The sequence below is a fragment of the Schistocerca piceifrons genome, chromosome 2, assembly GCF_021461385.2.
Source record: "Schistocerca piceifrons isolate TAMUIC-IGC-003096 chromosome 2, iqSchPice1.1, whole genome shotgun sequence".
Classification (NCBI taxonomy): domain Eukaryota; kingdom Metazoa; phylum Arthropoda; class Insecta; order Orthoptera; family Acrididae; genus Schistocerca; species Schistocerca piceifrons.
In genome coordinates this window covers 628,249,532-629,312,806 of record NC_060139.1, presented here as the reverse complement: position 1 = coordinate 629,312,806, position 1,063,275 = coordinate 628,249,532, and the positions used below count along the sequence as shown (strand labels likewise).

At 40.4% G+C, this 1,063,275-nt stretch overlaps 4 protein-coding genes and 1 non-coding gene across 7 annotated transcripts; 1 reads left to right on the top strand and 4 right to left on the bottom strand.

The window, feature by feature from the left end:
* The first annotated feature begins 119,850 nt into the window (after positions 1-119,850).
* LOC124776894 (putative ATP-dependent RNA helicase TDRD12) lies at positions 119,851-571,028 on the top strand. The gene is made up of 29 exons (XM_047252081.1): positions 119,851-120,176; positions 128,368-128,587; positions 135,375-135,631; positions 171,691-171,902; positions 209,973-210,061; positions 246,529-247,610; positions 307,508-307,691; positions 330,219-330,389; positions 353,781-353,933; positions 371,766-371,918; positions 374,325-374,565; positions 395,570-395,716; positions 395,854-396,056; positions 415,908-416,036; positions 417,103-417,248; positions 417,340-417,504; positions 437,547-437,712; positions 439,399-439,587; positions 443,142-443,346; positions 452,481-452,625; positions 458,628-458,735; positions 468,078-468,216; positions 472,836-472,964; positions 509,346-509,828; positions 532,529-532,827; positions 543,060-543,181; positions 553,018-553,128; positions 556,676-556,756; positions 570,769-571,028. Exons 2-29 carry the CDS (start codon positions 128,375-128,377, stop codon positions 570,894-570,896), a joined length of 5,850 nt encoding a protein of 1,949 aa, XP_047108037.1. The 5' UTR covers positions 119,851-120,176; positions 128,368-128,374; the 3' UTR covers positions 570,897-571,028.
* Positions 570,936-657,266, bottom strand: LOC124776895 (geranylgeranyl transferase type-2 subunit alpha). 2 transcript variants are annotated; one of them, XM_047252082.1, is made up of 10 exons: positions 657,090-657,266; positions 656,902-657,012; positions 642,470-642,594; positions 615,191-615,378; positions 599,555-599,752; positions 582,220-582,473; positions 575,302-575,542; positions 575,065-575,193; positions 571,369-571,571; positions 570,936-571,285 (listed from the first exon to the last, which is right to left on the bottom strand). In XM_047252082.1, exons 1-10 carry the CDS (start codon positions 657,090-657,092, stop codon positions 571,034-571,036), a joined length of 1,704 nt encoding a protein of 567 aa, XP_047108038.1. In that variant the 5' UTR covers positions 657,093-657,266; the 3' UTR covers positions 570,936-571,033. The 2 variants fall into 2 exon arrangements, with proteins under 2 accessions (XP_047108038.1, XP_047108039.1); XM_047252083.1 differs by lacking the exons at positions 656,902-657,012; positions 657,090-657,266 and having other exon boundaries at positions 642,463-642,588.
* Positions 657,267-739,002: 81,736 nt separating this feature from the next.
* On the bottom strand, positions 739,003-863,537 carry LOC124776874 (conserved oligomeric Golgi complex subunit 4). 2 transcript variants are annotated; one of them, XM_047252055.1, is made up of 12 exons: positions 863,284-863,537; positions 834,966-835,163; positions 818,965-819,142; positions 818,665-818,861; positions 817,988-818,144; positions 802,366-802,646; positions 798,249-798,496; positions 795,637-795,859; positions 773,774-774,037; positions 757,370-757,555; positions 743,971-744,191; positions 739,003-739,134 (listed from the first exon to the last, which is right to left on the bottom strand). In XM_047252055.1, the coding sequence occupies exons 1-12, from the start codon at positions 863,368-863,370 to the stop codon at positions 739,092-739,094; spliced, it is 2,283 nt and encodes a 760-aa protein (XP_047108011.1). In that variant the 5' UTR covers positions 863,371-863,537; the 3' UTR covers positions 739,003-739,091. The 2 variants fall into 2 exon arrangements, with proteins under 2 accessions (XP_047108011.1, XP_047108012.1); XM_047252056.1 differs by lacking the exon at positions 739,003-739,134 and adding an exon at positions 739,220-740,717.
* Positions 863,538-922,632: 59,095 nt separating this feature from the next.
* Positions 922,633-1,052,519, bottom strand: LOC124777251 (clavesin-2-like). The gene is made up of 9 exons (XM_047252577.1): positions 1,052,480-1,052,519; positions 1,044,680-1,044,783; positions 967,625-967,763; positions 942,582-942,673; positions 938,900-939,050; positions 936,965-937,158; positions 936,742-936,852; positions 936,452-936,596; positions 922,633-923,003 (listed from the first exon to the last, which is right to left on the bottom strand). The coding sequence occupies exons 3-9, from the start codon at positions 967,740-967,742 to the stop codon at positions 922,939-922,941; spliced, it is 876 nt and encodes a 291-aa protein (XP_047108533.1). The 5' UTR covers positions 967,743-967,763; positions 1,044,680-1,044,783; positions 1,052,480-1,052,519; the 3' UTR covers positions 922,633-922,938.
* Trnas-uga lies at positions 1,038,345-1,038,419 on the bottom strand. The gene has a single exon. It is a non-coding gene; the product is annotated as a tRNA-Ser (tRNA).
* Positions 1,052,520-1,063,275: the final 10,756 nt, after the last annotated feature.

The following is a 1,063,275-nucleotide window of genomic DNA, read 5'->3' as shown; positions in this document are numbered from 1 at the left end:
GACCTTAAAAAATAATTAAGTTTTTCGTGTATTCTGAAAAGTATGATAAACTGTTACAATGATCTCAAAGTTTTCACCAAGTGGTGATATAATCTCGTTATTTAGGAGTGCTGTATTTTGACAAACCACTAAGAAGCAATCATGATCCAGTCTCCCTTCACTCTCTAAGGTCATTTCATGCTCTTCCTCTTTCAGTATGGGTATGAGATGAGGAAGTGCTCAGCAATGGACAAGCGCTGATCTTTCGGGGGACAGTTATTATTACCAACATGACTTTTGGAATAAGGAGATCTCGGTTCGACAAAGAAGCTACAACAATTTTTGGTGGTGAAAGTACAAAAGATCCATAATTATTTAACCTTACACTGTCCCAGATTTCCTCATTGAAGTATGCATTTGTCACTTCTTGCAATGTAAGACAGATTGTTTTTTGTATTAAAAAATGCCCTGCCAGACAAATGCATGAGCCTAAATTAGTAGAATTTTGATTATTGTTTATTTATCATATGGCTTTTAGTGCCAGGATACTCCGAAGGGATGCTCAACAACCTCCAGTGCAGCTCTTTTCATTTAAGCTAAGGGGCTGCATCTTGAAGGAAACTAGAATCTTTCCAGAAAGAATGTTATCCAGAAGGAATAGGCTGTGGCCAACAATAAGGGAGGAACTTCGCCATTTGCCTATATTGAAAACAGGAAATCACAGAAAACCATTTTCAAGGGTGCCACCAGATGGATTCAATCCACTTTGCCCCCAAGTCTAGGGATTGCTAGAGAGAGTTATGCCAAGTCAGCAGAGAATTTGGAAAAAGTGGTTATTGTATATGGTTTAAAGTAAAATAAAATGCATCACAACAGGAGATTGAATTCTATCTAAATTAAAGGTTGAGGGAAGAGAAAAGAAAAGAAAGGAAAGGGAAGGAACTCATGATGTCAGCTGCATCAGCACTGTCTACAGTGTCAATGGCATGGATTGACAATATGTGCTGGAGTGGGATTCAAACCTGAGATCTCTTGCTTACTAGGCAGTTTCATTAACCACTGTGCCATTTGAACACAGTGTTTATCGCAGTTGTAGGGGCCACATTGGTACGCTCCTCAGCCAACCCACATTCTGTTCCAGCACTACAGGTCCACAGCTCTCATTCATGTCCTCCATGCTCGCTACTTTGAGTTTCCTGCAGGAGGTCGAATGTGATTGTTCCAATCGCACTGAAGGTGGTAGATACCCATTGAGTCGACTCAGTTATATGACTGCACAGTGTCTGTTCTTTTGAACGTGTCTGAAAGAACGGACAGCATGGATTCACATACGATTGAATTTTAACATTGAATATTTTTCCTTTAATTGTGCATGTTCAGTCATTTGAGAGTTCATAAATGCATGCATATTTTAAGATTCAGTTGTGCATGGAATCACTGACTTCAGTTATTATAGTATTACAAGAATGTAAATAGATTTTGGGTGAAACAGGGAGGAAGTAATGCAAAGAAGAGTCAACTTAGACGAATTCAAGCAGCCCGCCGAAAAAAATCTTTTAGAAATGGATAAACTATAGAATGTGCTGTCGTCACATATGCTTTCCACCACCCATGAATCCCTCCACATCTTTTTGTCTTGTTACTGGTTTTCATAACAGTACCTCCCAGGTGAACAGATTGGGCAATATTGTGCATTTTGGCAGCGATTTTAATTTAGTGTTATTTGTAATGACACTAACCACTCATGTGCCTTGTGAAATACTGCAATGCCAAAGTTCTACCAGCCTCAAAACAACAAATCCAGTGCTAATATTAAACTGCTGGTAAACCTTTCGGGATGTGAGGTCGGGGGCCAAGCAACTCTTCTGTTCCTTGCCAACTCAGTAAGACTCAATGGAGGAGCACCTCTGAGGATGTCCAGTGCATTCCTGGACAAAACATCAGGAACAGAAGAGTTTCTTGGACCACGACCTCACATCGCAAAAGGTTTACCAGCAGCTATGTCGTCCAGTCGTGAAAGCCTTAATTCTATGACCTAAAATTAAACAGCTGTAGAAAGGTAATTAGGCTATTGTAGTCAGGCATACATATTTTTAACTTGCCATAAAGCAATCAAGCGAATCAAAATCAGTTTTCCTCTTCTTTCTTGTTACAAGTGCATCCATGTTGACAACAGCACCAAAATAAATAAATAAATAAATGAATAAATGATAGCATTTACATTAAATTCAACTGAAAGTTAGAACTGAACTGATTAAAAAAAAAACAACTGAGCTCAAGCAAGGCCAACAATAGCCTTGGCTAAAATACCCGATAGCTGATCGTATTACAGATTTATAGGTAGTTTAAATCCATTGCTGGTCTTCTTGACCATCGATAGTGCATGTCCCTTTTTTATCGTGTGATTGAAAATCAAAATATCTTTCAATTTCAGTACATGGCAGTTACCTTGTGTGAAATTTCATTTAGGTGATAGTGGGGGTCTGCACCCCTTGGACCCCCCATTTGGCTACAGTCTTGTGGGTGCTAATGGAGACAGAGCTGTCATACTTTTCACTTGCCATTATAAAAGCATAGGTGTAGAAGACAGTGTTCACCTAGTAATATTTTTGTGTGGATTCAATTCGGCACTACATTTTCCCAAGGAACTCGTGCATGTGATGTCCATGAGTTACACAACACATATTTTAGCCCTGGTCGTATGCTGCAGCAGTACCAAGTGCTGAATAAAAAGAATAATTAGGCCATTTGTGAGTACAAGAAAATGTAAGCTAGTCACTGAATGTGCTTCATTCAATGGCTACAAATATGCACCTTACATGGATCGGATAGTTTACTGAATTTGATACCAATGTATCAAGAAATTAATTTTTTTGCAGGAACATTACAATTCAATACCAAAAAGACTGCAGTGCACTGCATGAATTTCATGCAGTGCTATTGTGTGATGATAGGTAAGTAGCAGATTTATCCTCAGTCACTAACACAGAACCAGGAAACATGTTTTAAAACATTAATGCATTCGTGGATATACTTATTCATATGAAAGACAACTTGGAATGAAGTAATTGATCACTGCAATAACAGCATAACAAATTTTTATTTCAATGTTTCTAGAAGCTTAAATTTGGGGAATGACTGTGTGTTAATTGGTTGCACCCTCTCACAAATGTAAAGAGATGAAGATAAAAATATGGCACCAGAAAAATATTATTTCCAATTTTTTATTATTAAATTAATTAAACTTATAAAAAGAAACCAGCAAATATTGGTTTACTAATCTAAAGGTCTGGGATTGAGTGTCAAACAATGCTATGATTATTTAATTTTTTTATTTTTATTTTTTAATTTGTCTCTTCTTTATCCTCTGTTTCTATTTCTTAATGTGAAAAATGCCAAGTCCACATTAAAGTGGAAAAGATCTTCTTAGTCCTAATCGTCATGTAAATATACAAAGATGAGGCACTGCAATTGGTCATTCTTTGAACATGCCACACATGAATGAGTTACCAATTAATATCAACCAGCTGTTTGAATGCCACTGAAATGTGAAATCATGCCACATGAGCTGCCATGTCTTGGAGAGGGGCAGTTGATTGTCATGCATCAATCTATAACCATTAAAAAAACTAGATTAAAATTTGTTAAACTTGTTTTGGAATATATTTCTGGAGGAATCATAGATTATATGTTAAGGAAGTGGTCAGCCTAAATTAGCAGCTGGCGAAAAAAACTTCATTAAAAGGTTAAAAGCACAAGTTTTTATATTTGGGGACATCATTAATCAGTTCATATTTCCTTTTACAGAAATTTCCCTCTTCCCATCTCCCTTTCTGCTGTGTTCTAAATAGAGCTTGTTTTCTTGAAAATATACATTTTAATGTTCTGATCATTTTGATTAAAATTTTACCGTACAATCTGTAATGTAATTTAACCATACCAGCACACATATCTAAGTGAATGGGAAAGTGTTCTTCCCATTGTAGCACTTTTTAATGTTCCTTCAAGTTCGATTCACATGCAGAGCATGGGCAGAACGAAGAATGCTTAAATGCCTTGGTGCATCTCATAGTGTAATCTTGTCTTTGCGAACAGTACACAGAAGATAGCAACATATATTAGATTCTTCCCTTATCTTCAAGTGTTTGACTCTTCAGTATTTCTGTGACACTCTCACATGAATCAAACAAACAAGTGGTCTTTTTTGCTGACTTTTGTTTATGTTTAATATTTTCTGTTAGAATTATTCGGCATGGACCCCACATTTGAGCAGTATTCTAGGATGAATCACGTGAGTGCTTTATAAGGAATTTCCTTAACAGGCTGACTGCATTTTTCCAGTATCCCACAAATGAAATTACATCTGCTGCATGCTTTACCTACAGCTGAGTCTATGTGATCATTCCATATTATATGCCCACAAGTTTTTGTACATGTATGTATGTGTCAACTGACATCAATTGTGACTTATACGGGCTGTTTGGAAATTCCAGTTAAAAACTTCAAAGACTTGTAGAGGGGATCGAGTACATAATATTTTGAACAAGAACTCATGTCTGGAAATGTACTGTTTCCATTATACTACAGTTTCAATAGAGATATATAAAGGGTCCATGTCTGCTGAGGGGAAGAGAAAAGACTGAACTGCATATCCTGGTTTGCAATAGCATAGGCAGGATGATGTGTACTAGCTGAGCTGGTCATATGATGTCACTTAATGTCTGCCTTGCTGTGAGATCTTTTCAATGCCTGTGTACCTCTAATACAATAAACATGGTTTGGTACACGTTTTCAGAATACACAAACGTGATCCTAGTTTATAGCAAAGCTTGAGGTAAGAGAGGAACTGCTAGTCAGCAGTAATATTAACATTTTCTGCAATGTAGCAAACCATCACACAAACTTTTTGCTCAAGTTACACACAGCTCTGAGAAACAGGTGCCTTCGCCATGAGGAGGCAGGACTGTAGTGTTCCATAGCAACACCACAAACTAGAATATGAAGATGATCTAGTGCATTATATTGAAGAGAATCTGTCAACAAGTACACGCCACAAGTGATAGTCACAGTATCATATGGGATGTTCTGCAATGACAATAATTACATCCATACCACTTACGAAGGGTACACCAGCATATAGTTCCTGCACAACTGCATCAACACACCACTGTTTCCATGTCGAGTTCTGTTCACATATTAAACGTAAGTTCAATGGGAACTGTGTTCTGAATTCACAAAACAGCCATGTCTGAGCACATGAAAACCCTCATGCCACACATGTTCATGGATTTCAGCATTGGTTTGGTATTAGTGTGTGGGCAGGTATTCGGGATGGTCATGTAGTTGGGGCATACCTTGCTTCCCTTGGTCCTGCATACTTGATCTTCCTAGAAAACCTAATGGACCTGTTCTTGGAGGTGGTGCCACTGAATGTCCATCAAAAAATGTGATTTTACTATGATGGTGCACCATCTCACTTCTCATATGCGGTTCCAGTGTCATCTCAACAGACAATGTGGTGAAAGATGGATAGGCCTAGGTGGTCCATCCATGTGGCTGCCATGATCACCAGATTTAACTCCTATAGACTACTTCTTGCTGGGTTGAATGCAAAGTTTATTTTACGAGACTTCTGTGGAGACAGAGGAAGATCTGCTGGAATGAGCTCTGGCCACTGCACTAGAAATTGAAGAGAAAGCAGTTGGGATGCAGAGAGTGTACCACAACATGGTTCACAGGTACAATGTCTCTAACACAATTGGTGGTAATCACATTGGGCTGCTGTTGTAATGCATCAGTGGTGTTCTGCACATATAGTATGGTCACATAGAAGAAGATGTAATTAGATGAATGATGAACACTAACTTCACTTAACGAAGGTTTATTCAGCACTTGCACATACAAGAGTGAGGAACAAACAGCCTCCGGACAGAACACATATGGTATATATACAGTTACAGAACATTCCATTACAATGATTCTGGACATTTGTGGATACTTCTACAATGTACTCAAACGGAATATAGAAATTAAAATTTTGCAGTTCAGGTGAGTTTTGAACTTACGATCCTAGTGCAACAGTCTAGTATCATAAACACTATACCATGGTGACGGTGCTTCTCAGCTTCTTCTGCCACATTGCTCCCTCAGTGGTACGTCCTCCAAGTCCGGGAACAAGTCAGTGGTCCTGCATACTCTGACTCCCGATGACTGATGTTCGCCCTGGAGGTGCTCTTATCAGAACTTTCTTTGCCACTACGCTCTTCGTCACCTTTCTGCTTGTTGTCTGTCGCTGGAGCTTCGAATTTACCCTGGGTTGCATGATCCTTATAGGGCTTCATTTGAAGGATGTGGACCATATCTCTAATCTTTTGTAGTCTTGTGACAGGGTTGAAATCTTCAACTTCATTAGTAACATCAGACAAATGTCTTAAAACCTTATAAGGTCCAAAGTAGAGCCTGAAGAGCTTCTCAGAAAGACCAACCTTCTGAACAGGAGTGAAGACCAGGCTGATAGACAATAGGGCGGTGGTTAGCGTCATACCTTCGGCAATCATTTTCCTGAGCCTGCAGTGTGCAGAGTCGAGCTAACTGCTGAGCTTCCTCAGCTCTGGTTAACACCTGGCCGATGTAGTCATCATCCATATCATCAGGATGTCATGGAAACACAGTATCCATCATCGTAGTTGCCTGTCGCTTGAGCTTCGAATTTACCCTCAGTTGCAGGATCCTTATAGGGCTTCATTCGAAGGACGTGGACTTTATTTCTGATATTACGTCGTCTTATGTTGGGGTCGAAATCTTCAACTTCATAAATAACATCAGACAACTGTCTTACAACCTTATAAAGTTCAAAGTAGAGCCTGAGGAGCTTCTCAGGGAGACCAACCTTCCGAATAGGAGTGAAGATCCAGACGAACTCACCGGCTGGTAGACAACAGGGCGGTGTCTCACGTCATACCTTTAGCGATCGTTTTCTTGAGCCTGCAGCTTGCAGAGTCGAGCTAACTGCCGAGCTTCCTTAACTCTGGTTAATGCCTGGCCAATGTAGTCTTCGTCCATGTCATCAGGATGTAATGGAAACTCAGTGTCCATCGTCGTAGTTGCCTCATGCCTATGCACCAGGAAAAATGGTGCCTCATCCCAGTTTCTCTGCTCAACATTGATGAACATTGATAGCAGGTCGGTCAAGGTCTTATTAAGGCATTCAGTAAGCCCGTTAGTTTGCAAATGCAGGCAGTCATCATGTTATGAGTAATGTTGCACCGACAGTTTATCTCTGTCACAAGATTCGATCGAAAAACTTTCCCTCGATCCGTAATTAACAACCTTGGGACACCGTGTTTTAATACAATGTCTTCCACGATGAATTTAACTGTCTCGGATGCTTTTCACAGCTTTTGCAATGGCATATCATGTTAGAATTATCAGTGCAAACAATAATCCACCTATTGCCACCAGCAGACGTTGGATATCGTCCGAGGAGTTCAATTCCAATATGCTGGAAAGGCGTTTCGGCTGGTGGAATTGGTATGAGTCGGCCAGGTGGTTTCTGAGGAACTGCCTTTCTCCCCTGGCACTCTCGACAGTGTGACACATAGTGTCGGACACACCTAAATAAGCCTGACCAGAAGAATCTCTTTCGGATTCTATCGTACGTCTTAATAAATCCTAAAGGCCCAGCCTCAGGTGTGTCATATAATTTCTGTAGAACATTTAAGTGGATGTGTTTAGGAATCATTGGTAGCCACCTCTTTCCAAACTGATCAGATTTTTTCTTGCAAAGTAATCCATTAACTACCTTAAATTGTCCTTTCACATCCTTAATTTGAGATATCTTGGCGTCCTTCTTCAGGTCAGCTGAGAGATCCTGTAGTGCAGTGAGACAGTCACTATCTTCATCAAAGTCTTGATGGTCTTGCACAGGTTTTCTTGAGAGACAGTCGGCATCTTGGTGTTTTCTTCCACTTTTGTGCACTATGGTAATGTCATGCTCTTGAAGACATAGTGCCCACCTGGCGAGTCATCCTGTTGAATCCTTAACACCTGTCAACCAACAAAGTGAGTGATGGTCTGTAACAACTGTGAATGGCCTTCCATAGAGATACTGTCGAAATCTGCACATGGCCCAGGTCACAGCAAGACATTCTCTTTCTGTAATTGACTAGTTTCTCTCGGCTTTTGTAAGTGTCCTAGAAGCATAGGCTATAACCTTCTCTTTTCCATCAGAAATTTGTACCAGAACAGCACTGATCCCATACCAACTGGCATCTGTGTGTAGTTCTCTCTCACCATACAGTCCAAGTACAGGGTCAGTCGTCAGAGCTTTTCACAGCACATTGAAAGAATTTTGTTGAGCACTGCCCCAGATAAATTCAGCATCGGATTTTAACAACTCTTGGAGTGGCCTGGCTTTTATACAAAAGTCTTTGATAAAGCGATGGTAATAACAACATAATCCAAGGAAGCTTCTCACATCTCTAATACTTTTAAGAATAGGAAATCCTGTTATACATCTCACCTTTTCTGGGTCTGGCCACACTCCTTCGTTTGAGCAAGGTGTCCAAGTATTTTGTTTTCTTTTGCTCCAAAGAGACACTTTCTTGGATTAAGTTTCAGTCTGTCTTGTTGGAGACACTTATAATGCCCCTCAGTCTTTTTATATGTTCATCAAATGTCTCTGAGAACACTATAATGTCATCTAAATAACAAAGACACATTGTCCACTTAAGGTGACTTAGAAGATTATCCATCATCTTTCAAAAGTTGCTGGTGCATTACACAAACCAAACGGCATTATCTTAAACTCATACAGGCCCTCAGGGGTGACGAGTGCAGTTTTCTCATGATCAGCCTCATCTACTTCGATTTGCCAGTATCCTGAGTACATGTCTATGGTTGAGAAAAACTTAGCCTCCTTCCGACAATCTAGTGGATCATCAATTTGTGGAAGAGGATAAATATCCTTTTTAGTAATCTTGTTAAGCTTCTTGTAAGCAACACAAAAGCGTCAACTGCCATCCTTCTTCCTGATGAGGACCACTGGTGATGACCATGGGCTCTGCGACAGCTGAATGATGTCATTCTTCATCATTTTCCCTGCCTCGATGCGGATTATTCGACTTTCCATTTCTGACACGGTATGCTCTCTTGCTTATTGGTTGATGGCCTCCAGTGCTAATCCAGTGCTTCACCGTCGATTTGTCTAACTTGCTCTTCACCTGTGGATTGAAGCATTCAGAGAACTCTCGAAGAATGGCAAGTAGCTTCTTCTGTTGCTCCTTAGTGAGATCTGGTGATAGTCGAGCTAGAAGATCTTGTCTCTTAGTGGTAGCGCTAATTTCGCCCACAGACTAGGCATGGGAGGTTTCTATGATGCTGAGCTGTTCTTCTATTAACTGCTCAGCATTTGCTATGCACATGCATCTTGGAAGGATCTGCAGTTCTCGGCGACAGTTAACTATCCACAATTCACCGAATCCGTTCTTAAACGAGACGACAGAGGCTGGGATGACCAAGTTATTCTTGAGTGGTATGCTTCTCTTACATTCCACTACAAGGTCCATGGGTTGATGTATGGCATGACACGTGACAGTTACCTTTCTAGTGCCGACTGCAAGAATGATCACTTCATCCAGCAAACATAGTCTGCACACACTCGGATGCGCATCTTCCTGTCCACAGTATCTTATCTCGTCTAGCATAATCTTCCAATGACCACAATCTATAATTGCCTGAGAAGCTTTCAAAAATTCCCATCCGAGAATGATGTCATGATTACACTCTAGTAAGACAATGAATTCTAAGGGCTGTGTATGGCCACTTATACCCACACAAATGGTACATCTTCCTGTAGGTTTTACATATTTCCCATTAGCACCTTCATCAGAGATGTTTTGTTCTTGATGGATACGGTTTTCTGCAACTGGCGACTGTACTTCTCCGAAATGACTGAAGCTCCAGAGTCCACAAGAGCTTGGGTTGGTCGGATATCCATGAGGATGGTGATGAAGAGCGTAGCGGCAAAAGAAGTTCTAAGAAGATCACCATCAGTTCTAGCTTCAGTCAGTCAGAAGAAGCTGAGGAGCAGCAAAAGAGGTTCTAAGAAGATCACTGCAAGGGCATGCATCAGTCATCAGGAGTCAGAGTATGCAAGACCAATGACTCGTTCCTGGAAAAGGACGACGTAACACCAAGACGCTGTTCACTTAAGGAAGGAGCAATGTCGCAGAAGAAGCTGAGTAGCACCATGGTGTAGAGGTTATGATAATAAACTGTTGCCTGGAGGGTCGTGATTTCAAAACTCACCTGGACTGTATGATTTTAATTTCCATATTCCGTTCGAGTATGTTCTAGAAGTATCCACAAATGTCAAGAATCATTGTACTGCAATGTTCTGTAGCTGCATATATACTGTATGTGTTCTGGCCGGAGGCAGTTCGCTCTGTGCTCTTATATGAGCAAGTGCTGAATAAACCTTTGTTAAGTGAAGTTAGTGTTCGTCATTCATCTAATTACACCTTCCTCTTCATGGCAGTATGGTAGGCTTGATTTTGTTTTGAAATAATAAGTAATGTTTGAGTATTAATACAAACAAGTGTGCTTAAATGATAAATTAATGTTTTTTTATATATCCTTTTGAATTTTTACCTAATAACTGCACTGTCACACCTAATTCATTTTGTCAAGCAGAAGTGGACGAGTTAAACATCTAAACTGAAAGCAGACATGGGTTCCTGTTCAAAATATTATGTACTCAGTCCCCTCTACAAGTCCTAGAATTTTGTAACAGGGATTTCTGATCACCCTATAGGTATTGTATTGACTAGATACTACCTTTTTGAATTTTCTGAAGTGAAGTGCGCAATGAACATTTAAAGTGAGTTGCCAATATGCATACCACTCTGAACTCTCATAAATATCATACTGAACATTTGTACTGCTTTTTTCAGACAATACTTTATTACAGATAACTGTATCATATGCAACAGTTGTGATGTTACTATTAATATTGTCTGCTGGATCATTAACATACAACATGAACCGCAAGGGCCCCAACATACTTTCCTGGAGCACACGAATTTACTTTGACATGTGTTGTTTACACTTTACTGCAGTAGCAGATTTTATTATGTTTAAGTATATTAATTACAGTTATTTGCACTTGAGTGTGGAATTAGCAAATTAATAATAATAATAATAATAATAAAAGAAATTAAATGTGCCAGCTGCAAGAATGTAAATAGATTACATTACATCATTTATTTTTACAAAAGGCATCTGGACCATAGTCCCAGAAGTCCCAGAAGGAAGATCCTGCACACTGGTCCTCCCATCTACTGTATCTTTCGAGATTGGATACTCACTGGAGACTGGGTACTTCAATATTATAAGACTCAGGAGCACAACCACTCCAGCCTCCATTTTGCTTGGTTGTCCTTTGGACCAATGGTTGCAGCCAGATGACCCTGTCACAAACATGCTCTACACTTTGTGCTTGCTGCCTTGAGTCAGATTACAATTTGCATTTTCATTACCTTTAGCAGAAAATAGTAATGTCAGTCATTTATAGCTATCACAGTTTTTACACAGCATGCATGACTATGATATGCTGTCACTATTAGACATCTTCCACCATATGGTAAGAAATCATTGCAACCTCCCTAACCACCCTTCTTCCCCTGTGAATCACTTTGTTGTCTTGATTGTTATCTCACTGGTTCAGCTCTGAGCATGTTAGGATTCCCATATGCACTCAACTCTCTCCAGCAGGTTAGTAGGGCAGGTGTTGCACAGATAACTTTGTAATTTCATTTGTTAATTCCTGTATTTATTGATAAGCATGTGCTACCTAATATGTTCCAAAATGCCACACTTATAACAGGATTCTTCCGGGGCTCATACTTCAGGTTTTATTGGTGATAAAAATGTAGGGTCGAGTGCTTTGGATAGCCTCTGGGCTAGGTGCCATTTGTACAGTCAAACTTCAATATATTGAACCTTGATATATCAAAGACTTGTCTGTATTGAGCTTTTCTTCATTCCTTTCCCTCAGAAGCCTAAAACCTTGATATTTCAAAGAAATCTCACTGTTTTATCAAAGTTTTGGAAGGCTAAAGAAGTTAGGTTTGACCTCTGTACAGGGTGATTTTTTCCACTGTGCACAAACTCCATGGATTGATTGATGAGAGGATACAGAAAAAAGGTGTAATGAAGTTATGACCAAAAATGCATGTTTTTCACACTAGAGACCACTTATTCAGTCATACATCGTTACAGAGACTGCAGTCTAACATGTGCTGTACCATACAGCCACAGTACGTGCTGAAAATTGTTTCCATGAGCCTCAACACATGCATGTAAGCGCCACAACACGTTCTGTCTCACATGTTCACTTCAGCCAGGCTGCATGTGAACAGTGTCAAATGCAGCATGAATACACTGCTCCAGTGTATCCACATCTGGAATGTGCACTGCATACACAATACTTTTGAGATTGCCCCATAAACAGAAATCGCATGGGTTGAGATCTGGTGAATGAGCAGGCCATACAACTGGACCGACTAGTCCGATCCATCATCTGGGGAAGACCCAACTGAGATGCGTCTGGACATTAACAGTAAAGTGGGCTGGAGCATGAATAGGTTTGTGGGAATGGAAATCAATCAATTTCCATTCCCACAATTGCTTGAATAATTGGAGAAACTGATTGAAAAGAATAGTTGAAAGAAATTAGAAGGTAATTTATAAATCTGTGCACAATCTGGGGTGAACTTTAACTGATACCAGTATCAACAAACCTTTAATATCAATATGTTCAAGGTCAATAAATGTAATTTTCATTACGTACTGCTTCATGTTAAGTCCATTGTGTTTAGTCTTGATTTTGACAATGTCATTGCAGGAACGCTCCTCTGGATAACGTGTAAATTCATCTTGTCTACACTGAACCACCTTTTGATGTAGGATCTTGGTTGCGAGTGAAGTGATGAACAGGTAGGAGATGACCTCTTAACATTGGTTTTCCAATAATCTTTTATAACACTTTTAATTAACAGTACAATGGATCCAAGCATATGTCCGTGCACTACCTTTTCTCGAAACAAAAGGGTGAAGATACAGGAATTAATAAACTGAAGAGCGTATTTCTTATTTTGTTTCATACAGTTAGTTAACAACGTATCAAAACATTACCTTTGCTACAAAACAACTCGTTATATACCTTTGGTGATGTCTATAACTCATTCAGTTTGTATATAGCTTATATATAAGAAAAGAAAAGAATGAGAAAACAATATGATTTAATACAAGAACCATCATGTAGCAGCCACATAACCCTTCGAATCATCAATGGCACTTCTTCCAGAGGAGGTATAGTGACCTGCAGAAAACGTCGGTTAGGTTACATGGAAGGAAGATTGGTCTCAAAATATGGTCACCAATTATACCAGCCCACATATTCTGGTTGCACCAGTGCTGATGATTCACTGTCAGTATACCACGGGGTTCTGCATACTATCCCACAGATGACTGTTATGAAAGCTGAAGATACCACTCCGTGTAAAGTGGCCTCATATGTGAATAACATGGATGACACAAATCCTGGAATGATGGTTGCCTGGTTAAGAAACCAGTGACTAAATTGCTCCTGATGTGGAAAGTCTGTCCCTAGTAAACTCTGCACATCCTATAAGTGATAAGGGTAGTAATAATTGTCATGGAGAATGTCCCACACAGTCGTATGGCATACCCTGTACTGTTGGGCCAACTGCCTGGTACAGATGCAGCGAATGCCTTCCACAGTGTTAATCACATTTTCCTCCAAGTATGGTGTCCGAACATTTCGGGTACATCTTTCATGATTTCCTGGTTCCTGAAACAACCCTGTCTCAGGCAAGTGGCGAAACACTTTTGCAAACATTGAATGCTGTGGTGGTTGTCGATGGGGATAGGTCTCCTGATGCAACCTTGCTGCCCGCCACCCATTGCCATTTGCCTTTCCATAAGTAAACACCATATCGCAGCAAGCTCTCGATTCGAATATGGAACTGTTGTGTACAACACTGTATCCCATCCACTACAAGGTGAGTCAGCAAGAGAAGTGAATCAGACACAACATTACCGATTCCCATGGCAGGAGTGGGCCATAGGGCATGACGTGTGAGGAACAATGCCACTCTCTAGGAGGAAAACATGCACACTATAACTGTGGCTGCATGGTACAGTATTTATTAGACCGCACCCTCTGTAACAAAGTGTGATGCATGGAAACCATGCATTTCCAGACATAAGCTGATTAGACCTTTTTTGTTCCATATCCTCTCATTGATTAATCACTCAAGTTTGTACACAGTGGAAAAAATCGCCCTGTATATCTGAGTTTAGTAGACAAAAATTTTTTATATCAAGGTTACCTCTATATATCGAAGTCTTTCATATGCTATCTCTGTATATCAAGTGCACACAAATAGGGAAATCTCAGTTCCTCTCCTCCTTGCGTCAGTGAGATTTGTGTTGTGTTACAGTTCCCACGCCCTTTCTGCAGGTGCGATTTTACGCAGTGTTTGTTTTGATTGTGAGCTGTAAGTGCCATGAATGGGTTGTAAGCGGGAATATCTGACAATCGCTGAAAAGCTAAAGGTAATTGACGAAGGAAAAGCAGGAATGAAGACAAAGACTTACCAGCAAAGTCTGGGATTTTGGCAAACACTGTCGACAATAATCAAGAATAAAGACCGCGTGATTATCACAGGTGAAGTGACAGACCGGAATCAACGAAGCGCGACTTCCAAATTTAGAAGAGTGTTCAGTGCAATTTTTCCAATAACAGAGGAACATTTATGTGAACATTACTGGACGTATTTTGAAAGAAAACGCAGATTATTTCACAGCAGCGTTGGGATACGACACGTTTCGTGCGAGTAATGCGTGATTAGACAATTTCAAGAAAAGACACGGTACTGTTTTCCGAAAAGCGAGCAGAGAAAGCGCTAGTGTACATAACAAAATTTGTGATGAGTGAAAGTTAGAATTGCAGAAGATCCTTCGAGATTACAAACCCAATGAGGTTTTTAATGAAGACAAATTTGGACATTTTTATAGATTTCTTTCAGGCAAGCTTTTGAGTTTCCGATGAGAAAAATATCACAGAGGCAAGCTAAGCAAAGGTTGCATTACCATTCTGTTACCAGCAAATATGACCGGCACACAAAAAATCACGCCAGTTATGATCGAAAAACCTAAGAAACCGCGATGTTTTCCACGTGTAAGTTATTTCCTGTGGAGTACATTGCGGACAAGAAAGCATCTGTGAACAAGAAAGCATGGATGACTGCAGAAGTGTTTTCCAACAGGTTAAAGGATTTTGATAGGAAAATTACTCTTGAAAATCGAAAAGTTGCGTTGTTTGTGGAAAACTACAGTGCGCACAACGCTATCCTTCCGTTAAAATCCGTGACAGTACCGTTTTAACTACCTAACACTTAGTCGAAATTGCAGCCCTTAGATCAAGGAATATGAAAAATTCCAAAGAAACCTACAGGTAGGAAGTGGTCCGAAGGACAACACTTACAACTATCAGCATTTTAGATGTTATGAGAAAGCTGGATAAGGCGTGGAGAAACGTGAAGGAGCAAACTAGAGATGGGTCGTTCGCGAACTAACGGGTCCAAATGAACGGTTCACCAATATGAACGGAAGGAGAGAGGAACGTACTCTAAGGAACAGTCTTTCATAGTTCACTTCGGTCGCGGCTTTCTACTTATAGTTCCCGTGAACGGGAAACAGTCGGTCTCGGCACGTTGGCCGGTCTCGTTCCCAGCCTCGGTCACGTTCCCGTCTGTCTCGGTCTCCCTCGGCCAGACTCGTCCTTCTTCGTGTGGCCGCTCGTCGCAGTTCCACTGCCGACTGCTCCTGGTTAGTTCAGCATCGAGTTGTTGTTCGCTTCGTTCGCTGCGCACGCCCATTCTAGATCTGTTTCAAACCTTTTTTTAACTCTGGACTTCTGGTTTTATTTTCGTATTCTATTCAGCGTTCACGACCGGTAGTTAAAAATGTATTTTATAATTACGTAAATTACATAAAAATTACGTGGTATGTAATACATTCATCTTTTCAGGTAATAGAAGGGAAAAATCAGCTTACTTCACTATTTAGATAAACAGCAAAAGATATACTTATAAAAAGGCAAGGTTTTTTGTTATTACACACGAGTGGCCATTTTTCGTCTTTTTTTGATCCAAGGTAAAACAGCATGTTCATTGTTATGAAAGGCAGACCGACTTATAACCGAATGAAGACCGCGCTCCGTAATCGAGTGCCTGGTGTCACGTTTTGCAAAGAGAATGTGATAACTTCTTCAATATTATTTCAGTGGTATAGGGTGGCGCACAAAAAATCGGGCCCGAGTACTAAACTGCTCATTGTCGCCCACCGATCATCATCCGCTGTTTCGAAGTTGTTGTTTGCATTAACTTATTTGTTATTTCTTTACTGCCTAATTATTACATGTTTATCAATTCTGCTCGTAGCGGTCAACCAATCGTGAGTAACTGGCGAGCAGTCTGTACTCGGGGCCGGCTTTTCGTACGCCAGCTTATCAAGAAGAATATAATATCTCCAATCCCAAAGAAGCAGGTGTTGACAGATGTGAAAATTACCGAACTATCATTTTAATAAGTCACAGCTGCAAAATACTAACGCGAATTCTTTACGGACGAATGGAAAAACTGGTGGAAGCCGACCTCAGCGAAGATCAGTTTGGATTCCGCAGAAATGTTGGAACACGTGAGGCAATACTGACCCTACGACTTATCTTAGAAAATAAATTAAGGAAAGGCAAACCTACATTTCTAGCATTTGTACACTTAGAGAAAGCTTTTGACAATGTTGTTGGAATACTCTCTTTCAAATTCTAAAGGTGGCAGGGGTAAAATACAGGGAGCGAAACGCTATTTACAATTTGTACAGAAACCAGATGGCAGTTATAAGAGTCGAGGGGCATGAAAGGGAAGCAGCGGTTGGGAAGGGAGTGAGAAAGGGTTGTAGCCTGTCCCCGATGTTATTCAATCTGTGTATTGAGCAAGCAGTGAAGGAAACAAAAGAAAAATTCGGAGTAGGTATTAAAGTCCATGGAGAAGAAATAAAAACTTTGAGGTTCGCCGATGACATTGTAATTCTGTCAGAGACAGCAAAGGACTTGGAAGAGCAGTTGAACGGAATGGGCAGTGTCTTGAAAGGAGGATATAAGATGAACATCAACAAAAGCAAAACGAGGATAATGGAATGTAGTAGAATCAAGTCGGGTGATGCTGAGGGAGTTAGATTAGGAAATGAGACACTTAAAGTAGTAAAGGAGTTTTGCTATTTGGGGAGCAAAATAACGGATGATGGTCGAAGTAGAGAGGATATAAAATGTAGACTGGCAATGGCAAGGAAAGCGTTTCTGAAGAAGAGAAATTTGTTAACGTCGAGTATAGATTTAAGTGTCAGGAAGTCGTTTCTGAAAGTATTTGTATGGAGTGTAGCCATGTATGGAAGTGAAACCTGGATGATAAATAGTTTGGACAAGAAGAGAATAGAAGCTTTCGAAATTTGGTGCTACAGAAGAATGCTGAAGATTAGATGGGTAGATCACATAACTAATGAGGAGGTATTGAATAGGATTGGGGAGAAGAAGAGTTTGTGGCACAACTTGACAAGAAGGGACCGGTTGGTAGTACATGTTCTGAGGCATCAAGGGATTTAGCATTGGAGGGCAGCGTGGAGGGTAAAAATCGTAGAGGGAGACCAAGAGATGAATACACTAAGCAGATTCAGAAAGATGTAGGTTGCAGTAAGTACTGGGAGATGAAGAAGCTTGCACAGGATAGAGTAGCATGGAGAGCTGCATCAAACTAGTCTCAGGACTGAAGACAACAACAACAGCGATCAGCCACATAACGCTACAGTTGACTAAACAAGAGGTTTTGCTGAATCACAAAAATTACTTCTGCAAGTGTGTGAAAATTTGTAATGAATAAAAACTCTGCACCCAAGGGGCGAGGCAAGTACCCCGTCTTGGCGCCTATGCTATTAATTTTCTGTTTTTCATAAGAACCATGTACCCTGTACAAATGAACGACGAACGAGTAAAAATGAACGTTTCCCAAAAAAGAGCGGTCACCAGTGAACTAGTTCCCAAGGACAAACGAGTTTGCCCATCTCTAGAGCAAACGATCATCAGTTGTTTCAGAACAAGTGGACTTTTGACGTAGGCCTAAGATGAAAATGAGCAGCTGGTGTATTTAATATTTAAGCATGTAAAATTGTTGTTTGAATCCGATACTGGTTTATGGGAATTTTGATTGAAGTTTTTATGGATCATGGATGTTGCCGTTGGTGGGGAGGCTTGCGTGCCGGGGAAGTAGAGATAGCTGTACCGTAGGTGCAACCACAATGGAGGGATAGCTGTTGACAGGCCAGGCAAACTTGTGGTTCCTGAAGAGGGGCAGAAGACTTTTCAGTAGTTCCAGAGACAACAGTCTGGATGATTGACTGATCTGGCATTGTAACATCAACCAAAACGGCCTTGCTGTGCTAATACTGTGAACGGCTGAAAGCAAGGGGAAACTGCACCCGTAATTTTTCCTGAGGGCATACACATTTACTGTATGGTTAAATGATGATGGCATCATTTTGGTTAAATATTCCAGAGGTAAAATAGTCCCCATTTCGGATCTCCGGGCAGGGACTAGTCATGAGAACACTGTTATTAGGAGAAACAAAACTGCCGTTCTACGGGTCAGAGTGTGGAATGTTAGATAACTTAATTTGGCAGGTAGGTTAGAAAATTTAAAAAGGGAAATGGATAGGGTAAAGTTAGATATAGTGGGAATCAGTGGAGTCTGGTGGCAGGAGGAACAAGACTTGTGATCAGCTGAATACGGGGTTATAAATGCAAAATCAAATAACAATAATGCAGAAGTAGGTTTAATTATGAATAAAAAATAGGAACACAGATAAGCTACTACAAACAGCATAGCGAATGCATCATTGTAGCCAACATAGACTTGCGGCCCACACCTACCACAGTAGTACAAGTTTATATGCCACCTACCTCTGCAGATGATGAAGAGATTGAAGAAATGTATGATGCAATAAAATAAATTACTCCGATAGTTAAGGAAGACGACCACTTAATAGTCATGGGTGACTGGAATTCGATTGTAGGAAAACAAAGAGAAGGAAAAGTACTAGGTGAATATGGACTGGGAGTAAGGAATGAAAGAGGAATCCGCCTGATAGAATTTAGCACTAAGCATAACTTAACGGGAGCCAGAATGATGAAAATGATAAAATTTACGTTTTTTGGTTTTTTCATTATAAAATTATTTGGAGTTTTCTGAATAAAACAAAGTTTCGGCCTTCTAAGTGAATTCTAAGTTCTAATTCAAAGTTTACGTGCCAGATAAACGGTTGCAGCGACTTGCGTGTGTCACCTCTGATGGCGCCGCTCGCTGGCTGCAAGCAGGGTATCTTTGAGGAATTAGACAGTGTTTTGTTTACAAACGTTGTATGGCTTTATCTCTGTGACAAGTGTCTGTTCATATCGGTAGACATTAACGCTATACCGTGTATGTTGACTTGTGGAGTTTGCTTTATGTTGTTTAGCTGTTCAATTTAGCATATTTGACGAATTTTGCTCGTACCTGTTTTACGTATTTGGTTTGTGGATATCAGTATGCCCCTTTTCAGCAATTGAGTTTTTTAAGAAAAGGCACAATGAGTGGAAGAAGAAATCTTTTGTTGTTTCGAAGGGAGATGGCGCTCAGACTGCTTCACTGACTACTCCAAATGAATGTCATAGAACTTCTTCCAGCAAGAAACTTTGTGACGGCAAAGAAAAAATTGATAACTATGAAAGTGACAGTAATTACATGAATGAAAAAAATTAACATTTCCTTGCTCTTTAATATTTTGAAACATAACGTATTATGCCAAGTTTGCAAAGAAAGAGGACTGGAATTGAAAATAACTTCGCACACTAGTTTGGCATGTAAAATGTTATTGAAGTGTAACAAATGTGCTGCAGAAGCTTCGTTTTCTAATTCTAATAGTATTCCTTGTAGTGGTAACAGTGGAAAGAAGGCGTATGATGTAAATGTTAGGCTAGTGTATGGCTTGCATCACATTGGCAAGGGCAGAGCTGCAGGGACAATGTTATGTGGAATTATGAACTTACCAAAACCACCAACCAAGTTTGGATTTTATAATGAATTGGTGGGATCTTCTGTTGAAGGAAGCAGTTGAAGAAGCTGTGACAGATAATGGGAATTGTAGAGATTTAACTGTTGCTTTAGATGGATCACGGCAACATAGAGGTCATAAATCTCTAAATGGAGTTGTGATAGCTACCAGTGGAGACAGTTGCAAAGTAATTGATGTTGCTATTCTCTCATAACATTGTAGAGGTAAGGGCAATACCAAGGACGAACATAGTGAAAGTTGTGAAGCCAATTTTCATGACACGAGTGGAGCAAAGGAAGTAGAGGGAGTGAAAGCAATTTTTTCCAGATCACAAGGGTGGTATAATGTACGATACACTAATTATCTAGGAGATGGTGATTCTAAGGGATATAAAGCTGTAGAGGAACTCAAACCTTATGGCAATGAAATTCACATTAAAAAACAGGAGTGCATTAGACATGTGCAGAAGTGCATGGGGGCTCACTTGCACAAACTAAAGCAGACATTAGGATCCCAGAAGTTTAGTGATGGTATAGACCCTTGGGGGAAGAGTAAGATTGAGAGATGAAGCAATTGATAGATTGCAGAGGTATTATGGGTGTGCAATTAGGCAAAATACAAGAAGCATTGAGCATTTAAGGAGAGCAGTATGGGCATTATTTTTTTCATACTGCATCAACAAATGAGCAACCACAACATGCACTGTGCCCCACAGGCGATGATTCATGGTGTAAATACCAATCAGAAAGGAATGTACCCGTAAAACAGTTTGGCAAATGCTGTAATTGATGTAATTGAGCCCATATTCAGAGATTTATCACAGGCAAGTTTATTGTAAAAGTGTTTAAATGGGAAAACACAAAATCCAAATGAAATTGTAAATAATTTAATTTGGATTAGGATTCCCAAAAGAGTATTTGTACAGATAAAAACATTGCATTTTGGAGTGTATGATGCAGTGGCAACAAACAACGAAGGAAAAATTATCAAATGTGATATGCTGAAACGTTTAGGTTTCCAACCAGGACACAACACCATTTCCACAATGTGGTTAATTGATGAAGAAAGACTAAGAGTTGCAGGAAGAAGAAACAAAAGTCTACAACATGCAGCAAAAGGGAAGAAAAGACCAGTGAAAAGGAAACTAACACTGGAAAAAGAAGAGGACGCTTATAATCGATCATATGGGGCAGGAAAAAACTTTGAAAGCCATTTTACGTAACTTTAAAATTTTCATCTTCGAGGAACATTTTCTCAATAACTGCTAACAGTATATCAAAGAAATTTATGCACAATATTGTTTACTTCTTTTCATTCATTTTTATAACAAATTGTAAAAAAATTCTATAATTCAAGGGTTATAGAAGAAAAAGTACAAAATTTTAGAGAAAAAAATAAGCATATGTCTAAAAAATTGTAAAACAAAAACCAATAAATATTTATTAACATGGCATTATAACTTCGTAGAGAAATATTCACTGAACATGTAGTCCAAATTTCAGAGCAATATGTATAATGGTTTTAGAAAAAGTGTTCCTTCTATTTGCTAAAATTAACATGGAGGAGATGGATCGTTCTGGCTCCCCTTAATCATAGCTAATAGTTGGTTTAAGAATCATGAAAGAAGGTTATATATGTGGAAGAGGCCTAGAGACACTGCAAGGTTTCAGATTGATTATATAATAGTAAGACAGAGATTTAGGAACCAGCTTTTAAATTGCAAGGCATTTCCAGGGGCAGACGTGGACTCTGACCACAATTTATTGGTTATGAACTGTAGATTAAAACTGAAGAAACTGCAGAAAGGTAGAAATTTAAGGAGATATGACCTGGGTAAACTGAAAGAACCAGAGATTGTAGAAAGTTCCAGAGAGAGCATTAGGGAACGGTTGACAAGAACAGGGGAAAGAAATGCAGTGGAAGAAGAATGTGTAGCTTTGAGAGATGAAATACTGAAGGCAGCAGAGGATCAAGTAGGTAAAACCACGAGGGCTAGTAGAAATCCTTGTGTAACAGAAGAGATACTGAATTTAATTGACGAAAGAAGAAAATTTAAAAATGCAGTAAATGAAGCAGGCAAAAAAGAACACAAACGTTTCAAAAATGAGATTGACAGCAAGTACAAACTGGCTAAGCAGGAATGGCTAGAGGACAAATGTAAGGATGTAGAAGCATATATCACTAGGGGTAAGATAGATACTGCCTACAGCCGGCCGGTGTGGCCGAGCGGTTCTAGGTGCTTCAGTCTGGAACCGCGCGACCGCTACGGTCGCAGGTTCGAATCCTGCCTCGGGCATGGATGTGTGTGATGTCCTTAGGTTGGTTAGGTTTAAGTAGTTCTCAGTTCTAGGGGACTGATGACCTCAGATGTTAAGTCCCATAGTGCTCAGAGCCATTTGAACCATTTAATACTGCCAACAGGACAATTAAAGAGATCTTTGGAGAAAAGAGAACCACCTGAATGAATATCAAGTGCTCAGATGGAAAACCAGTCCTAAGCAAAGAAGGGAAAGCAGAAAGGTGGAAGGAGTACATAGAGGGTCTAAACAAGGGTGATGTACTTGACGGCAATATTATAGAAATCTAAGAGGACATAGATGAAGATGGAACGGGAGATATGATACTGCGTGAAGAATTTGACAGAGCACTGAAAGACGTAAGTCGAAACAAGGTCCCGGGAGTAGGCAACGTTCCATTAGAACTACTGATTTCCTTGGGAGAGCCAGCCATGACAAAACTCTTCCACCTGGTGAGCAAAATATATGAGACAGGAGAAATACCTTCCAACTTCAAGAAGGATATAATAATTCCAATCCCATACAAAGCAGGCGTTGACAGGTGTGAAAATTACTGAACTATCAGTTTAATAAATCATGGTTGCACGATACTGACACAAATTCTTTACAGACGAATGGAAAAACTGGTTGAAACTTCTGCGAAGTTTGGAAGGTAGTAGACGAGGTACTGGCGGAATTAAAGCTGTGAGGAGGGGGCGTGAGTCGTGCTTGGGTAGCTCAGTTGGTAGAGCACTTGCCTGCGAAAGACAAAGGAGTTCGAGTCTCGGTCCGGCACACAGTTTTAATCTGCCAGGAAGTATCACAATACTTAGACTCCCCGAGCCCGAATGGACGAAAAGTGGTGACTCACTTTAACACCGCTCACGTTCATTTTAAAGATAACATGGATATGGATAACATCGTCGCAGTAGCAGGAGCACTAAGAGAAGCCGAGATTGTTGACTCTATGAAGACAGCGAACGGAAAAAAGAGGCTGAAGCAGTGACAAAGATAAATGGGTGAAGTGGAGGAGGGGGAGGTCGAAGAAGCACCGCCATTGATTACGAAGCAGGCCAAAGCGGCTCTCGACAAAACCAGAGCGTACATGAAGTCTGAGGGAGTAGTGGATAATGTATTCCGACCCATCGTAATCACAGACAAAAAAACTGACTCACGGATGACCAGAAGTTTAAAGCAAGCCAAAATTATGGGTCACTTTTAAAGCCAATGATTCCTGGAAATTTTTAATGTAGATGTAGGATGTTTGGTACTCGGGATAGTAGTTATGTGTGAGGGGAATTGTGCTCCATCCCTAATAGCAACGCTGCCGACGAGACGTTAAACTCTGGTCTTCCTCTTTCTTTATGAAGGTGGGAGTGGGGGGTGTTGCTAGGTCGATTGAGACATTATGTGAAGGCGTGGTGTCTGTTCTTTCGGATGTGTCGTTTCTCCCTCTTCCACCTTCAGTTTACATAATATAATGTATGTATCACTGCTGTGGATTCCAAGTGGTGTGTTCTTTCATCTGGTCTGGCACACATTTTCATACATCAGCGTTGATTCTGCATAAAGTTCCAATGCAGCTGACTTCAACAGTTCCTTACCTTTCTTCCCCTCCGATTTCAGTTTACATAACACGACTTATACATGCCTGTGTAAGGTACACCTTTTGTAATGGTGCTTCTTTTTAACACTACAGCGGCTAGTTAGCACATGGAAGGTCTTTTCTGTGCACAATGTTACGCAAGTGGATTACTGTACAAAAAATCATAAAAATTAAACTCGAAAGAAATGGTGCTGCACTAGTTGAAGTTCTCAGTTCTCGGTTATGTATTCAATTCCTTTTTGCTCTCGAGAACAGAGGTCTCAGTTCCTGTAAGTTTTCGTCATTTCGATGTCTTTTTGAAAATATTCCAAAGAACGTCGAATTCGGAGTTAATGACATGGAGCAAATTAGCGATTTGCACCATATGATTTCCACTATTTTTCATCGGGTTTCCTTTATTCCTTTTTTCTCCCTTTTACGCAATTAGGCAATAATGTGCAATACTTTAACGTATTTATTTGGCGCCTTTTTGCACAAGTGTTTGCTGCATTATAGTAATATTGTGTGTAAAAAATACGAGTAGAATAAATGTTCAAAAACACCAATTAACATTAAAAAATATTTCATTCTACTGCATAGACACTCTCACACAGAAATAACGATTGCACAAACTTCTTACATCTCAGTTAGGCGTAGAGGGAAAAGAGACATTGACGAAGGTGGTTGATGGCATCTCAGGGCCCCACACACAAGCGACGAATAGCAGCAAGTTCTCGCTAGATCGCAAGACCTTTCTTCAACCGCACGATTGTGGACAAATCACAGTGATGCATCAGTGATTGCTTGTAATAGCCAAGCGACTAATCGCTCGTGTAAGCCAATATAGTTGGCCTCTGGCGACATATTTGTACAGGGTGTTTATAAATGAATATCAGGGTTTTAATGTTCTTCAAATGTGTGTGACATCTTATGGGACTTAAATGCTAAGGTCATCAGTCCCTAAGCTTACACACTACTTAACCTAAATTATCCTAAGGACAAACACACACACCCATGCCCGAGGGAGGACTCGAACCTCCACCAGGATCAGCCGCACAGTCCACGACTGCAGTGCCCTAGGTCGCTCGGCTAATCCCGCGCGGCGGGGTTTTAATGTTTTGTAATATTTATTACACTGAACTCACTGTTATAAATGATATGTCAAATGAAAGAGCAACTCAAACAGTTGTGTTTGACACCAGTGCGCATGCGCAACGCGCCATGTTTCCGCCGCAATCCGCTAGACTTCACTGTACCCAAGCGCTGGATAGGCCGCAAGGGGCCCAATGACAGGGCTTGCTTTGCATGGCCTCCACGTTCACCCGACCTAACGCCACGCGATTTTTTCCTTTGCGGCTTCATCAAGGAACATGTGTACGTGCCTCCGATACCAGCAGACCTCCCTGAATTAAGAAACCAGATTGAAGCAGCTTATCAACATTTGGGAAGAACTCGGCTATAGACTTGATGTGTGCCGTGTGACAAATGGTGCTCACATTGAACATTTATAAGGCTCTTGGCAAAACTGTTTGAGTTCCTCTTTCATTTGACATATCATTTATGATTGTAAGTTTAGTATAATAAATATTATAAAACCTTAAAAACCCGATATCCATTTATAAACACCCTGTATAATTGTTAAGAGTGGTTGTGTTATTTTTTGCGTTTCGCTATGGATACGTCGAGTAAGGGCTATCCATTAGAATTAATAGTTATTCACAGAGCATAAACCACTGTGAAATAAAAGGAGGAGATGTTACTTATACATGATGGACCTGAATTTCACCAGCAAAATTTCGAAGATGCTCAGGGGTATTTACTCATTTTCTTTAAAAATAATTTCAAAACAGTGAAAAATCTGTAATATGCAATGACACAGAGGAAACTTGTACTCAGCCATCGCAACACAGCGTCATTGTGCCGCTCTTTCATTGTATTCATTGAGCCCATACGTGAGGTGTGTACAGGCAACTCGTTACCAGCAAACCTACCAATACTGCAGTGCACAACTGTTAACGTGCAACTAACATAGCCAGAAAAACAAATCCAAGACAAAACCGAGCGCAGTACTGATCTCAAGCTTAAGGGCGAAGAGCGGAGTGGACAAAACTGTTGTGAACAGCAAGTATCCTGAGTGAATGGAACAACTTTGCTTCCGTATTATCTTCAATTGTACAGTTGCACAAATATTTCAATGCAATACAAATACAAAGATAAATGAGGTTGAAAAATCAAATGAAATGCAATTGCTGTGTAATGAGTTAACGAAGACCATGGGTCCCTTGCATCAAAATAATCAGAAATTATCCCTGGACAAGTACTGAAATTTTGTCGCTGGAGTTTTGGTTCACCCTTTATCCCTTTCAGACGATGTGGTTCCGTTTGAAGCCACCTAGAATTTTCTCATTCCGTGGCATATGCATAGTAGCTATCTATATCTGTAGCCACCCTTTATGTCTCCAATAGTGTTGCCCTCTAGAAGGTGCAGCTTGAACTACTTCAAGTTAATGTAGAAGCCATTTTTGCATGCGGCACCCGATTGCCTTTGTTTTCAAATTATGATTGAATTTTTCTGTACAAGGCATTATTTGGGCATGGATTAGGTACAGAGAATTGTCCTGTACAAATTTATACTCTGTGTAATGCGATAACAATTAAATTTATGTACTGTTAATTATTTTCTTAATTATTGTTGTGGTTCCTTCTGAAACCACTGTGGCTCTTAAGGGAAACATCATTAGCAGTGACAGTCAGCCATATTTCCAGTTTCTCACGACGTACTCTCGCAGAATAAAGGAAAAGGAAATTCTTGCCTGCCTTTTGGAAGGGATTTCTTCTGATGCCGACTCAGAGATTGACAGCAGCAGCGGAAGTGGAGACGATGTGTTAGCTGAACACAGTGATCTCGATTTGGGGATAGTATGCTGCAACAAATAATTTTCCAGATTAATCGGGAAGTCCTGGACGTTGAAGTACAGCATCAGAACCATTAGCAAAAATAATGTAAAACTCTTTGAGTTGGAAAGCGTACAACAGAGGCAAAGCGTCTACCACTGCGCGACACCTCAAGGCACTGTGCGGTATGGGATCCTTACCATACTGGATTAATGGTGTATATCGAAAAAGTTCAAAGAACTGCAGCACACTTTGTATGACCGCGAAACGGAGGAGAGAGAGTGTCATGGACATGAAACAGGATTCGGGATGGAAATCACTAAAACAAAGGCTTTTCTTGTTGCGGCAGGACCTTCTCACGAAAATTTCAAGCACCAACTTTCTCCTCCAAATGCGAAAATATTTTGCTAACGCCGAGAAACAATCATCACAACAAAATAAGGGAAATCAGAGCCCAAACAGAAAGATACAGAATAGGTGTACGTTTTCTCCACAAGCTATTCGACAGTGGAATAACAGAGAACTATTGTGAAGGTGGTTCGATGAATCCTCTGTCAGGCATTTACTTGCTTGTGATCTGCAGAGTACCATGTAGATGTAGCTGTAGACGTACATTGTACCACAAAGAAGGAACCTCACAGAATCAGATGGAAGTGTGCTCTCTGTCAAGAAGCCAGATACCTATCTCCAGTAAGGAACTGCATTGCCACCTACATTAACGACATTTCATGCGCAGTAGCTCCATTTGAAACCATACTAATGTATGTTACACTTGTTTTTCATGTTATTCTGTCTTAATCTGTCTAAAATCTAATAAAAAAAGAAAATCCAAAAAAATCTAATTTTCGGTATTTCGAGTCTGAAACTGTTAGTATTAAGAAGGAGTGCGAACATAAAAAATTGTGTCCTCTTATATCATGCAATGATCAGCATTTTATAGCCATGGAAAAGCATGGAAAGTTATTAGTCATGATATACAGGGTTTCAGCTGGAGATTTTGGCTTCTTCACGAAACAACTTGATGTGGCATTAAACTTTTGAGTAATTAGGTAATAGTGAACTGTGATTTAAATTTAATTTTTAAGGGTACACCCATTCTAGAGCTACACTTCAGTCAGTCCCTTGCCATTTCATATAATTTCATACAAATTCCATTAGTTATGGAAGCAGTGCTAGTACAGTTGATAATATTTTTATAGGTACATCAGAACTGCAAAGCTATAGTGTGTAGTTGATCAAACACTGGATAAATATGTGCCTAGTAGAGAATTAGTGACACGAAACACCTTTCATGGTATAAAGCATCTGTTAAGAAACTTCTAAAGAAACAATGACTACTCCACAAAAAATGGTTCAAATGACTCTGAGCACTATGGGACTCAACTGCTGTGGTCATCGGTCCCCTAGAACTTAGAACTACTTAAACCTAACTAACCTAAGGACATCACACACATCCATGCCCGAGGCAGGATTCGAACCTGCGACCGTAGCGGTCTCGTGGTTCCAGACTGTAGCGCCTAGAACCGCACGGCCACTCCAGCCGGGGACTACTCCACAGTGGGTGTAAAACAAAGCATATACATCCATACCCCGCAAACCTCTTTGAAGTACGTGGCAGAGAGTATGTTTCAGTGTACCACTTATTAGGGTCCTTTCCCAATCCATTCACATGTGGAGCGTGGGAAGAATGACTGAATGCCACTATGCACATTGTAATTTATCTAATCGTGTCTTCGCGATCCATATTGGTGCGATATATAGAGGGTTGTGATATATTTCTAGAATCATCTCTTAAAGTTTGTTTTAAAAACTTTTTAAGTAGATTTTCATGGAATAGTTTGTCTCTGTCTTCAAGCGTCTGTCTGCCGGTTCAGTTTTTTCAGCATCTTCGCGAAACTTTGCCAGTGGTTGAAGAAACATGTGACAATTCATGCTTCCCTTCTTTGTACCCGTTCAATATCCCGTTACACCTATTTGGTATGGGCCACACTTACTGGAGCAATATTCTAGGATGGCTTGCTTGAGTGTTTCGTCAGCAGTCTCTGTCGTAGATTGAGAGCATTTCCCTAGTTTTTAATCAGTGAACTGCGGTCTGTCGCCTGATTTATCTACAACTGAGACTATGTGATTGTTCGATTTCATGTCCCTTCAAATTGTTACACCCAGGTAAGAAGCATCAGCGGAAAGTATATAGTTTTGGAAAGAAACTCATAAAAACATTTTTCGTTTTTTTCAAATCAAAACTTATTTTTACAATGTCGTAGGAGGAAAACAATGTTTCTATACTCTCTACATAGGAAGATGCCGCCACTGCTTTTTTATTGTATTTTATTTTTTATTTTTTTAACATTTCCTTGTATTGTCGTCGCTGTCAAATCGCCTGCCTCCAAAATCAAGTTTCAAGTTCAAGAACAAGTGATTGAAGGTGGAGATCGGGGCTGTACGACAGGTGATCAAACTGCTCGCAACCAAATTACTGAATAAGGTTTCGAGTGGCACCAGCAGAATGAGTAATGCAGCATCACGGTGCCTTGACTCAGCATTCCACACTTTCTGTTTTGAATTACACGCCGAAGTTTTCTCAGTGTTTCACAGTATCGTACTATATTGATGCTCTGACCTATGGGAAGAGACCCAACACAGTGGACATCTGTAAACATTTTCGGGATCCAACTGGAACACAATTTAGGAAAATTTAAGTGAAAACCTGTTGTAAAACAGTTTTTGAAATTTATGGAAACTCATCGCAAAGCATTATCATTGTGAACTGTCTCTTTTCATGAATTTTCCCATTCACTTTCTCAACCAGACCAGAGTAGACAACTGAAGACCGCCTGTTCCGTGCTTCATCATCAACTTTGGTTCATCTATCACTGAACTGTCTCACCCGCTTTCTCTCCATTCCATCGGTCACCACATTTTCTTCATAAAATCTACGAGTTGACGATGAATTTCATCTGGCTTAACATTCTTTGCATTCAAAAATTGTACTGCAGAACGCACTTCACAGTCGGCAGGTTCAGGGATGGTCTTCAACATTTTGAACGGTCCCTAACAACCGTAAACATAACATAATCCGGTGCAATGACGTTAGTGGGAAGACAGTGAACCAGAGAGACGAGATGGAATGTGCGGAACTGCGACACTAGAGTTGCAATGGCGGTAGAACAAAACAATACTCTTTCTGGACATGCTTTGTATTTGCATGGTTGACCGATTCCAGCTATGACTCACTGATATTACAGTCATAGTGTAGAGCTGTTTTCGTTTTGTGAAGTGCACAATTTCACATTTCTGAGCATTTAAAGCAAGTTTCCAGTCTCGGCTTCATTTAGAAATGCCATCAAATTCTGGCTGAATATTTGTGCAGATTCTTTCAGATTCTGCTTCATTATAGATAACTGTATCGTCTTCGAAAAGTCTGAGTTACTGTTAATACTGTCCATAAGGTCATTAACATAATTATGTGATCAAAAGTATCCGGACACCTGGCTGAAAATGAATTACAAGTCCGTGGCGCCTTCCATCGGTAACGGTGGAATTCAGTATAGTGTTGGCCCACCCTTAGCCTTGATGAAAGCTTCCACTCTCGCAGGCATACGTTCAGTCAAGTGCTGGAAGATGTAACGTATTAATATCTGTACGGCGTTTTTCATTGAGCCATATACGTTATCTTGCATTTCTAGCTGCTTCTCTCACACAAATAATGATAAAAATTCAGAAATTCAGGGGCGCTACCAGCCCAAGCCCTTGCTAACCATTAAAAAAACGGAGCTGGAAAATTATTAGTTTAATTACTTTCATAATTTAATTACAAGTATGCAGATTTCTTTAAGGAGCCAGATAAATAGCATGAAGCAACTTGATTAATTCAGGATTGGAAATCGGAGTAAGTGGGTAAGATCAACACCACAGAATTTATCTTTCACGTAGATTATTTATTGTATCTAAGTATTTGGCTGCACATCCTAACTACACATAACTGGAGCCTGACTAGAAATATTTAAATAAGAATTACGTGAGAATGTAACAGAGCACAATTTAACTACAGCAAGAAGAAACACAGGAAACGGGGGTGGGAGACAATGATACTATCATCTCCTTTGCGTTAATACCATAAGTGAGATTCGCATTACGATTCTATGCATGCACTATTCTGGACAGAGGTTTAACCAATGCACGAGGTTGTGCGATAATTATTCAACATACTGACTGCGTCTGCTGCTTGCAAACGGCCGAACTAGAGCACGTGGTGCATTCCGAATCAAACTGTTGTGCTGCTTTGTAGATAGCGCACTAAAGAACAGATATTCTTGCAGAAATTATAGCTCATTAAACAAGCAAACTGTTAAAATAAAACCTATTGCGGTGCCGTCGTGGATCAGACGGGTTACTGATTACCAAACACGTGGCACAAAATCGACACACAAAGACAAAAGCAACTTCCATAAAATATAAGATTAAAAATCATTAAAAATCATACTCGTTTCGACACAGTATTACACTCACGTTCTGTTGAAGTGACCCTAACCAGCTTTCCCTAATCAGATTTACCTTTTGTAATTTTACTTCGTCGTTGTGCAAAATGAACAAAATAACTTCCACACTTTTACCTCAAACACCCAAAAAACGCCTATTTAAAGCAATATAATTATGGCACATTCGGAAAAATAACTCCCTTCACACGCTTCAGTTAAGCTGAAGTTCTTAAGTATTTCAACAGTTAAACATAACGAAGTCCTAACTCAACGTCCCATAGTGCTCAGAGCCAATCCCAATCCTAACGCAACCTGCTTCCTATCACCTGAAACCCCCTTAAAGAGCTACAATCCGTACGCACCAAGCGGTCTCCGAAGAGTGCCGCTTTGTCTTTCGAGATTACCTATCTCCCCGTGCTTTACCTAGCTCCCCGTGCAGCGGAAGCTACCAGAGGCGTAGCCCTCCGTCACCAGCCTCACATACAATAATAGCCGTCGACACAGCCTTCGACTAAGATGGGTAAACCTCTCTGTTCAGGTACTGGAAACCTAAGTTGGTCATCCTGTGCTCTACTTCGAACGAGAAGCAACATCGTCTGTTCCCAGCAGACGATGACCAACTCAGCGTTTGCCACAAAACAAAACCGAAACCACACATTAAAACACACATATAATATTCAATAGGCCTTATTTGAGTGCTCAGTCTTTCTGGAAGAGTTCATGAATTGAGCCAAAATCAGGTAGTAAAGCGAATAAGTTTTACCGAATTCGACAAGCATCTTATGAAACGACTCACAGAGACGTTTCATCACACCGATCCCCCCCCCCCCCCCCTCCCTCAAAAAAAAGACTGTGCCGGGAACGTTATTGTCATGCTATGATGTTACCCAACAGGCTTATCATCTCTTAAATTTCATAAACAAAAACTTATGATTTCAGGCAACCAGTAATTCCGAAACTTAAGGATAATTACAAGTTTATGCTAAAATCATTATATTGTGAATTAACTTGTGGTACTAATTTACTGAATTAACTATTGACCTCATTCGGTTGGTAATGAAACAAGCAGTTATAGACAAAGTACCATAGCAAAAATGGTGTGTGGGAGTGACCCAAGACAGTGTACACGACAGGACATCTTATCAAGTATTATATTTACTTAATAAAGAATTTTAAAATTTATACTGAAAGTTACTCGTGGTACTAATTTGCTGAATTTACTGTTGACCCCATTCGGTTGTCAATGAAACAAGCAGTTATAGGCAAAGTACCACAACCAAAATAGGAAAAGAAATTTTAAAATTTATACTGAAAGGTACTTGTGGTACCAATTTCCTTAATTTTCTGTTGACCTCGTTTGGTCGGTAATGAAAGAAGCAGTTATAGGCAAGGTACCACAACAATTGATAATAAGCATTATTAAAATATGAATTATACACATAATGTTACCTAGTATACGAATTAAAACAACTATAGTACTAGACAAACCCACTACATAGGTACAATGTTACACAATATACAAAATAATAATAAAGAAAAATAGTTCATGAAAACACGTTACATGGTACATGGATGTAATCTTGTATAACGTATGATAGTCATAATAACAAAAATATATATACATATTTTGACATAATATTACATAGTATACAAATAACGGAAACAGTAGACCATGAAAATAAGGATCTAATGTGTTAGTAAACTGTGAGTGTATCATCATAAAATTTAAGAAACATGTGTCTTTGTAAAATACATTATTTGAAACCTTGGTTCCTTAAAAAGGAAACTCCTAAAACTGTTCAAGTAATAATTTGTGAAAGTACTTTGTCTTTCTTTAATTAGGACGATGGATGTGACAGAAAATGCTAAAAAAATTGCACACTTGTTTTTAAATATCACTTGTCATACGGATATTTGCACTGCACAATCACATTTCTTTGTGTTTACATAGAGATGGAGGCAACCTGTCGAGCTAACTCGCAGTGGTGTGTCCAACTGTCTCTTATTCCGACGACTTTAATTGTTCTCCTTACTCAGTAACATGCGTGAGAATTCGCACAGCTTCTATCGTCTCCGAGAAACGTCAAGTGGTAATTTGTTGTCGCAGCTTCCACTTGTGACGATCATACAGTCCTCAGTATTGGCAATTTTAGATAATTTTCTTGTGGCTACAGCTGGTTTTTGTCTTGTGGATGCTCTGACACGAGAGCGACACCGATTGGCTCTTGTTTGTACCACCCTTTGCAGCACAGAGCATCGACCAGTATGTTATGCCACGAAAGTCTAGGAGCGGCTACTCCCGAACTATCAGGTGACATTGTGGTGGGTAAGATGTCCTCACGCAAGGATGGCGCTAAATTGCTCTTATGCGCGCCATGCTAGGCAGCAGAGGACACCGGCTATTTTGCACCTTCCCCATCTTTCCACAGCGCCTGTCATCTACTATTTGTGTGTACGCCGCCGGACCGGCTGCATTGGTCCCGCTATGCGGCTGGCGCACACACGGACTGCGTCTGGTTGATTCACCGGCCGCGGTGAGCGGAAGGAGGGGAAGATAGGGGGTAGCTGCCCCTCTTCCTTCTGCAGCGCCGGGCCGCCAGCTGACCGGAGTGAAAGCATTCTGCGGGCCCCGCTGTCTTCCGTTGCCGGGCTCCCACTGTCACTTTCCGTGCCACTCGTCCGGGTGCTCCACCCAAACAATTCTGCACTGACAAATATTTGGGCAAACAGTAAGATGTTTATACAATAACGTCCGTCTCGAAACTCCATCATTTCACATTGTTCCTTACAAACACCATTAAAATCTGAAACTTGACTGGTCCAGTAGGACTTCATATTGTAACATTTATCAAGTTACTACTCCAATAATGTCTTGACCCCTGATTGTCAATATTGTCGGTAATATAAATAAAATGATATAGGATTCTAATGTTCTAGAAGTTTAATGTTTACTTGTACCAAGTGCAAAAAAATCTTCAAACAGGTCTACAGTTTATCACATTACAACAATTTTTTTAACCAATTATTCAGTGGTCCCACTAAAGAAATTTTGTCAAGTGTGTAATGCACTGACTTGCTTAAACACAAGTACCTCATCAGAGATAAGTGAATTATACAATGTGAATTACACATGAGCTTGTGCTCACACATCAATTGAAACTTAATTGACTAATTCAGTAAATATACACTATTCTAAACAAAAAAATCTAAAAGAGAAATATTTGAGCTCTGTCAATATGGTGGTGATCACCTTTTTTTTCGTGGGGGTACAGACAACACAAGGAAATTGATTAGTGATATTCCAACACCTACTAGCTACTTTTAACTACCATCCACATCACTTTTAACTACTATCTACATCAAATCGCAATCAAAATCTACTTGTTATTACACAGAATACTTCTGCTAATCTACTCCATTTGCGCTACATGCATGATGCTGAATACCACCAGTATCCAGGCTCGTGGTGTGCCCTTTCCCTATGGGCGTGGTGACACTGGTTCCTGGTATCGAGTGACATTGTTGATTTTCGCTCCTTCAAGCATACATATAAGTCTTACATTATTTCACTGGTAAACCTTATATGAAAAACTTCCTGTTAAAAAAAAAAATTGTTATTACCACATGTCATTATTTTAACTCAATAATATATTCTCTAAAGCTACTACATTCATTTACTCATTAGCAATAAACTGTTGACTGGCATAGTAATAAAACAAAATAAGTTTAAATTTGTTACTCGCTGTCATCATGATTAGCAGTCTCCTGTCCTCTCTTCTCATTACTTGCTGTATCACTTGGTGCCTCGACAGCCTGCTTGTAGGAAAGCTACCTTTAACATAAGTTTTAGATAGAAAAAACAATTACCCATAAGTTACATTTTTATATACAACATTTCTTCATTACCTTACAATGATTCATTATCGTTGACTTTTATTCCACAAATGGTTTCACATTGGATATGTGACGTAACCCTTTTGGTTTTTTGTTTCGCAGTCCTTCTACTTCCACAACATGTGGATGTGGAGTACGCGTCACACAGAATGGTCCGTTGAACAGGTTGAAGAACTTTTTACATACACCTTTCCGTTTATTTGACAATTTGTGAGTCCTTACAAGTACTTTCTGCCCTACTGTGAATTTGATCTCTGGTTCTTTTTTTATACGCCCTCGCTCTGGCATCCGCCGCCTTTTTAATATTCTCTAGTGCGACGTTCACTACGGCGCTGTGCCGTAAGCTTGGTTCTGTTGGCCACGACACAGTCTCCTTGATCTTATTCCGTGCCTCGGTGTTTTTCAGTACGAGGACCGGTGGTAGCTTTGACGAATCATTTGGTAATTCATTTAGGAGGTCTTGGAAAGTACTCAAGTGTGCATCCCACGACCGATGGTTGCGACTACAATATAATCTACAATGGTGTCAAGCACACGAACTTCGAGATGAGTTCTACTGCTACTAGTACATACGCATACCCTCTCTGTGAACGAACGAGGGGCCCTAGGAGGTCGACAACCGCAAGTTCCCTAAATGTTCTAGGTACAATAGGATGTAGTGGTGCAGCATATGACTCAATGGGCGGTTTTGCTCGTTGACAGGGTCTACAAACTTTAATAACATGATGAATACGCTTCAGCATGTTATTGAAGTAGCAGGTCTCCCGCAACTTTTCAAACCACTTCCGTGCACCAAAGTGACCGTAGCTTAAGTACACATACCATACCAGTTTGTTCACTAGTTCTTCGGGAATGGCTAATAGCCATCAATTGTCGGATTCCTCGTTTCTTAAATTGGATCCCGTTCCGTACTAGGTAATGCTCCCGGAGTGCGGCATTGCTCTTGTCATGCCATTTCGCTTTGATATCACGCAACAAGTCATATTTATTTTGCTCGTGACTAATGTCACTCAGCGAGGCATTGATATAGTTCTCAAATGCGACCTCTTTTTATATACATAATGCTGAAATTATTCTCTTCTAGGTCACCTTCATTAGTATCTCTGAGCCCTATCGGTACACCTGACAGTGCATCCGCTATGACATTCGTCTCACCAGCAATGTACTCTATACTGAAATGGTATTCTTGTAGCAAAAGGGTCCACCTACTTAGCCTTCCCTGCCCAATTTTTGCACTCATTAAAAATTGTAGGGCCCGGTGGTCAGTAAAAACTCGCGTCGTTCGGCCGAACGAATTGTAGTTAAACTTTTTGAAAGCCCACACGATCGCCAGCGTCTCAAGCTCCGTTACCGAGTAATTTCGCTCGCAGCGAGTGAGTACACGGCTGGCGAACGAGAATTGTCTTCCATTCCATGGGATCGTCTTTTCCGCCTGTTTGGAACACGACCGCCCCAAGGCCATTTATTGAGCTGCCCGTGATCTAGCAAAATTCTTGGCTTAAGTCGGGATGTGAAAGCAGAGGTGCAGTGCTTAGCGCTTTCTTTAAACTACTGAACTCATTGTCTGCCTGCTGGTCCCATATCCAGACTGTATTTTTGCTCGTCAATAAACATAGACGCGGCGTGGACGATAGTCCCACGTTAACAAATCGTTTGTAAAAGTTACACAGACCTAGAAATGCCCTTAGTTGCCTTTTTGTCGTGGGGGTCGCACATTCGGCTATAGCCGTGATTTTATCTTGGTCGCGGCGGATCCCGTTGGCAGAGAAAATATGACCTAAAAACTTTATGTCTTTCCGTCCGAACTGAGATTTCTCCACATTGACGGTCACCCCAGCCTCTGTAAAGACGTCCAGAAGTCTTTCCAGTACCCAATTATGATCATCCCATGATTTTTCGGCAATTAAAATATCATCTACACATACCGTAACAAGTTCTTTCAGGTCATCGGGTAGTATACTGTTTAATCCTCTGTTGAACGCGGCAGAAGATACGTTTAACCCGAACGGAAGGCAACGGAACTGGTAACACTTCCCGTAACATAGGAAAGCAGTATATTGTCTACAGGACTGATCGAGAGCTATTTGTCAAAAACTCGATCGGAGGTCCAGGGAGGTTCATATGGCTCTAAGCACTACGGGACTTAACTTCTGAGGTCATCAGTCCCCTAGACTTAGAACTACTTAAACCTAACTAACCTAAGGACATCACACACATCCATGCCCGAGGCAGGATTCGAACCTGCGGCCGTAGCAGCAGCGCGGTTCCGGACTGAAGCACCTAGAACCGCTCGACCACAGGGGCTGGCGGTCCAGGGAGGATAATACTTTAACACCACGGAAGCGTTGGAGTAACTCGTCCAGGCTTTCTGGTCTGTCTGTTTCCGGCGTTATTACCGTATTTATCTAAAGGCAATCTAATACTAAACGGACAGACTTATCCCGCTTTGGCACCACGAGTAAAGGCGAATTGTAAGAGCTTCTTGCCGTTTCAATAATTCCTTGCTCTAGCATCTTACTTAATTCTTTTGCCACATTTGCCTTGTACGTCAGTGGGATGGGGTATGGTTTAACAAAAAAACGGTTTGTGTTCACGTACTCTGAACCTATAATTGAAACCCTTTATTGTCCCTGGTGTTTCAACAAATACACTTGCGTGGTTTGATACAATCCGATGCAACGCTTCGCGGTCCCCATCCGCATTTTCGGAACAGGAGATTCGTCCAGAATGTTGCCAAAACTATCATCTTGACACTGCTCAGAGAACATCGAAACTGGTCCATCCACCAGGTTAACGTTGAACTCGAGTTCGGGTTGCGATTCGGTACAAACGGAAAATCTCAGGCAGCTCGTCTCACTCTCACTGCGCAGCACGCGCTCATCAAAATTTAAACTGACGGGCTTACCATGAACCTCCACCGTCATAAATCCACCACTAACGTTAATTCTTGCATCATGTGCACTCCTAAAATCGGTCCCCAGAATGACCGCCACCCACATCAGGGGTACAATTTAAAAATTAAATTCAAACTCGTAACCTTGGCATGTGAAGTTAATCCGAACTGGCCGTTTGATTTCTACGCTTTTCCCGTGAATCGCTCCCCTTACTCTCGTCCCTCGCACCGGAAGAATAGGCCAATTTCCCCTCTCCTCGCACTGCCTGAATGTGTCTTCGCCAATAATTGAATATGGGCTACCTGTGTCCAGAATGCATTTTAATTTCAATTCACCAATTGAAATCGTTACAACGGGCGTAATTACCGCCACTTCTCTGCCTGGAGCCTCCCGTAATAAATCCTCCCATATTTCTTCGTTCCCTAAGTACAAAATGCTTGTGTCCGTCCTATTTGCAATTTCGCTCCGTTCCGCACCGGTCTGGAGTCAAAGTTCTTGCCTCTCATTTTCAATTCGGTGACGGCCTAATTTCCACCCCTGGTGGTACTCGCGCATCCCCATTCCTATTCGCATCGCGTTCTCTGGCTGGTTGGTTTCTGGATTCTTGCTCACGACTTCCACCGTTTCCGGGGTTCGTAACATGATTTCCGTATACTCTTCATTGCCAAATTGTCGGTTCCTATTGAACCCATTGTTCCTCTTATCTCCACAGTTTTGCCACCCGTTATTATTGTTTCTATTCAGTCGATCATCATTCCGTAATCGTTTCCGTTCGCGCCCCCTATTCGACTCTTCTACTTGCGCACTACGGGGTTCGCCTGCGAAATTAGATGTATACGCTTCCGAGTCGTCCTCAAGTTCCTGTAGAATTCCTTTGAAGGCCTCCACATCATCTTTGCATCTCGCAACAAGGACGATGTGGCGCATATGTGCCGGCAGTTTAGTTAAACAAATTCGGATCAGATCTGCTGGTCCGAACGGTTCATACAGATACTGATTCGCCTGCAGCATATGATCAAAAGCCGAGCTGCGCTCGTGAAACCTGAGTTTCTTAGGAAAGGTATCATGAATATTTTATGTTTTATCCTGTCCTGTGTGGCTTCTGACCAGTAGGCCTAAAGGAAAGATGCCTTGAATCCGCATACCGTGCCACAACTACGCGCCATTGTTCTCATTCTTGCGGCGGGTTCCCTTGCTAGAAAACTGCACATAAATTCCCTTTTGTGCGTGCTGGGCCACGACGGAGGTAGCGCAAACTCAAATTGCTGCATCCAAGCAACGGGGTGGATCCCATCACTTGCGTTGCTGAACACATGGAACTTTCTCAGCGAAAGAAAGTGTTTGAAATCCACATGCTCCCTTTCTCTTGGCGGAGAACGTGCGCGTAAATTCATTCCTCGCCCCAATGAGTTTCCTGCCCACTCGTTTTCGCTACTGTTCCATCCGTCCCCGTGTCCAGTGTCTTTCTCCGCACTTTCGTGTGTTTTATTACGTCCGGGCACCTTTCGACTATGTTCAACGGGTTTTTCAAGGTCCCCTATACGTTCAACTAAATCACGGGTTACTCTCACTTGTTGTTGGTTTATTAAATATTGTCCATTCTGGAACTTCAGCAAGGATCCCACCTCTTCCGTGTTTTCGCTAGTACCAGCCGCCGAACAGTTCCCTACTATTTCTGCAGCCTTCGCGAGCTTATTTCTTATATCCTCGGTTTCAGAAGCGTTTCCCTGTTTGCTTCGCTCCAACTCGTCTTGGAGAGCACTAACCGCGCTGCTATTGAGGTCCACTTGGATCTTAAAAAATGGCCTCCGGACACTGCGCGCCCGCTACCTGCATCTTACACAATAGCTCCGTGCGGTCCCTTTCCGCCTGAATTCCCAAAACCTGGAATTTCTCCGTTATGATTCGCGCCTGCTGTTCGACCACGTTATTCAGTCTTAGCTGTTCATTTTCCACGTGCCCGGTATGTTGCTCCACAACACTGACCGCTTTCCCTATCTCTGTGGCTATTTCTTTACACGATGTAGTATGAAATTCCTTCAGATCATTCACAACATTATTTTCAAGTTTCTCAAATCGTTTCTGATTCGCCTCCAATCGCTTTTGTGTCTGTTGATAAGCCTCTATCGTAGATTCATAAATCTCGTCGATCTTGCCTGATTGCCCCATGATATTTTGTAAGAGCGCCCCCATGTCTACTCTCATACTATTAAACTGGTTATTGGTGGGTTCATTACCTTCCTTCTCTGTACTTGATTTATTCTAATTGCTATTTAGATCCTCCATGTCTTGTACTTGGTGACAATCTGGATTGACACGACTTTTTACTGCTTCCGTTTGTTCGACTGAGTTCAGCATCGTGTTTTCCATGTATTCTACGGGCTCATCATTCGCATTCATCCTTTGCTACTGTCGTCCTGATTATCCCGACTACTTTTTACACGGCTCCGCGTATCCGTAGTTTTATAGTTCAAGAAAAAAAATCCACAAAATACAAAAAATAATATACGCGTCCCCTAATCACGAGAGCACACGATTATGTGACTGAATAAGAACGCAAATTGGACGTGGCCGGTACTTAATTTCGTCACAAGAAAACCAATAACATGTTAACAAATCCCACAATTCCCAAAAAAAGAAAACACATATTAAATGCAATAAACAACAACCAACACCCTTTACAACTTCGAAAGAAATACTCTCTCTCAAGCAACACTGAAGTTGTCTGAGCGCTGTGAAAAAAAAATTGCATATATTAATTCACTTTTAAATCTAACTTAATCTTTCAGAAGTTCGCAAGTCTAGCGCATCCTAGGCCAGGGTCGGCCATGTGTAACGTATTACTATCTTTACGACGTTTCTCATCGAGCCATATACGTTATCTCGCATTTCTAGCTGCTTCTCTCACACAAATAATGATAAAAATTCAGAAATTCAGGGGCGCTACCAGCCCAAGCCCTTGCTAACCATTAAAAAAACGGAGCTGGAAAATTATTAGTTCAATTACTTTAATAATTTAATTACAAGTATGCAAATTTCTTTAAGAAGCCAGATAAATAGCACTCCATGTCGTGCATGAAGCAACTTGATTAATTCAGGATTGGAAATCGGAGTAAGTGGGTAAGATCAACACCACAGAATTTATCTTTCACGTAGATTATTTATTATATCTAAGTATTTGGTTACACATCCTAACTACACATAACTGGAGCCTGACTAGAAATATTTAAGAATTACGTGAGAATGTAACAGAGCACAATTTAACTACAGCAAGAAGAAACACAGGAAACGGGGGTGGGAGACAATGATACTATCATCTCCTTTGCGTTAATACCATAAGTGAGATTCGCATTACGATTCTATGCATGCACTATTCTGGACAGAGGTTTAATCAATGCACGAGGTTGTGCGATAATTATTCAACATACTGACTGCGTCTGCTGCTTGCAAACGGCCGAACTAGAGCACGTGGTGCATTCCGAATCAAACTGTTGTGCTGCTTTGTAGATAGCGCACTAAAGAACAGATATTCTTGCAGAAATTATAGCTCATTAAACAAGCAAACTGTTAAAATAAAGCCTATTGCGGTGCCGTCGTGGATCAGACGGGTTACTGATTACCAAACACGTGGCACAAAATCGACACACAAAGACAAAAGCAACTTCCATAAAATATAAGATTAAAAATCATTAAAAATCATACTCGTTTCGACACAGTATTACACTCACGTTCTGTTGAAGTGACCCTAACCAGCTTTTCCTAATCAGATTTACCTTTTGAAATTCTACTTCATCGTTGTTCAAAATGAACAAAGTAACTTCCACACTTTTAACTCAAACACCCAAAAAACGCCTACTTAAAGCAATATAATTATGGCACATTCGGAAAAATAACTCGCTTCACACGCTTCAGTTAAGCTGAAGTTCGTAAGTATTTCAACACCTAAAACCCCCTTAAAGAGCTACAATCCGTACGCACCAAGCGGTCTCCGAAGAGTGCCGCTTTGTCTTTCGAGATTACCTATCTCCCTGTTCTTTACCTAGCTCCCCGTGCAGAGGAATCTATCAGAAGGGTAGCGCTCCGTCACCAGCTTCACACACAAAAACAGCCTTCGACACAGCCTTCGACAAAGATGGGTAAACCTCTCTGTTCAGATACTGGAAACCTATGACCAACTCTGTGTTTGCCACAAAACAAAACCGAAACCCCACATTAAAACACACATATAATATTCAATAGGCCTTATTTGAGTGCTCAGTCTTTCTGGAAGAGTTCATGAATTGAGCTAAAATCAGGTAGTAACGTGAATAAGTTTTACCGAATTCGACAAGCGTCTTATGAAACGACTTCACAGAGACGTTTCAAAGGTTTCTTGGGGCATGGCAGCCCATTCTTCACGGAGTGCTGCACTCAGGAGAGACATCGATGTCGGTCGGTGAGGCCTGGTACGAAGTCGGCGTTCCAAAACATTCCAAAGGTGTTCTATAGGATTCAGGTCAGGACTCTGCGCAGGCAAGCCCATTACAGGGATTTTATTGTCGTGTAACTACTCCGCCACAGGCCGTGCATTATGAACAAGGGCTCGACCGTGTTGTAAGATGCAATCGCCGTCCCTGAATTGCTCTTCAATAGTGGGGAGCAAGAATGTGCTTAAAACATCAATGTAGGCCTGTGCTGTGACAGTGCCACGCAAAACAACAAGGGGTGCAAGCCCTTTCCGTGAAAAACACGACCACACCATAACAACACCGCCTCCAAATTTTACTGTTGGCACTACCCACGTTGGCAAATGATGTTCAATGGGCATTCACCATACCCACACCCTGCCAACGGATCGCCACATTGTGTACCGTGATTCGTCGCTCCACACAACGTTTTTCCACTGTGCAGTCGTCCAATGTTTACGCTCCTTACACCAAGCGAGGCGTCGTTTTGGCATGTACCGGAATGATGTGCGGCTTATGAGCAGCCGCTCGACCATGAAATCCATGTTTTCTCACCTACCACCTAACTGTCATAGTACTTGCAGTGGATCCTGATGCAGTTTGAATTCCTGTGTGATGGTCTGGATAGATGTCTGTCTATTACACGTTACGACCCTCTTCAACTACCGGCAGTACCTGTCAGTCAACAGACGAGATCGGCCTGTACGCTTTTGTGCTATAAGTGTCCCTTGACATTTCCATTTCACTATCATATCGTAAACAGTGGACCTAGGAATGTTTATGAGTGTGAAAACCTCGCGTACAGACGTCTGACACAAGTGACACCCAATCAACTGACCACATTCGAAGTCCTTGAGTTTCACGGAGTGCCCTATTCTGCTCTCTCATGATGTCTAATGACTATTGAGGTCGCTGATATGGAGTACCTGGCAGTAGGTGGCAGCAAAATGCACCCAATATGAGAAACGTATGTTTTTTGGGGGTGCCTGGATACATTTGATCGCGTAGTGTATGGGGCGATTCCGTAACGATTGAGAATGGTGAATGTATCAATCTGAGGTAAGGGACCCCGCTCCAGAAACGACCGTGTCGAAAGGTATAAGCGAAAATCTACACATGTTCCGCCTTAGCCTTGTGCAGCACTCAAACTAAGGGCACCAAATTCTGAACCCTGATCATGCCGTACAGAATTCCCCCTGAATGAGCAACAATACCCTCAGATAATTTCCCCTTTGATGAACTAGTAACGACGCATGTAAATCGACGTCAGAGGGACCGAAAATCTTAAGTTGTACAGTAATAATGAATTTCATTTACTTGCACAGTTTCACAAGCTCTACATTTACAATAGTTGTTCAAAATGATGTCCCCTGACAGTGCAAGCATACCATCGTCGCACAAAGTTCTGTCGTATCTGTCGTAAAACCCCTCTGTCTTGTGAACACAGTCACAGGCAGCAGGAATTCTTGCCAGGAGATCCTATTCAGTCTCGACAGGCGCCTTCTTCACAAGACTTTTCACTTGGCCTCACAAGAAGAAACCAAGTGGGGTGAGATCAGGTGAACGTGCTGATCACGAAGCAGGACCTCCTCTGCCTGTCTAGGTTTCAGGGAATGTCCGATCCCCGTGTTCAGGAACCCTCAGTTCAAAGTGAGGGTGGAGGGGGGGGGGGGGCTCCATCATGTTAAATCCGCAACCGTTGACGAATAACAAGTGGGCCAGGAACTGCCTACTCTTCAGTGTTAGCAATAACAGTACCGGTACACGTACTGTTGGAGGCATCAGGACATTTTCGCTTATATCTTTCGGCTCGGACGTTTCTGGACCGGAGTCCCTGACCTCAGATTGATACATTTATCATTCTCCATCATCCACGGCAGTCTGTGACATCATCCAGGAATCACCCTGGACAACAAGAACAGGAAGGGTCCCAGCACACTTACCTGGGCACACCTGAAGTTACGTGTATAACTGTCGACAACTTTCCATCCAAGATAACATGCTGCCTCCTCCCTACCAAAAGGTCCACAATGCAGACAGAAATTTCGCTTGATACCCCATATAATCGTACTTTCATAATAGGCGTAGATGTAGTATGGGGTCAAATGCCTTTCGGAAAAGGAGAGACACTGCCTCTACCTGATTGCCTTGCTCTACAACTTTAAGTATTTCATGTGAGAAAAATGCGAGTTAGGTTTCACATGATCGTTGTTTTCGGAACCGAAGCTGTTTGGCATGGAGGAGGTCAATGTGTATGAGATACCTCATTATGTTTAAGCTAAAACTATGTAATGAGATTCTACAACAAATGGATGTCAAGTATCTTGGACGGTAGTTTTGTATATTACTTTTGTCACCCTTTTTGTAGAGGAGTGTAACTTGTGCTATCTTCCAATTATGTGGCACAGTTTTTCCGTTGTAGAATCTATGGTAGGTTATATATTAAAAGAGAGGATCACAGCCACAAATTCAGTATAGAATCTGACAGAGATTCCGCCAGGCTCTGAAACTTTAATCAGTTTTAACGATTTCAGCTGTTTCTCAACACTACTGAAACCTGTATCTATTTCACTTATCTTTTCAGTGGTATGGGAATTAAACTGGGCTGCACTTCTGGCTTTTTCTTTTCAAAGGAACATTTGAAAACGTAATTATATATTTTTTGTTTTAGCTTCAATACCCTCAAATCAGTTCATGTCTCATCCACGGGACACTAACAACCTTTATGTACGACCGGAATTTCTTCGGGTTTCGTGAAAGATCTGTCGAAGAATTTCCTCTGCAGTGGTCATTGAAGGCTTCACGCATTGCTCTCTTGACAGCCAAATGCATTTCACTAAGTGTCTCTATGTTTACAGCTCCCTGCTTTCTTTTACACCTATTACGCTGGAGTCTGTTTCTTTAAAAGTTTCTGTACTGGGACTGTATACCAAGGACGATCCCTCCCACATTGAACTGTTCTAGTAGGTACCCATCTGTCCGGTGCATAGTCGACTCTTCTTTTAAACTTGGCCCATAGTTCCTCTACATGCTTCTATGCTGGGCTAAAAGTTTCAGCTTCTTCACTGAGATATGACACTACTGCTTCTTTATCTATTTTAGAGAACATGTAAATCTTTCTACTTATTTTAACTGCCTTTTGTACTTTGATAGTCATTGTTGATACAACTGCCTCACTATCATTGATACCAATTTCGATGTCGACATCCTCAGAGAGGTCAACTCTGTTTGTTGCCAATACATCTAATACACACATCAAAAAAAGTTTTGCATCATCTCGGTTCCAAGAGTTCCCAAACCTGTACAGAAAATTGGAATAGAGACCAACATAAACATCATTTCCACCCTTTTTACTGCTCATGAAAACCGCACATTGCATTTTGTACCACCATACAACGAGACATTCAGTGATGGTGGTCCAGACTGCTGTATATACCGATTCCTGTAATAACCAGTAGCACGTTCTCTTGCATTGATACATGCCTCTATTCGTCATGGCAAACTATTCACAAGTTCATCAAGGCGCTGTTGATCCAGATTGTCCCACTCCTCAACGGCGATTCGGCGTAGATCCCTCAGTCGGTTGGTGGGTCACGTCATCCATAAACAGCTCTTTTCAATCAATCCCGGGCATGTCCGATAGGGTTCATGTCTGGAGAACATACTGGCCACTCTAGTCGAGCTGTGGCGCTATCCTGAAGGAAGTCATTCACAAGATGTACACGATGGGGGCGCGAATTGTCGTCCATGAAGACGAGTGCCTCGCCAATATGCTGCCGATATGGTTGCATTATCGGTTGGAGGATGGCATTCACATATCGAACAGCCATTACGGCGCCTTCCATGACCACCTGTGGCGTACATCGGCCCGACATACTGCCACCCCAAAACAGCAGGAAACCCAACCTTGCTTCACTCGCTGGACAGTGTGTTTAATGCGTTCAGCCTGACCTGGTTGCCTCCAATCATGTCTCCAACAATTATCTGGTTGAAAGGATATGCGACACTCATCGGTGAAGCGAACTTGATGCCAATTCTGAGTGGTCCATTCGGCATATTGTTGGGCCCATCTGTACCATGATGCATGGTGTCGTGGTTTGCAAAGATGGACCTCGCCATGGACATCAGGAGTGAAGTTGCACATCATGCAGCCTATTGCGCACAGGTTGAGTCGTTACACAACGTCCTGTGGCTACACGAAAAGCATTATTCAACATGGTGGCGTTGCTGTCAGGGTTCCTTCGAGCCATAATCCATAGGTAACGGTCATCCACTGCAGTAGTAGCTCTTGGGCGGCCTGAGCGAGGCATGTCATCGACAGTTGCTGTCTCTCTGTATCTCCTCCATGTCCGAACAACATCACTTTGGTTCACTCTGAGACACCTGGACACTTCACTTGTTGGGAGACCTTCCTGGCACAAAGTAACAATACCGACAAGATCGAACCGCGGTATTGACCATCTAGGCATAGTTGAACTACAGATACCACGAGCCATGTACCTCCTTCCTGGTGTAATGACTGGAACTGATCAGCTGTCGGACCACCCTCCATCTAATAGGCGCTGCTCATGCATGGTTGTTTACACCTTTGGACTGGTTTAGTGACATCTCTGAACAGTCAAAGGGACTGTGTCTGTGATACAATATCCACAGTCGATCTTCAGGATTTCTGGGAACTGCGGTGATGCAAAACTTCTTTTGATGTGTACATTTACATCATGAATAGGATTCTGAACCACCTGTTCTAGATGGTTTTCAGTGTGTTTCACAGGATCTGTTGTCATGTTCACCAGTAACAAAACTGTAACAGTCCAAATTGATTGTCAGATGAACTTACACTGATATAACCATTTACACAACAGCTGTTTTTATCTGGATTGGCTGGAGAGTCGCCTAATTTAAATAAACCTTGTGAAAGTCCAACACAAAATCAGCTCCCTGGGTGGACATTCCATTTCGGAAATCGTTAGGGAATTCAATGTTCAGAGATCTACAGTGTCAACAGTGTACCAAGAATACTAAATTTTAGGCATTACCTCTCACCAAGGACAATGCAGTGGCCAATGGCCTTCCCTTAACCACCGAGTGCAGCTGTGATTGCATCGTGTTGTCAGTGCTAACAGACAAGCAACACTGTGTGAAATAACTACAGAAATCAATGTGTGGTGTACAATGAACGAATCCGTTAGGACAGTGCAGCTAAATCTGGCGTTAATGGGCTACGGCAGCAGATGACCGACACAAGTGCCTTTGCGAACAGCATGATGTCGCCTGAGACATGTCGTAAAAACTCAGTATATCACGGTACACAGGGGTATTGACAGTATCAGTGAAAGATTATGCGAAGATGACAGGAACGGTAGAATAGTGGTACCTAGAATTTCGAATCGGACCTACCTGGCACACATTAGTATTGGGACAAGACCTCTTCTACATCACTCTCCATTGTTGTCAGATGGATCCAAGATAGTGGTGATGACGTCACCAAAGATAGAGGTGTGTAGACCTGGCAACAACCCATGACATCCTCGAAGATGGCGAATTTGGTGGGAAGTTTGAATGTTGATGGGAAGATAGGTCAATTGGGCTACCTCCCCTAACCTAACCACCTCCCCCACAAAATGGCAGGAAGTTCAAATTACATCAGGATAATGCAGCCTCTACTAACGTAAGAAAAATGGCGGGAAAGAAAGGGCAGTTGGGCTACCTCCACTAACCTAAGTCTCCCAACCGCCACCTCATCCTAGGAAACAGCTGGGACAGGACTCAGCTTGTGCTGGGCTGCTGGAGAGAGGAAGGAGTGTATTTTATTTATTTTTGGAACAATTTACTTAGGGATGGATTTTGAAAGATAGTATATTTATCACAGTGATACACAACGCACATTCTGAGACGCTTGGGGTCATGCCACAAAGCCTACAGACATGCAAACCGACACGTAAATAATGCAATACATTTATATTCAGAGAGCCAAACAACTCGTAAATTGTCATAATAATAATACATCTAAAAGACTCTGGAAACATGCATGCTAATTGTCAACTGTCGAAATCATGCAAGAGCCTTTATTTAAACAATTTGAGGCACTACCACCATCCAGTGCGTTCGCCACGAGCTTCAGAGTCCAACTGACCTAGTACACAGTACCACCACCAGAGAGCGTTATCGTCCATTCTGTGATGTAACCCAAGACTGTGGGGGAAAATGGCGGGAAATGGTGTTGTTACCATGAGGTCTGAGCCTAGTACACCATAGGGTGATGCTGTCTGTTCCAAGACATAACCCAAGATGACTGCCAGGAGGGGAAAATGACTCAGCCTCTGCTGGTCTGTTGGAGAGAAGGAGTGCACTTTTTTTATTATGGAACAATTTATTTAGGGATGGATTTTTCAAGATCGTATACTTATCACACTGCTACAAAGCGCACACTATGACATGCTTGGGGTCACACCACACAGCCCACGGACCTGTAAACTACTTCTAAATAACGCTCTAAAGACACACAAATAACTCCTAAATCACCCAAAATAATTTCAGTTCAGACATGCAAAGTCCTCCTAAATAATGTAGTACACTGATGTGAAGACACAAAACCAACTCGTAAACTGTCCAAATAACGCGTAGCACAGCCTACAGACCTGCTCGCAAAACAGTGCAACAGACACGCAAACAATGTGCGCATGCACTGCCCACTGCCCCCTCTCCACTGGACTGCACAGGAGACTACCGCACATGCTCCCAGAAGTCGAGATGCACCAGCAGCTGTCAAACCATGCACAGGTGCCTGCACCATGAGGTGGCGACATCCCTTTCATACTTGACACCTGAGAAATTCCTCTCAAAGTACGTGATCATCTAGGCACCGTTGCTGACACGACCAGACGGGAGCGAAGACCTATTTGCAGAGCACAGACGCTCCAAGGGTGCGAGCCACCAATGTATGCAAGCCAGTGCGAGCCATCAACCTCACGCCACTGTCAACGGCATGTGAAAGTTTATCGAGAGTTATACTGACGTGACATGTCTATCTAAATAAGTGACAAATCATTCTCTGGACTGCGTGAGTGTGTTTGTGCTGCCGACATCATTCCCCTCTGGGGTCCATCGAAGACCTATTTGCGGAGCGACTCATCCTCGCAAACGCTGTAGAAAACTGTTCCACCACTCGCGTTTCCTAATGGAATTTGTGTTACGCGAGTACTCAAGTCGCAGATCGTGCTATAGAAAAACTGTTTCAATGATCCTGACATGTGTGTGATGTGCATACTGACCTCACAGATCGTGCTCTAGAAAAACTGTTCCACTGCTCGTGACATATGCAATACACATACTGACACATCGCTGTGCATAGCTACAAACCATCATAAGTGCAACTAACAAGGTTCTCAATCTTATACTGATATCACATCGCTATATAAAATAAACACAGAGTCGACCTCTCGGAAATTGTATAGTGTCCAAGAAATAGTTAATGCTCGCTTTCTTGATGTCTCAGCTTGTATGCACAGGTATTCTTTCCCTAACAGAATTTGTTTACAAAAATAACTCAGAATAACCTCAAATGCGTCCTTCCTCATGGTCCCGACGTAGAGCCCCGTCCATCACATGTTACCCTTCCTGCTTTCAACATACGCAAACGTTCTCACCGCTATGTAGAGGATCCTATATCCCAGCACAAAGGATGCTGTGTGAATGAATCGATCATTATGATTGGCTCTTATCGAATATACCCTGCGAATTATTGATGTAGCCGGTGTGGAAGCTCCGTTCGCCTTTTCTTTTTTTCTGCAGACGAGACTTCCAGAGATAGAAAAAGCTATTTTACACAGACCGCTGTATTGCACTGTTATACATAATTTTTCTAAGGGGACGTTTTAACATGTCTTTCACCTGATAGATGCCCACACCACAATCGACGCTCCCTCAACTAAATAAAGGCGCGAAATTTTCACCTGCTATATGCACACACCACAATCCGTGTTCCCTCAACTAAATTACTACTATTACTACTAAGTATAATACTTGGCCAATAAATGATTCCAGACGATACAAAACAATACTCAGAGAAAACCAACAACGGGTGGACATGTCTCATAAGTTTCTCTTGCGAGTGATACCACTGTGTCTTAGAAAGAGAGGCGTAATCGTCTTACAAACCGCCAGATGTTACAAACCCGATCGCAACAACTGCTGTATGTTACTGTCACAAGCGCTCTTGGTTCTACAGGTACACACAAGTATCCATATTAAAAGCTATACTTGCTTTATAAATCGAGGTATGGCATTACCTCAAATGAATTTGTTTTTTTTCCAGAGAAATACCGAGATGGTGATCGTAGGAGTGTATACTATCAGACCAGCAGTCCAGTTAAACGTAGCCCATGATGTAACCTCGTGATAAAATCGCTGAATTTAGAGAGTGATTCGGCTAAGGAACGTGGTATATAAGCAGTATACGCGACTCCCTCACGCCCCTCGATATTTCTACAGTATTTGTAACATATTCTGTCTCGATACCATGTCATAGGTTCTGCGATATATCCACTGAGTTACAGGCGATGACTGATTGAGAAGGATCACAAACAGTAGTAGTAGATGGTGTGCTGACTGAGGTTGTAAGAAAATGTACACTAGCTTTTCAGATCTCCAGTGTTGCACTATCCGCTAGAAATGATGTCTGTGATTTGGAATCACATCTTTCCATTCAAGCACATACCTTCGTTGGCTCCTATTGAACTCTCATATCTCGAAACGAGTCACCTTTCTCGAACCCATCTGTTAGAGTAAAATTGCAACGCGTTTTCAGTCAGTCCCTCGACGTGTTGTAACTGCTCCCATTTCTACAGCTTTGCGCATGTGATCGTTCCAATTTAAGTCAGAACTGAGCAGAAATCCATATCCACCATCTTCTGCAACCCGTGTAGAAACAGAACGACCTGAGGTATTGTAGCAGGACCATGTTTCGACCATTGAGTGGAAATGCACGCATTGTGGTGCGTCTCCAAGCCAGATACAGATACTACAGTCCAAATCAGATCTGCGTCCATTCACATCTATCAACCCAACATGCTATCATCATTATTCTGTACCATCCAACAGAGAAAAATTACGAACTATAAAAGCTCCACTAACTTCATCCGATATAGAACACACCTAGGCACCGATGCTGATACTATGGTACATAGCTGCCGCAGAGTCCATTGTGGAGAGAGAAATGTCGCAATGCTTCCCAGAATAACACAGGGTGCATTCCTCCTAGCAATCCTAATGGGGCAGCCCGCCTATCAGTGAATTCACCCGTCAAACTGCTGCTACTGCTGCTGCCGGTATGGGATGATCCTATTAAATATACAGGTACTGATCCAATGCAGAGGCCAGTTTAAAGTTTCATCACCTGTGCTGTAGGAGGATGATCATATCCCGTGGACTATACTGTAAATCGCAAGAGACGCTCTTTGTGGCCCTGTCTCGTTGTTTGAAACATTATTTTTTTCTGCTGTAACACGCTTTGTAGACTGCCATACATTTTGTTTTTCTGCCACGACTTCGAGGTCTGTGTCAGGTTCTAAACTGACATTAAGACCCTCTGATCCACGGGCTCTTGTAGAAAACTAGACGTCACACAGTGTAAATCATATTATTACTGCAGCTTCCATAACACACCACACACTGGATGATTTTAAATAAAAGACAGTTACAACATCAGTAAACTGGAAGAGTTTGGTCACGTCGTGGAGAGTTTCCAAACTACAATCCGAAGGTGATCCATAAGCTCTATGTTTAAACTCACCTGTAATAGTGACGGAATAGCTGATGATTCTACATACCATTTCAACTGATTCATCATATTGCTGTCATGTACGCGATCACTGTCTCGGTGCTATCCACCCCAGAAGGTGCTGTCCCTCTTCCAAAACTCTTTCTCCAACTCAAACAGACGAAGTCAGGTAATCATTATTTCGTAACCAACAGTGTGGCAGTGGATGGATGGGATGGAAGGACGATGTATGTCATGCGCTTGAAATATATTTCTTACATTGGAATATTAACAGGGCTACATTCCATATGACTGATAGGTCGTAAACGAAAGCGATCTAACATTATAGCCCGTTTTAATTGCAGAACGTTGTAGCCTTAGGAGTGTTTGTGTTTATGTTCTCTCTTACCAATACCTTCCAGGTACTGATCCTAGAATCTGGAATAATACTTTAAAATTGATAGCTTGGTTCATTTACGTGAAAATGCTTTGAACTCCATCCGTCTGGAGCCACATTGCGCACAAAAATTATCCATTTCTCGTTCTTCTTATCCGTCTGCTATTACATCTCAACACTTTCAAATCTGAAGTTAAAATCTTCTGGGTTATCAGGCCGCGTCATGACGCGGCCTAATAACCCAGAAGATTTTAACTTCAGTGACAATGGCCACGAAAGCCTGCAGACGTACATACTTTCAAATTTGTTACTATACATCGATGAGGAGTGCTAAACTCCTCGACATGGGTGCACCTCGAGAAATCTTGTGCACCCCTTGGATGGGTGAGTACTCGGCAAGCTCTATTCATTCACAAGACGTTGAATATAGCAGTCCTCTCCTGGTCGGCTGTAGATTAAATCGGTAAAAGTGCTACAGGGCGGGTTGGTCAGTGACAGTGTGAGAGGGGTCTTTCACTCTCTAATTTTACCCTAAGACAGCGAGAATGCTCTGTGACTCCCAAACACAGAGAGATAGATCATAAATTAAGTACTATGCTCGAGGTTTAGAAATTTGTAGAGCGCTTTCTGATATACTTTGATGCTGTATGTGTTCGAGAATTCACAATGAATGGACCTACTACACAGTCATCTATCGAAATTCGCAATGATACTCGCAAAGTGGAGAAGGGATGGTTTAGCTATGATACTGAAATTGGGAAAAATGGTGTCACAACATTGGTGAGTGTTGAAATTACTGTAAAATTGCTAAAATTGTTCACACTATCAACTGTGGTGCTTATTATTAGATTACATCGATGATGTCTTTTGCATTCCGTCCATCCACTGGCAAGCGGTTGATTGCGAAATAATAACTGACTGACTTTGTTTGTTTGAGTTGGAGAAAGAGTTTTTGTGGAGGGACAGCACCTTCTGGGGTGCATAGCACCGAAACAGTGATCGCGTACATGACTGATGATGAATCAGTCGAAATGGAATGTAGAGTCATCAGCTATTCCATCACTATGAGAGATGTGTTTAAACGTAGAGCTTGTGGATCACCTTCGGATTGTAGTTTGGAAACTCTCCACGACGTGACCAAACTCTTCCAGTTTACTGATGTTGTAACTGTCTTTTATTTAAAATCATCCAGTGTGTGGTGTGTTATGGAAGCTGCAGTAATAATATGATTTACACTGTGTGACGTCTAGTTTTCTACAAGAGCCCGTGGATCAGAGGGTCTTAATGTCAGTTTAGAACCTGACACAGACCTCGAAGTCGTGGCAGAAAAACAAAATGTATGGCAGTCTACAAAGCGTGTTACAGCAGAAAAAAATAATGTTTCAAACAACGAGACAGGGCCACAGAGAGCGTCTCTTGCGATTTACAGTATAGTCCACGGGATATGATCATCCTCCTACAGCACAGGTGATGAAACTTTAAACTGGCCTCTGCATTGGATCAGTACCTGTATATTTAATAGGATCATCCCATACCGGCAGCAGCAGCAGCAGCAGTTTGACGGGTGAATTCACTGATAGGCGGGCTGCCCCATTAGGATTGCTAGGAGGAATGCACCCTGTGTTATTCTGGGAAGCATTGCGACATTTCTCTCTCCACACTGGACTCTGCGGCAGCTATGTACCATAGTATCAGCATCGGTGCCTAGGTGTGTTCTATATCGGATGAAGTTAGTGGAGCTTTTATAGTTCGTAATTTTTCTCTGTTGGATGGTACAGAATAATGATGATAGCATGTTGGGTTGATAGATGTGAATGGACGCAGATCTGATTTGGACTGTAGTATCTGTATCTGGCTTGGAGACGCACCACAATGCGTGCATTTCCACTCAATGGTCGAAACATGGTCCTGCTACAATACCTCAGGTCGTTCTGTTTCTACACGGGTTGCAGAAGATGGTGGATATGGATTTCTGCTCAGTTCTGACTTAAATTGGAACGATCACATGCGCAAAGCTGTAGAAATGGGAGCAGTTACAACACGTCGAGGGACTGACTGAAAACGCGTTGCAATTTTACTCTAACAGATGGGTTCGAGAAAGGTGACTCGTTTCGAGATATGAGAGTTCAATAGGAGCCAACGAAGGTATGTGCTTGAATGGAAAGATGTGATTCCAAATCACAGACATCATTTCTAGCGGATAGTGCAACACTGGAGATCTGAAAAGCTAGTGTACATTTTCTTACAACCTCAGTCAGCACACCATCTACTACTACTGCTTGTGATCCTTCTCAATCAGTCATCGCCTGTAACTCAGTGGATATATCGTAGAACCTATGACATGGTATCGAGACAGAATATGTTACAAATACTGTAGAAATATCTAGCAGCGTGAAGGAGTCGCAAATACTGCTTATATACCACGTTCCTTAGCCGAATCACTTTCTAAATTCAGCGATTTTATCACGAGGTTACATCGTGGGCTAGGTGTAACTGGACTGCTGGTCTGATAATATACACTCCTACGATCACCATCTCGGTATTTCTCTGGAAAAAAAAAAAAAAAACAAATTCATTTGAGGTAATGCCATACCTCGATTTATAAAGCAAGTATAGCTTTTAATATGGATACTTGTGTGTACCTGTAGAACCAAGAGCGCTTGTGACAGTAACATACAGCAGTTGTTGCGATCGGGTTTGTAACATCTGGCGGTTTGTAAGACGATTACGCCTCTCTTTCTAAGACACGGTGGTATCACTCGCAAGAGAAACTTATGAGACAAGTCCACCCGTTGTTGATCTTCACTGAGTATTGTTTTGTATCGTCTGGAATCATTTATTGGCCAAGTATTATACTTAGTAGTAGTAGGGGATGCGTGATAGGTTCACCCTGAGCATCAGGCTTATTAAGTATGTGTTTGTGTTCTGACTTGTGCAATGGAAATGACTATGTCCAGTCGTAAGGAAGGTGTGGATTTGACGTGGAGTACTGTGATAGCAAAGGGAAGAGTATGTCAAGTCATAAGAATGGCACCGATATTTTTATTTCCAGTCCCACAGCCCTCAGCATGGTGTATTTCCAATAGTTTGGTCACTGTCGGATGTCATTCAACTGAAACGGATATCCTAACATTTAATTGTAAGGATAACAATCAAATATATATGTGACCGATTTCTTAGGATGATTCCGTCTATGTGTGGCCTGTGGTGAGAATGATTCACATTTCCAGTTAACAGCAGGAGCCGTCCGAATGCAAAGGTTTGTTGGAATGCAGGAATGTACCTGAGTTAACTGTGTCGTCCTCTAGAAGGCACAATAGCGAACTAATACTTGGTATGTGTTGTGGAGCCTTCGTGATCGCATGGAAATTTGAGAAGATTGAATAGGGATGTGTGTTTGCGCTGGACCGTTATTCCCTCCCATTTAGATTCTTCGGTTGGCTGCTTGTGCACATTTAGCGCCTTTATTTAGTTGAGAGAACACGGATTGTGGTGTGTGCATCTAGCAGGTAAAAATTTCGCGTCTTTATGTAGTTGGGGGTACGTCGATTGTGGTGTGTGCATCTATCAGGTGACAGACATGTTAAAACGTCCCCTTAGAAAAATTATGAATGACAGTGCTGGAAAAACTCTTACGTTATTTGATACAGAAACAGCTGAGTAAAACTAAACGTACTGAGACTGTTTTCTCTTTGCGTATTCTGATCATCACTAAGTTGACACACAATATTTTTAGCGCAACGCAATCTGACTTTCAATAATCCCTACAAAAGGATGACACTGATTAACAATAACCACTACCTTTCATGAATCACTTACCTCATAAAAATCTTCGTTACTCGAACTACTGGAATACAGCGAGCGCCAATACTGCCAGCTAAATAAAAGATTCTAACTACTGAAGGCATTAACTACTGATAGGCATAGTTAGCAAATGAAATATTTTGATAGAGAACAAACAATGTATTTACCTTAACAGCGTTCAAAAGACATAATAAATATATATAATTTTGTGACATCCAATTAAACAAATTTCCTTTTGCTGACAGACACATGTCCAGGTCGTACGCTCAAAACTCTGGCATCCCTCTCCCCACATCCACCACTGCTGTCGGCTCACCTCCAGAACTGCCCAACGCTACGCACTGCTCACATCCAACTGTCCAACACTACACAAGCGAACATTCCAACAATAAGTCCTACCAGCCACAGAATGCACACAGCGCAGTCAGCGATTTTCATACTCTACGTGGCGTTACCAACATAAAACCCTAAACAGCCTACTTACAACATTTGCCGGTTCTCTGGACATGAGAAATATCTTGGTTGTGTTTGTAAATTATTGGGATGATTTGGAATCTGTTACATCACCAACATAGGTATTCCCGAGTGGAACTATCATTATCCTCTATTTGTTTCGAGTTCTCACGTAAAGGTATTCACAGATGGGACAAGTTTCTAGTTACTTAGTGGTCTAGAGCACTCTCCACCTCGCTAAAGTTTGGGGTTTGTAGAGAAATAATTTCCAGTCTATATTTTGGGAATTATGTCTCGCGAACGTTCGGTAGGATGCTGCCGTGTGCTTGATATCGAGAAGTACCGCAAAAATGGTATAATATTATGGCAAACCATGTGAAAATACATGTGTTCTTATAATCCCCGAGTCTGGGGATGGGTGTAGAAAAGTGAGCAAGCAAACAGGTCCGCATCAGAAACAGTAACGCGTCTGTGGCGAGGGGAAACGAGCCCAAATTTGTAGAACAGTTCTGAGAATGACTTCGGACCGCTGAGGACGCTCTGGTCACCTGTTGGGGGTGGATGACCGACGACCTCGCAGAGAAATATCTAGTGCTGTGGGGACTATATACGGTGCTGTCTGTCTTTGCGGTATATATACGAATGATGTAAAAGGGATCATTTTGTATGGCACAGGATAGCAAATGATTGTTTACTACATCGACACGGTATGCAGTGATATATTTCTGGGTTGTAGATAGGTTTCATGCTATAATATTCAAGCTCCTGTCCTTAATGGGAGACCAGTGTAATTGAGTTAGTCTTCCCATCTTTGACGATATGTAGGTGCACATTGCAGGGTTTAATTGTCGGTGCAATATGGCGATCTGTGTAAAATAGTTTTTTCTGCCGCTGAAAGTCTCATCTGCAGAAAGAAAGAAAAGTGGACAGAGCTTCCACACCAGCTGCATCAGTAATTTGGAGGATAAATTCGATAAGAGCCAATCATAATGCTCGATTCATTCACATGGCATCCTTTGTGCTAGGATATAGGAGTCTCTACATAGCGGTGAGAACGTTTGCGTATGTTGAAAGCAGGAAGGGTAACATGTGATGGACGGGGTGCTACGTTAGGACCTTGAGGAAGAATGCATTTGAGGTTATTCTGAGCTATTTTTGTAAACATGTTCTGTTAGGGAAAGAATTTCTGTGCATACAAGTTGAGACATCAAGAAAGCGAGCATTAACTATTTCTTGGACACTACACAATTTCTGAGAGGTCGTCTCTGTTGTTATTTTACATAACCATGTGATATCAGTATAAGATTGTGAACCTTGTTAGATGTGCTTGCGATGGTTTGTAGCTACATGCAGCGATGCGTCAGTATGTGCATCACGCATGTCACTAGAGGTGCAATGGTATTTCTAGAGCACGATCTGTGACGTCAGTATGTGCATCACACACATGTCACGAGCAGTGGAACAGTTTTTCTACAGTATGATCTGCGACTTGAATAAGTGTGTAACATATTTTTCGTTAGAAATCGCGAATGTTGGAACAGTTTTCTATAGCATTTGTGAGAGTGAGTCGCTCTGCAATTCTGCAGAGGGGGATGACGTCGGCAGCAGTGAACACACATGTGCATGACCCGGAGGATGACATGGCACTTACTTAGTCAGACATCTGACTTCAGTATAACTCTTGAAGAACTTTCATTTGCTGTCAGCAGTGGTGTGAGGGTGATGGCTCGTGCACTCCTGTGTCCGGCGGTGGCTCTCGCTCTTGGAGCATCTGCACTCTGCAAATATGTCTTTGCTCCCATCCGGTTGCGTCAGCAATGGTGCCTCGCTGATCATGTGTTTTGAGAGGAATTTCTCAGGTGTCAAGTATGAAAGGAATGTCGCCACCTCATGCTTGTGGGTACCTGTGCGTGGTTAGACACCCGCTGGTGCATCTCGACTTCTGGGAGCATCTGCGGTAGTCTCCAGTGCAGTCCACTGGAGAGAGAGGGGTGGTGGGCAGTGCATGCACATGTTGTTTGCATGTCTGTTGCATTATTTTGCAAGCAGGTCTGTAGGCTGTGCTATGTGGAATTTGGACGGTTTACCAGTTGGTTTCATGTCTGCACATCACTGTACTGCATTATTTAGGAGGACTTTGCATGTCTGTCCTGAAATTATTTCAGTGATTTAGGAGTTGTTTGCGTGTCTGCAGAGCGTTTTTTAGGAGTAGTTTACATGTCTGTGGGCTGTGTGGTGTGACCCCAACAATGTCAGAGTGTGTGTTTTGTATTAGTATGATAAATATACTATCTTGCAAAATCCATCCCTAAATAAATTGTTCCAAAATAAAAAAAAAACTACATGCCTTCCTCTCTCGAACATCCAGTGCAGACTGAGTAATTTTTCCCTCCAGACAGTCATCCTGGTTTATGTCACGGAACAGACGACAGCGCCCTCTGGTGACAGTATGATGTACTAGGTTCAAACCTTGTGGCGACCACAATGTTTCCCACCATTTCCCCCGATCGTCTTGGGTTACATCACGGAATGGACGACAGCACACTCTGGTGGTGGTACTGTGTACTAGGTCAGTAGGACTCTGGACCTCATGGTGAACATATTGGATGGTGGTAGTGCCTCAAATTGTTTAAATAAATACTGGTGCATGATTTCAACAGTTGATGATTAGCAAGTGTGTATGCAGAGTCTTTCCAATGTATTATTATTATGACAATTTACGAGTTGTTTGGATCTCTGGACATAAATGTATTGCATTATTTAGAAGTGATTTGTATGTCTGTAGCCTGTTTGGCATGATCCCAAGCATGTCAGCGTGTGTGTTCTGTATCACTGTGATAAACATAGTATCTTTCAAAATCCATCTCTAAATAAATTGTTCCAAAATAAATAAAGTACACTCCTTCCTCTCTCCAGAAGCCCAGCTCAAGCTGAGTCCTCTCCCTGCCATTTCCTAGGACAAGGTGACAGTCGGGTGACTTGGGTTAGTGGAGGTATCCAAACTGCCCTTTCGTTCCCGCCATTTTTCTTACATTAGTAGAGGCAGCATTATCCTAATGGAATTTGAACTTCCTGCCATTTTCTGGGGGAGGGTGTTAGGTTAGTGGAGGTAGCCCAATTGACCTATCTTCTCACCAAAATTCAAACTTCCTTTCAAAATCCGCCATCTTGAACGACGTCATGACCGTCACCTTGGGTGACATCATGCGATGTTGCCAATTCTACAAGCCGCTATCTTGAATGACTTGATCCCTGCCATCTTGGATGCATCTGGCAACAATGGAGAATGGAGTAGAAATGGCTTTGTCCCAATACTCACATATACTCCCATAAAGGGAAATTCGGAAGTCGGCTTATATATGTAAAGAAACGTTCAAATTACTCTGATGTTTTACTTACTAAGCTTCCATTGAGCTGTTAATCACGATTTTGATGTGCCATATGGGGAAATGGTCCAATCCAACATGTTGAAACTTACCCTTAAATTTTTCGCACAGGAAGAATACACCGAAACAAATGCAAGTATTTTTTTTAACTGTTAAAGTTATTAATTTTTGCCCCACAAAAAACCTCTTATAAAAGCCATCTGTGTAGCACTAGCGCACGTGTCGACGAATGAGTGATCACAGCCGTGACAAAGAGGGTGTAGCGCCACGTCCAAAGTGCACGCACATCAATTTTAAGCACTTGAACCTTACTAAAAAGTCTCAAATCATGAATTTTTTGAATAGCTTTCAGGTCATATCGACAGATGAACTGTAGTAGACACCATTTTTACACAAGTGGATAGAAAAGGAAATAAAATCAATGCATTGTATGATGTTGCATCACAGACGACTTCCATCAATCCAGAATCTAATTTGTTCACATTAAATATTTTATAACTATTCCTGTAGCACAGTTCCTATGATAAATTTTGAATAATGTTTATTTTGATAACAATGAAACAGCTCCTTGTTTATTCGCTGTTGCCGGCCGCGGTGGTCTCGCGGTTAAGGCGCTCAGTCCGGAACCGCGTGACTGCTACGGTCGCAGGTTCGAATCCTGCCTTGGGCATGGATGTGTGTGATGTCCTTAGGTTAGTTAGATTTAAGTAGTTCTAAGTTCTATGGGGCTAATGACCACAGAAGTTAAGTCCCATAGTGCTCAGAGCCATTTTATTCGCTGTTGTAGTCACAAAAATGCAAAGTGTCTATTGGACGACAAAAACAAACAGTTTCCTTACACAAGAGACACCTCATAAAGGAAAAATTAATGAATTCTGGCATTTCACAGAAATTACTAGTTTTATTTAGACAGAACTACACTACTGGCCATGAAAATTGCTACACAAAGAAGAAATGCAGATGATAAACAGGTATTCATTGGACAAATATATTATACTAGAACTGACATGTGATTACATTTTCACGCAATTTGGGTGCATAGATCCTGAGAAATCAGTACCCAGAATAACCACCTCTGGCCGTAATAACGGCCTTGATATGCCTTGGCATTGAGTCAAACAGAGCTTGGATGGTGTGTACAGGTACAGCTGCCCACGCAGCTTCAACACGATACCACAGTTCATCAAGAGCAGTGACTGACGTATTGTGACGAGCCAGTTGCTCGGTCACCATTGACCAGACGTTTTCAGTTGGTGAGAGATCTGGAGAATGCGCTGGCCAGGGCAGCAGTCGAACATTTTCTGCATCCAGAAAGGTCCGTACAGGACCTGCAACATGCGGTCGTGCATTATCCTGCTGAAATGTAGGGTTTCACAGGGATCGAATGAAGGGTAGAGCCACGGGTCGTAACACATATGAAATGTAACGTCCAGCGTTCAATGTGCCGTCAGTGCGAACAAGAGGTTACTGAGACGTGCAACCAATGGCACCCCATACCATCACGCTAGGTGATACACCAGTATGGGGATGGCGAATACACGCTTCCAATGTGCGCTCACCGCGATGTCGCCAAACACGGATGCGACCATCATGATGCTGTAAACAGAACCTGGATTCATCCGAAAAAATGACGTTTTGCCATACGTGCACCCAGATTCGTCGTTGAGTGCACCATCAGAGGCGCTCCTGTCCGTGACGCAGCGTCAAGGGAAACGGCAGCCATGGTCTCCGAGCTGATAGTCCATGCTGCCGCAAACGTCGTCGAACTGTTCGTGCAGATGGTTGTTGTCTTGCAAACGTCCCCATCTGTTGACTCAGGGATCGAGACGTGGCTACACGATCCGTTACAGCCATGTGGATAAGATGCTTGTCATCTCGACTGCTAGTGATACGAGGACGTTGGGATCCAGCAACGCGTCCCGTATTACCCTCCTGAATCCACCGATTCCATATTCTGCTAACAGTAATTGGATCTCGACCAAAGCGAGCAGCAATGCCGCGATACGATAAACCGCAATCCTTGATGGGCTATAATCCGACCTTTATCAAAGTCGGAAACGTGATGGTACGCATTTCTCCTCCTTACACGAGGCATCACAACAACGTTTCATCAGGCAACACCGGTCAACTGCTTTTTGTGTATGAGAAATCGGTTGGAAACTCATGTCAGCATGTTATAGGTGTCGCCACCGGCGCCAACCTCGTGTGAATGCTCTGAAAAGCTAATAATTTGCATATGACAGCATCTTCTTCCTGTCGGTTAAATTTCGCGTCTGTAGCACGTCATCTTCGTGGTGTAGCAGTTATAATGGCCAGTAGTGTAGAATGGAGTAAGAAATGATAGTGGTCGTTGTTCTGCATATTGTGCTGCATACCAGGTATACTTGATAAAGTTCGTAAAACGTGATGATGCAAATTGACGATGCAGGAATGAATGAAGTTTAACAGTGATCCGCTTATAAACCTGAAATGACAAAGAGCTATCGGAAATTATATTTTCCTACTATTTTCTGCACTGTTGAATTACTTTTACTGATAGGCTGAACCACACTGTTAGTTCCGGATGATTTTCGTATTATATTAATAGTCCTTTCGTTGTCCTCCTAAAGAGGTGTCGTTTTGTCCAGGCCATGAGTCCAACAAAAGCAATGGATTATTTTCTGCAGATGGTAAGAAGACGTAACACTGAAAATTGTTCTCTCCTATATTTGCAGATTTTGCTACACTGATTACAATACTTTTGCAGGTTCCTGTTGATGTTCCTGAAGATATTGATAAAGCTGTGGAAACAATAATCCACTGACAAGAATCACTGGCATTGTTGTATTTGATTATGTCATAGCATTCATTAGCTGCAACATTTGTCTCCGTATGTTTTTCGCTCGAAATGATCAACTGCGTTTTTCACTAAACCTGACTGACTGGCTTGATACACAGCTTTTATGGGACCACAAGAAGCTTCGTCGTAACGTCAGCTGCAAATTTCTCTACAGTACAGCCTGTTAATGACATCTCAACCCGTTTGCTTGAGGTAAACTTTGTAATTTTTCGACCTCCTTTTCTGTATCATTTCCTGAATTTGTTTAATCAGGTTGAAGAAGCCAAGGTATCAATAATGTTCACCTCCCTTGGAATGGAGAGCTCCCAGTCTCGTAGATTTCCCTCTCTAATGGTGATCTGACTCTCATGAGCAGTTCTAAATTTTTCGAAAAGTTTCCCTTTTTAACTTTCGCTTGTTTAATTTTTGCGCACGTTTCGTACTTCGTGCAAACCTTTCTTCTTTTATACAATTCATATTTAGATTTTACGAAACGAAACCGGCTTTGCACACTGGTTGTTTAAGCGTTTTCTCCCTAGGTCGTTTCATCAAAAAATTTACAGCCTTTTCTTTCTGACTGAAAGCTAATACTGTACGTTTTCTTCGGGCTTGGAAGATATTCTGTTTCTATTGTGGACTTTAATTAGTACAACAATCATCGCCGGCCCGTGCGGCCGTGCAGTTCTAGGCGCTTCAGTCTGGAACCGTGTGACCGCTACGGTCGCAGGTTCGAATCCTGCCTCGGGCATGGATGTGTGTGATGTCCTTAGGTTAGTTAGGTTTAAGTAGTTTTAAGTTCCAGGGGACTGATGACCACAGATGTTAAGTACCATAGTACTCAGAGCCATTTGAACCATTACAACACTCATCGTTCGAACCGCAGTGCAGGGAATCGTCCGAGATATTTCTTGTTATGTTTGCACGATATCATTAGAATGAATGTCCAAGAAATCAACTAATTAGTAACATATGCGTAGCTTTTCAGGAGAAGTAGGTGATTTCGATTGTATACCACGTTCACCGTTTTTCATCTTTTCAAGTGAAAATATTAATTTTATTCCACAGAAACAGATTATGCATGTCAGGATTTGGCTGAGGTGGACGTGGGGTCTAAAAAAGAACAAGTGTTAATTTTTCAACTCCGGTCGGCAAACTGCCTCACGTTTATTGAGAAAACATTTACTGATTGACCTAGCCAGGGTACATTATGAGAGTTTAGCGGCCCTAAGGCGCAAACAGATTGAGCCGGGGCTCGAAAACTGCACGGAGGCAACCAGCCAATGCGTCTGATCTCGTCGGGGGCCTGTCAGTGAAAGAGAGCGATCCACACGCCTCGTCCGCGCAGCTCGGCGCGGTGGGCGCTCACACGTGATCTCCTGGACCTTTCTGATTGGCTGCTGTAGGAGCTCTGCCTAGGCAAGCGACGCTTCCCTAAGCGTCACCCCGTCAGCAGAAAGGTTGTTTGTTCGTCGAGCATGTGAACAAGCCGTGGGATAGTGGCACATACTACAAAAATCTGATGTGTCGCCAACCCACGGCCTTATGAAGATCCATTGCCATCCATAGCTCACGCATTAAAAAAAAAATTTTCCCTTTTATTGAAAATAAAGGACTCCAGTACTCAATCTGTCAGCACCTGTACATCTCCTTCCCCTTCCGCGGGAGCGAGGTTTTATGGTGAAAATTAGTTGTTGCTCGTTGATAAAAGAAAACAATTTGCTCCCTTGGTCAGGTGTGCTAATATTTGCAAAAATGGGGGTGGGGTGGATCTAAGTTTTACAAAAACATCTATGTATACTGGAGTCGTTGTACAACAACATAAAAAGAAAGTCCCTTTTTTTTAAAAAAATAAAACGATATTATACAGGAAGATTGTTGTGAGTTTGGTGGTCAAAATCATAAAACATTTAGAGACATTGAGCTTATCACACATAATTCAATGCGATAATTTCCCATAATCATTACTGTATCAGAATGCAAATATTAGCACAAAAAGTTAAAAGTATGTCAAAAGTTTCATAACATTGGTATGAAGTATTACAGATTCTGTTAATCATATATACTTGCAACGTTAAACTTGGTGCAGCAGAAGTGTACATGCTGGCTGAACTGAATCAGCGCTGATCTTTTGAAGGTTACAGGTGCCTCTAGAAATGTGTAATTGTTTGTGTTGTTTGGCAAACGTTAAACTCGTTGCTGCATAGTGGAATCAGATTCAGAATATAAACTAAAATATGAAAGTAGTAATTGTAACAAATTAATTAACTCCACAAAATAAAAGTATTCAATTGACAAACATAGTCAACATAAACAGAATATGAAGATAGTAAATAATTAGATAAAACACTGAAATTCTCAAACTGAGAGGTAGTTTCTATGGTCAATAGGTTCAAAATAATAATTAAAGACTTATTGAAACAACCTAAAAAATTGCTTCATATACAGATAATAGAAAGGTAAAACATGTTCATAATGTAACATAAAAGGCATTTGTTTCTGTGTAGGGACACTGATTGCAGTTGGTTAAACACAATAGAGTTAAAGTTCTAACTGTTGATGGTATATCTTCCACATATAATATAGACAATCATTGAAAAATAAACAGAGTGAGAATCTTTGGGTCAGATGCAGTGCTGTGATGGGGTGGTCCATCTGCCACTAGCGGAGAGCGAGGCAGCACAGGGCGCCGCGCAGTGTTGGATACACTGTCGTTTCCTTAGGTGGGGACGGCGGGAAGGAGGGACATGGTGGCAGCTGTTTATTGTGTAGGCAGGTACTGAAACACTCCCTCAGCGATTGTATCAGTAAAGTTTGCAGGGGTGGGCTTCAGTAGCAAATAAACTAAGGTTTCCTACATTCAGTAGTCATCTCTAGTATCTTTACCCAAAATATTAGACCCCAAAAGATAATTACACTACTCCCTGATAACAATGCTAGAACAGTAGCTATATTTCCCAACAGTTTACATGATTAGATACATTGATACATGATAACAATAATAGTAAATGAACATTAGACAATACAAACTTTATTTCAGTTAAAGAGTGTATTTCACTATGGTAGACCATGCCTGTCATTACTCTTGTCGAAATTCACCCTCGGGCTGTGCCTCAGGGACAGTTGGTTGTGTTGGCTTATGTGTTTACAATATCCTTTCTTATACAGGCACCAGAGAACGGCTCCTGCGACAATCAGGGTTGGAACAGTCAGGGCACTAGGCAGAGTAACCGTATACAATTGTTTCTGTGTCCGCCAGGTAGCTATGTGAGCAAATGCTCGATCCAGGGCCATTTGGCCCTTTTCGTGAGCTAGTAATTCGTCAATTGACTGCAGTAATCGAGCATCGGACTCGTTGGGTAGCCTGGGTACACTATCGGGTGATGGTAGTACCATGGGTACCTCAGGTAAATAAAGTAAAAGGGGTCCGAGGCTCAAATTTTTCACTTGTGTTAGGTGTGCTGACAGTTTGACAGTAGGTGTTATTAAATCACAGGTGAACATGTTGAACAGTAATCCACTGTTTTCTAGTGCGAAACGATACGTCTGAGACACTAAAACATGGTCATAGCATATTAAAGCAATTGCAGATGTTTGAGGTACAAAATATAATAAACTTTCCCCTACTGGTTTAAACCAAGGCTCACGCCAAGGTCGATAGCATACGAGGACGGGGGGGGGGGGGGGGGGGGGGGGTGTTTCCTCTAAAAACAAGGCCACCACAGTCAGTTCCAGTATGAAGCGATAAGTTTGAACACATATAGTAATTAGTGTGAAGGCACTGATGGAGGTCAGTCAGCTGCATGACAATGTCTTTGGCGATCTCTGCTAATAGGTAAGATATCATTAGTTTGCCAAGTAACTTGTTTTCGTAGGGCAATCCAAGTAACCGGAAAGGTGTGTAATCGGTAGCATTCAAACTCGCAGTTGGCGCATGTGATGGTTAGAGAAATCTGTGCGCACAGTCCTTGAGAAGTTCGCACAAGATGTACTGTAGCTGCCGCATAATAATGGGTTAGCGAAGATTCCCAAACGGGGTAAAGCATTTACATTGGCGATGCCAGATGAAACGAAACATTAGCCAGAGTTTGCAGGAACATTTCTGCAGGCATTAACGTAGGGCTAAGCTTATGCTGTAGTCCTAGCAGAGTAATAGTATGGAAGGTGTTAATATGTAACTGAATGACATGGGTGTTGTGTAGTAAGATCTGTAACGCTCTCGTTATCTCCAAAGTGTAGGTCACATTAGTTATGGTATGATGTAAAAACTCAAGGTCCCGTTGGATAACATTCCTGAATGTTTCGTACTGGTGTACAAGGTCAGTTTCCACGACACGAATTTGCATAGTAGCAGCTAATAAACTGTCTTCAATATGGGTGAGGCGTAATTGCTGGTGGACCAGTACGTCTCGATTTTGGTTAGTAGTAAAAGTTACTTGGCGAAGGGTTTGGTCCCAGCGGTTAGCGTCAGCATGGTCGGGGGTACCAAAGATAGTTTTGAGTATCGCACCTCTGGCATTGAACCAGGCTCTCTTAACCTGAGTTAGGGGCACAGTGTCGAAGATGCTTCGTAGTTGTTCTTGAGTGTTTAGCAGTGCTTGTTTTAAATCCCACAGAGTGTGTAAGGTGGAAATCTGCCCTGATTGTTCAAGTAAAGGTTCAAACGCCAATAGGCGATTGATAAGTTGTAAAGCTAGCTCTTCTTCCTTAATGGAGGTTAGTTGTATATCGGCACGTATTACCGCTTGATGGGGGGTATATAGCAAGTTATTCAAAAGTTCAAACATGATACCTGACGATGACGGATGATTACTAAAGGGTGGGAGACTGACAGCTCCAGTCAAAAGAATCAATAAAGCACAGCATCTCATGGTGTAATGTCTGGTCGCTATTCTCCTGGTAGTTATTCAACAACTCCAATAGATTATGAGTGACACCGCCGAAGTGGCCAATGAAAGGACAGAGTGTAGTAGTGTCCTGCATTCAGAAGAGAGAGAAGGCGTGAGAATATCTCTATGCGACTGTATATAATAATGACGACAAAATATATCACAGCAGTCCGTGATAATGTTTGGTTAATATTTACCGTGCAACGGAGTCGGAGAGTAGTATGTTCCGATGAGGCGGATGCAACTTCACTGTGTAACGTCCCCTTAGAAAAATTAATGAATTACTGTGCTGATAAACCTCTTACATTATTTTCTTTTCAAACAGCTGAGTAGAACTGAACGTACTCAGACATTTCTCACTTTACTTATTCTGATCATCACTAAATTGACACACAAAATTTTTAGCGCAACGCAATCTGACTTTTAATAATCCCTATAAAAAAAATTTTTTAAAAGAAAATAGCCTACTTACATAGTCCCCATGCTCTCCACAAAAAATTTTACAAATAGTTTTGGGCAGTGGCCAATACAGATTTGAAAAAATTTTTCATAATTACAATAACAAAGAAATCAAATGCACACACTTATTGATACAATGTTGGTCAAAAGCTAAAATTTTCTCACAGTCCATAAAGACAGTCCTGATCATTCATCACAGTAAAATTGCAATTTTTTTCCAAAGTCTGAGCAGTAAAAGAAAATGCACATGGAAGTAGTGGAGTTCCATGCTGTCTTGAAGAAGTAGTGTTGTCCTTCCAACGGAAAGACAGTGCTGACTCTTGACATTCAGACAGGTAATGGGCCACAACAGAGCAAACCCACAGCAGAGTCAGTCGAAGTTTTGAAGAATATTGGTAGGTAGGTCATCAAAGAGCAGACCCACTGTAGTCATGGTAGAGATTACGGTCTTGGTGGGCCACCAGAGGTGCAGACCCACTGCAGTCCTTGTAGAAATAATGGTATTGGTGAGTCATCAAAGGTGTAGACCCACTGTAGCCCTTGTAGAGATGGCTAGCAGCCATCCATTGCGACTGTGCACGTGCACAATCACCAGAGCAGAGTCTTGTTGACAATATAGCAAGTCCATGAACCACCACTTGTGCACTCACAAAGTTTTTCGAGTTGTCCTTAGAACCAGCAATGCTGTTAACCAGTCCCTTGCTGAATTATTAACACACGTGCAAACACTAAAACTCCACTTTTTTTTCTCGCATATTCTGTGTATACTATGACCAACAGAAATGTGTGCAGTGAAATGAATGCTTACAAGTAACTTAATTTGATGAACTGTTGTCAATTACAATTTTAAATTTACGACATGAGAATACAATTACAAAGGTACAAAATACATCATTAAAGACATAATAATACAGATAACATTTGTAGTAATATAGGCTTGACAAAAGAATAGAGACAAACAGTGTTACAGGAATTATGACATAAGTAAATATATAAAATAATGAGAATAGTTTTCGAAACATTAATTTCACATATGAGCATTGGAACAGAACAGAATAAATAATGTCTAAACATCTCTACAAAGTAAATAACATATCAGAAAACTTCTACAACGTAAATCTTATTAACTAAACACATAAAGATGGAAGAAGACATATACACAAGAGTACACAAACACATAGCAGAATAACACAGGAGGAAAGGACAGGGTTTGTTTTCAGTGTAACATTTGGTACTGCAGTCCAACCCAAAACTTCATTCCATAGATCTTTCGTTTATTTCAACATTTGTTTCCACCAAAAAAATCCTATCCAAGCATTCTTTCTGTATTTATATGTTCACATATTTCTTACCTCATTATTTATTTTCCATTATCTTACCTCATCATTTATTTCCAAGAAAATCCTACCTAAACCTGTTGTCCCTAAACCCTACTTTTTTGTTCATATCCTCTTTCAAAAATACTTTTTTTGGCCAAACCATTTTCTTATAGCTTCTCAGTGCATTTCTTCCAATTCATCATAGTTAGTTTCTTATATAGTCTACCCCTCTCTTAAGGTAACTTAAATCTACTGAGCTCAGATACCAAGGGACGAGGCAATGCAGCAGCACATAACAAATCAACACAAACAGCAATGACAAAAAAATGGAAATTGGCAAAGCAAGCAGCAGTATATGTAAATTAGCAAAGCAACTGCAATATTACAACTAATATGAGGCAATGAGCAGCAACAAGAAAAATAAATCAGTAGTAAAACTAGCTTAATACACTGTAAAATTCAGTAGAACTATGCCTGGCAAACAGCAGCAGCAAATACAATAACTTATACCTAAACATGACAAAGTTCAAGCAGAAATAATATTACAGTAAAGATGGCCATGTCAAATACCTATGTCACATCTTAACACTAGAGTGATGCATCACCTTAACTTAACACAACTAAAAAGTTACCAGTCATTGACAAAAATTATGTATGCAATTCCTGTGAGGGGAAATGTCTTTTTGTGCTCCCTCGTTTTTTTGAAGTAGATCATAAATTTATTATTTACTGGATCTGTAGGCATAAAATATCTATATTAGTACATCTATTAAATTTTATTGTAACCAATGCTGCAGTGCAGCTAGAAACTAGATATTAAACAAAATAGGCAAATGTATATATAAAGCAACATATGAAACGTCATTAACTAGGCAAATGGCATCTCGCAAGGCAAAAAAAAATCTCTCAACTAGAAAGACAATAGATGTAAAATGTTTCTCATCATTTCATTAGGCATTTTAGTAAATATCATAAATTAAGAGCTCCACAGAGTAATCATATGTTTTCAAGTTTGAGCGTGTCGTATTTGCGATGCTTTCGACAAGGAAATGTCAATAGCGAGGATAATGGCCTCTTTTTTTCTCCACCTAATGGCTTTCTTTTGTCAGACGACTATCTCTCAGCTGGGCGCCCAAAACTCATTACGTCAAGATCACTTACCTTTCTTACCGAAATATTTATGACAGCAGTTTCCGCTACAGTGACAGTCTCATAAAAATTTCACAGGTCGCGAATTTGCGTTACAAATGTGTAGAAACAAAATCCTATAAATACAACAGTGCCCAAAAAATTTTCGTCGGCATTGTGATACATTCACCCATTTACACACATTCCATAACTCTTAAAGTACTATTCTTGGTTTCCAACATCCTTTTTCACAAGTCAGAGTCCCTAACCACTACTCATTATTCCTTACCTTATTACACATATACATATTCGTCGACACTTCTTCAATATTTCATCATAATAAATACGTAGCATAATCAAATTCCTCATATAGCATCAGCTTATTGATCATAAACATACCTCAACAGCATAATACACATCGTCGTCGTAATAATAACACCTCAGTCAAATCTCAGAATCGTCGTAGCTTCCTCCAATAATTTCAAAACTTAAAAAGAATTTTCTGCTCATTTCAATAGTGTCATCTACCTCAAATGTACTTTAAAAATCATGATCCCATACCAAATACATCATTCAAAACTCTCATAGTATCACAATGGTTCCGAAAAATATATGAACAGTTCACAAAGTACATACAAAATACAATTTCATAAGTGTGAAGTTATCTAACTATGTAATTAAGTAAACATCGGTCACTCATGTAGTAAAATAAATGTTTGTCTCTCTCAGTTAAATGATCAGATAGCTGTGTAATTTATGTGTTAGAGAAATATGGTACCGATGTGTAAAGTTGTATAAGCAAATACCATATTAGCTAGGGCTCCTTGTGCTTGCCAAACACATGGTACACAAAGTAAGCGTGTATACCTCCCTAAGGATTTATCATGGACTGCTATATATATATATATATATATATATATATATATATATATTACTACTTTTGAACACTATTAAGTGTTGGGCAGCTGGATGTGAACAGCGCATAGCGTTGCGCAGTTGGAGGTGAGCCGCAAGCAGTGGTGGATGTGGGGAGAGAGATGGCGGAATTTTGAGAGCGGACGATCTGGACGTGTGTCCATCAGAAAGACTAAATTTGTAATATTGGATATCATGGACTTATATATATAATGACTTTTGAACACTATTAAGGTAAATACATTGTTTGTCCTTTATCAAAATCTTTCATTTGCTAACTATGCCTATCAGTAGTTAGTGATTTCAGTAGTTAGAATCTTTTATTTAGCTGGCAGTATTGGTGCTCTCTGTATTGCAGTAGTTTGAGCAACGAAGATTTTTGTGAGGTAAGTGATTGACGAAAGGTATAGGTTATTGTCAGTCAGGGCCATTCTTTTGTAGGGATTATTAAAAGTCAGATTGCGTTGCGCTAAAAATATTGTGTGTCAATTTAGTGATGATCAGAATAAGTAAAGTCAGCGATCACGTGTAGAAGACTGACACGACAATTTCACAATCTGACTGAGTGAATTAGTCAGCAGAATAAGCCCACGGCTATGTAAGAAGGGGATCAGCAGCGCCTACGTGTTATTTGTGTGTGTTTTTGTTTTATATATAGATATGTATGGGTCCCCCCCCCCCATGAACCATGGACCTTGACGTTGGTGGGGAGGCTTGCATGCCTCAGCGATACAGATAGCCGTACCGTACGTACAACCACAACGGAGGGGTATCTGTTGAGAGGCCAGACAAACGTGTGGTTCCTGAAGAGGGGCAGCAGCCTTTTCAGTAGTTGCAGGGGCAACAGTCTGGATGATTGACTGATCTGGCCTTGTAACAATAACCAAAACGGCCTTGCTGTGCTGGTACTGCGAACGGCTGAAAGCAAGGGGAAACTACGGCCGTAATTTTTCCCGAGGGCATGCAGCTTTACTGTATGATTACATGATGATGGCGTCCTCTTAGGTAAAATATTCCGGAGGTAAAATAGTCCCCCATTCGGATCTCTGGGCGGGGACTACTCAAGAGGATGTCGTTATCAGGAGAAAGAAAACTGGCGTTCTACGGATCGGAGCGTGGAATGTCAGGTCCCTTAATTGGGCAGGTAGATTAGAAAATTTGAAAAGGGAAATGGATAGGTTAAAGTTAGATATAGTGGGAATTAGTGAAGTTCGGTGGCAGGAGGAACAAGACTTCAGGTCAGGTGACTACAGGGTTATAAACACAAAGTCAAATAGGGGTAATGCAGGAGTAGGTTTAATAATGAATAGGAAAATAGGAATGCGGGTAAGCTACTACAAACAGCTTAGTGAACGCATTATTGTGGCCAAGATAGATACGAAGCCCACACCTACTACAGTAGTACAAGTTTATATGCCAACTAGCTCTGCAGATGACGAAGAAATTGAAGAAATGTATGATGAAATAAAAGAAATTATTCAGATAGTGAAGGGAGACGAAAATTTAATAGTCATGGGTGACTGGAATTCGAGTGTAGGAAAAGGGAGAGAAGGAAACGTAGTAGGTGAATATGGATTAGGGCTAAGAAATGAAAGAGGAAGCCGCCTGGTAGAATTTTGCACAGAGCACAACTTAATCATAGCTAACACTTGGTTTAACAATCATGATAGAAGGTTGTATACATGGAAGAATCCTGGAGATACTAAAAGGTATCAGATAGATTATATAATGGTAAGACAGAGATTTAGGAACCAGGTTTTAAATTGTAAGACATTTCCAGGGGCAGATGTGGACTCTGACCACAATCTATTGGTTATGAACTGTAGATTAAAACTGAAGAAACTGCAAAAAGGTGGGAATTTAAGGAGATGGGACCTGGATAAACTGACTAAACCAGAGGTTGTACAGAGTTTCAGGGAGAGCGTAAGGGAACAAATGGCAGGAATGGGGGAAAGAAATACAGTAGAAGAAGAATGGGTAGCTTTGAGGGATGAAGTAGTGAAGGCAGCAGAGGATCAAGTAGGTAAAAAGACGAGGGCTAGTAGAAATCCTTGGGTAACAGAAGAAATATTGAATTTAATTGTTGAAAGGAGAAAATATAAAAATGCAGTAAATGAAGCAGGCAAAAAGGAATACAAACGTCTCAAAAATGAGATCGACAGGAAGTGCAAAATGGCTAAGCAGGGATGGCTAGAGGACAAATGTAAGGATGTAGAGGCTTATCTCACTAGGGGTAAGATAGATACTGCCTACAGGAAAATTAAAGAGAGCTTTGGAGATAAGAGAACCACTTGTATGAACATCAAGAGCTCAGATGGAAACCCAGTTCTAAGCAAAGAAGGGAAAGCAGAAAGGTGGAAGGAGTATATAGAGGGTCTATACAAGGGCGATGTACTTGAGGACAATATTATGGAAATGGAAGAGGATATAGACGAAGATGAAATGGGAGATACGATACTGCGTGAAGAGTTTGACAGAGCACTGAAAGACCTGAGTCGAAACAAGGCCCCCGGAGTAGACAACATTCCATTGGAACTACTGACGGCCTTGGGAGAGCCAGTCCTGACAAAACTGTACCATCTGGTGAGCAAGATGTATGAAACAGGCGAAATACCCTCAGACTTCAAGAAGAATATAATAATTCCAATCCCAAAGAAAGCAGGTGTTGACAGATGTGAGAATTACCGAACAATCAGTTTAATAAGCCACAGCTGCAAAATACTAACACGAATTCTTTACAGACGAATGGAAAAACTAGTAGAAGCCGACCTCGGGGAAGATCAGTTTGGATTCCGTAGAAATACTGGAACACGTGAGGCAATACTGACACTACGACTTATCTTAGAAGAAAGATTAAGGAAAGGCAAACCTACGTTTCTAGCATTTGTAGACTTAGAGAAAGCTTTTGACAATGTTGACTGGAATACTCTCTTTCAAATTCTAAAGGTGGCAGCGGTAAAATAAAGGGAGCGAAAGGCTATTTACAATTTGTACAGAAACCAGATGGCAGTTATAAGAGTCGTGGGACATGAAAGGGAAGCAGTGGTTGGGAAAGGAGTAAGACAGGGTTGTAGCCTCTCCCCGATGTTATTCAATCTGTATATTGAGCAAGCAGTAAAGGAAACATAAGAAAAATTCGGAGTAGGAATTAAAATCCATGGAGAAGAAATAAAAACTTTGAGGTTCGCTGATGACATTGTAATTCTGTCGGAGACAGCGAAGGACTTGGAAGAGCAGTTGAACGGAATGGATGGTGTCTTGAAGGGAGGATATAAGATGAACATCAACAAAAGCAAAACGAGGATAATGGAATGTAGTCGAATTAAATCGGGTGATGTTGAGGGAATTAGATTAGGAAATGAGACACTTAAAGTAGTAACGGAGTTTTGCTATTTGGGGAGCAAAATAACTGATGGTGGTCGAAGTAGAGAGGATATAAAATGTAGACTGGCAATGGCAAGGAAAGCGTTTCTGAAGAAGAGAGATTTGTTAACATCGAGTATAGATTTAAGTGTCAGGAAGTCATTTCTGAAAGTATTTGTATGGAGTGTAGGCCTGTGTGGAAGTGAAACATGGACGGTAAATAGTTTGGACAAGAAGAGAATAGAAGCTTTCGAAATGTGGTGCTACAGAAGAATGCTGAAGATTAGATGGGTAGATCACATAACTAATGAGGAAGTACTGAATAGGATTGGGGAGAAGAGGAGTTTGTGGCACAACTTGACCAGAAGAAGGGATCGATTGGTAGGACATGTTCTGAGGCATCAAGGGATCACCAATTTAGTATTGGAGGGCAGCGTGGAGGGTAAAAATCGTAGAGGGAGACCAAGAGATGAATACACTAAGCAGATTCAGAAGGATGTAGGTTGCAGTAGGTACTGGGAGATGAAGAAGCTTGCACAGGATAGAGTAGCATGGAGAGCTGCATCAAACCAGTCTCAGGACTGGAGACCACAACAACAACAACATGTATGGGTCTTCACCCAGAATATTGGTGCGATATCAATGAGAGTCAATCTGTTGAGGTGGAAGGTTTCTTAGCCGCTAGATGCAGATAAACGGTTAAGCGTGTTGATGGAAGCACTTAACCATGCGATAAAGTACAGGACTGCTTGTTTCCTTTACAGAGAAGGTTACACACATGTAGAGAATGGCGTTAATTACATTTTGTAAGTGATAACAATTTTCAGAAAATTCCGTAGGCCCTTTATCTACGGAGTTTTTATTTCAGGGGTGACTTCAGATCGCTGCAACTACTCTAGACAACACATTGCGCACTATGTTGAAAAGCGTTTTCTGCGCGAATTGTAACAGGTTTTCCCGGTGAGAAGTATTTAACGAATAATTCCCTCCAAATAAAGTGAGTAGATGCAAAAGCGATAACCAGATAGAGGGTTTAACCGCCAGAAAAGCAAACAAAACAAGTGCAGCTGAACCCTTTTAATACATCACCTGTAGTAGAGTTTATACTCACCCTTTCAGGGTGGGGTGAGTATGACTGTGTATACGTATCATGTGGATGAGGTGTCTGTGAATGTGTAAGGAACGTTGTGCGGGTGTTCATGAAGCAATAACGTGTAGTTCATACACTATGTCTGACAATATGTGGCTATTCTTCGCTATGGGTTGCCAAAGCGAGATGGGACTTCATCATCATAGACGCAACAGAGGTAATGAGAGGAGAAACCGATGATAGCGGCCGTGAAAGAGATTCTGGTGTACAAGGTTGCGATTGCCAGATGGGCTGAATAGTAACTAACTTGAAGAAGGACTTGCTACTGCTGTTATTGAGTGATCGAGATTCGTGGATTAAGCAAACCAGTGCATATTTACGAGGATAACAAAATGTTTCTCGGCATCAGGTAAAAGTAAGGCAGAGCATGGCAGAAAGGGATGAAACAGCAAGCATTTGCGGAGAGATGGTTACGTGAGGAGCAATGGCAACAACCAAGGACCATGACATCAAGGCATTAAGCAATTAACAGCACGACTGAAGTGGTTACTACACCCCGATCGCTTCAGGCAAATTGGGAACAGCAACTTAACAAGACAGATACTTCGGCTCTTTACTCCTATGAAAACTCGAGATTCGCTGACGTGATTGTTGGAGAAGAAATGTGCCAACACCTGGCATAATACTCGGGTTCTAAGAAGGCAGCGAAATAATGCAGTATGTAATGACTGTAATACAAGAAAGGCGGATCAACATTGTAATAATGCATAGCATTTTAAAGCTCAGAGTGACTTACTGCCCATTCTGTGGATAAAGATTCTGAGAGGTGAAGCGTAGCTGAACAGTAAAGTTTACCCGTTACAATACGCACGCGCGTGGGTGCGAAAAACCTCACCAGGCCCGGACACCAGAAGGACTGACCGGTTGACAGCTCTTTCTTGATTCGGTGGGTGGTGGTGCAAGACCGTTCTTAGCTTGCTAACTAGTCGCGTGACATCCTTCCTACTGTACTTTTCTTCTTAGAGGGTCAGGCGGCTTCTAGCCGCACGAGATTGAGCAATAACAGGTCTGTGATGCCCCTAGATGTTCTGGGCCGCACGCGCGCTACACTGAAGGAATCAGCGCGTCTTCCTAGGCCGAAAGGTCGGGGTAACCCGCTGAACCTCCTTCGTGCTAGGGACTGGGGCATGCAATTGTTCCCCATGAACGAGGAATTCCCAGTAAGCGCGAGTCATAAGCTCGCGTTGATTACGTCCCTGCCCTTTGCACACACCGCCCGTCGTTACTACGACGTTATGTGATACGCGTGTCTGCTGATCAGGCAGCTCGTCCCCGCACGCCCACGTGTGTTGCGCGCTGCACTGCTTCACAGTAGTACGCGCGGGGAATAAAACTTCCCTCTTACACGACCGAGTATGGGCGTACTTAGTTTAGCGAGTTACGCTGAGAGATAATTTATGTTGGCACTAAGAACTGTGTGGTGGCTCTTCCAAGTACGTATCGTTGCTACGACGCAAATTACGCGTCGCACTTGTGTTTAGTGTCACGAAAAGTCACGAACAGCAAGGAAAAGTGAAAATGCGAACACGATGATTGTATTTATGTACTTTAAGGGAGGGACAAAGCTCTCCTTAGGAACAACCAAGTAATGCCCATGGTTACGTCTTTAAAAATTTCCAACGCAGGTTTTCGCCTACTGTTGAAGGACACTGATTCTTCGCTTAGCTAGATAGAGACACGATTCTCACTTTACAATAGATCGTCGGAGAATAGCTTAAACATGGACACTGCAACAAGGGAGGAGCGATACCTCGATGAGAAAAATGGCTGGAAAGACGGATAGGACCGGTATTGTTGGAGTAATTTACAGTACCACTGCATACTCATCAACAAAAGAAGACAGGATAGATCCGAGGGCTCGGCAGTAGAGTAAGTAATAAAAGGGGAGGGCTTCAAAAATTAACTGCAATCACAGGCGACTGCAGGTATCCACCGATTCGGCAGCACGGATACCAGCATGTCGTGTGTTGTCAGCGTGAAAAAACCGAGCCAACGAAATAGTTGTCCCTATTAATCGTTGTCCATTGTGAGTGCGAATCTGCCTCTCGCTGAACTAACCAATTGTGATTCAGGCCAACTCAGCAGGCGTTCCTTTACCCTTGGCCAATTACTACGTAGCGCTTGGGCCCATTTCTGAGTAGTTTCCGTAATTTACTGAGTCCAACCTATCAATCTTGACACGTCAGTGACTGTGTCAGATAGTCTTCCATCGCTGCGGTGGCAGCGAAACATTCCCACAGACAAACAGGTGTATTAGTTTTTATCGCGGAGCCGCTCCTTGTTATGCAAGGTAGCAGAATAACCGGCATGGCTTAGGTGCTATTTGATTCATAAAGGAAAGATAATAGTAAGTAACTATCCCTTAATACAGAGAGGGGAGGGGGAGGGGGAGGGTTGAGACATGGCCCCGTGTTCCCTGCGTATGCAAACTGAAGGTATACAACATAAAATGACAAAAAAATGCACACATACAACATAATAAACTGACATGAGGCATAATGCAATTAGCAGCACAATAAAATAATACAAAACAATAAAATGAAACACACAGCATAAATTAGCCTATGACTTAGATCAGTGAGCAAGCACTGCAAAGCGACTGGAAGGCAGTATAGTCGTCTCAGGACTCATAGATGTGCAATCTGCTACGAGTTGGCACTAAGACATTTAATTCCGGACGAATTACGTCACTTGAAAGGAGACTGTCATGATCCATGGCTATGAATACTAAGGACATCCATTACTGGGTATGTGAAAACATTACTTGTAATGCAAGGTGGTGTGATCGGCACAAAGTGCGTAAATGACGGTAACAGCAAATAGGAGCGAGTGGGACTGTGGTGATGTGAGTCAAATGTAATTCATTGAGGTGTTAAATTGTAATAAAATCGTGGCAGTGAAATGATGAGATTCTCTCACTTGTTTTGTACCACCCATAACCGCTGCCACACTCTCTAATAAATGGTTCTTTCTTTAAATCCACTTACTCTGTTATGGTAAAGTATGCATATTTTATCTATAGTTATGCTATTCCATGCTGAATAACGACGGCTGTGAGGATACGTGAGGGTCTCGTCATTTAATTAGTGACGCGCATGAATGGATTGACGAGATCCTCGCTTCCTATCCACTATCTAGCGGGACCACTGCCAAAGGAACAGACTGGAAAACGTTAGTGAAGAAAGAATACCCTATTGAGCTTGACTCGAAGTATAGACTTGCATGAGTAATTATGCTGACCAGCTGTCATTAACTCTGCCTCTATTTTGTCAGTAGGTGTGTGTGTCATGCCCTATCCTCTTTCTATCATGTATCTCCCTAATCCTGTAGACTTACCTGAGCACGTACTGTAGCACCACGGCGACATCTCGACGACCCATGACTTACCTGTGGCGTCTGCTCGGTGGGCCGCTGTTGCGATCAGTAAGACATAATTTTATAGGTGTGTCGTATGTAAAACAGTGAATAATTCTCTGAGTTAGCCTTCTATAATGATCACTTGCATGAAAGCTAATAGTGTTCTATTCTTCATTAGCTAAGGAAAATGATTATCTGCATTGTAGAAGACGGCAAATGTGTATATGTTAGACGTATTTACACTAGTAGTGCAGAAGCCGTTTCATGGCGTATCACGACAGTTGTGTATTCTGTAATTCTCATACGCGCTTGTTGAACGCCATAGGTTGCATTTCAGACAGCATAAGAGTGTGAATTAGTTGCCAGGCTGTAGATAAGGTAGGACTAATTTCGTTTTATGTAATTTGCGTTTGGTTAGGTATAAGATACTTCGTGTAGTAGTGTAATTCATCAATTAGGACGAAAGTGGTTCATTAGATGACGTAACAAATAACAAAATGTGGCGCAGTGATTCATTCGACGTAGTGTGTACTGGTGTGTGGGTGTGCGTGCGGCTGCGTATCTAACGGAATGCACTGCTCCGGCGTCTCCAGCAAGGACGCTCTATCAGGCAACCGTGCGCTCCTTCGTACGCTTAGTTATGTTTTGTTTTTGTCTGCGATGGTGTGGCCTGTTATTTGTCACTATGTGGGTGAATGACTTTAGTACACTAGTGTTTGACTATGCCGAACTAGTGAAGTTGCGACCCTCAATACTTCAACTCTAACTAGGATTCTGATTCTGTTCTTCTTAAAGTAGTGCTCTCTATCGGACGATTCCAAGTCCAGCTCCTTTCCGTACATAGCCAGGTTGGATACAGAAATGCACATCGTAGTGGCCGGCTACACTAAGTTATGTGTATCCGCCAATTCCTGAATGTGTATGGCGAAGGAGCACGCCCGAAGACGCCCAAGAGCGGCACTACTTCCTTTAAATTGCAACCGCGAATACCAATAGTCTCTTTAAAGGTGGAACACAAAAACTTTTAATCCCTGTGTTCCAAGACAGCGGAAAAATATTATTGGGCGCTACACGAACTGAGATGCATTACATTAGAAATGATTGTGTCCTCTACCAATTACGTAGTAGGGCCAGTATACGTCAGCGCATAGACAACGATCTTTCTATGTGAACTTTGGCTAAATAAGTTACTTTTTCATCACATAGTATTGAAGAAATTACATTGAATATTCACTTGGTTTGTAACCTGGGAAAAGTTTTCACTAGCTTCTGCTAGGCAATCAATAAAAGTTGTTCTTAAAAGATAGCAATTTGTGTTGTGTATGTTGGCAGACATCATTATGAAAAGGTGTACTTTATTTGAAGATTAGACAAAATGATTTGTGGTTAATAGCTATTGCAGCGATATTCAAAAGGGAAATTACCAGTACTGTCGTATGGAAGATGAATGGCATAAATACTACAAGTGTAGTTCCCATAACCAGGTACCATAACACAGATCACTCCTCTTCACAGAACACTTACCTTTCAACGTTCTTTGTCATTCTCTCCAGCAGGGGACTGATGACCATAGATGTTAAGTCCCAAAGTGCTCAGAGCCATTTGAACCATTTCTCTCCAGCATTTCAGTGCAGGCATATGACGCGATAAAACTTCGGTGCAGCTACCAGCTCTCTTTCGTTACAGTGGCACTAGTAGGTGTATTTTGTTACTGATAGTCATACGTACTTTGCATAGGTATGCTGTGTAGATGGACAGTGCAACGTGTGAAAAGAAATATCATTAAAATTGCTGTGTCCTTCCAGGATGAATGTTAGGTTTGTATGTATTGTGTAATTATTTCTTTCGATAATAAATGATTCCAAAACCACACTATTCTCGTCCTGTTACCTTATTGATATATAGATTAAACTGTGGGGTTAACTCCATAGTTCAAGCGTGGATTTGTACTATCAGGGTGGGAAACAGAGCGAGAGAGATGTAGTGTGATATTTACAACGAGGCAGATGAAGCTAGTATGAGAGTGACCCAGCGATTACAAGCATTGGGTCTGATATCCTCTGGTGTGATACACAGGAACTGCAGAAAATGTGGACAGTTGTAATCGTTCCGTTATCTTAAGCTCTGGAGAACTTAATTACATGGAAGATACAAACAGTGGCTATAACTGATCTAATATCCCAGAATTGATTTTTAAACTCGTGTTAGTGTAGGATCATGATAGTCTCGTATTATTTGTCAATTACTTTTTCCATTCAGGAAGTGGTTAGGAGCCCTCGCAACAACTTATCGTACTATTTGAGCAGATATCTCTTCATAGAATATAATTATGCTGCCGTTTCAGCCCATACTTCCAGCACTTTACTTGCTCGCTACTTACTCTACACTTTGCACTTACATATTAGTAAGCTACACTTAAGGCTGCAGCAGCGCATGCAACTGAACAAGTATTACATGAAACTTCAAATGAATATGAGTTAACAGCTACGCTTGATACACTACAAAACAAGATACAAACTTAGTCTCTTGACCTCAATGCATAAGGATGCTTGTTCCTTAAGGAATATCTAGGTCTGGCAGGTAAAGGTTTTACCTTCTTTTTCTTTACTTTAGTCACTGTAGGTCCTGGCATAGTTGGTATACTACTAGGCGATGGATTAGGCAAAAGTGTCGGAATATAAGGTGCTTTTCCATAAAAGGGTTTCAGACGATCAAAATGTACTATCACTAACCGATCTGGCAACTGGATTTCAGCATTTACTGGAGAGGTTAACCGAATGATAGGGTATGGTCCATATTGAGGTGCAAACTTCTTTGTTCTTCCTCGTCTTACTGTTGGGTTATGCAACAAGATTAAATCTCCAGGCTTGTAAAGGGGCATTACTGCATTCTCATTACTCCGCTGTAATTGTTTTTTGGTGGCTTTGGCATTATTGGCTTGAACTTGTTTCCAAAGTGACTTGAAATGGCGAGCTAACCTCTTGACTTCAGTTACGTCCACACCTGAGGGCAATTGGTCCAATTCAAAAGGTGAGTTCATAGGTTTGCCAAAAACTCTCTCATAAGGACTATAGCCTGTTGACTCATGGACACGGCTATTATAGCCTGAAGCGACTATATTGATATAACGGTCCCAATCTGAATGCGTTCTGTTTACATAGTAACTTAACATTTTCTTAATTGTCCTGTGGACACGTTCCAGGCAGCCATTTGCCTTTGGATGAAAGGGGGTGGTTCTCCACTTTTTGATTCCTAGAAGCTTGCACACTTGAACGAATAAAGCTGACATAAAGTTCGTCCCTTGGTCTGTTAGAACAGCGTCAGGTCTGCCGAAAGGCAAAACTAAGTGATTGACAAATTCTCTAGCAACTGTCTCTGCTGTCATATCAGCGAAAGGTACCAAAACAAGGTACCGAGAAAAGTGGTCCATAATGGACAGGATATATTTATTGTTTTGATTGCTTTGTGGAAAAGGACCAACGATATCCAGGGAAATATTCTGGAATGTTCTCGTCGCCTCTGGAAGGCTTTGTAAAGGTATTTTGGTCCTAGGAGGGGGTGCTCTTTGAGCACAAGGTAAACAATTTTGAATATACTTTTGAACATCTTTCTTTCTGTTTTTCCACCAATACCGTGCAGCTATCCTTGCATTTGTTGCTCTTCGCCCATTATGGCATGCTTGCAAACTATCATGACATTGAGCTATTATTCTGGACTGCAATTCCATAGTAATTACAACTCTATTACCACCTGGAGTCTTTCGATATAAAATACCATCTTCAGTAATGAAATCTACACTGGTAACATACCTATGACATTCAACATCTCGGCTTTGCGCCTCTTTCAGTTCCTCAATCAAAACATCATTTGTTTGAACTACCCTTACTTTACGACTCAGGGAGTCAGCATTAGAATGCAATCTACCAGGTTTATGCTTAACCTCGTTGTCATATTCGGCAAGTTTTAAAGCCCATCTAGTTAAACGACTGCTAGGATTTTTCAGATTCAACATCCAAGTTAATGCCGCGTGATCTGTTATTACGGTGAACTTTCTACCATACAAATAACATTTAAAATAGTTTTCCCCGAACATAAGTGCAAGCAATTCCTTTTCAGTAGTACTATAATATATTTCAGCCTGATTCATCTGGTGGGAGGCATACCCAACAGGTCTTTCCCCTCCGTTATATTCTTGGCTAAGGTCTGCACCCAGAGCAAAATCTGAGGCATCGGTTGCAAGAATAAAAGGTTTTTCAAAATCTGGATAGACTAACAGAGGTGAGCGTGTTAGTACTTCTTTAATCTTCTTTACAGCTACTTCACATTCTTCTGACCACTCGAAAACTGCACCTTTTTTCAACAACTTGGTTAATGGCTTAGCTATGGTGGCATAATCTTTCACAAACCGGCGATAGTAATTATATAGGCCAAGCAGTGACTGTAACTCTTTTACATTGGTTGGGGTGGGAAAATCTCTCACAGCCTCAGTCAACCGAGGATCTGGTTTAACACCTTCAGCTCTAACGACATGTCCCAAGTATTGGACTTCTGACTGTGCAAATGAACATTTTTCTATCTTCAGACTTAAATGGACACTCTGCAAACGTGACAAAACACACCTCAACATTTCTGCATGTTCTTCAATAGTTCTAGAAAATACCATAATATCGTCTAAATAAACTAAACATGTGGTGGGCTTTAAACCGCGTAACAATAAATCAGCAAATCTTTGAAAGGTTGCAGGAACATTCCTGAGACCAAATGGCATGCGTAAAAACTCATACAAACCCAAAGGGACAATAAAGGCGGTTTAAGGTCTGTCCTTGGGAGCTATAGGAATCTGATGATACCCTGCTCGCATATCTAAAGTGGTGAAATACTTGCAGTTTCCTAATTGATCTAGGGTTTCGTCAATACGAGGCAAAGGATAAGTATCAGGTGTTGTTACTTTACTCACCGCGCTCATATCAACACAGAGCCTATAACTCTTCTCGCCACTGATTGATTTCTTACGAACCAGAACGATTGGGGACACCAGGGGCTGGCAGAGGGTTGAATAATCCCTGCTGCTAGCTGCTGCTGAACTGTGTCTTCCACTATTTGTTGTAAATGATAAGGGATCCTATATGCCTTTTGAGATATAGGTCTAGCATCCCCGGTGGGAATCTCGTGCTGTATGTCAGTAGCAGGCAAATATTGCCTTTCCTCAAACAACCACGCAAATTCTTCCAATATGGGCCATATTAGCCTCTGCTCTGCTTTACTCAAATGCTCTAACTTTTCATTAAATTGCTTTTGCTAAGAGGGTATCAGGGTACGCACACTAATAGGGAACTGCTTCCTATTTTGACTCTTACCTTCATTTACCACTGAAAAATCATCATCTCCTATTTCCTGACCACTTGCTAAAACTGTTCCACGTGGAATCTCTATCTTTCTCGAACCAAAATTATCGACACATACCGGTACACAAAACTTCTTCCCTTTTCTCTCTACAGCATATAAACCTCTCTTCACATGAACTTGTAACCTGTCCAACATATCGTTTTGACGGAGCGGATCCATCAAAACGATTGAACTAGTAGGCAATGGAGCTTTGATATCAATCCATAGAACCTTGCCTGTCCCACTCTCAATGGTAACTGGGCGTAACGATTTAATGGGCCATGTACGCGGTTCTGTCGGATCCTGTGAGAGTGGCCGTCCCTCACAGTTTCCTCGCGCGCTTTCGGTCCGAACGCCGCCGAAAAAGTGAGTTTCCTCACCAAACTGGGCGGTGTGCGTCCTATAATCGATTACCCCTTGGTACTCGATGAGGAAATCATTGCCTAGAATGATATCAAAGTCCCTCCTACGTTTCCGTACAACATCCATATTAAAACCATATGTTTTTTTACTTAACTGAAAACTAACGAAAGATGACCTGGCAGGAATGATCAGTCCCTCACCCAATCCAGCAATGTGATAGCGGGGCGGTTTCAATCTCCGCTTATCGTGATAGGGGACAAACAGCACGCTAAGTTGTGCTCCCGTATCTACTAACACTCTAATTGTTCTACCCCTGAGTTTACCCTCTAGCAAAACATTTGCCACCTCATCTTTCCGCTGTTTTTTATACACCGGTTTCATTACTTTTATCGGGGGCGAGGGTCGGTGGCTGAGCCTGCCCCCCAACCATTTCCCTGTTGGTAACTACCCCGTTGCCTGTTTGTCTGTGGAACATTTTGCTGCCTTTGTCTGGTTACATTGTTTTGGGGGCATATGGCATTAGTATGCCCGATCTTGTGGCATCTGCCACAACACGGTGCACGGCAGCGCGCGGCAGTATGATTAAACTTCCCGCAGCGCTGACATTTTGCATCATTAAGAAACACACGCCGCGACTCGTTACTTCGCGGTGGGTTAGAAACAAATCTCCCTGCTTCCTCACGTAGCAGTGCAATTCGCACAGCTTCGTGCCATATAGTAGGGGAAGCCATTTTCACTTCTGTCCCGGTTTGCGGGTTAATCTCTCGAATGAAATCGTCTATAGCCCTTGCTTTTGCTTCCTCTATTAAAATCTCATTACGGGCCTGGCAGTTGCTAAGCACATTAGTGTGACACGATACCGTGCGGATTCAATCAGCAAATACTTCTAAATCTTAATTGGTTTTCTGTCGTAAGGTAGATAGCAAATCCCGATAATAACTGACACCTCTCTTATCGGAATAGCACTCTGCTAATCCTTTAGCCAAGCCTTCAAAAGTGATAGCATCTAGCAGAGCATCGACTGACTCAACATATGTTCGAGCGTCTCCTGCTAGTTTCAGCTTCAGCACACTCAAAAGGAAGCTATCAGGCCAGCCACAAGTCCTACCTACATTTTTGACACACTGCAAAAATGTCGTTACATTTTCGTTAGTTTTACCCGCGAAATCCGGAATGAAATTTGCGGCAGGGAAACTGCCAACAAGAGTGGACATAGGCGCAACTGGGCTAACTGTAGAGGCGCTTGCAGCTGCTTGTTCAATTGTAACTTTTTTGTTGCTTTCCGCCGCAAGCGCATTGCACTGCTCTTGCAATTCAGTCTTTTGCACAGTTAACTGCCTTATCTGTTCTTCTAACATAATGACAGGGTCTGCGCCAGGAATTTCGGCAGCAGCTCCTGCTTGCTTATTTGAACGGGTGTCAGGCATGTTTACAAAATGATTTCACAAACAACTCAAGGAATTGCTACAAGGATAGCGAGGCCAGGCTACTGCAATTGCTCGCGACTTACACTACTTCATTATGCTGGAGGCGGCGACGTTGGCGGCGGCGGCAAAGGCGGCGTAGGCAGACGAAGCAGCAGCCGGGCGTTGACTGCAGGCTGCGCAGTGACACTACAACGGCGGTGAGAAGTGCTACCCCGGCAGCATCTGATGCAGTGGCATCCGGCTGACTGCGGCTCGGCTGGCGGGTCAGATCCCACTCCTGACACCAGTTGTGTATGTCAGGATGTGGCTGAGGTGGAAGTGGGGTCTAAAAAAGAACAAGTGTTAATTTTTCAACTCCGGCCGGCAAACTGCCCCCCGTTTATTGAGAAAACATTTACTGATTGACCTAGCCAGGGTACATTATGTGAGTTTAGCGGCCCTAAGGCGCAAACAGATTGAGCCGGGGCTCGAAAACTGCACGGAGGCAACCAGCCAATGCGTCTGATCTCGTCGGGGGCCTGTCAGTGAAAGAGAGCGATCCACACGCCTCGTCCGCGCAGCTCGGCGCGGTGGGCGCTCACACGTGATCTCCTGGACCTTTCTGATTGGCTGCTGTGGGAGCTCTGCCTAGGCAAGCGACGCTTCCCTAAGCGTCACCCCGTCAGCAGAAAGGCTGTTTGTTTATAGAGCACGTGAACAAGCCGTGGGATAGCGGCACATACTGGAAAAATCTGATGTGTCGCCAACCCAGGGCCCGTGCTCGGTTTTGTGAAGATCCATTGCCATCCATAGCTCACGCATTTAAAAAAAAAATTCCCTTTTCTTTTATTGAAAATAAAGGACTCCCGTACTCAATCTGTCAGCACCTGTACAAGATGCTATTAGGAAGCACATACCAAGAAATCATAAAGAAAATTAATTAGGTAACTGCTAATTATTATGGGTATTAAATGAGCTGCAGATTCGATGGAATAATAGCTGTGAACATTTGTGCCAGAGAAACTGTCAACGAAAACTGAAATTCGCGTTACAAGTAACGATCGTGTTGCGCCATGTTATCTGTTTATCGATGTGCCAAGAACATGAGCAGGTAAAATTTTGACATGTTGTTTCTCTCGGTGTATTTTTCCTATACAAAAAAATTTCAGGGCAGGTTTCGACATGTCGGAATGGACTGGTCCCTTTTTAGATATTTTGTAGAGGGACCTGTCCTCAGTACCTGTCTAGTGGCACTTCATGCGACGGCCCCTGGTGCCCGAGAAATTCGATGGTGAATTTTTATGCATGAGTGTTACGCTTCACGTGAGTAGCGTAGTGCAGGGGCACGGTTACAACGCTGCCGGCACCGATTCACGTCCTGTTTCTTTCTTTTCTTCAGTTTCATCGAACACATTGTCATTGAAATAAATAAAGTACATGTCACGGGAAACTAAAATGCTCATTTTTGCTCTAGTAATTTCAGTAATAAATGAATCCTTACACCACACTTTCTTCAAATGTGTATCCAGTTTGCGGTTCGTAGCTAAAATCTAAAAATTTGGACTGTTCCAAAGAGTTCTCAACGATGAACGAAGTATTAGCAGCTGCAGAATGACTCTTTATACCGATGCAAGTACTGATCCACAATTTTGTCCTAGATTATGTAATTAATACCGATCAAAACAGCTGCCAGTACCAATCGACATTCAATAGATCCTTTGAGGTACAAGGAGTGAAAAGCAATTTGAACGGGATTAGTCATTCCTTCAACGCACAGTATAACTCCGCCAGGAAAGAAATAGCCTTACGTTTTCTTACGTAGGCAAGAATCATCTGGAAAATTTGGTCGGAATGTAAATAAAAAACAAGAATTGACGGGTTGATACATAAATTAAAAAAGACGCAATTGTGACCCGCACGAAATCAGGGAAGTTCACGAAAGTGCTGCTCGAATAGTTTTTAAAATCTTCTGACATTCTTCCATACGTGAGACAAGGAACATTTCTTTACATTATTTACTTGTGGGAAGGGCATGCTGATGTCACTTACGAGCAAATTTTTGTAGGCGACAGGCAAGCCTTTACCTGCACAGTAGAAATTACTCCACACAAATGAACTCCACTCTGCGAAATCTGTTATGCTTATCTTTATAAGCAGGTCAAAATTTTCACCCAAAAATCAAAATGTTCCAGCCTTACTAAGGACTAACAGAGAAATCGCTTCAGAAGAATATTTCATAAAAATACGTTCTTTAATTCTAAATCAAGTAAAGCTTAAGATTCCACTGAAATGAAAAGTAATGATCGCGTCGAAGTTGAGCGAAGGAATTTTTGTGCCGTCATTTTTAGTGGACACGCGTACAGCTGCAGCCCTAGGCACGGCGCGTACTACGACCCGGTTGAAGAATAGCGGCGCAGGGCAGCGCAGCGAAGGTAATATCGGGAGGCAGTTTCCATTGTTGTGTCCACCACGCGAGAGCAAGTGGTTTGTATGCAGGCTGCCAGCTGCGTGGCGCTGGCGCAGTAGTGTGTAAAGATCTGTATAAGCTCTGTATATTATACAGAGCTTTAATCTGTGTGCTGGTCACTTCGCGACTCAAGCTGCTCTGCCCTGGTCTTCACTGTCCTGTGTCTCAATTTTGCGCTGTTGCATTTACACACGTGAATTTTAATATTTCTGGCTTATTCAGCCATCATATTAGGCTCATGCGGGGACATGCGGGGACCAAGCAGCAATCGGTATTGTAATTGTAAACTGTCGAAGCTGCATTGGTAAAGTACCGGAACTTCAAGCGCTGATAGAAAGCACCGAAGCTGAAATCGTTATAGGTACCGAAAGCTGGCTGAAGCCAGAGATAAATTCTGCCGAAATTTTTACGAAGGCACAGAGGGTGTTTAGAAAGGATATATTGCATGCAACCGGTGGTGACGTGTTTGTCGCTGTTAGTAGTAGTTTATCCTGTAGTGAAGTAGAAGTGGATAGTTCCTGTGAATTATTATGGGTGGAGGTTACACTCAACAACCGAGCTAGGTTAATAGTTGGCTTCTTTTACCGACCTCCCGACTCAGCAGCATTAGTGGAAGAACAACTGAGAGAAAATTTGGAATACATTTCACATAAATTTTCTCAGCATGTATAGTCTTAGGTGGAGATTTCAATTTACCGAAAATTACCTCGAGCAATTAAACAGAGAACCGAATCGTGGAGATAACATCTTGGACCTACTGATAACGAACAGACCCGAACTTTTCGACTCTATAAGTACAGAAAAGGGAATCAGTGATCATAAGGCCGTTGCAGCATCCCTGAATATGGAAGTTAATAGGAATATAAGAAAAGGGAGGAAGGTTTATCTGTTTAGCAAGGGTAATAGAAGGAAGATTTCAGACTACCTAGCAGATCAAAACGAAATTTCTGTTCCGGCACTGACAATGTTGAGTGTTTATGGAAAAAGTTCAAGGCAATCGTAAAATGCGTTTTAGACAGGTACGTGCCGAGTAAAACTGTGGGGGACGGGAAAAACCCACCGTGGTTCAACAATAAAGTTAGGAAACTACTGCGAAAGCAAAGAGAGCTTCACTGCAAGCTTAAAAGCAGCCAAAACCTCTCAGACAAACATAAGCTAAACGATGTCAAAGTTAGTCTAAGGAGGGCTATGCGTGAAGCGTTCAGTGAATTCGAAAGTAAAACTCTATGTACCGACTTGACAGAAAATCCTAGGAAATTCTGGTCTTACGTTAAATCAGTAAGTGGCTCGAAACAGCATATCCAGACACTCCGGGATAATGATAGCATTGAAACAGAGGATGACACGCGTAAAGCTGAAATACTAAACACCTTTTTCCAAAGCTGTTTCACAGAGGAAGACCGCACTGCAGTTCCTTCTTTAAATCCTCGCACAAACGAAAAAATGGCTGACATCGAAATAAATGTCCAAGGAATAGAAAAGCAACTGGAATCACTCAACAGAGGAAAGTCCACTGGACCTGGCGGGATACCAATTCGATTATACACAGAGTACGCGAAAGAACTTGCCCCCCTTCTAACAGCCGTGTACCGCAAGTCTCTAGAGGAACGGAAGGTTCCAAATGATTGGAAAAGAGCACAGGTAGTCCCAGTCTTCAAGAAGGGTCGTCGAGCAGATGCGCAAAACTATAGACCTATATCTCTGACGTCGATCTGTTGTAGAATTTTAGAACATGTTTTTTGCTCGCGTATCATGTCATTTTTGGAAACCCAGAATGTACTCTGTAGGAATCAACATGGATTCCGGAAACAGCGATCGTGTGAGACGCAACTCGCTTTATTTGTTCATGAGACTCAGAAAATATTAGATACAGGCTCCCAGGTAGATGCTATTTTTCTTGACTTCCGGAAGGCGTTCGACACAGTTCCGCACTGTCGCCTGATAAACAAAGTAAGAGCCTACGGAATATCAGACCAGCTGTGTGGTTGGATTGAAGAGTTTTTAGCAAACAGAACACAGCATGTTGTTATCAATGGAGAGACGTCTACAGACGTTAAGGCAACCCCTGGCGTGCCACAGGGGAGTGTTATGGGACCATTGATTTTCACAATATATATAAATGACCTAGTAGATAGTGTCAGAAGTTCCATGCGTCTTTTCGCGGATGGTGCTGTAGTATACAGAGAAGTTGCAGCATTAGAAAATTGTAGCAAAATGCAGGAAGATCTGCAGCGGATAGGCACTTGGTGCAGGGAGTGGCAACTGACCCTTAACATAGATAAATGTAATGTATTGCGAATACATAGAAAGAAGAATCCTTTATTGTATGATTATATGATAGCGGAACAAACACTGGTAGCAGTTACTTCTGTAAAATATCTGGGAGTATACGTGCGGAACGATTTGAAGTGGACTGATCACATAAAATTAATTGTTGGTAAGGCGGGTACCAGGTTGAGATTCATTGGGAGAGTCCTTAGAAAATGTAGTCCATTAACAAAGGAGGTGGCTTACAAAACACTCGTTCGACCTATACTTGACTATTGCTCATCAGTGTGGGATCCGTACCAGATCGGGTTGACGGAGGAGATAGAGAAGATCCAAAGGAGAGCGGCGCGTTTCGTCACAGGGTTATTTGGTAACCGTGATAGCGTTACGGAGATGTTTAGCAAACTCAAGTGGCAGACTCTGCAAGAGAGGCGCTCTGCATCGCGATGTAGCTTGCTCGCCATGTTTCGAGAGGGTGCGTTTCTGGATGAGGTATCGAATATATTGCGTCCCCCTACTCATACCTCCCGCGGAGATCACGAATGTAAAATTAGAGAGATTCGAGCGCGCACGGAGGTTTTCAGACAGTCGTTCTTCCCGCGAACCACACGCGACTGGAACAGAAAAGGGAGGTAATGACAGTGGCACGTAAAGTGCCCTCCGCCACACACCGTTGGGTGGCTTGCGGAGTATAAATGTAGATGTAGATGTAGGCTCAAGGGAGCTATTCCCAGGGCAGTGGAGATGCAAGAAGCATAGAGATGACGCAATGTGGGTTGAGGTACCGATGGCAGATGTTAGATTCGGTACCATTCCCGTGAGAAAGATCGCCTGCATGATGCTGCTGCTCTGTGATTGGCTGCGGTGTTCGGAGGTAGGGCGCCAAAACGTTAAACTCTCCAGTTCTGACCGTTCCAGTAGACAGACATTTTGTCTGTTATAGCAGTATTTGTTTCATGCAATTTTATTTACTACAGTTCCGACCGTCGCTAGGTACATACATGTTGTCTGTAATAGTAGTATTTGATTCACGTAATTTTATTCTCCAGTTATGACGGTTCCAGTAGACAGACATGTTGTCTGTGGCAGGATGTATTTCATGTTATTTTAGCCAGATATAATGACTGTGGAAAGATATGTTCAATACGTTGTGATCAAGAATAGTTCCTCGTGTCTATATCAATAAATACGCGAGTGGCATCGCAAATGAGTTATAGTTTATTCGTAGCAGCAGTTCCTTGCGAAGTTAATTTCAGCCTCAAGAAAAGGAATCCACGGCCTACGTGCTGTTTTCTGCGCTGGGGACATCATCATGATGAAGACAGCAGGTTAGTGAAGTGTACAAGAACTTACGTATTCTACACAGGGCAGTGGAAACAACTAGGCACCTCACGTGTACTGCATGCACAGTACAAATGTGGTCAGTGACACGTCATCTGCAGTAATGCAGAGGAGGTAAAGAAGGATGAAAGTATTAACACTATCTCACTTTCATTCCTTTTTCTTGCCGTAGAGTCACATAAAAACTTGTGCTGTGATGCCCTGTCCTTCGTCGCCTGTGTCCCAATATGCGCCTGGCCAGACACTTTTGTGCGTCTGCACTGCTGTGTACTATGTGCTGTCGTCGTTTAGTTTAGAAAAATCAGTAAGAGGACTGCCTTTCTTGGGTTTATTTTTGCCCCTGCCGCCTGTTCGAAGTTCTGCAGAGTTTCTCGTATCCTGTTAAGGTCTTCCTTCTCGCATGCAAAGAATTCTACGTCATCTTCTTACACTTTACATTTTATGGTCGCGCCACGCAGCGTGATTCCACTGATGCTGCTGTGTATCTGGCGCAGTTTTAGGCCCAGTGCAATGGCAAATAGAGTCATAGAGAGTGAGCATACCAGCACAGAATGCCAGCACGACAGAATGTGTTTTTGAATGTCTCGAGCCGCTCTTTCTGTCTAAATTTAACACTGTAGTGGTGCTTGGTTGGTGAAGCTACCCAGTGTTATCTCACTGTGCCTTGCTAAGTATCACATCGGTGCTTGAGTCTCTTTCCGCCCTGTTCCGACGCTTTGCGCATCAGCAGTATGACATGTTGACATGACGTTTGGCGCACCAGCCCAGCAGTAACTTACTCTGTTCCGAGCAACCCTGGGAGAGCTTCAACAAAATTTAAAGCCTCCACAAGAAAACTGTTCTGCTGCGCAACACTGCGTGTTACACATACGTGTTCCAGTCACTATGCTGGTGTTAACATAGTAACTCAACATTTTAGGGGTGGTCCTGTGAGCTCGTTCTGTTCTTCCATTAGTTTGTGGATGGAACAGGCCTGTCCGTTACTTCCAGATACAAAGTACGTGACAACTGCTTTATCAAGTCTGGTACAAAATTCGTGTCCTGAGCCGTAACTAAGATATCAGGTACACCACAGTTAAATATTCAGCTGTTAATCAAAGTCTGTGCTACTATGCTAGTCTGCTGAGTAGGAATTGCCACCATTGCTAAGAACCTTGAAAAAATGATCCATAATTGACAGTACGTATTTATTTCCAGTGGATGTCCTGTAAGTGGTAATAAAATATCGAACCCAACTCTTCGAAAGGGTTTCAGTGAGTCTGGTAGTCTTTGCAAAGCGATTTTTTGGTCCTAAGATCAGCTCTTTGTGTGCAGGGTATGCAGTCCTTAAGATGTTACTCGACATCACTTTCACTTGTTTGCCTCCAGAACCTTTCCGCTACCTGTCTGTCCACTTTTTGGTGTCCTCTGTCACCTGACAGCACATGGTCATGCACTTGGTGCAACACTTTGTCCTTGATCGCTGCCGGAACCACTGCGCACAGGCCGCATTTCGTCGTTCTGCAGGGCAAGCTCTCATGTGCAATCTGAATCTCTGTCGACCCCTTGTGCTCTCTGTCACTCCGATACACTTCTATCTAGCGCGTTCAGCACTGCGACCTTGCTACTGAATGTGTCTGCATTTTTGTACCTCTTACCTGGTTTATCGATCACCTCATAATTCAATTCGCTGAGTTTGAGTACCCTTCTCGTTAACCTACTTGATGGGTCTTTCAGCCCAAACAGCCATTTTATTAATATGTGGGCTGTGACGACCTTAAACTTCAGTCCATATAAATAATAACGAAGTATGCTATTTCATATATCGCCACCAGCATTACCTTTTCTGTACTGAATTAGTTACGCTCTGCTTTGTTTAGTTGCATTAGCATGCACTGCTGGATGTTTCTGCCCACTGATGTCTACGCTAAGCGTCAGATGTGCAGATCGCACATTGCTAAGTACGTCTTCCAAGTGTTTCACATGCTGCGCCGTTGTTGTTGTGGTCTTCAGTTCGAATACTGGTTGATGCAGCTCTTCATGCTAATCCATTCTGTGTGAGCCTCTTCATCTCCAAATAACTGCTGCAACCTACATCCTTCTCAATTTGCTTATTGTATTCATCTCTTCGTCTCCCTCCACGAATTTAACCCGCACACTTCGATCCAATGCTAAATTTGTGATCCCTTGGTGTCTCAGAAAGTGTTTTTGCACTGCATTATTTTCGGCTGTTTAAGTGTTTTGAGTGTATTTGCAGAGTGTTATACATGCATTATGTTTTGACACTTTTACTCGTAGTGAACGTGTCTGTGCATCAGTGTACTGCATTATTTTGTGAACATGTCTGCAGGCTGTGCAGTATATTATTTCGACAGTTTATAATTAGTGAGAGTGTTTGCAGAGTGTTATACATGCATTATTTTGACAATTTACGAGTTGTTTGCGTGTCTGTACATCAGTGTACTGCATTATTTCGGTAATTTGCGAGCATTTGGAGATATGTGGACTATGTATTGTAACCCCAAGGATATCAGTGCGAATGTTTTGTATCAGCATAATAAATAAACTATGTAAAATCCATCTCTAAATAAATTGTTCCAAATTCCCACTGAAAATAAATAAATTACACTCCTTCCTCTCCAGTAGCTGGACACAGACTGCATCCTTTTCCTGCCAGTTCCTAGGAAGAAGTGGTGATTCGATGAATAGGTTAGTGGATGTAGCCCAAGTGACTTTTCTTCCTGCCATTTTTCCCACAAAAATTTTCCCGCCATTTTCTTTGGGACTGAAGGGCTGAGGGGAGGTGAGGGGAGGTGAGAGGAGGGTTTAGGTTAGTGGAAGTAGCTCAATCGACCTATTTTCCCGCCAAAATTTGAACTTCCCGCCATGACCTCATTTCACTGTTGCGACATCTATCTCCGCCATTATGGATCCGCCATCTCGAGTAAATGTGGCAACAACGCAGGGTCCTTCATACAGTTCATATTTGTCACTTTTCTCCTAATTTTACTAGCCATAATTTTATGATCCTTGTTACATTTTATTGCAACGTGATCGACTTGGGCCTGTACTTAAGTCAAGACAGCACTTAACTGTTCACCTAGCTGTTTTCTGCCTTCAGAAACTTGCTTAATATGGTTAGTCAGTTCACCGTTTACTGTTACAGTATCCTTCTTACATTCGTGTTTTGCGTAGCGAAATTATCCTTTCTCACTTTCGTTAGGCTGCAATATCTAATTTTTTACAGAATCACTTAAACCTGAAATCTGTGATCTATTTCTTCCTGAATTTCCTCTTAAAAATTTGTCAGTTTATCATCAAACTGTGCTGACTGTTTTACAAACCCCTGCTTAATTTCACAGACTAATCCACTTATTTTACTATCCATTTCATTATCCATTCCACTTATTTTATTATTAATACCTCCCATCTGTTTCATAATGTCTTGGAACATGGCTGCAATGCAAAGATTCTAGCTCTACTTTCACTTCAGTTGCAGTAAATGGTACTAATTTAACATTAGGACCAGGTGTCTGTTCCCGACTGATTTCTTGAACAGGAGTACTTATATTTTTCTCTTCAACTTCAAGACATGACACCCTTTTCATTTTCTTCACAAGACCGGATGCCACCTTAACATTAGTTTCCACCGTGTTTTGCTTATTAATTGACCTATAAGTATCACACACTGAATTTGGATAACCACTGTCATTAATTTGAGACACATCAAAACAAAAATTTTCTCTCATACCATCATCTGCAAGTACTCTGTCATCAAAACCCACATCTTCCTTCCTTTCAATTATTCAGGCTTATCACTTTTGTCCATGTTGACAAATTTTCTTTCCTTACCCACACACCATAGATGCAAAACACTACTTCGCTTTTGCTCCACGTTGACAACATGGCGAGATGCTACTGCGAGTCCGTCCGGCAAAGGCTGCCAGCTCCGCTCGTTTCTGGGATCCCACAGCACCGTCCACAGGTGCCAACTGCTCCTGCTGCCGATCTGCTGCGAACGCTGCTCCCATCTGCCAACGTCGGCGTCGTGAAATTCGATGACCTTTTCGCCTGCTGTGTCCCGAACCTCCGCAAATACTGTTCACAGTTCTGCACTGGATTTAAGTCCTTCTTCTATCGCTTCAGTTCACAAGTTTATCTGCACACGTGTGGGTCTTTCTGCCATGGGCTTTACACTGCTACTTTTGAAGATCATTCCACACTGAACTTTACTTTTCTCGGCCGCTAAATGCACCAAATGCGGCGGGGCCGGTTGATCTCTCAATATCCTTTAACCAATCTGTCCATCTACCTGTATAGGCTTCAGGTTGTCTGCCCCTTCACTCTGCAATGGTAGATATTGGTTTAGCCGACAAAAGCAGCGTTGATGAAAATTCGACTGCATACCTACCACGCAAAGGCCACATAACACTAGTCTATGGGTAGTAGCCGAAAGTTAACTATCGAGCGTTGCACGAGCCGTTTTAAAAAATGTGAAAAATGTCCCTTTAGTTGCTTTATTGTCTTTAAAACAAGGAAAATTGCTACCAAATCCGTATTTGATATCCAGACATCAACTGTCTCTCTAACAAGTTCACACCCCAAAACAGCCAGAAGATATTTAGTCCGAAATGATATTTTAAACATCCTAAACAGTCACTGATCCACAACTATTGGCGAGTTCATTCATTCAGTTGTCTTCTTGTACAGAAGCGCTCGCCATAATGTCTCGTAATTTGCACGAAACACACCTCGCGGAGTTTGTGTAAGGCTTGAAATATTCACAGGCAAAATCATCTAAAATAAATAATTCACAAAGTTCAAAGTTTCTCAGAATATTGAAAACTGAAGTCGCTTTTCATCAGCTACACAAAAACCAATCAAACGGGCAGATTTCTTCATTTGATCAGCGTGATTTAACACTGGTGTTTACCAGAAGACGGCTTCCTGGCGATTTTTCAACTCATAGATCTGAGGCATCAAACCCTACTTAAAAGCGCGAGTAATATTGAATTCCTATTGGCCAGGATGTTAAACAACCAATCAGATCAACTCGAGCATTTCTATATTCGCGGTATTTCTAATGTCAGCCAATCATATTACCACACGTAATTTAGTCTAGAAATCTCTTAATTCCGAAGCTAGATAAAATTTAATGAAAACAAGATACGATTCCTTTCCACAAAATATATTACTAATACATTTAATACTCAACACCCCGTCTGGCTCCCCTTTACAAAGTCAAGCTCACTCAGACATAAGTCACAAATTCCCCTATTACACAACAACTTTCCCACATAAACATTTACGTAGTCCTCTATTCACTCTCACAGTCTCTCCGAAACACTCACACAATCAAAATACAATGAAATAATAATTTTCCAGTGTACTGTTAATTGCATTACAAATCGGTGGTAATGAAACTAAAGAAAATTCCAGAATATTATACACACATCAAAAAAAGTTTTGCATCACTTCGGTTTCCTAGAGTTCCGGAACCTGTACAGAAAATTGGAATAGAGATAATCATAAACACCATTTCCACGCTTTTTATTGCTTATGAAAACCACACACTGCATATTGTACCTCCATACGGCGAGACCTTCAGAGGTGGTGGTCCAGATTGCTGTACCTCTAATACCCAGTAGTATGTCCTCTTGCATTGATGCATGCCCGTATTCGTCGTGGCATACTATCCATAAGTTCAGCAAGGCACTGTTGGTCCAGATTGTCCCACTCCTCAACAGCGATTCGGCGTAGATCCCTCAGAGAGGCTGGTGGGTCACGTCATCCATAAACAGCTTTTTTCAGTCTATCCCAGGCTTGTTCAGTAGGGGTCATGTCTGGAGAACATGCTGGCCACTCTAGTCGAGCGATGTCATTATCCTGAAGGAAGTCATTCACAAGATGTGCACGATGGGGCCGCGAATTGTCGTCCATGAAGACGAATACCTCGCCAATATGCTGCCGATATGGTTGCACTATCGGTCGGAGGATGGCATTCACGTATCGTACAACCGTTACAGCGCCTTCCATAACCACCAGCGGCGTACGTCGTCCCCACATAATGTCACCCCAAAACAGCAGGGAACCACCACCTTGCTGCACTCGCTGGACAGTGTGTCTAAGGTGTTCAACCTGAGTGGCGTGCCTCCGAAGACGTCTCCGACGATTGTCTGGTTGAAGGCATATGCGACACTCATCGGTAAAGAGAACGTGATGCCAATTCTGAGCGGTCCTTTCGGGATTTTGTTGGGCCCATTTGTAACGTGCTGCATGGTGTCGTGGTTGCAAAGATGAACTGTATGGAGAGGCACTACAGATATCTTGAGCTGCCTTTACTTTTACAGTAATAAAAATAATCAAGGCACATGCAAATTTTAAGAAAGTTTTATTTAAACGGATTATACACATATACAAAACAATGCCGTCTTATGATATAAAAAAATACAATTGTGGTTCTCTTCCCTAAATGATGAATTCAATGCGCCTATTCTTCCTGCCAAATTGGTTAATTGCATCGCCAAATAGGACAATCAATGCCAGGGTGAGTGTTCAACAGAGCTAAGCCATTAAGTCGGTCCTCCTTCATCTACATATACCGGTATACTCCGCTAGCCACCAAACGGTGTGTGACGGAAGGCACTATTCACGCCACAGTACGAGCTCTAATTTCCATTATCTTTGAATGGTGATCATTGCGCAATTTGAAAGTTGGTGGTAATAATACGTGCCCTACATCCTCGGCGAAGATCGGATTTTGGAATTTAGTGAGCAGCCCCTTTCCTTTAGCGCGTCGTCTATCTGCAAGTGTGTCCCACCTCAAACTTCCTATGAGATTTGTAACGCTCTCGCGATGACTAAATGTACCAGTCACGAATCTTGCCACTCTTCTTTGGATCTTCTCAATCTCTTGAATCAGACCCAACTCGTAAGGGTCCCATACAGGCGAACAATACTCTTTAAGACTGGACTACTAACGTATTGTAAGCAAGTTCGTTTGTTGAAGGACTGCATCGCTTCAGGATTCTACCAATAAACCACAATCTAGAGTTCGACTTGCTCGTTACTTGTGTGATCTGATCGTTCCATTTGCGATCATTTTGAATATTCACATTCAGATACTTGACGGATGTTACCGCTTCCAAAGACTGGGCATTTATTTTGTACTCGTACATTAATGGGGATTTTCGCTTTGTTATACGCAGAAGATTACACTTACTGATATTGAGAGACAATTGCCAGTCCTTACACCACGCATTTATTTTCTGCAAATCCTCATTTTTGACACTACTTTCCTGTAGAAAACAGCTTCAGTGTCGACCTCAGCCATGTCTTTGTACACCGAAATGTTGAAACACTTCTTTCTACTCTAGCAATAGATGCAGGCAGACAAGCAAATATTTTGTACAGCATTAGTCTCTTTTTAATCACTAAGACTGATTCTTCTTCAAAGAACGGTAGTTCAGTTAAGCACTAATTCAATTTATCTGATCATTACCGTCATGTTTCAGGAGGTGTGAGGGGAAAGTATGTTGAATTTTAAATGATAAATATTTTCTTCAGCAAAACGTTCTCTCGTGTCAGTCTAGTGTTGGAATAAAAACAGTTCTTTTCCAATATGTCATAGCATCAACATTACGATCGCAGTTTTCACTGTGTCTTTGTCTGTCTGTAACACGAGGAACACTCATCTCCACGTCTAACTTTTCCATAACTGCCTTCGCCTCTTCAACAATACGAGCAAATTGGCTATCAGCATTAGCTCTCATGCCGACGTACACCTTAAGCGTCGAATCTAATTTTGCTTTTACCATCGCGACGTCCAAGCTACGGTCTTGTAAGAGTTTGCTGACTGGATATGTTATGCTCATAAGGTCACTCATTCTAAGAAGAGTGATAATAAAATCGCAATTACACTACTGGACATTAAAATTGCTCCACCAAGAAGAAATGCAGATGATAAACGGGTATTCATTGGACGAATATATTATACTAGAACTGACATGTGATTACGTTTTCACGCAAGTTGGGTGGATAGATCCTGAGAAATCAGTACCCAGAACAACCACATCTGGTCGTAATAACGGCCTTGATACGCCTGGGCATTGAGTCAAACAGAGCTTGGATCGCGTGTACAGGTACAGCTGCCCACGCAGCTTCAACACGATACCATAGTTCATCAAGAGTAGTGACGCGTATTGTGACGAACCAGTTGCTGGACCACCATTGACCAGACGTTTTCAGTTGGTGAGAGATCTGGAAAATGTGCTGGCCAGGGCAGCAGTCGAACATTTTCTGTATCCAGAAAGGCCCGTACAGGACCTGCAACATGCGGTCATGCATTATCCTGCTGAAATGTAGGGTCTCGCGGTTTCGCAGGGATCGAATGAGGGGTAGAGCCACGGGTCGTAACACATCTGAAATGTAACGTCCACTGTTCAAAGTGCCGTCAGTGCGAACAAGAGGTGACCGAGACGTGTAACCAATGGCACCCCATACCATCACGCCGGGTGGTACGCCAGTATGGCGATGGCGAATACACGCTTTCAATGTGCGCTCACCGCGATGTCGCCAGACACGGATGCGACCATCATGATGCTGTAAACAGGACCTGGATTCATCCGAAAAAATGACGTTTTGCCATACGTGCACCCAGATTCGTCGTTGAGTACACCATCGCAGGCGCTCCTGTCTGTGATGCAGCGTCAAGGGTAACCGCAGCCATGGACTCAGAGCTGATAGTCCATGCTGCCGCAAACGTCGTCGAACTGTTCGTGCAGATGGTTGTTGTCTTGCAAACGTCCCTATCTGTTGACTCAGGGATCGAGACGTGGCTACACGATCCTTTACAGCCATGCGGATAAGATGCCTGTCATCTCGACTGCTAGTGATACGAGGCCGTTGGGATCCAGCACGGCGTTCCGTATTACCCTCCTGAACCCACCGATTTCAAATTCTGCTATCAGTCATTGGATCGCGAGCAGCAAAGTCGCGATACGATAAACCGCAAACGCGATAGGCCACAATCCGACCTTTATCAAAGTCGGAAACGTGATGGTACGCATTTCTCCTCCTTACACGAGGCATCACAACAACTTTTCACCAGGCAACGCCGGTCAACTGCTGTTTGTGTATGAGAAATCGGTTGGAAACTTTCCTAATGTCACCACGTTGTAGGTGTCGCCACCGGCGCCAACCTTGTGTGAATGCTCTGAAAAGGTAATGATTTGCATGTCACAGCATCTTCTTCCTATCGGTTAGATTTCGCGTCTGTAGCACGTCATCTTCGTGGTGTAGCAATTTTAATGGCCAGTAGTGTAGAGAGAGCTCGAAGGAGAATATTGGCTTTGGCAGCCGTTGTTCTATCACTCCAACACTATTTCTTTAAGAACTATGCAAACGGTTCCGAGATCAGCTGCGAATTGAATAACAGCATCATGTCGCTCAACCCATCTCATTTGACAATGTGACTGCAGCGAGTATTTTAGGTGACTCTTCAATGTTGCGAACCGCTTGCTAGACGCTCTAAAGAACGCTACTACTTCTTCAATAGTAACAGGTTGAGTTTCTCACACGTGTAACTTTGCAACTGTGAGAGACAGCGAGGTTGAGCTGATGACTTCGACATGGTGCTACTTGCGCGCTGATAGCTTTTCTTTTTTATTGTAGCCACAGCTCCTCTCAATTCTGATATATTAACTGAGCAACCATCACAGCCTATACTCACACAGTTCTCCAGTGACAGAGAAGGATTTTCCTGTATCCTTAGAATTGTAGTATAATACTATGCTCTTCATTGTGACTCTCTTGAGGTTCATCGTCAATGTTTCCACTACAATCATTCTCTTTATGGATGTCAACGAAACACAAAAATCTTTCGTGTAATTTGCCGTCACCTTCAACATAATTATCTTGTAGCTAAACTCAGTTGGGCTATGTCCGTAGTCTCATAGTATATTATGCTGTAATAACGAAAATCTTTGATTTCTTCCAGTATTCTCGATAAGATCACTGTTTTACAGCATGAAATATGTTCGTTACACGTTATTTAGCTTACGTAAGTGACATCGCTTAAGTGGTCTCAAGCTGATGTTTTAGTTGCAAGTCTCCGACATCAATTCTAAATCTTAGAAGAGCTCTGAAGTTTCCCTCGTTACTCAGTATACTTTGACGATCATTTTCGTTTTCTAATAGAATCCCATCATCTCTATGCCCCCACAGAGGAATACTTTACTTTCCATGAATATGATTGCTTATATTATAGGTACAAGACGGTCTCTGTTTTCCCTAATGCTTTCCATTCTCTGTCTTGACAATTGATTTATGACCTAAAGTTCGCGGTTGTCTCGTGTTGCCAAAAATAGTTTTGCATCTGTTGACGCTGGTTCTCAAGGTCACCATCTTTATCAATAAGTTTTGCAAACTTTGTTAGTGGTTCAGTCACAAGTTTCTTGGTGATAATGGATTTCTTTCCTGCAACCATTTTATTATTCACAAAAACTGAACAGTTAATGCAAAGAAGTCCATTTTTAACTTGTGAGAACACCAGCCATAGATACTGTTCAAAGTGATAATCGTGCGCTTCTCTGCATTCAACCCGTCTCCTCTTGTTGTGCTCGGAAGTAGGAAAGATATAACCTGTTTCCTTGGAGCTGCGAAAAGCTTGCGTTTTATATCGTCACTAGTATTTCCTGACACTAATATATCCAAATAATTGCCAATATCCGCGGGATTAAAGGAATCAGTCGATAAACTTTATTGTGGAAGTTTCGACTAAGTGCTGCGCTCTGCCTGTACATCTGGTGGTGTTTTTGCGGCCGAATGGTGACCGAAATCTTGAGATATTTCTACTGTTCTTTTTCTTATTACATAATGATCTATTTTATTATATTATTACGACACAGGTAAATTGGATGCCAATTATTCTCGAATAAACACTTTATTCGCACTGAAAAATGCAACACTAGTACTCTTAGCACTAAAACACACAGTCACACTCCGCATATTTCTAATATCACGAAGCACAGCACTTACCGAAGTCCGTAGCAATAGCAAATAATGGCAGTTGTTCACCTTTCATAACTTCCAAGTTAGGGCGACGATTGTAGCTTTCAAACTGACTTCCTGGCAGCGACTCTGCTTCCCTTATATATGTGGCTCGGCTGATTCGAGAACATTCGCTGCCAGAATGTTCGCTTTGAGACTTTTCTGGAGTGTGAACAAATACCTACTGTAAAAGCAACAAGCCAATATATACTTTACGACGTATAATATAAGGGCGAGTTTCCAATGATTACGTCATCCGGCAATTTATGTGTGTGGAACTTTTATTGTCAATTCCGTTCCTTTCTAGTGCATTCGATAGAGGGCCTATATAGTACCAATGCGTTTTAGGAATATTCTCCCAAGTCACTATTACCGGAGATATATTGTAATATGAGTTAGGTATGAAAAACTATTGTTACGTTATTAGTAAAAATATTGCTACGAGTCTCGTAACAATATTTTTACTGAGAAATTACTATGAATTACTATTATTAATACTTCACAATCAACTCATCACTCTCACTCTTGCACTTGCTACCACTAGAACTTTTTACTTATTCATTCTTCAGTCTTAATATTTCTGCTTCTGAATGTAAACTAGCTTCCTATTCGGTAAATAGCCAGCATTTATAAAGCTGTATATCGACACTTCTCCGTACAATAAAACAATAGAATATTCGCGACTTTTCCCGAACAAATGCCAGATCGAGATCACTAGAATGGCCGCAATTTTTCTCGTAGGTATGTGTTAGCTATCTATGTGCCAGACCGAAACGTATAAAATACGATGACGCGGACGCGCGTGCTTCATAGGAAAGTACAACTAGTCGATAACTCGACTCAGTCGACTGACGAAAGAAACGAACAGCGTGCGGGCTGACTGGCAAGGGCGACGCGGTTGGCAATGCGGCCGACCCCGCCAGGGAAGGGGCGCGCGCCCGCTATATGTATCGGCCACTGTATGGAACCGGACGTAAACCTCGAACAAACATCTAGAAAAGTACTGAACTGCGGGCGGCTCCACGTTCTTTGAGAATGTTCTTTTGCTCTAAGTATCAACTCTGGAGAATGTTCCCGTTTTTATTCATACAACCGAATATGTATCCGCCACTGGTCTGCCTTGATCCAAAGCTATGAGTATGTGATGTGAGAAAAGTGCGAGTTGGGTATCGCATATCAACGTTTTTGGAACCCATGCGGCTTGGCATTGAAGGAGTCAATCTGTTCGGGATACTTCATTATATTTGATCTCAAAATATATACTAAGGTTCTACAACAAATCGGTGTCAGGGATATTAGATAGTAGTTTTGTGGATCACTTATTCTACCTTCTTGTAGTTGGGTGTGACCTGTGATTTTTCCCAAGAACTGGGCAAGGTTTTTTGTTCGAGAAATCTACAGTAGATGATACAGGTTGGTGCAAATAAAACTGACCCAGACGAGCGGATACTATTGGACATGAATGCATGCAAATAAACACACCTCGTGAAGCGCACGTTATAATCCGTTCATCATAAAAGTAAACCTAATGTAAACATTGCACTATGTATTCTTCCGCGTTTGCTGGAACCTCATTGGATTTCCGTTTCACATGGGGTTGCAGCCAAGCTGTCTCGAGTACTGTCAAGTACGACAGTAGGGTACTTTTTGTGCTGTGCTTTACGCGCACATCGACTTAGCGATAATTCGGGACAACAGCTTTACCGGCGCATTTAACTTGGACAGCACTGGCCGGTCAGCTGGTACAGCTAGACTGCACTGACGTGGCCAGCTGCAGTTCACACGTAAAATGAGACGAGCAGAGAAGAAATACAGCTCCGAATGTCATGTAATTTTTAAGCAGAATGAAATAATACATTGCAAATCTCCCACAATACGCTCCTTAGACGACTAGTCGAAAACCGCAACACGTTATCGTTTTTAGCTAACGTACTATTGCAATTAAAAGCAAGAACGCTGAAAACTCTTGACTTAACCTCAGGTTAATTTTTCTGCATAAGCTGTGTGTAACGTAAGAGAATATTGAAGGATTTCACTGTATAGTTAAATATTGAAGCCACTGAAGGTATTACTTACAGTCAGTCGTCTGGTAATCTCTTAGCTACTTCCTTATCCGAATCCGAGAAATACATTTCAGTTCCAGAAGTGTCACCGCTGCTACGTTGATAACGAGCCTATCAACAACAGAATCCACGAATCCAACCAGGCGCAGCATTTTTCTCTACTTCTTTCATGACGAGTCGTTCTGTATCCCGCCAGCGTTCGTCAGTGACGTGTGAAAAAGCTGCGTGCCAGTACCTCTGGCAGCTTAACATTCTTGTTACTTCTCTGGCCAAATCCCGCAGCTTGGCTCCAGATCAGTCAGGTTGGGCTCGTATTGTAATGGTACAGTAACATACGTAAAATGCAGCATTTGTATGTGCTCGATGCTGTGAAAATGATTTTTTTCATCTTTCTACGATACTTATCTACCTCTGTGGTATGAAACGATGGACAAAGTACAAATAAAGAGGACTTGGTTTTTCATTTTTGCCTTAAAAAATTAAATTATTATGTTTTCTTACTTTAAACAACATCGATGAATAAGAATTTGTATTTGAAATGCAAACAGGAATTTCGCGCCCAGTACTTAATTAGAAACAAGAAGACGTGCATTATTCATAAAAAATGATGATGAGTTTTATAATTACGAGATGTAGGTATTTAAAACTGAAAGAGGAGAAAAAGTAACAGTAGAGAGATTTGAACTGTGCACAAATAATAGCACTTGTTTTGTATCATATTACGCTACTAACTGCGCTACACATTGAATGTTCAAATTGTCTAACAACTACAGTATATACAATACTGGGAAAACTTTGAAAGCCGATTGCCTACGTAAATGTATGAAAAACATTAAAAACAGCCTATTTCTCGGCACTTTTTAACCGTGTTCCACACGCGTGCCTTCCTACGGAGCAGAAAGCTGCCTCAGCCATTTTCATACTGCGCATTAACAGCGCGACAACGCTGCAGAGGCTGTGACTAAACACGATTTTTGAAATAAAAACCACGGATCTAAAGCGTGATTAAGTAAAACGTAGATGGCCGTTAATATATTTGAACATCTTAAAGTTTCATGTAACGTAACTTATTAATAAGATACCTAATACATAAGTAGGATCTACTTCAAGAGCGTAAAAACACCAGTGTTCATGTGCTACGGCTTCTGAATAATCATCGCGTTTGTGTTTGTTTACATCAGGTTTATTCTTATGATGAATGATTTATAGTGATCCATGTGATCCACACTAGTTCAGAGTGTAATGTGGCCTGTTTTAGTGTGAGTGGAGCAGTGTAAAGGGGACGATGGTACTTACAGTGGAGCAGTGGATGTTCGTTGTGAAAAGTTATGTGACAACAAAGTCGTGGAAACAGTGTGATCAGTTGTTTGCTAATAAGTTTAATGGTGTCAAAGTGCAAGGAAAGAGTGCCATGCAATGCTTAGTCTGAAAATGGCGTTATACAGGATCTGTTTTGCACAAGGAAAAAAAGACGAAATGCGGCTGCACACCTGCAAATGTGGCTGCAGTTTACCAAAAAATGCTTCCGAGTCCTACCAAATCGGCCCAAGCTTATCACAACAGACAGGCATATCACGTCAATCATGCAGAAGAATACTCGATCTGCACGTGCATCCCTACTCAGTTCATGTATTAAAATCAGGAAATGCTCCTCAGCGCCTCCAGTTTTGTGAGTGGCTGTTCACTGAAATAACAGTGGATGACTTGGACAGAATGTGTTCTTTACATCTAATGAAGCCTGGCTTCGCCTAAGTGATTATGTCAACTCACAGAATCACAGGTTCTGGGCAGTGGAGAATTTCATAACTTCCAAAAAATACCTTTGCATGTTCAGGGGGTTGGGGTTTCGTGTGGAGGGTGTGCACACCACATAATTGGTCCCATCTTCTTTCACCATACGCTAACTTCATTGTGTTAAATTGCCAACATTTTGAAATCATTTGTGGCAGCATTAATGGAGGAGGAAAAGACCTGCAGTTACTTCCAACAGTATGGAGCAATTGCCCATACAGCTGGCTGAACATTGGACCACATTCACAAAATCTTCACGTCTTTCAGAGTTGTTAGCAGAGATGTGGCCAACCAGGTCACCTGACCTGCATTGTGCGATTACTTCGTGTGGAGAGCTGTCAGGTCTAAGGTGCTTTGCAACAACCCTCATAGTCTACAAAAACTGCACAGAACATTTCTAATAAGACTGCAGTAATCCCAGCAGTCCGGCTTTATCTGCTTTCAGTAATTTGCTGGTCATGGCCCAAAAATTCCAAGAGGTGAATGGTGATCACTTTCAACGTCTGCTGTAGTCACGTTAGTACTGTATTTTCTTTCCTCTGTTGTGTTTCTATGTACCCACGAACTCTGTTCTCTGAGACACTTTTATTTGCCCCACCCTGTAGAAAGAGTATGGGCTAACTCTGCCACAAATTCAGTACAGAATCTGACAGGGACTCCATCGGGCTCTGGAACTTTGTTCAGTTTTATCGATTTCAGCTGTTGCTTAGTACCACTGACACTAATAATTGTTACATTCATATTTTTAGTGGCATGAGGATTAAATGGGGGCAATTCTCATGGGTTTTCCTTTGTAAAGGAACGTTAGAAAATGGAGTTAAGCATTTCAGCTTTTGCTTTGCTAATATCAGTTTCAGTTCCTCCCACAATACTAGTGTTGTCTGCAAAAAGAACTAATTCTGCTTGTTGTATATTATATGGAAGATCGGTTAGATAAATGAAGAACAGTAGTGGACGTAAGGTTGAACTTTGGGACACCCATCACATGAATTCACCCCAGTCAGAATTATGTCCCTGGACTATATTATTTGAATTACTAAGTACAACTTTCTGGGTTCTTCTTGTTACATATGACATTGGTGGCTATACCACCAGTCCTATGAAATGTCAGGTTACCTAGAAGAATACTGTGATTCACACCGTCAAATGCATTAGAGAGCTTGCAGAAAATATGAGCTGGCACTGTTTTATTATTTAATACTTGTAAAATCTGGTGAGTGAACGTGTAAATGGAATTGTCAGTAGCGCAACCGTTTTGAAACCCAGATGTGATTTTCTAAGGATACTATTGTTGCTAAGGTGAGATACTGTTCTAGAATATGTACCTTCGTTTGTACAATGATGTCAGCACTGAAATAGGTCAATAACTATTGCACATCTCTCTTACCACCTTTCTTAAACAGAGGCTTAACAACAGTATATGTCAGTCTCTCTGGAAAAATGCCTTGAGTTAGTGATGCATTACAGATTTCGGATAAGACTGTGCTAATTACATGGGAACAAATCTTTAGTAATCTATTGAAAACACCATCAAAACGAGATGAGGTTTTATTTTTGAGAGGTTGTATAATTTTCTTAATTTCAGAAGGAGAAGTTGACACATTCACAAGAAGGAGTTTTGAGAGTTACATTTTCAGTATACTGCTGTGGGTTTGCCCTTGAACTGTTCGTTTCTATGCTTTCTACTATACTTAAGAAATCATTATAAAATGTATTTTCTCACATCGAAAAACGTTTTGCATCACTTCGTCTCCGAGAGTTCCGGAACCTGTACAGAAAATTGGAAGAGAGATCAACATAAACACCATTACCGCCCTTTTTATTGCTCATGAAAACCACACTTTCCATGTTGCATCACCATACAGCGAGACCTTTAGAGGTGGTGGTCCAGATTGCTGTACACACTGGTACCTCTAATACTCAGTAGCACGTCCTCTTGCGTTGATGCATGCCTGTATTCATTGTGACATACTATTCACAAGTTCAGCAAGGCACTGTTGGTCCAGGTTGTCCCACTCCTCAACAGCGATTTGGTGTAGATCCCTCAGAGAGGCTGGTGGGTCACGTCATCCATAAACAGCTCTTTTCAGTCTATCCCAGGCTTGTTCAATAGGAGTCATGTCTGGAGAACATGCTGGCCACTCTAGTCGAGCGATGTCATTATCTTGAAGGAAGTCATTCACAAGATGTGCACGATGGTGCAGCGAATTGTCGTCCATGAAGACGAATGCCTCGCCAGTATGCTGCCAATATGGTTGCACTATCGGCTGGAGGATGTCATTCACGTATCGTACACCCATTACAGCTCCTTCCATGACCACCAGCGGCGTACGTCGGCACCACATGATGCCATCCCAAAACAGCAGGGAACCTCCACCTTGCTGCACTCGCTGGACAGTGTGTCTAAGGCGTTCAGCCTGACTGGGGTGCCTCCAAAGACGTCTCCGACGATTGTCTGATTGAAGGAATATGTGACACTCATCAGTGAAGAGAACATGATGCCAATCCTGAGTGGTCCATTCGGCATGGTGTTGGGCCCATCTGTACTGCACTGTATGGTGTCGTGGTTGTAAAGATGGACCTCGCCATGGACGTCAGGAGAGAAGTTGCGCATCTTGCAGCCTATTGCGCACAGTTCGAGGCGTAACACCATGTCATATGGCTGCACGAAAAGTATTATTCAACATGATGGCGCTACAGTCAGGGTTCCTCCGAGCCATAATCGGTAGGTAGCCGTCATCCACTGCAGCAGTAGCCCTTGGGCGGTGTGAGCGAGGCATGTCATCGACAACTCCTGTCTCTCTGTATTTCCACAATGTCTAAACAACCTCGCTTTGGTTCACTCCAAGACGCCTGGACGCTTCCCTTGTTGAGAGCTCTTCCTGACACAAAGTAACAATGCGGACGCGATCGAACCGCGTTATTGACCGTCTAGGTATGGTTGAACTACAAACAGCATGAGCTGTGTACTTCCTTCCTGGTCGAATGACTGGAACTAATCGGCTGTTGGGCTCCCTCCGTCTGATAGGTACTGCTCGTTCGTGGTTATTTACATCTTTGGATGGGTTTAGTGGTATCCCTGAACAGTCAAAGGGGCTGTGTCTGTGATACAATATACACAGTCAACGTCTATCTTCAGGAGTTCTGGAAACCGGGGTGATGCAAAACTTTCTTTGAATGTGTGAATTTTTTGTGACTCATCATTTATAGCGCTTCCGGTCAGTTCAGTGGTGACGTTGTCTTGTTCTGTGGCTCATTGCCCTGTTTCTCATTTCAGTGCATTCCATGTAGCTTTAAGTGTATTGTCTAAAGTACTGATTTCTGACATTATGTGCATGTTCCTTGCATTTTTAATAACCTTTCTTAATAATTCTGAGTAGTTTTTGTAGTGTGTAACTACCACAGGATCCCTATTCGTTCTCGTCAAAAGATATTTTTCACTTTTCCTTTCCTAGGTGCTTTAATCCTTCTACTGATTCACGTTTTTTTACATGGCTCTTTAGTGTCCTTCCTCATTAGCGTATATGAAGAGCTATTTTCAGATAAACCTGGTGTGTAGGAATTACAAAGTCATGTTTGTATATTAAAAAAAAACATATAGCCATATTTACAAATTAATTTGTGATATGAATATGATCTGAGGAACATGAAACTAACTAACAAACTTGTTATACTGCAATATCCTACCAACAGAGCTCTTATAGGAAATTGCAAGATAATTGGTTTTCTGATTTCAGTCTAAAAGACTGAAGATATTACGTGCATCTCAAAAGCACCAAACTACATGAACAGAAAACATGGCACAACGAATCTAGTCTAAAGATGTCAGTACCTTGGAGAACTGATTCGAAAAAATAATGTTGAAAATATAGCCAATCAAATAGGATGCATAGAAAAAAGAGAACTGCATTTCGTGATGCTCAAAGTACCTACAGTAATGCTAGCCAATCAAGAAGTCAAACAGTATGCTATACAGATCATTAGAAAACTCGAATTACGTTTTATGGCGCTATTAAAGAATTTGACAAGACAATTACGACACTTTTATGAAACTGCAGTAAAGTAAAATCAGAGACCATGAAATGACTTGGCAAAATAAAAAAAATTGCTGTGATTGCACAAGAAGGTCCTGTTGATGGTATTGGTAGGTGGGACATCACAAGACTTGTTCTGCACCTCAATAGAAAAGGGAAGGGTAAACTGGCTGGGATGATAGAAAAATATTTACTCATGGGGTTACCTCTTTTTTAGGCTAAGATCAGTGACCAATGATTCAACATTGAATGAAATTAAGCATATGAGAAGCTCAGATAGCAAGGTACTAGAGATGCTAAAATATCACAATATTTGCATAAAAGTACAATGAAAAATAATCTTAGTATGTTACAAGGTCATCATATAAGCACAGTGAAAAGTAATATTACTGTATTGCATCAGAATATCAGGGGATTAAAAAACAAAGTAGATAACGTTCTTGTTTGTTTATAAGATTTAAAAACTGAGGGTGGAACAGACATTCAATGCCTGTTTGAACATAATATAGCCACAGATATGGAAAAGGTAAATGTAGGTGGATATAAGCTTTCAGCACATGTAAGTAGAGACATTACGGAGAGAGGAGAAGTTGCCATATATGTTAAAATCTGTCATAGTGTGAAAAATTTAGAAACTAAAAAAGTTTGTGTAAAGCAATATATAGAAGCATGTACATGTGAGCTTAAACTAAATAAAAGTACTTTTATAATCGTAGATGTGTGTAGGTCCCCCTTGGGAAATTTTCAGCTATTTCTGAAAAACTTGGATTCCTTGTTGTGCTGTCTGTCAGACAGAATGAAGCAAATTATTGTTTGTGGGGATTTCAATGTAGATTTTCTGAAAGGATCTTATAGAAAGCTTGACCTTGAAATATTACTTTGTTATTTCTATTTGATGTCAGTTACTGATATTCCTACTTGAGTGGTACAGGAAAGCATGACACTGATATACAATGTTTTTACAGACCAAGATAAACTTAAACAAATAAAAATTTTTCCTGTGAGAATGGTCTTTCTGATCATGATGCACAGCTAGTTACAGTATATGACGTAGCTCTATGCAGTAATGCAAAATAGTCCTACAAAATAATGCGTTCAATTAATGATTTAACAATTGAAAATTTTAGGGAAAGCTTGAAACGGCTAGACTGGGATGAGGTGTACAGGGAACCTGATGCTCATTTAAAATTTAATCTATTTCATGATACGTTTGGGAGTGTATTTGAAATCAGTTTCCCTAAGAAAGCAGTGAAATATAATTGTAAGAAACCACCTATAAAGCCATGGCTTACTAAAGAGACAAAAATATCTTGTAAACAGACAAGGGAAACGTATGTTATAGCTAGGAGGTGTAATGAACCAGAAACAGTGAAACTTTATAAAAACTATTGCACTGTATTAAAAAAGTTATTAAAAATCCAGAAGTATGTGCCTTATATCTGACACCCGTTATTGATTTTCCTACTCGGGTGGTAAAGAATAGCAGCTCACTGATAGATAACTTCTTTATAGACCAAGATAAGTTTAACCAGATAAATGCTCAGCCTGTTGAGAATGGTCTTTCTGATCATGGTGCACAGCTAGTTACAATATATGACATAGCTCCATTCAGCAATACTAAACAGTCCTCCAAAGTAGTACGTTCAGTCAACGATTTAACAATTGCAAATTTCAGGGAACGTCTACAGCAGTTAGACTGGGATGAGGCGTACCGTGAACCTGATGCCAATTTAAAATATAATTTATTTCATGACATTTTTGTAAATGCATTTGAAAAATGCTTCCCCAAGAAAATAGTTAAATATACTCGTAAGAAACCTTGTAACAAACCATGGCTTACTAAAGGTATAAAAATATCTTGTAACCGGAAAAGGGAAATGTATCTGACAGCAAGAAAGAGTAGTGACCCAGAAACTATCAAAAATTATAAAAACTACTGTGTTATATTAAGAAAAGTTATTAAAAAATCCAGGAGTATGTGTATCATGTCTGAAATCAGCAACTCTGATAATAAAATTAAAACAATTTGGAATATTATTAAAAGACAAACAGGTCAACCAAGAGTAGAGGAAGACAGTATTACAATCAAATTGAATGAAAACTTTACGAACAAAAAGTCAAAAGTTGAAAATATTTTTAATAATCATTTTCTAAATGTTGTGGATATAGTAGGATCCAGGTGTTCATTAGAAGATGCTAGGCTGTTAATGGAAGAGGCCATACCTATGCAATTTGATATAATTGAAATCTCACCCACTTCTCCCTCTGTAATTAGGAAAATAATAAACTTGCTTAAAAGCAAAAACTCACATGGAATTGATGGCATTTCCAGCAAAATACTAAAAGCTTGTTCTCAACAGATAAGTAAGATTCTCAGCCACCTGTGTAATAGCTCTCTGGAACAGGGCATTTTCCCTGATAGACTGAAATATGCTATTGTTATACCTTTGCATAAAAAGGGGGATAGATCTGATGTCAACAATTACCGTCCAATCTCCCTTCTAACAGCTTTATCCAAAATTTTTGAGAAAGTAATGTATTCAAGAGTAGCTTCACATATCTGTAAAAATGAAGTACTAACAAAATGTCAGTTTGGTTTCCAGAAAGGTTTTTCAACAGAAAATGCCATATATGCTTTCACCAGTCAAATTTTGAATGATCTGAATAACCGAACACCTCCCATTGGGATTTTTTGTGATCTCTCAAAGGCTTTTGATTGTGTAAATCATGAAATTCTGCTAGACAAGCTCAAGTATTGTGGCATGAGTGGGACAGTGCACAAATGGTTTAATTCGTACCTAACTGGAAGAGTGCAGAAAGTTGAAATAAGTAGTTCTCGTAACATGCAAAGATCAGCACATTCATCAAACTGGGGAACTATCAAGAATGGGGTTCCACAAGGGCCAGTCTTGGGTCCTTTGTTGTTCTTATTATATATTAATGACTTGCCATTCTATATTCATGAAGAGGCAAAGTTAGTTCTCTTTGCTGATGATACATGTATAGTAATCACACCTGAGAAACAAGAATTAACTGATGAAATTGTCAATACTGTCTTTCAGAAAATTACTAAGTGGTTCCTTGTAAACGGACTCTCACTGAATTTTGATAAGACACAGTACATACAGTTCCATACAGTGAATGGTATGACGCCATTAATAAATATAGACCTTAATCAGAAGCATATAGATAAGGTAGAATATTCCAAATTTTTAGGTATGTCCATTGATGAAAGATTAAATTGGAAGAAACGCATTGATGATCTGCTGAAACGTTTGAGTTCAGCTACTTATGCAATAAGGGTCATTGCAAATTTTGGTGATAAACATTTTAGTACATTAGCTTACTACGCCTATTTTCACTCATTGCTTTCATATGGCATCATATTTTGGGGTAATTCATCACTGAGGAATAAAGTATTTATTGCACAGAAGCGTGTAATCAGAATAATAGCTGGAGTCCACCCAAGATCATCCTGCAGACATTTATTTAAGGATCTAGGGATATTCACAGTAGCTTCTCAGTATATATACTCTCTTATGAAATTTGTTATTAACAACCAAACCCAATTCAAAAGTAATAGCAGTGTGCATAACTACAATACTAGGAGAAAGGATGATCTTCACTATTCAAGATTAAATCTAACTTTGGCACAGAAAGGGGTGAATTATACTGGCACTAAAGTCTTTGGTCACTTACCAAATAGTATCAAAAGTCTGACAGATAACCAACAAATATTTAAGAAGAAATTAAAAGAATTTCTGAATGACAACTCCTTCTACTCCATAGAGGAATTTTTAGATATAAATTAGGAAAAAAAAATTTAAAAAAATAAAAAATAAAAAAATAAAAATAAAAAAACACAAAAAAATAAAGTTGTTATATTAACTTAAGTATGTTGTTAAATTAACCTAATTATGTCATGTATTGGAAAATTCGACTCGTTCCACATCATTACGAAATATCGTATTCATGATCCATGGAACTAGTATTAATCTAATCTAATCTAATCTAATCTCTAAACATAAATATCACAGAGATTGACACATCTGATAACAAAATTAAAACAATTTGAAATATTGTTAAAAGGGAAACAGGGTGACTGAGAGCACAGGAAGACTGTATTTCTATCAAACTCAGTGAAAAGTTTATTAACGAAAAGTCAAAAATAGGAAACATTTTTAATAATAATTTTTTAAGTGTCAAAGAGAAAATAGGATCCAGTTATTCATTAGAAAATGAAACACAGAATATGGAAGAGGCAGTACCTATGCAACTGGATAAAACTGAAATTCAACCCATCTCTCCTACTGAAATTAGGAAAATAATAAATTCCATCAAAAGTAAAAGCTCATATGGAGTTGATAGCTTTTCCAACAGAGTACTAAAAGCTTGTTCCCAACAGATAAGTGGGATTCTCTTCCATATACGTAGTAGCTCACTGAAGCAGGGCATTTTTTCAGATAGACTGAAATACACTATTGTTAAACCATCGCATAAAAAAGGGGATTGGTCTGATGCTAACTACTTCCCAGTCTCACTTCTGACAACTTGATACAAAATTCTTGAAAAAGTAATGTATTCAAGAGTAGCATCACATATCTGTAACAATGAAGTATTAACGACATGTCAGTTTGGTTTTCAGAAAGGCTTTCCAACAGAAAATGCTATATATGTTTTCACTGATCAAATATTAAATGTTTTGAATGACTGAACATCACCCATTGGGATATTTTGTGATCTCTCACAGGCTTCTCATTGTGTGAATCATGAAATTCTTCTAGATAAGCTTAAGTATTGCGGTATGAGTGGGACAGTGCACAAATGGGTTAATTCATATTTAACTGGAAGAATGGAGAAGATTGAAATAAATACTACAGATATTTCCAAAAATCAGCAGAGTCCGGAGGTATCAGGAATGGTGTCCTACAGGTTGCAATGTAGGGTCTCTATTGCCCTTAATATACACTCCTGGAAATGGAAAAAAGAACACATTGACACCGGTGTGTCAGACCCACCATACTTGCTCCGGACACTGCGAGAGGGCTGTACAAGCAATGATCACACGCACGGCACAGCGGACACACCAGGAACCGCGGTGTTGGCCGTTGAATGGCGCTAGCTGCACAGCATTTGTGCACCGCCGCCGTCAGTGTCAGCCAGTTTGCCGTGGCATACAGAGCTCCATCGCAGTCTTTAACACTGGTAGCATGCCACGACAGCGTGGACGTGAACCGTATGTGCAGTTGACGGAATTTGAGCGAGGGCGTATAGTGGGCATGCGGGAGGCCGGGTGGACGTACCGCCGAATTGCTCAACACGTGGGGCGTGAGGTCTCCACAGTACATCGATGTTGTCGCCAGTGGTCGGCGGAAGGTGCACGTGCCCATCGACCTGGGACCGGACCGCAGCGACGCACGGATGCACGCCAAGACCGTAGGATCCTACGCAGTGCCGTAGGGGACCGCACCGCCACTTCCCAGCAAATTAGGGACACTGTTGCTCCTGGGGTATCGGCGAGGACCATTCGCAACCGTCTCCATGAAGCTGGGCTATGGTCCCGCACACCGTTAGGCCGTCTTCCGCTCACGCCCCAACATCGTGCAGCCCGCCTCCAGTGGTGTCGCGACAGGCGTGAATGGAGGGACGAATGGAGACGTGTCGTCTTCAGCGATGAGAGTCGCTTCTGCCTTGGTGCCAATGGTGGTCGTATGCGTGTTTGGCGCCGTGCAGGTGAGCGCTACAATCAGGACTGCATACGACCGAGGCACACAGGGCCAACACCCGGCATCATGGTGTGGGGAGCGATCTCCTACACTGGCTGTACACCACTGGTGATCGTCGAGGGGACACTGAATAGTGCACGGTACATCCAAACCGTCATCGAACCCATCGTTCTACCATTCCTAGACCGGCAAGGGAACTTGCTGTTCCAACAGGACAATGCACGTCCGCATGTATCCCGTGCCACCCAACGTGCTCTAGAAGGTGTACGTCAACTACCCTGGCCAGCAAGATCTCCGGATCTGTCCCCCACTGAGCATGTTTGGGACTGGATGAAGCGTCGTCTCACGCGGTCTGCACATCCAGCACGAACGCTGGTCCAACTGAGGCCAGGTGGAAATGGCATGGCAAGCCGTTCCACAGGACTACATCCAGCATCTCTACGATCGTCTCCATGGGAGAATAGCAGCCTGCATTGCTGCGAAAGGTGGATATACACTGTACTAGTGCCGACATTGTGCATGCTCTGTTGCCTGTGTCTATGTGCCTGTGATTCTGTCAGTGTGATCATGTGATGTATCTGACCCCAGGAATGTGTCAATAAAGTTTCCCCTTCCTGGGACAATGAATTCACGGTGTTCTTATTTCAATTTCCAGGAGTGTATATTAATGATATGCCACTCTATTTTCATGAAGATGCAAAGGTAGTTCTTTTTGCTGATGAGACAAATATAGGAATCACACCCAACAGACAAGAATCAGCTGTGGAAATTGTAATTAATGTCTCTCAGATACTTATAAAGTGGTTCTCTGCAAATGGACTCTGACTAAATTTTGAGAAAACACAGTGTATACAATTCTGCACAGTAAATGGCGTAACATCATTGGTAAATATAGACTATGAGCAGAAGTGTATTGCTAAGGCAGAATATTCAAAATTTCTAGGTTTGTGCATTGATGAGAAAATGAACTGGAAGAAAACATTTATGATATGCTGAAATGGTTAGGTTCAGCTACTTATGCTATTAGGGTTATTGCAAATTTTGGTGTTAAACGTATCAGGAAATTAGCCTACTCAGCCTATTTTCATTCACTGCTTTCATATGGCACAATATTTTGGGGTAATTCATCATTACGAGAAAAAGTTTTAATTGCAACAAAAGAATAATAGCTGGAGCCCACCAAAGATCACCTTGCAGACATTTATTTAAAGAACCTGGGATATTCTCAGTACTATATATTCGCTTGTGAAATTTGTTATCAATAACCCATCCCAATTCAAATATAGCAGTGAAGACAACACTAGAAGAATGGGCAATCTTCACTATTCTGGGTTAAATCTGACTTTGGTACAGAAAGGGGTGAATAATGTTGCCACAAAAATCTTTGATCATTTGCCAAATAGCTTTAAATGTGTGACAGATAGCCAATGAGCATTTGGAAACAAATTAAAAGAATTTGTAAATGACATCTCCTTCTACACAATAGATGAATTTTTGTAAAGGAAGTGGCAACTGTAAAATAATAATAACAATTATTCTTATTATACTGCTAAAGAAAACTTATGTTAAAGTGACATGTTCCACATAATTACGAAATATCGTATTCAGGATCTATGGAAGAACTATTAATGTAGTGTAATGATATCCAGAACAAAACTGACTTGACGTTATGGACAATGTGAATACACCTTGACGTGACATCGCCGTGACGGACAGTGTGAACTGGCCTTGACTTTAAGATCTAATGTTCAATTATGGCAAACTGACAAGAGGAAAAGCTGACAAGGAAGTCTGAGACAAGTTGGTCTGAAGTGAGAAAACAGGTTTATATCAAAAGAATTACAGAAATATGGGCACACAGGGAAGACAATCAAGGTTTTAATTATTTTGAGCAGTCTGAAATAGCGCAATTCGAATAAATATAATAATAAAGTTATGTTTGTGCGCATTCTTTTTAAGATCTGGCTTTCTGTGTCAGTAAAAATTCCTGCAAAAGCTTTTTCCTTTTGTAAGAACCTTATATTATTGTTGGTAAAAAATTTGCGGGAAATTACGAGCTCTAGCTTAATGCATATCTTTCGTGGATGATGTTTGGTAGCACATTGCGGCCGGCGTGTTGCATGTGTGGTGTTGGTGGTAAATATGAAAGTTGGGTGGGTACGTTCTGGCGTTTGAAATGTATCACGGTTGGTGGAACAGCGATCGTAGTACTTGTGTTCGTTCACATATAATGAACAAATAACGGGCAACGTCTTTTCAGTTTATGTCAGTTGTACTCTTGTAGTTTGCTTTCTGTAATAGTGCTGTGTTAAGAGCGAAAAATATTGAAATCTAATACTTAACATTTCCACAAAACCTGACTGTTACCTGCGGTGACCTCGAATAGAGACAGAATATCTGTTTTATAGAGGGACCTTTTTATCGACTAAAACTTGCTGAGGTAATACACATCCCTTGCATGTTATAGTATGTATACATATTTTTGTTGTTATAGTTCACATAAATTTATCATTTTGTAATATTAAACTGTAAACAGTTTATGTAAAAGAAGCAAACAATTAAAAGCTTGAATATTACTGGTAATTTTCGCAGTAGCTGCGTGACATTTGTTAGTAAACAGCAGCATTTTAATTTTGTGCTTAATTTTTACTTATACATAACGACTAGTGAACTATCTCTTGATATTTATATGGTACATGCACAGGGAAAAAAGTTACCATTTGCAATTTACTGTTAAGGTGTTCTTCATATTTACATGGATGTATGGATGCACAGTGGACAGGTTGCTGCTGATACATAAAAATAATCAACCATTTAAGTACGAAGATGTATTATAATAAGCACATAAGAACAAGAATTTAGTAGTAGTAGTAGTAGTAGTAGTAGTAGTAGTAGTAGATTATTAATCGAGGAATCACTGTGTGACAATAGAGTAACCGTGAGTTTAACATAAGGAAAATATATCAATATTTGTTGCTAGTGCTGTGTTATTTACCTGTTAGGATTGGATGAACTGTTGCAGTATTACATTTGAATAAAACAACAGTGAAATAAGTTGGGTAATAGTAATTATTCTGCCACTAGAAAGAATTGATCCACAATCACTCAATACTTATTGCTTTAAATAGCTCCACTGGTAGAGGCTGAACACTGGTAGTGCACTACAGATTTTCATGGGCAGTATCAGCAAAATGTGACTGTTGAATAGTGTCTCAGACTGATCAGTGGTGCAGAACAGGACAAGGATGTGTATTCAGGTTGAAGGCCAATGCAGGGGTAATAGTCTTCTTCCTAAATTAAGAATTAGTTAAAAGGTGCTTTACGTAAGGCACCCCAGTATGACGATAAATTATTTATTTATTGAGATTTTCTTCTGTGGAGAGGTTTTTCTGCAACATAACAAATAAACAGAAATTATTACATGTTACATTGTTGTTGTTGTTGTTGTTGTTGTTGTGGTCTTCAGTCCTGAGACTGGTTTGATGCAGCTGTCCATGCTACTCTATCCTGTGCAAGCTTCTTCATCTCCCAGTACCTACTGGAACCTACATCCTTCTGAATCTGCTTAGTGTATTCATATCTTGGTCTCCCTCTATGATTTTTACCCTCCACGCTGCCCTCCAATGCTAAATTGGTGATCCCTTGATGCCTCAGAACATGTCCTACCAACCGATCCCTTCTTCTAGTCAAGTTGTGCCACACTCTCCTCCTCTCCCCAATCCTATTCAGTACCTCCTCATTAGTTATGTGATCTACTCATCTAATCTTCAGCATTCTTCTGTAGCACCACATTTCGAAAGCTTCTATTCTCTTGTTGTCCAAACTATTTATCGTCCATGTTTCACTTCCATACATGGCTACACTCCATACAAATACTTTCAGAAATGATTTCCTGACACTTAAATCTATACTCGATGTTAACAAATTTCTCTTCTTCAGAAACTCTTTCCTTGCCATTGCCAGTCTACATTTTATATCCTCTCTACTTCGACCATCATCAGTTATTTTGCTCCCCAAATAGCAAAACTCCTTTACTACTTTAAGTGTCTCATTTCCTAATCTAATACCCTCAGCATCATCTGACTTAATTTGACTACATTCCATTATCCTTGTTTTGCTTTTGTTGATGTTCATCGTATATCCTCCTTTCAAGACACTATCAATTCCATTCAACTGCTGCCTCTGCTGTCTCTGACAGAATTACAATGTCATCGGCGAACCTCAAAGTTTTTATTTCTTCTCCATGGACTTTAATACCTACTCCGAATTTTTCTTTTGTTTCCTTCACTGCTTGCTCAATATACAGACTGAATAACATCGGGGAGAGGCTACAACCCTGTCTCACTCCCTTCCCAACCACTGCTTCCCTTTCGTGTCCCTCGACTCTTATAACTGCCATCTGGTTTCTGTACAAATTGTAAATAGCCTTTCGCTCCCTTTATTTTACCCCTGCCACCTTCAGAATTTGAAAGAGAGTATTCCAGTCAACATTGTCAAAAGCTTTCTCTAAGTCTACAAATGCTAGAAATGTAGGTTTGCCTTCCCTTAATCTTTCTTCTAAGATAAGTCGTAGGGTCAGTATTGCCTCACGTGTTCCAACATTTCTACGGAATCCAAACTGATCATCCCCGAGGTCGGCTTCTACCAGTTCTTCCATTCGTCTGTAAAGAATTCGTGTTAGTATTTTGCAGCTGTGACTTATTAAACTGATAGTTCGGTAATTTTCACATCTGTCGACACCTGATTTCTTTGGGATTGGAATTATTATATTATTCTTGAAGTCTGAGGGTATTTCACCTGTCTCATACATCTTGCTCACCAGATGGTAGAGTTTTGTCAGGACTGGCTCTCCCAAGGCTGCCAGTAGTTCTAATGGAATGTTGTCTACTCCCGGGGCCTTGTTTTGATTTAGGTTTTTCAGTGCTCTGTCAAACTCTTCACGCAGTATCATACCTCCCATTTCATCTTCATCTACATCCTCTTCCATTTCCATAATATTGTCCACAAAAACATCTCCCCTGTATAGACCCTCTATATACTCCTTCCACCTTTCTGCTTTCCCTTCTTTGCTTAGTACTGGGTTTCCATCTGAGCTCTTGATATTCATGCAAGTGGTTCTCTTTTCTCCAAAGGTCTCTTTAATTTTCCTGTAGGCAGTATCTATCTTAACCCTCGTGAGATAAGCCTCTACATCCTTACATTTGTCCTCTAGTCATGTCTGCTTAGCCATTTTGCACTTCCTGTCGATCTCATTTTTGAGACGTTTGTATTCCTTTTTGCCTGCTTCACTTACTGCATATTTGTATTTTCTACTTTCATCAATTAAATTCAGTATCTCTTCTGCTACCCAACGATTTCCACTAGCCCTTGTCTTTTTACCTACTTGATCCTCTGCTGCCTTCACTATTTCATTCCTCAAAGCTACCCATTCTTCTTCTACTGTATTTCTTTCCCCCATTCCTGTCAATTGTTCCCTTATGCTCTCCCACTCTCCCTGAAACTCTGTACAACCTCTGGTTCTTTCAGTTTATCCAGGTCCCATCTCCGTAAATTCCCACCTTTTTGTAGTTTCTTCAGTTTTAATCTACAGTTCATAACCAATAGATTGTGGTCAGAGTCCACATGTGCCCCTGGAAACATCTTACAATTTAAAACCTGGTTCCTTAATCTCTGTCTTACCATTATATAATCTATCTGAAACATTCTAGTATTTCCAGGGTTCTTTCATGTATACAACCTTCTTTCATGATTCTTGAACCAAGTGTTAGCTATGATTAAGTTATGCTCTGTGCCAAATTCTACCAGGCGGCTTCCTCTTTCATTTCTTAGCCCCAATCCATATTCACCTACTATGTTTCCTTCTCTTCCTTTTCCTACTGTCGAATTCCAGTCACCCATGACTATTAAATTTTTGTCTCCCTTCACTACCTGAATAATTTCTTTTCTCTCTTCATACATTTCATCAATTTCTTCGTCATCTGCAGAGCTAGTTAGCATATAAACTTGTACTACTGTAGTAGGCATGAGCTTCGTGTCTATCTTGGCCACAATAATGCATTAACTATGCTGTTTGTAGTAGCTTACCTGCACTCCTATTTTTTTTATTCATTATTAAACCTACTCCTGCATTACCCCTATTTGATTTTGTATTTATAACCCTGTATTCACCTGACCAAAAGTCTTGTTCCTCCTGCCACCGAACTTCACTAATTCCCACTATATCTAACTTTAACCTATCCATTTCCCTTTTTAAATTTTCTAACCTACCTGCCCGATTAAGGGATCTGACATTCCACGCTCCGATCCGTAGAATGCCAGTTTCTTTTATCCTGATAACGACATCCTCCTGGGTAGTCCCCACCCGGAGATCCGAATGGGGGACTATTTTACCTCCGGAATATTTTACCCAAGAGGACGCCATCATCATTTATCCATACAGTTAAGCTGCATGCCCTCGAGAAAAATTATGGCCGTAGTTTCCCCTCGGTTTCAGCCATTCTCAGTACCAGCACAGCAAGGCCGTTTTGGTTAGTGTTACAAGGCCAGATCAGTCAATCATCCAGACTGTTGCCCCTGCATCTACTGAAAAGGCTGCTGCCCCTCTTCAGGAACCACATGTTTGTCTGGCCTCTCAACAGATACCCCTCCGTTGTTGTTGCACCTACGGTACGGCTATCTGTGTCGTTGAGGCACTCAAGCCTCCCCACCAGCGGCAAGGTCCATGGTTCGTGGTTCTTATGTGTTACATAAGATCTTAATTTATCTCCTTACAATTTCTTTCCAGGTGTTTGTGTTGTAACTCTTGCTCCTCTGCCTCAGGTCTTCTCATTGTTAATTGTACATTTTGGAACAAGGTGGTCATAGGTTGACCTCCTCTTTTCTTTCCCTCTGGATCCCATTCCAGGATCATTTTTGGTATTCTGGTTTCCTCCGTTCTTCTTACATGGCCATACCATTGTAACTTCCTTCTATCCATCGTGTCATGTATTCTTTCTCTTACTTCCATTGTCTTTATTTTTTTGGTGTGTCCTTTGTTTCTCACCTTCATCAGAAGTCTATTTCTACTGCTTGCAGTTTTCTTACATGTTTCAGATTATTATCCAAGTGTCCACTCCGTACATATCTATGCTCTCTAGTATCGATTTTTATGCGATTTTTTGGTTCAGTGTATTACATTTCCGCTTCAAGATTGAGCTGAACATCCCAATGACCTTACTTCCACTGTTCTATCTCTGATTTTACCTCCAGCTCTAAAGTGGATCCCAAATAGCGGGAAGTAGTGACCTTCTTAATTTTCTCACCCTCTATGTAAAAGTCATCTGGATCATTAGTGAGGTATTCTGTTTTCTGGTACCGTAATTAATCTTCAATCACCAGTTTCTGTATTCCATTGCTAACTGGTTATATCTCTGTTTTCTGCTATAACTGCTAGATTACAGCAAACAGTACATGATGTGAAGAAACTCCATCTCTGATTTCTAACCACATCTGTTGCATTTACAAGGCCACCTCTTAAGACTTATGCCTATAGAGATTTTAAATAATGTTGGTGAAATGGGCCAGCCTTGTAACAGACTCTTGCTTGTTCTAAATTTCTGTGGATGTGTACTACCAATTTTCCCTTGACATATGTTATCTTTATATATTTTGTGTGTTATTTTAATTAAAGAACCCTTTATGTTTGATGTATGTAACACTCTCCAAAGTAGTTTTCTCAGGACAGTATCATTTGCTTTTTTTATATCTACAAAAATTAATCTTTTGTTTTTTGATTTTTCCCTATGTTTCTCTAAGATCTGCTGTAATGTGAAAATATGGTCTACGCTTGATCTACCAGCTGTGAAACCACATTGTTCTTCCTGGGTTTTAAAATTTATTTCTAGCTTATTTTAATCATTTTCCCAAAAATTCTCATTAACATGTTTATAACACAGATTCCTTGATAGTTTGAGCAACTTTTTAAATCTCCTTTGTTAAATATAGTATTAATATAGCCCATCTTCATTTCCTTGGATACTGAATCTCCATGTAACATTTTATTTAAGAACCATCTTATTAATTTCACAATTTTGTCACCACCATATTTTAAGAACCCAGACTGATACCGCCTGTTCCAGGTGATATGCCACTCTTCCCTGTTGTTAATACCTTGCTCATTTCACTTTCTAAAGTTTGGATCTCCTCCTCTTTCTGTTCCTTTTCTTCTACTGTTCCTTCCTCCATATACTCTATCCTCATGTAATAATTTCCAGAAATATTCTTCCCATTCTTTTGGTGTTATTAGTTGAAGATTGGTTTAGGTTTTTGTCTCCTGTCGTTTTAATACTGACCACTGAGTGCACTTCTTTCGCTCTCCCAAATCCCAGTTTGTTCTCGACACTGGCACATATCCTTTCCCATGCTTCATTTTTTGCTATCATTATTTTTTTAATCACTTTATCCAATTTATCGTTCAATGACTGGTTAAATGCAGTCCTCTTTTCTGTAACTGACACCTCGATTTCCTCTGACAACCGTTCTACTGTACATCTGTGGTTGTTTCTTCTTATTCCCAGCACCTCTGTTGTTATATTTAGAACACTGGATTTTATGTATTAATATATTTCCTGTGTACTTCCTTGAAATGTTTCTCCCAATCTTATTTCCATTCTGGCAGCAAAGAATGTTCATATGCTTTCATTTTGTAGGCTGTCAGTATTGAAGTGTATGTTTTGAGCTTTCTGAGCACAGTTCGTTTTAATGTTTTTAGAATAATTCTTTGCATTCTTCCATGGCCAAAAGCTCTTCGTTTTTACTAGATAACTGTGTGATACACACTGGGCTCCCATATAAGATCTAGCATCTGCTGCCTTGAATCTACTTGTCTGACTAATGATAGTATGATCTATTATAGAGCAAAGTTCTCTAGTATTCTGTTGCCAAGTATATTTATGGATAGCCTTGTATTTAAAAAATGTGTTGGTAATTTTCAGTCCAAACTGTTCACAAATTTCAATCAATCGTTCTCCATTGTCATTACATTCTGTCCCTCCATCTTTCTCCACTGTTGGACATGATTATCTAATTCCTACTCTTCCATTCATATACCCTATGACAGTCAGTTCTTTCCTCCTTGGTATTTTTTCTTTAGTTTCCGGTCTATTGCTTCATTCGTGGGTGCATATACACCAATAATTATAACTTCCCAGGCAAATAGGAATTTCTACCACAATAGTACATTCATCAATAAATTTCCAATTGGTGATTCTCCTTTTCTGTTCTTTCTTTGTCATAATGGAGACTCCTGCTTTGACTGTTACCACTTTGGATGCCCCATTCCAAGTATGTTCATAATTACCAAGTTCCTCTTCTTCACCTTTCCTCTTGGTCTCACAGACTATGACAACGTCCATTTTGAACCTGTAAAGTTCTGTTGGTAATATATTCAGTTTTGTGTAGATATCTTGCACATTCTAGCATCCAAATGTCATTTCCTTTGTTTCTTCTTCAGTTTGTCATTCAAGATTTCATTTTTTTCTGAGGCATAGTATTAGGTTTTTTTACATTTTAATTTTTTGACACAACTGCCAACCTTGGGGACCAGGTAATTTATTTTCAAGGTTTTCTTCCTTTAGCCTTTAATAAGCCAATATCAAGCTACAAGGCAGCAGCCATTAGTTTTGGTCCATCTCAGCATTTTATTTCCGGGATATCCACCGTATCTGGTGAGCATTCCCCTATCCGCCATCTAGGTAGGCGCCCAATGGGAGACCAGCAACGCCACAAGGGATAAGGATAAATGCAAATCGTAGAAGTAACTGATGCGTAAGAAGAGTTATGTTACAATGTTTGCAGCTTATAATGAGAATTAATCACTTGAGGAGAGGGATATCAATCAATACTGGCATCAGCAGATAGTGTGCCTTTGTTTTCAATGCTAATTATAGAAAAGGATCCTGGGTTGTAGGAAGTTTTTAGAACTTTTAGTATCATTGTTCTGAAGCAATGCAAAAATAATTTGTCAGTGCTGCTTGCTACCTTGTACATTATGTCCTCACTCATCCACTGGAACTGGCATGCTTATTATTTTGTAGTCCTCTAGTTCTCTTTGTTAATTTGTAAGAAGAGAGTTACTTTATTGTGGAAAACTTGAAAGTACTGAAACTAAAATTTCAGTGAGAGATTGATGCTAATTTAACCATGGTTTATTACTAGTTTGTAACTTAATTTAACTCCTGGCTCAGGTATCTGAGCAACTTACTTTTTGTTCTTTTCTTTTCACTTCATTTTCCTTTAAAATAAGTGCTATTTTAAATGAACACTTTGTATCCTTTTTTGTTTCACATTCCAGTATTTCTTCATGGGGTTCTTTTGCTGCCAGTGGTATTAAAATGTTGTCAAGTTTGTCTGGAAGCAATGTGGAAATAATGAACTAACAATTTGACCTATGTCTGCACCATCTTTCTTCTACATTTTGTGGGCCAGTTGTCTTCCCCTCCCTTTTCTTTTCATACTACTGTGTTTAAATGTGGAAAACTGAAGTAACCTATATGTAGCTCGGATACACTGTAAAGCTTCTGCATGTTATACATTTTTATGTAAGCTGAAAATAATTGTGTGTTTGAGGACTAATTGTAACAATATTGTTTCAGAGTTAACATGGAGAAGCATAATATCATTGCTGAATTGCCATCGGATGCTAAGAAAGTAGTATTAGGTGACATGATTAGCAGTTCAGCATTTTGGGTCATGGACCCTAACGACATAAACATGTCTGAGCAGCGTAAAGAATTCCTTGTGAAGGAAGAAATACTGTCAATCCGCTGCAGTCAGGCAAAAGCATCTGATCATTTCCTACCAAAAGAAGCAGAGGTATGATTTGCTAAGATGTGTTAGAAAATTGTAATATGCTTTATGCTTGATCTGACTTACATGTTAGGTATTTTCTTGCACTCCATAAAAAAAGTCTAATTTGAGGTAAATCCTGACTCCTAGTTTCTCTATAAATGTCCGACTTTCAATACAGATCTTTTTATCTTTGTAGACCAGTAAACATCTCATTATGTAAAAGTAAACTCTAGTGTGATATATAGGAACTGATACTTTTGTAAGAAAGGCTTAGGGAGGAGGGCGGTGACTGAAAGAAGACATTTTAGGCACATTTACCTTAACTAGTCTGTACAGTATGGAGTGTAATATTACAACCTTCTTGTTAATCAATGGGAAAGAGCATTCTGTAGATACTGAAACAGAGCAAAAGGTTACAAAATTTGATCACAAAGTTGTGAATAAATTGTAGAAAGCAGCAATTAGATGACTTACCAATTTGCCTCAAATTCATACATTTTGGGAAAGCCTTTGATCCAGTTTCAACAAAATTTGTACTATACATATAGTAGGGAGCTACGAAAGTGGCAGCTGGAAGGGTAAGTGGAGAAGGCACCCCCTCCACCTTTCATGCATGTTTCACCCACTTGTTTTCTCACTGCACACCTCAGTTGCCACGAGTTGGCAGCCTTTGGCCCACATGTCTAGCCGATCTAAGCGAACTATGCTGTCAGATAATGCTGTCTGTATGCTCAGTGCATTACAAGGCATTCATTTGCAAATGAAGCCTGAAATCGCTAGGTAGCACATTTCAAGAATTTTATAATCAGAAGCTGTCAGTGACTTATTTTGAACACTTCATTATGGTATCAAATCCATACACCAAGAAAATGCTTTGAAAACACTGTAGTGAGATAGCAGCCCCTTCATATTAATGTATTCTTGTGTGTTTAGAAGGTATATTACAGCCATATACATCATTAATGTTCATCTGTTAAATTATAAAACTATTTCAGTTTTGATTATGTGATCATTCAAGCATTCCCTGAGGTTGCACATTAATTTTAACATCGCTACAAGACAAAAGACGCAAGTCTTCTGCAGGGGCGATTCTAGAAGTTGGTCAAGGGGGGAGGGGTTTTGGGAGAACGGGGGAATGGAATATGGCTTAACAAAAGGAGAGTTGGGGTCCTCTACCAACAAATTGGTAAAATTTGGTGTTGCTTAATGTAGTTTTTGGTAACTGTTTTAGAGTTCAGGGTAAAAAAAATGTGCATTAATAAATAACAAGATGCCTGTTTCAAGTTAAATGATATTTATTGGTTTAGGCAGTAAGCTATTTGACGCTCTTATTCTTTTGTTATAATGTGTTTGGAATACATTGCAACCTATATTGCTATATAATTATATAAAAAATGATTGATTCTATTGGAATAATATATTCACTGATTTCTGAAGTCATTTTATCCAGTGTAATTTGATACTCTGTGTGTGTGTGTGTGTGTGTGTGTGTGTGTGTGTGTGTGTGTGTGTGGGGGGGGGGGGGGGGGGGTAGGTATAGCCGCCCCCCCCCCCCCTCCCTTGCCACTGCCCCTGGTCTTCTGGTCCCCACAAGTAACACTGAAGAACATGACAGCACAGTCATGTTTGGCGGCTGTTCTGCTTTGTACTGATAATTGGGGAGGGGGAGGAAAGAGAAGAGGACAGCAAAGGGAAGGGATGGGATTTATTGCTCTGAATACTGACTTACAGAGGAGTCATTTGAAGTAATGACAATACCTTCAGTGCACTTTCGTTGGATGCCTGCCTTCAGAAATTCTTTTTTTTTTTTTAACTAGAATTTCAGCATGGTGTAAATTGTTAATCCAGTGGTACATTGTGACATCATCAATTGCTTCCTCATGTAGATTCTTCACATCTTTCAGTCTTGATGTAACCTTTCTTTTTACTAGTGTCCATATATTTTCTATGGGTTTGTATTAGTAAACTTACAATGTCATGGCCCATTTCTGCTGTTAGGCCGTGAAATTCTATTGATTATTCATATTTTGGTGCCTGAATTCCACCACCATCTCTGCTTTTGTATAGTGACCTGAAATGGAAATACTTTTCTCTTCTAGCCACTGTGTGATTTCTTCCTTCTCTGTGCTTCAGCTAGGAATTTTTTCTGTTGTTCTCAAACGATAACTGGAATTATCCATGACAATCACAGAACCCTCTTCTAAACCACATAATAAACGCAAAAACGTAGTCTTTACCTATGTCACTATTCATTTCTTGAAGATAATCGGTGTATTTGCAGTAAAAATATTAGCTTTGCACCTTTGATAAAGCCGTAATTGGATGACCCTGCATGACAGACCATACATAAGCATGTTTCTTTTGCCAGTTGGCACTTTCAGCTGGCCATTCGCTTGCAGGTCCCACCAGATGTGCTTTCTTGCGTGATTTTGATCCAGCCAAGTTGCTGTGAGGTGAATAAGAAGGCAACAATGATTTTCTTTCCTGATGCTGTGCATTCTTCACAGAAAATTAGCTCTAGCTGCTACTGTATCTACGTATACATCATACTCCACAAGCCACCTAATAGTGAGCAATGGAGGACACTTATGGTTGTGTCCCCCCCCCCCCCCCCTCCTCCTCAACCCCCTCCCCTGTTCCAGTCATGAAAGGCACATGGGGAAGAATGATTGTCAGTAAGCCTATTTATTGGCTCTAATTTCTTGAATTTTTTCATTGTGGTCATTACATGAGATATATGTGGGAGGAAGCAATATGTTGCTCAGCTCTTCCAAGAAAGTGCTCCCTCAAAATTTCATTTGGTGCAGTTTGAACATTGTTTGAATGTCGAGGCATGGGTCTCGTATTACTAAAATGAACCACCACGCCGCTGCAGCATTCATTCCACAGTCCACGGGACAACAGAAGAGGCAACCTGTCTCTTGATGGAGTGCTCAATGCCGCTCTGCAATCAGGACCAGGCATGCGGCTCTGTGTAGGTTCAAGTGTCGACCAATTGCAGAGAATCTTGCAGCCTTTCAGGTGGCGAGTGCAAAGAGTCGTCGAATTATTCGAGAGAGTAAGAGGAGGTCATGGCAACAGTTCCTGAACACCATTAATCATTCCACCAAAAGTTCCGTCGTTTGGGAGACCATCAGGAGTATTTCTGGGAGAGAAGGCAGATGCTCCATGGCTGCTGTAATGGGGAATGGCACTCTCCAAACCAATCCATGAGACATTGGCGAGACTATGCCAGCATATTTTGCCACAGTTACTGCAACAGCCTCTCAGGATCCAGGTTTGCAGTGCCATAGAGGTTTAGTTTGGACTTCCGGTCCACCTCTGATGAAGATTACAATTGCCCATTTTCCATGTGGGAGCTGGATCCTGCAGTGTCTGCAGCTCAGACACATCCCCTGGTTATGACAGACTGCATTACAGTATGCTGTGGCACCTTACAAGGCAAAACAAAGATATATTCCTCACACTTTTTAATGCCATCTGGGTGTCAGGTCACTTTCCCGACTCGTGGTATGAGGCAATTTTAGTTCCCCTTTTAAAGCCTGGGACAGACCGTACATGCCCAAGTAGTTACTGTAGTGTTGCCCTCACTAGCTGCATGGGGAAGACCTTGGAGTGGATGGTCAACTGCTGCCTTGTCTGGGTCTTAGAAGCCAGGCAACTCCTTAGTCACTTTTAGTGTGGGTTCAGGAGGTATCACTCCACCTTCGATAACCTTATCCTCCTGGAGACGGCTAAACAATAGTCTTTCCTATGCCGGCATCACCTTCGAGGTATATTTTTTGACATCGAGAAGGCCTGTAATAGTACTTGGAGGCAACTTATCCTGGGGCAGCTTCACAAATGGGGTTTTTGTGGTTGTCTTCCCATTTTTATTCAGTACTTCCTCTCACCACGATACTTTAGATACAGAGTTGGTGACGTCCTGTCTGATCACTTTGAGCAGGAGAACAGTGTCCCTCAAGGTAGAATATTAAGTGTGACTGTCTTTACATCCATAGTGAAAATTCCTGTCCAGTGTTCCTTGTTTGTCGAAGATTTCTCTGTGTTTTCTTCTTCTTCTTCAAGCCTCGCAATGACAACACATCAGTTACAACTAACGCTTTGACATTTGCATGAATGGGCGCAGAAGAGTGGTTTTGAGTTTTCCACCGAGAAGTCTGTATGTGTTCTTTTTAATTGTTCTTATTTCATTTTAAACTTTCCTGAGTTGAGGACGAGGGACACTATTTTTACTTCTAAAGACACAGTGAGGTTTCTGGGCCTCATATTTGACTCTTAAGGTTACATGGTTGCCACATCTCAAGGACCTGAAAAAATGGTTACTTAAGACTTTCAGTATTTTAAAATGTCTTAGCCACAGTACGTGGGGAGCAGACAGGACATGTGTGCTCCAGTTTTACAGGGCATTTGGTGTTTGGGTCTGCGAGACCATTTTATTTAAAGATGGTGGATGTAATGCACCGTGAAGGGATTCGGTTGGCCACTGGGGCATTCAGAACAAGCCCTGTACCAAGCTTCTGTGCGAAGGCTGGTGAACTGCCACCTCATGTCAGGCAATGGCTACTTATGGTGCGTCAGGCGTATGAAACTCTGTTCACACCATACACACTCACCTATCATACTATTGCTCAGCCTCCACTGGAAAGGCTTTTTCGTAAGTGGCAACATGCAACGAGGCGCTATGGGATTCGTGCACAGGATTGCCTTCTAAAGATGGGTGTGGCCAGTCTTCATGTTTTACATCGTTGTGGAAGCAGATTTCTACCTCGGCTTCACCAGAGGCCCAGATGTACTTTAGACTTGACAAATTTTAAGAAAGATGATACGTCAGATTTTACATTTCAGTCTCTGTATTTTAACATTTTAGCTATACATCATGGTTTCACAGTAAACAAGAGCATTCCCTTGGCTGCTCTGTTGTGTTCCCTGACCAGGATTCACCTTCCTCACGAGTATACCATTTTCTCAGTGGAGCTCCACGTGATCCTGGAGACACTGAAGTAGATGCATCATACTCGGGGCAAACAGTTTCTCATTTTCCAATTCCTTAGTGCCTTGCAATAATTACAGAACCTGTACCCAGCTGAGGAGTGGTCTGGCTGATATATGACTAACTGTACTTGCTCCAATGGCAGGGTAAGCAGGTGTCATTCTGCTGGGTGCCAGGTAATGTAGAGATATGGGGAAATGAAGAGGCCGATCAGTCTGCCAAGGAGGCCTGCAGAGGGCAGGATGTGGCTCAGTGTCGTATTCCCTTTCGGGCTGTTGTTTCTGCACTATACAGGAAGTGCATACAGTTGTGGGATGAGGAATGGCTGGCGGTGACAGCCAATAAGCTGCGGTTGGTGAAGTCAACAACCCAACCATGGCGTTTCCTCCTGCCAGTTGCTCGGGCAGCATGAAGTGACCCTCATGCGTCTTAGAATTGGGAACTGCCCTCTCACACATAGCTTTTTACTATGGCGAGAGAATCCTCCACTTTGTGATGCTTTGGTGTGCACATCTCTATCAGCCATATCTTTATGGAGTGTGGTGCAAGGGCAGAAGCAAATATTGGTGGGGATCTGCCCTCTATTTCAGCTGATGATGAGACAAGTCTGACTAAGGTTTTAAAGTTTTGTGATGTGTCTGTACTCTGGCCTAAACTTGTAGGCTGGATGTTTTGGGGTGTCAAGAGTGGCTGGCTTCTCCTTGTTTTATTCTTGAGGTCAGCCAGCCATGTCATCTGCTATATTGTTTTAGCTCCTTATAGCACTTTTTTCCTATGTCGGTAATGTTTTACTCCTGACACAATACTTCCTTCCGTGGTTCTGTGCGGGTACGCACATAGTTTTCCAACTTTTGTTACCTATGTTGTACGTGCTGTTTTATTTTCCTGTTTTGTGTATTTTATCAACACTCATTGCAATCTGTTTTTGCGCAGGTGCTAAAGATCTTGCTATCGTGTGCCCATACAAATATATCCATGTCTGTGTCCATGCCCATAGAAAGTAATTGATTTTTAGAATACTTAAGTTTGGATGTAGACTGATTAGGTCCTGCTTTTGTATGATTACATTAATTAATGACAGAACAGGTAAACTTCATTATTGATCTCAAATATGTGACGAAACTTATCACTGATTAAGAAATACTGTATGCTGGCGAAGTACAATTGTGATCAACAACTTGTACTCGAACAAAACTAGAACTACATTGACTTGACAGACACATGATATAAATAAACCCAGAACAATACCAGTTTACAAAGCTTTATTAAAATGTTGACATAAAAAGTTTTAATTATTATCCTTCACAAAATACGAAAATTTTTGGACAGATCTTTGCCCAAAATTAGTTTTCTCTATAAAATTTAACATAATTCCAGTCTGTTGACAGTTAGTTACAAAGAACTTTAGATAACTTTTTGACTGCATTAATATTTTAATTGATAATCTTTTCATGTGATCTCGTACAGAGGCTAAATAATTTAGGGTAGTTGGTTTTTCTTGACTGAGGAACTGATGACCTTGTTGTTTGGTCCTGTAACACCCCATCTCCAACCAACCATCTATCCCTAATAGTTAAAGGAAACAAATCTCCATCCTCTCTAACACTTTGCACATCTTCTGTTTACTTCTGCTGTTAACTGGTTGCCTGCTTATCTCATTGAATATACTGCATAAAACATTGGAAAGCTATTAGTAGAAGCCTGGTTTTTCATTTTTGTGTATGTAAACTTTACTCTTGGCATTACTCTTATTTCAGCAGTGTTTATTTTCATATTTGACTGCAACATTCTCTAGGATTTTTATATATTCTGTCACAGATGGTCGCAGTGCAGCACCCACTAACCTGCAGATGGCACAGAGGAACTGTGCTTAGACTCTCGAAGCTGGACCGAGGCTACATTTATCGTGTTTTTCTAGTAGATTATGGTATCTCTATAGATGTCAGAAATGGAGCAATTAAGGAACTTCCACGTGAAATGATGAGGTTAAAACCTCAGGCCTATCAAATTGAGTTGTATGGTGTTGTACCTACAACTGTGGATTTAGATTATAATGTGATGAAAATGAAGCGAATGTAAGTATAATGTCACTATTTGATATATAACTTATATCTGAAAGGTTTCTGAAGTAAACTGTATGTCAATAAGAAAAACAAAACTTATATTAGACATAGAGACACACACAATGTGGGTGACTACATTTTGGAACATTAAATCTTGCTCATTAAACAACATTTACATTATCTGAGGTGAAGTGGTAGTGAGCTAGGAGATGAGGTGCTGAGAGATGGAACACGTTGGCCAGACAATAACCTTGTTTCATAGTGGGCATTAAGTGCAGAAGTCCTAGGAAACAGAGAGAGAACACAGTGGCATGTTAATTAAAGTCCAACAGATCATTTTTCTGATCAGAGACACGAGGAACGAGGGAGGAGGAGTGAGAGAAAATCACTATGTGGACATAAGCAAGATAAGAAACTGGAAGAGGCACATGGCAATGTCCATGACTCAAGTGGAAACAGATAAGTAAAGGGCAAGACGATAAATAATTGATAGCTGTAGAGAAGAGTGAATAGAAAGTATTAGAATCAAACTGAGAACCAAGCTAGCATGTGGCAACTAACAATAGTGATATTAATCACTTACTGCACATCAGATACAGGGTTATTACAAATGATTGAAGCGATTTCACAGCTCTACAATAACTTTATTATTTGAGATATTTTCACAATGCTTTGCACACACATACAAAAACTCAAAAAGTTTTTTTAGGCATTCACAAATGTTCAATATGTGCCCCTTTAATGATTCGGCAGACATCAAGCTGATAATCAAGTTCCTCCCACACTCGGTGCAGCATGTCCCCATCAATGAGTTCGAAAGCATTGTTGATGCGAGCTCGCAGTTCTGGCACGTTTCTTGGTAGAGGAGGTTTAAACACTGAATCTTTCACATTACCCCACAGAAAGAAATCGCATGGGGTTAAGTCGGGAGAGCGTGGAGGCCATGACATGAATTGCTGATCATGATCTCCACCACGACCGATCCATCGGTTTTCCAATCTCCTGTTTAAGAAATGCCGAACATCATGATGGAAGTGCGGTGGAGCACCATCCTGTTGAAAGATGAAGTCGACGCTGTCGGTCCTCAGTTGTGGCATGAGCCAATTTTCCAACATGTCCAGATACACGTGTCCTGTAACGTTTTTTTCGCAGAAGAAAAAGGGGCCGTAAACTTTAAACCGTGAGATTGCACAAAACACGTTAACTTTTGGTGAATTGCGAATTTACTGCACGAATGCGCGAGGATTCTCTACCGCCCAGATTCGCACATTGTGTCTGTTCACTTCACCATTAAGAAAAAATGTTGCTTCATCACTGAAAACAAGTTTCGCACTGAATGCATCCTCTTCCATGAGCTGTTGCAACCGCGCCGAAAATTCAAAGCGTTTTACTTTGTCATCGGGTGTCAGGGCTTGTAGCAATTGTAAACGGTAAGGCTTCTGCTTTAGCCTTTTCCGCAAGATTTTCCAAACCGTCGGCTGTGGTACATTTAGCTCCCTGCTTGCTTTATTCGTCGACTTCCGCGGGCTACGCGTGAAACTTGCCCGCACGTGTTCAACCGTTTCTTCGCTCACTGCAGGCCGACCCGTCAATTTCCCCTTACAGAGGCATCCAGAAGCTTTAAACTGCGCATACCATCGCCGAATGGAGTTAGCAGTTGGTGGATCTTTGTTGAACTTCGTCCTGAAGTGTTGTTGCACTGTTATGTCTGACTGATGTGAGTGCATTTCAAGCACGACATACGCTTTCTCAGCTCCTGTCGCCATTTTGTCTCACTGCACTCTCGAGCGCTCTGGCGGCAGAAACCTGAAGTGCGGCTTCAGCCGAACAAAACTTTATGAGTTTTTCTACGTATCTGTAGTGTATCATGAGCATATGTCAATGAATGGAGCTACAGTGAATTTATGAAATCGCTTCAATCATTTGTAATAGCCCTGTACTTCCCCTTGTAGCTAACTCTAGGGGGCTCACAGCTCTTTTGTGAGTACGGGATTGCGTATCACAGGGCCCTAACTTTTGCAGCATTACTTCCTTTCTGTGCTGCAAGCTTATATTTCCACTATACATCTCCTGTCTGCCTCTCCATCTGATGGTTTTCTTGGTGCAAACCCTGCTTGGACCTGGTTTACAATATGGTACTCGTTTTTAAACTTTCGGCCTTTTCTAAAAATGTTCGTTAAGTAAACACATGGTCTCCATTGTTGGGTTTGATCTAACCACCAGTTTTCAAAATTCTCCAGAAGTGCAGATCATACAGGGAAGGTCACCTGGTGCAGTGTATGCTCCACCTGTGTGCCTTTCCATCTTTGCACCCTTCCCTTTAATGAAGTAATACATCCAAAACCCAGCACCGTAGCCATCGTGTTGTGGGGGAGGGGGGGGGTTGTCAAATACCTCAACGATGGTAGTCACTGACTACGCAGGGGTCACACTGCTGGTGCCTGAGCTGAAACGTATGTGTCTTCATGACAGGCATGGGGCCTCTAAGAGATGGATTACTGGCCTGGTAGCCATTGCTGAGGCTGGGTGGTGCCCATGGGGAGAGCCCCCATTTGGAGTGGCTGGCACCATGGTGGATGAGCCGCAAATGAAGCAGATGAAGTTATCTCTCGCTGGTAGCCATACATCACCAGCAGTCTCTGTGAAAGGAAAATCCTCTTTTAATGCAGAGTTAAGACCCTAAAATGTTCCCTTCCCTAGCTATGTCATGGGAGGAATGTAGGGCTAAGCAGCAAGTAGAGAAGTACTCCGCACAACACTTACTTTGCACAAGGACTGATGGTGATTCCTTCATGCCCACAAAGCTCTAATTCTCTGTGAAGAATTTAAGACAAATTTATGGAAGTGGCAGCCATTTGTAAAATGAAAAGTGGGTCAGTTTTGATCAAAACAGTGTCCCCTGCCCAGTCATGGTCACTGCATGCTTGTGACATGCTGGGTAACGTATTGGTGACTGTCGCTCTCCATAACAGTTTAAATATGGTTCAGGGCATCATTTTCCACTGAGACTTGCTCTTGCAATCTGAAGATGAGATATATGCAAACGTGGAGTGACTGGATGTAAACTTCGGCCATCGTGTACACAGGGGGCCAAAGGATAATAGGATCACTACTGGTGCCTTGTCTCATTGTTTGAGGGCAATTCATTGCCTGAAAAGGTAAATGTGATGGTATACCGATGTGATCTGAAATTATATGTTCACCCCCCACCCCACCCCACCCCACCCCACTCCACTCCACCCTACCCAACCCCTTCCCTTTTGGTGCTTCAAGTGTTTGAAATTCGGGCACATGTCTTTGCATTGAAAACCGCATCTGCAGGGATTATGGACGAGCATTGCATGTGAACACTCGTACCCCTCCGCTGTGGAAAATACCATTCTCCCTGCTCATGAGATTGTACTGTTTTCCAGAGAAAAGAGAAAATAAAGAATACAAGACTCTGGACAAACTAACTTACAAGAGGCCAAGAAGAAATACAAGCAGCTGCACCCAACATGTCGAACTGCATCATATACTACAGCTATGATGACTTCACCCCCTATGGTGATTGGTGATGGTACTTCCGCCCATTACACCTGCTACAGTGGGCCCACAGTACTGCTTAAACCCCCCCCCCCCCCCCCCCCATGAATGGGAGCTCCCCTCTTGCTGCTTCTCCCACACCTACTTTGGGATCAGTGGGTTCCCACCCACCAGGGACATTGGTCCTCACCTTGCTTCACCTGCTCTTGCCAGGAAGGAATCCTTCGGAACACTTCCTTCCAAGGTTTCCACTGGTCTACAACCAGACACCAATCAGTGACTAAAGGAGCTGCAGGCTACTGGTCGCAGGGCTTCACAGTCATCATCTTTAGGTGAAAATGATTCAGAGAAGCCCTCACAGTCATCAAATTTCTCTAAGAAGAGGAAAGAAAAGAAAAAGTTCTCCAAGAAGAATATTCCGGTGGCGCCCACACCACCAGATCTTACCGAGGTAGAGAGTCTGCCCCCCCAGGGGGCTCACGGTTGTTTCGTGCATACGTGTGTGGCAAGCAAGGGGCCCAGAGCTATTGCAGCCTTCCTTCTTTCCAGGGCTGCATTTCCTTGCCCTTTCCCTCCTTTCCTCTTCTTGCTCCTTCCCCTTCGCCCTCTCCTCTCTCTGTCTTGGTGTCCTTGCTTATGTTGGCCCCGCTATCCTCCTGGTTATGTTGGTTTTGCAATTTAGTTTTGTTGCATAATCACCTCATCCTTTTGGCATTCCCTAGTCCCCCTCTGGGGTTTGACCTCCATTACTAAATTCCATAGTGTGAGCCATTTGGGGAAGAGCACCTTACCTAGTGTCTCCGACGTGTGCCCTCCTAATTCATTCCACCTTTTCTTTCACGTGTGGTGGGGTCGCTATGTACCCTTTTGGTTGAGCCCCCTGAACCCACAGGGATCACACTTCTGACACATGAGCTGTGACCACCTCATGTAAGCCTAGGAGTGGTTGCTTGTCATCCTGGAGCATCGGAACACCCGGCAATGGCCGCCATGCCAGATGGCCCTTGCTGTGGCTGGGTGGCACCTGTGAGGAGAGCCCCTGATTGGAGTGGGTGGTATCAGGGCGGACGCTATGCAAATGAAACACATACGGGTCCAGAACTCTGGCCATTCTTCTGCAGCTGTCTCTCTGCCTGGCACTGATTCTTTTAGTACTGCTTCTCCTGCCCCTTCGGCCTTCCCTTCCATGACTACCCCTGGGAGGAAGGTCAGGCCCATCGGCTAGGGGCGAAACCTTTCCCCTGCTATCTGGTTTGCATCAGGACTGATGGGGATACTTTCACCAATACCAAACCTTTATTCTTTGTGGAACACATTGAAGAAAAGTTCGGTGAAGTGGACTCCCTGAGCAAGTTGCAGTCAGGTTCGTTGTTGATCAAAACTGCTTCAGCTGCCCAGTTTGCGGCTCTTCGTGCCTGTAACCATCTTGGCACAATTCCTGTGTCCATTACCCCCCACCTGTCTCTAAATATGGTTCAAGGTGTGATTTTTCACAGGGACCTCATCCTTCAAACTTATGAGGAACTTCGGGACAATCTCGGACGGAGGTGTGTTCACTTTGTTCAGCGTGTTCAGAAGGGTCCAAAGGACAATCACATTGATACTGGTGCCTTTATCCTGACCTTTGAAGGGGTACCCTTCCTGAGAAAGTAAAGATTATGGTTTATTGTTGTGATGTGAAGCCATACATCCCACCTCCTCTGAGGTGTTTTAATTGCTTGCGTTTTGGACACATGTCTTTCCGCTGTTCGCAGGCCCCTCTCTGTGGTGTCTGTGGACGTCCACTCCATGAGGGTCCCGCGTCCGGCCATCCTGATTTAGGTTTTCCGTGATTTCCCTAAATCACTCCAGGCAAATGCCGGGATGGTTCCTCTGAAAGGGCACGGCCAACTTCCTTCCCCATCCTTCCCTAATCCGATGAGACCGATGACCACGCTGTCTGGTCTCCTTCCCCAAAACCAACCAACCAACCAACTCCATGAGGGGAGTTCCTGTGTTCCCCCTCCTGCATGTGTTAATTGTCATGGCAATCATTCTCCACGTTCACCAGATTGCCCAGTATATAAGAAGAAAAAGAAGATACAGGAGTATAAGTCCCTTGATCGTTTAACCTACACTGAGGCGCGTAAGAAGTATGCACGTCTTCACCCTGTGTCCATGACATCTAGTTATGCTTCACCCTTTCCCCCCCAGACCCCTCTCCTCCCCCCCTCCCCTGTGGCTCCCACACCTTCTCCTCCAGGCGCTGCTCCCCCTCCCCAGCTGGAGAAGTGTCCCACTTCTTCGGCGTCTGCCGATCAAGGGCGTCCCTTCCTGGCACCTTCCAGGCCAAAGGTTTGCTGCCACGCGACGACCGCGAGTACCACGGTCTGTCGGCCCCCAGGTCGCCCGATCTTGTTGCAGCTGTCTCCTTTATGCCACACAGCCCTCCTCGATCTCAAACAGAAAAGAAGAAGAAACATAAGTCCTGGGGCAAGGAGCCTCTGGTGTCACCAGAGGTCCCATCCCTGGCTTCCCAACCCCCTCCTTGTCGGTGACGGGTGGTGACCCGGCAGCATGACTGGCTTTAGCCTGTTCAACCCCCATTTGAATCATTGTTCAGTGGTTATCCAATGGAATTGTAATGGATATTACCGTCACCTTCCGGAGTTGAAATCCCTTATTTCGTCTTACTCTGCAGCTTGTGTGGTTCTACATTTTACTGATCATCACTCACCGACCCTCTGTGGGTTCCGTGTTTTCTGTCGAAATCGGGTCGGCCCCCTGTGGGCTTCTGGTGGCATTTGTACGTTGGTCTGTACAGACGTTGCTAGCATGTGGATTCCTCTTCAAACTACATTGGAAGTGGTTGCTGTTAGGGTCCACCTGGACTCTGAGGTCACGGTTAGCAGTCTTTATCTCCCTCCTGACGGGACTCTTACGCCTGCTGCCTTAACTGCCCTTCTTCAGCAACTTCCTCCTCCCTTCCTCCTTCTCGGGGATTTTAATGCTCATCATCCCTTATGGGGCAGTGCATTTCCATCTAGATGAGGTCTTCTCATAGACCAGTTTATTGCAGACCACGACTTGTGCCTTCTTAATGATAGCTCCCCTACTCATTTCAGTGCCGGTCAAGGTACCTTTTCTGCCCATTGATCTTTCTCTTTCTTCTCCCTCTCTCCTCCCTTTATTACACTGGTCGCCACATGACGACATTTGTGATAGTGACCATTTCCCGTTGATTCTCTCGCTCCCTTCCCGCTCCCCAATGGACTGGTGACCTTGTTGGTCTATCCAATGCGCCGATTGGCCCCTATACACTGCACAGGTCATGTTTTCTCCCTCTTTGTTGGGTTGTATTGATGACATCCTACGTGACGTGTCTGATGCGATTGTTCGCGCTGCTAGCCTTACTGTACCGCTCTCATCTGGACCATTTCGCCGCCAGCAAGTCCCATTGTGGAGTACGGCCATTGCCATAGCCATCCGTGATCGCCGTCGAGCTTTGCAACACCTTAAGAGGCACCCATCCGTTGCCAACCTTATTACCTTTAAACGCCTTTGCGCTAAAGCCCGTTATTTAATCAAACAGAGCATACGGATATGTTGGGAACGCTATGTTTCTTCCCTCGGTTCTACTGTCCCTATGTCATGGGTATAGGCTACACTTTGCTCTCTCCAAGGGTGCCATTGGCAGTCCGCCCTCCCGGCCTTCACCTTCCAGATTGCCTTTGTACGGACCTATTGATTCTTGCAGAACATCTTGCGACCCATTTTGCAACGGCATCAGCATCAGCGTCCTATCCGGCTGCTTTCCTTCACCGGAAACAGCGGGCCGAAGCTTCCGCCTTATGTTTTACCCCATGTCAGTCAGAATCTTACAATGAACCTTTTACTGAATGAGAATTTCTTTCCGCACTTTCTTCTTCTCATGATATGGCACCTGGTCTAGACTCCATTCATAACCAACTGCTTCAACATCTCAGTGCTCCACAACAGTAACATCTTCTCCGGGTGTTCAACCGTATTTGGCTCCAGGGTGGAGGGATAGCATTGTGGTACCTGCGCTTAGGCCTGGTATGAACCCCCTATTTGTTGAAAGCTATTGGCCAATTAGTCTGACAAATGTTGTTTGCAAGTTATTTGAATGGGTGGTAGCCCATAGGCTCAATTGGGTCCTCGAATCTCGGGATCTATTGTCCCCTTACCACTGTGGCTTCCGAGAGGGACGGTCTCCGATCGATCGTTTGCTTCGCTTGGGATCCACAGTTCGGCAGGCTTTTTTCCAGCGTCACCATTCGGTTGCAGTATTTTTCGACCTTCGCAAGGCCTATGTCACGGCTTGGCACCATCACGTCTTACTTACACTTCATCAGTGGGGTCTTCGGGGCCCACTCCCGGTTTTTATCTTCCAGTTCCTGTTCCATCGGTCGTTCAGGGTTCAGGTTGGTACTGTTTTTAGTTCTCCACGGATCCAGGAGACTGGCACCCTACAGGGTTCTGTATTGAGTTTATTTCTTTTCCTCATTGCTATTGATTTGACTAGTGGCATCTGTCGGTCCTTTGGTCGCCCCTGCTCTGTATGTGGATGATTTCTGCATTTGGGTTAGTTCCTCTTCGATGGCCTCTGCAGAGCGGCAGCGCCATGGAGCTATATGACGTGCCTCTGTGTGGACCCTCTCACACGGGTTTCAATTCTCTCCTTTAAAATCGCGGGTGGTCCACTTCTGTCGCCGTACTATGATCCACCCCGATCCAGAGCTCTATCTCGATGCACGACGATTGCCTATGGTCCCACAGTTTCATCTCCTGGGTCTTCTTATCAACAACAAGCTCACTTGGCTGCCCCATATCCGACTTCTAAAGGTAGGATGTTTCTGTAAACTTAATGTTCTTCGCATCCTTGCCCACACCTCTTGGGATGCGAACTGCTCCATCCTTCTCCGCCTTTATCGTGCTTTAGTTCTGTCTCGCTTGGACTATGGTTGTCAAGTTTATGGTTCGGCTGCTCCTTCCACACTGCACTTTCTGGATCCAGTCCACCATCGTGGTATCTGTTTGGCCACCGGTGCCTTCCCTACTAGCTCTGTTGATGGTCTCCTGGTTGAAGCTGGGATCACCCCCCTTTCTGTTCGGTGGACCCAGCTTCTGGTGTCTTATGCAATCGCTGTCTGTTCCTCTCCCACTCATCCTTCCTATTCTATCCTGTTCCCAGACCATGGATGTCGCCCACCTGATTCCCGCTCTCAGGCGGGTTTACCTGTTGGGCTCCGCCTTTCGTCTCTTCGCTGTGATTTTCAGCTTCCTTCTTTGTCCTGTCTTCCACGCTCCCTCCGCACCACCTCCCCTTGGTTAGTTCCTCGTCCCCAAATTCGAATGGATCTCCACCGAGGTCCGAAAGATTCCATCCCCCCCCCGAAGGTGTTCCATTCCTTTTTCTGCCGAATTTTATGGGAGTTTCGGGATGCTGTTGTTTTTTACACCAATGGCTCTAAACCTGGTGATCGTGTCGGATATGCCTTCACATCCTCTATTGGCACAGAAAATCATCTGCTGCGATCTACATGTGGGGTTTTTACTGCGGAATTGATGGCAATTTCCCAGGCCCTTGCCATTATTAAACAGTCCCAACACAACTTCCTTATGTTATGTATGGACTCAATGAGTGGCCTTCTGGCTATTGACTGGTGTCTTTTGCACCATTGCTTGGTCTTGGCCATCCATGACCATCTCGCCGATTTTCACCGTGCTGCTTGTTCCGTCGACTTCCTTTGGGTCCCTGGCCATGTGGGTATCCCAGGCAATGAAATGAGCTTGCTGATCGTTTGGCTGGGGGAGCAGTCACTCTCCCCCCCATCCCCTCCGTTCTCTGTAACCCCACCTGCAGCGGATTTACGGCTTCACATCAAATCCCACTTTGCCAATCATGGGCCAACTCTTGGGAGCCTACCTACCTGTCTAATAAACTTCGTGTGATTAAGGTGACACCAGGCCCGTGGTGTTCTTCCTTTCACCTCTCCCGAAAGGACTCGACCACACTGTCGTCTCCGCATCAGCCATACCAGGCTGACCTATGGTTTTCTTTTGCATAATGAGCCACCCCCACTTTGTGGTTGTGGAGCCTTCCAGTCAGTAGCCCACATTTTGGTGGAATGCCCCCTTCTTTTGGCTCTGCATACTAAGTACAGACTCCTCCGCACTTTACCTTTAATGTTGGTTGACGATTCCCGGATAGTCGAACAGGTTCTTAGTTTCCTCCGGGAAAGTGGTTTCTATTCTCAGTTTTAAGGTTTTTAGTCTCACTCTGGTGTTGGGGCAGGGCGGTGAGCGTTGGGGTATCTCCCACTGTAAGCTGTTTTTGGAGGTTCCCGACTCCCCTCCCTGGCCAAGATCCTCTTTTCTTCCTCTTTTACTCTGTTTGTATCACTTTTTAGTATTGGTTAGTCTCCTTTTCCCATAAGCACTTCTACATTCTAGCGGTTGAACACTTTTAAGTCGCAAGTGGTCTTGCCTCTACTGCTTCAGAGGTGGGATATTTTCTGCCTCTAGCATAGCGTTGGGGTTGCTCTCTTGCTGTCTTACCTCATTTTGTTTTTACCATTGACAACATGACTGCACTTTTAGCCTTTTCCCTTTTATCGTTCTGACTTTTCTGAGATGTCACACTATCTGAATGGACCACATTTGCAACAAGGGACTGATGACCTTGCTGTTTGGTCCCTTCAACCCCAATCAACCAACCAATCAGAGATTCCGGCGGCCCCTGAGGCTCCAGTGTGCACCACACAACAGAACCCGAAACCTATGTGTAGTAATGCAATAACCCCTCAGCTAGCAGCAGCTGGTGACACCGGGCCATAACCTGTCTCCTTAGGCCCTTTACAACCTGACAGAATGTCAACAACATTATTCTCCAATTTAATTGTAATAGGTTTAGTCCACGACTTGGCTGAACTATGACATCTTGTAAGCAGTTCCCCTGCCTTCTACATTGCCGTTCAGGAGACTTGGTTTCCAGCAATGCAAACCCTGGACCTTTGTGGGTACAGGGGATATTATAAGAATCATGCTACCTGTGACAGGGTGTCGGATGGAGTTTGCAAATATGTTCTGGACACTCTGTATAGTGAACTTGTGCCTCTGAATATACCTTAGGAGGAGGCTGTGGCTGTTCAGATAAGGGCATTTCAAGATATTACCATCTGCAGTGTTTACTTCTCTCCTGATGGTGAAGTCTCTATGAACAAATTGTTTGCATTGGTATCTCAGCTACCCTCACCTTTCCTAATCTTGGGTTATTTCAATGCTCATAATCTTTTTTGGACTAGTATTTGGGAGGAAGATGATTCAAACCCACATCTGCCCACCCTAATTTAGGTTTTCCGTGATTTCTGTAAATCGCTTCAGGCAAATGCCAGTATGGTTCCTTTGAAAGGGCATGGTTGACTTCCTTCCTAATCTGATGGGACCAGTGACCTCACTGGTTGGTCCCCTTCCCCAAATCAACCAACCAACCAATCCTTTTTGGGGTGGAACTATGATCACTGGCTGCAATTAAAGGACTTGAAAACTTACTGGCACAACCTAGCCTTTGCCTCTGGAATACTGGTGCCCTAACACACTTCAGTGTGGTGCACAGAAATTTCTCTGTCATTTACCTTTCCATCTGCAGCCTTTGTCTTTGCCCATCCATACACTGGAGAGTCTACAATGACCTGTGTGTCTGTGACCAGTTCCTGATTGTCCTTTCCCTCCCTCAATGTTGCTCCCCGCGATGCGAGAGATGGACTCTCAACAGTGCTGACTGTGGTGCTTTCGCCTTGGGTATCGCCCTTGCAGGGTGTATATGTGGACAAGGAAAAAAAACTTCCCGGATTTCCCGTTTAAAAATACACTTTCTCCCAGATGAAAATACATTTTTTCCGTGTTAAGTAACAGTATACTTTTCCTCAGAACTGTAAAACTTATCAATCCTTTATATGGTTGTGGTTTTATACACCCGCTTAGAATTTCCTGGCACTTTAGAAAACGAAACTCAGGGGAAAAACACGTTTTGGAAAGATGTCTGATATGTAGCAAAATGTACACTGCATATTTTTGTATTACGAAAGTATAAATTCAAATTCCACCAAACACCACATGTTACTTTCTGAAGGATTGAAATCGAGATTGCAATGCGCTTTTGTAAGCCAGTCGTAGCTCATGTCAAGCGATCTCTTCAGCCAATGACAGCGGATATTCAGAGCATAGGATATGTGATGTTGTCAGCTAATAGCAACATCACTGTTAAGTAGTGAGACCACACAAATAGGAAAAGGTAATGGTTTAAATTACTATACATAGTGTTGCTACAAGAAAAGAAAAGCTTTCACGTATAATAATGGTCTCTAAGATTAATAAGCCGCAAGAGAAGCTAAGCTTTCAGACATAATGTTGATCTTTTTCGCGCGTGTTACACTTTAAGATACATCACACAAATGTGCCAGTAAAATTTTTAAAAACGACATAGATGTTTGATGTGGGCTCGAAAATATTCTAAATGGTCTTCCTCAAAGATTTGATTTTTGAATGAGAGTCAAACATTCTGTGATTTAAGAAATTCATTAGACAGTCACATACAGAGTTCATCTTGTGTAAAAGGAAATTTACTTTACTTGAAAATAACGCTTTTGGAACAACCATTCAGAATATTTTCCCGCAACCTGTTACAAATGGATTTGTTTCAGCAGTTGCACCAGATGACAGGCGTCGCCGCACTTGGGCAGCTACGATGATGCAGGAAGCCCGTATGTTTGTACGTGTAAACATTAAAAGATCTTACATTATGTCATAAAAGAAACAAGACATTAGAGGATACTCCAAGAGCATGGGAATTTTGTGAACCATACTAAAATGCATAATTCGGCTTAAAGTGCACATTCGTATGTCCAGAATCAGATGCCAATTTTCTTGGAGTACCAGTACCATCTCATGTTTGGTTCTTTATTATGGCATAATACCATATGTGCTAGAAGGTGAAAACGTGAACTTGAAATGCAGCGAACAGGTGAAACTAGCCAATAGTGTGGAATTAAACACTTCGTTTCAATTAAATTGGCCTCAGCAGAAGAGATTAACAAAAGTCAAATTTCTTTAACAAACCGACAAAAATAACTTCATTGTTCTGCAAGGCGATTATCGCTTGACTGTCAGAAAGGTGGAAACAAAATAAAATCTGAAACTAATAATATATTTTAGCCTTCTGTAATTATGTGAATGTATTTTAATTCACTTGATAGCTCCCGGCCACAGAAATCCATTTTGTTTTCATCGTACATGAGAGCAATAAACGAAGAGGAAACAACAAAATCACTTCACATAAACACAGGTCACGTGGAGACTACCAGCTCCCCACTACAACTCAGACTGCTCTGTGCATCATGTCCGGATCTATGATATTTCCGAACTGGGACAATATTAGATAGTGGCGCTCCCCCTCCCTCGAGCGTTTGAGATAGGACGCCAAAAATTTAAAAAATCGACTTTTCAAAAATATCTTCATTTTGTAGCGCATATCTTTCTGAACCCCCCATGAACCATGGACCTTGCCGTTGGTGGGGAGGCTTGCGTGCCTCAGCGATACAGATAGCCGTACCGTAGGTGCAACCACAACGGAGGGATATCTGTTGAGAGACCAGACAAACGTGTGGTTCCTGAAGAGGGGCAGCAGCCTTTTCAGTAGTTGCAAGGGCAACAGTCTGGATGATTGACTGATCTGGCCTTGTAACAATAACCAAAACGGCCTTGCTGTGCTGGTACTGCGAACGGCTGAAAGCAAGGGGAAACTACAGTCGTAATTTTTCCCGAGGGCATGCAGCTTTACTGTATGATTACATGATGATGGCGTCCTCTTGGGTAAAATATTCCGGAGGTAAAATAGTCCCCCATTCGGATCTCCGGGCGGGGACTACTCAAGAGGATGTCGTTATCAGGAGAAAGAAAACTGGCGTTCTACGGATCGGAGCGTGGAATGTCAGATCCCTTAATCGGGCAGGTAGGTTAGAAAATTTAAAAAGGGAAATGGATAGGTTGAAGTTAGATATAGTGGGAATTAGTGAAGTTCGGTGGCAGGAGGAACAAGACTTCTGGTCAGGTGACTAGAGGGTTATAAACACAAAATCAAATAGGGGTAATGCAGGAGTAGGTTTAATAATGAATAGGAAAATAGGAATGCGGGTAAGCTACTACAAACAGCATAGTGAACGCATTATTGTGGCCAAGATAGATACGAAGCCCACACCTACTACAGTAGTACAAGTTTATATGCCAACTAGCTCTGCAGATGACGAAGAAATTGAAGAAATGTATGATGAAATAAAAGAAATTATTCAGATTGTGAAGGGAGACGAAAATTTAATAGTCATGGGTGACTGGAATTCGAGTGTAGGAAGAGGGAGAGAAGGAAACATAGTAGGTGAATATGGATTGGGGCTAAGAAATGAAAGAGGAAGCCGCCTGGTAGAATTTTGCACAGAGCACAACATAATCATAACTAACACTTGGTTTAAGAATCATGAAAGAAGGTTGTATACATGGAAGAACCCTGGAGATACTAAAAGGTATCAGATAGATTATATAATGGTAAGACAGAGATTTAGGAACCAGGTTTTAAATTGTAAGACATTTCTAGGGGCAGATGTGGACTCTGACCACAATCTATTGGTTATGACCTGTAGATTAAAACTGAAGAAACTGCAAAAAGGTGGGAATTTAAGGAGATGGGACCTGGATAAACTAAAAGAACCAGAGGTTGTACAGAGATTCAGGGAGAGCATAAGGGAGCAATTGACAGGAATGGGGGAAATAAATACAGTAGAAGAAGAATGGGTAGCTTTGAGGGATGAAGTAGTGAAGGCAGCAGAGGATCAAGTAGGTAAAAAGACGAGGGCTAGTAGAAATCCTTGGGTAACAGAAGAAATATTGAATTTAATTGATGAAAGGAGAAAATATAAAAATGCAGTAAGTGAAACAGGCAAAAAGGAATACAAACGTCTCAAAAATGAGATCGACAGGAAGTGCAAAATGGCTAAGCAGGGATGGCTAGAGGACAAATGTAAGGATGTAGAGGTCTATCTCACTAGGGGTAAGATAGATACCGCCTACAGGAAAATTAAAGAGACCTTTGGAGATAAGAGAACGACTTGTATGAATATCAAGAGCTTAGATGGAAACCCAGTTCTAAGCAAAGAAGGGAAAGCAGAAAGGTGGAAGGAGTATATAGAGGGTCTATACAAGGGCAATGTACTTGAGGACAATATTATGGAAATGGAAGAGGATTTAGATGAAGATGAAATGGGAGATTTGATACTGCGTGAAGAGTTTGACAGAGCACTGAAAGACCTGAGTCGAAACAAGGCCCCCGGAGTAGACAATGTTCCATTGGAACTACTGACGGCCGTGGGAGAGCCAGTCCTGACAAAACTCTACCATCTGGTGAGCAAGATGTATGAAACAGGCGAAATACCGTCAGACTTCAAGAAGAATATAATAATTCCAATCCCAAAGAAAGCAGGTGTTGACAGATGTGAAAATTACCGAACTATCAGCTTAATAAGTCACAGCTGCAAAATACTAACACGAATTCGTTACAGACGAATGGAAAAACTAGTAGAAGCCAATCTCGGGGAAGATCAGTTTGGATTCCGTAAAAACACTGGAACACGTGAGGCAATACTGACCTTACGACTTATCTTAGAAGAAAGATTAAGGAAAGGCAAACCTACGTTTCTAGCATTTGTAGACTTAGAGAAAGCTTTTGACAATGTTGACTGGAATACTCTCTTTCAAATTCTAAAGGTGGCAGGGGTAAAATACAGGGAGCGAAGGCTATTTACAATTTGTACAGAAACCAGATGGCAGTGATAAGAGTCGAGGGACATGAAAGGGAAGCAGTGGTTGGGAAGGGAGTAAGACAGGGTTGTTGCCTCTCCCCGATGTTGTTCACTCTGTATATTGACCAAGCAGTAAAGGAAGCAAAAGAAAAATTCGGAGTAGATATTAAAATTCATGGAGAAGAAATAAAAACTTTGAGGTTCGCCGATGACATTGTAATTCTGTCAGAGACAGCAAAGGACTTGGAAGAGCAGTTGAATGGAATGGACAGTGTCTTGAAAGGAGGATATAAGATGAACATCAACAAAAGCAAAACAAGGATAATGGAATGTAGTCTAATTAAGTCGGGTGATGCTGAGGGAATTAGATTAGGAAATGAGGCACTTAAAGTAGTAAAGGAGTTTTGCTATTTGGGGAGCAAAGTAACTGATGATGGTCGAAGTAGAGAGGATATAAAATGTAGGCTGGCAATGGCAAGGAAAGCGTTTCTGAAGAAGAGAAATTTGTTAACATCCAGTATTGATTTAAGTGTCAGGAAGTCATTTCTGAAAGTATTCGTATGGAGTGTAGCCATGTATGGAAGTGAAACATGGACGATAAATAGTTTGGACAAGAAGAGAATAGAAGCTTTTGAAATGTGGTGCTACAGAAGAATGCTGAAGATTAGATGGGTAGATCACATAACTAATGAGAAAGTATTGAATAGGATTGGGGAGAAGAGAAGTTTGTGGCACAACTTGACCAGAAGAAGGGATCGGTTGGTAGGACATGTTCTGAGGCATCAAGGGATCACCAATTTAGTATTGGAGGGCAGCGTGGAGGGTAAAAATCGTAGAGGGAGACCAAGAGATGAATACACTAAGCAGATTCAGAAGGATGTAGGTTGCAGTAGGTACTGGGAGATGAAAAAGCTTGCACAGGATAGAGTAGCATGGAGAGCTGCATCAAACCAGTCTCAGGACTGAAGACCACAACAACAACAACAACAACATCTTTCTGAAGAGTCATACATAAAACATATATGTTTGAGGGAACGTAAGACATGTTATTTGGCCTTAAAGTGTGCCGGAATGCAGTGTCAAGCCTCTTCACACAGCATTCTTCCATCGGACGTCTCAGCATATCGCTCTGTGGAATTCTAACGTGTAGTATTTTGTAACGGGTGCAATCGACCTATATTCCGGTCAGTGGAAATTAAAATGTCCTGTGGTGCCTCTCCTACTCCCAGTTGGTCGGTTTGACATCCTGCCCCTCTTAAAAAAATCTCTCAATTAATACTAGATGGGATTATTCGTAACCGGCAGAACAAGAACTCTTCAGAAAATTTGCAGTCTTTACTGCCCATTAGCTAATAACTTGTTGTTTTGTGTGGCATAAAATTAAATATATGATACATAAAATGAGCAAAGACAAGAGAGAAGCAAGACAGTACACATTTCTTCAGCCCAAAAGGCCTAGCTTTTTTTTCTCTCTAATCTTGCCACAGCTTTATATGGCGTACTTTCCTTTCTGGGAAAGAATCTATTACCTTATCAAAGTTTGTCAACGTTTTGCTATATGAAAAAACGAAATGTCGTTGTCTAATACTAGAAAAGCTGTTAATACAAATAAGTACCTAAGACTGGTGTGGTTTCTCGATCTGATTACCTGTATTTTGTCACTGTCTGTATCAAATGCCTATTAGGCCTACTATAAGCAAAAAGTTTTATGTTAGGAAATAGTTTCATATGTCTTTCATACTCTCTAGCTTCTGAAGCATGAGATCGAAAAGTGGTAGTACGAAATTTTTATATAAATTTGGAATCGTCATATTCTTCTGTAACTTGTGTGAGTCGGCATTTCTTCTCATTCCTCGTTCTAACAATCTTGTCATCTCTAATTCTGTAACTATTCCTGCCAGTGTCAACATTTATTCTCTGGTTAACTTCACTAACCCTGCCACAATCGCCGGTGTAGTTATTCCGCATTTATTCTCCGGTTAGGCGTTATTACTTGTACGTACAACGTGTTTCCCGCGCTACTCCGAGAATAGAACTTCAGCGGCTGCCACCCTTCCAGCTTTATTCGCTCAGCTTGTATAGACCCGTCCCCTTTTGTCTGCCGGAAAGCTTATTTCTAGATGTGACGGGGATTCCTCTGGCAGAGACACCACATACACTATGCACGCATTCAAAAATCAATTTACGATTCATTCAGAAATCAACTTAGAATTTGATCAAAAATATTCAAAAATCAACAGCAATGTGTTCAAAATCATGAGAGTAATCGATAGACCAACTTGCACTGGATGCTTGGTGCTTTGTGAACAGCACTCACATCTATTTGGGACATTCTTCCACCTACTCAGTTATAGTTGCCTATCACTATCAGTTAATATCCTTTAACTGAACAACACACCAGATTAATCTCAGGCTGTTCTGTCAATTAGGCACATAAAATAGCATGTCAAACAACATTTTGTTTGTGGTGATAATCTGGATATCATGTGAGAGACATGTTGCGCTGTCTTGAATGTATACAAATTTCAAAAACAGATTTGAAAATATTTTAAGAAACGCGAGGAAAGGCACCTGATGACAAGAGAAAAATATTTGGATGGAAAGGCTAGTAGTGAAGAGGAATGGAAAGGAAAGAGGATGGTGTCAGGATGGGAAAAGAAATGAAATTAAACATAAAATGGAGATTGCTTTGTTGTAAAGCATGTAGTTAAAACAGACAGAAAAAAATGTATAAATGGATTGGGAAATGGCTAAATTTTCATTATGGATTAATACGAGGGTGGTTTGAAAAGTTCTTGGAATCACCAGAGAGGTCAGCACTAGTGCAATGAGTTGTTCACATGATATTCATTGGACTGTTGCCTGTACACATGTGCCACATCAGTGCTCTTTGAAGAGAGGTGTGGCGGTGACGTGGCTCTGTTTTTGTTCCCACATAGTGATTTGCAAAGATGGAGAAAATCGAGATTCGAGCAGTGATTAAGTACTTTGTAAAGAAAGGAATGAAAGCAAAGGACATTCATGCCGATTTCCAGAATACACTGGGGTACTCTGCTCCTTCATATTCAACTGTTGCCAAGTGGGCAAATGAATTTAAATTTGGTCGGGAGAACTTAAATGATGACTCACGCAGTGGTCGGCCAAGATGTGTCATTACTCCAGAAATCATTGCAAAAGTGCACAAAATGGTCACGGACGATTGCCGATTGAAAGTGCATGAAATTGCTCACACTTGCCAGATGTCATCTGAAGGGATATATTACATTTTAACTGAGGAATTAAAAATGAAAAAAATTATCTGCAAGGTGGGTGCTGCGACTCTTGAAGCTGGATCAAAAACGCATGACAATGGACATATCAGAACAATGTTTGGCCCGTTTTAGGAGAAACGAAAAAGATTGTTTGTTCCGGTTTGTGACCACAGATGAAACTTGGGTGCACTACTATACCCTAGAAACAAAACAACAGTCAAATCAGTGGAAACATGCTGATTCCCCGCCATTAAAGAAAGCAAGGACAATTCCTTTGGCGGGAAAGGTCATGGCATCAGTGTTCTGGGATGTGAAGGGGATTTTATTTGTAGATTATCTCCCCACTGGGCAAATAATTACTGGAGAGTACTATGCTAACCTCCTGGACATATTGCAACAGAAGAGGCAAAAAAAGGGCAGGTTTAGAAGGAAGAAAGTCATCTTCCGTCAAGACAATGGGTTCCCACACACGTGTTGTCGCCATGGCAGAATTACATGAACTAAGTATGAATTGGTGCCACACCTGCGTTATTCCCCTGATGTGGCTCCGTCAGACTTCCATCTCTTGCCAAAACTGAAAATTTTTCTTGGTGAACGAAGATTCGCTTCAAATGAAGAATTGATAGCCAGAGTTTACAGCTATTTTGCAAGCCTGGAGGAAACCTTTTTGAGATGGGATCAAGGCACTGGAACATCATTGGACCAATGCATTAATCTACAAGAAGACTACATTGAAAAATAAAAAAAATTTCAGTTATGTAAGTACTTTTTTTCTACTCCGTTTCAAGAACTTTTCAATCCACTCTCATATTATAGGGAGCTGAAAGAGATGGATTGATACTGAAGAATGACATTTTCAGTTCATGAATCAGAACTCTGATGGTATTGTCATACAATTATTATTTCTTTCTGTTAGCCTGCCCTCTTCCTTATGTTGACCTCATAGTGAACGTGTGTCTTTGTCTATGAAACACTATTGCAGACAGCAGCACCTGCATTTGTTTTCAGCATTTGTGTAAAATGCTCCAGTCTACCCTTTATTTATGTGGCAGATGACTTCTTCTGTCATAAAATATATCCACAGATTATACACCTTAACAAGTGCTCTACCTCATTCAGTTTATACCTAGTGTACAATGTTAAGATGGAGAATAGTTACACACCACTCATTACATTTCCCATCACTTGTCACTGTGTGTGCGTTACATTCTCTACCTTCCCTTCAGCATTTTTGAGAAACCGAGTTTGCCTTATTTCGTATTGAGTGAGATGTTGAGCTCAGAAAGAAAGTGATACGTTGGTATTACGCAGTACAGATTTTGGGCATATGATTTCTCTGTAAAAAAAAAAGTATAAGGCTGTGAAATTTGTTATTACGTGATGGGTGTTTAGTCGTGATTTATCTTTTGCTAACCTCTAATTTTAGTTTTCTAGGTAATCTTTGTATACACAGACTATATTTTATACAAAATTACTTTGGGATTGACCCTTGGTAGGAGCACGTGGAAGTCCAGAATAGAGTTGCTATGTCCCGCAAACAGGCAAATGGTTCATTTTATAAATATGGAAATTACATTAAAGTGTTCTGGAAGGGTTACATTAAATTTTGATCTTAGTCGTATCTGGGGAAATAAATTATTATTATGATATACGAACAGTTTACGAAAATGCATTTTCTCACGACATTATTGAATTTTCGACATGCCATGCAGGGAAACTTTTTTTTTTATTGAAGTTAGGGGAATACATTATGGGAATCAAATCTTAAGAGTACGTCATATTTTCTTATGTTTGAAACCAGAACTTTGTCGGAGATCTCTGTTGTGAGATAATTTGAGTTAAATATGACACACAAGGATCTGTCTGCTCCGTCAGCTACTAATTGGGTGCCCATACGGTTTCAACACGAGAAGTGAATTGTTACAGGTTTGTAATGAAACTGTTATTAAGTTTTCTGATCTGTCTACTTAGAGTTCTAACACAACAAAAAATAAGATTAAGGCTGTTTATCACAGTGTGAAAATGTGTATTAAATAGACCAATTTCTGTTGTTTAGAAAGAACAAATGCAATACAAATAACAGGGTCTCTTTTTTTTACAGTAGTTACATTGTAAACAGTGATATTTATTTTGTGTGGTACAGATTGAATTCGAGAGATGAACTTGCTGTGGAATTAGTTGCCATTAAGACCATCTTATTCAAATTTCAAAACTTCTTCCAATCTGCAGAGGTGATATGCCTGACAGCTTCTCTTGTGAGTGCTTTGACTGCAGAGAGGGTAAATTTATTATTATTTCTGCCAATGTAAACTTTAATTTGGGCCCATATTAACTGTGTTGGGTTGAAATGGCAGTGGTAAGGTGGTAGCCTAATGACTTTATGTCTATGTTTCTTTGTCAGTTCATCGAATTCGTATAGAGAGAACTGTGGCTTAGAGGGAGATTTTTCCCCCCATAAGTGCCACCTTTTTAAGGTCATCACTTACATCGACATTCTGGCACTGAAACCAGTTAATGATTTCCTTCTTCTGTTTTGCCATGGTAGGTGCATTGTCAACCTCAACTGAATGGTAAGGAGCATTACCTAGAACTATTGTTGATGGTTTTTCAAGATTTGGTATTAGTGGATCTTTGAATAATTTTGTAAATGTAAAGTGGTTTGTTTCTTCTTGAGAATATCTGGTTTTCTTTGATTTAAAAAGCAGGGGGCTATTTGTGAGAAAACCTGGCAACATGAAGAAGAATAAGTCTGCCCCTCTTGCTGGAAAGCAATCTGATTGTTTCTTTAGTTGTGTTGTCTGTCCAGCCCTCCTTCACAATGTGACCAGAACTGACCCATGTTTCGTCAAGTCACACTACATTGTTGATGTTTATGCTATGAGTATCACTTAAAAATCGAAATTGCCATGCAGCTATATTATCTCCCTCCATCAGTAGCTTGCGGTCACAGAAATCTCCATAGTAAAAGCATAGGTTGTGCAAAACTGTGGATGAGGGTATAACACTGCTTTGAAAAGCTTTGTTTCTTTAAGTGTCACCAGTAACTTCCTGAGTGTTGGATGTTCCTTCCTGCTCTAATCATCATAAACATGATGATGAATCACATCCCCTGCAAATGAGTCGATGTTAGTAATACATCCATACAACATTTTTTCCCCCAGGAGTGTTAAGTTTTGATGATTTTTCAGTTTCTTTTTATTTGTTGAACATTTCCTTCCCAATCTTCACAGTGGTGTTTTTGTTTGTATTCAGAGCTGCAGCAGTTCTGTTGATTACTTTGCTAACACAGAGCAGTGGACCCCCATAAGCTTCTCACTCCCAAAGCAAGCATGTAAAACTCAAACCATTTCTCTCAACTGCTCTCCTATGGCAATTCCTTGGCGAAGAGAATGACATCGAATTTTTTCATTTGCAATTTTCGACAAACTTCCCAATGATGTTGTTGAGTACCATACAATGAATGACTTTAACAACCAGTAACAGTAACAACCAGTAACAGTAACAACCAGTAACAGTAACAACCAGTAACAGTAACAACCAGTAACAGTAACAACCAGTAACAGTAACAACCAGTAACAGTAACAACCAGTAACAGTAACAACCAGTAACAGTAACAACCAGTAACAGTAACAATGAATAATAGTAAGAACAAATAAAAGAAAATAACTCTTACAACTGTAAAAATGAACACACAGTAAATCACACAGTAAATCACACAGTATGGTTGCCGGAAGGTCTCATCCATGATGTGGAAGAGGCCCTGCCGGTAGCTATTGAGTGCACTGGATGTAACTGGCTGCATATAGTGGCGCATGTCGGCATGAATGACACCTGCCGCTTGTTTTCTGAGGTCATCCTCGTCTCCTTTCAGTGGATGGCTGATTTGGTGAAGGCAACTAGCGTCACACACAGGGTGCAGGCTAAGCTGTCTTATTTGTAACATCATATCCAGGGTTGATCACAGTCCTGTGGTTTGGAGCATAGTGGAATGTCTAAAGCAGAGGCCCAGATGGCTCTGCAACTGTATTGGATGCGAATTTGTCAATCTCCACTATCAGGTACAGATTTGTAGGGTTCCACTTGATAGGTCGGGCGTGCATTACACACAGGCAGGAGCTACTAATGTAGGGAAGTACATGAGGTGTGCACATGGGCCTTTTTAAGTTAAAGTCTCCCTTGTGATCAAAGACGATTTGTCTGATAAATTGGACACAGTGCCCTCAGAGAATGTTTGTGTTGTTGCAAACCAGAGATAGGAAAGGTTAATATGATTTTAGTAAACTGCAAGGAAAGGTCCCAGAATTAGCACTGCTTATTGAAAGTAAGACAGTATTGGGAACAGGAAGTTCGTTAAAACTGGGCTTAAATGACAATGAAATCCTGAATTCAGATTGGAATATTTATCATAAGGATTGCTTAGTTTCCAGTAGTGGCGGCTTGTTTATTACAGTAAAGAATTCGATAAAATCTGGTGAGGTTGTCACGGATTCCGATTGTGACTTTATCTGGGTGATGTTAAGCATCAAAAATCAGTCAAAAATGGCAATTGGATGCTTATATATACTGATTGGATCAGGAGCTCTAGTGGTAGAGAGCCTCAGGCATAACTTGCAGAATATCGTTAATAAGTTTCCTGATCACGCCGTTGTAATTGGGGGGTGACTTCAACTTGCCAGGTATAGATTGGGAGTGTCATGCTATCAAAACTGGTGCCAGAGACAGGGACATTGTTCTGGATTTCTTGTTCAAAAATGACTTTGCGCAGATAGTTAGACAACCAAATTGTGGGGGTAACATCATAGACCTCCTGGCAACAGACCTGAATGTACCAAATCGATTACTGCGGAGGAAAGTATCAGTGATCGTAAAATTGTGATAGCTTGTATGACAACGGGTCTGCCAAAGAATGTTAAGAGAAGTAGGAAGATAATTTCAGAGTATAAGCATAAAATATTTGGTGATGAGGATGAAGATGTGGAGAAAAAATGGAAAAAAATCAAAGGAATCATGCAGTATGCCCTAGGCAAGTATGTTCCAAGTAAAGTCTTAAGGGGTAGGAAAGACCCACCATGCTTCAATAGCCGTGTAAACAATGAAAACTTCATCTCAGATTCAAGAGAAGTAAAACTATAGCTGACAAACAAAAGCTGAATGAAGTGAAAATGAGTGTTTAGAGAGGAATGAGAGAAGCATTTGATGACTTTGAAAGTAAAACTTTGTCAACTGATCTGAGTAAAAACCCTAAGAGTTTTTGGTTGTTTGTAAAATCAGTAAGGGGATCAAAATCATCTATTCATTCGCTCAGTGAGCATACTGGCACCGAAATGGAAGATGACAGAGAGAAGGCTGAAATACTGAATTCATCTTCCAAAATTGTGTCACCATGGAAGATCGAAACACGGTCCCTCCTTTCAATCATCGTACAAACGTCAAATAGGCAGACATTGAGATAACTGATCGTGGAAGAGAAAAACCCTACTGTCACTGAGTGGTGGAAAAGCATCCGGACCAGGTGAGATACCTATAAGATTCTACAAAGATTATGCAAAAGAACTTGCTCCTTTTCTAGCAGTAATTTATCGTAGGTTACTTGAGCAATGAAAGTATCTAGTGACTGGAAGAAAGTACAAGTCATTCCCGATTTAAAAAGGGCCGTAGTACACATGCACACAATTATAGACCTGTATTGTTAATGTCTGTCTGTCTGTAGAATTATGGAACATGTTCTGTGCTCAAGAATCATGACGTTTTTGGAAAATGAAAATCTCCTCTAAAAAAATCAACATGGATTCTGCAGACAGAGATTGTGCAAAACTCGGCTTGCTCTGTTCCTCCATGACATCCACAGTGCCATAGACAATGATGCTCAGGTTGATGCTGTGTTCCTAGACTTCAGAAAGGCATTTGACACCATCCCGCACTGCTGTTCAGTGAAAAAAAAAAAAAAAAAAAAAATGAGCTTATCGAGTATCGGAGCAGGACTGGATTCAAACTTCCTTGCAGACAGAACTCAACATGTCGCTCCTAACGGAACAAAATCGACAGATGTAGAGGTAACTTCTGGAGTACCCCAAGGAAGCATGATAGGAACGTTACTGTGTACAGTATATATAAATGATCTAGTAGAAAGTGTGAGATGTTCTCTAAGACTGTTTGCAGATGATGCGGTTGTCTATAACTAAGTAGCAATGCCAGAAGACAGTAACGATTTGCAGATGACCTCTAGAGAATTGATGAATGGTGCAGACTCTGGCAGTTGACTCTGAATGTAAATACATATTGTGCATACATAGGAAATGAAATCTATTACTGTATAACACTATTGATCTACATCTACATCTACATAAATACTCTGCAAGTCACCGTATGGTGAGCGGCGAGCGGTACCCTGTCATTTCCTTTCCTGTTCCACTCGCAAATAGTGAGGGAAAAACGACTATCATTGTGCCTCCATGTGAGTTCTAATTTCTTGTATCTTATCTTTGTGGTCCTCATACACAATGTATGTTGGTGGCAATAGAACTGTTCGGCAGTCAGGTTCAGATGTCGGTTCTCTAAATTTTCTCGATAGTGTTTCTCGAAAAGAAAGTTGTCTTCCCTCCAGGGACTCCCATTTGAGTTCCCAAAGCATTTCTGTAACTCTTGCGTGTTTCTCGAACCTACCGGTAACAATTCTAGCTGCCCATCTCTGAATTGCTTCAATGTCTTCTTTCAATCTGACTTGGTACAGCTTCCAAACCCTCCAGCAGTACTCAAGAATAAGTGGCACAAGTGTCCTGTATTTGGCCTCCTTTACAGGTGAACCACTCTTTCCTAAAATTCACCCATAAACCAAAGTCGACCATTCGCCTTCCCTTCCACAGTTCTCATATGCTCGTTCCACCTTATATCGCTTTGCAACATTATGCTCAGATATTTAAACGACTTGACTGTCAAGCAGGACATTAGTAATACTGTATCTGAACATTGCAGGTTTGATCTTCCTACTCAAACACATTATCTTACATTTTTCCACATTTAGGGCTAACTGCCATTCATCACACCAGCTGGAAATTTTGTCCATGTCATCCTGTATTTTCCTACAGTCACTCAACTTCGACGCCTTACTGTACACCACGGCGTCATCAGAAAACAAGCGCTGCCCAACCTGTGAGCCAAATCATTTACGTATATAGAGAAAAACTGCGGTCCTATCACACCTCCCTGTGGCACTCCTGATGATACCTTTGTCAACATTGAGGATAACATACTGGGTTCTATTATTTAAGAAGTCTTCGAGCCACTCACATATCGGTGAACATATTCCATATACTTGTACCTTCATTAAAAGCCTGCAATGGGGCACCATGCCAAATGCTTTCTGGAAATCTAGAAATATGGAATCTGCCTGTTGCTCTTCAACTATATTTCTCAGTATATCATGTGAGAAAAGGGCAAGCTGAGTTTCGGACAAGCGATGCTTTCAAAACCATGCTGATTCGTGGGCATAAGCTTCTCAGTCCCAAAAGGGTTTATTATATTCATATTGAGAATATGTTCAAGGATTCTGCAGCAAACTGAAGTTAGCTGCAATTTTGTGGGTCCATCCTTTTACCTTTCTTGTATATTGAAGTGACCTGCACATTTTTCCAGTTGCTTAGGACTTTCCACTGGGCGAAAGATTCATGATAAATGCAAGCTAAGTAGGGGCCAATGATGTCGAGTACTCTTTATAAAATTAAACTGGGATTCCATCTGCACTTGTGATTTATTTGCTTTCAAATCTTTCAGTTGTTTCTCTACACAAGGTATGCTTATTACTGTGTCGTCCATACGGGAGTCTGCCTTATGGTCAAATGACAGGATGTTTGTATGATTCTCCTGTGTGAACGACTTCTTGTATGTGAAATTTAAAACTTTGCTATCTTCATCTGCCACACCAGACTGGTCAATGAGGGACTGAATGGAAACCTTAGACCCACTTAATGAATTTGCATAGGACCAGAATTTTCTTGGGTTCTATGACAGATCTTTTGCTGCATTGTGATGGTAGTAGTTGATGTATGCTTTGCGCACAAATCTTTTCATATACACCAATGTCTACTAATCTTTGTCGTAATTTATGCATTCCCTTTTGAACCAAGAGTGCAACATCCTCTGCTTCCTCAGCATCCACCGAATTTTGTTATTGAACCATGGTGGGTCTTTTCCACCCCTCATCCACTGACTAGGCACATAACTCCCCAGACCACGATTTACAATCTACTTAAACTTTTCTCCATAATTCCTGTACATCCATCATACTGGAACCAAGTGATGCCAATTCACTGTCTAAATGAGATGTTAATAACTGCTTATCTGCTCTATCTACCGGAAACACTCTCCTAGCCTTCTTGACTGATTTCAACTTTTGTAATCATAGTTTCTATAATGACATCATGATAGCTAATCCCTGTTTCTATACTGACATTATTGATAAAAGTCCAGCCTATTTGTAGCTACAAAGTCTAAGATATTTCCATTGCATGTGGGGTGCCGAGCTTGCTGCTCAAGACAATTTTCAGAAAACTTTTGTTTTTTGTATGTCTGTATCTCCCCAATGAATTCGTAGACATCCTAGTCAATACTTGGCAGGTTAAAGTCACCTCCAACCATTATTGCATGATCTCGGTATTTACGCGCTGTTGACTGTAGATTTTCTTTGACCGATTGTAGAACTGTCACAGAAGAATAGGGTAGCCAGTAAAAATATCCAAAAATTAACTTGATTTCACCTACACCTGTTATATGCAACCAGATGACTTCACTGTCACATTCAACCTTGACCTCATTTGCATCAACTGCAATGAACACTCCCCATCCTATGACCTCTAATCTGTCTCTCTGATATATGTTTCATGACTTGCTAAGTATGCCTTTGGGTTTCAGCCAGCTCTCAGTCACAAGAACAATTTGAACGTGAGAACTTTCCTGGAGGGCAGTAAATTCAGGAACTTTATTATGAATACTTCGACAGTTTACTGTTAAAATTGTGACCGTCTATTGTGAATGCCGTTTGACTTCCCTTGCTGAATATCGACTGGTGAGTGTTCTTCATAGTAGCTCGAACTAATGCATAGCCTAAAAAATCCTCATGTGCACTCCACAAGTACTCTGCTACACAAGTAGCTTCTTCCGAACAACTTTGGGAATGATGCTGCAAATGGCGATCTCTGCTTGTACCCCATGTGCGAGGCCAGCAGCCTTCACCACCATACCAGCAGCCTGGACAAACTGAGGATTGCCTCAGAACGTATGTGACAGGCATCGTTGGTACTGACGTTAGTCACAACAATCAGATGACTGCACCGTGCAAAATCGATAGCCACAAGCCAGGCCACTTCCACATCTCGGATGAGGTGTCCCCCCCCCCCCCCCCCCCCCCCAGACATACCGAGCGCACATTGGCTTTCTGTCCAGCCCTGAATGCTATGTGCCTAACATTGGAGCTCCCAATGACTAGTAACCACCCCCCTCCCGTGCCTGTTCGGACCCTGCTGAAGGAGCCACCTGTCCACTCACAGGGTGAATGAGCAAGACCAGGCGATCAGTCTCCACATTGGCCCCCCCCCTCAAGTGATGCGAACACATTACCAGCCACCACTGACCCTTCTGGAGGGTGGACCCACCACATTGGGTGCTGTAGGAGGTGCCTCAGAAGCAGAGACTGTGGGCAAAACAAGTGACACATGAGGTGTCCCATGTGACGCGCTAGATTCTCCACAGCCGTTACACCCACAGGCAGCAGCCTGAACGTGACTGACTGTAGCCAAAAGTGCATTCAGCTAACACGAACTGCGGCCAGTTGGTCTTGCATTCGCAAACAGCATGCACACATCCTAACCATCGTAGCAAGACTAGCTGAAGAAGTGAACTATGAAAGAAGACAATCCTAGATATGCAACTTTTTGCCCTCCTGATGTGTCACCAGTGGGTGCTGATGCGTTAATGAGCTATGTAGGTGGTTGTTCAGTGAGCAACTATTGTGCTACAGACTGAATGAATTTACACTTACAAAAACATGAGATTAAACCTCTTAAACAGGAATTTAATAAATATACTAAGTGAAAAACACAAGAAAAGATAAACACTTGACTTGCTGTGATGCAGATGTATATCACCTGAGAGCTAATGACAAACCGCTGGATACAATATATGCCATAAAATATCTAGGAGTAACTATCCAGAGCGACCTTAAGTGGAATGACCACATAACACAAATAGTAGGGAAAACAGATGCCAGATTCAGATTGATAGGAAGAATCTTAGAGAAATGTAACTCATTCATAAAGGAAGTGGCTTATATGCCACTAATTTGACTGATTCTTGAATATTGCTCATCTGTGTAGGATCCCTACCAGATAGGGCTGGCAGAAGACATAGAGTATAGGTCCAATGAAGAGCAGCACATTTTATCATGGGATCGTTTAGTCGGCATGAGAGCATTACGGAGTTGCTCAATAAAATCCATTGGCAGACAACAAACTCCATTGTCTGACATCAAAAGAGAGGCATTATGGACCACAGAGAGATTTACTATTGAAATTTCAAGATAGCCTTTCCAAGAACAGTCAGACAACATATTACTTTCTCTCACATGCATCTTGCATAATGACCATGAAGAGAAAATTCGAGAAATTAGAGCCAATACTGACGGTTACCGACAATCATTCTTCCCACGCACTATTTGCGATTGGAACAGGGTTGGAGGGCTCAGATAGTGGTACAAAAAGTACCCTCTGCCACACACTATTAGGTGGCTTGTGGAGTATGGTGTAGATATAGATGTAGATCACACAGGACAGCAAACTGTCTGCAGTTGAAAATCAGTGCAAGCAAGAAGTGTTGTGGTGTGGAATGAAGGTTTGACAGTTCATGGGTTTGCTGCAGGTAGTGTGGTATTGCCAGAAAGTGGCCTGAGTCTGTTGCATAGAATTCTATTGTAATACTATTCTTTATAATAAGCCCAACTACCCGTTTTAGTGTTATTCTTACAGCTCATTTCTGTAAATTGAAAATTGTCCATGTTTTGTGCATTTGTGCAAGTAATCCCTTAGCTTTGAATTGAGTGTACATATAACAGTGTATCACCACAATTTACTGCCTGTTAAATATTGATAATTAATAGGACCCTAAGGATGTAACATGCTATGAAAGGCATAACATACTGAGGACATTCTCTTTGGTAGTATCTTTGTTGATTCCATGTCAGTTGATAACCAATATTCATCCCTAAAATATTTGTATTTACTATACAGTCTATAGATTTATCATTTATATGTAATGTGACAGAATTGCTTCCCTTTTTGAGTCAATGTTTGTGCTGTTTGTTTTCTGTATGTTTAGTTGTAGTTTACTATATTCTGCTCAATGGTTAATATCCTTAAAAATTTAATTTACCTTCTCTACTACGAGACGAGTTGTGGTGTTTTATTAAAGTTACTATAATATTGGTGTCATCACAAAAATGCATTATTCTCCATGCACCATATTTTCTGCAAAGTCACAGTTATTTATTAACATTATAATTTGTCTTAATAAACTACCTGAAGGAATACCTATGTTAATATGTGCAGGGTATGGTAATTGTTTCACTAACATAAAGGATTACCAGATTATAAATCATGTATTGTGCACAAAAAGTTTACATGTCATAACAACTGATAACGTATGTGATCACAGACAAGTACATTAGATTTACTTGTTAAAAGAACAGTTCATTTGGTAACTGAGCCACGTTTTTATTTTAATAAATGTTTAAAGTATGGAGTTTTTCCAGATTTGCTCAAAATTTCAAAAGTTATCCCCATATACAAGAGGGGTGATGAACTACTACTCCAGAACTATCGACCAGTTTCTATTGTCACTATTCTCAAAAATATTTGAATCATTCTTGTACATTCAATTAAGTAATTACTTCGAAAAATATGCCATTTTGCACAACAGTGAGTATGAGTATGGATTTCAGCCAGGTAAAAACATCACTGCAGCTGCTCTAGAAATTGTTGACCAGACTTTAACTGCTTTCGAAATTAAGATGATGGTGTCACCTGTATTATGTGATTTAAGTAAATCTTTCAACTGCATTCCTTTTAACATATTACTAACAAAATCGGAGTATTATGGTCTACAGAAATCTACATTGGGAGTAATCTCTTCCTACCTGACTAACAAGAGACAGTTTGTCTCAATTAAAAATAGACTTTCCCCCTTAGTAGAAGTTAGCACAGGTGTACCACAGGGCTCGGTCCTTGGCCCCTTCTTTTTCACTGTGGCTATCAATGAGCTGCCCCATTGTGTATCATAGTCTGTAATCTGCTAAGGTGATGATACAATTTTACTTTCTTCACATCATAATGTCCCAAGCCTTAATAAGATCTCGCAAGAAACTGTCGACTCTGCATTGAACTGGTTTGCAGCCAGTAAACTTGTCTGTGATCCATATTAAACTCAAAAGCATATGTTAGGATTGATTAAGGATATAGAAAATAAATGTGTCAAACTTTTAGGAATAAATATTGATGCCAAACCCAGTTGGGAAGAACATATCAATCAAATATGTAAAAAGATCTCACGAGTGTCCTCCTCATATGGAAACTGAGAGATATGGTTTGTAATAATCATCTCCGTATGGCATATTTTGGACTCTCTCTGTCTCTCATCTCATATGGCCTTCTCTTATGAGGACATTCTCCTCATATCAGCAACATTTTAAAAGTCCAAAAAAAAGTTTTCTGCATATTATGCAAGGCTGGTTCTAAAGAGCACTGTCACCTCTTTTTAACAGGCTTAAGCTGCTAACAGTTGTGAAGCTGTACATCTATGCGTCTGCACTCTGTCAAGAACAGCATTAAAGAATGTGTTTAAGGAAAACAATACACCAACATGACACCAGAAATAAGGCAAACATTGACATTCCAAGACACAGGCTAGCTATAACAGGAAACTCTCATAAAATAAATACCCTCAAAATTTTTAACAAGCTGCCTCTTACTGCTCAATCCCTGCCATTCAAAAAATTCAAAACAAAATTGTATGACTTGCTGACAAAAAACCGATATTACAAAATGAAAGAGCCCTGCGAAATGGGCACTATTGACATTAATATTCAGGATTATAGCTGTATATAGGGTAGTTAATCTGTACGTGGATTGTAAAGGTTAATTGTAATAATTTAAGTTCATCTCTAACTCAATATTATTAAGATATTACCTAATATTATTAAGGAAGCCTATTTTACTGTATGTGGTCAATGACAATGAAAGATTCTGACGTATGATTACTGACCAGCACATTAGATTTATGTGAAGTCTTTTACATTGCCATTTCAAATGTTATTTTGCAAAGAATAAACAATTCAGTTTTTTTTTAACTGAATAATTAATGCAAGGTTTTATGACAATGAGATGGGGATGTCCCTGTGTGTTTCGGCTGTTGAGGACAGCTCAGTGTCAGATGGCTTCACACTACTATGCATTATCTGTTCGTGGAGCAGAATTTAACTGCAGACTGGACTGAAACTTTGAGTCCACACTTTTCATATACACTGCTGGACATTGCTGAGATATTACTTACGGATATTTACAATCTGCGTAGAAAGTAACTTCTTATAACACATGTAACAACAACATGCTTACTGCTTGTTAGCCAGATTCTGAAACAAAATCTTTCAGCTGAATGAATTATAATACTCTTAATGCATTTTAGTGCTTAGTGTGAGACAGAAACTGTAAACTGTATAAGCATTTTTCAACGGAGAAATTGCTGAAGTAGGCATGTTGAAGTAGAAGAAAAGTGATAGAGCATAGAAATAAAACTGGGAAAATAGGAAGTGGAAATGAAATAAATTAAGGCTCAGCTTCCTCTTTTTAACAGTTGATGTATGCACAGAAAATCTGTCTAACCTGTTAAATACTCTGTAAGATGGAAACAGAAGAGGACAATATGAAGATGAGAAGTGAGATATGATACTGCGTGAAGAATTTGACAAAGCAGTGAAAGACTTATGTGGAAACAAGGCCCCAGGAGAAGACAACATTCCATTAGAGCTCCTGAAAGCCTTGGGAAAGCCAACCATGACAAAAGTCTTCCATCTGATGAGCAAGATGTATGAGGCAGGTGAAGTACCGTCAGACTTGAAGAAGAATATGCAAGCTGTACAACCTTGCTTCCCCCATTTTTTCCCCAGCAATTGTGTCTTTAATGAAACTAATTGGGTACACAGCTATCATTCAAAGTATTTTCCATCCCTGGCCACTACTTTCTCTCATCTTTCAGGCAGTGTAAGAATCCCGCATCAAAAAAATTGTTCATCTTTTGAAGTGATCCATGGATTGATCCAATTTGTGACTTCTTCATGAGATTGGAAGTGTTGGTCAGCCAGGCCATGCGCCATTGATCTAAACAGGTGATAGTCAGAGGTAGCAATGTCAGGAGAATATGGCGGGTGGGGTAGGACTTCCCATTTTAACATTTTCAAGTACATGTTGACCCCTTTTGCAACGTGGGGTCGAGCGTTGTCGTGCTGCAAAATCACTTTATCTTGCCTCTCGATTTATTGTGTCCATTTGCCTTTTAATGCTCTACTCAGACGCTTGCGTTTGATAATGAGCACCTGTGATTGTTTAACTTGGTTTTAACACCTCATAGTAAAAGACGCCGAGCTGGTCCCACTAAATGCAGAGCATGGTCTTACAGCCGTGAATATTCGGTTTGGCCGTTGACGTGGAAGCATGTCCGGGATATCTCCATTGATTTTTTGCGTTTAGGGTCATTGTAATGAACCCATTTTTTGTCCCCGGTCACAATGCAATGCAAAAATCCCTTTCATTCTTGCCTCTGAAGCAACTGTTCACAAATGCTGTTCAACTTCTCTTGGTTTCAGCTCACACAGGAACCAAGTTCCTTCTTTCTGAATCATGCCCATGGTCTTGAGACATTTTGAAATGGCTTGCTGTGTCACTCCTACTAATTGTGCCAATTCTTCTTGAATTTGACGCGAGTCTTCACTCAGCATTGTCTCCAATTCTGCATATTCGGAAACATTCTCTCTTCCACCACTATGCCGGTCTACGGCGTTAAAAATCACCATTGTTGAAGCGTTGAAACCACTCACTGCACATTATTTAACTAATAGCGTCCTTACCAAATGTACTTGAGAGAATTTGATGAGACTCGGCCGCTGTTTTCTTCATATTGAAACAAAACAGTAACACCTCCAGCAAATGAAGAGAATTAGGCTCGTAAACTGACGTTTTCAATCAAGAACAACACTATGATGCTGACACAAATCGACTAATGTTTGAATGAGGTTATGTTGACTGAGGTCCAAACTAACTGTCTGATGTATGCGATCTGTTTCTTTCGACCGCTACTTACTGTTGTCGCTACCTATCAGCAAATGGCAGAAGCAAAGTTGTACAACTTGTAATAATTGCAGTTTCATAGAAGCAGGTGCTGACAGTGTGAAAATTACCGAACTATCAGTTTAATAAGTCATGGTTGCAAAATACTAATACAAATCCTTTACAGAAGAATGGAAAAACTGATAGAAGCAGACCTCGGGGAAGATCAGTTTGGATTCTGGAGAAATGTAGGAACAAGTGGAGCAATACTGACAGTACAACTTCTAATAGAAGATAGGTTAAGGAAAGGCAAAAAGGCAAACCTACTTTTACAGCATTTGTAGACTTAGAGAAAGCTTTTTACAGTGTTGATTGGAATACTCTCTTTCAAATTTTAAAGATGGCAGGAGTAAAATATAGGGAGGGAAAGGCTATTAACAATTTGTACAGAAACAAGATGGCAGTTATGAGTCAAGGAGCATAAAAGGGAAGCAATGGTTGAGAAGGGAGTGAGACAGCATTGTAGCCTATCTGCAATGTTATTCAATCTGTATATTGAGCAGACGGTAAAGGAAACAAAAGGAAATTTGGAGTAGGAATTGAAGTGCAGGGAGAAGAAACAAAAGCTTTGATGTTTGTCAACGGCATTGTAATTTTCTCAAAGACAGCAAAGGACTTGGAAGAGCAGTTTAATGGAATGCAGAGAAACTGTAAAGAGGATATAAGATGAATATCAACAAAAGTGAAATGAGGATGATGATATGTAGTTAAATTAAATCAGGCATTGCTGAGGAAATTAGATTAGGAAATGAGACACTTAAAGTAGAAGATTAGTTTTGCTATTTGGGAGGCAAAATAACTGATGATAGTCGAAGTAGGGAGGATATAAAATGTAGAATGCAATGGAAAGAAAAGAGTTTCTGAAGAAGAGAAATTTGTTAACATCTAGTATAGATCTAAGTGTCAGGAAGTCTATTCTGAAAGTATATGTATGGAGTGTAGCCATGTATGAAAATGAAACATGGGTGATGAACAGTTTAGACAAGAAGAGAATAGAAGCTTTCGAAATGTGGTGCTACAGAAGAATGCTGAAGATTAGATGGGTAGATCATGTAACTAATGAGGAGGTACTGAATAGAATCGAGAAGAGAAATTTGTTGTACAGCCTGACTAGAAGAAGGGATCAGTTGGTAGGACACATTCTGAGGCATCAAGGGATCATCAAATTATTACTGTAGGGAATTATGGGAGGTAAAAATCATAGGAGGAGACCAAGTAACGAATACAGTAAGCAGATTCAGAAGGGTGTAGGTTGCAGTAGTTACTCAGAGATGAAGAGAGCTGCACAGGATAGAGTTGCATGGAGAGCTGCACCAAACCAATCTTTGGACTGAGGACCACAATAAAAACAACAAGCAACTTCTAACCATTCACCCATTCTCATTATAAGAAGTCAGTGGAGCTGCACCACTTTATCACAGAAGCAGCTACATAATACAACAACATTTTCCAGTTCATAGTGTAGGGAAATTATATATACTCAAATTCTTCAGAGATTGTCATTTCTTAACTAATTTGGCAATTGCCACTTTATAATGTGTGCCTTCAATTAATAACACACTGGAGCACTTTTCCTTCTGTCATGATTTAGTTTATATTTAACCATTGTGTCAACTGCTCTATCACAAAACATTCTTGGGTGTTTTTTTGCATGGGAAGAGCCAACACATCTGTGCTGGTGCCATGTTACTTTGCACAAGCTCTACCTTCTCATCACACTATTTCCATTCCTTTTCTACGTATTCCCATTATTGCTACAAATGTGTGTGTGTGTGTGTGTGGGGGGGGGGGGGTTCATACAATTCTTTGCTATTAATGTTCAGTTTACGATGTGTGTTTTCATATACATAAAAATAATGGATTTCAGAAACTGTCATTAATCAGCAAACAGGTTTGTAATCCAACATAGTATGTCAAAACAATGCAAAATCTCTTTCATTCACAAATACTGTTTTAATTTTAAGCAGGCTGTATAGGATTTTTATTACGTTGTATGCTCTTATATGTTGCAATTATTTTTTCAGAATATCTGAAATGTGGTGTCCTGCATCTGCAATATTTGTGAGACATGTTCTGAGACAAAGTTCTGGGAGTTACATTGTACAAAAACAACAAAGCAAAAGTCGGAAGAGGCTGTATGTTGACCTCTACCTATCTGTTGATGAGGGTTTTATTAATCTTGGTGAAGAGCTTTGTGATAAGGAATATGCAGTATTTGAGACACAGATTTTCGAAGGTATGTGTTAATGTAAATAACAAAAAATAAAATCTTTTAGTAACATGTTTACACTTCCTAAGAAATAATATTTAATGCTACACTTATTTTATCTACAGGAGACCAACCTACACTGATTCAACAATACATAACTTATCACACCATCCATGCATGCATAAGTTTGCTGCACTCACATATGTGCTACATAGGGCACACAGACACTCCTGTTAAGCCAGAAACTGTACATACAAGAAATTAATACTGTAGCAGAAGTTGCAGTGAATACTGGATAATTGGCAGACTCAGCTGACAGATTCTCCAACAGAATGAAATCCAGTACTTGTAATACAGACACCACAGAAAGGCAAAAAACACCTCACAGACTTGCACAATTTATGGGACATTAAAAAAATTGGCAAACAATTTAAGAATATTAATGTAAAATTATCCTTCTCCACAAACAACAAATTTGGTTATCATTTAGCTCGCACAGTGAGCACCGAAATGTCATGGTTTTAATTAATAGTTCTAGTATGGCTCCACATTGGGCACCATTGAAAGATAATGATTTTTTGTTAGTTAGGCCACATGCTGAGACAATTGTAGTGACCTACTACGAGCAGATTAGTAGACATACATGTATTTTTAAGCAGTTGCCAATTATGTGCTAGTTATGAACCAAGTGTCAGATTCATTGGAATGGCTTGAATAAGCTGATCCTTCCTGGGCACACACTTGCACGCATCCAAAATAGTAATGAAGGATAAATTGCTGTGGCAACAGTGATGTGCATACTCTGCTTGGGAAAGGAAAAATGGTGCATCAGCTTTCTGAGTTTTCTCTAATTAATGTCCCATAAATTGTGAGACTGTATTGCTGGCCAGTACATACCTTCAGAAGGTGAAATATGTAGTATTGCTGATCAGTGCATATAAAAATGACATACTATCCTAGCTTTCTAAAGTATGAGTTCCTTCCTCGGGGAGGGGAGAGGGATAGATTAGAGAAACTCAGTCTTTGTCATTCTGTTTCCTCTAGTTCTCTCTTGAAATATATTCTTGCCTGCCTTGCTCTGATTCTTAAGGATTGTAGGTTGGGACTCCAAGGAATTTTAGACCTCTTTGCTTACTAACAAATGTTGGAAATGCCTTGTCTTGCACAATCTGCAATGCTTGCACCAATTTGTCGGCTTTGCGTAAACATTAACTTTGCACAGATTGTATTATAGTGCGTAAGTCATTATCTGCTTCTGTAATTGTAAAATAAATGAAATTATGGGCACTTGGTTCAAGTCAATCACAGACCCTGCACTTTGCAATGCCAACACTGACTTGAGAGTTTGCAAGGGTGATATCTATATTTGTTGCCTTACCTGTGAGATATTGGAAAGTAGGTGGGTTTAGAGTACTGTTCGTGACATGAAGGCCAAGTTCTTGTATAGTGTCCAGAAGACAGCGTTCTTTCATCAGTTTTCATGGACTCCATCTGAACTTTACCTGTGATGTACAAGCAGTGTTTGGAGGTAGTACCTGGCTGACACTTGCTGTTGTATGGGGCAATCAAGCAGATTATGGTGGCCTTGAAGCATTTCCATATGCTAACATTTTGGCTTGGAAGACGTGGAGTATTGCTGAGACTACAGGACTGTTGGCTAAACAGCCTTATGGTACTCTTGTTCCAAGCATGCCATTTGTTTTGACTACGAGAAGGAAGAAGAAGTTAAATGCTGATGAGTACCTCTTTTTATGGGCGAAAGTTGGCAATGGCAACATGGGCCCTAGTATTACTAGGCCCGTGTTGCATAATAATTGACTTCCGGTCTGGCTGATAAGGCGCGCTGTCACTGCGCGAGCACGTGGCGACCGGAAGTTTTGGTTGCGATAAGCGCTACTGGGGTCCAGCTGCGCCGCAGCACGGAGCGTCATTCACTCTGCGAACGTCGAGGAGTGCGGACGCATAGCTCTGGATGTCTCGCTGGGCGTTGGCTTGCTACGTTCACTTTTGTTAACTTGCCACAGCAATGCCTCTGCGATGTGGTTACCGTCATCGCTGGCGGCACAGTGTACCTGTGTATCGCAGTTTGAAGGCGATTGATATTGACTTGGCTGGGCAGTTTAATAAACAGAAATTGATTGGAGGTCCAAATGTTTTTCGTTGACTCCATCTGAACTTTACCTGTGATGTACAAACAGTGTTTGTAGGTAGTACCTGGCTGACACTTGCTGTTGTATGGGGCAATCAAGTCGCCTAGTGTGCAACCAAGAGCGGCACGGCCACCAAAACAAAAAGTGAATACATTTTTTGAATAAAAAAAAGGGAGGGAGATAAGGAAAAGAGATAAGGAAAGGTGAGGGTGAGGGCAGTACACTACACCTACCTACAGGTGGATCCCTCTCATCCTGGGATTGAGTTACCTGCACTTGGGAGGTCTACTTGCACCATTTTGTCCTTCATTGCAAGGCTAGTTGAATAACTGACTTCATTGTCAGAATAATTGAATTGTTGGCATTCTGGCCCAAGCTACCAGGGATGTTGGTCATGTGTGCGTGAGGTGTGCTTGCTTGTGTGAATGAATGTGTGTGTGTATGTGTTAGTGTTTCTCTTTCTTTTTTCTGACGAAGCCTATGGTCGGAAACTAATGTGTAATTGTCTTTTAATTGTGCCTTTCTGCAGTTTAACATGCCATCTTTATGGTAAATAGCATTCTATCTTTCCTCATGTTGTTAATTGTTAGAATACTGTCCTACTATTTGTAAGAAATTGTATGAAGTGTGCAGACATTACAACAACGCTCTAAACTACATTATGTGATCAAAGGTATCAGGACTCCCCAAAAACATACGTTTTTCATATTAGGTGCACTGTGCTGCCAGGTATTCCATATCAGCGACCTCAGTAGTCATTAGACATTGTCATTAGACATCGTGAGAGAGCAGAATGGGGCTCAATGCGGAAAACACAAACTTTGAATGTGGTCAGGTGATTGGGTGTCACTTGTGTCATACGTCTGTACGTGAGATTTCCACACTCCTAAACATCACTAGGTCCACTGTTTCTGATGTCATAGTGAAGTGGAAACTTGAAGGGACATGTACAGCACAAAAGTGTACAGGCCAACTTCGTCTGTTGACTGACAGAGACTGCCGGCAGTTGAAGAGGCTCGTAATGTGTAATAGGCAGACATCTATCCAGACAATCACTCAGGAATTCCAAACTGCATCAGGATCCACTGCAAGTACTATGACAGTTTGGTGGGAGATGAGAAAACTTGGATTTCATGGTCGAGCGGCTGCTCATAAGCCACACATCACGCCGGTAAATGACAAACGACACCTTGCTTGGTGTAAGGAGCATAAACATTGGATGATTGAACAGTGGAAAAACGTTGTGTGGAGTGACGAATCATGGTACACAATGTGGTGATTTGATGGCAGGGTGTGGGTATGGCAAATGCCCGATGAACGTCATCTGCCAGCGTATGTAGTTTCAGCAGTAAAATTTGGATACGGTGGTGTTGTGGTGTGGTCATTTTTCTCATGGAGGGGGCTTGCACCCCTTGTGTTTTGCGTGGTACTATCACAGCACAGGCTTACATTGATGTTTTAGGCACCTTCTTGCTTCCCACTGTTGAAGAGCAATTTGGGGATGGCGATTGCATCCTTCAACGCGGTCAAGCCCCTGTTTATAATGCACGACCTGTGGCGGAGTGGTTACACGACAATAACATCCCTGTAATGGACTGGCCTGCACAGAGTCCTGACATGAATCCTATAGAATACCTTTGGGATGTTTTGGAACACCTAATTCGTGTCAGGCCTCACAGCCGACCTCGATACCTCTCCTCAGTGCAGCACTCTGTGAAGAATGGGCTGCATTTCCCCCAAGAAACCTTCCAGAACCTGATTGAACGTATGCCTGCGTGAGTGGAAGCTGTCATCAAGACCAAGGGTGGGCCAACACTGTACTGAATTCCAGCATTACCGATAGAGGGCGCCACAAACTTGTAAGTCATTTTCAGGTAGGTGTCTGGATACTTTTGATCACATAGTGTAAGTAGTTGAGTTTTTCTGGTATTGGGGTTTTCTGTCTGACAGCTGTGGTCGCCAAACCCATACGATGGTGACTTGGTTCAAGTTGAGTGTGTTGAGCAACTTAACCAAACATGTGTAGCAGAACAAGCAGTTCTACAAGAACGACTTTTCATGTAACATTGTGGCACATCTGTTATATCTCAACCTGTGACATTATCTCACATCTAGTACCAGATAAGGCAGTCAGTGCAAAGGAATGGAGCCATCTGATCCAGCATTAACTAATGTTCCAAAAATCACCGAAGCTCGTGAAATAACATTATGTATGATGGTAAAAGTAGTGTTGAATAGCTGTCGTGTTCATCAGTCAACAAATGATAGTAGTGTAGAATTTTTTACTAGTAGTCTTTTTTTGTCCATCAATCAGCTTATGAGTCAGCATCATCACTGAACACACTTTCATTCGCTGGTCTATAGAAGGGGGATACAGTGCTTAGAAAAGTAGTTGGCGATTCACTGTCCTCGTCATTTGTATATGTGCACAGCAAAAAACACTTATCAACCATTGTCCGCTCATTCAGTGAGCAAAAGTTCACAGAACAATTTGCTGCATGACTTTGCCCACAAATCTAAGGAAAGCTATCATGAATAATATATATATGTGATTGCGCCACCAGGCATGAAAAACATTATTACTCATTCCTTGAAGTCATATTTTGTATGCAAAAAGCTGGGGCACATAGCATGTATCTGCCATAGGGCACATATTGAGTAAAAGAACAGCCCTACTGGATTGTGTGGATGCAGTAAATAACAGTCCTGAAGAAGAACTTAAGAGTTGGACTACTTCTACAGGAAAGTTAATTATTACAAGATGTGTACAGCACAGGTTGCCCCAATCTCATACCTGAGCAATGAACTAAGAAATGGTAAAATTCCTATGATTACAGGTATGAGAGGTAAACCTTTTTAAAGTGAAGTACTTCATTCAGATAAGCTGCTTCAAAAGGTGTCCAGATAAATGGAGGTTCTACGCAAAAGAAACTGAATAATCTTTGGAATGATAGAGGACTATAAAATCGAAGAGTGGAAAGTACAGGTTGGAATGTCAACAGTATTATGAATAGGATAGATTTATGCTCACTGTAAGATGGCATTTTGAGTTACAGACAGGCACAGTGAAAAAGACTGTTACATATAAGTTTCCATTCACACATGACCACTAACTGCAGCCACTCAGGCTGGACTGCAACAAATACACATCGAACAGGAGCAACAATCCAGAGGGGGTCCGGAAACGGGGAGGTATAGCAGGATATTGGTGGGGGAAGAGGAAGTAATGCTGCCTGGTAGAGCATTCAGGGACTAGAGGTGACAGACAGGGCTGCCAGGCACAGTATCGGGAAGCTGTGGTGGTGGGAGAAGGGGAAAGATGAGAAGTGGGAAGGAGAGAAGCAGAGAAGGGGAAAAGACCATTGGGTGCACCAGCGGAGAGCAGAGCACAATGGGACTGAGGGAAGTGAATTGTAAGGTGGTTTCAGGGTGGGTTAAGGTTTAGGAACAGTAGATTACTGTAGTTTCAGGCAGGGAAGACTTCGAGAGTGGAGAATGTGTTGTAAAGATAATCCCTGTCTGCCTAGTTCAGAAAAGCTGGTGGTGGATGGGAGGATCCATATGGCTCAGGTTGTGAAGCAACCATTGAAATCAAGCATATTAAGTTCTGTCCTGCCACCACTAGTCTCTGCACACACTACCAGGCAGTACTGATTCCTCTTCCCTCACGTAGATCCTGCTACCCCTGCCCCTTCTCCACCCCACGCCGAGTTTTGTCTCCTTTGATGCGTTTCAGCTGCATTCTGACCAGAGTGGCCAGAGATAATGGTCACTTGGGTGTGTGAGGTGAGCTTGCTTGTGTGAAAGGTGTGTGCATTTTTCTTTTCTGATGAAGGCATTGGTTGATATCTTTATGGGTAGCAGTGTTTTCATTGTGTCTGCCTTCTACTCAGCGTGTCATTTTTATGTTGAGTATCTATCTATCCTTTTCATATTATCATTGTTATTCCTACCTGGTCTTTCCATTGTATGAAGCACAGCTAGCCATACAGAATAACTTAACTAATTACAGTGTAGAGGTATCGTGGGAAACAGATTAATTAATGAACAGGCAGCAGGAAGCTGGCTGGAGGGATATGTATAATGCAAAAGACGGCAATTCCAAATGGAATGTATTTGTAGGTGGGCTTTTATCAATCTTTAACAGCCGCTTTCCCAAGAAAATGTAAAGTATGACACTAATAAGATATCAGGAAATGCTGGTTTACAAAAGGAACAAAAAATTTATGTGCAAGGAAAAAAGAATTTTTTGGAAATTGTTAGGAGAAACAGAAGTAGGACTGATTACATATTAAAAGAAGTATTGTTTCTTTCTTAAGAAAAAGATTACAAGTTTAAAATAAACATTGTATAATGTCTGACATTAGTGGTTCATATAGTAAAATTAAATCTGTATGGGCAGTAACTGAAAGAGACTCTTAGGAAACTAGTTAAGGATTGTAAGGACTTTACTGGTAAATAAAACAGCCACATAATAAGTGATAGCAGTCAGGTAGCCTATGTATTTAATTATCACTTCCTTGCAGTTCGGTAATGCAAAAGACTGGTATGGACAATTCAAGGATTAAAATGATGGAATAAATGCAAGAAGCAATGTCACATATGTGCAGGAAAATCACAGTTATTCCTATTTCTGCAAAAGAAATTAAGAATTCAGCGAACTCTCTCAGAAGCATAGACTATCGTGGAGTTACAACATCTCAAGTAAAGTACTAAAATCCTGTCCTTCAGAAGCACAGATGAGCCAAACATTATGACCATTGCCCACTGCGGGATTGTTTGCAGCGTGGTGGTGTTCTGGACACAAACACAATAAAGAAAGTACATAAGCAGAGCAGAGACAAATGGGAAATGACGATTCGGAATACAAATGGGAAATGCACTGATATAAAAAGACTTTTACAAAGTGTTATTATATTATATATTATAGTTACACTCCTGGGAACAAGTGTCTTGTAAGTGGGTTGAAACTGGTCAGTTGTTCATGTGCTGCTGCCATGAGCATCTGTGGAAAGAGATTGAAGGAAGATGAAACCATGAATTCGCTACAAGGTCTTTGCCATTAATTCGTTTTCTCAGAATTTGGAAATCAAATGCTTACCCACTTTGTAAAGCAGGATAGCTGATGATCTGTGGCAGATATGATGACAGAGTTCAGTGCTGGTGCAGACACAAGTTTTACCAAGTACAACTTTCAGCACACATTGTTGAAGGTGGAGCTCACGACAGATGATCTCTATGCGTTGCCATGTTGTCACAACAACACTGTCAGTTAAGACCGTAGTAGGCATAAGATCATTAGGTTTGGTCCATGGATCATTGAACTTTTTTGTTACATCAGGTCAATAGTCATGTCCAGATACTTAGTCATCCAGGTGAACAGTTGTGTGGAACATGCACCACACCACAGATGCAAGCCAACGGGGACAGTATTATGAATGGAGCACATTCACCTAGGCTTCCACAGGACCTGTGGTAGTAATTGAAGGCACGATGACATCTTTGGACTATGTGAACATTATTGTGAATCACCTACATCCCTTCACGCTTGGTGTCTCTGCAGACAGCAATGGCATCTTCCAGCAGGATAACTGTTAATGTCACAAGGCCATACTCGTGGTACTTGTGCAGCGTGTGATGTCTTAGCCACCAAATTTGCCTGATCTGAAGCCAGGGGAAGACAGCTGAGATGCTATTGGGTACCAAATCTGCACCCACAAATCACCAACCCATAATTTGCAAGAATTTTGTGAACTGTGTGTAGACAACTTTTCCCACATACCTCCAGAAACTTATCAAGGGTTTATCAAAGCCATGCCATGCATAATCTCTGCTGTGTTGCATTCTGTAGGTAAACCAACACACTGTAAAGTAGATGGTGATAATGTTTTGGGTCATCGATTTATGTACAGTGTTTTCAACCACATATGAAAAATATCACTGTCACAGAGGATATTGCCAGACGGACCAAAATATGCCACTGTAAAGGACAGATAATAATAATTAGTGACTGCTCTCACTATCTGCCTCTTTGTCAAAGTTACTGGAAAAAATATGTATGCAACAACCAGAACACACCTCTCACAAAATAAGATACTCAGTCTCAGTTTGATTTTCACAAGTGCCTCTTTACAGAACATACTATTTTTCAATTCACAAATGACTATACAAAATTTAAATGTCAGTATGTTGTCAACTGGTATTTTATGTGACTTGGTAGATGCAATTTATTTTATAGTTCACAGCACTGTCTTAGTAGCTCAAATATTATGGCATCAGAGACATTGCTAGTGACTGGTTCTCATCCTGACTAACCCAAAGGAAACAGTATGTAGCACTCAGGGAGTGCTCACAGTGAAATAGCATCTTCATACTGGGGAATAAGCACTGCAGGTGTGCCATAGGGATCAATAATGCACCTGCTTTTGTTCTTGTTACATATTAATGATCTTCCATCATGTTTTTAAGAAGCAGAAATGGTTCTCTTTGCTGATGATGCAAGTATTACCATAATATCTTATGATTAACTTTTAACACTTGAAAATATAGTATTTAAGCACTTTGCTTTCCGTGTAGACCAAACCAAGGAAAAAATGTTCAATATACATGGACTCTGAAATGCATACCTTCACAACTATTAGCACTTTTTCACCTTCATTACTGTGAAACATGTCTCTTCTATTAAACAAGTGCTCATAGCTCTTAAGGTATGCATTTTAGAGTCCATGCTTACTAGACTTTTTTGCTTTGAATGATCATTCCTGCCATATCCCCGAATATTGACCATTGTTCTTAGCATATCCTGTATAATGCTAAAGAGAGAAAAGATTTACATCATCAATTAGTTGTACTGTGGCACAGGAAGGAATGAGGCATAAAAATCTTTGACAACCTACCCATCGATGTAAAGAATTTAATAGAAAATAAAATTAACTGTGTGTACTTGTGGCTGTGAGGCATTGAGAAGGGAGTGGGTGTAGTAAGGGTGGGGGAGGGGGGGGGCAGAGAGAGAGAGAGAGAGAGAGAGAGAGAGAGAGAGAGAGAGAGAGAGAGAGAGAGATATTGAACATAGTTAACTATAAATCACTATATGTGTTTGGCAACAAAAATGTAGCTTAAGAAATCATATAAATGGTCAACATGTTGCATTAATTTTTATTGAGGTAGTGTACTGTAATTGTAAAGATGACAAATTCAACATCATAATGAGAGGCCCCAATTATTATCATTCAAACATGCCAGTAATTAACTAGCTGAAAAGGGGCTTAAATTTGGGTGCATGGAAGAATACCAGAAACCACTCATGCAACATAAAAAATGCATTAAAACAGCCCCCCATCTACTAATGTGTCAGATTTTGGCTTCGGAGCACTATTGTATCGCAATATGCAGTCAACATGGAATAACCTATTGGATTCATGTGGAAAACGTTAAAGGTGGTGTAAGGCAACTACTTGAAAATTGGGGAAGAGTAATTGGCAATCATATTTGAGTCAAGAATTTTCACATTTATTGTAACGGGACAAATTTCATTTGATTACCAGTGTTACACACATGATTTCATTGTTTGACCTCCACCCTGAGTTCCCTGATAAAAGAGCGAAACAGCAGCAAAAGTGGTCATTGAATTCTGAAGTGGAGCAGTTGGTCAAGACTTATAAACCATATCTATGAGAAGTTACGACTCCAACTAATTCTAGAAAAGCACTCACTAGATTTCTTGCAACATAAAGGTCTGGCCTTGTAAACTGACTTAGTCTGGCCAAGATATTACATGTATGCAGTCTACATACTGTCTTGGACATGCTGTAACAGTCCCAGCATGACCACTACCCACACAGACAGCCGTGTTATTAAATGGGCTCCTGTGTACAACAGATAGTCACAAAGTGATTATTACCTCTAAAAAAATAATGTTATGTTGTTAATTTGTTGTTTGTTTGCAGATACATGTCTGTAGTCCTGGTACTCATAGAAATCCCTGTGTCACAGTTCTCTAGCATGTGTGCAGAGGAATCAGATGAAAATGGTGCAGCCTATGGATAAAATGAAGTACTGTGCAAAGGCAATGGAAACCAATGCATTAAATTAAGGTGTAGCCACAGAAAATGTGGGTTTTTAATTGAAAGGGTGTCTGATGATCTCTCCATTGGCAAGAAATCCCCCATTTGGATCTCTGGGAGGAGACTACCAAGGGGTTGGGGGTTGACCATGAGAAAAAGGTTAACCATCCAGTGGAAGGGTAACAATTTGTGAATTGTTGCATGGAATGTCAGGAGCTTCAGTGTGGTAGGAAAGCTAGAAAATCTGAACCGGGAAATGGAAAGCCTCAGTCTAGATGTAGTCGGACTCAGTCAAGGGAACTGAAAAGAAGACGAGGATTTCTGGTCAGATGACTATAGAATAATATCAACAGCAGCAGAAAATGGTATAATTGGAATAAGATTTGTTATGAGTAGGAAGGTAGAACAGAAAGTGAGTTACATTGAGCAATTTAGTGCTAGGACTATTCTCATCAGAATCAACAGCCAACCAGTGCCAACAATAATAGTCGAAGAGTACATGCAGACATGTAATATTCATCTGCTAATAGAAATATACTGTTCAGAAATCACATGAGGGGGAGGTATATTTGGAAAAGGCTTGGGGATATGGAAAGATGGATTATATCATGGTCAGCCAGAGATTCTGAAATCAGATATTGGATTGTAGGGCCTACCCAGGAGCAATTATTGACTCAGATCACAGTTTAGGATTAATGGAAAGTAGGTTGAAGTTTAAGAGAATCCCCTAGAAGAAGCTATGTGGAAAGGGGTGATATTGAAGTACTGTGGAATGATGATGTACATTTGAATTTCTCTAAGGCTGCTAAACAGGGATGGTGAAAAACTTGGCTCTTGTGTTGTACTTGTACATGTATGCAGATCTCCCTTGCCCGAATGCGCACTTTCCCCTGTACCATGCCACACTGAGGGGGCGTGAGGGAAGAATCTGTTTAAGTGCTGCATGTGGCTTTGTTTCATATTTCTCAACAACATAGATCACAGACAAAACATTTTTAAAATTACTTCTGGAATGCTAAAGACATAACAAATTTATGTGGGTGCAAATTTGTCACTTTACAAAAAAACAGACGCAGACAGTTTCACAGAGTGTCGTCACTCAGGCGGCTATGTAATCATGACTTATTTGGTTTTATAATAGAAAAAAAAAGTATTTCATGCTCACATGTTGATCAAAACATTGGTATCATGTTTGCAACCTCATTGTGAAAATGTGGAAGATCTTCCTGAGACAAGCAGCATAGGACACCTGGATGGTTTTAACATAAATAAATTTGTCTTTTAAATGGGAATTACATCTGGAGACACATAGAGACCCTTTCAACTGAAATGTCATCCTGAAACATCTAGACAGCTATGCTTTAATTCCTTTAACACCACAGTGAATTGTTTTAAATTCACATTTTCATTAATGCTAGTGAGCTTAGGGAAGTGTACAACACTCGTTGTCAGAAGTTGTCCCTTCAGCAATGTGATTTTCTTTTTAGGTACATCCACTTTCATTGTGAAAGCAAAGATAAGTTGCTTTATCACCTTGCAATATCTTGCTGAGGGCAGTCTGCAGTCAACTGTATTTAACATGTAAGGTTTGCAATCCATTCTTGATCTTATTATTTTTGTTCTTGTTTTCCTTTTGTCTTTAATAATTCAACAATAACCAATCTTAAATTGGAAACTTGTTTCAGGCATATCCTTTGACATAATCAACATACTTGCAGAAATGTATAATGTCTCTAAGCTCTTCATTCAATTCCATCAAAAGCTCTTGCAGCTAATGATGTAATAATGCATGCAACTTCAGAAAATTTTGCTATGTACACTACCGATTGCATCACATGATCCATGTCATGTTATTTAACACAAAGGGCTTCTTTATGTACAGAACAATGAATCCCATACAAATCGTCTGTCAAACATTATTTTTAGCTCTTTCAGCTTCACATAAATCTTTATATTATTCCTGCATGGTGTTGTAATGCAATTTCAGACCAAATTTCCAATTTCCATCAATTATGCAGCTATATAATAGGTATTGAGAGATCTCGTCCCTCGCTTCTGTGATTTTCATTCATTTGAACACTTTGGAGATCAAACCTGAGCATGGCTCAGGCCACAACTTTGTGTTAAAAAGACCGCACCAAAGTATAGCTCAGGCCAAGATTTTCTTGACATGTGAGCCAAGTATCACTCAAAAACTGGACTAATTTTGTGTGAGAACAGTGTAGAGATATCTCGCTACCTGTCTCTTGACAGGTGCTGCCTTCAGTTGTCAATTTCTAGAATTATTTCGAAAGAGAAATTAGTGAACATAACAGCTGCTGTTCCAAATGTCTCAGCAAATATGTGATCACATTAACATGATTTTATGCATGTTCTCATTAGTTCTTGCAGTTTGTTATAATTCTGCTACAAATATGTCATTTTTGTTGAGTGAGCAAGAAATTTTGGAAGCTCAAGAGGAATAAATTGCTCATAAGTCACCTCACACTTTTTTGGGGGAAGATAATTATACTTTCTGTCATCATTTTAAAATTCATAAACTGTCAAAGAGCTAAAGAACATGTGAAAAATATATTTCGAATCTTGGTCCTTTTTTTAGTATGTGATATATCAATAACATATGTGCCAGCAACACTTTAAATAATGGTATAAATGGCCAGTTTCCTAGGCCTGATATTCTTCTAAGGGACTGGTCTGCAAAGCGTTAAATGATTGTGAAGATAGATTGCTAGACTGCCATTTTCTGGAAGGGAATAGTGCCGAGACAGGCTGGGCCTCGACCTGCATATGAGCATCACATTGTCCATGTGTGAAGGTTTGCATTCTGTGGCTGACCCTGCTGTGGACACTGTGATAGTGAATACCACAGTGGGCAGTTTAGTTGAAGGGGAGTGGAAATCCCTAAAAAGGGCAAACACAGAAACTGGACAGACAAACAGAAGATAACTATGGAGAAACTTTGGGTAATGGCAGAAACATGGAAACTGGTCAACAAAAGAATGATGTACAAAAATGCTTAGGAAAAGGCTGGAATACAGCAGTATAATTTACTTAGGAAATGAAATAAATAGGAAGTGCAGGGAAGCTAATAGGGAAGCAAATATGAAATGGCCACAGGAAAAATGTGAAGAAATATAAAGGGAAATGATTGTTGAAAGGACTGATTCATTATATAGAAAAATCAAAACAGCCTTTGGTTAGATTTAAAGCAAAGGTCTCATCATTAACAGTACAAGATGAAATCCACTGTTAACGCGAAGAAGGGAGGTGATACATAGAAAGACCACATTGGAGACCTCTGTGTGCAGAGGAACTGTTTGATGCTGTGATAGAAGAATATAGATGTCATAGGTGATCCAGTATTACTGTTCAAAGATAGCAAAGGAAGCTAAATGTGAAAATATTATAAAATCAGCTTAACAGCTCACACATCAAAGTTGCTGACAAGAATAATACACAGAATTTAAAATCCAGGGTGGTAGGAATCAGTTATAAAATTCACTGATGACATTGCTATCTTCAGTGAAAGTGAATTGTGGGAATACTAACAAAATGAACCATCTACTGAGAGCAGAATATAGACTGAGAGTAAAATTGAAAAAAGATGGAGATGATGAGGAGTAGTAGAAATGAGATAAGTGAGCATACAATGGAAAATCTAGAATGGAATGTAACAGTGTTATGAAAATGGTAGTTGCTACTCACCATATAACAGCGACACTGAGTCGTAGAAAGGCACAACAAAAAGACTGTTGGAAAGTTAGCTTTCAGCCAACAAGGTCACACACACACACACACACACACACACACACACACACACACACACACACACACACACACCCCTCATGCACACATGACCACAGTATCTGGCAGCTGGAGCAGGTGTGTGTGTGTGTGTGTGTGTGTGTGTGTGTTTTCGACAAAGGCCTTTTTGGCTGAAAGCTAACTTCCCAACCGTCTGTTTGTTGTGCCTTTCTGAGACTCAGCGCCTCTGCTATATGTGCTATATGGTGAGTATCAACTATCCTTTTTATAATATTGTTATAACCAATAAAATTAACATAAAAACTGGGGACCAAGAAGTAGATCAAGGAAATGAATTCTGGTACCTTTTAAGTGAAAGAACTTGTGATGGATATACCAAGGAGCACTCAAAGAGCAGATTAGCTCAGGCAAAGAGAGCATTCCTAACCAAAAGAATTCTGCTAGTATCAAATCTTGGCTGTAATTTGAGGAGGAAATTTCTGAGGAAATTCGTCTGTTGTACCATGTTTTGTGGAAGGGAATCATGAACTGTGCGAGGAAGCTGAGAAGAAGAGAATTGAAGCATTTGAGACATGATACCAATAGAACAATGCGGAAAATTAGGTGAACTGATAAAAAATGAAGAGGTTCTCCACAGAATTGATGAGGATAAAAATATATGGGAAACATTGACAGTAAGAAGGGACAGGATGATAAGACACGTGTTAAGACAACAAGGTGTAACTTCCATGTACTAGAGGTCAGCATAGAGGATAAAAACTGTAGGGGAAGACCAAGATTGGAATATACCTAACAAATGATTGAGGTCATTGATTATAAGTGCTAATCTGAGATGAAGAGGTTGGCACAGGAGAGGAAGTCAGGCAGTCTGATTCTGGTTAGTGTGATGACTGATGGAAAGGGGGGAAAAATATTTTTTTCCAATTGTAACATTTCTGCTGCTGCTGAAAATATTTACAGCATGATACTCCACTTTATCAATGAGCTGCACCATTTGGTTTTGGCTCCATTTGTGGTGAGCTACATTGTTGTGGTGAGACAGTTTGAATGTGTACCAAGACTCCAGACATACCTGCTAACAAACAAAAATAGAATTATGTATTTTTTTTTTTATTTATTGGGCCCACATTAATTAACAGAATCTCAGATGGGCCCCAAGGCATCATTGTCAACCGGAGGAGGTGGCAGCCTTGGCATTGTGGCTGTGACCATAAGCATCTGGTCTGACCTGAGAACCAGCTGCAGTGGCGACCTGAGAACCAGCCAAGTTGTGACAGTCCACAATGTGCTGACATGGACCCAAAACACAAACATGAGCTTGCTCACCATCCTGTCAAAAGAGGTGAAACCACTGCCTCTCCCTGCACCACTTCTTTCACCCGCCACCACCACCGACTTCCTCCACATGAGAAAAGGCAGCAGAAGTAAAGCATTAAGACAGTGAAGCATAGTTGAAGGCAGAACTGCTGCCACTCTGTGAACAAGTCTTGGCACCTACTCTCCTACAGACGAGCTCAAGCAGCACTCCAGAGGCGTATGACTGACTCATGGCATCACATTGATAATGGAACTGACATTATGGCACAGACATGTCATAGGACGTTTTGGTGGATGTTCTTGTGTGTGTGTGTGTGTGTGTGTGTGTGTGTGTGTGTGTGTGGGGGGGGGGGGGGGGCAATACTGATGATAAATACTATGGCTGGAGGTGGCCCATGTGGCCTAATGTAATCCACAAAGCCTCAGTTATTGTGGCATATGGATATTCAGTGTTTGATCTTGCTTGTTTACATTTCTCAATTTGGATTGCACTCTGGACACGTTTATCGTGTTCAAACGGTTTAACAGAGTAGAACCTGGTGACATCTTTGACAACTTCCAGAATTTTGACAGATGAACACCCCATCATTTTCTAGGTACAAATGCAGTGAGAGAGTTCTATGAAGCAAATTTTTAACCTTCAGTATCCAGGGCTGTGCTGACCAAGAACCGAAATATGGCATATGCAGAAAGCCCCATCTGCTGAGAGGCTTTCCATGCACAGCACTCTCTTGTTATATTTGTCTCTTGAAAATAATGTAGTGTTTGCCTGTCAAGATATTGGTGGTTGTCAAAGACGTTACGGCACTGCATTCCCATAAGTTGTTTGAACCTTTTATATGTGTGGAGAAACTAAAGTTTCTTAGCATTTATCATGATTTGATAACCTGTGCTGTATTCTGTACTTTACCCCATGTCAGCCGTTACCATTTGAAACCTCTTGCTAGTGACCGTATGGAACTGCCTAGTTCAGGGCTTCACAACATACTTGCTTGTGGAGCAAGCTGTGAGCAGCAAGGCGTGAGCACAGAGCAGCGCGAGCACGCTACCCCCACTACCGGACCAGAGTGGAGAGTGGGGAGAGTCACGTGGGGCACACAACAGCTGCCGCCAGTCAATGTAAATCCGCGGCCACCTGCAGGGATATCACTCACGAATTATTACTGCGACAAATGAAACAAATAAAGGAGAATGTACACATGCCACATAATTTTATTAGCTTAGTGTATGCCTCTACATTTGTATTAATTTGTGAACTGTTACACAATAAAAGGTGTCACTGAAGTGTGGGATTCTCGGTTATCTTGTACTTTTTTCCCTTTACAATTGCGTCTATGTTCGGAGTAATTGTTCTTGTGCATTGTAGGCGCAGCGTGCAGTTTAAATTTCGATCAGACAATGCGTTTCTCAGGTGCGTCTTGTTTCATTTCATTGCAGAGAACAGTTGTTCACAAACATACGTGGAACTGAACATTGATATTATTGTAGCTTCCAGTTTGTGCAAACGAGGAAATCTATCCTGAGGGAAGTGTCTGTAGAATTCCAAAATTTTTTTCTTGTTCTGAAATTTGTCTCTGTATTCTCTGTCACACTGCAGGCCAATAATTTCTAGTTGCAGCTCAGGACGAATCTCTTCAAAATTCGCTGAATATGGAGAGGAGAACAGATCAAAATCACTGTCTAATGCTGTCAGGTCTTGAAAGCGTCGACCAAATTCTCCCTTAAGGGCAACTAAACTATGTGAATAACGTTCACAGTCTTTGTGAACATCATGCATGGATGATAATTTAGGAAAATGAGCTAGATTTCCTGTTTCCAGCTAGTGACCATATGGAACTGCCTAGTAACTAGGCCCTAGTTGGCCCACTGGCCCCCTAGTGTTCATCTGTACAAGTGATCATGAACTTAGTTTCTGCTTTTCTCAAGTAAAATAGAAAACTATTGGTCTTCAAGCAAACTCTTGAACAGTATAGCTGAAAGTCAGTTATAAAACCAGAAATAATGATTGTAGCATAACCATCTGCATTCTGTTAAAAGCACCTGTTAAAATGCTTCTACTGTGTAGTTTACTGCACATCACATTGAGCTGAATAATTCAGTAGGAGGTAACCCCTGAGACACTTGCCATATACCAGATGTATTTGGCTTGCTCTGGTGCTAGGGTCTTTGTCTGAATAAAGTGCTGTTTCTGTGGACCATCGTGGAATCTGACTTATTACTTTCAACACACCTAGCAACTTTGGTGGATCATCAGTGACTAAATATCCAACCAACAAAGAGAATGTGAATGGTGAGCCTTTCTGAGAAACTTGAAGTAGAAAGAACAAGTATGAAAAGTGACATAATGTGTACTGCTTGGTATAATGCATTTATAATTGTCCAAAATGTGGAAAGTAGTTCCAAGATGATGTCACCTTTCTACGTCTAGAAAGCAGTGGAAGTAACCGTCTCTAATTAGAACCAGTGAAGCACTTACAAAGTGGGCTTTGCTTTGTTGGATGATAGTGTGTGTTATGAAATCACACAGTACATTGAACTTAAGCAAAAATGTTACTTTTCTGTGAGGTTATAATGGAACTATAATGTAGATTGTACAGAGAGTGGTAGGGAAGGGGGCAGGGGGGGAGGAGGAGGAGGAGGAGAAGGAGGCGGCGGCAGCGGCAACACTTCATCCACATTACTAACCCTTGTATTGTGTTGCTGCATATAACAAGGAATGAACCTGAATAACCCCCGAAGTAGGGTCACAGCACAGTCTGGAATAGGACAGTTATTGCTGTCCAGTGCTTCCAGTGCCCCTTGTGGCAAGGCATGTAGCGTGAAATTAAATAACGTCGACCGCTGCAGTTCAGTATCTCACCAGCCCATCCAGGTGTTGGTTTTTCATGTTGTTGTTGTTGTTGTGGTTTTCAGTCCTGAGACTGGTTTGATGCAGCTCTCCATGCTGCTCTATCCTGTGCAAGCTTCTTCATCTCCCAGTACGTACTGCAGCCTACATCCTTCTGAATCTGCTTAGTGTACTCATCTCTTGGTCTCCCTCTACGATTTTTACCATCCACGCTGCCCTCCAATACTAAATTGGTGATCCCTTGATGCCTAAGAACATGTCCTACCAACCAATCCCTTCTTCTAGTCAAGTTGTGCCACACACTCCTCCTCTCACCAATCCTGTTCAGTGCCTCCTCATTAGTTATGTGATCTACCCATCTAATCTACAGCATTCTTCTGTAGCACCACATTTCGAAAGCTGCTCTTCTCTTCTTGTCCAAACTATTTATCGTCCATGTTTCACTTCCATACATGGCTACACTCCATACAAATAGTTTCAGAAACAACTTCCTGACACTTAAATCTATACTCAATGTTAACAAATTTTGTCTTCTTCAGAAACGCTTTCCTTGCCATTGCCAGTCTACATTTTATATCCTCTCTACTTCGACCATCATCAGTTACTTTGCTCCCCAAATAGCAAAACTCCTTTACTACTTTAAGTGTCTCATTTCCTAATCTAATTCCCTCAGCAGCACCCGACTTAATTGAACTACATTCCATTATCCTCGTTTTGCTTTTGTTGATGTTCATCTTATATCCTCCTTTCAAGACACTGTCCAATCCGTTCAACTGCTCTTCCAAGTTCTTTGCTGTCTCTGACAGAATTACAATGTCATCGGTGAACCTTAAAGTTTTTATTTCTTCTCCATGGATTTTAATACCTACTCCAAATTTTTCTTTTGTTTCCTTTACTGCTTGGTCAATATACAGACTGAATAACATCGGGGAGAGGGTACAACCCTGTCTCACTCCCTTCCCAACCACTGCTTCCCTTTCATGTCCCACGACTCTTATAACTGCCATCTGGTTTCTGTACAAATTGTAAATAGCCTTTCGCTCCCTGTATTTTACCCCTGCCACCTTCAGAATTTGAAAGAGAGTATTCCAGTGAACATTGTCAAAAGCTTTCTCTAAGTCTACAAATGCTAGAAACGTAGGTTTGCCTTTTCTTAATCTAGCTTCTAAAATAAGTTGTAGGGTCAGTATTGCCTCACGTGTTCCCATATTTCTACAGAATCCAAACTGATCTTCCCCAAGGTCGGCTTCTACCAGTTTTTCCATTCGTCTGTAAAGAATTCACATTAGTATTTTGCAGCCGTGACTTATTAAACTGATAGTTTAGTGATTTTCACATCTGTCAACACCTACTTTCTTTGGGATTGGAATTATTATATTTTTTTTTTGAAGTCTGAGGGTATTTCGCCTGTCTCTTACATTTTGCTAACCAGATGGTAGAGTTTTGTCAGGACTGGCTCTCCCAAGGCTGCCAGTAGTTCTAATGGAATGTTGTCTACTCCCAGGGCCTTGTTTCGACTTAGGTCTTTCAGTGCTCTGTCAAACTCTTCACGCAGTATCGTATCTCCCATTTCATCTTCATCTACATCCTCTTCCATTTCTATAACATTGCCCTCAAGTACATTGCCCTTGTATAGACCCTCTATATATCCTTCCACCTTTCTGCTTTCCCTTCTTTGCTTAGAACTGGATTTCCATCTGAGCTCTTGATATTCTTACAAGTGGTTCTATTTTCTCCAAAGGTCTCTTTAATTTTCCTGTAGGCAGTATCTATCTTACCCCTAGTGAGATAAACCTCTACATCAATCATTTGTCCTCTAGCCATGCCTGCTTAGCCATTTTGCACTTCCTGTCGATTTCATTTTTGAAACATTTGTATTCCTTTTTGCCTGCTTCATTTACTGCATTTTTTATATTTTCTCCTTTCGTTAATTAAATTCAATATTTCTTCTGTCACCCAAGGATTTCTACTAGCCCTCATCTTTTTACGTACTTGATCCTCTGCTGCCTTCACTACTTCATCCTCAAAGCTACTCATTCTTCTTCTACTGTATTTCTTTCCCCCATTCTTGTCAATTGTTCCCTTATGCTCTCCCTGAATCTCTGTACAACCTCTGGTGTAGTCAGTTTTTCCAGGTCCCATCTCCTCAAATTCCCACTTTTTTGCAGTTACTTCAGTTTTAATCTACAGTTCATAACCAATAGATTGTGGTCAGAGTCCACATGTGCCCCTGGAAATGTCTTACAATTTAAAACCTGGTTACTAAATCTCTGTCTTACCATTATATAATCTAGAATGAGATTTTCACTCTGCAGCGGAGTGTGCGCTGATATGAAACTTCCTGGCAGATTAAAACTGTGTGCCCGACCGAGACTCGAACTCGGGACCTTTGCCTTTCGCGGGCAAGTGCTCTACCAACTGAGCTACCGAAGCACGACTCACGCCCGGTACTCACAGCTTTACTTCTACCAGTACCTCGTCTCCTACCTTCCAAACTTTACAGAAGCTCTCCTGCGAACCTTGCAGAACTAGCACTCCTGAAAGAAAGGATATTGCGGAGACATGGCTTAGCCACAGCCTGGGGGATGTTTCCAGAATGAGATTTTCACTCTGCAGCGGAGTGTGCGCTGATATGAAACTTCCTGGCAGATTAAAACTGTGTGCCCGACCGAGACTCGAACTCGGGACCTTTGCCTTTCGCGGGCAAGTGCTCTACCAACTGAGCTACCGAAGCAGGAGAGCTTCTGTAAAGTTTGGAAGGTAGGAGACGAGGTACTGGTAGAAGTAAAGCTGTGAGTACCGGGCGTGAGTCGTGCTTTGGTAGCTCAGTTGGTAGAGCACTTGCCCGCGAAAGGCAAAGGTCCCGAGTTCGAGTCTCGGTCGGGCACACAGTTTTAATCTGCCAGGAAGTTTCATTATATAATCTGTCTGAAACCTGTCAGTATCTTCAGGGTTCTTCCATGTATACAACCTTCTTTTATGATTCTTGAACCAAGTTTTGCTCTGTGCAAAATTCCACCAGGCAGCTTCCTCATTCATTTCTTATCCCCAATCCACATTCACCTACTACGTTTCCTTCTCTTCCTTTTCCTACTATCGAATTCCAGTCACCCATGACTATTAAATTTTCGTCTCCCTTCACTATCTGAGTAATTTCTTTTATCTCATCATATGTTTCTTCAATTTCTTCGCCATCTGCAGAGCTGGTTGGTATATACACTTGTACTACTGTCGTAGGCGTGGGCTTCATGTCTACCTTGGCCACAACAATGCATTCGCTGTGCTGTTTGTAGTAGCTTACCTGCATTCCTATTGTTTTATTCATTATTAAACCTACTCCTGCATTACCCCTATTTGATTTTGTGTTTATAACCCTGTATTCACCTGACCAAAAGTCTTGTTCCTCCTGCCACTGAACTTCACTAATTCCCACTACATCCAATTTTAACCTATCCATTTCCCTTTTTAAATTTTCTAACCTACCTGCTCGATTAAGGGATCTGACATTCCACGCTCTGATCTGTAGAACACCAGTTTTCTGTCTCCTAATAATGACGTCGTCCTGAGTAATCCCCGCTTGGAGATCCGAATGGGGACTATTTTACCTCCAGAATATTTTACTCAATAGGACGCCATCATCATTTATCCATACAGTAAAGCTGCATGCCCTCAGGAAAAATTATGGGTGTAGTTTCCCCATGCTTTCAGCCGTTCGCAGTACCAGCACAGCAAGGCCGTTTTGGTTAGTGTTACAAGGCCAGATCAGTCAATCATCCAGACTTTTGCCCCTGCAACTACTGAAAAGGCTGCTGCCCCTCTTCAGGAACCATAAGTTTGTGTGGCCTCTCAACAGATACCCCTCCGTTGTGGTTGCACCTATGGTACGGCTATCTGTATCACTGAGGCACACAAGCCTCCCCACCAACGGCATGGTCTATGGTTCATGGGGGGGAGGTGGTTTACCATGGTTTCCTTAAATTGTTTAATAGAATGCTTGATTTATGGCTGAATGTGTTCCTGATTCCTTTCCCAATCCAAAATCATACTCTATCTCTAAATACTCTGTCGATTGGATATTAGATCCAAATTTTCATTCTTCAGTTTCTCATTGACCACCCTTGATCAGTAGATGTACAGAATAATTCAAACTAGCCTTTTTTTGATGTGACATGCACTTTAAGTACAACAAAGCTGTACTGCAATGGGAAAAATATACTGATACCATAGTCAGAAGACATATGGAAAGTATGATCCACAAGTTACGACAGCAGCCTTCATTTTAACATACAGCACTGCAATGCCAAGAGCATGGAACTTCAGGATTCATCAGCTTTAACTTCAGGCTGTTTATACCAAACTCGAAATGCTACTTAAAATGGCAGCAAGGTGGTTACCCAACATCACCATGCAAAGGGTGAGAATTAAACCAAAACTCTTCGTGAAGTACTGATTGCCCATCGCTCCTTTGTATTTTAGTTGCTCTGGTAATCGTCCTATCTGAAGTAACATGTGCCCTGCAAACATTCAAGAAGAAAAAATAGTAGTATTTCAAAGTCACCCGCTGAGATTCATGTACTGAAGTGAAAGATAGCTACAAGGCACAATAATTTTCTACAGTTCAGAAATTTGAGGGCTTGGCTTAGGCTCAGATAAGCAGGGTAAGGTGAACCTGTCTATGTTAAAGTACAGTTGCAGTGCTGAAATTGCAGTAAAACTTGCTGTCCTTCACAACTGTAAGTAAATTTTAAAGATACAAAATACGTGTGGCTTGCCATTGTATCTCATCATGCAGACATACAGGGTGGCGATTTTTTTCTGGAAAAAATTCTCAGAAAATTACATTTTACCTGGAAAAATTAGGGAATTCTCAGGGAATTTCAGGAATTTCACAAGATCTCAAGGAATTTTTAATCTAGGATTGAAATAGAGTTTTATTGAGTTTTATGAATCACAAATTTTAAAATACTTAATATTTAGAAGTCAAACAATGAAAATCCAGGATGGAATGTAACATGTTATGAAAAGGATAGTTGCTACTCCCCATATATAGCAAGCATGCTGAGTAGAAGTAAAAAGACTGGGAGCATTGGTGGATTAGTTACATTTCTATAACCCTCCTGGCCTCAACCTTTGTCAGTCATTATCCTCACTCATCTAGACCCTTCCCTGTTCCCGTTCCAGCACTACCCAGCCCTCCATTCCACCAACACGCCCAGTCTTTTTACATCTCTCTTTTTCCGCTAGCTCCCCCCCCCCCCCCCGCCCCCCCCCCCCCCCCCAAGCCCTCTGTCTAACCTCCCAACTGCACATAGCTACGCTACCCTCTCCCCACCTTGGCCGTGCATGCTCCCCAGCAGCACATCACAGTCCCCCACCCCTACCCTGCTATCCCTCCCCCTCCCTGCCCAGCCTCTTCACCCCACCCAGTTGTGTCACCCATCATGCACTGCTGCTGCTGTGTGTAGTGTAGCTTCAGCTGCCAGAGACTGTGGTCGTGTGTGTGTGTGTGTGTGTGTGTGTGTGTGTGTGTGTGTGTGTGTGTGTGTGCCCTATTTTTGACAAAGGCCTTGTTGGCTAAGAGGCTATTTTGTGACAGTCTTTATGTTGTGCCTATCTGCGAGTCAGCAGCCATACGGTGAATAGCAACTATCCTTTTCACAGCGTTTTAATTATGTGAATATTATTCCACACAAATTATTGATGTTCAAAAACTGTGGTTAAACTGCTGCTTATGGCTGGTTTATAGCTCAGCTAGGAGGAAAGAAAAGCCATTATTGTGGTATGCTGCTCCCTCCACTCACAATTAAGTTCCATTAATTTATCAGGAGCTTCTTGACACCATCTTCCTCCTCACACATGGGTTTCTAAGGGAATTTTTTTTCCAAGTTTGAGTATTCACCCTGACCTAATAACAATACCGCGCTGAATATTCAGTTCTGCGACAAGTCAGCAATCACTGTAACTTAGTTTGTGTAGCAGTTCCAATGAAGATTGTGCTTCAGAATTATAGAGACAATGTATGGCTGAGGAAACTTGCCCATTATGTAATAATACTGATGTGTTTAAGGACCTTTAAACTAACTGTGTCACAGAATGATTTGTTAGTACTAATAAGCTCTCTATGTTTTACTTCCCTTTTAATTGCCAGTGAATGTGTTGACTCAGCTATAAAATGTGTCTCCACTGCAAGATGGGAGATGATTGCTTAATTACACCTTTGTGAGGTTTAATGGTCTCAGCCACACTAGATTTCGATCTCTAGATATTCGTTATGTTCTGTTCTTTGTACCCAAGGTTAACAATCTTGATGGATCCCTTATGTGATGGATGGACTGCTCAGCAACTAGCACTGTAGACAGCATGGTGACTGAAAATGTGGAACCATCTGATCTATATTATTATGGGTCAAACAATGATTGATTCAGCAGTAAATGACAACATGTCAATGAGATCCCTGTTGGCAGGTGATGATAATGTTAACTGGTTGTGTTGATACCAGTCTTTTCAATTTAGAAGCACTCGGGCCCAGGCTGAGATTATGGATGTTATAGTTCTGCTGAGGTTTAACACTGGTCATGTGACTCAACTCTTAGACAATTGTAACATTGGTAGAGTAGTCAGAAGAAATTCTGCCATGTGTGAATTCCTGTCTTTTTGGTATTCCAGCCTGGGTGAACAAATATTTGTAGTAGTGGGCTGAGGGAACTTAAGCAACTGCTTTAGGCCAAAAGACCCAACCAGCTACTTCTTTGCCCTTACTGTGCTCCATGAAATTTTCTTACACAGATAGTGCTTCTCTGCCCATATCTTGCTAAATGAAATTTGTTTAAATAGATGCTGCCTTAGGAAACTAATTGCTTCTGCTCCCTTTTATTTAGGCACAGTAAGTTGATTATCTGTAGGATCTGAAGATAGGTTAGTGGCTTTGCAACCGAAATTAACTATAACGGTGTTATCAGCAGTGTGACAAATAGACTGTACAGAATTAAAATCATGACGTATGTTTCATTACAGAGAAATTGACCTGGGAGGAAATTCAGGTGGAGGTTTTAAAAATCTGCGAAAGAAACTTTGGGAAATCATCAAGTTTGTATACCAACATGTTCATAATCTGTCCTGATTTACAAAAAAGAAAAATTACAGAAAATCTCACTATGTAATGGTGATGAGGGATTTTAATGCCAAACTGGAACAAAACTTAATAATGATTCTTCAGTGGAAGACTTGTGGTATGGTACCAGCAATACTAAGTACACTGCTGGTGCCGGTGATGAATTGCTGTGGTCACAGTTTCAGTTAATTTCATTTTTTCAAAGATTTTCATTTATGTTTTCTTCCAAAATGAGTGCATCATCTTCTACATAAACGCCAATTAAGAGACAAGGAATAATTTGTTCTTCTTGGACGGAAAGGCGCGAGTCCAGTTTCCACAATTTAACAGCAGACACGAATGTACTTATGCTTGAAGATTGAATGTTGACTTAACCTTCGAGCATATGTGAGAGTTTTACTAATTCTAATCTCTCATTTTTTGCTGTTTTTGAACTTACACTTTTCGCCCAAAGAATAGTTAATTTCTATCGACAAAAATTTTTACACATATTAAAAAAAAGGTTTTTATGTGATTTTCAAATTATTCGGCTTGAAATAAATTTACTCATGGCTGACAAATTATTGTAATATAGGCTAGTATTCCAATTGCTAAAAGATTGCATAGGAGATCATATGCAGCTGAACAACTATGTACAACGAAACGTTGAACAATCCTCTGTAATAAATTTGTGGCACTGAACTATGAACTATTCAAGTATCATGTAAGGCTAAGAGACAAGGGGAGGAATACATGCCAAAATACTTACTTTGTTCTAGTTCGGGCGAAGATTCCTTTTTGGCCACAAAGCCATTATTCTTTGTTGAACCCACTGAGGACAGGTTTGGGGGATTAGCAGCAATTTCATAAATGAAAAGTGGTTTGGTTCTGATTAAAACAGCATCCTCTGCTCAGTTGTGGGTACTACTTGCCTGTTACAAGTTGAGGACATTACTGTAGCTATTGCCCTTACCTTCCGTAACAGTCCCAACATGGTATAGGATATCACCTTCCGCTGCAACCTCCTTTTACAGACCAATGAAAAGTGCAAGTTTGTAGTGACAGGGTGTGCATTTTGTCCATCATATCCAGTAGGGCACAAAGGACAATAGGGTTGGTACGGGGCCCATCACCTTGCTCTTGAAGACTGTATGTATCCCTCCCTTGTGGTGTTCCAAATGCATGAGATTTGGGCACATCTCTTCCCAGTGTAACACGAGCTCTGTCTGTAGGGATTGTGGATGTCATTTGTGCTGGGATGCTCCATGTTCCCCTGCTCCATCTGTGACAGCTGTGTGAAGCACCTTTCATATAAGATTTGTGACCAACTCATGTATCAGGAGGCAAAGAAGAAATATCATCGTCTGCATCCTGTGTGTATGATGATGACATTTGCTATGGCTACAAAGACATCGTCCTCTCTAGTAACAGTACCCTCACCCATTGTGCCTTCCAGGTCGAACCCTCAGGGCTGCTTTACTACACCCACTGCCCTGTTGGTTTGGGGCCCCCCTCCTACTGTTTCCCACCCCCTGGACACATTGATTTCCATCCCCACGCCAGGGAAGCAACACCCTCCTCGTGTCTCTCACCAGGAATATGACCCTTCGGACGCTTCCCTCCTAGTATTCTGCTGACCTGCAACTGGGTACCAGCCAGTGGCTGAAGGAAAGGCAGGTATGCGAGGAGAAGATGGACTCTGCATGTTCTGCCTCTGTATACAAGGTGGAGTTCCTAGTGGTCCCTGTGCCACTAACCCCACACACAACCAGCTTCAGAACTGATGTGTATTGATTCTGCATCCTCACAACTGGTGGCAGCAGGTGATGCTAGTGTATGGCCTTCCTCCTTGGTCCCTTCACGCCACCACAGGATACCGATAGCAGGATCCTCCAGTGGAACTGTACTGGTTTTTTCCACCATGTGGCTGAGCTATGATATCTGTTCTTACATTTCCCCTTTTTCTGCATTGCCCTCAGGAAACTTGGTTCACAGCATTGCAAACCTCCACCCTCTGCAGCATTTAGGACTGTTTTAAGAATTGAGCTGACTATGATAGGGTGTTGTGCAGAGTATATACGTACATTCATAACTCTGTGTACAGCAAACACATACCACACGATACCTTGAGTCTCAGCATCTTTTGGCTATGTCCCAGTGCTATGGTCCTCCAGTGGAACTGTACTGGTTTTTTCCACCATGTGGCTGAGCTATGATATCTGTTCTTACATTTCCCCTTTTTCTGCATTGCCCTCAGGAAACTTGGTTCGCAGCATTGCAAACCTCCACCCTCTGCAGCATTTAGGACTATTTTAAGAATTGAGCTGACTATGATAGGGTGTTGTGCAGAATATATACGTACATTCATAACTCTTGTGTACAGCAAACACATACCACATGATACCTTGAGTCCCAGCATCTTTTGGCTATGTCCCAGGGTGGTATCGGCCAAGGCTGTTCTGTTGCTGACAGTTTTGTCTGCTTGGAGCCTGCTATCCAGTCATCTTTGGCCAATGTCAACACCTCATTGCTGTCTTTTTCAACTTTCAAAAGCCTTATGACACTACATGGCATCATTACATCTTCATTATCCTACATGAGTGGGGTCTCTGGGGCCTGCTCCTGATTTTTGTCTGGAACTTCACATTACACCGTACTTTCTGGGTTCAAATTGATGCCCCCCCCCCCCCCCCCCCCCTGCAGGGCTCTGTATTAAGTGTCTTCTTTTTCTGGTGGCTATCAATGATATAACTCTACAGTGTCACCCTCCCTGTATGCTGATGACTTTTACATTTAATATTGCTCCTGCTCTGTGGGTGTTGCTGAATGCCAACTGCAGGGTACCATACGAAAGTGCCAGTAATGACCTCTCACCATGGCTTCCAGTTATCAGCCACCAAGACATGGGTCATGCACTTCTGTTGCCATCCTACTGTCCATCCACAATCAGAACTCCATCACAACAACAAGTTGCCCAAAGTGGTGAAGTCTTACTGCTTTCTGGGACAGACTTTTGTTGCCCAATTGATGTGGCTTCCTCATCTTCGCCAGCTCAAGTGAACATTCTGATCAACCCTTAATACACTTCTCTGGAGCACAGACCACTCTACACATCTGCGTCTTTAAAAAGCTCTGATCCTGTCCTGTCTTGATTATGGGAGTCTGGTATAGGGCTCAGCTTCAACATGAGCATTGCAGATGCTGGACCCAATACTCCATTGTGGAGTCCGACTTGCAACAGGTGCATTTTGGACCAGCCATATGAACAGCCTACTTGTGGTGGCTGGATCCCTCCACTGCAGAAGAGATGCCAACTATTACTCAACTATGCGATACACATTCACTGCTATCCTGAGAATCCAAACTACCGTGTCCTTTTTCCTGTTAGGGAGGTCCATTTCCCACAACAGCGACCCTGGACTGGAGTAGCAATCACAGTTTGCGTACTGTGTGAATACTCTGAACTCCAACTTGTCTCACTGTAGCCTCTTGTCAGGGAGCAATCGACTTTTCCCTCCATGATGTATACCCTGTCCTTGGATTGGTTTCAAGCTATCATTTGGACCAAAACACTCTGTTGACCCTGTGATTTTTTTTTTTTTTTTTTGCCACCTTTTCTTGGACTCCTTGATGCGTTTGTGGGTTCAGAAGTGATATACATCGATGGATCTAGTCTACAGACAAATTGTTTTTGCATACACACATGCAAGGTGCAGTGAACTGTGCTCATTGCCAAATGGATGCTGTGTATTCACTGCAGAATTGATGGCCATTGCTTGAGTTCTCAGTAACCTTCATAAGCAGTGACTCCCTGAGTAGTCTTCTGGCTGTCAACCAGTGCTACTCTCACCACTCATCCAAGTTCTCCTTTCTGACCTTCATCAAGCTGGATGGTCAGTTGTCTTTGCCTGGGCCAGAGGTCACATTGGGGTCCAAGGGAACAAACATGCTGATCGGTTGGCCAAGTTGTCTATCAGGATGTAGACTTTGGAGATGTGGGTATTGGAAATGGATATTTGGTCAACTTTAGGCCCAAGCAATAAATGAGTCCATGACCATGTGGCAGTCTTACCCTTATGCATTTCTCATAAAATATACTGATCTGTCTGCTTCACATTGGCCACACTTGACTGACCCATGGCCACATCCTACAACTTGAGGATCCACCCACTGTCTGTGTGCTGCCCTTCTCATGGAGTCATACCTGCTGCCAGATTGCACCAATTTGGCCACCTTACTGTGAAACCTTAAACTTGATGACATGCTGCCTCTGTTGTTAAAGGGCAATGTCAGAGCGGCTGATCTGGTTTTACATTTTACCTGTGAAATTGGTTTCTACACCTCTCTGTGAGGTAGGGTTCATTGGTGTCATTGGTCATTTGAGGGATTGAAGGGTGCCCACTCGCTTCCTCTGACCCAGAGGGCCCATGGCTGCCCTTTCTCGGTGGTGCAGCCTGGCTTCTGTCCTTCCCATCTTTTTAGTTCTTATTGTTTTACATCTGTAATTGGTTTCTGAAGGTGAGAAAAGATTTGCCTTCTGTATCCTTTGTGTCTGAGGGCTCTTCCTGGCTCACTGCATATTGGATGGAGGGACTGATGATCTCATCGTTTTGTCACTTTAGCCCTATCACTCCAGTCGGAACTGGAAGTTGATAACATTTTTACATTGTTCTGTCAATGTGTAAACTTAAGATCAGCTTCTGTTCTGAGCCTGGTATGAAAAAGTTCTTACCTATATTTGAAACTTGTCACTGACCCATCAGTTGAACAGCTGTTGTGGACTAATTGCAATGCCACCTCATTGTAAGCATGATCACAGTCCTCCGTGTACTAACATGGATGACTGTAGTTGTGGCAGATACAAAGTCACAGTATACTTATGAATTCTGATTACAATGGAACTGTGCATAGTGAGCATAATTTGTTCCAGAATCTTATTCATAGTGCACAACACTCATTAAGCAAAACAATTGATCCCTTATAAATTAATGTAAAATACGAAAAAGTGCTAAAAGTTTTATCTCATTCATGCCTTTAACTCAAAGAAAATTATATGTATAATATTATGTACTTTATTATTCACAATGCTAACGGCATTGCCACAGTAGTAACACCAGTTCCTGCCGGATCACTGAAGTTTGCTGTCGGACTGGGCTAGCACTTGGATGGGTGACCATGTGGTCTGCCATGCACTGTTGGCACGTGGGGTGCACTCAGCCCTTGTGAGGCAAGCTGATGAGCTACTTGATTTAGAAGCAGCGGCTCCAGTCTCGTAAACTGACATATGGCCAGGAGAGCAGTGTGCTGACCACATGCTCCTCCATATCTGCATCCAGTGACGCCTGTGGTTTGAAGATGACACGGTGGCCAGATGGTACCGTTGGGACTGCATGGCCTGTTCGGGCAGAGTTTAGTTTTTTTAGTTTAGCTTTGTTTTTCGCAATACATAAGTAATTCTTTTTTATTAGGAACCCACCTATAGCCATTTGTTTCTGGCGGTGCTTCAAAACATGGCAAAAATACGATGCAACATTATCGTCAAATAAATTTGTAGCATGCTTAACCACTGCTTTATTGGGGTGATGATTTTCACTGTAAGGTGCAACCGATTCCCATGCTTTCAGCATTTCTCGTACTGCGCCAGATGATTGTTGCTTTGCTGTTATGACCACCTCATCCTCCTCCTCCTCCTCCTGCTGTGAAGCACACTGCAATTTCATAATCTTTTCGGTGGTCATTTCTTGGCTATGATCTTTCACAAACTCATCGATATCAGTGTTATTCACTTCAGACACAATCTCAATGACTATAGGCTCCACAGCTGCTGACTCAAATACCTCAGAGTCACATTCGATAACACACTCCGGCCAAAGCTTCTTCCAAGCAGAGGTGAGAGTGCTCTTGGTAACCTTTTCTTTCCTCTTTTCGATCATCTTGAGGCAGGTAACGATGTTCAAATGATATTTCCAAGTGTGTAACTCTCAACAGTAACCACATTTGTTGTTACCAACAGTTTATTGCGTGGAGGACTGGGTGGAAAAGATGAGTTTAAAATGTTGTCAGCTGATAAATACCTTTGTATGTACACATGTTGACTTTGAAGATAGGGATTATATATGCCTGGGTCCTGTCTCTTATATTCACATATCACAAGAGTGTAGAATGTATCAGTTTTTTTCTGTTCTGTTCCTTGAGCTTGTGGTACGATGTTTTATTCGTGTTACAGAATGGCCAGTGAATGATCTGCATGCTGGTTTTGTGTGTTTTAAATTTACGTAACAAAAAACAGTATTGTCATTCTTAATGGTAGTTCCAACATATTTAGGAAACAAACTATCTTAAATTGATATTCAACAATGTAGTCAGAATGTATCATTGTTTGAACCAACATAGCATTATTTACCTATAATTCTGATAATACATACCACTGCTGATTTCTTTGGTGTGGGAACCATCACCAGTACATTTCTATACAACAATTGGACAAGGCTGTAGTTTTGGCTTTATTGGTCTGTTCTATTTTTCTGTAAGCTTGTAATTTTGCAGCAATTTCTGTACAGTGAAATAAATACATAATGGTATCCTCTGCAGTTGGAAACATTCCTTCATAACTAAAGAGTATATGAGTCCATTTATTAATGCCTTTTATATTACCCTTTTAAGATATTGAGTAAATAATGGTTTGCATCGGTACCTGTGGTTTGAGACGTACTGTTTGTGTGCTATAGGAACAAAAATGTGTAAAATAATGTTTTCTATTCATCTGCAAGTGTTAGATTAAAGAGTGATAGTAGTTTACTGTAACTCTGCCAGTTATTACATTTCTAACCAACTAGCTAAACTAGTAACAGTTCCCAATACTAACCATTGCTGTAGTGGAACAGGATGCACACTATCATTTTGAAAAGAGGCACTGTGTTCATAATTTGACACAGGAATACGGTACACTTTGTTTGTGCCCTAAGAGTGGATATTGTTGCCTTATTAGTTAGCTTGTGACAAGTGTAGTAATTACCTGCATTATAGTAAATTACTGCAGTTCTTGCACCTAGCAGTTTGTGTGCATGTGTGTGTGTGTGTGTGTGTGTGTGTGTGTGTGTGGGGGGGGGGGGGGGGGGAGGTGATAATGCTCATCTTATCAGAGACATTCGATAACCAATACATGCTTCTAAAGTCATGCTAAATGACAGCGCTTCAGGGAACTTTACTGCTTTTGACTGGATATGGATTTATTGAAATTGAAATTTCTGAATTGGGGTCTGGTGAGTGCCACCTGTTCCCTGTAACTGAAAGCTCTGTGTTTGTGTGAGTGTAAATTCTCGTGCTATATATTGTTTTGAAAAAGTCTTGGGTTTCAAGCCAGGTGACACTGTTAAAATACCATGAAGCATCAAAGAATGCCATACTCATAATGTTCTAGTCAGTGTTGAGATATTGCAGAAATTGCAATATTTATACTAGTGGTGTACCGCCTCCAACTGGCTATGGATGACTGGGTGCTCTGTTGCTGGCAGGTGGGGAGGTGGCTGAGTTTGCAATGGTCGGGGTGACATGTCCCATTCACATGTCTGTCTGCGCATTCTGGGTGCATCTTATGTGCTGGACGGTTTTGGTCACACTCTCGTTGTATTGCTGTTAACCCTTTGCCCCTATCAACCAGATTCTCACGAATTCATGTTTCAGTGGATTCCTTTATATAGCTGTCCCAATAACCAATTGCTCAGAGTATTACTTTGGTGTTCTGAAAGTCAAAGGTGTGTTCTACCTTATGCTATGCTCTGCTATCGCTGATTCTGTGTGTGTTCCGTTTGTACATACCTGATGTGCTCCTAAGTATTCTGCAAAAATGGGTACAATGAAGCACAGATTAGTGAGACGTTAAAGAAGAGAAAAGATACATTAATCTGGGAAGGGGAGGAAGAAGATGAGATGTGCTTTTCTTCTGTACTAGGGACCGATCTTAGCCAAAATTGTGAGGGTGCTTGAAAAATCCAACTTAAAAGCTGTCTTCTGACCACTGCATAAGATGAAAGAATACCTTGGCTTTCCCAAAGTCCCAGTAAAACTGAGTGTAGTGAGAATATACAGTGGTGCCTGTGAATGCAGCCACCAATACATTGGTCAAACAAATTGCAGTATTTCTAAACACTGTGAGGAGCACTTCAGGCATGTATGACTGGGACACACAGAGGAATCAGCAGTAGCAGAGCTTAGCATCAGGGAACACCACACCTTTGACTTCCAAAACCAAGAAGCTGTGACAGACAATAGACTGTTGAGGCAGCATTATTAAGGAATCCATTGTAATGAGTCACAAGAATCTTGTTAGTAAGGGCAGAGAATACCAACTGAATTTAGCATGGAATTTGGAGTTAGCGGCAGTACGACTTGAGTGCGCTCCGTACCATCCAGCACTGGAAATGCCCAGAGGGAGATGGAAATGATGCACCCACTACCCCTAACACTGCAACCTCACACACACACACACACACACACACACACACACACACACACACACAGAGGGTATAAGCTGGAAGTTGCTCACTTGGAACTTGGGTTAATTCCTTTCATTTTATGTGTTTTTTAATTCTTATTTTCAGTGTTTTGTTTTATTACTACATTATATTCTCAGTGGTTCTGTTAACATAACTTGTTACTGTATACATAATAAATATTGTATGTCACTATGATTATAGAATGTGTATCACCTGTTTAGAGTTTCCAGATAGTATGTCTAAAATTCATGGCAATAAATTGAATTGAAATGAATTGAGTGAACACCAAAGTCACTGATGCTCCTTTGGGGCTGTACCTTCCACTGTTAGGGTCACCTTTATGGGGAATAGCTAAAAGTGGGGTGGCTGTGTTTGTAAATAACACATACCACTTTTCTACTATCCCTCTGGTTACAGGCGTCCAAGCAGCTATTGACATTCATGTGGGACAAAGGATTACAGTGTGCTCCCTGTAATTACCACCCATTTCTCAAACCATGAAAGAACCAAACATGCATCAGTAGAGTTACTGTAATGGGTTGTCTGGGAAATTCCTTGGAATATATGGTCACACCTTGCTTATTTTGGGAGCTAAATACCAGGAATCTCCTTATACTCTCTCAGTACAGGTTTAGGAGGTATCAGTCTGCTGTCAGAAACCTGATCCTGCTGGATTTGGCTATATTACAGGGTTGCTGTGCAGGCAGCTCTGTATTGCACAAGAATATTTTTTTTGACATAGAATTGATGCATGAGAGTACTTGTAAGAACAGGGATTTTCTCCACCTGGAGACTGGGTGTTTGTACTGCACTCATCATTTTCGTCATTATTTGTGGAAGTGGCGAGACAGGACAGTGAAAATATTGGGAATTTGTGCAGGCACTGATACTCACGCAGTTGAGCATTCCACGAACCAAATATCATAATCATCATCATCATCATCATCATCATCATCATAAGTTCTTGTAAGAAAAACTATTCTAGGGCAACTATAAAGTGTCCTTCTACATATATTTATTCTGTGTTCTTCCTGTAATTTTAATTTTGTAATGTAAAGGAGAGGCTGTAATATGGCATAGGTTGTAATTCAAGATGCTACAAAATTTTAAATGAGCAATGAAACTATATACCTGTATTCACAAGTGAGTATGAGCTGGGGTCTCTTGGCTGTTCTATGGTTGTCCCTGATTGTGTCCTCTAGATAACTCTACCAAATGAATTTTCTGTATTTAATTCAGAGCTACACGCAATTTTGAGGACACTGGAGCAGATTAGATGTATTCATGCTAAATGGTTTTCCATCTGCTCCAACTTAAAAAAAATAAAATAAAAATGTCCTCTTCAATCTCTACAATGCGTGTAGCTAACAGATGAAGTAATTTAGAATTCCAAGACTACCTTCACTGCCAACAAAGGTTGGGGATGACCTGTCATGTTGCTGGGTACCAGGGCACATGACAATCCAGGGAAATGTTTTAACAGCTGTGCTAACCAAAGAGGCATGTGATAATCATTTGGTTCAGTGTGCTGTTCCCTTCACTTTCGAGGTAAGGAGTCTTGGATGGGAGAAAGAATGACTGGAAATGATGATAATAAGCTATGGCTAGTAAAATAACTGACGTGGCCATGATGAATCTCTTTCCAGTCACACAGGTGAGGTGACATACTTGTCACATGTGTACACATAGGTCATATTTTGATGATGCATGGCTTTTTGGTCCAAGCGAGAGGAGTGCATCAGTGTCTGGTGTACACCACATTAGCTGACTGTGGTTTATGTTCATTCTAGAGGCAGAGGTATGCAATCTATTTACCTGACAGTATGAGAAAGTTACTACAAATGTTAAGAATGTGTAATGTCCAGTTCATTCCCTAGAACACTAGAGAGGTCCAACCATATCTTTCGTGTAAGTAATTGGCCTGCTGCACATCTCTGTGTTACTATTTTAACCTTCCTATTACATTAATCATTTTTTGCAGGTAGGGATTATGAGAATGAGAGAGAGCAAATGTGGTTGGTTGAGAGTGGGTGTAAGTTTTTAATATTTTTATTCCCCTTTCTCATAAATACCTCAAGACATGGATTTGTATTCAGACCAGTGTGAACCTACAGTAACATCCTTTAAAAGTATCTGCAGTTGGTAAGGAGATATTACAGAAACCCCAATATATGAATTATTCATGAAGTAATGTACCGTCTTGCGTGTTACTGTTATTTGTATGATAGAGGAACAGTTATGAAAGGAAAAGCCATAGAGCAACAGCTTGAATCAACAACAACAATAATAATGATAACAAAACAAATTGTATCCTTGTTGAATTTTTGTGCTGAAGTATGTTGTATGTTCTGAAAAGCAGTGATCTTGTCATATTCTTTTGACCGTCCCTGTGTTTATTATGTGCACATTTCTGTTGGTCAGAATTTGTGAACAGTAAAACCCTGTACAGTTGAGACACACACATTTTACTGTACTGATAGCACAACAAAATAACATCTCCAGGTAAGTGATTACTTATTTAATTATCCATAGTAACAAATATACATTTACAATACTCATCATTATTCTGTTTGTACAGATTGAGATATCACAATTGAAAGAGTTATTTATGCTAATGTGCCCTAACAACCTGTACAATCTATTTCAGTTGTATCAATAAAACATGTTGAAATAGACCTGTTCACAAAAAAATACTATGTAAATTATCAAATTATATAACCAGATTGAAATTGCACTCATACAGTGTAATAGTGGAGAAATTTATGATCAGATAATGGTAATTACCATTTCATTGTGTTCATCACCTCTATATAGTAATCAGCTACAGACTATTTGTCAATATGTCAATTAATTAAATGTATTTTCTTTGGCCATTAATTGATAGACTGTAAGAAGCACTTCCATAAATTCTTAATTTTAAGGTGATTTTCTCTAATTCTTTGTAGCTGATGATTTGACCACTTAGTCATCAATGCTTAATTAACTGAGAATTTCCCACACCTCCCCTCAAAATTACTATTACCAAATGTAAAGTGTACAACAGCTGGTGTTTTCTTTTGTTTTCCAGTGTAGTTATATCTCTGCTTCCACAGTGATCTTCTAACAGAACTTTTGAAACATCTCACATTATTGTGGCACTTGCATGTCAGATCTTATTGTTGAAAGTGATACAGTTTTCTCAAATCGGGGCTTATGCTCACAAATGAATGTTAAGTAAATCCCTGAATAACTCAGTGTTAGTACTTTCCATAGTTTCAAGTATTGCATGGTGTTTATCACTTTCATTGGCATTTTCTTTCTGCCTCTCAGTGACTGTTTATAATTAACAGAAAGGAAATTTTCATTGTCAGATTTTACACCATGAATGACACATCCAAGAAATTTTATTTCGGGTAGGTGGTGCTGTGGTCAAGATACTGGACTTGCATTTGGGAGAAGGAATGGAGTTCAGATCCCCATCCAGCCATTCATATTTAAGTTTTATGTGATTTCTTTAAACTGTAATTGAAATTTAGGGTGCATTTGACTCACAGAAACCTTTCAAAAATATACCATCATCTTTCAGGTTTACCACGTTTGCTCTGTTAATGTTCTGTTGATGACATGGTCTTTAGAACTGAAGCAGAAGCTCAGGTACAGCAACTGTGAAGGAATTTAGCTGTGTCCCTTTCAAATGAACCATCTCAGCGTGCACAATAATACATTTAGGGCAGTCATGGAAAAAACTGAATTAGGATGGCTGGATGTGGATTAGCAAGCTACTTATAAATGCAAGTCAAGTGCCTTTACCTGTGTACACTCTACTTTGTCATAACTTTTGACCAAGTATTGATTTCATTACCTTCCAAGGTTTAAAAGATATAAGAAATTTATAGGTTGCATTAAGGACTTTTGTTTCCATTTTTGCAATGTGTCACCGCATTCTTAGGTTACTTGATAGCATTTACAACACTATTTGATAATTGTCAAGTTAAATTAGCAAAGAAAGAGATAATGGAAATATTAGTGAGAAGAAAAACTTGATTTAACATACAAAAAGAAATGCTGTGCTATTCGAATAAATGTAGTCTATATAATTTTTGCTTGTTTAGTAAGTTCGTTCTATTTTAGTTATTAACTTGGTATAGCTATGTTGTTGTAGCCTTAAACTGAATTTCCAGTAAAAATTGCTGTTGCATTTCCTGATTCTATCATGTCTGGAAGAACTAAAGGCTATAATTTAATGAGAAGTATTTCCAAGATATATGGTTATTATACTTAAGCAGTCTGTTGCACAATGTGTTTTCAAATGTATTAAACTGGTTGTTCAGAGTATATCTTATGCAAATGAAGCACACAGTATCAGTTGAAAAGTACTTTCCTGTTGCAGATCTCCTTCAGTGTGGGCTGAATGACAGTTCGAGTGGTAGTGAGAGTGACTTTTATTCTGAGAGTTTGCCTTGTGATGCGTCTGAAGTGGTAAGCATGGCGAGATTTGATGTAATTCAGAAGTTTTCAGAAAGTAAATGTTTCAGTGACATTCCTTGTAAAAGTGAGTACGTTGAAAAATTTGGCCAAATTATTTGCAGAGATTGTTCTAGAGCTGCCAAGAAAGAATATTTACAACTTTAATTTTTATTGTTGAGATCTGTGATTGTAAATTATTGACTTATTTATGTTTAGTAGGCAGCAGTCTCAGTCTGTAGCATCACCTGCAAATTTTAAGAGTTGCATTTGTATCTTTTGCTCTTCTTATCTCTATCACCTTTACTTGGTTTTTATTACTGCTGCTTGCTTATTCTATTGTCATCTCTTGTTTCACATCTTCTTACAGTTTATTTCATGAACTTTTTCATGATTTTTTTATTTCACCAGTTTCTCTAAACAATAATAGATTGAATGTAATATTTCATCAATTACAGAACTTGGAAGTAGGGAGATTTAATCAGTAAATTTGCATTGCACTCCTTTCTCTGTCGTATCTCTCAAAAGAAAATCAGTCCATATTTACAAAGAGAATTTTAATTTCCGAATTAAATGCAACCTAATGATCTCTCATAGTAATTCAGCCAATTTTCTTTTGATTTTTCTTTGTATTTACTTTTGCTACTTCGTCATTTTTAAACACTAATTGGATAGTTTTCTGAATGAGAACGTAATTCATAGTAAAAAACATTTTTGAAGGAGCAGTGACCGGTCAAATAGCTTGAAGAATATACATGCTGATAGATGATATATAGATAAAATCATTTTATTCAAATTCATTTTGCTAAAATTTATCATATTTGGAAAAGGAAGCTAGAAAAGAGGGAGAGCTGGCTGATGCTCAGCTTCCTGTAGAGGTCATTTACATAAAGTACCCTGTAGTAAACAAGTAATACACAAAACCAATACAAGTAACACAAAAATGGCCTTATTCAACAATGGAAATAAGCCTCTCGTGACTCCACACGAAATGAGACAAAAGAACCATATAGAAGATGCAACATAAGTGATACATCGAACAACTGTTGTGAGCAGTACAAACTAAAAGAACATATTGAGGGTGAGTCAGTGCTGCTCCACGCATATATAGGCATGCGTCACGGATAGATGGTGCGGCGGAGACTGTGCCATGTGAATGCTTCCTGCAGGTGGCTTCTAATGGCCGGCCCTCACAGAGTTGGTTGTTGATTTAAGAGTACACACACACACATGGTGACACTACATTCAGCACACACACACACATACACACAATAGCAGGATACAGCACGCCTCTCCCTTGCGCGAAAAGGTTTGCACAGGCAATGGATGAGACTCCAGCAGCCTGACTAGGGACGCATCCATTGCATCCGGAGCAGCAGCAGCCGGTGCTGACGGTGGTGTTGGGATGAAGCACGTGGCGTGCATCGGATGTAGGGCCAGAATGCACCAAGATGCAGGAACGCCCGAAGGCAGTGGGCACACATGGGATGACAGGGTTATGGTGCCATCGCCATATCCGCATCGTCCTCAGCAGGCAGGTCCCCTTGCAGAAGAGATGGACCCACTGGTGATAATGGCTGAAGCGATGATGGTGAGGGCGCTGGTGGAGGCAGCCCAATCAGAACAGCAGGCTGCGACACCAGACCCCAGGCCAGAGATGGATCTGTGCCCAGAACGCGAGAGCTGGAACCCCAAGGTGCCGCATGTGAGTGAGGCAGCCAGTGAGACAGGGTTGGCTCCGCAGCAGATGATGACAGGCTCGAGGTGGAGGTGGCAGGACAGGCTGCGGCAGCGGGAGCCTTACCCATGAACTGGTAGCCTCTGGCGGAGAGCCGGGGCATAACTGATCAGAGTGGTGCATCGCCAGCCTATCGGCCTTACAGGTATTACAAAGACTTTATCTCCAGCCAGACAACAGCGACCGGTATCCACTTGGACTGGCAATCAAAACCTCATGCCCACACTGGCAATCCCAGCACTAAGCGGCCAGATGAACCCAACTGTGGCAGGTGCAGTGCAGCCCACAGAAGGTGGAGGACTGTGCATGGCTGCCGGCTGTGAAGCATGTCACCCAGGCACCACTCCCCCATAGATGTGAAGCGATAGGTGCCCAGAAAACAGAGAAGAGTGTTGTCTGCTGAAGAATCCACAGGGAACTTTTTCATTTGGTACTCGAACGTATGCACTAGTCATTCTGCCTCGCCATTTGATTGAGTGGGGAATGGCAGAGCCATAACATGACAGATGCCATGACGGGAACATAATAGCTGAAAGGTGTGAGAAATGAATTGGGACCCATTATTGGAAACTTAAGGTACAAGGCGACCCATCAGTAGAAAAAGACCCTCAAAATCATGTGAATTGTGACCTCAGCTGACATCGACGTGCACTGGAGGATGTAAGAAAACTGGCAAAATGTGCATCCACAACCAAGAACCAATAGGAATTTAAGAAGGGACTTGCAGAGTCTATATGAATGAATTTCCATGGCTAGTATGGATCGGGCCAGGGGGCAGAGACACCCTGGAAGCTGCCTGTTGTTGGGCACATTACTCACAAGCCACAACAAAACGGACAGTTTCGCCATTAATCCCTAGGTGAAAAACATGTCTCCCCAATAACCCTGATGGAGAAGGCGTAGAACCATGTGCCATAACATGGCGGGAATGACTACTCAGGGAGAGAGAGCTTCCGTGGACAACAGCAAAACGCCGTCAAAGACTGAGATGCAATCCAGTAGGAAAAATATTTGTGCAGGGGATCCTAAGACCGACCTGGCAGTTTATCTGGCCAGCCGTATTGAACAAACCGAACTACCTGTCAGAGAACTTGGTCTCTGGCAATGACAGCTACTATGCACGAGCTTGTAATTGGGAATGCCTTCACCACAGCCTGCATTTCACTATCAAGATGGAAGCAAAGTAATTCTTCACAATCAAAGTCAAGATAAGGACCCACAGATAGGTGGGACAAGGCATCCACATTACCATGTTCAGACATAGGTCAAAAATAGATTTTTTTAAATGTAATGAGACAAGAACAGGGCCCAGCATTGTAGACAGTGTGCTGGTTGCTGGTTTGTCAGGCAAGGAAGTGTGAGAGTTAAAAAAGTGAACCAATGGTTTATGGTCATTCATAAGCTGGTACTTGGAGAAAAAAAAAAAAAAAAAAAAAAAAACCTGGAGAGCATAGACTCGGCAAGAACCTCTTTTTTTCCACGTAAGAGTAATGCTGCTGGACTGTAGTGAAAGATTTAGAGGTGCAAGCAACAGGTCATTGAGAACTGTTGGCATATCGGTGTGCTAGGACTGTGCTGAGGTCTTACTGTGAGGTGTCCATAGCCAAAACTATGTGCTGGTCCAGAGTGAATGTAGCTAAACAAGGGGCTGAGAGTAGTTTGAAATTCTGCATTTGAAAAGCTTGTTCACAGTCTGGGCTCCAGCAAAAAGCTACGTTCTTGTATAATAAGGCATACATTGGGTGGGCCAATGTGGCTGCTAGGTGTGGCAGGAATTTATGGTAGTAGGCTATCTACTCTAGGAAGGCGTGAAACTCCTTTGTGGACAAGGGGCAAGGCATAGACGTAACAGCAGAATGTGGTCTGGCAGAGGGCAAACCCCATCCCTGGAGACCTCAAACACCAAATAAACAATAGAAGGTTGAAAAAACTGATATTTTGTGAAGTTACATTATAAGCCTGCAGACTGTAAGACAGAAAACAAAATGTGCAAATTTTTCAAGTGATGGGCCATGGAGGAGCTCATGATAGTGTCATCCAAATAATTAATGCAACCTGGGACAGGCATAGTCAGTTGCTCTAAAAACTGTTGGAAAATAGCAGGACCACTAGCCACACCAACAGGAAGGCGCAAATATTGATAAGACCAAAAGTGGCATTGAAAACCAGAACTTGCCGAGAGTCTTCGTTCATATAGACCTGCAGATATGCTTCAGACAGATCAATTTTAGAGAATTACTGGTCACCTGGTATTTTTGCCAACAGTCTCTCCTGGCATGGAAAAGGATACATATCCACGATCGACTGCAAATTGACGGTAATACTGAAGTCGCCACAGAGGCAAAGTTTCCCCGACGGCTTTTGGACTACAACCGGTGGACTAGCCATAACAGATTACTCCATCCCTGGAGATTGAAGTCTGTCCAATTCTGCTTTCAGTTGATCTTTCAAGGTGACAGGAATAGGACACACACAACAAAAAAATAGGAACAGAAAAATTCTTAGCACAGCCTATAACTCCCAAAGAAGTCCAGAAGCTCCTCACACAGTGTTTCCAATTGAGAACGCGGTACCTGATCGGACAAAAGATGAAAAATCCAAATGCCTGAAATATGTCCATCCTGAAAAAGTTCTCAACACCGGCATCAGCAGCCACAAAAAATGTAATAGAACGAATCACTGACTTGTAAGAGGCAGATATGTCAATTGTCTCAGCAGCACAATGTTCTGTTTGTTATGACTGAACAGCTTCTGCCTGGCCAGTGTTAAGCGGCTGTCAACTTAAACTCACATAGGTTTGAGTATTCTGTAATGTTGACTTGCAACCGGAGCACTTGGTGAAAAACACACAACGTGATAGACAACTTGGGAGAAGTCACAGGCATTGTAGTCACACAGTTTACATCCATATTCATATCCTGAGCAACCTTTAGTGTATGACACGTGGAAGCGATGCGGCCTTTCTTCTGGCAAGCATTACAAGTAGCCCAGTGCTCAGGCCACACCGAATGTTCGTGCAGGACACAATAGTAAGGACAAGACAGAAACAGAGAACGCTGATGCTGCCTCTGTGGCGGTCGCAGCTGCTTGGGCCAGTTTTGGTCTGCTAAGCACTGGGTCCACATTTTACCACCACCACTGCCGCCTCCTTGTGCAAGCTATCTGTCGTCCTACTGGGCACATATTGTGACATAACTACCATGTCGCCCCATGGTTCAATTTGGTTACCCGCTGCGCGGGAAATGTCAGAAGATTATGCTATTTGCAAAACTTCTGCCAAAGGGTGGATTCCACAGAGTAAAGCCTTTTGATGTACTTGCTTGTTCAGAGCTAAACAGATCATTGTCACATACGATAGTGTCTGCATAAGAGTCATTATGAGCATCAGTAAAAACTGACACTTACGGCTAACGCCATTAAGTTCGGCTACCCAGTATGACTGGTTTGGTTTCTTGTGGCATCATAGAATTCAACTCGTGCCGCTATACATGCATTCGTTTACAATGGTAGTTGGACAATAAACTGCACATGTGATCAAAAGAAAGAGCTGTCGATTCTTATGAAGGGGCAAGCTAACACAGTAATTGATACACGTTAGGTGTAATCTATGAGAGGAATAAGGCTTTGCACAAATTCGAGTCTTTCACACCAAAAGCCAAAAAATGCTTCCCAAATCTTTTTTCACAAGCTTCCCAATCCTCAACTGGAAGGTCATATGGAGGAAAAATGGGTGTATGGATCGGTGGAGTGGTACCCTGTGTGTTAATGGAAGCTAACATAGTGGTCACTGCCTAGATAAGCTATTCAGTCAGGGCCGGCAGCACGGCATCCATATTGACTAAACGTGACAAACTGTACTTAAAGACTGCACATGCGGTAACTGTTGCAAACTCATCACCAGTTATATAGTAACCAAGTAATACACGAAACTGATCCAAGTAACACAAATATGGCTTTATTCAAAAACCTCTGAACAATAATAGAAATAAGCCTATCATGACTCCACACGTACCAAGACAAGAATCGTATAAAAGGTGCAACACAAGTGATACGCAGAACAACTTATGTGAGCAGTACTACATAAAGAACATAGAGAAGGTGAGTCAGCATCACTCCGCGCATATATATAGGCGCAAGTCATTGGTAGACTGTGCAGTGGAGATCGTGCTGTGTGCATGCTTCCTACAGGTGGCCTTTTGTGGCTGGCCCATGCTGATACAGTTGTCAAGTGATTTAAGTACACAGGTGTGACTACACCACACTTGGTGCACTCACACTCGCACACACTGGCAGAAGGACACAGCACACTCAAACCAATTATGTTAAACAATTTAAAAAGTCCAATTTCTTACTGTACAAAGTTGCAACGTTTGTATGTTGGTGCCTTGCCACCAAATGGTTAGTGGCAGGTAACAAACATCAGTGGGAACTCTGTATTCTGGTCTTTAAATGTAATGATTCCTAGGAACCTGATTCAGAATAATTGGATCAATGTAGAACTTGTTTCCACGTGACTTTGTGTTCAAAGTATTACTGATGTCTTGTCTACCTCTTTAGTGACTTTCTACTTCATTCTGTGATGAACAGGGTGGACCATAGGAAGTATGCCAGACAACAGTGGATCATTATTTTCTGATATAAAGGGAAAGCTGAATCTTCCAGTGAGGTATGCTGTTAGATTTTTGCAGGCAGTTGACAGCTACCATAGACTGAACTTTTTTAGTTACATCGCATTGCAGGTATAGGCCTAAGAATGTCCCAAGAAAGCACAAGTTAGAAGGTAAAGTACACTTTTGAAGTACAAAGCGATATCAGAAAAATATAAACAGAATTTAAAATGTCTTTGAGATTAACTGTTGTATAAGTACCTGAGAACTATCATCTGCAAGAGAATTTCTTTTGTGTCTGAATTCATTTTGCCAATGAAAGATCATGGCCAAAGAGAGAGAAGTATTCCCAAATGACAAACACACTTTTTCAGTGCACTGACTTGCCCTCTAATCCACTTCTCAGTGTGAAAAATCATCACAGAGAAATTTTACTCTTTCAGTTTCACAGTGATTAATGTTGGTGAGAGAAGTAAGTTACAAATCAATGTGTGAATCATGGTAGTTGAGACCCTTTCACAGTTTCTCGGACATTGACATTAACTTTTGATCAGTTGACTAGATTGCATATTGCTCTAGGATGCATTTCTTAGTATCACAATAATGGATCAGAATCTAATCATTCTTAAATTTTCAGATTGACAAACTGGGTTTCAAAATATCTGTTTCTTGTAATACTAATTTCGTTTCAGATTGACAGTACAGTCTTACCATTGGCAGGAATAATTAATGATTAATATTATTGTCGTTGACAGGAATGTTTAGTTCTGCCTGTTTTTACCTGAAATTAGACTGAAATTGTATAATACCGAAAACTCATAACCAAACCCTGCAAACTCTGTTTCTGATCTCACATTTGGCAAACAGTTATGATCCCTTTGTAAAGTGTTTGAATTACTTAATACTGTGACACATTTTCTCAGTAGTTTTCTTCCAGCATACTGATCTTGATTGGGAACGATTCCTTGACTGTGTGCCATCCACTAATTTTTCATTAAGCCCATGAATGATGGCAGTAATGTCAAATATGATGTCAAAAGTAGAAATGACCCCACTTTAGCACTAAACTAGGTCATTTGTCCATGCTTATGACACGATGGAATGAATAATTAGGTCCCTAAAGTAATCAGAGTTACAAATGCACATGTGTTATTTCTAATCAGATGTAAATGTTCGGAGACTTTCATGACCTTATCAAGAGTGACTTGTGATTCACTTTGAGGTTCAGAGTTTTCTTTTGCACTGACATTTGTAATTCTCCCGCATGCTAGAAAATAAAGCAAAATGCCCAGAACATCACAAGACACTACGATTCAAAGCCGTGTACAATGACTGAGTAAAACATGCACAAAGTTTTTAAGGCATTAAAACTGGTACATGATACATCAGCCATTCTCAATTTAGGATGTGCAGCTTTCACATGTCTTTATCCATCTCATCCTGTTCCTTTTTTTCTTGTTTAAAAAACTAAGCTGAAGTGTTCCAAAACAATAACTTCTCCCTAAGTCTCTAGAAGCACTTCATACATTCATCCAAACTAACTATTTTGTATGATGAAAGCAGAATTTCATTTCAGTGCATTATTTGTCTTATGTTCACTCTATTTTTGCTTTAGATAAATCAGTCTAGTCAACTTCCACAGCAGTCACAGGCAAAAGACTGAAGCCAAAGCAATGCAACTATTGCAATGTGTGTGACATACAACTTATTATTAAATTCAGTCTTCGCATGAAAACCAGTAAGGAAAAAAATTAATTATCTTTGTAAACTGTCCTCACTCTTCAATTACTAGTACAAGCATGAAAGAGTTGCTAACAAGTGATCCCTCTTTAATGTCATTGTAACATTTTGTATACTTCAGATTGTTACCTAGCAGTGCAGAACACACACACTTTACACTGCAAAATTTAAAATTACTTCATCAGTGAGAAATGTTTCAGCTTTTGCAATGCAAACCTTTTAGCGTATTATCGAAAGCAAAAACAGGTCATACTATGACACCCAAATATTGTACAGCAGTCCTTACTACATTTGAAAGAGCCAGACAGTCTTTAAAGAAGGTATTCTTATGATTATTGCTGCATTGAATGGTTTCCTAATGACAATACCGACCAGTAGGTCACCTATAAAAACAAATCATTTTATTGTTTTTCAAAGTATTCTGCTCTTTATGGATTCTAAACAGTTTTGGTAATCTCCGTGAAGCAACTTTTTTTTTGTTTTACATAAAGGGAATTAAAAAATGGGCAGTGAGACATTAATTCAGTGTTTTTCTTTGTTGAATAATCAATTCTGAGCTACAGCTGGCATTGTTACTATGAAGAATGATGATATGTTTTCAATTGTCTTTCATACTTTCATCAGTACTAGTTGCAAAAGAATTGTGTACAGTTCAGCATTAACTAGTGTTTTGATCTTTCATTGGCTGCAACATGTCTGTTGTAGCCAAGGAAACAAGCGATCATTTTCTTGGAAGTACTTCGTGAACAAACCCCCTTGTTGTTTTTGGTTCATATGACCCAAAGAGATATCTGTTGCATAGTTTCCAGCTCAGACAGACATATCAAAGTTCTGTTATCTGTTATGACACATACGGCTTTTGCTTTTCCTAGATAGCATTTTTTGAGCATTTGCTTATACTAAACTGATACGAGTCTGTTCTTTAGTTTTGTTTGAATTATGAAGAATCCACCAGAACAGATATTTGTTACAGTCAAATGCTCATGCAAAATTGAACATACTGCAGTATTCAGTATGCCATAGGGTGCGTCTGTTTCAATGTAATTCACGTGCCAGTTCTCTTGAACCGTGTTGCCCATAGTATTGGTACTTTTTTAGAAAAACGATTATGGTCCATCTTCCCAAAATTCTTCACTGGTGGGAGCACAGCCATGACAAAATTCTACATGTTTTTCATAGGTATATAGAGCACATGCACATACATGCATGTCCACACATGCCTGCATACATGCAAACCAATTGAGGGCTGGATCTGGTAACGAGCCGCTGGTTGCCCACCAATGCTCTAGGCCATCCAGTCAGTCCTTGTAGAATAATTGTGACAGAGCAGAGCAACTACACCAAAGGTGCCACTAGAAAATAACAAGTCAGTAGGAATCTATCCTTCATAGAAGAGACTTTCCAGTGACAGAAGCACTGTTTACACAAAAATTCTGATTGCAACATATTTCTGAAGGGTTTTTGTCTGATGGAGAAATGGACACCAAGAAGATTTACTGGAACTCTCAAGTTTGTAATGTTACACCTCATTGGATGCAGAATGTGTGGTGGACTGATCAGCGAGAGTAAGCTGTGGGAAATGAAGTGCAAGGACAAGAGAACACCTTGTGAAACAGCACTGTTCAGTTGCAGCATTAGAAGGGTCAAGATGCCCCTCTATCTGCTGCTGCTTGAAAATGGTAGCTTAGGCATTGCCTGTCACTACTGCCTGATCCATGCAGTATTGCTGAGAGTATTGCAGATCATCCCATTTTGATGATCCATAATCTGAGGGTGCAGTCATATATAGACTATACTGGTTGCCATGCTGGGTCTTTGGCTATTCGCCAGATGGCAATCTACCGTGACAGTTTTTGCCAGCTCGCCATCAACCTAGTCTTGGGAGCTATCCTCTGCTTTTCTTGAGCTTCGTACCATTATATACCAAAACTTGTAATTCTACAGACTGCACCTTTAGTGTTGTGTAGGGTAAATGCCATGAGAGAAGCTTGCTCCTTGAGCAGAGGGTATATATTTATTTTTTGTCAGTCAATCACCAATTATTAAGGTTTTTGTCATTTACTGATGCTCATTATCAGCATTTTAATACATAAGTACTTGTGAATATTGATATTTCATTGCTTGATATCCCATATCTCCATGTTTATTTCCTAATATGTGTTTCAGATTTGTGCGCGCACTGTAGAATGCTTAAATTGGCTTGTAGTAACCAGTCTGGCACCTATCCTATTGAATTAATTGAATCTTTTAAGCATAAAATAGAAATTAATTAGCATAAAAAGTGAAGCCAGGCTGCTCATTTTATTACAGTATAAATACATTATGTCTGTGTAGAAAGAAACTGCAACAGGCACGTGATCATCATATTGGAGTATGGATACTAAACTGTTTAACTGCCTGCCCTGTGTGCAAGTCATTCTCCATCTGATTCATGGCAAATGGTACATTCAGAGAGGCAGATAAATTCAGTATTACTAACTGTCACACGTATGTCACATATTTGTAGCTAACATGAGTATTGTCAGAACAGTATCAAAATCGTTTCTTTTTGTAATCCATAAACATTCTTAATTACCACTATTGCAATTCGAGGCAATATCATTTTATAGTTGATAACATTGCCTTTTGAGACAGCTTTTTCACACAAAACACATACCATGTGAGTAGTTCACTCTTTTTTATATAATTTTTCGAGAAAGGCACCACAGTATTATTTTGGGGTGTAAAATACTGTGCCTACTGCATGAATTGGATATATATAAGTACCAGTCTATACGTACGTGATGTCCACACTTAAAGTTCCGATTTTAAAACACTGTAGACAAAGAACCACTGCTCAGAATGATGTCAACTTTGAACAGCATATTATTGATGGGGGAGGGGATGATGAAAATTTTACCAGTACATGGCGCTGTAAGTGTCTTAATTTAAATGGGGTCGGCTGCAAATGACAGATGATGAATTGGGAATACTATGGCTGTGGTTTAAATTGCATATTACACCATCCATGCTGTTCAGTGTGCATGACTGCACAAGTTCAGCAGTCAACAGTTGTGGTACTGTTAATTAGGTAAGCCCATTCGTCACAGCAAGGTCATACCACACGGGATGGGAAAAATTGATTTTTAATTGTTCTGAGGCCAAACACCGTATAAAAAGCAAAATAACATTGGCTTTTAATTGTCCTGGGGCCAAGAACCATATAAAAAGCAAGATGACATTGATTTCTAATTGTTGTGAGACTGGCGCAAGGCAAGGTTCTATATACTGTTTACCCTTTTCTGCCACAAGTTGAAATCAAGGAACAGTGGGTTCCACAACAGATCAGAATGTCTTGAGGGTCATGTTCAGAATGTTTTACACAATGTGTGCCTTCAGTTCATCTGCATTTGTAATTGGAGCTCTGAACACAATATCTTTCAAATCACTCCACAGCCAGAAGCCCCATGGTTTAAGATCAGCTGATCTGGACAGCCAGGTTGTAGAGAAATGACAGCTGATAATTCTATAGTTCCAGAAATGAGTCTGCAGCAGCCAGTTCACTAGCTGTATAGTGTGTGGAGGAGCACCATCATGCATAAAAATGATCCTGTCCGTGCTGTTAAAGGGTTGGCATGACATACCATAAATGATGCCTTCAGCTCACACACAGTCACCTTTGCAGAACGAAGTGGTACCAGTTGTTGTGCATGTGGATTTTCCATTGCCCAAATTCTACAATTGTGTGTATTGGCAAGTCCTTGGAGATGGAAATGGGCTTTGTCCGTTCACAGAATATTCCATGGCCGGTCATTGTCCACTGCCATGCAAGCAAGACATTGCAGAGTGAACATTTGTCATGCTGGCAGGTCAGTAAGAAGAAGCAACTCCTAAATATGGGTGATTTTGTATGGATAGCAATTCAGAATATTATGTAGGATGTTATGCACCATGCTCACAGGCATTTCCAACATTCGGAAAATTCCCCGTACACTGCAGGTTTTCACACCATGGCTCGAACTCTCTTCAACAGACGTCGGATAAACTGCTTTCTTCCCTCTGCCACACTGCACCTCAAAAGAACCTGTCTTTTTGAATTTGTAATCATTTTCTCCAGGTCTGTAGCAGACATCGCACCAATGCCTTTTTCATACCGTTGAATGTGCAGAATTTCTGCGGGGCTGCTGGCGCACAGTCACTGTTCGTGTATAAGAGCTTTACCGGCAGTGTGTGATCCTTCATGGAGACAGTGATGTTGGGCATCTTGGAAGCAAACTGAGGAACAGCTGTGTGCCGTGCATCTGTTGGTATACCTATTCTGATGCTTACGATCCCATCTGTTGGTCAAATTGTCGTTCAGATTTTTTTATTCCATGACATTTTCTCCTGTGGCAGTAATATGCTGTTCAAATTTGACACCATTCTGAGCTGTGGTTCTCTTTTTCTACAGCATTTAAAAACTGAAACTTTAATTGTGGACACCCTGTAAATCCATACTCCGTGCGATGGAGGGTACTTTCTGTACTGTGTAATTTCTCCCCTTTACTGTCCCAATCATGAAAGGCGTGCAGGAAGAAAGATTGTTAATAAGTTTGTATATGGGTTTGAATTTCTCTTATAGTACGTGTCATGGTCATCCACCCTGTAAGTAAGAAAGAAATGTGTTCACAGAATTTTATCAGTAAATCTCTTCATTGATGCATTCAATGTGTATCTTGTAGGGTTTGACACATAAGTTGTGTGACCATCCCTGTGTTGCACAGATACATACTCAGTTAACATGTGATAGAACACAGCAATTTTCTTTGGCTCTCCCCCAGTAATTACATTTGGCTGGGCCATGGATGAATGAGAAATACTCAAAAATCGGTGGACTTAGAGCTTTCAAGTTACATCCTTTGTTGGTAAATTACATTTCCATAGGATTCTTTCAGTGAATTTGTGTGCCCTCTATCTTTGCTAAAACTGGTTTTATGTGGTTGTTACACTTCAGATACTTATGTATATTTGACAACTGCATTTGTTTCCAGTGATTGATTGCCGGTTATGTAATCAAATAGTAATGGGTCTTTCTACATATTTAGGTACAATGTATTATAGCAAGTCTTCATTCTAGTCACAAAGTTGGTATAATATTTTATTCACATGACAAATGCCTTCTGAATATCAAGGAAAGTGACATCACTGTGGGTGCAGTTATCTGTGTCATAGACACTCTGAACAAGCTGAGTTTTTGAGGATTGCTGTTAATCAAAGCTATATTTATTCCTACAGAGGGTATTTGTGGTCTCCAAAATTGTCCTGATTTTTATTGTGCATTAATGTTTTCCATAATTTTCCAACTGATTGACACTATTGATAAATTCTTATACTTATTTGTCTGTGCATTTACCCTATTCAAAATGAATGTGACCTGTGTCCTATTAACAATAACTTGGAATGTTTTTTTGCTCCAGTGAGCTCTCATAAACTGCTGCTAGCAACAGAGCACATTATTTTCCGTAATGTATAGGATAGCTATAATTAAACTTTCACAGCTTGAACCAGTGTAGATGGAAAACTATTTGCTATATAGGTACCCATCTTTATAGGAATGATGTTCAGACTGTATGTTACAGGATATGTATTATTAGTAATGCTAGTGTCATGATTTGCCATTAGGTATTGGTTCTGGTAAGGCGATGAAGGTTTAAAACACAAGCATCAGTGTGTATTACAGTTGCAGACAGGCAAAATAGGTCTGGACAAGGTGAGTGGGGCTGTACTCGTAAAGCTGTTTTTGTCAGAACAGCAGCAATAGTGCTGTTGCTCTTCAAAACTATCTGCACATTGAAGGAATCTGTAGAGGTCCAGAGGTCCTCATTCTGCACCATTGTTGGTGAACATGATTCAGAAGTTTGAATTAACTGGCGATTTTGGAATTGCTTCAGGGAGAGCCGATGGCCGATTGTGCCAAGGATAGTTGACGAAGTTACTGTTGCTGTGGCTGAGAATGCTGAATGCCCTGTGCGACCCCTGAGCAATGCATAATCTGTGTCATGTCAACTGAAAATTCCATAGTCTGCCATTCGAAAACTGCTGCAAACGGTTGTGGAATGTTATCTGTAGTGGAGTTCCAGGCTGTCGTGGATGCAGATGGTCATCACATTGAGGAACATTTGTAACCTGAGATGCAAACATGGTATGCAATTAACAAATGTTACCTTCTCACATGGAAATTAAAATGTGTTGCTTTCAGTGGTTTATATGTTATTTCTCTTCCACATGTCGTTACAAATGCTTCCACAAAGTTCATGATCACTTGTTTTTCATGGGGACACTCATAAGTAGCAAAAGTTAATATTACCACCCTATACTGTTCAGAAATCATCCCATCAGGACCAGCTAACTTTTCCTCTGTTAAGCTATTTTAGTAGATTTTTTTTGTCATAATCTCAGTATATAATTTTGGTGTTCATGCATAGATACAGTGGAACAATTGTAGTATAATGTTTCTCTGTCTTGATGCATGATCACTGATTGACTGGCTAGATGATTTTGATCCATTTCGTGATGTTACATAGAATCAGAACATTGTACTACATCTCATCAGATCAGTAGATAAAATTTTCTTTCCAAAGTCATTGAACAATTTTTGTGTTGTCTCCTTACCCACTTAGATGTCATTCAGATTTTGTTTATCAACTAGGTGGCCTCTTTTTACAAATGTATGGTACTACTTGAGGTGGTGCAGTGGTAAGATACTGGACTTATATTTGGGGGAGATGATTGTTCAGATCTGTGGCAAGTGATCCGGCTTTATGTTTCCCATTGTTCCATAGTTCTTTAAGTTGATTGCTGGAATGGCTATTTTGGAAGAACAAGGTAGGTTTTATTCACCACTCTTCCCCAGTCCAAGCTTGTGGTCATTAAATCTTCTTTCCTTACTCCCTTCAAATCAGTGATGAACCTGTCTTTGCTTCTCTAACAACTTTCTAACCTTAATATTAATAAAGAGTGGTAGTGTGCAGTCCTCACAAGATGGTAATTCAAACTCTCGAATGTTATCCTCTGCTATTGAAGATTTCAACCTAGAGAGGAATGTTTCATATTTACCCCTCAGGTAGTCTGTTTCTTTGTGCTTGTATGTGGCTTAACACTTCCGCTATGTGGTAAGTAGTAATCTGTCCTTTCCATATTGTTATTCCATCCTGGACTTTCCATTGTTTGATTCAATCTGTATCTTGTCACACTTTCTAAGTGGAAATAGTTTTCTACTTTTAGTTACATTTCTGTTGCCACGTTTTGCCATTGACGCTACAACTATATGCTTATTGGTTCCCTTGTATACATTAAATGGGTCAGAAAATGCAAATCTTTCTTCGCCAAGAGATTAAGATGTTACCATAACAAGATTGTTCTGTAACTAACTGTACACAGTAATTTTTGCGTAAGTCATTTAATGCAATATCAAATAAATCCTTGTCTCTGTGACTTCTGGTCTACAAATTGATGAGTCAGTTCTGCAATTTTTCCCTGAAGCTTTCTGCCACTACAGCTCTTGGAGGCAGATTGTTTATAAAAGCATCCAGGTATCATGTGTGACTGATCTTCAGAGATTACTTTCACTCAAATTATTTTCCTGTTAAAACTGAGTTAGCTATGACAATAAATACTTTTGTCACCACTGATGTGTGCATCTTACCACTTTTAAGTTGGAGGTACTTTAGCTTTTAATGGAAACAGCATTCCCCAAGAGACTGTATCAGATGTCACTTCGCCATGACTGTGAACAAGATATTGACAATGAAAAAAATCCAATTCAGTTGTCACTTTTATTTGTGGGTATCTCTCCTTCTCCAGCCTTTCAGTTGCAGCTCATTAGTTACAGCTATTTATGTGAGGTAGGACAGTTCTGCAAAAAACTATTTGTGTTTGATCTAAGTGTGGATGTCAGTTTGTATTTTGTATGTAGTACAGATGAGGGTCATTACTATTCATTTTATTTTATTGATGTTTTTCTTTGGCAACAAATTGAATATGAAAACTTACCTGGTTGTCGTATTTGAAAATTTTCGAGGGAAGAACTCTTTTCAGTATTTAATATCCTTAATAGCCCGACAGAGAGGATTTGAAGTGCATAGTGATCCTGTTTATTACCATTTTATAAAGGTTCAGTTGCATTTTTGTTAAATTATGCTCTACCGTTTAAGTGTCATAATCTTTCTTAAGAATCCTGTGTACTGTGCACTGCCATGGCAGTTGGGCTGGTGATCTGTTATGATTAAGCTAACACCAACCTCAGTGTCTACAATGAAGGGCATGATTGTCTAACAATCAAGTGATGGCTCATCAGTGTGGCACAGATGAAAACATTCATGTCATGATGATTTGCATTCAAGTGATACAACTCCATCGTCTTGGAACAGAAAGCTCAGCAATTGCGTTCATCAGCAGTTATTTTATAAGTTTGGCTTGATTAGGTCAAAATCAGTTGGTAACTGGGAATGACATGTAACTGTACCATTTTGTCCTGAGAGGAAACAGCAGTAATGCTTCTGGGCTTTTCCAAATGCTGCTAATCAAACAGAAGTGAAAAATAAAACAGCATTTAATAGAAGAATGAAGTGTACTTTCATTTCTGGAAATGGACAGAATACCATATTTGAAATGGAAGGTGGTAATTGTGGATCATTAGCTGGTGTATTTTGTCTTAAACTTTGCAAAAGAATCCAGGAGAAGCAACCAAAGGTGATCCGAGTGAGATAATTATTCTGCCTCGATGCTGGCCCTGTGCACAGAGCAAGCAATCTCAGCCCAGATTTCGCCGCAATCGAAAGAAACCATCCACAGATATCATTGTAGGTCTCCAGAAGTAAGTTCATACCTTTTAAATGCTCCTGAGGAGTATGCTCAAGAAGCTATATGAGTGGATTCACCAGCTTCTGCAACTTGATGGTGCATATTGTGGAAGTAAGAATTTGTCTAACTTCCTCAAATTTCCATTGACACCACTGCAATAACATTTGATCTGAACAAGCCAAATGAGTGACATGACAGAGACTACATAATGTGTCAGTGTCTTAGAAGCTAGAAGTTCTTTAATTTTAGTGTTGTAGTCATTATGTGAGACATTGGTGGAAATAATGTTTCTTGGTTGGTCTTGTATGTCTACTAAGGGAATTTTGAGAGACCACCTCTCTGTAATGTAAACCTTCTTTCTTTCAGTGTCAAACATAAATTTTTATTTTATTTTAATTTTTTGATTCTCTTAAGGTATGTCCACACAATGCCTCTTTCCTTGAGGACATTTGTAGACACATGGGAATAAAAGTGCATGCACAGAAATTAGTGGAAAAAATGTGTTAATGCATGCTTATTCTCATATTCGTATGTCACCTCATTGACAAGCAGTCTACTGTGCATCTCCTTTGCGATTTCTGAGTGTTTTGTTAGCCAGGAAGCTAAGAGCACAGCTTATATTGCGATTTCATGGTTTGTTACTTTTCGTGTTTTCGTAGTCAATATAGGCACTGATATTTTTTAGGATTTTAATTTTTGGAAATGTCATTGACTATTAGAGATAATAAAGAACCTTGTAACAGGCAAGTAGATTTGGCCTGTATAGGTTAATTCTACTGGCTGCTTCTAAGCCAGTTACATTTGAGTTTTTTCGGTACGTGTCTCCAGTGTTTTCTTTCAGCATTACTACCTATTTGGTGTTGATTTCTGTACTATTGTGAGAAATAACAAATCTAGAATTCAGTAACTACAATTCACCATTACAGGTCAATTCTAGTACTTGATTCCAAGGTTTGCTATTTATTGTGTTTACGCAGTAGTACAGAGAGCGATAACATACATGAAAATTCTCAAAAAATGTATAGTAAACACCTACTGCAACAACTGTAATATAGAAAGCAACATAAAAAATAGAAATCCTATATAACAAACCACTGCACACATTTACTGTGAAAATGTGAAAAATAATGAGCTGTGCAATGGGTAACTAGAACTGATTTATACAGTTTAATTCTAGTTACTGATACCAAGTTTTGCTATTTTCGCATTTTTGTAGTAGATGTGTACTGCTAATTCTTTCACAAGTTTCATATATGGTGTCACTCTGTCATTCCACAAGTAGTGACAACTATGCAGTGAAAAAGCCTGTAAAACAATGAACACTTGTTTATTGACACCACAAGTACAAACACTGGCTAACAGTTAATCTGACAGAGTGATCTCAAACAAAGTCCAGTAGTAGGTTCCAAGGTAGTTATAGTGCAGAGTACAAGAACACAGTCATTTACAGTGCAGCAAGTGGAGTAAGTGCTGTAGTTTAAATAGATGCCTTTGATGCACTAAGAGCATTGGTGCTCACGTCAGTATGGCAGTCTTGCGATGGGGAAATAGGTACTGTTTCTGGTGGCCTGTCTAGAATGGTTGACACTGGCTAGCAGTCGAGCGTCAATGATGTAGCATGATGTGGTGTAAGGTGAAAATGGTGTGCCACTGTTTGAGTGGTAACATGTCAATCGCACGTACTTCCGAGTGGTTTCTGGATGGATGGCGGCAGCATCTGCTGGAGGAGTTGCCACAGGAGATGGAGACACCCAGCAATGTGGTAACATGTGGGCATTATCACATACCTCCCTCCTTGGGAGAGACATGTCTTATTGGTGACTGTAAAAACTGTGGGACTTGACATGCTGGTAGGCCCTCACAAATGCGATGTCCATGGTTCTTTTGGATCCCTGCTGCCTGCTTTCTGATTGCAACGGTTGCAGACTGTAGGGCTGGAAGTGATTCCGGTGGTGTTGGGCCCTGCGTGGATGGAGGCTTGCGGGTTCAAAAATGGGTACCTGTTGAGTCACCGGTTGTAGTGATGCCAGCTTTGTGTGCGGGAGCCGCATGGTGCTATGGAGTAGTTGGAGCACTGGTTCTACTGGGAGTGCTTCCACAACAAGGGAGCCAAGGTGCTGTGGCACCCTGTGTGGCAGCTGGAAACTGTATGGTGGGGATTGGGGGGGGGGGGGGGGGGGCTGCTGGGTGACAACAGGTGGGCAGCCATCATTTGAGAGGATGTACAATTTACTAATCACATACCACCACCAACATGCGCGTGTCTTTGGGTCTAGGGTAGAATTTTATGAGTGTAAAAAACACCCTAATCAGACATACAGGGTGCAGGCGACAGAATAACACGGTCTTAGTCTAAAGTGTCATTTCATCATTTCCAAACATAAGGAATCAAATGCCAGCAGAATAGTTTGGGACATCATTATCCATTCTGCCCCAGGTAAAGAAGTTAGACAGCAGGCTCTATAGTTTGATGACCCATCACTTGAACAAGTTCCGAATCTCGCACAATCTTTCGAAGTTTCAAATGCAGTGAGCCAACAATTAGAAACGTGGGCATACACAGCAGCTGTCAGTATACCAGACGGTGGGCACCAGGCATCGGTGGTCTTGGACAGTGAAGTAGTAGTGGCTGTGTGGCCTGCCCGTGAACAGATCCAAGCCTCCGTATGTGCCTCAGCAGGTAAACAATCTGGGTGCTGTCCACTTCCATCTTGCTCAGCATGTTTAGGAAACATTCCTGGGGAGACTGGTGCCATTGCTTGGCAACTTGTCACAAGTGCAATAACTCAGGACACATAGCAAGCCCTTCTTGACAACTGGAAGAAAAGCCTATGGACATAAAATTTATCATTGCCAGCAGTTCTGTACCCAACAAATTGTTCATCACAGTGCACATCAATGTTCCACCAATACTACTGCAAGTAGCTGCTGGAAAAATGGTGCATCTCTCCTGTCTCCAGCCATTTGGCACTTAGTAAACTACAGAAAGCAAACCATTCCTCTGAATGACCTAGTCACAGTTGACACCAAATGCAAAAGTATTGCACAGCAACTAACTTTCCTTGTAGTTGGTAGCAGCTCACCAGAAAATTTCTTTGGTCTGGATGCATTCAAGTCATTTGGTTTTACAGTTACAGATACTGTCAACTTAGTGTCAGACGAAGTATCTTTTCAGGACTTATAGGCGTTATACAAAGAACACACTGACATCACCTCTCCTGGACTTGACTATGCAAAGGGATTCACGGCCAACATCGCACTTAAATCTTCCACTTGCACTCACTTTTGCAGAGTACCCCCTCTTTCACTAGCTGTTAACAAACAGATTAAAGAACAACTTGATCACCTAACAAAATTGGGTCTCACTGAACCAGTTGCTTCTAGTCAATGAGCAATGCAATTGGTAGTCATAAAAACACCACCCAGAAAATTGAGCCTTTGCAGCTACTTCAGTAAATGGACAGATATTGATTCTTATCTGACACTATGGACAGTTGAATTAATGACCAAACTAGCTGGTGAGAAATATTTCTCAAAAACAGACTTAACCAAAGCCTACCTGCAGCTTCCGCTTGATGAAGAGCCACAGCAGCTCCTGGTATTCAGTATTTCCTTCAGTCTCTTTAAATACAAGTGCTTAGTGTTCGGGATTCCAAGCACTCTCACCCTGTTTCAAAGATTTCTTGAGAAATTATTTCAAAATATGCCATGCTGTATAAATTATCCTGATGACATTGTAGTAACGGGAATGTCCACCGAGGCCCATCTCCAGAATCTGATTGAGCAAGATGGTGCAGTGGTTAGCACACTGGACTCGCATTCAGGAGGGCGGTGGTACAAACCCGCATCCAATAATCCTGATTTAGGTTTTCCATGATTTCCCTAAATCATTTCAGGCAAATGCCGGCATGGTTTCTTTGAAAGGGCATGGCCAGTTTCCTTTCCAATACTTCCCTAATCTGAGTTTGTGCTCTATCTCTAATGACCCCATTGTTGATGGGCCGTTAAACACTAATCTCCTCCTCCTCCAGAAACTGCATACGCTGTTCTACACACTCCACAAAGCAGGTTTAATGTGTAACCTCAACAAATCTCAGTTCTTTCAGCCATCAATGGAATATTTGGGACCAATAATTTTGTGCAAAGGTGTCCACCTCAATAGCTAAGTGGTTGTAGTGATGGAATGCCATGTTAAGGGGCCCATGTTCGATTCCCGGCTTTGTCGGAAATTTCTCCACTCAGGGACTGGGTGTTGTGTTCTCTTTATAATCATCATCATCATCATCATCATCATCATCATCATCATTTCATCCTCTTCGACACGCAAGTTGCTGAAGTGCTGTCAATTCAAAAAAGTGCACTAGGTGACCGGTCAACCTGACACGAGGCCCCAGCCACACGACATTTCATTTGATTTTATTGTGCAGAGGTATCAAACCAACAATCACTAACGTGGAAATCATCACAGCACTATCTCACCTGAAGAGCGTCAAGGAACTGTTATATTTTCTCGAGGTGGTTTCCTACTGCAATACATTTCCTTCCTCAATGCTTAAAAGATCACTCACTCATTGAATCAATTACAAAAGAAGCATGCCCCATTTCCTTGGACATAGGATTGCGAGATTGCATTTCACACTATGAAAGCTTGTCTTCACTCGGCCTCAAGTTCAGTACATTCCAGTGTACTAAATAGCTAATAGTGGCAGCTGACACTTCAGGCCTTCCTGGCACATCACTATTCTGAGGGACTGAGCAGCCACTACCTTATGCGTCCAAGACTTGACAGAAGCTCTAAGGAATTATTCCCAAATTGAAAAAGAAGCTTTAGCCATCATATACGCACTCAAAAAATTTTGTCTTTTTGCATGGGGTGAAGTTTCATCTCATAATGGACCATAAGTCACTACTTCACTGTTCAGTCTGTCGTAACAGCTCCCTAATAAAACAGTTAACCTGTTACAGTGCTGGGTGCTTTTCTTAAGCAGATACAATTATTAAATTCACTTCTGTACTGTGTATAAACATACAAATGCCCTCTCCTGGCTACTGATGGGTTCCAGTCAGTCATTCAGCGAAGAATGGAATCTGTGTTTTTATCTCCATGAGGAAGCACAGCTCACAGTCGACACATTCCCCACTATGGGCAAGCACATCGTGGCAGCCATGGGTGCAGATCCCGGCTTACAACACGTGCATCGCAACATTCTGCAGCGGTGAACAGACCACTTGTTGCAAAGGAAAGCGGACCCTCTTTCAATATTTTTAGCAATGGCAGCAGTTGCTTTTTGTTGATGGAGTTGTGCCCTTGGCTATGGCACGTTTCGCCGTGAGTAGTCATACCCCTCTCATTATGTCCTGTCATTCTGTGCTTGTATATTCCAACCACTGTAGGACATCCAGGGAAAAAATACTGGTATGATGCCATGTATAATGGCCTGAAAGAAGCAAACAAATAGAACAGATGGTCCAGTAATGCAACAAGTGCACCAAACAGCAAGTAGCTCCCAAGATGACTCTCTCCATGGCTTACACCCGCGAGTGTGGCTGTGGGTCCACTTGAGCATTGTTGGCCCATTTCTAAGAACAAACTGGCTCATTGTGATCAATGGATATTCCCGCTTCCCGTATATAGTCATCCTCAGGTTCACAGTGCAGGTAGGCACCATTATAGCCTCATTGAAAATCCCTTTCACTGAAGTTATCCTCAGACTTTGGTGATGGACAATAATCCCGAGTTTCTACCACAATCCTTTAGGGACTTCTGTGTAACAAATGGCAGCCAATACATTTGGGACCCACCTTTTCACTTGCAACTAAATGGTGAAGTTGAGTGCTTGGTGCACACCTTTAAATCTCAAATGCTTGAGTACACTGGTGACAGTACTGTGGAAGGTGCATATTTTTTAAATTCTTACACAGTCATGCCCATAGATATTAAGGGTCCTGCAGAGCTTGTGCATGGCTGCCATCTGCACACGCTATTTCACCTGCTGATGACAGCCCCATGCCCAAAGCCAGCACCGAAGTTTTGCCTGAGCAGAGAGTCTTAGATGAAACATGTTTCAGGAATTGGGTGTCTCAGCTCAGTTCCGTCATCTCCATTTGTGTAGTGACTACTGCACAGTGAAACGACCTATAAAATGGTAAACACTTATTTATTGATACCACAAGTACAAGAATTGCAAACTATTAATCTGTCAGAGTAATTCCAAACAAAATCCTTAGTGAAACTTCCTGGCAGATTAAAACTGTGTGCCAGACCGAGGCTCAAACTCAGTACCTTTGCCTTTTGCTTCTGTGTAGTTTGGAAGGTAGGAGATGAGGTACTGGTAGAATTGAAGCTGTGAGGACAGGTCGTGAGTCGTGCTTGGGTAGCTCAGTTGGTAGAGCACTTGCCAGCGAAAGGCAAAGGTCCCAAGTTCGAGTCTTGGTCCGGCACATAGTTTTAATCTGCCATGAAGTTTCATATCAGCGCACACTCCACCTCTGCTGGAGGAGTCACCACTGGAGATGGAGATGCATAGCAACATGATAATGTGTGGGTCTTACTGCGCCATGCTCCTTTATTATGTCATTTTCATTTTCCTGGATTTATTGTTTATCACAGCAGTACTGGAAGCAACACCAAAAACTGAAATCCAATAACAAAAAGCTACACACACCTACTGCAAAATTACTGAAAATAATGAAGCTTGGGAATCGTCAACTAGAATTGACACTAGAAGGACTGGCATTAGCGAGCTACCGAGAAGGACCACTACTGGTCTTTTGACCGATGTAGTTTTTCTTCTTTGTTTTCAGCTTTACTTCTTAAATTTCTTCAGTACAGTGTCTTTATAGGTCAGTAGTGCATTATGCTTGTCGTACAATATTTAATTAAACAAAAGAGATTGAAGTAAAGAATATACTGTAAATACAAAATCAGTTTAAACTAAACTTACAAATGTAAATAAGTATATAATCATACAATAACATTTCTTATCTGTATGACTTGTACTCATTCAACGCCCCAAACAGGTCATACACATCTATTTATTACGAAAAATAATGAAAAATGGATACGAATTGCTGTAGCAATTATGAGAAAATAACTTTTTTTCCCTCCCTACATCATCTTTTCAATCTAATCCACCATCTTTGTCAAAACACTTTGCACACACATACTGAACACTACCGGCACATGGACCTCATATGAATTTCGTGCTTTGCACGCACAGTTTTTTTGTTTTTTCCAAACTTTTTCATTCTCCTACCTGGCATGTCTTCCACACCGTTACCTTATGTATTTCGGTGGCCGCACTGAATATATGAACAGTTCCTTTCCTTGATTGTACATACATAGGAAGAGTTCTGCTAAATTGAAAAGAAACATTTGCTGCGTAACTTTCTCTCCTGTTGTCTTTCTGTGAAGGATGCAGGCATTGATTTTGGCAAGCTCTGTGAAATTGAAAAACACATGCATAGGCCAGTTGAGGCAACCAAACTTGAGACATCTTGTCCAGAATATCAACTCTAAATTCAGTGGAACTGTAGAAGCTCTCACTCTCAGGAAGATTTATTTTTCTGTGTTTGTTTGTCCATTGCAACTGACTGTAGAAACTCTCACTCTCAGGGAGATTTATTTTTCTGTGTTCGTTTGTCCACTGTGACTGACTGGTGTATTTAACTCAATAGAAAAACATTTTTCTTGGTCTTCCTCTAATAGGAAGTGGTTGTTGTGTCATCTGATTTGTATAAAATAGTATCATACAAAGATCCGGTAGTAAACTTTGCTGATGGAGGAAATTCTCTTCAGGTTTTCTTCATTGTACTTGCCATGGTTATGTTCTCATGATTCAACTGTTCTGCAGGATGTTTGGCTGTTGAGAAATTGTCTGTGTTATATTTCTTCCTTTCAAAGTGTAAGGTTTCATGAGACGCGTAACAACATGCTCTGCAACAGGTATGTTGTCGGTCTGTCACTTTGTTTACCGAGTAAGGAAGTCCATTCATCATACATTTGCTAATGGCATTTGCTGCAAGCCAGAAGTTCAGACCAAATTTGTCTGGTTTATTACTCATGTATTGTATGTAGCGGCAGTGAGCGTTGCATGGATGGAGCTGCTCATCTACGGTTATAAATGTAACTGGTTTATAGTTCTGGATACAGTTAGCTACAAATGAATCCCAGACTGGGGTAGCTGCTGCAAAGCCATTGGGCTTGAGCCTTTTGGCATGAGTGTACTTGTCATCAAATCTTAAAAATCGCATGAGTTCTATGAACTTATTTCTACCCATAGTGCGATAAAAAAATGCCGGCCCCTTACACTTGTGCATGCCCTGGTGCAATTTGAGTCCACGTTGTTTCGTCGGCAGCAGCCTCCGCATTTCAAGCTTCCAAATGCTGAAGGGGATGCGATTTTTCCCTTTTTTCCCTGGCCGCGAGAACTGATTTGTGATGCTACTGGAGTCGAATGTATGCACTGGGTTTTTCGTATGTTGTTGTACAGGTTCTGAATAGTCATCTTCTGAAACGATGATTTACCTTGTTCTGTTTTGTTGGGCTGATATTCCGTGTCATCTTTATAATCTTTGTCATTTTTATCATCCAACTCATCACATTCAAAAATACCTTCTCCTTTAGAGTCTTCTTCTGGTAAACTGTTCACGTAAGTCAGTAATTCTTCATCCGAACCAAGACACCGGCGTGCCATAGTACTGAGGAGGAGCACTAAACTTCTGCTGAACACAACAGCATATTGACAGAAAACAGCAGCTAAAGTATGTCCACTATTGCAATAAAGTAAAAATAAAGAGAGAGAGGAAATGAGATTGCAACAATGAAATAAAATCAGCTAAGCGGATGAAAAAATCCATCCAATGTAAAAAATATCTCACCTGTCAGAATGTCCGGCTGCAGTCCTTTAAGGTAAAAATGTTTACAATTCTTTAAGTTTTTGTAATAGCCTTATAAACCACAAAGGCAGATTAAAAGTCATGAAAAATACGCCTCATAAATTAAAATGTACACTGTTTATTAAATGTTCAACAACACTCACTGGTCAGATGGTCCTCCTAGTGTTAACCTATATAGCAGAATTCTAGTTGCCAATTCCAACAACTGTTTTTCTTTTGCGAGTTGTTGTTACTTGTGAGGTGCCTTTTCATTTAGGAGCTCTGTGTTGCTTTCTCCTTATTCCTGGTTTATGTCCTTTTTACATTTATCATATTTTACTTTTTATTTCATTTTGCGGTTGTTGTGCTAGATTTCAGTTTGTCCACACCCAGAATCCTCCACTTTCCCACTATATTCCCCTTAAATTCAGTATTTATTATCATCATTATTCCCTAATATTACAAGCTTACAATGCCTGATATTGTGGTGGACTTTAAAGGTTGTCTGTGGCTCTTTCACCTGCTCATGTAAACTATGATGATAATTTATAGGAACTTGGATTTTACATTTTTCTTGATTCTACACCCTAAATTCATAGCCTCTGTGAAAAACCCGTAAGATCAATGCTAAACATGCCCCGATTTTACATTTCTTTCTAGTAAGGTTTACCACGAATCTAAGTTCTTACTCAACGTCTCACTTTACTTTGTCCCATTTTCTTCTTAGTAACATTTGATGTGACTGAAAAAATTATATGTGGCTCAAAAGACAGATGTTTTGCACTACGGGTGGTGGCAAAATTAAGGGAATATTTTAGGTCGTTGGGGAGAGGGGAGATGTGAGAGGGGAAATGCGTGACATAATGCATGATCAAGGTTGCCACCACAACTTGCAAAACTTAACTTCACACACAGTTATGATACAACTACTGCTAGGTTGCATCGGTAATGGAAAAACAGTACAGTCAACTGAAAGTGTTCTGGAGCGAGCCAATACGTAATGAACAGGCCCTTTTCTAGTGCCACTTATAACTCTGTCTCATCTTTTTGCATGTATTTCCAATGTACTTTGTTCAACAACAATATCAATCGTCAACCTTTTAAATTCAAACACTGAGTCTCGTAGAATATGCTCGGTCATAATGGAGGAAATGTTGCTCATTTCTGGCTAGTGTACTGGTATTGGCTGATGTCTTGTTAAGTCACCCAATAGCCAGCACAGCTACCCCACCACCCTAACAAACGTAAAATAAGCTCACCTACTGGATGTGTGGAGAGGGGGAGTGGCCCTTCAGCGACGGGAGTGCAGGTCAGGATGAAAACTGAAAATATACTTTTCGTGCAGATTATGTGCTAAGAGGGAGATGTCGCACAGAAATAGAATAAGGATTCTCTGATAGAACATTTTAAAGACTTTCGTGTTCAAATCTGACATGATCAAGTTGCAGAACTACTCATGTATATACTTTGCACCACACACACACACACACACACACACACACACACACACACACACACACCACACTGTAGAGTGTAAAGACTGGCAGCAGTGGTTGAGGGTATAAGTGAAACTGTAGCACCTGAGCACACAGTGTACAGAAATTCACTGTAACATCAACTGGGGAATTAAGCTCTTCTTTCACATCTCTGTTTTTCTCATCAAGCCAAAAATAACTCTAACAGTAGTGAGCATATGAAATGCGGCTCATAAGAAAAACGTTAAACAAGAACAGCAATGGTGACAAAGTATGTCATTAAGCAGATGTCCAAATTTATGCTTATGGTTTAACCACTTAGCTGCTGTGATGTTTTTGGTCAATTCAGTATGCTCGTTAGTTTTTGCTTTTTTCTGGGTGAGGACAAAAGATGACCTCTCAAAAACATATGTTTTCAACGTATAGTTTGTAGTCATAGCATGTCAGAGAACAGCGTGATTGCATTGTACCCAAATACCAATTTTAATTTTTTCATTAGTTTCTACTTGTTGTTGCATATCTGTGATTCTGTAAGAACTGATGAAATTCATTACTGTAATTACTATATAAACATTGTATTGTACATTTAATTTCCTTCATGTAGACAGATTTTATACAAAGTATTGGAGAGGATTGTGATTTTTAATCATATATGCCAATTACATATGTTTTTACTCATATTTTGGGGGTTTTAACATTTTCCTCAGTTCTGCATTTTCCTCAGTTTTGCATTTTGTGAATCTGGACTGCACAAAAACATAATATAGGGGTTTCACTGTATTGCCTTTTTTTCTGGTGTCTTTATTTTTATATATTTCATTTATCTTTATATAATTTGTCGCTGCATGATTTATCTCATGAACTGATTGTAATTTATCCCAAGCATTTGTACTGTCTTTTCTTTCTGTGATATAATTGTTTGTTTACAAGTAAGCCTCTTGCCTTCAAATATCACTACTATTTAGTATATTTGGCTTAGGTGTTATGCCATTGGTCAAAGCCAGTGGCTGGAATTGGTCACTATAATTTATCCAAGAGTTTAATGTTTTTTGATAATGGTGAAACAGGCAAGTAAACTACAGATGGAGGCTGCCATCTTGGTAGCATGTGCACAATGGAAGAGAAAAGACTCGATGATAAGGTCAAACATAAAGTCCTCAGAGTCCCTAAAGATGATTAATCTTCTTGGCTGTGTCCAGGCAAAAAAGATTGCATGGCAGTAAGAGTGGATAGTGAAAGAGTTCATGAGCAGAAATCCCTCCTACTTTGTAACTTGAAAGTAATGTTCGTAGCCTATCATAAGCAAAATAGCAGTGAATTGGGTTTCTCAAAATTTTGTGGAGTGGTGTATTACAGTAGATGCTGCTTATACACACTCAATTTATGTGTGCATAATACATCAATACAGCATGTTTTGCTATTTAGGGAGTAAAATAACTGATGATGGTCGAAGTAGAGAGGATATAAAATGTAGATTGGCAATGGCGAGGAAAGCGTTTCTGAAGAAGAGAAATTTGTTAACGTCGAGTATAGATTTAAGTGTCAGGAAGTCGTTTCTGAAAGTATTCGTATGGAGTGTATCCATGTATGGAAGTGAAACATGGACGATAAATAGTTTAGACAAGAAGAGAATAGAAGCATTCGAAATGTGGTGCTACGGAAGAATGCTGAAGATTAGATGGGTAGATCACATGACTAATGTGGAGGTATTGAATAGGATTGGGGAGAAGAGAAGTTTGTGGCACAACTTGACTAGAAGAAGGGATCGGTTGGTAGGACGTGTTTTGAGGCATCAAGGGATCACAAATTTAGCATTGGAGGGCAGCGTGGAGGGTAAAAATCGTAGAGGGAGACCAAGAGATGAATACACTAAGCAGATTCAGAAGGATGTAGGTTGCAGTAGGTACTGGGAGATGAAGAAGCTTGCACAGGATAGAGTAGCATGGAGAGCTGCATCAAACCAGTCTCAGGACTGAAGACCACATCAACACAATACATCAAAATGCCAAACTACAAGGAATTAATTAAGAAAACTGTATGCTGTTTGAAATCAAAAGACTGCTTGCTGCAACTCCGTGAACAACGTCCGGGAAAACCTCCACTGGAAACCTATTTGGTACAGACTTTCAAAGAATATGATCAAGAAGAAATAGAATACGAACAGTGGTTCATACTGACAGGGATACACTAGACACACACCATACCACTGCAGAAGAGTTTGTAGAGGAGTGGTTTCAAAAAATTTGAGATCTGACAGGCCACCATTTCTTTTCAAAACACAAAAATTCATATCTGAGGCACCTGAAACAAAATATTGCAGATGGTGAAGAGATCATTTTGATGGATTTTTGTGAGAACTACTCATTTGTCATTCAAGATGCTTTTCAAGGGTTTCATTGGGAGAACAGCCAAGCCACATTGCATCCCTTTATGGTCTATTTTGGTGGTAAAAAACTTCAGAAAATAAGCGTCTGTGTTATTAGTTACTGCATTCATCGTGATACCATTGCAATGAGGCTGATCAAATATTTCAATACAACAGTATGAAAATTCGAGCACATTCACTACTGTAGTGATGGATCTGCTGCCCAACACAAGGATTTCGAGAATTTTATCAGTTCCAAGAGTTGTTTCCTTGAAACCAGCCGTGGCAAATCTCCTTGTGATAGAACTAGCTAAAAGACTGGCAGCTCATTATAGTTTGCAGAGGCCTTTATATAAACAAATTTTGATACCTCTTCATCTGTTTAGGTTTTGCAGTGACAAAACTTCAGGCATTGTCTTCTTTATGTTAGACAGAAAGAAACTGAACTAATTCAATTTGATGAAAAAGGGTACTTTGGCAAAACTGACACAATTTCTGGAACAAGAGAAAATCACCAGTTCAAGCTCATTGGTTTAAACAAGATCAGCAGAGTTGCCAGTGATGGTGTGGAGCATTCACAGTTAAAGCATTTAAAGAAATTCCAACTGTTTAAACTACAGCAGTACATCCCAGGCAGTATGTTACTTGTATTTATGACAATGCTTGGGGGTGGGAAATGTATGTGGAGTTTTGTTAGAACAAAAAGACACATTTGCCAGCTTTATGCATCCGTATTGTTTTGCTCATTCCTTCCACTTGCCATCTGCTAAAGGTACTTGCTGGAGTCCAGAGCAGCACATGTTTAAAATCATAAAAGCACCAGCAACAACATTCGGAAGCCAGTATATTTAATCAGAATCTGAACAAGACAGTATAGGCAATTTAATCAGTGTTAACTGGGAAAGAACTATTCCAGTTGTACAGTGTGTTTAAAATTCTAGCTTTCTGGAGTTTCATTTGTGTTACTCCAGTGTATTGCCTGAAGTTGATTTTCACATATGCACTCTTGTATTTTTGCTGGCACAAAACCAGTTTTCATTAATTTTACTTTCTGTTTACTCATTCTCACATTGAAACATATTCACTGTGTATGGAAAGTAATATTTTTAAGTGATTATTTTGGGCCATAAGCAAGCTTCCATCAAAAATCAAACCACATCGCTTCTGAAGCTTAAAGAATCCTCTTTCAGGATGTAGCAAGCTAAAGTTGCAGCATGGGCCTCCAAGACTATGCAAAATTTGGCATCCAAAACTTTTTCACCAAATTTTCTGGTGCATGTACTTTTATAGAGGAGGACAGAGGCTATATTGTACAAAAATCACAAGAAGACTGCATGGCTGTGTGTCGTACTATAAATTCTTGGCTGAATCCATCCATTAAATTGTGATTTGTGGCTGGTTATAGATGATCTCTCCAAGTTGCACAATGGGTTTATTATTATTATTTTATTGTTATTATTATGTGATGACTCCATTTTCACTTATACTCAGCTGGATATTAAGGAATATTGCACAGAGTGTTTCATTTGTTATATGACTCTTTAATGTTTTCTTTTGACGCTACCAATCCATTAATGTTTATTCGAAATTGCATAATATAAGTCTTCATTAGATTGACTGCACTGCTCCTTGGCCTAGTACAGGCTGTACCAAAGCTAGGAGCTGCACCAAAGCTGAGGCCTGAAATGAAAACTCAATACGAGACACCAAGAACAACATAAATGCAGCCTCTGTTGTGTAATTTTTGCTTTGGCCTGCCTGCTTGTTGTATTAAGGTTAAAAAATATTGTAAATTATATATATCAATTTTTGAAAGTACAGGGTGAGTCAAAAAGAATACCACAACTTTAGGAATTTAAAACTCTGTAACAACAAAAGGCAGAGCTAAGCACTATCTGTCGGCGAATTAAGGGAGCTATAAAGTTTCATTTAGTTGTACATTTGTTCGCCATTTCAGCCAATAAAGTTTTTGGTCCCTTTTTCTTCGAAGGTGCTACTGTAACTGGACTACAGTATCTGGAGATGTTAGAGAATTGGCTGTTCCCTCAGCTCGAACAAGAAACACAACAATTCATATTTCAGCAGGATGGAGCGCCACAACATTGGCACTTATCTGTCCGTAACTACCTGAACGTCAACTACCCGAGGCGATGGATCGGCCGCCAGGCAGCCCGTGACAGAGCACTTCATCACTGGCCTCCAAGAAGCCCTGATCTTACCCCCTGCGATTTTTTTTCTTATGGGGGTATGTTAAGGATATGGTGTTTCGGCCACCTCTCCCAGCCACCATTGATGATTTGAAACGAGAAATAACAGCAGCTATCCAAACTGTTACGCCTGATATGCTACAGAGAGTGTGGAACGAGTTGGAGTATCGGGTTGATATTGCTCGTGTGTCTGGAGGGGGCCATATTGAACATCTCTGAACTTGTTTTTGAGTGAAAAAAACCTTTTTAAATACTCTTTGTAATGATGTATAACAGAAGGTTATATTATGTTTCTTTCATTAAATACACATTTTTAAAGTTGTGGTATTCTTTTTGAATCACCCTGTATAATGTAATTGGATGGATGAAGAGACTACTCACCAAGCAGCAGCAGGAGGACACACATGTAAAGATATTTAAATCTGCTAGCTTTTGGAGCTCATGGCTCCTCCTGGCGGAAGGATTAGAGGGGAAGGAAAATGACTGGTGATGTTTAGAAAATGGGGAGAGTTTGGAAAAGTCACTTGGACCTTGGGTGATGGGAAACTTACCGGATGGGATGAAAAGGAAAGACTGAGTGTTAGGGGACTGCACTGGATGAGATTTCAAAACCTGTGAGCTTAAAGCTGGAAGATAGGGTAATATACAAAGTAGATATTACTGACAAAAAAAGTGTACAAGTTAATAAGAGTGAAAAGAGAAGTGCATTGTATGTTGTAGAGGTGGGGGGCAGGGAAAAATAGACACCTGTTTCCAAATCAATGACATCATTCCTGCTCACCTTAATTAACTTTATACTTGCCAAAAAATATTTTACCTTTGAGGGGCAGAAGTACAAACAGGCCAGCGGCACGACCATGGGAACTAGGTTGCCTTCTTCCTATGCCAACCCTTTCATGGGTCGCTTGGATGGGGCTTTCCTGTGATCCATAAGCCTTTGGCTCATGGCTTGGGCTGGCCGCTGTGGCCGAGTGGTTCTAGGCCGTTCAGTCCAGAACCACGCGGCTGCTACGGTCGCAGGTTCGAATCCTGCCTTAGGCATGGGTGTGTGTGATGTCCTTAGGTTAGTTAGGTTTAAGTAGTTCGAAGTTTAGGGGACTGATAACCTCAGATGTTAAGTCCCATAGTGCTAGAGCCATGGCTTGGTTTAGATATCTAATGACACGTTTGCCATATGGACTCGTGGTGAGGCTGACCTGTTAAAATTTTTGAAATCTCCCAATACATTATCTCAATTAAATTTCACATGGTCCTATTTAGAATCCCATGCCACTTTCCTTGAAATTGATCCCTTCCTTATTGAAGCTCAGTTACACATTTCTGTTCACATTAAAACTGCTAACAAATAACAGTACATACATGTTGACATTTGCCATCCTTTCCATGTTAGATACAGCCTTGGCATTCAAGGCAAACATATTTGTTCAGCCGAGACTCCTTACGGCAGTACTCTCCACCATTCTCACATTAGCCTTCACTGGGTGTAATTACTCCTCCAGGCTCATTCAAAAGCATATTTCCTGTGCCATCACATCCAATCCCAATACTGCTTATTCCCCCCCCCCCCCCCCCCCCCCCCCCGAAAAAAAAGAAAAAGAAACTTAGAGTTCACTTCTTGTCACTGAGTATTATCTTAGTCTTGAATGAATTAATTTACTACTTCCGCAAGGCTATGACTTTCTAAAAGCGTATCCTGAAATGAGCTCCATTCTTTCTGACATTTTGCACACCAAACTTAGAACAGCTTTTCATGCCCTCCTAATCTCTGTAATATCCTTGTCAGACCCTACGCTCCTTCTGCACCCAATTTCCTACCCTGTGGTTCCTAGTCCTGTGCAGTGTGTGTCCTCCTACCACCACCTATACGAGCTTCGTAACTGGCAAAACACATACTATCAAACGGAGAGCCACATGTGAAACGACACGTCTTATATCAGCTGTTATGTAAACACTGTTCAGCCTTTTTCTTTGGCATGACTACCATCAAATCGTCAATTGTGGTGAATGGTTTTCAGCAGATCAGCAGAGGGTGTACATTGGCAACACACAATATCCTCGTGGAGGTATGAACTGTCTATGCAACTAAATGAAGGCAGTTTGCTTATTGCCATATGCGTTTCGCTTATTTTATTTGGGAAGCATCAGCAGTGGCCTGAAATATGTGTTTCCTTTTATACATACAGTAAACATATTATGTGGTGGATATAATACGTTGCTATATTACATTTTGTTGCGTTTTTCTCCACGAATTTAGAGCAACAAAGGGAAAGACAGAAAGCAGAAAAAAAAAAATTACACAATATCCTGTTGCAGAGCATACTGTGCAACATGACAGTCATTGCCTTGGTGCCTGTTTCTCCACAAACACCGTCTGGCTTCTTCCCCCAGACACCAGTTTCTCAGAACTCCGCAGGTGGGAACTGCTGTTACACTGGTTCGTGGTCCTTACCACCCACCTGGCCTTAGTTTTTGTTAATTTCTTCGCTCTTAGTGTTTCTTCACAGAACTATTCCCTGCTTCAGTACTTTGTTCTGACATGTGTATTCCTCCTCCCCACATTTACCACATACAGTGTTTTGGGTATTACCGTATTTCCAGCCTTAAGCTCTCTGTCCTTTCTTCTCATCCCGTACAGATAAGTCTCCCCTTACTCGGGGTTCTGGACAACATTTCTGAACTCTCCCCATTTCCTAAACCTTACCAGTCCTTTAACATCATCCCTCTTTCTTCCCTTTCAAACCCTGCCAGAAGAAGGAGCTACTGCCTCTGAAAGTTTGCAAATTTAAATACCTTTATATGTGTGTTCTCGCGCTGCTGCTCGGTAAATAGATTTTTTGTCTGTTCAATTACATTATAAATTGTATTATGGCTGAAGGAGATCATCCCATCAAAACTTTTGTGCCACTTGTTTCCATGTTGCAGTAGAAAACAAAGTACCCATGCACCATTTTGAAAGTTAAGAGTAGGTAACTGTTTCTCACAATAAACACCACTAGTCATAATCTTTGTTTAGCCATATTTATTTATGTGTAATATGGTATCATATTAATTATACCGACCCCACATGAAGTGGGGAAAAGGCTGAGATGATGATGATGATGATGATGATGATGATGATGATGATGATGGTATCATTTTTATTCTACTCTGTTTTCTTGAACCTACTTTGAATTTCTTGCACTTACTTAATTGAAAAAGGTGTTCATGTATGTGTGAGAACAGAGTTAGCAAATTGGATTTTCACCTGTGAGGTTGATGTTTTACTCATTAATTTTCTACTTAGGGTCACTTCTTATTTGATAGTAGTTGGAAACTTGTGTCAGAGTTGTATTTGTCAGCGTTCACTTCAGCTTCTAGTCTAATTAGTTACAAGACGTCAAAATTTAGATTAAGATATGAAATTTTGTAAAATATGTATTGGAGATGAGTTAAAAATACAGTCCTGGTTATGGAGGTTTTTATTTTCAAACATCAGTGACATGTTTTGTCTGTGGTAGGCATCTTCAGGTTCTAGAAACTGATCATGGCGCAGTCTGTCCATAAAATGATTACACAATGTGAATACATCAGCAAAATGCGAGTGGGATATCAAAAAGTTGAAAATCCCCAGTGCCTGTCATATGGGTTCCTTACTCGTTGCCATGCGTAAAGGGCACTGCAAGAATTCGGAACAGATGCATAGCAGAGCTTCATGGAGCAGGAGCACAACGTGCACAAGTGGCCCACTTATAAACATAGAACGCATAAAAGCATGGTGATTGGGCGTCGAGTGCAAGTAGTACAGTAGAATCAAAAACATGGCATTGGCTAGTCAATACATCATCCATTGTGCAGGACCATATTGATATACAGAATACAAGTAACCCTATAAATCACAGTGTACATAATTTCTAAAATTATAGCCCTGAAAAGAAGAGTAAAATTAACTGGCATCCATCCAGTAAGATAATTGTGCCTTATGAAAAGGGTGTCATAAAAATAAAAAACAAAAATTAAATTATGCCATAAAGCTAAGATAGTCAACCAAATGCAAAAGAGATACTACCGTACTTCACAGTAACAAGGTTAAACTACTTTAAAAAGGGATATCATTAAATCACAAAAGACTAATTTTTACTGATAAGCTCATCATTGAGCAGGGCCATCAACACAAAAAATGTGCATTTAGTGATCTCAAATTCCTCAGTTAAATTACATTTCCATCCCTTATGGACAAAATGCAAATTTTCATATTATTGATAGAAGGCAGGCAATGGGTAGATGCCTTTAGATGTTCTATGAATGGTGAGTGTTGTTTTATCTCCTGTCTTGTTGTAAGCAGGTGTTCCTGAAACTTGGTTTTAAACATTCTTCCTTTTTGCCTGCAACCAAGACTGTATTTTTGTCTCGAATCCACACTGGCTGCTGTATGAGCTGCAGTGATGAAATGGAAGAAATTTTAAATTTTTACTGTATGGACTTTTTTAGAAACTTTTTTGTAGTAATTTTAATTTTCTGCACAAAATTTATTCCTCTCTATGAATAATAATTTAGATTTTACTGCTTCTGTTCTTTTGGAATCTGCTTTTTAAGTAAGCAAAGTGATTACTCATTAAACAGTGTATAATTATGTAATATGACAATTGATGTAATGTTTCACTTTGAATTTCACAGGAAGTACACACTAGTTCCAGTTCACAGTCTGTTACTGCAGAGTGCATGGAAGTTCATAAGCGAAAGAGGCAATTTTCCTCTGTTGGAAATGAAGCTTTCTGTTCTGTTTCTTCAAACAAAGAATTGGAGGAGGCGGCTTGTAAAAGGAAGCAACAAGTTTATTCAAACCTTTTAGATTTTTTGAAAGAATATTCACTGAACAAGAGTCGGGAGAAGAAGGAACTGATTGTTTGTAAAAATAGAAAGCATAAAGCTTCTGATGAGCAATTAGGTGCATTGGATACATCTAGTTTAGGGAAGCATGATATTGAGGTTGAAAATGTAGGCAACAGTGTTAAAGTAAATAGCCCTCTACAACAGATCCCAAAGACTGTGAATCCTCCGGAATTCAGTACATTCATTCCAGTGGGTGCCGAAACAAAGGTCAGTGAAACACCTTGTCTCGTTAGGAGTGTAAAAAACTTATCGCTTTCCTCTTCTGAAAAGTTAAGTGCAGGTGTTACTTCAGTTGATCAGTTGCAACTTGTGAAACCGGTATCAGCCAATGGTAGAACAAAAATGGAAAATAACAGTTTACTTGATTTCTTTGAAAAAAATTATCAGAAGAAAAACAGCCTCTCCCAGAAAGCTGTCGATGCGACAGAAACTAAAGAAACTGATGCAACTCAACTGCCACAAAATATGAAAGACTTCAGTGATGACGAAAAAATAAATGAGACTATTTCATCTGTTGCTACATCACAAACTGACTCAGTTAATTGCAATGATGAAGTATCATGTAGCCAAAAAAAAGCAGATCAAGTTGCTGCACATGTATTAATAACAGAGGTAGAAAATAGGGGCACTACTGACTGCTCATCAGATAAAATGAATGGTGAGAACATATCACTCTTAGATTTTCTGTTGAAGAACAAGAGCAGTAAACGTGGGCAACCAAACAATTCACAACAGTCAGCGTGTGTTGTGCACACTACTCAACGTGATCATCAAAGAGAGAGCCAAGCTTTGAATGAATTGCAAAATACTAGTCAGTTACCTGCTACCAACAACAGAAGTAAGCTGCCCAAAGGAAATGTGGAAATGTGAGTACCAAAACTGGAAGTGTGTCAACCAGTATTTCTTTCCCAGAAAACAGTATTTTTTTCTGAGCAAGTATGAGCTCATTTTTTAAGTTTATTTTGTTTATGGGTCCTTTGTGAAACTACTGATTGTAAATATTTTGAAGTGAATTCAGAGATATTAAGTGCAGTATTATGGTGCCTTTTTCACTTTAATATTATTTTTAAGAGGTTTTAAAAGTACTGAAAAGGGACTGTGCGAAAGCATCTTGTAACCTTTTTGTTTTCTGTTGTAAGATAGTTGCCAGTGCGGTATTACAGAAGGGCTAAGATTACGTCTTTAGAGTATAAACGACACAGAGTTTCCATTGTTTTCCTTAGAGTATAAGGGACTTGTGATAGTGTCAAACATTAATGCATGCTCTTTTCTCAGTTATTTATTTTTATTATTTCCCCAAGGGGTATTCTTAAAACATTCTCTGAGAATTAATCTACATATTGGACAGGTATCTTTGGAGATTGCAATTTGTTTCTTATTTATAATTTACCACCAGAAATACCAGGTTTTCATGAGATAAATAGATTTGAATCTACAGAATGCACATGCAGTAGTCATTGCCAAATTGTGGGATGTGTAGCCAACAAATACCTTCATATTCTAAATATTTGAATGTATAACACTGTAGTCACTTCCAAGCTGTGTGTCATCTCAGATTATTCCCACAGAAATTATAGTCTTATGGTATTTTCTAAGGCACATAGGCAAGCATTTGCAGCACTATTTATAGTCACTTAACTTACAACTATGTGCCTGCAGGCAACACTCACTCTCTCTCTCTCTCTCTCTCTCTCTCTCTCTCTCTCTCTCTCTCAGTGTGTGTGTGTGTGTGTGTGTGTGTGTGTGTGTGTGTGTGTCCTACCTTTTTTGCCTAACACATTTATGTACTTAACAGGAAAGGTCAGTTGAGAAAACGGTTCCATATTTATTTTGATTCATTCCTATTTCCAGTCCCAGAGACTGGAGGTAGAAATACCAATCATCAGTTTACTGTCGAAAGATTTTCTCTGGGGATTCCTGCCCAGTGATATCATGTTTTCAAGTTTCAGTAGTATTTTACAAGTTCTTAACAAGTTTAAATCTGTTTTCACGGGCATGTGAGTGACATAAGTGCAAGGGAATTAATGTGGTAATTTAATAACTTAAAGAAGTTGCAACATAAATTAACAGTATTTCTGTAATTACTGCAAGGATAGTCAGCACCACTGATGGAAATGTACTTGCTGGATCTGTGAACACTTAGTTCAAGAGAAGATTCCTGTCATCTGATGAGAGTGAAAAATGAGTCTAGAAAATACTGGTGCTACCATTACTCATGACAATCACAAAAAATATGTTTGCATTTGATTCTGTAGCTTAAGTGTAAATGAAATAAAATACAAACAATAGGACAACAAATAACTTATGGAGTGAATGTCAAGCTCACTGCACTGAACCAGTGTCTCAGTTGTAAGGGAGATGAGGGCTGGCGGGAGAGGTTGGGGGGAGACGGGAGCTTGCTTACTATTCTTTGTATTGCATGTGTTACTCTTGGTGCATGATTGAGGTTGCTCCCACCACCAAATCACCCTCTTTCTGTTTCACTTGCAGTCTGCTACTATTTCTACTAATTTTGTTTACTAGCTTGTATGTAGCTCCTGGTAGAGGACTCTGATCTTCTGTGAACTTATATTTGACCTTTTCATCTTATGACATGCTCCAACTGCCACACTCTGTGCAATGCTTTTCAGTATATACCTTTTCTTTACTGTTAATATTATTTGGTGGTTCATGTGTGGTATGTAAGCAGTTGTTTTGTAGACTGCTCTTTGTGAACCATTAATAATAGACATTAATTAATATTGTTGAAAATGCAAACACTTATCATTGTTGAGGCATTACGTTTTTAGGTATTTAGGACTGACACCTTTGTATTTTTCATAGTATGGTTATCACTACACTTCAGTTTTGTTAGAAAGGTGGAGAACATCATCTGAAAATAGTTTCATTTGTCATAACTGGTTGAAACATCCTTGTAGAATGCTTATTTTCCTTTATGACAGGCTGTACTAACTCGAGTGCTGCCCGACAGGCAGCCAGGCACTCATGAAAACAGGTGGGCAGGGATGGGAAAGTAGCTGACCTGTTAACAGTAGTGCATGTAGTCATACTGCCCTGGCCGAACACCCATGAGCAGTGGTGGCCAAGTGACTCGCACATGTGCAGAACCTGTGCAATAGGACCACTTGTCCGCCACTTGTGGTCTCGCGGTAGCGTTCTCGCTTCCCGAGCACGGGGTCCCGGGTTCGATTCCCGGCGGGGTCAGGGCTTTTCACCTGCCTCGAGATGACTGGGTGTTTGTGTTGTCCTCATTTTGTCATCATCCAGGAAATTGGCGAAATTGGACTGAGCTAAGGTTGGGAAATTGTACGGGCGCTGATAACCATGCAGTTGAGCGCCCCCACAAACCAATCATCATCATCATCAATAGGACCACTTGGCAGCTAGCCCATACTGCCTTCACTTGCCCATGAGCAAACTGACTAGTGTCCTGTGGCACTCCTGCTCTATGGGGCAGCACTGGAACAGCCAGCTTCTAATGTGTCATTTCATATTAGTATATTTATCCCATGGTTTGTGGCTGACAACAGATCCTGCAATACGTGATCTGCTGTATTTTTAGATATTGAATATGATAAAAAGTGGCATTGTAATACAGGAATTTCCATGATGAATTTTTCTTTCTGCAGCAGAGTGTGTGCTGATACGAAACATCCTGGCAGATTAAAATTGTGCCGCACCGATAATTAAGCTCGGGATCTTTGCCCTTTGTGGGCAAGTTCTCTACCAACTGAGCTACCCAAGCGCAACTCGTGACCTGTGCTCACAGCCTTACTTTGCCCAGTGTTTCATCTCCCATCTTCCAAACTTCACAGAAGTATGAATGAGGTACTAGCAGAAGTAAAGCTGTGAGGAGGGGTTGTGAGGCGTGCTTGGGTAGCTCAGTTATTAGAGCACTTGCTTGTGTAAGGTAAAGGTAAGTCTCAGTGCGGCACACAGTTTTGATCTGCCAGAAAGTTTCATAGGAGTTTCCACATTTGTTGCTTTTATCTTAAAGAATATATGTTTTTATGATACTGTTTAGTATAGGGAGTTAAACAAAAAATAGAAATGTAAGCAATCTCAAAACTTTGAATAGTGTGTGATTGAAGTTTCTGCATCTGCCTTAACATCCTAAGAGCAGTTTGATTGAGGTAATTAAGTGTGCATTGATACTCTGTTTCTATTGAGTGTGCCTAAAGTAACTTCCACATTTAGAGAGAATACTTTCTCATTTTGAAGGACAGCAAAAATCATACATAGCTGCTTGAAAAATTTAATTCACTTTTATAGTGGAACATGCACAATCCAATATTTGACAGTTAGTTTTGGAGATACTATCAAGTAGTGGCCATTGTGGATGACAAGCCTTGACATGTGAGTTAGTGTTGACTATCTGTGCTCTTCATATGTGTTCTAATAAACAAATAGTATAGTTAATGGTGAACACCAGATGTACAGTGCATTTCTATGTAATTGTATGTTGCACTACACCTGTGTTCTGTTTGTAATGCCCACATGTATTTGATGATGATGTGACAGCAGTTGTGACCTCAGATGGATACTGTAACATGTTACTGAATGTTTGATGGTCAAAATTGTGTGAAACTGAAGAGAATATATTGTTTCAACTATATGGAGCCATAGCAAATATCTATCACTCAGTATTCCTAATTGTTGAAATCTTTTCCCTGGTATATTTTTTAAAACACCCACTTGGGAAAATTGATGTTTATATATCATCGGTGAACTAAGGAAGATGAAAGATTAAATTTTAAAGTCTTGCTGACAGTGAGGTTATTAGAGGCAGAGCACAAGCTAGGATTTACCAGTATCATGAAGTAAATCTGCCCCTCATCTGAACATTTGTCTTAAACAGTTTAGGGATATCAAGGAAAGTCTATATCTGGACTGCTGGACAGAGATTTGTACACTGGTCTTGCTGAACATGAGACTAATGCTTTAACCACTGTGCCAGCTGACTCAGTGATTAGTAATTACAAAAATTATTTAACAATTACAGGAGACAATGTGATGAAAATTTGTCACCAGCCTGCCTGAATAATATACAGTTAAATAAATTTGCTGAATAAGTTCTGCAGTGTGTTCTCAAATAAAACTTCCACTTGAGAGATTTTATGTTTTAGAATTATGGATGAAGATTTTGTATTACCTTTCAGGAGTGATTTTTATGGCCCTTCACATATTGGTTTATTCCTCCACATGTGGAACTGACCTCTGCTGCCTCACATAGAGAGTTATTTTCCAGTCATAATATTAAAGTATAATGACGTGTTCATTCTGATCACCTTTCTTCCTTCCTTCTTTCCTTCCTTCCCATTTAGAGTGCTGATTCTCACTGTTTATGTTGCACATGATTTGGAACAGATGACAAAGGAGGTAAAACCAGTGTTTGAGGTTTTATTTACTGGTTGTAAATATATTAAAGCCGAACATAAATTTTCAGGAATAAGGAAAAATAGCAATAAAAATCTCTATCTCATTGGAATATCAACAAAGTAGGAAAAGATAGGTAAATCAGTGCTTCAGCATTTCAGTGAGTGGTGACCTTTAATCCAGAAATATTTACGTTGTACAAGACTACCCTAAAACAAATACTAAAGTGCTTATGATTATGACCAAATATTCAATAGATGGCTGAAACTATGTGTAGCATACATCATAATAATACTGAATCAGTTGCAGAACATGTTCTCTAGTGACTACCTTTAAGTGTATGTATTTCATTTTGCATGAGGAGGCTGTAAAAGATACTGGAGATATGGGAACACTAATTTGGAAATACATTTTGAAAGATCAGTCCATGAAAACTATTCAGCCATGTCAGTAAACATAACCTGCTACTGGAGATTCCCCAGTTTGACCAACTTCGGTGATAATATGTTATGAAACAGTTTTACAAACCCGTAACTAGACTAACCAGCCATTCCTGTAACTGATCAACACAATGGAACATTGGCATGGTTTTGACGCTCTTCATGCAGATTATTGTTCTCTAGCCATTATGTGCTAGTGTTTTGTATATAACTTTCTATAACAATTTTTAAAACACTTTCTGTTGGTCCTTCCTTTGTATGGCAGGTACATTGGGTATCCTGAACATGACATTGTTCATAATGTATCCATTAGTTTGTTACAGAACAGTGTGCTTGCATGTCAAGGGAGAAAAGTGTTTTATTTAATGAATACAGGTCTAGGTGGATGGAGTTGTTATACACAATTTGGTCAAAGCTAGTGTTGGCTTTGCAGTAATTGAATACACTGAGGAAGGGCAGTGCGTTTAAATTTTCTTTAGCCTTATGATGAATTTGATCTGCTTAAGATTGTCTTTAAATCTTTCAGAAGTCTGTTTAATCTTTCCCATCCATACACAAGCAGCACTTTATTATTGAAATAATAAAAAAAGTCTGTGTTGGACTACAGGGACTATTTTTGTGAGAGAGCTTCAGAGAGTTACTATAATAGATAAGCACAGAAAGATGTTGGACATATCACAGTGTTGTTCTTTCTTTAGTAATGCCTTTTTTGGACCAGATAAGAAAATTTGTAAATTCTGTAGAACAGCTGAACTGTACCATTATGTAAAGGATATGGGTGGTATGTTAGGATAAAATTTATGTGATTTATTTTACGAGCCAATAATTGAATTGAATAAATATTAGCATGCAACTTGCATGCCATTTCAATTTCATATTTGTGTAGAGAGTATTGGGAATATGGTTGGACCTGGAAACATTGTAAAGATAGGTTGTGGAAAGATACCAGTTTTGTGCTGGTGTTTGTGATGGTTCCCTGATGTGATCTGGTTTTATGTTTGGTGGAAATAAGGAGCTATCTCAGTAGGAGTTACAGTTTTTGATAGAGGTGCAAAGGCAATATATCCCTGCAACTTTTTAGAGATATGTTTGTGCCATGCTTCTTTTATTTTGATAATATATGTGTACGAGCCTGAACAGTCATTGAAGATGGAAGTATTAGCTTTGTAGAATGACCAATTGGGCCTTCAAATGGCACCTCTGTGCAAGGATGTATAAGATATGTGAAACAGAAACTGCAGTCAAATTCCTTCAGTCTCTGAGAAGCTCAATACTCTCTCTGCACACAATTGAACAACAATGGTCTCTTGTATCAAATACAGTTTGGAGATGGAACAGGTCTGAACAGAAATCCACAGAAATGCATACTTAAATTCACATCTAGATGCTGTCCACCAAAATGACCTCAGTCAGTAGTGGACTATATGATTTTTACATGACATCCACACCATGAGCTTATGTTAATTAAGCCTGCAGTCGTGTTAATATAAGACTGTTCTGTGTTCTGGTTGTTGTAGTTATTGTCACCAGTCCAATCACTACTTTTACGAAGCCATGTACAGCCGTTTGAAGAAGAATCTGTGTACTATACGCAAGCCTTGGTCTTACCCAACCCTCCCCCTCATCCCAACCATCCCCCTCATCCCTCCCCCTCATCCCTCCCCTCGCCTCATCCCACCCCTCGCCTCATCCCTCCCCTCGCCGCATCCCTCCCCTCGCCGCATCCCTCCCCTCGCCGCATCCCTCCCCTCGCCTCATCCCTCCCATCGCCTCATCCCTCCCCTCGCCTCATCCCTCCCCTCGCCTCATCCCTCCCCTCGCCTCATCCCTCCCCTCGCCTCATCCCTCCCCTCGCCTCATCCCTCCCCTCGCCTCATCCCTCCCCTCGCCTCATCCCTCCCCTCGCCTCATCCCTCCCCTCGCCTCATCCCTCCCCTCGCCTCATCCCTCCCCTCGCCTCATCCCTCCCCTCGCCTCACCCCTCCCCTCGCCTCATCCCTCCCCTCGCCTCACCCCTCCCCTCGCCTCACCCCTCCCCTCGCCTCATCCCTCCCCTCGCCTCATCCCTCCCCTCGTCCCTCCCATCCCCCTCGTCCCTTCCATCCCCCTCGTCCCTCCCCTCCCCTCGTCCCTCCCCTCCCCTCGTCCCTCCCCTCGTCCCTCCCCTCCCCTCGTCCCACCCCTCCCCTCCCCTCGTCCCTCACCTCCCCTCCCCTCGTCCCGTCCATCCCCCTCATGTCCCTCCCATCCCCCCTCATGTCCCTCCCCCACCCCCTCTCCCCCACCCCCTCTCCCCCACCCCCTCTCCCCCACCCCCTCTCCCCCACCCCCTCTCCCCCACACCCTCTCCCCCACCCCCTCTCCCCCACCCCCTCTACCCCACCCCCTGTCCCCCCTCTCCCCCACCCCATCTCCCCCACCCCCTCTCCCCCACCCCCTCTCCCCCACCCCCTCTCCCCCACCCCCTCTCCCCCACCCCCTCTCCCTCACCATCTCTCCCCACTCCCTCCCTCTCCCCCTGCCCCCACTCCCCCTCTCCCCACTCCCTTCCTCTCCCCCTGCCCCCACTCCCCCTGCCACCACTCCCCCTCTCCCCCTGCCCCCACTCCCCCTGCCACCACTCCCCCTGCCCCCACTCCCTCCCTCTCCCCCTGCCCGCACTCCTCCTCTCCCTCTCCCCACTCCCACCCTCTCCCCCTGCCCCCACTCCCCCTCTCCCCACTCCCTCCCTCTCCCCCTGCCCCCACTCCCCCTCTCCCCACTCCCCCTCTCACCACTCACTCCCTCTCCCCCTGCCGCCACTCCCCCTCTCCCCACTCCCTCCCCCTCTCCCCACTCCCTCCCCCTCTCCCCACTCCCTCCCCCTCTCCCTCTGCCGCCACCTCTCCCTCTCCCTCTGCCGCCACCTCTCCCTCTCCCTCTGCCTCCACCTCTCCCTCTGCCTCCACTCCCCCTCTCCCTCTGCCTCCACTCCCCCTCTCCCTCTGCCTCCACTCCCCCTCTCCCGCTGCCTCCACTCCCCCTCTCCCCCGGCCTCCACTCCCCCTCTCCCCCGGCCTCCACTCCCCCTCTCCCGCTGCCTCCACTCCCCCTCTCCCCCGGCCTCCACTCCCCCTCTCCCCCGGCCTCCACTCCCCCTCTCCCCCGGCCTCCACTCCCCCTCTCCCCCGGCCTCCACTCCCCCTCTCCCCCGGCCTCCACTCCCCCTCTCCCCCATCCTCCACTCCCCCTCTCCCCCGGCCTCCACTCCCCCTCTCCCCCGGCCTCCACTCCCCCTCTCCCCCGGCCTCCACTCCCCCTCTCCCCCGGCCTCCACTCCCCCTCTCCCCCGGCCTCCACTCCCCCTCTCCCCCGGCCTCCACTCCCCCTCTCCCCCGGCCTCCTCTCCCCCGGCCTCCACTCCCCCGGCCTCCACTCCCCCTCTCCCCCGGCCTCCACTCCCCCTCTCCCCCGGCCTCCACTCCCCCTCTCCCCCGGCCTCCACTCCCCCTCTCCCCCGGCCTCCACTCCCCCTCTCCCCCGGCCTCCACTCCCCCTCTCCCCCGGCCTCCACTCCCCCTCTCCCCCGGCCTCCACTCCCCCTCTCCCCCGGCCTCCACTCCCCCTCTCCCCCGGCCTCCACTCCCCCTCTCCCCCGGCCTCCACTCCCCCTCTCCCCCGGCCTCCACTCCCCCTCTCCCCCGGCCTCCACTCCCCCTCTCCCCCGGCCTCCACTCCCCCTCTCCCCCGGCCTCCACTCCCCCTCTCCCCCGGCCTCCACTCCCCCTCTCCCCCGGCCTCCACACCCCCTCTCGCCCGGCCTCCACACCCCCTCTCGCCCGGCCTCCACACCCCCTCTCGCCCGGCCTCCACACCCCCTCTCGCCCGGCCTCCACACCCCCTCTCGCCCGGCCTCCACACCCCCTCTCGCCCGGCCTCCACACCCCCTCTCGCCCGGCCTCCACACCCCCTCTCGCCCGGCCTCCACACCCCCTCTCGCCCGGCCTCCACACCCCCTCTCGCCCGGCCTCCACTCCCCCTCTCCCCGGCCTCCACTCCCCCTCTCCCCGGCCTCCACTCCCCCTCTCCCCGGCCTCCACTCCCCCTCTCCCCGGCCTCCACTCCCCCTCTCCCCGGCCTCCACTCCCCCTCTCCCCGGCCTCCACTCCCCCTCTCCCCCGGCCTCCACACCCCCTCTCCCCCGGCCTCCACTCCCCCTCTCCCCCGGCCTCCACTCCCCCTCTCCCCCGGCCTCCACACCCCCTCTCCCCCGGCCTCCACACCCCCTCTCCCCCGGCCTCCACTCCCCCTCTCCCCCGGCCTCCACTCCCCCTCTCCCCCGGCCTCCACTCCCCCTCTCCCCCGGCCTCCACTCCCCCTCTCCCCCGGCCTCCACTCCCCCTCTCCCCCGGCCTCCACTCCCCCTCTCCCCCGGCCTCCACTCCCCCTCTCCCCCTGCCTCCACTCTCCCCCTCCCCCTGCCTCCACTCTCCCCCGCCCCCTGCCCCCACTCTCCCTCTCCCCCTGCCCCCACACTCCCTCGCCCCCTGCCACCACTCTCCCTCTCCCCCTGCCCCCACTCTCCCTCGCCCCCTCTTACCCCTACCCCTGCCCCTACCTTCAGAAAATACTTACAAAAACTTTAATTTGTATTCTGTGTCAACAGAGTCTCTTTTTCAGAAATGTTTTTTGCTGTTGCCAGTCTGTATTTTATATCCTCTTCACTTTGGCCATTAACAGTATTTTGCTGCCCAAATAGCGAGACTTACCTGTTATTTTTAGTGTCTCGTTTCTTAATTTTATTCAGCTACCATTGCCTACTGACTCAATCCACTAGTTGAACAAAGTTGTAGATGCGCTACAATGATGTCTCACTCTCTTCTCAATTGCTGGTAGTCTTCCTCAGCCTTCAACTCTTGTAATTGCAGTCTGGTTTCTGTAGAAATTGTAGGCAACCTTTTGCTCCTGGCATTTTTTTCTTGCTACTTTCAGAATTTCTGCGAGTATATCCCAGTCAATATAGTCACAAGCTTAAAGTCCTAGGGTCAGTATTATACCACTTGTTTCTGCATTTCACCAGAATTGAAACTAATCGTCCCTGAGGTCAGCTTCTGCCAGTCTTTCCATTGTTCTGTAAGTAGTGTGTCAATGTTAAACAACTGCGTCATATTATGGTTCAGTAATAGTCACATCTGTCAAGACCAGCCTTCTTTCAAATTGGAATTATTACATCCTTCTTGAGGTGTGAGGTTTTTTTTTGCAAGCCTCATATGTCCTGCACACTGGATGGAATATTTTTGTGATGGTCTGTTCTCTCAAGTGATTCTGAGGCAATGTTATATACTCCAGGTGCTCTGTCAAGTTGTTCTTGTAGCGCATCATCTCTCAACTATTCTCCATTCACTTCATATTCCTGTTTTATAATATTGTCTGTAAGTTCACTTGTGTTTCCGTTCTATATATACCTTCACCTTTCAGTTTTCCCTACTGTGCTTGGTACTGCCTTGCCATCTTAGCTCTTGATATTCATACAGCTGTTCCTCTTTTCTCCAAAGATTTCTTTAATTTTCATATAAGTGCCATATATCTATCAGATTAATAAGTCACAGCTGCAAAATACTAACACGAATTCTTTACAGACGAATGGAAAAACTGGTAGAAGCCGACCTCGGGGAAGGTCAGTTTGGATTCTGTTGAAATGTTGGGAGCATTGTGAGGCAATACTGACCTTAAGACATATCTTAGAAGAAAGATTAAGGAAAGGCAAACCTATGTTTCTAGCATTTGTAGACTTAGAGAAAGCTTTTGACAATGTTGACTGGCATACTCTCTTTCAAATTCTAAAGGTGGCAGGGATAAAATACAGGGAGCGAAGGCTATTTACAATTTGTGCAGAAACCAGATGGCAGTTATAAGAGTCGAGGGGCATGAAAGGGAAACAGTGGTTGGGAAGGGAATGAGACAGGGTTGTAACCTCTCCCCGATGTTATTCAATCTCTATATTGAGCAAGCAGTAAAGGAAACAAAAGAAAAATTCAGAGTAGGTATTAAAATCCATGGAGAAGAAATAAAAACATTGAGGTTCGCCGATGACATTGTAATTCTGTCAGAGACAGCAAAGGACTTGGAAGAGCAGTTTAATGGAATGGACAGTGTCTTGAAAGGAGGATATAAGATGAACATTAACAAAAGCAAAACGAGGATAATGGAATGTAGTCGAATTAAGTTGGGTAATGCTGAGGGAATTAGATTAGGAAATGAGATACTTAAAGTAGTAAAGGAGTTTTGCTATTTGGGGAGCAAAGTAACTGATGATGGTCGAAGTAGAGAGAATATAAAATGTAGACTGGCAATGGCAAGGAAAGCGTTTCTGAAGAAGAGAAATTTGTTAACGTCGAGTATAGATTTAAGTGTCAGGAAGTCATTTCTGAAAGTATTTGTATGGAGTGTAGCCATGTATGGAAGTGAAACATGGACGATAACTAGTTTGGACAAGAAGAGAATAGAAGCTTTCGAAATGTGGTGCTACAGAAGAATGCTGAAGATAAGGTGGCTAGATCACGTAACTAATGAGGAGGTATTGAATAGGATTGGGGAGAAGAGAAGTTTGTGGCACAGTTTGACTAGAAGAAGGGATCGGTTGGTTGGACATGTTTTGAGGCATCAAGGGCTCACAAATTTAGCATTGGAGGGCAGCATGGAGGGTAAAAATCATAGAGGGAGACCAAGAGATGAATACACTAAGCAGGTTCAGAAGGATGTAGGTTGCAGTAGGTACTGGGAGATGAAGAAGCTTGCAGAGGATAGAGCAGCATGGAGAGCTGCATCAAACCAATCTCAGGACTGAAGACGACGACAACAACAACAACAACAACAACAACAACAGTCATCTATCATTCCCATAGTAATGCGTGCTTCTACAGCTTCGCATTTCTGCTCTAGCTAGTCCTACTTTTTCATTTTTCACTCCCTGTCAGTCTGGTTTTTTAGACATTTATATTCTTTTCTCTGCTCTACACGGTGCTTTTTAAATTTTGCCCTTTCATCAGTTAAATTCCATATCTTGTGTGATATCTAAGAATTTTTACTGGGCCTTGTCTGTACACCTTGAATCTGTTTACATGTGGTTTACAGTTTGAAATTCTGGTGTATAACCATAGTAAATATTTTGCTTACTCTACAGTTTGCAAGAATAGTTGTAATATTGTCTGAATGCTACTTGAGAAGCCATCCCAGCATTTGCACTGGCCTCCTACATCAGAGTTGACTGACTTGGCAAGTATCTTTAGCTTTCTTGGTCTTCCATATGAAACAGCTTTTAAGAAATAGTTTCTAGTTCAGTCAATATTTCTTGTAATTAATTACACTTGCAGTACAAGTGCATGTGATGAATTGGATGTTATTTTACTGTAATTGTGGTTTTATGATAATTGCTTCCAGCAAAGAAACCCAATTTAATTTAAGTACATGATGTGTTTGATTTTTCTTTTCCCAGTTGTCTTACTCTTCTCTGTGTGGTTTGTATTCTGCTGTGTTACCAAAATTTAATTAGTTCTGGTATTTATATTGTCCACAAATGATTTTGGCTGCTAATTTTCTAAGTGTAAATCCACATTATATAGGGGGCTTCTTTCAGTTTCCAGTAGCCAGTTGGCCATAACATTCATTGAGAGTACAAGGATGAAAATTTGTTTGGAGGGTATTTACTGCTGTTTGTCCTGAGAATGCCAGTGTAATGTTCATTTTCCTGATTTGTATTGAATAGCCTAAAACATTTTGTCAGGATTATTGTTTCTGGGTCTTTAGTTCTTTAATTGAAGGTTTCCATATGTATTGTTGTAAGGTCTCAAGTTTTACCTTCTGGAATACTGATGTCTTACAAAAAATTTTCCAGGTGATTCTGTAGGCTGTCTGTAAATAGTTCATGAATAAATGTCCCTCTTGATCATGTATACTATACAATTCAGAGTGACCAGTTTTGGTTTACTACCATCATCAGAGCTGCCAAAATCTAAATGAAAAAAAAAAAAAAAAAAAAAAAAAAAATTGTGTGACAAAAATACTTTCAATTGGCTGAGGGTGAATTGTCTTATAAAGATTGGATGTTTTTGAATAAGTAGTTGAATTTAGGATTTTGAGATGCACCAAATTTAGTCTTCATGACCATTCCATTGGCAGTTTGCAAGGAAATGCTTCTGTATATAGTTTTTGTATTTATTTATGTATTTTTTATAGTATGAGATATCAGAAATTGGATTTTAGGTTCACATATTTTTTAATTACCACTCACTTTCCTTGTGTTTCACAATCATCAAATCATGAAATTGATTGGGAGTTTCCATTATGTGTCATCATCAGTTCATATGTTACTATGTGCTCAGTATGCCCCAGTATCACTACTGGTGATAGCGGACAGCCCATCGCTACTCCATCTGTTTGTTCGTAGTAGTTCCCATTGAACAGAAAGTATGTTGACATAAGTACAAATCGAAAACTTTCGTTACTGTTGGTCTGAATTTTTCTCCTATGAGGCTTAGGGAGTCTGTTAAAGGTAACCTAGTAAAGAGGGATACCACGTCAAAGCTCACCGTGAGGTCTTCTTACAACAACTGGCAGATAAAACGCGCCTTAAGACCGAAGAGGCCGAGACCGCAGCCTTCCGAGGACAAAGACAAACTGGTTGTGACAGTGATCACTCCATATGCTCCATATGTCGGGAACACATTGGCAAAGATCGGCAGAATACTCAGAAAATATAATGTCAAGTGCATGGTTCGCCCTCAATCCAGAACGAAAACATTATTAGGATCAGTCAAGGATGACTTAGAACCCCAGAAACCGGGAGTGTATAGCATCCCTTGCCAGTGCAGGAAAATTTATATAGGCCAGACCATCCGGACGGTACAGGAGAGATGTAGTGAACATAAACGCCACACAGACAACACACAGCCCACCAAGTCCGCCCTGGCAGAGCACTGCATCTCACATGGACATGACATGAACTACGATGGCACAAAGGTGTTACAGCAATCAAACACCTTCTGGGATTGTCTCCTCTAAGAGGCAGTGGAGATCCGGCTGCATGACGAACTAATAAATAAAGACAGCAGTTTCCAGTTAAGCAAAGCCTGGGATCCGGCTTTGAGTATGATTAAAACACAATGGCAGTCCACACGGAAATCCACTCCTGTCACGACACCTGAAGAAGAAGAAGAAGAAGAAGCATTGTCACGACGACGACAGAGTTCTGCAAGTGGCCGTAGCTGTGGAAGGACTGCGGCCCATAATCTGTCGCGTGGCGCCGCGATTCCCTCACAATCCAACGCTGCCCTTCCCCCACCACCAGCTGTGGACCGCTCGGAAGCACCCAGACGGAGGCTGTGGGCGAGGGATGGAGATTATATAAAGTTGGCATCCATCAGAGATCAATCAGATCCCAAGAACGCCTAAAAATGGCAAGAAGTCGGCTTGCCGAAATATTGTGCCTTTTGGACGATGCTACCCGGCTGAATACCTGAGAAATTTTCAAGATTTCTGTACGGCGGGAAAACCTCAGATCACGTCATTAAACTTACCACCTATGTAACAAGGTGCATGTTTTGTGAACCAAATGTAAAAATCATCCATAAATTTCTTGCACCCCATCTCTGACTGACATCATCTGTACGAGATCTCTCTTTTTCGTGCTAACCCCCCCCCCCCCCCCCCCTCCCAACTGTGCACCCCACATGCATGTGTTAGAAGGGCATGCAGTAGCTCTTCTTCTTCTTCTTCTTCTTATATACGCCTCATCCAGTTTCATTGTCATCTTTGTTTCCCCTTTTCCAGCATCAGGCCAGATTGGGACATTTGTGGTATGTCTCCACTTTGCTCTGTTTTTCCACCATTCTTTTATAACTGTTTTGTTCCAGTCCAGATTCCTTGTTCTTAAACTTGTGTTTATTGAATCAATCCATCTAGCTCGAGAGCCCTCTTGCTCAAGCTTGATCTCCATCATTCATTTTGGTCTTCTTCTATCTTCCATAATGTTTAAGTGTCCAAACGATTATAACCTGTTCTTCTCAATTCACCCATCTCACTTTTCCACTCCAACTTCATTCTTAACATCTTCATTTCTCACTCAGTCTCTCCTTATTTTCCCTAACATACTTCTTAGGAATTTCATTTCACTGGCTTGGATTCTCCTCTCATCTCTTTTTGTCAATGTCCAGGTCTCCAATGCATATGTCAGTATGGGTGTAAAGCACAGCTTGTACAGCACTTCCTTACACTTCATTGGCACCTCCTTTCTCTGTACTAAGCCATTCACACACTGATAACTTACGTTGCTTTGTTCTATCCTTTTCCTAACTTTTGCATCGGCATTTTCCATTATCACACTTGCTAGGTATTTAAAGTTATCCACAGTTTCAAAATGCTGCTCTTGAATATTAATTTGTCCCTTGGATTTTCCGTCACCTTTGGTTAGCACTATAGTCTTGCTTTTTCTCCGCATTGCATTTCATTAAATATCTCTCAATTTTTTTGTTTCCATTGTTTGATCTCTCAATTTTTTTTCATTTAAGGTATCTGTTTTTTCTTGTACCTCCCTACTGTTGGTTACCCACCTCATGAAATCAGTAGCAAATAGCAATAACTTAATTTCCCTTCCTCTGTGAGCTTCTTTTCTCTCTCACACAACTTAATCCATCACCATTCTAGATAATAATAGTGACATCACAGTTTCTTGTCCCAACCCTGTAACATTCCTAAACCAATCATTTCTGGACACAGCTGAAGTTTCTGTCGTACATTTCTTAAAGGATGTAAATTGTTTGGTTTAAAACTTTGATTCTCTCCTTTCTCTGGGGACGCCATTGTCAGCCTTCACTAAGTCAAGAAGTGTCATCACCAGTTATTTCCCATGCTCCCAATGACTTTCCCTCAACTGTCTCTTATTAAAGATTTGGTCCTCTATTGATCTACCACATTAAAAGACATACTGCTTCTCTTCTAACTGACCTTCCACTTTTTCCCTCAATCTCTTTCCACTATCCACTCCATTATGTTTGCTACTTGTTATGCGAGTGCACTCCGTCGATAGTTATACTTCTCTGTCTCCCTTCTTGACCACTGGAACTATTACTCCCTTTCCTTACTCTCCAGGCACACATTTCTGAGTCCATATGCATCTTAGCAATCCATATAACCATTGCAGACCAGTAGATCCTGTTGCCTTTATTAACTGCACCCTTATTTTATCTGTACCAGGTGCCTCTCCTCTCCTGTTTTCATTCTTCTCAGTGCTTGTTCTACTTCTAACATTGTAATTTCTTTCTCTTCTTCCAGGTCCAGGTCCCTGTGCTAGACTTCCAGTCTCTTTTCAGTGCTGTTTTCTACTTTTGGTACTTTGTCGAAGTACTCTTTCCACCTTTTCCTTATTTCCTCTGGTTATGTTATTAGCTTTCCATTTTCCCCTTTCAACAGCTTTGTGTAAGTGCTTTCTTTCCTCTTATTCCTTGTGAATCCATACAGCATCCTTTTACCCCCAGTATCATCATTTTCCAGCTCTGTTGTGAATGCCTCCCAGGTACTCTTCTTTTCTTCCGCTACCACTTTCTTACCCTTCTATTTACTTTTACTGTCTTCTTTTTTATTTATGTTGCCTTCTTGCCATACTTTCTTCTTTTCTTTTAGTACCTGCTTTGCCTGATTCCATCATGGTGTATCTGTTTTCTTTGTGCTCCCGGACATTCTGCCACATGTGTTCTCTGCAGAGTTTACAAATGCCCTTTGAATTTATCCCATTCATCTTCCTAACTTCCACATTCAGTTCTTGAGATTTTGAGCTTAAACAACTCCCTGAATTTTTGTTATATCATCCTACTCTCTTTTTATCTTTTCTCCCTGTCTGCCTTTATTCCATCTGTTTTACCCATCCTCATCTTTGCCACTATTAATCGATAGTCCCCATCAAAAGCTTCTCCTGGGAGTGCAGTTACATCCGTCAAATGTCTATGATTTCCCTTTTCCAAAAAAAGTAGTCTGTGACTACCTTTGTCCTACTCTTTCTCCACCTATATCTTATTATGTCTTACATCTTAATAATAAAGAACAAATGTGTTAAAATTTCATGCATGCTGCAGTATTTTTTGAAGCATCTTAGTGTTTATGATGTCATATCTCTTGAATTATTTGTCCTACAATAATATATTTTCGTAAGTGCATTCAGTGGCATTTGCAGATACTGTCTGTGAAATATGTTGTGAATAGAGTTAGTAGCAAAGAAGTAATAAATTTAAACATCATGCATGATGCGGCACTGTTTCGCACCTTTCAGTGTTTTATGACATGATACCTTCTAAACTATGTGCAGTACTATAATATAACATTTTATGTGCATTTAGTGGCATACATGGATACTGTCTATAAAATTTACTGTGAATACAGTTTGTAGCACAAAAGTAACACATTTAAATGTCATGCATGATGTGGCAGTTTTTCATGCATCTCATTGTTTGTCACATTGTATTTCATGAAATGTAGTAGGTAGGTGGTTCTTATCTCATTGCTGCCTTATTGTAAGGGGTATGTGTATCAAGTTTGGTTGAAATTAATCCAATGGTTTAGGAGGAGATGTAGAACGTACATACATAAATTTTTATAATATGTATGCATAATGATAATAATAAATAATGATGATGACGATGATGATGATGATGATGATGTTACATTAGAGGATGTAATGATGATGAATCAAGAGTCTACTTAATTTTTTTAGATGTCAACGAACCGGAAGTAATTTCTGGATGGTTTAAGTCAAGGCAATTATTTGAAGACAGATATGATGAAGGCTTTCTTATATGAGATGATTTTTGCACTACTAGTCTGTCATAAACACTGGGTCTTACATAGAGACATAGAGCCTCACAGTATAAGAGTAGACAGAAATGGGAGATTAAAAACAGCAGACTTTGGTTTGGGCTGAGTGATTGGTTTACGTCTAGGGCATTTACTGATGAAATTGTAACAATGTGATACCGAGCTCCTGACAAGTTCCTTAGGGCAAACAAGTATTGTTGCCCAATACACATTAGTCAATTGGTTGCATTAAAAAAACTAGGAGAAGAAATATGGTCAAGTGTTACCTAGTTACAGGATTATAAACCAACTTTTTTTAAGTGGGTATAATATAGCTATGTAAAGATCATTCATGAAGATGGATTGGACTTACCATAAATGCCACTCCCGTGCCCTGAGCCTAGTCTCGCAAGTAGTTACGAAGGAGGAAGGAGAGAAGTAAGAACCTCATCAAAAAAACCTGGATCCATCTGGCTTCGGATGGTAACACCCTGTAAGGCCCCTTGCCAGGGTAAAAGGTGAAGACAGTCAATGGTTATGGAAGCAAAAGAGAATAGAAACATCTCAATGATGGAAAAAGTGGAAGAATTGTCTTCGTACTGTATTACGTGTAGCGTCTGTTTTTCACAGGAGGGGCTACAAAATGTGTCTGTTCTCCATATTAACAGTGGCCTAAACCTGTGCTGGCAGAGCCTTTGGGAATGGCGACCTGATAGTAGTAATAATAACATATATTTGGAATGGTACTTGAAAATCAGGCTCAGGAAAGATTGGTGCATACCCTGCAGGCAACATGCATTCTTGGAGTTTTGAGGGACCTATGAGAAGGGAGCGTTGGAGGTGGACATCATTAATGTGATGACAATGACTGAGAAGGCAGAAAGGCTGATAGATTTCATGGAGACTGAGAATGTAGAAATGTTAGGACTTTGTGAAGTCAGGTGGAAGGAAAGAGGAAAATGAGGACAGAATGCATTCTTTATTGGGGTGGCAGACAAGAGGCAAAAAATGAAGTGGGTATAATAGTAAAACCAACTCTAGAACAATATGTGGAAGCAGTCGAATACACAAGTGACAGGATGAAGAAGATTCGGCTAAGGACATGTAATGGAGTGAATGACTTCATCCAAGTATAAGCACCACAAACAGGAAATAAGGAGGAGAACACGAGGAATTCCTAGAGAAATTAGGAAATAGAATTAAGGGTGTGGAAGCAATACTGAAGGTGTCTTAAATGTACATATGGGAAAGGAAAGACTAGAGAACAAAGAGATAGTTGGTTCCATTTGTCTTCTTTTAATAGTGTTCTACTGCCACAATGAATCATTGATTTCCTGTAAAGCTACTTAATTTTTTGTCCTCTGTGTCCATGTTATCTACAGCATCCACTTACAGCTTTACATGCTAAATGCCTAAACCCATTTTTTTAAGCTTTGCACAGAGTTCATGCATCATTCTCATCTTCCAAGGTATTCACTGGCCTTAAGCACCAATTTTATTTGAAGCAGTAAGGTCTTTTACTTTATAAAATGCTAATTTATTTTTGTATATTTGGCTTATAACTTTGCTTTCACCACTCACACCTGACGTAACTCTGCTTCCCAAGTAGCCTAATTCTTGGAGTTAAGCCCTTTCCATGAGTTAAGATATGAGTCTTGATGTTGCATTTCTTCCCATACAAGATTATTTTTATTTATTTTTTTTTATTCGTCTCCAAGAATGTAGGGTTTCCTAAAATCTCATGAAAACCTGCCTCAAAAATGGTAAGAATGTGAGCATGTTTTTTTTTTTATTTTTTAAAAAAAGGCTGGAATGTGTGAATATTTGTACATCTCCTGTGTATTGTCCCTGTAGGAACAGTGACATTGAATAAGGCTGTACTGTGGAATAGCTGAAGTAAGGGTCTGGAGATTGTCAGTTCTCGCTCCTTTCCTGTTCCTGTTTGTAACTGTTATTGGTGGCTTTTCCGTCATCATGTGACAGTAAAGGTGTACTATTGTCACAGAGTAATTTCAAGTACAGATGCCATCCAGGTAACACCATAAAACACAACAATTACCAAACAAATGCCTCTCTCCAACACATCTGCAGTATACATACGCCACAAACCACCATATGGCAAATGGCGGGGAGGGTACATTTGTACCACTGCTAGTCATTCTCTTTCCTATTCCACTTGCAAAGGGAGTGAGTGAAGAAAACTGACTATAGGGTTCTATATGAGGCCTTATTTCTCTTGTTTTGTATTTGCGGTCCTTGTTTAATATTTTTCTAAGGTGGGTGGATCTTTGAGGTGTTTGAAATGTTTTCAGAATTACTTGGCAGAAGACCAAAATTTATGTTACTATTTGCTTATTTTGGCGTATCTGAACATTTAAAATATCACCTGGATGCTTAATATTTTGAGAAAGCTTCTTTAAATGTTCTGTTGAAGTACCGGTACCATATATCTTAAAATTGTGTCTGGTTTGTGATAGTTATTGTGGAATTTTTATGTTTGGCTGCTCTTTTTTTTTTTTTTTTTTTTTTTTTTTTTTTTTTTTTTTTTTTTTTTTTTTTTTTTTGCCCCCCCCCCCCCCCTCAGTTTAAGTGAATGAATGCCGTTGTTGATCATTTTTATGAATGTTTCTCGTAACCTTTCTTCCTAGGTGTGAGAAATGATCACAACCTTGTATATAACATGTGCCCTACTCTGACAACTGGAGAAGAGCCATGTCATTATTACTTTGTCTTAAAGTTTGAGCTGAGTTCCTAAATTGTAGTGTTATGTTTATAATAGAAATTAATCTTATCTAACAAAAAGCTAGATCCATAATTCCTGTTATTGTACCACCTATACAAAGAAGACTCTTGATTAACTGTCTCTGGTACAATTGAGTAAGACACAGAACTTCCAAAATATTTATGTAGTGTTACATAATATAGATATTAAATGTACTTATATTGTGTCAAATACCAGGGGAATAGGCAAATGAGGTGTCACTGAAAGGAGACACAGAGTGCTCATTGTTGCAAGCATGCATTAACTGTCCAGAACAATAATTACTTTGGAGCAGAAAATGTCCTGTTTTCCTGGAAGAGACAGTTACGAATGTTACTAAGTGTGTATAAATGAGAGTGATAGTTGTATGACTACATATGGGCTCCAAAACTCACATTATCACCTGAATATGTAAAGTGACTGTATTGAAGATCGACACACCATTGGAAGTACTTGGCAGTGGGTTCATATACTTGTTCCTCTTCTTATAAGTGTTAATATATAGCTTGCTTTCTGCAGTATCTAGAACTGCTGCCAAAATTTCTAAGATGCTACTGAAATTGCCAAAACTGAAGAATGGAATTATTGTCAGGTTAACCATGATATACCATAGAGCCATTGAACAAAAAATTGTGATCATTGTTTGGAAGAAACCATAGCTCACATCCCTCTACAAGAAGGGCAGCAGAAGTGATCTGAATTATTGTTATAAATACTTAACACGTGGTCTTTTTACATACGAGTAATTTTTTGATTAATATAGATTAAAATAAATTTCCCACTGTTCATTTTGGACTGAGATTTTAGGTACTACAGCAACTTGCTACAAAGTTTAGAGGGAAGTCATAATGTTACACACATTGTCCAGCATCATGTCTTTACTAACTGGTTTCTTGCAAAGTTGGATTGTTTTAGTGGAACACACTTCCAAGACCTTGGCTTTAGTACATTGTAGCTTGTTGCGTTAGAACTCAGTACCTTATAACATATGGCTAAGCAATTAAAATTAGTGTAATGTTTGGTCATTGGAGTACATATATCAGCTTCCTAAATTTTCTTTTGACAAAAGAAATTCAATTAGTAATGGGTGAAGAGGGGAACTGGAATCAAAATAGAATGCTGTATGAGGATCTCATTGTAAAAATTTGTAGGCATAGGTGGAATCAAAGTCGTGATGTTACTTTTGCAGATGTCAGGTGGTACCTCTTACAAGAGACCAGTTCTTCCATTATTCAATTTCAGTTCCATTATTTAATGTGTTGTCTATGTGTAAGTGAACACATGTTATCATCACAATGTAAAATGTGAAATTGATTGTGTGGTCTATTGTGAGTTATAGTTTTGTTGTAAGCTACACATTGCATGTGTAATGTAGTCATTAAGAGAAATCTGAGTTATTTTCTCAGTTGAGGAATAAACGATTCTGGCACGAAATTACTCAACCTTACTAGCAGAGATCATGCTGATGATTTAGGAGGAAAGGAAATACCGATGATAAATGAGAGAGAAAAAAATGAAATAGCGCAATTGAGTTGCTAAAGACCACCACAAGGATTAAGTTTGACATGTGTTATATGATGAAAGATAGTGACACCCATAAACCAGAATTGTTGACTGTGTGAAGTATTCCATTGAAAGAAAAGATAATGCAGTAAGAAACCACCTATAAGCACAAAAATTTGCAGTTGCATTATCAGTTTTGTATTTTTACTGTGTAGGTAATTCTGTTCACAACTGACTTGTAATATGTGGAGGTTTTCAGGAGAGTGTAATACTGTACAAATGTACTAAGAGAGACATGTGGGGCTCTAACTGGATTAAAAAAAGTTATGTACCATTTTGTTCTCTCTTTTTCTTAAATAATGCAGAACTTTTCGCAAAAAAGTTGTAAAGTAATAATTTAAATTTTTTCTCTAAGTATCTGCCACACAGTGCTGTAAATTAATGCATAATGAGATGTTGATTAATGCTTGTAAGCTAACTTCCAGAGCAGAAATAATTGCAGGAGACAGAGTCAGTAAATAAGGTGAATGTAGACAAGTCATCAGAGTATGTTGTTTGAAAAACGGAAAGATGCTTAATTTTAAGTAAGATTTGCTAGTTTTAAATTTTTTCTCAAATGAAACTAAAAGTGTATGGCTCAACATGTACACTGTATGAAAGTATCTTTATCAACCATGGCTCATCTTTAAGACAACCAGACAGTAACTTCTGTTTTCAGCCCGTAATTGCTATTTTACTGCTTGATGGGGTTTTTTATTGCAATTTTCTACCTTTTTTATGATAGCATACTTTTCTCTAATAGTGCTATGAAGTAGTTTACAGTAAAGTAAATTTACCTAATAGCCTTGTCTTTGAGGGAATACACAGGAGGAGAGCAACAGATTTAAAAGATGATTGTCATCATATAAACAGCTAATTAGATTGTGTGTGTGAATCAGTTTCATGGCCTGTTGCTTGGAAGGGGGACTGCAGTGATAAAAATTGTGTTTCTGTAAACTTAAACTACATCAGTACATTTTGACTGTTGTATTTAGCTTTTCTTTAAAACTCTTACACATACTTTGTGCAGTACCTGTGGGATTGGCATATGAATGACAGTAAAAAGAATACTTTGTCTTGAAAGTAATGTGGTGGCATAATCAGAAACAAAATTTTGCACTTCTCTAGCTGTTGGCTTCTTTTTACACTTATAACATGATATGTAAATGTTAAAAAGTATAATCTACAGTATGCAGTAATTATTTCTAGGTAATCTTTATAGTTTGTTTCAATTTTTTTTAGAATGTCACTTCACCTTATTTATTGACCACTCTTCATAAGGAAAATATATTATTTAATTTAGCAGTGGAACATGGAACAAAATGAAACACTGTGGCAGCTAAAACCACCTTTAAAGTCAAGACGCAGTTGAATCTGCCACAGAGACTTAGCCCTTGTATCTTTCCACTAGTTACTTAGAATTAAACAATTTGGTGTGCCATTTAATCCATGATGTTATTTTATTTATAGGCTTTACATGTGATTATTACATTCAAAGCTTTGATAAAGTAATTTGTAGGTAAATGTTTTTATTGTCGTGGCAGTGAATAAAATGTCTAGCATAAACAAGTCAGTGTTATTGTTGACTTTGTTTATTTAGCACTGATTCAGAATTAAATAAAGTGGATGCTTTGCAACCATTTGTTATTTTTATGCTGACCATCTAGAGTCTGAATTTCAGCATTGTTCTGGGAAAATGGTTACACCAAGAGAGAAACTAGAAAAGCTTTCACGTACCATCTATGATAGGTACATCAGGAATTGGCAGAAAGGGCCAAGCTAACTGCTTTCCTTCCATGTTATGGAGCAACAAGTAGCAAGACAGTATGTGTGCTGGAGAGACATGAACTATGACCAGTGTTCCAGCCTGCCTCCAAGATATGAGATATGTTACAGCCCGTTAAAGACAACATAGGTCTTTGGAGTTCCTGGTGTGTATGGTGTCCTCTGTGAAAGTGATTGTATTTACATAGGACAAGCTATTTGCACTGTGCTAAGTGTTGTGCAGAGCACCTACAACTTATTAAACAAAGAGAAATTGAGAAGTCGGTCATGGGTAAACATTGCCTAGAAACTGGACATGGAATACAATTTGAAAAGATGACAGTTTAGAATTCTGTTATTAAAGAAGTAGCCAAAAGTAGGTCAGGGGGACGGACTTCGGCCATCAAGCGAAAGCAAATACGGAGGCCTGACGCTTGTAGGAAGGCAGAAGCAGCAGTTTTGAATGCGGCACCAGCCCCTTGCACCACTTGACGTGTAGGTCCCATGGCAGGATGGAGCTGCTACGAGCTGCCCAACTTGCCTTCTGCACATGTGTCACTTCGGCCCTTTCTGGAAGGTTCCAGATGCTGCTATTGCATCTATGTAAGCAGAACATTGTGCCAACGCGGACACTCAGTAGTTTTAACTCCGATGATGATGATGATGATGATGATGATGATGGTGAAGGCAACTATTGCAAGCTTGAGTATTTTATTCAGAGTAAATACTATACTTGTCTCTATTTGCAAAATTGACAGTTGTTGTGTACTTTGTGTTGCTGGAGCTTATGTTTTAAAATGTGATGCAAAGTCACTGCCTAATCAGCTATGCCCAGTCATGGAGACCAAGCGAGATGGCACAGTGATTAGCACACTGGACTTGCATTCAGGACAACGGTTCAAACCCATGTCTGGCCATCCAGATGTAGGCTTCCTGTGATTTCCCTACATCACTTCAGATAAGTGCTTGGACAGTTCCTTTGAAAGGGCACGGCCAATTTCCTTCCCCATCCTCTGCACAATCCGAGCTTGTGCTTCATCTCTAATGACCTCGATGTTGACGGGATGTGAAACCCAATCTTCCTTCCTTCCTCCATCCAGTCATATTCCCAATAGAACAATCAGAAAGTTCCTATTTTTCTGTCCATCAGGTTGTACGAAACCTCACACTTCAAATGCTTGTGTATGTGTTCATCCAGCACATGTACCAGAATACTCGGTTAGAACTTCTATTTCACATTTTAATTCCTTTGTGACATACTCAAAATGTCCTATCTCATTTGCTACTCTTGATGCCAAGCCTTTTTGCCACAAAAACCAGAAAGTTTGTCTGCCGTCGAAGTTATACACAGTGAAACTGTAATTCCATATTGCTGTGTGTAGGAAGACACTGAGTTGTACACAAAAAGCATTTGATGTAACTCAAAATTTGTTAACTTTCTTCATGCATCACCTTTTCACTTATAAGTATCTTTCAGCCTTTTTTAACACTATGTGTCTGCAGAGGTACCTTATTTTGGCCAATTTTGCACTTAACACAATTTGTATAGCAAAAACTGATATATGAAGGTGTTCTTACTGGAAAAATGAACCAGCTCCCAGTCTAATTTACCAGTATACTCTGTAAACTTTTTCAGCAGATGTATAATTTGATTTCTGATTACAGATCTCAGCGTAGAAAGTATTCATAGGAAAACAACAGTCATTAATAAATCTATGACAATAACTTCTACAGCTTCCATTGTAAAATACACAAGAATTTAATTGTTGCTTGTTTTTCACAAAATTTTATTTATGTAGTCAAAGTTTCTTGTTAAAGCCCATTTTCTAATGGTACTGCTGGAAAGATGTTAAACAAGTCTTGGGGTCTACCTCAAAACAGAGTGTAGCCTACCTCGAGACAAAGAGTGTAGCCTACCTTGAGACAAAGAATCTACAACCAACAAAAAATTAAGAGCTAATTAAAACTAAATGATGGTCTTGTAGTATACAAGGTGTCCCAGAAATATTCCGACAAACTTCTAGGGCAGGTGAGGTACATCATGATGATTGAGAATTGTGTAGCAACCCCTGGCCGCTAACATCCGGCGTAACTGATAGCGGAAGTCGAAGGGCGGAAAGGAAACGAGTGATTCATTTGCAACATTTATTGGATATAATGAGTATACGTAATGAACGACATGAACACAGCTCTGATGTTGCAACAGATGCTCGATGTTTGCACCAGCAGACACCACGCGTGCCTGACACCGATGGAGCATTGACTGTTGTACATGATCGAACACACCAAGAGTTCGTTGATTGTAGCATGTGCGCATACAATTCTTGTGATATGATTCATTTCAGACTCCCCAGGATCACAGTACATAAGAAATTTCATGGCTCCCCACAGAGAGAAATTGAGGTTTGATAAATTTGATGAGCTTGGGGGCCAGGGAACGGGTGTGCCACAGCCAGTCCATCGATGACCTGTTCACGTGCCTATGAACAGCCAATCCAAAATGAGCAGGGCAGTTGCTGGTACATCTTCAAAATCAGGAAGAACCTTGTCCAGAAAGGTCTGATAATTCTTGATGGTCAAGCAGAATGGTAAAAACCCACAGCCTGTCTAAATAGTTGTCAGCCATACCTTCCTAATCATTAACTTTGAGGCGATGTTTTGCCACATGGTGCTTCACACCATGGGGTTTTCTCATGCTCGCAATTGCTAATTGTAATGATGTAATACACCATCCCTAGTGAATGTGGCCTCAACAGTGAACAATACATAAGTGGGGAAATGCACAGCTCGGCCACTTTGTTTCAGAAACCACTGTGCAAAATGCACATGTGCAGGATGGTCATCGGTGTGCAATAACTGCACTCTTTGGAGACAAGAAGCATGTAAGGTGTTCAAAACACACTGGACACTGCTATGAGACATTCTAATGTCTGATGCTAAAGCACATATGCTGGTGCTTGGATAAGTCTCCACAGCACCATGCAGACTTCCTTCCCTAACAATTGAATGCACCGATCAAGGCCTGCGCCACTAAGTAGCCCCGTCACTTTCTAATGAACTGAACTCTCACAAATTTCAGTGCAAACACACAGACAAACTGTGGTGTGGTTTTTGTCTGTCGAGGAAATGTTCTAGATAAATGTGCTCGGCACCTGCACTGCACTCAGCTATTCCATACATTAAGTGCATGTCTGCAAGCTCACTATTCGCATACATTTCCTTGCTCCTCGTATTCTGGCAGCACTCAGATGAGGATGTCCTCACATTCCCCTCCAGTACTCTCATGTACAGCACCACCTTGCAGCATACAACAATGTTTGTGGGCATTGGTAGCCATGCAATTATCAATCCTTATGATGTGCCCCACCTCTCCTAGAAGTTTGCTGCATGATTTCTGGGACACCTTGTATAAGAAAGAAATAAAGTGGTGTGAGATGTTGAGGGATAACTTCCAACTTACAGGATGAATATAGTGCTTCTCACAGCACAATCAATATTGGCAGTAGGGTCCTGTTTATTACACAACAGAGTATTTTACTAATATTCACAGTATTTAAAGATGGAGTTTTGTTGCCAGTTGCATAACTAAGCAACACAGACTGTTTGTGAGGTGGAAAGATAAAAATGTATTGAAGTAGGTGGTATCTGCACTATCTGATCAAAAGTATCTGTATACTTATTAGTGGACATTAAGATGTGGTGTGCTCATCTTTCACCTTTATGATGGCATGAACTTTGCTGGGGACACGTTGTTGCACCCCATCACAGGTCCAAACGATCAATATAGTGTTTGTGTAGTCTACATGGGGCAGTCAGGATGTTGATGACAATATTGTTCTGTTGTGCTTTCCCATAATTAATCTCTATAATGGAGTTGAGAGGAAGTGGAACCTTCTTGGTTCTTGTAGGGTTGGTGCTGGGAACAGAGAAGGATCTTTGACAGGGCTGATCTGCCAAAGCGATATGATATGAACTATTTAAGCAAGTTTATTTACTGTTAAACATATTTATATGTGAGAAGTCTCACCAACAAATGGGCTTCCTATTATCAGTAGACAAGAGCCACTCGGCTTCTTGTTCTAATTGCTATTAAATGCAGTACCTGGGGTGCCTAACTCAGAGAAACATGCAATAGTTGCCCCTTGATCTTCATCTGCTGAAAAAATTGCGATTGCGCCTAACTACTAACTTCTGTGGCCACATGGCCAAATTATTATAGCACTGGACTCAGAGATGAGTACTATGCAACTACTTGCTACTAGCAAGTGAGACCTGCTACCCTGCTATCTGAGGCAGAGACAGCCTGTCTCTGTTCAAAACTATTCAGTGGTACTTACGTCACTTATGTCAGGCAGTTGTAAGTTTGCTGCATCTCTATCAGTTGTTGTTGTGCCCCCCGGATTAATACTCAGTGTCACTGGCTCCTGCCTCAGCTTCACAGGCTGATTACTGCATGTATATTTTGTTGGTACTCTCACAGTCTTATTTGATACTGGCTATGGCTGCTCTTTCATATGCTTATTGGGGGTCTGTTTCACTCAGTTATAATAGCACACAACTCTCTTCATTGTCTTTCTGGCATGCTAGGAATATTTTGTCTAATAGACAAGGCTCGTACCAGAATTTTTCCTATCATGAGTGCGGCCTCAGACCTTCACCTTCTTGGCCTTGTGACAAGTGGTAGTCATGTGCTAGTGCCTTGGCTGACCTTCATGTCATAACTTGGTGAGCAGCTGCCTCCAAACGCATTGTCTTTTCCAAATGTCCTACTCACCATTATGTCACCTCACAGTGCACCCAGGTGTGCCTGCCAATAACTTTTGTCTGAATCTCTTTCTTATAATATGACATGTAACTAAAATAATTTCCAGACACAACAGCTTTCATTGAGTTTTTTGTGGAGGAATGGCAGCCCATTCTTCCTAAAGAACCAAACTAGAGAAGATAGTGATGTTGGATGCTGAGGTCTGGAGTGAAGTCACCATTCTGACTGACACCCTGGTTTTGCTGTGGTGGTTCCTTTGTGTTTACATTTCACAATGTCATCACCAGTAGCCAACTTGGACAGCTTTGGAAGGGTTGAAAGGTTTGTGATGGATTTGTTACTCAGATGATATCCAATGACTAGTCCATGTCCGAAGCCACTGAATTCTCGTGACCAACCCATTCCGCTATTACTGCTTCTGCCTCCTTTAATTGTGACAGTTCCACCTCTTGTGATATATAATGGTCAGTTCCACATTACATAACGGTACATGGATACTTTTGATCGGCTGTGAACTTTCTGGCCATACACACAGAAATCGAAGCAGGAACAGACCAGTTTGAAATATACAAGGATAACATGTTCAGACTTGGATTCTAATTACTTCACAGCATAAAGTTCCTAAAAAACATGCTGCATTCCACTTTATGCTACCCTGTGACCAGTCCACAATTCATTTAGACAAAGAATTATGTACCATCTAAACAGTACTCTAAACAATGGCTACCAACCCACCCTTATTCACGGCAAATTCCAGAGCAGGCTGGAGCGCTAACACATACCACAGTGACACTTCATATTCTAGCTAAGAAAAGAACAGTAGCATCTATGACTGAAGGATCTTGTGGATGCTGAAAATTGCTGGAAACACACTCCACAGTTACACAACATTATTTAGATACAACCCACACATATTCCATAGATATTTACAAAGAGGGTAATTTCTTTGAAGGACTGAAATAATACAAATTGAAAAACATTGAAACGTCAGCCAGAACTGTTATTAAAACCAAACAACATTTGCTTTCTCACCACTTCTTGAAAGTGTCAGAATAGCATAGGAAATTTATATTGATTGCACCCTCCTCCCACACAAATTATGAAATTCTGTTGTGTACCAAAGACTAAAATTCTTTCTGTAAATAAGTGAAAATGAGAGAAACGAACTGGATGCACTGTTGCATAGTAAATAGTGTCTTGATGTCGATATTGGTTGTGCTGTGAGAATCTCTATATGCAATCTCTAGTACTGTAATATCTCATTTAATAACTTGGTTTCCTTGTTGTATATTGTGAGACATTTATATATTTGAAATAACCACTTAATAATTTTTTTGTGCTTGTGGATTGTTTCGTAGTACACAACGTGATGCCAATAACATATTTGAAACAGGGACACTAATAAAGGAACTTGTTACACAGAATCTAGGTCATTCAATTTAACATTTTGTTAAACATTGGCAAAAAAGTGTGTTTTGCTGTGTAATTATATACAACTCACCAAGAACACAGTCAGTTCAATTAAAATAATCTATGCCTTTGAGCTTCCCGATGGGCCTGGATTGCCTGACAGTGACTCAGTCACCTTTCAGCCAGTGATTAACTGCTCAGATTAAAATGCTTTCTACATGTGAACAACAGTGAATGCTGCACTGCACGTTTCCTTGAAACAAAATGTGATTGAAACTTCTACCAGAAATAAGATGTTTCTTAACATGTAGACCTAGAAGAAGACCGTTGTAACTACAGTTGAAAAGTTTCATCAATGACAGTCATTTACAATATGACATGGTACCTTACCCAGAAAACTTTCATGTTAGTTGACTCTGACCACGGAAGCCTGCACAATTTGATATAAGATGTTTCTATCTATTAACACAATTTTTTAAAAACCTATGGTATTGCTTGAGATATTCTGATCATTCTGAGGTGAATCCCCCTAGGAAATGTGCAACCACATAGGAGACGTGTCTTTGGAGAGGCCAAATTAAAAAATGGTTCCTGAAGAGGGCAGCAACCTTTTCAGTAGTTGCAGGAGAAGCAGTGTGGTCTATTAGCTGATATTGCCTTGCCATATTAGCCAATATTGTCTTGCTGTGCTGAAAGCAATGAGCAGCCAAGGACAAAATGCGCATGTACTGTATGACTTAATGTTACAAAATGTTTTTCGATTTGGACAATCCCTATATGGGATAGGAAGGTTAGAAAATTTAAAGAGGGAAATGGAAAGTTGAATCTATACATAGTGAGAGTAAGTGAAATGTGGTGGCAGATAGACCAGAGTTTCTGATCAAGTGAATATAGGGAGATCAACACAAAATGAAACATGAGCAGTTCAGGGTTGACTGATAGTGCGAGAAGAATTTGACAGAGTATGAAAAGACCCAAATAATAATAAAAAAGGACATTTAGAGTGTAAATCATTCCCTCAGAATTATTAAGATCTTTATGATAGCAGCCATTGCAATACTATCCAACTTGTATTTCATCCTCAGACTTACAGAAGAATTTAATTATTCAAATTTCAAAGAATTCAGTTGATGCCATGTGTGTATTACCAAAACCTCAGTTAAGTCATGGTTTGCAAAATATTTACATTCGTTACCTACAGGGGATTGCAAAGACTGGTAGAAATGTACCTCAGGGAAAATCCGTTTGGGTTCTGGTGAAATGTAGTAAGAAACAAGGCAGTACTGCCCCTATGACTTAGCTTAGGGGATAAGACTGAGTCTAGTTCCTCCCGTTGCGGAAGTCGAACACGTGCCAGAACAAATGGACGTGGCCAGCCCATAGAGGGCTCCACATCCGCGGCGGTTCTTCTGCGCAGCGGGGCCGCCACCGCCACACCACGTGCAGACCGCGGCCAATAGCCGCTTCCTCCGGTTTAGTATATAGGGACCCACTCTGCCCTAGTCCAGCAGTCTGGTACTTGCTCTGGATTGCGTCTCTATCTCGGCGGTACTGCGTTCTGGTCGTTGCTCGTTGTTGACATTTGCCTGGCTCTGGTTCCGAGTGGATTTACTGTTGGTGTTTGGTGTTGTGGTTTCTACAAGCCTCCGTTGTTTATCTCTTCCTTGTTGTGTTGGTCATAGTCGGTCGTTGTCGGTTGTCGTTGGTCTGTCGTCCGACTCGTCCTTGTGTTTATCCGGTGGTGCGTGCTCCACCGCCAGCGTCTTCCCCGCCTGGCGGCTCCAATCCGCAGCCCAAGGCGTTCCCGCGGTTGGTTTTGGTTACTACACTGAGAAAAGCAAACCTACATTTGTAGCAGTTGTAGATGCAGAGAGAGCTTTGACAGTGTTGACTGGAATATTCTCTCTGAAATTCTGCAGGTATCAAGGATAAAGTCCAGGGCACAACAGGTTATCTACAACTTGTACAGGAACTAGAAAGCAGTTATAAGAGTTGACATGAAAGGGAAGTTATAACTGAGAAGAGATTGAGGCAGGATTGTAGTGCCTTCCCCCTCCCCTCCCTCTGCTCCTGTTAATCAATGTGTACATTGAACAAGATGAGAGGGAAACTAAGTAGAAATTTCAAAAAAGAATTGAAGTTCAAGCACTAGAAATAAAAACTTTTGAGATCTTCCAGTGACATTGTAGTGCAGTCAGAAATGGAAACGGATTAGGAAAAGCAGCTGATCTGAGCGGATAGTGTCTTGAAAAGTGGTTATAAGGTGAATATCAACAAAAGTAAAACAAGGGTAATGGGATGTAGTCAAATTAAACCAGGTGAGGCTGAGGGGAATTAGGTTGAGAAATAAGACAGGAAGGTAGTACACGAGTGTTACTATTTGGGAAATAAATAACTGATGATGGCCAACATAAAGAGAACATAAAATGCAGACTGGCAATAGCAAGAAAATTGTTTTTGAAAAAGAGAATTTTGTTAACATTTAATATAAATTTCGTTGTGAGGAAATGTTTCTTGAACGTATTGGGGTGTTGCTTTGTACAGAAGAGAAATGTGGAATATAAACAGTTCAGACAAGAAGAGAATAAAGGTTTCTGGAATGTGGTCGAACAGGAGAATACTGAAGAGTAGATGGGTAGAATGCTTAATTAATGGGGAGGTACCGAACAGAATTTTGGAGAAAAAACAGCTTGACACTATTTGTAAAAGAAGGATCTATTGATAGGACACATTATAATACATCAACGAATTGTCAGTTTGGTAATGATGGAGAGTGGGAGGGTGAAAATTGTAGAGCGAGACCAAGGCTTGAAGAGAATATACAGGTTCAAATGGAGTAGTAATAGGAGGAGATTAGTGTTTAACATCCTGTTGACAAAGAGGTCATTAAAGACAGAGCAAAAGCTCGGATTAGAGAAAGATGGGGAAGGAAATTTGCTGTCCCCTTTCAAAGGAACCATCCCGGCATTTTCCTCAAGCAATTTAGGGAAGTCGTGGAAAACCTAAATCAGGGTGGCTGGACATGGGTTTGAACCACCGTCCTCCTGAAAGCGAGTCCATTGTGCTAACCACTGCACCACCTTGCTTGGTGTGGGTTCAGATGGATGCAAGTGCAGAATTTATCCAGAGACGAAGAGGCTAGCACAGGTGAACTAGCATGGAGGGCTGCATCAGACAAGTCTTTTGACTGAAGATCACAACAGCCCAATTAAATGAATGTGTCCGGGGCAGCATTGAGTACATATGCTCATTCTTTTTTATAATGTATGAACACTAGATAAATGACAAGTAGGAAGGGTGTTGCTTAAATACTTGAACTTGTGGAAGTTTTGGAAGTAACTTTTCTACACTTGCATTTTATTTATTTGTTTGATCACAGCTAGTTTCAATGCCAAAGCTTCATTATCAAGAACTCATGGTCTTTGAAGCCAGACACATGCTGTTACTGTACAGGTATCAGGAATGAAAGGGGCTATAAGGCAGGGGCCCAACATTTGCAGCCTGTACACAAGTGTGTTGTCATTTTTGTTTGTGTGTTTATTTACAAAAGTACAGATATTATGTAACAATGCCTATTGGTAGGACCACAATCAAAGTACAGTAAATTTGAACGTCAAGGTGCTTGTTGCATTAGTCTACTGCAAGGAGTCTATGAGATATCACGGTTTGAAAATTGTAAACATGGACAGTTGTTTATTACAAATGGTAGCACAAACGAATCTGAATTAGACATGAGTGTGTATGTGCAGTCCACAGATGTTAATATGTCTCCGGATGTGTCATTTTGCTAAATGGGACATTGCCAAGGATAAACAAAAGACAAAGGTGAATAGAGTACCTCAGTGGGATCTGTCACGTAAATAACCAATGTACCCTGAAAGCCTGTGGTCAGAATGACCACCACCAGTGTCAGTATAAGCTTGCAGTGTACCATGCACATGTTTCTAGTATTCCAATGGGAACTGCAGAGCAAGCAGCAGCAATAGACCATTTTATACCATTTGGTGTTGTTGGTATGTCCCTGTACACAGTGTCTTTCAGCTTCCCCCACAGAAAAAAATCCAATGGCGTCAGATGTGGAGAACGGGCCAGCCATGGTACATGCCCTCTTCATCCAATGTATCGATTTGAAAACAATACCTGAAGACACACAGTCATAATTTGTGCACTGTGGGCTGAACAACCATCATGTTGATACCACAGGTTCCTGCTAGTCTGAAGTGGAATGTCTTCTAAAATCTGTGGAAGATGGTCCACTAGGAGTTTGAGATACTTGTGTAGCTTCAATGTTACTCTACAAACAAAAATTTGAATTTATGATTCTGGGATGCAATACTTTGTTTCCATGATCTGAATCTATACTGATCAATGTATTTAACATCTCCCCATCATGGCCCAATTAGTCACTGCTATTGCTTTTTTATTTAGAGAAATTAAGAACTAAAAATTGGCTGGTGCATTATGTCCTTCAGTTGCAATTGGGAACTTAACTGTTGGAGGTAACCGAAAGTATATACCACCAAAACTGTCCCCTCTTGATCAGTACCATCTGATAAAAAATTTATGTCCATGGCTCAACAATCAGTGATTCTCTTTTAAGACTACATAAATATATTAAGTTGTTTTCAGGCTGCATTACGAAGATTGAAATATTTGCCGCTGATGGTTTGTGAGCGGTCAGCAGTAAAAGCTTGTGTGTTTCCAGATGCATTGCTGTGGCACAAACACTATCCATTACCCTGAGGGTTCTTGGAGTTAACTCTATTTTTCGTAAGTATAACCAGTCCACCCCCCCCCCCCCCCCCCCCAACCCCCCCCATTTTCCTACTGGTTATGGAGTAGTGTGATATTAGTGTCTACGCATCCAGTGGTGCTCTGCCACTGCCTGCTTCTCTATTGGCTGAAGGCCATCCCCACCATATATACATTGTTCGTAAGATCTACAGACATGATTTGACTCAACTTCACCATTTGCCACACTAAACTTAATATATTATAACAATATTTAAATAAGAAATGTTATAAACATTCAGTCACACTCGGACCATGTACAATAAATAGATAAAGGTTTGTTCACAAATAAGTATGCCAGTATTCTTGCGCCAATGCGCTCACATTAATTGATAAGAAATTGCTGTTAAATGTGGTTTAAACAGTTATTTACATTTGTTTGATAGAAGCATTTTTTGGTTCTCGTTTCAGTAGTGGTGTCAGCTAACACATGGAACTGACCACTTCTTAAATTAATATGATTTTTAATAGCACTTTTGATCAACATTTAAATAAAGTTACTGGCAAAATAGTAAACTATTCACTACATAACTAAACAAGTATGACAAGGTATGAGGTATTCAAGTTGCATTCATTTGCTATGTTATTGTGGAGAATACAACATTCTGACAAAATTGATACAAATCACAAAAAATAACTTTTGTACAGCCTTTCTCACTTATAGATCTCTCTCAGTAATTGATATCCAAGTCGCAGCTTCAGCTTCCAGGACATTCTCCCATTTCCCAGAATGCCTTGTCTTGCAGCACTGCAGGACAATGTCCTCCACTATTCACATTGCTGCCACTCAGTCACATTCAGGGCTTTCAGTTATGTTCCATCTCCGTTGGGTAGTCGTACTTCTAGCACAGCCTGTTGAGGTCCGGTTTAGGCGGCACTGACTTTCCTGGGTACCTTAGACTCTGGCGCTTGTATAGTGGAGTCTTTGTAGTTGTTACAATGAAAACCTATGCTATACTTCCATCTCTCTTTCCAGGCATCCTTCAGTTGTGTGGAACTTCAGTCAGGAGCAATAGCCAGCACAGTGTGGATCGGAAGTACTCTTGGAAATACAGGAGCATGAAACTTGTTCCATTCCTTGATTGTGGCATGTTGTCAAATTATGTCTGTCAGAACAATGAAAGTGCATGCAACCAAGGTCTTAGTGTGGGTTTCGTTGGTTATACAAGGTTGAATAAAATATAAACTGAAATCTAGAATGAGATTTTCGCTCTATAGTGGAGTGTGCACTGATATGAAACTTCCTGGCAGATTAAAACTGTGTGCCGGACAGAGACTCAAACTCGGGACCTTTGCCTTTCGCGGACAAGTGCTCTACCAACTGAGCTACCCAAGCACTACTCACACCCTGTCCTCACAGCTTTAATTCCCCCAGTACCTCATCTCCTACCTTCCAAACTTGACAGAAGCTCTCCTGTGAACCTTGCAGAACTAGCACTCTTGGAAGAAAGGATGTTGCGGAGACATGGCTTAGCCACAGCCTGGGGGATGTTTCTAGAATGAGATTTTCACTCTACAGCGGAATGCGTGCTGATATGAAACTTCCTGGCAGATTAAAACTGTATGCCGGACCAGGCCATGTCTCCGCAATATCCTTTCTTCCAGGAGTGCTAGTTCTGCAAGGTTCGCAGGAGAGCTTCTGTGAAGTTTGGAAGGTAGGAGACAGGTACTGGTGGAATTAAAGCTGTGAGGATGGGGCGTGAGTCATGCTTGGGTAGCTCAGTTGGTAGAGCACTTGCCCGCGAGAGGCAAAGGTCCCGAGTTCGAGTCTCGGTCCGGCACACAGTTTTAATCTGCCAGGAAGTTTCATAAACTGAAATTTTTGTCTTATGCAATTCTTTGTAAGCATAGAGCGATGCGATTGCTTCCTGTTGTTGTTGCCATTTCCAGTGATAGTTCTCCACAGCTAGAACATTGTTATACCATTTCTTTAGGCAGAATTGCAATGTCTGAGCAAGAGGTACTGTCGTCTGTTGCACAACACATTATAATCAAGTTTCTCACAACGGAGGGTGTAAAACGATTCCAAATTTTCAAAAGACTTGAGTAACAGTTTGGGGACAATATCCTGAGGAAATCTTAAGCATACGCATGATACATACTTTTTTGCAAAGGTTGGAAACAGCCGAGAATGCAGCTCCATGACATCGCCTGAGGACCTGCGTGACTGAGGAAAATATTCACATTCTTAGCCAGCTTATTAAAGATGATCACCAAATAAATGTTGCTGAAATTGCTACTGAGGTTGGCGTAAGCTACGGTAGTGATCAGGTGATCTTCAAAAAATGCGTTCACTGTGCTGTCTGCAATAACCTTTGTTTGCAACTTGTATCTGTTTTACACCGTCATCGCAGCAGGAAAAATATTACAGATGTATTGTGTGTCGTACATATCTTGCCATGTAGATGTATGGACATTAGACAGATCAGTTTTAACAGATGTGTCTAAACAGGAAAATAACATGAGGGTTGAGTGGAACAGTCTCAGTCCACTCAATCCTCCTGTTTAGTCACATTTGTTAAAACTGATTTGTCTATGTGTGTACATTTAAAGGCAATTCATGTACACTGAAGCACCAAAAAACTGGTATAGGCATGTGTATTCAAATACAGAGATATGTAAACAGGCACAATACGGTGCTGGGGTAGGCAACCCCTATACGAGACAACAAGTGTCTGGCACAGTTGTTAGATCAGTTACTGCTGCAGTGGCAGGTTATAAAGATTTAAGTGAGTGTGACCGTGGTGTTATAGTTGGCGCATGAGTGATGGGACACTGCATCTCCGAGGTAGCGATGAAATGGGGCCTTTCCCATATGACCATTTCATGAGTGTACTGTGAATATCAGGAATCTAGTAAAACATCAAGTCTCTGACATTGCTGTGGCCGGAAAAAGTTACTGTAAGAACGGAACCAACGACGACTGAAGAGAATCATTCAACGTGACAGAAGTGCAACCCTTCTGCAAATTACTGCAGATTTCAATGCTGGACCATAAACAAGTGTCGGCGTGCAAACGATTCAGCAAAACATAATCGATATCGGCTTTCAGAGCCAAAGACCCACTCGTGTACCCTTGATGACTGCACGACACAAAGCTTTACGCCTTGCCTGGGCCCGTCAACACCAACATTGGACTGTTTATGACTGCAAACGTGTTGCCTGGTTAGGCAAGTCACTTTTCAAATTGCATCGCTCAGATGGATGAGTACAGGTACGCAGACACCCTCATGAATCCATGGACCCTGCATGTCAGCGATGGACTGTTCAAACTGGTGGAGGCTCCGTAATGGTGTGGGGCGCGTGCAGTGGGAGTGATATGGGACCCCTGATATGTCTAGATATGACTCTGACAGGTGACATGTATGTAAGCATCCTGTCTGATCATCTGCACCCATTCATGTGCATTGTGCATTCTGACGGACTTGGGCAATTCCAGCAGGATAATACGACGGCCCACACATCCAAACTTGGTACAGAGTGGTTCCAGGAACACTCTTCTGAGTTTAAACACTTCATCTGGCTACCAAACTCCTCAGACATGAACATTATTGAGCATGGCTGGGATACCTTGCAACATGCTGTTCAGAAGAGATCTCCACCCCTCCGTACTCATGGATTTATGGACAACGTTACAGGATTCATGGTGTCAGTTCCCTCCAGCACTACTTCAGACATTAGTCAAGACCATGCCACGTCGTGTTGCGCCGCTTCTGTGTACTCGCGGAAACCCTACACGGTACTAGACGGTGTACCAGTTTCTTTGGCTCTTCAGTGTATTTATTGTGAACTTTATCTCAAGACATGTGTGACACATGATACTTCTGTAATATTTTTCCTGCCTTGTTAATGTTTTAAAACAGAAACCAGTTGCAAATAAATGCTATTATAGACAGAACAGTGTCATGCTTTTTTTGAAATTCATACATGCTCTCAATTTTTGCCTAAACAAAATGCTTAGGTGATCATTACCGACAGCCATTTATTTCGGAAATTGTTCGTTAGGTGGGTGCCAATGCTCAACCCCACATAGATGCCTGAACTCTACAAAAACTTCAGGAATTGTTTTCGACCACACTAGAACATCCTCCCTTCAGTCTAGACTTATCGCCCTGTGATTTTCATTTGTTTGGACCTCTAAAGGAAGAAGTTGGAGGACATAGATTTGACTTTGATGGTGATGTTAAAGTGTTCATGTGCAATTGGCTGCTGTCACACCCATGTTCATTTTATGAAAATGGGGTCAAGAAACTGCCTGTCTGTTGGGAAAAATGTGTTTCCTATTCAGGAGACTACAATGAAAAATAGGTTCATGTGCATGAATTCTTCTGAAGCTTAAATAAATGTGTATAAAAAAATTCTTGTGCATCTTTCATTCATCCTTGTAATATGCGTTGACTCGTTTAGGTAGACATATTTTTTGGTGTGCCGCCTCCTGCACCATACTGGAGCGCAACTCTACGGGACACTAGAGAGTATGCAGCAGTATAAGGGGCAGTCAGATTAAGAGAGGCAGATGGCAAAAAATAAGTACACTGTTGGTTATTTGAAAAGTAATTGCCAGAACTGTTGATACATTTATCCTATTGTGAGACAAAACAGTAAATGCCTTTATGGAAAAATGTGTGCAGTTGCCTACGTAACCATGATTATACTGAGGCATGCACTTCTTTGTCTGATGGCCATGGGTGTCTTTATTCAGGGCTCCATAAATATGGAAATAATTGCATGGGGAGAGATTGGGGCTGTCCCAGCAAAACTTCTGCAGTGTGCTCTAAACAACCTTTGTACCATACAGGCCTTATCTCTTCCCATGCAATTTCCGTATTTTTGGAGCCCTGAGAAAAGACATTCATGCCCATCAATTTGCTTTAGACAAAGAGGTGCACATCTGTTTACAATCATAGTTACATACGCAACTGAACACATTTCTCAGTTAAGGCATTGCCTGACTTCTCACTCAATGGGGTAAATATATCAACAGTTACGGTGAGTTGAAATAATAAACAGTTTGCTTACTTTTTCCCATTTGTCTCATTTTCATTTTACTGCCCCTTGTACGTAAGATACCTGCTTGAACTCCTTAGGCTGTTTCCAACAGTATCCTTATCACATTATTTCTGATCCAGTTAACTGCAAGATTTATTTATTTATTTTTCATACTGCTAGGCAGTTACTGAGATAACATGTCCAATTTTTGTTTTGGCTGCGTTTGGGCACAGTCACCACTTCTTATAATATTCATTCAATAGTTCCATATCTGCTCTCAGACTGTGTTCACCTTCTCCTATATATTTTTGGGTTCACTATTGCCATAACATCAGTGTAGCAGAATTATGAGAGATTGTTACTGGCGTATCAGAAGTATAAACATTAAGTAAAAGAGGAGAAAATACTAAACCTGGTGGTAGCCCATTTTTTACAGAACGACTTACTAGGTTTTTGTGACTCATTAAGTATTGATTTCTTATGTTTAAATGAGCTTGATAAAATTTGGGCATGGAATCATTTTCTTTAGCTTCAACTCGACTCCAGCTAGCCAGATGCCACACTGTGTTATAAACAAGGGTCAGGCCAATGAATACAGCCACTGTTTATAAACCTTTATGGAATCCTATTTGTAGCAATTGCAGCTTCCTCTAAAGCCAGCTTGCTCAAGAGGAATAACACCACTATTAAACTGTTTCTATATCCTATTACAGATGATCATCTTGAGCATATACTTAAGAATGCTGTTAGACTGTAATTTGGTGGGTATTTACTGGATTTCACTGACTATAGTATGGCAATAGTTTCAACTATTTTATACTGTCTTGATATGTTGAAGTTCTGTCATGAGTAAAATTAGTGAGACATAAACATAGTGCTTGCTATGCAGCAAATGGAGGAAGCAAGCTGTGCTTGTGAAGTGGGCTGCTGTGGGGAGAGGAATGGTCCAGGGGCAACAAGCTCCGCGTGTCTCGTTCAGAACCAGCACTACATGTGTGTTTTGTGCTTTATACCAACTACATGATATTCACTATGTAATGGCTGCAACTATGCCACATATAACAATAATATAATTGTGAGATCTCTTACCCTTCAGGGGCTTGTCTTTCGTTTGCTGTCTATGAGCTTCGCGACCCAGAGTTCCTGAGCTGGAAACTGGTAAGTGCCGCCAGTCCCCCGTCACCATAAGCTGTGGGCATGCTTCAGCAAACGCTGCATGGGACAGCAGTGGAACATTGTGTGTCAGAGGGAACTGGGGTCTCGGCTTGACCGCCCAGATCATGAGGATGGTAAAAACCTCTATAAAAAAATATTAAAAAAACCCTCAACTTCAAGGTGTGCTGCACGCTGATGAGACGCATGTCTGTTGAGATAGAACAATCATTAGTGGGCAACCTCTGGGGAAGGTGCTGCACCTCGTTTGTATAAGGCTTATCTAGGTGCGCAGGGCTCTGTCTAGGTGGACTTTTATTTCCCTAACTGCTCATGGGATCAAGATGTATCCTTCAAAGTTTTCTCTTCCACCTCCCAGTGGAATGGGTAGCCCACTGGTAGGTACTAACATCCAGTCAAATAAGAAGGCCCGATAGCCATTCCTCTGGACTCGGGGATAGTCAAGAATTATAGTGTGTTTAGTAATAGAACACATGCTGCTGGCTAGAGTATGTTTTTATTGGTTAAAAGGAAAGAGGGAAATTTTGACAGTTTGTCATCTTGTTACATACAAAAAGTTTTAGAGGGGTTTGCAGGGAATTGCAGTTAAGTGGTTACGAAATGGGACACTGTTGGTGAAAACAAGTGGCGAACCTACAGAAGGCCAAAATGCTTGGGGAATATGCCATTGAGACTCCGTGGCACATTGGACTATAGTAAAGGTATTGTGACATGCAGAGACTTGGTGGGCATTCCCAAAGAAGACCTGAAGGTTGAATGGGCCAAATAAGACATTGTAGATGTGCAGAATATTATGAAAAGTGTGAAAGGTGATCTGATTAAATTCAACTCGTCCATCCTCATTTTAATGTGCAGCCCTATATCCCTAACCCAATGCGCTGTTTAGGTGGTAGCACTTTAAGTCAGATGTTCATCTCTTCCAAAGTGTGTGGATTGCTCTCACCCTGTCTGGAGTAGGGACTGCTATGCCTTGCTTGAAAGGTGGAAGATACATGAGATTAAAACAACACGACGGATCCCCTGTGATGAGGCCATGAAGATTTATAAGAACCATGCAACCTCCAGTATTCACTACCTCCATTGCTTCAGTTGTTAAACAGCCAGCACAGAAAAGTGATGCTGCTACACAAACAGAGGTAGCTAGTGTTAGTGCTAGTACCTGCATTTGTCAGTGTACTTGTGGTGCTGCTGCAGCTGCTTCACAGCCTTCACTTCCTCCTAACACATCTGAGAAGTCTGTGGTCATTAACGTTGCGGAGCACCCTGCTCCCCTTAAGGTTCAGTCCAGTCCACTGTCTAGCACTGCCACTACCACTGCTGTGGTGGTGGCTCCGAAGCCTACCCAGGACAAAAAATCAAAGGCCAAGCGCCCCCCACCAATGGAGTCGGGAAGTAAACAGTCCGATGATGTCGACATCATACCATCTGACATCTCTCCTGACTCTTCAGTAGAACCAATGGAACTTGATGTCAGATTGGGGCAATCATCTCACCCCAAGACCGAGCCCCCCACCCCCCAGGCTCCCTTACCCAGTGGAAAGACAGGGTGATAGTACAACCCCTGTGATAGGTGGCTCCCATATTTTAGTGGAACATTAATGGGTTCAGGAGACACGTGGAAGAATTAAACTGCTAGGGCAGGGACATCTCCTGTGCCTTTATTCACAAGAAACACATTTTAAAGCCCATCATGTCTTGTGGGGCTCAACCTCTATGTGGCCTTGGCCTTGTGGTCGGGTTTTGGAGAGCTTTGTGACGTCTCAAGAGCTGTGCATCCTCAACACTGACACGCATTTCTACCCTGCTACTGGGTCATTCTCACTGCTACTGGGTTGACCTCTCTTTCTGATCTCCAGCCCTCTCAGACTCTGTTCAATTGGAGATAGTTGACGACCTTCATTCCAGTGACCTCATTCCAGTGACCTTCACCTGTAGGATGGAACATTACCTGAAGAGAAGCTACCAACATAGATGTTCAGCAGCACTAACTGGCTGCTGTTCAGCCAGCTGGCTGTGTTTGAACATTATAACAGTGTCTGGGAATGGGTGGACCACATCGTGCAAGTGAGCCATCATGCCACTGATGTATTCATCCTAAAGTTCTTAGGTCATCTTAGGAGGCGACATGTACCTTGCTGGACAGATGAATGCCATTCAGTAATCTGGAATAGGCATACCACTCTTCGCCAATTTAAATCCCACCCTGCAGCAGACAACCTCATAGCCTTTCAGTCTCGAGAGCCAAGGCTCAAGCGTAATTAAGGAGAACGAAAAAAAGTTAAGGCAAGTGTTCCTAGACTCTATCAACCATTCCACTTGTTCTAAGAAAGTATGGGTAACCATCAGGAAGATATCTGGTAAATGCAGTTGTTCACCACTAGTAGCAGTACTGAAAGAAGGATGTCTTCAAACAGCGTCTGGAGACATCACTCAGACGCTGGCAGAGAATTTTGCATGAACTCTGCCAATGCCAGCCAGGATCCAGTTTTTCATCACTATCGGGAAAACTGCCTCAAGAGTTTACTGTCTGCATACAGACATATAAGCAATCTTGTGGGCACTGGAGCTGATGAGATGTTCTTCCAGTGCTATATTTCTTGTCTGTTTCCATTCTGTGAATGCTCTTCACTCTCTCCAAAGTTTGTACCCAGCAGGTAAAGTCATTCAGAAAATCCAGGATGCCCTCCTCCAACTACGATGACTGGGGAAGGAGGTGTCTTTCTGCTGGGTATCATAGCACATCGGTATTGCAGGGAACAAAAGGGCGGATCTAGTAGCAAGGCGGCATGTTGTGATCCTCAGTTATTTCAGTGTGTTATCACCCAGCATGCTATCACCTCTCTGTTTGAGCTACAAAGTCATGTGTCAGTGAGAAGATGAGTGGCTGTAAATGACTGACAATAAGCTCCAGGTCCTCCTTACTCATCTTCACTTGCCACAGCCCTACGACACATGGGTTCTTACTCCTGTACGAGGACCCTCCAATGTGTGGTGCTTGTGGTGTAGAGACAACTGTGCGCCACATTTTATTGGACTGTGTTTTATTTCCGACCAGTGGACCATGGCAGATTTGCCAACGGGTCTGCCCTCGATTTTAAATAACGTTCAAACTTGTGAATTGTCCAATATTTTTCCCAAGATTTTAGGGAACTGCTTTTAATGTGTTCACATGGTGACTGCTCGCCCATTGTTTCTTTTTTTGTAAGAGGGCAGCAAGTCACATTTCCGTGTGCCTGTTTTTCAGCTCCTCTGCCATTTTACTGTGTTTTAATCTCTTGTACAGCACATTTTAGTATTTCTTTGTCATGTCAGCGCGTGTGTTAAAATCTTGCTATTTTAACGACATTTGGTTTTTTTAATGTGTGTAAGGGCCCTGATAACCTCACTATTGAGTGCCCATAAGCTCCAAACACACAACACACACTTGTTAGATCCCTTAGGTTGGGCTTAGCTGGGCTTGGAGATTGGGATCCAAATGATGATTAAGTGTTCATAAATAGTAAGGATTCGCTAGATGGGAGGAGGAAGGCTTTTTCTATGCAAAGGATAATAAGACTTGAAGCTTTGAATGAAAATATCAGAGGAACACTGTGAAGTTACACTCATTTGTTCCAAACGAAATGACAAATAAGAGTTATCAATAACATTGATATAAATTAAAATGATATGCATCTAAAATATTTATAACTTTTATCATTTTCTTCTGAAAACAGAGTTGTTCTGTAAGTGATACTACACTCCTCCATTGAAGAGTGCGTTGCATTAAATCAGATGCCTACAAGTTGTTTGTCTAGTGGTCTTAAATCTTCATTAAATAGCCATATTAAAATGTTAATTTGAATGAACATTTGTTTCATAAACTTTGTTTTTCAAGAATACATTACGGAAGACTCTTTTGTGGAACTGTTAAGCCACCATACATATTCTTACATAAATACTTTATGAACTCGCCAGAAAACTATGGGATGTATGAACTGTCACTATCTAGTTGGCAGGAAGAAGTCATAACTGTGCTCATTACAGGTAAACTGGATGTAGAAGTTATCGGATTATACAAAGTACGAGGGTAACCCATTAAGTAAGTTTCCCTATTTTATTTCTCTGCTGATAAGGATTGAAAACACTCGTAACAGCTTGTGATGTGTACAACAGCATCATGCCAGTATTCTGCCAATTAGCATGGAATTACCGCCACAAAATTTGTCCACTTGTGAGCTGTGCTCTGCCACTCATTTTTTCATAGCAATGCAACTAACTGCTGTAGATATCCATCAAGAGTTAACAGCTGTCTGCGGGGAAGGCTGTATGAGCAAATGAGGTTGAGACCTAGGCCCATCATTCGAGTCCCAAAACAAAACATCAGAGCAGGGTTTGGAAGAAACCAGGAAAAGGGCAACAAAAAAGGTAAAGCTCAGACATGGAGCAGGGAGGGTTATGGCAACCATCTTTTGGGACTGTTGGGGTGTGTTAATCGTTCACTGTTGTTGTTGTTGTGGTCTTCAGTCCTGAGACTGGTTTGATGCAGCTCTCCATGCTACTCTATCCTGTGCAAGCTTCTTCATCTCCCAGTACCTACTGCAACCTACATCCTTCTGAATCTGCTTAGTGTATTCATCTCTTGGTCTCCCTCTACGATTTTTACCCTCCACGCTGCCCTCCAATGCTAAATTTGTGATCCCTTGATGCCTCAAAACATGTCCTACCAACCGATCCCTTCTTCTAGTCAAGTTGTGCCACAAACTTCTCTTCTCCCCAATCCTATTCAATACCTCCTCATTAGTTACGTGATCTACCCACCTTATCTTCAGCATTCTTCTGTAGCACCACATTTTGAAAGCTTCTATTCTCTTCTTGTCCATACTAGTTATCGTCCATGTTTCACTTCCATACATGGCTACACTCCATACAAAAACTTTCAGAAACGACTTCCTGACATTTAAATCTATACTCGATGTTAACAAATTTCTCTTCTTCAGAAACGCTTTCCTTGCCATTGCCAGTCTACATTTTATATCCTCTCTACTTCGACCATCATCAGTTATTTTACTCCCTAAATAGCAAAACTCCTTTACTACTTTAAGTGTCTCATTTCCTAATCTGATTCCCTCAGCATCACCCGACTTAATTCGACTACATTCCATTATCCTCGTTTTGCTTTTGTTGATGTTCATCTTATATCCTCCTTTCAAGACACTGTCCATTCCATTAAACTGCTCTTCCAAGTCCTTTGCTGTCTCTGACAGAATTACAATGTCATCGGCGAACCTCAAAGTTTTTACTTCTTCTCCATGAATTTTAATACCTACTCCGAATTTTTCTTTTGTTTCCTTTAGTGCTTGCTCAATATACAGATTGAATAACATTGGGAAGAGGCTACAACTCAATCGTTCACTACATGCGTCAAAACACCAAAATGAATCCAGAGAAGTGCTGTAATGTCTTGAGGAACCTGCAAGCTACCACCTAAAGAAAATGCCCTTAACTTTTATCTCACATAGTTCTATTCCTTTATGACAATGCTCAGTCTGACGCAGTTCAAATGATCCAGGCAGTGCTCGGAAGATTCAACTGGGAAGTGTTCCCACATTCTTCATATTCACCAGATTTTGCCCTAAGTGATTTTCACATGTTACTGCAACTGAAAGGTCATTTAGGAGATAAGCACTTCAACACTGATAATGAAGTCTCATCAACAGTGAACAGCTTGTTATGAGCACTGCACCTGACCTGATACTGTACTGGTTTGGGAAAACTTGTGTCATGTTACCAAAAGTGCCTGGAAAAGTTTGGCAACTATCTTTATAAGTAACAGAAGCATTTTCAATGTAAATAAAATTATTTAAACATGATAAATTGTGCATAAAAATTTCTTTATTTGTTTTATAAAATATGCAAACTTACTTACTGGACGCCTCTCCTGCTATTGTTAGCATAAAAGCTATAAAAATAGTAGAAAAAATATCAGACTCAGCATATTTCTACTTTTCTACTCTTTCCTGGAAAACCTTTCCTGAATATTGCTGATTATTTCTGTAGCTATTGTAGCAACTGTAGTTAACACTGATCCTTAGATGTTGTTTCCCAATGAAGGGTGCTGCCCTCTGCCGGAACTTTTGTAGTTATCTAATTATCACCCGATAATTCCCATGATTCCGTGAGAGATACTTTACGCGTGCTGCTTCAACTATTGCATTCCTTTCCTGAACAGAATGTGACATTCTATGAAAGCACTGCATGCTGCAAGGTACACACACTGAAATATGTTGGTGGCAATTGTATAAACAGATGATGAGTACAAATCAAAAATGAGTAGTAAAAATGCTATGTTGTTAGATTGCTCTGTATGATTAAGTCCAAGTGATGTAGACTTATTGGAGTAATAATAAATAGATGCTGAACTCAGCACTGTGAAATACACTGAAAACAATGGAGTAGTGTGTGTTTCACCATTGCACAGTTACCAAATGAGTTATTACAGAATGACTGCTTTCACGGGTGGTCCTGCCTCTCGTAGGGTAGGACATGACTGTACCAAAAATGGATAGTATGTTCTGGATGGCTGCATTGGTTTTTCATTATGTATTCCATAGATATATTAATGTTGCAGTGTATTAAAACAAAAAACAATTGTAGTTTTCTCTTCGTATTGCATATAAAGCAATACATAAGAGAGAGTTTTTGTGGACTATTTGCATCTCTTCATGCTTGATGTCGTCCCTTTTGATAATAGTGTCCTCCAACAGGATGACTGTATATGTCACAAGACCACAATCATGCTACAGTGGTTTAAGAAGCATGACAGTGAACACATGTTGATGTCTTGGCCAACAAATTCACATAATCTGAACCTGATGGCACACACCTTGGATGCTATCGTGCTCACAAACCAGTAACCTGTAATTTTTGTGAATTGTATGACCTGTGCATAGTCATCAGGTGCCACAAGCCTCTGGAAACCAACCAAGGATTTGTCGAATCCATGTCACACAGAATCATTGCTGTATTGCATTTCAGAGGTGGTCAGCACACTGTTAAGCTAGTGGTTATAAAGTTTTGACCAATCATTGCTTTATAACTATTAAGATAATACTACCTTAGTTTCAAAAACACTTCTTTTTTTTAATGAAGAATTTTAATATTTGCAACTATACACTAATAGAGAAAAGGGTATTTAGAGGTAGTTGGTGTTTTTGTGTAGTGGGAGACAGTGTCACTACAGATATGTATTCAGTTTATGAGCACTGCTGTTGGCTTGGAGAGGGATGTTGTTTAGCGGTAGATTTGTTGTATTGAGGAATGGAATTGAAAGTACAGTGTTAGATACTTGTACTTCGGTTAATAATGTTTGGATCATAGAGGTACCGCATAGGTCCTGTGTGCTATGGATGATGCATTTTATTTCTAATACACTTAACAGTGTGCTTAAAAAGGAATGGGCAGATGATCATGATCTTACTGCTTAAAACCATGTAAGTAGGTTAACAGCTTTCAGACAAACTCGTACCCAGCTAGTGTGTGGTACCTTGCACCTGTTGCCTCCAACACTGATTGCCCTTGCTGTGGGTATGATTAGAAGTTTAGTATTTCCTATGCCATCTTCACAAAGGTTACTTATTTGGCTTTTCAGATATATACTTATTTGTGGGCCTTATGTGGGACCTTATTATTGAAACAGTTTGGCCCTTACAAGATTTTTCTGGGTTAGATTTATCTGATACATTTCCCTTGATTTGTAAAAATGTGACAAGATAATTTGTTTCGTTTTTGTGAAATATGGAGGCCATGTCTAGGTGGCACAATCTGTTGTACAACAAATTTTTTGGAATCATACATTACATATTGGTAAATTCATTTTTTACGTTGTAGTGAAGTCATTCTTGCGCTTTCTGTTCTTTCTCATTTTCATATAATTAATAATGTTCCTACAGCCTCTGCTGCCATATTATTATTATGGAGGAGAGAAAGAATGCACATAAAGATATAAGAGGTGGAAAAGAAAGTCTACATGTATACTCTGCAAGCCACCTTACTGTGTGTGAGAGAGGGTACTTTCTGTATCTCCAACGCTTTCCTTTTCCAGTGGCAAACTCTTTGTTGTAGAACTATTGTGATAAGCCTCCATGTGAATTCAGATCTCTCTAATTTTATGTTTATGATCTTTCCTCAAGGTATAAGTAGGAGTAAGCAATATACAAGCTGACTCTTGTAGGAATGTGCACTCTCAGAATTTTAATAAGAAACTACACAATGATGCAGGATGCCCCTCTTACAGCTTCGGCCACTAGAGTTGCCTGAGCATCCCCGTGACACTTTTTTGCTTACTAAAGTAACCCGGTAATGAAACACACTGATCTTCTTTGGGTCATCTCTGTTTCCTCTATCAACCTTATAAGGTACAGATCTCAGGTTGACAAGCAATATTCATTATTAGTCGAATGATGCTTTTGTAAGCTAATTCCTTTGAGGATTCTTCCAGTGGATCTGTTTGGTATCTGCCTTACTTGTGATTAGTGTTAAGTGGTCTTTCCAGTTTCAATCACTCCATATCTGTATTCCTTTGTATTTCATGGATGTAGCTGCTTTCAGAGATTGTTCTGTGATTGTGTATCATACATCTTTTGGCCTATTTAAGCACAATATGCTACATTTGTATATGTTGAGGGTCAGTTGCCAATCCCAGCACCAAGCATCGGTTGATACAGTTTTGTAGTGTTGAGACTTCTCTGCATACAACAGCGTCAGCTGCAGCCCCAAAGAACTTCCAACTTTATCCAATAGGTCATTTATATATTTTGTTAGAAGAACTGGTCCTATAACACTCCCTTGCGGTACACCTTGAGTTACTTTTGCATCCTAAGATTTCTCTCTGTTAAGAATGGCATGCTGTGTTTTGTTTGCTAGAATCTCACACAGTTGCTCTGATATATACCTATTTGTGGGGTTTGTGTGTGACCTTATTATTGAAACAGTTTGGCCTTTACAAGATTTTTGTGGGTTAGGTTTATCTGATACGCATCCTTTGATTTGCTTGCTCATACACTCCTGGAAATGGAAAAAAGAACACATTGACACCGGTGTGTCAGACCCACCATACTTGCTCTGGACACTGCGAGAGGGCTGTACAAGCAATGATCACACGCACGGCACAGCGGACACACCAGGAACCGCGGTGTTGGCCGTCGAATGGCGCTAGCTGCGCAGCATTTGTGTACCGCCGCCGTCAGTGTCAGCCAGTTTGCCGTGGCATACGGAGCTCCATCGCAGTCTTTAACACTGGTAGCATGCCGCGACAGCGTGGACGTGAACCGTATGTGCAGTTGACGGACTTTGAGCGAGGGCGTATAGTGGGCATGCGGGAGGCCGGGTGGACGTACCGCCGAATTGCTCAACACGTGGGGCGTGAGGTCTCCACAGTACATCGATGTTGTCGCCAGTGGTCGGCGGAAGGTGCACGTGCCCGTCGACCTGGGACCGGACCGCAGCGACGCACGGATGCATGCCAAGACCGTAGGATCCTACGCAGTGCCGTAGGGGACCGCACCGCCACTTCCCAGCAAATTAGGGACACTGTTGCTCCTGGGGTATCGGCGAGGACCATTCGCAACCGTCTCCATGAAGCTGGGCTACGGTCCCGCACACCGTTAGGCCGTCTTCCGCTCACGCCCCAACATCGTGCAGCCCGCCTCCAGTGGTGTCGCGACAGGCGTGAATGGAGGGACAAATGGAGACGTGTCGTCTTCAGCGATGAGAGTCGCTTCTGCCTTGGTGCCAATGATGGTCGTATGCGTGTTTGGCGCCGTGCAGGTGAGCGCCACAATCAGGACTGCATACGACCGAGGCACACAGGGCCAACACCTGGCATCATGGTGTGGGGAGCGATCTCCTACACTGGCCGTACACCACTGGTGATGGTCGAGGGGACACTGAATAGTGCACGGTACATCCAAACCGTCATCGAACCCATCGTTCTACCATTCCTAGACCGGCAAGGGAACTTCCTGTTCCAACAGGACAATGCACGTCCGCATGTATCCCGTGCCACCCAACGTGCTCTAGAAGGTGTAAGTCTACTACCCTGGCCAGCAAGATCTCCGGATCTGTCCCCCATTGAGCATGTTTGGGACTGGATGAAGCGTCGTCTCACGCGGTCTGCACGTCCAGCACGAACGCTGGTCCAACTGAGGCGCCAGGTGGAAATGGCATGGCAAGCCGTTCCACAGGGCTACATCCAGCATCTCTACGATCGTCTCCATGGGAGAATAGCAGCCTGCATTGGTGCGAAAGGTGGATATACACTGTACTAGTGCCGACATTGTGCATGCTCTGTTGCCTGTGTCTATGTGCCTGTGGTTCTGTCAGTGTGATCATGTGATGTATCTGACCCCAGGAATGTGTCAATAAAGTTTCCCCTTCCTGGGGCAATGAATTCACGGTGTTCTTATTTCAATTTCCAGGAGTGTATTTTGTTCATTAGGCAGCAGTGCAGACTTGTATTAAACACTTCCTGGTAGTTAGGAACATGGCATCATTGTGGCCACCAGTATCTACTGCTTCCCAGATGTCTTGGATGAACATAGGGAGGCAGAGTTTCACACAGTTATTGTATTTGGGTCTGATGTGGATTCATACAGGAGACATTTTTGGCATCCTGAAATTTTATTATAAACAAGCATAAAATGTTACAGAATTGTACAACAGACTAATATCATAGATATAGGTCTAGTTTTGTGCTTCTGTTTGACAACCTTTCTTGAAAATGGGAATGTCTTGCACTTTTTTCCAATCACTAGAAATGCTCCACCCTCCTGCGACCTATATTACACTGCTGCTAGAAGAGGAGCAAGTTATTTTTTATACTCTTTATACAGCCATGTTGCTAATCCATGAGGTCTATTGTGTTTTCCTCTGTTGAATGATTTCAGTTGCTTTTCTATTTTGTGGTCACATATTTCTATAATTTTCATTTTCACATTTGTTCCATGATTTAAAGGAGCAACCACAGTATTATCTTCTTTAGTGAAATCTTTTTTTTTTGGGGGCGGGGGGGGGGGGGGGGGGGGGGCAGGGGGGGCATCTAAGATTTTGGCCTTCTCTTTGTGATGTTTTGGTGCCATTGCGGTCACAGAATGTCTGGACTGATAGCTTAGATCAGTGCACTGATTCCACATAAGACAAACACTTCTTAGGATTTACTGTTGATTCAGTAGATAGATTTTTATTTCCAAATTCTGCTAATTTTGGTTTCATTCAATTTTTGTTTGTCTGTGAGGCTTTGACTACATTTAAATTTGCATTGAAGTTCTCTTTTCTTTTGTAGGAGCTTCCTGATATCAGAGCCCAGTTGTAGTTTGTCTTTCCCATCCTTCAAAGCTTTGCGCAAAATGTAACTGTATAAGATATATTGTACAACACTCTTGAACTTTATTTGTTGATGCTTGATGTTTTCAGGCCTGGAGATGAACCTGTCTCTTGTCACTCTAGCTAAACAGAAATATCTTTGTACTTTTCTTACTTTCCTATTTACAGCCATGTATTCTGTGATCCTATAATGGTCTTATGATCAAGTATTGTTTCTCAGCACAAAGCCAAAGGATGTCCACCATATATACTATGAAATGAATACACTCCTTTTTTTTTAATTCTACTCTATTTTAATAAGTGAATCATTTAAGTGAAAACAAGTAGTTTGTGTACCTGAAATATAATGACATTTCAGTTTATTAACAAGTGTGATTTAGCTTTATGATCAGCTGCTTATTTTCCTCCAGAGTTAAATTAATTCTATGTCATAAAATATATAAAGTATGAGATTGTTCATCCCTAGCAAAACAAACATACAACTCCATTTTCTAAAACAAGAAGTAAATGAGTTACAAGTTGTTTATAAAATCATTAGCTTTCTGGCAATATCTTTTGTGTCAACTGTAAAGTTCATTGTAAAATGTCAATAAAACCTCTACTGTTGATAATTTGCCAAACAGAAATTTTGTTATGTAAGTATAATACATGCAGACCTTCAAAAATTCTAAAAAATTTCAGATTGTACAACCTTATGAAACATTTACATTTCAGTAAACAACACCCTTCTTTAAAAATCACAGTTTTATTATTATTATTATTATTATTATTATATCCAACACAGTTGCTGGAGAGTACAGAAGAATAGCCAACTTCAGGGAAGCATCTTCGCTCTGTTATCATTTAACATGTACAACAACAACCAACCACTTAGTAGAAATACAAGAGGCTTCTTGTATTCAGATGACCTGTTCTCACTGTCCAGAGCAGGACTTTCAAGTCTGTGGAGAGGAATCTTGGAATCTTACTACTGTTCTTAGAATTTATATCAGGTGCTAATCAAGACCAAATGCTTCAAAGACATAAATCTGTACTATTCAGTTATGGAACAGAGTACCTCAGTGTGAATGACCCACTAACTCCAAAGTACGTGAGAGTAATGCCTGACAAAACACTTAAAATTCAAGAACCATTGTATGAACAACATCAAATCTCCAGTGAAACTGATCTGTGGGGCCTACATCCGTGCTTTAATGGTGGACCTGTGGTTGCCTATTGCTGTATGTACTTCCCCTGTCTAGTACAGATCATTTCATACCAAACTGACTTTTGTCAGTCAAAATTGTATGCTGAGTCCTCCAACATATAAACTATATTATTACAGACAGTAAAGTTTCTCTTAAATGATGCGATTTTTAGCACAATGTGTTAATTTTTTTTTTTTTTTAAATGTCACAAAATTTGAATTTTCTCTGTTTCCATCTAAAAATTTTGCAAATCTGAGGATGACAGTTTACTAGTATTGATAACTAAAAAGTTATTGAATGCTGAAACTGGATTTTGACATTTTTCTCAATTCTGATAAATGTGTGTATTTTAAAATAAGAGTTTATGTCTTATGGGTGGGAAAAAAAACCTATAGTTCCAGATGTGATGTCAAAACAAACTAGATTCCAGTAACAGTTTTAGTCATCTACTTGAATTTCCCCCAAAATTTTACCACTATCATACAAAAAAGGCATTTTTTGGGAGATATTTAACATGATTTGTCAGTTAAACTAAGATATTTTCATAGTATGCAACTATAAATGTGAAAAACACCAAATAAAGCACTTCAGTTTTGCAGACATGTAAATCAAGGTGGCTTCTGATACCTTTCAACATAATGTGGTCCCCAGCCAATGCAGCTGATCATGCCATCACCATAAACTTCATTCATAAAACCATAAAAACAATATTGAATTCTCTTTTACTGACAGAACCCCATTTGTGTGATGTCGCACGGCCTCTGCTGTGATTGGCTGATGATTAGAATACTGAGCAGGTACAATGTTAATATGTGTGTTTGTGAACCTAAATTTGACGGTTTTCATATTTATAATCGTGTACTACAAAAATGTGTAGTTTAGTTGCTGCATCACATTAAAGATCTCACCAAACTGTGTACGTTTTGCTAGAATTTGTTGCACAAAAATATGGAGGAATCTGATGTCGCTGTGTAAAAGATTATGGGTATTCCAAGTTAAAAGGAATATTCTTCATTACTGTGGGAAAATGAATTTTTGATCATCGAATTAGTAATCATCTGAGAAATATGAAGGGGTGAATACTTCAGGTAGAAGTGAAGCAAACACTGAAACTCATTGGATTGCATCTTCAAGTTCGCTAACAACTCTTATGGCCACAGATCCATTAGTATTAATACTGCATTCACAGATCTAGGACCTTCTTTCAGCCATGGGATGATAGTGAACTGTATTAATGCTGACTTGTCAAAGAGTCTGTGAAGTGTATCTAGAATGGCAAGTCTCAGTCATGTAAGATCTTCTGGAGGGATACGAATACCTTAATAATTTAGTGGAAAATATACTTTTCCTGCCAGCAGTATAGGTGAACATTGTCAGAGGTCTGGTGTTGGGTGATGGCAGTTTGTCTCCATTGTTCAAATTTAGACTTTGCAACTGTTTTCACACTATTGTGAAGTATTGACAGATTTGTGGCATAAAATATCAGAAGAAAATTTTGAAATTATGACAGTGCCCTCTTTTGAAAAACTTCCAGCTGTATATGGTTTCAAAAATAATTTTGTCTTTCATTGATTAGATTTAATGAGTGCAATATAAAAATAATGAAAGTAAGTATGATCTTTGATTTAAATAAGCATAAATTATTATTGATAGATATATTTTCATGTTTAATGTAAAGGGAAAACAGTGAAATAAGACAAAAATAGGAACATGTGGTATTTCATAAGTAAGTCATTAGAAACGAATACTAAAATTGGCAAAAAGTAACTTCAAAATGATATTTTCCCTTTTCTTCCCAAGACCTAATCGGGATAGCTTCACACTCTGTAAGCTAAGAAATGGCCGCCAGTAGGGAGAGGCTTAAAGAGGAGCTGCGTAGTGGGCCACCCACTGTCTGATCAAATCTTTCCCCAACGACATATGAGCTTCAAGAATAAATAATTGTCATATAGCAACCAGCCTAATGCAAGTCTTTCTGTATTATTCTCCATCGTGTCAGTTTTGCTGCTTATTTTATCATATTGTTTCTCATTTGGCCTTGTGAGGCTGAGTAGACCCTGTTCCAGGCCTTCCCATCACAAAAAATATGATGTGGTTACTGGGAATCAAACCTCTGATCTCTGCATTAGCAGTCACTGACACTACCTACTAGATCATGGAGTTGTTTTATTTACCTTCACGAGTGGTTAATGGCAGCTAAACAGCTGTGACACAGAGAAAGGTGGCTGATATGGAAGGTATTGACCAGGTTACTATTAGGATTGGGAAGATACAAGGAGGACATTAGTTAGTGAGGCTTTTGTGCTGGTAAAGTAAATAGTGAGTTTCATGGAAAGTCACATGATTTACTTCCTGTTGCTCCTGTGGGATCATAGGGCAACCAAAAGACCTTTCATCTGGTTCTGTTGGCAGCCAAACATTTCTCTTCACTCCAGTTTTTACTGGCTTTCAGAGCTGCCTCTTCCATCTTTCTTTTCATGGTCTTTTTCTGGTGGCCATGCTACGTGTTCTTGTGGGTTTCAATCCAGTGCCACCTCTTCAACAGTTATTTGTATATTGTGTGGTCAGTTCAGTTCCATTCCCTTTTCTTTATCTGCTCCTGGCTTGGCCACTGGTTTGCCATTTCCCACAATTCATCATTTGAGATTACATCTGGCCACCTCACATTTATAATTTGCTGAAGTTGTTGTTTAATGAAGACTTCTGGCTGGTTTACAATCATGTTTGTTACTTTCCATGTTTCATGACTGCACAGGAGTACCGACTGTACAGTGTTATTGAACAGTCACTGCCTGGATTGTCTTTAGATGTTCTTATTATGCCAGACAGGTTTTATCTGGACAAAGATGCTATTTGCCTTCTGTATCTCACTCTTTACATCTTCCTCCGTCCCTCCGTCTTTTGAAACGGGGCTTCCTAGACTTGCAAAGGAGTCTACTTGTTCCAGTTTCTCTCCATACACTGTTAGCTTTGCCTGTTTTTCAGATCAGACTCTTATTTCCTTAGTTTTCTGAACAGTTGCTTTTAGTCCTGCAATTTCTGCTTCCTCTTGTCTTGCTTTTCTTCCATGTCACAGTATCTTCTTGAGAGCAGATATCATCAGCAGAATCACGGTCTTCAAGTCCATCTTGCACTCCCCGTTGAATACCTCTTTCCTACAAGCAACAACTGATTCCCATATGCTGTCCAGCACTAACAAGAACAAGGTAGGTGACAGAACACACCAGTGCCTCACCTCAGCATTTGTTTGGATACGATCAGTAAGTTTCGCGTTGTGCAGCACCATACATTCATATCCCTCATACATTGCTTTAATAACATTGATAGTCTGTGATGGTATTAGGGACAGTTAAATGAAAACCTACTACCTGCTGCAACAGGACCATGGAATGGTTCCATTTAAAAATAATTGAATGTTCAAATGTGTGTGAATTCCTAAGGGACCAAACTGCTGAGGTCATTGGTCCCCAGACTTACACACTACTTGAACTGACTTATGCTAAGAACAAAACACACACACACACACACACACACACACACACACACAAAGGGAGGACTCGAATGCAATCCATGAAATGGTGCCTCAAACTGCGTGGCCACTCTGTGCTGCAAAAGTAATCACCATATGTGTTAAGACATTTATCTCACTGGGAGAGGAGATGATCAATTCCTCTGCCATACAACAGGGTCATCCGCTGACAGATCCACAACCACACTTACTTTTGCACCTCCTCATCTGACTGAAACTTAAGTGTATGCATGTCTTTCCTCAGGTCGCCAAAGATGTGAAAATCACATGATGAAAGATCCAGGCTGTACAGAGGATGTTGCAGTGTTCCCCAACCAAACCACTGATGCCTTTGTCTGATTGGCAGCATGGGGTTGGGCATTGTTGTGCAACAGGGTGAATCTCTCCAACAGTATTCTTACAGCCTCAGAACAAAAGGCAATGTCAATAGTGGAAACATCACTCATCTCTCCTGCCAAAGAAATCCAGAGCTGTTCACATGAATTCTGTTAAGGTCATGATGACCACTTCCTTCAACTGCAGGGGCCCTCTGCTCATAGATTTCCTCACGTATGGAACTGCAATCAGTGTGCAGTGCTATAAAGACACGTTGCAGAAACTACGACACGCCATAAAGCCAAAACACTTACAAATTCTGTCAGACACTATCATCCTGTTATGTGATATTGGGGAACACTACATCCTCTGTACAGCCCGTATCTTCCACCATGTGATTTTCGCATCTTTGGTCACTTGAAGAAACACATTCATGGATGCCAGTTTCAGTTGGATGAGGAAGTGCAAGAATAGATGCGATTGTGGATCGATCAACAACCGATCACATTCTATAAAACATGAACTGATCATCTTGTCCCCCAGTGGTATAAATGTCTTATGCCTGTGATAATTACTTGGAATGGAACGATTCCATTGTCGCAATGTGGCAGATGTTCGGTTTTCATTTGACTGTCCCTTATGTTCCATATTCTTCCAAGATACCGGGATATACCATGTAACTTTCCTATTAAGTGTGTCAGATGTCTTCTCAAAATCAATAAATGTAAGGTAGTGTTTATTAGATCAACACAACATCGGTGTTCTCTAAACCCCACTTGCTCTTTTCTTAGCTGTGCCTCCACAGTGTCCTTAATGTGGTTTAGCATTAATCTAGAGTGTGCTTTGCTTGGTAGAGATAGGAGAATGATGCATCACTAATTATTACAGTTGTTAGTATCCCCTTTCCTTGGCAGCTTAATTATCAGTACCTCTTTCCAATCCTTTGGTAGTTTCTCTTCTATCCATATCTTCGCAAACAATGGATGCATTAGATTTGTGGTGGTGTCAGCGTCTGCTTTAAGCACCTCAGTTGCAATATTATCCATTTCTGGAGCCTTTCCATTCTTTATCTGCTTGAAGACTGTTTGAATTTCAGCCTCATTTGGTATGTATAGGTTGATCCTCTCACTGGCAACTGTCGCATTCCATCATCTCACTCCCTCTTTGAGTTGATCTCTGTTCAGGACGTCTGAAAAATGTTCTCTACGCCTTCTAAGTTGATCCTCTTCTACCATCAACGATTTATCCTGCTTACTTTTCACAGGTCTATTTTTACTGAATCCTCTTTTTGACAACACTCTGGCGATATTGTATAGTTCTTTAACATAACCCCTCTCTGTGCTCTCTCTGCTTTCAGAGCTTGTTCATCCATCTACTTTCTCTTATCATTTTTCACACTCCTCTTTACTAAAGAGTCAGTCGCTGCATACTCAGCTTATATTTGAGTTTTATGTTATCTTGTTTTACTCATATTTAATTTTTTCTTAATCTGTTTTCTGCAACTGATCAAATTCCATGTACTCTCAGACATCCAATCTTTCTTCAAATGGCTTTGAAAGCCAATGACCTGTTCACTCACATTGCAATAGATAACCTTTACCTGTGTCCATGTATCATTGTTATTTTCATTATTTTCCTGTGCCATTTGGAATACCTCATAGTGGTTACTTAGCTCAGTACAGAATTCTTCTTGTTTTGCATACTTGTTGTTAAAACTCTATTTGTAGTCTTAATTTTCAGTCTAAAATTTTCGACAGTAAGGTGGCACATTAGCTTCATGTTTATTCCTCACACCCATCAATGACCTAAATTTTTTACTCAGTGCTATATGATTAATTTGATTTTCTGCTCTGTGATCAGGGCTACCCTTGTAACCTTATGGCAATGCATGTGTGGTAATACTGTACTTCGAATCACCAAATCGTCAGTGGCACAGGAATTTGAAAACATATTCCGATTTTCATCACATCTCCAATACCATGGACTCCCATTACATGCTCTAGGCCTTCGTTGTTGTTTACAACTTTTCCACTTAGATATCCAATAATAATCAAGATCTCTCTCTCGATATTTCTTTTGATGGTTTCATGTAATGACAGGTAACTTTTTTTTTTCTCTTTTCAACATCTTTGATTTCAAGAAGTACCTGCTTCAATGTTATCTGCACCCAACATTTTGTGCAGAGGACATTGGTTTCCTTGTATATTGTAAAGCTCTGATCAAATGTGATGTGACGAGTAAAATTAAATCTTATGTTTGTATGTTTGTTTGTAATTTTATTTCCACATTGAGAGTGAAGTAAATAAGACTAATTTCGTTTACTTGCCACAGACCTCTTTTTGAATGTGGATATAATGGTGAAAATACAGTATTGGTCTCTTGAGCTATAGACATGCTGGATCAAATAAAAGAATGATGTCACAGTTGCTCTGGGGGTACAATGTAATAAGTTTTTGTTTTTCTTTTTACTGAGGTTGTAATTTATGATAGGTTTTTAGTGTGCTCTCAAGTAATATGTCTATAATGGTATTCTATGTCTTGCAGATTTGAGCCTGAGGAAGTGATATTGCCTGAAACGTACAGCAGTGGGCACGCTTTTAAAGTGGACGACTCTGCTTCAGTTTCAGAAAGATTGGTGATGAGTACAGTTCTTGTACATGGTCAAAATAAAACATTTAAACCCATAGGAACAATAACAGAAGCAAATTTCCCCAAGGAGGTCCATGAGGTATGCACCCTATCATATAGAACATATATATTAATGATATTCATACTAGGGATAGTCTACAGACTACATACCAGTCTTTTATAATAAGTATAACAACAAATGCAATATATTGTAAATCTTTGTGTTATAAGAACCTGTACCCAATGTGGAAAAGGTATGAGACTGCTGAAGAGGAGAGTATGTGGAGAGTGGGCAGCAAACAGTAGCCCAAGCTGAAATGAGGATATTGTTTTGGGAATGGGAATGTTGTGCCACAAACTCCTCTTCTCCCCAATTCTGTTCAATACTTCATCATTAGTTATGTGATCTACTCATCTAATCTTCAGCATTCTTCTGTAGCACCACATTTCGAAAGCTTCTATTCTCTTCTTGCCCAAACTATTTATCATCCATGTTTCACTTCCATACATGGCTACACTCCATACAAATACTTTCAGAAACGACTTCCTGACACATACATCTATACTCGATGTTAACAAATTTCTCTTCTTCAGAAACGCTTTCCTTGCCATTGCCAGTCTACATTTGATATCCTCTCTACTTCGACCATCATCAGTTATTTTTTAGACTTAATGAAAGCATAAAATAGTAGCAGTGGATGGGACATCCAAGACAAGTGTAGAATTACAATGCGTCCAAGCTGCAGCATGCTAACATTCTGTGTAGTTTCCTGTGGCTCAACATTTGCACAGTAGAGGATGTAATTCTACACTTGACTTGGACTGCACTGCAGCTACTTCACACTTTTATTAGATCTAAAAGACTAATTTCAGTCTTTTCTTCACAAAGCATGCAATTTGACATTTTTGAATATTGTAAAACATAAATCTTCTTCAATCCAAAGAATACTTATAATATAATGAATGATACACTCCCTGTTTCATTGGGCTCATAACATTCTAAATCCACCTGGGTGTTGCTTCTCTACAGCATAGTTTTTTAGTCCATCTGTACTTCTAATGTAATAAGAGTATGAACCAGATATCAATTGGAATTTTTGTTTTACACACCTTTTTGTAAATGGAGAGTAGCATGATCTCTGCTCATCGGTGCTTTCATGTCCAGTTATTGTTCTTGACATCTAGAACATTGTCATACTGTTTCTGTAGTCAGAAAAACAGTGTCAGAGCAAGAGATGCACAACACCTTGTAATGAAGTTTTTTCCCAACTAAGGGCATACAATTGCCCGAAATTTTTGAAAGACCTGTGGCACAGTTCAGAGACCACATCCTGAGAAAGACGTAAGTGTACACATGCTACAAACAGTTCCTATGCGGACGAGAAACAATTGAGAATGCAGATCACTGACATTGTCTTGCGACCAGCATGACTGAGGAAAAAATTCGCATCGTTAGCTGGCTTATTGAAGATGGTCACCAAATAACAGTTGTTGAATTTGCTACTGAGGTTGGCATAAGTTGCATTAGTGCTCAGGTGATCATTACTGACAATCTTTGATTTCAGTAAGTGTTCGCAAGGTGGATGCCTCATCTTCTCACCACACTGGAGATTTGTAAACGGCTTACTGAAACACTACAGTTTCTGAGGCATCAAGGGATCACAAATTTAGCATTGGAGGGCAGCGTGGAGGGTAAAAATCATAGAGGGAGACCAAGGTATGAATACACTAAGCAGATTCAGAAAGATGTAGGTTGCAGTAAGTACTGGGAGATGAAGAAGCTTGCACAAGATAGAGTAGCATGGAGAGCTGCATCAAACCAGTCTCGGGACTGAAGACCCCAACAACAAACCACACTGAAGTGGAACATTTTTTGCACTGGATTCTGACATGCATGGAAATGTGGGTGCACCATTACATATTAGAATAAAAAAAGCAACATGGAATGGCACAAAAAGGACGAATTTGCACCAATCAAAGCCAAACACTCTCTCTCCACGAGGAAGGCTCTGTCGCAAGACTAGTTGGTAGCCTTTCGAACCAAATGTTATAAGTGCTCATAAACTCAGGCAGGTACAAACATGAAACATTAGTTCCATTGTACTGTCATCAGAACATTTGTTTAGAACACATCACAGAAACTTATACTACTCACTAAATAGTCATGACGAGCTGTTATCTGAACATGAATTGAAACGAGGGCAGATACAAATGGTGTAGAAGTAAACTGGATCATCCAAGCTGGAATGATGAATAACTGAATTTCTGGGTCAGAAAAATCAACAGTCGTGGAGTGTCGCACTGCACACCAAAGAGAGAATAATCACAGTGCTCCTGGTAGTCAGTGTGTGAACTCATTTGACAGCTGTGATGAACAACTCAGCTGAAAACTTGTTGACAATGTGTGCTGATGTATACCACTAAACCAGCCTGCTCGGGGAAAGTGGTGCATTGTCTGCGAATCAAGATGTGTTTGGTGCTCTCATTGAGGTTTTGCTTCCAGTGGAGGTTGACCTCAGGTGAAGGCTGCAGCTGATTACGTTGTGCATGCGGCACAAAGGCTGGCTTAACACTGTCAGTGGAGACGGTGTTGGTTTTTGCAGCTAATCAAAATCCTTATGGTTCTTCCAGCTATGTCAATGACATGAAGATGGCCTGTGTATGGAAGTTTTGGTACTGATTTCATGCCATCTGTATGTAGCATAACGTGTGCATGACTGTAGCTCATTGTGTACATAGGTGTGTGAATTCCTTGCCTTGATGCTTGATAAGGCCAGATTTGGGTCACCCATTCCCTCAGGTGAGAAATGAAATCAGCTTGATTGATATCCATTGTGATTGCACTTGGATCAACAAATTTGCGAGGGAGTTGCAGCATTTCACCATGAACAAGCTTAGCCCACGAAGAGCCCAGGTCGGGTTTCTAAATGCTTCTCAGACTGAGGAAGACCAATGGAATTGCTTTTGTCCAATTTGAATCATGACTCATGAGTACACCTTTTAATGATTGGTGCCAGCATTCTGTCATGCCACTACTTGCTAGGTGATAGCTTGTGGTCTTTGAGAATATGGCACCACAGAATTTGCTCAGCTGTACAAACAGTTCAGATTCAAATTGCCGGCCACTGTCTGGAGTGATATGTAATGCATGACAGCCACTGTGAAACAAAGATGGAGGCTATTGTTTCTGCTGAAATATTGTTGACTGGTATTACTTCAGGCCAGCAGATAAAATGGTTGATTGCTGTTAATAGGTGTTGTTGATCATTTGACGGAGGCAGTGGTCCTACAACGTCAGTATGGATATGTGCAAATCTTGCAGTTGTGTCTGTGAAATTTAGACACCTTACTATGTTGACATTGAACACATGCACGAGTCCACACTCAGCAATCCTTCTGCACGCCAGGCTATATGAAATGGTTAGCAGTCAGCTGATTTGTAGATCTAGTGCCAGGTTGGCATGAGACACAAAGGCTCTCAAAAGCGTGACTGCAGAATGAGGACAGTAGGAACAGAGGAGATTTCCCATTTGAGACTTTGCAATAAAGCTGTACATTTGTGATGGGAACGGCAATCAGTTTCAGCTGAAGGTTGGAAGAAGCATCTTCCGGAATGTCTTGAAGCTTCTGGTCTGACACTTGTTCTTTAGCAAGTGGAGCAAAATCGATTGAATTAGCTATGCTGTGTACATGGAATAGGCAGTAAGATAATATGTTATCAACTCCTGATAAGTGACATTCATCAGTACTGAATTGAGCGATAAATTCTAACTCATTGTACTGCTGTGGCAAGCACTTATTTGTCATTCTATTGGAAGCTATAGACGAATGGTTTGTGGTCAGTGAAAATTGTAAATTCTCTTGCCCCCAACTTGAGTGAAAGTATTTAATAGCTTTGTTCACAGCAAGTAGTTCGTGGTCATATGCGGTCCATTTTTGTTGTGATGGAGAGCTTGTGTGAATAAAATGCCAGATGCTACAATGCCCCACCTATGTGCTGCAATACGGCACCAATTGTGGTTTGTGCAAGGAGTGCCACATTCACTATACTTTGTTTAGCTGTTTCAGAAGTGAAATCTGTCTCTGTATTGGTGTTTTCCCCTTGATGTGAGGACCAGAGAATGCAGTAAAAGTTCAGTATTTCTAGAAAGCGGTGCACTTCTATTGCGATTTCTGGCCATGAAATCCTGAATATTGCCACACCTTTTCATGCAAGATCAGCTTGTCTAAAAAAGTAATCTCAAGTTGGTGGAAAAACACACTTGGCCATATTTAATTCAACCCCATTTTGGTTCAGGTGTTTAAAGATTTTGGCCAAGTTCTTTTGGTGCTGCTCTGCTGTTGCTGAAAAGACAAGGACGTCGTCAAAGTATGCTGAATTGTGCAGCACTGCGTCAACCAAAGGTCATTAAGACTCAAGAGACCAAATGGTGTAATTATAACTGCATTTGATATAATTCTCATCAGCTACAAAAAATTTGTGTTTAGGCCTTGGCAGAGTCTAGCACACTTCATACAGTTGCGCCACATAAACCATAATTATAGTCTTTCGACATTGGTGCAGGATGATGATGTGGCACCATTCTAGCATTAAGGGTGCAGTAATCTCCACATGGTCCCCCACTTTTGGGCACTAAATGTAGAGGCAATGATCATGGACTGATAAAAGGATGAATGATGCCTTCCTTCAGCACAATATTGTGTTCTGCCTTGGCAATAGCATAACAGCCAGGGGCAAGGTGTCTTGGCATAGATGAAATTGGTGGGCCCATAGTAGTCTTCATATAGTGCACAGTGCAGGGATGTACCTCTTTTGAAGCACCTGGGGATCGTGTAATGGATGGGAGCTGCTACAACAGCATGGTGTATCTGCTGGCTGCCAGCTGGATAAACTTAGGACTGTGCATAGCTGTGCTGCTTCAAAACATGGCAGCAGCTGGGCCCGAGATGCTGAGACATGCATTGGCGATGTTCAGCGTCAGATGGTAGATCGCTTGCTCGTCAGCTCTGACATGGGTTCAGTCACTGCTATGGTCGAGCTGTTGGCTACAGAGAGGTAGATCAAAGTCGGCCGCTGATACTTATGTAGCAGTGCCTGAGGGTAAATATATAAATCAGATCCTGTATCCACCAAAAGCTTCCGTCCTGTCTTCTGATCTGTTATGGAGAGGAGAGACAATGACTGGCAATCAGGTGCATCTACATCCAATTTCCGTATTATAGCAACAAATGTCGCGTGGTGACTGTACTGTGCCGCGTGCTGACAAGGGGTTCACAAAGGAAAGACTTTTTGATTTTCTATGAAAGCTTCCATAGCGTTCTGGCAAGAGAGTAGCTCCCTGATTTGTTTTCTTAGGGCATCAACTTTGTTTGCAAAGCAGTCATAATCTGCGTGTGTCACTGTAGCTATCGATGTGCCATTATATGCTGTCACTGCTGTACTGCATGGGGATGGCACAATCATGTCCCAAATCCTATCTGCCAGGTCTGCTATGGCATCTGGTGGCAACTCTGTCTGGAACACTACAACAGCCTTACTCGAGTGGGCAGTCAGCTGCTCCACAATGTATGCAGCAGAGTGCCTGGGACCGTGCCTGCATTGACCTTGCTGCATGGATGTCAGAAATACTGAGACGACTGTTGCCTCCCACGCTCTTCCTGCGAGGTGGACACCCTGCATATCAATTCTGGCTTAAGCTTCTTGTATCACTCTTTCACAGAATATGTCGTTATTGTCCTGGATTTCTGCAGCATAACAGGTCTAGCTTGCTAACCACTAGAGCAAATTTGGAGAGTCTATGGTTACTCCAGCACAGAGAAAACTCGTGTCTCACCTTGAGCAAACTATACTGTGGCATTGTGTTGTCAAAATGGGGTATTTGTACATTGCAAGTCTTGATACGGCACATATGTCTACTACCTCAGAAAATTTTGACTCTTGAGAAGTCCCTCGTAATTCCCCTGGTATCGCAGGTTGACTCACAGTGGCTGATCATGTCTAGGTCACCACTGTCAACAAGACTAATTGATAGTATTCTGAACCAAATGTTCATAAACTCAGCCAGGTACATGCACAGGATATCACTTCCGGAGTATGGTGATCAAAACATTTATCTAAATGAACTACAGATACTTGTTCCGACTTGCTAAATAGTAATGTCAAGCTGTAATCTGAACTCATCATGAAACAAGGGCGTATACAATTGCTACAGAAGTAAACTGGATCATCCAAGCTTGAATGGTAACTAACTGAAGTTCTGTGTCGGAAAATCAACAGCCACGGAGCATCGCACTGCACCAGAGAGAGAATAATTAAAGCTCCTTGTGGCCAGCAAATGAACTCATTTGACAGCTACGATGAACAAATCAGCTGACAGCTTTTGATGATGTGTGTGAATGTAGGCTGCTACAAGTTTGTTTTAGTTTTAATGGAATTCTTCTCATTAATTTTCTTCATGAACATCGTGCAGTAAATGCTGATCACTATTGCCAACATGCATATTTTCAGATAAGGCACACATTTCCAATTCAGGATGTAATTGTGCTTCATGACATTACTTGACCCCACACACCTGCCCGAACACAAGGTTCTATTACATAAGAAATCTGTGAGCCACTTACATATCTGGGAACCTAATATGAATGCTCAGACTTCAGTTAACAGTCTGTAGTGGGGCACCGTATCAAACACTTTTTGGAAATCTAGGAATACGGTATCTACCTTTTGCCCTTCATCCATGGTTCACAGGATATCATATGAGAGAAGGGCAAGCTGAGTTTCACACAAGCGAAGCTTTCTAAATTCATCCCCACCCCCCCTTTCACACACACACACACACACACACACACACACACACACACACAATAGACCATTGTCTCTGGCCACTGAGGCTACTGTAGAAGGAGCCCTTTTGGTGAAAATCTCAAATGTATAGCAGTCATTTGTGCCTGTCTGTGACTCAACATCTCCTCTATATGGTGAGTGGCAATCAATCATTTTCATAACACTATTGTTTTTCCATTCAGGATTTTCCATTTGTACTTCTCATGAATCCATATCTGCCCTCCTTGGGTCTCTCTCTCTCTCTCTCTCTCTCTATCTGACTGTTGATTGCAGATAACTTCTGCATTCTTTCCCCACCCAAATTTAGAACCCTTCCCTATCTTTTTGCATATAGAACATTCCCTGTCCTATTTCACCTTAAGAAATGTCCCTGTACTTATGTCCATGATCTCACTTCTGATCCTTCCCCTGCTCTCTGCAAGCTTCTTCCTGTTTTACATCAGTGGTCAGTGATATTTCTTCTCATACGGTGACATAAGTGATTTATTTATTGAATTGTATGGCTAGGGCCTCCCTGTTGGGCAGACCATTCGCCGGGTGCCGGTCTTTCAATTTGACACCACTTCGGCGACCTGCAGTTTGATGAGGGTGATAGGATGATGATGAGGACAGCACAACACCCAGTCCCTGGGCGGAGAAAATTCCCCGACCCAGCTGGGAATCGAACCCGGGCCCAGAGGATTGACAATCCCTCACGCTGACCATTCAGCTACTGGGTTCGGACTCATAAGTGATAAACAAATAGTAAAGAATAAAAATGTGATTTAATTTTTTCGCTGCTTGGTTCAAATGCTTGTCAACATTTGGTTAATGTAAATATGTTGACTGTTGCCACATATGCTATTATTCTAGTTAAAATGTGGAAACATTCAAGTGACACACCCAAATTATTCTTACAAATGAGGATAACAAAAATTTAGAAAGCTGAACTACTCCCAGAACATTCGACCCCAGCCGTCATTCAGCCACTACATAACAAAGAGGGGGGAGGGGCTCAGAAGAGCAGTCTGGTCAACTACAGAGAAATCTCTCTCCTGTGTTGCATGTATGAGATTTTATTCAAGATCTGATGGGGGAGAATCAAGGAACAGCTAGAGCAAGAGTTAGGGGAATTGCAGGGAGGTTTCATACTACAAAGAAGCTGTGCAGAGCAGATCATTAGTTTAACTTTGATTATGGTATGTTACAGGAAACGGAAGAATCTGATGTCATTAACATTTGTAGAGCTTTAAAAGGCACATGATCGTCTCCATAGATCAACACTATTAAAATTTCTAAGGAATGTATCGAAAACCAACTTTAGAGGAGAAATTTCTGAACCATTTCTCGAAAAACAAGACTGATGACTGCCTGTTATAATTACTGTTCACCTGTACACTGGAATGTGTAATGAGAGAATGGTATGAGGATAATCCATAGAACATAAGAATTGGAAGTGTTAAAATGATATGAGGTTAAAGTGATTCATTTACAATATACACTACTGGCTGTTAAAATTGCTACACCACGAGAATGACATGCTACAGACGTGAAATTTAACTGACAGGAAGAAGATGCTGTGATATGCAAATGATTAGCTTTTCAGAACATTCACACAAGGTTGGCACCGGTGGCGACACCTACAACATGCTGACATGAGGAAAGTTTCCAACCTATTTCTCATACACAAACAGTAGTTGGCCGACGTTACCTGGTGAAACATTGTTGTGATGCCTCGTGTAAGGAGGAGAAATGCGTACCATCACGTTTCCGACTTTGATAAAGGTTGGATTGTAGCCTATCGCGATTGCGATTTATTGTATCTCGACATTGCTGCTGCCGTTGTTCGAGATCCAATGACTGTTAGCAGAACATGGAATCAGTGGGTTCAGGAGAGTAATACGGAACGCCGTGCTGGATCCCAATGGCCTCGTATCACTAGCAGTCGAGGTGACAGGCATCTTATCCGCATGGCTGTAACGGATCGTGCAGCCGCGTCTCGATCCCTGAGTCAACAGATGGTGACATTTGCAAGACAACAACCATCTGCATGAACAGTTCGACCACGTTTGCAGCAGCATGGACTATCAGCTCCGAGACCATGGGTGCGCTTACCCTTGACGCTGCATCACAGACAGGAGCGCCTGCGATGGTGTACTCAACGACGAACCTGGGTGCACGAATGGCAAAACGTCATTTTTTCGAATTAATCGAGGTTCTGTTTGCAGCATCATGATGGTCGCATCCGTGTTTGGCAACATTGCTGTGAACGCACATTGGAAGCGTGTATTCGTCATCGCCATACTGGCGTATCACCCGGCGTGATGGTATGGGGTGCCACTGGTTACACGTCTCGGTCACCTCTTGTTCGCACTGACGGCAGTCTGAACAGTGGACGTTACATTTAAGATGTGTTACGACCCATGGCTCTAACCGTCATTCGCTCCCTGCGAAACCCTACATTTCAGCAAGATAATGATTGACCGCATGTTGCAGGTCCTGTACAAGCCTTTCTGGATAGAGGGAATGTTCGACTGCTGCCCTGGCCAGCACATTCTCCGATCTCTCACCAACTGAAAATGTCTGGTCAATGGTGGCCGAGCAACTGGCTTGTCACAATACGCCAGTCACTACTCTTGATGAACTGTGGTATTGTGTTGAAGCTGCATGGGCAGCTGTATCTGTACATGCCATCCAAGCTGTGTTTGACTCAATGCCCAGGCGTATCAAGGCCGTTATTACAGCCAGAGGTGGTTGTTCTGGGTATTGATTTCTCAGGATCTATGCACCCAGATTACGTAGAAATGTAATCACATGTCAGTTCTAGTATAATATATTTGTCCAATGAATACCCGTTTATCATCTGCATTTCTTCTTGGTGTAGCAATTTTAATGGCCAGTGGTGTATTAGATGTACTTCTCATCCGAACAGATACATAGCGAAAAGATCCTCCAGGATGTAGAACATACCAGAAAAATAAAAATACACAAGAGATATTTACAAAGAAAACAAATAAGCTGATGTTCTTTCGATAGATACCAAGTGAAATGGTCTTCATGGGCGTGGAAAAAGACAAAATATCTTAAACATATTTTCATTTAAATGATAATAAATAACTTGTCACAAAACATGTAAATGTCTTAGGCTGTATGTAGCCACGCATCATCAAATAGAAAAAGCATTTTACAACAGTTATCTACAGTTGTTGCATTACTGCACTGAATTAGTTTTGAAATCAGATTGTAGTGATAATTCTGAATCAGATGAAGCAGACATTATTCGACTGGGATTTGCTGATGACCTTGCTCTCCCAGCCAACAATCTTCAAGAAACCAGACAAGAAGTTAAATCACTGCAAGAAATAGCACAGAAAATCTGTTTTAATTTTTTTCCTGTTTTAAAGAAAAGAAAAGGAAAACCAGAGATTTTGTTGCTGGCTCCAGCAGTTGAAAAACAAAATTACAATAGTAAAATGAGCACTCAAAATCAATTGATAAATTTAAATATTTAGGTAAAATCATAACATAAATCCCAAAAGAGAAGCTGATACGTCAAAGAACAAAGCAAATTACAGACTGTACCAGAAACACATACAACAAAAGAAAGAATATTGATACTTGCAAAATTAATACATTGTAAAACAGTCACACAACCAGAAATAACATATGCATCTGCACCATCTTCAAAGCAACTAATACAACAGAAATTGACAAAATACTCAAGATTGTAAGAAGAGTAAGTAAGACATCCATAAATAAACAAAATCGAATAATAGGCATTGGAGAATAGCTTTAGGTGGAACAGTATATAAGAAAACAGAGCCAGTAATAACCACAATCAGAAAGAAACACATGTCATTCTTTGGAGATCTGATCAGAACACCAGAAAACAGAATTTATAGAGTCAGGAAAGTTCTAGCAGAATGTAAATGATTGTGGAGTAAAGGAGACTACTTGTTGAATGGCACCAGTGTTCATTCATTGAGAGGCACATACAAAAGAATGAAAACTTGCTAGAGTTCAGAAAAAGTCCTGGGCTGAGGTTGTGTGTGTGTGTGTGTGTGTGTGTGTGTGTGTGTGTGTGTGTGTGTATGTGTGTGTGTGTGTGTGTGGGTGTGCGTGCGTGCGCGCGCGCGCGCGCGCTCTGCCTCATTATAGGCTTTTTTCTGCAACTAGCAAGTTTTCATTATCTTTTGTGTGTGGCTTTCAATGACTCGACATCTCTGCTATTTGAAGGGTGGCTTCCTGAATTAATTACAGAAAACAGAATTAGTAAGTGAATAATAGAAAAATTGAAAAATAGTAAGACAAATATTAAAAGAAACACAGAAATTGAGAGTAATGTAAGAGAACTACATTAGATGACCTAAAAAATAAAAGAGACAAAACCAAAATAATGCAAGACACATAAACAAGACAACAAACAAAGATCAATAAAAGGACTGCAGGAAGGGTAGACAAAACAAATCTGAAAGAGTGAGGAGACATTGGGCAGATGGAGAGGATTAAACCCTTAACATGAAAATTATTTACAATTATCCTTTGTATGTTGTTGTTGTTGTGGTCTTCAGTCCTGAGACTGGTTTGATGCAGCTCTCCATGCTACTCTATCCTGTGCAAGCTTCTTCATCTCCCAGTACCTACTGCAACCTACATCCTTCTGAACCTGCTTAGTGTATTCATCTCTTGGTCTCCCTCTATGATTTTTACCCTCCATGCTGCCCTCCAATGCTAAATTTGTGAGCCCTTGATGCCTCAAAACATGTCCAACCAACCGATCCCTTCTTCTAGTCAAACTGTGCCACAAACTTCTCTTCTCCCCAATCCTATTCAATACCTCCTCATTAGTTACGTGATCTAGCCACCTTATCTTCAGCATTCTTCTGTAGCACCACATTTCGAAAGCTTCTATTCTCTTCTTGTCCAAACTAGTTATCGTCCATGTTTCACTTCCATACATGGCTACACTCCATACAAATACTTTCAGAAATGACTTCCTGACACTTAAATCTATATTCGATGTTAACAAATTTCTCTTCTTCAGAAACGATTTCCTTGCCATTGCCAGTCTACATTTTATATCCTCTCTACTTTGACCATCATCAGTTATTTTACTCCCTAAATAGCAAAACTCCTTTACTACTTTAAGTGTCTCATTTCCTAATCTAATTCCCTCAGCATCACCCGATTTAATTTGACTACATTCCATTATCCTCGTTTTGCTTTTGTTGATGTTCATCTTATATCCTCCTTTCAAGACACTGTCCATTCCGTTCAACTGCTGTTCCAAGTCCTTTGCTGTCTCTGACAGAATTACAATGTCATCGGCGAACCTCAAAGTTTTTACTTCTTCTCCATGAATTTTAATACCTACTCCGAATTTTTCTTTTGTTTCCTTTACTGCTTGCTCAATATACAGATTGAATAACATCGGGGAGAGGCTACAACCCTGTCTCACTCCTTTCCCAACCACTGCTTCCCTTTCATGCCCCTCGATTCTTATAACTGAATTCTGCACAAATTGTAAATAGCCTTTCGCTCCCTGTATTTTATACCTGCCACCTTCAGAATTTGAAAGAGAGTATTCCAGTTAACATTGTCAAAAGCTTTCTCTAAGTCTACAAATGCTAGAAACGTAGGTTTGCCTTTTCTTAATCTTTCTTCTAAGATAAGTCGTAAGGTTAGTATTGCCTCACGTGTTCCAACATTTCTACGGAATCCAAACTGATCTTCCCCGAGGTCTGTTTCTACCAGTTTTTCCACTCGTCTGTAAAGAATTCGCGTTAGTATTTTGCAGCTGTGACTTATTAAACTGATAGTTCGGTAATTTTCACATCTGCCAACACCTGCTTTCTTTGGGATTGGAATTATTATATTCTTCTTGAAGTCTGAGGGTATTTCACCTGTCTCATACATCTTGCTCACCAGATGGTAGAGTTTTGTCATGACTGGCTCTCCCAGGGCCGTCAGTAGTTCTAATGGAATGTTGTCTACACCCGGGGCCTTGTTTCGACTCAGGTCTTTCAGTGCTCTGTCAAACTCTTCACGCAGTATCTTATCTCCCATTTCGTCTTCATCTACATCCTCTTCCATTTCCATAATATTGTCCTCAAGTACATCGCCCTTGTATAAACCCTCTATATACTCCTTCCACCTTTCTGCCTTCCCTTCTTTGCTTAGAACTGGGTTGCCATCTGAGCTCTTGATATTCATACAAGTGGTTCTCTTCTCTCCAAAGGTCTTTTTAATTTTCCTGTAGGCAGTATCTATCTTACCCCTAGTGAGACAAGCCTCTACATCCTTACATTTGTCCTCTAGCCATCCCTGCTTAGCCATTTTGCACTTCCTGTCGATCTCATTTTTGAGACGTTTGTATTCCTTTTTGCCTGCTTCATTTACTGCATTTTTATATTTTCTCCTTTCATCAATTAAATTCAATATTTCTTCTGTTACCCAAGGATTTCTAATAGCCCTCGCCTTTTTACCTACTTGATCGTCTGCTGCCTTCACTACTTCATCTCTCAGAGCTACCCATTCTTCTTCTACTGTATTTCTTTCCCCCATTCCTGTCAATTGTTCCCTTATGCTCTCCCTGAAACTCTCTACAACCTCTGGTTCTTTCAGTTTATCCAGGTCCCATCTCCTTAGATTCCCACCTTTTTGCAGTTTCTTCAGTTTCAATCTGCAGTTCATAACCAATAGATTGTGGTCAGAATCCACATCTGCCCCTGGAAATGTCTTACAATTTAAAACCTGGTTCCTAAATCTCTGTCTTACCATTATATAATCTATCTGATACCTACTAGTATCTCCAGGATTCTTCCAGGTATACAACCTTCTTTTATGATTCTTGAACCAAGTGTTAGCTATGATTAAGTTATGCTCTGTGCAAAATTCTACAAGGCGGCTTCCTCTTTCATTTCTTCCCCCCAATCCATATTCACCTACTATGTTTCCTTCTCTCCCTTTTCCTACTGACGAATTCCAGTCACCCATGACTATTAAATTTTCGTCTCCCTTCACTACCTGAATAATTTCTTTTATCTCGTCATACATTTCATCTATTTCTTCGTCATCTGCAGAGCTAGTTGGCATATAAACTTGTACTACTGTAGTAGGCATGGGCTTTGTGTCTATCTTGGCCACAATAATGCGTTCACTATGCTGTTTGTAGTAGCTAACCCGCACTACTATTTTTTTTATTCATTATTAAACCTACTCCTGCATTACCCATATTTGATTTTGTATTTATAACCCTGTAATCACCTGACCAAAAGTCTTGTTCCTCCTGCCACCGAAATTCACTAATTCCCACTATATCTAACTTTAACCTATCCATTTCCCTTTTTAAATTTTCTAACCTACCTGCCCGATTAAGGGATCCGACATTCCACGCTCCGATCCGTAGAACGCCAGTTTTCTTTCTCCTGGTAACGACGTCCTCTTGAGTAGTCCCCGCCCGAAGATCCGAATGGGGGACTATTTTACCTCCGGAATATTTTACCCAAGAGGATGCCATCATCATTTAATCATACAGTAAAGCTGCATGTCCTCGGGAAAAATTACGGCTGTAGTTTCCCCTTGCTTTCAGCCGTTCACAGTACCAGCACAGCAAGGCCGTTTTGGTTAATGTTACAAGGCCAGATCAGTCAATCATCCAGACTGTTGCCCCTGCAACTACTGAAAAGGCTGCTGCCCCTCTTCAGGAACCACATGTTTGTCTGGCCTCTCAACAGATACCCCTCCGTTGTGGTTGCACCTACGGTACGGCCATCTGTATCACTGAGGCACGCAAACCTCCCCACCAACGGCAAGGTCCATGGTTCATGGGGGGATCCTTTGTATAAGCATTGTATTATTGAATAATAATGTCATTTTGTAACCACACTGACTTCCAAATCCAAAAGCTTGGTCGTCAATAAAATAAAGCATTTAACACTTAAACCAGGTTTTAAGAATACCAACAAACAGGCAGAGCAGAACTGATCTCCAGATGGAAAGTGCAGTTGTTTATACAAACATTGATGTTCCAGGATGCTAATATTTATATAGCACTCAGGTATACAAACATTACAACCATAAGATATTTCAAGAACCTTCCAGAAATGGTAAATACTAAATAATAAATAATTGTTTGTGGTCCAGTTTGAGCCAGTGACAGGCAGCATGCCACCTATTGGAACTAATCAGCGCTCCACACTGATGGCACCAGAGCTCACAGCATTGTTTGAAAAACAGTGACATGCCATTTCAGAAGTCCTCTCTGGAGCTGACTACAGCAGCTAGTCAATTCTCACATTCTGCATGTGTCATTACATCCTCTTCACTTTGATGAAAATGAAAGGTAGCCTCTCCTGTAAAGTTTCACAATTGTAGAGTGGTTTTCAATTTCCTGGAATCTCCCGTCATTGATCGGCCCCTCTGGTTTCTAACACAGCTTTATTTGGAGGTAATGGACAATGTCTCTACACTTTTTGATGAAGGGTCATAATCCTCTACTTCATATGTGCCATCCAACAAGAGACAAATGATATGATGTGTGCCCGAAGAAGTGCTTTAGTAATTTTTCCAATAGTTCCACTTACCATACAGGTGTAAATATATACAGGAACTCTCAAAGACTTTAGCTCCTGGCTGGTGCTTGGTGTTGCAGTGCTTTGTCTGAACTGTGTGAACCCTGTAGTGTCTTGCTTCACTACTTTGTATATGAATGCCATGACAAGCAGTATTGTATCCGTCTCTCTGTTTGACATCAACATACATCAATAGCATATCTGCCAACATCTTATTAAATTGTTCTGTGAGGCCAGTCATTTGTGGATGATAGACAGTTGGCGGCAGTCAGCAGAGCTTTGGTTAGTTTAGTGGGTAAGGTGGTCAGTGCAGACTATTGTCCATCCATCCTTGTTTGTTGACTTTAGGAACCTCCACAAGAGGTAGACTCCAATTTAGTGAAACGATTCTGCTGCAGGCAGAATTGGTACCAGATGCCCCAGTGGTAATTGTGGTACATGGTGGCATTCCTTACAGTGGCTCACATAATTTCTAACAGAATGGTAGAGACCTGGCCATTGATACATACGTCTAATTCAGTGTAGAATCTTTATAAATTCTAGATGTTGGAAATTCTTGAAAATACTCCAGGGTCACTGGCTGCAGATGAGCTGGGATGATGAGCAATCATTGCTGCCCTATCAAATCGTAGTTCCTCTTACAGAATGTTACATTTATTGATTGGAATCCTCCTTTGGTTGGTTTCTCATTTTTCAAGGCTTATATGGTTTTCATCAGTGCTGGAGCTTCCCTCTGTTCGGCAGTAGGGTGTCATTTGATACAGTGATGACTGAATTTTCATCCACACTGCGTTCCTCTAAAGGACAACTTGAAAGGCAGTCAGCATTCTTGTGTTTGCGTCCAAGGCGATGATGTACTCCTGTAGCCCAAGTTCTCATCTCATCAGTCGACCAGATGGATGCTTTAGGTGAGTCAGTTAGCATAGATATGGTGGTCTGTCACAGTGAAGAATGGTTTGCCAAGTGAATATGGTCAGAACTTGTTGATGGTCCAAATAACTGCAAGGCACTTTTTATTGGTTGTAAAGTATTTTTATCTTAGGCTTGGAAAGTGGCCATTTCAGCACCTTCCTGTATTTCTGTTAGAATTGCCCCTATTCCAAAACCACTAGCATCAGTGTAAAGTTCTGTCCTGGCATTCTCATCATATAACTCTAGAACTGGAGGAGATGTTAGAGCCTCCTTAAGGACAAGGAAAGATATTTCTTGTGCCTCGCTCCAGGGAAATTTTGTCTCCCTGCAGTGTTTCATGCAAGGGACATGCATTGACACAGAAATCTTTTATTAACCGCTGGTACTACAAGCACATTCGGAGAAAACTGCTAACATCACAAATGTGCCGAGGAGTCAGTAGATCTGTAGCTACTCTTATTTTCTCCGGATTGGGTTGGACTCCACAACCATTGACTAGGTGCCCCAAGATTTTTGTTTCTTGGGTGACAAAGAGGAACATTTTCTTATTCGGTGTGAAAACTGCAGTTGGAAAACACTTCAACATGGCTGTCAGTAGGCTTAGGTGTTCTTCAAATGTCACTGCAAAACTATGATGTCATTCAGATACGAAAGACATGTCATCCATTTAAAGTGTAGAAGCAGGTTGTACATCATACGTTTTAATGCTAGTGAAGCACTACCCATTCCATACGACATAATTTTGAGATCGTAGAGGTCAGCCTCTTCAACCTCAATTTGCCAGTAGCCTGGCTACATGTCTATTGTTGAGAAATACTTTGCTCGTTTCAAGCAGTGAAGTGTGTCTTCAATGTACTGCACTGGATACACATGTTTCTTCAAGGCCTTGTTCAGTCATTGGTACTCAGTGCAGAAATGCCATGTGCCATCCTCCTCCTTTACAAGGACCATTGGAGATGACCGAGGGCTCTCTGAATGTTCAGTGATGCTGTCTTGCTGTATCTTCTCCACTTCCTCCTGGATTGTCCATTGTTCAGCCAGCAATGTTCTATATAAGTGCTGACTGATTGTTGGTGATCTCCATTGTTGAGATGGCATTTTATCATGGGCTGCTGTCCCTTCTCCACTACGGGGGCTGAAACCCTCCGAAAACTAATGGAGAACGGCTATTAATCTCTGATGTTGTCCCTCAGTTAGGCCAGATGTTATTGGCAGTTCAAGTGTAACATCCTCCTCTGCCTTGCCTGTAGCGATAGCAGAGTGTGATCCTTTGCCGATGACACCAAGTTGCCCTTCCTAAATTGGTTTGGCTATTACTATGCATGTATGTTTAGGGTTGAGTTGTGGTTTCCTGTGACAATTAGTGATCCAAAATTCTCCTTGACCATACTCAATGCTTGTGACTGTTGTTGGTATGTAAATTTCTTTTGTGAACTTGAGTAGCTTCTTCCAGCCAACAGAAGCTTCATAGTTTCACTGTGCAACTCAATTCACAACCGGGACTCTTCTTGTTTATGATGGTGGAGCAACAATGTCTTCAAATCGAACAATGCCCAGAGCAATCTTTATCATGTGTGCTTGCTGGAACATCTTCATCGATCTGGAGCTATCTTCCACAGTCTATGCATCTTGTGATACCTGAAACAAGTTCAGTCCAAGAATAACATCATGGCTACATTCTGTTATGACAACAAATTGGAAGGACTTTGTCCTACCGTTCCTAGTTATTCTTGTCATCCATGTTTCTGTGGCCTGGATGTGTTTCCCATTTGTGACCCTCTGCACAATTGTTTTTGTATCTCAGAACATAGTCTTCTTTAGTTGGTGATGATAAACATTCAACATTACAGAAAAAGAAACTCCTGATTCGACTAGCTCCGGGACTGGTTGGCCATTGATGATGATGTCAGTGAAATTTCCTATCATCGTGGTAACTGTCATCCATGGAGGATTTACAGCTGACAGCCTCATCTCCATAGGTGATCACCCTGCTTAGTTTTCTTGAATTTGATAGCTAGGCGAGCAATAGGCATGTTTGTACAGTTATGGGAAACAGCTGTGGTGTGTTGGGGAATGACGTCATTCAGGATACAGTGATCAGCTTTGGCTCACAGGTAGACTTCAGTTGTCCCTAGATGACTGGTGTAAAGAAGGCTGTTTTGATGGTTGACGTCTTGTGGCATAGTTGCCAAACATTTATCTTTTTTCTCTAGTGTAGTGCACAATTTTTCCATGGTGTTTACGATGAAAACAAACTATTGTTTTACTTGGTGAAGGAATTTGTTGTACCTGCTTTGGTCGCATGCTGGGTTGTCATTTGAGGGCAGTGGTGTAAGTTCCAAGTTGGTAGAGTCCATTCTTCATGGCGCATTCAACTGGTCGTGATTGGCGCTATAGACTGCCTCATCCTCAGCACACTCTGTTACTTCCTAGCATATCGGGTCACATTCGTGACTGTCTCTTGTGTACTTGGCCCGACATTTCTGATTCCCATACATTGCTGTATCTCTTCTCTTACCATCTGCTGTATGAGAAAAGTACATTAATGGTGGTATTCCACAAAGGACTATGTAGGGATTACATTCGGCAGTCAGTCATTCCTCATTTCTCAATTCTTTTCTGTTCCATTTCCTCGATTTGCTGGCACCACTGAATGAATTCCTCTATTACTTTGACTTCCTTTGTCTGGAGAGCTAGGTACATGTCTTCTGCTACCCTTTTTTGAGTATATGGTATTTTCAGCTTTTGTCACGTTTGAATTCACAATGTGGCTTAGGGCCAAAACTTGATATATGTGCTACTGTGTCATATTTTCATAACATTGGGCTCTGTTCTTCAATTGTTCTCCTACTAAATGGACTTGCTGCTGATTATCGCTGAACATTTTCTTCAATTCAGACTGGGATTTGTCCCAGGTATTGGGCATCTTTTTATTATTGTGGAACCACTGCTTGTCTGTGCCGTCTGAGTAGAAGCACACATTTGCCAAACACATCAGGTCGTCTCCCCTGTCGAATTTTGCGACTCGATCAAATCCTTTCAGTCATTTCGTCGGGTCCTCACCAGCATCTCTGGAGAACACTGATGGATGTCTGATGTGCAGCTGACTTACTGCTGACTTGGAATCCATTGGTCTATTGAATATAGGGACCATAGGAACAATGTACTGCTTGCCTGCATTGTGGTTCCTGTCCGTGTGGGTGACGGTTTTTGTGTTGCCTGTTTGGAGATGTTTTGAAGTACCTAACAACGTCATGTCGAAACCGTGATCAAGTCCGAATCGAAAGGCAGGATCATCAGTGAAGCAGGATGGGACTGCTAAGTGCTGCACATTTGTTACTGATACCAATGTACAGACAGAACATAATTGATCTCCTGGATGGAACAGTGAATTTATTTATACAAACATTGAATATTCCAGAGTGCTAGTATCTATAGAACCATTGAATTTTCCAGATATACAGACATAAGATATTTCAAGAATGATAATTATGAAAAACAATTAATTACTGTTTGTTGAGTTTTGAACTGGTGACCCCACCACACCAGCCAGTGATGCTTACCACTACATGACATTGCCTGTATCAGTGATTGCAGCAGTAACAAGTACCAGTATAAATCTTTGAACTGGTGACCCCAGCACACCAGCCAGTGATGCTTACCACTACATGACATTGCCTGTATCTGTGATTGCAGCAGTAACAAGTACCAGTATAAATCTTGGTATATTTGAACAGAGTGGTCCAAGGAAGCCCAGATATAAAATAAAACACTGGTAGGTCCAGGCTGGAATAAGAGATAATGACAATATGGAAAGGAACACACACACACACACACACACACACACACACACACACACACACACACACACAAATATGTGATTGTGTCTGAAGTGATCAGCAGTCTACTGGGGTGAATGTTGTGGGTAAGGTGGAGCATGGGACAAATAGTGATTGTGGGGGAGGATGCTAGAGCTGCATATGGGACTGTGCAGGAACTTGGTGGGGGACAGGAAAGTGCAGGAACTTGGGGGGGGGGGGGCAAATTGGGTCTGCTAGGTGCTGCATTGGGTGGTTGTGGGGAGGAAGAGTGGGAGCAGGAAGGGGGGAGGAGAGAAGTAGAGAAGAGGATAAGATTGTTAGTGAACTGGGGAGATAAAAGGCATGTGTGTACTTTGGTAGGAACAGGGAAGGGTACAGCTAGGTGGAGGACAGTGGCTAGTGACATTTGAGGCTGGGGGGTGTGGTTGGGGGTGGGGGGGTTGTTTACAGGAATGAAGGTTGTGCTGTAGGCAGAGTTCTCACCAGTGCAATTCAGAAAATCAGGTGTTTGTGGATAGTGTGGTGTCACCGCCAGACACCACACTTGCTAGGTGGTAGCCTTTAAATCGGCCGCGGTCCGGTAGTGTACGTCGGACCCGCGTGTCGCCACTATCAGTGATTGCAGACTGAGCGCCGCCACACGGCAGGTCTAGAGAGACGTCCTAGCACTCGCCCCAGTTGTACAGCCGACTTTGCTAGCGATGGTTCATTGACAAATTACGCTCTCATTTGCCGAGACGATAGCAGTTAGCATAGCCTTCAGCTATGTCATTTGCTACGACCTAGCAAGGCGCCATTATCATTTGCTATTTATCTTGTGATGCATGTGCCGTCAGACCGATGTTTACCAATTATGGATTAAAGTTAAGTATTCCAGAAGCTACGTACTTTTTTTAGTAGACTCAACTCCTTTAACTGTTCCAGACCTCATGCCAGCCTGCGTGAGCTTAAACGTGTGCCTTTCGGCTACCTCATAGTGGCTTGGCTGTCTTGCCAAGTCACAACAGATAGAATTCAGATGGTACAGGCTGTGAAGCAGTCATTGGGTAGCACTTTCAGCAAGTGGCTGGTCCAGCTATCTCTTAGCCATAGTCTGACAGTGGCCATTCATGTAGACAGGCAGATTGTTGGTAGTCATGCCCACTTAGAATGTGGGACAGTGATTGCAGCTAAGTTTGTACATCACTTGGCAGCTTTCACAGGCGTCCCTGTCTCTGATAGGGTAGGAGATTGCTGTGACATGACAGGAGAAGGTGATAGTGGGAGGATGTAGGGCACAGGTTTGTTCCAGGGATATGATCCATGGGGCAAGGGGTTTGGAGCAGGGCTGGAATGGAGATAGACAAGGATATTACTTAGGTTGGATGGCCAGCAAAATACAATTGCAGTGGGGATAACAGGTGGTAATTACTAGAGTAAGTGAATCAGTCACATTCTGTGCCACAGTTTCAACTCTCTGTCATCCTGCACTTGAATGAGAAATATCCCCCCTCCCCTCACAGTGGTATTTTGCTGCCCACCCAACCTAAGCAATATTCTTATTTCACTCTGCTCCACCTCTGCTCCAAAGCCCGTATCTCATGGCTTGGATCATTGCAATAGACCTACATAGTAGATGTGTGCCATATATCCTCCCACTACCATCTACTCCAGTCTTTTCAGTCATCTGCTACCAAAACAGAGGCAAGCCCATCTGTGAAAGCAGCCATGTGATCTACAAAGTAAGCCCCGTGTGTGTGTGTGTGTGTGTGTGTGTGTGTGTGTGTGTGTGTTTTCTATTTGTGAGGAAAGACTTTAGCTGAAAGCTAAATTTTTTTATTATTCCTTTCACTGTGCCTGTTAGTGACTCAATGCTGCCTCTGTGGAGTGAGTAGTAGTCTGTGGTTTCCATATTGTTGTTAAAGTAAAGTAAAATAAAATAAAAATCTAATGTTTAAGTAATATTAAATGTGTATCTTTTCTCTTTGTCAGTGGATTGGTAAAAGGATACCATAGACAAATCGTCAAATATGTTTAAGAATGGGAGAATTGCATGCTAGCCCACAGTGGAAAAAAATATGTTTTTATTAATGATCTTTGTGTAGATTGAGCAATTTCTGTTTGGGAACAAAGTAGAAAAAGAAGGGAAAGGAATTGGATCGGATTGGAAGAAATATATAAAAAAAAGGTATACAGTTAAAGCTGAAGAACGGACCTATCACTCTTCACTCAAGATTTCACTGTTAATTCTTACTTTTTAACAGAGTAACCTTTGTACATCTTTGATGTATGTTGTTTTTCTTGTATATGTACTGCAAAAAACAAGTATGTGGTTTCAAATGATTCCAATTACAGAATTCATATTTTCCTCCATGTACATTAATGGTTTTTGTTCAGTATCCTGTCAAATCAGATATTTTGTTGTTCATTTGTGCACTTTGTTAAGTCACTGCAGTAATTTTCGTAATTTTCAAGGTTTCACTACAATTTTGTGTGTATCCTGTTCTTTATTTTTACAGACACTTTATAGACTGGGCATAATTGAACCAATGCGTATTCAGACTTATATGTGGCCAGCAATTTTACGTGGTTACAGTGTTGTAATGGTGAATCCAGCTAAATCTGGAAAGACACTTTCATATATTGTCCCATTGATATCATTTCTTTTTCGGAAGAACTTGTATGATGATGTAAGTACAAACCTTTATTATATATTTTTCTAGATAATCTAGGAACATACTTTTAAAATAATCTTGTTGTTATTTTTTATTTCAGTATTACATTGTTAAGCTTCATAATGGTATACTATTAGCAATGAAAAATGTGTTTTGTTGGAAACAGTAATTTGCATCATTAATGTTGTTACATGAAGAAATCTTAGTCAGTTATGAAGATTTGATCAGTTGTTTTAGTGTCTCCAACATGATGAAGTCTCACCAAGCTCTCCATAACTATATTTAAAATTGTTTTATTTGAAGAAAGATTTCAGGCCTTTTAAATATCTTCCTATGATGTAGAAAGCCAGTAAATCCAGGCATGTTTCTTGCTTTGTCACTACTGGGTGAATCAGAAACAATTCCATGCCTAGAAATGCTAACTGTTTATTTTGTGCCATAAAATTTAATTATATTGAATATAGAAAATCTTATAATGCAATTCCATATATGATGATTGTGTTCATTTGTAAACTACATGTTTTGACTTGAAAATGTCATGAGTAACATCAGGAATGGAATGAGCAGAAGCACTAACAATTGGTACTAGGTTAAGTGCCTTCTGCCAGGCACTTAACAGTGGTTTTCAGTGTGTCAATGTAAATTTAGATATGAGACATTGCACAGTATTGTAATATGTTTCATTTCTTTAGAGTGTTACCTGCCTGTTTCCTTATTCTGCCAGTATCTCTCATCTGTGGTCATAAACCATGTGTTGTTTCCATCAGTTCATTGTGCACTATATTATTAGACTCCTTTCATTAATCCTTAACTATGTATGTACAAACAGAATTTTTTTCTTTTCATTGTGTAACAGTCATGAATAAATACAGGGGTAGTACAAATCAGAGGAAAAATAAATACATAAACAATTCCCTTCATTTTTACAGATAGACAACGTTGTTTATTCTCATAGAAATTTATGTCATTGGAAAGAAGAAACTTAGCTCTATTTTTCTACAAAATTGTCATTTTTTTCTATGCATTTTTGTAGACAGTACTCCAGTTTCTGTATCCCCATGTTGTAGAATTCCACCACCAACCCACTGAGGAAGCATTTCTCCTCTTCTTTGACTTCGTCGTCACTCTGGAAGTGTTGGCCACCCAAGTGTCTCTTTAACTTGGGGAACAAGTGATAATCACTAGGTGCAAGTTCCAGACTGTAAGGTGGGTGGGGCATGACAGTCCAACCAAAGTTTATGAAAAGTTTCTGGGTTTGGTGGGAGACATGAGGTCAGGATTTATCATGAAGCAGCGTTACACCTTCTGCCAGTCATCCGCTCCAGCGATTCGGGATAGCTCGCCTGAGTTTTCGTAGTGTTACACAATAACTGTCCGAGTTGATTGTCGTCCCTGGTTCCATGAAATCGATCACCAGTATCTCCTTACTATCCCATAACATAGTGGCCAATGACTTTGCCAGCTGAAAGAGTTTGTTTGAACTTCTTTGCAACTGGTGACCCTGGGTGATGCCATTGTTTGGATATGTCTTTCATTTTGGGAGTGGAATGAAACACACACACATTTCGCCTCCCGTAACAACGGCGACCAACAACCTACCTTATCTTCTTGACACTTTTGAAGAAACTGGTGAACACATGAAGGCATTTCTCCTCATGTTCTGCAGTCTGCACACACAGTAGCCATCAACTGCAACACTTGTGACACCCCAATTTTTCCATCACAGCTCTTCCAACTGTACCATAAGAACTCCCAGGAATATGAGCAACAGACAGTGATCCTCCTGTTTTGAAACACTTCGTGCTGGATCATCTCAATAACTGCCTCTGCAACTGAAGGTATTCCACTCTGCTCTTAATCGTGGACCTCCTCCTGATCGGCACTAAATTCCCTGCGAATGTGTTTCTAAGGTGCACCTGTCTAGCAGTACAATCTGCTGTCAGTGGTCATTGCTTGGGGAAGCCAATCAACAGTGTGCCTGAATTAACGCTAAAACAGAAGTTATTTGTTTGCTTGGAAATGGAGTAGCAAGACATTTATTTGGCAAGAACATTTTATATATTACCACTGTTGGAATTAGTTTATGTTGTGACAAACTCCTACCTTTTCTTCCTGTGGAATCCAAAACGTGGAGCCTTTCTTCACATTCAGTCATTGTGAACAGCTGAGTGCATGGTTGTTTGGCCAAAGACACACTCTCACTCACTGCATTAAAGGTTAGTCACTTTGTTGGCCATAGTCAGTTTCTGCATCAAACGAGTTGAATGACTTGTTTTGAGATAAAAGGCATATGTGTTGTACTTGTTTTAAATTTCATCTACCCCATAAAAGCCAAAGGTTATGGGATTTGGAACTTCAAATTTTTCTATCACAGGTGATTTTATTAATATAAAATTACTGTAAATTACAGGTAGTAATCAACTTTTGCTGCAAATCAGTGTTAATGATGTTTGTCTTCAGGCTGAAAGGAAGAAACATGAGCTTTTCTGCAGTGAATATCTGGGTGCTGTCTGTGCAGCATATTCTCCTGATCTGAATGTTCAATAGTTCCTGTTCTCTATATGCCTTTACCCCACTTGTTCCCATCCCATTCCGCATTTCTGCACATACCAGCTTTACACTGCTCCCCTTTCCTTTATATGTCACCATATCTCACTTGTATTTTTCTTTCCTTATTTTTCACCATATCTCACCTATATCTTTTCCTTTTCATATTACATATTACACCTCAGCGGTTTTACTAGTAGACCCATACACTCCCTCTGCCTGAGGTGCCAGTCACCTCTCTTAAATACATCTGGATGTTATACATTATTATGATCCTTTTTAGCCTTCCTCCTGAAGTTTTTTTTGCACCCATTACATACTTTCCCTGTCCCCACACTCATTTGAGAACTTGCATTTTTATTGTAAACAGTAGAGTAATGGTGATGGGTGCTCACCCAATTCAGGCTGCAGCAGTGGGAGAGAACCACTTGGACACGTGTATGTGCATATGTGTGTGAGTGTGAGCACTCTGAAAAAGAACTTTATCTTAGCGCTGTAGCAGATTATCCCCCCTTACATTTGTGCTAGGTACATATCTACTTCTTCCTCCTCATCCTCTGCTTATCCATTAATGGATGTTGTTAGCCACTCAGTGCATCTTTATTGTGTTAACTGTGATAAGTAGTATGTTCCATAAAATTTCAGGCATGCAGCCACATAAATTCAGTTTCTTCTTCTAATATTTTGGCTGAATACCATCCAGACAACTTCAGAGTGAGCAAAGGTGACTAAAGCTCTAGCACTTGCTCCGTCCTTTTAAACCCAAGGACCGAACCACTGCGTATGTGGCCAAAGATATCTTTGGCCGCATACACAGTGCTTCAATCCTTGGGTTTAAAAGGATGAAGCAAGTGCTGGAGCGTTAGTCACCACGGCTCACTCTGAAGATGGCTGGATGTTATTCAGCTGAAATATTAGAAGGAGAAGCTGAATTTATGTGGCTGCACTCCTGAAATTTTATGGGACAGTCTTTGCGCCTTGGAAACGTGAAGTGGTAAGTAGTAGTTGATATGCTATATAACTAAGGTAATCTTCTTTGCCCTTTTCTTCTTTATCATCAGCGTTCCCATATATTACCAACTATAGAAGTATATATTTGATGTTCTGTAACATACATTCTAGACCCACACTTTTTTCTTCTTTCAGACATTGTTAACATTTCTTGCTGTCCACAGTATTTTGAGCATTCTGTAATAAATCCTCATTCCAAAGACCAAGATTTTCTTTTTTGTGTCATATTTAGTGTCCATCCACCAGAACTGATAGAAATACAGACCAGATGTAGTATACTACAAGTCAAACTCTGAGATTTAGGTCTCAGTCTGCACTTCTGAGATATTTCTTGAATTTTATGAAAGCATTATGAGCATTCAATGTGCAGCATTTTATTTTCTTGTACCTTCTTCAGTCCTCACAGAGCCACATTCTGAGGCACTTAAACTTGTCTATTATTTGTGTCAAGGAGCTGTAGAATCATAGATTTTCGCTCGTAAATGAGTTGTGCTGTTGTGTTACAGTCATAACAAGTGTCTTCTTGGTGTTGATATTCAGACTTTAGATATCTGCTGTAATCTCCTACTCTTTTGATGAAGGTCATCTAAAATCATCAACAATCAATACTGTATCAACAGAAAAGTAAAATGTTATTGATAATGAAGAGTCTATTAGCCTGTATGTCTTTTTCTATATCTCCAGGTGCTTCCTGAAAGATACTCACTGAGTACAAATTAAATAACAGAATGTATCCATGTCAGGCTTCTTTACACCTATTAATAGGGGTCAATGACCCCATTATCAAACTTAACCAATGCTGTCTGATTCCGATATAAATTCTCTGCATAGCAGATGTCTTTCTGACCTATACCTATTCTTCTGAGAATTTCTATTAGTTTGTGACTTTATACTCTGTGAAAAGGTTTTTCATAATCAATAAAACATAGGTGTAAATTTTTATCTTGATCATAGCAGTTTGGCACTAGAATTTGTAGTGTAATTAAATCTTTGAAGCATACCTAAAGCTTTCCTAAATCCAAATTACAACTCACAGATGGATTTTTCGCATATTTCATATAATCTTTGATGGATGATTTTTGGAAATATTTTCAAGGAATGATTCATAAGACTAATGAGTCTAAGGTCCTCAAATTTTCACAAATTCCTCTTTTTTGCCAAGGAAATGAAAGTTGATAACCATTGGGGAGAATAATGACCTGTACCATAAATTACATTAAAAAGTTTTTGTCAGACATTATACATTCTTCGTCAAGAAATTTAATGAGTTTTATGGGAATTTCATGAGGCCTATAGCTTTATTGGTATTTGAGGTCATAATTGGAGGTCCTGTTAGATTATCATTTCTACAAATCTCAAAATTTGCTCTGCCATGTGCAAAGAGGCTCCTAATATAGTCTTTCTAGACCTTTTTTTTCTCCATAATATCAAGGACTATTTTATTAACTTTGTTGACTGTCAAGATATGTTTATTCTTCTGTAAATCCCAGTAATTTCTTTTAACATTTTATATAAGTTTAAATCATCATGTGAAGCATTGCAGGCTTTCAATTTCTTCACATTCTTGTTGTAATGATTCATTTTTTGCTACTCTAATCTTTGACCTTAGAAGTTTCTGAATATTATTGTCATTAGTTAGATCTTCTTGGGTTCTGTGCTTTCAACATTCATTCATCAATGAAAGTTATCCATTTCTTTTTTTGATACCCTTATCTTATCTGCAGCAGTGGTTATCATAATGTTATTCATCTCTTCCCGAACTTGGAACAGTTTTCTTGATCAGTCAGAGGTGTCACGGTTGTCACTATTTTACTGTTGATATCCATGCCCACTTCACTTTTCAGTTCAGGTCGTTTGAGTTTTTTTATTAGCTGTCTTCTTTTGTGGAGTTGTGTTTTACGAATTTTGCTTTTAGAGGGGCTATGAATAGTCTGTGCTCAAATCATAAGTCTGTGTCAGGACAAGTGGATGCTCTTGTGACTGATGTTCCAAAACACTTATTGATTAAATTACGTACTTTCTGGTTGTGAACTATATTTTCTTTGTTGTCTACTAGAGATATCCATGTAAATAGTTATTGAGGTAGTAATCTGAACCAAGTATAAGTGACTGTGCCAGTGTTGTAGTGGTCACACTGGTTATCATCAGATCGCTGAAGTTAAGTACTGTTGGACTTCGCTAATACTTGTTTGGGTTATTGTTGGGGTGTGCCAAGTGCTCTTCACAAGGGGGTTGCACTCAGCCTTTGTGAGAACAATCGAGGAGGTATGTAATTGAGATGTAGTGGCTCTGGTCCCAAAAACGGATAACATTCAGGAGAGAGGGGTGCTGTCCAATGCCTCTTCATATCTGCATCCAGTGACGCCTATGGGCTGAGGATGATAAGATGGTCAGTTGGTACCATTGTGCCTTCAAGGCCAATTTGGATCAAAGTTTGTTTGGGCGATCACCTCTCTCATTTCATGCTCGTGAACCAAAATGTCCTGCCAGAGCTTCAAATCTCCTATTTCCCAGTTTAGTGTTGAAGTTTCTCATTATTAATTTCATGTAGTTTTATGAGTTTAAGTACTACCTTGATTTGATCACAGAAAGAGAATAGGAAACCATGTTTCTCACATGTTTTTTGAAAACATTTTGGGAAAACAGTGATCAATTTATCAATTGTGCTTAGAAAAACAGTCTAGATCACACACACATCACATTTACTGGTGACCGGCTTCAGTTCCAAGGCAGACCATCTTCAGACCATACTTTGCAGTATAGCATACTATAAATGTAGAGGGACATCAAGTTGAAATATATACAGTGTAATGAAAAAACATGAAGTGGCATTCAAATTTGATGTGTGGAGATGGACCCATGGAGCAGGCAGAAGTCTCCAGATGCTGTCAACTGCTGGAGAAATGATGATGTGATATGGTTAAATAGCAGCAGATCCAGCCCTAGTCATCTCCACACGTCATTTGTAAGCAATAGAATGAATGCTTATTCAATACATGACAAAAACTTTGGTTACTAACTTAAAATATCTATTTATAGTATTGGCTGTAAGATTAACCACAATTATATTTGTGATGCAAAAAATAACAACATAAAGTAGCATACAGTAAAAAGCTGATAACTTATACTTCTCTCTATGGGACAGTACATACACTTAGGGTGTAATTGGTTACTTAGTAACAAGTATAACATGTACGCAGAACTTTTTTCACCACCTAACTTACGGTATCTATTTACAACATTGGCCTAATTTCATTATTGGAAGTTTACACCATAAAATATAACACATTAAAATGAAAATTAACGTAAAATAAGAAGCTAAAACATAGCTATTGTACTGCCCTCTACAGGACCATCTGCATGTACAGGATGCTGCCAGTTATTTAGCAAGGTGCAGCTTATCGATAACTGTCAAAGATGTTGCAATGTAATGAAGAATATCTAGCTGGTTGCTAGTAGACATGGAAAACCTCTGAGTATTGTTTGCAAGTTTACTGGCACACAAGAAGAGTTGTAAAAGCTTGTTTAGCTATTACATAACTCTATTCGCTACTCAGTTTATATGAAAAAGGGGTCAAAACAGCTGTGAATTAGCCCAACAAATCTCTCGCATTGACATACCACAAGATGCAGATTTTGCATGTTTTGATATGAAAAAATTATACTCTAATATGTCTGCTTTTCAAACTAATGAAATCACACTAGCCTTCAACTAGTTCTCTTTTAATTGGAAAATATACATCAGAAAGATGGTCTGGCAAGTGGAACAATGCTTGATATCTTTATGAATTTCATCGGCACTAAATTTTTTGAAAGTAATTCTGAAATTGCAGAGAAAATCATATAGTATAAAACTTTGGAGATGATAGTATTATTTAATATAAGGGCCCAAAGACGATACTGATGCTGTGTTACATAACTTGAACAATATTCACTGCAATCTGGTTTTTACAGTGGAGGATGAAAAAGACAATAGTATAAATTTTGTAGACTTAACCATTTCAAAATGTGCAGGTAAACATCAATTTGCAATATCACAGTTGCCACAGGTTCTGGAAATCAGAGAAAATCAGGGAATTTCAAACACATCAGGGAAATATCAGGGAAATTTGAAAAGAAACACCTGAAAAATCTTGTTTTTATCTCTGTATATGAAATGGTTTGTTTACTGAGGTGTCGTGTATGGTTGCTGACTGGGTGCAACTGAGTACCTTTCAAGAGGCCTTCTTTTCTTAGGTTATTTCTGAAATCAGTGAAGGTATTTTAAATCTGTCTTGCAACTCCAAGGAAATATGCTTCTCTGTCACCAATATGTTTTGTTTTATTGAAATAAAATAACATCACTGGTCCTAATGAAAAACACATACCATTTGGCTTGCTTCCTACATCTAAAAACAGTTCATTACAAAAGATGTTGATTTTCGATCTTAAGATTTTTGCTCACATCAGGCCCTCAGGGGCTCATACACAGCATTCATTTGCTGGGTATGAACTTGGCGAACCCAAGGTTCCTGAGTGGGGGACTGGAAAGTGCCTCCAGTCCCCTGTCACCTAAGCTCTGGGCATGCTTCAGCTACCACCACGTGGTGTGGTGGTGGAACATTGTGTGTCTCAGGGAATGGGGATCTTGGCTTGACTGCCCAGATTGCAAGTAGTGTTTTTATGGGATGCATGGCTGTTGAGGTGGAACAGTGGCTAGCGAGCAACCTGTGGGGAATATGGCGCACCTCAGTTGTATAAGACTTACTAAGGCACGTGGGGCTCTGTCTGAGTGGATCATTATTTCCCTAGCAGCTCGTGGGACCGAAATGAATCATCCAAACTTTTTTCCCCTCTCCCTGCAGAAAGGGTGGACCACTGGAAGGTACCAACACCCAATCTAATAAGAGGGCTCATGTAGGCAGTCCTCCTGATTCAGTCCATAGTAACAGAATGCGTGCTGTTTCGCGGAAAGTGTTTCTTATAGTTTAAAGAAGAGAGGGTAGTTGTGAGAGAGTTTCACCATTTTACGTACAGAAAGGCTTAGAAGTCATTGCTGGCAGCTTAAAATGTGTTAAGCGCTTGCGCAATGGTGCTCTCTTGGTTGAAACATCTAGCTCCTAAAAAGTAAAAAACATTCAGAAAGCTCCTTGCCTTTGGGAATATGCGATAGAACTAAAATTGCACAACATCTTGAACTAGAGCAGAGGTGACTTGCAGGTATCTAGTTGACATTCCCTGAGAAGAACTGAAACGAATGGTCCCAGCTAGGTATTGCTGATGCACAAAATGTTATGAAAAGGGTGGATGGTGAACTTGTAAAATCAGATTACCTTTAACAGCACCAAACTGCCAGAGCATGTCAATGCAGGTTTCCTATGCCTAAGTATATGACCTTATTTCCCAAATCCAATGCAGTGTTTTAAATGCCAGCACTTTGTACACTCTCTTCTTGGCTGGAAAGGGAAAGGCACTTGTGGGAAATGTGGTAAAGCCATCCATGATGGAGTTGGCTGCTCCTCCAAAGTGTGGAGCCGGGACTGCAAAGTTTTCTTCAAGGAACAAAAGATTCAGAAGGTCAAAATGACAAAATGCATCCTGCATGGTGAAGCCAAGAAGCTATACTAGTCCATGCAGCCACCCACGTTCGTTGCCTCCTTTTATTCCATTCTGAAACAGCCAGTCCTGAAAACTGATGCTGCTACACAAACAGAGGTTGTTAGTGTCAGCACTAGCACCTGCGTTTGTCAATGACTTGTGCTGCTGCAGTTACACTGAAGCCTGCCCCTCTCCCCAAGACTTCAGAAAAGGCTATGGTTGCTGACATCTTGAAATTTCCTGCCCTTCTACAGATCAAGTCTTGTGCACTGCCCAGCACTGCTACCACCACTACCACTTCCAAGGTTCTGGCTTCAAAGCCACCTCAGGCCAGAAAATCGAAATTGAAGGCAAAGCATCACCCACTGAAGGATAAGGGGGTACACAGTTGGAAGACATCGTCATCCTATCTGACATCTCTCTCGAATCTTCTTCAGAGGTAATGGGACTTGATATCGGACTGGAACTTGATATCGGACTGGAGCAATCTTCTCACCCCAAGACTGAGCCTCCACTCATTGTGGGCTCGCTCCCCGGCAGAAAGTCAGGATGAATGTACTCCTCCCCCCCCCCCTCCCCCCCAATAGATGGCTCCCATTATACAGTGGAACATTAATGGGTTCAAGACACATTTGGAGGGACTGGGGACTGAAAACTTCTGGCAGAGCAATGCCCCCTGTGCATATGTTTACAGGAAACACATTTTAAAGCCTCTGATGCCCCTGTACTACAGGGCTATACACTATATCGCAAGGATGACCTGACTGGGGAAAGGGCTAAAGGAGCGGTTGCCGTGTTTGTCAATAATGCGCACCACTCCTCCGTTCTCCCCATGGCTACTGGCCTGCAAGCAGTTGCAGTTGAAATTAGTGCATGTCGCAGGATTACAATTTTCTCTCTTTATTTACCTCCAATGGATGCAGTAGACGCTGAGGCTCTCACAGATCTTATGGAACAAATCCCCTGACCATTTCTCATCCTGGGAGACTTCAATGCTCATCACGTCCTGTGGGGCTCGACCTGTACTTGCTCTCGGGCTTGAGTTTTGGAGAGTCTCCTGATGTCTCAAGAGCTGTACATCCTAAACACTGGTCCTCCAACTCATTTCTGTGCTGTTACTGCGTCATTCTCGGCAAACTGCATCATTCTTGGCCATCAACCTATCTCTTTGCTCTCCAGCTCTTGCTGAGTGTTCAGTGGGAGGTCATTGATGAACTTCATTCCAGTGAGCACTTCCGAATCCATATTCACCTACTGGATGGTGCACTACATGATGAGAAAGCTACTTCCCAATCTGTATTCACATACTGGATGGAGCACTACATGAAGAGAAACAGCCAACATGGATGGTCAGCAGGGCTAACTGAACGCTGTTCAGCCAGCTAGCTGTGTTTGAACATTGCAACAGCGTCCAGGAATGTGTGGACCATATCACATAAGTGATCCCTCATGCTGCTGACTTATCCATCCCAAAGTCCTGAAGTCATCTTCAGAGGTGACGTGTGCCTTGGTGGATGGAACAGGCGCGTGGCTCTTCGATGATCTAAAAACCACCCTACGGCAGGCAGCCTTACAACCTTTCGAGTCGCGAGAGCAAAAGCACGACATGTGGCTAAGGAGAGCAAAGAAAGGTCATGGCAAGCAGTCTTGGACTCCATCAACCATTCCAGTTGTTCTACAAAAGTATGGGAAGCCATCAGAAGGATTTCTGGTAAACACAGTCCTTCACCAGTAGCAGCAGTGCTGACACAGGGATGTCTCCAAATGGCGTGTGGAGACATTGCGCAGACACTAGCGCAGAATTTTGCACAAACTACTGCCAATGCCAGCCAGGATCTGGCATTTCGTCACTACCGTGCAGTTGTCAAGAGGAGCAAGATGGACTTAAATCCAATTGTTCTGAGGCCTACACGCTGTAGACAAGGGCCCCTCACTTGTCTCCACATAGGCCACAGCCCTGCAAGAGGACCCTCCAGTGTGTGGCCCTTCTCCATCTGGGAGCTGAAATCAGCACTGTCTTGAGATTCGTGATACTGCACTCAGTCATGATGAAATCTGATACTGCTTGCTTTGCCTTTTGCCAGCAGCATCAAAGGAAATCCTCCTCAAATGGTTTAATCTTATATGGCAGACAGGCAACTTCCCGAACTCCACCATGAGGAGATTCGGCTGGCCACAGGTGCTTGTTGGACCAGTCCCATACACAGCCTCTGTGCTGAGGCCAGGGAACTGACACTTATTATCCGGCGGCAGCTCCTGCTTGTGCATCAGGCGTGTAAGTTCCTCGCATCTCCGACTTCACTCACACACCATACTGCCGCTTATCTGCCTCTGGAACATCTTTTTTCCAACCGTCCATGTGCTACAATGTCATAGGGATCTGCCTGCAATGTGTGCTGGAGTTCTTCGGTGTGGAGCCAGTATGGCCCCAAATCCAGGGTTTTAACAGCCTGGTGCAGTACAAGAGAGATTGCACTCCTGCTTCCATTTTTAATGCAATATTTTCTGACATTTTATCTGAGCACCACTACTATGTAGCTGTTTTTACAGATAGGTTGAAATGGGGATTCTGTTGGTTGCTCTGTTGTTTTCCCAGATCGTGTCCTGAAGGTTCAACTGTCTCAAGCGTTTACTGCCTTTGGTGCAGAATTGTGTGTGATCTAGTGGGAACTGTAGCAGATAACACATTTTTGCAGTGCTAAACTTCTTGGCTGCTCTAATTCTCTAAGTGTTCTTCACTCATTGAAACATTTTTACTCAGCAGTTAAAGTAGTCCAGACCATTCAGGATGCACTCCTCCAACTAAGGTGACTGGGGAAAGAGTAGACCTTCTGCTGGGTACCAGGGTACATTGGCATTGCTAGGAACAAAACGGGCAGATCTAGCAACCAAGGTGACATGTCTTGATCCGCAGGTATTTCCGTGTGCCACCTCCCTGCATGCTATCACCTCACTGTTGAGCTCAAGAGTCTTGCGTCGGTGGGAGGATGAATGGTTGGGAGTGACTGACAATAAACTCAGTTTAGTGAAGCCCATAATGCGGGTGTGGTGTACTTCCTTCCAGCCATGTAGATGGGACGAGGTCCCCCTTACTTGTCTTTGCATAGGCCACAGCCCTATGATGCTTGGATTCTTGCTCCGGCAAGAAGACTCTCCAGTGTGTGGCACTTGTGCAACACATTTTATTGGACTGTGTTGGCTGATTTGCTGATGGATCAGCAATCTCTTTTAGGTAATAATCAAATGAATGTGGTTAGGGTTTAAAAGTTTTGTGAACTGTCCAACGTTTTACCAAGATTTTAAGGAGAAGGTTGTAATTCTTTCACAGGGTGACTGGCTCGTCCATATATTATGCAAGTGGCCAGCCAGTGACAATTTCCTGTGGTGTCCTTTTAGCTCCTTTCTTGTTTTACTTATGTTTTAGTCTCTTGTATAGCATCTTTAGTCTTTTTCTGCTGTCTATGCATGTATGACCACATTTTACTAAGTTTCTCCACATTCATTTCTTTTAATGTGTGTAAGGGTGCCGATAACCTCAGAATTGAGTGCCCGCAAGTACCAACACACACACACACACACACACACACACACACACACACACACACACTGCTCATATCAGGAAATGCTATCTGCTTGCAAGATTTTTTAGATATTTCCTCATTTGCACTATTGTTTCTTGTACCTAAACTGTAAAGACAGATTGCCATCTTACATCTTAACTTACCCTTGAGATCTCAACATTTGTCAGGGAAAAATGCTAAAACTTGTCTGAAAATCAGGGAAATATCAGGGAATTTCACTTAGCAAAACTTGGGGCAACCATGAATATACAGGGTGTTACTAAAAGGTACGGCCAAAATTTCAGGAAACATTCCTCACACACAAAGAAAGAAATTATGTTATGTGGGCATGTGTCTGGAAACGCTTACTTTCCATGTTAGAGCTCATTTTATTACTTCTCTTCAAATCACATTAATCATGGAATGGAAACACACAGCAACAGAACGTGCCAGCGTGACTTCAAACACTTTGTTACAGGAAATGTTCAAAGTGTCCTCTGTTAGCGAGGATACATGCATCCACCCTCCGTCGCATGGAATCCCTGATGCGCTGATGCAGCCCTGGAGAATGGCGTATTGTATTACAGCTGTCCACAATATGAGCACGAAGAGTCTCTACATTTGGTACCGGGGTTGCGTAGACAAGAGCTTTCAAATGCCCCCATAAATGAAAGTCAAGAGGGTTGAGGTCAGGAGAGCGTGGAGGCCATGGAATTGGTCCGCCTCTACCAATCCATTGGTCACTGAATCTGTTGTTGAGAAGCATACAAACACTTCAACTGAAATGTGTAGGAGCTCCATCGTGCATGAACCACATGTTGTGTCGTACTGTTCTAGCAGCACAGGTAGAGTATCCCATATGAAATCATGATAACGTGCTCCATTGAGCGTAGGTGGAAGAACATGGGGCCCAGTCAAGACATCACCAACAATGTCTGCCCAAATGTTCACAGAAAATCTGTGTTGATGACGTGATTGCACAATTGCGTGCGGATTCTTGTCAGCCCACACATGTTGATTGTGAAAATTTACAATTTGATCATGTTCAAATGAAACCTCATCCCTAAAGAGAACATTTGCACTGAAATGAGGATTGACACATTGTTGGATGAACCATTCGCAGATTGTGTACCCGTGGAGGCCAATCAGCTGCTGATAGTGCCTGCACACGCTGTACATGGTACGGAAACAACTGGTTGTCCCGTAGCACTCTCCATACAGTGACGTTGTCAACGTTATCTTGTGCAGCAGCAACTTCTCTGACGCTGACATTAGGGTTATCATCAACTGCACAAAGAATTGCCTCGTCCATTGCAGGTGTCCTTGTTGATCTATGTCTTCCCCAGTCGCGAGTCATAGGCTGGAATGTTCCGTGCTCCCTAAGTCGCCGATCAATTGCTTCGAATGTCTTCCTGTCGGGACACCTTCGTTCTGGAAATCTGTCTCGATACAAACGTACTGCGCCACAGCTATTGCCCCGTGCTAATCTATACATCAAATGGGCATCTGCCAACTCCGCATTTGTAAACATTGCACTGACTGCAAAACCACGTTCGTGATGAACACTAACCTGTTGATGCTACGTACTGATGTGCTTGATGCTAGTACTGTAGAGCAATGAGTCGCATGTCAACACAAGCACCGAAGTCAGCATTACCTTCCTTCAATTGGTCCAACTGGCGGTGAATCGAGGAAGTACAGTACATACTGACGAAACTAAAATGAGCTCTAACATGGAAATTAAGCGTTTCCGGACACGTGTCCACATAACATCTTTTCTTTATTTGTGTGTGAGGAATGTTTCCTGAAAGTTTGGCCGTAGCTTTTTGTAACACCCTGTATAGCAAGACCACAAATTCTGATGTTATAATAAATGCAGACTCCTGTCATCCAAATGGATATAAGAAAGCTTTTTTCTTAGCAATGATTCACAGAATCCTCAAACTCCCATTACAGGCCACTGAAATTTTGGGCCCTTGCCCCAGCTGATCGGAGTAAAAAGAAAGGAAAGATTTAACATTACCTCCAAAAGAAATACATCTGGTAAAGTATCTAGATTATTTAGCCATCCTGACGTTACTGTGGCCTTTTCAGTTAACAATACTTTATGCCTCAGTCTACTTGGTAAAGTAAAAAAGCATTACAATAGATTTTTGAGTTTGGGTTTCTATAAAGTATCATGTGATGCTTGAGGGAACTGCTATGTAGGACAGACAGGATGTAATTTTCAAATAAGTTATCATGGAGTTACTGTAGGTGTTGCTGGTAGCATTTTTTTTCTTTTTTTTTATCAGTATTTAATAGAAAGCAAACATCCCATGGAACAACTGAATATAATTTAAATGTTCTACACACAGCCCCAAAGAGTTTGTGCTTCAGTTTATTGGAGGGAACTAGATTTATGCACAATATAAAAAGATTCTTCTCAGTTAGTGAATGAACTGATTGATTTTAAAAAGAAAAATTATTTCAGTTTATTTTAATATGAATACTTACTCCTGTGTTCTATCTTTTCACTGTTAACTGGCAAACATGTATAGCATGTATAAGGTTTTTAGTAATACAATACAGTAAAACACATATTGTTTTTCTTACGACTAGCAGATAGCTAGTGATTACTTATTACATTGTTATTAATAGCTGTAGTTATGCTGCATATGTTGCTAGGTAACCTTCAGTGTTAAGTCATTTATTTTTTGTAACTGTTTTTAGTAAAATGCTACTCATTTTTATCTCCTTTATTGAGTAATGAATATTGTAGCATAAGAGTTAAGTAGGTTTTTATAACTATTCTTGTGTGCCCGTTAACTTACAAACAATACTCAGAGTTTGCACTGCTAAGTAGCCAACAGTGTCTTGCTTGCGTACATGCTTGCATACATACATACACATACATATTCCATACAGCGCAGTGTAATAGTGATTTTACTGGCTTCTCATTGCATGTTAATTCACTTTTTCTTATATTACGTTTTACAATGTAAACTCAAAATAAGCAGCACAATAGCATTACATAACAGCTAAATAGGCTTTTACAATTATTTCTTTGTGTATGTTAACTTACAAGCAATATTTCAGGACAACCAGCTAGGCATAATTCATTGCGTCGTAACAGCTTTGGCAGTTATTGATAAGCTGCACCTTGCTAAATAATCGGCAACATCATGTTCATGCAGATACTCCTGTAGAGGACAGTCAACAATGATGCTACTGGCTTCTGACTTCATGTTAATTTTTATTTTAATGTGTTATATTTTACTGTGTAAGCTTAAAATAAGCAGCTTAAGCCAATATTATAATTAGATACAATAAACAAACTCGTAAAATTTTTTTTTTTTTTAATTTGATCTGCAAGTCACTTTGGTGTTTCATTACGTATTCTGCTCCTTCCCCTCTTACTAGCAGCAGTTTTCCCATATACACTTGGAATTCTGCAGTATTTCTTGTGCTGTATTATTTATGGTTCACTTTCTTAAATTGTTTCTCATTCTGCGGTTCACAGTGTTTATGTCTGTTCATTCGTTTTCATTGACGCTGTGAATGTTGCCAACCTGTGTGTGTATGAAATTGTCTTGTACATAGATAGCGGCATGAGAGGAGTGGGGGTGGATTGGCTTTTTCTTTTTCGGGGGGGGGGGGGGGGGGGGGGGATGGGCTTGGACGGTGATTATAGGACAGAATCTGGGAGGAGATGGTAGTGGTCAGTGGAGCCTGTGGTTATATGTGTACATGTAGTATTACATTAAGTGGTCAACTAGTGTAAAGAGTGTGTGGTTTGCCAAGTTGATCTTATCATTTATGAGTTGTTTCTCTTCTGTTATGGTATTTTGGATGTGGTAATTTTCTTGTAAGGTGAGGTGTTTTTTGGTGCTGTTTTTCATTATTATTTACATGTCTGTGTCTCTGGTTGTAATTTTATGTTGGTGTTGATGTAAGTGTTCTGCAAAAGTTGAGTGATTTGCCCTATACTTCCATGCTCTTACATGTTCTTTGTACCTGGTATCAAATGTCCTCCTGGTTTGACCTATGTATCTTCCATCACATTTTTTGCATTTCGGTTGGTGTATTTATCAGTTTTTCCTATTGTTTTTGGGAAGTATTTCTGAATTGAGTTGCTGGTTTGGTGTGCTATTTTCATGTCTTGTTTTTTGAAAATATTGGATATTCTGTGTGTGCATTTGTAATTGTATGTCATTGTATACCATCTTATTCTTTCTGTTTCTTTCACACTTTGTGTTGCTTCTATTCTTGTATTTTGTGTATTTATTTGTGTGTGATTTTGTCCTTGTATTGATGATAACTGAGTGTTGGTTCTTTCTGTTTCTTGATTTTCCTGTTCGACTTTGTTACCAAGTTCTTTTTGTGTCCTTCATTTGCAGCTATTTGCATTATGGTATTCGTTTCTTTTTTTGTAATTGTCTGTATCTAATGGTACTGTGCTTAGTCTGTGGAGCATGTATCTAAGTGCTGCCTGCTTTTGCGAACTGGGGTGTTGTGATGTCTTATGTATAATTGTGTGTGTTGTTGGTTTTCGGTATATGTCAAGTGTGTGTTGGTTGTTTTGAATATGTATGGTGAGGTCCAAGAAATTTAACTGTCTATTTTGCTCTTTCTCTATTGTAAAATGTATCTTATCATGATCAGAATTTATGTGTATGTGTAACTCGTCAATTTTATTGTTTGGTTCATCTATCAGGCACAAGATGTCATCCATATATCTAATGCAGTATAGGATGTTGTTATTTGGCAGTATTTTGTCAAGTATAATCTGTTCTATGAGGTTAATAGAAATGAAACCTGGTCTGTGCGTTTGCCTTTGTAACACATGCTAGGTGGCACCATGTAGTTGTGGGTATGATGGCACCATCTATTGGTAGAGAGACTGATGCTTGCACGCCTTTTGATGTTGCATAGCACCAATGTGGTTTCACACCGAAGAGAAGGTGGTCACAATAGTTATCGTCCACTAACGAACATGCAGGCAAGTAAGCAGGAACAACGAGGAGTGATTCAATTTTTGACAGTGGAAGGAGTTGGAGGCCGTGGTATGTATCGTAGGATGAAGGCTGTGTACGGTGAGTACAGTCTGAGTCGTTCAAGTGTTGTGGAATGGCGCAAATGATTCCTTGAGGGGTGCGAGTCACTGGAAGACGGTGCTTGTCCTGGACAGGCTCATTGTGTCATCGCACCGGAAATGGTTGTGGAAGTGAATGCTTTAGTCTTGGACAACTGCAGAATCACCATAGACAAGATCCATCAATTATTGTGTATTAGCGTGGGCACCGCCCACACCATAATGCATCAACACTTGAACTTTCGAAAAATCTGTGCACAGTGGGTTCTCCACCAACTGTTCGCCGAATAGCGTAATACTCAAATGGTACTGTCTTTGAGTCATCTGCTATGTTATCATGAGGAGGACTATGGATTTCTGTCCCGTATTGTCACAGGTGATGAAACATTTTGTCACCATTTTGAACCGGAACGCAAGCTTCAGAGCAAGCAGTGCAAGCATGCGACTTCACCACCTCCAAAGAAATCAAAGGACATGCATGCCAGTTCTGGTAAGGTCATGATGTCCTTCTGGAACGGGGAACCACCATCAATGCCCAGTGTTATCAGGCCACTTTACAGAACCTTAGACAAGCCATCAAGTCGAAACGCCAAGACATGTTGTCCAATGGCGTTATCCTCCTGCATGATAATGCTCACCCACACAATGTGATGAAGAGGACATTGCAGCAGTTTCGGTAAGAAATGCAGGAACATCCATCGTGTATTCCCAACTTTTCATTGTGTGACTTTCATGTGTTTGGACCTCTGAAACAATCTGTTCACGGACATCGATTCGCAATAGACGATGAAGTGTGTGACTGGGCCCCGGCCTGGATCTGACAGCAGCCTACTAGCTTCTTCAAGGATGGATTCAACCGGCTAGTGTTGCAGTGGGACAAATGTGCCAACAGTTTTGGCAACTATTTTTGAGCATGTGTACTGTTTCTAACTACATAAATCTTTACCGTTACTTTACACTAGTGACTGGGTTTCATTTGAATGCCCCTTATACATAGTTCATAAATATGTTTGCTATGGTTCCAGACACTGGGGATCGCATTGGTAATCCTTCACTTTGTAAATAGAATTCATTATTGAACTGAAAGTAATTCTTTTCTGTTATTAGCTCTAGAAGCCTGACTGCTTCTTTGATGTATTCATGTGGAAGTGTACTGTGTGTTTGAAGATTTTGTTCTACAATGTTTATTGTTTCAGTTATTGGTATATTGAATACATATTCTCTACATCAAATGACAGGAGGGTGGCTGTGTCTGGAACTTGTATGTCTTTTATACACTGAATCAATTGTGACGTGTTTCTTATGGTCCTGTCCTCATGTAGTTTGTACTTTTCTGGTAAGGTTTCCAACAGGTATCTTGCAAGTGGGTAAGTGGGAGCATTTCTATAATTTACAGTAACTCTGACGGGGAGATCTTGCTTGTGTAGCTTTGGTTGGCATTGGAGGGAAGGTGCACTGGGATTTGTTTGTACCAGTTTTCCTTTCCCATTGTTTTCTAATGTATGTCCAATGTCTATCAGAGTTGTTTCTTAACTTTGTTTGGAATCTATTAGTTGAATCTGATTTTAGTTTTATGATTTTATTGTTTGTGGTGAACTCTTGTGTCTTTCTGATATATTGCTCTTTATCCATGAGAACCACTGTGTTTCATTTATCTGCCCTTGTGATGATAGTGTTGTGTTCCTGTAGTTTCTTTCTAAGTTTTGTCAGTGTTATGGGATCTGTATTGTTTCAGTTTCCTCTGTTTTCTTTCATCTATGGTGTTATGTTTTTGATGTCATTACTGAGTAGCTCTCTCGTCAGACCAGTGTTTACTTCACTTGTTTCTGTTTTTCTGTGTGAGATTGCTTTCTGATTCAACTATAAGTTTTTATATGTATTTTTCACCTATCTGTGTGCTGACGTGTTTCAGACCTTTTTTGAGTAGTTTTACTCCTCCTGTATGCGAAACAGTGTCAGTGAGGTTGACCAGTCGTGGATAGAAGTGATGTTTCTTGTTAGACTGTGTGTAATTTGTGGCTGTGTCGGGTGTTTGTTTAGCTTTTAAATTTGCAATCTTCCTTTGTGAGGATTTTTTGTTTTTTGTATCACTGCATATGTACGATTTTCAACCTCGCTTACAATATGGGAGAAAACAGCAGTATTATTCAGAACACTTGTAAGATTAAGATGTGCTTTATATAGTTCCCAATGTAGGACTTGTTTTCTTGTCATAAAGAAACTTGATTTCATTGTTTAGCCAAATTTTTGAGCTATTTGTTTCATTTTCTCTGCACTGGCAGAACTGTTTTTAACTGTACATTAATATATTTAAGTATAATTTTTATTCCATGGTTATTCTGTAAATTTGATACATACATTTGTACATTCTTGATTGTTTTAGGTTAAAAACAGCGTATTCTGCTACTTCTCTCCTTCCTAGCAGCAGTTGGTGTTGAAAGGCTTCATTTCACATTTGCACTTTGCACTCTGCAGTATTTCCTGTGCTGCATTATGTACACTTCACTTTTTCACTTTCTTAAACTGTTTCTCACTCTGCACTGCCACAGTGTTTATCTCTGTTCGTTTGTTTTTATTGACGTTTTAAGTATTGCCAACCTGTGAAACTGTGTGTGTGTGTGTGTGTGTGTGTGTGTGACAGAGAGAGAGAGAGAGAGAGAGAGAGAAAGAGAGAGAGAGAGAGAGAGAGAGAGAGACCTTTCACTAACTCACATAGTGCATAGAAAACCCCGTAGTTGAATCAGAAAGCATTCTCACACAGGAAAACAGAAATGTAACAAGTGAGGTAAACATTAGTCTGACAAGAGAGCTAGTCAGTTATAAAATTGAAAACATAATAACACAGATGAATGAAAGCAGAGGAAACTGAAATGATACAGATTCCATTACACCAACAAAACTTAGAAAGAAACTACAGGAACACAACACAAGGGCAGATAACTGAAGCACAGTGGTTCTAATGGATAAAGAGCAATACATCAGAAAGACACAAGAGTTCATCACACAAAATAAAATCATAAAACTAAAATCAGATTCAACTAATAGGTTCAAAACAAAGTTGAGAAACACTCTGAAAGACATTGGACATACATTAGAAAACAATGGAAAAGAAAAAGTGGTACAAACAAATCCCAGTGCACCTTCCCTCCAATGCCAACCAAAGCTGCACAAGAAACATCTCCCTGTCAGAGCTACTGTAAATTATAGAAATGCTCCCACTTATCCACTTGCAAGATACTTGTTGAAAATCTTATCAGGAAACTACAAACTACAAGAGGACAGGACCATAAGAAACACACCACAGTTGATTCAGTACATAAAAGACATACAAGTTCCAGACACAGCCACCCTCCTATCATTTGATGTAGAGAATATGTATTCAATATACCAATAACTGAAATAATAAACATTATAGAACAAATTTTAAAACACGCAGGATACTTCCACATGACTACATCAAAGAAACAGTCAGGCTTGCAGAGCTGATAACAGAACAGAACTACTTTCAGTTCAATAATGAATTCAATTACCAATGGGATCCACGGTGTCTGGAACCATAGCAAACATATTTATGAACCATGTAGAACAGATTATATTTAACAAAATACTGCCAAATAACAACATCCTATACTGCATTAGATATATGGATGACATCTTGTGCCTGATAGATGAACCAAACAATAAAATTGACGAGTTACACATACACATAAATTCTGATCATGATAAGATACATTTTACAATAGAGAAAGAGCAAAATAGACAAATTTCTTGACCTCACCATAAATATTCAAAACAACCAACACACACTTGACATATACCGAAAACCAACAACACACATAATTATACATAAGACATCACAACACCCCAGTGCGCAAAAGCAGGCAGCACTTAGATACCTGCTCCACAGACTAAACACAGTACCATTAGATACAGACAATTACAAAAAATAAATGAATACCATAATGCAAATAGCCGCAAATGAAGGACACAAAAGAACTTAGCAACAAAATTGAACAAGAAAATCAAGAAACAGAAAGAAACAACACTCAGCTGTAATCAATACAAGGACAAAATTGCAAATGAACAAATACACAAAATACAAGAATAGAAACAATACAAAGTGTGAAAGAAACAAAAAGAATAATATGGTACACAATGACATACAATCACAAATACACACACAGAGTATCCAATATTTTCAAAAAGCAATACATGAAAATAGCACACCAAACCAGCAACTCAATTCAGAAATACTTCCCAAAAACAATAGGAAAAACTGATACGTATCAGAAATATACCAACCGAAATGCAATAAATGTGATGGAAGATACATAGGTTAAACCAGGAGGACATGTGATACCAGGTACTGTAAGAGCATGGAAATATAGGACAAATCACTCAACTTTTGCAGAACACTTACATCAACACCAATATAAAATTACAACCAGAGACACAGACATGTAAATAATAATGAAAAACACAACAAAATACACCTCACCTTACAAGAAAATTACCACATCCAAAAAACCATAACAGAAAAGAAACAACTCATAGATGATAAGATCAACTTGGCAAACCACACGCTCTTTAAACTCGTTGACCACTTAATATAACATTACGTGTACACATATAACCACAAGCTCCACTGACCACTACCATCTCCTCTCACTTTCTGTCCTATAATCACCGTCCAAGGCCCCCCCCCCCCCCCTTCCCCCCGCCCGAAAAAGATTACATATTTACCTACGCACAAGACAATTTCTCTCTCTCTCTCTCTCTCTCTCTCTCTCTCTCTCTCTCTCTCTCTCTCTCTCTCTCTCTCTCACACACACACACACACACACACACACACACACACACACACACACAGGTTGGCAACGCTCACAGTGTCAATGAAAACGATTGAACAGACATAAACACTATGGAGTCTAGAATGACAAACAGTTTAAGAAAGTGAATTGTAAATAATGCAGCACAGGAAATACTGCAGAATTTCAAGTGCAAATGGGAAATGAAGCCTTTCGGCATCAACTGATGCTAGAAAGGTGGGAACTAGCAAAATATGTGAAGAAACACCTCAAGTAACTTGCAGTCCAGTTTTATAAAGAAAATTCTGTTTTTAATCGAAAACAATCAAAAATATACAAACATATGTATCCAAGTTACAGAATAACCATGAAAGATGCTTTATAAAAAAAAGCGAAACGTGTCTGGTGTAATTCTTTTTAATTAGATTGCAGTCAGCTCCGATGGATAACCAATAGTTATAGTCTACTTTGGGTTTAAGTTCAATGTGTGTGTGTGTGTGTGTGTGTGTGTGTGTGTGTGTGTGTGTGTGTGTGTGTCAGAGAGAGAGAGAGAGAGAGAGAGAGAGAGAGAGAGAGAGAGAGAGAGAGAGACCATTCAAATCGAGGTAGAGAGAGAGAGAGACCATTCAAATCAAGGTGTATACTTGCAGAGTAAAAATGAAAATATACAGAATTTTTTGTGTTGTAAGCTTGCAGTTAATTATTACATGTGACACTGAAATTGTTATAAAGATGTATTTTGTATAACTATAGTGCTTAATTGATACCTTACATTCACCAAGAAATTTATGGTACGAACTATATAGAGACATCCTGACCATTTTTCCAGCTACCTTTGGGTAATGGTCCTGTGAGCCTAATACTCTGCTCAAGCAGTGCAAGTGCCCAGTGGATAGGCAATGCTTGTACTCTGCTTCTTTCCAAGAAAAGCCCATACAAAGTTGTTGTCACGTATGGTGGGGGAGCTGACAGCACAAAAGTGGTATGATGATTATATAGCAAACAATATTTCATTCATGTAGAATTATTTCATTTTTTTAAGTGTTGTGAAAGACTGTACATGGTCTTAATGAAATTTTATTTGAGACTGTGACTAAACTTTATAAATGTGATTAAAATATATGTAGTAAGTTTCTGATTATCAGGATGCAGAGTATCCAGTTTGCATATTATCTGCATCTGCACATAGTTTGGCAAGATTTGATTAAGTAAAAAATGAAACCTGGAGCATTCTGTTGCAATTATAATAAATATTTTCATTTAAGATAAACTGTTATGCATGTAATCCAGGTCTTACTACCTGAAGATGACCGAGCGAGGTGGCGCAGTGGTTAGCACACTGGACTCGCGTTCGGAAGGACGACGGTTCAATCCCGTCTCCGGCCATCCTGATTTAGGTTTTCCGTGATTTCCCTAAATTGTTTCAGGCGAATGCCGAGATGGTTCCTTTGAAAGGGCACGGCCGATTTCCTTCCCAATCCTTCCCTAACCCGAGCTTGCGCTCCGTCTCTAATGACCTCGTTGTCGACGCAACGTTAAACACTAACCACCACCACCACCTGAAGATGAAGATGATGGGCCCCCAACCCCACTGTCAGACATCCCTGAAATATTTTTCCATTGTTTCCCATGTTTTCTTTAAATAAATGCAGGCACACTATCTTGTAACGTATACATGGCTGATTTCCTGTCAGTATGTTGACCTACTCCTTTCCATATGAAATTAAGGTTGATAAGTTTCAACTCGACTAAAGCTGAAAGTAACAGAAAATTATTTTTGTTTTCTAATGGGGTGGTTTCCTTCACAATTCTATCTCTGTGTTATTATGAAATGAAAGCTTACTGTTAAACTGTGCCAGGAGCAATACATTATTGACTGTACTTTTGCAGCCACTCACAGATCCCAGTAATCCCATAGCTTTTAAAACTGATAATTGACAATGAGTTTTAATCTCATTCACTTATCACATTTCTGTTGCTGAAATAACTAATGGTTGTGTGTGCTAAGGTGATACATACACTCAGATGTGTTGTTCTAACAGTCAGAAGAAAATTGTGTAATGTAAATGGATAGATAAGAAATCTACTCATCAAGTGGTGGCAGACGAACACACACCCAAAACAGTTTAACTTTTTCAAGCTTTTGGAGCCAGAGACTCGTTCTTTTAACAGAAGAGTTGAAGGGGGAGGAAGTCGGGTGAAGGAAAAGGACTGGAGAGGCTTAGGGAAAGGTGTACAGCACAGGAAAGTCACCAAGAACACTGAGTCAGAGGACACTTACCAGTCGGGGTGAGAAGGAAAGACCTGTCTGGTAAGTCTCCCCTGACCCATGGTTCTGGGTGATTTTTCTGTACTGCACCCCTTTCCCTAAACCTCTCCAGTCCTTTTCCTTTACCCCTCTTCTTTCCCCTTCAACTCGTCTGCCAGAACAAGAAGCTACTGGGTATGAAAGCTTGTAAATGTTAAACCTTTGTGTGTGTGTGTTCCATTGATGCCGCTTGGTGAGTAGATTTTTTTATCTATTCATTTATGTTATATTGTCAATAATTGATTATTTTCATTATCACAAAAGAAATTATAAGTTATAGAAAAGTTAGGAAAAGGTTAATCTACAGTAAAACTTGAGATGGACATAAAACCAATGAGAGATTTAATAGATAACTTAAGAATATTTGTTAAATTTTGCAATCAAAGCTGAGAACTGACCTGGTCAGTTACAGCATAAGTCACTGGAAATTTCAACATTTGTGAAACAAAATGAAGTGCTGCTTTTGTGGTTCCATTAGAAGAGTGGACAGTTAGTTTCCCTATCAGCTTCGAGGTTAATAGATAAGACAGGAGACTTCCATGAAACCCTAAAGTTTGAAGAAATATTTAATGCTTTGTCAAGATGGCCTACTTGGTTTAAACATTGCTACACAGTTTGAAAAATTCCTGTTCAGGGTGAGAATGTTAATGCTATAAAGATGCAGCATATCCTGTATGTGAGAATTCTTCAGTTACATCAAAGAGAACAGTTTTCTCCCACAAAAAGGTTGCAATAGCGATAAAACTTGACAGTACTGGTTGTGCTAGGAGGACAAGGCCACATGAACCTTCGCCTTTCACAATGGAGCTCATTCTACCAGATGTGACCGTTGTAAGGAAAGGCTGATTGTTGCTTGTGTGCAAATTCAATGGTGACCACAGATTGAAGCCATTTGTTATAGAGCACTCAAAAGCACCATGCACTCAAAAAGAAAAAAAACAAACTTACTGATTTATTATATGCTTAAAAATGAGCATAAATCAACAGCACTGCATTCAGAGACTGGTTCCATTCTGTGTTTGTTCCTGCTGTCAATAAATATTTGGAGGAGAAACAATTACCTGAAGGAGCTGTCCTTTTGCGATGTACTTTCCACTGATACAGGAAATGGGCCAAGGTCTGATTGCAGCTGTGAAACATTATTACCAGTCGAATCTCATGAAACAGCTTGTGCAAAAATGTTCAGATAGTCCCAGTTCCTGTGAATCCCCTGAACATGCCCAGTGCAATCCACAGTTTTTGTAATGCTGGGGACAATGTGATATCAACAGTAGCTCACCCAGGGAAGTAAATTGCAACACCCTCTCCTGTATGTTGCTTTGAAGGTAATGATAGTGAGGAATATCATACTGCCACTTGTTTGATTTGTCTTGAAGAACAAAGTTCTGGTTGCAAAGATGTAGGTAAAAAAAATCTATGAGTGGTTAAACAATGATGTCTGCTAAATGGTGTGAGTATAGGGAACAAAGAATGTTCGATAGTGGGAGAGAGTGAAGGTGTTATTTTTCACACTGAGGCCCCGAATTATGTTCAGCTACTGTAAGAGTATGCAGACAAACTGCCTGTTCACTTCTGTCTTGGGTTCTTCAGCCGACATACATCTGATGATTTTTTTTATGTTTTACCAGCATGAGTGGTTGGAATTTCCAGAGTTTGACCGTTTATTCCTGGTGGTGGATTGGAGCCGAACTTGCAGCTGCAGACTATATGTGCCTGACGCACTAATGTCCAAGGGCTTCTCCGCGGTCGTTTCTGGTGCGATTCTCTTGCTACCTGCTACAGCCGTTTGCTGCAGCACAGGAAGCCAGGATCAATTTAACTTGAGGCTTTCCTGTTTCTTGTTGAAGCTGTTCTTGTGTTTGTGTATTTCTACAGCTTCTCTGAACAAGTGGGTGCGAAAGATCTTCTTTACAGCCAGAACTTCCATGTCAGTGAATTTTACTACATGGTCAGTCTCACACAGTGCTTGCTCTGACACAGCTGATTTCTCCACCTACCAACCTGCAATGTCATTTCTTCTGTAATCCTGGTGTTGATCGAACGTCCGGTCATTCCAACATAAACTTGTGCATGGTATGCAATATATTCCCAGCATTGCAAGTTGGTCCCTTTTCTCCTTTGCTGGTCTCAGACACTATTTGATATTCTTTGTCAGTTTGTAAATAATCTTTATGCCATGTTTGTGTAATATAGGGCCGATTCTGTGTCTCACTCTGGGAATGTATGGCAGAAAGGCCGTACCCAACATTTTTTTTCTGATTTGTTACTTCGCCAAGTGTTTGGCTCTGTTATACTTCCAATATCACTTGTGGAATACCCATTGCAGCTCAAAATGCTTTCCAAGTGTTGTATTTTGCATCTGATGTGCTGTGGCTCACATATTTGTCTTGCCAGCATTATGAGCATATTAATCGTGCTTCTCTTCTGGCTCGGGTGGTGATTTGATAGTTCGTGCAGGTATCGGTCCGTGTGTGTTGGTTTTGGATACACACTGTGCCACAGGTTTTCACCATCCCTTGTGACCAGCACATCTGGAAATGGTAGTTTTTTGTCCTTTTCTACTTCCACACTAAATTTTATGTTGGCATGGAGACTGCTCAAGTGTCTTAGGAAGTCACCGAGCTGTTCTTCACCATGACTCCACACAACGAAGGTATCATCAACGTATCTGAACCACACCTTAGGTTTACAAGGTGCCAAATCTAGTGCCTGTGCTTTGAAGTGTTCCATGAAGAAGTCGGCCACCACTGGATTAAGAGGGCTACCCATGGCGATGCCTTCCAGCTGCTCATAGTAGTTGCCATTCCATGTGAAATGGCTCATGGCCAGACACACATGAAAGAGCTTTGTGATGTCTTGCAGGAAGGTGGAACCGATGTGCTCCAGATAGTCCCTGAGTGGCACTTCTGCAAACAAAGAAACAACATCAAAGCTGACCAGGATGTCGTTTGGCACAACTTTTAGTTTCTTCACCTTCTCAATGAAATGTTGAGTTGTTTATGTATGCCTCAGTCTTCCCTCACGTGTGGCTGGAGCAAAGGGGCCAAATGTTTCGCCAGTTTATTCGTCGATGAGCCAGGATTGCTATCGGTTTTAGTGGAACGTTATTCTTATGTATCTTAGGTAATCCATACAGCCGAAGTGGTAGGGCTTCTGTATTGCGCATGTTCCTCTGTAAGTCCATCAGCAGAGAAGGTGCCCTGATTAACCAATTCATATCCCGTGTGATACGATGTGTGGGATCTGTGCTTAGTTTCCGGTACATCATCGGATCTAATAGGTCCCAGATCATATGCTTATAATATTCGGTCTTCATTATGACAATCTCATTTCCCTCATTGGCAGGCACTACCAGTACACTGTTGTCTGCGTTAAGGTTTTTAATGGCCTTCTTCAGGTTGCAAGCTGGTGGTTTTGTTGGTGCAGTAGCCTGGCTGTTTCAGTGCATATTTCCTCTGGTGTTTCACATGGAAGGGTCTGAATGGCCACTTCAGTATTAGCAATGATGTCCTCCGTAGATATAGCTCTCAGGATGATAACAAATTTTCCTCCTTTTTGAAGGACGGTCACTTCCTCTTCAGTCAGTTGTTCAGTGATGGTGACCACTGTGCGTGACATGTTGGGAATCGCCTCGTCAGTCTGCTTTCCAGCATCTTGCAAACTTTTACTTCTGTTGCTCAGTGCAGCACTCAAGTTTGTTCTGCATGCTCCTGTGGGTGATGCTGTCGATCTTGTCCCAGTCGTCTCAATGCATTCTGCTACATAATTGATAGAAAATGTCCAAAAGTTCCTCATCCGTTCTTGATAAGTCCCTCCATGTTGTATGAATTCACCCACGAAAAAAAGCTCGTTCCATTCTGTCATAGATACAATGTGCTTGGGGGTGGTGAATAGGTGCTTACATTTCAAGAAAATTGGTTAGCACCTTCATACTGGCTCCGCAACAGAAAGGCGAGAGAGGACATCAATCGCACTTTCTTCTTCCTTCGTTGATCAAGGCGTCAGTACAATCTGCAAATCACCTCTCCGTAGAGGTGTAATACAAAATTGTTAATGCCAGAAAAGAGGCATGATTAATATGCTCCTAATGCGGGCTAGAGGATATGTGAGCCACAGCACCTCAGACGTGAAATACAACACTTGGAAAGTGTTCTGAGGAGCAACGGGTACTCCACAAGTGATATTAGAAGTATAACAGAGCCAAACACTTGACAAAGTGACAAATAAGAAATAGAAAGATCAGGTACAGCCTTTATGCCTTACATTCCCATAGTGACGGACAGAATCAGCCGTATATTGTGCAAACTTGGCGTAAAGACTATTTACAAACCGACAAAGAAGATCAAAGAGTGCCTCAGATCGCCAGAGAAGAAAAGGGACCAACTTGCAATGCCAGAAATATACCATGTGGAAAAGTTTATATTGGGAATGAGTGGATGATCGATCAACACCAGAATTACAGAACATAAATGACATTGCAGGTTGAAGCAGGTGGAGAAACTGGCTGTGGCAGAGCATGCGCTGTGCGAGACCAACCTTGTAGTAAAATTCACCGACACGGAAGTTCTGGCTGAAGAGCAGAACTATCACACCTACTTGTTCAGAGAAGCTGTAGAAATACACGAACACAAGAACAGCTTCAACAAGAAACAGGAAAGCCTCAAGGTAAATGGATCCTGGTTTCCAGTGCTGCAACGAACGAACAATGCAGGTAGCAAGAGAACCACACTGGAATTGACCATGTAGAAGATCTGGGACATTGGCACGTGAGGTACATATAATCTGCACCCGCGAGTTCGGCTCCAATCCACCACCGGGAATAGACAGTGAAACTCTGAAAATGCCAACCACTCATGATGGTGAAACGTCAGAAAAATCATCAGACGAATGTCGGCCAAAAAATCCGAGACAGAAGCCAACAGGCAGTTTGTCAAGAAAGCCATAACAGTTTTGTAGACCATAATTTGTCTGACTGTATAAATATTTTTGAGAACCATCATCAAGGGAAAAGTGAATGAAAAACAGTAACAGAAAAACTGGATGATTATTTTCTAAGAGTGATCTGGAAGCAAGTGATGTGAAGTATAATGTGTTTTAAGTGCAGTACTGTAAAGACATAGTCAGTTTCCAGTAACACATAACTGATCTAGTGATGAAGAGAACCTGATTCCATTCATCCTGGTTCCACTCTAATGTTCACTTGCTCACTTTGTTTGCACACGATGATGCTGGTGGTTTGTACAGTTGTTTGTAATGACTGCCTAGGGCTGGATGGATTGTCTATAGGTGGTTGTGTACTTTTTGGGTTGACAAAGCTCTCCCAGTTACTTCCAAGAAAGGCTGTATACATTCTCCTCGCAGTGCCTCCTTAGGTATAATCTGTAGCATGGTGTTGTTTATTGTAGGTGTCTACTATGAGATAGCTCCTTAATATTTTGTGTCTCAAAGTAGCAGGTGAATGTTCAAATGATATTATTGCAGTGTATGCCAGTTTGGCAGACAACTTCACATGCTAACAAGTAAGTAATAATGCACACATGGTGTATGCTTAAAATTTCCCTTCAGTGTTGTCACATTGGACAGATTACATAAGCCACATTGTGCTGTTTGCTGCTGGAGATACAATGCACTCCATGCATTAATAATACTGGTTCACTTTTACCTTCATTAAACAGATGACTTTACATAGTGAGTTCCTGTAATCAGTAGAGTATTTAGAAAGAAGTTTCAGATCACAGTAACGACAGCAATAACAGTAATAATAATATTATTAATAATAATAATAATAATAATAATAATAATAATAATAATAGGAGCACTCACTACACTAAATATACACACTAGGCAGAGATCAGAACAAACCAACGCGCAGAAGAAACCCACAAAACCAGCATGGCAACACAGGCTACAGATCAGAATAGAAAAACTGAGAAAAGACATCGGACAGCTGACACAATTTATAAGAAATGAAATATCGGACAAAAAACGAAAAAGGTTAGGTAAAATCCCACAACAAGAAGCGATAGAGCAATTAGATGAAAATAAGCAGAAATTACAAGCATTGGCCAGACGACTCAGAAGATACAAAAACAGTGAAAATAGAAGGAAACAAAACCAAACATTCAACACAAACCAAAAGAAATTTTATCAGACAATAGATAACACACACATTAAAATAGACAACCCACCAAACATAACAGACATGGAACACTTCTGGAGCAACATATGGTCAAACCCGGTACAACATAACAGGCATGCACAGTGGATACAAGCAGAAACAGACACACACAAGATGATACCACAAATGCCCAAAGTGATAATTTTGCAACATGAAGTCACCCGAGCAATTAATTCTATGCACAGTTGGAAAGCCCCTGGAAAAGATAAAATAGCAAATTTCTGGCTAAAGAAGTTCACCTCAACACATTCACATCTAGCTAAATTATTTAACATTATATATAAAAACAAAGATGAGGTGACTTACCGAACGAAAGCACTGACAGGTCGATAGACACACAAACAAACACAAACATACACACAAAATTCAAGCTTTCGCAACAAACTGTTGCCTCATCAGGAAAGAGGGAAGGAGAGGGGAAGACGAAAGGAAGTGGGTTTTAAGGGAGAGGGTAAGGAGTCATTCCAATCCCGGGAGCGGAAAGACTTACCTTAGGGGGAAAAAAGGACAGGTATACACTCGCACACACGCACATATCCATCTGTATGTGTGGATGGATATGTGCGTGTGTGCAAGTGTATACCTGTCCTTTTTTCCCCCTAAGGTAAGTCTTTCCGCTCCCGGGATTGGAATGACTCCTTACCCTCTCCCTTAAAACCCACTTCCTTTCGTCTTCCCCTCTCCTTCCCTCTTTCCTGATGAGGCAACAGTTTGTTGCGAAAGCTTGAATTTTGTGTGTATGTTTGTGTTTGTTTGTGTGTCTATCGACCTGCCAGCGCTTTCGTTCGGTAAGTCACCTCATCTTTGTTTTTATATATAATTTTTCCCACATGGAATGTTTCCTTCTATAATATTGATATCATTAATTTGAATCCAACTATTACGTTTGTTATTGTCACTGTTGCATTTCGACATCTTTTCTGTCGTCTTATTTTCCTCTTTCTGTTTTTGCCAGTAGTTTCACTTTGTATTCACCTTCTCCTTTTTACCGTAATCTGCTATACTATTTTATCCCGCCTATATATATACTCAATAATACGTAACCCACTTCCAAACCATAACAAAAAAAAAAAATTTTTTTTTGCCGCTTTCAGCACTACCGCCGCTATAATATCCACCGTTTCTAGTTCACAAACAGCTCCTTTCACCTTTTAAAAAACCATTTCGGCCAGTTCTAATAACTTTCGCTTTATTTCCATTTCTGTTTTTCCCACATCACTTATAATTTTTAGCCGCTTCCCACAGGTTTTAACGTCATTATTAGGCTTGTGTCTGTATGTGTGGATGGATATGTGCGTGTGTGCGAGTGTATACCTGTCCTTTTTTCCCCCTAACGTAAGTCTTTCCGCTCCCGGGATTGGAATGACTCCTTACGCTCTCCCTTAAAACCCACTTCCTTTCGTCTTCCCCTCTCCTTCCCTCTTTCCTGATGAGGCAACAGTTTGTTGCGAAAGCTTGAATTTTGTGTGTATGTTTGTGTTTGTTTGTGTGTCTATCGACCTGCCAGCACTTTCGTTCGGTAAGTCACCTCATCTTTGTTTTTATATATAATTTTTCCCACGTGGAATGTTTCCTTCTATTATATTGATAAATTATTTAACAGTTACATTGCAGACCCATACACATTCCCTGATACACTTACACATGGAATAACTTATCTGAAACCTAAAGATCAAGCAGACACAGCAAACCCAGCTAAATATTGCCCCATAACATGCCTACCAACTATATACGAAATATTAACTTCAGTCATTACACAGAGATTAATGACACATACAACACAGAACAAAATTATAAATTAAGAACAAAAGGCTGTTGCAAAGGAGCACGAGGATGTAAAGAGCAACTGATAATAGATGCAGAGGTGACATATCAAGCTAAAACTAAGCAAAGGTTGCTACACTACGCATACATTGATTACCAAAAAGCTTTTGATAGTGTACCCCACTCGTGGTTACTACAGTTATTGGAAATATACAAAGTAGATCCTAAATTGATACAGTTCCTAAACATAGTAATGAAAAACTGGAAAACCACACTTAATATCCAAATAAATTCAAATAATATCACATCACAGCCACTACAGATTAAGTGTGGAATATACCAAGGAGACTCATTAAGTCCTTTCTGGTTCTGCCTTGCTCTGAACCCACTATCCAACATGCTAAATAACACAAATTATGGATACAATATTACTGGAACATACCAACACAAAATCACACATTTGCTATACATGGATGATCTAAAACTACTGGCAGCAACAAATCAACAACTTAACCAATTATTAAAGATAACAGAAGTATTCAGCAATGATATAAATATGACTTTTGGAACAGACAAATGTAAGAAAAATAGCATAGTCAAGGGAAAACACACTAAACAAGAAGATTACATATTGGATAACCACAGCGACTGCATAGAAGCGATGGAAAAAACAGATGCCTATAAATATCTAGGATACAGACAAAAATAGGAATAGATAATACAAATATTAAAGAAGAACTAAAAGAAAAATATAGACAAAGGATAACAAAAATACTGAAAACAGAATTGACAGCAAGAAACAAGACAAAAACTATAAATACCTATGCTATACCAATATTGATCTACTCATTTGGAGTAGTGAAATGGAGTAACACAGACCTAGAAGCACCCAATACACTTACACGATCACAATGCCACAAATATAGAATACATCACATACATTCAGCAACAGAAAGATTCACATTAAGCAGAAAGGAAGGAGGAAGGGGATTTATAGACATAAAAAACCTATGTTATGGACAGGTAGACAGTTTAAGAAAATTCTTTCTAGAACAATTTCATAACCACTTCTACAACCCTTTAGATCACATAACATCAACAAATACAAAGAAAGTAAATTGGAAAAAGAAAACACTACATGGCAAGCACTTGTATCGTCTAACACAGCCACACATCGATCAAGATGCATCCAACACATGGCTAAGAAAAGGCAATATATACAGTGAGACGGAAGGATTCGTGATTGCAATACAGGATCAAACAATAAACACCAGATATTACAGCAAGCACATTATTAAAGATCCCAGTACCACAACAGATAAATGCAGACTTTGCAAACAACAAATAGAAACAGTAGATTACATCACAGGCAGATGTACAATACTAGCAATACAGAATACCCCAGAAGACATGACAATGTAGTAAAAATAATTCATCAACAACTTGCCATACAACATAAACTAACAAAACAACACGTTCCCACATACAAGTATGCACCACAAAATGTACTGGAGAATGATGACTACAAATTATACTGGAACAGAACCATTATAACAGATAAAACAACACCACATAACAAACTTGACATCATACTCACCAATAAAAAGATGAAATTAACACAACTGATCGAAATATCCATACCCAATACAACAAATATACAGAAGAAAACGAGAAAAAATTGAAAAATACATCCAACTGACTGAGGAAGTCAAGGACATGTGGCATCAGGATAAAGTTGACATTATACCAATTATACTATCAACTACAGGAGTCATGCCACGCAATGTACACCAGTACATCAACACAATACAGCTACATCCAAACTTATATATACAACTACAGAAATCTGTGATTATTGATACATGTTGAATTACCCGAAAGTTCCTAAATGCAATGTAACATATAGCGTACAGTTAAAAGGAAGTCATGCTTGATCAAGGTCTGCGTCACTTTCCATTTTTAGTCAGACATAAAGTCTGAGAAAGGAAAGAAATAATAATAATAATAAATATTTGTGAGTGATGAGGGTAAAGAAAAACTTTTTTGAGTAGTTTATTTATATTTTTCTCTCTGCCAGGTCATTTCCCCTTTTTTTTGTGGCCACAGAAGTGTGCGTTTGGTGTCTGTGTGACTGTGTGTAAATGTGTTCATTATTGCTGGACAAAGAGCTAGCGCCCGAAAGCTAGTGTGAATGTTGTTTTGTATTGCTGTGCTGCATGCATGATCCACTGTAGGTGAGTGGTTGCCTTCCCTTATTTTACATGTTGCTCCAACCAGGAATTTCCATTACTGTTATTCATTTTCACTTTATATATTCATACATTCTCAGTGCTGTCTGCTGCTGAGAACAGTAGTGATAGCAGTGTGACAATGAGTAGAATGGTGCACACTATTTTAAAAACATTTTTGTGAATGCAATCACATTGACTGGCATGATGAGATTTGAGTGGCAGAAATATATAAAATTGTCATTGTACCAGATTCATTTGTGTCTCAGTAACTACTGTATAAATAGTTTATCACTAATACTGGTGCCCTACTGAAATGTGGTTTTCATCACAGTACAGTGAAACCTTGCACAGCAAGCATGATTTGTTCCAGAATCTCATTCTTAAGTGTGAAACACCCATTAAGTGAAACATTTTAGCCCATATAAATTAATGTAAAATATGATAATGCATTCCATGCAGAAAAAGTACTAAAAAGTTTTATCTTCGTCATGACATTTATTCAAAGAAAATCATATGTACAGTATTACAGTGTAGCGTCTATTTTAAGTTCTCCGATTTTACATTTTTCGCTATTCACACTATAAACTCGTTGCCTTGTGAAAAACCCATAAGATCTATACTAGAAATTCCCCAATTTTTATGTTTCTTCCTAATAAGATTTATCTCAATTCTAAGTTCTTACTCGAAATCTTGCTTGACTTCATCCTGTTTTCTTCCTATTGACATTTGATGTGACTGAATGAGTTACAAGTGGCACAAAAGACAGATGGTTCGTTCCGTGGGTGATGGTGGAGTTGAGAGAATTTTAAGGTTGTTGCGGAAAGGGGAGACATGAGAGAGGAAATGCTGATGAATCCTTGATCGACGTTGCCAGCACAACTTGCAACGTTTATGATACAATTACTGCCAGATTGCAGCAGCAATGGAAAACCAAGACAGTCGATGCAAAGTGTTTAGGACAAAGCCAATACGTGAGAAAGGGGACCAGGTGTGAGCTTATATTGGCTGACAACTTGTTAAGTCATACAATAGCCAGCACACCCACCACACCATACCAACACAAGTAAAATGAGCTTGCCTGCTGGTTATGTGGAGAAGGGGAGTGGCCCTTCAATGACAGGAGTACAGGTAGGGGTGGAAGCATTTTGTGAAGTGCTGAAAACATTCTTTTCATGCAGATGATGTGCTGTGGTGCAGGTGTCATATGGAAACAAAACAAGGGTTTTACGATAGCACATTTTAAAGATTTTTGTATTTAAATCTGACACAAAACAGTTGCAACAACTATGTAGACTACTCACACATATACTTTTCACCGCATAGTGTAGATCATAAAGATTGGTAGCAGTGGTAGAGGGCATGAAGTGAAATTGCAGTGCCTGCACTTTCTTTCAAATTTACAGTTTACACAGTATACAGAAATTCACTGAGTCAACTTCTAATAAGCTTGTAATGTCAGTTGGGGAAGTAAACTCATTTTTTCACATCTCTGTTCCTCTCATCGAGCCTAAAGTAACACTTTAACAATGGTGAACATCTAAAGTGTGGCTTGTAAGAGAAACATTAAACAGTAACAGCAATTGTGACAAATTTTTTGCCATTAAGCAGATGTTCGCATTTATGCTTATGGTTTAACAATTTAGTTGCTGTGGTATTTTCATTTTAATTCACCATGTTAATCAATTTTTACTTTTTTTCTGGGTGCGCACAAAGGAACGATCTCTCGAAAATGCATGTTTTGATGTATAATTTGTGGTTGTGGCATGTCGGAAAAGAGCTCAATTACCTTGTACTCGAATATCAATTTCAATTTCAATTTTTTGATGAGTTTTTACTTGCTGTTACACACTCATGTAATTCATTACCACAAATTATTGCATAAAAATGGAATTGTATAGTTAATTTCCTTCACTTATACAGATTTTATACAATGTATTGGAGAGGATTGTGGTTTTTAATTATACATGCTAATTCCAGGTGTTTTTGCTTGTATTTATGGGGTTTTAATGTTTTCCTCAATTCCACATTTTCCTCAGTTTTGCGTTTTTCGAGTCTGGACCAATCAAACATGTAAAATAGGGGTTTTACTGTATGTACTTAATTATTCGAACTACATAACTAATTCTTTTTTACTAGGAAGCTATCTCTATTCATTTGTTTCTGCCGACACTGCAAGACATAGTGAAATGAGACGCAACATTATCATCAAATAAATTTGTAGTACTCATAGCCACTGCTTTATTGGGGTAATGATTTTCAATGTACAATGCAAACTATTCCCGTGCTTTCTCTCATTGTGCCAGAAGGTTGTTGATTTGCTGTTACCGTCGTCTCCTCCTCCTCCTTCTCTGAAGAACTCCTCTCCACATCTTCCTGCTTTGAAACACACTGCAACTTCATAAGCCTTTTGGTGGTCATTTTTCTCTATGATCTTCCAGAAGCTCATCGATATCATTGTTGTCCACTTCTAGTCCCATGCTCTTGGCCAAAGACACAATCTCATTGACTATAAGCTCCATAGGTACTGACTCAAATGCCTCAGAGTCACATTCGGCAATGCACTCTGGCCAAAGATTCTTCCAAGCAGAAGTGAGAGCTCTCTTGGTTCCCCCTTCCCACGCCTTTGTGATCATCTTGACACAGGCAATGATGTTGAAGTGATATTTCCAAAACTCTCTGGGAGTGAGATTGGTAGCTTCAGTCAACTAAAAAGCAATTCTTGATGAGTGCTTCATGTAGATCATCTTAATATTAGAAATAATCTAGTGGTCCATAGGCAGAAGTAACAGAGTGGTGTCAGGAGGCAGAAATTGGATTTTGATAAATTGAAATTCTTCAAGGAGTTGGTCTTGTAGGCCTGGAGAATGGGCAGGAGCATTGTCCATTACAAGCAAGGCATGGGGTGGCAGATTCATTTCAAGCAAATATTTTTTCATTGAAGAACACAACACTTCATTGATCCAATCACAAAAAAAGATCATGTGTCACCCAAGACTTGTTGTTGGACTTCCGCATCACATTTAACCTGCTCTTATGGACTTTACACTTACTGAAGGCTTGTGGAGTTTCTGAATGGTAAACAAGCAGCAGTCTGATTTTCAAATTGCCACTTGCATTGGCACAGAATTGCAGTGTGAGATGGTCTTTTATTGGCTTGTGACTGGGCAAGGCATTCTCTTCTGCTGTTATAAAGGTATGCTTCAGCATCTTTTTCCAGAATAGACCCATCTTGTCTCAATTAAGAACCTGTCGTGGCAGATAACTCTCAGAATCTACGAGCATCTTGAAGTTGCTGATGAAGTTCTCTGTTGCCTTTTGTGTCGGAGCTGACTGCTTCGCCATGCCTCACAATGCTGTGGATACCATTTCTTCTCTTAAACCACCCATGGCTTCCATTAAATACTTCTTTGGACACTGATGATCCTGGCGTCATCTTAACGAGGATGGCAAAAATCATTTTTGTCTTCTCAGAAATGATGTTCTCGTTAACAGTGTCATGTTGCAATTGCTTTTCTTTTATCCATACAAGAAACAATCTTTTGACATTGTCCAGAATATGAAACCATTGTTTAGATACTCTTGTCACTCTCTCTGAAGCATCTATCTCCTTAACCTTGTTCTTGAATATAGTGTAAATAGTTGATATCGACTGATTGTATGTGTGTACTAAATCAGCTATGCTCACACCACATTCACAGTTCTCAGTGATTTTCTGTTTCATTTCTAAGGTCATTTTCTTTCTCTTATGGTCGTTGTCTTGCGTCTTTATCTTCAGGGACATTCCTGCAGAGGTTATTAATATTTGCAAAAAAAAAAAAAAGGGTGTGTGAACAGAAGTTTAGAAAAATGTGTGACCACAAGCTGCACTAAGATGGTAGCAGAAAGAGCACGAAACCCAGACTGCAGTATATACTAAAGTCATTGTCCATATGTCACTGTCGACAGTGAAAGGTGTTCATATTGTTGAATGTTACCCCTGCCACATGCAAATGGCTGGTGGCATCATACTAAATTGTCATCACTCATTATGTGAAATATCGCTTGTTAAGCAAATATTTTTTTTAAAATTTGTTTTGCTCGTTATGCCAATTGCACATTATGGGAGGTGCTTGTTACATGAGGTTCCACTGTACTCATTTGTTTTTATTCTGTTCAGACAGATTCAGAGATAAAGTTTTTTGTCTGCCTCTTGCTTACAATAGGGTTGTGATACCTGCACCCACATTTTACAGCAATTTTCTGTTTTTGAACTGGTATTGTAAATAAAAATTAAAACTGGAGAACATACACAGGAAAATGCGGAGCAAAACTGACAGTGAAGTCATCTTCTAAGGCAATATTTTTCAGATGGCAAATGGTACAGACTGTAGTCAGCCGCAAGTTGGAAAGTACCAAGGCAGAGGACTGTTACTCCACTCCTTGCATCAACTCTCCGGCTTTCCTCCAAGCTGCTTACAATAAATGTTTGCCTTGCTTTGGAGCAACATTTTTTGTCTCACATTTCTGTCATTTTGATGTCTTGTACACACTTTTTTTGGGTCATGTTGTTGTATTCATCTGTATTGAGAAGACCATGACTGTGTACACAAATGAACACCTACTCAATAACTTGTTTGTCCATCTTGGAATGAAATACATCACTGATTCTGCATATCACAGATCTGACAGTTTGTTGGTAGCTTTGCAGAGATATATGACAAGAGATGTCTAGGCACAGGTCATGTAATTCACATAAATAATGGATCACTGATTTGCGTACGTGGTGATGATGCCCGATAGAGACCTAGATGGGTTCCATAGGATTTACATCAACCGAATTTGGTCACAAAGACATCAACATGAGCTCACTATAAAGCTTGTCAAACTACTGTAGCACAGTTGTGACTCCGAGACATGGATAATTATACTGCAGAAAGACGACGTAGCCATCAGGGAAGAGATCAAACATGAAGGAATGCAGGTGGTTTGCAGCTGTCAGCATGTCTTTGATTGCTACCAGATGTCCTGTGCAAGTGCAGGAAAATGTCTTCTGTAGCATAATGCTGTTCCCGCCAGCCTGTGTCCATTGCGCACTGCTCGTTTTGGGCCACTGTTGGCATCGATGATGGCGTTTGTGGAGAAGACCATCAACCTAGTGCAGAAGAAATGTGATTTACTCAAAGAACCGACATGTTTCCATTGATCAACATTTGAATCCCGATGGTCCCATGCCCACTGCAATTATAATTTACGGTGTTGTTGGGTTAGATGTGAACATGTAGGGGTGATCTTCTGCAGTGCTCCATGTCCAACAATGTTCAATGTATGGTGTGCACCGAAATACTTGTGCGTGCACCATCATTGTGCTCTTTCAGCAGAGATGCAACAGATCACCATCTATCCTACTTTAAAGAGCAGACAAGCCTCCAAACCCCACATTCTGTGAATAGTCTTGGATGTCCAACCATTTAGTGCCTAGTGGTAGTTTCACTGACCTCCTATCTCTTCCTGTAGATGCTTAAAACAGTAACATGTGAACGTTTGATCAGCTTGACCGTTTTTAAGATACTCATTCACTGGCTTTGCATGATAATAATCTCTCCTCTGACAAAGTCACTTATTGCAGTGGATTTCCCCATTTTCAGTCCATATCTTCGCTAGGGTGACTCCTCATCCGTCTCTGCTGCATTTACATGCCTTCCATAGCGTGTTAAGTCATTAGGCGGCATCCAACCTAATGATGTGCAGTGGTCGTAATGTTTTGGCTTAGCAGAGTGTATAATTTGAAAAAAAAAAAAAAAAAGAAAAAACATCATTATTGTGGCTTTTCCTGCATCAGTCAGTTTGACTCCCAAGTATATGATTTTCTTTACCAAGAGTTTGAGGTGTAAGATGACGTGCCTATCTAATCTCTGGCTAGTCTCATTTCCTCTCTTCTGCAGTGCTTATGCTTAAGAGTCCACTTGTGTGACTTTTAATTGCAGCTAGCACTTCATAGGTAGAGTTTTTTTCTATCTGTATATGAGGTTGTGGTTGTACTGTAATTATTCTGTGTAAATCATTTTTTCAGACAGAGAAAGAATTGTGTTGTTACACTGTCCTGACAACAAGATACCTCCATACATGTAAAGTGTTGTAAGGGTACAGGTGACTAATTTTGTGTTATGTTGAAATATGTGGGTTTCCTTCTCAGTCTGTACAGTATGCTTATGAATAATAATTAGTCTACTGACAGTTCTACAAATAGAACTTTTTTCTTTCTTTTTTAAATTCAGGGATTTGATCATTATATACAGATCAGTTTTCTTTCTTTGTGATGTACTATTACAGATATTTCCTATTTCTTTGAAACAGAATGATTTGGTAAATGGCTGCCATATTTTGGTTTCTACACCAAAATGTTTGTGGAGGCTTCTACAGAAGGGTCCTCTTGTTGTCAACTTCAGTAGGTTGTGCCACCTTGTTTTGGATGAAGTGGATGTTTTATCATTCAGATTTCTTTCAGAGGTAAGATAGTAATTGATAGTTTCTGTTTATACCTTTATCATAAAGCCACATTCATGTATTGTCAGTTAACTTGTTTTATATCTGTAATGCTTTTAACCATACTAGCGTCATAGAAATGCATGTAAGCAAACTGAAGCATATTTGTATGTTACTCATAATTTAACAGTATAAGGAAAAGAATAACTTACTAATCGGACCTGAATGTTTCAGCTGCTGGAGATGGTGATTGCGCGCGCGCGCGTGTGTGCGTGCGTGCGTGCGTGCGTGCGTGTGTGTGTGTGTGTGTGTGTGTGTGTGTGTGTGTGTTTTGTGTGCTGTGTGTGTGTGTGTGTGTGTGTGTGTGGGGGGGGGGGGGGGGGGGGTCTTTTCTGAAGAGAGCTTTGGCTGAAAGCTAAACGTGTAACAGTCTTCTTGTGCGCCTGTCTGCAAACCAACGTGTAAGCTTTACAGTGAGCAGCCATCTATCCTTTTCCTTATATTGCTGATATCCCAGTCTGGAGTGTCCATTGTTTGATTTTACTCATAATTTAAATTTACGATTACTCCCCATTGACTAATTTGCATCATAGTGAAGTGGCAGTGGAGAGTTTCTTTTATTGAAAGATAATGTGTTCAGAATTTTTTTTTTAAGAAAGAGAAAGCAAAATGAATAATCAAAGGTCAGACTGCCAAATATAACTTTTAGAAATTGTAACACTGGTGTGAAAAAGCTATTGCATAGTATGTTAGTAGACGTTTCTTCTTCAGTAGATGACTGATTAGGAAAGATTTGGCTAAATGTTGGATATGTTTTTAAGGACAAAGAACAGCTGAATGAAAACAGCAAGGACGGGTATAAATAACTGATCCTTTTCTTTCAGTCTGTCTTGGATAGCTATTCATTGTTTTAAATTTACAGCGTAAACCGCTGTCATTGGGCACTTTACACGAAACCATTTGGGCCTCGTAAATCAAAAGGGCAAAGGTCAAGTTTAATATATTTTATGAATACCTATTCTCACTCACTCGCTCTCTTCTTAGAAGGTACCAAATAGTTCATTACACTTTCTTACTGTCAAGGTAGAGAGAATGTTTAAACATTAAATCAGATATTCAATATGTAATCTAAAATAACAACCCCCTCCCCCCCTGTCCCCTCTATCCTTATGAAATTTGGCTTTTTGGAAACTGCCTCATTGTTTCTTGTTTTATGCTCTAAGCATGTCTTTCCAGTGAACATAACATTTTAGACTTCTCATTAAGCAAGTGAAAATTTTCAAACAACAGTAAGGCACAATTCATTGTGAGTTACTTTTGAGTCATCTCAGAATTCTACTAATGAAATTAAATGACACATTGATTATTTGTGATTTTAATTGCTGAATTCTCAGAGGTGACAGTGGCCATGTATTTGTGAATTGTGTGTATATGATAGTGAGCATGTGCACGTGTGTGTGTGTTTATATATCGTGAAGGTTCTCTCTGTCTGATAGCTTACTTTTCCTTTAAATTTGTCTGCTGCTCACCACCTCTTTAATGTGGTGAATAAGAGCCTGTCCTATTTCATATTATTATTAACAATATTTGTGATGTAAACTTGGTGTACATTTATCAGCCACTGAAACTAACACATTTATTAAAGAACATAGCTATGTGTGCAGCTTTCAGAATTTGTTTCTCTTCCCAAGTTATTCATATATGTATTTCAATACCATGGAGTGTTACTACAAAGCAACATGAAACAGAAGAAACATGTAGTTCCTTTGGCAAATGTAAAAAGATAGGGAACGGCTAACACGAGCATGATGTACCCTCTCCCATGCACTTTCCAGTGACGTGGAACACGTATTTTGATGTAAATGATTACTTAAAGCAAGTTATTAATATCACAGGGGAGTTTTAATATCAGCTATTAATTCATAATAACATTCTCATGGGCTTCATGGGGAGGCATTAGACGCAGATAAATCATTTTTGTGAGGCCTTGCAGAAGAAAGTCTGATCCTGCAAGGTGGTTGTCAAAATTCCCTGATTACACATTGAGACTGAACTGGTACTGATGGCTCATGATCATTGTGCTGTAGTATCACAAGAGCTGACAGACGTGTGTTGTGGAGGTCCAGTGTTGCCCACTTTGCTGTAAAGGATTTTGCATTGTATGACTAAAATGAGCTCCTGTTAGACCTTACTTGTTACTTCTCCTCTCAGGTATTAATTTGTTCCTTTTATTGAGAAACATCATGTAGTACACAGATTATTTTGGCGTAGTAAATAACAGTGGATTATTTCCATACAGTGTATGAGATGAGATGGGGGTAGTGATTGTGATGGTGGTGGTGATAGTGGAAAATGTTCTCTACTTAGGATGAATGTTATGTACTTTTATTTCATTCATTTAGAGAGGTTTTTTTGTGATTCAATTTCCAGGTGAAGCTTATTCTTGCAGAATGCAAACAAGCGTTAAAGAAAAGAGCAGCAGGACTATCTGTATCTTTACAAGTGATAGCGTCATCTGAGAAGTGGTGCTCACCTCTTGAATCTTTTGCTCACAACATTATATCAAATCCAGTAATTTGTATTGGATCTTATTTGGAGGCAGCTGTGTATGCTAAATTGAAGCCAAATCTTTATTTTGTCAAGAGAGCTGATAGAAAGTCCAAACTTCTTGGTAAGTACAGAAATTTTTTTAAGGTGTGCTTTGTGGAAGTGAAATTATGTTGCTTTCCATGTGGCTGTGTTGTCCTCGCAAACATAATGTGTATACATAACAGTATTTTTAAATAACTGCTTGCCAAATAAGAACATTCAGTACATTTCTTTCCATCTAGATGGTTTATACATTCAAAACCGCACATCAAGATCATATACGCAACCTGATCATAAGTGTGTGAACACCTATTAATATGGGATATGTCCACCCTTCACTTTTATCATGGCTTGAACTCTGCTGGGACACTTTCAGTGAAGTGTCTGGAGGAGGAATGGGGAAATGGCAGCTCATTCTCCCACAGGATCAAGAACCAGAGAAGGTAGTGACATTGGACCCTGGGGTGTAGAGCGAAATTGATATTCTGACTCATCCCAGAAGATGTCTGTTTCATTCAAGTAAGGGCAATGAACAGGCCAGCACATTTCAGGAATGTCATTGCCTACAACTCCTTGCTTCTCATGTGCTGCTTTATGACAGGATACATTGCCATGTTGGTAAAATGCTCAACATCTCTGAACTGTTCCTCTACTGTATGTAGTACACAATGCTGCAAAATGCATTGGTACCCTTCCTCATTTAGTGTTTTCATAACTGCAATAAGGCGACTACACTCTAATCAAGAAAAACACCCCTATAGTGTAACACTACCTCCTCTGTACTTCACTGCTTGCATTATGCACGATGGCAGGTAACATTCTCCAGCCAGTTGCTAAACCCAAACCCATCCATCAGATTGCCACAAAGTAGAATGTGATTCATCACTTCCAGCCATCCTCTGTCCGGTGGCATTGATCTTTATGCTGCCTCAAGCATTGCTTAGCATTGATTGCAGAAATATGTGGCTTACAAGGAGCCGCTCAACCATTGTAGCACTTCCTTTTTTTAACTCTCTATGCACAGTCATTGTGCTAGCAGGAATGCTGGTAGCACTTTGGAACCCACAGGTGATTCGGTCCTCTGTTTTTACGTGATTTTTCTCTACAACCACCTTCCACAGAGCTAGATGGTCTGTGTCTGTCAGTACATTATGTTTGCCTTGTATTGGTTTAGCTGTGGTAGTTCTTTCACATTTCCACTTCGTGATAACATCACAAACAGTTGACTTGGGCATCATTAGAAGGGTTGAAATGTCCCTGTTGGACTGACTTATTACTCAGGTGACATCCAATGACTAATTCACATGTGAAGTCACAGAGCTGTCCTGACTGACTCATTTTGCTGTTACTGCTCCTCTACGGATAACAGAGGACTCTTCTCCTCTTTTTATACTGGTGGGTCCACTTCTCATGACATCTCGTTGCGTTACATGAGTGCGACTGGATACTTTTGATCAGACAATGTACTGCACAGAATATTTTGATGAATTTTGTGTGATTCACATTGAAGTAAACCCTAATTACATAGTGCTTATGGCAGAAGGTAAGTGTCCACATAACTGCCGGAATATCAATGACTGAAACAAAACAGCCCGCATACAAATGTAAAATTGTGGTTGAGTTCGATCTTCATGACTTTTTAAAAATTCTCTCATCAGGAGGAATGGAAAGTGTTGTAACCCTGTAGCAAATGCTGTGCTGTGCACGACAGCCCAGTATAAAGTCCAGCACACCGGGCCCTCAGATCACTTATGTTTACTTGCTTATTGTATGCTCCCCTATAAGACTGTATATTGATGTGTTCTTCAGTTATGAGACCTTCTACCGTTCTGTACTTCGTTCAGTATTGTTGTTGCTCTCTTCATGTGGAAGCAGAATAAAACTTGGCTGGTGTTACTTCTGAGACTGTGTCTGTATAACATTACAACATACTTGGCGATGAGTTTGCTTTTCTATTCTGCGTGTTTTGTTTCTTTGATTCAATATACAGTCAACTTATCATTGAAGGAAGTTCTTCAGTTTCTTGCTGAATTTGAGTTCTCAACAATCAGCAGCAGATTCTCCCTTTGGGCACTAAACAATTTGGCAACCTCGTTGACACACTAGGTTCCACCACCCTTGATGCAACGTCCACCGTTATCTCCAGTGGATGATTTTGCAGAAGATTGGGATGCATATGAGAAACTCCATCAAAAACATTTTCAAGTTTTTAGAATCATTGATCCCAATTTGTGTAAGCCTTAATTTCTGTCATGGATATCTCCTCATGTTTATCACCTTTTCCGTCAGCTAGCTTCTCTTCAGGAACCTGCCAGTCTCTATTTTGATGAAACTCTAATTGTCATTGCAAATGTACTCATGTTATCACTGCTCATGTTGAGTTCTACCATTTTCAAAAGTGGCTACATCAGTCTTACAGAACTTGGGCAGCAGAACTTCATGGGCTTAGCCATCGGTACCAGTTTTGTTAGTGAGGCCGACCGTGACTCATATGCTGATTTGATGGTTTGTTAACCTATTATATGCCTGGCTTCTGATAGGAAAGTTCATGAACATGCTTTACAATGTGAAATCCCCCTCTCACAGATGTTCTGAATATTGCTCAGTCTTTTGAAGTATCTAGGGCAGTAGGAAATCGATAGAAGCATGATGTGAAGCAGTCGTCATTGTTTCCTCTCCTTGGCCACCATCGGTTAGCTCATGGGCAAGGAGATGACATAGCAACTATGGCCACCGTGCCGCATGGGGTAGCTCCATGCTAAGCAGCAGCAATCTGTGCCACAACAGGAGCCATGTACTCCTCTTCCAAAGTGCCCTTATTGCTTTGCTCAACATGAGTGGACCGCGATGTTGTTAAATTCTTAAACCTACGTTGATCTTGGATCACAAGGGTTGGCCCCTACATCTCATCAGTTAGTGAGTTACAACAAATAGCAATATTGGGATAGTTTTCAACTTCTGTAGTGTACATAACAGTTGCTTGGCCTTTAATCTTTCTAGTAGTGGATGATGCCAAACTGGAAACTTATTTGGGTTAAGTGCCTTCAAAATTTTTGGGTGCTCTCTTTCTGGAGAAGTGCATCTGGAATCGGTTCAGCTCCTGTACCAGTAACTGCACATGCTCGGCTTGGAACATACCTCCCTGTTTTCTGGGAGGTTAGGGTGTGCTACCGATTTTAAGACTCACATCACAATGAAGCTGAAGGTGTGCTTCCATTTTTTTCGTGCCCACTCAGACCAGGTAGCTTCATGGGAGCAATTTAGATTGGAACTAGATCAACTTACGTTTTTGGATGTTATGATGCCTCTCTCCTGTAGTGAATGGTTACTCTGTTGGCAATTGTCAAAAAACCTAAGACAGCATTTGGCTCTGTGGTGACTTTAAAGTGTCTGTAAATTTACATTCTGTTATTGATACCTGTCTCTTACTCTGTTCAGATGAACTCCTAGTATGGCTTTCCAGGGGCCAATATTTTTCCAAAATAGATTTGTCAGAATCCTACTTACAACTGCCTCTAGATAAAGATTCCGAATATGTCCTAGTAGTGAATACCTCCTTCGAGTTATATCAATACCAGCAGCTGCCATCCTACATGGCTAGCACCCCTGCCATTTTGCAATGATTTTTGGAGCAACTGTTTGCCTGTGTGCCCAGGTGCATTTACCAACTGTATGGTATTGTGTGGTCTGAGGTTCCGCAATAGATGAACATTTGTGGAACTGTCATGCCTTGTTCACAGTGCCACAGGCTGCTGCTTTGAAATGTAACTTGGACAAATCACAATTTTTTCAGCCATCTATCATCTATCTCGGTTTTGAAGTCTCGCTTGCTGGTTCAAGCCTTTATGCCAACAAGGCGATGCCATTACAGCTTTGCTGCATCCTACCAATGTCAAAGAGTCGCAAGCCCTTCTCAGAAAGATTATGTACTAACATAAATTTGTTCCTGATGCAACCACATTGGCCCAGTCACTTCATACTTTTTTACTTTTTTACATGAAGATGTCCCTTTTCACTGGTTGCCCACCTGTGAGCACGCTTTTGCCCTATTAAGTAAAAATTGTACTTGGCACCTTGCTTTGTTACCTAACCAACATCTTGTTTTGGCCATGGTCACCTCCCTGCATGGCCTTGGGGCCATTCTCATGCATAAATATGCAGACGGTTCCAAAGGCCCTATTATGTACACTTCCAAAACTACAACAGCACTACTCACAGGTGGAAAAAAGAAGCCTTTGCTGTTGTGTACATGTTCAAAAAATTTCATGTTTTCCCATACATTTCTAAGTTTATCTGATCACAGACCTCTGGTTTCTCTTTTCAGTCCTTCTGCATCTTTACTGGACAAAGTGGCCTACTGGACAAAGTGGCCTATCACCTGCAACACTTTGCTCTGTTTTTGTCACACTGTAACTATGAGGTTCATTTCCAACCAACATACGACACACTAATATGGATGAACTTTCTCAGTTGCAGATTAGTCCTGATCCAGCATTTGATCAAGATGAACTGTTGTCTTTCCATTTGGACATCAAAGCCCAAAACACCTTGTATGGTTTTCCCATTACTAGTAAGCAGATTTCGGAGGCCGTTGAGGGCGATCTGGTCTTACGTCAGGGTTTTCAATTTGTCCACCATGGCTGACCGAATAAACCACTGGGCTGATCCTTAGATTCTTCACATAATTATTATGCTCTCCGCCACCACCTCTCAGTTCTTCTTGATGGTGTGTTTCTGTTGGTTACCGAAGAGTCAGCGCCCAGCGTTGTAATCCCTTCTGCATTGCGCTGCGATGTCATGTTCTTTCTCCACCTGGACCGTTGTGGTGTTTCTCATACAAAATATCTGGACCACCGCTGTGTGTTTGGCCAGGTGTTGACAATGAGATCATCCTACTCGCAGTGTGCCACTCATCATATGGCACCACCGGTTTCTCTTTCACAGAGTCCCCATCCCCCAGTGCACCTGGGAGCATATTCGTGTTGATTTTAAGGGTCCGTTCCTTAACTCCTTTTGGCTTGTAGTGGTTGATGCTTTATCGGAATTTGCTTATGTGGTTTGCTACCCATCTACATCCACAGCGGATACGGGTATGACCTTCTCAAAGATATTTTCGTTAGAGAGATTGTTGTGTGTGTTTGTGATGGACAATGGCCTATAGTTTGTGTCTCAAGATTTTGAAGATTTTTATACAAAGAGTGACATCCAGCATGTTACAGCCCCTCCCTTTGTCCCCAGTCCAACAGAGAGGTGGAGCAGCTGGTCTGTACATTCAAAACCAAAATGAAAAAAAATCATTCAATCTTCTCCTGAGGAACCCCTAGATACTTTCTTGATTTCATATAGATTCATTCCAGTCAGCAAGCGTAGCCTGGAGGAGCTGCTTCATGGCTGCCAGCCCTTTATGCTGCTTCATCTGCTCCAGCTGATGCCTTGCCATCCCCCGGCACCTGCCTCGTGGCCAGTTCATCTGGGCTCCATCATTTGGGCTTGCAGATTTGGCTGTTGCCCTAAGTGGATACAATCAGACATCCAACGTTGCCAAGGCTGCCACCTCTGCTTCTTACACATCTCCAGTGGCTTGGTGTTAAGACACTACAACCAGCTCCATTCACGTGTGACCAACTGCATACTGGAGAGCTCTCCATCCCCATGGCCACCTCCACCATCTGCACTGGCCTTCACAATGCAATCCATACCTCCTCTGGCTCCAGCGCCATCTTAGCTCAGAGTGCCATCGCCACCAGATGGAGTAGTCAGCGCCGGGCTGCCTCCATCTTCGCAGCCACTATCACCATCACCGTTTTCATTGTTGCCTCCATAGCTGAGTGCCTACCAGGATGTGGACATGGATACAGCACCATAATCATCAGTGCTCCCTTACAGCTTCTTACAGAGGAGTGGGCACCAAGTCTATCTGCGCATGCATCATTGCAGACCATATTCTCCTGTGACAGTACGACACCTGTTCCAACAGTCGTCACCAACCAATGAAGACATGTACATCTCCACTATGAATGCTTTTTCCCAAGAGGGAAGGTTTATTGTAACCCTATAGTGCGAGTGTGCATAATCAAACAGCATGTGATAAAAGTGCCTCCATGGCCGGCCTAGAGACATCACCTCGCAACCTGGACAGACAGGGCAGCAAGCCCTGTGCCATGTGCACAACAGTAAAATATAAGCCTGACGCACTGGGCCCTCAATCACTTATGTTTGCTTGCTTATTATATACTCCCCTATGAGACTGTGTATTGATGTGTTCTATAGTTATGAGGGTTTGTACTGTTCTATACTTCATTCAGTGTTGTTGCGGATCTCTTCATGTGGAAGCAGAATAAAACTTAGGTTGGTGATACTACTAATATTGTGACTGTACAACATTGCAACAGAAAGGTAGAAAATGACAAAGAAAAATTTTAAATGTACAACAGTTGAAGAAAGGCTGAGTTTCTTTGAATCTTCAAATAGTTGTGCATGATACAAGAAAAGTTTTGTAAGAGAGATGAATGAAGAAAGTTCAGCCAGCTTGTCAATGTGTACTGTTCACAACTGATGAGTGGCGTGAGTGTTAAGCATTGTTGGTTAGTTTATTTTCAGTCACTTCCACCATCTTGCCACTCTTCTTCACAAAAGATAATTCACAGTTGTTGATTTTATCTCGGAAGTTTTAATTTACGGTGAAATATTTGCCTTATGTGTTTCATTCTTTTCGTAGTACAGAGATTCAGATAGTTAATAACTACACAGAAATGAACAGCTTCTCTGTTGCTTATATCTGCAGCAGCTATGAGCCAACATTCCAGTAATTTAGTTTATATTTGTTGAAACAATTCCTCTTGCCATAAAGATTAAGTATTTCTTTGCAAAGTCTGTATCATCTTTTGCTTGTTTAAACATTCAAATAATATAAGGACTAAAGGTAGCAACTCACCGAACACTAGAGATCCTGAAATGTACAGAGCTCGACAGGGGTATGGGGTTGTGTTGTTTGGAGTAAGTTGGGGGGTTTGGGGAGGGGTGATAGGAGGTAGAGTGTGGGAGTGAGTGTTGGAGAAGGATGGCTGTTGTTGGGGATGGAGAGGCATAGGAATGGAGGAAAGAGATACAGCAAATTTATGGGCTAGGAATGTGGCACAGGCACCAGCAGAAATGAGGTCATTCTGGCTACAGGCAGAGGGAGTTGTATGCAGTGCACAATGGTAGAGAGGAGTAAATTGTGAGGGGGAAACATACTAGGTCGGTGTGGGTTAGGTGTCTAGAGGAGGTTGAAACCAGGAGCAATACAGAAGTGAAGCATGCATTGCAGGACAACTCCCAGCTATATAATTTAGAGATGCATGTGTTGGAGGGAAGGATCCATATGGATCGACTTGTGAAGTAGCCTTTGAAACCAAGTACGTTGTACTCGGCAAAGTGTTCTGCCAACTGGTGCTCAGCTCTTCTTTCGGACAGTTTGGCAGGAGCCGTTCCTTTGGGTGGGTATCTGGTTGGTGGTCATGCTGACATCAAAATTGCAGTAGCAGTGTCTCTGTCTCTTTGATAGGACAAGTGAAGCCTGTGATGGAGCTGGAGTAAGATGTAGTAGGTGGTCATATCGGACTGGTCTTGAATGTGGGTCTTCCACTGGGGTATGATCCATGTGGCAAGGGGTTTGGAGTATGTTTGGTATAATGATGGACTGGGATTTTTGTAGATTTGGTGGGAGGCAGAATGCCACTCTGGAATCGGTGGGATGTCATTACTGGACCCAGTGATCTATAGCTGAAGCCCGGGGAAAGGATATATTTTTTTCCTGTGTAGAAAACGCATTCTGTATCATCAGATGCTCTTCCTGTACCAAGATTTTTCCACACTTTTGTTAACTTTTTATGAGTTATCTAACCAGAAATAGATGGAACACTTTTGTTGACATCTTTTGCTGTTTTTACTGTCCTGTGAATATAAGGAACAAATGTTTACCATTTCACAGTCTTATTAGTCAAATACAATATTATTGTACCCAGGAGTGAGGGCACCTCGGGTGACTTATTGTGAGCTTTTATCATGGTAGTTCAACAAGACAGTATGAACTACTTGACAATATCTGCACTACTGTCTTGAAATTATGGACAGTGCGATGTGCTTTCCTTGGTCAGCACTGGGCTTGTTTATTCTAATGTCAAAAGTGTTTCTTATAATGACTGTGGGAGGCAAAATACAATAATACCATTGTTAGGTATTGCACACTAATCCATATGAGTTCAGTGGCGTGTCAAATTAATAAATTGCTACATTATTTGAGTTGTATTCTGCAACACACTGTGGTTTATCAGTTTTTTATCCAGTTTTCCAGTTAGTGTTTTCCATCTACAGCATTTCTGTTGTGTTACTGGCGGTGTGCATCCTTGCTTCACTTTTGTCATGCTACTTGATGACAAGCCGTGTAACAGGATTTCTGTTAGTTTCAGTGTCAACACATAATTTTTCTGTTGTCCTTTTTTCTATGAGCAGTAACATATAAAATACCAATGGAATGAGTCAGGTCTTCAATATCACCTATATGCTTAGAGCATGCTCTAAATAGATCATCAGCTGCACTTTTATCTATATAAGGATTGAAATAAATCAGTCTGAAAGCCACACAGTACTAATGGTTTATGCCAAACCAACTTTGTTTTGATAGACTAATTTTTAAAAGGATTGTCATCTTTTGATCAAAAATAGAATTCCTTCAGTGCAAAGCTCATTAGATAACTGAAACACACTGTACAATACCATATTTACTCGAATCTAAGCCGCACCAGAAAAATGAGACTTGAAATCAAGGAAAAATATTTTCCCGAATCTAAGCCGCACCTGAAATTTGAGACTCTTAAATTTAAGGGGACAGAAAAGATTTGACCGCACCTCCAAATTGAAACAAAGTTGGTCCATTGTAACATGAGACACAATTTAGGTCGAGTGGATGAAGATACAGACACAGTAGTTTCGTTCGAGTCGTAAACTTAGCAGTTAAACTTTACCGAGTAGCCATTGCTATGTGTCAGGCGCTCCATCCGTATTTATAAGGGTACCCTTCCTTTTTCCTGTGCTTCAGCTGGTTTGAATCGATTGCTTATTTTGCTTTGATCTGATAAGTGCCGTTCTCTTTGTTGTAGGTGTTTACATCACCCCTAAGCTGGAAATGCAACATTGTACTGTGTCATGCATTGTTTGTCGCGTTCTGATAATGAGTGTTTACGACATGTCGCCGCTCGCGGCATGGCTTGCTTTTGTGCGCCCTACCACCGTTACAATAAAAAAAGAGAGGAATTGTCTCATATGCGAAACAATGGCAAGAGACTGCTATTTGTTGTTACTTAGACTGCGTGAGATAGAAGAAGTTCTAACGAGAGGTTAGCGAAAATTTTTCTCCGTTTGAAAATCTTTGCAGACACCTCTTTAGTACATTACATTCTGTACAGAAATTAGGGTCATCTTAGATTTAAAAATCTAGCCAGCTGTTGTGCTTCATTTCTGACTGTATCACTATTCAGCATAAGAATAATACATAAACATGACATGATATGTATATTCTTCCACGTTTGCTGTTGTCTCACTCTACTTTCATAGTTTATTAGGCAGACAGGATTTAAATGACATAGCAGCAAACACGAAAGAATACATGGCATAATGTTTACATTCTTCTACCTTTTCTTTTAATTGATTTACTGACGCTGAGGTTTTGGCACCAGTATTTATCTTTGTGCCTGCAAAGCATGCCTGTGTAGTGCTACATATATTCGATGGCAGAAGTTAGTTGTGGCGGCACCTACAAACATTTTTCAGAACTTCCGCTTACTTTGCACTTGATTCTAAGCCGCAGGCAGTTTTTTGGATTACAAAAACTGGAAAAAAAGTGTGGCTTATATTCGAGTAAATACGGTACATTTTCACTTTATTGACAATATTTATTACCTGCAATTAACAGTTTTCTCTTTGCTGGCGAAATTCTCGTGGAAGTAACACTTCCTCAGAATTAAACAATATCAAGACAAAGTTTTTGAATATGTGTGTTTGAAAAGTAGCAGTAATTTTCAACTCATTTTCCCATGTCACGATAAGACAAGTAGCTGTAAGATTCACAAATCATGTATATGACAGTTGAGAAGTTTGTGAATGCATAGTATTTGCCATAATGCAAGTACAGCTGATGACCAAAACATGTGGGTCCCTCTCATTCTGAGGTCTGAGTCACTTGTCCTTCCATTCCAACATTTCCCAATCTATCCTCCTTTTCTTCCCATGGAATGAACTATTTTTCTTTTACAGTTAAATTCTGGCCAGCAGTTCAACCATGAAGAATGCCACTGTCTTCACAAATTTGAAATTTACTCTGATATAGAACAGAAAAGCAGAATAACACTATGACATCAATCCTGACAAATCATTGTACACACAGTTGATTGAAAATGAGGCAAAAAGATGAAAAAAAGAAGTAAAACAACAAATTCAGTTGTACATTTCAATGAAGTTGCTTGGAATTTGAGCAGATACTGATAGATTTGGATCAAAATTCAGCTGAGCTTGTTATCATATGCACAGCACACACATTCTTGAGTGGCAGCATATCTGAACACGTTCACATTATGTTAGCCCCACTGCTTTTTAGAAGCATCTCAAACTCCAACTTCAGCTTCAGCAGTTGATCTTTAGCATTTTAATTTTTGTATCTGCAGAGGAAATTTCTTTAGGTCTTAATATTTCAGGGTCTCCTACAGCAATGATTATCTGAACTGGATGAAAAGTCACATAATCTGCAAGCACACACTTGTGCACTAACTGGATAGCAATCGAAGATCCTGTATTTCTCAATTTAATTTCTAACCTTTAGGAAATTGTAGAATATTTTAAGTGTCTGGTTCAATCCTTCCACTCGATACAAAACTTAATAACAACCAGTTCTGGACGTGATGAAGTTGATTGTGATCTTTGTTAAAATCACTTGAGCAAGGCCATTTGTCACAATCTGGTATCTGTCAGGCATCAAAATAATCAAAGTTTGTCCTCAGAACCCGGGTGACAGGTATCATTCATTCCAGCATCTCCATCAAAATCTGTACTCTGCAAAACCTCTGTGAAATGCATGGCAAAAGAAACTTCCCTTCGATGCTCTTAGTAGGGTTGCTTAGTGTATAGAACAAGGGGGGAATGATTGCTTAAATGCCTCTTTGTTTACTTTAACTAGTCTGAGCTTGTCTTTGCAGTTTATGTACAAGAGATACATAGGAATTTTAGTATATTCTAAGGTACTGGTCCTTGAAATATGGTATGTACACTTATGTAAGATAATTGGTGTATCTTAAAGTGTCTGCTAGTTTCAAGTATTTTGATATCTCTGTATTTCTCTCCCATGGGCTAAACAAACCTGTGACCTTCTTTTTTATGTATTCAGTATTCCCTGGCAGCCCTGTTTGGTTTGTGCCCCACATACTTTGGCAATTTTTGAGAACTGGTTACAAAAATTCTTTGTAAGTGGTCTGTTTTGTACAATGATTTCATTTTCCCTGTATCCTACCAATGAACTAAAGTCTGCCACCTGACACGCTGTAACAGAGCCTTTGTGATCATTTCACTTCACATCCCTGTAAATAAATACACCCAAATATCTATATATGTTGTAACTGATTAATATCATAGACTTAAGATACTACTTTTTTTTTTTCATTTTATGAAATTCACGGTTGTAAATTTCTGAGCATTTAATGCAAGTTACTAACCTTTGTATCAATTTGAAATCATACCAATATTTTATTGAATATTTTGGCAACCTTTTCCCAGACAGTGCTTCACTATAGGTAACAGCATCATTTGCAAAAAGTCTAAGGTTACTGTTAACGGTGTTTGCAAGTTCACTAATATGTCACATGATCAACAAGGTTCCCGTGACACTTACCTACAGCATGTCTGAAATTACTGCTGCATGTGTCAATGACTCTTCAGCCAAGATAACATACTCCCTCTTCCATACCAAAAAGTTCTCACTCCACTTACAAACTTTGCTTGATATCACATACGGTCTCACTTTCGATTATAAATGTAGGTGTGGTACTGAGGCAAATGCTTTTTGAAGTCAAGAAATATTGCATTTGCCTGACAGCTTTTTTGCATGGCTTTCAGAATGTCATGTTAGAAAACATGAATTGCTGTTTTGCATGACCAATGTTTCTCAAATTCATTCTCTTTGAGATGCCACATTATGTTTGAGCTCAGAATAAGTTCTATGATTGTACAAGAGATTGATGTCAAAGATATTGTATGGTAGCTTAATAGATAACTTATGCTACCCTTCTTGTAGATTGATATGCTTGTGTGTTCTCTGAATCTTTGGATACAGTTTTTCATTTGAGGGATCAGTGGTTTCTTATAGTTAAGGGGCTAACTTGGACACAAATTCTGTGAACAATGGCTTTAAATCTGACTCTTATTTGTCTTTACACATATAAAAGAATAACGTGCTGGCTCTTAAGTCCACAACTCTCTCTTTCATTAAACATTCCCATGAAAAGGATTAACTACTGTGATACAATCAGAAAAGTGTGTACAAATTCGCTATCGTCTGGAGTGGAGAGCAGCTATTAAGGCTTGTGTGGCGTGCATTCTGCAAAGGGAGAGAGGGAAGATCTGATGCAATGCTGCCAATATTCTTCACTCAGTTCATGCACTGTGAATGCTAACAGCGCACTAGCATACACAATACACTTTGTTCCACAGTGAACTGCATTCTTAGTAATGTGAAGAGCGACACACACACACACACACACACACACACACACACACACACACACACACACACACAATTTTGTCAGTAATAATGATGTGTCTTCTTCCTTTAAATACTGTCAATGTTCATTGTTTTGTCTTTAAAACAATAACGATATGTTTTTTAAGTAAATGAATTTTTGTGTTGTGTACATTACATGTCAGCAGTGATCAAGTATATTTAAAGCATTTTCAAGCTTTAAAAATGTGTGACCTTAATGATATGAGAAATTGGTTGTTCAAAAGGCTGCTGAAAGTTAATTTTCTTGCCTTCTGCAACCTACTACTGTATTACGATAAATGTATTTAATTGAATGAAATATGTATTATGAAGAAAACTGCATTATTATGAGGCAGAGATGAATACTTGAGGTGTCAGTAATTTTTAATGCAACTGCTGACACAATCATACATTTACAAATTCATAAGTAGCAGTAATTAATGCTTACGTACTTCACACTAAGAAATGCATGCCATCGCTTTCACTGTCTGGCATAGATGATGTGCTTTCAGCAAGATCTGTAACAAAGGATTCCATGGTTGTGTCCCTGCCAACTCCTCTGCTGTAGTCTTCATCCTGCAGTTTTTCTGCATGTCTTACACAAGTTGCCCATGCAGATCTTGAATGCTTTCTATTGCCTTGTGTGTAAGCCTCTCAACATTTACAATTTCAAATGTATTTTTTTCCCCTCGCAATATATGCTTTCACCCAAGCCCATACCAGCTTGACCGGGCTGTAATTGCAGAGGTATGGGGGTAACCCAAGAGCACAGTGTCCATGCTGCTTTACAGCATTGTCAACCACATAAACTCTGTATGCAAGCTTGTAGACATTGATAAGAACCAGCAGTTGTGCTCATATATATGACAAGCTCTAAAGCCATTGGTACACGGGCAGTGCGTTCGAACGTTGAGCATTGAGTATGCCAAGTTTCTGGCATCACACTATGGAAAAACCACATTGGGAAGTCTTTCCGGAAGCACAGAGCAACATGTAACATGACAGATATTTGGAACATGTGTTTAAACATTCACCAGTGAGGTGGACGAATGCCACCTACGTCATATGCACGCCATCTCTTCACAGTACAGACTCTGTAATGGGACACCCTCCTCCAACATTACCTCTCTTTAATAGAAATAGCCGATACCAGGAATATTTTTGAAACTTGTATATGAGAACATTATCTCAGCTGTTTAACTAAATGAATTTCATTTGATTTTTGTGTACAATGTATTATATTTTGGGCTAAAAGGTATAAAAAGAAATTAATTACAGTTGATATGTATTAACTTTGTATGTACAGTTAAAATTACTCTTCTTTTAAAAACATTTGAAATTATGAAATATCTGGCATACTTACAATTCCTATTATTAAACTGCACACTCTGACGGTATTTATTAAATTTATTTCTGGACTCATTTATAAAATAATGATATAACTTGGTGATGATTCTTCTTTTGACAAGAAAGTTCATGAACTCTTTTGTTTCATAAACTCTTTGGAACATTGTTAGTACTGCAGAATGTGTTAGGAGTAGTGGGCATGCCTGTGATGGAATCGGACATGTTTTGTTTGACAGTAACAATGTAAATTTCTGTTTTTAAAGTGGAGATTGTAAAGATAGTGTGACATAAAAGAATGGGATAAAATAAAGAGAGTCATAGAAACAGAGAGAATGCAACAGCATTACTTAATATTTATCATATCACCTGGAACCCATAAAGTTAAAAAATTTCAGTCTCAAGAATCTACCCTTAGATGTGATGAACTACAGCCAACAATGAGAAAATGAAGATAAGTAAAAAAGTTACACGTCTCGAAGCTTTAGAAAAGAATTAATCTTTATGAAGTGACTGAAAATAGACTGGTGATGTGTGGGAGGGTAAGATTACAACTTGCAAGATGCCATGTTGGCTTTCAGTTGAAGCCCATATGTATTGCCATTTCTAAGCATCAGAAAATAGAGGATCTCTCAAAAAACCATCACTAATTGTATGATTTGTTGTAATAAAATAACTGGAAACGTCGTATTAGCAGTTAAAGAATTATTGTAACCTACATATTATTAACATATGCCATTTCAAGGCAATGTCTCACTGAGGATCCTTAAGAAATGCAATGTTCTTAATACAGTTTGTTATAATTAAATGTCTGCTCAGAACTTACCTATGATGAAAGCTTTCTGTAGCCAGTAGGATAAAAAGTAGAGTGACTGGACAGTCATGGTTGGTGTGGTGCAATGAGCAGCCTTGCAGACTGGTAAGAACAGATGATGTGTTGCTGGTTCGCACCACACTAAGTCCAAATATTTTTATTACTGGCATTCATGCTTTCTAATAGGTTACGATATTTTCTGATTAGTTGAAGTAAAGTATGTTCTATAATATTTGATGTTATGGAAATATAATTGTGTCTTTCTGAGGAGTGAGTTTGTTTGGTTTGCTTAATCTACAAAACAGCTTGCACTGATTGCAGTACGATATTTCACACTTTTTTTGTTAAGTTTCTTATTTAACATGCTGTAAAGATTTTGCTGCTGAACAGGAACAGTGATCAAGTAAGAATTTGTATTGCACTGTGTGTGATGATCTTTTATAAGATATGTCCTTATAAACTGGACATGGTACTTTTCTTTTTGCCATGTAACATGTCCATGGAGATTGAAGTTTTATTTATATATGCTACAGACCTAACAACATAACTAGCATATGGACAAGGGAGCAAATGTGTGTTTTAATAGAGCTAACACAGAACTTTTACGCCAGTCCATCTCGTAAACAGTGTAATGTGCAAACCAGATATAGCCAACAACTGGCATTGAAGCACACTGTGGTCGCATATACCATGCCGAGATCACAGACTGTAGAGACAAGTTGCATTGTTTCTGAGTGTTCAGCAACCCACTGAATTCTGGACGCTCAATGTTGTGTTTGACAGCATAAGATATTCCATTACAATACAACCATGCAATAATGTCTGCCTTTTTGAAATTCGTAGTTGGAGCTTTGTTCACTTGCACTGAGTGGATCCTCACATTATCCATGACAATAACCGAACACACCCAAATATTGAGCAAGAGTTGTTCTTTAAACCAGTGATAGAACACACTGTATGTCATTTCATAATGGTAATAAGAAATCTTGGCCTTTAATGTCTTTAAAATCAGTGTACTTTTAGTATCCTGCCTGGAAGGCAGCGCATGGGTCTGCTCCTGTAAATTGAAGGGTAGGCCGAATGTAGAAGTGAGTAGGAGTAGGAAAAGGTGAAATGCTTCAGTACTGCAAATAAGTTGAATCTCTTTTACTGTGGTATGAACATACACAACTGATAATACTTAACTTTGTGTACAGGTGAGCACGTACCGGTAGATGGGAAGCCGTACAGCTAGCTGCTACTAGTAGTTGGACCTGCTGTCATTGAAGTAACTGAAGTAACAATGTCTGTAATGGCTAGTCCCCTATGAAGTAGAAACAATGTTGCTAGGTCGTCTCCTCGCAATGAAATAGGTAGAATCTGGAGCGGCACTTGTAGAGCTGCACAGCACCGGCTAGAGGGCACTCTCGTCGGTGTCGGTGTCATAGTGCCAACCTAGCAGAGTGCACCTACATTGTGGCATCGTAGCTATCGATACCACATTACTCTTGGGAATATAGCCCGTGTCTGCTGATCTGACATGGAGCACTGCAGTTCTATTACCCTTACTAACTGAAACTGTTAATCCATCATACCCAGTTGCTGTCGTCCAGCCCTTAGTCCTTGGATGGTTTTTAATTTGTGAAAGTTTCATCTGTATAATAAATTTGAGATGGTGTTGTTCATTTTCTGAGATCTGAACCACATGTCTTTTGGCATCATCAATACAGTCCATTTTCTTCTGTTAAAATTTTTGGCTTCTTTCATGTGCAAAACTAATTTTTCTGCTATCGGATATTCGCCTTTAGTATACTTGCTGAATACTGTGAACCCAAAATGATTTTTTGCAAAATTGTCAAGCTCATCTGCTTCTTTTTTGCAGTTGTGTTGCTTACCTGGTGACTTGAAAACAGGTGAGCTGCAGGCTTGCGTGGACATTGTAGCTTCATTGTATATCCTCTGAATGGTCATCAAACTAGTACTATAGGCTTCAGCTGTCTGCTTCTGGCATTTGGCAATGGCCATCTGATGCACAACTGGCCATGAGTTGCCTGGTACACTTCTATGTGCTTCTGTGCATCTGACCTTGACCCACCTTCATAGCTGCTGTCCACTCTAATAATGAAAGGAAAGAAGAATAGGAGTTGAGATCTAGTTAATGATGAGGTCGTTTGAGATGAGACCCAGACTTCAGTCATACAAATGTGATGAAGGAAATCAGTCATTCTTTTTCAACAGTACCACTCTGGGATTCACTTTGAGAAAATCACAGAAAATCTAAGTTTATTGGGCCAGACAGGTGTTTGTATCCTGCTCCTCTTGCATGTGACTCCAATGTTTTAACCACTGTTCATTCTTCCTCACCACTGCCTGATGGAAATGATTAAAGAACCTCTCCTTAACAGCTTTCCATTTACCTCCAATAATCCTTCCTGTTCTAAGGTCCATAATTGGTGATACTGGACAAACCCATCTGGATCTCTGCTTTTCCAAATATTCTTAAGATATAACACTTATCTCACTCCGTAAGTCTGTTATAATCCTAACTTTAATTGTTCATGAGTTTTTACATCAGAGCTTGTTTCTTCATATCCATTTGCCTTCATATAATAGATGCACGTATCCGCTCAGTCATGTGAATTAAGAGTCTTGTAATTCTACCTGAACAGCCCTACCTCATCGTATCTAATATATTTCATTGCTTCAAAAATTGTATCAATAACTTTGGTTCCACCTCTCGGGATCTCTAAATTCTATCCCATTTATCTTCTCTTCCCTGCGCAGCTAGTACTTTTATTTCAATGTCCTCTCAGATTTCTCCCAGATAAGTAATTGCTCCAAACGGAGCATACCTCTTTAATCAACATCTCCATCCAAATAACTCATTGCAAACTTCTCTACATAGTTTGTCATCCCATGATCTTGACAGAGTATTTTGAAAATTAAAAAAAGAAAATTGGCTGTATCTCATATTTTGACTGGTGATGTGTGAATTTATTGTTGAGTTGTCTGTTGCCCTGGAAATGAAATTCTTTTTACCAAATGATTAATGGAAAATCTCATATAAAGATGTGAAACAAATACTAACAAAGATATAGAGGGGCTGGCCAGTACTTACCTCATCTCAGTACAACCGATACCTACACAAAACAGAATCCTCTCAGCCATTCACGCATCTTTTCATCCTACATAGTTGTGTTTATACTATATACCTCTTTACTTCTGTATGCATCCTCTTTGGTTTGAAGCCGGCACAGTACTTACAGTAGAATATATTTGGCTTCCCTCTGACAACCATGCCTCCATCTTTGCTACCCTTGCTGTTTACATTTCCCCTGTTGCTTCATAACCTGGGTTGTGAGTAAGTGAATTTACGTTCCCTTCTTCCCCTTTTTTCCCCTCTCTTCTCCCTGACGAAGGAATAAAGTTCCGAAAGCTAGGATACGTAAATTTTCTGTTCTGTTTTGTGTATCTATCGGCTGTACTGAGCTAAGTACTGGCCAGCCCCTCTATCTCTTTGTTAGTATTTATTCTTCTTACCAACCTAGACAAACCTTATTCTGTTTTGCTAATTAGTTATTTTTATTATACAGTTGTTCTTGATTAATTTTTTTATTTCCTTATCCAGTATTGACTTTCCACCATTAACAAATGACAATGCTTTGTCTGGCTCACAATTCCAGTCAGTCCATCCTCGTACTCCCCCCTTTACACTATTTAATACTAGTAGCTGAGTCTTTTTTTTTATCCTAACCTATTTAGTATACTCATGTTATTGTTAATCTTTGATTGATTAGTAGTTTCATATTTAAACTTACATTTTCTGATCACAAACCATTATACTCCTTATGCAAACACTGAAATGTTTATTTTTTTTCTCTATCAATTCATACCGGAATTCATTTATACTCTCTTTTCATGTTGACTCTGTGGTTACTGCTCAATGAGTTGGAAAGGTGTTTGAAACAAACATAGTTGACTAATAACCAAAATACATAATGTTTTTAATAAAATATTTTAATAATCAAGATTGCATATGAATGAGATTAAATGACAAGTTGCAGCTGATTATGCCTCCATCTTCAGATCTGGTATAATAGCAGAAAATTGCAGTGAGGTAAAGTACCAGAAGGGATTACACAAACTGTAATAATAAAAGCAAAAATTCAATTAAATATGAGTTATAAAAACACATGTTGTGTATGCTCGTGAAATGAGGCTAAGATGCAACATCTGTATCACAATGGACACTTATGTAAGAGATGGATCTCATTAAAATAATGATGTGTACTATTGAGATAAAATGTTAACTGTTCAAAACCTAAGAAATAAACAGACACATCATCAGTATAAAATAAAATCCAAAAATGCAATAAACAAAGCCAAATTATGCAAATTACAAACCTACATAACAGGCTGCAATGATATGCAAATAAATAAATCGAAATTTTGCAGAGGACAAACCCACCATATTGATATACAATATTTTGCATGCAATATTGTTACACCAGTAACTTGTCAACCAATCCACATTATATACAGCAGTGCTAAGTGGATCTATTTGTACATGGCCCATTTAGAATTGTAAGCAGACTAATCGACTATGTGTGCTCGTGCTGGCCCAGAAGGAAATTGCAAGTTGCCAATAGATGGTGCACAACTACACTTACTTACAATAAGAACGTGTAATTTACAAAATAAAATGCAACAAATAGACAGAGGATAAAGGAATTAATTAAATAATATCTAGCTAACATCATAGCAAAAAATAAAAATTAAGAAAAATGTGTACAAAAATATATGCATATAAGGTGAAAATGCATTTAAGGTGAGCACAGATACCAGGCTGTGACATGCTTACCTGTGGAGGGTGGGCACTGCACTCATTTTGCAGTGTAGTCTACATTGTCTTCTACGTAATTGTTTGTAGTATACCCCTTTGCTTCCTACTTGATTTCATACTGATGGTCAAAAGAATTTTTTTGCTTGTTCACGTTATATGTGTATATTTTTGTATACTTTTTTCTTAACTTTTATATTGTGTTGTGACTGCTGCTTAAATTCCACGTAAGTACTATGCTGTTATGTTTAGCAGTGTTCTTACAATACTACTAACAACAAGACTGTCTGTACATCAGGACATAATTTTATGCCCTTGGTATTACTATAAAAACACTTTTTCCCAAATGTCATGGACAAAAATAGAAAAATTAAAAATCCACAACAAACCCATACACATGTCATCATTGAAACTTGTCATGGTGCAGAATGACATAATTGTACACATTGAGATGTATCTGGCTTCTCCACCAATGAATTTAACCTCATTCAAAAATTATTACTTTGACAGCTGTTTCTTTACAATACATATATTTATTAATGCACTTTTTGTTACAGATATTTCTGTTTTCTTTAGTACTTATCAAACGATATTAACTACATTGTGAGTAATTGTATGGAGTTTGAGTGAATTAAGGTTCTTTCTGTCAGGTAATTCCTTCTACAATATTGAAAAATATCTTCACAGAAACTGTTAAAGTTAATGATATAAAATTATGACTAATATTTGCACTATAATGCTTAATAATTCATTGAAATAAAATATTCATCATTGGCATCTTGCAGAGACCCACAGACTTGCAATGTGACTCATATAATGTATTAGGAATAATTAAGTAAATATACCCTTCTCCCAGATATGAAATGTTTTAGTGAAAACATGACAACTGACTTACACAGTAAATTCCATCAAGTGAAAGATGTATATTGATGCAAAAAAGTTACAGCTTTGTTAACATTTATGGTGTTGTGTAAAGCATATGACCCCAAAAGAGCATGGCCAAGAACCATGTATTGTTTTTATTTAAATTCCAGCCACCCAACTGCGTTACAACAATGTGTGAACAATGCATGTTTTGACTGTCTAACAGGTTATACCATACATTTAAAATGGTTACACAGCCATAGTGTGCAGCAGTGGAAAAGACAAATTAAAGGGATATTCTAATCTGTGTTTCAACAGCTAGTGTAGCGGAGCATTGTCATCCAAAAAACTTTACAACTTGTTTCACATTAGTGATTCAGGAATAAAAGGTCACCTACTTTTTATTTATTTATTTTTCTCCCATCTTCTTGTTGTAATATTTGTTTTCTGATTGGTTTCAGATCTTCTGAACAGTAACTTTGGTTTGTATAAAATGGTAGTTGTTTCTGAATCTGTAGAGGATGTTGCTGAACTAGGCCTTGCATTGAAATCAGCATATGAACATGTTCTGATTGCTCATGAAAATATGCTACATTTTGACATTGAAGGTGAGTTTATGAGTGTCTCAGGCATTTAGAAAAATGAATTTTTCTGTCATGATGGTTATGCATGGTTTTATTTTATTCTTTTGAATGTTACTTGGTTACTCCCTAATTGTCGTGTTCACCTGACTGTCTCTTCACAGATGTGTACAGGAAGTGGAATCTCATGAAAATATCAGGTTCATATCCCATTCTTGTTTGCTCAGATGCAATATTATATGACTTAAAGATAACAGATTCTCTATGGCTCATACATTATGGTCTTCCCAGTGAATCAAAATCAGCATTTGGATTTCGTTTTTCATGTCTCATGAGTAATTACAGGGATATGTTCTCAGAAAATGACGTGAGTTTGGCATTGTAATATTTGTGTACATTAAAGATTTAGCATTAGTTATTATAATGCATGTCTATTTTGATAGTCATTACATATGTTTCTTTGTATTTTACTAAGAATATTCCTTGTTTCAAACTAACAGTGGGTGGTGGTATTTTTGAACCAAATCCTATTTATTATGATAAATAATATAAACTACTAGGGTGGTACAGTGGTTGATTTAGACTTTGGAAAAGGATGACGTTGGTACTGTCATTGATACAAAAGGTGAAGTAATGTACTTGTAACTTCTGGCTAATATTACTTGGAAGTGAACAGTCTTGAGCATAATTGTGTGTACAAGCTGTTGCTGCTAAAGTAATTTTGGAAGTGAAACAGAAATATCATCCTTGAATATGAACAAATGTCCCAGACATAGACAATGGATATATTTTTACATTTTAAATGTCACATACTTTCTTTTTTTCAGTACTGCTAGTCCTCTCTCGCTGTGTAGTGTTCACCTAACCCTTCACAGAAACTACTGCCTCAGCATTCTGCTTCTCCACATATGTCAGGGAAGAATTAGAAAGGAAACAACAGCCTATAGAAAGAGAATCAAGTTGTCTGCCTCTATATTAAGAATCAAGTTATCTGCTTCTATATTACATCTGTTCCATGATCTGTTGATCTCTACTCAATGCTTAAGGTCTAGGCATGATTTTGAATTTTACTTTAGTTGCTCAAGAAGTAAGTAACTTCTTGATTAGAGACTTGGATAAATTAGAGGGACCAACAAAATGTCCCACCTTCAGAATAGCTGGAGACAAATACAGAATGTATGGACGCACAAAGATTAATGAATGTCTTTGAACTGATGTTGCTATTTGCAATAAAAACCTGGAGGATCAATGTATGATGTCCCTGAGATGGATTATAGACAAATGCAGACATGCAGTCCTCTCTTTGATGCACAATGCAGTATTTCTGGAAATCTCTCATACCCATGCACCATAGCGGATTACTCTTGGCGCAATTCTGTTAATATTTGTTATCTTTTATTGCATCTTGAATGTATTGTGTGCTTTAGATTTGTGTCAATGTATTTGTTTATCAAATAATAATTCTCAAGATTGATTTTCACTCCATTTTTCTGAGTGTTTAATTTTTATCTGTGTAGTAATTTTTTTAAATCACCGATTGGAAACTTCCTTTACTGTTGATTATGTTGTTACAATACGTAATTACAACCTGTACTTTGAATGAATCCTGGCATGATCCTAGGTGATATTTATTTTCTTTCGCCACTTCTCATCTATTTTACCCACCACTGCCTTAATGCAGCAGAGTTCAGACTGGTGAAAAAAAAATATATAAAAAACTTATTGTTTAAACAATCACGCTAGACTCAAAACTAACACGGGCCAAATTAATGCTGTGTGTGAGTATGTGAACCGAAGGGAGGTACAAAAGGCACAAGAAAAGTGCCCTTGAAATGTTGTTTAATTTGAATAAACAGCACAGTGGAGGTGGACAATAATGTACTATTAATTTTTTCTGCCTGGCACTTAACATCTCTACTCTGATACTACTGTTCTTACTTTGGGGAAATTTTGTTTGGATTGATTACTTCTGGTACAATCTCGAGATGAAAGTCAGTAATTCTGGATCTAACAGGAGATTTAATTTCCTAAATTATTGTAAATAATTATGCACTCTGAAAAGTACTTCTGAACATGGATATAATTTCATGTGTGAATTCTCTGGTGTTTGCAAACCTGGCAGGTTTTGCAAAATCAAGGCATATCCACTTCACTCAATTTTGTAATTTTGCTTTTCAATTTGAATCACACTGCATCTCAATTACCTCCATTTGCTTTTGATTAGCCACTGATCAAATATCTAAAAAGGAGGAAGAGGAGAAGGGGAAGAAGAAGAAGAAGAAGAAGAAGGAAAAACAGAAAAATATTGTATTCCAAAATTTTAAAATCTTCGTAAATTGCTTCATATTAAGTTTTTCTGCAGGTTTCTGATATGATACAATTTAGCTTGATCTGGCCTTGTTCACATCGGATGTCAGAAACTGCTTTAAATTGCCATTCTTTAACTGCTTTTTACAGTTTCCTCTGCAGCTGAAAGCTCAGCGTGCTCTGACTGCTGTGTTGAAGGACCCAGTTTCAGTTCCTGGTACTGCCAGGAATTTTTCCTTGATGGGATGACTAGAATGGGGTCCTTTCACCCATCTGATACCAATTGATGAGCTACTTCAATGAGAAGTAGCAGCCTCCAAGGTTTGGAAATCCATCAACAGCTGTGAGAGTTGTGTGCTGACCTCATGCCCTGCTGTACCGCAGTTGCATGAGACTAAATGGCAGAAGATGACATACCAGCCAATCAGCATTGCATAGTCCTCTGGACCTGAGAGCAGAGTTACTTACTTACTGAACTGCTTTCCCAAAAACTAGTTTACCACAGAACGTTTTAACTTTGTATTACATGTTTATAACGACTCAATTGTTTCTATGCAGTTTAAATTTAAATTGTGCAAGTGTTGTCTTACATTAACAATGATAAAATTTTGTAAACACCCTCCAGAGGCTCATAGTTCTTTTATGAGAATGTGACTGATTAATGCAGGATCCGAAGCCCTTGCGATTCTGCTTCATTTGCTGGGCTGCAATCCTATTCTCTGACTCCATCTTGTCTTTGACTTGGTCTGTAGGATGACTTTCATTTTGTTGTTGTTATTCTCATAGTCATAATCGTCGTCATCATCCCCCCCCCCCCCCCCTCCAAAAACAACAAAAGAAGAAGAAGAAAAAAAAAAGTTAGGGTAGTGCGAGAATGTCACCCATTGTGATACACATTCAACCACTTTGCAATTCTATCTTAAGCACCTTTTGTGCGAGTGATTGAATTAGATCTGCGAAACTTCTCATTGTAGCCAGTTCATTGAGTTCTTTGTAGGGGGTCCTCAGGTACCTGCACAGTCATAGCCCCCTAATAACTTAGCGAACTCACTTTTGTTACCAGAGCTGCATTCTCCCCAAGCATGGCCAGGAATATGTACCCATCGAGTTTCAAGGCAGCCATTGTTGTGACAGGGTGGTGCCTATGGGGACAGCCTCTAGTCAGAGTGGAAGACACAATGGCAGATGTCCGCAGTGAAGAGGATCAAACATCTCTCGCTGGTGACTGCAGGGCCCTAGCTGTCTCCCCAGGCGGAACTAATTGGTTCACTGTGGAAAAATGTGACTCACAGGCTTTCCCTCCCTGGCCACATCTTAAGAGAAAGTAGATTTGATGGAAATAGTGAGAAATATTCCCCTCACTATTTACTTTTTGCAACCACCTATATCGTCATGTAGGTTAAGAACCCAGGTATCACACTCTGAACCCATTCACCCTTGTGGGCCCTCATTTACGAGTAAAAGCTAGAAAAAATTAAGCCTGTTCCTCTAGAACATTAAATTAACATTTCAACTGATGCTGTAGCGTAATGGATAGCGTAAAGGGATGGAAAACTGAATGTGGCAGGTTCGAATTCCATCATATTCTGTAATTTTTTTTTTTCCTTCTTCAGTTATTTTCTTCAGTTGTAATGTAATGTAATTTTCTAAGCCTTTGCCAAGTCATTTTAACCTTTATGTTAACTTGTTTTATTTGCTCCCATTTCTTCACTGAGCTCAAAATCATTGGTGGATTTGCAGTTACCAATCACAAATCAGTTCTCTCTCTCTCTCTCTCTCTCTCTCTCTCTCTCTCTCTCTCTCTCTCTCTCTCTCTCTCTCCCTCCTTTTCTTAAATGTGTGACAACGCAGATTCATCAATCAGCAAATGTCATGATGAGAGAATGGAGCAATTTGATGAAGACATGAGAGGAACTTTCATGAATGTCTTACGCTATGCATTGTCTGTTTACAAAGAGAGATATCTCCTTTCTGAACAACCCCCCACCTCCACCCACCCACCCCACCCTCGATCGACATACATTCCATTACAATACTAACCAAAAGCAGTTGCCTTTGCTGAATATCATCCTTATTACCCATTGAAAAAAATTCAACAAAGTGGTTTCTCTCATTTATGCAGAAAAGGATACTTGTGGAAATGGAAACAAGATGTCAAACAACAAGGAACTAAATTCAGTATTCTGTGTCTAATTGATACCGAAACATTTGAAACGTATAAAGATGCTCAAATATGCCAGGAACAAGTGACGATGCCTACACTGCAACAATGGTCAGTTGATATCGCTGTTCTGTATCAGAAATCTTTTCTTTCTTTGCAAGTGGGAAGTGGACAATAAAATTTAAAATAAAACATGGAATATGTCAGAGAAAATTGACTAAATTCGTTAGTGCAAATGACGTTGCAACACTTCAAGAAACTGTAGCAACAGCAGAACGATTCAGGAAACATGTAGTGCTGATTAATGGGTGATTACAATCCAAGCCTTGTTATTAATACTGATCAAATGGGTTGCAATTACGAATCAATGTATCATAGTTCACTGAAGTCTCAGGGATCAAAAGCAGTTTTGGTGCAAAACAGAAATTTGGCAAAAGCTATACATTCGTATACAGCACAATATGCTTTGGCAGTCACCAATGAATTGCTACCAGACATGTTCTTAAGTGTGCAGGAGGTTGGAGTTAAATTCGGACCTAGAGTTGCTAAAGAAACTGAACGTTTGGAGTCAGAATACGGAAATGTGGCCGTGACCTGCTCAAAATCAAGAAAATTAACAAAAGAGCTGTACAGACAATATTTGCAGTCTGTAATGAAACCTTACATGAAAGAAAATGATTTTTTGTTACTTTTTGATTCATGGAGTGGTCAGATGAACAACATGTTATATGACGAAATATTTGTGAACAGTGCTGGATAAGCTACATACACTGTGAAAATTATTCCTGCAAAGTTTATGCCTCTGTGTCAGCCATGTGCTGTATGTTTTTATTGGCATGGGAAAAATATTATTAAAAAACTCCAGAGAGCACCTGAATTTCTTCAAGATACATGCAAAATGGCTAAAAATGAAAATATAATCAAAATATGTTAAGCCCTTCATCGGATTCTGTATGCACCAGCCTTCCAAAATATGGTAAGGTATGTCTGGTATGGATTGAAGTTAGATAATGAAAAAACAGTATTTCTTAATGTGGATGAAGTGTGCTTCCCTTTTAATTTGGTGAAGAAACTATATGAATGTAAAAAGATTGCTTTTATAGTTTGTCCATTGTGTGAGAACAATTCGTGTTTCAAATGTTTGTATGACAATTACCACCCAAAAGACTGTACACCTCACAACGAAAAATAAATTTTTGTGACTGTTGCACAATCAGTATTAATACTAATAACTATTTCATTTTTTTAGTAGTTTGATTGGTATTTTTAAATGATTAGGTATTACAACATACAAATAAAAGAGAATTAAAACCATATGGACAAGTATTCCAAATGAAAAAAGAATGACAGGAAGACAATATGAGAACAAATAAAAAAGTTAATGAAATGGTTAAAATTACTTGGCAAGGATTAGACAATTTAAAAACATTACCTGAATAGTTTTTTAATTTTATTTATTTATTTATTTATTTATTTTTTACAGGTACCTGACAGAATTCGAACCCGCCACCTATGTCTTTCTAGTCTTTTACACTATCCATTCCACAATGGCAGCAGCCTTAATTATTTTGTTAATTTATTGCTCTAGAGGAACAGGCTGAATTGTTTTTCGGCTTTTACTCTTAAACGATGGTTCACTAGGGTGAATGGCTTCGAGGTGTGATAATTGGGTCCTTAATCTACACCACCACATAGGTGGTTGCAAAATGTTGATTGTACTACTGGGGACCTGTCCTTGTTAGTTTGTTCCCAAAGTGATGGAAGAGGCCTTTTTGAGTACAAAATCATTGTTCTTAATTGAACGTATTGAAGAAAAATTTGAGGAAGTAATATCCAGTATTAAAAAGATGAAGTGACTGCTTTATCCTCATTCAAACAGAGATATTTACTCAATCGCAATCATGGCTCTCTTGCAAGAAACTCGCTGACATTCCAATCACCATCACCCTCCTCTCCACCCCACTCACTTCCACCATCTTCCACAAGAACCTCAACGTGAACAAGGGTGTTATTTTTCATTGACCCTCATGTTACAGAGAGATGAGAAACTGTGTACACATTTGGAAAAACCGATGTTTATTTTGGTCACCATACCCAACAGCAGTCAAAGGATAATTGAGTGGTTATTGGAGGCTTTGTTTTACCAATCTGATGCAGAACTGCACTTTTCATCCCCAATGCAGTGTTTTACATGAATTTGTTTTGGGTACAGGAATAAAAATCTGTATATAAAGATGAGTGGACCCACTTTTCTCTCTTGTTCCCACTACACCTGTATTGGGAAACTTACTTCTCCACCTACTTATCCAGAATCCCCCAGTGGAGGATCATCTTCCTCTGGACCTTTTCAGCAGACTAACTCTGCCTACTAGGCCACCATCAGACACAGGCTATGGGCCCCAGGACAGCTTGTTCATACCCCCTTTCTGATATCACAAACAAAAAAGTCCCCACCTGGAGTTGAAACGCCACAAGGAGAATAAAGATAAACAGCAGAAAGAGGACAAGAAAAAATGAAAGGTGAAGATGGACCAGGTGGTCTCAGCTGTACATAAACCTCCTGCCTCCCTCTCTTTCCAACTCAACAGGTGATATAGGCAGAGGCTGAAATATGATTAATCTTCTCACTTTCTTCCCACCATCTCTGGGTACTCCCACAGCCTTCATCAAGTGGAACTGTAATAGTTTTCTTTGCCATCTAGTGGCACTTTGGATACCTACTTTCCTTTTTTATAGCTGTATGTACAGAGTCCTTCCAGAAACTCCATTCTGTGAAACATATACTCCTACCTTACATAACGATCATGCCAATTTCAAAAATAGTTTTGATCTTGAAAGGGCATCAGGTGGTGTCTGCATACTGATGCTTGCAGGCACTTTTGATGGTCAAATTCCACTCAGTACCGCATTAGAGGCTGTGGCTGTTTGCTTACGGACAACTATGTGTTTTACTCTCTGTAATAAATATCTCTTTTGAGACAGGGAGCTGACTTATCGGTTGATAGTTGACCTGATCCATCAGCTACCTCCACCCTTCCTCCTGCTAGGCGATTTCAGTGCCCAGAACTCTTGTGAGGCATCAGTAGAACATCTAACAGATTTACACTATGGAACAATTAATCACAGACCTTTACTTACATTCACCAAACAGTGGCACACCAACTTATTTTAGTCTGGCAGATGGAATGTATGCAGCCATTGATCTCCTGATCTGTAACTCTAGCCTTCTCCACTCAATCTAGAGGAGGGTACATAGTGATCTCTATAAGATTTATCATTTTCAGATTGTTATGGCCCTCCCACTTTGTCACCCAACTGAGTGCCATCGATAGTGGAAACTTAAGAAATACAGTTGATATTCTTTCAGTAATGCCCTACCATTCAATGCTACTCTACAAGGGAATATTGACAACTTAATATATGACACTAGTACTGACAATTCCCCATTCTGTGAGAACCACTCCTATAACAGAAACAGGAAATCTCTCAGGCAATGTAAGACTGGTGGTGGGGACCCCAATGACATACACATCATCCATTAGTTCAAAATCTTGGTGTCTTTCAAGGTTTCATGTCCAGGCACACTAGCTTATGAAACACCAGAAGGGAAAAATTTGGGAAAAGTATGTTGCTGAAACAGGAACTCATATCTCTTCCTCACAGGTGTGGGCCACAGTGCATTTCACAGGTGTATTGTATTTATGATCACCAGCTAGCAACTAGCATTCCCATTATTCTCTTAGATGACAGTATTCATTCTGACCCTACTGTTAATCCAGAACACATTGCTCAAGCATGTGCATTTGACAACTACTCCTCAGCCTTTCGGCTACACACAAGACAGGTAGAGGATAAGAACCCACTCTTCACTATTCAATGTCTGGAACCATATAACACTCCTTTCAGTGAATGGTAACTCCTCATGCTCTGGTCGTAAGTCATGACACAAAGCTGAGACCTGATGAAATCCCCAATGAAATGCTACATCCAACTGTGGATTACCAACACCTCATATTTTGGTCTTCAGTGATATCTGATGTGGAGGTTTGTTTCCAGCACTGGGGAATGGAAGTCACAATTGTCCAGTTTTTGAAACCAGGTAAAATCTCATATAAAATGGACAGCTACAGACCGATCAGCCTTACGAATGTTGTGTGAAAAGTTGCATGAATGAATAGTGAACCAAAAGCTATGTTGGACTCTTGAGACGAGAACCCTTTGTCCAACATCAAGTGTGGATTTAGGGAGTGCAGATCCTCAACTGAGCATTTAATTTCTATGGACTGTATGTAAGAATGTCACAAACATCTCTCTGCTGTCTGGTTTGACTTAAGAAAGGCGTGTGACACATTATGGTGATACTACATCCTTACCACATTGTACATATGAAGTTTTGGAAGCCCTTCTCGATTGTTTTAATTTATTTTATTTTCTGGCTCTCCAGTTGTTTCATGTCCAGGTTGGGATGTCCAGTAGCACCTTCCATATAATGGAGAATGGAGTCCCACAGGGATTCATGCTGAGTGTGGCCCTTTCCGTGATAGCAATTAATGGGCTTGTAGATGCTTTAGGGCCTATGGTCTCACTGTCCCACTGTCCCTATATGTAGATGTCTTTTGTGTTTGCCACAGTTCTTCAGGAATGTTGCTGAATACCAGCTGCAAGATGTCATCAGGAAAGCGCAGTCCTGGGCTCGCAACTGTGGTTTCCTGTTTTCCACTGCAAAGACATGTAGTATGCACTTCTGCCAGTGTAGAACTGTTCATTCAGATCCAGAACTCTACTTTCATAATGAAATGCCCAGTGTTGTAGAGTTATATAGTTGTTCTGTGACTTTTATTTGTTGCTCGATTGACATGACTACCACATATTAACACCTTAAAAAGAAAGGCCAGTTGAAAGTCAGCACACACCACTGCCCCACTTACATCTCTTGTGATCTAGAATGTTCTACTCTCTTGCACCTAAACAAAGCACTAGTTCTATCCCAACTAGATTACGGGTGTCTTGCTTATGGATCTACAGTCCCTTCGTCTTTACAGCTATTGGACCTAGTTTACCACTGCAGTATCTGGCCGTTCCAGCAGCAGAAATTTGTCTGGAATCTCTTTGCACTGACATCTGTCTTCCTCCTTTGAACCATCTTGGCAGGTTTCTTCACAACACCCCCCTCCCAAAACAACACAGTGTGTACCTCATCCAGAGACATAGCTGAACCTTTTCAACAGAAATGATAGGACTCTCTACTTTTTGGCTTGTTTCTTTCACTTCGTGGTGAATTTCGTACTTCTACAGCCATCTTTATTGATGGCTCACAGGTTGATGATCACATTGCCTTCACACATTCCAGGGGTCGTGAACAACACTCACAACTGTCTGTATATACTGTTTCTACAGCGGAATTAGTAGCCATTATCCAAATGCTTGATTGTATGTGCACTCACTCTTGCAAAAATTTCCTAATCTATGGTGACACTCTAACAGGCCCGCATGCCACAAGCAATGCTCTCCTTGTAATCCACTGATTTTGCCCATACATGATCTTCTTACTCAACTCTACAGTACTGGGAACTTGACTGGATTCTTCTTGACTCCATGTCAAGTAGGAATGCTACTGAGATGGAAATCCTGCAAATGGGGACACTGGGATCTGCCTCGAAGACAGTTTCTGGCGACAAGGAACAAGGAATGGCTCACTGTGACAACTATGAACAAGCTATGCCGTAAAGGAATCCATGGCCACATGGCACTCTTCCCTTCACCCTTCTCAAAGGGAATCTGCTGTCCTGTACCAGCTACATATTGGTCATACCTGGTCGATTTATCGTCACATCCTTGGGCGAGATGATTACCCTGTTGTCATTGTGATACACCTCATGTCAGTGGCTTGTACCCTGTTAGGGTGCTCCAACTTCACTCATTTGTGGGAAACACTTAAGCTTGGCAACTCTGCCTCTACTGTTAAACGATGACATCCAAGCAGCGTCTCTGGTTTTATGTTGTATTTCGAGAAACTGGTTTATACACATACTCACATGAAGTTCATTACCATGGTCTCATCTGCTTTATTCTCATTCTGTGACTTGAACATACAACTAATATTCTACAGTGAATGGGGAACCACTGGAAGAGTGTGGAAGTGGAACTCCCAACATAGTACTGGGTCTGGAGGTCCTCCAGAACCTTCTGGCCAGCGCACCTCCTCCACTCTGTTGCATTTTATTACATTAACCTGTTTTTAACTTTTGGTATTATTTTGCCTTTTTAATTATGAATGAAAACACATGTTTCACTTACTTGAGAATTAACCCTGTATTCTATAGTGATTGGGAGACTGCTGGAGTGTGCAAGTTTATCTCCTGCTATGGAATAGACCAGTTGCAGGGAGGGTCTGGCAATTTCAGATTGGCACACCTTTCTTACCTCATTGCAGTTTCTTACTTTTTGATGTTTTATTTCCTTCCCACTGATTTTACCTCACTCTTTACTTCAGATGATGCACCAAACATCAGATTGGTAGTACATTCTGTTCTTCTACTGGAAACCTGTAGGTTTTGATTCTTAATGGTAAAAAGGGACTAATGACCTCAGTGTTTAGCCCCTAATAAACCTCAAAAAATTCATTTATTCTTGCAGCCATATGGTGTCAAACAACAGGCTTGTGTCTTGACTAGGAAGGACAAATTTCTTCTTACAATCCTCGAATTGTTTACAATCTTTGAGCTTGGTAGTCAGCATTCCTCAAATATACTAAGGCGAACAAGAACATTCACTTTCTAATTTGCTTAAGAAACCAGGGAGATATTCCTGAATTAAGTCTTGAGAGTCAGTACAATTAGTTTTTTCTCTGACAGGTGTTAACATATTTTCCATGTTTATTATTTTATACATCTTGGCATGTTATACAATGCATATGATAAATGTTGGCTCCTTTACAAATTTCATGACACAAATGTGATACATATTTTAAGCTTTTGTGAAATCTCCTGCTTGTTCCCTAAAACTGTCACCACCACAGCTTAATCCACCTGCTGAAATACAGTACTGGCACTATCTGCCCAGCCTTCATCATGTAGGGGCATAGCAGTGTGTGTGTGTGTGTGTGTGTGTGTGTGTGTGTGTGTGACGTTCAGTTTTAGTCCATTTTGATGGAACCGAGGTTCAAGTTATTCTCAAATGTTTTCGGCAGCTGTAGAATTTTTTCAAGTGCCTCATTTCCTGTTAGAACTAATAACATTTTAGAAAGGACTGATTGCTACTCACCTCATAGAGAAGGCACTGAATAGCAGACAAGCACAATGAGAAAGACTGCTAGAATCTTAGGTTTTTGTACACAGCCTGTCTTCCAAAGTAGGCAATACATACACAAACTTATACACACACACACACACACACACACACACAAACACACACACACACACACACACACACACACACACACACACACACACGAACAGCTCACACAAACATGGCTACTGTCTCTGAGCTCTGGGTCCCAGCTATGGCTGCATCTGATTTGAGCTGCAATCTGCTGGGGTGGGTCACAGAAATCAGAGGCAGCATAGGGCAGGATGGGGGAACATGCTGTGCTCCCTGTAAAAGTGTGTAGGGACATTTTTGGGACAGGATAGGGCTGCTAGGTGCAGTGTTGGAAAACTGTTCTGGGGTCAGGGGAGTAGTAGGTATGTTGGTGGGATAGAAAGTAAGAGTGTGTGTGTGTGTGTGTGTGTGTGTGTGTGTGTGTGTAATGGGGGCAGGGAAAGGGATAGGGTTTGGGATACGGATAGGGAGAGGTAGGTGGGAAATAGGGACTAGCATAGGATTAGGTCAGGTTGCTTACGGGAATGAAGGATTTCTTGCAGGGAGTGTTCCCACCTGTACAATTCAGAAAACCAGATGTTGGTAAGAATAATCCAGATAGCGCAGGGAGTGAAGCAGTCATTAAAGTGAAATACATCATCCTGGGCAGGGTATTCAGCAACTGGGTGGCCCAGCTGCCTGTTGGCCACAGTTTGGCAATGGCCATTCATACAGATGGACAGCTTGCTAGTTGTCGTACCCATATACACTCCTGGAAATTGAAATAAGAACACCGTGAATTCATTGTCCCAGGAAGGGGAAACTTTATTGACACATTCCTGGGGTCAGATACATCACATGATCACACTGACAGAACCACAGGCACATAGACACAGGCAACAGAGCATGCACAATGTCGGCACTAGTAGAGTGTATATCCACCTTTCGCAGCAATGCAGGCTGCTATTCTCCCATGGAGACGATCGTAGAGATGCTGGATGGAGTCCTGTGGAACGGCTTGCCATGCCATTTCCACCTGGCGCCTCAGTTGGACCAGCGTTCGTGCTGGACGTGCAGACCGCGTGAGACGACGCTTTATCCAGTCCCAAACATGCTCAATGGGGGACAGATCCGGAGATCTTGCTGGCCAGGGTAGTTGACTTACACCTTCTAGAGCACGTTGGGTGGCACGGGATACATGCGGACGTGCATTGTCCTGTTGGAACAGCAAGTTCCCTTGCTGGTCTAGGAATGGTAGAACGATGGGTTCGATGACGGTTTGGATGTACCGTGCACTATTCAGTGTCCCCTCGACGATCACCAGTGGTGTACGGCCAGTGTAGGAGATCGCTCCCCACACCATGATGCCGGGTGTTGGCCCTGTGTGCCTCGGTCGTATGCAGTCCTGATTGTGGCGCTCACCTGCACGGCGCCAAACACGCATACGACCATCATTGGCACCAAGGCAGAAGCGACTCTCATCGCTGAAGACGACACGTCTCCATTCGTCCCTCCATTCACGCCTGTCGCGACACCACTGGAGGCGGGCTGCACGATGTTGGGGCGTGAGCGGAAGACGGCCTAACGGTGTGTGGGACCGTAGCCCAGCTTCATGGAGACGGTTGCGAATGGTACTCGCCGATACCCCAGGAGCAACAGTGTCCCTAATTTGCTGGGAAGTGGCGGTGCGGTCCCCTACGGCACTGCGTAGGATCCTACGGTCTTGGCATGCATCCGTGCGTCGCTGCGGTCCGGTCCCAGGTCGACGGGCACGTGCACCTTCCGCCGACCACTGGCGACAACATCGATGTACTGTGGAGACCTCACGCCCCACGTGTTGAGCAATTCGACGGTACGTCCACCCGGCCTCCCGCATGCCCACTATACGCCCTCGCTCAAAGTCCGTCAACTGCACATACGGTTCACATCCACGCTGTCGTGGCATGCTACCAGTGTTAAAGACTGTGATGGAGCTCCGTATGCCACGGCAAACTGGCTGACACTGACGGCGGCGGTGCACAAATGCTGCGCAGCTAGCGCCATTCGACGGCCAACACCGCGGTTCCTGGTGTGTCCGCTGTGCCGTGCGTGTGATCATTGCTTGTACAGCCCTCTCGCAGTGTCCGGAGCAAGTATGGTGGGTCTGACACACCGGTGTCAATGTGTTCTTTTTTCCATTTCCAGGAGTGTAGAAAGCAGCAAAGTGGTTGCAGCTTAGTTTGCAGTTCACATGGCTGTTGTCATAGGTGGCTCTGCTTTTGAAACTGTGGTGGAGAATGTAATTCAGTTTCCAGTCCTGGGTGGTACTGAGAGGAATGTTACTGTATTGATGGAATGTTGATGTGTGGAAGGTGATAGGTGACTAGAGAGACAAAGAACAGGAGCTCTGTTTCTGGACAAGGTTGGGTGAGTAATTTTAGTCTGTGAAGCCACAGGGAGATGTTTGACAGATTTGGAGAGGGACTGCTTATCGCTGTAGATGCAGTGACCATTGGTGGTTAGGCTGTGTGGAAGGAATGGGTGGCAGCTGTCGAAGTGGAGGTATGTTGGTGGTTAGTAGGTTTGATGTGAACATAGGTCCTGATGTAGCCACCCTTAAGGTGGATGTAAATAATGAGGATTGTGGCTTGTTGGGTTGAAAAGGACGAGGTAGTGTGAATGGGTAAGAGTGTGTGGAGTGTCAGGAGGAATGGGGATAGCATGCCCACTCCCTTGGTCCAGATCAGGAAGATGTCATCAGTGAATCAGAAGCTGATGAGGGATTTGGGATTCTGGGTCAATACGAAGGATTCCTCTCGAAGGCCAATGAGTAGAGTGGCATAAGGTGGTGCTCTATGTTGTACCATGGAGTTTCTTGTAGATGAAGTAGTTGTAGATGAGGATATAGTTGGTCACAGGGATCAGGAAGGAGGTTGTAGGTCTGGAGTCAGGCTTTATGAAAGGTAATGTTCAGTAGCAGCAAGGCTATGGGCAGTGAGGGTATTAGTGTAGAGGGAGGTAGCATCGACAGTGACATGCAGAGAGCCAGGTGATAAAGAAACAGGAAGTATGGAGAGTTGGTTGATGTCATTTATATTGGAAGTTACGTTACGGATAATAGGCTGAAGGTATTGATAAATGAAAAAGAGACTCTCTCAGAGGAGCCACAATAACTGGCCACAGAGGGTTGTCTTGAGTGGTTGGCTCCATGAACTTTAGGAAGCATATAGAATGTAGGAGCACGGGGATTAATGGGGGTGAGGAGGGAGGTAGACTCAGAGGAGAGGTTCAGGGATGCAACCATGGATTTCATGAGGTACTGGAGATGCTTCTGGATTTCTGGAAGGGGGTCACTGTGGCACAGTTTGTAGGTGGATGTATCTGACAGCCAACAGAGTCCCTCCAACAGGTAATACCTCCTTCCTTCTGCTTGCTTCCTAAAGTCCATAAACCCAACCACCCAGGACACCCCATTGTGGCTGGTTACTCTGCCCCCACTTAGAGAATCTCTGCTGTTGTAGATCAACACCTTCTGCCTATTACCTGCAACCTAACCTTCTACATAAAAGACTCCAACCATTTCCTTCACTGACTCTCCACATTTCCTGTTCTGTTACCACCTGGCTCCCTACTCATCACTGTACATTCTACCTCCCTCTACAGTAACATTCTCACTGCCCATGGCCTTTCTGCTATTGAACACTACCTTTCCCAGCATCTGACTGACTACAAACCTACAAGCTCCTTCCTCATCGCTATGAATAACTCTATTCTCATCCACATTTATTATCACTGTGGTCATTTATGTCCTCATCCACGATTGCTTCTCCTTTGAAGGCATCTCCTACAAACATATCCATGGTAAAGCAATGGGCAGACTACATTGCACCATTCTATACTAGCCTGTTCAGGGGCCTTCTAGAGGAATCCTTCCTAACCACCCAGAATCCACAATCCCTCGCCTGGTGTAGATTCATTAATGACATCTTCATGATCTGGACCGGGGGTAATGAGACTCTTCCACATTCCTCTTAAGCCTCAACACCTTCTTCCCATTTTGCTTCATCTGATCCTCCTTAATCGATTAAGCCACCTTCCCCATTGTTGACATCTGTCTAATTGCTACATCAGTACCTCGGTCAACATTGAACCTATCAACCACCAACAATACCTCCACTTGGACAGCTGCCATCCATTCCATACCAAGAAGTCCCTTCCATACAGCCTAGCCATCTGTGGTTGTCGCATCTGTAGTGACAAGCAATCCCTCTCCAAATATGCCAAGAGTCTCACTAAGGTCTTCATGGACCACAATTACCGTCCCAACCCTGTCCATAGATATATCTTGCATGCTTTGTTTCTCTAGTCACCTAGCACCTCCCACACATCCACTGTCCAGCCACAAAGGAGCACTTGTCTTTTGGCTCAGTACCACTCAGAACTGGTGCAACTGAGTTGCATTCCCTGCATGGGTTTCGACTACCTCCCATTGTGACCTGAAATGAGGAATTCCTCCTCACTGTTGTCCCTGTCCCTCCCACAGTGGTACTCTGTCGCACACCTAACCTACCCAATATCCATGTCCATCTCTGCTTCCAAAGCGTTGCCTCATGGCAGAGACCTAGATGCAAAACCTGCCCCATATGCCTCCCACTATCAACTGCTCCAGTCCTGCAATCCACAGACTAAGCTGAAAGCACTGTGCTACTTTCTCAGTATGCATGACAACCAACAAGATGTCTTTCCACATGAATGACCAGTGCCAAATGATGGCCAAGAAACAGTAGTGTCACTCAGTTGCTGAATGTGCTGCCCAAGACAGTGTGCTTTACTTGAATGACTGATTCACATCCTGTGCCTTTTGGACCCTTGCTACCAACACCAGCTTTTCTGGACTGCATAGGTGGGAACTCCCCCTACAACAAATCCTTTGCTCTCATAACCACTGTGGTCTCACTGTTCATTAGTCCCTTTCCTCCATGTATCTGTTCCTTCACTGCTCCCACTCCAGCACTGCACATGCCTTGTACCCCCTCACACCTCCCTCTGTAGCACAGCATCCAGCATCTAGCAGTCCTGCAGTACCCCACCACATCCCTGTGCACTCCCACAGGCAGTGCATCATCTTCCCTCACTCCCACTCTGCTATTCCTCTCCAAACCCATCCCAACAGATTGCTGCTGTCATCAGATGTATCACAGTCAGTCCCCAGGGTTAACTGAGTCATATGCCTTTGCTATGTCTATAAAAACCATTATCACCCTTTTGTTATACTCCCATTTTTTTCCATCAGTTGACGGATAGAAAATATCAGGTCGATTGTGCTTCTTCCTTTCCTAAACCCATGCTGTTCTTCACCCAGCTCCTATTTCACCTTTTCACTTATTTGATTTAGTAAAATTCTTTCAAAAATCTTGGCTCTGTGACTCATAAGGGTTATTCCTCTGTAGTTTTTACAAAGTCTTTTATTGCCTTTTTTGAAGATGGGAACAATGTCTCCTCTTCTCCCATCGTCAGGTATTGTACTATTTCTCCACACACTTGATAGTACTCTATACAGCCACTGCATTCCCACTGGACCTGCGCTCTTATCATGCCCACTGATACTTCATCAGGTGCTGGGGCTTTGCCCCCAATTATCTTCTTCACAGCTATTTCCATTTCTTCCCATATAATTTGTCCTAATTCTGCTTCCAGCTGCTCTCAGTTTCTCCATTATTTGTTGTTTCCTCGTGTTCCTACTCCTCAGCATTTAACGCTTTCTTTAAATGTTCTTTCCAGAGATCTTTTATATTCCTTGGATCTTCAATCACAGTACCATCCTCTGTTTCCATCATTACTGGTACTTCAGAAGCCTTCCTTTTATTTTTCATCGTTTTATAGAACATTTTCTTATTGCTCTTCACCTCTTCTGCAAGTTTTTTTTTTTTGTAAACTCTTCCCATGCCTTTTTCTTTGCTGTTTCCACTATTTCTTTGCACTTCTTCTTTTTCTCTATACATCTTTTATGATCCTTGTCATTTTTAGTTATCCACCACTTTCTTCATGCTCCATTTTTTTCTTCTAACTGCTTGGATTGTGGTATCATCCCACCGACTTGTCTGTCTTACTTTTTCTTTACCACATGTTCTACCACATACTTTTTGTGGTGCTTTGACTAAAGTGTCTTTTAATAAACTCCATTCTTTTCCTACATCGCAGAAAACTTCTTTTGGAAATTTTTGTGTGATTAATTCTCTATACTTCTCAACACTTTCACTCTCCTTTAGTTTCCAACCCCATATCCTCATCACTTTCCGCTGGTTTCTATTTTTCACACACTGACTCATTTTCCATTGTCCCACCAGTAATCTATGGTCTCCATCTGCACTCACACTTGGAATTACCTTCATATTTGTTACTTTCTCTCCCTATTCCCTATCTACTAGAATATAATCACTTACAACATGACTTCTCTCTTCATAAACCAGCTATTTGCTATTTTCATTCCATTCCTCTGGCACAAATCCAGGAGTCTTTCCCCTTCTTCATTTCTGCCTCCATATCCAAAACATCCCAACACTTGCTCAAATCACTTTCTGTCTTTGCCTACCTGGCATTAAAATCTCTCATCAGTATATAGCACTCTCTATATGTTTCTCTTACTCATTTTCAAAGTCCATCTTCTCTTCTTTGCCACATCCCACTTGAGGTGCATAAATCTGAATAACTTTTAGTGTTTCTTTTTGGAATCTCAGGTTTAAGATTATGATCCTGTCTGATATCTCACAATTTCAATACAGCTTTGTACTTTCTTATTGACCATCATTGCCACACCACTTCTTCCGAACATGCTATTCCCACTCCAGTACAGTTTTCCTCCTCCTCTCAAATTCTTCTCAACCTTTCCCTCCACTTCGTTTTGCTTAATCCCAAAATATCTAACTTTCTCTCTGTTAGTACATCTGTCATTTCTTCCATTTTTCCATTGAGGGTTAATATATTAAGGGTGCCAATATTTAGGTTATTTTTTAGTCCATTTGGTTTCATCTTCTTGTGCGATGAATATCATCATGTCTCCCATCATTCACACCTGTACCTGAAGAAGCAGTGGAGTCAAATCCTGAGTGGTTCGTTCTGAGGCTCGTCTGTGTTTTGAAAGCAATATATGAAGACTTTCCTACTGGCTTGCTAGGCCTAATGCAAGGAAGGATTTTCTGTTGGGGTTGTCTCCCTTCGCCTTTGCAGTTTCTCCTCCACCACAAGGCAGTGGTTCCCTTCTCATTTAATCCTCAGAAAAGAGGGTTGCCTCATCTGCCAGCTACGCCGTTCTGAAGTCTTTCTTCTCCATCATCGCTGCCATTAAAGTCTTCACCCGTAACGCTGGGCATGTGTTCTGTGTTATACCCCACGGGATTGGGTCCCTGCCTGAACTCAGCCATCCTATCACTCCGGCCTACTGAAGTGTGGGATGCCCACCCCCGCGACATGGATGCGCCAGACAGGAATTACCCCAGTGGAGGAATAGGGAAGGGGACCCTACCTCCCTGGAGCTGGGTTAATGATTGTGCATGGTGCCACAATCGAAGGCACTATAACCTATCATAAAGTTAAATTGTTTGATTGCACGTAAAAATGATGTACATCCTGTATTTCTTTCCACATTCCTGAGATCACTCTTCACAGGATCCAAGCAATACTATTCATGTAATGTAAAAATGTAATACAAAAGAGTATTTTAACTGGAAAAAAGTTCTTTGTGCCATAGTAATTATTCATACTATTGCAAACTCAATTACAACAGTGCTTTGAGCAAAAGTAAAGGAAACCAAGAAGAAATTTTGGGAAGAAATTAAAGTTCAGGAAGAAGAAATAAAAACGTTGAGGTTTGCAGATGACTATAATTTTGCCAGATATAGCAAAGGCCTTGGAATAGCTGCTGAAGCGTCTTGAAAAGAGTTTGTAAGAGGAACATCAGCAAATGTAAAACAAGAGTAATGGAATGTAGTTGAATGAAATCAGGCGATGCTGAAGGAACTAGACTGGGAAATGAGAAAGTAAAAATAGTAGATGAAGGTTGCTATTGAAGCTGCAGAATAAGTTCGCTGAAGTGGAGAGGATATAAAATGCAGACTGGCTAAGTGCAATAAGCATTTCTGAAAAAGAGAAATTTTTTAGTGTCTAATTTAAATTCGAACTACGGAAAATCCAGGATGGAATAATGACAATATTATGAAAAGGATAAATTGCTGTTCACCATATAGAGACTCTAAGCCCTTGAGTGTTTTGTAATATAATATGTCTTTTCATCCACCTTGTAACTCGTTTGACAATAATTTTATAAAATTTAAAGCCAAATTGAGTGTTATATACTGCCTATTGTGCTGTGTAGCTGCTTGTATCACAGCAGAAGCAATTTTATGTATTGTTATCACAGAGAGGTTAATGTTTAAGTACAATGAAGACTGTTTTAGCTACACTTGGTATTTTCAGGCATTGCATCAAGAGTGTGTTGTTCATATTTTAATGGGAGAAGAAAATGCTAAACAGCTGCCAACAATTGTACATTTAATGAAACGACTGGGAGCTACAGTCTCCCCTGACCTTGAGGCAGTTTCCACAGTAAGTATCTTCAGAATTTTGTTTTTCAGTTTTCAGTAAGCCAGAAGAAAAAATGTAAAAAATTCTTTTACAGTTATTATATTGAACATTGTAAATGACAAGATTACAAGTACTACTACTTTTAATATCTACAGTAAAAACCAAAAAACCAATTTCTTGCAACTTCCCCCCCCCCCCCCCCCCCCCCCCCCCCCCACCCACCCTTCTGTTGCACTGGATCAAATAACACTTGTCGGTAATGTGCTGGGCCATTACTTGAGTGTGTTATATTTTTCATTTTTTAAAATCAGTTTGAAACTTAATAGTCAGATGGTGCAAAATATCTCTAATAGTATGTGGTGTGTACACCATAACACTGCAGTTTTCAGAAACATTTTACCATGGATTGTCAGCTTAGAGAGCCTGCAGGTGAACACAGAGAAATTTAATGGTAAATGAGAGTTTTTACTCTATATACATTGTAACAAAAGGAAAATTAAATTGAGAAAATGATTATGTTATGTGATAGGGTTGCTGGCCAACATTTACTGTCTGTAGGCAAAATATTTGCTGTTGATAAATACGAAAGGAAAAGTATGTGAGTCTTTACTACAGGTGGGTTTCTAATCCTGGGGTCTGAGTAACTTGCCCTTATATTGTAACCTTCCACAATCTATATTCCTCTCCTCCCTGAGAAAGGCATCAAAAGCCCATAAAGCTAAGCTATTGTCATGTTTTGAACATTCGTCAACCAATTCTCCTCTCCTCTCCCTCTCCCTCTCCCTCTCCCTCTCCCTCTCCCTCTCCCTCTCCCTCTCCCTCTCCCTCTCCCTCTCCCTCTCCCTCTCCCTCTCCCTCTCCCTCTCCCTCTCCCTCTCCCTCTTCGAGGAAGGCATTAATAACCCCAAAAGCTAAACTAGTGATGTGTACTTTTACTTTTATACATGTCTATTGGCAATACTAATCATTTCTCCTCCAAAGTTGAGTATGCCATCAAATTGGTAGTTGCTGAATCTCTCCTCAGGTAAGAGCATATGTGTGTTAATTTATCATTTTTGCTGCATATAATTCCAACACCTTTTTCCAGTCTATACTAAAGAAGAAAGATGAAGAAAAAGTGGACATGCCATTATGTTACAATATAAAAGCTTTTGGTGCATGTTGGGACAGATCACAGTGCCTATATAGACATGTGATTATTCCAGAAGAAGATGTTGTTGGGAATCTCCCTGTGTATGTACTCTATTTTGTAAACTTTGAGAACTTATAAGCAGTTCTTTTCTTTCTTTGTTCATCATTTTCTCATGTTACTTATGTTCCACAGCAATGGTAAAGTCAAATTCAAAGTACTTCATGTGCATGATGTGACACACTTTTCTGTCAGACTTCTGGAACATTTTGATCTAAGTGGAAAGAAGAATATTTTACATAGTGAATATGTAAAGATTGAGATGTGCCTGAGTGCTTTTTTCCTCAATGAGAACAACAGGTAAGTCTGTCAGAACATATTTAGTACAACTATCTCCAGAAATCTTACATGTTAGAACTGGAAATATAATTGTATTGTATTGCAATGAATGTGGTGAACTTGTTTTCGCCAGTACGGTAGAAATCTGTTTCCTTTATAAAGTAAAAGAAAGTGTTTCAGATGGAGCTTTTCACGTGCTAAAATATAATTATAATAAATATAGTGAAAAAATGTTAATGGATATTTAACACTGTTAAAGAGATGAACCATGGACCTTGCTGTTGGTGGGGAGGCTTGCGTGCCTCAGCGATACAGATAGCCGTACCGTAGGTGCAACCACAACGGAGCGGTATCTGTTGAGAGGCCAGACAAATGTGTGGTTCCTGAAGAGGGGCAGCAGCCTTTTCAGTAGTTGCAAGGGCAACAGTCTGGATGATTGACTGATCTGGCCTTGTAACACTAACCAAGACGGCCTTGCTGTGCTGGTACTGCGAATGGCTGAAAGCATTACTGCCGTAATTTTTCCCGAGGGCATGCAGCTTTACTGTATGGTTAAATGATGATGGCGTCCTCTTGGGTAAAATATTCCGGAGGTAAAATAGTCCCCCATTCGGGGACTATTCAGGAGGACGTCGTTATCAGGAGAAAGAAAACTGGCGTTCTACGGATCGGAGCGTGGAATGTCAGATCCCTTAATCGGGCAGGTAGGTTAGAAAATTTAAAAAGGGAAATGGATGGTTAAAGCTAGATATAGTTAGAGTTAGTGAAGTTCGGTGGCAGGAGGAACAAGACTTCTGGTCAGGTGACTACAGGGTTATAAACACAAAATCAAATAGGGGTAATGCAGGAGTAGGTTTAATAATGAATAGGAATGCGGGTAAGCTACTACAAACAGCATAATGAACGCATTATTGTGGCAAAGATAGATACGAAGCCCACGCCTACTACAGTAGTTCAAGTTTATATGCCAACTAGCTCTGCAGATGACGAAGAAATTGAAGAAATGTATGATGAAATAAAAGAAATTTTTCAGATAGTGAAGGGTGACGAAAATTTAATACTCATGGGTGACTGGAATTCGGTAGTAGGAAAAGGGAGAGAAGGAAATGTAGTAGGTGAATATGGATTGGGGCTAAGAAATGAAACAGGAAGCCGTCTGGTAGAATTTTGCACAGAGCATAAGTTAATCATAGCTAACACTTGGTTCAAGAATCATGAAAGAAGGTTGTATACTTGGAAGAATCCTGGAGATACTAAAAGGTATCAGATAGATTATATAATGGTAAGACAGAGATTTAGGAACCAGGTTTTAAATTGTAAGACATTTCCAGGAGCAGATGTGGACTCTGACCACAATCTATTGGTTATGATCTGTAGATTAAAACTGAAGAAACTGCAAAAAGGTGGGAATTTAAGGCGATGGGACCTGGATAAACTGACTAAACCAGAGGTTGTACAGAGTTTCAGGGGAGCATAAGGGAACAACTGACAGGAATGGGGGAAAGAAATACAGTAGAAGAAGAATGGGTGGCTCTGAGAGATGAAGTAGTGAAGGCAGCAGAGGATCAAGTAGGTAAAAAGACAAGGGCTAGTAGAAATCCTTGGGTAACAGAAGAAATATTGAATTTAATTGATGAAAGGAGAAAATATGAAAATTCAGTAAATGAAGCAGGCAAAAAGGAATACAAACGTCTCAAAAATGAGATCGACAGGAAGTACAAAATTGCTAAGCAGGGATGGCTAGAGGACAAATGTAAGGATGTAGAAGCGAGTATCACTAGGGGTAAGATAGATACTGCCTACAGGAAAATTAAACAGACCTTTGGAGATAAGAGAACCACTTGCATGAACATCAAGAGCTCAGATGGAAACCCAGATCTAAGCAAAGAAGGGAAAGCAGAAAGGCGGAAGGAGTATATAGAGGGTCTATACAAGGGTGATGTACTTGAGGACAATATTATGGAAATGGAAGAGGATGTAGATGAAGATGAAATGGGAGATATGATACTGCGTGAAGAGTTTGACAGAGCACTGAAAGACCTGAGTCGAAACAAGGCCCCGGAATAGACAACATTCCATTAGAACTACTGACGGCCTTGGGAGAGCCAGTCCTGACAAAACTCTACCATCTGGTGACTATATGTATGAAACAGGCGAAATACTCTCAGACTTCAAGAAGAATATAATAATTCCAATCCCAAAGAAAGCAGGTGTTGACAGATGTGAAAATTACCGAACTATCAGTTTAATAAGCACAGCTGCAAAATACTAACGCGAATTCTTTACAGACGAATGGAAAAACTAGTAGAAGCCGACCTCGGGGAAGATCAGTTTGGATTCCGTAGAAATGTTGGAACACGTGAGGCAATACTGACCCTACGACTTATCTTAGAAGCTAGATTAAGGAAGGGCAAACCTATGTTTCTAGCATTTGTAGACTTAGAGAAAGCTTTTGACAATGTTGACTGCAATACTCTCTTTCAAATTCTGAAGGTGGCAGGGGTAAAATACAGGGAGCGAAAGGCTATTTACAATTTGTACAGGAACCAGATGGCAGTTATAAGAGTCGAGGGACATGAAAGGCAACTGCCAAAGTGGAGGACAAGCTGACAGTCCACACGAATGGCCACCCAGTTGCTGGACATGCTGCCCATAACAACATGCTTCCCTTCAATGATAGATTCACAGCCTGCGTCATCAAAGTCCTTCCTACAAACATAAGCTTTTCTGAATTGTGCATATAACCTACATTTCTCAGAATCACCACCAGAGGTCAGTGCTAGTGCAACAAGTTGTTCACGTAATATTCATTGGACTGTTGCGTTTACACATGTGCCACATCAGTGCTCTTTGAAAAGAGCTGTGGCGGTGACGTGGCTCTGTTGTTGTCCCACATAGTGATTTGCGAAGATGGAAAAAATCAAGATTCGAGCAGTGATTAAGTACTTCATAAAGAAAGGTATGAAAGCAAAGGACATTCATGCCGATTTCCAGAATGCAGTAGAGGACTCTGGTCCTTCATATTCAACTGTTTCCAAGTGGACAAATAAATTTAAATTTGGTCGGGAGAGCTTAGATGATGATCTGTACAGTGGTCAGTGAAGATGTGTCACTACTCCAGAAATCATTGCAAAAGTGCACAAAATGGTCATGGAGGATCGCCAAGTGAAAGTGCATTAAATTCCTTTCCAGATGTCATCTGAAGGGGTATATCACATTTTAACTGAAGAATTAGAAATGAAAAAATTATCTGCAAGATGGATACCAAAACTCTTGACGCTGGATCAAAAACGCATGAGACGGACATATCGGAACAATGTTTGTCCCATTTTAGGAGAAACGAACAAGATTTTTTGTGCAGGTTTGTGACCACAGATGAAACTTGGGTGCACTACTATATCCCAGAGACATAAAACAGTCAAAGCATTGGAAACATGCTGATTCTCTGCCACCAAAGAAAGCAAAGACAATTCCTTCAGTGGGAAAGATCATGGCATCAGTGTTCTGGGATGCGAAGGGGATTCTATTTGTGGATTATCTTCCCATTGGGCAAACAATTACTGGAGAATACTATGCTAACCTCCTGGATAAATTGCAACAAAAGGTACATGAAAAAAAGGCCAGGTTTAGCAAGAAAGAAAGCCATCTTCCATCAAGGCATTGCGTGCCCACACACATGTGCCATTGCCATGGCAAAATTACACGAACTAAGGTAACACTTGCCTTATTCACCTGATATGGCTCTGTCCGACTTCCATCTCTTCCCAAAATTGAAAATTTTTCTTGGTGGACAAAGATTCACTTTAAACGAAGAATTGATAGCTGGAGTTAACAACTATTTTGCAGGCCTGGGGAAACTCATTTTTGAGATGGGATCAAGGCACTGAAACACCATTGGACCAAGTGCATTAATGAACAACGAGACAACATTGAAAAACAAAGAAAAGTTTCAGTGATGTAAGTGCTTTTTACCTATTCCGTTCTAAGAACTTTTCAAACCACACTTGTTAACAAAGGAAAAAGAGGACTTTTACATATGAGTACTGTTTTTTCAAAACTCACTTTCTACAAAAATGGACAAAATGAGTATTTTGTGGAATGTGCTATGAGAGATAGCCATCTTTCTTTTTCAGAAAACAGTTTTTTCAAAACCCACTTACTTCCGTGATTAGGAGCTATCAAGTGCCCCAAAACTTGGTTTCTGCCACAAGACTGCTTTAGCAGAACTTGTTTTCTGAAGCTAATTTTTCTAGGTTGAATAGCCTTTCGATTTCTATAAAACCATTTTCATTGTGCAGGTTGGTAACATTTACAGAAGTAACAATAGGCCTCGTAATACTTGCTTTCTGTCCATTTATTGTCAGTTGCAAAAACAGCAACAAAGATGTGGTATGTAACAATGTTATGAAAAGAAGAATGGTCGCTACTCATCATGTAGCGGAGAGTTTCAGTTAGTGACGACAAAAAGAATGTCACAAAAATAAGTTTTGGCTAACAAGGCCATTGTCAAACATAGACAACACACACACACACACACACACACACTCACAAGATTCTTGGAAAAGTCAATTTTCACAAGTATTAACCAATACTTTCCAATACAGGGGCACAGCTATATACCTCCTGATCAGGCATTCGGGAATGTGGGAAAAAAATACAGAAAGAAAGAAGAAATGACATCATCTAAGAAGTATCATAACATCCTCAGAAACAGTGGTGATGTCAAAGCAGTGGAAGATGACTGCAATGTGTATGATCTCAAACAGAAGTTTAGCAGTATTTTAAAGTCCAAATTGCCTTTCTGTATTTCCAAAACCTAAGTTGCTCAGTACAAAAAAGTTGTGATTTCAATGTTGAGACTTCCATTAGATATATATATTGTAGGGAGTCAACTGCAGTGGAGATCCTCAAGAAAGGACAGAAAAAAACTAAAGCAATGAATCATTTCAGTAAAGAAAAGAGTCAGGATGTGGCAAAGTTGAAGTAGTTCATTGAAATACCCAATGGAACCACAGAGTTCTGTGCTGTTGATAGTGCAGATATAAGTGATGTGACGGAAAATGTAGATGTTTGGGGAATTGAGTGAGACAATGGACTATAAACATGTTCTTGGGTTGACTTAAAATTTTTAAATCTTTGTCTTATTGTAATTACTGCATTCTACATCAGTAATACTTTTAAAAAAGTTACATGTAATATACTTGTTTATTGTGTTTCTCTGGTAAATGAATGACCAAAAAAAAGTTGTTCATCAAAATGTTATGTAGAAAGCAAACTTTAAATTTTTCATCGTCTTTTTTAAATATATGTATGCAGATTGTTCTTTTGATTCATGGGTATATCAATTGCTGTTTAGAAATTAATACATTACATGTGAAGTTTACAAAAATTTGCTTCTACCCACATATCCCTAAAACAAGTCTTTTGTGTTTCCAGAAAAATTACAGTTTTGCAGGAAGTGAATTTTGAAAAAGGAGACTTCATACATTAAGGCAGATCACAAGTTCAAAAAAATTGAAGCAAGTAGATTTTGCAGTGAGCGTATCTCATAGAAATGTGTGCTAATGAATTAATATTGAAAATAGTTCACTTGTAATTTTATATAGATCCCCATTGGGAATTTTGAACTGTTTATGATGAATATGGATTCCCTATTATGCTATCTGTCACACAACAGCAAGCAGTTAATAGCCTGTTTTAATTACAGAGTAGATTTTTCAAAGGATTCTGATAGGAAACAAACTCTGGAAACCTTATTTGGATCTCGGTAATTAACTTTCCAACACAAGTGGATAAAGCCAGTAGGACTCTAATTGATAATATTTCCTTTGATGAAGCCCAAAGCAAGAAAATAACTGTATATCAAGTAGCAAACACACTCTCTGATCGTGATAAACAGTTAGTTAGGATAAATAAGATAGTGCTTTGCAGTATAGATACTTCTTAGTGGAAATCTGTTAGAGTAATTAATAATTCCAGACAAACGTTTTTAAGAACAGTTTACAGGAGGTGATGTGGGATGAAATGTATAATGAACCAGATGCTGATGTAAAATGTAATCTGTTCCATGACAAATTAATATCATCATTTGAAAATAGTTTTCTGCATAAGCTAATCACACAGGGCAAGAAGTAGACATGTAAAAAACCATGGCTCACTAAGAGCATTAAAGTATCTAGTAAAAGAAAAAGGGAAATGTATCATTTGGCGAGAACAAGTAAAAATCTAGCATTAATAGCACACTACAGAAACTACTTGAAAGGAATATACTCAAAGGAATATGTTGAACAAGTGACTTACCACAACTTAAAATTCAATCTAGTGGGTAAGAAAATTATATATCCACTAAAAAATGGCTCGTCTTGATTTGATGGTGTTTCCAACAGAATGCCAAAGTCTTGTTCCCAATTAATAAGCACTGTCTTTCCTGAAATAACTACTGCACCACTAAGAAAAGTCATTTAAAAAATCAAGGAACCTGCACATTATGTCAGAAATTAATATTCTGACAATAGAGTTTAGGACTATATGGTAAAATGAGAAACAGGACAACAAGGCACAGAACAAGATAATGTCACTACTGATTTAAATGAAAGGGCTGTAAGTGATCTGTTACAGATAGCAGATATGTTTAATAATCATTTCTTGAATATAGAAGAAAACATGGGGACTAATAGTTCAAGAGAAAAATCAAAGGAGGATCTTGAACAAATGACTTATTGTTACTTAAAATTCAATCTAATGTAGATCTCACCCACTTCTCCTTCTAAAATTAAGGAAATTATACATCCTTTCAAAAATAGCTCATCTTGATTTCATGCAGTTTCCAACAGAGTACTGAAGTTTTGTTCCCATTTAATAAGCACTGTCCTTGCTGAAATATGTAATGCATCACTACTAGTCGAGCTCATTGTAAAGATCTGCTCAAAATACTGGGGATTTTAATTGCTCCAAGTGAATACATTTACCAGTCAGTTATACACATCAAAATAACATTGGTAATTACTGCAGAAACAGCTCTGTCTATGACCATACAACAAGAGATGGACTCAACTTACATTTACCAACAAAAAAAAAGCATAAAACTCGAAACAGCATTTTCTACTAAGGAATAAAACTGTACAATAAATTACCAAAAGAGATTAAAGAAATTGTAAAAATACACTTATTTAAAAAGGCAGCTAAAAAGGACCTGTTGTGCAATACATTTTATACATTATTATTATTATTATTATTATAAGGCATCCATCATTCCACATAACACCTTCACTCTATGCTTTTTCCTTCTTTTTTTCCTTTCTAGAAATACTTACCCCAAGTTATGCATAGCACAATACTAACACCTCTTTCTCACTCATTATGGAGGGATGCTGACTCAGTTTTTCAGGATAGCAAATGGGAAGTTGCAGTACAGAAAATGGCCCAGAGATCACCAGTATGTGTGTGTGTGTGTGTGTGTGTGTGTGTGTGTGTGTGTGTGTGTGTGTGTGTGTAGTGAAGTGTGCAGTGACTGATAGTGAGATATGAGTGAATGGTGTGGCATTACATTATTTTAATAATTTATTTGCAAAAAAAGTATTGTATACCAGGAGTAAATCTAATGATTATGTCTAACTAGAAGTCTGTAAATATACTTGTATACGAATTAGCTTATTTTAAATTGATCTAAACTTGTAAATACTTTGACATGTCCTATATTTTTGTAAAAAGAGATCTATGAATGAATAAAGCTACTAATACTACTACTAACTCGGGCCATTATCCACAGAGATTGAAATATGCCATTGTTAAACCCCTGTATAAGAAACATGATGGGAGAGAGATTTACAACTAATTACCTATTTTGCCACTGATATCACTTTCCAAAATTCTAAGGCATCTGACAGTGTGTGTCCCAACAGTTTCCTGAATAAATTGAGATTTTATGGAATTAATGGTATAGTCAACCAGTGGATAATGTCGTATATAATTAAAAGAATACACAAATTTACACTTAATAATCCAACCACTGTAAGCAGGGGAGATTCTTGTGACAGGGAGAAACCACTTATGGGATTTCATAAGGCTTCACTGTTGTTTGTCGTGTCTGCGAATGACCCTCCGCCTAATTTACAATAAGCAGAATTAGTCCCTTTTTGTGGGCGGCACTAGTATTGTAGTCAGTCCAAACATACATACAGCTACAGAAGTAAAGGTAACTAAATTTCTTTGAAGTAAAATTGAATGGTTTTCTGCGAGCAGTCTCACTCTGTTTCAAAAAGACACAACATATTCAGTTCTACACATCTGGAGCTACTACACAAGTGATAAATGTAACACATGATGAGGAAATAATAGCTAGGGTGAAAAAAATCAAAAATGTTATTTGTTTATATTGATTAGAATGCCAACTGGAAAAAAATACATTTTGGAACTCCCAAAAGAGCTAAGTTCAGCCAAATTTGCACCTTGATCATTGCAAATCTTGGTGAGAGACATATTAGCAAGTTGTCATGCTCTGCTCATTTTCATTCTTTAATATAGTGTGGAATAATATTGTGAGAAAACTCATCTTTAAGAAAGTCTTTGTTACTCAAAAACTTTCTGTAAGAATAACATGTGGTGGTCAGTATTTTGACTATGCCTCACAGTATATTTATTCTCTCATCATGTGTTAATAATTCACTGCAGTTCAAAGCGAACAGTGATTTCCATAACTACAATACTAGAAGAAAAAATTACATTCATTACTCCACATTACAGTAAGGTGCACAATACTGCCAGCAAAATTTTTTATCACTTACCCAATGGTACAAAAACTGTGACACACAGCAAATTTAAATTTGGAACTCAACTGAAAATGTTTTGCGTTGCCAACTCCTATTCTGTAGAATTTCTACTTTGTAATGTGTAAAATATGGTGTATAAGAATGTCTTACAACTGCATTAAAAAAAGTAATGGTCAGCATGCAGCTGTATTTATATATGGGTGTCTGTTGTGAATGCAAAATGATTTATTCTACATCATTACGAATAATCGTATGAATGATCCGTAGAGCGTGAAACTAACTAATTAATTAACTATTAGCAATATTATGAAAAGATTAGATTGCTACTCACCATACGATGGAGAAGATGAGTCACAGACAGGCACAACAAAAAGACTACTTAACAAATAAGCTTTTGGCCAAGAAGCTCTCTTTTAAAATAGACAACATACTAACACAGATGTTTACACAAACATTGCTTGCACACATGACCACTGTCTCCCGCTGCTGGGATCGGGCTGCACGCAACTGTCCGTGAGGGGAGAAGCAGTCTGGGTAGTGGGAGGAAGGAAGAGGCTGGGGCTGTTAGGGGTAAGGAAAGCAGGGTATGAGTGAGTGACAGTAAAGTGTTCTTTGGGGGAGCATACAAGGACAAGGTGGAGAGAGGGTAGGGCAGCTAAGTGCAGTTGGGATGTTAGATGTTCGGCAAAGGTGGGCAGTGACGGGGGGGGGGGGGGGGGGGGGGGGGTGAGGATTGAGGCCAGGAGGGTTACAGAAACATAGGATATATTGCAGGGAGAGTTCCCATCTGCACAATTCAGAAAAACGGATGTTGATAGGAAGCATCCAGATGACACAGGCTATGAAGCAGTCATTAAAATGAAGAAAGTTGTGTTGGGCAGCATGCTCAGCATCTGGTTGGTCCAGCTGTTTCTTGGCCACAATTTGTTGGTGGCCATTCATGCGGACAGACAGCTTGTTGGTTGTCAAGCCCACTTATAATGAAGCACAGTGGTTGCAGCATAGCTTGTAGTTCACATGACTGGTTTCACATGTAGCCCTGCCCTTGACAGGATGGGAAAAATGAATGGGAAAGAAGGTGCTGAGGTTCTGGAGGAATGTGGATAGAGTGTCCTCGCCCTCAGTCCAGGTAATGAAGGTGTCATCAGTGAATCTCTAACAGGTGAGGGGTTTGGGATTCTGGGTGGTTAGGAAGGATTCCTCTAAATGTCCTATGAATAGATCGACAAAGGATGGTGCCATGTGGGTGCCTTAGCCATACCCCAGATTTGTTTATAGTTGATGCCTTCAAAGGAGAAGTAACTGTGGGTGAGGATGTGGTTGGTCATGTTAACCAGGAAGCAGGTTGTTGGTTTGGAATCCATCAGGCACTGGGAAAGGCAGTGTTCAATAGGGGCTAGGCCATGGGCATTAGGGATGTTAGTGTATAGGGAGGTGGCATCAATAGTGATGAACATGGCACCTTGTGGTAAATGGAGAGGAACTGTGGAGAGCTGGGGGAGGAAGTGGTTGATATTATTTATGTAGGAGGGTAGGTTGCAGGTAATAGACTGAACAGCCAAGGGGAAGAGGTTATGGTTTTGGCCTAAGGATTTGAAGAGACACTAAAGATCCTGCTGGATCGTTAGGATGAGGTCACCGTGGCAGAGGTTGTAGGTTGACAAATCTGACAACAGTGGTGGAGCCTTTGTTAGCCATACAGTGAGCAGCATCTACCCTTTTCGTTTTATTGCCATTATTTCATTCTGGATTTTCCATTGTTTGATTTTAACTAACTACTAATTCCTCTCTCTCTCTCTCTCTCTCTCTCTCTCTCTCTCTCTCTCTCTCTCTCTCTCTTTTACAGACAGCACAATAAACCATCAAAATGTTTAATGAAAACTACCTAATCACCTGTGTACTGTGACAGTCACAAGTATTACATTCCAATATTGACTCGCAACACATGCTTCTGTGTCCTGGTATATAATGAATTTACTTTGTTTTTGTATTTATATTCCTCTGAACATTTTTCCAGAAACATGGAAATACTTGCCATTGTTAAACTCCTTTATAAGAAAGATGATTGGAGAGATGTAATAACTACCAACTTGTATTGCCATTGACATCATTTTCCAAAATTTTTGAGAAGTCTGTGTGTTATAGAATAGTACTCCACCTGAGCAACAACAATATCTTGAGTAAATCACAGCTTGTGTTTCAAAAGTATTGCTCAACTGAGAATGCTATGTACACATTCACTCACCAAGTTTTACAAGCACTAAATAACAAAATAGCAACACTGATATTTTTGTGACCTATCTAAGGTATTTGACTGTGTGGATCACAATATTCTCCTGGATAAACTGAGGCTTTATGGAGTTGATGATGAAGCCAAGCAATGGACAATGTCATTTGTAACTAAAAGAATGCACTAAGTCATACTTAATAATTCAGCCAGTGCAATCAGGAGAGATTCTTTTAATTGGGGAGAGATAATTTATGGGAGTCCACAACACTCAGTCTCAACTCCACTGTTTCCCATATACAGGGTGTTACAAAAAGGTACGGCCAAACTTTCAGGAAACATTCCTCACACACAAAGAAAGAAAATATGTTATGTGGACATGTGTCCGGAAATGCTTACTTTCCATGTCAGAGCTCATTTTATTACTTCTCTTCAAATCACATTAATCATGGAATGGAAACACACAGCAACAGAACGTGCCAGCGTGACTTCAAACACTTTGTTACAAGAAATGTTCAAAATGTCCTCCGTTAGCGAGGATACATGCATCCACCCTCCATCGCATGGAATCCCTGATGAGCTGATGCAGCCCTGGAGAATGGCGTATTGTATCACAGCCGTCCACAATACGACCACGAACAGTCTCTGCATTTGGTACCGGGGTTGCGTAGACAAGAGCTTTCAAATGCCCCCGTAAATAAAAGTCAAGAGGGTTGAGGTCAGGAGAGCGTGGAGGCTATGGAATTGGTCCGCCTCTACCAATCCATTGGTCACTGAATCTGTTGTTGAGAAGCATACAAACACTTCAACTGAAATGTGCAGGAGCTCCATCGTGCATGAACCACATGTTGTGTCGTACTTGTAAAGGCACATGAAATCATGATAACGTGCTCCATTGAGTGTAGGTGGAAGAACATGGGGCCCAATCAAGACATCACCAACAATGCCTGCCCAAACGTTCACAGAAAATCTGTGTTGATGACGTGATTGCACAATTGCGTGCGGATTCTCGTCAGCCCACACATGTTGATCGTGAAAATTTACAATTTGATCACGTTGGAATGAAGCCTCATCCGTAAAGAGAACATTTACACTGAAATGAGGGTTGACACATTATTGGATGAACCATTCGCGGAAGTGTACCCGTGGAGGCCAATCAACTGCTGATAGTGCCTGCACACGCTGTACATGGTACGGAAACAACTGGTTCTCCTGTAGCACTCTCCATACAGTGATGTGGTCAACGTTGCCTTGTACAGCAGCAACTTCTCTGACACTGACATTAGGTTTATTGTCAACTGCACGAAGAACTGCCTCGTCCATTGCAGGTGTCCTCGTCGATCTAGGTCTTCCCCAGTCGCGAGTCATAGGCTGGAATGTTCCATGCTCCCTAAGTCGCCGATCAATTGCTTCGAATGTCTTCCTGTCGGGACACCTTCGTTCTGGAAATCTGTCTCGATACAAACGTACCGCACCACGGCTATTGCCCCGTGCTAATCCATACATCAAATGGGCATCTTCCAACTCCACATTTGTAAACATTGCACTTACTGCAAAACCACGTTCGTGATGAATACTAACCTGTTGATGCTACATACTGATGTGCTTGATGCTTGTACTGTAGAGCAATGAGTCGCATGTCGACACAAGCACCGAAGTCAACATTACCTTCCTTCAATCGGGCCAACTGGTGGTGAATCGAGGAAGTACAGTACATACTGACGAAACTAAAATGAGCTCTAACATGGAAATTAAGCTTTTCCGGACACATGTACACATAACATCTTTTCTTTATTTGTGTGTGAGGAATGTTTCCTGAAAGTTTGGCCGTACCTTTTTGTAACACCCTGTATGTAAGTTATCTTTCATCTAATATGCAACAAGCAGAATTAGTTATTACACATTTGTTGTGTTACAACCATTTCGTTCTTTGAACATCTTTAGGTTGCTGAGTTGTGCTAAAGTCATGCCGTAATGGTCGGGTGGAAATGTGGCGAGCAGACACAAATTGCTATGAACAGTAAACTCCCATGGAGCATTCTGTGTCTACTCATGATACTTCCACCAGGTGATTGGCAGGATGTTTATGATCAGTGTTTTTGTATCTGGTTTTTAACATTCCATACAACAAACAGCTCATGGTCTTGCAGTTGCGTTCTCGCTTCCCGAGCACAGGGTCCCGGGTTTGATTCCCGGCGGGGTCAGGGATTTTCACTTGCCTCGAGATGACTGAGTGTTGTTGTGTCGTCGTCGTCGTCGTCATCATCATCATCATCATCGTCATCGTCATCGTCATTCATCCTCATTACGGTCAGAGGAAGGCAATGGCAAACCACTTCTGCTAGGACCTTGCATAGTACGGCGGTGTGGGTCTCCCGCATTGTCCCCTACGCTCTGTCAAGGAGTATGGGACATCATCATCATCATCATCATCATCGTCGTCGTCGTCGTCGTCGTCGTCGTCGTCGTCGTCATCACAACCACCATACCATTTATGGCAAGACATTAGAACAACTCCAGAACCTGAGAATAGTAAAAGAATGAAGCCAGTTGCAACACAATATGTGTAATGGTACAGCTGAGGTAGTTTTTCTTACTCATCAATGTTGTCAGCCGTGGTGCTCAGCATCCTCAAAAGATTTTGTTCTTTTTGTGGATTACATAATTTTTGTAATTAGTCAAAGCATATATATTGCAATAGAAGAAATGGTAAATAATATTCTTGAAAATGACAGTGACTGGTTTTCTGTGAGTAATTTTGCTATTGATTTTAAAAAGACACAACATATTCAGTTCTCCAAATCTGTAGGTACTACACCAGTGATAAGTTTAATACAAGATGAGGAAATGAAAGCTAGAGTGCAGACTTCAAAAATTGTAGATATTTCTATTGTTGAGAATTCAAACTGGAAGAAAAAAAAACACTTTTTGGACCTCCTATAACAGCTTGGTTCAACCAGATTTGCACTTCAAATAATTGTAAATCTTCGGTGGAATCAAATCAGCAATCTTATATATTTTGTGTATTTTCATTTAATAGTGCCATATGGAATAATGTTGTTGTGTAACTCATCATTAAGAAACAATATTATGAAAAGGAAAGTTGCCACTCACCTTATAGTGGAGATGCTGAGTGCAGATAGGCACAACAAAAAGACTGTCACATATAAAGCTTTCAGCCAGTAAGGCCTTCATCAGAAATAAATGCCAGACACAAACACACACACTCATGCAAACACAACACACACACATGATTGCAGTCTCAGGTGGAGCCACACTTGACAAAAATTCTACTGTCTCCACCTAGTATCTTTAAAGTATACCTTTGCTTCTGTTGTGTCCTTTCCTCCTCCTCCTCCTCCTCCTCCCTCTTTACCTCCATCATGCCCCCCTTCCCTTTGCTCCTCCCTGGCAGTTCCCATTCTCTCCTTGTACAGACGTGCTTCTTCTCTGGTACACACTGGGGTGGGACTTCCTCTCGGAGCCCCTATCCATGGCATCTACAGGACAAGAAGCCTGGTACTTTGAGTCAGAAGTGGGATCCACACTCTGTGGGCTCAAGGCCACTCGTTCTCATTGGATCCTGATATTTTTGGGGCTTGCTCTCTTCCCAGCCACACCACCTCTCACCCTCCAAAGGAGGAAAAGAAGATGGTAAGCCCTGTGATGAGTGCCCCCCTGTCCCCTGACATCCCAAGGGGTGTCACTCCCCTCCTTCTCGATCTGGGTCCAACCTTACATTCATGGTTGTCACTCCGCATTACTAGTGATGGACACTACTTGGCCCAATGAACGATTCAAGCCCATTTGATGTCTGTCTGCAGCCCATTTGATGTCCGTGTGCACTCTTGTACTACTCTCCTCCAATGAAACTGTAATGTTTACTATCATCACCTTCCAGAATTGCAGTCTCTTCTTTCTCTCGTCTCTTACCTTGTGTTGTATTGCCAGAATCTTATTTTGCCAACTCTTCATGGTTTCCAAGCTGCCTGCTGGAACCAGGTCAGCCCTTTGCGTGCCCCTGGTGGTGGCTGTACGTTGGGCCATGCAGACATTGTTAATTTTAGGGTTCCTCTTCAAACCACACTGGAAACAGTGACTGTTCCAATATCCACCCGTGTTTCATCTTCTCAAACACCATCTCGAATGACTTCCTTTATTTTTCGTTTCCCATCACCTCAAGCCTTTTAATGCTCCATTTAGCGAGTGGGTAGTCACCAGCATCTTTGCTGTCTGCTGCGATGTGGCTCCTGGACTGGACGGGGTACACAACCAAATATTTCAACACTTGTCAGTGGCTAGCCAATGTCATATAGTTGCCGTTTTCAACCATTTCTGTTTTGAGGGGGAATTCCCTTCCCGGTTGTGAGAAAATGCCTTTATTCCAGTTTTGATACTAGGTAAACAGCCTCTTCAGATGAACAGCTGTCATCCAATCTGTTTAACCAATGCCCTCTGCAAGGTACCCGAACATTCCCATTTTTGAAGGCTGTATTGGGTCCTTGAATCCTGGGGACTTTTGGGTTCAGCCTGGGATGGTTTCTTCCATGATTGTTCTACTACAGATAGTCCACCTGGAATCTGCTATCTGAACGGCTTTTGCCCAGCATCAACACATTGTTGCAGTCTTCTTTGACCAGCATAAAGCTTACAGTACCACATGACACTATCACATCCTTTCCACCTTACATGAGTGGGGCATTTGTGGTCCGTTCCTGATTTTTATCCAGAACTTACTTTTGTGTTGCACTTTTCAGGTACAGTTTAGCACCTCCTGTAGCATCTCCCATCTGTAGGAGAATGGGGTTATGCAGGGTTCTGTTTTGAGCATCCCTCTCTTTTTAGTGGCTATCAATGGTTGCTGTGCAACCTACAGTGTTCCACTCTTTGTATGCTGATGACTTTTGCATTTATTTCTGTTCGTCTGCAATGGGTGTCGCTGAATGCGGACTGCAGGGAGCAATACACGAAGCAAAATCTTGGGCTCTGACACAAAGCTTTCAATTTTCAACTGCCAAGACCTACGTTATGCATTTCTGTCATTGCCATACTGCACATACCAACCGGATCTGTACTTTCATGGCCATACCTCAGAGTGATTGTTTCGCTTTGCTTTTTGGATCTGGTCTTTGATGCCTAGTTGACATGTCTTCCCCATCTTTGTCCGTTAAAGCAGACATGTTGGACACACCTCAGTGCCCTATGATGCCTCAACAATACCAACTGGGGCATCGACTGTTCTACTCTGCTACAGCTTTACAAGCTTTGGTGCAGTCCTGTCTGGATCATGCGAGCCTTGCATATAGTTCAGCATCACCTTCAACATTGCAGATGTTGAACCCAATACACCATTTTGGGGTATGACTGGCCTTTCGGATTACCTTCATGATTAGCTTTCAAGCAGAGCCAGGGGTTCCACCATTGCAGGTTTTGTGCCAACAACAGTTGATCGCATATGCTTTGCACGTCTGCTGCTCCCCAGATCACCCAAATTAATGCCTCCTCTTTCCAGATATAGATATCCACCTCCTGCAACAGTGCCCTAGATGTGGGGTTACGATTGCCATCCTCACCCAGTCCCATTTTTTGGAACTCCAGCTTTCCCCTCTACAACCTCTTATCCAGGCCCACTCGCATACACCTCTGTAATAAATCCCCCATCCACAGCTCTGTCTTGACCTATCACATGGTTTGAAAGACTTGGCTCCACTTGAAGCCCTCTGCTGCCAATTCTTCTCCATTCTTGGCACATTTTGATTTTCAACAGTAGACTATGCTCATGGCTTGATGGTTGCTGGTCACACTGGCTTTGGTTATGGTCATATGGGATGTAATGTACGCTGCTCCTTGCCATATTGCTGCAGTGTTTTCACTGCAGCGTTGGTACCCATATCTCATGCTCTTGAGCATATCCATCCCTGCACCGGTTAGTCCTTCATCATGTGTAGTGATTCTTTGAGCAGTTTAAAATCTCTTGACTAGTGTTACCCTCGCCATCCCTTGGCCCTGACTGTCCAGGACTTCCTTTTTGCCATCAAACATTGTGGATGCTTGGTGGTCTTTGTGTGGACCCTGGGTCCCATTGGGATCCTGGGGGAATAAACTCACTGACAGACTGGCCAAACGGACTGCTGCCAAGCTGCCTCTTGGGATCAGTGTTCTGGCAGCAGACCTTCAATTAGTATTATGCTGTCGGGGTCTAAGGATTTGGTATACGGAATGCCTTTGAGGGCCTCTGGCTGCTTCCTGGATGGGGCACCTCACCCACCTTTCTTCCTTTCCCTCTTTTCTTCTTCCGTGTTCCTTTCTCTAGGTTTTATTGACCTTCGGTAGACCCCTGGGTTATCTTTCCTCGGGTTTTACGCACGCCATCCTTCTTTGGTGTGTAGTTTTGTTTACTTGCCTATTCCAGGTAGGAATGACTGATGACCACATGGTTTGGTCCCTTTAATCATGAAACTAACAAAGGTGTTCAAACAAATTAACAACTTCCCACCCCCATCCCTGAATATTCTGATAAAACAAGTTGATTTCATTTTTTCATGTATTTTTACTAGATGAACTGGGAGACTGTATTTAAATTCGTGTAAAACTTTCCGTCTGAACTCTGAATTTCACCTAGTGCTCTAATTATGCCATAAAGATCCAGTAACCAAAAGTATTTTCCTTTTTGTGCTGACGGAACCCCTTACATTTCTTTATTTGTCCTTAGTCTTCCCATTCAGACACAGGCAATGAGAAGTATGGCATATCACCATCATCCTTTAATAACTATTGGAACAGCACCGATATGAGATTTCTTTGTCTATCTGAGGATAGAAATGTCACAGTCATTGAGAGACAGTTGGATGATTGCTGAAAATTTTTAACCAATAGCTGTTTGTGCTGATGCAGTATGCCAGAACTTGTTGTTTAATTTCTTTCTGAAACTGGACATTTGTTTCAGTAGTAACCACTCTGAAAACTTCATTTCTTTCTCTCCTTCCTATCATAAAAATGTTCTGTTCTGACACTTAGAACCTGTGGTACTTTACTGTATTTTACTGCTCATGACAGCACCTCTTCCCCTCCCTCCCTCCCCCTCCTCCCTCCACCTCCCACCCCTAAATTTTCTGCTATTAGCCCAGCCTGTTTACTCATCCCTTTCCAGTTGAGGTGGAGGCCATACTTTGTATGATCCCATCTACTGACAAAATCAAGGGGAAGCATGTCAACATGTGACTGCACATGACATACACAGCTGTTCCAACTCCAGATTAACTCTCCTGAGAGAAGAGTTCCAATTATGGTCTTTTTCTGTGCAAGCGTTTTCTTCTGGTGTATTTTTTTCTGAGGAGTGTTATTCTGACCACCTTTCCATGCGCTGTTTCAACCACCAATGAAAAATTTTTCTTGTAAGATATGTTGCAAAGAAAATGTTAAAATTTTCTTAATGAGTTATAGCAACAGGTCAATAGTCTGAATTGCTGTTAAAAAAGAAAATAGGAAATGAGCCTATGAATAGTATCACCCCCCCCCCTCCCCTCAAGAAAAAAGAAGAAAGAAAGAGAGAAAAAAAAACAAAGCCTCCAGAACAAGTGGTCAGATGTGACTGTAACACCTACAAGCTCTGCAATTCTCTGCGACAGCTAGAACAGCTACCAGAGAGCATTGGTGTTATTCGTGTTCAATATTGTTATTATACATGGTAAGATAGGAGATGCAAACAGTGTCAGACATTGACTGTTCACTGTGAAGAACATAGACATGCCGTGTATTCATATAACATTGCATTATCAGCACTTGTTAAGTGTGTGAAAGGGACCTCATTGTGAGTTTCCATTTGGCCAGCAGGTTGAATTGCCCACTACCCAGATTTTTTGGTTATTCAGATGTGACAATGGCCCAATGTTGGATAGAATGGAAATGTGAAGGCAAGCATACTCATCAAGGTTCTAGTTGGCCCTGTGTGATCACCACAAGGGAAGATTGCCACATAATGCACAAGACACATCATAACCACTTCTCATCTGTGCGACCCTTGTAGTGGACTCTGTGTGGTATTCTTTGTCACACCTCACCATTGGTTGGTGACTGGCAGTGCCCAGACGAGGAAATCACCATCCCATGCATTGGCTGCTGTTGACACCACATCACAAATTAATAGGATTTGAATGGTATCTTGACCAGGAAGCAGCTGGCAAATGGTTCCCTATTGGATGATGACGAATTTTAGTCCTGCTCTAGCCTGGATGACCATTGTTGGTGAGTGTGGTGGTGACTGGTGGAGAGGTAACCTTCTTCCAATATTTTGGAGAAGTACGATGGTGTTACCCGTGGTGTAGTTTGGGGAGGCATCTTGTACAACTTCAGGTCATGGTTGATAGTGACTGAGACGCTCTGGTGGCACAATTGTATGTCACAGACAACCTGCATCCAAATGTTACCCTCTCGTGTGACAGTATTGTACTGACATTTGTGAATAGGACAATGCTTGTCCATATGTGCCATGTCTCTCTGAACTGTCAATATGACATTGTAATACTCTCATCCCCAGCAAGATGCCAAGATCTGTCACCGATTGAACTTGTGCAAGACTAGTTAAGACTTCAACTCAGTCCCAGTGCCAATGGCAAAGATATCAATTACCAGTTACAACAGATGTGAGCCAGCTTGCATCAGGAGAGGATACAATGATTTTAACAGCCTTTAGCTGTCCCAACTGAATCAATGGTTGTGTCCAGGCCAGAGGGGTGCAAGATCATATTGATAAGTGGGCTCATACTACCATTTTACTCAATTTTCTTATCACGTAAATGGCATTGTATACCCTCTCACGCCATGAAGTTTCATTTTGTTTGCTCCAGCCCATCTGGATGCTTAACTTTTTTTTTTATCAATCAGAGTATAGAATTCACTGATTGAGCAGCATTGTTAACTCTTTCAGCTTGGCCAACCTGAAAGTTTAATGCTGTGTGTCTTTTACTTTTATATGTTTCTATCAGTGGGATATATATTTTGAGAAAACTAAGTTGGAAGTTTCCTCAGTGTTCCAAAATTATTTCCAATACTAATCTTTCCTTTTCCAGGTTGTCTCATGGAATTCCACAGGTGAACGACATCTGTGCCATAGAAGCAGATAAGAATTTATACAAACGAGTGCAGGTGCTTTCTATTCTGAAGTATGATGCTCACAAAAATCCCACAGATGTTAAAGTAAAATTTTTGGATAATGGCCAGTACGAAGCTTGTAAGGTAACCAATACACTTAATATTACATTAATGATTACACATTGTATTTTGCTTTTATGTCTAAGATTTCATTGTCCCTGTATTTTTCCCTGTTTTGAAGTCATGAGAAAGTATTGACCTCAATAATAAGTTGCTTATATTTCTTCTTATGAGTTTTTTGAAAGCAAAATGCATTTAAATGAAAAATAAATTCTCAAAAATTTAGTAAAGCACTGTTGGAGAGGAACACTCAGAGAACAGTGATGAGAGTGAAGACAAGCTAAGTAATGGATAAATGGATTAAGAGATCAGTTATAGCTGTCAGGAGGGACTAAGAGAATTTGAGCTCTGCTTTACAAATTTTTTAATATGAAATTGTATAAAATTTTGTTACCTAAATCAATGTATTCGCCCTTCAGTGTGACACATTTTTCCTAATGATTGATGACTTGGCAGAGACCCTGTTTGTATAAATCTACATATTGACTGTTCAGAAAACATCCTACCACTAAAATAAGCTTGTTCTCATTCTGAAAATGTCTGCCACGGTATGATTTCTTCATACATGGAAAGTAGAAAGAGTCACTGGGCATTGTGTCAAGAGAATATGGGCGTGAGGCAAAATTTGATAGCTCACAGAAGCAGCACGTGTAAATGTGTTCATGCGGAATGGGCTGTGATGTTATCATGGAGCAAAAACACTTCCTGTTAATGCTTCGTCTTGATTGCCCTCTGAAAGCCCATCAGGATATTTCAGTAGCATGCTCCTCCTGTGATCATTTTCCCCTTGCAAACATATGTTAGTCCCGCACCATGCAGTTCCAAAAAAATACTCAGCATCATCTTTCTCAGTGATGGTCAGGGCTTCACCTCTTTCAGTAGGATAATTCTACATGTTTCCGCTGCTCGCTTTGTCCTTTTTCTCAAGATAATAATGACGCAACCACCCATCCATGGTACTTGGTAGCTAAAGAAACCATCTGGATTAGACTAACATAGCTGCAGTATTTCTGCTGCTGCATCATTTTGGTGCACTTTTTGAATCATTGTGGCCATTGTGAGCAGTTGTGGAATCCAGCATGTGCTGACCTTCGTCCTGCGGTCAGCATGGATTGTTGCAGCAGTTTTGCCCTTCAAATGCAGGAACTGAATTACTGCATGACCCTGCACGTTGTCTGTGGGCGCCATCATTTTGATTTGCATGTTCTAGCAACATACTATGGTACAGGAATTTCAATGCATATCAAACCAGAGACATGTACATGCAAAGAAACAAAAAATTAATCATGTTATTTTATATTTTCTTAGGTGGTAATTGTAACTTCATAGCTAATTGTAATATTATGGCTAGAGTAAGAAGTGTGTGTATTTTTGTGCCTGTGTGCACACATAATAGTCAGCGCATGTAGAGAGACATATAATTTTGTGAAATATACGTTAGGGGTAAAATTGTCCCAGCTGTGTATTCCATTGTGTAGACCACAAAGATATGCTAATAGCAGGAATGCACAGGACTCTATTTTAATTGATGTGTTATTCCTTATGAATGCTTCTACATATTTATGGAAGGAATTGTATATTAATACATTTGAATGTTGTAATGTGTATTTAAAATACTACATGTTTTTTGTATTGCTGTTGTTGAGGTTTTTCGTGATGTGCATGTTAACAATATACCACAAATTCTCCAATTTCTTTTTCTGTTTTTAGGTGTTTAGGTTGCTTCACATTCCAGAAGAATTCAGACACATCCCACCTCAAGCTGTTGATGTATTTTTGTGTCATTTAGTTCCTTGTGATCTTGACTGGAACTGGAGCCATGCAGCTAGCATGAAGGTGTATGAATGGTTAAACGGTGTAGATGACAGTGAAGAACAAGGAAAGTTCATGATAGGGAAGGTCAGTACAAGAAAATACAATATACAGTATATGCAAAATATGTGAATGGTATGTTTCATTTCTGTAGCTGATACATTTCACCTACTCTTCTTCAGTAATGTTGTTCATGTGGTCATCACACTGAAGACTTGTTTGATGCACCTCTTCATGCTAGTCTAGTCTGTACAAGCCTGTACATCTCAAAATAACTACTACAATCTATAAGCATCTGAATCTGCTTACAGTATTCATACCTAGGTCTCCTCCTACCACACACACACTCACTTCACTCCAGTACAAAATTTACTGTTCCTTAATACCTAATGATGTGTCCTATTAGTCAGTCCTTTCTTTTAATCAAGTTGTGTCATAAATTTATTTTCCCCCAATTTATTTTGTACCTCCTTAGTAGTTATGTGATCTACCCATCTAATCTTCAGCATTCTTTTGTAGAACTGCATTTCAAAAGGTTCTATTGTCTTCTTGTGTCAACTACATATCGCCCACATTTCACTTCCGTATGTCTGTACTCCAGCCAAATATCTTCTGAAAATACTTAATTTTATTTCAGTGCTAACAAATTTCTCTTCTACAGAAGCACTTTTCTTAACATTGCTAGTCTACAATACCAGAGAAGGAAAGTTGCTACTCACCATATAGCGGAGATGCTGAGTCGCGATAGGCACAACAAAAAGATTCACTCAATTAAAGCTTTTGGCCATTAAGGCAATTGTCAGCAGTATACACACACACACATACACACATAAACGCAATTTGCACACACATCTGCAGTCTCAGAGAGCTGAGACCACACTGCGAACAGCAGCACCAGTGCATGATGGGAGTGGCGACTGGGTGGGGGTAAGGAGGAGGCTGGGGCGGGAAGGGGGAGGGATAGTATGGTGGGAGTGATGGACAGTCGTGTTTCAGTTTAGACGGAGGGTAGGAGAGAAGGTGTGGTGGGGGGGAGGGAGGGGGTAAGTAGTGGAAAGGAGAGAAATAAAAGAAATTAAAAGACTGGGTGTGGCAGTGAAATGACGGCTGTGTAGTGCTGGAATGGGAACAGGGAGGGGGCTGGATGGATGAGGACAGTGACTAATGGAGGTTGAGGCCAGGAGGGTTACGGGAATGTAGGATGTATTGCATTTTATATCCTCTCTATTTTGCCTTCCATTAGTTATTTTACTGCCCAAATAGCAAAACTCAGCTACTACAATTAGTGTTTCATTTTTTAACCTAATTCCTTCAGCATTCTCTGATTTAATTTGACTTCATTCTATAACATTTGTCTTACTTTCGTTAATATTCATCTTATAATCTCGTTTCAAAACTCCATCCACTCTATTCAGCTGTTTTTCTGAGTCCTTACCTTTCCAAATTTCTCCTTGGATTCTTTTAATGCATACTGGGTGTACAGATTGACTAATATTGGGGACAGGTTACAACCTTGTATATCTCTCTTCTCAACCACTGTTTACCTTATATGTCCTTCAACTCTCTTAACTGCTGTCTTCTCTCTGTACAAGTTCTAAATAACCTTTTGCTCCCAGTATTTTGTCCATGCCACCTTCAAAATTTCAAAGAATGTAGTCCACAGAACAATGTCAAAAGTAACTTGTGAGTCACATCAGCATACTGCATACTAAAGACACAGACCACCTGCTTTGTGTGTAAATAAATTTGTCATTAAAAAGTCAAATAATAAATTGGAACATGGATTCAAATTTTCTTCATTTATTATTGCAGATCTTTGTAAGAGATTGTCTTTTATTTTCTATATGCAGCTGTTGCTGATACAGCGTCACTTTCTCATGAAAATGTATTTTGTTTACAATTATTATGTATTCTTGCATAACTCTCGTCATTCCAAATGTGACCATCACTTTATTTTTATTTAATTGTGAGGATCATACAGGCACACAGAAAAGTCAGGAAATAGCTGCCTTTCAAAGCCCTCCTCCCCAGGATCAGAAAACACCCTGCCTCCACCCCTCCTAAAGCTTGCAGGCTTTAATACCTTTTATATGTGTGTTCTCCTGCTGTGAGTACATTTTTTATCTATATAATTGCATTATATTTTCCAAAAATCGATTATTTTTGTTGATTTATTGTTGGAAGTGTTGGAATGAGGAAGGGGTTTGTCAGGGAGATCCAACTAAAATCCTGGGTTAAATCTGCAAAAGGACATTACTATGGTCAAATCAATTCTGAAAACTTTGAAAAGTGATTTGCAATTATGGGTCTCCCAAGTCTTTCTACAGTGTCAGTCATTGTGGTCGACAATGATGCATACCGTAACCGACAGATGGGAAAACACAGGAAGGATGTTTGAATGATTGCAAAAGAGGTGTGTTGCCTGTAATGAGAGCATGAGGAAGCAGGCTCTGTTTCCTTTAATTCAAGAGCATAGACCTGCTAAAAAACATATTTGATCGACAAAACGGCAAAAGAGAAAGGCCACATAGTTATCTGCTTGACACTCTCTAATTGTGATTTGAGTGCTGAAAAACTGGCATGGACAAAAGTAAAACGGCTGTTTAGGGATCACAACATTTCAGGCAACATGTCCAAAGACAATCTATTTAAGATTGCAAGGAATTACTTCTGTCAGTTACTGCTGATGACTAGGAAGGGTACTTAAGGAAGGTCCAACAACTGGAAGAAGATTATGGGAGGCGCGATGGTATCATTGAACTCTGAATAGACAAAATCAGTATTAATACTGCTGAATCAGGCAGTAGCTACAATAACACCATATGCAAAGATGAGAAATGTAATGAGACTTATTCTGAGTGATTTATGTGTGCATACAGTTCAGCGTTACATATGTGGATAAATGTTCCAAATCTCACTCATTCTTTCTTTATTGTCCAGAGTGCAAATTTTACTACTGGTTCTTTTTAATTTCAAGTTGTCTATGAGAACTGAACAGGAATTAGTAGCAACAGGACCATCATTGAACATGAAACTGTCAATTCTGCTTTCCTGAATCCTGCAAAATGATTTTACACCCATGTCTCAATTTGTTGACGTGCAATACCTAGTTGATAGCTGTTACAGCGGGTGGCTAATAGAGGGCACTTACAGTGCCACTTGGTAACAAATTATGTGTGAACACAACTGTGTTGCCAGCACTGCGTGACATTAGCTCAGTCCCCCCCCCCCCCCCTCCCTCCCCCTCTCCCTCTCCCTGTGCTGCTCCAATCCCCTCCACAGCCTGTGTGCTGGGATTCAGTGATCAGAGCTTGCTTCTTTCACTCTCTGCACCCCTGTCAGAATTTGCTCGTTTTCTTGTGAGCAGACTGTATGCTACTCACTGTATCCTTTATTTAGCTAGGAGATAACTGTCCTCTCATACAGTTAGTTTTCTATTCTATAAACAACTCTGTGTGTGATGAAGTTAATTCCAAGCCATGTGTTGTAACTTAATTTTGGTGTACCTAAAGAGTATAAATAAGCAAGATCGTGTATGTATATACACAACGGCTGTGTTGACTGCCTGTACAGAAGCACATATGAAAAAACTCACACTTTTATCTCCCTCCACTGTATTTATGATAAAATGTGAATTGCAGATACTATTGAGCCTTTCTGCTACCTTATGGCTTGATCCTATTGAATGCCATCAACTACTTCCTGCTTTGAAGACAACTGCTGTAGTTCTTTCATTGAGGCAAAAGATATTAGAAAATGACCTTGGTGTAGAAAATCCACATCATATGTCAAGGTTGTATACATTATGTGAAGAAGCTGGGTTGGTTTTGCCAGAATACTGTTCAGGTAAGCATTTTTTATTCAAATTTCATTTATGTAAGTACAACATATTTAAAGCAGTAAAATACACATGTATTAATCTTTAATTGTTAGCTTACCTCCCTGTGTTGTAACAGTAATTGCCTTGATTGTCATTTCCATTTCATATCTATTAGGTGAACCAATAGATGCTTAAATAAATTTAAATAATCAGCTTGATACTGTCAAAGTTAATGTTAAATCAGATCACATTGATTGTCTCGGCATATTTTCCTGATGATCAGCTTGCAGATGACAAGTTCCATTATATCACAGAACCAGTTAATAATGTACAAAGACTGAAAAAAGTATTTTGCCTGAGGGTTTGGAGGGGGAGGGGAGGAAATCTTTCTGAATATAGGCTGCTAATATTATGTAACTTTACTCTTGTATTACTCAAAGTTAACTGACCAGATGGACATTATGCAAGACTTCATCCATGTAACTGTACTCTACCATAGCTCAGCAGTGGCTGATTGTGCTGTTGTCCACAGCATCTGTTTAAAAGAGTCCTGTAGGAAGGGTTCTATAAAATCATAAAATACGAAGATATTACATACTCAGTCAAGACATAAAAAAAATGTGAGTAATGTATACACTTGGCAGTGAAGTTATTTCATTTAACTCAAAATCATATTACACTTCAATTAAAACAGCTTTGTGATAGAAATTTGAGTGAGTCAATTTGTAGAGGCCCGCCACCAGCCAATCTTACTTCTCTCTCAAGCATCACATGCTACCTGTGTTGCCTGTTTTGTAGGTACGTGCAGAGCTTGTCGAACATGACTGGCTGCATGCCAGCAACATTGTCCTCTGTCTCTGCAGTCTGTCAGCCACAAAGTTATTTTATTGAAGCTATAATACCATGTTCTGTTTCCTGGAGCAGATTTTTAGAATCACTGTTTTCTTCCTGTTTTCTAGCAGAGCTTGTCAAGCTTTTTATAGAAACTCAGATTTTATGCTTTGTTTACAAAGTTTAGGTGTACTCCAGAATGAAATTTTCTCTCTGCAGCAAAGTGTGCACTGATAGAAATTTCCTGGCAAATTAAAACTGTATGCTGGACTGAGATTCGGAACTCAGGACCTTTGCCTTTCGCTGGCAAGTGGTCTACCATCTTAGCTACCCAAGCATGACTTATGACCCATCCCCACAGCTTAAATTCCACCAGTACCTTGTCTTCTATCTTCCAAACTTCACAGAAGCTCTCCTGCAGATCTTGCAGAACTAGCACTCCTGGAAGAAAAACTATTGCAGACACATGGCTTAGCCATAGCCTGTGGGATGTTTCCAGAATGAAATTTTCACACTACAGTGGAGTGTGTGCTAATATGGAACTTCCTGGCAGATTAAAACTTTGTGACGGACCGAGATTCGAACTTGGGACATTTTCCTTTTGAAGGCAAGTGCTTACCATCTGAGCTACCCAAGCATGATTCACGATCCGTCTCCACAGTTTTAATTCCACCAGTACCTCGTCCTTTTTATTCTGCAAACAGTCCCCAGGCTGTGGCGAAGGCATGTCTCCACATTGTCTTTTTTCCAGGAGTGCTAGTTCTGCAAGGTCTGCAGGAGAGCTTCTGTGAAGTTTCGATGTTATAATATGAGGTGCCGGTGAGCTGTGGGACGGGTTGTGAGTCATGCTTGGATAGCTCAGATGGTAGATCACTTACCCGTGAAAGGCAAAGGACCCGAGTTCGATTCTCGGTCCAGCACGCAGTTTTAATCTGCCAGGAAGTTTAGGTACACTACTTCTTTTCTTTATGTCTTTTAGAAGGGACAATCAAATGAAAACAAGACATATGGAAAAAATAAGGGATCTGTTTACAATTTCAAAGGTAATCCCATAACTGTTCATACATTTATCCCACTGTGAGACAAAACTGTGAGTGCGTTTATGGACAAATGTTTGCAGTTGATTGTGGAACCGTGGTTGTGATGAGGCGTGCACCTCTTCATGTGAAGCAAATCATCTGTCTTCAGGGCTCAAAAAGGAAATGGCTTGGGGAGAGATTGGGATTCTATAGAGGATGTGTTAGGACTTCCTAGCGAAACATCTATAATATACTTGAAACAACTTTGGCAGCATGTGAGCGGACCCTATTCTGCAGCAGAACGATGCTGTCTGTCAACATCCTTGGGTGTTTCGACTAAATGGCATGCTTCTGTTTTTGCAAAGAGTCCACATACTGCAGTGTGTTAATTGTCGTGCTGGGTGCCAGAAAGTCAATGATCAGCGGGCCCTTGCAATCAAAGGAAAAGGTCATCCTGACTTTCCTGGATCCTGCATGCCTATTGTTTTGACTACGCTGCAGAAGTTTCCCTGGGAAAACCTGAAAACCTTACACGTCTTTCATACAGTCCCGATATCTCCCCATGCAATTTCCATATTTTTGGAGCCTTGAAGAGCAATATTGTGGCTGTTGGTTGGCTTCAGACAAAGAGGTGCAAGCGTGGGTACAAACATAGACCTGTAGACAACAACAAACATGTCTTCATGAGGGCACTGACTATCTTTTCTCTCTGTAGGATTAATGTGTTAATGTTATGGTGATTACTTTTTAAATAATAAGCAGTTTACTCTTTTTTCCACCTGTTTCATTTTCATTTGGCTGCCACTTATATCCCATCTAGTATGGGATCTGCTTGTTTGGGATTTGGTAAATCTCATTTTATTATTTAACCTTGCAGCTGGGTGTCTTTCCTGACACCTCAGTCATCAAAATACCTAAAGGGAGGGCAGTCATGTACACTATCTGTCTGTGAATCGTCTAAACTTTGTGCCACGTGTTTTCATATTTTATCCCTTAATTGGTATCATACGTCTGTGAGATGGCTGTCAAGCTTTCTGGTGGACATCCCTGCCCTTTCCGGGGTCGTTGTGCGTTTTCCCTCCATGTCCCTTTAAGCTGTGGTGCTGGCTACTTGCTGTGAAGATGGGGTGCCAGTAGCACTTCTGACCTTCAGTAAATGCACAAATTCACAGTAAAGTCGCTGTGACAGCTCTCAGAGTATGATACCAGTTGCAGGATTCTTATTTATCAGATGTGTTTACTAACATTTAATGTCTATTGTAATAATTATTGTGCAATATCTTATGGTTGTTAATGACAATACCTCATAATTAATATGTACAATATGGAACCTCCGTCAGGTCTATCTCATAATTAAAAACAGCTTGAACAGACTGATTATTCCCAATGAGTTCTGAGAGTAAATAAACCAAACTTCAAAATGCCTTTGGAAGAAATGATTTGGTTGGAATCAGATGTGAAAAAAGTATGGGGTCTCCTTTTTAATCATGATGTTTTGGATGACATTCTACAGTGGTCAAAAGATAAAATTGGTAAAACAAAAGTTATCTCAAAAAAACATATCTTTTGCACATGATATTGATGTTCTTGAACTGAATGCTTTTATAGGCTTCCTTGTATTCACAGCAACCTCCAAATATTGTGATCAATCCACAGATCATCTCTTCTCACTGGGTGGAACCAGACATATTATTTTTCACAGCATTATATGAAAACATTTTTGTTTGTATCAACAGCTCTTCTATTTGAGAGTCCAGTTGACAGAGCACAAAGGAAAAAAGGTGTAACTGCTGCAATGTCAAACTTTTTTAAAAGATTGATTGTGAACTGTCAACAGTATTACTCTCCAGGCAGTGCTATGCGTATTGATAAAATCCTAGTGCCTTTCCGTGGTCAGAATAGATTTCAGATGCACCTGTCAAGAAAATCAGCAAAATATGGATTAAATATGGTGTATATGACAGACACCAGGAACCAGTACCCATATGATGCCTGTACTGTGATCCCCAAAAATTGTGGAAGTTAACATAAAAATGTAAATTCATGCTAGAAATTTTCCAGCAATTTTGTTTCTATTTCTGATTCTTGGTCTTTTAATAAACAGTGGCGTAGTGTAGGATTAATAACAAGAGGTTTTATTTGTCGATTTTGAGAAAAGTAGGAAAGTCCACTTTTTCAGAACATAACTTGCATATTTTCAGTATTTTCCTATTAATAATTATTTTGCTTTCATATGTTTGAAAATACAAGTTGTAACTAGTTGCTGTTAATAAACAATTAATAAGTAAAGACAGTATTGTATAAATCAGCAGCTAACTTCTAAAGTCTGACAGATTCCACAATACCAATTACGTTACAAAGTTATACAATACTAGTTGAGCATTAACTGTTTTTTTATCATATTCTCTGATGTGGAATTTTGGGACCAGCCCAGCATTTGAATTCCTTAAACCATTATTAGGGGCATCAGATCTTTAAGTGCACATGGTTCTTATGAATTTTCAGTTATGAATATTGCCTTAAAGAAAATGTTTCTATACAAAATGTCAATAGTGTTATCATCAGCCTCATGTACATTATATTCTCAACAATAAGATTTATAAAATTGTAGCTTAACAAAGAATTTAGAAATTTTAAGTACTTGTAGTATACGTGCAAGCTGTGTGAAAAGGAAGAAAATACTTATGTTGGGAATGGTTTTAGAGCAAGTGGAACTGTTTGACCTCACTTCGTTTCATTGTGTGAGTACACATACAGATATGTTACTAACTGATGAATAAGAGGACAGTGGTTAAAACACTGACATTGTTTGTGGCAGGAGTTTGTTTCAAATAAGATACAGCCAGGAGCTGTTTTCAAATACCATTCAGCCAACTTGTTTTAGGCTATATGTGGTTTCTTGAAACACATTTACTGAATGCTGGTACACCTTCTTTAATGATTGCCCAGTTCTTACTCATTCTTGTTCAACTGAGATAGTGCTCCATCTCTGATAATCTTGGTGATGGAAAGCTGTTGTTGATGTGACACTGGATGGAAATTTCAGTCTAAAGAGGAAATTAAGATAAAATTGTTTTTCAACATTGATTTCCCTACAATACAAAGTGTTTCTGAAGCAGATGAAGTGGAGACATATTAAGAAATTCTCTTTGTGATCAGACGTTCTTTGTTATGTTCAGATCCTCTGTAATTGTATTTGTAACTGAGAGACAAGATGTCCCAGAATGACTAGAACATGCTCTCCAACTAGAACAGCAAGTAAAGATGTTCTCATTCTGGAGAAGGCCACATGTTATTTCAAGATGATGAAATAGGTAATATCATCTAAAAAGGCTCTTGTATAATCATACAAGGCCTCTTTCCTTGTGTGCAAGCACTACCTCACAAGAAAGCACAACCTCACGAGAACAAAAGCATATACACAAAAATTAACAAACAGAATGTACTGTTCAAAAGTATGCTTTCATGTCCATATGTTACCTCATTGTTCAAGTAGTCTGTTATGCATCCACCCCCAAACTTTATTGCAAAGAAAGGTAACATAAAGAAAAAACACAGAGGTAGCTGTGGTTAAAACAGTACCTAAATAACGGGGTTACTGTAAGTGAGAATATGAAATGATAGTGACTTTTGTTCACAAAAATTCAGAAAAATATTGCAGCAAGATCTTTATTTTCTGATTGTGAAACTGAGAACTTGTATCTCTAATCAACACACTATTATACACACTGCAATTTCGGCAGTGATCAGGCTGACAATAACATTTTCTTATCTGGCAACACATATACCAGTTTGAGATATTTATTTCGCATTTACAAACAAAGCAGGTAAGTGATTATTTATGAAACTGTGAAACATTTAAGGGATGTTCTCAGTGGTTATGTAAAGATTAGTTGGATTACATTACATCATTTGTATTTCATTTTATAAAAATAATTATTTAAACAACTTTGCTCAGTAACGATTATAGATCGAAGTCCTTGAATGCTGAAAATTCAATAACATCATTGTTCCTAGAATGCACCACAGCAGAGGTTGTGTTTTCCAAATGTATATTTACATTATCAGTGTCCTCATCAGTTTCTAGTAATTTGTTAAGGATCTCCACCTGTGCCATGTTTTTCAGTTGTTTAGGTGGCTGACTCATTAGTTTATGTACTATTAAGTTTCCAAAGTAAGAAGTTTTGTCCGCAGTTTTCACATGCAGTTTTTGTAAATATGTAGCCTACTTCCTTCTGTGTTTTCCTACTTCAAGACTTATCACATTCTGTACAGTAATATGACCATAGGCTTTGTACCATATTTTTATTTCTATCAAGTCAAGCCCATGCTTAGTACTGAGGGCATAACATCTGAAATATTTATTCAAATAAATTTTAGAAGTGGAGTTCCACATGACTTCTCTTTGTGTGCAATCATCTGTAAATTTCAGCATGCTTTCTTTAAAGTTTAGAGACATCATTGCACATAAATCACCTGGAAGCACAAGCACAACACAGTACACAACAGAACACACAGGTGTACCAGCTGATAAACTGTACGGGAGATTCCCACCCAACCTAGGAAGCAGTGTGCTATGACACATGCTCATCATTTCCAGCAAATGGATGCATGAAGTTGAAGAGGAAAAGAATGATGTGCAGATGCACTTATATGGAGATTCAATGAGTAACATTGCATCTTCTCTTGCAAGTTGTTACTTCATTCTTCATCTACATCCACATCCATACTCTACAAACCACTGTGAAGCCTACAGCCATTATTAGGGCTTTTACCCATTTCATTCATTTATGGGGAACGGGAAGTAGGAGTACTTTTAAGCACCTGTGTGATTTCTGTAATTAATTTGATCTTGTCTTTGTAATTAATTTGATCTTGTTTTTGTGGTTATTGTGAGAGCAATACATAAGAGGTTGTATTATATTCCTGGATTCATCACTTAAAATTGTTTCCCTTTCGCAGGATAGTTTGTATCTATCTTCAAATGTTTGCCACTTCATTTTCTCCAGAATCTCTGTGATGTATTCCCATGTGTCACACAAACTTGTGACCACCCATGTCGCTCTTCTCTGTATATATTCAATATTCCCTGTTAATCCTATTTGGTACAATTCCCTCACACTGTAACAATATTCTAGGACGGGTCACAGGAGTGTTTTGTAAGCACTCTCCTCTGTACACTGATTGCATTTACCCGGTGTTTATCAATGAAATGAAGTCTGTTACCTATGGCTGAGTCTATGCGATCATGCCATTTCATATCACTACAAAGTTGTTCACCTGAGTGTTTGTATTAGTTGACCTCTTCCACCTGTGACTCACTGATTTTGTAGTCTTTGGATACTACATTTTTGTGAAGTGTAAAGTTTGACTGTCTGGATATTTAAAGCAAGTTGCCAAACTGTGCACCACTTTGAATCTTCTCAAGACTTGACAGTATTCGTTCAACTTTTCTGTGACAGTGCTTTATTTTAGATAACTGATGATCTGTGAAAACTCCGAGGTTAGTATAAATATTGTCTGCAAGGTCATTAATGTACAACATGAACAGCGAGAGTCCCAGCACATTTCTCCAGGGCATACCTGAAGTTACTTCTACATCTGTCGACGATTCTTCAACCAAGAAACCTATTGTGTCCTCCCACCAATGAAACCTCAACCTAGTCGTACATGTCACTTGATACACCATACTATTGTAATTTTGATAGTAAGTTTAGGTGTATTACTGAGTCGAATGCTTGCTAGAAGTCAAGAGATACTGCACCTTCCTGACTGCCTTGGTACATGGCTTTCTGGATGTCATGTGACAAAAGTGAAAGTAGGGTTTCACGTGGTAGATGGTTTCAGAATCCATGATGGTTGGCATGAGAGGGGTCATTCTGTTTGAGATACCTCTTTATATTTGAACTCGGAAAATGTTCCGAGATTCCACAGATGTCATGGATACTGGATATAGACTAAATTTAGTGTGACCTAAATCGTACACATGGTGTACTTTTTATCCCTCATTTAAAGATTTCAACTTTAGAATTACTTTGCTTATTGTCCCATTCTGGTTTCAAACAGTAGATTTTTACCAACAGAATCAAGAAATTTACAAGGTATGTTTCAACCTTGTAAACAGCATACCTAACCAAAGATTGGGTCAATATAGCTTGAAATTTGCAATGCAGCATTAAATATGGAAGTTATAAGATGAAAGCTCACTGTTTGTCTTTCAGTTTACATTGCTTTAAACTAAAATAGATTAAGTTTCAACATTGGAAGGATTAATCCTACTGATGCTTCTGATTATTGCAAGTGTAGGTCATACCACCTATGTGGTTTTATACACGGTGAAGAGAGCCAATTACTGCACTGTAATTATGGTGTACAGTTGGATTTATGACTTTTTATTTAATTGTATTTTCTTTTTACCCTAAAATATTTGAAATATATGGTGATGTAAATCTGAACTAAGAATCAGAACAAGATGTTAGATAGCGAAGTCTAATGGGTCACAGAAAATAATAATAAAAACAAGTTTAATGAACATAATGTAATTCCAGCAGGCGCAAAGTCACTGGAAAAATGTGGTGAAAGTGTTGCATTCAGTATGTCAAACTAAATGGGTCAAGATTGGGAAATGAGTATTAAAGGCTGTATATTTCACCTTATTTATGCAGTCTATATGCAGAGTACATTAAGAGAACTGATGGATATAAAATAGCTGAGATAATATAAATAACCTTAGATATACAGATGATACCATATTGATGGTAGAAAGTGAAGAATAGTTAAAGATTCTCATACTGAAAGTTAAAGAAGAAAGTGCAGTGGTTGGGCTTGTACTGAATGTCAAAGGGAATAAGAAAACGAGTATTACGGTAACTAAAACCAGTTTGCTCCAGGTTACGCATAATACTGGAACAAAAACTGATCTACTTCAGGTGTATCATAAGGAGATAAGATTCCCTGGCATGCTTTTTCAGGCAGCAGTACACACACACTCACACACACACACACACACACACACACACACACTTCAGACATAGTAGGACAGGAAGGAAATACAATCAAGTAATAAGTTATAAATACCGCAGTAGACCAGTACACATTGCCAGGCCAAGACTGCAATTCTGTAGTCAAGCTGTCCCAGAATTGTGTAGTCAGTTGGCACAGTGTACTCGACAGATGTGTGTGTGCTGTAACTCAAAAAAGAATTTGTCCAAAAGATAGCAAATTGTCAGAGATATTTTAACAAGCCTTATTAATTAAGAATAGAGATAAATTTTATGATTTTTGCCTGCTAATGACTTGATTGTTTTTAGAAGCTCAGCAGTGCCAAAATGAAAAGGAGGGTAGTCTGGAACCCCAATGGGCATTTCTTTCAGAGCGAGACAACACTGAAATTGCGTTCTTTACTGCTGATAGCCCTAGTAAGTTCTTCATAAGAAATGCCAAATGGGAAGAAAGGTGAGTAAATGTAGTTCCAAATTACAAAGAGTGTGTGTGTGTGTGTGTGTGTGTGTGTGTGTGTGTGTGTGTGTGTGTGTGTTTTGCATCAGACAGAAGTAATTTTGTTCTTCTTAACCAAAATTTTCATGTGCTAAAAATTGTTTCTGGTGTAACATAAAAGGCACTTTTGGCTAAAACATAAAATTGCTTGAAACTATGTTTGCCTCTCTGCACCACATTTTACTTGTACAAGGGCTGTCCAGAAAGTATCAAGAGTATTATTTATAAAATCAGTGTTTATTTAGATACAGCTGTTTGACACTAGTCACCCTGAAATAGTCCCCTTCAGCTTCTACACGTCACTCCCAGCGCTGCTGCCCAGGGGTGCCGACTTATAAAAAAATATTGGGGGGGGGGGGGGCATACTGGGGTCTTGCGCCGGGAAATTTTTTAAATTTTAGATGAAAAATAGTGAGTTTCAAAGTTTTTTTAAGCATTTTAGAGTCATATGATCAACATTAGAATCTCGGAAACTGGACTCTCGATAACTCGACACTCTGGGAAACTCGACAAGCCTGACACATTTTTTGACTTTCAAAAAAGAAACAAAACATAAACACACACGGTATTTTCATAAAAAGATAATTTAATTTACAGTAATAATCATGCTTATAGACTATTATAGAGCAGTGTATATATAGCTTTGAAAAGACTGAAATTATATTTAAATAAATCCTAAACTATCATTAAAAGAACAAAACATAAAATATTGCTGTCGCAACAGTAATAGCACTTTGAGTAAGGCTCAAGGTTCATTAAATAAGAACAGTATCTCAAAGTTAATGCTTTAATTAAGTTAATACAGTATGCCAAATACTTTCAGTCAAAAAGTATGTACATAGAGGGTTTTAATTGGGTCTTACACCTTAAAAATATTTAAGTATTTGAAAATAGCTAATACAGTAGTATAGTAATGCAGTACTAAACTAGTACTAATATTTTCAAACTGAAAATTTAACATTATGTATATATTTAATTCTCTATTTTATAAAGATTTTTAATATTGCCCTAAATGCCATTATTAGGGCCCTGAGTGTCTTTAGAAAGGTGCAAATGCTGACCTTCTGACTGGATTACTGAATATGAAGTCGTCGTTGACTGGTTGGATATCCAATTCATCCAAAACATGTCGGTGGGCATGAAGAACAGCCAAGTTGTTCAATCGCTTCTGTCCTATTGTTGATCAGAGATATGACTTCAGGTATCTAAGGGCGCTAAATGACCATTCTGCTGTTTTTGTCGTGATTGGAGCTACTTGGAGAAGCTTAATGCACTTCACTACTTCACATAACATTTCTCCAACTGCAGGCTCTTGTGTAATGTACTTTCTTACATCACACATGTTTCTTAAGACCAGATGTTTTTTATTAGCAATATCGGCTAACATATTCAAGTGTAAGCGCAGTCTCTCAATGTCTAGGTCATTTTTGAAAAACTGAGTTGATTCTTTCCAAATTTGTTTCACCTCTGTTTACTAAAAGCAAACACACTTGTTCAACTGCATTGACCTGTGTGTGTCCAGTTGAAGCAAAGCACTCAGTAAAGCAAATTGCACAGTTTCACAAACTTCAATGTAAATAGCTTTGTAGTATTCCTTTGGGGTTTTGAAAGTGTGCTGTGAGCTGGCTTTGTTGTTTTCATATTTCTTTGGTATACTTCAATTCCAAGGAAGCGAAGGATCATCAACTTGTGATGGTTTTTCTTTTAAACACAATTCCCAAAAGTGTTCAAAACTATCATGCCTTCCATTCAATATGCAAATCAAGCCCTCATATATTCTTTCCAGGTCAGCATTACGTAGATGAGGGCATTGAATTTTTTCATTAACGTCCTCTACTGGGATCCATTGCATGGCAATAAAGGCGTAAAAAGAAATAAGTCTTGAATTGTACCATTGACTCAAGGTAGCCTGCACATTTGTAACCTGCCTCTGTTTTGTCCTCTGCAAAAAATGTTTCAAATAACTGTAGAAGGTCTTCAAAGTTCTTCAATATTCTCAAGATGCTAGAAGCTTACATAGTCCATCGAGTCAGGCACAGGGGTCGTAGACCAGCATGGTCGTATGCTTCTGTAAAGTCCCATTCTTTTGTTGGATTTCCTTACGGTGTTTATTAAGTCCTTGGTTAAAGCCATATTACCCCTCATAGATGTAAGATGGTGGAGACTGTCTACAACTGCCAAGTCTAAACTGTGAGCAGTGCAGTGAACATAACGTGCTTTTCGTTGTATATCCAAAACTAACTTTTTTAGCCCTTTGAACTTACCTCTCATATTCGAGGCAAAGTCGCAGCACTGTCCTCTTAACTTATCCATTGACAAATCAAGACGAGCAAAAACTTTTAAAATACTTATCAGAGTTTGTGATTCAGTGTTGGGGGTCTCATATAACCCAATACAGTCTTCATTGATGATTAAGGAATCATCAACAGTACTAGTACAAAATGACACTTGTTCCTGAATCGAAGAATCACATGTTTCATCAACCATAATAGAAAAATGTTCAGTCTTTTTGATTGAAGCCAATACCTTTCTCAACACAGACTTTCCTAGTAGATCAATGATCTTGTTTTGAATATCATGGGAACTGTTCATTCATTTGGGAGGCCACACTTCAGTTAGTGATAGAATTTAGTTTCAGAACACCTTTATGCGTAAACGTGTTTTCATGAAGATGGAATTTTTCCAAAGCCTTTTTCCTGTTAGGAAACCCTACAGAAGTAAATGCATCTTCTTCTTCTTCTCCTTTTTTTTTTTTTTTTTTTTTTGGAGAAAATTGTAATAGATTTTTGCATCTGCTTCTTTGCAGGTTTTGCAAAAAACTTTTTCAGTAGATGCTTCGTATTCTAGCCGTGTATATTTGATCAACCAAGACTTCTGAAATGATCTTCCCTTACCGTATTGTCCTGGTTTTGGCTGTGAACAGTTCTCGCCAGGAGATGATGAAGCAATTGACAACACAGTAATTGTTGGAGGTTGACTTTCAGTATCATCAACTTCCAATCGCGCCTTTTTGGTAACAATTTTATCCATTGCAAACTTAATTCACAATACACTAAGAGACTAAAGTAAACGAATAAAATATAGTCATATAAAATAGTCCACTGGACACTAAAGTCGGAACACTAAACACGTCTGCAGCATGCACTGAACAAAGCTATCCACACTGAATGACTGCGACAGCAGGTTGGGCTTTATATAACCGCAGCACCGTAATGTCTTGAAGCGTCTAGGTGACACGAGGCGGAGGTTTCTAGGTGCTTCTGCTCCAGTTCTTTTGATGTCACCATGGCCGCAGTGCTGGCCAGCCAGCGCCAGACTTTACCTGAAGGATCACGCACTGGGAAAAATTCTAAGTGTGCCCGCAGCACTGTAACACTATCGTGATTCACACCACTTGTTTTCAGTTAACCTGCTTACTGCCATAATAATTATTTGCTTTAAATCATTACTGAATGTATTTTAAAAGGCAGCTGTCATCAAACACGGAAAATTCCATCATAATTTTGTGATTTTACAAGGGGGCTCGGGCACCCTCAAGCCCCATGGAGTTGGTGCCTGTGCTGCTGCCACTGCTGGAAGCATCACTGGAAAGCCTCTTTTGCCATTGTGTGCTGCTGCTCTGTTGAATTCTGCGTAATGTCTCCCTATTCTGAAATATGGTCCCTTTCAGAGTCTTTTTCAGTTTAGGAAAAAGCCAGAAGTCACTTGGTGCCCAGTCAGGGAAACAGGGAGGCTGACAAACCTCAGCCATGTTGTATTTGATCGAAAAGCTATGAACTGAGAACAATGAGCAGATACATTATCGTGGTGAAGGTGCCCACTGCCTGCTGACCACAACTCCAGCCATTTGCACCTTACTGCTTCACAAAGATGAGGCAGAACCTCTTGGTAGTACTCTGTATTGACATTAATGCCTTCTGAGCCTTACTTCTGATGGACCACACCATTGGAGTAAAAAAAGATGATCAGCACAGCACAACTTTCACATTTCTGCAGATTTGCTTTGCTTTTTTAACTCTTGGAAGTGATGGATGCTTTCATTTTGATAAATGGAATCCTGTTTCTGATCAATAACAACCTCATTCACAGATGTTTGAGAGCTGCTTTCTTCGTTGATGCTCAGCCATCTTTGAAGTGGCTGTACCACTCCTTTATTTGTGTGGTACCCATTGCTTCATCCCCAAATACTTGTTGAATCATGTGAATTGTTTAAATGTGAGAATTGCCAATTCTAAAACAAAATTTGATCCAATAACATTGTTCCAATTTTTCAGTCATTTTGCCCACAACACAAAATCTGACAACTATCACTTACAAATGATCTCTAGTCAATGAGTAGCCAGCAACCACTTGTTTCCATAGTCATGAAAAAAAAATCATGCATCTGCACTACGCATCCCTACAAACACAGAGCACCCTGATACCATTGATAGTTTCAACAATAAAAAATAAGGTCAGAACAGCCCACGTATTTACTCTGTCAGCTCCCATTGTGTGACTGAACTTTTTGTTTTTTGAAATTATTACCAGTATCTGTAGGAAGTCAGAAGCACCTCCTTTTCACAGTGGCATAATAAGTTATGCGCAGATAGTTTTCATGAAATAATCCCAAAAAGTCTGATGCAAGATCACTGTTCAGCTTACTTCTTGACACTTTCTTTAAAAATAGTTGGAAAACAATCAACATAAAGCAGGCAAAGTATGATGTCAAAATGTCTTGATTGAGATAACTAGTTTCATCTAAATGATAACACTATATTAGCAATTATTAATTAAACATTCTTAAAACATTTTAATAACTTTCGTTTAATAAGATTTGGTTTCAGATTTATTCTGCTCTGATCAAACAAAATCATTTTATATGCATACAAGAATGCCCTGTTAAATTTTTACTGTAGCCCTTTATAGTGATTTTGTTTTGCATGTTTTTAGCATTCCCCACTCCTGTTTTCTATGTTGTCCTGGTTAAATTACCATATTACAAATATGATTTTCATGCAAACAGAACTAGCACTGCACTGGGGCACCACAATTTTTATTTTGCTGCAGTGAATCTTCCATAAAGTTGGTCTTGAACACAATTCAAAATTATTAAATAGATTACTTGATTAAAAAGATATTTCATCATTAGGACATCAAGAGGCTGCCATTACTAAAGAAACTGCCTCAGCTGAAGATGGCACTTACTGGCAAAGTAGCAGCAGAGTGAGGGAGGTTCTCAGTTTGACAGTTACAAATGTGTAACACTTCCGATGATATTTTCAACCATTTTGGAGTGTATCGGTACACATTTTTGCTGTATTTTGCTGTTAATAATAAACACACATCCTATAAAGTTTTGTTTCGTTATTCATATCTCGCTCTCACCTCAGAAAGCAAATGAAACCATATAATTGCAGCCGTAATCAAAATGATGACTACTGTAGTAGTGTGCACATAAGGTGGGTCGCGGGGCAAAATGCAGTGACAGAAAGTGTAATAAGTTATGCTCCAAGCAGTAACATCACTTTTCCAGGTCCCTCTATAACATGTGTTTCAATATGTGCACAGAACATTTATCATTGATTTTCATGTTAGTTTATTATGAAAGTCTTATCAGTGTACTGTCCATTAAGAGTGGCAAATGCAAACATAAGTATTACTTTAAGAAGTGATGGTGATGGTTATCAAAGGAAATAAATAGGGAGATTCAGAAATACAGTGGCCAAATGTTCTGCTTACCCCACTGTTACTTTACTAGGCTTGGCAACACAAAGACAGGAGCACACTGATGACACCACAAAGTCTGCCTCTATCCATAATGCATCTTGCACCCATCTTTTTTCTTGTGCAACAGAAGTTATAGCCATGAGTATCTGCTAATGGGGCTTGATTAACTGCCAGAAAATAAACATAGACAGATCTCAGCATCTCTTTGGTAGACGATTCATTTTGTACATATTTTATCTTATGTCTTACAGTTATCAAAAACTGGAGAAGGAACTGCAGAATGCCACTGAAATCAAAGCAGGAACACCTAATCTTAGCATAGGAGATTACTGCATTGGGCGATATCCACCGGAAGACATGTGAGTTTCTCCTTAACAATGTGTACCATAACAGCAGAAATATAAATATTTAATTGATTCTTGTGCTCTCTCTCTCTCTCTCTCTCTCTCTCTCTCTCCTGGCATTTATCTCACCATATGGGGTGTGCTGTCTTCATGATTTGACAAATTTATTTTGTTTTAACTTTGTGGCCAAATGCTCTTCCTGTCACCAATTTTTTACTGTTTGTGCAACCAGTAAATATTTTCTTGTCACCACACAAGTTTTCTTTTACTTGTATAAAACATTGATAGTAGTCTGAAAATGACATGAGACACAATAATGTGATTTCATAGTTATCGTAATGATGGTATTTTTTATTGAATGTACACATTTAGAGGTGTGTGTGAAATATTTGATGTCTTAGTCATTTATTTTATGGAATTTTGTGTGAGTTCAGTGACAGTTGTCCAAAGCAATTTAAGAAAACTATGGAACAGTTAAATCTAGGTAGCAACATGTGGATTTAATTTGCAATTCTCCTGATTATGAGTCAATGGATTAATTAATCACTCACCATGCTTGACACAATAAATGATGTACTGGTATTTCAGTGCAGAAGGACCTCGACCAGCCTGACTGGCAGGACCGGCATGCTCAGGGTATGTCAGTGCTGTATTATCAGATATGCCAGATTGTCAACGTCATTGTTTAAAAATGGATATAAGCAAAATTTTACTTTATTTTAAAGAGATCCACTTCAATTGTACTAATTATTTATTCAGACCACGGCTTACCTGCTTCTTCCTTCCTTCCTTCCTTCCCTCTCCCCCCCCCCCCCCCCTCCCCCCGTCTCCCCCCCTCACATGTCTGTGACTCAACATCTCCTCTATATATGGTGAGTAGCAGTCTGTCCTTTCATAATATTGTCATTATTCCATCCTGGATTTTGCATTGTTTCATTTTGTACAGAAATTTTTACAAAGGAGAGGAGAGAAGAAATATAATGCAACATATCTGTAAAAACCAGAAGACCAGACTACTGAAACAAGCCAACTCATGTATTGTATTTGGTAACACATAACATGAGGTTGGGCCAGTCGGTGCAAGGGCTCCAGATCACTACATATTGGTGAAACTAGAAAAAAGAAAGGAGAGGGCCACATGATCAAACAGACCTAAAAATGTAACATCCGGATGGGTAGGACGAAGAAAAAGAAACCGAAAATGAACATAGTGCTCACACTGCCTGACATCTGGCAGCCACACAGTATGAATGCCAACCATGACTGAGTACATGAAGAATGAGAAATGCACAAAAAAGTATCCTCAGGCTCTGTTAAGAGACCCAAATGAACAAGAATGGATATCTGTCGTACAGATGCAGAGCACCCAAGGAGGAGGGACATATGATTACAATTAAACTGAGAGGTACCGCGCAAGAGATAGTGGACAAACAGCTGATTGGTTCCTTACTTACTGCTCCTTTTTAAAAGTTTTAAATCACACATTAATATGGAGATTTGTAACTTGCTTCAGGCAAGTACATAGAAAAGGTAATGACTAGGTGATATGTATTATGCAGCAGTGAGCTACACTAATACTGAAACAAGAGATGAAGTGTAGTTGTCTATTGTGGTCAATATGTGAGCAGAAACGAAGTGGCATGGATGATATTGGGTTTACCATTTCATGAAAAGCACCTGATAGTGACTCATCTTAAGGTGCACCTTCCCTATGGTGTGCGTGTGTACTTCACAGAGTCCAATTTATGCGATCGGGTAGCTACACCACCCATTACCATCGTGACTGCATTTTTCCATCTGTGGCAGTTGGATGACTTTGCCCAAATTTTGCTGTACTTGGAAGTACCAAAATATAACATACAGAATGCATCATGGAAAGAATGAAAGCATCATGTGCAAAATGCCACTTTCAAAGGCATTAGATGTACTGGGCAGAATTACACAGTGCAATATTGACCCATGTACGGGACCCCCATCAGTTTTCAGGTCCTCAAATAGATGACGGACAGAAAAAAGCCACATACCAGCAAGCATGTGGGACATTGGGACTTTTGGAAGATGATGACCATTGGGACACTTATGATGGAGGACACTGATTGAGCCAGTCATCAGCCATGTTGAGAGAGCTCTTCACTATCATTTTGAGCATGTGGACTTTCAAACCCTATGACACTTTGGAACAAATAAAAAACCACATTACTTGAAGAGATTACATATTGGTATCAAGGGGCAGCACGTGCCAGCAGTGACATGTATCTCAACAAAGGACTCAAACTTATTGAGACGAAGTTTTCTCAATGATGGCATAAAGGGCTATCTGGTTTCGGCATGTCCACCCCACAACAAGTGGGTGAGTTGACCATTGATTTGCTCAGGGATCTCACTTATTACACTGCAACTTTGGGGGCTCAAGTTACCCAAACTTAGCCCCAGCTGTCACCAAAGCAAAGTCATATTTTTAATACAATTTTGATTCACATGGTGAATGGAGAAGCGGATTTTTGTTTGTTTTCAAGCCATTAGAGAGTGGAATGGTAGAGAAATAGTCTGAAGGTGGTTCAGGCACTTAAGTGTGAACTGCAGAGTGGTGATGTAGATGCAGATACCAAAAATATTTTCTGAATTTCAAACAATGGAAAGTTTAGGTTGGAATTTGAACAATTATGGGAAGGCTAGAAACTGACAGGAAGTGCAAATTAGCTAAGCAGGGATGGCTAGAGGACAAATGTAAGGATGTAGAGTCTTATCTCACTAGGGGTTAGATAGATATTGCCTACAGGAAAATTAAAACGAGACCTTTGGAGAAAAGAGAACCACTTGTATGAATATCAAGAGCTCAGATGGAAACCCATTTCTAAGCAAAGAAGGGAAAGCAGAAAGGTGGAAGGAGTATATAGAGGGTCTATACAAGGGTGGTGCACTTGAGGACAATATTATGGAAATGGAAGAGGATGTAGATGAAGATGAAATGGGAGATATGATATTGCGTGAAGAGTTTGATAGAGCACTGAAAGACCTGAGTCGAAACAAGGCCCGGGAGTAGACAACATTCCATGAGAACTACTGACGGCCTTGGGAGAGCCAGTCCTGACAAAACTCTACTATCTGGTGAGTAAGATGTATGAGACAGGCGAAATACCCTTAGACTTCAAGAAGAATATAATAATTCCAATCCCATAGAAAACAAGTGCTGACAGATGTGAAAATTACCGAACAATCAGTTTAATAAGTCACTGATGCAAAATACTAATGCGAATTCTTTACCAACGAATGGAAAAACTGGTGGAAGCCGACCTCAGGGAAGATCAGTTTGGATTCCGTAGAAATATTGGAACACGTGAGGCAATACTGACCCTACTACTTATCTTAGAAGAAAGATTAAGGAAAGGCAAACCTACGTTTCTAGCATTTGTAGACTTAGAGAAAACTTTTGACAATGTTGATTGGAATACTCTCTTTCAAATTCTGAACATGCCAGGGGTAAAATACAGGGAGCGAAAGGCTATTTACAGTTTGTACAGAAACCAGATGGCAGTTATAAGAGTCGAGGGACATGAAAGGGAAGCAGTGGTTGGGAAGTCAGTCAGACAGGGTTGTAGCCTCTCCTCAATGTTATTCAATCTGTATATTGAGCAAGTAGTGAAGGAAACAAAAGAAAAATTCGGAGTAGGTATTAAAATCCATGGAGAAGAAAAAAAACTTTGAGGTTCGCCAATGACATTGTAATTCTGTCAGAGACAGCAAAGGACTTGGAAGAGCAGTGGAACGGAATGGACAGTGTCTTGAAAGGAGGATATAAGATGAACATCAACAAAAGCAAAACAAGGATAATAGAATGTTGTCGAATTAAGTCGGGTGATGCTGAAGGAATTACATTAGGAAATGAGACTCTTACAGTAGTAAACGTGGTTTGCTATTTGGGGAGCAAAATAACTGATGATGGTCGAAGTAGAGAGGATATAAAATGTAGACTGGCAATGGCAAGGAAAGTGTTTCTGAAGAAGAGAAATTTGTTAACATCGAGTATAGATTTAAGTGTCACGAAGTCATTTCTGAAAGTATTTGTATGGAGTGTAGCCATGTATGGAAAAGAAACATGGACAATAACTAGTTTGGACAAGAAGAGAATAGAAGCTTTTGGAATGTGGTGCTACAGAAGAATGCTGAAGATTAGATGGGTAGATCACATAACTAATGAGGAGGTATTGAATAGGATTGGGGAGAAGAGAAGTTTGTGGCACAACTTGACTAGAAGAAGGGATTGTTTGGTAGGACATGTTCTGAGGCATCAAGGGATCACCAATTTGGTATTGGAGGGCAGCTTGGAGGGTAAAAATCGTAGAGGGAGACCAAGAGATGAATACACTAAACAGATACAGAAGGATGTTGGTTGCAGTAGGTACTGGGAGATGAAGAAGCTTGCACAGGATAGAGTAGCACAGAGAGTTGCATCAAACCAGTCTCAGGACTGAAGACCACAACAACAACAGAAACAGATTCCTATTCACTATAAAGATGACACATGGAGTTGTAGACAGATATAACAAAAAGATTGTTACGTTACACATTAAGCTTTCAGCAGAACCTTCATCAGGAAACAGAAACACACATGCATTCATGCAAGCAAGCACACCTGACACACACTTGAATGCTGTCTCTTGTTCCTCAGGGCAGACGGAAACTGAAATTCAGCAAGTGGGTGCAACAGTCCATATTGGAGAGGGGGATGGGAAAAGACAGTGGGATGTGTGTGGGCGAAGAACAGACAGTGGTGTTTGGCTGAGTGTGCAGGTGCTAGAGGTGTCAGACAAGGCTACCAGGTGCAGCATTGGGTGGCTGTGGGGGAGAGGAAGGGAGGGAATAAAAGGGAGTGGTAAAGAGACGAGGGAAAAGATTATGGCTCCTTGCAGAGAGCACTGCACAGTGAGGGTGAGGGGACATGAGTGGGGAGGGGGTGATAGGACAGAGGTGGTGGAAACTGTCGGGTGGAGGGTGGTAAGGACAGTATGTTGCCATAGGTTGAGGGTGGAATAATTTCAGGAGTGGAGAATTAGTTGAAAGAATAACTAACATCTGCTTAGTTCAGAAAAGCTGGTAGTGGAGTCATTATGCTCTGCTGCATGTTGTGCAACAAGATGGTCCACTTTGCTCTTGGCCACAGTTTGGCTTCTTGATATTTATATCAACGTTGGTAGCTGAGTGGTCAGCATGATGGAATGTCATACCTAATGGCCCGGTTTCGATTTCCGGCTGGGTCGGAGATTTTCACTGCTCAGGGATTGGGGTTGTGTTGTTCTTACCACTATCATTTCATCCCAATTGACATGCAAGTCGCCGAAGTGGCGTCAACTCAACAGACGTGCACCAGGCGAACGGTCTATCCGACGGGAGGCCCTAGCCATACGACATTTCCATATCAACGTAAAAGGCTGTGCAGTGATTGCAGCTGATACACGATATGGCTGCTTTCACAGGTGGCCTCTAATGGAGTAGAATAATCATGTGACAAGGACGAATAGGAAGTGCTGGGCGGGTTGATTGAGCAGGTCTTGCACCTTGGTCTTACATGGGGATATGATCCCTGTGGCATAGGGTTGGGATTGGAAATGGCATAGTGATGGACTAGGATGTTGTGGAGGTTGGATGGGTGACAGAACACTACTTTCGGAGAGTGGAAATGATCCTGGGTAGGATGTCCCTCATTTTGGGGTGTGATGACAGATAATCAAAACCCTGATGAAGAATGGATTCTAATTGTTCCAGTCCAGGATGGTATTGGGTGATGAAGGGGGAACTCCTGTGTAGGTGGTTCTTGGGGGTAGTGGGAAGATTGGGGGTATGTGGGAATATGGTGTGGAAAATCTGTTTGTGAACTAGGACTGGGGCGTAGCTCCTACCTTTGTGTCTGTGCAAGGGAGGTCTTGTTACTGCAGATATTCCATCCGCAGGTGGCTAGGCTGTATGGAAGGGATTTTTTGCTGTGGAAGGGATGAGAATTGTCAAAATGCAGGTACTGTTGGATCTGGATCCTCCCCTCCACAACCAGCGTTTCTGAACTGTGCAGATGGCAGTTAAGCCGGGCATGGTGGCCGAGTGGTTCTACGCACTTCAGTCCAGAACCACGCAGCTGCTACGGTCACAGGTTCGAATCCTACCTTGGGCATGGGTGTGTGTGATGTCCTTAGGTTATGTAGGTTTAAGTAGTTCTAAGTTCTAGGGGGGACTGATGTCCTCATATGTTAAGTTCCATAGTGCTCAGAGCCATTTTGCAAATGGCAGTTAACCTTACAACACATTCTCTGCTCCTGATGTCATCCTGGCCTCAGTCTACGGTAACCTGTCATCCTCACACCCTCCATCCAACAGTTTCCACCCACTCTGTCCTATCTTCTCCTCCCAACCCACATGCCTTCACTCCCATACTACAGTGCTCTCTGCCAATGCATCCACTGATCTTTTCCTTTTCTCTGCTCCTCTCCTTTCCACTCCCTTTCTTTTTCTCTCCCTCCCTCCCCTACAGCCTCTGACACTGCACCAAGCAGCCTTGCCTGCCACCTCTGGTTGCAGCACATTTCGCGAGGCAGTACTTTTCTAGGTGTGTGTAGCCTTGGTCTGTTCCTCTTTCGACTACTATCATCACATATTTTAAGGCACATGAAATTCAAAGTACCCAGATCTCTTACTGCAATGAATCAATGAGGACTGGCTGACACAATGTTCTACGCAGGGCAAATATTTTACACAGGGCAGTGAAGTGGAAGTGGCAACATGGTGGGAGCTGACAGTGCTAGGCACTACTTGGTGTATTGATGGGAGGAGTAGTCCAGCCCTCTACGTGTCAAGTGTCTACTAGTTTAAGTTGGGCTATAAATATATTCAACACCTGATTTTCTTCATGATTACATAATTAGAACGTGTACACTTTAACCTTACAAAGTTTAGGCTTTAGAAAGTGCTCTATCAAACTTGTGTGGTTACAGACGGATATAACCACTTTTCTGCATTTGATAAACAATGTGATCATTTAATGTATGTAATTCATGATTAGCTGCAGCTGTTAGCCATTTTGAAGTTGGCACACATTTAATGTAATGAAATGTCTTGTGAGCATGATATTCATCACATTTTTATCACTGTTTATGTCAGACATAAGTGACAAAGCATTTATATCTTTGTTATCAAGTCAGGTCTACTGGCATTTGTGTGGTGCTTACACTAATATGTGGTGCTTACACTAATATTTGAACTGAAGCATGTTTGCATCACATAGGCATAGGATGATGATAGGCTTGCCTACTAGTCTCATATACAACAGAGGACGATATTGTGCAGCCAAGGTAGAACAATAATTATATCATTCTCAACATATGGCACCTGTGGAACCTGGAATCAGTAACATGTGACAGGGTACCCAGAAGAAACTGAACTAGTTTTTTTGGTGGGCAGAGTTTTTGTAGTACCGCATTTTGCCACTAGGAGCACATAGAGCGAACATAGTCAGTAAGCTGAGTACTCTCACTGAAGGAGGTCAGGACTAGTTTCGACAGAATTTATATTAACAACTGTTTTGTGTGATTATCATTTTTGCAATGGCTGATTTTCATGAACAGCAAGTGGTGGTGAAAATCTTCTTTTGGCTCAGAAAAAGTGGACCAGAAATTCCTGAAATGTTAAAAACAGCATACAAGGGTGATGCTATGGGGAAAATTGAAATGTTTGAGTGGTTTCCCAATTTCAGACATGGTGAAACGTCAGTTGATGAAAAACCTTGTTCTGATTGTCCATCCTCAGCCTGAACACATGAAAACGTTGAAAACATTAGTGCAATCCTTAATAAAGATCACTGACAGGCTAGACGGGCTATAGAAGAAATTGTGGAGTTGTCAGGAGTGACTTGGAGTTCGGTGCAGTGAATTGTGACAGAAGGTTTGGGAATGAAAATGGTGGCTGCCAGATTTGTGCCATGACTGCTGAATGAAAACAAGATTGTGTGGGATCATGCTGTGCTTTGAAAAGAAACATCCTGAAATGATACAAACTTGCTTTCAAAAATTACCACAGGTGACGAAGCTTGGTGCTGCAGTTACAATCCACGTGGAATGTTTCCCTCTGTATATATAAAAAACAAAGATGATGTGACTTACCAAACGAAGCGCTGGCAGGTCGATAGACACACAAACTAACACACACAAACACACAAATTCAAGCTTTCGCAACAAACTGTTGCCTCATCAAGAAAGAGGGAAGGAGGGGGAAAGACGAAAGGATGTGGGTTTTAAGGGAGAGGGTAAGGAGTCATTTCAATCCCGGGAGCGGAAAGACTTACCTTGACTTGTTTTTCCACCGTGACAATGCCCCTGCTTTCACAGCCCTCCCCCCCCCCCCCTTTTTTTTTTACCTAGAATGAAAAGTGACATGAAAGAAAAGCATTTTGCTGATGTTGCTGAGAAGAAGAAGAAGAAAATAATGGAGGTGCTGTCAAGTAACACAAAACATGAATTTTTTGAGAAACGGAATAAAAGATTAGGCAAGTGTATTAGTGCAAGTGGAGAATACTTTGAAGGGGATTGAAGGTTTGTGCTTAAAATGTGAATAAATAAGTAAAAAAAATAGTTCAATTTCTTTTTGGTACTCCTTGTATATGTGGCAGTATAGTATGCATTAATTGGTTGATTATTTGTGTGGGTGTTACATAAGACCGGAGCAAGAACATTCTGTAATATTCATTAATTCTCCTAAGAATTTCAGTTTATGAAGAAAAGCTTCAGTAACAAATGTAAGGCAGAAAACTCTCTCTCTCTCTCTCTCTCTCTCTCTCTCTCACACACACACACACACGCACACACACACACACACACACACACACACACACCATACGTTAGTGCATTTAAGTAAGTAATTTCAGTACGTGGAGGAATGTCTGAAGTATTGCAAAGACCTAGAGCTGGTGATGTAATGTGTCAGTTTCTATTTTCGTGTGCTTTCCAGTTCTGCTGTTCCTTCCTGCTGCCTCAATTTCACTATCGTTTTATCAACTGCATTAGTCTGGCATTGTCTCTGGCTTTTACATAGCCTCAATCTGCATATTTTTGGGTGATCTGTTCATTCATAAATTTCCTGGTTTTTATAAAAGAAATTGTAAATTTTTTGCTGTTTCTACTGTAACGAATCATTTTGTTGGACACACAATGCCGTATAGTTGCATTAATTCCAGCTTCTAATTTACTATGGCTCTGCTGCTTGTGGAAGATAGTTGACTAATATCTAGATTTATTATTTTTCTTTCCTATCCTTAAGTAGGAGAAATGTTTTCTCCTCGCAAGTGACATTTTTGTTGAATTTTTATTTTTTTCTTAGGTGGTACAGGGCTAAAGTCCTTAAAATTGTTGAAGGAAAATATGAATTATTCTTCGTTGATTGTGGAGATCGTGCGACAGTCAACCAGGAAGATGTTGCACCCATAAGCAAGACATGGATTGATCGACTTCCATTCCAGGTATGCACTGTTGGTTTGAAGTCCACATAGTTTGCTAGATACTTATGTGATTGGGTCTGGCCATATGTAGCAGCACTTTTACATTAAAGTGACAATCTATAATAACTTTACATTGAAACAATAATTTCAAAAGGAAAACTCACTTGAGAAAACTGTAAAATTATGTGACAGAATTGTTGGCCAGTTTAATATCCCTGCTGATGGCTGACATTGATAACTGCTCATATTCACTACAGGTCAAATATGATGATCACCACCATGGACATGAGTGGCATGTCACATGGGCTGAGCAGCTCACAGCTACGGGGCTGGGCAGTAAGCCATGACTCAGTCTAGTACAGTCCGTTGCCTGTGACACTGTCAACCACACTGTTCTGTTAACTGTATTTCAAACCTGCATTATACTTACACTTTCTCACTCTCATTATTGGCTTTCATTCAGTTGCCATTGATTACAGATTATGCGTTTGTGTCGGGAGTGGACAGAAAAGCCGGTGATTACTTTCTAGAGGGGAAATACTTACTACTGCTGATAGACAAATATAAAAGTACACAACACTGTCATAGCTTTCAGAATTATTAGTTCTTTCCTCTGGGATGAGAAAGGGATAGGTTGAGGAAGGTTAAAAGAACGACAGGTTATTCAGACTCCAGGATGAGAAATATCCACCTGTTGCTCTCTCTCATCCTGCAGTCTGAGTGACCTGCCCATCTTTCTAGCCTCCCCCAACCAATCCCTTGCTCATCCCAGAGGAAAGAACTAATAGTTCTAAAAGCTATGATGGCGTCAAATAATTTTACATTTGTGTGTCAGCGGTCCTAAAAAATTTCACCTCCTGTGGTTAATACTGCTCATTAAACAACCAGTATGAGAACAGTGAATACTTGTAATGTAAATTTTGCTACCACTCTCAATATGAATTTTACTAACCATAGCAGAGTACACAAAACTGGAATGATAGAGTTAATAAAGCAAAGACCAGTCAAGCTAGTTTGGCAATGTGACTATCATAGGCCAACCATTGAGATAAGCAATCTCCGAGTCTGATATGAAAGGAGTTCAGAGATTACCAGATGACTGAGTGTAATACCTTTAGTGGCTTAAATATTTAGCCACGTGGTAAAATCCCATCAGTTTGCTTTTGCGCCGCACATATCTCATACAGAAAAATTACCATTGTTAAAGTCAGGAATTCATATCACTCTTGTTTTTAATTACAATACCATGTTAGCTAAGATCAAGAGCAAGTTATGTTTTCCATCCAGTCTCCTAAGAAGCATAACATCTGAGTTTTACCATGTATTATCTCCTTTTGTTTCAAAACTAAATGACATTCAAAGGTATATTGTTCTCAGCTTGTCACTTTTTATGTCGTTACTGCAACTATTTACACCACTGCAGTTGAGTTGGATCACTTGCCTGGCCAGTGCTGTCGAAGTTAAATGCATCAGTAAAGCTGTTGCTCCATATTATCTCTGAGCCAATGTTTGCATAACGCACAGCATGAAACTTATTCTCATTGTCGTACTTGACTGTACTCGAGACAGCTTCAGTCCCACGTGAAACGAAATCCAATTAAGTTTCAGCAAATGCGGAAGAATATGTTGATGTTGTGTAATGTTTACATCAGGTTTATTCTTATGATGAACGGAGTATATGTAGCAGTACCATACGGAGGCTGGCCAACAAATTCTCATCTGACATCAGTGTGACTGTCAAACATACAAGACAAACAACATTATCTTTGAAATAATATGTGTTTTCTTCTTAATTGTTTTGTTATTATGAACTTGCTTTCTAACATTTTGCAACCAATAAATAAGTCAAATGTAGTGGAAGCCTATTGATTTCTTGCCACCTTTGGCTTCTTGTGTGACAAATGCACTGCTCTTATCTTGAAGTAGCTTCTCACTTGACCTCATGATGATCTATGCACCCCATTCCAGATCTTCTCATATCAAAAAATTAGAGGTGATCACCGAGAATTGAATGTAGCGTATTTTGCAAGTTGAGACTAACTATTAAAATAAGACTCACTTTGAATATATTGGAATAGAATATTATGTATTACAACTGATTTGTAGGTTGACCTTGTTGTTGGAGGGTCCACATAATTAACTGGCATTGTCATACGCAGAAGTGTAGGCAAAAATTCCACATACTATAATTATGCTTTGTACTGCAGTGCATGGTAGAGAGCATAAACTGTAACTGTGGGTTGATAAAGATATTTATATTAGTAAGCCATAGAGAACAGCAATGTTCACACCTCATTTATTGTGAAAATGTTCTCAGTGTGACTGTGAAATATACTTTTCGGGATAAAACTGTACTAATTTTTTAGTGTAATACTTATCTGAATCAGTGCCCTCTCCAGCTTTTTTATTTTTTATTTCTTCTTTTTAATTTATTTTTATTATTTATGATTAGACTTCACCCATGATTTCTGGAAGGCTTGCAAAATACTTGGGTGCAAACCAATATCTCAGTCAAAACATCTTCCAAACATAATTTAAAAAAAGAAAAAAGAAAAAAAAGAGGAAACAGGTGGAAGTCAGAGTGCACTTAAATCTGGTGAACAGGGTGAACTTTTTACAATTGATGTTCGCATCCTTCAGTTTTCTACTTGGCAAAACTCCTTAATGATGGGCAAGTACATCCTTATCCAGACCTGTTCTTAATGAATTTTTCATCCATATGGCCCAGAAGACTTGCCAATTATTATTCTACTCTAACAGTAACAACAACAACTACTACTACTACTACTACTACTACTACAGGCTTATTTGCATCATTGCAAACATTGTCTATAACATTTCTAGTAGATGTAATTAACTTAGCCTTTCATGTCTGGAGCACCAGCTTCCTCCAACTGCATTATTTGCTGTGACTGATAATCATGCCTGAAATTCATGAGCTGACAACCGAGTACTCCTTGCTTGTCTGCAAGTTCCATTTGACAATGGGCGAAGAGTACACAGTTGAAAGCTGCTGGATTTTAAATAACTTAACAGGGCTGGAAACACAAGAGAATTTTTTCAGTACATATTGCTGCAAAACACGGTTAAGTACTTCCATTAATTGTTGAAGTTTATCTCCAGTCTAGACAAAAAGAGACTTTTCTAAAATTGCCATGTTAAAAAAGTTTTTTTCCCTGTATTAATTCTCCAGCATATTATTATTAGTTGAAGTTATAAAACAGTTGCTATACAGAACACAGATAATAGGTGTGGTAATTCGCCAAGTAACTGCTTTGACTTTGTCTAAATACATTTAGACCTTATGCATTTCTTTTTTGTCAGCATTCAACAAATGTGCTAACCACCTAGCATATCAAAAGATGAAAGTAACATATAGTATTAAAGTGCACAGTCACACATGATACACCAGTTATCAGAGAACGGCAATTTATGTGAGCAGGGCTTGGTAGGGAATGCTGTTTTGAAGGTCATATGCCAACAGCACACTTCATATTTGCAACAATGATTAAGTACCTTTATATCTGTCTAGTAACAAGCATATTGGGCTAGAACCAATGGGTTGATTTTAATAACAAAACACCTACAGCAGTGTACATACTACCAGTTATAGTAAAATAATAAAACACACAGTAATATTGGACAATAATGAAATTCTTGAGTGGAGCAGTATATGAAATAAGAGAAAGGCAACCACTCATCTCTAGCAGGTTGATGTGCAGAGGACAGAAACGTTTAACAGAAAACAGCATTCACACTAGCTTTTGAGCAGTTGCTCTTTTTCTATCAAAAGTACACACGTTAAACACACACACACACACACACACACACACACACACACACACACACACCAATGATTACGGCTAGAAAAAGTGTGAATGCTCAAAAGCTAGCACAAATACTTTTTTCTGTTAATGTCCTCTACACATCGACCTGCTATTGGTGAGTAGTTGCCTTCCCTTATTTTACATAGTTAATATCTTGTACATGTTAAACCCACACAGCCTTAGCATTGAGGCAGCTTCATAATCATCTGTACTGTGCTGTCGTCTGTCTTGTCATTATGATACTGCTTGTGAGCAGTAAGGCACCATGAAAATGAGAGCTCAATATGTCAGGCATTTTTTCTAAAGATGAAGATACATGCTTTGCAAAAGGAACTGGTTTAAGTGATAAAGGAAAAATTTCAGTAACTATCCAAGAATTCAAAATGTCTTTCTGACTTTTTAGGCCAGTTACCAGAAATGTTTCAAAACTCTGCTGCAGGTAAGTGATATATGAAGCTCAATCTTCCTAAACTCATGAAATGATGCAAGTACTGAATACGTTGTTTATAATATTTTCCAGATACGTCAATTTTCTTGTAATTTATTATTTACTGTTATTGCTCATGACGTGGAAGATGTAAATTTAACAAATTTAAATCATATATATCACGTAATTAATTATAACTGAATTTTTTGTTATTATATAGGTATGGTTTCGTATACTTTGTTGCCAGTTCCCTGATTTATTTGCTTTTATTATATTGATCACATTCTTTGAATTGTACAATATACAAATAATTGTTTTTAATTTGTTGTTGGTGCATATTACAGGCTATATAATTGTTTTTAATTTGTTGTTGGTGTATATTACAGGCTGTAGAATGTGAACTGGCTGGTGTTCTCCAAATCTCAGAAAGCAACTGGGGAACTGCAACTACTGATACATTTTATGATATGATGTACTTGGATGACAGTGGTTTACTAAGATATGTTCATGCAAAGGTCAGGCTTGCCCTCAATTACATTGTCTTTACTATCATTTTTATGATTGATATTCTTACTGTAACTTTTAATTGAAAGGCAGCTTTGGATTAAATATATCATTATTTGTATATGAATATTATATTTTTATTTGTATATCAATCTAGCTATTCCCAAGCAGAATCCATTGTATTAAAATTCTTTTGTGTGTGTGTGACCCTGCCATTGTCAAATAAAACTACTGGCATTATTAATATCTCAAGAAGAGCTGCCCATAACTGTAGGCAAAATGTTGATAGTTTTGTTTGCATAATATTTTGTTCACGTACTTTAAAGAATTGCTATGAAACATGTTTGTGCCACACCAGGATCTGATCCTGGATCCGTGCCTTAAGCAGGTAGTGCACTCCCAGATATCGCATGTAGTTACACCTCCTAAACCAACTCACAGCTTCAATTTGTCATAGGCTCATCCACTTTCCTTCCAAACTCTTGATATCAACTTTGCTAGATAGTAGTAAACTTGTAATGAACCAGAGCATTAGTGGAGTGATCTGGCACATCATCTTAAGAACATTAGGATTTTTTTTATTTAAAAAAAGAAAGTTGAGGCTCAGATGAGTTTCTCAATCCAGAAATCCTTCCATTCTTCTCCTGACAGTTTTACTGACTCTTATAACTTATTCATGTGGCATTTTTAATACAAAACCCCTTTAAAAATTTGCCTGTAGAAGGAATGGAGGTATTTTTCACTATCTCTAATTCAATATATGATATTAATAGTAAGATTAATATTCCAGTAAAGAGTGTTTACAATGAACTAAAAAGCTGACATTGGATGTAGTGTTGAAAATCTTTATTTGGCAGATTCTTTGAAGACAGAAATGGGTACTTGACAGCCCCATACAAACAACTTTATTAAACTGAGTATACCTGTAATAGTTGTTGTGGAGAATATGAATATCTGCATTCTTGATTCATATACCAATAAAATTAGTTGCCCAAATTATCAGAAACTGCAGATGAATACTTCACTTTTAGTAAAAGAGAAAAGAACTTTTATCTTTGTCCTCAGACATTAATGTTGTTGTTGTTGTGATCTTCAGTCCAGAGACTGGTTTGGTGCAGCTCTCTGTGCTACTCTATCCTGTGCAAGCTTCTTCATCTCCCAGTACCTACTGCAACCTGCATCCTTTTGAATCTGCTTAGTGTATTCTTCTCTCGGTCTCCCTCTACGATTTTTACCCTCCACGCTGCCCTCCAATACCAAATTGGTGATCCCTTGATGCCTCAGAACATGTCCTACCAAACGATCCCTTCTTCTAGTCAAGTTGTGCCACAAACTTCTCTTCTCCCCAATCCTATTCAATACCTCCTCATTAGTTATGTGATCTACCCATCTAATCTTCAGCATTCTTCTATAGCACCACATTTCAAAAGCTTCTATTCTCTTCTTGTCCAAACTATTTATTGTCCATGTTTCACTTCCATACATGGCTACACTCCATACGAATACTTTCAGAAATGACTTCCTGACACTTAAATCAATACTGGATGTTAAGAAATTTCTCTTCTTCAGAAACGCTTTCCTTGCCATTGCCAGCCTACATTTTATATCCTCTCTACTTCGACCATCATCAGTTATTTTGCTCCCCAAATAGCAAAACTCCTTTACTACTTTAAGTGCCTCATTTCCTAATCTAATTCCCTCAGCATCACCCGACTTAATTAGACTACATTCCATTATCCTTGTTTTGCTTTTGTTGATGTTCATCTTATATCCTCCTTTCAAGACACTGTCCATTCCATTCAACTGCTCTTCCAAGTCCTTTGCTGTCTCTGACAGAATTACAATGTCATTGGCGAACCTCAAAGTTTTTATTTCTTCTCCATGAATTTTAATATCTACTCCGAATTTTTCTTTTGCTTCCTTTACTGCTTGCTCAATATACAGAGTGAACAACATCGGGGAGAGGCTACAACCCTGTCTTACTCCCTTCCCAACCACTGCTTCCCTTTCATGTCCCTCGACTCTTATAACTGCCATCTGGTTTCTGTACAAATTGTAAATAGCCTTTCGCTCCCTGTATTTTACCCCTGCCACCTTTAGAATTTGAAAGAGAGTATTCCAGTCAACATTGTCAAAAGCTTTCTCTAAGTCTACAAATGCCAGAAATGTAGGTTTGCCTTTCCTTAATCTATCTTCTAAGAAAAGTCTTCGGGTCAGTATTCCCTCATGTGTTCCAACATTTCTATGGAATCCAAACTGATCTTCCCCATCCTCAGCTTCTACCAGTTTTTCCATTCATCTATAAAGAATTTGCGTTAGTATTTTGCAGGCGTGACTTATTGAACTGATAGGTTGGTAATTTTCACATCTGTCAACACCTGCTTTCTTTGGGATTGGAATTATTATATTCTTCTTGGAGTGTGAGGGCATTTCGCCTGTCTCATACATCTTGCTCACCAGATAGTATAGTTTTGTTAGGGCTGGCTCTCCCAAGGCTGTCAGTAGTTCTAATATAATGTTGTCTACTCCCAGGGCCTTGTTTCGACTTAGGTCTTTCTGTGCTCTGTCAAACTCCTTGTGCATTATCATATCTCCCATTTCATCTTCATCGACATTCTCTTCCATTTCCATAATATTTTCGTCAAATACATCGCCCTTGTATAGACTGTCTATATATTCCTTCCATCTTGCTTTCCCTTCTTCGTTTAGAAGTCGGTTTCCATCTGAGCTCTTGATATTCTTGCAAATGGTTCTCTTTTCTCCAAAGGTCTCTTTAATTTTCCTGTAAGCAGTATCTATCTTAACCCTAGTAAGATAAGCCTCTACATCCTTACATTTGACCTCAAGCCATCCCTGCTTAGCCATTTTGTACTTCTGTCTATCTCATTTTTGAGACGTCGGTATTCCATTTTGCATGCTTCATTTACTGCATTTTTATATTTTCCCCTTTCATCAGTTAACATCATATTGTTTTATGTCAAGTTGACAGTGAAGTAATAGAAGCATGAAATTTGTGTAACAGGGTCTGAAAGTGTGTTGCCTTCTTCTATAGTTATTTAGTTAGTTACGTGTTCCATTGATCAGTAGCTTGGAGAACCGTTATGATGTGGAACGTGTCAAATGCACAAGAAATTCGCACAGGAAATAAGTGGGGTTTTTTTTTTTTTTTTTTTTTTTTCTTTTTAAATATATTACATCATAGTTATACCTAAATATTTCTATTATCTGTCCCATTCCCTTAAATGGCACAAAATGCCTCCAGATTTATTTACTCATACATATTCAAGAATTCATCTATGGTATAGGAGGAGTTGTTGAGGAGGTTGATCTCAATTAGTTTTTGAAACTATTACTGCTGTCTGTCAGGCATTTTATTTCATATGGTAATTTATCAAATTCGAGTGTAGGAAAAGGGAGAGAAGGAAACATAGTAGGTGAATATGGATTGGGGCTAAGAAATGAAAGAGGAAGCCGACTGGTAGAATTTTGCACAGAGCACAACATAATCATAACTATCACTTGGTTTAAGAATCATGAAAGAAGTTTGTATACCTGGAAGAGTCCTGGAGATACTAAAAGGTATCAGATAGATTATATAATGATAAGACAGAGATTTAGGAACCAGGTTTTAAATTGTAAGACATTTCCAGGGGCAGATGTGGACTCTGACCACAATCTATTGGTTATGACCTGTAGATTAAAACTGAAGAAACAGCAAAAATATGGGAATTTAAGGAGATGGGACCTGGATAAACTGAAAGAACCAGAGGTTGTAGAGAGTTTGAGGGAGAGCATAAGGGAACAATTGACAGGAATGGGAGAAATAAATACAGTAGAAGAAGAATGGGGAGCTCTGAGGGATGAAGTAGTGAAGGCAGCAGAGGATGAAGTGGGTAAAAAGACGAGGGCTAGTAGAAATCCTTGGGTAACAGAAGATATATTGAATTTAATTGATGAAAGGAGAAAATATAAAAACGCAGTAAATGAAGCAGGCAAAAAGGAATACAAACGTCTCAAAAATGAGATCGACAGGAAGTGCAAAATTGCTAAGCAGGGATGGCTAGAGGACAAATGTAAGGATGTAGAGGCTTATCTCACTAGGGGTAAGATAGATACTGCCTACAGGAAAATTAAACAGACCTTTGGAGATAAGAGAACCACTTGCATGAACATCAAGAGCTCAGATGGAAACCCAGATCTAAGCAAAGAAAGGAACGCAGAAAGGAGAAAGGAGTATATAGAGGGTCTATACAAGGGCGATGTACTTGAGGACAATATTATGGAAATGGAAGAGGATGTAGATGAAGATGAAATGGGAGATATGATACTGCGTGAAGAGTTTGACAGAGCACTGAAAGACCTGAGTCGAAACAAGGCCCCCGGAGTAGACAACATTCTATTGGAACTACTGACGGCCTTGGGAGAGCCAGTCCTGACAAAACTCTACCATCTGGTGAGCAAGATGTATGAAACAGGCGAAATACCCTCAGACTTCAAGAGGAATATAATAATTCCAATCCCAAAGAAAGCAGGTGTTGACAGATGTGAAAATTACCAAACTATTAGTTTAATAAGTCACAGCTGCGAAATACTAACACGAATTCTTTACAGACGAATGGAAAAACTAGTAGAAGCCAACCTCGGGGAAGATCAGTTTGGATTCCGTAGAAACACTGGAACACGTGAGGCAATACTGACATTACGACTTATCTTAGAAGAAAGATTGTTGACTGGAATACTCTCTTTCAAATTCTAAAGGTGGCAGGGGTAAAATACAGGGAGCGAAAGGCTATTTACAATTTGTACAGAAACCAGATGGCAGTTATAAGAGTCGAGGGACATGAAAGGGAAGCAGTGGTTGGGAAGGGAGTAAGACAGGGTTGTAGCCTCTCCCCGATGTTGTTCACTCTGTATATTGAGCAAGCAGTAAAGGAAGCAAAAGAAAAATTCGGAGTAGATATTAAAATTCATGGAGAAGAAATAAAAACTTTGAGGTTCGCCGATGACATTGTAATTCTGTCAGAGACAGCAAAGGACTTGGAAGAGCAGTTGAATGGAATGGACAGTGTCTTGAAAGGAGGATATAAGATGAACATCAACAAAAGCAAAACAAGGATAATGGAATGTAGTCTAATTAAGTCGGGTGATGCTGAGGGAATTAGATTAGGAAATGAGGCACTTAAAGTAGTAAAGGAGTTTTGCTATTTGGGGAGCAAAATAACTGATGATGGTCGAAGTAGAGAGGATATAAAATGTAGGCTGGCAATGGCAAGGAAAGCGTTTCTGAAGAAGAGAAATTTCTTAACATCCAGTATTGATTTAAGTGTCAGGAAGTCATTTCTGAAAGTATTCGTATGGAGTGTAGCCATGTATGGAAGTGAAACATGGATGATAAATATTTTGGACAAGAAGAGAATAGAAGCTTTCAAAATGTGGTGCTACAGAAGAATGCTGAAGTTTAGATGGGTAGATCACATAACTAATGAGGAGGTATTCAATAGGATTGGGGAGAAGAGATGTTTGTGGCACAACTTGACCAGAAGAAGGGATCGGTTGGTAGGACATGTTCTGAGGCATCAAGGGTTCACAAATTTAGCATTGGAGGGCAGCGTGGAGGGTAAAAATCGTAGAGGGAGACCAAGAGATGAATACACTAAGCAGATTCAAAAGAATGTAGGTTGCGGTAGGTACTGGGAGATGAAGCAGCTTGCACAGGATAGAGTAGCATGGAGAGCTGCATCAAACCAGTCTCAGGACTGAAGACCACAACAACAATTTATCAAAATGTTTTATAGCAGCATATTTTATACCTTTCTGTGCCAAAGATAGTTTAAGTAAAGGATGGTGTAGGTCTTCCTTTTTTCTGGTATTGTAATCATGAATGTCGCTGTTGATTTTAAACTGGTCCATGTTGTTGAGAAAAAATTTCAATTCTTGAGTAAATGTACTGTGAAGCAGTTGTAAGAATTCCTAATCTTTTAAACAGATGCGTACAAGTTGTGTGACTATGAACCCCACACATTCTTCGAACTACTTTCTTTTGAGCAGTGAATACCTTTTGCCTAAGTGTTGAGTTGCCCCAGAATATTATTCCGTATGACATCAGAGAGTGGAAGTATGCAAAGTATGTTAGCTTACTAATTTCTACATCCTCAAAATTGGCAATTATTCTGATTGCAAAAGTTGCTGAACCTAGCCGCTTTAGGAGATCCACAATATGAATTTTCCAATTGAAATTGTCATCCATATATACACCCAAAAACTTAGTATGCTCTACTGTGGCTACTGACTTCTTTTGATGTGTTATGTTTATTGAAGGAATTATACTTTTTGCAGCAGAAAATTGGATGTACTGTGTTTTTTTCAAAGTTCAGAGCAAGCCCATTCACAGAAAACCAATTAATAACTTTTCCAAAGAACTTATTTGTATAATTTTCTGTCAGACTTTCTTTTACTGGATTAATAATTATGCTTGTATCATCAGCAAACAGTGTATTTTTAGTATCTTGTTTCACATAAGAAGGGAGGTCATTCACATATATCAAGAACAGGAGGGGACTCATGATCGAACCTTGTGGAACACCTAATGTAATTTCACCCCAGTTGGATGAAGTGGCAAACTCCTTTGTATCTTTAGCACCCGAAAACCTCAAACCACACACAGATACACACATTCCTTTGTATCACTTGAAGCATATAAAGAGACTTTTTGCTTCCTGTTCTGTATATATGACTTAAACCACTCATATGCTGTTCCATTTATACTATAGAATTATAATTTCTCTAACATAATGTCATGGTTTACACAATCAAATGCTTTGGATAAGTCACAGAATATTACTACTATTGACATTTTGCTATTTAAAGACTCTATTATGTGGACAGTGAAATTGTATATTGCTGTCTCAGTGGAACAGCATTTCTGAGATTCGAACTGTCATTTACTAAGTATCCCATAACTGTTGAGATGGCTAACCACTCTTGAGTACATTACTTTCTCAAAGATTTTTGAAAATGCTGTAAGCAAGGATACTGGCCGGTAACTATTGACATCTGTGGTTTCCCCCTTTTTGTAGAGAGGCCTGACAATGGCATATTTTAACCTGTCTGGAAAAATACCCTGAATCAATGATGCACTACATATGTAACTCAAAACATCAGCTGTAATTGCTCCACATTGTTTTAATAACTTGTTACAGATGTCATCTATTCCAACAGAACATTTATTTTTCAAAGATTTAATAATTTTCCTTATTTCACAAGAGGTTGTTAGAAGAAACTTAATCTGACTAAAATTGTTCAAAACTGACTCTTCCATGTACTGCCTGGCTTTTTCTTTTGAACTATTCTCACCAATTTTTTCTCATACACTTAAGAAGTGATTGTTAAATACATTGGCTACCTGTCTACTGTAGGTTAATGTGGTCTCATTCTCTTTAACACTAATACTATCTACCCCAGTGGTTACTTTTCCTGTCTCCCTTCTAATAACATTTCATATTGATTTGATTTTATTGCTGGAGTTGTTATTTCTTCTCTAACATACATATTTCTTGTTTTCCTTACAACTTTTCTCAGTATGTTACAATAATTTTCATAGTGTAAAATTACTTCTGGCTCTTTACTAGTTCTTGCTGTCTCATACAGTTTTCTTTTTCTTGCTGAAGACACTTAATACCTGTAGTAATCCAAGGTTTCTTTGAAAGGTTTGTGGTGTTACATTTAGTAATTTTCTTTGGAAAACAATGTTCAAAAAGGGATATAAATTTATCAAGAAATATGCTGCATTTATCATTAGCGTTTGGCTCATTATATACATCTTCCCAGTTTACATTTCCTAAACTTTCTCTGAACTGATCTATAGATACTGGGTTGAGCATGCTCACACTTTTACATAATGGTTTCTGAAGTGTACACCCTGTTAGGTTTTGTAAGTTAATCAATTGTGCATCATGGTCAGATAATCCATTTACCACAGGCAAAGCATGTGTTTGTTCTACATCCTCTTGCTGTACAAATACATTATCTATTAGAGTACTACTGTCCTGAGCTATACGTGTAGGGAAATTGATCACTGATTCTAAGTTATATGTTGTTAACAATACTTCTAGTTCACTTTTCGTATCAGAATTGCTTAGAAAGTTAACGTTGAAATCACCACAGATTAATAACTTCTTCTTTTTGTCTGACAGACAGCATAATAGGGAGGCAACTTTTTTTTAATAGTTCACAATCTCCTAGTGGAGACCTGTACACTTTTGCTAAATTCAACACAACATTGTCTAGCTGAAGTTCACATGCTTAAACCTCAAAGTGCTGATCAACACAAAATTTGCTTACTTCAACAGTTCTGTATTTATACCCTTGTTTTATGAAAATGGCAACTCCTCCTTTATCCTACTAGATCTACAAGTGTAAGATACTAAATTATACCCATTTATACTGACATTTTCCATCCCCACAGTTACATGGTGCTCAGACAGACAAAGTATATCAATCTCATTCTTATTTTTGAGATCATCTAAAGACATTATTAGCTCATCTACTTTATTTTTTATTCCCCTGATATTTTGGTGAAGTAGTTGATACCACCCTTAGCTTTACCCCTATTTGCTGTGCCTGAAGTTTCTTTTCTTCTATTTTCCTTGGTTGTTGCCTGTCTGGAATTTGGCTTTAACCTAAAAAAACCTGTCTGCCTGGTCCCAATAACCACAGGGATTACCCCTTGTGTGACCGTGGCCCCCCTTACAGTATCTGCTAATAGAGAAGCTAACTTAGCTTTCCCCTTCCTATTAAGGTGCAGGCCATGTGTAGTGTAACCCCACCTACCAATAGCATCAACTGGAACAACACTCATGTGAGACTTTGCCGGTGTCTGGAGCATCCCGTACAGCTCAGTGTTAACATGCCTTACAGCAGTGTTTACCCAGGGCTGATCATGGCGCTGAAAGACTTCCACAAACCCCACATTCGTGTGCCCAGTTTCTGCTCCTATTTTATCCAGGTCACTCCTAATACTATATCTTGGATTCATAGCCAGGCTGTTTCCTGCTCCCCCAACTATAATTACCTGATCTTCCTTCTCAAAATCCTTGCATAGCTGACCTAAGTTTTCTGTCATCTGGCTAAGGCTAGCACGTGGTTTCACAAAACTTGTGATTTGGTACTCTGTCCCTAATTTCTCCTAAAGCTGTTGGCCCACACCCCTCCCTTGACTGCTACTATAAGCAGAATTCTTCTTTTCCTATTCTGGTTTGATCCCGACCTGTCTTTTTTTCTTTAAACTAGTATTCTGCTTCAACCTACATTCAACTACACCTGAATGAGGCCCTTCCTCCACTACTTCAGATAGCAAGCCAAACTGATTTGCTAACTGAATTTCAGAAGTTTTATCAATTGTTTCTCTTTTTCGCCCTTTGCTTGCTACCGTTTCCCAGTGCCCAGAGTCCTTTTCCTCCCTTAACTTACATAATTCCAAATTTGCGACTTCTAATTCAGCCTCAAGTGCACAAATCTTTGCCTCCTGTTCCGCGATTTTTCTGTCCTTTCTACATAACCTACACTGCCGTGGAAGAGCCTCATTATCTACCCTCATTTCCTCTCCGCTGCACTCGCCCCAATCAAACCACAACCTACAGTCTATACAGAACACCTCCTCTTTCAAATTTCTGTGGCGACCACCACACTTGTCGTCACACATGGTTTGATAGTAAAACATAACACAAAAGCAGAAAATAACTTCAAAAATACAATAGTTTCATAACCTGTACTGATACGTAACTAAACACTAACGTAAACAAACTTATAAACTTTCTTCAGAAACTTTTAATTAACCACACAAATTCTGGATGAGAGACATGAATTAATTTAACTTTGAAGCGCTAAGTGTAGTCAAAAACAGATATCTACGCTCGTACGAAATTTGCATCTAAGTATGTAAACAAACTCGTGACTGCCGGCCTTTACGAAATACTTCCTTTTTGATGTAATTACGTTTAGAAAATCGAAACTTTCAATACATATATTAGATAAGAAGTAAATGCAATAGTCTAAAATATAATATTAACTACATTAGCTCTTATTTCAATATTAGTTGCTTGCCTACCCCCATGAACCATGGACATTGCCGTTGGTGGAGAGGCTTGCGTGCCTCAGCGATACAGATGGTCGTACCGTAAGTGCAACCACAACGGAGGGGTATCTGTTGAGAGGCCAGACAAACGTGTGGTTCCTGAAGAGGGGCAGCAGCCTTTTCAGTAGTTGCAGGGGCAACAGTCTGGATGATTGACTGATCTGGCCTTGCAACACTAACCAAAATGGCCTTGCTGTGCTGGTACTGCGAACGGCTGAAAGCAAGGGGAAACTACAGCCGTAATTTTACCCAAGGGCATGCAGCTTTACTGTATGGTTAAATGATGATGGCGTCCTCTTGGGTAAAATATTCTGGAGGTAAAATAGTCCCCCATTCGGATCTCCGGGCGGGGACTACTCAAGAGGACGTCCTTATCAGGAGAAAGAAAACTGGCGTTCTACAGATCGGAGCGTGGAATGTCAGATCCCTTAATCGGGCAGGTAGGTTAGAAAATTTAAAAAGGGAAATGGATAGGTTAAAGTTAGATATAGTGGGAATTAGTGAAGTTCGGTGGCAGGAGGAACAAGACTTTTGGTCAGGTGAATACAGGGTTATAAATGCAAAATCAAATATGGGTAATACAGGAGTAGGTTTAATAATGAATAAAAAAATAGGAGTGCGGGTAAGCTACTACCAACAGCATAGTGAACGCATTATTGTGGCCAAGATAGACACGAAGCCCATGCCTACTACAGTAGTTCAAGTTTATATGCCACCTAGCTCTGCAGATGATGAAGAAATTGATGGAATGTATGATGAGATAAAAGAAATTATTCAGGTAGTGAAGGGAGACGAAAATTTAATAGTCATGGGTGATTGGAATTCGAGAATAGGAAAAGGGAGAGAAGGAAACATAGTGGATGAATATGGATTGGGGGAGAGAAATGAAAGAGGAAGCTGTCTGGTGGAACTTTGCACAGAGTGTAACTTAATCATAGCTAACACTTGGTTCAAGAATCATAAAAGAAGGTTGTATACATGGAAGAATCCTGGAGATACTAGAAGGTATCAGATAGATTACATAATGGTAAGACAGAGATTTAGGAACCAGGTTTTAAATTGTAAGACATTTCCAGGGGCAGATGTGGACTCTGACCACAATCTATTGGTTATGAACTGTAGATTAAAACTGAAGAAACTGATAAAGGTGGGAATTTAAGGAGATGGGACCTAGATAAACTGAAAGAACCAGAGGTTGTAGAGAGTTTGAGGGAGAGCATAAGGGAACAATTGACAGGAATGGGAGAAATAAATACAGTAGAAGAAGAATGGGTAGCTCTGAGGGATGAAGTAGTGAAGGCAGCAGAGGATGAAGTGGGTAAAAAGACGAGGGCTAGTAGAAATCCTTGGGTAACAGAAGATATATTGAATTTAATTGATGAAAGGAGAAAATATAAAAACGCAGTAAATGAAGCAGGCAAAAAGGAATACAAACGTCTCAAAAATGAGATCGACAGGAAGTGCAAAATTGCTAAGCAGGGATGGCTAGAGGACAAATGTAAGGATGTAGAGGCTTATCTCACTAGGGGTAAGATAGATACTGCCTACAGGAAAATTAAAGAGACCTTTGGAGAAAAGAGAACCACTTGTATGAATATCAAGAGCTCAGATGGAAACCCAGTTCTAAGCAAAGAAGGGAACGCAGAAAGGAGGAAGGAGTATATAGAGGGTCTATACAAGGGTGATGTACTTGAGGACAATATTATGGAAATGGAAGAGGATATAGATGAAGATGAAATGGGAGATACGATACTGCGTGAAGAGTTTGACAGAGCACTGAAAGACCTGAGTCAAAACAAGGCCCCAGGAGTAGACAACATTCCATTGGAACTACTGACGGCCTTGGGAGAGCCAGTCCTGACAAAACCGTACCATCTGGTGAGCAAGATATATGAGACAGGCGAAATACCCTCAGACTTTAAGAAGAATATAATAATTCCAATCCCAAAGAAAGCAGGTGTTGACAGATGTGAAAATTACCGAACTATCAGTTTAATAAGTCACAGCTGCAAAATACTAACCCGAATTCTTTACAGATGAATGGAAAGCAGCCAACCTTGGTGAAGATCAGTTTGGATTCCGTAGAAATGTTTGAACACGTGAGGCAATACTGACCCTACGACTTATCTTAGAAAACAGATTAAGGAAAGGCAAATCTACATTTCTAGCATTTGTAGACTTAGAGAAAGCTTTTGACAGTGTTGACTGGAATACTCTCTTTCAAATTCTAAAGGTGGCAGGGGTAAAATACAGGGAGCGAAAGGCTATTTACAATTTGTACAGAAACCAGATGGCAGTTATAAGAGTCAAGGGGCATGAAAGGGAAGCAGCAATTGGGAAGGGAGTGAGACAGGGTTGTAGCCTCTCCCCGATGTTATTCAATCTGTATATTGAGCAAGCAGTAAAGGAAACAAAAGAAAAATTCGGAGTAGGAATTAAGATCCATGGATATGAAAGAAAAACATTGAGGTTCACCGATGACACTGTAATTCTATCAGAGACAGCAAGGGCCCGGGAAGAGCAGTTGAATGGAATGGACAGTGTCTTGAAAGGAGGATATAAGATGAACATCAACAAAAGCAAAATCAGGATAATGGAATGTAGTCGAATTAAGTCGGGTGATGCTGAGGGAATTAGATTATGAAATGAGACACGTAAAGTAGTAAAGCGGTTTTGCTATTTGGGGAGCAAAGTAACTGATGATGGTCAAAGTAGAGAGGATATAAAATGTAGACTGGCAATGGCAAGGAAAGCGTTTCTGAAGAAGAGAAATTTGTTAACATCGAGTATATATTTCAGTGTCAGGAAGTCATTTTTGAAAGTATTTGTATGGAGTGTAGCCATGTATGGAAGTGAAACATGGACAATAAATAGTTTGGACAAGAAGAGAATAGAAGCTTTCAAAATGTGGTGCTATAGAAGAATGCTGAAGATTAGATGGGTAGGTCACATAACTAATGAGGAGGTATTCAATAGAATTGGGGAGAAGGGGAGTTTGTGGCACAACTTGACAAGAAGAAGGGACCGGTTGGTAGGACATGTTCTGAAGCATCAAGGGATCACAAATGTAGCATTGGAGCGCAGCGTGGAGGGTAAAAATTGTAGACGGTGACCAAGAGATGATTACACTAAGCAGATTCAGAAGGATGTAGGTTACAGTAAGTACTGGGAGATGATGAAGCTTGCACGGGATAAAGTAGCATGGAGGGCAGCGTGGAGGGTAAAAATTGTAGACGGTGACCAAGAGATGATTACACTAAGCAGATTCAGAAGGATGTAGGTTACAGTAAGTACTGGGAGATGATGAAGCTTGCACGGGATAGAGTAGCATGGAGAGCTGCATCAAACCAGTCTCAGGACTGAAGACAACAACAACAACAATTGCTTAACTTAGTGAGATCTTCGTACATGCGCATCTGCCTGGCTGCAGGGCTGCCATCCAATCTAATATGCTCCAATTCCTTTGAAAGTGTAAAAATGACATGTGATGTGATTTATCTGTCGAAATAAATTGTGGTGATGATACAATTATGATGGTGATGGTTATAATGATGATGGTGATGGCACATGACATTTGGAGCACGAGTGATGCTATGAGGATGAATGAGTGATGAACTTAAAAAAAAATGTGCTATCTTGTGCAATTAGTTTATGATCAGATCAGTTGGGTTTTAAGTGTGGGGCTTTTTATTCCCATCAAGTAGTACAATAAATGAGTTTTTACTATGCCACTGTGTTGAAAATGACTGAGTATCTCAATTTCATAATTATACTACTGTTGCTAGTGTCATCTCTTCTATTGTACATGTTATTGATGACAGGAGTTTCCCTCAGTTCTGTTTATAACAGATATAGAAAGACCACAGTTCAACAGACCTAGCTATGGTTACAGAAGCCTCCACCTTACAAGGATGTATGTTAAATACATGTTGAGAGGCACAGGAGCACGAATGCAGGAACACTGCCATTGACTCTTCAAAGTACGAAAAACTGTCTGAACTGGTGACTTGACATGACTAAGTGATTCAAGTTCATTAATGACCATTTGAAGTGATGAATCTTTGTTTCAGCCAGCATACAGCTGAAACTGATTATACGATCACATAATTGTTTACGTGTGATAAAATGGGACCTATAGTACATCTGTCATCATCTGTCCTCATCTCTCAGATGTGTATGACACATGGGCGTGTTGAAAAATTACATGCACCTGTTTCTTCATCTGTAGCACTCTGTCTGAGACACCTGTGAACAGCACGTTAACATGTAGCTTCACTGTCCCGAAAATTACATAAAAGATTTTTTCTTTCGTTTTTTTCCTTTTAATTATTTATAATCCGAAAAGAATACTTGCCTGCTTCTCTGGTTCATGTGATCTCATTCCTGATGACAACACCTGGAGTGCTCTTGTCAACTCTGGCCATATTGTGATCAACATTTGGTGCCCATAAGTAGCGGGCAACATGGTTTCATGACTCTTCTATCGCAATCAGTATCATGGCATGTTGTTTCTGGCTTCAAGGCAAAATGATAGTCACACGCATGAGATTTATCTTCATCTGTTTTGTAAATATCTGCTGCTCTATCCGTGTTGACACACATTATGTTTATTAGGTTGTAGTTTTACTTTAGAGATCCTTTTTTGCATATAGATAAAAACAGAACAAGTAATAATGAAAATGAAGTTGGAAAATTGAATAAAAGAAAAAAAGAAAGGGGTATGAAGATAAGAATGGGCTTTCATGACTCAGATGAGGGTACTGGCAATAGATTGGTGGGAAGGAGACGAAGCAATTTTAGGAGTAGGAGAATAGACAAGAGAAATATTGATACAAATATATTAAGGAAAGTTCTGCCGGAATATGTGTAACTTAGGAGTGAAGGAGACCACTCGACAAATAGTAGAGTTGTGAATATATACAGGGTGTTACAAAAAGGTACGGCCAAACTTTCAAGAAACATTCCTCACACACAAAGAAAGAAAATATGTTATGTGGACATGTGTCTGGAAACGATTACTTTCCATGTTAGAGCTCATTTTATTACTTCTCTTCAAATCACATTAATCATGGAATGGAAACACACAGCAGCAGAATGTACCAGCGTGACTACGAACACTTTGTTACAGGAAATGTTCAAAATGTCCTCCGTTAGCGAGGACACATGCATTCACCCTCCGTCGCATGGAATCTCTGATGCGCTGATGCAGCCCTGGAGAATGGCGTATTGTATCACAGCCGTCCACAATACGAGCACGAAGAGTCTCTACATTTGGTACCGGGGTTGCGTAGACAAGAGCTTTCAAATGCCCCCATAAATGAAAGTCAAGAGGATTGAGGTCAGGAGAGCGTGGAGGCCATGGAATTGGTCCGCCTCTACCACTCTATTGGTCACCGAATCTGTTGTTGAGAAGCGTATGAACACTTCGACTGAAATGTGCAGGAGCTCCATCGTGCATGAACCACATCTTGTGTTGTACTTGTAAAGGCACATGAAATCATGATAACGTGCTCCATTGAGCGTAGGTGGAAGAACATACTGACGAAACTAAAATGAGCTCTAACATGGAAATTAAGTGTTTCTGGACACATGTCCACATAACATCTTTTCTTTATTTGTGTGTGAGGAATGTTTCCTGAAAGTTTGGCTGTACCTTTTTGTAACACCCTGTGTGTGTGTATATATATATATATATATACTTATATATATATATACTTTTCTCGATAGACACACAAACATACACACGAAATTCTGCTTTCGCAACCAACGGTTGCTTTGTCAGGAAAGAGGGAAGGAGAGGGAAAGACAAAAGGATGTGGGTTTTAAGGGAGAGGGTAAGGAGTCATTCCAATCCCGGGAGCGGAAAGACTTACCTTAGGGGGAAAAAAGGACGGGTATACACTCGCGCACACACACGCATATCCATCCACACATACACAGACACAAGCAGACATTTGTAAAGGCAAAGAGTTTGGGCAGAGATGTCACATGAAATCACCCTCTCCAAACCTTCCAGGAATTTCTGACTTTCAGCCTTGCCTCTCAATCCTTCTTAGAAAACCTTAATCCTACTCCCAACATCACCACTGCTGAAGCCCAAGCTATCCGTGATCTGAAGGCTCACCGATCCATCATCATTCTTCCGGCGGACAAGGGTTCCACGACCGTGGTACTTGATCGTCTGGAGTATGTGGCTGAGGGACTGCGTCAATTTTCAGACAACACTACATACAAAGTTTGCCAAGGTAATCCCATTCCTGATGTCCATTCGGAGCTTCAAGGAATCCTCAGAACCTTAGGCCCCCTACAAAACCTTTCACCTGACTCCATCAACCTCCTGACCCCACCAACACCCCGCACCCCTACCTTCTACCTTCTTCCTAAAATTCACAAACCCAATCATCCCGGCCGTCCCATTGTAGCTGGCTACCAAGCCCCCACAGAACGTATCTCTATCTACGTAGATCAACACCTTCAACCCATTACATGCAGTCTCCCATCCTTCATCAAAGACACCAACCACTTTCTTGAACGCCTGGAATCCCTACCCAGTCTGTTACCCCCGGAAACCATTCTTGTAACCATTGACGCCACTTCCTTATACACAAATATTCCGCACGTCCAGGGCCTCGCTGCGATGGAGCACTTCCTTTCATGCCGATCACCTGCCACCCTACCTAAAACCTCTTTCCTCATTACCTTAGCCAGCTTCATCCTGACCCACAACTTCTTCACTTTTGAAGGCCAGACATACCAACAATTAAAGGGAACAGCCATGGGTACCAGGATGGCCCCCTCGTACGCCAACCTATTCATGGGTCGCTTAGAGGAAGCCTTCTTGGTTACCCAGGCCTGCCAACCCAAAGTTTGGTACAGATTTATTGATGACATCTTCATGATCTGGACTCACAGTGAAGAAGAACTCCAGAATTTCCTCTCCAACCTCAACTCCTTTGGTTCCATCAGATTCACCTGGTCCTACTCCAAATCCCATGCCACTTTCCTTGACGTTGACCTCCACCTGTCCAATGGCCAGCTTCACACGTCCGTTCACATCATACCCACCAACAAGCAACAGTACCTCCATTATGACAGCTGCCACCATATTCCACATCAAACAGTCCCTTCCCTACAGCCTAGGTCTTCATGGCAAATGAATCTGCTCCAGTCCGGAATCCCTGAACCATTACACCAACAACCTGAAAACAGCTTTCGCATCCTGCAACTACCCTCCCGACCTGGTACAGAAGCAAATAACCAGAGCCACTTCCTCATCCCTTCAAACACAGAATCCCCCACAGAAGAACCACAAAAGTACCCCACTTGTGACAGGATACTTTCCAGGACTGGACCAGACTCTGAATGTGGCTCTCCAGCAGGGATACAACTTCCTCAAATCCTGCCCTGAAATGAGATCCATCCTTCATGAAATCCTCCCCACTCCACCAAGAGTGTCTTTCTGCCGTCCACCTAACCTTCGTAACCTGTTAGCTCATCCCTATGAAATCCCCAAACCACCTTCCCTACCCTCTGGCTCCTATCCTTGTAACCGCCCCCGGTGTAAAACCTGTCCCATGCACCCTCCCACCACCACCTACTCCAGTCCTGTAACCCGGAAGGTGTACACGATCAAAGGCAGAGCCACATGTGAAAGCACCCACGTGATTTACCAACTGACCTGCCTACACTGTGATGCATTCTATGTGGGAATGACCAGCAACAAACTGTCCATTCTCATGAATGGACACAGGCAGACAGTGTTTGTTGGTAATGAGGATCACCCTGTGGCTAAGCATGCCTTGGTGCATGGCCAGCACATCTTGGCACAGTGTTACACCATCCGGGTTATCTGGATACTTCCCACCAACACCAACCTATCTGAACTCCGGAGATGGGAACTTGCTCTTCAATATATCCTCTCTTCCCGTTACCCACCAGGCCTCAATCTCCGCTAATTTCAAGTTGCCGCCACTCATACCTCACCTGTCATTCAACATCATCTTTGCCTCTGCACTTCCGCCTCGACTGACATCTTTAAATATGTCTGCTTGTGTCTGTATGTGTGGATGGATATGTGCGTGTGTGCTAGTGTATACCTGTCCTTTTTTCCCCCTAAGGTAAGTCTTTCCGCTCCCGGGATTGGAATGACTCCTTACCCTCTCCCTTAAAACCCACTTCCTTTCGTCTTCCCCTCTCCTTCCCTCTTTCCTGATGAGGCAACAGTTTGTTGCGAAAGCTTGAATTTTGTGTGTATGTTTGTGTTTGTTTGTGTATCTATCGACCTGCCAGCGCTTTTGTTCGGTAAGTCACCTCATCTTTGTTTTTATATATAATTTTTCCCACGTGGAATGTTTCCTTCCATTATATATATATATATATATATATATATATATCTAAAAAGAAAGATGATGAAACTTACCAAACAAAAGCGCTGGCAACCATTGGTTGCGAAAGCTAGAATTTTGTGTGTATGTTTGTGTTTGTTTGTGTGTCTATCGACCTGCCAGCGCTTTTGTTTGGTAAGTTTCATCATCTTTCTTTTTAGATATATTTTTCCCACGTGGAATGTTTCCCTCTATTATATATATATATATATATATATATATATATATATATATATATATATATATATATAACATTCCACGTGGGAAAAATATATCTAAAAACAAAGATGATGTGACTTACCGAACGAAAGCGCTGGCAGGTCGATAGACACACAAAATTCTAGCTTTCGCAACAAACGGTTGCTTCATCAGGTAAGAGGGAAGGAGAGGGAAAGACGAAAGGAAGTGGGTTTTATGGGAGAGGGTAAGGAGTCATTCCAATCCTGGGAGCGGAAAGACTTACCTTAGGGGGAAAAAGGGACCGGTGTACACTCGCACACACACACACACACACACACACACACACACACACACACACACACACACACACACACGTGTGTGTGTGTGTGTGTGTGTGTGTGTGTGTGTGTGTGTGTGTGTGTGTGCGCGCGCACGTGTGTGCGCACTCGTGAAAGCTAGCACAGTTTTCATCCTCTACAATTAATTATTGATACAGTTACATAGGAATCGGGAAACACGGGTCTAAGGGGAGAATTAGGGCATCAGAGCAGTAAGTAGAGATTAAAATATACTAATGTTTGAGAGGGGTGTGAGAACAATTTGGAGGCCAGGTTTATGTCCCTGTTGTAGCAAAGTGCTTTTAGGGATTCTGATGAGTATGCATGTCAGGTGTCATGTGGTCATAAATGATCACTGTTTAGGCACCAACCAGACTGTTAAGTAAGCATGCATTTACAAATGAGCATTTTTTGCTATAAAGAATTCTCAGTCCTCTAATTGCTTCAGCTTGTGAGGTGTCTATCATTTCGAGAATAATACTCTCTATTCTTGTATTCTGGTCAAGGAGACTAAGAGAGCCACTGGTGTGACAAGGGCAAAATAAAAGGTATAGAAAATTATATATCACTTTCTGTAGTGTCTTTCTGTTAGGGGCAAGTTAAAAGACAGGGTGTTTGTAATTAAACTTTCACTAGTTGAGCCAGTGTAGATGAAAAATTATTTAATATATGGGTGCCCAATTTTATAGGAATGATTTTCAGATCATGTCCTGCAGGATTTGCGTTGTTAGTAAAATTAGTGTCATGACTTGCCGTAGGCGCCGGTTATTATATGGTGATGAAGGGTTGGTGCATTACCATTAGTGAGCATTACAGTTGCAGACAATCAACATGGGTCTGGACAAGATGAGCAGGCCTTACTCATAGAGATGTTTTATCAAAACAATGGCAATAATGCTACTGCTCTTCACAAGTATCAACATATTATAGGAATATCGAGCAATCTTTATTCCGCACTGGGGTTGAAGAACATGATTCAGAAGTTTGAATTAACTGGCGATTTGATAATTGCTCTCAGGAGAGGCCAACTCCGAGTTGCGCCACAAATTGTGACAGAAGTTACTTCTACCTTGGTTGAGAATGCTGGGCACAGTGGGAAATCTTCAAGCAGTGCACAAGCTGTGTCATGACAATTGAACATTTCATAGTCTACCTGAGATGTTTAGGGCAGCAGTTGAGCATTCTCTAGTGCCATGCAGGAGCGGTAGAGCACTCTCTAGTGCCATCCCAGGCTGTTGTGTATGCAGCATCACAATGAGCAATTTTTATAAACTAGAACATAAACACTGTATGTGATTCACAAATGTTACCCTCTTATGTGGAAATCAAAATGTGTTTCTTTCGATGGGTGATTCATTATTTCTCTTTGACGTGTCCTTACAAATGTTTCTGCAATGTTTCATTGGCCTGTGATCACTTGTTTTTCATGGAGGCTCTCTCAAGTAGCAAAAATTTAATTATAAGTACCCAGTATATTGCTCAAAAGAGAAAGATATATGTAAAAATTGTCATGGACACAGGAAGCATAATTAATTTGAAACATTGATTGTATTTTCAATTGTACATAATGTTCATAGGCAATCAGTGCATTCCTTCTATATTTGTTGAGGTTTTTCAGGATAGTGCTATGCTGTTGATTTCATTATTATTATCATTATTTTATGGCCTTCATTGGACCACTCGAGTCAGTTATATGAAGATTTAATGAAGAAGTTGTTGTTATTCAGTAATACAATTCAGTTCAATAATAATTATGTAGTACAATACAACAAGATAGTGGTTTAGTAAAGGATTGTTATAATTTATTATTATATAAAGGGATTTTTGCTCTTCTGTCTGCCCAATATTTCTTTTTTCTTTCAGATATTTTTTCTTTCTTTCTTTCTTTGTTTGAGATCAGTCTTCCTGTAGTCATTTAGTTGAACTTCATTTATAGTCTAGTTTGTATGTCTTTTGCCATTTTGGTTTTCTATGTATTGTTTTTTAATTCATCTACTACAATTTGGAATTCTCTAATATATTTCTAGCATACTTTTTCGTTGTACCTGACTGTGACTCAACTCCTTGTCTTTGTGGTGAGTAGCAGTCTATCCTTTCCATATTGTTGTTATTCCGTTCTGCACTTTACATCATTTAGACATACAAAATCCATTGTTGAAAAAACTTTTATTTTAGGGGATTTGCCTTGTGACCTTTTCTTGAATATTTTCCGAGTATTGGAGATTCTCTTCAGGTGAAGCTAAAGAAAGATTCGTAACTCTGAGTCTCTTCTAATTTCTTATTTATGGATATTAGGGGACTTCAGAATGTAGTTATACTTTATTATGGTAGGCCAGGTAGCCTTTCTGTGCTGCAATACGCTTCAAAGTGACATAGATGCATAACATTACTTTTTAGCTGAGTCTCTGTTAACAGAAAATTCTACTAACCCCAGGAATCCTCAATGATAGAAATCCGCTCCTTGATTATGTAACCATCCAACCACTGTGTAAATTTCATCATCAGCTTCCTGACAAGATGCAAAATGCATGGTGCAAGATCTGGAACTCCTGATCATCATCATCCATGTCTGTGCAGTCTACAAGAATCATACTGTCCTGTGAGAATTTTATGGTGAATCTGTTTGCAATTTATACATTTTGTCCACAAGAATCATAGACTCCCATACTTAAGCATTTGAGTATGTTTCCAGTTGCTGTGTCATTTCACTCTCACACTATGATGCCCCTGTTATTCATACTGCAGCAGAACTGTGTCCGCAGGAAATAGTGAACACGCGCTCTCTTCTGAAAAAGCACCACTCTTGTTGTGCAGTGATCTTAGCGTAAGATATCATGTGTAATTTACTTTCGAAGTCCCTATGTAATGTAATTATGTCCTTCCATTTGTCGCAATCTCACACATCATGTACTTTATTTTTTTCCCTGGAAGCATAAGAATTATTAAAGCAACAATGTAAATAATTAGTGAAACTATAATGTGTACTATATCGACCCCTTTCCCCCATTTACAACCAGCACAAATATGAAAGCCAAGACACATTCTTCAGTTCTTATTGTTCTATCACACAGTTTTTGATGTCACTATTTGTCTTCTAACAAATCTTATTTATTCAATAGTGAAAGGCAAAAACCTACTGAAATTTGTGTGAAGTCACAATGAGATCAAATGAAAAATAAAAATATTTGTAATGTGGGTTGCAGGTCTGTGGGTGGATAAAACTTAAGACGCAAAAGAAATACGTCATGTACAACAATAAAACACGGTGCTCATGCAAGTGTTTGCCAACAGCAAAGTGTGTCAAAGGCTTTGGGAAGACTAGGCAATGCTTTCTAACAATAAATTGTCTTCGATGAGCGTGACATCACAACTGTTTACTTTAGATTTGTTTGAGAAGTTGCGGGTGAGCTCTTGTGCATGTGCAGTTGAGTCACGTATGAGAAACACCTTCTCCTGCTTCTGGCTACAGACGTGTGGTTGGGCGCCACTATCGAATATTGCCCCGGTTCAGAAATATCGGAGATCCAGGGCTGATCCACAGAGCAGCCTGAGTTGTAGTGGGGAGTCTCCATGTGACCCGTGTTTACGTTTAGTGATTTTACTGTTTCCTCTTCATTTATTGCTCTCACATTAAATGAAAACAAAACAGATATCTATGGCCATGAGCTATCAAATGAATTAAAATACGTTCACATAATTACGGAAGGCTAAAATATGTTATTAGTTTCAGGTTTTATCTCCACCTTTCTGACAGTCAAGCATTAATCGCCTTGCAGAACAATGAAGTTATTTTTATCGGTTTGCTAAAGAAATTTGGCTTTTATTAATCTTTTCCGCTGGGGCAGTCAATGTATTTGAAATGAAGTTTTTAATTGCATACTATGGTCTAGTTTCAACTGTTCGCTGCATTTCAAAAGTCCGTGTTTTCACCTTGTAGCACGTATGTCATTATGCCATAATAAAGAACCAAACATGAGATAATACAGTACCGGTACTCAAGAAAATTTACATCAAAATCTGGACATACGGATGTGCACTTTAAGCTGAATTACGCATTGTAGTTTGGTTCACGAAATTCCAATGTTCTTGGAGTGCCCTCTGATGTCTTGTTTCTTTTGTGACATAGTGTAAGATCTTTTAATGTTTTACACCTACGAACACACGGGCTTCCTGCATCATCGTAGCTGCGCAAGTGCAGTGACACCTGTTTCTGGCGCTCTCTGGCAACTACTGAAACGAATCTATTTCTAACAGGTCGCAGGAAAATATTGCGAATGGTTGTTTGAAAAGCGTTACTTTCAAAGTAAATTTCCTTTTATGCAAGATGAATTATGTGCGAGAATGTACGATGAATTTCTTAAATCACGGAGCGTTTGACTCTCATTTAAAAATCAAGTCTTTGAGGACATAAATTTAGAAAAATTTTGAGCTCAGAAGATCACATATTTACGTCTTTATTAAAAATTTTACTGACACATTTGTGTTATGTACCTTAAAGTGTAAGACGCGCAAAAAAAATCAACATTATATGTGAAAGCTTTTCTTTTCTTGTAGTAATGCTGTGTATGTTAATTTAAACTATTAACTTTTCCTATTTGTGTGTACGCGCTACTTAACTGTGATATTGCTATTGGCTGATTACATCACGTATCCTACGCTAGAAGATCCGCTGTCATCGGCTGGCGAGATCCCGTGACAAGCTACTACTGGCTACAAAAGCACTTTGCAATCTTGATTTCAATGCTTCGGCAAGTAAGATGCGGCGTTTGGTGGAATTTAAATTTACACTTTCGTAATACGAAAATATGCAGCGTACATGTTGCTGCACACTAAAGATCTTACCAAAACACTTTTTTTTTTTACTGAGTTTGGTTTTCTAAAGGTCCGGGAAGTTCTATGCCGGTGTATAAAACCATAACCATTCAAAGGATTGATAAATTTTACAGTTCCGAAGAAAATTATACTGTCACTTAAAATGGAAAAAGTGCTTTTTCACCCGGGAGAAAGTGTAATTTTAACCGGGAAAAATCCGGGAATTTTTTTTTTTTTTTTTTTCCTTGTCTGCGTATACACCCTGTAATAATAAGAAAATTGTGGCAGTCACTGGCAGTTTGTGCGCTATGTATTCAAATACATCTCAAAAGAAAATACTGGACATAACACAGTGGGTAATAACCGACAATAACAAACGTGATACAACCAAAATTTTGTTGGCAGTCACCTATTCTGTTGGTTTACACAACTCTCCCTTGGCTTTTAAACTTCTTTCAAGAGGCCTACTTTCTTCTGGGGTTATTTCTGAAATCAGTGAAGGTATTTTAAATCTTTCTTGCGACTCCAAGGAAATGCATATTTTTGTCACCAAATGTGTTTTCTTTTGTTGAAATACAATAGTAACAGTGGTCTTTCTGAAACACACATACCATTGGCTTGGTTTCTCCACCTAAAAACATTTCATTGTAGAAGATGCCTATGTTAGTACTTAAGATTTTTGCTCACACAGGGGAGAAATATGGAAGTCCTTACATCTTTTTGTCAACTTACGTCTTTACTTACCCCTGAGGTCTCAAAATTTGTCAGGGAAAAAGTTAAAACTTGTCTGGAAATCAGGGAAATATCAAGGAATTTCTCTTGGAGAAACTCGTGGTAACCCTGGCAACATTCTAGCTAGGATGAGTAGTGTGGGTAAAGAGGAAACATGGGATGGGGGTATGGAAAGATGGAGGGATGCCAATGTAGGAGTGGAGATGATGCTAGTGCTGCCTGTGGGAGCATGCAAGAACATGGTGGGGGCAGAACAGGACTGCTTAGTGCAATATTGAGAGGCTGTGCTTGTGGTGCTGGCAGGAGGAGGGGAGGAGAGGGGAGGGGAAGGGAGGGGTGGAGAGGGGAGGGGAGGGGTGGAGAGGAGTGGAGAGGGGAAGGGAGGGGAGGGGATTATGGGGACAAAGGATATGTTTCCACATGCACAGTTCAGGAAAGCTGGTGTGGATTGCAAGGATCCGTAGACAAAGGCTGTGGTGCTGACATTAAAAAAAAAAAAAAAAAAAAAAAAAAAAAAAAAAAAAAAAAAAAAAAAACACACACACACACACACACACACACACACACACACATCATATTGTTGGACAACATGTTAAGCAACTGGGTGGTCCAGATATCTCTTGGGTCCAGTTTGGCAATGGCCTTTAATGCAGACAGGCAGCTTCTTAACTGTCATGCCCATGTAGAAAGTAGCTCAGTGGTTGCACCTGAGTCATCAGATAACATGGCTGCTTTACAGGTGGCCCTGCCTTCGATGGGATAGGCATCCCATATCTAATGGAAGTACTACAAAAAATTTAACTTTTCATTGGTCCACTAACCCATTATATCTGTGAACATCTTTTCTACCTTTACTTTGTAATAATCAGTTTTCTTCACGTTGATGTACATTTGCTGTTGCAATATCTTCCTTATCTTTTCTCTGTGGTTCATGTTTGTTTGTTTGTTAGCTATTTGCGTGTTCCTTGGATTATAATGGCAATTTCTCACTGCGGTCAGATTTTATAATTAAAGTACAGGGCGTCTGACAAGAAACAACCGGGAGGGGTCCGCGGGTCGCGCGGCCCAGCTGCCAGCACCGCACCTGCTGGGTGCCACTACATCTGACTCTCGGACACTGATGTGGGAGTAGTGAGCTGCACGCGTGCTTCAGCTCAGTTACCATGAGCACAAACAATGTTGCATCTGATTAACCTAAGCTTACCTTTATTTACAGTAGGTGCTCAGAATGATGTCCCTCTGTGGTAAGAGCAGTCTGACGTCTCCTGAACACACTAGCAAATTCTTGACAAATTTCACCAGCCGAAATCTGGGAAATGACTAGCCGAAGCTTGTCTTCCAATTCTTCGAGCATGTGGGGATTGGTTGCACACGCTTTGTCTTACTTAACATTCCCCAGGGATAAAAATCACATAGATTTAAATTTGGAGAATGAGGAGCCCAGTCAACTACTGTATCATGACAAAACTTTGCATTGCTGTCATAGAAGCATGGGCAATGTGTGGTCTTGCATTGTCCAGCATGAAATAACGATACATCTTTTCATTAGGCGTTAGTTCTTGGAGGAGAGGGGGGGAAAAAACTATCTGAATGTGTTGTTTCGTGGAAATGATTGGTCCAATAATTCATCTTGCACTAATTGCATGCCTAACTCATGAGGATTTTCAAAGCTCCAACATCAATTGTCCTGAGAATTAATGTATCCTGATAAATGTAGCCATGCTTCAAAAGAAAAAAAGCATCAACTTACCCATTGTCCACAGACTGTAACAGCTGGTGTCAATAACAGTATCAAGCAACAGTATCTGAGATCCTCAGTTGATGCACTACCATTATTTTGTGTGGTTTCAGTTTCGGTTTGTGCACAGCGCTGTGAGCTGATGCTCTTGACGCACCAGCCTGAAGTGCCAAATGGTGCAGACATTTTCTCTGACTTCTTTTCAAGGCCTCCCCTGTCTCATCTAATTTATTTTTGGTTAAAGCATTAGGTTCTCTCTTTTGAAATTTCTTCACTAATCTGCATATCATCAAATAATTGGGAACGTAGACATTGGGAAATTTTCGTATTAATTCAAGCCGACATTCCACATGTGATTCTCTTTCTGCATGTGCGACCCGTGGACCCCTCCTGGACATCTTTCGTGAGACGCCCTCTACATCTTGCCCAGAGAACATGTGACAACACACTGACAATTTATATAACTTCTTAAGTATTTTATTATTATTATTATTATTATTATCATCTTGCGTTCGTAGAGTGATTTATACATGCTTAAGTTCATTATCTCTCTCAATCCCTTTCTTAAACACACACACACACACACACACACACACACACACACACACACACACACACACACACACACACAGAGTCTCACTCTTCTCTATGCCACACTAAGTCTGATTGTTGGATATTGTAAATCATTTCTCCTTCTAGTATCATATTTAGGGCTAGTATTACATTTCGGGATGTCAATGTTGTTTTGAAACTGTGCTTGATTGTTGACACAAAGATTGATTAGGGAGCAAGTGTACTGTGAGGTGCTTGTCAGTATGCCCAACTGTTTAAAGAGCTATCTGCAAGAAGTTCTGGAGTGGACAACAAACACTACACTCTTCTGTGCAGCAAACACTTGTTTTCTTCCAAGATCAGTTGTCCCAGAAGACAATGCCATTAGACATTAATGAAAGAAAATAGTAAAAATGATTTTTTTTTTACATCTCCAAGGTCTGATATTATCTGTAATGCAAAAGTTTCTGCAATAGATGATGAGTATAATGTGTGACTTTCATTTCAGATTCTTATCAATACAGGGTGTCCCAGGAGGAAAGGTCAATATTCAGGGACTTGGCAGAAACAACAACTTGTAGCAAAAAATTTTGGTGAGCATTGGCTCTAAAATGCGTACCTGAAGAGTTATGAGCATTTCTTGAGTGTCAGTACTGCAAAACAAATATCTTCTGCTGCAGTCTCTTTGCTACCCATGTTCTACAAGGAGGTAGTATTGACCAAAACAAGAAAAATTTTAAGGAAAAATGGGCTCTAAAATGCATACCTTAAAAGCTATAACCGTTTGTTCGGGAGAAGAGATGTGTCTCACAGTAACGAAGATGAACAAGTGCTAATAACTCTTAAGGTACACATGTAGATGTTTTTCACTTAGAATTATCTTCCCTGTTGTATCCATGAATATTGGCCATTCCTCCAGGGAAACCATATATAAATGTCTAAAAATTTAAACTGTTCTGTTTCATGTATTGATTTACCCTCGTGCATTATTTCTAGCCATGATTATAATACTTGCATTTTCAGCATAGAGAAGTATGGCTGCTTTTTAGATTTATGATAGAAGATTGTTCAGTATAAGACCAGCAGATTTGGACCCAATGTAGAGCCCTGTGGTACTGGTACACCTGTTTTGATTATTCCCCATTCCAGAAGATGCTGTTTCATTATGAACACTCTCTGAATTTCTTAGCACAACATTCTGAATCCTTTCACATAGGTAGGATGGAAAACCAGTTACCAGCAAAGATCTTTAATATCATAAAATTCGAACTTCTGTTGGAGAACACTGTGAACTGCACAGTCAAAAGCTTTTGAAAAGTCACTGAAGATGCCAGTTGCCAATATTTTGACATTAAAAATTTTGTATTATCTGATTTAAAAAATAGCATGTTTTGTGAAGAGATCATTTTGAAATCCAAGTTGAGAATCCATACGTATCATTTTTTTGGGAGATCTGTGTTATGTTTATTTATACATAATTTTTCCAGTACTTTCGATGAGGAGTTAAATAGTGTGACTAGTCAGTAATTACTAGTATCTGTCTTACTACTGTCCTAGTAAATGAGTCTGACAACAGCATACTTGTATTACAGTCTGTCTGGAAATATCCCCTGTGATACTGATGTATAGCATATACAACTGAAAACATATATATCAAGAAAAGATTTTTAGTACTTCATTTGAGATACGAGGGCTATCCACAAAGTACATTACGTTTTGGAATTAAAAATAAATAAAGTATTGGAAATTTTTTTTATTATATACAGATGAAAGCCACACTTAAATACTACTTTTCTACATAGTTGCCATTTAAATTAAGGCACTTATCATAGCGATGGACGAGCTTGGAAATTCCTTCGTCGTAAAATTCGGCCAGCTGCGCCTTCAACCACGTGGTTACCTCTTCTAGAAGCTGTGCGTCGTCATCAAAACGCTGCATAGCCAACCACTTCTTCATTGTTGGGAATAAGTGGAAGTCACGCGGTGCCAGGTCGGGACTGTACGGCGGATGAGGAAACATCTCCCACTTAAAAGATTTGAGAACTTCACGAGTGGCATTTGCCGTGTGGGCCCGGGCGTTGTCGTGAATCAGCAAGACCTTTGAGCCCAACTTTCCCCTGCGCTTGTTTTGTATTGCTCTTCTGAGGTTGTGCAGAGTTTGGCAATACCTTTGAGAGTTTATTGTAGTGCCTCTTTCCAGGAAATCCACAAAAATCACACCTTTTCTGTCCCAAAAGACAGTCATTACGTGGTTGAAGGCGCAGGCGGCCGAATTTTACGACGAAGGAATTTCCAAGCTCGTCCATCGCTACGATAAGTATTTTAATTTAAATGGCAACCATGTAGAAAAGTACTATTCAAGTGTGGCTTTCATCTGTACATAATAAAAAAAATTTCCAATCCTTTATTTATTTTTAATTCCAAAACGTAATGTGCTTTGTGGATAACCCTCGTATTATCAACTCCATAAGATATTTTGGTTAACTGAAGTCTTAATTTCTTTTGCAGAGCATGGAATAATTGTAGTTTGCCTGTGTATATGTAGAATTTCTTGTTGCATGTATTCTATTACTTATCCCATTAGCTGTCTATGCTATGCACATCTGTTTTTGACCTTCATTCACTAGTTTTGTGTTCATCTCTGTATCTCATTTCTGTGTTTCAACATCTCTGTTGAGCTGTTTGATTTTCTGTATCTTCTTCCTCCCCTATTCCCGTTTCTCTATGGCATCAGCATTGTTATATGGATTGTGCCAATGTTAGGACAGTTCGTGGCTAGATGCTCTTTCTAGCACAACCACTACTCCCCGCGACATATGAAAATGGTTATCTAAGAAGGTAATTTTATCTTCTATATTATCTTTCAGAGATAATTCAAGTTTATCCTCTATTTTCACATCAAATATCAGCATATATTTTGTTAATGGCTTCACTTGGGTGGGTGTTGTACACCTCCATAACAAACTATTGACAGGTTTACCAGTCACCTGTGGGGTAAACTGAATTGTGGAGGGGGGCATGAATATTAGCTGTCATTTTTAACTAAGCATTGAATTGAAATTCATTTTCAAAATAGGGCAGCACAGATATTTAAACTGTCACACTTCCCTTAGTTATAAGCACCAAGCCACAATATTCATATTCATTCGGGGGGGGGGGGGGGGGGGGGGGGTGCTGTTTTCGATGTGACAGGTCTGACCATCCCCCACCCCCTTGTGGGTCCAGGGGATTGAATATGCCCAAGGTATTCCTGCGTGTTGTAAGAGGTGACTAAAAGGAGTCTCACATGTTTCAGCCTTTAGATGATGGTCTCCTGTGGGGTTTGACCTCCATTTTTCACAATTTTCCCGAAGAGCAAACCAGTTGGAGAAGGTGCATCGTGTCCATTGTGCATTGAGATCTTTAGCCCACTTTCTCGGCATCGCGTTGCAGTCCTGCCCATTCTTCGTCTCTTGGGCGAGGAGAACTTCCTGGGTGTGTTTTCCACCATGCACTAAGCAGTGTCACTTTCTTTGCCGACGATGACCATGGACTTCTTTACACCTCATATCCTGCGTGGTAGCCAGTCCATTGTAATGGGGCCGCCATGTACCCTGTTGGTTGTAGCCCTCTGAAACACAGGGATCGTTCTGCTGATGCCTAAACTGTTAACTCCCCACGTATGCCAAGGAGTAGATGCTCATCACTCTGGGGCTTCGGGACTCCCGGCAATGGCCATCCTGCCACGTGGCCTTTGCTGTGGCTGGGTGGCACCCGTGGGGAGGGCCTCTGGTTGGAGTGGGTGGCATCAGGGCAGATGACACACCATGAAGCTTAGTACATCATCACTTGCTGGATGTCAAACACCAGCAGTCTAAGCGCTCAAGGGCTCAATTCAATGCACAGAAGTATGACCCCCAATTGCTCCCCTCCGTGGCCCCACCACAGGAGGAATGCCAGGCTAAGGATGCCAGTGAAGCTTATTTGCCCCCCAGCTTTTCCAGAATGCACTCTGGGTCAGTTTTGATAAAAACAGCACCCTGCCCAGTCATGGGCATTACTCGCTTGTGGCTAGTTGGGGGATGTTTCTGTTACCATCACACCTCATAAGAGCTTAAATATGGTCCAGGGTATTGTATTCCACAGGGACCTTCTTTTGCAGTCTGACGACGATGCTCATTTTGTCCGGCTCATCCATCGTGGTCCAAGGGATAATCAGGTTGCACCGGTACCTTCATCTTGGCCTTTGAGGGTGACGCATTACCCAAGAAGGTCGAGGTGATGGTCTACTGCTGTATGTACAAGAATTGATGGGGAATCTTTCGTGTCCATGAAGCCTCAGTTTTTTGTGGAGCATTTGGAGGACAAATTTGGGGAGGTGGAGGGCTTGTCCAGAATGCACTCTGGGTCAGTTTTGATAAAAACAGCACCCTCTGCCCAGTCATGGGCATTACTCGCTTGTGGCTAGTTGGGGGATGTTTCTGTTACCATCACGCCTCATAAGAGCTTAAATATGGACCAGGGTATTGTATTCCACAGGGACCTTCTTTTGCAGTCTGACGACGATGCTCATTTTGTCCGGCTCATCCATCGTGGTCCAAGGGATAATCAGGTTGCACCGGTACCTTCATCTTGGCCTTTGAGGGTGATGCATTACCCAAGAAGGTCGAGGTGATGGTCTACTGCTGTGATGTGAAGCATCAAGCCATATATCTCCCCCCTGATGCGGTCCTTTAAGTGCTGGAAGTTCGGCCATATGTCTTCCCGCTGTAGTTCCAGCCCCCCTGTTGAGATTGTGGACGTCCATTGCATCCCAATAGCCCATGTGCTCCTCCTCCCATCTGTGTCAGCTGCGGAGAACATCATTCACCTTGCCTCACCAGACTGCAGGATTTTACAGAAAGAGAGGAACATCTTCGAATATAAGACTGTGGACCGACTGGCCTACACTGAGGCTAAGAGGAAATTTGAACGCCTACATCCTGTGGCTATGACCTCCTTATACACTACCGCTACGGGAACAGTGTTGCCCCATCAGTTCCTCGAATTCCTGTCACCTCTCAGAATCTGGAGACTACACCTGCCCCCATGATGGTGGGGGGCACTTCCCTCCCTGTTGCTCCCACACCACCTACTTCAACAGCAACACCCCCCCCCCCCCCCTCCCCAAACCATTGGGGATTTCAGTCCCCACTTCTGAGCCAGAGAAGCGGAAGGCTTCTGCTAGTGGGAAAGATGACACCCACCAGTGGCTGAAGAGCCCAAAAGCAGCTGGTTGTAGGGCTTCATGCACATCCTCAGTCCTGGAGAGTGATTCAGTAAATTCCTCCCAGCCAGGGAAACCCAAGGAACAGCACAAGAAATTGAAAAAGAAGACCCCCAAGAACAAGGACTTGCGGTGCCACCCGCACCACTGCTACCTACAAGGTTTGCATCTGAGGATGGGGTGGAGATTCTGGTGTCCGCTGAGGACCTGGATCTCGCCAGACCCTCAGACACCATGGATATGGACTACTCAGGCAAAACGTCGGTGGCAGCAGGTGACCCTGAACCGTAAACTGTTTTTTTTTGCTGATCTACGGCACCTGTTAAGCTTTACACCTGCTTTCTGCATTGCCCTCCAGGAAACCTGGTTCCTGGTAATGCGGACCCCTGCCCTCCGCGGCTATAAGGGATAGTACAGGAATAGAAGTGACTATAATAGAGTGTCAGGGGAAGTTTGCGTTTATGTCCTAAACTCAGTCTGTAGTGAAACTGTGCACCTTCAAACCCCTCTTGAAGCTGTGGCTGTCAGAATACGGACAATGCAGGAAATAACTGTCTGCAATGTGTATCTTCCTCCAGATGGTTGAGTACCCCTGAATGTATTAGCTGCACTGACTGATCAACTCCCTAAACCTTTCCTACTTATGGGCGATTTTAATGCCCATAACCCCATGTGGCATGACACCGTGCTTACTGGCAGAGGCAGAGATGTTGAAATTTACTGTCTCAGTTCAACCTCTGCCTCTTAAATACTGGGGCCGCCACATGTTTCAGTGTGGCTTGAGATAGTTACTCGACCATTGATTTATCAATTTGCAGCCCAGGACTTCTCCCATCTATCCACTGGAGAGTGCATGACAACCTGTGTGGTAGTGACCACTTCCCTATCTTTCTGTCACTGCCCCAGCATCAGGCTCACAGGCTCACGGATGCATGCCCAGATGGGCTTTAAACAAAATGGACTGGGAAACTTTCACCTCTGATGTCACCATTGACTCTTCCCCACATTGTAATATCTATGTGATGGTTGAGCAGGTGACTACCACAATTGTTTCTGCAGCAGAAAATGTGATCCCTTGCTCTTTAGGGTGCCCCCGGCGAAAGACAGTCCCTAGGTGATCGCTGGGAGTCACTGAGGCAATTACAGAGCATTGGCGAGCTCTACAGCGACATAAGTGGCACCCTTCCCTAGAGCATCTGATAGCCTTTAAGCAGCTCTGTGCCCTTGTACACCAGCTTATCAAACGACAGAAACAGTAGTGTTGGGAGAGGTACTTACCAACCATTGGGTGCTATACGTCACCTTCTCAAGTCTGGATGGAGATCAGATGTCTTTCTGGATACCAGACCCCAACAGGTTTCCCTGGCGTTACCATCAATGGGGTGCTATTTACCAATGCAAATGTGATTGCTGGAGCACTTTGTGAGCACAATGCTCGAGCCTCTGCGTCGGAGAACTATTCCCCAACCTTCCACACCCTCAAATGGTGGATGGAAAGGAAAGTCCTCTCATTCACTACACGCCACAGTGCACCCTATAATGCCCCATTTGCTAAGTGGGAGCTCCTCAGCACACTTGCACATTGTGCCGACACAGCTCTTGGGCCCGACCTGATCCACAGTCAGATGATTAAACATCTCTTGTTCGACTACAAGCTCCATCTCCTAATCATCTTCAACCGGATCTGGTGTGATGGCGTCTTTCCATCACAATAGCGGGAGAGCACAATCGTTCCTGTGCTCAAAACCCGGTAAAAACCCGCTTGATGTGGATAACTATTGGTCCATCAGCCTCACCAACATTCTTTGTAAGCTGCTGGAACGTATAATGTGTCAGCGGTTGGATTGAGTCCTGAAGTCACGTGGCCTACTGGCCCCATGTCAGGGTGGCTTCTGCCAGGGGCACTCTACCACTGTTAATCTTGTGTTCCTTGAGTGTGCCATCTGAATAGCCTTTTCCAGATGCCAACACCTTGTTGCCGTCTTTATTGATCTACGCAAAGCGTATGACACCACCTAGCAACATCATATCCTTGCCACATTATACGGGTGGAGTCTCCGAGGCCTGCTCCCTGTTTTTATCCAGAATTTCCTGTTGCTTCATACTTTCCGTATCCAAGTTGGTGCCTCCCATAGTTCCTTCCATATCCAGGAGAATGAGGTCCCGCAGGGCTCCATATTGAGTGTATCTCGATTTTTAGTGACCATTAATGGTCTAGCAACAGCTGTAGGGCCGTCTGTCCCGCCTTCTCTGTATGCAGACGACTTCTGCATTTAATACTGCTCCACCAGTACTGGTGTTGCTGAGCGGCGACTACAGGGAGCCATCCGCAAGGCGCAGTCTTGGGCTCTAACCCACATTTCCAATTTTGAGCCACAAAGTCATGTGTTATGCACTTCTGTCTGCATTGTACTGTTCATTCGGAACCAGAATTTTACCTTAATGATGATCCACTCACCGTAGTGGAGACATACCGATTCTTAGGATTGGTTTTCGACACCTGATTGACTTGGCTTCCTCACCTCTGTCAGCTTACGCGGATGTGCTGGCATCACCTCAATGCCCTCTGCTGCCTGAGCAACACCAACAGAGCCCTTGTTCAGTCCTGCCTTGGCTGTGGGAGTGTGGTTTATTTTTCGGCGGCACCCTCAGCGTTGCGTTTACTTAACCCAGTGCACTACTGCGGCATTCGCCATAGCGACAGGAGCTTTTAGGGCGAGTCTGGTGACCACTTGAGGTTCATTCACGAACACTTCAATGGTGTACACCTATGCCGCAGCTTCGATTGGACCTTTCACATGGCTGTAAGGACTCAGTTAACCCTGCGACTCTCCGCTGTCAATTCCTCTTGATCCTCGACATGTACCAGGGCCATGAAGTGGTTTACACCGATGGCTTAATGGCTGATGGTCACGTTGGCTTTGCCTATGTTCATGGAGGACATATAGAACAGCACTCCTTACCAGATGGCTGCAGTGTTTTCACTGCAGAGTTGGCGGCCATATCTAGTGCTCTTGAGCACATTTACCCATGCCCAGGTGAGTCATTTCTCCTGTGTACTGACTCCTTTAGCAGCCTACAAGTTATCGACCAGTGTTACCTTCGTCATCCTTTGGTAGCGTCCATCCACTAGTCCATTATGCCCTGGAACGGTCCAGTCATTCACTTGTGTTTGTGTGGACCCCAGGTCACTTCGGAATCCCAGACAATGAACCTGCCAACAGGCTGGCCAAACAGGCTATGCAGGGAAACCGCTTCTGGAGATGGGCATCTCTGAACCGACCAGCGTTCTGACTTAACGCCGTAGAGTTTTTGGCTTTGGGAGACAGAATGGCGTAACAGTACACACAACAAACTGCATATCATTAAGGAGACTGTAAACGTGTGGAAGACTTCCATGCGGGCCTCTCACAGGGAATCAGTTGTCCTCTGCTGGTTTCGCATTGGCCACACTTGGGCGACCCACGGTTACCTCCTGTGCGGTGAAGACCCGCCTGAGTGTCGGTGTGGCGCCCAGTTGACAGTGGCCCATATTCTGGTGCACTGTCACACTTTGACTGCCCAGCGACGAAATCTTGGGTAACCGCACTTGTTGCCACTAATTTTATCTGACAACGCCTCATCGGCTAATTTAGTTTTATGTTTTATTCTTGAGGGTGGGTTTTATCACTTGATCTAAGTTTTAGCACATGTCCTTTGTCCCTCTGTGTCCTCCACCCTAGTGCTTCTTGAGTGGAGGTTTTAATATGTTACAGAGTGGCTGGCTTCTCCTTTCTTATTCTCATGGTCAGCCAGCCATGGTAATCTGCTTTGTTGTTTTAATCTCTTCATTCCATTTGTTGCATTTCTGTTGTTTTCTTGTCGCCTTTTGTCCATTTACATGTTTATTTCCCCTCATCATTCTTGTGATTTTTCCTTTCATTCTGTTCTGAGTTGTCAGTCTCGGTTGTTTTATTCCCACACTTGTGGCTTGTTTTATTCAGAGCATGGGACTGATCACCTCATAGTTTGGTCCCATTCTCCCTCTTTTAATCCAACCAACCAACCAACCCCTTCCCATATTAGTGTAATGTGCGTATTAGTGTTATTTTGATGTCCAAGTCATGTGAGGAGCATACCTAAATTTTAGTTTTCCTTGATGTTAAAGTATTGTTATTAATTGGTTGCTAACTGCTTTAGCCAAAACAATATTTTCTCCATCTATGTTAAGATTATTGAAGTTCAGCAAACTATTCACTGTATCTTGAAGCAGCAGCTCAAATTTGCTCTGTTAAAATAGGTGTGTGAGAAGAAAGAAAATGGAGCGACAGTAACAGGAGGTCATAAATACAGAGTGATTTTGATTGATGATGAAGATACTGAAGAACCAATAATCAATAAAAAATTAGTTCAACGTGGGCTTGCTCAACTTAGTGAAAGTGAGAAGCACTTGTTTGATAGTTGTGTACTTACAAAGCAGCAGTCATCTAGCGTGGAGAGTAGAAAAAAAGCTAAAAATAAAGGACTAAATAAAGATCATGGTACTGATATAAACAGCCAGTATGATGCTGCTGCTGCTTCTGATGATGATGATGATGATGATAATGATAATTTGGATAAGTTGATAAATAAGCCAGGTGATGTACTGGTAGGACTTCAAAACAATCAGCTAGTACCATACGGTGCAAAAATTCAGGATGACATGAAGACACCATTATTTGATTTTAATGAATTTGAAATGGATGATGAGGATTTCTACGCCTTCATGGATTGTCTACTGAAGGTTAGTGAACCAGCATTTTATATTTTTATGAAAATATTAAATTTTGAAACAGTTTTTAGAAAAATGAAATTAAACTAGAACTTAATTTTTCAATCAAAGTTATTATATGTGTATTTTTGTCATATTTCTGTTAGTCATTTCTCATAACAAAATACAGGTCTACCACATTGCAAAAATGTTGTATTGTTTGACCTGTTTCTGGCTGGGCTGTAAGACAGTAGTGTGACTTTTTGATTTAATTGAGCTATAGTCCATTGTCCACAACTGATCTATACTTCAAGTAAAATAACTTTGTGATTTGACATGTCAGTGAGTCTGGTGACAAAGATCAGTCACCGTCTAGTGGGTCGCTACCCCCCCCCCCCCCCCCCCCCCCCCACTCCTCCCTCCCCCCTCCTAAGCCCTATATGCTCACTGCGTAGCCTGTTTTTCGGGATTCTCTGCATGACTGCTTACCAGGAAACTTTCTGCTCACCACTGCAACTATCAATCACAAAGTTATGTTATTTGAGGTGTAATATCTTATCACATGTTCAACAATGTTCATATACTACAAACTGTGGAAATCCTCCAGTTATCAAGTTCCGTATGGCATATTGTCATTCATGACATTGCAGTTGAAGTGTACATTTCCATGACTTCTTAGTTAATCAAGGCCTTTAACCACTGCATGTGGCTTATCCTTCCATTGACATTGTAATTAACTGATTCAATGATTCAAACAAGAAAGAAATTTCCTTGTAGATGAAAGTAATTACGGGTGTCCAGCAGTAGCCATTATTTAATAAAATGTGTCTCATGGTCTCAGAATTATTGGAAACTACACACATGGCACCTTCCTCCTTCAATTCCGTGGGTTCGGGGGGGGGGGGGGGGGGGGGGGGCACTGCCATTCATAAACATAGTGAAAAGTTCTCCTACTAGATGAGGTTAATATAGATCTCCACAAAACAACGGTACAGATCGGATGGTGTCAATGTATTGGTGAATATAGTGTTGTGTTTCTCTGCTTTAAAAGAATAAAGAATGTCAGTGAAGTTTTGTTTCTTATGTAAAAGATCAGCAACGGAGTGTCACCAAATGCTTCCAAGAGACTTCCCAGGAGAACTCTATGTGCTGCACACAAGTTTTTGACTGCTTTTGATGCTTTCAACATGGTGAGATGAGTGTTGAAGACCAATCTCATTCGGAACCCTTGCAACATAATGAAACTAGGAAAGCACTGAGAAAAATCTACCAACAATTCAACCAGGATCATCGTTTCATGATCCTCCAAATTTCAGCAGAGGCAAGCATGCCAGCAGATTTTGAGTGAGGATTTGCACTTGGGACATATTGCTGCTAAATTTGTTCTGCGCCTTCTCACACAGGGCCAAAAACTGATGTGCATGAATGTGTTCCAGGACTTGAAAATGGAGTCTGAAAGTAATCCAGACTTTTTGAACAAATTCATTACAGGTGATGAGAGTTTTTACTACGGGTAAACCAAGAAAGCATCAAGCCTGGGGAGGACTCCCAACCGAGAAAAGCAAAGCAAGTGAGGTTGAATGTGAAGATGATGACCATTGTCTTTTTGGAATTGGTAATTTGTACCCCCTGACCAGATTGCTATCCAGCAGTATTATTTTGGAGTTTTAAGACATCTGCGAGAAGGTGTGTGGAGGAAATGCTCAGACTATGGCAGTCAGGTGACTGGTTGATTCATCACAACAATGCTCCTGCATACACGGCCTTAGGAGTGACCCACTATTTGGCTTCCCAGGGATGGACTGTCATTCCCCACCCTCCATATTTGCCAGACCTAGCCCCATGCAACTTTTTCCTATTCCTGCGAATGAAAAAAAAATGTTCAAAGGAAAGCATTATGATGATGTGGGGGCAGTAAAAACAGCTTTGCAAAGAGCAATGGACAATATAAAAGTTGAAGGGTTCCAGGCATGCTTCAAACATGTAGAGTACTTTGAAGGTGACTGCTGAAGGAATTTTGTAAAAAGGTCCATGAGTAAATTCTTATAACAGAGATCTGCTCTTTTTTTTTGGGGGGGGGGGGGGGTCTCAATATAATTGTAGGTTCACGGCTAGTAGATAGCACTTTCAGGGACAAAAGGAGTAGAGTTTGACTTCTTGTATGGATGGAGCTCCAGATTCGATTTTCCTAGGCTTCCCTAAATCAATTTAGGTTAAGCCTGAAAAATTCCTGTGTAAGTGAAATGACTGAGCTCCTTCCCTTATTGAGTTAGTGCTCCATTTCTGATTATCTCATTGTTAAATGTTATAAAACACTCATGCCTCTCATCCTAGCATATTTCTCATGTGATACTGGAAAATGCAGTCCATCTACAAGTGACATTGCTTACAAAACAGTTGCGCACCCCATCTTAGAATGTTCCAGAAATGTGTGTGGGCCCCATATCAATGGCGTCATCAGAGATATTGAATGTGTATATAGATATTAACAAGTTAGTGTGATCCAATTTTGGAGCCCACTGATTTACTGATCTATACCGTAGTTGGAGAGTGAATATGGATCATGGCCGTATTCACCTTAACAGCCAATATGAAGTGTTACGTTTCTGACAGTACAAGTAAACCAGTATAAGCCTCCTAACATCTTGGGACAATGGCCATTCTTTCTGCAAGTTCTAGACTTGTGTTGTTGAAGAAGTTACTCATTATTGAGAGCTCCTCAGGGAAAAAGCAACTAGGTCAGCAGAAAGTAAGTCCATTTTGGACTGTCTGTGTTTGTCAGCAAGTCCTTTTTGAAATTTGGTGGAGGTTCAGCTGACTGCTGTTGAATGCATTGTGTGCAGCCAGCTACAGATTGTGTCTCTTGTCATCACCAGTGATACTAGTCACCTGAATTGAGAGGCCATCCATAAGACCATTAGCCTTATTCAAGCTGAACAAAATGAAAAATAGCATAACAGCATGCTGTAAAGCAGTATCCAACTGCAGAAGAGGTTGTCCACACATAGTGCACCCTCTCCTTCAGTAAGGCCACACCACACCACACACAAGCACTATGACAACTACTACAATCCGATGCCCTGCAATCACTGTGATTAATCATCCTCCATACAGACCTGACTTTGCCCCATCTAATTTTCATCTATTTCCAAAACTTATAAAACACCTTCAAAAAATTCATTTCAATAGTGATGAAGCAGTGCAAGCACAGATGAGGGTGTGGCTTCAACAACAGATTCTACAGTGACAGCAACAGCAAATGGTCTCCCATTGAGAGAAACATGTTTGTTGCCAGGGTGATTATGTTAAGGTATAAATATGTACACATGGAGAATAAAGATGTAGAATGTTAATAACGTTTGCTTTACTTAGAAAGCTATAAGGGCTTTTACATGAAAAATTCTGAGGCATTACTTTTTAGCACATCTTCTAACAACTGCTTAGTAGTGGAAAGGCTTGTGGACTGTGTGAGATACCTGTGAGATTCTAGTGACATTATGTGAAAGAACTTGCTCCCCTTCTTGCAGCAGTGTATCATAGGTCGCTTGAGCAGTAAATGGGGCCTGGCATCTGGAAAAAAAGTGCATACCATTCCTGTTTTCAAGAAGGGTCATCAGACAGGTGCACATATTTAAGGCTTATATTGGTGGCATCAGTCTTTTATAGAATTATGGAACATGTTTTATGTTCACGTATTATGAAGTTTTTGGAGAGCAAGAATCACCTCTATAAGAATCATCAAGGACTCTGTAAACAGATATCAAGCAAAACTCTGCTGTCTCTGTTTCTCCATCAGATCTGTAGCATTGTAGACATCACCACCCAGGTTGATGCCATGTTTGTTAACTTCACGAAAGCATTTGAAACAGTCCTAAACTGTGATTTAGTGAAAAAAAAAAAAGAGCGTCTTGAGTATCAGATCAGATTTCCACTGGATTCAAGACCAACAAGCCACCCTTAATGGAACAAAATTTCTGGAATATCCAAAGGACGTGTGATAGGACCATTACTGTTATAAAAGGAGTCTAGGAGAAAACATCAGAAGCTCCATAAAGCTGTTTGCAGATGATTCAGTTATCTATAAGAAGGTAGCAATGTCAGAAGGCTGTAGCAATATGCAAAACAAAATGAAGAGAATTGCTGAACGGACTAGCAGTTGTCCCAGAATGTAAATAAATGAAACTTATTGCACTTATGCACTTACACACAAAAAAAATCCAGTATTTCAGAACTAAACTGTTGATGAGAGATTTCTGGAAACAGTTTCTAATGTATTATATCTAAGTGTAACTATCCAGTGCAACCTTAAGTGGAATAGCTGTATAAAACAAATAGTAGGAAGAGCATATGCTAGACTGAGAGTCATAGCAAAAATCTCAAAGAAAATATACATCATCTACAAAAGAACTGGCTTACAGAACACTTGCTCCACATATTCTTGAATATTGCTCATCAGTTTGGGACCTTTTCTGGTAGGATTAATAGAAGAGGTAAAGAAGATCCAATGTGAAGGGGCATGTTTCATCACAGGATCATTTACAGCATGGAGACATTTGCTGTGAAACTGCGAGAGAGAACATTCTGAGAAGAATGGGAAAGCATAGTACTTCCTCCCACATATGTCTTGCAAAATGACTACAGTGAGGAGACTCAAGAAATTAGAGCTAATACAAAGGTTTACCTGTCGTCGTTTTGCGCTATTTGCAGATGGAAAAAGGAAGGGGTTAGTGGTAAAGGTACAATTATCAAGACAAATACAGAATCAGAATGGAAGATCATCTGAGTGAAGATACTTATTTAAGGTATGCCTAAAATAGTAATTGAATGTTTCTGTTGTACACCCACATCAAGTAATGGTGAAATTCTTCAGAGAAAGATGAGAAGGTATCGCATGTAAACAACCAGTGTCTCAAAATGTAAATTTGCAAGATATTGAACAACTGCATCTTTCCTAAATATATATGTTCTGTAGTCTAGGGGGTAGCATCTTTGATTAGTAATCAAAACATCCCCAGTCCCAAGTTCAAAACCCACCACTGCTTAAATTTTGATTAATAATTAGCATAAGAAGCTGAAGATTTCGGGCATAAGAAGTCACCCTCATTCTACCAACAGCCTTGTCAAAGAGGGTGGAGGAGCGGACAGAGGTTCAGACTATCTTGTCCTTGGGGTGGGAAACTGGCCCTAAAGGCAGAAGAATCAGCAATGATCAGTGGCATGAGGATGCAGAAGTCAATGGAGAACACTGCATTGTAGACACACAATGTGTATCCACAGGACATATGGCCTGTAATTGAAAATGTATCATGATGATCTCTCCATTGGCAAAAGATTCCAGAATGGTCCCCCATTCGGATCTCTAGGTTGGGACTGCCAAGGGGGAGGTGACCATGATAGAAAGTATGAATAACCAACAAAAATAGAATATCAAAAGCTTGAATATGGCAGGGGAGCTATAAAATCTGAAAAGGGAAATGCAAAAGCTCAGTCTAGATATAGTAGGGGTCAGTGAAGTGAAACAGAAAGAAGGCAAGGATTTCTGGTCAGGTGAGTACAGGGTAATATCAGCAGCAGCAGAAAATGGTATAACGGGACTAGAATTTGTTATGAATAGGAGGGTAGAGTAGAGAGTGTGTTGCTGTGAACAGTTCAGTGATAGGGTTGTTCTTATCAGAAACGACAGCGAACCAACACTGACAATGATAATTCAGGTATACATGCCGATATCACAAGCTGAAGATGAAGAGGTAGAGAAAATATAAGGGGGATATTGAAGGGTAATACAGTAAGTAAAGGTAGATGATAATCTAATAGTCATGGGGGGACTGGAAATGCAGTTTTAAGAGGAGTAGAAGAAAGAGAGGAGAAAGACTAATTGAGTTCTGTAATAAATTTCAGCTAGTAACAGCGATTAATCTGATCAAGAATCATCAGAGGAGGAGGTATTCTTGTAAAAGGCCAGGTGATACGGGAAGATTTCAGTTAGATTACATCGTGGTCAGACAGAGATTCCAAAATCAGATACTAAATTATGAGGCCTACACAGGAGCAGATATAGACTCAGATCACAATATAGTAGTGATGAAGAGTAGGCTGAAGTTTAAGAGATCAGTCAAGAAGAATCAGTGTGCAAAGAAGTGGGATACGGAAGTACTAAGGAATGATGAGATGTGCTTGAAGTTAGTTCTCTAAGGCTGTAGATACAGCAATAAAAATAGCTCAGTAGGCAGTACAGTTGAAGAGGAATGGACATTGTTATAACGTCAAGTTTAACAAATATATTTCAGAACGACACAACACATATAAGTCACAGAGTAAGTTGACAAGCAAGACATGTGTACACGTTAGCATTTGAATGAACACTGAGTCCCAGTCTAGCGGCCGCTGCTCGGCTGGCCACTTAGGTGGCGCAGCAGCTGCATGGCTGGCAGACAGCGCCGCACGTAGAGGACGCACGTAATTGCGCGGCGGCACTTTGAATGATCGGCAAGTCACAACACTTTTCCCCCCTTTGAAATTGTTGCACTGGTCTTGATGGAGATGTCCTGGAGATGGCTAACATCCATAGGCGTTGTTTGACTCGCCGTAAAGTCTCGAGGAGGCGGCTTCCCGTTCGGATGGAAGTGTCCCCGATGATAACGGGTCGAGATGACAGGAGACGTAGGGGTCAAATCTGCTGGGGCCCCTGCACAAATCTGCCCGTTGCGGCAAGTCTAGTTGATATGACAGGAGACATGGGCGATGTGTCAGCATCCGTTGGAGGAGGAGGCGAGTAGATTTGCTCTGACAGAGGATGGTCATCTGGTTCCTGCATGGGCGTGTCTCCTGGTGGCGTCCGTTCTTGTGCTGGCATCGCGATGACAGTGAGAGGGCTGCATTGTGAGTATTGAGAGATGCCAAGATCGCGAGCATCAGGTAGAGCCGAAGGTGGTGTAGCGGCATTTGGAACAGGCGTTGCTGGCACATGAGGTCGAAGCTGGTCCGAATGACGCACTGCAACACCCGTGTCCGTCTGGATTTCATACAGGCATCTGCCACGGTGTCTTAAGATGCGGCCCGGGCTCCATTTTGGCCGCCTGTCATATCCCCATACCCAGATGAGGTCGTCAGCGGTGAACCGGCCAAGTGAAGGCACCCGCGGCTGTGAGGTGGGAGGCCGCAGAAGATGAAGTAGTGTGCGGGGCTGTCGCCCATGTAAGAGCTCAGCCGGGCTGTGGTCGCCCATGGGGGTGAAACGGTAAGAAGTCAGAAACTGGAGAAGTGCATCATCAGCAGCAGAAGAAGTCAGAAGTTTCTGCATCTGAGCCTTAAATCTGCGGACCAGTCGTTCAGCCTCACCGTTGGATTGTGGATGGAACGGCGGGGCCGTGACATGCATAACGCCGTGACAAGCACAAAAATCTGCAAATTCGGAAGAGGCAAATTGCGGACCATTATCAGTAACAAGAGTAGAGGGCTGGGCTTCCAAAGAAAAAATGCGGGCGAGAGCACTGGTGGTTGCCGCGGTGGTAGGCGACGTGCAACGGACAATGAAAGGAAAGTTAGAGTAGGCGTCAATTACGAGGAGCCAATAAGTACCTAAAAAGGGTCCCGCAAAGTCAGCATGAATGCGCTCCCAGGGCTTCTCAGGCGAAGGCCACGGCGACAAAGATGACTTCGGGGCAGCGGCCTGTGACGCACAAGGGCCGCAGGCAGTGACAATGTGTGCTATTTCAGAGTCGATGCCAGGCCAGTACACATGACGGCGCGCCAGAGATTTTGTGCGAGACACACTCCAGTGCCCTTGGTGAAGGAGGCGCAAGACCGAAGCACGCAAACACGCAGGTACCACGGCACGTGGCGAAGCATTGTCGGTGGAGAGGAGGATAACACAATCCCTAGTCGTGAGGCGGTAGCGCAAAGCGTAGTAGTTCTGCAACGGATCAGAAGTCTTAGCGGACGGCGATCGGGCCAAACCTTCTGAATACAGCGTAAAACCCAGGAGAGGGTAGGGTCAGAACTCGTAGCAGCCGCCAGCCTGTCCCCAGTGATGGGGAACCCGTCCACAACCCGCTGCTCGGCAACATCCAGGTGGAAACACAAAAGTTCGTCCCTATCGAATGCCTGATCAGGACCCATGGGAAGGCGAGACAGAGCATCAGCATTTGCATGTTGAGCTGTTGGCCGGAAATGAATCTCATAATTGAAATGAGACAAGTAAATAGCCCAATGCTGGAGGCGGTGTGCAGCCTTGTCGGGAAGTGACTTTGATGGATGAAACAAGGGAACAAGTGGTTTGTGATCCGTAACAAGATGAAATTTTGAGCCATAGAGAAAAACACCAAACTTATGAAGAGCATAAATAATGGCCAAAGCTCCTTTTTCAATGTGAGAATACTTTTGTTGAGCATCCATGAGCGTTTTGGAGGCATAAGCAATGGGTTGTTCCGAACCGTCAGAAAAACGGTGCGCCAGGACTGCACCGAGCCCGTATTGAGAGGCGTCTGTGGCAAGAACAAGATGTTGGCCAGGTCGATAAGTAGCCAGGCACGGGGCCTGTTTCAGCATAGTCTTCAGTTTCTGGAAAGCCGCATCGCATGACACCGACCAGTGAAAAGGCACGTTTTTATGCAACAGGCGATGCAACGTCTGAGCCACCGAAGCCGCAGACGGTAAAAACTTGTGATAGTATGCTATTTTCCCCAAGAAGGCCTGCAGTTCCTTAACAGATGCAGGGTGAGGAAGGGCATCGATCGCAGTGACAGTTTGCTGAAGCGGACGAATACCATCCCGAGAGAGTTGAATCCCCAAGTACGTGATAGATGCCTGAAACAATTGTGATTTCTGAAGATTACACTTAAGACCAGCAGTCTGTAAGACATGAAAAAGTGTACGGAGATTTTGAAGATGTTCTTTAGTGGTGGAGCCAGTGACAACAATGTCGTCCATGTAATTGGTACACCCAGGGACAGGGAGCAATAATTGTTCCAAGAATCGCTGAAAGAGAGCAGGGGCACTAGCAACCCCGAATGGCAAGCGTTGGTATTGATAGAGGCCGAAAGGCGTGTTAAGGACCAGAAACTTACGGGAAGCAGCGTCGAGAGGAAGTTGATGATAAGCTTCTGACAGGTCAATTTTAGAAAAATACTCGCCTCCAGCAAGTTTAGTGAACAGTTCGTCAGGACGGGGCATAGGGTAAGTGTCAATGAGGCATTGAGCATTTGCAGTGGCTTTGATGTTGCCACAGAGATGAATATCACCATTTGGCTTAGCAACGACAACGACAGGAGAGGACCACTCACTGGAAGTGACAGGAAGCAAGACCCCTGAAGTAGTGAGACGATCCAACTCCCGTTTCACCCGATCACGAAGGGCCACAGGAATGGGCCAAAAAAACTTAGGCCGAGTAGTGGGTTTGAGCATGATATGAGCTTCAAAATCGTTTCCACCGCCTAACCCAGGAGAAAAAAGGGACGAAAATGTCGTCGACAAGGAATCCAGTTGAGCATAAGGAATAACATCAGAGACAATATTGACAGAGTCATCTATGGAGAACCCAAAAACGCAAAAGGCATCGAAACCAAAAAGATTTTCTGCGTTGCTCTGGTCGACCACAAGTATGGGAACAGTGCGAACGACTGATTTGTAAGATACCTCAGCATTAAACTGTCCCAAGAGAGAAATCTCCTGTTTATTGTATGTCCATAATTGCCGAGTGACAGGTGACAGGAGTGGAGAACCCAACTGAAGATACGTCTGAGAATTAATTATAGTGGCAGCAGAACCGGTATCCACTTGCATGCGAACATCTCGACCAAGGATTTGGACAGTGAGGAATAACTTCCCTGAAAGGGAAGAAGTGCAATTGACAGACAACACAGAATCAGAATCAGCGTCATGTTTATGAACATCATGTATGCGGTCGGATTTGCAAACGGAAGACACATGACCTTTCTCTTTGCAATTGTGACACACAGCCCAACGTTGGGGACAATCCTCGCGTGAATGTTTCGTAAAACCCTGCGGACATGAAGGAAGTTGCCGGGGGTTTTGCTGCAGTTTCTTAGCGGGTTGTTTATGGCTAGGCTGTGCGTGGGAGCGCACTGTGGCCACGTCGGCCGGCGGGGACGCGCCGCATGCGTCGGCAACAGCGCACAGAGGTTGTATTTCCCCGACATCAGCCCATGCCTGTATTTGCGCCCCAGCGGCGCGAGAAATTTCAAAAGACTGCGCAATGGAGAGAACTTCATCTAGAGTCGGATTCTCCAACTGACGGGCACGTTGCCGAACTTCTTTGTCGGGCGCCGACCGGATAATGGTATCCCGTACTATGGAATCGACATAGGATTCTTTGTGAACGTCAGTAACAAATTGACGCTTTCGACTGAGGCCGTGAAGTTCAGCAGCCCAAGCGCAATAGGATTGATGTGGCTGTTTTTGACAACGATAAAAGGCAACACGATAGGCTACGACATGCGTTTGCTTTTGAAAATAGACAGACAGAAGTGAGCAGATTTCAGCAAAGGACAAAGATGCAGGATCCTTCAAAGGAGCCAATTGCGACAACAACCGATACATTTGAGGTGAAATCCAGGAAAGGAACAGAGACTTACATGGTTGTTCGTCTGTGACATGAAATGCCAAGAAGTGCTGTCGAAGACGTTTTTCATAATCAGACCAGTCTTCTGCCGTCTCGTCGTAAGGAGGAAAAGGAGGTACAGCCAACGACGAGAAATGCCCCGCATTTGACGCCGCGACAAAATCGCGAATCGCCGCTGTTAGAAGCGTTTGCTGTTCAAGGAGATTTTGCAATAGTTGCTCGACAGTAGCCATGGAACCCTGTGGGTCAACGGTGAAAAGAAAAAATCCACTACCTCGTCGCCAATTGTTATAACGTCAAGTTTAACAAATATATTTCAGAACGACACAACACATATAAGTCACAGAGTAACTTGACAAGCAAAACATGTGTACACGTTAGCATTCGAATGAACACTGAGTCCCAGTCTAGCGGCCGCTGGTCAGCTGGCCGCTTAGGTGGCGCAGCTGCTGCATGCCTGGCAGACAGCGCCGCACTTAGAGGACGCACGTAATTGCGCGGCGGCACTTTGAATGATCGGCGAGTCACAACAGACATCTCGAAAGAGAGCAGTCACAGAAGTTGGAAAGAAAGACATATGTGCAAAGAAGATCACTGTGAAGAAGCCATGTGTAACAGAAGAAATACTTCAGTTGATCAAAGAAAGAAGAAAGTACAAAAATATCAGGGAAATTCAGGGATACAGAAATACAAGTCACTGAGGAATGAAATAAATAAGAAGTGCAGGGAAGCTAAGATGAAATGGCTGCATGAAAAACGTGAAGAAATTGAAAAAGAAATTATTGTCGGAAAGACTGACTCAGCACATAGGAAAGTCATAAGCAACCTTCAGTGAAATTAAAAGCCAGGGTGGTAATGTGAACTCCACTGTTAAATGCAGAGGAGAGAGTGAATAGGTTGAAAGAGTACATTGAAGGCCTGTATGAAGGGGAAGATTTTTCTGGCGTAATAGAAGAAGAAACAGGACTCAATTTAGAAGAGAGGGGGATCCATTATTAGAATCAGAATTTAAGAGAGCTTTGGAGGACTTAAGATCAAATAAGGCAGAAGGGATAGATAACTTTCCATCAGACTTTCTAAAAGCAAGTGACAACAAAACGACTGTTCACATTGATTTGTAGAATGAGTCTGGCGACATACCATCTGACTTTCGGTAGAATGTCATCCACACAATTCTGAAGACTGTGAGAACTGACTAGTGCAAGAATTATCACACAATCAGCTTAACAGCTCATGAATCCAAGTTGCTTACAAGAATAATATACAGAAGAATGGAAAAGAAAATTGAAGATGTGTTAGATGATGATAAGTTTGGCTTTAGGTAAGTTGTAGCCATCAGAGAGACAATTCTGATGATGTGCTTGATAATGGAAGCAAAGACTAAAAGAAATTCAAGGGCTTGTGAACCTGAAAAAAGCGTTTGACAATGTAAAAGAGAGATGGGTAATATACAATATGTACAAGAGCTGGGAGGGAATAATAAGAGTGGACGACCAAGAAGGAAGTGCTCAAGTTAAAAAGGGATGTAGTCTTTTGCCCCCACTGTTCAATCTGTATATCAAAGAAGCAATGATGGAAATAAAAGAAAGATTCAGGAGTGGAATTAAAATTCAAGGTCAAAGGATATTAATGATATGATTCACTGATGGCATTGCTATCCTGAGTGAAAATGAAGAAGAACTACATGATCTGTTATGGAATGAGCAGTCTAATGATTTCAAAATGTGGATCAATAGTAAATTGGAGAAAGGCCGAAAGTAATGAAAAGTAGCAGAAATGAGAATTCTACTACGTAGGTAGCAAAGTAACCAAAGATGGACAGAGCAAGGAGGACATCAAAAGACTAACACTGGCAAATAGGGCATTATTGGTCAAAAGAAGTTTACTAGTATCAAAGATAGATGAGGAAGAAATTTCTGAGAATGTACATTTGCAACACAACAGTGTATGGTAGTGAAACATGGACTGTGGGGAAACAGAATCGAAGCATTTGAGATGTGGAGCTATAGATGAATGTTAAAAATTATGTGAACTGATAAGGCAAAGAATGAGGAGGTTCTGCACAGAATCGGAGAGGAAAGGAAAATGTGGAAAACACTGACAAGGCGAAGTGACAGGTTGACAGCACATCAGTTAAAACATTGGGGAATGACTTCCGTGGTATTATAGGGAGCTGTGGAGAGCAAAAACTGTAGAGGAAGGCAGAGATTGGAATGCTTCCAGCAAATAATTTAGGACATAGGTTGCAAGTGCTACTCTGAGATAGGAGAGGAATTCGTGGCGGTCCACGTCAAACAAGTCAGAAGACTGATGACTAAAACAAACCATGTTCATCCACACATGGGTGTGAAAATTAAGAAATTTTCAGATCAAGAGACCTTTTCCAGTTGTTGAGTGTCCTGGTATGAGTGTCAGCATTTTGTCTTAGCAACATGCTAATGAAGTCAACTCTCACTATCATTCATAACTTGATTCAATAATTTCTTCTGTTATTGACACAACTTTCTTATTTGGTGGATTACACATAATATACAGAAAGATAAAACATTTCTTTAACAGTGACCAAAAAACTAAGTCCTAGGGCAGAACAACTGAAATTTTAAAGAAGTGGTGATGACCTTAATCTTTTAGAACCAAAATTTGGTTCTTTGGGAGCTCAAAGCAGGAGAGGTGTGATAAAGAACTACTGAAAAGGTAGCATTGTGAGGAAAATGCTACTCAGAATGCAAAGTTAGAAACAGTACAGATGCTAACCTGGTCGAATAATCACAATGTCACTGTAGTAGTAAGAAGATACTTTTTGCCTATCCATATGAACAAATGGTTACTAAATTACGTAAACACTGATTCTCTAGAAAAACTGGTCTACAATGTTATGTGTAACTATTCTTAACATGCAAGATTTGTATGTTGCTGCAATGAATTAAGTCAGTATGCAGTTCTAAGGCATCTGTTTTCCTATGAGTCAACAAATGTGGACAAAAATTGTGGTTAGATTGTAATACTACAAATAGCTAAAGTAAATGTGTTGAAGACTGACATTGTGCCACCTGTATAAAGATCTACATGTGCAAGCATGTCAGCTCATTACCAAATAAGGTGGCACGGTGGATAAGTCACTGGACTAACATTCGAGGAGAGTAGGATGCAAAACCCCATTTGGTATCCAGATTAATGCTTTTATGGTGTTCATAAATCGCTAAAGAAAATGGAAAAACGGCTCCATTGAAAAGAACATGGCTTATTTTCTTCCCCATGCATTTCATGCTTTAGTAGTCTCTCTAATGACCTTGATTTTGACAGGATGTTACGTCCTTACATTACTTCACTCCTTTCTTCTCATGTTTTGGTAACATCAGCTTAATCCGCTCAAAATAAAGTCTTCAGTTATACTATCTAAACAGTTTAAGGGTATGGCCACACATGCAATTTCTCCAATAGAATTAGAGCTGGAACAATTGCAGTCAGGATCTGAGCAAGTATGCCGGCCACACACAGCAGGAAAAAGTGCCAGGCGTTAGCAGTCAGATGGACAATACACATGCTGGAGAAGCAACTTCTCGAGAACACCAATGAACAGTGTTTCATTGAATAACAATTCAGGTTTTACACTGTGTTTATTACTCGCTTGTTTCTGTTGAAGCCAAAGCCAGCAGAGGAAATGATGAATCTACCCTGTAACATGTCAACAAAGGGAAAGTTCATTTTTCTACATTAGGAATATACCGATATATTTTGTGAGTGTTATCATAGTAGATAATTCATTTGATAAACTGCTATCTGTATTGAAAACTGACATTTCTAAAACAAACACAGTGATCAGAACTTTTTCATTGTTCTAGTAGCTTGGAAGATAGCAATTACTGTTACAGATATGTTGATGTGGGGGGTTGAGACCATGAATTTTGTTCAAAGCAACTGATCTAGAGAAAAAAATTTACACACAAGATATAAAATTTGCCTCAGCCGGAACCACTTGCAAACGGACCTACTTGTACATCTCCTCCATTTGTATTTGTGGCTGATAAGGAATTTGACCTATGTGAAAACCTCCTAAGATCTTTCCCAGAAAAATACTAGACAACTAAAACCCCCACCAACAGCTTCTCAAGAGCTACACTTTTTCTTTAATGCCTTTTAGCTGGTAAATTGTGGATTTTGCATCAGGTGATAGATGTGAGTGTTAAATTTGTTGACATTATACTTACAACATGTTGTGTGCTTCACAGTTGTGTGAGGATTGTGGATGACTACAACTCTGAGGACACACTGACATGTCTATTAAACAAGTCGCCTATGGGACTGGAGGTAGCACAAATAGAAAGTTTCCCAGACACCATTTCTCAGACTATTTCTGTCATGATAATGGATCAGTGCCTTGACAGAACTGCTGTAAGGAGTAAATCATAAATGGTTGTCCTAACCAAAATATGAAGAAGAAACTTCTTGCAAATATAGTTTTGTACCTATCAGCTTTATTTCTTTGTTTCAGTTCAATTTTCTCCCTTTCTGTTCAATAACTGCTAGCCGTGACCCAACCTTCATTATGGTCTGCACACTTTATATCATAAATACATGGATATTTTTGTACCTCCAGAATTAACAGCTCACTGTCCACATAACTCATGTTGCTCATCAACACTGAAATGTTCTGGTTGGGAGTGCAAAATGGACAGAATGCCACGTGAAAAACTGCATATGTGGCCACTCAGGCTGCTGGAATTCCTGCTGCGAGATAGGCTGGGGCACATTTTGATGCATGCAACACTTGAAGATGTGCCCCACCTGTGTACTAGCAGTGTGAGTTCCAGTATCGTGTGGCCACACTCACTGAGATGCCCAGCTCAAATTCCCCTGGAAAAATCGCATGTGTTGTCTTAGCCTAAAGCAGTGTGCCAAATCTGAACTTGAACTTGGACTTTTGTCTTGTTGCTAGGGAAGGTTTGGGTCCAAGTCACATTGTGAAACCAGGTTTTTGGTCATTCAGAAGCATCATAGCAGCAAGCATTCTGTTGCAGTGTGTTAAATTCATTTTGACTTCTCAAACAATCAGGATCACTGAACATATAGGGTGTTCCAACTAACTGTATCATCTGCAAGAACTATGTTCATTTTGATGTGACAAGAATATAGTTCAGAGTTTGCTGACTTCCAAAACACCTGTCTGACTGAAAAGTCATGTGGATGACATGCTATAAAAATGCAGTGGTCGTTTGCATTTTTTTAAATGGGGCAGTTGTGGCACCTGCCCAACCTCTTTCACCTTTCTACTCCCAGAATTGCAGATTCATATAAGAAAAGCCAGTGACATAATTCTTTTGTCTATCGGAAGAGAAATTATGGAGTAAAAGTATGATGAATATTGGGATTATTGTGCTATTGTTGCAACCATTTGAAATGTGCAGTATACAGAAGCTTTTTCCACACTATGTGTAGAGTGACCTAGACATGATGTGCTGCTTGCCTCGGCATGGAGAGTGGTCTAAACACCCAAGTTGGTACCTCATTCAAATGGCCACAATGTCAACACAAAGATCCCCACATTTAATGTATTATTCATCCATAATGTCTTGTCAGATCTACACAAAAGTTATATTGCTGAAGTGTGACTCATACAGGTATTCTATTCTCATGCAAAAAATACTGGAGACCTATATTCAGAAATGCTAGTGGTCATTGTAGTTTTTTAAAGGAATATCTAATTTAAATGTAATAAAATGTAAGCTTTTGGAACCAAAAAACCTTTTTCTATGCTGTTTTCGTAACATCAAAGTTACATAGTTCTTACAGATATTAGAGCTAGGCACCTTGTATATAGGCAGACAGTCAGACAGACATACATACATACATATAAATACAATATTAATGAAAAGATAGATTGCTAGTCACTGTAAAGATGACACATTGAGTTGTAGACAGGAACAACAAAAAGATTGAGACGTGCTTGCTTGTGTGAATGTTTGTGTGTTTCTGTTCTGAAGAAGGCTTTGGCCAGAAGCTCAGTGTGTAACAGTCTTTTCACTGTGCCTGTCTGCAACTCATTTGTCATCTGTATGGTAAATACCACTCTATCCTTTTCATAATATTGTTGATATTCCAGTCTGAAATTTGTTAGAATTGATGGAAAAGAAGAAAGATTAGGTTGGAAAACTTATATTAGGATGATTGGGCAGGCTGCTTAACTGTGCTCCTCCCAAATACAAACGTAGTGCCTTAAAACTGTGCCATCACACTTGTTATTTTGTTAGTATATAGAGGCACCTATGTATGTCATACATTTACCTGAATAAAACAGAAATAATGTAGGCACAGGTAAATTAAATAAACAATTGCATCACAGCTACACTGAAACCTGACTCTATTTCAGCATTCAAATACACACACACATGGCCTCCCAACACCATAAATTCATCCATAAAACTTATATTTCTATTTATTTCCAATAATTAAGATGGTGGGTGGAGGGGGACTATGTGACACTGTGTGTGCATTTCCTTGGTATTTTGTCGGTCCTTTCCATGCTATAAGAATTAGTTACAGACAGGAATTATGCTTACATTTTAGGTGACCAAAAACCACCTTTGATATTACATTTGTTGTTATTTAGTACAAATGCCATCTTCAAAGCTGAGCTGACAATGCACCAATTCATATATATAACTGATTCTGTTCAAAAAAGGTTTGACAGACATGCACAAGGCTCAAGACCTCCGTTGTTTTTTCATGTCACCCTTACAGAAACATATTAGCAATATTGATCAAAATAAACTAACACTGCATTCTTCGTCTTTGACATGCTAGTGTTGAAGTATGCACAGAATCAGCCAAGTGAAAAATGTGTGCAATATGAACACATATTTATATCTAAAAAATGACTTTGAAATTTTCTTTTGTGTGAGACCACGTGTACAACATCATGTGCCAATTTAAATTTCTAGATTCAAATATTTTACTGTTTGCATCATTCCTGCGTAATGTTTCACTGATTGTATCCGTACCCGTTTGTATTGTGATCTGTTGTGAAATTTCAAAAGTTCGTGAGTACCATGATAAACTTGTACTGTTATCATCAATTGAAGGCTTAAATTTAATTCTGCTCTTTTAAAATTTTTTAGAACAGTAGGCCTATTCTTGTTCAAAACAATCATTATCTAATCTGATGGTAGGTTATTTTGAGAATTTTCAAATGCTTACAAAACTATATCTTCCTAAGTTACCAGTAAGAGTGTTTGGAAACTTAATTTATTTCATAGCAAATCAGCGTTTGTGGTTCACAGTTCTGCCAATGATTACATCATCCCTGAACTGCTTTGTAATTCAACACAGATAAAAATGCATTTTTGAGAATTTTCAGAAGCTATAACTGTTCTTTGCATAATCTATGGGCAATTTGTAGGAAATCAGTGTTTGTGATTTAGTTACTGTAGCAGATTTTTTGGCTAACATACTGTGTCACATTTAGTTTTTCCTTAAAGAAGATATAATCTGCATTTATCATAAATTAACTCTGTTTTCAAGTTTGTAACAACCATAATTAACCTCAAAATGTTTTAGTAAACTAGTAGTTTTTGCCTTAATAGAAATCTTGTTTTGTGTGTTTGCTTCAATCCTCATAGGGAATTAGAAACTTTTTAGTTCAACAGATTAAAAGATAATCTGTAGGCTTAATTTAAAGTTATTTGTTCACTGCCTTGTAAAACATTGCACCAGCCAAAATGCAACTCTACTGTGATTGCCATCCTCGAACACGGGCTGAGTTGGTTGACGTAGTAAGCAGCTGGAAATTGCCCTAACTGCTGCCAAATGATTGGCAGCTGCTGCAAATCGGTGTGTTGAAAGAGTTCCTGAGAGTTGTGATCTGCAGTACCTGTACCAGACATACCTCAAGTACTGTCTTCTCCCATGAATCATGCCTCCCCTGCAGAAAATACAAGATCTGTCATTAATTGTCCACTTGACTGCAAGTGGTGTGTCAGTGGTAGATGTACTGGGTGGGTGGGGACCAGTAAGGCTCAAGGTGTTGTACCAATCTCCCTAATCAATAAGTTTGAGGGGCCGTCTTTCACTGAAACTGAGCCAGTGGGACTCACTTCACCTGTTTTGAGGAAACCTGTTTTGTCTGGTGTCAGGAGGAGGCAATCGCAAAAGGGTAGGAGTGTATTAATTGTCAGCAGTTCATACATACGGCGAATGATGTTACCCCTTAGGGAAATGGTAGCAAGGGACAGGAAAGGACACTAGTTGCTCTCTGTATGAATGCCCAGGGCCTCATTAAACATGTTGAAGAGGCTATTCCACCAGCCATTGAGGGAACAGGGTGCAACCAACTGCAGATTGTGGTGCTCCAGCATCATGATGCCTGTCTTGTGGGCTCTGAAGTAATTCGTGGATCATTTAAGTGACTGGCAGAGAAGGTCAAGAAGACCAGCCTTGCTCATGGAGTTTCAGCAAAGCTCACAATTTACATCATTGTCCCCAGAACTGATCGTGGCCCTTTGGTTCTGAGCCGAGTGGAAGGACAGAACCAGAGACTTCAAATGTTCTGTGACGAGCTAGGCTGTGACTTCCTGGACTTGTGCCATAGCATTGAGAACTGTAGAGTCCCTGTAAATGAGACACATGTGCACTGTACATCAGATCCTGTTGTTCAGGTAGCTGACTGTGTGTTGAATGCACACAAGGGCTTTTTAGATTAGGCGACTCTCCATCCAATCCAGATAACGGTAGCTGTAGGAAACCCAGAAGTGTCAGTGTAAGATTGAAAGAAATGCCTCCCAAAGGTGAGAGTATTAAAATCCTAATGGTAAACTGCCGAAGCATTTGCAACAAAGTTCCAGAGTTTGAAGTGCTCATGAAAAGCAGTGAAGCTTACATAATATTAGGTACAGACAATTGGTTGAAACCTGAAATTGATAGCAGTGAGATTTTTGGGGAAAATTAAACTGTATATCGAAAAGATAGGCAGATGGGAAATGGCGATGGTGTATTCGTTGCAGTAGACAAGAAACTTAGATCGACCAAGGTAGAAATTGAAGCTGCTTGTGAGAGTTTTTGGGTGCAACTCAGTATCACCCACCAGATTCATCTCCTGACGTAACTGAAAACTTTAGAGAAAACCTCACTTCACTTGTACAGAAGTTCCCTAATAACATTGTAATCATTGGTGGAGACTTTAATCACCCAACATTTGAGAAAATTACAGTTTTGTTAGTGACGGGTTTGATAAGACATCGTGTGAAACTTTATTAAATGCCTTCCCTGAAAACTACATGGAATACACAGATAGAAACCCCATCCATGATGGAAATATATTGGATTAATGGCAACTTATAGACCTGACCTCTTTGATGATCCTCATCAAAACTGGTATTAGTGACCAAGACAGAGCTGTGGCAACACTGGTTACCAAAGTACAAAGGAGAATAAAACAAGCAGAAAGATATATATGTTCACTAAATTATATAAAAGTCAATAGTGTCATATCACATTGAGGAACTTGAAACTTTCGGCACAGGGCAGGAGCATGACTCAAGTTTGAAAGAACATTTGACCATGCACTGGACAGATATGTATCCAGTAGAATAGTCCATAATGGGAGGGAACCTCCATGGTATACAGTCACTGTAAAGAAACTTCTAAAGAAACAGAGGTTACCACGTAATAGGTATAAAACAAAGCATAGGGCTGTAGAGAGAGAGTTGCTGAATGAAATGCATTTGGCTGTCAAGAGAACAATGCAAAATGCATTCAATGGCTTCTGCAACAGAATATTGTCAAGTGATCTTTCACAGAACGTAAAGAAATTCTGGTCATATGTAAAGGCTGTTAGTGGCACCAAAGTTAGTATCCAGTCCCTAGTAAATGAGACAGGGACTGAAATTGAGGGTAGCAAAGCAAATGCTGAAATAAGCTTCGAATGTTTCTTTACAAAGGAAAACCAAGGAGAATTGCACCAATGTAATTCTTGAACCACCCAAAAGATGAATGAAATAACTATTAGTGTCAGTGGTGTTAAGAAACAGCTGAAATAATTAAAACTGAACAAAGCTCCAGGGCCCGATGGAATCTCTGTCAGATTGTGTACTTAATTTGTAGCTGAGTTAGCCCCTCTTATAACTGTAATCTATTGTGCATCCCTGAAACAAAAAAAACCCTCCCCAGCTCTTGGAAAAAGGCACAGGTCACAAGAAGGGTAGTAGATGTGATCCACAAAACTACCGCCCAGTACCCTTGACATTGGTCTATTATAGAATCTTAGAACATATTCTGAGCTCAAACATAATGAGGTATCATGAACAGAATGACCTCCTCAGTGCCACCCAGCATGGATTTTGAAAGCATGAATCATGTGAATCCCCATTGTCACTTTCCTCACACGACATACTGAAAGCTCGGAATCAAGGCAACGAGGTAGATGTATGTTTCTTTACTTCCAAAAAGCATTTGACTCAATACCATACCTGCAATTATTGTCAAGAGTATGATCGTATGGGATATCAAGTTAAAATTGTGACTGAATTGAGGACTTTTTGGTAGGGAGAAATGCAGCATGTTATCTTGGATGGAGAGTTATTGCCAGATGTAGAAGTAACTTCAGTTGTGCCCTAAGGAAGTGTGTTGGGACCCTTGCTGTTCATGTTGTATGTTAATGACTTTGCAGACAATATTAATAGTAAGATCAGGCTTTTTGGAGGTGATGCAGTTATCTATAATGAAGTACTCTCTAAAAGAAGCTGCATAAATATTCAGTAAGATGTTGGAAATATTTTAACATGGTACAGAAATTAGCAGTTTGCTCTAAATGTTCAGAAATGTGGAGTTTTAGATTTCACGAAAGAAAAATATGTAGTGTCTTATGGCTATAATATCACTGAGCCACTGTTAGAGGATTGTTTGAGGGAGGAGACCAGACAGCGAGGTCATCGGTCTCATCAGATTAGGGAAGGATGGGGAAGGAAGTCTGGGGTGCCCTTCCAAGGGAACCATCTCAACATTTCCCTGGAGCGATTTAGGGAAATCACAGAAAATCTAAATCAGGATGGCCGGACGTGGGATTGGACCATCGTCCTCCCGAATGCGAGTCTGGTGTGCTAGCCACTGTGCCACCTCTCTCGGTCCGCTGTTAGAATCGGCTAACTTAAACAAATACCTGAGTGTAACACTTTGTAGAGATATGAAGTAGAATGATCACTTAGGTTCAGTTGTGGGTAAAACAGGTGGTAGACATCGGTTTATTGGTAGAATACTGGGGAAGTGCAATGAGTCTATGAAAGAGATTGCACACAAATCACTTGCGCAACTGGTTCTAGAATATTGCTCAAATGTGTGGGACCCTCACCAGATAAGACTATCGGGGGACATTGAACATATGCAAAGAAGGGCAGCACAAATGGTCACAGATGTGTTTAATCCATGGAAGAGTGTGACAGAGATACTGAAGGAAGTGAACTGGAAGACTCTCGAAGACATACGCAAACTATTCCAAGAAGGTCTATTAACAAAGTTCCAAGAACCTGCTTTAAATGTTTACTCTAGGGATATACCACAACCCGCTATGTATTGCTCACATAGGGATCATGAGGATAACATCCGAATAATTACTGCACACACAGAGGCATTCAAGCAGTCATCCTTCCTGCACCCCATATTTGAATGGAACAGGAAGAAACCCTAATAATTGGTACAATCGGACATACCCTCTGCTATGCACTCACAGTGGTTTCCAGAGTATAGATGTTGATATTGATGTAGATTATTGAGCTGCTGGACTCTATTTTAAAGCAAATAATGCAATGCTGATTTCCATGAATTAAGTAGTGCTCTGCACAAAAAATGGTACAAAATTGTACTGAAAACAGTTCAGTTGCATCCATAAAATTTTAGCTATACAACTGCACTATTTTCATTATAATAATTTAGTTGGTTCCATTCTTTTTATGAGTGAGTGCTTTGGTACTTTTTATTTTTAGTCTCAATCAGAAAGTCAAACATAATCTATAATTTCAATAACTTATTCCAAACAATTTTTATGTGATCCTTTTTCAGAGGTTGTGAAATCTGAACAACTATAGTGTACAGAAATGTTATGGGATATTTCTAGAGTGTACTCATAAAACTTGAGTGTTTTTCAGTAACATATACCTTTTATCCTTAGGAGAATAAGCTGTCAGATGACAGTGAGTCACTGGAATGTGATTCTAAGGACAGTGTTTTGATTGAAGAAGTGAAAGATAACAGCTGTATCAATGGTAGCAGTGACATTCACGTATCTTCAGAGATCATATCTGAGAGGTCACCACACAGTGTACAGGATACAATGCCAACACTAAGAACTGAAGCAAAAATACCTCAAGTTCATTGGCGACAGAATGCATCACATGTTTGGATCAAAATTGCTTTGGTGGGAGTTGAAAAATATTATTTGTCATGCACAGGAACCACAGTTGAATTCAGGTAAGTGTGTTTAGTTGCCCTGTGAATTCATTGTGTTAGTTCAATAGACAAAGTAATGTGGTGCAATTAGTCTCTCTGTTTAAAGTTTTGGAATACTTTTTGGCACCAAGTTTTGAGTTACAGGTTCTGTAATGTCGCTGCATCATCATTCTCAGCTGGTTATGTTTAAGTGGTTTCTTTGTGCCTGGCTCAGATTATTTCTTGTTTCTTATGTAAGAAAATTGGAAAATTCATCTGCTTTATTTGGCAGTTGGATTTTATGACTGTATAATAACTTACTGATGTGAAAATAGGAAGCAGATATTAAAACTGGGTAGAAATATGCAATGTCAATTTTGATATACTATTGCTAATTAAAAACTTCAATATACATAAAGAACTTCTGTAAAAATGCCATTCCATTGAGTGATATTTACATATATTCAGATTTTGACTTTTTAAGCATTTTTACGGCTTCGTTTTGTAGAAAAATGCTAATAACTATCTTACATAGCAGCTCAGAACACAGGAAATTAATGTATGAAAAATATGACATTCCTTTCATACGGTTATCAAAAACTGAGAGAGATTTTATGTACATACGAAGTCAAGTAATATTTTCAGCCACATATTATTAAAATGGTATGCAGCTGGCAAACTGTTCTCAAACACCTACTTTCCATGAGTATAACTCAACAAAGAAGATGAAGTAAATATTCCAGAATTTGAATCAAGAACAGCTGCCAACCTGAGTAACATAGAAGTAGATATCTTTGGAGTAGTGAAGCAACTTAAATCATATAACAAAAGCAAATCTTCCAGTCCAGCTTGTATACTAGTTAGGTTCCTTTCAGAGTATGCTGATACAATAGTTCCTTACTTAACAATCATATCCAGCCATTCGCTCGACAAAAGATCCGTACCCAAAGACTGGGAAGTTGCGCATGTCGCACCAATATTCAAGAAAGATAGTGGGAGTAATCTACTAAATTACAGGCCCATATCATTAACATTGATATGCAGCAGGATTTTGGAACATACAGAGTGTCCCGTTTATCTTGACCACCCTAAATAACTGTTTGTCCAGATGCAAATTACAAAATGTTTCAAGCAAATGTTCTTTAGCCGTCAGGGGGACATTAATCAGCATGATCGCCTTCGTTGTAGCTTTGTTTTTTACAAAGATATTAACAGCAGTATGACTTTTTTAAGTTGCACCCTTTATTTTTTATTTGGTAATTCATTTCCTCTCATAAAGACCTATTCAAAAATGTATCACAGTGTAATATTCACTGAAACACAACATTATTAATTACGTAACACAACATTAACATTGACACTCCCAGCACTTAGTGCAGTTACTCGAGGTAATGGAACACATCCACGTGCTGATGCTGACAGAGGACAAATGCAAACATAAGTAGAATGCACACCTGTCAGTCCATCAACCATCATCAGTTGAAGAGTTGTGTGAGTAGAATGTACACCAACTAAGAGAAGGTAGAAATGCTAGTCATCTATGGGGAATGTAAGTTAGCAGAACATTAATTCTAATATTGGTTTCTTAAGCACGAGTACATTTAATACAGTAGTTTAGTCCTTTTAAATACTGTTGTGTAGAGTAGGCATACAGTAAAGGCCGTCCTTCCTTAAAACTGCATCGACATAATGTTTCTTTTATTGTAGTTGTTGTTGTTGAAGGTAGGAAAAATGTTTGCAGGCAGTGGAACTGTACAAAGAGCGATATCCTGACAAGCACCCACCTTCCCGATGGATGTTTTCTTGTCTTGTTGTGACACTTCAGGAAACGGGAAGTTTCAATCCACCACAACGCAATTGTCGTAGCACTCGCACAGATGAAGCTGCCGAAGTTACTGTTCTTGCTTCTGTTGCTATGAATCCACTTGTGAGCACACGACAGCTTTAACACAAGACTGGCATTCCTAAAACCAGTGTACATCAAATTCTTACACGTCACCGGTTCCATCCTTACCATGTACACCTACATCAAGAACTGCATGGGAATGATTTCCAGAATCGTGTACAGTTCTGTCAGCGGGCACAGCAGCAAATCCTCGCCAACCCAAACTTCTTCTCCAATGTTCTATTTACCGATGAATGTTCCTTCTCAAACAAAGGACAGGTAAATACAAGGAACATGCATTATTGGTCCAATGACAACCCATGATGGCTTAGACAGGTGGAACATCAGCACAATGGAGACCTAATGTCTGGTATGGGATGCTTGGTACTACAATTATTGGCCCTTATTTCATCAATGGTAGTCTAAATGGCACAGAATATGCCAACTTCCTCAGACGAGTTCTTCCTCCTCTTCTGGATGAAGTGCCGCTAAGAACCAGAATGCTTATGTGGTATCAACACAATGGATGTCCAACACAAAATGCCTTGCGTGCACGCCGTGTTCTGAACCGAAAGTATCCTGCCAGATAGAGTGGTCGAGGAGGAACAGTTACTTGGCCTGCTAGGTCTCCTGATTTAAATCCTCTGGACTTTCATTGGAGATGCATTAAATACATTGTCTATCGTGATACTCCAACAACTCCAGAAGACATGCAGGAACATATCATGCTTACTTGTAATTCTCTTCAGCAGGCAACACTGGAAGCGGTAGATAATTCTTTCATTCAACACGTGCACCAGTGTTTCAGTGTCCAGGGTCACCACTTTGAGCACCTTTGAATGTTCTACTCCAGGGCAATGGGTGCAGGAGAGTCAAAGTCAATTTTGTGTTACGTTTTTACTTGGTTTTCATTTGTTTTCTGATAACTCCAGCAAGTGGACAAGTTTGTGATCCTGGGCTCAAAGTCAGTGTCGTGTTATGTAATTAATAAAGTTGTTTTTCAGTGAATGGTACACTGTGATACATTTTTGAATAGGTCTCTAGGAGAGGAAGTGAATTACCAAATAAAAAATGTGGGGTGCCATTTAAAAAAGTCATACCGCTGTTCATATCTTTGTAAGAAACAAAGCTGTGATGAAGGCAATCGTGATGATTGATGTCCCCCTGACAGCTAAAGAACATTTACTTGAAACATTTTTTAATTTACATCTGGACAAACAGTTATTAGGGTGGTCAAGATAAATGGGACACCCTGTATATTGTGTTCAAACATTATGAATTACCTCATAGAAAACAGTCTATTGATACACAGTCAACATAGATTTATAAAATGTCATTCTTGTGAAACACAACTAGCTCTTTACTTGCACGAAGTGTTGAGTGCTATTGACAAGGGATTTCAAATTGATTCCATAATTCTGGATTTGTGGAAGGCTTTTGGCACTGTACCACACAAGTGGCTTGTAGAGAAATTGCATGCCTATGGAATATCATCTCAGTGAGTGTATTCATGATTTCCTGTCAGAGAGGTCACATTTCATAGTAACTGACGGAAAGTCATCGAGTAAAACAGAAGTGGTTTCTGGCATTCCCCAAGATAGTGTTATAGGCCCTTTGCTGTTCCTTATCTGTATAAACAATTTGGGAGATAATCTGAGCAGCTGTCTTAGATTGTTTGCAGATGACGCTGTCGTTTATTAACTAGTAAAGTCATCAGTAGATAAAAAAAATGGCAAAATTATTTAGGAAAGATATCTGTATGGTGCGAAAATTGCAATTGGACCTAAATAACGAAAAGTGTGAGGTCATCCACATGAGTGCTAAAAGGAATCCATTAAACTTAGATTACACAATAAATCAGTCAGATTTAAAGGCCGTAAATTCAACTAAATACCTAAGAATTACAATGAAGAACAACTTAAATTTGAAGAAACACACAGAAAATGTTGTGGGGAAGGCTAACCCAAGACTGTGTTTCATTGGCAGGACACTTAGAAAATGTAACAGATCTACTAGACTGCCTACACTACACTTGTCCATCCTCTTTTACAATACTGCTGCGTGGTGTGGGATCATTACCGCGCTTTTCATTGCGGCAGAATCTTCTCACGAAATTTCAATCACTTAGCGGAAATATTTTGTTAACACTGACCTACACTGGGAGAAACATTTACCATAATAAAATAAGGGAAATCAGAGCTCGCATGAAAAGATATAGGTGTTCATTTTTCCGCATGCTATATGAGATTGGAATAATAGAGAATTGTGAAGGTGGTTCGATGAACCCTCTGCCAGGCAGTTAAATGTGATTTGCAGAGTATCCATGTAGTAGATGTAGATTTGTGTGTAACTGTTTGTCCACCCACCTCTGGCTCCTCCTCCTCTTAAAACAAAATTGATGAAGAATGGCTTTAGCATAGTTCAGCATTATAAAGTGTAACAGTACATATTTAGTTTGTTTCATATACTACTGCTAAATGACAAGATTGATTTTACAGCTCTGCTGACAATTAGCATGATGAACTGGTTGTGTTGATCTGAGGCTCTGAAATTCAGGAGCCCTCAGGTCTGGTCTGAGAATGCTGTGAGCGTAGCTATGACAAGTTTTCACTTTTGTCACTAAGCTCTGTAAGGATAGTGTTCCATGGACAGTGTTGTTTGAGGTCCTACTGTCGCATATGACTTCCTGAAATGTTATTCCACACTAGGTGAAAGAATACTGGGACTAATAGAGCGAGGGAATTCATACAATCACTTCATGCCAGAGAGCATGCCCAGTTACTTCAGCATTTTTGTTTACTGCAGCAGATTTTGGAATCCTAAGATAGTTGGGGGGGGGGGGGGGAGAGAGAGAGAGAGAGAGAGAGAGAGAGAGAGAGAGAGAGAGAGAGATTAGTGGAGTTTGGCAAGAACAACAACATGTTTGTCCTTAACATAGTCTTTCAGAAACACAAATAGAAGAGGACAAAATGGCACAAAAATTTATCTTGACTATATTTCAGCAGGCAACAAATAAATTGGGCAGAATTAATGGTTCTGGACCTCTTTCCAAATAAAAGTAGTTATAGTCTAGTAAGATGCAGTGTAAAAATAAATTAAAAACTAATCACAGAACTGAAGATTATGGAAACGTAAATAAGAATAAGTAGTTATGCATCATTGAATTAAGAAACAGTTTCAGCATCTTAAGATTTGGAGATGATGCAGGCAGGCAATAGAGGCAGATGTTTATAAAGGTAATTTAGACAAGCAGAAATAGATGTCACAAGTATGAAGAAAGCAAATCTAAAGAAAATCTCAAAACGAACAATTGTTAGAGAAAAAGTAAGAATTTCAAGTAAATAATGATAAACACATGATAAAACATGCAGAATTAAATTTAAAAAATTGGAATTGTCTGTGAGAGGATGTAAGAAGGTGTGATGAAAATCTGACAAGATAAAGCAATTGAAAGCCCCAGGGATATGGAGAAAATCTGAGTCTTATGATGGACAGACATCACTTTATATCAGTTAAGGTGGCACTGTAACAAAAAACAGAGTGAAAATTGTATAAGTGTTCAAAAATTTGTTTAAACATTTATAAGTTAAAGTGATTAAGCTGAAACACAGGTTGTTAATAATGAAAGGAAGCAAGTAGTGCCATATGGGCCCTATAAAACCATTTGAAATATAGAGTATATTAATTATAGAGTATAGTAAGTATAGACTATAGTATTTTGTTAAAAAAGTAATAAAAACAGTACAGTAGAGGAAGAGAACTTGTCAAAACTGTAACAATTCTGTAACTGTTCCACTCACAAGGAAGGGGACCAATAAGATGTAAACACTATAAACCCTTAAAACATGTATGAAATATTCATTAAAATTATCACGGACTACACAGGGAGAAAAAGTATAGTTTCCAAGTCACTGTAATGAAAGCTGTAAATGATTTTTGTATCTTGAGAAAGCTTTTGACTTGTTTTCAACAAAATATGTACTAATAGTGCTTAAAAAATGGTACTGATTCTATTAGGGCTATTGAAGAATATATTTCAATACTAGATCCTCAGATATTGTCAGGATTGTGGGAAATTCAAAATGGGGTGAGAAGTGGGGTAAGGAGATTTCATGTCACAAAAATGTTTCTCAGCTTTCCGAGGGGTGTTTTTGTGTATTGTCCATGGAACATACTGAACCAGCTTTGATTAACCAGTGGCATCGTACTGCTTGCCTCCAGTGCAGAAAAACTTCCAACAAAGAATGGAAGAACATAATAGAACAAGTTTGAAAATACACCTGCAAAGTAATTATACTAAAACTAAAATAATGTGTTATCAACAAAAAAGTAAAAATTGACTGGAATTACTTAGTAACACAGATATAGTTTTCAAAATGAAGCTTTTGATTACTCTATTAAGAGAATACAGTCAAGCAATCAGTGCGAGTGACCAGTTTTGATCTGTAACAATGAGACTTGAGCTTTTGGCGTGAGAACCTTTCATGAACTTGGGGTTGCTTGTGAATTAGTGGGGTGGGTTAGAAATTACTAGAAGAAAATAATTGGGTTAGAGAACAAACTGCAGTGAAAGATCTTACTTGGATTACAATGAAAATGAAATGGAGTTTGGTTGGACATGTAGCAGTCTCCTGTTGTGATGTTGCCATGGATCTTACCAGCTACTATTTTAGCCAACATAATCCACAGAGAATTCCCGTCTGGCAATAAGCTATTACCTGATGGTGGCTTGCCAGATGTGTTCAAATATAGAGCTGTTTCATTAGGAAGATATTATGTGGCTAATGGCTGAAAGATTATCTCATACTCTAACAAGTAGGTTTGAGGCATTGTCTCCTACTCATAGTGAGACAGAGCCAGCGGTCTCTGCTTCTCCTCCTCATGCAACACTCTCTGGTCTGTCTGCAGCCCAGGTACCCAGAGGGCAAAGAAGAGGTAGTTCCAGTGTTAAATGCAAAAAGGCCTTTATTAGAAAAATAGTCTCACTGGAAGGAAACAAACTGGATGTGCCCTCAGTGTGTAACCAGTGAAGAATCATGCACCCTGTAGAAGAGCCCACCCTGGTAACAATTGAAAGCCTCAGCAACAACCAAACCTCAGCTTTGAGACGATTCTCAGTTCTTTCCAGAGACTGATGGATGTGATGAAGGCAGCTAGCCTTACTCATGAGGTCTCTGCACAGTTGCCTGGGGACCGATTGGGGTGCTCAGGTCTGTAGCTGAGTGTAGGGTGTGAAGCAAAGGCTTTGTTGACACAGTGACAAGGTTGGCTGTAGATTATTTTACCTATGCTACGCTGTAAAAACTGGTAATGTTGCACTACAGAAACAGCTACCTGGGTGATAGAGTATACACTTTGTTTTAGCTGAAACTCGAAGATCACCAACAGAAAACCAGCATTGTAGAACGCATTTATTTCGACTTCCCAGATATCAAATACAGATACTGAGAATCTTAAAATAGTTGTTGTTAACTGATGGTGTATTCACAACAGAGTTCCAGGGCTCATGCATCTCATAGAAAGCAGCTACCCCCACTTTATGCTAGGTACTGGAAATTCGTTGACAGTGGAAGTAGAGAGAAGGGAAATTATTGGCAATAGTGGAAAGTACATCAGAAATACAGGCAAGACTCTCCAGGAGGCGGAGTGTTTGTAATGACAATCAGAAATTGAGTGTGGTCCAAAATGACTCCAACTGCAAAATAATATGAACAAGAATAACTATGTTCAGGGGGTGTACATCAATAATCAGATATTTCTACTGACCACTAGATTCAGATACATTGGTCATGGAGTCATTCAAAAATAGCCTTAACTCGATAGCATGGAAGTACCTTGAGCATACAGTAGTTGTAGGTGGTGACTAATCTGTCCAGTATCACGTGAAAAAAATAATGAATCTGTTGTCAGCAGTAAGGACAGCCAGTCCTGCAAAGTGATACTGGATATGTTGTCTGACAACTGTCTCAAACAACTAATCCAGCAATACACACACACAAGAAATATTTTAGACCTCCTGGCTGCAGACCAACCCATGACCAAAAATTACTTCAGTCTCCTGTGAGCTGAAAATGAAGACAGAAAACTGAAAGATTAAGTTCCGCTTTTGAAAATGCATTTATACACAAGTAAACTGCTGGACCAGCATTTGACCACAGCTTGGACTCCCAGATGGTGTTTGATATTGATTTTAATATTTGTGGTATGGTAAAACAATTAAGACTATGTAAAAGAAACAATGCACCAGGCCCTCACAAAATTCCAGTTAGATTTTACAGTGAATGGACTGCAGAATTACTTTTTTTCCTTGCTTCTATTTATTAAGAGTCTCTTGTACAGGTCTCTCCTGTTTATGGAAAGGATAAAAGATCAGATGCACCAAATTACAGACTAACATTGCTGTCATCTGTCTGTCACAGGATCATAGAGCATATTGTAAGCTCAGACGTGTCATTCCTATAGTAACTGGAGTTAGATTTCCAAAAGGCATTTAACACTGTACTCCATTGTCAGATACCAAACAGGATAGAAGCATACTGAGTATCTTAATGTATATGTGATTGACTCAATGAATATGTGACTAATAGAACCCAGTATGTTACATTGGATGACAAAATTTCTACAGAAACTAAAGTAGTAACATGCCCCAAAGGAAACATAATAGCTCTAATGTTCTCAGTACATATAAATGATTTATCTGATGATAAGAATAATACCACTTTAAGATTGTCTGTTGCTGAAGCTGTTGTCTACAGGAAAATACTGTCATTAGTTGGTTGTAAGGAAATGCAGGAAGACTTGGACCAAAGTACCACTAGATGTAATGAACGGCATCTCTCTTTAAATTTGGATTAACACAAGATAATGCCTGCCACAAAGAGAAAGCACCGGGTGTTATCCAATTACGAGATTAGTATTGAGCACATTGTATAAGTATTTAGCGATAGTACTAAAAATCAGTATGAAATTATCACCCAGATAGGAGTGCACATTAAATGGGAGGTGCTCAGCCCTGGATTGAACTGCCCTGCGGATTAACATAGAGGTTCGGTGTGCTGACCAGCCAGGATAGGGTTTTTAGGCTTTTCTCCACATCCATCTAGATGGATAATGGGTTGCTACCCAATTCCCACCTTAGTTACACTGTTCACATATGTTTGGAAAGCTTTTGCGAACTTTCACAGGAACAACACTCCACGCAGATTGGGGTGCCCTAATTCTGCCCCAGGGAGGTGACAGGGTGGCGACAAGAAGGGCATCTGGCCACCCCTTAAATTAACCGTGCCAAATCCGTTAATAACCATGCCAACCCTGAGCAGATGCGGGACAGAGGCACAAGAAGAAGAAGAAGAAGAAGAAGAAGAAGAAGAAGAAGAAGATTAAGAAGCAATATGAAATGGGACAAATGCTTAAGATTAATATTAGGAAAGGCAAATAGGAGACTGAAATTTGTTGGAAGGGTTCTGGGTAAGCACAATGCATCAATAAAAGAAACTGCAATGGAAAAGAATCATCTCTCGCGCTGTGGGCATGGGCTGGTGGGAGCAGTGTTATGCTATGTGAGACATTCATCTGTGCTTGCAATAGGACCTGTGGTAGTAATCAAAGACAAGCTGACAGCTGCAAACCACCTGCATCTCGTCATGCTTGATGTCTTCCCCAATGGTGATGTCATCTTTCAGCATTATAACTGTGTATGTCTTGGAGCCAAAACCATACTACAGTGATTTGAGGAGCCTTATAGTGAACTCATGTTCCTGTCTCGATGACCAAATTTGCCTGATGTAAATCCTATGAAATCCATCTGGGTTGCTATTGGGCACCTTCACCGCATATGCAAATCAGCAGCCTGTTATTTACGTAAATTACATGACCTCTATGTAGACATCTAATCCCACATTCCTCCACAAACCTAGCAACAAACTGTCAGAACCCTGATATGCAGAATCAATGATATGTTTTGTTTTAAAGGTAGGTGGTTAGTTGATTGGAGGGGGGGGGAGTGTGTGTGTGTGTGTGTGTGTGTGTGTGTGTGTGTGTGTGTGCGCGCGTGGGTGCGTGCGCGCGCGCGTGGGTGCGTGCGCGCGCGCGTGGGTGCGTGCGCGCGCGCGTGGGTGCGTGCGCGCGCGCGCGCGCGTGTCTAGCAACTTTCTTTCTCTGGTATTTTTACAGTTTGTTGCTCATGTATGTAGGCAAAATTTGTGATTCATGATAAAGACTTACTTTCAATACTCAAAATATTCTCTGCTGACCCGTATTTTGCTTGGATATGTTGCCGATTATAGTTTAAATGGTTGACTTACATATTATGAATATATGTGCTGTGAATATTGTAGATTAAGATAATTTTTATTTGATAGTCCATAATTTTTAGTTTATTTTGTTACAGCACAAACAATGATGGTCTTTATCACTTGATTTTAGAGACATATGGGCAATTTCATCCAGACAATATTAACCACTCTGCCAAAGGACTGTATGTGCAAATCAGGCTACAAAAAGTTTTGACAGGTAAATATCTCGTATTGCTTAAGGTAGAAAGGAAAAATCATAATTTATGTAAATGCTGACGGAAAAAGAGTGAAAGTACTCTCTCTTGATAAGAGGCTGCAATGCATTAGAAATCAGTTGTCAGGAGGTGAAGATGGTGAAAGTAAGATTGGACTAAATGAAAAAAAAATATTAAGAGAGATGGTGCAGTGGTGAAATAATAGATCCACTTTATGCCGCAACAGTTTCCATCTTAGTTGGAACTTCACAGTTATCAGTCTCTGTTTATTGTTATTGTTGTTTAGCATTTGGAAGCACATTTGTTAATGTCAGTTGCATTTGAAGGGCCCAGAAAATAATACTAACTGGTTACTCTCAGTTATGTAATGTTCATAATCTATTATGGGTTTTATACACTCATTGTTGGTATCAAGATTCTCAAAAATTTTAGACAATGGTATTATTAAAAAACTTGTTAGTAATTACAGGGTGTTGATATCTTTTCTGTTACCTTTCTTTTATAATGTTGCTATAATTGCTTTAAAAGAATTATCTGTACTTACAATGCATTAGGAGCATTGGTTTTGTGAAAACAATTTCTGAATGTTCTAGTGGAATCTTTGTCAACATCAAGTGATCTTTTACTGTTGCAAGACTTTTGTCTTGACTTCAGAAGAACTAGCTGCCGAACTTGCCAGTTGGTTAAACTTGATAGATGTTTTCTCTCTGGTGCTTTGTACTATTTTTTCTCTATTAGATTTAAGAAATGATCATTAAAACTGCTTGCCAGTTGTAAATTATAATTTTACATTTCTTAATGTAAATGAATGCAAAAATGTAAAAGCAAGCTCACACGGCTATGTGGAACATAAATGCTGCCTACAGAAAAATTAGAGATACCTCTGGAGGAAAGAGAAGCAGCTGTATGAACATTAAATGTTCAGATGGCAGATTCGTACTAAGCATAGAAGATTAAGACACCTGGAGTAGATGCCAGCCCCTCAGAATTATTGTGATCCTTTAGAGAACCAACATTTGCAAAACTATTCCAATCCTGTTATGTGGTATGTATGAGATAGGCCAAATAAACTCAGACTTCAAGAAAAAGTATTATTATCTCCACACCAAAGAAGGCAAGTGATGAGATGTGTGAATATTTACCAAACCATCAGATTAATGATTCATAGGTACAATAGTATCTACAGAAGAAAGTAATGATTAGTAGATGTCTACCTAGAGGAAGATCAGATTTGTTTCTGAAAAAAAAATAATCATGAACACTGAGGCAACTGACTCTACCACTTATCTTAGAAGATAGAGGGAAGAAGTAAACCTGTACTTATAACATTTGTAGATTTTGAAATGGCAGTATTAAATCACATGTGATTGTGAAGTTGTCAGGGATACAGAGAGCAGAAGGTTATCTACAACTTCTACAGAAATGAGACTACAGTTAATAAGAGTCAAAGGACATCAGTGGGAAGCACCAGTTTAAAAGTAAACGATAAAGTGTTCTTACCCTTCTATCTGTACATGATGCATGCAATAAAGGATACCAAAGAGAAACCTGGCAAAGGAATTCCAGCATAGACATCAAAGAACATGACAGATCAGATGAACAGAATGGGTAGTCTCTTGAGAAAAGGTCGTTGTTGTTGTTATAATCATCTTTGGTCCAAATACTTCAGTCTGTATCCAGTGTTAACAAATTTAGTTTTTTGAGAAATGCTTTCCTTGCCAATCTACATTTTATATCGTCTCTACTTTGGCCATCCTCAGCTATTTTAATAGCCAGATAGCACATACATCTACTGCTTTAAGTGTCTCATTTCCTAACCTAATTCCTACAGCATCACCTGATTTAATTACGCTGCATTTCATAACCCTTGTTTTGCTTTTGTTGTTAATATTATACCCTTCTTTCAAGATACTGTCCACTCCATCAAATTGCTCTTCCAAGTTCTTTGCTGACAGAATTACAATGTCATTGGCAAACCTAAAAGTTTTTTATTTATTTATTTTTCCAAATTTTTCTCTGGTTTCCTTTACTCCAACAATCCCTTCTCTCCACTGCTCCCTTTTCATGCCCATCAAGTCTTACAACAGCCATCTTGTTTTTGTACAAGTTGTACGTAATGTTTCGCTCCCTGTATTTTACCGCTGCTACCTTCAGAACTAAAAAGAGTGTATTCCAGTTGACATTGTCAAAAGCTTTCCCCAAACATCCAAAATTTGTAAACATAGGTTTGCCTTCTCCTGGTCCATCTTCTAAGATGTTTTAGAGCCAGTATTGCCGTGTATGTTCTTACATTTTTGTGGAATCCACCCTGATCTTCCCTGAGGTTAGCTTCTACCAGTTTTTCCTTTCGTCTGTAAATAATTGGTGTTAGTGTTTGCAACAGTGACTTATTAAACTGATAGTTTGATAGTATTCACACCTGTCAGCACTTGCTTTCTTTGGAATTGAAATTATTACATTCTTCTTGAAGTCTGAGGGTATTTTACCTGTCTCGTGTATCTTACACACCAAGTGGAATAGTTTTGTTATAGCTGTCTCTCCCTAGAATTTTCAGTAGTTCTGAGGGAATGGTGTCCACTTCAGGGGCCTTGTTTCGGCTTTCAGCGCTCTGTGAAATTCTTCTCACAGTGACATACCTCCCATCTCAGTTTTATCTACTTCCTCTTCCCTTTCTATAATATTGCCTTCAAGTTCATTTACCTGTATGGTTCTTCTATATACTCCTTCCACCTTTCCCTTCTTTGCTTGGTAGTGGTTTTCCATCTGAGCTCTTGATATACAATTTCTCTCTTTTCTCCTAACGACTCTCTAATTTCCTGTAGGCAGTGTCTATCTTTCCCCTAACGATACATGCTTCTAAATCCCTACATTTATCCTCTAGACATTTTGCACTTTCTATCAATCACATTTTTTAGACATGTGTATATTTTGTATTCCCTACATCTGCTACCTTTGCTGCATATTTATATTATCTAATTTTATTAAATAAATTCAATATCTCCTGTGATATCTGTTTCATTTTCTTATGCCTTCACTATTTCTTCTCTCAAAGCTACCCACTCATCTTCTCCTGTATTTCTTTTCCCCTGTTTCTCAGTTATTGCCTAACAACCCCACGGAAACTATGAACAATCTCTGGTTCTTTCAACTTATCCAGGTCCCATCTCCATAATTTCATGTCTTTTTGTGATTTCTGCTGTTTCTCTGCATTTCATGTCTATTAAATTATGGCCAGAGTCCACATCTGCCTCTGGAAATGTTCTACTAAAAGTTGGTTACGAAATATCTCTTTTACCACTACATAAACAGTCTAAAACTTTCCGGTATCTCCATGTCTTTTCCACATATACAACCTTTTTTCATGATTCTTAAACCAAGTATTAGCAATGATTAAATTAGGCTCTGTGCAAAATTCTACCTGGTGGCTTCCTCTTTCATTCCTTTCCCCCAATCCAATACTCTTCCTACTACTGAATATACATTTCTTCAATCTCTTCATCATTTGCGGAGCTGTTGGCATATCAACTTGTACTAATGTCTTGTTTTGACTTCACATCTATCTTGACTGCAATAATGTATTCACTGTGCTGTTTGTATTAGCTTACTCGCATTCCTATTTTTGTATTCATTATTAGATCTTCTGTATTACAACTATTTGATTTTGTATTTGTAATCGTGTATTCACCTAACCAGAAGTCCTGTTAATCATGCCACTGAATTGACTGATCCCATTGATATCTAGCTTCAACCTGTCCATTTGTATTTTAAAATTTTCTAATCAATCTGCCCGGTTAATGGATCTAACATTCCACTCTCTGACCCATAAGTTTCGAGATTTGTTTTTCCCAACGACAACATCCTTCTGACTAGTCTGGGGATCCACGGGGGGTGGGGGGGTTGATTTACCTCTGGAATATTTTACCCAAGGATAATGCCATCATCATTTAACTGTAGAGCAAGGCTGAATGCTCTCAGGGAAATAACACTATAGTTTCCCCTTTGTTTCCAGCCGTTCACTACACCAGCACGGAAAGGCTATGCTGGTTACAAGGTCAGAGGAATCAGTCATCCAGTGACTGCTGAAAAGGCTGTTGCCTACCTTAAGAAACTGCACATATGCCTTTCTTCTCAACAGATACTGCTCTGTGTTTGTTGCATCTACAGTATGTCTATGTGTGTCATTGAGGGACCCAAGCTACCCCACCATAGCAATGTCCATGAGGCATGAGATAGATATCAACCAATTTATAACAAGGTTTGCGGATTATTGGCAGGTTAACTCTGGCAATGCTGATCTAATTAGATTACGAAATGCAATGCTAGAAGTTGTTTTAGAGTTTTGCTATCTTAGGAGAAAAATAACTGTTGAAATATAAATTCAGGAGTCTTGTACAGTACCTAACTACTTTCAGGAAAAAATACTTCTTGGTGTTAGCTGTGATGGTAATTCATGCATAGAAATATGCAGACTATCCAAAGTAGAGGGGAAATAAATTTACAGACTGGCAATAGCAACAAATATTTTTGGAAAAAGAGAAATGTATTAACATCAAAAATAAATTTCTGTTTTAGGAAATATTTACAGATGATGTTTGTCTGTATGGTATCCTCATATAGCAGAATGTAAATGATAAACAGCACAAGCAACAAGGCAATATGGGAATAAAAGCTTTTGAAATGTGCTAAAAGTAAAAAATAAATAAATAAATAAAAAAAGACTGAATTTGGAGAGATAGGATAATTAATGAAGAGATACTGAATCAAATCATGGAAAGGAGAGCTTTTAAGGCAGTATTCAGCTAAAGCAAGAGACATTTTGAAGTATCAAGGAATAGTTAAGTTGGTAATAGAAGAGAAAGACTACAGTAATCAGGTTCAAGTTGATGTATCTGCATTAATTACGTAGAGATGAAGAAGCATATAAAAGTTAGACTAGTAGCAAGAGCTGCCTCAAATCAGTCTCTGGATGAAGACCTTACAAACAGCAGTATAATTTCATAATTATATGAACTGTGTTTTCACATTTTGCCCTGTTTCTTGTTTATTAAAATTTCTACAATAATTAAAAAAATATTAAGAATCTGGATGTTATGTCAGAAATAAGCAGTTATGGCAGTTAATTTTTGAGATAATATCCAAGCTTGTAGACTTTTTAATAAATTTTCTCAATACCCTCCACCACCACTACCACCATTGTCAATGCCATCAGCACTACCCATTTTATTGTCTCTAATACCTTCTCCTACTTAATGCGTTATGGTATTCCAGTTTATACATCTATAACCATCCTTCTAGTTTACTAGTGTCAGCTACCTTCCTTCCATTACATAGACTGCTGAGCTTTTAGTTCCTTCCCTCAGGGAGGAAAGATGCATAGGTTGGTGAAGGTTAGAAAGGAGGGTTAGGTTACTCAGATTCCAAGATGAGAGGGACCCACCTGTTGTGAAGACAATATTAACAAACTTTTCTTTTTGAAAAACAATTATATTGCTATTGTCAAATTGTATTTTATACTCTTGCAACTTACGCCAATCTCAGTTATTTTACTGTTTCCATGTCTCACTTCCTACTCTAATTCTGCCAACATCACCTGACTTAATTTGCCTATATTTTGTCATCCTTATTTTACCTTTGGTGATAAACCCTTTTCAAGACACTATCCATTCTGTTCAACTGTTCCTCCAAAAAGATTATAATGTCCTTGGAAACATCAAAAGTTTTTATTTCTTCTCCCTGAGCCTTAACTCTCTTCCCAAAATTTCTCCTTGGTTCCTTCTAATGCTTGCTCAGTGTACAGATTGAATAACATTATTGGTAGGGTGCAACCTGACTCACTCCCTTCCCAACTATGTCTTCCCTTTCATGTCCAATTTTTATTACTTCAGTCTGGTTTCTGTACAAGTTATGGATAACATTTTCCTTCCTTCCTTTATTTTACCATGCTATCAGACTTTCAAAGTGTGAATTCCAGTTAACATTGTCAAAGGCTTTCTCTAAACCTACAAACACTATAAGCGTAGGTTTGCCTTTATTCACTCTGAAAAAGATTTTTTTGGGCAATAAAGAATATTATTATTATTATTATTATTATTATTATTATTATTATTACTATTACTATTATTATCGTTGCTTCCAGTTGCCTCAAGAATATACCTGGTGACTTAAGCGATCTCACAATACTTTATGCAAGATGTAGGTGGTTTCAGACATTACTGTATCTTGTACTTCACTATCATTATAACATACTGTATTCTGGATAGAGTGGTCTTCAAGTCATCTAATTTTAATTTCAGGGCACTAATGATAACAGGGATGACATCAGTTTTAACATTCCAAATTTGACTAACCTCTATGTTCACCCTTATATTTCAGTTTCTTCGGGTTTCTGTACAGTTAATGTTCCCATCACACAGGACTGACAAGGAGAGGTCCCCAGCGGTGGGATCGATGCTTGAAAGCATCTATATGGTAAAGTCCCAGGTATCACAGTCTGCAACCATTCCCACTGGTGGGCCCTCATTTGCAAGTAATCTACAAAAAAAAATTCGCATGCCGCTCTACAGCTTTAAAAAAGAAATCTCATACAAGCAGGTTGTGTAGCATACAAAATGTTCAGGGCACAAACCTTATTAGCTGCTTTCAAATTTTTTTATTTTTAAATTTTTGCCAAACTGACTTTGATCATTATTTTTATTCAGTTACTTATAATTGATTTAAAGATATTTTTTTTTATTTCTGTTCCTTTGTCACAACATTTTAATTACCATATTAACTTTTTCAATTGCTCTATTTTTTTTCTTTCAATCATTCTTTTTTCATTTGGAATCTTTGTGCCTGTGAATTTAATTAACATGTGAAAATATTGATCTATTGGTTAAAACACAAAGATGAAATAAACTATTTATTTAGAATGTACAGTGGTATAAGAAATGTCTTTTTTATTACAATATGTTCATTTTTTGGGTGGTAACTATCTCGCAAAAATTTAAAATATGAATTCCTATTGCACTATGAACAAAATAACACAGATCAAGGTTTAAAGAAAAGACAGGATCATAAGTTAAATGAAAATCAAGTAAAATGAGGAATAGAAATAATGAATGTAAGAACTTGAATGAAAATATAGGATGGTATAATCGACTAAGTTAAATTGAAGTTAATATGTAAAAATAATTAAAATCACATAACAAAGATTCCAAATGGAAAAAGAATGATAGGAAGAAAAAATGATGGTAATTGAAAAAGTTAATAAAATGATTAAAATGGTGTTACAAAGGAATACAAATACAAAAATCACAGATAAACCAATCAACTGAATTAAAATAATAATCATAGTCATTTCAATAAGATTTAGAAATAAAAAAATTCAAAGGACCTACGAAGATTCAAACCCAGAACCTTTTGCTTTTGGGGACTCTGTCTTAACCATTACACTATGCAACGAATGTATATAACATTTCCTTTTTATAGCGGTAGAGCAGGCATGAGTAACATTCTTGACCCACTGGCCTGATTCACATACTTACTTAAGCTTGTGGGCCTCAACAGCAGCGCTCCTAGTGCCTAAAGTCAAAACTATAGTGTCCTAGGCATTAACGTTTATGATGACACCTGCTTCCAGCACTCCATACCAACAAATTATGCCTCAAAACACATATTTTCACCTCAGCTTCAGAAGTTTGCATTTATTTATGCATCATGAACATTGTTTCTTTACTTACAACATTTTAAAAGAGCTGTCTTAATAAAGCTGTGTTGCAAAATTCTACAACACTTTTAAAAAGACACAATCTTCACGACATGTAAATAAATGTAAACATCTGAAGATGGAATGCCAGACATCTTGAAGTGTCATCATGGAAAAATAAACCCATATGAAAACAGAAAAAAAATGTGCAAATGTTAAACCTAGAAAGGCTTGAAAAACAAAATGTGGCAATGAGGTAAACAATCCCAACTGACAAGCAATTAGGAGTATCTAAGCAATTTTTGGCAACAGGCAGTTCATTAAAGTGTTTGAAATTTAGTGTGCTAATATTCACAAACACTATTCACAAGCATTTTTTAAGTATTTGTCCAAAAATAGTTTTACTAACTGACAACATAGGCATGGTTTGTTGCCAGCATCAGTCGAAGACAAAAATGCTTCTCACCTCATCTCTTCAAGATAGAGAGCTGTTTCCCCTCTCTCTGCAGACACATGAGCACATTGGCCGTGACTTCATGCTGAGTGTTGTAAGGTTCTCTTTGTTGTTCAAACCCAGCAGCGGCGAAATTGCATTGCACGTGCATGGAGTAAACAAAACTTTAACGATTTTGCATCATGAGCAGAAAACCCGAGATGAGCCGAGTGTCCATAGAAATATCCAAAAATGCGTCGCAAAGTACAATGCGATTGCTTCCGTATGTCTCCCACAAATTTTTTTCGGCAGGCTGGATTGAAAACAATCGCCGACTGAATCCAGCCCACAGGCCACCCGTGCTGAGAAGCATCACACAAAATTCTAAAATTTTTTTTCGTCAACTGTTCATAAATGAGGGCCCACCAGTGGAATGAGTGCAGAGCTTGAAATTTGGAAGTTTAACCTACATCACTGTGTAGATGGTTCAAAAATTCAATCTCACTGCTGGAGATGTCTTCTTGTGACACATCTGTTAAGAAAGAGGCTTTTATCTGGCTGTTGTATAACATTGTCAGTCTTGTTAGCTATTGCCATTCAGTTGGTACTGATGTGTCGATCATACAAAATTGTGTTACATCATGACTGCTTTAGGTGTGTCATCATACCATACTGGCCGATTGTTTGACTACTTGGGAACATGAGGGCAGGCATACTCTTTGTCAGTGCTCCTGTCAGTCACATCTGACCACCACAAGGGAGGACCACCGTATTGTGCGAGCACACCATAACCTGCCACATCTGTACTTGCCATCCGAGAACAAGTAATCGATTCCCTGCAACATTCTTTGTCAGCCGGCTCCATTGCTTGGAGACTAGCAGCAGCTGGATTAGGGAATTACCACCTCATACATAGACTACCATTAACAGTGTCTGTATTTGGAATGATGCTGTGACTGGCAAACATGGACTGCTGACATATGGTGATGCATTCTGTTCGGCAGTGAATCACAGTTCTGCACTACACCAGATGACCACGGCTGGCAACATCATAAGAAGAGATCCCATTCTTCCAATGTAACAACACAGCAGTACATCATGGATATCCTGTGTCCTCACATGCAACAATATCATGATGCCATTTTTCAACAGGACAGTGTTCATCCACCAATGGTACATGTCACTAAAAACTGTCTGCATGATGTAGAGATACTCCTTTGGTTTGTATGCGATAGAAGACATGTGGCCAAGCCTAGACATCAACTCAGTCCCAGTCCCAGTATGTCAAGGACCAGTTACAACTTTTGTGGCTAAGGTTGCCTCAGGAGAGGATTCAGTGTCTTTATGTCACTCTTCCCAACCAAATCAGTGCATGCATCCAAGCCAGAGCGGGCACATTATCTGACGTTCTTTGTAAATTTTACTCGATTTTATAATCGCTGAAATAACATCATTGTGTACTCTCTCAATCCATGAAGTTACATTTCGTTTTCTCCTCCTTTTCTGGATGCTTCATATTTTTGTCAAATAGTAGTAGTAAGTATCTTTTTAATAGAAACTATAAAGATTTTTAAGTCCATGTCTTTTAAAAACATTTTTGATGCAAATTTCCAAAAACAGTATTTACTGAAATTGTATATTGTTTCTGGTGTGAGATTTTATACAATTTAACTGTCTATACTAATTAAGTTGCAGACCAAAGCAAGTTTATTTTTCAGGTTTCAAATGGCCTCGACTGCTGAAATCAGAGAAGAAGAAATCCTGGTTAAAAATTGATCATGATTATGAAGAGACTGAAACTGAAGCATGTTTCACTATGATAGAACAAGGTAAGCAACATACTGGGACCGACATTCTGGATTATTAACTCTGTTGATATGTTGTTTGTTGTGGTCTTCAGTCTTGAGACTGGTTTGATGCAGCTCTCCATGCTACTCTATCCTGTGCAAGCTTCTTCATCTACCAGTACCTACTGCAACCTACATCCTTCTGAATCTGATTAGTGTATTCATCTCTTGGTCTCCCTCTACGATTTTTACCCTTCACGCTGCCCTCCAATACTAAAATGGTGATCGTTTGAAGCCTCAGAACACGTCCTACTAACCGATCCCTTCTTCTAGTCAAGTTGTGCCACAAACTCCTCTTCTCCCCAATTCTATTCAATACCTCCTCATTAGTTATGTGATCTACCCATCTAATCTTCAGCATTCTTCTGTAGCACCATATTTCAAAAGCTTCTATTCTCTTCTTGTCCAAACTATTTATCGTCCATGTTTCACTTCCATATATGGCTATACTCCATACAAATACTTTCAGAAACGACTTACTGACACTTAAATCTATACTCGATGTTAACGAATTTCTCTTCTTCAGAAATGCTTTCCTTGCCATTGCCAGTCTACATTTTATATCCTCTCTACTTCGCCCATCATCAGTTATTTTGCTCCCCAAATAGCAAAACTCCTTTACTTCTTTAAGTGTCTCATTTCCTAATCTAATTCCCTCAGCATCACCCGACTTAATTCGACTACATTCCATTATCCTCGTTTTGCTTTTCCTGATGTTCATCTTATATCCTCCTTTCAAGACACTGTCCATTCCGTTCAACTGCCTCTTCCAAGTCCTTTGCTGTCTCTGACAGAATTACAATGTCATCGGCGAACCTCAAAGTTTTTATTTCTTCTCCATGGATTTTAATACCTACTCTGAATTTTTTCTTTTGTTTCCTTTGCTACTTGCTCAATATACAGATTGAATAACATCGGGGAGAGGCTACAACCCTGTCGCACTCCTTTCCTGACCACTGCTTCTCTTTCATGTCCCTCGACTCTTATAACTGCCATCTGGTTTCTATACAAATTATAAATAGCCTCTCGTTCCCTGTATTTTACCCCTGCCACCTTCAGAATTTGAAAGAGAATATTCCAGTCAACATTGTTAAAAGCTTTCTCTGAGTCTACAAATGCTAGAAACATAGGTTTGCCTTTCCTTAATCTATCTTCTAAGATAAGTCATAGGGTCAGTATTGCCTCACGTGTTCCAATATTTCTATTGAATCCAATCTAATCTTTCCTGAGGTCAGCTTCTACCAGTTTTTCCATTTGTCTGTAAAGAATTCATGTTAGTATTTTGCAGTTGTCACTTATTAAACTGATAGTTCGGTAATTTTCACATCTGTCAACACCTGCTTTCTTTGGAATTGGAATTATTATATTCTTCTTGAAGTCTAACGGTATTTCACCTGTCTCATACATTTTGCTCACCAGATGGTATAGTTTTGTCAGGACTGGCTCGCCCAAGGCTGTCAGTAGTTCTAATGGAGTGTTGTCTACTCCCGGGGCCTTGTTTCGACTCAGGTCTTTCAGTGCTCTGTCAAACTCTTCACGTAGTATTTTACCTCCCATTTCATCTTCATTTACATCCTCTTCCATTTCCATAATATTGTCCTCAAGTACATCGCCCTTGTATAGACCCTCTATATACTACTTCAACCTTTCTGTTTTCTCTTCTTTGCTTAGGTCTGGGTTTCCATCTGAGCTCTTGATATTCATACAAGTGGTTCTCTTTTCTCCAAAGGTCTCTTTAATTTTCCTGTAGGCAGTATCTATCTTACCCCTAGTGAGATAAGCCTCTACATCCTTACATTTGTCCTCTAGCCATCCCTGCTTAGCCATTTTGCACTTCCTGTCGATCTCTTTTTTTGAGACGTTTGTATTACTTTTTGCCTGCTTCATTTACTGCATTTTTATATTTTCTCCTTTCATCAATTAAATTCAATATTTCTCCTGTTACCCAAGGATTTCTACTAGCCCTCGTCTTTTTACCTACTTCTTCCTCTACTGCCTTCACTTCTTCATCCCTCAAAGCTACCCATTCTTCTTCTACTGTATTTCTTTTCCCCATTCCTGTCAATTGTTCCCTTATGCTCTCCCTGAAACTCTGTACAACCTCTGGTTTAGTCAGTTTATCCAGGTCCCATCTCCTTAAATTCCCACCTTTTTGCAATTTCTTCAGTTTTAATCTACAGTTCATAACCAATAAATTGTGGTTAGAGTCCACATCTGCCCCTGGAAATGTCTTACAATTTAAAACTTGGTTCCTAAATCTGTCTTACCATTATATAATCTATCTGATACCTTCTAGTATCTCCAGGCTTATTCCATGTATACAGCCTTCTTTCATGATTCTTGAATGAAGTGTTATCTATGAATAAGTTATGCTCTATGCAAAATTCTGCCAGGCAGCTTCCTCTTACATTTCTTACCCCCAATCCATATTCACCTACTACGTTTCCTTCTCTCCCTTTTCCTACTGTCAAATTCCAGTCACCCATGACTATTAAATTTTCATCTCCCTTGACTATCTGAATAATTTATTTTATCTCATCATACATTTCATCAATTTCTTCGTCATCTGCAGAGCTAGTTGGCATACAAACTTGTACTACTACTTTAGTAGGCGTGGGCTTCGTGTCTATCTTAGCCACAATAATGCGTTCACTATGCTGTTTGTAGTAGATTTCCTGCACTCCTATTTTTTTATTCATTATTAAACCTACTCCTGCATTACCCCTATTTGATTTTGTGTTTATAAACCTGTATTCACCTGACCAAAAGTCTTGTTCCTTCTGCCACCAAACTTCACTAATTCCCACTATATCTAACTTCAACCTATCCATTTCCCTTTTTAAATTTTCTAACCGACCTGCCCGATTAAGGGATCTGACATTCCACGCTCCGATCCATAGAACGCCAGTTTTCTTTCTCCTGATAATGACGTCCTCTTGATTAGTCCCATCCCAGAGATCCGAATGGGGGACTATTTTACCTCCGAAATATTTTACCCAAGAGGACGCCATCATCATTTAACCATACAGTAAAGCTGCATGCCCTCAGGAAAAATTACGGCTGTAGTTTCCCCTTGCTTTCAGCCGTTCGCAGTACCAGCACAGCAAGGTTTTTTTGGTTAGTGGTACAAGGCCAGATCAGTCAGTCATCCGGACTGTTGCCCCTGCAACTACTGAAATCGCTGCTGCCCCTCTTCAGGAACCACACATCTGTCTGGCCTCTCAACAGATATCCCTCCATTGTGGTTGCACCTACGGTACGGCTATCTGTGTCGCTGAGGCACGCAAGCTGGCCCACCAATGGCAAGGTCCGTGGTTCATGGGGGGGGTCTATTGATATAAGGAACATAAATCTCTATAACCAATGAAATCCATCCAAACAAATTTTAAAGGCCAATGGTCCTTATTTATCAAAGTTAATTCTTCTGTTCGGTTGTAAGTCTTATTTCTTTGCTAATTTGATAATTTATGTTAATCAAAACAAGATTTGCAGGACAAGCAAATTTTAACAAAGGGGTTGTGTTTTTCAGACACACAGATTCACAGAACAGAAGGCGACAGTTCCTGTTGTAAAGTGCTGCAGACTCATGAACCAGTATGTAGTACTGAAGGTAAGTGTATTGCCAAATAGTACTTTAAATTAAAATATATTTTCTCTTCCCTTTCGCTCCACTTTTTTTTCCCAAGAGGCTCTTTACAGATGAAACATGGATTTTGAATTAACAGCACAAGGTGATGTACTATGTGACTTCTGGTACAACAATGTAAAATTTTTGTGTAGATCAAAGTTAATATCGTTTAATGCAGGATGGCATTTTGATGCCAAAATAGTTCAAAACCTAGAGATTGCTCAGAGATAAATGTAAATACGCATCTTGGGAATTACTAAGAGATAAAGGCAAACGAACAGATGGAGTATGTAAAGTGCTGTAGTAGAAGACCTCATTAAGACTGTAATGAAAGTGAAGTGAAGGTGGGTGGAACATGTAGCCAAGCAAAAGGAATGCAGATGGAGCATAAATCTTCACTGGATTCCAGGAAACATGGAAGATCAACATGAATAAATGACATTAAAAATCCATGCAGGATTGGATATATGTGTATGAAGACTAACATGCATAAGGAAGCATGTAGGAGGTCTTCATCTATTAGTTGATGTCAGGTAGCTATTGAGGACATGTATATGCAGTGCTCAATTTGTGATGGTACATATCAGTATCTCTGACGAAAAAAAATCAAAACCGCAGATTTTGAGACGTGCTACTATAGGACTATTAATAAGCAGTATAAATGTTGTACTCCCACTTTTAAAATGCACAGGAAAGCATTAAAATATTGCTTTAAGAAGTCTAATAAATTTCAAAAACACCTCCCTGGAAGGTCACAGTGTTTTAACCTCATTTTTACCAATTAAGTACTGTGTATATGTGTAGGAAAGATCCTTGAGCAAGCCCTGGCAGTGTGTGCAGTTACCTACTTTACACAATATTTATATTGCTTAATAAATATTTTGTATAATTTAGCTACTGCATCACAATGTCTGTCTCCTGTGCCACTTTGGTAATGATTTTATTAACATTTCAGTGTGCCTCCAAATGTATTTGGCATGTTTTTTTATACCGCCTTGATGAAGACATGAAATACTGGAGCAGTGCTGTAGAACCATTATCATTTGCCTCTTATTTACAGATGCACTATACTTTTGCAGAACCATCCTAACAAAATCATAGCCTACCACTCACTTTCCTTATTACTGATTTCAAGTGTATGTCCTATTTCAGTACCCTTAGATATTTAAACAATGTGACTGGGTCCACACAAAATTTCATCAAAATCAGATATGGTCAAGTGGGGTCCTAAAGACCACTTGACATCCAAATACAAGCAAGGACAGGGTGTAACAGCAAAGTGTATTCAGTGTAAAATGTAATAGAAGTTCTTCAATATCACTTATTTCATAAGTGTGAAGAAAATTGAAGGAGCTAGTGTGTAAGGTCCCGTAGTGAGATTAATCATAAAGCATGACACAAAGTGACCAGTGGCCAAAGGGAAAGAAGGAAGTTACAGAATAGAACAGAGCGCTGAAACAGTTAAAAAGGGGAAGAAAAAAAAAGGAAATTACCAAGTTAATCTTAGGTAGTGGAAAGAAATGGCAGAAAAGGTACCAGGGGGCCGGTAACAACAACAAGGAAAATTATTGTAACTGGTAGTCAGTGTGAACAAAAATGATGAGTTAAAACAAGTACCCATGTAGTGAAACAACATGATCAGGACTGTAGTGTTCCAAGGTGTTCTGTGTAATGGTTATTGTGTGTTACCTATCTCTTGTGTGTTTGAAAGGGTAGAAGATGTGTATTTAAATTATTAAAATTGTTGAAGAGGCAAACCCAGCAGCAAATGAGGGTACATAGTGCAGTCAGATGCAGATTCTTGGGCAAATTTGAGCAAACAATGCCTCTTGTCTGGATTCTGATGTCGTCTGGTTCCTTTCAACAACTGGGAAAAGGCGAACAACCACGAGGAAAATCGAACAACAGTTGCATAACAACCTGTAGTTTGAGTAGATAGGGGTCCATTATACAGCAAAGACAGTTATCAGTGTGACCCTCTACAGCAGAGAGCTCCAAAATACTCAAGAAATGCTGTAAACGAGAATGTCATGATATTAGAGACCAAATGCAGAAACATTAAGGAAAAAAAGTTGTGCTAAAGTTTGAACCACTATTGAAAAACTGTGGGTCCCTTATAACACTTAGGTGGCTAGAACCATAAATTAATGGTAGTGATCTCTTTAGACCACCCCGTGGGAATGGAGGGGTATATTTGTAACAGTAGACAAGAATCTTCAATCAACTGAGGTAGAAATTGAGGCTTCACTGAAAATGATTTGGACAAGAATTATAAATGGAACAGTTGTAGCTGGACCCTACATCAGCCTTCAAAGTCGTCTCTAGAACCAACTTAAATCCCTAACAGGTGGTGTGAATGTTTACAAGTAGTTCTTAGTTTAAATACATTTGCAAATGCTGCCCAAAAAGTAAAGACACATATAAAGTGTACAACAATAATAGACATTCCAATAGGAAAAAATTTTTAAAAGGTGGGAATAGGCCGTCACTCGCCTTTCCAGTTACACAAGAGAAGGAGCGTGGCTTGTACTTTATGTATTTTCATCATCTTGCTGCAATGTTAATCATGTGTTGATGGTACACTGTTCTGTACATCATCTAAGTTTACATTCATCAGGCCTGTTCTTTCTGTGTGTTGTAGTTGTACTAACAATAGTTTATTAACAAAGTTAATAAGGTACTACATTTCATATGAATCTCTAGTATATTAGCACATGCCTTTACATTTCACTAAAAAAGATCCATAAAAAACTTCAATGCCACAGAATTGTTCTGCCTGTTTTATTTAACCTCTTTATTACACCTCATGAACTATTATAGTTTTATTAGCAAGTGAATTTCACTTTGTGCAAGATGTACTGTGTTGATGGATGCACTGTATGATGGAGATGCCAAACCTTCCCCCTCAAGGACTGCAACAGTTTCTTCTTACAATTCACAATATTTTGATGGTAGTCTCATAGTAAACAAATTTTTCACAGCAAGGTTCCTCTATTACTAGAATCACCCAGCACTGTTTTCATAACATTCCACAGTAGGTGTTGGGTTCATACTATGTCCTCTATGTAGACAGATGTAGGGAAGTCACAAAATCACACTTCTGCGATTCTTCTGTTTTATGTTATCAATTTTTATTAAGTTGTGTGTGTTTTCTATTTCATTGATTATTACTTATTCTTAAGTTTGTAGCAAAAATCAAAAGTTTTGTTGAGCATCACAGTGCTACGTGCAAAATATTTCCTTGTTCTTCACAATATTAAATTAACATTTGTTACAAAAAACAAAATTAACTGCTTGGTGCACAGTTTCATGAAATAGATTAGAGGTTACTCAGTTGATGGACAGTTCCGTCAGTTGCTGTATGTGGCATTTCTTGACAATGGGCATCAGTTATTTCCTATTGAAATTTACAGTACCAAATAGAAATAAGTTGGTAATGAATTTTAGCGATTGTTTTCCTCCTCCTGATCAAAAATTAATAATGGTACTAATTTCAAACATGGATGACTTGGAACCAACAGAGATATTACAAACTTAATTTTCTAACATTGCAGTGCCACAGTTCAGGTGCATGGCAGTGAGTACATCCCATTGTACCAGTTACTAGAGCTTCTCCCATTCCAGTCACATATGGAGTGTGGGAAGAATCCAATTTTTGAAAGTTTGTAAGTAGGCATTCTCAGGACAGTTTACAGCTATCTTCAAGTACTGTTCAGTTCAGTGACCATTCATGCTGACCTTCTCCATATATGTTCAGTATCCCTAGTTAATCCTATTTGGTACAAGCCCCATACACTTGAGCAGTATTCAAGGATTGGTTGCACAAGTTATATGTAAAAAACTCCTTTGTAGACTGATAGCATTTCCCTAATATTGTACTAGTCAACTAAACTCTGCCACTTGTGTTAACTACGACTGAGCCTATGTGATTATTACATTTCACATCTGTACAAAGTGTTACACTCGGGTATTTGTATGAGTTGATCGATTCCAACTGTGACTTATTTGAGGGTGGTTTGAAAAGTTCTCAGAACGGAACAGAAAAAAGTAATTACATCACTGAAAGTTTTTTTATTTTTATTTTTCAATGTAGTCTCCTTGTAGATTAATGCACTTGGTCTAATGATGTTCCAGTGCCTTGATCCCACCTCGAAAATGAGTTTCCTTCAGGCCTGCAAAATAGTTGTCAACGTCGTTTGAAATCAATCTTCGTCCTCCAAGAAAAGTTTTCAGTTTTGGGATGAGATGGAAGTCTGACATTCATGTCAGGTGAATAAGACGGATGTGGTAACAATTCATACTTAGTTCGTGTAATTTTGCCATGGCGACAGCACGTTTTTGATCCAGCATCAAGAGTCGCGGCACCTATCTTGCAAATAATTTTTCCATATCTAATTCTTCACTTAAAATGTGATATACCCTTTCAGATGACAGCTGGCAAGTGTGTGCAATTTCACACACTTTCAGTCAGTGATCCTCCATGACCATTGTGTGCACTTTTGCAATGATTTCTGGATTAGTGGCACATCTAGGCTGACCACTGTTCGGATCATCATCTAACCTCCCCCGACCAAATTTAAATTCATTTGTCCATTTGGCAACAATGGAATATGAAGGAGCAGAGTCCCCCAGTGTATTCTGGAAATCGGCATGAATGTCCTTTGCTTTCATACCTTTCTTTCTGAAGTACTTCATCACTACTCGAATCTCTTGATTTTTTCCATCTTCACAAATCACTATGCAAGAACAACAAAGCCACGTCACCGCCCCAGCTCTCTTCCAAGAGCACTGACATGGCACGTGTTTACAGGCACCATTCCAGTGAATATCATGTGAACAACTCGCACCGGTGCTGACCTCTCGTGGTGATTCTGAGAACTTTTAAGACAACCCTCGTATGGTTTTTTTAACTTTGTGAAGTGCAAAATTTTACATTTCTGAACATTTAAAACAAATTGCCAAACTTTGCATGACTTTGAAATTTTATCAAGATCTGACATAGTATTCGTGCAGCTTCTTTTAGGCAGTACTTCATTATACGTAACTGCATCAGCTGCAGATAGACTGAGGTTACTACGAATTTTGTCCACAACATCATTAATTCCTCCAGAACCTCTACATCTACTCACATTTCACTACAGCTCATTCTTATCAGCTCATTGTGCTATCTTCCTGAATCTTGATTTCTTGTTGCCTGATGGCTCACTAAAAACCTCCTCCTATATCAGATGCGCCAATAACCCACAGTACCTTCATTTTCACATCTGGCATCCATTCCACAACAAGAACTCCCTCTCCTGTAGCCTTGCCAGATGCTGTGAAACTGCCATCGACTAGCACTCTCTCTATCCCTAGGCTTTGAATCACTAGTGAACAATTTGGTTGAGTTTTTAATTTTTTTACTACCTGTTACCTGTACACCAAAAGTGATATAATGTTACCCACTTAATCTGTGTGACATCCTAGTCCATACTATGGAGCCTCTGCACAAAATTCTGCATCTCACACGTCCATTCCCATCCCATACTTCTGTATATCCACCATCTCCTGCTGAATTCTAGTCACAGACACCACTTACGTTATAAAAAGATAGGGTCACATGTGAAAGTAGCCACGTCATATAGGAGCTGTGTTGTAATTACTTTCCATGTTGATATGGCAACTAGCCAGCTATATACTAGCACAAAGTGCCACCTTCAAACTACAGCTAACCTCAGACTTGACTATATCAACATCTGTGCCATATGGATCGTCCCCCCCAATTCACTCTCTTATGTATTGAGTAACTGGGAACTGTCCTTCCAGCACATCCTCCATTTGTACAATCCATTAGTGTAAACCTCAGCTAATTAATATAGTTCTTTCATTAACTGTTATAATAAATATCATACTTGCTTTCCACTACAGTGGCAACACACTTGTTAACCACCCAACTGCAAACAATATGTTGTCCAGTCACAGTTTGGATTAATGGGTAGTTCTGGTATTGATCTGGTATGTGATCAAACATATCCAGACACCTGGCTGAAAATGACTTGAAAGTTCATGGCACCCTCAATTGGTAATGCTGGAATTCAATATGGTGTTGGCCCACCCTTAGCCTTGATGACAGCTTCCACTCTCACAGACATACGTTCAGTCAGGTACTGGAAGGTTTTTTGGGCAATGGCACCTCGTTGTTCACAGAGTGCTGCTCTGAGGAGAGGTATCGGTGTCGGTCGGTGAGGCCTGGCACGAAGTCAACATTCCAAAACATCGCAAAGATGTTCTATAGGATTCAGGTCAGAACTCTGCGCAGGCCAGGCCATTACAGGGATATTATTGTCATGTAACCACACTGCCACAGGCCGTGTATTATGAACAGATGCTCGAACATGTTGAAAGATGCAATCACCATCCCTGAATTGCTCTTCAACAGTGGGAAGCAAGAAGGTGCATAAAAAACTTCAGTGTAGGCCTGTGCTGTGATCGTGTCAAGCAAAACAACGAGGGGTGCAAGCCCTCTCAATGAAAAACATGACCACCACCGCCTCCGAATTTTACTGTTGGCACTACACACTCTGGCACATGACGTTCATCGGGCATTCACCATACCCACACCCCACCATCGGATCGCGACATTGTTGTGTACCGTGATTTGTCTCTCCACACAACGTTTTTCCACTGTTCAATCATCCAATGTTTATGCTCCTTACACCATGTGAGGTGGTGTTTTGCATTTATCGGCGTGATGTGTGCCTTATAAGCAGCTGCTCAACCATGAAATCAAAGTTTTCTCACTTCCCGCCTAACTGTCATAGTACTTGCAGTGGATCCTGCTGCAGTTTGGAATTCCTGTGTGATGGTCTGGATGGATGTCTGCCTATTGCACATTACAACCCTCTTCAACTGTCGGCGGTCTCTGTCAGTCAACAGATGAGGTCGACCTGTATGCTTTTGTGCTGTATGTGTCCCTTCACATTTCCACTTCACTATCACATCGGAAACAGTGGATCTAGGGATGTTTAGGAGTGTGGAAATCTTGCGTACAGACATATGACACAAGTGACACCCAACCACCTGACCATGTTCAAAGTCCATGAGTTCCACGGAGCGTCACACTCTGAGATCGCTGATATGGACTACCTGGCAGTAGGTGGCAGCACAATGCACCTAATATGAAAAATGTATGTTCTCGGGGGTGTCGGGATCCATTTAATCACATAGTGTACATATACAGTGAAAATGTACGTAATTCATTACACAATAAGTTACACACTAATATTATATTCTGTGGTATAACAAAGGTGTTTCACTGCATAAATCACTGTACCCTTTCAAGTAAATTAGAATATTGCAGTTTCATAGGAAATCCTATGAAATGGTTCACGTGATATCTATCCAACTTTCAGGAGGCAAAATTGTGGCACTGCTAATACACACACACACACACAAGTGCAATTTTATGTCTCTTGTAATGTGACAGAGGTTTTTTGTAAATGCTCAAAAATGATTGCAGGGTACCACAGCACGTGGTGCCCTGAACAAATGCCGAGTGTCAACCTAACCCACAAGGAGTGACCCTGAAAGTGTGGTCATGTACAAACATGGAAGTAAGAAAGTGCAATAACTCAAAGGATTCACACATGAAAAACTAGTGAGTGAAAGTCAAGTAAACAAGAACACAGACTGGAGCTAGCAAAAGACTAACTACAGATTCACAATGGCTGTAGCAGAGGTACTGACACTCATACGCATGCTGCTCTCAGTGGAGTCACGGATCACTCTGTCTCTCGACCACAAACAGTTCCTCATCTGACATGCCTGGGTCTGGGAGGGATACCACATCCCTCCCGACTTTTATGAGACACATAGGGCCGAAAATGCTCAGGTCTGTGACAGTTACTCAGTCAAGGGATAAGATGCAACGGGGATCGCTGCCCTGGATTGCCTTTGGGCACACTGTGGCAGAATGTCAAGGCCCATGCTGGAAATGGTGAAGGGCTGAAGCTTCACCCAATGGTAATGGATGAGGGGACTGCCTGCTGCTAGGAAGATGGAGAGTGGAACACCAATGCCATCGGATCTTCCCCTTTCCACTCCTTATTTCCCACCAGAATGTCTTACAATTAGCCTAAACCTTGCTGATACCTGTGGCACAGCTCTTGGACCACGAGCATGTGGCACCGCACACAATAGGTCAAAGAGATCACAAGGCTGACAACTGTGCACCGCCTCAATCGCACTGCATCCATTGATTGGAGTTGCTTGGTAAGAACACTGCAAGTTACTCCGACACAAACTGGCAACCACTGTCTGACACAAGAGTGTGCAGCATATATTTAATAGTGAAAATGGCAGCTAAGGCATGAATTGTAGAATGTAACACTGTGGAGAACAACCTAGCAGCACAAGAGGGAATCAGAAAAGATGTGTACCACCAACATCAGAAAATTTTTGTGGTGGGGCAGCCTGGTTGTGAATGCACATTGAACAGGCTAACACTGCATGCTCTATGGCAGAATTAATTGTTGGCCAATAGACGTTTCAGTGACCAGTGACCAATAAGATGCATGTTACAGCAGCAGAATGTATTGTTGCAATGATAGTGGGATAATGCTGTGGTAATTCTAACAATGAAAGTCCAGGTTGGAGTATAAACAATATTATGAAAAAGGTAGGTTGCTACTCACCATAAAGATGGCAGAAGGTGGGGGAGATGAGTCTGCACTGGTAGGTGGAGTGTGCAGGGACTAGATGGCAGCAGGACAAAACTGGTAGGTGCATTGGCAGAGAGCAGTGAATATTGAGGGTGAGAGGACATGTATTGGGAGGAGATGAAGGACAGAGGGGTTGGAAACTAGTCCTGCCACCATCTATTTCCTGTACGCCATACCACAGCTGACTCCTGCCCCCCCTCTCCTCCCCACACAACAGTTGCATTCTGGCCAGAGATAGCAGTCATATATGCATAAGGTATTAAGGTATCTTTTCATTGTACATGTTCTGCTATTCAATGTGTCATCTTTACGGTAAGTAACAACCTATCCTCTTCATAACATTGTTAATACGGCAATCGTGATCTTCTGTAACAAGCAGTAGGGCACCATGCTGGGTCTGATCTGCAGGAAATTGGTCCGGCCATCCATGCTGGACTGCTGTAATGACTCACGGATCCTCACGTGTAGCTGCCGCAGCTTCCTGCACTGTCAATGGAAATTCGTTAAGAGCACCCTAAGGTTGTGGTCTAGTGAAAACAGATTGCATCCTGCTTGTCAAAGTTGACTTCAGAGCCAACCAATAACTGTGACTAAGCGTCCGTATTTGCATGCTGGGAGGTGGGTTGGTAGTGAATCTCGTGAGACTAATTACTCGGAAACACAACACAATGCTGTGCTGTTCTGTCTGGGGACCCAGCAGGGAGACTAGCCACTTATAGTCTGTAAGGGGTGGAATTTAGTGCTGTACAAGAACACGGCAAACTTTTTAACACCATATAAGATCGTAAGTGACACCTTCTCAATTTGGGAATAATTTCTCTATAGTAGAGATTGCTCCAAGCCATCAGGTTTTCTGTGAGAGAGTACAACACCAGTGCCATATTGTGATGCATCAGCAGCCAGAGTCAGAGCCTTATCAGGAGTAAATGTGGACAAACATGATCTGGGCGGAGATGTTGCTTCAATTTATGGAATGCCGACTGACATGACTCTGACCACACAGACTTCACCCCTTTCCCATAAAGCTTATTCAACAAATGAGTGAGCAGCATATGGAATGAACTTTGCATAGTAACTTACCCTCGCTAAAAATGACTGCGGCTCTCTTGATATTCTTAGTAACGGGCAGTTTGTCGATTGCTGCAACGTGGTTTGCTGTTGGTACTATATTATCGTAAGTACTGCACTCTTTGGGGCAAAATATCTACATTTCTCAAGCTTGCAAGGCAGCCCATTGGCTAACAGCTATTGAAAAATTTCCTACAAATTTTGCAAACGTCTTTGATAAGTTGCCCAAGAAAATGCTGGAATATTCCTGAAGCTGAAGATACCCGAACAGCAACCAGTTAAACCTGTACGTCCCAGAGTGAGTATTTAATACTAAAATCCCCATGGCAACTGCAGGTATGCATCATGGAGGTAAATATTGGAAAAATACTGACTACTGGCTAACTTCACCAACAATTCTTCAGGAAATGGTATAGGATGAACATCTATTTCACTTTGTGCATTGATCGTGCACTTGAAATTGTCAAAAAGTGTTTCGCCATTGGCTTTCTGTACTACGACCATCAAAGGCTTGCTAAAACTGATAACACTGCCCTGAGATTCTGACACCTCTTGAGTTCCACTTCATTTTATCTCGTGTAGCAAAGGGGATAGGGATGGCTTGACAGAAATTAGGAACTCCCAACAGTTTCCATTTAATGCAGGGCTCAAAATTGACGGCTCCACCCAGATACTTTCCAAAAAATTGATCGAATGACTGCAGCAATGCCTGTAATTTATCTGAGACCAGATTAACTTGGTCAACTGCTTCAAATCCAAAAGTACTGAAAGCATCGAGTCCAAAAATATTTTCTGCCAACTGAGAATTCAGAACTAAAAATGGGATATGGTGTTGCACACTTTGTATTTGGCTGCAACTAGCAACTAGCAGTCACCCCAGAAAGGAAGTCACTGCCCAATGTACAGTATTATTTGGTTCTGACAGTGTTAAAACATGGAGCAGCTCCCTTCCCTCTTCGTGATAAGTATCCAAATTGATTAGATAGGCGAAGGCCCATTTGATCTTTGTGCAAAACCCAGCTATCTTCAAGTCAACCATAATACAGCACGGCTGTAGGTCTGCTAATTTGTTTGTGGACTCAGTGCAAATACAGGGACATTGTCCTGTGGCGCAGATTGCTGACATTTTCCATTCACAGCTACAAAGTGGCCTGGCATACGGTAGGTGTGACAAGTTGCAGTTTATAGGAGCATTGTCTCCTCTCGGGTAATGACCAACAATCTAAGCAAGACTTTTTCGCCCGTGGGATGAGGCCAGCACTCCATGCCTGCTGTGAAGTCAGCAGAAGACTTGCACAGCAGAGACCAAGATCAGTTTGGTGGAGCACCCACCCCAGTACTATACCTGTCCAACTGACTTGACAGTGCAATTGCTACAGCCTCAGTATCTTCCACTGGGGACCCATCTCGCTGGTATGACTGATGTTTTTGTCACCTGTCAGTCTCATCTGAAAACAGTTTCCTCTTCAATTTGTGCCTCATTGTCTAACATTGCATCTGAATCTGCTAAATTTTTGGTCTGTACGGCCTTGACTGGTGCCAGCTGCTCCAGTATATCATGAATAAGGAATTACTACAATGTTTACACTCAAAATGACATCCAAATGCTAAAGTCTGTCATCCACACTGCATACAACTGCCCAGGACACTTCTAATATTGATTAAACTGCAAATGGCCAGCAACCATGTGCATCTGGTGTCCATATAAGTGCATTAGTAATTGCCACAGTTGTGTAAATTCAGCTTTTTCAGGCTCCATAAAGAGCCACAATTTCTGCGCTACCACATACAAACTAATGCAAAAAGACGGCAACAGGTTTGGTGACACACTTTACCTGGCAGTAGAGCTTCAAATTTATAAAATAGAGCTTCAAATGTGTAAATAATTTTCCTCCCTTTCTGGTTTCATCAAAACTTGAAAAAGGAGCTGGTGACAACAGCAAAGGCTGTGACACATGCAGTTGCATTGCTGCCGCTGCTATTGCTCCTCCTGCAGCTGCATTTGTTGCCTCCAACACTCCAAACTTGCTGGGTCCATTATGGCCACAATAAAAACCAGCTGTTATGTGTCACATAGGAAGATGCTCGAAAATGTGTGTGGAATACCATTACATGAGCAAACACTGTGAACAAACACAGTTTGTCAACCTAATCCACAAGGAGAGAATCAAAAGTGCAGCCAGGGACAAACACAACTAAGAGAGCATAACAGCTCTAAGATTTCACACACAAAAGCCAGCGAGTGTAAGCTGTCTAAACAAGAACACTGGCTGAAGCTGTCAAGCAACTGGTTCTGGACTCAGTGTGGCTGAACCAGGAAAATTGAAATTCCACAGACACTGCCCAATGTTTATGACACTCACGCTGCTAATGGGAAGTCGTGGATCACTCTGACTCTCAGTCATAAACAGCATGTCATCTCGCCTGCCTGCATCTGCCTGGGATACCAAGTATAAAAAGATATCCTAACTTTTAACACTATTTTGAAAAAGGAAAGTTGCTACTCACCATATAGTGGAGATGCTGAGTCGCAGATAGGCACAACAAAAGGACTGTCACAAATATAGCTTTCGGCCAGTAATTTTATTATTTGTGACAGGCACAACAAAAAGCTACCTGCGCCTCAGCATTTCCACTCTGTGGAGAGTAGCAGCTTTCCTTTGCACAATATTTTTACATTCCATCCTGGATTTTCTATAGTTTGATTTATCCTAACTTTTAGAACCATTAGTTCCTTTCTTAGGAAAGGACGATGGATAGGTTGGGGATGGCTGGAAAGGAGGGGCAGGTCATTCAGACCCCAGAACGAGATGAGTGCACATGTTGTGTACAAACAGATGGATCCCTCTCATCATGGAATCTCAGTCATCTGCCCATACTTTCTAACCTTCTCAAAATATCCTTCTTTCTTCATGAGGAAGGAGCTAATAGTTATAAAGGTAGAATAATTTTAGTACTATTATGTGTGTCTGTCTATAGTTATGGAATTTTGTGACTGCTGCATGCTTAGTGATTGATGTTTCACCACCAGGCCAGGCACATAGCCTGTGGTTGCACAGCATTCAGTGGTAACATTACCAGATGCCAAATTTATTTTGTCTGAAGATAATGTAGCACATTAAATTTAGTTTTAAAAATAGCTGGTAATGAAAGGTCATTGGACATGGCCTCCATCCAGTTTTCTCCTGCCGGCTGGAGTGGCTGTGCGGTTTTAGGCGCTACAGTCTGGAGCCAAGTGACAGCTACGGTCACAGGTTCGAATCCTGCCTCGGTTGGATGTGTGTGATGTCCTTAGGTTGGTTAGGTTTAATTCGTTCTACGTTCTAGGCGACTGATGACCTCAGAAGTTAAGTCGCATGGTGCTCAGAGCCATTTGAACCAGTTTTCTCCCATTAAAATCTGAAAATCACACTATAAGTTTCCATCTAACAATGCATAATATATGAGAACATGTAGAAGAGCTTGACAGTGTTAAAGTCTTGGGATTACAACTTGATAAAATAAACTCAGTTGGGAGGAGCACACAACACAGTTGAAATACACAAACAATTCATTGTTTGCAATGTGACATAGGTGATGTAAAAATTAGAAAAAAAGAGGTAGTGTACATTGTTACTTTCATTCTATATCATCATATTTTGGGGTAACCAATCAAGCCAAGCTAAGATTTTCCAAGTACAAAAGTGTGTGACATGAATTATTTATGGTGTGACTTCAAGAACATGAGAAAATCTGTACAAATAACTGACTATTCTATACATTCATTCATAATGCAATTTGCAGCATGCTATGTATATCTTTACCAAACCAGCAGCTCAGTTCAAGGAATAAATGCTATGAAGAAATTTTCATAAATATTTACTTTCACACTTAGTCCATAAATAAATATTTACTTTCACACTTGGTCCAGAAAGATAACACATTTTTAATAACTTTACATCAGCCATAAAAAGTTTTGGTACTAATGAAGTACCGTTCCTTAATAGAACCAATTGATTTACATAAATTATCATCATCAACAACTACAGCACGTCACAGCTTTATTGCACTATTATGATCAGTGAAAGCTTGTCTCATAAACTGTTTTCGACTTGATAATACTTGGCTATAATAGGTTATGCATTATATTATGTATATTGGTATCATGAAAATTTAATGTTTGTGGCAAGCTTTTTAATGCATGTGTGAATCCCATTGGATTTAATCAAAAGTTCTCTTGTATTACAGATCATGCTCCAGTACCACTTTACGATTCTCAGGACAGTGATGAAACAGACTTTTCAGATGATTCAAGTGAGAAAGAAAACCCTGAAATGCATTTTAATCCATATGATCCTTGGGGATATGACATATAAAAGCTTTAAGGCACAGAATTGTTTTACACACAGACAGACTGACTGTACATAACAATTTTATTTATTTTTATATACTTTTTATAATGACAATGTAAATAATAAAAAATAAGTTTGGTTTTTTATAGTAAATTATCAAATCATATAAGAAAGCCATTTAATTTCTGCAGTGATGGCACTGCTTCTTTTGCTATTTTTGGCAAATTGTTATCACCATTTTCCATTATAGGATTTCCTGATAAATCAACACTATTAAGCTTCCTGCACTTCTTAAGATATTTTAATTCCTCTGAACCAGTTATTTCATTGTTTTGCAGAGAGAGTTCCTTTAGCTGCCGTAGCTCAGGAAAGGCAGCTAATGTATTAATACAATTGTTGTCAAGTTTAAGTACCTGTAATTCCATAAACTTATGTTAGAAGGACAATCACAAATAATTGTGACTATATATATATTTCAATAACAGTGTTTACACACCTGGCAGTTTTGCAGTAAATGCAGCTTAGCCAAAGATAACTTAAGCATATTGCAACTTAAATCCACATTTCTGAATAAGCTTAAATGATGTACATGGTAAAGAGCAGTAAGAGAGCTGTTTGACAAATTAATTTCTTTTGGCAGTGCAGATTTTACTGCAGTCTGGTTAGCATCAACTGCGTACTCCATCAGGTATCTGCTTCCTAAAAACAATGGAAAAAATTGCACCAATATTAACTTACAGTATATAATTGGTTTTGATTACAGAAAAATAAAGCAAAAAAAACCTCTTTCAATCTTGGATTATGAATATAAATCATTTAGTATTTGTTTATATTACAGGTTGGTGCTAGCCTTTAAGAGAAAGTGCTGAGTGGCAATAAATTCATATCTATTGGAATCTTAAGGTGTAGTGGAGACTTAAGATAAAATCAAATGAGGTGGTTTGAGAAATTACAATGGGCAAAGTTCGTTTTTGTGTAGTCTATGTGAACTGGTGTTGATACTATTTCATAAATTAACCATGTTGTGCATTTTCTGAGAAGTAATTTGTTTGTCGGTATGTCTCTACAGTCGTGGTACAAATTGAAATCCTTGCACCACAGTCTTGTAGCACACGGATAGAGGAGTGAAAACAAAATGGTGCAGCAATTCATTTTCTGCATTTGACTGGGAACAATGCTGCAACAATCTATCTTTGTACGAGAGATTGCTGATAAGTCCTTGACTATAATGAAAAAATGCTGTTATGGGTTTGAAAAATTTTATTTACTCAACATAACTTATCTCCCCTTGAGCTCAACACATTTATGGTATGAAATCGATGGTGCAGCAAATCACTCATCTGGAGCCTTTCTGGTGTCCCCAATTTTCAGAAATTGTCTTACCTTAGATGTTTCTGGGGTTTGGGAACAGGTAATAGTCAGAGGGAAACAAGATAGCACAATAGGGTGGATGTTTGAGGATTAAGATCTGCCAATAGCCACTTTATGATGAGGGGAATTGTCTCACAGACACAAATTTCCTTTTCTCAGCTTTCCTTTGTGTTTGGATACTAACTATTGCTTCAGTTTGTCTAGAAATTCAACACAGTACTTTGCTGTGATGGTTTCATCATGTGGTAGGTAGTCAATAACTAGGATACCTTCTTTATCCCAAAAGACAGATACGAGAAACATGTCTACTGATTTTTTAACTTCTTTGAACGTGGAGAATCCTGCAGATCCCAGTGAAATTAGACCAAAATGAACTGTGAAGCACCCACACATTCATGCTTTTGGTCTGCATTAAGACATTTGGTAACCCACTTGACTGAGAGCTTCTCATGCTCAAAATCTCATTAGTAAGATGATGCACATATTCTGATATATGCCCAGGGTCTCTGCTATCTTTTTATCAATTATTCGTGATCATGGAACAAACAGCATCCACTGTTTCTGAAACTGACTCGGACCATCCTAGAAGGACAACCCATCTCTCAATGCTGAATTTCCTGTTTTAAATGCAGCAACCAAATTCTTGATATGGAGTAGGAAAAGCAGTTACCACCCAATGTACCACACACATCATTAATTTTGTCAGCATGATTATCTTTCAATGTGAATTCTCCATTTTCTTGTGCCATGTTCACTTCGAATTGGCACAGCAAAATAAAAAACGATGTTACTGCTATGCAATTACTATTGCATATAATGTAAAGAACAAGGTTTAATGCCACATCAGGATTAATCTACGTCAACTTTAACCAGGAAAATCCAAGGACCTGTCAACTCCCCCTCATATGGCACAGAGACTTCCATTGGTGTCAAACAAGAAGCAGACTGCGTCTCCTGAATAATCATGAATCACACGATAAGTTGAAGCCCTGGTGTTCAAGGACGAGAATAATTGAGGCAACAGTGGAAAGAATGAAAATCACTCATGAGCAGTTTTCAACATCATGCACGACATTCTGAGCAAGCTGGTTGGAAAGTCATTGACAAGAGATGCTCGTGAGTAAACTGAATAAGGATAAATGTAGTGGGAAAGGTAAACTGTGTATTTTCCTTTCTTGTATGCAGTGAATGTGGAGCAGTGGTGGAGCTGGCAAGAAAGGGACCAGTAAAAATGGTATTTCAACCACTAGTTGTTCGGGAGTCGTTTGTGCCATGATGCAGCAAGTGTCTGAATCCAAGTGTCATGGAATAAATGACGCACCAACAAGGGCGTAATGAACAACTAAAGAGCAGTTGTTGTTGTTCTAGATTTTCTCTCATGTCCTACAGTATACATGAATGGACGTTTGAATGTACTCAAGAGAGTTGTAATACAACAGTAATACTGTAGCAATTGTTAGTTGTGTTGTGAAAAGTAATAGTGAAAATGTTGGGAAAATATACCCTTGTTTGTGAGACGTGTGGCTATTTATTTAGCAGCAAAATAGAGAGAACTTGCAGAAGCATTACAGGGATCTTCACCGCAGCTGGATTGACAGGGAGGTGGCACACAAGGATCCGGACTCTGAGAAGACAAGATAAGATAAGGTAATACTACTTTCATCTGGCAGTGTATCGGGGTTGGCAAAATATTACCCTGTTATATCTGCCTGGGACAAACTCCCTGCTAGTGCTGGTACAGGACCCATCACAAATCTTACAAAATAAACAACAGCAGGAAAAGAAGGAAAAATACATCCCAACCACTACACAAAAAAGTGAGGACTCAGATGTCATAGTTCAAGGTGATCTAAAATATTTTAGTTGATGTTACAATTGGCTGTCAAGACAAAGCATCACTGGAATCTGTCCAAGATGGTTTTGCTTCAAGGGGACAACCTACTTTGTTCTAGTCACAACACACACGGTACTTCTTTGCATTCTCCTGGCGAGGCACCAGTGACTACTACTACTACTACTACTACTACTACTACTACTACCACCACTACCACCACCACCTTCCTAGGATGAAGAAATTATTGCTTGGCATGCATTTTCAGAATGAGTCAGATGGTGGAACTTTTTCATGAACAGCCAAAATGGAAACTCCATAATCAAGGTCTCCACCAAGTCATGTCGCACTGAAGAATATGTAGAAAGCCAAGTACCAGCATCAAACTTCATGGTTGAAATATATTTTTTTTAATACATAATAATTAAAACTTTTGACTATGCCTCCTTCTCTGTCAATAATTTGGTATGATACCTCATCAAATACATAATGGATGTAAAATTCACATTGACTACTTCACAGAGGTTGTGTGACACAGGTTTCAGAATAGCAGTGAGTGATATTGTACTTTCCAGAGGATGACAAAATGTAGTGAGTTGCTCAAATCTGACACTGTATGGCTGAAGTGACATTTGTCAAAAGGTGACAAGCATACATCCTTGGAAAAACTCTGATATTTAACATCCGTAGATTCCAGTTCCATAAAGAACAGACTGTTGACATGAAAGGAATCTGAACTTTATTAGGTTTGAAGTTAGCATTGGACAGTACTTTATTCAATGGTCCATTATTACCTCCCATGGTAAAATAATTGGGTTTGTGAATAAGCGAGCAACAGACAAAATGCACAATCAATGATTGTGCATTATGAGTGGTATTTAGGAATGTCGGCTTGAAATGCATACGTATGTAGTCATTAATGAAATACATATTAGACATGCTCTATGAAGTATCTATGTGTGTAATAAGATTTAAAAGTAAAATGGTTACTTAGATCATTATAATATCCGCTACGTAATGGGTCAACTCTGCTCAGCAGCTGTAACTTTTCCATTGTAGCCTCTCTGTATTTATGTCGGTCAATGGCCTGCATCAACAATATTGATGTCAACAGTGTCCCTGGAAAGAAATTTAACACAGGCTATCTGATTACAACACTTCTAAAACACCAACACAACAGTAACTAAAACTACCAACAATGCGTATCTGCAAGCAAACAAAACTCACATTTACTGTCTGGTTCCAGCTCTAACAGCTGGGCACAAGAATCTAGTTCTTCTTCCAAAACTGATGTCAACCCTTCACTAAACTGAAGTCCAAACTGACTTTCTGTGCTTGTCCAAGCTAAATCCCCATCAATAACAAGGGGAACGTGTATAGAATGTGTTGTATTTTTTTCCATCACTTGTACAGCAACTTCGGATAAAATGATGTCACCATGATACATCTCTGATGATGGTGGAAATATCTGTTGTCTTGTTAAGGTTAAGAGTTCTCTGACTCTTTCAGTACCAGAAGATTTACGGTTGTTACACAGCTGGACATGCTCTTTGAAGTTGGAATAAATGCATCTCAAATATGATGGAGCAATATTACACAAATAATCTTAAGGACTACGTAATGTACCAAACATTAGCACTAAAAAAGAGTAACCTTTTGCAGTGTCACTGCAGCATACGTGATAAAACTACCAATGGTTCAGCTACTATTGCGGGCAGCTTTAAATCTTTATGATCTGGTGGGACTTCTGAATCACACTTTTAAAAAAAGGGAAAAAATATTCTCATCCTTAGAAGACTAACGGAACTGCAGTGTACTGTTTATTCCTGGTGTGGTATACTTTTAACATGCTGCAGAACTTAGAGCACACGTACTTCACACTACCTGGTTGCTTATAGTTGCAAGGTGGCCATTCTGTGCTTGATTTTGAGTGTTTGCTGTGATAATCTGATCTGTTATTCCTTCCGCAATTTTGTGGTAAGTCTATATGCCAGTAACTGTTTCGAAGCACAAAATATTTAAGAATTTTGGAAAATTTTTGTATAAAATATTCTGTACTTGTGAGTCCCATCAGGTCTTTAGCTTCATGTGTTTGCATAACAGTAACCACATTTGCAAATAATTCGAAATCAACAATTTATGGGCAAAACAAATGAAAAATGACACCATGCCACATGTCAAGATCAACAGTATATTTACACTTATTCTCCAGAAGCTGAAGACATTCAAATTTAAGACAGCACTATAATATGAAATATCTCTCAACTCTTTCTAGAACAAAAGATGAAAGAAGAGAATCTCACTTTCCATGAAATTCAAATCCAAATCTTGGAGCAGAGTGAAAACTATGCTATCTACGATACAGAGTAAAAAAACTCATTCAAAGTGTTCCAAATGTAAGGTGTTTTTATGTGTAAATGATAGAGCAAATTGTTTTTACCAAAAACAGTTTCTTGAAGTAATGTTTGTCAATGACTATACCATTATGACTTTATGGGACTCTCAAAACCCATTTAAAAGAAAAAAAGTAAAGGACCAAAAAAGATACATTTTTCTGGTTTTCTTTCAACTATAGCAGTTTCTAACCTATTGTAATGACATAAAAAAATTGATAATTGTCAACAGCAAAGACCAAAAATTCATGCTATAAAGGATTAATCCGAATGACTAATTGTGGTCTTTGACTACTTGTTTATATGCATTATTTGAAAATGTTGGCCATTCTGACATGATTACTGTAGGCAATTTTTTAAGCTGTTATCATAATATAGTTCTGCTCACAGCATATTGGTGCTTCAGGCATATCAGTGCTTCTCCATTATCTGCTGTCAGGTGCTTATGGTATGCAGTGGGGAAGCTCTGAAAGCACAAACAGCCCATTTGTCTGCTATAACTGCTGAAGAAGACAACAACAGCCTGTGGCCTTCATCACAGCTCATAGTGGAAGACCACCCTTGATTTTTTTTTCCTTAGTTGTAAGAGGCTTCCTAGCTAAAACACGGGCTAGTTTAAATTGTGTGGATCTGCCACACTTGTCTTCACAGCCTCTTAACTCTGACTTCTCAGCCATTTCCAAACAACATATACAAAGCAGTAACCAGAAACTACAAACAGTCACCCTGAAGAAAACTGCCCGCAATAGCAGCCGAAACGTCAGTATGAATGGCGAATTGAAAGTAGGCATAACAAAATTCCAGCCCCCCCCCCCTCTCCAGAATCTGGGCATGGGATCCGTTGGTATGAATTTGGGAGGACTGATTGCACCTTACATGACGGTGCAGTCACACAACCATTAGTATTTTGTCAAACTGCAAAACAATAATAACGACATTATGCTACTACAAAATCTACAAAAAGAAGAATTAAAGATCATTAGGAAAATCCTTGGAACATGAAAAACTGCAGCTGGATATAGACTAAAAACCAACAAAACTACAGAGGAAATTTCAAATATTGCTCCGGACATTAGAAAAAGATGCCTTACATTCTATGGACACATACACAACTCCCTGAGTATAGACTCACATGCCAGATACTCACAGCCACTGAAAACCATATAGGTATGACATGGCCAAACAAGTACGAAGAGACCTTACTGATGCTCAATTCACCATTCAGGACACTGGAGACTGTAACCTCTACAGAAGCAAAATAGGAAGTCCAGCCAGAGACAAGAGCCAAAAAGACCAGTACAAAGTGGACAGATGAAAGAAAGAAAGCCGTGAGTGAGAAAATGAAGGTCTCATGGAAAAACTGCAGGAAGAACTGTAGAAGCTTCACATGATCCACAAATGGTCTACTACGTGTATAATAATAATAAAACCTCACTCATGAATGACTGAAATATGCATCAATAAATCTTGGTGCTACTTACTGTGTTGTTTGGTAGAGTAAGGCTGTACTCTAAAGATTCCAACCATTCTTTTGCCAAAGTCCTTGTGAATTTTTCCAAACTTTAAATAAATCTGTGCATCAATTAACAACTTACTTGTAACTTCAGGTTTTCACTTTCACTTGTCCCTCTCATCAAACTGCTCAATTTTTGATCATGTGTAAACAAATGATTTTAACAACAATTCTATGCTTTGATGCTGGTATTGTGAGAATTTTATTTCAGTCTAAGACTGCAGCGAGAATGGCACCTCGCCAGGGAGTTCCTCAGACTACTGGCGTCAGCTGAAAACAACTGATGTTTTCAAAGCATTATGCCAGTATGTGAGCAGTCTCAGTGCAGCCAACTGCTTGAATGTACAAATTCAGAGAGACAGTAGGTGAAATTCAAATCTGTTTGTTTTCTTCAGTCAAACTGACTGACAATCACACAAGTAAAACACGGATTATGAGAAATTTTTAAGTTTAATACAGGAAAGTAGAAGTTTTCTGCATCCTGAGGATAAGGAATTTAGCAACAGGGGCATGTCTTGGAATCCACAGTTTTATTGGAAAAGACAAGTTTCAAACAACTTAAAAATTTAATAATTACTTGATTGTTGCCTCAAATTACAATATGCATGCTATGTGGCTGACTAGCCATTCAACCTTATGCCTGTAATTGATGCAGTATGTCATCTGTAACACATGCAATATCTGTATCAGAAATTTCAAGCATCAAAACGTTATGTTTTCAAGTGAAAAGTTGGCATACGTTAATTTTGATGCTTAAAGTTACTGTAGTGGCTGTTTTTTGGGTTGTGGTTGGTGAAAATTAGCTGTCTACAAATTATTATTACTGTTTACTGGTATTTTTATGACAATGGTGTGGAGATTCTGTTATGAGGTGGTTTGCAAATGTGATATATGTATTCCCATTTTCAGTACTTTAGGTCTACAGAGAATCTTTTTCTAAAATTTGTTTGTCTTTCACACATCTTCTGAATGACAGTCAGTCATTGACAGTTAACTGACATTTGTCTGTTTTGCTGAATTTATTTGAAGTGGAAGAGCAATATTACAAACACTCTGCACAACACAAATGAACTTGATAAAGTAATAGAACATTTCTCTCTTCATCTTGCATATTCGTAAAACTTGTCTGGTTATTTCTGTAACAGAGGAAAGAGTGTATAATACTTACCAAATTCTTTTCGTAACATATATAGCTCCTTCACACGTATTCAGCGCCTTTTTAACAGCAAAAGCCACAATGCAGCACTTGGCTCCCAGCACTGCCATCCATCCCACCAAAGGAGGTTGAAATACATTCTAACCTCCTTACAGAGTAGATCCTAATGTAATCCCCTTGATCCCACCAAAAACTAATCAAAGAGATCGGACACATTACTACCAAGTAGCAAGCCAATGTAATCTGGTGACCGTCATCAGTGCCACTGCAAATGCAGCCTTGGTGTAAATTATTATCCAATGGCAACATCCGCTACACTCACTGGATCATTTCTGCAGATCATGACACCATAAAACAATAGTAAAATACATTTTCTTTGCAGTCATAACTGCTTACCAATTTTGAAGTACAACAGACAGGAAATAAACAGGTATACACAAGGGGAAAATCTAAAATATTTCTATCAAATTACCTGATTGTTACACTAGTGAGAATAGTCTAAAACAGAATGTCTTATATGTCAGCATCATTAATTTGCCAACAATGTGAATGTAACTTCTGCTGATAAAAAGGAGAAATAAAATGTATTAATGATTTATATATGTACCTTAATATGTGCCCCAGCAAGTGTACCTTTTTTTTCTTTTATTCGGTTGGCTGCACTGACCTATTGCATGACTGTAATGTAAAACAGTATGGCAAAGTTCTTATCATGCAACAACAAATGTTGAATCATTAAATACATTTAGAGTAGTTGTGTTGCTGAGTGTGTATAAAAAAAAGCAAAAATTCGTAAGAAGCACATGTGACTTGATTGGCAGACAGACTCTTGTGAAGATCCTGTAGGTCATGGAGATATTCTCTCCCCTTTCCTTGTATGGACCTATCTACAGGACGCATCCCAGCAGGTTGACTTGTCAGCTTCCCATACACTATCAAAAGAAGCAGCCCATGTAGATGGAAGTGATAAAAGATAAGCAGGATCTTGGAGGTACAGAACTTAAAAAGGCTTGACACCTCTCAGGAGACTGCTTAAGCGAATGTGGTTCCAGAACAAACCAACAGGAGCCATCTGCAGAATGAAGAGGAAAGAAAACAAAACCAGAGGATGTGCGACCACTGAGCAACCATCAAACCCTACTCCAAACGCAATAGTTGAATGTTGTAGTCCTTAGTTGGCCTATATGAAACAGGAAAAAGAAAACAGTTTGAATATTTGCAATAGCAAGTTAAACATTTATTAAGAAATTATAATCACAACAAATCACGCAGCCAGTCCTGACTAAGGACTGAAATTTCTGCAGGATTCCATATTCATTCGAATGACTGACAAAAAAGGAACCTCTTCATAACTGTGCAATTATATAGAAACAAGTAGAGAGCACATAAGACCAATGATAAACAGTTAAATACAATACAAACTAAAACATACAAATAAACAACGTTCGAGAGAGAGAGCTGTGACAGTTAAATTATATACACGAATAAATATAAGACGGACAATGACAATTAGCTGTTATTAAACTGAAGTGAGAATACATAACCAAGCCATGATCACACTCTATAGCAACATCATTTTATTCCATTTGCAGAAATCCTATGTAGATTTAGAAGCAAAGAGAAGAAAAAACTTTTACATAACTGTTAGCAGCATACAGATACATCAATAGCGGACACTAAAACTAGTTTTCAGAAGCATTTGTTCATTCTTACATGTAATAAGTAAAGCTTAGAAGAAATAAGACTGTCCAGAGATAAAGTGATAATCCATCCAGGACTCTGTTTCTTACGAGAAACTAAATGACATTGTGAGGCAGAGACCAACAATGGAAAACATTACTTCGTTTCTTTTTTTTTCCCTTCTACTACATAAATGAATTTCTACTTCCAGAAGACTGCATTTACATTTTTTTAACTTTCCTGTTGCTGTGCTAAAGCAATAGTGAAAGTTACGGAAAGGAAATACTATTCATATAAATATTGGATATTTGCAAAGCGATGTACATACGAACTTCAGAAAGTAAGTTACACATGTCATCACACACTAACACCATTATGTAACAAGGGTGGAACATTGTCAGCAAAGAGTACATGTTCCGAGTGTCCTGCAGACATAGTTCTGCTATGGTACAGATAATATGTGCATCATAGTGTCCAAATGAAATTGTGTGGCAACTGAAAGCATATTCCAAAGTCGAAGCACACAGGACAGTACAATTCTCGTGTGGAAAATATCTAAATGCTGTATATATTGGCACCATATAACTTCCATCTTTTCACAAAGCTGCAATAGTATCTGGGTCAAAAAAGATTTTTCCACCATGAGAACATTCACACAATGGTTCTCGAATGCCTCCATGATCAAAGAATGGATTTCTATTCTAGAAGAACTGAACGATTGGTAGAACATCCTGACCATTCTTTATGGAGACTTGGTAACTATGTAGAAAAACAGTGTCGTGTATCATTTTGAAATGTATTGCAGGATTAAATAAAAGTTACTTGGGCTGCTATGGTAATGTGTAACTTATTTGTTGAAGTCCCCTCTTAAAAGATACAACTTCATGTAATACGGCTGCAAAAGGACTGTCATTTGGGTTAGGATGTTCTCCCAAAAATAAAATGATTACAGATGGAGCACTAACACAAGGAACTCAACTCAGCTTTGTTGAGGCAACTGTTCTTTTGTCCTCCTGAAAGTATGCAGGAAATCTGCAGAAAACATATATGGAAAGGCAGAATTAGACCTCCTCTCCTTCCAAATATGAGTCCCATTTCACTGTGGGGACTCCATGTGCACCAACAAAACAATAATTACAGTCTACAATTAACTAATAAGAAACATGTTTCCTCTAGTCACCTATGTGACTTGACAGCATTTCATAAATATTCCAAAATTTTTCATACAGTGCCCCATAAATATATATTCCAGAGAACTACTGTTTACACTTTTAAAGAAGTAGTTACTTGTTTGGATAAATTACACAAGCCTCAACCTCTATTACATAATGTCAGTTTGTTAAAGTAGAAGTTATAATCTCATATCACTAACAATTCTTGTAATCCTATATGTAAAAGGATACCCATAAATGTGAGTAAATATTTCCGTCACTGCTGTGCCATGCACCTTGTGCTGTAGTGCCATTTATAATGAGCTTCAATTCAACATCTGCTAAACTCACTTCCTGACTCATTGTAATAAATATGATGTCACGTGAAACAAAAGCATTCTGCACAATAAATGGTTGTTTTCCACGACCCAACAGCCAGCGCTGATAGAACCAAGCACTCTGATCATTTGGATCAGTGAAGGCTGCATTCTGTACCAGTTCTAGTTCTGTAAACAAATTTACAAATAAATAATGTATCTCCTCAAAATCAAACAAAAATTAAATGCACATGTACTATAAGGCATTATTTTATGCTATGTATTGCACTAATTATGATGTATTTATTCATTACTATAAGAAAAGATCGTTGTATAAAATGATGATCTTGTAGTTTCTAGCAAGTGATTTGGTATTATATATCACATTTGAGATCTTATCTTGCAGTTCCAAAGTGAATTTTCAATGTACATCAAAGTGTGCAGTGATGTGATTTGAGCTTTCATGCAGATTAAAATTGTATCCTGGCACACACTCGAACCTGGGGCCTTTGCCTTTTGCAGATAAGTTCTCTACTGACTGAACTCTCAAAGCGCGACTTGCAACCTGCCCTCACAGCCTTGCTTACACAATATTCTTTCTTCCAGGCGTGCTAGTCCTCCCGAGGTATACTGGAGGACTTTTGGGAGGTTTGCAAGATACAAGATAAGGTACTGGTGGAAGTAACACTGTGAGGGCAGATCATGAGTCATGCTTGGGTAGCTCAGTCAGTAGAGCACTTTCCTGCAGAAGGCAGACAGTTTTAATTTACCTTGTGGCTATAATAATTTATAGCTAAATATATTCAAAATGAAAGTCAAAACTGATAGCTAACAATACTTGTAACAAAAGAGAAGTTCCTACTTATCAACTGCCAAAACACAAACAACTGGGCTGATAGATACTGAATTTGAAATTAGAGTCGAATCTTGAGTACTAGGAATTTTATGAAATATGCACAGATGCTGAAGGACAACAAAAGTAACACCATGTACAAGATGCAGCGAAGAAAATGTAACAAATGAGACTAGTGCCATGAGCTGAAGAATATGTCCTTTCATATCCAAACCTAAAGCTACATGATAGATGTACAGTCTTCAATGTCTCCTTGCAAATGTAGTGCTCAGCAATATAGTGTCTTAGATTACTCTTAATATTCCACAGAGGCACTACTTCCCTGAAATATATTCCAAAAGTCCATAACTCCTTACAGCACTGTCTATTAATACAACAAACCCAAAAGTGCAAATACTACTTAGTGATTGAGAGCTGGATATTGTAAGCTGAAGCTTCATAATTAGTGATTCTTATGACACCAAATAATAATGATGAGGATGAATGAAGTCTTCAGAGCAAAGGGGAATGGAGAAGAAATCATTGTAGGGAAAAGAAAGGGGGGAAGGGTGGCACATGGGACTCCTGCATCAATGAGTCATTCGCAGTCAGGTGCAAGGAAGACATATTGTAACTATCAAATTGTACAACACTAATATCATGGAAATAATAAGATGAATTAATAAGCCTTACAATACTCTTCTTTCTACTGTGCTTGACTATATACAATATCATTCAAAATATGATACTCTACATAATTTTGCTATCCCAAGTTTCCTGATTTTCTTGGGGGTGTGGTGGTGGGGGATCCTATAACTCATTTAGCATCTGATTAAAATCACTTTTGTACAGAATATATAAATGCAAGGAAGTTAATAAATTACATGATTTTTAACACATTACTTAATTGTGCCAATTAAATTTTGTACAAGCTGTGCACTCCAGTTTAAATAAATTATTTATGTAAGTCAAATGCTGTCTCGTATTAGTTATGCTTTCATATACACACTATTAGTGAAGTAATTCTACCAAAATGCAAAAACTGGCAAATTGGAGTCTTGTCAAATTTTAGGCCATCCAACTTCAACACATATTATGTGGTGGTAGCACAAAGCATCCTGTTGCTAGAGTTTCATGCTGTTTAACACTTGTTAATCATTGTCTATGGTCTTTTGGACTCCAAGGCTCTTTTAATTCAAAGAAACAGTTTTAACGTGAACATAGGCTTCTCACCCACCGGATAAGCTCTTTATGGACTTTTTATTATAACTGGGCAAAATTTTTATGGTTATAACCCAGTTCACCGTAAAATAATTTGAAACTGTTGCAATGGAGTCAGAAAATTCCTCAGGCACACAATATGTCATTTCAAATGTTATATTTCAATTTTATTACAAAAATAAAAACTTGGCAACAATGCATCTTCTCAACTGATGTTTATATGTCCACTGTTGTCACCAATTTCTGTAAAATACAAACCCGTGCACTGTTGTAACAAATTCACAGTAACCAATTGGATATTGTCAAAGTAAGATGTAGTGTTATGTTTTACTAATAATGGATGATGATATACACTTTGAAAGGGGCTACAGTCTCAAGCATGCTTCAGCAGATATATGTACTAGTGACAGACATAACAAATCAGTTTTGGAAATGAGGATGGGAATAATGCTGATTTAGATGTACCAGAGGAAGATATACAGGTCAGGGATGAAAAGATATACAGGTCAGGGATGAAGTGGATGTGAATGAATGTGAAGATGATAATAGCACTCAGGAAACTAGTGCATTTAATCTTGTGTCTTGAAGTAGACAAATAACATAACTCATGACATAGTACTATCTGATGTGTGCAAGCAGGCTTCAAATAATACAATACAAGACACTGTGCATATTCTACATCACCTCAGACCATAATTCCAGACAAGAGCAGACTGCCTCAGACTTTTTATCACCAATCACATGCCGAGTGTAATAGTAATGCGTGACAATAACTGTGCAGAAGATAGTAAAATTCTACACACATATCTTCAATGCTGGATTGAACTTGACTCTACAGAACTACAGGCATTCTTTGGTCAACTCATAGTAGCTGGTTTATAAAAAGCTTGTGGCGAAACCTTTGAGTGAATTTTGGTCAGATGAATATGGCTTAAATGTTTTTCATGCCACAATGAGCTTTCAAGAATTTAATATTCTGATATGTTTCAGGTTTGATAATATATAAGGGATATTCAAAAAGAAACAAGCCAGAGTCCAGAATGCGCAAGCTGGTGACAGGATGGTAATATTGTGACATGTGAAATGAGGAGTGGTTCCAATCAGAGCGTGGGAGTTCACAGCCCGTCGCTAGAGGGCACGCGTGCACGTCATGTGACTATACAGAGCTAACAGCAGCATGCATCAATTGTCCAACTCTGCTAGTCACATTGCAAACAGTGACATGGAGGCATCAACAAAAGAGCAAAGAGGTGTTGTTCATTTTCTAACAGCAGAAGGAGTAGGAGGAACAGACATTCTTTGACGAATGTCACAAGTGTACAGCATACACTGCATGTTCCTTGCAAGGGTCAAGGCATGGCACAAGCACTTCAGGGAAGGATGGGTGTCTGCAGCCGATTATGCACGGTCTGGAGCACCACACTGCATTACCGACGACATCATCCAGCTGGTGGATGCACTCATTACCCAGGATCGCTGAGTGACAGTGAAAGCCATAGCCGCCATGATCTTTCACACCATCCTGAAGGAACAACTGCACATGCGCAAAGTGTGTGCCCAATGGGTGCCCCGCAGTCTTCAACCACACCAGGAAGCATATCAAATGACCCCACTGTCTTGCTCATCTGCAGCGCTATGCTCGGGGAGGGAATCAGTTCCTAGCACGAGTGGTAGCTGGAGATGAGTCATGGTGTCACCACTTCGAACCAGGATCCAGTGGAAGCATCCAGGGTCACCACCACCAAAAAAGCCAAGGCTATCCATACAAGTGCAGACAAGGTTATGCTGAAATTCTTCTTTGACCAAGATGGCCCGCTTCTGATTTCCTTCTTGCAGCGTGGGACAACAGTGAATGCCCAGCATTACTCACAAACCTTGACAACCCTTCGCCAAGTGATCAAATCAAAATGACCAGCCAATCTAACCCGTGGGGTCATTCTGCTCCACAACAATGCGAAGCCGCACACAGCCAATGCAGTCGCCATGCTTTTGCTGAAATTCAAATGGGAGGTTCTCGGCCACCCTCCATACAGTCTGGACCTCTCTCTCTGTGATTATGACATATTTGCTCCCCTTCAAAGGGTCTGAGGGGCAAATGATTCACCTCGGATGACAACATCCAGCTGTACAAGCGGAACAAGTTAACATCGCAGCCCCAGGAATTTTATGAGACAGCCATTCGCCGCCTTGTGTCACAGTGGGACAAGTGTCTCAACAGCTATGGTCAATACTTCTAACATGCAGGTACTGGTTTCTGTAATTATGCCTCTGGCTCATTTCTTTTTGAACGCCCCTTATACTAACAAAAGAAGAAAGAAAAGCTGGTTTTGGATCAAAAGCTGAACAGACCGACACTATTGAAATGTTTGTTGATGCACGCCTTTTGTCTTATATCCGAAGGCCTTACACTACAGTAGATGAGCACCTGTGTACCTTCAGGGAACGGTGTCCATTTAAAGTGTACATTCCTTAAAAACCTTGAAGCTATGGCATAAAAGTGTGGGATGCTGTAGATTGTGAGATCAATTATCTCATAAATGCACAACTATATACAAGGTCATCTACTGAAGTAAGGGAAATAAATCAAGGGAAATGAGTGGTACATGATGTACTTGATCGCCAAGGGGAAGTGGTAGTGATTTTGGACAGGAACTGACAACTGACACTGTTGGGAACTCTTCAGGCCGCCCTGAAAAAGATACCAAAAGAGAAGTTGCCATTATAACAAAGGTCTCCATTATCGACCACTTCTGGGTACACAGAGTACTGTTTTAGCTCCTTATGTGACTACACAAAACAAATCAGTTATTCTGTTGTCTACTTTACACCAAACATTTGATGTAAGTGAACATGAACACAAAAAACTTGAAATAATAGTGTTCTAAAACTCAATAAAGTCAGGAGTTGATAAAATTGATAAGATGGCTAGACACTATTCAGTGATACTTGGAACAAGAATTTTTAGTTTTAATAAAATTCTTCCAGCTGTATTTAAGATTTTTTATTTACTTCGCTACTAGTTTCGGCATTGCATCAATGTCATCTTCACACTTTGCTGAAATCAGTTTTGTGTGGCTCAGTCTAAAAGTCCGGGGTGAGATCACTAGTTACTGCCTGCCATCCACGTGGAACACGTGTTGATCTCAGCGCGGACTTCTAGACTGAGCCACACACAACAGATTTCAGTAAAGTGTACGGGCCTGAAGATGGCATTGATGCAATGCAGAAATTAGTAGCGAAGTAAATAAAAAATCTTAAGTAGAGCTGGAGGAATTTAATTTTTAATAAAAATTATACCAACTGTGTCCCACCTTCATCCAGTTTAAATATGGATGTATGAAGATTGGAACAAGAAGGTACTTGCTGTATTTTTTTATGTACGTGATTTAGCATGTCACTCTGCTTATGTCCTGTACTGTAAATTTTTGCATGATATGAGAGGTAAAAATGCAAGAAGAGTATTTGTCTCAGAGCTGGGAAAAGAACTACTAGAACCTCACACTGAAAGACAAAGTCTGCCCCCCACCCCCAGTACAGAACACTACACATTTGTTCAGCAATAATTTCTACCGGTTTCATGATACTCAGGATGCAGATGTTCCACGCCTCAAATGATAAAGATGTGATTCTTGCTCATGGTCAAAGGGCTGGGGAAAAAAAGTGAATTGACAATGTAATGAGTGTCACAAGTTTGTAAAGAACATGCCAGAGTAACAGAGTTGTGTAATGAGTGTTTATCATATGAGATAGACAGTGAGTAGATTTCCATTTTTAACAGTCATGTTAACCAATTGCACAGAGTGTGGTACATGAATATTTTGTGTTAAAAGAACTTTTTGCTGCTACACAAAGTAAAAAAAATAAATTATGTTTTCATATTTCAAAAATAGCTAGTACATACATCGTGTATGTAACTTAATTATGGCATGCAACAATGGAATTGTAATTTCAACTATGTGCATGGGTCCACATTAACAACTTCAGTTCCTCTTCTTCCTTTGTTGTTGTTTCCTATTTTTCCAGTATTCCCACATTTTCTCCCCATGAAGTCTCTTCCTTTCTTCTGTCCATGTTGTTCCCGATTTTTTATTTCTTCTGCTTTGAAAGCCTTCCAAATTGTCTATTTTATTTTTAAAACGATTTCTTTCTGCTATTTCTGATTGTTTGATGTTGTTTCTTTCTAGATCCTTCCTTACTTCTGTAATACATGCTATTGTCTATTTATTCTTCCAGAAATATAGGAGTATTTGTTTTGTTGCTCTATTTCCATCCATTCAGTAGAGGTGTCTGAAAAAGGTTAATCTTCGTTTCCCCATTACTTCAGATATTTTCTCCATATTTTTGTAGATCTCCTCGTTACTTCTTATTTTCCAACCATCTGCAGTTTTTATTTCATCCATTATTTTTCTAATAATCCTTCTTTCCAATACCTCTAGTCTGTCCATCTTATAGTTCGTCGTCAGTCATTCAGATCCATACAAACATTCTGGTCGTAGCACTGTGGTGCAGTGTTTTAGTTTTGTTTTTCTAGATATACACTTCTTGTTGTAAACATTTTTGGTCAAACCAAATGCTCTTTCCATTTTGTTAATTCTTACATCTATTGCAAATTTTTCTAGTCCATTCTATTGTACAGTCTCTCCAAGATATTTAAATTTATTTACTCACTCTATTTTTCCTATTTGTATTTCTATGAATTTTGGTATTTTTCCCAGAAGGTTTATCTGAATAACTGCTTCTGTCAGGTTTTCTGAAACTATTGCAAAATCATCCACAAAAGCCAAGCAGTTTACCTTAATTCCATTTATTTTCCTTCCCAGAGTTATTGGTTCAATTTTGTGATTTTTTTGCTCTGGATTCTAGAACACAATTAAACAGTAAAGGTGATAAACCATCACCTTGCCGAACACCAGTTTTTATTTCAAATGGCTGAGATACTTCTCCCATAAATTTGACTTTAGATATTGTACCTGTTAGTGTTTCACGAATTATATTTGCTAATTTTGATTTAACACCAAATTCTCTAATGACCTTATCTATTGTTTCTCTCTCTATACAACCAAATGCTTTCTTGAAATCAATAAATGACACTGTTATTGGTTTGCTGGTTAACATTTATGGTGAATTATTGACTTTAAGTTAAAGATTTGTTCTGCACAGGATCTTCCCTTTCAAAAACGACCCTGATATTCTCCCAGTTGTTTGTCGAAAGTATCTACCACTCTGTTCAGGAGTGTTTTTGATATTTTGTATGCCACTGGCAGAAGTGACAGTCCTCTGTAGTTATTGACATTTTGTTTGTCTCCCTTTTTTTGTAGCGGGTGGATTAATGTTGTTTTCCATTCAACTGGAATCTTTTTAGTTTTCCAAATGTTCTCAAAAAGCCGCTGTAGATCCTTTATGATTTTTGGTTCTGACCACTTCAATAATTCTGCTGTAATGGAGTATTCACCACTTGCTTTATTGTTTTTTGAGTGTTTTGATGGCTTTATGAATTTCTAACTCTGCTGGTGAGAAATCTTCCTCTATGTTTTGAGGTGTCACTGGAAATTCTAATTTATCTGTTGGAACTGGACAGTTTAACAGCTTTTCAAAAAAATTTGCTAAAATTTCACAATTTTCTTTGTTATTTAATCTCATTTTGTTATTTTCACCTTTGAAAAAAATACTTAGTGCCTGATATCCTTGAAGTATGTTTTTAAAAGTTTGGTAAAAATTTTTAGTATTATTTTTGGTGAAATTTTCTTTTATTTCAGTAAGCTGAGAATTTTCAAAATTTCTTTTGATTTTCTGGACTATTTTGATGTTTATTTTCTTTGTTGTCTGAATTGTTCAAGGTCTTCCTCTTTTTTCGAACATCTCCATTTTTGAGCTCTTTCTATTAATGCTTCTTCACACAACTCATTCCACCATGTCTTCTTTTTATTCTTGGCCAATCCTAAAGTTTTCTCTGCTGCTTGAGTTATTTGCATCTGCAGTTCACACAATCACCTTCTTTACTTGTCTCAATTTTTTCTGTAAAATTTTCTATATTTTCTTTTGTAATATTAGCTGTAGTGGTGTTGTATCTGATCAGTTTCTTGGTCGCCTTTTTTGTTCTAGATGGAAGAAATTTTATTTTAATCTTAGAGAGATAATGATCTGAGACGAATTCCCCATTTCTGACTATTTTCACATTCATAATTTCTGTGATATACCTTTTAGATATGGCTATGTGGTCCAGTTGAAATTCTCCTAGGTTTGGATTTGGATGTCTCCAAGTTTTGGCTTTTCTTGGTAGTTTACGGAAATGTGTGGACATGAGTTAACTGGAGCATTTTACACATATTGATCTGTCTTTCACCATTTCTGTTTGTTCTCGAGCGTGCTGGATATTCACCTACAATAGTCCTAAATTTCTTTTCCCTCTCAATTTGCATACTGAAGTCACCAAGAAGTATTTTAATGTTCTTTTTAGATATGATAGAAATTTCAGATTCTAAAAGATCCCAGAACTGATTTACTTTCTCCAGATTTCTTTTGTTGTCTGCATTTATAGGTGGATGACAGTTTATGAGGATGTAACTTTTATTCTTGCACTTTATTGTTGACATGGATATTCTTTCTGGGTTCGATCTAAATTCTGTTACACTGTCTACAGTTTTTTTGTTTACATAAAATGCTGTTCCAAACATTGGCATGTTTCCCAGTATTCTCACTGCTGGTTTCCCTTTATAAATTCTATAACGTTGTGTATCAACTAAATTCTCATCTAAGAATCGTGTTTCCTGGACTGCTATAATTTGTATACCATTCTTCTGCAGAAATAATTCTAATTCCTTTTGTTTCCCAACTTTCAGAAGAGAATTTAATGTTACAAAGCTGTACTACTTCTTGAACTGAAACTAGGAAGGTTTTTCAATATATTCCATCTCTTCTTCATTGCAAATGTTGGGACACCCCAGAATCCTAGATCCCATCACATTACATGATGTAATGGTGGATTCCTCATCAGAGTTACCACCTGGGGTAGAGCATCCATTGTGCGAACTTTCCATTTTGCAACTTGAAGCTGTAAATTGTAAAGAGTAGGGAATCCAAAGTCATCCCTGAATTCCCAAAGTAAGACCAGGTTGTTAGCCTGCCATTAACATGTGGAACTGTTGTGCCCTCTGTCCACTTTGGCCTTGGACAAGAGGCTGCCTCTTCCGCCAGCTCCGCTGCACCAAAGTCCATCTTCTCTGCCTTCATTGCCGTTGATGTTAATTACAATAAGTAATTATTATTTTTAACGAAACATTTTACATTTTATTGCCATACAGTTGCTAGAATCATTCTGGGGCCAGAAGAGACCCCATACATATAATATATTTTTTCAGGGCTGATACCCTGCAAGGAATTAAAACACTGTGATAGAATATCTCTGAAGGCTGTCTGAAAACCTATAAATTCCTATGAGAGCACTTCCATCTATGACAGAAATTCATGTGCAGCCCATACTGGACTGATAGCAACAAAGCTTTTTGCAGACTTATTGGGTAAAGCAGTATACATTGTTGCAGACCTGTTTTGTCTTTGCCGTTGTCCTGTACCTATACAAGGTCAGCATGTTAATTGTCAGAAATGGCATTGTTAATGTTAGAGGGCGGGCAGGTGCCATGCCTGTTGCCACCTCTTCACCCCTGGGATGCAAATTATGCACCTCAACTATCTGTGTCTAGTGTTATCTACCAGGTGTAGAAGTACGAACCCGGAATTTACCTATATGTGGTGCTAGCCATCAGTGTAGGGCCCATGAGACCGAAACTGCAGTGCCATCTGCTTCCTGCAATGGCTGACGACGAATGTGGCTGACGACGAATGTCAACATGCAGCAACCCATGTTCCATACATCAATATCTGTTTCAAACCCGTAAACATTTCGAGTTTTGTGCCTACGAGCTACGATTTGTGAACAGTATTGGTTTTCTATTATCATTTGAAGAAAACTGCTGCAGAACCGTAACGAATGCTTATCGAAGTTTTCGGTGAACATGGTCTTGGCAAAACAGTGTTTCGCAAATGGTTCAAAAAATTCAAAAGTGGTGATTTTGACGTGAAAAATGATGAGCGCACGAAACCACCGAAAATGTTCGAAGACAATGAATTGCAGGCCTTACTGGACAAAGATGATACTCGAACTCAAAAGCAATTCGCGGAACAACTGAATGTGATGCAGAAAGCCATTTCTCTTCAGTTGAAAGCTATGAGAAAGGTGCAGAAAGTATGAAAATGGGTTCTGCATGAACTGAATGAAAGACAGCAAGCAAATATAAAGACCACTTATGAAATGCTGCTTGCCAGACACAAAAGAAAGTTGTTTCTCCATTGAATAGTGACAGGTGATGAAAAATGAATATATTTTGAGAATTCTAAGCATTGTAAATCATGGGTGAATCCAGGCAAACCCTTGACATCCACTGCAAGACCAAATCACTTTGGAAAGGAGACAATTCGCTGTGTTTGGCGGGATCAGACGTGTGTCATCTATTACAAGCTGCTAAAACCTGGTGAAACTATTAACACTGATCGCTACCAACAGCAAATGATTGATTTAAATCGAGCATTACACGAGAAAGACCTGAATATGGAAAAAATGCAACACAAAGTCATATTGCTCCATGATAATACCCCATCACATACAGCAAAATGAGTCAGGAAAATGATCAAGACGTTCAGCTGGGAAATACTAGTGCATGCGGCTTAGTCTCCACCTGATTATCAGCTATATCCATCACTGGGACATGCTCTCATTGAACAATGCTTCAATTCGTACGAAAATGGCTTGCTCACTGGTTCACTTCAAAAGAACTGTTTTTTTGGCATGGCATTCATAGCCTGCCTGAGAGGTGGGAGAAATGTATAAATAGCAATGGACCAAACTGCTAGGTCATCAGTCCCTTGTTCCGAATAAAACAATGCCACAAGTGTGAGACTTAAAAAAACGAGACTTACAACACAAAACGGAAAGAAAGGAAAAACAACATGAATGATGGAAGGGCAACAACCACACTGTGGTTCGGGTAGAAAAAAATTGATTTTCGGATTTCATCATATTTTGATAGATTAAGGTTTTATTTACGTACTCTGAAAAGGATTTTGCTGAAAAAACTTTTTTTTTTTTTTTTTTTGAGCATTTAAAGAGCATTTTCCTACCACGTGTGTTTATGTGCCACACCCACTTTTCTGCATATATTTTAGATCTTTATATCCCCTACATTGCACATTAGGGGTTTTTTTTACTCCTGAGTGTGTTGCCCATTATATCAGAAACTATCATAGATAAATGAGTGAAATTTTCAGTGACTTTGCATAGCATAAAAAGCCACCTCTGGTACTACATTCATCAATATTCCCCCATTAGGAAGTACACAAAAAAATATTTTCTGTAGAAAAAACTTAATACTTTTTGTTAATAAATTTAAAAAAGTATTTCTTAAAAACTATAAAATGGATAAAGTAGATTTTAGTACAGTTGACTCTATTATCATCATGTAGCATACAGTAAAAATATTAAGGTCCTGCATCAAATAGTTTTTTTTTTTAGAAATGGGTCAAATACTTGTCTAAATTAACATGGGTTGGATAGGCAGGGTGTGGTCCCCTTAAACGGACAAAAGGGGACAAGAAAACCACAGAGACTCAAGAAACAGGTAGAAGAGATTGAAACGAGAAAGCAGATTACCATGGCTGGCTGAACCTGAGAATAAATAGGAGAAGCCAGCCACTCTGCAACACAGTAAAATGTCCACCCTGAAAGCATTAGGGTGGAGGACACAGAGGGACAAAGGACATGCGGCAAAACTTAGATCAAATGTTAAAATCCACCCTCATACATAAAACATAAAACCAAATCAACCAATGAGGTGTTGTCAGCTAAAATTAATGATAACAAGTCTGGTAACCAAAGATGATGTCTCAGGGCAGCCAAACTAGGACAGTGCAAAAGAATATGGGCCACTGTTAACCGGGTGCCGCACCAACACTTAGGTGGGTCTTCATGGTGCAGGAGGTAGCCATGGGTCGCCCAAGCATGGCCAATGTGGAGCCGGCAGAGAACCACAGAGAACCTGCGAGAGGCCCGCATGGAGGACTTCCACACATTCATAGTCTCCCTAATAGCACGCAGTTTGTTGTGCATACTGAGACTATGCCATTCTGCCTCCCAAAGCCAAAAAACCTTGCTGCATAATAATGAACACAGGTCAGTTATTGGAATGCCGATCTCCATAAGCGGTTTCCATGTAGCCTGTGGCAAGTTCATTGCCTGGGATTCTGACATGATCTGGGGTCCAAACAAACACCACGGAATGACTGGACCGTTCCAGGGCACAAATGGACTCCTGGATGGTCGCTACCAAAGGATGACGAGGGTAGCACTGGTCGACAGCTTGTAGGCTACTGAAGGAGTCAGTACACAGAAGAAACAACTCCCCAGCGCATGAATGGATGTGCTCAAGAGCACGAGATACAGCCACCAGTTCTGCATTTAAGACATTGCAGCAATTGGGCAAGGAATGCTGTTCAACATGGTCTCTGTGAATGTAGGCGAAACCAACGTGACCATCAGCCATCGAGCTGTCGGTGTAAACCACTTCAGAGCCCCGGAACACGTCAAGAATCAAGAGACAGTGGCAGCGAACAACCGCGAGACTAACTGAGTCCTTAGGGCCATGTGAAAGGTCCAGGTGAAGCTTCGGCAGAGGTTTACACCATGGAGGTGAACACGAATGGACCTCGAGTAGAGATGGTAAAAGGAAGGACTTCAATTCAGACAAAACCACAATCATGAGCCCTGACCTGGGCCGCCGATATGGGACACGAACCACAGTGGTTGGGAAAATGAGACGGTAATTCAGATGCGTAGGAGAACTTTGAAGGTGTGCCACATAACTGGTGAGCAATTGTGCATGCCTAACCTTCAACAGAGGGACTCCGCTGGTCACTGGCCACCATACTCGTCCTAAAAGCTCTCGTCATTAGTTGAACGCCACAATGGTGCACTGGGTCAAGTAAATGCAACGCTGAGGGTGCCGCTGAACTATAAACCAGACTCTCATAATCAAGGCGGGATTGAGCAAGGCTGCAACAGCATAGAGTGATCTGCACCCCAGGTGGTGTTGCTCAGGTAGTGGAGGACACTGAGGAGCTGCCAGCACTGCTGATGAAGCTGAGGAAGCCGAGTTAATCAGGCATCGAAAACCAGCCCTAAGAATCGATATGTCTCCACTACAGTGAGTGGATTGTCATTAAGGTAAAGTTCTGGTTCCGGATGAATGGTACAACACTGACAGAAGTGCACGACACACGACTTTGAGGCTGAAAACTGGAAGCCTTGTGGAAGGCTCCCTATAGGCGCCGCTCAGCAACACCAGTACTGGTGCAGCACTACGAAATGCAGAAGTCGTCTGCATACAGAGAAGGTGAGAAGGATGGCCCTACAGCTGCTGCTAGGCCGTTAATGGCCACTAAAAATAGAGATGGACTCAATATAGAGCTCTGTGGGACCCCATTCTTCTGGATATGGGGAGAACTATGGGAGGCACCAACTTGGACATGGAAAGTATGGAGCAACAGGAAATTTTGGATAAAAATCGGAAGTGGGCCCCGGAGACTCCATTCATACAATATGGAAAGCTTTCCGTAAATCAAAACAGACGGCAACAAGGTAATGGCATCTGGAAAAGGCTGTTGAGATGGCAGACTCGAGGGACACAAGATTATCAGTGGTATAGCAACCCTGGCAGAAACCGCCCTGTCATGGAGCCAGTAGACCAAGCCAGTAGACCACGTGACTCCAAGATCCAACCCAACTGCCGACACACCATATCTTCTAGCAGCATACAAAGAACGTTGGTGAGGCTGATGGGCCGATAGCTATCCACATCAAGCGGGTTTTTACCAGGTTTGGGCACTGGAATGATTGTGCTCTCCCGCAATTGCGATGGAAAGATGCCATCGCACCAGATCCAGTTGAAGATGATGAGATGTTGCTTGTAGTCTGACGAGAAATTTTTAACCATCTGACTGTGGACTGTGGATCGGATCCGGCCCAGGAGCTGTGTCGGGGCAATGTGTAAGGGCGCTCAGGAGCTCCCACTCTATAAATGGGGCATTATAGGGTTCACTGTGGCATGTAGTGAACGAGAGGACTTTCCCTTCCATCCGCAGTCTGAGAGTGCAAAAGGCTGGGGGTAATTCTCCGAAGCAGAGGCTTGGGCATAGCGCTCGGCAATCGCATTTGTGTCGGTAGATAACATGCCATTGATGGTAATGCCAAGGACAACTGTTGGGGGTCTGGTACCCAATAACACGCCTGATCTTCATCCAGACTTGGGAAGATGACGTACAGCACCCAATGGTCGAGACGTACCTCTCTCAGCATTCCTGTTTCCATCTTTTTATAAGCTGGTGAATGCGAGCACGGAGCCGTTCAAAAGCTATTAGGTGCTCCAGAGATGGGTGCCGCTTATGCCACTGTAGAACCTGCCTATGCTCTTTAACGGCCTCAGCAATTTCCAGTGACCACCAAGGTACTGTCTTTCACCAGGGGCACCCTAAGGAACAAGGGTTCGCATTTTGCGCTACAGAAACGATCGTTCTAGTGGCCCACTCAACCACCATATCGACGGTACCATGTGGGGGAGATTCAATGGTGACAGCAGAGGTGAAAGCTTCCCAGTCTACCACACCATCTGGAGGAAGATATACGTTGTAGACCATTATTCCCTGCATCATCCTTATCCTGACAGCCACAGCTTCAAGAGGAGTGTGAAGGGGCACAGGTTCACTACATACCGAGTTCAGGACATAGATGCAAACTCCACCTGACATACTATTATATTCACTACATTCTTGCAATATCCCCTACATGCACGGAGGGCAGGGGTCCGCATCGGCAGGAACCAGGTTTCCTGGAGGGCAATGCAGAAAGCAGGTGTAAAGCTTAACAGCTGCCATAGCTCAGCCAAGTGGTGGAAAAAAACACAGCAATTCCACTGGAGGATGACATTATTGTGAGACTGGAAAGGCATGAAGCACTCAATAAGGCAGTCTATGCCTCAAGGTCATCTGCTGACACCAGATGAATACCTGTGCAATCAACATTCATTGTGCCTGAGGGCCCAGCGAGATCTAGGTCCTCAGCGGATGCCAGAATCTCCACTTCATCCTCAAACACAGAGTTTGTAGGTAAAGTTGGTATGGGTGCCACCACAGTGCCTTGGTTCTTGGAGGTCTTTTTCTTTTTTGGTTTCTCTCGCTGCTCCTTACGTTTTTTGACTAGGAGGTCTTCACTGATTCAGTCTCAGGGACTGAGAAGGACCGTGAAGTCTTATGACCAGCTACCTGCGGGCGCTTCAGCCACTGGCAGGTGTCCACTTTGCCACTGGTAGGAACCTGGGAAGGGAGTGACACAAGGGACCTCTTCCTAGCGAGAGGAGCCGAAGAAGACTTACGCTTCTCCAGCTGAGAAGGTGGGACTGATGTCCCCGATGGTTTGGGGGGTGTTGCTCCCGAAATTTTGGTTTCATACTTCTACATCTGGTATGTGAGAGTGTGGGAGCAACAGGGAGGGAAGTGCCCCCTACCATCAAGGGGGCAGGTGTAGTTTTATGGCTCTGAGAGCCGACTAGAATTGGTGGAATCATGGGGTATAACTGTTCTCATAGCAGTGCCGTAAGATGATGTTATAGGCACAGGATGTAGGTGTTCAAATTTCTTCTTAGCCTCAATGTAGGTCAGTCAGTCCAGGGTTCTTGTATTCCATGATTTTCCGTTCTCTGAGCATGGCGAATGGTGCTCTGTGCAGTTGACACAGATGAGAGGCAGGACACGTGAAGTATTGGGATGTGATGGACGTCCACAGTCGCGACATATGATGCTGGAAGTACAGCGGGAAGACATGTGCACAAACTTCCAGCACGTAAAGCACCGCATTGGGGAGAGATATATGGCATGACATCACACCAATATACCATTACCTTGACCTTCTCAGGTAATGTATCACCGTCGAAGGTCAAGGTGAAGGCACTGGTGGCCACCTGATTATCCTTGGGACCCCTATGTAAGTACTGGACGAAATGAACACCTTGTCGCTCTAAGTTGGCGCGCAGGTCGTCATCAGACTGCAAAAGAAGATCCCTGTGAAATATAATAACCTGGACCATATTTAAGTTCTTATGGGGTGACATCCTCCAGCTTGTCACAGGCAAATAGTGCCCTTGACTGGGCAGAGGAGTTAACGGCACAGGCATCAGCAGAGCGATCCCTGTGTTTCAGGGGGCTACAACCAACAGGTTACATGGTGGCCCCACCACAACAAACTGGCTACCGTGCTGGATATTAGGTGCAAACAAGTCCATTATCACATCAGTGCAGAAAACAATACAGCATAGTGGATGGAGGAAAATGCACCCAGAAGGGTGACCTCGCCCAACAGCTAGAGAATGAGGGGAAGTGCAGATCCACGTTGACAAATGATGCGAAAGCTCTCTGCACACAATGAACATGATGGACCATGTAAGGCACCCTTCCCCAACTGGCTCACTCTTTGGGAGAATTTAGAAGTATGGATGTAAAACCCTACAGGCGACCATCACATAAAAGCCAAAACGTGTGAGACTCCTTTTAGTCACCTCTTGCGACAGGCAGGAATACCTCGAGCCTATTCTATCCCCCGGACCTGCAGGGGGGCCAAATTCAGGTTTCATACTTCTACACCTGGTATGTGACCGTTTTCTAAATATTTATGAATTGTGTAACTGAGGTAGGATGTGGGTACCAGACTGTGGTCACCTAGTCTGTTTCGATCTGTGGCCGATGTGCCTTTCTGAATCTCAGAAGTGATATGGTAATACTCATGGTTAAATTTTTGTAGAGCATGCTCCATGAATTGATTGTTTCTCAAGCAGTTTGTACAATGAAAAATGTTAATTTAAGTGTCTTGTAAGAAATTGCTAAAATAAAATCACAGGGCCATTATGCTACAGAACGTAAAACTACTGTTTCAAAATACCAGATTTTATTCAAAATATCATTTCAAAAGTCCAATACTTTCATATTATTAAATAAAGTTATGATTAGAAGTAGACTACTGCATAATTTATTTCCATATCCAGATATATATCTTTATTAAAATGTTTTTGCTAATCTTTTGATCATGTATGAGAAAAAAAGTACTTTTGAAGTTTTATCTCACCTTCCTTGTGCTTGTTCTCTTGAATAGGACGCCTACCAGTAGGGTCTGGATAAAGCAATGGTAGCAAACGACTTCGATAATGCCACGATGAATAATTTGAAAAGTTTGTGGTAATTTTTGCAGACGTGAATTCAAATTCCTTGGTTGGAGAAACGTTTGCTCTCGAAACAACAAACTGCCGGTAATGCCAAGTGTGGACTAGGAACAGGATGAAAATTTATGTAAAAGCAATTTATATCAAGTTCTAATTGTTAATTGTATATTTTAGCACATTAGCAGAACATTACAATGACGTAATAACAAGAACTGTACTGAATTTAAAAAATGCAGGAACCAGTAGCAAGACTTCAGTTAGCTTCATTATTTAGAATATCAGTGTCTGTAATATTTTTTTCCTAACACAATCCTTTACCTAAATGCAATACTACCTACAGTTTTGGTCTAATCTTATTTCCTTTATGTGACATGACTATGAAATCACTTAACATTGTTGAATTATTGGTAACTAGTCTTACCCATATCATACAAAAAAGGAAAATGAATGAAAATGGCTGGCACGTACAAGACATCTAAAAGATGTTCAGTAGTCTCAATAAATTTTAGACATGACAATGAAATGAAAAGACTGCTACTCACCAAATAGATGAAGCATTGAGCCGCAGACAAGTACTTTTAAAAATAGATTACACTATAAGACAAAATCTCTTCACAGATGTAGGAAAAAACAGACACCTCACCCATGCACATGGTTACTGCCACCTATGTTCACTACGTCTGAATCGCCGCTACTCCATCCTCAGTTCTCCCTTGTTTCATTTTTAAACACAAACACTCAAAGCATGAGTCTAAGCTACATACAGTATTGTCAAATCAGGTGTTTGCTGCTTCAGATGTGATAAATGTCCAGTATGTATAATTACTTTTATAGAATAACTCTAACTACAATAGAGGTACAAGGTGAACAAATGACAGTAATAAAAACTACAAGATGACCCAAAAAGTCCATAAACATTCAAAAATTCAGGGAGTAATGTAGGTAGGGAGGTAAAACTTTTCACACATGCCTGAAATGACATAGGTTTTTATTGAAACCAAAACCGAGCACCAAACATGGCCAAAAGTTGGTGTTTGACACTAACAAGCCAATGAAGCCGGATAAGAATAAGATATAAAATGACTGTAGTGAGAGAGGGAGCCAGATGCACCAATTTTGCAGTGTGGGCACTTGAACAAATGGAGGAAGATGATGACTGGTTGCCTAAAGTGTTGTGAACTGACAAAGCCCATTTCACACTGTGAGGATCTGCCAACATCCACAACTGCACGATATGGGCTACTAAAAATCTTACAACTGTTATGGAAACTCCACTGCATGATGAGAAAGTCACCGTCATGACTGGGCCCTTTTCCTACAAGGAAACGAGGTGCGCTGCTCTTCAAACTGTCAGTGTGACAGGTGCGAGGTACACCAATATATTACAGAATATCATATCAGTCCTAGCCTGGCTGATATACACCTACTGGAAGGTACAGCTTTTATGCAGGATGGCACTCCATACCATATTGCTACATGTGCTTGGTCTGCTAGGCCCCCACACCTCAATTCGTGTGATTATTGGTTGTGGTGTTACATAACATCGCCTGCTAGATCCCCAGACCTCAATCTATGTGATTATTAGTTGAGGTGTTACCTGAAGTCGTAAGTCCACCATGATCATCCAACCTCATTAAGGATGTTAAAAGACAACATCCAATAACTTTCTTATTATACCTACTGATATGCCATACAATGCTGTTCACAATATTGTCCCTGACGACATGTGTTGCTGATGAATGATGGCCAACATGTGGAGCAATTTGCTAAAAGTCAACTGCTATGTTAATTATTGCTATTTATCATCTGTAGTGCCATCTGTTGATCATTTTGTGCACTTTTTTGTTTCACTAAAATCCCAGTCATTTCAAGCACGTGTTTCTATTTTTACCTACACTATTCCATGAAGTATTGAATTTTCAAATGTTATAGGACTTTTGGGTAACCCTGTACATCAAAAGGTGTGTTCATATGAGATAAGCATTAAATTATTGCTTTAATAATAGTTCGTTGCTGTGGTAACCCAAGAGCTACCACCCCCTTCAGGAGGCAACAAACACCATCGATGCCACCATAGCCAGCCTGTTGCAGTTATGACCTGCCAGCTTATTGCACTCCCCACTACAATGGGGCTCGACCACCACGGAGAGGCACTGCCGCAAATCTACCATGCAGGTGACCCCGTAGTGCCACCTGTGTTAGGTTTCACTATGGCTGTCCACTTATGTGGCTGCTGCAAGCTGCTCAGGCTTTATCTTCTTCACTTGAAGTACTGTGCACTTATTGTTCTCTACATACAAAACTATTTGCTGTTATACTGGATTATTCTTGTGGCTTGCTCTTTTGAAATGTGTACTATGCATGTGACATTTGTAAAGAACTGTGACTTAAAATACATCAGCTGACTGACATGCCATACTATTACTTATGTTCTTAGTAGCAAGATAAATGACGATGATAGTGGTTGAACCTCGTGCATCATTGGGTAAATGTGGAACCAGCACAGTATCAGCCGTCACCAGACTTCTCCACAGAGATCATTTTTCAACAATTCTTGAAACATCACTTCGAAGGACAAAAGTGCCAGGAGGCTCTCTTGGCCCAATTGTTTTCAAATCATATGGCTACATATCTGCCACTGTTCTCACCATTCAGTGAAACATATGAAAATTGGGATGCATACAAGATGCAGCTCCGACAAAATTTTGCTGTATTTAAGGTTACAGACCCCGCAGCCATTAAATCACTCTTTTTGCCTTGGATTCCACCCCAAACATATTAGCTGCTTTGTAAGTTTGCCTCTCCCACTAAAGCGGCCCAACTTGATTTTGATGAAATGTGTGCTCCCTTAATTGCCTATTTTCACTGACACTGTCATGTTATATCATCATGAGCAGAATTCTAATAGTGTCACAAAAAGCCCAACCAGTTGCACCATGCCTAGGCGGTGGAACTACAGGTGCCCAGTAGAAAGTGCCGTTTCATTACTCGCAACACTAATGAATTGTATGTGGAGGTTATGATTCAGGACTATATTAATTCCAAGGCCCCAGAAAAGAAAGTATGTCACAAAGCTTTGCAATTCAGTGACCCTACCTTGCAGGAGGTTTTGAAACTGGTTCAGTCTTTTGAAGTCTCCCATACAGCTGGCACCATTTGTAATCTTGAGCAGTCATGACGACCATTGCTTCTCTTCCAGGTAGTGCATACAGCTTAGCCAATATGGAGGAGCAGCAGGTCAAATGTAATCATCATCATGCTGTTGGCACAGCCTGCGAACAAGGGATTAAGTCTTGGCCACTCTACAGGCATCAACTCTTGTCATGCCCGGACTGTTTTCGCAACCATTCCTGGCGTAACTGCCCAGACAGGAGGGCACAATGCGAAATATGCAATAGCGAAGGCTGTTTTGCCTTCCCTAAGCTGAGCCTCCTTGTTCCGTCACTCCCCTTGGTAGGAACACATGGACGAAATCACCATGAACTTTCAAAATGCAACTGTGGCACCAGACAAATAGTCCAAAGTATTGGATAGACAAAGAATCTACTTACTAAGCGGCAGCAGGAGAACACAACTATAAAAAGTATTATGTATGCAAGCTTTTGGAGCCAGTGACTCCTCCTTTTGGCAGAAATATTGAAGGGGAAGGAAGAGGAGTGAAGGAAATGGACTGGTGACGTTGAGGAAAAGGGGCAGAGTTTGGAAAAGTCATCCAGCACTCTGGGCCAGGGGAGACTTACCAGACAGGATGAGAAGGAAAGACTGATTGTTGAGGACTGCATGTATGAGATTTGAATACCTGAAAGCTTAAAGAAGAAAGACAGGGTAATATGTGAGACAGACATTACGCTAAAACAATGTGCATGAGTTAATAGGAGTGAAAAGTTATGTGGACTGTATGTGGTAGAGGTGGGAGGGGGACGGCAATAAATAAACTGGTCAGAAAATGAAAGATGTGCAGAAAACTAAAATAGAGTGAAGAAAGGAATAATTACTATGAAAAATGCTGATACCACAGAAATTAACATAAATTAAGAACAGGTGGATGGCAAGAACCAAGAACGTGATGTAGTGCCAGTTCTCACCTGCAGAGTTCTGAGAAACTGGCGTCTGGGAGAAGAATTCAGATGGCATGTGTGGTGAAACAGGCACTGAGGTCACAACTGTCATGTTGTTGTGCATGTTCTGCAACATAATATCGTGTATTGCCAGTATACACCCTCTGCCTATGCCCAATTGTCCTTTTGATAATTTGTTGGTAGTTATGCCAATCTAAACAGCCAAATGGGGTTTCCACAACAGCTGTTACAAGATATGACAGTCACAGGGCTAGTATAAGTGGTGTAAGAGGGTGCATAGGGCAAGTCTCGTAGTGGAGACAGTCACAGATGTAGGAGCCACAGGGTAGAGAGCAGAAAGTGTGTAGGGTCTGACAAGGATATTGCACAGATTGGGACAGCAGCAAAAAGTTATTCTAGTTGTGGTGGACAAAAACTGACAGAATGGGCCTCATTTCAGGGCATGATTTTAGGAAGTCATGGCCAAGTCAAAGTAGCTGATTAACAATTTCAAGACCAGGATAATACTGAGTGACAAGTGGTGTACTCCTAAGTTGTTTTTGAGGGATCAGCAGTACATGGATTGATGGCTGAGGCAAAACTAGGGTCATGGTTTAATTACATCCAGTGAAGGCTGGGATTAGAATGGTGTATTGCTGTAAAGAATCTGCAACATTTTTGCATTAAAATATTACACATTTTTCTCTATGGAGCAATGTTTCACTTTATCACTGATCATAAGACTCTGATATCATTCTTCAGCCTGCCCGCTAAGCTGCCCAGTCAAATAGCCAACTAGTACCAGTTATGGGCTCTTTTCATCAGCAGATATAAGTAAGAGATACATTTCTGTCTAGTTAGCAGGCAAGAGCTGGTGTCCTGTCGTGCCTCCCAATGTGCACTGACTCAAGAGTTTGATAAAGACAAGGTCCTTTGTTTCCATTTAGATGATGAGGCCCAGCAAGCAATGGAGCACTTTCTCATTGCTGGATCCCACATCACAGGCACCATGGGCAAGGATACAACATTACTGCAACTGCTTTGCTACACCCAATGGCGGTAATCGAACCAAATCCCAATTGGAACTCAAACTCCCCAAAGTGCTATTTTCACCTCTTTCATAGGCTTGTGCTTGTGGACTGTCTAATTTTGTTACCAACAGACCAAAACTCTCCATGGGTAGGCCTTCTGGAACTCTTTTGGCCTGATATACTGTGTCTCCAGCACCATGGACGTTAAGGTTTATCCCCCACCAAGATTCTAGCCATATGCTACGTCTACTGGCCTGGCACTGATAGGCAGACTGAGCACCTCATTTTCAATTGTCGAAAATGTGAACCACAGCAAGCAGCACTTCGCTAGTCATTGTCACCCTGGCTGGTGTCCCCACAGCCTTGGAAGAGAATTCATTTCAATTCTGTCCACCTATTTCTGGACACTACCTGGTTGACAGTCATCAACACTTACTCCAAATTTACCTACATTGTTAACTCCATTCCACCAGTACGGAGGCCACTGTTAAGGCACTCATCAGACTTTTCACCATACAATACCTTTCCCACATGATTGTGTCAGATAATGGGCTGCAATTCTGGATGCATTCTGCTACCATCAGGGCATTCAACACACCTCACCACCTTTCCAATCCCAACCCAACAGGCAGCTGAAAGACTTGCATACACATTCAAACCCGATGAAGATGGCTCACCTACATACTGTACTTTAACCCTTTTCCTGGGTTCATACAGGGTTACACCTAAGGGGTTGAAAAATCTTGTGTAGCTACTCGAAGGTCACCAGCAGCACATGCTCCTGCACCTCCTGCTGCTGACTCCCGTCATGTCGCCCAATCCATCCTCTCTGCGTTTCTCACTGGGCACTTGACTATGGTTGTGGGGTTTTTGGCACCTGATCAAATGGATCCTAGTCATTGTCCAGCAGCAAAGGCTGTTTGTTCATGTTGGATAAGGATGGCAAGACGGTGACACACCATTGAGCCCAACTTTGCCTGCAGCACGGTAACTAGCCACCTATGTTTCTGATCACACTCCAGGAAGCTCCATGCAGCGACACCACATGACACTCCTCTACTTCCCAGTCTCCCATCTTTTCCCACTCCCACTATGATGACTTTATATCCTCCTTATCTGCAAGCCACCATGCCACCCCAGCTGTGAATCAGCCTCCTTTTCCAGGCCACCTACTGATAACCAGATGCTCGTGGAGTCACAGCAGGAAGCACCGCAAGACCTTCCTGACCAGCAACTCGAGCTGGGGTTTCGCTACATCTGTCTATTTCTGTGGTTGCTGTGGGCCACTCAGGTTTTTTGTCTTTGCTTGCCGTACTGTGCACTGACCATTCTCTAAACATGGAACTATTTGCTGTTACACTGGATTATTCTTGTGGCTTGCTCTTTTGGACCGAGTACTCCGCTTGTGACATTTGTAAGGAACTTTGACCGTAAAATATATCAGCTGACTGACATGTCATGCTATTATTTATGTTGTGAGTCACAATAACTGCAATTATTCCTTTAGATAATATGAGCACGATACATCCTTCGACAAATGTCTGCACAACTTTTACAGCACATAAGAAGGCATGTAATGGAGTGAAGCACAACAGCAAGACAATGCAGATTGTGACAATTGAGCCAATAGTGACATTCTGTGACATCTATCAGTTCCATGGGCTGCAGGCTAAGCAATGAACATCTGTTATTGGTTTTTCAAATCAGTGTGTCATTTTATCACTGTATTTATTGTGGATGATATAAAAGAAAACAACAAATATTACTTGAACAAGTATGAGAAACAGCATTCCCTGTACGTTAGTTTCCCAAGTATATGCTTTACCAGAATGCAGCTTTGAGTTACAATATCTACAGTCATGTAAACACCAAAAATTGACCCCCTTCCTCACTTCAATCTGAATTATAAATTACTTTGCTTCAGTTAAATATCATAGTGAATGCTTCTTCCAATTCTTTTATTTTCTTACTAATAATAATAATAAAAATAATAATAATAATAATAATAGAGAGGCCAATGAAGGCTTTATACGAATTTCATCCAGTATTTATAATATCAGCACTATTTACAGCTCACTCCAATGCACATTTACCTCAAGTAATTCAAGGCATCTCCATAGGATCAAATCTGCACAGCCAGACAGAGCTCTTAACCTTGCTCCTACAGTCTGTGTGTTAATTACTTTAAATCACCACCACACTCAGTTCTTGATAACTGAAGCTAAATCTATAACCTTCCCATAACCTGTATAACCTACAGACACTTACCCTAAATTATATAAAAAAAACTCTGCAAATGTCAGTTCTGCAAAAAGTTCAGGAATTAAAAGCAGAAAGAATTAGCCAATAGATATGGAGATCAGGTAATGTTTCAAGGTCTTGCTGGTTAATTGCAAATAAAATCAGAACAGTTCAATACAAACTAAAAGTAATAACATAGAACTGACTGTGAAAGATGACATTTCTGATGCCTTTCTATTTAGCAATATTTTTAATGATTTTTTCGAAGATATTGTTGAGGGTGATGTTTGCTCGAAACCGCATGCACAATGTACATTGTGTCAAGTAATAAACAGACCAGCAATACACTACCTGCTGTATACACCAATAACATTCTGCAGCTTATTAATGACAACGAATAAATAAACCAGCAGTATTAGATAAAAAATTCTCCACTTCTATTGAAGAAATATTAACTAGAGCTAGTGAAAGCATCACTTCAACTAATAAGCTGTATATCTCAAAATGGTTCATTCCCTGACAAGATGAAACTGTCTGTAATCAAACCTTTCACAAAAAGGGGCATTAAAACATGTTCAGAACTACACAGACCTATTGCCTTAATGTAAATATTTGGCAAATTGACTGAGAAAATAATGTTAACAAGCCTCTTGGAATATTATGAGGGGCAACCAAATGAAAACTGAACACCCAACACAACCGAACTATGTAATGATTCCATTCAAAAGTAAACAACACATGCCTTTTTTATCCCAGTGGAAGATGAAACAATCAATTTATGTTTTGTACAATGCAGTTGGCTGCAGACGAATCCACAATTGCATCCACTCTTGCATTTCCTTCTCCAACTGAAACCAACACCTATGCTTGTCTTTCTTCAGGTCAACAAAGATGTGAAAATCACATGGTGAAAGATCCAGGCTGTACGGATGCTGCTGCAGTGTTTCCCACTCAAATTCCTGAAGCATAGCCTTCATCCTATTGGCAGTGTGGAAGCGGGTGTTATTGTGCAACAGGATGATTCCATCTGACAGCATTCCTGGGTGTTTTGACTTTATGCACATCACAGTTTTTGCAGAGTGTCTATACAGTAATGTACACTGATTGTGGTTCCATGCTCAAGGAACTTGACAAGCAGACACTCCTTCAGTTGAAGAAAAAAGTCATCGTGAACTTACTGGATCTTGTGTGAACAGCTTTGGATTTTTTTTTGGCAGGCAAGATGTGGGATGTTTCCCCTGTTGGCTTTGCCATTGGGCTGTCATAATGCTGTCAGATGCAATCATCCTGCTGCATGATAATGCCTGCCCCCATACTGCCAATCGGACAAAGGCTACACGTCAGCGATTTGGGTAGAAAACAATGCACATCCTCCGTATAGCACAAATCTTTCATCGAGTGATTTTCAAATCTTTAGAAAGATACCCATGTACATCAGTTTCAGTTGGACAAGGAATTGCAGAAGAGGGTGCAGTTGTGGAGCCATCAGCAGCACTTTGTATGAAATAGTAATTAATTGTCTCATTTTCTAGAGCAATAAATGGCTTACAACACATGGTGATCACTTTTGAATGGAAACATTCCACAGTCCCATCACAGCAGGTGATTGGTTTTCATTTGACTACCCCTTATACAATGGTTTTAACGTATTAGGGGATTTCTAGCATGGTTTCAGGAGATGTCAGTACTGTTATAACATCAAGTTTAACAAATATATTTCAGAACGACACATCACATATAAGTCACAGAGTAAGTTGACAAGCAAGACATGTGTACACGTTAGCATTCGAATAAGCACTGAGTCCCAGTCTAGCGGCCGCTGCTCGACTGGCCGCTTAGGTGGTGCAGCTGCTGCATGGCTGGCAGACAGCGCCGCACATAGAGGACGCGCGTAATTGCGCGGCGGCGCTTTGAATGATCAACGAGTCACAACACTTTTCCCCCCTTTGAAATTGTTGCACTGGTCTTGATGGAGGTGTCCTGGAGATGGCTAACGTCCATAGGCGTTGTTTGACTCGCCGTAAAGTCTTGAGGAGGAGGCTTCCCGTACGGACGGAAGTGTCCCCGATGATAACGGGTCGAGATGACAGGAGACGTAGGGGTCGAATATGCTGGGGCCCCATGCACCAATCTGCCCGTTGCGGCAAGTCCAGTTGATATGACAGGAGACATGGGCGATGTGTCGGCGTCCGTTGGAGGAGGAGGTGAGTAGATTTGCTCTGACAGAGGATGGTCATCCGGTTCCTGCATGGGCACGTCTCCTGGTGGCGTCCGTTCTTGTGCTGGCATTGCGATGACGGTGAGAGGGCTGCGTTGTGAGTATTGAGAGATGCCAAGATCCCGAGCGTCAGGGAGAGCCGAAGGTGGTGTAGCGGCATTCGGAACAGGCGTTGCTGGCACACAAGGCCGAAGCTGGTCCGAATGACGCACTGCAACACCCGTGTCCGTCTGGATTTCATACAGGCGTCTGCCATGGTGTCTTAAGATGCGGCCCGGGCTCCATTTTGGCCGCCTGCCATATCCCCGTACCCAGACGAGGTCGTCGGCGGTGAACCGGCCAAGTGAAGGCACCCACGGCCGTGAGGTGGAAGGCCGCAGAAGATGAATTAGCGTGCGGGGCTGTCGGCCATGTAAGATCTCAGCCGGGCTGTGGTCGCCCATGGGGGTGAAACGGTAAGACGCCAGAAACTGGAGAAGCGCATCATCAGCAGCAGAAGAAGTCAGAAGTTTCCGCATCTGAGCCTTAAATCTGCGGACCAGTCGTTCAGCCTCACCGTTGGATTGTGGATGGAACGGCGGGGGCGTGACGAGCACAAAAATCCGCAAATTCGGAAGAGGCAAATTGCGGACCATTATCAGTAACAAGAGTAGAGGAGAGGCCTTCCAAAGAAAAACTGCGGGCGAGAGCACTGGTGGTTGCCGCGGTGGTAGGCAACGTGCAACAGACAATGAAAGGAAAGTTAGAGTAGGTGTCAATTACGAGGAGCCAATAAGTACCTAAAAAGAGTCCCGCAAAGTCAGCATGAATGCGCTCCCAGAGCTTCTCAGGCAAAGGCCACGGTGACAAAGATGACTTCGGGGCAGCGGCCTGTGACGCACAAGGGCCGCAGGCAGCGACCATGTGTGCTATTTCAGAGTCGATGCCAGGCCAGTACACATGATGGCGCGCCAGAGATTTTGTGCGAGACACACCCCAGTGCCCTTGGTGAAGGAGGCGCAAGACCAAAGCACGCAAAGACGCAGGTACCACAACACGCGGTGAAGCATTGTCAGTGGAGAGGAGGATAACACCATCCCTAGCCGTGAGGCGGTAGCGCAAAGCGTAGTAGTTCCGCAACGGATCAGAAGTCTTAGCGGACGGGCGATCTGGCCAACCCTTCTGAATACAGCGTAAAACCCGGGAGAGGGTAGGGTTAGAACCCGTAGCAGCCGACAGCCTGTCCCCAGTGATGGGGAACCCATCTACAACCCGCTGCTCGGCAACATCCAGGTGGAAACACAAAAGTTCGTCCCTATCGAATGCCTGATCAGGACCCATGGGAAGGCGAGACAGAGCATCAGCATTTGCATGTTGAGCCGTTGGCCGGAAATGAATCTCATAATTGAAACGAGACAAGTAAAGAGCCCAACGCTGGAGGCGGTGTGCAGCCTTGTCGGGAAGTGACGTTGATGGATGAAACGAGGAAACAAGTGGTTTGTGATCCATAACAAGATGAAATTTGGAGCCATAGAGAAAAACACCAAACTTATGAAGAGCATAAATAATGGCCAAAGCTTCTTTCTCAATTTGAGAATACTTTTGTTGGGCATCTGTGAGCGTTTTGGAGGCATAAGCAATGGGTTGTTCCGAACCGTCAAAAAAACGGTGCGCAAGGACTGCACCGAGCCCGTATTGAGAGGCATCTGTGTCAAGAAAAAGATGTTGGTCAGGTCGATAAGTAGCCAGGCACGGGGCCTGTTTCAGCATAGTCTTCAATTTCTGGAAAGCCGCTTCACATGACGCGGACCAGTGAAAAGGCACGTTTTTATGCAACAGGCGATGCAACGGCTGAGCCACCGAAGCCGCAGACGGTAAAACTTGTGATAGTATGCTATTTTCCCCAAGAAGGCCTGCAGTTCCTTAACAGATGTAGGGCGAGGAAGGGCATCGATCGCAGCGACAGTTTGCTGAAGCGGACGAATACCATCCTGAGAGAGTTGAAACCCCAAGTATGTGATAGATGCCTGAAACAATTGTGATTTCTGAAGATTACACGTAAGACCGGCAGTCTGTAAGACATGAAAAAGTGTGCGGAGATTTTGAAGATGTTCTTCAGTGGTGGAGCCAGTGACAACAATGTCGTCCACGTAATTGATACACCCAGGGACAGGGAGCAATAGTTGTTCCAAGAATCGCTGAAAGAGAGCAGGGGCGCTAGCAACCCCAAATGGCAAGCGTTGGTATTGATAGAGGCCGAAAGGCGTGTTAAGGACCAGAAACGTACGGGAAGCAGCGTCGAGAGGAAGTTGATGATAAGCTTCTGACAGGTCAATTTTAGAAAAATACTCGCCTCCAGCAAGTTTAGTGAACAGTTCGTCAGGACGGGGCATAGGGTAAGTGTCGATGAGGCATTGAGCATTTACAGTGGCTTTGAAATCACCACAGAGACGAATATCACCATTTGGCTTAGCAACGACGACGACAGGAGAGGACCACTCACTGGAAGTGACAGGAAGCAAGACCCCTGAAGTAGTGAGACGATCCAACTCCCGTTTTACCCGATCACGAAGGGCCACAGGAATGGGCCGAGCCCGAAAAAACTTAGGTCGAGCAGTGGGTTTGAGCGTGATATGAGCTTCAAAGTCGTTTGCACGGCCTAACCCAGGAGAAAAAAGGGACGAAAACGTAGTTGACAAGGAATCCAGTTGAGCATAAGGAAAAGCATCAGAGACAATATTGACAGAGTCATCTATGGAGAACCCAAAAACGCGAAAGGCATCGAAACCAAAAAGATTTTCCGCGTTGTTCTGGTCGACCACAAATATGGGAACAGTGCGAACAACAGATTTGTAAGATACGTCAGCATTAAACTGTCCCAAGAGAGAAATCTTCTGTTTATTATACGTCTGTAATTGCCAAGTGACAGGTGACAGGAGTGGAGAACCCAACTGAAGATACGTCTGAGAATTAATTATAGTGGCAGCAGAACCGGTATCCACTTGCATGCGAAAATCTCGACCAAGGATTTGGACAGTGAGGAATAACTTCCCTGAAATGGAAGAAGTGCAACTGACAGACAAGACAGAATCAGAATCAACATGATGTTCATGAACATCATGTATGCGGTCGGATTTGCAAACGGAAGACACATGACCTTTCTTTTTGCAATTGTGACACACAGCCCAACGTTGGGGACAATCCTCGCGTGCATGTTTCGTAAAACACCGTGGACATGAAGGAAGTTGCCGGGGGTTTTGCTGCAGTTTCTTAGCGGGTTGTTTACGGCTAGGCCGAGGCTGTGCGTGGGAGCGCACTGCGGCCACGTCGGCCGGCGGGGACGCGCCGCACACATCGTCAACAGCGCACAGAGGTTGTATTTCCCCGACATCACCCCACGCCTCTATTTGTGCTCCAGCGGCACGAGAAATTTCAAAAGACTGCGCAATGGAGAGAACTTCATCTAGAGTCAAATTCGCCAACTGAAGGGCACGTTGCCGAATTTCTTTGTCGGGCACCGACCGGATAATAGCATCCCGTACCATGGAATCGGCATAGGATTCTTTGTGAACGTCAGTAACAAATAGACACTTTTGACTCAGGCCGTGAAGTTCAGCAGCCCAAGCGCGATAGGATTGATGTGGTTGTTTTTGAAAACGATAAAAGGCAACATGTGAGGCTACCACATGCGTTTGCTTTTGAAAATAGACAGAAGTGAGCACATTTCAGCAAAGGAAAAAGATGCAGGATCCTTCAAAGGAGCCAATTGCGACAACAACTGATACATTTGAGGTGAAATCCAGGAAAGGAACAGAGACTTACATGGTTGTTCGTCCGTGACATGAAATGCCAAGAAGTGCTGTCGAAGACGTTTTTCATAATCAGACCAGTCTTCTGCCATCTCGTCGTAAGGAGGAAAAGGAGGTACAGCCAACGACGAGAAACACCCCACATTTGACGCCGCCATGAAATCGCGAATCGCCGCTGTGAGAAGCGTTTGCTGTTCAAGGAGATTTTGCAATAGTTGCTCGACAGTAGCCATGGAACCCTGTGGGTCAACGGTGAAAAGGAAAAATCCACTACCTCGTCGCCAATTGTTATAATGTCAAGTTTAACAAATATATTTCAGAACGACACAACACATATAAGTCACAGAGTAAGTTGACAAGCAAGACGTGTACACGTTAGCATTCGGATGAGCACTGAGTCCCAGTCTAGCGGCCGCTGCTCGGCTGGCCGCGTAGGTGGCGCAGCTGCTGCATGGCTGGCAGACAGCGCCGCATGTAGAGGACGCGCGTAATTGCGCGGCGGCGCTTCGAATGATCGGCGAGTCACAACAAGTACTACACCGCAGCAAGACAATTGGCCCATTATGTTCTTGAAAAAAATAAATGCAAAATGCCAAGCAGCAGGAGTTTTACTGGGCCTTTCCAAAGCTTTCAACACAGTACATCATCACACACACCTATTGAAAATTGCAATGAGTCGTGTCACTGAAAATCTCACACAGTTGTTAGGAGCATATTTCAAAGGCAACTACAGAGTACAGAAATTATGTATGATAATGGAGAAGTACTATCAAGGAGACATTTAGGAATAAGAAATGTAAACTTTGGTGTCTGTTCGTATATAATAGAAATTTGTTCCCAAGTTCTCTCGATAATAAGCATCTGATCACTGTGTACAACAATGCAACCTCTGATGTCTGTTGCACAGACTGTGAGCCCAGCTTTATTGAATAGAAAAGCCACAGTTTACTTTGAAAGAGACAACTTAAAAGTTAACATAGAAAAAGCAACTAATATTCACTTTAAACAGAGTGGTCCACGTAAACAAAATATTGTGAGTGATGAGATTCTGTCAAAAATCCTATTGGTGGAGGAGATTATCACCACCCATTAATTCTGAAACCCTGAGAACTGCACGTTCTGCAGATTAGTGTATCCTTCCTTGTCTTATGGAATAGTATTGTGGGGTGGAACCTGCCAGATGAATATGGAAAAGATTTTCGGGTTGCAGGAGACAGCCTTGGTGATTGTAGTGAAAGTAAAACAAAAAACATCTTGTGGAAGCTTATTTTAGTTTAGCATTCTCAGAGTTTGTACCATGATAGGTATGATAGAAAGCATACAACACATTTCTATATGGTTAATAGCAGATCAACTTTAACACAAAAAAAAACTGTGCCAAAGGAGCCGTTTTTCATCATTTGTTAGCTAACTATCTTCAGATGTTATAGAATATACCTTTAAAAAGCAACTTCAGTGGTGGCTTATGCATAAATGCCTGTATAACTTGGTGTACCATGAATAATATTGACGATGCCCATGTATGTAAAATTGGTTGTTATGAGCAGTAAAATAAACTTAAAATTCTCTAGTAAATCATTAATATTATGACAGAAATTTCCTAAACAGCATTTATCTTCTTTAAAAAGCATGGAGAACAGTGGAAAGAGTGAACAAGTGGTACCAACCAGAACTATGGAGCAACTAAACTAACTGAAATATAACCATATGCTTGACGCATTTACCCTGCTACTCAAAATGAGGAATCTTCCAGTTAAAAAAATTTTTAAAAAATTATTGACACAGACAGTTATAATCAATATTACACTGAAGATGTAGTGACATTAGACACTGTGTGCACAGCAAGAGACACAGAAAGGATCTTTCGGTGCAGCAAAGAATGTTTATTAGCACTGTAGAAATTATACATTATTCTCTGAATGTCTAGCAGTTACCAACGGAGTTTCAATAAAGAGATCTATGGATTGCCTGCACATGTGAGTTACAGGGTAAATATATTATTCACAGCATAATTACCCATTTCCTTTACTGTCCAACAACTCAGCTCTATTCCAGAGTTTAAGCAGTGACATAGCTCATTTTTTGCAGATTAGCATTTGAACAGACATAAATAAAGTAGGACACAAGATAAACTTTAGCTGCTTTCTTATGATGCCTTTCTTTTACAAAGTGACAGCAGATAAATGAACAAAAGAACAATACTTGCAATTTCTTTCATCCATATCCAGATACTTATTGCACAGTGCCAATTCTCTTGACCAATTAGATTCAGGCATATTATCAAGAACCCAAGCACGGTGATGCCATGCTCCATATGATTTTGGATTAACATGCAATGTACGTTCTGTCAACTGCAATTCTGTTTCCATGAGTTGTTGCATTTGGTCTTTGGACCTAAATTAAAAACACAATGTAATCATTCTTTTGTAGAAGCAGTTATGACAATAGTCATTATTACAATAATTATAAATATATTTAAAAATAACAACATCAATAATTAATATCATCATCTCTGGTTGAGGGAAAACTTATCTAATGAAGCAGAAAGGAAAAAAAGCAACCTTTCTCTACATCTTTGTCATGACAAATTAATTCAACAGGTGAAATGAATGTAATATTATGCAGGACATCTGAGTATTTACTATATTAAGCTAGTAAAAACAATACCAATTTGTGGAGGCTAAGAAAGGAATGGAAGGTTCATCTGAAACAGGGGACAACAAACAATTGTATGCAAATGAATCCAGTATGCAGCGGAGTGTGCACCGAGACGAAACTTCCTGGCACATTGAAACCTTGTACCAGACAGGGACTCAAACTTGGAACATTGGCTTTCTCAGGCAAGTACTCTACCAACTGACCTACCTGAGCACAACTCATGTCCTGTCCTCACACCTGTACAACTGCCAGTACCTCACCTCCTCCCTTCCAAACTTACAGAAGTTCTCCTCCAAAACCCCCAGGCTGCGGCTAAGCCACAACTCTGCAATATCCTTTCTTCGAAGTGTGCCAGTCCTACAAGTTATACAGGAGAATTTCTGTGAAATTTGACAGGTAAGAGATGAGGTACTGGTGGAAGTAAAGCTGTGAGGACAATTTGTAAGCCTTGCTTGGGTAGCTCTATTGGTAAAGCACTTGCCTGCGAAAGGCTAAGGACACAAATTCGAAATCTGTTCGAGGACACAGTTTTACTCTGCCAGGAAGCTTCAATCGTATGTACAATGATATCTATAAACTGACAACTGTATACACAGCAGCAGAAAAATAAGCCTACTTTCATCATGGATTTCTATATTAATGACATGGGTGTCAGTTATAAATTCTTTGTGGTGTCCAACTTGACGTTCATCTAGAAAGCAAACAACCATGTGGATATCTAGAACCCAATTATAACCATGTTTACGTTAATACATTAGGATAGGAAATCCATCCTACCTTATAAGCACATTGTTGTGTATGTTACTAGTGTGACTTCTTAGGCAGTGACATTTCTTGGTCACATTTGACATATCTGTCAAATAATGTAAATGTGGAACTCACTGGTACACCAAAGGGTCTCTCTTATTTACATTTTGTTACTTCTGAGGTCATATTTGTACGCATCCGAGATATGCATTCATGTATGTAAAATACCATACTTGGACAATTAGTATGCAAAGGTAGAATAAAAAAATTGTATGTGTGTGTGTGTGTGTGTGTGTGTGTGTGTGTGTGTCTATATATATATATATACACATCGACTCAGCCAATGAACACACCTGTCAACTCCTATCCCTAATCAAAGTCCTCAATCTTTCCTCTCCCACATCCACACCGGCTATTCAGAGCATCCTCCTACAGGCCAACCGCAAATTAGAACAGCATGCCACCCTCCACCTTAAAAAACTATCCAATCTCCTGGTTTCCCGCCTCCGGAAAGGCAACTCACTCACCCTTCACAAACTTTCCAGCAAACTTCAACCTCCTCTCATTACACACAAACCCAGTCTCTCCCATCTACTCAATCTCCCACTTCCAGCTCCACTCCCTCCAAAACCTCAAAATTCCAATCAACACAATCTGGAACCACGACACCCTAATTCAGTAGTTAACCTTTCCTCCAAACCTCTCTCTCAATCCGAAACCTCTGTCCTATCCAAAGGCCTCACCTTCAGCCCCACTCCCAGATTCAACCAAACAGCCCTCGTCAAAGATTTACTGTCCTACACTCGTACTCTCTGCTGGAAATCTCACTTTGCCACGAAGAAAAATGATCCTAATCCTACTCCTAATGATCCAACTCCCCAAGACACTATCCAAATTGAACCCTGCCTGGAACAGTTCCGTCCTCTGTCACAGCGGGACCCACCTCCTCTTCCTCAAAAACACCCCCTCCAAACCTTCCAGGAATTTCTGACTTCCAGCCTTGCCTCTCAGTCCTTCTTGAAAAACCTTAATCCTACTCCCAACATCACCACTGCTGAAGCCCAAGCTATCCGTGATCTGAAGGCTGACCGTTCCATCGTCATTCTTCCGGTGGACAAGGGTTCCACGACAGTGGTACTTGATCGTCGGGAGTATGTGGCTGAGGGACTGCGTCAGCTTTCAGACAACACCACATACAAAGTTTGCCAAGGTAATCCCATTCCTGATGTCCAGGCCGAGCTTCAAGGAATCCTCAGAACCTAAGGCCCCCTACAAAACCTTTCACCAGACTCCATCAACCTCCTGACCCCACCGACACCCCGCACCCCCACCTTCTTCCTAAAATTCACAAACCCAATCATCCCGGCCGTCCCATTGTAGCTGGTTACCAAGCCCCCACAGAACGTATCTCTGCCTACGTAGATCAACACCTTCAACCCATTACATGCAGTCTCCCATCCTTCATCAAAGACACCAACCACTTTCTCGAACGCCTGGAATCCTTACCCAGTCTGTTACCCCCGGAAACCATCCTTGTAACCATTGATGCCACCTCCTTATACACAAATATTCCGCACGTCCAGGGCCTCGCGGCAATGGAGCACTTCCTTTCACGCCAATCACCTGCCACCCTACCTAAAACCTCTTTCCTCATTACCTTAGCCAGCTTCATCCTGACCCACAACTTCTTCACTTTTGAAGGCCAGACATACCAACAACTAAAGGGAACAGCCATGGGTACCAGGATGGCCCCCTCGTACACCAACCTATTCATGGGTCGCTTAGAGGAAACCTTCTTGGTTACCCAGGCCTGCAAACCCAAAGTTTGGTACAGATTTATTGATGACATCTTTATGATCTGGACTCACAGTGAAGAAGAACTCCAGAATTTCCTCTCCAACCTCAACTCCTTTGGTTCCATCAGATTCACCTGGACCTACTATAAATCCCATGCCACTTTCCTTGACGTTGATCTCCATCTGTCCAATGGCCAGCTTCACACGTCTGTCCACATCAAACCCACCAAGCAGCAACAGTACCTCCATTATGACAGCTGCCACCCATTCCACATCAAACGGTCCCTTCCCTACAGCCTAGGTCTTCGTGGCAAACGAGTCTGCTCCAGTCCGGAATCCCTAAACCATTACACCAACAACCTGAAAACAGCTTTCGCATCCCACAATTACCCTCCCGACCTGGTACAAAAGCAAATAACCAGAGCCACTTCCTCATCCCTTCAAACCCAGAACCCCCCCACAGAAGAACCCCAAAAGTGCCCCACTTGTGACAGGATACTTTCCGGGACTGGATCAGACTCTGAATGTGGCTCTCCAGCAGGGATACAACTTCCTCAAATCCTGCCCTGAAATGAGATCCATCCTTCATGAAATCCTCCCCACTCCACCAAGAGTGTCTTTCCGCCGTCTACCTAACCTTCGTAACCTCTTAGTTCATCCCTATGAAATCCTCAAACCACCTTCCCTACCCTCTGGCTCCTACCCTTGTAACCGCCCCTGGTGTAAAACCTGTCCCATGCACCCTCCCACCACCACCTACTCCAGTCCTGTAACCCGGAAGGTGTACACGATCAAAGGCGGAGCCACATGTGAAAGCACCCACGTGATTTACCAACTGACCTGCCTACACTGTGAAGCTTTCTATGTGGGAATGACCAGCAACAAACTGTCCATTCGCATGAATGGACACAGGCAGACAGTGTTTGTTGGTAATGAGGATCACCCTGTGGCTAAAAATGCCTTGGTGCACGGCCAGCACATCTTGGCACAGTGTTACACCGTCTGGATGATCTGGATACTTCCCACTAACACCAACCTGTCAGAACTCCGGAGATGGGAACTTGCCCTTCAGTATATCCTCTCTTCTCGCTATCCGCCAGGCCCCAACCTCCGCTAATTCCAAGTTGCCGCCGCTCCTACCTCACCTGTCTTTCAACAACATCTTTGCCTCTTTACTTCCACCTCGACTGACATCTCTGCCCAAACTCTTTGCCTCTACAAATGTCTGCCTGTGTCTGTGTATAAGCGGATGGATATGCGTGTGTGTGCGAGTGTGTACCTGTCCTTTTTTCCCCCTAAGGTAAGTCTTTCCGCTCCCGGGATCGGAATGACTCCTTACCCTCTCCTTTAAAACCCACATCCTTTCATCTTTCCCTTTACTTCCCTCTTTCCTGACGAAGCAACCGTTGGTTGCGAAAGCTAGAATTTTGTGTGTATGTTTGTGTTTGTTTGTTTGTATGTCTATCGACCTGCCAGCGCTTTTGTTTGGTAAGTCTCATTATCTTTGTATATATAAAAATAACAACATCAATAATTAATATCATCATCTCTGGTTGAGGGAAAACTTATCTAATGAAGTAGAAAGGAAAAAAAGCAACCTTTCTCTACATCTTTGTCATGGCAAATTAATGCAACAGATGAAATGAATATAATATTATGCAGGACATCTGAGTATATATATACAATTTATATAAAAATAGAGCTGTCATGAACTACACACTGAGCAAGTTGGTCTTAATGTAAAACCTATGTGTTTCATACAATGAGATTGTAAATTTAGACTTAGATTCAATGGTGACCAACAGATCATGTGAAATTTTAAGATTTTTTCATGCAGGAGATGAAGAGCCTTCAAACTGAGATTATTCAATTTGTTGTCCTCTGTATCAGATGCCATTGGCAGTATGTTATACAGCCAAATATGGGTTTGGCTAATAAACATTTTAAGTTCAGCTCATGAGGTTCAGAAGAAGTTCTTTAAGAAACAGTCTACTCGTTTTTCTGTGTTCAAAGTACAAGGTGACTAGAAATGGATACTGTTATACAGAGTGTTACTATCATTAGTAAGCACAAGTCAAGCTCAGTAATTAATGGATCCATTACTCGATCTTGCTTTTTTGCTTGTATGGCACCACATGGATTGTGGGCAATGAACACCCAAGACCTTACTAACAAAAATAGTGGAGACACACATATTTACACATAATTTTAATGGGAAATAAATGGTGCATACAAGCATCAGTACACAAAATGCAAATGCTTTTGGTTATTTGTCTGGCAGCACTTATTTACTAAAGAGATCTGAGTGTACCAGTGTAAAGACATTTCTCAACATACTGATACTATTAGCATGGTTCTTATATGAGACTTGATTGGCTTTAAAGGAAGAATTGTGATCTTTTGTGGGCATTCATCTCTTTTGAAGCAACAAAGACTTCAGAATATGTTGCAACAACACAGACTTCATAATAGGTTGCAGTCAGATGTCAGAACCTGGCCAGGTTCTGATAGTAGCTTCTGCAGCTCCACAGCAGCAGGGCCACTGGAGGGTTTTTTGTTGTGAAAGAGATTCATATTCATCACACAAGTGGTTGACAAAATAAACAACAAAACAGATTCCTCAGACAATGTTATGGCCTTGTAAGGTGGCAAGGGTGAAATGTTCATGAAGCAGTGTCACTCATTTGCTCCCGAAAGCAGCATGACACAATTACAGAACTGGCTGCTTCCACAGTTGTCCTGAAGATTATGGGATGGTGCTTCAGTAGCAAATGGTTCAAATGGCTCTGAGCACTATGGGACTTAACATCTATGGTCATCAGTCCCCTAGAACTTAGAACTACTTAAACCTAACTAACCTAAGGACATCACACAACACCCAGTCATCACGAGGCAGAGAAAATCCCTGACCCCGCCGGGAATCGAACCCGGGAACCCGGGCGCTTCAGTAGCATGGTAATATGATTTACCCATTGCTGGACTCTGACTGCAAATCAGGTGGTGGCACTCAAAATGTTACAGAACACGTAACTAACATCCTGACTAAACCTTATACACTTTTCAGTTTTAATGGTAGAGCTGCAAAATTTATAAGTGAAGGTCAATCATGAAACTTCCTGGCAGATTGAAACTGTGTGCCAGACCGAGACTCGAACTCGGGACCTTTGCCTTTCACGGGCAAGTGCTCTACCAGCTGAGCTACCGAAGTACAACTCACGCCCCATCCTCACAGCTTTACTTTTGCCAGTACCTCGCCTCCTACCTTCCAAACTTTACAGAAGCTCTCCTGCGAACCCTGCAGGTAGGTAGGAGACGAGGTACTGGCAGAAGTAAAGCTGTGAGGACGGGGCGTGAGTCGTGCTTGGGTAGCTCAGTTCGTAGAGCACTTGCCCGCGAAAGGCAAAGGTCCCGAGTTCGAGTCTCGATCCAGCACACACTTTTAATCTGCCAGTAAGTTTCATATCAGCGCACACTCCGCTGCAGAGTGAAAATCTCATTCTGGAAGGTCAATCATATTACCATCATGTTGTATAACATTTTGAGTGATGTTATCTGACTTACAAAATTTTTTCCAGAAAATTATAGATTACAATGTATTTTTTCAGAAATTTCACTTAAATTCTGGAGAAGCCAGGTTAAAACTCTATGGCACAGATTTAATAGTATTCCAAGCCTCATCTCAGAATCATTTGTACTAAAATACACTCCTGGAAATGGAAAAAAGAACACATTGACACCGGTGTGTCAGACCCACCATACTTGCTCCGGACACTGCGAGAGGGCTGTACAAGCAATGATCACACGCACGGCACAGCGGACACACCAGGAACCGCGGTGTTGGCCGTCGAATGGCACTAGCTGCGCAGCATTTGTGCACCGCCGCCGTCAGTGTCAGCCAGTTTGCCGTGGCATACGGAGCTCCATCGCAGTCTTTAACACTGGTAGCATGCCACGACAGCGTGGACGTGAACCGTATGTGCAGTTGACGGACTTTGAGCGAGGGCGTATAGTGGGCATGCAGGAGGCCGGGTGGACGTACCGCCGAATTGCTCAACACGTGGGGTGTGAGGTCTCCACAGTACATCGATGTTGTCGCCAGTGGTCGGCGGAAGGTGCACGTGCCCGTCGACCTGGGACCGGACCGCAGCGACGCACGGATGCACGCCAAGACCGTAGGATCCTACGCAGTGCCGTAGGGGACCGCACCGCCACTTCCCAGCAAATTAGGGAGACTGTTGCTCCTGTGGTATCGGCGAGGACCATTCGCAACCGTCTCCATGAAGCTGGGCTACGGTCCCGCACACCGTTAGGCCGTCTTCCGCTCACGCCCCAACATCGTGCAGCCCGCCTCCAGTGGTGTCGCGACAGGCGTGAATGGAGGGACGAATGGAGACGTGTCGTCTTCAGCGATGAGAGTCGCTTCTGCCTTGGTGCCAATGATGGTCGTATGCGTGTTTGGCGCCGTGCAGGTGAGCGCCACAATCAGGACTGCATACGACCGAGGCACACAGGGCCAACACCCGGCATCATGGTGTGGGGAGCGATCTCCTACACTGGCCGTACACCACTGGTGATCGTCGAGGGGACACTGAATAGTGCACGGTACATCCAAACCGTCATCGAACCCATCGTTCTACCATTCCTAGACCGGCAAGGGAACTTGCTGTTCCAACAGGACAATGGACGTCCGCATGTATCCCGTGCCACCCAACGTGCTCTAGAAGGTGTAAGTCAACTACCCTGGCCAGCAAGATCTCCGGATCTGTCCCACATTGAGCATGTTTGGGACTGGATGAAGCGTCGTCTCACGTGGTCTGCACGTCCAGCACGAACGCTGGTCCAACTGAGGCGCCAGGTGGAAATGGCATGGCAAGCCGTTCCACAGGACTACATCCAGCATCTCTACGATCATCTCCATGGGAGAATAGCAGCCTGCATTGCTGCGAAAGGTGGATATACACTGTACTAGTGCCGACATTGTGCATGCTCTGTTGCCTGTGTCTATGTGCCTGTGATTCTGTCAGTGTGATCATGTGATGTATCTGACCCCAGGAATGTGTCAATAAAGTTTCCCCTTCCTGGGACAATGAATTCACGGTGTTCTTATTTCAATTTCCAGGAGTGTATATGGTGATAAATGAGTCTGCATATACCATCTGATCAGCCAAAGTACCTAATGGCAGTAATAAATGTTCTTGGTAAGTGCCAGTAATGAGAAAAATTTGCTGATTTACATAAAAATGTGGCAGACAACTTAGCAAGTTAATTACTACAATATTCTATTATTTTCAAATAACCTACTGCTGAAGCAATGAGCAGTGGCAAAGGAACTGATGATTCTGGATGAAGGCATTCACCAAATGTTTAGATAGTTGTTACAATATTTCTTTGAATGTAACAAGCATTAAGAATGGAAACATGCAGTTATCACATTATTGGGTCGTTGAATGACTGAACACCATGAAGGCCTCAATTAAGTCAAGAAGAAACTATGTGCTTGACACATTTTATGTCACCCTAATCTGACAATGTCAAATATGGAAGGGAAAAGGGGAGAGGGTGTTATGGGGAAAAAATATACAAGCTATTCAAAAGAATCAAAAACTCAGCTCCCACTTTCTAGTGAGATCTAACACAGGAGTTCCTTAGAGTACCATACTAAGATCAGACCTGTTCCTAGTATAAATCAGCAACTTTCCCAATAATGTTAGTTATGAGAAATATTATAATTATTGAAAACTCCTCGCAGAGAAAGTAAATCAAACCCTCAAATAAGTTTACAACTGGTCAGTATGCAATCACGTGATACTGACCTTATGTTATCCATGTTGTGTTGTCTAAGAAATTGTGACTGGTTATGACAATAAAAGATAAATTACAACAATTATATGTGCCAGTCACTTTTTATTTAATCTCTCAACATGTTTCGAGGACTTATACCCTCCATTCAGGTGGATCAGTGCTTTACATTATGTTTTGAGCTTCATTTCACTACAAATAAGCTATAATCAACACTTATTACTGTAATATGGCACTAAAATTGCAAATTTTAAACAATAGAAAAGCTACTTATATGCTCCAGCAGAATAACCCTGAGGTTCATCACAAATACGCATTTTCATCTTTAGATGTCACACAGCTCGTGGTCTAGGGGCTAGCGTTGCTGCATCTGGATCACAGGGTCCCAGGTTTGATTCCCAGCCAGGTTGGGGATTTTCTCTGCCCGGGGACTGGGTTTTGGTGTTATCATCATCATCATCCATGAGAGTGACTGTACTGGATTGTGAAAAGAAAATTTACTGTGGAAAAACTGGGACTTTGTATAGGTGCTGATGATCATGCAGTTGAGCGCCCCACAAACCAATCATCATCAACACAAATATGAACCACTAACTAGGAACAGGAAAAAATTGTTTTATTTTATGGTAAAATTTGGTATTATTTTTTGCCAATTTCTGTGTTATTTTTTCCCTTTTTGTTATTTATTTTTTGTAATTTCGGTGCTAGTTTTGGCCAACTTTGAAGTTTTTTTTCAGGTTTTGTCACTTTTTTTGTCAGTTCCGGTATTACTTTTTTTGCTAACTTCTGCATTACTTTTTTTGCTAGATTTGGTGATTCTTTTGCCAATTTTGCTGTAATTTTTGACAAATTTGCTGTATTTTTGCCAATGTTGCTGTTATACTTTTGCCAAATTCGCTGTCATACTTTAACCAATTTCTTCGTGTTTATTGCCAAATTCGGTATTTTTTGCCAATTTTGGTGCTTTTTTTGTGTCACATCTTAGTTCTGTATGCACGTAACTAACTGTTGTATTGAAGTTATAGGAATGCAGTTGCAACATTCGATAACTATCAGTTACAAATATTGGTAAACTGTCGTCCTCAGATTTATAACATTTTTTTTATACTGGAAAACGACAGATTTCGTGACACTTTGTAAAAATTGCTGCTTTTGCACTATTTCACTAAAAACTACCGATTTTGCTTTATTTTTCGTGTTTCATTTTTGCGAAATTTTCCTGCCCCTACCAATAACAAACTGTCCAGAGATTGCACAGATGTAGTTACAGTGCCTTGTAAGTCAAAGAGCATTCATTACTAGTTTACACTGTGAATCAAATATACAGATAACAGATACATAATTGTTTATTTCTTTACAATCTTTTTGCTTAAGATTATTCTTCTTCTTCTGCTTTTACGGTCTCATTGGACCACTTCAGTCAATCTTTTTCTGGTCACTTTCTTTATTAAGTTATCTTTCCAAACTGCTCAATATCTTTTCATTCATTCTGATCTTTTTTGCCATTCCTCATCTGTAAATGCCATTTTTATTGTTTGTTGTTTGCTATTCTGGTTTTATATCTTATTTTTTATGTTTTTCAGTTCCTTTAACATGTTTTTTTTCTTTTTTTCCAAGTTGTACAGGGTTAACTCTAGCTCTTTCATATTTTCCATGATTTCCTTTTCCACCCTAATTGCTGCTTCATGATCCAAAGTTTCTGTATAATTTTTCTTGGTTATCTGGTTTTTGGTGTCCTCATAATGTGACCATGAAAAGAGATCCTTTTTTTTTCATATATTATCTGCAATGGGCTCCATTTTGCCGGCCACCATTTCATTTCACATGGTCCAGCTTTTCCATCTTTTTGATATTTCTTATTTATGTAAGTTATATATTCTTCTCTCCACCTTTAGGATTTTGTCAATTCTGTTTTTCTGGGTGGCTCTGAAAATTATTTCAGTTTCTCACCTCTGTTTTCTCTTGTAATGTTTTAATTTAGTTTTAACTGACACATATTTTTATTGTATGTAGACTGTATTAATTTTTGAGCTTTTATCATTTTGCCAGTTCTTTCTTGCCAAGCAGGTTTCTCATCCAAGTTTTATGTTACAATTTCTCCTATTTCACTATTTTTACTTTCCTGTTATTGACTGCTATATGGTTGGTTACTAGTGGATCTACTACCATTACTCATTATTTCCAAATGATATTTAGAGTCCTACTTTTTCTGCTGTATTTTTTAGGCTAGTTATTTGATTTCTGGCTTCTTGAATGTTATTAGCTAGCAATGCTAAGTCATCTGCGAATACCAAACAATTTGATCTTTCTTGGTTCAAATTCTTATGTTTTTAGGATTTTCTTTGCACCATTCCCTCATCATGTACTCCAGAGCGAAGTTGAAAAGTAATGGCAATAAACCATCTCTCTGTCTTAACCCTGTTTAAATCATAACTGACATTTATTTTAGATTTGGTATTTTTTAGAGTTAAGTAAAGGTTATGGTTTGTTATTTTTGTCTTCTTGATCAATCAATACATGACTCGGAGCCCATGTCATGGCTTCTGTAAAATACCATTAATCTCGTGCCAAATAACCCTTTACCAATTTCAAACTGATTACCTGTTCTTCTCCATGGTCTGAATCTTCCTCTTCTAGCTCCAGTTCAAGTTCACCATTATAATGACAGTACAGAATTCTTGACATGGCTATATATATGATATCCAAAAGGTAAATTCCTCTATAGTTGTCTGGATTTGACTTGTCTCCTTTTTGTGTAATAGATGGTTGGTTGGTTGGGTTGGGGAAGGAGACCTGACAGCGAGGTCATCGGTCTCATCGGATTAGGGAAGGACGGGGAAGGAAGTCGGCCGTGCCCTTTGAAAGGAACCATCCCGGCATTTGCCCGGAGCGATTTAGGGAAATCACGGAAAACCTAAATCAGGATGGCCGGACGCGGGATTGAACCGTCGTCCTTCCGAATGCGAGTCCAGTGTCTATCCACTGTGTGTAATAGATGGATTACAGCAGTAGTCCAATGTTCTGGTAGTTCTTCCTTGTTCCACATTTTCACTATGCATTGGTGTAATGATATCTTCACTGGTTCTGCTGCATATTTCAAAAGTTCTATGAATGTTTGACCTTCTCCACTTGCTTTGTAGTTTTTGAGCTATTTTAAAGATTTGTAGACTTCGTGGATTGTGGGTGGGTTTATATTTTCTGCTGGTATTTTAATACGGGTATTCACATATATCGGGGGATCTTCTCAATATAGTACCATCATTAGAAGTATATCTTCTTCATGTGACATTTGACCTTTCTCATTATTTTTTGGGGCATCTTTCTTTGTTCTACGAGTTTCAAGTGTGATTCTTGTTTTATGACTCTGATATCTTAACCAGACTTGGTGTCTATCTACCATTGCTTTAGCACACTCATTGTTCCACCATTGGTGTTTTTTGCTACCTGTTCAGCTATTTGTTTCAACTGGGGAAATATTTCCTCTAAATGATCTGTTACTTTTATATTCTTTGTCTGTTTTTTTATATTCCTAGTTACTTATTAAATTGTGAGGGTTGTAGGTTCTCTTTTTTTTGGGATGAGATTATTTTTTCTTTGTCAATGGGGTGAAATTATTTTTTATTTTTATCGCGTAATGATCTGAACCATTATTTGCCTCTCTCAGAACTTTCACACTGTAGATTTCCCTAGGGTAATTTTTGTCCATATAGAAATGAGCCAGTTGCCATTCTCCTTTTTCACCAGTCTATATGTTCCAAGTTTTGTGCCTATTTGGTCTTCTCTTGAATTATGTTGACATTGAGATCATGTCATGGTTTCTGCAAAATTCCATTAGTCTCATGCCATTCCTGTTTGTTCTTTCTTGTGCTGGCCATTTCCCTATTATCTCTCTACATCTCTTTTACCTTCCTAACAAGGCATTAAAATCTCCAATAAAAATTTTGGTGTGATTTTTATTTATGTTTGTCGTTGTTTGATCCAAAAGCTCCCAAAATCCAGACACATCTTCTTTGTGTATATTGCATTTGCAGCTTTTATAGTTAGTGTTGATAGTGTGGGAGACTGTGATTTTAATTCTGTTATGGATTCAATTATGTTGAGACTGACCACAAATCCAGTTCTGAATTGTGGACATTACTTCATTATTATTTTTCCTGGGATTCCTTTATAAATTCTATATCCTTGTGATTCTATTGGTTCCTGATCAATGCCTCTCGTTTCTTGAAGTATAGTTATGAGAATCCCTTTGTGATCCATTACATCTGTCAAAATGTTGAGCTTCCCTGGTTGTATGATGGAATTTATGTTGTGTGTTGCTATTTAGTGTATCTGTCTTGTCTCAAATCCAAATTTTGATATTCTGTCAATCTCGGGTATTTTCAGATGATCCCAGTTAAGTGACTGCCCACCATATCCAAGTGCAGTGTTCCTTGACAATTGCCAAGTGATAGCTTTTTCCTTCAAAGATTTCCTTCCATGTTTGACTTTCAAAGATAATCAACCTTGGATGGAGCAAGCTCCAAATTACAATTCCAGTTGTTAACTGTAGAGACTGTTGTGCACTTGGTCTGTGAGAGCTGTTTTATTTTGCTTAAGTCTACTGGCAAGCCAGTGAGGACTTATCCACCACATGGGACATGCCATATCAGAGAATCACCTCTCTGCCTGCTACAACAGCGTAGTAGGTTCGTATGCGTAAGATGATTATTATTGCAAAGTATAAAAATCTGAAAATTAAAAAAATGAAAAACTTATAAAACTAATTTTATCAGATCTGTTTACTATACAAGCTGTATGGCTGGGAACAAAAGACAACATGCAGTTTGTTTTGTTTTGTTTTTGTAATTTGGGAACTGTTTTATGATTTAGGTCACTCAAAAATAGATACTAAAAAAAGTTATGGTACATTGTCTAGCATGCTTGAGGAGCATTGCCATTGCCTCAGATTTGTAACTGCAAATGTTTTATGTTGTGACTAAAGCTTTCAGATGTTCATGGAGATTTTGTTTGTGGCCTTTAGTCTTCAGAGTATTATTAGATCTGTGCTGTCAGAAGCACGTCATTATTTGAGTTGTTATGGCAGGTTTACAGAGAGTGTTGTACCTAAATGCATTTATATGACTTTAAATGTAGTTTGGAAGCTTTGTCTTATCACACCCACATATTGTGCGGAGCATTCTTTGCACTTTACCTTGTAAACAACAGAGCTGGTAAATTTGTCTTTGCTGGATATTGTCATGTGGCAGTCCATTACATAATTTATTGGAGGTGAAGAAAGCAACTCTCATATTATATGGGCTCAATACATTAGCAGTTTTCTGTGAAACGGACCAAAGTAGGGAAGGCATACTGCCCTGGTCTCTGATGGTTGTTCTTACTTTTGTTCCTGTCTGTTCGCTCCCTAAGCTTATTGCTCGTTTTGTCTATGAGTGCAGGTTGAAAACTATTTGCAGCTACTATTTGTTTAATTACTCCATTTTCATTTTGAACAGGAAGATGCACTGCTTATATCTATAGTAGTGTGTTTTATGTAAATGCTACGCACATGTTCACTGCATTTTCTGGTTATGGTGAGATCTAAAAAGTTTACTGTGTTCTGACTTTCAAATTCACATGTAAACTAAATGTTCTTGCACATGCTGTTGATAATTCAATTAGTGCATCAACTTCTTGCTAATTTACTAATAATTATTAATTATTAATAAAGTGTCATCCACATATCTTTTGTAAAACTTACTGTGTTGTAAACATGGTACACTGCTAATAAATAATTTTTGCCTAAGGTGGTGTAGGAAGATACTGGTCCCAGATACGTCAAAGCCCATTCTAAACCATTTGGTTGTTTCTATACTTTATCAATGAAAGTGAAAGAGTTTTAATTTAGTAATATTTCAACTAAGTCAATGAATTCAATAGTTTCAGACATTGAAAGTATTTTGTTTTATAAAATTGGGTTTAATAACTTCCACTGCTTCATCTACGGGGGTGTTTCTGAATAAATTGGTGACAACTAGTGATAACTTCTGGCAATTGTTAAGAACAGGAGTATTTTGTAGCTCATGTTTTCTACAGAGTAGTTTTCTTCAAATGTGGAATTGTTCCTCAGAATCACGTTCATGTGTCAGTTTAAGATGATGTACTGTTTCTAGAGTTATCTGTTGGTCTGACAAGACCATTTTCCTTGCAAAATTTTAATTGTGACCTCAGTTATAGTGCTTTTGCGTTCTCCTCTCCCTCCACCACCAACGAAGTCAACTGATCGTAGCAGCGAGGAGAGCTCCGCCTACCATCCTAAGGGAGCCATGGGTATAATTAATTTTATTTTATTGTGTTAAAATTTTGATGTCATTAGACACTTTCATTTTATTTAAAGATTGGTTTCTAGTATTTCCTAAAATTAATCTACAGGTCTGATGATGGTTATGTAAAAATAACCGAAACCGGTTACCTATCTCATTGAAACATAAATGGTGTGATCAAGACTGAACTTTAGTCAAAATATAACTACACTTTCCTCCATTCACTCCCCTATCTAACTATCAAAAGTAACAACTTGTTTCAAACACCTTTCAAATGTGCTGCATTTTCTGCCACTCATTTCTCTTTCTAACAATCTACTCACTGAGCCACCCTCAATCACACAAATTACACTGAGCAATTAAATGCTTCAAAATGAAAATGGAGTAATTAAACAAATAGTAGCTGCAAATGGTTTTCAATCTGCACTCATACACAAAATGAATGAGAGTGTACGGAAATGAATACACAGAAAAAAAATAAGAACATCAATCAGGCAGAGTCTAGGACAGTATGCCTTCCCTACCATGGTGCCAGTTCATAGAAAATTGCTAATGTACTGAAACCATGTAATGTAAGAGTTCCTTTCTTCACCACCAATAAATTATATAATAGGCTGCCACACAACATAAGATCCAAGACGACAAATTTTCCTACTCAGGGTAAAGTACAATGAATGTCCAGTACAGTATGTGGCTCAGACTGGACAAAGCTTCCGAACTACACTTTAAGAACACATAAACACATTTAGGTACAGCACCCTCAGTAAATCTGCCATAACTATTCACATTAATGATACAGGACACACTTTTGAAACACAGATAAATAATCTAACACCACTTCAAAGAAAAAAGAAAGGACACAAGCAGAACCTTTATGAACAACTTGAAAATTTTATCCACAACACAAAACAGAGACAAGATCAGAGACACAACACACTCAATGGCAAATCTAATACAGCGGCAGTTAAATTTTTTCGGGAGCTTCCTCACACGTACAAGATGGTGTACCATGACTTTTGCTAATATCTATTTTTGAATAACCAAAATCATAAAACAACACGTAAAACACCAACCCAAAATATAACAAACTAAACTGAGGTGACAAAAGTCATGGGATACCTCCTAATACCGTGTCAGACCCATTTTTTCCCAGCGTAGTGCAGCAACTCAATGTGGCATGGATTCAACAAGTTTTTGGAAGTCCCCTCCAGATATATCGAGCCATGTTGCCTCTAAACTGTCCATAATTGTGAAAGTGTTGCCGCTGCAGAATTCTGTGTGTGAAATGACCTCTTGATTGTGTCCCATAAATGTTTCATAGTATTCATATTGGGAGATCTGGGTGGCCAAATCAATTGCTCGACTTGTCCAGAATGTTCTTCAAACCAATTGTAAACAACCGCTGTGTGTTGACACAGTGCATTGTCATCCATAAAAATTCAACTGACATCTCCAAGTAGCCAAAAATAACCATTTGCAGTCAATTATCCAAGTAAACACAGCCCATACCATTTTGGAGTTACCACCAGCTTACACAGTGTCTTGTTGATAACTTGGGTCCATGGCTTCGTGAAGTCTGTGCCATACTCTAACCCCACCATCAGCTCTTACCAACTGAAACTGGAGCTCATCTGCCCAGGCCAAGGTTTCCCAGTTGTCCAGGGTCCAACCAACATGATCAAGAGTCCAAGAAAGCCACTGCGACGATGTCATGCTGTGTTAGCAAAGCACTCACATCAGTCATATGCTGCCATAGCCCAATTACATCAAATTTTGCCAAACTGTCCTGATGGATATGTTTGTCACTCATCCCACATTGCTTTCTGCAGTTAATTCACACAGCGTTGCTTGTCTGTTAGTACTGGCAGCTCTATGCAAACGCTTTTGCTCTTGGTCATTAAGTGAAGGCCATTGTGCACTGTGTTGTCCATGGTGAAAGGTAATGGCTGAAACTTGGTATTCTCAGCACACTCTTGACACTGTGGATCTTGGAAAATTGCATTCCCCAATGATTTCTGAAATGGAATGTCCTGTGTGTCAAGGTCCAACTACCAGTCCACATTCAAAGTCTGTCAATTCCCAACGTGCAGCCGCAGTCACATCAGAAACCACTTCACACGAATCACCTGAGTATAAATGACAGCTCTGCCAATTCACTGCCCTTTTATACCTTGTGTATGTGATACTGCTGCCCTCCGTCTATGTGCATATCAATATCCCATAACTATTGTCACTTCAGTGTAATATGATCAAATTAGGTTTGTAAGTTTTTCATTTTTTAACTTTCAGATTTTTGTTTTTTGTAATAATGATATGCATACGTTAAAAGATTGTAAAGAACTAAACAATTATATATTTGTTACCTATAAATTTGAAATGCAATGTTAGCTAATAATGAATGTTCTTTGACTTGCAAGACACTGTATCTCTACATCTGTACAGTCTCTGGACTGTTTATGTTATTGGTTCATGTTTATGTGACATCTGAAAATGAAAATGTGAATTTATGAGAAACCTAAGGGTTATTTTTGTTGGATCATACTGTATGCAGCTTTGTTAATGTTTAAAATTTTGTAGTCCTTGTGCCATATTACATTAACAGGTGTTGATAATACCTTATCTGTAGTGAAATGAAGCTCAAAGCAGACAAGTGACTACATCCATTAATCAAAAATGTACTGTAATCCACTGATCCACCTGAAAGTGGGGTTATAAGCCCTTGACATGGCTCAAGGGAGTAAATATGAAGTGACTGACACAGATAATTGTTTTAATTTATCTTTTAAAGTGATAGTGAATATAAAGAAAATGAATAAAATGAGTTTCGGTTTGAAGAGTGAAAATGACACTGTGAAATTAAATTTAGATTGTACTTCAACAGACTGTGTTATAAACACAAAAGTGCTAGGAATGAATACTGATTCTCAGTTGAAGTGGTGTGGACACACAAAGATATTCGTAAACAAAATGTCATGCACTTACAGTTCTGTCATCAGTGTTTAACAGTCATTGCCTTTGAGTTACGTACTTTTCATACGTACACTCAGTTTTCAGCTGTGGAATTCATTTTTGGTGAAAAGTTTCATGTAATATGGACACAGTTTTCAAACTACAGAAAATGGCAATAAGAATAATAACCAAAAATTATTATAAAGAGCTGTTGAAAACACTGTAGCTTTTAGCTACACTTTATGAGTCTATTTACCAATCAGTTACGCACATCAAAAGTAACACAGATAAATTACTGCACTAATAACTCTTTACATGACTATGGAACAAGATCTAGACTGAACCTACATTTACTAAGAATGAATAAACTTAAAACTCACAGCAGCATCTTCTACCAAGGAATAAAACTGTACAATACATTTTCCACAGAGATTATTAAAATAAAGATAGTTACAAAGTACCTGTTAAAGAATACGTTCTATATAGAGAAGGATTGCTTAGGCAAAAGACTGCAACAAATAAGTAAATAATGATAAAACATTTACCATTTCACACATTTTCTCTTCTGTTTTCTTTATTTTTATTCTGGACAATATTACTCTCAAAACTATGCAATGTACAATACTAATACCTTATCCTCTTTGTGAGCTCATCATCTTATTCATTATAGAGGTATGCTGACTCAAACTTTCCAGACTACCAACGGTGAAAGTGTGGTGCATGAAATGGAAACCAAGCATCATCATAGTGGTCCTGATGTCAACCGATAGTATGTAGTGTAAGTAGTGACTGAGAGTGAGAAACTAATGAGCAGTGTATAATTAGCCTTTTGCATTATTAAATAACTTCTCTGTAAACAGTATCGTGCACTAGGGATAAACTGAACAAGGTAGCAGTGGTTACCCTTGTATTCAGAAAACGCCATGGCCAATTACCTATCACTCAATGTCAAAATAAACCTATAGGAATGTAAATGCCTGTATTTATGTATTATGTCATTTTTGTTTTCCTTAATGGCAGTAAACAGAATTTATGACACAGGAATTTGGCTCAAAAGCTACTTAAGATCATTCCAGTATCTTTACCTAAAAAGTTCAATGCAAAAGAATTCAAAGACCATAGAACAATTAGTTTTATCAGTCATGTTACAAAGGCTGTAATAAAGTCTTTCCCTTCTCATCCCATCCAGTAAGTCTACCCAGACCTGGGGTTCTGGGTGACTTTTCCAACCTCTGCCCCTTTACCTAAACCTCTCCAGTCATTTCCCTTCACCCTTCTTCTTTCCCCTTCAACCCTTCAGCTGGAAAAAAGAGCAACTGGTTCCCAAAGATTGATACATAAAACCTTTTTTTATGTGTGTGTTCTCCTGCCACCGCTTGGTGAGTGGATTTTTTTTTTTATCCATCCAATTACATTACATTGTCAAAAAAGTGATTATTTTCTTATTTTTGTTGTTATTAAGGCTGTAATAAGTGTCATATTAAGGAATACTTTGGGTTCATTAAGGAGCAAGAGATGTTATAGATTGTCTGAGGGCAATTGGAGACAGAATGACAGAAGTTAACAAAAAGATGTACATTTGTTTTGTCGACTGGGAGAAGGCATTTGACAGAATCAACTGGACTCTATTGCTAACAATTTTAAAAAATGCTGATGTAGAATGGAATGATAGAAGGTTGATAAAGGAGATGACACAAAGCACTGAAGTAATGCAACATATATGGAAAAGTACTGATAGGTAAGGATACACAGGATGCAAGACACACAATAATTGACTATAAAATTCAGGAATGATCACCCAGTATTGACAGGCTCTGAGGAGGTACAGCAGATGTTGAAGAGTATTGGAAGAAGGGGCAAGGAGCACTGGATGAAGACAAATGTAGGAAAAACAAAAGTGATGAGAAAGAACAAGAAGAAAGTGCCAGTTAACATATTCTTAGAAGGAAAAAAGAAAGGACAAATAAAATCATTTTTGTATATGGAAAGTTTACTGACACAGAACAGAAGCTGTACAGAAGAAATAAGGACAAGGTACCTATGAGAAAAAGATCATCTGAAAATGTGAATCAGTTACTAACAGTGAGAAGAATTCCAATGGAGATGGTGCAAATATTTGCTAAATGTTATATTTGGATTTTAGTCCTGTATTGCAGTGCAACATTGACAGTTAAAAAGAAAGAAAAAAGATGTTTACAAACTTTTGAAAGGTGGAAGTGGAGAAGAATGCTTAAGGTGAAGTGAACTGACAAACTCAAGAATGGAGAAGTAATGACAAAAGTAGTAGAAAAGAAAAGATTATCAAAAGTGATCAGCAAAAGGAAAGAGATACTGCCTGGGACACATACCATTGAAGAATTGTCTACACAAAGAATTATAGAGGGAAATGCAGAAGGAACCACAGAAAGAGAACTGGAATTGGAAATGGATGAACATACAAGCAGATAAAGGAAGATGCTTAGAACAGGGCACAATGGAATGCCTTCCATTAAAATCTGTAGTAAGACAGATACAATAAAGAAAAAACGAAGAGATTGTAATACCTAGATAGGGTCAATATCCTTGTAAAAATTATTTACAGACGAATAAAGCTACTAATATTACCAGTAGTAAACATGTGAGAGTGCCTTGAAAAAGTCAATCACATCTATCACCAGGGCTAGGGCTTCAACTCCATCTTCTCGAACACTAAGATGGGGAATTTCCAGCCCTAAATACGACTTTCATCACTGATTTCAGTATTCCATCCCACAATTTCACGGGTTAAGATGTTGGATATCCTGCCTAAAAACTTATCCTCATCATCCAGTGCAGCATTCCATCATTCACCCTACAAAATATTCTAGTCCATCCTTGTGTTAACCCTATGCCCAACACTGTGCCATATGGGTCAGTCCCTTGTGGACAAATCATGTGTAAAATCTGTCATACACTCCCACTTACAGTCTCCTACAGTAATCCAATCTCAGGTATTTCCTCTCCCATAAAATCTAGGGTCACTCACAAAAACCTTATACACCACATGAGCTGCAATTTAGTGTGCAGCATTCTACATGGCATGTTAACTAATCATCTATCGATCTGCATGAATTACGACAGCCAAACTGTAGCTAATTGCAAATTCACACTCCCTTCATAGCATTTTCATTTTGCATGTTGGTATTCTGGTTGCTATGGGTTTATTTATTGATTGTTATTTTTTATTTGTAGTTCCCTGTTGCTATCTGAGTTGTCATTTGGAGATAGTGAGTGGAGCTACGGACACTAGTAAATGGAATGCCAAGTGGAGAAATCAGAACATTTCCAACGTATTCATCTGTATGAGTTCAGCAGATGGGTGACAGTAGCAAAGGCAGCCAGGAACATTTGCACCGTGTATGGGGATAATGCCACTGAACAAAGAACGGCAAGAAAATGGTTTTCACATTTTAAGGAGGATTGTTTTGACATTAATGACTCCAAGTTCAGGAAGACCTTCAGAGTTTGATGATCTAAATACATTTATCCACAATGATTCATGTCAGTGTACTCAAGAACTGGCAAATGTGATGAACTGTGATCATTATGGGAAATGGTGCCTCTGTGCTAATGTAAGAGAAAGGAAGGAATGGATGAGCCCAAAAAAGCAGCATTCACAAAAGATAATGCTATGTATCTGATGGAACAGCGATGGTGTGGTGTACTACTAATTGCTTCCCTAAGGTGTAACATCATTGGTGGTATTTACAGTCAACAACTGAGACATCCTGCAGAAGCAATCCAAGAAAACTGACCAGAAAGACTGCATGAAGTGTTGTTACTCCTTGACAATGTGCACCTGCATTCTGCTAGACTGACAGAAAGCACTATAGAGAAGTTGTGCTGGGAAGTCTTACTGCACCGACCTTATTCACCTGACCTTGTGCCCTCAGATTCTCACCTTTTCTGCTCTCTATCGAACAACCTTCAAGGAACTTCCTTTCCGCATGAAATTGTGCTCCAAACATGGCTTAGCAAGTTCTCCGCTTCAAAATCATGTGATTTCTATAGTTGGGGAATTGAAAAGTGGTGGCAGACGGTTGTAAATAGTGAAGGAGACTATATTATTGATGACTAAATCTGTGCCATGTGTATCTGTTGTGTTCATTAAACTTTTAGAAAAATGCTACAAACTAATAGTAATACATAAAGTACAATTGAACAGAGGCAAAAAATCAAAACGAGAATTGGTACCTGGAATGTTAGAACTCTGCTACATGCAGGAAAACTAGAAAACCTTAAAAGAGAGATGGAAAAGAATCTTATGGACCTCGTAGGAGTTGCTGAGGTAAGATGGAATGGACATGGAGAGTTGCAGTCAGATGAATATGTGTTGTACTACTCAGGAGGAGAAGTAAAAGGAATGAATGGAGTAGGAATGATTATGACAAAGGAATTGGCTAAATATGTGGAATATGTAGACTATGCAAATGACCGGGTTATTGGTGTAAGACTGAAAGGAGCACAAAAAGATTACTGATTGTCCAGGTGTATATGCCAACTTCAAAACAAGATGACCAAATTGTAGAGGAAACGTAAAATGTAATAGAGAGAATAATGGACGAAAATAAAAAATGCTGCAAAATAGTAATGGGAGACTGTAACGCCATTGTGAGAAAAGGGAAAGAGGGAAACATAGTAGGCAGTCATGGTCTTGGAAAGAGAAATGATAGAGGTGAATGGCTAATTGATTTCTGCAGGGAAATGCAGCTGATAGCGGCAAACACATGATTCAAGAACCACAAGAGGAGGCTCTACACTTGGAAATCACCAGGGGATAAATACAGAAACCAAATTGATTTTATACTGGTAGAAGAAAGATACAGGAATGGAATCAAGAAGGTGCACACATTACCAGGTGCAGATATTAATAGTGACCACAACTTACTTATGGCAGAAATAGTAATAAGAATGAAAAAACTGAAGAAGGTGATCATGGTGAAGAAGTGGAATCTAGATAAGATCCAACAAAGAACAAATTGCAGAAATGTTGTCTCGGGAGTTTCCCAACACATTATGAGACAAAGAACCACCTCATAATGCCAACGAGTACTGGAATATGCTGAAAGAAGGAATCATTAAAGCAGGACAGCAAAATATAGGATATGTAAAAGGGAAAAGGTCAAAAAAACCATGGGTCACACAAGAAGTGATTTCCAAGATGGAGGAGAGAAGAAAATTGAAAAACAAGAGCACTGAAGATGCAAGAAAGACATACCGAAGGTTAAATAATGAACTGCGAAGAGAAACAGAGCAGGCTAGGAAAAAATGGCCAAAAGAGGAATGTGATGAAATTGAAGAACTGGACAGGAAGGGAAGATACGACCTACTATACAACAGAGTAAAGAGTATGACATGGGAACAAAACAGAGTAGGAAATGCTACTAGAGAAATTTTGAGTAAGGACGAAGAGGTAGTGTACAAAGATCATGACGATGTCCTACAGAGATGGGAAGAACATCTAAAAGAGCTATATGACACAAATAGCAAACCAGAAACTCTGGAACTTGAATCACACAACAGTGTAAGTGATGACGAGAAAGGACCAACCATCATAATGGAAGAAGTAAAGTCTGCCATAGCTGCAATGAAAAATGGCAAAGTGGTAGGTATAGATACGATACCGGGAGAAATGTTAAAATGCTTGAATCAAGATAGAATAAGAGAAATATTGAGATAATGTAATAAAATATATGACAGTAGTGAATGGCCTGAGGACTTGCTGACAACAGTAATGATTCCATTACCAAAAAAACAAGGAACCAAGAAATGCAGCAAGCACAGGACAATCAGCCTCATTTCACATGCACCCAAAGTGATGTTAAGAATAATTAATAAAAGACTTGAAAAGTAATGGAGGAGAATCTTGGCGAGGAGCAGTTTGGCTTTAGATGGAATATGGGCACAAGAGATGCAATTGGGTTCCTACGAATCTTGGGAGAAAGGTTTATTGAAAAAAGAAGAGGCCTATATATGTGCTTCATCGATATAGAAAAGGCATTTGACAATGTGGTTTGGGACAAGCTGGTGACTATAATGAGGGAAAAGAGAGTGGACTGGAAAAGCAGAAGACTTGTAAACTCATTATATCTTGAAACTTCCTGGCAGATTAAAACTGTGTGCCCGACCGAGACTCGAACTCGGGACCATTGCCTTTCGCGGGCAAGTGCTCTACCATCTGAGCTACCGAAGCACGACTCACACTTGGTACTCACAGCTTTACTTCTGCCAGTACCTCGTCTCCTACCTCCCAAGCTTTACAGAAGCTCTACTGCGAAACGTCTGTAAAGTTTGGAAGGTAGGAGACAAGGTACTGGCAGAAGTAAAGCTGTGAGTACCGAGTGTGAGTCGTGCTTTGGTAGCTCAGATGGTAGAGCACTTGCCCGCAAAAGGCAAAGGTCCCGAGTTCGAGTCTCAGTTGGGCACACAGTTTTAATCTGCCAGGAAGTTTCATACCAGCGCACACACCACTGCAGAGTGAAAATCTCATTCTGGAAACATCCCCCAGGCTGTGGCTAAGCCATGTCTCCGCAGTATCCTTTCTTTCACGAGTGCTAGTTCTGCAAGGTTCGCAGGAGAGCTTCTGTAAAGTTTGGAAGGTAGGAGACGAGGTACTGGCAGAAGTAAAGCTGTGAGTACCGAGCGTGAGTCGTGCTTTGGTAGCTCAGATCGTAGAGCACTTGCCCATGAAAGGCAAAGGTGCCGAGTTCGAGTCTCGGTCGGGCACATCAGCGCACACTCCGCTGCAGAGTGAAAATCTCATTCTGGAATCATTATATGTTAATCAAAAAGTTTCAGTTAAAGTGAGAGGAGAAAGTACAAACTGGATCGGACTAGGAAAAGGAGTAAGACAAGGATGCTGTCTATCACCTACTCTTTTCAACCTCTACTTGGAAAATATGATTGACCAGTGCTCATTAGATGACAAAGGCGTAGAAATTGGAGGAAGAAGAGTAGGGTGTTTGAGGTTTGCTGATGACATGGTCCTTCTAACCACAGGGGAAAAAGAATTACAGTATTTGCTGGACACCATTGAAACTAACGGAAAAGAATATGGAATGAAAATTAACACAAATAAAACAAAAGTAATGGCACTAGGAGGAAATAAGGAAATAAAAATTATGCTGAATGGAGAAATACTAGAACAGGTGCAAAATTTTAAGTATCTTGGAAGCAGGATAGACACCGACTGCAAGTGCACCACAGAAATTAAAACAAGGATATCAATGGCAAAAAGAGGCATTTTATAGGAAAAGGAGATGTTTCTGCAGCGGTCTGGGCAGAGAACTCAGGAAGAGACTCATAAAATGTCTTGTGTGGTGCTGAAACATGGACTATGAGGAAGAAAGACAGAGAAAGGCTGGAGGCTTTTGTGATCTGGACATGGCGGAGGATGGAAAGAATAAGTTGGATGGACAGAGTAAAAAGTGAAGAGGTATTGAGAAGAGTGGGAGAGAAAAGACAGTTACTAGATGTAATAAAGAGAAGAAAAAGAAATTGGATCGGGCATATATTAAAAAAGAATGACGGACTGATCAAAACAGTTTTAGAAGGTTATGTAGAAGGGAAAAGGAAGCGAGAAAGGAAGAGATTCCGGATACTGGATGACATGATGGACGGTACAACATACAGCAGCCTTAAGAAGGAAGCAATGGATCGCAGAAAATGGAGAGGCAAAGGACCTGCTAATATAGCAGATAACTGATGATGATGACTGACAAGTTAATTACAAATAACCTTCTATGCGAATATCTGACATGTAGCTGTAGGTATCATATTACTGTCACTGTTCTCATAAAAATGTCAGATAATCTGAAAGTATCATGTACAGACAAAAAGAGAAGAATTCATGCTTTTCAGATATTAGAACAGCTTTTACAGATTTTAATAATCTTCTTGGCAAACTCATAAATCTGTTTTTCTCTCTCTTGTGAGCTCTGTCAAGGTGATGTGCAACTGATCCTGTTGTATTAGACAAGATGCCAACTTCTTGTAAATTTCAGAACAACCACGGCACAATATGATAACATTATCAGTGTTAGGGCAATAATTCGTTTCTGTTGTATGCATTAATGCAACGTCTACCATTTTGTCTCACATTATCTGGATGAAATATTGAAAGACACAGAAACTGGTACCTCAAAATCACTAGCAAATCGCACATTATAAAGCAAAGGAGGTTATGAAATAAAAGTACCGGCTACAAAAAGTCTAATTTAAATACCTAGACACTGATAACACAAAACTGATCAAAAATAGGCTAATTATTTGTAAAATAATGATCATCAGACCCTTTGTCTGATGTCTCAGCAGTTGTAAGGATGTTACAAGTGGAAGCATTACTTCACTTTGGATAACCATGTGTGCAAAAAGCAACAGATGCTTGGAGTGATAAAAGAAAACACAAAATATATATTACATGGTTACACACAGTATCTGTCATATGTGACACCAGTATTTTAGTATTGTTCTACATCTTCAATGCATTCAGGAGAGTAATGAACATGAAATGATCACCTATATCAAACATCGGACTTAATTTGAGGAAGAAGTTTCTGAAACTGTACATCTGGAGCAGAGCACTGTGTGGTAGTGAAACATAGAGTGTGGGAAAACTGGAACAGAAGAGGATCGAAGCATTTGGGATGTGATGATACAGACAAATGTTGAAAATTAGGAGGACTGATAAGCTATGAAATGGGGAGGTTCTGCACGGAATTAGAGAGGAAAGAGATATGTGGAAAACACTGACAAGGAGAAGGGACAGGATGACAGGACACCTGTTAAGATATTAGGAATGACTTCCAGGGTACTGGATGGAGCTGTAGAGGGCAAATACTGTAGAGGAAGACAGAGACTGGAATACATTCAGCAAATAATTTAAGACATAGGTTGCATGTGCTATTCTGAGATGAAGAGGTTGGCACAGGAGAGGAATCTGTGGCAGACTGCATCAAACCAGTCAGAAGACTGATGACTCAAAAAAGAGGTGTCAAAAGACAGAATAATCTTAGAGAAATGTATACTTGAATGTGAGAAATCAAATTCCACTTGTCAAGATAGAAACCAGTATATGACCAACAGTAAACATCAGAATAGCATCAATTGTATGGTATTAACTGTAGACACCATGATGAAATGTGCTGAAGGCTGTAACAAAACAGATTCAGGTGGCAACATGTTAACATCTTAAGAAACTTAATGTTACTCACAATGTACCTGAATTCCTGGAAATGTAGTAGTGTCTCTCTCCTTATATTCCATAGTGTATATATATCTGGGTTAGCTGTTAGAAGCTGTCCGATTGCTTCAAGAAGCTCCTCATCCAATTCATCATTCTTACGCTAAAAAATAAATTAATCAGTTAAAAGTTCTTACTATATTCAAACTAATTATGTCAACAGAAGGTAATGTGATATTCTAACAAACTTTTTTTTTCCATTTCAGTAATACCAAAAACAACTTTTATAAGAATACAGGTATTTACTTTGTTAGTATAGGTATATACTAATGTCAACTTTACTTTTAATAACTTTAATACAGAGGTACACGCACCACCTCAGACAACATAACTTTCTATGCAATAAATAGAATTTTAAAATCATACACAAAACACTGAATCAATGTGACAAGGCTACCAGAAGCTATACAAAGAGACTGCTCTGTGCCTTTCATAGCAACTAAATTACATTACTTGCGTTAATGATGTTACCAGATTATAAGTTTTATGTGGTACCCAAGTCATACTATCTGAGGGATTACAATATTAAGTACCCTAAAAAGAAATTACTAATGTAGCAGATGCTCTTCAAATAGGTGCCTGTTGCATACTAATGTAAATACATTTCCTGTCTACAACTGTATAAGGAGTATTCTGCCATTTTTGAGTCGGGCACTCACTATCAATATTTCCTCTTCCAATATTTCAACTGAATAACTCCCAGTCATTGTCAAGAAAGTTAACAACTGTCACTGTTTGGACTTGTCAATGGATTGATGGTATTCAACCAAAATATCTGAAGAGAAAGTAATGCTGAAATTTCCTGGCAGATTAAACTTGTGTAGCAGACCAGGACTCAACCATGGAACTATTGCCTTTCATGCCCAAGTGCTCTACTGGTCAAGTTATTCAATCACGATCCACAGACTACCCCAGACTCATCTATTATCTTTCAAACTACACAGAAGTTCACCTGTACATCTTGCTGGACTAGCACTCCTTTCTTCCGTGAATTACACTACCAAATGAGGTTTTCAGGAATCTGTACTGAAAAAGGAAACTAGTGTTTTTAGAATTTTTGTGTGTCCATTGTTAAACCACTTATATTCCCATTGTCAGCTACTTGTAGCGTAAGGTAGGAAACGAAGTTCAAGATTAGGATACCACACAATGTGTTTGAATACATCTCTAATTTCTGCTTCAATTATTTTTTCGAAAAATAAGAAAAAATTTCATAAAGAAATGCTGCATGATAATTCGGTGATTCACAGTCACTTCCACTCATTTGTCTTAGAAAACTGCAAGCTACTCTCATTATGATTACTTCAAATTCACAGTCACTCAGTGCATTGCCATGAAACTATCTGTGTGTAGGACGACGACTGCTGATCACACAGATTCGTACTAGAGCTATTAAGCAGCCCTCACATGCTCAATATTATTGACAATAATATTGTGCCCATATACTGCACTGAACTGCAAGGCCAAGAACAGCACAACAATACTGCAAAATATATTGGCAATAACGTAATCTTGCAGAGTAACCATGTAGCCAATGTATTACCACATTACGGGTGCCCAAATCATTAATAAGTCCCCACCACATTTCACTTTTGGTACATAAACTTAGCTAGAAGTTGGGAACAAAACAAGATTCATCTGAACAAATTACATTTGTACATTGCTCCATAGTCCAAGTTTTATGACTTTGGTACTTCTTTTTTCCTCTTATGGAAAATTGCATCACTGATGAGTGGTTTTGGAAATCCTGTTTTCCCTGCAATTCCCTTCTTATAGAGCTCCCTTTGTGTGTGGTTTCTTGACAGAGCTCACAAGTGTGACATTCAGCTCTGTAATGACTTTTGCAGCTGTCATCCTCCATCCTCTTATTTTTCGTCACAATCCTCTTCAAGTACCCACGGCCATGATCACTCAGCACAAACTTTTGTCCACATTGTGACATAGCAGATGATGTTTTTCTGGTGTTCCTGTATGTGGTATATAAATCTTTGGTATGGAGCCTCTTGAAACACCGTGGTTCCGGAAGCATCCACCATAAGAGCACCAAAAATTTGCCCATCTTCAAATTCTCATGGGTCATTCCATGTCAGTTCAACCAGGGGCTCCAGCTCATAGTCTCAGATTTGACTGAAATTCAGTACACTAATTCTACCATGTGTGGAACACTCGTGTACAAAGTATTAGTTTCCCCTGTCAATTAGTTCCAGAATTATGACTTGTGAAAGAAGGTGGCATGGCCCGGAGATTGCAACCCGCATCTGGCAATCTATTTTCAGACCCAACTTCAGGTCTTAATAACTTTGGAACTATTCCACACAGTCGAGTGAAATTTTTACAACCTAGTAACATCCATTTAGAGAACACACTCCATGAATCAAAACACCAACAACATATTTCTGAGGGAAAATAAAAAATTCCAAAATATAATTTAAAAAAATGTAATACGTTAAAAGGTACATATTGTAGGTGCCCTCTATGCCAAATATAATTCACTCAAAAAGGATATAATTTTTTTTGTGGTAAGCTTAATGTGGCCTAAGCTCACACACAACTCATCATGCCCATATCAGTCACAAAAACTAAGTTACATGCACATGAAAATACAAAAATTTGAAAAATTACCTGAAAAACATGGATTTTAGAAGTGTAGTAGCACAAAAGGGACAAGTGGTATCCAAGCCAAATTTCACACACTGCATAAGTAGACCATAATATAATATGTGGCAAAATTTCAACTTGCTGTTGCAAGGCATTTGTGTACAATAAAAGTTGACAGAGATGTATTTGGTTATGTTTCTTTTAACACAATTTAGCAAGTAATAGTGATGATGCAGACAGCTTGTTTCAGATAAAGCTGCAGCAATTGTTGGGAACCATCAGGCAACAGAAAGTTAAAGAATGGTAGTTTTCAGGGACAGAATGAGTCATTGTTAGGCAGGAACAACAAAGGAAACAAGAAACAATTACAGGTTACTCATGTTTTTAAGATTCTAGTTCAGACTGGTCAGTACTGTTGTGGAAAGTCAGTATGGAGGCAGAAGAGTGTACTAGTGGTGCTTTTGTTCAAACAAGTTGCAGTATTGGTAGAGCACAAGCATCTGACTGTCATAAAACAACATATGGAACAAAATGTGGCATTCGCTTTGTACTGTATGATCTGGATGAATCGGACCAAGATTTGTTGCTATGGAGATCTGGGATACACCCTGTGGGCACAAGAAGTACAGTTCCAGGAAACTTTAGTGTTTGTTATCATCATATTAAAGTGTTTCTGGATAAATATTCTTTCCTACAAAGAAGTTGTTTTGATCCATTTCGGATCCATAAGAAGACGGTGAAGTGTAGCCTCAGAGAAATTGATATACTGTTCCAGAGCTCCCCACTCCCAAATTCACTCTCTCTTACCCATAGGTGATCTCTACAAGGTTATTATTACTAATTTAAAACTGTCAGTGACTATACCAGCAGCCTCAAAGTTATGTTCTTCATACAAAAAATCCGTATCCAGTTTAATAACAGAGCAACTGAGTGACTGGTTAACATACAAGGGGCATTCAGTAAGTAACGCAACTCATTCAGGATTCCAATACACCGTATTATACCCCCCTCTTCTGGCTACAAAGCTCTATTTTTCAATATAATCTCTATCTATTCAATGCAATGGCCTTAATGGGAAGGCCTGCATGCCCGCATGGTACAACTCTATTGGGCAACATTGGAGCCAACATCTTGCTGCCCATGTACTGTTTCCCATGGAGTGCATCTTTCATTGGGCCAAACAGATGAAAGTCAGAAGTGAGAGTTACAGGCTATAGGGTGGATGAGGAAGAGCATTCCAATGAAGTTCTGTGAGCTCCTCTTGGGTGTGTGGACTTGGGTGAGGCCTTGCATTGTCATTGAGAAGGAGAAGTTCATTAGCATTTTTGTGGTGACGAACACACTGAAGCCGCTTCTTCAATTTCCTGGTGGTCAAACAAGACACCTTTGAGTACCTCAACCTGTGGAATGAGTGTGTCTTCAGCATCGAGGTGTTTGTTTGTGATCCATCAATCACCTCGAATTAGAGAGTCTGTACAGTCCAACATTGTAGGAGTCACAGCTGTATGCAGCTGGCTGTCATACAGGAGATCGAACAGGTTTATGTGATCTTATTGCGATGATGACAGATGTTTCGCTCAATGATTTATTATGAATTTGTTCCCTGTCCAGTCTCTTAGTCATTCAGCAAGCACCTATGAATATCTAGGGTGCTCTGGTTTTCCCCCAAAAGAAATTCAGTGACAGGTTTTGGCTTGAAACGCAGCTCCATTACAGATGCCATTTTGAAGGTTATGTATAGTGCCACCAGCTGTCCAAACTTCATGAAACTACCGGGGCTGAAGTGGGAATATTCCACAATGTGCCACAACAAACTCAGAATTTTTTCAATTGAAACTGGCCAAGAAAAAAAAGGTGTATCATTACTGATTGAATGCCCCTCATAGATTACCACAACCCCTCTTATGTGCAAATTTTCCGTAGTAACTATTTGCTGTATTGCATTTAAATAATTTAACAACTGCAAATTCACTCTCAGTAGCTCAATGTCCACACAAACAAGAAATATCAAACTTATTCTTTAGTCCAAAATAATTTACCATATATTATTAATCATTTACTCATTGAATGTTCAGACAGCAGACTTTTAGATTGTAGTGTCACCGCCAGACACCACACTTGCTAGGTGATAGCCTTTAAATCGGTCGCGGTCCATTAGTATGCGTAGGACCCGCGTGTCGCCACTATCAGTGATTGCAGACTGAGCGCCGCCACACGGCAGGTCTAGAGAGACTTCCTAGCACTCGCCCAGTTGGACAGCCAACTTTGCTAGCGATGGTTCACTGTCTACATACGCTCTCATTTGCCGAGACGACAGTTTAGCATAGCCTTCAGCTACATCATTTGCTACGACCTAGCAAGGCATCATATTCAGTTACTATTCTGAACAGATAATATCGTGAATCATGTACCGTCAAGAGCGACATTCATCATTAATGGATTAAAGTTATGTATCAAACTAATTATGTCCGCTTTCTGAATTCTAATTCCTTGTCATGTTCCAGACTTCACATCAGTATAGTCCTTCCCTCCTCACGCCAGCCTGCGTGAGCTAAAACGCGTGCATTTCGGCCTCCACTAGTAACACGGTGTTGGCTCTTCTGCCAACACAACATAGATTGCAACTGTTATTCCCTTAAGACTGTACATTGTGATGAGGTGCTAAACAATCCTTTACACTGTCATTACTTATCTCACAGGCTTCTTCCTCCCACTGACTTCAATTAAAAACTCATTTAGATGTAGAGGAGGCACTGTTTTTAACTCACACATGACATTTGACACTGTTTCTTCTACCTTCTACCTCCTGCCATGCAATGCCAAAACATACCGAAACACTGGTTATTGGCTCATTTCCTTGGTTGTAGTTGCAAAACTGCTGTCATGGTGTAAATGCTGAGCCAGTGGGTGTCTGAGTGTTGGCAAGCACCTGGTTTTCCACATCAGGTCTTGCATCACCACAGTTTGTCAATGAGGTTTGTTTGCTGTGATGCACGCCTTCAGAACAGAAACTTGAACCTCCTCTATGTCTACTGAATTCCCACTTTTTAATTTTAGTATTGTCTTCCTCAGTTCATGCTATGTTATGGGAAACAGTGTCCGCCCCCGGTAGCTGAGTGGTCAGCGCGACAGACTGTTAATCCAAAGGGCCCGGGTTCGATTTCCGGCTGGGTCGGAGATTTTCTCCGCTCAGGGACTGGGTGTTGTGTTGTCATCATCATCATTTCATCCCCATTGACGCGCAAGTCGCCGAAGTGGCATCAAATCGAAAGACTTGCACCAGGCGAGTGGTCTACCCGACGGGAGGCCCTCGTCACACGACATTTCATTTCATGGGAAACAGTGTCACTGTGCTTGCTGTTTAAGCCAGTGTGGGTGTTACATGTGTTTTGGAAGATTTTGTTGCAACACATGATCCTCCTCCTTTAAGGTAATTCTACAGTAGCATCTTGCACATTCATATGATGATAGCTCTATGCAGTGTATTTCAATGTTTTCACACCATTGATCTGTATTAAATACCACCGAGTTGTTCAGTGGCTATAATTCAACTTCAAGCTGATGTACTTTGTTTTTAACATACTGCAGTTTTTTTCTACCTTTCAGGTACACAATGAAGAAAACTCTGAACCAGTTGAGATACTTTTGAGGTACAGGAGCCTGTTGCTACAATTTATCCTAAAAGAGGCCTGGTGCTCATACACATGACAATAGGTATTTGACCTTGTGTGGCCCTACACTCACATGCTGTACTCTCACTAATCAACTCCGCTAACCTCCCTTTCCCAGTCCGGTTGAGGTACAGACCTCGCTTCGTGTAGTCCCATCCCCTGATAATCAAACAATGGAAAATCCAGGATGGAATGTAACAATATTATGAAAAGGAAAGTTGCCACTCACCATATAGCAGAGATGCTGAGTCGCAGATAGGCACAACAAAAAGACTGTCATAAATAAAGCTTTCGGCCAGTAAGGCCCTCATCAAAAATAGATGATAGACACACACACACACACACACACACACACACACATACACAAATGCAACTCACACATGACTGCAGTCTCAGGCAACTGAAACCACACACACACACACACACACACACACACACACACAGGCCGAAAGCTTTATTTGTGACAGTCTTTTTGTTGTGCCTATCTGTGACTCAGTATCCCATCTCACGATAGTCATTCAAGAACTTCATATAGGCAACACGATGCCATGAATAAAAGCGTTTTAACTGACCTCTAAAATACATTTCCTCCTCCAACTCCATGTTATATGCTGGCGGTATACCTCTTGTTGTTGCTACAGTCTTCTATACTGCTAAATAAAAGTTACATCCTGTGATCTTCTCTGTTTTATCACATCAAAATAAAATGAATCTTAAGGGAACAAGAGAAAGAAACCAACTCTAAATTCTATTAATTGCTAAAAACTTTTATTTCTCATGTATTACTTCCATTTCTACTTTTGCTGTAGTGTCTACTTTGAGGTAGAAATCTTCATGGTGTGCACATCTTAATCACATTTTATAGCCTGCTTGGATGAATCATTTAGGATGGGGTGAAATTTTGTCTTTACTATGAACATAGACATCTGTTGCCATTTCCAGTTCCAATTAAAGGCTTCTGAATGTGTGACTGTGTTATGCTTCAAAGTACATCACTGTAAATACAAGAGGAAATTATCAGGGGTTATAACAGACACTACACTCACATTTTTGTAAGTTCAACACATACGCAAAGAGAGAGGGAAAAATAAGGTTTTTTAGTCAAAAGTGTGAGGAATGATATGGTGTATTGGAATCCTGAATAAAACCAACCTCTTTTGAGGGGGAAAAAATGTGCTGCATTACTTATTGAATGCCCCTTGTATGTTAACGAGTCACACAGTTGCTCTGTTATTAAACTAGACATAGATCTTTTGTGTGAAGAACAGAACTTTGAACCTGCTGGTATAGTTATTGACAGTTTTAAATTAGTAATAACATCCTTGTAGAGGTTACCAAAGGATATTATCAGTGTGTATCATTAATATCTTCATAGAAAAATTGGACATGCTGTTAGACGAATTTAGAGAGGCTAAATGACACTGTAACAGGTGGAGATCTGAATATATAACAACTCCCCGACCCAGCCTCCTCCTTACCCCCACCCAGTCACCATTCCCATCACGCACCGGTGCTGCTGTCTGAGACTGCAGTCATGTGTGTGAGTTGCGTCTGTGTGAGTGTGCGTATGTGTGTCTATTGTTGACGAAGGCTCAAGGCCGAAAGCTTTAATTGTGAGAGTCTTTTTACTTTGCCATCTGCGACTCATCACCGCTATATGGTAAGTAGCAACTTTCCTCCTCATAATATTGTTACATTCCATCTTGCATTTTCCACTGTTTGATTTGAACACATAAACATAGTGTCACAGAAATGAAAAATCTACTAAGACAGAGATCATGCCTTCCTTGACAATATTTTCTTCAACTTCGTCAATTATCAAGGTACAGAAGCACGAAGTGACGAGACAGTACTTCCATTTTCAGATCCTAATTCTGTATCTTTAAAATGTAGAAGTAGGTTCCCTGTTGATAAAAGCAACATAAATAGCCCTGACCTGAAAGTTATCATCAGACCTTTCATTGATGATAAAATTATCAGTCTTTGTAAGTCTCTTGCTGACAAAAACTGGTTTGGCCAGTGTTATGGTGACGTACGGTTTGTTAGCCAAGATAACATTTGACAAGTTTTGAAGCATTTTTATATAATTTAATGACAACATTCCCGTAAAGAAATGCAAAGTACCTGGCAAAGGCTTCAAAACCAAAGTTCCAAACAGACAAAATACATGGTATACTAAACAACAGCTGACAAATCTGAAAAACCAAACGGTGTTGTACAACATATTTAATATTCTGAAGATTGACCATGGCAGATTAACCTATGTTATACTTAGGAATGAGTATAAGGAAGCCATCATGTAAGATAAAAAAGTACACAATTGCAGCAGTATTGGTAATTCCACCAGCAAGTGGAAAGCTGAATGGAAACTAATAAATAGTGTTGTGAAAAACACAAGAAACAATTAATTAATATTAATTAAAATTAATATTTTATTAAATCAGTTGAAAAAGTAGGAAAGTCTGTTATCAAACCTAATATCAGTTTATAAGAGTTACTTTTTAAAAATGTTTGTAGTTCATCACCAAAAAAAAGTATGTTTACCTTCTCTGATGTCTTGCCTAGTTTCGTTCTAAGAATAGTAAAACAGATGAAATCGTAAAACAGCGAAGATGCACAAGACATATCTTGCGACCAGCTAAAGAAATTAATTGATTTTATTGTGCAGCCCTCAACATATTGTGTAAAAAAAGTATAATCCAAGGGTATTTTCCTTATGAATCTGAAATGTCTAGTATAGTTCCAGTATATTAACAGGAATATATGGACTCACCTTCGAGTTACAGGCCAATTTCCATAGTCCCCACATTTTCTAGATTATTTGAATTTATTATTTATCAACAGTTATATGTTTATTTTGAAAATTTAGGTGTACTATGTAGTCAAATACCTATTTTGAGTTTCTGAGGACAAAGGGCTTCCCTCAAGTCACTTTTTGTGACCTAAGCAAAGCCTTTCACTGTGTAGGGCACACACAACTTCTAGGCAAAAACTATTAAAATCTTATCTACAGAACTACAGGCAAGTTGTTTGTGTTGGCAAAGAAATGTCCAGTATAGAACAAGTGAAGGTAGATGTTCCACAGGAACTTGTACTGGGCCCTTTCCTGCTCCTAATAATGATTAATGACCTGCCGTTATTTATTAAATCCAGTACAGCGCTATACACAGACAATACCACTTTTCTTCACAGTAGAATTGATTTTAGTAATCTTAAAACTTGTGTTGCAAAGTCAATTGCTCAAGCATCCTACTCGTTTAAAGCAAATGGACTCTTGCTAAATGAAAACAAAACACAGCAGATAGTTTTTAGTCTAAAAGACAAGCTTCCATCAGACAATTCCCTTTATGTACAATACGTACAATATATTAGTGGTAAGACTCTCTCTCTCATACACACACAAACACACACACACACACACACACACACACACACACACACACACTGGTTAGACACCCATGAAGGAATTTGCCAAATGTAACACAAAACTGTAGTGCTGGTAACTAGTCTGTTGTTCCTTTTAAATTATCAACTGCATTATATCATGCGAGCGAGATTGTCGGCCTAATGACAATTCCATTATCACTATTATTATTAATCAGCTGCAACTAGACTTGTTGTGTATTCAAGTTGACTGTCCAGTCATGCTGCGCATGTTGTGTTGGCCCTGTGCAACAACCGACTACCACCAGGGCCCCACACTGCCTCATTCTGACTTCAGCTACAAGAGCAGGTGCACCTCTGCTTGACACAACACCAAGGCAGTACAATGCACTGCTGAGCAAGGTTGCTGCCACACCTTATTGATGAAAAGCATTGGCTTCGGCACACCATTGCCAGCCCATCCTAGCCAGATGCTACTGTCCCCCCCCCCCCCCACCTACTGTAGACACAATAAATATTTGTCATCACTGGTTGCCTTCATCTTCTGCACCTACTCCCCCATCCATCAGAGAACCACTTGCCTCCTGCACTCAGTCCACACCTTTAGACAAGATAATAAATGAGTCCTTTAGTTCATGTATTTTCCCAAAGTATTTAAAGCACAGAAGTTGTGCCCTTACTACAGAAATGTAATGTGGACAGCAATGAAAGCCACAGGCCAGTTTCATTACTGTCTGATTTTCTCAAAAATATCTGAATCAATCACGAAAGACAGTTACACTAGTAAATACATCCTGTTTAGCGAAGCACGCTCTGGTTTCCGAGGTGGGAGAGGTACGATATCAGCCGTAACTGAGTTCACAAATGTGCCACTTGAAGGTCTTGACAAGGATGACTGTGTTACGAGCACGTTCTTAAACTTGTGAATGGATCTGACACTGCTGACCACCAAATACTAAACAAGCTACAAGCACTAGGTGTAAGAGCAACAGCAAATGAGTAGTTCCAGTAAAACAGAGTGAAAAACGTATAGATAGTTCACGTGTCTGCTTACGACAATTGTGCAGTAAAATAACTATCAGACAAGAAACACATGAACATAGGCCATCCTCAGGGTAGTGCATTGGGTCCAATTAAGTTTTCAATATTTATGAAAGACATGTCGCACAGTATAACAGATGAAAAAAAAAATTCTCTTTGCTGATGACAGCAACATAATTACTGATAAAAATACCAGAACTCTTATTAAAGAAAGCAACTGAAACCCTCAAGAATGTTTGTAATATGGCAGCATGTAATAGGTTAATAATGAATATTAAGAAAACTAAGGGTGAGCACTTCAGCAAAAAGAGGGAAAATAATTCGGTCATATTAACCCTTTGCACTCTGTTATTCAGACACGTGGCACCTTTGTGCACTCTTACTTAAATTGCAGCCACCTAGATGGCAAGCATACCACAGAGAACAACAGAGTGAGTCTCTTTGAATACAATTAAGCTACTGGCGAATTATTTGGGTATAGGCTACATTAAATCAAACAGTGCTCTTTCATTTAAACATAATTACATAAGCACTACAAGGCTGATATTTTTTGAAACTCTCCAGGGTGGTCTGTTTCCATCGTCATCTCACTCAAATGAATCACTGTCATCATCAAAATCACTGTCACTCTCTTTTTCACTTGGATATTCCTCTAAAAGATCTACACCCAACTAGTCATTTTGCACCTATTAATTTGAACATAACAATTACAGCTTTTCGCTAAACACAAATGCTACAGTTTGATGCCAAGTTAACGCAAGTTTCCCTAGACGGCAGTACTATGCAGTATGGATGCTTAGTGTCATATGAAGCTTGACACCAGAGTGGAAACCAAATTTGCAATGATGAGCGCCACTCACTGTTGGGCTGGAATAGATCAAGCAGTTAAAAAAAAGCGTGGAGGGAGGAAAGGGGAGGGAAGGAGTGTGTGTGTGTGTGTGTGTGTGTGTGTGTGTGTGTGTGTGTGTGTGTGTGTGTGTGAGAGAGAGAGAGAGAGAGAGAGAGAGAGAGAAGATTGTATGGTATTATTGTTTGGAAGATCCTGGTTGGGGTTGTTCAGCTTCCTGGTGCAAGTCTCTCCATCTGACATCACATTAGCGACTTTCATAAATTTTTGATGAAGGTGAAATGAAGTTATTAGGACAACACAGACACCCCATACCTGTGCAAAGACAATCTCCATACTGGCTGGGAATTGATACCAGGACTCCGTGACCCAAGTGGCAGCGACACCATTAGACCATGCGCCGTATGATGTGAACACATTAAGCATCAAATGTTGTTGTTGTTTTAATACCAATCTTTGATCACAATATAAAATCCTACAACAATGACTGGGATGAGGATAAGATTAGAATAATTACTGTACGCACAGAGGCATTCATATAACAATCACTCTTCCCACGCTCCGTACATGAACAGAACAGGAAGAAACCTTAATAACTGGTAAAATGGGACATACCCTCTGTCATGCACCTCATGGTGATTTGCTAAAAAATGGTTCTGAGCACTATGGGACTTAACATCTGTGGTCATCAGTGCCCTAGAACTTAGAACTACTTAAACCTAACTAACCTAAGGACATCACACACATCCATGCCCGAGGCAGGATTCGAACCTGCGACCGTAGCAGTCGCGCTGTTCCGGACTGAGCGCCTAGAACCGCTAGACCACCGCAGCCGGCTGGTGATTTGCAGAGTATAGATATAGATGCAAATATATTGACATCATCTGTATGTTATGGAAAGGCAGATAATTAACTCGAGGTAGGTGTTAAGAGTTATCATAATTTTAAACTTGATGTGGGTTCAGAATAATTCATCTCATATGTAAAGAAAGTTGCTGTTACCAGCTGAACATAAGGTTTGCAGAAGCCATGGTTGATACGAGACTGACAAAATCAAAATTTACTTCAAATGATAAAAAGAAAAATGTACAATACATTGGGTAAAATTGCTTAAGAACCTGCACGGAGTATTTCACAAAGACTAAAAGGTGTTGGACTGTTTTTATATGCTGTTAATTCAATTGACTTTCACCCATAATGTTCAACTTCCCAGGAGTGCAGTGATGCATTAAACATGAAAACGGCATCCGGCCAATATTCACAGGTGCATGTCATTCAGTTTAACATGTCAAACAATGGAAAATCCACGATGGAATTTAACAATATCATGAAAAGGATGGTTGCAACTCACCATACAATGGATATGCTGAGTCACAGACAGGCACAACAAAAACACTGTCAGAAGATGAGCTTTTGGCCGAAAACTCACTTTCTGAAAGTGTCTTCATTATACCTATCTGCGACTCAGCATCACCACTATATCGTAACAACTGTCCTTTTCAGTCCAACATGAGATAGGTACATGAACTGGTCTAGTGTCTAGTGTCAATATGTGACAGTGCTGTGGATAAAACATACAAATATGTTAGAAGCAATAGTAGGCATGGAATTATGGATGGGCAATTGTCATAATCAATACAACATTGCATATCTTCAAATCAGCACCAGTAGTGTGTCATGATGGCGAAGAGAGATTTTCAAATTCTTTGTGGAGTTGTGGTTCATGCCGAATGAAAGTTATTTCCAAAACCACCAGCATGACCATCAAAGTAAAGACTGAACAAACTGTACAAACGGGATCACCTGGCCTAGAACAGATTTCTCTAAGATGGGTTGTACTCATAATGGTCAACACTTTAATCCCTTCCAGTCTTGCAAACATATTCAGAAGATCTGCATACCTCTTCGAGGTAGGAAAGTCCGGTTAGTATTTAATGTCATATAAACACAGAATATATGCCAGAAATAATGGCAAAGTAAATAACATACTATGAAACTATGCAAAGAATACAATATTAGGAACCAAAAAGTACATATGTAATAATGTTTTATAATGTTTACAACAGTGCTATTTTTGGGGAGTTTTAGAATGAAGAAGGAGAAGAAGAAGAAGAAGATGATGATGATGATGATGAAGAGAAGAAACACTGATGATGGCATTACAGTCAGTGAAACAAGTTTGGGAAAAATAAAATAAACAAAAACACAAGTATTTTGCATCAAGGTGGACCCACAATATCAAGTTGTTAAGTAATGAGCTATTGGAGAAACACAAAGTTGCACTGGGAATGACGAGGGAAGGAAACTGGCCATTTCATTTTCAAACAAACCACCCCATAATATGCCTTAATCAGAATTAGAAAAACCACAGTAAACCTAAATCTGGATAGAAGAATGGGCACTAGAAACCCATTCGTCCCGAGTGAGAGTGCAGTGTCTTAAACATTGCATCCCCTCTCTCAGTTCCCCTTACTGATATGCAGTCACAGATAATACAGTAACATTTCTTGTCATTATGTCGTTCACAATGTTGCTCTGTATTCAGTTCAGTTTTTTACTACATCATGAAAACGAAAATTTACGCATATATTCTATATTTTCTACACAGATGAACGTGGATGTGGAGCGCATGACTTGGATCACACCTTTACTATCAGTTGGTTTCTGTCTTATATACTGCAGTAATTGCACGCAGGTGAATCTGATACAAATGATTAGTGCTAACAGATGGCGGTATTTCTTGCTCAAATATTTATGTAACAGCTTAAGTGGCAGATTGCTTACCTTCCCCAATATGAATATCAACGCGGCAAATACATATTTAATTGCTACAGAAACTACATGAAAATGGAAAATTCAGTAACGTTACCTTCCTGAAAACTTTCTCCATTCCAGCACGGTACAGTTTAACTTTTTTTTCTCGTTCCTTCCGCTTTATTTCTTGCTGTTCTGCAGTTGTTCGCGTCTTGACACGGCCGTGCTACAATTAAATTTAGAAGTCAAAATCCCTTATTTCTATCACAAATAGGGTGAAAAAAAACAGCAAAATCTGTTTACCATTCTGTATGATGATTATTCTATGGCTTTAGTTAAATTCAGACCTCTGCTGCTAAACCATATACGAGTTTTCCGTTTACGGCTTCAAACACCACACCCCCTTAACTTTGTTGCTATATTGTTGTTTTGCCCCGCATCCCTAATTCCCTATCAAGCACCTAACACTGAACGCGCAAAAGTCGAATATTACACGATTCACATCGAAGTGGAGTATCGATTCGCAGACATATCAAATAAAAGACGATCGAGATTGTACTCCGGAAACACATTCGACAGTATCGGGCCTGTCGGCTATATAATGACAACCCCCCCCCCCCCACACACACAGACACACAAAAATCCCGCCCTCCCACCCACTTCGTAACGTGTTTTTTTAATTGTCTGGCTTACTATTCTACCTGTCTGCTTCCTGTGTATTTTATTAGCATCGCCCCTTTATTTTATGTTTTACCTTCCACAATTTCCGCCATTTTATACTTGAAGTCGCCGTTTTTATCGCCTGCTTTTACTGTTATTGTCTTCTTCCTCTGGTTTAAAAATGCTGTAGGCTGAAGAGCGGCGTACCAAGCTGCTGGCAGGCCGCCCCCTTTGGGGGGAATCGAAATTCAATAAAGGAAAAAAAACACAAGCGACGAGTCGCAGCGATCCACTGCACGCCACATCACCTGCAATGTGTTACTCGCCACAAAACTCAAATACGAGCAATTTATCAAGTAATTTCAATCAGTATGACGAACGCTACTGTGTCGAGAAGTCCCACTGTGGAAAATTAACTGCTGTATTTAGCAGCAGTTGCAACTGATTTCCGTTTCCCCAGGAACACGCGCAAAAAATAAATTTAAAATAAAAGAGAAATATAATTCATTGAATCTTTTTTTGAACGCTTTTCTTGAATTCTTTTAGGTTACTATACATATTGTATTAAATTTTTCACTGTCAACAAGTGGATTGTGTACATCTTTCCAGTGAGGTAATACAACACGTATTACGTTTATTAGTCCTCAATTCCTTTTTTAATCATTACTTTATGGTTAAATTACAAGTATTTACACATTTGTTTGTAATCTTGATGTGCCTAGAGAGATGATGTCGATAACAGCATTACTGATAACAGTAACTTTTGTTATATTCGCTCGAGGTGACGCAGTGAGTAGCACACTGGACTCGCATTCGGGAGGACCATGGTTCAAACCCGCCTCCGCCCATCCCGAATTAGGTTTTACATGATTTCCCTGAATCGCTCCAGGCAAATGCCGGGATGGTTCCTTTGAAAGGAAGCGGTCGATTTCCTTCCCCATTCCTTACACAAACCGAGCTTGTGCTCCGTCTCTAAAAATCCCGACGTCGGCGGGACGTTAAACAACATCTTCCTTCATTCCCTTCCTGTTATAAATTGTATAAGAGAGAGTGTTAACCCACAGTTTGTGGCTTTCTGTTGTGGCACTATGAGTTACCATTCACAAAGGAACCCACAAGTTCTGCATAGTTGCACAGCTTTTACATGGCATCAACTGAAATCATAAGCGGGTATTAATGTTAGAATGTAGCATTAGAGCTGTGACAAGAGTTAAATAAAATGAAGGCGATACCTAAATGTTAGATGCGAAAATAGATTTCGCTCAGGGATAAATCAGGGACCACAAACAGATTTACGAAATAAATAACGCCCGAAGACGAAAATGCGGTTGCTACGGCAAACTAAAACGATTGGAATGTAAATATCATCTGCAGACAAGCCACTCCTCCCAGATTTTAGATTCTTGCCACCACAATACACTTGGGGACCATTTACTGCATATAATCCATGATTTCTATACTGCTTGGTTTCAGAAAACACGACGTTTTATTTACCAAGAAAAATCGCTTAACATCTGTATGGTTTGAGAAGTTATTTTATTTAGACAACCAGTTGCGGCGTCTTAATAATGCCATCTTTAGGACCCTTCATGTAAAGACAATCAGATATATCAGTACTTGCATACTGCAGACATCAACATCTTGAGCCTGTGAATGCGTTTTTGCAATGTGTCCTTCAAACAGTTGGCAGTCAAAATTCCTCAAATAAAGCCTCTCATATGATTCTTCCCACTCATTATATTCTAGTCTACTTTAATTTTATTTAGAAAAAAAATTCCTTTTTTAAACCTAACGTTTCTAAAAGATCAAAAACGGGGCAATTGAAATAAAAAAAACCTAGTCTGAAAGTGATGACAATTTTATTCTTAGAATTTGACCCATATGTTATCTTCTTTCGTTTAAAATTAATTTGTACTAGAAAATTTCTAGGACTACTGTTAATCTCTTCATTAGTTTGACCTGCACCACGACAGATAAATATTATCCAAAATAAATTACATTTAACATTATGCAATGAATGTAAAAGATCTATCAGGATCAAAATCACTTAAGGGGAGCTAGAACACTCCATCTCCTCCATGTTAATTTTAGCAAATAGAAGGAACATTTTTTCTAAAACCATTAAACATATTGCTCTGAAATTTGGACTACATGTTCAGTGAATATTTCTCTACAAAGTTATAACGCCTTGTTAAGAAATATATATTTTGGTTTTTGTTTTACAATTTTTTTAAACAGATGCTTATTTTTTTCTCTAAAATTTTGCACTTTTTCTTCTATAACTTTCGAATTATAGAATATTTTTTTACAATTTGTTGTAAAAATGAAGGGAAAGAAGTAAGCAATATTGTGGATAAACTTCATTGACATACTGTTAGCAGTTTCTGAGAAAATGTTCTTCAAAGATGAAAATTTTAAAGTTATGGGAAATGGCTTCCAAAGTTTTTTAATACATTCCTGCCCCATATGACGGATTAACAGCATCCTTTTCTTTTTACACTGTTAGTTTCCTTTTCACTGGTGTTTGTTTCCCTTTTGCTGCATCTTGTAGGCTTTTGTCTCTTCTTCCTGCACCTCATAGTCTTTCTTCATCAACTAGTTGATAGGGAAAGACGAAAGGATGTGGGCTTCAAGGGAGAGGGCAAGGAGCCACCCCAATCCCAGGAGCGGAATGACACCCTAGGGGGAAAAAAGGACAGGCACACACACACACACACACACACACACACACACACACACACACACACACACATCCATCTGCAAACACACAGACACAAGCAGACATTTGTAAAGGCAAAGAGTTTGGGCAGAGATGTCAGTCGAGGTGGAAGTACAGAGGCAAAGATGTTGTTGAATGACAGGTGAGGTATGAGCGGCGGCAAATTGATATTAGCGGAGATTGAGGCCTGGCGGATAACGAGAAGAGAGGATATACTGAAGGGCAAGTTCCCATCTCCGGAGTTCTGACAGGTTGGTGTTAGTGGGAAGTATCCAGATAACCCGGACGGTGTAACACTGTGCCAAGATGTGCTGGCCATGCACCAAGGCATGTTTAGCCACAGGGTGATCCTCATTACCAACAAACACTGTCTGCCTGTGTCCATTCATGCGAATGGACAGTTTGTTGCTAGTCATTCCCACATAGAAGGCTTCACAGTGTAGGCAGGTCAGTTGGTAAATCACGTGGGTGCTTTCACACATGGCTCTGCCTTTGATCGTGTACACCTTCCAGGTTACAGGACTGGAGTAGGTGGTGGTGGGAGGGTGCATGGGACAGGTTTTACACCGGGGGTGGTTACAAGGGTAGGAGCCAGAGGATAGGGAAGGTGGTTTGGGGATTTCATAGGGATGAACTAACAGGTTACGAAGGTTACGTGGATGGCGGAAAGACTCTCTTGGTGGAGTGGGGAGGATTTCATGAAGGATGGATCTCATTTCAGGGCAGTATTTGAGGAAGTCGTATCCCTGCTGGAGAGCCACATTCAGAGTCTGATCCAGTCCCGGAAAGTATCCTGTCACAAGTGGGGCACTTTTGGGGTTCTTCTGTGGGAGGTTCTCGGTTTGAGGAGATGAGGAAGTGGCTCTGGTTATTTGCTTTTGTACCAGGTCGGGAGGGTAGTTGCGGGATGCAAAAGCTGTTTTCAGGTTGTTGGTGTAATAGTTCAGGGATTCCGGACTGGAGCAGATTCGTTTGCCATGAAGACCTAGGCTGTAGGGAATGGACCGTTTGATGTGGAATGGGTGGCAGCTGTCATAATGGAGGTACTGTTGCTTCTTGGTGGGTTTGATGTGGACGGACGTGTGAAGCTGGCCATTGGACAGGTGAAGGTCAACGTCAAGGAAAGTGGCATGGGATTTGGAGTAGGACCAAGTGAATCTGATGGAACCAAAGGAGTTGAGGTTGGAGAGGAAATTCTGGAGAGTTCTTCTTCACTGTGAGTCCAGATCATGAAGATGTCATCAATAAATCTGTACCAAACTTTGGGTTGGCAGGCCTGGGTAACCAAGAAGGCTTCCTCTAAGCGACCCATGAATAGGTTGGCGTACGAGGGGGCCATCCTGGTGCCCATGGCTGTTCCCTTTAATTGTTGGTATGTCTGGCCTTCGAAAGTGAAGAAGTTGTGGGTCAGGATGAAGCTGGCTAAGGTAATGAGGAAAGAGGTTTTTGGTAGGGTGGCAGGTGATCGGCGTGAAAGGAAGCGCTCCATCACAACGAAGCCCAGGACGTGCGGAATATTTGTGTATAAGGAAGTGCCATCAATGGTTACAAGGATGGTTTCCAGGGGTAACAGACTGGGTAGGGATTCCAGGCATTCGAGAAAGTGGTTAGTGTCTTTGATGAAGGATGGGAGACTGCATGTAATGGGTTGAAGGTGTTGATCTACGTAGGCAGAGATACGTTCTGTGGGGGCTTGGTAACCAGCTACAATGGGACGCCCAGGATGATTGGGTTTGTGAATTTTAGGAAGAAGGTAGAAGGTAGGGGTGTGGGGTGTTGGTGGGGTCAGGAGGTTGATGGAGTCAGGTGAAAGGTTTTGTAGGGGTCTAAGGTTCTGAGGATTCCTTGAAGTTCCGCCTGGACATCAGGAATGGGATTACCTTGGCAAACTTTGTATGTGGTGTTGTCTGAAAGCTGACGCAGTCCCTCAGCCACATACTCCCGACAATCAAGTACCACAGTTGTGGAACCCTTGTCCGCCGGAAGAATGACGATGGATCGGTCAGCCTTCAGATCACGGATAGCCTGGGCTTCAGCAGTGGTGATGTTGGGAGTAGGATTAAGGTTTTTTAAGAAGGATTGAGAGGCAAGGCTGGAAGTCAGAAATTCCTGGAAAGTTTGGAGAGGGTGATTTTGAGGAAGAGGATGTGGGTCCCGCTGTGACGGAGGACGGAACTGTTCCAGGCAGGGTTCAATTTGGATAGTGTCTTGGGGAGTAGGATCATTAGGAGTAGGATTAGGATCATTTTTATTCGTGGCAAAGTGATATTTCCAGCAGAGAGTACGGGTGTAGGACAGTTCCCGGGATTGGGGTGGCTCCTTGCCCTCTCCCTTGAAGCCCGCATCCTTTCGTCTTTCCCTCTCCTTCCCTCTTTCCTGGTGGGGCGGCGGTTTGTTGCGAGGGCTTGAATTTCGTGTGTGTGTTTGTTTGTGTGTCTATCGACCTGACAGTGCTTTCGTTCGGTGGGTCGCATCATCTGTGTTTTTAGATATGTTTTTCCCGCGTGGAATGTTTCCCTCTATTATAAATATATATGGTGGAGGGAAGCATTCCATGCGGGGAAAATATATCTGGGGGCAAGGATGATGTGACTTGCCGAACGGGAGTGCTGGCGGGTCGATGGACACACGGGCGGGCACAGGCATGCACACGAAATTCTGGCTTTCGCGGCAGACTGTTGCCTCGTCGGGAGGGAGGGGGAAGGGGGGGGATGGGGGGATGTGGGTTTGGGGGAGTGGGTGGGGAGTCGTACCGGTTCTGGGAGCGGAGGGACTTGCCTTGGGGGGCGGGGGGGAGGGACAGGTGTACGCTCGCACACACGCACATGTCCATCCGCATGTGCATGGATACAAGCAGACATTTTCAATGTCTGCTTGTGTTTGTGTGTATGCGGATGGATATGTGTGTGTGTGCGAGTGTATACCTGTCCTTTTTTCCCCCTAAGGTAAGTCTTTCCGCTCCCGGAATTGGAATGACTCCTTACCCTCTCCCTTAAAACCCACATACTTTCATCTTTCCCTCTCCTTCCCTCTTTCCTGATGAGGCAACGGTTTGTTGCGAAAGCTTGAATTTCGTGTTTATTAATTTAACATTATAAAAATTCTGTTTCATTCTGAGAGGTATTCATTTACAGAGTAGAAACTGTGATCCATCAGAAATGACTTCAGTTTTTTTTTAACAAGCTGTCTTGCTTTACCAACTTGATGTTGTTAGGAAGGTGGTTATATAATTGTGTGCATCTATGAAGGACACTGTTCTGGTAGGCTGATGTTCTGGCATATGAGACATGAATGTTATTGGCAATTCTTGTTTTGTAATTGTGCACAGAGCTGTTCAGCTGATAGGCATTGGAGGTTCTTAAATATTCTCTTACAAAGACTATTGTTTCAAATATATATAGGCATGGAAGTTTCAGTATCTTTAGAGTAGGAAAATGAGAACGACATGAACCTCTCCTCTTTATTTTGCAGATGATTCTGATAGCTCGTTTCTGGGTTATGAAAACAGATTGACTTCAGGGTGCTTTCCCCCAAAATATTACTCCATATTGGATTGCTGGCTGGAAATGTTCGTGATATGCCTGTATTACTATTTCTCTATTACAGCTTGTGCTTAGTATCTGTAGCATGTAACAGATTAATGATAGCTTGGTTGTGAGAGCTTTAATGTATGTACTCCACTTGAGATCACTCTGCAGATATATTCCTAGAAACTCAAGATCATCAACTAATTTTACAAATTTGTTGTTTATTTTCAATACTTGTTCATTTTGTTGTTTATAGTGGGATATATGAATGTTCATGGCCACCGTTTTCCCAGTGTTAATTATAAGTTTTTTTTTTCAAACCAAAGTCTTAGCTCCAGCAATGATGTATCTGTAGTTAACTGAAGCTATTTTTGGTCTGACCCTGTAATCAAAATACTTGTATCATCAGCAAATAAAGTTTTCTGTTTGGCATGGACAGTGTCATTCAGGTCATCAGTATACAAAAGAAAGAGGATATGACATAATGTTGATCCGTGTGGCACACCATATTTGATGCTAGTTTTTTCTGATGTGTATGTTGTTCTTCTTGAATTGTTTTCAGTGATTGTGTCTTGTTTTTTTGTTGCCTGCTAGTAAGATATGATCTAATCCATTCATTTGGAATACCTATCATTCCCTTTCTTTCCAACTTACTTAGTACAATACCATGATCTAAAATGTCAAATGCTTTGGATAGGTCCAAATCCATTCATTTGGAATACCTATCATTCCCTTTCTTTCCAACTTACTTAGTACGATACCATGATCTAAAATGTCAAATGCTTTGGATAGGTCCAAGAATATTCCAGTAGCCATTTCCTTTTCATCTACAGCTTTTAGAATGGAGTGCAAATATTCATAGACTGCTGTGTTTGTAGATCTAGATTGCCTGAAGCCATCCTGATGATTTGACAGCAATGAGTTTTTGTTAACAAACTCTTGCAACCTATTACAAGAGAGCTTCTCAAAGATTTGAGAAGCCACTAAGCTGTGCTACAGGTCTGTAATTGTTAACATTGTCTGTGGCCCCCTTTTGTGCAAGGGCGCTACTTTTGCAATCTTTAGAAGATTTGGAGAGGTACCTGTGGAACAGGAGTGATTAACAGTATGCTTAAGAGGTTCTACAATACGATATTTTGTTTGGTTTATAATACAATCTGGAATCTCATCAAAACCACATGAAAGTTTCATTAATGAGCTCATTGCCAGTATGAACTCACTCTGTGTAACCTGCTTGAGAAACATAGACCCCATGGGAGGTTTACCATTCTCAATGTAGTGCATATTAGTATACTGAAAGTTGCTTTGGATAAGATCATTTGCAGCTTTTCCAAAGTACTCATTGAAGATATTAGCTACAGAGGTAGCATCAGATACCTCTTTGTTTTCCAGCTTTAAGTTAATATTTTTTGCCACTGGTTTTGTGTGATTCTGATCTGATGATGATCCATGCAGTCCATGTTTTGTTTTTTGATTTGTGGATATATTCATCATTTCCCCTTTTCTTTTCCTCTTTAATAACTTTGTGGTAGATCTTACTGTATTCTTTGATATAATTTTGCATTTCTAATGATATATTATTTTGTTTTTTTATATGAATGTAGAAATCTTTTCCTTGCACTGGAGATTTTTGTGCCCTTAGTAATCCAACTTTTGTTTCTGGTTGTTTTTAATTTACATTGCTTTAATGGGAAGACTATATCAAAATAGTACTTATATGATCCATGAAAGTTATCAAACATTCTGTTTACATCTGTTTCATTGAACACGTCATCCCACGTTTCTTGGCTTAATATGTTGCAAAAGTTTGCTATATTGCTATCACTGAAATCCCTGCACTCAGTTATTTTAATGGGAGATATTTCCTCTGAACGTAATTCCACTGATAACAACACATCCACATGATCACTGTATCCCATCTTAACTGCTTCACTATGTATGGAGAAAAGGTTTCTTGAATAAAAATTTGGTCTGGTGCAGTTTTACTATGCCTAGTGATTCTTGCTGGTGTATTTACTGTGGGGATTAAGTTGGAACTCTTTGTCATATATAGTAATTCATCTTTGTAGTTTGAGGGTTCCAAAAAGTCTATGTTGTGGTCTCTACAAATGATTTTCTTTTTCTTTGGTTCTACAATATATAACATCATTTCAAATTTACACAGGAATTCTTATATGTCAGTATCAGGGGATCTGTATATAGTTATAATAACTAGCTGAATTTCAGTAAGTTCAATAGCCGCCATTTCAAAGACTTTTTCTTTATTCAGTTCAGGATATGTTTGGATTGCTTTGAACCTTAAATCCTGCTTTGCAAAGGTAGCTATCCCTCCATGTTTATAATAAGACCTGAAAAATGAACTGACTATGGAAAAACCAGGGATTTTTAGTGTTTCTATTTGCGGTTCTTCTAGCCAATGTTTTGTTATGCAGATAACATCAACATTTTTTAGATTAGATTAGATTAGATTAATTATTCATTCCATAGACCCATATAAGAGGGAATCCTCCTGGATGTGGAACATGTCAGAAAAACATGTTACAAAAAAGTGTAATTAGAAAAACTTGAGTTTCATTAATTTTAATGATCCTCAGTCAATAAACAGTAAAATTATGTACATGAATTAAATTTACACTTCTAATATTTACAGGTTTAATACTTACATCTGCTTTCATTAAATCCATCATTCAGACATTTGCTAGTTTCTTGGCAATTACAAACAAGTATTGTCAAAAATTAGAGTAAATTATTCATTTCAGTGATCATCAGTTAAGAGCAGTCATATTATGTACAAGATTTAAAAATGAAACTTCCACTATTTACAGACTTGAGACTTACATCTGCTTTCCATACGTCCATCATTAACACTGTAGATAGTTACTTGGCTGTTACAACCAAGTATTGTCAAAAATTAAAGTATAATAAATTTTCATTAAAATGGTCTACTGCACTTGTTAATAAACTCATGGATGGTATAGAAGGAGTTGGCCACAAAATATTCTTTTAAATTATGTTTAAATTGTGCCTTGTCTGAAACTAAACTCTTAATGGTTGCTGGTAACTTTTTGAAAACGTGTGTTGCTGAATACTTGACTCCTTTCTGGGCAAGAGTAAGTGATTTGTAAACTTTATGTATATTGTTCTTGTTCCTAGTAATGGTACTGTGTACTAAGCAGTTAGTTGGAAAAAGAGATGTATTATTTACAACAAACTTCATTAAGGAATAAATATACAGAGAAGCTGTGGTTAATATGCCCAATTCTTTGAATAGGTTTCGACATGACGTTCTTGGATTTACACTACTCATTACTCTTATTATACGCTTCTGTACTCTAAAAATTTGTTGTCTGTTTGTGGAGTTACCCCAAAATATGATACCATATGACATAATGGAAAAAAGCAAAATATGCCAGCTTTTTTTTATATTTATATCCCCTATTTCTGAGATCACTCGCATTGCAAACACAGGCGCTATAGCAGTTCGGTAGTCTGTTGCTCCCAACTGAATTTATTATCAAGTTGTAATCCCAAGAATTTTACACTCTCAACTTCTCCAACTTCCATGTCATTATACACTCCTGGAAATTGAAATAAGAACACCGTGAATTCATTGTCCCAGGAAGGGGAAACTTTATTGACACATTCCTGGGGTCAGATACATCACATGATCACACTGACAGAACCACAGGCACATAGACACAGGCAACAGAGCATGCACAATGTCGGCACTAGTACAGTGTATATCCACCTTTCGCAGCAATGCAGGCTGCTATTCTCCCATGGAGACGATCGTAGAGATGCTGGATGTAGTCCTGTGGAACGGCTTGCCATGCCATTTCCACCTGGCGCCTCAGTTGGACCAGCGTTCGTGCTGGACGTGCAGACCGCGTGAGACGACGCTTCATCCAGTCCCAAACATGCTCAATGGGGGACAGATCCGGAGATCTTGCTGGCCAGGGTAGTTGACTTACACCTTCTAGAGCACGTTGGGTGGCACGGGATACATGCGGACGTGCATTGTCCTGTTGGAACAGCAAGTTCCCTTGCCGGTCTAGGAATGGTAGAACGATGGGTTCGATGACGGTTTGGATGTACCGTGCACTATTCAGTGTCCCCTCGACGATCACCAGTGGTGTACGGCCAGTGTAGGAGATCGCTCTCCACACCATGATGCCGGGTGTTGGCCCTGTGTGCCTCGGTCGTATGCAGTCCTGATTGTGGCGCTCACCTGCACGGCGCCAAACACGCATACGACGATCATTGGCACCAAGGCAGAAGCGACTCTCATCGCTGAAGACGACACGTCTCCATTCGTCCCTCCATTCACGCCTGTCGCGACACCACTGGAGGCGGGCTGCACGATGTTGGGGCGTGAGCGGAAGACGGCCTAATGGTGTGCGGGACCGTAGCCCAGCTTCATGGAGACGGTTGCGAATGGTCCTCGCCGATACCCCAGGAGCAACAGTGTCCCTAATTTGCTGGGAAGTGGCGGTGCGGTCCCCTACGGCACTGCGTAGGATCCTACGGTCTTGGCGTGCATCCGTGCGTCGCTGCGGTCCGGTCCCAGGTCGACGGGCACGTGCACCATCCGCCGACCACTGGCGACAACATCGATGTACTGTGGAGACCTCACGCCCCACGTGTTGAGCAATTCGGCGGTACGTCCACCCGGCCTCCCGCATGCCCACTATACGCCCTCGCTCAAAGTCCGTCAACTGCATATACGGTTCACGTCCACGCTGTCGCGCCATGCTACCAGTGTTAAAGACTGCGATGGAGCTCTGTATGCCACGGCAAACTGGCTGACACTGACGGCGGCGGTGCACAAATGCTGCGCAGCTAGCGCCATTCGACGGCCAACACCGCGGTTCCTGGTGTGTCCGCTGTGCCGTGCGTGTGATCATTGCTTGTACAGCCCTCTCGCAGTGTCCGGAGCAAGTATGGTGGGTCTGACACACCGGTGTCAATGTGTTCTTTTTTCCATTTCCAGGAGTGTATTTTATACATACACCAGAAGGAAATCTCTTGGAAGTTCTGAACTACATATAGTGGGTCTTTTCAAAGTTTATTGACAGTGAATTGGCTATGAACCACTTATTAATGTCAGTAAAAATTTGATTAGCTGCCCTTTCTAAATTTATATTTGATTTACTATTTACTGCAATGTTTATATCATCTGGAAATAAGGCAAACTTGGCATCTGGTAATGTAACAGCAGTAGGCAATGTCATTATATTTTATACACACACCAGGAGGAAATCTCTTGGAAGTTCTGAACTACATATAGTGGGTCTTTTCAAAGCTTATTGACAGTGAAATGGCTATGAACCACTTATTAATGTCAGTAAAAATTTGATTAGCTGCCCTTTCTAAATTTATATTTGATTTACTATTTACTGCAATGTTTATATCATCTGGAAATAAGACAAACTTGGCATCTGGTAATGTGACAGATGGCAGGTCATTGATTTACACAAGAAACCGTAGAGGACCTAGTATGGAACCTTGGGGAACACCACATGTAATTTCTTCCCAGTCAGATGATATCTGATTGGCTACTGCTGAAGTGTTACGTAATGACATCCTTTGTTTTCTATTGGTAAGATATGACTGAAACCCCTTTGCAGCACTACAAGTTACGCCATAATATTTTAATTCACTTAAAAGAATATGCCAGAATATTCCAGTTGTATCTCATTCGTTGTCCAATGAATTAAGGACATTTTCACTGCAAGCGTAAATAGCTTTCTCAATATCAGAATCCTTAAGAAACCTAAACTGTGACTTTGATAGTATGTTATTTTCACTAAGGTGCTGAAGTAGATGCTTGAACATAACCTAGCCAAAGATTTTTGAAAAAAGCTGGCAAAAGTGAGATCGGCCGGTTTTCTGACGGCATTTCTTTGTCCCCTTTCTTGTGGAGAGGTATAACTTCAGCATATTTAAGCCAGTCCAGGAATGTTCCTGTGACAAGTGATTGATTACACAAATAACTTAATGACTACGTTCACATGAACACTCTTTTAGTAACTTTGTTGACATGTTATCATAACCACTACACTGCTTTGATTTCAAGGACTTTATGATGGATTCCATTTCTTTGGGTGAAGTAAGTGTCAATTCCATTTTACTGAGATTGCTTGTGTGCACTGGTCTCAGATATTCCATTGCATTATTTACTGAACCTGACAACCCCATGCTATCAGTAACAGAGACAAAATAGTTTTCATTTATTTTTAGAGCTATTTGTTCCTCCTCATTTCCGGTTCCACCTGTCTCTGACTTAACTATATCCCATATTGTTTTTATTTTATTGTTGAATAAATTTATCGTCTTCTCATAATGAAGGAGTTTAGATTTCTGGATAACCTTCAATATTTTTCAGTAATTTTTGTAATGAGCTATAATACTAGTATCAAAGGTGTCCCTACGTATCAGATAGAATATCTTTCTTGTCCACATGATATCTTTATCCTTGTGTGATCCATGGTTTCTTATTAGACTTCTGCTTAGTTTGAGTTACCTTCGAGGGAGAACACAGTATTATTTCTAGTTCTTGCAATTTGTTAGTCAGATACTGAACATTATGATACATTATATTAAATGGCAGAAGGTTGGATTTAATTTGTTTACTGCAGCTACTACTTTTAGTCATTTCTGATGAACCACTCACCTCAAATAAAGTCCTGACCTTGTTTATCGTGTGTTGTCCTTCTTTGCTCGGTTTTCTACTAAAAAATCATTGAGATGGGAAGGTAGTACTCTTTTCCTTCTGCCCTGCTCAATGGACACTGCTGTTCATGTTGTTTCTTCTGTATTTATAACAGAAGCTGGGACTTCTGCACCTGTATTCACAATGCTAGCATAACTTTTTCTTGGGTATCTTCCTTGAGAGGGATCTGGTGTTGACACTGATTGTGTAGGCTTACTGTCAGTGTGGGAGGAATCTTCTGATGCTCTTCCTGTGGTTTGGGACACTTCACTGCACTTTGATTGACTATGATTAGCATTTGTGAAACTGTTAGTACTGTCTGAGGTAGAGGAATGATTGTTAGATCAGGCGTGCAATGAGCACTTCTCAAAATTTCTACGATTTTTTTACTGAGAAGTGATTTTCCCGTCCTATTGAAGTGCATGCAATGTCTGGTAAAGAATTCACGGTCCATGTCCCCTGTAGGGAGAAATAATGTGTTATGAAAGGCTTGGCAGATTTTCTAGACCTGTGATTTAAGGCACTTCACTACTCTCAGGATATCTACTTCTACATTACTCATGTTGGCAGCTGTTCTTGATTCGAATTCTCTAATATTTACTTCGTCTTCTTTGGTGAAGGAATTTCGGAAGGCTATGTTTAGTAACTCTGCTTTGGCAGCACTGTCTTCGATTGCATCTCCATTGCTACTGCTCAGAAAAGGCATCGACTGTGTCTTGCCGCTAGCATACTTTACATACGACCAGAATCTCTTTGGATTTTCTGCCAGGTTTCGACACAAAGTTTCGTCGTGGAACCTATTATAAGCATGTAGCATTGAAGTCCGTGGTAAATTTCGAGTTTCTGTAAGAGATGACCAATCTTGGAGATTTTGCGTCCATTTGAATTTGCCAAGTTTTTTCGTTGCTTCTGCAACAATGTTCTGTCCCATTTTGTGTACCAAAGAGGATCTGTTCCGTCGTTTGTTAATTTGTTTGGTATATAAATCTCTCAATTGCTGCCGGTACTACTTCTTTAAATTCAAGCCAAATCTGGTCTACACTTACATTGTTAATTTGCAAGGTTTGGAGATGCTCTCTCAGGATGGCGTCAAGTGTTATCTGCTTTTTTGAATAGGTATAATTTTCGTTTATTTTTGGAGAATTTGGGAGTTACAGTATTCAATCTCGTTATGACAACCTTGTGTTCACTAATCACTGCATCAATTTTCATGCTCGTTATTAGTTCAGGATTATTTGTTGCTGGAAGGTCAAGTGTGTTTTCACTACCATTTACTATTTGCATAGACCCATGAACTAACTGTTCAAAATAATTTTCAGAGAATGAGTTTAGCACAATTTCAGATGATGTTTTATGCATACCTCTGGAACTGGACATGTATTTTCACCAACATATCAAGGGGAAATTAAAGTCACCACCAACAATAATTGTTTGAGTTGCGCAGATGTATGAAATCAAACTCAAGTTCTCTTTGAAACTTTCAGCAATTGTATCATCTGAATTGGGAGATCGGTAAAAGGATTCGATTATTATTTTATTCCGATTGCCAAGAATGACCTCTACCCATACTAACTCACAGGAAGTATCTACTTCAACTTCGTTACAAGTTAAACTACTTCTAACAGCAACAAAACCGCCACCACCAACTGTGCTTAGCCTTTATTTTTGGAACACCGTTAGGTTTTTTGCAAAAATTTCAACTGAACTTATCTCCGGCTCTAGTCAGCTTTCAGTGCCTATAACGATTTGAGTACTCTTCATAATCAATACTCCTAAATTCCTGCAACACAGTTTTCATTTCACGAATGTCTTTGGAAATGTCACTTCTCTCACTCTTATCGTCTTTGGTCCTGTGTTTATTCGCAGTACATGAGTACACGTTCTTCTCAAGGCCCAAGAGAAAGAAAGGCCAGGGCCCGTTTTTGTGACATCAGTAACTCGGGCCTACCACATTGTTCACGAGGTCGACCATTCGAGGTTTGTTATTGTGGTTGTGATTTGTGGTGGCTGGTAACTGTTTTTCTGTGCTAGTTTTCAGTGAATTGAATAGTGGGGTCAATTCTAGTGTCCAATTCCATTCTTCGGCTTTGAGCAATGACGTCATAGCTAAGGCAGAGACGCTACATAGAGGCAATCTTTGAAAGCTACTGATCATATTCAGAAATTATACCGACAAGAATGAAAGGTTACGAAAATAAATAAGAACAGAAAAAGGGAAGTATACATGTCCAAAATAAGTTATTATCGTAATTTGTAAGAGTAAGAAAAGCACAGAGAACCTTTACATCCAGAACAGTATAGCGCTTGATGTAGTCATAACATTATGAATCAGCGTTAACTTTTAATACTAATTGTTGAATCTAACGGGACAAGTGCAGAAGTAACGAAAATTAACAAAAAGTAGGACCTAACAAATACTTTAATCGGTAACTGGAACTGACCTATGTTGGTTAATTCCATTTACCTATTCCAACGATTCCATGGTTCATTATTTAGATTGTTTTAACAACAAATGTGTGCACTGAAGTGTTACAGGATTTCTACATATAGTAATTATTGTCTTCATTACCATGAAAAAGGGAAAAGCTGTATCTACAATATTTATTAGCTTTTCCTGGTAGTTCTGAGATCAATAAGAAATCTAGAAATCCTACAAAAAACGTAGTCTAGAAATTTACTGCAATAATGTCCAAAATTATGAACCATTGGAAAGTCGGAATCCATAACTAGAACTGACCTCCTATATATGTCAATTCCTATTAGATTTTTTCAGCATGTGTGTACAGTAAAATGTAGGCTAATATGGTTCCTGCACTTGTATTTCCTCTTTGAACTACTCCAAAATGGTTACTAAAATTGGAATTGGTAACTGGAATTAATCTGTGTAGAAGGTCAGTTCTAGTTACCGATTCCAATTTTTTTTATACACTGTGGTAGTTTTAGAGAGCAATTACAAATGTAGACATGGTATTACATTTCATTACTTAGAACTGCAAAAATAATTCACATATGAATCATGGAACGGTTGGAATTTGTAACTGGGATTCACCTACATAGTTTAATTCCAGTTGTCGATTCCAATATTGTTATTTTTTTTACAAATATCCGTTTGTCATGCATTGTCTTTTCAATTTGCATTTTATGCTTCTGTTTCGTATTTGTTGCCATCCGTTTAATTTTCCCGTTTTCTGACACATTTTAGTTTCTCACAGCACAAAACTCCCACTCTCCTGCACTTCTCCCGTGAGATTCAATAATTAATATAAGATTAACACTATTTTATAACAGTATGACTTCACCATGCGATTTACTGTAATGCAATTTAAATGTTCTTTGTGTAGTCTCATTAAATTACGAAAATACTTTTTACAAGACATGAAAATCTGTTTTTAATTATTGTTTTTAATTATTTTCGTTATCTTCGTTTCGTTTAGATATAATTAAAGACTAAGTAAATAACTGAGTGAGTGTGATCATAATTTTATCATATGCTACATTCGTTTGTTTTCGAGTATGAGCAACACTGTTGCTTTCACAGATTGCTTATATGTAGCTTCTTTGCCTTAGGTATGACATTGCACAAAGCAGATGCATGCAATCGGACACTAGAATTTATCCATGAGGTCATACTGTTATTAAATACCGTTAATTTTATATTAATTATCGAATGAAACGAGAGAAGTGCAGGAGAGTGGGAGTTTTGGGCTGACCTTCTCTATAGGTCAATTCTTGTTACTGATTCCAAGATTCATTAATTAAAACTTTCGGGCTGAATTGCCATGGTCCATAAATAAAACTTCTTCTCCTTCCTGACGTTTCGTTGCCTACTGCGGGCAACATATTCTGAGGTGAGTCGGCCATGAAAGCTTACATGTTATGATTCCAAGATTAGTAATTTTTTGAGTAGTTTAAAGAGCAATTACAAATGCAGAAATCATATTAGCCTACATTTTAGTATGCACACGTGCTGAGAAAACGATCTAATTAATCAATCATTCACTGGCTGCAATCGGTAACTAGAATTTACCTGTATAGGAGGTCAGTTCTAGTTACGGATTTCAACTTTTCGATGGTTCATAATTTTGGACATTTTTGAAATAAATCTGTCGACTATGTTTGTGTAGGTTTTCTAAATTTCTTATTGATCCACCACAAAAAGGTAATAAATATTGTACATACAGCATCAAAATTCTTCTCTTTTTCGTGGTGTAGAAATCGTGTAACACCTCAGTGCACACATTTGTTAAAACGATCTAAATAACGCACTGTGGAATCGTAATTGGTAACTAGAATTAACCGAAATGGGTCGGTTCCAGCTAGCGAGTAAAGTATTTGTTGGGTCTTACTTTTTGTCAATTTTCATTACTTGGGCATTCGTCCCATTAGATTCACCAATTAGTATTAAAAGTTAATGCTGATTCATGACTTCACCAAGCGCTATACTGTACTGTATTTTAAGGTCCTCTGTGCTTTTCTTACTCACATAAATCACAATAATAAATTATTTTGGACATGTATACTTATCTTTTTCTGTTCTTACTTATTTTCCTTACCTTTACTTCTTCTCTGTATGAATTCTGAATATGACCAGTTGTTTTCAAAGATTGCCTCTGTGTAGCGTCTCTGTCTTGGGTATGTCATTGCTTAAACCCGACGAGTGGAATCGGACACTAGAATTGAACAGAAAGGAAAGTAGCATAATACCAGAGTCACAAATGCAACCATATATAATGGCATACTGCAGTTGCATGTGTGAATTGCCACTTTTTAGTGGCGAAGTTTAAAATACCCTGCTTTTGTTATGCAAAAAAAAATTCAACATCGTTGTACTTTGTCTCACCACTTTCCTTCCACCACTGCTCCCTGGTGGCAGTATTTCAAAACACGAGCATTCTGACACACTTATTGTGTAGTAATTGCCACTGTATTCCATTTGATTTGAAGGTGTTTCCATTTTATTACTGAAATAAGTGAAAATAGTGGCCAGCATGTACACTTCCACACTTTCCGCAACAACAAGGACAGCAACCTATGTACAACTTTCTTCAGTGTGTGTGTGTGTGTGTGTGTGTGTGTGTGTGTGTGTGTGTGTGAGGGTGTGTGTGTGTGTGTGTGTGTGTGTGTGTGTGTGTGTGTGTGTGTTTGTGTGTGTGTATGTGTGTGTGTGTGTGTGTGTGTGAGTGAGTGAGTGTGTAGGCACAATATTTACAAAGCATTGACATAATCCACAGTCTTAACAGATTCTTGGATGAATAAATAAGCAAACGTAATATATGTAACCAAAACAAGCAAGTCATGAACACTTCATGATTTGTGAGACCAAGAATCGCATAAGTTATGGATTATATGCATATGTCCCGGGTGTGTCACAGCAGCTGTTAAACTAAAAATTAGTTATTTGAAATGCCTACAAATACAACAAGATTTTAAACTCTTGGAAGAGTGACAGTCTGCAGATGACATTTGCGTCCCAGTTAATGGTTAGTTTGCCAATGCAGGCAGCGTTTGTTTCTCCGAGCGTTATTTCTTTTATAAATGTGTTTGTGACGTCTGTTTTATCCCTGCGCGAAATCCATTTACAGATCCAACATTTGGGTTTTGTCTTCCTTGTATTTAACTCTCATCACAGCTCTAATGCCATAACCTATACTATTACATTTATACTCACCCACATGACTTCAGTTGAGGCCATATTGAAAGCTGTACAGCTACATAGAATTTGTGGCATCCTATGTGAATGGTAACTCACGAGGCCATTACCGAAAGCCGCAAGTTATGGCACCACATTAGCTGCACATGTGATCCCTGCTTAACAAAGTAAGACCAAGTTCACCTTTTTGTGGTATGACAAAAGTTGCGTCCCTTGAGCTGCACCACTGAAAATTGCAACTGCAGAATACAGCTAGCTATGACAACACTTTTGCTGTGTGTGTGAAGGTGGCATTAGATTATATGAAATGGCAAGGGATTTGAGTATAGCTACATAAAAGATTTACCATGAACAAACTAATACGTTCTCTTAAAATAATGGTATGTATGCCATTCTGTTTAGAAGTTAAAAACCTTAATAATTTAATCAGCACACTGAGCCCATTGCATCACAACTATTACTATGAGCCTTCCATCAATTCTACTTCTACAGCACAAGCTTCAAAATGCTAATCAATGCAAATTTGGAGGGTTCATTTTGTATTACTTCTTAACGTAAATAGCAACTCTGGCCTACACTTCTCAGAGTAGTGTGTGCTCTGTGAATTATTACACAAAGTTCTTACTCATCATGGGTGAAACGAAACAAAACTGCACAACCACATTTTATAACTAGAGATACGAATCATAGAATTCATCGACGTAGAAGAGTCAACACTGCAGTGAGCTTAGTGCACAGCAGTATACTTTTCCTGGTGCATCAATAGTGTGTTTTTCAGTGGTGTTCACATTTAGGTTCAGTATTCATTCTTGCAGGTAACACAACGTTCATAACAGGTGTTTATGGAGGTCGCTGGGAAATGGCTCTCAGCAGCTATAGTTAAAATGGCAACTAATAACATGACCCCAGCTGATGCCCGTCAGAGGTATGGGCACAGCCGGCTCTGTAATTGAGATGGTCATGATATAGGCCATACCACCGCTAACAGTGCAAGTTACAGACCAGCATCAGTTGGATAATGTTGAAATTTGCTTTCACGATCGCTACTCTAAAAATTAACAGATGTGGAATGAACATCATTTGTGGCATGCAATTGTCCTGTTGCAGTCTCCAACAGACAATGCTCAAAGACGGAAGTCAGGACATAATTCACCATGGCACAACAGGAACCAGAATCTGCCCCAAATGCGCCAAAGAAGGCAAAGCCAAGGGACACACACTGTAGTAATGTTGTATCGGACACTGACATGGCTGATCATGCACATGTCACCTACACTGCAGGTATCACAGCCAGTAACTTGTGCGCTAATTCCGACAATAGTATTGCAATGGACAGCTTATTCTACAAAAGTCAGGTAATAACGACTTGGGATGCCTCAGTGCCTCCGACGATCGCTCCTGCAGGATGCCATGCATCCTTAACGACAGGAAATATGCCAGTAGGGATGAGACACATCAATCAATAGATATGGGTTCATATGTTGCATTTGTGGAAGGCTAAAATGGTAATGTGAAATACTTGCATCTGATGGCCTTGGGCTCTATGTTGATTAAAGAAATTAAAAGTTCCAGACATGACATTCTTAAAACCTCTGCTACCAGAAGAAATAGGTACAAAATTGCAACCGAAAATGAGCACTCAGCACAGCTATGGTTGCTTGATGTCTTTCAGCAGAAAGGTATAGGGGCTTAAATCCATAATTTCCTCATAAAGAGGTGGGGCGTTATCTGAGATGTTGAAATTGAGTTATCTAATGAAGACATCCTTGCAGAAATAGATCTGACTTTTTAGTCACCAATGTGAGAAGGTTTACTAAGAAAGTCATTGAAGACAGAGAGGTGAAGTACCTTCCCACACCTAAATGTGTCTTATTATTTGAACCTCAATAACTTCTACAATATGTGTACTTGTGGTGCATGCACTGCCAGGCTGCACGTTATGTTTAGTCAGTTTTGCAATGCCATAACTGCATCTGATATTTCCATTTAAGTATACTATGTCGTAGTAATACTCGTTGTGCTAAATGCATGGGAGCTCAGGAGACTAAATAGTGCTCACACAGTAGAGCGCATTGCAACGGAAATCACGGCGCAACCAATCCCTGTTGCCTAGTTTACCAGCAGCACATGGAACCCAAGTGCAGCGAAGCCTATGACACTTCTTACCCAATTGATACCCCATCCCAGTATCCATGATTTGCACAAGTTACTGTTGATATTTCTCTACCACAAGTGTGCTGCACCAGTGACTGGCTGACAGTATGCAGGAAAGTAGATGGCTTGCAAATGACAGAAACATACTCTAACTGGGATCTAAGCATTGTGAAATAGACCATGTAAATAGCAGAGAGTTGCTTACAATTCTCGAAAGGTCAATAAAGTACTTCTCAATGATGGTTCTCCTACCACGCTACATAACCCATACAGTTGACTGTCAGACGATGATTTGGCATTGTGCTCTGTTGACTTTCCCCAGGCAAGGGAATACACAGTTAAAAAAAGATTCTCTTGGGTTGGATCATGTCACTCTGGAAATTGCGGTAGATTTCCACATAAATCCAGTTAATGTTATATATCCAACCAGTAACTGGCATACCAAGGATACTGGTCAGGGTTTGTCTATAACTGTGTACAGGCACCACCATCTGTATAATTGACGCAGTAATGACACGGGCAGTACCACCACCACCAGTGCAAGTTATAGGCCACTGGCCACTGTACATTGCTAAAGGCATGGAGAAGTTCTACTCCTTTAAGTCTTTTATGTCCAAAAAACATCTATCAATAGCGCAATTCAATTATTGAAGAATTTGCAACAGCTTCCATTCAAAAGCAAAAAAAACCATCGTTTTGAAGCAACCGACCTCTGCCTGGTGGACGCCACTGTACTCTAGAGCTGTAGCACAGCGTTAACTTGCATAAAGCACTTTTCGGAAACAGTAGACTGCATAAAACTTCATTACATATCAGAAAATAGCTGCATGAATTTGGTGACATATAACTGACATAAAAAAACAGCTGGAAACCTTTATATGAATCTTTAACTATCAATGTCCTTCTTGCTGAAGTATGGAAAAAAATTAAAGTTTTTTAAACATGAGAACCCAGCTAATCATGAGCCATTAACTAATGTTTGGCTTGAAGATTTCGTGAACTCAACATCAGCAGCTTCTGCAGGCGAGCAGCTGTTTCGTTCCTCAGAACAAAGGGGTCACAGTCATACTCTTTACTTATCACTTTCGTATGAATCTAGGACACTGCAGATACAAGATAACGTTGACCCAAAAATAGAGGTCATTCTGGGAATCTTTCCATGTGCAGGCAAGTGTGATTACTATATTTCACTGACATCAGCATCAGTACTTCCTTATCTCCAAGGCCATTCCAGCAATCATGACATCCTGCCATGTGTCAGGTTCAAGGATGGTTGTTGAGGAGAGGGGAGGGGAGAGGCCTCTTTTGAGGTTCCTCCCACACCCCTTGCAAATCTGCTCTGCAAATTTTGCATGAAACCACCCCCCCCCCCCCACTCGCCCATCAAAGTAACTGAGGGGTGGCTGTCAGTTGTACAGGCAACTCGCTCCTCAGCCAACTGACAATACAAAATTAAATGAGATGAGAAACAAGAAACATATAGTGGAGGTATTTACATTGAATGTAAAACTATTTAAAGGTAAAAAATAAAATGGAAGTTGTTGTTGGGTGTTTTTTGGGGAAGGAGACCAGACAGCGAGGTCATCGGTCTCATCGGATTAGGGGAAGGACAGGGAAGGAATTCGGCCGTGCCCTTTGAAAGGAACCATCCCGGCATTTGCCTGGAGTGATTTAGGGAAATCACAGAAAACCTAAATCAGGATGGCTGGACGCGGGATTGAACCGTCGTCCTCCCGAATGCAAGTCCAGTGTCTAACCATTGCATCACCTCGCTCGGTATAAAATGGAAGTTTTTAGATATATGATAGTCACTTCTTGCACTGGTAGTTAAAACAGTAATAATAAAAAGTAAATGAAAACACAATAGGCGCAAATTTAAAACATATAAGACATGCTGCTGAAACCCAGATATTGAAACAAAACACTTCCCTGTCACTAGAAACTTGAAGGACCTCCGGTGGGCTAGGGAGCTGGTTGGTGAAGGGTAGAAGGTTGGCTGGTGAGGAGGGTAGGAATGTGGTGGTATAGGAATGGAAGACTAGTGCATAATAGCGATGGTGTTGGAGTGACCGTTGGGACATAAGAGGGGGTGCAGTAGATGGGGAGCAGCTGAGGCTAATACTCGCTTGGAAAAGAGGGAAAAGGGTGTAAGGAGATGTGGGGAAGGAAGGAAGAGGAAGTCCTGATAAGGCAGATTGGGTGGAGTGTCCCTGTAGCTAGTAGGATGGGTAAATGTTGAGATGCAGTTCATGAACTGAGAGGGGCAGATGGTTGAAATTTCCTTGGAAGAACAAGTGTAGTGTGTGTAGGTGGAGGGTTGGTGGGATATGTTGGTAAATGCGTGGTGGTATATGGTGATTGGAAAGTAAACGGGAAACTATACGATTATTGAAGTCGAGTTTGCGGATGGTGTAGATTGTTTGGAGGTATTCAATGTGAGTGAAGAGAGATGGGAATTTGATGCATTGGTAAAGGACCCTTCAGGGGACAAGGTAAATTGATGGTGGAGGTGAGGTGAAGTGCATGGCGTTCTGGGATCTGTAGGGACTGATAAGTCTTAGTTGGGGCAGAGATCTATGCAACATTTGCATAACAAAGGATGGGACAGATCAAGTATTTGTAGGTGTTGAGGTCAGTGGAAGGGTTCAATCCCCAAGTTCATTCAGTTAGTAATTTTGTTCTATTGTAGGAATTCTTTTGGATTGTTCATAGGTGACCTTTCCACATTGGTTGCCAATCGAATGTTAGTCCAAGATATTTTAGTGTACTAGTTAGCTGGAGAGGACAGTCATAAAAGATAAGGTAGAAGTCATGGAGATAGGAGGTGAGGGTAATGCATCCTGTACTTATTGCTTGGGTTTTGGAAGGGCTGATCTTGAGGAGCCATTGGTTATACCAGGAAGTAAACTGATTGAGGTGGGTTTGGAAGTCATTCAGATTTGTGAAGTGTTGGGTAGATAACGAGGAATGTGATGTCATCAGCATACTGAAGTAGATGGACAGGTGGAGGTAGTTGGAGCATATCAGCCCTGTAGAGGAGATGGAGGAGAGGCGAGAGGACAGAGCTTTGGGGCACATCTGCAGAGGAATATAATGCGTTACTATCCAATAACTATGTTTTAAAACTGAAATTTCTGAGATTTGATACAAATTGGAAAATAATTTATAATTGGGGTAGCCAAAGTTGCGCACTTATTGTCGTCTGCGATATGTATGACTCAGAGACAAGAAAATCAGTCAACGCTTTGTGCCGAATTCAGCAAGAAGCAGAAAGCATAATATTTTAAAACTACCATCAAACTCAATTAATCTTGGGGGCCTATGAATAACTGTTGTAGGCAGTACGACATCATTGTAAGAGGACAAATGACCAAATCATTGAAGATTTGGCTTGGAAGAAAAATTTCAAAACCTACAAGAAATGACCAATAGAGATATCTCAGGGACATACTGTGTAACATGTAATGAAAAACACTGGCGGAGGACTTTGAGTGTTCAGTCATTAACATCCACTAACAATGTGCTGTTGACTCCTCTGTTCCAGCCATGCTTCTCTGAGGACACATCATATGAATTAAAACACATAGGGATTTGAAGAGGTTTAAAATATAATTGAAAGGCAGAACAATCTTGACATTGTACTATATTAAGAAAAACTGGTATATGATTTTCATACGAATCCTCACAAGAGCACAGTAGAATGGCAATGGTATCTTACTAAGATAATACACGAAAGACGACGCTACCAAGATTACTCGAAACACCAGAAGAACAAAAACAGCGGATGAAGGAAATTAGTCCAGCGTTTACATTTATCTTGTACACATCAGGTTTTAAGGATCGATACATCAAAATAAGTTAGTAAATTCAGAGTAAGTACACAGGTACATTGTTTGTATGAAGAATTCATACATGCAAGTTATGATAGACAGTATGTAAAAGTATAGATGGAAAATGTGGGAGATGGTGTTGTTAATAGAGACAAAGGATGGGCGACTAGAGAGGAAGTACACAATAAGGTAGATATAATTAATTCTAAGTGCGTAAGTCTTGAGTTTAAAAAAGGAGACTGAAATGCCATACATAGTAGAAGGCTTTCTCTACGTTGAGGGAGGAAAAAACAGCGGATTTATGGGCTGGAGAGCCAGTGAGATAGGAGATGGGTGAGCTGCAGGAGCTGGTCATCAGAAGAGGAGGTGGGTCGGAAGGCGCACTGGTTAATGGGAATGAGGTGGTGTTGGTTCAGATGTTGATGGACACACTGGGAGAGGATGGAATCGAAGAATTTGCTGAACACTGAGGTGAGACTAATGGTGCAATACAATGGGGTAGCACTAGGGTTTTCTATGGTTTAAGGACAAGCAGGATTTCAGGAGCTTTCCACAATTCAGGATAGTAACCAGTGGAGGGGATAGTGGTATAAAAGATTGCAAGAGTGATGAGGAAGGAGAGGGGTCATTCTTTAAGGTGTCGATAGCTGATGCAACTCTGACTACAGAATGCATTGCATTTGTTGTGAAGTACTGGTTTTATCCCATGTGCTGTGGCTGTTGTATGTAATTCTGTTTGTAGTATGTTGTCCAAGTACTGAAAGCTCTGAAAGCTGGAAGCCATGGGTGATGCAGAAGTGTTAGTGCGTTCATGGATGGTACAGAAGAAGGAGTAATCAAAATGAGGGTCGTCAGGAATGGAGAAGATGTCAGAGAGATAGGATACAAAACCGTCAGCTTTGCTCTGATGTCAGGTAAGGGGTGGAGGAGCAGGTGATGAGGTAATGGGTTACTGCCAGTGAGTTGATTGAATTCTTTCCAGTACTTGGAAGAGTTAATATGGAGTGTAGAATGGTCTGGTGAATTTCTGGAGCCAGTCATGGCGATTTTTAGGATGGAATAATTTCCCGATGTGCCTCTATATTTGCTGGTGGTGAATGAGTGTATCCCAGTCACGAGTCCTTATTAAGGATTAGTATAGGTGATTGCATTCTCGGAGAATGACTAGGGCCTATGGAGGTAGAGGGGGGTGGCATAAAAATATATTGGACATGGCTCGATATAACTTCTGAGGAGGTCTGTTGCAAGAATCACATGGTATGGGAGGTATCATCGGGCTGCTGGAATGTTAGGGGTGGCTTCCAATCTGGGTGTGTATGGATGCCCAGTAGGCATTCCAGTTGGCACAGGAGTAGTCATGGATAACTTGTGGATGGAGAATGGGATGGGTGCATGGGGATGAGGTTGTAAGTAAGAGATGATGAAAAGAACAGGTAGGTGGTCACTTCCAATTGGATCAAGGACTTCTGCAATGAGGCATCCAAGGAGGTTGGGAGATGTGAGGATGACGTCTGGGGTGGTGTTGCTTTCAGAATGTGTGTGCTGTGGGATGGTGACAATGTCATCTTGGAGTGACTCTGTACATTGACGCCACCATTGGAACTCTGGAGGGGATATGCTTATGGATGTTGAGGTCAGCAGCATTAATACAGGTGGGAAAGGTAAAGTCAATGTGGCTGATGAAATCATAGGGGATGATATTATTATGTCAAATGTAAAAAGAGAACAGTTAGTGTTTCGACAAAGAGGCATAAGATAAGTTGTTTGCATGGATTATTGTGTAAGGGTTGTGGCCGAGGTATCATGTTTTTGGTGGGTGATTGCAGTTCCACCTGGTGTGATATCGTTGGATGAATGTTTCACTAAGGATGAAGGTATTAATATTGTCTTGGGACAGGGTATGCACGAAAATGCAGTTGTTTGTGGGTATGGGGTGGATGTTGTTGTATAGCAGCCTGTATTTCTGTCACACCAAGATGGGAGCTTACACAATGAGATCTGTAGGTGAGGGGATGGAGAAGTTCAAGTGAGGTTGTTGAGACAGATGGAAGTAGAGTGAAATTGGTTTTGGGAATAGTTGGCCTGGCTATTGAGGTGGAAAACAGAGTGTATGGCATGAGAACTTTGTCATAGCATATATGGTCATAGAAAGGGGCAAATATTTTGGAAGACAATAGTGAAGAATCTGATTATGTCTTCAGGAATGGGAGCTGGGTAGAGTGAGTTATTGGGATGGATAAGGTGATCAATATGGCTTAGAGGTACTTTTAATTCTGGCTTGCCAGTGGGGATTTCGCATTACACTTGGCAGAGTAGGTAGGCTGGGCATCAGTGTGTATGTTGTAGGTAGGAGGGAAGGTGAGGTTGGGACATTGTTTGTGGAAATGGGAGACTTTACAGCTTGGGCAGGTGGGGAGATTTTTATAATCGGGAGTGAGGTGGTTGTTATAAACAAGGCACTTTTGGGAATGGTAGGACTGAGGGAGGAAGGGAGGGGGATTTGGAGGGTTCAGCTTTATGCTGGCTTCAGGCCTCCTCTGTGAGGAGGCGATCTGGAGGGGGCAGACTCTGTGAAGCCTCTCATCAGGTAGGTGGGTCATAAGTCATTGCACTGGGCTGTATGGGTGTCTAAAGCAGGATGGGGATTGAATTCAGAAACTACCTCCTCTGCCATAATCTCAGGGTCAGTTTTATTATCGTGGCAGTGAATGTCGGGGGAAGATTGTTTGGATGTGGAAATGATGCTGAATGGAGTGAGAGAGGCCTGAGGGCCAAAGGTACCATGTGGGATTTCGTGGAGGACGTTGGAGCAGAGGTTGGGAGTCGCAGATTTGATGAGGACAGAATCTTTAAGAGGGATGACTGGTGTGATGGGTATGTGAGGGATGTATTTTCGTATATTGAGAGTGATGCATCTGGCATTTAGTGATTTGAGGCCAGAGTTGGAGAGAAGGAAAGTGGAAACAGCCAGGGTAGAAGGTGCAAGATGGTGAGAGGGAGCAGAGTCCAAGTGTTGTTTGGTAGGACTGGAAGTTGTTTGTGCTTTTTTGGTTCTCGTGCTAGCAGTGGGGTCTGTGTTAGGACACTTATGTGGTTTTTTGGTGATTGTGAAATGGGGAGGGGGTTAGGGAATTGGAGGAGGCTGGATGTGTTGTGATGCAGTTCCTTGCAATAGGGTCGACTAGGATTGGTTATAAGTTGATTGCAATGTAGTTTCAGGTGTTGCGACAGTAGCTCAACAAGTTGTTATTTTGGCTGGAGTTGCAAGGGGGAGGGGTTGGTGTGGGAAAAGTTGGAAGTGGGACATAGGCAAAGGATGTGGAAGAAGACATGGGAAGGGCAGCATAGGCAAAGGAAGCAACTGTGGATAGGGATGATACTGTTGAAACCGGAGGGTGGACATAGAGTGATGGGCCAGAGGAAAAGCTCCATGTAGTGATAGTGAGAGCAGAGCAGAGGGTAGTGTGAATGATGGAGGTGGCTGGAGCGTCCATTGTGGGTGAAAGGAAGCAGAGGACAGAAGGTTGATGATAATTGTCGGCAGTGTATAGCCGCTGGGATGGTGGAGGATGATGGCAGCAACATCAGGTTTGATGCAATGACAAATGATTGAGGATGTCAGTGGCGGTGAAGACAGAGGCGGCGATGGTGACCAGAGTGGGGCGGTGGCGGTGGCGATGACGGTGATAACGAAGCCGATGAAGCAGGCGATGATGGGAAGACAGCTGAACACGATGGCGACGGCGACGGCGACATCATCAAGAAATAATACAGAGATGATGTACACACACACACACACACACACACACACACACACACACACACACAGAGAGAGAGAGAGAGAGGGAGAGAGAGAGAGAGAGAGAGAGAGAGAAGAAAGTCGAGACGACACATGCAAACTACGGAGATGAAAGGATACATTTGCAGAGCATAGGGGACTGGCCCCTACCAGTCTACGTACAACAAGAGACGCAACAAACTAAACTAGGATCAGGGACATCTTGCTGGTTAGTGCTGATGAATGGTAACATTGATTTGGAGCTATAAATATTCCTCTACAAATAATTAAAAACCAACATCTGCTAATAAAATATAAATAACACAATAGAAATTATTATTTGTTGGAAATGAGTTTTACCTTAAATATGATTCTACAAGCCCTGAAAACACGAAATAAAAATCAAGTCCTGTTTCATATCTCAGTTCCTCCTGTCACCAGCAGTTGGGTGCACTGAAAACTCGATATTTCTCTATAAATAATTAAAAACCGTAATTTGCTTGTAAAATATAAATAACAAATTGGGAATTTGTGTTTGTTGATTATGAGTTTTCGTTTAAATACTGTAACATTCCCTAGGCCGATATACCACTTGTAACATCACCTCTGCACAATGACAAACTAACTTCTAACATACTGGACCCGTTGGACTGTCTGGTATAGTAGTGGTAGATTTACACGGGTGCGTAGCAGGTGGACGCCACAGTCCTCTAGAGCTATAACTATCGACCACCAGACATACATATGTACACTCCTGGAAATGGAAAAAAGAACACATTGACACCGGTGTGTCAGACCCACCATACTTGCTCCGGACACTGCGAGAGGGCTGTACAAGCAATGATCACACGCACGGCACAGCGGACACACCAGGAACCGCGGTGTTGGCCGTCGAATGGCGCTAGCTGCGCAGCATTTGTGCACCGCCGCCGTCAGTGTCAGCCAGTTTGCCGTGGCATACGGAGCTCCATCGCAGTCTTTAACACTGGTAGCATGCCGCGACAGCGTGGACGTGAACCGTATGTGCAGTTGACGGACTTTGAGCGAGGGCGTATAGTGGGCATGCGGGAGGCCGGGTGGACGTACCGTCGAATTGCTCAACACGTGGGGCGTGAGGTCTCCACAGTACATCGATGTTGTCGCCAGTGGTCGGCGGAAGGTGCACGTGCCCGTCGACCTGGGACCGGACCACAGCGACGCACGGATGCATGCCAAGACCGTAGGATCCTACGCAGTGCCGTAGGGGACCGCACCGCCACTTCCCAGCAAATTAGGGACACTGTTGCTCCTGGGGTATCGGCGAGGACCATTCGCAACCGTCTCCATGAAGCTGGGCTACGGTCCCGCACACCGTTAGGCCGTCTTCCGCTCACGCCCCAACATCGTGCAGCCCGCCTCCAGTGGTGTCGCGACAGGCGTGAATGGAGGGACGAATGGAGACGTGTCGTCTTCAGCGATGAGAGTCGCTTCTGCCTTGGTGCCAATGATCGTCGTATGCGTGTTTGGCGCCGTGCAGGTGAGCGCCACAATCAGGACTGCATACGACCGAGGCACACAGGGCCAACACCCGGCATCATGGTGTGGGGAGCGATCTCCTACACTGGCCGTACACCACTGGTGATCGTCGAGGGGACACTGAATAGTGCACGGTACATCCAAACCGTCATCGAACCCATCGTTCTACCATTCCTAGACCGGCAAGGGAACTTGCTGTTCCAACAGGACAATGCACGTCCGCATGTATCCCGTGCCACCCAACGTGCTCTAGAAGGTGTAAGTCAACTACCCTGGCCAGCAAGATCTCCGGATCTGTCCCCCATTGAGCATGTTTGGGACTGGATGAAGCGTCGTCTCACGCGGTCTGCACGTCCAGCACGAACGCTGGTCCAACTGAGGCGCCAGGTGGAAATGGCATGGCAAGCCGTTCCACAGGACTACATCCAGCATCTCTACGATCGTCTCCATGGGAGAATAGCAGCATGCATTGCTGCGAAAGGTGGATATACACTGTACTAGTGCCGACATTGTGCATGCTCTGTTGCCTGTGTCTATGTGCCTGTGGTTCTGTCAGTGTGATCATGTGATGTATCTGACCCCAGGAATGTGTCAATAAAGTTTCCCCTTCCTGGGACAATGAATTCACGGTGTTCTTATTTCAATTTCCAGGAGTGTATACTGCGAAGACAGACAGCGTAAGCCACATGCACAGTAGGTATACTACTCACTACACTAGAATTTGCTCACGAGGTCGGGCGGTCATCCACTTCCTACGTGTGACCAGAGCGCCCTCAGTGGACCAAAGTCACTCTCAGAACTGTTCTACAAATTTGGGGTCGGCTCCCCTCGGCACAATTGTGTTACTGTTTCTGGACCCGAGCTGCTTGCTTTCTTGCTTTTCCATACACATCTCCACACTCTGAGATTACAAGAGCACATGTATCTTCACGTGGTTTGCCAGAATAGTATACAATTTACGCGATACTTCTTTATATCAAGCACATACCAGAATCCTACCGATCGCTCGCACAACATAATTCCGAAGATATAAACTGGAAATTCTTTCTCTACACACCCGAAACAATAGCGAGGTGGAGCGCGTTGTAAACCAGTGAGTAACTAGAAACTTATCCCGTCTGTGAAGACCTTTATGTGAAAACTCGAAGGAATAGAGGAACCTGATATTTCCACTCACGAATACCGATGTCGGTGATATAACAGATTCCAAATCATCCCTATAATTTACAAAGTCAACTAAGGTGTTTCTCGTGTCTGGGGAACCAACAAATGCGTCTTCCACCCGTGTTTCACCTGCTAGAAGCGCAAACTACAAACTAAATAAAGATGCGAAATGTGCAACCACACGTCCATATTGAATCTTCTCAAATATCTACGCGATCACGAAACCTGTCCAACACATACTAAGTATTATTTCGCTATTCGGCCATCTAGAGGACGACACAATTAAGTCAGCTACTTTTCTGCATCCCAACAGGTCTCTCCATTTGGACAGCTACTACTGTTACCCAGAAAAGTGGATCATTCCCGCCATAGGCCACAGGCGCTGCACGGCATGCACCCCCAATCAGAGAAACATTCAAGGAAACCGGTCACACGTATATTTTATCACTGTACTTACAATTAAATATCACGATCACGGTCTCAGTTAAACAACATTCGACAATGAGCGAAGTATCAGAAATATACCTTGCTGATGGGTGTGGCTCTGGAAATAGTAATATCTGTACCTTTTGTTATGACTTCACATACTCTTCCCTTTGCTATCACAGTATTCCACGTCAAATCCATACCTTCCTTAAGACTGGACATAGTCATTTCCTTTGCATATGTCAGAACACAAACACATACTTTATAAGCCAGATGCTCAAGTCGAACCTATCACGCATCCCCTACTACGAAGTATAATACTTCACCAATAACTGATTGGTGGCGATATGATATAATACCTAACGAAAATCAACAGTGGGTGGACATGTCTCATAAGTTTTTCTTGCGACTGGTACCACTGTGTCTTAGAAAGAGAGACGTAATCGTCTTACAAACCGCCAGATGATAAAATACACGACCATATTACTATCACAAGCGGTCATGGTTCTATAGGTGCACACAAGTATCCATGTTAAAAGCTATACTGGCTTTATAAATCATTGGTATGGCATTACCTTCGAATGAATTCGTTTTACCAGACAAATACCGCGACACTGAATATAGACAGCGATCGTAGGAGTGTATATTATCAGACCAGCAGTGCAGTTACATGTAGCCCATGATGCAACCTTGTGATGAAGTCGCTAACTTTTGAAAGTGATTCAGCTAAGGGACGTGGTATGATACCGCTATTTGCAACTCCCTCATGCCGCCGCTGGATATTACTCAAGTGTTTGTAACATATTCTGTCTCAATACCATGTCAGAGGTTCTGCGATATATCCACTGGATTATAGGTGATGGTTGATTGAGAAGAAACACAAACAGTAGATGGTATGGTGATTGAGGTCGTACGAAATGTGCACAGGCTTCTCAGATCCCTAGTGTTACGCTATCCGCAAGAAATGATGTCTATGATTTGGAATCAATTCTTTCCATTCAACCACATACCTGCACTGGATCCTATGGAGAAATCTTTTAATGATTACAGCCATAGTGAATCATATTTCTGGCACTCTCATATCTCGAAACGAGTCATCTTTCTCGAACCTGTCTGCTACAGTAAAATTCCAATGTGGTTTGAGATAGTCCCTCCGCATCTTGTAACTGCTGCCATTTCTGCAGCTTTGTGCATGTGACCATTCCAGTTTAAGTCAGAACTGAGCATAATTCGGAGAGAGCCATATCCACCACCTTCTGCAACCTGTGTAGAAACAGAGTGACCTGAGTGGGACAGGTTCGTGTTTTGACCATTCGATGGAAATGGGAACAAGTTGTTGTAGCTCTGTCAACAGTGTACGAGGTGCATTCAAGTTCTAAGGCCTCCGATTTTTTTTTTCTTTGGACTGGAAAGAGATAGAAACATGCGCATTGTTTTAAAATGAGGCCGCATTCATTGTCAATACGTCCCAGAGATGGCAGCACCATACGGCAGATGGAATTTTACCGCCAGCAGCGAGAATGAGAACTGTTTTAAATACTTAAAATGGCGACGTTTTCCTTACTTGAACAGCGTGCAATCATTCGTTTTCTGAATTTGCGTGGTGTGAAACCAATTGAAATTCATCGACAGTTGAAGGAGACATGTGCTGATGGAGTTATGGATGTGTCGAAAGTGCGTTCGTGGGTGCGACAGTTTAATGAAGGCAGAACATCGTGTGACAACAAACCAAAACAACCTCGGGCTCGCACAAGCTGGTCTGACGACATGATCGAGAAAGTCGAGAGAATTGTTTTGGGGGATTGCCGAATGACTGTTGAACAGATCGCCTCCAGAGTTGGCATTTCTGTGGGTTCTGTGCACACAATCCTGCATGACGACCTGAAAATGAGAAAAGTGTCATCCAGGTGGGTGCCACAAATGCTGACGGACGACCACATGGCTGCCCGTGAGGCATGTTGCCAAGCATGAATGGGACTTTCTTTTCGTCGGTTGTGACAATGGATGAGACGTGGATGCCATTTTTCAATCCAGAAACAAAGCGCCAGTCAGCTCAAGGGAAGCACACAGATTCACCGCCACCAAAAAAATTTCGGGTAACCGCCAGTGCTGAAAAAATGATGGTGTCCATGTTCTGGGACAGCGAGGGCGTAATACTTACCCATTGCATTCCAAAGGGCACTACAGTAACAGGTGCATCCTACGAAAATGTTTTGAAGGAATAATCCTGCATTGCAACAAAAACGTCCGGGAATTGCTGCGCGTGTGCTGTTTCACCAAGACAACACACCCGCACATCGAGCTAACGTTATGCAACAGTTTCTTCGTGATAACAACTTTGAAGTGATTCCTCATGCTCCCAACTCACTTGACCTGGCTCCTAGTGACTTTTGGCTTTTTCCAACAATGAAAGACACTCTCCGTGGCCGCACGTTCACCAGCCGTGCTGCTATTGCCTCAGCGATTTTCCAGTGGTCAAAACAGACTCCTAAAGAAGCCTTCGCCGCTGCCATGGAATCATGTCGTCAGCGTTGTGAAAAATGTGTACGTCTGCAGGGCGATTACGTCGAGAAGTAACGCCAGTTTCATCGATTTCGGGTGAGTTGTTAATTAGAAAAAAAATCGGAGGCCTTAGAACTTGAATGCATCTCGTATGACGTGTAAGGTCAGCACCAAACGAAGCCTGCTCCTGCAGCAACAGATAGTATAAAAGACAATACGAGAACTGGGAGAAGGACAACGATTTTGCTTCTGCATTTTTGTGCGATCCACGTCCCTCAGTGCCCATTCACTTCTATCAGCCTGACATGCTATTTTCATTATTCTAAACCATCCAACAGAAAAATTACGAACTATAAAAGCTCCACTAACTTCATCCGATAGAGAACTCGATAAGACTTTTACCACATCTCTTTTCTCCCATATATTGAAAACAAATACAATCTGCATACCGGCATCGAGGACATGTGACAATCCTATTAAATATACAGGTATTGATCCACTGCACAGACCAGTTTAAAGTTTCATCACATGTACTGTAGGAGGATTACCGAATCCCACAAACTATAAGTCGAAGAGACTTTCCCTCTGAAGCTGTATCGATGTTTGAAATATTGTTTTTTTTTTCTGCTGTAACACGCTTTGTACGCTGCCATACCAGTTACTGGTTGGATATATCACATTAACTGGATTTATGGGGAAACCTATCGCAATTTCCAGACTGAGATTATCCAACCCAATTTTGTTTTTTCCACCATGACTTCGAGGTCTGTGTCAGATTCTAATTTGACAATAAACATGTTCTGATCCATTACTTCTCACAGAAAACTAGATGTCGCATGGTATAAGTCATGTTGTTACTGCTGCTATCATAACACTGGATGAGTTTACATAAAAGACAGTTACAACTTAAGGAAACTGGAAGAGTTTGGCGGCGTTGTGGAGAGTTTCCAAACTGCAATCTGAAGGTGATTGACAACCTCTACATTTAAATTCATCTGTCACAGTGATGAAATAGCTGATGGCTCTGCTTTTCGTTTGGACTGATTCCTCATATTACACTCATGTACACTAACACTGTGTCAGTGCTAGCAATCACCAGAAGGTGTTGCCTCTCCACCAAAACTCTTTCTCCAACTCAAACAAGCGATTTCAGTCAGTCATTATGTGAGCGTTCGGTAAGATTCTGCTATGTGCTTGATATTGAGAAGTATCGTGTAAATGGTATAATATTCTGGCAAACCATGTGAAATAAATGTGTTCTTGTAATCCCCGAGTCTGGAGATGTGTGTAGAAAAGCAAGCAAGCAAGCAGATCGGGCCCAGAGATAGTAACTCGTTTCTGCTGAGGGGAGCCGACCCTGAATTTGTAGAAAAGTTCTGAAAGTGACTGAGGGCGTCCTGGTCCCGCATATGGAGTAGATGACTTGTGGCCGTCAGCTACAGGAAAGTATCTAGTTCTGCAAGGAGTGTATAGGGTGCTGTCTGTCTTCGTGGTATATGTACCAGTGTCTGGCGGTCGATAGCTATACGAATTATGTGAAAGGAGCCATTTTGTATCCTGCAGGATACAAATTGTATGTTTACTACATCGCCACGGTACACGGTGATATATTATCGGGTTGGAGATAGGTTTCGCCCTCTAATATTTTTTCTCCCGCCCTCAGTGGCAGAACGGTGTAATTGAGTAAGAGTCTCTCCATATTTGACGATCTGTAGGCCACTCTGCAGTGTTTAATTATCAGTGCAATATGGTGATCTGTACAAAATAGTGTTTTGCCGCTGAAAGTCCTGCTGATGTTGAGTTCACGAAATCTTTAAGCCAAAAATTAGTTAATTAATGGCTGATGATTAGCTGAGTTCTCATGTTTAAAACACTTTAATTTTTTTCCATACATCAGCAAGACAGACATTGAAAGTTAAAAATTCACAAAAAGATTTCCAGCTGTTTTTTATGTCTTTTAGCTGTCATCAAACTCATGCAGCTACTTTCTGATCTGTAATGAAGCTTTCTGTAGTCTACTGTTTCCGAAAAGTGCTTTATGCAAGTTAACGCTGTGATATAGCTCTAGAGCACTGTGGCGTCCACCAGGCAGGGGCCTGTTGCTTCAAAACGATGGCTTTTTTTTCTTTGCCTTTGAATGGAAGCTGTTACAAATTCTTCAATAATTGAATTGAGCTATTGATAGACGTCTTTTGGACATAACAGACTGTTAATGGGGTAAAACGTCTCCTTGACTTTAGCAATGTACAGTGGCCAGTGGCCTATAACTTGCGCTGTTGGTGCTGGTACTGCCCATGTCATTACTGCGTCAATTATACAGATGGTGGTGCCTGCACACAGTTATAGACAAACCCTGACCAGTATCCTTGATATGCCAGTTACTGGTTGGATATATAACATTAACTGGATTTATGGGGAAACCTATCGCAATTTCCAGACTGAGATTATCCAACCCAAGAGAATCTTTTTTAACTGTGTATTCCCTTGCCTGGGGAAAGTCAACAGAGCACAATGCCAAATCATCATCTGACAGTCAACTGTATGGGTTATGTAGTGTGGTAGGAGAACCATCATTGGGAAGAACTTTATTGATATTTCGAGAATTGTAAGCAACACTCTGCCATCTACATGATCTATTTCACAATGCTATACAGAGTGGTGTATGTTGAAGTCTACACAAAGGAGAAATTGATGTTTCAAGCTGGCCAATAATCTTATCCAGAATAAGGTTTCGTAATTTACATTAAGAAGGTTTGTTTATGATGATAGTGGTAAATGCTCCATGATCAGAGTAAATTACAGTGGCCAATGCATGGCAGTCCGTCAAACTACAATTGATAATTGAAATTAAATTGTTTTTACTGAATTATATCCATAAGTAAAATGACGACAATTCCTTTTCCATCCCCTTTGTTTGTCTAAGTTCTGCATACCCTTTGAAGTACATTCTCTAGGAAAGGTTAAAAAAAATTTCTCAAATATGTGGCTGCTGCAAGGTTTTCTACAAATATTTTCTCTGTTTGAAATAGCCGATCGTGCATTGCACACTTTAAAAGCCATTGACAGATTTACATAAGTATTCAACAGCATTCTGTGAAAGTGCCTTTGACTTACCATTTCTGTTTCATTTTTTTAGGATAGAAAAGCTCTGCAGTATTAAAGCACAAATGTTGCTTAATAGCAACTTTTCGATTTGGCTGAGAGGTAACCAGAGGAGTGGGTTGATACAGATTGTTTTGTACAATATGTGAGGATAGACATGCTTGTACGGACTGTGAGTGAATGTTTTATTTTTGTAAGCCCTGGGAGTTGGAACCTAAATAATTGCATGCTTAGATCCCAGTTAGAGTATGTTTCTGTCATTTGCAAGCCATTTACTTTCCTGCATACTGTCGGCCAGTCACTAGTGCAGCACACTTGTGGTAGAGAAATATCAACAGTAACTTGTGCAAATCATGGATACTGGGATGGGGTATCAATTGGGTAAGAAGTGTCATAGGCTTCGCTGCACTTGGGTTCCATGTGCTGCTGGTAAACTAGGCAACAAGGATTGGTTGTGCCGTGATTTCCATTGCAATGCGCTCTACTATGTGAGCACTATTTAGTTTCATGAGCTCCCATGCATTTAGCACAACGAGTATTACTACGACATAGTATACTTAAATGGAAATATCGGATGCAGTTATGGCATTGCAAAACTGACTAAACATAACGTGCAGCCTGGCAGTGCATACACCACAAGTACACATATTGTAGAAGTTATTGAGATTCAAATATTAAGACACATTTAGGCGTGGGAAGGTACTTCACCTCTCCGTCTTCAATGACTTTCTTAGTAAACCTTCTCACATTGGTGACTAAAAAGTCAGATCTATTTCTGCAAGGATGTCTTCATTAGATAACTCAATTTCAACATCTCAGATAACGCCCCACCTCTTTATGAGGAAATTATGGATTTAAGCCCCTATACCTTTCTGCTGAAAGACATCAAGCAACCATAGCTGTGCTGAGTGCTCATTTTCGGTTGCAATTTTGTACCTATTTCTTCTGGTAGCAGAGGTTTTAAGAATGTCATGTCTGGAACTTTTAATTTCTTTAATCAACATAGAGCCCTAGGCCATCAGATGCAAGTATTTCACATTACCATTTTAGCCTTCCACAAATGCAACATATGAACCCATATCTATTGATTGATGTGTGTCATCCCTACTGGCATATTTCCTGTCGTTAAGGATGCATGGCATCCTGCAGGAGTGATCGTCGGAGGCACTGAGGCATCCCAAGTCGTTATTACCTGACTTTTGTAGAATAAGCTGTCCATTGCAATACTATTGTCGGAATTAGCGCACAAGTTACTGGCTGTGATACCTGCAGTGTAGGTGACATGTGCATGATCAGCCGTGTCAGTGTCCGATACAACATTACTACAGTGTGTGTCACTTGGCTTTGCCTTCTTTGGCGCATTTGGGGCAGATTCTGGTTCCTGTTGTGCCATGGTGAATTATGTCCTGACTTCCGTCTTTGAGCATTGTCTGTTGGAGACTGCAACAGGACAATTGCATGCCACAAATGATGTTCATTCCACATCTGTTAATTTTGAGAGTAGCGATTGTGAAAGCAAATTTCAACATTATCCAACTGATGCTGGTCTGTAACTTGCACTGTTAGCGGTGGTATGGCCTATATCATGACCATCTCAATTACAGAGCCGGCTGTGCCCATACCTCTGACGGGCATCAGCTGGGGTCATGTTATTAGTTGCCATTTTAACTATAGCTGCTGAGAGCCATTTCCCAGCGACCTCCATAAACACCTGTTATGAACGTTGTGTTACCTGCAAGAATGAATACTGAACCTAAATGTGAACACCACTGAAAAACACACTATTGATGCACCAGGAAAAGTGTATTGCTGTGCACTAAGCTCACTGCAGTGTTGACTCTTCTACGTCGATGAATTCTATGATTTGTATCTCTAGTTATAAATTGTGGTTGTGCAGTTTTGTTTCGTTTCACCCATGATGAGTAAGAACTTTGTGTAATAATTCACAGAGCACACACTACTCTGAGAAGTGTAGGCCAGAGTTGCTATTTACGTTAAGAAGTAATACAAAATGAACCCTCCAAATTTGCATTGATTAGCATTTTGAAGCTTGTGCTGTAGAAGTAGAATTGATGGAAGGCTCATAGTAATAGTTGTGATACAATGGGCTCAGTGTGCTGATTAAATTATTAAGGTTTTTAACTTCTAAACAGAATGGCATACATACCATTATTTTAAGAGAACGTATTAGTTTGTTCATGGTAAATCTTTTATGTAGCTATACTCAAATCCCTTGCCATTTCATATAATCTAATGCCACCTTCACACACACACAGCAAAAGTGTTGTCATAGCTAGCTGTATTCTGCAGTTGCAATTTTCAGTGGTGCAGCTCAAGGGACGCAACTTTTGTCATGCCACAAAAAGGTGAACTTGGTCTTACTTTGTTAAGCAGGGATCACATGTGCAGCTAATGTGGTGCCATAACTTGCGGCTTTCGGTAATGGCCTCGTGAGTTACCATTCACATAGGATGCCACAAATTCTATGTAGCTGTACAGCTTTCAATATGGCCTCAACTGAAGCCATGTGGGTGAGTATAAATGTAATAGTATAGGTTATGGCATTAGAGCTGTGATGAGAGTTAAATACAAGGAAGACAAAACCCAAATGTTGGATCTGTAAATGGATTTCGCGCAGGGATAAAACAGACGTCACAAACACATTTATAAAAGAAATAACGCTCGGAGAAACAAACGCTGCCTGCATTGGCAAACTAACCATTAACTGGGACGCAAATGTCATCTGCAGACTGTCACTCTTCCAAGAGTTTAAAATCTTGTTGTATTTGTAGGCATTTCAAATAACTAATTTTTAGTTTAACAGCTGCTGTGACTCACCCGGGACATATGCATATAATCCATAACTTATGCGATTCTTGGTCTCACAAATCATGAAGTGTTTATGACTTGCTTGTTTTGGTTACATATATTACGTTTGCTTATTTATTCATCCAAGAATCTGTTAAGACTGTGGATTATGTCAATGCTTTGTAAATATTGTGCCTACACACAAACACACACAATGAAGAAAGTCATACTGCCACCAGGTAGCAGTGGTGGAAGGAAAGTGGTGCACAAAGTACAACGATGTTGAAATTTTTGTTGCTTGACCAATGCAGGGTATCTCAAACTTCGCCACTAAAAAGTGGCAGTTCACACATGCTATTGCATTGCAACTGCAGTATGCTACTATATATGGTGAATCTTTTGTTGCATTTGTGACGCTGGCTTTATGCCACTTTCATTTCGAGCCAACTCTAGTGTCTGATTCCACTCATCGGCTTAGAGAAATGGCGTCATACCTAAGGCAGAGACGCTAGATAGAGGCAATGTTTGAAAACTGATCATATTCAGACATTATACCGACAGGTATTAAAGGTAAAATAAGAACAAATGGCTCTGAGCACTATGGGACTTAACATTTGAGGTCATCAGTCCCCTAGAACTTAGAACTACTTAAACCTAACTAACCTAAGGACATCACACACATACATGCCTGAGGCAGGATTCGAACCTGCGACCGTAGCGATCGCGCGGTTCCAGACAAACTCCTAGAACCGCTCGGCCACCTCGGCCGGCTAAATAAGAACAGAAAAAGAGAAAGTATACATGTACAAAATAAATTATTGTCGTAATTTATGTGAGTAAGTAAAGCACAGACAACCCTTAAATCCAGTTCAATATAGCGCTTGGTGAAGTCATAACATTATGAATCACTGTTAACTTTAACTGGTGAGTCTAATGGGAATACTGCACAAGTAAAGAAAAATTGACAAAAAGTGGGACCTAACATATATTTTAATCTGTAACTGAAACTGACCTATATAGGTGAATTCTAGTTACCTATTCCAACGATTCCACAGTTCGTTATGTAGATCGTTTTAACAACAAGTGTGTGCACTGAAGTGTTACAGGATTTCTGCAACACTAAAAAGTGTAAAATGGAACGCTGTACCTACAATATTTACTAGCTTTCATGGTAGTTATGAGATCAATAAGAAATATAGAAATCCCACAGAAACGTAGTCCACGGATTTATTGTAAAAATGTCCAAAATTATGAACCATCGAAAAGTTGGAATTCGTAACTAGAACTAACCTCCTGTACAGGTCAGTTCTATAATCCGTTCATCATACGAATAAACCTGATGTAAACATTGCACTATGTATCCTTAAGCGTTTGCTGGAACTTCATTGGATTTCCGATTCACGTGGGACTGCTGCCAAGGTGTCTCGAGTACTGTCAAGTACGATAACAATGGTACGTTTTGTGTCGTGCGTTCCCAGATCACGTAATAAACAGATTGACCGTCCATACGGCGAAACAGGCAACCGTAAAAATAGTTTTCCCGTCGATCAACAGATCTCGCAGGCGACGCTACAATGCTAACTGACCTGTCAATGTCGCGGAATTGGCAACGCTGTATCTTCGGTGACGTGAATGACGCTGATTTGTGTTCGGCTAGAGCGCTGCGCGAAATGCATTCGTCACACAGCTGACTGTAGCTCATGATCGGCTGTGGTTTTTCCCAAGTTTTCAATCGAAGAATGTAGATTAGCTCCTGTAATTCTACAAACCAAGTTTATTTCTACTGTAGGGATATTTCTCGCAATCATATGCGAAATAAAATAAATGAAAAGTAACACACAAACATTTCTCGCGAGTTACTGTTTAAATGCAGACTGTATTGCAATCGCATAGGTTTTACACTCGCCTTCCATGCCGTCTATTTCCTCTTTGTCATACAGCTCTTCTGATACGGATTATGGTAGTAAAAAAGATCTCCACGTGCAGGTTAACACTAGAAAGTGATTATCACATCCACAAGAAAACCTAAATCGGGCAAGGTAGAAGAATCTTTTTACCCATTCGCCAAGTGTAGAAGTTGGGTGCGTCGACAACATATTCCTGTCATGTGACACACATGCCGTCACCAATGTCGTATAGAATATATCAGACGTGTTTTCCTGTGGAGGAATAGGTTGACCTATGACCTTGCGATCAAATGTTTTTGGTTCCCATTGGAGAGGCACGTCCTTTCGTCTACTAATCGCACGGTTTTGCGGTGCGGTCGCAAAACACAGACACTAAACTTATTACAGTGAACACAGATGTCAATGAACGAACGAACAGATCATAACTTTGCGAAAATAAAGAAAGTAAAATTTTCACTCGAGGGAAGACTTGAACCAAGGACTACTCAGTTTGTACATTTTATTAATATTTTTCATAGTTCCACACGACTTCTCCCTGTTTTCTCGATTGATCTGTGTTTAGTTTTTCAAGGTCTATCCACTGTGCCAACTTATAACTAAATCTGAGGGGGGTGCGATGGGGAGGTTCCCTTGTCAGATTTAACACATTACTTCTTTCTAGTTAAACATGGAAATTTATTTGTGCAGCCTAACGGAGAATCTTTATTTGGTACTTAAATACAATAGGAAGAAACTACATTTTTTTTTTAATTTTCAGTTTTGAGACAGTTCTACTACATTTTTAGCTCAGGATTTGTCCGTCTACTCCTTCCACAGTTGATATACTCGCAGGCCCTCAGCATGACGACTCGATCCACTACCACCGGTGTGTCAGAAACAGCTGTACTTTACAGACACCAAAACGTGGAGAGCTACACGCGTTCGGACGATGTTGCCACATATTTCACAGAACGGATTGCCATCTAGTGGTTGGTGCCACAAGTAAGGGTGTGACGCTGTTGCCGCCTGGTGGCCGTTCCCTGACAAGGGCTGCCTGCTAGACCAAGCGATTGGGCAATCTGTTTCTTACGTGACCTGGGGTGTGTTATGTGCACATCGACTTAGCGATAATACGGGACATCAGCTTTACCGGCGCATTTAACTAGGACAACACTGGCCGGTCAGCTGGTACAGTTAGCCTGCAGTGACGTAACCAGCTGCAGTTCACACGTAAAACCAGACGAGCAGAGACGCAATACAGATTCGAATGACATTTAATTTTGAAGGAGAGTGAAATAGTACATTGCAAATCTCCCACAATACGCTCCTTAGACGACTAGACGAAAACCGCAACACGTTATCGGTTTTAGCTAACGTACTATTGTAATTAAAAACAAGAATAATGAAAATTCCAAACTTACCCACAGCGTAATTTTTCTGCAAAAGCTGTGTGTAACGTAACAGATTATTGAAGGATTTCATGGTATAGTTAAATATCGAATCTGAGAAATACATTTCAGTTCTGGAAGTGTCTCCTGCTACGTTGATAACGGGTCTATCACCAACAGAATCTACGAAGCCAACGAGGAGCAGCATATTGTCTTCTTCTTTTATGACGAGCCATTCTATATCCTGCCAGCGTTCAACAGTGACATGTGAAAAAGCTGCATGCATTAGTTCTAGTACGTCTTGCATGCAGCTCAACAATCTAGTTACTTCTCGGATCAAACCCCACAGCTTGGCTCCAGATCACTACTGTTGGGTTCATATTGTAATGGTACAATAGCAAATGTAAAAATGCAGCATTTGTATGCTTTAAAAATGTGTTATAAAACGATGGACATAGTCCAAATAAAGAGGATTTGGTTTTTCATTTTTGCTTTAAAAATTAAATTGTTATGTTTTCTTAATTTAAACAACTTTTATGAACAGTCTTTCATAAAACATTGGTAATTACGAATTTGCATTTGAAATAGGAATTTCGCGTCTAATATGTAAATAGAAATAAGACGACGTGCATTATTCATAAAAAATGATGAGAGTTTCATAATTACGAGATGTAGGTATTTCAAATTGAACGAGAAGAAAAAAATTATACTGGGGAAATCTGAACAAACGCACAAGTAACTGCATTTGCTTTACATTCCATTACACTACCGACTGCACTACACATTCAACGTGAGTTTGCTTATGAAGTGCATTATGTAAAACACCGAGAAAACTTCAAAGCCGATTATGAAAGACATTAATAACAGTCTATTTCTCGGCTCTTTTTAACCATGTTCCACGTGCCTCTTTCACTAAGTAACAGAAAGCAGCCTCAGCCATTTTCATACTGCGCTTTAACAGCGCGGCAATCAGAGCACAATGCTGCAGAGGCTGTGACTGTACACGATTTTTGAAATAAAAACTATGTAGCTAAAGCGTGACTAAGAAAAACGTTGATGGCTGTTAATTCATTTGAATGTTTTAAAGTTTCATTTAACGTAACTTTGTAATAAGATATCTAATAAATAATTAGGACCTACTTCCAAGGGCGTAACAACACCAGTGCACATGTGCTATGGCTTCTGACTAAACATCGCGTTTGTGTTTGTTTACATCAGTTTTATTCTTATGATGAACGCATTATACTTACCGATTCCAGCCATTGAATGATTCATTAATTAGGTAGCAAGTGTATGCTAATATGATTTCTGCATTTGTAAATGCTCTTTGAACTACTCCAAAAAATTACTAATATTGGAATCCGTAACTAGAATTGACCTATATAGGGGGTCAGCCCAAAACTCCCACAGTATGACTTCACAGATAAATTCTAGTGTCCAATTCCACTCATCTGCTTTGAGCAATGATGTCATACCTAAGGCAAAGCCGCTTCATAGAGGGAATCTATGAAAGCAACAGTGTTGATCATACTCGCAAAGAAACGAATGTAGCATATGATAAAATTACAATCACCATCACTCAGTTATTTACTTAGTCATGAATTATATCGAAACGAACTGAAGATAACAAAAATAATTAAGAACAAGAATTAAAAACCAACTTTCATGTCTTGTAGAAAGTATTCTCGTAATTTATGAGACTAGAATGGGAGTTTTGGGCTGGGAGAAACTAAAATGTATTAGAAAACGGGAAAATTAAATGGATGGCAACAAATACGAAACAGCAACATAAAATGCGGAGAAACCGAAACACTAAACGAAAAGCTAACGCATGACAAACGGATATCTACAAAAAAATAAAGAATATTGGAATCAATAACTAGAATTAACCTCTGTGGGTAAATCCCAGTTACAAATTGCAACTGCTCTATCATTCATATGTGAATTATTTTTGCAGTTCTAAGCAATGAAACGTAATACCACTTCCACATTTGCAATTGCTCTCAAAAACTACTGCAGTATATAACAAAAATTGGAATTGGTAACCAGAACTGACCTTCTATATAGATCAATTCTAGTTACTGATTCCAATATTAGTAACCAATTTTGCAACTTCTCCTTTCCCTCATTCTTTTTCCATAAAAGATATGTCACTCTGAAGCTTGAGAAGTCATCTTTAAAAACAAGAAAATATCGATGGCCAGCTAAATCGTTTTCTTCCATTGGACCACAGACATCAGCGAAGATTCAATCACCTGAGCTTCTTGACTTGTCAACTCATGAACCAAAAACCAGCCTATGATGTTTACCTAGCATACAACCTTCACATAATTCATTGTCTAACCTTACATTGAAATCATAAGCAGTCAAAAATGATTGTACATGTTGTTTGTTGTGGTGCCCAAATCTTTCATGGCATAATTGAAGAGTATCAGAAGCTTCCTTTACTACAAAGGACTTTCCTAGCTTAATAACTTTCACTGCCAAGGGATAAAGTTCATTCTTGCTTTTAGATAGAGCAATAGCAACTGGAATATTGTCTCTATAAAATGGCCATATCTTACCATCATTTTTGATATTTTCATCAGTACCTTTTTCTCCGGCCTTTTTAACAAATGGTTTAAATGGCTCTGAGCACTATGGGACTTAACATCTGAGGTCAACAGTCCCCTAGAACTTAGAACTACTTAAACCTAACTAACCTAAGGACATCACATACATCCATACCCGAGGCAGGATTCGAACCTGCGACCATAGCAGTCACGCGGTTCCCGACTGAAGCGCCTTGAACCGCACAGTCACACCGGCCGGCCGGCGGCCTTTTTAACAGAAAATAAATTACAAGCACCATCCGGACAATACCATACATCTTCCAAATTTCGTCTGGTCCACTCTTTTCCATTAAAAATTTCAACATCAATACGGCCACTCCCAAATACTTCGATATGTACATTATTTTTAGCACTGTCTATTTTCTGTGGTACATCAAAAGCAGTATATAAAACATACCAGTCTTGACGATTTCTAACGTGATGTGTCGCGCCACTATCAATGTACCATTCGTCACATTCTGATACATCTACATTTGTAGACACTTTAAACAAAGTTTCTTCTGGAATTTCTCGTGACAATGTTTTCACAGGTGATAACATTGCAGAATCACCACCACCACTAGGACAGTTGCTGGAGGTATGACTTTTGCTTTTACATTTAAAACACACTATGCCCGCTTTGCAGTCTTTCGAAAAAAATCTTACCGCATGAAAAACATTACTTCACATCGTGGATGCTTTAATTTTGCACCTTTTTCACATTACCCAATTTAATTTTGTTTCGTTGATGTGTAGATACACTTCCCTTAGTTCTTTAAAACATTGCGGCAGCTACATTTGATTCTTCTCAGTCTTGAATTCCCAGCTCACAATTCAATCACCTTTTCTGTAGTTTATGCCATGTTTTGTCAGCTTGTGGTAGATCATGCCAAGTTACGTCAATGTGATCAAATTCTTTTGGCAGTGTCTGAAGCAAACGTGCACAAAAATAAGATTCCTCTATTGGTTTATTTAGCACAGACATCTTTATTTGTACTTCGCTAAAGTTTGCTAAATGACCTTGCATACCGCCTGACCATTCCCATTGCATATTGTGAATCTTATGTAGCAACAAGTAAATGTTTTCAGCAGACTGAATATCATAAATAAGAGATCGAAGATGGCGCCTAGTATAGATTGGGAGTATGTTAGTTCCGTACAAAAGTCAAAAAATAACGAGGAAAAGTGTTCGATATGCAACAAATTCTGTGTGTATTATGACAGTACATGTATGCCATGTTATATTATCGCAAAAGTAGACGCCAAAAAAAACCTGGTAACATGAAAATGTTATAATCAGGCATCTCATCCAGCAAGTACTTCGACTCATTCGTGGGAAATGGTGAACTCTGATACAACATGCCATTGCAAGAAACGTGTTGTAAAAGGTATAATGTGCTTAAATTGTAAAACGGTTTTTCATTATTCGTGTGTTAATGTCAGTCCTAAAAGGAAACTATGGTTCTGCAATAGCTGTTTCAAAGGCGACTTAGGTCAAAAACCTAATATGAGAAACACCAAAGACGAAGTTATCAGTGCTCTACTGGAAGAGTTTTCTGTTATAAAACATCACGAACACGAACAGTATGAAAAAGAAGGAAAGAGGCTTAGCGTTTTACCTCAAGATACTGCAACTTTTGTTAATAACAGTTCTGTTGTTTATGTTTGTAGAAAGTGCGGGAAAAACACAAACAGTGGTGTAACCTGTTGCGAGTGCGAACGAAAACATCAATCTAAAACTCCCGTCCATGTTCCAAAACTTTACATTTTAGGCGATAGCCACAGCCGCGGTATTGTCTCACGCATAAATAAAGCTTCAAATGTGAAATCGATGAGCTTTGTAAAGCCTGGGGCGCCCCTCTCAGAAATAAGAAAACTAGTTTTTTCTGAAGAAATAAAAAAGCTGTCTTCGAAAGATTTTGTTGTCCTCTTTGGTGGATCTAATGACATTTATCAAAATGATACATCTAAAGCTTGTTGCGAATTAAACAAGTGTTTATCTGAACTAAGTCATACAAACGTTATCCTCGTAAATATACCACAAAGGTACGACTTGATGTCCTGGTCGTGTGTGAACAAGGAAATTAGTGCCGCCAATGAACTTTTTTCCAGTATATGCAAACAATATAGAAATGTTTCTGTTGTTAATATTAATACCATTGGACGCAGATTCCACACTACTCACGGGCTGCACTTAAATGACCTTGGAAAGCAACTTGTTACATTAAAGCTAATCGAAATTATTCAGAGACTGCAATACTTACCAACAACATCTTCAGTGGTACCTGTATCATCATCACAGAAAGTATCTCTAGGAGTGACTGATGCAGAATTAGATACAGTAACAGAAAATGCAGCAGAAGTACCTAAAGAAGCAATACTAACAGAAGTAGAATCAACAGCAGCGTCAGAAGAACCACGTTCAGTAACAGCAGAAGTAACTCCTCCAGCATTAGAACGAGCTCCTACAGCAGTAACACCATCTCCCTCACCAGCAGTAACAGCACAAACTACTTCACCAGAAATAGCAGAAGAAACACCATCAGCAACAGCAGAAGCAACTCCTCCAGCAGTAGAACTAGTTCCTATAGCAGCAGCACCATCTCCCACACCAGCAGTAGTAGAACCAACTCCTTTACCAGTAATAGCAGAAACAACTCCTCCACCAGCAGCAACTAAACCAACAGCAGAAACAGTACAAGCTCTTCCTCCATCACCTTCAAGAGTAGCAGAAAAGAATAGACCAGTCACAGTAAGTAAAGTATCATCTTTGTCTCATGATGAAGTGATACCAAATGATTTGGGAAAACATGTTCCTATAAAACTTGTGGACAGTAAAGTGAAACAAACTTCCAACCGTGTTTCAAACAGACCCAAAAAATTACCTAAGAGAAATGAAGATTTTTTATGGTTTATCCCAAGGAAGTCCAACCGCCACCTAACGTAGATTCCAGGGCTGAAAAAACAATTAAATGTTCTCCATTGCCCCATAATACTGTACTTCTCCCCTCCTGTGACAGTAACTCTATCTTATTTCTGCACTTAAATGTCAGGTCTCTGAAAAAAAAAGCTGATGAGCTTGGTATACTATTAAAAAGTAACAAAAGAATGATTTTATGTATAAACGAACATTGGTTAAAGGAAGAGGATATAAAATTGTATGTACCATCAGGTTTCAGATTAGCTACATACTTCTGCAGACCCAGTGAATCCTATGGGGGTTCATCCATATATATTAGCAATGATCTAGACCTAAAGTTTTCTGTTCTTGAAGTTAGTGACCTATGCACTAAAGGTGTTTTTGAAGCAGCTGCTTTTATTATACCTAGTATACAGCTCATAACTGTGTCTTTATATCACACTCCTGAAAGTAATGTAGAACAATTTATAGAACGTTTAGAAAAACTTGTGATCAGTATACAAAAATATACTAAATACAAAATTTTAATCTTTGGGGATCTAAACATAGACATTAGGAAAATGACAGCCAGAAATGTTAATTTAGTAAATATGTTAAGATCCTATAATCTCTTTTGTGCTAATGAAAGTCCTACAAGGCACTCCTCCTGTCTTGACAATCTAATAACAAATGTATAGAAGTGTGATTTTGAGCTAGGCTTACTTAATGTCGATTACCTGTCAGACCATAGAGGTATATGGGTGAAACTAATTACTAAAAAACCAAAAGAAGACTAGGAACAAACTCAGTGTGTCAGACTATCTACAGATACAAATATTAGCAAGTATAGAGAAGAACTTAAGTCTATAGATTGGAATACTGTTATACATTCCTCCAGAAATGTTGGTGAAGCCTTCAGCACATTCCTCAAAATCATTTCTGAAATCTTCCACACATGCTGTCCACTGGTTAAAAAACAAAAAAACAAAAATGTTAGGAAACCTAGCCACTCAACTTTACAGAAGTGGTTTTCACCCCAATTACAAAAACTGAGACTATTGGTAATTACTTGTCACGATAAGGTCAAAAAGGGAGCAGTAGATAAAGAAACTTACAAAAACCTGAAAAGAAAATATAGATCTGAAATTAAAATAGCTAAGTGTAAGGCAAATGGTGATTTCATTAAAAAATCACACAATAAATGTAAGGCTGCATGGAAAGTAATAAAAGCAGAGCTAGGTATGGATATAAACTACAAAGACAACACAAATGCTGCTAACGTCACTGCTAATGATTTAAATCACTTTTTTGTCAACTCTGCCAATCTTAGCCTTCCAACCCATAGCAACCAGAATTCCAATTCAACACATACACCTATTTCTCACCCCATATCTGGCAGAAATTTTCAACAAAACATTACAAACATAGTGTCAGCTTGTAAATGGAGAGAAGTACAAGTAACTGATATAATTAAAGCAACCTCTAAATTAGGATACTCTAGATCTGAAGATGTGTATGGCCTGTCAAACTACATAATTAAAAAAGTTGTAGATCTCATAACATACCCCCTTTGCATACTGATAAACTGGATGCTCTCGAGTGGACACTTTCCAAAATGTCTCAAAAAAACAGTTGTCATATCATTATACAAAAAGGGTGACAAGTCCTGTATCAATAATTATAGACCAATTTCACTTGTGCCTATTCTTTCAAAAATAATAGAACATTGCATAATGCAGCAAATATGCATACACCTATCAGACAATAATATATTAAATGATTCTCAGTATGGATTCAGGTCAAACTTATCAACAGTCAAAGCAGTTGAAAACCTTATCTCTTTTGTACTAAGTGCATTTGAGTCAGAATTATCTGCTGAAGCCATTCTAATTGACTTGAGTAAGGCTTTCGACTCAGTTAACCACAAATTATTATTAGATAAACTGTGTTGCTATGGAATCAAACACCTGGAACTCTCACTAATTGAATCATACCTCAGCAATAGAAAACAAACAGTAAAGCATAATGACCAACAGTCACAGACTTTAAGTACAAAACGAAGTGTTCCTCAGGGCTCAGTGCTTGGCCCTCTACTATTTATATTGTTTGTAAATGACTTTCCGAACAACTTACCCTGTAAATCTATCCTCTATGCTGATGACACAACATTAGCTAATTCTGGAAAGGATATAAACATATTGAAGGAGGAAAGTGAAGAGTGTCTCAAAATATCTAATATCTGGTTTAAAGCTAATGACTTATCTATGAACCATGAAAAGACTGTCAAGATAATCTTCAGTTTATCAAACAGTAACATGGAGTTATCATCTGTTAAACTACTAGGAATACACATTGACTCAAAATTAACTTGGGACACACATACAGATTATGTATGTCGAAAGCTATCACAAGTTATCTACCTACTAGCCAAACTACACACATGTGTTACACAAGATTTATTGCTTCAGTCATACTATGCCTTCTTTCATTGCCATCTACAATATGGCATTCTTTTATGGGGTAATTCTCCAGGAGCCAAAAAAATTTTCACTTGGCAGAAGAAAGCAATTAGACGTTTGTACGGAATCACAGACAACAAGACCTCATGTAGACCTTATTTTAGAGACTTAAAAATTCTCACAGTCCCATCTCTTTACATATATTGTTGCCTATTAAACATAAAAGAAAACTTAAACCACTACACTATAAGGAAATCGGTTCATCAACACAATACTCGACAAACAAATATGATTGATATACCCACAACCAGGCTTAAGAAAACCCAATCTAGCTATGAATACATAGGCATAAAATTATTCAACACTTTACCCGTACAGGCTCAATTGGTTTCAATGGATATTTTCAAAACTAAAACCAAAGTGTGGATGAAGAAAAATACTTTCTACAGTGTAGAAGAATTTCAGAATAGTTGTAAAGATGATCTAATTTATTGATAAACTAAGGCTTACTATTATGTACAGTTATGGATGTAGAGGCAGCTAGCTATAAGCTAATAGGGTACAACACTATCTTTTTTTTCCATGTAATATTTTTGCTATATGAAACATAATGTACAAATAGCTATAATACTTCTGACAACATTGATTGCATGTTAATGCTGATAAATTATGGCTTACTGTTATGTATGGATCTAGGTGTAGAGGCTGTTGTAAGCTAATAGTTTACAACATTGCCATATTTTTACTATGTAATATTTTGGTATGTAAAACATAATGTACAAATAGCTGTAACTCTTCTGACGACATCGATTGCATGTAGGTGCTGAAAGATGGATAAAATAAATAAATAAATAAATAAACATCTTTTGCAGTTTCACATGTAGCTACTCGAAGTAGCGGTTTTGTTTCTAGTGACAAACCAAGACGTTTCTTCACTTTTGAATTCGTTTTCCCGGGATCGATTCCCGGCAGGGTCAGGGATTTTCTCTGCCTCGTGATGACTGGGTGTTGTTTGATGTCCTTAGGTTAGTTAGGATTAACCAGTTCTAAGTTCTAGGGGACTGATGACCATAGATGTTAAGTCCCAATGTGCTCAGAACCATTTGAACCATCTTTTTGAATTCTTTTTCGTCCAAGCACTTAATTTCGTTACATAATCTTCAACATTTGTTTTCGGTTTCACAATAGATCCACAAACAACATCGTAAACAGCGTCACATTGCAAGACAACCTTCATGAGAATACGCCAGGTAGCCCAATTTTCTTCGCCATTTACTTTTTCAACGTGTTGTTTTTCTTCAGTCATGATGTTTTGCCCTTATTTTCTGTTTATGCTTACAAACACGTCGAATAACTGTCTGCAAAAAGGGTGATCGCGTCACGAGCTGTCTGCTCGAATTAGTCGATTCTGGCAATATTAAACACGCCTCAGTTATAAATCAAATCTATGCTAATTGGAACCATGCTCTGCTCCCATGTTATGATAAAAATATGTACATCCAACCTCTAAATGATTGCGCAAAGATTTATTAAAGTGTCAGAACTTAATGTAAGATCAACAACAGAACAACTGTATATATTTTTGAAAAATCTTCACAGATCTCTAATACAAAGAACAAATACATCAAACATTAACTTTGGATCAAAGACACCTGTACACATATAATAGAAACAAATATGAACTTGTAATATTATTAGAAATCCTTTAATATGGACATTATTGCAGTAAATTTCTGGACTACGTTTTTTGTAGGACTTCTAGATTTCTTATTGATCTCAGAACTACCATGAAAAGGTAAGCAATATTGTAGGTACAACATCCAAATTTTTCTCTTTTTCATGATTATCAAGATAGCAATTCCATATATAAAAATCCTGTAACACTTCAGTGCCCACACTTATTGTTAAAACGATCTAAATAACGAACTGTGAAATCGTTGGAATAGGTAACTAGAACTAACCTATATAGGTCATTCCAGTTACCGATTAAAGTATTTGTTAGGTCCTACTTTTTGTCTATTTTCGTTACTTGTGCAATCGTCCTGTTAGATTCAACAATTAGTATTAAAAGTTTCAGAGATTCATAATGTTATGACTTTACCATGTAATATACTGTACTGGAGTTAAAGGTTCTCTGTGCTTTTCTTACTCTCACAAATTTCGATAATAATTTATTTCGGACATGTATACTTCTCTTTTTCTGTTCTTATTTATTTTCGTTACCTTTAATTCTTGTCGGTATAATTTCTGAATATGATCAGTAGCTTTCAAACATTGCCTCTATGTAGCGTCTCTGCCTTAGGTATGACGTCATTCCTCAAAGCCGAAGAGTGGTATCAGACCCCACAGATAAATTCTAGTGTACAAAACCACTCTTCAGCTTCGAGCAATAACATCATACCTAAGGCAAAGACGCTACATATAGGCAACCTATGAAAGCAAAGGATCATACTCGTAAACAAACGAACGTAGCATACAATAAAATTACAATCACATTCACTTAGTCATGAATTATGTGGAAACGAACTGAAGATAAGGAAAATAATTAAGAACAAGAATCAAAAACAAACTTTCATGTCTGGTAAGAAGTATTCTCGTAATTTATGCGACTAGAAAAGCACAGAGTACCCTTAAATTGCATTGCAGTAAAGTGCATGGCGAGGTCATACTGTTATAAAATATCTTTAATTTTACATTAATTATTGGATCAAATGGGAGGAGCGCAAGAAAGTGGGGGCTTTGGGCGGAGAGAACCTTAAATGTATCAGAAAAACGTGAAAATTAAATGAATGACAAGTACGAATGAGCAGCATAAAATGTGGAGAAACTGACACATTAAATTCTAAAAGAAAAGCCACTAAATTAAAAACGGATATCTACAAAAAACGAATATTGTTACTGATATCTAGAATTAACCTATGTAGGTAAATCCCAGTTACACATTCCACCACTCCATGATTCGTATGTGAATTATTTTTGGAGTTGTAGGCACTGAAACGTAATACAATTTCTGCATTTGTAATTGCTCTCTAAAACTACTGCAGTGTGTAACAAAAACTGGAATTGGTAACTAGAACTGACCTTCTATATAGGTCAATTGCAGCTACCACTTCCAACATTAGTAACTTTTTTGTAGTAGTTCAAAGCGCAATTACAAATGCAGAAATCATATTAACCTACATTTTAGTGCACACACGTGGTGGAAAAACGATGTAATTAATGAATCAGCGAATTGCTGGAATCGGTAACTAGAATAAACCTAGTTACCGATACCAACTTTTCGATGGTTAATAATTTTGGACATTTTTGCAGTAAATCTGTGAACTACTTTTTTGTAACATATCTAGATTTCTAATTGATCTGAGAACTACTATGAATGAAGATAGTAATTATCATAAGTAGAAATCCCTTATCACTTAGAACGATCTAAATAAAGAGCCCTGGAATGGTTAGAATCGGTAACTAGAAATAACCTGATTCCAGTATTTTGTTGGAGCCTATTTTTTGTTATAATTTTCTTTACTTGTGTACTCGTTCCGGTCGATTCAACATTGGTATAAAAATTAATGCTGACTCATAATATTATGACTTCACCATGTGCTATACTGTACTGGATTTAAAGGTTCTCTATGGTTTTCTTACACGTATAAATTATGATGATAATCTATTTTGGACATGTATACTTGTCTTTTTCTGTCCTTATTTATTTTCGTTACCTTCAATTCATGTCGGTATAATTTGTGGTTAAGTAACAAATCACATGAACTGTGTTTGTAATTATATTGTACGTTACATTCGCTTGTTTACGAATATCATTGGTTGCCTTAAAAGACTGACTCCATATAGCGTCTCTGCCTTAGGTACGACGTCATTGCTCAAAGCCGACGAGTGGACTCGGTCACTAGAATTGACCCGAACCCACTATAGAGTGCAATTCACTGAAAATTAGCACAGGAAAACAGTTACCGGCCACCATGAATCACAACCACAATAACAAACCTCGACATGGCCGATCTCGTGAGCCCCAAGGTAGGCCTGTGTTACTGATGTCACGAAAACGGTCTGCGGCCTTTCTTTCTCGTGGGTCTCGAGAAGAACATATACTACTCATAAACAGGACCAAGGCGGTTAGAGTGAGAGAAGTGACATTTCCAAAGAATTCGTGAAATGAAAACTGTGTTGCAGGAATTTAGGATTACTGGTTATGAAGAGCATTTTAGCACTGCTCCTCAAATCGTTGTTGTTGTGCTCTTTAGTCCTGAGACTGGTTTGACGCAGCTCTCCATGCTACTCTATCCTGTGCAAGCTTCTTCATCTCCCAGTACCTACTGCAACCTACATCCTTCTGAATCTGCTTAGTGTATTCATCTCTTGGTCTCCCTCTACGATGTTTACCCTCCACGCTGCCCTCCAATGCTAAATTTGTGATCCCTTGATGCCTCAAAACATGTCCTACCAACCGATCCCTTCTTCTAGTTAAGTTGTGCCACAAACTTCTCTTCTCCCCTATTCTATTCAATACCTCCTCATTAGTTATGTGATCTACCCACCTTATCTTCAGCATTCTTCTGTAGGGCCACATTTCGAAAGCTTCTATTCTCTTCTTGTCCAAACTAGTTATCGTCCATGTTTCACTTCCATACATGGCTGCACTCCATACAAATACTTTCAGAAACAACTTCCAGACACTTAAATCTATACTCGATGTTAACAAATTTCTCTTCTTCACATACGCTTTCCTTCCAATTGCCAGTCTACATTTTATATCCTCTCTACTTCGACCATCATCAGTTATTTTACTCCCTAAATAGCAAAACTCCTTTACTACTTTAAGTGTCATTTCCTAATCTAATCCCCTCAGCATCACCCGATTTAATTTGACTACATTCCATTATCCTCATTTTGCTTTTGTTGATGTTCATCTTATATCCTCCTTTCAAGACACTGTCCATTCCGTTCAACTGCTCTTCCAAGTCCTTTGCTGTCTCTGACAGAATTACAATGTCATCGGCGAACCTCAAAGTTTTTACTTCTTCTCCATGAATTTTAATACCTACTCCGAATTTTTCTTTTGTTTCCTTTACTACTTGCTCAATTTACAGATTGAATAACATCGGGGAGAGGCTTCAACCCTGTCTCACTCCATTCCCAACCACTGCTTCCCTTTCATGCCCCTCAACTCTTATAACTGCCATCTGGCTCAGATCGTTATAGGCACTGAAAGCTGACTAAAGCTGGAGATTAGTTCAGCCGAAATTTTTGCGAAAAACCTAACGGTGTTCCAAAAGGAAAGGCTAAGCACAGTTGGTGGTAGCGGTTTTGTTGCTGTTAGAAGTAGTTTACCTTGTAACGAAATTGAAGTAGATACTTCCTGTGAGTTAGTATCGGTAGTGGTCACTCTTGGCAATCGGAATAAAATAATAATTGAAACCTTTTACCGACCTCCCTTTCAGCAAAAGATACAATTGCTGAAAGGTTCAAAGATAACTTGAGTTTGATTTCGAACACGTGCCCATCTCATACAATTATAGTTGGTGGACTTTAATTTACCCTCGATATGTTGGTAAAAATACATGTTCAGTTCCAGAGGTACGCATAAAACATCACCTGAAATTGTGCTAAATGCATTCTTCGAACAGTTAGTTCATGGGTCCATGCGATTAGTAAATGGTTGTGAAAACACACTTGACCTTTCAACAACAAATAATCCTGAGTTAATAACGAGCATGACAACAGATATAGTGATTAGTCATACCGAGATTGAATATTGTAACTCCCAAATCCTCCAAAAATAAACGAAAAATATACCTGTTCAAAAAAGCAGGTAACACTTGACGCCTTCCTAGAGACAATCTCACTCCTTCCAAATTGACAATGTAAGGGTAGACCAGATGTGGCTTGAATTCAAAGAAGTAGTATCGGCAGCAATTGAAAGATTTATACCAAACAAATTAACAAACGACGGAACTGATCCTCTTTGGAACACAAAATGGAACAGAACATTGTTGCAGAAGCAACGAAAAAACTTGACAAACTCAAACGGACGCAAAATCTCCAAGATTGGCCATCTCTTACAGAAACTTGAAATTTACCGCGGACTTCAATGTGAGATGGTTATAATAGGCACCACAACGAAACTTTGTGTCGAAACCTGGCAGAAAATCCAAAGAGATTCTGGTCGTATGTAAAGTATGCTAGCGGCAAGACACAAACAATGCCTTTTCTGAGCAATAGCAATGGAGATGCTATCGAAAACAGTGCTGCCAAAGCAGAGTTACTAAACATAGCCTTCCGAAATTCCTTCACCAAAGAAGACAAAGTAAATATTCGAGAATTCTGATCAAGAACAGCTGCCAACATGAGTAACGCAGAAGTAGATATCCTCAGAGTAGTGAAGCACCTTAAATCGCCGGTCTAGATTGTATAACAATTAGGTTCCTTTCAGAGTATGCTGATACAATAGCTCCATACTTTTCAATCATATACAACCGCTCGCTCGCGAAAGATCCGTGTCTAAAGACTGGAATGTTACTCAGGTCACACCAATATTCACGAAAGATAGTAGGAGTAATCCACAAAATACAAGCCCATATCATTCACGTCGATATGCAGAAGGATTTTAGACCATATATTGTGTTCGACCATCATGAATTACCTCGATGTAAATGGTATATTGACACACAGTCAGCACGAACTTAGAAAACATCATTCTTGTGGAACACATCTAGCTCCTTACTTGCACGAAGTGTTGAGTGCTATTGACAAGGGATTTCAAATTGGTTTCGTACTTCTGGAATTCCAGAAGGCTTTTGACATTGTACTAAACAAGGGGTTTGTAGCGAAATTGCATGCTTATGGAATAACCTCTCAGATATGTGACTGGATTTGTGATTTCCTATCAGAAAGGTCACAGTTCGTAGTAACTGATGGAAAGTCATCGAATAAAACAGAAGTGGTTTCTGGCGTTCCGCAAGGTAGTATTATAGGTTCTTCGCTCTTCCTTATCTAGATAAACGATTTGGGAGACAATCTGAGCAGCTCTCTTAGGTTGTTTGCAGATGATGCTGTTGTTTGTGGACTAATAAAGGCATCAGAAGATCAAAACAAATTGCAAAACGATGTAAAGAAGATATCTGTATGGTGCGAAAATTGGAAATTGATCCTAAATAACGAAAAGTGTGGGGTCATCGAAATGAATGCTAAAAGGAATCCGTTAAAACTTCGGTTACACCATAAACCAGTCAAATCTAAAGGCCGTAAATTCAACTAAATACCTGGGAATTACAATTACAAACAACTTAAATTCGAAAGAACACAAAGGAAATATTGTGGAGAAGGCTAACCAAAGATTGCGTTTCATTGGCAGGATACTTAGAAAATGTAAAGCCCGGTCCACACGCAACGATCTGTCTGCGCAGACATCGGCGCAGATGTCTGTACATGCAAAAGATCGCTGCAAATGTGGTGTGTTCACACGACACAAACTCCAATCTACTACTCGCCCGCCATCTGTCGGTGTAGAAAAGAAATATCAGTGGCAAGCGACTACGCTCCCCGTAAACGTCAAAAATTTAATTCATTTATTTTGAAATATAGAAATGGAGGAAGTTCTGTTGTAGACTGTGTTCGCAACTTGTTTTGCAAAAAACATTCAGACCAACCGCAGGAAACAGACAAAGCGGTCAAAATGGTGTAGACAGTGGCTGCTAAAGCGAAAGCAGTTTTCTCGCGTAAATTTACTGCGAGATTTGCAGGGCGAACCTTAAGAAAGCCAAGCAGATCAAAATACCATTACGTTGGCTGGTATACTTGATCTACTCCTACACCAGATCTTCTAGATTTCTGAACTTTGGATAACTCTTTTCGGTAAACAGTTCGCAACGAATTTTTTTATTTTTTATTTTTATTACTGTTTCTCTGTTTGCCGAGGCGTGAACTGCCCGCAATTTTTCAATTAGAGCATTGTATCGTCCTGTCTTTTTGTCTCGGTCACTATATTCTTTACTTTTAATCTTCCACAAACATGGGTGGTTTCTATATATTTCAATGAATTCACTTACAAACTCTCGAGAACACTGACGAGTATCAGCCACTTTAATGCCCTGTGCGCACAAATACAAACACTAGACTGAGCAAACAGCTGTTTCGCGCCAGATTTGCGGCGATCTCCTGTCCACACGCTCCAACTTGTCTGCGCAGATGTGGTTTGAACCCACAGATTTGAGAGGTTTCGCTCAAACCTCCAACTCCAACTTCCAGGTTTGCACACACCTCAGGTTGGTGCAAATCTTCTGTCCACACGCAACGATCTGTCTGCGCAGATGTGATGTGCGCAGACATTTGTGCAGACAGATCGTTGCGTGTGGACGGGCCTTAACAGATCTACTAAATAACCTGCCTATACTACACTTGTCCGTCCTCATTTAGAATACTGCTTCACCGTGTGGGATCCTTAGCTGATAGGACTGGAGTACATCGAAAAAGGTCAAAGAAGGGTAATACCTTTTGTATTCTCGCGAAATAGTGGAGAGAGTGTCACTGTGATGATACAGGATTTGGGGTGGACATCATTAAAATCTTCTCACGAAATTTCAGTCACTAACTTTCTCCTTCGAATGCAACCCACATGGTTGACGCCGACCTACATAGGAAGAAACGATCACCATAATAAAATAAGGGAAATCAGAGCTCACACGCGGAGATATAGGTGTTCGTCTTTGCCGAATGTTATACGAGAGTTTTAGTAATAGCAAACTGTGAAGGTGGTTCGATACACACTCTTCCAGCCACTTAAATGTAATTTGCAAAGTATCGATGTAGATTTAGATTAGCGCTGTACAACGGTGTGAGTTCTGATTGCCATTAGTGTTTTTGCTGATAAATAAAAAGAAAATGAAAATTCTCTTTGCTAATGACGATCTTAGTTGGCAAATTGTCAAACCACATTTTTAAAGGTGAAAACTAGCACAAAAGAGGTGACAATGTCTTGATGTGATTTGTATATTTTATGTAGGCTATGTCTCAGAAAATATTTAAATTGGACATATATCAAATGAGACATTCTATATCAGACTGCTCAAATGAATTAATTATTTCATCAGTTTCAATTTTGACAAACTCTGGTATAAATCCAATATAAGAAAAGCCTAATATTTGATATTAGAGTAGAAGAATGTCGTGGTAACATAGTTCTACTCATAATTTTCTCGGATAGCAATGGCTGAGGCGTTTGAGATTAAATGTACGGGAGAACACTGTAGAAATGTATAAGGTTTGCAGGTTAAATAGTGAGCGTTATTTCTTAACTCGTCAGCTGGTTTTTCATTCCTCAGAAGCAAAGAAATAAGTAATGGCCATGAGTAAGTGTTGTTAATTGTAATGGAAATTTTGATCATCATCATGCCTTTATCATGGACAATTTGGCGATGTAAGTTTGCCAAGCACATAATGCAAGTGTGGGTTTGCAGATGCGAAGGTGTCAACCTCGCAATGCAACGAAAAAAAGAGACGAAATAATGTTATTACAGCAGCACCAGCACTGAGGCATTACTAGTAAGTGCCGAAGTGACACAATATGCTCCATAACGGAATAGTTGAAAAGAAAGATACAAGGTCATCATATAAATATCTGTACAGTCTTGCATGGGGAACAAACACATGATCCAATCTGTAGAGGTCTACAGCCAGTTAATCCATGTTCTTCAGCCAAGGAAGATGTAAAAAGTTTCTTGTAGTCACATGTCTGGTTACTTTCTAAATCTATAAGGTGGGTACCAATAACGTTGCCCACTCCTGGGCTTGTGATTTTATAGTCAATCCTAATTGTCTTATAAAACGTCAGAAGTGATAATAATTTGAATAATTTGCAATCACTATTTGCTGATGGATAGTCTGAGTTGCCCTATTGTGTTAAACATATTATCCTTTGTTCAGAATATACAGTTGGAGACTGCACTACACTTGCCGCTTTTTTGTGTGGACACAGTATCGAGCCTTGGGAATTATTGTACATGCAAGATGTCGCCTCCAAGTGAACATTAGGCTCCACCTTGGAAAGATTTCTTAGAACTGCCAAAGCAAGCTAGTGGCACTAATGTAGATATATAGTGTAGTTTCGTGAGATAGAATTGTATGTAAATCCCAAGTGCACTGCGTATAAATTAATGACGTCATAGCATGTTCTGCAAATAAAGGGCAGCGAATAATAGTGTGAGAGATAATTTAATGATAAATGAAACGAGCTGTGTGTGACAGAGTACCAAATCGTGATGGATAGACTGTACCGCTAATGGTATTGTGGTGAAGAATGCTTCTCCTGTGATAATACACTACTTCTGTGCGAGTAGCTCCTTATAGACGTATGCACATATGTTCTAAAAGTTGTACATTATTTGACACCATTTGGAGAAAATTGGTACAGAGTAGTGATACTTCTACTCATCACCTACATCAACATCTACACTCTGCAAATCACTGCGAGGTGCATGGCACAGAGTACGTCCCATTGTACCAGTCATTAGGGTTTCTTCCTTTCCATTCACGTATGCAGTGCAGGAAGAATGACTGTTTGAATGCCTCTGTGCATATAGTAATTATTATAATCTTATCTTCACGATCCCTGTTTGAGTGATATGTAGGGGGTTGTACACACATTAAAAAAAGTTTTCCTTCACCCCAGTTCCCAGAACTCCTGATGATAGATGTTGACTGTGGATATTGTATCACAGACACAGTCTCTTTGACTGTTCAGAGATGCACTAAACCCACCCAAAGATGTAAAAACCATGCATGAGCAGTGCCTATTAGATGGAGGGGGTCCGGCAGCCGATCAGTTCCAGACATTCCACCAGGAAGGAGGTACATGGTTCGTTTTGTCTGTAGTTCAACCATGCCTAGACGGTCAATACCGCGGTTCGGTCGCTTCTGCATTGTTACTTTGTGCCAGGAAGGGCTCTCAACAAGGGAAGCATCCAGATGTCTCTGAATGAACTAAAGCGATGTTGTTTGGACATGGAGGAGATACAGGCCGCCTAAGTGTAGTAGATGACAGCTACCTATGGATTATGGCTCGGAGGAACCCTGACAGCAATGCCAACATGTTGAATAATGCTTTTCGTGTAGCCACACGACGTCGTGTTAAGACTCAAACTGTGCGCAATAGGCTGCATGATGCGCAACTTCACTGCCCACGTCCATGGTGGGTTCCATCTTTGCAACCACGACACCATGCAGCGCGGTACAGATAGGCCCAACAACATGCTGAATGGACCACTCAGGATTGGCATCACGTTCTCTTCACCAGTGAGTGTCGCATATGCCTTCAACCAGACAATCGTCGGACGCGTGTTTGGAGGCAATCCAGTCTGGCTGAACGCCTTAGACATACTGTCCAGCGAGTGCAGCAAGGTGGAGGTTCCCTGTTGTTTGGGGGTGGCATTATGTGGGGCTGACGTACGCTGCTGGTGGTCACAGATGGCGCTGTAACGGCTGTATGATACGTGAATGCCATCCTCCGACCGATAGTGCAACCATATCGGCAGCATATTGGTGAGGTATTCCTCTTCATTGACGACAATTCGCCCCCCCTCAAGCACATATTGTGAATTACTTCCTTCAGGATAACGACATTACTTGACTAGAGTGGCCAGCATGTTCCCCAGATACGAACCCTATTGAACATGCCTGGGATAGATTAAAAAGGGCTTTTTATGGACGATGTGACCCACCAACCACTCTGTGGGATCTATGCCATATCACCGTTGAGGAGTGGGACAATCTGGACCAAAGTGCCTTGATGAACTTGTGAATAGTATGCCACGACGAATACAGACATGCATCAATGCAAGAGGACATGCTACTGGGTATTGGTGGTACCAGTGTGTACAGCAATCTGGACCACCACCTCTGAAGGTCTCTTTGTACGGTGGTACAACATGCACTGTGTGGTTTTCATGAGCCATAAAAAGGGCGGAAATGATGTTTATGTTCATCTCTATTCTAATTTACTGTATAGGTTCCGGAACTCTCGGAACCAAAGTGACGCAAAACTTTTTTTGATGTGTGTAGTATATCCCTAGAGTAACCATTTAAAGCTGGTTTTTGAAACTTTGTTAATAGCTTTCTCAAGATACTTCACGTCTGTCTTCACGAGTCTGCCATTTCAGTTCCTTCAGTAACTCTGGGACGCACATCCATGGATTAAATAAACTTTTGTTCATTCATGCTACCCTTCCCTGTATACATTCAATATCCTCTGTTATTCCTATCTGGTAAGGGTCTCACACACTTGAGCAATACTCTAGAATCAGTCGTATGAGTGATTTTTAAGCAGTATCCTTTGTAAACTGATTGCACTTCCCCTGAATTCTACCAATAAACCAAAGTCTACAACCTGCTTTACCCACGACTGAACCTATATGATCGTTCCATTTCATATCCCTACAAAGTGTTACATCCAGGTATTTCTATGAGATGGTCGATTCCAACAGTGACTGATTGATGTTATAGTCACAGAATATTATGTTTTTTCGTTTTGTGAAGTGCACCATTTTACATTTATGAACATTTAGAGCAAGTTGCCAGTCTCTGCACCATGTTAAACTCTTATCAAGATGTGACTGAATATTTATGCAGCTTCTTCTGATAGTACTTCATTATAGATAACTGCATCATCTGCAAAAACCTAATATTACCATTAATATTATCGGTAAGGTCATTAATATACAACATGAACAGCAAAGATCTCAACACACTTCCCTGGGGCACACCAAAAGTTACTTCTACATCTGACAATAACTTTCCATCCAAGATAACATGCTGCATCCTCACGGCCAAAAAGACCTCAATCCAGTCATACTTTTGACAATAAGCGTAGGTGCGTTAGTGAGTCAAATGCTTTTTGGAAATCAAGAAACACTGTATCTACCTGGTTGCCTTGATCCAAAGCTTTCAGTATGTCATGTGAGAAAAGTGCAAGTTAGATTTCACATGATTGATGTTTCCGAAAACCATGCTGGCTGGCATTGAAGAGGTTATTCTGTTCGAAATACCTCATTATGTTTGAGCTCGGAACGTGTTCTAAGATTCTACAACAAATCGATGTCACAGACACTGGGTGGTAGTTTTGTGGATTACTTCTACTACCCTTCTTGTAGACAGGTGTGACCTCTGCCCTTCTCCAAGAACTGGTCACGGTTTTTCGTTCGCGGGACCTATGATAGATTATAGTAAGAAAAGGGGGCTAACTCAGCTGCTAACTCATTATAGAATCTGACAGGGATTCCGTCGGGGTCTGGAGCTTTGTTCAGTTTTAACGATTTCAGCTGTCTCTCAACACCACTGCCACTAATACTTATTTCATTCATCTTTTCGGTGATACAACAATTAAACTGAGTCAAGTCTCCTGGGTTTTCTTTATAAAGGAACATGTAAAAGTGGAGTTAAGCCTTTTAGCCTTTGCTTCACTACCCTAAATTTCAGTTCCTGTATTATTCACTAGGGACAGGACACTACGACCAGAATTTCTTTGGTTTCTGTGAAATATCACTTGACAGTATTCTGCTATGGTAGTCACTGAAGGCACCAGACGTTGCTCTTTTGACAGCCTAGGCATTTCACTCAGCGTCTCTCTATCTAAAGCTGTACACTTTGTTTTACACCTATTGTGCAGTAATCTCTGTTTCTTTACAAGTTTCTTCACAGTGGCTGTATACTATGGAGGTTCCCTCCCATTATGAACTGTTCTACTGGGTACGTATCCATCCAGTCTGTGGTCGACTATTCTTTTAAACTTGAGCCAGAGTTCCTCTACATGCTCCTGTCCCGTGCTGAAAATTTCAAGTTCCTCATTGAGTATGACACTACTTTATCTGGTTTACTGAACATATATATCTTTCTGCTTGTTTTAATTTGCTTTTGTACTTTGGTAATCATTGTTGCCACAACTGTGTCATGATCATTTCTGAGAAAGCATTTAGTAAAGTTTCACAGGATGTTTTATCACACCCACCACTAACAAAATTGTAATTTTGCCAAATAATTGTTGGATGATTAAAGTCTCCACCGATGATTACAGTATGATTGGGGAACTTATGTACAAGTGAACTGAGGTTTTCCCTGAAGTGTTGGGTTACATCAGGAGATGAGTCTGGTGGGTGACAGAAGGATCCAGTTATTTTATGCCCACCCTGCTACTGAGTTTTGCCCAAACAATCTCACATGCAGTTTCAATGTCTATCTCAGTGGCTTTGAGTTTTTTGTCTATTGCGTCAAGTATACCAGCATCATTTCCCTATCCTTTCAATATACACTTACATTTGCCGCGCAGGTTAGCCATGCGGTCTGATGCACCTTGCCACAGTTCGCGCTGCTAGCCCTGTTGGAGGTTCAAATCCTCCCTCGGTCATGGGTCTGTGTGTTGTCCTTAGTGTAAGTTAGTTAAAGTAGTGTGTAAGCCTAGGGACCAATGACCTCAGCAGTTTGGTTCCATAACAACTTACCACCACTACCATTACCGAACTTAAATTTTCCCCAAAAATCTCGCTGCTATCAACATCAGGTTTCAGTCAGCCTTCAGTGCCTAGTGTTACGTGAGATTCACTGCTTTTCATGAGTTCAAGCTCTGGCACTTCATTACAAAAGCTTTGGCAGTTGACCATTAGGATTTTAATACTTTCAACTGTAGGAGGCATTTCTTTCGAACTTATATTGATACTTCTGGGTTTCCTATAGCCATTGTTATCTGGATTGGACAAAGAGTCTCCAAATCTAAAAAAAACCCTGTGTGCACCACACACAAAGTTACCTATCTGATTAGCAGACTCTGATGTGTAGTGCACACCTGACTTACTTAGAGGGACCCTGTAGTTCTCAACCCTATGGCGCAAGTCCAGGAAGTCACAGCCTAACTTGTCACAGAACTGTGAGCTTCGTTGAAACACCACGTGCAAGGCTGGTCTTCTCTACCTTCTCTGTCAGCCACTGGAATGACCAAAGTATGACTTCAGAGCCCAGACGAGAGGCATCATTTGTTCCAGTGTGTGCCACAATTTGCAGTTGTTGCACCCTGGTCCCTCAGTGGCTGGTGGAATAGCCTGTTCAACTTGTTAAATGAGACCCCCAGGCATGCACACTGTGTGCATCTGGCGGCCTTTCCTGTCCCTTGCTGCCATTTCCCTTATTACAGAAATAATGATCATCATCATTCACCATGCATTTAAACTTCCTACAATTAATAAACCCCTCCCTTTTAGTATTTCCCTTCTGACACCGCACGAAACAGGTTTCTCCAAAACAGGTGAAGTGATTCCCACGGTCTCAGTTTCAGTTAAAGACAGCATCTCAAACTTGTTGGTTAGGGGAATCGCTATAACACTCTGAGTCCTCCCTGGTCCAAATAAACCCTGTACAGCACGCCTAGATTTACCATTGACACGCCACTCGCAGTCATGTAGAGGGCCAATGACATATCCTGTAATTTATTCGCGCAAACAAAGTTGATATTCGTGGCGTTGGCTGGTGCGAACAACTGTAAATGGGAGATGCCTTTACGGTCGCTCCCGTCATCAACTGCGCCGAGTGTCAACTTTGCGCATGTAGTACTTTCTGCTGAGGAGACAGGTTCAACAGGAGAGGATAATACTTAAGGTATCACAGGTACACGATTCTCGGGAGCTCTTCCGACACACCGATTCGCAGCAGCTGCCAATCGCTTGACAGTAGTCAGGGCGACATCTAGCTGTTTACGAACTTCAACCAACTCATGCCGTGTTCGAGAACAGCATTCACAATGGGGCTGCATTCTGGCTGATGCAATATATTACAAGTCAGTGAACAAATAACATTAAATCAAGCCCACTGATTATCTTTTAATCTATCGAGCTAAAAAGTTGATAATTTTGTGTAAGAACTGAAGCAAGTATACAAAATGAGATTAATAATAATAAAAAAAAACTGTGGCAGAAATTACTAGTTTCCTAAAACGTTTTCATGTTAATTATAGCTAAGAGCAAACTCAAAAATCGAGTTAATTTATGATAAATAAATATAATTTATAGGGCTACTCCTCTTTAAGGGGAAACTAGACATACACAAAATGTTCGAAAATCTGCTACAGCAAAAATCACAAACCCTGATTGCTCGTAGGCTATGCAAAGCACAATGGTTGCTTTCGAAAATTTTTAAAAACTCACGTTTATTTGCGTTGATACAATCAAATTCAGGGGCGATGTATACTTTGGCTGAGCTGTGAACCACAAACGCTGATTTGCTACGAATTAAATGACATATCCAAAACATTCGTACCACTAACTTATAAAAGTACAGTTCTGTAAGCATCAAAATTCAGAAACTAACCTGTTTCACACAAAATTAGACACCAAATTAGAGAAAGATTGTTTTTGAACGAGGAGAGGCTATTTGTCCTTAAAAAATTTCAAAGAGCGCAATTGACGATAACAATACGGTAATAGTTATGATGTTGGTTAATTATGTTTCTGGTGGTTATTCACGTCCTTCCTGCACGATATTTCAACTGCGTGACTCGCAGTCTTCTTCATGAGAAGACTGTTTTTTGCAGTAAAGACGCGAATAACTGGCAGAAATCCAATTAATTAAAATGACAATGCCTCATCGGTAAAGCCTGAAGAATTACACAATACTAGTTTATCGCGGCTCTTGCGAATGTTCGAAATATTACAATACAAATGGGAATTGATACAATCAATGAAATATTATGCAGAAGAAGCGCCACGAATAGTAAAATATGCGAATATATAACTTTAAATCGACACACGATCTTGTACAAGCTGTCTCACACAAGGGAAAATTCCTGAGTTGGCTTCTGTACGTAAATAAACGTCTGTACTGCACGGATTTTTCACCTAGCTGATTCTGTGCACACTGATACACTCGTGTGCCGAAGAACACTGCAGTGTAAGTTTATCTCAATAAAAATCGCTTAAGTGTACAGCACCAACTAAGCACGTCTATTGACTGCAAATCGCTACATGGTATTGTCCGAACCATCGCAGCCCAAGAGGCTTACAATCCAATGCTAGAAGAACTTAAGTAGTCACAGCATACAAGTTTGTGAGACGTTACCGTATTTGTTCTCAACCACAATGAGTGGAACCTACCATGACTGTGTGATAGTAAATTGTTACCTGCCGTCCAGTTCTCATGTGCTGTAAGCCATTTGACTTTAGCATGAAGGTGGAGCTGCAGTAGTGTTAGGTCAACAACAGGACGATACTGCCTACTCGGTGCACTCAAACCACATCATTCTATGTATAATACATCATAAAGTTCATGTGGATGGTTTTCACGTCACAATAGAAGCATATACCAGTGCTGATTATACTGTTTGCTAACACGAATTCCCAAATAGGGTCTGCACCTCAAATTCTGAATGTTTCTATATACGATTCAGACATTCACTAATAGCACTGTTTAATAGGTATATATAACGAATCATAAATCCTGTGGGTGGAGTTACGAATTACGAGTAGTTACATACAGAACTTTCTTACAAAAGAAGACATGTATTGTGCTTTACAACAGAGACATATAAATTTGTGAACTGTAGAGTTTTACATGTTGCAAAGGGAAAAATTAAATTATTTGCTGATCTACCTTAATTACATTGAATGAATAACTGTAGATATTATAGGCTCACAACACGTGACAAAATGGAGAGTTCACATTTAATACTGGTAGTAATGTATCCATATGGATGGAACATTGCACCCACCTTCTCGCGCCAGCAAATTTTACACAGATGAGTACCCTCAACCACATGCTGTGCAGATAACACTGCTCTGAATGGAATATCTGACTCATGTTTAATATCTGACACATTGTTTGCTGTAATTACTGCCTTTTTTGTTTGACAGATAGTATCCACAAAGTCACTGCCCTCTGTACGAATCAGAAACACAGATTTGGATAACCAAGTGTGTGCTGCCCATTGATCATCATTCTCATGCCAATGCTTTGAAGCAGCTCCACATAGGAAATTCATTGTTTCATCACCATTACTGGTGTAAAACTACCCCACTTCACTTAGCTCATCTGGTTTTTGCTTAATGAACAGAAGCCACTCATTGAATGGTGTGAATCTAGCCTGCCACATACTGTATTTTGGCCAGAGTGGTCCTGGCAGGATATCAGCTGGACTGTATTGAGGCATTTCTTCGGGAAAGGTATTTGGACACATTTACATTCTGCACAGGTCAGTCTCCTGCAACTATATCCACATACCATGCAGCTGCTTTAGAATCAGAGAACTAACAACTCTGCACAATAATACCACACCCTGCGGCAACCTTCTGGTGCAACATGAGAGACATGTCATGTCCACGGGGCTTCTGTTGGTATTGGCTGAGGTTGAGAACCTGAGAATCAATTACTTGGCACTGCGCCTGTTGAGACCTACAGGCACAACTGGATAACAGATGGGTCTTCCAATTAGCAGCAACAATTTTGATGCGTCTGCTGGAGACATGAATGCCAGGAAGAGAGATTACTTCCCAGATCCTGCATATGTATCGATTTACATGCTGAATGACTAGGATTTTACTATATACAGAGAGGCTCACAAGGACCATGGAAGAAAGTGGCAGTCAACACTGGCACTTTGATCATCATATTGATGAATTCCCCAAAATTATTTCTACCATTCTTCAAGAGGAGTGGAGACTGCGAATGTTAAACAACCCAAGTGAGGAGGTGGAAAATAGAAGGTGAATAAATAAATACAAAGTTCTGATAATTAAAAAAGATATTTATTGGTGGACTATGTGAACATAATTTACAGAAGCAACCATTCTAGTACATATGCTCATACCACAGCCAACCACATGCATTTTAGAGTGATAGCTGCCCCAGACAGCCCTCAGCACTCCCACTAAGCACAATACATAGCTCGCCTAATGCCAATGCCTGAAACCCCATCACGTGACACCTGCTGCCTAATGCAACAGTTAAACATTAAAACCGTAAGATGCTAACAGATGCTTGCTGGCCACTAGATAAAATTATATATATTACTTATGTAGTCATCTACACAAAGCTGCAATAGTTAGGTTCTTCTCAAAATAGTGTTTGGTTGACATTAGTGAAGATCACTATGTGGTGGGGGTGTACACAGCTAATCATTTACTTGTTCACAATAATATTCTGAGAAGAAAAGTTGCTACTCACCATATAGCGGATATGCTGAGTCGGCCAATGGCCTTTGTCAACAATAGACACACATATGTACACACACATATGTACACACACACACTCATGCAAACACAACTCCCACACACGACTGCAGTCTTAGGCAACTGAAACCACACTGCGAGCAGCAGCACCAGTGCATGATGGAAGTGGCAATTGGGTGGGGGGGGGGGGGGAGGAGGAGGCAGGGAGGGGGAGGGATAGTATGGTGGGGATAGACAGTGAAGTGCTACAGGTTGGATGGTGGGCAGGGGAGAAGTGGGGAGGGGGGGGGGGGAGTAGTGGAAAAGGAGAGAAATAAATAATAAGATGCCTACGAACCTACACAATATACTCGTCCATCCTTACACAACCCCTGCTCGCAATCCCTTACCTCGTGGCTCATACTTCTGTAATAGACCTAGATGCAAGACCTGTCCCATACATCCTCCCACCACCACCTACTCCAGTCTAGTCACTAACATCACCTATCCCATCAAAGCCAGGGCTACCTGTGAAATCAATCATGTGGTCTAAAAGCTAAGCTGCAACCACTGTGCTGCATTCTATGTAGGCATGACAACCAACAAGCTGTCTGTCAACATGACTGGTCACTGACAAACTGACCAAAAAACAAGTGGACCACCCTGTTGCTGAACATGCTGCCAAACATTTTATCCTTCATTTCAATGACTGCTTCACAGCCTGTACCATATGAATCCTTCCCACCAACACCGGCTTTTCTGAATTTTGCAGGTGGGAACTTTCCCTGCAATACATCCTACATTCCCGTAACCCTCCTGGCCTCAACCTTTGTTAGTCACTGTCCTCACCCATCCAGCCCCTTCCCTACTCCCATTCCAGCACTACACAGCCGTCATTCCACCACCACATCTAGTCTTTTTTATTTATCTTTTTTGTTATTTATTTCTCTCCTTTTTCCGCTACTCCCCCCCCCCCCCTTCCATCTCTCCCCTGCCTGCCGCCCAACTTGCAGCACTTCACTGTCCGCCAATCCCCACCATCCTATCCCTCCCCCTCCCCAATCCAGCCACCTCCTTTCCCCCACCCAGACGCCACTCTCAACATGCTCTGGTGCTGCTGCTCGCACTATGGTTTCAGTTGCCTGAGACTGTAGTTGTGTGTGTGTGTGTGTGTGTGTGTGTGTGTGTGTGTGTCTATTGTTGGCAAAGGCCATTGCCTGAAAGCTTTAAGTGTGAAAATCTTTTTTCGTGCCTATCTGCGACTCTGCTTCTCCGCTATGTGGTGAATAGCAACTTTCCTTCTCAGAATACTGTTACATTCCATCCTGGATTTTCCATTGTTTGACTTTTTCACAATAGTATTACTAAGCTAGATGGCTGTAATGGGATGGCGATGTACTATTAATGATAGATAGTAAGGCAACACCTCATTCTGAAGTGCAGGCACAACACATTGTAATCAGTGATGCAGTGACATAGACGTACAGTAGGCAGAGAAGCAAGACATCCAATGTCAGTCCAGGGAGACAGAACCACCTTGGGAATTTCATGTTAATGATTATGTAATCTGCACTTTCTAAGGCTCAAGGTATAGATGCAGGCATCTATCTGTAACATATTTTTATACCATGATACCCATGCAGTCTGTGGTTTCCTTGACAAGTATGGAGGTAGGGCTGGTACATAAGGCATGTATTCTGCATAAGTGTCATATTATTATTATACATACACTGAACTGACAAAATTCATGGGATAGTGATATGTATGTATACAAATGGTGGTAGTATCAAGAACAGAAGATATAAAATGGCAGTGCATTGATGGAACTATCTTTTGTATGAAAAGGGTTCCGAAGTGATTATGACCACATGACAGGACTCAACAGACTTTGAACATGGAATGGTGGTTGGAGATAGACGAATGGGGCATTCCATTTCTGAAATCATTAGAGAATTTAATATTCTGAGTTCCAGAGCATCAAGTGTGTACTGAGAATACCATATTTCAGGCATTACCTCTGACCATGGACAATACAATGGCCGACAGCTTCACCTAATGACCAAGAGCAGTAGGGTGTATGTAGATTTGACAGTGCAAAACAGACAAGGAACACTATGTGAAATATCTGCGGAAATCAATATGGTACATACTACAAATGTATCTGTTAGAACAGTGCAGCAAAATTTGGCATTAATGTTAATGGCGTTTGACATGTTGGGAAATCCCACCCCATGCGGCTTACTCACCAGGCTTGGCTCCTCCTGATAACCACTCGTTTGCATTGATGGGTCATGCACTTGCTGAGCAGTGCTTTGGTTCATACGAAGATGAGAAAAAATGAATGGTTCACAGCAAAAGGGGAAAACTTTTAATTGGGTGGTATTCACAAATAACCTGAAAGATGGGAAACCGTATAACAAATGTTGGAGCATACTTTGAATAATGCACTATTTATCATTCTTCTGAATTTAAAATGTTTTTTTTTTTAGACAAAAAAATCCGCATTTCATACTTGTACACCTGGTGTACCATACTGGAGTTGCGTTACATAACCATATGTCTTCTTACTTAAAGTGCGTACTGACATTAAATACATTTAAAGTTGAAACTGTTCTTGCTCTGTCTGAATTTCTGGAACATCATAATGATTAAAGCTCTTTTATCAAATAATTTTAATTATTTATTATGTCATGTCATACTGTAATTTACTTTCATTGTGTTGATCATGTATTCTCACTTAACTACTGTATCATATATACAAGCAATGTAGTCTGTCAATTTAAGTACTATGATTGTGTTATGTAGGATAACATAACACTTTGGCAAAGTGATGTGTTGCACAAGCATCTGCCAAACTGATGTATGGCAATTGCCACCTTGAAAAGTTTATTCAAGTAATACATTAGTATGGCCTGCTGTTCAGATGTGCGTTTTATATATGCCCAAACCAGGACAACAATAGAGATCTTACTACATTCACGGCACCTGCTGGTTGGGTGGTTTATTCCATGTTGTCCATTCCTGCCTTGGCGATACAATGCAAGCTGTGAAAGAACGGCCGCAGCGATGCCAATGATGTCAAGGAGACAAGAGAAAACCTGTTATCTGTATATTCAATTGGTGTCAGTTAACTAAAACAGACCATTTTGGACGTAGACCGTATTAATGTATTTGTGATGTTCTGAATAATGATCAAACTTTGTTATGCATGGTCATTGTAAACGAAAGTACAACATTCAAAACATTGTTCCTGAGAAGCATCATATTTATTTCAAGAATTTTGATACTATGTTGTACTCTTAACTTTCAGAAATAGCTGCAGTACTTTGAGAAAGGGAATCTGACCAAGAGATACTGACAAATGTGAAGAAATAACAAGATGAGTATAAAACAGGGGAACATCACAGTTATCAAAAATCATAAATTACTTGTGTTTACCACCCATCCAACACTACAGCATAAGAAAGGGGGGGGAGGGGGAGAGGGAGAGGGAGAGGGAGAGGGAGAGAGGGAGAGAGGGAGAGAGGGAGAGAGAGAGAGAGAGAGAGATATATATATATATATATTTACTGCACCATTTGTGGAACTTTTTTCCTGACATAGGACAGTGTTTGTTGCACTGTTATCTTGTCACTATTTAATCAACTTATCAAGTTCCACACATGTTATCCTTCTGAAATCCTTTTTGAAGCCTCTGGCCATTGCCACTGAAAAGAAGTATATAATTGTGTAGAAAATCAGCACCATAACTCAACAGCTATAGAAATTAAAAATTACTTGTGTGTATCAACAAATTCGTCACATATCTGCTGTAACTCAGCAAAAATTGCACCTCAGTATATAGCCTGTCTTAGCTTTCCCACTCTGTACAATGAGTTACCTTAAGATAGTCCACAGAATACACAGGGATGTAAAATGGGTCTAATTATAACGCCACTATTACAGATTACAGGATGGAAAAACAGAGCTGGGTTCAATATGTGAAAACTCATAAAATTATTCTGCATTTTTATATTGTTCACTGTTTCTTACATAAACTGGGATATTATCTTTCTCATCACAAATGTGAAAAATATGTGAATGAAGAGTGTCATGGTTTCAAAATATTAAAAGCAATGTGAGGAAAGATGGAAAGGAGAAACAGGTCATACGGACTCTATATTGTGAGGGACCCACAAGAGATGAAGATGAGACGAGACAAAACTGCCCCTTCTTATTTGCAGTATTAGGAATTTCACCTCCCGGAGATAACAAATGCCAAGCAACTTTATGTCTCTTTGTAATTCAACTTTTTTCTCAACAGAAATCTTTCACTGATTAAAAAAAATGCATTCCACATCAATATTTATATTTTACAATGTACAATGCAATACTTACAATTTCATCATGTTCCTAAATATGACATTAATTTATCACATGCATTTTTTTCTTTCTGCTGACTTTACAGATTATTTCAGTAATTGTTGTGTAAGTATTATTAATTAGGTTACACACGTTTACTTACTTTGTGGTAATTTTGAACGAAAGGTAACATTCAGTGATGAGCCAAAACATATGACCACCTGCGTAATAAGGTGTTGGTCTACTTCTGGAATGCACTAGAGCAGCAATTCTCTGTGGCTAGGATTTGACAAGTCCTCAGTAGGTTTCCAGAACCATGTGGCACTAGATCTCTTCAAGCAGGTCACGTAATTACTGGCTGGTGGTTTGTAGGCTCAGAGTTGACACCTGACATCATCCCATAGGTTTTCTATAGGGTTCAGATCAAGCAGCCAAATGCTATCAAGCTACTTAAACCACTTTAACATGATTCTGGCCTTGTGTCATGGACAGTTACCCAGCTGGAAGATGACATCACCATCAGAAAAGACATCAAATATGAACCGATGCAGGCTGTCTCATTACCACATATGTATGTGATCTGAGGCTTTCCTGGAGTATATGCTGCTCCCATGGTTCTCAGGTGCACTGCTGGATAGGTGGCAATCTCTGTCAGGTCTGATGACAGAATACAGTTCTGGTGCTGGCACAAATGTTTTGGAGCCCACCATACAGTGCATATTGTTGAGCATGGGGCTTCCATATTGGCCTGAGGACATCATTAATTAGGATTGCAGTGGGGTGGGCATGGGATCATCAAGATTGGATGGTGGATCAACAGAAACATGTTTCCTGGTTGGATGAATCACATTTGTTGTTACACCAGATGATGATTGTGTACAAATATGATATCATCCAGGTGAATAGCTGCTCCAAACGCGCACCGCACCAACACATGCTAAAGGGGTCTGTACTAAGGTACAGGAGACATTGCCCTGTGGACTACGTATACACTGCTATCATACTTTCTTGCTTTTCATTCAAGTTTCTTTGGAAGACTGCATAAAACTGATCAGTGAGAAGTTCAGCCATGGGCTGACAAAGGTTTTTAAATATGTTATGAAATTGACTTATTTTGTTTGCAATGGGCGATCTTATGAGCAGACCGAGGCATAGCCAACGGCAGCCCTCTCTTGCAAGCTGTAGCAAATCTGTTCATGGATTACTTTGAGGACTGAGCACTGGGAACTGATGAACTAAAACCTGTGTGTTTCTTTTCATATGGTGTCATTTGGTTACATGGACCTGAAATACTAAAGAATTTCTTAGAACATCCTAGTACAATCCATGAAAACCTTCAGTTTACCATGGAAATACAAAAGGATGGTGAACGTCCTTTTCTCTGTGCCCTAGTTTGGTGTAAGCCCGATGGCTTGCTTGCCCACAGTGTATACTGTAAGCCAAAGCATACAGATTTATTTCTCCATGCTTCCAGTTGCCTCCATTCCTCACAATAGAACAGTGCCCTCAACTCTCTAGTACACACAGCATGGTCCACCTTAGACGAACAGAGCCTAATGGCAGAGCTGCAGCACCTGGAATCCATTTTCCATGAGAATGGATACAGCAACTGTAGATTCAGATGGGTCTGTAACACAAGATCTCTGAGAATGATATGGAAGATGAAAATACATAAAAAGAAGAGAGAGAGAGAAAAGAAAACAAGCTTTCAAACCATTTACTGGCAACGTATCGTCAGAAATTGGCAGCCTACTGCTAAAACATTACATTGTTCAAGTTTTCCGTCCGGCAGCTGAAACAAAAGCATTATTAGGGGCAATGAAAGATGACCTGTTTCTTAAAAACGTGGGGGGTGTACTAAGTCATGTGTGAATGCGGAAAGACTTATATTGGACAAACAATCCACACTACTGCAAATCAATGCATAGAACATAAGCACCACGCCTGCTTATTGCAGTCCAGCAAGTCTGCAATAGCAGAACACCACATTAATATGGACATAAAAGGAACAATCTGGAAACGAAAATCCTGGCTAACATCAATTAATTTTGGGACTGCATTTTCAAAGAAGCAATTTAAATTCATGCAACTGATAATGTAATCAACAGGGACACTGGCTTCCAACTGAGCACAGCATGGGAGCCAATACTAAGATCCATTAAAGCAAAACGTGTCACTTGGATGTCAGATGTGACAGGGACGGTCGGCAGAAGGCAACTGAGCCTCTCCCGTCCACTGTTGCAGCTAGATGCATCACCACCACTGAGCAAGGCAAGGCCTGAATTCTGGACTGGGAGGTATAAACACCACAAGCCCACAGCACACGCTTCTTTCCATCAGCACCACCTGATGATGGCAGTACAATTGTCCATCAAAATATCATAGACTTTCAATGATTGAGTCCGGCAGCCCAGATCACGTAAGAAACAGATTGACCGTCCATACGGCGAAACAGGCAACTGTAAAAATAGTTTTCCTGTCGATCAACAGATGTCGCAGGCGATGCTACAATGCTAACTGACCTGTCAATGTCGTGGAATTGGCAACGCTGTATCTTCGGTGACGTGAATGACGCTGATTTGTGTTCGGCTAGAGCGCTGCGCGCGAAATGCATTCGTCACACAGCTGACTGTAGCTCATGATCGGCTGTGGTTTTTCCCAAGTTTTCAATCGAAGAATGTAGATTAGTTCCTGTAATTCTACAAACCAAGTTTATTTCTACTGTAGGGATATTTCTCCAATCATATGCGAAATAAAATAAATGAAAAGTAACACACAAACATTTCTCGCGAGTTACTGTTTAAATGCAGACTGTATTGCAATCGCATAGGTTTTACACTCGCCTTCCATGCCGTCTATTTCCTCTTTGTCATACAGCGCTTCTGATATGGATTATGGTAGTAAAAAAGATCTCCATGTGCAGGTTAACACTAGAAAGTTTTCACAATCTTCTCAACGTCTTTGAAATATAATCAGTTAATTTACTGACAAATATTGCACTGAGCAGTGGGTTTCGCGTCCTGACATTACCGACATAATTATTTATTTTGCATAGAGTATCTATAGGGATTAGGTGAGTTATAACGACAATATATTTTTCACAGTGAGATTGTAAATAAGTTTAATAAGCAGATTTTGCATCCTTTCTAAGTATTTCTGTAAGCGTTCTTAAGTATAATCACATTTTGCATATGATTACTGTTAGTTGTTAACGAATATAATTTCATATACGCACTTAAAAACGATATCTTCGAAAAAATAAATATAGTGAAACTTTAAATATCGTGAGTAAAATAAAAATTCTGTGATGGTGAACATCTTAACTTTGCGGTCAGCACATCTACAGTTGTCACAAGCAGTACTGTTTTGCTCAGATTTAACACATTACTTCTTTCTAGTTAAACATGGAAATTTACTTGTGCAGCCTAACGGAGAATCTTTATTTGGTACTTAAATACAATAAGAAGAAACTACTTTTTTTTTTTTTTTTTTTTTTTAAAATTTTCAGTTTTGAGACAGTTCTACTACATTTTTAGTTCAGGATTTGTCCGTCTACTCCTTCCACAGTTGATATACTCACAGGCCCTCAGCATGACGACTCGATCCACTACCACCGGTGTGTCAGAAACAGCTGTACTTTACAGACGCCAAATGGTGGAGAGCTACACACGTTCGGACGATGTTGCCACATATTTCACAGAACGGAGTGCCATCTAGTGGTTGGTGCCACAAGTAAGGGTGTGACGCTGTTGCCGCCTGGTGGCCGTTCCCTGACAAGGGTTGCCTGCTAGACCAAGCGATTGGGCAATCTGTTTCTTACGTGATCTGGGCCGGCAGTACACCTGAGCACCTGAGATTAGTTTTATGGAGTCTTCCAAAGAGACTTGAGTGAAAAGCAAGATGACTGGATCTGATGGTACACACAAGAACCACGGAAACAGCATATATACCAGGAAAGCTTCAGATCAAATACACTATGCGATCAAAAGTATCCAGACACCTGGTTGAAAATGACTTTAGTTCGTGGCACCATCCATCGGTAATAATGGAATTCAACATGGTGTTGGCCCGCCCTTAGCCTTGATGACAGCTTGCACTCTCACAGGCATACGTTCAATCAGGTGCTGGAAGGTTTCTTGGGAAATTGCAACCCATTCATCAGAGTGCTGCACGGAGGAGAGGTATTGAAGTCGGTCAGTGAGCTTGGCACAAAGTCGGCATTACAAAACATCCCAAAGGTGTTCCATAGGATTCAGGTCAGGACTCCGTGCAGGACAGTCCATTACAGGGAAGTTATTGTCATGTACACTCCGCCACAGGCCGTGCATTATGAACAGGTGCTTGATCATCTTGAAAGTTGCAGTCACCATCCCCGAATTGATCTTCAACAATGGGAAGCAAGAAGGTGCCTAAAACATCAATATAGGCCTGTGCTATGCAAAATAACAAGGGGCGAAAGCCCCCTCCATGAAAAACATGACCACACCATAACAATACCACCTCCGAATTTTACTGTTGGCACAACACATGCTGGCAGATGACATTCACCAGGCATTCACCACACCCACACCCTGCCATCGGATCGCCACATTGTGTACCGTGAGTCATCACTCCACACGCCACATTGTGTACCGTGAGTCATCACTCCACACGCCACATTGTGTACCGTGAGTCATCACTCCACACACCACATTGTGTACCGTGAGTCATCACTCTACACAACACTTTTCCACTGTTCAATTGTCCAATGTTCAGAGTCCTTACACCAAGCAAGGCACCATTTGGCGTTTACTGGCATGATGTGTGGCTAATGACCAGCCGCTCGACCATGAAATCCAAGTTTTCTCACCTCCCGCCTATCTGTCATAATATTTGCAATGGATCCTGATGCGTATTGGAATTCTTGTGTGGTGGTCTGAATAAATGTCTGCCTATTACACATTACAACCATCTTCAACTGTCAGCAGTCTCTGTCAGTCAACAGACGAGGTGCTGTATGTGTCCCTAGGGATGTTTAGAATTGTGGAAATCTTGTGTACAGACGTATGACACAAGTGACACCCAATCACCTGACCACTTTCAAAGTCCATGAGTTCCGTGGAGTGCCCCTTCTGCTCTCTCACAACGACTAATGACTACTGAGATCACTGATATAGAGTACCTGCCAGCAGGCGGTAGCACAATGCAGCTAATATGAAAAACATATGATTTTAGGGGTGTCCAGATACTGTTGATCACATAGTGTACGTATACATTATTGCTGATCACCTGCATCCCTGCACGTTTGATACCATCCCTGGTGGTGAAGTCACCTTCCAGCAGGATATGTGTCCATGTCACAAGGCCAGGATTATGCTACATTGGTTTGAGTAGCATGATAGCAGTGTATACATAGTTCGTAGCTGTCATGTTCCCTTCTATTTCTACCACAGGTTAATGTCTCCCATAGTGTAATACAGATGGCATTGGCCTGTGCCTGTGGCATGGTGCATGTTTTGAGCAGCTGTTCACCTGGTTGGTGGCATATTCGTCCACGACCGTGGTTATGGTGTAACGACTAACATGATTCACCTAACCAAGCAACATATTTCCATTGATCCACTGTCCAATCTTGATGATCCCATGCCCATTGCAACCGTAACTGATGATGTCCTTGGGTCAATATGGAAACACACTTATCATCTACTGCAGAGCCTCATATTCAACAATATGCACTGAACGGTGTGCTCCAAACACTTGCGCCTGCACTAGAACACTACTCAGTCATCAGATCTGCCAAAGATCACTACCTACAGAATGGGACACCTCCAATTTCCACACTCTTTGATGAGGCAGGGATGTTCAGTACCTTGTCACCTACTCATGCATGGTTCACCATTCTTCAACTACTGTCCCTAGATGTTTACAGCAGTATCACATAAGCAGCCAATCAAATTCACAATTTCTAAGAGGTTCATTCCCTAGTGCAGGATGACTTTTTAAAGTCAGTGAGTGGATTTTCCCATTTGCAGTTCATATTGCCACTTTTCTCCATTTGCAGCTGCTTTGCTTTCCTTGCATCATGTGTCTGCAACACCACCAAATGGCATTCAGTATCGTGGTGGGCATTAATCATAAACCTTTGGCTCATCAGCTTATGTGGTTGGTTACGAATTATTTTGTCTAGAAAACAAAAGATATGATTTTAGAACTAATGGAGTTTACAGATTTAGTACACCAAGCTGGAATACAGAATAAAGGAGAAACGACACAACATGACGAGAGGGAAATCAATTTAACAATGTTTATTTACACTGTAAAAAGTCTTGTTATGTCTTCATTAATCTGGGGTTTGACTTACTTTCTAATTTAATAATTGAGAAGATTTGTTTCCTCCCACACTTTATTTACTTTTGTAACACAACTCATTCTCTGGTTAACTAACATTTTCCTCACCTTCTCGTTACATCTGCCGCCAGTTAAATGGAAAGGCTCTTCTGCCTTCATTTTAAAATAGTTTCATTTTGGGGTGATTTTTTGTTTGTAAGTACCATAAAGTTTGTTTTGTTGTATACTATACTTTGCAAATATGTTTTACTGAAGCAAAGTGATTGGTACAAATATCTTAGGTATCTTCAGCTGGATTACAAATTAGCACTTTCTTTTTGTTATTAATGATTTTAAAACAATTAACAGCAGTTTTGATAGTGTATACCTTACAAGCATTACTGTTTTCTAGATGCGTAATATGATTAGGTGGTTCCTTTCATTAGTCAGCAACATTAGAAACTTACTTTATTCAAAAACAAGCAATAAGCTCTCCAACTGTACTTTCTCACATCTACCATTCGGGAAAAAAACAGATATTTCATTGGGTTGGCTCCAGATAACATCAGAAACGTATGCTTTTCCAAAGAAGGACAATAAAACATGCAACAAAAATAATTTTGAAAGTAGTTTATTTACCATTCACTTATCAATAATATCATTCTGCAGACTAAAATTATGTTTTATTTTGCATTCTGATGTACTTATAACTTCAATCTTTTAATGTCATCACTTCGAAAATCAGACCTGCAAAAGGGAGGGAAAAAAAAGTTAATGATCTGTAACTGGAAAATCAACTGATGTGCAACTGATGTCTGCATTGGTTTGTAGAGATTTGCACATGGGAAAGCAATGGCACATTAATTGAAAGTAATGAATATAAATGTTCACATTCCATCACATGGAATGCACAATTCGTTAATGAATAATGGAAGAACCTCTAGATTTTCAAGGTTGCTGATGAGTTCATATAATTTTCTACTACACTTTGATGGCTTTCTTAGCTGTTTCTTTCAGATGCTTTGAGCAAAGATCTCAGTTACTCACTGCATGCACTCCAACCAAAGTGTGATTGGTGTTAGATAGTAACTGAGATCAGACCTTAGATAGTAACTGAGATCAGTGCTTAACCCATCTGAAAAAGACATCTCAGAAAGCTGTACTAATTTGATGGAAGTCAAAAAATTATCACAACTGCAACTTACAATGTCTACAAATTATCGGCTTTGCCAAGAAAGCCCGAGATGATTCATTAGTATACTGAAATTGACTGAGTTCCTAACATGACGACTACAGTGTTCCATAAGGCATTTTAGAAGCATCACCAGATATCTGACCAGCCAATAATTGTGTGAATTGATGTTACTTAGTACTGGACACATAGGCACCTTTCCTTGTGGATTTTTAGCAGTCCATAAAGGCTTGGTGTCGCAGATAAAGCTGCTTCTTCAGTGCTTCTGGTATATCCGAGTTATTCAACAGAGCCACTGTTTGCCTGCTTATTGTTGGGGTTGGAGCCACCTTGATCTTACTGTAGGCTGTGTCCTGTAGCAACGAGACAATTTTATGATGGTAATCATCAGTGCACATCATCAAAATTGCATTCTCTTTGTTGCTGGAAGAACTGTAGTGTCAGTATCATCTCTCAGTGATCAGATAGCCTGCTGCAGTCATGTTCGTTTTCAGAAGTTAAGACTTACTGATGACCCTGCAGATTTCCTGATAGATCTCCTGTGCTCATTCCTTCTGTAAGCCTCAGATGGCTTCCTCCATGCTGCTAATAATGTATGATTTCTATGTGGGCCTTGCGACTGGTGCAAAGTTCAGCTTTTTCTCAAGGGCTGAAATTGTAGTTGAATCCAAAACTGTATCTGTCAAATTTACAATAGCTCTGGTATTATTAACCTCATTGTTTGTTGTTTGAGCTCCTGACAGTTGGTCAAATTTGATGAACATTTCGTTTTTTTGCCCCACTGTCAGTGTAAGAGCTGCAGTCTGCCCACTCCCAGGTGTGTGCTGATAGTGCTTTTACCATATGTGGGTGGCATGCGAATAGGGATGTGCATTCCTATCCAGATCTTTTAGAACAAAGTGAATGCACTTCCCTCGGCATGGCCATGCCTGCTTGTTGTAAAATCCAATCAGTTTTCTTTGATTTCACTGGGTGTTGTACTTCCACACACTGTGGTAGGATGTTCTCATCTTAATATAGTTGATGGTAAGCTAATGTGTTGAGCAATTTTGCTTTCCTGGTCCATTATTTCTGCATCTGTTTGAAGCTGCAGAGCATCTCCTTCCCTTAGAGGTGACGCATGTTCTCCTGGCATATACTGTGGGAAAAAAAGCTCTCAGGTTTATTTGTCATCTACTGATGTGTCGAGATATGTGGATGTTGAAGTATTTTTACTGGTCAATACAAATGAAGGACACCAACAAAGTGTTGCATGGAATCCCACATTAGCGGCAATACAACAAGAGTCTGAGCAATGCTATCCAATGCAAGGCGCGGCCAGAATGCCAACACAGAAATGCAAACAGCGAACCTGCTACCCCCCACCATTGCAGCCTGACCCTGTCCCCACCTGCTGGGCAGACAGTACCCGGCCTGCCTGTAGCCAGAAGGAAGGGGGCACACTGCTCATAAAAATATTACAGTAACCACATATCTCGACACTTCGCTCGTCGAAATTTCGTATTTCACGCTGCCACCTGGCTGGAAAACTGGGAACTTTTCACCAACAGATGTTAATTCTTTCACCATATGAATATTCCAGTGCATCGATAAATATTTGCACTTCCTATGTAGCTATAGCAGGCTAAGAAGACTTAGGATACCTCTTTTGTAACCTTAATCTGCTTCATATAACATTTTGTTACTCATACAAGTGAAGATAAAGCCAAATTCTGCAGCTGTAGTGTAGTAATTATGCATAGGTGCTTTCTGTGAGCGAAACTGGGTTGATGTATTGTTCTGAAGGATCAAGGGAGGCACCAAATGTAGTGGAAATTATTTTGATAAAATAAACCAAATGAAATTGTCTTGGCAAACTTTTCTAGTATATATTGCACATATAACATAAAGTTTATAGTGAATGTAATTATAGATAATGTTTTTATACTTCCATCGGAATGTGCACAAATGTAATTAATGATATCTCACAACTGTATTTAAGAATCAGAACCTCTTCTATTACAATTACCTCTAAAACTACTTCTTTGACCTCCGATACTGCTGATGGGATAGGGATGGAAACAGGAGGTGTCGCATCCTCAGGGCACTGAGAACTTTTTGAGCCTCAAATTTACTATGCAACTTTTGAGCATCATTGGAACAGCACTTGTTTTTCAAGCAATGTCTCAGTCATGGGACTGGAAAATTATCACAGCATTGATTGAGCTGCTTTTAAGCTTTCTCACTTTATTAAAAAAGATCTGCATCTGCCTTTGCCTTGTTGTTTCCATCTGTTACAATGCATAAATAAAACAATGGAAAGTCCTGGTTCGAATTTCAACAATATTATGAAAAGCATAGATTGCTACTCACCATAAAGATGGCAAGCTGAGCTGCAGACAGGCACAATGAAAAGACTGTTGTGTCGTGTGTGTCTGTGTGTGTGTGTGTGTGTGTGTGAGATGGGCCTGATTGTGTGAATGTGTGTGCATTTCCTTTTCTGAAGAACCCTTTCGCTAACAGCTCAGTGTGTAACAGTCTTTTCATCGTGCCTATCTGAAACTCAATGTGTCATCTTTATGGTGAGTAGCAGTCTATCCATTTCATAATATTTTGCATAAATAAAAGTATTTTGGTGGACTTAAATTCAGGAATTCCAACTGCAATATTGAGTATACAGAAACAAAAATTATCAGTTTGGTAATATTTCATGGAGGTGATGTTTATTGCAACATTTGCACTAGACACTCCAAAATCTTGCTAAAACAAAACAGGGATAACAATTATATAATGTACTGAGTATCAAAATGCTGATGTGTGTACATATAGGTGCAAATTTGTCTAACAATGCAGCTCAAGCAAACTATCCAAATGAGTACTTTAAGACGAATATTTATTTAAGGTATGTTTCTATTCTAAGAAGGAAACAAACAGCAGTAAGACCGGACACAATAGTCATGTCCATGATCAAGATCTTAGATGGATCCTTGTCCAATATTTAATAATTCAGAAGCTACAATTGTGAATATTTCACTATATGTATGCAATTCTCACAGATATATTTGAAGGGTAAAAGCATAGCAAACTCAATTTCTGTTGAGTCGTAACTCAGTTTGCAATTCACATTAAGTTACAAAAGTAGTTTGATTTACATACTTAAAGCTAATTCTTAAAAGCTGTATTTACGGAACCATAGTTCAACTAATGATACAGATACAAATACATAATTCAATGGCTGTTGTAGAAGGATGTTGGAAATTAGTTGGACTGACAAGAAATGAGAGTGTTGTTTGTGGAAGTAGTGAAGAGGAGAATATGTGGAAAACACTAACTAAAAGAAGGGTCAGGATGGTAGGACATATATTAAGACATCAGGGAATAGCTGTCATGGTAGGGAGCAAGGGAAAACAGAGACTGAAATATGTACAACAAATAACTGTGGACATGTGTGTAAGTAGTCCTCTGAGATGGAGATGTTGGCACAGGAGTGGAAATTGTGGCAGACTGAATGAAACTACACAAAGGGTTGATGGTCCAAACAAGTCAACATGCTTGGATGATGCTTCATCTTGTAGTTATTTCACATGGATGCTCTGAGAGTGCACTACAGTAGTTCTCAAGAACTTTCACACAGTCTGAGCAAATAAAAATTCTATCTTTATCATGGGAATAGATACAAATGATATTAAGACTGTCACTAGCCCTGATATTTTTGTGATAGCAATTATCAGTCATCTTTAATTCTCCTCTCCAGCAAGTCTAATAAACCAATCTGGAAGATAACTCTGATAACGAATGTTAAAGCTCTATAATGTTTCCTTATTCAAGCAGAAAGTATTGCAATTTGTTATGAATCTGTATAAATATGAGCAAATTTGTCATATGTGAGGAGCATTTTGCCAAAACAGAAAAGTTAATGTCATAAAAAAGTGAGGCTAATGTTGCAAAATAACACTTAGTAAAACTCAACATCTTCTCTATATTGCGAGTAGCAATCTATGCCTTTCATTATACTGTCATTAGTCTGTCCTGGATTTTCCATTGTTTCATCCAGTGAGACTGAAATGATATTGGTGACTGCCTAAATGGATGGCAATTTTGGTGGTGATATCCCTTCCTACAACAAAAGGATCAGTAAACAAATATTGACGCAGTTCACATATGAAGTAACATTTTATTAACAATGCCTGCCCCTGAAATGGCCCCAACATGATTTTATTTCATCCTTTCTTCCCAAGATGAGTAAAATTGTAGATTCCATTACTCTCAGTCTTTGGGAGGGGGGGGGGGGGGGGGGGAGATATTGCAACAAAACTGACATAGGATGCCACAGTAGCTAAACAAATGTTCATGATATGATTGTCTTGGAACATAAGACAATCAAATTAATGGTTTAAAATATTTGGACCTACCTGAGACTTAGTATCTGCCGAACTTCTGTAGGAGTCAATCTCCAGGTCAGAGGACCTGAATTACTCCCCCAATAATCCAAGATTTCTGAAACTCGCTCAAGATTTAACACTGTTGCTATTTGGGTAAGACGTGCAAACCTGTCTCGGATAGACCAAGATGTAGTACTTGTAAGGTAGCTAACAAGCGTGCGAACTTCTTTGTCAAACACCAGACCTCCCAACTAAAAAAGAACAAAGAGAGTAAAAGTTAACAACTTTCTTACAGTGACAATTTTTCTCTTCATTTGCCTATGGTAAAACAATAATTTGTAGATTTTCCACAGTTGCAATGCCTATAGATTTTGAGACTACGATAATAAGAATACAGAGCTGTTTTACTAAAATAAAAATTGAGTACTAGGTCAAACATAAGAAAAATGAACTCTTGACCTCATTGGTAGCATCTGTTATCCATAACAGCAAACATATGATACCTTAAAACTCTTACCAGTATTTCTCCTGAGACATGAGAGTGCTATGAAGGCTTTTACAATGCTTCATTCTGTTATTTTAAATTCAGTCATGTTATCAATTCATGATTCATATGAGTGAAACAACAGAATAATATTTATTCTTTTAAACATTCATGTAACTCATGTCTCAGTAGAAATGTTGATAAGAGTTTTAATGTACCTTGTGATTAAGGTTCATTTTAACAGATGCTACCACGAAGTAAACAGTTCATTTTTCCTATGTCTCGCATAAAAATTAATTTAATTAATTTAGGGGTAAAGGAAACCCCTCACCAAATAGCAAAAGCATTCATTTGTCAAAAGCTTTATGAATAAATTCTTCCTTGAGCTAGAGCTAGAGCATGCAACCCCCCCCCCCCCCCCCCCCACACACACACACACACACACACACACACACATCATGGATGGGTGTACAAGTCACTGTGTAACCAGCTGACACTATGTGGGCAATGCACGTCTAGCCGTCACTATGTAGGGGCACAGGTGTGTGTGTGTGTGTGTGTGTGTGTGTGTGTGTGTGTTTGTTGAACACACCTACAATATAGTATGGCAAAGGTTTTCAGTGTCTACTACAATCATTCTGCTGTGTAAGCCAAAATACAGTCTTAGAAAGCCTTGATGGGTCTTCTTTGTCCACAGGCAAATAGTAAACTACTCTTACGGTAGCTGTGCAGCAGGGGAAGACGTGTCCTTTTGGGAATTGGGGATGGCTGTCTGGCAGGTATACTGCTGCCACTACTACTTTCTACTCGTTGTTGGAATGGTCTTTTTGTGCAGCCTGATGAAAGGCTGTAAGAGCAAGTGACAGAGGAAAGATTGGGAACACTATATTAGTAATGTCATCAATAGATTTGCATCTATCACAATTGCTAGACAGTGAAAAAACAGCCACCATGCCAAGGAAGCCATATGAATTGCTGTGAATGATCTGATAAGCACTGCTTGCTAAAGTAACAGTGTTTCCAGTTGCATTCAGCAATGTTAAACTTAGTATTAGGTACATCACAGACAATCACTTTTAGAAATGCATAAGAATTCTGTAATGAATAATAAAACTGAATCTCAAATTCCACAAATGCCCTAGTGCCTCCCTCCCCCTTCTCCCTTGTGGACTCATATGATGGAGCCGAAGAAATGAATTGTACTAGAAGCAAACTAACAGGTCTCAAGAAATGAATTCAATAAAATTAGGCAGAAAAAGTTAGTGCTATGGTGCACAATAGATGCCAATGTGATAGCATCAGATCATTTTGCTCACAATGTGATGTCACAGGAGACTTTGCACTACAAAAATAAACTAATCCTGACATGGATTGTCCCCATTCCTGACAGGTAACATGACAGGAAATATCATTCGCACCCACTCAAACAGTAGCCTATAATGAATTATCTAAAACTGTCTACTTAATTACTGACAGATTTGTGCGGTTCTACGCGCTACAGACTGGAGCCGAGCGACCGCTACAGTCGCAGGTTCGAATCCTGCCTCGGGCATGGATGTGTGTGATGTCCTTAGGTTAGTTACGTTTAATTAGTTCTAAGTTCTAGGCGACTGATGACCTCTGAAGTTAAGTTGCATAGTGCTCAGAGCCATTTGAACTGAAAGATTTATTCATTTATGGAGTTAGTGTGGTGATGAATACTTGTAGAGCAGCTGTTATTATGGCTGGGTAGCAGAGCAGGAATACTGAACAACTAAAATGAATCAATAATGAAAAGTTGCTTCTGTCAGAAACTAGTACAGTTAATGTGAAAAGTTATGTTACAAATGTACTCCTGTCCAAAAGGCAAATTTAACATCACTGTGGATTTTCGAGTATGGTAGCAAATTTATAGAGAGGATATATTTATTTGTTCTTGGCAATGACAAAACATGAACGAGAAATGTCATTGCTAGTGATTCAGAAATATTCAGGACAATGAGGCAGGCTGCTTGGACAGCTCAGCACTTGATAGTGGCTGAACACAATGTATTCAGCACACGTATCTGGACTTGGTGATAATGATTTAGCACTCAACATAATATGTAGAAATCACATCTGCAGCAATCCAAGAGTTAAGAGCTGAAGGTTTATATTCAATAAGAATAAAGGAAAAAAGACATATTTCACTATGCAAAACTGTGTCACATAATTTATAGCCTAATTTATAGCCATGCAGTATGCAATTGTAGAATTAAAATGGGGCTGTTCATTTTGCCCACAAATGACACCTGAGTAATTAATTAAAAATAATTAGCAATGCCTGCTTAAATTATCAAGCTAAACTTTCTGAATGAATATATTAACATCTTAGCAGATTAGTCTTACATACTCCGTAACTGTAACTCACGACAGCGGCCAGTGTAAAACATTTTGTGCATGTTCTTGAAAAAAATTTGAATATTTCCAGTAAAAATGAAGTGTGTGCAAATTTTAAGGTTGGGATCTAGAAACTAAATGTGCATGTGTCACATCTACATCTTATTACCAGTGAGTTAAAAATTGATATTATCAAACTTCAAGCAGAAAAATGTTAATCACCACTGAAGCAAAATATGCTGAAAATTCCACCAGAAACTACATCCTTTTCTGAGAAGTGGATACACAAGGATGAAGTTATAAATGTACTGCAAGAAGAAAACAATATCACGTAGCTTAAAATAAGAGTTTTAAACACAAGTAAGACACCATGAACAAGCTGTACTGGAAAATTTGAATTATTATGCAAGTGATGTGTTAGACCAAAATTAACTACTATTAAAGGTATTGGCAAACAAATTGCAGTGCACAATAAATTTGAAGTGCAAAATAATTTATGTGATGATTCTGAACTACATCATTCGGACTACTTGAAAACAAAAGTGTAGTGCACTGACAATAATCAATGAGACATAATTCTTATCATAAGTGGTAGTTAAGGAAGAAATTGTGGGAAATTACTGCAGGACAAGTTAGGCAATCAGCTCATTCTACAAAGTATTATAAAACCTGGTGTACCAATGAAGGAAGCTGTTAAATATGTGAAAAAATTAACTGAGAACTTCTCACTGAATGATTCATTAATCTTTTTTGTTGCCTCAAATGACAATCAAGAACCCCTGGATGAATTTCAGAGGAACAGTACGGATTCTCTGTAATACACACTGAAACTAACACACAAAATGAATGTAACTTAAATCCAGGACCTCTTAGACAAAATGACACCCAAAGCCTGAACGGAAAAAAATCAACTCTGTGAATCACTTTGTGATAGCAAAAAATCAATACTGATACATATGTGTGGAGGAAGAGACGTCTGTGAATTTTAAAATTGAAAGACTGGAAAGAAATGAATATACAGCTCATGGTCTACCCTTCAACAGATGAGGAAAGAGTAACATTTACCCATAGGAATGCCTCTTTTATAAATACAATGAAAAGAGAAAAACCACTTACAGTAATAAAGCATACAGAAACAGACCAACAGGTAAAAAAGACTGTCCTGAAGTGAAATAACAGGTAAAAAATGTAAAAAGTGTTTATCTCGAAATGAAAGTACCAAACAAGAACATAGAGACAATTATGTACCAGTATGTGCCCCGAAACAAGCAAAAAGGAAGAAACAGTAACAGACCTCCACCGAACTGATTTAAAACCAAGAAATACAGTAACAAGGCAGTCATTACTGGACAGAGGGGTAAAAACTGACTGTAATAGAATGGAAATTGGAGATATTTCAACAGAGGAAAGGCAGAATCCTAACAGCTGGTGAACTAACACACCAAAATCCCAACACAAAGAATCCTACCCCTGGAAATAATGATTTCTTTTCCACTGGAGGAATTAGTGCTAAAAGGGGGGTAAGTGGTCAAGCAAGAAATAGTATATTATTCTGTTCACCTAATTTTAAGTAGCTCCGTAAGAATGTTCAATCACTGCTCAATAAAATTAATGACACAGAAGTAATGTTAAGTGATCTGAATGATATTTCTGACTTATGTTTTACCGAACAATGGCTTAATCAAGATACATTAGAGATGACACACCTCCTTAGCTAAAATTTTCAACCTTCTTGTAGGAAAATGTAGTCACAGGGTTAGCTGTGTGCATGTTAGGGAAAATACTGAATTCAACATTATAGCCAAATATAATAATTTGTACAATGAAAAAGATACATAACTTTTGACAGGTGAATTACCAAGGTAAAATACAATTATTATTTGCAGATGGAGAAAGAAAATGTTTTGTTACCACATGGAGGAACTTCTGGAAGAAATTAGTTCTCACAAGGAAAATAGAAACATTTGTTGGAATTTCAATACTGATTTCTCAAAATCCAATAAATTTAAGAGATGAAATTATAAATTTACTACAGTCATTCATTGTAAGCCCATCAGTAACTAACCGTATTGGAAAACAGCAACTTCCGCATCTATCACTGAGCAGAGTTTGATAACTACATAACACTATAACACACAAATGGCACACAGATATTATTGATCACTGAGCTTAAATTCTTACAACGAATACTGCAGAAGACTCAAATTTCCATAGAATAAGACGCACTTAAGGAATTTTAATTCTGAAAATGTGGAATATTTCTGTTTTCTCCTAAAGGTGGAAAACTGGAATGATAAAAAGGATACATTTATGGCACATTCAAGCATTTTTCTGAAACAGTTCCCACAAAACAACTATACTTAACTCTGTTCAGAAAATAAACAAACAGTACCCCAGCAAAAAACGGGAAGTTATTTGCATTTATTGATGTGCCCATTCACAAAACACTATCCGGTTATGGAAATCAGCGACATGTTCTTGATGGAGTGACACGTGGTATGGATGATACTTATGACAATGCAGTATTATGACAATACAGACATAACGAAATCGCAGTGTAATTGCCAGGTGCTTATCTCTGGGTTGTGGTGCACTGCTGCCTGTATAGCTATTTCCATTAGCTTCTGCAGTATCATGTTTGGTTCATTTCTTTTTGCCTGGCTGTACACTGCCATCAGACATAAATGTGTTCATAACTGTGTAAAAGAACAAATCAGAACGAGCTTTCTCTGGAAAACGCTCAGCATACACGGCAACAGCAGCCTCAACATTTATCCTACATTCTCCGTAAATCAGGATCAAGTAACACCGTGTGAAATAATTGCAGAAATCTATGTAGGATGTATGATGAATGTATCCATTAGGACAGTGCAGCAAAATTTGGTGTTAATGGCCTATGGCGGCAAATGACCAATGTGAGAGCCTTTGCTAACAGCACATCACCTTCAGTGCTTCTCCTGGGCTCATGACCGTATCGGTTGGACCCTAGATGACTGGAAAGCCACGACCTGCTAGGATGAGTCCTGATCTCAATTGGTAAGAGTAGATGGTAGTGTTTGAATGTGGCACAGACCTCACAAAGCCATGGACCCAAGTTGTCAACAAGGCACTGTGCAAGCTGGTGGCGACTCCATAATGGTGAGGGCAGTGTTTGCACGGAATGGAATGGATCCTCTGGTCAAACTGAACTGATCATTGACTGAAAATGGTTGTGTTTGGCTACTTGGAGACCATCTACAGCCATTCATGCATTTCATGTTTCCAAACAATGATGGGATTTTTATGGCTGACAATGCACCATGTCATTGTGTCACAATTGTTTGTGACTGGTTTGAAGAACATTCTGGACAATTTTAGCAAGTGATTTGGCCACCAACATCGCCCGACTTGAATCCCGTAGAACATTTATGGGACATAATCGAGAGGTCAGTCTGTGCACAAAATCCTGCTCTGGCAAGATTTTCGCAATTATGGACGGCCAAAGAGACAACATGGATCAATATTTCTACAGGGGATTTTCAATGACTTGTTGTTGAGTCCAGGCAATGTCAAGTTGCTGTACTACACCTGGGAAATGGAGGTCCAACACAATATTAGGAATATCCCCTGACTGTTGTCACCTTGGTGATCTGTGAAAATTACTTTAAGTGCAATGCATGATGCAATTGCAAATTATGATTTTTAAACTCATTTGGGTAAATATTTCTCAAGTGCTTGTATTTAGCTGAAATCAGTATAACCAGTTTTCCTGCAATCAATCTTGTCTACATGTCCAATATTAAAATCACTTGTAAAAGACTGAAAATTTTCTGGAAAAGAAATATCAAAAACATAGATGCAAACAGTGTAATCAGGGTTGCCACAGGTTCTGAAAATCAAGGAATTTCAAACACATCGGGGAAATACCACGGAAATTTGAAAAGAAAAAACCTCATTTTTGTCTTAGTAGATGAAATGGTTTGTTTACTGAGGTGTGATGCATTGTCACTGGCTGGGTGCATCTGAGAACATGGGCTGCTTCCATACTCCCTCATTCCTACTGCTTCTCCCCTTCCTACCACTCCCCTCAGTTTGCCGTCAGTGGTGTCACAACTTCTTGTGACTAGTCTGGCAGCTGCTGATGACAGGCAAGGAGGCATGAGGAGTGGTTTGTCTGGATCTGATTCTCAGAAACTGTAGATGCAGCGGCTGGAGACGGCGGTCAGGTGTGCAAGAGTTGTGTCTGAATGATTGTGTGAATGTGTGTGCGCTCCCGTTTTCTGACAAAAGCTGTGGCTGAAAATTTAGTTGTGAGTGTGATTGTCTTTTCTACATGCCTGTCTGCAGCTCAGCAACCATCTTTATGGTGAGTTGCTACCTATCCTCATTATTATTGATTCTCAGAGTATTTGAACACGTTATCTATTGCATGGACTGGTCACTATGGCCTCATTTCATCAACATGCTGTCTGTGGCTCTTGAGTAGCTGCCCACATGAGTATTTCCACAATGGGCCAAAACTGGAGGCCATTTCTGCAAGTATCTATAATGGATTGGGCCTGCTGATCTGAAGCCATTTGGTTCCAACTAATGTGCACACCCTGCCCTTTGGATCTAGTCTCACCGATCTGCCCGCAGGTCGGGTCTGTTTGTGTGTGGTCTAATGCAACAGATTTTCATGGTTTATCCATGGATCCAGGACTGTGGTGCTCTTCAGCAGGCCAGAGACCATGGACGATGGATTTCAGGAATTGAGACTGTCTCACCGCAAGCATGTTGTACAATGTGTTGTTTTATAGACAGTTTATTTGTTCTAGTACATTATGGCACTTCAAATGTAGTTTATGTGTTAGAAAGTATGGATTATAAGAAGAAGAAAATTGTCAGTCACTGACAGTTTGTATGCGATGTACTCATATATTTCTCGAATGAAAAATCACACATACCTTTAAAATAATAGATATAACACAGTGGGTAATAACCAGCAATAACGAACATAGTAGAACCAATATTTTTTGGCAGTCCCCTACAGTGTTGGTTTACACACTTCTTCCCCACTTTATACACTTCTTTCAAAGATGTACTTTTTTCTGAGCTTATTTCTGAAATCGGCAAAGGCAATTTAAATCGGTCTTGTGACTCCAAGGAAATGCGTATTTCTGTCACCAAATGTGTTTTGTTTTATTGAAATAAAATAACATCAGTGGTCTTAATGAACACACATACCATTTGGCTTGCTTTCTCCATCTAACAACAGTATATTACAAAAGATGTTGATGTTAGTACTTATGATTTTTGCTCACATCAGAAAATGCCATCTGCTTGCAAGATTTTTCTTTAGATATTTCCTTGTTTGCACTATTGTTTCTTGTACCATAGCTGCAAAGACAGATTGTCAAAAATCGTCTTAACTTACCCTTGATATCTCAGAATTTGTCAGGGAAAGATGCTAAAACTTGTCTGGAAATCAGGGAAATATCAGAGAATTTCACTTTGGGAAACTTGTGGCAACCCTGGTAATGCAGCTCATAAAAATTGAGATAGATGGTTTTGCTTTTTCTGTCTTAACATTTAGGGTGTGGTCAACATAATATTACAGTGACTGCAGGAAACATGGATATACGGCAGACTTAATATTATGTCACGCCAGTTATGATGATCTTACGTGGTGTTGAACATATATTTATGACTCCTGTATATGCCTGTGAGGCTTGCAGACTTTATAGTTTCTATAGTGACCACTGAATGGCTTTAACAGCATCACTTGAAAAATTTGTCATTTTGAAACCTTTTTTAATGTCTTTTGCTCGATTTCAGAGCTCTCTATGTTTTGCGTGTTTCATGTTGATTTTGTGTTCATAAAGTGCAGTGAATAGAAGAAATGTTTGGAACAATTAATTTACAAAGTCCTTGCAGATTCTACAGATGATAAAATCATAGTATCTGATGTTTATTCAGATTACACGTCATCTAGAAATAATAGTAATTCTCGATTTGTTTTTGAAAGTGGTTGCTGCATAAGTTTCTTGAATTATTTTCACAGATCTACATCTACATTTATACTCCGCAAGTCACCCAACGGTTTGTGGCAGAGGGCACTTTACGTGCCACTGTCATTACCTGCCTTTCCTGTTCCAGTCGCGTATGGTTCGCAGGAAGAACGACTGCCGGAAAACCTCCATGCGCGCTTGAATCTCCCTAATTTTACATTCGTGATCTCATCAGGAGGTATAGGTAGGGGGGAGCAATATATTCAGTACCTCATTCAGAAACACACCCTCTCGAAACCTGGACAGCAAGCTACACCGCGATGCAGAGTGCCTCTCTTGCAGAGTCTGCCACTTGAGTTTAAACATCTCCGTAACGCTATCATGCTTACCAAATAACCCTGTGATGAAACGCGCCGCTCTTCTTTGGATCTTCTCCATCTCCTCTGTCAACCCGACCTGGTACGGATCCCACACTGATGAGCAATTCTCAAGTACAGGTCGAACGAGTGTTTTGTAAGACATCTCCTTTGTTGATGGACTACATTTTCTAAGGACTCTCCCAATGAATCTCAACCTGGCACCTGCCTTACCAACAATTAATTTTATATGAACATTCCATTTCAAATCATTCCGTACGCATACTCCCACATATTTTACAGAAGTAACTGCTACCAGTGTTTGTTCTGCTATCATATAATAAAGGATCCTTCTTTCTATGTATTCGCAATACATTACATTTGTCTATGTTAAGGGTCAGTTGCCACTCCCTGCACCAAGTGCCTATCCGCTGCAGATCTTCCTGCATTTTGCTGCAATTTTTTAATGCTGCAACTTCTGTGTATACTACAATATCATCCACGAAAAGCCGCATGGAACTTCCAACACTATCTACTAGGTCATTTATATACATTGTGAAAAGCAATGGTCCCATACCACTCCCCTGCAGCATGCCAGAGGTTACTTTAACGTCTGTAGACATCTCTCCATTGAGAACAACATGCTGTGTTCTGTTTGCTAAAAACTCTTCAATCCAGCCACACAGCTGGTCTGATATTCTATACGCTCTTACTTTGTTTATTAGGCGACAGTGCGGAACTGTATCGAATGCCTTCTGGAAGTCAAGGAACATGGCATCTACCTGGGAGCCTGTGTCTAATGTTTTCTGGGTCTCATGAACAAATAAAGCGAGTTGGGTCTCACACAATCACCTTTTCTGGAATCCATGTTGATTCCCGCAGAGTAAATTCTGGTTTCCAGTAATGATATGATACGAGAGCAAAAAACATGTTCTAAAATTCTACAACAGATCGATGTCAGAGATATAGACCTATAGTTTTGTGCATCTGATCGACGACCCTTCTTGAAAACTGGAACTACCTGTGCTCTTTTCCAATCATTTGGAACGTTCCGTTCCTCTAGAGACTTGTGGTACACGGCTGTTAGAAGGGGGGCAAGTTCTTGCGCGTACTCTGTGTAGAATCGAATTGGTATCCTGTCAGGTCCAGTGGACTTTTCTCTGTTCAGTGATTTCAGTTACTTTTCTATTCCTTGGACACTTATTTCGATGTCAGCCATTTTTTCGTTCGTGCGAGGATTTAGAGCAGGAACTGCAGTGTGGCCTTCCTCTGAGAAACAGCTTTGGAAAAAGGTGTTTAGTATTTCAGCTTTAAGCATATCATCCTCTGTTTCAATGCCATTACCATCCCATAGTGTCTGGATATGCTGTTTCAATCCACTTACTGATGTAACGTCAAGCCAGAACTTCCTAGGATTTTCTGTCAAGTAGGTACATAGAATTTTATTTTCAAATTCACTGAACGCTTCACGCATAGCCCTCCTTACGCTAACTGTGACATCATTTAGCTTCTGTTTGTCTGAGAGGTTTTGGCTGCGTTTAAATTTGCAGTGAAGCTCTCTTTGGTTTCGCAGTAGTTTCCTAACTTTGTTGTTGAACCAGGGTGGGTTTTTCCCATGCCTCACAGTTTTAAAGGGCATGTACCTGTCTAAAACGCATTTTACGATTGTCTTGAACTTTTTCCATAAACACTCAACATTGTCAGTATCGGAACAGAAATTTTCATTTTGATCTGTTAGGTAGTCTGAAATCTGCCTCCTATTACTCTTGTTAAGCAGATAAACCTTCCTCCCTTTTTTTATGTTCCTATTTACTTCCATATTCAGGGATGCTGCAATGGCCTTATAATCACTGATTCCCTGTTCTGCGCTTACAGAGTGGAAAAGGTCGGGTCTATTTGTTATCCGTAGGTCCAAGATGTTATCTCCACGAGTCAGTTCTCTGTTTAACTGCTCGAAGTAATTTTCAGATAGTGCACTCAGTATAATGTCACTCGATGCTCTGTCCCTACCACCCATCCTAAACATCTGAGTGTCCCAGTCTATATCTGGTAAATTGAAATCTCCACCTAAGACTATAACATGCCGAGGAAATTTATGTGAAATGTATTCCAGATTTTCTCTCAGTTGTTCTGCCACTAATGCTGCTGAGTCGGGAGGTCGGTAAAAGGAGCCAATTATTGACCTAGCTCAGTTGTTGAGTATAACCTTCACCCATAATAATTCACAGGAACTATACACTTCTATTTCACTACAGGATAAACTACTACTAACAGCGACAAACACGCCACCACCGTTGCTTGCAATCTATCCCTTCTAAACACCATCTGTGCCTTTGTAAAAATTTCGACAGAATTTATCTCTAGCTTCAGCCAACTTTCTGTACCCATAACGATTTCAGCTTGAAGTTCCGGTACTTTACCAATGCAGCTTCGACAGTTGACAATTAGAATACTGATTGCAGCTTGGTCCCCGCATGTCCTGACTTTGCCCCGCACTCTTTGTTGCCCTTTCTGTACTTGCCCGAGGCCATCTAACCTAAAAAAAACCCCAGCCCACGCCACACAACCCCTGCTACCCATGTAGCCGCCTGCTGTGTGTAGTGGACTCCTGACCTATCCAGTGGAACCCAAAACCTCACCACCCTATGGCGCAAGTCGAGAAATCTGCAGCCCACATGGTCGCAGAACTGTCTTAGCCTCTGATTCAGACGCTCCACTCGGTTCTGTACCAAAGGTCCGCAGTCAGTCCCGTCGACGATGCTGCAGATGGTGAGCTCTGCTTTCATCCCGCTAGCGAGACTGGCAGTCTTCACCAAATCAGACACCCACCGGAAGCCAGAGAGGATTTCCTTCGATCCATAGCGACACACATCATTGGTGCCAACATGAGCTACCACCTGCATATGGGTGCACCCTATACCCTTCATGGCATTCGGATGGACCCTTTCCACATCTGGAATGACTCCCCCTGGTATGCACACGGAGTGCATATTGGTTTTCTTCCCCTCTCTTGCAGCCATATCCCTAAGGGCCCATTACGCACCTGATGTTGGTGGTCCCAACCACCAGTAAGCCCACCCTCTGCGACCGCCCGGATCTTGCAGACTGAGGGGCAACCTCTGGAACAGGACAAGCAGCCATATCCGGCCGAAGATCAGTATCAGCCGGAGACAGAGCCTGAAACTGGTTCATCAGAAAAACTGGAGAAGCCTTCCGTTCAGCCCACCGGAATGTCTTTTGCCCCCTGCCACACCTCGAGATGACCTCCCACTCTACCATGGGTGAGGGGTCAGCCTCAATGTGGGCAGTATCCCGGGCAGCCACAGCCGTAGTCCGATCGGGGGATGCGTGGGACGAGCTGGCCGTTCCCGACGAACCCCCATCCGGACCCCCACAGTGATGCCCATTGGCAACATCCTCAAGCTGTGTGACTGAAGCCAACACTGTCTGAAGCTGGGAGCGAAGGGATTCCAACTCAGCCTGCATCCAAACACAGAAGTCACAGTCACAGATCACGTTGTTATGAATGATTCTCCTGTAGGTACATCAGGAAATGAATCTATGCATGTGAATCCTGTGAATGTAAAGTTTAACGGTGTATCTCTCCATGTTTCATCAAGTTGTATCACACTGTATTCCACTATGAACGCTAAATTTTGTATTATCGTGTTTTTCAAGTTGTTCTTTGTGATGCAAAAACCTGTAAAAGAAATTTAAACCGAATGATCACATGTTTGCTTATGTATTTGAATACAAGAATTCCTTTACAATTTTTTTCTGAAATAAACACTATTTAATCGCAGTTTCGTTTGTGTATTCAGATTTAATACCAGCAATACAAAGATAAGTGTATTGAAAGCAGAAAGTTCAATAAATCTAAAGCATTTTGAAGTCCAACTACATATTTGTACATAAAAGTTAAAATTTCCTGGCCATAAATAATGGCAGCTATGTAGGAAACCAGCACCAATTTTTTTTAGATAAACTGAATTCTCTTTAAGAAGAACCAGGCTGAAACATCCAAGAGATTCCTTTCTTTGGTGAACAAGGTGCCCCCCCCCCCTCCCCCCCGTTCTTTATACATTGCACCATTGTTTTTTTTATGTATTTCTAGTTTATTTGTTCATCTCCTCATGTACTTCTGTCAACCCCCAAAAGACTAGTTAATATAGTTTGTTACATGTCTCAATCCATGTTCATTATCATAGCTTCCACGAGAGTAAAATTTAATAGAGAATATTTTGTAAGTCCAATGTACATACCCTGTTGAATGTTGATTTCAGCACAACTTTTTCTAGGTGAGAAGTCACTTCAGTTGTTAGAATGCTTACGAGAACATCGTAATTATTTTGGGTAAGGCTGGATTTAAAAGACTTTAAGAAGCCATCTAAATTCATTATTAAGTTTTGGATGAAAGGCTCATTAGCATCATAGGTAGAAAATTCTTCCTGAAATTTCAGATACAATGAATGTGAATAATTTCATAATGAAACAAATGCTTGGTCATAAATATCCTCATACAGCTGAACAGATATATTAAGTTAAATTACTAAAATATGATCTATCCAATTATTTCCACAGTAAAAAATTATAACTTTATCTGTTGGGGGGACAAAAAAGAAATCTTACAAATGTAATGACACTATTATCAGTTTTAATGAAGCGAATAAAATATTTCAGCAAACACTGCATTACACAGTAATCTTTCAAATTTTGCATGAGGGAGGGGGGGAGGGAGGGAGAGAGGGAGGGAGGGAGGGAGAGATTAAAATTAAACAGTATGCCTTAAAAGCCCTCCAAGAATGTACACTTATGCAAAATGAAAACCGAGCACTCTTAAGTAATGGCCTCTCAAGAGTGAAGCATATTGTTGGTATATCTATGGACAGATTTTCTGAGACTACAGCTCTCCTACACACAGCTCTCAGTATTTACAACACCGTCCTGCTATCATGCAGAAAGACACTCATAGAGATACAGTATCCCATCTTCACCTCTTCAGTCCCACTTGTAGGAAAATATGTTTATCCATCTAATATTTCTATTACGTGTAATTGCCAACACAGAGTGCTGAAACATGTTGCAGTAGGTAATGATACCGTGTGGAGGGTTAGCAAAGTATTGGTGCATGTATCTTTGATGCTACCTGTGTTCTGTATGCAGAGAAAAATTACCAGTCCCAAGTGTAATACAGGAAGTTAAGAGGTTCAGAGTTAGTACTCTATGTAACTTCTGCATGTTGCCACAACTGGTCAAGGCATATTGTTGGTAATGCAGATCAGGGGAGATGCAATCTACCATGGCTCACATGTGCACTACAGGAGACGAAGTCATGAAATAATTTTGGTCAGGGAGTTCCTGAACATTTGGCGCTCCTCAGGTAACTCGAGGAGTGTGTGTCGGCATTGCTATATTGAAAGAGTACATCTACTTGACACTGTATGACGGACAGCAGAATACCACACCATGATGGCTGTATATGCTGCTTGATACAGTCTGGTAACTGCTGCTATCTTAGTTAGCATTAAGGACCATCACTGATGGCACATTAAGGACCATCACTGATGGCATGACGCAATCTGCACTGATCACTACGCACAACTTTGCACAATTCATTCATCTAGTTGAGCTGTTTTCTACACAAGTGGTGGGAGGCTGCTTTGCTAGCAGCAATTATGCTTGTTCCACCCATTTTCAACATTCGCTAGCTGACATATTGAAAGCAACATTAGTCCTAATCTGGGCTGCAGCAGCGGATGATTGTATCAAGAAATGGCTCAATCATAAAAATTTATATCACTGTCATTGAAAAATCAGGGTGCCAAGAATGTGGAGATTCCTAAGACCATGAGGATCAACATTGAAACATTGTTGACACATTGCATCCAACACATTGAAAAACTCCTAAACAGATTTCTTCAGCTTTCTACATCCCCCCTTACTGAAATTCACTTAACTGCATGAACTGCACTGATCTACATCATCTGGCATCTTTAAAATATTTACTAATCTGGTATCATACATTAAAAAAAAAAATAACTTTTCCATTGAGTCAAATACTGTTGCCTTTGCTGTCCTCTACCTGTACAAATATGTTTGTGTGTAACATGCATAAAAAAATATTCATTTTCCCTTTTCTTCCAATAATCTAGTTTCCACCAATAAATGCACTGCTATAAGTGGATCAATTCTGCTATGAACAACATAACATCTGCACTTAATTTCTTGAAATATCTTTACTGACGTAGAGAGCAAGAGCCTAACAAGTATTCTCATAGAATACATTTCTTCCATTTTCAATTTTTTTCATATTGTCTCATGCATCACCCAGATTGGAAAGGGGGGGGGGCAGAGGGTAGTAGCTCATTGAGGGTTAATGGCTATCACCACCAAACGAGTCCATTACATTTAAGCCAGGAACTCAATATTTGTCATTTAAGAACTTTTGAACAGATCTTGTTGTGAAGAGTAAAATACCAATGAGTGCGTCTGACGGGTTGAAGATCCAATCTCTGGTGGTATACAAACTGCTCCAATACATTAAATATACACTACAGCAGTAACTAGTTTTCAACAAGGGAATGGACAAATGTCTATTTCACTAGCCCACATTAGACATTGTTTTGTGCTATCCTGAATATTTTAAGACTAGGTATGCACATTGGGTATCCCAAATTGGGATACAATTCAGATAGATACAAAGGGTCTTCTGCAGAAAACAAAATGTTTCCACAGAAGTCTGAAATTTTATGAGTGTGATGCAGCTTACCAACAGTGGGATTCCTCTCAACAGTATCCTCTTCTTCTTTTTCGCCTTTCTTCCAAATCTACACAGAGTCGGCATGTAGCCCAACTGCAACTGAGATGGGTTGTGGGTACTAGCTCAGTATTCACCTAGTCAGATACAGGAAACTGCCTAAAATCCTCATCCAGGCTGGCTGGCACACTGGCCCTCACTGTTAATCCATCAGACAGGTTCAATTCTGGGTGGGGCACTTTTTTGCCTGAAAGTGGTGTACTAACATGCATGGTTATCCAAGAAGTGTCTTATTAAGACTGTCAGGGGTCTTCAACTAATCCTCAGAGGAAGAACTGCATGAGGTAAATGGAGTTTTCCCGATAGACCTCATGGTAAGACAAAGAGCGGTGATGTTCTTGCTTAAGATGGGGAGACCAGACCAGGTTCAAGAGAGCAACAGAGTACCTATACAAATGAGACATCAGATAAAAAATTGGCATTTGGATACAGCTATGGATGGGACTACAGCTATAAAGGTTAGAGACTGTGCACCTTGTTAACTGACCTCAGGGAAAGACTAAACTAAAACATATCGATCCCAGCAGTGGTAAGGTACAATTCCTCACTTGACCAGTGTGTCTGCAACAGACATCCAGATGAACATGTGCAGAAGAAGGTTCCCCAGAACCATAGTCATCTTCTGCAGACATCTCACAAACATAACACACACTACACATTGACCCAAACAACACAGAACAATCTATAAACACACTGATAAGATATACACGGCAACGGTCAGAACTTAACTCTCAAACAAACAATGTATCAAATTCTATCTATGCAGAATACTGAAGTACAAGACAGTACAGAAGGCTAGCCAAAATGCAACGACAACAAGGAGTACACAGAGTAGAGCTCAATGGAAAGTGTTCAACGTAACGTGTAACACAATTCAGACAAATGGCAATGTAAATAGTTAATAATCTGCACCAGGTATTAAGATAGAACATAGCAATTAAAAATTGTGAATGGCGGTCAGTGTCTTTAAGTCAAATCCCAAAACTCTCACCACCACTCGCAACTCTGAAGGGAGTCTCTCTCTCTCTCTCTCTCTCTCTCTCTCTCTCTCTCTCTCTCTTTTTTGTTGTTCTTTACCATACATTCTAACTTTTCCTTTTTCCATATTATTAACGCCATTTAAGTACATTTATATTTTAATCTTATCTATTTAACTGTGAAATTTTGTTAATTTCAAAAAGTTTTCCAAACATGCTGCAGTGTTAACAGAAAAGAACAAAACAAAATAGATAACAAAATGGCCCATCTCCACATGGCGGGGCACAGGCAACGATGTGGGTGGAGATGGGGGCTAGGGTGATGCATCACGTCACCTCAGGTCCTGCACCCAGTCACAGCAGCCAAGAGGCCAAATACAGACTCATCATAAGAAATTAGAAGATGGGTCATAAAACACACAGCTGCAAGTGGGGGAAACAAGTGTATTAAGGAGGGTCTTCCTGTCAAGAGGATCTAGTTCTTACATGTCTTCAGTCATATACACATAAAGGTGGTGTCTTATGTGCTATGTGATGTAATGGTGTTTGTGATAGATTAAACTGCCTTGGTGTTCCGCATATGTCCTTACAAGAAATTGTGATACATTCTTGTCATGTTTCTTCTGGAACCTCCTTTTTTAAACAGACTTCAGTAGCAGGAAACTTTACTGAACCACACTTTCACACCAAGTTTGTCAACTCCACCAGTTGATAATTTATTTTCACTGAAATGGTAGATCTTGATTCCACACAACAGCTTACATACTTTGCTGGGGAGTAGGTACTTTACTTCAAAGGACGGCAGCACTGTCTGATAAATAACAACAATTTTTTCTATGTGAATAAAAATTCTTCAAAATGCAGATTTATTATGAATCAACAATTGTCAGTCATTTATCATCTTTACACTCTCCAATTTTTATTGGAAAGTAGGAAGTTTGGATGCAATACCATGTAGTATTTGAAGTCCAGTTACATTTTTTATACATAATTTAATTTGAATTCTTTTCAGATTTATCTACATAGATAACAGCACGGGTTTCTGTTGCTGGCGTTCCTTATGGTGAATCACATACCATCTAATGATTGGTACAAACATAGCTAGGAGTACTTGCATCTGATTCTGTCTAGAGAGTTCACAAATTCCAGGTGACCAGATATTGGAGCATCATGGAAAAACTTTAGGACAGCTGGTTGGAGATGGCCTTGGATGATGAGCAACCACTTCTGCCTCAGTGAACCATAGTTCCTCATAAAATGTCCTGTTTACTAGTTTGAATTTGCCTTTCGCTAGTTCTCCATTCCTCAAGAGTTCTGTAGTTTTCATCAATGCTGTATTTTCCTTCATTTAGCAGCAAGGTCATTTAATGCAGTGATGATTCCTTGAAAGACATTTGGCACCTTTGTGTCTGCATCTATTTTTGTATACCTTTGTGATGTCATACTCCTGAAGCCTCAATGTCTGTTTTGCTTGTTGACCCAATGGATCCTTCAGGCTACTCATGCAACACAGAGAATGGTGGTCCATTACAACAATGAATCATTCACCAAATAAATATGGTTGGAACACGTTGATGGCTGAAAAAAAATGCGAGACACTCATTCTCGTATGTAGAATAGTTCTTTTAATACTTGACAAGTAGTCTAGAAACATAAGCTATCACATTTTCAGCACCTTCCTGAATTTGTACTAGAATTGCATCTACCCATATCTACAAGTATCGTGTGAACTTTTGCCTCGGCATTCTCGTCACACTGTGTTAGGACTGGAGAAGATATTAGAGTCTCCTTAAGGAAAAGACAGAGCTGTATTGCACAATTTCCCAGGAAATTTTAGTGTCTCCATGCAATAGCTCTTGCAAGGAATTTGCTTTGGTACAGAAGTCCTTTATGGACTGCAAGCACTATGAGCACATTCTGAGAAAACTTCTCACATTGCAGATGTTACATGGAGTCAGAAAAACCTGTGACTGCTCTTATTTCTCTGTATTGGGATGGATTCCATCGTCATTCAGATTTTTACTTTTTGGGCGGTGAAGACATGCAGTTTCAGATTCAGTTGGAGGCCTACAGTGTGGACACAATTCAACATGGTTATCAAGCAGCTCAGATATTCTTAAAAGACACATCATCAACTGAAGATGTCAAAGCAAGCTGTCCATCACATGTCGCTGGAGTGTTAGTCCAAATGACATAACCCTGAAATCAAAAAGACTGTCGGCCTCGGACAGGCTGTCACCCTTGTCATTCTCGATTTGCCATTAGCCTGTTCGCATGTCAAGAACTGAGAAACAATTTTCTTCTAACAAGTAGTGTAGCATGTCATCAATGTACAGCAATGGGTAGAAATATTTTGCGTGATTTTATTCATTTGTAGACAGTCGATAGAGAGACACGAGACACCATAGGCTATCCTCCTCCTTCACACGGATCACAGGAGAGTAACAAGGTCTCTGAAGGTTAAATGATGTCATCATGCAGCATATTTTCCCTTCCAGATTATTCATCATTCGGCCAGTGACATCCTATACAAGTGCTGGCTAATTGATGGGCGATTTCCACCGTTGGTATGGTTTTTTCCATGGCCCGCTTAGTCTATTGTTTTTCCTTTCCTGATTTGAAAACATCCAAAACTTGCTGCAAAACAGCTAACAATTGCTGGCATTATCCCTCAGCCATGCCAGATCCCACTGGCAGCTTCCTCTCCTACATTTTCTGTAGTGGTAACAGAGCATGAATCTTCACCGATGCCAATAAGCTGTCCTTTCTGGACAGGTTCAGTTGTCCTTACACATATATCTTTAGGAATGAATTGTTACTGCTTGTGACAATTAGTGATTCAACTTGCCCTTGACCACCTACAATCTTATGATCCTTGCTGGCAGTTTCCTTCTCTGAGCCTGAGTAGCTTTTTACACTAACAAATGCTTCACAGTTTAATTGGGCATCTTGACTTAATACTGGAACTTGTCTTGTTGATGATGGTGAGAAAACATCTACAATGGCAAACAATCACCCAGGGCAAATTGTGTTATGTACACTCGTTGGAATTCATCAATCTGGAGTTCTTATCTAACACAGTCTATAAGTGCTTGTGATGCCTGCAGAAGTACCATCTGAGAATAACATTATGACTACTTTCTGGTAAAGTTACAAATTTTTGAATCCAAAACATCAATAAGTCAGGCATTCATAGGATTTTCCACAGGTGTTCATCTGCACCTGATGAAAAGGCTCCAAGAATTTGACCAATCTGCCAAATATGAGGCATGTCTGAAAAGTAAGTACCATTTCATTCTACCGCCACTGCAGCAATAGTCTCACATTTCTGCACATCCTCAATCATCTCTCTGGTTCATTGTCTTTCAACTGACACCATTATAGCAGGACTGCATTATGTTTACATTTGTCAGTGATTGTTCAAAATGTTAAAGACAATCTCTGAGCTTGCCAACTGTGAAGGGCATTCTGTAATGATGTTTTTGAATGCAAAGAATGTTAAACCAGCTGAAATTCATCATCAATTTGTAGAGATTTATGGTGAAAATGTAAAGACTGTGGAACTGTGAGAAAGTGGGTGAGACAATTCAATGATGGACAGATCAATGTTCAAGATGAAGCTGGAGTGTGCGACCTTCTGCTGTTGATGATTTGGTTGAGAAAGTGAATGAGAAAACTTGTGAAAACAGACAGTTCACAATATGAAAGCTTTTTGTTAGTTTCCCACAAATTTCAAAATTTGTTTTGCATAAATCACTCAAATTTTTACAAATTGTCTTCCCACTGGATTCTGAAAATGCTTACAGAAGTACACAAAATGGAGTGACTTGTCAGTACTTTGAAATTTCTTTCCTGATACAATGATGAGGGAGATGAATTCTTAAACAGAATTGTGACTAATTATGAAAATGGCTTTGTCATGGAACTCCAGAATAAAAGAAACACTCGATGGAGAGGAGGCACTCATGATCTCCCAAAAATCAAAAATTCAAAACAACATTCTCAGCACAAAAAAATCATGTGCATTGTGTTCTGGGACAGAAAGGGCATTCTGTTTGTTGAGTTCCTTCCCATATGTGAAACCATCAATGCAGTACAATACTGTGAAACACCGAGAAAACTTTGGAGTGCAATTCAAAACTAAATCCATGGAATGCTCAGCCAAGGCACTGTGTTGCTTCATGGCGACACACATCCCCATTATGCTGATGTCACTCGAAACCTTATTCAACAATTTGGTTGAGAATAGTTCGATCTCCTGCCATACAGTCCCAATCTCGCACATTGTGACTGCAACTTATTCTTGAACTTTAAGTGTGATTTTAGAGGACAGTACTTTTGACAATGACGATGGCACAAAAGATGGTGTTCAGCAGTGGCTGTCTTCACTGGTGGCATCTTTTTAAGAAGAGGGCTTAGAAACATTCGTTTCCTGGTATGACAAATATATTAACAATGGTGGCATCTTTGGAGAAAAATAGTTTAATAAATGCTCTTTTTTGTAACAATACATTTTGGTTTGAAAATATGTTTTAATATGTTTTTTGCTAAAATGGTAATTACTTTCTGGACATGCCTCGTACAATAGGTAGGATGACATGATGTGAGTGGTGAATGTGTACTTTTACATGGACAGCATAGTCCTGTAGTGGTTTGAAAACCATTAAGAGAAGCTTGATAGCAGGGACAGGAATGTTTTGATCCTATGCAACATTGTAAATCCAAGTATAACACAAGCCAACAAAAACTGATACTTCTGGTAAAGGATGCCACAACAACCAAGAACTTCATTGAGTGGTGGCAATGCATTGAGAAAATGCAACAGAAAACAGACGGATGAGCTACTCCTGAATGTGGTCACTATGGCAGTTGTTAAGATCACCACGACCTCACCTCTCTCATACACCAGGTAGTAAGAGAAGAGATACAGCATTTTATGACATCCAGAACTGTCAGACTGAGTAAGCAAGAGAGAGTAGCTGTGAATATCGACCATATACATCAGGAGGTAATAGAGAATTCTGAAGAAAAGGGCTATCAGTCTTTAGCACCAGTCACTGTCACCAATCAAACATGCCATTGAGAACTGACTTGGCCAAGTATAACACCCCGTAGAAGAACAGACTGCTGAAGACAGAGAATAACAAACCTGTATGTTTCCACAGTGGATTCCGTGAATATGTTGTACACTGCTGCAAAGGTAGAAGACAAGTTTTAGATACTACTATACTGCCAAACATCAATCATCACAATAGTTTCATTTACACCAGTCAACTGCAGGTGATTACAATCGACCTGTGGGATGAAGCCTATTGTCGTACCCTAAATGACGTCACTCCACAACACGCTGGAGCCATTTGCTGTTGCCATACAGAGGTACCAGCTACTCAGCTAGCAGCCCAATTCAGGGAAACTTATGAGACAACAACCTATGGAGGTGAGGTTGCCACAGATAAAAATCCTTCAAGGGCGTCAGTCACCAAGATGTCATGAAATCCCACATTGATGGTCAACCTGCCGGGGCACTAGTCAAGTCAGAGGCTTCATTTTCCATAATGTCAAATGCTTAGCATCACCAGCTAAGGAAGACTATGTTTCATGATCTGAAACCAATAATACTGAAAGTCGCAAATAGGAAATATGTACAGCTGACAGGAAGAGATATTGCAAGAATAACTGACAGAACACAGGCCTTGGGAACATGGGTATTACATTTCTTTTTCAAGTCAGCATTTTTGAACTGTATTTTGTGTAGAAGAATATTGCACTTGAAGAGAAGTTGCAAAGAAAGCAAATAATGTGGTACTACTTCTTCAATATGGACATTGCCAAAAATTTACACACACAAATATTCACTGAAAAAGGAAAGATTTTCCTAATAAACACAGATATTAATGAAGACAAAAGTAATGAAAGAAAGAAGGGAACAAAATGAATAGAAAATCAAATGACTCACTACCTCCAATGGCCAAAACTGATTTCTTCATGGCTGAAAAATGTAAAGCATTCTGAAAGTAATGTGTTCTTTTGCCTTACTTCAGTGAGGAATTGTTTCAACAAGTTTCGCACTTAATAAAATATCCAACAATGGAAACTCCAGGTAGGAATATCAACAGTGTACGAAAACACAGATTGCTACTTACCATAAAGAAGGCACGTCAACTTGCAGACAGGTACAATTAAAATACTCACATATAGCTTTCGGCCACAACCTTTGTCAGTAAAAGACACACACACACACACACACACACACACACACACACACACACACACACACACAAGCAAGCAAGCAAGCAAGCATACCTCATGCCCACATGACCACCAACTCCAGCATCTTGAGCCGGAATGTAACATCACACGAGATGCAAGCAGCAATCTGGAAGGGAAAGAGGAAAGGAGAGGGGGAAGGGGTAGGGATAGTAGTGTACGAGATGATAGGAGGGAGGGAGTGAAAAACGTTTTGGTGGAGGGTGGGGGGACAGTATATTACTGTAGATTGAGGCTGGAATAATTATGGAAGCACAGAATGTGTTGCAAGAATAACTGCTCCCATCTGTGCAGTTCAGAAAAGCTGGTGGTGGAGGGAATGACCCAGACAGCTTGGGTAGTAAAGCAGTCATTGAAATCAAGTGTGTTATGTTCAGCTATGTGCTGTGCCAAGGGCTGGTCTACTTTGCTCTTGGCCGTAGTTTGGTGGTGGCTGTTCATGCTGGTGGACAGCTGTTTGGTAGTCGTACCAATATTAAAAACTGTGCAATGATTGCAGCAGAGATGGTAAATAACATGGCTGCTTTCATCCTGATGGGGTAGGATAAATCTGTGATAGGATTGGAATAGGAAGTGCTGGGTGGGTGGATTGGGCAGGTTTTGCACCTGGGTCTTCCACAGTAATATAAATAATCATCAGTGTACACTTACAGATAATTGAAGGCAATATACCTCACCAGGCCAAAAAGTTTTAAGACTTGATTAACAAAAAATAAAGAAGAGTTAAGAGGATGGTTTTAATGCTTCAGGTTTCTAGATAATATACCCCCTACTTGAGGACAATAGACTGAATGTTCATACAACTGTGTTAAATTGTCATAAAAGTCCTTTATTGGGGTGTTGTCTCATTGTCTTGAATGTCTGTTATGTCATTAAAACATTGACTCTTTATGTCAGTTTTTGCACTTTGTCATTTTGTGGTACATTCATATTGATAACATTATGTCTCATTACCTATACTGATTTTTTCCCAGAAATAAGTGTCTGCATTTCTCATTAATCAAGTCATGGCAGTTGTTCAGGTGAAGCTTTTTTTTTTCATTGGGGGGTCACTGTGTGAGGGACTAACTTTTCTCTTCTTCAAAACATTTTGGAGAATGTGACAACAAAATCGACACACTGCAGTCATACATCCACTTCTTAACACTGACTGCTCACAACTGATTAGGCAAATGCATATTTTATATCCCATCATTACTGCACTGATTCTTGTACACTAGGAATAAAATCAATTTTGAACCTTTATAGACAAATGGCGTACATAATACACCATGCTGCTAACAAGCAGAATGACATGGATAAAAATAAATACTACTTTATTGTAGTTTGCTAATGTAAAGCAAACTTATTTTCATACTGCAAAGTGCACGAGATTGTTGAGTATTGTCTTCCAGTGTTATTGAATGCAATAATAAAGCTAATAAACATTCTAAAATGAGGAAAGTCACACAAAAATTACATGACAGATTTAAATAAATACAAAATAGTGGTATTTTAGTAACATAAAGCTTTCAGCCACAGCCTTCGTCAGTAAAGAACACACACACACACACACACACACACACACACACACACACACACACACACACACACACACATCATGCACACAGAACCACCAACTCCAGCATCTCGAACTGGAATGCAACATCACGTGGGATGCGTGCAGCAAGCTGGAAGGGAAAAGGGAAGGGATAGTAGTGTACAGGTGAGGAGAGATATGAACGCTGTCTGATGGAGTGTGCAAGAACAAGACTACCAACAGATGCAGCATGAGGAAGCGGGGAAAAAAGGAGCAGAAAAAAAGGAGAGGAGCATGGACAGACAAGCAGATGCATTGGCAGAGGGCTGAGGATAGATATGATGATAGGACAGAGGGGGTGGAAACTTTTGGGTGGAAGGTGTGGGGACAGTATATTACTGTAGGTTGAGGCCGGGACAGTTACGGGAGCATAGAATGTGTTGTAAGGATAACTACTCCCATCTGTACAGTTCAGAAAAGCTGGTGGTGGAGGGAAGGATCCAGATGGCTTGAGTAGTGAAACAGCCATTGAAATCGAATGTGTCATGTTCAGATACATGCTGTGCCACAGGGTGGTCTACTTTGCTCTTGGCCACAGTTTGGCAGTGGCTGTTCATCCTGGTGGACAGCTGTGTGGTAGTCATACCAATATAAAAAAACTGTGCAATGATTGCAGCAGAGCTGGTAAATGACATGGCTGCTTTCACAGGTGGCTGGCCCCTGATGGCATACGATAAACCTATGACAGGACTGGAATAGGAAGTGCTGGGTGGGTGGATTGGGCAGGTTTTGCACCTGGGTCTTCCATAGTAATATCACCTGTGTGGCAAGGGGTCGGAATTGGGAGTGGCATAGGGATGGACTAGGATGTTATGGAGGTTGGGTGGCTGATGGAACATGACTTTAGAAGTGGGTGGGAAGTATCTCAGGAAGGATGTCCCTCATTTCAGGCCATGATGATAGGTAATCAAAGCCCTGGTGAAGGATGTGGTTCAGTTGTTCCAGTCTGGGGTGGTATTGGGTGATGAAGGGGTCACTCCTTTGTGGTGGGTTATTAGGGGCGGTGTGAGGGAAATGTCATGATGATCTGTTTGCGGACTAGGTCTGGGGGATAGTGCCTGTCTGTTAAGGAAATGGCAAGAACATCCATATACTGAGAATGAGAGTTGTCACTGCAGATACATCGTCCCTGGGTGGCCAGGCTATATTGGAGGGATTTTTTGGTGTGAAAGGGATGAAAGCTGTCAAAATGCAGGTGCTGCTAGTAGTTGGTGGGTTTAATGTAGACAGAACTGTGGATGAATCCATCAGAGAGGAGGAAGTAACATGTAGGAAGGTGGAACGCTGGGTTGAGGAGGACCATGTAAATCGAATCGAAGTCGTTGAGGTTGTGAAGGAATGAAGATAGGGTGTCTTGGCCCTGAGTTCAGATAATGAAGATATCTTCAATGAACCTGAACCAGACAAGGGATTTGGTGTTTTGGGAGGTTAGGAAGGTCTCCCCTAGATGGCTGATAAAAAGGTTGGCATAGGAGGATGCCATGTGTGTGCCCATGGCTGTGCCGCAATTTTGTTTGCATACCTTCCCTTCAAATGAGAAGTAATTGTGGGTTAGGATAAAGTTATTAAGGCATATGAGGAATGAGTTAGAGGGTTTGGAGTCTGAAGGATGTTGGGAAAAGTAGTGTTCAATAGCGATAGGAGCATGGGCATGAGGGATGTTAGTGTATACAAAGGGGGTGTCAACAGTGAAAAGTAGGAATCCGGGAGGCAAAAGGGGTGGGGATGCTGGAGAGTAGACTATCTAGAAACCTGAAGCATTACAATCATCATCTTAACTTGTCTGTATTTTTTGTTAGTGAAGTTTTAAAACGTTTTGGATTGATAGGGTATATTGCCTGCAATTATCTGTGTGTACACTGATGATTATTCATGAATATATCAACACTGGGGCCAATCAACACATTCAAGGTTCTTGGCTTGAATTTTTCAAATTACTGAGTAATTTTATCTTTAAATATCCAGTAGATAGAGACTTAAACAGTAAGAATGATTGCTTGTGTAAAGTTCTACATTTCTGCTCTTCTAAATTTTAGATAAATATATGTCCCTTCCCATCCAGGACTTTAGTACTGTACCGATTGGAATATTTATTGTTACCACGTAATCATTGTACTATTGCTTTCTTATTAGCATCTTTATATCAAATTTACCACAAAAATAGTGAAAAGAAGTTGTCATTGGCTGTTATTACATCTTTCTATCTTCATCAGATATGTTATTCTTTGGGACAAATCAAGGGTGAATCTCAGTAACTCTTTGCACTACCAGTCAAACCTATCTGTGATAAAATTACAGATCCTTCACAAAACAATTATCCAATTATTTACAAAAATTTTCTTCACAGCTGATTGAGGAAATTAAGAATATATTTACTGGTGGTGGCTTCTATATTATCAGAATTAGTTTTGTGCTCCCATCTCCAACCCACTGATGCAGTATGAAACTAGAAGCTTAATGGAATATTCATTAAAGCCTCTGGCATAGTATTTTAAATTGTTATGATTTTTGTACATAACCAGTTCTTTCTGGTCATTCAAAAACATTGCCTTAACTAATCCCAATAAATATGTATCGGTTTTTCTTTGGTATTCAAATGCTGTTTTGATATGCATAACACATCTGGAAATGAACATTCCTGCAAGCAGTACTATAACATGATTCCATAATCTTGCCTTTCACAGGCAATGAACACAACTGAATGAAAACTTGTCATGGAGAACATGTTGGTTGTAGCCCACGGAGATACTTCAGAATGGAACCTGCATTCTGCAGCAGAGGACATGTTATGTATTTCTATATCAGATTAAAGCTGCCTACAGTTTCACTCTAAATTGGGTAAACAATTGTCTGTTGGCAGCATTTGTTTCATATCACACACCACTTATAGAAGTGGGTTCATTCTTAATATGCTTTTGGTTTTCTAGCCAAGTTAATGATTCTCTCTTTTGAACAGAACACTTCACCGAGTGACCTATGCATCTTATTTAGATATTCTGGTCAAATACATTGCCTGTCATAAAAACGCAAGCACCTACAAGTGGAGGAGGAAACGAAATGAATCTTCAAGGCTTGAGATGGTATGTGATGTTTCGATGATTACACAATTGAGTTAAATGTACAAAGACGTCTTACCACCTCTGACCTTGATGTATTGTCTAAATTGGTTGGGAAGGGAGTCATAAAGCCATTGTATTCTGCCCAGGGGCAAGCTGACCCACAACTGTTTAACTGGCCCCCCGACATCCTGGATTGTGGTGCAGCGACAGATATGACTCCAAAGCTGCTTCTACACATATTCTGCCAAGCACAGATCTGGGGATCTCATTGCCAATTGGTGTACCTCAATATCATGCAGCATGTTTTGTTGAAAAATGGCAACATGATAATGTTGCATGAGATGTAACACATGAGGATGCAGAGTGTGTGTGATGTACCGTTTTGCCATCAAGAATTCCTTGTGACATTACCAGCCATAACCTGACGCGATACCCTCAGCTCCCCACATCATCATGCCAGGAGTAACAGTGTTGTGCCTCTCCAAAACAATGGAATACTTGGGCCTCTTCTCAAGCTGACCCCCCCCCCCCCCCCCTTACTTGACCATGATGGTAATCCATTATAAGGCAGAACTGCAGTTCATAGCTGAACACTATGCAATGCCATTCATCAGCAGTCCACTCTTCCTCGTCACAGCACCACTCCAAATGCACTGTTCATGTTGTGGTATGGGCAGCTCACTGCTAGCCTCTGAATAATAGTGTGGGATGACACAGAGTGCTGCAGGTAGTCCATTACTTGTTCTTGGATAGCAGGCACAGATATGAAGGGGTGACTGACACACAGTACAGTGATCCTCCCTTGTGGTGGTCAGATGTGGTTGACCAGAATCTTGACAATTAATGTGCCTGCCCTCACGTTGCCATGCAGTCCAACACTGAGCCACTTTCACGCCTGAATGCCCCACAAATCTGGATATTATATAACTCGATGAGCCAGCCTAATGGAGACCACGGTGAGGCCCCTTGCCAGCTCTGCCAGGTATTGATAAAGGTGTCGCATAGAAGTATGCAGCATCTCCATGTCACTTACAGTGCTCACTCAACATCCGTTGTTTTCAAGCCCCTTATACACTATACCAAGCCTGACAACAACAGTACACACAAGCAACATAATGCATTCTGCTAGCCATTCCACTTGTGACAGAGAATTGCAACAATGATGTGTATGTGTATAAAGTCAAACCAGCATCCAATTATGTGTTCTGGGTGCTTTATTTTTATTTCAGGCAGCATGTATGCTCACTGCCTGGTCTCCAACCAGACTTTGTGGCACTACTGGTGTCACACCTTCATTTACAGCCAAGACCAACTTCCAGTAAGCATGCTGTCCAAGGTCAATATTCCAAGAAACACTCAAATTGTCAGACATGAAGCTGAATGGAAAGATCTTAAACAACTGAGTAGTGAATCCTATTCCTCCCTTGGCCCTCCACTGTTTATAAGGTTTTCAACATCTGTGTTTCAACAGACTCATTAATTATGGTGTCTCTTTAAAAGCAGTCATTCATTGAGGACAGTTTCACAGTCTGAACACAGGGATTGTGTTACATGTATTATTTTATGTACTTGTGTAGTTGTAACTTAGAAATGCAAAATATAATGTAAACTTCTGTATTTCTCTTAAAAGAGAAAAAAGTTTCTTTTTGTAAACCTTGACATGTCTCCTGTACATCAAATCAAATGATTTGCATACAGTACGTAATGAGATGCATAAATCACATATCTAGCATTCATTTCACATAATTAAGGAAACAGAAAATATACATCTGGATGGTCTAGTGGAGATTTGTGACCTAACCATCTCAATTAGTGGTAATTACAGATTGTATGTCAAATAGAACAAAGAAGAGTCAAGTTCTGCAATAAAAACACATATGAATGAAATGAGAGAGGAGGAATTTTGTTGAGTCATACACACATAAAACAACACTTAAAACACTTATAATATGAATCTATTTACATACCTCAGACAGCTGGTGACTGACGGAGAGAAATGAGTCAATCCAAGGATTTATGCGAGGTTTTATAGCACTCGCCTTTAGCTGTTGCATTCCATATTCTATTACTGATCTCAGACTTCCATTGACTGAAGACAGTCCAGAAAGACAGCTCTCAAGTTTCGCAAATTCATTTTCAGTCATATTTAACATTCCCGGGATCTCTTCAGTCAAACTCTGACGCAAGGTATCGATGTACTCTGTACTGACATCTGCATTATTCAGGTAAGCCTAAATAAAGACAACATGTCATCAGTAATGAAATTCACAAACAAGATGAAAATGACAGCCTCCTGATTATAACATTATAACAACATGAGGCTTGCCTTTTAAGTTTTTGCTAAACAATGAAAGAAAAAAAAGGTACAAATCATTTTCCTGTTATTCAAAATATTTTCCTGTAAAATTTACATGCTTATGTATGTGTCTGAACTAATACTGAAAAAAATTTTCCACTTGGATGCTGGTACCTCAAGAATTAGGTTCTGAAAGGGCGCTACAGTTTCTTGAGGTCACAAAAATCACACACATATTTTGTTTCACACAAGGCAATAAAAAAATTTTGTTAGCAATGAGATACGAGTTTGCCATTTTCTTCTGTCATATAATCAATCATTCGATGTACTGTGTAGCTAACATTGTCATTAAGAAGAATTATGTGACATTTTTGATTGTTTTTCCTGATGACATCACTGACTTGTGGGTAACGAAATCTTCAGTCTTCTACACCAGGGTCAGCCACAACATGCAAAACTTCATATGCGTACAACGTGTGCAGTCACAGTATGCAAAACTTCATATGTGCACAATGTGTGCAGTCTGGAACTCAAATTGTCTCGGCAAGACTTGGTATTTCTTGGCTTTCCTCGGTTCTTCTCGGAACTACTCAGTACAGTGTGCCATTCCATTTCTTCTGCCATTTGGTGTTGGATTTTTCCCTCAGCATGACTTTCATCAGTTCAGCAGAATTATAGTGCCAGTGCTGTTTATCCTATGCTATTTGCTCATGGTATAAAAGAAGTTCAATGGTCCAGTGCTGTTTGCACAACAAGAGGTAGTCTAGCTACCTTTTGTTATAAGCCTTTAGAAATGAATGAGAATCACGGTTATTTTTCAAAGAAAGAATAAAAAATCTCAACAGTTATTCTGCAGCCAAATAAATGATGTGTACTGCAAATGTACTATAATGGCATTAGAACATTATGCACAAAGAATTCAAAGATTAAGTTGCTGATGAACAAGCAAAAATTTACAATGAACAACAGACGACCTATATGAGATTCACTGTTTATACATCAAGAAGCACTGTGTGCCAAATTTTCAGGCAAGGTGGGACAAACAGGAAATTTTCTGAGGTCTCATGCAGTATTACACTGTGTGTTTCAACAGCTTTGGCAGAACTGAAATAAGAGTATGGAGACATTATACAGGATGGTCAGAAAGGGTGTAGCCAGACAGGTTGTCCTGAGAAATAACTGTTAAAAAAAATTCGATACATTGTGCAGTTTCCAAGTTACTTACCATTGAAGTTAGCGAATCGGGGGGGGGGGGGGGGGGGGGGTGAGTTGTTCGGGAAAGGAGACCAGACAGCAAGGTCATCGGTCTCATCAGATTACGGAAAAGGTCGGGGAAGGAAGTCGGCCATGCCCTTTCAAAGGAAGCATCCCGGCAGTTGCCTGGAGCGATTTTAGGGAAATCACGGAAAACCTAAATCAGGATGGCCGGACGCGGGATTGAACAGTCGTCCTTCCGAATGCGAGTCCAGTGTGTTAGCCACTGCACCACCTCGCTCGGTTAGCCAATCAGGTCACTGCACAGACATCTGTGGGTCTATGAGTTACCATTTGTTCAAATGCTCATTACCAGTTAAAATGTGCCTTTTTCGGAAGTGTTAACTTTCAGCTAGGCGAGCAAAAGCTAGGTTTGTTCGGCCAGAGTAAACCTAACAAAGAACACTATCCCTGGCAGGCTGCTTGAATTTGTGTGCATGACAGCCTAAATGGGTAACTTCAATGCTAAATAACTCGGAAATAGTACAAAACGTCAAAAGTTTTTCTTAACGATTATTTCTCAGCACAACCTCCCTTGCAGTACCCTTACAAGCATTTCATACTGTTTCTGACTACCCTGTATATTCCTGTGAAGTATGATAGTTAAGCTGAGGGTCATGCCTGGAAGGATTTATCATTTTAGAATTTCTGAAGGATAACAGAAAGCAGAGATGAAAATTAGAAGATCCAGAATGGATGCAGACCTCATGTTTCTAGTGGACTTGAGTGGACAAGACTGCAGTAAGACATTTAAAAAGAAAATCACATTGTCGAAGGGATAACTTCTGACAGCGAACACTGCCTATTTGCCTAAGTTCTGTGGTGTTAAAGAAAACGAGAAAACATGAATTTTATATAATTCATTGTGGAACTGAAAGAATTACATGATCAATTTTCTAAATGTTTTGTGGAGACTGTTAATCTCACATCTGTTTTTGAGACTATTTGCCATTTCAGATGAAAGCAAGCATGTTCTTGGGCATGTGGAATTGAGTGACTTGCAATATAATTCCCATTTAAAAGACAAACTCTTATGTTCAAACTGTCCAGGAGTCTACAAAGTTTTCATTGGAAAGAGTTTCCATGTCTTCCTAATGAGGCTGCATATGTGAGATCAATGTTTTGATCAATATACAGCATGTGTGTAAAGGCTTTTTTCAATTATGAAAATAATAAGACACAATTATGTGTCAGCCTGAGAGATGAAACAGTCTGCAGCTGTTCATATGCCGACACAATTTTATTATGTCTCCAGCGAGCCAAAAACAGTTAAATAATAGCGTACCAACTGCCATGATCCTGTATCCGAGTTTTGGTCAAACTGTGCAGAATCCACTGGATGTACATCTCTCTGACAACTGCTTGTCAATGCAGGATCGAATCTGACACTCTCTGTCAACAATTCTACGGATGCCTCTGTCTCACAGTAAGTCAAGTACTGATCCTCTTCAATCATGTTGTGCACAGCATTGATGTTTTATGGAGCAACAACCAACTTCGGTTAAGCTTCACAAAATGCATAATTGAAAAGAGCAACTGCAATCAAATTATGCAAACTAATACAATGAAGTGCCACAGAAACTGGCAGATGCACGTGTATTCAAATACACAGACACGTAAACAGGCAGAGTACGGTGCTGCGGTTGGCAATGCCTATATAAGACAACAAGTGTCTAGCACAGTTGTTGGATCAGTTACTGCTGCTACAATGGCAGGTTATCAAGATTCAAGTGAGTTTGAACATGTTGTTAAAGTAGGCATATGGGCAATGGGACACAGCATCTCTGAGTTAGTGATGAAGTGGAGATTTTCCCATATGACCATTCCACAAGTGTACCTTGAATATCAGGAATCTGGTAAAACATCAAATCTATGACATATATGTGGCTGGAAAAACATGCTGCAAGAATAGGACCAATGACGACTGAAGAGAATTGTTCAATGTGATGGAAGTGAAACCCTTCTGTAAATTTTTTCAGAAATGCTGGGTCATTAACAAGTGTCAGCATGCAAACCATTCAATGAAACATCATCAATATGGGCTTCCAAAGCCAAAGGTCCACTCGTGTACCCTTGATGACTGCACGACACAAAGCTTTACACCTCGCCTGAACTCATCAACACCGACATTGGACTGTTGATGACTGGAAACATGTTGCCTGGTCAGACAAGTCTTGTCTCGAATTGTATCGAGTGGATGGGCATGTACAAATATGGAGACAACCTCATGAATCCATGGACCCTGCATGTCAGCAGGGGACTGTTAAAGCTGGGGGAGGCTCTGTAATGGTGTGGGACATGAGCAGGTGGAGTGATATGGGACCCCTGGCTATGTCTAGATATAGTGACAGTTGACATGTACGTAACCATCCTGTCTGATCACCTGCATCCATTCATGCCCATTGTGCATTCCGATGGACTTGGGCAATTCCAGCAGGACAATGCAACACCCCACACGTCCAGAATTGTTACAGGCAGGACTCATGGTGTCAATTCCCTCCAGCACTACTTCAGACATTAGTTGAGTCCATACCATGCCATGCTGCGGCACTTCTGCATGCTTGTGGGGTCTCTACATGATATTACACAGGTGTACCAGTTTCTTTGGCTCTTCAGTGTAGTAAACGGTCTATTCTGAAAGTGATCGATTAGTAAAAATTGAATGAAGCGATTTGAGGCACTACTGTCAATTAATGTACTTACAGAAATCACAAAAAAAAAAAAATCACACAAATAAAATGTTCAAGTGAAATTTCCAATTTTCACAATGCTGTTTCTTAAAATGCACACTGTAAACGAACTATTGGGCCTATATCTCAGCTGCCATTGTTTTAATAATAAAAACTTGATAAATTTTGGAACATCAATAATGTCACATCTCAATAGTGCCATTTCATGGCCATTCATAAAAAATTTAAAGGGTGACCCTCATACTAAGCGTAAGTCTGAACTTCAGTAATTGTAGTAACTGTCCAAAAAAATCTCACCATAGATTTAAATTTGAACCATTAGTACATGATCTGTTCATCTATCAACACAAAGAAATGTACGGATTGAATGATGCACTACAGTTAAAACCTAGAAAAATAATTAATTCATAGTTATTGTCCAAGCACTACATTTTTTACTTTAATTCTGATTAATACTGCAAACAGAATTAAGCACTTTGAAATAAAACTAGTTCTTAGATTATATTACCTATGACTTACCTGGTAAATTACATAGCAAAAAAGATAAAATTATTCAGCGAAACCTAAGATGTACATTACAATAAGAGAAGAAGACACATACACAGTTGAGTAAATGGTAGAAGGATCAGGTAATTTCTTTGCTGGACACTTAAAGACCAAGACAATGGCCTAAAGGAAAGAATGTAGATGATAAAAAATATGAAGAAGAAACATGGTTATGTATAGCTGAAGACTTAATAACATAAAGAAGAGTCCAGGAGGCCTTTGTTCAAAAGCGGACGTCAAGTGGCTGATGATAATAACAGGCTAGTAACTATTCATAACCTCTCTGGGGCACACCACCTTGTCAGAGTACATACTGTGGGGGTGGAGAAGCTTGTGTGTTCACATGAAGCTGAATACTATAGTAGTGTAGCTACTGCCAGGGTCTCCCATGCTGGACACGTCTCCAGTATATCCCGCAATGCCCCATCCCTCCATAGTTTTTCCCCAATTCCCAAGATACCCAACCCAAGGTATGACGCAGTTCGTGCTGAAGGGTGCTTGGTACATGGGAAGATATGTCATTGATGGGGCATCAGGGATACCGGGTGACCTTGAGTAATTAGCCTTGCACTAGATGGGGTTCCATGATGTCGACCGAATAAATCCCCAATTCTCGTGAGACCAGAATGGAGGAAAAAGAGAACAAAACAAAAACTGAGGGACTTAATGAGACCTCAAATACCTAGTCATTGGGGTTGGAACTGCAGGAAGCAGTTTCCACAATTGACTCAGCTGACAGATTAGTCCATGAAGTGGAAACGGTTACTGAGAATTTGGACCAGATGAAGATCAAATCCTTATCTGGAGCTCAGAGGAGGAAACTTCTCTAAGAACAAAAAGAAATGGAAGATGTAGAATGGCTTCTTAAAAACAAATGGAGGGAACTAAACAGTCTTCTTCCCCAGATCTAAAAAAAAAAAAAAAACGAGTAAAAAGGGTAATCAGATCCCTTCTACTTCCTAGGTCAGGGAAAGAGAGAACAAAGGAGGAGTTTAGTACTTTCATTCCAGGATAAACAGATCCAGAAAAAGTCAAAGCAGGAAATAGAAAAACAGGCTTATAATTCTGCAGTCTTGGTTTTCGATGGCAGTTATCTAACAGGGACATCTAGTGGTCAACATCACCTTGCAGCAGATGGAGCTCGTCCAGATGGCTCTCTCTGAGAAGATTGGAGGGGGGGAGGGGAGTGAGGAGGTGAGGAAGGGGGGTGGAACCAACACACACACACACACACACACACACACACAGAGAGAGAGAGAGAGAGAGAGAGAGAGAGAGAGAGAGAGAGAGAGAGAGAGAGAGAGGGGGGGGGGGGGGGGGGGGACCCAAATTTAGGAGAATGTATCTGGACGAAGGTGTGGTCTGATCTTTGTCTGTGAGCGGATGAGAGCAGTGGAGTAGTTTAAGAAGATGGTGCCTAAGATATCTCTGTGGCAGGAGGCATAGCTGCTAGTCAAAACAGTGGTTGAGCTTCTCAAGACTGAGAAGGTATCAATTTGGATAGCAAAACTTCTTAAGGATATACCCCCAAAGACTCTGTTCAAGAAAATAATGGCACAGAACCCGAAGGTCTCAACAGAGGGTTGGAGAACAATCAACCAAAAGGTTGTTCCAGGCAGCTAAACCCTTGTGAAGGAAATCGGCAAAAAATCCCTGACGGCAATGTGAGAACAGGACGTGAAACTGTACTTGGGATTATTGCAGGCTGCAGTTGGGACAATCAAAGACATTAGAAGTGAAAATGGCGGCAAGATAAACCTGCAACACAGTAAAGGGGCAACTGCTGACCTCAGTTGTCTTTTGGGAAGACAGGAGGTGGATGACACACTGATCCAGGAATCCTATCTACTTAAAGGGGCCATTTCAGATCTCGGAGGAACTGGAGTTAAATTTATTTATGCTAGAAATCTAGAGAACTCCAGAACATACATTTATGTTAAGAATGGAATTTCATTCATGATGATGGAGGACTTCTGTTTCAAGGACCTCGTGACTATCAGGGTGAAACAACCTGAAGAAGGAGATATTGCACTGACATCAGCTTACCTCCCCTAAGAGGACAGTATGCCTTCTTCCCAGGAAGTGTGGAGACTGGTAGATAGCTGCTCACAGCAGAATGAACTGATGGTTGATTGTCATGACAATGTCAACAACCTGGTGCAGGGAAGCAGTGACATCAACAGCAGAGGCGAGCACCTATTCGAATTTCTACGAGAAAATGATCTGGAAATTTGAATAGGGATATGGAACCTACCTTCAAGAAGAGAAGGGAAGAAGTAATTGACATAACTTTTGTATCCATTCTAGTGGATAGTTATGTCAAACAATAGCGTGTGTCAATGGAACCATCCTTATCTGATCACTTGCACAAGTTTGAGGCTGAAATAGGTGTTAAACAGACCATGGCCTATAGGAATCACTGGAAAACAGATTGCAGCTTATATAGGAAAGACCTAAATTACATTTATCTGAAGTCAGAACTTTGATAAGGAAACCAGTAGACTTTGAGGAAATGGCAGATGCAGGGACATCTGCTATTATGACCTCATCTTTAGAAACCTGCTCATCACCAAGAAGTGCAAAAACAGAAATGTACCTTGGTGGAACAACAACCTGGAAATTCAAAAGAAGAAAGTAAGAAGACTGTCAACCTTGCATGGAAGAAAGGACAACGAGCAAAATGACAGAAAGCCCTTGTCAAATACAACCTCATAACCAGGTAAGCAAACCTACTTTTCAGGACAGTGTATTGTGAGAAGTGGATGGTACAGCTACTTACACTAGACTTAATAAAGTCCTCACTACAATACCAACTAATATAGGAGGTACTCTAAGGAAGGAGGATGATGGTTACACAATGCAGACAGTTTAGTCAAAGTAAAACTTGGCAAAGTTGGCAGTATTGTTAGAACAATGGCACAATGTGTACTGGAAATTGTGGAAAATTGGAATCTCAAGCTCCTCAATGAAACTCTACCAGCAGAGGGGGTAGTGATGTATCTAGGTGTAAACCTGAGTAGGAAACTCTCATGGGCCCCTCATCTAAGGAATAAGAAAAAAGTACTAGAAGGGCCACCGCTAAAAGCTGTGGTCTAATCCCAGGAGTATGCAGTGGATATACACCACTGTAAAAAGATCTATGATAATTTAGTGGGCTACAGTATGGTGGAATAAAGTACAACAGAATGTGGCTGCTGAGAAGCCTGGCAAAGTGCAGAGATTGGCTGATAAGCCATCTTCTTCTTAAGTTGCCAATCCTAAGATTGATTTGCAGCAGCTCTCCATTCAGTGCGATTGTCGGCCAGCCTCTTCAATTCCGTGAAACTTCCGCATCCTAGGTCCTGCATTATCTGGCTTATGTACTTTCTTCTAGGTCTGCCTCTTGCCCTTTTGCCCTCCACAAGGCCTTCCGTTATAGTGTGGAGAAGACTTTCATGTCTCAGAATGTGTCCCATCCATATATCTCTCCTCTTCTTGACCGTCTTCCAAAGAACTGGAACTTCCTCCGCTCTCTGCAGGACTTCTTCATTTGTCATCCTGGCCGTCCATGGAATTTTTAACATCCTTCGCAGACACCACATTTCGAATCCTTCAATCCTTCTTCTTTCGTCCTCTCCAAGTGTCCAGGTTTCGCTGCCGTAGAGAAGCACACTCCCAACAAAGGTCTTTATTAATCGCTTCCTTAACGACAGACTTATCATATTTGATGTGAGGAGTCCTTTCCTTTTATAGAATGCAGTCTTTGCCTGATTTATTCTACTTATTACATCTTTCCTACTACGACCATCTGATGTTATTCTGCTTCCCAAGTAGACAAAGTCTTGTATTTCTTTCAGCTTCTCTCCATTCAGCCTTATATTCGTAATTGCTTGATTATTTTGTTTGCTTGCAACTAAGATTTTTGTTTTTGGCTTATTAATTTTCATGTTGTACCGTGTAGCAAGAGTGTTTTCCATTTCCTCCAACACTACTTGTAATTCTTCCTCATTTTCCGCTAGGACAGCAATGTCATCCGCAAAACGCAGCATATCAACTATTTTTCCCTGGATCTTGATTCCATTAGCTTGTCCTAACTTTTCTCTGACCTCGTCCATTGCTTTCTGTATGTACATATTAAAGAGGACAGGGGAGAGTGCACATCCCTGTCTCACACCCTGTTTAATTTTTGCTTGTTGTTGATGTTCCCCACATCTCACTATTGCCACCTCTTCTTTGTATATGTTCCATATCGTTCTCCTGTCCTTGTACTTAGCTCCAGTTTCCCTCAATATTTGGAATAGTTTTTTCCATTCAACCTTATCAAAGGCTTTTTCGAGGTCAATAAATGCTATGTAGGTGTCCTTTCCTTTTTCCATTCTTTTTTCTATTATGAGCCTTAGGGCCATAATGGCTTCTCGTGTACCTCTCCCTCTTCTAAAGCCAAACTGGTCTTCTGTGAGCATGCATTCCACGTTCCCTTCAATTCTTCTGAGGAGGATGGTCGTCAAAATTTTTGATGCATGTGATGTTAGGCTGAGAGTTCTGTATTGTGCACACGATTTTGCTGGCATTTTCTTTGGTAATGGAACAATAACACACTTTTTGAAGTCCTCAGGCAGCTCTCCAGTATCATATATTTGGCAGATTAATTTATACAATTTATCTTTTATTTCTGTTCCAGCTGCTTTGATGATTTCTGCAGGCAATGAGTCAATTCCTGGTGCTTTTCCGTGCTTAAGTGCCTGTAGTGCCTGATCAAATTCAGACCTTAGTATGCTGTCTCCTAGTTCATCTTTATCTACTTCGTCCTCACTTTCAATCATGTCATCTTGTATGTTGCCTCCATATAATTTCTCTAGGTATTCCTTCCACGTAAGTGCTATATCTTCATGATTATACACCATCTTATTATCCTCTCTTATTAGGGCATTACATCTAATCCTTTGTCCTCCTGAGAAGAAGCGTTTCACTGTTTTGTATGCTAATTCAAGGTTCCCTTTCTTCAGAAGGTCTTCAACTTCTTTGCATCTGTCTTCAAGGAATCTTTCTTTTACTTGCTTCAACTTCCTGTTGATTTTGTTCCTAAGCACTCGGTATGCCGTTTTCCCTTCTTCCGTTTCATTATTTTTGAGCTTCCTTCTTTCCTCAAACATAAGTATTATTTCATCAGTTATCCACTCCTTCCTCTTTTCAGGTTTTTGTTTTCCAATTATCTCTTAAGCTGCTTTTATTAGGCCATCTCTCATATTTTCCCAATGTTGTTCTACATTCTCTATAGGATGCTGTTGAATTAGATCCTTAGCCCTTTCTTGGAACTCCTTCTGCGTCTCACGGTTTCCAAGCTTCCCTATATCCAGTTTTCATTTCCTATTTTCTTCCTTATGCATTTGAACTTGAGTCGGCATTCCGCAACAACCATGTTGTGATCACTCACAATATCTGGGCTTGCGTATGCTCTAGAGTCTTTTAGTTGATTTCTAAATCTATTTTTGACTAGAATGTAATCAATTTGGTATCGTTCTCTATCCCCTGGTGACTTCCAGGTGTATCTTCTACGGGGGTGATGTTGAAACCACATGTTCGATATTATCAGTTGATTCCTGTTACAAAATTCTATAAGTCGGTCTCCTCTATCATTCCTTTTACCAAGGCCGTAGCATCCAACAGCTGGCTGTACCTCTTTATCTCCTACTATTGCGTTCCAGTCTCCCATGATTATTAAATTTGTTTCTCCTTTGATTCCTCTCAAGGCTCCATTTAACTCTTCATATACAGCTTCAACTTCCTCATCCTCCTGGTTTGTGGTAGGCATATAGACCTGTATCACAACCGTCTCTGTAGGTTTGGTATCCAGACTGACAAGTATTATCCTTCCTCCATATTGTATATATCCCTTCACTCTCTGCCCCAATTTTCGACTCATAACTACTCCAACCCCACCTGCTCCAGGTCTATCTTCTATCGTTCCTGTGTGAATTATCCTGTACTCATCACTCCAGAAATCTCCGCAGTTAGGCCATCTCATTTCAGACACTCCTAGTATATCCAACTTCATTTTCTTCATTTCTTGCTTAAGGTTTTCGAGCTTCCCCATCTGCAGTAAGGTGCGGATGTTCCACGTTCCAATTCTACTATAGATCTTTTTATTTCCTTTCTTCCTATGAACTGTTGAAACGAGATCTCTAGTAGTCCCCTCCCGGAGAACCGAATGAGGGGCTATTACTCCGGATTGCATTTTTACTAGAGCTTGTTTCATATTCATATTATGGCTGCTGATACTTGAGAAATCTAATTAGATCTTTAATGAAGTGGTTTCTCCTTGCCTTCTTCATTCTATGCCGTTGGCCATCATGTGGCTCTTCCGCCTTTAGGGACAAATTAGCAGCACACCCACTACTGGGTTGGAGACCTTGCTGGGCATGCCTCCATTGCACCTTTGGGTTACAATAGAGGCAGCAGCGGGGCATACAGGTTCAAAACTGGACATAAGTGGATTCCTTTAAGATATCCAGAACCTCACATCAATATAGTGTGTAGTAAATATAGGAATAGTAGGGCAAATGCTCAATGACTATACAATAATTCCACCTGCTTCAATAAAGCCTTCAGTATAACAAATGGAAGACTGGAGCTGTCCTGACATACATCTTTGCCAGCACACTGGTTGGCACTAGAAAACATTGTATAGCAAGTGCTGATATAAGCACTCCTATGACAAAAGAGGCCAAGACACACTCCCAGGCTACGAGCCAATAACAACCCTTGGACAGCATGCATATAGGCCACCAGTGCCGACCAAGCTATCTCAATCTCTGTACCTTGGTATGTCACATCAGTACTCAGTTTGCTTTCTCCCAGGTGAAAATACGCTTTTTCTGTGTTAAGTGACAGTATGCTTTTCCTTGGAACTGCAAAACTTATCAATCCTCTGAATGTTTATGGTTTTATACACCGGAGTAGAATTTTCCGCCCTTTAGAAAACAAAACTCAGTAAATAAATAAATAAAATAAGTAAAAAAAAAATACATGTATTGGAAAGATCTTTGATGAGCAGCAACAGGTATGCTGCATATTTTCGTATTATGAAAGTATAAATTCGAATTCCCATCAAACACCGCATGTTACTTTCCGAAGTGTTGAAATTGAGATTGCGATGCACTTTTGTAAGCCAGTCCTAGCTCATTCTCTTGTTCATTTTTTATTGCTGCAATATTATTCTGCAGTAGCGGGGTACAGTAATATCCTTTGTTAGAGTATTGTTTCTTACCAGTCAAAATTACAAAAATTTAACTGAAAACTAAAACAAAAAAAAATTCCCGGAATTCTAAAAAATTCCCACATTTTTCCCAGGTTTCTCCTGGATGAAAAATTCCCAGATTTTTCCCAGTTTTCTCCCGGATGAAAAATTCCCGGATTTTTCCCGGATCTCCCGGGTCGTGTACACACTGTGTGAGGGAACATTACCCATTGTATGTAGTTGCCATATGGACACTGACAAGATTCAAGAATTAATACATGTTAGTTGACTGCTGTTAACCACAAAACTTCAGATTGGACATCACTGAAGTTATGCACTCAATTGGTTCCTGTAATAAAGTGTATCTTAAATCACATGTGCATTTTGTGTTGTAGTGAGAGGAAACTGGCCACCCACCTTTCATACCACCCTCTCCTCATCCAGCCAGGAACCGCAAAACGTTACAAGATGGCACAGCCACAACAAGTGGTCATGCATCTGATCAATATGTTTTGTTTGCTTTTCATATACTCTAGGTTGCTGCAGGGGAGCTGTTGTTACAGTGATTCTATTTGCTAATTTGTTCTTGTTGTTGCATGAATTATAGTAGAGGAGCTGCGGAACTATCTATTTCTCTTTTCAGAGGCTTTACACATTGCTTTTCTGTTTGTCTTTTCATATTTAGTTGTAATTTATTAGCACTGCAATGGTTACCCCACCCTCTCCAACCCCTGCCACTGCGTCTCAGCCGCTGACTGCTCTTGCTCTTGAACTAAATCAGATTTCTCAGTTTCAGAAACAGCAAATCACCACATTGCTGTCTACTGTACAGCAATCGATTGCCACACAAGCTGCATCGGCTGCACAACCGACCAATCAGCCAATCCAAGTCCCACCGAACAACATTCCACCACTTCAGCACTTCGATGAAAAAGAGGAGGAACATCTCACCCAGTTCCAGGCCCACTGTCAAGTCCATCGAATTCAAGGTACTGTGAAAACTCATCATTTTCTGTCCATTGTGGGAACCCCTGTATTTTGCTTAATTCAAAAATTCTTCTCTATGTTGTCTCCCGATGCACTGTCCTATGACGTAGTAGTAGGTGCATTAAGTCAGTATTACAAACAGTAGATTCAGATTGCAGCAGCCAGATTTCAGTTCTTTTACCTTAACAAAAAGACAGAACAGATGAACCATCAGTGGTGTACTGACTTACAGGGTCTCACTACGAAGTGTCAATTCCAACTGTAGTTGTGGCAACTTTTATTGTGACATGATGATTCATGATGCGATCACATACAATGTCGCGATAGCGGAATTAGAAAACATCTTCTCAAGTATTCATATCCTTCCCTCCATCAAGTGTTGCAAATATTATAACAATTCGATTCCGGTGCTATAGCTGCTGATAAATTTTGTCAGGTCCCAATTTGTCAGGTCAAGTCACCTCTTGCCCTCAATGGCCCCACTTAGCTGCCTCAACAATTGCACACACGCACACGCTGATAGCCTAGTCAACACATAGCCAGGTCTGTAAATCTAGTGAAGTCTCGCCCTCGTTGTTTTGCTCACCATAAGCACTAAGACTGCCCCTTGCGCAATGCGACATGCTTCTCATGTGGAAAGAAAGGCCATTTCCAGGCAGTTTGCTTGCTACGGCAAAAGAACGCCATTCTGCCTGCTCTTGCAATAACAGGTCTCATTCACATTCTGTGGATGCAGTGCTTTCAAATCCAACTATAGGTTGTAGCAGTAATTCAAGTAAGGTTGTGCCCTCATCTCGCACCAGTGCAGTGCAATGCCATTCCAACAAACTATTTGTAACACTACAAATTGCTGGACATTGTGTTGCCTTTGAATTGGACACATGTGGTTCTGCAACTTTGCTTAACTGTGCCACATACAAATAGTTAGGCTCACCATGCACCTCACTGCATACAACAGGAAATTCCTTTACTTGGACAGTATAGTTTGCTTGCCACTTATAAACCTCACACTATGACAGTTGCATTTACTGTGTTGGAATAAAGAAACAGTGAAAATATTTCTGACTTAGATTCATTTGACTTGTTTGGCATTAGCATCCAAGACAATGTATTTTCAGTGACTGCTTTTAACCCAACAGACAGTGTAGCTAATTTGCTTAAGGAATTACCTGAACTCTTTTCTGATGGACTTCTGAATTTTGTAATGCACATTACCCCAAAAGACAACACACAGCCTAAGTTTTTCTGGGCTTGTCCCGTTCCCACTGCTTTATGAGACAAAGTAGCCAGTGAATTAAAAAAATTGCAAGACAATTGTGTGATTGCTCCAATACTTGCTAGTCAGTGGGCAAGTCCATTGGTTTTGATGCCCAAGCCTTCTGGTCGCATTCACATTTGTGTTGACTTCAAAACTACAGTCAATCCACAGATAATAATTGACACTTAACCATTGCCTTGGCCTGAGGAACTTATGGACAGGCTTGGTGCGAACTGTTTCTTTTCTAAGACAGATTTGTGTGATGCTTATTGGCAAATACCACTATATGAAGAAGTGTTTGCTGTTAATACTCACTTAGGGTTGTTCATGTATTTGCATTTGTCCTTTGGCAGTGCCTTTGCACCTGCCTTTTTCAAGATTACTCAGAATAGCTGGTTGCTCAAGTGCCGTTCTGTTCGAACTACCTTGACGATACTTCCATCTCAGTTCGTACGCCAGAGGAACACATTGCCAATCTGCGTACTCTTTTTCGAGTGTTGTCAGATGCAGGACTCAACTCACATGTCATCTCAAAAAGTGTGACTTTTTCCAGACAGAACTACAGTACTTAGGTCATATGATAAACAGTCAGGGTGTGTACACACTCCAGTCTCATTTGCTTGCATGCTGTGACCTGCCTGTTCTTCGCAATGTATGTGAACTGCAGTCAATGCTAGGCAAGTTGTCATACTACATTCGTTTCATTCCGAACACTTCACAGATAGTGGCCCCATTGCATTGCTTGTGTTGGAAAAATGTATCTTTCGTGTGGGCCAAAGAGTGCCACGACGCATTTCAGAAACTCAAAAATGCCTTGCTCAGTGATAGATATTAGTACATTGATTTTGCAAGTAGATGCTTCCCCTTATGGAATCAGTTCTATGCTTTCACACAGAATTGGTGCACAAGACAGACCTATTGCTTTTGTCTGAAAGCTGTTAACTCAAACTCAGTGCAGTTGTTCACAAATTGAAAAAGAAGCTCTCACTATTGTGTATGGTGTGACAAAATTCCATCACTATCTGTTTGGTTACAGGCCTTTGCAGTCCTTGTTTCATCCATCAAAGATGGTTCCCACACATGTTGCTCAAAAATTACGTTGGGCTTTGCTTCTATTCCAGTAACAGACCAAAACTGTGTACAGACCTACGCAGAACATGGCAATGCTGATACCCTTTCTCGCCTTCTGATTGGCCCCGACTCTGATTTTGATTCCTCTGCCGCATCTTGTTAACAGATTGATGCATGGGGCTCTAAACTGCTGCAATCTTTTCCACTGAATTACAGAAAAAAGGCGCTGTCCACAAAAGCAGCCCCTGATCTGAAGATTTTGTTGCATTACATTCACAAGTTTTGCCCTCACTCTTTGAACAATATTCAGAACTCAGTAGTGCACTGTTACTTTGCTCATCAGCACAACCTTTCAGTACAACAAAGTGTGATCCTAGTACAATCTGACAGTGGACAATAGTGTGTGCTCTTTCCCACAGTTTTAAAACAGGATGTTTTACGGCTGCTTCACCAAGGACATTGGGGAATTGTTCACACTAAACAGTTAGCATGCCAGCACTGAACTTGGCAGGGCATGGACACCCACAATGAACAGATGATGTCAGTGCTACACTTGCACAGATAACCAATCAGACATTTGCAGCTTGGCCTAATACTCAAACACCATGGCACCAAGTGCACATAGACTTTGCAGGACCATTTTGGAACACTCTTTGACTCATAGTGGTAGACTCTTTTAGCAAGTGTTGTACTAATTTTTTTGCATTGAAGGATTGCCTGAAGTCATTGTTACAGACAACGGGCCTCAGTTCACATCACATGACTTTGAACAGTTTTGTGGGTGAAATGGCATTTGTCATCTAACCAGTGCTCAGTTTCACTCCCAGCCCAATGGAGAAGCAGAATGCTTCGTACGCACTTTTAAACAACAGATGGCCAAGCTTCACACCTCCCACACATGGGAACAGGAATTGCAACTCTTTCTCGCCTCCTATTGCTCCCACCCACACGACGGACCATCACTGGTGGAACTTCTGCATGGCTGCCACCATCAGATGCTGCTTCACTTGCTCCACCCACCACAGTATACGGCACTGTCGATGGTCCACAAATATCGATTTGCACTGTGTGATCTTGTACTTTATAAAGTTTTTGGTCAATATCAGTGCTGGAAACAAGGTGAGATCCAGAAACACATTGGCACATATATGTATCCAATTACAGGTCCCAATAGTTTGCAGCGCCATCACCAGAATCAAATTCGCATTTGTTCTTTGCCCCATGATTCTGCTGCTTTTCTTCCCCCAGATTCACAGCCTCATGGGACCACACGGCCTTGGCAGCCACCTGCTCGTATCGTTATGGCATCCCAGGACAAGCCAATAGACATCGCACCTTTGCCTCTGCCATCGCAGCTCACTGACCCAATGGACCTGGACCCGCCATCACCGCCATTGCCCCAGGGGACACCCTAAGGACTCGATATGTATCCTAAACAGTGTTCTCAGGAGGACGATCCTCTGCTCTTGCAAGCCAGATGGCGGGGTACAGCTGGGAATATGCCGTCCTCCACAGCTACAGCCCCCGGTTCATCTATTATGTCCAGCTTCCTGCCTCCACCCCCCCCCCCCCCCTGTCCTCCCACTGTCGTTCGCATCTCCTGTACATGACAACGGTGTGCCAGCACACCAGTTGGCACTAGAAAACATTGTATAGCAGGTGCTGAACTAAGTGTACCTATGACAAGAGAAGACCAAGCCATGTCCCCAGGCTGCGTGCCAATAACGAACCCTGGGCAGCATGTATATAGGCCACCAGCTCCGACCAAGCTGTCTCAATCTCTATACCTCTGTACGTTGCTTTGGGACTCAGTTCGCATTGCAGCTCAAAACATGACACTGCTCTAGTGATAGTCGCCCACACCTTAGCTAGCTGTGAGGAAATGTTAGTCACTGCATATCGTTGTGATATGGACACGGACAAGATTCAAGAATTAGTACCTGTTATTTGATTGCTGTGAACCATAGAACTTCAGACTGGACAGGCTTGACGACTCCATTTACTGGACCAGAACCTGCCCTAACCATCACAAAGATGACCGCAAAATCAAAACTAGATAGCTGGATCATGAGACAACTCAATTGGTTCCTGTAATAAATTGTATTTTAACCATGTAAGCATTTTTTGTTGTTGTTTTTGTTGTTGTTGTCGTCTTCAGTTCTGAGACTGGTTTGATGCAGCTCTCCATGCTACTCTATCCTGTGCAAGCTGCTTCATCTCCCAGTACTTACTGCAACCTACATCCTTCTGAATCTGCTTAATGTATTCATCTCTTGGTCTCCCTATACGATTTTTACCCTCATTTTGTGTTGTAGTGAGAGGAAACCGGTCACCCACCTATCATACTATCCTCTCCTCATCCAGCCAGGAACCACAAAATGTTACAACAGGGCACAGCCACAACAGAAATAGAGGCAGAATGAAGCACAACACTGTTCAGGAGACAAAGTTTGCTTTACTGACAGAGCAAAAACGGATGAAGGTGCTGGTGTTAGAGTATATGGGCATAGCTTAGACTAGATACAGCAGTCTCTCTAGAGAAGATGACCGCATTATTCCAGGTGAAAATTTCTGCTATCAGAGTGTGTGTGGAGGAGAATTTGTGTAAGTGCTACAAGGATTGTAGTGTCTATATTTATTCAGACAGCCAAGTAGCTTGGAAACCTCTATAAGCCCCTGAAATGAGATCAAAGATCACTGCAGAATGCTATGAGTCCCATGGGAGACTAGGGGAAAGCAAAAGTATAAACATGCTGTGGGTCCCCGATCACTCAGGAATTAGCGGAAATGAAAAAAACTGTTACACTGGCCAGGACAGGTGTGACTACTCCATTTTCTGGTCTGGAACCTGTCCTAACCATCACAAAGATGATGGCAAAATCAAAACCACATAGCTGGATCATAAGACAACATGTACAATATTGGACTATGATCCAAAAATAAAAACATGTCAAGCTAATGATGCCAAAGCCATGTTTCAAGAGAAGTTACGTAAGCCTGACTTTGACCAGGAAACAGATTAAACTCATGGTAGGCCTCATGACTGGTCTTGAGGACTTTAAGGAACATGTACACGTGATAGGTATAGAGGAAGAAGCTCCTAAGTGTAGACTATGTGGTGAGGAGGATGAAACTGCACCACATCCTATCTTCCAATGTAAAGCTCAGGAGGGCAAAAGACATGGAATATTAGGGTCAGAAGGACCTGAAGAAATGGTGTCTAATAAAGAACTAGTAAGGGGCATGCTACTACTTATTAAAGATACTGGTACGGTTTACTATAATCACAGGGAACAAAACTGCACAATAAACTCAATTTTGGTGTGGGCAACACTGGGCTAAGAGCACTGTTGCTATTGTCTCCACACATCAGTGAAATCAAATTAACCATTCATAAGTCTACAGCATGTTAGATGCACAATAATCGCATGTTAGATGCGCAATAATCCACGTAACTTGCATAAATGCATGGAAATAAATATTACAGCTCTCCCTCTTTCATTTCATTTAATTTTTCTCTTTAATTTCCATCTGAAAAATCTGCCAATAAGATTTAAATATGTCTGCTTGTGTCTGTATGTGTGGATGGATATGTGCGTGTGTGCGAGTGTATACCTGTCCTTTTTTCCCCCTAAGGTAAGTCTTTCCGCTCCCGGGATTGGAATGACTCCTTACCCTCTCCCTTAAAACCCACTTCCTTTCGTCTTCCCCTCTCCTTCCCTCTTTCCTGATGAGGCAACAGTTTGTTGCGAAAGCTTGAATTTTGTGTGTATGTTTGTGTTTGTTTGTGTGTCTATCGACCTGCCAGCACTTTTGTTCGGTAAGTCACCTCATCTTTGTTTTTATATATAACAAAATGTGATAAGTATGTTGTCCTAAAAATCAAAGTCAAAGATGAATGCACTTATGATCCAGTGATTAATATTGGGAGTACAAATTTTGGTATTTACTATTTTCTGTAGTTTGGTTTAGTCACAGTAATTTTTCAACTAGGTGCAACGTGATTTCTTAATTTATATCTTTTTTAGTTCCAAATAATGCCCTACTTTGATTCTTCTGATAAATGCATTGGAGCAACATTTCATGTCATTATAGAACTTGTGCACATATTCTTCCTTTTCTCTGTTTTGCACAGTTATCCTGATACTGGGACTTTAAAAACTCTTTGAAAGCTAAAGAACCAAAATTATTCTTTAAGTCAAGTGTCTGTTAGCCTGTAAAATACCATTATCTAGCATGGAGATGAGTAGTTTGAGGATTTACTCTCCAATTTGTATTTTGATTGGGACAGTGATTTTCCATTGATATCTAGACCAATGGCTTCCAGGCTACTAGAACTTATATCTGCAGCCAGAAGCAAATGGACTGGTTTTGTTTAACTTGTGGACAGTGATTTGTCAGAGAGGTTCTCAATGACTGCAGACTTCATTAAGTGGGAAATAATAATAATACGAGAATTCCTGCCAGAATACACCAGTTACTAGAGAAGCACTATTTGTGGGAGGAAAAGGATGGTAAATGAGAATAGCACAACAGTTAAGTCATTAACAGTGATTGATAAAATTATTTTTTCAGTACAGAAAGTTTACAAGAATTCACAAATGTTTATCTAGTGTGTGTGTATGGCACTTTGATCAGTTATGCAGAATTCTTATATGCATGTGCTGTGGCCTAGTGCATGATTAGTCAGTGGAGGCCATTTATCATTTTATGGAGCCATTAGCTACCTGGGGGTTATATTTATTGGAGAGATAGTCTTGGCAAGGTTTAAATAGTGTTAATAAATTGTATTTCTTTCTGTGGAAATTATAAATGTTTTGACCTGGCGTAATTCTCGGATTACTCTGCTTTAAACCGATATCCTCATTTAGTCTTTTTGAATATTTCTGTTTTAAGTGGTACATTAATTGGTAAAGGTGAACATTTCTCAGTCCAATGGTCTCAAACTGGAATCTTTTTGGGTGCACTTAAGATTACTGTAGAGCCTTTATCATTGGTATTGGACTATTTTAACTCTGTCCCATCAGCCCAAAAATAGGAAGGTGACAGTTATTAATTCAGTAGCAGTGCAGAGAACCGATCTGAGCCCAGTGATAAGAGTTTCTTTGCTAATCAGTGGTGTAACACATACCATACTTTGTCTCATGTGCTATACCCTGCTAGGCCTGCATGTATCTTGGCCACAGGTATGTGTGGAAAGAAGGAAGAAAGGAAGGAAGGAAGATTAGGATTCAAGGATCCACCAACAATGAGGGCATTGTTAGAGATGGAGCACAACCTCAAATTGAGGAAGGAAAACTATTTTGCCATTTCACAGGATTCTTTCCAGCATTCAGCTTGAGTGGGAAATCACGAAGAAGCTAAATCTGGATGGCCAGGTGGGAATTTGAGCTGCCATCCTCTCCAATACAAGGCCAGTGTCTTACCACTGTGTCACTTCACTTGTTGGAAGTGCTGAGACTCAGTAAACTCATAACATCACAGATGAATGAAACTGAAGTTATTATTATTCTTGATATTTAGAGGGTGAATACAATTTTGCTAATTAACCACAAATTTAACTTCAACAAACTAGTCTTGTTTATGTGATTCTTGAAGTTTTCCCGTCTGACATAATGTTCCATCATCTTTCGGGCGTGCATTCGGGACAGCGACAATTCTTCTTGCGATATTTCGGCTAGAAACCTCCCAGCCATCTTCAAGGCAAGTCAGAGACTGAGTTCATAGCATTTGCGCGTGCCTATTTATACGGAGAGTCACGTGACTCCTATTTATACTCCGTATAAATAGGCACGCGCAAATGCTATGAACTCAGTCTCTGACTTGCCTTGAAGATGGCTGGGAGGTTTCTAGCCGAAATATCGCAAGAAGAATTGTCGCTGTCCTGAGTGCACGCCCGAAAGATGATGGAACATAGTCTTGTTTAATAAGCCAAGTAGACTTCAATGGGGAAAAAAATTGCTAAGGATAGTCACTGCTAGTAAGCATGATACTTGTACTGCTTCTGTGAAATTTTCCAAACAGTTGCACCATGCAGTTGTTCATTGCAACTATGTGAAGTGTTTCACGTTATGTGTGGCATTAATTTTTTTCTCACATCCATTTTAGATATGAGCTACACAATCTCCTCAATGTGTTAAAATTTGAATACCACTAAAGACGCATATTTCAAGCAATTTTAAAATGTAAACAAGACATATCATGGAATTAGCAAATGAGGTAAAAAAAAGTAATTTATATTTTTTTCATATTGCTTTCCATTCATATGATGATGGTGAGAAGTTGGTCTGATAAACACTAACAAGAAGATAAATGAAATGAAAATATCTTCAAATCAGGTGTTGGTGGGACAGTTGAACATATACATATATGTAATTATACTCAGGGATTATGCATTTTGACTATTATGACGACTCAGCTGTCATGTCTGAGTGAATAACAAGGGGTTTTGAATTCAAAATGAAAAGAGGACTACAGATTTTTCATAAAATATATAGCAGGGAGAACTTTACCAGGAACAGAACTCTTGCTTGTTCTGAGTCAGAAGCTTGAAGTCGGCCATGCTGTATGCTTGTGTGCAAAACATTATATGCCTGTGTAAGATCTAGGTAGCCTGAAGGGTAGCCTTGCCGTAGCTGCTGTCTTAGTACAGAACAGTAGTCCATTTCCAGCAGTCCACATGCATTATTTATAACTGCACATACACCATCTATGCTCGAGCTGGAACTGGCTCGCCTTGAAAAATAAAATTAACAACTTTTCAGTGTATTTTAAGGCAACTGGAAAGAGCTATTACAACTAGTGCTGAATATTAAAATTTTCTGAAAAGTATTATTTATCATCATCTGTCGCATGAGCCATAAGACAGTAATTAATAAAACATATAAATCAGTTTGGTAATAGCATGTAGCCATTTTTAAGATATGGTCTTAATAGTGTATTTAATTAACAATGACAATTGCTGAAAGTGAAGGCCATACCGCATAACCACACCTGACCCAACTGCCACGTAAAGCCACATCTACCCGTGATAATTGCCTCAATTTGGTGTGGAAGAAAGTACAAAAGTTTCATTTACAAATATATTTCATATGGCACCATATGTTGCACCCCTTTCTGTTCCACTGATAAATAGACTGAAGGACAACGGCTGTCTATATGCATCTGTACAAGCCCTGATTTCTCTTATCTTGGCTATATGGTCCTTACGGGTCATTTGCAAATGTTGGTTCTCTAAACTTTATCAACAGTGTTTCACAAAAAGAATGTTGTCTTCCCTACAAGAATTCCCATTTGAGTTCATGTTGCATTTCTGTTATACTTGTATGCTGACTGAACATCCCAGTAACAAATATATCAGCATGACTCTGAACTGCTTCGATGTCTTCCTTTAATTCAACCCGGTGGGGATCTCAAACATTCAAGCAATATTTAAGAATGGGCTGAACAAGTGTTCTACATGTGATTGCCTTTACAGGTGAGCTACACTTTCCTAGAATTCTCCCAATAAACCAAAGCTGGCCACTCATAGATGAGCTACACTTTCCTAAAATTCTCTCAATAAACCTAAGTTGACCATTCACCTTCCCTACCACTGTCATTATTGCCTTGATAGGCCTGGATATTTAATTGAAGTATGTGTATCAAGCAGCACACCACTAATACTGTATTCAAACATTACATCATTGTTTTTGCTACTCATCTGCATTAACTTACATTTTGCTGCATTTAGAGCAGGTGCCATTCACCACACCACATATACGCTCTAATTTATTGTATATCCTCTTACATTTCCTCAATGATGACACTTTCCCATACACTATGGTGTCATCAGCAATCACAGATTGCTGCTCATTCAGTCGGATCATTTATGTACCTGTATATAGAGAACAAGAGCAGTCCTATTGCACTTCCCTGAGGCACTTGTGATTATAGCCTTGTCTCTGATGAACACTCACTGTCCAGGACAACATATTGGTTTCTACTACTTAAAAGTCTTGAAGCCATTCTCACATCTGAGAAAGTATTCCATTAGCTTGGACCTTTGTTAACAGTCTGCAGTGGCACACTGTGTTAAAGACTTTTAGAAATCTAGAAATACGTAATTACGTCTTTCATCCATGGTTCCTGGAATATCACGCGAGAAAGGAGAAAACTCAGTTCTGAAAGAGCAATGCTTTCCATATCATTGCTGATTTGTGGACTTAAGTTTTTCTGCCTCAAATTTTTACCGTGATCTCTCAGTTTCTCTTGGAGTAATTGATTAATGGTGTGCTTCTGGGTGTTCTCCCAATCTGTTGTTAGTACAGTTCCAACAGCTTTAGAATCAGTGTTGGAGGTATGTTGTAGTTAATGGTGATTACTTTGAAGTTCAGTAAAGGTATTTTGTTTGAAACTCCTGCTTCCTTTATTTTCTGGGACCATTCACCAAACTTTTCAGACACAATTTGTCTATTATCACTTTAAGTGTGTTTGGGGTCTAATATATCGTCACTTTATAATAGCAGCAACTGAAAAGATACGGGAGGAAAAAGGTTCATGAGTATATGGTATTGAAAACTGCACTGCTAGCTAAACACCATTTGAAGATGGTGAATGTCTGATCTGGTGCCACACAGTTTGAACTACGCCCGTTCATAGGTATTTGACCCTTCGCTTGTAACCCTGGTATTAGACAACACACTCAACGCAATGACAAGAATTTCCTCCTCCTCCTCCTCCTCCTCCCCCCCCCCCCCCCCCCCCCTCCCAAATATCTGACAACCTCTGAAAATCTGAACAGCACACTTTTAAATCAGAGCTGTGGGCATTTGGATGATGATACAAAAGCATGATAAATAAAAAATCCTGGTGGTATGTCATATCATCATTTTTGGGAAATTGCTCTGTGGCAACATATCCATTGTTTAGCCCGCCCTCTAAAGTACACTGCAAAAGCCTAAGCACATACTGTGACTCATCTACCTCACACTAAAATTGATAAATGACAACATGTTTAATCACAAAGTCAGAAAAATAATTTATATTAGTAAATGCAATTTCTTAACTTATTACTTAATGATTTCAGAAGGTATATGTACTGCATTAATAATAAAGAAAAATGAATCCACTGTGAAGTACTAACCTTATGCATTTTCTTACTATGAAGAAAACATCATCCACCATACTGGATGTTATTGAACCATCCTCTACAATGTCCATAGCAACTGCTTTCTTAACACTTTCCTCCATAAAATATCTTTCTAACAGCAAGTAGTTGCCAAGCAGCTCTTGCATGCGGTGTGAAAGTTCACTTCCTTTCAGCATTGCTTCAAGTTCTCCAACCATTGCAACACGAGACTCTGGTTTTTGGAGCCCAACCTCCAAATCATTCTAGAATATTGACAAGTGAACAAAAGGGAAAAATTAATATGGTGTGCATAGGATACATACAGTCAGCCTACTCTTCCCTTGAACCCTTCCTCCCTTCCCCTTGCTTCCTTTCTCCACTCGCCAATTCCACCCGACACGTATGCCTCACCCTACTACATCTGCAGACCCATAAAATGCAGCTGGCCAGGAAATGTACCTGTGCAGATGTATGTGCATTTTGTACTATTTAGCTCTTATACAGGATATTGTCCAAAAGGATAACAATGTTTTCAGTCTTTTTTACATGCTAATCAACTGCTCGGTACTTTCTAACTACATGACAAATTGTTGCCTTAATTCCTTCCATTATCTATTGCCATACAAGCATAGTGTGATACAAGTCTTGGTTCTCAGATTTAAAACCTTTTCTAACCATGTTTCCAAGCATTTACAAGAATTGTAAGCATGCATTTAAATCACAAAACCCCTATTTTCCAAGAATTCTCATACACCATTAAAACTGCACATCAACCCATAGAAATAAAAATAGATAGGTCAATATCTTGGGAGATAAAAATGTTATGAAAAACACCTGTGCTTCAACATATTACAACTTATCAAATCCCTTTCTTCAATATTGCAAATTATTTATGAGATATTAAGAATGTACAAAAAATGTACCTATAGCACTATCGTATATAAATCATTATGTATTGAGAAAGCATAATGTAGCTTTACAGTGAGTGTGTGTGTGTGTGTTTTTTTTTTTTTTAAGCTCAGAAAAGGATTTGTCCAAAAGGTAGCAAAGTTTTTAGTTTGGCTTATATGCCTGCTGATGACTCAATGCCTCTACTGTTCAGTCTTTATCTTTACTGCTAAACTATTTGCCTTCTGGCAGACTATGGCAGCCACACCATTCAAACACGTGAAGGGCTGAACTACGGCACAGCCAACACACGTAAGCGACACCTGGCATTCACGAGTGCAGCTATACCGTTATGCCGAATTTTGGCAATGGTGCATCACGCACCGTACCGCACAGGACAAAGCAGGCAGACAGTGCGAGCAGGTCAATGCGACGGGACGCATGTCTCTGACTTCTCCCACAAATGACTACATACGTCGAGTTAATGTAACTCCCCCGCAAATGCGTACGTGCAGTCTTGAAGGCAGTTACCTGTTTCGTGGTGTGCACCCTTCCGTTTGGCAGTGCCTTTCTCCCTTTCGTGGACATCACGTCACTTCCGGTCATGCCAGGGGCTGAACATTTGACGAGGCGGCTTTTGTCTTGCTCGGTCCATGTGGTCATGCCACGGCTCTTCACTGGACAGTATACCCTCCGGGATGGGGGATCGAGCCGTACCGCTAGTGCAATGCGCCTGTACGGACGGCCATTAGTGATGAATTGTATTTGTAACAGTGTAAGACTTGTGAAGAATAAATGTGTCACGACCAAAACTGCTCTAGTTGTTTCTGTCACCAAGCCTTTCCACTGAACATAGCGTGTGGGCACGGCAATGTAGCCAGTTCACTGCGCGTTAATGACTGTAAGCGGTGATACCACACTTCCATGCTTCAAGACTTTCCGTATCAAATTTACATACAGGACTACACCAAGGAAGTACACTACATCATGCAACTTGCAGATAGAGGTACTTTTTATGTGAAAACTCTTAAAGATTTTTAAATAAAACAAATGTAATAAGCATAAGCATTCTACATCTTCACTGTACATGGCTTTGTACTTGCAGGCCTCTGCCGTGAGGGGGCTCCGAATTGCAGGATGTAACATGGTGATGTGTAATGTACAGTAACTATGGCGGTGCACGAGAAACAGCATGCAGTAACTGTGTTTTGAATTGAAAGACATATTCACACATGGGGCACACTTTCCTTCATCGTGTCAATGCTATACCACGCGAACACTGTGGCACCTGCAACAGTATGATGTCTTGGGTTCACTGTCATCAATCATCCTCCGTACAGTGCCAACTTGGCCCCATTCAATTTTCATCCATTTCCAAAACTTAAAGAACACTTTGAGGGCTTCACTTTGATAATGATGCAGTAATACAAGCAGAGGTGAGATTGTGGCTCTGTCAACAATGTCACATATTCTGCAGTAGCAGTATCAACAAATTGGTCTCTCACTCGGAGAAATGAGTTTGTTGCCATGGCGATCATATTGAGAAATAAATATGTAAACATGAAGAATAAAGCTGTTGGATGTTAATAACATTTGTTTTACTTAAAAAGCTTCAAGAGTTTTCACATTAAAAAAATTGGAGACATTACTTTTTGGCAAGCACTTGTAATTTTCAGGCTACAATTTCATACTACTGGAAAAAGAAAGGGAATTTCCAGTCACCAATTACAGAAACAGTACTAGAACTAATAGGCACATACAAATGAAGAAGATACCTAATCTGCAACTCCTATAATTTTTAAATCTTTTCTTCATAAAGGTAAAAACACACATACAGAATAGCAAAAAATGTAATTCATGTAGTAGTTAGGGGAAATACAAGGTGCTGAAAATAGTAAGAAGTTAGTCCACTCTTATTTTCAACTCCTCAAAAGTTACAACAGAAGATAAAATTCTATTCCCATTAGCTCCAAAACAGCCAGCTCCCTATTTTAGTAACTGATAAAGGAACATCCCTCTTCTGTATTATTTTTAATTGTTATGCTCTAAAGAAAGTTATAATTTGTTTCAAGTCCACTATACCTTCTATGCAAAATGCATACATGTTAAAAAATGTTCGGATGTGTACTTCATGTTGCAGATATTTAATCCGCATTATACAAAATAAGTTTTTAAAATTATTTCAAACCTTTGGAGCTGAGAATTTTGAACTTTTATTGACTCCCCAGACAATCGTAGCTATATTGCAAAAGCAGTAACAGGAATTTCTTCAGTAGTCATGTAATACATGCTATTATAACAGAAAATATTTCAGTGCCACATATCTGACAGAAAATATACTCTTCAGTTTTCTGATGCACAATACAGATAATTTCACTTTATAGTTAAAGAGTGGTGAAAAAACTAAGTTAACAAAAATAAAGAAGCCATACCATATGATAAATTGTCTTGGTGGCACCCATTAGCAAATCTCTCACAAGATGCATTTTAGATAAAGCTCCTGGGTCAAGTGTCATGTAATGTGCAGAGCTGTTCTTAATACTTTGTCTTCTAATTAAATATTTCAATAGTGTTATGTAAATGGAGATATAAAAAAATCTACTCACCAAACAGCAGCAGGAGAAAATACATACAAAAGGATTTAACTTTTACAAGATTTTGGAGCCAGTGGCTCCTACATCTGGTAGAAGAGTTGAAGGGGAAGGAAGAGGGGAGAAAGTAAAGGACTGGACTGGTTTAATGAAATGGGTACAGTTCTGGAATGTCACCCAGAACCTCGGGTCAGGGGAGACTTACCAAATGGGATGAGAAGGAAAGACTGAATCTTTCCTTCTCATCCAGTCTGATAAGTCTCCCTTGACCCCAGGTTCTGGGTGACTTTCCTGAACTGTACCCATTTCATTAAACCAGTCCAGTCCTTTACTTTCTCCCCTCTTCCTTCCCCTTCAACTCTTCTACCAGATGAAGGAGCCATTGGCTTCAAAAGCTTGTAAGAGTGAAATCCTTGTGTGTGTGTGTGTGTGTGTGTGTGTGTGTGTGTGTGTGTGTGTGTGTGTGTGTGTGTTCCCCCGCCACCGCTTGGTGAGTAAACTTTTTAACTATCCATTTACATTATATTATCAATAACTGATTATTTTTGTTTCAATAGTGTTATATATTTGCAAATTCTCTCTCAGTAGCACATCATGACAAATATAGAGAATAATACAATCTGAAGTGTTTCAAATGGTTTTAATACACTTACAAGAACTCTCCGTCTTATGAAACGAACATAAAGTTCTGCTCTTGAATGCATGATGGTCAGTTCTCCCAATAAGAGATCCAAATCTTTCGGATCTAATTTCTCTGGTGATTTACTGTATATATTGCTGCTGGTGCCACCAATGCTACTCCTCATGAGGTCATTTACTTGCTGTATTTTCCTCTCTAAATGACGAGATCTGCTGAACTCAGTTATCACATGTTTAGTTTGCCTGTCACATTCACGCTGCAGGTATGTCACCACAGTGAGAAGTTTTCCTGGACCTAAAAGAGAATAAAGGAAAATTAAATATACACGCAAACAATATTTTAATTTAAAAAGTAGTCATAATAGTTGTATGTTGTAGGTTAACGGGGACCTAGAAATGATGGAGAGGCTTCGTACCCACCGCAGCTGCAGTGGTCCACAACCCCACGACAACTACTGTAGTCCACTTCAACCCTCCGCTGCCCCACACCGAACCCAGGGTTATTGTGCGGTTCGGCCCCCGGTAGACTCCCCAAGGAAGGTCTCACACCAGACGAGTGTAACCCCTATGTTTGCGTGGTAGAGTAATGGTGGTGAACGCGTACATGGAGAACTTGTTTGCGCAACAATCGCCAACATACAGTAGCTGAGGCGGAATAAGGGGAACTAGCCCGCATTCGCCGAGGCAGATGGAAAACCACCTAAAAGCCATTCACAGACCGTCCGGCTCACTGGACCTTGACACAAGTCCGCCGGGCGGATTCATGCCAGGGACCGGGCGCTCCTTCCCTCTCCGGAAAGCCGTGCGTTAGAGTTATAATAATTACTTATTGCCAAACACACATTACAAGTTTTCTGTCTGATCTTACGTCAATAGATTTTACCACACCAGATACTCGCCTACCTGTCCTAAGATGCTGGCTCATCAAATGTGTCAGGAGTGCTGAGTGGTAGGATCTGGAAGCTCCAAAGAAGTACAGAGAGATGTGCACAGTAGTTCAACAACTGAAAGAGTCACTCTCTAAGAATGAACTTACCCTAAGCCATCTAGTGCAGTAAACCACAATGAAAAACATGGTAGGGTCAAACACAAACTGCAAAAGTCCCCTACAGGTAACAAAAACTGACAGATCTTGTCCAAAGTGTTTGAATAAAACACAGGTGAATGAAACAGAAATCAACAGTTTGAAACATGAAGTACCAGGTGGTTATAATTAAACGTTCTCTATTTAACACATTATAACATAGAAGCTAATTACCATACAAGCACCAAACATAGGAGCATTGATGTCCTGAGTATGGGTTGCACGATTTCCATGTGTCACAACACCACAGTCCATTTCCAACTATGGCCACCAGGTACCGTGATCAGTCATTGTGATTCATAGTCTCACACACCTAACAGGTCGCAGTGCCCTTGTTGATGTGTCAACACGAACATGGACAAAAGGAGCAAGGCATTACTGGTGAAGCTCTATTATCAAAGATACAGTAATGCTGCAGCTGCACTTCGAGAATGTTGCCAGCTGAAAGGATTACGGAAGGGTCCTCTTTCTCCAGCTGCTGTGTGAAGCATGATGAAGAAGTTTGAATCAACTGGAGAACTGGGTATTGCTCTGGGAAGAGGCCAACAATTGGTTGCACCACAGGTGGTTAATGAATTTGCTGTTGCTATGGCAGACAATGCTGTGTGCAATTCCCAGTGTCCTGTGTTACGACAGTTGAACATCCCGTGGTCCACTGTACAGAAGATGCTTCAAACCATTCTCAAATGGTATCCATATGAGATCTATATCATACAGCAGCTTGCACCACAGGACACACAGTGACGTGTTGACTTTGCTCTCCACTTTCTCGCAAGGACTGAAGTTGACAAGGGCAGGCCCTGGACCATCTTATGGACAGATGAAAATCATTTTTCTCTGACTGGTGAGGTGAACACACAGAATTGCCAAGTGTGGGAATCTTCACCTCCAGTCACTGTACATGAAGTTTCTCTGTATGATGAACATGTCACTGTATGGTGTGGCATTACGGCTACATTCATCATTGGCTCATTCTTTTTTGAGCAGGTTGGCACTCAAGGGACAAAGATGTGCAGTGTGACTGGCCAGTGTTCCTGTGATATACTTCGTCAGCATGTCATACCTGCCCTACAGGAGAGAGACACATTGAACTCATTTTCATCCAAGATGGGGCCCCACCGCACATTGCACATGAAGTTCACCTGCTTCTTCGAAACACATTTGGAAACAATCAAATTATCAGGCGATCGTTTCCAAATGCTTGACCGGCATGATCACCTAATCTCAGTCTCTGTGATTTCTGGTTGTGGGAATACCTGAAGGACAGGGTTTACCCGGGGAACATTCACACATGTGCTGATCTGAAGCACAGCACATCAAGAGAGGTAGCCAGCATACCTATGGACATGCTTCGTTCTGCTGTACAGAATGCAATCCTGCACTTTCAGACTTTCTGGACACTGATGGGTGCTGTATTGGGCCCCTTTTGTAGCAGTACTGGCATGTAATGGTATGATGTACCGTAGCAGCACATTAAAAGTGTTTCGACTGAACTGATTCTGCATTATTTCTCTTCCCCATGTCCTTGACATTAATGCTACCAACTTCGGTACTTGTACGGCAATTAGTTTCCATATTATAACATGCTGAATACGGAAAGTTTAATTACAACCACCCGGTATTAAGTATGGGGCTTGTGCATGTGTGAACTCTTCAAGTACAATAAGAGAGAGAACGGCTATCAGACCTTTATCTGACAATAGTAATAAACAGGAAACAACAGTAAATAAAGTAAGTAACAAGTAATCACATTATTATAACAGCTGAGAGACTGCTAGAGGGAGCATGAGCAGTGATTATGCAGAACAAGAACTTAGCAGGCATGAGAAAAAAGTGGAAGGATCCTCATGGACAGAAACATGGCTGATTGCATTAAAGTATATTCAAAGCAAAATCTATTACTTTTATGCCAGTGAACAATACTAGTGAAGATGTGGGGAAAAAAGGATTAAACATAAAGCTTGCCAAGAGCTTCAGGTGAGTGGAAACATTTCAGAATACTTTAATGGCAGATTTGGAAATCAGCTGCAAAGCAGACTAGAGGGGATCTGGAGGAGGAGGAATAGTCAGCTGATATGGAGTTTGTGTAGAGATGATACCTGGCAGTCATGTGGTCATCCAATGCTGATGTAAAGCATTGCAATGAGGTAGAGTGAATGTACCAGCCAGTTAGTCAGCTGATATGGAGACTGTGTAGAGATGATACCTGGCAGTAATGTGGTCATCCAATGCTGATGTAAAGCATTGCAATGAAGTAGAGTGAATGTACCAGCCAGTTATATGGAGTCAGCACAGGAAGATGAGTCAACATGAAGGTGTGACAGAACACTGGGAAGAACTATCACATGTTCCAATGTGCCCATAATGAAACTGTAAATGAAGTTGCACAGTTAGCTGGTGGATAAACACAGACTGTACCATGCATAGCCAGTAACACAGTGTAAGATTAGTGAGTGTAAAAAGATCCTAACCGAAAGGAGCTGGAGACAAGTGTGACCTTTGTCAATGACAGTCTGTTTAAAACCCGACTGGGATTGCTGCTATCAGTGGATGCAGGTCCCCTAGAGCAGATCCTGAGTGAAAACTGGGAAAGAAACTGCTTGCAAAGGATATTAGGGGCTGAGTATCTTGCAAAAACTTATTGCTCTCAGTGACAGATAAAACTGCATATCTTCAGTGGGTCAAAAAACACAGAAACTGGACATTAGGTGACTGGGAACATGCAATGTGGTCAAACTAGTTACAATTTTACCTGTTTTCAAATGATGCCAAGTGTTGAAAGTACAATGAAGTTTTGAGCCCACAGTGTGTATTTGCTGTAGTTCAGGCTGGAGGTGGTTATGAGAAGTTTCGGGGCTGTTTCTCATATCATGCTTAGACCCACTCAGTCACGTACCATGAACAAAAAGCTGGGTATTTATCTCAACATTACTGTTTTCTGTCACACAAGCTCCCAAATAGAGGATGTATAGTGTAATGGATCTGGGAGATGTGTTATTTTCTACCGGATTTGTCGATACCAAATTGTAAATGTTTTCTTATATTTTTGTCAGAATTTTTTATTGTAATTTGCCTTATTATATGCCAATTTACTTGTATTTTTGAGAGTGAAAGCATATTGATTACTATTAGTAAATGTGACGAAGGATATCAAAGAGACTGATTACAAGTGGAAGCTTGTGTGTTGTGTAAAATGTCTTTGACACTGAAGTCGTCTTTGACTGTAGTCAGTTGCAGTGAACTCTTGGTGTGTGTTGACGGTAGAACAATGTGCAGGTCGCCATTATAAATAATTTGCTAGTGAACAGGAAAAAATGAATTATGTTACTATTTTTTTATATAAACTTTAAGAAGAAACCACATTCGAAGAAATGGTATTTGAAGCACCAAAAATGAGGCAAACACATTGAACCAAGTCATTTCTGCAGCCGACGAAACTGCGTTGTGGAATCATACTTCCAGTAGACAACTGAAGCCAAAACAAATGTAGCCTTGTAAACATTTTACGGAAAAGGTACTGTCACCAAATATGCCAAATTTAAGTAAATAAAAAATAGTGAGCATATTTCAATAGGCATCCCTGGCAAAGAAAAGCAACTGAAAGAACTGAAAACAAATAAGTCACCACGTTCAGTGGAAAACCAGTTTGGTTTTACAGGTTGCAGCATTGCACCCTCACTTAACTTGCATTTACCACTACTCTTTCACCCAGAGCAAAGTTCCAAGTGACTGGAAAAATGCATAACTAACTCCTGTTTATAAGAAGTGTAAAAGAATGATCCGCATAATTACAGACCAATATACGTAACACTGGTTTTCTGCACAACAGTTGAAGGTATTCTGAGTTCAAATGTAATAAATTTCCTTGACACAAAAAATCTACTGTCTACAAATCACCACAGATTTAGAAAGCATCACTCATGCAGAACTCAACTTGACCTTTTCTCACATGACATTCTGCAAACGGTAGATGAGGGGCATTAGGTAGATTCCATATTCATAGATTTTCAGAAAGTATTTGACACAGTGCCCCACTGCAGACTGGTAACATGGATATGAGCATACAGAATAATACGGAATAGATTACCAGATATGTGATTGGCTCAAAGACTTAAGTAATAGAACCTAGTATGTTGTCCTTGACAGGGAGTGTTCATCAGAGAAAAGGGTATCATCTGGAGTGACCTAGGGAATTGCGGTAGTACCACTCTTATTCTGTACATACATAAATGATTTGATGGACAGGGTGAGCAGCAATGTGCAGCTGCTTGCTGATGATGCTGTGGTATACAGGAAGGTACCATTGTTGAGTGACTGTGGGAGGATACACGATGACTTAGACAGAATTTCTAGTTGGTGTGATAAGTGGCAGCTAGATCTAGATGTAGAAAAATGTAAGTTGATGCACATGAATTGGAAAAAGAAAACTATAATGTTTGAATACAACATTATTGATGTACTGCTTGATGCAGCTGCGTCGATTAAATATTCGATTAAATATCTAGGTACAGCATTGCAGAGTGACACAAAATGGAACAAGGATATAAGGACAGTAGTACAGAAGGCAAATGGTCAACTTCTGTCTACTGGAGGAATTTTAGGAAACTGTAGCTCATCTATAAAGGAGACAGTCTATAGGCCACTAGTGCAACCCACTCTTGAGGACTGCTTGAGATTATGGGGTCCACTAGGTCAGAATAAAGGAAGATACTGAAACAATTCAAAGGCATGTTTCTATATTTGTAATCAACATGCAAGTATTACACAATGCTTCATGAACTCAATGTGAATACTCGAAGAGAAGATGTTCTCTTTGTGTGGTACTACTGAAAAAATTTAGAGAACTGGCCATTGAGGCTGACTGCAGAACAATTCTATTGCCGCCAAAGTATATTTAGCATAAGGACACAGAGATATGAGAAATTAGGGCTTGTATGGAGGCATTTAGACCATTGTTTTTCCCTCACTCCATTTGTGAGATGAGCAGGAAAGGAAATGGCTATTAGTAACACAAGGACCCTTCACCGTGCATTGTACGGTGGCTTGCAGATTGTATATGTAGACTTCTCCATTTCATGATGAGTATGCTGTGGACACTTCCATCTTCTAAGATGACAAGGTGCATATGTCTGTGGTTTGGCAAATACTCAGGCACCCTGTCACATCTTGACTGGTCTGCTAAATCACTAGAAATTAATGAGACAGAAAATGTCGGAGACTATTCAGAATAGTGGGCGAAATGCAGCAATCAACATACTTGCAGTCTGGCAGCTCTATGGGATCTAATCATCAGTGAGCGGCTTCAGCTGGATGTGGTTTACCTGAAGAAACTTGTGGACTCTCTTCCTCACCAAACTGAGGTCATTATTATCAAGGCTGGAAGCAACGTTGCATAGTATTAGTGTGATGTGTCCAGACGGACTAACTTTTTTGTCTGGTGTGTTATATCACAACTAGCGGTGGTACCAACACCTTTCACTGGAATTATAAAAATTCTAAAAAATAAAAGCTGTTGCAGGGTTGATGGAATTTCAAACAAAATTCTGAAATGTTGTTCCAACTTAATAAGTAATATTGTTAGTGATATAAGCAATGTGCTGGCATAGGGAATTTTTCTAAACTGATTAAAATATGCCATTATTTAAACACTTCATAAGAAAGGTGACCAGACAGACTAAAACAGTTTTCATCCAATTTCCTTATTGATATATTTTTCCAAAATATTCGAAAAAGTAATGTGCTCAAGAGTAGTCACACAAGTAAGTGGAAACAATTTACTTAGAATTTCACAATTTGAATTCCAGAAAGGTTGCTAGACTAAGAATACTATTATATCTTCATTCACCAAACAGAAGAGGCTTTAAATAATAATAATATATCACTAGCTGACATTTTTTGCGATCTCTCTGTGGCCTTAGAGTGTGTAAACTGTAGAGCATGATGCTCTCTTAGAAAAACTAACATTTTACGGGACTCTTGGTTTTACAACCAGGTAGTTTTCGTCATAATTGGCAAACAGAATGCAAAAGGTTGTGATGAATAGCTCAGACAATGTTGGAAAGGTAGACTGGGGTAAAATCACAATAAGAGACCAACAGGGTTCAATTTTGAGTTCACTTATATTCCTTATACATTGTGAATGACCTTTCACTTAACATTTAACAAGCAAAATTGGCACTTTTTGCACACAATACTAGTATTATAATAAATCCCACGAGAAAGAAAACAGCAGAAGAGTTAGTAAATGATATTTTCCACAGAATTATTAGGTATTAAAAATGGACTCTCCATAAATCCTGAGAAAACACTATACAAACAGTTCTGTACATCAAACAGAATCATACCAACAACTGATGAATCACATGAGCAGGAGCCAGTAAGTAGAGTAGATTCTTGGGTGTACATGCTGATGAAAACTCAAACTGGACACAGTATAACACTGAGCTTCGCAAGCAATCAAGTTCAGCAACTTTTGCTCTTTGTCAATTGCTAATCTTGGAAACAAATATATCAGTCTCCTGACATATTTTGCACATTTCCACACAATAATGTCGTACGGAATAATTTTTTGGGGTAACTCATCACTTACAAAGAAAGTATTGATAGCACAAAAGCAAGAAGTAAGAATAATGTGTGGTGTTAACCCATGGACGTCATGTAGGCACCTTGTCAAGGAGCTAGGCGTTTTAACTGTGCTGTCACAATACGTATGAATTTCATCATAAATACTCTATCACAATTTGAAAAGAACAGTGATGTACATACCTACAACACTAATGGTAAAATGAACTTTATTAGCCACTGTTAAAGCTGTCTGTTGCTCAGAGAGGAGCTCAGTATGCAGAAATAAAAATTTTTGATCATTTGCCTGATAACATAAAATATCTGACACATAGGAAAGCAAGTTTTAAACCTCAAGTGGACGCGTCTGTGCATTAAGTGCGTCAATCACAAATAACATTGTTTACTACTATTCCACTGTTGTTTTACACTTACAAGCTGTGCCTATTCCTTCATTATTGCTTCAGCTGACACAGTAGTAAGTTCTGCTGACCTTTGTCTAAGTGAGCAGCAGTAAAATAAAATAAAAAGCAAATTAGGTGAGAAAAAATTTATGATCCGCACAAGAAAATGACCCCAATTCCAAGCTAGCAGCACAGTCCCACACTGAGACATTAGCTACGAGATAATTAGTAATTGAATAAGCAGTTGGCAGGGATAAATGTTTACCTTGGTAACATAAAGACAGCTCTTTACATGTGTACAAAGTGCACCGTGCGCCTGCTCATGTTACGAAAAATGGTACGTCTGTTAGAGGGTTAAATCTAATTTAAAACCATTTCTTCTGGACAACTGCTTCTATTCCAGTGAAGAATTGCTACTTAAAAACTGACAGCCAGTAAAAAAGACAGGTGTTTTTAAGTGTAATTGTATGACCAGTAATAAAATGATAAAGCAGTAATAAAATGATAATGTGTTCATTAATGTTAGCACTAATCATGTACACATATTCTGTAAATTGACTTGTTCTACATCATTTTGATAAAAGAATTGTTCAGACAATCTATGGAACATGTAACTAACATAAAAGATGAAGATAGATTAAATTAAGAATGCAACAATTTACAATGTCTGTAGAAACCTCATGGAAGTGATTATTACTTTTTTATATGATCAGAGAAAAAAAAACATTAATAATAAAAAAAATTACATGAATGTACAGGATGTTTACACAGTTTGTAGATGATAAAGAAAAGAATATATAGGATGATCTCGGAGGGAAGTGGAATATATTTAGGAAGATATTCCTGGAAATAGCAAGTAGATTGTAACATTCGCCTGAAGTGATTTAGAAATACTAATGAGAACTAAGCTAGGATTTGAACCTCATTCTTTTCAAACATGAACCCTATGTCTCGGTCATTATGTGGCTGTAGTTAGGGGAGGGGAACACTTCTGCAAGTCATTCTTGCTCTCTTCAACAATGTATTTGATTTCTGATTTAGCAATGGAAAGTGTCCAGGTTTGCAGGGAGACATCCGCAGTGCTATCTACCTGCACCTGATTTTGATGCATTCATGAAATTCAAACATATCTCACTGACTATAAATGTCCAGTTAAATGCCGCTGAGAATCCAGCTGGGCAATTGTATTTCTTAATCAATGAAAGGTCCATTCAACTTGTTAATATATTCTTTATTTAAGTCCATAATAAGTTTTGGCTTTGACACAGTATTTGAAGGCTGAAACTGATTGTGGATTTACATAAAGAATATATCAACAACTGGAGTGGCCTTTCACTAATTGAGTATATAGTTGCAAAATAACAGCTCTCTCTAAACATAGAGAAACTAATAATTCTCTTCGTCCTACAGCTATCTTCATCGGATATATCTATGAATGGAATGTGTCACTGGAGAGTACACAGATAGCTACAAAGTATTTGTGTGAAAGTCAGAGCAGGAAGAGGTACTGAGCCTAGAGGACACCTTTACAGATTGCACAAAGATATAGGTCATCGTTAAGCAAGCAACTATGTCCTGATAAAGAAAGGGACAAGTGTAAGAAGGATACTGAGACTGTTACAGTGCTAAAGTTTCCCATCAGATAAAGTGCACTGGGAGTTCTTGATCAGTTCTGTGATAGTCTTTCTGTTAAGTAGTTGATGAAATGACAGATACACGATATAGAACAAAATTCTGTATAGTCTGTGATTAGAGAAACTGTTGTTGACTGATACCAGTCCCTTTGTAGTAAGGGTACTGTTGGTGTGGCAAATACGGACTGCTTGATGGTGATCCATTTGGAGTAGCCAAATTCAAGTTGCAATGCTCCACTTGATACCCAGCCTACTAGTCTCGGAAATGGAAGGTAGGTTATAATTTGAAGCCTATGAACATTGAGCACTAGCTCAACTGAATAAGCATGAGGAAGGAAGTGGTTATGTCCTTTTTTAAAAATCACACAAACATTTGCTGCAATTAATGTCCTCTCAACAATAAAGTGATAGTAGATGTAACACTGTCTTACAGAAACAAAGAGGAGGATTTGGTTGTGCACTTAGCAAAGGAACCTTACCAGTACTGGTATGAAGTGCTTCAGAAAAATAATAATTGTAAATGTGATATTCGTATGGATTTCTCTTACCTTCACTGGCATTTTTACATTAATCATTTTGAGAGTATTCTCTGATGTAAACATTGGAGGCTCCTTTTCAATAAATTTTTTCTATCAAACTGGCAATTCTTGAATGAAACAGCATAACTGGTTCATGCAATTAATAGTAACATTCATTTCAAGATTTATAAAAATCTGGGCCACTTTTTCACGTAGTCACATTTTCTGACAACCTAAGTATTGCATTCAGTGTGGGATGTAAGGTCTCACACTGAGACAGATGAATCCAATCTATGTTTCAACAACTGGGTGAGTTTTAGGCAAGAACAAGAACTACACTTTTTTTGTAGTTCGTCATTGGCTACCTCTATGATATTTGGCCGCATTTAGCCTTTCAATTTCCCACTATTTTTGCAGTTCTAGTCATAAATGCATTAGGTTAGACCAAAACAACACTAAAATTTAATAACTTATGCAATACTGCCACTATTGTATTTTCATGAGGACATTTTAAATTTACAATCACAGTCTCCAATGAAACTGTCCAATTACACAGGTGTTCAACAGATTTGGGATATCAAGCAATTTGTCATACAGAATTCTGAATATAAAAAGAAGGTAAGCTGTACAAGCTGTTCTCCCACCATCATGTAACTCAAACTCATTTTCACATGTCTTGTAACTTGTTACCTATTAACCAACTTTTATTCTATATGGAACCATTGTGCACAGTGACTAAAGGGAGGGCAGGAACACAGCAATGAGTTGCAATACCATTAGTTTTTTATTATTCTTGTATATCCAAATTTCCACTATAAAAAGCCATCTTCAATGCATTTGAGTGAGTTACAATCCAACAAACTCACAGTAGTACACGCCATCATAAGACTTTAGAGGTATATAGGCAGAAGGAAACAACCTATTACAACATTTTATTCAGGAGAAATGTCATTGAAAGGACAAATTGTCTGCATTCTCTTCAGATGCAATTGTGACTGGGCACCAGTGGTGCACAGAATCAAATGGAAGTTTTTAAAAAATAAATTGAAAAATAATTGTTTTGATTGCATGAAAATCTGAAGGAACACACAATCCACCTAAGCAGAGTCTCAAATGCCCTAATAAGAGTAATACATGTCAGATGTTGAAGATTCAACTTACTAATGACTATTTTGTCTTTACATCCATTTAATTCCTAAGTAGACGACTCACTAAGAAGTTGACTGGATGTTAAAGAAGTTTTTCCTTGTGGTCCAGAAAGTTAAGCCACCAGTTCCATTCTCTGAAACGCTAAACAATCCACTGCTACATCTAATGATCAGTACTCATACACGCATAGAGCTTAGAGAAATAGAGATCTAGTAGCACTACGCAAATCCAAGATTGAGAATCTTAGTTCACCAGTACTGTTCAAGATATTTGAGGTACTTGTTATTTAGCATCAGCCTGAGGCCACTCGTAGCTTATGCAACACTGTGGTATGGACATGTGAGCATCACCCTAGTCTCCTATGAGATACAAAAGAAAAAAAAATGTCAATTAAAAAAGATTGAAATGTATTCCCTGAAGAATTAAAATACAAAGACATTTCACACACTTGTTTTGAGGTCAAAGTAATCACAACAAAGAATGCTTCAGATTATTTAGTTCCCCAAAACATAAGTCGCAGTTCTTCACATTAAAATTTCATCTATCTGGAATGAGTTCACTTTTACTTACAATGTCCATTTGTCTGTCTGTCCATCCATTTGTTAAGACCCTTTTTTCTCAGGAATGGTTAGAGGCATCATTTTGAAATTTATGTCAAATACTAAAGTCTACGGTTCCTTGGTGATGTAAAAGCTTTAAGCTTCTATGTCAGTTGAATCAAAAGATATGGCCATTTATGTCTCTATTCTGACACTCTCAAACTCATTCATTACAACCAATAGAGCACTCCCAGTTGACACAGATCATGAAATTTTGCAAGAAACAAGATTTTACAGTACAAGTAACAGAAAAACCCAAAAATTTGTTAATTTGTAATTATATTACATACAAACAATTTTTTTGCCATTTGTTGTCCATCTGTTAAAACCCCTTTTCCCCTGGAATGGATAAGTGTATCAAGATGAATTTATGCCAAATACCAAACTCTATTATCCCTTGTCAGTGTAAAAAATTAATCTTCTAAGTCAGTGCAATCAAAAGATATGCTATTTATGTCACATATTTTGATATTAACTCATCAAAACTTATAGATGATCTACCTATATACATAACTGTATATAAAAACAAAGATGAGGTGACTTACCGAACGAAAGCGCTGGCAGGTCGATAGACACACAAACAAACACAAACATACACACAAAATTCAAGCTTTCGCAACAAACTGTTGCCTCATTAGGAAAGAGGGAAGGAGAGGGGAAGACGAAAGGAAGTGGGTTTTAAGGGAGAGGGTAAGGAGTCATTCCAATCCCGGGAGCGGAAAGACTTACCTTAGGGGGACAAAAGGACAGGTATACACTCGCACACACGCACATATCCATCCACACATACAGACATATTTAAAGACAAAGAGTTTGGGCAGAGATGTCAGTCGAGGCAGAAGTGTAGAGGCAAAGAAGTTGTTGAAAGACAGGTGAGGTATGAGTGGCGGCAACTTGAAATTAGCGGAGATTGAGGCCTGGCGGATGACGAGAAGAGAGGATATACTGAAGGGCAAGTTCCCATCTCCGGAGTTCGGATAGGTTGGTGTTGGTGGGAAGTATCCAGATAACCCGGACGGTGTAACACTGTGCCAAGATGTGCTGGCTGTGCACCAAGGCATGTTTAGCCACAGGGTGATCTTCATTACCAACGAACACTGTCTGCCTGTGTCCATTCATGCGAATGGACAGTTTGTTGCTGGTCATTCCCACATAGAATGCATCACAGTGTAGGCAGGTCAGTTGGTAAATCACGTGGGTGCTTTCACACGTGGCTCCGCCTTTGATCGTGTACACCTTCCGGGTTACAGGACTGGAGTAGGTGGTGGTGGGAGGGTGCATGGGACAGGTTTTGCATCGGGGGCGGTTACAAGGATAGGAGCCAGAGGGTAGGGAAGGTGGTTTGGGGATTTCATAGGGATGAACTAACAGGTTACGAAGGTTAGGTGGACAGCGGAAAGACACTCTTGGCGGAGTGGGGAGGATTTCATGAAGGATGGATCTCATTTCAGGGCAGGATTTGAGGAAGTCGTATCCCTGCTAGAGAGCCACATTCAGAGTCTGGTCCAGTCCCGGAAAGTATCCTGTCACAAGTGGGGCACTTTTGTGGTTCTTCTGTGGGGGATTCTGGGTTTGAGGGAATGAGGAAGTGGCTCTGGTTATTTGCTTCTGTACCAGGTCGGGAGGGTAGTTGCGGGATGCGAAAGCTGTTGTCAGGTTGTTGGTGTAATGATTCAGGGATTCCGGACTGGAGCAGATTCGTTTGCCACGAAGACCTAGGCTGTAGGGAAGGGACCGTTTGATGTGGAATGGGTGGCAGCTGTCATAATGGAGGTACTGTTGCTTGTTGGTGGGTTTGATGTGGACGGATGTGTGAAGTTGGCCATTGGACAGGTGGAGGTCAACGTCAAGGAAAGTGGCATGGGATTTGGAGTAGGACCAGGTGAATCTGATGGAACCAAAGGAGTTGAGGTTGGAGAGGAAATTCTGGAGTTCTTCTTCACTGTGAGTCCAGATCATGAAGATGTCATCAACAAATCTGTACCAAGTTTTTGGTTGGCAGACTTGGGTAACCAAGAAGGCTTCCTCTAAGCGACCCATGAATAGGTTGGCGTACGAGGGGGCCATCCTGGTACCCATGGCTGTTCCCTTTAATTGTTGGTATGTCTGGCCTTCAAAAGTGAAGAAGTTGTGGGTCAGGATGAAGCTGGCTAAGGTAATGAGGAAAGAGGTTTTAGGTAGGGTGGCAGGTGATCGGCGTGAAAGGAAGTGCTCCATCGCAGCGAGGCCCTGGACGTGCGGAATATTTGTGTATAAGGACGTGGCATCAATGGTTACAAGGATGGTTTCCGGGGGTAACAGATTGGGTAAGGATTCCAGGCGTTCAAGGAAGTGGTTGGTGTCTTTGATGAAGGATGGGAGACTGCATGTAATGGGTTGAAGGTGTTGATCTACGTAGGCAGAGATACGTTCTGTGGGGGCTTGGTAACCAGCTACAATGGGGCGGCCGGGATGATTGGGTTTGTGGATTTTAGGAAGAAGGTAGAAGGTAGGGGTGCGGGGTGTCGGTGGGGTCAGGAGGTTGATGGAGTCAGGTGAAAGGTTTTGCAGGGGGCCTAAGGTTCTGAGGATTCCTTGAAGCTCCGCCTGGACATCGGGAATGGGGTTACCTTGGCAAACTTTGTATGTGGTGTTGTCTGAAAGCTGACGCAGTCCCTCAGCCACATACTCCCGACGATCAAGTACCACGGTCGTGGAACCCTTGTCCGCCGGAAGAATGACGATGGATCGGTCAGCCTTCAGATCACGGATAGCCTGGGCTTCAGCAGTGGTGATGTTGGGTGTAGGATTAAGGTTTTTTAAGAAAGATTGAGATGCAAGGCTGGAAGTCAGAAATTCCTGGAAGGTTTGGAGAGGGTGATTTTGAGGAAGAAGAGGTGGGTCCCGCTGTGACGGAGGACGGAACTGTTCCAGGCAGGGTTCAATTTGGATGGTGTCTTGGGGAGTCGGATCATTAGGAGTAGGATTAGGATCATTTTTCTTCGTGGCAAAGTGATACTTCCAGCAGAGAGTATGAGTGTAGGACAGTAAATCTTTGACAAGGGCTGTTTGGTTGAATCTGGGAGTGGGGCTGAAGGTGAGGCCTTTGGATAGGACAGAGGTTTCGGATTGGGAGAGAGGTTTGGAGGAAAGGTTAACTACTGAATTAGGGTGTTGTGGTTCCAGATTGTGTTGATCAGAATTTTGAGGTTTTGGAGGGAGTGGAGCTGGAAGTGGGAGATTGAGTAGATGGGAGAGACTGGGTTTGTGTGCAATGAGAGGAGGTTGAGGTTTGCTGGAAAGGTTGTGAAGGGTGAGTGAGTTGCCTTTCCGGAGGTGGGAAACCAGGAGATTGGATAGTTTTTTTGAGGTGGAGGGTGGCATGCTGTTCTAATTTACGGTTGGCCTGTAGGAGGATGCTCTGAACAGCCGGTGTGGATGTGGGAGAGGAAAGATTAATGACTTTTATTAAGGATAGGAGTTGACGGGTGTGTTCATTGGCTGAGTTGATGTGTAGGTGAAGGATTAGGTGGGTGAGGGCAATATACATAACTGAGTTTGTATGGAACCCTCAGAGTGCAAGTTATACTAGCACTTGTCTGGTCTTTTATTTAGTATATTTTTTCCCATTTTTAGCTATTTAAACTTTTTTAATAACTCATGCTAAAAGGTGGAATACAATCTGTTTACATTTTTATGGTTACTCACCATAATATGTTTCCACCAAAGGTTGGTGAATTTCAATAACACGCGCTATACCTTCAAATAAAAGAGTCAAAGTGTCTGCATATATAACATTAGCTCTCTTGTCAGATACTGCCGTTTCAAGAGCTGCTCTTAAATTCTTCTGTGCTGTCTCCTGCAACTGAAGAATAAAAGAGCTTTCAGTAATGAAACCACCCAAGAGCACATATGAATAATCACTCTTAAAAACTCTACACAATGTTGCAGAACATATGACATTCATTCTAAATATATAAACATTACATCTTCAAATAATATATCCCCCCCCCCCCCATGCACACACCCTCTCTCTTTCTCACTGGAAATAACCAGGTTGTCACTCATTTCCAGCACATTCAGTTTCAAAACATGGCCAACACTATTCACAAGAAGAAATTCTCCTTTCTCATACAACTTCATGTTTTCTTAACAGACGGAATGGTAAAGAGCAGTGCCTGTGGAGCTATAACCTTTTTTAGGGAACCATCATCACACCTACGCAACAAAAGAATACTCTCAAACAACTCCATCACATTAATCAAAAAAACAAGGTTAAAAATGGGAACTTAAAATACAATAAAAGCACTTTCAAACATGTTTCTTAATTTTATATATGAGACATCACACCAAAATATATTCAAGAAAGAACATACATGACCTACCTTTGAACACAAGTAAAGTGAAAATTTCCCTAATCCCTCTTCATGCATTCCCAGTAATGGAAATATCTTGAAAAATCTTTCAACAGATGCTAAATCTTCTGATCTTACTGATTCATCAAATTTTTGGGTTACAATTACTCTCAATTTAGAGGCTGCTTCTTGCAGTAATTTGAAAGAATTTGTGACATTAGTGCAATCTGTTGAAATGAAATAGTCACAACATTAGGTGTCAAAATTTTGGCAGAATGATAAGATAAATTAAAACAAAATTGTCAAAAATTCACAAACTGGGGACTCAACCTTCAGCAACATCATCAGCTGTTTGCTGCACCAAAGTTTCATCCATGGAAAGAAATCTGTGTATATGAGCTGCAGCCTTTTCATAGTCTTCATTGTGAAGAGCTGCTTGCACACCATTGCTACATAATTGCAGGTCCAATAAATCATGCACCCTTTGCTGGCACTCTGATGCCCGGCTCTAAAAGCAAAAAAGTAATAAAAACAGAAAAATTCAATAGAAGAGCGAATATCCTCAACCTGCAAAACACGCTTATTTGTAGCACTAAAATGTAAAAAATGGACTCAACTACTTTTGAAATGTTTAATGTGTTCTAGTTACTGCTTAGTTAGGAGACATATGAGCAATGTATCAAACTGACAAATACAACAGAGAAAAAAACTGATTTAGAGGGAACTGTACGTTTAAGTCATAACCTCTATGGAAAATTCAGGATGGAATAATGACAGTATTGTGAAAAGGATAGATTGCTTCTCACCATATACTGGAGATGCTGAGACACAGAAATGCCCTCATTGGAATTGGACAAAACACACACACACACACACACACACACACACACACACACACACACACACACGACCACAGTCTCTGGCTGCCGAGGCCAGACTGCAAGCAGCAGTGCACGATGGAAGAAGCAGTCTGGGTGGCGGGGGTAAGGAGAAAGCTGGGGAAAGGAGAAAGCTGGGGCAGGGAGGGGGAGAGATATCAGGGTAGACGTGGGGGACAGTAAAGTGCTGCTTGTGGGAGCATTGTTCTACACCCACCTACCCCCTTCTGTTCCCACTTCAGAACTACATAGATCTTTATTCCACCAATACACTCACAGTCTTTTTACTTTCCTCCTTTTCCATCCCCCACCCACCCACCAGACTGCAACCCAGCTTCCCTACCCTCTACCCACCTTGTCCCTGCATGTTCCTGCATCTTGGTCTACTACAGGGATATGAGCCATGAGGCAAGGGGTTGGGAGCAAATGTTGTGTAGGGACCGACGAGGATATTGTGTAGGCTCGGTGGGTGGTGGAATACCACTGCAAGAATTCCTCATTTCAGGGCATGACGAGAGGTAGGTGAAACCCATGCAGGGAACATAATTCAGTTGCTCCAGTTCTGGGTGGTAAAGAGCCACATCTGATGCAGAATGAAATGAACCTTTCACAGTATGTTTTCAGACCTCTGTGGAGGTGAAATGAGCAGGAGAATGTAAACATCATTTCTGAATAGCAGAAGCTCATTTACTGTACAGTCTTACATGGACATTACAAAAAGCAGGGTAGGGTTGGGGGATTGTAAAGTGCTGCTTATGGGAGCATTTCCTACACACACCTACCTCCTTCCCTGTTTCCACTTCAGCACTACACAGATATCTATTCCACAAACACACCTACAGTCTCTTTACTTCCCTCCTATTCCATTACCCCTCCCCCCCTCGCCCCACCTTCCATATAACCTTCAGACTTCGACCTACCTGCCCTATCCTCCTACCACTTTGTCCCTGCATGCTCCTGCAGCAAGGTCTATTATAGGGATATAAGCCATGATGCACGTGGTTGGGAGAAAGTGTTGTGTAGATATGATGATATAACAAGTTGATCCACCAACACTGCTATCCCAAAATCATTTCTTACAATCCTTCCAAGAATTCCTCACATCCAGCATTGCTTCACAACTATTCCTTAGGTCCTTATAACATGACCCTAACCTGTGCTCTGCAGAACTCCATGCTCTACATCTCCCAAAAGCTAATGACTCCGTCATTATCCCCCAGCAGACAAAGGATCTACCACTGTGGTACTTGACCGGCAGGAATGTGTTAGTGAAAGGTCTACACTGTCTGAAACCTCTACATGCAGCATCTGCCATCAAGATCCCATCCCTGTGATTCAAACTGACCTGCAGTCTGTCCTAAAAACCTCGGGCCCCTCACAAGGACTTACACCTCAATTCATAGAATTTCTTATCCCACCCAAACCAGACACCCACGCCTTTTATCCTCTTCCTAAGATACAAAAACCCAATCATTCTCACCATCCAAGAGTTCCTGGCTTCAAGATACCAACCATTTCCTAGATCATCTGAAATCTGTGCCCATTCCACTCCCACCACACACTTTGCTAGTCACCGCTGATACCATTCCCTCTGTACCAACACCCCCCACATACATGGTTTGTCTGCTGCTAAACATTTCCTCAGTCAACCTTCATCTGGTTCCAAACCTATGACATCATTTCTGCTCACATACAAACAGATCAGGGTACAGCCATGGAAACCAGGATGGCTCCTTCCTTTGCCAAACTTCTCATGGGGCACTTGGAGGGGGGCCTTTCCTGGGATCCATAAGCCTTCAGCCCCTGGTTTGGTTTAGATACATTGATGACATCTTTGCTGTACGGACTCGTGGTGAGGCTGACCTGTTGAAATTCCTGGAATCTCTAAATAACTTCTCCCAATTAAATTTCATATGGTCCTATTCTGAATCCCATGCCACTTTCCTTGATGTTGGTCTCATTCTCACCAAAGGCTAGCTACTTACTTCCGTCCACATTAAATCTACTAACAAACATTTTGACAGTTGCCACCCTTTCCATGTCAACTGTCTTCCCCCCACCCCCACCCCTTCTCCAATACAGCCTTGGCATTCGAGGCAAATATATTTGTTCTGATACAGACTCTTTACAGCAATACACCACCACTCTCACCTCAGCCTTCACTGAACATAATTATCCCAACAGCCCAGTTCAAAAGCAGATTTCCCAGGCCATCACATCCCACCCTGGTACTGCTGATCCCTTCAAAAAACAACTTCAGAGCACATCACTTGACACCCTGTATTATCATGGTCTTGACTGTATTAATCAGCTACTTCGACAACACCATGACTTCCTAAAATCATGCCCTGAAGTTAGATCCATTCTGTCTGAGATTTTATCCACCACACCTAGAACAGCTTTTCGTCATCCTCTCCATCTCTGCAATATCGTTGTCAGACCCTATGCTCCTTCTGTTCCCATCTCCCTACCCTATTGATCCTAGCACTGTGACCACCCTGCTGCAAGACGTGCCCTATGCACCCTACTGCCACCACCTCTTCCAGCACTGGAACTGGCAAAGCAAAGGAAGAGCCACATTTGAAATACAGTGTTTTGCTAGTAATCTTTGCCATTACCCTATCTTCCACTTTAAACTCTTAGTCTTTCCTTCTCATCCCATCCAGTTAAGTCTCCCGTGAACTGGGGTTCCAGGTGACTTTTCTGAACTGTACCCCTCTCTAATCCTTTTCCTTCACACTGTATTGACAAAAATTACTTTGCAACGTAATGGTTATTTTACTTCTGCTTCATTCCCAAACACTTCTCCTTTAGTGAGGGCACATCAGGGGCAGCAAGCACAAAGGTACGCTGCTTATTTTAGGTGTGTGTGTGTGTGTGTGTGTGTGTGTATGTGTGTGTGTGTGTTCAGACTATCTGGATGTGAAAACATGTATATTAACATCTTTGCCTACCTTCCTTCTGGTTGCTAGTGAAGCCAGAGGCAACATTAAAGGAGAACATCTGCCAATCAGGCTAGCTTGTCACAAGTGGTTGGAAGACTATTTGCAGCAGACATCTAAGGAGAACTACCTTCTTGAACTTCTGGTGGTCTGAATATTTTTCTTTGCAGGTGCCACAACTGAGTCGTTCAATTTGTCTGACTATCAGATTCCTCTCTGTTTTCAAGATCACAGAGCCAAATACATGGGTCATGCAAATAAATCCCCACATGAGCAATATGCATCAGCTGCTGTGGAATTGCAGAACATTAACACCAACATCTAAATCCGCATGAAATTCACACTTAAGTGCTTGGAAGTGGATTCATACAACCACTTTCAGGTTATTATTCAAGTATTGGACTATAGCGTAGCTTATGTGAAAAATGAACACCTAAATCTTCCTGTGCAAGTTCTGATTTCTTTTATTTTATTATGTTGGTCATTTCTTCCAATAGAGATGGAAGTAAAAAAATATCTAGCATTTGGAAGAGAAAGTTGAGAGAAGGTTGGTGATTGAAATTTTGTGAAAAGCTATCACTACAAAATTGTTTAATACTAGCACTCCAATTTGTCTATCTTATCCATGACACTATCCCTACATTTCGTGGTAAAACAAAATGAGCAGCGCGTCTTTCAGTTTCACAATATCCTCCATCAACCCTGTCTCTTAAGGATGCCATACCACACACTAGTACCCCAGATGAGTTAAGACAGGTGTAGTGTCAGAAGGTTCTTTAGTAGCTATGTCGCATCTTCTAATTGCTCTGACTTCAAAATGCAGTCTTTGGTTGATCTATCCCACAACATTCTCACTGTGATGGTTCCAATTTAAATTTTTCATCACTGGAATCTATAGGTATTCAGTTGAATCAATAACCTTCAAATTTATGTGATTGTACGACAGAAATTTAACAGATATTTTTTAGTACTCATGTGGAGCACCTCACACTTTTTATCGTTAAAAGTGAATTTCCACTCTTTGCACCAAACAGATATCTTGTCTAAATCATTTTGCAGTTCATTCTGGTCTTCAGATGACTTAACTGGATGGTAAATGACAGCATCATCTGCAAACAATCTAATAGGGCTGCTCAGATTGTCTCCTAAGTCATTTATACAGATCAGGAACAGTAGGGGGACTGTAATGCTTCTATTTTACTTGATGACTTCTGGTCAACTATTATGAATTGTGACCTTTCCGACAGTAAACCAAGATTCTAGTAACACTTTTATCCAGTACATCAAACAATGGAAAATTCAGGAATAATGACAATATCATGGAAAGGATAGACTGCCACTCACCATATACAGGAGACATTGAGTCACAAACAGGCACAACAAAAAGACTGCTATATATTTAAGCTTTTGCCAACAGACCTCCTTCTAAGGTAGAAGACACACACACACACACACACACACACACACACACACACACACACACACACATTCATGGAGGCACAACTCATGCACACATGACCACTGTCTCTGGCCACTGTGAGCCACAGGGCCTGATGGGAGAAGCATGTGTTAAGGGGGGGAGGGGGGGGGGGGTAAGGAAGAGGCTGGGGCAGGGAGGGATGGCAGAGCAGGGTAGCGGTGGGTGAGTGGGTGGTTGGGGGGGAGGGGTTGTGCTGCTTGTGGGAGCATGCAGGGATGTTGCGGGGACAGGGTAAAGTTGTCCGGTGCTGTCAGGAGGGTTGGGGTGGGGAGAGGAAGGTGTACAGAAAGGAGATAAGTAGAGGAGGGGGAAAAGACTAGTGGGTGTGTTGGTGGAATAGAAGGATGTGTAGGAGTGGAAGCAAGGGAGGAGATAGGTGGGTGAAAGAAAGGGAGTAGCAAAGGTTGAGACCAAGAGCGGTTACATGGATGTTAGATTTACTGCACAGATAGTTACCACCTGTGCAATTCAGAAAAAGCTGGTATTATTAGGAAGGACCCAGATTGTGCAGATTGTGAAGTAATCATTGAATGAAGCATGTTGTATTGGGCAGGACATTTAGCATCTGGGTGGCCCAGCCTTCTCTTGGCTGCTATTTCTTGGTGGCCATTCATGCAGATAGTCAGTTTGTTGGTTGTCATGCCCAAATAGGAAGCAGAGCTTAGTTTGTAGACCACTTGACTGCTTTCACAAGTAGCCTGCCTCTGATGATATAGGTGATGACTGTGAATGATCTGGAATAGGTGGTAGTGGGAGGATACATAGGACAGGTCTTGCACCTAGATCTATTGCAGTGATGTGAGCCATGAGGCAAAGTGTTGCTTTCTATGTGGGCTTGACAACCAACAAGCTGTCTGTCCGCACAAATGGCCACCAACAAACTGTGACCAAGGGACAGCTGGACCACTCAGCTGCTGTATATGTTCCCCAACACAACATGCTTCACTTCAATGACTGTTTCACTGCCTGCACCGCGTGGATCCTTCCTACCAGCATCAGCTTTTCTGAAATGCATAGGTGGAAACCCTCCCTTCTTCAATACATTCTACGTTCCCATTACCTCCCTCACTTTGACCTTTGCCAGTCTCTGTCCTTCACCCACCTATCCCCTTCCTGGCTCCCACTCCTATGTAGCCTTCTACTCCATAAACACACCCACTAGTCTTTTTGCCTCCTCTACTTACCTTCTTTCCTTTTTTTTTTTGTGGTTTTAGGGCGCACAACTTCAACGGTCATTAGCGCCCAGACTACGTTAGGAATGCACCGTGAGTCACAAGTTTAAAACAGCAACGAAACGGAAAACACGATAAAAGACAGACTGACAGGCATAGGATTAAAAAAACAGCATAATCAAATGTCCTTAGAGAGGGTTGTCAAGTTGATAAAATGAAGAACGCGAGCAGCTGCTCGTGGGTCATCCGCTAAAATGGCATCTAGAGTACATGGCAGGCCAAGATCAAGACGCAGTGTGTTAAAATCCGGACAGGACGTTAAAATGTGGCGGACCGTCAGCAATTGCCCACATGGGCAGAACGGCACCGGTGCAGCCGTCAGCAGATGGCGATGGCTGAACCGGCCGTGTCCAATTCGTAACCGGGCCAAAACTACCTCCTCCCACTGAGAAGGGCGTGAGGAGGACGTCCAAGCCGCGGGAAGAGGTTTCAAGGCCCGAAGCTTGTTGTCTGTAAGTGCAGCCCATTCAGCATGCCACAGCGATAAAATGCGCTGACAAATGACCCTGCTACAATCTGACGAAGGGACACAACAAGAAGCTGTCCGAGGCTGGAGGACTGCAGCCTTGGCCGCGGCATCTGCAGCTTCGTTCACAGGGATACCGACATGGCCAGGAACCCACATAAAGCTAACCGGAGAACTGACGTCCACCAGCTGCTGAAGAAAGCGTTGGATCCGGTGCACGAAAGGGTGAACCGGGTACGGATCACTGAGGCTGTGGATGGCGCTCAGGGAATCGGAGCAGATGACATAAGCAGAATGTCGGTGGCGGCAGATGTAAAGAACAGCCTGGTAGAGGGCAAAGAGCTCAGCTGTGAAGACCGAACAATGGCCATGGAGCCGGTATTTGAAACTTTGTGCCCCGACAATAAAAGAACACCCGACCCCGTCATTGGTCTTAGAGCCATCTGTATAAATGAAGGTCATATTAATGAACTTCGAACGAAGTTCAACAAAACGGGAGTGGTAGACCGAACCGGGGGTAACCTCCTTTGGGAGCGAGCTGAGGTCAAGGTGAACGCGAACCTGAGCCTGGAGCCAAGGTGGCGTGTGGCTCTCGCCCACTCGAAAGGTTGCAGGGAGTGAAAAATTAAGGTGTTGAAGGAGGCGACGAAAGCGAATTCCAGGGGGTAGCAGGGCAGAGACATACAACCCGTACTGATGGTCGAGAGAGTCGTCAAAAAAGGAACGATAAGACGGGTGGTCGGGCATTGCCAGTAGCCGACAGGCATACCGACAAAGCAGTATATTGCGCCGGTAGGTGAGTGGCAATTCACCAGCGTCAGCATGAAGACTCTCAACGGGACTAGTATAAAACGCTCCGATCGCAAGTCGTAAACCCCGATGTTGTATGGAGTTGAGGCGGCGTAAGATGGATGGCCGTGCAGAGGAGTATACAAAGCTCCCATAATCCAGCTTGGAGCGGACGATCGACCGATATAGGCGAAGTAGGACAGTTTGATCCGCTCCCCACGACATACCACTGAGAACACGGAGGACATTTAGAGAACGGGTACAACGGGCAGCCAAATATGACACATGTGGAGACCAGCTAAGTTTCCTGTCAAATGTAAGACCTAAAAATTTTGTTGTCTCCACGAATGGGAGAGCAATGGGACCGAGTCATAAGGACGGTGGGAGAAACTCTTTGTAGCGCCAGAAGTTAATACAGACCGTCTTCTCGGCAGAAAAACGGAAGCCATTGGCGACACTCCAGGAGTAAAGACGGTCAAGAGAACGCTGAAGACAGCGCTCCAGGAAACATGTACGCTGCGTGCTGCAATAGATGGTAAAATCGTCCACAAAAAGGGAGCCTGATACATCAGCTGGGAGGCAATCCATTATTGGATTGATCGCTATGGCGAAGAGAGCGACGCTCAAAACTGAGCCCTGTGGCACCCCATTCTCCTGGCGAAAGGTGTCTGACAGGACAGAACCCACACGTACCCTGAACTGTAGATCCATTAAAAAGGAACGAATAAAAAGAGGGAGGCGACCGCGAAGGCCCCATGTATGCATGGTGCGGAGAATGCTCGCCCTCCAACAGGTGTCGTAAGCCTTCTCCAAATCAAAGAACACAGCCGCGGTCGGGCGCTTCCGCAAGAAGTTATTCATAATGAAGGTCGACAAGGTAACCAGATGGTCAACAGCAGAGCGGCGCCTACGAAATCCACATTGTACATTGGTAAGTAGGCGTCGAGACTCGAGCAGCCAAACCAAACGAGAGTTAACCATTCGCTCCATCACTTTACAGACACAGCTGGTAAGCGAGATGGGTCGATAACTGGAAGGCAAGTGCTTGTCCTTCCCCGGCTTAGGGATCGGGACAACAATAGACTCGCGCCAGCATGCGGGAACATGTCCCTCAATCCAGATGCGATTGTAAGTACGAAGAAGAAAACCTTTACCCGCAGGAGAAAGGTTCTTCAGCATCTGAATATGAATAGAATCAGGCCCTGGAGCGGAGGACCGTGACCGGCCAAGTGCGTTTTCGAGTTCCCGCATGGTGAATGGGGCATTATAACTTTCACGATTCGAGGAGCGGAAGTTAGGTGGCCTAGCCTCCTCTGCCTGTCTGTGGGGGAGGAAGGCAGGGTGGTAATGAGCGGAGCTCGAAACCTCTGCGAAAAAGCGGCCGAAAGCATTGGAGACATCCTCAGGGGCCACAAGGACGTCATTCGCGACCATCAAGCCAGAAACTGGTGAGTGGACCTTAGTGCCAGATAGCTGGCGCAGGCTACCCCAGACAACAGAAGAAGGAGTAAAACTGTTGAAGGTGCTTGTGAAAGCAGCCCAGCTGGCGTTCTTGCTTTCTTTAATAATACGACGACACTGTGTACGTAATCGTTTATAATTGATACAATTCGACAGTGTAGGGTGGCGTTTAAAGGAGCGTAAAGCACGTCGACGAGCACGTAAAGCGTCTCTACATGCTGCGGTCCACCAGGGGAGCGGTACGCGACGTGGAGAAGAAGTAGGGTGAGGGATGGAATATTCAGCAGCAGTGAGAATGACTTCCGTGAGGTGTGCGACCTGACGATCGCAGCTTGTGAAGGTTTGATCCTGAAAGGTCGCCCTGGAAGAGAAGAGCCCCCAGTCTGCTTTGGAGATGGTCCAACTAGATGAGCACGGAGAGGGGGTATGCTGCAGGAGATGGATAACACACAGGAAGTGGTCGCTCGAATATGTATCAGAAAGTGCATACCACTCAAACCGGCATGCAAGTTGGGTAGTACATATAGAGAGGTCTAAATGGGAATAGGTGTGAGATGTGTCTGAAAGAAAACTAGGGTCGCCAGTATTGAGGCAGACAAGATTGAGCTGGTTGAAAAGGTCTGCTAACAGGGAGCCCCTCGGGCAGGATGCTGGAGAGCCCCAAAGGGGGTGGTGGGCATTGAAGTCTCCAGTTAACAAAAATGGTGCAGGTAGCTGAGCAATAATTTGCATCATGTCTGCCCTGGTAACGGCAGACGACGATGGAGTGTAAACGGTACAAATGGAAAATGTAAAAGTGGGAAGAGTAATTCGGATGGCAACTGCCTGCAGGCCGGGGTGCAACGTGATGGGATCGTAGTAAATATCATCCCGGACCAGCAACATAACCCCTCCATGAGCTGGGATACCTACCACAGAGGGTAGGTCAAAACGCACAGAGGTGTAGTGTGCCAAGGCAATTTGATCTCATGGGCATAGCTTCGTTTCCTGGAGGGCTACGACGAGCGACGGTGCAAGCGGAGCAGCAACTTCAAGTCCTCTCGGTTGGAGCGAATGCTGCGAATATTCCAGTGAATAAGTGCCATCGTAAGAAGAAAAGGAAGATGAAAGAAGGGGTCACCTCGAAGGCCGCTGAGGGCCTGGCTTCGAGCGAGCACTGCCGCCACTATCAGTAGGCGGACAGTCATCGTCCATTGGTTCTATAGGTTCATCGGCCATCTTGGTAAGATGGCCGGGAGGGGGAGCTTCCTCTGCCACTGAACGGCCAGATGTTCGGCTACCAGTGGTGTGGCCAGGCGAAACGGATGACGGCCTGGGGCGGCAACCGCTGGGTGGCGCAGGAGAAGAAATGCGCCGTGGCGGAGAAGGAGAACTGTGCTTCCTATGAGCCTTCTTGGAAGGTCGTTTGGTGGAAGTACCGGTCGATCGCTGGGAGGTCGAGGTACGTAGGAAGTCTGCACGGGATGGTTCCTTCTTGAAGGCCCATGCATCTGACTTCTGGGTCTTCGTCCTAGCAGAAGCTGATGAAGGGGCTGGTGTCTGTGGGGTGATGGGAGGAAGAGGAGACGTCGACCGCGCGATCTTAGCACTGGCCGAACGGACGACCGTGGTGCTGAAGGTCAGATCGCATGTCTGGGTTGCCACCTCCCTGGTAGTCCGAGGAGAGGCGAGGACAGTACTGTATTTCCCCGCTGGGAGCAGCATGGGCTTCCTACTAGCCAATAGCTTGCGAGCAGCGGAGGTGGACACTTTCTCTTTGACCCGAATTTCTTGGATACAGCGTTCTTCCTTATAGACGGGACAGTCGCGGGAGGATGCTGCATGGTCACTCTGACAGTTCACACAACGAGGAGACGGAGGTGGACAGTCACCCTCATGGGCATCCCTGCCACAAGTGACACATTTAGCCGCATTGGAACAAGACTGTCGAGTGTGATTGAAACGCTGACACTGGTAGCAGCGCGTAGGTGTCGGGACATAGGGGTGAACAGAAATAACCTCGTAGCCCGCTTTGATGCGCAATGGCAGCTTAACACTATCAAAGGTCAAGAAAAGTGTCCGGGTCGGTACAAGGTCATTGTTGACCTTTTTCATGACCCTATGGACAGCCGTCACGCCCTGCTCAGCGAGGAAAGACTGAATCTCCTCGTCAGTCAATCCGTCGAGGGATCTAGTATAGACCACACCACGAGACGAATTCAAAGTTCGGTGAACCTCCACCCGGACAGGGAACGTGTACAGGAGTGTGGCTCGAAGCAGTTTCTGTGCCTGAAAGGCGCTCTCAGTTTCGAGTAACAAGGTACCATTACGCAACCTCGTACAAGACTTAACAGTACCGGCTATGGCATCTACGCCCTTCTGGATAACGAAAGGGTTGACAGAGGAAAAATCCTTTCCGTCCTCAGATTGAGAAATGACGAGGAACTGTGGGGTAGGCGGTAGTACTTTTGTCACTGGGGGCTGGTCATGTTTCCGTTTGTGGGCAGAAGTCGAGAGAGAAGAAGAGAAATCCATTGCGGAGGAATCCCCCATGATCGCCAGCGTCTCCGATGGCGCGCTCCTTCCTCATGGGGACCCTCTCAGAGGGCACTCCCACCTTAGGTGAATGTTTACACCTCAGGTCACACCTCCCGAGAAACAGACGGAGGGACCAATCGGCATGGTCAGAATGTATCGGCTCAGGTATTCACCCCTCCCTGGGCCTGGCCTTTACCAGGGGGTACGTGCGTGCCTTACTTGTCTACCCAGGGCGGGGAATTACGCGTTACCCCGTCACCGGCTACGCGTGCGAACGCATGGGTCGGCCTTCAGGCGCGCACAGGGAGGAAGGAAGAAGAGGAAAAGGAAGAGAGAGAGGACAGACTGACTCAAACGCCGAAGCGGAGACCAGAGAAGGCAAGGAGAAGAAGGCAAGGAGAAGAAGGCAAGGAGAAGAAGGCAAGGGAAAGAGTAAGGAAGACAGTGAGATGGAGAAGAACAAAGAAAGGAACCAACCAAAGAAGGAAGAAACGAGAAGTAAAAAACCAAAAAGACCACAAATATAGGTCGTGGGACCGTCCGTCTCCGGACGCAGGCGCTAACTACCCCCTTGAGGGGGATGGACTCCTTTTAGTCGCCTCTTACGACAGGCAGGAAGACCTTGGGCCTATTCTAACCCCCGGACCCGCAGGGGGGTGCCCTTCTTTCCTACTGCTCCCCCCTCCCCCAAACCTCCTGAAAGCACCAAGCAGGCTTACCCTGTCCCCACCACGATGAGACAGTTGTCGTGTGTGTGAGTTGTCCTGTATACATCTTTGTGTGTGTTTTCTACCACAGAAGAAGGCCTTTCGCTGAAAGCTCAAATGTATAGCAGTTTTTGTGTTGTGACTGTCTGCAACTCAATTTCAAACATAACGTTTGTGTAGTTTTACACAGAAAACTATGAACTGTTTATATACTGGTAAAGTGAAGATCTGTCTAATATAAACAATATTAGGAAAAGGACAGATTGCTACTCACCATAAGATGGCCCACTGAATTGCAGACAGTCACAACAAAAAGGCTGTTACACATTATAATTTTTGGCCCAAGGCTTCTTCAGTAAAGAAAGCAAACAAACAAACACAAACACACACACACACACACACACACACACACACACACACACACACACACACACATATTCACTCAAGCAAGCACACCTCACACACATATGATCACTACCAACTTCAGCTCTGACTGCTCAGAGCTGCTGGTGTTAATGGTCACGTCTGTGTGAGGTGTGCTTGCTTGTGTGTGTGTGTGTGTGTGTGTGTGTGTGTGTGTGTGTGTGTGTGTGTGTGTGTTTCTTGGTTGAAGAAAGCTTTGGCCAAAAGCTATAATGTGTAACAGTCTTTTTGTTGTGCCTGTATGCAACTCAGTGGGCCATCTTTATGGTGAGTAGCAATCTATCATTTTCCTAATACTGTTGATATTCCAATCTGGAGTTTCCATTGTCTGATTTTGTCTAATATGAGTATTAGAGTTAAGTAGACTCACAGACTTTGAACATGGTCAGGTGATTGGGTGTCACTTGTGTCATAAGTATGTATGCGAGATTTTCACGCTCCTAAATGTCCCTAGGTCCACTGTTTCTGATGTGATAGTGAAGTGGAAACATGAAGGGACACGTATACCACAAAAGCATACAGGCCAACCTTGTCTGCTGATTGACAGAGACTGCCAACAGGTGAAGAGGTTCGTAATGTGTAATAGGCAGACATCTATCAAGACCATCGCACAGGAATTCCAAACTGCATCAGGACCCACTGCAAGTATTGTCACAGTTAGGCAGGAGGTGAGAAAACTTGAATTTCATGGTCTAGCGGCTGCTCATGCCAGTAAATGCCAAACGACGCCTTGCTTGGTGTAAGGAGAGTAAACATTGGATGATTGAATAGTGGAAAAACTGTTGTGTGGAGTGACGAATCATGGTACACAATGTGGCAATCAGATGGCAGGGTGTGGGTATGGAGAATGCCCAGTGAGCGTCATCTGCCAACAGTAAAAATCGGAGGTGGTGGTGTTATGGTGTCGTGTTTTTCCATGGAGGGGGCTTGCATCCCTTGTTGATTTGCATGGCATTATCACAGCACAGGCCTACATCGATGTTTTAAGTACCTTCTTGCTTCCCATTGTTGAAGAGCAATTCGGGGATGGCAATTGCATCTTTCAACATGATCGAGCATCTGTTCATAATGCATAGCCTGTGGCGGAGTGGTTACACGACAATAACTGTAATGAACCGGCCTGCACAATGTCCTGACCTGAATCCTATAGAACTAGGTCTCCGGATATTTTTGATCACATAGTGTATATTGCATAATAAGGTATCCTTTTACTTTATTTTTTGCTATTTGGGGATTTTCAGTTTCCTGTTTGATGTCCAGTAATAATTTGATATAGCATCAGAACATAAAACTTAAATCCGAACACTAGATATGGAAGCAAAATCTACATGGAAATTACTGGCATGTCTAGTATTGTTGCTGTGAATTGCACAATTCATTCTACATTCTCTTTTGTTATCAACCACAAATAGTATTAGGAAGAATGTGTTCTGACAGGGAAATGTATGAATCTCTAGGTCCCTGAAGAAATTTCTGCAGGTTGTTCAGTTATCAACTTTACACAATATCCGTACTGCATGTTGCTGAGGAATAAATACCTTTAACCATAGTTGCTTTGGTCTGTCTGTCCTTACAACAGTATCGTATTAAAGTATGCTAGCAAGTAATAGAACCCAGTACGTTGTCCTCGATGGTGAGTGTTCATCGGAGGTGAGGGTATCATCTGGAGTGCCCCAGGGAAGTGTGGTAGGTCCGCTGTTGTTTTCTATATACATAAATGATCTTTTGGATAGGGTGGATAGCAATGTGCGGCTGTTTACTGATGATGCTGTGGTGTACGGGAAGGTATCGTCATTGAGTGACTGTAGGAGGATACAGGATGACTTGGACAGGAATTGTGATTGGTGTAAAGAATGGCAGCTAACTCTAAACATAGATAAATGTAAATTAATGCAGATGAATAGGAAAAAGAATCCCGTAATGTTTGAATACTCCATTAGTAGTGTAGTGCTTGACACAGTCACATCGATTAAATATTTGGGCGTAACATTGCAGAGTGATATGAAGTGGGACAAGCATGTAATGGCAGTTGTGGTGAAGGCAGATAATCGTCTTCGGTTCATTGGTAGAATTTTGGGAAGATGTGGTTCATCTGTAAAGGAGACCGCTTATAAAACACTAATATCACCTATTCTTGAGTACTGCTCGAGTGCTTGGGATCCCTACCAGGTCGGATTGAGGGCGGACATAGAAGCAATTCAGAGGCGGGCTGCTAGATTTGTTACTGGTAGGTTTGATCATCATGGAAGTGTTATGGAAATGCTTCAGGAACTCGGGTGGGAGTCTCTGGAGGAAAGGAGGCATTTTTTTCATGAATCGCTACTGAGGAAATTTAGAGAACCAGCATTTGAGGCTGACTGCAGTGCAATTTTACTACCGCCAACTTATATTTCGCGGAAAGACCACAAAGATAAGATAAGAGAGATTAGGGCTCGTACAGAGGCATATAGGAAGTCATTTTTCCCTCGTTCTGTTTGGGAGTGGAACAGGGAAAGAAGATGCTAGTTGTGGTACGAGGTACCCTCTGCCACGCACCGTATGGTGGATTGTGGAGTATGTATGTAGATGTAGAAGTAGAAGTCTGCCTGCGCACCAACATAATGAGTCTAAGTATAAAGCATACGGCTCTGAACTTTTTGATTGATTTATCCATTTGCTGGTGCCATCTCAAGTTTATTAGCTGCCCTGGTGCCTAGAAACTTCCATCCAGGTGCCTAGCAACTGCACAAATTGAGCCTCATCCAGTGCATGTGAACTTATTCTACTTCTGGTACTTTTGAATAATTTTTGTTTGTTTAGAGGTCTGTGTACGGTTAATGATTACACTGTCTGTTGTTGGCCAGTTGTATGCCTGTTTCATTATTCTCTTAGCTGTACCTCGCATGGGCGAGTTTGGACCCTTTCATCAGTCCACTTGTGACATCAGCCAACATGACGGGTTTTGCAGACTTCTCAAATGTTTATGGTAAATCATTTATCTCAGGCTAGAACAGGAGAGGGTCAAGCTCCATATTTTATGTTTTTTCTCTCCAAATTTAATCTTATTCTTATTGCATCATTTGTTAATGTGACATCTGTTTTCTACTGTTAAGATACGACTCTATTCATGTAAAGGGAATACCCATCACATCATACTATTCTAGTTTACATGATGCAATTTATGATCTGCACAATTAAAGGCATTGGAAAGACTGCAGAAAATGTCAACACGGTAATTTCTGTGGTTTAGTTCTACAAGTTGTGTTTGGCAAGGTCATACCTAGCGAATACTGAATCAGATCTCTGGTGGGAATTTACCAGCAACTAGAATACAAACACAGCATCTCTCCACTCAAATGAAACAACCAAGAACAGCAATTCCATTGACATATTGTCAAATTCTCTATTTTATACCTAGTTTTCATGTAACATGTCTAAAATCACAGTAAACACTTACCCTTGCTAAGTCCAACTGGCGGACTTTGGCACTCACATTCTCTGCAAGTGTTGAAGTAAAGCTTATCATCTCCACTAACTGCTTAGCATCAGAATGAACTATCTGAAGGTTTGGCAGTGCTTTTGAAATTCCTCTCAATTTTGCTTCAAGGTGGCATTGCCTGGCTAGAAGTGTTCCCAACTGATCATTAATTTTTTCCTGAAATATTAGAATTGTCAAAGTGAATTAGTATCTACAATAACGAAGTGATGCTGGAATACATTCTGTAGCAGCCAGTTAATTGGAAGACAACAGGAAACAAATTTCCTTGAGACGGCAGTAGTCTCTTTATTTCTTGTTACAAAGGATGATGCATTCACAAAAAAAGGTCACAGGTGAGTCCGTACGACAATGCTCTAAATTCATTCTATGGTGGTTTTAAATGTTTCCCAATAACAAATACACAATGTGACTGGCCAAGGGGTGAAATTCAATCACAATACTTCACAGCAACCTTCTCAAACAGAAATGCTAAAAACATAGAACAGAATACGTGAAACTTTTAGACAAATAATACTAGATACATCAGTGATTAGGTATATTATTAAATTTGATACTTTTTTCACTTTAGAACTTATACTGTTATGCAGCTACATAAGAAATACAAAATGAGGAAGATAAAAATTGGAATTCCACAACAAAAATTGATGAAAATATGGAAAAGGAAATTTACAGAATGTGTCCCATGTCCAGATGAAATGAGATAGAAATTGACAGAAACAGAAATACAGAGTATTCCTCAAGCTATTGTACACTGCATTGCCCTATTTCACTCTTTGATGTAATGCAAGAAAGCGACTGCTTGTACAGAGCTGAAAGCCCTGTACTTTAATTTTTTAATCATGATACTTACGCGACGTGTATGAACCTGAGTAATGGATTCTTAGAATCCTTACAAATGATTTTCAAATTTAAAAATACCTCACACAAAATAGTAATAATAATAATTCCGTTGGCTCAATGACCTGCCATATCCTTCATTTGAATGCCACTTTGGTGACTTTTACGACCCTAACCTACCCCAGTAATCCTACTGGGAAAAGGGGACCTACAGTTTAAGATGGAATCCAAACCACATGTCATTCCTCGTGAACATTCACATCATTGGGAGGGGGAGTATAGGTTAAAGGTAGAATGAAATGTGGATTGGTGTTGGAATATGAGCTCACATTTTGATATTTTGTGATTCTTTAAGCAATTTCAAAATATAAACGATTTTCTTCAAGAGGTGTTAGGAATTCCACAGCTTAATGTACATTTACAAAGATGCTGCTGCTCTTACAGAGAAGAATACACTGCAACAAAATTTTTGGAAAATTATAAATTATTTAAAGAGGTGACAATGTAGTTACCAGCAGCTAAAATGATAGTAGAATTACATTGGTCTGGCCAGTACTGAAGAATTCCACTGTGCAATAGTTGCTTTAAAGGCTCTTGAAAATAGCCATTCAACATGTAGTTCTTGGAACTTAATCTAGTTCCTCAGTCATTGAATTTGGTAACGATTTAAGATAGATAAGTAACGTTAGGCTATCTGACAGTCCTGCATTTGCTTACAACCTCAAAAGATACTTGATAAGACACAGTCATTAACATTGAGCAATAGGACAGCTGCAGTGGTTAGTTGTAGGTAATCTAATAATGGGCAGCAAGCTCTTCAGTTGCCACACTGATAATGAGATGGATTCCAGTTACTTATTGCTGACATGGAAATTTGACATATTTGTGAGTTTTATGTTTCCAGACTCAGTCTATCAATCTGCAAATGCTATAATGGCAAACTAAAAGCTTTGAGCTGGTCTATAAGGTATGGTTGGAAACGTCAATTGGTAAGAACATGTTGCAACGTCGTACGTTTATACCTCATACGGGAGTGTGGGATACACAGCTTTTAAAATATTACTCGATATATAGCTTTCAATGTATACATGGTATTGAATATTAAAATTTCTTATGACCAAATTTCACATTTATTATTAGTTATTTAATGTTGTATTGAAGAATTTTAGATTATATACCAACTGATGCAAAGTACATGTGTCATCAAAAAAATAACAAACTTTGATAATTTGTAACAATGTATTTTCAAGTTTATAATAACAGAATTGTCAGATCTAAGGGAATATTAAATTGATTTTGCATTACAAAAATCAAACAACAGAAAATCCAGGATGGAATGTAACAATACCAGAGAAGGAAAGTTGCTACTTACTATATAGCGGAGATGCTGAGTCGCGATAGGCACAACAAAAAGATTCACACAATTAAAGCTTTCGGCCATTAAGGCCTTTGTCAACAGTAGACACACATACACACACACACTCATGTAAACACAACTTGCACACACATATGCAGTCTCAGAGAGCGTGGTTTCAGCTCTCTGAGACTGCAGATATGTGTGCAAGTTGCATTTACGTGAGTGTGTGTGTGTGTGTGTGTGTGTGTGTGTGTGTGTGTGTGTGTGTACTGCTGACAAAGGCCTTAATGGCCGAAAGCTTTAATTGTATGAATCTTTTTGTTGTGCCTGTCGCGACTCAGCATCTCCGTTATATGGTGATTAGCAGCTTTCCTTCTCCGGTATTCTTGATTTTGCACTACAGTTATTTTCACACAAAATTATAGTTTTCAAAGTTCAACATCAGCATAAAAAATATCAAGACTGTTTAACAACATATAATATAAAGTGCAAAGTAACTTGCTGAACTGAAAAATGTAATTCTTCAACAATAACATTTGTAAATGTTAGTAATTGAAATACTTATGTTATTTAACAGAAAATTAAAGTTTTTACAACTAATTGTTTAAATCCATATTATTATGAAATTTTACCTGAAAACAAATTATTTAAGAGTACTAATTGTATCACATATTTTCCTCAGTATTTTAAAACATGCTGCTACAGTGAAGTTTCTATGAATACGTAATTTCTCACTATAACTTTACATAAGTATCTGTCCTACTGACTCCCACATGAACCATGGATCTGGGCATTGGTGGGAGGCTTGTGTACCAAAATGGTACAGATAGCCACACCGTAGGTGCAACCACAATGGAGGGGTATCGGTTGAGAGACCAGACAAATGTGTGGTTCCTGAAGACGGGCAGCAGTCTTTTCAGTAGTTGCAAGGGCAACAGTCTGGGTGAATGACTGATCTGGACTTGTAACATCATCAACCAAAATGGCTTGCTGTGCTGGTACTGCGAATGGCTGAAAGCAAGGGGGAAAAAACAGTTGTAATTTTTCCTGAGGGCATGCAGCTCTACTGTATGGTTAAATGATAATGGCATCCTCTTGGATAAAATATTCCAGGGGTAAAATAGTCCCCCCATTCGGATCTCGGGGAGGGGGGGGGGGTAGTACTCACAAGGACATCATCATCAGGATAAGCAAAATTGGCATTCTACAGATTGGAGTGTGAAATGTTAAATACCTTAAGCAAGCATTTAAATTACAAAATTTAGAAAGGGAAATGGATAAGCTGAAGTTAGATATAATGGGAATCAGTGAAGTTTGGTGGCAGGAGGAACAGGTCTCCTGATCATGTGAGTACAAGGCTATATATACAAAATCACATAGGGGTAATGCAGGAGTAGATTTAATAATGAATTAGAAAAATAGGAATGAGGGTAAGCTATTATGAACAGCAGAGTGAATGCACTATTGCAGCCAAACCAGACATGAAACGCACACTCACCACAGTAGCACAAGTTTATATGCCAACTAGTTCTGCAGATGATGGAGAGATTGAAGAAATGTATGATCAGATAAAAGAAATCTTTCAGATAGTCACACGAGACAAAAATTTTATTGTGGTTGGGGACTGGAATTCAATAGTAGGAAAAGGAAGAGAAGGTACAATAGTAGTTGAATATGGACTGGGGGAAAAGAATGAAAGAGAAAGCCACCTAGTAGAATTTTGAACAGAGCAAATTTAATGACTGCTAACACTTGATTTCAAAAACATGAAACAGGCTGTATACATGGAAGCTACGTGGAGAGACCAGAAGGTTTCAAACTGATTATTTAATGGTAAGACAGAGATTTAGTTACCAGATTTCAAATTGTAAGACATTTCTAGTGGCAGACATGGACTGACCACAACTTATTGTTTATGAACTGTGCTTTAAAGCTGAAGACATTGTAAAAAGGTAGAAAATTAAGGAGATGGGATGGGACCTGGATAAGTTTAAAGAACCAGAGGTTGTTGAGAGTTTCAGAAGGTGCATTAAAGAACAGTTGACTAGAATAGGGTAAAGGAATACAGCAGAAGACGAATGGGTAGCTTTGAGAGATGACATAGTGAAGCCAGCAGAGGATCAAATAGGTAAAAAGACAAGCCTAGTACATATTGAATTTAATTAAGGAAAGGATAAAATACAAAACTGCAGCAAATTAAGCAGGTAAATGGGAACACAAATGTATATCAAATGAGACTGGCAGGAAGTGCAAAATGGCTAAGCAGGAATGGCTAGAGGAAAAATGTAAGGGTGTAGAAGTATATATCACTAGTGGAAAGACAGATACCAACTAAAGAAAAATTACAGAGTCTTTTGGAGGAAAGAGAAGCAGCTATATGAATATCAAGAGCACAGATGGAATAACTGTCCTAATAAAGGAAGGGAAAGCAGAAAGGTGGAAGGAGTATATAGAGGGTCTATACAAGGGAGATGTACTTGAGGGCAATATTATGGAAATGGAAGAGGACATAGATGAGATAGGATGTATGATACTGTGGAGAGAATCTGACAGAGCACTGAAAGACCCAAGCTGAAACAAAGAGAAAACTTTTGACAATGTTCACTGGAATGAACTCTCTGAAATTCCATAGGTAGCAGGATAAAATACAAGGAGCAAAAGCCTATTTACAACTTGTACAGAATCCACACAGCAATTACAAGGCATGACAGGGAAGCTCTGTTTAAGAGGGGAGTGAGACAGGGTTGTAGCTCATCCCTGATGTTATCAACCTGTACACTGAGCAAGCAATAAAGGAAACCAAAGAAAAATCTGGGGTAGGAACTGAAGTTCAGGAAGAAGAAACAAGAATTTAGAGGTTTGTCGATGACGACATAATTCTATCAGAGAAAGCACAGGATGTGTAAGAGCACTTAAGCAGTATGGACAGTGGTTTGAAAGGAGGCTATAACATGAACATGTAACACGAACTTCAACAAAAGCAAAACAAGGATAATGGAATGTGGTTGAATTAAATCAGGTGATGCTGAGAAAATTTGATTACAAAATGAGGCATTGAAAGTAACAGATTAGATTTGCTATTTGGGCAGCAAAGTAACTGATGATAGTCGAAGTACAGAGGATATAAAATGTAGAATGGCAACTGCAAGAAAACCATTTCTGAAGAAGAGAAATTTGTTAACACTAAATATAGATTTAAGTGTCAAGAAGTCATTTCTGAACACATTTTTGAGGAGAGTAGCCATGTATGGAAGAGAAACATGAACAATAAACCGTTTAGATAAGAAGAGAATAGAAGCTTTTGAAGAATGCTAAAGATCATCTGGGTAGATCATGTAACAGTTAAGGAGGTACTGAATAGAACTGGGGGAAAACAATGCCTATGGCACAACCTGACTAGAATAAGGGATCAGTTGATAGGAAACTTTCTGAGACATCAAGGGATCACCAATTTAGTATCGGAGGGAAGTGTGAGCGATAATAATTGTAGAATGAGATGAAGAGATGGATACAGTACGCAGAGTCGGATGGATGTAAGTTGCAGTAGTTATGCAGAGAGAAAGAGGCTAGCAAACGATAGAGTAGCATGGCAAGCTGCATCAAACCAGTCTTCGGACTGAAAACCACAACAATAACAAGTTTGGCATCAAGGATTGTTACATCTTTATAGTGCATACTCTGATGCAAAATGAAATCGTTATCCTGGAAACAAGCTTAACATGTGACTAAGTGAGTCCCTACAAATCCTTTCTTTCAAGGGTGCTAATCCCATTACAAAAAAGTGAAGGAAGATTATAATCTGTGAGACTGATACTCGCAGTAGCTTATAGCAGCTTGATCACACTTATTCTGGTTCTCTAGAGGCAATCAGCAAACTCTGTGCAAATAGGCAAGATGTATTTGTATGTGTAAATCTAATTACACATACTTCTGACATTTTTTTAAAGTACTGGAAAACTAGTCAGTATCTAGTATTATGTAATATTTTAAAATAATACTTAACAATGAAAACAAAAAATATTTTCACAATATTGTAGACTTCTAAATATTTTCCTTATTAACTACTTCCATCAACAAGCCAAAGAAGAATCTATTAGAATGTTAACAGTTATACTCTGGCAAAATACAGTATCATGATCCGTTGTTGAGATACTCTCCTTTAGTCGTGTGGGTCAGGTATATTCTCAGTGGGAGAGAACTTATAAAACGGAATACTGGCAGGAATATTTCTTTGGCCCAGGAAGATTCCCAAAAATTTGGAATTTATGAAATTTTTTAGATTTTGAATGTTTTAACACTTATTAACAGTTAAAGAACCTTGAAACTAAGTTAACTAAGTAAATTCATACATTTTAATCCAAGGTTTATCATTCCATACATTAATTTCCTTGCAAATTCCACACAAAACATCATTTACCGTAATTATGGCAGAAAAAATAATTTAAAATATTCACTAGGCCCACTATTTTTAGGCAAGTTGAAACCCCACATTTCTCTGAGTGAAACCTAAACTTACAAAATACTTCTTTTGAGGCGTAATTCTCAACCAGCTGTCACCTGCCATTGTAGCAGCAATAATCAATCTAACAACTGTGCCAGACACTTGTTGCCTTATATAGGCACTGCCGACAGCAGTGCTGTAGTCTGCTCTGTTTACATATCTCTGTATTTGAATACGCAAGCCTATACCAGTTTCTTCAGTGCTTCGGTGTATGACTAAAAATATTCCCTCAATCGCGGATCAACAACTCCTTAACCCACATTGAGAATGGCTAAGTGTACAGATCAGGTAACAGTTGATCAATCATTTCACTCCAAGTCTTTTCTACATAGCTCATTAATGGGACTGTGTGTTACTACTCGGGCGTATTCAGTCCTTTCCTGTGTCAAGGAGACATTTCAAACTTTCCTCCCTCCACAAGCTGAGAAATTATCCTGCCTGCTGTGCTGAACTAAAACATTCTATGGGTACTTCATTTGATTCTACTTGAAAGTTCACAGCATGCTGTACTAGATGCAGAATCATGAGCCTCAGATAGTGACAGAGGAGAGCCAGCAGTTATCTGAATCACAGTTGTTGGATCTGAAGTCAGACTCATCCAGAGCTGCCTAGAGGACGTGGCTTTACAGCTCAGGCATGACAACTTGTACTAAATCTTAAGCTATTAGCAGTAACTAAGCCTCCATCAAAATCATGGCACTAATTTTGATTTGGTGAAAAATAGATACTTGGCATTAAAGTTACTGAGAATTATATTTTTCTACCATATATACAAAGGGCAAGTAATTATATTTTTCTATATATGTATCAGGCTCAAAATAGTGAGCATCACTATACGAAAGTTTTTTTGGGCTGATTTTGTTTTATAATTATAAACTTTTATATAGCACTGTAGAAACCAACAATACAAAACTTACATCTTGCAGATAATCACAAAAATCATCTAAAAAGTTTTAACACATATGAGACTATGGTGGTAAGAGATTTACAAAACAATTTTTGAAGTACTATACATGCTGCTGCATGATACCATGAAACAGAACCACATACCAATAAACTACAGTTCTTAAGAATATGAAATCAACTGAACAAGCTACAAACATCTGAATTCCATGAACTATTTACCTGCTATAAAGGAAATAGCTGCAGCATTATTTTGCTATTACACTTTTGGAAACAACAAGAACTTCATAAGGACTGTAAAATCTCAAATGGAGTGCCTTCATCTTGTGCAATAATTATTCTTATCACAGATGTACTTACTGTTGACAATGTCTTTTAATATATGACACACAGATTTAAAGAACAATTACCACCAAAATTTCAAATTTACATTGTTATCTGGATAGGTTTATTGCACAAAAAAGTCTTAAACATGAACAAGAAAACGTCCATTTCCACTAATGAGCAAAGCACGGTATATAGAGGAAAGGTGGTTTCCATTGCTAAAAACAACATTTAGGCGAATCCGTATTTTATGTCACATAAAAAAGAGCCACCCCCATTCAGCAGCACTACCGAAATTTATTATTGAGAGCAAATATGATATACCTATAAGAGACTATACTGTCCTTGAAAGACAGCTCAAGAATACACAGATTACACTAACAACAGACAGCATCAATAACAAAGCAATTACAGAAACAACGGTTTTGAATTCTATATGAAAACCATATACAAAGAGGGGCCTACTAACTTTTTTCCCAATCATTAAGGAGAAAGAGAAGCAGGACTATCAATATGACAACTCCAAAAGCTTATAATCAAAACAACCATACATTAACAAAATAAAACAGACACGAGCTACAACAGTAAACCAGGAATCAACAACAAGACACACTAAAACAACCGAGAACACCAAACAGACAAAGTAGGTCATGTAATGAAAATATGAGGTACTGACATAAGTTACAAAACTAGAAGAAGCATAAACCTAAACTTAGGCATCAGGTGTCTACCAACGAAGCTGTTAGAAGTGTGAAAGATATTAAGACCAGCAGGGCTCTTGAGGTAATGCACAATGAACACATCAGAATGTGGAAGTACAATACTACCCATTTGACTCTAGTGGAACTTTTTAATTGAATACATCACCCACCAATGACAAAATTAAATGGAAACAATCAGAGCTGATAACAGCAGACACCTCACTCTTCTGGAAAACTACGACACATAAACACTAATAGCAAAAATCAAACTTTTTTCAAACACACTGATTAAATTTAAATCAAATAAGTCTCACACAAATACAGGCATAAAACACTAGCGCCCCCCCCCCCCCCCCCACCTACCTCCAAACTTTAATTCTTAAATGCACTATTCACTTCCTTCTCGCTATTCAGTCTTCACTTCATACTTTGTCATTTTCTGATCTTTAGGGAGAGACCATAGCGGTGGGGAGGGGGGGGGGGGGGGGGTAGTGTCTGAGGGAGCATCCAAATAGTCCATGTGGTGATGTGGTGTAGCAAGCACTCAAGTCCCTTGAGGCATGTTAAGCAACTGGATACTAGTTATCCTCAAGGTGGACAGTTCTTCTATGCCCTTTCTTGCAGTCAGTCAATTTAGTGGTCGTAATGTTTACATACAACATTGCGCAGTAGACACTAGTTGTGTGACAAGCAACTTGCATGATTTTGGAAGTTGCTCCTGCTTTGATATTGTCAGATTTATCAGTGGTTGGGCTGGAGGAGGTGGCAGAAGGTGTGTCCGTGGGGCAGATTTTAGAGTAGGGACATTTGCGTGTGTAGTAACCTTGGGATAGGGATAATGGTTTGGAAAGTCATAAGGTTTGACTAGGATGTTTTGGAGGTTAGGAGGACAACAGAAGGCTGCGAGGAGAAAATCAGAGAAAGAGAGACTCTCATTTCAGGACTTGACTTGAGAAAATCACAGCCTTGGTGGAATAAGTAATGAGGCATTCAACGCCCAGTAAATACTGGATGACAAGGGTGGATGGTTTCGAATTTCCAGATTTCTGGAAGTGGGAACTATATTAGTTAAAGAAAATGAATGGAGGATACTGACCAGATTTGTTTGTGAATAAGATTTGTGGGGGTAGCTGCAGCAGAGGAAAGCCTAGGAAACACTGTTGGTGTAGATGTTGAGAGATACCGCCATTTGCTGTGCATACCTGAACTGTAGGGAAGGGAGTGTTTGATGTGGAAGGGGTGGCAGCTCTCAAAGCGTATGTATCACTGCCTATTGGAAAGTTTTATATGGACTGAGGTTTGAATGTTGGCTTCAGAGAGGTGGAAATCAATGTCAAGCCAGATGCCTTGGAAAAGGTTCACATGAATCTGAGTTGGAAAAAGGACTTAAGTTGTCACACCCAGAAGCTGAGGAGTTTTTCTTCCCCATGAGTCCACTACAAATATATCACCAATAAATCTCCTTTGCTTCCTGTTTGGATTTTGCTGATGAATGTGAGGGTTTTACTACTGTACCATGGTATGTTGTGCAAAACTTGTAACCACTGGCTTCATTAGCTGCTTTCAGGTGGTAACCTGTTTTTTAGTTACTGCCTTTGTTTCTACATGTAGTTTGTTCCAATAACTATCTCAGTCCATGTTGCTGTGGTAACTTTCTGTGCCAGCTTTTTCACTGTGATCAAAGTGGATGTTGTGAAGAAAGTTAGGTGTTTTGCCTTATAAGTCACTTTCAGTTTACTACATGGTCCTCACTCTGTCACTTTAAGTCTTTACTCCATGGAGCAAGGATCTCACCACAATAAACTAATGAGGGAGGTGATACATGCAGTGCTAGGTTCATGGGCAGTTTCGCAACAATAAACATCAGTTAGCAGAACCTTAAATGGCAGTGTAGTGTGGGTGATATGATAATGTTTAAATAACGCAAAACAATTTTGTACGTAGAGCTGAATTATAACACACAGAGCTTGCTTAGTTATTTTCAGGAAGAATAGGCATATCAGAAGTCAAAACAAAAGCAGCTGTCTTTTGCTGTCCTCAGTTGATTTTTCCTGTGACGTTATGTACATCAGTCACTTCATCAGCCTCCCATACTTCCTTTAATTCACTTGCATCAAGGGCTATTATGTCCCTGCAAGTCACAACAGCTAAACTGAAATTTAGACCACTGTGCAACTCCATCATGATTGACTATTCACCAAGAGATTTTGCAGTCTGGAGCAGTGATGCTTGACATATAGTGGCAGTTTATGCTATCAGTGACTGATTTCAGAGGTGTTTCATTGATTTGAGGGATCCTGCTGTCCCACACAAGCTTCCTGAATACAGAAATGTCCTAGCATCTTCTCTCTTAATTATCGGAAAAAATTGTGACAGCTGATTTGTGTTCTGTTACTGTTGTCTGGTCATATCCCAGTTTGTGTATGTTCATATGGCTTAAATATTGACTTCTCTTAACATGATGAGCATTGTAGTCCTAACAAACAGCCCACCTGAATCACTAGGAGTATTTTATTGCTTGTTGCAGTATTCATGAACAGTTAGGAAATAAATATCGAGTCAGATTTCCACTTGCCTGAGTAATTCTTGTACCATTTGGGTGTGGTGGGGGCTTCACAAATTGGCCACTAATATCTGTTTTGACTCGACATCCACCCTCCACCCTATCAGCAAGCATCTCATCTTCAGGTTTCTTCAAAGAGTTTGTACTATCCATGTGATCTAGGCAATAAGTCAAACATTCCCCACAACGTACAATATTTCCCTGCAGTGTCACACAGTGGTCAGAAAAGCCTGTAGCCTACAGAGCTTATTGTTACAGAGGGCTGATGGCACACATCAGATCTGAGACAATGGGTTCACCAATTTCATACCCAGCAAAAACCAGTGGAGTTCCCTGTGCTGCTGCCATTTACCATGGCATATATCATTTATCACATGACTTGGATGTGTTGAGCACCCCTACCAAGAGTTACAGAACAGTCTCTAATGTTAAGTTAAAAAAGCCAATGAGGACTTCTTTAGGATTCACTGTGAGGTGCCGCAACATCTGGTAATTGACTTTCTTTTGAGCTACCCCCTCCTGGCAAATTCATAGTAGTAGTGGCATTTTGGATCCAGGCTGACGATGCCAATGATTTGAGCAAATGGCTCCACTATGGGCAATGTCTCCTTGGTGGGTCAGGAGAGTCTTGATGCTTATTACAGCATTGTAGAATGTATTAACAGTGCTCTTCCCATCCATTCCACAAATAATCCTAGTGGCTACAGATACATATACAATATTTTTGGAGTGGGCGGTTGAGTTCAGCAACTTGTTCCAGTCATCACAAGAAAGACTCTGAGCTGTTAATGAGATGGTCTGTGTTTTAACCTCTGCTGGGCCTAGTAGCTACATTGTAAAACAGGTAGTCAATGACCATCAGAAAATGAGTTGTCTTCTAAGATACAGCACTGCGACACAGATGCATCAATGGTTTAGTGAATCAAACTGATAATATGACTGTATGCAGTTTTACATGCACTGTCAGTTGTCTGTACAGTGTCAATTTAGCACACTGATTAGATTAGATTTAGATTAATACTAGTTCCATGGATCACGAATACGATATTTCGTAATGATGTGGAATGAATCGAATTTTCTAATACACGACATAATTAGGTTAATTTAACAACATACCTAAGTTAATATAACAACTTTTTTTTTGTGTTTTTGTTTTTCTTTTTCATTTTTATTTTTTTTTATTTTTTAAATATTATTTTTCTTAATTTATATCTAAAAATTCCTCTATGGAGTAGAAGGAGTTGTCATTCAGAAATTCTTTTAATTTCTTCTTAAATACTTGTTGGTCTGTCAGACTTTTGATACTATTTGGTAAGTGACCAAAGACTTTAGTGCCAGTATAATTCACCCCTTTCTGTGCCAAAGTTAGATTTAATCTTGAATAGTGAAGATCATCCTTTCTCCTAGTATTGTAGTTATGCACACTGCTATTACTTTTGAATTGGGTTTGGTTGTTAATAACAAATTTCATAAGAGAGTATATATACTGAGAAGCTACTGTGAATATCCCTAGATCCTTAAATAAATGTCTGCAGGATGATCTTGGGTGGACTCCAGCTATTATTCTGATACACACTTTTGTGCAATAAATACTTTATTCCTCAGTGATGAATTCCCCCAAAATATGATGCCATATGAAAGCAATGAGTGAAAATAGGCGTAGTAAGCTAATTTACTAAGATGTTTATCACCAAAATTTGCAATGACCCTTATTGCATAAGTAGCTGAACTCAAACGTTTCAGCAGATCATCAATGTGTTTCTTCCAATTCAATCTCTCATCAATGGACACACCTAAAAATTTGGAATATTCTACCTTAGCTATATGTTTCTGATTAAGGTCTATATTTATTAATGGCGTCATACCATTCCCTGTACGGAACTGTATGTACTGTGTCTTATCAAAATTCAGTGAGAGTCTGTTTACAAGGAACCACTTAGTAATTTTCTGAAAGACAGTATTGACAATTTCATCAGTTAATTCTTGTTTGTCAGGTGTGATTACTATACTTGTATCATCAGCAAAGAGAACTAACTTTGCCTCTTCATGAATATAGAATGGCAAGTCATTAATATATAATAAGAACAACAAAGGACCCAAGACTGACCCTTGTGGAACCCCATGCTTGATAGTTCCCCAGTTTGAGGAATGTGCTGATCTTTGCATGTTACGAGAATAACTTATTTCAACTTTCTGCACTCTTCCAGTTAGGTACGAATTAAACCATTTGTGCACTGTCCCACTCATGCCACAATACTTGAGCTTGTCTAGCAGAATTTCATGATTTACACAATCAAAAGCCTTTGAGAGATCACAAAAAATCCCAATGGGTGGTGTTCGGTTATTCAGATCATTCAAAATTTGACTGGTGAAAGCATATATGGCATTTTCTGTTGAAAAACCTTTCTGGAAACCAAACTAACATTTTGTTAGTACTTCATTTTTACAGATATGTGAAGCTACTCTTGAATACATTACTTTCTCAAAATTTTTGGATAAAGCTGTTAGAAGGGAGATTGGACGGTAATTGTTGACATCAGATCTATCCCCCTTTTTATGCAAAGGTATAACAATAGCATATTTCAGTCTATCAGGGAAAATACCCTGTTCCAGAGAGCTATTACACAGGTGACTGAGAATCTTAGTTATCTGTTGAGAACAAGCTTTTAGTATTTTGCTGGAAATGCCATCAATTCCATGTGAGTTTTTGCTTTTAAGCAAGTTTATTATTTTCCTAATTTCAGAGGGAGAAGTGGGTGAGATTTCAATTGTATCAAATTGCATAGGTATGGCCTCTTCCATTAACAGCCTAGCATCTTCTAATGAACACCTGGATCCTACTATATCCACAACATTTAGAAAATGATTATTAAAAATATTTTCAACTGCTGACTTTTTGTTCGTAAAGTTTTCATTCAATTTGATGGTAATACTGTCTTCCTCTGCTCTTGGTTGACCTGTTTCTCTTTTAATAATATTCCAAATTGTTTTAATTTTATTATCAGAGTTGCTGATTTCAGACATGATACACATACTCCTGGATTTTTAATAACTTTTCTTAATATAACACAGTAGTTTTTATAATTTTTGATAGTTTCTGGGTCACTACTCTTTCTTGCTGTCAGATACATTTCCCTTTTCCGGTTACAAGATATTTTTATACCCTTAGTAAGCCATGGTTTGTTACAAGGTTTCTTACGAGTATATTTAACTATTTTCTTGGGGAAGCAGTTTTCAAATGCATTTACAAAAATGTCATGAAATAAATTATATTTTAAATTGGCATCAGGTTCACAGTACACCTCATCCCAGTCTAACTGCTGTAGGCTTTCCCTGAAATTTGCAATTATTAAATCGTTGACTGAACGTACTACTTTGGAGGACTGTTTAGTATTGCTGAATGGAGCTATGTCATATATTGTAACTAGCTGTGCACCATGATCAGAAAGACCATTCTCAACAGGCTGAGCATTTATCTGGTTAAACTTATCTTGGTCTATAAAGAAGTTATCTATCAATGAGCTGCTATCCTTTACCACCCGAGTAGGAAAATCAATAACGGGTGTCAAATTGAAAGAACCGAGTAATACTTCAAGGTCATTTTTCCTATTACCCTCTTTCAGAGAATCTACATTGAAGTCCCCACAAATAATAATTTGCCTCCCCCTGTCTGACAGATAGCACAACAAGGAGTCCAAATTTTTCAGAAATAGATGAAAATTTCCTGATGGGGACCTATATACAGTTACAATTATAAATGTGCCTTTATTTAATTTAAGCTCACAGGCACATGCTTCTATATGTTTCTCTACACAAAACTTTTTTGTTTCTATACTTTTTGCACAATGATAACTTTTGACATATATGGCAACTCCTCCTATCTCCACATTTTCTCACATTACATGTGCAGAGAGCTTATATCCACTTACATTTACCTTATCCATATCAGTAACAATGAGCACTTGACTTGGTGGCTTTATTTTGCAGCACTGCTCTGTCAGACATTTGCATTCACATTGTCAAGTAGTCACTGCAGTGCAGGCCACTGAGAACTTCTCACAGAGCAGAGTGTGTTAATGTTCGAGTGTATAACAAAAGACCGATGGCTGACAATAACCCTGTAAGCATTGCTAAATATGACAAACATCTTATCTTTCGATAACAGAGATATCCTCTTCAGCTTGGCATCTGGAGCAGATGGTTGCATATTCACATACAAGGGAGAACACAAAAATAACCAGAATTTTTTTATTTTGAATTTTAATGAACTCTGCATTTATAGTACTTTAGTCTGTTTCAGAGTCCATATGCATCAATCCACTTGTCACAATGCTTTTGCCACAACTGAAAACAGTTCTGGAACTCATGAGGCAGGTTACTCTTCAAAGACGTTAGCGTGTTTTCTTTGACATTATCCACATCACTTTCATTTCAGATATTTTTTTTTTTTTACCTTGAACTGTCAGAGCTGTGTGGGCTGGAGCATTGTGGTGGAGCAACCAGTTCCCATTTCTCCACATTTCTGTCTTTTTTGTTGCACACTGTCATGTAACCTAAGTAGCACATCCAGATAAAAATGTTGGTTCACTGTTTGTCCTGGAGGAATGAACTACTTGTGCACAATGCCACTGAAATAAAAAAAGGATCAATACTGTTTTCACAGTGTATCGCACTTGAAGGGCTTCCTTGGGTCATTGTGAGATAGCTAGTTTTCCACTGGCTTGACACTTCTTTTGACTCTGGACTGTATCCTTAGTACAACACTCTTCCCCAGTCACAATTATTTTAAGAAAATTTTGATCATTCTGAATTTCACTCTTCAAGTTGCAGCAAACATTCACACACTTTTCTCTTCGGTCATCTGCGAGCAAGCAAGGAACAAATTTTGCAGACACCCATCTCAAGTGCAAATCTTCAGTTAAAATTCACTGGACTGTGCTCCGTCATACTTTCATTTTTTCAGAAAGTTGGTCAATGGTCCTCCGACGATCTTCATCAAGTGCATGTTTGATTGTGGAAATGTTTCCAACATTTGTTTCCTGTCGAAGGACAATCGTGGCATGGCACGTCTTCAGTTCACACACTGCCGGATTTGAAACGAGAAAACCACTTGCAGACCTGTGATTTCCCCACAGCATCATCATTAAAGGCTTGCCGAAACATCCCAATAGTCTCTGCTGCAGTTAGCCATGTCATTAATCACCAAAGGGTTGAAATAAGAACACAAACAGAGCATAACAAACAAACGATTTAACTCCAACTGATTCCAGCAAACTGAGTGGTGTGGGAGACCCCAAACTAACACCACTTAACAGCAAAATGAATAACTAAGAAGCATGTATGCGCAATATTTCGATTCTAGCTATTTTTGGGCCTCATCTTGTACCACACTATGTGCAATTAGTGCAGAGGAGGAGCATGTGGCAGTGTCAGAGAGCAATCACTTGATGACAGATAGTAAACCCACTAGGTGCACTGGTGATGTCCTTCCTGTGGAGAGCATCAGAGTCTTTAGAGCGGAGAACATCAGAGTTTTTAAAATGAGCCTCCTGGATGCACAAACACAAGAGTCCATCCTGCGCTAAGTGTCTCAATTCCTGCCCATGTTACTTGAGCCTATTTCTGTTGCAGTGGAATAAGAGAGCCATATTACAAGTGAGGCTTTTCGCTTTCTTTTGTCTTTCATTGAGCCGGACAATTTGAGCTGGGTCCTTAGCCAAGAGATTTATTGGTTCCATGATGCTAACCACCAAGTCCATGGACAATGCTAGAGGGTGATCATCTCATCCATTAGGCAGAACAAATGTAGTGTGGTCTGAGGTTTTTATGCAAAATTTTTGAATGGTTGTCTTTGTGAATGTTTATCATTCATAGATTAATGTACAGACTCAACAATTTGGGTTTCAATATTTAATTTCTCCTTACTCACATACTGAGATGAATGATAGACTTTGAGCATGGTCTGGTGTCCTGAGAGACAACTGACTTAGCAGTAGTAGATCTGCAGGATCACATGCAAGTATATGTGTCTGCTCAAGCTTCCATTGTTCAATTTTCTGTCAAGGGTGTATTAGTATTCACAGCTCTTTTGCTTGTCCATGTCCATAGCTGGCCAGTTAGCACAACTGACTGCCATACAGAGGACCCACATTCAATTCCTGGTACTACCAGAGATTTTCCCTTGGAGAGGGGAGTGGAATTGGGGGGTCGACAGAAGCGTCCGATCCCACGCATCAGCTTTGACCCGTGACGTAAGGGTGTTGTCGTGTGTGACGTCATGACGGCGCGGAGTTTGGTTTGTGAGTGTGGCGTGTTTGTAGATGTTGTCGTGTTGTGGTTTGTTGTGCTCTCTCGTGGTATGTTCAGGGTTTTCGTTTGTGTGGTGTACTGGGCTCAGTTTGCTTTTGCTCATTATCCGGAATTGTTCGAGTGTCGGCTGTGTTTGTAGTGGAATTTGTTTCAGTGAGTTAATGATTTTGTGTGAAGGTTAATTTAGTGTTGTTCGCTGTACATCATGTGGTAATTTTAGTAAAATTAATCGATTGTTGTTTTTGTTCAGGAATGGATATGACGGATAAAATTAACAGTGCGCAGGTCAAGGGAAGTGTTCAATCCCAATGTGTGGCTGTGTATGTTGATATTGGTATCGGGAGATGTTTCTGAGCTATATAGGCCAAGGAAAGTGTTTGATCCTAATTTATGGGATCGGGAGCTGCTGTTGAGCTATATAGGTCAAGGGAAGTGTCCGATTCCAGATGATATTGTGTTTAGTGGTATTTGGGGAGTTTTGTGATGTCGGTTTTTTTTGTCATTTTGCGTGGTTTTGTAAGGGGGTGGGTGTCTAAATTTGTTTATACTTAGTTTACGCCCACCCAAAAACACCCAATTTCCCGCACTTGTCCCATTAGTGTCATTAGGTTTTTTGTGGACAGTGTGTGTGTTTGTTTTTCGATGTATATTCGTCCTCATAATGTGTACATACCGACTTTATATGCGCCATATTGGAATCGTGGTTTATGGTCGTTTCCGCCGTATTTGTGACGTCATGGGTCAAAGCAGACAGGCAGGATCGGACGCTTCGGTATTTCCGAATTGGGTGCACTCAACCTTGTGAGGCCTAGCAAGCTACTAGTTGAATGAGAGGTAGTGGTTCCTGGAAAGCTGATAAAGACTGGTATCACACTGTGCTGACCTCTTGTCCCTCCATGTTACACTCAAATGATGGCACACAGGGGAATGCAGAAATGACACTGCAGCCACTCAGCATTGCACACCCTCTCTGCCTGATCACTGAGTTTCTTGTTATCATTATAATTATTCAAATGAAGATGTAAATATTGTTGACTTAATAGTCTGCTAGACCTTTTTCTACCTCTGCAATAAGAAATTTATTTCACTAGCTTTAATGAAGTATTTCATTAGAGGTTTGTTTCTTACTCACAGCCTGGTTTGTTTAGCCAGGATCTCTATCCCCTGACAGATATATGAGTCTACTGTCAAACTGCACAGTTGCTGAAGCCTATCCAGAAGTTACACTAATGGAAAACTGATGGTGGTCACAGAACCCAGTATGGAATTATTGGTTTCACCAAACCCAATGTCAGTTATTATTAACAGAGCCTTTTAGGAGGTACATGTAGCTTAACATGTTCTACAGACATAGTAGGCAGTCTACAAGAAGAGGAACCAAGGATTGTGTAAAACTGCTCTTGAATTCCAATACCTGTTTACACAATAATTTTATAAACATAATACCCTTCACCATACTGAAAAACGAAATTGATAAAATTTTTGTATAGAAAGTCCAGACAATTGTCTTTCCAGTGAAGCATCCATGAATGGAATAATATGATAGACAAATAACATCAATACCAAGTATGGTTTGCTATAATAAGTGTGACAGGTTGGGGAGAATAAATGTACCACAAAAGAATACAATAATACTGGTACCACAAATTCTCTGCTATAAACTGGTTTGTAGGGTGAACAGTCAGAAAAGTTCCATTAACAAGTCAAGGTCAGTTCTGTTATCACCCAAAACTGATTATGAGTTTAAAATTTTTATACCTCGTGGAACTACAAGTCCAACTGTTAGAAAGATGAAGAATGTTGAGAGGATATGACATTGTCCTGGAGCATGTTTACTCTACAGAATCACTCATCATGTGTTACGGCAAATTCAATAAACAGTTGTGAAAATTGTTACATAACCAAATTAACACCAGTGTGCATAATGTGAATTGCTGTAATGAGTTACACAAGTATGTACCGAGCTGCTTAAAGGTCTTAAATTACCTTATCTTTAATAGCTAGGCCCAAGGGAATTGACAGTGCTGAGGAAACTGAATAACGTTATAAGAAGGGGTTATTCATACTATATGAATTTCACATCACATCTCTAGCTCATGTTTGTGTGCCTGTAATTTTTGCATACATAATATCAGGTAAATTCCTCAAAATGGACCTCACTGTTCTTGTACAACACACGTACATGTTGTTGTTGTTATGGCTTGATGCAGCTCTCTGTCCTAGTCTATCCTGTGGAAGCCTTTTCATCACAGCATCCATTTGAACCTACTTACTGTATTCAAGCCTTAGCCTCTATCTATAATCCCCCCCCCTCCCCCCCACACACACACCCCACAATTCCTCATATCAGTTAATAACCAACAATTCCTCTTTGCCTCAGAATGTGTATTATTAACTGATCCCTTCTTTTAGTCAAGTTGTGACATATTTACTTTTCCCCCCTTATTTGGTTCAGTATGTCTTCAGCTGCTATTCAGTCTACCTAACTAACCCTCAGCATTCTTCTATACCACCACACTTTAAAATTTCTTTTCTCTTCTTGTCTGAACTGCTCATCTTCCACATTTCACTTCCATACAAGCCCGCGCTCTAGACAAACACCTTCAGAAAAGCCTCCCTAACACTTAATTTGGTATTAGGTGCTAACATTTTCATTTTTTTCCGCAATTCTTTTCTAGCTGCACCCACTCTGCATTTTGGATCCTTTCTACTTCAACCATTATCATTTATTTTGTTGCCCAATTAGCAAAACTCATCTACAACTTTTAGTGTCTCATTTCCTAACCTAATTTCCTCAGCATAGACCAATTTAATTTAACTGCATTCCATTGCCCTTGTTTTACTTTTGCTAATATTTATCACATATGTTCAAGTGTTCTTCCAAGCCTTTTACCATCTCTAACAGAATTACAAGTCACCAGAAAACTTAAAAAGTTTTTTTTTCTTCTCTCTGAAGTTAATTTCCTTTCAAATTTCACCTTTGTTTTCTTCACTGCTTGTTCAATGTACAGACCGAACAGCTTCGCAGATAGATTACAACCATGTCTCACACCTTCTCAGCTATGGCTGTCCTTTCAAGTCTTACGACTCATATTTAACTACAGTCTGCTTCTGTACAAGCTGTAAATAACATTTCACTCACTACATTTTATTCGTACTACCTTCAAAATTTCACAGTGTAGTCCAGTGAACATTCTTAAAAACTTTATCTAAATCTACACATGCTATAAATGTAAGTTTGCCTTTTTTCAACCTATCTTCCTCACATGTTCCTCCATTTTTACAGAACCCACACTGATCTACCTGATGTTTGGTTTTAGTAATTTTTCCATTTTTCTGTAAATAAATATTTTGCATCCATGAATTATTAAACTGGTAGTTTGGTACTATCCTGACTTGTCAGCACCCACCTTCTTTGAAATTAGAATTGTTACATTCTTCCTGAACTCTGCGGGTATTTTTCCTGTATCATATGCCTCGCACAGCAGATTCAATGTTTTTGTCATTGCTGCCTCTCCCTCAAACCTTCCAGTGTCACAATGTGTCTTCCATGCATACAACCTTCTTGCATGATTCTTAAACAAAGTGTTTAAATGATTAAATTATGCTCCATCCAAAATTATATCAGATGGTGTCCTTTTTCATTGATTTACCCTTGCCCATGTTCTCCTATCATATTTCTTCTCTTCCTTTTTGCATTACCAAATTCCAGTCACTCATCTCAATTAAATTTTCATCTCACTTAATTATCTGAATAATTTCCTTTGTTTCATCACACATTTATTTAACCAGAAGATGGCGGCGCGTGTAGACGTACTAATAAACCGATCCGTGGAAAATTACGAGTTTTTAAATCCTGTGTGTGTAAAATGCAGTAAGAAGGTGAAATATGGTGTTAAATTATGTTCGTGGTCACAGAAATGGATCCATCGTCAATGTTTAAATGTCTTAGAGGAAAAAAACATGACCTGTGACTGTGGAAATGTGCACTGTAACTATTGTTATATCGTGTTTTTACAAACGGAATGCGAAGAAGAATGCACGACTTCTTCATTAAAATATGATCTTATGTTAGCTAAACTATATGTAGAGAAGCTTGAATCAGTGATTGATAGTGTACGGAAGCTGGAAGAAGTGATAGACCATTCAAAGGGTAGTGAAACGGTTGTAAACGAACAAAACGGTAACTTTATTAGGCCTAATCGTAACGAAAACAACTTTCGTCTCCCACAAGCAAATAAGTTTGAATTTTTAACGTGTGATGAATATGAAATATGTGAAAAGAGCCAAAGGAAGGAAGTACTTTCATCAAATGCAGCGACCACAAATCATTTCAGTAGGCCTACGAAGTCCTGTAATAACAAGAAAGGAAATACCAGAAAATACATGGAACATACTTATCGTGCAAACAAGATATCTACCAATACAGGTAAGAAGAAAAAAGAAGATATTTTCATACTTTCGGACAGTCATGGAAAGGGCTTAGCCGACATTTTGTGTAACATGCAAACTATATTCAAGGTTAGTGGAATAACGAAACCGGGTGCCCCTTTGCGCGAAGTTTTAAAAGACTGTGAACATTCTTTGAAGCTGGGGAGCAACTGTCTAATTAGGAGGTGCTAATGATGTTTATAGGAACGAGGGCAAACTCGCCACAAGAGCTCAAAGACGTACATTACAGAAAATTACAGATGTCAACTTCTTCATTGCCAGTATCCCACACATGATACTGTGTCAACAAAGAAATCACAGTTACTAATAGGAAATTTGAGAAAATCTGCCGAAGCCTCTCAAATGCCACATATGTGGACGTACCATCCGCAGAGAGAAGTCATTTTACAAGGCATGGGCTTCACAGAAATAAACTCTGAAAATCATTCATTAGTCGAGAAATCCTTAATGCAGTGAAGGCAGTTAAGGACAAGAATAGCCCGACCATACCACTTCCACCACCAAACACAGCAACTGAAAATTTCCAACAAGAAAATGAAACTGAATCACTGACAACAGGTACAGCACTAGAATCTCCACTTTCTTCAAAAACAGCTGAGATAAATGATTCAACTAGGACAGAAGTTTCCAAAGCAGCTTCAGCAGATGCAGCTACGTACTACGCAACTGCATCATTAACAAGAAAAAAAACGCCTGATGTGCCAACGGCCAATGACCTTTCATCAGTATTGGCCGCTCCTCAGTCTTCAACAGTAAAAGACTTTTCACCATCATCAGCAGTAACAGAAGCAAACAGAAGAAGCACAAGAACCAGGAAACTTACAACTCTGCAGGATTTTTGGTACCCGGCCTCAGTAACAAGACTAACATAAGGCAGATACCTTCAGATACACCAACTTCCAATTCAAACTGTCAACAGACTCACCTCCACTGTCATCAACAGAAGAATAACCATGCCACCAGCTCATCTAAAGGATTTTTTAGCATCAGGTCTAAAGGGAAAGGCGCCACCAAGATAAGTGAAAACAAATGCCTAACAGTGTTTCACCAAAACATTCAAGCCATAAAGAACAAAGCACAACAGCTAGAAGTAGAATTGGAAAAATTTGATAGCCAAATTTTGTGTATCACTGAACACTGGTGCAAAGGGAAGCAAATTGAACACATTGCATTAGCCTCATTTGACCTTGCATGTTACTATAGCAGAATCTCAATGAATGGTGGAGGTTCATGTATCTATGTAAAAAAAGGTATGTCATTTAAAGTAAGATATGATCTTTTAGATCTAGGTGAGGACAAACATTTCGAACTTTCCGCTATTGAAATAATAGGACCTGGCATAGCAAAAAAATTTGTCATATTTTGTGTGTACCGCTCTCCCAGTGGAGACATTGATATATTCTTCTCAAAACTGAATCAAAGCTTAGACAAGGTTTCTGGACCAAAAGCAAATGTAATTATCTGTGGTGACTTAAACATTAATATGATGAAGCCTGATAACGCTAGCAACATATATGTGAATATTCTAAGCTGTTATGGAATATCCTCCCTTGTTAATTGTCCAACTAGAATAACGAAAGAATCCTCCTCATCTATAGATCATGTAGCTACAGATACTGATAGTAAAAAATGTCATATTGTTATCCAAAACCTGGGCCTAGCAGACCACCTCTGCCAGATCTTAAAAACTACATTCATGTAGAAACTCCTCCTAAACTTTGTACATACAAAAGAATGTTTTCCAAATCAGCCCTGCATCAGTTTAAATCCCAGCTAGAATATGAAGATTGGAGGGAAGTCTATGCAGAAACCAACGCAAATCAGAAATTTATCAAGTTCATGTCAATTTTTAAACTCAGATTTGAAGAGATGTTTCCCAAAACTATTTATCAAATTAAAACTACAAAGAGAAATCAGTGGGTGACTACAGGTATCAAAAAATCCTCAGAAACTCTTAGATATCTCAACTCCATAAAAAATAATCAATCTAACCCAGAAGTTCTGCAATCCTACAAAAAGTACAGGAAAATTTACAGAAAGGTGTTGCTAGCCGCAAAAAAAACTTTCAAACAACAAAATATTACTTGAAGCTGAAAACAAGAGCAAAGCAGCCTGGAACATCGTCAAACAGGAAACATTTAACTCTGCTAAAAAGGACCTCAATTCACATACTAAAAACAAAGATGTACCAGTAGGTAACCCTAAAAAATTAGCTGATTTTGTAAACTCATATTTCAGTAGTATTGCAAAAAAATTACAGCAGAAATTTCCAGATATGTGTGATTTACCTACTCAGAACCAGCCAACAAACTCAATGGTGCTCTTGCCAACTACAGAAAGGGAAGTGGCACTAGTAGTACACCAAAAAAAAAATAAAACTTCAGTAGGACTTGATGAAATCCCAGTCTGCGTAATTAAAGATTGTATATACTCCATAAAGGGCCCATTAACAGACATAATTAATGAATCTTTGGAATCTGGATAGTTTCCGGAGTACCTAAAACAATCAAAAGTTATACCTATCCTTAAAAACGGAGATGTGGAAAATGTAGAGAACTACAGGCCAATCTCTATACTGTCTATCATTTCTAAAATAATAGAAATACTAGTCAAAAAGAGACTGCTAAATTACCTGAATAAATATAATCTTCTTTCCAATGACCAATTTTGTTTTAGGCCCAGAAAAGGCACACAATATGCTATAGCACAGTTCACTAAAGTAATTTTAGAAGCACTGGACAAAGGTGAAAATGTAAGTGGTATCTTTTTAGACTTGTCCAAGGCCTTTGATACAGTTGACCACAAAATCTTACTTCATAAATTAGGGTAAATAGGAATAAGAGGTGTGACAAAGAAGTGGTTCAAATCATACTTGGAAAACAGAGTTCAACGAGTTGAGATATCACAAGTTTCAAACAATTCCCTTACAAAACACCTGTCTGGCCCAGAAAATGTGAATATAGGCGTCCCATAGGGAAGTGTATTAGGCCCAATATTGTTTCTTATATACATTAACGACTTCCCACAAAGTATCAGACATGGCAAAAAAATACTTTTTGCTGATGACAGCAACATAGTAATAACAGGTGAAAATCCAACACAACTGTCAGAAAGAGCAAACGAGGCTCTCAATGATGTCCACAACTGGTCATTAAAAAATGAAGTAACCCTAAATGTAAAGAAAACTAAATATATTAACTTCCAATTGAACAAAAAACACAATGCCACTAGAATAAAAGTTAATAATAATGAATTAGAATGTGTAACAAGTACCAAATTCTTAGGGATGAATGTAGACAGCCAACTGAAATGGACAAACCATGTCAACATTTTGGCAAAGAAATTATCCACAGCATGCTATGCTCTTAGAATCCTTGCACCGGTCTGCAATAATACCTGTCTTAAAATAACATCTTACGGATATCTACACTCAGTCCTCAGCTATAGGATCATGTTTTGGGGAACAAGTGCCAGTAACATACAAACTGAGTTCAAAGTACAAAAAAGAGCCATAAGGATAATAACAAATAGCAGCAACAGGGCCCACTGTCTAGAATTATTTAGAAAGCTAGGAATTCTAACTGTTTCTTGTGAGTATATCATTCAGAACATAATGTTCATTAAGAAAAATCTCAACATGTACAACACAAACAGCCTAATACATGACCATGAAACAAGAGCTTGTCACCACCTCCATTTAGATAGAAAGAACAAGGCAAAGACGCAAAAAAGTATATTTTATAATGGGATAAAACTGTACAACAAATTACCACAAGAAATTAAAGAAATAAATGAGCCCCTCACTTTCAGACAAAAGCTTAAAACCTTTTTAGTAAGTAAAAGTTGTTATACTGTAAAAGAATATTTAACATAGATGTAGATTATTAGCAACATATGACATTATCACCAAAATATTATGTAGGCTAATTATAAATATGTGTATGACTAGTTATAAAAACTACACAAAATATGAGAAACCTGTTTAATTGTAAATGTATGTGTGCTCATGTGTTGTAATCTGACGACATCCATACAATATTTGGGACTAGTGTAGCAGGGGATACAACCCGTCGGCTTTGGACAATGACGTCACAAGTGGCCAATCAAGAAGCGATTCTTCTTAGTGTTGTAGCTCCCTTCAGTGGCTGATAAGTGTTTTTTGGCTTTTAAAAAAAATCTCACGAGATAGAATAAACAGATCCACTTTATTAAGCAATCAGTAAAAAAACGAAACTGAAACATAACAGCAAAAGCGAAAATGGTAAACTGCTCTCTGGCGATTTGTGACGTCATTGTCCAAAGCCGACGGGTTGTATCCCCTGCTGCACTAGACCCCAATATTTATTGTTCCACGGATGAATAAATAAATAAATAAATAATCTGCAGAATTATTTCACATACACAGTAAACTTTTACTACTGTGGTGGGTGTTGTCTTCATGTCTATCTTCGCAGAGGGCACAACAAACCACAACACGACGACATCTACAAACACGCCACACTCACAAACCAAACTCCGCGCCGTAATGACATCACACACAACAACACCCTTATGTCACGGGTCAAAGCTGACGTGTGAGATCGGATACTTCTGTCGACCCCACATTACCTCGCTGCTCACAGTAGCTTACCTGCATTCTCTTTTCTTATTCATTATTAGCCTGCTTCTACATCACCCCTATTTTATTTTGTATTGATAACCCCGTACTCACCTCACCAAAGTCCTGTTCTTCCTGCCACCACATTTCATTAATTTCCAGTAGCTCAAACTCCAACCAATTCATTTCCCTTTTTAAATTCTCACCTTACCTACCCTATTAAGGGATCTAATATTCCACACTCCAACCTGTAGAATGCAAGGTCTTTTTTCAGATATGATATCCACCCAAGTACTTCCCTCTCATAGATCCAAACTGGGGCTATTTTATCTCCAGAACATTGTACCCATGACAATGCCGTCTTCATTGAGCTATACAGTAAAGCTGTGTGTCATTGGTAAAAGTAACAGCTATGGTTCCCACATGTTTGCAGCCAACTTCAGAACCACAATAGCAAAGCCATTTTGGCTAATGTTACAAGACCAGATCAGTCACGCATCCAGACTGCTGCCCCTAGATGTGTTAAAAGTACTGCTGCCCCTCTTCAGGGACTATAGGCTGATTTGACCTCTCCACATATACCCTTTTATTGTAAATGCACCAATGATATGGTAACCTGTATTGCTGATGCACACTGACTACCCTATCTCAGCAAAGCTCACAGTTCACAGGGAACATGTACACAATCAGAATACTCACAGAGGATGTCTCCATAGTCTAAAACAGGTTTTATGAATATAATTTGCAGTTTTAATTTTTGTAACGAAAACTGTATTTAAAATGCCAAAGTGCAATAAGCATTGGACAAATGTAGGCATCAGGTTAGGCCACAGATTAATCTGTTACCACTACTTGACTTACCAATCAGTTTCAATGGCTTCTCCCACTCACTGTTATGTAACCTAATCTAGACCTCAGCCTAAGCCACGATCAGCCTGTCATTCTAACCAAACATCGTAACAAAGTGAAATTAACCAGCTTATTTAACTTAAATACAATCAACACTTCAGTACGAACTGAAGTCTTGCATAGCCTGAATCCAGTGTTGTGGTTGCTTTCTGTCATATTATCCCTTTACTTTTATCATCTTTCTTTTCAGAAAACTGCATGTTTAAGGTTATGTCCACACATTATACAAGTCACTATTAAGGAGGGGGCAGGTTTTAACCCCCTTAAGACCATTATGATATAGGTTTCCCTAAATTACAGCCCCCAAATGGTAGGGTTGTTTCTACCATTAGGCCGCGGACGACAAACTGTACCATCACCGAAGGAGATGGCGCAGTGATTAGCACACTGGACTCGCATTCGGGAGGAAGACGGTTCAGTCCCACGTCTGGCCATCCTGATTTAGGTTTTCAGTGATTTCCATAAATCGCTTCTGGCAAATTCCGGGATGGCTGACTTCCTTCCCTAATACACTGGGACCGATGACATCGATGTTTGGTCCATTCCTCTAAATCAACCAACCAACCTGTACTATCCCTGTCAAACTAAACCTTTAAGTAAGTACATGCCTATGTATATGAATTTTGTCATTTTTCGTCGTAAAACTACAACACTTTGTAAAAAGTTATCCATGGGTGCATAAAACAACATCAACATTATTAACCTCTATTCTATTGGCGAACTTTGACAACTGAGGGGACGGTAACAGCAATTCCCTTCTGCGACATTACAACTAATGTTAGAAACGCTTTCAGACTGGCAAATTTTAAACATGAGCACTTACTTCCTCTTTCTGCAGTTCATTGTAAGCGGAGCGTATCTGTTCCTCGGTATAGTGTCCCGATTCCTTCGTGGCCAACTGTAGAGACATCGTCTAAATTCAAGTGCTACAAACAGCAATAAGTACTTGCCAAACTAATAATGCACGTTCATTCATATTTCACACAAATAATACACACTTCTCAACCATCAACAACTAATCTACAATAACACAACACTAGCAACGCATCGGCTGCTGACTGCCAGCACGAGCACTTATAAACAAACCAAAGATTTTACCCCAAACATACGAGATGTCATTTTTCATTCCCCTTTGGGCAGGAACTTTGTGAACTAGCCAAAGCTATAGTTATAGAACGAGATGTAATTTTTATTTCACTTTGCGCATGTACTTAAAAAACGTCAAGTCACACCTGATGTAATAGAACGTCAAAACACACCATGCATTTCAAAAGGCTGCATTTTTACACAGGATGAAGCACTAACGTCAAGATTAGACAGGAAGTTAGTTTTGACGTTGTAATGGTACGATGGTGTAGTCTGCTAATATCACAAGTTAAACCTATTCTCACTAATACGCGAACACACTGAAGTTTTTGATGAAAACATGTTTCCAGCGTTGTTCGGCAACCTTGTTTCTTGTGTGTGGTCTACGCTGCTGCTATGTCTATAGTGCGTTTAAAATTACTTGACAGCACAATCATATATTATGTCTGTACTTGACAGTTCACCTCTGTTACTTTTCGCTTCAGAATTGCCACATCGACTGCTGGTTACCGCTCGGTTGTAAATGTCCGTTATTGCTGACAGACACGGCGGTACACTTCACAAGTACTGTTAATGTATAACGCAGAGCAACGTAGGAAGCGGCCGCCGCGAAGTATGGTTGAAATGCAACATGCTCTGTCGATCGCTGATTTTAAGTGACCAGTGAGTAAACTGTGGCCGTCGGATCACCAAACTGTGTACTGTGATTCGTCACTCCACACAAAGTTTTTCCACTGTTCAATCGTCCAATGTTTACGCTCCTTACACCAAGTGAGGCGCCGTTTGGCATTTACTAGCGTGATGTGTGGCTTATGAGTAGCTGCTCGACCAAGCAATCGAAGTTTTACCACATCCCGCCTAACTGTCATAGTACTTGCAGTGGATCCTGATGCAGTTTGGAATTCCTGTGTGATGTTCTTTATAGATGTCTGCCTATTCTACATTATGACCCTCTTCAACTGTCAGCAGTCTCTGTCAGTCAATAGACGAGGTCAGTCTGTATGTTTCTGTATTGTACGTATCCCTTCACGTTTCCACTTCACTATCACATCGGAAACATTGGACCTAGGGATGTTTAGGAGTGTGAAAATCTCGCGTACAGACGTATGCCACAACTGACACCCAATCACCTGACCCACGTCCGAAGTCCGCGAGTTCCATGGAGTGGCCCATTGTATTTCGTTAGCACTGTCGTGTGTGTGTGTGTGTGTGTGTGTGTGTGTGTGTGTGTGTGTGTGTTTTGTCTTTTCATATGTTGTGAAATACAAAATAGAAGCACCAGACCCAGGACTCATGAGGCAAGCACATCAAGAAAGATAGGGACAAGGAATTAAAAGTGAAATGACCAATTCCTGTTGCAGCTTGTAAATGGCGAACAGTTTGGGCATGATATGATAAACTGTGGAAGCATTCGCAGCAAAGGGCCAGAGTTTGAAGCGTTCATGAAAAGTAGTGAAGTTTACATAGTACTAGGTACAAAAAACTGATTGAAACCCGAAATTGATAGCAATGAGATTTTTGGGGGAAATTTAACTTAATAATGAAAGAATAGGCAAATCGGAAATGGAAGTGATATATTTGTTTGCTGTGGACAAGAAACTCAAATACATCAAGATAGAAATTGAAGTGAATCCTTCTATCGCCCACCCAACTCATTTCTTGATATACCCGAGAACTTTAGAGAAAACCTCTGTTCACTTGTACAAAAGTTCCCCAGTCACACTGTAATCATCGCCGGAGACTTAAATCATTCAACAATCAATTGGGAAAATAATAATCTTGTTAGTGGTGGGCGTGATAAGACCTACTGTGAAACTTTACTAAATGCCTTCTCTCAGAACTAACTAGCTCAGATAGTTAGGAACACTACTCATGATGCAAATCTATTGGACATAAGACAACAAATAAACCTAACGTCTTTGAGGATGTCCACATCGAAACTGGTATCATTGACCATGACAGAGTTGTGGCAACAATGGTTACCAAAGTACAAAGGACAACTAAACTTGAAACTTTCAGCACAGGTCAGGAGCATGTAGTGGAACTCTGGCTCAGATTTAAAAGAATAGTTGATAACACACTGGATAGATATGTACCCATTAGAACAGTTCATAATGGGAGAGACCTCCATGGTATTAAGTCACTGTAAAGACATTTCTAAATAGATAGAGATTACTGCATAATAGGTGAAACAAAGCGTAGGGCTATAGATAGAGAGACACTGAAGAAAACGTGTTTAGCTGTCAAGAGAGTGATACATGATGCCTTCAATGACTATTAGAGCTGAATATTATCCACTGACATTTCACAAAATCCAAAGAAGTTCTGGTCGCATGTAAAGGCTGTTACTGGTGCCAAAGTTAGTGTCCAGTCCCTAGCGAATGAGACAAGAACTGAAATAGATAGAAAAGCAAAAGCTGAAATGCTTAACTCAGTTTTCAAATGTTCCTTCACAGCGGGAAAATTAGAATGATTGCTCTGATTTAATCCTTGTGCCAATGAAACGATGAATGAAATAAGTATTACTGTCAGTGCTGTTGAGAAACAGCTGATATCGTTAAAACTGAACAAAGCTCCAGGCCCTGAGGCAATACCTGTCAGACTCTATACTGAGTTTGCGGCTGAGTTAGCCCCTTTTATGACTATAATCTATTGGAGATCCCTTGAACAGAAAACGTTGTACAGTTCTTAGAAATAGGCACTGCTCACATCCGTCTAAAAGAAGGGTTTTAGAAGTGAACCACAAAACTGCCATTTAATATCATCAACATCAGTTTGCTGCAGAAACTTAGAATATATTCTGAGCTCAAATGTAATGAGGTACTTGACCTCCACAATGCCACCCAGCATGGATTTCGAAAGCTTCTGTCATGTGAAGAGCAATTATCACTTTTCTCACATGATACATTGAAAGCTTTGGATAAAGGCAACCAGGTAAATGCAGTGTTTCTTGATTTGCAAGGGCATTTGACTCAGTGCTGCACCTATCCTTATTGTTAAAAGTATGATCATACAGGATATCAAGTGAAATTTCTGACTGGATTGAGGTCACATCATGTTATCTTGGATGGAAAGTTGTTGTGCCTCATGGAAGTGTGTTGAGTCCCTTGCTGTCCATGTTGCATATTAATGAACTTGGGGACAATATTAATAGTAAAATCAGACTTTTTGCAGATGATGCAGTTATCTGTAATGAAGTACTATCTGAGAGATACCTGAATAAATATTTAGTCAGACCTTGATAAGATTTCAGTGTGGTGCAGAGATTGGCAACTTGCTCTAAATGTTCAGCAATGTAAAATTTTGCACTTCACAAAACGACAAAAGTAGCATCCTATGACTATTGATATTAGAGTCACTGTTGGAATCGCCCAACTCTTACAAATACCTAGGTGTTACACTTTGCAGGGATATGAAACAGAATGATCACATGGGCTCAGTCATGGGTAAAGCCAAGACTTCGGTTTATTGGTAGAAAACTGGTGAAGTGGAATCAGTCTACAAAAGAAATTACTTACCAATCACTTATATGATCAATTCTAGAATATTGTTCAAGTGTGTGGACCTGTACCAGATAGTACTAACAGGAGGTTTAGTCCATGGGAGAGTGTCACAGAGATACAGAACGAATTGAACTGGCAGACTCTTGAAGACAGACTTAAACTATTCCAAGAAAGTCTATTAACCAAGTTTCAAGAACAGGCTTTAAATCATTACTCTATGGATATACTACAATTCTCTACGTATCACTCACATAGGGATCATGAGGGTAAGATAAGAATAATTACTGCATGCAAAGAGGCATTCAAACAATTATTCTTCCCAAGCTCCATACATGAATGTAACAGTGAGAAATTCTAATAACTGGTACAGTGGGACATACCCTCTGCCATGCACCTCATGGTGGTTTGCAGAGAATCGAGGTAGATGTAGATATTGAACACTCTGGTTGGAAGAAGCCAGCTCCAATATGAGAAGTGTCAACTGTTAAGTAATTTTAATTTGGATACTGTGACAAGTTTATATTTATATGTGGCTTTGTTCTGTTACCCCTCACAGTATCAAAGACTAGAGGAGAAGGGACTTTATGCTCATCTTTTGAAAGAATTGTACTCTAGTCAGATACTTTGTATCTAAATTTTCAAAATGATATTTGTTGGTTTTCATAAAGCCTTCTACCAGATTTTATGCATATTTTAAAACTTTCAGTTAAATGTAACCCAAAAATTTAAGCCTTAACAGTAGATGTGATTTTCACAATGAATATAATTATTTTCAGTATTTTCAGGTACTGCACCCTACCTGCACCTCAATATCTCAATTAAACTATGCCATTAATTTAAGTCAACAGCAAATTAACAAATTTTGGTTTTTTAATTTTTATAGGGAGGTAATACACATTATTCAAAGTACGTTGGTATCACTAGGATTAATGCTAAAAATTTAAGCAAGTGAAGAGAAAGGTGTAGTTGTCTTTGACAGACAAGAACATTCGATTGAAACAGTGGTATGAGTTGAATGTGGAAGAGGTGCAAGTGTTGCATAACTTCTAATGTCATTTTCCAATTCTGAAATTGTGATTAGTTTGCTACGACTATTGTACCAAATAAAGACAAATACCAGGAAAGGAATTACAGTGAACCAAACACTTCATTACTTTTCATTCATTCAACAGCCTAGCATATTTATTTTACATTTTGAAGCAATCCATATGTTAAATAATACTTGAAGTTTTTGGAGCACTTGCTGAAAACAAGAAGAGTTTTGTAAACGTAATGGTGACTGAATTTAAAAAAAAATCTTAAAATACATACAGATACTTTATTAAATGTTGTTAACTTTAGAACATACATCACCAGACACAAAACCCTTTATTTCTTCACGGTTACTTAATGTGAATGTCACATGGTAATTGGTAATATTCAAGTCCTCTGCTGCATTCACAATCACTGAAGTACTTTTTTCCTGTAGTTCTGCTCCAAAAACCACTTCATTCATTCTGTTCACCGTTATTGCCACATACATGGCATAGGAACCACACTCTTCTGTCTCTTTGACTTCGTGTTTCTTCAGTATTTCATTAATAAATCACAAGCTGTCTGAAAACTGTCTGGTCTTCTGCCTAGCTTCCATTGTTTGGGCAGTGGGGGAGGGGGGGGGGGGGCGGGAGCGAGGAGGAGGAGAAGATGGCACACTGACGCACATGGACCTTCAATTTCTACTACTTCCTTTCCTTTAATGACAAAATCTTCCGAAACCTGGAATCAATATATATCTTTTAGATAACATCTTCTGGCAAACCCATTGGTATGTAACCGAATCATGTTAGTTTATAAACTCCTTCAGGGGTACTGCTCGACCTCTTACTTTCCTAAACCTTCGTTTTTAGCCTTCAGTAGTGCACAAAGTGGTAGAGAAAACTTGTTTTGAAAGCCAGAAAATTTGTGTTTTGTAAGATACACAATGCTGAATTTCGTTTCGAAACAGTGCCTGGCATGTGCTCGAGTTGTAAGTGCATGCACACATCTCGAAAATAGATTGAAGTTCAGAGGATGGTTTCTTACATACATATATTCTCTAATTATGGTCAGTTTTATACACAGTGATGTATTTGCTTGCTTGTGCAATAAAGCTTCTTCCATCCAAGTTCTCCTAGCTCTGTACCTTAAAGCACATGATATTCTGAGAATTTTTTGATCATGGAGAATCTTGATAAAAGGCTTACTTTGTAATATATCCAAAGTGTCAGGAACATAATATCACATTTCTTGTTATGAATAAAAATGAGTTGCTTTATGGATGATCTGGTGAATTACGTCTTTTGTGAAGAGTCTTATAAAGTAACTAATTCAGATTTTGACTGTTCCAACAGCATTACTCCAATAAGGTTTTCACTGCTTTCTGGAAATTTAGAATTAAGTATGTTTTCAAATTACTAAGTATGGATTAAAACTAAAAGGTTCTGTGATTTCCTCTAAGCAGATAGTTACTTGTTTCAAGTTATAACTTCAAATTATAATAGGAAACCTTTGTATGCAAAGTAAAAAGTGCAAATTACTCTATTAAACAATCTTGGTATCCTTTTGTACAAGGATATTACTTTTGCAATGTTTGCATCTATATAATGGGCAGATGATAAACTAATCAAGGAGAAAACCAGGTAGCTATTAATTTCGTAAACTTACTATGTGCACTAAAGTGACTGTCTATGTTATTCCACACAGACCCAACATTCCCGACTGAAACAACAAAATTTCTTTACTGTATAGTTAGTTCGCCGATGACATTGTAATTCTGTCAGAGAGAGCAAAGGACTTGGAAGAGCAGTTGAATGGAATGGACAGTGTCTTGAAAGGAAGGTGTAAGATGAACATCAACAAAAGCAAAACGAGGATAATGGAATGTAGTCGAATTAAGTCAGGTAATGCTGAGGGAATTAGATTAGGAAATGAGACACTTAAAGTAGTAAAGGAGTTTTGCTATTTGGGGAGCAAAATAACTGATGATGGTCGAAGTAGAGAGGATATAAAATATAGACTGGCAAGCAAGGAAAACGTTTCTGAAGAAGAGAAATTTGTTAACATCGAGTATAGATTTAAGTGTCAGATAAAAGTCGTTTCTGAAAGTATTTGTGTGGAGTGTAGCCATGTATGGAAGTGAAACATGGACAATAAATAGTTTGGACAAGAAGAGAATAGAAACTTTCAAAATGTGGTGCTACAGAAGAATGCTGAAGATTAGATGGGTAGATCACATAACTAATGAGGAGGTATTGAATAAAATTAGGGAGAAGAGGAGTTTGTGGCATAACTTGACTAGAAGAAGGGATCGGTTGGTAGGACATGTTCTGAGGCATCAGGGGATCACCAATTTAGTACTGGAGGGCAGCGTGGAGGGTAAAAATCGTAGAGGGAGACCAAGAGATGAATACACTAAGCAGATTCAAAAGGATTTAGGCTGCAGTAGGTACTGGGAGATGAAGAAGCTTTCACAGGGTAGAGTAGCATGCAGAGCTGCATCAAACCAGTCTCAGTACTGAAGACCACAACAACAACAACATAGTTACTCAGTGAGAGCTGTATCACGATGTAACCACACTTCTATAGTGGTCACCATCGTCGTCCTCAAATGAAGTGACTACACAAAACATGGACTTCATTTATTGTTTAAAGAAAAAGAAAAATATTGCAATAATTCACAATATGCATTATTGGTATGCTCCAGTAAACCATGGTTAATAAAAATCCAGCCACAACCAACTACAGTAGAAGAACATCTGATGAATCAATAACAAAAACACAACCAGAAGTAAACAGAGAATCATCAGCAGGTATATTGCTACTAAGGACAGTATAGGAAGTAGCAACAGAATCAACTAAATCAAACAGGACAGTTTCTTTGCTGACCTCCACCAGAGTAGTAAAGATTCTGCACTGAAACCTGATCTCAAAGAGGCACCATCAAGAGGAGCAACAGATGCAGTACTGCAAAAGAAACCAGAAAGGACAGCAAAATTAGAGTTTTCTGCAATTACTGCAGCAACGCCTTCAGCAGAAACGGCTCCAAAAGCTCCACCATGAGCAAAGTACCAGCAATAGCAGCAATTATTACAGCAACACCTTAAGCAGCAATGACTCCAACAGCTCCATCACCAGCAGGGACACCAGCAACAGTAGCGACACCAAGAACATCAGGCACAATAAGCGCTAACCTAAGGCCAAAGCGGATTGCAACAAGGAAGGTGGAATTTTTTCTACCATCCCCTCTAAGAATAGATCAGACTTAATAACTGCAGTTAAGGTGCAAAAGAACAGTAATGCTACAAAAAATCCTGACATTCAGTTGTAACTAATGAAAAGGTAAGAGAATTTTCTCAAGGAAATGCATTGATTAGTGTGAAACATTGCTCTGTCACAAAAATCTATTTTCATAACATACAGTGATTAAAGAATAAACTAAATGAGTTAAAACTTTTAATGAGTATTTATAGTGAACTGTCAGATACCCAAATACTCTCTGTTACTGAACACTTCATGAAGTATCTTGGAAGAGAATCAGTTGTGTTATCACAATTCAAACTAGTGCATCACTTTACAAGGGAATTCTCCAAAGATGAAGGAAGTTGCATACTTGTAAAGGACAGCGTTGCAGCTGCTTCAATGGACATATCCAACTCTCACTTTACAGATAAATACATAGAATTGTTTGATATCGGAATAAAAGATATTGGTATTTATGTAATATCAGTTTATAGATTTCCCTTGTGCAGATTGTGTTCCTTTTGTAGAAATGTCGCACCAGTATTAGAAAAAGTGATAAAAAGAAAATAACCAAGGGTCGTAATTTGTGGTGTTTTTAACATCATTTTTCTTACAGAAGGCGATGATCAGTCTAATTTTAAAAATGTTATAAACTATTGTAACTTTGATATCAAGGGTACATACCCAACTAGGGTAACTAACCAAAGTGTAAGTGCTACTGACCTAATAATTAGCAACATGGATTGCTCTTTTAGGTAGATCTGGAAGTTTCTGACCATAAGGCTGCATGCACACTGTGCTTTGGGCTGAGCTGGGATAGGATGGGATGCACAGGCATGGTCCATGCCTAGGCAGCGCAAGCCGCCATCTGGGGTGTTCACATTGTACACTGGGCCAGGCTAGTAAAATGTGTAAAAATTCCCTTCTCTGACTTTCACATTGTGGACACTCTGGGCAGCGTATAAGGCTATGCCACATCGTTCTAAGGAGACATTTTTTTCTGAAAAACCTTACTTTCTTTGTGAAAAAGTTACTTTTGGTTCTGTAAAGATTCTAAATCGTTTTTGAAAAAAATATGCTGTTAAAAATCTGATTTTTGTATACATGGTAGTGTAGTGTCTAAAGTTATCAGTGAAATATTTACCTTTTCATAATTGGTAACAGTTGTGAAATTAAGCTGTTTCTCAACCAAGTGCACCTGTAGTGAAACTGCTTGATAGTGTATAGCTTACTGTTAGGTACTTTATCGACAATTCATTACTGTGAGTGAAGTATAGCTAAAAAAGTGCAAAAACGTTTTTTGAGTTGTAGTGACACTGATGCCCATCTCCATTCACAAGTAAATGCTAGGTATTGAGTGGTGTTAATGCCATGATCGCAAGCCTATGGAGTTTGAATGGTTTAATGTAATACCCAATACTGCAGGACAGAAAAAAAACAAATAGTAGCCAGTCCCTCGTGTTGTTTTAACGATCCATGTCAAGAAAAATGCAGGTAGACACGAATTTTTACCTCGACGTTGTCCAATTATTCTGGACAGTCATCTGCCATGGTTTTAAATGGGTCATAATTTATAACAGTAGAACAATTATTTGTAGTCCACATCCTACGATTAACAGAAAGTACATTTGGTATTTGGAAGTATAAGAGAAGAATAAATTAATCTTATCTGAGACTGCTGTGGTTGGATTGTAATAAAAGCTTGCAACATTCTACTTAATTTCTTTCTAGTCGGATATTAAAAAAATAGCATATGACACAAAATATAGTTACTTTTGTAGATGTTTCTATGTCTAAGTTTTACTAATATGCAAGACGTTCACGTCTGGCATTTCCCCTTTTGTACTGTGGGTAAATATAGTACCACAGGGTGTAAATAATTACATAGTTTACATTGAACCTATGCTCACTGTAAAAGAATAGTACTTGATTTGTGAAAGAAACTTTCGACTTTTTCTGTAATAAGTCATCGAAAGAACTACGTGGCCACAAATGAAAATTAGTGCTGCGCATGTATGTCTGAAAGAACAGGCACCATATCTATATGCTATATAAACCTATGGCATAACGGTCTTTCACAAAATGTCTGACTTCTAGCAGGAAAACAGTTGGACTGTGAGCGAAGAAGAATAAAGATCCGGGGACACTATACTGCAGTGTGAGGCGTGTGGAGGTATGGGTCGACCAGGTGACATGTCTCAATAGCCAAAGTCGTGAAAGCGGCCGCTCACCTAAAATACAGGTTTTAATCCCAGTCAGGCAGAAATTTTCATATGTCGCCACTGGTTTTCTCAACGCACCATTGCAGCAAAAGTCGAAAATTTCTTTCGTGAAATATTAACATACGGCTGCAGATCGATACAATGGTGTCTATTCTTTAGGACATGCTTGTCCGAAAGAACGCACACCGTACCTATAAAACTGTGCATAGCTCTTATGAATGGGATATATTTTCGGAAATTAATGTAATGAAACTAAGGCTAGATGGAACTGCGTTACAGTGGACGTTTTGCTGGATTACTTGAGGACAAATGTGCTTCAATTTCGATTTTTTTATCTTTATTCTGCGTAGCCCCAAACACTGCAGGACAAGTAAATAGTACTACCGATTGATGTGTTGGATCCTCATGCAGTTCACGCCAGTGTAAAGGATGAGATGTGAGTGTCACTGTCTGTTTCCGGTTCCTTGAAGCAACACGTGATCAGCCAGAAGCTTTTCACCACTATCCAACAAGAGCAATCTTACATACATAACAATGATTTCATTGTTCTGTTTGTTTTGTTTGCACATTATAGCGACCACACATTATAGTGACCCCCATGAATATTGACTGATGCTTGGAGAGCTTTTCTTTACATGAAGAACCAAAAAACTTCTTGAGAAACTGTTATTTATATTGAAGATCGAGAAATAATACATTTCGATAAAAGATTTCAAAGAGAGTATTTGTAGTGCCTCGAGAATTTCGATGCAAAGTCTAGAGACCCATCGATTTCCACCGCCTCGAGCTCCCGATATTTTACGTACGAACGTGAGAAACGGGAGAGTGTCTACGTCGCGCTGGTTTTCTGTGTGCCCAGGATGGACGTGTGTCAAGAGAATACGGCAATAGTAACGGTCGATCGGCGCGGGAAAGTGGTTGCCTCGCTCGTCACCGAAGTTACATGACCAGCACTAGGAACAAGCGCGCCTTACTCCGTGACGGTGATACGTCAGTCATTATTGTGAAGAGTTGAATTGTGTAAAAGAAAAGAAAAGACACTTACCTTTACTTACTTACTTACTTTCTCTCTAGAGTCGCCGTTTTGGATTCGGAGAAGTCAAGAAACATGTTTACGATTTTGTGAGAAAAGGAATGATACTAAACCAACTCTCTCATAAATGTTATTGAATGGGGCTCTCGAAGTTATATATTTAAGTGAACACAAAGAAACTTACTGTATTTCGAGTCTGCTTCATCGCTAATCGACGAGTACGTTGAGAGTAAAGTTTATGTATGTGATCATCAGATTACGGAAAATAAGAAGATATTATTTTTTGCCACACATCTGACCAACCGCCAGAATGTGGCGACCGACGTGATCAGGACTCGAAAAGGAGGAATTTTACGACAGAAATCGAGAAAAAAAGATATCGAGTTGCCATAGCAACTGAGAGGTTATTGTACATAATATTGTATTTTAGGTTAGATGATTACGAGGTCAAAGAAAAGTAGAGAGAGGGATAATATTCAGAAAGTTGGGGAAACTTCAGAGCCAACCATGGCAATGACTGTAACAAAGGAAATGCCAGACTGGACTGAGTTAGCAAATTTAGTTAAAGCACTAAGCCTTAAATTAGATAACCAGAGACAGGAACTGGATGCTAGATTAGATGACCAGAAGGCTGATACAACCACTCTAAGTGAAAAGTTAGAAGCACAGTGTGTAGCTTCAACTGCTCAAATTGCCTCTTTGAGAAATGAAATAAATACAACTTTAAGTGAAAAACTGGAAGCACAGGGTGAAGCTTTAAATTTTAAGTTTGTCGTATTAAATGATAAAGTGGAAAATTTATGATTAAATTTAAAGAACGAATTAAGCACTTCTTTAACTGTCCAAATGAATAAAATGTTTACAGATTTTAGCCATAAGCAGGATGATCAGTTTTAGAAGTTGACCCAGAAATTAGAATTAGATATTGAAGATAAATGTAACAATAAAGAACCTGATCTTAATGAAAAATTAGGATCTTGTGAAAATATATGCAATGTTAAATGTAATGCCGTAAGACAGGAAATGAATATCTTGAAAGAGAGCACAGATCGAATTAAGAAAGTAATGTTGATTATTCAATCGAAAATTCCAGGTGTTAGCACACAGTCGATTATTCAATTGCAAATGGCAGAGGTTAATACATGAGTTGTTAGTACACGCATTGTCAGTCTGCATGTAAATAATGATGGATGAACTGTCAGGGAAAAAATAGTCAACATTGGCATAATAAATGTAAGTAGTCTGGCAGAACCTTTTGAGCTAACTATAGATCGAAAAATTTCCAAGAGTATAATATCCAGAAACGTTGCAACTGTTGCTTGTTCCAAACCTAATGATACTGACAAGGTTATGGATGAAGAATTCAAACTTGTCCATGACAAAGTAGAAAATAGAATAACTTTATCTAATGTTATGTTACCTAGTAAAGTGGTTATTGTTTTGTTGTGGGGAGACTTTCACACAAAATTTATCAAGAGGTACTGGTATGCACTTGCTCAAGTGGGGTTAATATCAGATCCATAGGATCTGGGCGGAGTCACATCTGTTCCCCAGGGATGTTAAGATTAAGTGTTAATGGGAGGAGTGACGACTGTCGGTTCCTGAGTTGTTTTTGGTGATACTTCCACATTAGTTTTCCTACATCCAATTCCCTTCAAATCTTCAACTATTCTGTAATCTATTCAGAATCTCTTAAACTATCCTATTATGTTCGTATTTAAGTGACCGAATAAGACTACAAGATAGTGACTAATGTAAGAGAATCATGAATGAACAGGATCTCTAAACATGGAATGAAATGAAGAGAAAACAGTACTAGTATAAAGGTAATATCATAGTACTATTAAACCAAAGTAATATCTAGACGTGAAAAACTGAACGAAGTACTTTATTTGTGTATGGAAATTAGTATAAACTGAATGACTAAACAATTACGTTATCGTAGTGTATAATTTTCTATTTCTACAGAATAATTTTATACCTTTTGTGAGATATAAGATAAATGGGAGGGTTTGTATCACTTTTGGAAAGGGTGTGTAGTGTAGGCACAAACATGACTAACACTACGCACACATCACACCTTTCAGACGACCTTCACGGTCAAGTGTAACTGTTTCTTCATCATTTGCCGTTCCATAGGAGTTGCCAAGATCTTTTCTCGGGTACTTCAAAGGTGAAGATGAGAATGTCCATTCTGTAGGAGGCATTTAACATCATACCTCTTCCGGCTTCTCACTCAAGTACCAGCGAAGTAGGAATTCTGGAGAAGGGGGGTGGGAAGGGTTTCCTGTCTTTGGGGCTATCTTCTTTTTCTCCTTCGATCTTAGCAACCATCTCTATTTTATCCTTTCTTACTTCTCATCTGAGTACTGGTCTATCTTTCCCTCTTTCCATATGCATATACTTCTATCGCTGAAGTCCTTCTCATTCTCCATGGTTTCCTATAACCTTCAATTTATTTCAAATAAGTGGGCTGAAGAATCAGGCTGCATGGGCTCCCATCGACATACACACAAAGAAACACAAAGACACAAACAGGAAAAGTACAGTTTGAGAGCTTGTAAGAACCATCAAGTGTTGTAGGGGGGAAGTACGTGCACATGGGAAAGTATGAGTACGTGGTATTATAGGTGATGGTTCTACATTGACTAATTCTAAAGATGTACATTTATATAAAGGACTTGACAACTTGTTGAATAGTGGGGCTCTCTGATAACCTAAGTAAAGATGGTATACCTTTTGGTAGCGTAAGTACACATAAGAAGAAACGAATGGTATATAGAGGTATGGTAGAGAGGTTGAAAAGTAAAAGAGGAGTCTAGGATATGAATTGAAGTAGTAATGAGCAATATTGGAGATTGAAGTAGATATTTACCAGAAAATATTTAGTGATAGTATATATGAAGATGTATACTATGGCGATGAACCATGGGGCCTACTCACAAAGGATAAACTGGGGGGGGGGGGGGGGGGCGCACCCAGCTTTTAGTGAATGAAAAAGAAAGGGCAGATTGGCAGACCAAAGAGAGGCTGACATATATTGTGCGGGCAGGGGCAGCAAGAAGGGGATTGACCTTTACCATAGAATATAGGAAGAATAAAGGGGCGTACCTATGAGGTACGACATTACCTCTGAATGAGGTAGTTTTCCCAGACAAATACCGAGACTGTGATCGTAGGAATGTGTATTATCAGACCAGCACTCAGTTTACACATAGCCCAAGATGCAACTTCGTGATAAAATCGCTGAATTTTGAATGTGATTCAGTTAAGGAACGTGGTATGTAAGCGGTATTTGAGACTCTCTCACACTTCCCCAGCTAGATATTTCTATTAGTATTTGTAACGTATTCTGTCTTGATACCAAGTCAGAGGTTCTGCGATATGTACACTGAGTTATAGGCGATGACTGATTGAGAAGAATCACAGACAGTAGTAGTAGATGATGTGCTGATTGAGGTCATAAGAAAATGTACACTAGCTTTTCAGATCTCTAGTGTTACGGTATCTGCTAGAAATGATGTCCATGATTTGGAATCAGGTCATGCCATTGAAGCACATACCTGCATTGGATCCTATTGACAAGTCCTTTAATGTTTACAACCACTACTCAATCATGTTTCTTTCACTCTCATATCTCAATATGAGTCACCTTTCTCGAACTTGTCTGCTACAGTAAAGTTCCAACCTGGTTTTAGTTAGTCTCTGATGACCCACAAGTTTACCCTTAAAGATCGCATGTAGACAGTGTTTTAAATCACATACAGAACACGTTTCTGTATACGAGTCGAACGCATGTCATGCGACTGGTGCATCCTGACAGAACAGTGGAAAAGTTGACCTGCAGCAACTTCCCCCTCCCTAGAATGCATCATCAGTCTACCATTAAATCGTACCTTGTTACTGCTCGATCTCAATCGATCACCCCGTCCACTCTCTGTTATCCTTTAACGCAGATGCAAGTAAGTTTAGAGGCAGATGGTTCTCTGTCTTCTTGAAAAGCGTCAAATACGGTAGTCAACTCGCGTGTATGACTCGTAGTAAAGCACTGTACTCGTGTGTCCAGTCACGTCCTCATTTGGAGAGTGTTTGCTCTGTTTTCTGTATGTCTGTGTATGCGTCATCATACCAACATGTTGGGTTGATAGATGCGAAAGGGCGCGTATCTGCTTCGGGCTGTAGTATCTGTATCTGCTTTGGAGGCGCACCAAATGCGTGCATTTCCACCGAATGGTCAAAACCTGGTCCTGTGGCATTAACTCAGGTCGTTCTGTTTCAACATGGGTTGCAGAATGTGAGGGATATGGCTTTATCCTACATCTGCTCAGTTCTGTCTTCAATTGGAACGATTACATGCTCAAAGCTGTAGAAATGGGAATAGTTGCAAGATGTGCTGGGGCTGACTACAACTAGGTAGGAATTTTACTGTAGCAGGCAGGTTCGAGAAGGTGACTCGTTTCGAGATATGAGAGTGTCAGAAATGTGATTGAATAGTGGTTGTAATCATTAAAGGACTTGTCGATAGGATCCAATGCACGTATGTGCTTGAATGGAAAGACCTTATTCCAAATCATGGACATCATTTCTAGCAGATAGCGTAACACTGGAGATCTGAAAAGCTAGTGTACATTTTCTTACGACCTCAATCTAGGGATGTAGATGAATTAAACGTGTTGTCCTCTAGACCACCGAATAGCGAACTAATACTTAATATGTGTTGGACGGCTTTCAAATCAAGTGGAAATTTGGGAAGATTGGATATGGAGGTGCGTTTGCGCTGGACCGTTATTCCCCCCATGTAAATTGTTTGTTTGACTGCTTCAGCACATTTCGCGCCTTCATTTAGTTGAGAGACGATTGATTGTGGTATGTGCATCTAGCATGTGGAAGACACGTTTGCCATTTCTCTAGACCTTAGTTTACCTTGTAAATGATAGGGATGATTTGGAATCTGTTACATCACTGATATAGGTATTCGAGAGTGGAAATACCAGTTTCCTCTATTTGTTTCGAGTTCTCACATAAAGGTCCACGCAGATGGGATAAACGCTAAGGTTTTGGGTCTGTAGAGGAATAATTTCCAGTCTATATCTTCGGAATTATGTTGCCCAAGCTATGAATTGACTACTACTGTGTGCTTGATATCTAGAAGTACCGCGAAAATGGTATAATGTTATGGCAAGCCACGCGAAAGACATGTGTTTGTGAAATCCTAGAGTCTGGAGATGGGTATAGAAAAGCAAGCAAGCAAGCAGGTCCGGAACAGAAACAGTAATGCATTTGTACCAAGGGGATGCGAGCCAGAATTTGTAGGAAAAAGGTGCTGAGGGTGCTCCGGCCACCTGTCGGGCATGGGTGCCCTCCCAAACTGCCAGTAAATATCTAGTGCTGCGAGTATATGTACTGTGCTATCTGTCTTCGCGGTATACATACAAATGATGTAAAAGGGCTGACTTTGTATGTCACAGGATAGGATTTGTATGTTTGCTACATCGACATGGTACACAGTGATATATTGCTGGGTCGGAGATCAGTTTCACGTTCTAATAATCAAGCTCCCATAGTAGGTGGGAGAGTGTAACTGAGTTAGATTCTTTCTGTATTTGACAATATGTATGGCAGTTTGTATGATTCAATTGCCGGTGCAATATGGCGATCTGTGTAAAATACCTGCTGAAAGTCTGGTCTGCAGAAAGAAAAAAAAAAAAAAACAGGTGGAGTGTGCTTCTACACCTGCAGTATCAGTAATTCAGAGGATAAATTCGATAAGAGCCACTCATAATGCCGATTCATTCACATCCTTTGTGCTGGAATACAGGAGTCTCTACATAGCAGTGAGAACGTTAGTGTGTGTTGAAAGCAGGAAGGGTAAGACCTGATGGACAGGGTGACACGTTAGGAACGCGAGGAAGACTTCTTTCGACGTTATTCTGCGCTATTTTCGTAAACAGGTCCTGTTGAGGTAAGAATTTCCATGCATACAAGCCGAGACATCAAGAAAGTGAGCGTTAACTATTTCTGGGGCGCTATACAATTTCCGATGGGTTGACTTGGTTCTTATTTTTTACATAGTCATGTGACATCAGCATCAGATTGAGAACCTTGTTCAATGCGCTTGCGATGGCTTGTAGCCATGCACGAGTACTTCGTGGCATTGCACCAGTCATGCTGCCCAGTTAAGCAAAGTTAGACGCATCTCTCATGTCGCGCTAGGAACAATGCGCCCTGTGCTATTCGGTCACGTCAGTAGCCCCTGGTATCGCATCAGCAATGGTGAAACACACATGATGCCTAGAGGTGTCTCGCATATGGGACCGGCGTGAGCAGGGAGTTCTGTGACGTTAGTATAACACTTGGAGAATTCTAACTGTATACTCGAAAATAGAAAGAACTTTCAACTGGTCGCTGTAGGCAGCAACAGTGTGAGAGCAAATGGTCGCACTGACTTGCGCTTTGGGTGGTGCCTCAAGGTGGTGTTGGCGCGTTCTGCAAATACGACTTCGCTCCTGCCCGGTCATGTCAGCAATGGTGCCTATGTGAACACGTATTTCGATAGTAATTTCTCAGGTACCAAGTATGAAAGTTATGTCACCACCTCATGCTTGCGGGACCTGAACGGGCACTTGTGCATGGTTTGACAGCTGATGGTCACGTTACTTCACGGGGCTGCAGGTAGCCTCCTGTACGGTCTACCTGACAGGGGGTGGCGGACAGTGCTTCTGCATGTTGATTGTGTGTCTGTTGCATTATTTTGCGAGCAGGTCTGTAGGCTATGCAATGTGCTATTTGGACAGTTTAAGAGCTGATTTCGTGTCTGCTCATCTGTCTGCTGTATTATTTAGGAGGAGATTCTATGTCTGTACTGAAATTATTTTGGTAACTTAGGAATTGTTTGCATGTGTGTAGAGTGTTATTTAGGAGTAGTTTACAGGTCTGTGGGCTGTGTGGCGAGAGCCCAAGTATGTCAGAATGTGTGTTCTGTAACAGTGTGATAAACATACTCCATCCCTAAATAAATTGTTCCAAAATTAATAAAGTACACTCTATCGTTAGTCTCTCCAGCAGTCCAACACTGGCTAAGTCATTTTCAGACCATTTTCCCCCTCCAGACCACCATCTTGGATTACATCACAGGAGGGATGACAGCACACTCTGGTGGCAGTACTGTATACTAAGTCAGTTGGACTCTAGATCTTGTGGTGGAGATACTGCCTGCAAAATAAAGACTTATGTCCGGCACAGGCAGAGTCCTTTTCTTGCCATTTCCCCCACCAAACCATCAGCTAGTATTACGTCACGGAACGGATGACAGCAGTCATCTTGGATAAAGGTACTTGCATCATCTACTGACGTCATGGGGGCCACCTTGGATTACATCTCGGATGTGAGCGCCCTCTGGCTGTGGTACTGTGTAATAGGTCAGTTGGAATCCAGACCCCATGGCGACCACACTGGATGGTGGTAATGTCTCTAATTGTTTAAATAAAATAGTGCATGCAAAAAAATCATGATTTATGTCAAACAAAGATCGAGTCCTCTCCCCACCAATCCCTAGAAAGAGGTGGCAGTCTGATGACTTAGGTTTGTGAAGGTGACCTTTCTTTCCCGCCATTTTCTGAGGTTGGTGGAGATACACCAATTAACCTATCTTCCTGCCAAAATTCAAACTTGGCGCCAATTCCTAGGTTTAGGTGGCAGTTGGATGATTTAGGTTAGTCAGGGTAGCCCAACTGCCCTTTTTTCCCACCATTTTCTTAGGTTAGTAGAGAAAGCTCAAGTGACCTTTCTTTACCGCCAAAATTCAAACTTGGCGCCTGTTCCTAGGAGGAGGTGTCGGTCAGATGACTTAGATTAGTGGGGGTAAACCAATTGAAGTATTTTCCCACCATTTTCTTAGGTTAGTAGAGGTAACTGTGGTGTGATGCATTATCCTGTTGGAATTTGAACATCCCACCATTTTTCTGGGGGGGGGGGAGGGGGTTAGGTTAGTGGAGGTAGCCCAATTGACCTATCTTCCCTCCAAAATTCAAACTTCCCACTAAAATCCACCATCCTGGATGACATCACAGCTGCCATCTTGGATGACGTCATCTCCGCCATCTTGGATAACGATACTTTGGCGTAGGACCCGCCTTGCCACAAATATTCGTATGCTGCCAGCACACCAGACTAGGTGTCGCACACAGCATACCCACAATGTAGGTACCACATTACACTGGGAATACTGTGCCTTCTTGTCACTCGCCCTGGAACTACCCAAACGTGAAGCACTGTTCAGAATAGGCTCCACAGCTCTCACCGACACTTCAGGGCGCCAATCACATCCTTGGCCAACCATTCCTGCTGCCCATCAGGCCGGTAGACTGTACATCTGTGACAGGATCAGCATGCTCTGATTTCTTGTAGACATGGATGCTAACTCTAGTGTCATTTCCTAGTCGAGCGCTCCTGCTGCATTCTTGTCATCTGTCTGCTATACCCCTCTGGGCAACCAACAACTCCACAATTTGTATCCATGGCTCAGCCAAACTTCCACTGCAGTTCTTATCCACCTTACACTGCACCTGGACATTCTGTACCACGGATTTCTACCTCCCCATTATCAGCATGGATTTCTTACACAAATTCAGGTTCTCGCTGGGTCTCAAAGCAGCAGCCCTCCTACACCATGCTACCGGCAACCCAATACCAGGGGTCTTCGCTACATCCGACTGCCTCTCATCACACACTGTGGCAGCCTGTCTGCTGCTACAACCAAATGTACCCATGTCACTACAGAGCTCACAGCCACCCTGGCCCGCTCAACAACTCAGTGCCACAAGACCACCAACCTTTGTGCAGAGAACATGCACCTACATCAGTTGAACGCCATTGAGTCAGCTGACCTGACACGTCCATTCAAGGCAACAGAGGATGCAGTGCACCTTGGGGACACGACCACACCAATGCCGCCATGGCACAGATGCCATAGACACCGTCATAGTGACGCCTACTCCCACAGGTCAGTGACATTCCAGCCTCTAGTGCCGCAAGTGTCCCTACACCTGCCCACACTGTTGTTGCTCAGGGAAGTCCATTGGTGGTAGGCGCGATTACTAACAGTACTTGTCACTGACTGAACATCATTGATGTCCCTCCCCCCCCCCCCCCCCCCGAGTATGCCACAACGCTCGTCACCTTGACGCCACAAAATTCTAGGACGCAAAAACTCCAGTACAAGAGCTGCTAGCCTCTGGCATTGTTCCCCTGTCCAACAGTAATTGGTCCTTACTGATCCACTTAGTTCCTAAGAAGGGTGTATCATTTCGTTCTTGTGGTGATTACCGACAACTGAATGCCCACACAATCTTAGATAACTATCCCATACCGGACATACAGGATTTCGTCCAACAGCTCCACAGTGCATGGGTTTTCAGTTTGATAGATTCTCGAAAAGTGTACCACCAGATCCCAGTACATAAGGACGACGTCCCTAATACTGCAGTAATCACCCCTCTTGGACTCTGTGACTACTGCTGCATGTCATATGACCTAAAAACCGCCACACAGACCTGGCAATGTTTTACCAATTCCATGCTATTATCGCTACCATACTGTTATGCATACCTAACGATATTCTTACTTCGTCAGCTACTTCTGAAGATTACGAAGATCATCTGTCTAGAGTCATTAATATACTCGCTGAGAATGGGGTTGCGATCAATGAAGACAAATTGCAGTTTCCAGCTTCTAGTGTCACCTTCCTAGACTATACTGTCTCTGCGGGAGGAATCTGCCCCATGTCGGAATGAGCCGCTTTTAGCCGTGACCTTCCCTACAAGTCTTCTGTGACGTATCCATAGGCATGGCCCACCCTCCAGTTCTGGCTGTCTCATGCCCAAAGATATTTGTGGTTATTCATGACCTCGAGCATCTAGTATTTGGGCCACCGCGAGCCTAACAACAGAGCGTTTTGTATGGACAGGGTTAGGGCAGACTGCAAAAACTGGAACCGTGCTTGCATAACCTGCCAATGCTCCAAGGTTCGTCACCATGCATACCCACCATTGGGCTCATTTAATATTCATAAAGGCAGGTTCTCTCATGTATATCTCAACCTGGTCGGCCTGCTGCCCCCTTCAGAGGGTTTTCCATACAACCTGTCTGTCATCAATCATATCAGTCGGTGGGTCAAGGCCATCCTGATTACAGATATAACAGCTGACCCTGTCGTAAGTGCCTTTAGTGCCTCCTGGATAGCACAGTTCTGCTGCCCGTTTTTGGTCATGCCAGCCCAGGGACAACAATATGTGGCTGTTCTTTTCTCCAAGCTGTGTGATTTGTGCAGTGCAAACAAATTACGTACAGCAGCCTATCACTCGCAGAGCGACGGGTTGGTCAGGCATTGGCACTGCACTTTAAACGATGCAGTGATGTTCCACAACACGTCTTGGTCAGAAGCTCTGTACAGCCTACAAAGACGATGTAAAAGCCTCCCTAGCTGACTTATGGTATGGGGAACCTCTCGTCCTTTCTGCGCAATTCGTTGAGGATTCCAACTCTCCTGCACAGTCCAGACTTCCAAGGTTAGTAGAACGCATCCGACACTTCACCGCTCAGGCAAGCCCCCCACCGCCACAGGCACACATTGGCCCTCACTTCTTCTTGCACAAAGACCTATATGTTTGTGACTCTGTGACGTTGCTTGACAACTTAGTGTGACCTGCACTGCGCCCGACCTACTTGGTCCCACATAAAGTATTCTGGTGCTCGCCACAGACCTTTGACATCTGCTCCACAGAAAAAGACAAACTGTGTCCACCTCGCATCTCAAACCTGCTTGGCAGCTTGACGAAGATGCAGTTTTGCAGGACGACTCCCCCTCCCCCATAATCCCCACTTCTGGGCAACTTCTCACTCCTAGTGCTTCTGATGAGCTGAGCCTGTGACGCTAGTGCTTCATGTCTTCCACCCAGCTCGGAGATTGCATGTGATGTTGGGTATGAAGGATTCTCTTCACCTCCCCCCCCCCCCCCCTCCCCCCAGTGATTCCACTGACCTGCCGATGTGGTCCGAGGATACCTGCATTGCCGTCTCCCACATCGACTTGTCTTCCTTGCCTGTCGAGAACCTTACTCTGCAGCTATGTGACAGCACACTGTTCATCCTGCACACTCCTCCAAGCACACTGGACGATTCTAACGCCCATATCACCCTGCTTCGCGTGTCTGGGATCCCCAGAGATACAAATGAGAACGCCATCACCTCCTCAGTCGAAAATGACGGCCAACTCTCTATTTCTGTGCCACTCACAGATTGCCAGATCGCTGGGCTGCTCGATTCTGGTTTCCCTTTTTGGCCAGCCACTCTGCCAACTGATGTGGCAATGCAACATTGTCATTAATGGCATCTACACCCACAAGCCCTGCAGGTACATCTTTAGACATGACTACAGACTGAGCGCCATGCCAACCTACATCACCACCTCTCCCTGTGCTCCTCACTAGAGGTGGGGGGGGGGGGGGGGGGGGGAGGGGACGGCTCTGTGGCGGTAATCGACTACCAGAATCGAGTGTCAACACAATGTGCTCTTTGCACTAACAAAACATTTGACTTTTTCAAACGTGTGCAGCCACTGCATATTGTTCTTGGTCTTGTTCTGGTACTTGGCATATGATGATGTATAGTGTACAGTGTTCTTAATAAATGCAGAGTTTCTATATAAACTGGTGTTCAGGTTTTTAATATGATGATTGTATGACCTGTTCTCCTTAAAATTTTGTTTTCTTTCTGTTTCCATTTGCATCAAATTCCATCATTCTGTTCTTTATAAAAATGTTAGAATCATATTTGTACAAGAGATCCAGGCCCAAAATTATGTTCAGTGCCAAGACCTTGATCACAAAGCAACTTACATTAACACAGTGATCATTAACCTTGAATTTCAATGATACTTCTTTGTTGATGGGCTTACTACATGTCGCAGATGCTGTCTTAATTTTGACTTCTGTAACTGTTAATTCTACTAACCCTAAACATTTAACTTGCTGCCAGAAAAATTCAGAAATTGCAGACAAAATTTATCCAGAGTAATAATGCTACAACTCTAATTCGTCCCACACCGACCTCAATTATTGGCTCTCATCACTACTGCTTCAGGTCTGTTCAGTTCTGATTAATAGATAATGTTCTATTTCACTTCTGCTTTCTTCCTGTAAAATACAAATACCTTTACATATTTATCCAAAATCCCCTTCAAGGAGATCCTTAATGGCAACTCAACACTTTCCTCTCCACTTAATTTGCCAATTTCCTGGCAATTTTAATTTTAGTACACCCTATTGTTCAGGAAAGAAAGTTTTGTGTAATTTTGCTTATCATACATAATCACTCAAATCATAATTAGTCCCCCCCTTTCCTAAAAAAACTAAAACTTACATTCAGACTTGCATGCTCGCCATTTAAGAAAACATTGATTTCAGTTTTATCTTCAGGATAACATACAACAACATTCTCCATATCATTACACATTTCCATATCCACATTTAACTCATTACCTCTACAACAGTCATTATCATCTACAACCATAGGGACGTCAACATTATCAACCTATAATTCACCAGCATCTGCCACATTATCACAGACACTACTCATTTTACCCTTTACTTAACACTGAATGATCTCCTTCTCACTTTCTACGTAACTCACCACACTATTCACTAGAGACATTACTTCTGCTTCTTCTTCATGACATGCATTATTACTCTGGTTCCATATCAACTTTTTTTCCCTTTGTTGTCCAAACTACAAAATCTGTCTCTGATATATCAATGAATTTTGTTGCACACAAACCTATATTATCCTTATCTGCCTCTGATTCCTCTGCTCTTTTAAACATCTCACCAGTGCTAAAATCATACTATTCATTACTGGTATTAGCCATTTTCCATTTTGTTCTGTTCTATGTTGTATTTTTATCCCCATAACTGTTGAAACCTCCTCAGATTTTTTCATTACCTAGGATAGCATCCACATGACATATCCCAATTTCTTTATTTTCCTTGCTAATTTTAGTTCTCATCCCATTATGTCTTTATCTGGCCCTATTCACATTATAATTACCAGTCCCTCTGCAGGCCTTCAGTGAGGCATCGACTAGTTTTTTGACTGCCTATTTAGTCCATTTGCATGTGGCAATTCCTCTATCCTCATACTTTCCATATCACACTTCTGATCAAAATTGTCGCTTCTCCCTCCAAAATTTATGTTGTCCCTTTGTGGCCTGCCTCTCCACTCTCTCTCCCGATCATTCTGACCAGTTCTGTCCCCTCTTCATCTGTTATTGTGATTATTACTGTACTCATACTGCTCATTCTCCCGCTGTTCCATACGTATTGGTCTATGACACTGTGCCCTGTCCATTTTCTCCACAAAATTCAGAAATTTCTCCACTGAGTCTGTTGCACTGTGAATCAAATTTCATTGCAAATGCTCGGATAATTTTCTCCTTAGAGTTGAAATATCTATTAATACATCCAGTGGCCTGTCCAAATGATTTAATTTATTCATTTCTCTAATACAAAAGTATTTCATACTCACATTCCCACTTTTGTTATGAGGTCCACTCAAAAAATGATTCTGCAGTCTTCGTTTTTTTGCCTGACTCCAGAATTTATTCAAGAACGAATTTTCAAATGTTTTAAAATCACAAAATTTATCTGCATTTTGGTTAGCCTTTGTTTGAGCATCCTGTCCCAACTGTCTCTTAACAAGTTTGATTTTTGCCACATCATTCACCCCTGTCATGAAGCTGTCATTGCATGCAGCCAAAAACACAAGTGTATGGTATTTACTTTCTCCAATAAAAAGTTTTGTCCCATATCCACATCCCATAGGATACCCCAACAACAAATTTCTGTTATCTGCCTCTACACTCTTAATTTTTTCCAGCAAAACATTCATTTTCCCATCTAGTTCCCCTTTATTACCACTGATCTACTAACAACAATCAGAAATTCCTACTTTGATTGATTTAATTTCTGCCTCTGTCTGTCTTTCAAGTAATGTGCATTTTTCTTCCTGTGCAAGATTATTTTGTACAGCCTCCATTTTTTCTGATAACATTTTTCCCAACTCCTTTACTCTGACAGGGGTTGAGCCCATCTAATCCGTCTAACATTACTAACATTTATTTCTGTAAATTTGTTTTCCATCTGAGCAATTTTATTGTACACAGCAGAGATTTTATTTCCCAGTTTCTCACTATTCTTACCAATTTCAATTTTTATTTCTTCATATTTATGATCAAAACCAGATTTTATTTCCCCAAGTAGTCTCTCACTTAATGTCTTTAAGAATGAATTAATTCACTTCCTGGAACACATCCTATTCCTTTTCTCTGTGTATTACGATTTTTTTCATCATTTCCAACATCTGACACTCACTGGCCACTTTTTCAATTTCGTTGGCCATGGCTGGCGATTCGAAACACAAATACCGAAAATGTGACTACTGATGTACTTATCTTTCGATTTCAGTCTAGGTCTGCAATTATGGGTTATACAACAGCAACATATCGAATGTGAGCTGCATCAAGGAGACACTGTGTGGACTCCTGGCAGCATGTAGATGAGTCGGTTGGAAGCATGGGCAATGGCGTGGACCCTCAGCAGCGCGTGGACATAGCGTGGACCTTAAGTAGAACTTGGACATGGTGTGGAAGATGGCTTTACCTGTGACAAAGCATGGACACAGCATGGCGCCCCACATGATAGCACATGGTACGACTCACCTGGCAGCATGAATGGGCAGCATTGTAGCCATAATGGTCCTATGATATTGCTGTAAACACATGACAGGTCATAGCTTGTCCTAACGCCATCACAAACACGTGGAGAATCTGATCTGACACGGACACACCACAGCCCCAGCAATGCCTAATATTTCGCTACTGATACTACTGCACAGACGTAGCTCAGAGCCCCCAAATAAATTATCTTCTGTGGATACCATGCATAACTATAGGGATGCCAGATCCTGAAGCAGTAACGAATATGGTGCACAATTCTAGATTAGCCAAACCCAATTCGAGCTCACTGGCTGCTTCCTGACAAGTGAACCACCTGCTTGTTCTCTGTGTTGCTGTCAATGGCTAGCTGTATTGATTGGGGAAGCACACAGCATACAATAATTTTGGCTTGATTTCATCCAAGGGTGGGTATGTGCTGCTTCCTTTTGGCCCAAATAATTATGCATTGAGATAGCTGAAAATATTAATCAGCGAAATTTTATAGAATTATATAAATATATTCAACTTTGTTAAATCAGATTGTTGCAAATTAAATGAGATGGATCACAAAGGACAATGAGCTGACAGCAGATTGGTTTTTGTTGTAACTTAATTTACAAGTAAAAATCGATGGAAACAAGTGAAAAATATGGCCATACATTTTTAACTGAACTTACAGCAGATAAATGAATCACTGTGCAGTGCAGAGCAATGCAAGCAAAGCATAGAATGGAATTTCCAGAGATTAACATAGGTCAGAGTTTATAGCATATATAAAATTTCAACATCTTCCAATGTTTTGTAAATTCCACTGAAACTCATTTAAAAGTATCTCCACTGCTCCAGTGCCGAAGATCAGAAGCCCATCTTCACTCCTCCAGTGACAGCGACGAAAGATGATGAGGTAACCCTGCCTTCCCCCTCCAGAGTGTGGTCACATGACGCCCTACTGTAGTCAAATTTGTTACTTTCTTGGCCCACTTATTAGAATACATTACTTTGTATGCATTATAAAAGTTTAATAGACATATTCTTAAATCTACTTATGTATACATCTTGTTCCATACGCAATATTTATATTTTGTCCTTTCAATTTATAATTTTTACTTGTCTTTCGAATGGCAATCTCTGAAGCTAGTCAAATACGTGTCTGTATTGTATTTTTTGCTGCAGCAGTACAAGATTTAAACCACATTTCTTAATATTTTTACGAATATAACAATTACTATTTACATAAATTATTACATCTTTTCACTACTGCAATGTCAAAATGCTGACATCAAATAAGTGTGTGTGTGCCAAATTCTGTTTTATAACAGTTTAATAAAAATCATAAGTAATTTAACAATGTGTTTTCATACATCATAAATAAATGGACATTTAAACGTAAATGATCACTAAACATTAATTTGTGTTCATGGCTTCCGCTAATTCCATAAATCTCCATGTGTTTGCTGTATGTGAGCAGTAGGCAATCTTGGCAATTATAGCGGATATACAGTACCTTTGACACACTCATTTGCTAGGCCACTTTGGCGTTTACCTCCTTATAGTATTCAGTAGATTGGCCATGCTGCTTGTTTTGTCACATACCCCCACTTTGTGTAAGTTTTGACTGTTACGTTTGACACAAAGTTAAAATTACAATTTATTGCATATTAATTGGGTAAGAAATGTGTGTACTAGTTTTTTTTGCTGTGTATTAGTCTGCATACTCACCACCTTTTATCTAATTCAGCAATTAAATTTAAACTAGTCAAGTACAGTCGTGCTCAAAAGTATCCGAACGACCTGAATTGCATGCAACCCACATAACACAGCTGTCTAGCAGGTCCTCTAATCGCTCCTTGGTACAGTCGTTTGACCATTGAAAATGGTTCCAACAAGTCACCACTAGAAAACATTGCTCTGTATCGCAATAACTCAAGATGTAATGTAATACTACGATACTACAAATATCAGGGAACACCTTATCACAGACTGCCCTTAAGGCTTGTAAGCTCACATTTATTACAATAAATGACATACCTGAAATATTACCACTCTCATTATTATGTCAGATAGGTAACGCACCTAGTAAGTTGGTCGTATTCATGATTTTCTCTTCAAAGTAACAAACCATACTTCTTATTAACACAAAATGACATTAAAAATTTCAGTTATTTACGAGCAGCTAGTTGAGAATATGTATGAACTTCAAATGACACAACGAACCGTCTCGTTCTGCATATGGATTCAAACTCAGGTCATGCAGACTAAGCAAAGATTTTGTGACTGACGGAAACTAACAGTAATTCCTGATCAGGCATACAGAGAGTGATATACCTCGATTTTAGACAGTATCAGTTAGCAAATATCAACTTTAAATTACATAAAGTAAACATTTCTAACGGACGCGAATTCCTACCCAGCACCTATTGTCCCTGTTAACGAACTACGAGAGATGATAAATATTGCTTCTTAACAAGTAACTTATTTGAAATGCCATGAGGTAAAGCTTTGTGTTGGGCAGGGATTCGAACCCAGAACCTAATAAGATAGATATCGAAGCACAATCAACTGTGACATATCGGATTTTCTCGGCGGTAGCTATATGTATTAACTGAAATGACGAGACGAAACATTAATTTTTTTCTTCCCAGGATTCCAACACAGCACCTATCGCTGTTACATTCTAGAGAAAACGTACGATAAATATGGGTTTGTTGCACCAGCAGCGACACGTGAGTATGTTTGAACTAGAAATAATATGACGAAGAGTTCAGTGCTGACTGGGAATAGAGCTCCATGCATATCGTTGTTGACTACGCACAAAGAGACGTCGGCTACCGACTTTTTCCTCCACCAGCAGCTCGGAATAACATCTTGAACTTACAGTGATCTCGCAAATAGTTCTGTGTCACACTGGGAGTCAAAAACGTCAAATATCGTTAGGGTTGACAACGAATGAAAATACATGAAAAATCGAAATTATTATCCACCAGCAGATAGGTGTTCTCATGCTAGAGCTTGATAATACATAATGAAATCTTTAGTGCCAGGCCAGGATTCGAACCCATTCACGCACAATAAGTGGAGATGTTGAGGAATCTGGAGTTTTGAACAAACAACAAACTGTAGCTGAGCTGTATTGTCACGAAGGGATCAAATTCCGCGTTAAGGGCGGTTTGAGTTGAATTCCCAGTTCAGAACGAATTTTATCGACATACAGAAGCTCAGATAAAAGATGGAATAAGTGTCCTGTGAGCCTACATAGCGTTTGTTTCATCACTAGCAATAAATAACTAGTATAAGAAAGGTTACTGGTGATAGAGTTTCTACATGTCGCCACTCCAGACTTTATTGTGGCTCAACCTAACGTCTACTTGGTAGAGAAGGAATATCATGTTTAATGTGAATTTCATACCACAATGCCATTATACTTTCTTCACTTGGAGTAGCCAGAAGGGAATAGAATCTGTCTCTTCCTATTAAAAATCATCGGCAGAAGCTGGAATCGAACCCAGACCACCATCATAGGAACCTATCATCAGTCCAACAGACCACCAAATGTTCTTCTCTCAGACCCATTTTTCTATCATAACACCGTTGCGGCAGACTCGATGAGAGTTCTGACACACAGGCTCCCTGCGGTGGTTTGGAGCATGTTCAGCACATTCATTTACGTGGTTGACCGAATCGCCATGAACTAGCTGCCTCGGCGACCCAGTGCATGCATTCATCTTTTATTTTGTAATCACCAAAATAAAATCACGTAACTGCCACCAACACCGAACTGCCAACAGTGTAGGATGCAGAAATTAAAATAGGAAGTGTTCGTTTCCACTTGAGCTACTCTATTGCGCTATGATTTTAGATAGGGAGAGACAGATTCCATTCTCTTCTGGCTACACCAAGTGAAGAAGATATAATGGCATTGTGGTCTGAAATTCACATTAAAAATGATATTCCTTCTCTACCAAGTAGACGTTGGGTTGAGCCACAATAAAGTCTGGAGTGGCGACATGTAGAAACTCTATCACCAGTAACCTTTCTTATACTAGTTATTTATTGCTAGTGATGAAACAAACGCTATGTAGGCTCACAGGACACTTATTCCATCTTTTATCTGAGCTTCTGTATGTCGATAAAATTGGTTCTGAACTGGGAATTCAACTCAAACCGCCCTTAACGCGGAATTTGATCCCTTCGTGACAATACAGCTCAGCTACAGTTTGTTGTTTGTTCAAAACTCCAGATTCCTCAACATCTCCACTTATTGTGCGTGAATGGGTTCGAATCCTGGCCTGGCACTAAAGATTTCATTATGTATTATCAAGCTCTAGCATGAGAACACCTATCTGCTGGTGGATAATAATTTCGATTTTTCATGTATTTTCATTCGTTGTCAACCCTAACGATATTTGACGTTTTTGAATCCCAGTGAGACACAGAACTATTTGCGAGATCACTGTAAGTTCAAGATGTTATTCCGAGCTGCTGGTGGAGAAAAAATCGGTAGCTGACGTCTCTTTGTGTGTAGTCAACAACGATATGCATGGAGCTCTATTCCCAGTCAGCACTGAACTCTTCGTCATATTATTTCTAGTTCAAACATGCTCACATGTCGCTGCTGGTGCAACAAACCCATATTTATCGTACGTTTTCTCTAGAATATAACAGCGATAGGTGCCGTGTTGGAGTCCTGGGAAGAAAAAAATTAATGTTTCGTCTCGTCATTTCAGTTAAAACATATAGCTACTGCCGAGAAAATCCGATATGTCACAGTTGATTGTGCTTCGATATCTATCTTATTAGGTTCTGGGTTCGAATCCCTGCCCAACACAAAGCTTTACCTCATGGCATTTCAAATAAGTTACTTGTTAAGAAGCAATATTTATCATCTCTCGTAGTTCGTTAACAGGGACAATAGGTGCTGGGTAGGAATTCGCGTCCGTTAGAAATGTTTACTTTATGTAATTTAAAGTTGATATTTGCTAACTGATACTGTCTAAAATCGAGGTATATCACTCTCTGTATGCCTAATCAGGAATTACTGTTAGTTTCCGTCAGTCACAAAATCTTTGCTTAGTCTGCATGACCTGAGTTTGAATCCATATGCAGAACGAGACGGTTCGTCGTGTCATTTGAAGTTCATACATATTCTCAACTAGCTGCTCGTAAATAACTAAAATTTTTAATGTCATTTTGTGTTAAATAATAAGTATGGTATGTTACTTTGAAGAGGAAATCATGAATACGACGAACTTACTAGGTGCATTAGCTATCTGACATAATAATGAGAGTGGTAATATTTCAGGTATGTCATTTATTGTAATAAATGTGAGCTTACAAGCCTTAAGGACAGTCTGTGATAAGGTGTTCCCTGATATTTGTAGTATCGTAGTATTACTTTACATCTTGAGTTATTGCGATACAGAACAATGTTTTCTAGTGGTGACTTGTTGGAACCATTTTCAATGGTCAAACGACTGTACCAAGGAGCGATTAGAGGACCTGCTAGACAGCTGTGTTATGTGGGTTGCATGCGAATCAGGTGAAATGCAATTCCGGTCGTTCGGATACTTTTGAGCATCACTGTACGTGTCCATATTCTACTTGTTGCTGTGGCATTACTAGATTGAAAGCGCATTTCTTAATATTTTTATGAACTTAACAAATAATATTTACATAAGTTATTACTTCTTAATCTCTACTGCAATGACAACATGCTGATATTAAATAAGTGTTTGTGTGCCAAATTCTGTTTCATCACAGTTTAATCAAAATCATAAATAATTTAGCAATTGGTTTTCATGCATCATAAATAAATGGACATTTAAAGTTAAATGATGACGAAACATGATTACATGTAAATATGTTAATTTGTGTTCAGGGCTTCCGCTAATTTCAGAAATGTCCTTATATTTGTCGTACCTCAACAGCAGAGAGTCTCGGCAATTTTAAAAGATACACAATACTTCTGGCAGACTCATTTCTAGAACATATTTGCGTTTACCTCCTTATAGCATCCAAAACATCAATCATGCTGCTCGTTTTGTCACAATATACAACTGATGAGTTGCACTGTAAATATAATAGATCTGAAGATGTTCTGAAATTGAATTGAACCAGTAATCATTATAAGCACAACTCAACTATAGACTCAAGTTTTTAAAAATGTCAAATTAATTGTTGTTGCTTATATGTATCTCCATTTGACATCACACTGATGTTTCATAAAATTGTTTGATTATATAACACATCTGTATCAAATTTAATTTATTAACAGTAAATTAAGAAATGAATTCCTTTACATGTTACCAAAATATTTTTTTAATTTAATAGAAGGAGTGGTGTTGTAGATATATTCTTACATGTTTTCGAACTTATTTACACCAGTGATAAATTTAATAGTACTTGGAAGTTTGTTGTTTAGTTTTATTCCCCTATCATGGGTTCCTTTTTGACATTGATAGTTTTTGTATGCATAACATGAAGGTTATCTTGTACAGTTAATGTGAATGTTTGAATTTTTTGTGTTTTAACTATTATTACATATTTCTTGAAGAATAGTAGTGTTTCCTAAATGTATATTCCGAATAATGAATGTAAGTATGATTCTTAATACCAGCATAACCAGAGAATAAGTAGAAAAGCCATTAATGAACTAAAAATTAAAAAAGCAGCTAGCAATGGTAGTATAACTAGTCTAAAATAAGGAAAATGTTTACAAAATTTAATAAAACCTCCAATTTATCCATGTGACTGGTCTTCCAGTTAGAATTTTTTTTGGTGGTGCAGAAAACATCTAAAATCATAACCATTAACAAAGTGGAAGAGTAAGATAATATATGTAAGTTCTGTACAATTACTTTAACATCTAGTTTTTCAAAGATATTCCAGAACATCATGTATAATAGGTTGACTGTATTTATTAGCAAAAATCGCATTAACTCACCCACAGCATGGCTTTAGCAGCCAGAAACTGAAAGAGATTGCTACATGTCTCAGTATACATAGTATTCTAAAATTAAAGATGATAAAATAACAAGTAACAGAAATATTCAGACATAAAAAATTATTTTATTTTGTCGACCTCGTGATTTTCCTTAAAGAACCAAAAAACTGTGACATAGATCCCTTATGAAACGAATCGATTTTGTTGTTTCTAGTTAACTGCACAAAAAGTATTATGGTAAGATTTACAGATAACAAAATGAAACTAATTTCTGAGTGCTTATCAAGTAAAGTTCCATTCACCTGTTGTATTCCACAAGGGTCTGCACTAGAACCGCTAACCTTTTATCTTCATTGTAATGATCTGATCTTGAATATTGTGTCCATGAAATGGTGTTATTTGAAGATGATATAATAATAATTATACTAAAAGTAGAAAAAATTGGTATCTTAAAGAAAAAATATATACAGCAGTGTCATAAATGAGCCAAGTGAGTAAGGTAAGATGGTACATACATGCAGTACACATGAACTCAAATCTGACCAATGGTTGTTATGGCCTAAGTATCCTAAATAGATGCATAAACCACACAGTTACGAGTGTTTATAATGTTTATTTTCATTCACATCCAAAATATGAAATGTTCTAGGGTAACTACTGAAGCAAAGAATACTTTCAGAGTACAAAAGACAGCTGTCAAAAGTGGCAAGGAGAGGTCCCCAGGGGTGGGATCTACCTTTTGGAACGATCTATATGGTTAAGTAGGTTAAGGTCCCAGATATCACACACTGCAGACATTCAGTCTGGTGGGCCGTCATTTGGGAGTGACTGCCGAAAAAAAAATTTGGAACAAGTAGTTTGATTGCATGGTGTAAGGGATAGCAGAGTAGCATCACATGTAGCAGGTTGTGGGTTCCAATTCGGCAATGTGCAGCAAGTTTCTTCTATTTTTTAAATCTTTATCAAAATGACTTTCATAATTTTTGTCCAGTTAATTGATTTAAATCTAATTTTTTATTTCTATTTCTTTGTCACATCGTTTTCATCATAATATCAACTTCTTCATTTGCTCTCATTGTTCTTCCTATCATTCTTTTTCCACTCAAAACCTTAGTTCATGTGTTTTTAATTAATTTTATGTATTAATTTTGATTTGATTTCTTTTGTTTTACCAAACTGTCTTTTCGTCCATTTTGTTGTGTTGATTATATTTATTTCGTATTTTGTTTGAATTTCGTTACAAGCCCTTCTTTGATTTATATCTTCATCTGCATTGTTTTATCCATAGTGCAATGGTTGTGTTTGTATGATGATTACCTTTAAAAACATTGCACATCTGATAACGAAAAATACATGTTTCGCAGAGCTGCACAGTCAATATAACTAGATTATTTGATATTTTGTTTTTTAACTGGTAGCTCGGAATTTTCACCTAACTGAATATAGTGATAGATGAATCGAAATCATTTCGATAAAGATTTAAAAATAGGAAAAACTTTCTACACTTGATGTGTTTTTTCTACAATTTTTCGGTTATTTTTTAAAAATAATTCAGTTCCTAGATTTTTGTTTTTTACTTTTGTTTATTTTTTAAATACATAAACTCAGTCTATGTGAGTCAAACTAATAAGCTTAAGGTGGGTGACTTCAATAGTGAGAAAAAAGGCAGAGAAAACTTGTAAAAAAAAGTCTCCCATGTTCCTCGAGCATAAAATAATAATTATAAAAAAGTAAAGGCATTTATACCAAAGTAACTTCTGTAAAGACAATTCTCTCCAGATGACAATACACGTGGAAGAGTCATTGAGAAAGTAGATACCCTTTACACGATTTTCATTTGGTGTCTAATATTTTTGTATTATTTTTCTTTCTTTTCGTTCCTTCTTTTCTTCTGTATTCTCATTGTGATAACAAATCTGGTGATAAAACATGTTCACCTGGAAGGTTTCATATACACTACAAACAGATAACAGTTTGGAAATCTGTCATCTGATGTAAGTAAAATTAGGTGCAAGGGTCGAAAACGTAGTGGTGAATTCCTAATTGGTACTTTTTCAATTTAGAAATCTTTTACATAATAGGTGGAGTTTTAAATCAATTTCAGAGTATTTTGTTGTATCCATTTTCTAAACCCACAGACAGATTGTTCTGGGATAAATGTCTGTAGCTGTTTACTGCTCTTATTATAAGGTGTAGTATCTATAAAGAAGAGAGATACGAAACAGCATAGCTACGTTTATGGTCTATTAAGACAAAGGCTGTGTGGCTTAAAAGTGTGTTGTGTTTTGGCTTTGGAAAAGTTTTAAAATCAGGCTCCAGGATGCAACTGACAGTCAGGGCAGCAGGTGTGGTCAGATTGAGAATTTCCATTCATATGAGACCAGCCCTGTCATGTAAGATGGGGCATATGTCGAGGGGGTGGCGATTTCGACACCCCTACTTGTCAACATCGACAACAACCGGCTGCCCAGAGGTTACATGAAGATTCTGTTCCCTTTCTAGCATCTCCATGAACTAGACTGGACTCTCCAATGGATGATATCAGCCATTCGTTTGCGGTCACTAGGGGCTAATCTGGAATATGCCCTGAAGAGAAGAAGATTGAGATGTCAGAACAGGAGCCCTCCAATTTTCCCAGCACCAAAAATAAATGGTGAAGTGAGATTAGTCTGGAATTAATAAATCCAAAAACCTTTATTGCAGTAGCTAACCAAGTATCATTTCCCTCTATTGTTTCAAAAGTCTTTGGCCTCCATGTAAACGCAATTTCCGCTTCTGGTCCTTGTCAAAAAAAATCTTAGAAACAGTCTCCCTCTAGAGTATGTAGAGTCTGTACCAACTCAGAGGTCCTCTAACTGCCACAGACAAATAGACAATGGTCCATATATAGTTTATATGGAAAGTCTGGATAAATACACAGGTCGCCTACAGCCTATGGCTCTAGTGCCTGAACTGAAGATTTCTACAATTAATATACTCCTGTCATGAAAACCAAAGTGAAGGTTGAAGTAAAAACGCCAGAAAAGGCCAGTCTCTTAGTAAACAGTGAAGTATTCAAATCTAAAAATTTAGAAGCTTACATTGCTTCTTTCATTGTTCACAAATAGAGAGTAATAAGAAAACCATATACAAATATTGAAGAAGCCGAGATTTTGGAAGGTGTGCAATCTATATTCCCCATTATAAGTATTAGGAGATTTACTAAGCAATATGTAATGGGTGGTAAATATCAAATTGTGAACCTGCAGACCTTCTTGGTGATCCATGACTCTCGAACTTTACCAGGCGCTGTGTTTATTCATGGAACTAAATGTCCTGCAGATGCTTTTGTGCCAGCTGTCAGGCAGTGCTTTAAATGTCTCCGATACGGCCTCATCAGCAAACATTGTCGATCTCAGATGAGATGCAGCAACTGTAGTGGGCCTCATTCTGTAGACTCCTGCGCCTCCCTTGTTGTTATTTGTGCTCACTGTGATGGTCACCACCCATCCACGGATTGATCCTGTCCTGAATACCATAGATGATGAAGTGCTCAGGAACTAGCTACCGTTCAATGACATAGACTTCAGGGATGCGCTGCACATTACTCGTAAGCCAACCGTCGCTTCAGTTGCATGGGGGACGTTAGTTTCTGTTCAAACAAACAATAGCGCGACAGGTCACCATACTAAAGAACTTTTCCCACCGCTGTCCACTACAACTTTAGATGGTTATCAGTGCGTGAGTGAGATTGGTGCTAGAAATGTGGATGAGCCTTTTCTGACACACATTGCTCACAGACCTTAAAGCGACAAGTGGAAGCTGGCGAGTACCCTAAAGCACATGAGTGGTTTCAGTATCAAAACCTGCCATACCCAACGCGACATGCAGTCACTCCTATAAGTCAGAATCTTTATGTGCTAGTGTTCACAAGTACTTCACAAGTATCAAATCAATGAGAGCCTCTACTTCACAATGAACTAATCGACAAGATAATAAATGTTATCAACATTGTTATTCAAATAAGCGACAAGACAGTACTATGAACAATAACGATGTCAGGCTTCTTGTACAGGTATCTTTGACTCTCTCCCATTCTAAATTATGAAGCCTTTAGTATTGCAGTGGAATGCAAGATCAGTCAATTCCAACAGAGAAAGCTTACAAAGAGAACTATTCATCAGTCAGCTTGATATTGTCCTGTTATGGGATACATGGTTCAAGTCTCAGTAGAATGTTCCTTTTTAAAATTATTTCTTAGTAAGGGAGGACCGTATCGATGGGAAAGATGACGTCGCTATGTTAGCAAAAAATTCGATGCCGCACAAAAAATTCCCACTCGATGCGAGAAACAATGAAATTGAATTATTTGCTGTGCAAATACAAGCTGCTCACAAAACCTTTACATTAGTCACTGTGTATGAAGCTCCCCAATATAGAATCTTGGAAGATGACTTGAGGCTCCTAATAAAGCAACTTCGGTCTCCATTTGTAATAGGTGGTGACCTGAATTCCCATCATGTTGCATGGAGAGGAGACATGATTGTACGGGAATAGCAGGGGTTTGATGGACATTATCAAAAACAATAGCTTTGTGATAGTCAATGATGGACTCCCATTGTGATGTCTACTCTCTTCCGCAGGAGTTCTGCAATAGATACGACGCTTTGCACCCCTTGTTTTACTGAACTTCCTAACTGGCACATTAAAATTTACCCTGGGGGATCAGATCGTCTCCCAATAGAATTCAATAACATAAAAGTTGATACTAAACAAATATTTTATGCAAATACTAAGTGGAAATTGCAGAAGCCAACTGGGATAAATATAAAGACACAATTCGAAGAAACTTCGAAACTATTGTTACGTTGGTGCCATTTGTTACATTATATATATATAAATTATATATATATATATATATATATATATATAATATTTTTTATTTTTAATTAATTAATTTTTCTTTTGTTTGAGCATGATTCTTTCTCTCAGGGGTATTATCTTTTTTATCACTTTTACTTACGTGCATAAGTAAATATGAAATGGGTTCTTGAAGGGCCGCTTTTATTCATGTACCAACTTTAGATTTTGAACGCGGTGATTAAAATATAGTAGCCATTAACTGAATTGAATGTAATTTTGTTAATTTCTATTTATTGATTGCAAAGCAAGGCTCGAGAGAATTCCGATTGTTGCTGTGGAGCGGCCAAGATAAAACTTACTGAACTCATGGAATTTGTATAATTTAAAAAAATGAACTTTAACGTAAATTAATTACTTGCTGCAATTTAAATAGGTTCTTGCAACGAAATCACTCGCATTTACATATAATGTTAAAACTCTGAAAAATAAATTAATACTTCGGCGCGTAATGGCCGACCAGAGGCTGCATCGGAAGATGAGCTTCTCGCAGCACAAATTACTGAAAAAATGCTTATTAAAAATTATTAGCCACTGCGGGCATTTGAAGTGACAACTATTACAAAGAAATTCATTTGTGATAATAATAGTTAGTTTATTTTAGTAGAATACAGAATAACTTACATAAAATATGTGTAGCCACTCAATGGCTGCCTTCCGTAACGCGAAACAAAACAGTGTGTTTTCCATGAAATACGTCCTTCCTCCTCGACCGTACAATCGCGTCTCTTTCGATCCTTTTTTATTTTCGTAGACATTAAATAAAGATGCTACTCTTAAATTATCGCTGCATATCAGTTGTTTCAAGAACATTAACTATATCTTTTACACTAATTATATTCAGAAAATACTTTACCTGCGGTTTACAACCGATAAAAATATCAATATTTATGTGACGTACCGTCACACTATACAGAGCAACATAGAGGAAAAAGAAGCATACCAGCTTTTTATAAACGCTATAGAAGCCGCAGCGGATATAAGCAGTCCTAATAAAAATGCGTTTACTGTTATGAAGCAATATTTCCCTCCTTAGTGGAATCCCGGTTGCTCCAGAGAAGTTGCAAAACGTTTTCTTACTCTGAAAACCTATCGCCAGAATCATAACTTCGATAATTACATGGAAGTGAGAAAAGTAAATGCGCATGTAAACAAATTCCTAAAAAAAAACAAAAAAGGAAAACTGTATTAAATTTTGTTCTTGCCTCAATAAAGCAACCAGTAAGTCCAACATTTGGTATAAAACAAAAGCTTTTACAAACAGCTGTGTGCCGTTCACTCTTCTTGCTACAACCAATTGGATAGAAGGATCTATTGATACACTCGCTCCTCCAACGGTCCCATTCCAACATCATGCACCTCCAGTTGAAGATGACTATCATCTTATGTTCCTTCGTCCATTCTCTAAAGAAGAACTAAACGATGCACTAAAACATTGTGAGGTAGGTGTCCTGGTATTGACTCTATGCATTATCCTATGCTTGAGAATCTGTCCATTTTTAATCAGCATTGGATGAAACAAGACCTATTGGATACTTGGAAGACGCAAGTTATAATTCCAGTTGTGAAAAATTGGAAAGATGCAGATATCTCCTCTAAATAACGACCGACTACGTTGTCGTCTTGTGTAGCAAAAACACTGGTACGAACTGTCAAAACGAGATTGGAATGGTGGTTTGACAAGTGTAATTTAATGCCTCGGAGTCAAAACGGATTTAGAAAAAGCACAGGGACTATGGACAACTGTAGTCACTTGCTATGGACATCATCTAAGTCTTTCCCTTTAATACGAAAAAAACGGTAGTTGTCGCATTTCTTGACGTTAAGGGAACTTACGATCACGTGCAGATACCGATTCTCTTGAACAGCCTGACGGATCTAGGTATATTTTCGAGAATGACATATGGCTTTAGTTGTTTGGTGTCTCAAAAAACAATCTAAATCAGATTTAAAGGACACATGCTCGGTCCGTTTTTTGTCTCTCAGGTCTTGCCCCACGGTGCAGTTGTAAGCCGCCTCTTATATACTCTGTATACTCATGATTTGGAAAGAATACTCAGTTGACAAAAATTTAGCAATATGCAGGCGATGTTTGTGTTTATTCAACTGCAGACTCATATATACATGCTAACACTGAGTTACTCACTGTTGTAGAACACGTCGATGAAGGTTGTCTTACAACATGTTCGAGATCTCGGTTGAAAAATCGGTGGTCGTACCTTTTCATAAATCGAGCACTGCTTCCATTGTTGACCACGCCACGTGCCAAAAGAATACTCTACAGATAAAATCTCATGCTCGATTCCTCGGTATGATATTTGACTTTCGGCTCAGCTGGCGCCTCACATACAATCTACTGCTGATAAATGCTAAAAAGGATTAAATCCAGGTGAGATGCTCTTAAGCATTAGACGTCAAATTCTGTCAGATAAATTTTCATTTAAGGAATGGCCTTAATGGAAAGTGGTAAAAGCTACAGTACAGATTTCCATTCCATTTTTTGTATTTTCGTTGTATGATTATATATTCTGTGTAAACATGTGTTCTCAATTGCTAAACAGAGTACAAACTCTGGAGGCCAAATAAAACAAAACAAAGCAACAAACAAACAAACATTGACTGTCGTATGTGATACTATATCTGTATACAGTGGTGACTGTTGTATAACACCACAAGTGCACGGAAACACCCTAACTTTTGACAACTTTTGGAGCTAATGTTTAGTTTTCTTTGAATGCTGTTAGACGTAACGCAGATGCAGTAATCTGAAATATACAGCACTAAATCTACTGTGCTATGCTACATTGCTACTCCTCGTGACTCCATAAAACTTTGGCATCAGAGTTGTGAGCACACCTGCAGTTGTGCACGTTTCAAGGAGCTTTTGCACATGCACAACTGGTGTGTTGTAATTACCTTACAGACCAAATAGGTACAGATTTGATAAACAACATGCATGGTTCATGGTGTGCACAGCTAGCCTAACTACTCAACTACAAGTTTACCTTCAACGTCACTAGGTGGCAGCAGACTTTTATCGTCATTCGCTTCGCCTGGGTCCTGCTAGACCATAGTACACTCCTCAGATATGTCAATTCACACACTTTATAGTGAAATTAGATCAAACATCAATACATGTTATAGTCATCCTGACACTAAAACCTGTATTATGAGATTATGAATGAGATATAATATATTAAGTTTTGGATTTTAACATACACTAATCATTTTGAGGCACAGAGAACCATAAAATACGTCATTGTCAATTAAGAGACTGTAGCATTATTCACGCTTCTGATATCTGTTGATCTCATGATGGGTCAGGTCTGTCTCTGCTGTAGGCCAACATTGTATATATGAATATTCATGAAACGCTGTCTCACTGTTTTCTTTGATATTCAGTTAAATGTAGGATCGATAAAGGTGTGCTTTTGGTCCTTATTGTTCTCAGTGCCACATTTCTATTCTAGTCAAGTGATCATCTTGGTAGACAGTACTACCTGAATTTAATCAGTTCCACGAATGGCAGTTTGTGTATGGAGTTCGTTGTTTACTGTGCTGGAGTATGCATTCATGTGTTGTGTCAATGTGAACTCCGTTGAATTTGTTTTAAGTGCTGAGTGAAAAGAAAATTACCAGGAAAGGCTAGCTACAAAGGAATTAGGTCCTCCCAGACCAGATCCATTCACCCAGGAAGTGAAAAATTAAATAAGCGCGACTACAAGCGAACAAAGAAATGTTTAATAAGCGTAAGTTGTTGTCTGAGTGCAATGTAAGAATGTCTGATTTTCAGCCTGCAAGTTAATTCATTAACTAGGACTCGTGTGAGGGATCTTGTACATTTGTCCTAAAAAATAAAAAAGCAGGAAAACTCCCACTTCCACAAAAATACTACACTACTGGCCATTAAAATTGCTGCACCACGAAGATGACGTTCTACAGACGCGACATTTAACCGACAGGAAGAAGATGCTGTGATATGCAAATGATTAGCTTTTCAGAGCATTCACACAAGTTTGGCGCCGGTGGCGACACGTACAACGTGCTGACATGAGGAAAGTTTCCAATCGATTTCTATTACACAAACAGCAGTTGACCGGCGTTGCCTGGTGAAACGTTGTTGTGATGCCTCGTGTAAGGAGGAGAAATGCGTATCATCACGTTTCCGACTTTGATTAAGGTCGGATTGTAGCCTATCGCGATTGCGGTTTATCGTATCGCGACAGTGCTGCTAGCTTTGGTCGAGATCCAATTACTGTTAAGCAGAATATGGAATCGGTGGGTTCAGACGGGTAATACGGAATGCCGTGCTGGATCCCAATGGCCTCGTATCACTAGCAGTCGAGATGACAGGCATCTTATCCGCATGGCTGTAATGGATCATGCAGCCACGTCTCGATCCCTGAGTCAACAGATGGGGACGTTTGCAAGACAACAACCATCTGCACGAACAGTTGGACGACGTTTGCAGCAGCACGGACTATCAACTCGGAGACCATGGCTGTGGTTACCCTTGACGCCGCATCACAGACAGGAACGCCTGCGATGGTGTACTCAACGACGAACCTGTGTGCACGAATGGCAAAACGTCATTTTTTGGGATGAATCCAGATTCTGTTTAAAGCAACATGATGGTCGCATCCGTGTTTGGCGACATCGAGGTGAACGCACATTGGAAGCGCGTATTCGTCATCGCCATACTGGCGTATCACCCGCCGTGATGGTAGGGGGTGCCATTGGTTACTCGGCTCTGTCATCTCTTGTTCGCATTGACGGCACTTTGAACAGCGGACGTTACATTTCAGATGTGTTACGACCCGTGGCTCTACCCTTCATTCGATGGCTGTGAAACCCTACATTTCAGCAAGATAATGCACGACCTCATGTTGCAGATCCTGTACGGGCCTTTCTGAGTACAGAAAATGTTCGACTGCTGCCCTGGCCTGGCCGTTATTACGGCTGGAGGTGGTTGTTCTGGGTACTGATTTCTCAGGATCTATGCACCCAAATTGCGTGAATATGTAATCACATGTCAGTTCTAGTATAATATATTTGTCCAATGAATACCAGTTTGTCATCTGCATTTCTTCTTGGTGCAGCAATACATTCTTGCCCTAAACTGTACTTAATAATGTACAAAATAACGAAATTAACCAAAAAAAATTCTTTTTTTTCTGACAAGTTATGCATATTATTAATATTCCCATTTTTATCACTATTGCTATTATTATTATTATTATTATTATTATTATTATTGGCAGTCGCTGTAGTAATGTAAATATTTTAATAAGCGTAACTGTTATACAGGAGATGCTATTAGTTTCACACTCTCATATATCTAAATCTAAAAATTTGTGAATACCCAAAATGTATGCTCACAAGCTGCCGCTATCTCTATATACAGATGCTGCATGGAAGATATTGCGATGTGTGATTCCATATGTGTGATGGGGGCTGATGGCTTTGTCCATGATTGATTTCATCCTCATTGTGAGACAACTTGTGGCACAGTCATAATCAGTGTTCACAAGGGTGAGAGGTCGGTAATTCGGAAATCTGGAACACGGCACATGTGTTGTATTTTCAGTACAAGCGCAACTCGGCCTTCAAGAAATTTAGCAGTGACTTTGATGCCAAGAATTATTTCGTTGGTAATGTCTGTAAATTCGTCTCCAAACATGTCCCAGAATACCTGATAAAACTCTGCTGGAAGTCTATCAGGTCCTGGAGACTCCCTTTAGGGCAGTTTTATAAACTGCTTTCATTTCTTGTACCGATACCTCTGCTCCCAATTTCTCGCAGTCAGTGTCCAAAATGTCGCACTCCATGTCATGTAACAGGTTATTTAGTGCTGCGTCATCGCCCTCAACATATAGAGATAAGGTCTTATAATAGGCTGTAACGTGTTTGGCGATCTCTTGATTTCTGTGAGAGATGCTCGCCAGTTGCCATAATAATCGGTGCTACATGTTTTCTTTGCGCTCGTCTTTATTCAAGTGCGAGGTGATACGACAGCAGTATCGTCTATGGTGCACAAGGGCGACTTCAGACCAAGATTGCTTTTGCTCTTTCACTATGAATTTGCAGGATCTTGGATTTGATTCGATTTAAATGTAGGCGAAGGTTGTCATTTAGTCCCACAGGAGCGTTTAGAGCATCCTTCGGGCATTGCTGGTAAAATTACAGCATGCATCATGTCCAGGAAGATACCTCATGACTGTAATATTGAGCGACCATTCCTATCTGCGGCTTTGCATAAAGCTGGGTCCACACATAATGAAAGTGTCGCCACAGCTAATGGCGTACTGCAATTGTATTGCAATTGCATGTGTGAACTCCCAGTTTTTAGAGGGACTACTTACGAGACGCAACTATTGTTACACCCGTAGAAAGCTACGTCACTGCTCCCTCGTGGCAGTATTTCGAAACACTGGCATTCTATTGCAGTAACCGTAGTGTAATTGCTGCTGTACGCCATTCGATTTCAATGTTTTTTTATTTTATTTATGAGAAAAGTGAAAACAAAGTTCGGCAGATACACTTTCACAACTTCTATAACTACAAGAAGAGCAACCCATGTTTGATTTTCTGCAGCAGTGTGTGTGTGTGTGTGTGTGTGTGTGTGTGTGTGATATTTAACCAAAAAAGCGAGTGGTATAATCTTCGTAGTTTGTGAGACCAAGCATTGTATAAATTGTGCATTATACTCAGGAAATAGTTCCAGAGTGTGATGTTGCAACTGTTAAACTAAAAATTAGTTATTCGAAATGTCTGTATCAACAAATATAATTAGATTCTAAAATCTCGGAAGCGTGGCGTCTCTGCTGATGAGATTTGTATGCCAGCTGTTGGTTAGTTTGCCATTACAGACAGTATTTTCATCTCTGAGTGTTATTTCTTTTATAAACGTGTTTGTTTCTCCTAATTTATTCCTGTGTGAAATCTATCTTCGGATCCATCATTTGGTTTTCGTCTTCCTAGTACTCAACTCTTGTCACAGCTCCAAGGCCATAATCGGCACTATAACATTCCTAACCACCCATATGATTTCAATTGACCCCATATTGAACTGAGCTGTGCAACTACGTACAATTTGCGAGGTACTGTGTGAACGGTAGCTCACATTGCCACTACAGCAAACCAAAAGCTGTGGCGGCACATTAGATGCGAGAGTGAACCCGACTTCCCGGCTTAAGCAGTCCACCATTCCAGTGTTGAACTGTAGGTGTTCTCTTGCTGCCGGCAAAGCAGCTTGCACTTCTAAGCAGAAGTCTGCATCGCAAGATGTCATGTATTAAGCTTCCAAACTCTGGGAGCTGGAGCAGCACAGCCATTCTGCAGATGTGTAACGACCACATAACCGCAACGATCGCTAACTGCGACTGGGACAATCTCAATGATTTTTAGCGCATCTGAGACCTACTGGGAGACATAAATACGACCTATTCTGCTAGTAACGCTATTGTATACATATGTATATTGCTTTGTAGTTGGGGGCCCCACGTGTCGCGCAGTTCTTTAGTGGGTAGCACTCCGTCTTCAGGCCACGACGGGACCATTCGACCGCCGTGTCACCCTCAATGGAGGATGCGGATAGGAGGGGCGTGGGGTCAGCACACCGCTCTCCCGGTCGTTATGATGGTATTCTTGACCGAAGCCGGTACTATTCGGTCGAGTAGCTCCTCAATTGGCATCACGAGGCTGAGTGCACCCCGAAAAATGGCAACAGCGCATGGCGGCCTGGATGGTCACCCGTCCAAGTGCCGACCACGCCCGACAGCGCTTAACTTCGGTGATCTCACGGGAACCGGTGCAGCCACCGCGGCAAGGCCATTGCCTTTTGTGGGTAGGAGATTCATAATTTCTGAACATTTGTGGCCTTAGGGTGATGATCGGCACAGGGTCAAGTCACTACCAAGAGTGAAGGGGCAGGTCGTAGCCGGAAGGGGAACGACTTCAGGATTGAAGAACGCAGCGTGCGTCCGTGTGTCATCTGTCCCCTAGGGAGCTTAAATGTTGATAAATTTTACACCTATATTTCACGGGCTGTCGCGCGCCCGTTTGGCAATATCTGAATAGTGTCAGGCGCTAGCGTCTTCTTGTGTTACGTAGCAGTGTGAAATTTGACATTGTTGTTGATGTTACAGATGACGTTATATCCATTTACACTGTTAAAATCATTTGCAGTTACTTCCTGAAGGAAAATTATGTCATAATGACCACACTGAAGGAAGTCAATGAAGGACAATACCTTGCGAAACGCCGAAATACCGTTAGTATTAGAGTTAGAACAGATAAAGGTTTTAGCTGTTCATGACAGGTAAGCACTGCAAGCAAGAAGAAAGATAGACAAAAAACAGTAGAAAAGCGGGAATACAATTCACATTTTGAACAGTTCTCGGGTATCCGACCGGGTAGCGTCGTAATTTATCCACAATATTTCGGTAGACATACACGCTACCATCTTCAGGTGGTTCCTGACGAATGCTGTACTGTCCCTCTCAGCGCCCAACATATACTAGCCGTTACCCCCTCCACCGTTCCTCTCCTGGTGTCATCGGTGCGGCCGGCGCGCTGGCTACTGGAGGTGGTGGGGGAAGCGGCACCTGGGTATGAACTGGGGTCAGCGGTCTCCCTGCTGCCGCCGTCGGGGGCGGTCCTTGATCTCTGGGACCGCATCTTTCTCTCCAGGCTGAGTGCAGGGTTCCAAGCCTAAGTTGAAGGCCGCTGTCTTTATTAATTAGATCGTTCTGTAGTCGGATTTCGATGGCCTCTTTAGTAACGCAGTCCCAGGAGTAGGAGGACTGACAAAGTATTTTTGTTTTTTCACAGTCCATAGTATGGCCAGTCTTTATACAATGGTCAACCACAGCTGATTTAGTGGCCTGGCGTAATTCGGTAAGGCGCTTGTGTTCGCAGCACCTCTCTTCTACAGTGCAGACTGTCTCCCCAATGTATGATTTTCCGCACTTACAGGGAATTTAATAAACGCCTGGTTTTCGAAGGACTTCGAAGTATGGCCAGTCTTTATACAATGGTCAGTCACGGCTGATTTAGTGGCCTGTGGCTTTCGAAAACTAGGCGTTTATCAAATTCCCTGTCAGTGTGGAAAATCATATATTGGGGAGACAGTCTGCACTGTAGAAGAGAGGTGCCGCGAACACAAGCGCCATACCGACTTACGCCAGGTCACTAAATCAGCCATGGCTCACCATTATATAAAGGCTGGCCATACTCTGTCAATCGTCCTACTTCTGGGACTGCGTTACTGAAGAGGCCATCGAAATCCGACTACAGGACGATCTAATTAATAAAGACAGTGGCCTTCAACTTAGTCAGGCTCGGAACCCTGCACTCAGCCTGGAGAGAAAGATGCGGTCCCAGAGAGAGAGGACCGCCTCAGACGGCAGCAGCGGGGGGACTGCAGACCACAGTTCAGACCCAGGCGCCGCTTCCACCACCACCTCCAGTAGCCGCCAAGCCGGCCGCACCGAAGACACCAAGAGAGGAACGGTGGAGGGGGTAACGGCTAGTATATATAGGGCGCTGAGAGGAACAGCACAGCTATCGTCAGGAACCACCTGAAGATGGTAGCGTGTACATCTGCTGAAATATTGTGGAGAAATTACGATGCTACCAGGTCGGATACCCGAGAATTGTTCAATTTGGAAATACGCCGGGAAAACTTCAGATCACAATTTACATTGATTTAACACTCCATTCTCTTTGAAATGGAGAATTTGGATTGCAGTTCAGGCTGAAGTATTGTATTATGACTAATTAAAAGCCAGATTAAAAACTGACCAATCATGTAACTGTTGGTGACCTGATTTTTTTTCTGGGGGGGGGGGGGGGGGGTCAGTACAACGTGGGACGAGTCCACCTGCATTGCGTAATCTGCATGGGTGTCATCTCCTGAGACCTGGGCTGTGGGGCGAGCACAGTGTTCGTGCAGCTACCCTGCTTTTCTTTTTATTGGGACGAGTCCACCTGCATTGCGTAATCTGCATGGGTGTCATCTCCTGAGACCTGGGCTATGGGGCGAGCACAGTGTTCGTGCAGCTACCCTGCTTTTCTTTTTATTGGCATGGGTGTCAGGGCCTCAGTTACGAGCGAATGTGCCCTCAATTCTTTCTATTGTTTGCTAAGAATTTCTCGTAGATGCTGCACTGTTGTGTAATGCTGGTGTTTTGCTTCTGTGTCGGCAAAAGGAACTGAAGTTACAGGGGCAGCTGCCAAGGGACATTGTTACTCTGACTTAGCATTCACATTACCACCACCACGTTGGTGTTTGCTCTTGGAGCTCTTGCTCGGGAAACTACTTTTAGACAACTGGCCTGGAGATAGATTATGGTCTTTTTGGGAAGCTTGAGTCACTGATGAAGCAGCCATACTGCGCCCGCAATCCGAATTTCGTGAAGTGTCAGGTGTAATATCAACATGATTACATGGCACTGGGTAAATATCAACCACAACAATATCGCTAGTTACAGTGTCGCGTTTTGCCACTGCATTACACGGTGGAGCATTCGGAATACTTTCGGGAATGCGTTTCAGTAACCTATAGGAGAGGGCTTCCCAACCTTCTTCAGTCGAAAATCCATGGTGGACCCCTAGTCAGTCAAGAGCACATTAACTTTAAATTTCAGAGCGAAACCCATGGGAACTGAAAACTTCTTAATACAAGTACCATGTTCCCAATGACCCCCCCCCCCCCCCCCCTCAGAAGTATCAATAGTCTTTGGTTTATAGATGAATGAAAACAACTTCAAATTAACGATCCAATTTGAATTCCCACTGTATCCAGACACCTACTAGTGGATTTATTCCCTTTGTTCAACACACTATAGCCTGATTAAAATTACTTGGTAATTGACATTTCACACATTGGAGCTGCCTTTCTCCAAGAGCAATCAACGTCATATCCAAACTGTTTGCTGTTGACAGGCTGTCGCTTGTGGTTGTTCACTTCCACTGTATGGCTACTGTTGTGTAAGGAGCATACGTATTTTGTAGCAGTCATGTGTGTGTGTGTGTAAGAGAGAGAGAGAGAGAGAGAAAGTGGTTTTTCTTGAAATCCGAAGAAAAATGTTCAAATGTATGTAAAGTCTAAGGGACTTAACTGCTGAGGTCATCATTCCCTAGTTTTACACACTATTAACCTAAGTTTAACTTCCGCTAAAGACAACAAACAAACAAACAAACAAACACAAACACACACACACACACACACACACACACACACACACACACACATGTCTGAGGGAGGACTCGAACCTCCGGTGGGAGCGGCCGCGAAATCCACGACGACATGGCGCCCTAGACTGCGCGGCCATTCCGCGCGGCTGTGAAGAAAAGAGGCAGACCCATGATTCAGGATACAAACACATCACGAAAGAAAAGAGGCCAAGGAATTGCCTTGAAAGGACTATTGTGACATCTGTTGTGCAATGTGGGAATACATTCACCCAGTTTACATGCGTTTCCAAATCCGGATTTCGTAAGCTGATGTCTCAGCTCCACTTCTGGTTGGTCAGGTAAACACTTCAAAATCGATTCTGGAAATCCACTTTTAAGCTGTTTTCCAGTTCCACAATCGATTTTCGTGCCAATGTAAATGGCTCTGAAAGTCTAGTTATTTTACGTCTTTGCGTATCTACTGAATGGCAGCTGTCGGTCCATAGCCGGAAGCTAGCAGGCGGTGTTGCAACAGTATACTGTCAGTTGGCAACTGGCAGGCAGCGTGGCAACAGTTTAGCCACAGCTGACAACTTCAACTACTACCTGGACACTAAATCGTGGCAGTCAGCCTCGACTGTAAACAAATTAGGAAAACAAACAAACAGACTCTCTTATTTCTATATAAGACAAAGAATTTCACGGAACATAAGACTTTTTTTCTCAAAGGAAACAATTCTGGCAGAGGAGGTTTACCTTTTACAAGATGGCACGTGAAAAGTCCTCATTTGTTTACGCTCGCAGCCAGTTGCCACAATATAGTGTCAGAGTAGTAGCAATTAATTGTAATTGAAGTATAGGCAGGCCATATTTTTAACTGAGAGGACGGAATATATTATAAAGAAAAGAAATAAGCTTTAGAGATCATTTTAATTTTCGTAACAAAAATATCAATGCCAATAGAATTCAATTAATAATGATTTTGTAAATGATAGAAGACAGAAACAAAATTCCTACAGAGTTATAGTTCAGGTATGTTCACTGAGCATCTACGAAGAAAAATGCTTTCTTCTTTACTATAGATGAGTCTGCAGGAATAATAATGGAATCCTGATGTGATGGTTGAGCGTGCTTCTGCCGACACAATTTTGAAAACTTGTTCAATTTTTGACAACTGGAGACGGATGTCTGGTTCTGCATCTAGACAGCTTTGGTACTTAGTTTTGTGGGCAGCATAGATCGAGAAACCAGATTCACACATGCATGTTGTGGCAACAGAAGAATTACACGTTTTGCCTTTTCAGCAAGGGGGCAGTATTTCTTGTTATCCAAATGGATCCAAAAGTGTGAGTAACCGTCAATGTCAAAACCTGATTTCAGAGTAGGGTCTGTGACAATTTCTATCAACAACTCATATTCATTTGAGGATAGAGTGTCGGATTTTTGGACACAGTGAATGGGTTAACCACCCATTCGTATTTCTGCAGCTTCTCATCTTCAGCTGTTGGGAAATAATGCTCCAACAATGACATCAAGCTTCGGAGATGTTTCAGGATTTGATGAAACAAATTCTTCCCAAGCGCCAATGTTTTGTTTTTCAAAAACTCCTTGAAAAGAGAAAAATACTCGACCTCCCCCTCCTCGACACTCTCTGCCCAAAAAATAATGTTCCTCTTGAATGCTCGAACTTTGTCGATAGCAATGACCTTTGTTTCACTTTGCCCTTGGAGTGAAATATTCATTTCATTCATTTTGGAGAAAATATCTGACAAATAGGCAAGTATACACTGCCAATTTTCGTCATTAATAAGGTCTGCTAATTTGGTGTTATGCTTCAAAAGGAAAGCTAAGAGTTCCAATCTTAATTCATACAACCAAGAGAGTGCATTTCCACGTGAGAGCCATCTCACTTCTGCGTGGAGAAGCAGGGAACGATGAAGGCTTCCCATATCTTCACACAGAATTGTGAAAAGTCTGGTCTTCAACGGCCTTGATTTAATGTATATAATGATTCGAATGGATTCACCTAAAACTTTCTTGAACGAAACAGGCATTTGTTTCGTAGCTAAAGCGTATTTGAGGAGAGCACAATGACTACTGCTGCAATTCTTGGCGTTTTCTTTTATTTTCGTTATTGCTCCGACTGTAGGACCCGTCATAGCTTTTGCACCACCTGTGCACACATCTATGCAATTAGACCATGAAACTTCGTTAGTCCTTAAAAAATCATCCAACAGACGGAATATTTCAGTACCTGTTGTGTTGGCAGGTAGTGGTCTGCACAATAAGAGGTCCTCCTCAAAACATCCAGAATATTCCTAACGGACAAAAGACAATAATATCGCTAATCCTGCAACATCGGTGGATTCATCTATTTGCAGAGAAAATGAATTTTGTTGGATGCGAGAAACAAGAGTGTCTTTCACATCATTTGACATGTCTACAATGCATCTCTTGACAGTATTGTTTGATAATGCCACCGAAGATACAAGTTTTACAACCTTTTCGTCTAGCATGCAAGAAACAATATCATTAACACACGGCTTTCTGAGATTTTCCGCAATGGTATGAGCTTTGCCTGTTTTTGCCACTCGATAACTAACCAAGAAAGAAGCTTCTAATGAATTTTCATTAATTGTTTTTGCATGAGTTTTCATTTAATGCTGGGAAGCAGCTAGTTCAGCACTCTTACTTTTGAAAAAATCGATGTCTTTAGCCTGGAAATCCGGGTGAGTACCTTCAAAATGACGGCGCAGTTTAACTGGAAACATTGTAGTGTTTGGAAGGGCTTTCGCACAAATTACACACTAAGCTTTACCCACCTTTGTCTCCATAAAGCCCATTTCTAAATAGCTTTCGTTGTACTTATGCTTCTTGGTTATTCCACTTCCACAGGATATTGCAACCAATGGAGTACTTGCAGCGTTTTCACATAATAAATCTGGCTGTGGAGCTTCTTGTGATTATTCTTCCTTTGGTCGTCCTCCCTCCTCATTCATTTCAACTGGAAACTTCCCTTGTTGTGAAGGCAATGGAGAAACTGCACCCTTCTAAAATGATCCTGACTTCAGCCACCGATCCATGTTAGAAGTAATAAACTGATCAAGAATCGACCAATGAAATAGTGCACTGACAAAGCAAGTTTAACATTTAATGGTGCCTGGGGCCGCAACGTGCCAGCGAGCGCTGTGATTGGTCGATAAAGCTCGCTCCGCGCATGCGTAAAAGGTTTCAGGGCATCTAGCGCCGTGAGCAGGCGCACAAACGACTCCCGTATTGTTGCGAAACAGTCGATCAGAGAAGCCGCATTCTCCGTTACTAAACTGTGTATACGTTCTCGCTTAGGAACCGCAAAGGCTGCTTGGGAATACGACCTATAGTAAAAGTACACACATTTTTCACACGAAAAAAAATTAGTGATGAATTTGATTTTCACATTTTTAGCCGGCAGAAGTGGCTGTGCGGTTAAAGGCGGTGCAGTCTGGAACCGCAAGACCGCTACGGTCGTAGGTTCGAATCCTGCCTCGGGCATGGATGTTTGTGATGTCCTTAGGTTAGTTAGGTTTAACTAGTTCTAAGTTCTAGGGGACTAATGACCTCAGCAGTTGAGTCCCATAGTGCTCAGAGCCATTTGAACCATTTTTTCACATTTTTATTCAATAATTTTACTCATTTTTTTACGCGATTTGGTGAAAGGTGACCGCGGACCTCATAGAAAAAGCCGGCGGACCCCTAAGGGGTCCACACGTTGGGAAACCGTTCTATAGGAGATACATGCCCTGTATCCGCCTATGACGAGGAATGACGAGATATGCAGTTTTAATTCAATATGGACGCAACTCCTTTGCAAACTTGTAGCCGAAAGTAACTACCCCAGTTTTCATTTGTCGCCAAATACACTGTCCCATATGATATGCATGCAATGATTTGCATGCAATCTTTTGCATTGGGATTTTGAACGGGAGACTGAATACATGGACCTTTTAACACTTCTACTTAATTATTAGCTACTCGTCGGTAAGGTTATCCTCAAAACTTCGAAGACAGATGAACTGACTTATCAAAAGTGCATGTCGTCTGATGTTATCTAGAATCATAAGTTGAAGGTTAAAAAGCGAAATTTTTCTCCACATAACTGAAATATTCGTAGATTGCCTGGATCTTCATGAAGTGTGTAGTTTACAGTGAAAGTGATCGGTCCCAGTTTTTAAAGATTTATTCTTCCGTTCGTAACAGCTGATCAAATCCATAATGACACATTGCAAAGAGGCCGAGTTGTACAGTATGCCTTCGTAAAACAGCAGACTGGTTCACAAATCAAGAAACATACTTTTTTACGACTTTAAATCTTAGTGTAATAGTATTCAAGTAATTAACACAGGTTACACTTTGAGATGTCAGCTCAAAACTGCCTGTCCCAGCAGCCTCGCTGCTTCCCTATATATATATATTCTAAATAATGGATGGTCACTTGGACCATTATTACTTAATAACGACAATATATTTTTAATCGTATTTACCGTTAAAAGTTCCAAAGCTAAGATGTTCTGATTACACAGAATTGAATAATATGTGAAATTTATAATGTAAAAATGTTTTTAAATGTGAAAATTCCATCTAAATATGAGTACAATAATGAACTTAACAAAATTAATTAATACACGCTAATTACACAACGACTCACATTCCTAACAATAATTGAAACTAAGAGGGTAAAACGAAACAGGTTTTGATTGACAGAATTTGTAACAGATGCCTAGAATTTTATAATTAGGCTAATATCTGGTTACAACAATACGAGTTTAATTAATAAAGTCATTAAGATGGAATGTTCTTAAAAAGCTTTCATCTTAAAGTTACGTTTTACAATATGTACCTTCATTTACAAGCGACAGAATAACTTCTTGAATGAGTAAACTACATTTGTAGAATCCAATTATTTGAATAATTACAGTTGGTGATTAATACCGTATATTTTATTCCTACCATTTTCACTAATTCAAATCTTTCCCACTACTACAATGAATGCCACAGTTTGTTAAAATACATCGTCGAGGAAGTCATCCAGATAAGCAAAGCAAAACTCGAACTGTCGCAAGATAGAGTCAATGAAACGTTGCCACGTTTGCGCCGCGTTCTTTAGGCCGAACGGCATGAAGTGGTATCGGAACAAACAAAGCAGCGTGATAATATCCATCTTAGGAATGTCTTCCGGCGCCACAGGAATCTGGTGGTAGGTGCGTTTACAGTCAATAACACTGAAAATTGTGGCGCCCGATAACATATGAGTGAAGTCATTGATGTTCGGCATTGGGTAATTGTCCATGACAGTACGAGCGTTAAAGCGTCTGTAATCACCGCACTTTCGGAAAGATCCGTCGTGTTTGGGGATGAGACCAATTGCTGTCCGAAGGTTGCAGAACACCTGCCACCAAAAGTTCATTAATCTGCTGCCGGGCCGTGCGCAACTTGATAGGGTTGAGGCATTGGACCTTCTGCCTAATAGGAGGGCTGGCCGTGGTAATTATCTTGTGCGTCATTCCATCAGGGACGGAAGAAACTGAGAACTGCACATGAGAATGGTTAATTTCCAGGCGCCAAGTCTTCGGACGAGTAGGGCGCGACGAGGCGTAGCTGTCAGCTCGAGTGGGGAAAGGTAGCACAAAAGTCACATGTCTCTTACAGGAGTGCGGCGTGTGCTTGTGTGGAGGTGGTGGCAGTGCTGAGCAAAGGGGAACGGGCGACGACTGTCCGCTGTTAACCTTGCACTGGACAACCAGTGCAGGCAAGAGCAGCGCTGGTGCCGCACGTGGGGTGCAATGGATGCTGGGTCATGTGGCCAGTGAGCGAGAGAGGGGGAATGTTTATCAACACGCGCAGTAGCTGTCCAAGAGGTGGGCATGGTCGCAACATGTGCATGACTGTCATTAGCAGCACTGTTTGAAACACACGGCACTGGATGAGGTGAGTGCGACAGGGGGTCTGAACATCACACGCAAGTAATGTTTGTGGACTAACATGGTGAGAGTTCGAGCTAGGCTCGGCCGAGCAATATTGTTTAGTTGGCGGCGCCGTGGACTGCAGTTGCATAAGTGAGGTATGAGCCAAGACGAGCTCGCTGTATGTGGATGCGATGCGTTGTTTCAGCTTCTCGTTGTCCTGGTGGAGTTGCATTGCCGAGTCATATTCTGACAGTAGGTCGGTAACGCAGGTCACAATGTTGCCCGCTAGGGCGGAGCAATCACGTATTATATGGTATGTTGCTGTGGAAGCAGAGTGTTGAACATAGGTGTGGGTGCATGGTATGTGAGTGTTCGTAGGATGTTGGAGCACTGAACCCTGTATGACGTTCGTAGATAGTTCGTAATGAGACAAAAAATCCATACCGAGGATCGGTTCATCGATGTTGACAATATAGAATCTCCACGGAAAACGTAGAGAAGAATCTAGGGTCACCGTAACTTTTACTGAGCCTGAGGTAGGTAACGTCGACACGTTGACAGCTCGTAGAAGTGACTTCATCTGTGAAGAAGTGGGTGGAGCCATTGAATTAGGTATGATCAACACGTAATCACCAGTTTCAACCAGAAAAGCTAGACCTGATGCAATGTCAGTCACATAAAGACGACCACTTGGCCGGGTGGGTGAGTGAACAGAGTGTAATGTAAGAGGACGCCTGTTAGGTTTCCCGCAGGAATCGGCGTCTCTTAGTTCCTACGGTCAGTGTTTGGGTGTTGGCATGGCAACCTGTGTTGTTGCCGAACACTTTGTGGTACCAGTAGAATAGGTGAGCAGTGTGAGGAGGAGGTGGAGACTGTGACAGCAGGGGCTGCTTGTCCTCGTTGATTTGTTTTGCTAAATAGACCGGTACATAAGGGGCGTGGGCGATCCTGGAGTGCTCGGACAGCGGAGAGAGTGAGCCGATGCTGCCAGGAGAAGTAGACGAGGTGACGGTGGAGCGAGCCCTGCGTCTACCGGCTGAAGGTTGGTATGTGGGGTCGGCTGTGCCGATGAACAGTGTGGAATGAACCGACTGATGTTGCCGCAGCAGCGAATCAGCGAATACAACTGGTCAGTGATGCGTAGGCGGGAGCCGATGGACTCGAATAAGTGTGGTGACAGATAGCTCTGTAGCTCGGTAGGTAGTTTGGCAGACCACACAGACCATAGCGTGGTGTCAGGCATGGTATGTTCGTTCATGAGAAATTGAAGGTGGCGCCAGAGTTGTGAGGGAGTGCATTCCCCCAGGTGCTCCTCGTAGAGAATCTTGATTATTAACTCTTGTGGCGAGCAGGCAAGTCGTTCCACTATAGTCTTCTTTGCAAGTCGTATTTTGGTGCAGGCGGCAGCGAAAGGGGCAGATCACAAATAAAATCCGAGTGGTTGTGGAGGCGTGTGATGAGGCAAAGAAACTTTGAGTTATTGTCAGACACATGATGTAATTCGAACAGATGCTCGATGAGTGTGAACCACGATGCTGGGTTGTCCTCATATAAGGGCATTAGCTTCGGCAGGCAGCCAGGAGGGGGTGACGACGGCAGCTTCAGTGTCTCCTGGGGTAGCAGCTGGACTGAGGTTAAGTCAGAGACCGCCACAGTAGGCCCGGATTTAAACCAGGTGAGCGAATCTGTAGTAGCGGCAGCTGGCATAGTTGACTGTGTTGCACGAAAAGATGGCATGGCAGGCACAGACTGTACCGTGGAAACGGGCAGACGGATGGCACACGAAGGGGGCCCCGGAACTGTACCATGAGTGACGATTGCTCAATGGAAACGACTTGCTTCCAGACGAGAGACCGGTGCGGCAGACACAGGTGGTGCTGTGGGAGCGGCAGGCAGTTGAGCGACTGGAAATGGGGAGCCCCACAAGTGAGGGTGGGTGGGTGGGAGGGGGAGGGGTTGAGAATGCCATCCGTTTGGAAACTATCTGCTGCATAACATGCCTGTAGTGCATGTGGCGGTCCACTGAGGTAAGGTAAGGGGTCCATGTTATGCGAAACACTGAATTGTGCATTTAAATTAGACACAACTGGAACACCATGTGATCAGAACAGATCCAGCGCGTTTTGTAGTAATTGCGGCATTGCACACAGCCTGACAGTAACTGATGTAGCACGCCGGTGGGTGGCTAAATACGTGTTTGAAAGGAGATCACTTTGTTCTTGAAACACTCGATCTGAAGAGACACAATTTGAAATATTGTTCAGTTCACATTTCACTGTCAGATGGATATAATCCAGTGACGTGAAGCCTGAGTCCATTTTCACTATAACAGCACAGTTGTCTACCATTGAAAACTAATGAGGTTAGCACACGGCATTGGTTGAGAACGTGAATCACTGTGTGTAAATGATGAATACGCCGTTGGTGAAGAAACGACAAAAGTCGGTGAGCAGAGTTGTGCTTCCACATCTTCAAACAAGGCATTGTTTGGCATGGTCATTGTGTAGTGCATATAACCTGTTGCATAAACACCGGCTCGGAAGATGTGAAACACGAACGAACTGCGGGGTCACCACTATGGAAAGGGATCGGTAATCGGGATATGGAAAACTTAATTCCCATATATGTTATAGCTCATATATATTTACTTGACACTGCGTCCATACAGAATAAAGTATAACAAAGCACTGACTGACGTAAAGTTAAGACGGAGACTTGACAGAGCACTTAGAGTTCACAGATATTAAATTTCGTGGTCGATACGAACTATCGACGCCACAAATTTAATTTTACACATAATTTCCCATTTTAGCAAGAAGGAAGGTTTTTTATCATAGCATTCTGGAAAGTAGCTGATTGCATCAGGAACAAGCTGCACACGAATTTCTCTGTGCCCTGTCATATTTAAATCGTGCCTTCCTATAGGTTCTTTAAGCAGTCCAAACAAATTGAGATTGTAAGGTGATAGGTCCAGGTTGTCAGGAGAATGATGCGTTTCCTGTAGTTTGTAGAGCTGCAGTATTGGGGGCTGCCATTATTGTGGAGGAGGTGACCTGTCGAATCGGTTGGTCTCATCTTTTGCAGTGATATGCATCCCTCACCTTCCTCAACATCTCAGAGTAGTATGTAGCAGTGGCCGTGCATTGCTCATGCAAAAACTCAATGAGAAGAATGCCTCAATGGTCAGAAAAAAATGGTTGAAAGAAACTTGGCTCACTGACAGTGAAGTCTTAGCTTTCACTGGAGCTTCCTGCCCTTTCCTCCATGACTCCTTACTGGCTTGTTTGGTTTTAGAACTGTATTGGTGGACCCATGTTTCTTCACAGGTGATGATCCAACTCAAAAATATATCACTTTCTTTCTCAAACCCTGCTGTAAACCTCTGACAGACCTCCAGAAGTCTCAACTTCCAATTTTTCATCAAAAGGCAACACACCCATCTAGAACACACTTTACAGAAATTAGATCATTTATGAAGATCTCCTGACTTATTCCAACCTCATCTGAAATTTTCCATATCCTCACACATTGATTGCCTTCTAGAATGCTAAAATACCATGAATGTTTTCATCTGTAATGCTGGTCTGGGGATGGCAGTCATGCTACAGATTTTCCACATATTCTTGTCCTGCCTTGAACTCTTTATGGCAGATACAGAAACATCTCCCTAACAATGTTTGATCACCAAACTGTGCAGCCAATCCTGGAAAACTCTGTTGCTTGAACTCCTTCACAAGCAAGAAATTTTATAATTATGTGTTGTGCAGTGGAGGGGTGCTATTGCTCCAACATTGTGAGCATTACTGACAAAACTCTTGGAAGTATGTAATGGCTGGCTCTCCCCACTCCTAACAGTCCCACTCAACAATACTAGAAGAGTGGATCCAGTCCTACCAACTGTTGATGCTTAGGAACAAAAATTACATTTATGTTTGATTCACTCTCATAGTAATCTTGACACATTCTGTCCAGCCAAGGATTGTGAAGGATGCAGAATTGGTAATAAATTGGTAATATGATTCTAGTACATACAGATACTATGACTGTAGATAATAAGTGTTCATTGTGTTTAATAATGTGCACTTATGTCTCTTTTTCTTTGTATCACCACATATTCATTGCATTTACTTTGTCTAAGAATTCCATATTCTTGACAGTACTCATCTATGTCAGAAGCTATTGCACATAAAATGTTCATATGTGGATATTTATTTTGTTATGAAAACTGAGGTAAAACTATGATGTTGATTTGGAAAGAATAAGAAGGCAACAATAAGAGTTTCAATACTGAAAAATATACAATGACATAAGATGTAATGTCACTCAGATTAGCTCCAACAGATTTCCTGAGACAAAATGAATATATTTTACACTTTGACAGGAGACATTTAAATTCTTACTGCAATTTATAATCACTAAGAACTTATACGAGATAATGTTCGAAATTGTTTGTTTCTAACATATAAATTCTGTACTGTTTCAATGATGTTGTTAATACATATGGCACAAATGTTTCAGTTTTCATGACTGTATAACATAACACTAGAATTCTGAATTCTATTTACTGAGTTTTTATACAGTTGCATGCATAATAATTTTTCTTACCACCAAAGGGCATACTACCTAGACATAGTAAGGTTAATCTTCACATTCATTTTGACATTCCAATTTCGAAATTGTCTTGGGGTTCCATACCATATCCATATTTGTTCCATGCTGAAAAAAATGTTCTGAATATAAAATTTTCATTTGTCATAAGAAATTTAGGTGTCTGAGCAAACTGTCACATGATACCATGTTTAGCAAAAATAAGTAACACTTTGGTTGATTTTATACTGAAATAATGTCAAACACAAAATTAAGTACCTAGAAAATGAAGACATTTGAGAGCTATTTGATATTTTCATGCAAAGATAAAAAGTTTAATATCTTTATAAGGAGTCATAAAAGCTGTTAAACAAAAGTAAGTAATGTATAGGATCATAATGAATGACTTCAATAAAGAAGGAGAGATAAATAAGAGAATAAAATTTTCTGCAGGAATTGTACAGGAGACATTACTAAAATTTTCTGAAAAGTAAAGAAAAGTATGTCACACATACATTCTCCAGGAAAAATATGTACAATATGTACAGCAAATGAAGTTGGAACCATAACTATAGGCTATATTTTATTATAAAAAAATAATCTTTGAACATTGTGTAAGTCTTAAAATATTACAATACTCTAATCTCTTAACTGGAATACAAGCAGTCAAAGGAATTTTTTATTTTGTGTTCTGTGGATCCATATGAGAATATATCTCTGGATATAGAATGAGTGAAATTTTTACAAATTATTGTTTAGTGCACAAGTACATTGTTCTCACCATATAAATAACAGGAACAAATAAGCTAACATATAATCTTACTTATGAGTTATCATACGTGACATCTGAACGAATATACTGTTATGCATACAGATATACATGCATTTCAATTTTAAACTACACAATAGCTAGACAAAGAATGATGATTAGGCCATAAAGGCCACAAAAATAGATTTAAGCATACTTAGCATTTTGGCTTAGAAATTCATCTGTACTATAATATGATCCATCTAGAAGGAACTGCCTCAGCTTTTCTTTAAACCTGTGTATATTTCCAACCAGTTCTTTAATTATTGGTGGAAGAGCATTAAAAATCTGGGTGCCACTGTATAAAACTCCCTTCTGCACCATGCTCTTTGTGCTTAGATCATAAAGAATATCAAGTTTTCTTCTGGTGTTACAATTATGGGACAAACTATTGGTTTGTTGTTGTAAAGATTTGAAGATCTCTAAATACATTCCTGCATGAGTGCCTAGGACAAACTCCACACATAATTCTTAAGGCTCACTTCTGTGCATGGAACACTTTTCTTGCTATTGGTTGATTTCCCCAGAATATTACACCGTAGGCCATAAGATGATGGAAATAGCCAAAGTGTGCTGTTTTTATTGTGGCCATCTCCCTATTGTCTGATTTGATTCTCATGGAAAATGTTGCTGAGTTTAACCCTTTGGACAGCTCTTGAATATGGTAGTGCAACTTACGTTTCCTGTCTATTTGTAGACACAAGAACTTGGAGGACTCAACCTTTAGAATCTCATGTTCACCCATTTAGGATAAAAGAACATAATTTGTATTTTTTAGATTGCTGGAAAGACCATTAGTTTGAACCATTTTGTCATATCTGCAAAAGCCTTATTTACTATTTCATTTGATGCATTCCCTTATGGATTATTAACTGCTGTGGTAGTGTCATAAGTGAACATGATGATTTCCCCATGTTCTGTGCTGAGTGGCAGATCATTTATAAATGTTAGAGAAAGAAGTGGGCCCAATACTGAGCCTTGAGCTACTCCAGTGGCAATGTTCCACTCATTCCTAGGTTGTTGGCTCAACCATTCAGTTGTGCATCAGTTTCTCTAGTACCTTAGAAAAAACTGAGAGTAATGTAATGGGTCAATAATTTGAAGCATCAGTCTATTCTCCCTTTGTATAAATTGGTTGTATAAATCCACATTTTAGCCTGTCAGGGAATACGCCTTCCTCCAGGGACATATTATAAATATGGTTGAGGACTGTACTTATTTCTCTACAACAATATTTCAATAATTTGCTGGAAATGTTATCAACTCCAGCAAAGCTTTTACTTTTTAAGGAGAGAATTACTTTTTCAATTTCTTTCACTGCCATTTTCCGAACACACATCTCATCTATTTTGTTAGTTAAGGGGTTAAGCACAAATTCTGTAGCTTTCTTTACCAAACCCAAGCACCCCATTTGATTTGTGACTGTTAAGAAATGAATGTTGAAAATATTAGCCACTATTTCGGGATCATCCACTGTAGTGCACCATTTCTTCGGCAAAAGACTCAGCAGCAGCACAAAGGACAGCCTGAGAGGCAGTCCTAGCACCCAACCAGTAAGGCAGTACTTATAGTGCCCAAGAGTGGTGGTACAACCACTCTGCTCCCTAGATAAACAACTCACCGACGGGGAGATCGGTTCTTCATTCATGGAAAATTGAACTACTCTCATCTTCAGGTGGTCACGGGTGTGATTGGCAGGAATGCAGCTTGCAGAGTTGAAGTTTCCTACACAGGCAAATGGCTGTGGACTCATAACAGTAGACTCCATCAGCCAATGGTTGGTAACACTTCATTATATTCACTGGGCCATCCATGCATTAGTGATGCAGATGGAGTGGCCAAACTCTGAGAATAAGTGGAAGGAAGTTGACGGTTCTATAGAAGTCGATGATGTGATGCCCTGTATTGGTGACTGAATGTGCTCCCATTTTTTGAGCTTGTCAGTGCTCCTGGCTAGTCTAGTGTTCAGTTTCAGAGCATCAGAGCATCTCTTTATGCAAAGTTTGCAGCATGAAAAGGTATTGTTTCATTGTCATTAGGTGTAATTAAAATGCATAGCCCCATTACAAAAGAGCATTGTGCTGCATTGTTATCAAAGTATTGAATCAGGTGTTCCTGACATTTCCTTCACATATTCTGAGGCAATAAACTCCCTGCTTGTTTGTTCTTCACCTCTTCCAAGTATTGACATTGTTTGCACCATCAATGCATACTCAATATGTGTACTCCACTTAGCTTCATCCCAGTCAGTTTCAACAAAATTTTATCCATTGCTTAATTGCTATCCTGATGTACCACATAAACTTGGTAGATAATTTCTTCAAAATGACTATACCTGTTCTGACAATCATTCCCAAAGAAGACACTGAAGCCAATGTAAAACCAGCTAAGTAGCTGATCCTACAATTTATTAATATGGTCATCACTACTTTCAGTTTTATTCACACTGACAGATATCTGTAAAGGTGATACGTCATTGAAAATCTAATCCTTTACAGAATGCAGATGACACTCGGTGCGGTGAGTGGTGGAGCGATGAGCTTTAGGGCCCAGTGACACACCGGTAGTTGAGAGACATTTTTTATTCAAATCCAAATACACATCAAGTTTTAACAATGTGAGGTTCACATGACCCACTCTGGTGACTCTGGTTAGCATCAACTCACAGGCGGCTTGCTTCAACCTTGGTGAGGTGTGTTGCCACGTATTGTTGATGGCTGGCTGAGCAACGGCTGGAGACCTGACAATAGGCTATGGTCCTTAGGTCAGTGGCATTATCCTGTTTCTGCTATGATTGTGTCCTACTGTGGAATGACCACACCTGGTGACTCAGTACCCATGTGCATCCACTGTGGGGGCAGACAGGTGAAGACTACTGTGCACGGGACATGATCTGTGCCACATAGCAGGTTTCTGGTGACAGCAGATGTGGATTGTAGGTTGGTGGCACTGTGGTACCAAGTCTCACAAGGAGCTCAGTGCAGGAGGAGGCTGACCTAACCCAGTCTGAAGCCATGGAAGCAGCTGATGGTGACCATTCACCTCATAATGTAGCATGGATATCGCATCATAGCAGTGCTGCTGAACTTTAAATGAACCTGCCTCAAAATGCACACCTCTGAGGCACATTTTTTGCAGTGTTGCCCAGCCTCTGGTTAAGTAGCGCACAACATGGGTCTTGTCCTGGTGTGGTGCATCGTCCACCTACTCTGGCTATTACTACTGTGTGATGTATGTTTCACCAAGTATGGCTAGTCCACCTGACAATACTTTTGCATATGTGTTAACTGACCCACACATTTCAACACTCCAGTTACCAGCCCATGGATGCTACTACAACACTTTTAGGTGGGTTCCTTACAAACTCCCATAAATTTCACAAAAACTAGGTAATGACATTATATTGTTCCCTTCCATGGGAAAGACCCGGTCCCTTGGGTCTTGTTCAGGACACATTCTCCACCGTGACTATATCACCCTTGACCTATAAAATGTGTACAAGCTCCCAAGATTATACCAGACTGGCATTTTTAAACTCTATTGCTAACTATACTACATTACACATTACAGTATTTACTACATTAAATTTTATGGCTGCTTCCCCTCTTTCGAAGCTCTACAAATTCATTCTCCATTGCTTGCTCAGGGAATCCAGTCCACTGGAACCCGGGCTACTCATAGGTTGGGTTTCTGAATGGTTAGTTATCTCTGATAAGTAAGAGCTATGAGGAGCAAAATCAGAGTCAGTATGTCACTAGAAACTGTGACCCTCAAGTTTGTGGTTACATGATGCCTATCATCCTGATAGAGCATTAATTGTTCCACCAAGATTCACCCATCCTGTGCAGCTATCATGTAACTTATTGAATGAATTAGGCTTGGCTCCCAGGTATCATTCAAGAAGATAAAGTTTTGTCCAGGAAACATCTCTAAGGGCTTATCCAGGTAATACAGCTGTGGCTGTATTATATTTAAAGAGTAACGCCTGTACTGTAGCTGGTAACTGAAGTACTGGTCCCATAGTACCACAAAGAGTTCCAGTAACTAACAGCCCAATGCTTCTTAATTATAAGTGACTTGCTTCTATGAGCTTCCCTTGTTCATAGCAACTTGAAACCACTATTATGCCATCATACACTGAACACACCCAATGAAGATCCACTTGCTGGGAGTACAGCTCTGGTTCTATCACCAACTTTTGGCATGGATGACCTTCTGCCTTGCCCCCGGACAAATGCATGGCATATGTTCTTCCTCCCATCTGGATCTAGTGAGTAGGGCATATGGTAACCACACTGCTTTTGCATTGCTGTACCTCACCCTTAGTCATTACCACTTTCTGATACCCATTTTCCATCACCAGTAATGCACCATCCTCTTTTACTTGCACAAACTTTCCCACAGTTTCTAGCCTTACTGGGCAGGTGTGCACCAAGTAACACTTAAACAATGTGTGCTTGTTGCCCATGGTACCTTCGCTGACACATACAGCCATGCACTATTTGTTCTTGCTTCTGCCATTGCCCCATGGTAGTAGAAAGGCAGGTTCTGGCTGTTTGCTCTGCTGTTAACTGTAGCTATGGCGATAATTCTCTTTACACCTTTCTCTACCCCTTCAGGTATTGCTCAGGTGATAATAAGGCTATAGGTTCAATTGCTCATGTAGTGTGAGATGTATTTTCACACCACCACATCTCGTCACATAAAACACTGATTTGAGTAATGAAAGAAGCCAAGAGCCATTTATTTGCCAATGTATAATATTTAACTATGTGTTGTAATGATGTATTTTGACAATTTACAAAGAGAAATGAAGCCAGCACCACTGACACGCCTAAGAAACTATAGACTAATTCAACACACATGTAAAAACATTGATATTAAAGACAGACTCTGAAGACATTTGGATATTACAAAAAACAAGTGTGCAACCCATCGTCCACTGCTGGATGATATCACTCTCTTTTTATCTCCTGTATAATACGGACACACCATTACATAGGCGTCATTATGAGATTGGTAATTTGTTTAAATCTATTGATAAATACTGTTATTTTGTTGCGTGTGAGACTAGTATGTGTGAAAAACACAGAGTGGTTAATAAATGAACATTTCTATGTGATTTATAAACTTTTCAAACCATTCAAGCACTGTCATTGTTATTGACGTAAGTGTTAACATGTTATATGTACATCCAAGTTCGTATTTATAGTGTCAAATACTCTAAATTTGTGTTTGCTTAATCATTTACTTTCTGTGTGCCAAGTTTTTTTACAGAGCCAACCGTGTCTGATGTGTCATTGTATGGACAGAATAGTCAAGGCTGACGTTAACATACTACTTATATTCCCCCTCCCTTGTAATATTCACCAACTCAGTTCTAAACTAGCCCTTAGGTACATTTTCAGTGCAAGTGACGTCCAGGAATTTCTTAGAAAACTTCTCTAATCGCACATCACGCGCACAAAGCCTCACTGTTCACTGTTCCACAATGGTATGTGGCACTTTCTAAATGGGAAAGGGAGCCATGCAAATATATGCTGCCTCCCTTCTCATTCTGATGCTTAAATAATAATAATAATAATAATAATAATAATAATAATAATATTTTCTTACATCAGAAGTGCCTGATGAACGACCTCCTTCAAACTGGTCAACTTGACTCTTGCATGCTAGATGCTATTTCCCAGTGACTCCAACAGTCCTCTTACTCTTATTTTGCATTGATACTTGCATCCATGCTTGAACTACCTCTAAATACCAGTTTAGTCTGTTAGTTGATGCTCTGCTATAATTAATTACCTCTCTAGTTAGCTGCTGAGGTATGTGTGTGTTGTTGAACATGCTGTTCTCGAAACTCACAAAGCATGTGGAATGCAAATATACAGTCACCCTATTCCCTTCTGACAATTCTCTAGGGCTTCAGATGTCCTGTTCAACTCATTTATGTTGTTTGCATCTGCTGACCCAAATAGTGTTTTGAGTATCTTGAGTATGCCTCCATCCCCTTTTTACCCTTCCTTAGTACTCCATTACTACACACTAATTGTTGTAAAGCCGAAAATACCTCTTCAAACTTCTTACCTCCATCCATAGTTCTCATACGCTGAAATCAAACTTAATGAGCATTTGTGACTAGATCATACCACATATTGCTGCCTGAAAAATGTAGCTCCTCTGTCCAAGCTATGACCTGGCAGCACCCATATTCCAACAAAGATGAAAGTGTACAGCATGGGCAAAACTAGTCTTCTCCTTCACTTGCCTTCTCCTAATGGCAACCAGAGGACAGCTCCCTTCTCCCCAGCAGCCAGCTGTCTCCAATCAGCAGCTCTCATCAATTAATTAAAGGTACACATATGATCCTACCTAAAATCACCTTAACAACCTATGTAATACACAAAAAAAGAAAATTATAACCAAACGCAAAACATGTTGATTACCTTGAAGGCCTTAACACATACAGTATACAAGGTATATGGACCTCCTTTCCTGCTGCTCATTCTTCTGCTTGTTACTTTTCCCTTTCTTCCTTGGTTCCACTAATATAATGCCTGGGCTTGCTTCTGGCTCACCCCTGAATGGCTGTAAATGTCTTACATATACAATCGTTGACCTTGTAGGCAACTGCAGCTTTACATTTGCAAGTGATGTGTTTTCAATCACACGTTATGGATCCTGATACTGTGTCATAAACTTGCCTTCCCTTTCAGAGTATATGGATTTGACATCACTCACTGTCCCACCTTGTCTTGAGGTAAAGTTCCCGTACCCCTAACTGCATTCTCTTGGCTTTCAATGCCTTGCTGTTCACCTGTTGGACCTTCTTCCAAACCTCCCTAACTGTTCCCACAAGTTCTTGGACTGACTCTCCATTCCTGCCCCCTTTCTGCTTAATCATATCGAATGGTGATGGCATCTTCTTCTTATCATAAAACATTTTGAATGACAACAGCTCAGTGCTGGTGTGTACCTTCAAATTATATACATTTACCACAAAAGATAAATATGTGTGCCAGTCTGTATGGTGGGGGTTAACATAATAAATAAGCATCCTACCAAATGCCTGATGCCATTTGATTAAGGACAAAGTGAACTAGTTCTCAGTTTTGTCTTTTTTCACTTTCAATGCTGGCACAATTCCTTCAACAGGTCTGACCTGAAGTTCACCCCTTGATCCATAATTATTGTCTCTGGCACCACAAACTTCAACATCTATCTATTCTCTGACACTTAAGGAACTCTAAGTGCTTGTTGGTCAAGCATCAGCAGTCAGCACCACCTCAGTGTAACAAGAAATGTGGTCTGTTATAATCAGCACAAAATGATTCCCTGCTGGAGATCAGCTGAACAGACCTAACATAACCAATAAAACAATAAGGCAACATCAGAAATAGTACTTCTTTCCAAATCCAATATGCATGCTGCACACATTGACACATTTCCTGATGTACATATCAACATTGCTTTTCCATCCTCTCCACCAGTATTTCTCTGCCACCTTCTGAGTCCTCACTCTGCACCCTCCATGACCTAACAAAACATGATCACACATCTGTCTTAGCACCTCTTCCCTTAACTTTGCTGGTACAAGCAGTTGTGGTCCTAATCAAATCTCCCTACACAATAATCCATCACACATGCTGAACTGCTGCTGCTTACAGTACTGCTTACACTGTCTGTCTGCACTCTGTGCTGCTTAACACTAAGCAAGGTCTTAAACTAGTGCTTGTATTACTGCTACCTTCTTGCTTAGTGCATCTGCATTTCCGTGTTCCATCCCTGATTTGTTGATTACTTCATACTCAAATTCACTGAGTCTGAATGCCCATCTTGTCTGTCTGTCAGATGAGTCCTTCAAACATAGTAACAACTTCAAAGTAGCATGGTCAGTCTCCACTTTAAACTTCTTCTCATTCAAGTAACACCAGAAGACTCTCACTCTGTACAACAGGCTAAGCATCTCTCTCTCTGTCCTAGAATAATTCCTCTCCGCTCCATTAAATTGTCTTGCAAAAGTGATAGTGAGTTCTCCTGCATTGACCTCTAGGCTCAAAATGCACCAAATGCATCACAAAATAAAATAAATTCCTTTGGAAAATGTGGAAACACTATCTCTGCACTTGACATGAAAACTTCATTTAACGCAGCAAATGCTTTCTGAAAATCCTCAGGCCACACAAATTTGGTACCTTTCCGTAGTAATTGTATAAAGGGTCATGCTCTATCTGCAGACTGCCTCATGAATTTTCTACAACTTACGAGGTCCAGGGAAGACAATTACTCCTTGCTTGTTCCTGGTACTGGAAAATCCCACACTCCCTGTGTCAATCTCAGATCAGTTCTCACATCATACTTATTAATTAAATGACCTAAGTAATTTACTTCTTCCAACTCTAAAATGAAATTTTTCAGTACTCAGTGTTAAATGTCAGCCTGTCATTTCTTGAGTACATCCCTCAGGTGTTGACTATGGTCCTGCACATCTCTTAAAAACACATGTATGTCATCCAGATACATTGAAGATTGATGGGGCTTCAATTCTTTTAACACTCCATCCAATGAACACTGAATTGTTACTGGTGCACTCTTTAAATGAAACAGCATTCTTCTGTACTGATAATGTCCCCAAGATACTCTAAACACAGTCTTCTCTCTGTCCTCTGTGTCCATCTCTAATTTATTGCACTAATTCTCAAGTCCATCACTGTGATTATCAATGGTTTCTGTGGTGTTTGGATGGGGTAAGCATTTGGTAGTTCACATGGTTGTTCAAATGCAAGTAACACCAACAGAACCGATACTTCCTCCCTTTGTCCACAGACTCCTTTGGTACAATAACAATTCCTGCCCCCCCCCCCCCCCCCCCCTATTCGTATTGTGCTATCAGCCAACTTTTGATTGACAAACCCCTCCAAAATTGGCTGCAGAGACTGTGGCATATTTTACAACCTTCTGTACACCAGTGCTTCATTCCTTGTAGGAATCTTGTGTTGCATCATGTTCATTACAGGCAATGGTCCTCATAGAAAGAGCAAGTCCTGAAACTATAATAACAGTTCTTCCATCTGGTAAGTCAGACTCCACATTCACACAAAGTGACTTCCCAGTGCCACTCGCCACATGATCATGCAAGCCTTAATGTCATTGCTTGCAGTTTAACTGGACTGTCTTGTAAAAGAGATGCTCCTCAAGGCAAATCAATGTTGATGACAGCTTCCCCTAGAAGGAATGTCCTCCCACAAAGCTCCATCACACATTACTGAAGGTCAATTATGGCATGATGTTAATGCATAAAGTCTAGCTCAAGGATCATACTGCAGCCCTCATTCACATGAGATACCAGTTCCACACACTGCTTAAACTTGGTTTCCTCTAATTTAAAATTCACCATCACTGACCCCAGTGGTCATATCTCACTATCCTACACCACACACAAATCAAAACATGGTGGAGCACATTGCCTCTTACCTACTAAATCTCTAGAGGCCACCAACACATACACTCCTCTGTCCAACAAAAACGTACCCTTCTTACCATCTATTATCCCTGCTATGGCACATTCCACCTCTGTATTCATATCCACTGCATTCAATTGTACTGAGAACACCTTTCAGCAGGTCTGGGGCTCCCTTCTGAGTTTAACGGATGCTTATTAACACCCGGACCACCCCTGAAATTATTCCTATAATACTGCTGCTGTTTCATACCCTAACTATTGTTATTCCCACAGAATGACTGATAGTTCATACAACCTCCATCACTCTGTGACTGACAGCACTTCCTCCAAACATGCACCATATGTCCACAATTAAAATACCTCATATCTGCTCAAACACATTTCTCTGATCTCTTACCCCTCTAGCACCATCAATCTCCTTGAGTTCCACTGTTAGCTTAACTGCCAAGTAGAGATCCCTAGGTGCACCAGTGTATGCACTCCTGATATTGCCAGTACTAAACCTCTTAGGAAAGCAATGACAGTCCATTGCTTTGCTTCCTAGCAACGCCTTGTTTGCCTCATCACTCTGTGTCAGCTCATATGTATGCACATTAAGTTTCCTAATCCTGTCCACAAAATCCTCCATGGCTTCATTAGGCCTTGACAATAGGTCTTCCACATTTGATAACACAGCCTCAGAGGACCTACTGGAAAACGGAGAAAAAAGGTTCACTTAGCCAGATCCAGCCCCTAGATTCTGCAACTTCAAAAACCCCAAGTCGCCTTTCTCTGCTAATTTATTTTTTACAAGTATATTCTCTACCCTTAACTGAGCTACCTGATCAATTAATGATTGCATAGCTTCCTCACTGGTGACATCTTGAGTCTCTGATTATGCCATTGCATCACTCTTACTCATATTTACAATTTCAGTAATAATAACTCAAAAATAACATGGACTGAACACTCTTCAGTTACCAACAATGTCACATTTATTTATTCTATCTAAGCACAAACCATCTGAACTCCCTATACTGTCTTGCCATATGGCCAAAATGATGATGTAAAACAAACAAATGCCACAGATTTGGCACAAAGGACAGAATTCCCAAGTAAATTACACCGTTCACATGACATGGGCTCCAGCCATCCCTAGAATTACCCCTAAACTAAGAGAGTTTCCATGGCTCCTCCAGCCTCAAAAAAGTAACTCTGCAGTTACGCTGCCATCAAGCTCTCAACCCCATGATGATCACCAAAACACAAACTATAGCCTCAGTCATCTCACAATGATGATATCACAACTTTGATTTGGATGTTGCATTGCAGGGAGTGATACACCCTCTGCTGCCCACAGTAGTGACATCAGTTCTCCTCACATTGAATTGAATTGAATTTTATTTGATCCTGTAAGATTACATCGTGTACAGTAAATGTACGTGTAATATAGGATATGTCAAAGTATTAAAATTCTTTATCAATTATTTTTCTACACCTTTAGCTTACATTTTTACATCACTGATAATGAGTAACAATATATACAAATTTAATGGCATAAGTATTCTGCAACACTGTAAAACTCTTTTTCAATGAGATAGTCTTTAAGTTTCTTTGTAAATTCATTGTGAAGTACACTATCTTGCAGGGTTTTGGGCAGACTTCTTAGTAGTCTGATACCAGAGTACTGGGGTCCTTTTTCTAGCATTGCCAGTCGGTGGGGTATGCTCCGTACTTCATTCTTCTTTCTTGTATTGTGGGTGTGTACACTAGCATTTGCAATCCAGTCCTCACTACCTTTTGTGATGTACATTATTGTTTTGTATATATATAATGATGAAAAAGTTAAGATACCTAAATTCTTGAAACAGTTTCTGCATGTTTCAGAGGTCTTTCTTCTTAAAATGGTCCTAATTGCTTTTTTTTTGTAATGTGAACACTCGTTTTGTCTCTTGTTTGTTTGAGTTTCCCCACACCGTCACTCCATACTGTAAGTATGGTTCGAAAAGTCCATGATACACTGTACACAGAAGGTTCTTGTCTGAATACTGTGATAGCTGCATCATTAAGAATATGACAGAGCTCAGTTTCTTACAGACATTATTAATATGTTTTTTCCATTTCAGTTCATTATCCACAAGAATACCTAAGAATCTAGCAGATTCTACTTCTTCCAGCCTTGTTCCATCAACCTCTAAATCCATGTCTACAGCCTTTTCCTTGTTTTTAAACACTGCATGCATAGTCTTTTTTAGATTTATAACCAGTTCATTTTCCAACAGCCATTGATCTGTGACATTTGCAGATATGTATGCTCTTCTCTCAAGCTGTTCCATATTTTGGTCACTATTTAGTATTGTCATGTCATCAGCATACAATATTTTCTTTTCTTCCTCCTCAACACCTATATCATTAACAAATACATTAAATAACATCACCTTGTAGAGTAGACAGCACTTGGGGTGAGGGATGGAGTGACAAGCCAATGGGCCCAAAGACTCACTGGTGGTCAAGAGGAATGTTTTGAACAATTCCATCACAGTAACATGAGACCAACACACCACACTCTGGCGATGCTGGCCAGCATAGACTCGAAGGTAGCCGGCTTCTGTCATGGTGAGGAGTCACATGCATAGGCACCCTGCATTGCTGATGTCAGGCTAGTGGCCTGTCACAATCCTTGTGACAGTGTTTGACAATTCTGCTTTTTCTTTTCTTTCTTTTTTTTTTTAAAACAGTAATTTTGGTTTTTCTCTTATTTTTCTACTTATAATTATTAACTCAGTAATTTGAAAACTAGGGCTACCTATCAAGGTGATAGATTTATCTGCTTACAACATACTTGATAGTTTATTTGCAAGAGTAGAAGTGCTTCAAATACACTGTAAACTCTTTCGTTGACATGCTGTATCTTTGTTCATGCCAAGTAGCCAAGTCAGTCTCTCTCTGGTACTAGAAATATTCACTTCTTGTACAGTGCACAAGTTAATGTCATGTGCATCTTTACCAAGCCCTGATTAAATGTGGTTCTAGTTCAGCATTTCTATATGTATGTTATTTATTGCGGCTAGCATAAACACAGTAACAGCACCAACAGTGTCATCACCATTATCATGATCATCATTATCAACAACAACAACAAAGAAATGCCATGTATAAGCAGTGTTAAAACATATTAAACTAAATGTATTATATGGATCATCAAGACAACAGCTTAGTTTTTGCAAAAATTGCATGACTACCTGTGAAACTTAGGGATGTTAATTGTTAGAAACAGAATTCTGAACCATCTTGTATAAGTTGATTAATATCAAACTAAGAATACATTACCTTTGATCATATTTTCATTTTGTTGTAGTTTGTGTCTGAATGAATTGAAGTTGAAATCAGGTACCATTCCTCCTAACTGTTTTGGTAGTATCTCATAAGGCACATATTCATGCAAAGAAGACATGTTTCTACCATGAACATGAATCTGAAAAATTCAGTTATCAAAAACAAGTCTAATGTTTCCCTGTTCATAGTGCATATTAAAAACATGACATTATATTGGCACTACATTAGAATACAGAAAGAAGCTGTTTCAAAGTACACCAATACCATTTCAATACGATACTCACTCTTTGTCTCATCTTTTCTTTCAAAAATGGTTTAGAAATTGCAAACACAGCAGCAAAAAGTGATGGTGCATTTACAATATGGACACCCTTCAGCCTCAAAGGAAAGCTGTCCTGTAAAATCATATTTTCATAGATGAAATGTGATTACTCAAACATATCTCTTTTGCAGACATACATGACTTACAATTAATATGAGTTGCAAAAACAGAATGCTGATTTTTACCTGGAACATTTTAATGAAAAGTGATAAGTTTGATGGTGTTGCAACTAGGAAATGTTGAAGTCCATACCCTTTCATATCCACAATAAATACTGCACCAGAGATATGAACGTGAGGATCTTCACAACAAAACGAAAGCACTGTTGCTATTGTCTGGAAGCATTCTTCTACTACGATCTTTTTGTAATCCAGTTTTTCTGAAAGAATCATTTAATTAACCTTAGTAATAAAATAATAATTCCATTACACACAATCTGAACAGTTAATAATACAGTCATGCTCATAAATTAAGGATGACGTTGATACAGGGTGAAACAATGCTCTGGTGGGCAGTTTGCAGGTTTAAATCGCCTCGAGATATGACCATGCGGTGCATTTGACCTGCGGTTATCACGTGGTGGCACTGGCAACAGTCCACATATGCAGAGGTGTGTTGGTGCATGTCAGCAAGTAAGTGTGCAGACGTTTTCAGACGTGGTAATGGTGACTATGTGTTGAAAATGGCTCAAAGAACACATATAGATGACGTTATGAGAGGTAGAATACTATGGCAAATGGAGGCTGGTCAAACAGAGCAGGTCGTATTATGGGTCCTCCATGTGCCACAAAGTGTGATCTCAAGATTATGGCAACAATTCCAGCAGACAGGAAATGTGTCCAGGCGTTACAGTACAGAATGTCCACAGCATACAACACCATAAGAAGACTGACATCTCATCATCAGTGCCCACAGATGGCCATGGAGTACTGCAGGTAGCCTTGCTCAGGACCTTACTGCAGCCACTGGAACAGTTGTCTCCAGACACACAGTCTACAGACAACTGAAAAGACATGGTTTATTTGCCCAGAGATTTGCAAGGTGCATACCACTGATCCCTGGTCACAGGAGAGCCTGTAAAGCCTGGTGTCAAGAACACAGTAAATGGTCACTGGAACAGTGGTCCCAGGTTATGTTCAAGTATGAGTTCAGGTATAGTCTGAACAGTGATTCTTGCTGGGTTTTCATCTGGTGTGAACCAGGAACCAGATACCAGCCCCTTAATGTCCTTGAAAGGGACCTGTATGGAGGTCGTAGTTTGATGGTGTGGTGTGGGATTATGATTGGTGCATGTACACCCCTGCACGTCTTTGACAGAGGAACTGTAACAGGTCAGGTGTATCGGGATGTCATTTTGCACCAGTATGTCTGCCTTTTCAGGGGTGCAGTGGGTCCCACCTTCCTACTGATGGATGATAATGCACGGCCCCTCTGAGCTGCCATTGTGGAGGAGTACCTTGAAACAGAAGATATCAGGTGAATGGAGTGGCCTACCTGTTCTCCAGACCTAAACCCCATTGAGCACGTCTGGGATGCTCTCGGTCGACGTATCGCTGCACATCTTCAAACCCCTACGAGACTTCAGGAGCTCCGACAGGCACTGGTGCAAGAATGGGAGGATATACCCCAGCAGCTGCTCAACGACCTGATCCACATTATGCCAACCCATTGTGCGGCCTGTGTACATGTGCATGGTGATCATATCCCATACTTATGTCAGGGTACATGTGCAAGAAACAGTGGCATTTTGTAGCACATGTGTTTCGGGATGGTTTTCTCAACTTATCACCAATAGTGTGAACTTACAGCTCTGTGTCATGTATGTTCCCTATGTGCCTATGCCATCAGCACCAGTTTTGTGTAGTGCCACATTGTGCACATTCTGCAATTATCCTAAATTTATGAGCATGAGTGTAGTTGTACTAAAGAAAAAATTATAGTGAGACAACCAAGGTGTTACGATATGTGAAAAATATCTGTCATTGAAGAATGTAAATGTTCATACTCAATCTGAAGATTCAAAATCAATAAAGAATTAAATTTTCAATATCAAAATATTTAGGTGCAAGTATATGGACACTATTCATATGCAGTTCTTAGTCTTTAAGAATGACACTTACCAAACCGCATGATCACTACAATCCTCCCATCATTATCTTTTTGGTCTAGAACTGTCATTATGTCCATGTCATAAACATATCCTTTTTCTGATGGGAGGCAACATTCAAGTTGTTTTGGATAAGCCTTCTTAACTTTGTAAAAGTTCTTGAGCTGAAGAAAAAGTGAAAGGGTATTTCAACATAATGTTGCAGTAGGAAAACTCAGTTAAGCAATCTCAAATGTTAATTTACTTCCCTGATCATAACTATTCACAAGATCCAAGAAATTGAGATTCATAAGAAAGATTAGAAATGGCAATAATTTCATGTGATATGTTGAGGTGTAAGTTTCTTTATGGAAGCAGAAAACAACTTTTATGAAAAGAAAAATTTTTGAAACTAGCATCACTAATTCAGTTAAATGTAGTGATGAGACGAATATTTGACCTGTCAATGAAATGGAATGCTGTTACACATATATAGATGAAAGGTTCATTTATGCACAACAATCTGCTGCTTTAAATAAACCAAATTTCTTCACAGTTCAAATACTGAATCTGATTCTATACCTACAGGAGACGGACAAAAATAAGGAAATACCATGAAAAAGGCATCCTTGAACGTAACTGGAGATGCTGGCCAAACCAGCAAGCCAGAAAGTTCCACTGTATTATCTGACCACGGATAGTATTTGTACAATGTCCTCAATACACTGCAGGTGTCAGTTGTGATCAGAGTGGTGTTCTGTGTAGTAGTGCATGGATTATATCATTGCTGAGTGCATTCGATTGTGTACACATTGTTAGTGCTCATATAGTGGATCCTACTATACACAAATGACCAAAGTGTTCGACATATCAAGAGCCACCATATCAAAGATTTGTCCCACATACAGGGAAAGCAGAAGAATAAAATCTGCTAAGTCATATCTTGAATGGAAGTGGGTGTCGAGTGATTGTGACAGATGGTCATTGAAGAGGATTATGACAGAGAAAAAAGGTGACGGCAGCTACAAAACTCACTGCAGAACTGAATGTCTCACTCACAAACTCTGTTACAGATCTATCCTTTATTGTAGTTCAAGTACTCAATTAATGAATAGAAACAGTGATACTACAGATATTCTTTAATGGATCTTTCAAAAGCATTAGCTTTTAGTATACATTTTATATCATTTAGCAACTTATTGAATTTTTCTATTTGATTGACTGGTAGTAAATGCAAGTTACATTTTAATTTAGTGTTATGATTACGTCAGTCACATATTTTTCTAATACATGATCATTTCCAATTGCATTTTATAAAAATATATATTAGTGAGCCAAGAGTACACAGTATGACAGAGGTAGCACTTTCATGTTTTAAATATTGGTTTACATGTCTGTCTCAGCTCCCTGTAATAATCCTATTGACCCTTTTTGGATTCTGCAGGTCTCCAAAGCTGCTCTTGAGTTTCCCCAGAATATGAGTCTGCATTTTAGATGAGCATTAAAATATGTGTAACAGACAATTACTTGAGAGTGTTCATTTATGCATCCTTATAGAGCCCTTAAAACGGCAGCTAGTACTCAACTTGGCATTAATGTTTTCAATATGTTTGTCTTGTTTTAGGTCACTTTGAATTTAAGTGCCAAAAATTTTGTCTCATCTTTATTCACAATAGGTTGTTGGATGACCATGCTGTCTGTTTTAATGTTATGAAAAGGGTAGTTGCTAATCACCATATAGTGGAGAAACTGCGTTGCAGATAGGCACAACAAAAAGAGTCTGTGTGTGTGTGTGTGTGTGTGTGTGTGTGTGTATGCTATTTTTGACGAAGGCCTTGAAGCTAACTGTCCAACAGTCTTTTTGTTGTGCCTGTCTACGACTCAGCACCTCCACTGTATGGTGAGTAGCAACTATCCTTTTCATAACATTGTTACATTCCAACCTAGATTTTCCAAGATATTGTTTTGACTGTTATGGAAATTAAATCCTACTGTTTTCTTTTTGTTTATTATAAGATGATTTGTTGCTTATCCTTTACTTCGTTGATTTGTAACAGAGTTTACTTCATGTTGGATATCATCATTTTTTTGCTGCTTTCACTAATACTGTTGTGTGTCATGACCCATCATGTATATCTAGATCAGTGATATATATCAGCAAGAGAAGAGGTCCCTTTATTGAATCCTGAGGTATCCTACAGGTGATTGGGTGTTCTTCTGGGGTGATTGGGTGTTCTTCTGACAGGTCTACATGTCTAATGCACACTTTTTGCTTGTGGTCACTGAGAAATGAACAGATCCATTCATTTACTAATCCCCTAATGCATAGTACTCTAACTTGTTTAGAAGTGTTCTGTGGTTTACCATGTTGAAAACTTTAGAAATCTAAAAATATACCTGAAATTTGCTGTTTTTCATCAACGGCTTTTAAAACAGCGGTTATACATTCATGGATTATTGTCTCAGTTGATTTCTTACTTTGGAAACCATGTTGAGAACTGGCTAATGTTCCATTTTTATTAATAATCGTTATTAACTTATTACACATTACTTTATCCAATACTTTTGAAAAACAGCATGTTAATGTAATGTGTCAGTAATTTGGCACAATGTATTTATTAATAGCATTGAATATCAGAAAATCTTATAATATTTTTAGCTAATCAGGGAAGATGCTCATCTCTAATGAGAAGTTACATATATGAATGAGGAGGTCAATCACGTTTTGGAGCAGTACCTGGTAAGATTCTACTGGGTCTGTTATCAATTCCTGCTGAGTATGTTGTTTTTACATCTTTAATATGACTGACTGTTTCCTCCCTGCCTTCATGATCTGCAAACATTGATAGTTTACAGCTGATTATCTTATTTTCTGCCGATTTCCAACAAAACTAGTTTTTGTTAAATTCTCAGTTACTACAGTGAAGCAGCTGTTGAATACATTTGCTATTTCAGTTGGTTCTGTAATCTTTTTATTGTAATGTAACAATAGCTTCAATTTTATTTGTAGATTTTAAAAAAAATTCTATACCTATCACTGTGCATTCTTTTTGCCTGTTTTATGACCTTTTGTAAAATTTTTGTGCATGTTTTGTTGTGAAAGTGCATATATGCTGTGACATTATTTCCCTTGCAGATTTGGTGTTTTCTTTTCCTCTGGCAAGAAGTTCTAATTCCTTTAGTAATCTAGCCATTGCCTATTGCATTAGTTCTGATATTTACCATTTTCAGAGGGAAGGCAGTATCAAAATGTTGTATCAGTTTTTCTAGAAATATGTTACATTTTGTATCCATACTTTGCATTTCATAGAAGATGATGAGTAGGAATTACTAATTTATAAAGAAGACTTTTTAATGTTCAGCATGGAGAAATATTAAAAATTAATTTGCAACATGAATGTGAAATGACTGATTCCACATCATAACAATTTATCACAAAAATGATCCACAGAACATGAAAGTAACTAATTAACTAGAACTTGCTATTATTTTGCAGGAAGAACAGTATAAAATACCCTTGCAAAACAAACGGGATTTGTATTTATCTGTTCAAGAAGACTGGCAGCTGTTTTGAATCCCAGTGGTTTTCTAACACCATGTTAGGCGTGTTAATGTGTTGTGTTTTTAGTGTTTCCATATTTTTGTCCACCCTCTCATATGTACCTATGAATACAGGTAAAACAAATGTCTGTGGTGATACAGTTCCACAATCTTACCAGTCTGAAGGCTTCATTCACATTGTGCTTCCTCGCTCTTAAAAAAGCTAAGAGGAATGTGTCATCAGTTCTTGAATAGAGCCCTTTTTCACCTGAAAATCACCAAACATTTTTTTAAAAATATTTTCATCATGTAGTTGTAACAATTCAAAAGAAGAACTTTGTAATTTCTTGACTGTATTTTTATAAGAAATAACTCCAAAATGTGGATGCTCAAAGAGCACTGTCACAAAAGGTGGAAAAGTTGCAAAACTTTTATATCCTTACAATAACTTTTTAGAGTACAACTTTTTTGTGGAATTATACCAATTAACAGGTGACTCTTTCATAATAGCTGTTGACTGTTGTAAGGTACATATAGTCACCCAGAAATACTTATGGTGTGGTAGAGCGTCATAAATCTATAAACTGACAAGTGTGATCTTTTAATGAAACCAGCAAGGATGATTAGATGATGAATGTGGGTGGAGTTCCTGGAATGAATTCACATCTTGAGGTGGAGCATTAGTTAAGGTGTTGAACTCACATTCAAAAGGAGAAGTTTTCTAATCCCTATCTGGCCATCCAATTTTTTTATTTCTTAGTCTCCCATCCTTGTTCTATATGAGCTGGTGCACAAGCTCAAATGATGATCTAATCAACTGGCTGTCAAACCAGAACCTTCCTTTTTGGAGATACATTGAGACAACTTAAAATAATGGGTAAACAAATGACTGCACAAGAAGTCTTGAGAATGTTTCAGTCATACCCTTTAGGCATTAGCAATGGTGCATGTTAGAGGTGAAAAACCAGGCAGCAATGATGGGAGTACATTATGTCAAATCAAATGCAATGCAATAATAAATTAAATTAAATGGAACAAATGCTACAATCTCCAAAGAAGTCAAGATATTGGGTTAAAGATTGTGAACAAAATGGAGGGCTTTGCTCAATAGTTGACTATGATTAATGAAACTGATAAAAAAAGTAACCTGAAAACTGGTAGCTAGCATGATCCGAGGGCATGATATCTGAAGTGGTCAATGGGCAACTGCCATAACTTCACCTTTTCAGACTGTGTAATATGATAATTTTGTTACTGGAGACAATTTTGATAATATTAATGGCAGCACAAGTATTGAAGCTAGCTACAGATCTCAATTGAAATTAAACTTATTAAGCATGCTTTGAAAGCATTCCAATCATTATATGTTTCCTGATGTAAGACTCAATTTGAAAAAAAATTCATTCTATTGTTTATGCAACACTTAAGTGCAAAATTCTTGTTTTATTTTCATTTGACTAAACTGCATGGCACCATATCAGTATTATGTAGCCTCCAATAAACAAGTAAATTAAATAAATAAATCCCAAATTATAATACTACACTACTGCCAAATTTTTGACAATCAATGCCTGTTGTAATAAATTTGTCAAGCTGTGTATGAGAGATTAATAGTAACCACAAAATACAAGTAGTAAGTGTACGACACTTTATTTTGCACAATGACAATCAAATATAGATAGTTGCCACAGAGACCTCCCCCCCCCCCCCCCCCCCCAAGCAGTGCAGAGCATGGGAAGGATGAAGGAGTGTCAAAATTGCAGAGCCATCAATGAGGACATACGGGATGACCCACTCTGGTGATGGACATAATGTGTGGTCATAATCGAGTGTGCTGCTGAAAGAGTTGGTTGATTATGGTAAGGCATCTGTCTGTGTTGATGAATGCAGGGATAGTGTCTTCATCTGTGTCAGATGGAGTGTGGAAGGTGCAAAGTAGCACTACAGAAGTGGTGGGAGGATTCTCCACAGAAGGCAGGTGAGTGAGGAGGACAATCAGCAGCCCATCTCACAGTTAAGAGAGAGATCATTGATGGGATACATTGAAATGTCAACAACAAACCTCATACTGCCCAAGTGGGCAGAAGAGGGTGACAGTTCCTGAGACGTGGCAGTAGTCACAGACAAGGAGATAAGAATTGAGTGGGTTTCCTCATCAAAATGGGTGAACATGCATCACTGCGAGGGGAAGCATATGGTGTCTGTTGGGTGATACTATGGGATAGGAAGTCCACACTGGACAAAGGCTGAGTAGAAGGTGAAGGGAAGGGAATGGAATTGTTCAAGATCCATCCTGGTTTCACATGGTCAAGTGATACCACATAGTGCTTGCCTTAGAGACAAATGTCAGTAGCATTCACAGAACAGGCAATGACCTTACAGGGAACTGAATATGGGGGCCAAAGGGCAGGCTGAAGAGAATTGTCTTGAAGCATCATGTACTCACAATGTGGCAACTCTTTGCATAGGAACACTCAAGGCATAGAGTGACAACAAGGAGGAGCCAGTCTTATGTGAGTCATGTGTGAGCTTAGATGCTAGACAAAGGTACGCAGCTCGGTCAAAGAAGGAGGAGCATCATCCTCAGCAAATTTGGCTGTAAGAACAAGAGGTTCACTGTACAAGACCTTGGCCAAAGATGCATGTAGATCATCCTTGAAAGCAGTGTGGCCCATGGTGCAGCCTCTGACCAGGAGGCATCTGGCACATAAGAGCAGTTCTTAAAGTCCTGAGCCAACACTCCAACAAGCTATTATTCTGATGATGATGAAATGCCTTAGTGTGGAATTTGTTAGAGACACACACATTGCACAGTGTAGTGAAAATTGATTTCTCAAATTGCCACCCTGGTTGGAGGTGATGGAGGAGGGGCACCCGAACCGTGTGAGCCAGTCACTGACCAAAATTTGTGCTACAGATTCAGCCATAATATCAGATAAAAGAACTGCTTTGACCCACCTGGTGCTGCAATAATTAATGGATAGTGTGTACTGACAACCACCTGAAGGGGGTAAAGACCTAATGAGGTTGAGATGAACACGATAAAATAAGCCCTTAGGATGTCAAACTGGCATGCCAACCAGTTTTGCTATAATTGCAAAGAGAGGCAGCCCCAAGACCAAGCATGGTAGTCCTTGTTAAAGCACCACCACATGAAATGCTCCATGACCAACCTAACAGTAGCCATAATGCCAGGGTGGTCTAGGTTATGTAAGGTCAAAAAAACTTGAAAGCAAAGAGCTATTGGAACCAGAGATCTGGGAGTACCCATGAAAACATCACAAAAAATTGGAGGTGTTGAGCCAGGTAGATGACAGGACTGTATGATCAGGGATGATGAAGGGTCGTTGATCGAGGACTGTACATCTGCATCCAGAGGCTGTTGTCTCATGAGTACATTCAGGTCAATGACAGAAGAGGCAGCATACATACACAACATGTAGTCTGTCAATGACAGGAAGAGACAGCATACCCACATGACATGCAGAGTGCCATGATATTACCGGGCCCTTTAATGTAACAGATAGCAGTCATATATTGACATACGAGGTCCATATGGCAAAAGTAGCAAGGATATACACCAGGTTAGAGGTTGTGAAGGGCATTAGCCAGCAATCAGTGGTCTGCAAAAACAAGGACTTCTTGTCCCTCAGTGTCCTCTCAGAAGTAACATGTAGCCTCATAAATGGCCAGAAGCTTCCTGTCGAAGGCTGACAGGCTGGAATTTTTTTGGAGAAGAAATGCAAAGGGCGAGAGAGATCACTGACTTGTTGCTGTAAGGCAGCTCTGATGGGGGTTTCACTCACATCAGTAGTGATGGACAGGTGAGCATCAGTGATAGGATGTGCCAACGTGGTTGCATTTGTAACGTCTGTCTTGAGATCATGGAAAGAGCAATTAATGTCTTCAGACCACTGAACCTTATAAGACCCAGAAGTGTTTTCTCTAGCCAAAGCATTGGTTTACAGAGGCTTGAAGAGAGATGGCATGGGGAATATGATGTCAAAAAAAGTTCACACCCTGGGAAACCATCTCAGTCCTCAATAAGTTTCAGGAGAGGGAGATTATTGATGAGATCAATGCAATCAGACATTGGGCAGATACCCTCAGATGAGACAGAATGCAGAATTACCAAGAAATGGGATGTGAGAGCATCGAAGTTGTGATTTTTGTGGTCAATTTCCACACCATGGTCAGAAACGGCTTGTAGGACCTGTTGAAGAAGACATTTATGTTCCTCAATGGAGGGAGAAAAGATAAGGATGTCATTGAGGTATGCAAAGCAAAAACAGTATAGAGTCAACAAAATGCTGCCAAGTTTGTGCTGCATTTTTTAGATCATATGGCATGAAGCAGCATTTGAACAGTCCAAAGGGGTAGTGATCACTGATTTTGGAATGTCATTCTTAAAAGTCAGAATCTGATGGTATCCTTTGCAGCAGTCAGTCATGCTGAAAACTTGCATGCTGTGAAGCAGCTTGGCAACGTCCTGAATGTGGGGAATAGGGTAATTGTCCAAAGATGTACAAGTGTTCAGTTTGTGGAAGTCCCCGCAGAGGTGGAAAGAACAGTCTTTTTTGGCAACAAGTGAATAGGGGACAACCAGGTGCTATCAGAGGAGTGTACAGTACCTGCATTTAACAGTTCCTGTGCCGCAGCCTTAATATTATTGAACTTGGTAGCATAAAGGTATGTTGCGAACCAGTGGTCTGTCCATGAGATGTAATCTATGGCACATACTGTTAGTGATCATCATAACATTACATATATTTAGATGAGCTAATTAGCTGCCTAGTACTGGTATGAGGAAAGATGAATTTGTTGCACAGCTGGCAGGCCTAGGGTTCAGGGTGCGCCACGGACAGCCTGGCTTGCTGACAGTTTCTGGCCAGCCACATGCAGAGATGAGCAGCGTCAAAGGAAATGGGTAAATCTGAACAATGGTAAGTTGGACAGTTGCCACAGCATGCCCTCTGTATAACAGACAATGCTCCAGGAAATGGTGGACTGTCAGACAATCTTAAAGATAGTTAAGTTTCAGCTCTCTGAACTTTGATAATAAGTCATAGTTAGACCTTAAAGTGAATTTGAATACATCTGTGATCTCAGAAAAATAAGACACATACAATGACATAACAACATTTCAGTATCTTTAAAACAACAGACTTCAATATCTCACAGTGAATTTAAACATTTACACAATGAACCTATGTACTGACAACTTTTAATTGCTTCATGTGATTTCAGCAAACAGTGTCTCAGATGATAGCACTGCACTATAGCTATCATCTCTTAAATCTATATAATCTGTATCTGTTTTATTTATTGATTTATGACATCTTTTCTCTCTTTTACATTATTCAGATGTTTGTCAAAACATTGTCTTCTCCACATTTACACAGCAAATGAATTCAGCATGAATACCTCAGATTTTGGCATACTTGTGTTTGTATTTAATGAACAGTTTACTATTTTGCCAGTAACTTTATTTAAATGTTGATTCCAAGTGTTATTACAAAAGTATGCTAATTTAAAAGTGGTCAGTCACATGTTTTAGAGGACACCACCATTAAAAAGTGCCAAAAGATGCTTCTGTCAAGCAGGCATAAATAATTGCTTAAACAATATTTAACAACAATTTGTTGCCATTTATCATGAGCACACCTGTGCAAGAATTCTGTCTTATTTATTAATGGAAAACCTTTATTTATGATTGTGGGGAATGCTCTGAGTATGGCTAAATGTTTATAACTTTTCCTTTGTTTAAGTGTTGTAGTAATGCATTAGTTCAGTGTGGGAAAGTAGTCTAATTAATCAAATCACGTCTGTAGAGCTTGAGGATCACATGTTTTTGGTGGGGATGGCCTTCAGCCAATGAGAGTTGGGCAGTGAGATAACACTGCTGGAGTAAAGTGGAGACTGGAACTATTCAAGTGAAGTGCTCATTGGAGCAATTCTGGACATCATGTCAAGATCTTGAAGAAGGCAGACCTACCTGAAGTAACTGATTCAGCTATATAGGTGATTGGTTCTTGGTGGTGAATTTCTCAGGTTCTGAAGGGACTACATTTTCTGAGAGGTCTGAATGTGTTCCAGAATAGGTCTCTAACTTCAACCACTTGATTTACATAACTGAGAATAGACAGAGCATGGATTACTATTCTTGATATCATATATGTTAATTTGTGGATCATCATATTGAACCTTGGACTGTTTTGAGCAGATGAATCTTTCATGTATTCTGATCACAAAATGGACTTAGGTTCTGCGAGGCTTTGATGACTACTTAATTTGGGGACATTGCTTCCATTCTTGTATCATTACTTATGTAACTTTAGTGCATTTGGTGAGGGTATTTTCTGTCTGTATTTTAACTGAATATTGTAGGACCACTTCCATGTATTTCAGATGTCCTTTCTTGAACAAAATTTACCCAACATATTTCTCTGCTGTCTGCAACAATTACAAACCTTAGAATAGGACTATTGTTATTAAATTATTCCTCTATCTTTTATTTTCTATTTCTGTGTATTTTAGTAATTAGCAATTGTAGCCAATGCATAGACTATCTGACTGCACGATAAGAGTTACAGTTTATAACACACATCAAAAAAAGTTTTGCATCACCCTGGTTCCCAGAACTCCTGAAGAGAGACATTGACTGTGGATATTGTATCACAGACACAGTCCCTTTGACTGTTCAGAGACACTAAACCCAACCAAAGATGTAAACAACCATGCATGAGCAGCGCCTATTAGATGGAGGGAGTCTGACAGCAGATCAGTTCCAGTCATTCCACCAGGAAGGAGGTACATGGCTCGTGTTGTCTGTAGTTCAACCATTCCTAGACAGTCAATACTGTAGTTTGAATGTGTGCACATTGTTACTTTGTGCCAGGAAGGGCTCTCAACAAGGGAAGTGTCCAGGCATCTCGGCGTGAACCAAAGCGACTGTTTGGACATAGAGGAGATACAGAGAGACAGGAACTGTTGATGACGTGCCTCACTCAGGTTGCCCAAGGGCTACTACTGCAGTGGATGACCACTACCTACGGATTATGGCTCGGAGAAACCCTGACAGCAACGCCACCATGTTGAATAATGCTTTTCGTGCAGCCACAGGATGTCATGTTACAACTCAAAACTGTGTGCAATGGGCTGCATGATGCACAGCTTCACTACCGACGTCCATCATGAGATCCATCTTCGAAACCACAACACCACACAGCAATGGTAAAAAGAGAAAAGACGAATTTAAGTAGGCAGGTGGCAAAAGAAGAGGGGAAGTAAAAATATCCCAGCTTGCTTTGTCACATCACCCTCTCATTGGATTGACCAGATAGATATTGCAAATAGCTAACTGGGCAATTCATTGAGCACAAATGGGCTCAGAAATTGGGTTTAATGACCTACACACAAAAAATTATATAAGAAATCTTATCAGAACTACAGTACAGGTCTGCTTCTGGATGGGCACCTCAGGTAGCTGATAGTTGTACTTTGTGGAATAGTTTTGAGAAAGCATTTTTAGATGAATATTGGACCAAAGAGAAGCAGCAGAGAATTTTGAGTGAATTTTGGGGAGGAGAGAGATTGACTCTAGGAAGGGTACTGCAAAAGGTTTCTGTCAGCTTTGGATAAACAAACTGAAACATTTAGACAAAGAGCTAAGTAGTGAATCAATAATTATGGGCTTAGAAACTAAGTTGCCTCAGAAAGTTAGAGAACTGCTTGTACCTGCCCATGGGGGTAATATTAGTGATTTCTTGAATTATGTTGATAAACTGGAGAGAGTGAAGCCCTCAGTGGAAGATTGTAGGAGGAATTTGGATGACAACAATCAATCAGGGAGAGAATTTCAGGAAAATAGGATGAACAGGACTAATTACAGTAGAAATTCAGTTCAGTGGAGGATAGCCAGAATGGGTACAGAAATGGTAGGAGAAATTCAAATAACAGAAATGCAGGAGATGATTTTAATTCTGGATCAAACCATTTAAACTAGATAATGCTCCAGTTTTGGCTCCCACTAGAGCAGGTGGTGTAATCACAGGTAAGAGTAATGTAAATGATAGTAGTAAGACAAGTGTCCCCCCTATGAACCATGGACCTTGCCGTTGGTGGGGAGGCTTGTGCGTCTCAGTGATACAGATGGCCATACCGAAGGTGCAACCACAACGGAGGGGTATCTGTTGAGAGGCCAGACAAATGTGTGGTTCCTGAAGAGGAGCAGCAGCCTTTACAGTAGTTGCAGGGGCAACAGTCTGGATGACTGACTGATCTGGCCTTGTAACACTAACCAAAATGGCCTTGCTGTGATGGTACTGCAAACGGCTGAAAGCAAGGGGAAACTACAGCCATAATTTTTCCCGACACCATGCAGCTTTACTGTATGGTTAAATGATGATGGCGTCCTCTTGGGTAAAATATTCCGGAGGTAAAATAGTCCCCCATTCGGATCTCCGGGTGCGGACTACTCAAGAGGACGTCGTTATCAGGAGAAAGAAAACTGGCGTTCTACGGATCGGAGTGTGGAATGTCAGATCCCTTAATCGGGCAGGTAGGTTAGAAAATTTAAAAAGAGAAATGGATAGGTTAAAGTTAGATATAGTAGGAATCAGTGAAGTTTGGTGGCAGGAGGAACAAGACTTTCGGTCAGGTGACTACAGGGTTATAAATACAAAATCAAATAGGGGTAATGCAGGAGTAGGTTTAATAATGAATAAAAAAGTAGGAGTGTGGGTAAACTACTACAAACAGCATAGTGAATGCATTATTGTGGCCAAGATAGACATGAAGCCCATGTCTGCTACAGTAGTACAAGTTTATATGCCAACTAGCTCTGCAGATGATGAAGAAATTGATGAAATGTATGATGAGATAAAAGAAATTATTCAGGTAGTGAAGGGAGTTGAAAATTTAATAGTCATGGGTGACTGGAATTTGAGAGTAGGAAAAGGGAGAGAAGGGAACAGAGTAGGTGAATATGGATTGGGGGTAAGAAATGAAAGAGGAAGCCGTCTGGTAGAATTTTGCACAGAGCATAACTTAATCATAGCTAACACTTGGTACAAGAATCATAAAAGAAGGTTGTATACATGGAAGAATCCTGGAGATGCTAGAAGGTATCAGATAGATTATACAGGGTGTTACAAAAAGGTATGGTCAAACTTTCAGGAAACATTCCTCACAGACAAATAAAGAAAAGATGTCACGTGGTCATGTATCCGGAAACGCTTAATTTCCATGTTAGAGCTCTTTTTAGTTTCGTCAGTATGTACTGTTCTTCCTCGATTCACCGCCAGTTGGCCCAATTGAAGGAAGGTAATGTTGACTTCGGTGCTTGTGTTGACATGCGACCCGTTGCTCTACAGTACTAGCATCAAGCACATCAGTATGCAGCATCAACAGGTTAGTGTTCATCACGAACGTGGTTTTGCAGTCAGTGCAATGTTTACAAATGCGGAGTTGGCAGATGCCCATTTGATGTATGGATTAGCACGGGGCAATAGCTGTGGCGCGGTACGTTTGTATCCAGAACGAAGGTGTCCCGACACGAAGACGTTCGAAGCAATTGATCGTCGTCTTAGGGAGCACGGAACATTCCAGCCTATGACTCGCGACTGGGGAAGACCTAGAACGACGAGGACACCTGCAATGGATGAGGCAATTCTTTGTGCAGTTGTCGATAACCCTAATGTCAGCGTCAGAGAAGTTGCTGCTGTACAAGGTAACGTTGACCACGTCACTGTATGGAGAGTGCTACGGGAGAACCAGTTGTTTCCGTACCATGTACAGCGTGTGCAGGCACTATCAGCAGCTGATTGGCCTCCACGGGTACACTTCTGCGAATGGTTCATCCAACAATGTGTCAATCCTCATTTCAGTGCAAATGTTCTCTTTACGGATGAGGCTTCATTCCTACGTGATCAAATTGTAAATTTTCACGATCAACATGTGTGGGCTGACAAGAATCCGCACGCAATTGTGCAATCACGTCATCAACACAGATTTTCTGTGAATGTTTGGCACACATTGTTGGTGATGTCTTGATTGGGTCCCATGTTCTTCCACCTACACTCAATGGAGCATGTTATCATGATTTCATACGGGATACTCTACCTGTGCTGCTAGAACATGTGCCTTTACAAGTACGACACAACATGTGGTTCATGCGCGAAGGAGCTCCTGCACATTTCAGTCGAAGTGTTCGTACGCTTCTCAACAACAGATTCGGTGACCGATGGATTGGTAGAGGCGGACCAATTCCATGGCCTCCACGCTCTCCTGACCTCAACCCTCTTGACTTTCATTTATGGGGGCATGTGAAAGCTCTTGTCTACGCAACCCCGGTACCAAATGTAGAGACTCTTCGTGCTCGTATTGTGGACGGCTTTGATACAATATGCCATTCTCGAGGGTTGCATCAGCTCATCAGGGATTCCATGCGACGGAGGGTGGATGCATGTATCCTCGCTAACGGAGGACATTTTGAACATTTCCTGTAACAAAGTGTTTGAAGTCACACTGGTATGTTCTGTTGCTGTGCATTTCCATTCCATGATTAATGTGATTTGAAGAGAAGTAATAAAATGAGCTCTAACATGGAAAGTAAGCGTTTCCGGACACATGTCCACATAACATTTTTCTTTCTTTGTGTGTGAGGAATGTTTCCTGAAAGTTTGGCTGTACCTTTTTGTAACACCCTGTATAATGGTAAGACAGAGATTTAGGAACCAGGTTTTAAATTGTAAGACATTTCCAGGGGCAGATGTGGACTCTGACCACAATCTATTGGTTATGAACTGTAGATTAAAACTGAAGAAACTGCAAAAAGGTGTGAATTTAAGCAGATGGGACCTGAATAAACCAGAGGTTGTACAGAGTTTCAGGGAGAGCTTAAGGGAACAATTGACAGGATTGGGGGAAAGAAATACAGTAGATGAAGAATGGGTAGCTTTGAGGGATGAAGTAGTGAAGGCAGCAGAGGATCAAGTAGGTAAAAAGACGAGGGCTAGTAGAAATCCTTGGGTAAGAGAAGATATATTGAATTTAATTGATGACAGGAGAAAATATAAAAATGCAGTAAATGAAGCAGGCAAAAAGGATACAAACGTCTCAAAAATGAGATCGACAGGAAGTGTAAAATGGTTAAGCAGGGATTGCTAGAGGACAAATGTAAGGATGTAGAGGCTTATCTCACTAGGGGTAAGATAGATACTACCTACAGGAAAATTAAAGAGACCATTGGAGAAAAGAGAACCACTTGTATGAATATCAAGAGCTCAGATGGAAATCCAGTTCTAAGCAAAGAAGGGAAAGCAGAAATGTGGCAGGAGTATATAGAGGGTATATCCAAGGGCGATGTACTTGAAGACAATATTATGGAAATGGAAGAGGATGTAGATGAAGCTGAAATGGGAGATATGATACTGCATGAAGAGTTTGACAGAGCACTGAAAGACCTGAGTCAAAAGAAGGCCCCGGGAGTAGACAACCTTCCATTGGAACTACTGACGGGCTTGGGAGAGCCAGTCCTGACAAAATTCTACCATCTGGTGAGCAAGATCTATGAGACAGGCAAAATACCCTCAGACTTCAAGAAGAATATAATAATTCCAATCCCGAAGAAAGCAGGTGTTGACAGATGTGAAAATTACTGAACTATCGGTTTAATAAGTCATGGCTGCAAAATACTAACGCGAATTCTTTACAGGCGAATGGAAAAACTGGTAGAAGCCGACCTCGGGGAAGATCAGTTTGGATTCTGTAGAAATGTTGGAACACGTGAGGCAATACTGACCCTACAACTTATCTTAGGAAATAGATTAAGGAAGGCAAACATACATTTCTAGCATTTGTAGACTTAGAAAAAGCTTTTGACAATGTTGACTGGAATACTCTCTTTCAAATTCTGAAGGTGGCAGGGGTAAAATACAGGGAGCGAAAGGCTATTTACAATTTGTACAGAAAGCAGATGGCAGTTATAAGAGTCGAGGGGCATAAAAGGGAAGCAGGGGTTGGGAACGGAGTAAGACAGGGTTGTAGCCTCTCCCTGATGTTATTCAATCTGTATATTGAGCAAGCAGTAAAGGAAACAAAAGAAAAATTCGGAGTAGGTATTAAAATCCATGGAGAAGAAATAAAAACTTTGAAGTTTGCTGATGACATTGTAATTCTGTCAGAGACAGCAACGGACTTAGAAGAGCAGTTGAACGGAATGGACAGTGTCTTGAAAGGAGGATATAAGATGAACATCAACAAAGGCAAAACGAGGATAATGGAATGTAGTTGAATTCAGTCGGTTGATGCTGAGGGAATTAGATTAGGAAATGAGGCACTTAAAGTAGTAAAGGAGTTTTGCTATTTGGGGAGCAAAATAACTGATGATGGTCGAAGTAGAGAGGATATAAAATGTAGACTGGCAATGGCAAGGAAAGCGTTTCTAAAGATGAGAAATCTGTTAACATCAAGTATAGATTTAAGTGTCAGGAAGTCGTTTCTGAAAGTATTTGTATGGAGTGTAGCCATGTATGAAAGCGAAACATGGACGATAAATAGTTTGGACAAGAAGAGAATAGAAGCTTTCGAAATGTGGTGCTACAGAAGAATGCTGAAGATTAGATGGGTGGATCACATAACTAATGAGGAGGTATTGAATAGAATTGGGGAGAAGAGAAGTTTGTGGCACAACTTGACTAGAAGAAGGGATCGGTTGGTAGGAAATGTTCTGAGGCATCAAGGGATCACCACTTTAGTATTGGAGGGCAGTGTGGAGGGTAATAATCATAGAGGGAGACCAAGGGATGAATACACTAAGCAGATTCAGAAGGATGTAGGTTGCAGTACGTACTGGGAGATGAAGCAGCTCGCACAGGATAAAGTAGCATGGAGAACTGCATCAAACCAGTCTCAGGACTGAAGACCGCAACGACAACAACAAGATAAGTGTAATTTCTAACTTTAGTGTGATGTTAGATGATGGTGTGGGTAGCAATGTTTATTCCATAAAAGGAGAGGAGGAACTTACTATAAGTGCATTGAACCAAAAGTAAGACCTACAAGCAAGTAGGGGGTTCAACATTCTGTGTTGGATTCATTATGTGGCGATAATGCTTATCCCTCTACTCCTATCCTAGCTGTAGTTTATAAGTGAATCAGAAACATTCTATCTTCTACTTTCAAGTGTGTGTGTGTGTGTGTGTGTGTATGTGGTTGAGTGTGTGTGTGTGTGTGTGTGTGTGTGTGTGTGTGTGTGTGTTGTTAGTTACAACGTAAGGGAATCATAAGAGGATGAAAGAAAGTAAATTGGTACTAGGGTTAAAGAATTACTATCAAGGGAGCGAGGTAAACAGAAAATAAAAGGTGTCAGCATGTGTGGCAGACATGGTGTAGGTTATCTAAAAACTATAATTAACATCTGATGTAATCAGCTCATGTGTGCAATTAGTAGAATTTGATATAGCAGCAGAGACAATATGCAGTAAGAACCATTTTGAATATTAGGTCTTGATATTAATTGTGGTATAGTAGAAGTGTTTGTGCTTGGTGCAATCAGTATATGTGAGATAACTGTCTATCTGTGTCATGGTACAGCCTTTTCTAACATTAAGGAATTACAAATTTAAACATAGTTGCCTGGAGTAATGTGTATGGAAAGAATAAGCAAGATGTGTGTATATATCATCCTTCAGGCTAGAATCTCAACCAATTTGATGAAATACAGTAAATAGTAGTTTTTCTAAGTGATAATTTTGTCTGATTGGTAATGAGAGTTAAGTTTGCCTTAGCATAAGGATATGCTACTGTGGAGTGTTTTTCAGTAGTATCAATTTGAACCATGGACTTTGCCGTTGGTGGAGAGGCTTGCGTGCCTCAGCGATACAGATAGCTGTACCGTAGGTGCAACCACAACGGAGGGGTATCTGTTGAGAGGCCAGACAAACATGTGGTTCCTGAAGAGGGGCAGCAGCCTTTTCAGTAGTTGCAAGGGCAACAGTCTGGATGATTGACTGATCTGGCCTTGTAACAATAACCAAAACGGCCTTGCTGTGCTGGTACTGCGAACGGCTGAAAGCAAGGGGAAACTACAGCCGTAATTTTTCCCGAGGGCATGCAGCTTTACTGTATGATTACATGATGATGGCATCCTCTTGGGTAAAATATTCCGGAGGTAAAATAGTCCCCCATTTGGATCTCCGGGCGGGGACTACTCAAGAGGATGTCGTTATCAGGAGAAAGAAAACTGGCGTTCTACGGATCGGAGCGTGGAATGTCAGATCCCTTAATCGGGCAGGTAGGTTAGAAAATTTAAAAGGGAAATGGATAGGTTGAAGTTAGATATAGTGGGAATTAGTGAAGTTCGGTGGCAGGAGGAACAAGACTTCTAGTCAGGTGACTACAGGGTTATAAACACAAAATCAAATAGGGGTAATGCAGGTGTAGGTTTAATAATGAATAGGAAAATAGGAATGCGGGTAAGCTACTACAAACAGCATAGTGAACGCATTATTGTGGCCAAGATAGATACAAAGCCCACACCTACTACAGTAGTACAAGTTTATATGCCAACTAGCTCTGCAGATGACGAAAAAATTGAAGAAATGGTATGATGAAATAAAAGAAATTATTCAGATTGTGAAGGGAGACGAAAATTTAATAGTCATGGGTGACTGGAATTTGAGTGTAGGAAAAGGGAGAGAAGGAAACATAGTAGGTGAATATGGATTGGGGGACAGAAATGAAAGAGGAAGCCGCCTGGTAGAATTTTGCACAGAGCACAACATAATCATAACTAACACTTGGTTTAAGAATCATGAAAGAAGGTTGTATACATGGAAGAACCCTGGAGGTACTAAAAGGTATCAGATAGATTATATAATGGTAAGACAGAGATTTAGGAACCAGGTTTTAAATTGTAAGACATTTCCAGGGGCAGATGTGGACTCTGACCACAATCTATTGGTTATGACCTGTAGATTAAAACTGAAGAAACTGCAAAAAGGTGGGAATGTAAGGAGATGGGACCTGGATAAACTAAAAGAACCAGAGGTTGTACAGAGCGTCTGGTGAGCAAGATGTATGAAACAGGCGAAATACCCTCAGACTTCAAGAAGAATATAATAATTCCAATGCCAAAGAAAGCAGGTGTTGACAGATGTGAAAATTACCGAACTATCAGCTTAATAAGTCACAGCTGCAAAATACTAACACGAATTCTTTACAGACGAATGGAAAAACTAGTAGAAGCCAACCTCGGGGAAGATCAGTTTGGATTCCGTAGAAACACTGGAACACGTGAGGCAATACTGACCTTACGACTTATCTTAGAAGAAAGATTAAGGAAAGGCAAACCTACATTTCTAGCATTTGTAGACTTAGAGAAAGCTTTTGACAATGTTGACTGGAATACTCTCTTTCAAATTCTAATGGTGGCAGGGGTAAAATACAGGGAGCGAAAGGCTATTTACAATTTGTACAGAAACCAGATGGCAGTTATAAGAGTCGAGGGACATGAAAGGGAAGCAGTGGTTGGGAAGGGAGTAAGACAGGGTTGTAGCCTCTCCCCGATGTTGTTCAATCTGTATATTGAGCAAGCAGTAAAGGAAACAAAGGAAAAATTCGGAGTAGGTATTAAAATTCATGGAGAAGAAATAAAAACTTTGAGGTTCGCCGACGACATTGTAATTCTGTCAGAGACAGCAAAGGACTTGGAAGAGCAGTTGAAGGGAATGGACAGTGTCTTGAAAGGAGGATATAAGATGAACATCAACAAAAGCAAAACAAGGATAATGGAATGTAGTCTAATTAAGTCGGGTGATGCTGAGGGAATTAGATTAGGAAATGAGGCACTTAAAGTAGTAAAGGAGTTTTGCTATTTGGGGAGCAAAATAACTGATGATGGTCGAAGTAGAGAGGATATAAAATGTAGGCTGGCAATGGCAAGGAAAGCGTTTCTGAAGAAGAGAAATTTGTTAACATCCAGTATTGATTTAAGTGTCAGGAAGTCATTTCTGAAAGTATTTGTATGGAGTGTAGCCATGTATGGAAGTGAAACATGGACGATAAATAGTTTGGACAAGAAGAGAATAGAAGCTTTCGAAATGTGGTGCTACAGAAGAATGCTGAAGATAAGGTGGGTAGGTCACATAACTAATGAGGAAGTATTGAATAGGATTGGGGAGAAGAGAAGTTTGTGGCACAACTTGACCAGAAGAAGGGATCGGTTGGTAGGACATGTTCTGAGGCATCAAGTGATCACCAATTTAGTATTGGTGGGCAGCGTGGAGGGTAAAAATCGTAGAGGGAGACCAAGAGATGAATACACTAAGCAGATTCGGAAGGATGTAGGCTGCAGTAGGTACTGGGAGATGAAAGAGCTTGCACAGGATAGAGTAGCATGGAGAGCTGCATCAAGCCAGTCTCAGGACTGAAGACCACAACAACAACAACAAGCAGAGCAGGTGTTTATTTATTATATAATGAAATAATAAAATAATGGATAATGTTAGTGTCTTTATGGTTAGGTAGCCTGTCTCTGCAGTAGGGATATTTTTTGAGAATGCACTCAACTAGTTAATGAGGTAAGAAAGGTAAGAAATTTATGGAGCTGACAGACATGATTAATGACAAAGATAACCGTATACAAACAAATGTGGTGTAACTATATTGATGATCTATTTTTGATCTAGGCAACATTTAGCACTATTATACTGTGCAATCCATGACACTGCAGCTGGGAAATGAGAGCTTAACAAAAAGAGCAATATTTTAGTGAGGTACAAGACATATAATGCTGCTTCATTGGATCTATAGGTTATCTGAAAACTTCTATTTGTGTTGGTAATACTGGAATGAAGAACATTAATTTTGTTGATCAACTGATAGCTGTCATGCTAGACTGATGTGAATATTTGGACAGGTCAACTACTTGGTAACATTTTGTAGTTTTGTGAGGATTTAATTTTCTGGTTGAATTAGAGTATGCTCAGAGTTGAGTAGAGAAGTGGGGCAATGATTTGGTACAACTTCCATCCCCTTAATTTTGATTTGAGAAGTAATTAAGTTACGTGAAGATGACAAATTTTTTTATAACGTAACAATTAGTAAATCTATGCTACTTCACATCTTGTCTTTTTGCTATTTTGCAAATGGGAAGGAAACAAAACTCTTTCAAGTTTAACCAGTTTCAGACAGAGTTATGACTCAGACTAATGTTTTGTGGTGTAATGTGTACTTGATTTTCAAATTTTTTCTGGTACCCACCTTTCATACTATAGTCAATTTTAGTGCTAATTATTGTGATGTTATGAGAACTATATAAGGTATTTATTTATGAAATAATGACTATCATTTTCAGTGAGAAACATTTTTTTATTATACTTAGTTAGAAGGAAAAGTAGCTGTACTAAAGTAGGGTATTTTGTCTCAATTTTTCATGTACTGTGGCGGAGGAGAACCACCTCCAAGGGAACTGATAACAGTGCATTTCCTTACTAACTGCCACTTGGACCTGTTGAAGGTGTGGACAACTTGGTCAGAAAGTGTGTTAAAGCTCATTAAAAGTCTGAAAGTGCTTGTGAAAAATGCTTAACATTGAACAAGTGAAATTTATTGTCTAAAAAGTGAATTGCAATGTGCAGTGTAATTTAACTTTTTGCAATCCATGAGGATTTATTTTGTTTAGCAAGACAGGACTTGTATAAAGTGATATGTATCTTAGAATGGAATCCTTGTTTAAACAAAAAGGACATCACTTATGATGAAGATGCCTAATTTTTAATAACTGTATAACTTGTGAATATTTTGTGCCATCGTACAATACACTGTATGTAAATATTTTGTATGGGGATTTTCATATGGCCAATTCATATATGTATAAATTTGAAAAAATATACCGTAGTTCTGATAAGATTTCTTGTGTAATTTTTTGTGTGTAGATCATTAAACCCAATTTCTGGGCCCATTTGTGCTCAATGAATTGCCCAGTTAGCTATTTGCAATATCTATCTGGTTAATCCAATGAGAGGGTGATGTGACAAAGCAAGCTGGGATATTTTTACTTCCCCTCTTCTTTTGCCACCTGGCTACTTAAATTTGTTTTTTCTCTTTTAACTAATTACCATTAACATAAGTTAGTGTAATCTGCATTTTCATAAAAGAGAAAGGCTGGTCCTCAGTTTTAAAGAATATAATGCCAGATCTAATTAAGTGCTTAGTTTTATGTATATAATTGATTTTCTAATTTATTTTGACTATTCCTAGTTAGTATCTTTTGTTATAGGGTGAAATCAGTAATTGTTTCGTAACTTAAATGCTATTGTTGACTTATAAACAAATATAAATTCAGTATTAATTATAAACATTTGAAGTAACAACTAATAGCATTCTTTAAGTATTCATTTGGCTCTATTCAAAAACATGTTAGCAAAGCTAGCCCTTAATTCCAAAGTAATTACCGGTTTTGTCAAAAGAATTGTTTGCGTATCTATATCTGTTAATTTCATGATTTAAAGAAATAATACGTCTTAACCCTTGTAGTAGAAGAAACTGTTAAAAAGACACTATTTTTTGATGTATGCAGTTAATTGAAGCAATTAAGTTTTAATTGCAATTTCAGTAAATTAAACATTGAACAATGTGTAGTTTCAATCTCTATTATTGTGGTGATATACAAGGGCCGATGTTTGGTTCAGAGACAGTCAGTCGACGGCCGAGTTTCTGACAAGAAACCTGTGTTGTATATATGACGATGGTATCTGTTCTTTCGGACATGTCCGAAAGAACAGTTACCATCAGTGATCATGCAGCTCATTAGAATGAAATTACAATGAAATGAATACCCCTAGGTGCATACAGGCATTGATATAAGTCAACGGGGACAGTTGAAAATGTGTGCCCCAACCGGGACTCGAACCCAGGATCTCCTGCTTACATGGCCGACACTTTATCCAGCTGAGCAGGGGCACTGTGAATATAGTGCAGGATACCAAGTTGGGAATGTGGGTCTCACGGGAGGTGTGCCAGAGATAAGTCCTTGCAGTCGCACTATCCTCTGTGTCCTCAGTCGCTCAGCTGGACAGAGCATCTGCCATGTTAGCAGGAGATCCCGGGTTTGACTCCTGGTTCGGGGCACACATTTTCAACTGTCCCCGTTGACTTATATCAATGGGTGTATGCTATTCATTTCATTGTAATTTAAATCTGTGTTGATTAGAACAACAACAACAATGCATGAACTTAACTGTGAAATAAATGTAACACAATTATGTCGTGTGTTAAAACAAGGACAGTGTGTGTTCAATACTTACTATATTAAGTGGGCTAACTGTGAAATAAATGTAACACAATTATGCTGTGTGTTAAAACAAGGACAGTGTGTGTTCAATATGTTCTGTATTAAGTGGCAAGAGCTGTGTGGTTAGGTTTTTACTGCTCATAGATGTTCAACAGTAAAGTATTGTACCAGTATGTGGATGTTTGCCTGCAACCTATTAATGAAACTTATTGAAAGTTAAACAATAGTGCACTCGCCATATAACTGTGTATTATTGGGGGGTTGTGAACAGTGAAAGTAAAGAACCATGAAATGCAACTATGCACCTGTCGGCTACATCATTTAAAGTAGTCAGAATTGAACTTCCACCCCCATTTTTCAGTCAGTATAGCAACACAGTATGTTGACACCGAGGGCAATCAATGATGAAATAAAGCAGGTGAACATCACAAACTAGGTTGGCAACCCAGTGGCATAACATGCTGCTAAGCACAAAAAATTCTGGTTTAATGGCTGCCTCGCAGCTCATGCCATCTAGACCCTTCTCTCCAGCACCAGATTTGCTGATCTACTTAGGAGGGAGTAATCCTTGCAACACATCCTTCACTCCCATAATCCTACTGGCCTCAGTTTCCACTAACCTACTGTCACCACACCCTCTACCCAACAATTTGCCGCCCTAAGTTTTCCAACACAGCCGCAAGTCACAGTTGTTAATTGTATTGACCAGTTTTGCTCTTCAAATGCACAAGAACACTATCAGAATATACACTGTTAAAGATACAAATTAAGATAATATGGAAACTAACATTGACACTACATAAAGCACATATTCTGCTTCCATTGTGATGGCTTCTGTTTAAAGTTCGCTGACAGCATTAAAGATTCCCTTTACAGTTGGCTGACAGCTGTAAAGATTAATTTGGCTATACTATGTAACTTAAACTTACCTTTAAAGAATGTTTAAAGTAGAATGCTAAATGGTGACATTGACATTGACAGCACCAAAGATGAAATTGACAGTACAACAGTACCTGTAACTTACATTGTACAGGTCGTAGTCTACCCAAAGATAATTTTCAACTACAGAAAATGAAAGTTACATTCATTGCTTGTTTTATGGACAAGTATATAGACATATCAGATCTGTACATATCTGCTTATACTTAAAAATACAATTATGCCAGTAAAAAATAAAAAATATTTCAAAATACATTATAAAAATACATATTAAAAATGTTTATACATAAATGCATTCAAAATTACAATTTTTAAAAATATTTCTTTTAGGATGATATGGCAGGTATTATATTTTGGTTGCTTATCTACAGCACTTCATCAAATAACTGGAAGAAACCATGTACATTAAATTCGTTTTGTTTGTTTGATAAATTTATAGTACATTATTTTAGATATAGGCATATTTCACTGACGTACAAAGGTCCTATAATACACCATTTCATGAGATGTTTCCCAAACAGAAAGTGAAAGTGGAGTTTTGAACTAGCAACTCCCTTAGATACACACTAATACACAAGGAGAATGTTCATATGGACAAATATGGTAATTCAGGAGTATATAAAATGAAGTGCCAAAATTGTCAGATCATGTACATTGGCCAAATTTGAATAGCATTTGAAACACATTATAAGCAACATTGTAATTTAAATTCAAATCATACAGCATTCGATGAACATTTGAGAACAACTTAACATACATTAGGTGAGATACAAGACAGTAAGAAAATTATCTGTACTGCAGATAAAGCTCTGCTGTTAAATGTTTTGGCAGAATGGGAAATTTTTGTGGAAAAAAGAAAACCCTCAAAATTTATTAAATGAACAAAATGAATTTAATCTACATGGGTTCTCCCAGTTATCTTATGAAGTGCTGTAGATAAGCAACCAAAATATAATTTTTAAGTACTATAGTACAGCCAAATTAATGTTTACAGCTGTCAGCCAACTCTAAAGGCAATCTTTAATGCTATCAGCCAACTTTAAACAGAAGTCACCACACTGGAATCAGAATACGTACTTTATGTAATTGCAATATTAGTTTTCCATATTATCGTAATTTGTATCTTTTACAGAGTATATTCTGATGATGCTCATGTGCTTTTGAAGAGCAAAACTGATCAATAAAAGATACTAACTGTGACTTGTGGCTGTGTTTCACAACTTAGTTTTAATAGTCGCTCTCCCTGTAGACAATGTCTGCTCTTGGTAAATTTGTCTCGCTATGTCCTCTTACCCATTCCTACTCGTCTTCATTGTGCACCATACCTCACCATCTCTGGTATCCATGTATCACATGCTAAGCCTGTGCTCATGCGACACCTAACCTCCTCCATTCCTAGCTAGCACACATGCTGCCTCCCACAGAGCTGTTAGCTACCCATTTCCAACAGCTAGCAAAGTTTTATTTTCCTCTGTGTATGCCTGCTGATGATGTACTGCTAAATTATTTACATTTTGCCAGAACATTCATCCTGTATTTCTTTAGTTTTAGCTATTTATTGTAGGATACAATGTTCGCTGACTCTGTGCAACAGTAAACATTAAATTTAATGGCCAATGATGTGACCATTTTTGCAACAAAAATTATTTATGACCATTTTTAGAACATCAGTTGTTTTGAATCTCTGTTTTAGTCATCCCTACATTTGATTTTCTCTTTTGTTTCACACTTACTAACATTTCAGATTCATTCTGTTTTATTCTTGGAATGCTTCACTTTCTTGTGTGATGTACATTTGTTTCATCTTTTTAATAACAGACTGGGGGAATTCACAGTGCTTGTGGTATTTGAGTTTGAATTCTAGAGTTCAATAAACCCTCAGAAGCACATGGTGGCCTCTTTTACTCATATTAGATACTTAAGTACCACAACTGATCTGTTCCAAGTAGCTACCCATGTTTGTTGTAGAAAGAAACAGCACCCAGCTGCTACAGAATATGTTCAAGAAAGAATTAAAATTGTATCTACATTTTCTGATTTGCAAGTTACTTCCAAGTGTCCTTCCAGATATTTTTCTTTAACACTGTGACTGAGTTGGTTGTATTTTTTTAGACAGTATTTTTTAAAATGTAAAGCTAATTGGTTACAATATTTTGTCAAGTAAGTTTGAACACCATGGCCAAATGAAAAATCTGATATTATTTTTGTATCAATAAAGTGTGATGGTAACTGAGCCTACAAAGAAGTTGTCAATGGAAGTGTCTTGTACATTTCAACTCCTGTAAGTAAATTTCCTGTGTAAAATAAAATAAAGCAGTATGTCAGTTACTCTAGGTCCTTCAATCAGTAGCCATTGTTAGGGTACATATATTAAAACCTAGACCAATAGTGAGTCACCATAAATTCTGCATACTTTCTTACCATTTGATAAATGTGAGATTCATTTCCAAAATGTAAAGGCAGTAGAAGTAATAGAGAATATCACTTAATAGGGAATATCACTTAACTCAAAAATATTCCCACCAAGCCCCCTTTCATTATCTGATTCCCCCTATATTACCCTTAACTTTTCTCTAATGATATCGTACTGCATACAATAACAGGATGTAAATTATGACTTACGTATGCTATCATCAACTGTGCAGGATTCATGCTCTTTTATCCAAGTATCTGAAACTTTTTTAAACTTGGGTAAAAGAGTCAAGTGGGCTGTTTCCATTAACTTGTTGAAGAATTTCAAGCTTGTGTGCTAGTAATTGTGTTGTGCAAATGAACATTATTTCTCTGCTTAAGTTGATTTAAATTTTTATGGCATAAATTAGAAAATTGCAAATGACTGTCAATATCTTAAGAGATCTGAAGTGACATCTACAAGTCTCCTGGGGGTAGGAAGGGGTTAAACCTAGAATATGTGCATTTACTTTCTCCTGTGATCAGAAAATGTAAGCCAGCTGTGATGCATGATCCCATAACAGTATTCCATATTGTAGGTATGAATGAAATAATGTGTAATGAGACTACAGTAGCAGATTTTTTCTGACGTTTTATCTTGATGTATGTAACAGAAATAGTATTCTTGATAGTTCACTTCTTAAGTAATTTGTCCACCTCAAAAGAATCTTTTATTGACCACAGGTCCAAGTAATTTGACATTATTACCTTCAGACTTTGCTGTCCAGAGACTGAAATGAAGTTATTCTATCTTTGTTTTGTTAGTGGACAGCTGGACAGCCTCCAGTGATCAGTAATTTTTATTATTATTTCTCTGTCGTAATTTTGAACACATTGCGTTTTCACCTGTTGTTGTTAGTGTGATGTCATCAGCATAGAGTATATTCTCAAATGGCATGTAACTTGAGAAATCATTGATATAAGCAGTGAAGAGAAAAGGTCCAAGAAGCAACACATGTGGCATTCCAAGACTTATTTTCAAAAACTGTGATGTCTGATTATTTGCATTTGTTGGTTGCAGTCTGCCCAGATGGACAGGTTTTAAATAACCTTAATGACTCATCTCTTATGCCACAGTGTGTTGATTTTATTATTACAGTCTTGTGTGACATTGAGTCAAAGGCTTTGTTCAAGTCTATAAGTGTAGAATGTGTAGTTTGTCTCTTTTCAGCACCATCAAGTACAATATCTAACAGATTGTGTCATGGTAGTGTGCATTTGTGTATCTGTGTGAGAATGTGTGTACTTTTTGCCAAAGTTGAGTTAGAACTTGAGAGCTAGTTGTTAAGATAGTGAACCATTATTAATGTACATGTGCCACAAATCGCTTTGATAAAAATGAGTTATTATCTTTCCTTTACTTTATGCAGATTTCCTATGGCTTTTACTGTTCACATATTTGATATAAAATCATATTTGATATGTATTTTATATATACATTCAGTATATTGTTATTTTCAAAATAGTCATATATTTGTTTGTGTATACAGCTTTCGATTATTTTTGATGCAGTTTTAACAATTGAGGTTGGTATATAGTTACTAGGGAAGTGTGTGTCTCTTTTCTTAAAGGCTGGAAGTGTTACTGTGAATTTAAAAGTTTCAGGGAAAACACATCTGCCACAATTCTATTGTATAAGTAATGTAATGATATTTCAATGTTTTTGCTATGCTCTTTATGATACAATTACTATTTTCATAATAGTTCTCTGTTTTAGAATTGCCAAGCTTGCTAACTGCTTTCCTAATATTGTGAGGGAATAGTTTTAAACCATGAGAACATAATTGTATTTATTATTGGAACAGAAGTATCTCAGCATCCAAGCTGTTGTTGCAGCTTGAATGATGACAGTCTGTAAAGTTTATAAAGTATTCACTTAACATCTGTAGGAATGTTATTATCTTTTTATTTTGGTTTACTTCCCTTTGAAGGCATTCCACACTTACTTACAACTATTTTTTTTTATTTCAAAATGTAGCTATAATGTGCTTCAACCTTGGTTATTTTAATTTCAATTTTATAGACTTTTTTGAGTTTTGTGTATAATTTATTAATGTCACCACTTTTAATAGGCCTCTCTTTAGCTATTAGAAGCAGAATTCTTACTTTATATACACATACATAAGTATCCTGATTTCCTAGATTGCTTCATGTAGCCATAAGTAATGGTAAACTATAAATGTATGCACCCAGTATGTAAATATATGTGACTAATATGTAAATCCATGTAATTAATACTTCATTATAGTTAAACATTGATATACCTGTAAACAAGTCTTTCAGTAACATACATATAGGCTATGGGTTAATAATATACTAGTTATCTCCATTGTCCCCTACTTATACAAACTTATATATTTTATTCATAAAGTTGTACTATTAAATGTATCTTACATTTTGATAGGGCCAATTGTATCAAAATATATTGAACACCAGATAATAAATATTCTAATAATTCTAAATCTAATTATTCAAATAATTTATACATACATTATGTGAAAAATCATGTCTCAAAAATAAAATATATCATACCTTGAACAAGTGTTCTCAAGGCAAATATATTGTCTTCAACCTTTGTTGGATCTTCCAACACCTCATGCTGTGCACGCTGCTTCCAACACTGATCTAATGATTCATGAGAAGTGGACATATCCAGCCAATGTTTCCAGTCCTTTACGTAAGTTCATACACTACCATAAATGACTGATGTTAGTTGTATGTTAAAAACATCTATGTAAGTTATCATAAAATGATGACAAATGTTTTGTTACATTTAATAAAAATTAACAAACAGTCTTGATTGTGTAAACACATTTATTTAAAAATGGTGACTGTTTTCAATCTGGTTTAGTCCATCATCAGACCATACTACAAAGGTGACAACTAGAGACAGTCACAGACCAGGAACCATATGTATATGATAAGGATGAACAGTTAACAACCATGTCTTGTATCTATGATTTCTGTCCCATGACACTGTTTTTGCCTGCCACCTTTGGAGTATGGTCTGATGATGATCTAAAACAGATTGTAATCAGTCACCATTTTTAAATAAATGTGTTTATGCTATCAAGACTTCTCTTTTATTTTTATTAAATACTGACTGTAGGTTGCTGCTTTTGCAATTATGATTACAAAAATAATGTTTTCTTACAGCCATTATAAAATAAGGGATTTGACACATAATTATGCAGTAACAATAACCTAGTTTTAAGGATGATAGTATAAAATGAGAACTTGGGTTGCTTCAAAGCATTCTGTAAAAAATCACAAAAAATTCAGGACTTATTTTGTTACACCACTAAATAAAATGAAAAAAAAAAAAAAAAAAAAAAAAAAAAAAAAAAAAAAAAAAAATATTGTAAAAATAAATCTCCAGGCCTGCAAAATGAAACCCTGGATTACAAAAGAAATAAAAATTTAATTCAAGACAAAATGAGTATTATATACATCACAAAGATGTTCTGATGAGCCTGCTGTAAAAGAACATTATAGATCATATTCTACAATACTGAAAAGAGTTATAAAGTGCTCTAAAACATTACATATTAAATCTGAAATAGACAACTCATACAGTAAAATAAAAACCATCTAGAGTACTATCAAAAGGGAGCTGGGGAAAAATGATGATAGTGTTTCCTACATAGAAATAAGACATTGTGGTAGTTTGATTAAAAAAACTGATGCAGCTGCAAGTGTCCTTAATGAATACTTTCTATCAGCTTCCAAGAAATGTGGTTATGGACCTCCTGAAAGAGTCTGGATTGCGAAAAATAAGTCAAATGCATATAGCCCCATTTACTGTCAGTGAGGTGAAAAGGATCATCACTAAAAAGAAAACCAAAAAGTCATCTGGCTTTGATAATATTTCCTCTAAGCTATTTAAACATCCTCATAATGTCATCTGTGTAATACTTTGCCATATATTTAATGAATCTCTTTATGAATGAATCATCCCAGACAGAAAAAAGTATGCAGATGTGAAACCACTATTTAAGTAAGGATTTGTCAACTGATGACTCTATATTTTCACTTATGAATAATGTTTTAGAAGCACTGAACAATAGATTAGCTCCAGTTGGAACATTTTGTGATTTAACTAAGGTCTTCAACTGTGTGAACCATGAAATGCTCCTTTCAAAAGCTGTCTATTATGGATTAAGTAGCACAAGGGGAACGTGCCTTTAATCATACATAACTGACAGAAACCAGAGGGTATCGCTTAATCGGAAGATGGCACAATAACCTCACCTGGTTGGGGAACAGTAAGCGCAGGAGTGCCGCAAGGTTCTGTGCTGGCCTCTCACTCCTTCTTATTTTTACTAATGACCTTCCACATTGTACGAAAGCTACTACCAAATTTACTCTCTTTGCAGATGATACATCTCTTTTAGTTGAAAAAACATCTGATAGTGACATTGCAACATCTGCCAAATTTGTGTTCAATAATCTCTATAAATGGTTCACTTGGAATGGACAGACTTTGAATTTTAAAAAACCCAGTATTATTATTTTTTTTTTTTTTTTTTTTTTTTTTTTTTTTTTTTTTTTTTTTTTTTTTTTTTTTTTTTTTTTTTGGGGGGGGGGGGGGGGTCTCATAAAGTGCAGGAAAACATAAGTCTAAGCTGTAATGATCAAGAGGTACATCAAGTTCAACATTATGAAAAGGAAAGTTGCTTCTCATTATATAGCGATGATGCTGAGTTGCAGAGAGGCAGAACAAAAGAACTGTCACAAATAAAGCTTTCAGCCACACACACACACACACACACACACACACAAAGGCAACTCACACACATGACTGCAGTCTCAGGCAACTGAGGCCACACTGCGAGCAGCAGCACTAGTGCGTGATGGAAGTGGGAGTAAGGAGGAGGCTGGGGTGGGGAAGGGGAGGAATAGTAGGTTAGGGATGACAGACAATGAAGTGCTGCAGGTTAGACTGAGGGAAGGAAAGAGGTGGGGGGTTAACAGAAAAGGAGAGAAGTAAACACACTGAGTGTGATGGTGGATTGAGGGCTGTGTAGTGCTGTAATGGGAACAGGGAAGGAGCTGGATGGGTGAGGAAAAGTGAAGGTTGAGGGCAGGCAGGTTGCTGGAACATAGAGTATATTGCAGGGAAAGTCCCCACTTGTGCAATTCAGAATAGCTGGTGTTGGTGGGAAGGATCCATATGGCACAGGCTGTTAAGCAGTCATTGAAATGAGGGATTCATGTGTGGCAGTGTGCTCAGCAACAGGATGGTCCACCCATTTCTTGGCCACAGTTTGTTGGTGGCCATTCATGTGGGCAGACAGATTGTTGGTTGTCATGCCCACATACAATGCAGCACAGTGGTTGCAGCTTAGCTTGTTGATCATATGACTAGTTTCACAGGTAGCCCTGCCTTTGATGGGATAGGTAATGTTTGTGACCGGACTGGAGCAGGTGATGGTTGGAGGATATATGGGACAGGTCTTGGATCTCAAGCTATTACAGATGTATGAGCCATGAGGTAAGGGGTTGGGAGCAGGGGTTGTGTAGGGATGGACGACTATATTGTGTAGGTACAGTGGACAGCAGAATACCGCTGTGGGAGCGGTGGGAAAGATAGTGTGCAGGACATTTCTCATTTCAGGCCATGGTGAGAGGTAGTTGAAACTCTGGTGGAGAATGTCGTTCAGTTGCTCCAGTCCTGGCTGCTACTGAGTAACAAGGGGAATGCTCCTCTGTGGCTTGACTGTGGGGCTTTGGGAGTTGGTGGGAGATTGGAAAGATAAGGCATGGGAGATTTGTTTTTGTTCAAGGTTGGAAGGATAATTATTGTCTGTGAAGGCTTCAGTGAGATGCTCAGTGTATTTCAAGAGGGACTGTTCATCACTGCAGATGTGATGACCACAGGGGGCTAGGCTGTATGGAAGGGACTTCTTGGTGTGGAAAGGGTGGCAGCTGTTGAAGTGGAGGTATTGCTGGTGCAGGGTGTATATGACCCGGGACAACTGGGAGATTTGGGGAAAACCTGGGAATTTTTTTAATCTTGGAGAAAACTGGGAAAGACCTGGGATTTTAGAATTCCAGGAATTTTTTATTGTTTTAGTTTTCAGTTACATTTTTGTAACATTGACTGCTAAGAAACAATACTCCAACAAAGTATATTACTGTATCTTGCTATTGCAGAATAATAATTGCAGCAATAAAACATGAACAAGAGAGAGAGAGAGAGAGAGAGAGAGAGAGAGAGAGAGAGAGAGAGAGAGAGAGAATGAAAATAAAACTAAGTTGCCAAGGAAATGTGCCATATACAGCAACAAACTACAGTGCTCAAACAAGTGTCTGCTAACAGCAAAATGTGTCAACAGCTTTAGGAAAACTATGTAATGCTTCATAACAGCAAATTACCTTCGATGAGCGTGATGTGACAACTACTTGCATTAGATTTGTTTGACCAGTTGAGAGCAAGCTCATGCGTGTGCGCAGTTGAGTCATGTGTAAGTAGTACCAGTACCTTCTCCCACCTCTGGCTACAGAAGTGTGGCAGTTAGCTGTATAAGCAATAGCAGCAAGCAGCCAGATGCTACCCGGAAAAATTTTACTGGCATGCCTAAGCTGTCAGATACACGCATGGACGACAGGCCTGCATGTAGGGGGCGGGGTGCAAACCGGAGTATCTGCCCTGGGTGGCAATTTCTGGGGGGGAGGGGGAGGAAGAATTTGTTTCACAAAGTGCCTAGTATCCGAACATGTAATAAAGCCTAACTGGAGAATAAATGCGGGATAACTAAAATGGTGATTGTGGCAGGATTAGTCAAGTTAACCAGAGTATAAGTTTTATCCTGACAGGAATAGTTACAGAATTAATGATGACAAGATTGTTTGTTAGAGTGAGGAAGGGGAAGAAATGGGGACATCCCACAAATTATAGAAGACTCTGACGATTCCAAATTTATATAAAAATTTTGCACTACTACTTTTCAATCTCATGCTTCAGAAGCTAGAGCATATGATGAAATGTAAAACTATTTCATAACATGAAACATTTTGCTTGTAGTAGGACTAATAAGCACTTGATATTGCTACTTCGTCATTATATTCTGTCGTGTTATAAAAATGACCATTTGTGCCAAAACAGTGTCGTTTATTTGGTGTGTGTTACAATTGCTGCAATATTAGGCATATCTATTTCATGTTATCTAGCAGAAAGTGACAAAATACAGATAATCAGATCAAGAAACCACACCAGCCTTGGGTACTATTCATATTAATAGCTTTTTCAGTATTAGACAATGACATTGGGTTTTTTCATGTAGTAAAATGTATCCTATATGTAATTTTATGTCACACAAAACATCAAGTTATTAGCTAACAAGCAATAAAGAATGCAAATTTTCTGAAGAGTTCCTGTTCTCCCAGGTACAAATAATCCCATCCAGTATATATTGTATTTTTTTTAAAACAGGGGCAGGTTGTCAAACCAGCCCACTGGGAGCAGAAGAGGCACCACAGGACATTTTAATTTCCACTGTCCTGAATATAGTTTGAGGGCACCCATTACAAAATATTACACATTTGAGTTTCACAAAGTGAAAGATAGTGATGTGCTATAGAAGAATGCTGTGTGAATATACAGGGCTATTACAAATGATTGAAGCGATTTCATAAATTCACTGTAGCTCCATTCATTGACATATGGTCACGACACACTACAGATACGTAGAAAAAGTCATAAAGTTTTGTTCGGGTGAAGCCACACTTCAGGTTTCTGCCACCAGAGCGCTTGAGAGCGCAGTGAGACAAAATGGCGACAGGATCCGAGAAAACGTATGTCGTGCTTGAAATGCACTCACATCAGTCAGTCATAACAGTGCAACGACACTTCAGGATGAAGTTCAACAAAGATCCATCAACTGCTAACTCCATTCAGTGACGGTACGCGCAGTTTAAAGCTTCTGGATGCCTCTGTAAGGGGAAATCAACGGGTCAGCCTGCAGTGAGCGAAGAAATGGTTGAACGCGTGCGGGCAAGTTTCACGCGTAGCCCGCGGAAGTTGACGAATAAAGCAAGCAGGGAGCTAAACGTACCACAGCCGACGATTTGGAAAATCTTACGGAAAAGGCTAAAGCAGAAGCCTTACCGTTTACAATTGCTACAAGCCCTGACACCCGATGACAAAGTCAAACGCTTTGAATGTTCGGCGCCGTTGCAACAGCTCATGGAAGAAGATGTGTTCAGTGCGAAACTTGTTTTCAGTGATGAAGCAACATTTTTTGTTAATGGTGAAGTGAACAGACACAATGTGCGAATCTGGGTGGTAGAGAATCCTCATGCATTCGTGCAGCAAATTCGCAATTCACCAAAAGTTAACGTGTTCTGTGCAATCTCATGGTTTAAAGTTTATGGCCCCTTTTTCTTCTGCGAAAAAAACGTTACAGGACACGTGTATCTGGACATGCTGGAAAATTGGCTCATGCCACAACTGGAGACCAACAGCGCCGACTTCATCTTTCAACAGGATGGTGCTCCACCGCACTTCCATCATGATGTTCGGCATTTCTTAAACAGGAGATTGGAAAACTGATGGATCGGTCGTGGTGGAGATCATGATCAGCAGTTCATGTCATGGCCTCCACGCTCTCCCGACTTAACCCCATGCGATTTCTTTATGTGGAGTTATGTGAAAGATTCAGTGTTTAAACCTCCTCTACCAAGAAACGTGCCAGAACTGCGAACTCGCATCAACGATGCTTTCGAACTCATTGATGGGGACATGCTGCACCGAGTGTGGGAGGAACTTCATTATCGGCTTGATGTCTGCCGAATCACTAAAGGGGCACATATCGAACATTTGTGAATGCCTAAAAAAACTTTTTGAGTTTTTGTATGTGTGTGCAAAGCATTGTGAAAATATCTTAAATAATAAAGTTATTGTAGAGCTGTGAAATCGCTTCAGTCATTTGTAATAACCCTGTATATATTTAAGTACAATATAATTTCTGCACAATTTCAGTGCAGTAATGTGTTCATTGTAAATAAGTATTATAGTAGTTCTATTACATGTTTATTGCCTTATAAATAAAAAAACTTTTTTAAATTCTGTGCATTAGTGTTTGTGAAATGATTCTTTCATATAGTGTCCATTAAAAAAATGACGATCATTCCACTTGGGACCTGTGGAAGGTACATTAGCTTATTTGTTTCAGTTGTAAATATTTTTCATCATGTATTATTGTTTTTCTGACATGTTCTACATCCTGGAGGACCTCCTCACTACAGATCAATTGGAAGGAAGGTAAATCAAATCTAATCTAATCTAATCTAATCTACCTATTGGACATAAAAAATCTTACTAGTGTAATACCATAATTTAAAAGTAAATTAAAAGAATATCTTCTGGAACCCTCGTTTTACTCTCTTGATGAGTTCTTTGAGATAAACACTTCTATACTGTAAGTTAAGTATTGCACATTGACTTGTAATATTTGCTGTTACCATTTTCTAACTGAACATGATGACCTATGTCAGAATAACAATGTACTTCACTTCTAGAAAAGTTATGACTTAATATGGAATAATTGTAATTTATTATTGTATTGATTTATATCTCTCTTTTAGTTTGGGAAGTGCGTAAGCTTGTAAATGTTAACATATTTTGTTCCTTTACACATATTGCAATTTGTATCCACTACCATCTATAAGTAGGCTACTGTTCTCATGTATAATTATGACTCGTTACACATCCATACAGTTCTCTTGTATACTGGATCTATGGAACCCGAACAAACAAACAAATAAATAAATATAAATAAAACAGATGTGTTAATTTTGTGGATAAAATGAGAGAAAGATACATAAATGATAAAATATTGGTGAAACATATTTGTCACTTTGGAAAATCTCAGAATTTTTTCCATTCATGTGTATGATTGCATTCAGTATAAAATGATGCAGTATTTTTGGCAAAAAGTTTTAAATTCACTTATCAAACTAACCACATATCCCACAAAGAGATAAGTGTTTTAAAATGCTTTAGTGCCATGGTAAATCATAAGCTACCAAAATTATAGAAACAAGTTCCACTGATTCCACTAGGCAATCTCTATCCCTGGCTCTAAAGACATAATCTATGAAGAATATTTGTTGGGTTTTAACAAACTGGTTTTGTCAAAAAAACATGCTGATTATGATGAAATTCGTTTTAGTAAAACAGTTGTTTTTGTTTGAATTTTAAAAATGTTCTGGGATTCAGAGACAAATATATGTATACTCATCTATAGATATTATTTGTGCCTTTTTTGTACAGATACAGAACAAGAGCAGTAGAAATGGAGCAGTAGCTAAATTGATTAAAGAGGCTTTATATTGGAAAGTATGGTCATGGACTTTCTCATTGGCCTAGTACACCCACCTGACAAGGCAGTTTGTCACATTCATTTAAGCAAATGCCACACTATTTTGCTTCCACATATCATAAACATGGCGCAAAAACAGTACAAAGAATCATAATGTAGGCTGTATATTCCACACAAAATGGGAAATGTAAAATACGTCTCCTTAAAAAAAAAGTGACCTCTTTGATGAGGTCATTTGGTCTCTGAAACAAGTGCTAACACATGCTGAAAATTCAACAGTTACAACTGCAAGAACAAAGACTGACTGATAAACAGTCAACTGTAGAAAAGGCATTAGTCCTTAATGATCATGACTGTTGTTGTTGTAGTCTTCAGTCCTGAGACTGGTTTGATGCAGCTCTCCATGCTGCTCTATCCTGTGCAAGCTGCTTCATCTTCCAGTACGTACTGCAACCTACATCCTTCTGAATCTGCTTAGTGTATTCATCCCTTGGTCTCCCTCTACAATTTTTACCCTCCACGCTGTCCTCCAATACTAAATTGGTGATCCCTTGATGCCTCAGAACATGTCCTACCAACCGATGTCCTACCAACCGATCCCTTCTTCTAGTCAAGTTGTGCCACAAACTCCTCTTCTCCCCAATTTTATTAAATACCTCCTCATTAGTTATGTGATCTACTCAGCTAATCTTGAGCATTCATCTGTAGCACCACATTTCAAAAGCTTCTATTCTCTTATTGTCCGAACTATTTATCGTCCATGTTTCACTTCCATACATGGCTCCACTCCATACAAATACTTTCAGAAACGACTTCTGGACACTTAAATCTATACTCGATGTTAACAAATTTCTCTTCTTCAGAAACGCTTTCCTTGCCATTGCCAGTCTACATTTTATGTCCTCTCTACTTCAACCATCATCAGTTATTTTGCTCCCCATATAGCAAAACTCCTTTACTATTTTAAGTGTCTCATTTCCTAATCTAATTCCCTCAGCATCAACTGACTTAATTCGACTACATTCCATTATCCTCATTTTTGCCTTTGTTGATGTTCATCTCATATCCTCCTTTTAAGACAATGTCTATTCCATTCAACTGCTCTTCCAAGTCCGTTGCTGTCTCTGACAGAATTACAAGGTCATCGGCGAACCTCAAAGTTTTTATTTCTTCTCCATGGATTTTAATACCTACTCCCAATTTTTCTTTTGTTTCCTTTATTACTTGCTCAATATACAGATTGAATAACATTGGGGAGAGGCTACAACCCTGTCTCACTCCCTTCCCAGCCACTGCTTCCCTTTCATGTCCCTCGACTCTTATAACTGCTATCTGATTTCTGCACAAATTTTAAATAGCATTTCGCTCCCTGTATTTTACCCCTGCCACCTTCAGAATTTGAAAGAGAGTATTCCAGTCAACGTTGTCAGAAGCTTTCTCTAAGACTACAAATGCTAGAAATGTAGGTTTGTCTTTTCTTAATCTAGCTTCTAAGATAAGCTGTAGGGTCAGTATTGCCTCACGTGTTCCAACATTTCTATAGAATCCAAACTAATCTTCCCCGAGATCGGCTTCTACCAGTTTTTCCATTTGTCTGTAAAGAATTCACATTAGTATTTTGCAGCCATGACTTATTAAACTGATAGTTCAGTAATTTTCACATCTGTCAACACCTGCTTTCTTTGGGATTGGAATTATCATATTCTTCTTGAAGTCTGAGGGTATTTTGCTCACCAGATGGTAGAGTTTTGTCAGGACTGGCTCTCTGAAGACTGTCAGTAGTTCTAATGGAATGTTGTCTACTCCTGGGGCCTTGTTTCAACTTAGGTCTTTCAGTGCTCTGTCAAACTCTTCATGCAGTATCGTATCTCCCATTTTATCTTCATCTACATCCTCTTCCATTTCCATAATACTGCTCTCAAGTACATTGCCCTTGTATAGACCCTCTAAATACTCCTACCACCTTTCTGCTTTCCCTTCTTTGCTTAAAACTGTGTTTCCATCTGAGCTCTTGATATTCATACAAGTGGTTCTCTTTTCTCCAAAGGTCTCTTTCATTTTTCTGTAGGCAGTATCTATCTTACCCCTAGTGAGATAAGCCTCTACATCCTTTCATTTGTCCTCTAGCCATCCCTGCTTAGCCATTTTGCACTTCCTGTCGACCTCATTTTTGAGATGTTTGTATTCCTATTTGCCTGCTTCATTTACTGCATTTTTATATTTTCTCCTTTCATCAATTAAATTCAATATTTCTTCTGTTACCCAAGGATTTCTACTAGCCCTCGTCTTTTTACCTACTCGATCCTCTGCTGCCTTCACTACTTTATCCCTCAGAGCTACCCATTCTTCTTCCACTGTATTTCTTTCCCCCATTCTTGTGAATTGTTCCCTTATGCTCTCCCTGAAACTCTGAACAACCTCTGGTTTAGTCAGCTTATCCAGGTCCCATCTCCTTAAATTCCCACCTTTTTGCAGTTTCTTTAGTTTTATTCTACAGCTCATAACCATTAGATTGTGGTCAGAGTCCACATCTGCCCCTGGAAATGTCTTACAATTTAAAACCTGGTTCCTAAATCTCTGACTTACCATTATATAATCTATCTGAAACCTGTCAGTATCTCCAGGTTTCTTCCATGTATACAACCTTCTTTTATGATTCTTGAACCAAGTGTTAGCTATGATTAAGTAATGCTCTATGCAGAATTCTACCAGGCAGCTTCCTCTTTCATTTCTTACCCCCAACCCATATTCACGTACTACATTTCCTTCTCTCCCTTTTCCTACTCTCAAATTCCAGTCACCCGTGACTATTAAATTTTTGTCTCCCTTCAATATCTGAATAATTTCTTTTATTTCATCACACATTTCTTCAATTTCTTCATCATCTGCAGAGTTAGTTGACATATAAACTTGTACTACTGTAGTAGGCCTGGGCTTCATGTCTATCTTGGCCACAATAATGTGTTCACTGTGTGTTTGTAGTAGCTCACCCACACTCCTATTTTTTTATTCGTTATTAAACCTACTCCTACATTACCCCTATTTGATTTTGTATTTATAACCCTATGTTCACCTGACCAGAAGTCTTGTTCCTCCTGTCATCGAACTTCACTAACTCCCACTATAACTTTAACCTATCCATTTCTCTTTTTAAATTTTCTAACCTACCTGCCCGATTAAGGGATCTGACATTCCACGCTCCGATCCGTAGAACGCAGTTTCCTTCTTCTGATAACGACATCCTCCTGAGTGGTCCCCACCTGGAGATCTGAATGGGGGACTATTTTACCTCTGGAATATTTTACCCAAGAGGACGCCATCATCATTTAACAATACAGTAAAGCTGCATGCCCTCGGGAAAAATTACGGCCGTAGTTTCCCCTTGCTTCAGCAGTTTGCAGTACCAGCACAGCAAGGCCGTTTTTGTTAGTGTTACAAGGCCAGATCAGTCAATCATCCAGACTGTTGCCCCTGCAGCTACTGAAAAGGCTGCTGCCTCTCTTCAAGAACCACACATTTTTCTGGCCTCTCAACAGATACCCCTCCGTTGTGGTTGCACCTGCAGTACGGCTATCTGTATCATTGAGGCACGCAAGCCTCCCCACCAACGGCAAGGTCTATGGTTCATGGGGGGAATGATCATGATAAGGTTTTGAAATGTTGTTTCTTTGTGCACAAACTAATCATGCAGTTTCATGATCACAGATATCCATGAAACTTTACAACACACATATGGTGCAGATACCCTTCACATTCAACCATATTTTGACAGATCAAACAGATTAACAAAAATCTTCACTTCATAACTGATCAGTCCAGATTCTAATAAGCATTGGTGTTGACATTTCATGGAAGCCCTCAGAATAATACTGGATGTCAGACAAGTGTGCTGAACATCTCCACCACTGGCCTGACCACCACATTTCCAAATCACTGATCCATTCAACATGCCTATGATACTGAACTTGCTAGAGCTTCAGGGACTTTTATATGAAACATCATGAGTTCTCATTTCCATGCACATGTACGTCTACCCTGTAAAAACCACAGAAGTGTATTACAGAGGGTACTTCTCATTTTACCCCATATCTGGATTCCTTCCCATTCTGTTTTTATAGGAAGCATAGGAAGAATGACTCTCTAAATGCCTCTATCCAGTTTGCAGTCAGTCTAATCTTGTCTTCACTATTATACAGAAGTGATACCTAGGGGCTGCATTGTATTTCTAGATTTAACATTTGTTACTGGTTCTTCAAACTTTATAAGTAGGTTTTCGCTGGTAGTTGGCTGCTAGTTCAGGTTTTTCAGAATCTGGTAATGTTATTGTGCGAGTCAAGGAACCCTGTCACCATTTGTACCACCCTTCTTTGCGTGTATTCATTATCCTCTGTTAGATTTATCTGGTGTGAATATTTATATCTGGCTTTATAACGTCAAAGATATAAGTATTGTATGCATGCTATTTCAAAGGGGTGTTCAGTTTACATAATAAGCATGGAAAGTTATTCCTTTATGTCACTGATTAATCAACATATTGTTCCATGACTTATAATGCCCTCTAGCACCAAATATAAATTTTGGACCTGCTGTCTGGAACCACCAGAAGAAAGAAACTTGAACTGCTTTCATCTTCTGGGCAGCTACACTATAGCTATGGTAGCTGTGATACTGACAACAATGCTATACACTGTTTTTTTGTAAGATCACTGAATGCATGCTTCATTGCTGACACAGCTTGCCCTGTTCAATTGCTTGCTAACACCAAATAAGGTAAACGTTTTTTGACTTGTAAGGCAGCTACAAACTATTTCTTCCATCATGTCAGTGACTTATTATAGCTTAGAATGATAAGAGCAAATTACAAACCACCCCAAAGACCCTGACTACACAAAGCTCTTGCATCATATGCATCATATCACATCACATTAATAACGGCATCAAGATGGGATGCTGTCAGCAAGAACACCTATTCTGTACATGAACAGACAGATGGTAACCATATTTTACTATGAGATGCATTAAATTGAGCCACTCATCAGTCTTTTTGTTGTGAACTGACATGGAAATGGAGCCATCAACCATGAAGACAGCTGACCACTTGTGCTTTGTCATTCCACCAGATGGATCAGTAAATACAAGGCAGTAGCTACAGGATGCAATATATGACTTGAGCTGAATTGTTAAGATACTTTAGAACCATCTGTAGCCAGCAAGTTCTGATCCAGCAGTGCTATGAAGTATTCAGAGACTACTGTCTGCGATGATACAAAAAGCTAGCATTTCCAACTGTGATTGCTTCTTTGCATTGCCAGCATCTCACCTCTGAGAACATTTTTCCACATGGGTGGCTTATCATTTAATGGTCCCCCTCCCCTCTTTTCCCTCATACATTTTCGCCAGTATGAATTTTCTTACTAATTGTGACACAGCACACACAAATCTACTTGGGTACCCTTGGTGTCCCTCTCAGCTTGGTGATTCAAGCAGCCTCTACTAATTCTGACATGTCATATATAGAAGTATTATAGTTGTGGCCCCTCTGCCACTCCTCTTAGCTTGGTGCCTCAAGCGGTGGCTTCCATCACTTGGGCCTTAAACCAGCCCTGACCTTGCCTTATGTAATGGCACATGACCTATCAGTGGAAAAATTGACTGCTTATGATAATATCACAAGACATTTAGGATTATTTATGGAATATAACTAGTCTGACAGGACCATCTGTGTTAGTGTTTTTTGATTCCTACAATGTTCAAAGAATGAAACACTACCTAATGGTAAGTCTGCTGGGGTTTATCCTATGATGCAGCAAATTGTGTAGATGAGTGTGAAACACATAATAAATTATTTTCTTAGTTACTTTGATTGACGACCTTTTGAAACAAACAGTTTTGAAGCTCTCAGAGGCAAAACAACAGTATGCCATTCTTTCATGAGCAACAAGAGTTACGAATGTTATACCACTAGAGGAGCTTGGAATGGCTGCTTCCATCTCATCAGCTCAGGCACAACCTGCATTTGCTCTTATTTTGTCAGTCCATAGTGGCCAAGAAAAATAGGTCATTTACATAGCATATCTTCACTAGCATCTCCTTCTGGGATGTATTACTGGCTCTGCTAACTGCTGTGGCTACTTTGCAGTACTGAGGCTTCTGTGTTGTTATGAGAGGTTGTATCATGGCAGGAACCACAGGTCAATCATTTTAAGTGGGCTACCAAGCTACACAGTCTGTGTCAACACTGCAAATTTGTCTGGATTATCTCTGAGTGATTCAAATTTTATTCTGAAGCCAAGGCCAGACTAAACCATGTGGAGACCTCTCCCTTATTCCCTGGGACCATCAGTTTTCTGACTGGTTGGATGCAGCCCACTATGACTTCCTGTCCTGTATCAGCACCTTATTCTCAGAGCACATCTACAGTTATCATCTTCAATTATTTCTAGGGTATATCTATCTTCCCCAACAGTGTTGGCTCTCTGCAGCTCCATTTAGTGCACAGATTCCCAAACCTTTCCCTGTGATGAAACACTCTGGGAATCCTGGTACTTTGATGGAACAGGTTGTTTGTTTAAAAGGTTAATAAAATTTTTAAAATATGAGACAAACTTGTTTTATTTGATGATAGCTTTGATTTTTAAATCATAATGAAAACAGAGAACTCATAATAAAAATTTTAAAAGGTAATTAATCAAAATTTCAAGAAAAAAAAAAATAAAAAATAAAACAATAAGAAATTCCATGTTATTAATAGTTTTTTGTAGGGCACTAATTCACTTCCTGTGTTCCACAGGCCACAGTTTCGAAAACCCTGCTGTAGTGAGTTGTAAGTTACTTCCTGACATAATAACGCATGTCCCATCATCATGTTCCTTCTTCCAGTCAATGTTTTCCACATATTTGTCCCCTTACTGAGACCTTGTACATTTCTTATCATGTCAGTCCATTTAACTTTCAGCATCCTTCCACAACAAATCTCCCCTAACCACTTGAAATCATGGGGGCCCCTTCAAAAATTAACCACTACAGTGCTCTCAATTTTTCTCAAGATGTAAGTTTATTAAATAAATTTCACTGAACATAAGCAATGTCAATAATTAATCAACATGAGCAGAATCTCACATACAGAACTGAGAAGTATTCTCTGTTAAACATAACTTCTAATTTCTAGAATCTACATCTACATCTATGTACATACTCAGCAAGCCTCCATACGGTGCTTGATGGAGAGTACCTATACAACTACTAGTCATTTCATTTGCTGTTCCACTCACAAACAGAGTAAGGGAAAAAATGAATGTCTATATGCCTCCTTCTGAGCTCTAATTTCTCATGTATTTGTGGTCCTTATACAAAATATATGTTGGTGGCAATAGAATCATTCTGCTGTCAGCTTCAAATGCTGGTTCTCTAAACTTCATCAATAACACTCCTCAAGAAGAATGTCATCTTCCTTCATTCACATTTGAGTTCCTGAAGCATCTCCATAATACTGTTTATAACTACTGGTAATGAATTGAGCATCCCATCTCTGAGTTGTTTTGACGTCTTCCTTCAATCTGACCAGGTGTGGATCCCAAACACTCAAGCAATACTCAAAGATAGGTCCTATATGTGGTCTCCTTTACAGATGAACCATACTTTCCCAAAATTATCTCAGTAAACTGAAGTCAACCATTCTCCTTCCCTACCTCAATCATCACATGCTCATTCCATTTCATATTTCTTTGCAGCGACACACTGAGATATCTGTGGTGACATAGAACCACTGGTTCCCCCTGCCCCCCCCCCCCCCCCCCCCCCATCGACCCATAAAATACCACTGCCCTACCACAGCAAGAATAACTGTATCATTGCCAGATCAGTTCTCTGCAGTATGTGTTCTATGCTACAAGCATTGTGTATGCCCTGCAAGAATAAAAGTATTCCTAGTAAGTGACAGGAGTGCAAGTGTTTATTTATCATTGTAATTACTACACCCACTCCCCACTACCTACAATGATGACCCTGTTATTTTCTTTTCATCTGTACTGTGAAATACTGAGTTATACTTGCACCGGCATGCTGTCAATTACCGAGGGATGCAAACTTCACGCCATGAAGAATACACCCCATGATGGTGCTTTGATGCCTGGCATCACTGCAGATAATTTATTTGTGCATCTGTTTGGTGTTCTCACTGATTCCCAGATGATATAACCAGTGTAACTGTGGTTCATGAACAGTCAACAATGTTCCCATTGTTTCAACAACTGCCAAACCAGAGCATCATTACTACTCACCAAATGGGCGAACACACTAAATAGCAAATCAAGTATAATGTTATCAGTGAGGATGGCGAGATGATGCCTGCTACTCCCTTAATTAACTGTGCTACATCAGCAGTGACCATACATGGTGAACAATGGCTACCTGCCACCATCCCCACCTCTCACATAACTGGTGCTAGTAATATACAGGGCTATTACAAATGATTGAAGCGATTTCATAAATTCACTGTAGCTCCATTCATTGACATATGGTCACGACACACTACAGATAAGTAGAAAAAGTCATAAAGTTGTGTTCGGCTGAAGCCGCACTTCAGGTTTCTGGTGTCAGAGCACTCAAGAGCGCAGTGAGACAAAATGGCGACATGAGCCGAGAAAGCGTATGTCGTGCTTGAAATGCACTCACATCAGTCAGACATAACAGTGCAACGACACTTCAGGATGAAGTTCAACAAAGATCCACCAACTGCTAACTCCATTCAGTGACGGTATGTGCAGTTTAAAGCTTCTGGATGCCTCTGTAAGGGAAAATCAACGGGTCAGCCTGCAGTGAGCGAAGAAACGGTTGAACGCGTGCGGGTAAGTTTCACGCGTAGCCCGTGGAAGTCGACGAATAAAGCAAGCAGGGAGCTAAACGTACCACAGCCGACGGTTTGGAAAATCTTACGGAAAAGGCTAAAGCAGAAGCCTTACCGTTTACAATTGCTACAAGCCCTGACACCCGATGACAAAGTCAAACGCTTTGAATGTTCGGCGCCGTTGCAACAGCTCATGGAAGAAGATGTGTTCAGTGCGAAACTTGTTTTCAGTGATGAAGCAACATTTTTTGTTAATGGTGAAGTGAACAGACACAATGTGCGAATCTGGGCGGTAGAGAATCCTCACGCATTCATGCACCAAATTCGCAATTCACCAAAAGTTAACGTGTTTTGTGCAATCTCACGGTTTAAAGTTTACGGCCCCTTTTTCTTCTGCAAAAAAAACATTACAGGACACGTGTATCTGGACATGCTGGAAAATTGGCTCATGCCACAACTGGAGACCGACAGCGCCGACTTCATCTTTCAACAGGATGGTGCTCCACCGCACTTCCATCATGATGTTTGGCATTTCTTAAACAGGAGATTGGAAAACCGATGGATCGGTTGTGGTGGAGTTCATGATCAGCAATTCATGTCATGGCCTCCACGCTCTCCCGACTTAACCCCATGTGATTTCTATCTGCGGGGTTATGTGAAAGATTCAGTGTTTAAACCTCCTCTACCAAGAAACGTGCCAGAACTGCGAACTCGCACCAATGATGCTTTCGAACTCATTGATGGGGACATGCTGTGCCAAGTGTGGGAGGAACTTCATTATCGGCTTGATGTCTGCCAAATCACTAAAGGGGCACATATCGAACATTTGTGAAGGCCTAAAAAAACTTTTTGAGTTTTTGTATGTGTGTGCAAAGCACTGTGAAAATATCTCAAATAATAAAGTTATTGTAGAGCTGTGAAATCGCTTCAATCATTTGTAATGACCCTGTATTGTTCAGTGACAGTGTTAATGAACTACACCACACTCATTTTCATTCTAATGACTCAGCATGTATCGACATTCTCTGTGCAATGTTCCAAATTAGGGACATCCCCCAGAGTACTGCAATTGTTGACAAACAATTGCCACCATACACGACCGCCTTCCATTGGAGAGAACTGATATTTATGGGTTTTTGTGGACGAATCCATCCTACAAGTGACCTTCCTGTGCCAGACCATGTTTTCTCAAGGCCTACACCTGAACATCATGTTCCATGTGATACCGCATGACACCAGGGTGATGTCACGCTTGTTACAGCCATGCTGTGACCCACGTCATGTCATCACAATGACTCACACCAACAACAGCCATGCTGTGCTCCAGGCTGTACCTGCCACATGATGTTAGTCAACAAGCAGGCACACTGTGTCTACCTGCAACCAAGCAGGGTTTTCACACCTCATGACCACAGAATATCAATATGGTGAGCCTGACTGCAGCTGCGACCCACATTCTCTGGGAACACAAGGAGTACCTACAACAGCCGCCGCATTGGGTGACCTACACCAATGCACCATCTACCATAATACTGATTAAGTAGGATCCGTCCATTTCACAGTGTTCCTTGGCACCCCACTACAATGTTGTCCTCCATAACACCGATGCACCAACTGTGAGACCTGCGCCAAGTCCTGTGATAATTCGTCATGACACCTGCATTACTGACACACCTACTGCAACTACTGTGCTGTGTCACCAGCTGCCATCTCTATCAGTGCCGCCAGATGGTGTTCACGAACCCACATTGTGTACTTTGCACGATTACAATGACTTCATACTGGTCCCAGCCCCTACCATCAGGCAGATTACCACCAGCCACACACCAAGCTACATCTGCTACTGCTACTAGTTGATTCTCTGCAAGTATGGTTCACACTCTGTGAGTGCATGATGCAGCCAGCCAGGATCACAGACAACCATGACAAGTTTTTGGTGCTTTTGAACTACCTCCACACCAACACCGATCTTATAAGTGACCTCCTATTGCATGCACCGACCACTGACAGATATGAGACAGTAACGACACACATACAACAGTGCCTCTCTCTTTCACCTGAACATCAATTCCAACTAGCCATTGTTGAGACGTTGCTGGGCCACGATACCCTGTCAGCATTCTGGTGCAGGTTACACCTCTGAATCAACACAAACCTCTTACCAGATTGTGCTCTCTTGTCACAATGGCTTCTCAAGCTGCCTGAAAACATACAGATGGCCATGCTGATGCATGAGAACAAACCAGTGGAAACCCGGTTATGCCTAGCTGACCAAATGCTTGCCCTCACGACCACCACACCTTTATAAACGCTTGCATTGGCTCCGGCACCGATGTCAACATTGGTTGTATCTACAGCCAGCCTGGGTCAGCCTGCACACCATTCACGCCCACTGAGGCCATCATGCAGTACTCACTGCACAGCACCTGGGCTACTGACAGTTGCCGAGCTGCTCCGACTTCAGCCAAGCTCTTCCACTCCCCACAAGCAGCAGCCTCGTAAGAATCCTCAGCAGTTAGGCACCAACAGTCAGATACTGTGACAGACCCAGATGCCGTGTTTGTAGCAGAATGTAAATAACCACCTGCTGCATTCACGCCCAGCTATTGACCCATGCCTAACCATCACAACAACTCACCCAGCCAGGATGCTGTGCTTAATCAGCCGCACCACCCCTGTTGTTTCCATACACGCTTTGGTGATGATGCACATCACTGTCACCCACCCTGCTGCTACCAAAACTAGTACAGAGACCTGACACAAACCCAACAGGTTGCTCCCATGGTTCAAGTTGCCTCACTACGAAATATGACAACACTTATCATACCCTGTGTCTACATTCTAATGGTGCACGGGTCTTCATCTATGACAACCATCGTAGAGCATACTTCCTAGTTGTCATAGGCACCAACGTTAGCACACTGGCACCTCAGATGGCACCTGGGAAATGTGCATCAACCGCTATACAACTACACATCGTGAACGATTCGGTGATTCCTGTGATAGGCACAGCCTCTATCACAGTTCAACTGGACAACCACACCCCTCGCCCATGCACATTTTTTGTGGATGATGCCACAGAGCGAGTGTTGGGTGCAGATTTTTGAGGCATTGTAATCTTCTGCGGGACATGGGTAGGGCCTTACTACTACATCATGACAGCCACATGCCAATCAGTGGAGTAAACAGTGACCACCCACTCACGGACAAGACTCTGTCGCCTCCTCCTGCTACTTCTGAAACAGTACTGGACCTCACACTAAATTGCCAGGCATTGTTAGAGGAGCTTAAAATTGTGACTACCATTTTCACCAACATCTGTCACACCAATGCCAACTCACAAGCATCTAATGAACACCTCCACAACTGCCGATCTGAGCTCACAGCAGCAACAGTGAGAGCCACCTGCCCGAGATGCTGCCAGGCCTCCAGAACCACAGGTCAGTCCAGTGCCTCTTACTTTTGGTGATGATGCTCCCATGAGTGAGCCACCTGGAGACAGTGATATTGCTCTCATGATTGGGCCAAGTGTAAACAGCAATATCGCCTCCACAAGCAGATCATGTTCTTCACATGCTACTCCACATCAGCCCCATAAAAAGATTAACGTCGTATGCAATGGTACTGTACATAGAATTAATGCTACCCCAGGCCCACCAGTCTGATGCTGGCCGCACTGCTTCACTCCTCACAAAATAAAGGCGGCCAAAGCCACGATCAAGGAACTGTTACACGAGGGCACCATCAGGCCATCAGACAGTGCATGGACTACACCAATTACCATGAGAATGAAAAAAATAAAATAAAATGGCCCCTGTGCAGGAACTATAGACATTTGAACATGTGCAGTGTCATTGACAATTATCCCGTGTCCAATATTCAGGACTTCTCCCAGGAACTGGCTGACACAATAACCTTCAGCATGATGAACTGCAAAAGAGCTTATTCACAGATCCCAGTGGCCATGGAGGACTGACAAAGACGGCAACAATTACAATGTTTAACCTATTTGAATTCTTCTTTATGCCCCTCAGACTACAGAATGCAGCCCAGACTTGGCAACGGTTCATTGATGGCTTGTTTTTTACCATGCCCTTTTTGCTGTTGTTACTTGGACTTCTCATAAACAACTCAAGATCATGAGGAACACCTCCAAGCAGTATTCGACAAACTATCAGAGCATGGTGTTGAGGTCAATGAGGACAAATGCCAACTCTAGCTAAAATGTGTTACATTTCTAGGCCACCTCGTTGATGCTTTGGGCATCCACCCCACCCTGGAATAGATGGACCAAACCTGCAATCTACCACCCCCAATGGACTATCAAGAGTTGTGCCATTTTTTAGGGGTAATTAATTTGTACTGGCAACACCTCCCCCATGCTGCAGAACACTTCTGCCACTCACAGAGTCACTCCATGGCAAGAGAATGGCAGGCAACAGTAAGTTCACTTGGACTCCTGATATGCAAGCAGCTTTCAAGAACATCAAAACCGAACTCACTCAGACCACCACCCTGGCACTCCCGTTGCTGGACGCCCATATGGCTATGATGGTTGACACCAGTGACCGGGTGATTGGGAGTGCTACAACAGTAAGTCCCCCATACAACCCAACATCTACAGTTTTTCTTGTGGAAACTTACCGACTACCAGAAAATGTGGCCAGCCTTCTACCATGAGCTGTTGGCGACATAAGATGCAATTTGGTAAAACTGAGATGACATCAAGGGCTGCCCACTTACTATCTACACAGACCACCACCCTCTGGTTGATGCTATTAAAAACCCACAAGCCAATACCTCACCTCGATGATTTTGCTACCTGGATTCGATTTCACTCCGCTATGTATGGGGAGCAGAAAACACGGTGGCTGACTACCTCTCATAACTCACCACCACATTGGCACACCTTGACTTTGACCAATTAGCAGAGGCACGAGCAACTGACACTGACCTTCAAAACCTGCTATCTGGACACACAATGGGCCTCAAGCTCAAGCAGTGCACCATTGCAGGCATAACCAAACTAGTTTAGTGTTACGTATTCCACGGTAGGAAATGACCAATCGTCCCACAGAACTTCAGGAAGACAGTTTTTGACCCCCTACGCAACTTGTCTCGCCCTAGAGTATGCCCGACACTGAAACTTATGACAGAACATTTTGTTTGGACTAACACTAAACAGGTCTGCACTGCTAGGATGAGAGCCTGTATCCAGTGTCAATGGGGTAAGACAGGATTTCATGCCCAACTTCCCTTTGGGAAATTCCTCATCCAGAAGGGCCATTTCCAACATGTACACAGAGCGTTGGTGGGGCCACTCCCAGATTCCAACAGGTATGAGTACATCATGTCACCCATACACAGGACAACTCGATAGGTGGAGGTCTCACTTGTGACTGATATCTCAGCCGACATCGTTGCCCGAGCTTTCGTCACACTGTGGATTGCACATTTCAGTTGCTCAGAGTCCCTGACAACTGACCATGGCCAGCAGTTCAAGTCGGCCATGTTCTCAGAGCTCTGCCACCTCTGCGGGTGCCACACAATGGCCACCTACCCTCAATCCAGCAGACTTGTGGAACGGTGACACCACGACCTCAAGACAGCACTAATATGTCATGACTAGGAGAGGATGGAGGCCCTCCTCTGGGTGCTGCTGTGCATACAAGCTGCCTACAAAGAAGATCTGGATGCCTCACTGGCAGAGGTGCTCTACTGGGAACCGATCACCCTCCCAGCAGAGTTTGTATCATAAACCACTGATCCTATGGACATCAACCTGCCAGACCTAGTGAAACATGTCAGGGACCACATCCAATGCATCCCAATCTCACTGCCATCTCACCATGCCAAACTGACCATCTCTGTGCTCAAGGATCTCCAATTGTGTACACACATCATGTTCAGGACTGACGCTGTCAAACCCGCCCTCCACCCCATGTACAGAGCACATGCAAGGTGCTGAAATGATGACCAAACACTTATGATATCTTGCAAGCTGGAAAAATACAATGGTGTCAGTGAACCACTTAAAACTGGCATGGACTTTATCGAACACATCTGGTGTTTACCCCCCACTGGCCCCAGCTCTAGGACCCCCAAGCCAATTTACCTGTGAGGCTACTTCCTAGAAGACATTTCTGTAACACTACAGGACTCACTACTCGTGGTTAGGGCCAAATTTGCCAATAGACAGTCAGGCTACAGTACGGCCTCGAAGTCATTAGAGTACTCTATGCCCCTTCCGCCTATGATCGACACAGGAGGTTGCACTTGACCAATAGATTGACTCCATGCAAATTCCAACACACAAAATGATGTATTTTGTGGTGTAGTTGCCATGTTACTACAAACAGACAATAGTGCCTCTGTGTCAAAACTTTGAATGTTCCTCTATCAAGTGATATGTGCAATGTGTTTCTATGTTTTATAGTTCATCTGTAATAAACAACTGAAATCTGTTCTTTCTTTTTTAATCACCTGGTATGTGGGTTTCAAGCAATCTTCTAATATAAGTCACAGAGTCATTATTGCCAAACTGATCTCCCCAATGCCAGTTTTTATTGGTCATTCCATTATTAAGTACTTGATGTGTGATACCAGTAGTATTTTGCAACCATGACTTACAAAAATTAAGATCTGGAAACACACACATTTCCAGTGCGTGCCTTCTTGGTGTTGAGGTTATTATGTTCTTCCTTAAGTCTAAAGTCTTATCTTTTTTCTAAACATGATGGGGTTTTATTCCACATGAAAAGTCTTGACTTAATCCATAACTGTGCATTATGTTATGGTACTGGAGTAGATTAGTAAGGCTGATAAATTTCTATGAAAGTGCAGAAAAGTGTGTTAAAGTGCATCAGTGTTGGCACTTATAATTCTGCAAAGCATTGTTGAAAATCTCAAGTGTACATAGCATGTGCAATAGCAACTTCTGATACCGAATGTAACAGCAACACCAAATGTAGTGGGAATAGGTAGAAGGCACCGTATTAAGACTTGTCCAAGCTTTCCAACTGATTTATTTTTTCCAACTGATTTATTATTACAGTGCCCCCGTTTCTCTCGGTCTGCGTCACTGGGTCCCACAATGCTGAGGACACCACTTCACTGTCTGCGAAACGGCTTGGCGCGGAATGGCTGCCTCAGCGACCCATGCAATGCCCTCTGGTGTGTTGGCCTTGATGGCTACAGAGTTGTGTTGATGTCAGGATGCACCGGCAGTCAACTCAGCGGTCTCCAGCCCCACTGCATCAGCGCTGCTCACTGCGACCCACTGTGTGCTTCTTTGCCGGCATGGCTAAGATTACGGCAACAACAAGCGCCCACAATCTGGCGTCTGAATCTGCGGCCCTCATCTCGGGATGCCTCCAGTGTATGTTGGAAGCCAACAAGACTGCCCACAGTAGCGAGCTGTGGCATGGCCTACCACTGGCTGGCTGCAGACCCCATGTTGGCCTCAGAGGGTCGAACCAGCAACCTGCTGTGGACTGGAATGGTGGTGCCCCATCTGCTGCTGCCTGTAGCTGGTGGTGTGACAGGCCGTGCCATCCAGGAGAGCTGTCACACTTGAATGCTTTGTTAGTGAACCGGCACCTACTTATAAGTGGCTGTGCGCCTCTATTTTGCTAAATGCACCACTCCACATCACGTACTCATAACATTTAGGTTGGCCAGTGGGCCCCTTCTGCCTATGACTTGTGCCATACAAACTGCTGCATGTACTTTTTCTGGCAGTTCTATGCCCCTGTGGCCTCTATTTTACTTTGCAACTGCTGGTGAGCATAACTCACTGTAAACTGGCCCATGCCTGGCTGTAACTTGTGTGCTCAGAAATATTGCAGCAAAACTGACTTTTCCTATGCCAAATGGTAGTGCTGCTACATTATTCCCCCCTTTGGAAACACCCAGTCCCCGGGTCGACCTTTAACTAACTCCTAACTTGTTTGAGTCAGCACTTATGATATATTTCCTTACTTTTAGAAAACTTAAATGTGGTCTAGTGCTGCTTAAAACACATGACATGAAACAAAACGTAAAAATTCCTTACGGGACGACCACTGCTCAATCAATCTCTTACCTACTCATCTCACGCCCTTGGTATCTAATCCACTGGGACTTGGACTACCCTTGGTTCACTCTTGGAATTGGCTCTCTGCCTGATCAGAATGAAAACAACACATAACAAAGTTAAGGCTGCGAAGACACTTGGCACAATGATCATTATTTGCTGTTGCCTTTCCCTATACTGAGCAACATGTTGCATAAGCTGTTCTGCTGATATGCACCCCTTTTGCTCTAAAATGAACTGGTTTCCAATCTCAACAGACCTGGCTCCAGATTTTGATTTAACAAGGTCAGATTCTGCCTTGGCAAAAACTCTAAAGTGGCTTCTGGCCAGTACAGTTGTGGCTGCATAACATTCAATTGTGTGACTCCTGAAATTGATGCTGACAGGTGGAAGATTGGTCCTATTATGTTACGCTTAGTTCCATTGATTAAAATTCTGCTCCCCTTTAGCTCTATACATTTTGCTTCAGAAAATACTCCCTGCTCAAAACAACTTGCTACTGCTATTAAATTTTTGTAGGTTGAGAAGATCCACTGCATCCCAACCCATTGCAAGCTCAATTTTGGCTTCATGATGTCCCTTGGACAGTCTATTTCTTTCCTCCTGACTAAAAATAACTGCACTGTGCATGTGTCCGGATTGGTGCTTATCATCCTGGCTAGATGTACCATTACCTTCCCTCTATGGCAGCTTCATAATTCCGCCCTTGTCATCTTGGTGTACCAGTTGCTAGCTGTTGAAATCAGCAATACCTCCTCAGTTTTTACTTCTACAAACTTGCTCAATGCTCCCCTTTTCAGTGACCTGAGGACAGTGATCACCATTACCCTTCCTCCCTCTACAAAAAATACTGCTGTCCCTAGCAGGCTCACAATACTCAAAAATACATACAACATGTGAAAATATAATACCTAATTAATCTATGCAAAATCAATGACACATAACAAGAAAACACAAAAAAACTACAAATACTCTACTACTTTCTGGATCACAAAGCATACAGTACATCATGCTGTACTCTATCTTCCTGGTTTTCTCTGTGCTTAACACCTCTCTTCACTCTCTCTTTCTTTCCTGTGACACGCCTGGAACCACATCCAGGTCCAATGTGTACTATCATTGTTCTAGTTGGCAGCTGAAGCTTAACATTAATGGGGGATGTGGTTTGAACTACTTGGGATGGCCCTTGATACCTCGTGAGGAACTTCTTCATTTTCCCTCTTGGCATATAGGGGCTGGATAGCATTACCCATTGCTCTACTCTATACTGTGGTAAACTTCCTTTCCACTTCACTGCATCTTCCTGCCTTTCCAAAGCCTTCATATTCATCTTTTGTACCCGTTTCCTAACATCCTGAATTCTTCTTGCGAACTGACGTACAGATCCACTGGTCCTTTCTTTCTGTAGCCTCACCAAATCAAACAATGACAACATTTTTTACCCGTACACTACCTCATATGGTGACAAACCAGTATTTGTATGGATTTTTGCATTATATGCATGTACAATATGCTTCAAATACTCATCCCACTGATGCTGATGAGAATCCACATAAAAACTCAGCCTTTTCCCGATAGTTCTGTGTACTCATTATGCCCTTCTGTTGGCCCGTGGATGCAACGTGCTCATCCTTAACTTCTTTATGTTCAACAATTTACACAGTTCCTTCAATAAATCCGACATGAAGTAGGTCCCTTGGTCAGTAATTATTGTCTCTGGTACACCAAACTTCAAAATCCAGTTGTTTACTAACACTTGCTGCCTATTGATTTGGCATAGCCACCATCTCCACATACCTCAAAAAATGGTCTATTATTGTCAGAACGAATCTGTCCCCCAATGGTGTTCGCCTGAAAAGTCCTAAGACATCAGCCCCCAAAATAGAGAATGGTCATGTAGCTTCCAGCAATCATTGTAGATGTATCTGTTTCCAACTCAAATCTGCTCTCTGCGCACATGGTATACAATCCTTGACATACTGATCCACATCTACTTTACTATCTCTCCACCAATACCTCTCCGCCACTCTCCTATTCATTGCTCTACACCCTCCATGACCAGATAACACATGATCATGTGCTTCCTTTAAAACCTCATCCCTCAGTTTCACTGGCACTGCTACCCTTGGTCCTAACTTCATTTCCCAGCGCAGAAGACTGTTGTACATATTACATTGTGGTTGTGTTTGATACAATTGACAATCATTTTCCACGTCCTGTAATTTTTTCCACACTGTTAGGTCATAACCTATGACTTCTATTTTTGCCACTTTCCTACTTAGTGCATCCACATTACCATGCTTTTTCCAAGGCTTGAACACCACCTCATAGTCGAAATCACTAAACCTCACAGCCCACCTAGCGAGTCTAGTGGATGGATCCTTCAACTCCAACAACCACTTCAATCCAGCATGATCTGTCACTGCCTGAAATCTTCTCCCATATAAATAACATTTAAAATATGTGATTCCATAGATTACACTAAGCATCTCCCTCTCTGTTGTTGAGTAATTCCTCTCTGCTGCATTCAACTGCCTAGACGCATAGGCTACAGGATGTTCTTTCCCATCAACTTCCTGACTAAGAACACACCCTAATGCTTGATTTGATGCATAGCATGCTAGTATTAACTCCTTTTCAAAATCTGGAAACACAAGAACCGGACTTGATGTTAACACTTCTTTCAGTTTGTCAAACACTTTGTGACACTCTTCTGTCCACTCAAATTTCACACCCTTCTATAACAATCACATCAACAGCTGTGCTAACTCTGCAAACCCCTTCACAAACTTTCGATAGAAATTGCAAATTCTGATGAATGACTGCATTTCCTTAACTGTTTTTTGTTCCCAAAAATCCCTTACAGCCTGTACCAACCTCAGATCTGTTCACACTATGTCCTTACTGACAATATGACCCAAATATTTTACTTCTTCTAATGTAAAATGACACTTCTCCAGGCTCAATGTCGAACGAGCTGCTCTTAACCTCATAAAGACTTCCCTTAACCACTGTCTATGTTGCTCCATACTACTTGAAAACACTATAATGTCATTCAAATAGATAAGACACTGCTGTGGTTTCAAACCCCTCAAGACACTGTCTAGCAACCTCTGAAACATTGCTGGAGCATTTTTCAAACCGAATGGCATTCTAATGTACTGGTAATGGCCTCCAGGAGTAGAGAAAGCAGTTTTTGGATGATCCTCTGGAGCCACCTCTAACTGACAATAATGACTTGTCAAATCCATGGTGGAAAAGTACTGGCACTGTCCTAAGTGATCCAGCATCTCCAATATGTTTGGAATGAGGTATGCGTCCATTACTGTCTCATTATTGAGGTACCAGTAGTCACAACAGAACCTGTGTTTCTTAGTTCCATCCATAGATTTTTTGGGCACAACAACAATGCTCACTCCCCAGTGACTATTACTATGCTCTATAATACCATCCGCAAGCTGCTAATCAATGAAATCCTCCACAATTGGCTGGAAATACCTCGGTATTCTGTATGGTTTATGGCAAACAGGTGCTTCATTCCCTGTTGGTATCCTGTGTTGAACTAAAGGAGTTGCTGACAACGGCCCTTGCGGAAAAAAACAAATCCTTAAATTCCCACAATAATTCTTCCATATGCTCTCTTTCTCCTCCTTTCAAATGCTTAATTTTGTCAAGCAATGCAGTTCTATCAGCAGATAGTGGTTGATCACTTCGCCTACCTCTTGAACACCAGTCTTCATCATCTGGCACATCCAAACTTGCTACTAAAACTCCTTTTCTCAAATTCGCATCTACAGCACTAAAATTATCCACGTTCATGGGAACTACTCACCAGTCATTCCCCTCCTGTACACTTACAATACTACATTTCACAAAACAACCTAATGAACCCAAAACATCATCATTATCCTCCAATGGTTCAATAACACATACTGTACCCACAGGTAGATTCGACTCCACACTTACCCAAAGCAACTTCCAGGTCCCACCAGACACACACTTATGTAAATTAAGCCTTAATGCTAATGTATGCGGTTCAATTGGTTTGCTCATTACATTGAATGCCCCTCACAACAGCTTTGCATCAACAAGAGTTTCCCCTAGCTGAAATAACATTCCACCAAGTTCCACAGTTTGTTGTCCAAGGTCAATTTGGCATGATGTTGATGCAAGAAATCTACTCCTAGTATCATGTCATAGCCCTCACTTACCTAAGGTACTATCTCCATACATGCAACAAATCGGACTTTCCCTACGCGAAAGTCAACTGTCACTGTCCCCAAAGGTGTGACCTCCTTATCCCCTACTCCACACAACCTATAACGTGGTGGGTCTAACTTCCTTCATCCCATTAAACTCTTAGTAGCTACTGACAGTTGCGCTCCTGAGTCCAACAAAATCTTAAATGTTTTAGTTCCTATGGATCCTACCACCGAAGATGCCATTTTCTAATATTACTTTGATTAAATTTTAGAATACTCTCTGTGTTTAAGTGGAATTGCAAAAGTTCAGAAGTGTAAATGCAGTGCAGTCGATCAGTTGTTGTTAAGACACGTGAAACCATCAAAACTATTCATGATATGGCAATAAAAGATTGCAAAATGAATGCACTTGTGATAGCTAACATTAGCAACATCTCAGGTGAATGATTATTCTTTTCTGCAAGTATTCTTCACGAAAAAATCTATTTGAGAAAGCACTGTGTACTTGAGATGCCACAATTTTAGTTTCGACCAAACAGTAATGTACGGCTAAATTTATGCATAGCACATAGGATCTGTATGTGTGTATGTGCGTGTGTGTGTGTGTGGGTGAACGGAATCTTGGAGTCATCATTATATTATTGAACCCAAACAACAAATTAACCCACAAATAAAGCCTTAATAGGATTTCCCATAGAAGATGAGTATCTGAGTACCATTTTAATGGTGAAAGGGGTGGGCAGGAGGAGGGGTTGGGGTAGGGTCGGGGCAGGGGGGGTGGGTGTGCGTTTGCAGAATGAGTTAGAAAGTGCTTTTGGAGACCCAGAATGTAGACATGTCATGTCATGATAGATTATTTGGACAAATACAGAAGCCTAAGTGAACAAAATTGTCCTTTATTACTGCAGTGTTTGTAATTAGAGTTGATTCAAAGTGGCAAAGACAGGCATACTAGAAAAATTTTTCTCTGGGACATCACTACATTTGATGAAGCAACAATCACAATAATGAATTGCAATAGTTGAGATTGGAGTTGGTTCCACCTAATTTTCATGGTGTAGATCCATTCCACAACTTGACAATTTGGTACAGTAGAAGGAATTTTTATCAAACATGGAAGTGGCTGCCATCAAAGGAGTGTTTCTGGAGTATGTCAAAAATAGGAATCTTGCTGCTTTAACTAGATGATCACATAAGGACACTATATTAACATTTTTTTAAATAACCTAATTCTGAATATTTTTTTAGTAGGTTTAACAACCAGCCCCCATAGTTGTGGATGTTGCAACTGAAATTTTATGTTAGAATTCCAAAATGTATCATACTTTTATAAAAGATAATTTCCATTAAAAGTATAAAAGAGGAAATTAATAGTAGTATTTTAGACTGTTCACCATTTCCAAATTTGGAAACCACAGACTCATGGACATGTTTGACATTGGCCTGAACATTTGATGCCATCGATTTTGGTGACCTATGAAGGACTTACAGAATCCATTCTATGAGTAAATGTCATCTTGCTTTTTGAAGCAGAACCAATAGATAATTAGTTGGGAGGCTGAAAAATGTATAAAATCGGTTACAGCTGAAGCATGAACACCCTGATTAGAGGCTAACTGTCTTAACCAACTGGAGGAAAAAGATAGTATAGCTGAAGTTTATATGAATGTTATTAATTACAAGGGACATATGTATAGGTACTTATTTAAAGACAAGTGCAGCACCATATGAAAATTCATTGAAATTTTAGAAGTCTTTCTAAGTAATTTTGGCTAGTGTGCACTGGAACACCATTCCTACATCTCATAGGTATTTTTTTTCAACTCACTGGAACAAGTCAGTGCTAGACATTTAAAATAGTACATGCGTATTAAATTGCAATGTAACTATAATTCACCGTTGCACTGGCACCAGTGAATATTCTTGAAGTTTTTAAAAAATTGAAACTTGTGATTTTTATGAGCTGGGCTGCGTAGGGAAAAGGAGGGGGGGGGGGGGGGGTTATTGAAGAGATGCATTTGGGCTCCTAAAATTTTAGAAATTACGTACTGGGCCACAATACAAGAAACTGGAGCTTGGCTGTAGAACAATAATTGGTGTGACACACATTGTAGAGTGTTCTCAGAAAATCAGGAAGCCTCACTCCATATTTTCTAGACTGTTCTGCAAGAATCTCATTGCAGTCAAGAATATCCCAGAGGTCAATCATGTCTAGTCATGCTGGTCATCCACTGGAACTGCATGCAGCCATTTAACAGATCATATGATTGCAGCTTAGTGTGTAACATCATTTATTGCAGCCCAATAATATCCAAAATGGTGCCAGTTTCCAGTCAGTTATCAGGTAACTGAAAAAAATTAGTTTCTAGGAAATCCACAGCTCTTGGGGCAACAAAACTAGTGAAAATGAAGAGAGCACTGCATTAGTCTTTACCAGACAAAGCAGACTTGGAAAATTGCAAAACCAGCATTTAGAACTGAAAAGGGATGTGAGAAAATTGCAAGTTGTGGTCTGTCATGAACTGTTCAGCTTTCTGAGCTTATTTTAAGTTTGAAAGATTAACAACATTGTTATAGCTCAGAAACATGCCTTACATTAAGACCCAGTTCCCATTTAATAAAAAGTTACCAAGGATATAAATACCAGTTGTGGAAGCCTGCACTATATGAAAATTTTAAGTGTACTACAGAGTGACTGTAGAGACATTAAAGTACATCCTTAGAGCTATTCAGCATCAGCCTGTACTTATGCAGTCTTATCATGTTGTCCATAGCTTTCTTTGTACATTGTGGTGGTAGCATGTCTTGTACAAGTATGACCACATTGGCTTACCTGCATCCATAAAAATTATAAGATTGTCTGTATCATCAGTAACACAAGCAGAAACAAGTACCCTCCTAGATATATATTCCCCAAACAGTCCCATTTTAATGGGACCATTCTGGTTGGTCCATGGGCATTCTCAGAAATTTTTCCAAGAGGGAGCAAGATTCAAAACCTGTCAGTTCTTATGTTACAGATTCTGTAAGTGAAAACTTGTCATGTCCCAAGGACAAACTTTGGCAAGAACTAAACAAAACTTATTGTATCACAAAAGATTGACAGTTATGTGCTTAATATTTTTAAAGTAGACTGCTTTGGCACTAGTACCTAATTTGTAAGAATATTTTAACAATAGGGGAGAGTGCTGTACACTGAGGATAGTGTGCTTGGGAACACATAATGTTTTCTGGTCATTGTTTCAGTCTAGTGGCTGATTTTAGAATTGCATGAAGGAATGCACACTATAGGCTACCACAAACAGTTTTTGGCATTTTCTAGTGTTTGTGTTGTGAGACATGAGGTTGTGTTCTGTGCACTGTTTGTAAATATTATGAGTTCTACATATTTAAGTGCTGTATAATGTATTCAAACTGCTTGGAGGAATTGTTAATTCTTCAGTTAAAGAGTTTTGTGATAGTACAATTCTATATATTTTTAAAACCAGTTACATAATGTGTAGATGGTTACCATGAAACATGTGGTATTTTGCAAATGAACAGAGTTTCTTCAATTTGTTAGTAATTTTCTCATCCTGTAAATGAAAATTTGTGTTAGTTGCCAATAGCCTCTATTTCAAAATTTCTAAGTTGTCCTGGTTTTTGCTAATATTTGTTCTTAATCTGATTTCACCTATTAATTATTGGTGTGTAGCAGAGCAACAATGTAACACAGACCATTAAATCACTGTTGGCAAAATTTTCTCAGTTGCAACACTTTTAAATTTGAATAGAATACTTGTACCTTGGAACAATTTTTCACATTCACAAAAACATTACTTTTGTGGAATAATTTTTGTAATTCCAAAAAAATACTGCCACACACATAAAGTTAATGATTTCGTTTCAAAGTGGAATACAAAAAGGTTTATTTTAAAATTCTACTAGAGGGCTTGCTAGGGGTGAAAATCTGAAAAGGGTTCCTATGTACAGCATTCACCCCTATTTACAAAATACATCCTTTCATGTTCTTACTACGAATATGATTACCACCTTTTTGATTCAGGTATAGCATCTGAAATTACATCTTCAGGCTTTCCAATGAGTTATGAAGTAAAGCTAGAAAATATTTATAAAAATAATGTTTTCTTGAAACAGAGAAGATTAAAAATCTAAAATATGAAAGAAAGAATTATTGAGAAAATCCTGCTGGATATCAACCTCGACGAGAGAAACAGGGAATAAAGTTTAAAAAAGTCTTATGCAGCCTTGTTGGCATCTATATCATTTTGTTTTCTAATGAACTTCGCATCTGTTCATGTTAATGGATTTATTGTCTTAATTTGGTGATTTCTATTTCTTAGTGTTGACTGTCATTATTGAAGGTGAACAAAATGTGTTTTTGAAATTACTTTGTTTTGGTTCTCATGTAAAGTGTAGCCCATGGCCAATAAACAACTTGACAAATGTGGGAAACTTCTCAAACCAATCCTCAAAGTGGTCAATAGAATCAACTTTTAGTGGTCTAGGATTGCAACAAGATAATCTTCATCTCTCCTCTTTATCACATTATAGTTAACAAACCTGACATTTCCCAGGAATTCATTTTGGCAACCTCTGTTAGAAATGAAACCTCAATATTGTGCTCCTGCAATAGACTCTATGTGAGATGATCCTGGACAGCTTCCATACACTGGGCGCAGCTGCTTTGCATGTCTACAATGCAGCTTTGTAAATGTTTCTATGGCAACGCCTCTTCATAGCTCTATTGTCAGCTATTGTTTTCACTTACAACCATTCATGCTTCACAGGTGAAGACTGTCAAAAGCATTGCCAGGTGTCAAGGCTAAGCTGACTCAAATGTAGGAGTGTCTTAGTAGTATGGTGACCATCAATTGCCAATGACTCTGGAATGAGAAGTGCATATCTTCAGATCCAATGAGCTTTGGAAAACGTTTAGAATTTGGTTGTTTTTGCATGCTTTGATATTTTCATGTGATTGTGTGAGAATAAAGAGTGTTCGAGTATAAGTTTGATTGTTTCTAACCAGAGACTCATCAGCTTCGATACAAAATCTGCATCGATGAAGTGAGTTACGTGAATACGCTTCAATTTGTGCATCACTTGTTAGTGGTTTCCCACCAGCTCAAACAATGACTCAACTTTCAACCTTCCTAACAGTGCAGGATGTTATTATTGCAGAATTGACTTCCAAATCTGAAGCCAGAACAGACGACTCTAACCTCCTTTGTCATGCCACACTGGGTGCTGCACACACTTGCACCTGCATTGACTCCTGATACTGGATTCCAAGTCTGCCAGGAGGTCACTTCTGCATGAGATTCTGGTTTCTTCTCTCTGCTTTGCTGTTTATTGTGCCCATTTCTGCACCAGTCAATGGGCACTTGAGTCAACTGCATGTTGATATCCTCAATTTACTCAACCTGCTGCACTGCGCAGACCTGGAGCTTGAGCAATGTACCAGCCATGGTTCCACTCCGCCACTCCAGACTCAATCACGATTTCGCACCTTCCTTCTGGAATCCATTGTTGATGCTTCTGCATTGCATTTCATTTGTGGTCATGTGCTGCCCCCTCCTACACAGACCTCATATAACAGGTCACCAGCAGCACTCCTTGACACCACTTCTTTCATTTCACCCCTCACCCCTTTTGCTTCACGATTCTTCTGCGCTGGCCATGCTGTGTTCATCATGTGACATACAGGCTCCTTCTTCACACAACCTATGAGTGCTGGGAATTGTATCATGCCAACATAAGTGCTGGACTTTCATTAGAACATCACACTTATCACCACTGCACGGTGAATGCGTGAGGCTGCTACCTCTCTGGACCCTTGTGTGGTCTGCACCCTATCAACCCAGCCACAGGTTCTGCATCCACATCATTTTCCAAAGGTGCTGATAATACATATGGACAAGCTCATGATGTGGTTTACCTTGTTGGACAAGTTGTTGGACATACATGGTATCATAGATGAGGGCACTCATTTTGCTAGTTTGGTGAACCACTTGCATTACCATCTCAATATTATTAGTGACTTGTTGCTAAACCCACCTGAGCATAACAAATACACTTCTGCTCATGCACTCTTTATCTAGCTTCTTTCACATATGACAGCAAATGCAATCCGCAGCATCATTTATGATGAGAGATTATGTGAAAGAACCCCTTTCCAGCTGGGTCAACACCTCTGTACTCAGGTCACAAAAGAGGTCATGCCAGACTTAGCACTCTAGGCATTGTGGTTAGTTAAATTGCCACAGGAATTACAATTACAATTACAATTGCTTCCTCATATCTCATCATCACATGAGGATAAACCATGTTTGGCTGACCAGGTGTACGCTGTTATTCGACACAACTGCTTATTTCCATTGTTAGTGCAGCATCTGCTGCTGAGGTTGGTATGCCAGCAGCTATACTTCCTCCATCAGCTGGTAGAGGTCAGGTGCAGGCTTACCTTGAGCAATGCAATGAACTGCAGGCACCTAACAGTCAGCAAAGGGAACCACCGGCTGCTTCTCACTGAACTTCACTGACAACAGCCAAACCAACATAGCCCCCATTCTGCTCCCCTCTCCCGCCACCATGGAAGGCATAGTGATCCCAATAGACCCAAGTGCAGCCCCCCAACCAGCATATCCAGTCTGTTGGTTCCATACAACTTTTGCAGATGCCGCCCACAACTGCCAGCCATCCTGCGTGTTCCCAAATGCTTCACACATGCTTCAGTAGGCACCATGGCTTGCAAGGATGGTGAACATCACCTAAAGACATTGCACTTTTTTTTTGTTCCTCTACTCCATGAGGTAGTCTATATGCCTTTGATTTATGCTCATGTCAACACTTCCTTGTCGACAGTGGAGCTGACATCAGTGTTGTATCACTATCATACATTGTAGCAGATGTGATACATGCCAAGCTTTTCCTTTGAGCAGCAGATAAATCAATGCTTCACGCTGACTTCATGGTCTGTTACCTATTAAACTCATCCCTGGTGAACTGCTCACATGATCTTTCCATATGGCTGATGTCAAAGACACTTCTACAGTTGAATCAACTCGGAATCGATTCCCTGATTCATTTTGACCTGTCACCTGACTTCCTGTTGTCTGCTTTATTGCACCATGCTTTGGCTACACATATTGCATGTTTAGTCTCTCTCTCTCTCTCAACTTCCCTTTCCCCTTAACCCTCTGATGATACTGGCACAGCATTCATTGAATGCTCTTCTCTGGCATATTGCCTCACTGCTTCTATCACTCAGCTCCATTCTGAAAGCTCTGTGGTCGAAGACCTTTGCATTCACAATGCAGAAGTGAACCGCACCATCTCAACAGCTAAGCAGGCCCTTGCTGATGTGCAATGCCTCATACACTGACTAACTATGCCACTATACCTCAGTACCAATGATGCAGTTCTTATGACTCTGGTGTGCCTGCCTTCGCCTGCAGCAATGGAATGTCATGTTAGTGACTCTTGTGTGCTACTGATTCCTGCTTGAGATGTTCCCCTTGTCATGTTTGTCAGTTCAAATGAATGCAATTATGAACAGGATGACACATAAAATTGTGATGACTAGTGCCTGGATTTTAATGACAAGTCATATTTTTTTCTGAACTATAGGGTGAATTTTAGAACAATTTATACACAAATCTAGGCATTTTAGTGTCAAAAAATGTATTTAGATTGTGCATATAAAGTCATATTTCAACGAATTTTAGTAATACGCCATATTGTGGCTAACTTTTAAGATAATAGGTCATATTTCTGTCAACTTTTGCCAGAAATGCATATACCATTTTTCTCGTATCTTACGGGACACACGAATAAGAAAATGAATATGTTGCTCACCAGACAATAGTTAACATGCTACTATGAAAGATAAACAGATAAATTAGTACACAGCTTTATTTCTCAGGACTGTAGCTGAAAATCAGTGAACCACAACAGTCGTTTCATGAACGTAAAACATTGTTGCTCAGAGTTGACAATATGCTCTCAGAGCCAACAAAGGCAGCTTCTGCCGTAATAATCATCGCAGTCACACAGGTGCTTCCAGTAACCAGTTTGAATACAGCCTTTGCCTTGTTCAACATACCTAAAGCAAAGTGCTCTGACAGTGTGAAGTTGCGAGGATATGTTTGAGAATTTGGAGAGAAGTTATTTAATACTGATGGGAAAATATCATTTTGTAAACTGTGTGAAGTTAAAGTTAGTGCAGAAAAGCACTTTAATGTGCAACAACACTGTAATACCCCTAGACACAGCAGCTGTGTGAAATGAAGTGCTGAAAATAACAGCAGGCAAGCGCTGTTATCTGAACAGACAGATCAATCATCCACCGTGCAATCATTCTGAAAGGATTTGTGTGAGATGACGGTGTTCTGTAACATCCCATTGGAAAAGCTGAAGAATCCACACTTCAGACGGTTCTCGGAGAAGTACACAACACATCCAGTTCCAGATGAATCTACACTGAGAAAGAACTATTTATCTGTATGCTACAATGATGTGCTCAACAAAATACAAATTACTATTGCTGAGCAAAAGATCTGGCTGTCAATAGATGAAACTACGGATATTAGTGGGCAATATATTGCAAATGTTGTTGTTGGTGTTCTAAAAGTTGATGGCCCTGGAGATATTTTCCTACTAACATGTGAAGCTCTCGATAGAGTAAACAATTCGACAATTGCTATTTTGTTTGACAAGCCTCTGAAGCTACTGTGGGCAGATGGTGTGAAAAGAGACAATGTTTTGCTGCTTGTAACGGATGGTGCTTCATATATGGCTAAAGCAGCCAAAGGACTTCATAATCTCCACCCCACCTTTGGTGTACGCTACTTGCCTTGCACATGCATAGCACAGAGTTGCCGAAGAGGTACAATCAAATTACCCTGATGTGGACAAATTAATTTCCTGTGGCAAGAAAATCTATGTGAAGGTTCTGCTACGGGTGCAGAAATTCAAGGAACAAGCACCTTCGACACCCCTCTCACCTAAACCTGTTCTTACATGATGGGGTTCTTGGCTTAATGCTGCTGAGTATTACTGCACCAACTACACCCAAATAAAAATCTTCTGTGAGCTTGATAGTGATTAATCAAGTGCTATCAAAATTGTGAAAGAAGTTTTTACAGATACATTGCCTTGAAACTTGGCATACATCAATGCCAATTTTTCAGTGATATCAAAAGCTGTCAAATGACTGGAAGCTGTTGGCACTCAGCTTTGTGAGGCCCTGAGTATTGTACAACATGTGCAGAGTGAGTTGGGTTGAGTTCATAGTCATGTGGCTGAAAAAGTGAAAACCAAATTGCAAAGTGTTTTCCAATGGAATCTTGGATATTCTACACAGTGCAAAATTAGTGACAGTCTTTCAGGGAATGCTGCTACATTTGAAGATACTGAAACAAAGCTGAACTCCAGTGACCTGGCTGCCTTCAAATATGCTCCAGTGATGTCTTGTGAAGTGGAGAGGAGCTTTTACAGGTATAAAACTATCCTCAGCAACAACCGTAGATCTTTGACAATGGAAAAGCTGAAAATGCACCTTGTTATCCAGTGCAACTTTGCAGATACTGAGAATTGACATACGGTATTAAATAATGTGAAACACTTTGAATACTATGTAGAAAAAAAACATTGTTTTACTGTTTCCATAGATACTTTGCGTTTAGAAAATAAAACATTCAGACATTCAAAAAATAGGTGCAAATTAGCCACAAACCCTACAGAAAGAAAGAACTGTACTCACAATATTTTGAGAAGTGAATTTTGTATTATTTTATGGTGAATAAAAAATTAAATAAACAATCAAGAATGCTTTAAATAAATTTCTATTAAGTCATATTTTATTTTTTAAGGTCATATTTATGTAAGTTTTAGGTCATAAATGCTTGCATATTTCACTGTTTTTAGGTAATTAAAATCCAGGCCCTAGTGATGACTGATAGCCCCACCATTGTATCGTAAAGCACATGCCACCTCCCTCCACACAAACTATGCCCAACTAAGACTGCAGTGGATGAGCTTCTGCTTGCAGGCATTGTTCAGCCATTGGACAGTAATTGGTCTTCCCCCATACATTTAGTCCCATAGGGCAGCACAGTGCACCTCTGTGGTGACTGTCATTGTCTCAATGCGTACCATAATAGATGATTATCTTGTCCTGCATATTCAAGACTTCGCACAGCTACTTATCAGAGTATGCACTTTCAATGTTTGGACTGCCAAAAGGCATATTTACAAATACCAATGGAACAGAGTGATGTACTAAAAACAGCCTTGATCACCTCCTTTGGCCTTTACAAATTTTGTTATGTGCCTTATGGTCTCAGAAATGGTGCTCAAATTTGGCAATGTCTCACAGACTCACTTCCCCTTAACTTCTCTTATTGCTGGCCATGGTACAGGACTTACTGTCATGTAATGGAGTCAAGATTAATAATGATAAATCAAAAGTTTGATGCACTCCCATGATCTTTCTTGTGTACATCATCTCTAGTGAGGGCATACACCCTCCACAAGATCAGGTCGACAGCATTCACAATCTACCCCTCTGAGTGACTTTTTGCAAATTGTGCAGGTTTTTAGGGACCATAAATTTTTATAGGTGCAACCTGTTGAAGGCAGCAACTATCCAATCCCTCTTAACAACACATTAGCTGGCAAATAAACTTCCAGTAACAACTGGGTACAGTGGTCTGACGATATGATGAAAGCTTTCAAGGATCTCAAAACAGCTTTAGAGCATGACATAACGTTCCCCCACCCCTTGCCAGATGCACATCTCTATTATGGTGGATGCAGGTGATTTTGCAATAGGTGTGTTTCTTCAGTAGCATATTGGTGACACATCTCAGCCACTTCTTTTTTTTTCCAAAAACTATCTACGGCTCAACGTAAGTGGTCGGCTTTCAACAGGAAACTTCTTGCAATGTACGAGGTTGTCAAATATTTCCACTCATACATTGAAGGAAGGAACATAGCAATTTTCATGGATCATTGACCCCTCACAGATGCTCTTCACAGTTATACTATTGACTTTTCTCCATGCAGGCTTCAGCAGATGGAACTCATCTGTCAGTACATGAAGGATGTCCAGTATATCCATGGTTCAGAAAATGTGGCAGCTGATTGTCAGTCACGTGTCAATGCCATTTTCTCCTATTAATTTTGATGAACTGGCTTGCTTACAGGACAGTGATTTCAAACATTAGGTGCTACATCAGGTTTCTTCCACTTCTCTATGGGGCTTCTTGCAAACTACTGCCTTGGTCAGTCCGTTATGGTGCAATAAATCCATAGGTGTCACTCAGCCTATTGTCCTGGCTGCTTTACAACCCAAAGTTTTTGCCACTTTGCATAATCTTTTACATCCTGGCACTAAGGCTACTTTGCGGCTCATCAAAGAACAGTTTGTGTGGCTAGGTGTGAAAAGGGACTGCTGTGTGCTGGCTCCCACCTGTGTGCCATGTCAGTGCAGCAAAATCGGCAGACAGATGCAACCCCCTTAGGCAAATTTGACATCCCAAGAGGCAGTTTCTGACACATGCAACTAGATCTCACCCGGTCGTTACCCATGTCTGATGATTTCAGATAGATCTTGTCCATCATTAACCTGTTACATGGTGGGCATTGGTGATCCCCCTTGTAAACATTATGGCAGATTTTGTAGCATCAACATTTGTATCTTCCTGGATAGCTAGATTTGGGTGGCCAACATCCATCAACACTAATCAGGGAAGGCAGTTTGAATCACCTGTTATTTGACAAACTCTGCATGCTCTGTGGTGTTGATAAATTTCGCACTACAACAAACCACTCTCAGAGCAATGGACTCAAACATTGGCACAGGTCTCTGAAAGCGGCCCTCATGTGTAATGATGGTTAGTTGTTTGATGCCCTTCCCTGGGTTATGTAGGATTGCATCTCAGCCACTTCTTTTTTTTTCCAAAAACTATCTACGGCTCAACGTAAGTGGTCGGCTTTCAACAGGAAACTTCTTGCAATGTACGAGGTTGTCAAATATTTCCACTCATACATTTGCTGAGATCCTATATGGTGAGACATAAGTCTTTGAAGTTGATTTTGTCAATGATGCTGCAACTGTCAATCTATCTGACCTCCACACTTTCATTGGGCATGTTTAGTCATACATAGCTGCTATCCATATGCCTTCTCCATAACTGCATACCTGCCCCCTTGTTTTTTTGCATTTAGCCCTGGACTCATGCAAGTCTATCATGTAACAGGATGATACAGCAATCCAGCACTACTGCTGCATAGAGTATTGGCATGTACGGCTAATACTATTGACATCGTCATCGACGACCAGCATCAGACAGTTTCACGTCATAGTGTTAAACCAGCTTGGATGATCAAGGAACATATCCCACCACAACATCTCAAGTGAAGTTCTCCATCAGCGTGCACTGGCCTTGAACCTGCACATACCAAACCTCTCCTGTGCATCAACCAGATCTTGTGTGTGTTGAGCATATGCCCATCAGTCTATCAGTGACTGCATGTGACGATTCTCCCCCCATTTCCCACAGTGGCCCCTATAACTTCCATTGGCAAGACTACTTTCCTACTAACACTTCTGGGTGCCCATGTGACGAGCTTTCCTTACAGCTCCAATATGGATCAGTCTTCTCTTCACAGTTCCTCTGACACTGCCACCTTCCATGCCAGTTCAGTTCACACATGCAGGTCAACCAGTCTGTCATCCTTACTGGATCGTGGGTTGTCATGCTATCTTGCATAATCAACCAACACACGTCGAGTGACCTACAACACCCCTGTATTTGGCAATGCCCATTTCCTTTCCCCAGTGCTCCATATTCCAGAGTAGGGATGACCATTGCTTGCCTATGAGACAGGAATGAGGAGTGCTCTAGCTTTGGATCCAGTGAGCTCTGGAAACATTTAGTCTTGGGTTGTTTTTGCTTGTGTTATTTTCATGTGACTGCATGCAAATAAAGAGTGTTTGATTTTAAATATTGGTTATTTCTATCTGGAGACTTGTCAGTGTTGACAGAAAATCCACTGTAGTAAAGAATAAATGTATAGAAACTTCATGCATAATGTAGCATTTTTTCATGCACCTCAGTCTTTATGATGTCATATGTCCTGAACTATGTGTGGTACCATTATATAATTTTGTGGGTGCATTTACTGGCTCATGTGGATACTGTCTGTGAAATGTATTGCAAATGGGGTTAGTACCGCAGAAGTAATAAATTTAGATGTCAGACATTATGTGGCAGTTTTTCACACATCTGATTGTTTGTGATGGCATATCTCCTCAACTATCATAGGTAGGTTGTTGTTATCTCCACAGTGACTGTTGCCTGATAGTAAGGGTATGTGTGCCAAGTTTGGTTGAAATCACTCAAGTGGTTTAGGATGCAAACAAATTTGTGTGCACGCATGCGCGCGCGCGCCCACACACACACTCTTCACACTTTTTTGTAATATGTATGGATTATGCAGCATGCCAAATGGAATACAGAATCTACATATTTGTGACTCTGTGGTGTACTGATTTATATCTATAGACTTTGAGAGCTTCCAAATCCCAGACAGCACATTTTTTCCACCTTAAAAAAATACATTGTTCTTCCCCTCTCTGTTAGTGAAGAAAAAGTCATGGAATTTTCATTTTTCATTTCATGTGTTTGGAATTAAGTATAGAAGAGCTAATCTACAAAATAACATGGCTGTTTTCTTACAACTGTTCTACACTACTGTGCCATCTAAATCTGAATACAGGATCAGCAAGCCAACATTAGGACTATCATACATCTGAATGTTCCCAGACATGTCCTCTTCTCAGATCCTGAAATTTGCATGCAGAAGGAATTTTAAAACTTGTTAAAATATCCAGGATTATGATTTGTCTTAGTTTAGAGATAAAATATGCAACAAATTTTCAGTGCAGCACCTGACTTTTCAAAACCAAACGATGTATAAGCGACTGTTAAAGTCTTCTGTGCAACGTTATTTGCCCTGCCTACATTGATATGGTGGGTATGGGTTTGCAAACTTTGTGCTATAGCTGGAACCACAAATAAATATCACATTTCAACATAAAAGTTTCTACACTAGAATTTCTCAAAACCTTGTTACTATTGTGTGTAATTTGTGCCACAGTAGGTGATCATTAAGAAGTCAGAACCAGGCCTGTATTGTCAGTGCTGATCAAGATGGTGGAAATTCCTTCCCCAACACCATTCCTCTCCCAGCAACAATCCACGTGCAGTTTTTCCTGCTCTCCCTGCACCCCCAGAGGCGTTGCACACAGATGTACCCAATCATTGTTTGGTAATGGTTCTATGAGTAAGTTGGTCTTTAATATAGTATTAAATTAATGAAAATTATGAGTAAAAGTGCATGCAACTTTACTATACAACTGTAAGAAGGTATCATTGATTTAGGTGTGGCAGGAATGAATTCAAATGTAGGTGGTGTTTTTTTTGTTGTTGTTGTGGTGGTGGTTGTGGTGGTGATGGTCTTCAGTCTGAAGACTGTTCCAATGTAGCTCTATCCTGTGCAAATCTCTTCTTTTCTGAATGACTACTGCAACCTACTTTATTCTGAATCTGTCTACTATATTCACTATCTCATCTCCCTCTATGACTTTTAGCTCCCGCATTTCCCTACATTACTAAATTCACAATCCCTTTACATCTCGGAATGTCTCATATCAACTGATCCCTCCTTTTAGTCAAGTTGCACCACAAGTTACTTTTCTCCCAAATTCTAATCTGCACCTCCTCATTAGTTATGCAATCTACCAATCTAGTCTTCAATATTCTTCTGTAGCACCACGTTTCAAAAGCTTCTGTTCTGTTCTTGTCTAAATTGTTTATCGTCCATACCTCAATTCCATACATTGTTACACACAAGAAAAAAACATTCACAAAATACTTCCTGACACTCAAATCTATGTTTGATGTTAACGAATTTCTCTCCTTTGGAATTGTTTTTCTTGTGTTTCCATTCTACATTTTATATCCACTCTGCTTCAGCCATCATCAGTTATTGTACTGCCCAAGCAGCAACACTCGCCTACTAGTTTTAGTGTCTCATTTCCTGTTTACCTGACCTAATTTCCTCAACATCAGCTGATTTAATTTGACTGTGTTCCCTCACCCTTCTGTTTCTTTTGTTGGTGTTCATCTTATATCCTCCTTGCAAGACACTGTCCACTCCATTCAACTGCTCTTCCAAGACCTTTGCTCTCTGACAGTTTTGCAATGTCATCAGCAAACCTTAAAGTTTTTATTTTTTCTCTCTGAACTTTAATTCCTTCTCCAAATTTTTCTTCAGTTTCCTTCCCTTCTTGCTCAAAGTACAGATTGAATAACATTGGGGGTAGAATACTACCTTGCCTTACTCCCTCCTCAACCACTGCTACCCCTTTCACGCTCCACAACTCATATAGTTTGTGCACAAGTTTTAACTAGCCCATCACTCCTCGTATTTTACCCCTGCTACCTTCAGAATTTCATAGAGTGTATTTCAGTCAACATTGTCAGAAGCTTTCTCTAAGTCTACTAATGTTACAAAGGTAGATTTGCCTTTCCTTAAGCTAGCTTCTAAGATACAGTTAGTTGGAGAATCAGTGTTGACTCACATGTTCCTACATTTCTCTTGAATCCAAACTGGTCTTCCCTAAGGTAGGCTTCTACCATTTTGTCCATTTTTCTGTAAAGAATTCATTACAGTATTTTGCAACTGTGACTTATCAAACCGACGGTTAAGTAATATTCACAACTCTCATCATCTGCTTTGTTTGAAATTGGAATTATTATATTCTTCTCGACGTTTGAGGGCATTTTACCTCTCTCATGTATCTTTCACACCAGATGGAATAGTTTTGTCAAGGCTGTCTCTCCCAAGGATATCAGTAGTTCTGATGGAATGTCGTCTACTCAAGGGATCTTGTTTTGACTTAGGTGTTTCAGATCTCTGCCAAATTCTTCTCGCAGTGTCATATCTCCCATCCCATCTTCATCAACATCCTGTTCCCTTTCTATAATATTGTGACCAAGTTCATTTCTCTTGTATAGCCCTTCTATATACTCTTTTCACCTAACAGATTTCCCTTCATTACTTACTACTGGTTTTCCATCTGAGCTCTTGATATTCATACAGCCACTTCTCTTTCCTGCAAAGGCCTTTTCAATTTTTTTTATCTATGTAATCCGTCTTTCCCCTAATCATATGTGATTCTACATCATTATACTTGTCCTCTAGCTATTCGTGCTTTGCCATTTTGCACTCCCCCCTGACAGTCTCATTTTTAGATGTTTGTATCCCCTTTCGCCTGCATCAGTTGCTACATTTATATAATTTCTCCTTCTTTTTTTTTTTTTTTTTTTTTTACAATTTTTCAGTTTTAAGAACAGTTCATAATCAATAAAGTGTGATCAGAGTCCATATCTGTCACTGGAAATGCCTTAGAGTTTAAAATATGTTTCTGAAAGCTCTGTCTTACCATTATATAATCAGTCTGAAAGCTTTTATTTAATGAGCCCCATCACAATTAAATTTTCATCTCCCTTAACTATCTGAATAATTTCTTTTATCTCATCGCAGATTTTTTAAAAATCTCTTCCTCATCTGTGAAACTAGTTTCATATAAACTTGTACTATTGTGGTGGGTGTTGGCTTCTTGTTTATCTTGGTTATGATAATGGCTGCACTATGCCGTTCATAGTAGCTTACTCACATTACTGTTTTTTTATTCATTATTAGACCTACTCCTGCATTATCTTTTTTGATTTTGTATTTATAAACCTGTATTTCTTGATCAGAAGTCCTGTTCCTCTTGTTACTGAATTTCACGAATTGTTATTATATCTAATTTCAACATATATCTAACATTCAGTACTCTGATAGCTGTATAATGCCAGTTTTGCCTTTTCTGCTGACGACTTCCTGCTAAGTAGTCCCTCTTGGAGATCCAAATGGGAGCAATTTTACCTCCAGAATATTTTACCCAAAGGGATACCAAGATCATTATTTTAACCATACAGCAGAGTTGCATGCCCTAGGAAAAAACAGCTACAATTTCCCCTTACTTTCAGCTGTTCACAGTACCAGCACAGCAAGGCCATTTTGGTTTTATGTTAAAGGCCAGAGAAGTCAGTCATCCAGAATGTTGTTCATGCAACTGCTGAAAAGGCTGCTCACTTCTTCAGAAATGACATGTTTCTCAGGTCTATCAAACGATACCCCTCACAAGCCACCCCACCAACAGCAAGGTCCATGGTTCATGGGTTTGTAAATCTGGCACATACATGTCTGTGGGAAATAAATGAGGGCAAAATTTACAAACTCATTTGGAGTCTGAAAAGCACAAAAGAACTATCAGAGGGGAAGCATCATTTCAAAATTAACTTAGTTTTTTGTGAAAGAAGAAGACAATGTGTGTGTGTGTGTGTGTGTGTGTGTGTGTGTGCCACTAAAAATATTTCTGCGTTTCATATTGTGAAGCACCATAACAGCTGTAAAGTGATGGACTGCACAAGTAGTCTGACAAAATCCTTATTTCCAGATTCCAGCAGCGCAAAAAAGTTTTCAAATGCAAGAACGAAAGCAGAAGTAATAATAAACTCAGTGTTTTGTCCTCATTCTGTTGAAAGTATTATGAAGATTTGTGAAGATAATTATGTAGCTTACTGTGGTATTTCCACTGATAGCAGTGACCATGTGTCCATGAAAATAGTCCAAATCATTATTCAGTATTTTGAATGCAAAGTTGGGGGTTTGCAATCCAAATAAACTAAATTAGATAAATAACCTAATTGGATGGCAGATACTGTCCATTTGTGTTCAGAGTGATCTTCAGAAAAGGTGGCTTCTTGATAAATATATAACATTTGTGGGAGATAATTGTAACACAATAACACAATGCTTGGAGAATTGCACAGGATTTAGAAGGGAAATACATTTTTTTCAAAGCTTAAAAAAGGATGTTAGGGCGAGAACTTTTGACTGACATCGAATGTCCAGCTCATATCCTAAATATCTGTATCCATCAAGCTGTGGACACATTGGAAACTTATATCAAAAGTACAATTTTCAAATTAATTCATTACTTCCAGATCTATACAGTTCAGACTATTAAACTTTAAGAGTTTTTAGAATTTGTTGGTATTTAATACAAAGAATTATTATCCCACAACAAGAAAAGGTGGTTATCATGACTTCCATGGATAAGCAAATGTATCCAAGTGTTCCTTGCTCAGAAACAATACCTATTCTCAGAGTGTAACCTACCTACAATCATTAAGATGTTCTCTGAAAATGAATATAGCAAGAATTATTTGTGCCATACCATCTACATACACTAGTTGGCATATTTAATTCACACACACAGCAGTGCTTGAAAAAGAAACTAATTCCCTTGTTGAAGTCCTTGGAATAATACTGTCCATTAATAACATACCAACTATTGAGAAGCCAATAAATTTATGTGCAAAAAAAAAAAAAAACTATATTGGAAAAGAAAAGTACCAATGGACTACATGCTGAATGTGACAAATTCACTGCAGCAGTACCTGGATTCTACTTATGTACAGAATATCTTCAGAAATGGTTGGCCCCCCTGCAGGAGTTCATGTGTGTTAGATGGATGTCTCTTCAAGAATTGTCTGAGTGGAAGGACATGGAATCAAACTCTAAATGCATTTAGGATAGTGGTGTATCTCTGGTTGTTGCATCCTGAAGAAGTTTGTGAATGAAGAACGTGATCATAGCTATGGATTCATTCACAAAAAGTGGGCCATGTTTTTTCGATAAATTTAGATGTTATTCCCACTATTCAGAAGTGATAAAAACTGCTCAGTTTCTTACCACTCCATCTTACAATGCAAATGCAGAAAGGCTTTCCCCCCTGCCACAAAGTCAGTGGATAAAAGAAAGGAATCATGTTGTTAAGATTATTTATTGCAGAGAGACGAGAAAAGATTTACTGAACGTGGGTCAGTATTAGTATGCTCATAACAATATAACTCAAAAACACTTGCAGATTCACCAGTCCACAGATTCAACTGCACTTGCACTACAAAGATATAAAAGTAACATTACACAGATATTACATTACACATGTGTTTGTTTGCCTATACACTACAAGAGCTGCTGTGAGTGCACCCCTTTCAAAGATATTTTGGCTGAAGCTTCCAGGTGAGGTCATATTGAATTTCGTAAAGCTCATATTTGGTATATTTTCTATTATAGTCACATTACAACTTACATCATATAAATAAATGCTAGCAAATTGAGGATCTCTCAAAAAGGTACAATTTATTGATGTTAAATGTCAGATAATGAGTTATTGGTGTTTAATGTTTCAGGAGATGTATTACAACAAGACTTTAGCAACAGCAAAATGCGGAAGTGACAAAGTTCACAGAAGTTACCACATCCAGTTGAAGACATTGTGAGTATTATCAGATCAGTGGGCCAGATAAGTCAGAGGTGTCTGCGGAACTATCTAGCAATTGTGGCCCATCGTGGATATCTGCTCATGTATGGCCAGCTGCAAGTGCTGACTAATTGGTGGACGATTCCCAATGTTGATACAATATTTTACCATGGGATTCTTGGTCTGCCTTTCCCACACTCAGGGTCTGAAAGCATCCAAAATTTAAGGCAGAATGGCCATAATTTACCGCCAGCATTGCAGTGAACAGGAAACAGGAGTTCACTGCAATTCTGACCACACCTCTTTACATGATGTGTATTACAAATCTTATATTACTTATTCGCTATACTGGTTGTCAGCTGCAATACTGTTTCATAGACCATGTTGTAATAATGTACTCATGATGATCTCTGCTATGATGTGACAAATACTACTGAATGTGTCAGTTATCTAGCTATAACAATATGATATCTTAGTTGCGTACCTCAGCAATACCGATAACAGTACTGTAGGTGCAATCCCAACAAACAGGTATCTGTTGAGATGCCAGACAAACATGTGGTTCCTGAAGAGGGGCAGCGGCCTTTTCAGTAGTTGCAGGGGCAACAGTCTGGATGATTGACTGATCTGGCCTTGTAACATTAACCAAAACGGCCTTGCTGTGCTGGTACTATGAACGGTTGAAAGCAAGGGGAAACTCCAGCTGTAATCTTTCCCAAGGGCATGCAGCGTTACTGTATGGTTAAATGATGATGCCGTGTTCTTGGGTAAAATATTCCAGAGGTAAAATAGTCCCTCATTCGGATCTCTGGGCTGGAACTACTCAGGAGGACGTCATTATCAGAAGTACCAAATCTCTGACATCGCTGTGGCCAGAAAAAGATCCTGCAAGAATGGAAGAATGGGACCAATGATGACAGAACTCCAACTCGTCCATAAATTGCTGCATATTTCAGGGCCATCAAAAAGTGTCAGCATGCGAACCATTCAACGAAACATCATCGATATGGGCTTTCGGAGCTGAAGGCAAACTCGTGTACCCTCGATGACTGCACAACACAAAGCTTTACAGCTCACCTGGGCCTGTTAACACCAACATTGGACTGTTGATCATTGGAAACATGTTGCCTGGTCAGACGAGTCTCGTTTCAAATTGTACCGAACGGATGGATGTCTATGGGTATGGAAACAATCTCATGAAACCATGGACCCTGCATGTCAGCAGGGGACTGTTCAAGCTCATGGAGGCTGTGTAATGGTGTGGTGTGTGTGCAGTTGCAGTAATATGGGACCCCTGATACGTCTAGATATGACTCTTGACAGTGACATGTACGTAAGCATCCTGTCTGATCACCTGCATCCATTCATGTCCAGTGTGCATACCGATGGACTTGGGCAGTTCCAGCAGAACAATGAGGCACCCCATACATTCAGATTTGCCACAGAGTGGCTCCAGGAACACTCTTCTGAGTTTAAACTCTTCCACTGGCCACCAAACTCCCCAGACATGACATTATTGACAATATCTGGGATCCGTTGCAACATGCTGTGCAGAAGAGACTGCACACTCTGATAGTCTTACAGATTTATGAACAGCTCTGCAGGATTCATGGTGGCAGTTCCCTCCAGCACTATTTCAGACATTAGTCAAGTCCATGCCACGTCATGTTGCGGCACTTCGGCAAGTGTGCCAGTTTCTTTGGCTCTTTAGTGTATTAAGCCACTGTTGAAAATTGGGATTAATCTGAAAATTTAAAATGAATGAAGAGTTGAAAGATGAAGATTTTTAAGTTTTTATTCAGTTCCAGAAAGAAAATCCATGTCTCAAAGAGAGTTTAATCAGTCTTGTACAACATTTTAACTGCACAGAAATAAGGAACAAAGCCACTTCAGCAGTCCTGAGATAAACTAACAGAGGAAATTGGAACATGTAGTGAATCTTGAGGGTCACATTCCGTGTGTATTGTATTTGGCACATTATCATCAGAAATTAGGTACCTCACATTTTCAGTTGGGTGGTCGTGATCGTCTTTAGTAGTAGCAGTTGCATTCTATTCATACAAAATATTTTTATCCAATTCGTTTACGGCCATTTCTGGGCCTATGTCAAGTTCTGCCATTAACAGATCGTTTTCAGCAGGAACATATGAATCGCTTGGTCAACTTAAGAGTTAGACTCTTCAAAAAAATATCTCTTCCATCATTTGCATAGCCTGTTTCTGTTAGACACATTTCCGGGTATTTTTCCAGCCATTGCTAAATAAACGGCATGAGTTGGGAATCATAACGCGCTAGAACTTTCCTCTTAACTGTATTGAAAAGAGATGCAAAACGAGCAGTTACCTACCAACACAAATTAGCAAACAAACAAGAAACAATAGAAAATGAGTGAGCCATACAAAATCAAATCAAAACTGATTCTGTTTAAAGTACATATCAATGCACAGAAAATATTTCAAACAAGTAAAACTGTCGCTCATAAACAAAGATAACCATACTGACACGAACTGAAACTTTACTTAAAAACAAGTAAGTTCGTGGTTGTGATTTTATGAACAATGTTATTTACTCCAAATTCTTCTAAGCAGACGCACTGAAACATTAGGTAAGCTGCAGCGCTCTAAGGTAACTAAACATGTCATGTGAAAGAACTGAAAGAATAAGCTGGGTTGTCCGCCTGTGAGGCACAATTGGGAGAGTTCAGGAACATTAGTTTGTGGGGCTGGTAAATATTTCCCTTACCTGGATCGTCCGCCCATGGGGCGGAGAGATCCTGGAATGAAAGCAAATTTTGGTGGACAAATTGGCATGCTGAGGCATGTGACCTTCAGTGCAGTGTGACTAAATACCAGATGCTCGTAGCTGGCTAATTTTTTGTAGCGAGTGACAGAGCTTTTGCCCAGATTGAAAGACGTAAGAAGCTGAAAAAATGTCAGAGTGCCAAGTACCTAAGCAGATTGTAAAACTTATGGAGAATGCGATGCCTAATAATCCATTTGCGACAGTCGATACATATATTAACACAACGAAAATAAATATTTCCAAATGTTGTTGGATTCGAGTGAAAAAAAATGCACCTGGTGTCGTCAAGATGAGAACTGTGTTTAACGAATTTGAAGACTGGAGCACCTACAAGATTCTCAAAAAAAGGATTACCACTGACATAATGAAGAATTTATTTTAGCGACACAACAATGTAAAAACAAATAGGTGAAAAGAAAAGGGATTCGCAACAGATGCTGCCGTGTTTGAAACTAGCTAATAGAACATTTTTCGGCCAGTTAATCAATTAAAATTGCTTTGTGCTCTATAAAATTAACGGAAGAGTTAAAAATAATTTCATCACAGGATACTCTATCTGTATAATGTTTATCATTAACAAAACTAATAAATGTTTGAAATTTCTTTCATTCGCACTTACCTCGTTTTTGCCGATACCTGTACGGCATTTAGCGATTTCTGCGTTTTTCACAATAAAATATTTATTTTCATTGATAAAACGAAGGGAACTTAAAACATTTTTACAGTAGTGTGATTCTTACTGTAGACAATAAATAAAAAATATTGTTGAGATTTTTTCATTGAAATACTTTTGCCCAAAAAAAAAAAAAGATACTGAATAATTCGGAATGATTCTTTTGACGCTTAGACAGTTATTGATTTTCACTCTACATATAGTACCACTTACAACAGCCGTAGCTAATTCTGTGTCTATGTCGTATAAAGTAGGGACAAGATCAAATACGTTTCTTCTTAGTAGCAGGGCTACACATAATGACGGAGTCGATTAGGAACGCCATACCGTTCAACTTTAGCACATTTCTTTGATACTTTTGCAGGAATTTGACGGTCCAAGATTTTATATCTTTACATACTCCGCGAGAAAAAGTACATCTTACGAGCACAAAGCTTCGTTTGATCGTCGTAATGCTCCATTATGAAGCATGACCGAAGAAGTTATGGATGCAACTTTCTTTCCTTTTATATCAGACACAGTGTAATTAGGCAAATACATTGTGATCCTAATTTTAAACTGAAACTCACTCAAATCGCTTTAGTGCTTAGCTATTTCGAGTGGCATTCAATTTTGCAACTATTGATAGAAAAATTCGTGATAAGGTCTTATGGGTCCAAACTGCTGAGGTCATCGGTCCCTAAGCCTACACACTACTTAATCTAACTTAAACTAACTTACGCTATGGACAAGACACACCCATGCCCGAGGGAGGACTCGAACCTCCGACGGGGGGAGCCGCACGGACCGTGAAAATGCGCCCCAGACCGCGCGGCTACCCCGCGCGGCTGTTGATAGACATAGTACAATTCAGTATCCACTCTTATTAATCAAATGAGCTATGAGACTCGAAAAAATAGAAGTTAATACCTGAGAGTAGTATGTTAGCAGGGGAGGCCTAGGTAAACATTGTCGGATACTGTAATTTTAATACGATTTCGTAGCCAGTACTGTAAGTTTATGGCAGATGGTAATTTCGACATGAAGCAAGTATACGACAAGTGCAGTAAGAATCGAAATGTAAAAATATGTGTGAATTCCTGAGGGACCAAACTGCTGAGGTTATCGGTCCCTAGACTTACACACTACTTAAACTAACTTACGCTAAGGACAACACAAATATCCATGCCCGAGGGAGGATTCGAACCTCCGGCGGGAGGTGCCGCAATAAGAATCAAGCTGTGCTTTTCTTAGGAGTTATAGTTAAAATTTACCTCGAGAACTTCGATAAATCTATCTAAAAAAGAAAGACAAACAAACACACGCACACACACAAGTCGGACATACCTGTTAACAGACTGTCGTGCTAAGAGAAGCAACACTGACCACGGCAACACAAATTATCTCCAATGCTGCTGAGGCAGCAGTTTACGCATGCGCAGAATGACGCGTTCAGTAGGCAGCCGTCCGCTGGAATACTGATGAGCTTGTACGTAGTCGTCTTTGAATTACGGCCTCATTGTACGAGCAGTTTATCTCAAGCAACGGCGTCGTTTCGTGATTTCCATTTGGTATACACTTAACGAATCTGTGTGTCTTCTCTCAGGCTCTCCCTGCGCGAACTCACTGAACTGATTCTATGAAAGCAACAGCGAGATAGAGAGGACGTCGCCAGATAAACTATTGTAGATGTCGGGCATTACATATAGTAATATATACACATACACACTTTAGGCTTTAAAATTTTTACCTACTATGTATTGTAGCAGATACATATTTAAAATTAGCTTCAGTCCCCCGATTGCAACCAACTTTTTCTTCGATTGTAAAGCAAATGGAGGAACTGGTAATCCAAATCCATATATTACCACTTAAGAGAGTCGTTCAATAAGTAATGAAACACATTCTTTTCTCGGGCAATTTCTGTTCAAAAAATTCGGAATTTGTTGTGGGACGTTGTGGAATATTCCCGTTTCATGGAGTTCCGATAGGTGGCTGCGCTAAGCGTTACTTTCAAAGTAGCGGCTATAACGGAGGTGCAATCCAAGCAGAGAGCTGTTATTCAGTTTCTTTTGGCGGAAAACTAAAGCATCGCAGATGTTCATAGGCCCTTGGAGAATGTCTAAGGAGACACGGCTGTGAACGAAAGCACGGTGAGTCGTTGAGCGAGCCTTCTGCTATTATCGCAACAAGGCCACGCTAACATGTCCGATCTCCCACGTGCCGGCCGGTTGCCCACAGCTGTGACTCCTGCAATGTAGCAATGTGCGAACACTCTCATTTGAGGTGACAGCTGGATCACAAACAAACACCTCGCAGCACGACTGCACGTCTCTGCTGGTAGTGCAGATACACTCGTCCACCAGTCGGAGCGTATAGCGCCCCCATTGAAATAATACGAAAAGACTTAAAAATCAGTATTTATTAAGAAGAGACATTTAAAAATTGAATAATATTCATTTTTCTCATGTACCCGTAAAATAATAATTTCTCTGTGTAAGTTTCGAGGGCAAAGAAATATAACAAAATGATATAAAGAGACGACAAGATACGCTCTTTTGTTAATTTTTTAGTCGTCTTCACTTCTTCTCTTGTCTTGGTTGCGTGTAGATGGACATCTTGCGAGTGCTGGCAAATGTAGGCATATTTGTACCAATTAAGCAGGGGCATGAAAGGGAAGCAGTGGTTGGGAAGGGAGTGAGACAGGGTTGTAGCCTATCCCCGATGTTATTCAATCTGTATATTGAGCAAGCAGTAAAGGAAACAAAAGAAAAATTCTGAGTAGGTATTAAAATCCATGGAGAAGAAATAAAAACTTTGAGGTTCGCCGATGACGTAATTCTGTCAGAGAGAGAGACTTGGAAGAGCAGTTGAACGGAATGGACAGTGTCTTGAAAGGAGGGTATAAGATGAACATCAACAAAAGCAAAACGAGGATAATGGAATGTAGTCGAATTAAAACAGTAAAGGAGTTTTGCTATTTGGAGAGCAAAATAACTGATGATGGTCGAAGTAGAGAGGTTATCAAATGTAGACTGGCAATGGCAAGGAAAGCGTTTCTGAAGAAGAGAAATTTGTTAACATCGAATATTGATTTAAGTGTCAGGAAGTCGTTTCTGAAAGTATTTGTATGGAGTGTAGCCATGTATGGAAGTGAAACATGTACGATAAATAGTTTGGACAAGAAGAGAATAGAAGCTTTCGAAATGCGGTGCTACAGAAGAATGCTGAAGATTAGATTGTTACATCACATAACTAATGAGGAGGTATTGAATAGAATTGGGGAGAAGAGGACTTTGTGGCACAACTTGACTAGAAGAAGGGATCAGTTGGTAGGACATGTTCTGAGGCATCAAGGGATCACCAATTTGGTACTGGAGGGCAGCCTGGAGGGTAAAAATGTTAGAGGGAGATCAAGAGATGAATACACTAATCAGATTCAGAAGGATGTAAGCTGCAGTAGATACTGGGAGATGAAGAAGCTTGCACAGGATAGAGTAGCATGGAGAGTTGCATCAAACCAGTCTCAGGACTGAAGACCACAACAACTATAACATACTGATTTAATATTATTGTTCACTTTTAATTTGTAAGAGGTGATCCAGATTTCATGTCCGCCCTCCTTGAATTAACCTGCATTCGAGTAATTTACAGTGCAACGATCGCAGCGGCTGACGCAGCCAACGACGCCATTATGTGGCGATATTAACTTATAAAAATTAGCGGAAGCGAAAAACTCGCCCGCTATTAACATAATATACAATTTTCTCCACAGCCGCCCTAAGTTGCAGGAAATACGTAGCTTTAAGATTCTTATTTTCAGTACAACAGCCGAGAGCCAGAGCCAGGACTCCGACTACAATGCAATGGTTAACGGAGGTAAGAAAAAATACTCTCGCGCGTGTGTGGGCCGCAATTGTAATTAATAACTAAAGATTTTTTGCTTTAAAGTGAACTGACTAGCTGAGGAAATTAATATGAAAAATTTATTCCATTGTTCAACTTATGTGCTCATGTTTTAAGATTCAGCGAGTCTAACATTCATTAACGTAAAAAATAATTTGTACTGAAGATTAATATTGTTAAAAATAGGGAGAACTTCACAAAAGCGTTTAGTTGTAAATCAAAATAAAATGAAATAGGGTAAACCATCCAATTATTGGCACTTTAAGAACATGTTTGTAGGGTAAATTATGTATCCTCAATACTTTCCTTGCTTGATGTATAATTCTAACATAAAACATACTAGAATATTAAAGTAACATTATACCACAATTACGAAAGTTTTATACTTTATTTTCCATGTGAAATAAGTTGCTTAAAAATATGTAAAATTTTACCAGTTATTGGCACAATTTTCCAGTAGTTGGCATGCACATTACCAGTCATTGGCACCCCCAATTTATAACGACTTTACTTATTATTAATAATATTATTACTAACAACTAGCTATCACAAGCTGTTTCTAATACTTGGTAATGCAATAGACGGTGAAAATTAAGAAAATAAAGAAAAACTGAGAATCAATTTATTAATTCAGTAAAATTACATAACACTCTATACAAATAGAACAAATGAATTACAGAAACACCAAACTGAGTTTGTTCTCAGTCCTTTCCTTTGTGTGAGTACTATTCCTGAATAACTGCTATTCACAGGCCTTTGTGTGATGCAAGCAGTAAGAATTTATTCCACCGATTCTGAGAAATCACTTTCATCATCAAAGGCATCAGTATTGTCACTATCATGTACCACGTAACAATTATGGCATACAAAGAAATCATCATCTGAATCATCTGGGATATGTATTTGATGTCCACTGGGTATGCATGTAGAGTGGAAAAGTTTTTTACAGCTATTACATTCATATCCCTTCTTGGAAGAAACACTTCTTGTACATTTGAAGCACATTCCATGAAACTCTTTTTCTTTAGTCCTCATGCAACCACTTGTAGAAGCTGGAGCGTTCTCAACCTCTGAATGCTTAGCTTGGGATGTCAGCTCTGTCCGAATGCTGGTATCTCTCTTCATTTTCTTCTTTTTATTAATTTGTTGAGTAGCTTGCTTTTTCATTTTCTTCTCTTCTCTTCCCTGCTTTCGGTTTTCTTTCTGTTTCATGGCATCCTCCCTCATTTTCACCTTTTCTTCGTGCAGGTTATTCCACTTTCTTGAGGTTAAAACAAATGGGACTCGTTCCACTTGTCGCTTTCCTTTCCTTTTTGGCGTTTCTGACCAAAGAAGCACTTCGTTTATACGTTTGGTTGGAGTTTTATTTACTATAGGCGTATTTTCTGTGGCATCTCTTCCTGATGAACTCTGGCTAGCTTCTTCACTCGAGGCATGTTGTGGATTTGAAATGTTCAAATTTTCATCAGAAAGGGACACGTTGGCATCCGGCGTGATTTGAGTAGCTTTCTGTTCCTGTTTTTGTTTTTCATTTTGATAACATTTCCATAGCCGATATAGAAGAAAGAAATCTTCTCCATGAGCGTTTTCTGTCATATTCTGTATAGTCTCAAATTCATTTATTTTATCTTCTCCAACAACCTGAACGAAAGTGTCGTATGGAAGAGGCCGGATTTCTGACTTCCTGCTGTTGCTGGTAATATTATTGCGGTCAGAAACATTACTACCCAAGCACTTTGAGAAATCAATGTTATTTGGGTTCTATGGGTACAACCCGGTAGCTCTGAAACCATTTTTAATTGTTTTTTCAAGGTCCATTTTTTCAATCATTTCTTTCAAGATTGGTGCAAAGTCCTCTTTAGTTATAGCTTTTCCACCGTTGTTTGTTTGCAATGAGAATGCAGCATTCTTCCATTCACTTTTGAGAGGTCTGAAGACAGCAACATCAGCAGGCTGTAATATTCGTGTAGAATTGGGATACAAAGATGTCAGAATAATTTTAAGATCTTTACACAGCTCACTCAAGTGGTATGTTAAATGGGTTTTATGACCATAAACAAACAGAATTACTGGTCGTAGGAGATATGAACTCGAAGAAAACTTCAGATATCATCGATCCATTGTCGCTTCTCCTGATGCCCCACTTTTCAGGAAACTTGCTGATAACTTTGGTAGGAATTCTCTGATAGGGGTAAATTATCATTGGAGGGCACATCTTTCCATCTGCTGAGAATGTGCACATGACAGTGAGAGTAGCTTTGGCTGGACTTTTCTCTACTTCATAGAGATTTTTAAAGCCCGTGGGTGCAAGTACAATATCTTTCTTAGGGCACAGAACAAAATTAGTTTCATCGCCATTGAAAATACGGCTTGGGCATGACAGCACATCAAACACATTCTCCTCCTTAAGGAGGTCTTCTGTGGACGTAAACCATCCTCTCACGTCTTGTTTACTAACACAAGCACTTGCAGCAGTTACACCCTCAGGTGTTCTTTCAGAAACTTCCGGATGCCTTTTTAAAAAGGCAGAATACCATTTGTTACCAGGGGTGTCATCCTTAAAAGGATTAGGACGTTTACTGTTATGAAGAAATTCTCGCATGCTTGCCTGAATATCTTGTTTTCGCCGTGGGAATCCCTTCTGAGCACATTCAAAGATCCACATGAAAAGATAATTAAGAATATTGTCAGATATAATGAATTAGCTTGTAATTTGTCAATGAGTCAATCTACAGGGGTAGCAATACTCACCAAACAAGTGTGTTTTCCTCCTCTGTGGTCAGTATAGGCGCTGGCCCATGGGATGTTTTGGTATATTTATTACTCAGCTGGAATTGTAATGTTGATCTGGGAATCCCGTACATTCTGGCTGCTGCTTTGAATGAGATGCCTTTCTTTACTTCTTGGATTGCTTCCTGAAGGCTTTCTTCACTGTATGAATCTTTCGCCTAGGACCCATATTTCATTCAGTTTACTTCTATAATGAAAGAGATGCAGAAAAATGTTAAAATCAATGCCAATTATTGCTTAATAATTTTCCAGTCATTGGTACATAATTTTCCAGTTATTGGCACACAATTTTCTAGTTGTTGGCACGGTGCCATTTACTGGTTACAGTTATCATTGGAAGTTTCTGTTTTTACAGCTACATTTATTTCCCATTCTTATCAAGATTAAAATGAATTTCACTATGAAAGTGAATCAATGCAAAATACCAGTTGTCGGCACCTGGTGCCAATAGTTAGAATTACAGGCTTTTCAAAATCCAGTTATTGGCACAGCTTAAACTTCTACACTTTTGAGGTTAGAATGTTTCAATTTATTCCAGTAACTCCATACTGATTGTATTTGATAACCATGGTATCATAATTTTGAAATATGAGATGTCCACACAATTACAGCACTTAATATACGGCAGTATTTCTTAACTTACCTCTTAGAAAATCCTTTCTTGCACAGGGAACTTCACAACAATCGACTTCAGGTCAGCTTCCCGCCAAACCAGTTCCCAGAAGGCGCTGAAACAAATGCAGCGCAGCAAGCGGAAACAGAGGTCTTCATCTGTTTCTATAACAGCACTACCATCTTAAAACTTTCTTTATTACAAAATGTTTCTTAGCAGGGTGCCAATTACTGGTGGGGTGCCAATAATAGGATCGTTTACCCTATCATTTTTATTAAGGCCCACCACGTAAGTCGGCAACAATCAACATAATAATAATATATTAAATTACGACGGACGCGAGAATGGCGCCGCAACTTTGGGGCCCGATCAATATGATTCTATTGTAATTAATGTAATTATGTATGTGTCTAATGGGTGTAAAATATTAATGCCTATATGAATTCTTTTACATGTACAATAACAAAACCATACCCTGAGGAGATCTGGAGAAGAAAAAGTGTAGAAAAGAAAAAGGATTACGCGAAAGAGAAGTAACAAAGGTAAGGCCTAATGTGCAAGCATCCTGTGTAGCTCTGTGCGGAATATCGAACCCATATGCACATGAGATACCTTCGGTGAAAAAATAGTAAGTAAAGTGCAAATTAAATTGTGTGTATTTGTTTATTTATATGTTTATTTTAGGAGGGGATAATTATTCGTTTGTGTATCAGTGTTAAAGATTTGTCAGTAGCTTAAAGTGAATTTATCATGGGTAGGATAGGACAACCTAAAGCATCCGTACCAGACGAACAAAATTCTGTTAACATGAAAGTGGGGATCAATTGCAAAACGTAAACGAATCCCAAGCTACCGCCTCGGATAACATAATTTCTGGAGCGGGGGCCGAGGATCGGTGGACGGTAAATGATGCTCCACAGCAGAATGGGAATATAATAACAACTCCACTGCCTGGGCAGGGGGGGCAATCGAGTGCTAGATTAAGCAGGGCACCAGTATGCTCACCGATTGCAGACCCATTTGCAGAATTTCTGCGCAGGTTAGAAGAAAGAGATAGGGAGAGAGATCAGAAATTTGTTCAGATGCTCTTTGAGCAAGAACAACAAAGAGAACAGAAAGAAAGGGAAGAAGAAAGGATGTCAGAACAGAGTGAAACGAAAGAGACGAAAAACTGGCTCAGATGCTACATGAGCAGGAGAAAAAATTAACACAAAAGCTCCATGAGCAAGGGCAACAAAGAGACGAAAAACTGGCTCAAATGTTACATGAGCAAGGGAAAGAATTTACGCAAAAGCTCAGTGAGCAAGGGAAAGAATTTACGCAAAAGCTCGGAGAGCAAGAGCAGCGAAGTGAAACGAAACTAGGCAGTATCGAAAACGAACTTGCCGAGATGCGGGACGCTTGTAAAGAAATATCCGAAATTGTGTATAGTTTAGCAGGCGAGATGCAAAAAATTACAGATATCGCAGGCTAGGCTTGAAGACAATGTCCAGACTTTAACCAACCGCGTGGATAATGTGGAGATAGATGCACGAAAAGTATTGATACATATTTGGAAGTGCAAGCTCAAAAAGTCGAAAAAGAATTTTATGAATGGCTAGAAGTGAAGGATCGCGAGATATCTGCAAAGATCGAAAGCGACGTAAAAACAGCTGTAGAATAAGCGACTGCGGCCGCGAGTGTAAATATTGACGCTAGCGCTGCCGCACTACATGCCGAATTAACACTGATCATATCCCGTGTGACAATGGAGTTGCCAATTGGCAACAGGAGGTCGCGCGGAGACTGTGTTGGAAAGCAATGTAAACAGTGGCGGACAGATAATGAATCCGACTCCGCGTACTGATTACTATAATAACGCTGACGGTATGCAGGGTGCAAGTGCGCAACCGCAACCTAATGTGAATTATGGGCACGAACAATATGCGATACCGTGCAGCGCACATCATGAAGTAATGAATGCCACAGAAGGTAGCAATCAGATGTGCAAAAAGGAGGACAATGTGATAAAACACAGGACATTCCAACGTTTCAATAGCGAAAAACAAAATGTCCACCCTGTGGTATTCATTAAGAGCTTCAGGAATGTGTTTCCCAGGACATGGACGGAAAGACAAAGAATACAGTTCGTGGTCTCCTTTATTCAAGGTGACGCGGCACTGCGGGCCACCGACATGTCCGAAAAATGTCTAACGATGAAACAGTTTGAAGGCGCATTCTTGCAAAAATTCTGGTCCGATAGCGTCCAAGAAAGACTACGCAAGCAGTTGTACAGTCCAGAAATGTACAATCCTAAGGTGGGAACGTTACGCAAATATTTTGAAAAGTATATAAACAAAACCAGGTACTGGGACGAGCCCATGTCCGATCGTGACATAATCAGATTAATTAAAATGAAGTTGCCCACTGAAATTAAAAGATACACTCCTGGAAATTGAAATAAGAACACCGTGAATTCATTGTCCGAGGAAGGGGAAACTTTATTGACACATTCCTGGGGTCAGATACATCACATGATCACACTGACAGAACCACAGGCACATAGACACAGGCAACAGAGCATGCACAATGTCGGCACTAGTACAGTGTATATCCACCTTTCGCAGCAATGCAGGCTGCTATTCTCCCATGGAGACGATCGTAGAGATGCTGGATGTAGTCCTGTGGAACGGCTTGCCATGCCATTTCCACCTGGCGCCTCAGTTGGACCAGCGTTCGTGCTGGAAGTGCAGACCGCGTGAGACGACGCTTCATCCAGTCCCAAACATGCTCACTGGGGGACAGATCCGGAGATCTTGCTGGCCAGGGTAGTTGACTTACACCTTCTAGAGCACGTTGGGTGGCACGGGATACATGCGGACGTGCATTGTCCTGTTGGAACAGCAAGTTCCCTTGCCGGTCTAGGAATGGTAGAACGATGGGTTCGATGATGGTTTGGATGTACCGTGCACTATTCAGTGTCCCCTCGACGATCACCAGTGGTGTACGGCCAGTGTAGGAGATCGCTCCCCACACCATGATGCCGGGTGTTGGCCCTGTGTGCCTCGGTCGTATGCAGTCCTGATTGTGGCGCTCACCTGCACGGCGCCAAACACGCATACGACCATCATTGGCACCAAGGCAGAAGCGACTCTCATCGCTGAAGACGACACGTCTCCATTCGTCCCTCCATTCACGCCTGTCGCAACACCACTGGAGGCGGGCTGCACGATGTTGGGGCGTGAGCGGAAGACGGCCTAACGGTGTGCGGGACCGTAGCCCAGCTTCATGGAGACGGTTGCGAATGGTCCTCGCCGATACCCCAGGAGCAACAGTGTCCCTAATTTGCTGGGAAGTGGCGGTGCGGTCCCCTACGGCACTGCGTAGGATCCTACGGTCTTGGCGTGCATCCGTGCGTCGCTGCGGTCCGGTCCCAGGTCGACGGGCACGTGCACCTTCCGCCGACTACTGGCGACAACATCGATGTACTGTGGAGACCTCACGCCCCACGTGTTGAGCAATTCGGCGGTACGTCCACCCGGCCTCCCGCATGCCCACTATATGCCCTCGCTCAAAGTCCGTCAACTGCACATACGGTTCACGTCCACGCTGTCGCGGCATGCTACCAGTGTTAAAGACTGCGATGGAGCTCCGTATATGCCACGGCAAACTGGCTGACACTGACGGCGGCGGTGCACAAATGCTGCGCAGCTAGCGCCATTCGACGGCCAACACCGCGGTTCCTGGTGTGTCCGCTGTGCCGTGCGTGTGATCATTGCTTGTACAGCCCTCTCGCAGTGTCCGGAGCAAGTATCGTGGGTCTGACACACCGGTGTCAATGTGTTCTTTTTTCCATTTCCAGGAGTGTATTTCATCAATGTGCCGGAATATGATATAGAACAATTCATGGAAATAGTGGATTCTGTTGACTTATTTATCGAAGACATGAAAACCGAAAACAAGTGGAACCATGAAAGCTGTAATCAACAAAAAGCCGATTACAATGGCAGCAACAGAAACGGTAGTAACTTAGTACCAAATGGTAACGGGAATAGGCAAGAGCACAGGCAACAGAATCGAGGCACAAACAATGGGAATGGTTATAACGGCAACGGTTATAATCGTCAAAATCGGAAGAGACATCATGATGGACGCGTGTCTAATGGATATAATGGTAACGGCAATCCGCAATGGCGGAACAACCGAAACCAGTGGCGTGGTTGTAATGAACCGACACCACAGTGGCAACAAAACACAGCGCCACAATGGAACGCCAACCCAGGTCCATCACAGAACATGTCAGGAAGTTACAACCGACCACCGCAAGACCAGAGCCATACACAGTATCAAAATTCACCATCGAGGAGGCAGGGCGGCCAACCCAACAGTAGCAACAACAACAACCAGAACCATAATGTGAGGTTAGTGGAAGAGACAGACAACTGTCAACCCACTAATGCTCATACGTTAAACTAAAGACAGCCAAAATACGCTCTCCATTGTTGGCTGCAGGATGGTGTAGTGAGGGCACATTCACGGATGACAGCCATAAACTTTGTATGCTGAGATACAATGAGGGAATAAAAATAGAAAAGGAACTTGTAGACATGCCGCAGAAATGTAACCGAACCGACAAAAGTGTTGTGCAGGCTATATTGCAAGCATATATATACATACAGATAATAGTCGATACCAGTGGGTCAACCAATGTCATGAGTGCAAATTTTTATAAGTACTTGAGTCAAAATAATATATTACCAGTATTGCCAGTGAAGAATTGTCGTGTAACAGGTGCAGTAGGTGTACAATCTCATATCATAAAGCACCAGGTGCAATTCGAGTTTACGGTAGGCAATGAAGCAATGAAAAGCTCGTTCCTATTCGTGTGTTGCTTGCAACCTGGGGATGGAATTTTTACGCCAGAGGGACGCAAAAATCGACCTCTTGTGCGGTGAAGTTGTTGTTGTTGTTGTGGTCTTCAGTCCTGAGACTGGTTTGATGCAGCTCTCCATGCTACTCTATCCTGTGCAAGCTTCTTCATCTCCCAGTACCTACTGCAACCTACATCCTTCTGAAGTAACCCGTATGAATGAGGGTAGACGTGTAATTTTGCCATTGTTGAGGACACGGGAAGTGCACGGTAAATATTGCCGGAGCTTTCAGTCGATATTCGAAGGAATACAGGTAATGAATTTATATTCTGACTTAAATTCAAGACAAGCATATTATAAAGAGTTAATTACTGAAGACAGAGAGAAAAAAGGGAAACTGATAGCCATGAAAGTCAGTGAGTCAGAACGTTTGACTGATGCACAACAAAACGAATTGACTGAGCTACTTACAGATTATGAGAACGTGTTTTCGGAAAAACCCGGTGTTATCGAGGGCTACACATATAACATAGAAGTGGTACCTCACGATACTTTCTGTCACGAAAACTACACCATCCCGTGGTCAAAGAAGGAGGCAGTTACGAAGGAAATAAGAAAAATACTTACAAAGACATAAAGTCGTTCGCTCATTAGAGCAACTTTTCATACGCGAGTAGTAGGTTAAGTTTATAGTGTATTTTTTGTGTGTGTAAATGTTCAGATTTTTGTGTAACTGGTAAAGATAATGAGGCACACAGGATTAGTACTATTCAATTTTGTAGATGTTATGGAATAACAGTATTTTTAAGCAATTGCATTTTAAAGAAAAATGAACTTAGGTTAAAGAATATTTTACAAATTTCATTTTTAAAAATGCTTTAAAAATATTTGAAAAAAATTCAACAGCATGTAATGATGAAAGAATTTTACATTAGTGTGTCATGAATATTTTTGAACTGTAGTAGTAATGAAACTTATTAAATTCAATATTATAGTGTATATGTTATTCCATGTATTTATGTCTATACCGATCCTGAAATATGATCAATCATAATTTACTAAACAACATTAGTGCAGGGTGTACATCGCCCAAGGTACCTCATGTGTAGTGGACAAGGTACAAAGCAAATCAGTAAACGCGACTAACGCAAAGCACTGTTAAAATATATTGCCATCTGCTAAGCAGAGATTTGCACGAATTTATCGTGTAAACAAAAGTCACAAATCTAATACTAATCTAGGAACTTGCACGCTAGGCCTAGATCACAAAACGTGTAAAATAATGCGAGAGGTAAAGTTTTGTTAAGTCGAGCCTGGCTCTGGAGGGCAAGTACACAGTGAATAGGCAGACATGACATGGGGACTTACCTCAGATAAGACGGAAATACAATCGTATAGTCAAAAGTCTGAAGGCAAGTACGACTCTGTAAGTGGAAAATGGACGAGATAATTAGTGCGAGAGACTGGTAAAATACAGCACGATCCAAAATCCAGTTCAGGCCGAATGAAATGCATTAGCGTTTGTGAATTAATCGGAACAGTTACTTTAAGCAGTGTGAAAAATTGTGAAGGTGAAACTGTGATTCGGAAAGTGAAGTGCTAGTATCGAACGTTCAACAGCAGTAAAGACGCCAAACGCCAATATTACGCACGAAAAACTGTGAATTTGCTTATAAATGTGAACTGTTAACGTGAAGTGAACCCACAGTCAACATTTTTGGGACAGACTGTAATTTCAGTGAGTACAATAACGCGAGATAGGAATGCGATGCGTGGACTGTTGCAAAACCGCAGAAACGGCGAGTGTTTGTGCTAAGCTCGTATTGGGACACTCACCAGTACCTGCGAGTGCGGCGAAAACATAAACATATTTACCAAAAAAAAAAAAACTGACGTGTAATAGAAACAGCATCGCATCAAAACTGCATTCACGGGAGAAGATCCATGTTATGTATTCTGCAAGACAATGCTGGCTTGACACTCGGAAACTGGCGAAAACTTAACAACAACTGCCGCACTAATAAATGCTTCTTTCCCACTAGCGCAACCATCTGCAGCGGGAGGGAAAAATTACGTTGGTTGCGTTTATGTTTCATGTACTACGTCGGAGATGCGTAGCAGAGCTGACTCCTGCCAACAAGCGCGGGGGGCGAATATCATCCCAGTCCGCCACGCCCGGCCGAGACAGAAACGCATCGCCAACCGTGCAACCGATCAGCTGATTCTGGCGTTCCACGACGGCGAGAGATATGCTGGCGCCGAGCGGGCGTTGACCTCTCCGCAGCCGCCGCGAACGCCGAGCACCCAACACACCAAACGGAGCCGTCGCGAGCTAGACGTCGCGACGCAGATCATCAACGACACCGCAATCAATAACGACGATATATTAATTGTTATAATGATCTCATTTCTTTGCATAGTGCAACAAAAAATTGTTCGTAACGTATGCACTTCCTGTACTCCAATGACATCCCAGAAAGAATTAAGTGAAAGTAACCACAGCAGTTAGTCTGTCGCTCCGCCGAGGTTTTTCCCAGGGTTTCCCTACGGCCGCGCCAGATGGAGAGCGAACGGTTGACACCCCTGGGACTTCAAGAATTACAGACTAACTCGTGATTGTATACCTTTGAACTCTGCAAAAACTGCAACCCCAAAAAGAAGCAGCCAAAATGAATGTACCAATGTAAAAGGTCATAACATAACTGTCAAACCAATTGTATTCTATGTCCTTTTCTTTTGTACATGATTATATTCGTAACCAATTGTATATTATATTGTTATGTAAATAACTTCATCTGTATTACTTTGTGTGCAACAAACATTATTAAGTACAATGACTAAAACATACGATGTGACATATGTGGACTGTGAAAGAAAAAAATCTGCGTGTGGACACTGTGGACATGAAACAGGAAATATTTATGTCAAAAAACACGAACATTTTTTAAGACATAAACATTTCGGGGGGCAATATAGCGTCCCCAGTGAAATAATAGGAAAAGACTTAAAAACAGTATCTATAAAGAAGAGACATTTAAAAATTGAATAATATACATTTTCTCATGTACCTGTAAAATAATAATTTCTCTGTGTAAGTTTCGAGGGCAAAGAAAATATAACAAAATGATATAAAGAGACGATAAGATACGCTCTTTTGTTTATTTTTTAGTCGTCTTCACTTCTTCTCTTGTCTTGGTTGTGTGTAGACGGACATCTTGCGAGTGCTGGCAAATGTAAGCATATTTGTACTAATTAAGCATATAATGTACTGATTTAATATTATTGTTCACTTTTAATTTGTAAGAGGTAATCCCGATTTCATGTCCGCCCTCCTTGAATTAACCTGCATTCGAGTAATTTACAGTGCAACAATCGCAGCGGCCGATGCAGCCAACGACGCCATTATGTGGCGATATTAACTTATAAAAATTAGCGGAAGCGAGAAACTCCCGCGCTATTAACATAATATACAATTTTCTCCACAGCCGCCCTAAGTTGCAGGAAATACGTAGCTTTAAGAATGAGATTTTCACCCTGCAGCGGAGTGTGCACTGATATGAAACTTCCAGGCAGATTAAAACTGTGTGCCAGACCGAGACTCGAACTCGGGACCTTTGCCTTTCTGGAAACATCCCACAGGCTGTGGCTAAGCCATGTCTCCGCAATATCCTTTCTTTCAGGAGTGCTAGTTCTGCAAGATTCGCAGGAGAGCTTCTGTAAAGTTTGGAAGGTAGGAGACGAGGTACTGGCAGAAGTAAAGCTGTAAGGACGGGGCGTGAGTCGTGCTTGGGTAGCTCAGTTGGTAGAGCACTTGCCCGCGAAAGGCAAAGGTCCCGACTTCGACTCTCGGTCCGGCACATAGTTTTAATCTACCAGGAAGTTTCTTACGTAGCTTTAAGATTCTTACTTTCAGTACAACAGCCGAGAGCCAGAGCCAGGACTCCGACTACAATGCAATGGTCAACGGAGGTAAGAAGAAAATACTCTCGCGCGTATGTGCGCCGCAATTGTCATTAATAACTAAAGATTTTTTGCTTTAAAGTGAGCTGACTAGCCGAGGAAATTAATATGAAAAGTTTATTCGATTGTTCAACTTACGTGCTCCTGTTTTAAGATTCAGCGAGTCTTACATTCATTAACGTAAAAAATAATTTATACTGAAGATTAATATTGTTAAAAAAAGGGAGAACTTCACAAAAGCGTTTAATTGTTAATCAAAATAAAATGAAATATCATTTTTATTAAGGCCCACCACGTAAGTCGGCAACAATCAACATAATAATAATATATTAAATTACGACGGCCGACGGACGCGGGAAGCATTCAAAGGTGCGCGCTCGCTGTGTTCTTCGCAGTCTAGCAGAAGACTAAAGATCAACGAAGGACCATCTGTGCGGTACAATTTGCGCGTTACGAGGCTGATCGTGACAATTTTTTGTCGAATATCGTCATATGCGATGAAATACGGGTTCATCTCTTCGAGCCGGAAACGAAACGGCAACCCATGGAGCGGCGTCGTACCAACTCTCTTCCGCAGAAACAGTTCCAAGCCGTATCATTAGCCGGTCAAGTCACGACGAAGGTGGTACTCTGAAGGAGTTAATCTGTTTGATGTCCTCCCTCATGGTCCAACTATCAACTCTGAAGCGATTGTGCTACCCTCGCCGGCTGCTGTGACCGAACGCTTCTAAGCGCGTCAGTCCGGAACCGCGCTACTGCTACGGCCGCAGGTTCGAATCCTGCCTCGGGCATGGATGTGTGTGATGTTCTTAGGTTTGCTAGGTTTACGTAGTTCTAAGTATAGGGGACTGATGACCCCAGATGTTAAGTCTCATAGTTCTTAGAGCTATTTGAACAATTTTTGGTGCTGTTTTTGTTGTTGTGGTCTTCAATCCTGAGACTGGTTTGATGCAGTTCTCCATGCTACTCTATCCTGTGCAAGCTTCTTCATCTCCCAGTATCTACTGCAGCTTACATCCTTCTGAATCTGTTTAGTATATTCATCTCTTGATCTCCCTCTAACATTTTTACCCTCCACGCTGCCCTCCAGCACCAAATTGGTGATCACTTGATGCCTCAGAACATGTCCTACCAACTGATCCCTTCTTCTAGTCAAGTTGTGTCACAAAGTCCTCTTCTCCCCAATTCTATTCAATACCTCCTCATTAGTTATGTGATGTAACAATCTAATCTTCAGCATTCTTCTGTAGCACCGCATTTCGAAAGCTTCTATTCTCTTCTTGTCCAAACTATTTATCGTACATGTTTCACTTCCATACATGGCTACACTCCATACAAATACTTTCAGAAATGACTTCCTGACACTTAAATCAATATTCGATGTTAACAAATTTCTCTTCTTCAGAAATGCTTTCCTTGCCATTGCCAGTCTACATTTTATATCCTCTCTACTTCGACCATCATCAGTTATTTTGCTCCCCAAATAACAAAACTCCTTTACTCCTTTAAGTGTCTCATTTCCTAATCTAATTCCCTCAGCATCACCCGATTTAATTCGACTACAATCCATTATCCTCGTTTTGCTTTTGTTGATGTTCATCTTATACCCTCCTTTCAAGACACTGTCCATTCCGTTCAACTGCTCTTCCAAGTCCTTTGCTGTCTCTGACAGAATTACAATGTCATCGGCAAACCTCAAAGTTTTTATTTCTTCTCCATGGATTTTAATACCTACTCCGAACTTTTCTTTTGTGTCCTTTATTGCTTGCTCAATATACAGATTGAATAGCGTCGGGGAGAGGCTACTACAACCCTGTCTCACTCCCTTCCCAACCACTGCTTCCCTTTCATGTCCCTCGACTCTTATAACTGCCATCTGGTTTCTGTACAAATCGTAAATAGCCTTTCGCTACCTGTATTTTACCCCTGCCACCTTCAGAATTTGAAAGAGAGTATTCCAGTCAACATTGTCAAAAGCTTTCTCTAAGTCTACAAATGCTAGAAACGTAGGTTTGCCTTTTCTTAATCTTTCTTCTAAGATAAGTCGTAGGGTCAGTATTGCCTCACGTGTTCCAACATTTCTACGGAATCCAAACTGATCTTCCCCGAGGTCAGCTTCTACCAGTTCTTCCATTCGTCTGTAAAGAATTCGCGTTATTATTTTGCAGCTGTGGCTTATTAAACTGACAGATCGGTAATTTTCACATCTGTCAACACCTGCTTTCTTTGGGATTGGAATTACTATATTCTTCTTGAAGTCTGAGGGAATTTCGCCTGTCTCATACATCTTGCTCACCAGATGGTAGAGTTTTATTAGGCCTGGCTCTCCCAAAGCTACGCTCAGGAAATTGAAGAAACGACTTCAGCGTGTTCGTTACCTCAGAAATGCAAACGAACTCCTCCTTCTCCGTGAAAATGCAAGGTGTCACCCAACAGGAGCTCACAAAACTGCATTGGACAGTTCTTCCTCACCACCCTGCAGCCCGAATCTCGCAGCTTCCGGTTTCCACCTGTTTGGCCCAATGAAGGATGCACTCCACAGGAAGCAGTACGTGGATGATGGGAAGGTTATTGATGCAGCAAGACGATGGCTCGAACGTCGACCACTAGGGTAGTACCATGCAGGCCTACAGGTCTTTCCAGGAAGGTGGTGTTGTAATACGTGTACATTTCTATTCTCTTTTGTCAAACCACAATTTATGAAATATGTTTATATTTTATGAATAGGATTAAGTAGGAATAATTAATATTTGTCATGAAACTTCCTGGCAGATTAAAACTGTGTGCCGGACCGAGACTCGAACTCGGGACCTTTGCCTTTCACGGGCAAGTGCTCTACCAACTGAGCTACCCAAGCAGCCAGGAAGTTTCATATCAGCGCACACTCCGCTGCAGAGTGAAAATCTCATTCCGGAAACATCGCCCAGGCTGTGGTTAAGCCATGTCTCCGCAGTATCCTTTCTTTCAGGAGTGCTAGTTCTGCAAGGTTCGCAGGAGAGCTTCTGTAAAGTTTGGAAGGTAGGATACGAGGTACTGGCAGTAGTAAAGCTGCGAGGACGGGGCGTGAGTCGTGCTTGGGTAGCTCAGTTGGTAGAGCACTTGCCCGTGAAAGGCAAGGCTCCCGAGTTCGAGTCTCGGTCCAGCACACAGTTTTAATCTGCCAGGAAGTTTCATATCAGCGCACACTCCGCTGCAGAGTGAAAATCTCATTCTGGAGTATTTGTCATGTTGGAAATAATTGTGGTAGCCGGGAATGTCTGCACCAAAGTATTGTTGGTAGGAGAGACTGCTCATTGATAGAATTTTAAAAAGGGCGGGAGAGACCTCGTATGGATACATTTTAAGAAAAGAGCGGGAAACACCGCGCATTGATACATTTTGTAATGGTAGCAGGGGTTGTCTGCACCAGAAAGCATTGATGGCGGGAGAGACCGCACTTTAGCTTTCGTAGGAAGTCAGTAGTAAGCGAGATGTGAAGCGAGTCAGTAGCAGGTCTGAAGCGAGAGGTTGAGAGGAGCGGTGTGCCTGCCAGCCACCAGCTATGATTTACAAGAGATTATAAACGGATGTAGAGATATCAGCAAACTATTATCACAAGAGGAACTAACATTATTGAATTATTTTTTTGAGAAACTGAAGACTACTGAAGGTATGTTTGCGCAATGCTAGTTGTAAGATTATTGTATAAAGTAAGACCCATTTGAACGTTTTTAAAATCATTTCATTCAGAATATAATTAATTTTTGCCAGAAATTTTACATTACTGATTATAACCCATCCCAAAAACCGTCAACGTAAAACTTTGCAAAATTTTATTGATGTGAAGAAAAAGTTTAACTATGAATTACGTAACTTCAGTCAAATTAATTAAAGAATAATGTCAACTTTGCTATTAAAGAACAAGGTCAGCTTTGGTAATAAATGCAGCCACTTATTATGACAGTCCACCAGCAGCTAATAGAGTATAATAAAACAGAGTAAGTATATTCATGTCGCAGTTCGATGTAGCAGTCAGATGGCGATCCAGTAACAGTACAAAAGGTAAGGAACAGTTTTGGGTTATTGCAGATAACCATTGAGGGCCACGACGACGACACATTCTATGTTTCGTCGAAATAATCAGAAAATCACTTTTAATAAGCAGCAATTAAATTTGTATTCGAAGATTGAGAAAGAGAATAAATTTCAAAGGGAAGATTTCATTTGTTATTATTAAGCAAGAGATAGAAATCCCAAGGGAAGATTTCATAGGTTGTTATAGAAGGGAAGGTTGCGTAACAAAAGAGATATAGAGGAGACGGGAAGGTTTCTGTGTAATGCCGTCGCATTGAACATTGAAAATGGGGTTTTGTAGCAAAAAGAGTGTGGAATAATAAGGTATAATGGAATCCTCAATAAAACCAACCTGCTTTCATAAAAGTTTTGTTGCATTACTTATTAAAGGCCACTTGTATCTTTTGTGAAGCCATAATGTAAGTGTATCATGATATCAATATGGATATAATGACGCAATAGTTGCCGAAATTTGTGATTCTTTATTTAAAAAACACAACATATTTCTTGAAGATATGATCCCATTATCAACTCCTAAAAGTATTATCACATCAGGCACTGTAAAAAAAACATGCATACAGGCCGTCGCATTGAACAGAGCTTATATTGAAAACTAGGATTTTTTAGCCAAAAGGTTGGAGAATAATATGGAGTATTGGAATCCTGAATAAAACCAACCTGCTTTCAAAAAAATTTTGTTGCATTACTTACTGAACGTTCCTCGTATCTTTTGTGAAGCCACAGTGTAAATGTATCACGACATCAGTAAGGAGATAATGACGCTCGCATTGAACAGAGCTTATATTGAAAACTAGGATTTCTTAGCCAAAAGGTTGGAGAATAATATGGAGTATTGGAATCCTGAATAAAACCAACCTGCTTTCAAAAAAATTTTGTTGCATTACTTACTGAACGTTCCTCGTATCTTTTGTGAAGCCACAGTGTAAATGTATCACGACGTCAGTAAGGAGATAATGACGCTCCAGTTGTCGAAATGTGCCATTTTTTATTTAAAAACACAACATGTATGCGCGGGGTAGCCGAGCGGTCAGGGGCGTCTTGTCACGGTCCGCGCGGCTTCCCCCGCCGAAGGTTCTTGTCCTCCCTCGGGCATGGGTGTGTGTGTCATCCTCAACGTGAACTAGTGAATTAGTTTTAAGTTAGATTAAGTTGTGTGTAAACTTAGGGACCGTGGACCTCAGCAGTTTGGTCCCACAAGACCTTACCACAAATTTCCAATTTTCCACAACATGTTTATTTAAGACATGATCCCACTATCAACTCCTAAAAAATAGTATGACATCAGGCACAGTTAAAAATATGCAAACTGTAAAAATGTATTTCCACGCTTGTAAGCAACATGGTATAATGGTAGTAATTACTGGAAACGTTTAGCTCCCTCACAAATCTCTGTTCACTCACACGGCTAAGACATTGTAAAATGTTCTTATGAAAAAGGGTTATATAACAAATATGAATAAAGTAACACAAGACAAATGGGGCGTTGGTGCAATTAAATCAGCCGATGCTGAGGAAATTAGATTAGGAAATGAGACATTAAAAACAGAAGACGAGTTTTAATGTTTAAATAACAGAAGAAATAACTGTGACAGAAGTGAAGAGATACAAAATGAAGACTGGCAGTATCAAGAAACCCTTTTCTTGAAATGAGAAATGCATTGACATGAGATCCAGGTCAGTGTCTGCAAGCCATTTCTCAATGTATTTGTCTGCAATAGAGCCATATACCGAAGTGAAACTTCTGCAATAAACAGTACAGACAAGAAGCTTACTTTTGAAATGTGATGTTCCACGAATGCTGGAGACTAGGTGGATAAATCGGACAAGCAATGGAGAGGTGCAGAATCGGATTTCGAAGAAAATGGATTTATGGCACAACATTACTATAAGACAGATACGGGTGACAGGACACATTCGGAGGCATCAGTCAATAGTTAATTAGGTAATTCATTGAGGCGCAGTGAGCAAAATGATAGAGGGAGTCCAGTAAGCAGATGTAGGTTGCAATAGTTATGTAGAGACGGAGGGACATGTACGGCATGGACTATAGCGGTGACGTGCACGAAACCACAAGTTCGGTGTGGCGGGGGGAGAGGGGGGGGGGGTTATTCCGGCAGACATGCTTGCTACTGAATGTAGCCCCCTGACGTGTGACGGAGAGGCTGCGTAGCATAGAGCAGCTGTGTGAATGTATGGCGAATGCGCCGCACAACCGGCGCTGTGGCATGTTACTTGTTCATTTTCTTTCGGTTTGGTTCAATACATTGTTGGACAAATCAAATCAAGTGCCATGATAGATGTATTACACATGAGGACCAAATAAATAATAGTTAAGATGAAAAGTAACTCATTCGTTTGATCAAGAAGCATATGTCAATGTAGCCTCCTCCAGATTTCAGTTCCTGTTTACCAGATGAAGTTGCACTCCATAGCTACTTTTCCTTATGGCACATTTCTTCATGACTTTAAACTTTGATTCAGATACCTCGTCCTTGTACTGAACTGCGTCATGAACCTCAAGGAACTTTTGTTTCAAAATAGAGCATAAAGACTTTAGCTTTTTTGCCAACACTATTTCCATGTCAAGCAGCAAATTATTCTTCAGACTCCACTACTTTCTTTGTCCACGTAGAATAACTTCCACCAAGAAATATAACTGATGTCCATTCTGCATTAGACTCTCCTACTTCACTTTTTTCCGCTGGAAAACCTAATGGTTCATCAATGATTTTGCGTTATGCAATATACTCTGAAGCGCCAAAGAAATTGATACAGGCATGCGTATTCAAATACAGACAGAATACGGCGCTGCAGTCGGCAACGCCTGTATAAGACAAGTGTCTGGCGCAATTGCTAGATCGGTTACTGCTTCTACAGAGGCAGGTTATCAAGAATTAAGTGAGTTTGAACGTGGTGTTATAGTCGGTGCACGAGTGATGGGGCACAGCAACTCCGAGGTAGCGATAAAGTGGGGACTTTCCCGTACGACCATCGCTGCGACCGAAAAAAGATCCAGCAAGAACGGGACCAACGATGACTGGAGAGAATCGTTCAACGTGACAGAAGTGCATCCCTTCCCTAAATTGCTGCTGATTTCAATGCCGGGTCATCAACAAGTGTCAGCATGTGAATTATTCAACGAAACATATTCGATATGGGCTTTCGGAGCCAAAGGCCCTCTCGTGTGCCCTTGATGACTGTGTCCGTCAACACCGACGTTGGACCGTTGATGACTGGAAACATGGTGCCTGGTCGGACGAGTTTCGTTTCAAATTGTATCGAGCAGATGGACTTGTACGGGTATGGAGACAACCTCATTCATCCCTGGATCCTGCATGTCACCAGGGGACTGTTCAAGCTGGTGGAGGCTCTGTAACGGTGTGGGGCGTGTGCAGTTGGAGCGAGATGGGACCACCAGATACGTCTAGATACGACTGTGACAGGTATGCATCCTGTCCGATCACCTACATCCATTGATATCCATTATGCATTCCGACTGACTTGGGCAATTCCAGCAGGACAATGCGACAACCCACACATCCAGAATTGTTACAGTGTGGCTCCAGGAACGCTCTTCTGAGTTTAAACGCTTCCGCTCGCAACCAAACTCCCCAGATGTTTTGGACCCAATAGGTAGCGAAATGCCTTTATCTATAAAATGGTTCCTCAATAACTTTAACTGATGTTGTACATCGAAGAAAACCCAAGTATACCTAAAACCGATTGCTAGATTTGCGAAATATGTTTTATCTGTATCGGCACAAATTCCTTCCAAACTTTCACAGCCGTCTGAACGACGCTCTGAAGAAAAAAAAGAAACAAGACGTAATTGTGTCGAAGTCACAATAAACTTGTTGCTTCCACTGCTTACACAACCCACGCATCACACAAACCTGAACAGTTGAATGTGGACCGACCATTGTCTCCTCCGACGAATGCTAACTTATACGATCAATAAACATTCACTCTTGAGCAGTAAAACTATTTCACTTAGCGTTCAATAAGCACAGTACAAACTCGAGAGTACCCGGTGTGCGTTTATATTCCTTTATCCTTTCTTGCACAGCAAAGGCATTTTTCGTTTTCACAAATAAGCGTATGCTTCTGGCGACAGAGCTCTTAAAACCAATGCTTGGGCAATGTCCTCTGAATTCCACTTTGCACTTTTGCTTTCATTCAACAGTTACCGTATTTGCGACAGTGTGAAATTTTTTGACAACACTTTGCTTACTCTTCTGTGTAATTTGATGTTTACTTCGCGTCAGATGACCTTTTTGTCCGCCGTAACAAAAGAACACGGCGACGAGCATTTGTTTTGCTCCATAAGGCTACACCACATCTCTTTGGTGCTGCTTCTTTCTGTGTATTTAGCTTTATTAAAAGTTCAATCTCTATCCTCAGTTCTTTAATTTCTAAATCCTTCTGCTTCAACGAGCTCATGAAGGGATCCTTAGCTGTAGTCTGGTAGAATTTCTTTTATTTTTCGGTTGCAGTTTCTAAAGCCCTCAAAGTTCGTTTTTGCAAATGTATTGCTTCGCAGCGATGTACACGACTTCATGATCTCTAAGGAATTAATTTATTTTTATTATTCTTGAATGTATTTACAAAGTGCTATACAAAAACACTACTTTCTCATTATTGACCAAATAAATAACAGACAAAAGAGATAAACCATCAGTAACGTAAATAGCTACATTAGCTTATACCGATAAAAGGATCCGAACTCTCAACCTTCAGTGTTACCAACAGATGTTATCAACAGAGATATGCACGCACTGCGACAAACATCGTTATTGTTAAGACTTACGACCAGCACGCTATATGTGCAGGCATAAGAGTTCAATAGCAGTCTTGAGACTAGAAAAAAATATCGGCTACATCCATGAGAAATAATATCCTACAGAAAGTAGCAAGTCGTTCACTGTCTCATAGTAATCCAGTATAGCATGAAAAAAAGCTTTAAGTTTATGCGAATTATTCTACTTTAAAGTAATTTTTGAGTTATATTTATATTTTCAATATTATTTATCGTCTAACTTCTTACCTTTTCGCTTGCACGCCTGGTTTCTGTAATTTCTTTCCCATGCCAGTCTGGAATGTTTACGCTGTGAGTTGCTGAGGGTAGTAGATTCTTTCTTGAAGATAACCCTAAAAGTTTGTTTCTCATATTAGTTCATAATCTTCAGCCGCAAATGTACTTAACACACACTTTTAGTTTTCGTATTCGGTTAGTCCGCGCGTTTGCACTGAACTATCTATTTATGTAGCGAATGCTTATCTTTGGGAAAACCATGATAAATAATGTTTGTCGTATTCTGAGCAGTATTAATGTGTGCCACAGTGCAATTACAGTGATCCTTGCTCACGAATGACACATATTTGGGTGCGAAATACAACATCCATGTTCTGCGGAATGCACAGCCACGACAGTCCTCCAAGTGACTCAAAGCGCGCAAGAACATCTGAGAAGTTATTGCTCACCAGGGGCCAGAATGGCATACCTCGTTTTTCTATATACCTTGCATGAAACCAGTCTTCACATTAAAGATCACAACATCAACACATTATACACAGATACTTAGATTTTTAAGACTAGTATATTGTAATGTACAATGTATAGTAAAGTTCCTTAATAAGGAACATTACTATACATTGTACATTACAATATACTAGTCTTAAACATTGACATTGTAATTCTGTCAGAGACAGCAAAGGACTTGGAAGAGCAGTTGAACGGAATGGACAGTGTCTTGAAAGGAGGGTATAAGATGAACATCAACAAAAGCAAAACGAGGATAGTGGAATGTAGTCGAATTAAGTGGGGTGATGCTGAGGGAATTAGATTAGGAAATGAGACACTTAAAGTAGTAAAGGAGTTTTGCTATTTGGGAGCAAAATAACTGATCATGGTCGAAGTAAAGAGGATATAAAATGTAGACTGGCAATGGCAAGGAAATGGTTTTTGAAGAAGAGAAATTTGTTAACATCGAGTATAGATTTAAGTGTCAGGAAGTCGTTTCTGAAAGTATTTGTATGGAGTGTAGCCATGTATGGAAGTGAAACATGGACGATAAATAGTTTGGACAAGAAAAGAATAGAAGCTTTTGAAATTGGTGCTACAGAAGAATGATGAAGATTAGATGGGTAGATCACGTAACTAATGAGGAGGTATTGAATAGAATTGTGGAGAAGAGGAGTTTGTGGCACAACTTGACTAGAAAAAGGGACCGGTTGGTAGGACATGTTCTGAGGCATCAAGGGATCACAAATTTAGCATTGGAGGGCAGCGTGGTGGGTAAAAATCGTAGAGGGAGACCAAGAGATGAATACAGTAAGCAGATTCAGAAGGATGGAGGTTGCAGTAAGTACTGGGAGATGAAGAAGCTTGCACAGAATAGAGTAGCATGGAGAGCTGCATCAAACCAGTCTCAGGACTTAAGACAACAACAACAACAACAACAACAATAGTAAAGTAAACGTACGATGTGTGTAGTATTGTCTTTACAGTAACTTGTTGGTTTGCAGCCAAACTGATCTAATCAGACTAATCTATGTTCTTCATCGTGGGTACCAAAGCCGTAAATTTATTAGTCTCTTCAGGTCCCCACAGCCTCGACGAAAACTCTGAATGTTAAAACTATCGTTTCGGCCAATCCATTTTCAAATACCGGTAATAACAACATCAACAAACTAAAAAGGTAAAACACTTCTTTGGTATTATTACTCTTTGCATGTTGTAATTGCTGTTATCTTACAGCTGTTTTGCTGATATGTGCGTCATATTTAGCGAAGCAACTTTAAGAAGTGTAGGAACAGTCATAATATGCAACGTATAGCGACGTCAAAAATGTGTTTTACCTTTTTACTTTGTTGATATTGTTATTACAGGCTTTTGAAAATGCCTACAGGCTGAAACTGGTCAATAGTGTAGTGTAATACATGTTCAATAAAGGTCATCTTCTATCAAGCATCTGGCAGCCTACGATGGATGTTCCAAATGGTTTTAGAGTTCAGAAACAAATCTACGAAACAAATTCGTCATTTCCCACGTAGATTGTATTTTCATTAATGTTCCAAAACTCTTGTTAGTCTTTGTGGATGTGTGTTCGTTGTTTATGAGACACAGATCGAATGCACTTTGATTATATTCTTTACATTTCGTGTGTTCCTGCAGTCTAATAGGAAAATTTGATGCAACATCTTGTTTATTTTGAAGGATATGAAAATTTTAAAAGTGAGGAAAAATTTATTTATTCAGTGATTACTTAAATTTTTAATCATAAGTAATAACAGCGATACTTTAAAATTAAAAAAAATAGTTAGTATCGTCAAAATACTGGAAAAAACACAGTGTTTTTAAGAGTTTTTCGTTGAGCACAGTTTGAGAAACTCTGCTCTAGAGTAATGTAGTTGTTGGCTCACTTTTGTTTAATTTTCAACATCTTTTTGTACATTTCTTTAATAATTTATGGTTCAAAATCTGAAGCTTTAGCTAAATTTCCAAGGTTTGCTATTTCTTTGTGAAAGGAGCATACTGGGGCACACTTGTATGTGGCACCAGAATAAGATAAGAATCTTAATAAATTCAAATGAAACTAGTGCACTATAAACAATGAATGTCTCTGATAGGCTCGATAATGTGGATCGCTGATTGTACGCGACCACAGAGCCAAAGATACTGTACTGTTTTGTTGGAGTAAGAGTGCGCTGGGCGCTCAGTCGTAGAAGCTGTCTGTGAGTGAAAGACGATGGAGTAGGCAGTTTCTGTGGTGTGCTGTGTGACGCCACCAAGAGTTAGATTAATGTAGGTATGTCAATATTGCTGAACATGGAAGCAAAAGTCTTCAGGCAAATAAGGTAAAGATTTAAATAATGATGATTTTTGTTTTAGCCAGCCTGTTGGTATAGATGAGTTGGTTGATAATTCGTAATTGTTGAGTAAACCGAGAATGTACGTAAACTGTATTGAGAAAAAGACTAGTTAAATATTTCCTTTTTGCAATGCTTTTAAGACTTGTTCACAGAACTATGTCTAATTTGAGGATTAGCATTTATGTTGCATTAATGATGTCAGATAATACTTGCTGTTTAAATCTCATTGTTTGCGAATCAGTTGTAATGTAGCTTCAATAGTCAGATGTTTTTGAAAAGCCAAACTTAACTTGCAATATAATTTTACTGGAAAGCTGAGTGTTAAGGAATTCACCATAATCAGTACCGCTTCCCAGTCCAGGCTATATAATTTTCAAAGAAGTTGAATTTTCTTAAATGTCTCGTTTATCAGCCAAAAGAATTTCATGTGCATTTCAAGTGTTATGGACAGCATTGCACGCTGTTGAGCCTGTAATTAGAACATTCTTCATTTTTATGAGAGACTAGAATGTGTCGCGTTACTCTGTTGCTGCTTTAGCGGCAAGACACTTTATTTATTTGTTATGTGCATAGGGAGCAAAGTTATTAGTTTTGAACAGGGTCAGATGATTCAGTGCGTAAGGGACTGAATGTATTTTGCAGTGGCTATATTTCTTTATTGGTATTGGGAGTTGCATTGCCCAATCGATTCGTAAAGTTTTGCTAACAATAACACAGATTAAGCACACCACTTGCAGTTACAACACGCAACACGACAAATCGAGTTCTGTATCCATTCCAAAGTTAACACTTCATTCAACGTAATCGTGAAGTTTATTATTTCATTATATTAAGGAACGTTATACTTGGCGACAGCTCTGCCAGGATGTTCGGTTTGCGAATTCTTTGATATTAAAATAGTCAGATAAATATATTCTGTCCTCTCAACCACTCTGTAGCGATAATAGTAGTTAGATTTTTTGGTGCAACGCAGTTTACTGACTTGCACGAAATTTTCCCACAGTTCACCGGCATTCTTATGTTCCGCCTTGTTTCTTTTCTTTGAGCTGAGTGTTGAATTTTTGTCTTTGGATTTGCACCCTGTGCGTGATGTACGATGCCGCGCAAAACTGCTAAGGTTCCGGCGCGTAATCTCACAGTTAAAGACACCGAAATAGACGATTTTCCTATTATTAACAACAATGTTTAGATTGATAGTGACCACTGCAGCGCGACAGTGCAAAGCACCACAGAAAACATGAGTTCCGTTTCCAAAAGTAATGTACAGTTTCCTGACACCATAATTTCACGCACTAATTTGACTAGTAATCAGACGGTAGATTCCGGTATTGCGGACGCCGCAGATCAGCACATGGCTGATGTGCACAATTCGAAACTTGACTGTTTACCGAGTGAGGTCGGTGATTTGCCTACTTTTCACACAATTGGTCAGATCGCCAGTAGTATGTCAGAGGAAAAACTAGTGCAAAGTGCTCAGTCTGTTATTGGAAATCCGTCGGATTTTATTAACGACAATTTTGCAGATAAAGCAACAAACGGAAACGTCCATGGCTGTATATGATGTCTCCACGTCACAAAGGACAATGTTGGTGACACTCGATGCATCAATTCAAAGCAATATGGAAGCAATATTTCAAAATCTCATGCACATATTCAATGAAAGATTTAATAAAAATGATGAACAGTTTTTCCACAACCTGCCAGGTTAGCCGAGAGCGCCAATGCGCTGCTTCCTGGACCCGAGTAGGCGCGCCGGCCCGTGGGCGGATTCACGACGAGGGCCGTGTGCCAACCAGCCTGGATGTGGCTTTTAGGCGGTTTTACACATTCCCCTACATGAATACTGGGCTGGTCCCCACGTTCCGCCTCAGTTAAACGACTCGCAGACATTTGCAACACATTCACACTATTTCAACACATTCACACTATTTCATGATTTACACTAGACAGTTGGGGTACACTGTTTCTGTCCCGGGGGGTACGAGGTGGCGGCAGGAAGGGCATTCGGCCACCATTTCCACGTCAAATCCGATTGTAACAACGCCGACTCTGCCGAAATTGTGGGACAAAAGGCGTAAGCGAAAGAAGAAAATGAACAGTTTTCTGTAACACGAGAAAAACTTGATGACACCACCACTCAGTTTAATGAACAACTTTCCAGCATACGAGAAAAACAAGATGACAACACCATTCAATTCAATGAACAATTTTCCAGCATTGACGAGCTTAAATCATATACAGAAACGAGTGATAACCGTTTCAAACAGGTAGATGCAGACCTTAAGGCCAGTGAAAAACATCTTTGCGATAAAATTGAAGCCATATCTAGGCAATGCGCAGACAGTACCAAATCTTTGAGAGATGACATTAATGCTTTAAGATGGCATGTAGTGAAACCTATAAAAAGCTTACAGATGGAATATAGTCAGTTAACGAAAGAATAGATCAACAAGACATCCGATTAGATGCACGTCTTAAAAGTTCACACTGAGACCTCACAAAAACGATACAAAGACAGAGGAAAACAATCAGTTTTTCCAGTCATTAGCAGAACAAAGACAGGAAGTACAACAGCAGTTGCTCACTAGTCTTACAACCCGTGTTGACGCTAGTATAACTTCCGTCACAGATGAGTTTAACACAATAAAGCAATCACAGAACCAAATACAGGCAGACGTAACTGATTTCAAAACCACTGTTGACACACGAATCCAGAAAGTTGAAGAAAAGTGCACAAATGACACTGAGTCGTTAAACTTCCATCTTGAACAATTGGAGCTGGTGCAGGACCCTGACACAATTAAAGCCGAATTGAAAAAGAGGAACAAAACTACACGTAAGCTACAGAAGCAAGTCGACGCTGTCACACGGGATTTGCCGGCCTTTGTGGCCGAGCGGTTCTAGACACTTCAGTCCAGAACCGCGCTGCTGCTACGGTCGCAGGTTCGAATCCTGCCTCGGGCATGGATGTGTGTGATGTCCTTAGGTTAGTTAGGTTTTAGTAGTTCTAAGTTCAAGGGGACTGATGACCTCAGATATTAAGTCCCATAGTGCTCAGAGCCATTTGAACCATTTTTCGCACGGGATTTGATCTGTGTTAATTCGGCGTGTAGTGCGGCAGCGCTAGCATCAATATTTACGCTCGCGGCCGCAGTCGCTTCTTCTACAGCTGTTTTTACATCGCTTTCAATCTTTGCAGATATCTCGCGATCCTTTACTTCTAGCCAATCATTAAATTCTCTTTCGACTTTTTGACCTTGCACTTCCAAATAATTATTAATACTTTTCCGTGCATCTACCTCCACATCACCCATGAACATTGTCTTCTAGCCTGGCCTGCGATATCTTTAGTTTTTGCATCTCGCCGGCTGGGCTTTGCACAAGATCAGGTATTTCTTTGCAAGCGTCCCGCATCTCGGCAAGTTCGCTTTGGATACTGTTTAGTTTCGCTTCACAGCGCTGCTCTTGCTCACTGAGCTTTTGAGTAAATTCTTTCCCTTGCTCATTTAGCATTTGAGCCAGTTTTTCGTCTCTTTGTTGCCCTTGATCATGGAGCTTTTGCGTTAATTTTTCTCCTGCTCATGTAGCATCTGAGCCAATTTTTCGTCCCTATCTCTGTCTCTTTGTTCGAGCGAACGCAGAAATTCAGCAAAAGGGTCTGCAAACGGGTAGCATAGTGATGCCCCACCTAATCTAGCACTCGTTTGGCCCCCCTGCCCATGCAATGGAGTTGTTACTCTATTCCAAAGACCTTCGCCCCCCCCCTCCCACCCAACCCTCGCTCCGGAAATTATGTTATCCGGGGCGGTGGCTTGGGACTTGGGATTCGTTTACGTTTTGCAAATGATCCTCACTTTCCATGTTAACAGAATTTTGTTCGTCTGGTACGGATGCTTTAGGTTGTCCTATCTTACCCATGATAAATTCACTTTAAGCCACTGACTAACCCTTAACACTGATACACACACGAATAATTATCCCCTCCAAAAATAAAAACATAAATACACAAGTACACACAATTTAATTTGCACTCTACTTACTATTTTTTCACCGAAGGTATCTCATGTGCATATGCGTTTGATATTCCCCACAGAGCTACACAGGAGGCTTGCACAATAGGCCTTACCTTTGTTATTTCTCTTCTTCTTAATGAACCTAATGTTGGTTTCCATCCACTGCGGCATTCTACAGATCAAAACAACTGTGCAATTCATATAACTGAACCTACACAGCAATCTTCTGTCACCAATCAACCCACTAGTAATGCATGACTAGAAACTACCGACGCTGTTCAATGGCAAACGTACAATGCAATTCTTCTACTCATAATATCTCGCGTCCGTCGGCCGTCGTAATTTAATTTATTATTTACTACAGAAGTTGATTGGTAATGGCGATTGTTGCAGACTTACGTGGTGGGCCTTAATCAAAATGATATTTCATTCAATTTTGATTTACAATTAAATGTTATTGTGAAGTTCTCTTTTTAACAATATTAATCTTCAGTGAAATTATTTGTTACGTTAATGAACGTTAGACTCGCTTAATCTTAAAACATGAGCGTATAAGTTGAACAATGGAATAAACTTTTCATATTAATTTCCTAGGCTAGGCAGTTCACTTTAAAGCAAAAAATCCTAAGATATTAATTACAATTGCGGCCAACACACGGCTGTTGTACTGAAAATAAGAATCTTAAAGCTACGTATTTTCTGCGCCGTCGGGCGGCTGTGGAGAAATATGTTAATAGCGGGCGAGTTTTTCGCTTCCGCAAATTTTTGTAAGTTAATATCGCCACGTAATGGCGTCGTTGGCTGCATCGGCCGCTGCGATAGTTGCACAGTAAATTATTCGAATGCAGGTTAATTCAAGGAAGGCGGACATGGAAATCGGGATCATCTCTTACAAATTAAAAGTGAACAATAACATTAAATCAATATATTATCTGCTTAATTAGTACAAATATGCTTACATTTGCCAGCACTCGCAAGATGTCCGTCTACACGCAACCAAGACAAGAGAAGAAGTAGAAGACGACCTTCGACCATAGATACTAATAGACTGGGCAAGCAGTGCAGCGGCTATACATCTAGCGTGGCTGCAACATAGAATCACGTGACTGTTGGCAGAACGTCGGCGGGAGTTCAAGGCAGCATTCTGATTCCTGATTTCACTTCCAGTATTTCTCAGTGGATTTCCTGCTAACTTCACCACATTAAATGTAGCTTATGTAAACACAGCTAGAAGTGATAAATTACTGCTTAACCACGGTACAAATTTGGTTTTATAGCCATTACTTCACAATGAACTTTGTGAACTGCTGAAACACTTTCGATGTTCGGCAATATATTCGCCGCGAATATTTCAGTGTTACCAATTATGAGATGCATTCTCTACTAACAATATGCGTAATGCACTGCATAAAATGTAAATATTGCGTGTGTGTGTTTTAGTGCCTTGGTTGTAGAAAGTGTTATAGACTTCATAAATCGGCATAAACAACGAAACCTGTAACGTAAACACACGTGTTCACATCGAATGTAACGAACTCAATTGTGTCGTTCACCCACAAAACGTAAAGCAGTTTCATTTGAAAGCTCTTTTTTGGTTTAAACAGTTTGTTTCGTAGATGTATCAAATAAGATATCTACAAAATCAGTACCTACTTACATGAATACTTGTCCCACAGATCATGAATGCGATACTTCACAGTGTCAGTTTAATGAAAGGTAGACCTATCATTACATGACAATTCTTCCAATCACTTATTTATACCTAAAAAATCGTCTACTGAGTAGGAGCTGTCATTCATAGATTCTTTTAGTTTGATTTTAAATGCTGGTTGGCTATCTGTCAGGCTTTTAATGCTTTTTGGTAAATGACCAAAGATTTTTGTAGCAGCATATTATTTATCCCATACATTACAGCTTATTATCTGGAAACTAACATAGGTCATACAACTACTTTTTTGCAAATGGTATTTAGTATTTGTTTCTGATATTCGTATGTTTTGTAACTGGGAAGTACAAAATAAAACTAAACCCTGATGAGAAATCAAACCCCTAACTTGTTTTTGCAAATTGTTCTTTAAAATAATACCAGCATAATTCCCCCTTTTTGTACCAAAGTCAGATTTAATCCAGGATAGTAAAAATCATCCTTTCTTCTTATGTAGTAACAATGCACATTGCCATCGCTTTTGGAGTGGGAAGGGTTATTGGTAATAAATATCTCTCTCTCTCTCACACACACACAATATATATATATATATATATATATATATATATATATATATATATATATATATAGTGTGTATGTGCAGATGGATATGTGTGTGTGTGAGTGTATACCTGTCCTTTTTTCCCCCCTAAGGTAAGTCTTTCCGCTCCTGGGATTGGAATGACTCCTTATCCTCTCCCATAAAACCCACATCCTTTCGTCTTTTCCTCTCTTTCCCTCTTTCGTGATGAAGCAGCCGTTGGTTGGGAAAGCTTGAATTTTGTGTGTATGTTTGTGTGTCTATCGACATGCCAGCGCTTTCGTTTGGTAAGTCACATCATCTTTGTTTATATATATATATATATATATATATATATATATATATATATATATATATATATATATTCTTCAAAGTACTTCCAACAGATGCGTGTGTGCGCAGTAGGCTTGAAATCTTTTCGTTTCACTGCCTGTATCCACATCTGCCTGCACCCTTCATCCTTAGGAAACCTATACGAAAGAGAAAAAGCGGCTTTGTAGCTTACCATATCAAGAAATATATACGATTGCAATGTGCGCCTGGAAACACACACAGCACTTCAAACCGCCAATTTACGTAACTGTGGCGTTCTGGGTAAGGATATGATACACACAATAGTTTATCAGTATTCAAGAAATGCCGCTAAATTGTACTAATAATACTTACACGCGACGTTTAATGTTACTTCCCTTCACAAAACGCTCGGTACAACCATAAGCACAACAGGATACCACCGTTGTTTTGCCAATAGTCACGTGGTATAGCAGTAGAGATGTTGGTGCCACGAAATATACGTCATGACCAGTCTACCAATATCTATGGTCGAAGAAGACGACTAAAAAATTAACAGAAGAGCGCATCTTGTCGTCTCAAAGACCTTGTAAAAAATAACTAGACTCACTGATGGCGCTGCAGTCGCGGGATAATTTGAACCTTCGGCTGGACGCCATTATAGTGGTGGTAGTCTGATGTGTTGTGTAGTACTGTTGTTTATGAAGACCCTGATTCAACGTTGTATATTTGTTGGGGCGTACATACAGTATTTGTTACTCGTAATTCTACTGTCTGTACGTTCCAATCAAAAGAAGTACAATGGTGAAGAGTTGTGCAGCGATTAATTGTACAAATAAATTCGAGAAAGGAACGAATATTACATTTCACAGGTATGTGGATATTTTAAGTTGTTTTGTATGTCAGTGCACTTGCTTAGTAAATGTTTTTGTAACACGGTATTAGCATAATGTCTGTGCATATATTTGCAGGTTTCCTTTCTCAAAACCACAGCTGTTACAAAAATGGTTACACGCTGTCAGGAGGCAAGATTTCCGACCGACAGAATACCATTTTATATGTTCCGATCATTTTGAAGAAGGTTGTTTCCTTGAAAATTACGTAAATCGCAGAAAGCTGAAAGATGATGCTGTTCCATCCATCTTTCGTTTTCCAGACCATATACAGCAGAAGATAAATTTTTCTTTGTGAACCACATGTTATTTTAACTATAAAAGTTGAGTTGCAAGCAACACGAAATTTGAGTTAGCAGGTTTTTTATCGTTATAAAATGCAACTGAATGTGTGTAATTGTAATCTGATTTTACAACTTCTCTTGATGGAACAGTTGTTGAGTTTTATTTATTATATGAAAAAACCACACATATAAACTGAAGTGTACATCTTCGAAAGTAAATATTGTGACTAATGCGATACTGGATGCCTGCCTGAAGTCTTGTTTGTTGTAGCTGTCTGATCGGTAGTGTTTTCATCGTCTAGGTTAGGTTGAAACTTGATAATTTGGTCGTGAGTTGCCAAAGCACTACGCCATATATAACGCACTTTTCGTCATAAAATCTAAAGCAAGGTAGAGTCAGAAAATATCTATTGACATAGTGGGCAAATCTTGCCCAGTTTTGATGCATTTTGCGTACATCTATCGTAAATGAACTACGAAAAATGCTAGGGGTCCAGTGCATAACTTTTAGCTACGGCTGATTCCATGTACTACGTAATATAAATTCATAAACAGTGACTAGTTGCTGTTTGTTCATAAATTAAAAACTATATTGTAGTAACGTATTTAAATGAGGCATTATGTTTGTGACCTAACTCCAGGGAAGGCATTTTATAACCAAAAGCGATGTATAAACATTCGAAATCCGCGCGTCAGTTTACCACTCTAATGGCCGCCGGCCAGCTATTCAATTTGTCCGCTCTTCACAGTCGACCACTAGTGCGGTTGTGGGGGCCTGTGTCGTCTTTAGATCATTTTGTTATATTTCTTTGCCCTCGAAACTTACACAGAGAAATTATTATAATACGGATACATGAGAAAAATGTATGTACGTCTGAGCTGCTAGTGTCCGCTTATTATTCAGTTTTTAAATGTCTCTTCTTTATAAATTCTGTTTTTATGTCTTTTCTTAGTATTTCACTGGGGACGGTATAAATACCGTTCAGCAAAACGACGACATGAGGGACATATTATTACAAGAGAGACACCAAACTCAGAAGAATATTTCTCATCCCGTTGTTGAAATTAAAATTGGTTTGTATTTATTTTTTGCAGTGATCGACTCTGGTTCACCAGTAACAGTGTTAAATGAATCAAAATTCCTCGGGAGGACGACGGTTCAATCCCGCGTCCGGCCATTCTGATTTAGGTTTTCCGTGATTTCCCTAAATCGCTCCAGGCAAATGCCGGGATGGTTCCTTTCAAAGGGCACGACCGACTTCCTTCCCCATCCTTCCCTAATCCGATGAGACCGATGACCTCGCTGTCTGGTCTCCTTCCCCAAAAACAACAACAACAACAATCAAAATTCCAAGAATGTAACGCTGACAATACCTGCCCTACCTTTCCACTTGGTAAGACGAAAGTTAGAGGCGCAATTTCAAATAAGGGAGTAGATGTGAAACTGGAAACCCACCTACCTTTTATACTTGCTGATCACACATTTCATGCTAATTTCTGGATCGTTCCTCTCGTAACAACCGACGTCATACTTGGTATGGATTTCCTTGTCGAACATGATGCTGTTACCAACTTTAAGAAGTTGTTGCTTATAAGCAACAAATATCTGTCACTTTTCAGAGTACTTTGTCAGCTGAGGAGCAAGACATTAACAGAGTAGAGGTCATTTCAGCATCTAAGAATACTAATTGGCATTCTACATCCTTTATAGACACGTATTTCCGTAGAAACAATATCCCTGAGGAAGTATATTATGACATTATGCAGACGATCAACAATAAGATGAATGAATGTAAAGCTTCGACCGACGAAGAGCGCCAAAAGTTACAAGATATTCTTCTACAGCACTCTGAAGTATTTGAAATGTACCAGGAACTATGTCCAGTTTTGTTCACGAATTTCAAGTAAAACCGCATGATACATTCAAGGCAAAACATTATTCAAAAAATTGTTTAAATGGCTCTAAGCATTACGGGGCTTAAACATCAGAGGTCATCACTCCCGTAGACTTAGAACTACTTACACCTAACTAACCTAAGGACATCAAACACATCGATGCCCGAGGCAGGATTCGAACCTGCGACCGTACCAGCAGCGCGGATCAGGACTGAGGCGCCTAGAACCGCTCGGCCACAATGGCCGGCCAAAACATTATTCCATTCTGTTCATCTACCGAGATCAAGTCAAGCAAGAACTTCAGGCTTTGTTAGACCAAGGTATCATTGAACCAGCCATTAGTCAATATATTAACTCTCTTCACGTTGTTAATAAGAAGGATGGCACATTTCATCTTGTGTTGGATTCACGTCAGATCATCATTACGGAAACCGACCGTCCGCAAACGCTGGAAGAGCTCTTACAAAAATTTCATGGAACCTCAATCTATTCTACTCAGGACCTAAAATCTGGATTCTGGCAAGTTCAACTGCAGCCTAATTGCAGAAAATACACTTCTTTCCTTTGTTTCGGCAACTGCTATCAATTTTGTAAATTGCCTTTTGGTTTAACAATTAGCTCCGGTGCTTTCATCTGTGCGATGGATACCATTCTTCCAAATGAATTAAAAGACAGAATCGCCACTTACATTGGCGACATTTTAATTGCAGAACCTTCTTGGTCGGAACATAATTCTGTTCTTCGCATGCTATTGCAAACTTTTCTTATAAAAGGTGTTACCGTGAACCTCAGTAAATCTCATTTTGGCAAAATTTCTGTTAAATTTCTAGGTCACGTAATTTCCGCTGACGGCATTACGCCCTATCCCGACAAACTACAAGCCATCCGTGACATTACAATCCCGTCTACCAACAAACAACATCGCAGCTTCCTTGGTTTCATCATTTTTTTTTCGCCGTTTCATACACCGCTCTGCACTAGATACCCCTAGATTGTGTAATCTTACTGGTAAAAATACTATCTGTTCTTGGGACGATCAAACTCAATCCGAGTTTCTCAATGTAAAAAATGCTTTACTTAACGCTCCCCTTCTATCACATCCTGACCAGACAAAGAATTTTTGGATTGCTACAGACAGTTCAAAGACTGCTCTTTGTGTCCATGTATTTCAGGAAATAGAGGAAAATGGCACAACTGTTAAAAAGAACATTGCGTTTGCTAGTCGCATCCTGACATCGGCCGAAAGAAATTATTCTATCACCGAACTCAAAGCATTATGTGTTGTGTGGGCTTTCACTAAATTTCGTCACTTTCTGCCATCGTCCACATCCCAAGACCCCAGAAAACTTAGCAGATGCTCTTTCTCGCTTGCTGTGCAGTAACCGTCCAGAAAGCGCCGCTAATTTCTATCAAACTAATTTCAGCCTTCTCTACATTAAACAAGTAGCTTTTGAAAATTTTATTCCAGCATCGTTAAAAGACATTGCCAGAGAGCAGAGCAAAGATCAAACTTCTGTGGTGCGACACGAGCCAGGCAACAATCAGAAATTACTATACCGTGCAAATAATATTCTGTTCCGCCGCGTTCGCCGTGACAGCGATAACTGGACTCTGCATATCTGAAGAACTTGTCAATAAATTAATCTGGTATACACACTTGAGTTACGCCCATTATAATGCTCGCAAATGCTTTTTGATATTACGACAGAACTGTTATTTCACAAACATGGAAAAGCGTATTCGAAGAGTCTTGGCGACTTCCAAAATTTCTCAAAAAGCAAAATCTTCTACAATATCTCACATTGCCCCTCTGCACCCCATTGTACCCTTGAAATTAAGACATATACCAGCTGTTGATCTATTTGGACCCATTCCACGAAATAATAAAGATTTCTGCTACATATTCGTTGCTGTAGAGCTAACTTAAATTTGTATCTTTCACTCCGTTATGAAAAGCCACTGCTACAACTGTTTCTCATGCTTTTACTAAACATTTTTTGTCTCAGTTTGAACATGTTCAGAATCTAATCTCCGACAATGGACCGCAATTTCGATCAGTATGATGGAAACGCAAATTTCAAGCTAAAAATATTACACCCATTTTTATTTCCAGATACCATGCTTCTTCCAACCCATCAGCGCGCATCATGAAAGAGATTAGAAAACTTTGTCGTATCTACTGTCACAAAAACATATTGATTGGGAGAAGCACATTTCAGATTTTCAGGATGTCATCAATTCAATACCAGAAGAGTCCACCATGCTTTCCCCGCATCTTGTGTTGAAAAATATAGATCCTACTAATAAAATTTGTGAAACTGTTTCTTTTCCTTTCAAGAAGGTTACGTCACCATGAAATTATACACATCGCACTTAACAATATAAAGCGTGCAGCACAGCGCCGCAAACGTCAACAAAAACAGTTGAGTAACCTCCAGGAACTTCGCATAGGACAACAAGTATTGGTACTTACTCACTACCTATCCAACAGAGGAAAGCGTCGTTGCAGTAAATTTGAACTTTTATATTCTGGACCTATTTGGATACGGAATATTCCCCATCCCAGCATGGTTCACATTGAAACTTTACGAACGAGAAAATTGCGAGGTAATCATCACATCAGCAACGTCAAGCACTTTATAAAATAACTCTTGCTTTTGTTTATTTTACGTAGCTAGATAGAATTTTGATGATCACATACCATAACTGTTTATTTTTTCGTCGTTTAGCTTTGTGTAAATCTTTTTTCCTATTTTCCAGGAACTCTGGGTACTGCCAAAATTTTTTACTGATGTGCTCATTTGTATTGCCAGCTTTCATATATGCTTATTCTGATTTACGTATAAGTATACACAATAATATGACACAACACAGATCTTTTTACCTGATGCATTTCCCGTGCTTATACAAATTCTATTGGTACCTTGTTTTCAGGATTCCTTGATTACTACCTTGTTTTCAGGATTCCTTGATTGTTCAACAGTTCATTAGGTGGCGACGTTCCCGATAGGGAGAATCTTGCACGTCGGTTCTCTTACTGTAAGTTTAGGCCTGGCACCTTTTTCTGTTTTCATATGGATGTGCATGAAAACAACTGAAAGAGACACCATTTATTTTGACATGTGTCCAGCATATCGCATCCCTTGGGTGGTCTGACCGCTGCAAACTGTAACCCAAACATTTTTTATATAATAAGAATTTGTGTCCTTTTGTACCGGGTGATCAAGAAGTCAGTATAAATTTGAAAACTTAATAAACCACGGAATAATGTGGATAGAGAGGTAAAAATTGACACACATGCTCAGAATGACATGGGGTTTTATTAGAACCAAAAAAAAAAAAAACAAAGTTCACAAAATGTCCGTCACATGGCTATGGGCAGGAAAACGGCAGTGACTGCGAATGACAATCGTGTATAAAAGGAGCTGTAATGAGGGAGAGAATCCCCCTTCTCTATAATGATCGCCCCCTTCCTGACAACCTCAGTAAGGTCAACCACTTCGCTTCCCACCTCTCCGAAGTCTTCTCCATAACAAACCCCCTTCTGCCGCCTCTTCCTATCGTCCCATCTGCCTCACCTCCGTCTTCAGTAAGGTCTTCGAATCCATCCTCTCCCTCCGTATCCATCAGCATCTTATTCAACACCACCTCCTCTCCCTTACCCAGTGTGGCTTCCGACTCTTCTTCTCCGCTGAAGACCAACTCCTTAACCTCGTTCACCTTCTGTCTCTCCAGCTCAACTCCCGTCGCTCCGCCATTTTCGTTTCCCGTGACCACCAAAATGCCTATGACTGTGTATGGCATCCCGATCTCCTCTTTAAACTCTAAACCTACGCCCTGCCTATCAATTTTGTCCATCTGGTCGCTTCCTTCCTCTCGCACCATACTTCCTATGTCATCCTCCACAACACCAACTCCTGTATCTTTCATCCGACTGCTGGCATCCCCCAGGGCTCTGTCCTCTCCCCTCTCCTTTATCTCTTGTATATAGCTGATATGCCCAAGCCACCCTCACCTGTCCACCTTCTTCAGTATGCTGATGACACCGCCTTTCTGGCTCTCTATCCTACCCTTCAACGGTCCCAACATACCCTCCAAACCCACCTTAACCAGTTTACAACTTGGTGTAACCAGTGGTTCCTCCATCTCAACCCCTCCAAAACCCAGGCAATCATCATAGTCCGCACTACCCGCTCCTTTCATCTCCATGATTTCTACCTCACCCTTTATGGTTGTCCCATGCAGCTCACCCCCACCCTGAGATACCTTGGCCTCACCCTCGACTGTCACCTCACCTGGACCCCTCACCTCCTGACCATCCAGCAGAAAGCCCACTCCCGCCTCCGTCTTCTGAAACTCCTGTCTGGCCATACATGGCGATTGCATCCTTGTACCATCCTCCACACCTACAAATCTCTCATCTGTCCTATCCTCTGTTATGCCAGCATTGCCTGGATCTCCTCACCCACCCGCTTTTCATGGCCCTTCAAGTCCTCGAACACCATGCACTCCACTTTGCCTTCCATATCCGCCTTCCTTCTCCCACACGGCTCCTATGTGAACTCATTCCCTTCCCCCACCTCCTCATGTTCCTCAAACATCTCCGCATCCTTTACATTGTCTGCAGGCTTGATTCCCCCCACCCTCTGGTTTCCTCCTTCCTCTCCACCCCCTGCCTGTTGCCACGCCTCTATCACTGTATCCCTCCCGCCCTCTATCTCCTTCAGCAGGGCAATTTCCAGCGCCTCCCCCTCCCGGATGATGATGAACTTCGCCGTGACATCTACCCTTCCTTCCAACCTTACAACTATAACCTGGCCTTGTTCCCCCCCTTCCCCAGGGCCCCCTTTTTCCTCTCCCCTCCTTCTCCCAGAGCGGATTTTCCTCCTTCCCCCCCATGAGACCCTACACCCCATCCTTGCCTCTTTCCTTCCCACATCCCTCCCTAACTGGCCCTCTTCGATGGGCGCCCCACCCATCTCCCCTCTCTCTTCCCCTCCTTCTCTCCGTTCTTCTGGTCTCCCTCATCTCCTTGTGCCTGGCAGATCCTCCGTTTTGATCATCATCAGTGTGCCACGTCAGTGTTTAGTGCTGTTTCTCCTGTGTGTCGAGAGGTGTGATTTTAATTGTGTGCTGGCCTTGTACTTAGTGTCACTGTCAGTGTTTGTTATGTGCTATGCCATCCGTCAATACTTTTATGCTCCGGTCAGACTGTGCCTTGTGTTGTTTTAACTGTCCCAGTGTGTGCTTTTTTTGTGTGTGCTACTTTTTTACGGTTTTTATCTCCATTTTACAGTCGCCCCTTTTTTGTCTATTGTCTTCCATGATGTTCCCCCTTTTTTATATCTATGTTCACCATGTTTTCTCCTTTGTATATTTTTAAATGTCTTCTATTGTTTGTTCTATGTCTTTTGGCTGAAGAGCAGGGCATATGCTGCTGCCTGCCCGCCCCAATGGGGAACTGAAATACAATAAAGGCTAAAAAGAAAAAGAGAGAGAATCAGATGCGCCAGCAGTCGCAGCATGTTGATGTTACCTGAAAAGGCGCTTTTAGTGAAGCTGTATTATCAGAATGGGGAATGTACTAGTTCAGCGTTATGATCCTATCGCCATAGGAAGAGGATTCGAACGGGTAAAGATCTGTTGACAAATGCAGCTGTGGCGAGAATGATTTCGAAGTTCGAAGCCACGGGTTATTTAGACGATAGACCCTGTAGTGGCCGACCGAGCACAAGGCCTAATGCTGCTGAGACAGTTCAGGAAGAAATGCAGACTATAGCGGGTTCGTCTATGCACGGGGAAGTCAGAGCTCGTGCAGTCACACGTCGCACCAGCATTCAATACACTACTGTTTGGTTGACACTGAGGTGTACCCTCTGATGCTATCCGTACAAAATCCATCTGCATCATGAACTGTTCCCTGGTGATTTAGTGAAGCGGAGGGCATTTGTGGTGTGGGCGTTTCAAAAGATGGCGGAATATGACGATTGGTTGAGTAACGTGTTGTGGACCGACGAAGCTCATTTCACGCTCCGAGGGTCTGTCAATGCCCACAATTGCGGAATTTGGGCTACCGAAAATCCCAGAACTGTCGTGGAAACTCCGTTGCACGACGAGAAAGTTACGGTATGGGTTGGATTTACCA

What these genes read in the sequence shown, in the direction of transcription:
- LOC124776874 (XM_047252055.1), bottom strand. Translation starts at nt 863,370, where the DNA reads ATGTCTCTACAGTTGGCCACGAAGGAATCGGGACACTATACCGAGGAA. An exon ending in GCCAGTTGGACTTAGCAAGG is followed by an intron (nt 819,143 to 834,965) that starts GTAAGTGTTTAC and finishes TTTTGCTTTTAG; the next exon opens with AGCCGGGCATCAGAGTGCCA. An exon ending in CGGCAGATACTAAGTCTCAG is followed by an intron (nt 739,135 to 743,970) that starts GTAGGTCCAAAT and finishes TCCCTTTTGCAG; the next exon opens with GTCTGATTTTCGAAGTGATG.
- LOC124776895 (XM_047252082.1), bottom strand. An exon ending in CTACATTTCCAGGAATTCAG is followed by an intron (nt 615,379 to 642,469) that starts GTACATTGTGAG and finishes TTTTTAATTTAG; the next exon opens with GTCCAAAGACCAAATGCAAC. An exon ending in ATTTACTGCAAAACTGCCAG is followed by an intron (nt 571,286 to 571,368) that starts GTGTGTAAACAC and finishes ATGGAATTACAG; the next exon opens with GTACTTAAACTTGACAACAA.
- LOC124776894 (XM_047252081.1), top strand. Translation starts at nt 128,375, where the DNA reads ATGGAGAAGCATAATATCATTGCTGAATTGCCATCGGATGCTAAGAAA. An exon ending in GTTGTTGGGAATCTCCCTGT is followed by an intron (nt 417,249 to 417,339) that starts GTATGTACTCTA and finishes TATGTTCCACAG; the next exon opens with CAATGGTAAAGTCAAATTCA. An exon ending in CGATATCCACCGGAAGACAT is followed by an intron (nt 458,736 to 468,077) that starts GTGAGTTTCTCC and finishes TTTTTTTCTTAG; the next exon opens with GTGGTACAGGGCTAAAGTCC.
- LOC124777251 (XM_047252577.1), bottom strand. Translation starts at nt 967,742, where the DNA reads ATGTCCACTTCTCATGAATCATTAGATCAGTGTTGGAAGCAGCGTGCA. An exon ending in TTTTCATTAAAATGTTCCAG is followed by an intron (nt 936,853 to 936,964) that starts GTAAAAATCAGC and finishes ATGATTTTACAG; the next exon opens with GACAGCTTTCCTTTGAGGCT. An exon ending in AAATGAAAATATGATCAAAG is followed by an intron (nt 923,004 to 936,451) that starts GTAATGTATTCT and finishes CATTTTTTTCAG; the next exon opens with CATGGAACAAATATGGATAT.